The 996865-nt window shown below is 45.0% G+C and overlaps 2 protein-coding genes across 5 annotated transcripts; both read right to left on the bottom strand.

Moving 5' to 3' along the window:
* Window positions 1–38503: 38503 nt before the first annotated feature.
* LOC117366525 (aquaporin-12-like) lies at window positions 38504–43684 on the bottom strand. Its single transcript, XM_033957963.1, has 2 exons — window positions 43603–43684; window positions 38504–39154 (listed from the first exon to the last, which is right to left on the bottom strand). Exons 1-2 carry the CDS (start codon window positions 43682–43684, stop codon window positions 38607–38609), a joined length of 630 nt encoding a protein of 209 aa, XP_033813854.1. The 3' UTR covers window positions 38504–38606.
* A 33716-nt stretch (window positions 43685–77400) lies between these two features.
* PAK2 (p21 (RAC1) activated kinase 2) lies at window positions 77401–892006 on the bottom strand. 4 transcript variants are annotated; one of them, XM_033958725.1, is made up of 15 exons: window positions 891828–892005; window positions 789961–790174; window positions 700191–700291; window positions 690471–690621; window positions 621389–621420; window positions 620446–620550; window positions 431009–431141; window positions 428759–428822; window positions 391960–392008; window positions 314278–314390; window positions 276019–276136; window positions 264680–264779; window positions 263347–263543; window positions 216883–217020; window positions 77401–79191 (listed from the first exon to the last, which is right to left on the bottom strand). In XM_033958725.1, exons 2-15 carry the CDS (start codon window positions 790145–790147, stop codon window positions 79105–79107), a joined length of 1575 nt encoding a protein of 524 aa, XP_033814616.1. In that variant the 5' UTR covers window positions 790148–790174; window positions 891828–892005; the 3' UTR covers window positions 77401–79104. The 4 variants fall into 4 exon arrangements, with proteins under 4 accessions (XP_033814616.1, XP_033814615.1, XP_033814618.1 ...); XM_033958724.1 differs by having other exon boundaries at window positions 620446–620553; window positions 891828–892004; XM_033958726.1 differs by lacking the exon at window positions 77401–79191 and adding an exon at window positions 172676–173237 and having other exon boundaries at window positions 620446–620553; window positions 891828–892006.
* Between the last annotated feature and the right edge of the window lie 104859 nt (window positions 892007–996865).

Raw genomic sequence — 996865 nt, 5'->3', positions numbered from 1 at the left:
TCTGACCCTGGTATGCAATGCATTTGGCCATGCCAAATTAAAACCAAATTAGAACTAAATTAGCCAAATTAGCAAGTGTCAGAGAAGATACTGGAAATACATGTATAAATGCCTTAAAAGCTAGAAGGAACTTTGTTTGATACGCGTTGTAAAAAAGTGTACATGTAATTACAGCAAAGGAAAATCATAACAAAATTTGTACAATAATTAAGATAATGATAGGGTGAATTAAAACATTAAATACGTGGTTTGCAGTGGGTGAATACCCAAAGAAAAGTTCCCAAACTGAGACATGAGCGTCTCGAAGCAAATTTTCTACAATTTGTGCAATCTGTCCATTTTCAAAAGTGATAGTATAATTCCCTTCTTTGGAGGTTTTCTTAAGTAGTTCAATGTAAGTATGGAGTTCAGTAAAGTTCAGCAGCTTGTGGAATGTCTCATTCCCCATACCAAGAGGTAGTGGATGCACTGCATATGAAATAAAGTCTGGAATGTCCATAGAATCATTAGTTACCAGAGGTGTGGAGTAGGTTAAATAGGTTGAACTGTACAGTAAAGCGTTCTTAGGAAGGTGGCTATCATGAATCCGTAGATCCAACGAACAGGAAACAATGAACAGGAAACATTGTGTACAGCATGTGTGAGAAGGTGTAGAAGTCTTTGCAGTCAGGGTGCAGGAAGATGAATTAGTCCAGCAGGAACCGATAGTCTCTAAACTGGTGAGATGCATACTTGGGATGAAATGATGTCTGTGCATACAGGGAGGGATACACCGGCTTGATAAGAGTCCAGATATCATTCAGCAGCTGTACTCCAGTGTGATCCAAATAAGAGATAGAAAAACGAGAGAGAGACCAGGTTGCCTGTACTGAATGTGGCAACATGTGACAATATTAATGCATTTACTTGGTATAGTTATGGCAAAAGAGAGACAATATTCTATTACTTAAGGTTCTTAATCGGACAGTCCAAAAAGATATGTTTTTGTATGTTGCTATTATGGCACTTCAGAGAGACCATAATTCTGTACTGAATGTATATAAAAAAATTATGTCAGAAATGTGTACTGAATCTAGTGAGGATCATAGAATAAACACAGTATACAGTAAAACCTTTACTTAAAAATATAACCCCTAACTAAGCTACATTTGCTTAGGTAAAAAGAACATTGCACAATTGGGCTAGTTTAAAAAAATGGTGAAAAGAGCTCTAGAAATGGCCAATGTTATGTATCCTGGGGTACCCACTAAACTAAAACAAATAGACAAATCACAGACCACATGGCACAGACAAAACATAAAACACAAAGTTTTAGGCTTGAAACTATTCTTCCAGCTGTCAAGTGTTCAGGGCTGAACTTATCTCTGGAAATAAACACAGTGTTATAGAAAAACAAAACAAAGACGAACACATGAGTAAAGTATATGGACAAATAATACATAGCATAACCATTCCATATTCAGAAAAGGCATAAAGCTAATATCTTCTTTGGAACGTCTTTATCTCTGCAGTGATGGATCCTTGGATAACACTAGAAATATCTTTGTGCCAAATCTGGTCTGGGATGGTTATGTATATATCCGAACTGCTGCTAAGAAAAAGAAAAAAAAAACAAAAACCAACCAACATTTTAAATTAGCAGAATCCTCAAGATCACTTAAAGCAAACTTCATCCATGTTCCATTCAGGCCGACCTGAACCACATGTCTGCCACTGCACTCGGAGGAGTGGGCACTGTGGTGCAGAAGTCAGGTGCAGGCTAGATTTGTCTTCTTTTGTCTGCACTGTCATGTCCTGGCATTCAGAGGCAAGGGGCAAATTCCGAAAATCATTAGTCATGTCTAGGACAAAGAAAAATGCACATTCAGGGTTAAATTTCACAGTAATGTCAGAGTAAGAGGCTGCCACTGGTGCTACAGGCTTTGAAATCTTAGTTAGGGCCTGAGTGTCTATAGTGAGCCTAACGGAGCCCTCTGGTTTAGCATCTGACCAAACCGTAGAGCCACATGCTGAAGAGATAGGTCCACTCAGACCCCTCTCCTCCATCTTAGGCACCAGTTCTGTTGCTGGAGGAAGTACTGGATGCTGTGTTTGTAGTTCAGGATCTTTGCCCTCAAACAAAATTTAGGTGTACCTTTTCCCACAATCTAACTTCTCCTGTGCCCAAACAGAAACATCTGCAGCCTCTGAGTGAGTTACACTACGATCATGCTGCTGCACTGACAGGCAACACTGTGTGGCTAACTGCACAGGAATAACCTTATGAACTAAAGGTTTAGAAGCATTTGGAATTCCTGTACCTAATGCAAGACCAGCCATCTCAACTATTTCTTTGCCTGTATTCTCACTCGTGCTGGCAGTAGTTTCTACAAACAACAATAATACAGCTACACACCTATCCTCAGTAGCATGTGCTTTGCAAGTGGGCATTCACGTGGGCGACATCCAACACAGTATGGAATACTATAAAATGGTTAGTTCAGTAAAAATTCTAGGTGTCATCTTTGACCACAAACTTACTTATCACAAACATATTAGTTTGGTGGTCAAGTCCTGTCATTACAAACTTTGTATGATTTGGTCAGTGTCAAAATTCTTAGAACCAAAATCAACATATTAATCTACTCTCTAGTGATTTCAAAACTAGACTATTGCAATTCACTATTAAAAGGTATTACACAAAGGGAGATCAGACATCTACAGATTAATTCAAAACATCGCTATCGAACTCATCTTTAAAGCACAGAAATTGTGGAGTAGGTTAAATAGGTTGAACTGTACAGTAAAGCGTTCTTAGGAAGGTGGCTATCATGAATCCGTAGATCCAACGAACAGGAAACAATGAACAGGAAACATTGTGTACAGCATGTGTGAGAAGGTGTAGAAGTCTTTGCAGTCAGGGTGCAGGAAGATGAATTAGTCCAGCAGGAACCGACAGTCTCTAACTGGTGAGATGCACACTTGGGATGAAATGATGTCTGTGCATACAGGGAGGGATACACCGGTTTGAAAAGAGTCCAGATATCATTCAGCAGCTGTACTCCAGTGTGATCCAAATAAGAGATAGAAAAACGAGAGAGAGACCAGGTTGCCTGTACTGAATGTGACAACATGTGACAATATTAATGCATTTACTTGGTATAGTTATGGCAAAAGAGAGACAATATTCTATTACTTAAGGTTCTTAATCGGACAGTCCAAAAAGATATGTTTTTGTATGTTGCATTATGGCACTTCAGAGAGCCGAGAAACGAGTATCCAGGGGACCCTTAACCCAAACCCCATCACCCCCTCTACGCTCAACATCCCAATAGTGACGCACCTGGAAGTAAGAAAATAAATACCAAGCTGGAAGGCTCCACGCGTCCCGTGTTTGCTGGAAGGATGGGAATCCGGTGGGAGACAAATCAAGTAAATTTTCCATCGTCACACAGCCCCGAACCGCCCATTGCTGAAATACTGAGGTACCCCATCCCGGCTGAAATCGTGAGTTGCCTACCAGACATACGAAAGGAGATACCTCCGTTGACAGCTGTTGTCTGCGCCGCCACCAGCGCCACGCCAGCCTAAACGGTCGTAAAAAACGGAAGCAAGCTAGATATCGCCTCCCGGGATCTTCCTGACGGTGTAATGTGTTCATAAAGTGAAAAGGGGAGCTCCAGCTCGCTAGCCAGCCCCAGGGAGAGTAACGATAGCACCCTGTATAAGCCTCATGGATCCAGCGAATGAGAGACGCTACATTATAAAGCCGGATATCCGGGACATTAAGTCCCCCCAGACTTTTGTCTAGGGTAAGTTTGGACATTGCTATCCGCGGGGATCGGGACCTCCAAATGAAACGAGAAATAGTACATTTAAAAGCCAGTTCGTCCCGCCTGCTAAGCCAGAGAGGCATGGTCTGCAGGGGATACAGAAGTTTCGGAACCAGAACCATCTTTACCAATGCTACCCGTCCCAAGATACCCAAAGGTAGCTCCTGCCAGGCTTGGCACAACTTTCCAACGGCTTCGAGTTGTCGTCGAATATTGGCATTGTAAAGAGTAGGCAGGTCCGTACTAAGGTATATTCCCAAATAGCGCATCGGTTTAGTCGTGGGTGCAATGGGCAACATCGCCTGCCAAGGCTGCACCGGGCCCCCTGACAGCAGTAAGAGTTCCGACTTGCTACAGTTAACTTGTAAACCGGACAAGGCTCCAAAGGCTCGAATCACCGCCAAGGCTCTAGGCAAGTGCAGGGGAACCTGGTCCATATAAAGCAGGATGTCGTCAGCAAACAGGCTGATTTTGCATTCCTGTCCCCTCACCACAATTCCCTGGATGGACTCATCCTGACGGACCTTCGCAGCCAAAAGAAAAAGTTCGATAGCCAAAAGAAAAAGAAGGGGGGAGAGAGGGCAGCCCTGTCTGGTACCCCTCTGTAGGCCAAAATCCCCAGTTAGACCCCCATTAATCAGTAAGCGCGCCCTGGGATTATGATATAAAGCTGTCACCCATGCCATAAACTCACCCTGGAAACCGCCCCTGCGCAGGACCCAAAAAAGATAATCCCAGGAGATGCTGTCGAAAGCTTTTTCCATATCCAGTCCTGCCACTGCCTCTAGGCCACCCCGACCCACCCTGTCATGAATCGCACCCAAGACCTTCAGCAGATTCATAGAGGCGTAGTGGCCTGGTACAAACCCGACCTGGTCCGGGTGGATGAGGTCAGGGAGGAAGCAATTCAAACGGCGCGCCAAAGTCACGGCCAGAAGTTTGATGTCCTGATCTAGAAGGGAAATGGGACGAAACGACCCCACCAGATCCGGGTCCTTGCCCGGCTTTGGAAGCAGAACTATGTGGGCCATGTTATCCGGAAAGAAGCCTCCCGTCTCCGCTACCGCGTTATACATTGCACTCAGGGGTTGCGCCACCAGGTCCTCAAGAATACGATAATATTCCGGTCCAAACCCATCCGGACCTGGCGCTTTTTCCAATTTGAGAGACCGAATGGAGACGCGGATTTCAGTCGCGGATATAGGTAGGCTCAGTGACGTAGCCTGGTTCTCCTCCAGGCATGGTAGGGATAAACCCCGGAAAAAATCCGCAAGAGCAGTCTCTTCCAGCGGGCGTTTACCATACAGGGTCTCGTAGTACCTGACGAATTGTTCTGCAATTTGGTTCTCCCCCTCATGCCTAGTTCCCGTAGTATCGCGGATTGCAGTGATGAGTTGACGTTTTTTATACGGACGCACTAGGTTTGCCAAAAGTTTCCCCGTCTTGCCCCCCCATCTATGCATATTATACCGTTGAAATGCAAGTGTCTGTTCTGCCCGTTGATGGAGTAAGGTCTCGATGCGTTCTCGAAGTTTCTTATAGTCCAGCCTATCGGAGTCCGACAGAGAGGAGATATGGGCCCTACGGAATTGGTGTAGCTGACGTGTAAGCGCTAGAAGTTCTGCTCCCCGGGCCCGTCGTTTGGCAGCCGTGTATGCAATCACGTGTCCCCTCAGGACACGTGATTGCATACCAGAAAGATACCGGCCCTATCTCAGGAGTATCATTGGTAGCTTGGTAGTCCACCCAACGCGCCCGCAGATAGGTCCGGAATTCTTGATCATGATATAGATACAGCGCCATTTTCCAAGAGGAAGCCTTGTTGCCCACTGCAAGGGTCAACGTAAGATCCACGGTGGCGTGGTCAGAAACCGTGGATTCCACAATCTCTGATCTAGTGGCCCTGGAGAACAGCCGATGGTCAAGTAAAATGTAATCCAGTCGGGCATACACTTTATGGACATGGGAGTAAAAGGTAAAGTCCGAATCATACGGGTGTAATGCCCACCAGACGTCCACCAGGCCTAAGTGCTGTGCCAGAAATCCCACCCCCTTGTTATCATGGTCCTTCAGACTACCCCTGGGAGGTTTGCAATCCACCCCTGGGTCTGCAGTGATATTCATATCTCCCCCCAAGATCACCTGGTAATAGAAAGAACTGTGGAGAAAAATTTATGACAGTAGGAGTTCGGGGCATACAAGTTACAGAGCAGCAGCTTTAGACCCCAGACCTCCCCAGGACAATAACATACCTTCCCTCCCGATCCGTTAGTTGTTTATGCAAGACAAAGGGCAATCATTTGTGTAGCAGAATTGCCACCCCCCGCTGTCGACCCCCAGAAGTGGAGGAGTAAACATCCCCGACCCAATTTCTCCGCAATTTGGAGTGTTCAATCTGAGTTAGGTGGGTCTCCTGCAGAAACGCCATATCCGCTTTCAAATCACGCAGGCTCGTGAGTATACGAGATCGTTTAATCGGGGACCTGATGCCATCAACGTTGAAGGTGACAACCCTTAAATCAGCCATAGCACAGAAAGAAAAGCAATATACTTCGCAAAAACCCAGAGGGAAACAGCCCTTCGAGAGCAAAAAGCTTCATCCATTCTCCACCAGCCATACAGGAAGTGTACATGTGCAAGAATAACAGATAAGGTCAGGCGAAGCCTCCCAGCTAAGCTTCGCCGCCTTCGGTAGCCCAGTGCTCCAGAGCCCAACAGGCCATGGCCCCACGCAACCCCCCCTCACACACATTCCTGACTCAAACACATACCCCCACTCACTCCCCTCCCCCCATCCAATGTATTGCAGTAGTCCAGCCTAGAAATAACCAAAGAATGAATTAAAACATTAAGTGCTTTTGGTTCTAAGACTTTGGATAAGGATCTAATGAGATGTAGTTTATAAAAACAATTTTTAACTACAGAACTATTCTAATCATGGAAAGATAATTCTTGATCTAATAATACTCCCAGTATTTTCGTTGTTGTCACTTTTTCAGTGGGAAATTGTCCAGGAGTATTTGTGATGAGAATATAAGATCCTTTTTCCATGGAAAATTTAGTTGCGTTCAGGGCAAGCATGTTGTCTTTAAGCCATTGACTAATTTGTTTTAACTTATTATTTATATTTGTTATCTCAGTCAGCAGTATTTAATGGATATAAAAGCTGAATGTCATCTGCATAGGCAAAAGTGGAGAATCCAACAGATTAACTTAAAGTGAGGAGTAGTGATAAAAAAATATTGAATAAAAGAGGGGACAAGATTGAACCTTGAGGGATACCACAAGAGTTTGTATAGTTATTTGATGATGAATTGTTGAAAATAACTTTATCTGACCTATCTTGAAAGTATGATTTAAACCAGTTTAGCACTTGGTCAGAGATGCCAATGGAAGACAGTCTCTTGATGAGTAAATAAGTCAATGGTGTCAAATGCTGCAGAGTGTTCTGTTGAGTGATTAAATCTAAAACCTGTCTGATTAGGATGTAGTGTATGAGTTTTTTCAACGAAGTTGCTTACATGATTGAAAACAACATTTTCTATTAATTTAATAATAAATGGTAGATTGGCAATAGGTCAGTAATTTGACTGAATTGCAATTGAGTCTTTACAAAGGGTGCAATTGAGTCCTTCACAAAGGGTGCACATTTGTTAACCTCAGATTTTAAATAAAAATCCACAAAGTTAGATAAAGGCTCCAAAAGTGAGCCAATGCCAGACACAATAGAGCATCCAGAAAAGTTTGTGACATATTTGTGGATTTTAGGAATAAAATATAACATTGGTATAATTGGATGTTGTTGAAACAAAAACTCAAACTCCTGTTCAGTGATAACTTTATTCTTCAAAGCTTCAGTGAGAGTGGCCTGAATCAAATCTTGCAGATGCTCTGTGGGGTCTTCTCTTAATTCCTCATAACATGGATCAGCAAGCTGATGATTAGCTTCTTGGATATAGGAATTAACATCAAGGATAACGATACCCCCTCCCTTGTCAGTCGGCAGATCACTATGGATCTGTCTTTTGATACGGAGATGGCAGCCTCTCTTTCATCCTTAAATAAGTTATAAGCTCGTATTTCAGGACTTAGTTTGTTAATAGCAGAAATCACCAAATTCTCAAAAACCTGTATATGTGGATCACATATACTGGGAGGTATTCATCTAGAACGCAAGCTTAAAATGTGTACATCCTCATAGTCCACGGGTGACACTGTGCTGCTAGGGGACTTCAACATGCCTGACACAGACTGGAACACATTTTCAGCAGCAACCAGCAGCAGCAGGAGGCTTCTGAACTCCATAAAAGGAGTACATCTCAGACAGATGGTAACGGAGCCCACTAGGGCCCAGACGATCCTAGACCTGGTACTCACAAACGGGGAAAGCATCTCAGAGGTCTCAGTAGGAGATACGCTAGCCTCCAGCGACCATAACATGGTATGGTTCAACATTGGGAAAGGATCCCCTAAATCAATTTCAAAAACAAAGGTGCTCAACTTTCGGGGCGCCGACTTCGCACGTATGGGAGATCACGTTCATCAGACGTTACAGGACCAAGCAGAGACCGGCAATGTGGAAACTATGTGGTCGTACCTGAAATCATCCATACACGAAGCAACTAATCGCTACATAAAATCAGTAGATAAACGGCAAAGAAACAACAAACCCCAATGGTTCACTGAAGAGATCTCACTCCTCATTAAGGAGAAGAAAAAAGCATTTCTTTCCTACAAACGCACCCAGAGAAGAGAAACTAAAGTAGAATATAAGACCAGATCGGCAGCGGTCAAAACAGCAGTTAGGGAGGCCAAACGTCGAGTGGAAGAAACTCTGGCAAAAAACATTAAAAAAGGGGACAAATCCTTCTTTAGGTATATCAGCGATAGGAAAAGGAACACAGACGGTATAGTACGCCTTAGACAACCGGACGGAAACTACGCGGTGGCGGATTCAGAAAAAGCAGAACTACTAAATGAATATTTCTGCTCAGTCTTCACCTGCGAAGCACCGGGACACGGACCACAGTTGATGATAATACAAGACGTGGATGACCCGTTTCAGAACTTTGAGTTCACTCCTGGGGACGTCTACAACGAACTGGCAAGGCTAAAGGTAAACAAGACCATGGGACCGGACAATTTACACCCAAGAGTGCTCAGAGAATTGAGAGATGTCCTAGCAGAACCGTTGGCGGTGCTCTTCAATCTCTCACTAAGTACGGGGAAAGTTCCGTTGGACTGGAAAACAGCCAACGTCGTTCCTCTACATAAAAAGGGTTGCAAGGCTGAAGCTGCGAACTATAGACCGGTAAGCCTCACCTCTATAGTGTGCAAACTCATGGAAACACTAATTAAGTATAAATTAGATACGATCCTGAACGAGGGAAATCTCCGGGATCCCAGCCAACATGGATTCACCAAGGGTAGGTCATGCCAGTCCAATCTAATAAGCTTCTTTGACTGGGTAACAAGAAGACTGGACTCAGGAGAGTCCCTGGACGTCATGTACCTGGACTTCAGCAAAGCGTTTGACAGCGTCCCACACCGCAGGCTGCTGAACAAGATGAAATCTATGGGATTAGGAGAGACTCTAACTGCATGGGTTAAAGATTGGCTTAGTGGCAGACTTCAGAGGGTGGTGGTCAACGGTACCCATTCTAAAATGTCAGAGGTGACCAGCGGAGTGCCACAGGGTTCGGTCCTGGGCCCACTCCTCTTCAACATATTCATTAGGGATCTGACTCAAGGGCTCCAAGGCAAGGTAACCTTATTCGCTGATGACGCCAAACTATGCAATGTAGTAAACGGCTATAATCTTCAGGATGCTATGGAGCACGACCTGCGTACTTTAGAAAGTTGGTCCTTGATCTGGCAGCTGGGCTTCAATGCCAAGAAATTTAAGGTCATGCATCTCGGCAATGGAAATCCTTGCAGAACTTACACCCTGAATGGAGAAACTTTAGCCAGGACTACGGCAGAACGAGACTTAGGAGTAATCATCAGTGCTGACATGAAAGCATCCACTCAAGTGGAGAAGGCTTCATCTAAAGCACGGCAAATGATAGGCTGTATCAAGAGAAGCTTCGTCAACAGGAAACCTGAAGTCATGATGCCACTGTACAGAGCCATGGTGAGACCGCATCTGGAATACTGTGTTCAATTCTGGAGGCCACATTACCGTAAGGATGTGCTCAGAGTTGAATCGGTTCAGCGGATGGCCACCAGGATGGTCTCAGGGCTAAAGGGTCTCCCGTATGAAGAAAGACTGAGCAAATTGCAGCTCTACACTCTCGAGGAGCGTAGGGAGATGGGAGACATGATTGAGACATTTAAGTACATCACGGGACGGGTAGAGGTGGAAGATGATATATTTCTTCTCAGGGGACCCTCGACCACAAGAGGACATCCACTCAAGCTCAGGGGAGGGAAGTTCCGTGGAGACACCAGGAAATACTTCTTCACGGAGAGAGTGATTGAGCATTGGAACGAGCTTCCAGTGCAAGTGGTCGAGGCACGCAGCATCTCAGACTTCAAGAACAAATGGGATACCTATGTGGGATCCCTACGAGGTCATGCCAAGGGATAGGGTCACTAGGACTGAATGAGCGGGTCAGTAGAGTGACAGTATAATTACAATTATTCTTAGGGGGTCAGTAGATTTAATAGGGGGTCAGTAGATTTAAGAGGGTGGGTAAATAGTGTGGGCAGACTTGATGGGCTATGGCCCTTATCTGCCGTCATCTTTCTATGTTTCTATGTTTCTATGTTTCTCAGGTTAATTATTTACACAAAAAAAAACCCCAATGCAAATTTGCATTTGCATATAAACTTTAAAAAATTCATATAAAATCCAAATACATTATATTTACTTGCAAGAACAAATTAAAAACCTTCAACTGATGACAAAAGTTCTACAAGAAAAGTTAAAAACACTCATAACAGGTGTAGTAGAAGAACTCAACAAGGATTCTTGTCTTCTCTTACTGAGCATCCTGTTGTCTAGTTAGAAAATGGTTGATGAAAATTTTGTGATGTAGTAGATTGCAAACTGTCACGTTTAACAGAAACCTTTTCAGGTATATTTAAAATTTGATATCACCTATAAAACTTCTAAACGATGTACATGATAAAACAGACATATTACAGCTTAAAATCTAGACAGAGTTGGACATGGACTAACTTGATACAAAAGGGACTGAGGTAGAATTACATTAATTATTGGAAAGCAACATATATGGGAAAGTACAATTAGGATTATAAGGGGAAATAAACATAGCCTCATTTGACCTATCCTTTAGAAAAAGTAGAGCATACTGTATCAGGGGTGTCCAACCTGTGGCCTGAGGGCCGCATGCGGCCCAGTGAAGTATTTTGTGCGGCCCCGGTCAAGGGCGATGCAGTGTTTTCCTCTGTTGCCCCCGGGTGTTTACCATCTTGTCGGTTCCCTCATCTGTCTTGCTTCAGCGTTTGCACGTTTGTGCAGCCCCAGAAAAATTATTTTTGGCCAATGCGGCCCAGGGAAGCTAAAAGGTTGGACACCCCTCCTTTAGATCTTAAGTTTAGACTTCAAAAGCATCTTTATACAAGAAAGATTTCAGGGAACTCTTGAATTTATCAAGTGACAGCACACTTCTAAGGGGAGAACATAAGAACATAAGAATTGCCGCTGCTGGGTCAGACCAGTGGTCCATCATGCCCAGCAGTGCGCTCACGCAGTGACCCTCTGGTCAAAGATCAGCACCCTAACCAAGACTAGCCCTACCAGCGCACGTTCTTGTACAGCAGGAATTTGTCTACTTTGTCTTGAATCCCTGGCGGGTGGTTTCCCCTATAATAGCCTCCGGAAGAGCGTTCCAGCTCTCTGAGTGAAGAAGAACTTCCTTACGTTTGTACAGAATCTATCCCCTTTCAACTTTAGAGATTGCCCTCTTGTTCTCCCTAACGTGGAGAGGGTGAACAACCTGTCCTTATCTACTAAGTCTATCCCCTTCAGTACCTTAAATGTTTTGATCATATCCCCTCTCAATCTCCTCTGTTCGAAGGAGAAGAGGCCCAGTTTCTCTAATCTTTCGCTGTACGGCAGCTCCTCCAACCCCTTAACCATCTTAGTCGCTCTTCTCTGGACCCTTTCGAGTAGTACCGTGTGAGTACTCCAGGTGAGGGCGCACCATGGCCCGGTACAGCGGCATGATAACCTTCTCTGATCTGTTCTTGATCCCCTTCTTTATCATTCCTAGCATTCTGTTTGCCCTGTTTGCCGCTGCCACACATTGCGTGGACGGCTTCATCAACTTGCCGATCAGAACTCCCAAGTCCCTTTCCTGGGAGGTCTCTCCAAGTACCGCCCTTGACATCCTGTATTCGTGCATGAGATTTTTGTTACTGACATGCATCACTTTACACTTATCCACGTTGAACCTCATCTGCCATGTTGATGCCCATTCCTCGAGCCTTGTTATGTCACGTTGTAGATCGTCGCAATCCTCCTGCATCTTCACTACTCTGAATAACTTCGTGTCATCTGCAAATTTAATCATCTCACTCGTTGTACCTATGTCCAGATCATTTATAAAGATGTTAATGAGCACAGGTCCAAGCACCGAGCCTTGTGGCACTCCACTTGTATTGTCCATTTACCCCCACTCTCTGTTTCCTATGCTCCAGCCAGTTTTTAATCCATGTGAGTATTTCACCCTCGATTCCATGGCTTGCAATTTTCCAAAGTAGTCGTTTATGTGGAACCTTGTTGAACGCCTTCTGAAAATCCAGATATGTCTATCTGTCTGTTTACTCCCTCAAAGAAGTTCGTCAAACATGATCTGCCTTTGATAAAACCGTGCTGACTGGTCCTCATCAGCCCATGTCTGTCAAGTTGATCAATGATGCTGTCCTTTATGTCCAATGCTGCTCTACCATCTTTCCCAGTACTGAGGTCAGACTCACAGGTCTGTAGTTTCCCGGATCTCTCCTTGAACCTTTTTTGAAGATCAGCGTAACATTCGCCACCTGCCAGTCTTCCAGAATCTTTCCCGATTTGATCGACAGATTGGCTATTAGTTGAAGCAGTTCAGCTATGGTCCCTTTTAGTTCCTTAATGTCCCTCGGATGAATACCATCCAGTCCCGGGGATTTATCGCTCTTAAGCCTATCAATCTGCCTACACAGCTCCTCTAGACTGACCGTCAATCCTGTCAGCTTTCTGTCTTCGTTTCCAGCATATAGCCTGATGGGTTCCGGTATGCTGTGTACATCTTCTTCGGTAAATACAGATGCAAAAAAGTGTTCAGTTTGTTGGCAATTGCTTTGTCCTCTTTTAGTGCTCCCTTTATTCCATGGTCATCCAATGGTCCCAACGCTTCCTTCGCAGGTCATTTCCCCTTAATATACCGAAAGAACAGCTTGAAGTTCTTCGCCTCCTTAGCTATTTTTTCCTCATAGTCTCTTTTGGCCCCTTTTACCGCCTTATGGCACCTGCGTTGATGTTGTTTGTGCTTGTTCCAGTTTTCATTCGTTTATGACATTTCCATTCCTTAAATGAAGTTTTCTTGTCTCTGATCGCTTCCTTCACCTCTACAGTAAGCCATGCCGGTTCTTTGTTCTTTTTCCTCTTGGATCCCTTGTTGATACGCGGTATATATAGATTTTGCGCCTTGGTGACTGTGTCCTTAAAAAGGGACCAAGCTTGCTCTAGCGTTTTTACAGTGCTTATCTTCTTAATCTTCTTCCCTACTATGAGTCTCATCCCTTCGTAATTCCCTTTTCAGAAGTTCAGTGCCGTGGCTGTCGTTTTGGACCGATGTTTCTCCTCTGCGTCCAGATCAAAGCGGATCAAAGCTGCTTCCCTTCTACTTATACATCTTGTGCCGGTCCTCACAGGCCATTTAGAATTAAGTCCAGAATTGCCTTTCCTCTAGCATTTTCCTTGACAAGTTGCTCCAGGAAGCAATCGCCTACAGCATCCAAGAACTTGGTCTCTCTAATGCAGACGGAGGTGCCTAGGTTCCAGTCTATTCCCGGATAGTTGAAGTCACCCATGATAACTGTGTTGCCTCCCTTGCAGTGGCATTTAATCTCGTCTGTCATTTCTCCATCAATTTCTTCGGACTGGGGGTCGATAGTAGATGCCGATCTTCATTTCCAGGCCATTTGTTCCTGGAATTTTGACTCTAACTTATCCGTCACTTGTGGCATGTTCTCTCCAGTAGATTCAATTTCCTCTTTGACGTAAATGGCAAAGCCCCCACCTTTTTAAGCCACTCTGTCTCTGCGGTATAGTTTGTATCCCGGTAGCAGTGTCCCAGATGTTTTCCTCAGTCCACCATGTTTCCGTGATTCCTATGATGTCAACGTTATCTTTTTGTGCCATGGCTTCTAATTCATCCATCTTATTTCTAAGGCTCCTTGCGTTCATGTACATAGACTTGAGTTTGCGGCCTGTTCCTTTCCTGCATTTTCTTCTCTCTTGTGTCCTTTTCGATCTGTCTTGCCTGTAATCCAGTGAATCTTTCCCTCTATCTTCTTGCACGGTATCCTCCTGGTATACTGGTTTCCGAACCATCGACTCTCTCTCTCGGTCGACTGTCGGCTTTCCCTTTCTTCCTAGTTTAAAAACTTGTCCACTTCTATCTTGATGTTGCTTGCAAGTAGCCTCATTCTGTCTCTGCTGAGGTGGAGTCCATCCTTCATGTAGAGCTTGCTCTTCCCCCAGAACATCATCCAGTTGCGCACAAAGTGGAATCCTTCTTCCTCACACCAGCGCCACATCCACGCATTGACTGCTTGCAGCTCCATCTGCCTCTTCTCATCTGCCTGGGTACCGGCAGGATCTCCGAGAATGCTATCCTCTGCGTTCTGGTCTTCAGCTTCCTTCCTAGCATCTGGAACTGGTCGTTCAGTACTTCCCTGTTGTAGTTCCTGTTGCTCACATTGTTCGTCCCCACATGGATCACCACCGCCATATCTTCTTCTTCCACACTGTTAAGGATCCTGTTGATGCGGCTCACTATGTCTTCTACCTTGGCTCCCGGTAGGCAGGTCACCAGCTGATCAAGTCTTCCTCCCGCTATGTGGCTGTCAACTTGTCTGATGATGGAGTCCCCCACGACGATTGCTGTCCTCTCTATCTTCTTCTGATTCTCCAGCCGCAGGTCCATGTCCCTGGTGTATGTCCATCTTTCTTGCCGCAGGTTCGTATCCTTCATTCTCGTTTCTGTGTCACCCATTTCTTCATGGTGGTTGTATGTCCACACTCTCTGTAGGTGTCTTTCGGCAGTTCCACTGTTGCTGGTGATTTTCCACGGCCTCCCTGTATGCCTCTATGAACTTCTCCAGCTCTCAAACTTCTTCCTCGATGGTGTCCTCTGTCTTGTTCCCTGCTTCTTCTGCCTGAACGTTCTCTGTATCTCTGTCTACCTCCTCCGCTGCTTGAAGGCATGGAGTTCCATAGTTGTGGTGCATATACTGAGAATATCTCATTTCATCTTGTGCTAATAATTTTTAGAGAGGTTATTGTAAGTAAGTTTTGATCCACAGACCGTAAGGGTCTAGAAGGAATGTACAGAATAATTTATCGAGAAAAGCTGGAAGGTTTGCCTGTTGAATTTGATATGTTATGCAATGTTGAATTTGAAGCCAGTGGGCATTTCATAGAAGTGGTCAAATTTTTTTTAATTTGTGATCATTTTTATAGAGGTATTCTGGATTAACTGAAATCATCTTTCTTGTTTCTGAGTGATGATTTATATAATGAATTGCAGTAGTTCAATTTGGATATGATGAGAGAATGAATAAGGGTATTGAGTGTGACCAGTTCTAAGACCTTTGCAATTGACCTGATCATTTGAAGTTTGTAAAAACAGTTTCTTACTTCTGAACTAATTTGTTCATTATACGATAATTTTTTTAAATCTAAGATCATGCTGAGAATTTTAATGCTTGAGACCAGTTGGAGAAGAGTATCATATATTTGGACTGAAGATGATAAAGATATACCTTCCTTCCAGGGAAAGAAGATGATTTTAGATTTTTCTGTTTAAAGCCAGCATATTTTCCATCAGCCACTGGTTGATTTTTTTTTTTCAATTTCTCACTTAGTTCATGAATTTGATTAGGGTCTTCTAGATCTACTTTATGTAATAGTTGGATATCATCTGTGTATGCAAAGGGTGTGGAGCCTATGGACTGGCTTAAAGTGATTAATGGAGATAAAAAGATATTAAAAAGCAGTGATGATAATATTGATCCCTGGGGTATACCATAACTAGTGGTGAATGGATTGGAAGCTGAATTATTGAAATTTACTGTCAATGTTCTTTCTGAAAAGTAAGATTGGAACCAATTTTGACCTGATCAGAAATTCCAATTGAGAATAATCTATTTAATAGTAGGTCATGATCAATCGTATCAAAAGCTGCTGATAAGTCAATGGAAATTAAAAATCACTGACTTATGAAGTGTTACAAGATTGTTGTAGTAAGGCCTAAGAGAGAATGTTCTGTTGAGTGATAGGTTCTAAACCTTGTTTGGTTTGGATGAAGTGTATGAGGTTTTTTTCTACAAAGTCTTAAATTTGATTGAATACTAATTTTTCAATAACTTTGGCTAAAAATGGTAAGTTGGCAATTGGTCAGTAGTTTGTTACATCATCTGGTGAGTTTTTATAAACCTTTATACTTGGTTTTATTGTTGCTTCCTTCCATTGTCTTGGTAGTATACCTGTTTGTAAACTGTTTAAAATTAGTTTATGGATTATAGGTCCAATAATAGGAAAGAGGCGCTTTAATACTGATGGAGGAATCAAGTCAGATGATGAGCCTTTGGAATTCATGGTATGAAGGAGCCTGTTTATTTCAGTAATTGATGGGATATTGAATTTTGCACATTTTGAGACTGGTATACTTGAGAGTTCTTTATCCTGAGGTGAAGCCGGGTGTATCTTTGTTTTTTTATCTTTTATCTTTATCTTTATTTTTATCTTTATCTTTATCTATATTTTTATCTTTATTTTTATCTTTATCTTTATCTTTTATCTTTATCTTTTCAATTTTTGCCATGAAATAATTTGCAAGGGACTGTGCGGTGATTTTACAATTAATGGTTTGTTTTTTATTCCAATTGCTGTCTGTCAATGATTTTCAGTTTATAAAATTTACTTTGATCTTTATATTTGTTTAAATTTTCCAGAAGCACCATCTCTCTCTTCATCTGATGTATCAGTGAAAGTATTACCATATGTTGATGACTTAGATGTTGATGACTTAGATGACTTAGACTTAGTTCTATCTGTACCCCTCAATCTAGGAACCTATCCAAACCTTCCTTGAACCCCTGCAATGTGTTCTGGCCTATCACATCCTCCGGAAGCGCGTTCCATGTGTCCACCATCCTCTGGGTAAAAAAGAACTTCCTAGCATTTGTTCTAAACCTGTCCCCTTTCAGTTTCTCCGAGTGACCCCTTGTACTTGTGGTTCCCCACAGTCTGAAGAATCTATCCCTGTCTATCCTCTCTATGCCCTTTAGGATTTTGAAGGTTTCTATCATGTCTTCTCTAAGTCTCCGCTTTTCCAGGGAGAACAACCCCAGCATTTTCAACCTGTCAGCGTATGAATAATTTTCCATACCTTTTATCAGTTTAGTCGCTTTTCTCTGGACCCCCTCAAGTACTCAACCAATGAACATGGAACACTATATATAGTATATAATGTATTTAAAACAGAGGAAAAAGGACCTCAAAAAAACCCCTAGATCACAATCAATAAAGCTATGAACAATCGGGGTTGGGTTTTCATCACTGGTCCAAAAACTCTGTATAAATATTTAAATTGTTTTTTAGCTTTCTTTTTTAAAAATTTTTTTAATTTTTTTAATGCAATAAAAATGTATGCAAATATTTAAATATATTCTCTAGATCACTTAAAGAGCAAGTTTAAAGCCGGCAAATTTATTTTAAGGCAAATTTATTTATTTAAATTTATTTTAAATGCAATTAAGATAAGTGCCTGATTTACTTCATATCATAGAAAGCCTTAAAATAAATTTGTCGGCTTTAAACTTGCTCTTTAAGTGATCTAGAGAATATATTTAAATATTTGCATACATTTTTATTGCATTAAAAAAATTAAAAATTTTTTAAAAAAAGAAAGCTAAAAAACAATTAAAATATTTATACAGAGTTTTTGGACCAGTGATGAAAACCCAACCCCGATTGTTCATAGCTTTATTGATTGTGATCTAGGGGTTTTTTTGAGGTCCTTTTTCCTCTGTTTTAAATACATTATATACTATATATAGTGTTCCATGTTCATTGGTTGAGTTTCTCAATTTGGACACTTAAGAAGTTTCCATTTATTTTTTCAGCCCCCTCAAGTACTGCCATGTCCTTTTTGAGGTGCGGCGACCAGTACTGGACACAGTATTCCAGATTTGGGCGCTCCATTGCACGATACAGCGGCATGATGACTTCCTTCGTCCTGGTTGTGATACCCTTTTTAATGATGCCCAACATTCTGTTCGCTTTCTTTGAGGCTGTCGCACATTGTGCCGATGTTTTCAATGTTGAGTCCACCATCACCCCCAGGTCTCTTTCAAGGTTGCTCACCCCTAGCAATGATCCCCCCATTTTGTAGCTGAACATTGGGTTCTTTTTTCCTACATGCATGACTTTGCATTTCTCTATGTTAAAACTCATTTGCCACTTTTTTGCCCATTCTTCCAGTCTCGTTAGGTCCCTTTGCAGGTCTTCACAGTCTTCCGTGCTTCTAATCCTGCTGCAGAGTTTGGTGTCATCAGCAAATTTGATAACCTCACATTTTGTCCCCATCTCCAGGTCGTTAATAAATATATTGAACAGGAGCAGTCCCAGCACCGACCCCTGTGGAACCCCGCTCGTGACCCATTGCCAGTCTGAGTACTCCAACCCTCTGTTTCCTGCCTGCCAGCCAGTGTTTGATCCATCGGTGGATATCCCCTTGCATCCCGTGGTTCCACAGCTTTTTAAGTAGCCGTTCGTGAGGTACCTTGTCGAAGGCTTTTTGGAAGTCAAGGTAAATGATGTCTATGGATTCCCCCTTATCTATCTGGCTGTTTATTCCCTCAAAGAAGTACAGTAAGTTTGTGAGGCACAACCTTCCCTTGCAGAAGCCGTGCTGGCTCGCCTTTAGTTGTCCCTTGTCTTCTATGTGTTCGCAGATTGTGTCCTTAACTAGTGCTTCCATCATCTTTCCCGGAACCGAGGTCAAGCTCACCGGCCTGTAGTTTCCCGGGTCACCCCTTGATCCCTTCTTAAAGATGGGCGTGACATTTGCTATTTTCCAGTCCCCTGGGATCTGCCCGGTTTTCATGGATAGATTACATATTTGACGAAGTGTTTCCGCTATTTCGTTTCTCAGTTCTTTTATTACCCTTGGGTGGATGCAGTCCGGACCCGGTGATTTGTCACTCTTCAGTCTGTCTATCTGTCGGAGTACATCCTCTCGGGTCGCCTCTAGTTGGACCAGCTTTTCATCGTGGTCTCCGCTTATAATCTCCTCTGGTTCTGTGATATTGGATGTGTCCTCTCTCGTGAAGACTGACGAGAAGAATTTGTTTAACCTGTCAGCTATCTCTTTTTCCTCCTTTATCACTCCTTTCTTGTCTCCGTCGTCCACTTCCTCTCTGGCTGGTTGTTTCCCTTTCACATACCTGAAGAAGGGTTTGAAGTTTCTTGCTTCTCCTGCCAGTCTTTCCTCATATTCTCTCTTTGCTTTCCTGACCTTTGCTTTCCTGATTTTTTCTGGTGTCTTTTGTGCTCTTTTTGGTTTTCCATTGTTGGGTCCTTTTTCCATTTTCTGAAGGATGATTTCTTGTCACTTATCACTTCTTTTACTGCATTTGTTATCCACGCTGGGTTTCTAGCTCGATTTTTTTTTGCACCCTTTCCTAAACCTTGGGACGTACAGGTCTTGTGCCTCATGCACTGTGCCCTTAAGCAGGGACCAGGCTTCCTCTACGGTCTTCATCTTCCCTGAGCTGTTGCTGAGCTTTTTTCCCACCATTTTCCTCATGGCCTCTTAGTTTCCTTTTCTGAAGTTGAGTGCTGTCGTTGTGGTTTTTTTCACCTTTGATGTCCCTTTAATTTGTACTGGATCATGCTGTGGTCGCTGTTCCCTAATGGTGCTAGTACTACCACCTCCTTTGCGGGTCCCTCTAGTCCGTTGAGGATTAGGTCCAGAGTGGCATCCCCTCGCGTTGGTTCTGTTACCAGCTGCTCCATGAAACAGTCCCTCATCGCCTCTAGGAATTTAGTTTCTCCCGTGCAATTTGAGTGTCCAATGTTCCAGTCTATTCCCGGGTAGTTGAAATCCCCCATGACCACCACCCTTCCGCTTTTGCACACCTGCCTCAATTCGGCCTCCAGGTCCAGGTCGTTTGCTTCTGGCTGTCCTGGTGGGCGATAGTACAGTCCCAATTTGATGTCAGCTCCTTCCCCTCCTGTCAGCTTAACCCATAGTGACTCCAAACTGTCCGCCCTTATTGTTGTTTCTATCCTTGTTGAAGGAATGGAGTTCTTTATATACAGTGCTATTCCTCCACCCTTCTTGTGTGCCCTGTCCCTCCTGTAGAATTTGTACCCTGGCAGGGCCACATCCCATTTGTTGTCCTTGGACCACCATGTCTCTGTGATTCCTATTATGTCTAGGTCCATATTACTGGCTATAACTTCTAGCTCCCCCAATTTAGTCTTTAAGCTCCTAGCATTTGTGTATAGGCAATTTAAGTCCCGGTCTGTTACCTTTCCTTTTGGATCTCCTCGTGATTTGATGCTCCTGCCGATCTCCTCATGGGCTGCCAGTCCCCAAGCCTCGTTCTGTTCACCCTCCTCCAGTGGTGTGTCTGTGTCGTCTTCATCCCCCTCCTGTAGTGTGTCTATCCCGTCCTCTGTCTGCTTCTTTGTTTTTGTGTATCCCTCCGGTTCCGGCTGTTTCCTCCTTTTCTTGCTTTTTAGCTCTAGTTGCTTCTCGGGTCCATGTAATGTATCCTTGGGTTTATGACCAAGAAGTGTCCACTCAGTCTCTAGCCCTCTTACGTCATTTCCTGGTTCAGTATCCTTGTTTGATACTGTGGTCCGATGTGTCGAGGTCAGATCGACCATCGGCTTTCCCCTTGTTATCAGTTTAAAGTCATGTCTATGCAGGTCTGGATATTGCGTGCCAGCATTCTCGTCCCAGCCGTGCTCAAGTGCAGTCCGTCTCTCCTGTAGAGCTTGTTTTTCCCCAGGAATGTTGTCCAGTTCCGTACAAAGAGGAAACCCTCCTCATCACACCATCCGTTTGTTGCTTGCAGCTCGATCTGCCTCTTCGCACCTGCCCTTGGCACAGGCAGGATCTCTGAAAAGGCTATCTTCCTTGTCCTCAGCTTCAGTTTCCTCCCCAGGATCCTAAACTGCTCGGTCAGTGTGGTCATGTTGAAATTCCTTCTGCTGACGTCATTGGTTCTGACGTGGATTATCACTGCTGTTTCCTCTGTCTTAGCTCCCTCCATGATTCTCTCAATTCTGTCGGAGATGTCCTTTGTCCTCGTCCCTGGGAGACATGTCACCAGGCGATCTGCTCTGCCTCCTGCTATGTGACTGTCCACCTCTCTCAGGATTGAGTCTCCTACCACGATTGCAGATTTCCCTTTTCTCAGCTTCCTCCTGGGTCTCAGGTCTGTGTCGGTGATTTGATCCTCCAGTCCTTCCTTCTCCTGTTTGGTTCCTCTGCAAGGTCCTTCTCCCCCGGCTTCTGGTGGGGCCTGTCCTCCATCTGTTGGTTCCCTTCTGAAGAGCAGGTGATCCTGTGTCTCTACCATCTTGCAGGCCTCCTCGATGAATCTCTCGAGCTCTCTGACCTGTTCGTTGATGTGGTTTTCTCTGGTGGTGTCCTCTGTTGCCTCAAATTCCCTCGGTTCCTCTATGGAGCAGAGTCCCTCCAGCTCCTGTACTTTGATCTGCAGTCTCCCGACCTCTTTCTTTAGGCTAACCAGCTCCTGACATCGACTGCATAGGTAAGCCTGCCTCCCGGAAGGGAGGTAGTCATACATGTGACATTCAACGAAGTATACTGGAAAGCTTCGCTGGGCTTCTGCTGCCTCCATTTTTCCTTCCTCTTGCTCAAAGTTCCTTGGTGCGTTGGAGTGTGCCCGGCGTGTAGCACTCCTGGTATCAGTATCCTCCTCTCCTCCCTCCAGCTGGTCACTGACAGAATCCTCTTCCATTTTCAGGATCTCTTCTGTGGGGTCAGCAGGATCTCTTCTGTGGGGTCAAACAGGCTGCCTGTTTGATGCACTTCCTCACATGTGTCTGTGGTCGTCAAATTTCCTCTTTCCTCAGATCTCTGAGGGTCGGTCCCAAATTCCTCTTGCTTGAATTGGAATAAAATGTTAGGCTTGACATTGTGGGAACTGCTCTTGGTATCAGTATCCTCAACTACTCCCTCTAGCTGCTCAGTGTTGGGATCCTCTTCCGTTTTCAGGATCTCTGTTGTATTCTCAGCAGCGTAACTTTGGCTGCCTGTTTCATGCAGTTCCTCACAAGAGCCTGTGGTGGTCAGATTTCCTGTTTTCTCAGATCCTGGAGGGTCAGTCCTGAATCCCTCTTGCTCAAACCGGATCAAAATCTCAGGCTTGATACTGTGGGAGCTCGGTACAGAAAGGTGAGTCTGTTCAGATGCCTCTGATTCAGGAGGATCTATGAAGGGGAGACCCTCCTCTTGTTTAATGCTCAGCGAGAAAACAGATGTTACAATTGGAAACCTCTTGGTGGACTAATTTGGGTTTCCTTTTTCTTCCAAATCACAGTGTTGTGGAAAATATTTCTCATCTTCTTTTTTAATCTTGAATACAACATCAGGATTAACGATTAAATAACCTCGTGAGATGAGGATGTCATGAATCTCCTTGATGACCTTCTTGTACAGCTCTTTCTGCCATTCTTCCAGAACGTCCCACTCCATTTCCAAGAAATAAGCAGCAACATCCTTGAACATAAGAACATAAGAAACGCCTCCACTGGATCAGACCGAGGTCCATCCAGTCCGGTGCTCTGCACACGCGGCGGCCCATTTAGGTACTCTTTTTTGGAGACCCGACTTTACCGTATCCCTCAATATGATATGCAAGAAGGTGTGCATCCAACTTGCGCTTGAATCCCAGTACAGTAGTTTCTGCCACAACCTCCTCCGGGAGTGCATTCCAAGCACCCACCACTCGCAGTGTGAAGCAGAACTTCCTGAACCTGCTGCCACACAGTTTCCTTTGTCCTGAACCTTCTGCCACACAGTTTCAGGCTATGACCTCTTGTCCGTGTCACCTCTGAATATGTTAGCAATGCTGCTTCCTGGTCTATTTTATCAAATCCTTTTAATATTTTAAAAGTCTCTATCAAATCCCCTCTCATTCTTCTCTTCTCAAGGGTAAACAGTCCCAGTTTCCTGAGTCGTTCTTTGTAGCTCAAATGCTCCATCACTTTAACAAGTTTCGTGGCTCACCTCTGCACTTTCTCCATCAGAGTTATATCCTTCTTGAGGTATGGAGACCAGTGTTGGACACAATATTCTAAATGCGGTCTGACCATTGTTCTATAAAGTGGCATTATGACATCTTCCGATCTACTTGTGATCCCTTTCTTAATTATGCCTAACATCCTGTTTGCTTTCTTCGCCGCCACCGCACACTGTACAGACGGCTTTAGGGTACTGTCAATCAGTACCCCCAGATCCCTTTCCTGTTCGCATTTTGCTAATGTAACTCCCAACATCTTATACTCGTGTTCTTTGTTTTTCTTTCCCAGATGCATCACCTTGTATTTGTTTATGTTAAAGTTCATCTGCCAATTTGTTGCCCACGTTACCAGTTGGTTCAGATCTTTCTGGAGGTCCTCGCAGAATGTGACGGATGCCTGATCCGAACCCAGGGCAGACATTTCCCTCCTGGATTCAGGCTGGAGATTTCCCTCTTCCTGGAAAGATAAATAAAACAGGAGAAGGCTGGGCTGATGATGAGGATCTCAGATAAAGTCCCATCTGCAGAAAAGGGACTGGGGCTTGCAGGGATTTCCAGTTGTAGCACAGAGAAAGTTTCTGCTTCACTTCGGAATCTTGTCTGTTCTTTGCAGCTCTAGAGAAAGCAACTGTTTAGCACAAGTTTACTAAGGAGGGGGAGATTTAACTTCTATTGAAGCTCAATAGTTTTCTATATTCAGAATAAGATTCCAAGCTATAAAAGCCTCCTTTCTGCAACACATCTGCAGCTCTCTCTTTCTCTGTCTATCCTTCTCTTTATCTATGGAACACGAAGCTTGGACCATCACCCCATCCCCTTTCTCTCTCTCTCTGTCTTTCCCTGGAACTTCACGCTTCCTTCTGGACTCTGTAAGGCAGGGAAACTGCTTTGCTCTCTACTTAATTGTAATGCTTATAAATATTGCTTTTCTGTAAGCCTATTTCTATAATATATTCTTTATGCAATCACCTTTGGCTGTGTTTCTTATTTGATTCTACTCCTGGTGAATCTGCAGTGAGGGAACTGAACCTGGGTCCTGGCGTTTGTAAGGGCACCTCTCCAGTGACCCCACCTACCATACATTGTGGGGGGCTCATCTCGGTCCTTCCTGATGATTTCATTTGGGTAAGTAGAATTCAATTTTTTTTCCCTTGTATGCACTGTGCAATAGGATTATGTATAGACAGAGTGAGATAGAAATCAAAAGACCTTGGAAAACCCTTAGATTGATTGTACTTTAGACTGGATGACACACTGGTGAAAAGTTCCAGTAATATTGTGGGGTTTTATACTTGGTGAGATTTTATTTATCAATAGACTTTGTATTTTTGATTGACAGACAGAGTGAGATAGAAATCAAAAGACCTTCTGGAACCCTTAAATTGTTATAGCTTGGATGACATATTTGTGAAAAGTTCCAGTAATATTTCGGGTTTTATATTTGGTGAGATTTTACTATCAAAAGGCTTTGTAGGGTTACCTGTGCCAGTTTGCATTTTATGCTTTGCTAGAGGGTGTTGCATGTAAGAATATTTGAGCTGCTCTGAAGAAAAGCATGATCCAAAATTAAAACAGTCACTCAATTAAGACACGCCATATCTGTACTAATAACTTTTACTTTTTTACCTTGTGCTTTTAATTCTATTTCTTGTCAGTCTCTGCCCTGGTGAAAGGCCTAGTGCACACTGGACTGGAACTGGCAGCTGGCATCTCTCCTCTTCTAACCGACTTCTTATATTTTTTCCTGCTAAACTTCTGCCTGTAAATTTCAGGTAGTAACCTTTGCATTTAAAGTGTGGGCAAGTGTGGGCATAAGTGTATTATTTATGCCAATGACTCTTGCCTAAGACACTTTACCTCATTTTTTTCTACCTATTAACTAAAGTCTCCCTCCTTTATCAGTGGGAGCATTTCCATCTCAAAGGCTACACACAGACAGGGACATTTAGAAGGCCATATAAATATATGAGCAAGGCCCACGAACCAAGGCAGACTTCTGCAGCCTCAAATATGAACCCTTTTGATTTTCAAGAACTCACAGATATTGTACACAAATATTTTGACAAGAAAGAGGGTCCATATGAGGGTAATTTTCCAGAACACACATGGCACGATATTCAGAAACAAATGGTTTCTCATTCTCAGGAGTTTAGAACGAAAACAAATAAAAGAAAATGCCTTTTCATTCAAGGAATATTAAGGGGAGTTATTAGCCTAAGACAAGAAAACACTGACTTGAACACTCAGGCCCTGATTCTCCAAAAGTGCATCCCGATTTTAGGCAGCTGTAGACGTCCTATAGCTGTCTAATCAGCCAATCGGGATGCACGTTTAAAAAAAAAAAAAATGCTCCCCAGGCAGGCCGCCCAGGAGAGGCGTCCTATACTAAACGCCGATTCTGTAACAGGCGTCTTTAGAGAATCGGGTTAAATTAGACGCGGCCACTATACTTATGGCAGCAAGGGATCTCCCTGCTGCAATATGTATAGCGGCCGCGGTTGTTGCGGCCGCCTGTCCCATCACCGACAGGAGAATGCCTAACTCCTCCTGTCGGAACCCCAAGCCCCCTCCCCCCAAACTCGTAATCGCCAACAGGAGGATACCCAACTCCTCCTGTCGGAACCCCAGATCCCCCTCCCCCCCAAACTTATAATCGCTGACAGGAGGATGCCCAACTCCTCCTGTCGGAACCCCGGAACCCCCTCCCCCCCCAAACTCATAATCGCCGACAGGAGGATGCCCAACTCCTCCTGTCGGAATCCCGGAACCCCCTCCCCCCCCAAACTCGTAATCGCCGACAGGAGGATGCCCAACTCCTCTTGTCGGAACCCCAGAACCCCCTCCCCCCCAAACTCGTAATCGCCGACAGGAGGATGCCCAACTCCTCCTGCCGGAAAGCCCAACGACCCCCCACCCCAACTAATCTCCCTCCCCCAACTAACCTTTCAATGTTGGTCAGCTGGACGGGTCTTGCTGCGGTCCAGCCGACGGGTCTGCCTCATGGAAATGAGATGGCACGCCCCTTCCTGGCCTATGCCCGCTAAATCTAAGGCCTGATTGGCCCAGCTAGGCACCTTGGCCAATCAGGCCTTAGGATTAGTGGGGATGGGCGGACCCGCTATGCCTAAGGCCTGATTGGTCCAGTCTAGGACGTCTACAGCTGCCTAAAATCGGCACGCACTTTTGGAGAATCAGGGCCATCTGTCCCAGTTCAAGCTCAACTGCTACTCCAGAGTGACATCTCCATGATTAGTGAATCTTTTTACTTCTTGCAAAATTCATGCTTGAAAGTTGCTTGCAGAGAGAGAGATTCTTGAAACAATGGTTCAGGCTTGATGACATCATAGAGGCCTAACCTTCAGGTGTGAATACGGAAATATCCCTACACACCCCGTGCTACCATTCACCGGTCCACGGGGCGGTGAATGGCCTCATCCCCAAACTCGCGGTGACCATTTTTTTGGTCACCATTTTGGCGGGTTACCCGCAGCTAAACGTGGCTAGCCGTGAGTAACCACCACCGTGTCATTCTCTAGTGGCCAAATAGCTTGAAAAAGTGATTGCAAAAGATAGGATGCTAGGGTGCATAGGGAGAGGTATGGCCAGTAGGAAAATGCCCCTGTATAAGACTTTGGTGAGACTTCATTTAGAATATTGTGTACAATTCTGGAGCCTGCACCTTCAAAAAGATAAAAAGAGGATGGAGTCGATGCAGAAGAAGGTTACTAAAATGGCCGGTGTTCTTCATCATAAACATATGGGGACAGACTTAAAGATCATAATATGTAAACTCTGGAGGAAATGCAGGAGAGGGGAGATATGATAGAGATATTTAAATACCTGTGTGGCTCCTCTCCAAGGACTCTCTCAGCTGGCACAGCAGAGAGGGAGCCTGTCGCTAGTGCTTGTTGCACTTTTCTACATCGGGGCAGGCAGTCCCGCTGCTGCCCGACCCAGCCAGCTGAGAGGGTCCTTGGAGAGGAGCCTTAAACACCGGCACAGCTGCGGTATGCGGCCTGTGGTCGAAAGCCCCGGGTCGCGAGCTGAAGGGGTGTGCTAAAGGGGCTCGCCCCTTTTGAGCCCCTTCAGAGCCCAAGAGGAGCAGGGAGCAGGGTTATAGAATCTTCAACATGGGTAAGAGGAAAGCTAAAGCAATACCATCTGCTGGAACAACAGGCCCGATGGATTGCCATCATGTGGTTCCTATCTTGCCACATGTTGAGGAACAGGTAACTTTTAACATTCAAGCTGTTTCCTTATCTTCTAGGGAACCAACACCACCTCCTCAACCATCATATTCCTCACGGTTAGAAGAATCTCCTTCCCCTTTTAAGGAAGGAATAATTTCTTCTTCCCCCCAATCATCTTTACTATCTGGTCTGGAGGTTTCAGGACAATCCCTGGGGCAAACTAAAGAACTAACTCCAGTACAGATGATTACTGGGCAAAGCTCGGACGCTCTCCCCAGGGATAAGGTGATCACTCTAAATGATGTTTGGCTAAGTATTAATAGAATAGAGTCATCTTTACAAAAAACCGTTTTGAACTTATGTCAATTTTCATCTGATGTAACTGTGAAAATTAAAGAACAAGATAATAAAATTGGAGAAACAGCTGTGAAGGTTGAAAAGCTAGATCGGGTAGTAGGTAATTTACAAGCTAGTGCTGTTTCTAATATAAAGGATAGTATGATGATACATGCTAAATTAGAAAAAATGGAAAATGCTATCAGAGTTAAAAATTTTCGCCTGTTAAATTTTCCAATCACACATTACCTTTCTCCGATGGAGCTCTTGAGAATGTATTTGAGGGAGATATTACATTATACTAAAGTGGAGACCTTTGAGGTTGATAACCTATATTACATCTCAAGAGACTCCAAGGAAAAGGTAGATGAAGGTGGAATGGATAGAATAGTGTTACCTGATAGTTTGAATGTATCACAGTTTTTGGAGTCATCTAAAGACATAATTGATAAACGAGCAACTCTTCTTGTGACCTTTAAGACAGAGCTTGAAAAACAAGATATTTTGAAATTATATTTCCTGAAAAAACAAGAGATGTTTTGTGGTCAACGGGTGATAATTTTTCCAGATGTCTCTAGACCAGGGGTGCCCACACTTTTTGGGCTTGCGAGCTACTTTTTAAATGACCAAGTCACAATGATCTACCAACAATAAAATTTTAAAAAAACACAACGCACACTGTACGCATTGAAAATGTTAATCATCATTCCTATTCCAGGGTTTTCAAAGAGGTCAAAGCAGATGACTCTATGCACTATCACTTCAGTAACAACCATACAAAAATAGACAAATATACTCCCTCCCTTTTTACTAAACCACGTTAGCAGTTTTTAGTGCAGGGAGCTGCGCTGAATGCCCAGCGCTGCTCTCGCACTCCTAGGCTCCCTGCGCTAAAAACCTCTATTGCGGTTTAGTAAAAGGGGACCTTAGTGTAAAATATAGACAGCAGATATAAATTCAGACACATTTTGATCACAAAATTTAAAATAAAATCATTTTCCCTACCTTGTCTGGTGATTTCATGAGTCTCTGGTTGCACTTTCTTCTTCTGACTGTGCATACAATCTTTCTTCCCTTCTTTTAGCCTGTATGCTTCTTCTCCTCCAGACCTCATTTCTTCCCCCAACTTTTCCTTCTTCTTCCCTGCCCTTTCTTTCTCTCTGCCTCCCTTTCATTTTTTTCTCTTTCTCTTCTTTCCTTCTGTCTCCCTGCCTGCCCTTTTTCTTTCTTTCTCCCTGCCCTCCCCCAAGCCACTGCCACTGCCATTGCCATCGGGGACCAGGACCCAAACGCCACCAATAACAGGCCCCAAGCTCTCCCTGCTTCGGCCAACCAGCATTCCTCTCCCTGACGTCAATTCTGCCATCGGGAAGAGGAAGGCTGATCAGCCCAAGATCGCGATCGACCTATTAGGGGAAATGCTGCCGGGTCCTGCCTTCGCGGAAACAGAAAGTAGGCAGGACCTGGCAGGAAGAAGAACAAATGCTTGTCTCCCGCTTAGCCCGTAGCGAACGCTTGCTTCAGGGATCTCAACATGTGCGCGCCGGCTTCCCTTCTCCCCTCCCCCCCCCGGACATAACTTCCGGTTTCGGAGGGAAGAGAAGAGAAGCCGGCACGCACATGTTGAGAGCCCTGAAGCAAGCGTTCGCTACGGGCTAATGCGGGAGACAAGCATTTGTTCTTCTTCCTGCCGGGTCCTGCCTACTTTCTGTTTCCGCGAAGGCAGGACCCGGTTTTTTGTTCAGCAGCGGCAGATGACAGCTGGGCGGATCGCCCAGCTAAAAGGCCCTAGGGAGAAAGAAAATTGGAGAGGAAGGCTGATCGGCCCGTAGATCAGGACGGCAACACGAGTCTATCACAGAGCCCGGGATAGGCTCCGCGATCGACTCGCGTTGCCTTCCTGAGCTACTGGTCGATCGCGATCGACGCGTTGGGCACCCCTGCTCTAGACAAACTCAGTTCAAGAGGAAACAGTTCCTTCAGCTAAAGCCTAAAGGTTTTGGCAGTCGGAGCTACTTTCTTCTTGAAATTTCCATGTAAATGCTTGATATCATATGGAAGTGATAAATATGTGTTTTTTGATCCAGCCCAGGTGGAAGATTTTATAAAAGAGAAACCTTTGCTAAAAGTTTAATTTCTAATATTGAGTTTACTTTTGGAGGATGATGTATAATATATATAAAAGCCAATTGCCTGTTCCTAGATAGTAGATAGAAAGAATTGATTTGATGATTTATTTTAAAATACTGGCGATCAGTAATAATGTGGACTAGGATATGGTTGATTAGTTTCCTTAAATATTTTGTTGTTCCTTGTAGGGAATTTACATTTGCATTTTTTGTGTTCATTCATGAATATTTGTTACTAAGGTATTGTAATGAATAATCCAATAAATAAAGATTAAAAATAAAAAAAAATTAAATACCTGTGTGACATAAATGCATATGAGGGAAATCTTTCATTTGAAAGGAAACTCTGGAATCAGAAGGCATAGAATGAAGTTAAGAGATGGTAGGCTCAGGAGCAGTGTTCCCTCTAAGCTGCGCTGGCGTGCGCTGGCGCACAAAATATTGCCTCGCAGCGCACAAGTTTCACGTCACAGCGCACGGCGTACGGAGATGGCAGGGCGGCGAGAGGAGAATCGGGCGAGTTGGCGCTGGCGCCCGATATTTTTAGCGCACAGCGAAAAAAATTTTGCTCACAACACCCGCCCACTTAGAGGGAGCACTGCTCAGGAGTAATCTAAGGAAATACTTTTGTTTTTTTACCGAAAGGGTGGTAATGCTTGGAATAGTCTCCTGGTAGAGGTGGTGGAGAAAAGACTGTGTCTGAGTTCAAGAAAGCATGGGGCAGGCACGTGGGCTCTCTTAAGGAAAGGAAGAGATAGTGGATGCTGTGGATGGGCAGACTGAATGGGCCACTTGGCCTTTATCTATATTCATATTTCTATGTATAGAAACATAGAAACATGATGGCAGATAAAGGCCAAATGGCCCGTATAGTCTGTCCATCCGGAGTAACCATTATCTCTTTCTCTCTTTGAGAGATCCCACATGCCTATCCCAGGCCCTTTAGAACTCAGACACAGTCTCTGTCTCCACCACCTCTTCTGGGAGACTGTTCCATGCATCTACCAACCTTTCTGTAAAAAAGTATTTCCTTAGATTACTCCGGAGCCTATCACCTCTTAACTTCATCCTATTCCCTCTCATTGCAGAGTTTCCTTTCAAATGAAAGAGACTAGACTCTTGCACATTTACATTACGTAGGTATTTAACCGTCTTTATCATATCTTCCCCTCTCCCGCCTTTCCTCCGGAATATACAGATTGAGATCTTTAAGTCTGTCCTCATACGCCTTATGATGAATGAAGGGACACGTCTTGTAGTTTTCCTTAGGCTGTGTTTGAAACTGTAAGAAAACCAGACTCTGTTTGTTTCTCCTTCTCTGAAATACTACAAGGCCATTTTATGTTTGAGAAGATGTGTCTTATCTTGTTGTGAAGTGAATTCAATTGTTTTCATAAGCTGTATTTGCAAGAAGCTATAGATAAGAAAAAGTGTCTGCGATGCAGAGCCCCCTGTGGACTTCAGTCTTTAGATAGTAAAATACTTGTTATTTCTTTAAAGTTTCATGTGACCTGTGTCCATATATGGTTTGCATTTACGTCACATGCTGACACATGCTGACAACACTGATTCATGTAAAATGATATAAAAGGGATGTAAAGCTGACAATAAATTGAACATGTTTGGAAGATGATTTCTTGTCTTTAAGATATGTCCCCAGATGCATCTGGCTTGTAAATGACAGACAGAGAAAGAAAGAGTGTGGGGCAGTAATTAGGACCTAAATCTTTTCAGTTGGGGGCCCGCCCGGGATGGGCAGATGACATCACCAATATTTTGTGAGTATTTCTGAATTTTTTCTGTTCTTTAATACTCACTGGTATTGGTGACCTGTTCCCACCCTTTATTTTAAGTTTAAGCTTTGGGTTCTATTACGGTGTTTTGGGGGAAAAATCTCGGGGTACTTTCGGTAAACGCCCCTCGTGAATATAAGCAGCTGCCATTCTTTCGGGAAGAATGAAATTATTTATAGAACCCCCCTGCCCACTCTGTCATTTGTGAGGTTAAAAAATATATAAGATTTTATTGTCTCTTATTACTGTACCTCGCTTATAAGGTAAGATAAGCAAATATTTTTGCATTGTTATATTGTTTTTGTAATGAGTCATAAAGGCACTTAGGATTCTCCCCCTCCTAGACAGATGAGACTTGTAAGGCTTATGTTGCCTGTGTGTGTGTGACATTCTTCCTTCAGCCTACATCTTTCTGTGTCACCAATCCTTTCCCGTATACGTTTGCACTGTTTATATGTTTAACACTGAGGTAGGACATGCTGTTATGTGGAATGAATTGCAAGCGGTGTTTGAATCAGTCTAAGATCTTTCCCTCGTAGCTTGTACACAAGAACTGTTTCTTGTCTCCCTTTTGAACATACAATAGTTTGATCCTGACTCATTTTGTGCGTTTCTTCTACGGCTGCTTCCTTTGAGTTCTGTGCTGGCAAAATTTTGTTTTGTTTTTAAAAGATTAGCAAGTTGTAAATTTTCTCTGTGCTTATTTGGATACCTAGTTACTGACCTTAAGGAATGCGATTCTGGTTTTCTCTTTCTGACTGAAAGCCACATTTGGCAGTTTGAATTATATAAAGTACAAATGCATTTTTGATTGCCAGACTTTTGACTGTTGTTCTTTGCTTTCATTATTCATGAATGCTTTTGCCCCTCCCCCCAGACTTCCCGGTTTGGGCTTTCACTGACAATGTTGTAAGCAGTACGGGGACAATCATGATTCCACTGATTGTCACTTTTCTTTCCTCCGGTATTATCAAAACCACCATCTCTTCTTACAATACGCCCATCGCTCTTGTTGTCAAAGCTGATGGCATCCCCCGCTTCGTCCTAGACTTTAGGGCTGTTAATGTTTTGGTAATTCTCATTGCATCTATTGTCCCTGATGTTTCTTCCATTCTCTCCTCCATTCCAGCGGCAGCCAATGTTTTTTTTTCTGTCATTGTTCTAAAGAAAGTTTTTTTTCAGTCCCTGTTGATGAGGCTTTTCAGCCCCTTTTTGCCTTCACTTTTAAGCAACAGTATACCAGGTGTGGAATGCCCCAGGGCTATGTTGACTCTCCTGTTCTCCATTGTCCTCCGGGCTATTCTACAGCCATGCACTGTCTCTCATGGTTCTGTCCTCATTCTGTACCTCTTTTTGTGTTCCATAATTCAGGAGACCTGTCAGGCTGATAGTTTGCACCTTTTACAATGGTTGTCTGTGTGTGGTCACAAGGTGTCACGAAATAAACTGCACTGGTGTAAATCTGAAGTGAAATACCTGGGTTTTGTCCTGTCTCATGGTCAGAGGAAACTCTGCACTTCCAGCATTGCTGCTGTTCTGGGTCTGCCCCGCCCAGCTACCAAGAAAGACATGCTTATATGATTGGTTACTGCTGCCAATGGATCTCTGATTGTTCCTTCTATGACCAGATTCTGAGACAGACCCTGGGTTCTGAAATGACTGCTCTTATCTCATGAAATGTTGGACATTTGAGATGTGCTTTGGTTTCTAGCCTAGGCCTGGGTCTTCCTGATTATGACCATATGTTTTATCTCTTTGTTCGGGACCAATGTAACACCATGAAGGGAGAACATGGCGGTAAGTTACGCTCTGTTGCCTTTTTTTCTATAGTCACTCCTGTTCAAGTTCATGGCATGCTTGCCTGCTTGAAAGCCCTGGCTGCATGTGCTATGGTGGTAGAGATGGTTACTCCTCTGACCCTTGGTCACCCCACTACCCTTCACACTTTTCACGATGTCCAAGCCCTTCTTTTAAATGGGCTCCTGGGTCTCAAGGGTGAATAGGATTCTCTTCCTCTCTTTTTTCACAGCTTCAGTCCTTTGTTACCCCCCTCTGAACTTGATGCCTGGCGTTTGGCAGGTGCCCAAAGCCGCCCTTTTGGACGGACTTTGGTGCAAAGAGGGGAAACCCTGGATACCAGCTGCTAGCTCTCCCTTATTCATTGCCCAATATCATGGTATTGGTTATCGTAGTGCTCGCTCTACATTTTAACTTCTTGCTAGTGATATTTTCATTCTTGACCTTTTGCTCCTTGCTACAGATATATATAGCTCGATAGCTACAGCTGGCACGTTTGTGAATTGAAAACAAATTGGAAAACACAATTCCTTTCTATTGTTTTAGCTGAAATTAGGATGTTGCTAATTTAAAATGTTTTTTCTTTTTCTTAGCAGTAGTTCGGATATATACATAGCCATCCCAGATCAGTTTTGGCACAGATATTTCTAATGTTTTCCAAGGGTCCTCTTTATCACTGCAGAGATAGAGACGCTCCAAAGAGATATTAGCTTTATGCCTTTTTCCGAATATGAGATGGTTATGATATACACTATTTGTAGTTTTGGTTTTTTATATCAATATGTTTATTTGCAGAGTTAAATTCAGCCCTGCACACTTGACAGATGGAATAATAGCTTCACGCTTAAAACTTTATGTTTTGTCTGTGTCATATCTACTTGCTTTAGTTTAGTGGGTACCCCAGGATACATAACATTGGCCATTTCTAGAGCTCTTTTTCCACTTCTTATTAGTCTAATTGCGCAATGTTCTTTTACTTATAGCTTTCATATTCTAAATGAAGTTTAGTTAGGGGTTATATGTTTAAGAAAAAGTTTTACTTTATACAGCGTTTATTTCGTGGTGCTCCCTACATATGATCCATTCAGTATATATTTCTGAATACATTCAGTACATCAGTATGGACTCTCTGAAGTGCCATAATAGTTATATGCAGCACGCAAAAACATATCTTTTTGGATTGTTCAATTAAGAACCTTAAGTAACTGAATATTGTCTCTCTTTTGCCATAGCTATACTAATTAAATGTATTGGTATTGTCACATGTTGCCACATTCAGTACAGGCAACATGGTTTCTCTCTCTTATTTGGATCACACTGGAGTACAGCTGCTGAATGATATTTGGACTCTTTTCCCGGTGTATCTCTTTCTGTATGCACAGACATCTGGCTGCTCTCCCTTTGAGAGTCTCACGGGATGACCTTTCCCCTTCCCATGGATAGACAAACCCTCAATAGTTGAGAGTAGTGATCTTCCCTTGATACAGGAGGAATACGTCTGAAAGCTCATTGATATATTAGGGCTTGTTCAAAGAAACGTGTCTTGCACTTCTCCTTTCTCTCCACAGATTCCTACCCATTTTTTCCAGCCTGGTGATTGTCCAGAAGCTTTTCAAGGATTGGAAGCAGACGGATTTCCCCTTTGGCCTTCCCACTACTGCGATCGCTGTGACCAGGACCGCTGTACTCACTGAGGAGTTTCCTGTTTGGATCCACGCAAATTGCTTGAAGAGGGTTAACCTAAAACCCCAGAAGCAAGTCTTCCCTGCGCAGATTTCACCTCCTCCAGTGGAACAACATGATGATCTCATTGCAGCATTCTACCAACTTTATCATTCTCTTACTGGCAACGCTGCTGCTAGTTTTTCTTCCTGTATGGATCATTTCTAACTGGGTCTACAGGGATGATGTGTTTTGGGTCCACGACACTTTCTGCCCATACCCATCTGTAAATGACACTCCTGCTGTAAACAGCACCCCCGGCACCTCTTTGCGAACACGACGCAAGGATGTGTTCCCTTCCAAGGGCTGTCCTTCAATTGGAATCCAGAAAGACAGACAGTATACTACCCTTCGGTATACTTCCAGCAGTGTGCACGTGGTCACCTTCACTTTTGAGTATTGTGACATTGTGGACTGTTCATCAATTGATATCCCAAGGCTGTGTCATTGGTCCTCAGAGATTCCTAAAACTAAAGACATATGTATATATATGTGTTACTGACTCACGTTGGGGGGATAAGTGTGCATTCTGGGGAGCGGTAGAGTGGAATATTGATACTGTAATCCGGTCCTGTAATCCGCAGGATTCCAGAAACTTGACATTCTCTGTTTTAAATTGCTTACCACAGAAGTCAGACTTACTGGCCTGTAATTCCCTACTTCTTCCTTAGAGGGACCACATCTGCCCTTCTCCAGTCCTCCGGTACCACTCCTGATTCTAGAGACTTGTTGAAAAGGTCAGTCAGCGGATATTTATGCTTTAAAAGTGTATGAGCAAAATTAGGAAAAGATCAGACTGTCCCTGATAATCTGGAGCCATCCTACAGCTATCACCTCAAGACAGATGTTTCTGAGAGAGTAGCTGTGATACACTTCTATATGAACAGCAGATAAAGGAAAGACAATGTCCATTGTGAGCAGGCTGGCAAATAGAAGGCAGCACCAGAGAAAGTGGGAATCTTTTTTTTTTTTTTTACCTTCTTCTTCGATAACAAAAATGATTTAACTTGACATAGAAAATGAAAGCAGATAAAGACCTTAGGGCCATCCAGACCATCCACTATCTCCCTCCCCCCTTAAAGAGATATGTTTGTACTATGCTTTCTTGAATTCAGTCTTGATCTCCACCAGGAGGCCGTTCTGCATACCTACCCATTCTTTATATCATTACTAGTGCTGCTCGATTCAGGGAAAAAACCTTTGATTCGATTCAGCCTATTGAATAGGTTTTTCGATTTGATTCTATTTTCCTTCCCAATTGGGTGTTTTTTTCCACACATCCTGGTGGGTTTATTTTATAGCCTCTTCACCCCTTTGCCGTCCCCTAACCACACTGGCGCTGTGGTGTAAACAAAATAAACAAAAAAGACTTTTCCTCTCTGTTAAATCCTAGCTCACGTTCGTGGTCTAACACCAGCTCTGGCAGGATACACATTTCAAATCTGACATATTGTAATCACAAAACAGAAAATAAAATTATTTTTTCTACTTTTTGTTGTCTGGTCATTATTCAAATCTTGATGGTCCCAGGCTCTGGTTGTCTTCTGATAACTTGCTTGCCAGGGTTTCCTTCTTTCTTCTTTCTCTGTGCTAACCATCCATCTGCCATCTCTGTCCTCCCCTTCCATTTCCCTTCCCTCCCCAGGAGGTCTGGCATCTTTCCTTTTTTTCGTCTCCCTCCATAGATCCACCTTTTCTTAACTACCCTTTTATCCAGCATCTCTCCCTCCTTCCCCACCACCCCAGAGTCCACCATCTCTCCCTTTCTTTTCCCAACTACCCTCCTATCCAGTATTTCTATCCCCCCTCCACACCATCCCTTACGTCCAACTTCTCTCCCTTTCTGTTCCTTCCCTCTCTAAATCCCATTGTCCATCATCTCTCTCCCTCTCCTCTATTTTCAGACCCATTATTTCTTCCCCCCACAAAGTCCAGCATATGCACGTCACTTTGAACCCCCCTCCCTTCCCTCCCTCCGTGTACTTCTACACCAGGGCCCCCCCGAAGGTCTGTCCCCCCTGAAGGCCTGCACCCCACCGCTAAAGGCCTGCCTGTCCCCTCTGAAGGCCTGTGCCACCATCCCTGAAAGCCTGTTTCCCCCTTGAAGGCTTGTCCACCCCCCTTAAAGGCCTGTCCCCCTTAAAGCTCTGCATCCCACCCCTGAAGGCCTGCCTGTCCCCCCTTGAAGCTTGAAGGCTTGTCCCCCCTTGAAGGCCTGCCTGCCTGTCCCCCCCGAAGGACTGCTCACCCCCCCCCCCCCACGGGAAGGCTTGTGTGTTCCCCCTGGCCTCCCACTGGTGTCCATCTTTCCCCCTGGCCTCCCCGCACCGTTTACCTTTGAGGAGCAGTCTGCAGAGAAGATCGCGGTGCTAGCGATCTTTGCACTGCTTCTGAGCTGTTTCCTCTGCCGCGATCCCGCCCCTCCTCTGACGTCAAGAGGCAGGATCGCGGCGGAGGAAACAGCTCAGAAGCAGTACAAAGATCACTAGCACCACGATCCTCTCTGCAGGCTGCTCCTCAAAGGTAAACGGTGCGGGGAGGTCAAGAGGGGAAGCTGAACGCCGGGGGGAACCAAACGCCAGGGGGGGAAGCCAGACAGCAGCACTTCCCGACTGACCCCCTCCCTCACCCTCTAAAGCAGGTGCGGCAGCAGCCAGCCAGCAAGAGCAGCGCTGCCTCTCCTGCTTTAGGGGGCAAGGGGGGAGGATCAGCCAAATCAGGAACCGATTTTTTTTTTTATCGATTCGAATCAATTCACCCGAAGTAAATCGGTGAACCGATTCGAATCGTGAATCGGCCAGGACTAATCATTACTTCTGAATCTATCCCCTTTTACCTTTTTATTCTATGTCCGCTCATTTCCATATTTCCTTGCCTCCTGTGCATTTATACCACGCAAGTATTTAAATATCTCTATTATATCTCCTCTCTGCTACCTTTCTTCCAAAGTATACATATTGAGATTTCTGTGTGCAGGGCTTGCATAAAGCTTTTTTTTTTTTGCCTAAATAGAATTACAAATTGAATACATAGTGCTAATCTCTATTATTAGGCAAAATTCTATTTTTAAAACCAGTAAAATCTTTTCTGATAAAAGTTCATGACATTCCCAATACACATCCCCATTCCATGTGGCTAAGATACTTGTTGTGAGGCTATAAATATGTAGTATTTCACATCCACACACTCACATCTGGTTAACTGTTCTTACTTGTGATTTACAGAAGCAACAAAGTATAGCCCTTATGTACAATGCATCAGTGTCTCTCACTTTTTAACACAAAAAATTGGAAATATTTAAAAGAAAAACTAGTTCTTACCATTATATACCAGGATAGTGACTGTTAGAGCTGAAACAGGGACCCTATAGATGGGACGACTATGCTGGAAATTGAGAAGTATTAGGTGAAAAAAAAATGCACAGAACCCTTCCACAAAGATGCCATGAGAAACCGAGGTCTGTAAGGAATAGGTGCAGCTCTGAGCCATCAAGTTCTGAATGAGATGGAAGTCTGTCAGTTCCCAGGACCAATAGTAAATGGTGAACGCCTTGGCTGTTTTCATGCCTAAAATCTGGGCCAAAAGTTTTCCAGTGGTAGCCACAAAGGATGATTCCAGCAGTAGGAACTCCTGCAGAGATACAGCACAGTCGGCAGAAGCTCCATCAAAAGATGTACCATGAACCAAGAAAAGAAGGAAGAGAAGGGTCATGACAACATCGGCACCAAATCCACCACCCCATGGGCCTATTTCTGCCAGCATTCTCAACTCAAGGCAGCAGGCACACAGCTGTAATGAGCTAATAAGTTCGCAGGCAAAATTCCTGTACAGTATAGTAGAAACCCAAAAAACAACAACTGGGTATATTGTAAACAGATTATTGTTCCAAAAGGTAGTAATCACAAAAAACGTAATAGGAACAATACAAAGAAATTTTCGACACCTTTTTAAACCCGAATGGTGCTCAGAATCCACAAGTGGATAGGAAAAAGCTTTAACATGGGGAATAAACCCCTAAGGCATTTTCACGGAATCTATCATTGCACCACCGATTTTGGTAGAAAGGTGAATAAAATGTCTCTAAAAAACCGGTGTAGCAATTGTTATATATCCATCAAGTGTCCAATATGTAAAAACTTCAAAACTAGTGAACTTAATTAAACTTATCTTAAATGTCCATGCAGCGATGATCTTAACAGGTTCTGACGCGTTTCGCCGAAATAGGCTTAGAAGGCTTCTTCAGAGAACCTGTAACGCTGAGTGAAAGATTCAGTTTGTAAATCCTTCCTAAACAAAAACACAAGGTGAAACTATAATGAAATTCAAAAACCAAGAATGATACAAAGTCTCGATGCGGTCGGCTGGATACCTGGTACAAAGGAAAAAACTTTCATTTCCTATGACGTCAGTGCTCAGCTGAGCACCCTGTATTTGTAATGTGCAAAACTGTCCATCATCAGTGAAGAAACGCCCACCATTCAACTTCACGGTTCAATCCAGTGGGAGTCACTGTCCTCCAATGGTAAATCCATCTCTGTTCATGTTTCCATAGCCAGGCTTGAACATTACCGCCTCTTTTGAGGTGAGCTACTTCCAAGACTAAAAATTGTAAGTCATTTAGCTGGTGTGATAGCGAGTGCCAATGCTGCACTAAGGGGGCTCCCATATCACCCCTCCTGATCTTGCTCAAATGCTCAATAATGCGTACCTTAATGCTACGAGTAGTGTGTCCTATGTATAACAATTTACATGGGCACATGATCATATAAACAACACCCCGAGTGTCACAATCCGTATGATGTTGAAGAATATGGGATTTAGATAAACTGGGGTGATCAATTCGAGTGGTCTCAAGAGCATGAGAGCATATTGTACAGCGACCACATCTAAAGTGACCTTTAGACTGAGCTGAGGTGTTAACTTGTGCACTAACAAATTGAGAGGTCGTAATGTGATCACGTAAATTTCTGCCTCGCGAAAACGCAAACAGAGGAGGTTGAGAGAGCCCTGGATGTACTTGTAAAATGTGCCAATGGGCTTTAATAATCTTTTTGATGGCAAAGGCTTTGTATGAATGAGGTAAAGTGCACACCATGCGAGCTTCTTCCATGGCAGGGGAATGCTGTAATAAATATTGGCGGTGAGCATATAAGGCCCTTTTGAAAGCCTTTTTAATGATACCACTCGGATATCCTCTGTCTGTGAATCTTTGTCTCATTTCCACAGAACGTGCCTCTTTATCACTACATAATCGTCTAAGCCGCAAAAATTGGTCCATGGGCAGATTATCCCTCAAATGACGTGGATGGTAACTATCATAGTGCAATAGATTATTCCTATCTGTCTATTTCCGGTATATTGTGGTATCAAAATGCCCCTGTCTTAGTGTGATACAAATGTCAAGAAAAGCAATCTGAATGGTGGAAATGGTAGATGTGAATTGCAAATGTGGATTGCAAGCGTTTAACCACAACAAAAAGCTGTGAAAAGACTCCTCCGTATTGGTCCATATCAGAAAGACGTCATCTATATAGCGCTTCCACACATAAATGTCTGTGCAGTAAGTAGAGGTATAGATGTAAGTCTCTTCAAAATCTGTAACATACAAACATGCCAAGTTGGGGGCCATAGTGGCCCCCATGGCAGTGCCTTGGATCTGCAAAAAGTATTCATGAGCATAGATGTGGTGTCTTTGATGTAGGATTTAGCTAAAGTGACCTGCTGTTTGAGATGAAAATCTACAAAATCTGACAAAGGCTCTAAAAGGGAACCTATGCCTGAGACAATCGGGCGCCCAGGTGGAGACGTAAGATTTTTATGGATTTTGGGGACAAAATATATAACCGGAATAACTGGATGGGTTTGATGTAAGAACCGGTATTCTCTATCTAAAGACACCAGTATCATCATACGCCCTGGCGATAAAGGAGGAGGTATAGTACTTCAAGACACTGTAGCTTATGTCAATGAAGCTCGGAGACAACTCAGTGATTCACAGTATTATCAAGTGTTGCCTATGGATCCCACGGTTGAGATAGCTGATCTCATCCAACATGTTCTATTGCAGGCTTTGGAAAAGGGGACCATTACAGATAGAGAATACCGGTTCTTACATCAAACCCATCCAGTTATTCCGGTTATATATTTTGTCCCAAAATCCATAAAAATCTTACGTCTCCACCTGGGCGCCCGATTGTCTGAGGCATAGGTTCCCTTTTAGAGCCTTTGTCATATTTTGTAGATTTTCATCTCAAACAGCAGGTCACTTTAGCTAAATCCTACATCAAAGACACCACATCTATGCTCATGTGGCTTCAAGAGACCCACTCTATCCCTCAGGGAGCTCTTCTAGTCACTTTAGACATAATGGCCCTATATACGAACATTCCTCAGGGTAGTGCCATTGAGGTAGTCCGCAGACATCTAGTGACTCTCAACTTATCAGCAGCGAGAGTGGAATTTCTTGTAACCATTGCCAGCATTGCCTTGCAAAATAATTATTTTATGTTTGACACTGAATACTTTTTGCAGATCCAAGGCACTGCCATGGGGGCCACTATGGCCCCCAACTTGGCATGTTTGTATGTTACAGATTTTGAAGAGACTTACATCTATACCTCTACTTACTGCACAGACATTTATGTGTGGAAGCGCTATATAGATGACGTCTTTCTGATATGGACCAATACGGAGGAGTCTTTTCACAGCTTTTTGTTGTGGTTAAACGCTTGCAATCCACATTTGCAATTCACATCTACCATTTCCACCATTCAGATTGCTTTTCTTGACATTTGTATCACACTAAGACAGGGGCATTTTGATACCACAATATACCGGAAACAGACAGATAGGAATAATCTATTGCACTATGATAGTTACCATCCACGTCATTTGAGGGATAATCTGCCCATGGGCCAATTTTTGCGGCTTAGACGATTATGTAGTGATAAAGAGGCACGTTCTGTGGAAATGAGACAAAGGTTCACAGACAGAGGATATCCGAGTGGTATCATTAAAAAGGCTTTCAAAAGGGCCTTATATGCTCACCGCCAATATTTATTACAGCATTCCCCTGCCATGGAAGAAGCTCGCATGGTGTGCACTTTACCTCATTCATACAAAGCCTTTGCCATCAAAAAGATTATTAAAGCCCATTGGCACATTTTACAAGTACCTCCAGGGCTCTCTCAACCTCCTCTGTTTGCGTTTTCGCGAGGCAGAAATTTACGTGATCACATTACGACCTCTCAATTTGTTAGTGCACAAGTTAACACCTCAGCTCAGTCTAAAGGTCACTTTAGATGTGGTCGCTGTACAATATGCTCTCATGCTCTTGAGACCACTCGAATTGATCACCCCAGTTTATCTAAATCCCATATTCTTCAACATCATACGGATTGTGACACTCGGGGTGTTGTTTATATGATCATGTGCCCATGTAAATTGTTATACATAGGACACACTACTCGTAGCATTAAGGTACGCATTATTGAGCATTTGAGCAAGATCAGGAGGGGTGATATGGGAGCCCTCTTAGTGCAGCATTGGCACTCGCTCTCACACCAGCTAAATGACTTACAATTTTTAGTCTTGGAAGTAGCTCACCTCAAAAGAGGCGGTAATGTTCAAGCCTGGCTATGGAAACATGAACAGAGATGGATTTACCATTGGAGGACAGTGACTCCCACTGGATTGAACCGTGAAGTTGAATGGTGGGCGTTTCTTCACTGATGATGGACAGTTTTGCACATTACAAATACAGGGTGCTCAGCTGAGCACTGACGTCATAGGAAATGAAAGTTTTTTCCTTTGTACCAGGTATCCAGCCGACCGCATCGAGACTTTGTATCATTCTTGGTTTTTGAATTTCATTATAGTTTCACCTTGTGTTTTTGTTTAGGAAGGATTTACAAACTGAATCTTTCACTCAGCGTTACAGGTTCTCTGAAGAAGCCTTCTAAGCCTATTTCGGCGAAACGCATCAGAACCTGTTAAGATCATCGCTGCATGGACATTTAAGATAAGTTTAATTAAGTTCACTAGTTTTGAAGTTTTTACATATTGGACACTTGATGGATATATAACAATTGCTACACCGGTTTTTTAGAGACATTTTATTCACCTTTCTACCAAAATCGGTGGTGCAATGATAGATTCCGTGAAAATGCCTTAGGGGTTTATTCCCCATGTTAAAGCTTTTTCCTATCCACTTGTGGATTCTGAGCACCATTCGGGTTTAAAAAGGTGTCGAAAATTTCTTTGTATTGTTCCGATTACGTTTTTTGTGTCAGTATAGTAGAAAAACATTTTTTGCAAGCCTGACGGACAACCTCACAAACCACCACTACAAAGGCAAAAAAGGATATTAGAATATTCAAACCAGCCATGCTGAAATGAGACTAGAAGGCAGCAATGACACACAACCAGGAAATAAGCCATGAAAACATTTTACTTCTTATGAAGAACCCTTTAAGTCAACATGGCATAATCTCCAGCTAGATGTCACTAAGGGTCAAGGATATGCTTGGGAAAATACAAACATGCAGTGACAGACAGTAATCAGCAGTCTAGAGAAAGATACAACCAGATACAGTAGTTTTTCTTTATTTCCTATTCCATTTCAGCTGTATAAAGACTCACTACTTGCTGTCAATGGTGTAGGGTACTGTCAAAATAGCCCCAATATAAAAGCCTACAATTTGGCTCCTGACAAATGAGCCACTGACAAAAATGTTCATCCCTGTTTTACCCATGCTGCTGCTGTGTCTCACTGTTGCTGCTGGCGTGAGCTGAGGTACTTACTGAGGACCAGTCATAGGCAGGGGTACCCCTCTAGTGTCCAGACATTATCTCTCTTTCTCTTTACCTCAAATCCAGTGTCTTTCCCTCTCTACAGACTAGAGGAGATAAGAGACAAAAACTAGATATGGGGGAGGAAGGAGGTAGAAAAGAGAAGAAAAGATGCTGGACTTACAGATGGAGAGACGGAGTTATGCTAGACCATGGGAGAGGGGCAAGGGATAGAGAGAATGAAACACTGTACTAGGGGTATGGAAGAAAGAGAGAGGGGAAGGACAGGGCATAGAAGAGAGATGCTGGGCATGGAATAATAATCATTACTGGCTCTCCCAGAGGATCTCGGTCAGCATAAACTCATTAGATCTGTAATCTCATAATGCTATCAGACTGGACTCTCAATTTCTTAAGTAAATTTTCTTTAATACAAAACTCAAAACAAAGAAAATAAATAAACTTACAATTCAGGTCTGTTACTTCCCTTCCAGATTCCATATGCTAGGGGGCTCATAATCAAAACCGAAAGACGTCCAAAAAACCATCCAAATCAGGGTTTGGACATTTTACCTTCCCAGTCTTCCAAGTAGTGATAATCGAAAGCTGCCCAACAGTATGTCCTGCGCCGCAATATGACCAACATAAGTCGTACAAAATGGAGGCGTTCTGTGGGCAGGTTTAGGTCGGAAATGTACAAATATGATAACCAAAATTAAATCAGTTTGCTCTGTGCGTTCTAAGTGGCATATACACTTAGATCTATCTGGGATATGTCTAAGCTGGTCCTGATTGTGTGCTGTCCCATTCGATATTGTATATCTGGATTTTCAGAAGGCGTTTGATAAGGTTCCACATGAACAACTACTTCAGAAAATTGCAAGCCATGAAATCGAGGATGAAATACTCACATGGATTAAAAACTGGCTGGAGCATAGGAAACAGAGAGTGGGGGTAAATGGGCAATATTCGGACTAGAAGAGCGTCACCAGTGGGGTGCCGCAGGGCTCGGTGCTTGGACCCATGCTCTTCAACATCTTTATACACAACCTGGACATTGGTAAGACGAGTGAGGTGATTAAATTGGCGGACGATACGAAGTTATTTAGAGTAGTGAGGACGCGAGAGGATTGCGAAGATCTGCAACATGACATAACCAAGCTTGAGAAATGGGCATCGACATGGCAAATGAGGTTCAACGTGGATAAGTGTAAAGTCGGTAACAAAAATCTTATGCACAAATACAGGATGTCCGGGGCGGTACTTGGAGAGACCACCCAGGAAAGAGACTTGGGAGTTCTGATTGACAAGTCAATGAAGCTGTCCGCGCAATGTGCAGTGGCGGCAAAAAGGGCGAACAGAATGCTAGGAATGATAAAGAAGGGGATCAAGAACAGATCGGAGAAGGTTATTATGCCACTGTACCAAACCATGGTGCGCCCACACCTGGAGTTTTGCATCCAGCACTGGTCGCCGTACTTGAAGGAAGACACGGTACTACTCGAAAGAGAGCAGAGAAGAGCAACTAAAATGGTTAAGGGGAGGAGTTTCCATACAGTGAGAGATTGGAGAAACTGGGCCTCTTCTCCCTTGAAAAAAGTAGACTGAGTTTCAAGTTTCAAGTTTATTAGGATTTTATATACCGCCTATCAGGATTATCTAAGTGGTTTTTACAATCAGGTACTCAAGCATTTTCCCTATCTGTCCTGGTGGGCTCACAATCTAACTAACGTACCTGAAACTAACGTACTCGAAAGAGAGCAGAGAAGAGCAACTAAAATGGTTAAGGGGAGGAGTTTCCATACAGTGAGAGATTGGAGAAACTGGGCCTCTTCTCTCTTGAAAAAAGGAGACTGAGAGGGGACATGATCGAAATGTTCAAGATAATGAAGGGAATAGGTTTAGTAGATAAAGACAGATTGTTCACCCTCTCCAAGGTAGGGAGAACGAGAGGGCAGTTCAGAGGGCTGATTCAGTACAAACGTGAAGAAGTTCTTCACCCAGAGAGTGGGTGAAGAACATCTCTGGAGGATGTTTTCACCTATAACAGACTCCGGAAGAGCATTCCAGTTTTCAACCACTCTCTGGGTGAAGAACTTCTTCACGTTTTGAATCAGCCCTCTGAACTGCCCTCTCGTTCTCCCTACCTTGGAGAGGGTGAACAATCTGTCTTTATCTACTAAACCTATTCCCTTCATTATCTTGAACATTTCGATCATGTCCCCTCTGTCTCCTTTTTTCAAGGGAGAAGAGGCCCAGTTTCTCCAATCTCTCACTGTATGGAAACTCCTCCCCTTAACCATTTTAGTTGCTCTTCTCTGCTCTCTTTCGAGTAGTACCGTGTCTTCCTTCAAGTACGGCGACCAGTGCTGGACGCAAAACTCCAGGTGTGGGCGCACCATGGTTTGGTACAGTGGCATAATAACCTTCTCTGATCTGTTCTTGATCCCCTTCTTTATCATTCCTAGCATTCTGTTCGCCCTTTTTGCCGCCACCGCACATTGCGCGGACAGCTTCATTGACTTGTCAATCAGAACTCCCAAGTCTCTTTCCTGGGTGGTCTCTCCAAGTACCGCCCCGGACATCCTGTATTTGTGCATAAGATTTTTGTTACCGACTTTACACTTATCCACGTTGAACCTCATTTGCCATGTCGATGCCCATTTCTCAAGCTTGGTTATGTCATGTTGCAGATCTTCGCAATCCTCTCGCGTCCTCACTACTCTAAATAACTTCGTATCGTCTGCCAATTTAATCACCTCACTCGTCTTACCAATGTCCAGGTTGTGTATAAAGATGTACAAAGTTGGACAAGTTCCTGCTAAACTGGAACGTACGCAGGTGAGGCTAGCCTCATTTAGAGCACTGGTCTTTGACCTGAGGGTGGCCGCATGAGCGGACGGCTGTGCAGGATGGACCGCTGATCTGACCCAGCAGCGGCAATTCTTATGTTCTTATGTACAGGTAAAGGAAGAGAGTTTGAGTTTGTTTGTGTCCCCCTCCCTCTGGCAATCTCTACCTGAACTTCCCTACTTCTGTTTTTACACCCGTTTGTCTCCCAACATTTCACAGACCTCTGCAAAAGCCCCTTTCCCATCCCGCCTACCTCCTATCAGCATCTCCAGCTCTTTATCTTCCATCCATTTCATCTTACTCATTCACTATGGTCTCTGTATCCTGTGGCAGGAGCTGCACAGGAGTGAGTGATCTGTTTCCCACCTGGCTTCATCCCTGGGGGGAGGGAGTGTCGGGTGACTTGCCTGGCTGGGGCCTTTATAGACTCTAATTAGCTCTGCTTTGTTTGGTAGGTGGTAGTGGCCTGCACCTCTGTGGGCAATGGAAGCCCTGAATGCTGTGGTTGCTGCAGAAATCCTTCTGCAGGAAGAGAAGAGGGTCATGAATAACGTGGCCATTTTATTTTTTTCATCAAAACGGGACATCTATTAAATGTCAGTCCCGCCCCCAATCCCGCTCTAGCTCCGCTCCCATTTCTTCCATTCATTTCATGTGCACATACTCGGACTCGGACTAAAAAGGGGACAGTCCTGTTCAAAATGGGACGTATGGTCACCTTAGTCATGAAAGGCGCCATCACAGAGCCCACCGCAGGAGGGTATTTAGGCCTCACTCCTGATTCCTTGGCCTGACCGACCAGCAGTGTCTGGAGAGATACTGCTTCGATAAGGCCACCATCCAGGATCTCTACCTGCAACTGCACCCCCTCCTACTCGTCGCAATAACCCTATCCCTGTACACCTAAAAGTTACAGCAGCCCTCACTTTTCTGGCAACTGGTAGCTTCCAGTCGGTCCTGGCTCGGTACATTGGTCTCACTCAGCCTGCCATTTCTAACTGCCTCACTCAATTTCTCTTTGCCTTCCTGACCCACACGCAAGACAACATTTCCCTCCCCACCACTCCCCAGGCCCTACAGGGCAGCATGAGGCAGTTCTACAATATGGCACAATTCCCCTCAGTCATCGGGATGGTATACTGCACCCACATTGCTCTCAGACCCCCTCGGGCAGATGAGGCTAGTTACAGAAATCGAAAGGCCTACCACTCTCTGAACATGCAGGTGGTGTGCAATGCACAGAGATAGATCCTGGATGTGTGTGCCAGATACCCCGGGTCCACACATCCTGCAACATTCTGGCCTCCACAGGAGAGCAACCCAAGGTAAATTCAATGGCAGTTGGCTTCTAGGTAAGCACCTCAAGGACAGAGCTACCCTGTTTCCCCCATCCCAACACTCTCTTCCTGCAAACTCACACCAATCCGCCTCTCCAGGAGGTTATCTACAAATCACTGCCACTCATCATCTTTCCCTCTCTCTCTCTCTGTTTTTTATCTCTCTCATAGGTGACGGGGGTATCCCCCAGCGAGTGTGGATCATGACACCAATTGTACACCCTCACACTACAGCAGAGGAAGAATATAATCACAGGCACAGAGCTACCAGGTGCATAATAGAGCGGACCTTTGGCCATTTAAAAACCAGATTCCGATTGGGGATCGATCGGGGGCCAGTTGCTCTACAAACCGGAGAAGGTGGCTCAGATATTCGTAGCAAGCATGCTGCATGTTACACAACCTTGCTGTACGGAAAAGCCAGCCCCTGCCAGATCCCCCACAGCAACACCATCAGCAGACACCAGATGGAGAGGATGAGGAGCCTCCCCCCCCACCCCCACACCACAGAGCCAAGCAGAATGCCTTCCAGGAAGGGGTCAGCACCAGGCACCGGTTAATCCAAACTTCTTGTGAAATGGACACCTGATCAAAGGAACCTGACAATGTGGAGGTTCAGTGCAACTAAACTGAATTGGGAAAACAGCACTGACAATTGTGAGCTTCAGTGAAGCTAAACTGAGGCTTGAAAATCCCACCTACCATTATACCAGTTTAGTGCAACTAAACTGAATTGGGAAAACAGCATTGACAATTGTGAGCTTCAGTGAAGTTAAACTGAAGCTTGTAAACAGCACTGACAATTGTCAGCTTCAGTGTAACAAAACACCTTTATTTTCAAATAATGTGTGAACACCACCCCTACATACACCCCCAACAACCCCACCCCCACTCAAACACCCCCTACCTACCCCAATACAAGACCCTTACCTACTTCCCCTTCCCTCGCCCCCTCGGTCTCCCAAGGCCCCTGAGAGCTCTCCCAGCTCCCCCTCTAGATAGAGCAGAAGCATCTGGAGCAACTGGGTCCACATCTGTGTCTGAGTTGACACTATCACTGCTGGCCATTTGACCGGAATGGAGGAAGGCAGGTGTGGAACAGGGCCCAAGATCTGGGAGTGGTGTCGTTTTTCTGTGGCTTTGCATTCTCTTGCCACTGAGGCAGTGCTGTAGGATGGTGCAGGCCCCTGATGAGGGTGCTGGCCTGTGGTGGGAGGATGGTTCCTGGCTCTAAGGTCACTCTGGTCACTACATACCCAGCTACCATAGGGAAGTGTGTTGCTGACATTATGAAGGGGATGGAAGGAGTGCATATCCAGAAACCTGGCTTGAGGACACCTGCTGATCATATCAAATGTTCCAAACTGTAAGTACAAGGGCCTAATAATCCCATTCCATGCATCAACATGCTCTGGGACCAGCACATGGAGCAGTACCAAACAGTGTTATTTAAAGGTTAGAACAGCAGGAGTATTCACATGCCATTAGAGGAGGATGAAAAAGAAGTCTCAATGAATATGGGACATAGCTGGCTGACTGGGGATTAAGACAAGTGAAGGATGTGCAGGTGCTGAAGCTGACGTGTCCTGAGTGCCCACACCATAGATGGATGTTGGTGACACAAAGGTGAGCACCAGCTGCTCTATGGGGCTGATGTCTGCCATGTCAGCATCTGGAGCCCGGTTGCCAGCCTTAGCTCTGACCTCCCTTTTGATGGCTCGCCATTTTTTCTTACAGTCCTTCACATCCCGGTTATGGCGGTGGACTGCATTCAGGCGCTCAAGCCTTTCTCCTTGGGGCGAGAAGAGCTACTGGTGGTGTGTGTGCACCTCCTGCACCAGCATTTCTGTCTCAGCCTGGGTGAAGTTTGGCTTTCGGGACAGAGGTTTGACTGGTTTGGGAACCATGGTGTCAAAGTGCCTACACATTTGATAATATGAATTTAGATGTTATATAGACAATTAAACACATCCAGAAAGTTTCCCACTGGATGACTTTGTGATGGACGTCCACATGGTCGGTTATGGACAAATCACAAGGACATCCCATTTTCTGCTGTCTATGTCTGAATTTTGTTCATTTATTGGTACGTTTAAAACGCAGAGGAGGCAGGATACATCTACATAAGCACTCACGCCCATCTCCTAACAGTTTTAGGACATCTTCATATCTACAGATCCATTCTTAACTTGTTTGCTCACTACTACAGGTTACATGGTCTGCCTTTTCAAGCCTGTTGCTGTATTTAGGTAAGCTACTATTCCTGCTTCCTCTGTGATGTTTTTAAATGCTTATAGAAATGTAGGGGGCTCAGGTTGCTGGTTACCCTCTGAAAAGCCATTTTGAAATAGCTTTTAGGAAAGCAGGGGGGGATTCATTCTGCATAGGGGCCATAACAGGCTAAGGCCAAAGTTCTGACATCTGCAAAGACTTTGAAAGGTTCTTGGAGGAAAAGTACAGTGTCTGCAGTTCACAGTCAAGGGTAAGGTGACCATATGTCCCATTTTCAATGGGACTGTCCCATTATTGGACCGACCGTCCCATTGTCCCGACCCACCGCTTTGGGATGCCGAAATGTCCCATTTTCAGAAACAGCGTCCCGAAGCGGTGTGCGGGGACAACAGGACCGGCGATCGCTTCCCCTCTCTGCTGCACCAATTCAAACCACTGGTCCGCCGCCGCTTTACCTTCTTGTTGCTGCCCAGAAGCCTTCTTCTCGACGTCAATTCTGATGTCAGAGAGGAAATTCTGGGCTAGCCAGGCAGCGATTGGGAAGAAGGCTTTTGGGCGGCAAAAAGAAAGTGTAGCGGCGGCGGACGGGGGATTTGAATCAGCATGGCAGGGAGGGAAGGAGGGAGGCTGGCAGGCAGCGTCGGTGGACCTGGGGGGATTGTATCGAGCGCTGGAGGGAGGCAGGCAGGCTTTGGCGTGGCAGGGAGGGAGGCAGGCAAGTAGCCTGGCTTCGGGGGAGGGGGTTGGACAAAGGCTGGAAGGCAGTGAGGGGGACATAGGAAGGAGGCACTGGGGGCACTAAGGATATAGGAAGGGGCACTAAGGACAAGGGAAGGAGGTACTGGGGACACTAAGGACATAGGAAGGGGCACTAAGGACATAGGAAGGAGGCACTGGGGGCAATTAAGGACATGGGAAGGAGGCACTGGGGGCACTAAGGATTTAGGAAGGGGCACTAAGGACATAGGAAGGAGGCACTGGGGGCACTAAGGACAAGGGAAGGAGGTACTGGGGCACTAAGGACATAGGAAAGAAGGAGGAAGAGAATAGAAAGGGACAATTGTTGGGCCTGAGTGCATAAAGAAAGCAAGAAAGAAAGAAAGAAAGGATGCAGTCAGAAGGAAATGCAACCAGAGACTCATGAAATCACCAGACAGCAAAGGTAGGAAAAATGATTTTATTTTCAATTTAGTGATCAAAATGTGTCAGTTTTGAGAATTTATATCTGCTGTCTATATTTTGCACTATATGGTCTAAGGCACAAAAACCCACCTAAAGTCACCAGATAAGCACTGCAAACACATAATACAAACCCCCACACACTACTCCAGTGATCACTGACCCCCCCCTCAACCCTATAAAAATTGTAATCACACCTTTAAAATTCAGCCTCCAGACCATCATCACCTGGCAGCCTGGCATAGGAAAGCCTAGTTGTCCTGCACAGAGGCATCTTAAGCCATCTTGGGGGTGGGTTAGGGACCCATGGAGAGGAGGCCCCATGCCCATAAGCTCCTGTAATCCCTACATTGATACTGAAACATGTGCACTCCCCTTACACCCCCAAAACCCTTTTGTACTGGCATATAAGTGGCTCCTGCAGCCATAAGGGTTATTAGGGTGATAGATAAGTGGGTCTAGGGGATTCTGGAGGTGGTTTGGGGGGCTCACCATGATTTATAAGGGAGCTGTAGTGAAATGAAGACATAGTACCCTTTTTGTGAAGTTCACAGCAGTGCCTTGTAAGGTACCCCACTATTTAAGTGCCATGTCTGGGTGTTCAGTCCATCACTTTGCAGACCCCTCCCACATCCAACAGGGCTTATTCTAGGCGTTTTTGATTTGGATGAAAAGTTGGATGAAAATGTGGTATAAAGATGGACGATTTAGCAGCTTGGACAATCAGATCGGCAGGACGTATACTGAAACGATTTTCGAAACGAAAAAAAAAAATTTGGATGTATTTTTCAAAAATGTGTCCTATGCTCTTTTTTTTACTTTGGACAACTTGAGGGTCACGTGATGCTATAAGCTGGGGCAGACGCATCTTGCCTGAGCTCCCGGGCCCCAAGTCCTAAATATTTCATTTCGCCCCCACTGCAGTGCTTGCGGACCTCTTGAGAACTCGTCCATAGTACTGATAAAGTACATGGACAAATACTTTCAATCGCTGGGGCTGTCGCACACTACAAAAAAGGACCGCGATTGCCCAGCAGTTGCCACTGACAAAATGGCACCGGGATCCGCGGCTGCGGTCAGCCAACTCTCGCCGGAGGCCCTGCGGGACATCACATCTGCGGTCTCCCTGGTGATGCAGCCGGGCCTTGATCGATTATCAGAACAGCTGCAGCGGCTGGAGACCATGATTGCGGACACCACACGCCGCACCACAGAACTAGAAACCCGTGTATTCCACATTGAGGATGCTCAGGGGGCCCAGCAACAATCCCTAAAAGGGGTACAAGAGCTGATATGTGCACATGCAGAGTGGCTGGAAGATATGGAAAACAGGTCCCGCAGGTCCAATTTACATTTTTTGGGTATACCAGAAACAGTAGCAGGACCTGCTCTACTGCAGATCCTTGAGACGTGGCTGCGGGATAATTTTCCCTTGCAGGAGGATCTGGGTCCTTTATGCCTTGAACGGGCCCATCGTTTGGGCAGGGAACAAAATCGGGAGGCCCACCCATGGATGATTATTGCCAAGCTGTTTAACTATAATCATAAGGTTGAAATTTTGTGTAAATACAAGCAAGCAATTGAGAGATTCCTTGAAATTTGTGGATAATGAAGTTCGCATTTATCAGGATTACTCAGCAGCGCTGATGGAAAAGAGGAAATTATTTTATCCACTTTGTTCTACTCTGGCGAACAAAAAGATGTGCTTCATGTTTCTTTATCCCGCAATCCTGCGCCTCCATCATCAGGGCCAATGGCACACATAAGAACATAAGAAGTTGCCTCCGCTGAGGCAGACCAGAGGTCCATCTTGCCCAGCGGTCCGCTCCCGCGGCGGCCCATCAAGCCTATTGCCTGAACAGTGGTCTCTGACTAATTTTATAAATTACCTCTAATCCTATCCCTATAACCTACCTCTATTCCTATCTGTACCCCTCAATCCTTTTGTCCTCCAGGTACCTGTCCAGACCTTCTTTGAAGCCCTGTAGCATGCTTCTGCTTATCACATCCTCCGGTAGCGCGTTCCATGTATCCACCACCCTCTGGGTGAAAAAGAACTTCCTGGCGTTTGTTCTAAACCTTTCCCCTTTCAATTTCTCTGAGTGCCCCCTTGTACTTGTGGTTCCCCATAATTTGAAAAATCTGTCCCTGTCCACTTTTTCTATGCCCTTCATGATCTTGAAGGTTTCTATCATGTCTCCTCTAAGTCGCCACTTTTCCAGGGAGAAAAGCCCTAGCTTTTTCAGTCTGTCAGTATATGAGAGGTCCCCCATACCCTTTATTAGCTTAGTTGCTCTTCTCTGGACTCTCTCAAGTACTGCCATGTCCTTCTTGAGGTACGGCGACCAGTACTGGACACAGTACTCCAGGTGCGGGCACACCATTGCACGATACAGTGGCAGGATGACTTCCTTCGTCCTGGTCGTGATACCTTTCTTAATGATACCCAATATTTTGTTCGCTTTCCTTGAGGCTGTGGCGCACTGCGCCGACGCCTTCAATGTTGTGTCTACCATCACTCCCAGATCTCTTTCAAGGTTGCTCACCCCTATCGGTGATCCCCCCCATCTTGTAAGTGAACATCGGGTTCTTTTTCCCTACATGCATGACCTTGCATTTCCCTATGTTGAAGCTCATTTGCTACTTTTTGGCCCACTCTTCCAGCGTTGTCAGATCTTTTTGGAGATCTTCACAGTCCTCCATGTTTTTGACCCTACTGTATAGTTTAGTGTCATCTGCAAATTTAATAACCTCACATTTTGTTCCTGCCTCCAGGTCGTTAATAAATATATTGAACAGGAGCGGTCCCAGCACCGACCCCTGTGGAACTCCGCTCGTGACCCATTGCCAATCTGAGTAATGGCCCTTTACTCCAACCCTCTGTTTCCTGTCCGCCAGCCAGTTTTTGATCCATTGGTGGATCCCCTTGCACCCCGTGCACCCCGTGGTTCCATAGCTTCCTTAGCAGTCTTTCGTGTGGTACCTTGTCGAAGGCTTTTTGGAAGTCAAGGTAAATGTTTCAAGTTTAAATTTCAAGTTTATTGACTTTTAATATACCGACCATCAACAAGTATCTGGCCGGTTTACAATAAAAATTTTAAAAAAAGATAAATATATAAAAAATAATGAAAGTGCACACCAAAGACATTAGCTAGACAGACTTGAAGGTGAGGGAGAGTAGGAAGGATGGGGGGAGAGTTACATGTTAAAAGAAGAAAGGAGAGAGAGGGAAGAGGGTAAAACATATAGGGTGGGATCGCTTTATAAAAGCGGTTGGCTGAATATGAAAAGAAGAAAAAGACGAAGAATGAAAGAAAGAGGAGAAAAAGAAAAAAATATATATAAAAGGGAAAATCTAAACACAGAAAAGGTATCGCTAAATAAGAAAGTCTTCAGGCTTATCTTAAATTTATCAAGTCGATGTTCGGATCGGAGTAGCTGTGGCAGAGCATTCCACAAAGTTGGAGCTACTACTGCGAAGTTTATTTTATTTAAATGATGTCTATGGATTCCCCTTTATCCACCTGACTGTTTACCCCCTCAAAGAAGTATAATAAGTTCGTGAGGCATGACCTGCCCTTGCAGAAGCCATGCTGGCTCGACTTTAGCTGCCCAATGTTTTCGATGTGTTCCCAGATGCTGTCTTTAATCAGCGCTTCCATCATCTTTCCCGGGACCGAGGTCAAGCTCACCGGCCTGTAGTTTCCTGGTCTCCCCTTGAGCTTTCTTGAAGATGGGCGTGACATTTGCTATTTTCCAGTCCTCCGGAATCTCTCCAGTTTTTAAGGATAGGTTGCATATTTGTCGAAGTGGCTCAGCTATTTCGTTCCTTAGTTCCTTGAGTACACTTGGGTGAATGCCGTCCGGACCTGGCGATTTGTCGCTCTTTAGCCTGTCTATCTGCCTGAGGACTTCCACCTTGCTCACCTCTAGTTGGACCAGATTTTCATCCTGATCTCCTTTTACAATCTCCTCGGGTTCCGGAATGTTGGTTGTGTCCTCTCTTGTGAAAACTGACGTGAAGAACTCATTTAACCTGTCAGCTATCTCCTTTTCCTCTTTTACCACTCCCTTTCTGTCTCCATCATCCAAGGATCCCACTTCCTCCCTTGCTGGTTGCTTCCCCTTGACGTACCTGAAGAATGATTTGAAGTTTGTTGCTTCCCCTGCCAGCCTCTCTTCATATTCTCTTTTTGCTTTCCTAACCACTCGGTGACACTCCTTTTGGTGTTTTTTATGCTCCTTTTGGTTGTCCTCTGTCTGGTCTTTTTTCCATTTTTTTGAATGATGCCTTCTTATCACTTATCGCCTTTTCCACTGCATTTGTTATCCACACTGGGTTTTTTGTTCTATTTTTTTGCACCCTTTCCTGAACTTGGGGGACGCACAGGTTCTGTGCTTCGTGCACCATGCCCTTGAGTAGGGTCCAGGCTTTTTTTACGGACTCCATCTTCCTTGCGGTGTCGTTGAGTTTCTTTCCCACCATTTTCCTCATGGCATCATAATTCCCTTTTTTGAAGTCGAGTGCTGTCGTTGTAGTTACATTACATTACATTAGTGATTTCTATTCCGCTGGTGCCTTGCGGTTCTAAGCGGATTAAAATTAGAAGATATCTGGACATTATTGAGAGAATTATATAACAAAGATTCAGGTACATTACATGATACAGTTGAGAGCTACAAATTAGAGGATATCTGAAGTTATCCGATGGAATTATATAACAAAGATTCAGGTACATTACAAGTACCGAGAGAATTATATAATAAAGATTCAAGTACATTACATGATACAGTTGAGAGTTACAAATTAGAGGATATCTGAAGTTATCCGATGGAATTACTTAGTAAAGATTCAAGTACTTACAGGAAACAGTGGAGAATAGCAATATATTCGGGTAACTCAAGAGGGTTACCTAACATTGAAGGGATAAGTTTATTGGATACATGTGGTAGATGCTTGTTTAGCGGTCTGGATATTTTTTGGTAGGTATGATTCGAGGAATTGACTAGTGTGTTATTCACGGAGGAGAAAGCATGTACGAGTGGGAGGAGATTAGTAAGTAAGGACGTGTTTTTTGAATAGAACTGTTTTGATTTCTTTTCGAAACACTTTGATGTCTGTTGTTTCGATCATCAGTTTGGTGATGGTGGGGTCAATTTTCGCTGCCTGTGTCTCCAGAAGGCTGTCGTAAAGTTTCTTACGTCGGGTACCATTATGAGGGGGGAAGGTGAATAGGTTCTGGGTTCTCCTTGGTCTGGGTGAGTGGTAGCGGTGTAGGCGGTTGTTTAGGTAGCTGGGGGCAGTACCATGGGTTACTTTAAAAAGTAGACAATAGAATTTGAATTGAGTTCTTGCTTTTATCGGAAGCCAGTGCGCGTCTACATAGCCGGGAGTGATGTGGTCAAATTTGCTAAGTGAGTAGATGAGTCTGATGGCTGTGTTTTGAACGGTCTGTAGTTATTTTATCATGTTATTTGGGCAAGGTAGATAGAGGCTGTTGCAGTAATCTAAGTATGAGGGATTGTACAATGAGCTTGTAGTGTTCTTTGGTAAGGAATTTTCTTATTTTTCTTAGGTTTCGCATGGTGAAGAATGCTTTTTGTATGATTTTGTGGATTTGTGTCTGCATTGTGAAGCATCTGTCTAATTGTATTCCTAGAATTTTGAGAGTGCTCTGTATTGGATATTTGGTTGCGTTTACTTCCAGTTCTGTTAGGGATGGTTTTTGTTCCTTCTCGAGTAGTAGGAATTTGGTTTTCTCTGCATTCAGTTTCAGCTTATGGTTCTTCATCCATTTTTCTACAGTTTCCAGTGTTGTTTTCAGGCGTCCGTTGGAGATGGGGTCTTGGATGTCGAAGGGGAGGAGGATGGTTATGTCATCCGCGTAGCTGAAAGATGTTATATTTAGGGCGTCTAGGGCAGTGCCTAAGGAAGCTATGAAGAGATTGAAAAGTATGGGCGAAAGAGGGGATCCTGCGCATGGGTTTGTCCAGGGGTCGGATAGAAGATCCTTTGACTTAACTCTGTATGATCTAGTTTTAAGGAATCCTTGGAACCAGTTGTGGACTTTACCTGATATTCCTATGGCATCTAGTGTCTGGAGTAGTATTGGATGGTCAACTAAGTCGAATGCTGCTGAAAGATCGAGTTGGATGACTAGTAACATGTTTCCTTTGCTGAGGTGCTGTCTGGCTATATCTAGTAAAGATACCAGTAGTGTTTCTGTGCTGTGATTAGCTCTGAAACCAGATTGAGTTGGATGCAGAATGTGGTGGTCTTCTAGGTAAATGGTGAGATATTGTGCTACTATACCCTCTATGAGTTTGACATATAGTGGGATAGAAGCGATTGGTCTATAGTTTGTTGGGTTGTCTATTGGGCCTTTGGGATCTTGTAGTATGGGAGTGATTATGATTTCGCCAAGATCCAGAGGGAACTGACCTTCCCCGAGAGTGGTTTGCAGCCATAGCGTGAGACCTGCTATGAATTTAGTGGACACTGTGGCTAGTAGATAGGGAGAACAGTTGTTCAGATCACAAGAAGATTTGCTGTATTTTTTGTACAGTCGGTCAAGGTCTGACCATTGTGTCGTTGGGAAGTTGTTCCAGGTCCTATCTGCTGAGATGGCTTTGTCTATTGTGGGATTTATTAGTATCTCTTCTGTGATGCTTTGAGAGTTATTGAATGTGGATCTGATTGTGGTGATTTTATTTTTGAAGTAGTCCGCTAATTGAGAAGCTGTTGGAGTCTGGGTTCCTTGGGTGGCGAGGAAGGGTTTGGTATCAGTGAGGTTTTTTACAATGCTGAAAAGTTTTTTGGTGTCCGGTTTTTCGGTGCCAATGAGTTTGGAGTAGTAGTCTTTGCGTTTATCCTTCAGTTTGATTTTGTATTGTTTGATTTGGGATCTCCATTCTGTTTTATTTTGGTCTTGTTTCTGTTTTTTCCATGTCCTTTCTAATTGTCTGCATTGCCTTTTTAGGTGTAGGAGTTCGGCGTCAAACCATTTGTCTGATGGTCTGCATACTTTGTTTTTTGTTTTTAGTGGTGCTAGTTTGTTTAAAGTGGATTCACTTGTGGAACGCCAGATGTTTATGAATTCTTTGGGGTTGTTTAAGTCTATTGCTGGATCTACTGTGTCCCAGTATGTATTAGGTTCGATTTTCTGTCTGGACTTGAAGCTTGATTTGCGTGGAGTAGGTTTGATGCTATTATGCTCCCAGTTGATGGTGAAGGTGTACTTGTAGTGGTCAGACCATAAGGTAGGATGCCATGAGCCGTTGGTGATATGGATGTTTTGTGTGTTAAGGTTGGGAGATGTGCAAGCGGCAATATCGAGTTGATGGCCCTTTTCATGCGTGGGTTCTGGGTTGAGTATTTGGTATGATAGGGTGTTGAGGAATGTAAGAATATCCATTACTTGTTTGGAGGTATTATCTTCTAAGTGGAGATTAATGTCTCCTAAGATCAGGTTATGTGGACGAGAGGGAATTCTGGAAGATAAATTCTTCAAGTTCTTGTTTAGAGGTATTCCATTTTCCTGGTGTGACATAGCATAGAAGGCAGTTCAGAGTTCCTGTGAGAGTGTTGTCAAAGAGTTGGCAGGCTAGAAGGTCTAGGTGAGGGTTGGACTGCTTGGTAAGGACTTTAATGTTGAGGTTGTTTTTTACAATGATTGCTAGACCTTCACCTCTTCTGTTTTCTCTGCATACTAGCTCTAGTTTGTAACCGTTTGGGCAGAATTCGGTAATGCGAGGGTCTGAGTCGGAAGTGAGCCAGGTTTCGGCTAGGAAGAGGCAGCTTAGGTTATCTTTGATCAGCCAGTCTTTGATTAGTTCTGTCTTTGGGCTGATAGATCGTATATTCATATATGCGCATTTTATTGATGTGAATTTAGTGGGAGAGTGAGTAGTGAGTGTATTGATAAGTGTTCTAGATGATGTATGAAGTTTTTGTGTGTTTGCCTTAGTTTTTGTTGGTGGTCTTTTTCCCCAGATTGTGGGAATGTTTTCTTGGTTGGATGAAGGACAAGGTATCAGGGTTCTGGGGGTTTGGGGTTTCCTATTGGGTTGAACCTGTCTGTGTGTTGTTGTGAGGATAGGTATAGAATGTGTGTGGTATCCTGCTGTTTTCCATTTTTCTGTGAGAAGGGAGAGCAGTAGTAGGACTAGGATGAGTTTTGGTGTGCGTGTTGCCATTTTTGTGTATGGATTGGGGTGTTAGTACTAAAGTTCTTTGCTCTGTTGGTGTTAGCTGTCTTTTTGGAGGGCCTATGCCTATGCCTATAAGTAGGGTTCATGTAAGAATTTTGAGTAAGTTGTGTGAGTGGGTATTGGGACTTGCTCTTGGTGTTTATGGATGTTTAAACTGGATGGAGTAAGATGTCTATCAACAAATAAAATATTACGGTATTCCAACACTTGAGATTAACCAACTATTACAAGATATTCCAACAATTAAGTATAACCGACAATTAAGTATACCGACTAATAGGTATAACAATGTATATCAACAATTTAATATAATAGGTGTGCCAACAATTTTAACAAGGTATAACAATGTATACTTACAATTTAATATAGTGGGTATACCAACAATTTTAACAAGTATAACAAGGTATACCAACAATTATGTCTAACGATTATGTCTAACTGGGTACCGCAACTAATTGGTAGTGGGACAAGCTAAATAATTACCTTTAGTTGGTGGGTTTTTTTTTTTTTTTTTTAAATTTTAATTTTTTATTTCACCACCGTTTTGTGAGCTTCGGAACCCTACGGTCTTCACTGCAGGCGCTTCACAAAGGTGCACACTAAGGCGCACGTGCCTTAGCCGTGCGCCTTCGCCGGCGCGCCGAACGGCCAAGCGCCGTTGGCGTGGTTCCTTTTAAAGAAGCTCCCCCGCTGGAAGGGGGAGGAGCTGTGTTCTGCTCCCTGCTGCACGCACCGAGCCGCCGGAAAATCAATGCGGCCTCGGCGCGGTTCCTTTTAAAGAAGCTCCCCCGCTGGAAGGGGGAGGAGTGGAGCTGTGTTCTGCTCCCTGCTGCACACGCCGAGCCGCCGGAAAATCAATGCGGCCTCGGCGCGGTTCCTTTTAAAGAAGCTCCCCCGCTGGAAGGGGGAGGAGTGGAGCTGTGTTCTGCTCCCTTTTGCACGCGCCGAGCCGCCGGAAAATCAATGCGGCCTTTTCACCTTTGATGATCCAATTTCTAGCCTGTACTGGATCGTGTTGTGATCGCTGTTTCCTAGTGGGGCTAGTACCGCCACCTCCTTAGCGGGTCCCCCTAGTCCGTTGAAGATTAGGTCAAGAGTGGCATCTCCCCGTGTTGGTTCCGTGACCAGCTGTTCCATGTTTGATTCCTCTCGGGAGGCAGCTAATTATTTTAATACTCACCTGCTCCATCCATAGGAACCTTCTTGAATGAGGAACGGGACCATGAGTGCTAGCTCTCTTACTCAGTCTGATAGCGTTTCTCACTGACTTCTGCCATAATGCCATCTCAGTTGATTGGGTGACTGTTGTACACTCAAGTTGTTCTTTATGGTTCATAATATGCAAATTTGAGATATGCTCACACCTGGTTTTTGTTATTCCTTAAGCTCACTTTTTCTAGCAATAGTAGGTGTGTGGGAGTATTTTACTTGTATTGCAAATTGCTGTGACTCGGGGCTCGGGGGGCGTCTCTGTGTGACCCTACACACTTCTAGGCCTACACCTGTATGGGCCAGTAGCTGTGTTTAGACTGGAGATTCTTAGGGGGGGGAGTGGAGGGGAGGGACGTTAGGATGGGGGTGGTCAGGGGAGGGGATGGGATATTTCACTGTATTATTTCATGTGAACATGTTTTTGAAAAATGGATATGAAGATTTTTAGAGAGAGCATTCATCATTATATGTGGGCAGGTGAGAGCGTGAAGATTGGTGCTTTGATCCTGTGTTATGGGGGGACCCGGTGATTGAGGTGGATACTTTGTTCCTTATTTTCAAGCTCTCATATACCCCCAGGGTTTTATTCCGATCATCTTGGGTTAGGCTGGGAACCCGGGATGATAGTTTCTCTATACAGTCATGCATGCAGATACTATATTTTCCCAACTGTTTATGCTGTTAGCCACCACGATGCACATTATGTCCTGGAATGTATCAGGTATCACATCCCCTATTAAGAGAACTAAAATTCTGAACCAGTTAAAGAACCATAAAGTTGACATAGCTTGTCTCCAGGAAACTCGATTGACTGATTTAGAACAGTGGTTCTCAACCCTGTCCTGGGGGACCTCCAGCCAGTCAGGTTTTCAAGATATTAATATTCAATTAATTAATCAGAGAAATTAATGTGTTAAATGGAATTTAATGTGTTAAAAAAAAATTTATGGTTACCATTATGAATTAATAAGATATTGTGTGTTCATGAAAAATGAATGGAAGAAGTTGGGGGCGGGACTGAAAATTAATAGATGTCCCGTTTTGATGAAAAAAAATAAATGGTCACGTTAAGGAAGGAGTATGTCATCAGGTAGTAGGAACGTGTGAAGGTACCGGCCTGCGGAGGCCTCAACATCCCACTCCCAATACCTAGCATCCTCCTGCTCCCCAGCATCTCCCCTTTGCTACTCCACTCCTCCAGTGTCTTGTCTCTTCCTTTTATGGAGCTTTGAGTAATTAGGCCTGCTGTGGTAGAAGGTTTGGGTTACCATGTACCAAAAAGTCCTTTGCCTGCCTCAGCCACTCCAGACTGATTCCTGCTAGTCCCGAATCAAATTGACTAAACTAAGCACTTTAGTGAATTTGGTAAGATTGATGGGCTTCCTGTAGTGTTTGCCAGTGGAGATCGAGCAACATCTCTTTCCCTGAGTGATCATGGAAGGACTATGGTTTGATCCGCAGTGCCCCTACTTTCCAGGCCTTTTATTCAGTTTCTTTTCTCAAGTTTTTCCTAGCAGTCATCTAATTTCACTTAACCTTGGCAGATTGTCTCAGCCCTAGGTTTGCACCTTTGAATGTCTGGACTTGCTTAATGCATTTTAAAGAGCCAAATCTGAGTGTCAATTGAAGCTACACTATGGCAAATGGTTAGTTTCCTTTTGCATCTATGACCACTCCTGGCATAGAGAACTGTGCCCATAAGGGCAGGGCATAAAGAATGTTAACATTCAGCTGTCTGGATATATCACTTTAATGTTCAACCATAGACGTCCAGGACAAGTGTTTTTGTAGGGTGGTGAGATGGGAAGAGAATGGTTGGGCTCTGGAACGCATTGCCAGAGGTTGTGGTAGGAGCGGATAGCATAGCTGGTTTTAAGAAAGGTTTGGACAAGTTCCTAGAGGAAAAGTCCATAGTCTGTTATTGAGAAAAACATGGGCGAAGCCACTGCTTGCCCTGGATTGGTAGCATAGAATATTGCTACTCCTTGGGTTTTGGCCAGGTACTAGGGACCAGGATTGGCCACCGTGAGAATGGGCTACTGGGCTTGATGGACCATTGGTCTGACCCAATAAGGCTATTTTTATGTTCTTATGTTTTTGCTACCGGGGAGGGGCGGGGGAGAAGCGGTGTGCCCTGGGTGCTCCAAGGCCTGGCGTCATGAACTTCTTTGGGCAGCAACAGCATTTACAATTCGCTGCTGTTGCCGGCTTCAGGCCTTCCTCTCGGCTGGATAATGCCTACTTCCTGATTCCATAAAAGCAGGACCAGCCAGAGAAAAAGATCCAAAGCTGGCAACAGCTGCGAATTGTGAATGCTGCTGCCTGAAGAAGTTCATGACGCCAGGCCTTGGAGCACCCGCTTAGGGGCTTCACTGCTGACCGGGTACAGGGTGACAGAAGGAGGAAAGGGAGCAGAGGGGGAGAGAATTGTTGCACCCAACTGGAGGGAGAAAGAGAGGGAGAGGGAAGATGAGGAAAGAAAGGAGGGAAAGGAAGGAATGAAAGAAGATGCCAGGGCATGGAGGGAAAGGAAGGAATGGAAGGAGATGCCAGGGCATGGAGGGATGGGAGGGAGGAAGTGATTCCAGGGCATGGAGGGAAGAGAGGGAGGAAGGAAAAGATGCCAGAGCATAGGGGAGGGGATGGCGACAGAGAGAAAAATGAAGAGGTGGCAGAGCTGAAATGAATCATGTACAAAGGAGAGAAGGGGCACAGGATAGACAGTTTATGGAAGGAGCATAGAAAGAGGGAAGATGGATTGGGGAGAGGGCGGGCAGTGGATGTAAGGGGCTGATGCTGCATGGAAGACAGAGAAAGGACAGATGCTGGCTAAAAAGAGAGTGAAGACAAGATGATTAAAACAGAAACAAGAAAAGGTAGAAATGTTGCTTTAGAATAAAATAGTATTGTAGTTGTATTAATAAAACTTTTATCAACAGAAAATAAGGTAATCTTTTTATGAGACTAATTTTAATACATTTTTTACTAACTTTTAGAGACCAAAACCTACTTTCTCAGGTCAGGATAGTATATAATGTAGCAGCAGTATACTATATTGACCTGATGAAGGAGGCTATGGCCTCTGAAAGTTAATTGAAAAATGGGTTCGTCCAATAAAATGGTATATTCTTATTTTCAATTTTTGTTTTATTTCTTTTTAATTTGTAAAGTGGTGATTGTCAGTTTCTTCAAATGTATATCTACTATATTTATATTTTGCAGAGTATTAGGGAGTTATGTGTCATTGTTTCTGTGGTTTTTCACTGGTTTGGCTTCTTGGTGGTTCCGTTTAAACTTTATCTATATATTTCTATTTTTAGTTTGTGATTACTTATTCTATACTGGGTGAGGGTGTGTCTATGTTCTGTGTGTATGAAAGACATGGTTTTCTGTTAGGATTGACTGTGTAGGATTGATCTGTACTAGTCTGGCTTGTTTAGTTTTACAATGGGTGTATTGATGTTGCACTGTTCACTGCATTATGTAAGATGCTGCCTTTTCCTAGGTACACTCTTGTGTGACGTGTGGATTGTTACTAAAAATCATGTTTTTCATGCAGATGGGGAGGGAGTGTCAAAAAAATGATGGGCCCGGGTTCTTGACCAGGATCTTGACTGCTCTAATCCTGGATTCCCGGGGTTGGGGGGGAGTGGGAACATGTTGCATTCCATATCCAAGAAGCCAAACCAGTTTGTGTGGCCCTGGATCTGGTTGATCCATGGCGTACACTTCATGTTACTGAACGAGACTACACCCACAGAACCCGGGCTCATGGAACGCAGTCCCGTAATGACTACATACTCACCACTAGAAATTCTTTTCTTACTATTGACTCTGCGGTCATCAGTCCCTCAATAATATCAGATCACGCGTTCATCTGGATAGATGTTAACGTGGGATTTGGGATATGTGGCCCTGTTCGCTGGCGCTTCCCTAGCTACTTGTTTCAGGATGAACACTTTTGAACCTACTTACCTAACAAGTGGGAGGAATATCTGGAATTTTGGAACACAGCGAAAGTGGTACTAAGGGGGGGATTGTATAGCATATGTTATCACACGCAACCGGCAGTTATCCAAGGGCATCCTTCGATTAGAACGGGATTTGGCGGCTGCCAAATGACACTATACTCTCCATCCGTCCCTTGCCACGAAGAACAATTGGTTATCTATTGAGACTGCTTTTAATTCTTATATACATAAACAGACAGTCAAAATGTTATTTTATTAGAAGTTTAAATATCACAAATATGGAAACCGGTCGGGAAAATTGCTTGTGAATCTGACTAAACGGGCGAGAGGACAGCGCTTTATTATGGAATTGAAAGATGGACTGGGTAGGTTGCAGCATAAAACTGACCAGATAGAGGGTCACTTGAAGCAGCCTACCTGAGCAGATGCAGTAGAGGAGAGCTCTGTCCCGACCCCGCTGAAATCTGCTATTTTCTCCGCTATTACCCTTCACCCAGCCCTGCTACGACACTGCTACAGTCAGGCAGCATGCTGAACTTGGGCATGCCCATCAGAACCACGAAACCATCCTGGGATAAGCCACATTCTCCCGCAGCCAAGATGGCGGCAGAGCCCGCTTCGTTCACTATTCCTGTGAGCGATTGGATCCAAGAGATTACCCGCTCAGTGACGGCGGCTCTTGCGGACCGCCTCAACAAACTCCAATTGGCGGTGGAGGAAGTCCATAAGAAGTTTGATGCACAGAATCACCGAATCGCTGAAGTAGAGCAGCGCATATTGGGCCAGGAGGACACGTGCGATGCCTTGGAGGTACAGGTGACAGCGCTCCACAAACAAAATACTGAGATGCAGGACCGGATCGAAGAAATTGAGAACCGTAGCTGGCATAACAACCTCCGGCTTGTCGGCCTGCCTGAGACAGTTGGAGATGGCGATCTGAACCGGATCATTAGCACCTGGTTGCCAGAGAAACTGGGCCTGTCTGGGTCGGGCCTCAGTTTGAGTGTGGGAGAGCCCATCGTATTGGTCCCAAAGCAGCGGATGACAGGTGGGTGCGCACAGCCATAGTGCATTATTGCAGTTGGAGAGGCATAGAGGTGATCCTAAGGGCCTTTCACAAGGCGGGAGCCCTGGAGTTTGAGGGGGCGAAAGTACTTGTCTTCAACGATTACTCGGTGTGCGTTGCAGCTCAACACAAGCTGATGTCACCTTTTTGCACCGAGCTCCACAATAAAGGTGTTCATTTTGCCCAGGTTTTCCCAGCTAAGTTGGAGGAATGGTACGTCGGTGACCCTGGCTACAGTGGAGGAGGCTCGCACATATGTGGGCAATTTGGCAGCTTGATAATGCTTCCTGTGCCCTGTATGTAGGGCCCACCGTGCACCTTCTGTGTCTGGGCCCTTGCTTGTACCAGATGCTGGACTGCTGTGGACGAATTGGAGATCCGCTCCTCGGTATGTGACTGGCTCTGGGGATGCAGCCCTTCTCTATACTGTTTGTTCCTGGCGATGCATCAGATAGGGCTTTTGACTGTACCTGGGGAAAGGCTCGGGATAGTTCTGTCAATCTTACTTTGGACTGTCCTAGGACCTGAACCCCTTGTTGCCAGGGTTCTGGCACCACTTTAGGGCATGACTTACCATTGACTCTGCACTGCTCTAGGCAGTTTCTTTCTCGTTGACATGGTTGTTCTTTGGGGTTGATTGCTGGAGGGTGGGGGTGGGGGCGGGGTTTTCCTCTGGGTAGGCAGTGGGATTGGTCTTGGGATTATGTGCCGGAAACACGGGATGGGCATGGGCAAGGGGGATAATGGGTTTGGGGTGAAGGGGGCTCTGGGAAGTGGAGGGGTGGGTAGTTTTGGGGGAGTATATGGGGGTTTGCATGTTGGTATGATTGGGGTGGGGCTGCTGCTTGGAGTGCAGGGGGGAAGGTATCGGGGAGACAATTGTTCTGTGTATGTCAACAAGCCACTGGGTCCAGCTGGGAGGCCTGGCAGAGGCTAGTGTTATTTTTTTCTGTCCAGTTCCCTCCCTCCCTCTTAGAGTTGACTGTGGCTGACCTCAAGGTGACCACTTTCAATATGGATGGTATCACGTCACCAATTAAACGTTCTCGAGTGCTGTCCTGTCTTTGCAGATTGGGCATTGCCTTCCTCCAAGAAACGCATCTCTCTCGGCTGGAACATGCTAGGGCGGACTGGAATGTTCCGTCTGCGGAATCGGAAAGAAGTAGGGAGATAGTGGATGCCTTTCAAGAGGCTCTGCTCAGACAAATGGTGACGGAACCCACAAGGGAAAAAGTGATATTGGATCTGGTCCTCACAAATGGAGAGAGTATCTCTAATGTTTGAGTGGGTGCTCACCTGGGAAGTAGCGATCATCAAACGGTTTGGTTTGATATAACGGCTAAAGTGGAGAGCAGCCGCATGATACTTAAAGTCCTAGATTCCAAACGTACGGACTTTAATGCAATGGGAAAGTACCTGAAGAAAGAGCTGTTGGGATGGGAGGACATAAGAGAAGTGGAATGACAGTGATCTAACCTGAAAGGAGCGATAAAAATGGCTACGGACCTTTATGTGAAGAAAATCAATAAAAACAAGAGAAAAAGGAAGCCGATATGATTCTCCAACCTAGTGGCTGAGAAAATAAAGGCAAAAGAGTTGACATTCATGAAATATAAAAAACCCAAGAATAGGAGAGCAGAAAGGACTACAGGGTGAAACTGAAAGAAGCCAAGAGAGAGATACATTTGGCGAAGGCACAGGCGGAAGAACAAATGGCTAAAAATGTAAAAAAGGGAGATAAAATTTTTTTCAGATATATTAGTGAAAGGAGGAAGATAAAAAATGGAATTGCTAGGCTAAAAGATGCTGGGAACCAATATGTGGAAAGTGATGAGGAGAAAGCAAATGTGCTAAACAAATACTTCTGTTCTGTGCTCACAAAAGAAAATCCTAGAGAAGGACCGAGATTGTCTGGCAAAGTTACACGAGAAAATGGAGTAGATTCTGCGCCGTTCACGGAGGAGGGTGTTTATGAGCAACTTGAAAAACTGAAGGTGGACAAAGCGATGGGACCAGACGGGATCCATCCCAGGATACTAAGGGAGCTCAGAGAGGTTCTGGCAAGTCCTATTAAAGACTTGTTCAACAAATCTCTGGAGACGGGAGTGATTCCTGGGGATTGGAGGAGAGCGGATGTGGTCCCTATTCATAAAAGTGGTCACAGGGATGAAGCAGGAAACTACAGGCCGGTGAGCCTCACTTCAGTTGTTGGAAAAATAATGGAAGTGTTGCTGAAAGAAAGGATAGTATACTTCCTTGAATCTAATGGGTTACAGGATCCGAGGCAACATGGCTTTACAAAAGGTAAATCGTGCCAAACGAACCTGATTGAATTTTTTGATTGGGTGACCAGAGAGCTGGATAGAGGACATATGCTAGATGTAATTTACTTGGATTTCAGCAAAGCCTTTGATACAGTTCCTCATAGGAGGCTGTTGAACAAACTTGAAGGGCTGGTTAGGACCCAAAGTGGTGAACTGGGTCAGAAACTGGCTGTCGGACAGATGCCAGAAGGTGGTGGTTAATGGAAGTCGCTCGAAGGAAGGAAAGGTGACTAGTGGAGTCCCTCAGGGTTCGGTGCTGGGGCCAATCTTGTTCAATATGTTTGTGAGTGACATTGCTGAAGGGTTAGAAGGAAAAGTGTGCCTTTTTGCAGATGATACCAAGATTTGTAACAGAGTAGACACCGAAGAGGGAATGGAAAATATGAAAAAGGATCTGCAAAAGTTAGAGGAATGGTCTAATGCCTGGCAACTAAAATTCAATGCAAAGAAATGCAGAGTAATGCATTTGGGGATTAATAATAGGAAGGAACCGTATATGCTGGGAGGAGAGAAGCTTATATATACGGACGGGGAGAGGGACCTTGGGGTTATAGTGTCCGAAGATCTAAAGGCGAAAAAAACAGTGTGACAAGGCAGTGGCTGCTGCCAGAAGGATGCTGGGCTGTATAAAGAGAGGCGTAGTCAGTAGAAGGTGTTGATGCCCCTGTACAGGTCATTGGTAAGGCCCCACTTGGAGTATTGTGTTCAGTTTTGGAGACCATATCTGGTGAAAGACGTAAGAAGACTTGAGGCGGTCCAGAGGAGGGCGACAAAAATGATAGGAGGCTTGCGTTAGAAGACATATGAGACTGGAAGCCCTGAATATGTATACCCTAGAGGAAAGGAGAGACAGGGGAGATATGATTCAGACGTTCAAATACTTGAAGGGTATTAACGTAGAACAAAATCTTTTCCAGAGAAAGGAAAATGGTAAAACCAGAGTGTGTGGCGCAGTGGTTGGATCTACAGCCTCAGCACCCTGGGGTTGTGGGTTCAAACCCCGCGCTGCTCCTTGTGACCCTGGGCAAGTCACTTAATCCTCCATAGCCCCAGGTACGTTAGATAGATTGTGAGCCCTCCGGGACAGAGAGGGGAAAAATGCTTGAGTACCTGATTGTAAAAACCGCTTAGATAACCTTGATAGGCGGTATATAAAATCCTAATAAACTTGAAACTTGACATAATTTGAGGTTGAGGGGTGGTAGATTCAGGGGCAATGTTAGGAAATTCTACTTTACGGAGAGGGTAGTGGATGCCTGGAATTCACTCCCGAGAGAGGTGGTGGAGAGTAAAACTGTGACTGAGTTCAAAGAAGCGTGGGATGAACACAGAAGATTTAGAATCAGAAAATAATATTAAATATTGAACTAGTCCAGTACTGGGCAGACTGGCACGGTCTGTGTCTGTGTATGGCTGTTTGGTGGAGGATGGGCTGGGGAGGGCTTCAATGGCTGGGAGGGTGTAGATGGCTGGAGTAAGTCTTAACAGAGATTTCAGCAGTTGGAACCCAAGCACAGTACAGGGTAAAGATTTGGATTCTTGCCCAGAAATAGCTAAGAAGAAAAAAAAAAAAATTAAATTGAATCAGGTTGGGCAGACTGGATGGACCATTCGGGTCTTTATCTGCCATCATCTACTATGTTACTATGTATGTTACTATGTTACTATAACGAGGTTAGGGAATCACTCGGCGATTATAGAGAATCGCTCGGAGTGCTCCTTTTAATATTAATGACCTCATTGTACTACATTTGCATGGCAGTATCAGACTACTAGAAAACTTGGAAAAGACCATAGTAAGCCATTATAATAATCCAATGCTAAAATACATGCACGCTAAACCGGCTAGAACCATTTTAGCAAGCACGTTAAAGGCACATTTTAGTTTTGAGAATCTGCCCCTTAGTTCTGTATTAATACCTTTTAAGTATTTACCGTAAACATTTATCATATCTCTCCTGTCCCTCCTGTCCTCTAGAGCAGGGGTGTCCAATCTTTTTGCTTCGCTGGGCCGCATTGGCCGAAAAAAATGTTTCTGGGGCCGCACAAACACGCAAACCCTGCAGTAAGACAGAGGAAGGAGCCGGCAAGACAGTAAACACTCGGGGGCAGCAGAGGAAAACACTGCATCGCCCTCGACCGGGGCTGCACAAAATACTTCACTAGGCCGAATGTGGCCCTCGGGCCGCAGGTTGGAAACACTTGCTCTAGAGTATATGAGTTTAGATCTTCCAGGCTCTTCTTGTATGCCTTTTGACTCAAACCCCTTACCATTTTTGCTGCTTTTCTCTGGACTGCTTCAAGTCGTCTTATATCCTTTGTCATACATATTATGTGGTCTCCAAAATTAAACACCGTACTCTAAGTGGGGCCACACCAATGACCTGTACAGGGGCATCAAAACCTCCTCTCTTCTGCTGGTTATGTCTCTCTATATAAAGCCCAGAATTCTTCGGGCTACAACCACCACTTTGTCGCACTGTTTCTTCTATAACCAACAGTATTGGGAATCACAGGCATGTTATGCAATTGTCTCCAGAGTTTACAGATCTTCTGTGCATAGCCTATACCAGACCCAGAAACATCGCAAATCAGCTGCTATATTCCACTTTTTCAACTAAGGGAAGAGAAAATAGCAGAAATAGATAACATTTTCCTTGTGGTAGTTGTGAGATGTGTAACATTTCCCTGACATGCTCAGATTGGACAAGGGCAGGCATTCTGGGAACATATACCCTCCGATCAATTATGAATTGTAAATCAATTTGGGTTGTATATGTAATCATCTGCCCTTGTGCCCTGGTATACGTTGGTCGCACCAAGTGCCAGAGGCAGATCAGGTTGATTGAACACAAAAGCCGTATTAATACAGGGTCCATGACGTCCCCCATGGTTCCCCTTTGTCGACAATATAACTATGAATTCACAGATCTGAAATGGTTCATTATTGAGCAGATCCCGGAGGAATACAATGGGAATAAGATGCAGCAACTTACTTTCTGGGAACCATTTTGGATCTTTCAGCTAAGAGCTGTTCAACCTTCCGGCATTCAATAATTTGATTTGCTGGCTGTGTAGGTCTGGTTTGTGGGGGCTCTTTTTGAGTATGAACAATTATGATTTATTTGTGTATACTTTTAATTTTACTGCCCATATTTCTGTTTTAATGATGTCATCATGTTGTAGTTCGACGCTTTCCCTTGATTTGCTGAGTTTCTGATTGGCATCTCCACTGCCGAAGTGCCATTTTCAACCCAAGATTCAGCTTCACTCCCTTGATTTATTGCTCCTCTTGCCTGCCAAGCCTGACAAGTTCAGAGCTCTCTGCTCCTGAGGAAGGAGGCTTGTACCTCCAAAATGGATTTCCGTAGAGCTATTGATCTTTCCAGCATGAAAGATGGACGATTGAAAATCATTCATTTACAGCTTTGGAGATAAGTACTACTACTATTTTGATATTCTAACATCTTACACTTATTTAGCAAAATGTTTTGTCATTTTTTCATCAAGGGGGAGAATTTTTCGGAAAGTTGGACTCTAGACTCTAGCAATTGAGCACTAGCAATTATTTATTGCAGAGTACACTTGGAGAAATCTGATTTCACACACGTAATTATATTGAGTGTGGTTTTCACTATTATTTAAATATACTGAGCACATCAGGTCCAGGGATGTTTCATAACCGATTGAGTTATCACAGCTGACAACTTTGGGAACAGGCATGGTCTTGTCATACAAGTTATGAAAACTTTATAAATTTAGTTGGATACGGTATTGAGGTGTGGAACTCCAAATGTACTCTTTAAATAAGGAATAATTTTTTCTATATATAACATTGGACAAGCCTCTTTTAGTATAGGGAATGGTAACTTAGGCAACATTTTCAGGAAGTCTCAAAGTATTTGATCTTGTCAGAATTCTCTTCCTTTCTAGAAATGATATTGACATGAGTCCTCCTTTATTGCAACTAAAATGGATTCTCTGGTGCCAACAAAATTTACCACCTTTTTACTGATGACTTTTGTGCAGATAATTCCAGAGTAGTAAGCACCTTTCTGTGCCAAGATCCATTTCTCCTAACTCTTGTCATTTAGAAAGTGATGCCACAGAAAGCAAGTTTTTTTTCTCTGTGGTTCTCCACATCTAATGTGTCTCCCAGTCTATTTCTGTTCAGTATCACTGGAAATTATTCAGTAGGAAGATTCATTTCTTCTTTCTGGGCCTTGGGTTTCTATTTATCCTGACAGTTTGCTCTATCTGGGACTCATCCAAGTCTTGACACTTCTTGGGTGCCTCAACTTCTTCCAATGCCTCTTGATTTGTCGATCCTCCCTATGAGCCAAAGGAGAATTTTACAGAGATAAAAGAGAAATTCCTGCAGGATAAAACCTTCATCATCATCTTGGTCTAGAGCAGTGTATCGCACTGTGTGCCTCCTGAGATTTCAGGGGCCATGTGCCTAAGGCCCCGCCCACAGGAGGGGCCTAAGGCTACTAGGCCAATTCCAGTTGGCCCAGGTGCCTTAGGCCCCACCTGTGGGTGGGGCTTGAGGCACCTGGGCCAATCAGGCCCTCCCTTCTGAGGATGGCAGGCCTGCTGGGCGGATGGGCTTGGGACCCATCTGTCCATCCAACTTTTTAAGGTAAAGGGGGGTGTCGGGGGGGGGGGGTGTCGCTGGGTGGGCTGCATCCGGACAGGAGGGCTTGGGATCCCTCCTGCCCATATCTTAGTGAGGGTAGGGTGGTCGCCGGGGCAGTAGGTCTTGGGCTCTCTTCTGCTCGATCCGATCGGAGGGGTGATGGATCGCGGCAGGAGGGTTGACGGCACTTCGGGATCGTTATCGCGGCAGGGGAGATGAGCCATCTTTCCTGCCGCGATTGTTGCTGGGGGGGGGGGTTGTGGGGTGTATATTCTGTAACCGGTGTTCTTTTTGACAGACACCGGTTACAGAATCCAGCTTTTAGGTGAAGGACTGGCTCCTCATTCGCCTAAAAGCTCTTGTGTTGGGCGTTTGGGACTTAAGCTTTGTTTTGTTGATTATATGTTGTTAGTGTACATAAGAACATAAGCAGTGCCTCTGCTGTGTCAGACCAGAGGTCCATCACGCTCAGCAGCCCGCTCACGCGGCGGCCCATCTGGTCCAGGACCTGTATAGTAATCCTCTATCTATACCCCTCTATCCCTTTTTCCTTCAGGAAATCATCTAATCCCTTCTTGAACCCCAATACCGTACTCTGACCTATCACACCCTCTGGAAGCGCATTCCAGGTGTTCACCACCCTTTGGGTGAAGAAGAACTTCCTAGCATTGATTCTGAATCTGTCCCCTCTTAATTTTTCCGAATGTCCTCTCGTTCTTGTAGTATTTGAAAGTTTGAAGAATCTGTCCCTCTCCACTTTCTCTTTGCCCTTCATGATCTTGTAAGTCTCTATCATGTCCCCTCTAAGCCTCTGCTTCTCTAGGGAAAAGAGCTCCAGTTTCTCTAATCTTTCAGCATATGAAAGGTTTTCCATACCTTTTATCAATCTTGTTGCTCTTTTCTGTACCCTCTCGAATATTGCCATATCCTTCTTAAGGTACGGCGACCAATATTGGACACAGTACTCCAGATGCGGGAACACCATCGCCCGATACAACGGCAGGATAACTTCCTTCATTCTGGTTGTAATACCTTTCTTGATAATACCTAGCATTCTGTTCGCCTTCTTAGAGGCCGCTGCGTACTGTGCCGACGGTTTCATTGTTTTGTCCACCAGTACCCCTAAGTCCTTCTCTAGGCTAATTACACCCATTACCAGCCCTCCCATCGTATAGCTGTGCATTGGGTTTCTGTTTCCTACATGCAAGACTTTACATTTCTCCACATTAAAGTTCATCTGCCATTTATTCGCCCACTCTCCCAGTTTGTTCAGGTCCCTTTGTAAATCTTCACAGTCCTCTTTAGTCCTAACTCCACTAAATAGTTTGGTGTCATCTGTGAATTTTATAACTTCGCACTTCGTCCCTGTTTCTAGATCATTTATAAATACATTGAACAGCAGCAGTCCGAGCGCCGACCCCTGCGGAATTGCTTTCTTCCCGCCAACCAATTTTTGATCCATCTATGTACGTCTCCTTCCACCCCATGGTTCTTCAGTTTCCGTAGTAGGCGTTCATGGGGTACTTTGTCAAAGGCTTTTTGAAAATCCAAGTATATGATGTCTATGGGGTCCCCTTTGTCCATTTGTTTGTTAATGCCTTCGAAGAAATGCAATAAGTTCGTTAGGCATGATCTTCCCTTGCAGAAGCCATGTTGGCTTGTTTTCATCAGTTTATTCCTTTCTAGATGCTCATCGATGTTGTCTTTTATCAGCGCTTCCGCCATCTTTCCCAGAACCGAAGTCAGACTTACCAGTCTGTAGTTCCCCGGGTCACCTCTCGATTCTTTTTTAAAGATGGGCGTAACATTAGCTATCTATAGTGGTCTGGGCATTTAAATAGCTGAACATAGAGGCAGGCCATTATAAAAAAAAAACCTCCTTTTGGACTTTTTCTTGAGAATGGACATTTTCCCTGCTTCTACTTTCAGTATTTAGGGCCTAGGCCGAAATAGGACTTAGACTTTTTTTTTTATTATGCCCCTCCACGATTTTGATCAGTCATGTTAAGGAAGTTCTGGTCAACAAAGTTAAACTCAATTATAAGTGGTAAATAGATTGGTTAGAAACATATATTATATTTTTAGGATAAGGTAAAGAGAAGACATCAAGAATAGGAACTGAGGTTATTTGAAAACTTAGTATAAAATAAAAAATTTTGTTGCCAAGAACTAGAATGTATAGCAAAAAAGGAAATGGAAGGGACTCAAATGGGAGTATCAGTATAGAACTTGCTGCAAATAGAGAGCTGGTCTGTCCCAGGGTCCCAAGTCCGTCCGTCCTGCAGGTCCGCCATCCTCAGAATGGTGGGCCCTAGGGCCTGATTGGCCCAGGCGCCTCAAGCCCCACCCACAGGTGGGGCCTAAGGCACATGGGCTGGTTTGGCAAATTTTTTTCCTACTTGTTAATGGAGAAAGATAAATAACAATGAAACCAGGAAAATTATAATACATATAATCAGAGGTACTATTTATGTTGCTAGAACAGGTATTATCAAGGCTTTTAAATACAAAAAAAACAAAAGCCACCCAGGGAACTTAAGAGATTCTAAGATTCTCCTATGGGACCTTGGTGACAAGATACTATTTGAGTTTCTGCCAGTTACTTGTGACCTGGGTTGACCACTGTTGGAAATAGGGTACTGGGCTAGAAGGACCACTGGTTTGACCCAGTATGGCTATTATGTTCTTATGTTGACAGATCTTATGTGGTCAGTGAAATTGGATCAGTTTCTCCTGAGGCAGTGGAAATCTGCGAAACAAGGGTCCTTGTTGAGGTTGTGAAGTTTTCAATTCTTTCCCGCTTCAGATGGAATTATAAAGATTTGTTGATGAAAGACATTTAATTACCAGTGGCATTCTGGATATTCAGATAAGTGTGCACTTGCAGGAGTGAATACTAAATTTGTGACAGATGTTAATACTGAACTATTTTTTTGCTCTGTGGGATGGTTTTTGATTTGTTTGTTACTAGTTGGGTTTTTGTAGAACAGCCTTTTTCCCCTAGATTTTGTTTTTTTATAATTTCTATTTTTCCCCAAAACAGTGCAGTAACTGATAATAATAATAGCTTTATTTATATCCCATCATACCTTTCAGTTCAAGATGGTTTACAACAAGAGAGGCTGCAGGAATGCAATGAAGTTACATCAAGAGCATGAAGTAGGAGTAAACAAACAGGCGTGTAACATAATTATATATATCAGAAGGCAGAAGCATGTAAGTAGACGTAGCGGACATCGTTTGAGGAAGTTTAAATGAATTTGTCAAATAAATAGGTTTTCAGTGATCTTCTGAATGATTGGTATGAGTTAAGGAGTACTTAAGAGTATTGTTCCAGATTCCTGTTTGGAAGGAAAGTGTTTTGTCGAGGAATCTTTTGAATTGGCATCCTTTGTGATTCAGAAAGGCGAATAATAGTGTTCTGCGTGAGACGCAGAGTTTGTTTTGGAGAATAAAGTGTTTCAGAAGGTAGGTGGGTGCAGTACCGAATAGTGTTCTGAAGCATAGGCAACCGAATTTGAAAACTATTCTGGCCTTGACTGGTAACCAGCGCAGTTTTTTTTAAATATGGAGTGATGTGGACGGATTATTTCAGGTCAAAAATCAATCGTATAGCTGTGTTTTAGATTGTTCTCAATCTTTGGGTAGTTTTTTTTGTAGGATCCTAGGTAAATGATGTTGTAGTAGTCCAGTGAGCTTAGGATTAGTGATTGTACTAACAGTCTGAACGATGCAAAATTGAAATATGGTTTTATTGTACGTAATTTCCATAAAATCTGGGCTCCAGTGGTACTACTGGTAAATGTAGAAGTCTGTTGGTGAAACTCTGAGGCTTGAGTTATAATTGTTATTGTTCTCCCAGAATCTCACCATATTGCACTTTTATTTTAACAACCTTGATTTTGTGATTTTGCAGTTATGCTTTAAATATTGAAGTTTATTCCCTTATTTATTGTTACTTATGTTGTCTATGATAAAAAAAGAACCAATTTCCCTTTAGCAGAGAAGACAACAGATAACAGAACCTATTTAAAGAACAGCTCCTGCTGGATTCTATCTGACTGATCAAAATGAAATTGCATCAGAGTATCATGTAATTTTCAGTGGTAGAAACTACTGATAATTGGCCAATAGGATAATTGCTTAAAGATGCAGAATCCTCCTCCCCCCCAATTTTGTTTCGTTTCAGTTGTAAAAATCCATCGTGTTTACTCCAACTGAAAACTATTTATCAACATACCAAGATTTAATAATATTAGTTGAAAAAATACGAGAACTTTAACAAATGCTTCCTGTGTCAACAAAATATTTATTGAAAACTGCATGTCAACTTTATAAGTTCTGAAATTTTTCTGGACAGATTGTATCAGCTGAAATCCATGGGACTGGATAGAAGAGAAACTTTATTATCTAAACCAGTATAAGGATAGTAGCACAAGGAATCATCTAGTCAGAAGTTATTCCAGAAGCAAAAAAAAAATAATCATATGCATAATTTCTTCTGCTAACACTGCTGCCTTTCTATCGGAATTAATCTGAGCTTATTTTTAGAATAAAGCTCCAACAAATTAACTTCCATGTCAGAAAAAATATCATAATATAGCTTTTCATACATCAAAATGTACATACCCTAGAGCCACACATGCACAGAAACTGGTCATTTGTGGCCTTCCCACTGGAAAATTTACACTTGTGCTATCTGTAAAGTATTTGTACAGGTTTAGTCAAGGGTAGAGAAATTACAAAAGGAACAGAAAATATTTCATTCTTAAATACTAGCATAACTCCATCTCCAAAAACAGAAGTTATAATTAGTTTGTTTTGACCTTAGATTCCTAAGAAATATTTGATTTTATTTATCCCTAAGTTTACTTACAATAAAGCTCATAACTAAATTCTCTACTTCCCACCCTACAAACATTCATTCAGTAGAAATTTCATTTAAAAGATACATTTCAGTGAAAGATTTTTTTATAAACATTTCCACCTCCCTGAATTATACAATAAATGATACTGAAAACAGCCCTTTTCTAGTGCAGAATTAGAAAGGGAAGCAGAATGCTCCTTTTTAATATAAAACAGTTAATTTTTCTGCTTATGGTAATTGGCTAGTCAAGGAATTAAAAAGGGACACAACAATGTTTTCCTTTTCTCTTGGCAGCAGGAAAGGACATCCTGGGTTCTTCAAGAGTTTGCTACATCAAGCGCTTTTGACATGGGCCCATAAAAATGTTTACTAATATACAAGTTCCAGGGGAGGGAGAAAAATATTCAAGTCAAACAAATGCATTTCTAAGATACCTTTCGATCCATTATTCAAGTACTAACAGTAACCCATGGCAATGCACAAACTCCTAGACTCATACCATGGCACAAAGCAGGCTAAACCTCAAAAGGCAGGGCAAGCCACAATGCACACAATATCCCTAAGGACCATGGCACAACCGAGCCACAAAGACAAATGAGGCATGGCACAGAACAAGAACTCACATTGTGGGTGGGCACTGACCAACATGAAGAACCCAGAGGTAAAAGAGGAGGAGGTGCATGGTAAAATACACACATAAGAGATGATGACTCATACCAAGGCACAATGCACATTAAATCAGGGAAAAAGACTATGGCACTATACAGAGAGCCCAGAGGAACAGGAAAAGCCCAAACTCTCTTAGTGAGTCAATGACAGAACCCCCCCCCCACCCAAAACACTACTGCAGTATGCAAAACTGTATTTTTTTTGGTTCATATGGGCCATTGATCCAGTCCACGATTCCTTTTGGATGCGAAAGATCTTTACTCCAGAGTAAAACAAAGTCAATATCACTTTTTATCATCATTTCTTTTTACTCCTCCCTTGTTATTTCCTGGAAGAACTTGTTTTTAGCAAACAACCAATTTAATTTTTATTTAGCTTTGGGAGGGATGATTTTGATATATTATCAAAATAAAAAAATAAAAACTGATAAATGAGAAGGCGGCCAAAAGCAGAGATGTTAACGGTTGTTCTTCATTGCTTCTTTGGCTGCCAGAATTAGCGGTGTCAAACTAGACAGTGGCTTTGCAAGTTTCAGGAATGGATGCTGTCAGGTTGGGGAAGAAAAGGAAAGAGAGAGAGAGGAAGAAAAGAACAATTAGTGAAACAGAAGGGTACTAACTTAAAAAAAAAATTTATGATACAACAGGTTTTTTTTTCTATACTAGACATGCTAATTATACTACCAAGTGAATCAGAATCTCCAACCGAGCCTTATCAAATCATGCAGCCTTTAAATCACATAAAATGTTGACTTAAGAAATAAATTTGCTTACCTGCTAACAGGTATTCTCTGAAAGCAACAGTTTATCAATCACCTCCTCATTATCTGTCAGTGTCCCTCCTCTCCTACAGTTCTAATTCCACCATATATTCGAATATAAACTGAGATTTTTGGGCCCAAAAAATGGGGGGTCTCGGTTTATATTCTAATGATGGTGCTTTTTTCCTCCCCTCCCCTCCTGACCAAAACTGTTACCCCCGACTAACATTCCTATCTCCCTCCCCGATGACTAAAATTCCTATTCTCCATTGCTCATGCCCCACTGCCTCAGACCCACATCGCACTTATAGGCCTGATGCTCTGGAAACTGTTGCCAATGCTCTGTGCTGATGAGGTGAAGGGTCTTAAGCGTCTGTGCATGCTCAAGGCCTGCTGGCTCCCACCCTCTCCGGGATTCTCAGCATCCAGAAAGCCTTGAGCATGCACAGATGCTCAAGGCTCTTCATCAACACAGAGCGTCAGATCTGTAAATGTGATGTCGGGCAGGGGGGAGCAGGTAGTGGAGGTTAGGATTGCCCAAACTTGTTCTTCGATTCTCCATCACTGCTGGTGGCCTCCTCTGTACTTCCCGTTTCCGCTTGGGTGGATCACAGCAAAGGAATGGTGCAGAGGAGGCCAGCGGGCAGTGCAAAAGAATCACTCCTATGCTGGCGACATCTTTGTAGCTTTCATGGAGAGGGGAAGAAAGAAAAGAGAGATACTGAATAGGAAGGGCTGAGAGATGAGGAATAAGGGGCACATGGATGGAGGGAAGGGAAAGAGGAGGGAAAAGATGGTGCACATGGATGGAGGAAAGGGGAAGAAATGGTGAGATGAAGGCAGAAAAATGGAAAACTGAATATGAAAATCAGTGTCAACGAAGGATGTAGTCCAAAAAGTGAAGGAAAGGAAAGAAACAAATGCATAAGGAGACCTTGGAAACAGCATTAAGAGCACAGATGGAACAAGATGACCAGAAAAATAAAATTGCCAGATAACAAAGGTAGGAAAAATGTTTATATTTTGGACAGTTCAGGAAAAAATGCATTTCTTTCTATTTCTTTTGTGGTGTACTGTGTACAGAGTCTGGCATACTAGGGTTTCGTTTGTGTACAATAGTACTTTTAGTTTGTGAGTTTGTATTTGAAAAGGTTTTTTTTCTGTTTTCTGCATGTGTGACTGAGGCCAGGTGTTCTGGTGGGATAGAAGTCCAGAAACTATGGTTGGTGTCAAGGCCCCAAGTAGGAAAATATTTGTCAGCCTCAACTGAAAAATTAGTGATTACTTATGGTAATATCTCTGATAAATGACACTCATGTACCCAGATTTCTAACCTCAGTTTATATTTGGGTCAACCTTTTTTCCTCCTTTTTTGAGGAAAAAAAGGTTACCTCTGTTTATATTCGGATCCTTATTTTTTATCCATTCTTCTTACCTTTGGTGCTCACACTCTTGTGCAGGAACTCTCCTTGGTAAATCTACTTTACTAAGCTACCTCTCACCTTCTTCTTATGACACTATCTCCCAAGTAATTTGGACCACACCACCTTTGTCCCACAAGCCTCACAATTCTGACTTATCTCACCAATTTAGGCCTAGGAAACTCTCTGAAATCCAGGATAAATTTCATTGTCTACTAAGGAGGCACTTAGTGCTCACTCCTTCCCCTTCCCCCATGACTCCTGTGCACCAATTCTCCTCCTAACACTGACCGTCAGCCTTACATTGCTGAATGCTAGCTGTCAGCATTTTCTGTTGGATTAACCAATGTCAGCAAAGGCCTATGGGAGATTATATTAAACAAATCTGATCCTGGGCATGTCAGTGCAGACAGACCTAAGAAAAGACATTACTAAATTACTTCTAAATTACAAGTACTTGAGATGAACATAGAACCTTGGCAGAATGCAGGGAGGATCCAGACTTTCAACAGATGTGCTAAGGTCCAATGCTTAAGACAAAGAATGGCTCCAGCTGCATGTTCTTAAAGTCAGGTAGTTATTGCCAAACAAGTGCCATTGTTTCAGACAGAAGCCAATTGTCACAGAAAGACACTAGAAAACAGAAGCTGAAGTCTATGAGGGACAAGCTTAGTCTGTTTCTCTCTCTCTTTCATACCTCATACACTACCACCCATGCAGACATATACATCAATCAGATAAAACCTCTTGCTTGCCTTTTCCACCCCCCCTACAATCTTCAGCTTCTACACACACAAATCCTAACTCTCTAGATTCTTGCTTATTGTCCCCTCTCTTCCCCCATACAGCACCTCACCTATTTAGAGAGATAAATGAAAACCTATTTTTCTCTCTAATTTACAAAAGCAGAAGCAGCTCTATAACAAAATATCTTTCTATATCTTAGTACCAAACATATGTATGATGTATCTTTCTTCTACGCATTGCATCTACATACAGTCATGTGAAAACATTAGGACACTCCATCAGTTCTTTCTTAAGAAATGTTCACATATCGATGTCAAATCTTTTTTTATTTATCTCTGGAAAATAAAGTAATATAATTGCAGGTAAACAACAAAAATTTTCCTTGATTTACTCATGAAACAAAAAGATATCCACATAAATGTGTATTCTGAGGAATAAATTAGGACAGCCCCGAATATCCTCCCACTTGTGACTCAAATCACATACAGATGTATCACATCAGGTGTACATGATTAGAACATCATTAGTCAACATTTTGAAGGTTTGCCTTACTTAAACCTCATAATTTCCAAAATGGTAGAAGTGGGTAAATAAATCACAAAATGGAGCACCTAATAGATTTTGTTACTTAAACCTCAGACATTTAGTTTGGTGTACTCATGACTGCTGCTGTGAGAGTGAACACCATGGTGAGATCATAAGAGCTGCTAGAGGCCTTCAGAAAGAAGATTGTAGCAGCTTATAAGTCTGCTAAGGGATTTTAAAAGATCTTGAAAGAAATTGTTAGCTATGCCACATCAGGAAAATGGCATACAAGTGGAGGACTTTCCAAACAACTGCCAACATGCCCAGGTCTAGCCACCTGAGCAAGTTGACCACCAGAGTAGACTGCAAGTTGCTAAAAGAAGTCTCCAAAAACCTTAAAATGTCATCAGGGGACCTACAGCAGACTCTTGCTTCTGTTGATGTGAAAGTGCATGCCTCTACAATCAGAAAGAGACTGCACAAATTTAACGTGCATGGGAGGTGTGCAAGGAGGAAACCTTTGTTCAACATAGCAGCATGGAGGGGCCGCTTTAAGATCTGTCCACTGGTGCCAAGCCACTTGAGAAAAAGCACACCAGGTTCTGAGGGAACTGTTTTCTTTCATCTCTCTTAAATGCTACTCTTCCTGGGAATTCTATCAGCTAGTTCAACACAGCAGCATGGAGGGACCGCTTTAAGAAAAAGCGCATCACGTTCTCAGGGAACTGTGGGTTTTATTTCATCTCTCCTAACTGCTGCTCTTCCTGGGGATTCTATCAGCTGGTTCAAACAGTAGAACAGAGGGACTCAGATGTGTGATCTACAATCCAAAAAGGGGTCATCTAATAAACCATCTAAAATGAACGTCCATAATATGTACATAAACAGAAAGACAAACAAAAATAAAAATCCACAATACGATGTATATCTCATAAATAACTTATGTAAGGCAAAATATGTAAACGAGTAGAAACATTTAAAAGCTACAATTTTAATAAGCCATTTTATATTAAACATAAATTTTAATTTGTACTCAAGACATTAATATGTAATGAAAATTAAAAGATATATATAAATAATAACATTAGAAACTAATCCAAATTAAAAATATCAAAAAACATGGAATTTACTATTTGATGATATGAAGTAAGTTCCAAAGTCTCCTGTAAATTAACATACCTTGTTGTTAAAACGTGATGGATAAGATATACAAATTCACATACTCTTATTATTCATTGAGTTGACATTGAACCATGAAAAACACTGAAAGACATAGAAAACAGAAAAAAGGAAAAGGAAAGAAAAAGAAACAAATAGGAGGAAAGAGAAGGGAAAAAGGGGAAAAAAGGGAAGGAGAAAAGAAGAAAAACATTTTTGTAATGCAAATCTAAAATGTATAGAACCATGATGTGTATGTATTGTTAATAATTCATTTCCATATATAAATCTTAATCAAATTGCCAAATGATGTTTAAATTAACATCTATGAAATTATATATATATATAAAAATAAAAGCACAGAGTGAGACAAATTGCCCCTGCCTATTAAATGTGAATGTCAAAGGACAATTAGAACAAATCAAATTAATGACAATAAATATTTTAGGGGTCCTTTTATCAAGCCGCACTAGCGGGGTTAGCGTGTCGGACATTTCATCACGCGCTAACCCCCATGTCCAGCTAAACAACTAACGCCTGCTCAATGCAGGCGTTAGTGGCTAGCGCGGCAGGCGGTTTAACGCGCGTTAAACCCCTACCGCAGCTGGATAAAAGGACCCCTTAATATTTAAAACAACGTTAACCCTTTAAAATGTAATCTATCACATCAGACATTCAATCTTCACTAATTACATAACTAAAAAACTGCTACAAAATATAGGCAATTGATTTTACCATTCTAAGAAAAAGGAAGGAAGAAAAAAGAAGCAAAAAATAGTGAACAAAATCTCCATATATCAACCACTTATGGTACAATAGGGCTGTTACATTAAAAGCTAAAAAAGGGGGATATGTAAAATCAAAACGCTGCTAAAATCCATAAACTACTGGAAAGCTTATAAACTTACAGGACTGCAAAAGACAAATCTGAATAGGGATGGAGGAGTAATAGACCCTGATCGATTTTCAGAGGATTGTGTTCATGAGGAGCTAGCTAAAATAAAGGTAGACAAAGCAATGGGGGCGGATGGTGTACATCCGTGGGTGCTGAAGGAAAGAAGTTCTGGTAGCTCCCCTGAATGACTTTTTCAATGAGTCTCTAGAGTCTGGAGTGGTACCGGAGGACTGGAGAAGGTGGATGTGGTCCCTCTTCACAAAAGTGGGAGTAAGGAAGAAGTAGGGAATTACAGGCCTGTAAGTATAACTTTTGTGGTAAGCAAATTAATGGAACACTTTTAAAACAGGGAATGGTCAAGTTTCTGGAATCATGTGGATTATAGGACCGGAGGCAACATGAATTCACTAAAGGTAGGTCTTCTCGGACAAATCTGATCAATTTCTTTGACTGGGTGACCAGAGAATTGGAAAGAGGATGTGCGCTAGATGTGGTGTATTTAGATTTTAGCAAAGCCTTTGACAATGTTCCACACAGATGTCTAATAAATAAACTGAGTGCCCTCGGGATGGGTCCCATGGTGACAGGCTGGGTCAAGAACTGGTTGAGTGGAAGGTGACAGAGATCAATGGAGATTGCTCTGAGGAAAGGGATATTACCAGTAGTGTGCCTCAAGGTTCTATTCTTAGGCCTTCTTTTTTTAACATTTTTATAAATGATATTGCTGAAGGGTTGTCGGGTAAGATTTGCCTCTTTGCGGTGAATAACAAAGAAAGACCTGTAAAAACCACAATCAGCTGGGGAGGGGAGTAAATTTTCCAAATTTTTATAGGTATCATTAAGTCTTCATTCTGTGTCAGGGTATGTATTGTATCCTTCCTGAACTCATGGAGAATCTTCTGGATTGGCTGATCTTAGAGAGTCATCTCATGTCTCCATTACATTTAAGCCACATTTTGAGTATCAAGCTACCCAGAATATACAAGGATAATAGTATTCTTTTTTCACCTGGAACACATTAAAATTCATTAATAATTTAACACCTACTCCAATACAACAATCCACATGTCAATCCCTATGGTTGAACTCCAAGATTCAAATTGGAAACATTGACTGCAGGCAGGCATACGTACTTTGGAAGATGTAGTTTCTAAAGGGATAATGGTAAATTTATTACAATTGCAACAATCTTTTGGCATATCAAAGTCTCAAGGATTTAAATAGTTGCAGTTGAAACAGGCCATTCAGAAAGGGTTCCCTGATTGGCGAAATTTAAAAACATCAGTATAGCTTGCTGGGCCTGTGATTCCAGACAGATTGGCAGGGGCATCAGGCCACCAAGTGGTACAAATTAATATCTGATTATTTGAATAAGAAACCTAAAACAAGTTTAAAAGACATTTGGAGCATTGAGATAAAGCAGCAGATTTCTGCTACTCAAAGGCCATGAATTTGGACTTGGAGAATGAGATGTACAGTGGCAGCATCTATGAGACAAACTTGTTTTTTTCTGTTATATAGAATTTTTTGGACCCCTGTTCGTTTACAAAAGTTGGATAGTTCAAAGTCTAATAGATGCTGGCACTGTCATCTTGAAGCAGGGACACTGGATAAAACTTACACACTCTCCAGATTTTCTCGACAAACTTATCATTCCCTACTCTTCATCTAGAGCCCTCAGATCAGCTGATCAGAACTTATTGACCGTTCCTCCGATCAAATAACTTTACTACGCCAGAAACACAATATTCTCTTCCACAGCCCCCGCACTTTGGAATGCCATGCCATCTCATCTCCGCCATGAAACTTCTTTCGCTAAATTTAAAACTAATCTCAAAACCTTTTTGTTCCAAGACACAAGATAAAATTCCTTCTCTCTTCAATTGCAGCAAACTTATGTGAACCGCTTCAACGAAGCGACCCCCCCTTTTCCTTACTGCTTTCCCCCTTCCCTTCAAACCTCCTCTTACTTTTATTTTCACGATGTAATTATTAATCTCCCACACCCCAAACTCCTTTTGTATCCAGTTATACCAATATCTTTGTCTCAATTTGCTTCTACCCCTCTCCCCATTTATTTTTAATTTTTATATTTTTAATATTGTAAACTGACCAGATACACGAAGATGGTTGGTATATTAAATTACAAATAAACTTGGAAACTTGGGGAAAGATTATTAGGATACTTGGTGTTCCTATGCCATTGACATAAGAGATGGTTTTATTTGGAAAATTATTGAAACCGAAGAAACCAGTTGACAAACATAAAAGCAGAATTCTTTTAATTACGACAGGGGTTGCCATGCAGAAGTTAACCAGGAATTGGAAAAATTATGACAGGTTAAACCTATCTTTTTGGTAGGAAATGTTGTGCTTATATTATAGGTATGAGAGAATGTATGCGGAACCAGTGGGAAATAAAAAAATTCAAAGTCTGGGGTCCGTTTATTAAATTGTAGATTGGTTAATTGGAACAATCCTTAATTTTTGGATATTTTTTTATTTTTCCACATACATCCAGATAGGGAGGGAGCATAGGGAGGGGGAGGGTATAAGGTATTTATTTTTTATATTTATGCAATTGTAAATGCTATTAATTGTTTATATCTGTACTAGTGTTTAAGCCTGTTAGATTAACAGGTGCTAGAATAGATGTGTAGACTTAACAGATCACAAAATTTAATGAAAACTTACCGTGTGAACTGTCTTTTTTTTCTTTCTCTCTCTCTCCTTGGCCGCTGGCTGTCTGGGCTTTTTATTTTTTTTCTTTCTCTCTATCTCCTTGGCCACTGTCTGTCTCTCTGGCCCCCTGTCTGTCTGTCACTCTTTCTGTTTGTCTCTCTCCATGGCCTCCTGTCTGTCTGTCTTTCTTTCTTGCTTTCTGTCTGTCTCTACCCCTGACCCCGTCTGTCTGTATTTCTTGCTTTCTGTCTCTCTTCCTGCCCGCTGTCTTTCTGTGTGTCTGTCTTTTGTTCTCGTGCGCTGCCTGCCTGTCTTTCTGTTTCTCTCCGTGGGCCCCTTCTGTCTCCCCCCCAGAGCAAACCAAGATTTCTGCCTGCCCCCCCAGCACACCCCACCCCCAAAGCATAGCAGGTTTGCTCCCTGGCCCCCTTTCCCTCTCCCCCCCAGTTCTCTGTGCAGCAGCAGCACCCCTTGCCTGCTCCCCCTGTCCTGCAGTATCCCTTCTCCCTTCCTTTTACCTCCCCCTTGTCCAGCAGCACCCATTCCGTTCTCCCTGTCTAGCAGTAGCCCTTTTCCCTCCCCCCTGTAGTAGACTAGCCATCAGTAGCATTTCTCATCCCCCCCCTCCCCTCTCCTTCCGGGTCTCACACAATGGTTGGCAGCGGTAGGTTGCTGCTCCTGCTTGCTTTGGAACTACTTTCTTTTTGGGCGAAGGCAGGAGCAGGACCCGGCAGCGAGGAAGGCCCTAGGCTGGAAACAATGTCGGCAAATCAAACTGCCAGACTGCACCCGCACGCATTGCAAGCTGCCCCATGTGCTGGAAATGAAATTCGGCATGGAGTCAGATCGCACGAACGCAGGGATCACAGATTTTCTACTGCGCATGTGCGGTAAGGGTTTTATTATTAAGGATGTTTATCTGTATGCACTTTTTCTTCAGTTTGGAAAATTAATAAAGATTAAAAAAAAGAACTGGTTGAGTAAAAGGTGAGAAAGGGTAGTGATCAATGGAGATCGCTCTGAGGAAAGGGATGTTACCAGTGGTGTGCCTCAAGGTTCTATTCTTGGGCATATTCTTTCTAACATTTTTATAAACAATATTGCTGAAGGGTTGTCGGGTAAGATTTGCCTCTTTGCGGATGATACCAAAATCTGCAATAGAGTAGACATGCTGGATGGTGTGAATAACATGAAGAAAGACCTGGCGAAGCTTGAATAATGGTCTGAAATTTGGCAGCTAAAATTTAATGCTAAGAAATGCAAGGTCATGCATTTGGGATGCAAAAACCCGAGGAATTGTTACAGTTTAGGGGGTGAACAACTTCTGTGCATGACAGAAGAGCGGGACTTGGGTGTGATTGTATGCCATGATCTTAAGGTGGCCAAACATGATAAAAAGGTGACGGCGAAAGCTAGGACACTAGATTGCCCAGGGATTTGGGTCATTTGGCCTTTATCTGCCATCATGTTTCTATGTTTCTATACCATTTGCTTATCAACCACTCAAAATGACTGTGTTTGTTACTAACCGATTCAAAATAAAGTTATATAGAAATCACCACAAAAGAAATGCAATGTTATATTCAAAAGAACCGTGAATTTCTTACATGACTTCAAACTGTTATTCCTAAAAAAAAAAATTTACATTTAAATAAAACAATAGTCCGTGTGGACAAATCCAATTAGTATTTTAAAACACTACGGTAGTAGAGGTATGGGCAATCTAAAAGACTGAAAAAATGTAAATATCGCATGTCTGCCATCTGATCGTCACTAAATTTGGCTATAGTTGGCTAGTCAAGAGACAAGTTCCATTGTTTGAAAAAATGCTAAAATCCTTAAGTCAAGAAAAATCCATTTTGGGTTTGCGTATATGGCTAAGTTTTTATGATACACAAATAAACCAGTTTTTCAATAAATATTGGTTTCAGGATCAAGTTACCGTATTTTCGCGGATATAACGCGCACCTGTGTAAAACGCGCACAGGGGTATAGCGCGCAGAAATCACGATGATATGTACCAAAACTTTTCTATACCGCGCTCAGGCATATAACGCGCATGATGCCCGACGCTCCTTTCGCCCGCCCTGACTTTCCGTGCGCTGTCCCGACTCTCCGTTCACCCCCCCTGACTTCCGTGCACTGCCCTGACTTTCCGTGCGCTGTCCCGACTCTCCGTTCACCCCCCCTGACTTTCCGTGCACTGTCCCCCCTTGAAGTCCTGTCCCCCCTTGAAGGTCTGTCCCCATCCTGAAAGCCTGATGCCCCCCCCCCGGCGTCCGATACATGCCCCCCCCCGGCAGGACCACTCGCACCCTCACCCCGAAGGACCGCCGACTCCCCAACAATATCGGGCCAGGAGGGAGCCCAAACCCTCCTGGCCACGGCGACCCCCTAACCCCACCCCGCACTACATTACGGGCAGGAGGGATCCCAGGCCCTCCTGCCCTCGACGCAAACCCCCTCCCCCCAACGACCGCCCCCCCCAAGAACCTCCGCCCGTCCCCCAGCCGACCCGCGACCCCCCTGGCCGACCCCCACGACCCCCCCACCCCCCCTTCCCCGTACCTTTGGAAGTTGGCCGGACAGACGGGAGCCAAACCCGCCTGTCCGGCAGGCAGCCAACGAAGGAATGAGGCCGGATTGGCCCATCCGTCCTAAAGCTCCGCCTACTGGTGGGGCCTAAGGCGCGTGGGCCAATCAGAATAGGCCCTGGAGCCTTAGGTCCCACCTGGGGGCGCGGCCTGAGGCACATGGGCCAAACCCGACCATGTGTCTCAGGCCGCGCCCCCAGGTGGGACCTAAGGCTCCAGGGCCTATTCTGATTGGCCCACGCGCCTTAGGCCCCACCATTAGGCGGAGCTTTAGGACGGATGGGCCAATCCGGCCTCATTTCTTCGTTGGCTGCCTGCCGGACAGGCGGGTTTGGCTCCCGTCTGTCCGGCCAACTTCCAAAGGTACGGGGAAGGGGGGTGGGGGGGTCGTGGGGGTCGGCCAGGGGGGTCGCGGGTCGGCTGGGGGGGCGGTCGGAGGTTCTTGGGGGGGGGCGGTCGTTGGAGGGAGGGGGGTTTGCGTCAAGGGCAGGAGGGCCTGGGATCCCTCCTGCCCGTAATGTAGTGCGGGGTGGGGTTAGGGGGTCGCCGTGGCCAGGAGGGTTTGGGCTCCCTTCTGGCCCAACTACACAAAGGTACGGGGAAGGCGGGTGGGGGTGTCGTGGGGGTCGGCCAGGGGGGTCGCGGGTCGGCTGGGGGGGCGGTCGGAGGTTCTTGGGGGGGGGCGGTCGTTGGAGGGAGGGGGGTTTGCGTCAAGGGCAGGAGGGCCTGGGATCCCTCCTGCCCGTAATGTAGTGCGGGGTGGGGTTAGGGGGTCGCCGTGGCCAGGAGGGTTTGGGCTCCCTTCTGGCCCAACTACACAAAGGTACGGGGAAGGCGGGTGGGGGTGTCGTGGGGGTCGGCCAGGGGGGTCGCGGGTCGGCTGGGGGACGGGCGGAGGTTCTTGGGGGGGGGGCGGTCGTTGGAGGGAGGGGGGTTTGCGTCGAGGGCAGGAGGGCCTGGGATCCCTCCTGCCCGTAATGTAGTGCGGGGTGGGGGTAGGGGGTCGCCGTGGCCAGGAGGGTTTGGGCTCCCTCCTGGCCCGATATTGTCGGGAAGTCGGCGGTCCTTCGGGGTGGGGGTGCGAGTGGTCCTGCCGGGGGGGGATGTATCGGACGTCGGGGAGTCGGCCGGGCAAGAGGGCTTGGGCTCCCTCTTGCTCCGATCGTGGATGCGGGTGCGGGTGGGAGCGCGTGCGAGCGGTCGTTCGGGGTGGGGGTGCGAGCGATCCTGCTGGGGGGGTGAATCGGGCGTCGGGCGGGGTGGGAACTATGTTTAAAAACTTTTCTATACCGCGCTCAGGCATATAACGCGCGAGGGGTATGCGCGGTACGTAAAATCACGTATAACGCGCGCGTTATATCCGCGAAAATACGGTAGTATCATTTTCCCGCATTTTGTATCACTATAGCAACATTACATTAAGTCACTCATGCGCAGTAGTGAGTGAACACATATTTAAAAGTCACACCATTTTTTTACAACAGTTTTACTTTTACTTTCAATTCGGTGCGGTTAGTAGCATACGCTGTTTTTACAAGCGGTGTTATATATTCTCCCTCTAAATATTAGCGCGCACTAAATGTGAACATGTCTATAGAATATAATGGACGCTCTAGCATTTAGCACACACTAAATTGGCTAGCGTGCCTTAGGGCTCCTTTTAAGAAGGTGCGCTAGCAGTTTTAGTGCGCGCTACATTGCCACGCACGCTAAAAATGCTAGTGCACCTTCGTAAAAGGAGCCCTTAGTAAAAGGACCCCATTGTTTGATGTTACATTTGAAATTATTAGTCTAATGTGTGACAAACCCAGCACCAGCACTAGTTCGGTCCCTAATAGGATCGGGTGCAGAAGAGCTGATCAGATTGATTCTGGCGCTCAACTTGAGGCTGACCTCCCTTGCCCCTATGATCAGAGCAGTAGTGATTTGGAGCAGAGGCAGGCAGACTGGTAACAGCAGCCTCCGGGCTTTAGGGCAGTTAGAGAAGCCACAAGGAATATAGCTGCATTAGATAAACCCAGGCAGAGAAAAGCTGCTTTAGAGCCAAAGCCCATCCCCCGCTACAGGCTGAAGGGGATTGGCTCTGAGCTGTTTAAAAGCAGGCTGAGACAAGCAGCAGGAGGAGGAGCGAGTGACCAGGGCGGGTCACTCCCACAGCCCAAGGCAGGTGAGGAGCTGTGGAGCCGGGCAGCAGAGGCAACCGTGCCAGATTGGCCCATGCAGGATTTGGAAGAAATCCTTCCCACTTCAAACTTCCAGATTGTGTGGAAAGCATGGAGGTACAAGTAGCTGGCCCTATGCTAGAGAGCCAGACAGAAGGTATGGAAACTGAATGAAGAAAGTGAGTAACTGGGAAACCATTAGTGGTTTGGGTTTTTTTCCCTTTTGCCTGTTTTTTTTTTTCTGCTGTGCAAACCAAGCCTGAAGAATGTGATATATGTTTGGGCTTTATGAGTATTTTTGGGTTAAGAATAATACTTGCCTGAATCCTAAACTGTGGAAGTGATTTAAAGTCAAGTTTGGGAACAAGAAGCTCAAGATAGAATATTTAGGTTTGTGCTTTTGAACTGTGGAAATCCAGCCGTGGCTCCCGTTCCTGAGGAGCTAATTAGCTTATCTCTCTCAGCTGTGTGTTTTGCCTGCACGAGGGAGCTGAGGGAAAAGCTGAACTGTTGCAAGAGTGTGCTGTGGCTATATTGCCTAAAGAGTTTTGGTTTAATTTGGATTTACAGCAAAGGTTTATTTCAAACTTTACTTGGCTGCTGAAATCTGCTGTTACATGCCTTTGATATTAATGCTGAGAGAAAGTTTGAATTATGAGTGAACGAACACCAGTGTAAAGCAATCCTGAGTCAGAGCACATGATTCCAGGAATAACCAACTACAGGAAGTTGCTGTTGTGTTAAAGCTTTATTTTTGCAATTAACTTTATTTTGGAAAACATGCAAAAGTGTTCTTTATTTTATGTTGCATCCTTTTGACCTCTGGGTCCGAATAAACATCATATTCTTATTTGAAGAACTTGGTTTCACTGGTGATATTTTGAAACCCTTTGCTTGCCTTGTATCTCCCAAGCCTAGGCAGTTGCCTAGTGCTACCTGAAAAGTCTTGAAGGTACCCCTGGTTAGAGGGGACACGCCAGAATCCCGGTGTTTGTCACACGACAGCCCTGCGCTGCGGAGGGTTTGTGACAGATTTGGTATCAGGAGTGCGGATCTGGTACCTCTTCAGGTGAAGATTTGGGAGTGCAAAGGTGGAAAAATTTTTTTTTTTTTCCTCTCTACTACTGTTTGGTTTCATGTTGTGAACTGCTGGAGTGGATTGCTAGTGCATCTTACCGGTGCTGGTTGGAAACATTGGTTGGTTCATCGGAACTGGGATTACAAATTCTGCTGAATGGAAGCGGCTTAAACAGAGCAGTGCTGTGCAAGGATATAGGTTCCAGTGTCCTGAGTTTGGCGGCTGCAGGAGGTGCGGATAGCAGACCAGGAGACGAGGCCATCGTCCGGAGCTGGCGAGGAACCAAAAGGGGGACCAGGAGGTCTCTGAAGAAGGGCGGTGCACCCTGTAATGAGCACGCAGGCGATGATTCATCAGTACCTCTGGTAAGCATATTTGACAGAGGGTCTGGTGAAGACAGTTCTGGGGGGAAAGAAACTGAGTGGTATCGCACTTGGATTGTGTTTTTCAAAAAGAGGAGGTGGCCTCGCTATCATTCTCCATAATCACCTTCACTTCCATGTCCTAGACTCTAAATCAACCAAGGACCTAGAAATCCTCACCTGCAAAATTTCCAAAACAGACTGTATAGATAACCTAATCGTCACGCTATTCTATATACCCCCTAATAAATGGAATCAAGCAAAAGATGATTTCTACGAGCACCTTCTTGCGAACTCGTCAGCAGGTACCTACAATCTCTTAGCAGGAGACATCAACCTACATCTAGAACAGAAAGAGAACCCAAATGTCGCAGACCTTTTCTCCTTCCTCACGACACTAGGCTTCTCCAATCCCCCCCAAACCACAACCCATAACAAAGGCCACCACCTCGACCTCATCACCTTTCTCTCCAATACCAACACCACTCCCAATATAAGTCTCTCAGACCAAACCTGGTCAAATACCCCCTGGTCTGACCACCTCCTGTGCAATTTTGAACTAGCCTGGCACAAAAAACAACCTGACAAAAAGCCTAACCCCATCCATACAAAGCAATTCATCTGGACAAGAGAACATCTTAATCCAGCAGATTTCTGGTCACACTACACTCTCATCTCCGACTCCGACGTAGACCCCAACTTCCACCTAAATTGGAAAAAATTTAGCGACCAGGTTCTTAACACCACTGTCCCTCTTAAACTTCGCTCGAAAACTCTTCGCCCCTCAAACAGCTGGTTTGACGCGGACCTCCTGACCATAAAACGAGAAGTCCGGAAACATGAAAGAATCTGGCGTAAATCAGGGACTGATTTAGACAGACTTACCTGGCGACTGAAAGTCAAAGAATACAAAAAACAGATCATCGATAAGCGCAGTAAACACTACTCCCAACTAATAAACTCCCCTTCTCTAAACAGCAAAGCACTTTTTAGACTAGTCAACTCTCTATTCGACATAGACTCTCACAAACGCCCCACCTCCGACCTCCCTCCCTCCGCAATCACTCTAGCTGACCACTTCGCGAACAAAATCCACACTCTAAAACTGTCTCTTTCAGCTCACAGCCCCGATCCCCCACTCAACCTACGCGCAGCAGACACAGAAGGTTCAATAGCCGACATGTCCTGGACCTCCTTTGTAAATCCTGACTGGAATCTATTCCTCGAACTTTATTCTAAATACGCCAATTCCAACTGCCTATTAGACACTTGTCCTCCCACCATCATGAAATGCGCCCCCCCATCATTCAAAGCAGAACTCTTCAATTGGGTATCTCTATGCCTGTCCACTGGACACTTCCCGTCCGAACTTGGCCACATCCTCATTTCCCCTATCCCTAAACAACCCAAGGAGCCAATCTCTTCCATCACCAACTACAGACCCATCGCCAACATACCACTCTTCCAAAAACTCATGGAAGGTCTTGTCAACAACAACCTTACGAATTACCTCGACAAGTACAATATTCTTCATGACTCCCAGTCCGGTTTCCGCCCAAATCATAGCACCGAAACCGTCCTAGCTGCCCTGACAAATTACCTCCTCCACCTGTTCTCACTGGGTAAAAGCGCCCTGATACTTCAATTCGATTTGAGTAGTGCCTTCGACCTGGTCGACCACGACATTATGCTCAACTGCCTTGACTCCATCGGCATCTCCGGTCAGGTAATAGATTGGTTCACAGGCTTCCTAACCAACCGTACCTACCAGGTCCACAGTAATGGAGCCTTCTCCCACCACTGGCGTAACCCTTGTGGAGTCCCACAAGGCTCTCCCCTATCCCCCTCCCTATTCAATATTTACTTGACCCCTCTGGCACAAAGCCTAGCAAACTCTAACCTAAAATCGTTCATATATGCAGATGACATCACCATCATTGTTCCCATTACCTCACTCACTCTAGAAACGGAAAAACTCATCGCATCTATCCTCACCAAGTTAGAACTGTGGACCTCAAAACTCAAATTAAAATTGAACTCTGAAAAAACCAAAATCTTCCTAGCTAGTCCCAACCACAAATTAACAAACACTTCCCTCAGATTGAATGGGCTAGATTACCCTATCTTACCCACCATAAAAATCCTTGGAGTCATCCTGGACCGCACCCTAACCTTCGATGACCATACCAGTGCCCAGGTGAAAAAATGTTTCTGTACCCTCTGGAAACTGCGCACCATCAAACGTTACTTCGACCACCAAGCCTTCCGTCTACTCGTCCAATCTCTGGTATTAAGCATATTAGACTACTGCAACATTATTTACCTGGGATCCTATAAAAATACCATCAAACGTCTTAGAACAGTCCAAAATGCGGCCGTCCGCCTCATCTATGATCTCAAAAAATACGACCATGTTAGCCCCTACTACACCAAACTCCATTGGCTCCCAGTAGAGGCAAGGATCATCTTTAAGTTCGCCTGCCTCTGTTTCAAAACTCTAACAGGATCTTCCCCAATCTACTTGTCTGAGCACCTTGAAATAGCAGGCCCCTCTCGCACACGAAACGCCCACCTATTCACCTTTCCCTCCCTAAAAGGCTGCCTCTACAAGAGATTCACTGATAGAACCCTAGCATTCCAAGCGGGCAAATGGAACAATTGCCTTACCGCCCTCATCTCCAACTCTCCACCCTACCACCTGTTCAGGAAGTCACTAAAAACCTACCTCTTCGACAAATTCCGCTAACGCTGCCTTCCCCCCTTCCCTGCACCCTCCTGACCTCGACATGCCTCCATTCCCTATGACTACGCCCCCCCTCCCAAGCCACTATGGCCTCTCTTTCTCAAGCTCTGTTTTATCTAATTGCCCTGCCTTTTCATAGCCTCATATTTAACATCACTGTAAATGTACCACCGCTTTAACATGGAACATCGCTGTATACGTACAGTCTCTTCTTTAGTATATGCCTTTTTTTTTATTACTGCTATTTATGTAACATCTTTGTAAATGTAATAACACTGTAATATGTATCATCGCTGTAAATGTACAGTCTCTTCTATTGTTAACCGCATTGAACTTCCATGGTATTGCGGGATACAAGAATAAAGTTATTATTATTATTATTATTTCCCTACAGAGCCAACATGGAGCCGGCGGCGTTAGCAGTGGTGGCAGGAGAACGACAGCGGCAGAATGAGGATCTAAAGAAAGTTCTTGAGACTAGTCATGGACTATGGCAGGCAAGCCAGGAGGCTAGCGAACGTCATCACAGTGACTTTATGCAAGCTATGGAGCAGCAATCTCAATTGATGGCGCAACTATTGAAGCCTACGTCTGGTGAACAGATACCTATACCGGTACTGGGAACTGGTGGTACTCTACCTACGGTAGGACAAAACTCTTTAAATCTATTGAATCTGAGTAAAATAACACCACAGGATGCTCCAGATGACTTTTTAAATTCTTTTGAAAGAGTAGCTGCTGCAGCAGGTTGGCCTCCAGAACAGTGGGCGGTACGCCTTCTGCCATGTTTGGCTGGAGAGACCCTTGCGGCTTTCCAGACCATTGCTGCAGAGCAGGCCAAAAGTTATCCAGCTGTGAAAGCGCATATCCTGGATTTTCTGGGATATACAAGAGAGTATTATAGACAAACTTTTCGTGCTCTCCAGTTAAAAGTAAAAGAAAGACCTAAGGCGCTGTTACAACGCCTAACGAAAGCTGCAGAGAGGTGGTTACAGCCTTTCTTGGCAAACCCAAGAGCTATGTTCGCTGAGTTAGTCAGGGAACAATTCCTAGAAGCTCTGCCCCAGAACATAAAGGGGTGGATCCAAAAACAGGGATGCCAGGATCTGACACAGACACTCTCTGTGGCAGAGGCTTATCTGGATGCCCAGGGGCTTCCTGAGAGACCAGGCCCAAGTTATAGACCCCAGACACAGTTACAGAGGGACACTACACTTCAGGCTCCTACTAATCCTAACATGCCATCCAGGAACCCTCAGAATCATGCAAAGAAACCCTTTAACCCAGCTCCCATCTATTGCTTTAGGTGTGGGGGAAAAGGTCACCGACAGGGGGATTGTGGTGAAAGAAAAGGTTTTACGGTAGCCTGTGACCTGGAAAAGGGTAAGATTACACCAGGGGGGAGATATCTGGTGGTGGTATCAATAGGAGGCAAAGACATGGAGGCCTTACTTGATACAGGGGCGGACCAGTCAATGTTAGCTCACCGGTGCTGGAACACAGTATTTCCTAAGGAAAAGGGGCATGACTTTATTGGTAAAGTAAGAATCAAGTGTGTTCATGGGGATAGTAAACAATACCTGTTGAGGCCTACCACAGTTAAGTATAAGGATAGAGTGTATCAAACTTCCTTTGAATTAGTGCCAGAGGCACCTTATGATGTTATACTGGGGAAAGATTGGAAAGGGTTCCCTGTAGCATTAAAGGAAAAACAGTGTTTAGTTAACACAAGATCACAGGGACCCTCTAATCCTGAACCTGAAGGGGGGTTAGGCAGGATATTTCCCTTTACGGGAGAAGCCTTTCAGGAATATAAACAAAGGCAGGAGCGTAGGACCCGGGCCCAGAACAAGAGACAACAGCAAGGGAGAAGTAGAGCCATGAATCGGGCAGTTGAAACTAGAGAAGTCCCATGGCTCCCCAAGGAAGTTATGGATGCCTTCCCTACATTTCGGGAGGAGCAAAAGACCGATCCGACCCTGAAAGAGGAATGGCAGAGAGTAGGAAAGGAGCGTATAGAGGGTAAGCGCTGGGTCGTGAAACAGGGCTTGTTGTATAGAGAAGGCCCGGGTGACCTAGAAGGGCAAAGGAACGTGAATTACAGATAGGTGATCAAGTCCTTATATTAGTACCCACAGACCCCCACAAATTCTTGGCACAATGGAAGGGCCTGGCCACCATTGTGGAAAGGATAGGTGAGGTGGACTATCGGGTCAAGGATGATAAGGGGAGACTGCAGACCTATCATGTCAACCTATTGAAACCATGGAAAGATCGGGAGGTGTTGGCTTTGGTAGCACAACAAGGGCAGGAAGATGACTTTGGGCCTCAGGTTACGGACTTCAAGGCCTAGGGGGAAGTTAATGTAGGAACTGCCCTCACACAGATACTAGTCCATCAAGTGAAGGAAGTAGTCCGACAGTTTGGAGATGTGTTCTCTTCTGTTCCAGGGAAAACGGGGGTAGTATCCCATGACATTATAACAGTACCAGGGAAGGTGGTACGGGTACGCCCCTATAGACTGTCAGAGGAAAAGAAAGCTCTGGTAGAAGAGTTAGTACAAGAGATGCTAACTTTAGGGGTTATAGAAGCCTCGCAAAGCCCATGGTGTAGCCCTATTGTTATTGTACCTAAAGCTGATGGGACACCACGTTTTTGTATTGACTTTCGCCAGGTAAACGAGGTGTCTCAGTTTGATGCATTTCCAATGCCAAGGGTAGATGAATTACTGGATAGAGATGAATTACTGGATAGATTAGGATCAGCCCAGTTTATGACTACCATTGACCTTACAAAAGGCTACTGGCAAATACCGCTTACCGAATCGGCTAAGCCTAAAACAGCATTCAGCACGCCATGGGGCCTATTCCAATTTAGGCGCATGCCATTTGGCCTTCATGGGGCGGCGGCTACCTGCCAGCGCCTAGTCTGCGAGGTGCTACAGGATCACCATGAGTATGCGGACGCTTACATTGACGACATAGTGATCCATTCGGGTACATGGGAACAGCATTTGCAACACCTTAAGGCTGTCCTGGAAGCTCTGAGGGGGGCCGGTCTCACAATAAATCCTAAAAAGTGTTTCATAGGTTAACAAGAAGTAAAATACTTGGGATATATTGTGGGAAAAGGACAGATAAAGCCTATAGTGGATAAGGTGCAATGCATTCGGGGATACCCGGCTCCTAACAACAAAAAACAACTCAGGGCTTTCTTAGGACTGGTAGGATACTACAGGAGGTTTATTCCTCACTTTTCGTCCCAGGCAGGACCCTTGACTGACATGTTGAAGAAATGGAACCCAGAGACACTGTGTTGGGACAATATGAGTAAGCAGGCTTTTCAAAGATTAAGGGCTAGTTTGTGTGAAAGGCCCGTGCTCAAAGCCATTGATTTTGACCAACCATTGATTTTACAAACTGATGCCTCAGGCACAGGCTTAGGAGCAGTCCTAAGTCAAGAAAGCCAAGGGTTAGAACATCCCATTCTGTACCTGAGTCGTAAGCTCCATCCTAATGAACGAAATTATGCGACGGTGGAGCAGGAGTGCCTAGCGGTGAAATGGGCTGTTCAAACTCTAGAACATTATCTACAGGATAGGGAGTTTACGCTGGTGACTGACCACGCAGCCCTGAAATGGTTAAATACCATGCGAAACAATAACGCTAGACTTACTCGATGGTATTTAGCCCTTCAGGTGTTCAAATTTAAGGTGGTGCATCGGCCAGGTAAACTTAACACCAATGTAGATATTCTGTCACGTATTCCTGAGAATATAGGGACTCCTCAGGGTACAAGTGAGGGTCATCCTTTAAGGGTGGGGGAATGTGACAAACCCAGCACCAGCACTAGTTCGGTCCCTAATAGGATCGGGTGCAGAAGAGCTGATCAGATTGATTCTGGCGCTCAACTTGAGGCTGACCTCCCTTGCCCCTATGATCAGAGCAGTAGTGATCTGGAGCAGAGGCAGGCAGACTGGCAACAGCAGCCTCCGGGCTTTAGGGCAGTTAGAGAAGCCACAAGGAATATAGCTGCATTAGATAAACCCAGGCAGAGAAAAGCTGCTTTAGAGCCAAAGCCCATCCCCCGCTACAGGCTGAAGGGGATTGGCTCTGAGCTGTTTAAAAGCAGGCTGAGACAAGCAGCAGGAGGAGGAGCGAGTGACCAGGGCGGGTCACTCCCACAGCCCAAGGCAGGTGAGGAGCTGTGGAGCTGGGCAGCAGAGGCAACCGTGCCAGATTGGCCCATGCAGGATTTGGAAGAAATCCTTCCCACTTCAAACTTCCAGATTGTGTGGAAAGCATGGAGGTACAAGTAGCTGGCCCTATGCTAGAGAGCCAGACAGAAGGTATGGAAACTGAATGAAGAAAGTGAGTAACTGGGAAACCATTAGTGGTTTGGGGTTTTTTCCCTTTTGCCTATGTTTTATTTTTGGGTTAAGAATAATACTTGCCTGAATCCTAAACTGTGGAAGTGATTTAAAGTCAAGTTTGGAAACAAGAAGCTCAAGATAGAATATTTAGGTTTGTGCTTTTGAACTGTGGAAATCCAGCCGTGGCTCCCGTTCCTGAAGAGCTAATTAGCTTATCTCTCTCAGCTGTGTGTTTTGCCTGCATGAGGGAGCTAAGGGAAAAGCTGAACTGTTGCAAGAGTGTGCTGTGGCTATATTGCCTAAAGAGTTTTGGTTTAATTTGGATTTACAGCAAAGGTTTATTTCAAACTTTACTTGGCTGCTGAAATCTGCTGTTACATGCCTTTGATATTAATGCTGAGAGAAAGTTTGAATTATGAGTGAACACCAGTGTAAAGCAATCCTGAGTCAGAGCACATGATTCCAGGAATAACCAACTACAGGAAGTTGCTGTTGTGTTAAAGCTTTATTTTTGCAATTAACTTTATTTTGGAAAACATGCAAAAGTGTTCTTTATTTTATGTTGCATCCTTTTGACCTCTGGGTCCGAATAAACATCATATTCTTATTTGAAGAACTTGGTTTCACTGGTGATATTTTGAAACCCTTTGCTTGCCTTGTATCTCCCAAGCCTAGGCAGTTGCCTAGTGCTACCTGAAAAGTCTTGAAGGTACCCCTGGTTAGAGGGGACACGCCAGAATCCCGGTGTTTGTCACACGACAGCCCTGCGCTGCGGAGGGTTTATGAATTTTTCTTGACTTATGGATTTTAGCGTGTTTTCATAAAATGAGACTTGTCTCTTGTGTAGCCAACTATAGCCACTGGTAATTATTAGCTTTCAAGGTATCAGTCTCAATGGGTTTGAAGTGTCTCTCTCATATCGATATCACTATCAGCCTTCTTTTTCTTTTAAGGTTTCCTATATTTTAGTATGATAATTCGCATAAGTAAAGTTTCTGGTCAGGCACATTAATACTTTTTTGGTTTCCAAATCAAATTAGCTTTATTTTCAGGCATTTCTATCACTATAGCAATATTACATTGAATCACTCATGCGTAGTAGTAAGTGAACACGTATTTAAAAATCACACCATCTTTTACAAAGGTTGTACTTTTACTTTCAGTTTGGTGCAGTCAGTGGCATTACTTTTTTATGCAATAATTTTTTTATATATAATAATCTCTTATATATACTGTAGTTTGATGTTAAATTTGAAAATACTGTTAGTCTTTGACGGCAAGCCAATAGATTCTGCAGAGCATTTTTCTTGACATGGATTTTAGCGTTTTTTCAAGAAATGGTACTTCTCTTGTCTAGCCGACTATAGCCACTGGAAATCATTAGCTCTTAAGGTATCAATCTCAACGGGTTTGAAGTCTCTTTCATATTGATATCACTACCAGCCCTCTTTTTCTTTTAAGGTTTCTTTTATTTTAGTACGACAATTTACATAAGTCATGTTTCTGGTCAGGAACAGTAAAGCACAGTTACTTACTATAACGGGTGTTATCCAGGGACAGCATGCAGATATTCTCATCTATGGGTGACATCATCCATGGAGCCCCGATGCGAACAGCTGCAAAAGCAATTTTTGCTTGAAGAACTGTAGAAAGTTTGTGACTGACCGCACTGCGCATGTGCTTTCCCGCCCAATGTAGGATGTGCATCTCCTCAGTTCAGATATCCTGCTAAAAAGCCAACCAGGGGAGGTGGGTGGGTTGTGAGAATATCTGCCTGCTGTCCCTGGACAACACCTGTTACAGTAAGTAACTGTGCTTTATCCTAGGACAAGCAGGCAGCATATTCTCACGTATGGGTGACCTCCCAAGCTAACCAGAATGGGATGGTGGGAGTGTTGGCGTTTAGGAGAACAAATTTTGTAATACTGTTTGGCCAAAGTGGCCATCTCATCTGGAAAAGGAATCCAGACAGTAATGAGAAGTAAAGGTATGAACAGAGGGCCAAGTAGCAGCTTTGCATATTTCCTCCACAGGAGTGGATCTACTAGGAAAGCTACTAAAGCTGCCATAGCTCTAACTTTATGGGCTGTGACTCGACCCTCCAGTTGCAGCCCAGCCTGAGCATAACAAAACGAGATGCAAGCAGTCAACCAATTGGAAATTGTCTTCTGGAAAACTGGATGGCCCAACTTGTTTGGATCGAAGGAGACAAAAAGTTGTTGAGAAGATCTATGTGATTTAGTCCTTTGCAAATAGTAAGCCAAAGCATGTTTGCAGTCCAGACTATGAAGAGCTGCTTCTCCAGGATGATAATGAGGCTTGGGAAAAAACACTGGGAGCATAATAGATTGAGATGAAATTCTGTAACAACTTTGGGTAAGAATTTTGTGAAGTACCACCTTATCATGATGGAATACTGTAAATGGTGGGTCCACTACCAAGGTTTGTAGCTTACTGACTCTGCGAGCAGATGTGAGAGAGATGAGGAAGACCACTTTCCAAGTGAGATATTTAAGATGAGCCGTAGACATTGGTTAAAATGGAGGCCTCATTAGTTTAGCAAGAACACTGAGATCCCAAACCACTGGAGGTGGTTTGACATTGAAAAGTCCTTTCATAAATCTGGAAACCATAGGATGAGCAGATAGAGATTGATGAAACACAGCAATTGCACTGAGATGGACTCTAACAGAGGTGGATTTGAGGCCAGATTGAGATAAATGATATAGATAATCCAGAACTGAAGACAAGGAGGTAGACTGAGGCTCCTTGTGATGAAGACTGTACCAAGCAGAAAACCGAGTCCACTATCGGCTGTAACATTGGTGGCAGGTTTTCTGGAGGCATCTATAATGTCTCTGACAGATTGAGAAAACTGAAGGTTTGAAATTATGACAAAAGGAAGCAGGCTGTCAGATGTAGAGACTGAAGTTAGGATGAAGAAGAGAACCGTGATTCTGTGTAAGCAGAGACGGAAATACTGGTAGAAGAAGTGGTTCTCTGCTGTTGAGTTGAAGTAGAAAGGAGAACCAAGGTTGTCTGGGCCACCAAAGAGCTATCAGAATCATAGTGGCATGTTCCTGTTTGAGTTTGACAAGTGCTTTGAGAATAAGTGGAAATGGAGAGAATGCATAGAGGAACTGGTTCGTCCATTCCAGCAGAAAAGCATCTGCCTCCAGGCGATGAGGAGAGGATAGTCTGGAACAGAATTGGGTCAGTTTGTTGCTGTGGGGAGATACAAAAAGGTCAACTTAAGGAGACCCCCATTGAGAAAAATTCTGATGGAGTTGGTGAATTGAGCGTCCATTTCTCAGTTTGAAGAATGCAACTTGATTTGTCTGAAAGTGAGTTTCTCTCCTTGAATATAGACAGCTCTCAGAAAAATGTTGTGAAGGATTGCCCAATTCCAAATCTTCTGAGCTTCCTGACAAAGGAGAAGGGATCCTGTTCCTCCCTGCTTGTTCACATAGTACATGGTGTGAAAAGCAGACTATGCCTGCTAGGAGTGTCCCTAGTACAGGTCCCAGTGCAAATCCAGACATTGCCCATAATCTGCCTTATTCCCCATTTTCTGCCTCTCAGACCGAATTTTCTTCTAGGGCCTGTAGAGGGAGTAAGAGAGCAGCAGTGCTAGGTTCCCATCCCCCTCTGGATCATAAGGTGAATCACCGGAAATCCTTTCCACCTGAGGGTTGGGGGCGGGGCTGCAAGCTGCTCTCTCTGAAGACTAGGCTCTTAGAGAATCAGAACAGAGAGGAACAGCAGCAGGGAAGGTCACAATGCTCAGGGCTTAGAGCTCCTGATAGCAGTCAAGCTCCAGAAGACATGGAGTTTACAGAGGCTGGAGGAGAATCACCTTCCAGTCTGAGTGAGGAACCATTGGCCATGGAGATGGAAACAAGTCCTGAAGCCAATGTTGGGATGATGCCTGAGAATATTCCTATGGAGGTTTGCCTCATAAAAGCAAGTATTTGAATGTTGCTGAAGTTGATGGCAAGTTTGTTTTTGACTAACTTTTTCTCAGACTGAATAATTACAACTCATGTTAAAGAGTGGATTTTCACTATGCTGAATTAAGCAAGGACTTTTATTTTGAAGTTTGTTTTTCCATTTTTGAAAGCTTAATTGCGCTTTCCCTTTTGAATCAAGTGTACTATGGTATGCTAAGACAGTGGGGTTAGCCCCGTGTTACGTGGTGGGATAGTGGGCCTAATTTCTGGCAATTCAAGACCACACGGTGTACACTGTCTTTCCAGTCTTCAGTCGCTGAAGAAGCCAGTATTTTTACACTGTCTTGTAGCTTTGTTTTGGTGGAAAAGTTTTTCCTTTCTTTTGGTAATGAACTCCACCTGGACTATGAGTTAAATGAGAACTTATCTCTGAGGAAGAGAGTTTTGTTTAAGTTTGGACTCTTTTTGGTTTCTCAACCAGAGACTGTTTATTGAACATTGTTTTTAACTTGTATGGGAAGCCCATTGGCTTTGCCATTTCAATCCTGACAAGCAAGTTACTGTTTTCTTCTGTTTGAACAATAAAAAAATTTCTTTATTTTGACACTGAACTTATTGTTTTGGAGGCTGTCCCTTTTCACTAAGTACTGAAAGAACTTATCCTTGTGAGGCTTGCAGCGACTCACAAGAGTTTAATTGTGGCCAGTATTCCCAGGCCCTCTGCCTGGAGCGTGCCAGCTACAATGGCTACTTGGTTATCTGTGTGAATGAGTCCAACTTGATTTTGAAGATGCTGAAAAGCTCTGAGAGCATTGAAGATCGCTCTGAGATCCAACAGATTTATGTGATGGCGATGATCTGTGGTGGACCAATGCCCTTGAGTATGGACACCATCTAGATGAGCCCCCTAAGTGAGAACCTATTGGTGAGGGGGCATTTGAAACAGCAAGCCTCTGGAAAGATTGGAAGAGAGCATTCACCACTGAAGAGATTGCCATGGAGAAGATATCACTGTAATGTGCTGGGAGAGAGGGTCGAAATCCTGTGACCACTGAGAAGCCAGGGTCCACTGAGGGATCCTTAGGTGAAGTCTGGCAAAAGGAGAACCTTCCTGTACCTCGCTGAGAGGGAAGTGAGGGTGGACACCTTTTGGCAAAGCTGTACGAGAGCATCCTGATGCTGCTGAAGAAGGAATGCTCTGAGTTGTTCAGTGTCTACAAGAGCTCCAATAAATTGCAGAGTCTGAGAGGGCTGTAGTTGAGATTTGGGAAAGTTGATTTTGAATCCAAATTTTTCAAGAACAAAACAGTCTTGTGTCGCTACAGTAACCCCCTGAGACGAGGGGTCTTTGATGAGCCAATCGTCCAGATATGGAAAAACCTGGAGTTTGTGACTTCGCAAAGCTGCTGCTACCACTACCAGGCACTTGGTAAAACTCTGGGAGATGATGCCAGGCCAAAAGTTAGTACCTTGAATTGGTAATGTTGATTTCCCACCAAAATCTGAGGAACTTGAGAGAAGCTGAATGAATGGGAATGTGAGTGTAAGCCTCCTTGAGATCCAGAGTATAACCAATCGTGATTTAGAAGGGGTTATAAGGACGCCAGAGATAGCATCCAAAATTTTTCTTTGACGAGAAATCTGTTGAAAGCTCTGAGATCCAATATCGGTTGGAGACCTCCTGTCTTCGGAACAAGGAAATACCAGGAGTAAAACCCTGTGTTCTGCTGTTCCAGAGGAACTGTCTCGATGGCATTGAGAGAGAGCAGAGCTTGGACTTCCTGGAGAAGAAGGGAGGCCTGCAGAGGGTTGGAAGGAAACTCTTTTGGCAGCTGATCTGGTGGAACGTGAAGAAAATGAAGAGAATAACCTTGAATGATCATGGGCACCCAGAGATCGGAAGTGATTAATCTCCAGTGGTGGTAATCCAAAGTACATAACTTACACAATAAAGTTCCAATAATATAAATACAAAAATCAGTATATTAAGGGGCAAGCCGTTCTTTCAATATATTAAGGGGAAACGATCTGCGAAGGAAGCGGTGGGGCACTTGGATGACCATGGAATAAAGGGAGTGCTAAAGGAGGACAAAGCTATCGCTGACAAACTGAACACATTTTTTGTGTCTGTATTTACCAAAGAGGATATACACAACATACCGGAAGCTGACAGGCTATACGCAGGAAATGAAGACGGGAAACCTCCTATAGGAAGAGGGGGAGACAGAGAGATGTTGACTGAGGTTATGGCTCTGCATAAGATGGTCAAAAAGGCTGAGTTGTTTTGGACACAGCAGGTTTCTGAGCCTTTTGAGGACGTTGCTGGTGTTGTTTTTTTCTGCGGCGGTCTAGAGTAAGGCGCAGACTTTGGTGACCAAAGCCTCAGGTACGAGTAAGATGGTTTGTACCCTCTGGTAATAGAAGATTTAGCTTTAGGCCTGAGCAATGAGGCAAAAGATTTTTCATGCTCAGAAAGCTTTTTTGTTCATCCCCCTGGCAAGGGATATTTGCTAACCCATCTTGCAGGTTAGGGTCCATGTCAGCAATTCTCAACCACACCAGTCGCCTCATGGCTATTAAGAGTGCTGAGTCTTGAGACTTCCGGTTTGGTCTCAGATGATATGGCTGCGTGAGTTTTTTGCTCCCACTTCCTGTCCAGATACTCGTGCAAAACTGCTTTTGCTAACTGCTTTATTTCTCAACCTGAATACTCTGCAACGTTAACTGTGCTGGTCAGAACACTATGGCCACAAAAAAATCCAAATCAGAGACTCTGCCGACTAACAAACGCCTTAAGTCTGCTCCACCGTTCTCCAGTCAAGGCCGGCGCTACCGAGGACCTCGTGGAGGAATCTGACCCGATCATGGCAGAACTGCAGAGCATTAAAACCATGATGAAGACGCATATCGATATATCAAAGGATATGCGCATTGAGCTGGAATCCATCCACTCCCAACTTGCCGCCTCGCAACAGCATTCCGACCTTCTAACTAATAGAGTATCGGCGGTGGAGAAGGACATCCCTGCGATTCAAGCCAATTCCGCAGCCATCTTAAAATTAACATCGGACCTGGAGGATCTGGCGAAACGTGGCAGAAGATCGAATTTAAGAATCCTTGGCGTACCGGAGGGGACCGAGGGCAATGATACTCTGTCCTTTCTGACATCTTGGCTCCCCAAATTCCTGAATCTTGACTTCTCTCCCGCCTTTGAGATCGAGTGTGCCCATCGCTCACCCTCCACCCTTCAACCTGGTAACAAACATCCTCGACCGATAATCATCAAGGTTCTCCGTTTTCAACATGCCCTGCTGATTCTAACTACCGCTAAGGGAAAGGCGTCGATGCTCTTCCAGGGTCGCAAAATAACTATTGTGCCGGACTTAGCCCCCGCCACTGCTGCGAAGCGTAAGGCTTTCCTCGCCATGCGCCAGGATCTTAAGGATTTGGGCCTCAATACGGCTTTTTTTATCCGGCGCGGTTCCGAGTGACATATAGAAATAAAACTGACACCTACTCGGATCCCGATATACTACTTACCTGGATTCACCAAACTAAAATAGAGTGACTTGCATCATTTACTCTGTTGTACTGCATTCTTCCGATTCTCGAAGACGCAACCCCTTTAGTACTGGACTTCGCCTGAAGACCATGCTTTGAGTCACTTTATCTACTGCTACACCATCAGAGCACATTATCTATACGAACTGTATTATTTGGTTCTGCCTCACATGGTTCCCTCTTAGGTCTAATTTTCCTACGTACTGTTTTGTATGTTCAAGCCTTCCTTCTCACATTGTTTAAGCCATCTAATTATTCACTCTCCTCTCTTTCCCTGGCTGAACTATTCCCTTCCCACTGGATGATTCATTTTCTCTTCTATTGCTCGCTCTGTGATTCTCCCTCTCCCTCTTCAGTACATTCTTTAACTTATACGCTCCTTTCCCTTCCTCCGTCCTTTCTGGTGCTATCTAAGCAGCTTAAATGAATTCTCCTGTTATGATGAATTATTTTTTATCCCTCTTTTTACGGTTAATAATTTATACCATGAACTATTATCAACGACTTTCATTTTAGCTGCACTGCTTTCCTCCCTGTTTTATATGAAATACCTGAGTGTACTCATGAAATGTTATTTATAACCTGTACTTTTACTGCTCCTTTATTTTATTTTATCTCCCCCATCCTAACCCTTGCTTCCTTTTTATTACCATTGTAACCCTTTATAGATGTTATGTCTTTGTATTTTTTCCCTGCTGCTGCATTTTTGTTCCCCCTTAATGTACTGTTCGCTATTCTCTGTGTGCCCGACCCCTTCCTTTACCTCAATGATCTGTAATCATTGGTTGGTTTTTCCCTTTATTGTATTTTATACCATATCATGAACTTGAATGTTTTTTAAAGTTCTTACTATCCCCCTATTTATCTTGACTTTTTTAGGATTGCTTATATATTTCATATTGCTCAATCACTTTACAAGTTTATCTTACAATGCACTTTTATTTATGCCTTTCAGTATCAATGATATATGTTTTGTAGCATGGATCTTCCATATTTTACCCATTTCCTTGCATGTTATTGTATCTCTTTTTTCCATGATATGCTTTTTGTCTTATGTAACCCTTTTGCACCTATTACCTTCTTTTAGTACAGCCTGGGCTTTTACTGTTCTATACCAGGTTCTATGTATTGTCCCTAGTTATATGCTTTTTCTGTGTTGTCCTCCCCTCTTATTTTATTTCCCATTATGTATTTATGGTATGGTGTATATGATAATAGTGGGATTGCGTTTTTTATTTTGTGGGAATGTTTTACAACTTGAGCTGCATGTTTCCAATGCCTCTCACTCTTCCTTGGACTCCCTCTATTGGTAGAATCCTCATTGTTTTCATTATCCAACATGTGTCTTTACCCTATTATTCACCTACATTACAACATGCTTATCTGGTTTCCTATTGCCTACCCTTTTCCATCACAGGGTATACTTGATATACTATTACCATTGTTGGTATTTACCTTGGTTACATATAGATTGGTTCTGTTTAGTGTATTTCACCTCTCCATGTTGGAAGGTTGAGCATTCTTGTAACTACCATCGTTGGTACTTGCACTATTCTTGTTATGCTAGCTAGTGGGATGTTTGAAGCTTTGCCGCTATTTGTTTGACAAACTGGTAATCTCTTTTCGCTTTCTCTCCTCCTGGAGAAGATTCTTGTTCCTTATCCTCATGCATAATTCTTTTCTCTTTTCTATATCTTTGATTTTCCCTAGGGCAGGCATCTCCCTTCTAGACCTTTCTCTCGCATTGCTCTTGTCTTACTTTTATGACATCCCTTAAAATCGCATCCTGGAATGTCAACGGTATTAATCATCCATTGAAATGTAAGAAAATTATGGACTATCTTAAATTGAAAGATTATGATGTTCTTCTATTACAGGAGACCCACCTTAACTCTAAAGACTGCTCCTCGCTCAAGATACTTGGATATAACGTTCACTTATTTTCTCCAGCATTCCATAAGAAAAGAGGAGTATCCATTCTAATCAAGTCTTCTCTTCAGGCATGTATCCTCTGCCAGTCCTCAGATCTTGAGGGCATGTGGATTGCTTGTACTATACAAATAGGGAATAAGCCGATTTCTATTCTTAATCTTTATGCACCCAATTTAGACATGCCCTCCTTCATATCTTCCTTGCGTGACACACTTTTGAATCTTTCCGAACATCCTTTGATAATAGGAGGAGATTTTAATCTACCCTTAGATGTTATTAAGGACAGGCAGTCTCTTGCCCCCTTTCGTATCCCTAAAATGTGGACTGAACTCCACCATGTCATCTCTGACCTGGGCCTCTGTGACCCTTGGAGACTTCTCCATCTTGGCGAACGCTCGTTCACGTTCTATTCTGCCCCTCATCGGTCCTATTCTAGAATCGACTTCTTTCTTATTTCCAAATCTTTACTCCCACTTGTTCGAGCTTCCACATCCACCCCATTGTCTTATCAGACCATGCTCCTATCGGTCTTCATATTGAACTACAGCATATCTACTCCAGATGCATATGGCGGTTTTACACTTCCCTCCTTCTGGATACATCTTTTCAAGACAAAATTTGTAACTTTATCTCTGATTTCTTCGTCACCAATGCTCCTTTCACCCCCTCTTTTAACACGGTCTGGGAAGCTTTCAAAGCGAGTCTTAGGGGTGAGGTGATTAGCTTTCTAGCATGGAAACGGAAATCTGATTCTGCTAAACTTGACGCAGTGGAAAATTACAATTCTGATTTGGAAAAACAACAGGCCCGTAATGGGATGTCTCATGTCTCACCTGTTCTGATTCAGAAACGAATTGAATATAATATGCTCTCTCGGCTAAAAGCCCAACAGGACTTCCTTATATCCAAAACAGGTACTTATGTTTCGGCCAATAAAGCCGGACGTTTCCTTGCTCGATACCTGGCTAACCGCAAACAATGTTCTAGAATTGCTGCTTTGGTGAAAGATGATGGCACATCCGTCACCGATGATGCCTCTATTTCTCAACTTTTTACCTCTTTCTATGAAAAACTTTATTCCTCATCTACGACTACTTCTGCCATGCCTACCGCTCACTTCCTTCATAATCTCTCTCATCCTTCCTTGTCGCAATCTCAGGCCTCTACCTTGGGGGCCCCCATCTCGGAATCTGAGATTCTGGATGCCATCACCTGGACCTGATGGCTACCCCATTGAATTTTATAAAACATTTTCTATTGATTTGGTCCCTCTGCTGAAAAGGTTATATGATTATCTTTTTTCCTTTCCGGAAGATCAGGGTGGATTCGCTGAGGTGCACATCATAGTACTCCCCAAGGAGGGACGGGACCATACTAATGTGGCTAATTATAGACCCATCTCTTTGCTTAATACGGATTGTAAGATCCTGGCGAAAATCCTCACTTCCCGTTTGGATAAAATCCTTGGTTCTCTCATACACCCGGATCAAGTAGGATTTATGAGAAACTGATTTATTGGTGACAATGCACGCACTTTTAATGCTGTTTTGGATGTTGCTCACTCCTCACCTGATCCCCTGATTGCGATCTCCTTAGATGCTGAGAAAGCGTTCGACATGGTTGAATGGAATCATCTGTTCTCTGCTCTCTCCTGGTTTGGATGTGGCATGGACTTTGTGAAATGGGTTCAGATCCTGTATGCCAGACCCTTCTCTAGATTACGGATTAATGATTCTCTCTCTGCTCCAGTCCGTCTTCACAGAGGCACTCGCCAGGGTTGCCCTCTATTTCCTCTTCAACCTGGCTCTTGAACCTTTATTATTAGCGATTCGGCAGCATTCACATCTTAGAGGCATCCCGGTGAGATCTACACAGATTAAAACTTTGGCCTATGCCGATGACCTGCTAATTTTCCTCTCCAAACCTGCCTCGTCCATCCCTGTCCTTCTCCAACTGGTCTCTGATTTCTCACTAAACTCAGGTTACCGTATCAATTGGGACAAATCCGAAATCATGCCTCTTAATGAGGCTACCTCCTTATCTGATTGCGGCCCGGTCTCTTTTCGTTGGGCAACTCCTCGTTGAAGTATCTTGGTACTCTCTTTCATCAGGATACAGACATTATGATGTCTCTTAACACTTCTGCTATAACCTCCAAAGTAGATACTTTATTGAAGAGATGGTCTCCCCTCTCACTATCCTGGTGGGAGCGTCTTGAGGCCATCTAAATGACTATATCCCCGATCATCAACTATTATCTTTCTATGCTTCATAGACTTGCTCCGAAGGCTTTCTACAAATCCACCGAGAGCAAACTCACGGAATATCTCTGGGGCAAAAAACCTCCTCGTATTTCTCTGCAAATCCTTAAATCTTCCAAGGAAGATGGGGGTATGGGATTCCCCGACTTCTTCATCATGTTGCTGCATTACTCAGATATAGCTCTCTCTGGATCCAGAACTCTACTCCAACTCTACCTCGAGCAGCTTGGTTACACATTGAACAGCATCTTGTGAGTCCCATTCCCTTGTCTTGTTTACCATATGTTTCTCCCTCGTCTCTACCTTGCAAATCTGCCACTGTTGGTGCGACCCTTCAAGCGATTCAACATTTTGATGACATTACTCAGACAAACAGGAAACATACACTAGCTGCTCCTATTTGGTATAACTCCCTGTTACGCATTGATAACCACCTTATTCATTGGCGCTCGTGGATCGATAAAGGAATCTGGACAATGAATCAAATCATGAATGGGGATAACCTTTTCTCCTTTTCACAGCTCATGGATAAGTTTGGTCTCCTTCCCTCGGCATGCTTTCATTGGATTCAGCTTTCTCACTGCTTGAAGAGATGCTCTCCCTCTATCTTCACCTTTTCTCAATCATCTGCTTTTCTGACCTTTTCACGCATGGGACTTTTTCTCGGTCACACAACGTCTCTTTTCTATAAAGAACTTCGAGCTCATCGTTACCCTAGATCTAAAAGAACCACGGATGTTTGGGCTGCCTATACCACCTGGCGGTGCTCTGACAGTGACTGGAATCATTATTTCAATAAAATTGTTCGTCCCACAGCCTCTTCCGGTCTTTCTCAATCTCTCTACTTCTTAGCTTACCAAGTCTTTTGGACTCCTAACAAGATGTTTAGGGCTGGTCTCAGAGACTCTAATCTTTGCTGGCATTGCTCGGCGGCATTGGGCGATCTCTACCATATGATTTTTGGCTGCCCCTTTCTGTCTTCTTTCTGGTCCAAGATCTGGCATCTCATTCAGCGAATATTACCTGTTACATCAGACTTTGACATTCTCCTTTTCAGAGCTTTGGCGGTTCCAGATCCCCTTACCCCTGATCAACAATCGCTTCTTAACATCTTGATTGCCCTAACGATTCAAATGATTCTCCATAATTGGAAATCTGCAGATCTACTGAATGTTGTTTTTTGGTGGAATACTGTTCTCATGATTCATTTATATGAGATCAAAGCAGCAAAATTTTCCAATAGAGCTCTTATTATCTCTCGAATATGGGAACCTATACATTTCTCCCCTTGATCGTTGACTTTCTAGTTATTCAGTCATGACTTTTCCTATCCTGGTATTTGCTTTCTGACCTCCTTCAGATGTGGACGCCTGCCCTGTCTTTCCTCCTCTTTCCTATCTGCTCTTTTCCTTTCTTCCTCTCTCTCTCTTTCTTTCTTCTCTTTTTTTCTTCTTCCCTCCTCTCCAGGGTTCTGTATACATCTTGTTGGGATCTTGTAATACCTAATATAGGACTTCACATGCTATATTATACTCGCCTGTTTTATGGTATTCTTGTTGGATCCTGTTTCGACAAGTTAACACGTGTATTTGCTATCTTTGTTACTTCATGATTTTTCTCTCGTGATTGTCTTTTTTTTTTCTTTGAAAATCAATAAAAATATTTGAAATCCAAGAGTGCCGAGTCTCTGCATTGTATGAGGATTGTACCAGATGTAATTGAGCTGTGTAAGAGAACAGTACATTTAAACTCTTTTTGTTTTACTTTATTAAGAGAAAGATAGACGAAATATGAAAAAAAGATACCAAAGGGAAAAAATCCCATGGCACGATGGCACTGAAAAAGTATGCAGAACACTTGAAAAAAGACTTCACGGCTCCGTGGAAAAATGAGAACTGAGGGCGGGAAGGCACTCACGCATGCGCGGTGCGGTCAGTCCCAAACTTTCTACAGTTCTTCAAGCAAAAATTGCTTTTGCAGCTGTCCGCATCGGGGCTCTGCAGATGACGTCACCCATACGTGAGAATATGCTACCTACTTGTCCTGGGATAATACTTTACAGTGTCCGTTAAGATCTTCAATTGTTGGGAATCTTGGCGGGGTACCAAGATGGCGGCTGAGTAGTTTCTGATTTGACTGGTTCTCCATACTCAGGGGAGAAACTTAACTGTTTACCTGCGGAGGAGCGTTCTGGACGTCCGAGGCGCAACGTCCCAGCGTCCTGGAGGAGCGTGAATACGGACAAGTCTGCTGGATTTTCAGAGAAGACAGAGTTTCCTGGTTGGTGGTCCTCCTGCTACTCTTTTCTCTGCTCTTTCCCTGCGGAGGAGCTTGGGTGAGTGACGAGGCTTGGATTTTTGCAGCCCAGTGTGTGGAGAGTGGAGCCCCGGAGATGTGCTTATTCTGAATTAACAGAAAGCGGTGAGACGAGGTGACAAAACTGCATTCTAGCACCAGACATCCTCTGACATAGATAAGTGCTTTCTCTTTTTTTTTTTTTTTTTTATCTATAGAGAGCTCTTCATCTATAGAGAGCTGAGGATGTCTGTGGGCTGAGAGGGGAGTGGAAGAGAAAAGTCTGCCTCAGATTGGAAACGGATTAAATATAAACAGCCCTTGAAGGCTTTTGGGCACTGGTGAGGCTTATAAATATTTTTTGCATTTTAATTGTGGGATCATGGCTAATAAAAAAAACAAGCTTGATCTTAAAATGTTTGTCTACCGATCCGAAGATGTAATAGAGGTGCCAGCTGTAGAACAAGACCTACTACATGAAGAAGAGAACTATATTGTCAAAAGAACATTTAGAGCCATTAGAATCTCCCTCAGCAGATTCAGCAATGGCTAGCAAGGGGAATTTACAACAATGGATGGCTGACATGAAACTCTCACTAGCAGTCTTCACCGCTTATATTAAAATAAATATTGATTGCCTCCATAAAAAAATGAACGATATGAGCCAGAGCCTTCAAGAATTTGAAGAGAGGGTTATTTCATACAAACAGGAGATAACAAAAATCCAACAACACTGTAAACAAATAGACCTAACAGTAGAAGAGTTACTCCTAAAAGTGGAAGACAGAGAAAATAGGTCAAGGTGAAATAATCTGAGATTTAAAGGAATCCCTGAATCAGAAAACCTAAAAGATCCATCAGCTCTTATACAATCTATATGCAATAAGTTTTTACAAGCTGAAAATCCAGATGCAGAGCTTCCAGTTATAGAATTCGAACTAATACATCGAGCTCTGGGTCCACGTAAATTGGAGAAGCCAAGGGATATAATTCTAAGATACTTTCTAAGATACCTACAGAAGGAGAGAGTCCTACAAGCAGCTCAGAAATTGGGCTATTTGATGTGGAATAATGCAAAAGTGGAACTGTTTGCAGATATCTCCTCAGGAACTTTGAAACGACGACGGGATTGTCACGAAGTAACTAGATGTTTGCAACAGAATAATATTCGCTACAAATGGCACTATCCATTTGGGATCTCTTTTATGTTAGAAGGCAAGCTACTTAAAGTTGCATCAGCCTCAGAAGCACAACTACTTATACAGGCTAAACTTTGGAATACGGAAGGAGAAAAATATCAAAAGGATCCATCACAACCTCCACCCAGGGAACCATCAAGTCAGAAATGGTATAGAGTAGAACAAAAGAAGAGACTACAGAGACAATGAGAATAACTAAAAATTCAATGCAAAGAAATGCAGAGTAATGCATTTGGGGATTAATAATAGGAAGGAACCGTATATGCTGGGAGGAGAGAAGCTGATATGCACGGACGGGGAGAGGGACCTTGGGGTGATAGTGTCCGAAGATCTAAAGGCGATAAAACAGTGTGACAAGGCAGTGGCTGCTGCCAGAAGGATTCTGGGCTGTATAAAGAGAGGCGTAGTCAGTAGAAGGAAGAAGGTGTTGATGCCCCTGTACAGGTCATTGGTGAGGCCCCACTTGGAGTATTGTGTTCAGTTTTGGAGACCGTATCTGGCGAAAGACGTAAGAAGACTTGAGGCGGTCCAGAGGAGGGCGACGAAAATGATAGGAGGCTTGCGTCAGAAGACGTATGAGGAGAGACTGGAAGCCCTGAATATGTATACCCTAGAGGAAAGGAGAGACAGGGGAGATATGATTCAGACGTTCAAATACTTAAAGGGTATTAATGTAGAACAAAATCTTTTCCAGAGAAAGGAAAATGGTAAAACCAGAGGACATAATTTGAGGTTGAGGGGTGGTAGATTCAGGGGCAATGTTAGGAGATTCTACTTTACGGAGAGGGTGGTGGATGCCTGGAATGCGCTTCCGAGAGAGGTGGTGGAGAGTAAAACTGTGACTGAGTTCAAAGAAGCGTGGGATGAACACAGAAGATTTAGAATCAGAAAATAATATTAAAGATTGAACTAGGCCAGTTACTGGGCAGACTTGTACGGTCTGTGTCTGTGTATGGCCGTTTGGAGGAGGATGGGCAGGGGAGGGCTTCAATGGCTGGGAGGGTGTAGATGGGCTGGAATAAGTCTTAACAGAGATTTCGGCAGTTGGAACCCAAGCATAGTACCGGGTAAAGCTTTGGATTCTAGCCCAGAAATAGCTAAGAAGAAAAAAAAAAAAAAAAAAATTTAAATTGAATCAGGTTGGGCAGACTGGATGGACCATTTGGGTTTTTATCTGCCGTCATCTACTATGTTACTATAATCTTTGATGTTAACATTTTTATATTTAGTATTTGATAAAATAAAGATAAGAGATTGTATGGGGATAAATTTTAGGCAAAATTATGGAGAACCGGGTCAAGGTTAACTTTCTTCAACTCTTATGTCTGGAAATAGACCTGACATTCGGTCTCATCGACTGATGTTGGGTTCTAGTACCAGGGACAGAAGACGAGAGAGATTTCAAGGGGATAGGGCAAGGGGGGAGAAGAAGGAGGGGATGGAGGGTAAACTAATTTTCTTTTTAGGATTGAGTGGATGGGGCAGGGGTAAAGGAAAGACAGGGGGCGATAAGGAGACCTGGGAAAAAAAATGATAAGATCTGTAAATTTAGGAAAGCTAGAAAAAGACTGAATCGGAACTTGAAAGAATGTATGAAAGTAAGATAAGATTAGGAAGTTTAAATGTGAATGGACTCAATATACCTCAAAAACGTCAATTGCTTTTAAATGAGATGAGAAGGTTGAAACTTGATATATGCTATCTACAAGAAATGCACTTACAAAAATCAGGGGAAAAGATGTTCCATTTTAAAGATTTCCCAGTGAGAGTTTAGGCCTAAAATAAAAAGGAGAAAAAAAACCAGGGGTGGGAATATTATTTGAAAAAAACCTGACAAAGGAGGAATGGAGGGACGATGGAGGTAGATGGATCATCTGGGTGGGTGAAATAAATGATGTAAAAGCGACACTGGTGAACCTCTATGCGCCCAATAACAATCAAGGGAAATTTTTTGAAGTTCTCATGAACATAATTTTAGAAAACCAGGAAGGATTATTATTAGTAGGAAAGGATTTTAATTTGGTCCTAGATCCTCACTGGGATACCACAAGTACTAAAAGTAATAGAACTAAAAAAGACAGAAAACAATTAAAAAGATTTCTAGAAGTATTAAACTTATTAGATGGATGGCGGAATATACATATGTTAGCAAGAGATTATTACATTACATTACATTATATTAGGGATTTCTATTCCGCCATTACCTTGCAGTTCAAGGCGAATTACAAAAGAATTATCCAAGATGTATTACAACATTCCTCACCACATAAAGTGTACTCCCGAATTGATATGATTTTGGTTGATAAATCCCTAGGAGGCAAGTTATTGGATGCAAAAATAGAAGAAACCAGTTGGACAGACCATACTCCAGTATGGGCTGACATAGTATGGGGTTATTCAATCTGTAACTTTGTTTATTCACTCAATCTGTAGCATTTCTAATCATTGTAAACCGCATAGAACTTCACGGTCCTGCAGTATATAAACTGTTATTATTATTATTATTCTAAAATAGGGACACGATATTGGAAATTAAATGATACGTTATTAAAAGATCCCAAGGTAGTACAGAAAATAGAACAATCTATTAGAATTTTTTTAGATAACAATAGTACTGACCACTATTCACCTATTACGATTTGGGAATCCTTAAAAACCGTCCTAAGGGGAGAATTGATCTCTTACAAGAAAAAGGCCCAGGAAAAGGAAGAAAAAAGATGAAGAGAAAAAATGATGGTATTAGTAAAACAACATAAAAAGGGAACTGGGGGGGAAAAGATAATAATAATAATAATAACAACTTTATTTTTCTATACCGCCATAGTCAAACTGACTTCTAGGCGGTTCACATAGAAAGAAGGCTGGACAATCAGCAAATTACAAAATGCAAGAAGAAGGATGTTACATAGTAAATTGGAGAAGCATGAATATATGAGAGAAGAAAGATGTTACATAATACATTGGGGTAGAAAGGGGAAGGAATACCTGAGCGAGGACATCTGATTAAGCAAGGAATTTATCAAATAGAGCGGTTTTAATTGATTTTCGGAATGTGTTGTAGGTCTGTCTGGCTTTATTTATGTGGTTTCCCAGCCAAGATTGCTGTCTGTTTGATTGGAACATGAAGGTTCTGTCTAGGAAGGATTTGTATTTGCAGCCTGTGATCTTTGGGTATGTAAAGATGTTTTTGTTTCTGGTTGTTCGTGTGGGGTTGTGTAGAGTGAAGTGAGTTTGCAGGCAGGTAGATTAGGCCCCAAATAAAAGAGATTTGTATGGCTCTAGGAAAAATGGAAGATGAAGCCATTCAATTCAATATAAACCGTCTTAGACTTAAACATTACGAATCAGGAAATCAGACAGGGAAAATATTAACACATCACATTAAAGTACAACATCAGCAAAGTAATATTATGGGCATACGATCCGAACATGGTGATCTTTTAACAAAAGAGAAGGAGATCTATGATAGATTTCTGGAATTTTATAAGAAACTATATACATCAGAATATCAGGGACAGGAAACATCCCTGACACAATACTTGTCTCAGTTAAAACTAAATAAGCTTCAAGAATCAGAGATTCAGAGACTGGAGGAAGACATAACAGAAGACGAAATATGAGGAATGATACATCAAATTAAATCAGGCAAATCTCCAGGAATGGATGGATTCACGGGAATGTTTTATAAAAAGTTTATATCTTATGTAACTCCTCTCTTAGCAAAACTATTTAATATTTAAAAAAAATAGATAACTATCATATTATATGAGATTGGCAGGAATTACAATATTACCTAAAACTGGGAAAGATAATACTTATTGTGCTAGTTATAGACCTATTTCCTTATTGGGAATAGATACAAAAATTATGGCTAGGGTCCTTGCTAATAGATTGGCATTATATATGCCATCACTTATCCATCCAGACTAGGTAGGCTTTATTACTGGGAGACAAGCTTCTGATGGGATTAGGAAGGTATTAGATTTGATATGGAGGGCTAAGAGAGACAAAATAGGGTGGGTGGCAGTCTCGGTCGATGCTGAAAAAGCATTTGACCGAGTTGAATGGAGATTTATGGACGCAGTATTAACGCATAGGGGCTTGGGGAAAAGATATAGGGATTGGATATTTACATTATACAATAGCTATTAGCATGCGTTAAAATAAGTGGAACCTATTCCTCTACATTTGAACTTCAAAGAGGGACAAGTCAGGACTGCCCGTTGTCCCCCTTGATTTTTGCATTAACCATTGAGCCTTTAGCACAGAAAATCAGACAGTCCCAACAGGTAAAAGGCCAGAGGGTGGCAGTTGAAGAACAAAAGTTGTCTTTGTTTGCGGAAGACATACTAGCTATTGTTGAAGCATCTGAAAAGACATTAAATACCCTTACCGATATTATGAGTGAATATGGCCAATTATCAGGGTTTAAAGCAAACTTAAATAAGACGGAAGTGATAAATACTTCAGCATCAATAGAGAGGATTACAGAATTACAAAGAGCAGTACCCTTGAGATGGGTAAAAGGCCCGATTCGCTATCTGGAAATAATTTTGGGAGCTGACTGGACATCTTTGTTCCAACAAAACTATATACCATTGGTAAAGGATATTCAGAAAGATTTAGATAGATGGAATAAGCTGTACATCTCTTGGTTAGGACATATGGAAGTGGTTAAGATGATGATTCTCCCTAAGTTTCTCTATTTATTCCAAGCATGACCAATAGAAATTCTAAAACAGTCTTTCCAAAAGTGGAATACAATGATATTGAGATTCATATGGGGAGGAAAAAGACCAAGGGTCAGAAAGCAATCAGGGGTAAATTCTCTATAATACGTCTAAATTTAGGCGTGCTTTAGACGTCCACAGTAATTGAATAATTACGGTGTTAAGGGTCTTAACAAGCGTTAATTGGGACATAGACGTAGCTAGACGCCAGGTAGACATCCAAGAAAGATAGACGGGGGCTAGACGTCTATGTAAGAGATAGGCGCGTCTACATATGTAGACGCGGGCGTGACAGGGGCGTGTTGATGGGCAGGCACTACTTAGATGCTACTTAGGCGGTAAACCGCGTCTAAATCGTCTATATTGTAGACGTAAGAAACGCTGGTCTAACGTGGATTTTGCTTCATTTCAATGCGGTTTCAACTTTCTTAATCCCGGCTCCCCTTTAGATACGAGTTAGACGTCCTAGGTGCTTTTGCAACAGTAATTCAAATAGTGGGTTTGAATAGGTAATTTTCATCTTTTCTCTGTCCTAATAAATTTAATGACACCATATCAAAAGAACACATTATATTGCATGGATAACAAACTGCATTTCTGCACAAACAATAATATAATTTACACATGGCTTTCCTGTTTAAAAACAACCCCCTTTTTTTCTCAACAAACAGCACTGCAATCGGCTCTCTTTTGAAAGCAAAGAAAGAACAGCAAACACATATCATTATTGCACACATTACTTCATTTATCAGCACTTAAAAAGAGAATAAACAGATACACACCTTAACATTCAGCTTCCCTCATTGCAAAATGAAGGTCTTCAGCTGCACAAAACTGACCTCATTGTGACCTCATCAATCTGCACCTTCAAAGTAGTATGCCACAATTAAAAGATGTGCTGGGTGTAGAACTCACAACCTCTGGATGTGAGCTAGGAGCACAGGCTCCTAACACATAGAGCTACTTCTACTTAGGTCCATCTCACCACCCTTTCATATCATACTTGACTGAGCTGCCTATGTATCAGCTCATTAGCTATCATGTCACACTCAGCTCAAAGAAAGCATTTCTAGCTCACCACGTTAATGCGCCTCGTCCAACATCTCAAGGTCACCGGTTCAACTCCCACCATCAGCACACCTCTTTTTCAGAGCTTTCTATTAGCACTCAAAATGGTATATATATATGGTGGACTTTGCTGTTTTTCATGGTTACGGTTAGGATGTTATGCTGCAGGAGTGTGTGTTGGGGTGGGGGAGGGGGGTCCAGGATGACAGAGAACAGGCTGCTGAGAATTTGTGGAGATCATTTTAAGGATCATCTCAAATAAGTTTAAGCAAAGGAATGCCTAAAGATTTGGAAGGTTTTCTGGTAGAAAACAAATACCAAATATGTATTAAGGAATTGCAGCACAAATGACGCCGATCGTTAAGGGCAAAAAACACCGCTTTTCCGGGTATGACGCCTAAACGGAACAGATTACTTACAGTCATACATCCATTAGTACAGTGCTTAGAATGAAGATTAGCGTGTGAGCATGGTCTGGGTTGGACATTAGAAAAATGGAGCTTGCGTTCGATCAAAACAGCACTTTTGGACTCCACCTCACATGTATTCAACCATACTTGGGAATATAGGTTTGGGGCTCAGTGAAAGCAGTGCTTTTAACCATTGAGCTACCACTCTTTTGTCTCAGCCTACTATGAGATTATAGCTAAACTCCTTTTCCCTTAGCAGTTCACTAAGATATGATATGACAAGGGAGTCAGAGACATTGGAGCGAAAGGTGCTGTAGCTCAGTGAGTAAAGGCGCTGTACCGATCTTCTGGGGTTTGAGGGTTCAACTCCCAGCCTGTATTTTACTTATGGCATATCTACCTTCCAGGTGCACCTTGATGATGCTTTCCACTTTTTATAGGAGTTGAATATAACATTACTGTACAACTTTGCTGTGTAGCAGAAAAATAAACTTTTCCCCCTTCCATGCTAAGAATTTGAGTTCAACTCATCTTATATTTCTCCTTTTAAACATGGCATACTTTGTTAGTTTTTATAATGGTAAAGTATACATTTCTGAAATTGTGAGGAAACAATTTATAAAACAGCAGTGTTTTGTCTCCTAGCAGAATTAACTACCTATAAGAAGCGGTATAAGCAAATAAGCTATAAGCACAAGAAAGCATTTCTAGCTCAACATGTTAATGCGCCTGTTCCGACCTCTCAAACTCCCCGGTTCAACTCCCACCTTTGCTCATTTTAATAAGGTCCTAGCAGCTTCCTATTAGCTCTTATAACAGGGTCTACATGGTGGACTTTGCCATTTGTAAGGTGCACATTTCCCTTTCCAGGCAAACCTATTTTCAACTTACCATGGCTCGGACATCCTAAGCAGTGATGAGAGGATACCTTTCCTCTGACAGCAAGATGACATTTGTGGATCGCCTGGTTAATGTGCTCTATTACGCCTTGTCCATCTTCTCAAGCACCCTGGTTCAAATCCCATGCTCACCTTCACTTTTGTTTCCTTGCATCCTAACAGTTCTCAGAAGTGGTGGAATTTGCTGTTTCTCATCAGCATTCTGCAGCCACAGGTGCATGAGATACTTTCATTTGCTCCCAACTACAAGCCTTTTTAGTAGGAATGTGTTTCTTTTGATGAAATATAGGCATTGGCCAACAGCTATGAGTTAAATCAAACATCAGAGGGCTTGGATAGGTGTTGAAGGATGATACATGTGGTGAGATGAATCTTACACACATTAGTATTGGTAAATGCAGTTTGGCTTGACATTTATGGGGGTGGGAAGTTGGGGTGGGGGAGGGTGTTCAGCATGAGAGAGAACAGGCAGATAATAAAAGCTGAAGCAAAATATATTGAAGTAAAGGCATGGCTAAAAAGTTACCAGTTTTCCTGCCTGAAACAGTAATATAAACTATTTGCAAACCTTATTCAAGACTTGAACCCCTGATGTATGGAAGATAAAAAGCAGTGCTTTAAGGCATTGAGCTATAGAGAGAACTTTGTTTAGAACATAGAGGTGCAAGGTGCAGCCAGCTTTTCAAGATACTTATAGAACATCGGACAACCAATGAGGTGTGGTGGGCGTGGTTAACTGAGTATAAGAAGGTCCAGGTGAGCAGAGTTTCCTTTCTATTCTGTCCTATCGCTTATGCAGACATTTGAGACTTTACTCTGACTTAGTCTTTTAAATTTGCTTTCCTATCTCTGCCTCCCACCTCTCTCTATTCCACAGAGCCATTAACAGCTACATGTCATTCTAATATGTTGTTTTATCTTTTCTAGAAGCAGCTCAGATAGTAAGTCCAAGTGAGAATGATAATTTGTAAGCTACTTAGGTGTCCCTATGATAGAACCAAAGAAACCAACCAGCAAGAACTGACTTCTTTTTATGGACTTTCATTGTGTGTTATTGTTTATAATAGTTCTTCTACCTCTGGTATCCCCTACTCTCCATTCCACAGGGCTGACAAAAAAGAGTGATAACACATTCAAGTCAAGGTGAGTTTGTTGTAAGAGCACTCATGCTGGTAGAAATTATGGTAGTAGCAAAATGGATATGTAAGTAAAATGTATGTGTTCACACATCTGAGAGGGTTTACTAATAGAGCTAAAGTCCATTCTTTGTAGAATCAAATTACAGGCCAGTTTAAATCATTTGAGGAATGGTTCTGTGTACTACCTCATTGATAAGAATAGGTCAGGTGTGTTGTGTGTGTGTGGGGGGGGGAACACTGCCTTTCAGTGGACATCAAATCAGTGTACATGGTTCAGGTGGAAAACTCCTAATGAGTGCCTAATGGGTTAAACATCTTTATTATCAAAAGGGGTCAGCTGTAGCTGTTAATTTTAATAAGGAGTCCAGCACTTCTGTTACTTCTAGGTGTGTGTTGGAGACTGATGTGACAATCAGCCACAACTTCAGTGATTAATTTTGGAGACATAGGTCTTTGTAACATGTTTCTCTCTATTCTTCATTTCAGGTTGAGTATGCTCATTACCCCAATGTGTTTGCCAGAGAGAGACCAGAAGAGCAGCTCAGCACACCAACTTGCACCTGGCCAAACAAATGTAGGTGAGAAAGCTATATGGTAACATTTATTTGCTTACTCTACTATTCTTCACTTGACTGTTAGAACTATACCTGAGTTACACCTTTATCTCTCTCTCCTTGGCCGCTGTCTGTATCTTTCTGTCTCCCCCCCCCACCCTGAGCAAGGCTATATCTGTCCCTAGCCTTGTGTTTTTCCAAGAGGCCAGAGCTCAAGTACCAACAAGTAAAATAGGTGAGAATGATGTCATGCAACCTTTCTTTGCCCTTGTGATTAACTACACTTTTTTTCTCTTCACAGGTATTTAATGAGAGAACTGTACATGGATAAGCTCTCTTTTACAAAGAGAAATTAACCAATCAACTCTTCATTGTCTCAATCCATCTTCCATGCTGTTTTCCTGGCCTGTCCAATTAAAATCATATACCATTTTTCACCTTGTGCTTATATATGTTTAGATTATAAATATCAGGGCCTATACACATTTACTAAGTCACCTTGTTAATTTGAAAGGGAATGGCAGGGCCCATTCAGCACCTCCAAAGAGAAACCCACACAGGAAACCTATAAACCAATATAAACTTTTTTAATTAAATATAAAATATATTTTAAAACTTCTAAAACATTTAAAACTAAACTATATACAAAGGGGAGGAGAGGGATGGAAAAGAAAGGGTGGGTGAACCCTCAAGAGCAACTTGAGCTACCTCAGGAGGAGTCAGGAGCTATGTAAAGGCCAGTCATTGAGAGGACGGTGGCTCATGGCTGGACGCATGCCCTCCCTCCTCATCACGCTCCAACCTAGCCAGCCGTTCCCTCAATGATGATGAGGGTGATCAGGGCCTCCTCTATCTTCCTCAACCTCTCCAACACAGCCACTAATCCTGGAACTGTCTGTGTTGGAGAGGTTGAGGGTGCATGGAGGACGCCGGCCTCCTCCTGCTGCTCCATGCTGCTCTGGGGGGGGAGCCAGAAAGGGAAGGGGATGGGAAGGGGTGTGAAGGGGCGGAGAGGAGGGGGAAGGGGTGTGAAGGGGGGAAGGGGTGTGGGATGGCAGCTCGTGGGGCTGTGCCCTCGCCAAGGCCTCGCCCGGGGCTTCGGCCCTCGCCTGGGCCTCTGCCTCCTCCCGGGCCTGGGCCTGGACCTCTGCCTCCTCCTGGGCCTGGGCCTGCGCCTCCACCGGAGCCTCTGCTTCCTCGTGGCCGGCTCCTGGACCCTCAGGGGGTGCAGCTGCTGCTTCGTCTAGACAGGAAGGAAACAGGATACCATCAGGTAGATTAAGCAAACTATTGAACATGGCATTATTTTACTGCTTTCTTTCCATGAAATATTAATAAAACTGCAAAACATGCACCTCCTAAACGGAACTTTATAAACATTTAGGAGACAGGCAATACCCGGTGTCATCTGCAAGCCTTGCTGCTAGCTCTACTTGTGCCAAAGCAGTACCTATTTGTGAGGTATGAGACACAATCTTAAAAGTCTTGACAACAGACAATGAGTTCTACTAGATTTCTACTATTACACCTTGCCCACATTTGGCCATGAAAAAAGGAGATGTTAAGACAAAGGGTGGGAAATTGCAGTCCTCGACATCTCCTTGTAGACAAGGCTTTCAGGATATGCATGAGAGATTTGCATAGCAAGAAGGCAGTGCAGGTAAATCTCTATCCGTTACATTAACGGGTGCTAGAGTAGATGTCTGTCTGTCTGGGTATTTTTTTTCTTTGTCTCTCTCTCCTTGCATGCTGCCTGTCTGTCATTTTTTCTGTCTGTGAATATCCCTGTGCCTCTTCCTATGTCCTTTGTGCCCCCAGTGTCACCTTCCTCCCCCCCTCCGATGCCAGCCTGCCTTCCATTGAAACCCCCCCCAAACCCTCCTCCGATGCCAGCCTGCCTGCCTCCCTCCCATTCCCCCTCCACCTGCCTGACTCTTTCCCCCCCCCCCCCGGCCGCCGACCTAGCACAACCGAAACCCCCATTGACCCTCCCACTGCTACAAGGCTGACAAACCCGGCAGGAGCAGCAGCATCGCAGGCATAGTAAACGCTGCTTCGGGTCTTCTACTGGCAGAGGGAAGCGGCAGAGGAAATTAGGCCAGTAGAAGACTCGAAGCAGCGTTTACTGTACCTGCGACGCTGCTGCTCCTGCCGGGTTTGTCAGCCTTGTAGCGGTGGGAGGGTCAACGGGGGGTCCAGCTCCGATGCGTCGCTAGCAGCGGCTTGAAAAAAAGGAGACTGTGACGTTAAGCGCACATGCGCACTCGTGCCGTCGCGACGGAACAGGGAACACGACTTTCGATTGCGCATGCGCGCTTAACATTTTATTATTATTGATGATTTCATGAAGAGGTTACGTGAACTGTGCTCACTGAATGGTTTCCAATATTATTACTCACCAGCTTGCGCGGCAAGTTCACGCCGCACCCCCTGGAGAAAAGCCTGCTCCTCCCATCTCAGAAGCCGGCCACGTTTGCGGAGGTCCTCCATCTGCATAATGGAAAAGGAGAGGGGGGAAGAGAGGGGATGAGTATCATATCGCACTGTGACCTAACTGTTTTATTTATGTCTTGACCTCTATAACACAGAAAAATGGGTGATAAATTTTGCTGGCCTTCAATGATAATAGGATAGGGAGCACACATGGATGTTAGCAGGCCACAATGCTGCATCCTGGGCTACAGGAAGCAACATGAGTAAATTTAGGTTTGTACAGCATTATGGCAATAGTTTAAATAAATGCATTCAGCCTTCTTCTCTTATCCTGGTGTGCCAATAAAATGGGTTGGCTAGGATGAGAAGCAGCAGCAGAAGGTGCACACTTCAATAAGTTTATACTATAAATGAGCTGTTTGGAATCACAAAGATTAAAAAGTGCACTTTCTGCCACCTTGGGGGGGGGGGGGGGTTTAATAAGAAAGCAATATTCTGTACAGATTTATGTAAAGAAAATATATTTACTTTATTCTTTGATCACTTGAATATGAATACTTACATTCCTGGGATAGGAAGCCAGTCTGTTGTACCTCCTGGTCAGGCGCTCCCAGGAGACACGATACTGCAGGAAGGTCTTCCTCCTTCCTGCGATCTTAAAAAGATGGTTCTCCTTGGGGAGGAACAATGTTGCCAGGAGGTGGGAGTCCTCAGAAGAGAAGTTAGGGCTCCTCCTGGCAGCCATGTTTTCCAAAATCAATTGCGTTGTAAAAATCGGCGATTCTGTGACGTCACAATGCTGAAACGGCATGATGTCACTTGACGCCACATGGGTGTTCTTATAGGCCCGCAAAACGCTAAGGATGCCGTTTTTCCGCATACGACGCCTAAGCGGGATTAAATGAGATTTAACAACGCCTATGCGTCAGACGTTAATTAGACGTGTATAGGATATAGAGGGCTGTAAAATAGCAAAATTTTGTCTCCTTTACACTCCTGTGCATTCGTGCTTGATCTGTGATATTTTCATCAGCATTGTGCATCAGATACATTCATTTGCTCTCAGCTACACTGACGTAAAAGGTGCTGTAGCTCAGTGAGTAAAAGCGCTGTATCGATCATCCGGAGGTTGTGAGTTCAACTCCCAGCATGTCTTTTACTTGTGGCATATCTACCTTCCAGGTGCACCTTGATGATGCTTTCCACCTCTTATAGAAGTTGATTATAACATTACTGTGTAGCATGAAAACTAAACTTCCATGCTGATAATTTGGGTTCAACTCATCTTAAATAATAAAATGCTAGCTGCGCATGCGCACTTGCCTCACGTGTTCCCTGATCCCTTTTCTGTCGGGGATGTGGCAAGACAAGTGCGCATGCCTGCCCTTCCCTGCTCTCCACCTCACAATTCGGCCCTACCGGCCAAAGTTTCTAAAGGCAGTACGGAGCGGCTGCTGCTGGGAGGAGGCCGCAGCAGCTTGAGGTGAAAGGTGGTGCGGAGTGGCGGCTGCCGGCCGCTAGCACCCCCTGCTCTCTCCGTCGCGGCCCAGGAGAGACTTCCTGTGTCCGGGGTTGGCTCCCATGGAGATTTTGTTTTTCTGTTTCAGGCTGCGGCGGCGGCTTCTCTCGGGAGCCGCACCAGCGTCGGATACCTCTCTGACGTCACAACGTCAGAGACAAGGCTTCCGACGCTGGTGCGCCTCTTGAGGGAGTCTGCCGCTGCGGCTTTGGACAGAGGGGTAGCATTTTCTTTGGAGCCAGCCTCCGGACACCATCGCAGGCTGCTCTTTACAGGAGGATCAGCGGCAGCAGCGGCGAGTTAGGGCGGGAGGTGTGTTCCCTGCTGAGGATGCGGGCAGGGAGAGAGCTTGCCTGGCTTTCATGTTGAGTGAGGGCGGGAGGAGGGGAGTGGCTGGAGACCCACGCATGCGCACTCCTGCAAAGCCATGGACCTACATCTCACAGAACAGGGATTACCGATCACGCAGGTCTGAGTGCGCGGCTAGCATTTTATTATTTTACATAGACCTATCGCTTCTTATTTTCATCTCAAACACATTAGCATACTATACACAATACATTACAAAGTTGAGCTTGGGTTTGATAAAATAAACAACATAATTTGACTCTGTATTACATTTATTGAACCATACTTAAGAATATGGGTTTTGCATCCGTGACAGCAGTGCTTTACACCATTGAGCTACCAGTCTTTTGCCTCAACTGATTGTGAGATGATAGATAAGTAGATTATACCTTAGCACATCACTAAGGTATGCTATGACAGGGGAGCCAGAGACACTGGAGTAAAAGGTGGTGTAGCTCAGTGATTAAAAGCGCTGTATTGATCATCCGGAGGTTGTGAGTTCAACTCCCGGCTTGTCTTTTACTTGTGGCATATCTACCTTCCAGGTGCACCTTGATGATGTCACAATGAGGTCAGCATTGTGCTGCTGGCTACTTCCTCTTCCTGTGAACTAGAAGCCACATTCTGGTCTGATCTGTGTTTTGATTCTGTTTCTAAGTTGGGCCAGTATAAGTTATGGGATTTACCTTTGTTCTGAAGAATGAGCTGATTGTAGCAATGTTTTAAGACCAGGAGAGTGTTATTTCGAGCAAGATATCACTTCTAAACTATCCTCTCTGAAATAATGTCTCTGGGAAATCCAGAGAAAGCTTATTGGATGACTTAGGGTGCCTTTCCTGCCAGTCTTTGTGGAATTTAAACTAGGTTTATCAGAAGCCTATATGGTGTTCAACGTCCTATCCTTTCCACTTCTAATAGGAGGTGAGTATGACATTACTGTACAGCTTTCTGTGTAGCATACATCTACAGGTTCCCACCTTCCATACTGATAATGTAAGTTCAACACCCACTCGGTACGTTTCATCTTCTAGTTCTCCTTTCAAACATAATATATTTTTTTCTTTGTATTGTACAATTCTGATATCATAGAGGAAAAAGATACAACACAGCAGGGTTCTCTGTCTGCCATTCCCTACCTCACTGATATTCCCAGATCAACTCCCACTAAAACTAATATATTACAGAAAATATATAGTTTACAAAATGGTATACTGTGTTTTGATTAATCTTTTCATCATCCTATACTGGGTTAATTATGTGAAAGCTTACAATGCTGAATGACTGATAATAAATCAGTAAAGAGTATAAAAAAATCAGTATAATTTAAAAAAAAACCAAAAAACATCGTGAAGACGTCTATTTGGCGTCTAAGCACTGCCATTTGGAGACGTCTAGATGACGTTTCAGTAAGCCGCATCTATCCTGCGCTTGGCGCCTGTACAGACGTCTACCAGACGCCTAAGTACCGTTTGATTGACAGTTGCGTTTAGTGGGCTTAAAAAGGATTTATGTATGATGTATTATATATTTTGTTTGTAGATTCTCTTTTTTTCCTTTATATAATTAGATAATGTACTATTCAAATTATAATAAAAAACTTATTGAACATAAAAAAGCTTATAATGTGGCAGTTCTGATGCGCCTCATACATAAGGGGGTGACGGCTTTGCCACATTTCTTGCACCAAGGCTGGCTCGAGGGTTGGTGTACCCTTTTCACCTTTCTGAATTTACTACACTCTCCATCTGGCACAGGCGGTGCCTTAGTGGCCAAATTAAGATTTATGGGCCCACTGTGTGCGGCTTGGAAGTGATGGTTCCAGGCCCAGGGCAGGACCCATTTGGCCTCGCCTCTGTTACAGCTGGTAGGTAATCCTGGCTTTGCTCCAGGGTGTCGTCGTAGAACTTTTCGTGGCTGGTTCAATAGGTGGGGGGGGGGGGGGCGCTCCCTTTTTGGATGATATGGTGGCTCTGGACCCTGGTGTCTTTCATACTTTCTCGCACTTATATCGAACATTCAATTTTTGGCTTATATGCAAGTTTGACACTACTGTACTAACTTGGAGCACACATATGGCATTGTGGGTCTCTTGACCTCTCTTTGCTATGGATACTAGCGTTTTTGAGCTCCCTTTCCCTCTGGTAAAGCGTTACGCACTCTGTGGCATAGCGGAGTGATTTCGATCCCATTCGGGATTGTTGGAATAGTGAGCTTCATGCCCATTACACACAGGAATCTTTTTTGGATCTTTTTCGGACGCTCTATGATTTTGTGAAATCAGTGGCCCTTCAGGAGATCCAATTCAAGATTCTATACAGGGCATACATCACAAAGGCAAGAGGAGATAACATGCATTTGTGGGGGGATCTCATGTGTGATAAATGTCATCAATCATCAGGTACATTTTTACACTATTTTTAGAATGCCCCAAACTGGTGATTCGGAACTGCTCTTTTCAATATCTTGAATGTCTACTGCAAAGAAATTTGGAATGGGTCTATAGCACCTTACGATTGGGGGACAAATCCCTATTGGAAGAGAAGGGCTTGACAGTACCTCAGAGGAGGTTTATTTATATGATGCTCCTCGTGGTTAAGAAAACTATATTACAATTCTGGACATAAGGTGGGGAGATTCCCGTCTTGAGCTGGGCTGCTCAAATGACAGTGGTGGCCTGCTTTGAACTAAACTATTACAAACATGCTAAAGAGCATCGATACTTTGGGCTATGTCGCCCTGTGGTGGGCCTATTTACAGATGCCGCCAGTCTCCGGTAACGGGTAGGGTGGGGATGAGGTCCGGGGGGGGGGGGGGGCTTGTGTGAATGTTGTGATGTGTGGGTGGAGTGAATGAGGGTTGTATGTGTATGTGAGTTCGCATCTTCTTTTGGATGGAGGTAGCTGACCCTGAGCTGGGTGCCTACCATTTGAGGTAAAAAAACAACAACCAGAGAATTCTGGGGACCTAGGTGAATATGTATTATTTGCCCTTATAGTGCTATTATCCCTCTTTTGTTGGAGGACAGTTTGATATGCAGCTTTTGGATTTTTTTATTTTATTATTTATCATTTTTCAATAACATATCAAATATCCATTTGTACAGAAAGGTAAAGTTAAGCAGAAAATAAAATATAATACAAATTATACTAATATAATCTACCATAATAAGAAAGTTATAGCTTAACTTCAACTTAAATTCTCAAAATAGGATCCAAGAAGTAGAATAAGCGAGAAATATTAATAAAGAAATACTCAATGGAAGAAAAAAAAAGGATTTAATTAGCTGAGGAAGGATATCAAACAACTTAAAGAGCACTCATATTTCCCCTTCTTTCAGGCGAGCCGCTGACAGGAAAGTTGTCAGTTGGCTAGGGTCAAAGAAAACATATTTTTTCCATTTGATACTGTATCACACATTTACACAGATAACGAAGGAAAAAAAGTCACCCCAAGAGCAACAACACCTGGCTTTAAGATCAGAAATTCACGTCAATGTTTCTGTGTGTCCCATGCCAGATCTGGAAACATTTGTCTTTTGTACCTAAGAAATTATTTTTGTTTATTTTTTTTTTTTTTTTTAAGTCTAAGTAACCAGTTCTTATCTGGTGCTAAAGCAACTGTAAGAAGTGTTGCCGCTGTTGCCACTTCCCTATTCAAAAGTTCCAACATTGTAGAGATATTAAGTGGTTGTTGATCATCTTCTTGCAATTTTGATTGTTCTTCTCTTTTAATAGGTAGGTAATACACCTGGGTAAATGGTGGTAACAATTCCTCTGAGATTTCTAGCATTTTCATCATTTCAGCATATCTCTAGGAATTACTGTCACAACTCTAGGAAAATTAATCAATCTAAGATTGTTATTACGAGAAAAATTTTCTAATGACTCCAGTTTTCTTCTTAGATTAATATTGTCTCTCACCAATGTTTCTGTGATTTGTTTAGAAACTTATTTCCTGAGAAAAATTCACTGTGGAATTTTTTAAATCTTATAATTCAACTTTGAAATTCTTAATGTTAGTTTCTTGAGTAATAACTTTGTGCCCAGCTGAGCCAGCTGGGGCTTAATTGATTTAGCCAGATCTGCCATGAGATCCCAAATGGGTTCAAGAGTTACCTCTCGGTGTTTCTCTAGTGTAAAAGAAACTTTTTAAAAATTTTCAATATTCTCACCAACTGGCATCTCCTCCTAGCAGTGACTCTCCCATTCACGGACTGCCCGCAAAGTTGTCAAGTCGTCAGGCTCTACAGGACTCTCCTGCAAATGTAGGGAGTCCAACTCCTTGCTCCCCTCCGTGTTTCCAATGGCCTCCGGGGAGAAGTGCATACTGCCCTCTGGTAGCTTCTCCACCCGCGGGGAGCTGGTAGTCTGAGGAGGAGGGGAAGGTGCTCTGGCATTGGGGCTCAAGGTGGTGTAGCGGGCGGGGTGAACGAGGGGAGGCGACCCAAATTGTCGCGGCATTTGCCTGCCTGTGCCTACCTCATTCCTGTGGCAGCTTCGGTATCAAGCGGACATGGTGCACTAGTTTGCTTCCTCTCTCCTGCTAGAGAGAGGATGGCCCTGCAGCAGAAGTGTGACCGTTGCCACCGGTAGAGGAGCATGAGGCAGGCCAGGTAGGCTCCAGAGGAGAAGTCAGTTCGGTGGGCCGGTCATGCACCGGCCTGGCCTCTCCCCGGTCGCCAGTTTGATATTCCCTCCCAGCATCAGCGGTTTTGTGTCGGGATCCTTCTGTGCCTCACAGTGCTGTTTTGGGCTGAGGCTCTCTTCTGTGACTGTGGGCGGGGTTTGCCGCATGGCTCGCAGTCACCGCGAGGCCTCTCAGAACAGCCACCTTTTCTTGGGTCTCAGCTGCCGCTACCCTGCATCCCACAGCGCAGCAGGTAAACGAGGAGAACTTCAAAGTCGCTGTGACGCAGCTCCCGCCCTGCGCTCCGAGGCTGTTGGCCTTGGGGGAGGGAGGAAGTAGGTTCTCTACATGGCAGGCTGTTGGTGCGGTGTGGTGGAAACAGGTCAGCGTGTGTTTGCGCACCGCTAGAATGTGGAGTGGGGGGGGAAAGACCGGCAGGATGTGCGGAGGCATCTGGCAGTCCGCGGTCAGGACGGCGCACCTCTCGTGCAGGCGCAAAGAGCAGGAAGTGAAGCCTGCAGGGATCGGGTGACCTCTTCAGCAGCGACCATGTGCATACAACATGAGGTCCAACCATGTGGGGGAGTGGCGCTTCGGCTTGGAGGGAAGTTGCAGCCAGTGTCTGGAGCAGTATCACACCAGCAAGTACAGTTTAATAGTTAGCAGGAAGACAAAGCACGGCGAAGGGAGGGGAGGAGGAGGGGGGGGGTTTAGAGGGGCTGAGCGGACACACCACATAGACTTGTGCTGGCTACGCGGAAGTTGGGCCATGGTTGATATAGCGGGGGAACGGAGACACCGCATGGTCCTGACTTGTGCTAGCTACGTGGAAGTTGGGCCAGGGTTGATATAGTGGGGTGAAGGGAGATACCGCATGGTCTTGATTTGTGTTGGCCACATGGAAGTTGGGCCATGGTTGATATAGCAGGGTGAGCAGAGACACTGCATGGTCTTGGGCTGGGGGCCATAGCTTTGGGAGTTTCAGGAACACCCTTGCCTCCTCGTGCTCTAGATCGGGAGGAACATGGTTCATCATTGTGCACTGTCTGCATGGCAGTTGGACCTTTTTGGTGCTGCCAACTGTTCAAATCGGAGCGCTGAAGGCACCATCATGGGCAGACTAGGTGGGCCATTTGGCCTTTGTCCGCCATCAGGTTTCTGGGTTTCTGGCAAGGGGGCCTGGGCTAGGCATTTGGGATCTAGCAGAGAGAGATGGAGATGGGGTTCTTATGGAGGGGCAGACTAGATGGGCTATCTGGCCTTCGTCTGCCATTGTGTTCAGTGTTCTCCCTAGGGCCTTTCAGCCGGGCGCTCCACCCAGATAATTTAGCTGACCACCCGGTTGTCATCTATCATGAATCCTGCTGCTGTCGCGGCTGCTCAACATTAAAAAAAAAACCAAAAAAACCCCAAAAAAACCTCCTCTCACCGGCTTGGAGATCGCCCGTAGCGAACTCATGCTTCGGGGCTTGAAAGTGTGCGTGCAGGCTTCCTTTCTCTTCCCTCCAAAACCAGAAGTTATGACCTGAGGGAGAAGAGAAGGGAAGCTGGCACGCACACTTTAGAGCCCCGAAGCATGAGTTAGTTACGGGCTAAGGCAGTTTTTGGTTTGTATACTTCTTTGGGCCTGCCTGTTTAGCTGATGGGGGTTTCCTAACTTCTGGTGCCTGTTTTCTGCAGTCCTGTTAGCAGTGTGCAGGTAAACTACTATGGTACTGCATGTGTAGGCTTCAAGGGCTGGAGTTGCTGGGAGCTCAGAGCTGACTATGGGGAGCCAAAGTCAGCCTTTGGTTCTGCGCGGGAGGTGCGTTCAGATTATGAGGTTGAGTTTCCTATGGTGAAAACCAGTGCCAGTGGGCTCCTCAGTGGCAGTTCCAGTTTCAGCAGGAACGGCCTCCATTTTGGATTCTCACTGTGTCTTGCCGCCACATACTCAGTCAGCGATGGAGGGAAGTTAAAACTCTCTTACTTGCTTCAGGCCTTCCTCGCTGCTGGGTCCTGCCTAACTTGTTTCCACGAAGGCAGGACCCGGCAACGAGGAAGGCCCGAAGCATGGACGAGCAGCAAGTTGTAAGCTTCCCTCCGTTGCTGACCTATGGAAGATAGGTCAGCGATGGAGAAGCTTACAACTTGCCTAGCGACTCTGTTGACGGGTGTGTGAGCTGGGAGGATTGGGAAGAGAAATGTTGCTACTGCACCCAATGAGGGAGGGGAGGGAGAAGAGAAATGTTCTGCTGCTGCACCAATTTTTAAGGGGAAGGGAAGAGAAAAGCTGCTGCTGCATCCAGTTGGGGGAAGGGGAAAGAGAAAAGCTGCTGCTGCACCCAATTGGGGAGGGGAAGAGAAGTGCTGCTGCTGCACCCAATTGGGGAGGAGGGAGGGGAAGAGAAAAGCTGCTGCTGCATCCAGTTGGGGGGAGGGGAAGAGAAAAGCTGCTGCTGCACCCAATTGGGGAGGAGGGAGGGGGAGGGGAAGAGAAGTGCTGCTGCTGCACCCAATTGGGAAGGGGGAGAAGAAGAGAAGTGCTGCTGCTGCACCCAATTGGGGAGGGAGAAGGAAGACCAGGGAAGGGAGAGGAGAGGCGAGATGCCAAGACCATGGGAGGGAGGGAAAGGAGCTACCAGACCATAGAGTGAGGGAGAGATGTCGGCGCATATGGGGGGAGAGAAGGCAAGGAGATAGAGATGCCAGACCATAAGGTGGAGTGGGAAGGAAGGAAGGATAGGAGAAGAGAGAGATGCCAGAGCATAGGAGAGGGGGGTGAAGCTGAAATGAATCATGTACAAAGGAGAGAAAGGGCACAGGATATACAGTTTATTGAAGGGACATAGAAAGAGGGAAGATGCCATATGGAACAGAGAGAGAGCGGACACTGGATGGAAAGGGCAGGGAAGGTGGATAGTGGATGCAAGGGGCAGAGAGAGAGAGAGAGAGGGCAGAGGCCGGGTGGAAGGGGCAAAGAGGACAGATGTTGCATGGAAGGGAGCGAGGACAAATGCTGAATAGAAAGAAGAGAGCGAAGAGAAGATGATTAAAGCAGAAACGACAAAAGGTAGAAAAATTTTTTTTGTTGCTTTATGTAGAATCAAGTAATATTGTAACTGTATTGATTAAAGTTTATAAATAGGAAATGGAAATAAGGCAATTTTTGGGACTAAACCCCTTTCCTCAGGTCAGGACAGGATACCATAACAGCAGAGGTGCCCAAATGATCGCAAAGGCAATGTTATTCAATCGCGTTGCCTTTGCAATATTTTTTTCCTGCCTCCCTGAGCCAGGCCAGGCGCGTACAAATGCCAGACTCACACGACTTCACCTCAGACGTCAATTCTGATGTTGGAGAGGAAGTTCTGGGCCAGCCAATATTAATAATTAGGAAGGGGGGGGGAGAAAGCACAGTTACTTACCGTAACAGTTGTTATCCAGGGACAGCAGGCAGATATTCCCACACATGGGTGACGTCAACGACGGAGCCCCGCAGCGGAAAGCCTCGAAAGCAAACTTGCTTGAAGATCTCAAGCTTTCGAATGCTGCATCGCGCATGCGTGCGTGCCTTCCCGCCCGAACTAGGGGGCGCATCTCCTGTGAGGATCCTCAGTTCAGATACCAAGCCAAGAAGCCAACCAGGGGAGGTGGGAGGGTTGTGGGAATATCTGCCTGCTGTCCCTGGATAACAACTGTTACAGTAAGTAACTGTGCTTTATCCCAGGACAAGCAGGCAGCATATTCCCACACATGGGTGACCTCCAAGCTAAGTAAAAAGGGATGGAGGGAAGTTGGCAATTCAAGAAAAAAGATTTTGCAAAACAGATTGGCCAAAATGGCCATCCCTCCTGGATAAAGTGTCCAGAAAATAATGAGAGGTGAAAGTATGAACCGAGGACCAAGTGGCAGCCTTGCAGATTTCCTCAATAAGAGTTGATCTGAGGAAAGCTACTGACGCCGCCATAGCCCGAACTTTGTGGCCCGTCACTCGACCTTGCAGAGGAAGACCAGCCTGAGCATAACAGAACGAGATGCAAGCAGCCATCCAGTTGGAGATGGTATGCTTCGAGATAGGACGTCCCAACCTATTCGGATCAAAAGAGATAAAGAGTTGAGAAGATGTTCTGTGAGGTTGAGTACATTGGAGGTAGAAAGCCAAAGCGCGTTTGCAATCCAACGTATGAAGTGCCACTTCTCCAGGATGAGAATGCGGTTTTGGAAAAAAGACCGGCAAAACAATAGATTGGTTGATGTGAAATTCCGAAACAACTTTAGGATGAGTACGAAGGACTACCTTATCATGATGAAAGACCGTGAAAGGAGGATCTGCAACCAATGCTTGCAACTCACTGATTCGGCGAGCTGAAGTGAGGGCAATTAAAACAGCTTTCCAAGTGAGATACTTGAGGTGAGCCCGGTCAATAGGTTCAAAAGGAGGTTTCATCAGTTGAGCCAGAACAACATTAAGGTCCCAAACCACAGGAGGCGGTTTAAGAGGTGGATGCAGATTAAAAAGTCCTTTCATAAAGCGGGAAACCATGGGATGCGCAGAAAGAGGTTTCCCATCCAAAGGCTGATGAAAAGCAGCAATAGCACTGAGATGGACTCGAATAGATGTAGATTGAAGGCCCGATTGGGACAAGTGAAGTAAATAGTCCAAAACCGACGGTAAAGAGGAAGACATCGGATGAAGCTGATGAGAGGAACACCAAGCAGAAAATCTAGTCCACTTCTGGCCGTAACATTAACGAGTGGACGCTTCCTGGAAGCAAGCAAAACATCTTGAACAGACCGAGAAAATTGAGAAGGGTCTGTTATGTTGAAATGTACCAAGCTGTCAAGTGTAGAGACTGCAGATTGGGATGAAGTAAAGACCCTTGACTCTGAGTGAGCAGAGAAGGAAAATCCGGTAGAAGTAGAGGCTCCCTGACACTGAGTTGAAGTAGAAGGGAGTACCACGGTTGTCTGGGCCACCGAGGAGCTATCAGAATCATAGTGGCACGTTCCGCCTTCAGTTTGACAAGAGTCTTGAGAATCAGAGGAAATGGAGGGAAGGCATAAAGAAACTGCTCCCTCCAGTCCAGAAGAAAGGCATCCTCTTCGAGACGATGAGGCGAGAAAATGCAGGAGCAGAACAGAGGCAGTTTGAAGTTGAAGGGCGACACAAAAAGGTCTATCTGAGGGGTTCCCCAGCGAAGGAACACCTGACGAAGCGTGGGGGAATTAAGTGTCCACTCGTGAGGCTGCAGCAGACGGCTCAATTTGTCTGCCAGACAGTTCTGTTGACCCTGTATGTATACAGTTCTGAGAAAGATGTTGTGAGAAATCGCCCATTTCCACAACCTGAGAGCTTCTTGACAAAGGCAGTGAGATCCCGTCCCTCCCTGTTTGTTGACATAATACATGGCCACTTGATTGTCTGTTCGAACCAGTACTATCTGGTCGTGAAGAATATGAAGAAAAGCTTTGAGAGCAAGGAAAATCGCTCTGAGTTCCAACAGATTGATATGACACCGGCGATCTGAGAACATCCACAACCCTTGAGTACGGAGACCATCTACGTGGGCTCCCCACGTGTAGGTGGACGAATCTGTCGTGAGCACTTTCTGATGTGGAAGATTGTGGAACCGCAAACCTCTGGAAAGATTGGAAGAGAGCATCCACCAGCGGAGAGACTTCTTTAATAAAGGAGTTACCATTATATGGCGAGAAGGCGGGTCCAGTGCTTGTTGCCATTGAGATGCCAGGGTTCACTGAGGAATGCGAAGGTGAAGTCTGGCAAGGGGAGTCACATGAACCTTAGACGCCATGTGACCGAGCAGAATCATCATCTGACGGGCAGAGACTGTCGAAAGGGAAGACACTTGCCGGAAGAGTCGACAGAGGGTTTCTTGACGATTTAAGTATAGAAACGCTCTCATATGGACAGAGTCCAGAGTCGCGCCAATAAACTGAAGGGACTGGGCTGGAACCAACTGAGATTTGGGGAAGTTTACATGGAACCCTAGACTTTGAAGAAAAGAAATAGTCTGATGGGTCGCTGTTATAATCCCTTGAAGAGAAGGGGCTTTGATAAGCCAATCGTCGAGATAAGGAAACACCTGTAGCCCTCGAGAGCGCAGGGCTGCAGCCACCACGACCAGACACTTGGTGAATACTCTGGGGAAGGCGGCAAGGCCGAATGGCAGAACCCTGTATTGAAGATGAAGGTTCCCCACCTTGAACCTGAGATATTTGCGAAAGTTCGGATGAACAGGGATATAAGTATAAGCCTCTTTGAGATCCAGTGAGCCATCCAATCCCCCTGATCCATTAAGGAATACAAGGTTGGAAGCGAGAGCATGCGAAACTTCTCTTTGACTAGAAATTTGTTGAGGGCTCGAAGATCCAGAATGGGTCGCAAATCCCCCGTCTTCTTGGGCACCAGGAAATACCTGGAGTAGAACCCTAGATTGTGTTGGGAAGGAGGAATCTCCTCCACCGCTCGAAGGCGAAGGAGCACCCGAGCTTCTTGAAGAATAAGGGGGAGTTGCGAGGACCTGGAATGAATGACACTCTCTTGGCGGGTGATCTGGTGGTACCTGAAACAGGCGCAGAGAGTATCCCTCGCAGATCGTTGTCAGCACCCAGAGATCCGATGTAATACTTTCCCAACTTGATGAAAAAAGGGAAAGTCGACCTCCAATGGGCAGAAGAGAATTTTGCAGGGAGGATGGAATGCTCTCTACCGGAACGTCAAAAAAACGGAGCCGGTTTGGTGGCAGCAGGCGCCTGAGATTTCTGAGGGCATTGCTGCTGCTGAGGACATCGAGGAGGTGGTCTAGAAAATGCAGAAGTTGTTTTCATGGGATATCGACGAGGTGGAGGTTTATATGCCTGGGCAGTAGACGGCTTGGGCTTAGACCTGATCAGGGAAGCAAAAGAGCGCTCATGCTCAGAGAGCCTCTTGGTGGCAGCTTCAATTGAGTCGGCGAACAACTCATTCCCCTGACAGGGTAAGTTGGCAAAATGGTCCTGCAAATTTGGGTCCATATCGACGATGCGGAGCCAGGCAAGGCGGCGCATGGCAACGGCAAAAGCCGACACCCGGGAAGAAAGCTCAAAAGCATCATAAGATGCCTGCAACATGAAAAGCCTCAATTGAGAAAGATTTTGAAGGATCTGTTTAAATTCAGACAGACGGTGTTTAGACAAGTCTGGAAAAAAAGATGGCAACAGCTTCAAAAAATGGTTGAAGTATGATGTAAAAACATAATTGTAATTCAAAATTCTGTTCGCCATCATAGAATTTTGGTACAAGCGACGCCCAAACTTGTCCATAATGCGACCTTCACGACCAGGAGGGACTGTTGCAGAAATTTTAGATGGATGAGCTTTCTTGAGGGAGGACTCCACTACTAAAGATTGGTGAGAGAGTTGTGACTTCTCAAATCCTTTACAGGGGACAGTGCGATAACGGGATTCCAGCTTTGATGAAATAGCAGTGACCGAATAAGGTGTCTCCATATTGCGGATGAAGGTCTGTTTAAGCACTGGTGTCATGGGCAAACGCAAGGTCTCCTTGGGAGAATGTGCTAGCTCCATGTCAGCCAAGTATTCTGGGGTATATTTGGAATCTGAATGCAAGTCTAAATGAAGAGCTTGACCCATATCATAGACAAACTTGGCAAAAGGGGAAGACTTGGAAGAAGAAGGTTCCTCAGGGGAGGCAAACCTGGAACGAGGAGCCACGGAATAAGAGGGTGAAGTCTCATGTGAGTACTGAGACACCGGTTCCGACTCCACTCTCACTGTCACTGAAGAAGCCACACTCCCAGTTTGTGGTGGAGTGAAGGAATGCTTCCTCTTCAGGCCCCTCGAGGGGGATGTCCTCGGAGTTCGTGGGGTAGAATGCCTCGAAACCGGAGGAGAGAGATCCCAACGCAAAGATCTCGAGGGAGGAGTCCTCGACCTCGAATGCCTCGAAGATAAAGAAGAAGCAGCAATCTTCGTCTTCGAGGAAGTGTCCCGATGCCTCGAGTTCTTCGAAACAAGGTGTTTCGACGGCCTCGAGCGATGCTTCGAACGAGGCAAAGAGGATTTCGAGGTGATATCCGGCGAGGAGTATGAAGAATAAATTATCTTGTGAGACCTGCCCCATGGATGCTGGATCAGGGTCTCAGGCTGCTGCTCAGGCTGGTCCACCCGAGGCAAAGTCGAGGACGGGACTAACTGAGCTACAATAGAAGAAATTTGCGTAGTTAAAATAGACTTGAGCATATCTTCAAACATTGGCACCGAGACCAAAGGATTTGGCGGCAAAGGTGCTCCCGTGCGCTCCAAGGAGGGCGACCTCGATTTAGAGTATTCCCGAGACTTGGAGGTACGTTTCGCCGAAGGCTTCGAGGAGAGAGGCATACCCGGAGCCCCGGGCAGCTCTGGAGGCTTCTTGAGCATGTCGAAAAAAAGGGAAAAGGGCCTAGGCCCAAGCCCGCGGACTCAGAAACAAAAAAGAAACCAAAAATTTTTTTTTTAAACTTTTACTTTTCAAAAACAATAAAATAAACAAGGGAATAAACCCTAAGCACAGCGACCGATAAAAATAACAGCCGCGGTGAAAGAAGGCAAATTGCTGCATAGCCAGAAGCACAAGTCTTCTCAGCTCCGCGGAAAACAATGAACTGAGGATCCTCACAGGAGATGCGCCCCCTAGTTCAGGCGGGAAGGCACGCACGCATGCACGGTGCAGCACTCGAAAGCTTGAGATCTTCAAGCAAGTTTGCTTTCGAGGCTGTCCGCTGCGGGGCTCCGTCGATGATGCGACCCATGTGTGGGAATATGCTGCCTGCTTGTCCTGGGATAATGGATATTTTCTTTAACAATGTGTGTAATATGGTGTATTTTATGCAAACTATTAAAGTTATATTAATTGTAATACACTGTCAAAGCTTGAAAATTAATAAAGAATTTAAAAAAAAAAAAAAAGAATTGACATCGGAGGTCAAGTCTTGTGAGTCCGGCGCTTGTACGTGCCTGACCTGGCTCAGGGAAGCAGCAGGGAGAAATTGACGTGGGCTTAGGGGGTAGGGAAAGAATCAGGGAAGTGGAGAAATCAGTGTGATGGCTTGGGGGGGGCAGGGGGAGAGAGAGAAAGAAAGACAGGGAGGCATGGGGAGAGAGAGAAAGAAAGGCAGAAATAAAGAGGAGGCAGGGGGAGAGAGAAAGAAAGACAGGCAGGCAGGGGGAAGAGAGAAAGAAAGACAAAAAGGGGAGGGGCAGAAAGAAATATTGGATTTACAGTCAGAAGAAGGAAGTGCAACCAAGACTCATGAAATCTCCAGGAAAAAGGTAGGAAAATGATTTTATTTTCAATTTAGTGATCAAAATATGTCCGTTTTGAGAATTTATATCTGCTGTCTGTATTTTGCACTATGGCCCCCTTTTACTAAACCGAGATAGTGGTTTTTAGCACAGGGAGCCTATGATCGTCGAGAGCAGCGCGGGGCATTCAGCACAGCTCCCTGCGCTAAAAACCACTATCGCGGTTTAGTAAAAGGGAGAGGGTATATTTGTCTATTCTTGTATAGTTGTTACTGAGGTGACATTGCATATTTTAAAGTCATCTGCCTTGACCTCTGAAAAAAAAAAACCCTGAATACAAATGATAATTAACATTTTCTCTGTGTACAGTGTGCTTTGTGTTTTTTAAAACTTTATTATTGCTGGATCATTTTGACTTGGTCATTTTAAAAAAGTAGCTCGCAAGCCAAAAAAGCGGGGGCACCCCTGCTGTACTGTCTTGAAGAAAGATTTGGCCTCTGAAAGCTAATTGAAAAATGGATTAGTCCAATAAAATGGTATTTTCTTATTTCTCATTATTTGTTTTATTTCTATTTGTTAATTTGTAAAGTGGTGATTGTTATGTGGCAGTTTTTTTTCAAATTTACATCTACTGTCTTTATATTTTGCATAGTATTAGATGACATGCCACTATTTCTGTGGTGCTGCATTGTATGCAGAGTCTGGTTTCTTGGTTCAGTTTAACTTTTGTATACATATTTCTGTTTTTAGTTTGTGATTATTCCATATTGGGCGAGGGTGTTCAATATATTTATAAATGACCTGGAAACGGGGACGAAATGTGAAGTTATAAAATTTGCGGACGACACTAAACTCTGTAGAAGGGTTAGAACTACGGAAGAGTGTGAGGATCTACAAAGGGACCTAAACAAACTGGAGGAGTGGGCGAATAAATGGCAGATGAAATTCAATGTAGGGAAATGCAAGGTCATGCATATAGGGAGAAAAAACCCGATGTTCAGCTACCAAATGGGGGGATTAGTATTAGAGGGAAGTAACCTTGAAAGAGATTTGGGTGTACTGGTGGATACAACAATGAAGTCAACGGCGCAATGCGCAGCAGCCGCGAAGAAGGCAAACAGAATGTTGGGTATTATTAAAAATGGTATTATGACCAGAACAAAAGAAGTCATCCTGCCGTTGTATCGGGCAATGGTGCGCCCGCACCTGGAGTACTGTGTTCAGTATTGGTCACCGTACCTCAAGAAGGATATGGCAATACTTGAGAGGGTCCAGAGGAGAGCGACACGAATGATTAAGGGCATGGAAAACCTTTCATACACTGAAAGACTGGAGAGGCTAGAGCTCTTCTCCTTGGAAAAGCGGAGACTCAGAGGAGACATGATAGAAACCTACAAGATCATGAAGGGCATAGAGAAAGTAGAGAGAGATAGATTCTTCAAAATTTCAAAACATAAAAGAACAAGAGGGCATTCGGAAAAATTGGTAGGGGATAGATTCAAAACAAATGCTAGGAAGTGTTTCTTTACTCAACGGGTGGTGGATACCTGGAATGCGCTTCCAGAGGACGTAATAGGGCAGAGTACGGTAATGGGGTTTAAGAAAGGATTGGACAATTTTCTGTTGAAAAAGGGGATAGAGGGGTATAGATAGAGGATTGCTGCACAGGTCCTGGACCTGTTGGGCCGCCGCGTGAGCGGACTGCTGGGCGCGATGGACCTCGGGTCTGACCCAGCAGAGGCATTGCTTATGTTCTTATGGGTGTATCTGTCTGTGTTTATGAAAAGGACATGGTTTTCTGTTAGCGTCGACTGTGCAGGATCTGGCTTGTTTAGTTTTACAATGCATGTGTTGGTGTTCTAGTGCTCACTGCAGTGTTTAAGATAGTGCCTTTTCCTAGGTGCACCCTTGTTGTGTGACTCATGGATTATTACTAAAAATATCTTTTTTTATATAGAGGAGGGGGTTGTTAAAAATGATCAGCACTGGCTGTCATATATATTAGGTACGCCACTGGATTTAATGACCCAATTCTAACTTTACTGTTGATGTAGGTGTTGTCCCGTCCCCCCCCCCACACACACACAATAAAGAATTAAATTATAGTTGTATTAACATCAAGCAGCTTTCAAATGACATACACCTCACGCAAACACATCGAACCCTCCATATTCTGGTCAAAAATAGATGAAACTATTCTAGAAAACAACCCCGAGGACTTCATCTTACATTGGGAAAGACTTTGCTCCAACACCCTTGATGATTTAGCCCTACTGCAAACCAAATCCAGACCCAGCAGGAGATCAGATAAATGGTTCGACTCTGAACTGCTACAACTCAAAAGACAATGTAGACGACTAGAGAGAAAATAGAGAAAATCGAACTCGGATCATACAAAATCCCCCTGGAAAAAAATCAACAAACAATACAAATCACAATTAAAGGACAAGAGAAAAGCACACTACACCAACCTAATAGGCACTGAAACCCAAGACACCAAAAAACTATTCCAAATTCTAAAAACCCTAACCGACACCAAACCCTACCTGACCACTAACAATACTACCCCCCCAGCCACTCTATTAGCAGAACACTTCCAAAATAAAATTACCAATGCAAGAGCTACCCTCAATGACACCTCTACCCATCCTAACAAATTCACAATTCTCCCCATAGATAGAGATTCTACTATAGCAGATAGAATATGGTCTCAATTCCCCAACATACAATGGCCCGAATTCAACAAATACTATAAAAAATACAGCCATGCATCCTGTGACCTCAACAACTGTCCACCATATCTCCTAAAAACATCCAGCACAAAATTCCGCGCTCTTCTTCTAGACTGGATACAAATCTCGCTAATAAACGGCCACTACCCTACCAACCTCAGCGAAATCATCATCACCCCGATCCTCAAAGACCCCAAAGGACCGATAGACCAAACAGCCAACTACAGACCCATTGCCTCTATTCCACTCTACATCAAAATAATAGAAGGACTAGTTGCCAAATTCCTCTCCAATTACCTAGAAAACCATAACATACTCCATCCCACACAATCCGGCTTCAGAAACAACTTCAGCACGGAAACACTACTAGGATCTCTCTTGGACACAGCCAGACAACATCTCAGCACAGGAAAAAAAATGATACTCATAAAACTAGACCTTATCGCTGCATTCAACTTGGTGGACCATAACATTCTACTACAAATCCTGGATACAATAGATATCACAGATAAAGTATACACATGGTTTGAAGGATTCCTTAAATCAAGAACCTATAGAGTAAAATCAGACAAACAAAAATCTGAACCTTGGTCAAACCCCTGCGGAGTTCCCCAAGGATCCCCTTGTTATGCCTATGGCCAGGGGGTAACTGAAACTCAACATATTACGTAATATTTCTCCTCAAGTCAGCTTATCTGATCAGGGTGTTGCCAAGACAACATCAAAAGGACAGTAAAAACCAGATGGGAAGCTGATTTCACACCTCCTTGACCTGAATGTTGTCCAAACAACATCAAAGGTTTCCACAACAAGTATCTGCTATCTTGACCTTTTTGACCTGGGGGTTGCCCAAACAGCATCAAAAGGACAGTAAAACCAAACAACATCAAAGGTTTCCACAACACCTCCTTGATAACATCAAAAGGACAGTAAAGCCAGATGGAAAACCGGGCTCTGCAACACCTCCTTGATAACATCAAAAGGACAGTAAAGCCAGGACCGGGTGTGCCTGAATCGTAATAGCAGGACCAGCTATTTTAACTCAGCAGTTTTCATCTTATATAAGAACGGAATTCTGCCCCTAACATTAGAATCCAAGACGTCTAAAGGGACAGTCTTTTGGTCCACCCACCTATCAATTGCAGGAATTCCCAATTGTGAAGATGGTCGATGCCTGGGATCACGGTGATGCTATTTTATTCTTATATATATATAATAAAGGGTTATTGTTTATGCTTTTATATTGTCTGTGTGCTTTTCTGAGTGTCACTGATCATCCCATTTGACAGAAATAAGTGGCAGAACATATTGGTACCAGAAGTGGGGTGATCAATGTGGTCAGAAAAGCTACCTAGAAAACAAGGGGTTGAGGAGCAGGCTCCCAATCCCTCCATTCCGAATTGGAATGACAGTATAGGTAAATTGATGGCCACTGAGTGGTCTGTAGAAGCAGGATTATGTGAATCCTGTACTTTTGGAAGTGGGGATCCACATGAATTATGTGCCTCCTTACAAAAGGTGAAAATCTCAAAAGGAGAAGAGCAAGAAGGAATTTTTAGACAAGGAAGGATGATTTTGTCAGACTGGAGGAATTTGCATGAAGCTAAACAGGAATTACAATTGAAATTAGGAGAGCTGGAAAAGAAAAGGTGTAATCAACAGCATGCCATTAAAATGCTACAATGTCAGAATAAGTTGTTAATGGATAAGGTAGACACCTATCAAAATGTAACAGAAAAGGCAGCTGTGCGATGTGCACAATATAAATATAAGAAACGGAGGCGGAAAGTGAGTTACAGGAAAATTAAAATCTTAATTTATCATCTGATGGATGATTGGAATCCAAACAAACGGGATGGAGATATTTGGGATTCAAATTCTAATAACAGTGAGGAGGATATATGTGTTGAAGGAGAACAGGCAGAAAGTTTAGAAGCAAAGCCTGTGAGGAGACAAAGATTACAGGGAAATCTGCAGACAGGAGAAAAGCTGACTAGAAATAATGTTATGGAGGATGTTACTCAACAGGAAGTCGTGGATATGATGGCACGCTTTACACAGCAGCCTGGGGAACCACTAATACAATGGGTAATTTGGGTGCAGGAGCTGGGCGCAGCAGGGATTATGTTGGATGCCACAGATGCCCCTAAATTTGTTCAAATTAGTCAAGAAGTAGCAGTACAAAATGCGTTACGGGAGGATCCTTATCCTGCAAAAAATGCCCAATGGTCTTTATTAGAGATAATTAGTAGGGGTGTCATGAGGCGATATCCACTTGAATCTGATTGGCCCTCAAATGATAAAATTTGGTATACACTAAAAGATGCTCAAATGAGAATTAAGGAGGAGGCTATGAAGGTAGCCTTAGTAATAGGTCACGCTGATACATATATGTCATTACCTTTTACAGTGTCCATGAGAAATAAAATTATCAAGTATGCTGCACCGGCATACAAACAGGTAATGATAACTTTGTTGATCAATCAAATAGACAGGACTATTTTGGAAGCCTTAGAAGCGGTCCGACAGTTAGGAGATCGGGGGGACTGGGGACCTCAAAATACTTTTGATAAAAAGAGAAAAGGACAATCCAATTCAAACAGGGCTAATCGGGTGTCTCAGAGGAATATGTTTTTGGCATTAATAAAAGATGGTGTAAAGGGGGAAGAAATAGATGGGAAAAATACAGGGACGTTATGGGAAATGTACAAAAGTAGAGGACTGGGGAAGAAATCTATGTCTCAAGCACAAGTGAACAAAGGAGAGAGGGAGGATATTTTGGTGCCAACGGCTCCTCCTGAGGAAACTGCTTCCATTCTTTATCCTGATTTAAAAGGGTGGAAGTGTTGGGAGGATCAATAATGTGAATGCCGAGCCTCAGTGTTTGCCTGGACCAAATTAGAACAGCGTCCGCATGTAGAGATAAATATTTAGTGGAAATCTGGGGAGCAAAAGGTACAAGCTGTAGTGGACACTGGGGTGGAGGAATATAAATATCAGGGTTGGGGGGGAAAATTATACAAGCGGGAAGAAAAAAAAATACATGCAGGAATAGAACTATCACCAAGTGGGCAAAAGGATGCCGAGAGGTGATAGAGAAAGTTAAACAGAAGATTGTAAACTTCCCTTCTCCCCAAAGAAAAAAAACCCCCACAAACTCAGGCCTTTTTGGATTCTGGAGGCAACATATTTCACATCTGGGGTGACTTATGGGGTAGGTTGGACAAATAAAAGAGTAGAAATATTGCTAAGTGACCTTTATAATATATAAAGTTTTGTTAGATAGTATAAGGAAGTTGCACTCCAAGTGATTTTGCAAATGTGTCTTTTACCTCAAACACTAACATTGTGAACCACTGTACCTGCACGTAAACCTCTCTTGTATGTTTTATAGATTAAAACGTCCCTGCTTGCATTCTCTTATGATTGTGTGAGAGCTTGGAAATGGAAGAAGATAGAAAGGAGACCAGCAAAACTATAGAGCAATTAACTTAAGTTTCTATCTCTCTTTCTTTTAGAAGCTTAGCATCCAGACATGGTCATTAGAACCAATTTCACTGTGCCATATTTAAAATACTTCCAGCACTGTGACTTGATAGTGGGAATCCAATGGATACCAAATTTGTTTATGATTCTTTTGATTAATAGTGTGCTTATTTACAGATTAAATTCAACCCTGAATCATTGCCGATGGAAGAAAGCATGCCGGAGCTCTGTGTTTGTCTGTTTCTGTTATGTGTTGTCTGTTTTAGCTTAAGGAGTACCCCAATAAACTTTGCACATTGGCCATTTCCAGAGTTTTTCCACCCTTTCTATTAGTCCAAATGGTACCATATCCCTTTACAAAAAAAGATTCCCCCACATACAAGAAAGTTTCTTATGAAAACCATGCTCACAATGATTTTATGCTATGGCTCATACAGCCCAATTATAATTTTGTTAGGGGTTATATTATAAGAGGATATCTGAAGAGAAAAAAAATTAGAAAACTTTATACCTGGTAAAATGGTGCTCATTGGTATTTGATATTTGCTAAATAAAATAAAAAATGGGCTCTCTTTATTTAACTTATCAGGTATAAACAGTGCAGTGCACATCTCTGACATAAGTTATTTTGGTATTACCATCAGTACATGTTTATGGTCTCTCTTAAGTGACATAATAATTATGTCCAGAACATAAAAAGGTGTATTTTCTGAATGTCCTACAGAATACCTTTAAGTGCATTAGTGTTGTTTCTCTTATCTCAAACAAATACTACCTTACACACCAGTATTGTGTCACATGTTATCACATTCTGTACATAAAGTGGTTTTTCTTTTTTTTTTTTTTTTATCTTCTCTTTTACCACTAGAGGTGTTTATTGTAACTAAAGCATTGAAGCTAAACAGTCATGATGAAATATTTTCCTTGGAAAATCACGTACTGGGAAATGTTATTCCATATAGACTTTCATCCCTTTGTGATAGAATTGGTCAGCTCTGCTCTCTTATTCTTATGATTTGGCTAACATGCTGGGTTAAGAGAAAATTTCACCAGATTGAGAAGATGATGACACGCAACCAGACGTACAGTGCCGGGCTATGACGCTATTATGTGGCACCTACTTGGGAATAGAAGTGAGCCTATATCTTGCCACTTCACATTAGGGCTGGTCTCTGGGGGTGGTGCACTTGACTCTTACGTGAGTGAAGGCATGTGAGTGGCATAGCAAGCCTATTGAAACTGGAGCATAGCCAGACCCTAACCAAAGCTGCTAAGAAAAACGGGATACCAGATTACTGCAGTGATTGATGGTGAATATGAAGCTACCCTAAATGTATGTAAGCCATGAGTAAGAGAACAAATATAATATTAATAAGATTATTAATTTCCATGATTACCTATACGTGATACTTTCAAGTAAAATGCCTAATTAACAAGAAATATTAGGGAATGCAAGAATACCAGGTTTAGAATATAAGGAAATAATTTATGAATGGAAAATTAATTTTTTCATTCTACCTAAATGTAGAACCTGAGGTATAGTAAATACTATTGTTTCTGAAATATTGGCTGGCAAACAAGCATATTTTGGCTCCAGAGTAGCAGATGTATTTAGATGGGAAGGTGAATGGGTGCCAAATACTGTACATAATCATGAACTAACACTACGATATGATCAGTTAATGTTACATGTCGTCAATGATAACTGTGTTTTGTTTTTTTACCACAAAGAATTAACTTTATCTCATTGATTTAAAACCACATCACATTCTGTACCCTTAGATAGAAAATGGTGTAATTTTGAAATGAAACAATGTGTCCTTTTACGGTGATGCCTTTAACACTGGGACCCCAATTAGGGTTTCCCACTTATCATGGGCAACTAATAGGTGAACAAAATAAAACAAACGTGTCATCTATGAACCATGTTCTTTACAACATATCTACAATTTGTGCCAATGGACCATTCCACCGCAAGATATACAAGAAATATCACATAAAAATGTTTGTGTTGCTAGCACTACTGTTAAACTTGTGATTCATGCTATTCAAGCTCCCTTTTCAGTATCAAATGTGACTATTAATTTTTCTTTTGCCGATGTATTTTATTGCCATCTATAAAGAAAGCCATGCAAAATATAGCAATCCTAAATAAAGCAAATCAGCAATGTACTTGCATTCTGTGACAGATCACATTGAAGCTACCACTGCACACCCTTGGTGGGATGCTTTTACTAGAGGAAGGGCTACAGCACAAAAGGTGTTTCTTCATTCCTTACTCTATATTTTTGTTTAATTATCCTTATGTTAACATTTCTAAATTGTGGGTTTACCTATTGTGTATACAAATGGACACTCTCTCCCTTTATGCGGATGATTTCTTATTGGGAGGTGCAGTCTTGAGGATTCAGGAGTGGACTGTTATGCCTATAGCCAGGGGTAACTGAAACTCTACGTAACTGAAACATACTACGTAATATATCTCCTCAAATCTGCTTATCTGATCAGGGTGTTGCCAAGACATCAAAAGGACAGTAAAAACCAGATGGGAAGCTGATTTCACACCTCCTTGACCTGAATGTTGTCTAAACAACATCAAAGGTTTCCACAATAAGTATCTGCTATCTTGACCTTTTTGACCTGGGGGTTGCCCAAACAGCATCAAAAGGACAATAAAACCAAACAACATCAAAGGTTTCCGCAACACCTCCTTGATAACATCAAAAGGACAGTAAAGCCAGGACTGGGTGTGCCTGAATCGTAATAGCAGGACCAGCTGTTTTAACTCAGCAGTTTTCATCTTATATAAGAACGGAATTCTGCCCCTAACATTAGAATCCAAGACGTCTAAAGGGACAGTCCTTTGGTCCACCCACCTATCAATTGCAGGGATTCCCAATTGTGAAGATGGTCGATGCCTGGGATCACGGTGATGCTATTTTATTCTTATATATATAATAAAGGGTTATTGTTTATGCTTTTATATTGTCTGTGTGCTTTTCTGAGTGTCACTGATCATCCCATTTGACAGAAATAAGTGGCGGAACACCCCTCTATCCCCGACTCTCTTCAATCTCTATGCAGCCTCCCTCAGCTCTCACCTGGACAAACAAGGCATAACCTCCTACAGCTATGCGATGACATTACCATTCTCATACCCTTCGATCAACCTGAACTCTCCAAGACGAACACAATATACCAAACACTAAAATCAATAGCAACCTGGATGAAAGATCACAAACTGAAATTGAACCCAGATATAACGAAATTCATCCTCCTAGAAAACAATAAAATACCAACCATAACCAACATTGAAATCAACGCAATCAACTACCCCATACAAACCACCCTAAAACTGCTAGAAATAAGTATCGACAGATGCTGCACCATGCAACCGCAAATCAATAAAACAATACAAAAGTCATTGAAACTTAAGACAAGTTCGGAAATTCTTCGAGAAAACTCAATTCCAGCTCATAGTTCAGTCCTTAATACTAGGCCTACTTGACTACTCTACCTCCCATGCCCTACAACCATAGCAAAACAACTACAAACTATCCAAAACACAGCACTAAGACTCATCTACTCATTAAAGAAACATGATCACATTACAGAAGCATATCTCCAATCGCACTGGCTTCCGATCCCAGCAAGAATACAATTTAAATTCTACTGCCTACTATTTAAGACTTTATACGGAAACAGTCCAAACTACCTGAATAACCGCCTCATCCACAACACCGCAACCAGACATAGGAAAACTCACACCCCATTCTCATACCCCCCAATTAAGGAGGTCAAACGGATAAAACTATATGATGGCCTCTTGGCCACTCAAGCAGCCAAACTAGACAACCAAATCGCCAATCTACTGACGTCATCCCTCGACTATAAGACTTTTAGAAAAGAAATAAAGACCATACTCTTCAAGAAAACTCTACCGCAAGTCTCAAACTTCACCTCTCACTAAAGCCAACTACCCCAAACAAATAATCTTACCCATTTCTCACTCTTTTTGAAAATGACCAATTTTTTTTTTTTGTAAGTTCTTGTTGTAATACATCTTGGATAATTCTTTTGTAATCCGCCTTGAACTGCAAGGTAATGGCGGAATAGAAATCCCTAATGTAATGTAATGTAATTATAAGCAAATAAAAATAAAATATTTTTAATACATTGCTAATTATTACCTGCTTCTTTACCTAAACTGTTTTGCCCTACCTCTCACTTTGCACTACAGCAAAATAAAAAAGTAGCAGATAAAGATCAATCACACAGGTCTCCTTCAAGGCTCAGTAATACCTCTCAATAAATTATGTGGAAGAGGTCTAGAAGTGGGGGATAGCATCTATTTCATATCCTCAGTGAGACCTCAGGAAGGAACCTAGTGATCAAAACATTATTAGAGGTGCTGTAGAGCCATTTCTAGTATGACTGGATGAGCTATATTTATCTTTTTTTTAGTTGTTTTAAATTCATGCAGAAATAAATGGTTAGTTTGAACCTATTGACTTCATTAATGCATTTCCCTTTTTTTAAACCTCTTACCATTTGAAAGAGGGCAAATATCTAATTATTCCCTTCTAGAATTGGCTACTTCTTAAATTTAGTAAAAATATTCTGGCACAAGTGTCAAACCTTAAAAAAGGAAGTCATATTGAGCATTGGAAAATAATAATAATTAACTAATAAAAATAGTACACATTTAGGGCTCCTTTTACTAAGCTGCGATAGTGGTTTTAGCGCACGCAGAATTGCTGCGCGCACTAGACACTAACACCAGCATTGAGCTGGCGTTAGTTTTCCCACATAGCACGGGGGTTTGTGCGCACTAAAAATGCTAGTGCACCTTAGTAAAAGAGGGGGGTTAATTTTCCCCACCACCAAATTTCCCCATCCCGCTTCACCCGGCTACTTTTTCATGCCACCCGGCTAGAAAAAATTTCTGGAGAGAACACTGGTGTTGCTGCTTACTATGTTTCCCCCTAAAGGGGGTTGCTGCGGATGGGGAAGACTAGATGGGCCATTTGGCCGTTGTCTGCCATCGTGTTTCTGTGTCGCCCCCGATGGGGGTTGCTGTGGATTGGCAGACTAGAAGGGCCATTTGGCCTTTGTCTGCTGTCGTGTTTCTGTCTTTATGTGTTTCCCCCCAATAGGGGTTGCAGCTCACTCATTGAAGGTACTTCCATCTGCCCGGAGTTTTGGTTGGTCTGGTGCTCCTTAGGGGGGATTCCGGGTGCCGGGCCCTGGGGGTGGGAGGCAGTCATGTGTGTTGGCAGTTCAGGGGCTGTGGTTGGCTGCCATGTGGCTAGTAACTATTTTGGTTTAAAATATTGAGCACAGTGGGATCACTCGCCCTGCTAGGTGGCCTTAACGCAAGCAAGCAATTTAATGACGGTGGATATAATGCTACATATATTGGGTGAACTGATCTTAGTTGTGTGTGAATTGGTATGGGTCATTTAGGTACAGTTATTTATTTAGCTATTTATTCAATTTTCTTTACCACTGACATTTACATAAAAGTTATTCGTGATTTTTCTGTATTCGTGGGTTTGTTAATCCCCTATCACCACGAATACGGAGGGAGAAGTGTATTATTGTCCTCACTTTGGTTTATATACTGGAGCTATCAAATTTGTTTGTCTTTCCTTACATGATTAATGACTTTGTCCTACTGTATGCTATGTTTTGCTGTTGGGTTCTGTTGGAATTCTCAATAAAAATTAAGTTAAAAAAATGAATGAAAAAAAAAAAAATAAAACTGGCACAAAGAAAACATGAAGAGTTACTTAAAATCATAACTTGCATGATTGCAGACCCAATATACATAAGGAACAAAAATAAGTTAAGAAGAGGTTTGCAGGTGGCAGTGGTGACCAGAAATTAGTTGATATTAATGCACCTGCCAGGGCTTCCCTCTGCCGTATCATCAGTGAAGTCACTGATGGTGTGGCAGAGGGAAGGATCTGATGGGGCAGGCCAGGCCATGAGCAGCTCGTTCAGAGCACTGCTTCTACTGACCAGCCACCACTGTTGCTGTTTTAGGCGGCCTGGAGGTATGTGAGGTCTCACTGGAGGGAGGGGGGGGAGGGAGTGTGTCACTGAATCGATGAATCCAATTTTTTCTAACAATGAATCTATTTGAATCTGCAAATCGGGCAGCACTATTCTCCATTTGTTTTCCTACCCTCCTAAATGTTGAAGTTAGCAATGTGTAGCAAAAGCTTGGCCTGTTCTTCCCTATGTGCATCACTCTACATTGGCCACATTAACTGGAGAATTCATCAAGCAGCATTAGAACCTTAAGTCACATTACTTAGCCCTTAATGTGACTTTAAAAAGTCACAATAGGGTTCAAAAATCACAGTAAAAAAACTTCAGCTTTTTGCTGGGTTTATTTTGTGGCCCAGGAGCATCAGGCTGTAAAATCATGACCTTATATTTCCAGGATGCCAGAGCAGGGTCTTCCCCCTGGCTTAAGGCCTCAAGCCTATTTACTCCCTCACCACCTCAAAGGGAACTCTTACCCTCTCAAAGGGCTACTTTCACATCACTGGTGATCCAGGAGGGGGTCTTTGAGCAGGAGTAATGTCCAGTTACTCTTGCCCAGTCTGGTGCCACAACTAAAAAAGTGCAACTACTGGTATGGAACTATGACCCCCTAGTGATAGTTGCATAAGACTACCGGAGAACCATTTTGGATGCATCAGACTGGGCGCCACTCTTTCCTGAAGACCCCCAATGATGTTAAAGTAGTTCATTGAGAGGACAATTGCTGTCTTTGAGGTAGGGAGAGGGAGTGGAGGCTTGACTCATCAGAGGAAGGTGGGGTTTGAGTGGGGGGGGGGGGAGCAGCAGAAGCCAGAAGTGGGACCCTGCTTTGGACATGTTTGATTGCAAAGCTTTGCAGTTTTATCATAACATTAATATATTTTAATTTATAATCATTTTATAGAAGACATAACACAATGTTTTTTTTAAATGATATATATTATATTTTATTATTTATGGTTTTCTGTAGGACATCTATGCTACGTTTGGGCAAGATTGTAATTAGATATATACATTATGGTTTGAAACAACATTCACAACAATCAAAATTATCCTGTTTGCAATAATCCCATTTTCAAAAGGACATATCAATATTAAATATAAAGAAATTATGCACTTACCCTGGTAAGCTCTTTTCCAGTAGATAGGTGAGACATTCTAGACAGTAGGGTCATTTCCCTATAGCCGTGTCCTGCTGCAGAAGGAATCCACTATGAATTTTTTACTCTGCCTGTTATACTTCACTGGGCTATCTAGCTCCACCTTCAGTTAGTACCCAAGCACGTAGAGCCACCCAATACACGTGAAGTAGAGGCATCTGTAGCAACAGACTTAAACAAAGCATTCTGCTCAAAACTATTATTAATATTATTATTATATTAATATTATTTATTGTTCTATACCATTTTCCCAGGAGAGTTCAGAATGGTTTACATGAATTTATTCAGGTACTGTCCTGACAGGCTCACAATCTATCTAATGTACCTGGGGCAATGGGGGGGGGATTAGCTGACTTGCCCAGGGTCACAAGGAGCAGCGTGGGACCCACAACCCCAGGGTGCTGAGGCTGCAGCTTTAACCACTGCGCCATACTCTCCCTGTTAACGCCCAAAACAGGCTTCAAAGGAGCTCAGAAACTACTCCCTATTAAATTGATACATATATACAAATTCTTCCCAGATCTCAAGGGCTGACAGGCATCCAAGAATCAGCTTAGAGAAGCATAAACAGACTGAAAATTGTAAGCAGGCTGTGACCAGCCAGGCACCGTGCCCGTCAGGGTCCCAGTCAAAGCTGACGTAAAGGTGCAAAGAAAACCCAGAAAAGGAATTTACAAAGTTGGTCAGGGATCTGAACATGATGATTTTCCGGTTAACCACCACGGGGAGCCGGAAATATCTAAGAAACTGAGAGACAGACAGAATTCAGGTCGCCACCAGAGAAGCCCAAGAGCTATCCAGATTCCTCCTGCTGACTCAGCTAGGTTAGGGCATGTCCCTATACTAGAAAAGCCCTCAGGGAGGAACAGAGAATCAAGCAGGTTAGGAAGAAGGTTAAAGCCTTTCTTCCCTACTGACCTCCCTGGGCCAAGCAGAGGCAACAGAGGTACCCCCATGGAAGTGGAGGAGGCTGGTGAAGCCCTGGATTTGTCTTTGCCAGATGTGGAATCACCCATGGAAATACAAGATTCCTTGCCAATGGAGTTGGTGAATTTGCCAGAAGCCATGGATGTTAGATGGTCCACCAGCAGCAAGCCTTAGGAGAAAGAAACAGGGAGTTTTGTTTTGGAACTATTTTTTTTTTAACTCTGTTTTGAGTTTTGCTGTTTGAAGCTGGAAGTGTCTTTGGGGGAGAGGTTTGCAGTCAACCAGGGAGGAAATTGTGAAAGCTATTGAGAAAGCTATTTCAAGGCAAACCTAGGACACTCTCCTGAGTCCAGCAGTACTACACCTGCTGCTGGAGGCTTCATTTTTGAGAAGGTATGAATTGTATACAAGCAATACAGAGGACTATAGTTTGTTTGCTTTTTGTACACCCTACTTGAAGTGCAGGCTGTGCTGGCTCTGAGGAAAGCCATTCCTCAAGAGCGTTAGTGACTGAGTTGAAAAGTGACTGAGTGAAAAAGAAAGCAAGAGTTTGGACTTTGCCTGAATTATTTTCTTGCTTGCCTTTTGAGTTTTGCTTGGATCATTATTGACTTTATTGGTAATATCCTGACCTTTATGTTTTTGCCAAGTAAAGTTGAAATATTTCTTCATTTGAACTTCCTTTGTGTGAGTTTCATTTTAGTTCCTTTTTTGGTGTCACTCTAGTCCTGCAGGGTGCCAGGCCGAGTCACACGCCGGTGTATTTTCGTGTACAGCCTCTAGGAGAGCTTGTGAGCCCTGGTCCAGGGCTATGGTGTGTCTACACATTTGGTATCAGGAGTGGGATCTTGCACCTCCTGCAGGAGACACCAGGGAACTTTTGAAAAAAAAAAGATTTTTTTTCTTTTGCATTCAATTTTGGACTTGTGCTGGGAAAGGCATATTTGCTTACCCTTTATTTTTGTATTTGAACTGCTGAACTATTTACCTATTGTTCTGTTTGGACCGTTATCTACTTGGGGCGATTTATCTGGAGTTTCCTGTGGCCTATTCAGAGGAGGAGTCTACATGATCCAAACTGGAAAGAGGAGGACCAGATAAAGACCAGGAGCTTATCCTTTGGAGGAGAGCAACGGGGAGCTCAGTTCCAGTGCAGAAGTGAAGCGATCAGGAGCAGAGTTCCAGAGGGACCAGTGGACCGAGCCAGAAACCAGCTCTAGACCAGAGAAAGCACGGGCGGTGCACCCAATCAGCACGCAGGCGCAGACTCACCAGTACTTTTGGTAAGAGTACCCGGGAAGTGGCTGGTGATGATAAGGTGGTGCTGGTTGGGGAGGACTGGAGGCTTGGAAGGGAGATACTCTTGTACGGCCACACTTGGGTTCTCTTCTCTTGTTGTTTATCTTGTAGGTCGTCGCCATGGAGCAGGCCCAGGTGTTGGCAACTTGGCTGGTGAATGCCAGAGACAGTGCGAGGACCTCAAAGCCATTCTAAAGTCCAGCGAGGAGCGCTGGCAAGCCAACCAGGAAGCCATGATGCGGCAGCACGGCGAGCTGATTACGTCCATGAAAGATCAGGCTCAAGTTTTTACCCAGATCTTGCAACACACTACCATGCTGGAGGACAAACACCAGTACCAGCTCTGGTAGGACAAAACTCCCTTGCACACGTAAATTTGTGTAAGATAGCGCCTGGAGACTCATCCGATGACTTTCTTAGCTCTTTCAAGCGAATTGCTGGCCTCCAGAGCAGTGGGTGTATAGGCTGTTGCCCTGCTTGGCCGGGGAAACTCTAGCCGCTTTTCAGACCCTAGGGCCTGAACATGCCAATAGCTATCTGTCAGTGAAGGCTCACATTCTTGATTATTTGGGATTCACTACAGAGCACTATCGACAGAAGTTTAGGTCTACGCTGATGTTACAGGCAGAAAGACCAAAGGCCCTACATCAGCGTATTACTAAACTTGCTGAAAAATAGCTACAGCCTGTATTGAATGATGCCAGGGCCCTGTTCACCGAAATAGATAAAGAGCAGTTGCTGGAAGCTGTTTCTAAAGCTTTAAGATCCTGGATTAAGAAACAAAATTGCAGAACTCTAGGACAGGTGCTAGAAGTGGCAGAAGCTTACATGGACGCCCAAGAACCCGCAGGTGGTGGCCCGAGTCAGATCCATGAATTCACACCTAGGCAACACTTAAGTGAGGCTAGCAAGGGGTGTACCAGGAAACCCCAATCCAAATAATCATTTACTCCTTCCCCTAGTCCGAACACCCAAGCCAGGGAAAGGAAATATAGGTACGGAAAGGCAGGACAAACTCTAGGTCTTTCTGATGGTAACCACTATAACAGATATAGTATGTTAGGTATAGGTACTCCTGAGAGGGGGAGAGATACTAAGTACATTATAACTATATCAGTGGGTGGTCAAAGTACTAAGGCGCTGGTTGATACGGGGGCAGATCAGTCCATGATGGCAGTCCAATTTTGGAAAAAGGTCTTTCCGGGGGAAAAAGAAGCATTTGGGGTGGGCAAGGTGATGATTAAGTGTGTTCACGGGGATAGTGCTCACTATTCTCTCAGGCCAACCACCATTCTGCACAAAGACCGGGTGTATAAAGTGTCTGTCGCCTTGGTCCCGGGAGTCCCTTACGAGGTAATTTTGGGACTGGATTGGGCCGGCTTGGAGGAATGCCTGGAGACCAAGCAGGGATTGGTTAACACCAGATCCCAAGGTTTGGCTAGCCAGAACGGGGGACACAGTTGGGAAGGGTCTTTCCCTTTAAGGAAGGGGTTGTTAGACAGGCCGTAGAGGCAGGCGAGAGCCTCAAGAGCGCAGAAGAGGAGGCAACAACAGCAGAGAGCGCAGGGTCTTAGACAGGCCGAACAGAGGAAGGAGTTCCCTAGCCTTCCTCAAGAGATTGTTAATACTTTCCCCAAGTTTATTAGGGAACAGAAGGCTGACCCATCATTGAAGGAGCTATGGCAGAAGGCTACGGGACCCCAGGCAGGACAGGCAGGGTTGCGTGTCACAAGAGGGCTCCTCTATAAGATAAGGGAAAGCACCAATGACCCAGGAGAGAGAAGGGAACAGTTGGTGATTCCAAAGGGCTTCAGGAGGGCTGTCCTTCAGGCCGCCCATGATTCCCTGTTAGCCGGACATAAAGGGGTTCAGGTTACACAAATACAGGTGCAGCGGAGGTTCTTCTGGCCAGGTTGGAGACAGGAAATAGAGCAATTTTGTAAATCCTGTCCTACTTGTCAGAGGTTAATCTTGAATAAACCAGCACGGGCCCCTCTGATACCTATTCCGGTAGTGGAAGAACCACTGAGGCGGTTAGCCATTGACATTTAAGTCCCTTAGAGGACCCCTAGGGGGTATCAATTTATTTTTGCAGTAATGGATGTTGCCATCAGATACCTATGGGCTTTTCCCTTGCGGAAGACCTCCTCCAAGGTGCTTATGAAGGAACTAATGGGGTTATTCTGTGCCATTGGTTTTCCGAGAGAAGTATTATCAGACCAAGGTAGAAACTTCCTATCTATGGAGATGGAAGAATTTTGGGAAGGACTCGGGGTTAGGCATATTAGGACCTCGGCCAATGGGATGGTCGAAAGTTTTAATCAGTCCTTAAAGCACATGCTTAAGAAAGGCTTGGAGAATAATATGAGGGATTGGGACCTCTTTATTCCGTTTGTCCTATTCACTGCCCGTGAGAGAGTTCAAGATTCCTTGGGAGTTAGTCCATTTGAATTGTTATACGGGCAAGCTCCCAGGAATCTATTGGACGTGGTCAAGGAGGGTTGGGACCCACCTGAAGAGAGGGCATGAATGTCATATCTTACTTGGCCCGCCTGAAGCAAAATCTAACACAGGTTGCCAAATTAGGCAAACAGAATCTTGAGTGGGCCCAAAAGAAACAAAAAGGCGAATAACAAAAAACGATAGGAAGGCGAAGGAGCGTCAGTTCATGATTGGGGATCGGGTCTTAATTCATGTGCCTTCGGATCCCCATAAGTTCTTGGCTCATTGGAAAGGTCCCGCCACAATAATAGAAAGAGTAGGGCCCTTAAGTTATAGAGTCAAGGAGAGGGGCCGAATACAAACGTATCACGTGAATTTATTGAAAGCCTGGAAAGATAGGGAGGCCTTAGCCCTTATAGCACAAAGGTGCCAGGAGGATGATCTGGGACCTCAGGTGGCAGACTTGGGACAAGCAGAAAAAGTAAATATAAGAACATAAGAAGTTGCCACCACTGGGTCAGACCAGAGGTCCATTGCACCCAGCGGTCCGCTCCCGCGGAGGCCCATCAGGTCTGTGACCTGTGAAGTGGTTCCTGACCATTTCTATAACCTACCTCTACATCTATCTGTAACCCTCAATCCCCTCATCCTTTAGGAACCTATCTAAACCTTCCTTGAAACCCTGTAGTGTGCTCTGGCCTATCACAACCTCCGGAAGCGCGTTCCATGTGTCTACCACCCTCTGGGTAAAAAAGAACTTCCTCGCATTTGTTCTAAACCTGTCCCCTCTCAATTTCTCCGAGTGACCCCTTGTACTTGTGGTTCCCCACAGTCTGAAGAATCTGTCCCTGTCCACCTTCCCTATGCCCCTCAAGATTTTGAAGGTTTCTATCATGTCTCCTCTAAGTCTCTGCTTTTCCAGGGAGAACAGCCCCAGCATTTTCAACCTATCAGCGTATGAAAAGTTTTCCATACCATTTACCAGTTTAGTTGTTCTCCTCTGGACCACCTCAAGTACTGCCATGTCCTTCTTGAGGTACGGCAACCAGTACTGGACACAGTACTCCAGATATGGGCGCACCATTGCACGATATAGCGGCATGATGACTTCCTTTGTCCTGGTCGTGACACCCTTTTTAATGATACCCAATATTCTGTTCGCTTTCTTTGAGGCTGTCGCACATTGTGCTGATGCTTTCAATGTTGTGTCCACCATCACCCTCAGGTCTCTTTCAAGGCTGTTCACCCCTAGCAGTGATCCTCCCATTTTGTAGCTGAACATCAGGTTCTTTTTCCCTACATGCATGACCTTGCATTTCACTATGTTAAAACTCATCTGCCACTTTTTTGCCCACTCTTCCAGTCTCGTTAGGTCTCTTTGCAGGTCTTCGCAGTCTTCCGTGTTTCTAACCCTGCTGCAGAGTTTGGTGTCATCAGTAAATTTAATAACCTCACATTTTGTCCCCGTCTCCAAGTCGTTGATAAATATATTGAACAGGAGCGGTCCCAGCACCGACTCCTGTGGAACTCCGCTCATGACCCATTGCCAGTCTGAGTAATGGCCCTTTACTGTTTCCTGCCTGCCAGCCAGTGTTTGATCTATCAGTGGACATCCCCCTGCACCCCGTGGCTCCACAGCTTCCTAAGCAGTCTTTCGTGAGGTACCTTGTCGAAGGCCTTTTGGAAGTCAAGGTAAATGATGTCTATGGATTCCCCTTTATCCACCTGGCTGTTTATTCCCTCAAAGAAATACAGTAAGTTCGTGAGGCATGACCTTCCCTTGCAGAAGCCATGCTGGCTCTCCTTCAGTTGTCCATTGTTTTCTATGTGTTCGTAGATTGTGTCCTTGACCAGTGCTTCCATCATCTTTCCCGGAACCGAGGTCAAGCTCACCGGCCTGTAGTTTTCCGGGTCACCCCTTGATCCCTTCTTAAAGATGGGCGTGACATTGGCTATTTTCCAGTCCTCTGGGATCTCCCCAGTTTTCAAGGATAGGTTACAAATTTGGCGTAGTGTTTCCGCTATTTCGTTTCTCAGTTCCTTTAATACCCTTGGGTGGATGCCGTCCGGACCTGGTGATTTGTCACTCTTCAGTCTGTCTATCTGTCTGAGAACATCCTCTTTGCTTACTTCTAGTTGGACCAGCTTTTCATCATGGTCTCCGTTTATGTTCTCCTCGGGTTCTGGGATATTGGATGTGTCCTCTTTCGTGAAGACTGACGAGAAGAACTTGTTTAACCTGTCAGCTATTTCTTTTTCCTCCTTAACCACTCCCTTCCTGTCTCCATCGTCCAAAGGTCCCACTTCCTCTCTGGCTGGTTGTTTCCCCTTCACATACCTGAAGAATGGTTTGAAGTTTTTTGCTTCCCCCGCCAGTCTCTCCTCATATTCTCTTTTTGCTTTCCTAACCACTTGGTGACAGTCCTTTTGGTGCCTTTTGTGCTCCTTCTGGTTGTCCTTAGTTTGGTCCTTTTTCCATTTTCTAAATGATGTTTTCTTGTCACTTATCGCCTTTCTCACTGCATTTGTTATCCACGCCGGGATTTTGGTTCAATTTTTTTTGCACCCTTTCCTAAACCTGGGGACATACAGGTTTTGTGCTTCGTGCACCGTGCCCTTGAATAGGGCCCAGGCTTCCTCTATGGTCTCCATCTTCACTGAGCTGTTGCTGAGTTTCTTTCCCACCATTTTCCTCATGGCCTCGTAATTTCCTTTTCTAAAATTGAGTGCTGCTGTTGTAGTTCTTTTCACTTTTGATGTTCCCATTTCTAGCTTGCACTGGATCATGTTGTGATCGCTGTTTCCTAGTGGCTTTAGTACTACCACCTCCTTTGCGGGTCCCCCTAGCCCGTTGAGGATTAGGTCAAGGGTGGCATCTCCTCTTGTTGGTTCCGTGACCAGCTGCTCCATGAAACAGTCCCTCACTGCCTCCAGGAACTTTGTTTCTCTCGTGCAATTTGAGTGTCCAATGTTCCAGTCTATCCCAGGGTAGTTGAAATCCCCCATCACCACCACACTTCCGCTTTTACATACCTGCCTCAATTCAGCCTCCAGGTCCTGGTCGTTTGCCTCCAGTTGTCCTGGTGGGCGATAGTACAGTCCCAATTTTATGTCTGCTCCATTTCCTCCTGTCAGCTTTACCCATAGTGATTCCAAGCCGTCCGCCCTTACTGTTGTTTCCATCCTGGTTGAAGGAATGGAGTCCTTTATATATAGCGCTATTCCTCCACCCTTCTTATGTGTCCTGTCCCTCCTATAGAATTTGTACCCTGGTAGGACCACATCCCATTTATTGTCCTCGGACCACCATGTCTCTGTGACTCCAATTATGTCTAGGTCCTCCTTACTGGCTATAACTTCTAGCTCCTCCATTTTGGTTCTTAGGCTCCTAGCATTAGTGTATAGACAATTTAAGTCCCTGTTGTTTACCTTCTCTGTTTTCCTCGTGGTTTGGTGCTCCTGCCAACCCCTTCATGGGCTGCCAGTCCCCGAGCCTCATTCCGTCCATCCTCCTCCTGCGGTGTGTCTGTTTCGTTATCATCCCCCTCCTGTGGTGCGTCTATCTCGTCCTCAGCCTGCTTCCCCATTTTTGGACGTCCCTCTGGCTCCGGCTGTTTCCTCCTTTTTGCGCTCTTGAGTTTCATTAGTTCCTTGGGCCCCTGCATCGCGTCTTTGGGTTAAAAAAAAAAAAAAAAGTCCACTCCGTCTCGAGTCCTCTATCACCTTTTCCCGATTCAGTATCCTTGTTTGATACTCTAGTCCGATGTGTCGATGTTGGATCAACTATCGGCTTTCCCCCTGTCCTCAGTTTAAAGCCATGTCTATGCCGTTCTGGATGTTGCGTGCCAGCATCCTCGTCCCAGCCGTGCTCAGGTGCAGTCCGTCTCTCCTGTAGAGCTTGCTTTTCCCCAGGAAGGTTGTCCAGTTCGGTACAAAGTGGAAACCCTCCTCATCGCACCATCTCCTCAGCCAACCGTTTATTGCTTGCAGCTCGGTCTGCCTCCTTGCATCCACCCTCGGTACTGGCAGGATCTCTGAGAAGGCTATCTTCCTTGTCCTCAGCTTGTTTCCTCCCCAGGATCTTAAACTGCTCGGTCAGTGTAGTCCTGTTGTAGTTCCTTCTGCTGACGTCGTTGGTTCCAACGTGGATTATCACTGCTGTCTCCTCTGTCTCAGCTCCCTCCAGGATTCTCTCGATTTTGTCGGAGATGTCCTTTGTCCTCGCCCCCGGGAGACATGTCACTAGTCGGTCCTCTCTGCCTCCTGCTACGTGACTGTCCACTTCTCTCAGGATTGAGTCTCCCACTACGATTGCAGATTTGCCTTTCCTCAGCTTCCTCTTGGGTCTCAGGTCCGTATCAGTGACTCGATCCTCCAATCCTTCCTCCGGGTTCAGATGGGTCTCTGCCCCCTCTGCTCGCTCAGTTCCTCTGCACGGTCCTTCCCCCCTGGGGTCTGGTGGATTCTGTCCTCCCTCTGTTGGTTCCCTTCTGGATTGCTGGTGCTCCTGTGCCTCCACCATCTTGCAGGCCTCCTCGATGAATCTCTCGAGCTCTCTAACCTGCTCGTTGATGTGGCTCTCAATGGTGGAAGAGGGTCAGCATCACAGGTCCAGCAAGTAATCGGTTCTCTGACGTATTTTCATTCATCTCAGGATGCACTACGGGGGTTACCCATGACATAATCACTAGTCCAGGTAAGGTAGTCAGAGTTCGGCCCTATCGTCTGTCGGAGGAAAAGAAGATGCTGGTCAATAAGCTAGTGCAAGAAATGTTGTCACTGGGGGTCATCGAGCCCTCACAAAGTCCTTGGTGCAGCCCAATAGTTATAGTCCCGAAGGCTGACGGCTCTCCTCGGTTCTGCATTAACTTTCGGCAAGTTAATGAAGTATCACAATTCGATGCCTTTCCTATGCCTCGTGTGGACGAGCTACTGGATCGTTTAGGCCAGGCCCAGTACCTTATGACCATTGACTTTACTAAGGGCTATTGGCAAATTCCTTTGACCAATAGTGCTAAGCCTAAGACTGCCTTTAGCACTCCCTATGGTTTGTACCAGTTTACCCACATGCCGTTCAGACTGCATGGGGCAGCTGCTACTTGTCAAAAGGCAGTGAACGAGGTTTTGAGGGGACATCATGCCTAAGTGGAGGCCTACCTCAATGACATTGTCATCTACTCCCCCTCCTGGCATCAACATCTCGAGCATGTCACTTCCGTATTGGAAGTATCAAAACAACTGGACTAGTGCTTAACAATTTCAATAACAATGTTTTTAGTTTTTCATGAGTGTGCCTCAGCCCCACCACTCCACCGCCGTACTATCTTGTGACTGCGTGGAGGTTTATGTGGCCATTCATCATCGGCTGCTCATATCTTTTTAATTTTATAGAATTGTGAAAAAATGCCTTCATATGAATGGCCACATAAACCTCCACGCAGTCACAAGATAGTACGGCGGTGGAGTGGTGGGGCTGAGGCACACTCATGAAAAACTAAAAACATTGTTATTGAAATTGTTAAGCACTAGTCCAGTTGTTTTGATACTTTCAATTATTTCTACATTTTGGGACTGGTACAAGTTTTTACTACTTTGCCATATTTGTGGAAACTTCCGTATTGGAGGCACTAAGGAGTGCAGGGTTTACAGTGAACCCTAAAAAGTGTTTTCTGGGTCAGCGGGAGGTAAAGTACTTAGGGTACACAGTGGGTAGAGGCCAGATCAAACCCTTGGTTGATAAGGTGCGGTGGATTCAGGAATATCCTCAACCTAACACGAAAAAACAAATGCAAGGGTTTTTAGGCTTGCTAGGGTATTACAGAAGATTTATACCTGACTTTGCCACCAGGGCTACCCCGCTTACAAACATGCTAAAGAAGGATATCCCGGATACCTTACAATGGGGAACTGATGGGGTAAAAGCTTTTCACGATCTGAAGGACAGTTTGTGTAAACAGCCGGTTCTTACCGCCATTGATCAAAACAAACCTTTGATCCTTCAGACGGATGCGTCTGGTTGTGGTTTGGGTGCCATACTTAGCCAGGAGAGTCACGGCATAGAGCATCCAATCTTGTATTTAAGCATGAAATTGCATCCCAATGAGAGAAGTTATGCGGTGGTGGAATTAGAGTGTTTAGCAGCGAAGTGGGCTATGCAAACGTTAAACCATTATTTAGGGGAAAGACAGTTCACCTTAGTCACCGACCACGCAGTGCTAAAATGGCTAGGTACCATGAGGAACAACAATGCTTGTTTTACGAGGTGGTACCTAGCCCTACAAACCTTTAGTTCATCGCCCGGGACGTCTGAACACTAATGTCAACATACTATCCCGTATCCCTGAAAATACATCCTAGGATAAGCACTTTCTTAGGGTGGAGGTATGTGACCAGCCAGGCACCGTGCCCGTCAGGGTCCCAGTCAAAGCTGACGTAAAGGTACTTAGAAAGCCCAGGAAAGGAATTTACAAAGTTGGTCAGGGATCTGAACATGATGATTTTTCGGCTAACCACTAGGGGGAGCCGGAAATATCTAAGAAACTGAGAGACCGACAGAATTCAGGTCGCCACCAGAGGATCCCAAGAATTATCCAGATTCCTCCTGCTGACTCAGCTAGGTTAGGGCGTGTCCCTATACTAGAAAAGACCTCAAGGAGGAACAGAGAATCAGGCAGGTTATGGAGAAGGTTAAAACCTTTCTTCCCTACTGACCTCCCTGGGCCAAGCAGAGGCAACGGAGGTACCCCCATGGAAGTGGAGGAGGCTGGTGAAGCCCTGGATTTGTCTTTGCCAGATGTGGAATCACCCATGGAAATACAAGATTCCTTGCCAATGGAGTTGGTGAATTTGCCAGAAGCCATGGATGTTGGATTGTCCACCAGCAGCAAGCCTTAGGAGAAAGAAACAGTGAGTTTTGTTTTAGAACTATTTTTTTAACTCTGTTTTGAGTTTTGCTGTGTGAAGCTGGAAGTGTCTTTGGGGGAGAGGTTTGCAGTCAACCAGGGAGGGAATTGTGAAAGCTATTGAGAAAGCTATTTCAAGGCAAACCTAGGACACTCTCCTGAGCCCAGCAGTACTACACTTGCTGCAGGAGGCTTCATTTTTGAGAAGGTGTGAATTGTATACAAGCAATACAGAGGACTATAGTTTGTTTGCTTTTTGTACACCCTGCTTGAAGTGCAGGCTGTGCTGGCTCTGAGGAAAGCCATTCCTCAAGAGCGTTAGTAACTGAGTTGAAAAGTGACTAAGTGAAAAAGAAAGCAAGAGTTTGGACTTTGCCTGAATTATTTTCTTGCTTGCCTTTTGAGTTTTGCTTGGATCATTATTGACTTTATTGGTAATATCCTGACCTTTATGTTTTTGCCAAGTAAAGTTGAAATATTTCTTCATTTGTACTTCCTTTTGGATGAGTTTCATTTTAGTTCTCTTTTTGTTGTCACTCTAGTCCTTCAAGGTAACTCCAGGCCGGGTCACACGCCGGTGTATTTTCGTGTACAATCACTAGGAATGCTTGTGAGCCCTGGTCCAGGGCTACGGTGTGGCTACAAGGCGCAGGAAGGACAGGGCAGGAGTTTAGAATGTCTCACCTATCTACTGGAAAAGAGCTTACAAAGGTTAAGTATATAATCTCTTTTTCCAGTGCAACAGATGAGACATTCTAGACAGTAGGGACGTACAAAAGTAGTCCCCTAAAAACCTTGTGCGGGCTTGCTGCACCGACCCTTATAACTGAGGACCCAAAAGCCAGTCTTGCTGCCAAGTTCACTTTGTAGAACTTGGCAAATGTGTGAAGAGAAGACCACATCGCCGCTCTGCAAATCTCCTCAGGAGAAAGAGTTCTAGCTTCGACCCACAAAGAAACCATACTCCTGGTACAATTTGCCTTAACAGAAACAGAGGATTGTTTCCTTGAAAGAATGTAGGCTGATGAAATGGCCCTATGGATCCATCTGAAAATTGTGGCCTTGGAAGCAGGAACACCCCGCTTAACTGAATGAGTCAGCACAAGCAAATGGTCAGAGAGACTAAATTCATTGGTGACCTCCAAATAGAACAGAAGAACTCTGCGCACATCCAGTTTCTTCAACAGGCGGTCCTGTGACCTGTCGGTTGAAAGGCAGGCAAACACTTCCTGATTGACTTGGAAAGCCGAAACTACCTTCGGCAAGGAAGGAAGGAACCATCCGAAGGGAAACCCCCACCTCCGAAATACGGATGAAAGAGTCCCTGCAAGACAAAGCCTGCAATACTGACACAGGACGTGCTGATGTTATGGTGACCAGAAAAATGGTCTTGAGTATCAAGTCCAAGAGGGGAGCATCTTGAAGGGGCTCAAAAGGAGTCTTGATAAGGCTAAACAGCACCAAATTAAGATCCCAGTTAGGGAAAGGATGCTTAACCGATGGTTAGACATAAAGAGCCCCTTGAAGAATCTAACGACATCAGGATGAGACGCCAAGGAAGACTGACACTCCCTGTATCTAAAACAGGAGAGCCCGGCTACTTGGACCACCCAAAGAGAAGCAATCGGGGCAAGAGGGAGCCCAAGCCCTCTTGCCCCGTGGCACCCCCCGATTACGATCAGGCCAGGAGGGAGTCCAAGCCCTCCTGGCCTCTCACCCCCTACTCCCCTACACGATCGGGCAGGAGGGAGCCCAACCCCTCCTGCCCAGGCGGATCCCCTACCCCCCACCCCAATACGGGCAGGAGGGATCCCAGGCCCTCCTGCCCTCGACACAACCCCCCAAACTCCCGATCGGCCCCCCCACCGACCCCCCCAATCCCACCCCCCATACCTGTAAAATGTTGGCCGGACAAACAGGTGCCAAACCTGCCCATCCGGCAGGCCAGCCGGCTGCAGAATGGGGCCGGATTGGCCCAGGCGTCTGAAACCCCACCACAGGTGGGGGTCTAAGGCGCCTGGGCTAACCACAATAAATGGATGCAGTTTATGGGAGGAGCGAGAGGGCTGCAGGGCCGGCTTTATCTTTGCGCCATGCAGGTTGCCCAACTTCAGTGATGTGTTCTGTTTTGGGCTCACCCCTCTCCTCCTCTTTACTGCAGAACCCCTGGAAGGGAAAGGTACAACAGAACAACTTTGGGTGCTGGAGAAAGTGGCTGCACAGAGTGCTGGGTATTCACAGCATGGGAGAGAAGCATGCGAGGTAATATGAAAAACAGTATATTTTTGAGGAGGGAAAAAACCCGCGAATGACTGGGGCCACGGACACTGAACCACGAGTTCGTGGGGGAGTACTGTAATTACATCCTTAGTAGAATGTGTGCTTTTACTTTATATTCCCAATTATTATATTTAGTTTGCTGGAGGTAAATTATTTTAAGTTTGCTTGAAATTTTGGACTTAAAATAAAAATGATTTCTAACTAGATTCTGAAAGGACTGAGCCATTTTAAGTACAGGACAAACATGGCCAGATGCAGCTCGGGCTAATAAACAAAGGCATGGCTAGGTGTGCCAGTAAGGAAATACCCCCCTCTACCTCCCTGGTCTGCATACCATTGTAAGCCACTCAAAGAAGATTCAAACAGATGACATCATCTGCCTAGCAATGGAGGGACTGCTCTATGATTGGATGCGATGCCCTGCTCTACGATTGAATGTGATGCCCTGCCCTACGATTGGATGTGATGCCAGAGACTGCCCATGAGTTTTCAAGCCAGCCACGTCTATAAAGCCGGAAGATGTGCCAGTGCTCACTCTCTCTTTTCCTCTTCCCTCGGATCACAGAGCTTGACCATGCTTCTATCAGCCATGTGCCCAACTAGGCCATGCGGCCTCTTCTCCATTTTAAGGACTATTCACATCGTAACTTTTTGAATCCAGATAAATTGATCCTTCTGCTTTAGCAACATTTTTGTCTTGTGTAGTATTATTTATCTTTGCTTAAAGATCCTATCTGTAACTGCTTGATTTTAATTTTATGCTTAAATTTGCTTGGTGAGAAATAAAATTCTAGTTTGCTTTGAATCCTGTTTTTTCTTTATAAGTTATATTCCTCTCTTTGAGAGTAATATAGCTTATTGGTGGAGTTCCATTAATTTAATAATAATTTTGTAACACCTTGGGAACATAAATGGATTCTCAGTGAAAACAAAGCACAAAATTATATATCCTACCCTGGATTCTGCTATTAGGCTTGTTCCTCATGATGACTCACTGCCTGTCCCTCCACAAGAGGGACTGTGGAATATGATAATGTGGAATGTGATAATGATGCATCAGCTGGTCACAATCCAAAATTATCTGATTCTGATGATGTGAATGATAAAGATTCAGAACCAGAGACTTTTACACAAGCTAAGCTCAATGATCTTATTCGTTATCTAAATTCTTCATAAGAAAAAGCAGAACTTCTTGCTTCAAGGCTTAAGCAAAAGCACTTGCTTGCAAAAGATGCTAATATAACTCATTACAGAAAAAGGAATCATAACTTAACAACATTCTTCACTGTAAATGGCTCACTGTTCTTTTGTCATGACATCAACGGGCTCTTCAACAGTTTGTCACAAGTGCATTGTCCAGATAAATGGCGTCTCAATGATTCTTCACAGAGAAGCTTTAAGGCAGTGTTACTGCACAACGGAAATTTCAAACTAAATAAACCAATTGCCCATTCTGCTCATCTAAGGTAGTCTTATGAGAATATGAAGAATTTACTAGAATCAGTTATAAAACACACCTGTGGAACATCTGTGGTGATCTGAAGGTCATTGTCATGCTAATGGGAATGCAAGGAGGATTCACTAAATACTGCTGTTTCTTGTGCTTGTGGGATAGCAAATCTACAGCTGAACATTTATATCAAGCGTGTGTGGCAGCTGAGGGATACCTATAACCCAGGGACAAGCAGTGTGAAATTTACGCCATTGGTGGATCCTCATAAAATATTTCTTCCACCTCTTCATATCAAGCTGGGTTTGATGAAGAATCTGGTAAAGGCAAGCTCGCCAGGTTTTCAATATCTTGTTAAGAAATTTCCAAAAATCAGCACTGCAAAACTGAAGGAAGGGATATTTATAGGCCCACAGATCAAGTTCATGATGCAGGATGAAGATTTTAAGCAATTGCTCTCAGCAGCTGAGCTTGAAGCTTGGGAGGCATTCAAGTGATTAGTGGAAAACTTTCTGGGCAACCATAAGTCTCCTTCATACAAGGAAAGAGTTCAGAATCTCCTTGATTCATATCAGAAACTTGGCTGTCACATGTCATTAAAAATACACTTTTTGCACTCACATCTTGACTTTTTTCTGGAAAATCTTGGTATGGTGAGTGACGAGCAAGGAGAACGTTTTCACCAGGACATTCAGTTAATGGAGTATCGCTACCAATGTTTCTGGAATGAGAGTATGATGGCCGACTACTGCTGTATGTTGTGCTGTGACAATCCAGACACAACTGCATTTTTGAAGAAATACTGGTTGCTAAATGACACCGTCCAGTATAATTATGCTATGCTGTGTGCTTATTTGACTTTGGACTGAAGATACTGCAACATTTCTTTAAGTTGATGCTGCAATTCTTAAAACTCTATATGCTAAAACGCTATAAACTAACACTTGTCACAACTGTAAAAGTTTTAGAAAAATGTGCTGTGTTGTCAGATGAACCCGAAAAAATTTTTGTTGGCTTGTGTTATATTAGTTACACTTGTTGGCAATCATAGGTATTAAATGGTTTTAGATGTTTATCCCCCATGTTCTGTTCTATAATTGTTTTCTTTCCTATCATAATTGTAGTTATCCCCGCACCCCTTTCATATCTAATAAGTCATGTTCATCCATGTCTATGTTCTTGTTTTGTCTGTCTTCCCATATTTTACTGTACATCGCTTTGAATTTTCTGAAATTGCGATTTGATCAAAATTTTTATTAAACTTGAAACTTGATGTTTAAGAATTTATCTGTTATTTATTGCTTCAAAGATTCCTGATGCAGGCATAGTTGCTCTAACATGGCTTTGTTCAGTCTCTTCAACACATGGAATTGATATTACAGTATTTCAAAATCTTTTATTGTGCACCATAGTACATAAAACTATACAATATAACTTAACCAACAAATAGTTACAGTTTCACATTAGAAGATAAAATAACTAGTACAGCACTACTATGTTCAATTTCACAAACATCTACAGTACACAAACATTTCCCAGTAAGAACATAACTTTATACCCCACCCTCTTCCCACTCTCCCCTCCCTGCTTCATCCCCATTTACAATATTATTTCCACATCCATTAATCCAAAGGTTCCTACATTCTACATTAACAATTTAATATTCTGCTGCTCATGGTGCTAGTTAAAGTAATCCAGAAAGATTCTCAATTGCTTGAAATTGCCCTGCAAAGAGTTAAGACATTATTCATAAGAGATCTCCATTGTTGTAATGCGAGTGGCTCCAGGGAGAACCCGTGTTTCAAAATCACTTTTAGTTTCAAACGTTTTTATTAATTTTTCAAAAACAAGTGAGAACAGTCAAACAATCTAAGATATATAGAAGAACAAACTGTCACGTAAATCCCCTCCATCCCAACCTACAAGGATACAAGAAAGCATCCAAGGAGAAAATTCTTCAAAATCACTTTTAAGGCCATCAGTGTCATCCATCTCAAAAAGGTGTTCAGTCCACTCCTTGTCATGGGTGGGGATGAAGTACGATAACCAATATCATACCTGGTATTTGGATTTGATATTATTTAAATAAACTTCAACCAGGGGTGCCAAGGTCATGGAACTTCTGGCCCTTGTGATGGTGAATTTAACCACTATGGAATGATGAGGAAGCTGTTACTTCTTTAATCCAAGCACCTTTTGTACTTTAAACATAGAGTCCACCTTCTTATGGATGGACTGCACTGCTTGAAGAATGTTGTAAATAGGTTGTCACAGCTTCCTTCATATAATAGTCAAGGACATCTAACATCTCAACCTTTAACTTAAATGGGATGAAATGAGCAATCTCCCATAAAAGGTGATAAAGGAGAGCTCCTATGGGGGAGGACTTTCTCCTCTCTTGAAATGTGTCTGAAGGGAGACTAAAGGATCCTTCTTCAGAAAGATCCTCTAGTTTGAAGTCAAAACCCAAGAGTAGTCCGAATCAGACAGCATAATACTCATCTTGACATATCCGAGCTTGTGCCTACCTCAGATCACTCGAACAGGGCCATCAGAAATTTCTGGGCCCCTTACGGAGCAATCCTATTGGGCTCCCCACGCACCCCTTCCCCCCTGACCTCCCCTTCTTCCATGGGCCGAATACACACATACTTTTCTCTGTCGCCGCACTCTTTGACCAAAAGATTTGTAAGCCTGCAACCACGTCAAGGTAGACTCTTTCAGCAGGGCCCTAACCTAACCTAATCTAATCTATACCTATTTATTCTAAACTAACATATGTCTAATACTGAACTAATAATAAACTAACAAACATCTGCATAATAAATAACTAATAAATAATAATGCTAGTAGCTATAATTCACTTTTGAATGTAAAATCTCAGTTAAGGATTTCTTTTGACCTTTGTAGGCCAGAAGTAGATCACAATTGCACAATATTTTTTGTAACAAGTATTAAATGTGTTTTTATAAATACTGTAAGCTTAATAAATATATCAGAAAAAACTACACATCTGAGCGCATATCTGAACATACACATCTGTATGATCCCATCCTCCTCTGCTTGCCTATAGCTGCATCATGCATGTTAAAAATGTACAATATGTTGATATGTGCACCTTCCTTCCTTCCCATCCATCCTCCTCAGCCTGTCCTTACACATCCACAGCTGCGTGTTAATAATGATGTATATGTTATGATGATAAATAAGTGCATATGAGCACATCATTAACATGCAGCTATGGATGAATATAAAAAAGAAACAATATTCTGTACAATTGTCAATTTATAAATCAGCGCCTTCTCCCCACTCTCTCTTCCCCATTTCCCTTCAGCGTCCTCAGCCCACTCTCTCTCCACTTTCCTTCAGCACACGCACATAAAAACAAGCAAGTAATTTATATCATTTTCATTCTATTCATTCATAGAAATTAGAGTCTAAATAATGCCAGTCACATAACAAAACATGATTTTACAAAAATAATTCCCTGCACAGTCAAGCCTGCAAGGATTACTAGATGTCTTTCAGCAGCTCCCCTCCCTCCCTCCCCCTTACCTTCGTGGCCAAGTCAAAATTATCTACCAACAATAAAATTTTAAAACACAAAGCATGCTGTACGCAGAGAAAATGTTAATTATCATTTATATTCCGCGGGTTTTCAAAGAGGTCAAGGCAGATGACTTTATGCAATGTCACCTCAGTAACAACTATACAAAAATAGACAAATATTCCCCCTCCCTTTTTACTAAAACGATAGCGATTTTTAGCGCAGGGAGCTGCGCTGAATGCCCCACGCTGCTCTCAACGCTCATAGGCTCCCTGCGCTAAAAAATGCTATTGCGGTTTAGTAAAAGGGGGCCATAGTGCAAAATATAGACAGCATATATAAATTCTCAAAGCAGACACATTTTGATCACTAAATTGAAAATAAAATTATTTTTCCTACCTTTGGTAATTTCATCAGTCTCTGGTTGCACTTTATTTTTCTGACTGTGCATCCAATATTTCTTCCCTTCTTTCAGCCTCCTGTATGCTTCCTCTCTTCCAAACCTCATTCCCTCCCCAAACTTTTTCTTTGTTTCACCCTGCCCCTTCTTTCTTTTTCTCTCTCTCCATACCCCCTTTCTTTCTGTATGTCTGTTTTTCTCTCTCTCTCTCACCCTGCCCCCTTCTTTCTTTCTCTCTCCACACCCTCTTTCGTTCTGTATGTGTCTTTCTCTCTCTCTCCGTGCCCCATTTTTCTTTGTTTCACTCTGCCCCCTTTCTTTCTTTCTGGCTTCCTGTCCCCCCCTTTCTTTCTTTCTCCCTGCCCTCCCCTATGCCACCACCATTGGGAAAATGCTGCCACCGCCACTGGGGAATAGGCTGCCACTGCCGCCATCGGGAACAAGCCGGCGCCGAGTTCGCCCTGCTTCTCTTCCCCACGGGGCCGACCAACTCTCGCCACCCAACGTCAATTCTAACGTCGGAGAGGACGTTCTAGGCCAGCCAGGCAGCGATTGGCTGGCCAGGACGTCCTCTCCGACATCGGTGGCACTCAAGTGGCTAAAGAGCCGCAGTTTGCCGGCCTAGGGAGAACACTGGAGGGTGGCCAGCTGTGCACCCCCTTGGGATGTAAACCCGGGGTGGGGCGGACCGCCCCCCCACCCTCCTCCACCTTGGTATCTGTACCTCACTCCCTCCCTATGACCAAAAATTCTTCTTTCTTCTATTCCCCGTGTACACAACCATCTCTTTCCCTCCCTTCCTCTCTCCCAAGTACATGCCTTCTGTGTCCAAAAACCCATTCCCTCACCCACCTCAGCATCTCTTTCCCTCCCTTCCTCTCTTCCAAGTCCATGCCTTCTGTGTCCAAAAACCCATTCCCTCCCCCACCTCAGCATCTCTTTCCCTCCCTTCCTCTCTCCCAAGTTCATGCCTTGTGTCCAAAACGGACTCCCTCCCCCCTTTTGTGTTCCGCGTTTGCCTCCCAGCCCATCTTTGCAACTTTCTCAGCAAAACGGAGCTCGAGCCGAGAGGCTTGTCTCCTGTTTCCTGCCTGCCCTGCCGCGCACAAATAGCCGACCGGAAGTATTCTCCGACGTCAGCGCTGACGTCGGAGGGCAGGCTTTGCTTAAGCCCTCCCTCCGACGTCAGTGCTGACATCGGGGAACACTTCCGATCGGCTATATGTAAGCGGCAGGGCAGGTAGGAACAGAAGACGAGCCTCGCGGCTCGAGATGTATTGAACTCTGCGGGTCCCCCGTCCAGCTCTCTCCTGTGCACCTGGGGCGGACCTCCCCCCCCTAGGTACGCCACTGGGACCGGCGGTTGAAGAACTGTGGCCTAGGACCCTGGGGGAGCCCGGGCCCCCTGTCAGCTCCGGGCCCCTGAATGCAGGACTGGTAGTACTGCCCTGATGGCGGCCCTGCACTGGAATCATGGCCATACTCAAGGCAGGAATGCTGACTGATGGGTCTTCTGCTGGATTCTGAGGCAGCTTTCTCCTCTGACAGGCTGGAAATGAGTACTGTCTCAGCGAGCTCAGACACCCAGAAGGTCACCAGTGACAATGAACAGTCAACAGGCAGGACAAGGCCCTCCAGAATCAACTGAAGTAGTACCATGGTCGACATTAATGCTCTCGATGCCTCCGTCACACTGAGCCAAAATCCACTCTAGCTCCTTTTGTAACATGACCCAGAACTGTTTCAGTGTTGAGGCAGGTGGAGGCCTGCTTGGTTCCATTGTATCTCCCATTCCCAGCTCTGAGGAGTCAGAGGAATTGATGCCTCCGATGACAATGTTGATAGATTTAACTGAGTGTCAAAAAGTCTCTCGTGCAGTACTTCAAGTCCTTTATGCATTTAAAAACAGAATTTACAATTAGAGGCCTTGTGGTTAGGTCCTAGGCATGGCAAGCACATGTTGTGCGGGTCAGTCCTGTACCGAGCATGAGAGAGCTTTTGCACTCCTGCCCAATGCTGAGCCGCGTGCTGAATGGCTGACAGCGAGTTCTCATGAGTCCCACAAGAACTCGGGGCAACTATTCAGCAAGCGGGTCAGTGCTGGGCAGGAGTGCAAAAGCTCACTCATGCTCGGCCCTATACACACTGGGCCACAAGAACTCGAGGCGGCCATTCAGGGAGGGGCTCAGAGTGGGGCAGGAGTGTGGAAAGCTCGCTCCTGCCCAGTATACCGCTGGACCATCAGGGATTCAAAAAGGTACGTAGGGGGGGAGGGTAAAAAAATTGACACAGTCAGCCGGGACAGGAGGGATCCCTCCTGTTCTGCCCACCAAGTCATACAGCAGGCCTGGTGGAGGCCTGCAGGACATCGGGAGAGAGGGGGGACAGGGTACAGGGCTAGGAGGGGGCCTGAGTGCAGAGCCTGGCAGGGAGGACAGGAGGGAGGGGAGACAGGGTAGAGAGCCTGGCAGGGAGGGAGGGAGGCTGGGTGCAGAGCCTGGCAGGGGAGGGGAGCAGGGCAGGGGAGAGGGGCAGGGCACAGATCCTGGCAGGGCACAAGAATATTAGCCCCTCCCCCATCTTATATTCGAGTCAACCTTTTTTCCTCCTTTTTGGGGGGAAAAAGGGTACATCGTCTTATACCCAGATCGACTTATATTCGAGTATATACAGTACTTGTGATCTGGACTGGCCACTGTGGAAACAGAATACTATTCTTATGTTCTAATTCTGAAATCAGAAGTTACCAATAGAAACAAGGCCACATGGCCCATCCAGCCTGCCCATCTGCAGCATACTCTATCACTATATGAGACATCTAAAGCTGGAGGTTCATTAGATCCAGGCAATCCTTCTCCTGATCATCTTTTTTTGCATTTGGCAAATAATATACCCAGGGGGAGAGTGTGGTGCAGTGGTTAAAGCTACAGCCTCAGCAACCTGAGGTTGTGGGTTCAATCCCACGCTGCTCCTTGTGACACTGGGCAAGTCACTTAATCCCCCCATTGCCCCAGGTACATTAGATAGATTGTGAGCCCACCGGGACAGATAGGGAAAAATGCTTGAGTACCTGAATAAATGCATGTAAAACCGTTCTGAGCTCCCCTGGGAGAACGGTATAGAAAATTGAATAAATAAATAATATATCTGTACAATCAGAAATAATTCAGGGGTTATCTTAATATCTCAGTCATATATTGAACAAAACCTTCTTTAGCCAATCTCATTGGAAGTTTAGAGAAACTTGATACACAAATTAGTTGCTTTCATCAAATTTTTCAGTGCTTCAACCCTCATATTTAAAATAGTATTGTTCCTAATTAAAGCAGTCTGCATTCTGCATAAAAAAGCCCAAATTCCTTAAGAGCATCTAAATCAGATTTAATCTTTGTATTTTGCTCTTTGTGTTTCATCTAGTGTTATGTATTAACACTGAAAAAAGATTATGCACTTACCCTGGTAAGCTCTTTTCCAGTAGATAGGTGACACATTCTAGACCAGTGCTTCTCAACTCAGTCCTGGAGTACCCCTTTGCTGGTCAGGCTTTTAGGACATCCACAATGAATATGCATGTAAGACATTTGCATATAATGGAGGCAGTGTATGCAAATCAAGTTTATGCATATTCATCATAGATATCCTGAAAGCCTGACCGGCAAGGGGGTACTCCAGGACCGAGTTGAGAAACAGTGTTCTAGACCAGGGGTAGGCAATTCCGGTCCTTGAGAGCTGGAGCCAGGTCAGGTTTTCAGGATATTCACAACAAATATGTATGAGATAGATTTGCATCTCAAGGAGGCAAGTGCATGCAAATCCATCTCATACATATTCATGGTGGAGATCCTGAAAACCTGACCTGGCTCCGGCTCTCGAGGACTGGAATTGCCTACCCCTGTTCTAGACAGATGGGTAGTAGTGCTACCCAATTCAGAAAAAATTTTAATTCGCCTATTGAATCGATTTTTCAATTCGATTCACTTTTCCTGCTCAATTGTATAGGGTTTTTTTTTTTTTTCAAACGCCCTGACCGGTTTATTTTGTAGTCTTTCCACCCACCCCACTTTGCCCTCTCTAACTTCATGCTGGTGCTGTGGTGTAAACAAAATTAAAAAAAATTATCTATTAGGTCCTAGCTCACACTCGCTGTCTAACACTAGCTCTGGCAGGATACACATTTCAAATCTGACATATTGTAATCACAAAATAGAAAATAAAATTATTTTTTCTATCTTCCACTCTCATATCCAACATTTGTTTCTTTCCCACTGTCTACCATCTCTCTCTGCCTTGTGCCCTGGGCCAAACCTCTCTATTCCCCTTCACGCAGCATTTCCCCTTTCTTCCCCTTTCTTTCTCTCTCCCCATGCACCATTTCTCCCTCCCCTCCACCCTTTATTCAATGTTTCTCCCTCGCTTCTCCTTGCATGTCTCCCTCCCCTCCACCATATGAAGGATTTTTCCCTCACCAAGTTCCAAGTTTATTGAAATTTGATATACCGCTTTAAAAATTGTCAAAGTGGTGTACATTACATTAAAAAATATAAAATTGGGAAAATAAAACTAATACTTTAGTACATGACAGACTGAAACCTAAGGGAAAAGAGGTAGAACTACAATCAGTTATAGGAGAGAGGGAGAAAAGGATGGCACAAATAGGGGGGAGGCTATGCTCTTCTTGAATTATTTGCTTTATTTGGCAGTAATTTGTTGCCTGGCTTGGACAGGAAGTCATAAGTTATATACGTCCTTGAATAAGGAGGTTTTAAAATTTGTTTTAAATTTATCGATGTTTTCTTCCTCTCTTAAATAGAGTGGTAATGAGTTCCAGTGCATGGGTGCACTTACTGAGAAGATAGGTTTGCAGGTTATGTCATAAAAAAGGTGTCTAATAGAAGGGATATGTAGAAGGTGTTGATTACTGGATCTTAAGAGTTCTTGGTGAGCAATTAGGGACAAGTACCGTATTTTCACGCATATAACGCGCGCGTTATACGCGTTTTTACCTACCGCGCATACCCCTCGCGCGTTATACAAAATTTTTTTTACATAGTTCCCACCCCGCCCGAAGCCCGATTCACCCCCCCCAGCAAGACCGCTCGCACCCCCACCCCGAACGACCGCTCGCACGCGCTCCCACCCGCACCCGCATCCACGATCGGAGCAAGAGGGAGCCCAAGCCCTCTTGCCCGGCCGACTCCCCAACTCCCCGACAATATCGGGCCAGGAGGGAGCCCAAACCCTCCTGGCCACGGCGACCCCCTACCCCCACCCCGCACTACATTACGGGCAGGAGGGATCCCAGGCCCTCCTGCCCTCGACGCAAACCCCCCTCCCTCCAACGACCGCCCCCCCAGCCGACCCGCGACCCCCCTGGCCGACCCCCACGACACCCCCACCCCCCTTCCCCGTACCTTTGGTAGTTGGCCGGACAGACGGGAGCCAAACCCGCCTGTCCGGCAGGCAGCCAACGACGGAATGAGGCCGGATTGGTCCATCCGTCCCAAAGCTCCGCCTACTGGTGGGGCCTAAGGCGCTTGGGCCAATCAGAATAGGCCCTGGAGCCTTAGGTCCCACCTGGGGGCGCGGCCTGAGGCACATGGTCGGGTTGGGCCCATGGGTCGGGGGGATCAGGTTTTCAGGGTGGGGACAGGACTTCAAGGGGGAGAGGAGAGTCGGGGCGGGCGAAAGGAGAGTCGGGGTGGCCAGAGGAGAGTCGGGGCGGGCGAAAGGAGAGTCGGGCGGCGACGGGAAAGTCGGGCAGCATGCGCGGTATATGGGTGTGCGCGGTATACAAAAGTTTTTGTACATAAAATCGTGGTTTCTGCGCGCTATACCCGTGTGCGCGTTTTACACGGGTGCGCGTTATCTGCGTGAAAATACGGTAATCTATCCATGAAGTGTGGCGTATGGAGAGTTTTTGTTTTAAATGTTAATTTTATAGTTGATTCTGTGTGTTATCGGGAGCCAATGTGATTTTATTAGAAACGTGTTACATGATCACATTTTTTACCTTTGTGTATTAATTTAATGGCAGTGTTTTGGATAATTTGTAGTCTATGGAATTCTTTCTGGGGGAATCCGTTGTATAAGGAGTTACAGTAATCCAATTGTGAGATGACTAACGAGTGCAAGAGGATATTAAGAGATGATGGCTCTAATAGATTTGAAATGGATCTAATCATTCTTAATTTATAGAAGCATTTTTTAACAACAGAGCCAATTTGTGAATGGAAAGTCAGTTTGTTATCTAGTACAACCCATAAAATTTTTTCAGAATTTGTAAATTTTAGTGGAGTAGATTTAAGGAGGATTGGGGAGACTGGCAAATCATCAGTATTATTATTTGGGGAGATGATCATCCCTGTAGATTTTAATGGATTTAAGAATAACATGTAATTGAGTAGCCATTGGTTAATTGTTTGTCGTTTGAGATTGATGTCATGAATTTCTTGTTGATTAGTTAGATTGATAGGGTGTAGTAGTTGGAAGTCATCAGCATAGGAGTATACTGTGAATCCAAGCGATTATGCAATAGTGAGGAGAGGAGAGGTAAAGATGTTGAAGAGAAGAGGGGAAAGAATAGATCCTTGTGGTATGCCAAAATTTTGTTTGAGATTATCTGATGAAGATTGTCCATCCTTGACTCTAGAGGTTCTATTTGAGAAGAAAGAGTCAAACCAAGTGTAAGCTGTGTCAGTAAGACCAATGGAAGTAAGTCTATTAAGAAGAAGAGTATGGTCGACAGTGTCAAATGCGGCTGAGAGATTGAGAGATATAAGAAGTACAGTTTTTCTTTGGTCTAGACCAGGGATCTCAAAGTTCCTCCTTGAGGGCTACAATCCAGTCGGGTTTTCAGGATTTCCCCAATGAATATGCATGAGATCTATGTGCATGCACTGCTTTCAATGCATATTCATTGGGGAAATCCTGCAAACCCGACTGGATTGCGGCCTTCAAGGAGGGACTTTGTGATCCCTGGTCTAGACAGTTAAGAATGTAAGTAGTGAGACCTATCATAGTGTGTTCTGTCGAGTGATTTTTCCTAAATCCTGTTTGATTTGGATGAAGAATGTTTGTTGGGCGGTAATTTGAGCAATCTGAGGTTGAGGATTTGTAATCTTTGATTTTAGGGTAGATTATTGCTGATTTCCACATATCTGGAAGAGTTCTGCTCTCCAAATTGTTATTTTTTAACAGACTTTGGATAAAGAGTCCAAAGATAGTAAAGTAGCATTTTAGAAGTACTGTGGGAATACTATCGTGTGACGATCCTTTTAAATTCATGTTTTGCATTTGTTTTTTTAGTTCGAGTAGAGATGGTATGGTAAATGTGGAGAGTTTGCTCAGTGGTAATTGGTGAATGTCAGGGAAGGGTTCAGAAGATATATTGGAAGTACAGTCAAACCTCGGTTTGCGAGTAACGCGGTTTGCGAGTGTTTTGCAAGATAAGCAAAATACTTGAGCAAACTTTAACTTGCAAAACGAGCGTTGACTTGATCAACGAGCGTGTCCTCTCCCTCCCCCCCGTGACCCCCCCAACCCTTACCTCCAGCCAGCAAACAGCACACACCAACCCACGCCAGCACCACCGCCTTGCAATCTACTCCTGACATTGCTGCCTAGATGTCCCTGGGCGGGGAGAGTTGTGCAAAGGTCCTCCCTCTAGCCCTGATTGGCGGCGGGTAGGCAGGAAAGAAGGCATCTCTGTTCCTTCTGCTACTTGTAGAGGCGGTGCTGCCTGGATGTCCCTGGGCGGGGAGAGTTGTGCAATGGTCCTCCCTCTAGCCCTGATTGGTGGAGGGCAGGCAGGAAAGAAGGCGCCTCGGTTCCTTTTGCTACTTCGTAGTGGCAGGAAGGAGCTTATGCAGGAAGTGGTAGCAAAAGGGGGTGGAGCTTGACTTAAGAAATGCTGCATTCCGGCGCTGGAACACGAGCCCCCCACCCCTCGCTTTCTTCAGCCCTGACACCCTGTTACTATCGCCTCTGTCGTCCTGTATGGAGCTGCCAATGCCTGGTGAAAGGCAATCAGTATGGAACGTGGCCTTGAGGTGAGAGACGAGCGATAGCAGAAAACCAGAAGAAGATGGGCCAGTGAAGTGGGACCGGAACCTGGAACAATAACGGGCACTGTGAGGTGATGCTGGAATTTTAACACTCTTGGACCGGCTGGGGGCTGAGAGGGTGCCTGTATGGAGGAGCAGGCCTTGAGGTGAGAGCGGGAGTGCGAGAAAAGGGAAAGATGGTCTGTGGGGATTGAAAGAGAGGGGAGTACATATGCTGGGTTGGAGAGGGGAGGGGAAAAGAGGGAGAAGTGTTAGACCACAAGAAGACATAGGCCTGTTTTTGCAATGTGGAACGAATCATTCAAGTTTCCATTAATTGATATGGGGAAACTTGCTTTGTTTGATATACGAGCACTTTGGATTACGAGCATGCTTCTGGAATGAATTATGGTCGCAAACCAAGGTACCACTGTATTTTTAGAAAGTTCTGTTCGTAGTTTATCTATTTTATTATTGAAGTATTGGCTTGAGGGCTATCACTGGTAGCACAATATTGTTTGTATTTTGAAGTTAAAGACTGAAGAATGGCGTATAAAGTAGAGGTATTTTGGGCCTTGTGGATCTGTTTGGAATGGTATTTCTTTTTGGCAGAGATTATGGATAATTTATAGTAGTTGGCTCTTTCTTTGTATCTTTCTACCTCTGTTTCGTCTCTCCCTTCTTCTCCTCCACTCCAACAATTCTTCTTTCCTTTCTCCCCCATATGCAGCATCTTTCCTCCCCTCCCATCCCCCTGAGCAGCAGCTTTCCTCCTCCCCCACCCATCCCCCTATGCAGCAGCACCCCACCAATTATCTCACTGTGAAACCTGACATGCCTCAGAGGCCTCCTAAAGCAGCAGCAGCGTATGCACTCTGAACGGGCTGCTTTGCGACCTGCCCCGCAATAACTTCCCTCGGCCGTGTCACTGATGTTCATTCAGAATGCTGCTGCCCCTACTGTTATAGGAGGCCTTGGAGGTATGTCAGTCTCACCAGGGTCGCTGAATTGATGAGTCCAATTTTCTTGGACTGTTTGATATCTGCAGAAGGAATCCACTCTGGATTTTTTCTCTGTGCCTCTATTATACTTCACTGTGCTCTCTATCTCTAGCTCCACCTACAGTTAGTACCCAAGCACCGAGAGCCACTAAATAAACAAAGTAGAGAAGCCCATGGCAATCAAGTTCAAAAACAACCATTCTGCTCAAAAAGTTACATTAGAACATCAATTGCAAACAGCCAACAAAGTCCTCAAAAGAGCTCAGAAACTACACCCACAGAAAAGAGTAACATATACAGTATACAATATTCTTCCCAGTCCCCAAGGGCTGACAGGCATCCAAGAAACAACTTGGAAAAACATAAAGAAACAGACAGTAGGCAGGCGCAGGAAGGACAGGGTGGGAGTCTAGAATGTCTCACCACCTATCTACTGGAAAAGAGATTACCAGGGTAAATACATTATCTCTTTTTCTATTGTAATGGGTGAGACATTATAGACAGATGGGATGTACAAAGCAATTGCCAAAAAGCTAGGGTGAGCTTGCTGTGCCAGCCCGTAAGACAGAGGACCTAAAGGCAGAGTCCTGTTTCGAAACAACATCCACTCTGTAAAACTTGGCAAATGTGTGTAGAGAGGACCATGTTACCGCCCTGCAGATCTCCTCAGGGGAGACAGTTCTAGCTTCAGCCCATGAAGAAGCCAAACATCTTGATAGAAATGGGAGATTGTTTCTCAGAAAGAATATAGGCTGATGAAATGACCCTATCGATCCATCTGGAAATCGTGGTCTTGGGAGCAGGAGCACCCTTGCTTAACTGAATGAATCAGCACAAACAGATGGTCAGAGAGACGAAATTCATTAGTGACCTCCAGATAGCAAAGAAGCACTCTGCACACATCAAGTGTCTTCAAAAGGTAATCTTGTATCCTGGAACCAGTAGGCTGAAAAAAACAGGAAACACACCTTCAGCAGAAAGGAAGGAACCATATGTAGGGAAACACCAGTCTCCGAGATGCGGAGGAACAGGTCCCTACAAGAAAGAGCCTGGAGTTCCGATACACGCCATGCTGCGGTAATAGCAACCAGAAACATGGTCTTGAGTGTCAAAGTTCAAAAGGAAGGCATCCCAAAGGGGCTCAAAGGAAGCCTTGGTGAGGCTAGATAGCACCAGGCTAAGGTCACAGGAAGGGAACAGTGGCTTAAATGGTGGTCTGATGCGAAGAGCCCCCTTCAGAAATCTAGTGACAACCTTCTATGTGGGGACATTAACATCCACCTAGAACAGCTAGATCAACCAGAAGTATCGGATTTCTGGTCACTCATCACCCAACTAGGCTTCTTCAAACCCCCCCTATCAAAACTCATCAAAGAGGTCATCAACTAGATTTGGTGACCTTCTCCTCCAAAGTCCTATCCAGCCCAAAATTTAATTGGACACATGCCAATTGGTCAGATTCCCTTTGGTCCGATCACAGACTCTGTGACTTTTCCATTGTCTGCCAACAAAAACCCTCAAAAAATGGCAAAACAAGAAACATCAAAACCCTCACCACCAGGGGAAAGATAGACCCAGAGGAATTCTGGGCCCGCTATGAAAAGAACACAAAACTTAGCGAAGAAACAGAACAACTTATGACAGACTGGATCAACGACAGCACAAACATTTTAAACGAAATAGCCCCCATAAAAACCCGCCAAATCAGAACCACAAAGCAGGAGGGATGGTTTGATGCAGAACTATTACAGATGAAGAAGGACCTTAGAAAATCGGAAAGAGTATGGCGAAAATCAGAAACCCAGGAACACAGAGATGCCTGGAGACTCAAACTAAAAATCTATAAAAACCTGACCAAAGAAAAACGTAAAAAATTCTATTCACACAAAATTGGTGACTTTACAAATAACAGTAGCAATCTCTTTAAGCTAGTTAATGACCTATACTACATCGAGACACTCACCAACAACCACGAAGATTCCACATTAACCGCAAACACCTTAGCTGATTTCTTCATCTCCAAGACCCAAAAACTAAGATCTACTCTACCTGCCTCGACTAATCCCCTTGAGCTTTTCCCCATTCTTACTGATACCGGCATATACAAACCAGACCAAGGGTCCAGAGCAGATCTATACTGGAACCAATTCAATATACTGGACTGGGAAACCTTCAATAAATTCTACAACAAATACTCTAACTCCTTCTGCAAACTAGATACCTGCCCTCCAAATGTCATGAAAACTGCACCCATCCATTTCAAAGCCAACATGTTATCCTGGGTGAACTTTCTACTTTCCTCAGGATACTTTCCACCTGAGCAAGGCCATATTATGTTAACCCCAATCATAAAAAACACGAAAGAACCCCCAAACGCCCCTTCTAATTACAGACCTATCGCTAGCATTCCTCTATTCACCAAAATAGCTGAAGGGATAGTAAATGCTGAACTCACCGCATACCTGGATAAATTCAACATACTATGTGACAATCAATCGGGCTTTCGAACTGACCACAGCACTGAAACCATTATTGCAGCCTTATTCGACTACTTGCACACCCTCATTAGCCTGGGCTCCAGCGCCTTGATCCTTCAACTCGATCTGAGCAGTGCGTTCGACCTAGTAGACCACAACATTCTCCTAGAATGCCTGACCCACATTGGCATCTCTGACCAGGTCTTCAGCTGGTTTCACGGATTCCTACGAAACAGATCCTACAGAGTTCGCAAAAACGATTCCTCCTCATCTAGCTGGGTTAACTCCTGCGGGGTGCCGCAGGGCTCCCCCCTGTCCCCCACACTATTTAATATCTACCTCGCCTCCCTGGGGAACCTCCTTCAAAACCTCAAACTCAAATCCTTCATCTACGCAGATGACATCACAATAGTCATCCCACTCACCACCTTCTCCCCAGATCTACTAGCCTACATCACAAGCATACTTAATCAGATAGAACTCTGGATGCAATCCTACAGATTAAAACTAAACCCGGACAAAACAAAATTCTTCCTAGCCTCCCCCAATGAAAAAATCAAAGTCTCCACAATCCAAGTGAAAGGCTTGGTCTTCCCCCTCGAACAAACATTAAAAATACTGGGAGTCACTCTAGACAAACATCTATCCCTAGAAAATCACACCGATCTCACTGTCAAGAAATGCTTCTCGGTGCTCTGGAAACTGCGCATCATAAAAAATACTTTGACGACTCCTCTTTCCGCCTTCTGGTACAGTCCTCTGTCCTGAGCGTACTAGACTATTGCAATGTCATTTATCTGAGCTCCACAAAGAAAACCCTTAGGAGACTAAAATTGATCCAGAACACTGCCATCCGCCTCATATTCGGCCTGAACAAATGGGACCACATCACACCTTTCTACCACCAACTGCATTGGCTCCCCTTCGAATCCAGAGTCCTATTCAAATTCGCCTGCTTCTGTTACAAAACTGTTTTTGGCCTATTACCTAGATACCTCAATCACCATTTCACTCTGAACCACACCAACAAGAAATCCCGCAGAATACAGCTGTTTGTCTTCCCATCCCTAAAATTATGTCATTTCAAAAGATTTCTCGACAAAACCTTTGCTTACCAGGCAGCCAAGCTGAACCCTTGGCTTGCCCAAATGATACTCGAGGCCCCCTCTTACCTTAGCTTCTGAAAACTTCTCAAAACGCACCTTTTCCGTGAACAGGCCTTTTAATCCCCCTTGCCCCCTATTTTCTCCCCTTTCCCTCTCTACCCCGCCCCTTCGGCTGTCCCTCTCTCCCTCTCGCTATATCATATCTTACAACCCGTCCTCCTGTATTACCGTTACCTCGACCTAATCTCTTCAAAGAGTTCCCCCCCCCCCACTTCATTGCCTGTATCTTTGTCAAAATTTTGTAAATCCGTGTGTTATCACGGACCTTAATTAATGGATGTAAACCGCCTAGAACTTTACGGGTATGGCGGTATACAAGAATAAAATTATTATTATTATTATCAGGATGAGATGCCAAAGAGAAATGACAATCCCGGGCTCCAAAACAAGAAAGCTGCAACCTCACAGCATACCCTGAAAAATTGACACAGCATGATCGCTGACACATCTGTTCTACCTACCGAGACATGATGAGACCTGGACAGCAGCAACAATCATGAGAACTGCTGGTTCCTTGAGCAATGTTCCCTCTAAGGATTGATGAGGTGTGTGCAAAAAAAAATATGCATGAGCGACAATTTACATACTCCACAAATTTATGAGCAGGCGCGGAGGATGAGTGCCCGTTAGATTGTGGGAGGGTTAAATACTCAAAACTTAGAAGAATAACAATTTACTTAAAGTTTTTGCTTCGCCAGCTTTCTGGTATCTCTACATACAGTGGCGTACCTAGCATAAAACACCCGGGCCCCTTCATTTTTTGGCACCCCGCCCCCCATCTGTATGAAAAACATGATTTTTAGTAACAAGCCACACGTCACACATGAGTACCTAGGAAAAGGCAGCATCTTACATACTGCAGTGAGCAGTACAACATCAATACTACCATTGTAAAACTAAACAAGCCAGACCAGTACAGATCAATCCTACACCGTCAATCCTAACAGAAAACCATGTCTTTCGAACACACAGAATACACCTTGGCCTAGTATGGAATATGTCATCACAAACTAACCCCTCCCCCTTTTACAAAACTGTAGTGTGGATTTTAGCCACGGTGGTAACAGCTCTGACGCTCATAGAATTCTGAGCATCAGAGCTGCTACCACCACGGCTGGCGCTAAAAAACGCGCCACAGTTTTGTAAAAGGGAGGATAAAATAGAAATACACAGCTTCAACGCTCTAGCTCAGGGGTGCCCAAACTTTTTGGGCTTGCGAGCTACTTTAAAATGACCAAGTCAAAATGATCTACCAACAATAAAATTAAAAAACACAAAGCACACTATATGCTGAGAAAATGTTAATTATCATTACTATTCTGGGGTTTTTTCAAAGAGGTCAAGGCAGATGACTCTATGCATTGTCACCTCAGTAACAACCATACAAAAATAGACAAATATACCCCCCTTCCTTTTTATTAAACCACAATAGCAGTTTTTAGCGCAGGGAACTGCGCTAAATGCCCAGCGCTGCTCTCGACGCTCATAGGCTCCCTGCGCTAAAAAACACTATTGCGGTTTAGTAAAAGGGGGCCATAGTGCAAAATATAGACAGCATATATAAATTCAGACAGATTTTGATCACTAAAATTTAAAATAAAATCATTTTTCCTACCTTGTCTGGTGATTTCATGAGTCTCTGGTTGCACTTTCATCTTCTGACTGTGCATCCAATCTTTCTTCCCTGTATGCTTCCTCTCCTCCAGACCTCATTCCCTCCCCTAACTTTTTCTTCCTCTCTCCCTGCCCTTTCTTTTTTTCTCTCTTGATGCCCCCTTTCTTTTTTTCTGTTTCCCTTCTGTCTCCCTGCCTTCCCCCTTTCTTTCTCCCTACCTTCCACAAAGCCACTGCTGCCACCATCGGGGGAAACAGATCCCAAAGCCACTGCCGCGGCTGCCCCAAGCTCTCTCTGCTTCCCACCGTCGGGCCGACCAGCATTACCCCGATGTCAATTCTGCCGTCGAAGAGGAAGTTCCGCCCAGCCAGGCAGCGATTGGCTGGCCTGAACTTCCTCTCCAATGGCAGCCTTAGGTGGGGTGCACAGCTGGCCAGATCTGGACCTGGCCGGCTGTGCACCCCCCCTAAGGCTGCACCCGCGCCCCTCCCCCCTTGGTACACCACTGAAGACGTGGCAGCGGCTCCTCTCACGATCCCCACCTGCATCAGAAGTGCGTTGAGGATCTTACTATGCAGTCCTCAGTTTCCCACTGCAGTATTTTAGTGAGCGACACGAGAAAAATTATGAGCGTCGCCAATGAAAATAGTGAGCGATCGCTCATGCGCTCAGCTTAGAGGGAACATTGCCCGTGAGTGGGAAGACACTGACACATAAGAACATAAGAACATAAGCAGTGCCTCTGCAGGGTCAGACCAGAGGTCCATCCCGCCCAGCAGTCCGCCCCCGCGGCGGCCCAACAGGTCATGACCTGCCTTAATCACCAGAAGGGGCCCCCTTGCCCCCTAGGTTTCTCATCGAAGTCCTATCTTCCCATCAATGTCCTAACCCTCCGGCCTTGCACCTGCACGACCTGGTGAGCTGTCTATACTTATGCAACACCCCAGCACCTCCCTCAGTAACCCACGATCCCCTTTTCCCTCAGGAATCTGTCCAATCCCTGTTTGAATCCCTGTACTGTACTCTGCCGGATCACTTCCTCCGGGAGCGCATTCCATTTGTCCACGACCCTTTGGGTGAAGAAAAACTTCCTTGCATTTGATTTGAACCTATCTCCCTTCAGTTTCTCTTAGTGCCCCCTCGTACCTGTCGTCCCTTTTAGTCTGAAGAACCTGTCCCTGTCCACCCTCTCTATGCCCCTAAGTATTTTGAAGGTCTCTATCATATCCCCCCTGAGCCTCCTCTTTTCCAGAGAGAAGAGCCCCAGTTTATCCAGCCTCTCAGCATATGGGAAGTTTTCCAGCCCTCTTACCAGTTTCGTTGCCCTCCTTTGGACTCTCTCAAGAACTGCCATGTCCTTCTTGAGGTGCGGCGACCAATATTGAACGCAGTATTCCAGATTTGGGCGCACCATCGCTCGATACAGCGGCATGATGACTTCCCGCGTCCTGGTTGATATGCCCCTCTTGATGATGCCCAGCATCCTGTTGGCTTTCTTCGAGGCTGCTGCACACTGTGCGGATGGTTTCATGGATGGATCCACTAGCACACCCAAGTCTCTCTCAAGTCCGGTGTCTTCCAGCAATCTCCCCCCCATTTTATACTCGAACAACGGGTTCTTTTTCCCTATGTGCATGACCTTGCATTTATCTACGTTAAAGCGCATTTGCCATTTGTTTGCCCAGTCCTCCAGCTTCTCGAGGTCCCTTTGCAGTTCCTCACACTTCTCCCTGGTCCTAACTCTGGCGCAGAGCTTGGTATCGTCTGCAAATTTTATAACCTCACACTTTGCCTCCGTTTCCAGGTCATTGATAAATATGTTGAAGAGTAGCGGCCCCAGCACCGATCCCTGCGGCACACCGCTCGTGACTCCCCGCCAGTCAGAATATTGGCCCTTTACTCCGACCCTCTGTAGTCTACCTGACAGCCAGTGCTTGATCCATCTGTGTACATCCCCGCCCACCCCGTGGTTCCACAGCTTCCTAAGCAGCCTTTCATGTGGCACCTTGTCAAAGGCCTTTTGAAAATCGAGGTAAATGATGTCTATGGGTTCCCCTTTGTCCACCTGACTGCTTATTCCCTCAAAGAAGTACAGAAGGTTTGTCAGGCACGACCTTCCCTTACAGAATCCGTGCTGGCTTGTCCGCAGTAGGCCATTTTTCTCGATGTGCTCGCAAATGCTGTCCTTGATCATTGCTTCCACCATCTTCCCTATAACTGAAGTCAGGCTCACCGGCCTGTAGTTCCCGGGGTCACCTCTCGATCCCTTCTTAAAGATAGGTGTGACATTCGCCAGTTTCCAGTCCTCTGGTACCTCTCCAGTTTTCAAGGATAGGTTGCAAACATGCTGGATTGCGCCCGCTATTTCCTGACTTAGTTCCTTTAGAACCCTTGGGTGGATCCCATCCGGTCCCGGTGATTTGCCGCTTTTCAGTCTGTCAATCTGCTTGAGGACATCCTCCCGACTTACCTCTATATGCCCCAATCTTTTGGCCTGCTCCCCACTCATGAGCTCCTCTGAGTCCGGTATATTGGACGTGTCCTCGCTGTAGAGCTTGTACCCTGGCAGCGCCACATCCCATTGATTTTCCTCTGTCCACCAGGTTTCTGTAATTCCTATTATATCCAGGTCCTCCCCCTTGGCCATGACTTCCAGTTCACCCATCTTAGCCATGAGGCTTCTTGCATTTGCGTATAAGCACTGTAGGTCCCGGTGTTTGTCCTCCACCTCTGCCTTTACCTAGGCCACCTTCCCTTGGGTCTCGGGCCGTTTTCCCGCTCCCGGTGCCTCTGCTGTGCCCGCCGCCTTTACCCTCGCAACTCTCTTCCTCCCCATGTCCCCTCCACCCCACCTCCCCGCTTTTCCCCGGGGAGTACCAGCCCCCTCCTGTGCTATCGTCCCCTGGGCCTTGGTTTGTTCCCCCTTGCCTTGTGTCTCCCCTTTGCCCTGTGGCTCCACCTTATTGCCTTCTGTTTGCACCCTGGTGCCATCTTGTCCTCCTGAATCCCCTGTTTTCCCCTTCCCCTTAGACTTCTCCCAGCAAGTTGCTGTTACCTGGTTTCCCTCGCTGTCTGATCGCCTTCAAAAACTTTTAATTGACAGTACACTTTTGCACTGTCTGTACCAGGATGATGTCACCCATATGTGAGAAGACCTGAATGGTACCATCCAGTCTGCCCAATAGTTACATGCTTTATAAATTCATGATTAAGTTAAATTGCAATTTTCTTTGATATTTCTGGGCCATAGATTGTAAAAGGTCTGCCCCATATTGTCCTTAGGTTCCAACTACTGAAGTTGTTGTTGAAGCTCACTCCAACCTATCCTAGTTGTTTGCAGGATACAGACCATAAAAGTCTGCCCAGCCCATCCTCATGTTCCAAATTACTGGAGTTACTATTGAAGCCCTCTCCAGCCCATCCTAAACTGAATTGCCATATACGGGACAGACCATGCAAGTGCCCAGTACCAACCTTAGTTTTTCAATTTATACCCTTCGTTTTCTGATTAGAGATCTCATCTCACTCCTTCTCCAGCCTCCTATTCACTTCCATCTTTCATTGACTTCTCATTACCACATTTCTATCCTCTGTACTCACTATCATCTTCTCATTTATCTACTTGCCATCCTCCCTTTGTCTTCTCCCACTGCTTCCAGCATCTCCCCTTTCTCCACTCTTGTAGCCAGGATTTCCTCCCTCTTTCTCCACCCAACTTTTGTAGCTTGATGTCCCCTGTCCCTTCCCCTCTACCCCTTGCATTATCCTATCCCATCTCACTTTTACCTGTCCCTTACCATGATGGTGCAGTAAATCTCCTCTCCATTCTCCCCCCATGGTCCAGTATCTCTCTCTCTTTTCCCTCTCTCCCACTGTCCACCATCTCTCCCTTCAGTCCCTAGGACCAACATCTTTCTATCTTTCTTCCCTCCCACCCTCCCATCCAGCATCTCTCACTTATTCCCTGGGTCCAACATTTCTCCCTCTCTTAATATTTAAAATTTGCTACACTACCTTTGCTAGCCAGTAGATCAAAGCAGTTTACAATCCAAATCGTAAAAAATTAAAATAAAAAAGAACTATGATTGGACAGAAAAGACCTCACGTTCACTCAGAGTAGTATTGTGTAGGAAAAGATAAGAATAGAGGGAAAAAGTGAAAAAATATTTTCCTCTCTCCCTGGGTCTAACATCTCTTCCCTCCCTTCATCTCTTGTCCCTTCCCTCCACCACTGGGCCCATCATCACACTTCCATCTTCCCTGTCTGCAGTCCTCCTCTCTCTCAATCCCTCCCCCAGTCTACCTTAAAACCTTTCTCCACAGGGGTCACCGACAGTAGTATTGATTCCAATATACTGCCTAGCCACAGCACAGTTACTTACCATAACAGGTGTTATCCAGGGACAGCAGGCAGCTATTCTCACATATGGGTGACATCATCAGCAGAGCCCAGATGTTGAAGCTCGCAAGCAGACTTGCTTGAAGAAACTCGAAGTTTCGAGCCGACCGCACCGCGCATGTGCGAGTGCCTTCCCGCCCAGCACAGGGCACTTCTTCTCAGTTCAGATAGCTAGCACAGAAGCCAACCAGGGGAGAATAGCTGCCTGCTGTCCCTGGATAACATCTGTTATGGTAAATAACTGTGCTTTATCCCAGGACAAGCAGGCAGCCTATTCTCACATATGGGTGACCTCCAAGCTAAACAAAATGGAATGATAGGAGTGTTGGCAATTTAAGAGAATAAATTTTGTAACACTGTTTAGCCAAACTGTCCATCCCGTTTGGAGAAAGTATCCAGACAATAGTGAGAAGTGAAAGTATGAACCGAGGACCAAGTAGCAGCCTTGCATATTTCCTCAATAGGTGTAGATCTGAGGAAAGCTACTGAAGCTGCCATTGCTCTAACTTTATGGGCTGTGACTCTACTATGTAGGGGTAATCCAGTCTGGGCATAGCAGAATCAGATACAAGCAGCCATCCAGTTGGAGATGGTACGCTTAGAGATAGGATGTCCCAACTTATTTGGATCAAAGAAGACAAAAAGTTGAGGAGCAGTTCTGTGTGGTTTGGTGTGTTCCAAATAGAAGGCCAAAGCACGTTTACAGTCCAGAGTGTGAAGAGCTACTTCTCCAGGATGAGAATGAGGCTTCGGAAAGAACACTGGAAGAACAATAGATTGAGATGAAATTACGATACCACTTTAGGGAGGAATTTTGGATGAGTATGTAGACCCACCTTATCGTGATGAAACACCATGAAAGGTGGATCAGCAACTAAGGCTTGCAGCTCACTGACTCATCGAGCAGAAGTGAGGGCAATGAGAAACACCACTTTCCAAGTGAGATACTTCAGATGAGCCTTGTCAATTGATTCAAACGGAGGCTTCATCAGTTGAGCAAGGACAACATTGAGGTCCCAAACCACAGAAGGCGGTGTGAGAGGAGGTTTGACACTGAAAAGTCCTTTCATGAATCTGGAAACCACCGGATGGTTTCTTTTCAATAGGCTGATGGAAAGCTGCAATTTCACTGAGATGGACTCAGATCGATGTAGACTTGAGGCCAGAAGTGGATAAGTGCAAAAGCTAATCCAAAACAGAAGATAAAGAGGAATGCTGAGGCTCCTTCTTATGAGAAAAACACCATGTAGAAAATCTAGTCCATTTTTGGTGATAGCATTGTCTAGTGGTAGGCTTCCTAGAAGCCTCTAAAACGTCTCTTACCGATTGAGAAAACTGGAGAGGGGTCATTTTGAGAGGTACCAAGCTGTCAGGTGTAGACTGCAGGTTTGGATGAAGCAGAGATCCCTGACTCTGTGTAAGCAGAGAAGGAAAAACTGGTAGAAGGTATGGCTCCCTGCTGCTGAGTTGAAGTAGAAGGGAGTACCAAGGTTGTCTCGGCCACCGAGGAGCAATCAGAATCATGGTGGCATGATTGTTCTTCAACTTAACCAGAGTCTTGAGAATGAGAGGGAATGCATATAGGAAGAGATTTGTCCATTCCAGAAGAAAAGCATCTGCCTTGAGGCAAAGAGGAGAGTATATCCTGGAGCAGAACTGAGGCAGTTTGTAGTTGTGGGGAGCTGCAAAGAGGTCTATCTGAGGTGTTCCCTTACTGTGAAAAAAATGTGATGAAGATGCGAGGAATGTAGTGTCCATTCGTGAGGTTGCAGAAGACAACTCAATTTGTCCGACAGCTTTGAGGAAGGTATTGTGGCGGATTGCCCAGTCCCAAATCTTTAGAGCTTCTTGAAAAAAGGAGGCAGATCCCGTCCCTATTTGTTGATATAATACATGGCGACCTGGTTGTCCGTCCGAAAGAGGATTACCTGGTCGTGAAGAAGATGTTGAAAAGCATTGAGAGCCTTGAGGATCGCTCTGAGTTCCAACAGATTGATATGACACTGACGATCCGTACTGGTCCAGTGGCCTTGAGTACAAAGATCATTGAGATGAGCGCCCCAAGCGTAGGTTGAAGAATCTGTCGCGAGACCTTCTGATGGGGGGGGCGTTTGAAAAAACAAGCCTTTGGAGAGATTGGAAGAGAGTATCCATCAACGGAGAGACTGCTTCAATGAAGGAGTGACTGTTATGTGTTAAGAAAGTGGGTCGCAAACCTGAGTCCATTAAGATGCCAGGGTCCACTGAGGAATTCTTAGGTGAAGTCTGGCAAAAGGAGTCGCGTGTACTGTGGCGGCCATGTGACCTAGGAGTCTCGCTGAGATGGAAGACCAGGAAGACACTGTATGACAGAGTTGAAGAGCTTCCAGCCGTTGTTGTGGGAGGAATGCTCTGAGTCGGACAGTGTCCAGAACAGTTCCAATGAATTGTAGATTCTGTGAGGGCTGAAGTTGGGATTTGGGAAAGTTGATTTCGAATCCCAAACTTTGTAGGAACCAGGTAGTCTGTTGGGTCGCTACAATAACCCCTTGAGATGTTGAATCTTTGATGAGCCAGTCGTCGAGGTAGTGAAATACCTGAAGACCATGGTTCCGTAGAGCTGCTGCTACCACTACCAGGCACTTGGTGAACACTCTGGGAGATGAAGCCAGGCCGAAGGGCAGCACTTTGTATTGATAATGCAGATTCCCCACCCGAAATCTGAGATATTGACGGGAGGCCGGATGAATGGGGATATGAGTGTAGGCTTCCTTGAGATCCAGAGAGCATAACCAGTCATTCTGCTCGAGAAGGGGATAAAGGGATGTCAGGGACAACATTCGAAAGTTTTCTTTGATCAAAAATTTGTTAAGAGCCCTGAGATCCAGAATGGGCCGCAGATCGCCCGTCTTCTTCGGAAAAAGGAAGTAACGGGAGTAAAACCCCCTGTTCTGCTGTTCCAAATGAACTGGTTCAATGGCATGGAGACGAAGCAGAGCTTGAGCTTCCTGAAGAAGAAGGGCGGTCTGGGAAGGATTGGAAGGACATTCTCTTGGAGGAAGATCTGGTGGAACCTGAGTGAAATGAAGAGAGTATCCTTCCCTGATGAGGGTGAGCACCCAGAGGTCGGATGTAATAGTCATCCATCGGTGGTAAAAATGATGGAGACGACCTCCTATAGGGGGAAGAGAAGTCAAGAGTCAGAATGGTAGAGGTTATGCTCTGTTTTAAACAATCAAAAAGGCTGAGTAGCCTTAGGTGCAGCAGAAGGTTGAGGTTTTTGTTGCTTCTGAGGCTGCTGTTTTTTAAGAGGAGGGTAATTGTAAAGAGCCGTCCTCGGAGCAAAACGCCATTGATAGATAGGAGCAGGGGGTGTAGGTTTGGCAGGAGCTGGCTTTGGCTTAGATCTGACAATAGAAGCAAAGGATTTTTCATGTTCAGACAATTTTTTGGTGGCTGCCTCGATAGATTCATCAAAGAGGTTATTGCCCGCACAAGGAATATTAGCTAAGCGATCCTGAAGATTAGGGTCCATGTCAATAGTACGAAGCCAGGCAAGGCGACACATGGCTACAGAGCAAGCAGCTGCCCGGGCAGATAACTTGAAGGCATCGTAAGATGACTGGAGAAACATAGAAATAGATGGCAGATAAGGGCCACGGCCCATCTAGTCTACCCACCCCAATGACCCTCCCCTACCTTTCTCTGTGAATAGATCCCACGTGTCTATCCCATTTGGCCTTAAAATTAGGCACGCTGCTGGCCTCAATAACCTGAAGTGGAAGACTATTCCAGCGATCAACCACCCTTTCAGTGAAAAAGAATTTCCTGTCCCCGTGCAGTTTTCCACCCCTGATTTTCCACGGATGCCCCCTTGTTGCCGCGGGACCCTTGAAAAAGAAGATATCTTCTTCCACCTCGATGCGGCCCGTGAGATACTTGAATGTCTCGATCATGTCACCCCTCTTTCTGCGTTCCTTGAGTGAGTACAGCTGCAATTTATCCAGCCGTTCCTCGTACGGGAGATCCTTGAGTCCCGAGACCATCCGGGTGGCCATTCTCTGGACCGACTCCAATCTCAGCACATCCTTACGGTAATGCGGCCTCCAGAATTGCACACAGTATTCCAGGTGGGGCCTCACCATGGATCTATACAATGGCATAATGACTTCAGGCTTACGGCTGACGAAACTCCTGCATATGCAACCTATGATTTGCCGTGCCTTGGATGAAGCTTGCTCCACTTGATTGGCAATCTTCATGTTCTCACTGACGATCATCCCTAAGTCTCGTTCTGCTTCAGTTCTTGTTAGGATCTCGCCATTAAGGGTGTAAGTCTTGCATGGATTTTGGCTGCCCAGGTGCATGACTTTGCATTTTTTGGCATTGAAGCTGAGTTGCCAGGACCTAGACCAGCGCTCCAGTAGGAGTAGGTCGGTCATCATGTTGTCGGACATTGAATTTATGTCTGTTGTGCTTTTGCCCACTACATTGCTTAGTTTGGCGTCATCGGCGAATAATGTTATTTTACCTCGCAGCCCTTCTGCCAAATCTCTTATGTAATGTAATGTAATTTATTTCTTATATACCGCTACATCCGTTAGGTTCTAAGCGGTTTACAGAAAATATACATTAAGATTAGAAATAAGAAAGGTACTTGAAAAATTCCCTTACTGTCCCGAAGGCTCACAATCTAACTAAAGTACCTGGAGGGTAATAGAGAAGTGAAAAATAGAGTTAGAGGAAAAATAAAAATAAAATAAACATTTTAACAAGACAGCATTGATCTAAATATTTTGGAAGGTAGAAGAGAGGAGAGAAAGGAATAGAAGCAGAAGGGGGAGCCGTTGAACAGTAGAATTCTGGAGAAATTTAAATGATAGAAATAGAACAAAACAAAGACAAAAGGCAAAACAATAGATAAGATTAAAGATAAATCATAAGCTGGAAAGAAAAATAAAATAAAACTTTGTCTTCAATCCACGGTTTCAGCGTCAGTGATGAAGTGGAGCAAGTAAGTTTAGGAGGAGCGATTGACGTTTCCAGAAAGGGCTTCTTCAGGGAAGAGACTTGGCAGACAGTCCCAGGATGCCTATGTCTCCTCCCCTGCGATGTTCTCCCATCCATGCATTCCCTCCCAGACACACTGCCCGTGCCCCAGCCGCTCCAAGGAGGCTGCCCCAGATGAGGCCCACGGTGAATGCAGGATTCTCTCCTCTGCGGGAAAGCCGCCCGGAGCCGACAGTCGATCTTCTTAGCGGATTGCATGGGGGGAAGAGTTCACACTCTTGGTAGGATCGGGTCTGTGTGCTCTCGGTGGTTGTGGCTGGTCTCGTTGCTGCTTAGGTGTAAAAGCAGTTGATCTCCACTGCTGCTGATATTTAAAAGCAGGCAGATTGATCTCTCCAATGGACTGCAGGGGGAGGAGTTCACACTCCTGGCAGGATCGGGTCTGTGGGCTCTTGGTGGTTGCGGTAGGTCTCGCTGCTGCTTGTATGTAAAAGCAGTTGTTTTTCTACTGCTGCTGATATTTAAAGCAGGTAGATTGATCTCTTAAACGGGATATAGGGGGAGGAGCTCACATGCCTGGTTGGATCGGGGCAAGGGCTCCTATTATAGGCTGCTTAGGTGTAAAAGCAGTTGATCTCCTACTTCTGATAATATTTAAAAGCAAGCATATTGATTTTTCCAACTTATAAAGATGTTGAATAGGATCGGGCCCAGGACCGAGCCCTGCGGCACACCACTGATTACCTCCGGCATTTCGGAGGGGGTGCCGTTCACCACTACCCTCTGAAGCCTTCCTCCAAGCCAGTTCCCAACCCATTTCATCAATGTGTCGCCCAATCCTATAGAACTCATCTTGTTTAGCAACCTGCGGTGTGGTACGCTATCGAATGCTTTACTGAAGTCCAGGTATACGATGTCCAGGGACTCCCCAACATCCAGCTTCCTCGTCACCCAGTCAAAGAAGCTGATCAGGTTGGATTGGCAGGATCTTCCCTTAGCAAATCCCTGTTGACGGGGATCCCGTAGATTCTCCTCGTTCAGGATCGTATCCAATTGGCGTTTGATTAGTTTCCATTAGTTTGCACACTATTGATGTGAGACTCACCGGTCTGTAGTTTGCTGTCTCCATCTTGGAGCCTTTCTTGTGGAGTGGAATGACGTTAGCCGTCTTCCAGTCCAACAGGACGTTACCCGTACTAAGGGAGAGATTGAAGAGCGCGGATAGCGGTTCCGCCAAGACATCACACAACTCCCTGAGCACCCTGGGGTGTAGGTTGTCAGGTCCCATTGCCTTGTTAACCTTAAGCTTTGACAGCTCGCAGTAGACACCGCTGGGTGTAAACTCGAAATTAATAAACTGAAGCAGGTATACAGAAGCGGAAATGTGGTGGTGATGGGGGACTTCAACCATCCTGGGATAGACTGGAGTATTGGGCACTCAAACTGCGCAAGAGAGACAAAATTCATAGAAGTCACGAGGGACTGTTTCATGGAGCAGCTGGTCACGGAACCAACAAGGGGCGATGCCACTCTTGACCTAATCTTCAACGGACTAGGGGGGACAGCAAAGGAGGTGGCGGTATTACCCCCACTAGGTAACAGCGATCACAACATGATCCAGTGCAGGCTTGAAATTGGATCATCAAAGGGGAAAAGAACCACAACGACGGCACTCAACTTCAAAAAAGGAAATTATGATGCCATGAGAAAAATGGTGGGAAAGAAGCTCAAAGGCAACATAGGGAAGACGGAATCTGTAGAAAAAGCCTGGACCTTATTCAAGGAGACTGTGCACGAAGCACAAAGCATATGCATCCCCAAGTTCAGAAAAGGGTGCAAAAAAAATAGAACAAAAAACCCAGTGTGGATAACAAGTGCAGTGAAGAAGGCGATAAGCGACAAGAAAGCATCGTTCAGAAAATGGAAAAAAGACCAAACAGAGGAGAACCAAAAAGGGCACAAAGAACACCAGAAAGAGTGTCACCGAGTGGTTAGAAAAGCAAAAAGAGAATACGAAGAGAGACTGGCAAAGGAAGCAACAAACTTCAAGTCGTTCTTCAGATACGTCAAGGGGAAGGAACCGGCGAGAGAAGAAGTGGGACCATTGGACGATGGAGACAGAAAGGGAGTTGTAAAAGAAGAGAAAGAGATAGCTGACAGGTTATTTGAGTTCTTCACGTCAGTCTTCACGATGGAGAATATAACCACCATTCCGGAACCCGAGGAGATCGTAATAGGAGACCAAGACGATAAGCTGGTCGATTTAGAGGTAAGCCAAGAGGATGTACTCAAGCAGATTGACAGACTAAAGAGCGACAAATCGCCGGGTCCGGATGGCATTCACCCAAGGGTACTCAAGGAACTAAAAGACGTAATAGCGGAGCCACTTCGACAGATATGCAACCTATCCTTAAAAACCGGAGAGATCCTGGAGGATTGGAAAATAGCAAATGTCACGCCCATCTTCAAGAAGGGCACAAGGGGGGACCTCAGTCCCGGGAAAGATGATGGAGGCACTGATTAAAGACAGCATCTGTGAGCACATCGAAAAAAATGGGCAGCTAAAACCGAGTCAACATGGCTTCTGTAAGGGTAGGTCATGCCTCACAAACTTATTGTACTTCTTTGAGGGAGTGAACAGCCAGGTGGATAAAGGGGAATCTATAGACATCATTTACCTTGACTTCCAAAAAGCCTTCGACAAGGTGCCACACGAGAGACTGCTTAAAAAGATATGGAACCACGGGGTACAAGGGGAGGCCCACCGATGGTTCAAAAACTGGCTGGCAAACAGGAAGCAGAGGGTTGGCGTAAAGGGCCACTACTCAGACTGGAAAGGGGTCACGAGCGGAGTTCCGCAGGGGTCGGTGCTGGGACCGCTCTTGTTCAATATCTACATAAATGACCTAGAGGCGGGAACTAAGTGTGAAGTCATTAAATTTGCAGATGACACCAAACTATACAGCAGGGCTCAAACCAAGGAAGACTGCGAGGATCTCCAAAAGGATCTAACGCAGCTGGAAAAGTGGGCCGAAAAGTGGCAGATGAGCTTCAACGTGGGGAAATGCAAGGTCATGCACGTAGGGAAAAAGAACCCGATGTTCACATACAAAATGGGGGGAACACCACTAGGGGTTAGTAACCTGGAGAGAGACCTGGGAGTGATGGTAGACAGTGTTCCCTCTAAGCGGGCGGGTGTTGTGAGCAAACTTTTTTCACTGTGAGCTAAAAATATCGGGCGCCAGCAAGTTATGAGCCAAATAAATATGTTGCTTTCTACCACAGAACTTCCTTACGTTTGTATGGAATCTATCCCCTTTCAACTTTAGAGAGTGCCCTCTCGTTCTCCCTGCCTTAGCTACTAAGTCTATTCCCTTCAGTACCTTGAATGTTTCTATCATGTCCCCTCTCAATCTCCTCTGCTCAAGGGAGAAGAGGCCCAGTTTCTCTAATCTTTCGCTGTACGGCAACTCCTCCAGCCCCTTAACCATTTTAGTTGCTCTTCTCTGGATCCTTTCGAGTAGTACCGTGTCCTTCTTAAAGTACCAGTGCTGGACGCAGTACTCCAGGTGAGGGCGTACCATGGCCCGGTACAGCAGCATGATAACCTTCTCTGTCTCTTCAGTCCAGCATCTGCCCCTTCCATTCACTGTCTGTCTTTCCCTGCCATCTCTCCTCCTGCCCCCCCCCACCCCCCAATTTGGTCTAGCATCCATCATCTTCCTTCTGTTCCCCTCATGGTCTGGCATCTCTATCCTTCCCTCCCCCCTGTGGTTTTTAGCATATCTCTCTTCTCATTTCCTCCACTCAGATCTGATCATTCTCTGCTCTCTCTTCCCTTTTCTTCTCTGGTCTTCCTTCTCTATTTTCTGCCTCCATCTAAATTAAATTCTTTCTTACTATTTAGTCCCGTTTCCCTCTTTTCACTGTGTCTACACACAGCTTGTCACCCCTTTCCCTCACCCCTCCATTATCTTACTATTTTCTTCCCCCTTTATTTATCTCCTCCTTCCATCCAGTATGTGTTCTTTCCCCACTTCCATTCAGCATCTGCTCTCCCTTCTCAACTGACATCCATCTGCCTTCTGCTCTCTCTCCCTTCTTCTCACTTCCATCATCTGTCCCCTTCTCTCTCTCTCTCATCTCCTCCATTCCATCATCTGCCCCTTCTCTCTCTCTCTCTCTCTCCCCCCCCCCCCCAACTTCCATCATCTGCCCCCCTTCCCCTCACCTTTGTGGGTCACTTTCTTTCCCCTGAGGGTGGCTCATGTCACAGGGGAAGCTTTGGCCGAGCAGAACCGCTTGATTGACAGTGGAACTTACTTGATTGATGTCGATGCTGGGGCCCGTTGCCGTTTGAAGGAAAAAAAAAAAGGTGGAAAAAAGGAACCTGTAAAGGCGAGAGGAAGGGAAACCTCCAGGACAGCTGCTTTTTGCCCTCCTTCAGCGGCCCAAGAGTTCAGACCAGCAGCGGCAGCTCTGTATGCTTTTAACTTCGGCACAGAGCTGCCCCTAATCAATAGTTTAGCGCGGTTTCATGAGGCAGCCTCGGGGCCTTTGATAGCCGGCCCGCTTCGATGATGCGATGTGGGCCGGCCTAGCAAAGGCCCCGAGGCTGCCTTATGAAACCGCGCTAAACTATTGATTAGGGGCAGCTCTGTGCCGAAGTTAAAAGCATACACAGCTGCCGCTGCTGGTCTGGAGGTGCGGAGACAAGGCAGGAGGCAAACGCGGTGGAAGGCAGGAGTCCCGGCGAAGGCAGGAGTCCCGGCACAGCGACTGCAACAGGAAGTTGCAAGTCAGCTGACGCCGGCCTTTCGTTGCGGCGGGGACCGAATCCTTCGCGGACCGGCAAGATTTTGTTTGCGGACCGGCGGTTGAAGAACTGTGCTCTACACTGTGTGCGCTGTGACGAGAAACTTGTGCGCTGCGAGGTAATATTTTGTGCGCCAGCGCACCCCAGCGCAGCTTAGCGGGAACACAGGACGCAACACTGAAGGCATCGGCGCAATGCGCCACAGCCTCTAGGAAAGCAAACAGAATGCTGGGTATCATTAAGAAGGGTATTACGACCAGGACGAAGGAAGTCATCATGCCGCTGTATCGTGCAATGGTACGGCCGCATCTGGAGTACTGGTCGCCGTACCTCAAGAAAGACATGGCGGTACTTGAGGGAGTACAAAGAAGAGCAACCAAACTGATAAAGGGAATGGAAAATCTCCCATATACCGACAGATTGAAGCAGTTGGGACTTTTCTCCCTGGAAAAGCGAAGACTTAGAGGAGACATGATAGAAACCTTCAAGATCCTGAAGGGCATAGAAAAAGTAGACAGGGACAGATTTTTCAAATTAAGGGGCACCACAAGCACAAGGGGGCATTGGGAGAAATTGAAAGGGGACAGGTTTAGAACAAACGCTAGGAAGTTCTTTTTCACTCAGAGGGTGGTGGACACATGGAACGCGCTTCCAGAGGCTGTTGTAGACAAGAAAACATTAAATGGTTTCAAAGAAGGTTTGGTTAGATTCCTAGAAGAAAAAGGGATTGGGGGGTATAGATAGGTAAAGACCATTGCTCAGGCAATGGGCCTGATGGGCCGCCGCGGGAGCGGACCGCTGAGCAGGATGGACCTATGGTCTGCCTCAGCGGAGGCAACTTCTTATGTTCTTAACCCTTGTCTGTAGATGAGGGCCGAGTCCTGGCGCCTCGCGGGTGAAGACTGAGCAAAAGTATTCATTTAACAGTTGTGCTTTTTCCGAGTCTGCTTCTACATAGTCTCCGTCTGGTTTCCTAAGATATACTATCCCGTCTGAGTTCTTACTTCTGTCACTGATATACCTGAAGAAGGATTTATCTCCTTTCTGGATGTTCTTCGCTAGAGACTCCTCCATGCGGAATTTGGCCTTCCTAACTGCTGTTTTGACGGCTTTTGACTTGGCGAGATAGACTTCCCTAGAGTCCTGTTTCCCTGATTGTTTGTAAGAGATGAATGCTTTTTTCTTCTCCTTGATGAGGTCCGAAATCTCCGCAGAGAACCACTGTGGCTTATTGTTCCTTCACCATTTACTTACTGATTTAACATAGCGGTTTGTTGCTTCTTGTATGGTGGCTTTCAAAGTCGACCACATTTCTTCCACGTTATCGGTTTCTGCTTGGCTTTGTAGCGCCTGGTGAACGAAGTCTCCCATTTCTTTGAAGTTTGTGTCCTTGAATTTGAGGACCTTGGTCAGTGTGGTAGATTTAGTGAAACCTTTCCTGAGATTGAACCATACCATGTTGTGGTCACTGGAGGCCAATGTGTCGCCCACCGAGACCTCTGTGACACTTTCTCCATTGGTAAGTATCAGGTCCAGTATTGCCTGATCCCTTGTTGGTTCCAACACCAGTTGCCTGAGTCTTGCTCCCTTCATAGAGTTTAATAGCCTCCTGCTGCTGCCGGAAGCAGAGGAAAGCGTGTCCCAATCCACATCAGGCATGTTGAAGTCACCTAACAATATGTGTCCCCACGCAAGGTGATATTCTCTATATCTCCGATTAATTCCATATCTAGGTCATCCTGTTGTCTTGGGGGTCTGTATATTACGCCAAGATACAGGCATTTGTCCTTCCCTCTGGCCAAATTTACCCAAAGGGATTCCCCAGTGTAGTGGACATCTGTGATTCTGGTGACCTTAATGTCATCTTTAGTATATAATGCTACACCTCCTCCCATTTTGTCCTCCCTGTCCCGGCGAAGCAAGTTGTAACCCGGTATAACCATGTCCCACCCGTGGGAATCCGTGAGCCAGGTCTCAGATATCGTCACCACATCCAGGTCGGCATTCCTCATTCCTGTTTCTAATTCCAGGATCTTGTTTCCCAGAATGTGGGCGTTTACGTACATAGCCCTCCATGTTGTATGTTTGTTACATCTCAGTGGGGATGTTCCCGCTTGAGCTACTTGGACACCTTTAGCCTTATTCGCATGTTTTGTACTTTCCCTAGACCCAGAGTTACAACGTGCACATATCCCGGACTCCCCAGACCCAGAACTTCAGTCTGTTCCTATCCCAGACTCGGAAATGCGTGTACCCTGTGGGGGTATTCCCGCTTGGGCTACTTGAAGTCCTTTAGTACAATTTGCAATGTGTGTTCTCTCGCTGGACCCAGAATTACAATGTGTATTCCCCCTAGACCCAGAATTACAATATGTACTCCCCTAGACCCAGAATTACAATGTGTACTCCCCCTAGACCCAGAATTACAATGTGTACTCCCCTTAGACCCAGAATTATAATGTGAGCCAACCCCAGACTCGAAAGTGTGTATACTCTCCCCTGACCCAGATCGGTGTTTACTTACCATAGTCTCAAAAAAGTATTGGCAGCTTAGCTCGCCAGGTAGGTTGTTTGTGCCCGAGGAGATGTAATTGGAGTTGTGATAAAGAAGCAAGGACTTCTTGAAATTCACAGTGCTTTTGAGTATCCAAATAAGTCAAGAATTTTGGTAATAGAGAACTGAGGAACTCAAAATAAGTAATAAAATGAAAATTATAATTGAGGACTTTAGAGGACATCATGGAATTTTGATAGATGCGACGTCCGAATTTGTCCATAGTTTTCCCTTCCCTTCCAGGAGGAACGGTAGCATAAACCTTGGAAGGACGGGACCTCTTAAAGGAGGACTCGACTAGCAGGGACTGATGAGATAACTGAGTTGTCAAACCCTTTGCTATGTACAGTTTTATACCTAGAGTCCAATTTGCCTGGAACAGCCGGTATGGTATTAGGGGTCTCCAGGCATCGACCAAAAGTCTGAGACAAAAGCTTGTGAAGAGGAAGCTTAAGAGACTCTGCCGGAGGTTGAGGAAGATGCATGACTTCGAGGTACTCCTTAGAGCAGGGGTGCCCACACTTTTTGAGCTTGCGAGCTACTTTTTAAATGACCAAGTCAAAATGAACAATAAAATTAAAAAAAAAACACAAAGCACACTGTATGCATAGAAAATGTTAATTATCATTCCTATTCCAGGGTTTTTCAAAGAGGTCAAAACAGATGACTCTATGCACTATCACCTCAGTAACAACCATACAAAAATAGACAAATATACCCCCCCTCCCTTTTTACTAAACCACGATAGCAGTTTTTAGCGCAGGGAGCCGCGCTGAATGCCCAGCGCTGCTCTCTACACTCATAGGCTCCCTGCGCTAAAAACCTCTATTGCGGTTTAATAAAAGGGGACCTTAGTGTAAAATATAGACAGCAAATATAAATTCAGACACATTTTGATCACTAAATTTAAAATAAAATCATTTTTCCTACCTTGGCTGGTGATTTCATGAGTCTCTGGTTGCACTTTCTTCTTCTGACTGTGCATACAATCTTTCATCCCTTCTTTTAGCCTGTATGCTTCCTCTCCCCCAGACCTCATTCCCTCTCCCAACATTTCCTTCCTCTCTCCCTGCCCTTTCTTTCTCTCTGCCTCCCTTTCTTTTTTTTCTGTTTCTCTTCTTTCCTTCTGTCTCCCTGCCTGCCCTTTTTCTTTCTTTCTCCCTGCCCTCCCCCAAGCCACTGCCACTGCCATTGCCATCGGGGACCAGGACCTAAACGCCACCAATAACAGGCCCCAAGCTCTCCCTGCTTCGGCCAACCAGCATTCCTCTCCCCGACGTCAATTCTGCCGTCGGGAAGAGGAAGGCTGATCAGCCCAAGATCGTGATCAACCTATTGGGGGAAATGCTGCCGGGTCCTGCCTTCGCGGAAACAGAAAGTAGGCAGGACCCGGCAGGAAGAAGAACAAATGCATCACTAACCTGTGTCCCGCATTAGCCCGTAGCGAACGCTTGCTTCAGGGCTCTCAACATGTGCGTGCTGGCTTCCTTTCTCCCCCCCCTCCCCGGACATAACTTCCCATTTTGAAGGGAAGAGAAGAGAAGCTGGCACGCACACGTTAGAGCCCGGAACATAAGTTCGCTATGGGCTGAAATCTCCAAGCCGGTTTTTTTAATGTTCAGCAGCGGCAGATGACAGCTGGGCGGACCGCCCAGCTAAAAGACCCTAGGGAGAACACTGGAGAGGAAGGCTGATCGGCCCGTAGATCAGGACGGCAACACGAGCCTATCACGGAGCCCGGGATGGGCTCCGCGATCGACTCACGTTGCCTTTCTGAGCTATTGGTCGATCGTGATCGACGTATTGGGCACCCCTGCCTTAGAGTATTTGGAACCAGCATCTAATTGAAGATCCAAGTCAACAGCCATCTGATGAAGAAAAGATGAGAAAGATAGCTGATCCACCGACGCTTTGCCTCGAGAAGGATGCCCATGTGGGATCCCTTAGAGGGTTAAGCCAAGGGAACCTGTCACCAGGAGTGAGATCCCTAGGATAGTAGACTTGGGGGTGGGTCAGTAGAGTGGGCAGACCTGATGGGCTATGGCCCTTATCTGCCGTCATCTTCTATGTTTCTGTGACTCGAGGACGTTGAGGCAGCCTGGGTCGAAGATGAAGCTTCAGCAGGAAAAAAGGCATCAAAAGAATATGGAGACTTGGACGAAGCAATCGAAACCGCTGCATCCTCGAGATTCGGAAATGGAGACCTCGAGCGAGGAGTCGGAGTAGAGCGAGGCTTAGTAGAAGAGGGACGCTCTTTAGAAGAACTATGCCTGGAAGTATGCCTCGATGAAGGCCTCGATCGTCGGTGAGAACGATGCTTGGAAGCAGATCTCAAAGATCGAGGAGACTTGGCCTCGGAGACAGAAGCAGCCGATGCCACCAAAGAATGGACAGGACTGAGGCTGTAGAGCAGCGGTCTCAAAAACGCGGCCCACGGGCCGCATACAGCTCTCCAGGTGCTATTTTGCAGCCCACGGTCTGGACGCGATGATCAACTGCTCCCTTGCTGCAGTTGATTGTTCCGGTGAAAGCTGCGGCCAGCGGTGGCTCCTGGTGCCACCAACACCAGCATTTCTCTTCCCCCTTCCCTTGTGTAGCAGCAGAGTGTCTGGCCGGCTCAGTCATTGTTCCATTCAAAGCCGCGGGTGGCGGCTCCTCGCGCTATCCACTACTGCAGGGGTGCCCAATACGTTGATCACGATCGACCGGTAGCTCAGGAAGGCAACGTGAGTCGATCGCAGAGCCCATCCCGGGCTCCGTGATAGACTCGCGTTGCCTTCAAAATCTACCGGCCGATCAGCCTTCCTCTCCCCAATTGCCTGGTGAAGACAGCTTCCCTCCCTTCCACTCACTCACTGCCCTCTTGCCCACAAGCGAATTGAACTCAGGCTGCGGGGCTTTAACACTGTGTGCGCTGGCTTCCCTTCATCGAAACAGGAAGTTATGTCATTCCTGTTTCAGAAGGGAAGCCAGCATGCGCAGTGTTAGAGCCCGCCCCCCCTGCCTGGGTTCAGTTCCTCTAACAACGCGTGCTCCAAAACAGGAATGACGCACCCTGCAAACTCCGGCCTTGGGGCGCGACACTCTTGGTAGCTGGCTGCAGCTGCAGACATGTCTCACATGGCCACAGCGGCAAGTATTTGGACTGCCGAAGGGGCAGGACGCGGCAGCCATGTTCTGAGTGTCGCCTTCCTTCCCCGTGGAACGTTTACGTTCGTGTCCGTCCCCGAGGAGAGCACCGCCGAACATAAATGGGTGAGTGCTATTCTCCCCACATATTTTTCTGTCACCCTCTCCCGCTCCAGCATCCCCAGAGCCAGAGAAGGCAAGTGGCTGCGTCTGTTCCTTCACTGGGGCTTCTCCAGAAGGCAGGGCAATTAGGGATTAAAAATAAAACAAAAAATATTATAATGCATCTATATTGCTTGGCCATTAGCCGGCAAGTCTGAGAGGCCCAAACCGGACATTATAACGTGTGGGGTGATGCCGCCCTTTACCTCCAGCCTGTCTACCAAACACGGAGGCTGCAGCAGATGCACAGTAAATGCCACGGGCTTCCAAGAGAAGGGAAAGAAAAGAGGCTCTGCTCAGACAAATGGTGATGGAACTCACAAGGGAAAAAGCGATATTGGATCTGGTCCTCACAAATGGAGAGAGTATCTCTAATGTTCGAGTGGGTGCTCACCTGGGTAGTAGCGATCATCAAACGGTTTGGTTTGATATAACAGCTAAAGTGGAGAGCGGCCGCACGATACTTAAAGTCCTAGATTTCAAACGTACAGACTTTAATGCAATGGGAAAGTACCTGAAGAAAGAGCTGTTAGGATGGGAGGACATAAGAGAAGTGGAATGACAGTGGTCTAAGCTGAAAGGAGCGATAAAAATGGCTACGGACCTTTATGTGAAAAAAATCAATAAAAACAAGAAAAAAAGGAAGCCGATATGGTTCTCCAACCTAGTGGCTGAGAAAATAAAGGCGAAAGAGTTGGCGTTCATGAAATATAAAAAAACCCAAGAAGAGGAGAGCAGAAAGGACTACAGGGTGAAACTGAAAGAAGCCAAGAGAGAGATACGTTTGGCGAAGGCACAGGCGGAAGAACAAATGGCTAAAAATGTAAAAAAGGGAGATAAAAATTTTTTCAGATATATTAGTGAAAGGAGGAAGATAAAAATTGGAATTGCTAGGCTAAAAGATGCTGGGAACAAATATGTGGAGAGTGATGAGGAGAAAGCAAATGTGCTAAACAAATACTTCTGTTCTGTGTTCACAGAAGAAAATCCTGGAGAAGGACCGAGATTGTCTGGCAAAGTTACACGAGAAAATGGAGTAGATTCTGCGCCGTTCACGGAGGAGGGTGTTTATGAGCAACTTGAAAAACTGAAGGTGGACAAAGCGATGGGACCAGACGGGATCCATCCCAGGATACTAAGGGAGCTCAGAGAGGTTCTGGCGAGTCCTATTAAAGACTTGTTCAACAAATCTCTGGAGACGGGAATGATTCCTGGGGATTGGAGGAGAGCGAATGTGGTCCCTATTCATAAAAGTGGTCACAGGGATGAAGCAGGAAACTACAGGCCGGTGAGCCTCACTTCCGTTGTTGGAAAAATAATGGAAGTGTTGCTGAAAGAAAGGATAGTGTATTTCCTTGAATCTAATGGGTTACAGGATCCGAGGCAACATGGCTTTACAAAAGGTAAATCGTGCCAAACGAACCTGATTGAATTTTTTGATTGGGTAACTAGAGAGCTGGATCGAGGACATATGCTAGATGTAATTTACTTGGATTTCAGCAAAGCCTTTGATACAGTTCCTCATAGGAGGCTGTTGAACAAACTTGAAGGGCTGAAGTTAGGACCCAAAGTGGTGAACTGGGTCAGAAACTGGCTGTCGGACAGACGCCAGAGGGTGGTGGTTAATGGAAGTCGCTCGAAGGAAGGAAAGGTGACTAGTGGAGTCCCTCAGGGTTCGGTGCTGGGGCCAATCCTGTTCAATATGTATGAAAATGACATTGCTGAAGGGTTAGAAGGAAAAGTGTGCCTTTTTGCAGATGATACCAAGATTTGTAACAGAGTAGACACCGAAGAGGGAGTGGAGAATATGAAAAAGGATCTGCAAAAGTTAGAGGAATGGTCTAATGCCTGGCAACTAAAATTCAATGCAAAGAAATGCAGAGTAATGCATTTGGGGATTAATAATAGGAAGGAACCGTATATGCTGGGAGGAGAGAAGCTGATATGCACGGACGGGGAGAGGGACCTTGGGGTGATAGTGTCCGAAGATCTAAAGGCGAAAAAACAGTGTGACAAGGCAGTGGCTGCTGCCAGAAGGATTCTGGGCTGTATAAAGAGAGGCGTAGTCAGTAGAAGGAAGAAGGTGTTGATGCCCCTGTACAGGTCATTGGTGAGGCCCCACTTGGAGTATTGTGTTCAGTTTTGGAGACCGTATCTGGCGAAAGACGTAAGAAGACTTGAGGCGGTCCAGAGGAGGGCGACGAAAATGATAGGAGGCTTGCGTCAGAAGACGTATGAGGAGAGACTGGAAGCCCTGAATATGTATACCCTAGAGGAAAGGAGAGACAGGGGAGATATGATTCAGACGTTCAAATACTTAAAGGGTATTAATGTAGAACAAAATCTTTTCCAGAGAAAGGAAAATGGTAAAACCAGAGGACATAATTTGAGGTTGAGGGGTGGTAGATTCAGGGGCAATGTTAGGAAATTCTACTTTACGGAGAGGGTGGTGGATGCCTGGAATGCGCTCCCGAGAGAGGTGGTGGAGAGTAAAACTGTGACTGAGTTCAAAGAAGCGTGGGATGAACACAGAAGATTTAGAATCAGAAAATAATATTAAATATTGAACTAGGCCAGTTACTGGGCAGACTTGTACGGTCTGTGTCTGTGTATGGCCGTTTGGTGGAGGATGGGCAGGGGAGGGCTTCAATGGCTGGGAGGGTGTAGATGGGCTGGAGTAAGTCTTAACAGAGATTTCGGCAGGTGGAACCCAAGCATAGTACCAGGTAAAGCTTTGGATTCTTGCCCAGAAATAGCTAAGAAGAAAAAAAAAAAAAAAAAAAAAATTTAAATTGAATCAGGTTGGGCAGACTGGATGGACCATTCGGGTCTTTATCTGCCGTCATCTACTATGTTACTATGTAGAAACCAGACCATGGAAGGAGAGAGAAGAGAAGGAGACAGCTGACAGACCAGGGGCAAGGAAGGAGAGAAAATGCCAGATAATGGAGGGGGGAGGGATAGAAGAGATAGAGAGAAGGAGAGGAGAAAGATGCCAGGGCATGGGGGGAGGGAAGGGAAATTAAGAAGACAGATGCCAGACTAGAGAGAAAGGAAGGAGAGGAGATGCCAGAGCATGGCAGGGGAGGAAGAGATAGAAGGAAAGGAAAGAGATGCCAGGCCATGGGGTTGAGTAGGAAGGAAAGGAGGCATGAAGAGAGAGAGAAAGGGCAGGGAGAGAGCAAGAAAAAGTTTAGGGAGGGAATGAGGTCTGGAGAAGAGGAAGCATACAGGCTGAAAGAAGGGAAGAAATATTGGATGCACAGTCAGAAGAAGAAAGTGCAACCAGAGACTCATGAAATCACCAGACAACAAGGAAGGAAAAATGATTTTATTTTAAATTTAGTGATCAAAATGTGTCTGAATTTATATCTGCTGTCTATATTTTGCACTATGGCCCCCCTTTTACTAAACCACAATAGCGGATTTTAGCGCAGGAAGCCAATGAGCGTCGAGAGCAGTGCTGGGCATTCAGCGCAGCTCCCTGCGCTAAAAACTGCTATTGTGGTTTAATAAAAAAGGAAGGGGGGGTATATTTGTCTATTTTTGTATGGTTGTTACTGAGGTGACAGTGCATAGAGTCATCTGCCTTGACCTCTTTGAAAAAACCCGGAATAGGAATGATAATTAACATTTTCTCAGCGTACAGTGTGCTTTGTTGTTTTTTTTTAATTTTATTGTTGGTAGATCATTTTGACTTGGTCATTTTAAAAGTAGCTCGCAAGCCCATAGTAACATAGCAACATAGTAGATGACGGCAGATAAAGACCCGAATGGTCCATTCAGTCTGCCCAACCTGATTCAATTAAAATTTTTTTTTTTTAATTTTTTCTTCTTAGCTATTTCTGAGCAAGAATCCAAAGCTTTACCCGGTACTGTGCTTAGGTTCCAACTGCCGAAATCTCTGTTAAGACTTACTCCAGACCATCTACACCCTCCCAGCCATTGAAGCCTTCCCCTGCCCATCCTCCACCAAACGGCCATACACAGACACAGACCATGCAAGTCTGCCCAGTAACTGGCCTATTTCAATATTTAATATTATTTTCTGATTCTAAATCTTCTGTGTTCATCCCACGCTTCTTTGAACTCAGTCACAGTTTTATTCTCCACCACCTCTCTCGGGAGCGCATTCCAGGCATCCACTACCCTCTCCGTAAAGTAGAATTTCCTAACATTGCCCCTGAATCTACCACCCCTCAACCTCAAATTATGTCAAGTTTCAAGTTTATTAGGATTTTATATACCGCCTATCAAGGTTATCTAAGCGGTTTTTACAATCAGGTACTCAAGCATTTTTCCCCTCTCTGTCCCGGAGGGCTCACAATCTATCTAACGTACCTGGGGCTATGGAGGATTAAGTGACTTGCCCAGGGTCACAAGGAGCAGCGCGGGGTTTGAACCCACAACCCCAGGGTGCTGAGGCTGTAGATCCAACCACTGCGCCACACACTCTGGTTTTACCATTTTCCTTTCTCTGGAAAAGATTTTGTTCTACGTTAATACCCTTCAAGTATTTGAACTTCTGAATCATATCTCCCCTGTCTCTCCTTTCCTCTAGGGTATACATATTCAGGGCTTCCAGTCTCTCCTCATACGTCTTCTGGCGCAAGCCTCCTATCATTTTCGTCACCCTCCTCTGGACCGCCTCAAGTCTTTTTACGTCTTTCGCCAGATACGGTCTCCAAAACTGAACACAATACTCCAAGTGGGGCCTCACCAATGACCTGTACAGGGGCACCCCTGCACTACTGCATCGGAAACCTCTCTAACGTCACAACATCAGAGAGGCTTCAGACGCAGGCGCGGATCTCGCGAGGAGCCGCCACCCGCGACTTTGAACAGAACAATCGACTGAGCAAGGGAGCCGGCCAGACACGCTGCTGCTCCACAAGGAAAGGAACGGAAGGGGAGGGGAAAGAGAAATGCTTCTGCTGCATAGGAAAGGGGGTCCCTAGGGAAATGCTGCTGCTGCTGCTGCACAGGGAAAGGGAGAGGGAGAGAAGGGGGAAGAGAAATGCCTCTCCTGCACAGGAAAGGGGGAAGGGAAATGCTTCTGCTGCAAAGGAAAGGGAAATGCTGCTTCTGTTGCTGCTGCACCCAAATTGGGGAAGAGAGGGAAGGAAGGAGAAGGAAGACAAGGGAGAAGAGAGGAACAAGGGATGCCAAGTTCATGGGAGGGAGGGAAGGAAAGAAGATACCAGACCATGGAGGGGGAGGGAGAGATGCCAGGGCATGGGGGAGGGAAGGAGACAGATGCCAGACCAGGGGAAAGGAAGAAAGGAAGGAGGGAGGGAGAGAAAGGAAGGAAAGAGATATCAGACCATGGAAATAGGGATGGAAGAAGAGAGAGATAGAAGAGAAGGTAAGACATGGAAACGTAGATTTTGAAAAGAAAGTAGAAAAATTGAATATTAAGTTAATGCCAAAGATGGATGCAAGGCAGAAAGTGAAGATGGAGAGAAAAACAGTCAAAGGACAAGAAGGCCCTGGAAACATAGTTAAAAGCACAGAAAAATGAAGTCACCAGCCAACAAAGGTAGGGATAATGATTTTATTTTCAATATAGTGATTGAAATGTGTCAGTTTTGAGAAAGAAAAGATATTAAACTTTAAATGTGAGGGCTGCAGAAAAAATACTTGGAGGGCCGCAGAAAAAATAGTTAATGTCTTATTAAAGAAATGACAATTTTGCATAAGGTAAAACTCTTTATAGTTTATATATCTTTCCTTTTAATTGTTAAAGGAAAGTTTTATAAACTATAAAGAGTTTTACCTCATGCAAAGTTGTAATTTCTTTAATAAGACATTAACTATTTTTTCTGCGGCCCTCCAAGTACCTACAAATCCAAAATGTGGCCCCGCAAAGGGTTTGAGTTTGAGACCACTGCTGTAGAGCGAAGCTCGAGAGGCTTGATGGAGGAACCTAGATGCACTCCCAAAGACTCTGCTCCTTGGATAGAGTACGAGGATTCCTGCCGAGGCACTTGCAAAGATTCTGCTCCTTGCTTGGATACCAGACCAGACACTCGCAGAGACTCTGCTCCCTGCAAAGAGTGTGTAAGTTCAGACTGAGGCAAAGGAAGCGGCTCAACCTAGAGGGAGTCTGCTGAATGCTCAGGCTGGATGATAGGAAGAAGCTTCGGTCCCATATTAGTAAGGAACTGAATGAATTGCTTCTCCAACACCTGCTTTGAATGGAGGCTCCACTGAGGCAGTGTAAATGTGCTTCGACTTGAAAGTCTTAGGCACTTTAAGCACCACCACTGGAACTTTCTGCTGAGCTATCTGACCTGAGGAAACAGGGGAAGATACAGCAGGTGCCATCGAAGAGAGAGCCACTGCAAATGACGAAGGTCTGATGAGGCTTGAGGTGGAAGCAGTAAAAGCAGGAGGAGTCTCGGTCAAAGGTGAGACCGAGGGCGCCTTCGATGTCGAGGGATTGGAGGAAGAATCCATCCCGAACAGCTTCTCCACCAAAAGGTTTAAGGGCTCGAGGTTGAAGAGTAGCACAGTGCTCGCACGATTTCGGGTGATGTTCTGGCCCAAGGCACTTGAGGCACTGACGGTGTGGGTCCATAAGGGAAATCGCACGCTGGCACTGGCTACACTTCTTGAAGCCCGTGACAGGCCGGGACATAGGAGGAAAAATAGCCGCCACAAAGCCCTTAAGCTGCGGCCGAGTGGCCTGCCCTGGCAAATGGACGGAAGATTGAAAATATTTTTTTAAAAAAAATAAAAATAAAAGAAATAAAGGAAGAACAGCGATTCGTGAAGAAAAAAAATACAAACCGCGGTTCAGAGAAGGCACGAAGTAACAAAGTTAAATGCAGAGAGTCAAAGACGGACTTCTCGGCTCCGCGGAAAACTGAGAACTGAGGAGACGCACCCTGCGCTGGGCGGGAAGGCACTCGCACATGCGCGGTGCGGTCGACTCAAAACTTCGACTTACTTCAAGCAAGTCTGCTTGCGAGCTTCCGCATCCGGCTCCGCTGATGACATCGCCCATATGTGAGAATAGACTGCCTGCTTGTCCTGGGATAATGGAGCTTACCCTCTGCTGTATTCCAACCAGGTAGAAATAGGAAGTTGCGTCCAAAGAGGTGGGATATAACAGAGGGAAATCAATAATTGCTGCAGGAAACCCTTGAAAAGATACATTTAAAGGAAAACCAGGCAACAGGAGGGGGAGGACAGATTATGATTATGCAAAGCTCAGGACAGTTACCCTTTTTGCCATACATCTAATGCTGGCTCTACTAGCTTCAAAGGTAAGGCTGACAGGTAGAATTGAACTCTAAGCCTTTCTGTTATAGTCACTCAGAAAATGAGGGCATATGCATATTTTGTGAGGTTTAGGAAAGAGCAAGGGGTGGGTTCAGGAAAGAGAGTGACAAAGGACAGTGTTTTTCAACAAGCTGAAAGGATGTAGAGTTGTATGAAGAAAAACACTCCTCTGTATTATACCAAATATACATGCAAAAATAAATTTGATTACCTGTAACAACTCTCTGGCAGAGCCTCTTTTTTCTACATCCATCTCCAAGGAGTGATTTAAGAATTCCCGAAATAAGGGGGAGAGCTTTTCTGGATTCTGCAGTTCAGGAGTGCCATTGGTAGCAATCAAATATAAAGCCTAGGAAAAGAGAAATGCAATCTGAATATACTAGAGGTATGGATTCTGATAGAAATTAAGCTCTAGGATCGGTGTGCTAAGAAAGCATAGGCCACTTACATATTAATAGTATTTAAAAAGAATTACTAAATCCCGTATATAATCTATCGAAAAAAAACCCAAACCTTTGTCTATAGGGGGAGTAGCTTAGTGAAAGGAGTAGCTTAGAAGTTAGAGCCCCAAGTTTGGCTTCCTAGAGTGCTGGGGAAAATATTTGCCAATCATCATTTCTGGAATTTTCTAAGCTGTGCTCTCACAATTCTTTTGAATTTTTTTGAAGCAGTTATCTTCTGAAGAATATCATAATTTTCCCATATGGAATTTAACCAACAAAAGCCTCAGTGAGGGACTCTTGCTTACATAGCTTGACTTCTCCTTCCCATTCTCTCCTTAACTAAATTGACACCATGAACTTAGAAGAATTACAGGTAAGCCAAATAACCAAAGAATGAAAGAAGTAGTACAGAACACATGTACCTAGTGCTTCTTATGTGTACATCAGTACCTTTCATTCCATTCCTAACCAACATTCCATCAAGTGCTCAAGGCAACTTACAAAAGATACACCTGAGGAATTTCTGTGCAAAGTTTTTGAAAACTCTGCAAAATTCTTCATGGTTTATTTTTGTCCAATACTAAAGCTTCCAGAGTCAGGTCTGTATTGATATTTTTCTAACTTCTTACGCATAGCCATAATTTAAATTTCTCTCATAGAACCTTTAATTTTAGCAGAGACAGAGAATAAAGCACAAGCAAAAAAAAACACCTTGTAGCCCAGCAGGAGATTCCAAATTATTATTTTTTTTTTGAATTCTTTATTTATAATTTTAATAATTGACAATAATTACAAGTCAATAAAAGAAAACATGCAGTGTAAATTGAAATTAAATCAAAATTCCAAACAGCTAAGGAATATCAAAATATACATCGCATTATTAGTCCACAATTTTGGAGACGAGGCTAATGAAAAAGACTGAAATAAGTCATCAAGGCAATTAGGAGATTCCAAATTACCGTATTTTCGCGGATATAACGCGCGCGTTATACGTGATTTTACGTACCGCGCATACCCCTCGCGCGTTATATGCCTGAGCGCGGTATACAAAAGTTTTTAAACATAGTTCCCACCCCGCCCGACGCCCGATTCACCCCCCCAGCAGGACCGCTCGCACCCCCACCCCGAACGACCGCTCGCACGCGCTCCCACCCGCACCCGCATCCACGATCGGAGCAAGAGGGAGCCCAAGCCCTCTTGCCCGGCCGACTCCCCGACGTCCGATACATCCCCCCCCCGGCAGGACCACTCGCACCCTCACCCCGAAGGACCGCCGACTCCCCAACAATATCGGGCCAGGAGGGAGCCCAAACCCTCCTGGCCACGGCGACCCCCTAACCCCACCCCGCACTACATTACGGGCAGGAGGGATCCCAGGCCCTCCTGCCCTCGACGCAAACCCCCTCCCCCCAACGACCGCCCCCCCCCAAGAACCTCCGCCCGTCCCCCAGCCGACCCGCGACCCCCCTGGCCGACCCCCACGACACCCCCACCCGCCTTCCCCGTACTTTGTGTAGTTGGGCCAGAAGGGAGCCCAAACCCTCCTGGCCACGGCGACCCCCTAACCCCACCCCGCACTACATTACGGGCAGGAGGGATCCCAGGCCCTCCTGCCCTCGACGCAAACCCCCCTCCCCCCCAGCCGACCCGCGACCCCACTGGCCGACCCCCACGACCCCCCCACCCCCCTTCCCCGTACCTTTGGAAGTTGGCCGGACAGACGGGAGCCAAACCCGCCTGTCCGGCAGGCAGCCAACGAAGGAATGAGGCCGGATTGGCCCATCCGTCCTAAAGCTCCGCCTACTGGTGGGGCCTAAGGCGCGTGGGCCAATCAGAATAGGCCCTGGAGCCTTAGGTCCCACCTGGGGGCGCGGCCTGAGGCACATGGGCCAAACCCGACCATGTGTCTCAGGCCGCGCCCCCAGGTGGGACCTAAGGCTCCAGGGCCTATTCTGATTGGCCCACGCGCCTTAGGCCCCACCAGTAGGCGGAGCTTTAGGACGGATGGGCCAATCCGGCCTCATTCCTTCGTTGGCTGCCTGCCGGACAGGCGGGTTTGGCTCCCGTCTGTCCGGCCAACTTCCAAAGGTACGGGGAAGGGGGGTGGGGGGGTCGTGGGGGTCGGCCAGGGGGGTCGCGGGTCGGCTGGGGGGGAGGGGGGTTTGCGTCGAGGGCAGGAGGGCCTGGGATCCCTCCTGCCCGTAATGTAGTGCGGGGTGGGGTTAGGGGGTCGCCGTGGCCAGGAGGATTTGGGCTCCCTCCTGGCCCAATATTGTCGGGGAGTCGGCGGTCCTTCGGGGTGGGGGTGCGAGTGGTCCTGCCGAGGGGGGAGAAGAATCGGACGTCGAGGGGGGGCATCAGGCTTTCAGGATGGGGACAGGACTTCAAGGGGGGACAGGCAGATCTTCAAGGGGGACAGGACTTCAAGGGGGGACAGGCAGACCTTCAAGGGGGGACAGGCAGACCTTCAAGGGGGGACAGGACTTCAAAGGGGACAGGCACGGAGAGGCGGGGCAGTGCACCGAAAGTCAGGGCGGGTGAACGGTGAGTCGGGGCAACCAGAGGAGAGTCGGGGCAGTGCACCGAAAGTCAGGGTGAGTCGGGGCAACCAGAGGAGAGTCGGGGCAGTGCACCGAAAGTCAGGGTGAGTCGGGGCAACCAGATGAGAGTCGGGGAGGGCGAAAGGAGAGTCGGGGTGGCCAGAGGAGAGTCGGGCAGCATGCGCGTTATATGCCTGAGCGCGGTATAGAAAAGTTTTTGTACATATCATCGTGATTTCTGCGCGCTATACCCCTGTGCGCGTTTTACAATGGTGCGCGTTATATCCGCGAAAATACGGTAAGCGCCATCCTTGAGTATGAAGTTATGTCCTCCCCTGCATGGTCTATTTTTAGTATTTTTGCACAGAATTTCCCCATCATAAGGCTGAAATTCTCTCCTACCCTTTCCCACTTCAAGCTCCAGCCTTCCCATTTCTATTTCTCATTCCAACTGAAGTTCTCTCTCCCTCTAACTCTCAGGAAGACCCCTGATTCTGTCCCCAAAGTCTTCTCCTGCATCCAATAGCCTGTCCTCTAGATTCCCTCCTCTAATTCTATCTCCCCTGAAGGTACCCTCTTCCACCTTCCATTCTTTCGTCTCCTCTACTGAGTTATTAATCTCTCTCTCCACTCTTTCCATAGCAAGCTCTCAAGCCTGATTAACCTCCCCGCACACTTGACCTTACTCTGCCCCCTCCCAGTCTCCCTAAGGCACGCTCACCTTGCTCTGCTCCCATCTTCTCTCAAGGCACACTCAGCTTGTTCTACTAATCCCCAGCCACAGCCATGACACTTATCTTGCTCTATTTCCACTTCAATGGCATACTCAACTGGTTCCTCTTTCCTCCCCAGATAGATTCCATGGTAGGAGGAGGAAATGGATATTGTATTATTGAGTCACTTCCTCTTCTGCCAGTTTAGATTCAGCTGTGAATGTGAACTGTGGGGCAATAAGGAGGCCTATGCGCTTCAGATATACAGTTGGGTGTAAGCTGGCAGAGGAGAAGAAAGTGGCCCGATAGGCAGCAGTTCACAGTTCTCTTCCTCCTGTATTGTATTGCTGTGAGGGAGAGAAGAGAGCAGCTCATACTGGCAGTTTTGAAGGATTCTGTATAACACATGCAGAATTCTACGTGTTCTGTTGAGGTAGAGAGTTCTACGCAAATTCTGCACTGCACAGTCTTGCATAATTTCCCTAAGAGTAAAAAGTAAGTAAAATTCAGCAGTTACTAAAACTAAAAATAAAAACTAACAAATTGAAAACAAATGCATTATCATTCATTAAAATGTTTAAAAGTCTTAAAACTAATTTATTACTCTTCTAATATAAACATACAGTATAATCCTAACATCCCATAGTGAACAATTCTAAAAAATTAGACAAATCTTTGCAATATATGGATTAGATCAGGGGTGCCCAACGCGTCGATTGCGATCGACAGGTCGCTCGCTCAGGCGACCCCAGTCGATCGCAGAACGGGTTCCCTTCTTCCCTTCTCTTTTTTCCCCTCCTGACTGGCCCGCTCCTGAATTCTGCTGCTGCCTCCGCTGCTCAACATTTAAAAAAAAACAACAAAAAAAGGCTTGGAGAACTTATGCTCCGGGGGCTAACATGTGCTTGTACGGCTTCCCTTCGCTTCCCTCTGAAACCGGAAGTTATGTCCGGGGAGGGGGAGGGGGTAAGAAGGGAAGCCGGCACGCACATGTTAGAACCCTGTTCGCGGGCTAAAGCGGGAGACAGGTCAGTGAAGCTTGCGATTTGCTCTTCTTGCTGCCAGGTCCTGCCTACTTTCTGTTTCCTCAAAGGCAGGACCCGGCAGCATTTTTCCCAAAATGTCGATCTTGGGCCGATCAGCCTTCCTCTTCCCGACCTCAATTGTGCCGTCGGAGAGGAAGTTCTGGCCAGCGGAACTTCCTCTCCGACGGCAAAATTGACGTCGGGGAGAGGAATGCTGGTGGGCCCGAAGCAAGGAGAGCTTGGCCGGCGGCGGGCGGCTTTGGGGGCCTGTTATCCGATGGCACCGGCAGAAGCAGTGGCTTGTGGGTGGGCAGGGAGGGAGAAAGAGGGCAGGCAGGGAGACAGAAGGAAAGAAGAGAAACAGAAAAAAAGAATGGGGGCACGAAGAGAGAAAGAAAGAGAGGGCAAGGAGAGAAGAAGAAAACATTGGGGGGGGGAATGAGGTCAGGAAGAGAGGAAGCATACAGGCTAAAAGAAGGGAAGAAAGATTGGATGCACAGTCAGAAGAAGAAAGTGCAACCAGAGACTCATGAAATCACCAGACAAGGTAGAAAAAATGATTTTATTTTAAATTTAGTGATCAAAATGTGTCTGAATTTATATCTGCTCTCTATATTTTACAATTTGGTCCCCTTTTACTAAACCGCAATAGAGGTTTTTAGCGCAGGGAGCCTATGAGCGTCGAGAGCAGCGCTGGGCATTCAGCGCAGCTCCCTGCGCTAAAAACTGCTATCGTGGTTTAGTAAAAAGGGAGGGGGTGGGTATTTATCTATTTTTGTATGGTTGTTACTGAGGTGACAGTGCATAGAGTCATCTCCTTTGACCTCTTTGAAAAAACCCCAGAATAGGAATGATAATTAACAATTGTATGCGTACAGTGTGCGTTGTGTTTTTTTTTAAATTTTATTGTTGGTAGATCATTTTGACTTGGTCATTTTAAAAGTAGCTCGCAAGCCCAAAAAGTGTGGGCACCCCTGGATTAGATACTAATAAGCTTACATATTCTATTTCTTTGCAACCTGATTGGCTGACATATGCATTACTACTATAGAGAGCTTATTTTGTATGATATAAACTATCATTGCTGCATTTTAGTAGTAAAACCTTTTAAATCCTATGAAGATACCACTGGAAGTAGCAACAAACACAAGGGAAACAAATTCAGTATATCTTTATAAAGAAAATTACAACCACACAGAACAATCTTAAAATGCAACAAAGTAGGGATTATGAAAGACTGAGAATTTGGGCAAATCGGGGCATTGGGACTAACAGTAATCTGGGATGGCTGGTTAGGTAAGAGGTGCCCAGTATCTCATATTTAAAACAAAATTATTTCATGAGACCCCAAAAATGTTACATATTGATAAAAGTTAGAAGCGTGTGAAATTAGGTATCTTATGTTTATTTTATTATATGTTTTTTAACCATTCATATGTTTTTATCATGTATTCATTTTAAATACTGTGTATGTAAACTTTGGAAACCGTTTCGTTTTAAACGGTATATAAATTTTTTTAAATAAATAAATAAAGAGCAGCAAATAAACTCACTAGGTTTTCTCCTATGCCAGTCATAGAAATGGGAACTAGGATTTTCTGGAACAAAGCTTATGGACATGTATCACATTCATGTACTACAACAGTTTCACTCAGATTTAACAAGAATTCAAAAGTGAAGTGGATGGGTTTCTGTAGGTGCTGAACATGTTGCTTAAGAAAAGAACATAACAGATATGCAACTGTTTTCTCTGAAGACAAGTAAATTCACCAGTAACACAATTGTGGCTCTCTAGCTAAGAGCTATGCTCAAAAAAGGGTACGATCGTTAATAACTGATAATGGCCATTTACTAGAATATTTCTTTTTTTATACCTCTCCCTTTTATTTTTAATATTAGATTTATAACAACATATAAAGAAAGAAAACAAGTATACAAGTATTAATTAGTTCATGATACCTTCCAGTTGTACAAGCCAAAAAGAGGAGATTGAGAGGGGACATGATCGAAACATTCAAGGTACTGAAAGCACAGTTACCGTATTTTCACGCAAATAACACGCACCCGTATAAAACGCGCACACGAATATAGCGCGCAGAAATCACGATGATTTGCACAAAAACTTTGATATACTGCGCTCACGGGTATACCGCGCATGCTGCCCGACGCTCCTTTCGCCCGCCCTGACTTTCCGTGCGCTGTCCCGACTCTCCGTTCACCCCCCCTGACTTCCGTGCACTGTCCCCCCTTGAAGGTCTGTCCCCACCCTGAAAGCCTGATGCCCCCCCCCGACGTCCGATACATCCCCCCCCCCCCCCGAAGGACCGCCGACTCCCCAACAATATCGGGCCAGGAGGGAGCCCAAATCCTCCTGGCCACGGCGACCCCCTAACCCCACCCCGCACTACATTACGGGCAGGAGGGATCCCAGGCCCTCCTGCCCTCGACGCAAACCCCCCTCCCCCCCCAAGAACCTCCGACCGCCCCCCAGCCGACCCGCGATCCCCCTGGCGACCCCCACGACCCCCCCACCCCCCTTCCCCGTACCTTTGGTAGTTGGGCCAGAAGGGAGCCCAAACCCTCCTGGCCACGGCGACCCCCTAACCCCACCCCGCACTACATTACGGGCAGGAGGGATCCCAGGCCCTCCTGCCATCGACGCAAACCCCCCTCCCCCCCAAGAACCTCCGACCGCCCCCCAGCCGACCCGCGATCCCCCTGGCGACCCCCACGACCCCCCCACCCCCCTTCCCCGTACCTTTAGTAGTTGGCCGGACAGACGGGAGCCAAACCCGCCTGTCCGGCAGGCAGCCAACGAAGGAATGAGGCCGGATTGGCCCATCCATCCTAAAGCTCCGCCTACTGGTGGGGCCTAAGGCGCGTGGGCCAATCAGAATAGGCCCTGGAGCCTTAGGTCCCACCTGGGGGCGCGGCCTGAGGCACATGGTCGGGTTGGGCCCATGTGCCTCAGGCCGCGCCCCCAGGTGGGACCTAAGGCTCCAGGGCCTATTCTGATTGGCCCACGCGCCTTAGGCCCCACCAGTAGGCGGAGCTTTAGGATGGATGGGCCAATCCGGCCTCATTCCTTCGTTGGCTGCCTGCCGGACAGGCGGGTTTGGCTCCCGTCTGTCCGGCCAACTACTAAAGGTACGGGGAAGGGGGGTGGGGGGGTCGTGGGGGTCGCCAGGGGGATCGCGGGTCGGCTGGGGGGCGGTCGGAGGTTCTTGGGGGGGAGGGGGGTTTGCGTCGAGGGCAGGAGGGCCTGGGATCCCTCCTGCCCGTAATGTAGTGCGGGGTGGGGTTAGGGGGTCGCCGTGGCCAGGAGGGTTTGGGCTCCCTTCTGGCCCAACTACCAAAGGTACGGGGAAGGGGGGTGGGGGGGTCGTGGGGGTCGCCAGGGGGATCGCGGGTCGGCTGGGGGGCGGTCGGAGGTTCTTGGGGGGGAGGGGGGTTTGCGTCGAGGGCAGGAGGGCCTGGGATCCCTCCTGCCCGTAATGTAGTGCGGGGTGGGGTTAGGGGGTCGCCGTGGCCAGGAGGGTTTGGGCTCCCTTCTGGCCCGATATTGTCGGGAAGTCGGCGGTCGTTCGGGGTGGGGGTGCGAGTGGTCCTGCCGGGGGGGGGGATGTATCGGACGTCGGGGAGTCGGCCGGGCAAGAGGGCTTGGGCTCCCTCTTGCTCCGATCGTGGATGCGGGTGTGGGTGGGAGCGCGTGCGAGCGGTCGTTCGGGGTGGGGGTGCGAGTGGTCCTGCCGGGGGGGGGGGGATGTATCGGACGTCGGGGAGTCGGCCGGGCAAGAGGGCTTGGGCTCCCTCTTGCTCCGATCGTGGATGCGGGTGCGGGTGGGAGCGCGTGCGAGCGGTCGTTCGGGGTGGGGGTGCGAGCGGTCCTGCTGGGGGGGTGAATCGGGCGTCGGGCGGGGTGGGAACTATGTTTTAAAACTTTGGTATACCGCGCTCACGCATATAACGCGCGAGGGGTATGCGCGGTAGGTAAAAACGCGTATAACGCGCGCGTTATATGCGTGAAAATACGGTACTTACGGTGTTATCCAGGGACAGCAGGCAGCTATTCTCACAAGTGGGTGACGTCATCTGACGGAGCTCCGATGCGGATGCCTCACAAGCAGTCTTGCTTGAAGAAACAGAAGTTTCGAGTCGCCCGCACCGCGCATGCGCGAGTGCCTTCCCGCCCGACATCGGGCGCGTCTCCTCAGTTCAGATAGCTAGCAGAGAAGCCAACCCATGGGAGGTGGGTGGGATGTGAGAATAGCTGCCTGCTGTCCCTGGATAACACCTGTTACGGTAAGTAACTGTGCTTTATCCCAGGACAAGCAGGCAGGTATTCTCACAAGTGGGTGACCTCCAAGCTAACCAGAATGGGATGGTGGGAGTGTTGGCAACTTAGGAGAATAAATTTTGTAATACTGTTTGGCCAAACTGTCCATCTCATCTGGAGAAAGTATCCAGACAGTAATGAGAAGTGAAGGTATGAACTGAGGACCAAGTAGCAGCTCTACAAATTTCCTCAATAGGTGTAGATCTGAGGAAACCCACAGAAGCTGCCATTGCTCTGACTTTATGGGCTGTGACTTTACTGTGAAGGGTAATCCAGCCTGGGCATAGCAGAAAGAGATGCAAACCGCCATCCAGTTGGAGATGGTACGCTTAGAGATAGGATGTCCCAACTTGTTCGGATCAAAGGAGACAAAAAGTTGAGGAGCAGATCTGTGTGGTTTGGTGCGTTCCAAGTAGAAAGCCAAAGCATGCTTACAGTCCAGAGTATGAAGAGCAACTTCTCCAGGATGAGAATGAGGCTTTGGAAAAAAACACTGGAAGAACAATGGATTGGTTGAGATGAAATTCCGAAACCACTTTAGGAAGGAATTTCGGATGAGTGCCAAGAACCACCTTGTCATGGTGGAACACTGTAAAAGGTGAAACATAGAAACATATAAAATGACAGCAGAAAAGGGCCACAGCCCATCAAGTCTGCCCACCCTATTGACCCACCCTCTTAACTTCGTCCCGCTAGAGATCCCACATGCGCATCCCATTTTTTCTTAAAATCTGGCACGCTGCTGGCCTTGATCACCTGTAGTGGAAGTTCATTCCAATGATTGACCACCCTTTCGGTGAAGAAATACTTCCTGGTGTCACCATGAAATTGCCTGCCCTTGATTTTCAGCGGATGCTCTCTTGTGGTCGAGGGTCCTTTAAGAGAGAAGATATCGTCTTCCACTTCGAAACGGCCTGTGATATATTTAAACGTCTCTATGTTCGAGTGAGTATAGCTGCAATTTGTTCAGCCTTTCCTCATATAGGAGATTCTTGAGCCCCGAGACCATCCTGGTGGCCATTCGTTGAACCGACTCAATTCTCAGCACATCTTTATGGTAATGTGGCCTCCAGAATTGTACACAATATTCCAGATGTGGTCTCACCATGGATCTGTACAAAGGCATTATGACTTTGGGCTTCCGGCTGACGAAACTTCTACGGATACAACCCATCATTTGTCTAGCCTTGGATGAAGCTTTCTCCACTTGATTTGCAGTTTTCATGTCTTCGCTAATGATCACTCCTAAATCTCGTTCTGCTTTAGTCCTAGCTAAGGTCTCACCATTTAGAGTGTAAATTCTGCATGGATTTCTGTTGCCAAGGTGCATGACCTTACATTTTTTAGCATTGAAGCCTAGTTGCCAAGTCGAGGACCAATGTTCCAATAAGAGCAGGTCCTGTGTCATACTGTCGGGCAAAGTGCTGTTACCTACTATGTTGCATAGTTTGGCGTCATCGGCGAATAGTGTTATTTTACCTTGAAGCCCCTGAGTCAGGTCTCTTATGAATATGTTGAAAAGGATCGGTCCCAAGACCGAGCCCTGCGGTACAATTTACGCCCAAGAGTGCTCAGAGAATTGAGAGATGTTCTGGCGGAACCGTTGACAGTGCTCTTCAATTTGCAGCTCTACTCACTCGAGGAGCGTCGAGAGAGGGGAGATATGATCGAGACATTCAAATATCTCACGGGCCGCATCAAGGTGGAAGAAGACATCTTCTTCTTCAAGGGTCCCGCAGCAACAAGGGGGCATTCGTGGAAAATCAGGGGCAGGAAACTGCACAGTGACACTAGGAAGTTCTTCTTCACTGAAAGGGTGGTTGATCGCTGGAATAGTCTTCCACTTCGGGTTATTGAGGCCACCAGTGTGGCGGATTTTAAGGCCAGATGGGATAGACATGTGGGATCTATCCGCAAAGATAGATAGTGAGGATCACTGGAGTGGGCAGACTTGATGGGCCTTGGCCCTTATCTGCCGTCTATTTCTATGTTTCTATGTTTCTATGTTAATCTCTCACTAAATACGGGGAAAGTTCCGTTGGACTGGAAAACAGCCAACGTTGTTCCTCTGCATAAAAAGGGTTGCAAGGCTGAGGCTGCGAACTATAGACCGGTGAGTCTCACCTCAATAGTGTGTAAACTCATGGAAACACTAATTAAGCATAAATTAGATACGATCTTGAATGAGGGAAATTTCCGGGATCCCAGTCAACATGGATTCACCAAGGGTAGGTCCTGCCAGTCCAATCTTATCAGCTTCTTTGACTGGGTAACAAGAAGGCTGGACTCGGGAGAGTCCTTGGACGTCGTATACCTAGACTTCAGCAAGGCTTTTGACAGCGTCCCACACCGCAGGCTGCTGAACAAGATGGAATCGATGGGGTTAGGAGAGACTCTAACTGCTTGGGTTAAAGATTGGCTTAGTGGCAGACTTCAGAGGATGGTGGTTAACAGTACCCTCTCTAAAATGTCGGAGGTGACAAGCGGAGTGCCGCAGGGTTCAGTACTGGGCCCACTCCTCTTCAACATATTCATTGGGGATCTGACTCAAGGGCTTCAAGGTAAGGTAACCTTATTCGCTGATGACGCCAAACTATGCAATATAGTAAACGGCTATAATCTACAGGATACCATGGACATTCAGAATATCTCTAAAAAAGGAGAAGTCTTGCTAATAGGTGATTTTAACATGCCGGATTTTGATTGGGGTATTCCTATTGCGGGGTCTTCTGGAAGTAGGGAGATCCTGGATTCTCTACAAGAAGAACTGTTCCAGCAGTTGGTAATAGAATCCACGCGGGATGGGGTCATACTGGACTTAGTGCTTACAAATGGGGAAAGTGTTTGTGATGTTACAGTGGGTGATCATCTGGCATCCAGTAATCACTGCATGGTACAGTTTAATATTAAGAAGGGTATAGAGAGGGCTCATTCAAAAGCAAAGGTTCTAGACTTAAAAAAACTAACTTTGTTTGGATGGGGGTTTACGTCAAGGAATTGTCTGGGTGGGAACGTCTGGAAGGAGTGGAAATGCAGTGGGCAAAAATGAAAGGAGCGATTGAAAGGGCGACAAACCTTTATGTGAGGTAAGTAAGTAAAAGTAAGAGGAAAAGAAGGTTGCTTTGGTTCTCAAAAGTAGTAGCTGAGAAGGCAAGAAATAAGAGGTTAGCTTTCATAAACTACAAAAGATCACAGAAAGAGGAAGACAGGCAAAAATATCTGGAAACGTTAAGAGAGGCTGGTCATATAGTCAGGAAAGCAAAGATGCAAAAGGAAGAAAAAAAATAGCTGACACGGTAAAACGGGGAGATAAGACATTTTTAGATATATTAGTGATAGGAAGAAGTGCAAAAGTGGCATTGTGAGACTCAAAGGTGAAGGGGAAAAATATGCAGAAACTGATAAAGACAAGGCCGAATTGATTAACAAATATTTCTGTTCTGTGTTCACGGCTGAAGCACCGGGAGCGGAACCGCAGAAGACAAATATGACTAGGAATGGAGGAGTAATAAAGCCTGACAATTTTCAGAGAATTGTGTTCATGAGGAGCTAGAAAAAATAAAGGTAGACAAAGCGACGGGGCCGGATGGCGTACATCTGAGGGTGCTGAAGGCACATAGGGAAGTTCTGGTAGCTCTGCTGACTGACCTTTTCAACGGGTCTCTAGAGTCGGGAGTTGTACCTGAGGGCTGGAGAAGGGCGGAAGTAAGGAAGAAGTAGGGAATTACAGGCCGGTAAGTCTGACTTCTGAGGTAAGCAAATTAATGGAAACGCTTTTAAAACAGAGAATGGTCAAGTTTCTGGAATCCTGTGGATTACAGGACCGGAGGCAACATGGATTCACTAGAGGTAGGTGTCAGACAAATCTGATCAATTTCTTTGACTGGGTGACCAGAGAATTGGATAGAGGATGTACGCTCGATGTGGTGTATTTAGATTTTAGCAAAGCCTTTGACAGTTTTCCACAGAGATGTCTAATAAATAAACCGAATGCCCTTGGGATGAGTCCCAAAGTGACGGGCTGGGTCAGGAACTGGTTTAGTGGAAGGTGATGTTACCAGTGGTGTGCCTCAAGGTTCTGTTCTTGGGCTTGTTCTTTTTAACATTTTTATAAATGATATTGCTGAAGGGTTGTTGGGTAAGATTTGTCTCTTTGTGGATGATACCAAAATCTGCAATAGAGTAGACACGCGAGATGGTGTGAATAACATGAAGAAAGACCTGGTGAAGCTTGAAGAATGGTCTGAAATTTGGCAGCTAAAATTTAATGCTAAAAAATGCAAGGTCATGCATTTGGGCTGCAAACACCTATACAGGTTAGGGGGTGAAGAACTTATGTGCATAACGGAAGAGCGGGACTTGGGTGTGATTGTATGTGGTGATTTTTTTTTTTTAATCTTTATTGATTTTCAAACTTTGACAGTGCAATATAATTAATTTAAACATAAACACTACACAGAACACTCTTTAAATATACAATTAATGCATAAAACAATCATTTTCTCCCCCCTCCTCTCCTTAACTAATACAAGAAGACATACTTGTAATTACTGATGTAATTACAATATTATATATAAGTAAATTTAGCAAACCAGAATTCATATCCCTCCCCCCACCCACCCACCCACCCACCCACCCAGGATGTGTAAGAAAAACCAATAAAAGGAAAGATGCATGACAGTTATTGGGACTCAATAAATGGTGTCAATGGACTCCACACCATCTTAAAAGCATTACTATAACCCAAACATTCCACATTCATTCGTTCATACTTATAGATAGAACATAAGTTTGCTCACCAAAAAGTGTAATTCAGTCGATCATAACAATTCCAGTTACGTGTAACCATTTGGATGGCTATTCCCAACATTATTAAGAAAAGGCAGCTCTTATTACGATCCAAAGATGGTTTAACATGTAATAGAGTACCGCAAATAACAGCTTCATATGTCAGTGGTAGCGATGATCTAAGCACATCATTAATTTGGCCCCATATCGACTTCCAAAAATAGACAATAGAATAACAGATGATTCAAAGTCCCTATATTAACATGACAATGCAAGCATCTATTAGATTTAGAACTATCTACCTTATTCAAACAAACTGGGGTCCAAAAAATCCTATGCAACAAGAAAAACCAAGTTTATCTCATCGATGCTGATGCTGTACATTTCATCCTCCAAGTCCAAATTCGTGGCCATCGAGATGCAGAAATATACTGCTTAATCTCCATGCTCCAAATATCTCTAAGACTATTTTTTGGTTTCTTGTTCAAAAATTCAGAAATTAATTTATACCACCTGGCGGCCTGATGTCCTAATAAATCTGTCTAGTAGCATAGGATCTACAAGCTATAATAAGTTTTCAAATTTTGCCATTCAGGGAATCCACTCTGAATGGCTTGCTTCAACTGCAACCATCTATAATTTTGAGACTTTAAAATACCAAACGAATGCTGCAGTCATGTAAAATCCAGCAGTTTCCTATTAGAAATAACATCATCTAATGTACGAATGCCTGCCTGCATCCAATTCTTCCAGGAGATCCCAGGAGTTTAGCCATAAGGACTGAAAAGTAGATTTCATTATGGGAACATCTGTTAATTTATCAATAAAATTCAATGTCTTCCATGTGTCCAAAAGAATACAATTGTCCTTAGCATATCTAGGTAATTTGATACTTAACACATGAGATAGTCGCATTGGGGACATAATATGCCATTCCAGATGTAACCAATCTGGAAGATGTTCCATGAGCTCAGGGAAGATCCAATACATTCCCTGTCGCATTATACAGGCTTGATGGTACCTATAAAAATTGGGAAAATTTACCCCCCCCCCCTTCCATAATCGGTTTTTGTAAAGATACTAGAGCGATTCTTGCCTTTTTACCCAGCCAAATAAATTTAGTTAGGATACTATTTAACTTCTTATAAAAAGACCCCTGAAAATAAACTGGTAACAAACTATAGGCAAAACATCATCTTAACTGTTTGGACTCTCCCCCACCAAGACAAATGTAAGGGGTTCCATTGCTCACACATCTCCGTGACCTTCAGCAATAAGGATCTTTCATTTACCTTCATCGTCTCTTCCAACGTTTTCTGAATCCAAATGCCTAAATATTTTATACCCTCCTCTTTCCAAAGAAAAGGGAATGTGTCAAATAATCTTTTTGGACAATTAACGTTTAGCGGAAGAACCTCTGATTTACTCCAATTTATTTTATAACCAGAGAATTTTCCAAATCTATCTATCAAATCTAGTAAATGTGAAATGGTAGATTCAGGATTCCTCAAATGAAGCAAAACGTCATCTGTATAAGCAGAGACCTTATATTCCGGACTTGCATAAGGAATACCCTGTATCTCCTTCGCTTGCTGAATAGCCAATAACAACGGTTCCAATAAAATATCAAAAAGCAAAGGAGATAATGGAAATCCTTGTCTAACTCCCCTCTCCAAGCAAAAATGTTTTGAAAAAGTATTATTAATAAATAATCTGGCAGATCCAATACCAAACCAATCCATTGCTTGATACATGAAGGTCCATTCCACACGATCAAAGGCCTTCTCTGCATCCAGGGATACAGAGAAGGCCGGATAATCCATGGTTTTTGTTAAATTTAACATATGGAAAGCCAATCTGGTGTTATTTGAAGAATGTCTATGAGCAACAAACCCCGTTTGGTGCATACCAATAATAAAAGGGAGAGCCTTAGCCAAGCGTAGAGCCAATAACTTAGTCAAAAGTTTTCTATCAACATTAATCAAGGAAATAGGCCTGTAATTCAAAACCAAAGTAGGATCTTTATTTGGCTTCGGCAAAACAATAGTTAAAGATTCTGCCATAGTACCTGAAATGCAACCTTTAGTCAGTTGAGCCTGATATAAATTTAATAAATGAGGTAATAGGGTAATTTGAAATGATGTATAGAACTCTACAGTGAACCCATCACCACTTGGAGCAGATACAACTCTAAGGAACTTCAATGCTGCTTGTATTTCTTTCAATTAAATGGGCGCCTCTAGGTTGCCTTTTATATGATCGGGAATTTTCGGTCCCATGATAGAACTTAAGAACTCTGAACCCTCAAGTATTTTATTTGAATAAGGCTCAGAAGAATACAAAGCTTTATAAAAGTTCAAAAATTGTTTTAAAATGTCTCCAATTTGAGAATGAGTTTCACCCTTCTCATCTTTAATAGCTACAATCTTTACTTTTCTTTTTTTAGCTTTAAGATAATTAGCTAATACTCTTCCCGCCTTATTCGAGTTTCCATAATATAGAGCCTGTTGAGAAAACAATTCTTTCCTAACCAATTGAAAGGAAATCTCATTATATTTAAATTTAGCTTTTAAGAGGGCTTGCAAAGTCTGTTCTCATTTCAAGGCCAATTGTGACTAAATCTTTAATATTTTGTTCCAGATCAGTAAATTCCTTTTTAAAGTTGTTTCCTAATATGTACCGAATAAGAGATTATTTGCCTCCTCATGGTAGCCTTAAAAGCATCCCACAATGTCTCTAGTGAAATTTCCTCTGAGGCATTAATTTGAAAATATTCATTCATTTTTAATTGAAATTCTTCAAGAAAGTTTGTATCTGTTAGCAATGTATTATTAAATCTCCACACAGGTCTACTAGAATTATTATCAGCCAACCTAAATTCAATCCACACTCCACCATGATCTGACAAAATGATTGGATCTATTACGGCTTTTGTTACCTGTTGTACTAATTTATCTGATACAAAAACATAATCTATGCGCAAAAATGATTTGTGAACCTGGGAACAAAAAGAAAATTCCTGATCATTAAAGTGGAGAATCCTCCATATCTTTAAGTGATAAGTGATGATCTTAAGGTGGCCAAACAGGTTGAAAAGGTGATGGTGAAAGCTAGAACGATGCTAGGTTGCATAGGGAGAGGTATGGCCAGTAGGAAAAAGGAGGTATTGATGCCTCTATATAAGACTCTGGTGAGACCTCGTTTACAATATTGTGTACAATTCTGGAGGCTATAAAGATATAAAAAGGATGGAGTTGGTTCAAAAGAAGGCTACTAAAATGGTGTGTGATCTTCGTGATAAGGCATATGGGGACAGACTTAAAGATCTCAATTTGTATACTTTGGAGGAGAGGTGAGATATGATAGAGACGTTTAAATGCATGAGTCAAGTCTCTTTCATTTGAAAGGAAACTGCAATGAGAGAGCACAGGATGAAGTTAAGAAGTGATAGGCTCTGGAGTAATCTGAGGAAATACTTTTTTGCTGAAAGGGTGGTAGATGCATGGAACAGTCTCCCGGAAGAGGTGGTGGAAACAGAGTCTGTGTTTGAATTCAAGAGGGCCTGAGATAGGCACGTTGGATCTTTCAGAGAGAGAAACAGATAATGGTCACTGCAGACATTGGTTCAGTATTAGAACCGATACCATATGTTAAATACACTACAAGCATGATTACCTACCTAAGTGGATTTCATGATGTACTGTCTCATGCTGTATTGGTGTTTATGGACATTTCTTCACTTTATACTAACATACCAGAGACCTCTGCAGTGGATGTTATACAACAATATTTGAGGGATTTGGATCTAGCACCTGTGAGGGTGGATTTGCTGGTAATACTTGCTAAATAGCCTCAGAAATGAATTATTTTCAATTTGGGCAACAGTTTTTCAAACAAGTAAAAGGAACAATGGGGGTCAAGATGGTCCCATCAGTGACATATTTATACGTTTCCCAGATTGAAGAAAAATTCTTGTACCCTTTTCAGTTTTTCCAACATATTTTATTTTGGAAGAAGTACATAGATGATATTTTTTTGGTTTAGGTTGGCCAGGAATCTGAGCTCTCCTCTTTTTTACAGTGGCTTAACGATTATAACGAATAGGAAAAAATTTGATCAGGTGACGCCTCTTCTTAAAGAAGCTCATTGGCTTCCAATTGTTCACAGAATCTCCTACAAAATAGCAATATTAACATTCAATATATTAACAACCAAAGTTCCATCGTTTTTAGAAAGGTACATTATTCCATATATTCCTACTAGAAGTTTGAGATCAGAGGACAAAAACCTTCTAGTAATTCCTTCACTTAGTATAATAAATACAAGACAAGATACGATCTTTGCAGTTACAGCGCCCAGAATATGGAATTTCTTACTATCATTTATTAAGGAAGAAAAATCACTAAGTAAATTTAAAGGACTGTTAAAATGCTGGTTGTATAAGGATGCTTTTGAGACCTAGTTACTACAGTCTCTATTGATCCCATTCATTGCTTAAACTCATTAGTCCTCTGTCTTAGGCTCTGAGAAATTGAATTTAAAAAAAAGTTCTTAACTTTCTATTATACTTTTATATTATACTTACCCTCCATTTGTATTTTCCTTGTATGTATCCTTTACTATACTTATTGCAGTTCTCCCTACTTCCCTTATGTATTGGTACGTCAGGTCCGTTTGTGTTGGTTTTAGTTAATAATTAAGACCCTGTTTTAAATTGTAGATCGCTTTGAATTAATGATATTGCGATACATCAAAATTTTAATAAAACTTGAAACTTGTGATATTAATTTACAATTCACTTTTCAAAAGCATTCTAGACAGTTACCTTTTTTGGTCGTTTTGATTACATTGGGTCTTTTTCCACTTCGATTTATCGAAAAAGTACTGCCAGAAATAATTTAAGATATGAAAACTTTCATCCAAGACATCTTTGGAATAACATTCCAACAGGCCAATTTTTCACCTAAAAAGGTTATGCTAGTCACGTGAAGATTTTTATCAAAAAGCAGCTTATATGAAGGTGAAGTTCACAGAAAGAGGGTACCCAACATCAGTCATCAATACACAAGAAAGCACTGAATGTGGAGAGACTCACTTTATTAGAGTCCAAGCAACAGGAACAACAATCACTAGTAGTAAGTATCCTACCATATTCAGCACATGCCTTTCAAATTAAACGGATCATTAGATCACACTGGCATGTATTAGAGCAACATTCTGTGTTCCAAGACCCCCTCAGATTTGCCTTCTCAAGGGGCCATAATTTAAAACAATGTTTGATGCGCTCACAATTCATTGAGCTAACAGTAGACACCATAGGGAATGTGGATAGACACAGATCATGCACACGATGTAGAGTATGCCAACACAGTGTACCAAAAAGATCGTCTTCCATCAGCTTTCAGATTTCATCGACAAAACAAGGACCCTACACAATTATCCATTACTACCTTGATCAGCACAAGTCTGTCCTCCTTATTTCCTTATATCTAGCTGCCACATTTGATACTATAGATCACCATCTCCTTCTCCAACGTCTTGCATCCATGGTATATCCGATCAAGTTCTTGAATGGTTCAGATCCTACTTTTCTGATAGGGTATCTGATAGGGTATCTGATAGGGTATCTGATAGGGTACCGTTCATTTTAATAACTCAATCTCTGAATCCTTTAAGTCCCACTTTGGCATTCCACAAGGTTCCATACTGTTCCCTCTGCTTTTCAACATTTACCTGGCTCCCCTCTTAACCCTCTGTCAGTCAATTGGTTTCACTGTCTATGCTTATGCCGACAATCTTCAACTTCTTCATACCATTGATCCTACTAACCAAAATAACATCTCTTAACATCGACCTCAAATTAGCTAAAATTCATGATTGGCTAAATGCGAATATGCTTTCTCTAAGCATCTCTAAATCAAGCACTGTGCTTTTCTCATGGAAAGAAGGTTTAGAATTAATTGCTCCAGTTTCCATAGACAATGTCCCCCTTAAATCAACTCCAACAACCAAAATATTAGGTGTCCTTATTGATAATAAACTTTCATTCCGTCCTCAAATCAGTGATCTGGTCAAGAACTGTTTTTATAAACTTAGGATGATAAGATCTTTGGTTCCCCTCCTTGATGTAAAATCTCTTAATGTTTTAATTCATTCTCTCGTAATATCTAAAATTGATTATTGTAATTCATTATACAAAGGGTTGTGTCTATAAGATATAAAACGTCTTCAACTTATACAAAACACAGCTATTAAAATTATTTTGGGTTCAAAAAAATTTGATCACGTCACCCCTCTGTTACAAAAAGCTCACTGGTTGCCTGTTTTACATAGGATTACCTATAAAATTGCACTCCTGACCTTTAAAACCATGCAAACTAATACCCCAGCTTTCATAGATAGACTACTGATCCCTTACAACCCCCCCGAACTTTAAGATCAGCCACACAGTATTCTCTTAACATCCCATCCCTAAAGATAATCGGTACTCGTCGTACCCTCATTTTTTCAGTCACTGCCCCTCTAATTTGGAACTCTCTCCCTCTACACCTTAGAGCTGAACAAAACCTGCAGAAATTTAAAAGCAGCCTTAAATGCTTTCTCTTTAAAGATGCCTATAACTGAAAAAAAAGTAGATACCTTCACTACATTTAACTTCACCCCCTTTCCTATTGTATTTTCCTTTTATGTATTCTTTATTAGAAATTGTAGTTCTTCCCTTTTTTCCCCAATGTTCTCTGGTCATAAGTATGTATGATTAGTTGGTGTATGTCTAATAATTTAAATCATTTGTTTCCCAGCTATTTTAAATTATTATGTACAACGCTTTGTACCTTTGGTTAAGCATTTAATCAAAAATTTAAATAAACTATAAACTATACCAGTTGAATAGGCCAGGGTGGGAACTGAAGACATATTGGAAAACCCCATCTGACTGCAGTACAAGGGGAGAGATATATATTATTCAATGTCTGTGTCGTTTATCATATATTGGTCAGATTTCCCATAGTATTAGAACAGTATTTCTCAATATTTTCAAGCCAAGTAGATAAGGACAGGTTGTTCACCCTCTCCAAGGTAGGGAGAACAAGAGGGCACTCTCTAAAGTTGAAAGGGGATAGATTCCGTACAAACGTAAGGAAGTTCTTCTTCACCCAGAGAGTGGTAGAAAGCTGGAACGCTCTTCCAGAGGCTGTTATAGGGGAAAACACCCTCCAAGGATTCAAGACAAAGTTAGACAAGTTTCTGCTGAATAAGAACGTGCGCTGATAGGGCTAGTCTCAGTTAGGGTGCTGGTCTTAGACCAGAGGGCTGCTGCGTGAGCAGACTGCTGGGCACGAAGGACCACTGGTCTGACTCAGCAGTGGCAATTCTTATGTTCTAAGTACCCCTAAGCGTAATAAATACCAACTGAGTAACCCCACCTAAGCTTTACCCCAGACCTGCCCAAACTCTGCCCCTGACTCCACCCCATAATAGTAGTACTAATTGTAATGCAATTTTCTTCCATCCAATTTTCATATACACACAATATAATCTTATCCTATATAATAAAAGGCTAACTCGCGCATGCGCAATCCTATTTGCGTGTTCCGTGCGCTGTAGGTCTGTGGCCTAAGGAGTGCGCATGCGCGCTAATACGTCACCAGCCTATCGCCTCCACAAGCCGGACCGCAGCCAGACGACGTTCTCCGTTTCTCCTGCTGCCACCGCCGATCTCCGTTTCTCCTTTGCCGCCCACCCCCTTCTTTTCCCACGGGCCCGAATGGCGATTCCAGCAGCGTGTTCATCAGTCTACACACGCTGCTTCGGGCCCTTCTACTGCCCTGATTTGCTCTGCCGCGTCTCTGATGATGTCATCAGGGACGTGCCAGAGTAAATCAGGGCAGTAGAAGGGCCCGAAGCAGCGTGTGGAGACTGATGCAAGCGCTGATGGAATCACCACCTTTGTAGTCCGGACCGCGGGAAGGGAAAAGGGGGGGGGGTAGAGGAACTGGGGGGGGAAATGGAGGGGAAGGGAATGCTGCTTTGGACAGACAGACAGAGAGAGGAAGGGAAACACAAAGAAAATAAGAAAGACACAGGGGCAGATGCACAGGGAACTGGTGTGGGGGGAGGGAAATGGAGGGGGATGGAATGCTGCTTTGGACAGACAGAGAGAGGAAGGGAAACACAAAGAAAATAAGAAAGACACAGGGGCAGGTGCACAGGGAACTGGTGTGGGGGGAGGGAAATGGAGGGGGATGGAATGCTGCTTTGGACAGACAGAGAGAGGAAGGGAAACACAAAGAAAATAAGAAAGACACAGGGGCAGGTGCACAGGGAACTGGTGTGGGGGGAGGGAAATGGAGGGGGATGGAATGCTGCTTTGGACAGACAGACAGAGGGAGGAAGGGAGACAGAAAGGAAAGAAGAAAGACACAGGGTCAGGGAGATACACAGAAAGACAGACAGGCAAAGGGGGCCGGGACAGAGACAGACAGAAAGGACAGCGGGAGCCGCGTCAGGAGGGGTGCGGGATGCGGCAGTGGGAACTTTTCCAATGGGTGCAACTGGGCAGCTGTCGGGAACCTCTGATCAGGGGCAGAGCAAGGTAAGAGTATCATAGGGATAAGAAGGAGGAGGGAGGATAAAAAAGGAAGGGATGCCTACTGCTGGACAGGGGGAGAAGGAAAGAGATGCTGATGGACAGGGGAGGTGAAGAAAAAGGAACGGAGGACTAATGTTGGACAGGAGGAGAAGGAAAGAGGTGCTGCTGGACAGGGGGGAGGTAAAACAAAGGGAGAAGGGCTGCTGCTGCATAAGGAGAGCAGTGAAGGGGTGGTGGTGGACACAGTGGAGGTAAAAGGGAAAATGGACAGGGGGAGCAGGCAAGGGGTGGTGATGGACAGCCAAGGAAAAAGAAAGGCAGAAAGAAAGAAAGCGGCTAAGGAGAGAGAGAGAAAGAAAGACAGACACACACACATATGTTCTAGCACCCGTTAATGTAACGGGCTTAAAGACTAGTTACTACATAATGGGAACCACAAAATTATAAAAACACAAAGCACACTTTATGCAGAGAAAATGTTAATTATCATTTATATTTGGGTTTTTTCAAAGAGGCCAAGGCAGATGCTTTAAAATATGCAAAAAGGGCCGGAACTTCTCTCCGACATTAAAATTGACATCGGAGAAAGGCTTGTGGGCTAGCTGCGTGCAGTTGCTGCATGCACCTGGCCTGTCCCTACTGTGGCAGATGGGAATGGAGTATGTCAGGTGGCAGGGTCTGCTTCGGTGGTGGGGCAGGGAGGAAGCTGCTGCGGCTTCAGTGGGGAGACAGGCAGGGAGAGATCCCAGGCAGTGGCCAGCCCATGTACCCCCTGGGGTACACGCACTGCAGGTTGAGAAACACTATATTAGAACACACATAACTGAACACTTAAGTAAAATCAGAACCCAAGTGTTGGAGGCTCCTCTCGTCAAACACTGGCTCACACAACAGCATAGTACAGAAGACCTCAGGTTCTCAGTGCTTGAGATACCATACTTACCTAGGAGAGGAGATTTATCCTGGATTCTGTGGCACAAAGAGACATGGTGGATCTTTAAATTGATACCTTGTGATTAATAGTGAATTAGAGTGAGAAACCTTCTTATAACGGTTTTCATTTTTAGTTTTTCTGATGTGTACCAGTGTGCTCCAGTTTGTCAGTATGCAAATTATTTTCAGATGGACCATCAGCGATGTCATGGGCGAGTGATGTCAGTTAGTCACGTTTAGCCACCGACATTTTTAAGCAAGTAGACATGTAGCAGCTCGTTTCAGCGTACAAAAACATTTTCTGAGAGCGAGCGCCAGCGTTTTTGAAGACATCATCTATTACAGGTACCCATTCAATCCACATCTGTTAGGATAGTAATTTGTAATTTTGACATGCTTTCACATTTAAGAAAAGCTTCATATGATAAATGTTACTGAATAAGAAATTCATGCTAGCTTATTGTGTTTGTTCTATTTTGTAGTTTCATGCTTTTGAAAGATAGATAATTTGGGTCTACTGATGAAGATTATCGAAACATGGTCTGCATAGGGACCCAGGACCCCGGTTATACACTTTGGAGATAAGTGCTTGAGTATTATAATTATAAAGAAATATCAAGTTCAAACAGTTCAACCTTTATTCAAATTTTCAATCAACTAAAATACAAATGCAGTGATTAGGCAGTGGGTCCTCCTATAAGGTTTTTCCCTAGGAGGGCTACACACTTCTGAGCATTAAAGTATTAGTTTAAGTTATAACTGAAGTTGTAACTTAAGCTTATGCTTTTATTATTCTTATGTATAGTTTACATTTTCTATGAAACTGATGTATTTCTTATGAATTGTTTATCTGCTGAATGTTGAGCATTATTTGTTGTGAACCGTCTTGAACCATTCGTGGTCTGGTGGTATATAAGAATAAATTATTATTATTATTATTTGAGCACGTTATCATTACTGTACATCTACACTTCGTGTGCCTTACTTGGAAATAGCTTTCTTCCCTGAATATTTTGACTTGGTCCTCAAGAAAATAATGCCATAAGATAATTGTCAATGAATTACCTTCTTGCCCATAGCATTTTATGAAGTGCAAGCGCACTATTGCTTTACAAAACATGGTGACTACTCCCTATCAGATCATGACCGGAAGATTGCCTTTTACTCCTCCATTCACTTCCCCAGGAAGCAAAAATTTGCCAATGCTGTTTTCTAACTTTGTTATAGCTCTTTAAACAGCTCTACATTTGATCCAAGAATCGAAGGATTCGAAACGACGGTACCGACCCTGACAATGTGTGTATAAGTGGACTACCTCCTGGAAACAACCATACTTCAACGGACCGTACAAAATTGAGAACAATTTTCCATTTCCAGTAAGACTTAAAGGATACCAAACTTTGGTCCATGTTAGAGACCTCAGACCAGTGCCATAAATAGATGCCATTAGGCACTGTATCATAGACTAAATCTGAAAAAAGTCATCTGTGTAGCTTTTTCATTATATAATATTTGGTTTTGTAGTGCCTTTGTTGCCCTGATAATAGTTATTATTTTAGTCACTGTAGTTGTGTATGCTCTCTAATACCAAGTTAGGGTATCCTAGGTACAATAGACCAAATGGAACAAGTGTTGTGAGTAACTATGTCATACACCACCATACCATGTTGATATAAGGGTACCTCTAGGCCTTCTTCTGGGGTTACACGCCACATTTTCTCATGACAATGAGTCTTATCATTGCCTAGTCTACAAGTGTTTGAAATTAACACGAATATTGGGGCAGCTGTTCTATTTGGGCTTCTGGTAAATGTTGCCTTTTTCTTATTTGGAGGTGTATGCTTGCTGAAATTTATTATTGAAAAGTGTGTCTTATATTGTACTAGAACACATGATTCTGCCACAATTCCCCAGGTGACAGTGTGATAGACAGGGCTGTGGAGTTGGAGTCGAGGAGTCATAGACAATTTGGGGTACTGGAGTCGGAGTCCATGGGTACCAGAAACTGAGGAGTCGGAGTCGAAGGATTTATCTACCAACTCCACAGACCTGCCAGAATAAAAGAAAGGACTTTTTGACATATAGGCCAAGGGTCCAAGCTTTGGGTGCATCTTTTGTATTGGAATTTCCTGCAAAATGCTGTGCATCATTAGAGGGGAAAAATTTCCTTTTCTTTCTTTGAACCGATTTATTGGGAGTTTATTGTGGCTAAAGAAGGGGGAGGAGTAATGATTGATGCAATAGCATCGCCCACAGTTTAACGAACCGGATGTCGGAATGTTGATTTAATAGTATATTTTTCCTTCTGTTTCTTATCTTTGGATGCTAAAAGTTGTGGACTAAATAATTAATGTCAATTTCCTTGATTATTTTTGGACCCACATGTTTATGTGGGAGTTTTCTTTTTCTAAATCTGTATTCAAGTAAAGTTTGCTTGATTATAATTTGACAACTTAATTTTAAAAAATGTATTTTTTTCAGATTAAAAAACAAGGTTGGAAACAAAGGCAAGAGGCAGATATTTTTCCCACATCCATTCAGCAGATGGAAAAACAAACCAGAGAGGACCAAGAAGACTGTGACACATAGGAAGGGCCACACACTCTGACCTTTCTACTTAGTTTTGGGCAAGTTGTTCAGTTAGATGTCATCACTCGCTTGTATGCTCATCAGTCCTGTTTGACAATGGAAAAAAGATGTTCTCTTAAAACAGCAGTTCACTAGTCACAAAGGTTCCTTTCTGTCCACTGTGGTCATTCTTTTGATCTCCTTGACAATTCTGTGATTTTTGATTTGGCTGACCATGAACTTCTTATTAAACAACTTCAATCAACTGGAATAACAGGTTTGGTATTAATATGGCTTGAATCATTTTTGAAAGATAGACCATTTAAGGCTTTTATTTCATCTATATCTATTTTTATCTCTGTTTAAGTTGACCTGTGGAGTTCCTCAGGGCTCAGTTTTGTCTCCATTATTTAATATATTTTTAAAGTCCACTATTGACTTTAATCCAAGAAAAGAATATTAAGGCATTTGTATATGCAGATGACATCCAACTGATCTTTCTGGTTGCCCCACATAATATGGATTTAGCCCCTATTCAATCATACTATAAAATCTTATTTTGATTTTTCATCTTTCAGACTGTTAGTGCAATCTTTGGTTCTAAGTATACTGAATTATTGTAATATCTTGGATCTTAAAAGAAAACTATTAAGAGAATTATCCAAAATATGGCAGTGCGTTTAATTTTTAACTTGAAAAAATTGGAACATGTAAGACCTTATTATCAAAAGTTGCATTGGCTTTTGGTAGAGGCAAGAATAATTTTTATATTGTTTGTCTATGTTATAAAACATTGGTTTTGTTCCAAGCTACCTCTTAAATCATTTTGGTTTATCTAAAATTAATCGCCATACACATACTTTCTTGTTTTATTTTCCATCATTAAAAGGTTGTGTATATATATATATATATATATATATATATATAAGATTTCTTGATATGACTATCTTTCCAAACAGGTAAATGGAAAAAGAGATTATGCACTTACCCCTGGTAAGCTCTTTTCCAGTACATAGGTGAGATTCTAGATAGTAGGGTTATTTCCCCATACTTGCATGCTTTGCAGAAGGAATCCACTCTGGATTTTTCACTCTGCCTCTGTAGTACTTCACTGATTGGTTTAGCGCCCTCTACAGTCAGTAGCCAAGCACCGAGAGGCACCCATCTATGTGAAGTAGAGGCACCTGTAAAAAACAGGCTAAACAAAGTAGTCTGCTGAAAGAAATTAAACAGTACCACCAACATAGGCTCCAAAGGAGCGAAACACAATTCCCCCAAAAATGAACATAGAAATAAATTCTTCCCAGCCCTCAAGGGCCGAGAGGCCTCCAAGAAGCAACTTGGAGAAGCATAAACAGACAAATGTAAACAGGCGTAGAAAAGCCAGGGGGGGGGGAGAAGGCTACAATGTCTCACCTATCTACTTGAAAAGAGCTTACCAGGGTAAGTACATAATCTCTTTTTCCAGTGCAATAGGTAAGACATTCTTGACAATAGGGATGTACAAAAGCAGCGCCCCCCAAACAACTAGGGTGGGCTTACAGTGCCAGCCCCTAAAACCGAGGTCCTGAAGGACGAATCCTGCTTTGAATAACATCCACTGTGTAAAACTTGAAAACGTGGGAAGAAGAAAACCACTTGCTGTCCCGCAAATCTCCTGAGGAGGGACAGATCTAGCTTTGGAGCAAGAAGAAGCTACACTCTGGCAAGAAAGCACCTTGACAGAAACAGGGGACTGTTTCCCAGAAAGAATGTAGGCTGACAAAATGGCCCTACAAATCCAACTGGATATCTGAGCCCTAAAAACAGGAGCACCCCACTTAACTGAATGAGTCAGCACAAACAGATGGCGAGCTTCCTGAGCCAGAGAAGCACCCTTGTTACCTCTCTGGCGATTGACATATGTTACTGCCGCAGTATAGTCAGAGAAGACCGTGACTGCTCAGTCCTCTGGAGTCTTCTGCAAGCTCATCTGAGCCAAACAAATGACTCTGAGCTCCACCAGGCAGATGGACCACTTTCTCTGTGAGGGTGCCTAACCCCTGAACAGGACAACGATTGCAATAAGCACCCCAGCCCCGAACACTGGCATCTGCCATCACCATGATCCAGAAGACAATGAGAAGTGGTACACCTCTGCAGAGGGTTTATGGGCAAATCAATCAATTCATACTTGCCCAAACCTCTAGAGACCACGGCAGACAAATCTGCAAGGCATCTTGGTGTGGCGCCCGAGAGAGTAATGCATGCTGAAGAGGACGCATGTGCACCCTTGCCTAAGAAACCACATCCAGTGTGGCAACCATGGAGCCTAGAACTTGAAGATAATCCCACACTGAAGGAAATGGCCACTCCAAAAGTGTAGAAATCTGGGCACACAGTTTCTATCTGCGAGTCTTGGACATGTAGACACAGTCCAGTGCTGTGTCAAAGAGGACTCCCAAGTATGCCAATACCTGTATGGGCTGCAGATGACTCTTTCTGAGGATGACAATCCAGCCCAAGTCCTCTAGCACTTGAAGCACCTGCTCCACTGTGCGATGTCCCTGGGCCAATGAGGGAGCTCTGATCAACCAGTCAACTAGATAAGGGTAAACTTGCAGACCCATCTTCCTCAGGTAAGCTGTCACCACTACCATCACCTTGGTGAAGGTCCGAGGCACTGTCGCCAGCCCAAAGGGCAGGACCGAAAACTGGTAATGCAGCTTCAGAACATGAAACCGCAGAAACTTGCGGTGGGCCGGAAATATGTGAATGTGTGAGAATGCCTCCATAAGATCCAGGAATGCCAGAAGTTCTCCCGAAGCCACTGTTAAAATGACAAATCGCACGGTCTCCATTTGGTAGCGGGGTATCCTGAGAGCTGCATTCACATGCTGATGGTAAAGAATAGGTCTCCAATTTTCTGAGCCTTTCTTTGGCATGATAAAGTATACAGAGTATCTGCCTGAACCCAAGAGGTCGCGTGACACTGGCTCTCTAGATTGAATATCCAGAAAGCGATGAACAGTAGCCTGGCTTCTGAACGCCTTGTCCGGTCGTCCGGACGGATAATCCATGAACAATTCCAGCTTGTATCCTGATCAAATAACGTCCAAGACCTGTTGTAATGCGAATCCAGGCAGGCAGTAACTCTGAGAGCCGGCTCCCTATCTGCAGAGGGGCATTCGGCATCCTGGTATCTTTCTGGAAGGGTGGCGGAAGGTTGGGAACACCTGTAGCAAGCATATCGAGCTCAGAAGCTCTGGGAAAATCTCTATCACGTGGAATGTGCATAATGTTAATGTCTGGAGCATCTGGAGCCCCCCAAATTAGAACATCCAGAACCCCTGGAGGATCTGGGTCTACTATCAGGCAGGGATCCTTGGATGACAGTCCAATACCGAATCCATGAGGACATCCAGGCCTTTGCCAAACAATAACTGCCCCATAAAAGGCAGCTTCGCTAAAGTTGCCTAGGAAGTGGAACCATCAGCCCACTGCATGACCCAGAGCATTCGGCGGGCCGAAATGGAGTATGCTGGCACTTGCCAACACTTTCAAAAGGCCATTAAAGGCATCCACTATATAATCCATCCCAGCCATCAGGAGTTGAGGATGAGGCTCCACCGCATCAGTCTCTAACATGTGCAGCAGAGACAGGCACGTGCGACAAAAGACATCATCACAGCAACTTTGATGTCCAATTGACTGTTTCAAAAAGTTTCATGAGGACCACATCCACACAGCAGTCCTGAATATCTTTCAACACAACTCCCCCATCACTGGGAAGAGAGGTGTGCTTAGTCACCTAGGGCTGCTCCAAAAGCTGCTGACACTCCTGTACCAGTGGATACAAGTGGGACATATCTCTAGCACACTTCAAAATACCTTCCGGAGAGTCAAACTGCTCAGAGACCATAAAACTCATATTCGGATGTCAGGAAAGGTCGCAGAGTGTGAGTGCCCACTACAAAGCCAGGGAGAAGAAGAAGTGGATGGAATCAACTGAGTCACTAAGTTCAATTCCTGCAAAGATTCAGCAGGAAGTTAAGGCAGAGCCATAAACTTAATTAAGCACGACAGTAGAATCATCACTAGGAGCCAGATCCTCCAAAGGATCTGTGGATCCAGGACACAAGCCCGGATCCCCTGATCCGGGAAGAGCTGCATCAAACAATGGATCAGAGAGGTCAGGATCAGCATCTGGATCTCCCAAATCATGAGCAGGCACAACAGCTGGATCAGGCAGAGACGAGAACACACCCAAAGGCACCACGCCACCCAAAAACGACCTGGGGGAAAGGAGACTTTTCAGAACACGCATTTTCTTTTTTTTTAACTCTGACTACAAAACCTCCTGGGGCAGTGTCTCCCTTAGATAACTTAAAATTCACATGTCCTAGGCTGTGGAGGGTCCGCAGTCAGGCTGACTGAAGAATAGAGAGCTGCACGGGAACGGGGACGACGGGAATCCTGCGGGACCCGCGGGTTCCCCTTTCGGGTCACGGGGATCCCGTGGGGACGCCCCCTAGGGTCACGGGAATCCCGTGTGGACGCCCCCTAGGGTCGCGGGGATCCCATGGGGACGCCTCCGAGGGTTGCGGGGTTCCTGCGGGGCTGGATGTACTCAGTCGCGCGGCTCTTCTTCTCTCTACCTGCTCTGCTTGCAGCATAGAGCCGAACGGAAGTCTTCCCGACATCAGCGCTGACGTTGGAGGGGAGGGAGGGCTTAAACAAAGCCCTCCCTCCCTCCGACGTCAGCGCTTACGTCGGGAAGACTTCCGTTTGGCTCTGTGCTGCAGGCAGGGCAGGTAAGGAGACGGTGAGTAGTCTCGCTGTTCGAATGGCTACCAAGGGAGGGGGCGGTCCGCCCCGGATGCAGCACAGCTGGCCAGGTCCCCTTACTTTTGTGGCGCTTCCCCGACCGACCGACAACAGCCCCGGTCTGACAATCCTCCCTGCCCTATAGCCGCGAATCTAAATGACCTTCTTACAGCAGATTCGCGGTTAAGGGCAAGGAGGTTTGTCGGACCGGGGCTGTTGTCGGTCGGTCGGGGAAGCGCCACAAAAGTAAGGGGACCTGGCCGGCTGTGCTGCACCCGGGGCGGGAGAGGAGGGAGGAGAAGGACGCTGAAAGCACTGGAGAAGACAAAGGGGTGGAGAAGGACGCTGAAAGGCCATGGGGAAGACGGGCCGGAGGGGGGGGGAAGGACTCTGAAAGCACTTGTGGAAGACAGAGGAGGAAGAAGGACACTGAAAGCACATGGGGAAGACAAAGGGGTGGAGAAGGACGCTGAAAGGCCATGGGAAGGGCGGGGGGGGGGGGAAGGACTCTGAAAGCACTTGTGGAAGACAGAGGGGGGAGAAGGATGCTGAAAGCACATGGGGAAGACGGGGGGGGGGTGGAGAAGGACGCTGAAAGGCCATGGGGAAGACAGAGAGGGAGAAGGACGCTGAAAGGACATGGGGAAGCAGAGGGGGGAGAAGGACACTGAAAGCACATGGGGAAGACAGAGGGGGGGAGAAGGACGCTGAAAGGAAATGGGGAAGAGAGAGTAGGGAGAAGACGCTGGCAGGGAAGAAGACAGATGCCAGACTATGGGGGGAGCGGAGGGAAGAAGATGGGTGCCAGACCAATTTGAAAGGGGAAAGAAAGGGAGAGGCACAGTAACAGAGCAAATGGAATGTAATGTAATGTAATTTATTTCTTATATACCGCTACATCCGTTAGGTTCTAAGCGGTTTACAGAAAATATACATTAAGATTAGAAATAAGAAAGGTACTTGAAAAATTCCCTTACTGTCCCGAAGGCTCACAATCTAACTAAAGTACCTGGAGGGTAATAGAGAAGTGAAAAGTAGAGTTAGAGGAAAAATAAAAATAAAATAAACATTTTAACAAGACAGCATTGATCTAAATACTTTGGAAGGTAGAAGAGAGGAGAGAAAGGAATAGAAGCATGATGAAGTGATGACGTGGAGCAAGTAAGTTTAGGAGGAGCGATTGATGTTTCCAGAAAGGGCTTCTTCAGGGAAGAGACTTGGCCGACAGTCCCAGGATGCCTATGTCTCCTATATCTCATGCATATTCATTGGGGAAGTCCCAAAAACCCGATTGGATTCCGGCCCTCAAGGACCGGAGTTGCCCATGTCTGGCCTAGGTCCTAGAAGAAGGGTTTGAGCTGCTTAGAAAGATCTTGTATGGCAGCCTTATCAAAGCGGTATCTATCTATGCATTCCTGATATGTGAAATCCAGGAAGCAGAAGCAGGGCATGAACACTCTTATACTGGCCCTCCCTGACCATTCTCTTCCACCTACAGCAGTGGTTCCCAACCCCGTCCTGGAGGACCAGAAGATGCAGAAGGAAGAGAGACAGTGGATGGAAGGAATTGAATGAGAACATGAGGAAAGCAGAAACCAGGAAACAAAGGTAGGAAAAGAATTCTATTTCTTTTTTTTTTTTTTTTTTGCTTCAGGATAAAGTAGTATATTAGTTGTGTTGATAAAAATTTATAAACATTAGAGGCTCTGGTAGAAACCCGTTTACAAAGTATGTATTCTTCCCAATTAATATTTCCAAATTAATAAAGTCTTTTTGCTTATTTGTAAATGGGTTTCTACCAGAGCCTTTAATTCAGTAGCATAATTAAATGAAATAACTATTTCTAAAGTTTATAGGGACGGGCGGGGACGGAGGGTATTCCTCACGGGGACGGGTGGGGACGGAGGGGATTCCTTGCGGGGACGGGTGGGGACGGAGGGATTCCTCACGGGGACGGGAGGGATTCCTCACGGGGACGGGTGGGACTTTGGCGGGGACAGGTGGGATTTTTGTCCCCGCGCAACTCTTTACTGAAGAACCAGCCATGCTGAGCCTCAAAAAAAATGGAGGCTGCCCTGCAGGGCTAGCTGAGTGTCTGATCATCTGCTTCTGTGTGGGGAAAACTAAGCCGGTCGCTACAGACCCCTTCCAGCTGCGCCACTCGGCACATGACACAAGAATGCTCTAAAAGTGCTAAATTTGCTCTGTCCCAGCAGTTTTCCAGGCAAAAATAAAAGTTTTGACGAAGCAGGGAGAAGGAAAAAAGATTGCTAAAAATCCAAGATGGATACTGGCACCAAATTCACACCAAAAATGCGATATTTTTCATACTTCCCAAAGTCCAAAAATTGTGATTTTAGGATTTTTCAGGAGGGGGAAAACAGGAGAACATGTAGAAATATATTTTTTTTAAAAACACTTTTTAAACTTTCCCCGATGTCTCTCACAAGCTGTCAGCTCCTTGTACTCACTGTGACCTGATAACACTGGTCTCCACCTGCTCTCGGCACTTTCTCAGTAGCTGTAGAAGAATTTACTGCTACAATGCTGGGAATGTTCTCACAAACCAGCTAGATATTAATTTGATAGTTGGTATATCAAAATCAATAAAACTTGAAACTTAAAACTTGAAAGCTGATCTTTGGGCTGCTGGTCAGACCCCACTGTCTGACTATGCCTCCATCCCAGTGGACCACTGGATGCGCAACAGGATTAGCGGAGGCATGAAAAAGCAGCCGGTACTCTGCAGAACACCGCTGAGCCCCTAAGCATGCTAAATAGTCTGCACTCGACCCCTGTTTAAGAGAAGGTGAAACTATTTCAGGGACGGCCCTGAGCGCCAAGGAAAACTATGCAGACTGGCTAACAGGTATGCAAAAAGCGATTGGTCTGTCAGCTACAGACCAAAGTCTGTGAATTCTCAAGCAGGCAGAGCTCCAAAATTGCTTCAAATGCGAAATTGCCCGAAAAGGGGACAACATTACATCAAATTTTAAACAATAAAATGGGGAGAAAGAACACACACAATTGCAGATATGCTTGCAGAAGGAAAGACTGTAGAGGGCGCTAAACCGATCAGTGAAGTACTACAGAGGCAGAGTGAAAAATCTGGACTGGATTCCTTCTGCAGCACATGTGAATATGGGGAAATAACCCTATTGTCTAGAACAGTGGAATTCAACCCAGTCCTCAGGGATCACCTGGCCAGTTGTGTTTTCAAAGTTTCTGTCATCCATATTTCTCCTTGAACCGCAAGACAATGGCGGAATAGAAATCTCGGCGGGTGCAGAGGAGAGAAGCCAGATCGGAGAGGAGAGGCAGAGGGGAGGAAGCCAGATCGGGGTAGTGGCGAGAGGAAACTCCGCCCACCCCCACCGCGTCAGAGGTCGCATCGGTGCCCGGGCTCCCCTTTAAGAGATGGGAGCCGGAGCATGAGGCGGATCTCGGCAGGTGCAGAGGAGAGAAGCCAAATCGGAGAGGAGAGGCAGAGGAAGCCAGATTGGGGTAGCAACGAGAGGAAGCTCCGCCCACCCCACCACGTCAGAGGTCGCATCGGCACCCGGCCTCCCCTTTAAGAGAAGGGAGCCGGAGCACGAGGCAGATCTCGGCGGGTTCAGAGGAGAAGCCAGATCGGAGAGGAGAGGCAGAGGGGAGGAAGCCAGATCGGGGTAGCGGCGAGAGGAAGCTCCGCCCACCCCCACCACGTCAGAGGTTGCATCGGCACCTGGGCTCCCCTTTAAGAGGAACGGAGCCAACGGCATGCAGCCGTTTGGTGCGTGGCGAAGGTGAGCGGCAAAAGCGCTCACCTTAGTGAAAGCGCCTTTACGAAGGAGCCTAAGAAGGAGCCAGGACACCAGGACACCCAGCAGATTAACCTAGAAAGTAAGTTACAAGTACTTCTTTCTTTCTTTTTCTTTCTCTCTTCTTTCAGCCAGCTGCACAGCAGGGACCACTTTCGCACACCACACACCAAGAGACTAGAAAGAGAAATGGAAGCAGCAGGAACCCAGAGGAGCTTCCCAGTGTACTGCACAGAGTGTCATATGTATGACTACCTCCCCTCGGGAAGGCAGGTGTACATATGTAGTCGGTGTCAGGAACTGGAAAGCCTGAGGAAGGAGGTCTGTAGACTACAGGATAGGGTCCAGGAGCAGGAGGGACTCCACATCTCGGAAGAACCGTACAGGACAACTGAGGACCCCACAAGAGAGAGCCACATTGAGGAGCAAGTAAGGGAGCTCGAGAGATTTATCGAGGAGGCCTACAAGAGGGTGGAGGAACAGGACCATCAGCAACGCGGACAGGAACCAACAGATGGAAGACTGAAACAACCTTATGGAAGAATCGAGCAAACAGAGGAGGCAAAGACTCACCAGAACCCTGAGGGAGAAGTACTGAACCACACCGAGGATACAGACTTGAGACCAAAGAGGAAGCTGAAGAAGGGGAAATCTGCAATCATAGTGGGAGACTCAATCCTGAGAGAAGTGGACAGTCACATAGCAGGAGGGAGAGAAGACCGGCTAGTGACATGTCTCCCAGGGGCAAGAATGAAGGACATCACCGACAGAATCGAGAGGATCCTGGAAGGAGCCAAGACGGAAGAGACAGCAGTGATGATCCACGTTGGAACCAACAGAAGAAATTACAGCAGGACTACACTAACTGAGCAGTTCAAGATCCTGGGAAGGAAACTGAAGCTGAGGACACAGAAGATAACATTCTCATAGATCCTGCCAGTACCAAGGGCAGATGTGAAGAGGCAGTCCGAGCTACAAGCAATAACGCATTGCTGAGGAGATGGTGTGAAGAGGAAGGTTTCTACTTTGTGAAGAAGTGGACAACTTTTGGGGGGAAGAACAAGTTCTTCAGGAGGGACGGACTACACCTGAGCACGGCAGGAATGAGACTGCTGCACGTCAGGAAAGGAATAGAGAAGGCTTTAAACTGAGAAGAAGGGGAAAGCCGACAGTCGACCTGACGTCGACGGTTCGGACAAGAGTATCCAATGAAGATACTGAGCGAGAAAAATGCTGGGAAGAAACAAAAGACAACTACAGGGGTCCAAGGATCAAGAGAAACTAGAGAACAAAAAGAAGAGCAAACAGCAGGAGCTAGAAGAGCAGGTGGAAATGAGGAAACAGGTTGAGAACGAAAAAGACGCACCACAGGAAGAGGAAGAACGCAACGGAATCCAGGGGCTGGCAGCCCGTGAGGGGGACGGCAAGAGGAGCAAACCACAAGGAAAAACAGCAGGAAAAAGAAAAAACCAGGACTTAAATTGCTTGTACGCAAATGCAAGGAGCCTAAGGACCAAAATGGGAGTACTGGAAGTCACGGCCAAAAAAGAGGACCTAGACATCATTGGAATCACGGAAACATGGTGGACTGAGGAAAACAAATGGGACGTAGTACTGCCAGGGTACAAACTCTATAGGAGAGACAGGACTCACAAGAAGGGTGGAGGAATAGCACTATACATAAAGGACACCATTCATTCGACTAGAATGGATCTGGTAGCAAAGGCGGAAGGATTGGAATCATTATGGGTCAAATTACCAGGAAGAAATGGAACTGACATAAAATTGGGACTGTACTATCGCCCACCTGGACAAACAGAAGCAAACGACAAAGAACTGGAAGCTGAATTGAGGCGGGAATGCAAAAGCGGAAGTGTGATGGTAATGAGGGATTTTAACTACCCCTGGATAGACTGGAGTATTGGAAACTCCAACTGTGCAAGGGAAGAAAAAATTCCTAGAGGCTGTGAGGGACTGCTTCATGGAACAGCTTGTTAAGGAATCAACGCGAGGGGATGCCACTCTCGACCTAATCCTCAACGGGCTAGGGGGACCTGCAAAGAATGTGGAAGTAGTAGGACCACTATGAAACAACGATCACAACATGATCCAGTACAAATTAGAAGTAGGAACATCAAAAGTGAAGAGAACCACAGCGACAACGCTCAACTTCAAGAAAGGGAACTACGATGCTATGAGAGCAATGGTGAGGAAGAAACTCAAAAACAGCTCAAAAAGGATGGAGACCATAGAGAAAGCCTGAACCCTATTCAAGGGCACGGTGCAAAAAGCACAAAACCTGTACATCCCCAGGTTTAGGAAAGGGTGCAAAAAAAATCAATCAAAAGACCCGGTATGGATAACAAATGAAGTGAAGAAAGCGATATCTTGAAAACTCAACTGGCCAGGTGGTTCCTGAGGGACTGGGTTGAATACTACTGGTCTAGAATGTCTCAACTATTGCACTGGAACATAAGAAGTTGCCTCCACTGGGTCAGACCAGAGGTCCATCGCGCCCAGCAGTCCGCTCCTGTGGCGGTCCATCAGGTCCAGGACCTGTAAGGTGATCCTTGTCTAAATCATTTAATCCCCCTTGTCCTTATATCTATACCCTATCATAACCTATCTCTACCTCTATCTATATCCCTCAATCCCCGTATCCTTCAGGAATTTATCCAATCCTTCTTTGAAACCCGGTAGTGTACTCTGTCCTATCACAACCTCTAGAAGCGCATTCCAGGTGTCCACCACCCTCTGAGTGAAAAAGAATTTCCTAGCATTGGTTCTAAACCTGTCCCCTTTCAATTTCTCTGAGTGCCCCCTTGTTCTAGTGGTTCCCAATAGACTAAAGAATCTGTCCCTTTCTACCTTCTCTATGCCCTTTATGATCTTGAAGGTCTCTATCATGTCTCCTCTGAGTCTCCGCTTTTCCAGGGAGAAGAGCCCCAGACTTTCTAACCTGTCTGCGTATGAAAGGTTTTCCATATATTTTATCATTTTTGTTGCTCTTCTCTGAACCCTCTCAAGTATCGCCATGTCCTTCTTGAGGTACGGTGACCAATATTGGACACAGTACTCCAGATGCGGGCGCACCATCGCACAATACAGCGGCATGATAACTTCCTTCGTCCTTGTTGTAATACCCTTCTTAATAATACCCAACATTCGATTTGCTTTCTTTGAGGTTGCTGCACATTGTTCCGTTGATTTCATTGTTGTGTCTACCAGCACACCCAAGTCTTTTTCAAGGGTACTTTCCCCTAGCACTGATCCCCCCCCCCCATTTTGTAGCTGAACATCGGGTTTTTTTTCCCTAAATGCCTGACCTTGCATTTCTCTATATTGAAGTTCATTTGCCATTTATTTGCCCACTCTTCCAGTTTGTTTAGGTCCCTTTGTAGGTCTTCACAATCTTCCGCGGTTCTAACCCTGCTACAGAGTTTGGTGTCATCCGCAAATTTTATAACTTCACACTTTGTCCCCGTTTCTAGGTCATTTATAAATACATTGAACAGCAGCGGTCCGAGCACCGATCCCTGCGGAACACCACTCGTGACCCTCCTCCAGTCCGAGTAGTGGCTCTTCACACCAACCCTTTGCTTTCTGCCTGCCAACCAGTGTTTAATCCACCTGTATACGTCCCCTTCCACCCTGTGGTTCCACAGCTTCCTAAGTAGGCGCTTAAGAGGTACCCTGTCGAAGGCTTTTTGGAAGTCAAGATAAATGATGTCTATGGGTTCCCCTTTGTCCATCTGGCTGTTTATCTCTTCAAAGAAGTGCAGTAAGTTCGTTTGGCATGATCTTCCCTTGCAGAAGTCATGCTGGCTCACTTTCAGTTGTCCATTTTTTTCTATGTGCTCACAGATGCTGTCTTTTATCAGTGCTTCTACCATCTTGCCCGGAACTAAAGTCAAGCTTACCAGCCTGTAGTTCCCCGGGTCACCCCTCGATCCCTCGATTTTTGAAGGTAGGTGTGATATTTGCTATTTTCCAGTCCTCCGGGATCTCCACAGTTTTCAAGGATAGGTTACAAATTTGTCAGAGTGTTTCCGCTATCTCTTTTCTTAGTTCTTTTAGTACCCTTGGGTGGATTTCGTCCGGGCCTGGTGATTTGTCACTCTTCAATCTATCTATCTGTTTGAGGACATCCTCATGGCTTACCTCTAATTGTGACAGTTTTTCTTCTTGATCTCCACTTATGATCTCTTCGGGTTCTGGTACATTGGATGTGTCCTCGCTCGTGAAGACTGATGAGAAGAACTTGTTTAACCTGTCAGCTACCTCTTTTTCCTCCTTTACCATTCCTTTTCTGTCTCCATCATCCAACGGTCCTACTTCCTCCCTCGCCGATTGCTTCCCTTTAACGTATCTGAAGAGTTTAAGTGGCTTGATTTTGACTTCTCCTTCTTACCAGGATTTTAGAAGGTCACTGAAAACATCTGTTTGATAAATTTGTATGATGACATTTGTCAATTTAAAAAAATGTGATTTTACCAAATTATGTATTTTGATGTACTATCGCTGTGTTTTCAGTTTTTCTTTTTTTTTTTATATTTAATTTTTAATTCCAAAACAATGCATTAAAATATACATATACGTATAATTAATTTCAAAATTGCATTTACATCAATCATAGAAATACTTCAGAAACATTTCCCCCTCCCTTCCACCCCAATAGAAGAACAAAAACAAAATGCATTATTTCAGACATATAGTAAAAATCATATTGAACTTATTGATCAATGATAACATCAAAATATAATACCCCTCCGTCCACCCACCCTCCCTGGATGTGTAAATCAAATAAGGAATCAGGAGAATAATCCAGCTAATCATCGTTAACAAAATTTGTCAATTGAGTCCATGTTAATTTAAATAACTTATTATTACACAACATTTCTGAATTCATTTTCTCATATTTGTAGCATAAACATAGAGTCCCACCAAAAAGAGAAATTAAGTCGATCCCAATTTTTCCAGTTTTTGGTAACTATTTGCATGGCTATTCCAGTCATGATGGAAAATAATCTACTTTTATATTTGTCCAAAGGAGGTTTAGGTGACAACAATGTACCACAAATAACTACCTCATAAGACAAGGCGTGTGGGCACTGTAATATGTGTAGCGATACGTTATCCATCTCATGTTGGCAATATCCTCATATTCACCGTAACTACCAGCTTAGACAATCCACATCTTGTGATTCTCAGTGGGTTATCTATGTGATCATTTGCCCCTGTGATTTGATTTATGTGGGTTGTACAAGCAGGAAAGTCAGAACGAGACATTCTGAACACAAAAGTAGGATTCACACTGCGTCCAGTTCTGCTCCTCTTGTCCCTCATTGTCTTGAGAAAGATCATAATTTTTCAGACTTATCATGGTTCGTACTTGAACAACTCCTGACTGATTTTAAGGGTGACAAGATGGCTCATATCAATCTTAGGGAGCAGTTCTGGATCTTTCAATTACAGTGTGTATCTCCACATGGATTGAATGACAGCATTGAAAGGAATACTATTGTTTAGTCTCTTTCCTTTATTTCCTCTTTCTTCTAATTGGCCTCTTTGATGCGTTATGTCACTGACGCCGGCTCTTAAGAGCAGCTTCTGCTCCGCTCTGTTAGCTCCTCCCTCCTTCCAGGCGACTTGGATTATGTGATTGACTTTTTGAATTACGGGTTCCTGAGAAAGGGACATGTTCCAGAAATCAGGCTGGTTGGACCTGGTATTCTGTGGCGTGTCATCTGCCCTTGTATTCCTGGACGACTGAATGACAGTCTCCTTTTCATTTTTCATCTGAGGATTGGGACTTGGCTGGGGGGTTCCCAGAGTGGTAGTTGTGATTGAATTCACTCATGTTCACTGTTCACTACGTTTTATGGTGATTGTGTTATTTTGATTTAAAGCACACTCAGGTACCCGATGGTGTGTAGGTGGGGGCCTGGTTGCCTCCACCTTGTTGTGTGAAGTGTTGGAGGATTTCTCCCGTCGCTGACCCCTCACACTGAGGGTACCTTATTCTCACTAAATTATAAAGTAATTTATTATTGATATTTTCTTAGAGTTGTCTTCGACACTATCGTACCACCCTGGGAACCCTTGGACCATTTTTTGCCTCTTGGTTGGTTTCAACTATAATGGGGACATGAGTTGCCTTTCTAAAATCAGCCATTCCAGAAGATGCTGAAAGCTTGATGGTATCTATAGAAATTTGGAAAATTTCCCCCACCCCAATTGTTGTTTTTGCAAAGATATTAAGGTTATTCTAGCAGTTTTACCCAGCCAAATTAATTTTGTAAGAATCCCATTCAATTTTTTATAAAAAGGATCCTTGGAAATAAATCAGTAACATACTCATTTGGTAGAAAACTACAGGCAAAATCATCATTTTGATGATTTGGACTCTCCCCCACCAAGAAAGATGTAATGGGTTCAAATGTTCACACATTTATTTGACTTTCAGCAATAAATATATATCATTTACTGTCATTGTGTCTTCCAAAGTTCTTTGAATCATGATGCCCAAATATTTTATACCCTCTTCCTTCCAAAGGAATGGGAATGGATCAAATAAGCCTTTTACACAATACACATTTAAAGGAAGAACCTGCGATTTGCTCCAATTTATTTTGTAACCATTATTTTGTGGCCATTACACAGTTTTTTCCTTATTGTGAACTGCAATGAACTGCGAGGTATTGCGGTATAAAAATAAAGTTATTATTATTATGCATACCAAAATTCCAGATAAGATCCTTTTTCTTCCATTTTTTAATTGCTCAAAACAACTGCTTTTATGAAGTGATCTCCCTCCCCTCTCCTTTTTGCTCTCTCCCTTCCCCTCTTTTATTTATATTTTGACTTCGATGTAATTTTAAATCTTCCCTTCCCTCAGTGCCTATCGTACCTACTCTGTCCATATCTTTGTCTGGTTTTTATGTTCCCAAACTTTTTTTTTAAATTTCTACTATTGCATTTTTTAAACTCTAATTTTAGGAATTGTAAACCGTCCAGATATTTGTTTGATGGTCGGTAAACTTGGAATTTGGATTATTATTATCATTGTCATTGCAGATTGGTTGTCATTAGAGAATGACACGGGGAAAAAATCTGTCCCCGTCACTGCACCGTCCCCGGCCCACCATCCTCTGCACCGCCCCGTCACCGCCGTTCCCTTCACCGCCCCGTCACCGTCACCGCCATCCCTTTCACCGCCCCGTCACCGCCACTGCCATCCCATTCACCGCCCTGTCACCGTCCCCGTCTAGCACCCATCTTCTTCCCTCCGCTCCCTCATAGTCTGGCATCTGTCTTCTTCCCTTCCAGCATCTTCTCCCCACTCTGCCTTCCACATTTCCTTTCAGGGTCTGTTCCTCTCTACCCTCTTTCAATGTCTGTTCTATTCCTTTCCACCACCACCCTTCCCTCCCTCCTTTACCATCTGTTCCTTTCTACCACCTTTCTTTCATATCTTCTATCAGTCCCCCCACCATCACTAGCAGTCTCTCTTCTCCCTTACCATGAGCAAATAGAACTTCTGAAAAATGTATTGCTGAGGCATTATTTCTAGTATGCCTTTTTTCCAGATGGATAATGACATCCATTTTATAATTCTTACTGTCTGCTTTGATTTCATTCACAATTTGGTTTGTGTTTTGTACCTGAGGATTCCATGAGGCATTTAACATTTTCCTGTCTCTTCTGTGATTTCAAGTTGATTCCTTCAATAATGGAGTCTCAATGCAGTAGCAGTTTTCTATTTTGGGCTCTTTTGACATTGTTTAAGGGATTTCTTGTACATTTGGTGCTGGTCTTCTTTGATGAGGTCACTTCAGAATCTATTTCCAAGGAAGAGAAACTTTTTCCCTTTCACCCCCTCCTTCCTTGTGTGAGCCGGAACACGCGGTCCCCGCAAGCAAGTAATTTTATATCATTTTCATTCTATTCATTCATAGAAATTAAAGTCTAGATAATGCAAGTCACATAACAAAACATGATTTTACAAAAATAATTCCCTGCACAGTCAAGACTGCAAGGATTACTAGATGTCTTTCAGCAGCTCCCCTCCCTCCCTCCCCCTTACCTTTGTGGCCAAGTCAAAATGATCTACCAACAATAAAATTTTAAACACACAAAGCACGCTGTACGCAGAGAAAATGTTAATTATCATTTATATTCCGCGGGTTTTCAAAGAGGTCAAGGCAGATGACTTTATGCAATGTCACCCCAGTAACAACTATACAAAAATAGACAAATATTCCCCCTCCCTTTTTACTAAACTGCGATAGCGGTTTTTAGCGCAGGGAGCTGCGCTGAATGCCCCACGCTGCTCTCGACGCTCATAGGCTCACTGCGCTAAAAACTGCTATTGCGTTTTAGTAAAAGGGGGCCATAGTGCAAAATATAGACAGCAGATATAAATTCTCAAAACGGACACATTTTGATCACTAAGTTGAAAATAAAATCATTTTTCCTACCTTTTTGTCTGGTGATTTCATGAGTCTCTGGTCCTTCTTTCTTCTCCTGCCCCCCCCTCTTTCTTTCTCTCTCCCCCTGGCCCCCCCTCTTTATTTCTGCCTTTCTTTCTCTCTCCCCCTGGCCTCCCTCTTTATTTCTCTCTCCCCCTGGCCCTCCTCTTTCTTTCTGCCTTTCTTTCTCTCCCCCTTGACCCCCTCTTTATTTCTGCCTTTATTTCTCTCTTCCCCTGGCCTCCCTCTTTATTTCTATCTCCCCCTGGCCCTCCTCTTTCTTTCTGCCTTTCTTTCTCTCCCTCTTGACCCCCTCTTTATTTCTGCCTTTCTTTCTCTCTCCCCCTGACCCCTCTTTATTTCTGCCTTTCTTTCTCTCTCCCCCTAGCCCCCACAAAGCCATCGTGCCAATTTCTCCACTTCCACGATTCTTTCCCTACTCTCACCCCCAAGCCAGCAGCCGATTTCTCCCTGCTCCTTCCCCGATGTCCTGATGTCCTGAACTTCATCGGGCAGCAGCAGCATTCACAATTCACTGCTGTTGCCCGCTTCAGGCCTTCCTCTCTGTCGGGTCCTGTCTTCATGAAAACAGGAAGTAGGCAGGACCCGGCAGAGAACAAGGCCTGAAGCCGGCAACAGCAGCGAATTGTAAACGCTGCTGCTGCCCGAAGAAGGTAATGGAGCACGAGGCAGACTGCTTCTCTCCCCTCCCAGCCGAACCTCCGCTGACCCTCCTATCTCCCCCCCATCCATGAACCTTTCCGACCCTCCCAGCGAGAGCAGCAAACCTCCTTCGCGGCTTTCTCCTCCCTATGCCGCGTAACTGATGACATCATTAGTGATGTGGCAGAGGGAGGAGAAAGCCGACGCTACTGGAGGGAGGTTTGCTGCTTTCGCTGGGAGGGTCGGAAAGGTTCACTTGGGGGGGGGAGAGATAGGAGGGTCAGCGGGGGTTCGGCTGGGAGGGGGGAGAAGCGGTCTGCCTCGGTGCTCCAAGGGCTGGCGCCATTACCTTTTTCGCCCCTCCCGCCCCCCCCCCTTGGTACGCTACTGCTCTCCAGCTCTCCTTAGTTTGCCGGTTTTCTTTTTCGGCGACCAGCACGCTTTCAAAGAGGGGGGCCAGAGGGAGAGAGAAATAAAGGCAGAAATAAAGAGGGGGTCAAGGGGGAGAGAAAGAAAGGCAGAAAGAAAGAGGAGGGCCAGGGGGAGAGAGAAATAAAGAGGGAGGCCAGGGGGACAGAGAAAGCGCGGCTGCTCAAAGTTCAATCTTCTGCTCTGCTGCAACTTCCTGTTTCCGGTTGGGTCAGAGCAGAAGATTGAATACTGAGCAGCCGCGCGTGCGCGGCTCTTTTGAAAGTGTTCCGGTCGCCGAAAAAGAAAGCCGGAAAACTAAGGTGAGGTGGAGAGAGGAAGCTGGTTAAACGATCGAGCCGGCGTGCGGGTGGGCGAGTGGGGGCTGCGGGGACCGCACGATCCTTTATGCCTCACTGCGGTGACAAGACCATTCACCGCTCCACAGGGCGATGATGGCCTTGTCCCCGTCCCCGCAGAGGCTGCTAATTTTCATTCCCCGTTTTTGGCAGGTTACCCGCGGCTAAATGCAGTAGCCGCGGGTAAACCGCCACCGTGTCATTCTCTAGTTGTCATCTCATGGTCTAGTTATTAATCCGAAAAAAACCACCACCTGTTGGTTAGTAGAATGCTTTCTGCACCTACAGTGATAACCTTTTTTTAATACCTGACCTATCTGCTGTTCAAATGAGTTTACTGTCAAAAAGGATTCCTAGATAACTAAATATCTTTACTGGAATCAATATTTAATAATTGAATAGGTTACATTAGATGTTGACTCCAGTAAAGACATTTAGGGCTCCTTTTACGAAGCCGTGGTAGCGGCTTTAATGCGCGTGACTTTTAATCACGCGCTACCCCTACGCTAGCCGAAAAATTACCGCCTGCTCAACAGGAGGTTGTAGCGGCTAGCGTGGCCGGCGGTTTAGAGTGCGCTATTACATGCGTTAAATAGCTATCGTGGCTTCGTAAAAGGAGTCCTTAGTAATCTAGGAATCCTTTTTGACAGTAAACTCTCCTTTGACCAACAGAAAGGTCAGGTATTATAAAAAGGTTATTACTGGCTTAGATGTATTTGTTCATTCAGGAAGACCTTAGATATTGACTCCATTCACACACTTATTCATACCTTTGTAATATCAAGGTTAGATTACTTTAAGTCAATATATTGTGGAATCAATGCAGCATTTTTATGTAAGTTAAAGACATTACAAAATTTAGCAGCTAGGCTAAAGTATATGATTATATTACTCCTTTGTTGATAAGTTTACACTGATTGTCTGTACATTATAGATCTAAAATTAAAATTCTTTGTCAGACTTTTAAAGCTCTACATCAGGGGTGCCCACACTTTTTTGGCTTGCGAGCTACTTTTAAAATGACCAAGTCAAAATGATCTACCAACAATAAAATTTTTAAAAAACACAAAGCACACTGTACGCAGAGAAAATGTTAATTATCATTTATATTCGGGGAGTTTTCCAAAGAGGTCAAGGCAGATGACTTTAAATATGCAATGTCACCTCAGCAACAAATATACCCCCTCCCCTTTTACTAAACCGCAATAGCGGTTTTTAGCACAGGGAGCTGCACTGAATGCCCCATGCTGCTCCCAACACTCATAGGCTCCCTGCGCTATAAACTGCTATTGCAGTTTAGTAAAAGGGGGCCATAGTGCAAAATATAGACACCAGATATAAATTCGGACTACATTTAAAATAAAATTGCTGTCTGGTGATTTCATGAGTCTCTGGTTGCACTTTCTTCTTCTGACTGTGCACCCAATATTTCTTTCTTTTTGCCTCCTGCATGCTTCCTCTCCTCCAGACATCATTCCATTCCCCAACATCTCTCTCTGTCCCTCCACGAGTCCATCTTTTTCTTCTTCTCTCCCTGCCCCCTCCCATTTCTTTCTTTCTCTCTCTCCCTGCCCCACTTTCTGTGTGTCTTTTTCTGTCCCTGCCCCCCCCCCCAAGCCACCTCCCTGCTTCCCCGACACCAGACCAGGCGTGTACAAGCGCCAGGCCCACAGTGCCCCCCCCAACATCAATTTTGACATCCGAGAGGAAGTTCCAGGCCAGCCAGCCAGCATTGAAGTTGGGGAGGAAGGCTGTGGACCCGGTTGTCTGCGCCTGGCCTGGCGTCGTAGTGCAGGGAGAACAGAACACAAAGGCAACGCGAGTATATCGCAGAGCCTGGGATGGCCTCCGCACTCCCCTCGCCTTTGCGATCTACTGGTCAATTGCGATCGACCTTTTGGGCACCTCTGCTCTATATTATGCATCTCCATCATACTTGGCTAATGTAACCATTCCATATACTCCAACACATATATTACAGTCAACTGACTCTCAGAGACTGTTACTTCCTTCACCTAAAATGGCTCATTATGAATCAACTCATAATTCTGCTCTTTTCTTTTTATCTCCAATCTTATGAACAATCGTCCACAGTTATTCGAAGTGAACTTTCATTTCCAAAATTTAAGTCTATGTTGAAAACTTCATTTCTGCTTTCATATAGAATCTGCAAAATCTTCATTCATTGATTTACACTGACTTGTGAAATGGTTGCAACCAATTACTGCTTACCCTTAAGGGATTCTCATTAAGATACGGCGGCTCTCCTTCTACCATTTCTATTGCCATGATGCCGAGAGACCAGATGTCCACTTTAGGACCATAAGCCTTCCGTGTGACTACCTCAGGAGCCATCCAGTATGGGGTGCCCACCATAGTGCTACGCTTGCTTTGCTCTGGAGTGATTTGGGCACAGAAACCAAAGTCCGCTGCAAAACAAGACACAGATAGAAAAATCAGTTAAAGGAAGGTGGTATCACATTAAACTTTATTCTTTGTACAGCATACATCCCAAGGCTATAAATCTGTGGTTACCTCCAACATCCTTTTCAAAATAATTAGTCACCATGGGGTATACTTTTAAAGATTTAAGTATCTTTTATATGGGCACTGAAACCAATCAAATCCACCTAATTTTTAGAAACCTGAATGCATTTATATACTTTCATAACGAACATACTTTCGGTTACACAGAAAAAAAACATTTCCAGATTGTTTGAAAGTATTTGAAAGATACACATATAGATTGAATTTTCAACTTATGCACATAATCTATGCTGTTATACAACAGGTAAGTATACATAAATACATTTAGTCATATTAACAATATGATATCCAGACATTGGGCCAATATTCAGATGCTGGAAAGCAGCCCTGATCACTCCTCACTGCAAATACTCAATACAGGGCCACTTCTGGTGACCATCATTGAATATTCAAGGGGCTTTTGGCTGCTAAAAAGTTAACTGGCTGTTGATATTCAGCGTTAACTGGATATGTTCCCTCTAAGATGAGTGCTTGAGCAATCTCTCATATTTTTTGTGAGCATTGCTCACTTCAAGGTCAGTAACAATTACATGGTTCCACCTCCCTCCCTCTGCCATCTCCATTACTGCTTTCTATCTGCAATAGTAGCGGCTGGAAGAAACAAAACACGCATGGCTGCTCTACTCAGGCCCATGCTGGTATGCTGGTCCTCTGCCCCCTCTGTCATCAATTCCTGTTCAGGGACAGAGGACCAGCACAGATGACAGCACGTGTGCATAAGCAGAGTGGGGCTAGAGGGCCTAGTGTATTTGTGTGCCTAGGGACCCTTTAAGAATTAATCCTGCCCTGGGTGTATGTTAAATGCATCAGTGTATTTCACAACTCAACTCCAGGAATACCTACACGTATATCTCATTTAACAAAATACACAATATGTTTTGGTAGCATGTATACACTGGACAATTTTATAAGCACCTAAGCCTGTACGTTAGCTGTTGTTTTATTTGCAAGAAAAACTTTTAAAATTATCCCCACAGATCACATCAGGAAGACAATAAGTAAAGGACTCTGTGCATACTTAGCTTAACAGATCCATCCATGCCTAAAAGCACATTGTCACTCTTAATGTCTCTGTGAATGACCTGGTTGGCATGTAAGAATTCCAATGCCTGCAAACACTGTAGACAGAAACAGAAATGGATTAAACATTCATATGAGCTCTCATGCACATGTTGAACCATTTGTAAAAAGCTTATTAGAATGCCAGTATAAAGTTTTTCCCATAAACAGCAAAAAGAAAAGTGGTACTATCTGCATTATTATAAAAATATTATATCCCAAATAAGAATCATATAAAAGGAATACCTGTATGCCAAGGTTATGCATTAGAGAAATTCAGTATTTTGAATCACTTACCCATTGTAAAAAAAATTGATGCTAAATTTGGATCAAAAATGGATGTAACAATTCAATGATTTAATATGGGAAAAGCCTATCTTAAAACTGCAACCTTTAGAAGAATTACCCAATGTCGGAACAACCTGTGGCATTGGTTCATTTACAGTGCAACAACTGCACATAATTGTAACAAAACCATAACAATTAACCCCCCCTCAAACAACAAATCCACCAATATGCTGTTAATTCTCCCCTATACATCCAGAAAGAGAAAGATACTTACCTGTAACAGATATTCTCAGAGGACAGGAGACATTCTCACACATGGGTGATGTCATCAACAGAAGTGTACTATCACTTTAAATCTTTAGGCCACAGGTGTCAAACTCAAGGCCCACAGGCCGAATCCAGCCCGCCTGGCTGTTTTATGTGGGCCAGGGTGCGATGCAGCGTTTTCATTGCCGTCCCCGGTGTTATCTTCTGGCCGGCTCCTCCTCCTCATTGCCATAGTGTGCATAAACCTGTGGGCGGTGGCGGCTCTTAAGCACATTCTATGGCTAAACCGGAAGCCTTCTCTCTGATGTCGCAACATCAGAGGGAATGCTTCCAGATAAGGCATGGATGACGCGAGGAGCTGCAGTCCATGGCTTTATGCACACTGCAGCAGTGAGGAAGAGGGAACCGGCCAGAAGATAACACCAGGGGTGGCAATGAAAACGCGTATTGCACTGCGGGCCACATAAAACGGCCAGGTGGAAGTCGGCCAAAAGGTAAGACACCCACCAGAGGGAGGCACATAGTTGAGGCATAGCGTGGAAGGAGACAACAAAGATAGGGGGAATTATTTTATTTTCAATTTAGTGATTGAATTGTGTTAATTTTGAGAATTTTCATCTCTATATTTTGCACTGTTCAGGAAGAAATGCATTTGTTTCTTTTTCTCTGGTTGTACTACATGCAAAGTCTTGAATCTTAGGGTTTCCTTTGTATATATTCGTACTTTTAGTTTTTGGACCCGTATTTGCATAGGGGTTATCTGTGTTCTGGTAGGAATGAATGTTGAGAAGCATACAGTGTGCTTTGTGTAGTTTAATTTTGTGTTTAACCATTATGCGTTGTTAATAAGATTACTTGTGTGTGTATACATGAAAAATAAATGGAAAAAATGGTGTTACAATTAGTACTATTATGGGGACAGGGTCTGGCCCACGACTTAGCTGTGTTTTGGATTTCAAGTTTAACCCCTTAATGTGACTGAGTTTGACAACCCTGCTTTAGACAGTGTCCACACCATGCCTGTGCCAGTGCCTTCCTGCCCTTGACGTCAGCTCAAACGACCATCAGTTCAGTAATAAAACTAAGATGCCAACTAGGGGAGGTGGATGGGATGTGAGAATATATGTCTGCTATCCTTGAGGAACATCTGCTATAGGTAAGTATTCTTTACTTTTGCGAGACAAGCAAGCATGTGGGACTCCTAAGCTGCCAGGAACATGTCACTGGAAGAGGTAAACACTGAATATATAGGAGCCTAGCGAAACCCCATAGGAATGAAGGGAAAGTTGGCTTTAAATAGAGAACAGATTCTGCAGAACTGCTTGCTCAAACTGATTGTCTCTTCTGGATTTGTGTTCTAAACAGTAGTGAGAGGTAAATGAATAGACTGAGGACCAAGTAGCCACATCTGCAGATTTTTTCAATCGATGTAGAGTAAAATGAGCTACTGAGGCAGCCATAGCCTGTACATTGTGGGCTGTTACATGGCCTTGTAGCATCAACCCAGCCCAAATATACATGAAGGAGAAACAGTCCAGTAATCAAATAGAGATGGTTCTTGTCCAAGTGGGAGTTAAACATAGAAACAAGATGGCAGATAAAGGCCAAATGGCCCATCTAGTCTGCCCATCCACAGTAATCATTATCTCTTCTCTCTTTTAAAGATCCCACATGCCTATCCCAGGCCCTCTTGAATTCAGACACAGTCTCTGTATCCACCACCTCTTCTGGGATACTGTTCCATGCATCGACCACCCTTTCAGTAAAAGATTATTTTCTTAGATTACTCCGGAGCCTATCACCTCTTAACTTCATCCTATGCCCTCTCATTGCAGAGTTTCCTTTCAAATGAAAGAGATTTGACTCATGCACATTTATATTATGTAGGTATTTAGAAGTCTCTAACATATCTCTCCTCTCCCACCTTTCCTCTAAAGTATACAGATTGAGATATTTAAGTCTGTCCCCATATGCCTTATGACGAAGACCACACACCATTTTAGTAGCCTTCCTCTGGATCGACTCCATCTTTTTTATATCTTTTTGAAGGTGCAGCCTCCAGAATTGTACACAATATTCTAAATGAGGTCTCACCAAAGTCTTATACAGAGGCATCAATATCTCCTTTTCCTACTGGCCATACCTCTCCCTATGCAATCTAGCATCCTTCTAGTTTTCGCCGTCACCTTTTCAACCTGTTTGGCTGCCTTAAGATCATCACATACAATCACACCCAAGTCCAGCTCTTCTGTTATGCACATAAGTTCTTCACCCCCTAAACTGTACCATTCCCTCAGGTTTTTTAAGCCCAAATGCATGACCTTGCATTTCTTAGCATTAAATTTTAGCTGCCAAATTTCAGACCATTCTTCAAGCTTCACCAGGTCTTTCTAATCTAATCTTCTATTTGTGCGTCATGCATACCTATTCAGGCTCAAGGCGACATCAAGAGAGGAAGGATTAGGAGAAGAGGGGAGGGGGAAGGTAGGAGGAGGGAGAATATGAGGGGGAAGTAGAAAAAGGGAGAAGTAAAGAGAGAGGTGTGAGAGAGGAGATTATGCATCAAAACAATGGGTTTTCAGTTTCTTCCAGAAGATGGTGTAGCTAGGTTCTGTTCTGGTCATTTCTGTGAGGTCGTTTCAGGTTTTTACTCCTAGAAAGGTAAGCATGGAATTGAAAACCCATTTATACTGAAGATTTTTTGTGGATGGAAGATTTAGTAGTATCCTTTTGAGGGTTCTGCGAGAGCTGGACCATGTCGTTGAGAAGAGCTGGATGAGGGGAGCTGTTGAGTTTCCATGAAGTATGTGCTGCATGATGAATGATATTTTGAATGTTATTCGTGATGAGATGGGTAGCTAGTGTAGTTGTTTGGTGAGAGCTGTGACTGAGTCGTATTTTCTCAGGTTGAAGATTAGTCTTATAGCAGTGTTTTGGATGAGTTGCATTTTATTGACCAGAGTGGTGTTGATTCCCATGTAGGTGGAGTTGCAGTAGTCTAGTTGAGGTAGAATCATCAGTTGTACTATTAATGCAAAGTGATGTTGGTGAAAGTACGGTCTGATTAGCCTCAGTTGTCTCAGGGTGTAGAGGGATTTCTTCCGGAGGTTGGAGATTTGAGGTTCCATGGTAAGTGTAGTGTCTAGAATGCAGGATTTTGGAGGATTCATTAACAGGAAGAGTTTTGCCCGATTGGAGGGTTATGTTTGTTGGTGCCGTCTGTTGGGCCATGTGGAGGTACAGAATTTTGGTTTTGGTTGTGTTTAATTTTAGTTTGTTAATTGTTGCCCAGTTTGGGATTCTTTCAATATTGAGTCTGACTTTGTTGGTGATGTCCGTTTGATTGTTGATTGTAGGAATGAGAAAAACATCTGCGTAGGACATTATGCTTTTGTCTTCAAATTTTATGTTTCCAAGAAAACTCATGAAAAGGTTAAATAGGATGGGGGAGAGTGATGAGTCTTGTGGCACGCCACAAAAGGCCTTCCAGGGGTTGGAGGTTTCTCCATTCTTTTTGACTATATAATCTCTGTTTTGTAGGAAATCGGAGAACCACATTAGCACTATGCCTGTTATGCCAATTTCTGACAGTTTTGTTAGTAGTAGGTGGTGGTTCACCGAGTCAAAGGATGCAGAAATGTCAAATTGGAGAAGTATTGCTTGACGTCCTATACTAAGCAGTTGCTTGGTTCTTGTGGTTAAGGTGAGAAGGAGAAGTTCTGTACTGTGTTGTTTACGGAATCCGAATTAGGATGGATGGAGGAATGAATGCTGCTCAGTGTAAGTTGTGAGTTGTTTACGCACATGGGTCTTGATGATTTTTGTTAGTATATGAATGCCTGTAGTTTGAGGTTGAGGAAAGATCTGCCTTTGGTGATTTTGGTATAGGAATGAGAGCTATTTTTCCCATTGTTTCTGGCAAGTGGCCTTGGTTTACGGATCTATTGAGGAGGCTATTGATCCAGATAGTGATTTGTTTGGATGCGGTAGTGAAGAGATAGGAAGAGCAGTTGTCTAGAGGGCTGCAGCGCGCAGATAGTTTGGATATTAGTTTTTTTGTGACGGGGATGGACAAGTTGGAGAATGAGGCCCAGATTTGGGCTGCTTTGGTGGGATCTGTGGGGTGTTGAGATGTGTTGGGAGTGTGTGCCTCGGTAGTGGTAGATTTGGTTACTTCAGACTGAAAGAAGTCTGCTAGTTCTTGAGCAGTAATTTTGCTGGGGTATCCCCTTGGGTTCTTGATTTGGTGGGGTTGTGAGCTGTCTCACAAGGTGAAATAGTTCTTTTGTTGCCTAATTTGCTGGCATAGTAGTTTTTCTTGGTCTCTGATATGTTGGATTTATATTTATTTATTGCTGCTCGCCATTGTGTTCTATGTTCTTGTGTTCTACTTTTCCGCCATTTCCTTTCCAGTCACCTGCATAGTTGTTTATCAGCTCTCAGTGATTCAGTGAACCATGGGGAGATATGATTTTTATTTTGCGGGGGTGAGTGTGTCCAGTGTGTTGGAAATGGTTTGGTTCCAGCTTGTTAGCATGGTTGTAGTGCAGTTTGAGGGTGGGGCTAGGGATTTTTCCACTATATTCCAAAAGAGGTCTGGTTTTGTTTTTCTTCGAACTAGTTTTACTTCCTTGGTGGCTTTGCTGTTCTGGTTCTCGGTTGTGAGATTTAGGCAGAAGTTTATTAGGTAGTGGTCTATCCAAGGGACTGGGGTCCATTTGATGTTGGTTGCAAGATTAGCGGAGGCAGATGCAAGTCCAGGGTATGTCCTTTTTTGGGTGGCGGAGCTGGTCTCCCATGCCAGCCCAACCTCTCTCCCCATGGTGGAAGGCTAGAGTCATTGGGGCACCTCCCGTTGGCAGTGGAGTAGAGAGTTGTGCGGGGACAGAAATCCTACCCGTCCCCGCCAAAATCCCACCCATCCCCACCCGTCCCCGTGAGGAATCCCTCCATCCCCGCGAGGAATCCATCCGTCCCCACCCGTCCCCGCGAGGAATCCCTCCGTCCCCACACGTCCCCGCGAGGAATCCCCTCCATCCCCACCAGTCCCTATAAACTTCAGAAATAGTTATTTCATTTAATTATGCTACTGAATTAAAGGCTCTGGTAGAGACCCATTTACACATAAGCAAAGACACTTTATTAATTTGGAACTATTAATTGGGAAGAATACCCTACTTTGTAAACGGGATTCTACCAGAGCCTCTAATGTAAATATAAAATATAAATACTGCCTTTAAACTGGTTGAGATGGAGTTCTTGGCTCTTCTATCCCAATTTCATGCAAGGATTGAGCAAATTTGGCACCTCAGGAGCATTCTTGCACCACATGCCCTGTGGCGTGGTCCGGAAAGGCAGGAATGGCATCCTTACTCTCTCCTTTGCTTAGACAGATGACTAAATGGACAGCCAGCCCACTAGGGTGACCTTTTCTATTTGTGGGACCTAGAAATCTGGACAGTTCCGCTTGTCTGGATGCAGACGCCCCACAGCCTAAGACGCACAAGTTAAAGTCATCAGAGGTTGACTCCAAGGTTGGGGTTATTAGATCAATCTTCATTAAATATTCTTATTCATTCGCTCATTATTTCATGTTTAGATTACAGTAATGCACTATACCAGCGGTCTCAAACAAGCGGCCCAAGGGCCGCATGTGGCTCTCCAGGTTTTATTTGCAGCCCGCAGTCTGGAGGCGATCATTCTCTTCCTTTTGGAGCAGCAGCCGTCTCGTTCGTTCAAAGCCGCGGGTTGGCGGCTCCTTACGATATCCACTCCTGCATCGGAAGCCTCTCTGATGTCACAACATCAGAGAGGCTTCAGACGCAGGCACGGATCTCGCAAGGAGCCGCCACCCACGGCTTTGAACGAACGATCCGGCCAGACACGCTGCTGCTCCAGTGGCGTACCAAGAGGGGGGCGGTCCACTGTTCTCCCTAGTGCGCGGCTCACGGCTCATCTAGAGCAGTGGTGCCCAACCTGCTTCCCTTCCCTTCTCACTGCTGCCATCGGGGATCAGGCCGGCACCGTGTTCTTAGATCTCCCTGCTTCTCTTCCCTGCGGGGCCGACCAACTCTCATGGCCCGACGTCAATTCTGACGTCGAGAGGACATTCTGGCTAGCCAATCGCTGCCTGGCTGCCCGGAACGTCCTTTCCAACGTCGGGTGGCGAGAGTTGGTCGGTCCCGTGCAGAAGAGAAGTAGGGAGATCTCGGCCTGTTCCCGATAGCGGCAGCGGCCTATTCCGTGGCGGCGGTGGCATGGGGGAGGGCAGGAAGGAAGGAAGAAAGAAAGAAAGAAAGAAGGAAGGTGGGGTGGGGACAGGGAGCCAGAAAAAAAAGCAAAAAATGGGGCACGAAGGAAGGAAGAAAGAAAGAAGGAGGGGGGACAGGGAACCAGAAACAAAGCAAAAATGGGGCACGGAATCAGAGAAAGACAGACATAGAGAAAGAAAGAAAAAGTTGGGGGAGGGAATGAGGTCTGGAGGAGAGGAAGCATACAGGAGGCTGAAAGAAGGGAAGAAGTATTGGATGCACAGTCAGAAGAATAAAGTGCAACCAGAGACTGATGAAATTACCAAAGGTAGGAAAATGATTTTATTTTCAATTTAGTGATTGAAATGTGCCAGTTTTGAGAAAGAAAAGATATTGAACTTTAAATGTGGGTGCTGCAGAAAAAAATAGAGTACTTGGAGGGCCGCAGAAAAAAGTTAATGTCTTATTAAAGAAATGACAATTTTGCATGAGATTTAAACTCTTTATAGTTTATATATCTTTCCTTTTAACTGTTAAAGGAAAGTTTTATAAACTATAAAGAGTTTTACCTCATGCAAAATTGTCATTTCTTTAATAAGACATTAACTTTTTTCTGCGGCCCTCCAAGTACTCTACAAATCCAAAATGTGGCCCGCAAAGGGTTTGAGTTTGAGACCACTGCACTATACAAAGGATTCACTAAGAAAGAAATAAAACGTCTTCAAATTATTCAAAATACTGCCATTAAAATTATTTCAAAAGCACGTAAATATGATCATGTCACACCTCTTTTGATCAATGCTCACTGGCTTCCTATAGATCAGTGTTCTTCAACCTTTTTACACCCGTGGACCGGCAGAAATAAAAGAATTATTTTGTGGACCGGCAAACTACTAAGACCGAAATAAAAAAACACATTTTCGCCCGTCTCCGCAAGCTCGGTCCCCACAAACCATCTGATCCCATCTGCACAAGCCTCAGTTATGATTTTATATTGAATGTATTTTATTAAAGTATAAAAAGAAACAATATTCTGTACAATTGTCATTTTATAAATATAAATATTCAAAGCAAGGACCAACAAAACCCCTGTCTCCCCTCCCCTTCACATATATCCCCTCTACTATCAAGAAAACTGAACAAGCCAAATTATTACAGAATGCTACACAGAAATATCATGCTAACAGAATACTGCAGTCACACGATAGGAATAGTGTTAGGCTTTGCAGTCCCCAGTTATGTCTCTAGCAGGATATATATTTCAAATCTGATATATTGTAATGACAAAATATAAATAAAATGATTTTTTTCTACCTTTTGTGGTCTCTGCTTTCATCTTCTTTCCACTCTTCCTTCCAGCGTCTGCCCGTTCCATCCATTGTCTGGCCTCTCCTCCTTCCATATGTATATGACTTCTTTCTATGCCCCTCTCTCCTTTCCATCCAGCCTATGCCTCCTCTCTCCTTTTTACATCATTCATTCCAGCTTCACTGCTTTCTTCATTTTTATCTCTCCTACACCAGATCTAGCATATTTATCCCTCTCTCATTTCTCTGCTGACCCCCTTTCCAGCATCAATCTCTCTCTACTTTCTCATTCCTGTCTCTCCCCTTTCCCTCCTCTAATTTCCCTGCCAGCTGTTTCCTTCCTTTTTTCCTTCTCCCTTCCCTCCTCCTCCCTATCCAACAGTGCTCTCTTCCCATCCCTTTCCCTCTTCCCCTCCCAGCAGCATCTCTCTTTCTACCTCCAGGTGCAGTAGCAGCTCTCCCTTTATCCAGCAGCTTCCCAGCTTCCAACAGTGGCTTCCTCTCCTTCCAGCAGCTCTCAGTACTTGCCTGCAGCAGTGATTTCCTTAGGCAGCCTTGGGTCGTTGCTGCCTCTGAGGAAGGGGAAGTTGCCAAAGTGAATCACTGCCCTGGTAAGTACAGAGCTGCTAGGAGAGGAGACAGCCACTGTTGAAGGCTCCCTGCACATTCGCGACCCCCCCCCCCCCCGGCAAAAACAGCTTTGCACCGCAGGCCCTGCCGCCCAAGACGAGCCGGAGGCCCCTATCCGCCGCATCCTGCACGTGGGCAGAATCTCAGCACAGACACTGCTGATGGCCCCAATCCACACGCTGCCCCCCACCGCGCACGCTGACCATCTCCCTTCTAATTGCAGCTTCCCCGCGGCCCTCTTCGGCGACTCGGTCGGGGCAGCGATCAAGACAGGCTGCCGACATCGGGACCTTCCCTCTCTGAGTCCCGCCTATTTTGTTTCAACTTCCTGTTTCCGCATAGGCGAGACTCGGAGGGAATGGCTGACGTCAGCAGCCTGTCTTGATCGCCCGAGGCTGGGAGGAACAGAAGATTTCCCCGAACATCACCAGGGCAGGAAATTTAACAGCGTTCATCTTGCCGGTCCTGCGAGGACCGGCAGGAATTTTCAGCGGACCGGCACCGGTCCGCGGACCGGCGGTTGAAGAACTGTGCTATAGATCATCGAATTTCCTCTAAAATAATGTTACTGACTTACAAGACCAAAACTTCCAGCCAACCTGATTTTATTAACAGGCTACTTATCCCCCCATAACCCCCATCGCACATTACGTTCATCTAATCAAAACTTGCTATCCATCCCTTCTTTAAGATACATTAACACTATGCGTACTAGCATATTTTCTGTTACGGCCCCTACCATTTGGAATTCAGCACCAAATTATATAAGAGAAATTACATCCCTGGATAAATTTAAAAGTAACTTGAAGGCCTTTCTTTTTAAAGACACATTTGGTGTATAATAGTCCTTCTAAGGATGGTAATGGAAATCTGTTCCTTGCCATATTTTAATTATGTTAGCTTATCTTACATTATTCTAGACTATTTATATTTTTATTCCCCTTCCTTTTGTTTCGGTCCTTTTCCCTCTCTTTCTCTTTATACAAATTGTATTTCTGCCCTTCTCCATCCTGTATCGGTAAGTTAATGTTTGTCAGTGCGTTTGATTGTTTGTAGCATTATTTGTAATTTGTTTTTAATGTACTTTTTTTATACTTTGTTTTTATATTATGTAAAACCGCTTTGAATTTTAATAAGGCGGTATATCAAATTTTTAAATAAACCTGAAACCTGAATATATGTCCTCAATCCAGTTCTCTGGTCACCCAATCAAAAAATTCAATCAGGTTCATTTGGCATGATTTACCTTTAGTAAAGCCATGTTGCCTCAGATCCTGTAACCCATTAGATTCTAGGAAGTTCACTATTCTTTCTTTTAGCAACACTTCCAATTATTTTTCCAATAACCAAAGTGAGGCTTACCGGCCTGTAGTTTCCTGCTTCATCTCTGCGACCATTTTTGTGAATAGGGACCACATCCACTCTTCTCCAATCCCCAAGAACCACTCCCCTCTCCAAGGATTTGTTGAACAAATCTTTAATAGGATCTGCCAGAACCTCTCTGAGCTCCCTCAATATCCTGGAATAGATTCCATCCTGTCCCATTGCTTTGTCCACCTTCAATTGTTCAAGTTGTTCATAAACACTTTCCTCCGTGAACGGAGCTAAATCTACTCCATTTTCTAGTGTAACTTTGCTAGACAATCTTGGTCCTTCTCCAGGTTTTTCTTCAGTGAACACAGAGAGGAAGTATTTGTTTAACACGTTTGCTTTTTCTTCATCACTCTCCACATATTGGTAGCAATTCCATTTTTCATCTTCCTCCTTTCACTGATATATCTGAAAAAAATCTCTCTCACTTTTTTACATTTTTAGCCACTACTACTATTTATTATTTCTATAGCGCTGAAAGGTGTACGCAGCATTGTACATTTTGATTGCTAGCTTTTTCATATATAAAAATCAGACAGTAGTTATTCAATGTGAAGCAACCAATCATTTTTTAAATTCATACAAAGTTATAATACAGAACATTCTTTCTGTACTTGTCAGTGAAAAAGCTTTTACAGTAATCTGTAGTAGTATTGCTAAAACTCGGATGGCCATCTAGCATCCCCCAGTATGCATGCAGACTCAGCTTTAGGTGTGTATTATCCATTAGGTAAATAGTTAAAGAGACGAAACAGTAACTAGGGCCACCTATACATATCACTGTCACCTAGGCTAGACTACACAACTCTCTAGGTACCAGAATCAGCCAGAAGCCACTGCAGGGCTAAGGCTTAGGAGTTTGGAAGTTATAGTCAATGCTAGACAAGAGTTTTGGCTACAACCCTAAGGTTAACTATTGTGCTAATGCTGAAATAACAGAAAACTAGATAGTAAGGAAATTTTGAAGAAAGTGCATGTGAATAAGTGTATGAACATGCATATAAGGGGATCCAAAGTTGGTACTAAATAATCAAATTGGAGAAGGAAACCAAACAAAAGTAGCAATATAAGTATGAAACTCTATCTTTAGGGAGTTCAGCAATGTAATAATGATGTGCTTTCTGAAAATTGATAGGTATATGACCTAATTAATTCCAGAAGAAATCAAAGAAACCAGTACTTACCTCTCTGCACACAGCAGCAATCTGTGCTTCATCCATGCAGGTTTCTGTAACAACGTCAGTGAGAGAGCCTCCTGCTAGGTATTCCATCACCACAAAAAGTTCATCTCCCACAAGGAAACTGAGATTAGAAAATACAGAGGGATTTTCAAGATACACATTTCATCTGTTATTAAGTCCTGAATATTAAGCTTAATACCAAGAAATCAGATGCTAGGATATAGACTAAAACTAGGCAAAATTATTTCATATACAGATTTTAAATATAGAACTTGAGAGAGAGAGAGAGAGAGAGAGAGAGAGAGGAACTACTTCTACACTGGTTGCTTTGTGAAAACAAATGCTTTATTTAGCAGTCTTTAAATCCCTATGTTCCATCTAGAAGTCCTCATTCATCTCAATCTTTGCCGTTGATTCCTTCCCATATGGGTTGGAGTAAGTTTGTTGGAGGGCTTCTCCCTTTGTTGGCCCATCATTATGGCTCAGTTTGCCCTGTCTATTCGTTTATAGGATGATTATCTGAATTATTGTAAGGTAGTTAAGACATGGTTATTTTTTATTCTTTTTGTACACGGTATATAAACAGTTATTTCCTAGGATGACGCACTTGAGATAGTCTGCCCAAAATTCAGTGCTATTTGGCCAGCTAGGGCCATCTCTCACAGTCTAAATATTGGCTCCATTGTGTTTTATAATTTTATATAATTTTGCAATTATTGTAATATTTTATTGTTGTATAGTATATATTATGTTATAGATTATGAATAAAATAAATATAATAAATCAAAACCTTCCATAAAATATGTACATTTTCATTTTGATCAACCAAAAATTAGATACAGTAAAACTATTAAGGTGAAGAAAATCACTGACTGAATCTAGTCAAAGGATGAGACTGTGTGGTCAAGAAATCAAAATTCTGGTGGTATATTAGCTTCTCTAGAACCAAAATACACAATAGAGAAAAGCAGTTCTAGGTTAGGAATATAAAATTGTCAGGATCTGAAAACATGGGTGAAGTAAAGAGGATAGTTGAACATATATTGACTGTGATTCATCAAAGCCACATTGACTGAGTCTTGTTTTGAATAATTATGTTGGGCTCCTTATGCATCAATAAAGTTTTATATTTAGAACATTGATTCCACAGTGTTCTTTTCTTGTTATAGAATATAGATAAACAGAACAAAGTAATATTTGAACATCAAGCTAGAATCAAGTATAATATCACAGAGAACATTTTTACAAGAATTTGTTAAGATAACTAAGCAGCTACCAATTTAATTCCCTAATTTGAAACCACACTCCTCTCAGTGAAATAAATATCTGTGTGTGCCACTTATAGCTGTAGAAAAGAATTAAGGGAGGTGAAATATTGGTGGGGTTTTCCAAATCTAATCTTGAAATCCCCATGTGCACTTTTAATCAAAGAAAAATTCAACAAGGGTCACATAGCAAAAATGCTTGAAGTACCTGAATGAAACTGCTTTGATTATGGTTGTATAACTACAGAAAGGAGTATTCAAGTCCCCACCCCTTTCCCTTGTTCCTCTGTTTCTACTACAGTGGAATGGAGTAGAATGGATCGATTTTTCACTCCGTCAAAAATTGCAAAGATTAGGGGACACTCGATGAAGTTACAGGGAAATACTTTTAAAACCAATAGGAGGAAATTTTTGTTTACTCAGAGAATAGTTAAGCTCTGGAACACGCTGCCAGAGGTTGTGGTAAGAGCAGATAGCATAGCTGGGTTTAAAAAAAAATGTTTATTGAAAGTGAAAAAGGTCATAATCATTCGAAATACAAACACAGAGAGATACAAAAGTATTCAGATACAGGAAAGATGCCACAAAAACAGCAACTCCCACCATCAAAACCAGCCGAGCCAGAGACCCAAATGTAAAACAGTAAAACTAAAATAAATCCTATTCAATCTTTATATGACCACCTTGAACATCTTTAAGCTGTCAACTTGGGAAACTTTATTCACTAATGCAGATGATATTTTCATACTGATAGAGATAGATCCGGACATTACTGACCTAGCATCTAAAGTAAATCTTTGTATCTCTAAACTTCAAGCCTGGGCTAAATCTGTCCGGATGAAGCTTAACACAACTAAAACCAAATTATTATGGTTAGGTCCAAAATTAGATTGTCTTCCTCTTTCTGTAGCTTTGGTTTCTGGATCCTCTCTACAAATTGAGTTTTCTGCTATGATTTTGGGAGTCCTTTTTGACTCCTCTCTCTCTTTTAAGGATCAAATTAACTCTGTGGTCAATAAATTTTTTTAAATCTACGTATGCTGAGGAAGGTTAGACATCTTTTTCATCATCGTCATTTTTCTATTTTAGTTCAGTCAATTAAACTATCTTGCCTTGTTTACTGCAACATTATTTACCTCAGCATTACAAAATTCTGCCTTTATAGACTGCAATTGATTCAAAATACTGCTGCAAAATTGATTTTGGGGAAATGTAAATTTGACCATGTGCCTCCATTGGCTCCCAGTTTATTTTAGAGTTCAATTTAAATGTGCTTGTGTTGCTTTCAAGATCCTATATAGTATCTTTACTCCTCTTATTCCTTTATCTTGGAATGTCTACAGATTCTCTTTTGCAAGAGGCATCCAACAATTTAAGTTATCCCTTCCTTCCAGGAAAGGGACTAAAAGTCAATATTTTTAGCCAATTTTGATTTTTAAATTTTCTCAACTTTGGAATGATCTTCCACTTCTTTTAAGGAGTTCTGGTTCACTTCAATTTTTTCATAAATCTTTAAAAAACACTTTATTTGCTAAACATTTTGAAAATTAATTTTCTTGAAATTTTGTCATTATTCCTTATGGTTTATTTCCGTTAAGTTAACTATTGTAAACTGAGTCGAGCTTTCTTAGAATAATGACTTGGTATATAAAGCCAAGCCTTAGATTAGATTAAAATGAAAGCATGTCTCCTCTTCGGCTATGAATACCAAAAAGAACGGTGAGATAATATGTTCATGAAAAAACAAGTATAGTGCCCTTCCACCATTTTTGAGTAAGCACCCCCAAAGACAACCAACCGCTCCATGCATCACCAGACTCACATTCTCAAACACTCCAAACATCACAACTCTCACACCAACAGAGACCCAGAATCCCCCCCTCCACAACCCCTCAATCCCAAGGCACCAAAGAAACTACAGGCCCAGCTGGGAACTATCAGCTGGCAAGAAAGGAGGTAGAGAACAATCCTCCCCATCTACTCAGGGAGACACCAGGTCCCCGCAAGCGCTCCCACAGGGTGACATAATGCTGCTTAGCCAGGTGCAGAGACTTGGTATAAGACAGAATCTCAAACTGGGCTAGCTCCCGAAGTCTACTCCTCCACTGGAGCACTAGTGGCTCCTCCTCTGATATCCAGTAAGTCAAAATCAGTTTCTTAACTAGGAGAATAGCATTATAAAAGAAATGACATTGGGGAATTGTAAAGCCCTGGTCCTGGAGAGGGGCCTGGATGCCCAACAAAAGAGTCCCATAGACCCACTCCACTGTAAGATGTATCACCCGCTCCAGAAGGGGAAGCACCTCCTTCCATATGGTCAATTTGGAGCATTCAAGGAAGGATTGAATATAAGTACCAGCCTGACATTTACACTTAACACAAAGGTCACTATCCCAAAGTCCCAAGCACCCCCCCCCCCCCCCGCTGTTTGGTAAAATAAGCTCTGTGGAGGACCTTATACTGAAGCTCTTTAAAATCAGATTTAGTAAAGGAATACAAGGTCCTAAATCAAGCCAGGAATAGCTGTTCGAGAAGGCTGTTCCCATTTGGACCGTAATGGCGTAAGTATTGACAGAGATAGAGGACTTCAGCAGTTTATACCAGTGGGAGAGAGTGTTAAGCAGCACTGGTGTGGCCGAAAAGACGGTATCCAGCAGCCCCTTAGCCCATGCCCCCTCATGTTCCCGACGTTCAACATCCTAGTAATGCTGAATTTGGAAATAGGCAAACATATAACAAGGAGGGAAGCCCAGGCATCCCGAACCTGCTAAAAAGAAGGGAAACCCACGGAAGAGAGTTCCAGCAGGCTTTCCATAGCCACACAGCCCCATGCCATCCATTCCCTGAACACCGAGCATCCTCCATCCCGGAGGGAATTGAGAGTTGCCTCTTAGACCTCAAAAAAGGAGATATCCCAGGACTTAAGCCCTATCTATGCCTCCACCACCTCCAGGCGAGCCGCAGGGGCTGGAAAAATTGGAAACAAGTACGGTACTGGTGAGCAGGATCCGTTTGAGAGTGGAGCAGATTAATAAATTGAAACGGATGACTCCAGCCCTCCAACCAGCCCAGGGTGGAATAACGGGCATGCCCAGTATAGGCCTCATGGATCCAGTGCCACATTATACAACAGAATGTCAGGGACATTAAGACCTCCTAAACACTTGTCCAAGGTCAGTTTTGTTGCACCAATCCTGTTTTGATGATGTTTGTGCTTTTTCCAGTTTTTGTCCGTTTTTGTGAGCCTCACTTCAGTTGTTGGAAAAATAATGGAAGTGTTGCTGAAAGAAAGGATAGTGTACTTCCTTGAATCTAATGGGTTACAGGATCCGAGGCAACATGGCTTTACAAAAGGTAAATCGTGCCAAAGGAACCTGATTGAATTTTTTGATTGGGTGACCAGAGAGCTGGATCGAGGACATATGCTAGATGTAATTTACTTGGATTTCAGCAAAGCCTTTGATACAGTTCCTCATAGGAGGCTGTTGAACAAACTTGAAGGGCTGAAGTTAGGACCCAAAGTGGTGAACTGGGTCAGAAACTGGCTGTCGGTCAGACGTCAAAGGGTGGTGGTTAATGGAAGTCGCTTGAAGAAAGGAAAGGTGACTAGTGGAGTCCTCAGGGTTCGGTGCCGGGGCCAATCCTGTTCAATATGTTTGTGAGTGACATTGGTGAAGGGTTAGAAGGAAAAGTGTGCCTTTTTGCAGATGATACCAAGATTTGTAATAGAGTAGACACCGAAGAGGGAGTGGAAAATATGAAAAAGGATCTGAAAAAGTTAGAGGAATGGTCTAATGCCTGGCAACTAAAATTCAATGCAAAGAAATGCAGAGTAATGCATTTGGGGATTAATAATAGGAAGGAACCGTATATGCTGGGAGGAGAGAAGCTGATATGAACGGACGGGGAGAGGGACCTTGGGGTGATAGTGTCCGAAGATCTAAAGGTGAAAAAAACAGTGTGACAAGGCAGAGGCTGCTGCCAGAAGGATTCTGGGCTGTATAAAGAGAGGCATAGTCAGTAGAAGGAAGAAGGTGTTGATGCCCCTGTACAGGTCATTGGTGAGGCCCCACTTAGAGTATTGTGTTCAGTTTTGGAGACCGTATCTGGCGAAAGACGTAAGAAGACTTGAGGCGGTCCAGAGGATGGCGACGAAAATGATAGGAGGCTTGCGCCAGAAGACGTATGAGGAGAGACTGGAAGCCCTGAATATGTATACCCTAGAGGAAAGGAGAGACAGGGGAGATATGATTCAGACGTTCAAATACTTAAAGGGTATTAACGTAGAACAAAATCTTTTCCAAAGTAAGGAAAATGGTAAAACCAGAGGACATAATTTGAGGTTGAGGGGTGGTAGATTCAGGGGCAATGTTAGGAAATTTTACTTTACGGAGAGGGTGGTGGATGCCTGGAATGCGCTCCCGAGAGAGGTGGTGGAGAGTAAAACTGTGACTGAGTTCAAAGAAGCGTGGGATGAACACAGAAGATTTAGAATCAGAAAATAATATTAAAGATTGAACTAGGCCAGTTACTGGGCAGACTTGTACGGTCTGCATCTATGTATGGCCGTTTGGAGGAGGATGGGCAGGGGAGGGCTTCAATGGCTGGGAGGGTGTAGATGGGCTGGAGTAAGTCTTAACAGAGATTTCGGCAGTTGGAACCCAAGCACAGTACCGGGTAAAGCTTTGGATTCTCGCCCAGAAATAGCTAAGAAGAAAAAAAAAAAAATTTAAATTGAATCAGGTTGGGCAGACTGGATGGATCATTCGGGTCTTTATCTGCCGTCATCTACTATGTTACTATGTTACTATGTAGCTTATCTCTCTCAGCTGTGTGTTTTGCCTGCATGAGGGAGCTGAGGGAAAAGCTGATCTGTTTGCAAGAGCTATATTGCCTAAAGAGTTTGGTTTAATTTGGATTTACAGCTAAGGTTTATTTCAAACTTTATTTGGCTGCTGAAATCTGCTGTTACATGCCTTTGATATTAATGCTGAGAGAAAGTTTGAATTATGAGTGAACACCAGTGTAAAGCACTCCTGAGTCAGAGCACATGACCTCAGGAATAATCAACTACAGGAGATTGCTGTTTTGTGATATCTTTATTTTACAATTGACTTTATTTTTTGAATGAAATGCAAAAGTGATTTTTGTTTTATGCTGCATCTTTTTGACCTCTGGGTCAGAATAAACATCATATTCCTATTTGAAGAACTTGGTTTCACTGGTGATATTTGGAAACTCTTTGCTTGCCTTGTCTCTCATAGGCCTAGGCGGTCGCCTAGAGCCACCTGAAAAGTCCTGAAGGTACCCCTGGTTAGAGGGGACACGCCAGAATCCTTGTGTTTGTCACACGACAGCCCGCCACTGCAGAGGGTTTGTGACAGATTTGGTATCAAGAGTGCGGATCTGGTACCTCTTCAGGTGAAGATTTGGGAGTGCAAAGGTGGAAAAAAATTTATTTTTTTTTTTTCTCTCTACTACTGTTTGGTTTCATGTTGTGAACTGCTTGAGTGGAGTGCCAGTGCATCTTACCTGTGCTGGTGGAAACATTGTTTGGTTCATCGGAACCGGGATTACAAATTCTGCTGAATGGAAGCGGCTTAAACATTGCAGTGCTGTGCAAGGATATCGGTTCCAGTGTCCTGAGTTTGGCGGCTACAGGAGGTGCGGATAGCAGACCAGGAGACGAGGCCATCGTCCGGAGCTGGCGAGGAACCAAAAGGGGGACCAGGAGGTCTCTGAAGAAGGGCGGTGCACCCTGTAATGAGCACGCAGGCGATGATTCATCAGTACCTCTGGTAAGCATATTTGACAGAGGGTCTGGTGAAGACAGTTCTGGGGGGAAAGAAACTGAGTGGTATTGCACTTGGATTGTGTGTTTGTGATTTCCCTACAGAGCCAACATGGAGCCGGCGGCGTTAGCAGTGGTGGCAGGAGAATGACAGCGGCAGAATGAGGACCTAAAGAAAGTTCTGGAGACTAGTCATGGACTATGGCAGGCAAGCCAGGAGGCTAGCGAACGTCATCACAGTGACTTTATGCAAGCTATGGAGCAGCAATCTCAATTGATGGCGCAACTATTGAAGCCTACGTCTGGTGGACAGATACCTATACCGGTACTGGGGACTGGTGGGACTCTACCTACGGTAGGACAAAACTCTTTAAATCTATTGAATCTGAGTAAAATAACACCACAGGATGCTCCAGATGACTTTTTAAATTCTTTTGAAAGAGTAGCTGCTGCAGCAGGTTGGCCTCCAGAACAGTGGGCGGTACGCCTTCTGCCATGTTTGGCTGGAGAGACCCTTGCGGCTTTCCAGACCATTGCTGCAGAGCAGGCCAATAGCTATCCAGCTGTGAAAGCGCATATCCTGGATTTTCTGGGATATACAAGAGAGTATTATAGACAAACTTTTCGTGCTCTCCAGTTAAAAGTAAAAGAAAGACCTAAGGCGCTATTACAAAGCCTAACGAAAGCTGCAGAGAGGTGGTTACAGCCTTTCTTGGCAGACCCCCGAGCTATTTTCGCTGAGTTAGTCAGGGAACAATTCCTAGAAGCTCTGCCCCAGAACATAAAGGGGTGGATCCAGAAACAGGGATGCCAGGATCTGACACAGACACTCTCTGTGGCAGAGGCTTATCTGGATGCCCAGGGGCTTCCTGAGAGACCAGGCCCAAGTTATAGACCCCAGACAGAGTTACAGAGGGACACTACACTTCAGGCTCCTACTAATCCTAACATGCCACCCAGGAACCCTCAGAATCGTGCAAAGAAACCCTTTAACCCAGCTCCCATCTATTGCTTTAGGTGTGGGGGAAAAGGTCACCGACAGGGGGATTGTGGTGAAAGAAAAGGTTTTACGGTAGCCTGTGACCTGGAAAAGGGTAAGATTACACCAGGGGGGAGATATCTGGTGGTGGTATCAATAGGAGGCAAAGACATGGAGGCCTTACTTGATACAGGGGCGGACCAGTCAATGTTAGCTCACCGGTGCTGGAACACAGTATTTCCTAAGGAAAAGGGGCATGACTTTATTGGTAAAGTAAGAATCAAGTGTGTTCATGGGGATAGTAAACAATACCCGTTGAGGCCTACCACAGTTAAGTATAAGGATAGAGTGTATCAAACTTCCTTTGCATTAGTGCCAGAGGCACCTTATGATATTATACTGGGGAAAGATTGGAAAGGGTTCCCTGTAGCATTAAAGGAAAAACAGTGTTTAGTTAACACAAGATCACAGGGACCCTCTAATCCTGAACCTGAAGGGGGGTTAGGCAGGATATTTCCCTTTACGGGAGAAGCCTTTCAGGAATATAAACAAAGGCAGGAGCGTAGGACCCGGGCCCAGAACAAGAGACAACAGCAAGGGAGAAGTAGAGCCATGAATCGGGCAGTTGAAACTAGAGAAGTCCCATGGCTCCCCAAGGAAGTTATGGATGCCTTCCCTACATTTCGGGAGGAGCAAAAGACCGATCCAACCCTGAAAGAGGAATGGCAGAGAGTAGGAAAGGAGCGTATAGAGGGTAAACGCTGGGTCGTGAAACAGGGCTTGTTGTATAGAGAAGGCCCGGGTGACCTAGAAGGGGAAATGGAACAACAGTTATTGATTCCCCAAGGGTTTAGAAAACTGATACTCAGGATAGCCCATGATCACCCTTTATCTGGTCACAAAGGAGCAGAAGCCACAGTTAAGCAGATAGAAAGACGGTTTTTCTGGCCTGGATTAAGGCAGGCTGTGATAAATTTTTGTCAGTCCTGTTCCACGTGCCAAAAACTGTCTTTGGCGAAACCGGCCAGGGCACCCCTCATTCCTGTACCAGTAGTAGAGGAACCATTAAGGCGTTTGGCCATGGATATTGTGGGACCCTTAGAGAAAACACCTAGGGGAAATAATTTCATTTTGGTAGTAATGGACGTAGCCACACGGTTCCCTTGGGCTTTTTCCATTAAAGAAGGCCACATCTACTACCATTATGAAAGAACTGTTAGGATTGTTCTGCATGGTAGGGTTTCCCCGGGAGATCCTTACGGACCAGGGTAGTAATTTTTTATCTAGCGAAATGAGGATGTTTTATGAGGGATTTGGCATCCGTCATATTAAAACGTCTGCCTACCACCCTCAAGCTAACGGTATGGTGGAACGTTTTAATCAACTAAGCAGATGCTGAAAAAGGGCATAGAAGGAGACTCTAAGAACTGGGATATGTTTATTCCTTTTGCGCTCTTTGCGGCGCGTGAAAAGGTGCAGGATTCTTTGGGACTTAGTCCTTACGAACTACTGTTTGGGAGACCACCTAGGGGGGTGCTGGACATGTTGAAAGAGAAGTGGGTTTTTCCCGAGGAATCGGGGAGTAACATAATCACATATTTAGCTCAGCTTAAGGATAGGTTGCGGAGATCCCTTGAATTCGGAAAAGAAAACTTGGAGTGGAGTCAGAAACAGCAAAAGACATTATGACAGAAGGGCAAAGGAACGTGAATTACAGATAGGTGATCAAGTCCTTATATTAGTACCCACAGACCCCCACAAATTCTTGGCACAATGGAAGGGCCCGGCCACCATTGTGGAAAGGATAGGTGAGGTGGACTATCGGGTCAAGGATGATAAGGGGAGACTGCAGACCTATCATGTCAACCTATTGAAACCATGGAAAGATCGGGAGGTTTTGGCTTTGGTAGCACAACAAGGGCAGGAAGATGACTTAGGGCCTCAGGTTACGGACTTCAAGGCTGAGGGGGAAGTTAATGTAGGAACTGCCCTCACACAGATACAAGTCCATCAAGTGAAGGAAGTAGTCCGACAGTTTGGAGATGTGTTCTCTTCTGTTCCAGGGAAAACGGGGGTAGTATCCCATGACATTATAACAGTACCAGGGAAGGTGGTACGGGTACGCCCCTATAGACTGTCAGAGGAAAAGAAAGCTCTGGTAGAGGAGTTAGTACAAGAGATGCTAACTTTAGGGGTTATAGAAGCCTCGCAAAGCCCATGGTGTAGCCCTATTGTTATTGTACCTAAAGCTGATGGGATACCACGTTTTTGTATTGACTTTCGCCAGGTAAACGAGGTGTCTCAGTTTGATGCATTTCCAATGCCAAGGGTAGATGAATTACTGGATAGATTAGGATCAGCCCAGTTTTTGACTACCATTGACCTTACAAAAGGCTACTGGCAAATACCGCTTACCGAATCGGCTAAGCCTAAAACAGCATTCAGCACGCCACGGGGCCTATTCCAATTTAGGCGCATGCCATTTGGCCTTCATGGGGCGGCGGCTACTTGCCAGCGCCTAGTCCGCGAGGTGCTACGTGATCACCATGAGTATGCGGATGCTTACATTGACGACATAGTGATCCATTCGGGAACATGGGAAGGGGCCTATTCCAATTTAGGCGCATGCCATTTGGCCTTCATGGGGCGGCAGCTACCTGCCAGCGCCTAGTCCGCGAGGTGCTACGGGATCACCATGAGTATGCGGACGCTTACATTGACGACATAGTGATCCATTCGGGTACATGGGAACAGCATTTGCAACACCTTAAGCCTGTCCTGGAAGCTCTGAGGGGGGCCGGTCTCACAATAAATCCTAAAAAGTGTTTCATAGGTCAACAAGAAGTAAAATACTTGGGATATATTGTGGGAAAGGGACAGATAAAGCCTATAGTGGATAAGGTGCAATGCATTCGGGGATACCCGGCTCCTAACAACAAAAAACAACTCAGGGCTTTCTTAGGACTGGTAGGATACTACAGGAGGTTTATTCCTCACTTTTCGTCCCAGGCAGGACCCTTGACTGACATGTTGAAGAAAGGGAACCCAGAGACACTGTGTTGGGACAATATGAGTAGGCAGGCTTTTCAAAGATTAAGGACTAGTTTGTGTGAAAGGCCCGTGCTCAAAGCCATTGATTTTGACCAACCATTGATTTTACAAACTGATGCCTCAGGCACAGGCTTAGGAGCAGTCCTAAGTCAAGAAAGCCAAGAGTTAGAACATCCCTTTCTGTACCTGAGTCGTAAGCTCCATCCTAATGAACGAAATTATGCGACGGTGGAGCAGGGGTGCCTAGCGGTGAAATGGGCTGTTCAAACTCTAGAGCATTATCTATAGGACAGGGAGTTTACGCTGGTGACTGACCACGCAGCCCTGAAATGGTTAAATACCATGCGAAACAATAACGCTAGACTTACCCGATGGTATTTAGCCCTTCAGGTGTTCAAATTTAAGGTGGTGCATCGGCCAGGTAAACTTAACAGCAATGTAGATATTCTGTCACGTATTCCTGAGAATATAGGGACTCCTCAGGGTACAAGTGAGGGTCATCCTTTAAGGGTGGGGGGATGTGACAAACCCAGCACCAGCACTAGTTCGGTCCCTAATAGGATCGGGTGCAGAAGAGCTGATCAGATTGATTCTGGCGCTCAACTTGAGGCTGACCTCCCTTGCCCCTATGATCAGAGCAGTAGTGATCTGGAGCAGAGGCAGGCAGACTGGTAACAGCAGCCTCCGGGCTTTAGGGCAGTTAGAGAAGCCACAAGGAATATAGCTGCATTAGATAAACCCAGGCAGAGAAAAGCTGCTTTAGAGCCAAAGCCCATCCCCCGCTACAGGCTGAAGGGGATTGGCTCTGAGCTGTTTAAAAGCAGGCTGAGACAAGCAGCAGGAGGAGGAGCGAGTGACCAGGGCGAGTCACTCCCACAGCCCAAGGCAGGTGAGGAACTGTGGAGCAGAGCAGCAGAGACAACCGTGCCAGATTGGCCCATGCAGGATTTGGAAGAAATCCTCCCCACTTCAAACTTCCAGAGTCCAGATTGTGTGGAAGGCATGGACGTACAAGTAGCTGACCCTATGCTAGAGAGCCAGACAGAATGTATGGACACTGAATGAAGGAAGTGAGTAACTGGGAAACAATTAGTGGTTTGGTGTTTTTTCTTCCTTTTTGCCTGTGCTTTCCTTCTCTGCAAACCAAGCCTGAAGAATGTGAGATATGTTTGGGCTTTATGAGTATTTTTGAGTTTAAGAATAATACTTACCGGAATCCTAAACTATGGAAGTGATTTAAAGTCAAGTTTGGGAACAAGAAGCTCAAGAGAGAATATTTAAGTTTGTGTTTTGAACTTTGGAAATCCTGCTGTGACTCCCGTTCCTGAAGCTAATTAGCTTATCTCTCTCAGCTGTGTGTTTTGCCTGCACGAGGGAGCTGAGGGAAAAGCTGATCTGTTTGCAAGAGCTATATTGCCTAAAGAGTTTGGTTTAATTTGGATTTACAGCAAATGTTTATTTCAAACTTTATTTGGCTGCTGAAATCTGCTGTTACATGCTTTTGATATTAATGCTGAGAGAAAGTTTGAATTATGAGTGAACACCAGTGTAAAGCACTCCTGAGTCAGAGCGCATGACCTCAGGAATAATCAACTACAGGAGATTGCTGTTTTGTGATATCTTTATTTTACAATTGACTTTATTTTTTGAATGAAATGCAAAAGTGATTTTTGTTTTATGCTGCATCTTTTTGACCTCTGGGTCAGAATAAACATCATATTCCTATTTGAAGAACTTGGTTTCACTGGTGATATTTGGAAACTCTTTGCTTGCCTTGTCTCTCATAGGCCTAGGCGGTCGCCTAGAGCCACCTGAAAAGTCCTGAAGGTACCCCTGGTTAGAGGGGACACGCCAGAATCCTTGTGTTTGTCACACAACAGCCCACCGCTGCAGAGGGTTTGTGACATCCCTTAAGAAGGTCCGGAACTCAGGATCATTGTATAAGTGCGGGGACATTTTCCATGAGGGAACTTTGCGGGTAGGAGTGATAGTCAGGGTTAGCTCCACAGTCATATAATCAGAAACTGTAGCCTCAGTGATCTTCGACTTGGTAGCCCTAGAAAACAGCCGCTTATCAAGGAGATAATCTAACTAGACATACACCTTATGAATAGGTGAGTAGAAGGTAAATTCTGAATCATAAGGGTGCAGTGCTCTCCACACATCCACCAGATCAAGATGCTGCGCAAGAAATCCCACCCCACGGGCATCATGATCCTTCATTCTGGTCCTAGAGAGTTTACAGTCCACTCCTGGATCTGCCGTGATATTGAGATCATCCCCCAGAATCAGCTGATAATCAGGATAGCCTGATAACAAAGAAAGAACAGAGGAGAAGAATTTATGGCAGCATATATTTGGGGCATATAAGTTACAAAGAAGTAATTTCAAGCCCCATAGTTCCCCCAGGATTATAATAAACCGCCCCTCCTTATCCTGAATTTGTTTGTGCAGCGTGAAAGGCAACCTCTTATGCAGCAAAATAGCCACACTCCTCTGCCTCCCACTGAAAGTGTTGGAGTAGACTTCCCCAACCCAGTTCCTCTTCAACTTAGCATGCTCTATCTGCGGGAGATGCATCTCCTGTAAAAACGCAACATCTGCTCCCAGCTTCCTCAGACTGGTCAGTATCCTAGATCTCTTAATAGGAGACTTAATGCCATTCACATTAAAAGTGACCAATTTCAAGTCAGCCATACCAATATTAAAGTGAGAGGATAAAAAAAAAGCCAAAGTGCAGGAGAGGGGAAAGCCACCCCTAGCATCAGAGTCAGTAGTAATTCAGCCATAATCATCAGGTACCCGAAGCCCAAAACAAGCAATGCTGTATCCAAGCAGCACAAATTGAGCCTCCCAGCTGAGCTCCGCGGCTGCAAATGTATACGTACCCAGCCACTGCACCAATGATACCTCCACCCACCCACCCCTCCCCCTCAAACATCACTCATACACACATAAGAACATAAGAAATGCCTTCACCGGATCAGACCATTGGGTCCATCTAGTCCGGCGACCCGCACATGCAGCGGCTAAGCTAGCTGTTGCCTGATGAAGACCCGTATCCTGCAATGTGATTTGCAAGAAGGTGTGCATCCAACTTGCCCTTTAATCCCAGAATGGTGATTTCCGTCACAACCTCCTCCGGGAGAGCATTCCAAGTGTCCACCACTCGCTGTGTGAAAAAGAACTTCCTGATATTTGTCCTGGACCTTTTGCCCCTCAGTTTCAATCCATGACCTCGTGTCCGAGTCACATTTGACAATGTGAATACCGATGTATCTTGCTCAATTTTGTCAAAACCTTTCAGTATTTTAAAAGTCTCTATCATATCCCCTCGCAGTCTTCTCTTCTCAAGGGTGAACAATCCCAGTTTTCCGAGGCGTTCTTTGTAACTCAGGTTTTCCATACCCTTTACTAGCTTCGTAGCACGCCTCTGCACTCTCTCCAGCAGGGTTATATCCTTTCTTAGGTAGGGAGACCAGTGCTGGATACAGTATTCCAAGTGTGGTCTGACCATTGCTCTGTAAAGTAGCATTATGACATCCGCTGATCTACTCGTGATTCCTTTCTTTATCATGCCCAGCATCCTGTTCGCTTTCTTTGCCGCCGCTGCACATTGAGCCGACGGCTTCAGGGTCCTATCAGTACCCCAAGGTCCCTCTCTTGTTCGCTCTTGCTCAATGTTTCACCTAACATTTTATATGCATATTCTTTGTTTTTCCTGACCAGGTGCATCATTTTGCATTTATCTATATTAAAGTTCATCTGCCACTTTTCCGCCCATTTCTCTAGCAGGTTCAAGTCTCTCTGGAGTTCCTCACTGTCTTTTTGAGACCCAACTGCCCGGCATAGTTTTGTATCATCCGCAAACTTGATTATATTACTTGTAGCTTCCTCTTCCATGTCATTTATGAAGATATTGAATAAGATGGGCCCAAGAACTGAGCCCTGGGGAACACCGCTTGTCACTTTCTCCCAGTCCGAGAACTTTCCATTTATGCTTACCCTTTGCTGTCTGTTTTCCGGCCATTTGCCTATACATCTTAGCGTATCCCCTTCTATTCCATGGCTTTGTAGTTTCCTCAGAAGTCTTGCGTGTGGAACCTTGTCGAACGCTCTCTGGAAGTCCAAGTATACTATATCCACCGATTCTCCGCTATCAATCTCTTTGCTCACCTTTTCAAAAAATTGAAGTAAATTTGTCAAACATGACTTCCCCTTTCTGAAGCCGTATTCACTAGCTCTCATCAGGTCATAGTTTTCCAGGTGTTGCTCTATGCCAGGGGTGTCCAATGTCGGTCCTCGAGGGCCGCAATCCAGTCGGGTTTTCAGGATTTCCCCAATGAATATGCATGAGATCTATGTGCATGCACTGCTTTCAATGCATATTCATTGGGGAAATCCTGAAAACCCGACTGGATTGCGGCCCTCGAGGACCAACATTGGACACCCCTGCTCTATGCTATCCTTAATTAGTGCTTCAACCATCTTCGCAGGAACCGACGTAAGACTCACAGGTTTGTAGTTGCCCGGTTCTCCTCTTGATCCTTTTTTAAAGATTGGGATGACATTTGCCATCTTCTAGTCGTCTGGTATTTGCCCAGTTCTAATTGACAAGTTGGCTAGGGATTGTAACAATTCTCCGATTTCTACCTTAAAGCTCCTTTAGCATTCTCGGATGAATTCCATCTGGTCCAGGGGATTTGTCACTTTTTAGTTTGTCAATCTGATAATATATCATGTTCAGATCCACATTTACTGTGGTGAGGCTTTCTTCTATTTCTCCCTTGAAAATTCTCCCTTCATCAGGCATTGATGCCATGTCCTCCTTGGTAAAGATAGATGCAAAGAATGAATTTAGCCTATCTGCAATCTGTTTGTCCTCCTTGATGCACCCTTTTCTTCCTTGGTCGTCGAGAGGGCCCACTGCCTCATTTGTTGGTTTTTTCCCTTTTACCTATTTATAAAAGGGCTTGAAGTTTTTGGCTTCCCGTGCTATCTGCTGTCTGCTTGGAGCCAGGATACGAGATGTCACCGCCAGTCTGGATAGATTACTCACGCCCCGACACCACTTTTCTATGCTTCTTGTCCACATAGGAACCAACGACACTGCCAGGAACACACCGAAGACCATCACACTGGAGCACTGGGTGAGAGGCTGAAGCGGACAGGAGCACAGGTGGTTTTCTCATCGATCCTCCCAGTTAGAGGCAAGGGAAGAGCCAGAGATGAACGTATCCTGAGGACGAACGAGTGGCTACAGGAATGGTGCTGGGATATGAACTTCGGATTCCTAAACCATGGGGAAGCGCTACAAGGACTTCAGGGACCAGACGGACTCCATCTGACTAGTAGGGGTAAGAACGTCTTCGGACACCGACTAGCCCGCCTGCTTCACAGGGCTTTAAACTAGGTAAGTCGGGGGAGGGTACCCATTCACATATTAGTGCAGAAAGGAATTATCCTGATGAGGTGAGTCGAAACTCCGCTTCCATGTCCAAGGTAAGTACCCACATTGCAAACAGTTCTTTAGGAGTCACCGACTCGGGTAGGATATGCCTCACAGGAACTTAGAAAACACAAGATATGGAGGGCCATGTATGTCAATGCCCACAGTTTAGGTAACAAAATTCTAGAATTGGAGGCTGAAATAAGGAATGCCGACCTAGATGTGGTGGCAATATCTGAAACTTGGTTCACGGACTCACATGGGTGGGATATGGCTATACCGGGCTACAATCTACTTCATCAGGACAGAGAGGGCAGGTTAGGAGGGGGGGGGGTAGCTCTATACATTAAAGAGGACATCAAAACCACCAGGATCACAGATATCAAGTACACCGGGGAGTCCCTCTGGGTAAACCTGGCAAGAGGCAGAGAAAAATGCCTGTATCTAGGTGTGGTATACAGACCCCCAAGACAACTGGAAGACATGGACATAGAATTAATTGAAGACATAGAGAATATCACTCTACGAGGAGAAGCTGTACTGCTAGGGGACTTCAATATGCCTGATGCAGACTGGAACTCATTTTCAGTGACAACCAGCGGTAGCAGGAGGCTCTTAACCTCCATAAAGGGAGCACGTCTCAAACAAATGATAACGGAGCCCACTAGGGCCCAGGCGATCCTCGACCTGGTACTCACCAACGGGGAAAGCGTCTCAGAGGTCTCAGTAGGAGATACGCTAGCCTCCAACGACCACAACATAGTATGGTTCAACCTTAGGAAAGGCTTCCCTAGATCAAACACGAAAACAAAGGTACTCAATTTCCGGGGCACAGACTTCGCACGCATGGGAGATTTTGTCCATCGGACGCTGCAGGACCAAGCGGAGACCGATGATGTAGAAGCTAAGTGGTTAACACTGAAATCAACCATACATGAAGCAACTAGCCGCTTCATAAAATCAGTAAATAAACGACAAAGAAACAATAAACCCCAATGGTTCACCGCGGAGATCTCGCACCTCATTAAGGAGAAGAAAAAAGCGTTTCTTTCCTACAAGCGCACGGAGAAAAGAGAGGCAAAGGTAGAATATAGAACCAGGTCTACAACGGTCAAAATGGCAGTTAGGGAGGCAAAACTTCGAGTGGAAGAAATTCTGGCAAAAAACATTAAAAAGGGGGACAAATCCTTCTTCAGGTATATTAGTGACAGAAAAAGGAACACAGGCGGGATAGTACGCCTTAGAAGACCGGACGGAAGTTATGTGGAAGCAGATTCCGATAAAGCCGAACTACTGAATGAATACTTCTGCTCAGTCTTCACCTGTGAGGCACCGGGACACAGTCCGCAGTTGAAGGCAACACAAAGCACAGAAGACCTGTTTCAGAATTTTGAGTTCACACCAGGTGAAGTTTACAGTGAACTGGCAAGACTCAAGGTGAACAAAGCCATGGGACCAGACAATTTGCACCCAAGAGTGCTCAGATAATTGAGCGATGTCCTGGTGAAACTGTTGGACTGAGCTATTCAATCTCTCCCTAATTAAGGGGAAAGTTCCCCTGGACTGGATATTAGCTAATGTCGTTCCTCTGCATAAAAAGGGTTGCAGGGCAGAGGCTGCGAATTATAGACCGGTGAGTCTCACATCAATAGTGTGCAAACTCATGGAAACACTAATTAAAAGCAAATTGGACACGATCTTGAATGAAGGGAATCTTCGGGATCCCAGTCAGCATGGATTCACCAAGGGTAGGTCCTGCCAATCCAATCTCATCAGCTTCTTTGACTGGGTAACAAGAAAGTTGGACTTGGGAGAGTCTTTGGATGTTGTGTACCTGGACTTCAGTAAAGCTTTTGATAGTGTCCCACACTGCAGGCTGCTAAGCAAGATGGAATCGATGGGGTTAGGAGAGACACTAACTGCATGTCAATGATTGGCTGAGTGGCAGACTTCAGAGGGTGGTGGTTAATGGTACCCTCTCTAAAACATCGGAGGTGACCAGTGGAGTGCCACAGGGCTCGGTCCTGGGTCCACTCCTTTTCAACATATTAAAAGGGGTCTGACTCAAGGGCTTCAAGTTAAATAACACTATTCGCTGATGACGCCAAACTATGTAATATAGTAAGTGAATGCAGTTTACAGAATTATATGGCGCAGCTAGGCTTCAATGCTAAGAAATGTAAGGTCATGCACTTCGGATGCGGAAATCCATGTAGGACGTACTTCTTGAACGGAGAAACTTTAACTAGGACTTCAGCAGAACGAGATTTAGGAGTAATCATCAGTGCAGACATGAAAACTGCCAATCAAGTGGAGAAGGCTTCATCTAAGGCAAGGCAGATATTGGGTTGCATCAATAGAAGTTTCGTCAGCCGAAAGCCTGAAGTCATAATGCCGTTGTACAGGGCCATGGTGAGAACTCATCTGGAGTACTATGTGCAATTCTGGAGGCCACATTAAAGATGTGCGCAGAATTGAATCCGTTCAGCGGATGGCCACCAGGATGATCTCGGGGCTCAAGGGTCTCTCGTATGAAGAGAGACTGAACAAATTGCAGTTCTACATTCTCGAGGAACGTAGGGAGAGGGGAGACATGATCGAAACATTTAAGTACCTCACGGGACGTGTCGAAGTGGAAGATGATATTTTCTTTCTCAAGGGACCCTCGGCCACAAGAGGGCACCCGCTCAAACTCAGGGGCGGAAAATTTCATGGCGACACCAGAAAGTATTTCTTCACAGAAAGAGTGGTTGATCATTGGAACAAGCTTCCAGTGCAGGTGATCGAGGCAGACAGCATGCCAGACTTTAAGAATAAATGGGATACCCATGTGGGATTCCAACGAGGGTCAAGATAAGTAAATTGGGTCATTAGGGCATAGACAGGGGGTGGGTAAGCAGAGTGGGCAGACTTGATGGGCTGTAGCCCTTTTCTGCCGTCATCTTCTATGTTTCTATATTTTCCTCATAGACCTTCTTGGCGTCTCTTACCGCCTTGTGATACTTCTTCTGGTCGACCTTGTGGCTGTTCCAGGCCTCCGTCGTTTGTACACGTTTCCATTTTTTAAACGAGTTCCTCTTTTCCCTAACCGCAACCTTCACTTCTTTAGTTAGCCAAACTGGTTCAGTTTTTTTCTTATTTTTCCTTCCTTTGGATATCTGCGGAATGTAGAGATTCCCAAACCCCCTTCCCCTTCCCCCTCCCCCAGAAGCATGCTCACCACAGCAGTATACAACCCCATCAACCCCCCAGCCTACCCGGAGAAGATTTCCCGCCCACCTACAGACCCCAAATCTGCATCCCCACAAAAATAGAATAAAAGAAGCAAAGCATAGCAACTAATCCTGTCCATCAGCGGGGCTTGGTTGCACGTGGTCTAGGATCCATGGACTCCTGCAGATAAAGTATCCTCAAAGTACTGGCAGTCATCCCTTAGCTCTCTGGAGTCCACTGTACATGCTGCCACCAGAAATCCCCCATACCGGGGATCCTTCACAGACTCCAAACATATTGCAGCGCCCGGCCTCTAGGGTAGGTAACAAGTCCAGAAAAACCCTCACCGGCAATAACATTCAAGGTAGTCCCACAGAGGCAGTAGGCCAAGAAACAGGCCTCCGGGCCGGCCATAATGTCAAGCCCAGCAGCAGCAAGAAACTCCACAGAGCCAGCAAAATAGCCTGGCTAAGTTAGGCAGGAAGCTTTTCTATAAAAGCCCGGGCTTCGCCAGGAATACCAGGGTAAATTGTATCCCCTTGTTGTGCAGGTCTGCGCAAAACAGCGACATAAGTTTGCATTGTGCTGCCACGCACATGGAGTAATCATTGAACACGAGTACCTTGGATCCCTCATACTCCAGGGCCCCCGACTTCCAAAATGCTTTGAGAAGCTCTTTTTCACGCCAGTTAACAGTGGGCAATGGCCTTGCTCCAATGCAGTGGGCCCTCTCAAATTCAAAGTGCACTGTACCAACAGCCTGACCCAGTTTTTCCAGCAGCCACTTACTGAAGATGTGGTATAAGTCCTGCTCAGATACCGTTTCTGGCAGCTCTACTAGGTGAAGGTTATTGCACCTATTACGATTTTCATACTCCTTTAGCTTGTTGGCGAGATCCCAAGACTGTTTCTGCAGTTCTGCCATCTGCGTTGCCAGCTTGTGCACGTGTCCTCCTGATTGGACATCCGTTGTTCAACTTCCGTCAGTTGCCGGCTATCAGTCGAACTTTTCGTTCATCTCATCAACCGCAGACTCGATTTTATTAAGCCGGTCCGCCAGGGCAGCAGATACAGATTTTGTGATGTCGGTAATTCAGTCTCCGGCTGGGATCATAAATGTAGCAGGTTCCGCCGCCATCTTGGGAGGAGTTAACGGGTGCTTGTCCTTGGAAGCCTCGCACTGATTTTCTCAGCAAACCTGATGTTGTTACCCAAGGCTAAAAGCTCCCGAATGAAGCAGGCACTCTCCTACAACAATCGAGCAGGAGATGTCCCGGGGAGAATAGCAGGTAATAACACAGATTTTAAGCAGTGTGGGATCGGAGCCCTTCTCACACACATCTGTTTAGGCAGGCTGCATCACGTGACCCCGTAGCTAGTTTTAAGAAAGGTTTGGACAATTTCCTGGAGGAAAAGTCCATAGTCTGTTATTGAGAAAGACAAGGGGGAAGCCACTGCTTGCCTTGTAATGGTAGCATGGAATATTGCTACTCCTTGGGTTTTGGTCAGGTACTAGTGACCTGGATTGGCCACCATGAGAACGGGCTACTGGGCTTGATGGACCAGATACGCTAAATCATACTGTATATTAGATCCCTGCCCTTCAGATTATGATAGTGGCACCTTTAAGCTTTAAATTAAAATTATTAGATTGGCTACTTGATTCTTTGTAGGCAGGAAAATTTCCACAAGAGAGTAATATAATTATTACTCCAATAATTAAGAATAAGAATGAATCTATTTCACTACCAGCCAATTATAGACCTGTGCCATCGATCCCCTTTTTTGTAAAGATAATGGAGGGATTGGTCTAAATTCAGTCGACGAAATATCTTGAGCAACATTCCTTGCTCCATGATTCTCAATCTGATTTCAGAATAGAGAATGGCATGGGGAAAATATTTGTCCCCGTCTCCGTGACCACCATTCCTATCACTGTTCCATCCCCATGACCACTGTCCTCACCCCGTCCCCATCCCCGCAACCACTGTCCCCACCACCACTGTCCCCGCGACTACTATCCCCGCAGCATCCATACAAGCCTCAGTACTGCAATATTTAGCTTATTCCTTCCTTATAAATCAAAGTTCTGGCTGCTGAACTAGAGAAAAAGATGTTCAGCTGGCAGGGCTTTGTTTGGCAGGGCTTTGTTTATAAATTTTTATCAACACAACTAATATACTACTTTATCCTAAAGCAAAAAACTAAAAAGAAAATAAATATAAATTTTTTTTCTACCTTTGTTGTCTGGTTTCTGCTTTCCTCATCTTCTCATTCAATTCCTTCCATCCACTGTCTGTCTTTTCTCTGTGTCTTCCATTTGCTCTGTTACTGTTCCTCTCCCTTCACCCCCCCACAATTGGTCTGGCTCCCATCTTCTTCCTTCCACTCCCCCCATAGCCAGGCATCTCTGTCTTCTTCCCTTCCAACGTCTCTCCCCACTCTTGCTGCACTTCTTCGAGGGAGATAGACAAGGGCGACCCGGTCGAAATTGTATATCTGGACATTCAGAAGGCGCTCGACAAGGTTCCGCATGAACGATTACTTCGGAAAATTGTGAGCCATGGAATCGAGGGTGAGCTTTCTTAAGACGTTTCATTGAGAGAAAAGTTATCAAATGAGATGGCTCTGTAAAGATATACTTCAAAGAACAGTATCTAACTACACATTTACATGGATATCTCAAAAAGAGCATCAACATGACAGATGAGGTTCAACGTGGATAAGTGTAAAGTGATGCATGTCGGTAACAAAAATCTCATGCAAGAATACAAGATGTCCGGGACGGTACTTGGAGAAACCTCCCAGGAAAGGGACTTGGGAGTTCTGATCGACTAGTCGATGAAGCCGACCACGCAATTTGCAGCGGTGGCGAAAAGGGTAAACAGAATGCTAGGAATGAAAGAAGGGGATCACGAAAAGATCAAGAAGATTATCATGCCGCTGTACCGGGCCATAGTGCGCCCTCACCTGGAGTACTACATCCAGCACTGGTCGCCGTACATGAAGAAGGACACGGTACTACACGAAAGGAACAAGAGAAGAGCAACTAAGATGGTTAAGGAGCTGGAGGAGCTGCCGTACAGCGAAAGATTAGAGAAACTGGGCCTCTTCTTCCTCGAACAGAGGAGATTGAGAGGGGACATGATCGAAACATTCAAGGTACTGAAGGGGATAGACTTAGTATAGGTTGTTCACCCTCTTCAAGGTAGGGAGAATGAGAGGGCACTTTCTAAAGTTGAAAGGGGATAGATTCCGTACAAACATAAGGAAGTTCTTCTTCACCCAGAGAGTGGTAGAAAGCTGGAATGCTCTTCCGGAGGCTGTTATAGGGGAAAACACCCTCCAAGGATTCATGACAAAGTTAGACAAGTTTCTGCTGAACAAGAACGTGCGCTGGTAGGGCTAGTCTCAGTTAGGGCGCTGGTCTTTGACCAGAGGGCTGCTGCGTGAGCAGACTGCTGGGCATGATGGACCACTTGTCTGACCCAGCAGCGGCAATTCTTATGTTCTCTCTGTTCCCCATTTCCCTTCAGCGTCTTCTCCCCACTCTGTCTTCCCCATTTCCCTTCAGCATCGTCTGCCCACTCTGTCTTCCCCATTTCCCTTCAGTGTCAGAGGAGAAGCTTCCACCCACACACATGCGACTGCAGGCAGGCTTGGCCGGCTTGAGCAAGTTACTTTACTAATGCTCAGTGAATGTAAGGGGGGAGGGAGGGAGACAGATTTGGTAGGTAGGAAGGGGGGAGGGGGCCGCGGGCGCGATTGGTGACCACGTGCGTTCCCTCCCTAACTGTGGGGACAAGGCCATTCACTGCTCCACGGGGCGGTGGATGGCCTTGTCCCCGTGCCCGCAGTGAGCACTTTTCCCCCCCACCATTTCGGCAGGTTATCTCTACTTCTGAACTTATTATAGTACAGAAACGGTGATAGCTACAATATTAGATCATCTAAATGGTCTGTTGAGCAAGGGCAGTAGTGCATTGGTTCTTCAGTTTGATCTGAGTAGCGCTTTTGACTTAGTGAATCACGCCAAGTTACTGACCAGCCTAGATGGCCTAGGGTTGCAAGGTAATGTTCTCTAGTGGTGCAAGAGTTCCTTGGATCGAGACTCTATCAGGTTAAATCTAACAATAAGCTTTTCATAGCTTGGAAAAATCCTTGTGGGGTTCCTCAGGGTTCCCCACTCTCCCCCACATTATTTAATGTGTATCTATCTTCTCTTGGGTTTCATTTGAACAAACTGGGCTCTAGACTGTTTAGTTATGCCGATGACATTACGATCATCATTCCTTGTAATACAGCTATATCTCATATTTCCCAAATAATTGAGTCTATACTGAAACTGATGGAAACATGGATGCAAGAATTTAAATTCAAATTAAATAATGATAAGACCAAATTCTTTGTTGCATCTCCACCTAGAATTTTACATGAACCATCAATTACTATAGACTCAACACTCTATAAGATCAATCCAACGAGACTGAGACTTATTCAGAACACGGCGGTTCATTTGATTTTTGGCCTGAAAAAATATGACCATGTCATCCCATTTTATCAACAGCTGCACTGGTTGCCTTTCGAGACTAGAGTACTGTTTAAGTTCGGTTGTGTTTGTTTTAAAGTCTTGTTTGGTATGGCTCCTACTTACCTATCCTCATGCTTCGAACAATATAAACCTAAAAGGATCACTCCTTGTGGCAGTATACAAAAATAAAATTATTTTTATTAAAAAAAAATTATTATTAAAATATTGGGAGTTGTTATAGATCAACACGGTGAAAAAATCTTCTCGACTACTGTAACAGTGCCTATTTGACATTTCTATTTGTTTATCCAACCATTAAATTTTGCCGATATGAGATTCTTTGACAAACTTCGGATTCCAGGCAAGTAAAATGAATTCATGGTTATGTACCACCATTCCTCAGGCTCATTCATACATGTCCTTCAGGAAGCTGCTGAAAACTGATTTGTTTGATAAATTTGTAAATTTATGTCTTGCATCTTGACTGGGCAATTGTATATTGATTTTAAATTGTTTATTTTAGTTAGATTTTAATTAATTTCAAGTCAATTGTATTTTATTGATTGTATAATTTTTCTCTTTATGTGAACCGCCTAGAACTATGTGGTGTGGCAGTATACAAAAATAAAATTATTTTTATTAAAAAAAAATTATTATTAAAATATTGGGAGTTGTTATAGATCAACACGACCATGAAAAAGCAAGTAGATGCTGTTGTGAAAAAATCTTCTCGACTACTGTAACAGTGCCTATTTGACATGTATCAAGAAAGAGATGGCTAGGCTTAGACTGATTCAAAATACGGGTGTCATTAATTTAGAATCTAAAGAAATATGATCATGTGACTCCTTTCTACCGTGAGATGCACTGGCTTCCATTGGAGGCACGTGTTTTGTTTAAGCTGGGTTGTCTTTGTTACAAAGTTGTGTATGGTATTGCTCCAAACTATATGACCGATAGATTTCTCATAGCATTCCATAAACATAGGAGAGAATCACATGCATTGTTTAATTTTCTATCTGGTCAAGGTTGTAAGAGCAAGAAATCCTTGGAACATACACTAGCATTTCAGGCTGCTTTCTATGACAGGGAATTTAGGCCACTGTTGCGTAGTGTTTGCTCTTACAAGCACTTTAGAACTCAATTGAAAACTCATCTTTTTTCAAAATACAGTAAAACCTTGGTTTGCGAGCATAATTTGTTCCAGAAGCATGCTTGTAATCCAAAGCATTCGTATATCAAAGCAAATTTCCCCATAGGAAATAATGGAAACGCAGACGATTCGTTCCACAACCCAAAAACTTTAATACCAAATACTATTCGCCAAGCACACATTACCCCTCTCCTCAAGTCATTTCATTGGCTCCTTATCCATTTCCACATACAGTTCAAATTCCTCTTTCTGACCTGCAAGTATATTCTCTCCGCAGCTCCTCAGTATCTCAAACTTTATCTCAAACGCTCTTTCTTACCAAACTTTTAGGAAGTCAATCAAAATTTATCCCTTTGACAAATTTCTCTGACTCCATTTCTACCATGATGTACTTCTAAAACACTTCAGGAAAATTTTGATTAATCTTACCATGTTAATGTAATTTTGAAAGTTTTTTGTAATATCGCTGTCTGTATACAGTCTCTTCCTCTGTAAACCGCTCTGAACTGTTTGTGGTATTGCAGTATATAAAAATAAAGTTGTTATTATTATTATTATATGTACTTGTATTGCAAGATCTCACTCATTTAGAACAGTCACTACACTCCCGCAGTGTCAGAGAGAGAAGAACCATCGGCTCAGTTGTGATGTGTGTATACTGTATGTGCTTGTATTGCAAGACATTGCTTGTATATCAAGTTAAAATTTAATAAAATGTTTTGCTTGTCTTACAAAACACTTGCAAACCAAGTTACTTGCAATTCAAGGTTTTACTGTATTTAGCAAACTAATTTAAATCATCCTTAGGTTATGTTATTTTTAATCTTTTGTTCACCGCATTGAACTTACGGTTATGCAATGGTTCGGTTTTCCTCCTAAATTCTTGGAATATGTCCAAATTCTTTATTCCAATCCTAAGGCCTCCATCATAACTAATAATGTCTTGTCGCCTTTTTTCACCCTACAATGAGGTACTCGACAGGGCTGTCCCCTCTCACCCTATCTTTTTAACTTGGCTCTTGAGCCTTCCTATTAGCCATTAATTCCCACGAAGACATCTTAGATATTCTCCATAATAATACCGAATATAAATTATCGGCCTATGCAGATGATGTGTTCCTTTACCTCACTAAACCCAAACACTCCCTTCCTGCCCTTTTTGAACCGATACAATCCTTTTCTTCATTCTCAGGTTACAAAATTAATAAACAAAAACCAAAAGTATTACCTCATAATACACATTCTCGCCCTGAGTCGATCCAAGAATTTGACCTGCTGTGGTCCCCATCACATATAAAATACATAGGAATCAATTTATACCCATCCTTACCCGCAATAATTAAACAAAATAGTGACAACCTGATTAGTACCCTTAAATCACTGTTACAATCTTGGCATCCTCTCCATATTTCCTGGTGGGGTAGAGTAGAAACAATTAAAATGGTAGTAGCACCCAAAATCAACTTTGTCCTTAGCATGATCCCCCACCTATTTCCATCCCTTTTCTATAAACAGATTTCTGCTTTTATTTGGAATCATAAGCCGCCAAAAATTGCTCTTAAAAACTTAAACCCCCAAAGACAAAGCGGGAGTCTTTATTCCAGATTTCCTAACCTATCACAAAGCTTTTATTCTACCACAAATCAGTCTCTGGTTTACCTCCTCTAATACCTATCTCCCTCTTTGGCTAAGATTTGAATATCTTTATCCAGATTACCCTTCGCTTGTTCCTCTATTAACTTCTAATGCCATACATCATAATACAGACCCTCTTGTTTCCTAATGTATCAAGTGTCTAATCAAACTTGATGACATACTTGATGCACCCCTTAGACACTCAACATATATCTCCCTCTGGCATAACCTATCTTTTCTTACCCCTACCTTACAACTCCTGACTTTCTCCGAACTTCAGGACAAGTTTGGCCTATCAGCCTCAGCATTTTATCAATGGCTTCAACTTTCCTCTATGATTAAAAAATCTAAAATTCTACCAACAAGAAAGATGGGAATCCCTACCTTAATCCATCTCCTTCCCAAACTTTCCACTATAGGTCATATTGCATCTCATATTTACAAATTTTTCATTAATTCACAGTCTATTGCCCACGTTCTCCTACAAAAATCTTGGGAATTGGATTTGAACTGCTGATTACAAGATCGCCAATGGGAAATTTTTTGGTCTAAAACAATTCAAACCCTCTCTTCAGCTAATTCAATGCAATCTATGTTCTTCCTCCACCACAAAGTCAATTGGATACCACAAAAATTACATGTTGCAGGCCTGCTACCTTCAAACAAATGCTGGCACTGTAAAATGCATCCGGGTACTCTATTGCATATGCTCATTGATTGTCCATATATACAAAATTTCTGGGTCAAGATTTGGTCTATTATTCAGAAAATGTTTAAATCTGATTCAATTGTCTCCCTTACTATAGTCATATTAAAATCAGAGATTCCTAGGCTTAATATACCAACATCTCATCGTGCTTTGCTATACACACTTCTTATTATCGCTTTGCGACTCATACTATCTAACTGGAAATGATTAGACTCTCTTAACGAGCACTTCTGGTTTCAATCTGACCTACTGCAACACAAACGTGAGATGTTAATCTCTGCTACCATGCCTCTTTCCGCCAAAGCCCATTCAACAAGGGCTACTTTTAAAGATTATCTAGACTCTATAATATTTTAACCTTACTATTACTCTCAATATCCATTGCATGCCCCTTCTCTCACTCTTCTTTCTCCTCTCCTCTTTTCCTTATTAGGCCTCCAGGGGACTCTTTTGTCTCTCCCCCTCCCTTTGCTTTAATTATCTTCCTACCCTTCCCTTTTCTTTCTACCCTTTTTCCTCTTTTCTTTTCACCTTTCCTCCCTTTTCCTTTTTCCCAAATATTTTTCTGATTTTTCCACAACAACCGGAGTATGTTTCCATTATATGCATTTCTTCTCTTGTTGTACCAACATATTTGTATTTTTAATGTTTTATTGTTCCTTGAATTTGATATTGTTGAAGATATAACTTGTTATTCCTTTTTCCTTTGTATTATACTAAAAACTTTCAATAAAATTTCATGGGGATAAAAAAATTAACTTACAGTTATGTGGTTTATAAGTATGATGTTATGTTATGCTATGTTTCCATTCCAAAAGCTTTTGGTTATCTTTGTTCCCCCTGTCCCAGGTATCCTCTCTCACACCCTTGTTTCCCCCTTTTCCATCATGTGTCCCTTTTATTTATTTTATTTTATATGCCATCCTCCCAGGAGAGCTTAGAACGGGTTACAAGTTTACATACATAAAGCATGATAAAACATAACATGACAAACATATATAGTGTGACATAGCATGACAAGCATTGTATGACAAAACATAGGATGGCAGCTTAGCATGACAAACAGTGTTATATATACAAGCTTAGAATAGTATTTTCTCATCCTAACCCCTTCTCACCCATGAACTTTCTCTTTCAACCCTTCTCTTCCATCCCAGGTGCCTCTTTCCGCCTCCTTCCTCCCCCTCCCCTTTGCTTTATGACTGCCCCAAGAATCCTCATCTTCCTGTTCTGTAACTTGCTTGGGACTTTCAATTTCTACTGCCTGTCCTTGTAACTTCTCTCAGGACTCTACCCCAGCTCTGTCCTGAGACTCTTCACTAAGAGCTAGGGACTTTGTGAAGGCATCTTCTGTCCATGTATATCACCTCTGCACACTCTTTCATCCTCGCGATCCTTCTTCTCACCTCTAGGCCTCCTTCTGACTCAGATGTCCTCTCTAACCCTGCAATCTCATCCTTGCATGTCATGTGTTCTCCTGCTTCTCCACATGATGATTGGGCTTGGCAGTAAGAAAAGAAAAGGAATGGTGCCTTAAACCATGATGTCCTCTGTTGATACCAGCAATTTGATATATTAGAAACCAGCAGCACTATGGTGTCCCCAGTAGTTCAAATCACAAATTGGATTCTGTGTAAAAAATGACAACATGATGATCCAAGGTACTATATCTTTTCTAGTACTGCTGACCTAGATCAACCATCCAATGAATTCATGGATATGGGAGGGAGTGGAGGAGGCTCAAGAGAAGGATATGCAGGGGAAGGCACAGTTTAGTGGAGATCAGCCAATTCTGTAACAAGGAATGCATTTTGCATCCCTTATCACAAAATCATGAGAAATAAGGGTCCCTGATCACAGTATACCTAAATATCACCACTTTTTTTTAATAGTATAACCCTACAATGTAAGAAAATTAAAGAAATCCATGCAGACAGTCATCTGCAAATAGGCAAAAACTAAATGGAATTTGCTACATGGAATTTGCTACATGAAAACAGTGAGAACTACAGACAGGGGAATACCTGGAGGCCCTGTGAGCGTAAGGCAGCTGCGACCACCATGAGGCACTTGGTGAAGACTCGGGGTGACGATGCCAGGCCAAAGGGGAGGACTCGGTATTGTAGGTGCAGGTCCCCCACCTGAAAGCGCAGGAACTTGCGGTGAGCGGGGTGCACTGGAACATGTGTGTAGGCTTCCTTCAGGTCGAGGGAGCAGAGCCAATCGCCCTCGTCGATGAGAGGGTAGAGAATCGGTAGGGAAAGCATCCGGAACTTTTCCCACACCAGAAATTTGTTGAGTTGCCTCAAGTCTAGAATTGGGCGCAGGTCTCCCGTCTTCTTCGGTACCAGGAAGTAACGGGAGTAGAACCCTTTCCCCCGTTGGTCGGGGGGAACCACCTCCACTGCCCGTAGGCGAAGTAGTTCTCGAGCTTCTGAGAGAAGGAGGGGTAACTGAGTTCGGTTGGGAGGGCACACCCTTGGAGGATTGTTTGGAGGGTTTTCCCCGAAAGTTGAGAGAGTATCCTGATGAGATCACGCCAAGGACCCATGCGTCCGACGTGACTTGTTCCCAGCGCGGGTAGAAGGCTCTGAGGCGTCCCCCGATGGGAAGGAGGCCTGGGGCTGTGGCGGAGGGGGCCAGCCCCCATCCGCTTGTCCCGTCAAAAGGACGGGGATGGTTTGGCGGTCGCAGGTGGCTGGGACTTTGGCGGAGCCCGATGGTGAGCTTGCGGGCGTCGGGGTGGAGGCCGTGAGAAGAAAGGGGTGGATTTTTGAGGGTAACGGCGTGGAGGGGCCCTGAACGGCCTAGACGTAGGCGGTTTAGGCTTTTGCCGAACGAGGGAGGCAAACGAGCGTTCATGCTCTGAAAGGCGTTTCGTAGCTGCCTCGATAGTATCATCAAAAAGTTCTTTGCCCACGCAGGGGAGGTTAGCCAACCGGTCCTGTAAGTTGGGGTCCATGTCGACGAGGCTAGGCGGCGCATGGCGATAGCGAAGGCTGCCACTCTGGAGGAAAGTTCGAAGCCATCATAGGCCACGTGGAATAGATGGAGGCGTAGGTTGGAGAAAACCTCCAGGAGCAGGTTAAAGGCTCCTTGGCGTGAGGCTGGCAGGTCGGTCGCAAAGGCTCCCAACAGTCCAATGAGGTGTTTCAAGTAGGACGTGAAGTTGAAAGTGTAACTTTGTACCCTAGAGGCTTTGTACCGCTGAGACCCGGGAGGGGTGAGCCTTTTTCAGGGAAGATTCTACCAACAGCGACTGGTGGGAGAGCTGTGGTTGCTCAAATCCGGGGTATGGTACTGTACGGTATTTGGACTCCATTTTGGATGGGACAGCTGTTACCATATAGGGGGTCTCCAGATTCCTGAAGAAAGCCTGTTGGAGTACCGGATTGGGAGGTAAGCGGAGAGACTCTCTGGGCGGTGACGGTAAATCTAGTTCTGCCAGGTACTCTTTAGAGTATCTTGAGTCGGACTGGAGGTCTAAGTCCAGAGCGTGGCCCATGTCCTGGACAAAGCGAGTGAAGGAGGGGCGAGACGTTCCCGGGGCCCCATGTGGGGACGGTGAACGAGACCTCCGTCGGACGGAGAAGGACGGGGAGGCTTCCCTCGAGTATCGAGGTTCATGCTCTGACCCGCGCTCCGAGACCGGGGAAACACTGTGGCAGTGTTCCGGGGTCGAGGACCTACGTCGTCTCGAGGAGCCCCTCGAAGACGATGCCGGGGTACGGGGTACCGATCGATGTCGAATCGGTGATCTTGACCCGGACTCCCTCGGCGAAAGCCTGGGACCTCGGCTCGGAGCCCCGGTCCGAGGGGGAGTTAGGAGGATGTGAGGGTTGGAGAGTGATAACTCGGTCACCTTCAGCAGTCCTGTAAGGGGCGTCGGTGAACGGCCTCGTAGTGTGGGAGAACCCCGGGCCTTCTTAGAGGTACGGCGGTTCGAGGTTTCGGTTGTCTTAGCGCGACGCTTTGCCCCACAGAGGTCCGTGGAGGGAGAGCGTCTCGGGCGCCTCGGCGAGGAATCCGAGGAGGATGGAATGCGGCGAAGCTGGCGCACTTTGCCCCGAGGAGGCTCGACGCGAGGCTCAGGCTGGTCCGGCGCACGCGAGGTCGAGGTCGGGGCCGGTTGTAGATGGGCCAGTGCAGCGGACAGCTCCGATGAGATCATCGCCCGGAGCAGGTCCTGGAAAACGGGCACAGACAGCATCGAGGGCATGTCCGATGCCTCGGTGCACTCCACCGGGGGCGACCTCGTGTCAGAGTATTCCCGTATGGTGGAGGCACGGCCCAAAGGCTTGGCAGGCTTCGCCGGGGCTGAAAGCATGGGGTTTTCACCATGCGTCGCCGGTGTCCCCGAGGCTGGCTTCTTCGCTGGTGCGGAACCTGAAGAAGGAAGAGGAGACTGAACCGGGGCCGAGGCTTTTTGCTGTCCCGAGGGCTTCGGGGTCGAGTCTCGAGGCAATGCCGAGGTATTCGGGGCCAAGGTCAAGGCCGGGGCCGAGGCCGACCTCGAGGCCGAGGTAGTGGGTTGGTCGGCGGTGAAAAGGTCCGCCATGCGGGCTTTTCTTCGACGGAGGGCCCGGTTCTGAAAAGTAGCGCACTGGGGGCAGGAGTCGGTTGGATGGGCGGCCCCCAGGTAGAGGATGCACCGGCGATGCGGGTCTGTGATGGAAAGAAGCCGCTCGCACCGGGTGCACTTTTTAAAGCCGGTCTGAGGCTGGGACATAGAAAAAGAAACTGGCCGCGGCTCGAATAGCCACGGCGGCCCGGAAGCCTCCGGGTCGCGAAATGAAGCAGGAAAGAAAAAGAAAAATTCTGCGCACAGCGACTTAATCGAAGGCAAAACAAAAAAGAAAATCACGGTGCTAGAAGGCAGTTGGGGCAGAGCCTGGAAAAAAACGACTTCTAGGCTCAGCGGAAAAATTTGAACTGGAGACCACGAGGGGGAGATGCGCCCTCTAGTGGAGCAGGAAGGCACGCATGCGTGGAGCAGCAGAGCAAACTTTAAATCTTCAATCAAGTTTGCTTGAAAAGCTGTCCGCATCGGAGCTCCGTAGATGATGTCACCCACATGTGAGAATATCATGCCTGCTTGTCCTGGGATAATAGTATTTATATTATAACCTAGTGGTCCAATAACCAAATACCTATTCAATATGTCAAAACCCACTACTAACTGGCCCTTGATACCCTACTTCATCACCTTGTATATATTTTCTTGTTGAGGTGGGAAAAGCCTCAGATATGGAGCTAAGCACCCAAAAGCACTACAATCATGTATCTATAAAATGGTCAAAGTTGATCTTACAAATAGTATCACTACCAAATTGCAGTGTAAAAATGTAAATTACTTGGCTAATGGCAGCCATGTTTGAATGAATGAAAAAAATACAATAGCGATAGATTAGGTTACACATCTCTGCTAATCTTCTTTCTCGTAAATAGCCTCTGGAAGCTTCACCTTAGGGTCTTGCATCTATTCCAGCCTTGGCTGCAGAACTTACAAATAAATCCATCCCCCTCTCCGATGTCACCTCTCTGGACAATCCCCTCTAAGCTCAGTAGGTAGCATATCTAGGAGAATCTAGTACAAATAGGATACACAAGAAAAGAGAGAGGAGGGGATGTGGGGACTCCCCGCTACAAGTCAGTTCTGCTCATGATAACCAAATACATAATCAACGAACGCCAAAAAGGCCAAATTTAGCTTAACCAGAAATTTGAACATTTATAAACTGCAAAACTGTGTAACTTTTCGCTAAAGGAGACAGCCTGAAGATCAGAAGGGGCACCACCCCGGGACCCCTCTAACCCCTTAACCTTACATAAAAGGACACTCATGGAATTCTTAGTGAGGTTGATCAAAGACAGAAATCCAGAATCGGACAGAATAGATGGGCGGGTGTGAAGCTTCCAGAGGCTATTTACAAGAAAGAAGATTAGCAGAGGTGAGTAACCTAATCTTTCGGTCTTGATGGTAAAATCTTTAAGAGAAATCCTATCCTGGGGTACATAGGGCGAATGAGCCAGCGAGTGGAAAACCAGATTCAAATTCCCCGTAGGACAAGGTACTCTCAAGGGAGGCCTCCGTCTCTCTGTCCCCCGCAAGAAACGAACATCCAGGTGAGATGCCAGAGAACCCCTGAGAAGAGGTCCCGCAACACGGTAGTCCCGCAATCTGGACATGGCGAGAAGAAACTGCCAGACCCTTCCTGAGGCCAGCCTGCAGGAAGTCTAGAACATGCACCACCAATGGGACCAAAGGGTCCACTTGAACCCCCGCACACCAAGCCTGAAAGCACCTCCAGGCTGTTGCGTAGACTGACACAGTTGAGTTTCACGAGCTTAGAAGTGTAGTGATGACCGCAGAAGAGTAGCCCCTAGCCTTCAAGGCCGCACATTCAAGCAACAGGCCGTAAGACCAAAGCGGTCCGGATCTTGAAGTGCTATCGGCCCTGTGTGAGCAACCTCCGATAGTATAGAAGACGCAGACCCCCCTCTCTGAGCTCAACTGCACCAGGTCTGTGTACCAAGGTCTTCAGGGCCAGTCTGGGGCCACCAGGATTACCAGAACTTTGTGAGATGCCACCTAGTGCAGAATTTGCCCTATCTGTTCAGATTAACCGGGTTGAACCACCACATCATACTGCTGCACACCACCACCAACCAAGGAAACTTCACTCCCAGTGCATCCTGCTGAGGATTCCACCAAGACAGAAGGGACAATTGGAGAGGATGGAGGCAAGCACTTGCTCATGGAATCACATCTATGGTCGCCACCATGAGACCCAAGACCTGCAGACACTGCCAGGCTGTCGGCGCTGAAACTGCTAACATGTCCCAAATGGCACACCGAAGCCTGAGATTCCTGGGTTCCAGCAGGAACACCCAGTTCCTGCCCGTGTGGAACTGGACACCCAGGTACTCCAAGTTCTGCATCAGCTCATGATGACTTTTCTTGAGATTGATTACCCAACCATGAATTTCCAGTAATTGCACCACCTGGAGAACTGTCTTGTGGCATTCCTCCAGTGAGGGAGCTCTGATCAGCCAATCGTCCAGGTACGGATGAACTAACACCCCCAGGAGCGCAGATGGGCAGCTACCACCACCATGACTTTGGTGAAGGATCTGGGCGCTGACGCCAGCCCAAAGGGCAGTACTGCGAACTGGAAGTGCCTCCCTAGAATGTGAAATCTCAGGAACCTCCTATGGTCCAGAAAAATTGAGATGTGGAGGTACGCTTCCGTGAGATCCAAGGAAGCCAAAAACTCCCCTGGCACCACCACTGCCACAACGGAATGCACCATTTCCATACAAAAGCGTGGAATCTGCAGGACGGCTTTCACTGCCTTTAGGTCCAGAAGAGGCCTGCCATCTTCAGAATGAAGTATATCGAGTATCTCCCAGAGTCCAAATCTCTGCTTGGAAGGGCTCTATGGCCGCCAGATTCAGCAAGCTGTGCACCTTGGCTTGCAGCTTGCTGGCTCTGTCCAGGTTTCCCACCGGCAAAGACAGGAAGAAGTCCGGCGGAAGACTGAGAAACTGCACTCTAAGGCCCTCCCTTGAGGACCCACTGGTCCAAAGTTAGCTTCCGCCAGTCCGGAAGGAAGGCCGAAAGCCACCTCCTGAACCGGGGGGGAACCACCAGAGATCTGGCATCATAATTTTCTCTTGATAGGGGCAGAAGAACAGGAGTTGGAAGACTGTGGGCGCGCTGCACCTCCAAAATGAGGTAGCTCTGTAATGCTGTTCTGTCGTTGGGGGTCTGGCAAACTGTGAAGTGTGCCAGTAGGGACGAAAATTCAGCCGTCCTGTACCCCTGGCCGGGCGAAGCTTAGAGCCTGGGAACACTTTAGGCTTACAAACCTGAACACTGGCCATAAGGTCATCCAGACCCTGGCCAAACAAGAGTGAACCTTTAAAAGGTAACCTGCTCAGTGTAGCCTTAGATGAGGAATCACCTGACCACTGGCAAATCCAGAACTCCCAGCTTAGTAAAAACTTTCAAGAGGTCTGCCAAATAATTCACTCCGGATACCAGGAAGTTGAAGTTATGAAGGACAACCTCCTCATGATCCTGGTGGAGCTTGGTGTGACATGCCTGGGCCACGAAGGAAGTGGAAGGAAGAGCTCGCACTCCCAAAGCAGCGGAATCAAAAAGATGCTTGAGAACAAAATCCACTCTCCTGTCCTGAACATCTTTCAGGTCAGCCCTCTGTCCGAGGGTAAACAGGTACGCTTAGTGACTTGAGCCACAGCCGAATCCATCTTCGGTGGGACTAAGCGCTTGGTGAACTCCGATGCCATGGGATACAACTTTGCCATGGCCCTAGCACACTTCAGGGGACTCTCCAGGGACTCCAAGACCTCCAAGAGTATTTCCGCAAAATCCACATTTTCCAGAAATGCAATGGATAGCGGGGGCTTAGATCTCATGAATGAACATTCTGCCTGAACCACTTAAGCTGAATCAAGTTTCAGTGTCCATCAGCGATTCCGAAATAAGGTCGGGCAGGCGGCTAGACTTGAAGAGCCTGCGCACTGTCTGGTCATCCCTCAGGTCCCGGAACCCACTTTTCTGGGTATCCCTGAGATCCGCTAAGCTTGCCAAGTCCGCGGAGTCCGCCAAGGAAACATGTGATAGCAAAGGCACCAAAACTAAAGCAGGAACAGAAGCAATGGCAGGCACTGGCTTTCTGGTTCACCAGGAAAGGAAAAAATCAACATGCTGGACTCTAAAGATTGAACAGACTGCTGCACTGGAGTCTGAGTGGGAGAGACAGGCATAGCCCTTTTTCTCATAAAAGCCTAATACATCATATCCACAAATTCTGGCAGAAAATAGTCACCGGTGGCAAGAGCCACTCTACGGGACTCAGATTTGGAATGCTTAGAAGATTTATGAGAATTTTCTCCGGAATTGCGCTTGCATTTTGCAGAAGTGCCCTCCGTGCTCAAGTTAGGCATCCCGGATGCTGCAATCGTGGAATCGGAGGAAGGTAGGGCCTCTCTGGAGGAGGGCAGTGCATGATACACGCACAGTTCACACCCCTTGCGGGCCTTGGCGTATGTGATACATGGCTGCGAATCTATCAGCCATCCGTCGCATTTATGGCATGAATCCATATCATCCTGTCCTGAGGAGGCCATATGTGAAGTTTGGAGCAAAAACGAAGCTTCTAAGTTCAAAAAATACACTTTTAAAAACTTTAATGAAAATCCAAGATGGCCGCCACAGGTGCCGATTTTGTCCTAAAACGGCCCGGGGAAAACATTAATTTTATGATTTTACAGGTGGGGGGGGGGGGGGGGGGAAACCAGGGCATCCAGGGAAACCACAAAAAAACCAGATTCAGCACCCCCCAAAATCGTCAAACTCAAAGACATGTGCTGTAATGCATTTCAATGGCAGCCAGCAATACACAGTGCAAGCACGGGAGATCAGTACCTCAGGAGCTGATAAAACTGGATATTCAGGTCTTCTGACCACCTCACCTTCCATGGCATCTCAGATCACAACCAGGGGATTTAGGGAAGATATGCGGTCTGGTTCCAATCCTGGCGTACCTCCATGAACTGCAACAGCCTGCGCTCTACCCCTTAGCAGATGAACCCGGGGTGAGATGGCTCCCGATCTGGAGACCCGATCTGATCTGCAGGCTGTCTGGAGGACCTACTGCAGGTTCTGCTAACAGGGCACCCTCAGTAGCAGACAATCTTTAAGTAAAAGTCTGTGATCTCCCACCGAAGGATCACTCCCCCAGAGTGAATCCACATCACATGGGCAATACCCGTGGCACAGAACAAAATAAAAGACTAGAAATTGGAAAAAAAAATTCACGAGCAGAAGAAACTATAAGTCAGCAGCAAGGCTGCAGAAACAAACTGAGCTTAGAGGGGAGTATCCAGAGAGGTGACCATGGAGAGAGGGATGGATTTATTTGTAAATTCTGCAGCCAAGGCTGGAATAGATGCAAGACCCTATGGTGAAGCTTCCAGAGGTTATTGTACAAGAAGCTAAGTTATCTTCAGTAGCACATGACCTAACTTCCTTTGTGTGGTAAGTCAAGAAAATAGACTAAGCTCTTCTGAGCAGGGACCATCTATTAAATGTCAAAATGAAAAGTGCTGTATATGCCTTTCAGCACTATACAAGTGATACATAGTAGTAGTAGTAATTTAAAAAAGGAGGAAAGAAAATAGTTTCATTAAAGGGTGCATTTACTAATGGTTGTTAAAGCTCAAGCCATAGGATACACTGTATTTCATCAGTGCAAAATAATTAAATTCCCTCCAAAGCATTTTATCAAGACTCAAGCTATCTCCAAGTTATCCCACCCCCCACATAATAGTGAATAAGCTAATTTACAAGAGGCTGACTGAAAAAGAAATTAAGGATAAATAAATCTAACACCCACTACAGTTCTATAATGTTATCACCTAAATTCATCTCTTTTCCATCCACTTTCTATAATTTTACCTGTCTAAGAAGTTGACGATATTGGGATTTTTTAACTCTTTCATCACCAGAATCTCATTGATTATCAGCTCTTTCTTCGGTTGCTTCTGCAAGTTTATTTGTTTAATAGCAACCTGATGAAACAGTGCAGAAAAAGAAAATGCCTGAGACGAGGTTATAAGACAAGTGAAAGCAATTCATAACATGACAAAAATATTTACTTCTTCCTACATACAAACCTCTTATGTGAGATTGTATAACACCTCTCATATGTTATAATTAAAATATTCATATGCCTTTTTAATTGTTTTTCTCTAAGTTTCATGTTTGATGTACTGTTAATCAAAAGTCTTTGACCTGTTTGTAAGCATTAAAAAACACACACAATAATAGCAGTCATATACAATAACAATGAGAAAAAAACAGTAAAAAGAATAAAAAGCAGCAATCAAATATTATATACAAGATCAAACTGATACGGACAAAACCTGCAGATTCCTGGGACTCCTCTAACAAATGAGCCAGACCTGTAGTAATCAATTAAAAAGCTCTTTTCCAGTAGATAAGAGAGACATTCTAGACCAGGGGTGCCCAACACGTCGATTGCGATCGACCAGTAGCTCAGGAAGGCAACGCGAGACGATCGCGGAGCCCATCCCGGGCTCCGTGATAGACTCGTGTTGCCGTCCTGATCTACCGGGCCGATCAGCCTTCCTCTCCAGTGTTCTCCCTAGGGCCTTTTAGCTGGGCGGTCCGCCCAGCTGTCATCTGCTGCCGCCGCTGCTGCTGAACATTAAAAAAAAACGGCTTGGAGATTTCAGCCCGTAGCGAACTTATGCTCCGTGGCTCTAACGTGTGCGTGCCGGCTTCCCTTCTCTTCCCTCCGAAACCGGAAGTTATGTCCAGGGGGGGAGGGAGAAGGGAAGCCGGCACGCACATGTTGAGAACCCTGAAGCAAGTGTTCGCTATGGGCTAAGGCGAGAGACAGGTTAGTGAAGCATTTCCTCTTCTTGCTGCCGGGTCCTGCCTACTTTCTGTTTCCGCGAAGGCAGGACCCGGCAGCATTTCCCCCAACAGCTCGATCGCGATGCTGGTCGGCCGAAGCAGGGAGAGGTTGGGGGCGGTGTTGGCTTTCGGGCCTGTTATTGGTGGCGGTTTGGGTCCTGGTCCCCGATGGCAGTGGCTTGGGGGAGGGCAGGGAGAAAGAAAGAAAAAGGGCAGGCAGGGAGACAGAAGGAAAGAAGAGAAACATAAAAAAAAGAAAGGGAGGGAGAGAGAAAGAAAGGGCAGGGAGAGAGAAAGGAAAAGTTGGGGGAGGGAATGAGGTCTGGAGGAGAGAAAGCATACAGGCTAAAAGAAGGGAAGAAAGATTGGATGCACAGTCAGAAGAAGAAAGTGCAACCAGAGAATCATGAAATCACCAGACAAGGTAGGAAAAATGATTTTATTTTAAATTTAGTGATCAAAATGTGTCTGAATTTATATCTGCTGTCTATATTTTACACTAAGGTCCCCTTTTACTAAACCGCAATAGAGGTTTTTAGCGCAGGGAGCCTATGAGCATCGAGAGCAGCGCTGGGCATTCAGCGCAGCTCCCTGCACTAAAAACTGCTATCGTGGTTTAGTAAAAAGGGAGGGGGGTATATTTGTCTATTTTTGTATGGTTGTTACTGAGGTGATAGTGCATAGAGTCATCTGCTTTGACCTCTTTGAAAAACCCTGAAATAGGAATGATAATTAACATTTTCTATGCGTACAGTGTGCATTGTGGTTTTTTTTTATTTTATTGTTGGTAGATCATTTTGACTTGGTCATTTTAAAAGTAGCTCGCAAGTCCAAAAAGTGTGGGCACCCCTGTTCTAGACAATAGAGTTATTTTACCATACTCGCATGTTCTGCAGAATAAATCCACTCTGATTTTTCACTCTGTGTCTGTAGTACTTCACTGATTGGTGTAACACCCTCTACAGTCAGTACCCAAGCACCAAGAGGCACCCACCTATGTGAAGTAGAGGCATGTGTAATAGGCTAAACAAAGCATTCTGCTGAAAGTAATGAAACAGTACCATTAACCGCAAACATAGGATCCAAGAAGCAGTTTGAAGCATAAACAAACAAATTGTAAACAGGCGCAGAAAAGCCAGGGCAGGTAGTCTAGGACAGTGTTCTTCAACCTTTTTACACAAGTGGACCGGCAGAAATAAAAGAATTATTTTGTGGACCGGCAAACTACTAAGACTGAAATTTAAAAAAAATATTTCCGCCCCATCTCCGTGAGCTCGGTCCCCACAAACCATCTGATCTCATCCACACAAGCCTCAGTTATGATTTTATATTGAACATATTTTATTAAAGTATAAAAAGAAATAATATTCTGTACAATTGTCATTTTATAAATACAAATGTACAGAGCAAGGACCAACAAAACCCGTCTCCCCTTCCCTTCACATATATCCCCTCTACTATCAAGAAAACTCAACAAGCCAAATAATTACAGAATGCTACACAGAAATGTCATGCTAACAGAATACTGTAGTAATAGCGCCACTGGGAAACAGCGATTACAATATGATCCAGTACAAACTAGAAGCAGGAACATCAAAGGTGAAGAGAACCACAACGACAGAGCTAAATTTCAGAAAAGGGAACTACGACGCTATGAGAAAGATGGTTGGAAAGAAACTCAGAAGCAGCTCAGGGAAGATGGAGACCGTAGAGAAAGCCTGGTCCCTACTCAAGGACACGGTGCACAAAGCACAAAACCTGTACGTCCCCAGGTTTAGGAAAGGGTGCAAAAAGAATCGAACAAAAAATCCGGTGTGGATAACAAACGCAGTGAAAAAGGTGATAAGGAACAAGAAAATATCGTTCAAAAACTGGAAAAAGGACCAAACTGAGGAAAACTAGAAGGAACACAAAAAGCAACAAAAGGAATGTCACCGGGTGGTTAGGGAAGTAAAAAGAGAATACGAGGAGAGACTGGCGAGGAAAACGGGAAACTTCAAACCATTCTTCAAGTACGTGAAGGAGAAGCAACCGGCAAGTGAGGAAATGGGACCTTTGGATGATGGAAATATGAAGGGAGTGGTGAGCGAGGGAAAAGAGGTAGCCGACAGGTTAAACAAGTTCTTCTCGTCGGTCTTCACAAGCGAGGATACATCCAATGTTCCAGAACCCGAGGAAATCATAAGTGGGGGTCAGGATGAAAAGCTAGAGCAAATAGAGGTAAGCCAAGAGGATATCCTCCGACAGATAGACAAATTAAAGAGTGACAAATCACCAGGCCCAGACAGAATCCACCCAAGAGTACTAAAAGAATTGAGAAATGAAATAGCGGTTACACTCCAGCAAATCTATAACCTATCCTTAAAAACTGGGGAGATCCTGGAGGACTGTAAAAAAGCAAATGTCACACCTATCTTCAAGAAGGGATCGAGGGGAGACCCGGGAAACTGCAGGCCAGTGAGCTTGACCTCGGTTCCGGGAAAGATGATGGAATCACTGGTCAAGGACAGCATCTGCGAGCACATGGAAAGCAATGGACAGCTGAGGGCGAGCCAGCACGGCTTCAGCAAAGGAAGGTCGTGGTTTACGAACTTACTGCACTTCTTCGAAGGGATAAACAGCCAGATGGACAAAGGGGAATCCATTGACATCATTTACCTTGACTTCCAAAAAGCCTTTGACAAGGTACCCCATGAATGGCTGCTTAAAAAGATGTGGAACCACGGGGTGGAAGGGGATGTCTACCGATGGATTAAACACTGGTTGGAGGGCAGGAAACAGAGGGTTGGAGTAAAGGGCCAATACTCCGACTGGCAAAGGGTCACGAGCGGAGTTCCGCAGGGGTCGGTACTGGGACCGCTCCTGTTCAATATATTTATAAATGACCTGGAGATGGGGACAAATTGTGAGGTTATAAAATTTGTAAATGACACCAAACTCTGCAGCAGGGTTAGAACCACGGAAGACTGTGAGGACCTCCAAAGGGACCTAACGAAACTGGAAAAATGGGCAAAGAAGTGGAAAACGAGTTTTAACGTAGAGAAATGCAAGGTCATGCATGTAGGGAAAAAGAACCCGATGTTCAGCTACAAAATGGGGGGATCATTGCTAGGGGTAAGTAACCTTGAAAGAGACCTGGGTGTGTTGGTGGATACAACACTGAAGGAATCGGCACAATGTGCGGCAGCCTCAAAGAAAGCAAACAGAATGTTGGGTATCATCAAAAAGGGTATCACGACCAGGACGAAGGAAGTCATCATGCCACTGTATCGTGCAATGGTGCACCCCCATCTGTAATACTGTGTCCAGTACTGGTCACCGTACCTCAAGAAAGACATGGCAATACTTGAGGGAGTCCAAAGAAGAGCAACTAAATTGTAAGAGGTATGGAGAACCTTTCATACACTGATAGGCAGTAGCGTACTAAGGGGGGGCGGTCCACCCCGGGTGCCAGCCCTGAGGGGGTGCTCCCGGCCTTGCCGTTCAGTCCCCCCTCCCCCGAAGGACCGCTCGCCCCACTGACCTTCCTGCACCACCTATGAAGCAGCCCGCAGCAGGATTGCGATGTCAGCGATCCCTGCGCTGCTTGGGCGCTGCTTCCTGCGCTGTGGTCCCGCCCCTCCTCTGACATCAGAGGAGGGGCAGGACCGCGGCGCAGGAAGCAGCGCCCAAGCAGCGCAGGGATCGATGACATCGCGATCCTGCTGCGGGCTGCTTCATAGGTGGTGCGGGGAGGCCAGGGGAGGCGAGCGGTCCTTCGGGGTGGGTCGGGGCATCAGGCCTTCAGGGTGGGGCGGGCAGGCAGGCAGGCTTTCAAGGGGGAGGGGGGTGACAGGCAGGCCTTCAAGGGGGGACAGGCCTTCAGGGGGGGACAGGCCTTCAAGGGGTGGGACAGGCAGGCCTTCAAGGGGGGAGGCAGGCCTTCAAGGGGGGGGACAAGCCCTCAGGGGGTGTGCAGACCTTCAAGGGGGTGCAGGCCTTCAAAGGGGAGGGACAGGCCTTCAAGGGGGGGGCAGGCAGGCCTTCAAGGGGGGGCAGGCAGGCCTTCAAGGGGGGGACAGGCCTTCAAGGGGGGGGGACAGGCCTTCAAGGGGAGGACAGGCCTTCAAGGGGGGGTGCAGGCCTTCGGGGGGGTGCAGACCTTCAAGGGGGTGCAGGCCTTCAAGGGGGTGCAGGCCTTCAAGGGGGGACAGGCCTTCAAGGGGGGGGACAGGCAAGCAGGCCGTCCTTCAAGGGGGGGGACAGGCCTACAAAGGGTGGACAGGCCTTCAAGGGGGGGACAGGCCTACAAGGGGGTGGGACAGGCATTCAAGGGGGTTGGACAGGCCTTCGGGGGTGTGCAGGCCTTCGGGGGGAGTGCAGGCCTTCGGGGGGAGTGCAGGCCTTCAAGGGGGGGACAGGCCTTTAAGGGAGGGACAGGCAGGCAGGCCTTCAAGGGGGGGACAGGCCTTCAAGGGGGGGACAGGCCTACAAGGGGGTGGGACAGGCCTTCAAGGGGGGACAGGCAGACCTTTATGGGGGGATAGGCCTTTGGGGGGGGACCCTGGTTTAGAAGTACACGGAAGGAAGGGAGTGTTCAAAGAGACGTGCATATGCCAATCTTTGGGGGGGAGAAGAAATAATTTGTCTGAAAATAGAGGAGAGGGAGAGAGATGATGGACCATGGGATTTAGGGAGGGAAGGAACAGAAAGGGAGAGAAATTGGACACAAGGGATGGTGTGGAGGAGGGATAGAGATACTGGATAGGAGGGTAATTGGGAAAAGAAAGGGAGAGATGGTGGACTGTGGGGTGGTGGGGAAAGAGGGAGAGATGCCAGATGAAAGGGTAGTTAAGAAAAGGTGGATCTGTGGAGGGAGATGAAAAAAAGGAAAGATCCAAGACTTCCTGGGGAGGGAAGGGAAATGGAAAGGGAGGACAGTGTTGGCAGATGGATGGTTAGCATGCAGAAAGAAGAAAGAAGGAGACCCTGAAAGCAAGTTATCAGAAGAAAACCAGAGCCTTGGACCAACAAGATTTGAAATATAACCAGACAACAAAAGGTAGAAAAATTAACTGTATTTTCTGTTTTGTGATTACAATATGTCAGAATTGAAATGTGTATCCTGCCAGAGCTGGTGTTGGACTGCAAACGTAAGCTAGGATTTAACAGAGAGGAAAAGTCCTTTTTGTTTCTTTATTTTATTTACACCACAGCGCCAGTATGGTTAGGAGAAGCCAAAGGGGGTGAAAAAGCTATAAAACCCACCAGGATTTTTGAAAAAAAATCACCCAACTGGGCAGGAAAATCGAATTGAAAAACCAATTCAATAGGCTGAATCGAATCAAAATTTTTTTTCCTGAATCTGGCAGCATTAGTTTGCGCTACTGTCTTAGACTTTAGGACCTGGGATTGGGGAGAGATGGCATCCTCAGTACTTTATAATGCAAGTGAAACGAGGATTTGGTCAGACTTTTGAAGGGTCTGCAGAAAAAAAATATTGTATAGGCCGGGGACATGAGACAGCAGGAAATGGGAACTTTTCTTCCTTCTATTTTTGTGAATGAAAAGGCTGAGGATGTCAGAGTTCAGTTAAAATATGTGCTTTATAAGAAAATATAATAATGTGTTTTATAAAGTTTATAGCATAGCTGGCCTACCCAGTGAGGTGTTCCTAGTGGTGGTGGTTGCAACGTGTCAATGTGTTGAGAGGAAGAGGTGGTCTGGGAAATTCTGCTGAGCAAACTCCGGGTCCATTTCCACCCCCCAGTTAGTCAACTCCACTCAACTGGTTCACACACTGAGTGAGTCTTTGGGTGTTGTTTTGGGATCTCTTCCAGTGGTTTATCAGTATCTCCTTCTGGTCCAAGGAAGGAAACTTTGTTATCCTTAGCATTGACCTACAGAATATGTTTGTAACAGCGCTGCTTGTGTGGCATTAGGCTATGTAGTGATCGAAAGAAAAAAAACAGACCTTTGCACATTTTTGCACTATATGGTGGGTGTATGAGGAGATTCACATTTCCTGCACAGCTAAGTCCATGTGAAGTTACCTTGTGCTGTATTTGACATCTAGCAAGGTCTCTGTTTGAAAGGAAAGATCTAAACTGAAAAATGAAGTGGCCAGAAGTTATGGTAAAAGCAGATAGTGTAGCTGGTTTTAAGAAAGATTTGGACAATTACCTGGAGGAAAAGTCCATAATCTGTTATTAAGACATGGGGGAAGTGTCTGCTTGCCCTGGATAGGTGGCATGGAATGTTGCTACTCTTTGGGTTTTGACCAGGTACTAGTGACCTGGATTGGTTACCATGAGAATGGGCTACTGGGCATGATGGACCATTGGTCTGACCCAGTTAGGCTATTCTTATGTTATGTTCTCATCTGCAGGGGTCTTTGTTTTCACTTCTTATTTTAATGTATTTTTTTTCTGGGAACTTATCAGTGTTTTTTATAATGGGAACAAAAATGGAAGAGAATTAATGTGTGTGGGATGAGGGGGTAACTAATTTCTTCAGCTAAATAATTCAATCCACCTCAAACAGACATAGGAGAATTCACGCACCATTCACACACCCTCCAACCAAAAACGTCAAAAGAAAAAAACTGTTCGACAACCTCCTAGCCATTCGAGCTGCAACACTCGACCCCCATCTCTACAACCTATTGACCTCGACCACAGACTACAAAACCTTCAAAAAGAAATAAAAACCCTTCTATTCAAAAAACACATAAAACCGAACTAACACAATCAGAACTGTCCCAAGCATCACCTGCAACTACTCCATATGTACTTCTGATGTCATGAAAATTCAGACATAATTTATGTTATGTTATGTTTGGAATATAAGAAAATTTTCACTGCCTGTTTCTATTCTGACCATTTATTCCGTTTCATGGTCATTACAAAAAATATTTTTTTACATGGGGGGGGGGTGTCAAAAAATGCCCCGGGTGTCACATACCCTAGGTACGCCACTGCTGATAGGTTAGATAAGCTGGGACTTTTCTCCCTGGAAAAGCGGAGACTTAGAGGAGACATGATAGAAACCTTCAAAATCTTGAAAGGCATAGAGAAGGTAGACAGGGACAGATTCTTCAGACTGATGGGAGCCACAAATACAAGGGGGCACTCGGAGATATTGAAAGGGGACAGGTTTAGAACAAATGCTAGGAAGTTCTTCTTTACTCAGAGGGTGGTGGTCAAATGGAACACGCTCCCAGAGGCTATGGTAGGACAGGGCACGCTACAGGGGTTCAAAGAAGGTTTGGATAAATACTACAGGAAAAGGGGATTGAGGGGTACAGATAGACATAGAGATAGGTATAGGAAAGGCAGGGACAGATAGACATAGAGATAGGAACAGGAAAGACAGGGACACTTAACAGGTCATGGACCTGATGGGCCGCCGCGGGTGCGGGCTGCTGGGCGCGATGGACCTCTGGTCTGACCCGGCGGAGGCAACTCTTATGTTCTTATGTTCACATGACAGTAATAGTGTTAGGGGAGTGCCCCCTGGTCAGAGAGAACCCTAAACCAGCTGGAAGCTAAAGATGCACTGCCTGGGCTTTGCAGTCCCCAGTTATGTCTTGTGACAAACCTGTAGCTAGCTTTGTCCCTATAAGGGATAAAAGCAGCACACGGTCCCTGGTCAGAAGAGCTGATCAGGTTAAAGGTAAAAGTTTGGAAATGGCTGACTACCCCTCAGACAGTGAGGTAGAGCAAGAGAGACAAGAACATAAGAATATCCAGCAGAGAGCGCTGTCTCAGGATAGGTACTTCAGAAAGCCTGTGGGGACTCTTATTGAGAAATGGAGACCCAATCCTGCAAGGTACACACATTTCCCACCTAGGAGGAAGCTGTATGATTTCCCTAGGGATTTGCTGCCCAACCCCCCCGGCTCCTAGGAGAGAGGGGTGGGGCTTTAACTGGGATAAGAACAGGGCGTGGAATCACAGTAAGGGGAGCAGGGACAGGGCAGAAGCTGAGGAGCCTCGGGCAGGGCAGGACCTACAGCAGCGCAAGGAGACAGAGAAGGAGAGAAGTCTCTCTCCTCAATCCCATGTTGGGGAGGACATAGAAATGGCTGAGGACTGCCCATGCTCAACTCCAGCTGCTGCTGACAGGACAGAAGCCATGGAGATCTCTGAGCAGTTTGTGGAAGCTGACAATTTCCCTGCTGAAATGGAGGTTGGTTACTGAAGGGAGTGAAGCTAGGCTGTGCTTAGGCTGGATCCCCTAACCCAAGCCTCAGCTGACGGTGATTAGCAAGATACTTTCCGTTCCACTGTGAAGGCTGCAAGGAGGTCAGTGTTTGTTCAAGAGAACTGTATTTGGGATAGGTGTGAATTGCCTGTTTGCAAGCTTTAGTATATCTCAGCAGCTTATCTACTGTCCTATTGTACTCCGTGAACTGAGAAACAAGCTGCTCCTAATGAGTTTAGCAGGCAGCTCTGGACTCTTTAACCCTTCCTCAGCTAGGTTAGCTGAAGGTTGAAACCTGAAGTCACTGTTACTACTTTAGGTTCCTGGGTTTTGTTAGGAAGTTTATTTCACATGATTTTGTGGATTTATTTTGATGCCATTTTTTGTGTTTCTGTTACCCTGGTGAAAAGGACTGTATGCAAGCCATGGCAAGTCCAGGAAATTGCCATTATATGCCATAGGCAAGCTGTAAGCCATTCTGACAACTCGGACACATTAATAAAGTTAATGAACAAGTTTTTGAACTGACTTAAGATTGTGTCTCCTCCTTTTTGGGCCAAGGTTATCTCAGTGTGGCCTGGCAGACTAGGCAGGAGCCTAGTCTGTTCTAACCTGAAAAGCCTTCCTCCTACCTGAGGAGGCCACGCTGACAGGTCAACCTTCAACACAACTATACCCCTGCCGGTCAGAGCAGGGTATAAGTGTGTCACAGTCTCTAGCAGGATATATAGTTCAAACCTGATATATTCTAAAGACAAAATAGAAAAAAAAATGATTTTTTTCTACCTTTTGTTGCCTCTGGTTTCTGCTTTCATCTTCTTTTCACTCTTTTCCTTCCAGCATCTGCCCTATCTCTTCAATCCAGCATCTGCCCGTTCCACCCACTTTCTGCCCATTCCAGAAACTGTCTGTCTCCCCCTGCCATCTCTCCTCTAGACTCCCCCTTTGGTCTGGCATCCATCATCTTCCCTCTATTCCCTCATGGTCTGGCATCTTTCTCCTTTCATCTCTCTTTCTCTCCCCCCACTGTGGTTTTTAGCATCTCTCTCTTCTCATTTCCTCCGCTCAGATCTGATATCTCTGTCTCCTTCCACGTTTTCTGGCATCTCTCTCTCCTCTCTCTTCTCTGGTCTTCCTTCTTTATTTTCTGCCTCTGTCTAAATTAAATTCTTTCTTACTATGCAGTCCTGTTTCCCTCTTTTCACTGTGTCTGCCCACAGCATGCTACCCTTTTCCTTCACCCCTCCACTATCTCACTAACTCTATCTTCTTCCCCCATCCAGCATATGTCCTTTTTCTTTATCCCTCCTTCCATCCAGTATGTGTTCTTTCACCACTTCCATTCAGCATTTGCTTTCCCTTCTCCCCACTTCCATCATCTACCCCCTTCTCTCAATCTCTACATCCACCACAGGCCCATCTCTCTCTCTTCCTCTCAACTTTCTCCACAGGCCCATCTCTCTCCCTTCCTCTCACCTTTCTTTCCGATTTTGGCAAAAGGCCCCCCCCCTCCCACCCTGTTGACACTCAAAATCGGCAACGGGCCTCGTTCTCCCTCAGCATCAACAGCACTTCAGATCGGCAACGCGGTGCTCAGTCCAAAGCTTCCCTCTGACTCGAACTGCCTGGGCGGAAACAGGAAGTTGCGTCAGAGGGGAAACTTTGGGCTGAGCACTGATCTGAAGTGCTGTTGATGCCGGGGGGAGAAGGAGGCCCGTTGCCGATCTTGAGTGCCGGGGGGCCCGTTGCCGATCTTGAATTGCGTCGTGGGGGAAGCCCCGATGCCACCCATCGCCGTTGCAGCCCAAACGCTACTGATGGCCCCAATCTGATTTTGCCAGCTCTGCGCAAACCGGCAGGAATTTTTTGCAGACTAGCAACAGTCTGCGGACCGGCGGATAAAGAAAACTGGTCTAGAATATCTCACCTATCTACTGGAAAAGAGCTTAACATAAGAATATAAGCAATGCCTCCACTGAGTCAGACCTGAGGTCCATCGTGCCCAGCAGTCCGCTCACGCGGCGGCCCAACAGGTCCAGGACCTGTGCAGTAATCCTCTATCTATACCCCTCTATCCCCTTTTCCAACAGGAAATTGTCCAATCCTTTCTTGAACCCCAGTACCGTACTCTGCCCTATTACGCCCTCTGGAAGCGTATTCCAGGTGTCCACCACACGTTGGGTGAAGAAAAACTTTCTAGCATTCGTTTTGAATCTGTCCCCTTCCAATTTTTCTGAATGTTCTCTTGTTCTTTTATTTTCCGAAAGTTTGAAGAATCTGTCCCTCTACACTCTCTCTATGCCTTTCATGATCTTGTAAGTCTCTATCATATCCCCTCTAAGTCTCCTCTTCCCCAGGGAAAAGAGTCCCAGTTTCTCCAATCTCTCAGCATATGAAAGGTTTTCCATACCTTTTATCAAACGTGTCGCTCTCCTCTGAACCCTCTCGAGTATCGCCATATCCTTCTTTTTTTTTTTTCATATTTAAATATTTATTGAAAATTTTTGATAATATAAAATGCAAGCAATACAACAAAGAACAAGCAATATCAAAAGCAAATACAAATGCATATAATACTGCGTGGACAGCGATAAAAGCTAAAACCCAAAAACAAACTCACCAGCCCCGTCCAGTTTACTCCAACACTTCCCCTCCCCCAAACCAAATTTCCCCATCCCCAAATTCTCCACATCCCCCCCTCCCACCCTCCCCCAACGCCTAGCAGACTACAAAGTATCCTGGTCTGAGAGATCCACTACAGAGCATCCAGCAGCCTTTCCAATTTACACCATGTGCTAAAGTGAAGTACATAGGTATGGCGACGCTTAGCCACGGCTATCTCCATCTTCCCCAAAGATAACAAGCGATTAACCCAAATAATGAGTTGGGGCTTCTCTATTTTTCCACTGATTGGCAATTAGGCATTTAGCCGCCGCCAAACCCCAACGAAGGAACTTAGTCTGCCATGTATGCTCCCTATTATTATGTAACCCCAGTAAGCAACTCTGGGGAGTAACTGCAACACATTCACCCAGACAATCAGACAAAGTGCCAACCACCACCTTCCAGAAAGAGTGAAGGACCCCACAGTCCCACCAAATATGTAGAAAAGACCCCCACATTCATGCCACATCTCCAACATTGATCAGACACTCCTGGGAACATTCTGTGCAGCCATTCCGGGGTATAATACCACCTGGTAAGGACCTTATATGCATTCTCCTGAACCAAAGCACAGGAGGAAGCTTTATAAACCTCCCTACATATAACCTCCCAGTCTTTAGCAGAAAACCGTGACTCCAAGTCCCGCTCCCATTGCTTTTGAAAAGAATAAATAGCGGGTAAATGTCCCCTCAAATATTGGTACATCACAGAGAGCGGTCTCGGGACTTTCTGCAAGAGCAACCACAAGTTTTCTATGGGTTCCCGATCAAGCGGTGACCCGGAATCCCAGCCCTGAGCCTGCATAAAATGTCTGATCTGAAAATAGGCGAAATAATCACCATCAGGTAAGTCATATTTCTGCTGGAGCATGGTAAAAGGAATGAGCCCAGAAGTCCCCACTAAATCTCTAAATACTCGTATCCCCTTTTGAAACCATCGACTAAAAACCCGATTGTCTCAGCCTGCGGGAAATTGAGGTTCAGCCTGTATATAAGCCAGGGAGGATACCAGAGCTCCACTACCCAACTTGGTACGCACTTGGGTCCATACCCGAGCCAAATGTTGCACAAAAGGGTTAGATATGCTTTGAATCCATGGACGCTGCGAACCAGATGTCCACAGCCTATATTTCAGAAGCTTCGGGCCACTGCATCATTGCTCTAGCTGCACCCCACTTTTATGATCCCCCAATTCCCAATCAAGCACTAACTTCATCTGCGCCGCTTGGTAATACCACACCAAATTAGGCAGCCCCCTGCCCCCTACTTCTCTAGCTGCCCACAATAAAGATTGGGACAATCTAGGAGACTTACGGTGCCAAATGAAGTTACGGATCTCCCTACCCAACCTCCGTAGTTCCCCTAAAGGCACCGGGATAGGTAAAGTCTGAAAAAGGAACAGCAACCTAGGGAGTACAGTCATTTTGATGATCGCTATCCGACCCACCAGGACAACTATAGTCCATGCCAACGCTGTAGGTCAGCACTTATGCGGCGATAAATAGGCAGATAATTTTGCTCATATAGCCTCGCAAGGTCTGTGGGAATAAAAATGCCCAGATATTTGATCCCTTGATTTGCCCATCTAAAAGGAAAACACCCCCGTAAAACTATCCACCTCCCTCTGTGTCAAAGTCAAATTTAAAATTTCCGTCTTAGCTAAATTTATTTTAAACCCGGAAACCTTCCCATAAGTGTCAAATAGCTGTAAAAGATGTGGTATGGTGATCTCTGGTCGTCCTACATATAAGAGGATATCATCTGCAAAAAGCACTACACGATGATCCACACCATCACATACGAAGCCAACCAGAGATGGATGATGTCTAATAGCCAAGGCGAGGGGTTCTATAGACACCGCAAATAATAAAGGAGAGAGCGGACATCCCTGCCGAGTTCCTCGATAAATGGAAAAAAAGTCAGTATAAGATTGATTGATCCGCAAGCAAGCCCGCGGGGCAGCATACAGAGCCCAAACCCAAGCACCAAAAGTGCCCCCCAGTCCCATCCTATCCATCTCATCCCAAAGAAACCCCCAGAGGACCCGATCGAATGCCTTTTCAGCATCAACCGAGATCAAAACCGCCTTGTCCCGACCGGATCCAGCTTCCCACAGCAAATTGAGAGTTCTCCTGATGTTATCGCTCACCTGCCGTTGTTGTATAAACCCCGCTTGGTCCTGATGGATCAAGGACGGCAATACCTTTCCCAGACGTTGAGCTAGAACCTTAGCTAAAATTTTAGCATCCAAGTTCAGCAATGAAATGGGTCGATAGGACCCACACAATAAAGGATCTCGTCCAGGTTTAAGCAGTATGGCCACACCAGCCCCGCCCATCGTAGGCGGTAACTGGCCCCCTGCAGGGATTCCATTAGCCACCCAAACCAGGAGAGGCCCCAATTGCATCGAAAACTGTTTATAATAGCGACTAGTATACCCATCCAACCTTGGGAATTTGCCATTCTTCAACGCCCCAATCACCCCCAGGACCTCAGAGAGCTGTACTGGTTCCTGTAAATACTCCTGATCCGACTCCGACAACTCAGGTATCAGCAGTGAGTCCAGGAATCTAGTCTGTGCTCCCTCATCCAATTGCCCCGGAGGGCCATAAAGCTGAGAATAGAAATCCTGGAACTCCCGTTGAATAGCAGAGTCCGTGACATGCAGCTCCCCTCCTGCATCCCCCTTAATACAAGCGATAGTGGTGTGATTTTGTTTAATACGAATATATCTAGCAAATTGAGCACTAGCCTTGTTGCTATGTTCATAGATGTTAAGTCGAAATCGCTCACGCATTCGTTCTATTTCCTCTACCTGGAGCTGGTACAGATCATCTCTTACTCACTGCAGCTGGGCCAAGGTCTGAGGATCCCGCATATTCTGGTGGATCAATTCCAACCGGGATAGGCGGCTGCGCAAGTGAAGGAAAGTCTGGGCCCGCTGTCTCTTATATCTAGCCCCCCATTTAATAAGTTCCCCTCGGACAACCACTTTAAGTGCATCCCACAGAATAGCATCAGAAACCTCCCCATTATCATTCAATGCCAAATAGTCCCTCATAGTATTTTCCACAGCAGAGACTACCTGGGGGGAACTCAGCAAGGATTCATTAAGTCTCCAATATCTACAGCCCCCTTGGTCCAACATTCCAGTACAAGATAACCAAACCAGAGCATGGTCCGAAACATGCATCGGTTCGAAACATGCATCGGTTCTATCTCTGCCCCACGGAGCCTCCCTACCTGATTCCTATGAATCCACAGCCCATCCAATCTAGTGTAAGTGTTTTGAGCATGGGAATAGAAAGTATAAGATTTCTGATTACCATGAAGCAAGCGCCATCCATCTACTAGGCCAAGCGACCCCATCAGAGCACAAAATGCTTCAGCCGACCTCCGCAGAGATCTACGCCCTCCACCGGAATGATCAACAGCAGGATCTGGCGGTATATTGAAGTCTCCTCCAAGGTAGACCGCCCCATGTACAAAAGTACTCAAAGCCACCTCAAAATGACTGTACTCCCTAGGTTGCTGTAGGCTCCTCCAAGGTAGACCGCCCCATGTACAAAAGTACTCAAAGCGATCATCAAAATGACTGTACTCCCTAGGTTGCTGTAGGCTCCGATAGTAAGCTTCCTGACCCGAATTAGGGCCATAAATATTGATGGTCAAAGGGCGACCTTGTAGAGCACCTTTCACAGCTAGACACCTGCCTTCTCTATCCCTATAGACTTGTTCCACCTGCAATCCCAGGCCCCTACGCGCCATAATAGCCAACCCTCCTGCCCTTTTCGTAGCCCCTTCCCCTTGATGGGTCCAAAGCATATCAAACTGTGGTCGTTGGAGCAAGGAAACGTCTCTGGGTCTCAAATGTGTCTCTTGTAGGAGACATATATCCCACTTCATACGGTGGAGGTCTCAAAACACTATGCTCCTTTTGCTAGGACTATTAAGCCCATTTACATTCCAGGAACCTATAATGAGTTCCAGTTCTTTCCCAGAAGACCTCCCAGTACCCAAGCCCTGTCGTCTGCTAGTACCCTTACGAACAAAAACCCCCCTCCCCCCCTCCCACCCTCCAGTTAGCCGATTCTCCAAGTTTCGAATCAGCCATAGTAAGAAAGATGAGTCATGTTGAAAAGGCTCAAATATATCACCCTGCATTGCCTCATATCCCTATAAGCCCCAGTCTCTTCCTGGAACCCAATCTCACTCTCATCCACCCATGTACACATAAACTAACACACACTCAGTTACCACACTATCCAAAGCCTTGCATTCAAGTAAACAGCATTATCAGCAAAATACATTGAAACAGATCAAATGAACTGGCCAAACCCCAAACAACAAACTAACAATCCCCAGTCAGAGGAATAGCAAAAGATATGTTTTAAAGTCCAACAAGTGGGGCATAGCCCAAACTTCCTCAAGATCAGTCAGAGTTCAGAAAAACCAGCGTTCCGATCGGGAAACCGGATCAGGTAGCTGAGGTGGAAGGCTGACTTGCTGCCGTAGATCTCTGAAGTTCACAACCTTTGGTCTCCGCTGCCGGTCCAGGCAAATTCCGAGCAGTTACATCTTGTGGCAGCCGACATCCAAGATCTTTCAACGCCAGCCATGCATCCGCCATATTGTCCACCTTCTTATGTGTCCCATTAATTGTGAGATGTAGTCCAAAGGGAAAGAGCCACCTATAGCGGTAGCCCTCAGTGTGCAATAGTTGGGTGACTTCCCGAAAAGATCTGCGCTTCTGGAGAGTGGCTAAGGCCAGATCTTGATAGACCTCCACTTTCATCCCCTGCCAGACAAAATTAGGACGACGACGCGCAGCCTGTAGAACCTTTTCTTTCAATAGGAAATCTCCAAAGTAGGCTACAATATCACGATTGCCAGGTCCCCTCGGCTGGCCCAGACTTCTATGAGCCCGCTGTAGATCAATGACAAGTGGCGCCGCCCGATCTTCTTCGGCGAGTAGGGCTTTGCAAAAATCCAGCACCACTTCTCTAGCGTCCTTGTAGTGATCCGTATCCGAAATTCCCTTGAAACATAGATTATTTCGTCTCGAACGGTTCTCCAAGTCCTCAACCTGTCGCTTCAAATCATCCAGTTGCGCCACAGCTGTGTCCATAGCGACCGAGTGCTCCTGCACCGAAATCTCCACGTGGCTTCAGTGGCTAGAACTCTGCCACCCAATTCTCCCACTTCCACTCGAATCTCCCCCAACGCTGCCTTAACATCAGATCTCAGACCCACCATTTCTGCTTTAAGATCTTGAAACCACAACTCGATTTTCCCTTCCATGTGCTGTGCGCTCGAAAGTGAGCGGGTCTGGGAAGATTCGGTCTGTGAAGTCGCAGGCGGCTCCGCCAGCTTGAGCAGCGTCGTCGGGGAGCCGGGAGTATGCGATCTAGTTTTCACACTCGTAGCGCCGGAATAGTGGAATTTCTCCAGCTTCTTCCTACTCGCCATATAATCAGCAAGCTGAAGTTCCAAGATAAAGCGCTCGGTCCGCCGCAAAAAGCAATTATTAAACTTGCAACTGCGAGCCCCGACAGAGCTCCAGAATTAAGCGACCATATTTCGTGATGGCGTCATTTCCTCCCGCCATATCCTTCTTAAGGTACGGCAAACCAATATTAGACACAGTACTCCAGATGCGGACGCACCATCGCCCGATACAACGGCAGGATAACTTTTTTCGTTCTGGTTGTAATAACCTTCTTGATTATACCTAGTATTCTATTCGCTCTCTTAGCGGCCGCTGCGCACTGTGCCATCGGCTTCATTGTCATGTCCACCATTACCCCCAAGTCCCTTTCTTGGGTACTCTCTTTCAATAACATCCCTTCCATTGTATAGCTGTACCTCAGGTTTCTGCTTCCCACTGTAGTACTTTACATTTCTCAACGTTGAACTTCATCTGCCATCTCGTTGCCCATTTCCCCAGTTTGTTCAAGTCCCTTTGTAATTCTTCGCAGTCCTCTTTAGTCCGAGCTCCATTAAATAGTTTGGTGCCGTCAGCAAATTTTATTATCTCGCACTTTGTCCCTGTTTCTAGATCATTTATAAATATATTAAATAGCAGCAGTCCGAGCACCGAGCCCTGCGGAACACCACTCGTGACCCTTCTCCAGTCCGAGTAGTGGTCCTTCACTCCTACCCTCTGTTTCCTGACTGCCAACCAGTTTCTGATCCATCTATGTACGTCACCTTCCACCCCATGGTTCTTCAGTTTCCGACGTAGGCGTTCATGGGGTACCTTGTCAAAGGCTTTTTGGAAATCTAGATATATGATGTCTATAGGGTCTCCTCTGTCCATCCATCTGTTAATTCCTTCGAAGAAGTGCAATAAGTTTGTTAGGCACGATCTCCCCTTGCAGAATTCATGTTGGCTGGTTATCAGAAGTTTGTTTATTTCAAAATGTTCATCAATGTTGTCTTTTATCAGTGCTTCTGTCATTTTCCCGGAAACGAGGTCAGACTCACCGGTCTGTAATTTCCCGGGTCACCTCTTGATCCCTTTTTAAAGATGGGCGTAACATTGGCTATCTTCCACTCCTCTGGGATCACGCCTGTTTTCAGGGATGGATTGCAGATTTGCTGCAGTAGTTCTGCTAGTTCCTCCTTTAGTTCCTTCAGAACCCTTAGGTGGATTCCATCAGGACCTGGGGATTTGTCAGTTTTTAATATTTCTATCTGCCTGCGTACATCCTCAAGGCTCACTTCCATGGATGTTAATTTTTCTGCTTGATCTCCATTGAAAATTTGCTCAGGTTCCGGTATGTTGGATGTGTCTTCATTTGTAAATATAGACAAAAAAGAACATGTTAAGTCTTTCTGCCACTTCTTTCTCCTCCTTCACCACTCCCTTCCTGTATCCGTCGTCCAGCGGTCCCACCTTTTCTCTAGCTGGCTGCTTCCCTTTAACATATCTAAAGAACGATTTGAAATTTCATGCTTCCCTGGCTAGCCTCTCTTCATACTCTCTTTTGGCTTTTCGAACCATACGATGACATTCTTTTTGATACTTCCTGTGCTCTTTCCAGTTCTCCTCAGTTTTGTCCTTTTTCCATTTCCTGAATGAATTTTTCTTATTGCCTATCGCTATCTTATTGCCTATAACTACTTTAATTATCCATAGAAACATAGAAAGATGATGGCAGAAAAGGGCTATAGCCCATCAAGTCCGCCCACTCTACTATCCCACCCCATTAAGTCAGAGTGCTTCTCGACCCACGTAGAGATCCCACTGGATGTCCCATTTATTCTTAAAGTCGAGCACGCTAGTGGCCTTGATCACCTGCACCGGTAGTTTGTTCCAGTGATCCACCACCCTTTCTGTAAAGAAATACTTCCTGGTGTCACCACCAAATCTCCCTCCTCTGAGTTTGAGCGGGTGCCCCCTTGTGACTGAAGATCCCTTAGGAAAGAATATGTCGTTTTCCACCTCGACACGACCCGTGACGTACTTAAATGTCTCAATCGAACTTCCGGCGGAAACATGGAGCTGTAGACAGCGTGTTGCTACAGCTCCGTTATACCCTCTCACGGCGCGGCAAATAATCTGCCTTTCCCCCTCCGGTTCGGGTCTCCCGCGGCGCTGAGGAGTGTGTTGGAGACGTGGGGAGATTCGACCTGCATCATTTTTTTCATTCTTCGCAGCCCCGCAGTTGCGGTCGCGGATCGCCCGGAGACCACGTGGCGCCGCAGTCGGGGAGAGCCGCGACTTTTGGATCGCCCGGAGACCACGTGGCGCCGCAGTCGGGGAGAGCCGCGACTTTTGGATCGCCCGGAGACTACGTGGCGCCGCAGTCGGGAGCGGCCGCGACTTTGCCCACCGGCTCGCGGTGCGGCTCCTCTCCTGCGGGCCGGGGCTCGGGAGCGGCGTTTTCCGGTGCTGGGGTGTTTGATTGAGGCGCGGAGTGCCCCGGTCCTGATTTGCCCAGCAACCCTGTAGCTTTGGTCCCGGGTCCCCCGGCAGACACGAGGCGCCGCAGGGGGAGTGTGGCTGCGACGATACTCACCGCTTTTCCTTTTCAGGATTGAACTTGGGCTCAGTCTCCTCCCTGTACCGGAAGCTTTTTGCTGGCGAGGATATCGGGGAGCCTAGGAGAGGGTCACCATGGCGGCGAAGGCGGTCCGGAAGGATCGGGAGCGGAGCAGGCTGCCTGAGGCCAAGATGGCGGATCCCGGGGCGCCCCCATCGCCGGAGGCTCCTCACTCCTCCTGGGTCACCGCGGTCACGGCAGAGGTTCAGGCTGCCCTGGAGAGCTCTCTGGGGGACAAACTCCAGCGCATCCTAGATAAACTGGACACGTTGGATCAGCGCTTTGCCTCCCTTACATCAGAGGTCAAGGAGACTCAGCAGCGGGTGAGTGCGGCTGAGGATCACGTCCAGCAGCTTGCCCAGGAGCAGTCAGCCCACACCACAGCGTTGGCGGCGTTACGGGCCAAGGTGGATGACCTGGAGAATAGGTCCCGCCGTAATAATCTTCGGTTTGTTGGCCTGCCAGAATCGGTGAGAGACGTGGAGCTGGGGGCGCTATTGGAACGCTGGTTGCCGGAGTCTTTGTCTTTACCATCTTCTTCGGGCCCCCTGAGGGTGGAGAGGGCACATCGCTTGGGGCAGCGGAGAGAGAATGCTGACAGACCTCGAGTGGTCATCTGCCGTATCCTGAATTATCATCACAAGATGGAGGTCCTGCGTGCGTTGCGGCAGGGCAAGAAGCTCTCGTATGACAACAAGCCGATTCTCTGCTTTCAGGACTATTCGGCGGAGGTCTCTCAGGCACGGCGCAGGTTTTCACCTCTCTGCACCCGTCTCATCCAGCGTCACGTTGCTTTTTCTCTGCAATACCCGGCGCGCCTGAGACTGACACATCTGGGTCGTACTCATCATTTCGACACCCTGGAGGCCGCTCAGCGCTTTGTGACAGAGATGATGCCTGATGACCCGCCTCCGGGAGCTGCAGTGGACTGAGGAGACCCAATTTTGGGAACTGGTCTGTAGTTTGAGTTTGGACTGGGGGTTTCTTCCTTCTCCCCCTGCGTGGGGTCCCTGTGTTTTGTTTTTAGAGGGACTGCTTGGTTGGTGTGTGTGGGGATGGAGGGGGGTTGATCTGGTTGTTCTCTGTTAGCTTGGGTCTGTTCCTGCTCTAACCGGTTTGAGCATTGGGTATTGGGTTTGGTGTGTGGGCTTGGAGGGTTGCTGTAGTGGCTGGGGTGTTGGGGGAGGGGAGGGGAGGGTTGAGTGTTCTTGGGGGTTTGGATGATGGTGGCTGATTCTTACTGTTTTCGGAGCTTTGGGGTTGTGGGTCGGGGGGTACTGGTCCTTATCCCGTGGGAGGGTGTTTCTAGTTTCCTGGAAGTGATGCCCTTTTTGGGGTATCTTGGGTGTAGCTCAGGGGAGGGTTGGTGGTGGAGGGGGGTTTGTGGGGTGGGGTGGGGGGGAGGTGGGAGGTGGGGGTGGGGCTCGCTGGGGGATGGGGATCTGGGGGAATTTTGGGGTGTGTGGGTTGGGGGTCACTGTGTTTGGGATTTGATTTGGAGGCAGGGGTATGGCTTGATTCTTGGGACAAGTGGGGGCGAGAAGCCGGGGAAGCGGTGGCTGGGACGCTTCTCTGGTATTATACTGGTTCTTTCTTTTTGTGTGACTGGGCTAATGAGAGGTTTACTCTGGAATACACTCTAACTTCTTGGAATGTTGGGGGGATTCACTCCCCTATTAAGCGTTCTAAAATATTGCAGCGTTTAAATCGTTCTAAAACCTCTATTGCCTTTTTACAGGAGACCCGTTTATCCTCAGTGGAACATGCCAAGCTCTGTACCTGGTGGGTGGGCTCCTATTTGGAGGCGCCCGCTGTGGGGGGAAAGGGAGGTGTTATCATTTTATTCCTTAAGGGCCTGCGTTTACTCACCCAGAAGGTGTTCCGCGATCCTAAGGGGCGTTACATCGCGGCCTTGGTGTTGCTTGATAATCGGCCTCTTTTGCTCTGCAATGTTTACGCTCCTAATAATCCTTCGGCCAGGTTTTTTAGGGGGCTCCGCAATCATCTCTTACAGTTTGGAGATGTTCCGATGCTGGTGGGTGGGGACTTTAATGAGGTACCGGACCCGAAGCTGGATCGCTCTGCTTCGTCGGGTAGAGAGACCTCCAAGCTTTATACGGTTGGTCAACTATTGGAATCCACTTTGGGGTTGCTTGACGTATGGCGGGTGTTACACCCGTTGGAGAGGGATTACTCCCACTTGTCCAGGGCGCACGGGACGCTTTCACGAATTGATTTTCTTCTTATTTCTCGCGTGCTGCTTCCACGGGTAATGGGGGTTGAAATGGGCCCCATTGAAATATCTGACCACGCTTGGGTGGGATTTCGGTGGACTTGGGGAGACTCTTTGAGGAACAGAGGGTCCTGGCGGTTTCCCTGCTACCTGTATAGGGATACCCGTTTTCACGAGTTTTTGACGCAGTGCTGGCGTGATTTTCAAGTTAACAATCAGCAGCATCGGGATGACCCCATTCTCTATTGGGAGACGGCTAAAGCAGTCTTGCGGGGGGATGTCATCTCTTATGTGGCCAGGGAGTCGAAGCGGAAGCAAAGGCAAATACTGGCTTTGGAGCGGAGGGCGACCGGGTTGAGGCGCCAGTATGGCAGGGCGCCCTCCTTCCTGCTTCGGGCGCAGCTTTTGGAGGTCCAGCAGGAACTGAATGAACTGTTGCATCTTCGGGCTCTGTGGACGAGGGAGTACTTTAAGTTTTCTTTATTTCGGTTTGCGAATAAGAGCAGTCGATTGTTGGCCCGCCTGGCGCGTCCGAGGGGTGGACCTGAGAGCATAACGACTCTTTGGGGTTCCTCTGGGGTGCTGTATCATCGGTCGGAGGAGATATGTGAATTATTTCGGGAGTTCTTTGCTGAGGTGTATACAGATCCAGGCCCCGAGCTTTTGGATGGGCAAGTTTATCTAGATAGCCTCGACCTACCTTGTTTATCTCAGCGGGATGTAGCCGTTTTGGATATTCCTATCTCCGCAGAGGAGGTGGAGGGGGCGATAGGGGTCAGTCCGTTGGGCAAGGCGCCGGGCCCGGATGGATTTCGGAGTGAGTTCTACAAGTTGTTGGTGTCGGACGTAGCGCCAGTACTGGCTGAGGTTTACAATTTGAGTGTTGCTAAGGGCTTTCTTCCTCGCTACGTAAATCTAGCGTCTATTATAGTTCTCCCGAAGCCTGGTAAGGACCCTCTTTTGCCTGAATCGTATCGTCCTATCTCATTGTTGAATTATGAGGCGAAGCTTTTGGCTAAACTTTTGGCTAACCGCCTGGCGCGTGTTTTGCCGTCGGTGATCTCCGAATATCAGGTGGGGTTTGTGCGGGATAGGCCGGTGGCTAAGAATATCCGGCGCATCTTGTTGGCGCTAGAACGGGTGGGACAGGACGGAAGCCCCGCCATGCTCATCAGTTTTGATGCAGAGAAGGCCTTTGATAAGGTGCGGTGGGGTTACCTTTTTGCGGTGCTGAGGACGTACGGTTTGGGCCCCTTCTTTTTCGGTGCAATCCAGGCACTGTATAGTGATCCAGAGGCGCGGATTACAGTTAATGGGACTTGCTCGGGTTTTTTTCCTATTGGCCGGGGGACTCGCCAGGGCTGCCCCTTGTCTCCGCTCCTTTTTGTGCTATCTTTAGATCCTTTACTTCGGGAGCTTCAGGCAAATGCGGAGATTCGGGGTTTGGTCCTGGGTGATTCACATTTTAAAATGGCGGCGTTTGCAGATGATCTCTTGGTCTTTTTAACGGACCCGCAGCATTCCTTGCCCGTATTGTTGGAAAGTCTTCGGGAATACGGAGATTTCTCTGGCTTCGCATTGAATTTTGCGAAATCTGAGGCGCTGGCTTCCTCGGTTCAACTTCAGCGGACGTGGGGGGATGGTTTCCCGCTGCGTTGGGCTGACACCTCTTTTAGATATCTGGGGATTAGGCTGACGATGGATGTGACCCAACTGTACTGTCTTAACATAGATAAACTCCTGGTGGATACTAAATTGTTGCTAGCTAAATGGCAGGCATTGCCGCTGTCTTTGTTGGGGAGAATTCATTTATTTCTTATGGTGGTATTCCCGAGGTGGCTTTACGTTCTTCAGACTCTTCCCCTTTCTTTGTTGCAGAGGGATATTCGTTCTCTTACCTCCCTATTGATCCGGTTTTGTTGGGGTGGACGTAGACCTAAACTGAAATGGTCCCTATTGGTGGGGCCTGCCCGCGGGGGTGGTTTGGGGGTGCCTGACATCAGGGTTTATAACCAGGCCTGTTTGCTTCGTCATCTTAGTGATTGGGTACCTCTTTTTATACGGATATCTCTCTGGAACGGGATCATTTCTATCCTCTTCATCTATTGTATCTCCTCCATGCCCCGTTGTCTAAATTGCCGAGACCCTGTAAGCGTAGTATTTTGTTTCGGTCCCTGTGGACAGTGTGGCATCAAATCCTTCGGTTGTGGAATCAGGACTCTCATACTAGTGTATTTTTACCGTTGGCGGAGAATCTAGCTTTCCCTCCGGGGGTTGGACCTTCTGTGTTCGGTCGCTGGAGGGCGCGGGGGGTGGAGCAGATGCGGCATGTTCTGCGGGATGATGGGTCTCTCTTACCTTATGCTGAGCTGGTGGGGAGGGGGGTCCCTGAGATTGGCCTTCCATTTGCTTATTGTCAACTAAGTCACTATGTGGCTTCCCTTCAGGGGTCTGCCTTACAGGGGGATTTTGGGACCCAGCTCTGTACTTTTTTGGCTGCGGATCCTGATAATAGGGTCTCTATATCAGCTTTGCATGGCCGGATTCTTGATCTTTGCCCGCCTAGGGTTTTCCCTGGTATTTTGGGGGCATGGCAGCGGGACTTGGGTAGGGATCTGGGGGACAATTTCTTGTTAAAAACCCTGACTCGAACTGCGGGCATGGTACATAGTGCTGAGCTCCGTGAATGTCACTTTCGAACTGTCCTGCGGGCCTACGCCTCCCAGAGTCAGGCTTACCATATGGGTTGTGTAGATACTCAGTTATGTATCCGCTGTTCGGTGGAGGTAAATTCTTACTTTCATGGTTTCTGGAGTTGTGAGGGGATTCAGACCTTCTGGACCGAGATGGTCTCCTTTTTACAGGGCTTGTTGCGGACCCCTGTGCCAGTCTCCGTGCAGTCTATGCTGTTTGCCCATTTTTCATTCTTGTATATGTACAATTCTTATGAAAAATTATTTCTTAGTAAATGTTTTATTTTGGGGAAGAAATGTATCTTGTGTTGCTGGCTGTCTGCTGAACCACCTTCATTCTGGTATTGGAGGAATCGCCTCCATGAACTTATGGGTTGGGAAGCCCGTTTGGCTCGTTCTTCCCGACGCCGGAGCAGAGACTTTGTTCACACTTGGACTCCATATTTGAACATTTTGCCTCCTGAGAGTCGTAGCCGGGTCTTGAATAGACTCCACCTCTGAAACTGTGCTTCTAGATGTCTCTGCTGTTCCCTGCTTGCGAGTTTTCTGTACATGTGGGGGGATAGGGAGGGGTGGGTGGGGGTAGGGTTTTCTTTGTTGGGGGGTGGGGGTATGGTGGGTCCGTGGAGGACATAAGAGTCCAGTCCTCCGCGGGTGTTTGATGAAACTGCATTCCATGGTTATTATTGCTGTTGTACTTACTGTTGCTTAATAAAATAGATTTAAACATAAATGTCTCAATCATGTCACCCCTCTCCCTGCGCTCCTCTAGAGAGTAGAGCTGCAACTTGCCCAGTCTTTCCTCGTATGAGAGACCCTTGAGTCCGGAGACCATCCTAGTGGCCATTCGCTTGACCGACTCAACTCGAAGTACATCTTTACGGTAATGTGGCCTCCAGAATTGCACACAGTACTCCAGATGAGGTCTCACCATGGCTCTGTACAGTGGTATTATGACTTCAGGTTTACGGCTGACGAAGCTTCTATTGATACATCCCATCATCCGCCTTGCCTTGGATGAGGCCTTTTCTACCTGTTTGGTAGCCTTCATGTCTGCACTGATGATTACTCCCAAGTCCAGTTCTTCTGAGGTCGTAGCTAGTGTTTCTCCATTCAAGGTGTATGTTCTGCATGGATTTCTGCTGCCGAGATGCATCACCTTACACTTCTTTGCGTTGAAGCCCAGCTGCCATGTTGAGGACCAGTTTTCCAACTTGATCAGAAACTGCGCCATACCATCCGTGAGATCGCTTTCACCTACTATATTACACAGTTTGGCGTCGTCGGCAAACAGCGCTATTTTTCCCTGAAGCCCTCGGGTCAAGTCCCTTATGAATATGTTAAAAAGGGATGGTCCCAGGACTGAGCCCTGCGGCACTCCGCTAGTCACCTCCGATGTCTCAGAGAGGGTGCCATTGACCACCACTCTCTGAAGTCTTCCACTTAGCCAATCATTGACCCATGTAGTTAGTTTCTCACCTAACCCCATCGATTTCATCTTGTTTAATAGTCTACGGTGTGGGACACTGTCAAAAGCTTTACTGAAATCCAAGTATACTATGTCCACGCCGGGTCTTTTGTTCGACTCTTTTTGCACCCCTTTCTGAATCTGGGGATATGCAGATTTTGCGCCTCGCTCACCGTGTCCTTGAAAAAAGACCAGGCATGTTTTACCGTCTGCCATTTCTTGGAAGTATTCCTAAGTTTCTTCCTTATCATTTCCCTCATTGCTTCATAGTTTCCTTTCTTGAAGTTGAAGGTTGTCGGTATGGTTCTCTTTCCTTTCGGTATTCCTACTTCAACCTTGAACTTGATCATATTATGATCGCTGTTTCCCACGGTCCTACTACTTTCACTTCCTTTACAGGTCCCCTTAACCCATTTAGGATTAGACCCAGAGTGGCATTTCCTCTCGTCGGTTCTCTAACAAGCTGCTCCATGAAGCAATCTTGTGTAGCCTCCAGGAATTCTGTCTCCCTAGCGCATTTTGAGCTTCCAAGTCTCCAGTCTATCCCGGGATAGTTAAAGTCTCCCATAATAACTGTGTTACCACTTTTGCATTCTCGCTTTATCTCAGCTTCCATTTCTTCATCGATATCTCCAGTTTACCCAGGTGGACGATAGTAGAGGCTCATCTTTATTTCAGGCCCTTTCATTCCTGGTATTTTAACCCATAGCAATTCCAGATTGTTGATCTTCTCTGCTGTGTCCATTCTTGTCGATTGTATGCTTTCTTTTATGTATAGGGCTATTCCACCTCCTTACTGTCCTGACCTGTCCTGGCGATAGAGCTTGTACCCCAGCAATGCTGTATCCCATTTGTTTTCTTCATTCCACCATGTTTCAGAAACTCCAATGATGTCTATGTCCTCTGCATTGGCCATGGCTTCTAATTCCCCCATTTTGTTTCTTAGGCTCCTTGCATTGGTATATATGCAATTTAGATCCTGGTATTTTCTTGTCTTCATTTCCTTTCCCTGTGCTTCGATCTTTAGTTTCGTCTCTTGTGCTACAATCCTTCTAACCTCCTCTTCTGGGTTAGTCAACTCTTGTATTTTGCCCGTTGTTTCTTCCCAGCCTTTTTCCCCCTTAGTACCTTCAAGGGATACCTTCTTCCGAATTATCGACGCTTGGTCAACTGTCGGCTTTCCGCTTCTTCTTAGTTTAAAGCCTGTTCTATTCATCTCCTGATGTTGTTTGCTAGAAGTCTAGTTCCCGCCGCGCTCAGGAACATCTCTCCTGTAGAGCTTGCTCTTGCCCCAGAATGTTGTCCAGTTCCTCACGAAGTGGAACCCCTCTTCCTCACACCATCTTCTCATCCATACATTTAGTGATTGTAGTTCCTCCTGCTTTTTCACATCTGCCCTCAGTACCGGTAGGATCTCTGAGAACGCTATCTTCTGAGTCCTCATCTTCAACTTCCTTCCCAGAATCTTACTAGGGTAAATACATAATCTCTTTTTCCAGTGCATTAGGTGAGACATTCTATACAATAGGGACGTACAAAAGCAGTCCCTCTCCCCCCCCACCCGCAAATAGCTAGGGTGGGCTTGCTGCGCCAGCCCCTAAGATGAGGATCGGAAGGACGAGTCCTGCCTTGCAGCAACATCCACACTGTAAAACTTGGAAAAGTGGGAAGAAAAAAAACCCCACATTGCTGCCCCGCAAATCTCCTCAGGAGAGACAGATCTAGCTTTGGACCCCATAGTAACATAGTAGATGACGGCAGATAAAGACCCGAATGGTCCATCCAGTCTGCCCAACCTGATTCAATTTAAATTTTTTTTTTTTCTTCTTAGCTATTTCTGGGCGAGAATCCAAAGCTTTTCCCGGTACTGTGCTTGGGTTCCAACTGCCGAAATCTCTGTTAAGACTTACTCCAGCCAATCTACACCCTCCCAGCCATTGAAGCCCTCCCCTGCCTATCCTCCTCCAAACGGCCATGCACAGACACAGACCGTACAAGTCTGCCCAGTAACTGGCCTAGTTCAATCTTTAATATTATTTTCTGATTCTAAATCTTCTGTGTTCATCCCACGCTTCTTTGAACTCAGTCACAGTTTTACTCTCCACCACCTCTCTCGGGAGCGCATTCCAGGCATCCACCACCCTCTCCGTAAAGTAGAATTTCCTAACATTGCCCCTGAATCTACCACCCCTCAACCTCAAATTATGTCCTCTGGTTTTACCATTTTCCTTTCTCTGGAAAAGATTTTGTTCTACGTTAATACCCTTTAAGTATTTGAACGTCTGAATCATATCTCCCCTGTCTCTCCTTTCCTCTAGGGTATACATATTCAGGGCTTCCAGTCTCTCCTCATACGTCTTCTGACGCAAGCCTCCTATCATTTTCGTCGCCCTCCTCTGGACCGCCTCAAGTCTTCTTACGTCTTTTGCCAGATACGGTCTCCAAAACTGAACACAATACTCCAAGTGGGGCCTCACCAATGACCTGTACAGGGGCATCAACACCTTCTTCCTTCTACTGACTACGCCTCTCTTTATACAGCCCAGAATCCTTCTGGCAGCAGCCACTGCCTTGTCACACTGTTTTTTCGCCTTTAGATCTTCGGACACTATCACCCCAAGGTCCCTCTCCCCGTCCGTGCATATCAGCTTCTCTCCTCCCAGCATATACGGTTCCTTCCTATTATTAATCCCCAAATGCATTACTCTGCATTTCTTTGCATTGAATTTTAGTTGCCAGGCATTAGACCATTCCTCTAACTTTTGCAGATCCTTTTTCATATTTTCCACTCCCTCTACGGTGTCTACTCTGTTACAAATCTTGGTATCATCTGCAAAAAGGCACACTTTTCCTTCTAACCCTTCAGCAATGTCACTTACATACATATTGAACAGGATTGGCCCCAGCACCGAACCCTGAGGGACTCCACTAGTCACCTTTCCTTCCTTCGAGCGACTTCCATTAACCACCACCCTCTGGCGTCTGTCCGACAGCCAGTTTCTGACCCAGTTCACCACTTTGGGTCCTAACTTCAGCCCTTCAAGTTTGTTCAACAGCCTCCTATGAGGAACTGTATCAAAGGCTTTGCTGAAATCCAAGTAAATTACATCTAGCATATGTCCTCGATCCAGCTCTCTGGTCACCCAATCAAAAAATTCAATCAGGTTTGTTTGGCACGATTTACCTTTTGTAAAGCCATGTTGCCTCGGATCCTGTAACCCATTAGATTCAAGAAAATATACTATCCTTTCTTTCAGCAACACTTCCATTATTTTTCCAACAACTGAAGTGAGGCTCACCGGCCTGTAGTTTCCTGCTTCATCCTTGTGACCACTTTTATGAATAGGGACCACATCCGCTCTCCTCCAATCCCCAGGAATCACTCCCGTCTCCAGAGATTTGTTGAACAAGTCTTTAATAGGACTCGCCAGAACCTCTCTGAGTTCCCTTAGTATCCTGGGATGGATCCCGTCTGGTCCCATCGCTTTGTCCACCTTCAGTTTTTCAAGTTGCTCATAAACACCCTCCTCCGTGAACGGCGCAGAATCTACTCCATTTTCTCGTGTAACTTTGCCGGACAATCCCAAAGAAGGTGTACTCCTGATAGGAAGAGACTTGACGGAAAAAGGAGACTTTCAAAATGGCCCTACAAATCCAACTGGATATATGAGCCCTAGAAACAGGAGCACCCTGCTTAATCGAATGAGTCATCACAAGCAGATGGTCAGAGAGGCGATACTCATGAGTGACCTCCAATCCACGCAGGAGAACCCTGCGTACTTCCAGAGGCTACAACAGGCGGTCATGAGTTGAGGAACTTGTAGGCAGAAAGGCAGGCACACTTCCCGAGCAACATGAAAAGCCGAAACAACGGCCTAGAGCAAGGGTGGGAAAACTTTTTGGCTCGTGGGCCACAATGGGTTCTTAAATTTGACAGAGGGGCTGGATCAAGAACATCTTTCTATGCCTCTATCCCTCCCATCCCTCTTTGCAGCAGAACCCTTGCCCAGCTTCTATCCTTCCCACCCTCCTCCCATCACTGTTGCAGCAGAACCCTGGAGTACTCGCCCCTGCTGCACAGCCAAACTCCCGCTGACCCTCCATCCTTCCCTCCCATCCGAATCCCACCGACCGTGAGCCCAACATACCTCCCTTCAGAGCCGCATCGGGATGGTAGCACTCTAAACAGGCTGCTTCATGGCCTTCTCTCATCAGGGCCTTCCTTGTGCCATGTTACTGATGACTGATATGGCAGAGGGAATTCCCAGACAAGAGAAGGCCACGAAGCAGCCTGTTTAGAGTGCTGCCGGCTCGATGCTGCTCTGGAGGTATGTAGGGCTTGCAGTTGGCAAGGTTGAGATGGTCGGCGGGCCAGATTAAAAAACTAAATGGGTCGGATATGGCCTGCAGGCTGTAGTTTGGCCTAGAGCATCAAATCCAACAGAGAAGCATCTGAAAGAAGGCCATGGGAGCCTAGATAAGCCTAGATAAACCTAGACAGCACCAGGCAGATCCAAGGCAGGGATAGGATGGACAACCAGCCATCTGACATGATGAACCCCCTGCAAGAATTGAGCGACTGCAGGATGAGCCGCCAAAGAGGACAAACTGTCCCAGGATCTAAGAAAGACTGCTGGGCCGTTGTTTCCCGCGGGAAGAAAGGTGAGCATCAGTGAGATCGGAACTGAATATGGATCCACCTGATCTTGGACGCAGCCTTACACACCATAGCGTACACCGACCCCCTGGATGACTTCATAAGAGCCTCAACAAGGGCAGAACATCTCATATGTTCAAAAGTCACGTGCTCAGGAGCCATGCTGGAAGAGCTAAAGCCCTGGAATTGGCATGGTAACAGGACCCTGCATGATAGGGTCCGAAGAAGTGCTCAGCCCAAAGGCTGCGACCCACAAGTCTGTGCAAACAAGCTGAAGCCACCAACATAACACGGCCAAGAGGAACCAAAATCCTGTGAAGGAAATGGTCGCCAATGGCCCAGGAGTAAAAACAGACAGGAGAAAACTCCTGCTACCAGAACTGCACCAGCGCGTCAAGCCATCCGCTTCTGGGCTTAGAACTTTGACGGAAATAGTAAAGCACCTTCCTGTACCACGAAGTGGCCATGAGACTGATGCAGAGACTCACCAGTGCTCCACAATCATCTGAAATGCCTGTGAGAACCGGATCCACTCACCCGGTTCCAGAGACCGTCCGCTGAGCAGGTCTTCTTGCACAATGTCAACTCTTGCCACATGCGCTGCTGTCAGCACCACGAGAAGATGTTCCGCCCAAGAAATAGAAGGTGGGCTTCCTCAGCCAGAAGAGTGCACTTGGTCCCTCCCTGGAAAATTGACATAGGCTACTGTCGCAGTATAGTCAGAAAAGACCTTGACAGCTCGGTCCTCTGGAGTCTCCTGAGCCAAACAAGTGGCCCTGAGCTCCAGCGGGCAGATGGATCACTTTCTCTGTGAGGGTATCCAACCCCTGAACAGGACGATTGCAATGAGCACCCCAGCCCCAAAGGCTGGCAACTATCATCACCACGACCCAGGAGACAATGAGGAGCGGTATGCCCTTGCAGAAAGATTGTGGGCAAATCTACCACTCCATGCTTGCTTGAGCCTCTAGAGGCCAAGGCAGACAAATCTACAAGGCATCTTGGTGTGGCACCCGGTAAGAGAATAATGCATGCTGAAGAGGACGCATGTGCGCCCTCGCCCAAAAAAACAGATCCAGTGTGGCAACCATGGAGCCTAGAACTTGGAAGATAATCCCATGCCAAAGAAGCCAGCTGCTCCAAAAGTGCAGAAATCTGGGCACACAGTTTCAGTCTCTGTCTGCAAGTCTAGGACAGGTAGACACAGCCTGTGGCAGTATCAAAGAGGACTCCCAGTATGCCAATGACTGCGTGAAATGCAGATGACTCTTTCATCAGACAGTGAGAGAGCTCTGATCAACCAGTTGTCTAGAAAAGGGTAAATTTGCAGGCCCATCTTCCTCAGATAAGCTGCCACCACCACAGTCACCTTGGTGAAGGTCTAAGGCACTGTCGCCAGCACAAAGAGCAGAGCTGAAAACTGGTAATTCTGCTCCAGAACATGAATCTGCAGCAACTTGAGGTGGGCCGGAAATATGGAAATGTGTGAGTACGCCTCCATAAGATCCCGGGAGGCCAGAAATTCCCCTGGAGCCACTGCTGCAATGACTAACCGCAAAGACTCCATTTGGAGGCGGGGAATCATGAGAGCGCATTCACGTGCTGAATATCCAGAATAGGCCTCCTGAGCCTTTCTTTGGCACGATAAAGTATACAGAGAATCTGCCTGAGCCGGAGAGGTCGCGTGATACCGGCTCTATAGCTTGAATATCCAGAAAGCGATGAGCAATAGCCTGGACTCTGAGTGCCTTGTCTGGTTGCCTGGACAGAGAATTCACGAACCAATCTGACAGAGGCTGGGCAAATTCCAGCTTCTATCCTGATCGAATAATATCCAAGACCCACTGGTTTGCTGTAATAAGCATCCAGGCAGGCAGAAATGCAGAGAGACAGCCCACTATCCGCAGAGTGGCATTCGGTGTCCTGACATCATTGTGTCTTTCTGGAAGGGTGTGCAGGATGGGCAGCGGAAGGTTGGGAATACCTGTAGCCCGCATACTAATCACAGAAGCTCCGGGAAAATCTCTGTGACGTGGATTGTGCATAATGTCTGGAGCCCAAAAATTAGAATGCCCAGAACCCTTGGATGGTCTGGGTCTATTAACAGGCAGGGTCTTTGGGCGACGGTCCAATCCCAAATCCATGAGGACATCAGGCATTTGCCAAACAATAACTGCCCCTTAAAATACAGCCTCGTTAAAATCGCCTTGGAAGTGGAATCACCAGCCCACTGCATGACCCAGAGCATTCAGCAGGCCGAAATGGAGTAAGCTGAAACTTTTGCCAGCAGTTTCAAAAGGCTATAAAAGGCATCCACTATATAATCCATCCCAGCCATCAGCAGTTGAGGATGAGGCTCCACCGCATCAGTCTCTAACATGTGCAGCAGAGACAGGCATGTGCGACAAAAGACCTCATCACAGCAACTTTGATGCCCAATTGACTGTTTCAAAATATTTCTCGAGGACCACATCCACAAGGCGGTCCTGCATATCTTTCAACACAACTCCCCCATCACTGGGAAGAGAGGTGCGCTTAGTCATTTCTGCCACCAAGGAATCCACCTTGGGCTGCCCCAAAAGCTGCTGACACTCCTGTGCCAGTGGATACAAGCGGGACATAGCTTTAGCACTCTTCAAAGTTCCTTCTGGAGAGTCTAATTGCTCAGAGACCATAAAGCACAGTTACTTACCGTAACAGGTGTTATCCAGGGACAGCAGGCATATATTCTCACATGTGGGTGACGTCATCTACGGAGCCCCGATGCAGACAGCTTTTTCAAGCAAACTTGATTGAAGATTTAAAGTTTGCTCTGCTGCTCCACGCATGCGTGCCTTCCTGCTCCACTAGAGGGCGCATCTCCCCCTCGTGGTCTCCAGTTCACTTAACCAGCAAAGAAGCCAACCTCGGGGAGGCGGGCGGGTTGTGAGAATATATGCCTGCTGTCCCTGGATAACACCTGTTACGGTAAGTAACTGTGCTTTATCCCAGGACAAGCAGGCATGATATTCTCACATGTGGGTGACCTCCAAGCTAACTGAAAAGGGATGGAGGGAAGTTGGCAATTTAAGCAAATAGATTACGTAATACCGATTGGCCAAAACGGCCATCGCTCCTGGATAATGTATCCAGGCAGTAGTGGGAGGTGAAAGTATGAACCGAAGACCACGTGGCAGCCTTGCAGATTTCCTCAATTGGTGTGGACCGGAGGAAGGCTACGGAGGCTGCCATCGCTCGGACTTTATGTCCCATTACTCGACCATGCAGCGCGAGACCAGCCTGAGCGTAGCAAAAAGAAATACAAGCAGCCAACCAGTTGGACAAGGTGCGCTTGGAAACTGGGCGACCCAGCCGATTAGGGTCGAAGGACAAAAACAATTGTGGGACTGTCCGATGAGACTGAGTGCATTGGAGGTAAAAGGCCAACGCTCTCTTACAGTCAAGTGTGTGTAGCGCCGTCTCTCCGGGATGAGAGTGGGGCCTGGGGAAAAATACTGGCAAGACGATGGACTGGTTGAGGTGGAAATCAGACACCACTTTAGGCAGGAACTTAGGGTTAGTGCGGAGGACCACCTTGTCGTGATGGAATACAGTGAAAGGTGGGTACGCCACCAGGGCTTGCAGCTCACTAACCCACCGAGCGGAAGTGAGTGCGAGCAGGAAGATCAAATTCCAAGTGAGGAATTTTAGATGGCATTTGTCTAACGGCTCAAATGGGGGTTTCATGAGTTGAGCCAGCACCACATTAAGGTCCCAAACCACTGGGGGAGGTTTGAGAGGAGGGTGGACGTTCAAAAGGCCTTTCATGAAACGAGAAACTAAGGGATGAAGTGAAAGGGCTTTTCCTTCCAAGGGTTGATGGAAGGCCGCAATCGCACTAAGATGTACCCGAATGGAGTTGGTCTTCAGGCCGGAGTGAGAAAGATGGAGCAAATACTCCAGGACCAAGGGGACCGGGACCGACACCGGGTCCTGGTCATGCGAGGAGCACCAGGACGAGAATCTGGTCCACTTTTGGGAATAGCAGGTTCTAGTCGAGGCCTTCCTCGAGGCTTCCAGTATTTCCTTGACTGATTGTGACACGGGGAGAGAAGTCAGGGGGGAGAGAAACCAAGCATTCAGATGAAGAGACTGAAGATTTGGATGTAACAGTGAACCCTGGCTCTGCGATAGCAGAGAGGGAAACAGAGGCAGAGGCAGTGGATCTCTGGTACTGAGTTGAAGTAGAAGGGAAAACCAAGGCTGGCGTGGCCACCGAGGAGCAATCAAGATCATAGTGGCTCGCACTTGTTTGAGATGGACCAGTGTCCGCAGAATCAGAGGAAAAGGCGGAAACGCGTATAGAAACCTTCCCTCCCAATATAGGAGGAAGGCGTCGGCCTCGAGGCGGTCCGGGGAGTACATCCGGGAGCAGAATTGAGGGAGTTTGTGGTTGAGGGGGGAGGCGAACAGATCTATCTGAGGAGTCCCCCACTTCTCGAACACCTGTCTTAAGGTTTGAGCGTGCAGCGACCACTCGTGTGGCTGGAGGAGGCGGCTGAGTCTGTCTGCCAGACAGTTCCGCTCTCCTTGTATGTACACCGCTCGAAGGAAGATGTTGTTGGAGATTGCCCACTTCCAGAGGCGCAGGGCTTCCTGACAGAGGGCCCGAGACCCCGTCCCCCCTTGCTTGTTTACGTAGTACATTGCTACCTGGTTGTCGATTCGGACGAGAACCACCCGGTCGTGGAGCCGATGTTGAAAGGCTACAGCGGCGAGATAGATGGCCCGAAGCTCCAGCACGTTGATGTGGCAGCGGCGGTCCTCTGTTGACCACATCCCTTGAGTGCGTAGGCCATCCACGTGAGCTCCCTAAGCGTACTCCGACGAATCCGTGGTGAGTACTTTGCTGTGTGGAAGGGCGAAAAAAAGTAAACCTTTGGATAGATTTGAAGAGTCGGCCCACCAGAGGAGCGATCGTTGCAATGAAGGAGTCACTGTCATGGGACGGTCGATTGGGTCACGGTCCTGACACCATTGGGAGGCCAGGGTCCATTGAGGAATCCTCAGGTGGAGGCGGGCGAAGGGTATGACGTGGACGGTAGAGGCCATGTGGCCCAGAAGAGTCATCATCTGCCGAGCTGATACCGAGGTCAGCAGCGAAATCCTTCGACTCAGGCTTACTAACGCCTCTTGACGTGGAGGGGGAAGGAAGGAGCGGAGTCGAACCGTATCCAGCACAGCCCCGATGAACTGTAAGGACTGAGAGGGGCGCAGCTGGGATTTTAGGAAGTTTACCTCGAACCCCAGACCTTGAAGGTAGATAATAGTCTGTTGGGTCGCTGAGATAACCCCCTCCCTGGACGGGGCTTTGATCAGCCAGTCATCCAGGTAGGGGAATACCTGGAGGCCCTGTGAGCATAAGGCAGCTGCGACCACCACAAGGCACTTGGTGAAGACTCGGGGTGACGACGCCAGGCCAAAGGGGAGGACTCGGTATTGTAGGTGCAGGTCCCCCACCTGAAAGCGCAGGAACTTGCGGTGAGCGGGGTGCCCTGGAACATGTGTGTAGGCTTCCTTCAGGTCGAGGGAGCAGAGCCAATCGCCCTCGTCGATGAGAGGGTAGAGAATCGGTAAGGAAAGCATCCGGAACTTTTCCTGCACCAGAAATTTGTTGAGTCGCCTCAAGTCTAGAATTGGGCGCAGGTCTCCCGTCTTCTTCGGTACCAGGAAGTAACGGGAGTAGAACCCTTTCCCCCGTTGGTCGGGGGGAACCACCTCCACTGCCCGTAGGCGAAGCAATTCTCGAGCTTCTGAGAGAAGGAGGGGTAACTGAGTTCGGTTGGGAGGGCACACCCTTGGAGGATTGTCTGGAGGGTTTTCCCGAAAGTTGAGAGAGTATCCTGATGAGATCACGCCAAGGACCCATGCGTCCGACGTGACTTGTTCCCAGAGCGGGTAGAAGGCTCTCAGGTGTCCCCCGATGGGAAGGAGGCCTGGGGCTGTGGCGGAGGGGGCCAGCCCCCATCCGCTTGTCCCGTCAAAAGGACGGGGATGGTTTGGCGGTCGCAGGTGGCTGGGACTTTGGCGGAGTCCGATGTTGAGCTTGCGGGCGTCGGGGTGGAGGCCGTGAGAAGTCAGGGGTGGATTTTTGAGGGTATCGGCTTGGAGGGGCCCTGAACGGCCTAGACGTAGGTGGTTTATGCTTTTGCCGAACGAGGGAGGCAAACGAGCGTTCATGCTCTGAAAGGCGTTTCGTAGCTGCCTCGATAGTGTCATCAAAAAGTTCTTTGCCCACGCAGGGGAGGTTAGCCAACCGGTCCTGTAAGTTGGGGTCCATGTCGACGAGGCGTAACCAGGCTAGGCGGCGCATGGCGATAGCGAAGGCTGCCACTCTGGAGGAAAGTTCGAAGCCATCATAGGCCACGTGGAATAGATGGAGGCGTAGGTTGGAGAAAACCTCCAGGAGCAGGTTAAAGGCTCCTTGGCGTGAGGCCAGCAGGTCGGTCGCAAAGGCTCCCAACAGTCCAATGAGGTGTTTCAAGTAGGACGTGAAGGTGAAAGTGTAACTTTGTACCCTAGAGGCCATCATAGAGTTCTGGTACAGTCTTCTGCCGAACTTGTCAAGGGTCCAACCCTCTCGACCCGGGGGGACCGCCGCTGAGACCCGGGAGGGGTGAGCCTTTTTCAGGGAAGATTCTACCAACAGCGACTGGTGGGAGAGCTGTGGTTGCTCAAATCCGGGGTATGGTACTGTACGGTATTTGGACTCCATTTTGGATGGGACAGCTGTTACCATATAGGGGGTCTCCAGATTCCTGAAGAAAGCCTGTTGGAGTACCGGATTGAGAGGTAAGCGGAGAGACTCTCTGGGCGGTGACGGTAAATCTAGTTCTGCCAGGTACTCTTTAGAGTATCTTGAGTCGGACTGGAGGTCTAAGTCCAGAGCGTGGCCCATGTCCTGGACAAAGCGAGTGAAGGAGGGGCGAGACTTTCCCGGGGCCCCGTGTGGGGACGGTGAACGAGACCTCCGTCGGGCGGAGAAGGACGGGGAGGCTTCCCTTGAGTATCGAGGTTCATGCTCTGACCCGCGCTCCGAGACGGGGGAAACACTGTGGCAGTGTTCCGGGGTCGAGGACCTACATCATCTCAAGGAGCCCCTCGGAAACGATGCCGGGGTATGGGGTACCAATCGATGTCGAATCGGTGACCTCGACCCGGACTCCCTCGGCGAAAGCCTGGGACCTCGGCTCGGAGCCCCGGTCCGAGTGGGAGTTAGGAGGATGTGAGGGTTGGAGAGTGATAACTTGGTCACCTTCAGCGGTCCTGTACGGGGCGTCGGAGAATGGCCTCGTAGTGTGGGAGAACCCCGGGCCTTCTTAGAAGTACGGCGGTTCGAGGTTTCGGTTGTCTTAGCGCGATGCTTTGCCCCACGGCGGTCCGTGGAGGGAGAGCGTCTCGGGCGCCTCGGTGAGGAATCCGAGGAGGATGGAATGCGGTGAAGCTGGCGCACTTTGCCCCGAGAAGGCTCGACGCGAGGCTCAGGCTGGTCCGGCGCACGCGAGTCGAGGTCGGGGCCGGTTGTAGATGGGCCAGTGCAGCGGACAGCTCCGACGAGATCATCGCCCGGAGCAGGTCCTGGAAAACGGGCACGGACAGCATCGAGGGCATGTCCGATGCCTCGGTGCACTCCACTGGGGGCGACCTCGTGTCAGAGTGTTCCCGTGTGGTGGAGGCATTGCCCGAAGGCTTGGCAGGCTTTGCCGGGGCTGAAAGCATGGGGTTTCTACCATGCGTCGCCGGTGTCCCCGAGGCTGGCTTCTTCGCTGGTGCGGAACCTGAAGAAGGAAGAGGAGACTTACCCGGGGCCGAGGCTTTTTGCTGTCCCGAGGGCTTCGGGGTCGAGTCTCGAGGCGATGCCGAGGCATTCGGGGCCGAGGCCGGGGCCGACCTCGAGGCCGAGGTAGTGGGTTGGTCGGCGGTGAAAAGGTCCGCCATGCGGGCTTTCTTCAACGGAGGGCCCGGTTCTGAAAAGTAGCGCACTGGGGGCAGGAGTCGGTTGGATGGGCGGCCCCCAGGCAGAGGATGCACCGGCGATGCGGGTCTGTGATGGAAAGAAGCCGGTCTGAGGCCGTGACATAGAAAAAGAAACTGGCCACGGCTCGAATAGCCACGCGGCCAAGGCAGCCCGGAAGCCTCCGGGTCGCGAAACGAAGCAGGAAAGAAAAAGAAAAATTTTGCGCACAGCGACTTAATCGAAGGCAAAACAAAATAGAAAATCACGGTGCTAGAAGGCAGTTGGGGCAGAGCCTGGAAAAAAACAACTTCTAGGCTCAGCGGAAAAATTTGAACTGGAGACCACGAGGGGGAGATGCGCCCTCTAGTGGAGCAGGAAGGCACGCATGCGTGGAGCAGCAGAGCAAACTTTAAATCTTCAATCAATTTTGCTTGAAAAAAACTGTCCGCATCGGGGCTCCGTAGATGACGTCACCCACATGTGAGAATATCATGCCTGCTTGTCCTGGGATAAAACTCATATCCAGATGCCAGTGAAAGGTTGGAGAGTTTGAGCGCCCACCACAAAGCCATGGAGAAGAAGAAAGGGATGGAGCCAGCTAAGTCACTAAGTTCAATTCCTTCAAAGATTCAGCAGGAATCTAAGGCAGAGCCACAAACTTAATTAAGCGCAGGACAGTAGGATCATCACCAGGATCCAGATCCGGGGATCCAGCATACAGGCCTGGATCCCCTGATCCTGGAAGTGCTGCACTGTCAAATAATGGATCAGAGAGGTCAGGATCAGAATCCGGATCCCCCAAATCATGAGCAGGCAAAACAACATCCAGATCAGGTGGAGCGAGGACACACCTGAAGGCACTACACCACCCAAAAATGTCCTGGGAAAAAGGAGACTGCTCAGGAGAACACACTTTTTTTTTTTTTTTTAAACTCTGACTACAAATCCTCATGATTTTAAAGAAGGTATCTGGCTTCTTAGGCATAGTCACCTTTAGATAACTTAATTTTGCATGTCTTAGGCCAATGTTTCTCAACACTCATAGCCTTAGGGGTACGCGAGCCATTTGTTGGGGGTATGCATTACCACGGATATTACCTGCTTGCCTGCCCTCGCCTAAGCTGCCTCCACTGCCTTGGATCCCTTCTTCCTACCCATTCTCCTCCATCAAAGCCAAGCCAACCCAACCCCAGCCCCCACTCCTCTCAGCTGAATCCAACCTTTCCCCAGTTCCCAATTTCCCCACATACCAGCTCCATTGCTGTATTTAAAAAACTTCAGGCAGCCAATGGCACAACAAAACCAGCCTCCCATCATCTACCTGCCCTGGAAGTGTTCTTTTGGGCAGCCTATGCAGAATGCTGCAGAAAGAACACTTCTGAGACACCGGCAGACGGCGGGAAGCAGGCTTTGTTCCAAATTCCCCCACCTATCAGCTCCCTGCTGCTGTATTTTAAAATCTTTGGGCAGCCGGAAGCACAACGAAGCCTGTGCAGAACACTGCATAAAAAATACTTCCGAACAAAGCCTACGCAGAATGCTGCAGAAAGAATATTTCCGAGGCAGGCAGGCAGGCAGATGGCGGGAGGCTGGCTTCGTTGCACCTCCGGCTGCCCTCGTTGCACCTCTGGCTGCCCAAAGATTTTAAAATACAGCGGCAGGGAGCTGGTAGGTGGGGGAATCAGGAACTGGGGAGAGGTCGGATCCAGCTGAGAGGAGTGGAGGCTTGAGTTGGGAATAATGGAAGGACAGATGCTGCACAGGCTTGGGGTTAGGGAGAGAGGGAAAGAGATGCTGCCGGCGGGTGAAGGAACAGGAAAAGAGAATTGTTGAATATAGGTGTGGAGTGAGAGGGAAAGACATGGTACACATAGAAAAAGGAAGAAAGAGGAAAATTGGGCATAGAGAGAGAGAGGAGAGAGGTAGAGATGCATGGGGGACAGAAGGATGAAAGAGAGAAAGGGATAAATGTTGGATATGGTGGTGGAGAAGGAGCAGAGGGACAGATTGAAGGGATGCAAGGAGGAGGAATATTGGACATAGTGGAGGGAGAGATGTGGCATGGTGCTGGAGAGGGGTGATAGAACATAACATAACTTTATTCTTCTCTACCGCCATAACCAAATGATTTCTAGGCGGTTTACACAGAAGAAGGCTGGACAATCAGCGAAATACAAATAGTTAAAAATACAGCAGTTACTTAGATATACTCAAAGTAGAGTTTTGCTAACAATAGTACCCACATTTAAGAAATAAATTTGTTAAAACAGCGCTGACTTAATTTCTTTACGAAATGCACCATAAGACAACATAGCTTCACCAATGTATTTAACCAGCCAAAATTGCTATTTACCTGCTTGGAATGCGAGAGTCTTATCCAAAAAAGTCTTGTATCTGCAACCAGTAATTTTGGGATAAGCAAATAAATATGAATTCCTATTTTTCCTTATATAACTATACAACATGAAATGAGATAAAAGATAAGGTGGGGCCAATTCCCAAATCAACTTAAAACAGATACAAGAAAATTTGAATAGTACTCGCGCCTCCACCAGCAACCAATGCAGCAAACGATAGTAAGGACTGATATGGTCATGTTTCTTCAATCCAAATATTAGTCGAACAGCCGTATTCTGTACTATTCTCAATTTTCTCAATAATTTCTTTGGAGCTGCAATAATCCAGGAGAAATAGGCATGGGACTGGTGGGCAGTGGTGAAAAATGCTGCACATGCTCCAGGGGATGAGAAAGGGAGAAATGTTAGTTGTGGCAGTAAAAGGGGTAAAAGAGATGCCTGGATGTCTCAAGACAGATTAGACAGTGAGAGAGAGAGAGAGAAAGAGGAAGACATGTTTCAAATAGGGGTAGAGGAGAGAGTTAGAAAAGTTGGACTCGTGGAGGGACAGAGAAAGATATTGGTTGGGGAAGAGAATGAGGTCTGGAGAAGATGAAGCAAGCAAAAGGCAGAAAGAAAGAAATGTTGGATGCACAGTCAGAAGGAAGTGTAACCAGAGACTCATGAAATCACCAGACAAAGGTAGGAAAAATGATTTTTTTCAATTTAGTGATCGAAATGTATCAGTTTTGAGAATTTATATCTGCTGTCTATATTTTGCACTATATTTGTCTATTTTTCTATAGTTGTTACTGAGGTGACATTGCATATTTTAAAGTAATCTGCCTTGACCTCTTTGAACCCCCCCAAATATAAATGCTAATTAAGATTTTCTCTGCGTACCATGTGCTTTGTGTGTTTTTTATTTTGTGGTTACCATTATGTATTAAAAAGATTATATTGTGTGTATATGAAAAATGGATAGAAGAAATTGCATTATAATTAGTACTATTATAATGGGGTGGGGTCTGGGGTGGAGCCTGGGCAGGTCTGGGGTGGGGCTTAGGTAGGGATACTCGATTGAAATATATTAGATTTAGGGGGTACTTGGCTTGAAGAAGTTGAGAAACACTGTCTTAGGCTGCAGAGGGTCCGCTGCCAGGCTGACTGAAGAACCAGCCGTGCCAAGCCCCGAAAGTAATGGAGGCCGCCCTGCTGGGCTGGCTGAGCATCTGATCACCTGCTTCTGTGGGGGGAAATCTAAGCCAGTTGATAAAGGCCCCCCCCCCAGCTATGCACGCGGCACAAGGACATAAGAACATAAGAACTGCCGCTGCTGGGTCAGACCAGTGGTCCATCGTGCCCAGCAGTGCGCTCACGGGATGGCCCTCTGGTCAAAGACCAGTGCTCTGAGACTAGTCCTACCTGCGTACATTCTGGTTCAGCAGGAACTTGTCTAACTTTGTCTTGAATCCCTGAAGGGTGTTTTCCCCTATGACAGACTCCAGAAGAGCGTTCTAGTTTTTTACCACTCTCTGGGTGAAGAACTTCCTTATGTTCGTACGGACACTCTAAAAGCACTAAATTTGTTCAATCCAGGCATGAATTCACAAGAGGAGACCCCAAGGACTCCATCCCAGCAATTTTCCAGGCAAAAATCAAAGTTTTGAAGCATGGAGAAGAAGAAAAAAAAGATCGCTAAAAATCCAAGATGGCCACCGGCACCAAATTCATGTTAAAAAAGCAATATTTTTCACACTTCCCAAAGTCCAATAACAGTGATTTTAGAATTTTTTTGGAGGGGGAACACAGGGAAACATGCAGAAACTCATAAAACCCCACTTTTTAAACTTTCCCTGACATCTCTCACAAGCAGTCAGCTTCTTGTACCCACTGTGACCTGATACACGACTCTACCCACAGCTCTTTCTCAGTGGTTGTAGAAGAATTCACTGCTACAATGCTGGGAATGCTCTCACAAAGCTGATCTTTTGGATGCCGGTCAGACCCCACTGTCTGTCTATGCCTCCACCACAGCAGACCACCAGATGTGCACCACGACAGGCGGAGGCGCGAAAACACAGCTGGCATGCTGTAGAACACCGCTGAGCCCCCTAAGCGTGCCAGTCTGTGCTCAACTCCTGCTTCACAGAAGGTGAAACTACTTCAGGGACAGCCCTGAGCTCAAAGGAACACTATGCAGACTGTCTAACATGTACACAAAAAGAGATCAGCCTGTCAGCTACAGGCCGAAGTTTGTGAATTCTCAAGCAGGCAGCTTTAAAATTGAAATTACACGAAAAGGGAATGACATTACATTGAATTATAGCAATAAATGGGGAGAGCAGAACACACATAGCTGCAGACGTGCTTGCAGAAGGAAAGACTTAGAGGTTGCTAAACTGATCAGTGAATTCCTACAAGATGGCGGCCAGTTAGGTCAACAACTATGCTGTCTCCATCATCCCTCTTTTTGTTTTTTCTTTGTCTTATTTGATTTCTTTTGAATTTTTAATTTACTGGTATTGTTTCTGGTCTCTATCACTCACATTTGGGAGCTCCTTCTTGTTTTTATCTGTTTTTTTCTAAGTTCACTTCACTGACTCTTCAGTCTGACAGTTACTCCGGCCCAACAGCTGAGGGGGCCTCTCACCTGCTGCTTGGCTGGTTCCATGTTGGCGGTCGAGTGATGTCGGATCGGGTCCTGTTTTTTTCGTGGAGAGTGAGAGAGATTTGGTTTCGGCTCCTCTTCATCTGAGTTCCGATAACCACATACTTCCATTTCTTTGCACATGAGGACATGCAAGTGGGGAGGAGGACGGCGCATCGGAGGGCTCGGAGGCAGTGCTATCGGAGAGAGAATGGCCCCAGAGGGACCCCAGCGTGAAGTTGGGAGAGCGGTTGTCCTGATTGGGAGGTCGCCACGATCGTTGAAGGATCCCGAGAACATTGGCGATGGCCGTCGGATCTGAAGAGGATTGCAGTGGCCGTTTAATGCAACTGATAGCCGAGTGGCGGTTGACCGGCTGTTTCAAAGGCCACCTGATCTTAACGACTCGCCTGCATTTGTCACTGCCTGACTTAGCTCTATATAACTAGCCTGCATTTCGACATTGCAATGTCTCAGATCCAATTAGACAATCCTGCTCTTGACACTGTTTTAACTCTGATTCAATATGACCTGTCAGCTCTTCAGCACTCATCACTACATCATGGAAAACCTTATGGCTGGAATATCGTTTAGTAACTGGGTTCCATATTTCAGGACTCAAGGAGCATAACAGCTTCACTCCTTGGCATGTAGTTATGATATTCTAACATCTGATCCTATTGTTCTGATTGGAACTCTTTTTATTTATTTCTTATATATTTTATTTATTTTTTATCGTTATTATATTTCTACTTTTAATCCTAATTTTAATTTATTCAATGAAATATTGTTGGGATGTTTCATATCTTGTTTCTATCTCTGTCTTTACATTTCACATCTTTACTTTTCACTAATTGTTTTTCTCAGGTACTTTAGCTAGACTGTGAGCCTTCGGGACAGTTGGAGAATTTCCAAGTACCTATCTTTAATTACTTATTATATTGTATCTTTATTGTAAATCACTTAGAACCTCACGGTATAGCGGTATATAAGAAATTAAATTGAATTAAGTACTACAGAGTGAAAAGGCAGAGTGAAAAATCTGGAGTGAATTCCTTCTGCAGAGTATGCAAGTATGGGAAAATAACCCTATTCTCTAGAACGTCTCACCTATTGCACTGTAAAGACAAATATATCATATGATATATATGCACTTGAAAAGCCCATTAGTAATGTTTACAACATTGTTTCTGTAATGAAAACCACCTGAGACCGGTAAAATGACTTTCTGTTGCGCAGGACTTAAGTTAGGGAACTCCTTGCTGGGTCAGATACAAAATTGCAGTGAAAAGGGTAGCTTATTACTAAAAATGCAGCTCTTTGTAGATGCCTTTTTTTTTTTTATTACTTTTGATAAAGTTGCTGAACTATCCATGATGTTTTTTTTAATATCTTTATTAGTTTTTCAAATAAACACAATACAAGGTAACCAAACAGATAGAATAAGCAAATACACAATTCCAAAAAAGATCTCCTTTACCCCCCCAAATCTCCCCACCTACCCACACCAAAAAAAAAAAATATATATAAATATATAAACCACAGAATTAAGTAGAGTGCTGTCTCAATTGAACATATGGTTCCCAAATCTTAGAAGAGTTTACCAAGGTGTTGTGCCTTAATGCAGTCAATTTAGATATCAGTTGCAAGTAGTCCAAACGAGAATAAACTGCCAGAAGATTCAGCATCACAGGAGTACGTCAACATTGCGCCAAAGAAAGGCGGGCCGCCGTAAATAGACATGCCGCCAATTTCTATTCAGGGGGGGTAAACCCAGGAACTCCCACATTAAGCAAACAACATTCCATCAGAACACTACAAGATTTAAGAAAAATCTGGACCAGGGAACAACCCACCTGCTGCCAATATAAGCGTACTGCTGGACAGGACCAACAAATATGTAGAAAATCTCCTCGGGCCCCGCAATTGCGCCAGCAATGATCCGTTCCCCCAGGAAAAATGGAGGAAAGTCGCACGGGGGGTATAATACCACCTGTAATACATCTTATAGCCATTCTCATTACAGTTGATGGATAATGTCGATTTAAAAAGCGCTTATAAACAACTTTCCAAGGAGGAAATCTACGCCCTCAAGGAAAATCACACTCCCAGGGAGCCTGATAAGGATCAAAGGGGGCTTCCCTCTTCAACAAAGCTTGATACAACTGTGAAATACCTCCTCGCCCAGCCTCAGCCTTAAGAGCCTGCTCCAACCGAGTGTCCCTTAAAGAAAGCTCCCAAAAAGCTCACTGAGAAAAATGCGCAAATGCGTATAAAGGATTCCCTATCCTCTAACCCGTATTCCTCCTGCAGTTCCTGAAAGGAACACATAGACATATTCTCCCAAAGCTGACCCAATGTATGGAGGCCTGCCGGAATCCACTTATGGCGAACAACAACATCTCTACCTGGCGACCCAGCCGGCAAGGCCACGATTGCCATCTGAGTAAAGAACAAACGCTCCGGGAACATCTGTCTATGAAGTACATACCAATACTTTAAAACCGCCTGTAAGAACAGGTTAGGAGTGTGCAACGCCAAACGCAATACGATCAATTGGGATCCAAGGCAACATCTAGAGAGAGACCGTAAGGAGAAAACACTGTTCAATATGAATCCAGGGGCGATCTTCATAAGAAACCCACATGACCACTTCTTGTAGAAGTAGAGCTGAAAATTGGGAACGCCCATCTCTCCATCGAATTTAGATCTATAGAGAATAGTCCGACAAACCCATGGGGGTTTCCTGCGCCAGATAAACGCAAAAACCTTACGTGACACGAGACGAAAAAATAAAAATATCGCAGGCAACGCTATGGTAGGGCCAAAAATAAATATAACAATTGGGGTAAAAGCATCATTTTAACAGCCGAAAATGCAACCTATCCAACTGAGATGTAACCCCTTCCAACGTTCCAAATCCGCAAACATAGCATGGAAACGGGCTGGAAAATTATATTTATATAGTTGGGTATGATCGGCAGTCAAATTCACTCCCAAATATGTAATATAATGTGAAGCCCAGGTAAAGGGAAATGCAGCCTGTAATCTCTGGATCATGCCAGCCTCCAAAGAGACATTCAAGATCTCAGACTTAGCCATATTAACTTTAAAACCAGAAAGCGGCCCAAATAAATCCAATTCACATAAGCACATAAGCATTGCCTCTGCCGAGTCAGACCATAGGTCCATCATGCCCAGCAGTCCGCTCCCGTGGCGGCCCCCAGGTCAATGACCTGTAGTGATCTAAATACTCAAGAGCATTTTGTCTTGTATAGTAATCCTCTAATTGTACCCCTGGATTCCCTTACCCTTCAAGAACTCATCCAATCCCTTTTTGAAACCCAAAACTATACTCTGCTCAACCACCCCCTCTGGAAGCGCATTCCAGATGTCCACCACCCTCTGGGTGAAGAAGAACTTCCTAGCATTTGTTCTGAACCTATCTCCCTTCAATTTTTTTGAGTGCCCTCTAGTTTTTGTTGCCCCCGCCAGTCTGAAGAATCTGTCTCTCTCTACCTTCACTATACCCTTCATGATGTTATAAGTTTCTATCATATCCCCTCTAAGTCTCCGCTTTTCCAGGGAAAAGAGCCCCAGCTTCTCCAGTCTCTCAGCATACGAGAGGTTTTCCATGCTCTTTATCATTTTTGTTGCTCTTCTCTGGACCCTCTCGAGTATCGCCATATCTTTCTTTAGGTACGGCGACCAGTACTGGACGCAGTACTCCAGATGCGGTCACACCATCGCCCTGTACAGCGGGAGGATAACTTCCTTGGTTCTGGTAGTGATACCTTTTTTGATAATGTCCAACATTCTGTTTGCCTTTTTTGAGGCCACTGCGCATTGTGCTGCTGGTTTCATTGTTTTATCCACCAAAACCCCCAAGTCCTTTTCTAGGTTGCCTTTTCCCAATGTCATCCCCCCCATCGTGTAGCTGTACAACAGGTTCCCTTTCCCTATCTGCATAACTTTACATTTCTCCACATTAAAGCTCATCTGCCATTTATCTGCCCACTCACTCAGTTTGTCCAGGTCCCTTTGGAGTTCTTTACATTCCTCTACAGATCTAACCTTACTGGAGAGTTTTGTGTTATCCGCAAATTTTATAATTTCACACTTTGTCCCTGTTTCCAAGTTATTAATAAATATATTGAATAGCAGTGGTCCCAGCACTGACCCTTGTGGGACACCACTTGTGACCCCTTTCCAGTCAGAATAGTGTCCCTTTACTCCTACCCTCTGTTTCCTGTTTGCCAGCCAGTTTCTGATCCATCTGTGTATGTCCCCTTCCACCCCGTGGTTCCACAATTTCCTTAGAAGGCGCTCATGAGGTACCTTGTCGAAGGCTTTCTGGAAGTCTAGGTATACTATGTCTATGGGGTCACCTTTGTCCAAATGTTCGCTTATCCCCTCGAAGAAGTGTAGCAGGTTTGTTTGGCAAGATCTTCCAGTACAGAAAGCATGCTGGCTTGTTCTCATCAGCTTATTTTTTTCTATGTGCTCACTGATACTGTTCTTGATCAATGATTCGGCCATCTTCCCCGGAACTGAGGTTAAGCTGACCGGTCTATAATTAGGTAAAAAGAACTCTGGATTACGCAAGAGAAGCAAAATATCATCAGTATAGAGTAAGATTTTATATTGCTGGCCCCAAACTTGAATCCCCTGAATATCTCCCACATGGCGAACCCGACTCGCCAAGGGCTCCATCGAAAGTGCAAAAAGCAAGGGAGAGAGGGCACAACCCTGACGCGTCTCACGTGCTAATCAGATAGCAGGCAATAAAGTACCATTCAGCTTTAATCGGGAAAGGGGGCATCATATAACAATTGAAGCCAAGCAAAAAAACACTGGCCAATGCCCATTTTACGTAAAACTGTAAATAAATATCCCCAACTCACCCGTTCAAATGCCTTTTCTGCGTCAAGGGATAATACTAACGCCGGGAAGCCCTCGCGACATACATGCCACATGAGATGTAAAGCTGTTTTAATATTATCAAAGGATTGTCTCAGAGATATAAATCCTGCCTGATTAGAATGTATCAATTGAGGCATTTATATATGCAATCTCAAAACCAAAACCTTAGTAAAGATTTTATAAGGAACATAAGAATTGCAGCTGCTGGGTCATACCAGTGGTCTATCATGCCCAGCAATCCGCTCACGTGGCAGCCCTCTGGTCAAAGACCAGCACCCTAACCGAGACTAGCCCTACCAGCGCCCGTTCTTGTTCAGCAGGAACTTGTCTAACTTTGTCTTGAATCCCTGGAGGGTGTTTTCCCCTATAACAGCCTCCGGAAGAGCGTTCCAGCTTTCTGTCACTCTCTGGGTGAAGAAGAACTTCTTTAGGTTTGTACGGAATCTATCCCCTTTCAACTTTAGAGAGTGTCCTCTCATTCTCCCTACCTTGGAGAGGGTGAACAACCTGTCCTATCTACTAAGTCTATCCCCTTCAGTACCTTGAATGTTTCGATCATGTCCCCTCTCAATCTCCTCTGTTCGAGGGAGAAGAGGCCCAGTTTCTCTAATCTTTCACTGTACGGCAGCTCCTCCAACCCCTTAACCATCTTAGTCGCTCTTCTCTGGACCCTTTCGAGTAGTACCGTGTCCTTCTTCATGTACGGCGACTAGTGTTGGATGCAGTAGTCCAGGTGAGGGCGCACCATGGCCTGGTACAGCGGCATGATAACCTTCTCTGATCTGTTCGTGATCCCTTTCTTTATCATTTCCAGCATTCTGTTTGCTCTTTTTGCCACCGCCGAACATTGCGTGGACGGCTTCATCGACTTGTCGATCAGAACTCCCAAGTCCCTTTCCTGGGAGGTCTCTCCAAGTACCGCCCCGGACATTCTGTATTCGTGCATGAGATTTTTGTTACCGACATGCATCACTTTACACTTATCCATGTTGAACTTCGTCTGCCATGTCGATGCCCATTCCTCAAGCTTGATTATGTCACGTTGCAAATCTTCGCAATCCCCCTGCGTCTTCACTACTCTGAATAACTTCGTATTGTCCGCAAATTTAATCACCTCGCTCGTCGTACCTATGTCCAGATCATTTATAAAGATGTTAAAGAGCACGGGTCCAAGCACTGAGCCCTGCGGCACCCCACTGGTGACGCTCTTCTAGTCTGAATGTTGTACATTTACCCCCACTCTCTGTTTCCTATGCTCCAACCAGTTTTTAATCCACGTATTTCACCCTCGATTCCATGGCTCGCAATTTTCCAAAGTAGTCGTTCATGCAGAACCTTGTCGAACGCCTTCTGAAAATCCAGATAGACAATGTCGACCGGATCGCCCTTGTCTATCTGTCTGTTTACTCCCTCAAAGATGTGCAGCAAGTTTGTCAAACACAGAAAGATGGATCCTTTCCTGGTTTATTGATAAGTGTAACCATCACTGTACGCCAAGTCAGATGAGTATCATCAAAGCTATTAAACACTCGAACAGCGGAACGAACAGCTACTGAAAAGATTTGTAAAATTTATTTGTAAACCCATCTAAACCAGGCGCAGTATGCAAAGACAAAGACTGTATAACCTCCTCCACCTCAGCAACAGTAATAGGTCTAGACAGGTATGCCACCTCTCCCTCAGAAAGAGACTCCAATGGAATCTGATCTAAATATGTCTCAATCTCATTTTCTAGAGAGGCAGGATTAGCCTGATAAAGATCACTATAGAACTGCAAGAAAGCGTTCCCCATATTCTCTAAAGAGGTACAAAAAGTACCTGAAGATCATTCCTGGTGGCCTGAATTTTTAAGTGATGGGCTAATAATTTACTGCTTCTGTCATTGAACTCAAAATATTCTTGGCGGGTCTGTCGCAATGCCACCTCAATACTAGCCAACTCTAAAGTTTTCAATTCTAAGCGCAATTTAGTTAACTGACTAGATTCTTGAGCAGTTCTATGCTGCCCCTGAACCAGCCTCTCCAGATCTTGAAGTTCCCGGCGCTTCGCAAGTTCAGATTTAGCTTTCTCCCTCCTAACATAAGCTTGCAGAGCTATTACCTGACCCAAATTACTGCTTTCATGGCTTCCCACAGTAAAATAGGATAAATATCATCATCAATATCTTTTTTATTATTATTTATTAAATTTATCCAATTCAAACAAGCAATTCACACTTGTACACAGATTTACAAAAGTTATTAAAGAAGAAAAAAAAAATATTATAAACCCAAACCTACTTAATCAGTGATTTAGGTTATTCACTTACAATTCAAATTATTTAGTCCACAAGAATTGAGAGAGATTTTTAGAAAAAAAAATATTCAAATAAAACAAATCTTATCCAACCTAGAAAGCAGCACTCCTCTGCAGTACTACAGCCATTTATGACAGGTTACACATTTTCAGCTACAGGCTTGCTCTTCTGATTCTATAAATCGTAACAGTTGTTTAGGTTCAAAAAATAAGTAATTCTTATTCTGATAGGGAACATAACATTTTACAGGAAATTTCAAAAAAACATTTGCTCCCAAGGCTAGGACTCTTGGCCTAAATTCCAAGAAATCTTTCCTATGCCTCTGAGATCTTAAAGACATGTCAGGAAACATTAGAACCTAAAAACTGATCATTTATATGATGAAAATACAACATCAATATCATTAAGCTCCAAATAATACTTAATAGCAGTGGTTAAGTGAGCCACAGAGGATGGTTCTGCCAAAAGACTATCATCAAATCTCCAATAAGGAGCTTTACATGGCACCCCACCTCCTGACACATAAATGTAAGACAGCATGATCTGCTAAAGTAGTAGTATGAAAATCACAAGATTGAACAAACCTACAGAGAGCCCCATCACCCAACCAATAATCAATACGAGAATCCACATTATGCACAGCAGAGTGATAAGTATATTACCGCTCCCCAGGATGATGAACCCGCCAAATATCCTGCAACCCCCAATGGGACAATAGCATCTGCAAGCTGTTACAATCTACTGGCGCAACAGAGACCTACGGGAGGAGCTATCAAAATGAGGATCAAATACTAAATTACAATCACTCCCCAATAAGAGCAAGCCTTCTATATAAGACCGCAAGGTTTCATCAAGCTGGGTAAAGAAATCCCCCTGCCCCACATTGGGAGCATATACATTTCAAAGAGTATATTGTTGACCAACAATCGAGACACAAAGCAAAAGATAACGCCCCTCCATGTCTCGGATTTCCTTGGTCACCTGAATATGTAGACTATTATGAAAAAGTATAGCCACCCCCTTCGTTTTTTTTAGCTTGTTGATTAGAAGCAAAATAAATACCAGAAAAGCCCAGGGGGCGTAGCACTTGCTCATGTCTAGGCAGCCGGTGGGTTTCTTGCAAAAACACAATGTGAGCTCTATGACGCGCCAGCTACCCATAAAGGAGATGATGTTTCATCGGGACATTAAGGCCCCTAACATTAAGAGACAAAAATTCAACCCATGACAGCTGATCCCAATTCAAAAACCAGTCAAACACTCCACAAAACTCTCCTAATATAGCCCTCCTAATCCCATCCCTACCCCCATCCCCCACCAATAACTCCCCCTACCCATCTCCCAAACCCCCACCCCCCCAAAACTCCAACCTGTGCAGCAAGCTCTGCCATCACAGTGCCTACAACTCGAAAGGAAGGAAGGAAGAAATCTGCTCCGCATTCCCTCCCTCCAAATGAAAACTCCAAATACCCCATATAAAAAAGACTCCAGCAAAGAGAACCCCATGATAGAACTCAAATACACTGTTAAACAAGCAGAAATAAAACACACAAACCAAAAACGTGCCCCAGGCCCAGTCAGTATAGGCTAATACCATCCAAGACCATCACAGAGCATTTCACCAACTATCTGATCACACACTCACAGGTACCTTGACTTGCCTTCTTTGCTACATTACACCAGGCAAATGGAATACCTCCAAACACGAACTCGAAGATTTCGTCTTCCAGAACTCTCTAAACTCAACACATAACTTACTCCTTGGAGATATTAATCTACACCTAGAAGACCACACCTCAAAACAAGTCGAAGGTCTACTCTCATACCTCAATGCACTATCCTACCAAATTCTTAACCCCCAACCCACGCATGAAAAAGGCCACCAACTGGATATTGCAGCATACACAATCCAAAACTCCCACATACCAGATATCCACATCTCCAATGGTACCTGGCATTCCTCCCTCTGGTCAGATCACTACAAATATACCTTCAACATCAATTGGGCACAAAGCAACAACAAACCCGAACCCCACAAAACCTCCTTCACAACTTACCAAAAAATCGAACCAACCACATTCTGGGACAAAATAGACCCCGCAATAGGCTCCACAGATCCTAAAGAATTTATATGCCACTGGCGCACCTTAAGCGAAACAACATTGAATGAACTAGCCCCATTAAAACCCAAAAACAGAATTTGCAGGCCATCTGACAAATGGTTCGACACCGAACTTCTACAACTAAAAAGGCACTGCAGACAACTCGAAAGAGCCTGGAAAAAGCAGAACCATGAACAAACCAAAGTCGAGTGGAAAAACCTAATCAAACAGTACAAGATCAAACTTAATGAAAAATGGAAAGCCTACCACTCCAAACTAGTTGGCACCGAAGCCCCAGACACTAAAATGCTCTTCAAACTAGTAAAAAACCTCACTGACACCAAGCCTCTCTTAGCCACTCAAGGAAACCACCCACCAATAGCCTCCCAGCTAGCTGACCACTACAAAAGCAAGATCACCACAATCAGATCCACCTTCAATAACTCATCAACCTACCTCGACGAGATTATAACAAAACCTACAACAGAAGAACCCATAGCAGCCAACAGGACCTGGACCACCTTCCCTCTAGTTCAATGGTCTGATATGGACCTTCTATACAAAAAATACAGCAAAGCATCTTGTAACTTGAACAACTGTCCCTCATACCTCCTAACAAACGCTACCCCTAAATTCAGAGCCAACATCATGCAATGGATTCAAACCACACTCACAGAAGGTCAATTCCCACTTGAACTAGGTGAGATTATAATCACCCCTCTATTGAAAGATCTCAAAGGCCCAATAGATACCCCCTCTAACTACAGACCCATCGCCTCAATCCCACTATACGCTAAATTAATAGAAGGACTAGTAGCACAATACCTCACCAACTACCTAGAAGACCATAACATACTTCACCCCTCTCAATCAGGATTCAGATCCAGCTATAGTACAGAGACATTATTAGCAACGCTACTAGGCACAGCCAGACAGCACCTTAGTAAAGGAGGAAGAATGTTGCTAATTCAACTCGATCTCTCAGCGGCATTCGACCTGGTAGACCACAGCATACTACTCCAAATACTAGACGCCATAGGGATCTCAGGAGCAGTATACAACTGGTTCCAAGGATTCTTAAAAACAAGAACCTACAGAGTCAAGTCAAACGACCACAAATCGGACCCCTGGTCTAACCCCAGTGGAGTCCCACAAGGATCACCACTATCGCCTATGCTCTTCAACCTCTTCATATCCTCCCTTGGCATCTCTCTAGATACTCTAAACATAACATCTTTCAGCTACACAGATGATATAACCATACTCCTCCCCTTCGACACCCAAGACCCCACCTCATTAGGCAACCTAAAAACAACACTGGAAGCAACACAAACCGAAATTGAACTTGGACAAAACAAAATTTCTACTACTTGAAAAGGACAAAACCCCATCCATAACAGAATTAGCAATAAATATCACCAAATACCCTATACAGCCCTCTTTCAAAATCCTTGGAGTGTCGCTAGATAGATGCTGCACAATGCAGATACAAATCAACAAAACCACTCAAAAAGCATTTTTCACCATGTGCAACTTTCGAAAAATAAGAAAATTCTTCGAAAAAGATCACTACAGGATCATAGTCCAATCCCATGTCCTAGGACTAGTGGACTATTGCAATATCCTCTACCTTCCATGCCCTACAAACTTGATAAACCAACTACAGACCATTCAAAACACAGCCCTCAGGCTGATCTATTCACTCGAAAAATTTGACCATATCACTAATGCCTACCTAGACTCACACTGGCTACCGATACGAGCTCGAATCCAATTCAAATTTTATTGTCTATTATACAAAGCAATAAACGGAACTGCACCCACCTACCTCAACAACCCTCTAAATCGTAACCGCACATCCAGACTAAGAAGAACCCAGATCCTATTCTCCTACCCACCGCTCAAGGGAACTCAGCGAAAGAAGATGTACGACAGCCTCCTAGCGATGCAGGCAGCGAAGCTGGACCCCTGTATTTCCAACCTGTTTTTAACTACAAGTAAGCCCAAAAAGTGTGGGCACCCCTGGTGTAGGGTATCTAATTTATTCCAGTTAAAATACACATTTTTGTGGATATCTTTTGTTTCATGAGTAAATCAAGGAAAATTTATGTTGTTTACCTGCAATTACATTGATATGTGAACATTTCTTAAGAAAGAACTAAATATTTCATGGGGTGCCTTAATTTTTTCACATGACTGTAAATGGATTACCTTGTACTATGTGAACAAGCAGGGTTAGGGGGCATGAGATCCTGCCCTTTGTGTCAGGAAGCAGACAGGATATGGCTATCCTGTCACAGCATAATGCTCTGGGCCACACACCTGGCTGGGAAAGACTATACACTTCTCCCTCCGTATTCACAGTGATTGGGGATGAACAGACTCGGGAATACAGAAAAACCGTGAATAACTTTCCGTAAGTTATTCATGGTTTTCTATTAAAAACCCTTGGGAAAATGATGAAACCGCAAATAACTTCTAACACATCTTCTTTGTGCACACTGACACCCAATGACCGACCATGCCAAAAAGTCCAGGGCTCTTGAGCAGTATCAAGCGCGCATAGAGCCCACCCATTCCCCTTCTTCCCAGCTCCATGCTTGCGTGCCAGGCTTGGTCTCACCCACCCATCCTTTCAGGCAGCAGCGTGCGCTCCTAGCTTGAGCTCTGGCTCAGCTCCCTCCCCCCTCTCATTTTTGGCAAACTGAGATGGACAATGAGGCGGCAGCGCCAATCTCTGGGTCCGCTCCACCTGCCCGCACCATGCCTGGCTTTTAGGAGAGCAGCAGCTGCCGCCGCAGCATCCAATTCTTCCCATGAGAACCGGGTAAGTGGAAGGCTCCCCGCCCTTTCCCTGACCCCCGGTTCAGCTCTCAGTCCCCACGCTCTTGGTAATTATTCCAGCCCTTTCCCTTGCTCTCTTTCTCTGCCTCATGCTCCCACTGCACTCATGGATGATGCAATTTTGGGGGGAGGAGCCAGCAAGCAAAAAACCACGAATAATGTGCGATTGCTGAAATTGCAAATACGGAGGGAGAAGTGTATACGAACTGATCAGGGTGATGCAAATGCAAAAATGGCCTTTCAGCATAGTCATTGCCCACAAGATCTTCAGAGAATGAGGCACTTCCTCTATGAATCTTCTTGCTTTTTATCTCAACAGCAAGGTCTCAGTACTGCTTGGATGTTCTCCTCCTAGATTGTGGGGAGGGGAGTCTCCTGTACACATATCCTTCAATCCTTCTGGAAAGAAAAATGTTGCTGAAACTTGAGCAAGACCAAGGGACCATGATCCTCATGCCCTATTGGCCAAGGCAGATCTGGTTCCTACCTCTTCTGGGACAGTTCTCCAGAGAACTGTTCCTCATTAGCTAGAATGAGAGGTCTCTACTGCACCCCAATCTCCAGTCCCTGGACTTGACTGCCTGGATGTTGACAGCATAGAATTTATGCCTGCAGCTGTCTGAAGGTATATCCAAGATCTACTGGCTTCAAGGAAAGATTCAATTAAGAGGTGTTTTTCTTTAAATGGAGGAAGTTTGCCATCTGGTGTGAGGGCAAGATCTTAGATCTCTCACTTTCTCTGCACAAAATCTGCTTGTATAACTTTGAGTCTGGTCTGAAAACCAACCATGTAAGAGTTCACCTCAGTTCAATTAATGCTTATAATCACCACATAAGTAAGTGTGTACCTTCAGGAACTTGCCCAAACTTTTTTAAAATCCAGCTTTGCTAACCGCAGTTACCACATCCTCTGGCAATGAGTTCCAAGACTTAACTATTTGTTGTTTTAAAGGTGTTTCTATGTAACTTAATGGATAGCATTCTGCATATGAACCGCAGCGCATGTTGCACTCAGTGACTCATAATGACCTACATATTCCAACAGTGAAACAGCTGCAGCTAGCTGTGTCTAGAGCTAGCATGTTTTCGTGTGTGGGCTTTCAGGAGTGGAATAAGCTTCTGGGATATTTACAACAGCAAACAAGTTTGAGTAGTTTTTTTTTTTTCAGAATCTATTTATTTATTTAAAAAATGTCTATACCGTTTTATACCAAAATGGTTTACAATAAAATATTGAAACAGGTCAGAACACATAAAAACAAAGTTTGAGTAGTTTTAAGAAAATGTTGAAGAAACACCTTTTCTTTAAGATGAAATATGGGACTAGATCTATAGTTTTTTTTATGTGAGGTGCTGGTAGCTGCTATGTAATTTTAGGAAACTTTACATTATTATTATTATTGTAGCACTGAACACTTTATCTAACTGAACATTTTATATCAGATAGAGAAACAGAAAAGAGGGAGCTCACTTTCTACAAGGTGTAAACTAATTATAAACGCAAATAACTATGGTGAATTTAGGAAACACCTAAAGACATACCTGTTCTTGAAATACCTAGGTAGCGAATCTGCACAATCTCTCCCATCACAATCTCCCAACTCAATCCACACCCCCCCCCCCGGTCACAACTGTTCCCTTAAACTGATAGCCACTATTCTTCAACTATGTAAGTTCTACTCTATTTGTAGCATCTTTCTAATCATTGTAAACCGCATAGAACTTCACAGTCCTGCGGTATATAAACTGTTATTATTATTATTATGATGTTTATTGATGTTCTATCTGTTGTAATGTATGTGATTTTGCTTATGTATGTACTTTATTGTGACCTGTCTTGGGAAAGGCGGGGTATAAATAAATAAATACAAAACTTCATTGAGTGTATTTTATGTTAGAGTAAAATCAATTCACTTTTACCTGTTCACTCAGGATTTTGTATACTTCATTCATATACCCGCTCAGCTGTCTCTTTTCCAAGCTGGTGCCCTAACCTCTTCAGCCTTTCCTCATATGAGAGGAGTTCCATCACATTTATCATTTTTGATCATTCTTCTTTGAACCTTTTCTAATTCCGTAATATCTTTTTTTTGAGATATGGCGACTAGAATTGAATGCAATATTCAATGTGAGGTCACACCATGGAGCAATACAGAGGCATTATAATATGCTAGGTCTCACTTACCATCCCTTTACTAATAATTCCTAGCATCCTGTTTGCATTTTAGGCCACCGCTACACACTGGGTGGAAGATTTCAGTATATTGTCTACAATGATACTTAGATCTTTTTCATGGGTCCTGACTCCTAAGGTGTACCTGGTGCCTATAATTTGGATTATTCTTAGCAAGGAGCATCACTTTGCATGGCCACATTAAATTTCATCTGCTATTTTCCTATGGTCTTTTTGTAATTTTTCACAGTCCACATGTGTATTACAACTTTGAATAGTTTTGTCTCATCTGCAACTTAATCACCTTGCTAGTTATTCTGATGACCAGATCAATCATAAATGTTAAATAGCACCAGTTCCAATACAGATCCTTATGGCACTCCACTATTCACCCTCCTCCATTGAGAAAAATAGCTTTTAACCCTACCCTCTATTTTCTGTCAAATAACAAACTCTTAATCCACAACAAAACATTGTCTCCTATCCCATTATTTTTAGTTTTCTCAGGAGTCTCTTACTTTCTGAAAATCTAGATGAACTACATCAACCAGCTCACCTTTATCCACATTTATTCACACCTTCAAAGAAATGAAACAATTGGTGAGGCTGAACCTATGCTGACTCTATCCCATTAAAAATAACACCACTGAGGAATTGGCTAAGACACCTAGTCCCTTGGATGAGAAGTCAGAGAGAAAAATCAATCAATGGGACAAAAAAGAGGCTTTGAGGTAATGGACATCAGTATGAGCCTTTAATAAATCAACGAGAACCTCTGGCTCAGGCAAAATCTCAAAGGTGACCAGCACCAGACATAGGTCTAGATGAGAATTGCCTCATACATCATATAGTCCATAGAGCAATTAATAAGCCAGTGAATAAAAATGCACTCTCAATGAAAGATTCAGACTTGTACACCAAGGGAAAAGGATGAAAAAAGCACAATAATACATACACTCCCTAAAAAACTACCTAATAAATAACACAATAACATACAATACAATACAAAATATATAAAGTGCACGATGAATAAATAACAATTAGAATAACTGATTCTAAAGTGCAATTCTGAAAAAGAGCAAATTCAATATAAAGCTGGAAAGTTAAATACAAAATGCATTAACTCACTAGTAACTGATGGCCAAAGACTATATAAAACAGATCTGAATATGAATGTAAATACAAAGTGCAAGTGCAAATACTTATTATACAATATTGTATGAATTGTTAGTATCATACTAAGAAAAAATGATAAGGCCTAATGAGACCTAATAAAGCCCAATACTTGACTCCAAAATGAAAAAGAAAAGGAATCGCTGAAAGCAATGAAAAATTCAAATCCAAAACACCACTGAAAAGGAAAAGGAAAAAATAGCACCAATATTAGCAGCACATGTAATAACAGAAACACTTCAACAATAAAAAATAATTCATTCACAGTCAAAAAGTCTCTGGTACCAAAAAGAACAAAACATTCAAAGATATACAATGTCAGAATCACACATAAGAAAAAACACCAAAAAATTCATATCACCACTCGACAGAGCTTCGTTTCGCTTCTTCGTCAGAAATGGAGATTACTTGCAAACAAATAAAAAGGTGAAACAAACCAACAAAAGCTCCTCAGCCTGTCGATGTAGAACTTCTCAAAATTCAAAGTTCCACAGCATACTGCAATCAAAAACGCTGGAACAAAAAAAAAACAAAACTAGGGACTAGGTGTCTTAGCCAATTCCTCAGTAGTGTTATTTTTAGGATAATATTGGCTATTTTTTCAAGGGTTATATTATTTTTCTATCCCATTAAACCATACTTGACAACATGTTACATAATTTTATTCTTTATAATAGTTTCCATTATCTTGCCCAGCACTGAAGTCAGGATTACCAGTTTGTAATTTTCTGGATCACCCTGGAACCCTTTTTAGAAATCGGCATTACATTGGTCACCCTCTGACCTTTAGGTACAATTGATTTTAATTATAGGTTTCAGATTACTAACAGCAGATCAGCAATTTCATGTTTGAATTCCTTCAATACATTGGGGTGTATATCATCTGGTCCAGGTGATTTGGCTCAGTATATCTTCCAAGGCTACTGAGATTTCTTTCCATTTCTCCATATTGTCACCCTTGAAAACCATTTCTAATATAGATAGCTCTCTTACATCCATAAAGACTAAAGCAAAGAATTCATTCAATTTCTCTGCTATAGCCTTGTCCTCTCTGTGTTCTATTTGCTCTTTGATGATCCACTCACAGGCTTTCTGCTTCTGATGTACAGTGGTACCTCGGTTTACGAGTGCACCGGTTTGCGAGTGTTTTGCAAGACGAGCAAAACATTCGCAAAATCGGCGCCTCAGAAACCGAGCGCGCCTCGATTTGCGAGTGTCCCGCAGAGCCCTCTTCTTACTTTAATGTAGCACCGGCATGTCGGCCTCCTCTTCTGTGCTGGCCTTGTGCATGTGCGCATGCTCAAGGCCTGCGAGTTCACGTTCTCTCCGAAGTTGCATCAGAGACGACCTTTCCTGCAGCCACATGCGATTTCAAAGGTCCGGCTGCTGGTAGGAAACACATTTAGAAATTTCCTGCCACGAAGGTAAGGAGTCCTTACCTTCGTGGCAGGAAATTTCTAAATGTGTTTCCTACCAGCAGCCGGACCTTTAAGGAGCAGGGAGGAAGAAAGGTGGGGTGGAGGAAAACAGACACTGAAGGGAACTGGGGAAGGTGGGGTAGAGAGGAACAGATGCTGAAGGGAACTGGGGAAGGTGGGGTAGAGAGGAACAGACGCTGAAGGGAACTGGGGAAGGTGGGGTAGAGAGGAACAGACGCTGAAGAGAACTGGGGAAGGTGGGGTAGAGAGGAACAGAAGCTGAAGCGAACTGGGGAAAATGGGGTAGAGAGGAACAAACGCTGAAGGGAACTGGGAAAGGTGGGCTAGAGAGGAACATATGCTGAAGGGAACCATCATTCTGGTGAAGATCTTGTGTGCCATTGCCAAACCAAAGGGCATCACCATGAACTGGAAAAGTTGTCCCAAAACATGGAACCACAGATGCTTCCGGAGGTTTGGATAAAACGGAAATGTGGAGATATGACCCCTTCAGATCCTGGGAGGCTAGGAACTCTCCCGGCGCCACCGATGCTATCACTGAGCACACAGTTTCCAACTGGCAAGGCACTTTCAGAGTTGCATTGACGGCCTTGAAGTCCAGAATCATTCTCCAATCGTTGGAGCCTTACTAAACTAAACTAAACCTTAGGTTTGTATACCGTGCCATCTCCACAAGCGTAGAGCTCGGCACAGTTTACAGGGTTAGGTTGAAAAGGAGCTATAATGAAGGGTTATAGGAAAGGAGCTAGGAAGATAATGAGGGACAGGGAACCAAAAAGCGGGAAGTGTTAGATTTTTGAAAAGAGCCAAGTTTTCAGGTGTTTGCGGAAGGATTGGAGGGAACTTGAAACTCTGAGCGGGGATGTGAGGTTATTCCAGAGTTCTGTGGTTCTAAAGGGGAGGGATGTTCCTAGTTTCCCTACGCGGGATATACCTTTTGTAGAGGGGAATGATAGTTTCAGTTTTTGGGAGGATCTAGTGGAATTAGGGTTAGAGGAATTCCAGAAGAGTGGGATAACGGGAGGGAGGATGCCATGTAGGATCTTGAAGACTAAACAGGCATATTTAAAGAGGACTCTGGCGTGAACTGTGAGTCAGTGAAGTTTGGACAGGAGTGGGGAGACGTGGTCGAACTTGCCTTTTGCAAAAATAAGCTTGGCCGCGGCATTCTGGATTAGCTGAAGTCTATGGAGTTTTCTTTTAGTTAGGCTTAAATAGATGGAGTTGCAATAATCCAGTCTAGACAGGATGGTGGATTGAACAAGGAGGATGAAATGAGAATGATGAAAGTACGATCTCACTTTCCTCAGCATATGAAGACTAAAGAAGCATTTTTTTACCAAGAAGTTGAGGTGGTCGTTGAAGGAGAGAGAGGAGTCTATGATGATGCCAAGGACTTTGCTTGAAAACTCAAGCTGAAGAGTGGAGCCGGAATATAATGGGATGGAGGTGGGTAAATGATCTAATATTGGAACCTTGGAACAATGAAGTATATAGAGTATCTCCTAGAGCCCAAGTCTCGCTCGGGCACTGGTTCTATGGCTGCAACGCCGAATAATCTGCAGACTGTCACCTGCACCCAAACCGCCTTCTCGGGACAGCCCACTGGGGAATCCAGAAATTACTCACTCAGGGGACATTGAAACTCCAGTTTGTAGCCATCCCTGAGAACCTCCAAGACCCAACGGTCGGATGCAATGGTCTGCCATTCTGCCAGAAAAGATGAACCACACCTTTCCCATGATTTTTGTGGGGGACGGGATAGTGGCCTGGCATCAAAATTGCTTCTATGTAGGAGCTGCTGGATGATTCCCCAAGGAAAACGGTTGTTAAGACCTGCCAAAGCACAGTCTGTCAGACGAAGAGGACTGTAGGTCTGCGGCAGGACCCAAATACAACAGATATCACCTGACGGGATGACAATTAGCATGCCCTGAATCTTTGGCAGGGCGTGATCTATTCACAAGCAGTACTTGAGACTCCGAACCTGCACATTGGCTATAAGGTCATCCAGACCCTGACCAAACAGCAACTGTCCCCCAAAAGGGCAACCGGCTCAAGATCGCTTTAGAAGAAGAATCGCCTGACCACTGCTGGATCCAGAGTAGCCTGTGAGTCAAAACGGATAGGTACCAAGCTAAGCAAAACATTTTCAAGATGTCATGCAAGACATCGGTCATATAATCCATTCCCGAGATGATAAAATCCAAGTCACGAAGCACCAGTTGTCAGGATCATGGCACACCGTGGAATGGCTAGCCCAAGCCACGAAAGAGAAGGCTGACGCTGCCTTAACACCAGTGGCCACCGAATCAAATAAGTGCTTAAATACAAAATCCATACACCTATCCTGAATATTCTTCAGGAACACTCCCCTGTCACTGGGGAGAGAAGTGTGTTTGGTGACCTTTGGCACCAAGGAATCCACCTTCAGGAAAGCAAAGTGCTTGTTAAAGGCATCCTCCACGGGATAAGGCCGCACCATGGTGCGAGCACATTTTCAAGGGACCCTCTGGAGTCTCCCAGATGTCCAGAAGAATCCAAACACGGTCAGGATGAGCAGGAAAAGAGGCGGATTGTGGTCTCTGGTCACTCATGAGAGAACATACTGCAATGACAGGTTGCTCAAAATGCAGCTTCAATTTGTGAAGAGATTCAGATATCAAATCAACAAGATGCACCTACTTATAAAAAATATCTGCCCCCACATCAGAGGCACTGCACAGGCATAACCCTGTATCCTGGAGATCTGCCACCTCTGCGGCTGCTGCGGTGTCCCCACGACCTTATCAGAGGCATGAAAAGAATAACTGGCACAATTGGGGACACTACCTGCTTACTTGCCGGCACCAAGGAAAGGCATGAGAAAAGACCCTGATAAAGTATATTGTAGCGTGGCCGTTCCTTAGGGAGGAGGAAGTCCCTGAAGTAGTGGGCTTACCTAGTCTATAGAAGTCAGAATGGCACACCACAGGTAAGCCTTCAAAATTCAAATATAATTTATTTGGCATTCAGGTTTGTATGAGAATTCAAAATAAAATGGGTCCTGAAGTACAACCAACAAAAACAGCAAAAACAAAGTTTCTCTCACCAGCCTGGTCTGGTAAACACCCTGAGTGCTCAGTTCACGTCCCAGGTAAGTTCAGCTAATTTTCCAGCTCTAACAAAAACATGAATCAAAACATCCTCATTATTCAGTTCTTTAGCAAAGAAAAAAAAAAACAGTTCAGCTCAGGCATTGAGAATCTTCACTCCGCTCAATGCTTTAAGGAGACTAAGGCTGGTGGATTTACCAAATCGGCACTTTGCCAAAACAAAATGCAAAAACTCACAAATCCCTCCACAGAGATGATGGGCAAATCCTGCCCCCAACCTTAAGGTCTCTAAAGCTGCCATGAACACCAAACAAACTGTCCAGGTAAGATTAGTCTTACCTCTGCCTAACTGTAGCCGAACCCCTGCATGCAGCAGCAGCTGTCTTGAAACAAAACAAAATTTAAAAAAATTCATTGCCAGGTTTCCAGGGATAAACTTTTCCCTACCAAAAGTCCCAACAAGTTCACACAATCCCAGAACTCTCAGTCAAACAACTTCCTTAGAAGCAAGTAGTTACCCCAGTAAACCAAAACAAAACTCTTGTAGAGAGAAAAAAAAAACCATTGGCAAAAACAAACAGTCAATTCAACTCACTTCCATTGCTTCAGAAAGTGGAAGCTCAGGCAGGGCATTCCATTCCATGGCTTCAGGGAAACTGTCCTCTTGATAATCCTCTCCTGCTTCAGGTGACTGCATTTCAATATCCTCCAGTTGCTTTGACTGTGGAGGCTCCTCCAGCATAGGAGCTTCCCTGGGCTGTCTCCTTGTCTGTGGATCCCAGTCATCTAAATGCTGCTGAGCTGCAGAGCCATGCCCAGCTCTGTGCGGGGGATGGTCCCTACTCAGCTCTGACTGCCTCTCAGCCTGTTTAAATTAAACTAAACCTTAGGTTTGTATACCGCATCCTCTCCACAATCGTAGAGCTCGGCACGGTTTACAGGAGTTGGGATAGAAAGGAACTACAATGAAGGGTTAAAGGTCAAAGTATGAAGAATATTTAGAGGACTTAGTATGCCAGAAATGGAGTAAGTATCACATTTTTGAGAATAACCAGGTTTTCAGATGTTTGCGGAAAAGTTGGAGAGAGCTCAGGTTTCGAAGAGGGGAGGTAAGGTTGTTCCAGAGCTCAGTGATTCTGAAGGGGAGGGAGGTCCCTAGTTTTCCTGCATGGGAAATGCCTTTTAATTAGGGGAAGGATAGTTTTAATTTGTGGGTGGGTCTGGTGGTAATAGGGTTTGAGGAGTTTCAAGAAAGTGGGATAAAGGGAGGGAGGATGCCGTGTAGGATTTTGAAAGCTAGACAGGCGCATTTAAAGTGGACCCTGGCGATTATCGGAAGCCAGTGAAGCTTGGACAGGAGCGGCGAGACATGGTGCGACAGCCGCAAAGAAAGCGAACAGAATGTTGGGTATCATTAAAAAGGGTATCACGACCAGGACAAAGGAAGTCATCCTGCCGCTGTATCGTGCAATGGTGCGCCCACATCTGGAGTACTGTGTCCAGTACTGGTCGCCGTACCTCAAGAAGGACATGGCAGTACTTGAGGGAGTCCAGAGAAGAGCAACTAAACTGATAAAAGGTATGGAAAACTTTTCATACGCTGACAGGTTGGAAATGCTGGGGCTATTTTCCCTGGAAAAGCGGAGACTTAGAGGAGACATGATAGAAACCTTCAAAATCCTGAAGGGCATAGAGAAGGTAGACAGGGACAGATTCTTCAGACTGTGGGGAAGTACAAGTACAAGGGGGCACTCGGAGAAATTGAAAGGGGACAGGTTTAGAACAAACGCTAGGAAGTTCTTTTTTACCCAGAGGGTGGTGGACACATGGAACGCGCTTCCAGAGGTTGTGATAAGCCAGAGCACAGTACAGGGGTTCAAGGAAGGTTTAGATAGATTCCTAAAGGATAAGGGGATTGAGGGGTACAGATAGAAGTAGAGGTAGGTTATAGGAATAGTCAGGGATCACTTCACAGGTCATAGGCCTGATGGGCCACCGCGGGAGCGGACCGCTGGGCGCGATGGACCTCTGGTCTGACCCAGTGGGGGCAACTTCTTAAGTTCTTATGGTCAAATTTGCTTTTTACGAAGATAAGCTTAGCCATGGCATTCTGAATCCGCTGTGGTCTGTGAAGGTTTTTCTTAGTTAGGCTTAAGTAGGTAGAGTTGCAATAGTCCAATCTGGAAAGGATGATGGATTGGACAAGGACAGAAAAGTGTTTATGATGGAAACAGGATCTTACTTTCCTCAGCCAGCAATTTCAAGATGGACGCCCATAAAGGGGCATAACTCTGTTTTCCCAGGCTGTACTTAGGGAAATGAAGCAGAAACAGAATTCTGAGACTAAAACCTGGCACAAGGCTGGAGCAGGAGTTGGGCTTGTGACACTATGCACAAAATCCGGGCTAAACTCATCCTCCATGGTGGGAGCCGACCTGTGCACACTATTTTTGGACTTGGACTTGAGATCAGAAATCACTTGAGCCTTCTCCTGCCAATGAGCTGTTAAAGGATCAGACATATCACCACGACGAATCTTACTGTGATGTTCCCCCACACAAATTTTAATACTTCTCATTGTATGTCCAATATAAAACAGGTTGCATGGGCAGGTAATCAAATATACAACTCCAGAAGTGTTGCAATTAGATGATATTTTTGATTGAAACTGATACCGTAAACGTGGATGCTTCACAATGTTCTCCTGAATTATATGCATACTAGTCTTTAAGCCCGTTACATTAACGGGTGCTAGAATATATGTATGTCCGTCTTTCTGTCTCACTCCCTGCCCTTGTGTCTTTCTTCTTTTCTTTCTGTCTCCCTCCCTCCTATTATTTGTCTTTCTTTCTATTTGTCTCTCTTTCTGCCCCCTATGCAGCATTTATCTCCCCTTGTCCACTTTCCTGTACAGTAGCTATATCAGCATTCCCTCCCCCTCCATTTCCTTGTGCATCAGCATTTCCCCCCTCCCTACTTCCCTATGCAGCATTTTCCTCCCTCGGGTGCTAGAATATATGTGTGTGTGTCTGTCTTTATTTCTTTCTCTCTCTGTCTCCTTAGCCACTTTTTCCTGTCCATTCTCCCTTCTTTTTACCTCCCCCCTGTGTCCACCACCACCCCTTCACTGCTCCCCTTATCCAGCAGCAGCCCTTCTCCCTTTGTTTTACCTCCCCCGTCCATCAGTACCTCTTCCTGCTTCCCCTGTCCAACAATAGGCATCCCTTCCTTTTTTCCCCCTGTCCATCATCACCTCTTCCTACTCCCTCTGTCCAGCAGTAGGCCTCCCTTCATTTCCCCCCCCCCCGTCCATCAGCATCTCTTCCTGCTCCCCCTGTCCAGCAGTAGGCCTCCCTTTATTTTTTCCCCTGTCCATCAGCATCTCTTCCTGCTCCCCCTGTCCAGCAGTAGGCCTCCCTTAATTTTTTCCCCCTGTCCATCAGCACCTCTTCCTGCTCCCCCTGTCCAGCATTAGGCCTCCCTTCATTTTTCCCCCCTGTCCACCACCACCTCTTCATTGCTCCCCTTATCCAGCAGCAGCCCTTCTCCCTTTGTTTTACCTCCCCCCTGTCCATCAGCACCTCTTCCTGCTCCCCCTGTCCAGCAGTAGGCCTCCCTTCATTTCCCCCCTGTCCATCAGCAGGTCTCCCTTAATTTTCCCCCCTGTCCATCTGCACCTCTTCCTGCTCCCCCTGTCCAACAATAGGCCTCCCTTCCTTTTTCCCCCCCTGTCCATCATCACCTCTTCCTGCTCCCCCTGTCCAGAGTTTTTTATTTACTTGGATAGAGTCCTTGAGGCCCCCCCCTTCCCTTCCCTTGTAACTCAGCAATTCAAGCAGCCTGTGCAGCAGTCTTCACACGCTGCTTCGGGTCCTTCTACTGCCCTTATTTGCTCTGCCGCGTCTCTGATGACATCATCAGAGACGCGGCAGAACAAATCAGGGCAGTAGAAGGGCCTGAAGCAGCGTGTGAAGACTGCTGCACAGGCTGCTTGAATCGCCGGGTAGGTATTCGGGTCAGCGACAAGGGAAGGGGGGTGAGCGGCAAAGGACTCCTCTGGTCTGTTGCGGAGGGCGGCCCGGCTCCATTTATTGATTGGTGGGGGGGGAAATGCGCTGTGTTAGGGGGAAGGGTAGGCAGACGCGGGGACTGGGTTGCGTGCTTGTGTTGCCTGAGCTGCAGGAGAGGGAGCTGGTTGTGCGTGGCGGGGGAGGCCCCGACTGCAGCTTCTTCGTCGTTGAAAGCTGCCGCCGCCGCAGTTCCTCTCTGTGGATCCTGGTCCAGTTCGAGAGAGGAGCCGGGGGTGAGGAAGGCCGCCGCAGCTATGTAAATTTTTTTTTATTTGAAAGCCGCCGCCGGGGCCGCACATGCGCAATTGTGTTTTCGCGACAGATCAGGGAACACGTTTTTTTTAGTGCGCATGCACGGCCTATCATTTTATTATATTAGATATGTCGAACACTGTCTGCACTGTCGATAACCACCATCAAAAGAACTTCCAGCAGATGTAGGTGAGTACTGGTCCCTCAGATTTCTACCCCTTGCATATGCAAAATGAGAAGGAGAAGAAAAACCCCCATGCACTTGAAGAATGTGCCAGTGCTTTTAAATCACTTTTTTGATTTGAAAGGCATGAAATGAATAGGGTAGTATGCATACCAACCCAGTCAAAGGTTGAGGCTCCGACCCTGCAAACAGCTAATCTTGCTGTTTTGGTCTGAAAAGTACACCTGTTTCTGAGCACGGTTTGGAATTAGCTATAAGTATTGTTCGATATACTTTTGGAAATTTATGTAGCCTCTTGAGTTAATTGTGATCTTATGTAGTTCTTTTGAAGGGGGCTGAAATAAGATATCATCATCACTGATCAGGAGTTCAAATTTTTAAGGCAAAATTTTCCTGCCATTCCAGTGATTTCATCCCATAGATTCACAAACATTTGACAAATCCTCCAGGGCGACTGATTGTAGCTGGCATCAGTTCGGAGCTAGAGTCATTATCAGATTTCGTTGATCATCATTCGAAATCTGAAGTTTTATATGCTCACTCATACATAAAGGATACTACAGCCATGTTAAATATCCTTCAGTCATGTAGTAATGTTCCAGCTGGCGCTCTGTTGGCCACTCTAGATATCACTTCACTATTCACAAATATCCCTCAGCAGCAAGCTTTAAGAGGTTATTCACCAACATTTCAGGGAATTATCTCTGTCTGATGGATGAGTTGAATTTTTTATGTCCATAGCAGAGATTGCCCTCAGTAAAAACTATTTTGTGTTTGCTGATACATTTTTTTTAATGAATACTAAAGGCAAAGCTATGGGGGTAACTATGGCCCCCACTATTGCCTGCCTTTCTGTTTCAGCATTTGAAGAAAAATTTTTGTATAGCTCTGATCAATATAAAAATGTTTATCTATGGAAAAGGTACATAGATGACATTTTTGTGGTCTGGTTACAATCTGCTTCCGAGTTTTTGACTTTTGTGCAGTGGCTCAATGGGTGTGACCCTAATCTCACTTTTTTTTCTGTCATGAGTTTTGAATCTGTGGCTTTTTTGGAAATTCAAATCTCTTTGCAGGGTTCTTCTTTTTCCACCTCTCTACCGTAAGCCTACTGACCGTAATAACCTTCTTTGGTATGACAGTCATCATCCCTGTCATTTGAGAAAGAATATCCCTGTGGGTCAATTTTTATGTCTATGAAAATTGTGTACATCAATTGAACAGTTTAAGGAAAGTGCTCAAGATATGTGGTTGAGATTTGCAGAAAAGGGCTACCCTGATGCTCTGATTAAAAAAAGCTTATAAACGTGACCTTTATGCACAGCGGGATTGGCAGTTGGCAAGGTCAGAGCCTCAACCTTTGACTGGGTTGCTATGCATATTACCTTATTCATTTTGTGCCTTTCAAATCAAAAAAGTGATTCAAAAGCACTGGCACATTCTTCAAGTGCATGGGGTTTTTTCTTCTCCTCCCCGTTTTGCATATGAAAGGGGTAGAAATCTGAGATACCAGGTTATGTGGTTACAGTACTCACCTACATCTACTGGAAGTTCTTTTGATGGTGGTCAGCACAAGATAAGTTTTTGTTTTATTATTTGAGTGTTTTGCCAGAAAAAATGTTGCAATGATAGAAAATTTAAATCAACAAAAATCTAAGAAAAAAAATAGGGAATGAATGAGTACAGTAAAATTTTGAAGAAAATGCCCAACTACAAACTAAAATCCAAGCAGGAAGGCACCTACTGAAACTTGGTGTAAATTATCACAACTGACTTAGGCATGGATCTGCCTTATTCAATAACAGTGCAAATTTTAGGAATGGCCCTGACCTGCCCATTCTCCTCTCATGGCTATGCCCCTTTTGGATTCTTACAGATAATTTATATGCACATGTTTATAAAATACTGACTGCAAAGATGTGTATGTAAATTCAAATTTGTACCATTAATTGTTAGTGCCCAATTATCAATGCTAATTTGCTTGTTCAATTAAATTGCACGTTCAAATTGGGCACGTGCTCAAATTTGCACATGCAATTTTAAGCACCACATATAGCTTGGTTCCTCCTATATAGGAAGTGGTAAGTGGTCTCACATTAACTCCACATTAGTGCACAACAACTGCTTAATGCCTTCTATATCCACTCTCCTCCCATGCACCCCTCAAACACAATGAACATTTAACACTCGGTTTACTACACACTAACTGCAAAATATCACAAATTCCCTTAATGTAGTTCTGCATTAACAATTACCGTACATTAAGCCATGTGTTAAGTGCCTAATGCAGTTTAGTAAAAGGGCCCTCAAGAATGGATATGGGTGGTGGGATTGCCGATAAACCTATGATCAGTGACATACAAATATCTAGTTGGAGACTGCTTTCATGAGCATAACTTGCAGTTAGTATTTCTATCTTGGACATGGTTAAATGAAAGGGGATGAAGTAGTATATAAAATAGCATCTCCCAGACTATGGACACATGCAGAAGCCAACAGTGGGACAAAAGAGGGATTAGCCCCTTATGAAGTCTTTTAGGTTTCAGAATATATTATTATTTTCTCAAACTAAATAAGCAAAAAACTAAAATCATCTGGTTTGGCGATTATGAGGTCCTCCCTAGTAAATATTTCAAACTGCCTATAGATGAATCTCTCCAAATTAAGAACATAATAAGAACATAAGCAACGCCTCTGCCGAGTCAGACCATGGGTCCATCATGCCCAGCAGTCCGCTCCCGCGGCGGCCCCCCCCCCCCCAGGTCCATGACCTGTAAGTGATCTTTTACCTAAAACATTTTATTCCCTAATCCTTTAATATCCTGTATAGTAACCCTCTAACTATACCCTTCAATCCCCTTTTCCTTCAGGAAATCATCCAATCCCATTTTGAAACCCAAAATCGTACTCTGCCCTACCACTTCCTCTGGAAACGCATTCCAGGTGTCCACCACCCTCTGAGTGAAGAAGAACTTCCTAGAATTTGTTCTGAATCTGTCTCCTTTCAATTTTTTTGAATGCCCTCTTGTTTTTGTTGCCCCCGCTAGTCTGAAGAATCTGTCCCTCTCTACCTTCTCTATACCTTTCATGATCTTATAAGTTTCTATCATGTCCCCTCTAAGTCTCCGCTTTTCCAGGGAAAAGAGCCCCAGCTTCTCTAGCCTTTCAGCATATGAAAGGTTTTCCATGCCTTTTATCATCCTTGTTGCTCTTCTCTGGACCCTCTCGAGTATTGCCATATCCTTCTTAAGGTATGGCGACCAGTATTGAACGCAGTACTCCAGATGCGGGCGCACGTTTGTGCGGCCGTAGAAACATTTTTTTCGGCCAGTGTGGTCCAGGGAAACCAAAAGGTTGGACACCCCTGGTAAGGGGTGAAGAACTTTTGTGCATGAAAGAAGAGCGGGACTCGGGTGTGATTGTACGTGATGATCTTAAGGTGGCCAAACAGGTTGAAAAGGTAATGGCAAAAGCAAGAAGGATGCTAGGGTGCAAAGGAAGAGGTATGGCCAGTAGGAAAAAGAGGTATTGATGCCCTTGTATAAGATTCTGGTGAGACCTCATATAGAATATTGTGTACAATTTTGGAGTCCGCATCTTCAAAAACATATAAAAAGGATGGAGTGGCAGAGGTCACGTGATGCAGTGAGGTGTACAGATGCAAAATCTGTAGCTGCCGGGCCCTCGCTCGCAACCTATTTTACATTTTGCTGTTTGCCGGCACTTAGCGGATTACTGCTGCTTTGGACTATGTATGAACTGGTTTGTGTCCAAATCGAGCAGTACTATGACCAGCAGACAAACGAGACAAAGACAAGCCGCGGCCAGCTGAAGATAAAATGGCGGAAGCAGGGACCCTCAAACGCAGCAGAATTTTCTGAGGGCCAATTGAAGCAGCTCACCTCAGCCGTCACGACAGCTCTAGCGCCGCAAATGGAAAAGCTATCCAGCCAAATCCTGCATTGTGAAACCTTACTGGGGGAAAAGATAACCCGCACCACGGAACTGGAGATGTGAGTCTCCGTGAGTGAAGACTCTGCGCAGGCCATGGGTGCTCAGCTTACCAGCCTGGCGAAGCGTCTGCAGGAGATCGAAGGAAAACTGGAGGACCTCGAAAACAGGTACAGGAGGGACAATCTCCGGTTTATTGGAGTTCCGGAGACCCTATCAGATTGGCAGCTGGGCGCTGTATTTAAGGAGTGGCTTGCTGCGGAGTTTCCCTTACCAGCGGGCATGGGCTCCCTGTGCCTTGAATATGTTCATTGGGTGGGGCGCTTGGTGACAGAGCACCAGAGGCCCCAAGTTGTGGTAGCAAAAATCCACAATTATTTACACAAGGTGGAGATCCTGAGGCAATATTGGCTTCAGAAGGATAATCTCAAATATGACGACACACCAGTCTGGATCTTCCAAAAATACTCTGTTGTGCTCCAAGACCGGCGTCAGAAGTATCAACCTTTGTGTGTTGAATTGGCAGAAAAAAGGGTCAGTTTTTTGTTTATGTATCTGGCAATCCTCAAAATTCACTCAAATAGAGTATGGAAGTCTTTTTATATGGTTGAGGCTGCGCAGGACTTTATGGCTCATTTGACCTGACACTCTGTTTTTGGGCCTGTTGGCCTTAGCTGGGACGCTCCTCTATTTATACAGTCTCTGCTGGTTTGTGCTAAACATTAAGATTTTGAAATGGCTGGCTCTTGCTGCAGTACTCTGCTTTTCTCTATGTTGTTTTGGTGTGTATTTGATAACTGGGGTGTGGGTTGGGGCCCATTGCATTTCAGTGACCTCCTGGGGCCTCTCACAGATGGGAGACTAGATGGAGGGTGTTGATGTTGGGAAGGGGATCTGGGGAAGGTGGGGGTGAATGCTGTGTCTGTTGGGGTCAATGGTATGTTGTGGATCAAGGGTATGGGGGAAAGGAGATCCAGAGTCCTTGTTTAGTACTTGCATACCAGTTTGTGAGAGTTTTTACTTTCTTTTTTTGTGTCATTGGACAGTGTATTGTGTACTATGGGTATCTTGCCACTTTTTTACTCTGGGGGAGGCTGGGCTCCCAGAGTTTGTTCACCTTCACTTGTCTCTTAGTTCACGTCCATGGGCCAATGTTGGGCACTTTGTTTAGGCTGGTCTCTTGGAAAGTGGGGGTTATTACCTCTAAACCGTTATACCTAAGGATTAGGGTTAGTATATACCAACTTATTCACTCAATATCAGAACCCTATATGAAAACTGATACCCGCTCAACAATACTATAAGGCCTTAATCAGATACACATACCATTCATGCAGCACATCAATCGCACAAGAAAAACTGAAAAAGGAAAAAGAAAAGAAGTGGAGAAAAAGGCCTCAGCTGGTCTGCCTTTCGTAAGTATCGCTTTCAGCATTACGGGAATAAACCGGGAAAATTGCTTGCTATAATGGCAGATGCCCATGCGGGTAGGCAGCCTATTTTGGCCATGCATACTCCTGGGGGAGTGGTGGTCTCCCGAACAGAAGATATAGCTAAGATTTTGCATGATCATTTCACTTCTCAATATGAGAATACACCTGACTCACCGGCAGATTTAGTCAATAATTATCTGGACTCCTCAGGGATGCCGCGCTTGAAGAAGGCTGACAGTTATTATTTGAATGAATCCTTGAAGGCGGTGAAGTTGCAGAGAGCGATTAAAGCTAGTAAAGCTGGCACTGCTCCCGGCCCGGATGGGTTTTCAGGGGAATTTTACCGTATTCTAGATTTTCAAATTTATGGTCCCTTGCTCACTTATTATAACACCGCTGTGCATAAGGTGCTCTTCTACGTTTTGCTAACCATGCCTCCATAGGTTTGATACCAAAACCTGGCAAAATCGACTTATTCACTGGGGTTGTATCATCCTATTTCTTTGATCAATGTGGACCTTAAACTTCTCGCGCGCATTCTTGCAGACAGCCTGCTTCTTTATATCCCCATTTTGATCCATGGGGATCAGGTGGGTTTTGTCACGGGGCAGCAGTCGGTGTTAAATGTTCGCAAGATCTTGTTGACCCTTGCCCATGCTCAGTTTGCTGATGTTTCAACCTTGTCTGTCAGCCTGGACGCAGTCAAAGCATTTGACAATGTTTTTCGTGGTCTTATTTATTTCACACATTGGAGTACATTGATATCTCGGGGTTTTATCTGGCTGCGATACGCGCTCTTTATGCCAATCCGACGGCTGCTCTTTTGGTTAATGGGGTACTTTCAGATACTTTTTCTATTAGACATGGTACGCATCAGGGCTGCCCCCTCTCCCCCTTGCTTTTCATTCTTACCTTGGAGCTGTTGTGCATTCTGCAGCAGTTTGACGTGGTCAGTGGTTGAGTATAGCGGGTCAGGAACTTAAAATCTTGGCTTTTGCTGACAATTTAATGCTCATTCTTACGAATCTGGCCCGTTCTCTGGCAATGGCGTTAGATCTCATTGCTGAATATGGGTTCTATTCGGGGCTATTAATTTGGACAAATCAGTTGCCATGCCCTCTCATTTGGCTCTCCGTCATCAAGGGGAGGGGGAGGTACTTTTCCTTTGCAGTGGACCCCAGCATCGTTTAAATATCTAGGTGTGCTCATTGCTTCTGATCTTGCTACTTTATATGCCTTAAATGTGGAGCTGTTGTTGCACTCCTTGACAGCTAAACTGCGTCTGTAGCATGCCTTTCCCTTGTCCTTAATGGGAAGAGTCGCATTATTTAATATGATCGTGATCCCTACTTGGCTCTATGTTTTCCAAGTGCTTCCTTTATATCTGTTGTACCGGGATGAGACTAAATTCATTCACTTAATTCAACATTTTCTTTGGCCTGGTCGCCAAGCCCAGCTTCCTTATTCGCAAGCGGATCACCCTTGCTATAAAGGGGACCCAGGGCTTATTGAATCTTCACCACCTCACTATTGGATGTGACATGCACCACATCAATGATTTTTTTCCGGGGCACTACTGATTTTACCAACACGCCTTTGGAATTATTTTGTTTCCAGAGGGAACACTTCAGTGCTTATCTCTACTCGGTTTCCTCCTCCCAGTTTTCCAATTTGATGTTGCGAGTCCTCTACCTGCCTTGATGCAAAGTATGAAGATGGGCGAAGTTCCATAGTATTAGCGACCATGAGTCACCTTTCTTGCCTACAAATTGTGAAAGCACTCTACAAAAGATTCAGCAGTCACGTAGGAGATAGCGGTTTTGAATCTTTTGTGGAGTGCTTTCACAATTTGTAGCAACAGTTTCAGAATACATATAAGTCTAAGTTCTCCTTGGCATTTTGACTGCAATGGCATAGGCAGACTGAGATAATTTTGGGTTTTGCCCCTTTGAGTGATTCTCTGAAGAAGCGTCGCGAAACAGTCCCATCAGAATCACCTATGCAAGATAAGTGGTCTTAAAATCATCAATATAAGAAAAGTGGCCTTGACAGCTGGCAATGATTATGTTTTTTTTATAGATAAAATATTTAACAAGCATACATACAAAAAAACTTTTTTAAAAATTATTTATAAAATTATTTTTGCATAATTGAAGATTTGCAATTTTGCACACCCAAGTGACATAGTTGCAATTTGCACACTTATAAGCTTTATGAAGGTGGTGGAGGATCAATGATTAGAATATGGTTGCCTTGGCTGAACAGCTATTCCAGCTGACTTGAATACATTAGCAAACTATCTGAGATCTCTCCTCCAAAACTCTTGGGGCTGATTTATTAGAAGATATTTTTCTTATATATACTAGGTACACCACTGGATTTACTAACTTTACTGTTGATGTAAGTGTTGTCCTCCACCCCCCCACTATAAAGAATTAACTTAAAGTTGTATTAACGTCAAGCAGCTTTCAAATGACATTATAAGCAAATAAAAATAAAATATTTTTAATACATTGCTAATTATTACCTGCATCTTTACCTAAACTGTTTTGCCCTAGCTCTCACTATGATCTTTAGCTGCTACTTTTTTATTTTTCTATAGTGCAATCACACAGGTCTCCTTCAAGGCTCAGTAACACCTCTCCATAAATTATGTGGAATAGGTCTGGAAGTGGGGATCGCATCTATTTCATATCCTCAGTGAGACTTCAGGAAGGAACAGTGATCAAAACAGAGCCGTTTATTATTTGACTGGATGAACTATATTTATCTTTTTTTAGTTGTTTAAATTCATGCAGAAATAAATGGCTAGATTGAACCTAATGACTTCATTAACGTATTTCCCTTTTTAAAATCTCTATATCAATTGAAAGAGGGCAAATATCTAATTATTCACTTCTAGAATTGGATACTTCTTAAATTTAATAAAAATATTCTGGCACAAGTATCAAACCTTAAAAAAGGAAGTCATATTGAGCATTGGAAAATAATTAATAATAATTAACTAATAAAAATAGTACACATTTAATTTTTCACACCACCAAATTTCACTGTCCTGTCCCGCCCCAACCAGCAACTTTTTCATGCCACCCAGCTGGAAAAAATTTCTGGAGTGTTACATATTTGAGGTAAGGGTGTACATATATTTGTCAGGAAAGCCAGCATTGTGGTGAAAATATGCATTATGCAAAAATGGATACATGCTAAACCTCTGCCTTTTTGGCAATGGCATATACAATTTCATAACCTAATGCTGATGGAACTAAGAGAGGTGAATCTTACCTTTAAACATAGAAAGCTGTTTTTGTTTATTTGAAAAACTTACATTCAAACTTTAGCTACAAAAGCAAGATGTTTTATTTTAAATTCTTTACGTTTATGACTAGAAGGGAGAAGGAAAATGTCCACAGGTAAAGTATAAGAGTTCAACCTCTGGACTCTATTTGAAATACAGTATAATCTCATGGTGGGTGGGAAAATATATTTGTTTCTTGTTGCTGCATTTCAAATTGAGTAAAATATATTTAAACATAAAAATGATGTATCCCAAAGTAGCAGGAGCTGAATGAGAACCAGTCCAACCAAGATGTTTTAATAGATATTCTATTCATTGAAGTTAAAATGATACTGTAAATTGCTCATGTGCTACTTGAGTGAAAAAAAAAAAATTACTGTTGAGTGCTATGAATTTATAACACCATCTAAATAAATATTGATCTTTAATTGAAAATCAAAGGCATAAAAAAAAGTAGTCCTGATAGGTCAGAGTACAGATTACTACAATTATAAATACACATTTTAAATGTTTGAAAGAGCAACAAATAAAAAGTGATACCTCCTGTCCTGTGGCTACATCAATAGCAGTAAAAACTGTCCCAGACGCCCTGTGAGGAAAAAGCAGCAGTATGTGTAAAATCTCTAAGGCAGAATACTTTAAATGTTTCACAGCAAATTGTAACAAATTTCAATATATTAAAATCAACAAATAGGAAAACTACATGGAACAGTCTCTGCTCAACTTTTTTTTGCCAATAAGAACCAATACAAGCGATGTTCATGAAAATCATTCATGAAAAAAATTCACAACCAACACAGTTCACTTAGAGTCATTTTACTAATGTACGCTAACAGTGATCAGTGTGCACTAAGGCCCAGATTCTGTATAGGACGCTCGTTCCGGGTCCCTCCTATGGCGGGAAGGGCCTTAGGCGCCTGGGCCAATCCGGCCCTAGGATCCTGTGGGTTGGGCAGGGGAGGGGCAGGCCTGCCTCATTTGGACGGAGGCTGGCCTGCTAGCCGGACGGTGTGAGGACCCATCCAGCCAACTTGCGGGTAAGTCCGGGGGGGGGAGTTTGGGGGGAGTTTGGGGAGGGGGGGGCGGTTTGATGGGGGGGGTCATTGGGGGGGTCCGGCAGGGAGATCCCTTGCTGCGATTAAATATAGCGGCCGCATCTACTTACCATGTAAGCGTCTCCCGCTCTACTAGGGAGAAGCATAGGGCCACCTAGGTTCATCTAAGGCTACCGCCTAGCCTTAGGCGAGCTTGCGGACCTCCCTAGGCTCCCGGAGGTGCCTTCAATATAGGCGACCTGCCTGGAGAGCATTTTTTTTAGAAAACATGCCTCCCGATTGGCTGATTAGACAGCTGTAGGGCGCCTACAGCTGCCTACAATCGGGATGCACTTTGCAGAATCGGGGCCTAAATGCTAAAAGCCCATTTTGTATCTATAGGCTTCTTTGCATTTAGCACACCTTAGTAAAAGGACTCCTTAAGAGAGTTATCTTTTTCCCTATATTAATTTATAATCCCCCGTACAAACGGCAGTCTTACACTGCCTACATTGCACATTTAGGGCCTGATTCTATAAATGGAGCCTAACTCAGTAGGTGCTTAGGAAAACAGCACTTATCATGTGTCATTCAAAATTAGGCAAGCAAACAAAAAGTGGAGATGTCTGAAGAAAACAGGTGTGCTGATATTTGCAATATATGAACAACCTGCTTTATTCACTCAATGATTCGACATGTACATGTTTCAGCTCAACCAGCCTGCATCAGGAGTCTTATTATTAGCAAAAACACTGATGAGATTTGTCACATCAATAACTTGGTCCACTCAGCATGAAAAAAGTGTATGAGCTCAAACAGCACTCTGGCTTGATGAAAAAGCCTAAATCTGCAAAACCTGATACAGTTTGGTTGAGCCAAAACATGTGCATGTCGAGTCATTGAGTGAATAAAGAAGAGTTTTGAATATATCAGCACACCTATTTTCTTTGGACATTGCCACTGTTTGTTTGCTTGCGATTTACCCATGGGGGTGACTCTCCTGTTCAGTACGCTAAGTTAGGCACCATTTACAGAATCAGTTAAGCGCCAGTAGGCATCTGTAACTTAAGCGCTGGTATATTAAGCCAGGGTTTTCTTGATCTAAAATACTAGCACCTAACTCATTCCATGCCCAAATTCCACCCCTAACCATGCCTACTTTTTGTGTAGGCATGGGTAAGTGTCTACATCGAGTGTATCTGAAAATTATTTTCTTAATTGGTTTTTAATGGTGTTATTCAATTAACAGTGCCAACTAAACCAATTAAAATTAAGTTAGGTGATTGGATTGGCTAGGCATGCTGATCTAGGCACCTAACTCATAGGATCCAGCTTTGTGGGTGCTAGAGCACTCTCATTATTCTTTCCAGCATTGCCAAGTTATCAGAGCTGAAATCTTCCCGATGTAGAGCTGCAGAGAAAAGCAGGAAGTAAAGCTGTGTCTCTGCAGCTACTGCTCCCGCCTCCCCTTGTAGTCTATTGGCCAGATATTCCTCAGCCAGCCAATAAGCTGCAAAGGATGCAGGACCAGTAGCTTAGCAGACACCATTGGTAAGACGTTCTTTAGCCAGCCAATAGGCCACAGGGTAAAGTGTCCCCTAAACTATTGGTCCTGCAGCTATTGGCTGGCTAAGGAATGTCTGAGCAATGGATTCAGAGCAGCAATGTAGGTCAGACAGGCTTCCTGCCTTTGGTCTACCATAGAGAGGGGGAAAAGTGCTGAGGGAAGCACTGCAAAAGGAATGAGGAATTGATAGAGAAGCAGGGAAAGAGCAGCACAGGCACTGATAGGATGTGAGAGGAAAAGAAGCTGAAGAAGAGATAAGGACTGTGAAAGGGAGCTGAGGTAAATGCAAGCTGGGGGGGACGTGGGCTGTGATACAAAGATACGTAGGTGAGGGATGGGCTGAAGAAAAAGATGAAGACATGGAGAGGAACTGTGTGGGATTCAAAGAGCATGATAGGAGATAGGTTGAGGGAAAGATTACGTTCTTACTTTGGTAATCTTCTTTCTTGTAAACCCTCACTCTATTCATGAACATTCAGGTAGTCAATACCATCTCACAAGATTTCTTGTAAGAAACTTCATTTGCATAGTTTTGCTCCTCCTCTCTTACCCCTAGACTGCCCCACAACTTCCAGTGTGACAAAGCAGACAGCCATTCCTGAAGAGGACACAGAAACAAGAGAGAGGTACAGGGAAACTCCCCAAGAAACAAGTCTGATCTGCTCATATTAATAAACATCACAACAAACAGGTTTGTAAGCATAATAATGATAAAGAGCTGAAAACAAGGAGAGACAGCCTGCACTAACAGTGTGGGGGCACATTAGCGAGAGACCCCCTGGAGCAAAGTGCTTGACATTTGCAGATGTTAATCTCAAAAAGGCTAGTCATAGAATCAGAAGTCCATCTTACCAATACTTATTGAGGCAGACAATTGGCAAATAAGTAACTCCCAGGGCGAGCTTCAGGAATAGAGCGAGGGTTTACAAGAAAGAAGATTATAAATTTAAGTACCTATCTTTCCTTCTTGTACAACTCCATTCTATCCCTGAATACTCGTGATGTAACAGAGCAGTCCCTCAAATTCAGGATGGGACCAATGAGCCTGCTGCCAGAATCGAAGATCCAAATGCAGAAATCATCTTGGCCACATCTATGCTATAAAACTTTGTAAAGGTATGCAAAGACCACTACATGGTAGCTCTTCTAATCTCTTCTAGGGAAACTATTGAAGATTCCATCCATGAAGAAGCAATGCCTCATATGGAATAAGTCTTTACCAAAACAGAAAGCCGCTTTCTAGCTCCAATATAGATGGATGAAATCGCCATATTTGTTCTTGACTTCCAAGTAGCCCAGGAAAAGCCTGCGCACATCTAGCAATTTCATAGCATATTGTCCCATTTGCTTTAACCCGTGGGCGTAAAGGCTAGCAAATGCACCTCTTGGTTGATGTTGAAACTAAATACCACATTGGGCAGAAAAGAAGGGACAGGATCACCCTTGATTCTGTAATCCAAAGAAAGGTATCTCTACAGGACAAAGCCTGAAGTTTGGACACTCTGCAGGCTGCTACAATGACCATCAAGAAGACTGCCTTTACAGTAAGATTCATCAGAGAAGCTCAGATCGACGGCTCGTAGGGAAGACTTGCAAGTGACCTGAGAACCAGATTAAGATTCTAAGTCAGAAATGGTCAATGCTGCAGAGGGCAGAGCCATAATGCGCCCTTCAAGAACCTGATACATCCGGATGAGCGGCAAGAGAGCCCCACTGGAGCTTAGGTCCAAAGCAAAGTGCTGAACTCTCAGAGAGCCAACTACAAGGCCATTTTCCAGCCCTTCTTGGAAAAAGGCAAATAACACCAGGATCGACACTGAGCTTGGGTCTTTGCTCTGCCAAGCGCACCAGGCTTGAAAACACTGCCAGGTCTTAGCATATGCTGTAATGGTTGATGACTTCTTATTCTGCAAGGTGGTAGCAACCTCTCTAGCTGAGTAGCCTCTGCATACTAAAGTTGTGCATCAAGAGCCATGCCCAAAGCAGTCCTGTTCCTGCAGGACTACTAGACCCTGTGTGAGGAGGCATGAATGACAAAGTTTGAGCCCCTGATTTGGTTGTAGATGAACCAGGTCCACATAACACAGGCACCTTGGCCAACCAGACACCATGAGAATCACCCAACCTCAGTGTTCTTTGATCCTTCACAGAAGATGACCTATCATGGGCCATGGAGGAAGGATATAGAGAAGACCCTCTTATGGCCATAGCTGAACCATGGGCATCTAATCCTTCACTTTCTGGTTCATAATGGCAGCTTAAGAACCGTGTCTCCTTCCTATTGGATGCCAACGCTATTGGGTTGAATGTTGGACATCTCCACCATTTCACTATACACATGAAAGCTCTCTTGGACAGTGACCATTCCCCTGGATCCAGAGTTTGACAGTTGAGAAAATCAGCTTGCACGTTGTCTACTCCTACTACATGCACCACCGAAAGTGCTAGAAGATTGTTTTCTGTCCAGCGAAAGAGCATTTGAGCCTCACGCCATAGAGGTGCACTTCTGGTGATTGACATAGGCCACTGCTGTGGCATTGTCCAAGAAGACTCAAACCGCTTTGTTCTGGAGTGCACTCTCAAAGTGCAGGAGAACCATCCAGATCATTTGAAGCTCCGAGCGATTGAGCAACCACTTTCTCACGTTAAGAAAATCAATGTCCCTGAACATTCTGTGCAAAGCACCCCCCAGCTGTCCGTCATCAAGATCACCCAGGAGGAAATCCAGAGGGGAACTCCTCTGGAAAGAGATAAGAGGATTCAACCACCAGGCTAGACTGCGCCGAGCCTCTGTTGTTGTAGCAGATCCCTTTGCGGACTCCAACGGGAGATAAGCGGTTGCAAGTGGGCTTTCACTCAGGGTCAACGTATAACGTCGCGAACATCACGTATCACTAGGCTGTCGGGGCATGATTGTTCAGAAAGCACAGTTACTTACCGTAACAGTTGTTATCCAGGAACAGCAGGCAGCTATTCTCACTAATGGGTGACGTGATCCAACGGAGCCCCGATGCGGACGCCTGACAAGCAGCCTTGCTTGATGAAACTTGAAGTTTCGAGTCGCCCGCACTGCGCATGCACGAGTGCCTTCCTGCCCAGCACAGGGCGCATCTCCTCAGTTCAGATAGCTAGCAGAGAAGCCAACCCAGGGGAGGTGGATGGGACGTGAGAATAGCTGCCTGCTGTCCCTGGATAACAACTGTTACGGTAAGTAACTGTGCTTTATCCCAGGACAAGCAGGCAGGTATTCTCACTAATGGGTGACCTCCAAGCTAACCAGAATGGGATGGTGGGAATGTTGGCAATTTAGGAGAATAAATATTGTAATACTGTTTGGCCAAACTGTCCATCCCGTCTGGATAAAGTATCCAGACAATAATGAGAAGTGAAGGTATGAATCGAGGACCAAGTGGCAGCTTTACAAATCTCCTCAATCGGTGTCGATCTGAGGAAAGCAACAGAAGCCGCCATAGCTCTGACCTTATGGGTTGAGACCTTACAGGGAAGGGATAATCCAGCCTGGGCATAGCAGAAAGAGATACAAGCCGCCAACCAGTTGGAGATGGTATGTTTAGAGATAGGACGTCCCTACTTGTTCGGATCAAAGGAGATGAAAAGTTGAGGAGCAGTTCTGTGCGGTTTGGTGCATTCCAGATAGAAAGCCAAAGCACGCTTACAGTCCAGAGTATGAAGAGCTGATTCTCCAGGATGAGAATGAGGCTTTGGAAAAACACTGGAAGAACAATGGATTGATTGAGATGAAATTCCGAGACAACTTTAGGAAGGTATTTTGGATGAGTGCAAAAAACCACCTTGTCATGATGGAACACTGTAAAAGGTGGATCCGCAACCAATGCTTGAAGCTCACTAACTGGACGAGCCGACGTGAGGCCAATGAGAAACACAACTTTCCAAGTGAGATGCTTCAGATGAGCTTTGTCAATAGGTTCAAATGGAGGTTTCATAAGCTGAGAAAGAACAATATTGAGGTCCCACACCACTGGAGGCGGTTTGAGAGGAGGATTGACATGGAAAAGTCCTTTCATGAATCTGGAAACCACAGGATGAGCAGAGAGAGGTTTCCCTTGAAGCGGCTGTTGGAAAGCAGCAATTGCACTAAGATGGACTCATATCGATGTAGATTTGAGGCCAGAATGAGAAAGGTGCAAAAGATAGTCCAAAACAGAAGATAAGGAGGAATGTTGAGGCTCCTGATGATGAGAAAAACACCAAGTAGAAAATCTAGTCCATTTTTGGGTATAGCATTGTCTAGTAGCAGGCTTCCGGGAAGCCTCCAAAACATCCCTCACAGCTTGAGAAAACTGGAGACGAGTTACGTTGAGAAGAACCACCTCCAGGTAGAGAGACTGCAGGTTGGGATGAAGCAGAGATCCCTGCTGCTGTGTAAGCAGCGACAAAAACACTGGTAGAAAGAAGGGCTCCTGCTGCTGAGTTGAAGTAGAAGGGAGTACCAAGGTTGTCTGGGCCACCGAGGAGCAATCAGAATCATGGTGGCATGGTCGGACTTCAGCTTGACTAGTCTTTTGAATGAGAGGAAATGGAGGAAACGCATATAGAAAGAGATTCGTCCAGTCCAGAAGAAAAGCATCTGCCTCGAGGCGATGAGGAGTGTAGATCCTGGAGCAGAACTGAGGCAGTTTGAAGTTGTGGGGGGGCTGCAAAGAGGTCTATCTGAGGCGTTCCCCACAGAGAGAAAATGTGATGAAGGGGCGTGGAATGGAGAGTCCACTCGTGAGGCTGTAGAAGACGACTCAAGTTGTCCGCTAAGGCATTGTCCGCCTCCTGAATGTAGACAGCTTTGAGGAAGGTGTTGTGGCGAACTGCCCAATCCCAAACATTCAGAGCTTCCTGACAGAGGGAAGCCGATCCCGTGCCTCCCTGCTTGTTGGCATAATACATGGCGACTTGGTTGTCCGTGCGAATGAGGACAACACGGTCGTGAAGCAGATGTTGAAAAGCATTGAGAGCATTGAAAATCGCCCTGAGTTCCAGGAGATTGATGTGGCACTGACGGTCTGTACTGTTCCAATAGCCTTGAGTGCGGAGACCAACCAGATGAGCCCTCCAAGCGTAAGTCGAAGAGTCGGTCGTGAGAATCTTCTGCTGGGGGAGCGGGTGAAACAGTAAGCCTCTGGATAGATTGGAAGAGAGCATCCACCAGCGAAGAGACTGTGTCAGAGCAGGAGCGACCTGGATGTGTCGCGACAGAGGGTCAAAAACCTGCATCCATTGAGATGCCAGGGTCCACTGAGGAATTCTGAGGTGAAGTCTGGCAAAAGGAGTCACGTGTACTGTAGAGGCCATGTGGCCCAGAAGAACCATCATGAGTCTGGCCGAGATGGACAGGCGAGAAGATACTGACTGACAAAGATGGAGAAGAGCTTCAAGACATTGTGCAGGGAGGAACGCTCTGAGTTGGATAGTATCCAGAACAGCTCCGATGAAGGGAAGAGTCTGGGAAGGTTGTAGATGTGATTTTGGAAAGTTGATCTCGAACCCCAGACTCTGTAGGAACCAGATAGTGCGCTGAGTCACCAGGATGACTCCCTGAGACGTGGAATCATTTATGACCTAGTCGTCCAGGTAGGGAAACACCTGAAGACCATGGTTCCTGAGCGCTGCGGCCATCACAACCAGACACTTGGTGAAGACTCTGGGTGACGATGCCAGGCCGAAAGGGAGCACTCGTTATTGAAGATGAAGATGTCCCACCAGAAATCTGAGGTATTGACGGGAGGCCGGATGGATGGGAATGTGAGTGTAGGCCTCCTTGAGATCAAGAGAGCATAACCAGTCGTGCTGCTCGAGGAGGGGATACAGAGAAGCCAGGGTCAGCATGCAAAACTTTTCTTTGTTGAGCACTCTGAGATTTAAAACTGCTACAGCACCGAAACTAGCGAGCTTCCAGACACAGCAGGAGCCCGGATCCTGCAGAGCGTGGGCGCACAGCTCTGCCCCTCCCCCCGATCCTGCAGGGAGCATTTAAAACTGCTACAGCACCACCAGGAGCTGCCTTGCCCCGCACAGAATCCAGCGGGCTTCCAGACACAGCAGGAGCACAGCTCTGCCCCTCCCCCGATCCTGCGGGGAGCATTTAAAACTGCTACAGCACCACCGGGAGCTGCCTTGCCCCGCACCGAAACCAGCAGGCTTCCAGACACAGCAGGAGCCCCGATCCTGCAGAGCGTGTGAGCACAGCTCTGCCCCTCCCCCCGATCCTGCGGGGAGCATTTAAAACTGCTACAGCACCACCGGGAGCTGCCTTGCCCCGCACCGAAACCAGCGGGCTTCCAGACACAGCAGGAGCCCCGATCCTGCAGAGCGTGTGAGCACAGCTCTGCCCCTCCCCCCGATCCTGCGGGGAGCATTTAAAACTGCTACAGCACCACCGGGAGCTACCTTGCCCCGCACCGAAACCAGCGGGCTTCCAGACACAGCAGGAGCCCCGATCCTGCAGAGCGTGGGAGCACAGCTCTGCCCCTCCCCCCGATCCTGCGGGGAGCATTTAAAACTGCTACAGCACCACCTGGAGCTGCCTTGCCCCATAATGAAACCAGCGGGCTTCCAGACACAGCAGGAGCCCCGATCCTGCAGAGCGTGGGAGCACAGCTCTGCCCCTCCCCCCGATCCTGCGGGGAGCATTTAAAACTGCTACAGCACCACCGGGAGCTGCCTTGCCCCGCACCGAAACCAGCGGGCTTCCAGACACAGCAGGATCCCCGATCCTGCAGAGCGTGGGAGCACAGCTCTGCCCCTCCCCCCGATCCTGCGGGGAGCATTTAAAACTGCTACAGCACCACCTGGAGCTGCCTTGCCCCATAATGAAACCAGCGGGCTTCCAGACACAGCAGGAGCCCCGATCCTGCAGAGCGTGGGAGCACAGCTCTGCCCCTCCCCCCGATCCTGCGGGGAGCATTTAAAACTGCTACAGCACCACCGGGAGCTGCCTTGCCGCACATCGAAACCAGCGGGCTTCCAGACACAGCAGGAGCCCCAATCCTGCAGAGTGTGGGAGCACAGCTCTGCCCCTCCCCCGATCCTGCGGGGAGCATTTAAAACTGCTACAGCACCACCGGGAGCTGCCTTGCCCCACACCGAAACCAGCGGGCTTCCAGACACAGCAGGAGCCCCAATCCTGCAGAGCGTGGGAGCACAGCTCTGCCCCTCCCCCGATCCTGCGGGGAGCATTTAAAACTGCTACAGCACCACCGGGAGCTGCCTTGCCCCGCACCGAATCCAGCGGGCTTCCAAACACAGCAGGAGCCCCGATCCTGCAGAGTGTGAGAGCACAGCTCTGCCCCTCCCCCCGATCCTTCAGGGAGCATTTAAAACTGCTACAGCACCACCGGGAGCTGCCTTGCCCCGCACCGAATCCAGCGGGCTTCCAGACACAGCAGGAGCCCCGATCCTGCAGAGCGTGGGAGCACAGCTCTGCCCCTCCCCCCGATCCTGCGGGGAGCATTTAAAACTGCTACAGCACCACCGGGAGCTGCCTTGCCCCGCTCCGAATCCAGCGGGCTTCCAGACACAGCAGGAGCCCCGATCCTTTAGAGCGTGGGAGCACAGCTCTGCCCTTCCCCCAATCCTGTAGGGAGCATTTAAAACTGCTCCGTTCAGCGTGCCGGCGAGCCTTTGTGAAGCCGCCGTGGTGAAACGCCGCGGTGAAACGCCTTGAGAAAAACAACTCCAAAATCTTCCAGAAGATCGCATACAAGACAGGTAACTTCCATTACTGGCCCTTACCTATTCGTTAACGTACTTTACTTGGCCTCAGCACAACTGTATTTCTCCCCCCTACTGTACTGTATTGCTCGACTCCACAGAATTGCTTTCCTCCCCCCTTCCTCCTTCTGTATACTTTTAAAACTGCTCTCGACTCCTCAGCATTACCATAAGCTTCCTACTCTACACTCTTGCACAATTGTTCTCTTACTGCACATACCAAAATGGCACTCCTGCACCACAGCCTTATCACTCTTCTGCTCGCTTTCTACTTAACCGGCTTAAAAAGTAAGATAACTGCTCAGCCTTTACTCTTCCCAATCCTCATCCACTACTCCTCAGCTCGCAACTTCATGACCAAACCCCCAATAATGCAACACAGGGTCCTCTAGAACCACTCAGAACCCAAACTACCTGTTATCCCAGTCCTCACAATGTCCCGCAGAACCAACAGACCCTACTTCAAAAAAGACCGAGTGCTGAAAAACTGTGCCCTCTCTCACCCCATCACCAGTTCCACCAGCTTATTCCAACCTCAGGGGTTACTACCTGAATATAAGATCTATGAGGAACAAATCCCTACTAATCTATGACTGGCTGACCGACTACAGCCCCGACTTCATACTACTGACAGAGACTTGGCTACTCTCAGATGATGACATCATCATCCAAGAATGCCTACCCTCCAACTCCAAAATCCTATCCCTAGCAAGAGAAAGAGACAGAGGTGGAGGTCTAGCCATAATCTTCAAAGACCATTTAATCTGCACCATGCTAAGCTCTAAATCCTCCACATACCTAGAAATCCTATCCCTAAAGTTAACCTCGGAACCACTAGCCGACGCCCTAACGATCACCCTAGCCTACATCCCCCCTAAAAAATGGTGCACAGCAAAAGAGGAATTTTATGAATTCCTATTAACCAACTCACTAACAGGCCCTCTGAACCTCCTTAGTGGAGACTTAAATTTACACTTAGAGCAATCTAACCAACCAGAGATCTCAGAATTCTGGTCCGTTCTAGCCACACTAGACTTTCCCAAACCACCTCCAATAATAACCCACAAGAAAGGCCACCAATTAGACCTGGTAACTTTGTCCTCAAAACACTCGACAAATCCCTACATAAGATGGAGATCAGAAATTTGGTCTGACTCTCTATGGTCAGACCACAAAATATGCAACTTCGAATTAGATTGGCAATTGAAGACAACCTCAACCACAACGAAAAAAAAGATCAGATCCACTCCACTTCACACCAGTAGAGGCAAGATTAACCCAACTGAATTCTGGTCACACTATGACATCACTCATAACCAAGATGAGGAAAACAATCAATTTATGTGCTCCTGGATCAAAACCAGCACCCGCATACTAAACGAAATAGCCCCACTGAAAAAAAGAAGGAAGAGACCTAGATACCTAACAGGCTGGTTCGACCCAGAGCTCCTAGAGATAAAGAGAGAATTAAGAAAGCTAGAAAGAAAATGGTCAAAATTAGGAACCCCAGAGACTAGAAATGCCTGGCACCAAAAGCTGAAAAGCTATAAAATCTCAGCCAAAAAAAAGAAAAGAACCTTCTTTGCCAACATAATTGCTAACACCTCCATAAACAGCAGCAAACTTTTCAGACTGGTCCATGACTTATATGGCATTCAATCTCACACAAACCTGACAGAAGAATCCACAGTGACAACCGACAACCTGGCGGACTTCTTCAACACCAAAGTAAATAACTTAAGACACTCTATAACGGATTCTCCAGACTCCCACTGGGACTACTCCATTCCACAAGACCTAGTTGCCGCCAAAGCAGACATGAACTGGTCCAACTTTAGTGAGACCGATTGGCAAACATTTAACAAATTCTACAACAAATATGTCAAATCATACTGCGGATTGGACACTTGCCCCCCAGATGTAATGAAAGCAGCCCCAATCATCTTCAAAGCCAAACTACTCAACTGGGTCAACCTACAACTAACCGCAGGAATATTTCCAAAAAACTTAGGTCAAATTGTAATAACACCCATTAAAAAGAACAACAAAGAACCACCCAACAACCTAACCAATTTCAGACCTATCGCAAACATCTCTCTCGCGGTCAAAATAATGGAAGGGATAGTAAATTCTGAACTAAACTCATATTTAGACAAATTCAACTTACTGCACAACAACCAGTCAGGCTTCAGACCTGGTCACAGCACCGAAACAACCATGGCCTCACTATTTAACTACCTTTACGCCCTCCTCACCCAAGGTACCAGCGCCATGATCCTACAACTGGACCTAAGTAGCGCCTTTGACCTAGTAGATCACACCATTCTTTTGAACTGCCTAGAAACCACAGGCATCACAGGCTACGCTCACAATTGGTTCCAGGGATTCCTCAGGAACAGATCCTACCAGGTATTCAAAGATGACAAACTTTCCCATAGCTGGAATAACAACTGCGGATTACCTCAGGGTTCCCCCCTATCCCCAACCCTCTTTAATATCTACCTCAGCTCATTAGGACACCTGCTACAAAGCCTAGGGCTCACCTTCTACATCTACGCAGATGACATTACTGTAGTGATTCCGCTAACCGCCCTAACGTCACAATTCTCCAACTCCTTAACCAACATCCTAAATCAAATAGAGCGCTGGATGATGGCCTTCAAACTGAAACTCAACACAGAAAAAACCAAATTCTTCCTGGCATCACCCAATGAAAAGATAAAAGAAAATTCAATTCACCTACAGAGCCGAGAATACAAAATTGACCAAACCATAAAGATTCTGGGGGTAACACTTGACAAACACCTAACCCTGGAAAACCACACAAACCTACTGTTTAAAAAATGTATTTCGGTCCTCTGGAAACTTCACACTATTAAAAAATTCTTTGATGAAAAATCCTTCCATTTACTAGTACAATCATCCATCTTAAGCATCCTAGATTACTGTAACATCATATACCTAGGAGCTTATAAAAAGAATCTCAACAAGCTGAGATTAATTCAGAACAACACGATCCGACTAATCCACGGTTTAAAAAATGGGAACACATTTCCCCTTATTATCAGAAACTCCACTGGTTACCCAGAATCCAGAACCCAGAATCCAGAGTCCTCTTCAAGTTTGCTTGTTTTTGCTACAAAGCTGTCTTTGGGATTCTTCCAGCTTACCTAATCTCCCAGTTCTCCCCCAACGAGTCCAACAAGAGCACTCGCAGAACAAACCTATTTAATTACCCCTCCTTGAAATCTTACCAATACAAAAAGTTCTAGATAGAATGTTATCATGCCAGGCAACTAGGTTGAACACATGGCTTGGAAAGCCCATACTTGAGGCCACTACATACGCAGACTTTAGAAAATCCCTGAAAACTCGACTGTTTAACAAATTCTAACTTCCCATACCCAACTCTTCCTCGCCATGACCCTTCCACCTCGCCCCCTAATTCCAAGGCCCGAAACTAATTATACTTTCCACCTTGAATCTCATGTACTGACATAATGTATCTGTATTGTAACCCACCTGCATCCCATGTACTGACAAAACGTATCTTTATTGTAACCCTATGTACTGACTAAATGTATCTTTATGGTAACCCACCTGTATCCCATACACTGACAAAATGCACCTTGATAGTAAACCGCTTGTATTGTAACCCACTTGCATTCCATGTACTGACAAAACGTATCTTTATTGTAACCTATGTACTGACTAAATGTATCTTTATGGTAACCCACCTGTATCCCATACACTGACAAAATGCACCTTGATAGTAAACCCACTTGTATTGTAACCCACTTGCATCCCATGTACTGACAAAATATATCTTTACTGTAACCCACTTGTATCCCATGTACTGACAAAATGAATCTTTAATGTAAACCACTTGCATCCCATGTACTGACTAAACGTATCTTTATTGTAAACCGTTTCTATCCCATGTACTGTCAAATGTATCTTTATTGTAAACCACTTCGAACTTCACGGTATAGCGGTATATAAGAAATAAATTCTCTTGGAGGATGTTCCGGAGGAACTTGATGGAACTGAAGAGAGTATCCCTTCCTTACGATGGAAAGGACCCAGAGGTTGGTGGTAAGAGTCGTCCATCGATAGTAAAAATGATGGAGATGGCCTCTGATAGGGGGAAAAACGGGGAAGGGCAGAACGACTGACGTTATGCTCTCGATGAGACAGTCAAAAAGGCTGAGGAGCCTTGGGGACAGCAGATGGTTGAAGCATTTGTTGCTGTTTCTGCAGATGCTGCCTCTTAACAGGCTGACGGATGGCAGGAGCCTGTTTAGGTGGAAACGCCGCTGGTAGATCAAAGACAGGCGTGAAGGACGAGGAGGAGCTGGCTTGGACTTCGGACGGAGAATCGATTGGAAAGACTTCTCGTGGTCCAACAGCTTCTTGGTCGCCACCTCGATGGACTCGTCGAAGAGGTCAGTACCAGCACACGGGACATTAGCCAGCCTGTCCTGCAGATTGGGGTCCATGTCGATGGTCCGGAGCCATGCAAGCCGTCGCATGGCCACCGAGCAAGCAGTAGCCCGAGCAGACAACTCAAAGGCATCGTATGAGGACTGCATCAGCTGCAAACGGAGTTGGGACTATGAGGCCAGGACTTCTTGGAACTCAAAATAGGCTCGAGGATCCAAATATTTATTTATTTATTTATTCAATTTTTTAGCCCGTCCTCCCAAAAGAGCCCAGAACGGGTTACAATGAATATATTGGTGCATTAAAATTATAAGTAAGATAGGTACTTATATAGGTATATAGGTATAAATAGGCCATGAACTTGGGAAGGACGGACAGGAAAAACTCAAAATATGTAATAAAATGAAAATTGTAGTTGAGAACTCTGGATGTCATCATAGAGTACTGGTAAATTTGCCTGCCAAACCTGTCCATCGTCTTGCCCTCCCTGCCAGGTGGAACAGTGGCATATACCTGGGAGGGGTGAGACCGCTTCAATGAAGACTCCACCAAAAGGGATTGACGTGATAGCTGGGCACCGTCAAACCCCTTATGATGAACCGTGCGGTATCTGGCATCCAAATTGCCCGGAACAGCGGGGATGGAATAGGGAGTCTCCAGACAGCAGACAAAGGTCTGATCCAGCAGCTTATGAAGAGGAAGCTTGAGGGATTCAGCAGGAGGTTGAGGGAGATGCATTGTCTCGAGATACTCCTTTGAGAATTTGGACCCAGTGTCCAGCTGAATGAACAAATCCGCTGCCATCTGACAGAGAAAAGAAGAAAAAGACAGCTGGTCAGCCAAAGCAGGGCCTCGAGAAGGATTCTAGGACGTCGAGGCCTCCTGATCCAATGAGGACGGGGATCGGACTGGAGAAAAAGATCCCACCGTGTCCTCGAGCTCCGGCATAGGAGGAGGAGAAGTAGACGGTAGAGAAAACTGAAGAAAAGGCTGCTTCCGATGAGGCGAGGCATGCCTGGAGGAGTGCTTCAAAGAATGTCTTGATCGATGATGCGAGCTGTGTCTCGAAGCAGGCCTTGACAAACGAGATGAATGGGTCTTCGCTAAGGCCCCCAGAGAGTGGATGGGGCTGGAAGCGGTGGATCGAAGCAGAGGTGGATGGCTGGAAGCACCTCGAGGCACTCGCAAAGACTCGAGTCCTTGCATTGAGTGAATTGAGGCATGGGCAAAGACTCTGCTCCTTGCGATGCATGCATCAATGCCAGACCAGACACTCGCAGAGACTCTACTCCCTTTAGAGAGTGTGCGTACGGCTGAGGCACTGGAGGCGGCTCGACCTCGCTGGAGGCCTCCGCGTGCCCAGGCTGGATTTGAGAGAGAAGCTTCGGCCCCATCGTGGTAAAGAGCTGAATGAATTGCTTCTCAAGTAAGGCCTGGAATGAAGCCGGCAAGGATGGATCCGCATCACCAACGGGACCACCTGCACCTGCACGGGATTCGTGCTCCCTCGAGGCAGTGTGAGAGTGCTTGGACTTAGAAGCCTTGGGCACTTTAAGCACCACCGGGGGAATGGGCTGCTGCGCTATCTGACCTGAAGAGACAGAGGAAGGCACTGCAGCCTGCGTCGAAGACCGAGCCGGAACAAACGAGGCCGGTTTGATGAGGCTTGGAGCAGAAGAGGTGGAAGCCAGGGGAGTCTTGGGAGAGGCCGATGGTGAAGGGCCCTTCGATGACGAAAGCTCCCTCGAAGACTCCATGCCAAACAGCGACTCCCACAAGATGCAACGATGCTTGAAAGCACGGGCTGTAAGTGTTGAGCAAGGCCGGCACGATTTCGGAAGGTGTAGAGGCCCAAGACACCAAAGACAGCGTCGATGAGGGTCCGTCAGTGAAATCGTGCGCTGGCACTTGGAACACTTTTTAAAACCGGTAGCAGGCCAGGACATAGGCCGGAAAAGCGCCACCGCAAGATCGAAGCCACGGGGCTGCAGCCACGTGGCCTGCCCAGTCAAACGGATGGAAATTTTTTTTTTTTTTTTGAAAAACAATAAAAGTACGACGAAAATCAGCAATTAAGTGAAAAAGAACCCAAAACCGCGGACTTCAGAAGGCACAAGTGAAAATACTTCACGCAGAGAGTCGTAGACGGACTTCTCGGCTCTGCAGAAAAGTAAGAACTGAGGAGACGTGCCCTGTGCTGGGCGGGAAGGCACTCGCGCATGCGCGGTGCGGGCGACTCAAAACTTCGAGTTTCATCAAGCAAGACTGCTTGTGAGGCGTCCGCATCGGGGCTCCGTTGGATCACATCACTCATTAGTGAGAATACCTGCCTGCTTGTCCTGGGATAAAGCCATGTTATTAATTGGAAAAGATTCTCCTTGTGTGACTGCGAAAGAAACACCCTGTTCATTCCCATGGTGAACCAGACTACCAGGTATCAGAACAAGGTGACTCTTACAAAAGTTGACCACCCAGCCTAATTTCTGCAGCAACTGGATGACTTGATGAACTACTTGGTATCCTTCTGACTCCGACTGATGAACCAATCATCCAGATATAGATGGATTCTTAACATCGAGTCTGCATAGGTGTGCTGCTACAACCACCATCACTTTGGTAAAGGTCCAAGGCACTGTTGCCAGCCCGAAGGGCAATGCCACAAACCAAAGTGCTATCGCAAGACATGGAATCTCAAGTACCTTCTGTGTTCTGGAAAAATGGGTATAGGAAGGTAGGCCGCCGTCAAATCCAGAAAAGTCAGAAACTCCCCCAGGGTCACCGAAGTAATCACCGACCTCACTGTTTCCATTTGGAACTGAGGAATTTTGAGAGTCAAATTGACCGCTTTGAGATCCACAATTGGTCTCTAATCTTCAGAGCCTCTCTTTGGCATGATGAAGTATATCGAGTATCTGTCGGAGCCTGAGTCAGATTCTGGGACAGGCTCTATGGCTGCCATATCCAGTAATCTTTGGACAGTTGCTTTGACCTTTGCCTTTCTGGTTTCCCCACATGTGAGTCCAGAAAAAACTCCTATCGTAGAGTGTCCAGAAACCAGTTCTCTGGGTTGATATCCGTCAACCCTTCTAGGAATGCCTAGAGCTTCCCTCCAATGTGTGAAGAGACAGGCGATGGCCTGGCGTCATAACAATTTCTTTTGGGCAGAAGTACAGTGAGCTCCCGAAGACTGTGGGTGCCTAGCTTCACCAAACCTTTGCTGTTCTGATAAAATCTTTGACCCAAGGGACCTCTGAACTAATGACAATATCGTCTGGAGTTACAAAAATAAGAATGCCCCAGCCCCTTACAAGGCCAAGGTCTGTTGTTTGGCCAGGATGTAGGCTTATGGTACTACACCCTAGCCATAAAGTCATATAAACCTTTACTGAACAATAACTGCCCCTTAAATAGCAGTTTACTGAGAGTCACCTTGGACGAAGAAATACTAGACCACTTTCTGATCCACAGCATCTGGCATGCTGATATAGAATAAGCCGACAGCTTACTCACCAAGGCATTAGCCACGGCTTCCTCACCAATGCATCAGCCACATAGTCTACTCCAGCAGCCAAAAATGAAAGATCTCTATCTATGATAAGTGTCAGCAACTTTACAGCCTTGTGGTATATAAACTGATTATTATTATTATTGGAGTAACAGGTCGTGGCAACAAAGGATGCAGCTGCGGCCCCAAAATCAAAAATCCGTTTTGAGCACAAAATCTATTCTGCGGTCTTGGGCATCCTTCAACACCACACTGGGAAGAGAAACATAGAAACATGATGGCAGATAAAGGCCAAATGGCCCATCCAGTCGGCCCCATCTGCAGAAACCATTATCTCTTTCTCTCTCTGAGAGATTCCACAAGCCTATTCCAGGCCCTCTTGAATTCAGACACAGTCTCTGTCTCCACCATCTCTTCTGGAAGATTGTTCTATCTACCACCCTTTCCATAAAAAAGTATTTCCTTAGATTACTCCTGAGCCTATCACCTCTTAACTTCATCCTACGCCCTCTTTTGCAGAGTTTCCTTTTAAATGAGACTCGACTCATGCGCATTTAAGTATCTCTATCATATCTACCCTCTCCCGCCTTTCCTCCAAACTATACAGATTGAGATCTTTAAGTCTGTCTCCTATACGCCTTATGATGAAGACCACACACCATTTTAGTAGCCTTCCTCTGGACAGATTCCATCCTTTTTATATCTTTTTGAAGGTGTGGCCTCCAGAATTGTAAACAATATTCTAAATGAGGTCTCACCAAAGTCTTATACAGGGGCATCAAAACTTCCTTTTTCCTACTAGCCATACCTCCCCCTATGCAATCTAGCATCCTTCTAGCTTCCGCTGTCACCTTTTCAACCTGTTTGACCACCTTAAGATCATCACATACAATCACACCCAAGTCCCGCTCTTCTGTCATGCACAGAAGTTCTTCACCCCCCTAAACTGTTCTGTTCCCTCGGGTTTTTGCAGCCAAAATGCATGACCTTGCATTTCTTAGCATTAAATTTTAGCTGCCAAATTTCAGACCATTCATCAAGCTTTGCCAGGTTCTTCATGTTATTCACACCATCTGGCGTGTCTTCTCTACTGCGGATTTTGGTATCATTCACAAAGAGGTAAATCTTATCAGACAACCCTTCAGCAATATCGTTTATAAAAATGTTAAAAAGAATAGGCCCAAGAACAGAACCTTGAGGCACACCGCTGGTAACAATCCCTTTCCTCAGAGCGATCTCCATTGATCACTACCCTCTGTCACCTTCCACTCAACCAGTTCTTGACCCAGCCTATCACTTTGGGACCCATCCCGATGGCACTCAGTTTATTTATTAGATGTCTGTGTGGAACACTGTCAAAGGCTTTGCTAAAATCTAAATACACCACAACTAGCGCACATCCTCTATCCAATTCTCTGGTCACCCAGTCAATGAAATTATCAGATTTGTCTGACAAGACCTACCTCTAGTGAATTCATGTTGCCTCCGGTCCAGTAATCCAGTGGTCCCCAACCCTGTCATGGAAGACCACCAGGCCAATCGGGTTTTCAGGCTAGCCCTAATGAATATGCATGAGAGAGATTTGCATATAATGGAAGTGACAGGCATGCAAATCTGCTCCATGCATATTCATTAGGGCTATCCTGAAAACTCGATTGGCCTGGTGATACCTCCCAGTGATTCATACACATCTTTTGTGATATCCAGATGATCAGGAAAATAGAAAGACTGTGGCTTTGTGCTATTCATGGGGGAGAACTGCACTGCCAAGGTCTGAGGAGTTTCTAATTTCAACTGATGAAGGGATTCAGAGATCATCCTTATCAGCGTGAAGGTTTGAATAGTCTTTGTACAGTGGGGTCTTCCCCAAGATCCGGAGTGTCCCCTAGATCTGGAACCTGCAGTTCTGCAACTGCAGCATCATCTCCCACTATGGAAGTACTTATCAGAGAAAGTAAAGGCATAAAAAAGGCATCCAGGTCATCCGAATTGTCTGACGACTATGCATGGCTTTTTTGCTGGGGACCTCCCGGTGCAAACAGGGCTGCAAGATTGGAAGAATTCAGTGAACCCTTATTAACCAAATAAGTTTGAAACACCATATTAATAAACTCAGAGGGAAACCCTTGCCCCTGAGAGGCAAGGGGCCCCTCTGAACCCTGTTTTGAGCTTTATCGGGATTTTGGCACCAAATCATGGTTGTGTTTCACTGGGGATGCCCTTGAGCTGTTCCCTGGCACAGCTTTGAACTTTTTATACAGGTACACAGATGGACTGGGCACCAGAATGTCCCAAAGAAGCAGGGGGACAAATCACGTGGCATATAGGACACGGATGCTCCTCCGATAGCCATCTGCCGCAAACAGTATCCTGCCCCAAGTCCATCCCAACTGTTTTTGAACAGAAACAATGTGTTTTGAGACAGATAAAATTATTTTAATTCAATTCAGGAAATCCAAGATGGCCACCGCGGCAGTAATTTTAGCACCAACAGTAGACCGGAAACGGCAAGCTAAAATTATAAAACCAGCAATTTTGGGATTTTTCAGGTGGGGAAACCGAGGAGTACCGACCAACCTCCCAAAATGCTGTCAGCCTGTTACTCATTGTGCCATACTGTGTGCTGGGAACTGCAAGATGGATCCTCGGCCTCAAGAATCCTGGACTGACTCTTGAGCCCAATGCACTGGCCAGAGACCTCCACCCCTCCAGGAATCTGCACATGCCAAGGAATAGAGGAACGGTCGGCCATAATCCTGGATAAACCACCACGCAGCTTGCACTCTAACCCACTAGTAGACAGTCCCTGAGCCCTGAACTGAGAATGCAGGCTGTTCAGGTGTGTGCACTGCAAACCAGCCATCCCCCTGGAAGCAGACTTTGCCCCTAAAGTCTCCCGCAGCCAGAACTGTCCCCAAAGGGATGAAAGTATGCAAAGCAGTGGTAAAATACAGAAGTTAAATCAAAAAATAAACATGAGCAGAAAAGACTAGCTCCTACTCTCTTGCTTGTAAAAAGACAACTAGGAGGGCAGTATAGATGTAAGAGAGGAGCAAAACTATGAAAAATGAAGCTTCCTACAAGAGATCTCACAAGATGGGATTGACTACCCGAGTGTTCAGGAATAGAGTGGGGTTGTACGAGAAATAGCAATATAATAGAAAAGGGAAAATGCTTTCAAAACTCAACAGTATTAAACAGGGGAATGGGCAACAAGATGGCAGATGAAGTTCAACGTTGAGAAATGTAAAGTATTACATGTGGGAAACAGAAACCTGAGGTACAACTATACGATGGGAGGGATGTTATTGAATGAAAGTACCCAAGAAAGGGACTTGGGGGTAATGGTGGACATGACAATGAAGTCAACAGCACAGTGCGCAGCGGCCGCTAAGAAGGCAAACAGAATGCTAGGCATAATTAAGAAGGGTATTACAACCAGAATGAAAGAAGTTATCCTGCTGTTGTATCAGGTGATGGTGCGTCCGCATCTGGAATACTGCGTACAATATTGGTCACCGTACCTTAAGAAGGATATGGCGATACTTGAGAGGGTTCAGAGGAGAGCGACACGTCTGATAAAAGGTTTGGAAAACCTTTCATATGCCGAGAGATTGGGAAAACTGGGACTCTTTTTCCCTGGAGAAGAGGAGACTTAGAGGGGATATGATAGAGACTTACAAGATCATGAAGGGCAAAGAGAAAGTAGAGAGGGACAGATTCTTCAAACTTTCGAAAAATAAAAGAACAAGAGGGCATTCGGAAAAGTTGAAAGGGGACAGATTCAAAATGAATGTTAGGAAGTTCTTCTTTACCCAACGTGTGGTGGACACCTGGAATGCGCTTCCAGAGGGCGTAATAGGGCAGAGTACAATACTGGGGTTCAAGAAAGGATTGGACAATTTCCTGCTGGAAAAGGGGATAGAGGGGTTTAGATAGAGGATTACTGCACAGGTCCTGGACCTGTTGGGCCGCCGCATGAGCGGACTGCTGGGCACGATGGACCTCAGGTCTGACCCAGCAGAGGCATTGCTTATGTTCTTAAGTGTGTGGTAGTGCTGCTCGATTCAGGAAAAAAAATTTCGATTTGATTCAGCCTATTGAATTGATTTTTCGATTCAAATTGATTTTCCTGCCCAATTGGGTGGTTTTTTCCAAACATCCTGCTGGGTTTATTTTATAGCCTCTTCACCCGCTTTGCCCTCTCCTACCCACACTGGTCCTGTGGTGTAAACAAAATAAACAAAAAATACTTTTCCTCTCTCTGTTAAATCCTAGCTCACTTTCGCAGTCTAACACCAGCTCTGGAAGGATACACATTTCAAATCTGACATATTATAATCACAAAACAGAAAATACAATTATTTTTCCTATCTTTTGTTGTCTGGTCATTTTTCAAATCATGTTGGTCTGGTTGTCTTGATCAAGCTCTCCTTCTTTCTTCTTTCTCCGTGCTAACCATCCATCTTCCATCTCTGTCCTCCCCTTCTGTTTCCCTTTCCTCCCCCAGAGGTCTGGTATATTTCCTTTTGTTCATCTCCATCCCCCCGCAGCTGCAGCAATGGACCCCACCATCCACAGATCCACCATCTCTCCTTTTCCAACTACCCTTTCATCCAGCATCTCTCTTCTGTGTCCCTGTCCCTATTCTCCTCTCCAGTACTATCCCCCCTTGTGTCCCTGTTTCTATACTCACTCCATGCCCAGCATCTTATCTCTGTTTCATGTCTCTCCCCATATCCAGCTTCTTCTTTCTATCTTCCTTATCTCCTGTATCCCCTTCCCTGGTACAGGCTTTCTCCTACTATCTCTCCTGCCATCCTGCACCCTGCCCACCTACTTTGGAGCAGTATCTGTCCCTCTTGTACCCATCCCCTTGTAGTCTTGCATTTTTCTCACTCTCTCTCTCCATTTGTCCAGCACCTCTCTGTCCTCTGCTTTCCCCCCCCCCCCCCCTCTTTTTGGTTTGGTCTCTCTCTTCCCTTCACTTCACCCCAGGACTGGCATCTCCCCTCCCCTCTCTTACTCCTTCCTCCTCCTCCTCCCTCTGCACAGGCCTGCCTCCCCGCCACAAAGGCCTGCTCCCCCAGCTTCCCCGCTTTTACCTTAAGCTAATACGGCAGCCTGCAGAATTGCTGTTGCTATAGCGATCCCTGCAGCTGCCGTCGTCCTCAGCGACACGTTTCCTCTGCCACGATCTTCACCCTGACGTCAGAGAAGGGGCGGGACCATAGCAGAGAGAACGTGCCGCTGAGGACAGCGGCAGCTGCAGGGATCGCTATAGCACCAGCGATCCTGCAGGCTGTCGTATTAGCTTAAGGTAAGAGCAGGGAAGCTGGGGAAACATGCAGGCCTTTCTGACTGACCCTCCCCCCTCAAGCAGAAGCGGCAGCGGACGGCCAGCAAGAGGCAGCGCTGCCGCTCCTGCTTTAGGAAGGCACAGGGGAAGGGTCGGTCATCGAATTGGGAAGCCAATTTTTTTTAATTGAATCAATTCGAATTGATTCACCTGATTTGAATCAGTGAATCGATTTGAATCGTGAATCGGGTAGCACTAGTGTGTGAGAGTGGGTGGTACAAGGTAGGTTTCCACAGGAATGAAGCAGAGCCACTTTAAGAATAGATACGTTAGCCTGTCTGGTCAAGCAGAAAGCCCTCTGGTAGAACCTCCCAAGGTGTTCTGGCTTGGCTGCAGTACCTGAAAGGAATTCCAGGGAAAAGTAGCCTCAGCTCAGATGTTGTAGAAGACCTGAGTCAAAAAGCCTCCAAGGGAGTGTCCCTGTGTAAGTACCTCCTAGCATATACAGACAGAAGGCTATAGTAACTGAAATAAATGCAGGGAAGAGAAATAGCCTGAGTCTAAGTTTTTCCTAGGATGGAAACTGTGTAACAGTCTCCAGGAGTTAATTATATGTGTAAGGAAGACTACCAAGGTAAGAGATAACCTTGAAGTATATGCAGAATGTGCCTTATATTCATGTATGCCAAGACTAGGCCCAAGACTGTAAGTGTCACTAAGTTTGAGATGGCTAGGAGTCAGCCCTCTTAAAAGCATTTTCTGTGGCTATACTGAGAGAGAGAAAGAGACTAATTAAAAGGACTAAGCCTTTGAAGTAATGCACAGTTACTTGCCATAACAGGTGTTATTCAGGGACAGCAGGCAGATATTCTCACATGTGGATGATATCATTGTCACTTTAAGAACTTGAAAAAGTTCGTGAACTGCGCATTCACGAGTGCCTTCCCGCCTAACATAGATTCCAGACAGTAGAGAGATGTGAATGTATGAACTGAGGACCAAGTAGCAGCTTTACAGATTTCATCAATAGAAGTTGAGCGGAGGAAAGAAGCTGAAGCTGCCATAGCTCAGACTTTGTGGGCTGTGACGCGACTTCCTAGATGCAGCCCAACCTGAGAATAACAGAAAGCGATACAAGCCGCTAACCATGTAGATATAGTTCTTTTGGACACAGGACATACCAACTTGTTAGGATCAAAAGAGATGAAAAGTTGAGGAGATGTTCTATGAAGCTGAGTTCTCTGTAAGTAGTAAGCCAAAGCCCGTTTGCAGTCCAGAGTGGGAGACCAACTCCGCCCCCAACAGCCCTTGCTGAGCCGTTTTGCTGCCTCAAAACCCTCTCACCTCGGTGCCCAGCTCCTCTTCAGACTTCAGCCGCCGCAAGGGAAGGAGTTGGCCGCGTGGGAGACCAACTCCGCCCCCAACGGCCCTTGCTGAGTCGTTTTGCTGCCTCAAAACCCTCTCACCTCGGTGCCCAGCTCCTCTTCAGACTTCAGCCGCCGCAAGGGAAGGAGTTGGCCGCGTGGGAGACCAACTCCGCCCCCAACAGCCCTTGCTGAGCCGTTTTGCTGCCTCAAAACCCTCTCACCTCGGTGCCCAGCTCCTCTTCAGACTTCAGCCGCCGCAAGGGAAGGAGTTGGCCGCGTGGGAGACCAACTCCGCCCCCAACAGCCCTTGCTGAGCCGTTTTGCTGCCTCAAAACCCTCTCACCTCGGTGCCCAGTTCCTCTTCAGACTTCAGCCGCCGCAAGGGAAGGAGTTGGCCACGTGGGAGACCAACTCCGCCCCCAACAGCCCTTGCTGAGCTGTTTTGCTGCCTCAAAACCCTCTTACCTCGGTGCCCAGCTCCTCTTCAGGCTTCAGCCGCCGCAAGGGAAGGAGTTGGCGGCGTGGGAGACCAACTCCGCCCCCAACAGCCCTTGCTGAGCAGTCCGCTGCCTCCACTCTGCCTCGCCTGGCTTAGGTTTCCATGTACAAATTCCATTGTGAACTGTCCAGTTACTAGATTGCACTATCAAGATTCCTACCCGATTAGCCACTGCCAAGCTCCTCCGCTGGAATTTGTCCAGCTACTAGTCTCTACTCATTGCTAAGGCTCTCTTTTGACTTGACATTAAAAAAAAAAAAAAAAAAAAAAATCCCCACCCCTTTCTTACTGCCTTAACTAGATACCCTGATATCCTCCTGTTTCAAACTTTCCCCCTGAGATTAAATAGGTCCCCTGCTCACCCTGAGCTGCCACCACTAGGCCACCCCTCTGCTTGGAGATTTCACTTAAGCCAACCAAAGAAGCCCACCATGATGCCACCCCTTTGGCTCCTTCTTCTCCTACTCTGCTCATCTCTCAACACCTCCCTCTGCCTGAAACCTCCCTCTCCCAACCTGCTCGACTCCCCAAATGTTTACAATATTTGCCCTAGCACCAGAATCCCCACCCTAACGCGCCCCAGGAATCACCCTACCAGAAAAAACCCCCGCAAAGTCAATCCAGGCTCTCTAAAGCCTGTCCCCCATGCTAACCTCCCCTACCATGCCTCCAACTCTCTCACCCCTGTCCCGATCCTTTACTGCAACGCTAGATCCGCATGCAACAAGACTCAAATTCTGAAGGACCTCCTCGAAGACTTTGATCCTGGATTCCTGTGCATCACAGAATCATGGATTTCAAAAGACGACCTCTTCACACAAAACGAACTCTGCTCCCATGGCTATCAAGGCCTCTTCTCACCCAGAATCAATCGCAAAGGAGGTGGCCTGGCACTCCTCTACAAATCCTTCTTTGATGTCCAGCTCCTCGAAAGAGGCAGCCACGCTTCACTAGAATATATGCTAGCTTCAGTCAATGATGCACTCCGCCCTCACCCACTAGACATCCTGTTACTATACCGACCACCTATCCCTTGGTCCAAATCCTCCATCCTCATCCTTGAGACCATAACTAATGCCTTTCTCAAATTCCAAAGATTACTAATCATCGGAGACGTTAATCTCCACCTTGACGACACCACCAGCAAGGACACGATTGAATTCAATGACTTCCTCACCTCCCTAGGTTTCTCCCCCCCACATCCGCTCCAACCAATGAAAAGGGACACGCCCTAGACTTCATCCAGTTCCTCGACCTCACCACTTATAAAACTTCTATCGTCCCCTGGTCAGACCATTTCCTAGGGGCCTTCTGCCGCCCCATCTTCATGTCTCATCTTGGATCCCCACCCCGCTCCCCTAATTCCATTACCTTCCGGAAAAAAATCTCGAGCGATCTGTTCTGGACCAAATTCCTTAACCATTTCCCCTCCATTCCCAAGCTTGCAGACTCTGAAAACAATTGGCACAACTGAATCGCCCTCTCCGAGTCTACCTACCACTCCCTCGCCCCTCAAACCACTAAATCCATTACCTACCCCCATAAAGCCCCTTGGTACCTTCCACTCCACAGAGACCTGAAACAAAAATGTCGAACTTTAGAGCGAAAATGGAAAAAATCCAAATCCCCATCTGACAGACAGACAACTCAATATTAAAAAAAGCAAGGAAGAACTTCTATGCAGACAAGATCTCCAGATTCAACAACCAGAATAGCACACTGTTCAATATTTGGCGCTCCCTAACCACAAAAAACGACCCCACCCTTCTCCCCTCATCTCCCTCAGCCGAGGTCCTGGCAAAATTCTTCAATGATAAGATCACTACCTTAAGACGCTCCTTCCCGCCCGCAGTCTCCTACAACTCTCTGGTGCCCCCCCGAACCCAACCCTACCCTAGCTTCTTTCAACCCCATCCCTGCCGACAGATCCTGGACTGCCTTCGAGCTCATATCTGATTCTCAGATCCTTAAACTCTGCCTCAAGTTAAAATCTTGCAACTGCATCCTGGACCCATTCCCCTCCTACCTATTTGAGAAAATCCCCACACAGGCCATCACATCTCTTACCGAACTCATAAATTCTGCCCTATTATCGGGCTTATTCTCCACTGAAATGGGACACATCGCATTTACCCCTCTACTGAAAAAAGCTGACCTGGACCCCTCCATACCATCCAGCTGTCGTCCAATAGCAAATATCCCTCTCCTCACCAAGCTGCTTGAGTCTATCATATCTACCCAGCTCTCTTCCTACTTAGAAAGATTCTTTATCCTCCTAGCTTACCAATATGGCTTCAGACCCAACTTCTGCACCAAATCCCTATTGGCCTCTCTAATCTCTAAGGTTCAGCAACTGCACTCTCGTAACAAGTTTGCTGTTCTTCTACAATTCGACCTCTCCGCAGCTTTTGACGTTGTCCACCATGACATTCTAATTTTCCAACTCTCCGAGATAGGCATTAGCTCCACAGTTCTTGATTGGTTCTCCAAATTCTTGCGCTCCCGCTCTTACACGGTTAACATGAGCGGCACCTCATCCTCCCCCTGGATCCCGACTTGTGGTGTCCCGCAAGGCTCACCCCTCTCCCCAATCCTTTTTAACATTTACATGTCCTCCCTGAAACTACTCCAACTATCCCCCCTTGAAACTCTTTACACTTATGCCGATGACATCCTCGTCCTCCTTGAGACCGACTCGAACCTCACTAATCTCTGTACGAACATATCCTCATGCATAACGAACCTCCAATCCTGGGCATTCACAGTACAAATGAAACTGAACGAGTCCAAAACAAAACTCCTTTGGCTCAACCCACAATTAGACAATCTACCCTCCTCCATCCCATTGTCCTCCAACTCCTCACTACAGCTCGAGCTCTCAAGCAAAGTTCTGGGTGTCACCTTAGACTCTTCTCTATCCTTCAACGACCATCTCCAATCCTTGGTAAAAAAATGCTTCTTCAGCCTTCACATGCTAAGGAAAGTCAGACCCTATTTTCACCAAAAACACTTCGCAGTCCTAGTACAATCCATCATCCTCTCCAGATTAGACTATTGCAATTCTATCTACCTCAGCCTAACCAAGAAAAGCCTCCACAGACTGCAGCGGATTCAGAACGCCGCGGCTAAGCTTATTTTTGCGAAAAGCAAATTTGATCACGTCTCGCCACTCATGTCTAAGCTCCATTGGCTCCCAGTAATCTCCAGGATCCACTTCAAATGTGTGTGCCTAGCCTACAAGATCCTACATGGCATCCTTCCTGCCGTTATCCCTCTATCCTGGAACTCCCCAACCCCTACCTCCTCCAGATCCTCCCAAACTCTTAAACTATCCTTTCCTTCCACAAAAGGTATTTCTCATGCAGGTAAACTTGGGTCATCCCTCCCCTTTAGAATCACTGAGATCTGGAATAACCTTACCTCCCCACTCCGATCCTCAAGCTCCCTCCAACTTTTCCGTAAACACCTAAAAACCTGGCTATTCTCAAAACTGTAACATTTCCCCCCCTCTTAGGCCTCTCCCACCTTCCCCACCCTTTTACATCTAACTCTTAAACTCTCCACTGGAGTTCTCTCTCATCCTAATTCCTGTAAACCGTGCCGAGCTCTGCATTTACTGAGATGGTGCGGTATATAAACCCAAGGTTTAGTTTAGTTTAGTTTAAGAGCCGTTCCTCCAGGATGAGAATGAGGCTTAGGAAAGAACACTGGAAGTACGATAAATTGTTTGAGATGAAATTCAGTGACTACTTTTGGAAGGAACTTCGGATAGGTGAAAAGCACAACTCTGTCATGATGAAACACCATGAACGGTGGATCCACAACCAGTGCTTGAAGTTCACTTACTCTTCAAGCAGTTTGTGATTGTGGTGGGACACAAACACAAACTGTCTATCTGAGGAATCCCCCAGAGACAGAATACATGATTCAGAACTGCAGAGTTGAGAATCCACTTGTGTGGCTGAAGAAACCTGATGAGTCTGTCTGCAATAGAATTCTGATCCCCTTGAATCAAAAATATGTTGCGAGAAATCGCCCATTTCCAAATCTTCTCAGCCTCTTGACAAAGGAGTAGAGAACCGTGCCTTCTTGCTTGTTTATTAATACATTGCAACCTGATTATTCATAAGAATTAGGAGGATGTGGTTTGTCAAAATGTGCTGAAAAGCTTCGAAAACAATGAAGATTGCGCTAAGTTCTAAGAGATTGATATGATAAAGCTGGTCCTGGGCAGACCAGTGACCTTGAGTGCGAAGACCATCTAGATGAGCCCCCCCAAGCATAGGTGGGCGAATCCATGGTCAAAACCTTCTGATGTGGAGGTGGGTGGAACAAAAACCCTCTGGAAAGATTGGAAGAGTTCATCCACCACTGTAGATTGTCGAAGTGAAGATGTGACTGTAATGTGTTGAGACAGTGGGTCGAGAGCTTGGGATCACTGAGATGCAAGAGTCCATTGAAGGGTCCTGAGATGAAGCCTTACAAATGGTGTAATATTCACCATGGAAGCCATGTGACCCAGGAGCACCATCATTTGTCTGGTCAAGACTGATGGAAGATGGTAATTTTGAGCGCAAAGCTGAATCAAATTGTCTTGTCTTTGCTGAGAAACGCCCTGAGATGAATGGTGTTTAACAGAGCTCTGATAAATTGGAGATTCTTAGAAGGTTGAAGTTGAGATTTGGGAAAATTGATTTTGAAGCCCAACTGCTGGAGGAAGAGAATTGTCAACTGAGTTGCTGCCATCACCCCTTGCGAGGCTGAGTCCTTGATCAGCCAATCATTCAGATAGGGAAACATCTGGAAACCCTAAGCCCTCAACGCTGCTGTCACTACAACCAGGCACTTGGTAAATACTCTGGGTGAGGATGCAAGGCCAAAGAGTAGGACACAGTATTGGTAATGGTGCTGCGTCACCTGAAATCTGAGGAATTTCTGGGAGGACGGATGCACTGGAATATGAGTATAAAGTTCTTTCAGATCTAGAGAACAAAGCCAGTCATTGTGATCTACGAGGGGATATAAAGTTGCTAGGGACAATATACAAAACTTTTTCAGGCACCTGAGGTCTAAGATTGAACGTAGACCTCTCGTCTTCTTTGGAACTAGGAAATGCATTACATTACATTACATTAGTGATTTCTATTCCGCCAATACCTTGCGGTTCAAGGCGGATTACAAAAGAAGTTATATGGTCATTTCCAGAGAAGAGCGAGTTGTTTCTGAAATGGGAAGAGTCTTGCGGTGTTAGTTTGTCTTCAAGGATTTCTTGAATAGCATGGTTTTTATTTCTTTTCTGAACGATTTATAGTCTGGGGTCATGGGTCCTTCCCCATGCTTCCCAAATTTATTATGTAACTTCCTTCTTCTTGCATTGTGTAATTCGCTGATTGTCCAGCCTTCTTTCTATGTGAACCGCATAGAAGTCAGTTTGACTATGGCGGTATAGAAAAATAAAGTTATTATTATTATTATATGTAAATTGGAGAGTTGGTGGTCCAGCTTTGCTGCTTGTGTGGCTAGAAGGCCATTGTATAGTTTTTTTCATTTGACGTCTCTGATTGGGGGATATGTGAACGGTTTGTGGGTTCTCCTATGTCTGGTTAAGGCGATTGTTAAGGTAGATTGGGCTGTCTCCATTTATGGTTTTAAATAGTAGGCAGTAGAATTTGAATTGTACTCTTGCTTGTATTGGGAGCTAGTGTGAGTCGAGGTATGCCACCGTGATGTGGTTTGCTTCCTCAATGAATATATAAGTCTTAGTGCTGTGTTTTGAACTGTTTGTAGTTGTTTTATCATGGTTGCGGGGTAGGGGAGATAGAGTATGTTGCAGTAGTCTAGAAGACCTGGGACTAGGAACTAGACCAAGAGCTGGAATTGTATTCTGTCAAAAAATTTTCAAACTTGCCTCAAGTTTCTCATGACCGCGAATGATTTTTGTATTGTTTTGTTGATTTGTGGTTGCATAGTACAGCATCTGTCTATCATCATTCCTAGAAGTTTTAGGGTGGGTTGTAAGGGATATGTGATTGTGTTTATTACTAGATTTGTTATGGTTGGGGTTTTATTATTTTCGAGAATGACTTTTGTCTTGTCTGGGTTCAATTTCAGGTTGTGATTTTTCATCCATGTTGCTACTGCTTCAAGTGTCCTGTGTAGTGTGTCTGTCATGGAGGATGTTGGCTGGTTAAAAGGAAGAAGAATGGTGATGTCATCTGCATAGCTATAGGAGGTTAATCCTAAATTGTCCAGGCAGGTGCCGAGGGATGCGATGTAGAGATTGAAAAGAGTTGGGGATAGTGGAGATCCTTGGGGTACGCCGCAGGGGTTGGACCATGGTTCTGAATTTTCTTTGTTCAACTTTACTCTGTAAGTTCTGGATTGTAGGAATCCTTAAAACCATGTGTGTACCTTGTCTGTGATTCCTATTGTTTCTAGTATTTGTAGTAGAATGTTGTGGTCCACAAGGTCAAATGCTGGGGTGAGATCCAGTTGTATAATCAGCATTTTTCTACCTGTGCTGAGGTGTTGTCTAGCTGTGTCTATGAGGGAATCCAGAAGTGTCTCTGTGCTGTGTCTCTGTGCTGAAACCAGATTGTGTGTGGTGGAGTATGTTGTGGTCTTCTAGGTAGTTGGTGAGGAGTTTGGCTACCAGGCCTTCCATTAGTTTGACATAGAATGGTACTGAGGCTATGGGTCTGTAGTTGGATACTTGATCCTTTGCTCCTTTAGGGTATTTTAGGATCGGGGTGATGATGATTTTGATGAGGTCTTGCGGGAAAAGGCCATCTGAGAGCATGGTTTGTATCCATTGTAAGAGGAGAGTGTGGTATTTGGTACTGGAGGATTTTAATAGGTATGGAGGACAGTGGTTGAGGTTGCAGGCTGCGTGGCTGTATTTTTTGTAGAGTTTGTTAAGATCGGACCATTGTATAGTGGGGAAGTGGGACCAAGATCTGTCTGCCGCAGCTGATTCTTTTTCTATAAGGGGCATTTTGATCTCTTCTAGGTAGGTTGGGGTTCCGGTGAGGGTAGCCCTGCAGTTGTGATTTTGTTTTTAAAGTATTCGGCTGGAAGGCTGGCTGAGGGGGGGAGGGGTGTCATTATTGGCCAGGTAGGTTTTGGTGTCTGTGAGTTCTTTTAGTATTTGGAATTGTTTTTTTGTGTCTTGGGTTTCTTTGCCTATTAGGTTTGTGTAGTGTGTCTTTCTTTATTCTTTTAGTTTTAGCTTGTATTGTTGGTTTAGTTTTCTCCATGTTGTTTTCATGATTTCTTGGTTATTCTTTCTCCATTTTCTTTCTAGTCATCTGCATTGTCTTTTGAGTAGGAGTAATTCGTTATCGAACCATTTGTCTGAGTGTCTGCTAATTCTGGTTTCTGTTTGTATTGGGGCTAGCTCATCTAGGGTAGCTGTGCTTAGCCTGCACCGGTGTGAGATGAAGTCTTTGGGGTTGCATTCTTGGATTGTTGCATCTGTTTTAGTCCAGAATTCAGAGGAGTCAATGTATTTACATGAGTTGTAGGTTGATCTTTGGGGTTTTGGTTTGGTTTTGTCTTTGGCCCAGTTGATGTTGAAGGAATATGTGTAGTGGTCTGATCAGAGAGATCGAGACCACGTTCCATTTGATGTTTGAATCTCAGGCAGTAAGGGTTGTTGGGTCATGAAGGCAGCGATGTCTAGTTAGTGACCTTTCTCATGTGTGGTTTGCGGGTCTAAAATCTTGTATGTTAGGGCTTCAAGGAATGATAGTAGGTTTTCTACTTGTTTGGAGGATTGGTCTTCGAGATGGAGGTTTAGGTCTCCTAGGATTAGGTTGTAAGTTGCCATTAGTGAGTTTCGGTATAAAAAGTCTTCAAATTTGGGTATTGCTGTGTTCCAATTCCCTGGTGTTATGAAGCAGAGCATGCAGGTTATGGATCCTTTTAGTGTGGTGCATGAAATTTGGCAGGCTAGTAGATTCATGTAAGGGGTGGACATTTTGTCTAGTATATTCAGACTTAGGGAGTTTCTGAATAAAATGGCTAGACCTCCTCCTCCTCCGATTCCTTTGGAGAGGTGGAACCTCTTCTATTGCATTGAGAAGAGGAGATTCTATCTCTTGAAGAAGAAGGGATGTTTGTTGAGGGTTGAAAGAGAACATAACATAAGAACATAAGAATTGCCGCTGCTGGGTCAGACCAGTAGTCCATCGTGCCCAGCAGTTCGCTCCCGCAGCGGCCCCCAGGTCAAAGACCAGTTCTCTAATGAGCCCAGCCTCACCTGCGTACTTTCCAGTTGAGCAGGAACTTATCCAATTTTGTCTTGAATCCCTGGAGGCTGTTTTCCCCTACAACAGACTCTCTTGAAGGATGATCTGGAGGCATAGTGACGAAGTGAAGAGAGTATCCCTCTCAAATGACTTTTAGAACCCAGAGGTCTGTGGTTATTAATTTCCAACAAGTGACAATTAATTTCCAACAAGTGACAATACAACTGGAGCCGACCTCCGACTGATTAAGGCAGATAATGGGAAAGAGGAACAGCAGCTATGCTCTCTAGAAGCTCGTCAAAACAACTGAGCAAGCTTTGAAAGAGCTGTTGATTGAGCTTTCTGAGGGCGCTGTTGCTTTTGCTTTTTCTGCTGCGGTCAAGGAGCAGCAACTGGTTTTAAAGAAAAACACCTTTGATATGAAGAAGGCTTAAAAGATTTAGAAGTTGAAGACTTAGGCTTGAATTTAACCAAAGCATCCCAATGTTTTTCATGGTCAGTGAGATTTTCTGTATCATTTTCAATAGTCACCAAAGAGCTGATCTTCTAAGCAGAGAATGTTAGTTAATCTGTCCTGAAGATTGATATCTATATTTGAGACTCTTAGTCATGTGAGACGTCTCTTGGCCACTGACATAGGCTCTGGATGATAATTTTAAAACATCATAAGTCGATCTCGCCATATACCTTCTAGCTAAGGTAAGGGTGCGAAATATATGATGAAATTCCTGTAGATGTTGAGAAGGAAGATGTTAAGAAGGAATGTATCTATCAAAAGGCAGCAATTTTCGAACAAGATGCTTGATATAGCAGGAGATATAGAAATTGTAATTTAGTACTCTGTTCACTAACATGGAATTTTGGTACAGGCAATGTCCAAATTTGTCCATAGCGCACCCTTCACGCCCTGGTGGCACTGAGACAGACTTTTGATGGAATAGATTTTTTCAAGGTCAACTCTACCACCAATGACTGGTGCTGAAACCAGCAAAACCTGGTGAAAGAATGATCTTATGCAGAATCTGATTTTATAAGCCACTGTACTGGTGAGGGGCGTTTCCCAATTCTTATGAAGAGTCTCTTTAAAAATACCATGTAAAGGTAATCTGAGAAGTTCTTTAGGAGGTTTATCATAATCTAACCCCTCCAAGTATTCAGCACTATAGGCAAAATCAGCTTCTAGCTTGACTGGTAGCTCTCTTCCCAACTGCCTAATAAATTTAGTGAAAGAAAGTCATGCATTCCTCATCCTACTTCAATTTTAGAAAATCAATAAAAACAAATTTGTTTAATCGATTGTAACCTAAGAATCTTATAGTGTATCACTTCTTACAACCTGTACCTTATATTCGATGACTTTGTATTTTAACCACTTTGTTGATTGTCCAGCACCTCTTGTTGTAAACCGCCTTGAACTATCATGGCTTTGGCGGTATATAAAAAATAAAATTGTTATTATTATTATTTCAATATGAGTTTCAGCCCTTGATGGAGACTTCTATGGAGACTTTTTCAAGGGAGTGTCATAAGCCTCCATTGTAGACTCAGACAAATTCTCAACTGAATCAGATTGTAAGTCCGAAGCTTAAAAGGGCTTTGGCGAAGGAGTGCATCAAAAAGATCGATGCTTGTGTGGAGTCCGGTGTTGATCCGATGACAATGGTGAGGTATGATGCGAAGCTCTTTTTCTCTTCGAAGAACATGAAGGAGAGCGATGTTTTCTATTGGAAGCATGTGAGAAAGAACAATGCTTACTGGTCTTCAAGCGTCGAGAGGAGGAAGAGGAATAACGATGTCTCAAACAACTGGATCAATGCCTCGATGGAGAACTGGACCTGCGATGTGTAGGCGTGGAGCGTCAAAGCTATTCCGGAGAACCAGTTGTGGTACCGCTAAATCTAACAGGCTTATGCTGAGGCTAGGCCGGTACCGAGGGAATTGATACAGATAAGCAATTTGAAAGCATCACCCAACTCCGCTTGGTAAAGCACATTGAGCTTTGCATGAAAGGAAAGCACTGGTACCGCTGGTTTATCTGCCGGTACCATTGGTGCCGCAGCTTGCCTCAGAGAGGGTGACCTCGATGAGGATGCACACCTTGATGTTGAGGCAAGCCGTAAAGGGGGTCATCACTGCTTGGTCAGCATCAAGGGACTTGATGCAAGATTCACCTGCAATGCCGGTTGGGAAGCTGGTGGCTTCTTAGCTGGCTTACCGGACAGAGCGAGGTCTCCCAATGCCGGTGTCGACATCATAAGAACATAAGAAGTTGCCTCCGCTGAGGCAGACCAGAGGTCCATCTTGCCCAGCGGTCCGCTCCCGCCGCGGCCCATCAGGCCTAATTGCCTGAACAGTGTTCCTGACTGATTTTGTAACTGCCTCTAATTCTCTAATCCTATCCCTATAACCTACCTCTACTCCTATCTGTACTCCTCAATCCCTTTGTCTTCCAGGTATCTATCCAAACCTTCTTTGAAGTCCTGTAGCGTGTTCCTGCTTATCACATCCTCCGGTAGCGCGTTCCATGTATCCACCACCCTCTGGGTGAAAAAGAACTTCCTAGCGTTTGTTCTAAACCTTCCCCCTTTCAATTTCTCTGAGTGCCCCCTTGTACTTGTGGATCCCCATAATTTGAAAAATCTGTCCCTGTCTACTCTTTTTATGCCCTTCATGATCTTGAAGGTTTCTATCATGTCAAAGTCCATGCTTGTCCTGAACAACTTCTCCTGTTGAAGTTCTAGATGGAACATTTCTGCAGGGTAGAACATTGAGCACAGGATTCAGGCCCAAGGCACTGCAAGCAGCAACTATGTGGATCGGTGATAGAAATTGGCCTTCGGCACCTGCAACACTTTTTGAAGCGCGTTAACGGCTTGGACATGGACAGAAAGATCGCAAAAGCCAAGTCAAACTCAATGGATGAGAGGAAAAAACAAAGCCTTCGATGGCAAAAGCTGCGAGGAAAAGAAAGAAAAGAAAAAAGACTTCCCTTAATTTTTTTTGAAGAAATATTTAAAAGAAAAATACGTGAGCAGGAAGGCAAATAACAAAAAACTGAACAATGTTCAGAGACATGACTTATTAGCTCCACAGAAAACTAAGAACTAAGGTACCGTGAGCCTATGTCTGGCAAGAAGACACTTGTGCATGCACGGTGCAGGCAATTTGCGAACTTTAAAGTGGTGATGCACTTTTAAAGCTGTCCGTACCGGAGCTCCGTGGATGACGTCACCTACAAGTGAGAATATGCTGCCTGCTTGTCCTGGGATAACAGCACTAATTACAGCCCCTTTGTGTGTAAAGCGTTTTGACTTATCTGCAATCTGTATAAGCCACACTTGTGGAGGTCCTGCAGTCAGCTACTAACTCCATGCTACCACAAACAGCAAAAAGTATAGCATTCAAATATATAGTTATCCTGACAAGAATTTAAATGGCATATGCAAACAAGGCACAAAAAGAAACTACATGTATATAGAATGAATTACATTTCTTCCAGCTAGAAACACAGCATGTAAGTACAGAAACCTTCCTTCTCTGTGAAACAGATGCAGCATGATGCAAGAAGGAAAAGTCTGAAGGAACACTAATACTCTTGATATTATTAAATATCAAGAGAATATTACCACTCACCCCTGTCCAATTTTTTCATATCTGGTATATTTTTTCTTCGGATCACCTATGCTCACTATTGTTCCTAAAAATTATAAATAGCCATTAAAAATAGATTTAAGACAAACAGGGTAATTAACAAAACAGTAATAAAGCCACTATTTTAAAAATTACTAGTTACCTGTTCAGTTATTCATCTTTAGTCTGTGCACTTAAACTTATTAATGAATGTGCTTGTAAATAAATACCATATTAATTACCACCATAAATTCTTGATAGGATGGTAATGCTATCACTAAACTATCAACCAAGGAAGCAACCAGTTTAGCATGTGTGGGATTAATATACTGTATGCATCAGAAAGATGTTCACCTTTAATCCTAAAATGCCCAAAATATAGGACTAAGGGCAGGATTTTCAAAAACCCGCATTAAAAAGTGAGTGTCTGCTAACGCAGCCGTTTTGATAGCTAATCTAAAAAGCGAGACATTTCTTTAAAAAAAAAAACCCACATGCAAATAAGGTTGGCAGACAGCAGCGAAGATTCGCTAAATTTGCATGTGCCCATCACATGCAATTGGTGACAGCAATGGGCACATGGGCAATGGGCACATGGGCAATGGGCATTGGTGACAGCAATGGGCACATGCGCAGAAAAAACACATTAAAAAAAATAATCCCCAAAACGCAACCAACAAATGCCCCCCAGAAGTGGGAGAGATGCTCACACTCTCCCGCTGCACAAATCCCTACGCGACCTGACCCCCCCCCCCGCAGCAGGAGAGATGCCAACTTTCCCCTGCTAGCAAGTAACCCCCACCCCGCCTGCCGCTGTCTCCCTCCCTTTAACCTCAAAATTGAAGAACCCGGACTCACTCCTGCCAGCTGCCTGCATCGTTTAAATGGGAATTCTCCTCCTCAGTGCATCTTGGGATGCACCAGGGAGGGCCTGAGGCTCTGATTGGCCTAGGTTGTATAAGGCAGAGGGGCCTTATATAACCTAGGCCAATCAGAGCCTCAGGCTCCTCCCCGGTGCATCCCAAGATGCACCAGGAAGGGAAATCCCAATTTAGACAACTCTGGGAGGAGAAGGTCTGCATTCCTCTTCAACTTTGAGGTAAGAGTGAGGGGACAGCGGCGGTGGGGGGTTATTTGCCAGCGGGAAAGAGTGGGCATCTCTCCTGCTGCGGAGTGGGGGTGGGTCGGTCAGTTGAGTAAGGTCACATTGGGGATTTGTGCAGCGGGAGTGTGAGGGCATCTCTCCCGCTGCAGGGAGGGAGTCCAGGTCAGGTCATGTTGGGGATTTGTACAGCAGGAGAATGTGGGCATCTCTCCCGCTGCAGGGAGGGGGTACGGGTCACGTCGCATTGAGGATTTGTACAGCAGGAGAGTGTGGGCATCTGGACCAGTCACTTTTTTTAGTTGCCAAAAGCCGACGCCACTTTTTAAAAATGGCTCAGTATTTTTTAAGAATCCATCGGAGGGCTCGTTTCAATGTTGAAGAGCCCATTTGCATGTCAGTGTTGGAGACTGCTAGAATCCTCGCTAAAGAGGGAGATAATATCTTTTGATAATCCGTTGCTAAACTGCCAGAAAACAGTTTAGTGATGGCGTTAAAGTTCACAACTTAGTCATCAATCAGTGGATCTTAACAGACATTTTGTGTAAAGGACAATTCTTAAACTGTACATTCTCCAGAAGATACAATTCTCCAGCAGAGATCTTATTCAAAGGATTAGATGGAGACAAAGGTGCTTTGTGCTCCTGTGTCTCCATTAGTGATGAGATGCAATTCTGTTCCAAATAGTACACATTATGTGGTAAAATACCACTGTGTTTCTCTCTTATGAATAAGCAGAAATCAGAGGCACTCTCAATCTATATATATCTTTTAAACTAATCTGCCTTGTGATCATTTCCCATTGTGTGAATGGAAACCTCTCTCCCCCAGAAATGTGTTTTCCTTCTGATGTATAGCAATTTTTATATAATAAAAACTTCAAAAATGCAATGGCTTCACATGCAGTGTTTTTGACTGGCTATTGTCTCTATCATAATCTACCTTCATCCACTCACTTAGAATGAAGTACTCCTATTGTTAAAAGGAGGGAGGGGTAGCTGAGGTGCTCACTGAAGGTCAAAATATGTAAGGGATTCTCACAAAGATTAGGGCCCAATTTTTCATGGTGTATATAAGAAGTGCACACATGAATAGCCTGATTAATCCTCTAATACTATGAACATTTTTCTTTTGGATACATATTGACATACTCAGTTTCTCCATGATCTCCTCATCTGTCATCTTGGCTTTCTTTTTCTGTCTGTCTGCAGACTTTGCCACACTGTCAGCCTGACCATCACCAGCTGATATAGGAAGGGGTTCAATTATAGATCGCGTATAAACCTGCATTGAATAAATGAGACCAGTGGAAAAGATGACAAGAACACAATCAGCCTCAATGCTCATAATGCTTATGAAGTATATCTTAAGTAATATTCTGTTAATATTAGATGCAAGAATCTGAATTTATTGAATTATATTTATGTTACATGAACAGAAATTAGTGTAATGTGTGTAATGCCTACTGTTCTTTTAATTGTATGACACTATTTTTTATTAAAAATCAATAAAGAAAAAAATAAAAGGCAAACAGATTTAATACAAGTTAGTAATTTCAATTTACAGCTTCTGTGCAAATTCTACTTAAGGGGTGTGGCTTTAAAACCTCTCACACATAAAAATATCCAGCATGTTTCATGGAGTATCATAAACTAAATCAAAATTCTACATACGAGTACAGAATGCAGTTGTTTACACTATCAAGAAGTAATTCATCACTAGAATCCCTGAATATGCTAAGGGATGTCTAAATTTAATTTGATCTCCCTTTGAGAGAGAGAGGATTCATACCCAACTAGACCAGACCCGTTACGTGTGCACTTTACACAGAAATGGTAATTCAATCCAAACAGTGGATGATGGTCTTATCTTCAGTGATTATACCTGATCCTGTCCCATCAGTTTTGTGATCCCCTCTCTAATAGGCACAAGATAGAACAAAGAATGCCCCACAGGATAGAAGATAACACACATACTTGGTGGTGACCAAAACAGGGAAACTAAAAAGCCCAAATCCCCAGGTTAAAGGATGAATAAAAATGGCTGCATATACTGTAGATATTATATTTAAAAAAGGTAGCAGAAAGCATTGAGTCTTGTGGGACGACTATACAGGTTGAATCTTAGAAGCTATATTACCAAAATGAATCTGCTGTGTACATCCAGAAAACTGAGTGAAACCAAGATACAACTTGACCACCAATTCTCCAGTAGGCAATCTGTTAAGAAGAATGTTATAATGGTAACTTATAAAATTAATACATAACAGCAGATAAATACTGCCCAATAGTTAGATGCATTATAAATTCATGATTAAATTAAATTGCCTTTAATCTTTGATATTTTTGGGTCATAGACCGTAAAAAGTCCAACCGGTATTGTCCTTAAGTTCCAACTACTGAAGTTGACACCGAAGCTCACTCCAGCTTACCTAAACCAGTGTTCTTCAACCTTTTTACACCTATGGACCGGCGGAAATAAAATAATTATTTCATGGACCGGCAAACTACTAAGACTGAAATTTTTTTTAAAAAACCATCGCCGCCCCGTCCCCGCGAGCTCGGTCCCACAAACCATCTGATCCCATCCGCACAGGCCTCAAATAGTTATAATTTTATATTGAACATATTTTATTAAAGTATAAAGAGAAACAATATTCTATACAATTGTCATTTTATAAATACAAATAATACAGGGCAAAGATCAACAAAACCCCTGTCTCCCCTCCCCTTCACATATATCCCCTCTTCTATCAAGAAAACTGAATAAGCCAAATTATTACAGAATGCTACACAAATATCATGCTAACAGAATACCACAGTCACACGACAGGAATGGTGTTAGGGGAGTGGAACTAGGGCAACTGCCCCCTGGTCAGAGAGAGCCCTAAGCCAGCTGGAAGCTAAAGAAGCACTGCCTGGGCTTTGCACTTCCCAATTATGTCTAGCAAGATACATATTTCAAATCTGATATATTTGAATCACAAGATAGAAATAAAATTATTTTTTCTACCTTTTGTCGTCTCTGGTTTCTGCTTTCATTGCCTTTTCACTGTCTTCCAGCCAGTGTCTGCCCTAAGAACATAAGAATTGCCACTGCTGGGTCAGACCAAAGGTCCATCATGACCAGCAGTCCGCTCATGCGGCAACCCTCTGGTCTAAGACCAGCACCCTAACGGAGACTAGCCCTACCAGTGCACGTTCTTGTTCAGCAGGAACTTGTCTAACTTTGTCTTGAATCCTTGGAGGGTGTTTTCCCCTATAACAGCCTCTGGAAGACCGTTCCAGCTTTCTACCACAGAACTTCCTTACGTTTGTACGGAATCTATCCCCTTTCAACTTTAGAGAGTGCCCTCTCGTTCTCCCTGCCTTGCAGAGGGTGAACAACCTGTCCTTAGCTACTAAGTCTATTCCCTTCAGTACCTTGAATGTTTCTATCATGTCCCCTCTCAATCTCCTCTGCTCAAGGGAGAAGAGGCCCAGTTTCTCTAATCTTTCGCTGTACGGCAACTCCTCCAGCCCCTTAACCATTTTAGTCGCTCTTCTCTGGACCCTTTCGAGTAGTACCGTGTCCTTCTTCATGTACGGTGACCAGTGCTGGACGCAGTACTCCAGGTGAGGGCGTACCATGGCCCGGTACAGCAGCATGATAACCCTCTCCGTCTCTTCAGTCCAGCATTTGCCCCTTCCATTCACTGTCTGTCTTTCCCTCCCATCTCTCCTCCTGACCCCCCACCCCACCCCCAATTTGGTCTGGCATCCATCATCTTCCTTCTGTTCCCCTCATGGTCTGGCATCTCTATCCTTCCCTCCCCCCTGTGGTTTTTAGCATATCTCTCTTCTCATTTCCTCCACTCAGATCTGATATCATTCTCTGCTCTCTCTTCCCTTTTCTTCTCTGGTCTTCCTTCTCTATTTTCTGCCTCCATCTAAATTAAATTCTTTCTTACTATTTAGTCCCGTTTCCCTCTTTTCACTGTGTCTACGCACAGCTTGTCACCCCTTTCCCTCACCCCTCTATTATCTTACTATTTTCTTCCCCCTTTATTTATCTCCTCCTTCCATCCAGTATATGTTCTTTCCCCACTTCCATTCAGCATCTGCTCTCCCCTCTCAACTGACATCCATCTGCCTTCTGCTCTCTCTCCTTTCTTCTCACTTCCATCATCTGTCCCCTTCTCTCTCTCTCATCTCCTCCATTCCATCATCTGCCCCGTCTCTCTCTCTCCCCCCCCAACTTCCATCATCTGCCCCCCTTCCCCTCACCTTTGCGGGTCTCTTTCTTTCCCCTGAGGGTGGCTCATGTCACAGGGGAAGCTTTGGCCGAGCAGAACCGCTTGATTGACAGTGGAACTTACTTGATTGATGTCGATGCTGGGGCCCGTTGCCGTTTGAAGGAAAAAAAAAAAAAGGTGGAAAAAAGGAACCTGTAAAGGCGAGAGGAAGGGAAACCTCCAGGACAGCTGCTTTTTGCCCTCCTTCAGCGGCCCAAGAGTTCAGACCAGCAGCGGCAGCTCTGTATGCTTTTAACTTCGGCACAGAGCTGCCCCTAATCAATAGTTTAGCGCGGTTTCATGAGGCAGCCTCGGGGCCTTTGATAGCCGGCCCGCTTCGATGATGCGATGTGGGCCGGCCTAGCAAAGGCCCCGAGGCTGCCTTATGAAACCGCGCTAAACTATTGATTAGGGGCAGCTCTGTGCCGAAGTTAAAAGCATACACAGCTGCCGCTGCTGGTCTGGAGGTGCGGAGACAAGGCAGGAGGCAAACGCGGTGGAAGGCAGGAGTCCCGGCGAAGGCAGGAGTCCCGGCACAGCGACTGCAACAGGAAGTTGCAAGTCAGCTGACGCCGGCCTTTCGTTGCGGCGGGGACCGAATCTTTTGCGGACCGGTAAGATTTTGTTTGCGGACCGGCACCGGTCCGCGGACCGGCGGTTGAAGAACTGTGATCTAAACCACTTTGTCCTTTTTTAAAATTAGGTATTTATATACTGTGACAAACCCAGTGCCAGCTCTGACTTTGACCCAGGAAAAAGAAGCAAAAATATCAGTTCCCTGACCAGAAGAATTGACCAAATTAATGGCAAAAGTCAGGAGTTAGGCGACTACTCTTTTGATAGCGAGTCTGAACAGGATAGACTGGTCTACCAGCAACAGGCAGAAGAGCACAGCACAAAATAAATACATTACAAAGCCAGCAAGATTTACTGTTAATAGGGAAATGAGTCTCAGTTTAGGCAGTACAGGGAGAGCCATGCTCTGCAACACAGAGACCCAAGCCCCATCCCCCTTTCCAGGTGAAGGGGCATGGCTCTGACAGATATAAAGAGCAAGACTTGAATCAGCAAGGGGGGCAGTGTATGAAGGGTGGAGTTATTCACCAAAGCCTTGACTAGGCAAGGAGGTAGAAATGGCAGAGGAGGGACCATCCCTACCTCAAGTCAGTGAAAGTCCTGAAGCCTGTGAGGAGAGGGACGTATCAGAGGGCCAGTGGAACCAGGAACTCTCTCTGATACATGGAGGTTGGTCCATAAAGTGGAAAGGAATGCCAGTGTTTGTTGCACTTTATTCCTGATTGCTGTGCTAGAAACCTCTGCTGAAGGCAAGAGGGTTATTTTTGTATTTTGTTTTTTCCCTCTAAAAGACTGTGAATTACTTAGTTGTGCAACTAAGGGATCAAGTTGGACATTATTTTCCTGTTGTTTTTTTCCTCTAATTTATTTACTAGCTGTGGTTTTTGCCTGGACTGCCAAGGTGACACAGAATCTGTAACCAGGAGGGAAACACCCAGTTCAGCTAGTGTGTGAGAGAACTGTGAATAACTAAGACCAGGCTTTGAAGGTGGTACAGAATGCTGCGGCTAGATTGATAACTGGAACATCAAGATATAAGAACATAAGCAATGCCTCTGCTGGGTCAGACCTGAGGTCCATCGTACCCAGCAGTCCGCTCACGCAGCGGCCCAACAGGTCCAGGACCTGTGCAGTAATCCTCTATCTATACCCCTCTATCCCCTTTTCCAGCAGGAAATTGTCCAATCCTTTCTTGAACCCCAGTACCGTACTCTGCCCTATTACGCTCTCTGGAAGCGCATTCCAGGTGTCCACCACACGTTGGGTAAAGAAGAACTTCCTAGCATTCGTTTTGAATCTGTCCACTTTCAATTTTTCCGAATGCCCTCTTGTTCTTTTATTATTCAAAAGTTTGAAGAATCTGTCCTCTCTACTCTCTCTATGCCCTTCATGATCTTATAAGTCTCTATCATATCCCCTCTAAGTCTCCTCTTCTCCAGGGAAAAGAGACCCAGTTTCTCCAATTTCTCAGCGTATGAAAGGTTTTCCATCCCCTTTATCAGACACGTAGCTCTCCTCTGAACCCTCTCGAGTAACACCATGTCCTTCTTAAGGTACGGCAACCAATATTGGATGCAGTACTCCAGATGCGGACGCACCATCGCCCGATACAATGGCAGGATAACTTTTTTCGTTCTGGTTGTAATACCCTTCTTGATTATGCCTAGTATTCTGTTTGCCTTCTTAGCGGCCGCTGCGCACTGTGCCGTCGGCTTCATTGTCATGTCCACCATTACCCCCAAGTCCCTTTCTTGGGTACTCTCATTTAATAACATCCCTCCCATCGTATAGTTGTACCTCGGGTTTCTGTTTCTCACATGTAATACTTTACATTTCTCAACATTGAACTTCATCTGCCATCTCGTCGCCCATTCCCCTTGTTTGTTCAAGTCCCTTTGCAATTCTTCGCAGTCCTCTTTAGTCCGAGCTCTACTAAATAGTTTGGTGTCGTCCGCAAATTTTATTATCTCACACTTCGTCCCTGTTTCTAGATCATTTATGAATATATTAAATAGCAGCAGCCCGAGCACCAAGCCCTGCGGGACCCCACTTGTGACCCTTCTCCAGTCCGAGTTGTGGCCCTACCCGCCAACCAGTTTCTGATCCATCTATGTGCGTCTCCTTCCACCCCATGGTTCTTCAGTTTCCGGAGTAGATGTTCATGGGGCACCTTGTCAAAGGCTTTTTGGAAATCTAGATATATGATGTTTATGGGGTCTCCTTTAGCCATCCGTTTGTTAATTCCTTTGAAGAAGTGCAATACGTTCGTTAGGCATGATCTCCCCTTGCAGAAACCATGTTGGCTGGTTATCAGAAGTTTGTTTCTTTCAAAATGTTCATCAATGTTTTCTTTTATCAGTGCTTCCACCATTTTCCCTGGAACCGAGGTCAGACTCACCGGTCTGTAGTTTCCCAGGTCACCTCTTGATCCCTTTTTAAAGATGGGCGTAACGTTGGCTATCTTCCAGTCCTCTGGGATCATGCCTGTTTTCAGGGATAGATTGCAAATTTGCTGCAGTAGTTCCGCTATCACCTCCTTTAATTCCTTCAAAACCCTTGGATGGATTCCGTCCAGACCCGAGGATTTGTCAGTTTTTAGTTGTTCTATCTGCCTGCGTACATCTTCAAGGCTCACTTCCATGGATGTTAATTTTTCTGCTTGATTTCCATTGAAGAATTGCTCAGGTTCCGGTACGTTGGATGTGTCTTCGTTTGTAAATACAGACGAAAAGAACATGTTAAGTCTTTCTGTCACTTCTTTCTCCTCCTTCACCACTCCCTTCCTGTCTCCGTCGTCCAGCGGTCCCACCTCCTCCCTAGCTGGTTGCTTCCCTTTAACATATCTAAAGAACAGTTTGAAATTTCGTGCTTCCCTAGCTAGCCTCTCTTCATACTCTCTTTTGACTTTTTGAACCACTCGGTGACATTCTTTTTGATACTTCCTGTGCTCTTTCCAGTTCCCCTCAGTTTTGTCCTTTTTCCATTTCCTGAATGAATTTTTCTTATTGCCTATCGCTTCCTTCATAATTTTAGTTATCCACGCCGGGTCTTTTGTTCGACTCTTTTTGCACCCCTTTCTGAATCTGGGGATATACAGATTTTGCGTCTTGCTCACCGTGTTCTTGAGAAAAGACCAGGCATGTTCTACCATTTGCCATTTTTTGGAAGTGTTCCTAAATTTCTTCCTTACCATTTCCCTCATTGCTTCGTAGTTTCCTTTCCTGAAGTTGAAAGTTGTCGCTAAGGTTCTCTTTCCTTTCGGTATTACTACCTCAACCTTGAACTTGATCATGTTATGATCGCTGTTTCCCAATGATCCCACTACATCTACTTCCTTTGCAGGTCCCCTTAACCCATTTAGGATTAGATCCAGAGTGGCATTTCCTCTCGTTGGTTCTCTAACAAGCTGCTCCATGAAACAATCTTGTATAGCCTCCAGGAATTCTGTCTCCCTAGTGCATTTTGAGCTTCCAAGACTCCAGTCTATCCCGGGGTAGTTGAAGTCTCCCATAATAACTGTGTTAATGCTTTTGCATTCTCACTTCATCTCAGCTTCCATTTCTTCATCGATATCTCCGGTTTGCCCGGGTGAACGATAGTATAGGCCCATCTTTATTTCAGGCCCTTTCCATCCCGGTATTTTAACCCATAGCGATTCCAGCTTGTTGGTCATCTCTGCTGTGTCCATTTTTGTTGATTGTATGCTTTCTTTTATGTATAGGGCTATTCCACCTCCTTACTGTTCTGGCCTGTCCTGGCGATAGAGCTTGTACCCCGGCAGTGCTGTATCCCATTTGTTTTCTTCATTCCACCACATTTCAGAGCATATTACTCCATATCTCCGACAATTGCATTGGCTGCCAGTTGCATTCAGAATCTTTCCTATTGTTTGCCGTGGTTTTAAAAAGCAATTACCCATATAGATCTCGTTAATGTATTATGCATATGTGATTTCTTTAAAATCATATTTTTACCTTTTGTACAACGCTTTGTAATTTGGAAAAGCGTTCAATCAAATAATATGAATAAACTTGAAACTTGAAAACAAAGCAATTATGATATGTCACCAATTTTTATATGGTACGATCCCTGAATTTTTTAAGGGTCTGATGTCTGAGTATCAACTATTAAGATCATTGCGCTCTTGCTCTCGCTGGAAATCACACCAATCTTGGCTTCCACCTTTAATGTTTATGTGGAACAGGGGTCCTTGCCCGTGTCACTGCGTGAAGCTCACATTGTGGTGCTTTTGAAGCCGGGCAACGATCCTACCTTGCCAGGTTCTTACTGTCTGATATCTCTCCTTAAAGTTGAGGCAAAATTTAATAGACTTGCTTAAGTTCTCCCGGACCTTATTGATGATTCTCGGGCTGCTTTAGTCAGGAACCGACAGGTGACTAGAAACATTTGTCGTATATTAACTTCTTTGGAATTTGTCACTTCTCGCCAAGTGCCTACTCTGCTGGTTAGTTTTGATGCAGAGAAGGCCTTTGATAGTTTCTTGGCCTTTCCTGTTTGCTACATTAAACCACTACGAGTTTGAGGGTTTCTTTTTTGATGCAATTCCTGCTCTTTAAGCTTGGCCTTCGGCGGCAATTTGGGTTAATGGCCTCTTTTCTGAGTCCTTTGCGATCCAGAAGGGCACACGTCAGGGTTGTCCTCTCTCCTCTTCTGTTTGTTCTCACCCTGGATCAGTTGACACGGGATGTTTTACAGAATCTTGATGTTAGTGGGGTTCATATTGGTCAGGTAGAATTTATGGTCTCGGCTTTTGCGAATGATCTCCTGGTGCATCTTACTAATCTGGTCATGGCTCTGCCTGTTCTTTTGATGGTGATGGCCGAGTATGGTGATTTTTCAGATTTTCGTTTGAATCTTGATAAATATTTGGCACTCCCAAACGTCTCCAGAGGTCAGGCTACTTGGCCAAGGATTTTCCCGTTGCGCTGGGAAGCTAGGGCCTTTCGGTATTTAGGTATTCAATTAACATCTTCAGTTACTTCACTCAGACTAATTTATAACTGCTTCTTGATTATACTCGTCAATGTCTAGATAGTTGGAAATTTTTTCCCCTCTCAGTACATGGCTGGCCGTATACACCTTTTTAATATGATTATTTTTCCAAAATGGTTATATGTCCTGCAACTGTTGCCTATCCGTTTATTGCAAAAAAATCTTCGGGTGTTATATCAACTTATCTCTTGGTTTCTATGGAGTGGGAAAAAACCCCGAGGTTGGCATTTTGTTATTTGATAGGGTCTTGGTCTCAGGGGTCCCCAATATGCAGAAATACAATCAGGCCTGTTTACTTCATTACCTTTGGGACTGGATTTTGGACCAAGACGTCTATACTTGTTTTGCTTATAAAATGGTGTATTATCATCCATGGCATTTATATTCTCTGTTGCATTCCCTTGGTCTTCTCTTCCTATTTCCTTATGCTCTAGTCTCTTATTGGGATCTCTGTGCGATATCTGGAAGATTTTGGTGTTGGGCTTGGGGGGGGGGGGGGGCGGCTGGGGGTGTCCAACCAATTGCCTCTGCAAGGGAATCTTCAGTTCTTGCCCGGTTGCTCTTTGGCTTCTTTTCGACGATGGGGCCAATTGGGTTTGACTATTTTGGCACATGTACTTACCCTGGCCGGGACTCTTCCCTCTTGGCTGGCTTTTCAGCTCAGGGAGGGGTTCTGGCCACTGATTTTTTTGCTTATCTGCAATTGGACTATTATGTACATTCCTTGCAGGTGGAAACTCTACAGATGGGCTTGGAAGATCAGCTTCGCACCTTCTTTGACCAATTTGAAGATTGGGGGGCTTTCTGTATCGGCGCTGCATAAAGCTTTGTGTTTGCTGGTTCCGCCTAGATCTTGGGAGTCTTTATGTACTCACTAGGCTCCGGAATTAGGTTTGCTGCCGACGGATTTAGATATGGGAGGTCTTATCAAGCGCATCCCGACTGTCTCTATTTCTGCTGAAATCCGGGAATGTCAATTTCAGGTGTTACACAGGGCGTATTTCACACGGGTTAAATTATATCATTCTGGTTTGGCAGACTCGAATCAATGTGAAAAATGTAACACCGCCCCCAAGTCATTCTTTCATGCTTTTTGAAGTTGTCTGGTGGTCAAGTCTTTCTGGAGGCGGGTGGTCAGATAATTGGAGGGTTTGTTGGGCTGCTCTATACCTTTCACTCCAGTGAGATTTCTCTTGGATAAATCTGAGGCATTTCGATTTCCGCCTGGTGTAGGCAGCCTATTTTTGTGGAAGGCTGGCTTGGTGACTAAGAAGATTATCCTAACAAAGTGGGTGTCGGATAGCCCCCCCCCTTAATAGGGCGTGGCGCAATCGGTTACATGTTTTGATGTTCCTTGAGAGGGGTCGGGTGTGTGCTTCTTTTCGACAGTCTAAATTCTTTTTGCGAGTCTGGGGTCCTTATATCTATTCTTTGTCTCCTAGAACCCGTAGTATGATTCTGAATGCCTTATGAGTTTGAGGTGATTTGAGCGGTGGGGGGGGTCAGCGGTTCTGGGGCTGCCTTTCCCCAGCTGTGGATCTCCTATGGCTTTAAGAACCTTTTTAAAAAAATATATATATTTTTTTTTTGTTTGTTTGCTTGCCTTTTTGATTGTTGTGTCCTACTTTTCAGGGGGGGGGAGGAGCAGTATCAGGGAGAGGCCTTGCCTTCCATATCTCAGGGTTCACAAGAGCACAGGGCTCTGTTTGCAGTGTTTCCTATACAATTTGTTTGGGCCTCTCCTATTGGGTAGGGCTAAGCTTTTGGCTTTTTACTGATTTATTATTCTGCTTATTGTTTTTTCTTCGGTATCATGCTGTGTTTTGTATTACTGTACTTCTGTCCATCGACTTGGTCTCATGTGGCAGATGCCCTTTATCTCTGTATAACTTGCATTTTTTTTGTAGTAGCGGGGACAGTGGATTTTGGTGTCGGGTGGGAAAGGTTGGATGGGGGGGAATTGGGGGATGTTGTTGTATATCTCTTGAACAGTTCTTGTACCTCTGGTGGTTTTGTAATTCTTTCTTCTGCCTGTTCAATAAAATTGTTTTACATAAAAGATCATTAGAAACATAGAAGATGACGGCAGATAAGGGCCATAGCCCATCAGGTCTGCCCACTCTACTGACCCACCCCCAAGTCTACTATCCTAGGGATCCCACTCCTGGTGACAGGTTCCCTTGGCTTAACCCTCTAAGGGATCCCACATGGGCATTGTAGGGATATTCCGTATTCACACCTGTGGGTTAGGCCTCTCTGATGTCATCAAAGCCTGAACCATTCTCAAGAAATCTTTCTGCTGAGCAGAAGAAACTTTCCTGCATGAATTTTGCAAGAAGAAAGAAGTACACAGCTTTGCTATTTCTACCTGATGCATTATGGGTATATACCAGAATGTTACTATACAAGGACATCTATCTGTGCCTTCATAATGGGACAGTGTGAATCTTGAAGAAATTATCCTGTTCTTATCTGTCTAACGGCCCTGGGTCTACCAGCCTATATGATTCTTTCCACAGAAAGGCTATTCATCCAAGTTTTGTTTCTGGATTGGTCCGAGGAGGTCATCTGATGAGATACAAGAAAGAAGGTGCTAATTAATTAATTAATTAGTTAGTCTGTGATAAGGTGCGGGGAAGCTCACATCTTCTCACAGGTATTCTATGTAACCTTTTTCTTTTATTAATTAGACCTGTAAGTTACCTCGTGTGACTCTCTGCCTAAGAGAGAGAAATTCGGACTTTTTAAACAGCTCTGAATTCAGCACTAAACGGGACTTGTTTGCGGATGATTTATAGCCTCACCAAGGATTGTCAACACGTGTACCTTTAACAACAGGATTCCTGACGTCTTCCAAAGCTAACAAGAAGTTTTCCCTTCCACCTAATTTCGCCTGAGCGGCTGATCCTAAGGTGAGAATACGGAATTTACACTCTTATCAGCTGGGTTAGATAAGGATCAATTGTGATAAGGATAAGTAAAGCTCCATTGGTGATAATATAATCATTTGCTAATCAGGGATTATTATTATAAGGAATTGTTTAGTGTGTGTAACAAGTAGAATTACTTAATTGTCTAACAATTAGATTGTGATAATTATGTACTGAGTTTCATTTGTGTAATCAGATATTTTGTGATCAATATTTAGATATTGCAACTGGCTTGTGAATTATATTTTTCTATTTTCATAATAAAGATATTTCTCATTAGCCTGGGTTTTGTGTTGTATAAATAGACCATGATATTTGGACCTGGATAAGAGTTTATGGTTTTCCCTAAACAAACTTAACAGAGACGTAACGTGTTTATAAAACTGCTGAGTGAACCATAAATCTTACTACAGCATCCCATTTGCTCTTAAATTCTTGCACGCTGTTTGCCTCGATCACCTGCACCGGGAGCTCGTTCCAAGGATCAACCACTCTCTCGGTGAAAAAATATTTCCTGGTGTCGCCATGAAATTTCCCGCCCCTGAGTTTGAGCGGATGCCCTCTTGTGGCTGAGGGTCCTTTGAGAAAGAGAATCTCTTCTTCCATCTCGATACGGCCGGTAATATACTTAAACGTCTCGATCATGTCTCCTCTCTCCCTACGTTCCTCGAGTGAGTACAGCCGCAAATTTTTCAGCCTTTCCTCGTACGATAGATCCTTGAGCCCCGAGACCATCCTGGTGGCCATCCGTTGCACCGACTCTACTCTCAGCACATCTTTTTGGTAGTGTGGCCTCCAGAATTGCATACAGTATTCCAAATAAGGTCTCACCATGGTTCTGTATAATGGCATTATGACTTCAGGCTTCCGGCTGATGAAACTCCTGCGGATGCAACCTAGCAACTGTCTTGCCTTAGATGAAGCCTTCTCCACATGATCAGCAGTTTTCATGTCTGCGCTGATGATCACTCCCAAGTCTCGTTCTGTTGAAGTTCTAGCTAAGGTCTCACCATTCAAAGTGTAAGTTCTGCACGGATTTCTGCTGCCGAGGTGCATGATCTTGCATTTCTTAGCGTTGAAGCCCAACTGCCAGGTCGAGGACCAAAGCTCCAACAAATGTAGGTCCTGTGTCATACTATCGGGTGAATTGCTGTCTCTCACTATATTGCATAGTTTGGCGGCGTCAGCGAATAACGTTATTTTACCTTGAAGCCCCTGAGTTAGGTCCCCTATGAATATGTTGAAAAGGAGCAGGCCCAGGACTGAGCCCTGCGGTACTCCACTGGTCACCTCCGATGTTTTAGAGAGAGTACCGTTAACTACCACCCTCTGAAGTCTGCCACTCAGCCAGTCATTGACCCATGTAGTTAGTGTTTCTCCCAGCCCCAATGATTTCATCTTGCTCAACAGCCTGTGATGCGGGACACTATTGAAAGCTTTGCTGAAGTCTAGGTATACGACGTCTACGGATTCTCCCAAGTCTAGCTGTTTTGTTATCCAGTCAAAGAAGTTGATGAGATTGGATTGGCAGGACCTACACTTGGTGAAACCGTGTTGACTGGGGTCCTGTAGATTCTCCTCATCCAAGATTGCATCTGATTAGTGTTTCCATGAGTTTGCATACTATTGATGTGAGACTCACCGGTCTGTAGTTTGCAGCCTCTGCCCTGCAACCCTTTTTGTGCAGTGGAACGACGTTAGTTGTTTTCCAGTCTATGGGGACTCTCCCCGAACTTAGGGAGAGATTGAAGAGTCCTGATAGCGGTTCTGCCAGGACATCACGCAGCTCACTGAGCACCCTGTGGTGTAGATTGTCCGGTCCCATGGCTTTGTTCAACTTGAGTCTTGCCAGTTTGTAGTAGACGTCGCCAGATGTGAACTCGAAATTCTGAAATGGGTCTTCCACGCTTTGCCTTGCCTGCAACTGTGGTCCGTGCCCCGGTGCCTCGCAGGTGAAGACCGAGCAGAAGTATTCATTCAGTAGTTCTGCTTTATCGGAATCTGATTCTGCGCAGTTCCCATCTGGTTTTCTAAGGCGTACTATCCAGTCTGTGTTCTTTTTCCTATCACTAATATACCTGAAAAAGGATTTGTCCCCTTTCTTCATGTTCTTTGCCAGAGTCTCTTCCACTCGAAGTTTGGCCTCCCTGACTGCCGTTTTGACCGCTGCAGACCTCGCCCTATGTTCTAGTTTAGCTTCCCTAGTCTCCGTTCGTTTGTAGGAAATAAATGCTTTGAAAGTTCAGCATTGCTGAAAACGAAGGCTAACCCTAAATATGTGGAAACGGATACCATGCCTTTTACATGTGCCTTTTAAGTTGTGGAATAGCCTGATCAAATTCAAAAATGTAGAGATAAGAGCTCATTTAGGAAAATGCTGAAAACACAACTATTTGTAGATGCTTTTCTTTGAGAAATTGATTTTATGTAAGAATTGAATCTGCTTATTTTGTTCTTACCTTGTTCTGAATTTTATAAGAATTTATTTGGGAGGGGGGTCACGTGATGCTAAGCTAGAGAGCAGATGCATGTGCCTTGAGTTCCTGGGCCCCTCTCTTGTTATCGGCACTTTGGCTCTTAAATCCTAGCTTTTGGACACGCTCACGAATCATTTAACGCGAGGTAACTGGCTGTTAATTACTTCTAACGTGAACAGCTGCTATGACATCTATGACCCTTCAGCAGGAGAAAGAGAAGGTGAAATCTGCAGAGCCTAAAATGGCAGATGATGAAGGGCCGGAGGGTCCCACAGTGAGCTCTGTATGGCTGCAGGAGATAGTAACAGAAGTGAAGGAGGTGATTAAATCCTCTTTTGACCAACGCCTACAATCGATCACAAATTGGGCGTGGTAGATGGCCACTTGGAATCCCTAACAGGAGTTTTCAGGGTCCTATCAGCGCGTGTCGGCATTGGAGGATACTATGGCCCAAGTCACTACCACGCAAGCGGCACTACAAACTAAAATACAGACCTTGGAGGATAAGCTTGACGATCTGGAGAACTGCTCCCACTGTGGGAATCTATGTCTGGTGGGACTGCTGGAATCTATCGCAGAGGTGGAGCTCCAGGAGTTTCTGGAAATATGGCTGGTGGACACTTTGGCTCTGCGATCCGCGGCGTATTGAAAGTGTGTATAGGCTTGGGCTCAAATGAGCACCATCGGAAAAGCCACGGGTGGTGATCTTCAAACTGTTAAACTATGTGCACAAAATGGAGATCCTTTCAGCGATTCGGCAGAAGGGGCCCCTTAAGTATGAAAATCACTCCATACTCTGCTTTCAAGATTACTTTTCTCGTGTATCCAGCCGTCATGCCTACGTTCCCCTTTGCGCAGATCTGCACCGCAAACATGTGCAGTTCGCCCTGTTGCACCAAGCTCAAAATTTTTTATGAGGATAAGCCACATTTTTTTGACAAGCTCACTGGCGCCAAGCGTTTTGTGGCTCAGATGACTGGACCAGCTGCAGGCACTTCGCCCTAGTGCACATCTTGGACTTTCTGTGGAGAATCATTTCCCGAGGATTTCTGTGGGATGGCCAGTGTGGAGGCTCCTGCCTGATTCCGATTTGCTTTGGTTCCTTGTGTTGTCTTGACTCTTCTATTTTGCCGCTACTGTACTGTTCCTGTGCTACACCAGAGGTGGATTGGGAACTTGGGTGACTTTTGGTGATCAGCAGCGTTTTGCAGGGGGGGCTCTTCAAGAAATGAACACCTTGTTTTGCTTTGGGGGGGTTTTAATATGTGTGTTTGGCTGCTCCATTTTGGACTTTGTCCTGACCTTTCGAATAATGAGGGCCAAGGACAGCTGGACTGGCTGCCTATCACTTGCATGCTCTTTGTGTTACGGCCTTCAGGTTGTTTTTTTGCATTTGGATTCTGGGTTTGCTGACCTTTGGCAATATTTTACTGGTGGGGAGTTTGACTGTTGCTTGGTTGTTGGTGGGAACGCTGGGGATGTTGTGGGTAGTGGTGGGTGGGTTTGTGCCGGTTTTTGTTTTGGGGTATATAAGGGATTGTCTGCTGGGTGAATGAGTGGTTGATTTCAGTTGGGTGGACTAGGTGGTGATCGGGCTGGCTTAGATTTAGGAGTGTTTTGGAGTCCATTTGTCTTATATGCAAGAGTAGTGTGGGGAATTACAGAACTTGGATTTGACCTGTGTGTAGTATGGGGGTGTTTACCTGTTTATGGTAAAATTGTTTCCTGTGGGGGTTCCCTTATGATTGCTACCTTCTACTTATGAATGGGGGGGGGGGCTTTTGATGGTTATCACAATGCTGCTCTTTTTCATTGCTGTACCTCTTTGTGTTTGACCTAGAGGGAGGGGTTCTAGGATGCTCAGGGCTACCCGGGGAAATTTAGGAGTAAGTTTGGGAGGCTTTACTAAGGGGGGTTGGGTGGGTGGGGATGGCAGGGTTTCTGTCTTGTCTGGGTTGCTGTCTTTCTTTTATTGTTTACAGGGGGGTTTTTGCTTTCTTTCTTTCTGTTTTTGGTTTTGTTTATGGACAGGCTGGGGGAGGGCTCTCTTGGAGATCGGCTGCCCCAATTTTGACCATTGGGAGTTTTTGTTCACCGCTCTGGGGAAGCTGCGGAATGGGTGGGTCTATAGGCTGGGACAGCCCCACCTTATTTATGTATTGATGCTGGCTTTATCAGTGCTTTTGGTCTTTAGGTGACCCTCATGGTTAAATTGATATCTTGGAATGTGAATGGAGTTGTTCATGATCCTAGTCTGGATAAGTCTGATCCCCACCCACAGGAACACACGGACTCTTCCAGGGGTATTCCTTGTCTATGCTGATCCTTAGATCTTGTGGATGTGTGGAGAACTCTGTATCCTGGGGAACGTGACTATACTCACGTCCCATGCTCACTGAACTCAATCTCAGCTAGACTACTGGCTTTTGTCTACTAGTCTCTTTTCTTCTCTGATTTCAGCGGGGATTGGTCCATATTGTGTCTCTGATTATGTCTTTATTTGGTGCTCTTTGACCATGGGGTTGGGTGATGGCAGCAATCGTTGGTGGAATTTTCCTCCGGCTCTATATAAGGATCCTGGGTTTCTAGACCATTTATTTAAGAAATGGAAGAATTATCAGTTACATAATGGGGCCCATATGTATGATCTTGTATTATATTGGAATGCAGCTAAAGCAGTGCTGAGGGTAAAATTATTGCTTATACTAGTTTTAAAAAGGCGGCTCGAGATAGGGAGATCCTACGCCAAGAAAGACAAGTGTATGTACCTTGCTGTAAACTCACTTCACATACTTACTGTATGTATCTTGTTGTAAACTGCTTTGAACTTATGGTATAGCGGTATATAAGAAATAAAATTATTATTATTATTATTAAGTGCGGGCGGACAGGATGTGGTATGCTTGTCATCCCACCCCTTTCTGCAGGACAACTTTGATGACCTCGCAGGCCTCTTTAAATGAGTTATTGCAGGCCCATACTGCCTTCTCGCTTCAATACTTTAAGCATCAATTTTATTTAAATGGTAATAAGGGTGGGCGGCTTTTGGTTAACTTGGTATGCACTTCGGATGGCCCTTGGAGGATACTCCGGGTGATAGGGGAGGGGGTGGAGCCGGTTTGTACTGATGAAGCGATTGTGAAAGTTTTTCGCCAGTTTTATCAGAAGGTGTATGCTCGTACTGTAGACCCAGAGCTGCCGAGTGAGCTGTATCTAGATAATATCCAAACTCCTCATGTATCTTCTCATCAACCAGTGTTAAACGCTCCTATTTCAGCTGAGGAGGTTGCTTTGGTAATCCAGTCTAGCGAACTTAGGAAGTCCCCAGGCCCTGATGGTTTTCACGCTGAGTTCTATAAATTGCTTTCCATGGAAATTACACTGGTTCTGATCTCCACCTTCAGTGCGCATGTTGAGAGGAGGTCCTTACCTTTGCGTGATGCTCATATCGTGGTGCTCTTGAAACCAGGATGGGATCCCACCTTGCCCAGTTCTTACCAGCCTATATCCCCCTTATTAATACTGAGGCAAAATTTTTCACTAAGATCTTGGCTAAGAGGAGGGCCCCTATTCTTCCTGATCTTATCGCCGACCCTCAGGTAGGCTTTGTTTGCAACCGTCGGGTGTCGCTCAACATTAGATGCATTTTAACCTTTCTGGAATATGTGGCTTATCATCATGTGCTTCCTCTGCTGGTTAGCTTTGACCCAGAGAAAGCCTTCGATCGAGTCTCTTGGACATTCCTGTTTGCCACATTACGCCATTATGGCTTTGATGGATTTTTTTTAACGCTATCTCTGCTCTTTATGCTTCACCTTTGGCGGCTATTTGGGTTAATGGACTGTTCTCTGAACCCTCTGAAATTCAGCAGGGTACTAGGCAGGGCTGTCCCTTATTCTTCCTCCCCCTTCTGTTTGTTCTTACCTTGGATCCTTTAGTGCGAGATGTCTTGCAAAACCCTGATATTAGTGGGGTGGCCATTGGTACGGTGGAATTTAAATTGTCGGCATTTGCGTATGATCTCCTTGTTCATCTTACTCATCCTGTCACGGCCTTGCCTGCTTTTTTGATGGTGATGGCTAAATATGGGGACTTTTCTGGTTTTCAGCTGAATCTTGATATGTCCTTGGCCCTCCCTACGATTTGAGTGGTTTGCGATACTTGGCCAGGGGTCTTCCCGTTGAAATGGGCGGACAGAGCCTTCCGATATTTGGGTATCAAATTGACTTCTTCAGTTTTTTCCATTAAGCAGGCTAACTTGCATTTGCTGTTTGAAACTATTCGTCGACGGCTGGATAATTGGAAGTTTTTCCTCCTTTCGGTACATGGTCGTATTCATATCTTTAATATGATTATTTTTCCCAAATGGCTTTATGTCCTATGAGTGCTGCCTATTCATCTTTTACAGAAGGATCTTCGCCCGTTATATCAGGTTTTAGCTTGATTTATATTGGGGGGGGAGTCTCGCATGGCTTTTCGTTACTTACTGGGGTCTTGGTCGAGGGGAGGAATGGGTGTTCCTGATATGCAGAAATATAAGGCCTGCTTACTTCGCTATTTGGTGACCGATGATGTAGAAGCTAAGTGGTTAACACTGAAATCAACCATACATGAAGCAACTAGCCGCTTCATAAAATCAGTAAATAAACGACAAAGAAACAATAAACCCCAATGGTTCACCGCGGAGATCTCGCACCTCATTAAGGAGAAGAAAAAAGCATTTCTCTCCTAAAAGCGCACGGAGAAAAGAGAGGCAAAGGTAGAATATAGGACCAGGTCTACAGCGGTCAAAATGGCAGTTAGGGAGGCAAAACTTCCGAGTGGAAGAAATTCTGGCAAAAAACATTAAAAAGGGGGACAAATCCTTCTTCAGATATGTAAGTGACAGAAAAAGGAACACAGGCGGGATAGTACGCCTTAGAAGACCAGACGGAAGTTACGTGGAAGCAGATTCCGATAAAGCCGAACTACTGAATGAATACTTCTGCTCAGTCTTCACCTGTGAGGCACCAGGACATGGTCCGCAGTTGAAGGCAACACAAAGCACAGAAGACCCGTTTCAGAATTTTGAGTTCACACCAGGTGAAGTTTACAGTGAACTGGCAAGACTCAAGGTGAACAAAGCCATGGGACCAGACAATTTGCACCCAAGAGTGCTCAGAGAATTGAGCGATGTCCTGGCGAAACCGTTGGCTGAGCTATTCAATCTCTCCCTAAGTAAGGGGAAAGTTCCCCTGGACTGGAAATTAGCTAATGTCATTCCTCTGCATAAAAAGAGGCTTCGAATTATAGACCGGTGAGTCTCACATCAATAGTGTGCAAACTCATGGAAACACTAATTAAAAGCAAATTGGACACGATCTTGAATGAAGGGAATCTTCGGGATCCCAGTCAGCATGGATTCACCAAGGGTAGGTCCTGCCAATCCAATCTCATCAGCTTCTTTGACTGGGTAACAAGAAAGTTGGACTTGGGAGAGTCTTTGGACGTCGTGTACCTGGACTTCAGTAAAGCTTTTGACAGTGTCCCACACCGCAGGCTGCTAAGCAAGATGGAATCGATGGGGTTAGGAGAGACACTAACTGCATGGGTCAATGATTGGCTGAGTGGCAGACTTCAGAGGGAGGTGGTTAATGGTACCCTCTCTAAAACATCAGAGGTGACCAGTGGAGTGCCGCAGGGCTCGGTCCTGGGTCCACTCCTTTTCAACATATTCATAGGGGATCTGACTCAAGGGCTTCAAGGTAAAATAACACTATTCGCCGATGACGCCAAACTATGTAATATAGTAAGTGAATGCAGTTTACAGAATTATATGGCGCAGGACCTGTTTACATTGGAAAGTTGGTCCTCAACCTGGCAGCTAGGCTTCAATGCTAAGAAATGTAAGGTCATGCACCTCGGAAGCGGAAATCCATGCAGGACGTATTTCTTGAACGGAGAAACTTTAACTAGGACTTCAGCAGAATGAGATTTAGGAGTGATCATCAGTGCAGACATGAAAACTGCCAATCAAGTGGAGAAGGCTTCATCTAAGGCAAGGCAAGGCAAATATTGGGTTGTATCAATAGAAGTTTCGTCAGCCGAAAGCCTAAAGTCATAATGCCGTTGTACAGGGCCATGGTAAGACCTCATCTGGAGTACTGTGTGCAATTCTGGAGGCCACATTACAGTAAAGATGTGTGCAGAATTGAATCGGTTCAGCAGACGGCCACCAGGATGATCTCGGGGCTCAAGGGTCTCTCGTACGAAGAGAGACTGAACAAATTGCAGCTCTACACTCTCAAGGAACGCAGGGAGAGGGGAGACATGATCGAAACATTTAAGTACCTCACGGGACGTGTTGAAGAGGAAGATGATATTTTCTTTCTCAAGGGACCCTCGGCCACAAGAGGGCACCCGCTCAAACTCAGGGGCGGAAAATTTCAAGGCGACACCAGAAAGTATTTCTTCACAGAGAGAGTGGTTGATCATTGGAACAAGCTTCCAGTGCAGGTGATCGAGGCAGACAGCGTGCCAGACTTTAAGAATAAATGGGATACCCATGTGGGATCCCTACGAGGGTCAAGATAAGGAAATTGGGTCATTAGGGCATAGACAGGGGGTGGGTAAGCAGAGTGGGCAGACTTGATGGGCTGTAGCCCTTTTCTGCCGTCATCTTCTATGTTTCTATGATTGGATCTTGGAGCAACAAGACTATACCTGTTTTGATTATGAATTGGCCTTCTATCGCCCCTAGAATTTATCTTCTTTGCTAAATGCTCCTTGATCATCCCTCCCTTCTTACTTGTGTTCTAGTCTTTTATTGGGCTCTTTACATGATATTTGGAAGGTTTTGGTACTCAGTTTGGGGGGGAGGCTGGGATTGTCTGATTTGCTGCCTATCCATGGGAATCTTCAGTTTTCGCCAGGCTGGACTTCTGTTCCCTTTCAACGCTGGACCCAGTTGGGTTTGACTATGTTGGAGCATGTCCTTACTCCGGATGGTACTTCCACCTCTGGTGTACTTTTCAAGTTCGAGATGGGATTCTGGTTGATGATTTTTTTTTTTTGCTCATTTACAATTGAGTCATTATGTGCGCTCTTTGGAGGTGGAGGGTTTGAGGATGGGTTTGGGGAGCAAGCTCTGTGCCTTTTTCGGTCAATTTGAAGAGGACGGCCTGTCCGTTTCGGCATTGCATAACGCGCTGTGCTTTCTTGCTCTGCCCAGCTCGTGGGAGTTATTGTGTGCTCGTTGGGCTCTGGAGTTGGGTCTGCAGCCGACTGTTTTAGATATGGGATGTCTTATTAAGCATATCCCGAACCTTTCTGTCTTGGCTGAACTTAGGGAGTGCCAGTTTCAGGTGCTACATCGCACATATCTTATGCGGGTTCAATTATATCACTCTGATTTCACAAAGTTGGCGCAATGCGAGAAATGTACAGGTGCTCCTAACCATTTTTTTCCATGCTTTTTGGAGTTGTACAGTGGTCAGGGCTTTCTGGAGAAGAGTGGTCCATTATTTGGAGCCTTTGTTAGGCTGTTCTATACCTCTCACTCTGGTGGGGTTTCTTTTAAGATAAATATGAAGCTTTTCAATTTCCCCCTGGTGTTGGCCGGCTATTTATGAGAAAGGCAGAATTGGTGGCTAAGAAAATTATCTTGGCAGAGTGGGTTTCAGATCGCGCTTCTTCTTATTGGAATTGGCATACTATTTGCATGCTTTGATGTTGCTTTTAAAAAGTTTTTTGTATAAAGATGCATTTGAGACACAGATAAGATAACTTGCTTGCATTTATATTCAGTCTCAATCAGTCCTTATTCAAAGGACTCAAATCCTCCTCCCTTCTTTCGTCCTCCTTCTCTTTTCTTCTTTTTCTTCCTTTTCTTCATTTGTCACCCCCTCCTGATGTGTTACCCATAAATGCTTCTCCTCTTTCTTTAATGATTGCAGTTCATTCCCCTTTCCTTTAGTATCGGTAATAAATTTGTATGTATATATTTTATTTTGTAATAAACTGTTTTATTGTTTGTTCCCTTTTTTAATTTGTAATATGCATTGAAATATTTGATATTGCGTGTACATCAAATTTTAATAAAACTTGAAACTTGAGAGGGGTTTTGTGCGTAATTCCTTGTAACAATCTAAGGTTTTTTTGCAGGTCTGGGATCCTTATATATACTCATTGTCTCATAGAACCTGTAGTATGATCCTTAATACCTTGCTTGTTTAATTTGCCTTGAGCGGTGAGGGGTTGGCAGCCTTGGGGTGGCCTTTTCTCAGCTTGGTATTTTCTGTTTGTTTGTTTTTTGTCTGTTTTGTTTGCCTTGGTTTGAGTCTTTGTTTGCTGTGTTTTAGTTGGGGAGGGGGGTTTGGGGGGAGGACTTTGGGAGGAGGTCCTATGCATTGTCTCTTGGGGCTCATCAGAGTCCAGGGCCCTAAATGTCAAGCTTTCGCTCTGGTCTTCTTCAGGCCTCCTCCGTTAGGTGTGCTGGGATACTTGATCTTTCTTTGCTACCATATTGCTGGTTACTCTTTCCTTGTGCCTGCAGCATTTTTCTTACGTCATCTCTTGTGCTGGGCTCTTCTGGTAGCTTATTATTCTTTGGTATATTCTGGTTCTTCGTTGTGAAGGGCAGGGGATAATTGCTGTATAGTTCTTGAACAAATGTGTGTTCTACTGTATTCATTGTCCTGTTTTGGGTTTTTTGATTTGTTCAATAAAACTGTTTCAACTTAAGATTTTCTATAGATTACTCGTGATTCGCTCAATCGCTAAATTTCTCGAGCCAAAATCCATAAATATCTTAATCCACTCCCTAGTCATCGTTAAACTTGATTACTGTAATTCACTATTAATAAATATCACACAAAAAGAAAAAAAAGCACCTCCAAATAATACAAAACACAACTGTCAAACTTATTCATAATGGTAAAAAATATGATCATGTTACCCCTTTTCTGATCAATTCACAATGGCTTCCAATAAATCACCGTATCACCTTTAAAATATTACTCTTAGTATTTAAAACTTTGTCTACCAATGAACCACAATTTATTAACAGAATGCTTATTCCTTATAATATATCACGTTCCCTCCGATCTACTGCTCAAAAGCTTTTGGCAGTCCCTTCATTGAAAGTCATCGGAACTAGACGACACGATATGTTTTCGGTGATGGCCCCCCAACTCTGGAATACTTTGCCCCAATATATAAGAGAGGAAAAGGATCTTAGCCATTTTAAAAATAATTTAAAAACTTTCCATTTTAAAGACGCTTTTAACCTTTAAATTATACTTAAATGATAAAGTACTAACCTTCAAGGATTATAATATTCCCTCCCTAATGGTTTTTTTTTTCCATGACTCTTTTTCTACTTTAAAGCACTGAATTGTAACTTTATCTCTCCTTCCCTTGTGTATCAGTCAGTTCGTAAGTTTGTCGGTCCAACCCATTACTGTTAAAGTTTAAATTGTACGTCTACATGTATATTTATTTTATTCTGTTGTAACTCACTTAGCAAAATTGAATAAGCGATTCATCAAATCTAAATAAACTTGAAACTTGAACTTATGTATGTAATTATTTGTAAACTATTTTGGAATAAAACGGTATAGAAATAAATAAATATAAAGCTGTGCTAAGAACTGTTTGCACTATTCCTAGCTACTGCAGGAAGATTGTTTGTTTTTTTGCTCCTTTATCAAAACTGCTTTGACTTACCAGTTGTTTATGAAGGTACTGAGACTGCTTCAGTTTAGAAAAGTTCCTACATTTTTGTAACTCAGTTAAACTAGTCCATAGCCTGGGAAAGCATAACTCTCACCTGCAATGCAGGTAGCCATGATTTTCAGTTGCAGAAAGGGAAAGCATTGTTTGTTTGTTTAAAGAAGATTGTTTTCTTGATGGAGTGCAAGGACCCGTGAAGCACTGCCCAGGTGGATTATACTTACCAGTTTGTCCAGGGCAATAAAACCACCATGCACATTGTATGTACCAACAGAAGAAAAAAGGATTTTTGTCTGTACTATTATTTTCTTGAAGTTTAAATATCCTGAGCTGAGTCCAGTTAAAGGACAGAAAGCAAAGTTGCTTACCTGTAACAGATGTTCTCTGTAGACAGCAGGGGAATGCAGCCACACTTGTTGGTGAAGTCTGCTGACTGAGCCTGAATGCCGGAACTCTCCCCTAGATAAGTAAGCTTTTAAGCTTACAAGGCATGCGCTTGAGTCCCTACACCTACAGTCCCTCCCCTCTGCTTGTCAGTTTTGTCCCTAGCAATGAAAGGAATGAGATGAGGGGATGGAGGGCGGGCATGTGTGGCTATATTCCCCTGATGTCTACAGAGAACACCTGTTACAGGTAAGCAACTTTGCTTTCTCTGGAGACAAGCAGGGGATATGCAGGCACACTTGTTGGTGAGCCCCAAGCTTAAAGAAAGATTTGGGTGGCGGTAAATAGTTATAGTATAAAAAAGTGGTTCAGCACTGAACTTCCAAATTGCAGATGGTGTGCCAAGGTCTGATCCAGGCAATAACACCGTGTAGAAATATGTACTGAGAATCAAGTGCAGCTGTGCAAACATCCTGAATAGAATGTGATATGAACTGTACTAGTACAGATGCTGTAGCTCACACTCTAAGAACCCCAATTGAGTCAGGAGGGTTGAGGCGTGCCAGCAAAGGTTAATACAGCATGCAATCCAACAGGAGAGAACTCTTTTGTTTGTTAGTGTTTTGTTTTGTTTTTTATTTTTTTAATGCAGTTTTCTCGGTAGCTGGATTGTAGGAAACGAAGAGTTGGATTGTCTGGCAAAATTGGGCAGTTGCCGAGAGGTAAAAACGTAAAGCTCCATTGCAGTCTAATGAATGAAGATCTTGTTATGCTGGAGAGGAATGTAGAGGAGGAAAAAGAAACAACCGTAAAGTAATAGATTGGTTGAGATGAAGGAATGTGGAAAGTCCAGAAACGTATTCTTATTAGGATAAAAGTGTGAAATCAGGATAAGAAGGAAGCAGTGCAGAACGATGTAGCTCTTCTGGCTGAAATCAGAGATATGAGAAAAAAAACATCTTCCCCCCCCAAAAAGGAATGTAAAGGAAGGAAATGCTAAAGGCTGAAAAAAGGCCTGCAGTAAGGGATGTAAAAGAAAAGGTAGGACCCCCACTGGAGGAGGGTCTCCTATAGGAGGTCTAAGGAAAAGAAGAGCTCTCATAAAACAAGAGAATGAGAGTGTAAAAAAAAAAAAAAAAAAGTCTACTGCATACCATAGAATGGAAGGCTAAAAGAGTAGGCAGATGAAATCTGAGGTAACCTGATTTGAGATCAGCATTTAAGAATTGTAAATGGTATAATAAAATGTAGTTAATGAGACAATGATGAGGAATGCATTGGTGAACATGCACTCGTATGGAAAAATCTATCCAATGTAGATGGATAGAACTTGCCAGTAGAAAGGCACATTGTTTTACAGAAAACTGTCTTCACAGGTTAAGCAAGTGAAAGATGAGCTAGGAACAAACTGCCGATATCCTGGCTGTCGGACAGACTGTGGATATCAGAATGGAAAAAAATAGGAGAGGAGTGGGGTTGATTCCAGACAGATCCACAGGCAAGAATACATATGTAAATACTTGCATAGTACCAGTTCTTCAGAGCATACCAGACCAGAAGACAGGGTAGAAAAAACTGTATGGTATTGGTTCTGTTACAGAATAATGTTTCCAGTCAAGCATCATGAATAGTGCAGGTGAAAATGCTCCTATATATGAACTCATAACCTGCTGATATGAGGTTTGCTGAGCAGTTCTTTTTTTTAGGCTATGAGAGTAGGTACTGGTACATGATGTCAGTCTTTCAGACAAAATGCTTGCCCTCATCTGTAGTATGACTCAAGATAGTATGTTGTTTAGTAGTAGATATTATCCTTGATGTGCTTCAGTGAAAATATAAATATATATACATGGTCCTGTCCAGCCATTGGTCAAGTCTATAAACTGGAAGGAATGCAATGGTGTAGAAAGATAAGAAAGGTAAGGTTATGTAATACTATGCCATATTAAAGAGTTGTTGGTTTTTTTAAGGAATACCTGTGAAGTAACCACTTACTTGATGGTTGACTAGTATTATTTTAGATAGACTTTCCTTTGGAGATGTCTGAGACCCTTAGCAATTTTTCATGCTATTCATGCTTGTCTACGGTGTTCTTTGACCACATGTTTAAAGACAATTAGACTGTTTTCAGTCCAATTCTTTATCTGTGTGTTTGAAAGCCATTGGACCCCTGAGGAAGGTGTGTTCGCCGAAACACGAACCGTGTAGAGTCCGGTTGGACTATCAATGTATTTTTATGGTTTTAATGTGTTTTAGTGCAAACTATATAGCTGAAAAAGTCTCTAAAGATGGGAAAGTAGAAATCAACACATAATACAAGGGCTGGTCACTGCTAAGACCCCCTGGTAATTTTCCTAGCGTAATATTGAATGCAATTGACCCTCAGAAATGCCACCAGCCACTCAAATATGTTTCATAGTGGTTGGACTTATACATTATATCCTCACCGGGCCATTTTTGTTTTGTTTTTAAATTTGTGAATGTCTTAATTTTTCATAAGGTACAATAGTGCCAAAGGGATAGGGAATAACGAGAGGGAGACAGGGATGGTGCTTCTTAAAAACTTTTTTTTCCCACTTGATAGGCATCTTTAAAAAGAAATGTTTTAAGACTCATTTTAAATTTATTTAGGGATTTTTTTGTTTTTATCATTGGATTTATTTTACTGTTGATCACTGGGTCTTCTTCTCCTTTGCTATGTAGTAGAGTAGAACAGGTCATGTCACAATGAAGGGATGTAAAAAACTGGTTTGAGGAGAAGAGAGCTACTTTACAGATGACCCTGGAGGGAATGTATTGTAGATAGGTTCCTGAAGGCATTATTCCGACCCTGTAAAGAAAGCTGTCAAGGTGAAAGGCATGGAAAGCCTGAAAGACTGAATGAGTGAAAACAAAAGCAAAGCACTTGGTGAGATAGGAAGTAACTGAAGTAACCATTAGAACAGGCTGAAGTGCATCATGTGATATAAACCAGATCTAAAAATAAAGGTGCAAGTGTTCTGACTCAGCGTACCAATGTATGAGTCATGAGAAAAAACTCTTCCCCAGTGAGCAGATGAGAGTGGGTCAAATGGGGAGTCTCTGAGACTGAGAAGGATCACTTTTAAGGTCGTAAAACCCGTGGATAAGATGGTTGAAGTGGTTTGGTATGGAGAAGTCAAACCTGAAAGTGGAGACCAGAGGATGAAGCGGCAATGGCTGCTTGGTTAAAAATGAGGCAGCATGAAAAAACCTACAAATGATTGAGAGGTTCTGACTGAGGTAGTAAATAAAGGTAATGTAATGTATTGCAATGTGAACTAAGTGCCACTAATACAGAATGTCTGAGGCATAGAATGCCCTCAGAAGAGTAAGGCAACACAGAAGAAATCAGAGAAAGAACGTCTTCCATCTATGTCACGAGGTACCGCTGTGCATCTTAAAACTGGAAAAGTTTGGATAATGGATAGAGGAGTGCCTCCAAAGGCAAATCATGGATTTTGCTTTGGATGAAAATCTTGTAAACTAATGCTGTGTAGAAACTGAAAAGCTAAAGAGCAAACAGTTAATGCAGGATAGAGAAAGGCAAGACTAATAGTAATAAGTAGGGATAAGTGGAGAAAGAGACGGCAGTAATGCCTGCACTCAATGTGACCCTGAATAGATAAATATCTGGGGAACCAGAGCAGGTGAAAAAACAGCTAGATAGAGATATTGCATAAGGAAGATAGCTATGGCAGCTGTCAAAGGTGAAGCATGCTGCAGAAAAAGAAAAAAAAGGTGTTATAGGCTAATTAAATTTAAGAAATTCTAGAAATCTATAGGAGGGAGCAATCCCGAAAAGAAAACCAGAAGTAAAAACTTGTAAACTTCCAGAACCTACAAATAACACTGGAGACCTGTTGATGAGGGATGGAAGCAATTATTAGCCTGCTTTAAAGCTGGTTGCTCCTGAACGAACCACTGTACACCTCCCTGCACTCACATCATAGAAGTTAAGAAAAAAGGGTTAAAGCTTATAAGATTGTTGATTGTACCTCCGCCTATAGTGCCCACTTTGAGACCTGAGTGGGGGAAGGGAGTCACTGCAAGAAAGGTTCGTAGGTAGTTCGTGCAGATAGCTATCTGAGGGAAGAGAAAAAAATACCAATAAAATGTTAGGGTATGTGATCATACTGAGGAGTTGGACTGCTGACATTTGGAACATGGAAGGACTGAGCCAAATATGCTTCATCAACTTCAGCTGGATTCGTGACAGTTTGTGAGGAACAACAGATAGGAGTTATTCACATGAGAATGGAAAGGACCACGAGGCCGAGACTAGACCCTTACTGTCCATGCTATTCATCTGCTGAATTGAGATAATTTTATACATATATATATATATATATATATATATAATTCACCTCCCCCTGCAGGCTGAAATAGGACCTTGAGGGAAGGGAGCAGACTCCTTGTCCGATAGCACCATCCAGTTTATCTATACTGCTGAAATGTTGGTTGTTGTTACATCTCTCCATGTCTTCGGGGAAGGGCATCAGTCCCGAAACAGGAGATCTAGCCCAACCCGAATACTCCACAACCAGCACAAAACAGGATGTGGGAGGGCGGCTGCTCTATGCAAAGGTATTCCACTTATAATACTCCACTTACCAACAACTTCCTCTTCTGCGGTGCCTTTGTGGTAGCGATAGAAAGAGAGACGAGCCGCTGTCATTTGTAAATTAGAGATCTGTGTCGAAGAGGTCACTTGCAGAGTAAAGGCATTAACCAGCGTTCCAGCGGCAGGAGATTCTTCTACTATCTAGTCTGCATGCTTCGGGGAGGGGGGGGTGGAGTTTATATATGACCTCGACATTAGGAATCCTTGCCTTGTGGAAGTGAAATGAGGCCCGAAGTAGTAGGCTGTACTACAGGAAAGGACCACGAGGTCGAGACTGAGCCCGCGAGAGCCTTTCCTGCTACATCCCTTGAAGTAAAAACCTCCTGCCGTTTTAAAAGTTGAGCTCCGGGATAATGAAGACAGCCGTGGATGTCAAATTTCTGTCCAACAATGGGAGCTTCTTCATTTTTTTCCCCCTGCTGATGTTGCCAGTTTTTTCTTTTCTAGTGGCATCGGCATGCGTTGGCTTACCTCCCCTTGCAGTATCGAAACAGGGGAGGGAGCTAACAGCGGTGTTGGCAGCTGACTTGTCTGAGGTAAAGTTCCAAGTCTCCTGTTTCCTCCTGCCAATAGTGCCGTTTTTTTCTTTTCTAGCGGCATCGGCATGTGTTGGCTTATCTCCCTTTGCAGTACCGAAACAGGGCCTTGGGGGGAGGGAGCTATCAGCGGTGTTGGCAGCTGACTTGCCTGAGGTAAAGTTCCAGTGCCACATAATTGCGAGTCTCCTGTTTCCTCCTGCCGATAGTGCCGGGTTTTTTCTTTTCTAGCAGCATCGGCATGCGTTGGCGTCCCTCCCCTTGCACTACCGAAACAGGGCCTTGGGGGTAGGGAGCTAGCAGTGGTGGCGGCTGACTTGCCTGAGGTAAAGTTTCGGCACCAAATTCTCCATACATCAGGGCTTGAAGTAAAATTACTTTGTGGTCCTAGTGCCCGGTAGTTTAAGATACTGGCGCTGCAACTGAAACAAATTTGAAGGCTGAAAAAGAGCTGTTCCCCACGAAAGTGGGCTCCTCAGTTTAGTTTAGGGTTTTGGTTGGTTGTTTTTTTTAACAAAAAAACATTTGAAAAAAAAAATCTGTCTTTCTTTGTTTCTCTCTGTTTCTAACTAATAAAAAAACCTAACTAGAAATTCTCTGAGAAAAAAGATCTTTGAAGAAGAGAGGGGAGAGCCACGAGCTGTCAGGAGCGGTAAAAGAAAAAACTGACAAGCAGAGGGGAGGGGCTGTAGGTGTAGGGACTCCTGCACATGCCCAGTAAGCTTAAAAGCTTACTTATCTAGGGGAGAATTCCAGCATTCAGGCTCAGTCAGCAGACTTCACCAACAAGTGTGCCTGCATATCCTCTGCTTGTCTCCAGAGAATAAAAGTTACTTTTTCCTGTTATCCACTGTTTCCTTGCCTGGTGTTATTCTGATTGGAGTTTCTGAAGGTCCTAGGTGGATGCCTGGATCAGGTGTACCTGAGGGGTTACCCTATTCCCAGGGAACACACTAGAGTCTCTTGGAGTTCATGACCAGCGCCCTCTTTTGGCCAGAACAGAGGCCTAGTTGGTGACAATATTGCCTATCAAGGTTATCTAAGAAGTTTAGAAGCAGGTACTCAAGCATTTTCCCTATCTGTCCCAGTGAGCTCACAATCTACCTAGAGAAATGGAGAATTGAGTGACTTGCCCTGGGTCATAAAGAGTAGTGCAGAATTTGAACCCACAATCTCAGGGTGCTGCGGTTGTAGCTCTAACCACTAGGCAACGCCTTCCACCCATAAAAGTCTGCTCAACACTGTCCTCATGTTCCAAATTACTCAATTTCCCGTTGAAGCCCTCCCCAGTCCATCTTAAACCAAATTGCTATGGGACACAGATCATGCAGATCTGCCCAGTACCAGCCTTAATTCTTCAATTTATACACTTCATTTTCTGATTAGGGATCCTGTGTGTTCATCCCACATTTTTTTAAATTCCATTACCATTTTCCTCTCAACCACCTCCCTCGGGAGTAGTGCTGCCCAATTTGAATCGATTCACCTATTCAAATCAGGTGAATCGATTCAATTTTTTATAAAATTGGCCTCCCGATTCGATGACCGGCCCTTCCCCCGTGTCTTCCTAAAGTAGGAGTGGCAGCGCTGCCTCTTGCTGGCCATCCGCTGCCTTTCCTGCTTGAGGGGGGAGGGTCAGTCAGAAAAGCCTGCATGTTTCCCCTGCTTCCACACTCTTATCTTAAGCAGCTTATACGGCAGCCTGCAGGATCGCTGGTGCTATAGCGATCTCTGCAGCTGCCTGTCGTCCTCAGTGGCACGTCCTCTCTGCTACGGTCCTGCCCCTGCTCTGACATCAGGCGCAGGATTGCGGCAGAGAGAACATGCCGCTGAGGATGATGGGCAGCTGCAGGGATTGCTATAGCACCAGCGATCCTGCAGGCTGCTGTATTAGCTGCTTAAAGTAAGAGCGGGGAAGCTGGGGGAACATGCAGGCTTAGGGTGGTGGGGGGAAGCAGGCCTTCAAGGCGGGGAGGAGGTGGAAGATTGCTTTCACAGCAGAGGGGGGGGTGGCAAGGCCTTCACGGCGGGGAGGCAGGCCTGTGCAGAGGGAGGAGGAGGAAAAGTGCAGCAGGGAGGCAGGCCTGTGCAGAGGGAGGAGGAGGAAGGAGGAAGAAAGGGGAGGGGCGATGCCAGACCTGGGGTGAAGTGAAGGGAGAGACCAAACCAAAAAGAGGGTGAGGAAAGCAGAGTAGAGGTGCTAGACTAATGGAGAGAGGGAGAGAGAAATGCAAGACCACAATGGGAAGGGTACAAGAGGGACAGACACTGCTCCAAAGTAGGTGGGCAGAGTGCAGGATGGCAGGAGAGATAGTAGGAGAAAGCCTGTACCTGGGGAAGGGAATACAGGAGGTAAGGAAGAGAGAAAGAAGAAGCTGGATATGGGGAGATATAAGATGCTTGGCATGGAGGAAGCATAGGAACAGAGGCACAAGGGGGACAGTAATGGAGAGGAGAATAGGGACAGAGACACAGAAGAGAGATGCTGGATGAAAGGGTAGTTGAGAAAAGGAGAGATGGTGGATCTGTGGATTGCGGGGTCCATTGCTGCATCTGCGTTGGGATAGAGATGAACAAAAGGAAAGATGCCAGACCTCTGGGAGAGGAAAGGGAAACAAAAGGGGAGGACAGAGATGGAAGATGGATGGTTAGCACGGAGAAAGAAGAAAGAAGGAGAGCCTGATCAGAAGACAACCAGACCAACATGGGACCAACATGATTTGAAAAATGACCAGACAACAAAAGGTGGGAAAAATAATTTTATTTTCTGTTTTGTGATTACAATATGTCAGATTTAAAATGTGTATCCTTCCAGAGCTGGTGTTAGACCGCAAACGTGAGCTAGGATTTAACAGAGAGAGGAAAAGTATTTTTTGTTTGTTTATTTTGTTTACACCACAGGACCAGAGTGGGTAGGAGAGGGCAAATGGGGTGAAGAGTCTATAAAATAAACCCAGCAGGATGTTTGGAAAAAAAACACCTAATTGGGCAGGAAAATCGAATCGAATAATCAATTCAATAGGCTGAATCGAATCAAAATGTTTTTTTCTGAATCGGGCAGCACTACTCAGGAAGGTAATCCAGGCATCAACCACACTCTCTGTGAAAAACTTTAGTCCCAAGTCTACCACTCTGCAACCTCAATTTATGCCCTCTGGTTTTACCATTTTCCTTTCTCTGGAAAATATTTGGTTCTGTATTACTACCTTTCAAGTATTTAAACATCTGTATCATATATTCAGGACTTCTTTTGGCACAAACCCCCTATCATTTTTGTCACCTTCCTCTGGACTGCTTCAAGTCTTCTTATATCCTTTGACAAATATGGTCTCTAAAATTAAACACAATACTCAAAGTTGGGCCACAACCAACAACCCGCACAGGGGCATCAACACTTCCTTTCTTCTGCTGGTTACACTTCTCTATATAGTCTAGCATCCAAATGTGGCTATAATGTCTAGATCCATGTTGATGTTTGTCAAGAATAGAGCTATGATATAGAAAATCCATTAACTACAACATGTAATGGGGATATTGGCCTAAATTTTAATGATCAATATTTCCTGTTTTATGGACTGGATAACTACTAAAGACTTAAAAATATTACCTGTTTCAAAGAGCCATTAAGCAATTTAGACAAAATACTGGGTTTGTGTATCATCTGCTTTTGAGTACACATAGACCATGATATTTTTATGTCAAGATTGCAACAATTGGAGTTTAGTGGTATTGTGCTTATCTTTCAGTTAGGAGATAGAAGGTTAAAATAGGCAATTAAGTCATCACGGGCAGATGTCTGGACTGCGGTTCCTCAGGATTCCCGTTTATCATCTTTGCTGTTTTAACATTTATGACTCTTATAGAACAAGGGAGGGTAGGGGGAGTATTTTTCAAATCAGTAAGGGTTTTGATAGTTATGTTAATTTATGTTTTCAGGCAATGGTTGATCGGTTGAGCTTCTTGGAGCCTTATGATAAATCTAAAGAAAATACAGGTACTAGAAGACAAAATACTATACAAAGTACTATACAAGACAAAATGCTCTTGAGTAATAGATCACTACAGGTCATTGACCTGGGGGGGCCGCCGCGAGAGCGGACTGCTGGGCATAATGGACCTATGGTCTGACTCGGCAGAGGCAATGCTTATATGCTTAGAAAATTGTCTGCAGAAGTGATTTGCCAAAAAACAAGCTATTTCGTATTTATCCTAAACAAATATAAATAGAACTTTACACATATTTAAATAGTATAAAACCTTTTAAAAATTCATTTTGAATATACCGTATTTTTCGGACCATAAGACTTTTCCACCCCCAAAAAGGGGGTGCATCTTATAGACCAAATACACTGCGCCCCCCCAGTACCTTTTTTAGTGGTGGTCCAGCGTGGTCTCCGGGACGGCTGCCTGTGTCTTTAGCAGAGTGATGCACAAGCAGGAGCGCGACCTTTGCGCTTCTTGCCTGGTCGCACCGCTCTGTGATTGGCTGCATTGGACCACCATCACTATAAAAGGTACTGGGGGGCTGCGGGCAGCTTCTGGCGGCTTCGGATTTCTGGCGGCTGCGGACAGCTTCAGGCGGCTGTGGGCTGCGGGCTTCCCAGCACCAGATGCACCTACATGTAGAGAAAGAAAACCAGGAAGAAAAAAATTCTAAACCAAATTTTTTTTTTCTTGGTTTTTCCCCCTCTACAGGTGGATGTGTCCTATTTGGGGGTGGAAAAAGTGCATCTTATGGTCCAAAACATACGGTAATTCAAAAAGAAAAGACAATAAAGCAAAACAAAGTCTACATTAAGAAATACATAAGCAAGAATACAATTACCATATTTTCCAGTCCATAAGATGCACTTTTTCCACCCCAAAAAAGGGGATGGAAAAGTAGGTGTGTCTTATGGAGCAAAGACAACCCCCCCCTTTCCCGGTACCCTTTAATAACACAGCCCACCTGCCGGCCCTTCCTTTTAAAACACCCTCGCCCGCAGTACCTTTTTAAATATCCCCTGAAGCCTGGTGGGCCAGTGGTGTATGGGCTGGCAGGAGCGAGCTGTCTGCACTGCTGCAAGGACCCGCCTCGCTTTCTGAATGGCTGCGTCAGTTCTCGTGATGGAATTGGGTCCTGTACCTGAGCAAACACTTTGTGAGGATATGGAAGTGAGTTGAGACTGTTTTGATAACTTTGCCAAGGGTTTTTTTTCTTTCTTTTTCTGGAGCAAGTGTTTTGCTGAACTGTCTGCTGGGATAACTGCCTTGCCTCTGAGAAAGTTTGTGACCTGAGAACTGGTTGGGACCTCTAAAGAGAAGAAAGTTTATGCTCGAAAACTTTCCAGGGGTTTAACATTATTTTTTGATGGTTTTGTTTTGTTGCACAAAATGGCTGCTACTGCAGACAGGAGTATTGCATTAAGACACTGCTAGAGTTAAGCAGACTTAAGGACTGTATAAGATAGTGGGGAACTGTGGGTTTTACCTGAGAACTTTATTTTCTTTGTTGGATCAAGGAGACAGAGATTGGGGACTGGATTTGCCCGTCATCATTGAGGTGGGATTTGAGGGTCTACATTTTATTGCTACAAAGTGCCTATTTTGGCAGATTCACCAATCTCTCTCCTTTTAGCACTGAGAGGTTGGCGATCTCTTAAAGCTTGAATTGAAACACCCTTTGTGATAAAAGAACTGAGTGATAGTATTTTTCTGTTTCATATTTTTCCCTGTGTTTGGAAATGATTTGAACTTACCTGGGACATGGAGTTTGGCCAGACCAGGCTGGAAGAAGCAACTTTGCTTCTGTTTATTGTTTGTTCTACAAAAAATCAGTCTGCTTTGATTCTCAGCCAGGCCTGAATGAGAAATAAATTCTATTTTGATAAAGCTTACCTGTTTTACCATTCTGACTATTATATCATATTGTGGTAAGCCCACCAGTACAGGGTCTTCCTCCCATTTGGGGAAGCACACCAGGTCTATATCAGTGATGTGTGCCAGTCCCTACCATACGTTAAGGGATGGCCACGTTTCAATATTCATTGTGGATATCCTGAAAACCTGACTGGCAAGGGTTGAGAAACAATGACATAGTGGATCCTTCTGGTACCACTATGTCTTGTTTCTTTCCAGTTGCTTGAATTCCCCTGTCATTCTATCTTCATTAGTCTTTTGGTTAGAAAGAACTCTTATCTATGCCATGACTTTTTCTTTGAGGTCCAATTCTATGCATCTTGTTTTTAGCAGTATGTTTTTAACTAAGAGGTCCAGGAACCCCAGCAGCATGTCTTCTCCTTTAGTATGGTGTTTGATGACTGTGGCCAGAAATAGAACAAAAATAGACTTGTGGAGGTCATGTTCCATGAACTTGATTTTTTTGGACCACCCTAGCTTAGGATAATAATTTTATGACCACAGTTCAATGGTATCCATACAAGCATGACAGATCATATTGGAATTAAAGTTTTACAATTTACAGGTATGAACAGAATAATATAATCTGCATATAAATAGTAGTTTACCTCCAGATTAACCAGAAATTTATCCAAAGAGCTCATGACAACATTGAATAGAACTGGGGGGCCAAAGGAGACCCCGTAGGACCACACTTACAGCACTCCATCAATTAGAGAGCAAATTTTGTTATTTTATTATATAGGTTCTATTTTCTAGAAAACCCTTTAGCTAAGCAAATACTCTTCCAGCTATACCTATTTCATTTCATACATTCAAAAAGATGGAATGGTCTATGACATCAAAGGCTAACAACATATCTAATTGTAGGGCACTAACCTGTTATCAGGTACTCTACAATTTTCTGATATCATAAATTAATAATCCAATAATGGATTAAGGTTCTATATACACAACGTGACCATTTATTTTTTTCATCAAAAGGGGACATCTATTAATTGTCAATCCCACCCCCCCAATCCCGCCCTAGTCCCGCCCCAATCCCACCCTAGCCCCACCTCAACCCTGCCCTAGCCTCGCCCCCCAATCCCGCCCCAAATTTCTTCCATTCATTTTTCATGTACATATAATAACTTCATATTAATTCATAATGGTAACCTTAAAATTAAAAAAAACTACAAAGCACACTATACGCAGAGAAAATGTTAATTATCATTTGGGGTTTTCAAAGATGTCAAGGCAAATGACTTGTAAATATGCAATGTCACCTCAGTAACTATAGAAAAATAGACAAATATAGTGCAAAATATAGACAGCAGATATAAATTCTCAAAACTGACAGGTTTTGATCACTAAATTGAAAATAAAATCATTTTTCCTACCTTTGCTGTCTGGTGATTTCATGAGTCTCTTGTTGTGTTTCCTTCTTACTGTGTATCCTTTCTTTCATTTCTTTCTTTCTGCATTCAGACCCAACAATTGTCTCTTTCTATTCCCTCCCTCCTTCCTTACTATGTCCTTACTGCCCCCAGTGCCTCCTTCCCATGTCCATAGTGCTCCCCAGTGCCTCTATCCTGTGTCCTTAGTGCCCCAGTACCTCTGTCCTGTGTCCCTAGTGCCCCCCAGTGCCTCCTTCCCATGTCCATAGTACCCTCAATGCCTCCTTCCCATGTCCATAGTGCCCCCAGTGCCTGTCCTGTGTCCTTAGTGTCCCCAGTGCCTCCTTCCCATGTCCCTAGTGCCCCCAATACCTCCTTCCCATGTCCATAGTGCCCCCAGTGCCTGTCCTGTGTCCTTAGTGCCCCCAGTGCCTACTTCCAATGTCCATAGTGCCCCCAATGCCTCCTTCCCATGTCCATAGTGCCCCCAGTGCCTGTCCTGTGTCCTTAGTGCCCCCAGTGCCTACTTCCCATGTCCATAGTGCCCCCAATGCCTCCTTCCCATGTCCATAGTGCCCCCAGTGCCTCCTTCCTATGTCTTCTCTTGTCTTTGTCCCTCCCCAGAAGCCAGCCTGCCTACTTCCTTCCCTCTCTCAAGTGCCTGATTCGATCCTCCCCCCCACCCGCAGATTCAAACCCTCCCCGCGATTCAACACCCTCCCCCGCGGATTCAAACCGCCCGCCCGTGTACCAATGCTGCCTGCCAGTCTGCCTCCCTGCCGCGCGGATTGAAATGCTGGGCCGCTGCCGCTGCTTCTTGGCTTCTTCCCGACGTCAATTTTTGACGTCGGAGAAGAAGTTCGGGCCAGTCAGGCAGCGATTGGCTGGCCCTAAACTTCCTCTCCGATGTCAAAATTGACGTCGGGAAGAAGCCAAGAAGCAGCGGCGGCGGCTCAGCGTTTCAATCCGTGCGGCAGGGAGGAAATTGATCGGCCATCCTGGTGTCCCCGTGCACAGCTTCAGGACGCTGTCCCTGAAAACGGGACATTTTGATGTCCCGAAGCGGTGGATCGGGACAACGGGACGGTCGGCCCGAAAACGGGACTGTCCCGTTGAAAACGGGACATATGGTCACCTTATATATACATCACCTATTTCTAGGTTTAAAATCAATGATACTCTCTCTAACCAAGTAGGGTTATCTAGAGGCGCTAGACAGGAATGTCCATTGTCCCCTCTTCTTTTTAATATTGCACTTGAACCACTACTTATTGCTATCAGAAATTCATCACTTATTAAAGGAATCATTTGTAAAGAATGTCACTTTAAAACTTTGGCTTATTTTCCTCACTGAGCCTACTACTTCTATTCCTGCATTGTTTCAGACAGTCTCTGAATTTTCTGGATATCGCATTAATTGGAGTAAGTCAGAAACAATTCCATTGAACGATAACACGTTTCAATCTGACCTAGGTCCTACTGACTTGAAATGGTCTTCTGATCAATTAAAATATCTGGTCATTTTATTTCATACGCATACAGATACTCTCATGTCCCTGAATTTGAAATGTCTACAATCTAAGAAGATATCTGCTTTGACATCTAGATGGTCTTCATATCACTTATCTTGGTGGGGAAGAATAGAAGCAATAAAAATGACTAACTCCTATTATCAATTATGTTTTGGATATGCTCCCTAGACTTGCTAATCGCTCCTTTTATAAGGATCTGGAGACTCTTCTCTCTAAGTTTATTTGGCATAACAAACCTCCCCGTATCGCTTTTCTATACTAAAATTACCCAAAAAGGAAGGGGGATTGGGGTTTCCAGACTTTTATAAATATAATCTTACTATGTTTCTGAGATATGGTACTTTATGGTCAGTTGATACTCCTCAGACAAGTTTCAAGTTTATTCAAGTTTTTGATAAAACGCTTATCCAAAGGTACAAAGCGTTGTACATAAAAAATTTTAAAATAACAAGGAAACAAACTGTAGACCAATTAGACATACATGACTGATAATAATTCTTCAGATGACTAACATGCTTAAGCTACAGAAAAACAATGGGAAAGGGGGGAGAACTACAATATTCAAAGAAAAGGTACACAGAAGGGAAATACAAAAGGGAGTAGGAAAGGTGAAGAATTGCTGGGAAACTGAAAGAGAGAAATTTTGGACACTAAGATATATATATATATCATATTGTCAGTTAAAGGCATCTTTAAAAAGAAAACACTCTAAACTGCTTTTGAACTTTTGCAGATTTTGTACAGATCTTAAGTATAGAGGAAGAGAGTTCCAGGTCATTGGGGCGGTCACTGAAAAGATAAAGGTACGACGAGTACCAATTATTTTCAAAGAAAGAACGTTAAGGGTGTGCTGTGAAGTTGATCTGAGGGCTCTCGGAGGGTTGTACGGAATCAAGAGTCTATCTATGAAAGCTGGGGCATTAGTTTGTATAGTTTTAAAAGTCAGAAGAGCAATTTTATATGCTATCCTATGTATAACAGGCAACCAGTGGGCTTTTCGTAACAATGGAGTTACCTGATCAAATTTATTAGTTCCTGAAATAATCTTAAAAGCTGTGTTTTGGATAAGTTGAAGACGTTTTATATCTTTTAGGCATATCCCTTTTAATAAGGAATTGCAATAATCCATTTTAGATATTACAAGGGAGTGGATTAACACGTTAAGGGAATTAGCATCAAGAAGGGGGACCAGTGATCTAATCATCCTCAGCTTATAAAAGCAATTTTAAACCAATGCATTAATTTGTGGACGAAAAGTAAGTTTGTTGTCTATAAGGATGCCTAGAATTTTGATAGTAGTGGTTGGTGTAAGAGGTGTATTATCAATCGAAACTGGGGCAGTTAATTGTACCCCTCCTTACCATGAGAAAAGGACAGTGTTAGTCTTAGAGATGCTTAAAGAAAGCATGTTGGCATTTAGCCAGTCATGAATTTTAACTAGTTTTTGATTAATAATGGTAGTATCGTTGTGGCTTGAAGGATCAATGGTATGCAAGAGTTGAAGGTCGTCGGCATAAGCATACACGATAAATCCAATCGATTGACAGAGAGTTAAAAGCGGAGCCAAGTAAATATTGAACAGTAAAGGGACAATATAGAGCCTTGTGGAATACCGAAATTAGTGTGATAGGACTTTGAAATTGAGTTTTTCAAAGTCCTTTCACACTCATTTCGGTATTCCTCAGTTCCACCTTCGTGGTATTCCACTGAATCTTTTTTAGCTGCTCCAGTCCCGTCCCGCTGAAATGTATCCCCTTCCAAGATAACATCAAACATTTGATATCACAGTGTTCTCTACCTAGGGCCTTTTAGTCGGGCGGTCCACCCAGCTAATTTAGATGACCGCCCAGCTATCATCTGCTGGTGAATTCTGCTGCTGCCCGCTGCTCAACATTAAAAAACAAACAAATAAAAAAACGGCTTGGAGATTTGACGCCTTAGCCCGTAGGGAACTTATGCTCCTAGGCTCTAACGTGTGCGTGCCGGCTTCCCTTCTCTTCCCTCCGAAACCGGAAGTTATGTCCGGGGGGGAAGGGAAGCCGGCACGCACACGTTAGAGCCTGGAGCATGCGTTCGCTACGGACTAAGGCGGCACTAGCCTGCAATTTGTATTTGGTGTGTGTATGCGATGGGCGGCTTTCCGATCAGGAAGATGGGCCTGGGAAGGTAAAAAATTGCTTTGGGGAAACGCAGCGCCGGCATGCTTCTTGCCTTCCAGCTGCCGCTGTCATTTGCTATTCTCTATACCTTGGACTAGCAACAGCACCGCTCTCTCCTTATTGTAATTTGCCTGACAGCTGCAGTAGTGTTATCGAATCGATTCCCTTCTGCAGCCTCGGGGATTTTGCTAGGCTGCTCCACCTCCAATGATGTAACTTCCTTCTTCCTTGGAGGCCCCGAGGCTGCTGGAGGAAATTTACTCGCTAAAGCTATGGCAGCAGTCAGGCAAGTTACAATAGAGAGCCTGTTAATCGGGAGGGGGGAGTGGCGCCAATGGACCTGGGAGATAAGAGGGAAGGGTGCTGATAGAAGGAGAGGAAAAGAGGAGAGGAGGGAGTAGTGCTGCTAGACCTGGGAGGTGAGTGGGTAAGGGAAGGGAGAGGAGCCCTGCTAGTCAGAGAGGAGAGGTGCTGCTGGCCCTGGGGGTGGAAAGGAGAGGTGCTGCAGCTAGTCAGTGGGGAAAACAGAAGTAGAGGGGAGGGAGAGGTGCTGTTGGAGCTGAGTGGTGGAGGGAGGTGAGAGTTAGAGGTGCTGCTGGATTGGGAACAGAAGAGAGTGCTGCTGGACTTAAAATGGAAGAGGGAAAGCTGCAGCAGGACTGAGGGGAGAGCAGTGGAGGAGGAGAGTGGATAGGGGAAGGGGGAAGAGCAGTGGAGGAGGAGAGTGAGAGGGGATGGGGAAGGGGGAAGAGAAATGCTGCTGCACCCAACTGGGGAGAGAGAGGGAAGGAAGGAGAAGGAAGACCAGGAATGGAGAGGAGAGGAAAGAGAGATGGCAAAACCATGGGAAGGAGGGAAAGGAAAGGCGATACTAGACCATGGAAGGAGAGATGTCAGGGCATGGGGGAGGATGAGGGAGATGCCAGACCAGGGGAAAGGAAGGAAGGAGGAAGAGAAAGGAAGGAGAGGAGATGCCAGATAATGGAGGGGGAGGGGGAGAGAGATGCTAGGGCAAGGGGGAGGGAAGGGAAACTAAGGTGACAAATGCCAGACCAGAGGGAAAGGAAGGAGAGGAGGTGCCAGAGCAGAGAGGGGGAGATAGGAGAGGAGAGAGATGCCAGAGCATTGGGGGAGGGAAGTTAAGGAGATAGAGATGCCAGACCATGGGGTGGAGTGGGCAGGAAGGAAGGAAAGTAGAAGAGAGAGATGCCAGAGCATAGGGAAGGGAGTGGAGACAGAAAAATGGAGAGGGGATGAAGCTGTAATGAATTATGTATAAAGGAGAGAAAGGACACAGGATATACAGTTTATTGAAGGGACATAAAAAGAGGGAAGATGCCGTATGGAAGAGAGAGAGGGCGGACACTAGATGGAAGGGGCAGAGAGAGGGTGGACAGTGGATGGAAGGGGCAGAGAGATGGTGGACAGTAGATGGAAGGGGTAGAGAGAGCAGAGACTGGGCAAAGATAGAGGGCAGATGTTACATCAAAGGGAGAGAGGACAAACACTGTATAGAAAGAAAAGAGCGAAGGGAAGATGATTAAAGCAGAAACTACAAAAGGTAGAAGGAGATATTTTTTGTTGCTTTACATAGAATCAAGTAGTATTGTAACTGTATTGATAAAACTTTATAAATAGGAAATGGAAATAAGGCTATTTCTTTTGGACTAAACCCCTTTCCTCAGGTCAGGACAGGATATCATAACAGCTGTATACTGTACTGTCTTGAAGAAAGATATGGCCTCTGAAAGCTAACTGAAAAATGGATTAGTCCAATAAAATTGTATTTTCTTATTTCTTGTTATTTGTTTTATTTCTATTTGTTTTTAAAGTGGTGATTGTTATGTATCATTTTTTTTCAAATTTACATCTACTGTCTATATTTTGTACAGTATTAGGGGACATGTGTCACTGTTTCTGTGGTGTTGCATTAATTTAACTTTTGTCTACATATTTCTATTTTTAATTTGTGATTATTCCATATTGGGTGAGGGTGTTTCTCTGTTCTGTGTGTATGAAAAGGACATGTTTTCTGTTAGCACTGACTGTACAAAATCAATTGACTGTGCAGGATCTGACTTGTTTAGTTTTACAATTTCTGTGTTGGTGCTCTAGTGCAGTGTTCTTCAACCGCCAGTCTGTGGAACGGTGCCGGTCCGCAGAAATTTTCTGCCAGCCGCAGGGCCAGCACCTCCATCGGGCCCAAAACAGTGTTCTGCAGCGATCAATGCGGCGTCTTTGGGCCGGCTCCCTGAGTGATGCAGTGCACAAAGCCGTGGGAAAAGGTTCCTACCCACATCCTACACCTCAACTGGAAGCCTTCTCTCTGCCATATATACTAGGTACACCACTGGATTTAATGACCCTATTCTAACCACCAAATTTCCCTGTCCCACCCCACCCAGCTACTTTTTCATACCACCCGGCTGGAAAAAAATTCTGGGGAGAACACTGCATGATACTATTATATTTACTAATTATGCCATTCAAGCATTTGAAAAGGTTTCTACTGTACTCTCTCGTAGTAAATCTTCTTTCTCTCTGCACCTCTTTGGCATAATCCTAGTACAGTGATGCCTTGGAATCCGAACTTAGTCCGTTCCAGAACCCTGTTCGAGTTCCAAGATAATTTTACCCACTGAAAATAATAGAAACTGGATTAATCCGTTCCTGGGTCCCACAAACTCAAATTTTAACAGTAAATACACTGGATTTTAGGGGCAGAAACACCCACATACAATGTGCAGAGTGTTCGGATTCCAAAGCAGAGTTCGGATTCTGGGGCACAAACATACATATACAATGTGCAGGGCGCTCGGATTCCAAAGCAGAGTTCAGATTCTGAGGCAAAATTTACTATAAAAAAAAAGTTCGGATTCCAAAGCGTTTGAGTTCTGGGGCGTTTGGATTCCGAGGCACCACTGTATTAAGATTGGTGGTAAGCCAATTTGTTGGTCTATATCAGTGGTCTCAAACTCAAACCCTTTGCAGGGCCACATTTTGGATTTGTAGGCACTTGGAGGGCCCTCAGAAAAAATAGTTAATGTCTTATTAAAGAAATGACAATTTTGCATGAGGTAAAACTCTTTATAGTTTATAAATCTTTCCTTTTGACCGAGTCTTAATAATAATATTGTAATTTATAGCTAAAGAGACATATGATCAAGAAACTGTTTTATTTTACTTTTGTGATTATGATATAATAAACATACCGAGGGCCTCAAAATAGTACCTGGCAGGCCGCATGTGGCCCCCGGGCCGTGAGTTTAAGACCACTAGTCTATATGGATAGGAAAGAACATTTGGTATATTAATCAAATTATGGGCAACAAATCTTTGGCTACTTTCCAACAATTGCAAATGAAATTTGATCTTCCTTCTATGGAATTCTATAGATGGTTTCAAAAGCAGCACTGCTTAAAGACATTAAAATGGCCTCTAAATCCTAATATCCCATTAATATCCAAATTTATGAAATTCTTTCAATTAGGAATTACTCATGGCCATACGACCTCACTCTATTATTTTTATATCATTGTCTTTAACTTTTACTATGAGTACTACACGTATTTGGACCTCTGAATCTTCCTGGTCGGGATCTAATGACCAATGGATAGATTTTTTCAAATATACACAGCGTCCTACACTATCTTCCAGTTTAATGCAATTATTATATATAATTTTTCAATACAGCGTATTGGACTCCTAGCAGACTGCATAGGGCTCATCTAACGGATTCTAATGTATATTGGCATTTTAATGGCAACTTAGGTGACCTTAAACATATGATTTATGATTGCCCATTTTGAGAGAAGCCATCTCTACTTTTGTTGTTTTGCTAGAAGCGTGGAGAAATTTGAACATGATATGGATCCCCTGAAGTAGCCTCTTTAGGCGAAACAGAAAGTCTTTTCTGTCGGGATAAGAAGTTAGAAGTTTTACTTCTTCAGATGAGTGATATCTTTCTTCATAATATTTGATACTGTTGTTCTACAGGCCACGTAGCTTAAATCGTTTTGTATGCTTATAGCTGAGCTGCTGCCATAGTTTAGTTAGTTTGGGATTTTTTTCATCTTTTTTTGATGCACTTTAAGTCTACTTAATGTTGACACTTTGAAAATATTGAAAGACTGAAAAATTGAAAAACTGAAAATTTATAATCCACATGAAAGCACAGTTACTTACCGTAACAGGTGTTATCCAGGGACAGCAGGCAGATATTCTTTACGCATGGGTGACGTCACCGACGGAGCCCCGGTACAGACCTTTTTAACTAGAAAGTTCTAGTTGGCCGCACCGCGCGTGCGCGAGTGCCTTCCCGCCCGACGGAGGAGTGCGAGGTCCCCAGTTAAGATAAGCCAGCTAAGAAGCCAACCCGGGGAGGAGGGAGGGACGTAAGAATATCTGCCTGCTGTCCCTGGATAACACCTGTTACGGTAAGTAACTGTGCTTTATCCCAGGATAAGCAGGCAGCATATTCTTTACGCATGGGTGACCTCCAAGCTAACAGAGAGGGAGGAGGGATGGTTGGCCATTAGGAAAATAAATTTTGTAACACAGATTGGCCGAAGTGCCCATCCCGTCTGGAGAAGGCATCCAGACAGTAGTGAGTAGTGAATGTGTGAACTGAGGACCAAGTGGCAGCCCTGCAGATTTCCTCGATGGGAGTGGAACGGAGGAAAGCTACAGAAGCAGCCATAGCTCTGACTCTGTGGACCATGACAGCACCTTCCAGTGGGAGACCGGCCCGAGCATAACAGAACGCAATGCAGGCAGCAAGCCAATTGGAAAGCGTACGTTTAGAGACAGGACGACCTAAACGGTTAGGGTCGAAGGACAGAAAGAGCTGGGGCGCCGTGCGGTGAGCTGTGGTACGGTCAAGGTAGTATGCCAGGGCACGCTTACAGTCCAGCGTGTGCAACGCCTGTTCCCCAGGGTGAGAATGGGGTTTAGGGAAAAAGACCGGCAATACAATGGATTGGTTGAGGTGAAAAGCTGAGACCACCTTGGGAAGGAATTTAGGATGGGTACGCAGAACCACCTTGTCATGGTGAAAAACAGTGAAAGGTGGATCGGCGACTAGTGCATGCAGCTCACTAACCCTCCTGGCAGAGGTGATGGCAATGAGGAAAAGCACCTTCCAGGTGAGAAGTTTGAGCGAAGTTGTGGCAAGAGGCTCAAAAGGAGGTTTCTTGAGGGCCGAGAGAACCACATTCAGGTCCCAGACGACAGGAGGAGGCTGCAGAGGGGGTTTGACGTTGAAGAGGCCTCTCATGAAGCGGGAAACCAGTGGATGAGCCGTCAGAGGTTTTCCGAAGACAGGTAGATGAAACGCCGTGATGGCACTGAGGTGGACTCTGATTGAGGTAGACTTGAGTCCAGCGTCGGATAGCGAGAGCAGATAGTCCAGCACTGTTTCCACCGCTAAAGAGGTGGGGTCGTGATGATGTCGTCGACACCAAGAGGAGAACCGGGTCCACTTTTGATGGTAACATTGGAGGGTAGTTGGTTTCCTGGAGGCGTCCAAAATGCGACGGACAGGCTGAGATAGATTTTCTGGAGAGGTCAGCCCGAGAGAAACCAAGCTGTCAGGTGGAGCAAAGACAGATTGGGATGTAGTAGAGATTGATGATGTTGCGTAAGTAGAGCAGGAAATACCGGTAGAGGAATGGGCTCCCTGGAGCTGAGCTGAAGAAGGAGGGAGAACCAGTGTTGACGTGGCCACCGAGGGGCGATGAGAATCATGGTAGCTTTGTCCCTGCAGAGTTTGGATAATGTCCGTAACATCAGAGGTAGTGGAGGAAAGGCATAGAGGAACCGATCCGTCCAATCGAGCAGGAATGCATCTGGAGTCAGACGATGAGGGGAGAAGAGTCTGGAACAAAACTGGGGCAGCTGGTGGTTGTGAGGTGCTGCAAAGAGGTCTACCTGCGGAGTGCCCCAGCGTGCAAAGATGGAGTGGAGTGTGGAAGGATCCAGAGTCCACTCGTGAGGTTGAAGGATGCGGCTGAGATTGTCGGCCAGGGAGTTTTGTTCGCCCTGGATGTAGACCGCCTTGAGGAAGAGGTTGCGGGCCGTGGCCCAGGACCAGATGTGGAGAGCCTCCTGACAGAGGAGGTGAGATCCGGTGCCGCCTTGTTTGTTTATGTAGTACATGGCGACTTGATTGTCTGTGCACAGGAGAAGAACCTGAGGGTAGAGAAGGTGCTGGAAGGCTTTGAGAGCATAGAACATGGCTCTGAGTTCCAGGAAATTGATGTGATGTTGACGCTCCTGGGGGGTCCAAAGTCCCTGGGTGCGTAGATCTCCGAGGTGAGCTCCCCATGCATAGGGGAGGCATCCGTGGTGATGATCAAGGAGTGAGGGGGCAGATGAAAGAGTAAACCCCTGGAAAGATTTGAGGAGTTCAACCACCATTGAAGAGATCGTTGAAGAGACGATGTCACAGAGATGTGATGAGAAAGAAGATCCGAGGTCTGTGACCATTGGGTGGCAAGAGTCCATTGGGGTGTCCTGAGGTGGAGTCGTGCCAGGGGAAGCACATGCACCGTCGAGGCCATGTGGCCCAGAAGGACCATCATCTGTCGGGCAGGAATGGAGTGATGGAGAAGTACCTGACGACAGAGGTGGAGCAGGGTCCGATGACGATCGGAGGGGAGAAATGCCCTCATTAGTGTGGTGTCGAGCACTGCTCCAATGAACTGAAGTCGCTGTGTAGGAAGTAGATGCGACTTGGGGTAGTTGATCTCGAACCCCAGGAGATGGAGGAGAGAGATGGTGTGATGAATGGCTTGAAGCACAAGTGGAGATGTAGGTGCTTTCACCAACCAATCGTCCAAGTAGGGGAATTCCTGGAGGCTGTGAGACCTTAGGAAGGCCGCCACTACAATAAGGCACTTGGTGAACACCCTGGGCGATGACGCTAGGCCAAAAGGAAGCACCTTGTACTGGTAGTGACAGTGTTGTATCTGAAATCGCAGGTAGCGACGTGAGGTCGGATTGATTGGAATGTGAGTGTAGGCCTCTTTGAGGTCCAGGGAACATAGCCAGTCGTGTTGAGAGAGAAGCGGGTACAGCGTGGCAAGGGAGAGCATTCTGAACTTCTCCTTGACCAGACACTTGTTGAGGTCTCTGAGATCGAGAATGGGACGAAGGTCTCCTGTCTTCTTGGGAACCAGGAAGTAGCGGGAGTAGAAACCCTGACCCCTTTGGGCCGGAGGCACTTCTTCGATGGCATTGAGGAGAAGGAGGGATTGGACCTCCCTCAGGAGGAGGGGGGTTTGGGAGGAGTGAGAAGCAGACTCTACGGGAGGATTGTCTGGTGGAAGAGTCTGGAAGTTGAGAGAGTAGCCATGACGAATGATGTTGAGGACCCACTGGTCCGAAGTGATGACCTCCCAACGGCTGAGAAAGATGTGGAGACGGCCTCCGATTGGTTGAGGAAGAGGCAATGAAGGTGGGAGACTGGCTATGCCCTGGAGAGAAGAGTCAAAAGGGCTGAGAGGGTTTGGACGGTGGGAGAGGCTTGGCAGGTTGGTTGGATTGAGACCGAGCCTGGGTGTGGTGTTGCTGACGTGGCCGCCGAGGTTGTTGTGAGGGCGGATTGAGCGGCCTGGCTGAGAACCTGCGTTGGTATGAGGACTGTGGCCGGTAAGGTCGAGCAGGTGGAGCCTTTTTCTTGGGTTTAACCAGGGTGTCCCATCTGGTCTCATGGGCTGAGAGTTTCTGGGTAGTGGAATCCAGAGACTCCCCAAAAAGTTCATCTCCAAGACAGGGAGCGTTGGCTAGACGGTCCTGGTGATTGATGTCCAAATCAGATACTCGGAGCCAAGCAAGGCGGCGCATGGCGACAGCAATGGCAGAGGCACGAGAGGTCAGCTCAAAAGAATCATAGATCGAGCGTACCATAAATTTCCTCAGTTGTAGGAGACTGGAAATTTGTTGCTGGAAGAATGGAACCTTTCTCTCTGGAATATACTTCTGAAGGGCGGACAGCTGCTGGACCAGGTGTTTCATGTAAAATGAAAAATGGAAGGTATAATTGTTCGCCCTGTTGGCCAGCATGGCATTCTGGTAGAGCCTTTTGCCAAACTTGTCCATAGTTTTGCCTTCTCTGCCAGGAGGGGTGGAGGCATAAACACTGGTGCCCTGAGTCTTCTTTAAGGTGGACTCAACAAGGAGAGACTCATGGGGCAATTGGGGTTTGTCAAACCCCGGGATAGGGATAACCCAGTAAAGGCTATCTAGCTTACGGGGAGCCCCGGGGACTGTGAGGGGATTCTCCCAGTTTTTATAAAATGTTTCCCGTAGTATGTCATGTACGGGTAACTTGAGGAACTCCTTAGGTGGTTGTTCAAAATCCAGGGCCTCCAAAAAGGCTTGGGATTTCTTGGAGTCAGATTCTAGAGGTATCGATAAAGCTGCCGACATCTCCCTGAGGAACTTTGAAAATGATGATTGCTCAGGTTTGGAAATGGTATCGGGTGCTGAGGGTTCCTCATCCGATGAGAAGACATCCTCCTCGGTACTGGGAGGGGATTCTTCCCATAAATCCGGGTCCCGGACCTCCGGTTGTACATGTCTAGAAACCGGGGTGGAAGGCTCGGTATGGTGGGTCTTAGATAGAGACTTGCCCGAGCGTACCGAAACGGTACCGGGAGAGGACGATCAGTGTCGGTCCCGGTCCCTGGAAGAATGGTGCCCTGCCCGGTCCCGAGGTGGATCCGCTGTGGTATGTGAAGGGACCACAGAATGGGCGCGGAGCTGTTCAGTCGAGAGCAGCGGTATGGAGGTATTAAGTGGCACAGATGGGTTGGATACCGATGGGTCGGTGCGGGGCTCGGGCCGGTCTGGTACCGGAAGGAGCGGTGCCAGGATAGTGGGTAACAGGTGCTGGAGTTGATGCTGCAGCTGTTCTTGTAATTGCTTCTAGAGGATGGCTGCGATGCGGTCATCTAGGGGTGGCACCGGAACCGCTTTCTTTTGTTTCAGTTCCATAGGTGCCGCTCCACGCCCCGGCGATGAGGAGGCCGATGACGAGGCACTCACCGATATCGGGGCGAAGCGTTTCCGGGGTCGGCGAGAAGCCGGTAAAGACAGTGCCGCCATTGAGACTGGGGGGCGCTCGAAGGACGAGGAAGGCTTCTTAGCCGGCTTACCTGGCGCCAGCGGCGCCGATGTCGGATCGGGTGGCGTCGAAGTGGTGGGAGCCGATTTTGGTGGTACCGCCGTCGACGTCGTGGATTCCATCACAGCCTCGGTGCCGAATAGGAGCTTCTGCTGGATCTGGCGATTTTTAAGTGTCCGTTTTTTAAGAGTGGCACAGCGTGTGCAAGAATCCGCCCGATGCTCAGGACCCAAACACTGTAAACACCAGTTGTGTGGGTCAGAGAGGGAGATCGGGCGTGCACACCGCTGGCACTTCTTAAAACCGGGTTGCGGGGGCATGAATGGGAAGACGGCCTCCGCAAAATCGAACCCCGAGGCCTGTATAGTGGCAACAGGCCCCGCCGGGGCAAGCTCGAAAAGAAGAAAAAATTTGTTTTTTTTTTGATAAAAAGAAAGAAAAGGAACCCGAAGGTAATAAAATAAGAAAAAGAATTCGCGAGCGGGAAGGCAAAGTTAAAGATTTCAACGGACGTTGAAAAACACACGTCTTCTTCGCTCCGCGGAAACGAAGAAACTGGGGACCACGCACTCCTCCGTCGGGCGGGAAGGCACTCGCGCACGCGCGGTGCGGCCAACTAGAACTTTCTAGTTAAAAAGGTCCGTACCGGGGCTCCGTCGGTGACGTCACCCATGCGTAAAGAATATCTGCCTGCTTGTCCTGGGATAATGAAAGTTATTTATTTATATTTGTACGGAGTTTTTTTTTATAAACCAGTGATGAGGCAGGCGGCTTAGGGTACTTGTGTAGTCCCGGCTGCCTGCAATTGAGGTTTATTTTTCTCCGTTTTGTTCTATTATTTTATACAGATATTGTGTTATGTCAACAGTTTTGTGACTTTATGGTATGAATGAATCCCTGCTACTAAATATTATTTACAATACGTCTTAAACCACACTTTTTTGCCCAATTGTTCAACCATTATGGAGATCTGTCTGGAATACTATATGTACCATACTTCCTATTTCCTCTCAACTATCTTTTGATGTTATTCTCTTTCAATCTCTTGCTTTGCTGATACTCTAGATCACAGTTTTTCAACTGCCGGTCCGCGGACCGGTGGCGGTCCGCAAAAAAATCTTACCGGTCCGCGAAGGATTCGGTCCCCGCTGCAACGAAAGGCTGGCGTCAGCTGACTTGCAACTTCCTGTTGCAGTCGCTGTGCCGGGACTACTGCCTTCGCCGGGACTCCTGCCTTCCACCGCATATGCCTCCTGCCTTGTCTCCGCACCTCCAGACCAGCAGCGGCAGCTCTGTGTGCTTTTAACTTCGGCACAGAGCTGCCCCTAAGCAGTAGTTTAGTGTGGTTTCATGAGGCAGCCTTGGGGCCTTTGCTAGGCTGGCCCACAATGCATCATCGAAGCAGGCCGGCCAAGCAAAGGCCCCGAGGCTGCCTCATGAAACCGCGCTAAACTATTGATTAGGGGCAGCTCTGTGCCGAAGTTAAAAGCACACAGAGCTGCCGCTGTTGGTCTGGACTCTTGGGCCGCTGAAGGACGGCAAAGAGCAGCTGTCCTGGAGGTTTCCCTTCCTCTCGCCTTTGCAGGTCCCTTTCTTCCACCTTTTTTTTTTTTTCTTTCAAACGGCAACGGGCCCCAGCATCGACATCAATCAAGTTCCACTGTTCCTTGCAAGCGGTTCTGCTCGACCAAAGCTTCCCCTCTGACATGAGCCACCGTCAGGGGAAAGAAAGTGACCCACAAAGGTGAGGGGAAGGGGGGCAGATGATGGAAGTTGGGGGGGGAGAGAGAGGGAAGGGGCGGATCATGGAATGGAGGAGATGAGAGAGAGAAGGGGACAGATGATGGAAGTGAGAAGAAGGGAGAGAGAGCAGAAGGCAGATGGATGTCAGTTGAGAGGGGAGAGCAGATGCTGAATGGAAGTGGGGAAAGAACACATACTGGATGGAAGGAGGAGATAAATAAAGGGGGAAGAAAATAGTAAGATAATAGAGGGGTGAGGGAAAGGGGTGACAAGCTGTGGGTAGGGACTAAATAGTAAGAAAGAATTTAATTTAGATGGAGGCAGAAAATAGAGAAGGAAGACCAGAGAAGAGAGAACAGAGAATGATATCAGATCTGAGTGGAGGAAATGAGAAGAGAGAGATGCTAAAAACCACAGGGGGGAGGGAAGGACAGAGATGCCAGACCATCAGGGGAACAGAAGGAAGATGATGGATGCCAGACCAAATTGGGGGGGGGGGGCAGGAGGAGAGATGGCAGGGAAAGACAGACAGTGAGTGGAAGGGGCAGATGCTGGACTGAAGAGACAGAGAAGGTTATCATGCCGCTGTATCGGGCCATGGTACGCCCTCACCTGGAGTACTGCGTCCAGCACTGGTCACCGTGCATGAAGAAGGACACGGTACTACTCGAAAGGGTCCAGAGAAGAGCGACTAAAATGGTTAAGGGGCTGGAGGAGTGGCCGTACAGTGAAATATTAGAGAAACTGGGCCTCTTCTCCCTTGAGCAGAGGAGATTGAGAGGGGACATGATAGAAACATTCAAGGTACTGAAGGGAATAGACTTAGTAGCTAAGGACAGGTTGTTCACCCTCTGCAAGGCAGGGAGAACAAGAGGGCACTCTCTAAAGTTGAAAAGGGGATAGATTCCGTACAAACGTAAGGAAGTTCTGTGGTAGAAAGCTGGAACGCTCTTCCAGAGGCTGTTATAGGGGAAATCACTCTCCAAGGATTCAAGACAAAGTTAGACAAGTTCCTGCTGAACAAGAACGTGCACTGGTAGGGCTAGTCTCCGTTAGGGTGCTGGTCTTAGACCAGAGGGTTGCCGCGTGAGCGGACTGCTGGTCATGATGGACCTTTGGTCTGACCCAGCAGTGGCAATTCTTATGTTCTTAGGGCAGACACTGGCTGGAAGACAGTGAAAAGGCAATGAAAGCAGAAACCAGAGACGACAAAAGGTAGAAAAAAAAAATTTTATTTCTAACTTGTGATTCAAATATATCAGATTTGAAATATGTGTCTTGCTAGACATAACTGGGGAGTGCAAAGCCCAGGCAGTGCATCTTTAGCTTCCAGCTGGCTTAGGGCTCTCTCTGACCAGGAGGCAGTTGCCCTAGTTCCACTCCCCTAACACCATTCCTGTCATGTGTGACTGTGGTATTTTGTTACATGATATTTGTGTAGCATTCTGTAATAATTTGGCTTATTCAGTTTTCTTGATAGTAGAGGGGATATATGTGAAGGGGAGGGGAGACAGGGGATATGTTGATCTTTGCCCTCTATTATTTGTATTTATAAAATGACAATTGTATAGAATACTGTTTCTTTTTATACTTTAATAAAATATGTTCAATATAAAATTATAACTATTTGAGGCTTGTGCGGATGGGATCAGATGGTTTGTGGGCCGAACTCACGGGGAAGGGGCGGCGATGGTTTTTAAAAAAAAATTTCAGTCTTAGTAGTTTGCCGGTCCACGAAATAATTATTTTATTTCCGCCAGTCCATAGGTGTAAAAAGGTTGAAGAACACTGCTGTAGATAAATGGCATTCCAAGTTATTTGACGTTCTAATAGCTATTACTTTACAAATGATTTTATCACACTGGAAATCTGCCCAACTATTAAATACCTCTTTTTGGTGGGCTACGGTCCTGATGATTCATAATTATAAATGCAAAGCTAATTCCCTCACTAATAAGGGCTTTAAAGCTAATAAAATATGGTCACCAATAACAAATGTTTCTTCTCGGGCCTTAATTTTGGATACATTTCAACTGGTTTATACATTGGTACAATATTTATGTTTAAATGATTTTTATTATTCCAGCAGTAAGAAGCAAATACAAACAGTAGTACCATTCAGGAAATAACATTTTCAACAATATAATCAGTTCCCCTCCCATCCCCCCCCTCCCCAAGAATCCATGGCCAGTCCAACAGCTGAGAGTGGGAATAAAATCTTAAAGATTCAAAAGTCTACTGCGAGCACGCTGTGTGAGGTCCTGCCAGAAGTGCTCCCACACCTGACAAAATTTGCGACTCGGGCCAAGAGTCAAGTCTCCCACCATGCGTCTCTCCAGTGTTGCGTGCACTATCATTAGGGATCTCCATTGTGCATATGACGGAGGATCACGGGAGAGCCAGTTGGTGACGATGGCTTTTTTTCCCATCAAAAGGGCTCTGGAGATAAATGCTGACATTCCCCTGAGTTTGGGCGAGGCTATATTATAAAATCCAAATAACGCCCTCAGTTGCGGAAGCCATCGCCTTCCCCAAAGCGATGTGGTATATAGGCCAAGATGTCTCCAAAACTGTTGGATTGCGGGGCAGGCCCAAAACATGTGACTCAAAGATGCGTGAGCCTGATTGCATTTCGGGCAAGAATGCGACGCAGTAATCCCCATTCGGGCTGCACATTCCGGTGGAATGTAAAGTCTAAGAACAATGTTCAATTGCATTTCCCAGTGAGTAATATTGGGTGACACCTTCTGAATGTTCTTCAGGACCCGCTGTAACTGTTGAGCAGTCAACTGGCAATGCAAGTCCTCAGCCCACGCTGTCGCTAATATATCCAGATTCGTATTTGGTTGGCAATATGAAATTGTAGAGGAATCCTCTGTTGGGCTGAAAGGCTGAAGAGTTCCGAAAGCGCCTCCCTGCAGACTTCAGAAGGGCAGCCACTGGGAGGGACTGAACATAGTGACGGATCTGGTAATAGGCGAAGAGATCATTAGCCTGTAGGTCAAAAGTTCGTTGCAGCTCGGCAAATGTGACCAGGCTCCCCTCCTCCGAAAACAGGTGAAAAAGATATTGTGGACCTTGTGCTTGCCACCTAAGAAAGGTGGCATTTTGCATGCCCGGCTGGAAAGCTCCATTGCCCAGTATAGGCAAATATAAAGACAACCTAGAAGACAATTTGGCTGTTTTACAGACCCATCTCCATGTCCTTCTGGCCGGCGTAAAAATGGGGTCCGCCACATGTAGAAAATAGCTCACATGGAACGGAGTCAGCAAAGATAACTCCAGTGGTGTAGCAGAAAAATCAGAAGTTCCTCTAAACCAATCATTAATATTTTTCAGCTGACAAGCCATAGCATACCAACATACATTTAATAAACCATAGCCCCCCCCTATCCCTGGGCAGACACATCCGTAGCAAGGGCATACTTGGTCGCTTACCACCCCATAGAAAATGCTGTAGCTCTTTTGTTAAACGAATGTTATTGGCATGGGACAGCAGCAGAGGTAAAACCTGAAAGCGATATAGCCATTTGGTAAAGAGCACCATATTAAAAAGGGCTACCCGGCCCGCCACCGATAAAGGAAAAGTGGATCAATTCTGTAGATGTTGTGAGGTATCTTGAAGCAATGGGGTGATATTGCTGGAGTACAGGGTCGTAAGGTCTCAGGGGATCTGTACCCCCAAATAGCGAATTGAAGTCTGAGCCCACGTAAATGGGAAGTGACCACTCCATGTCTGTTGTAGTGTCATGGGGCTAGCTAGGACCATATATTTCTAGTAGTTCAATGTAAATCCCGAATAAAATTTGAATTCGTCAAGCGCTTGCAATAAATATCGAACAGAGTGAGCGGGGTCAGTTAGCAAAAATAATAGGTCATCTGCAAAGGCCAACACTTTGAGTGAATGAGTCCCGAAGTCCACACCCACTATGTCGGGGTCCTGAGACACTGTGCGAAGAAAGGGTTCGAGGTACAATAGAAATAAGAGGGGTGACAGGGGACAGCCCTGTCGAGTTCCCCTCTCAATAGGTATTGGGTCAGTAATAATGTCATTGACAAGTAGTCTTGCTGTTGGAGTGGAATATAAAGTGCGTAATGCCGAGGTGAACCAGCCAGATATCCCCAAACAATTTAGCACTTCAAAGAGGTACGTCCAATTGACCTGGTCGAACGCCTGTGCCGCATCCAAACTGAGTAGAAGCATAGGAGTGTGATGGAATTGCGTGTGCGCTAAGGCTATCAATGCTTTACGTACGTTGTGTACTGCTTGTCTACCCTGTACAAAGCCGACTTGTGTGGATGCAATCACATCGGGGAGGAGGGTCGCTAATCTATCAGCTAAGATTTTGGACAGAATTTTGATGTCTACATTGAGCAAAGAAATTGGGCGATAGGATTTGGGAGCAGAACTGTCTTTGCCAGGCTTCAATATCAACGTGATTAAAGCCTCATTTGCTTCTCCTGGGAAATGTTCATCCTGGATTACCTGGGAGTAATAGTCCCTTAAAAAAGGACTAAGCTGCCCTGAGAGCAGTTTATAAAATTCTGCCATAAAGCCATCTGGCCCTGGAGCCGAAAAATTTCGTTGATTGTGGATAGCTTTATGTAGTTCTTTAGGGGTGATGGGTGCATTAAGAAGCCTAACATCCGAGTCAGAGAGCGGCTGTAAACCGGAATCCGTGAAATAGTCCTTAATAAGGGGTTCAGCTCCCGAGTCCCGGCGCCCATATATCTTCCCGAAGTGGGACTGAAAAAGTTGTGCAATGTGTTCAGTAGTGTGGTGAAATTGGCCCGTACTATCCCTCAATCCCAGAACATAACGGTGACCCCACACCTGGGAAGTCAAGTGGGCTAATAACTTCCCTGCCCAATTTCCATAGCGATGGTAGCGAAATTTTTGATACAAGAGCATTTTCACCGTGCGCTCATGTATATAGGAGTTGAGGGTCGTTTCCACGGAAGCTAAGTGTTCCCTAGCGTGGCGGGTTGGGAACAGGGTATACTGACGCTTAGCGCTTGCTAGTTCTTTTTCCAACCGCAGTATTCCCCGGGACAAACGGCGATTACGCGCTATTACATAAGCTATACAATCTCCTCTGAGCACCACCTTAGCCGTGCTCCAAAACACTGTCGGATCATTGCTATGCTGACCATTAAAGTCTAGGAATTCACCCCATTTAGTCGTTAGGTATGTTTTGAAATGGTCATCAGAAAATAGATAACTAGGGAAGCGCCAACGTACAGGTCCACGTAAACCGAAGCCCACATTCACATCTAGCCAGATCATCGCGTGATCTGAAATCACCGCCGGGCCTATTACCGCTGCATTCACATTTAGAAATGCTCTGCGCGTGGTAAGGATGTAATCTATCCAAGCAATGGGGGACCATGGGTGCAGAAATAGTAGAGGTGTTCAATTGGCTCTTGTGTTCTGAAAGTCTAGTGTTTATTTTATGGCTGGTCTGTCCCACATACAGCAATTTACAGGGGCAGGTGATGAAATAAACCACCCATTGAGACGAACAGGTAGTATGTTGTCTTAACTTGTACTCACGTTGGGAAACAGGATGACACCAAGTGGAAATAGACAAAGAATTAGAACACAGGGAGAGGAAGTGACGTCATCGCCGCGGATGGGAGCTTGATCTGAGAGCTCCATTCGGGCCCGGCGTTCTAACTATCTACAGCTGTGTAAAAAGCGCGATTTTTCTGCCCCCGGGTGCTGGCGAGGTGTGCGAAGGTTTGGAGAACCCCATGGCAATGCGCAAAAAATTGCTCGGCGATAAACCCAGCCAGCGCACGATGGAGCAGGCGCTGGGCCGGGCTGCACGTGGTGGGGCAGGCCCGGAGACCAGCAATGGGGAGGCGGCGAGATTGAGTGGCGTCATCGCGGCGGTGGCCAATATGGTGGCAGAACCCATGCAGGAGGATGCCCCGCCGGAACCGCTTACGAAAGCGGATATGCAACGCTGGATCATGGAAGTAAAATCTGAAATCTCGGCTGTGGCTGTGCAAGTCCGGGAAGCGGTGCAAGAGCTGCGCACTGACCTGGTAGAGGTGGGCACGAGGGTGGAAGTGGTGGAGATGCGGCTGGATAGTTGCGAGGAAAATGTGACTGGGGTGCAAAAATCCCTGGAATCTGCATCTGCTGATTACCAACTCCTCCTGGATAAGGTCGAGGATCTGGAGAACCGCACCCGGCGTAATAACTTGAGGGTGCGGGGCCTACCGGATCTACCGGAGTATAAAGATGTTCGGGCCACTACTATTAAGCTGCTCCATTGGCTTCTACAGGATGACTCTCTGGAGCCGGGTCTGTAGTGGGCACATCGAGCTCTGGGACCCCGGACCTCAGATCTACCTAAAGACATTGTGATTTGCCTTCAGAGCTTTGTGCTTAAAGAACAGATCTTCCGCAGAGCCCGGGAGCTGGGCACGGTCACCTGGGAGGGGCATCGATTGGAGTTCTATCAGGACTTGGCTGCGGGCACGCTTCAGAAACGCCGGGCATTCAGGGAAGTGACTAAAGCTCTGCAGCGCAGCAATTTGCGCTACCGCTGCACTTACCCCTTTGGGGTGGTTATTTCTATCAATGGAGTACACACTAAAGTTGCCACTGTGCGGGAGGCCCGTGGCTTGCTGCAACAAGCGGGTATTGAAGTCCCGGAGGAGGTTGTTCCTCCGGGGGGAGCGGCGTCCAACCGAGTGGGGAATCCCGCCTCCTCCCGATGGCAGCGTGTGGAGAGTGGATCCAGGAGCGGGAGGGGAGGCCGGGGGGGCGGACCCTCTCTTCGAGCTACCGCTTCTACCTCGAGTGGCCCCCCCTGAAAATTGACTGGCTGTGTTTTTTTCATTACTATTTTCCTTCTTCCCTTCAGAGTGGGAGGAGTGTTTTTGGACACTCTCCTTGAGGATGTATTTCTGGGTTTTGGGGGAGGATTGTGTGGGGGATGTTCATGGACTGTTCTTGGGGTGTGGTGGGAGGGGGAAGTGGGGGAATTCTTTCTGTGATGGGTGGGGGTATAGTGTTGGGTGGGGAAGGGGGGGATTGAGTATTATTGTGTGGAGGGCTGCTGGTTGGGAGAGTTGGCTTATGGGGATTGTTGTGGGGGATGTTTTGATAGTTAGTACTTGGTTATGGGGATTGAGAAATGGGCCGAGGGGATGGTTCACTTTCTTGCAAGTTGGTGGGAGATCTGTGGACTCTCACTTTGGGAGAGGGAGAGGGAGGGGTGGGAGGGTGGGGGGGAGAGGGGGGTATGGGGACGAGTATGGAGAGGTTGGGTCTGCATCGTCCTTTGCTTCAATTAGACTATGGAGGGGTTTAGGTTGGTTTCTTATAATATTAGGGGTCTTAATTCCCCCAATAAGAGACGGGCTTTCTATAGAGAGCTGCTTCGTTTGAAGGCTGACGTTTGTTTTGTCCAGGAGACTCATCTACTTCAGTCCCATGAATCCCTGGTCAAGGACACTAGGTTTCCTCTGGCCTTTTGGGCTTCCCGAGTAGGTACTTCCAAGAGGGGAGGGGTGGGCATTCTTATTCGTAAGGGGGTTCGCTGTGAGGTACATAGGGTGGTGCGGGATCCCCAGGGTAGATATATATTGCTGGAGGCTCTGATTGAGGGGGTCTTGTACTCCCTGGTTAATATCTATGCCCCTAACGAGGGTCAGGGGGGCCTATTTCCAAGAATTGGTGCCTCAAATCCTCCGGTTCAAGGGGGGCGCCCTGGTTTTGGGTGGGGATTTCAATCTTACCGTGACCCCTCATTTGGATAACTCTGGGCTGGCGGATCGGTATGGGAGAAAGGATCGTAAACTGTTGCGTAAGGCTTTGACTACCCTTAATTTGGTGGATGGTTGGCGGTGGTTACATCCCGCGGTTAGGGACTATACTTATTTTTCGGGGATACACTCCTCTTATTCTAGAATCGATTATGTATTCATAGAGCGGGGATTGCTTCGTCGGGTGGAGTCCGCGGGGATTGAATCACTCACGTGGTCGGATCATGCACCTGTTTGGGTGAGGTTCTTGGTGGAGGGGGGTGGGTCGGGACAGAAATTTTGGCGTTTCAATGATAGCCTTCTTGACGACCCGGAGGTGGGAGCGCAGATAGAGGGGTGGCTGCAGGAATATTTGGATGTAAATGAGGAGTGTGGAGCATCGTTGGAAGCGGTTTGGGAGGGATTAAAGGCTACCCTTCGAGGCAGATTGATTGCTCTGGCTTCTGCCAGGCAGCGCAAACGGCGGGCAGATGCGGCGGAACTGCTGATTCTGATAGGTCGGTTAGAGCACTTACACAAGCGCAACCCTTGGGATACTGAGTTACGTGGGAGGTTGTTTCAGGCGCGCCGCGACCTCCAGGCTTTAGACTTGGAGCGCCTGCATCTTAATTTGCAGCTTCTCCAACAGAGATATTTTGAGTTTTCTAATAAAGCTAGTCGGCTGGTTGCCCATCGTCTGAAGGTGTGGCAGACGCGTAATCAGATTCTCTCGATTAGGGCGGCCTCTGGGGAGCTATTGCAGAAAGAGGATGCTATTCGGGCTCATTTCGTGGAGTTTTACTCCCATCTCTATACTCCAGAGGCTCCCGGGTCCTCGCAGGATCTGGACGCCTATCTAACTTCGGCGGCACTGCCCAAGATTGCTGGTGAGGATGTGGTGTGGTTGGACCGTCCTCTCACACTGATTGAGGCTCGTGGAGCGCTGCGCTCGATGAAACTTGGTAAATCGCCCGGGATGGATGGATTCACTGTTCGGTACTATAAACGCTTTCAGGATCTTTTGCTGCCTCCTTTGTTGCGCTTTCTTAATTCTCAGCAAGAGAATAGTGTTCTCCCCTACTTCATGCACTTGGCGGGGGTTACGGTGCTGGCTAAGGAGGGGAAGGACCCCCTTCAATGTGCTTCCTATAGGCCGATTTCACTGCTGGGGGTTGACACTAAGATCTTCACGCAAATTTTGGCAGATAGGGGGACTGGGGGTACCCAACGTGGTGAAATACTACCAGGCTGCTCAGTTACGTGCCCTTTTAGAATGGCAGACGCAAGTACCGAAACCGTGGGTGGAGATAGAGCAAAGTTTAAATGATGGAGTGCCCTTGATGCAACGGCCATGGCTGCCGGGCAGGGTGCGACTAGTGGGTGAGGTGCCTTCAATTGGAACTTCTCTGAGGGTTTGGAATCAGACCAGAGGGGGCTTATTGCAGGGCAGGTGCCATTCCTGGTATACCCCGTTGAGGCATAATCCAGATTTTTTACCGGGCATGGATGGGGGAGTGTTTGCTGCTTGGGAAGCTAATGGCTTGGTATGTGTGGGACAACTGTGGGATCCGATTTTGGGCCGTATTCGACCCTTTGCAGAGCTCCGGGGTAGGTTTGGCTGGGGGGTCCGGGATCTGTTTCCTTACCTCCAAGTTATTCACTATATTCGGACTTCGGGTCTCCTGGGGGATTTGAGGGGGGGCAAGACCCCCTTTGAGTTATTGTTGGGTCCAGTGCTCCGGAAGGGAGTTCTGGCTGTTATCTATAGGTGTCTTAATCGCAGGGAGGCCCCACATCCCTACATGAGGGCTTGGGAAGGTGATTGGGGAGCTCCTATTTCGTGGGACGCTTGGGGGAATATCTGGACAGAAGTTTCCTCGGCGGGTATATCTGCTCTGCTGATTGAGAATGGTTATAAGGTCCTCTTTCGTTGGTACTATACTCCTCAGGCTGTGGCACGTTGGCAGGGGGGTGCGAGTGTACTATGTTGGCGGGGCTGTGGGGAGGTGGGCACCTACCTTCATATGTGGTGGCAGTGTGGGCGGGTGCGTGGGTTCTGGAAGGAGGTTTTTTCTAGGGTGTCCCAGATCCTTGATATCCAGATCCCGGAGAGTTGGCGACATGCCCTATTGTATTGGCATCAATTAGATCTTGCCTGGGGAGATTCTATGTTTTGTAAGCTGGCATTCACTGCTGCCAGGTTGGCTTTAGCCTCCTTGTGGAATCAAGCGCTCTCTCCCACCTGGGCTATGGTGGAGCAGCGCTTGCTTTCATGGCAACTTCTTTACCACTTAACGGCTTTGCGGCATGGCAAACAACATGGCTATGCTCTCATTTGGCGTAGATTTCGGGCTTCTGTGGAGGTTGGAGGTAGGGGCGGACCGGGGACTTGAGCTACATTTGGGGCTGAACTGGGAGGGCGGGGATGTGGGGGATTTCATATTCATATTCCTCTTCTATTTTCTGCTGTGTATGGGCTTTGATGGTTCTCAACCTTTTTAAGTGTTGTGGGTATTGTGTTTTGTCCCTGGGGGTAGGGTGGGGGGGTAGGGGCTATTGTGGTTTGTTGTTGCTTGATCATAGGGATTGCACATGTTATTTGGTTGGCAGCACTTTCAGTGTTTTCCAGAATGTTGCACATTGTGCCTTGTTTTATTTATTGCTGCTGCATCTACTATGTATATTTTATGTTGTGTGTATATCTCAATAAAAGCTTTATTCAAAAAAAAAGAATTAGAACACACATTACAATGACCACAAGGTTTATGACTTTAGGCTCAAACTTAATTCAGAAAAAACAACTTTCTTCGTTGCTTCACCACATCCGCTTGACACCAAATCACCACTATGTATCAATAAACTTAGTTACCCTATCCAGCCTACCATTAAGATACTAGGTGTAACTTTGGATCAATGCCTAACCATGAAAGACCAGGTAGACTCCTTAATCAGAAAGGGATTCTTTACTCTCTGGAAACTCAGATCCATTAAAGCTTACTTCGATACATCAAACAAAATATACAGGGGTAACTCTTCCACAATAAGGTTACTGTTGAGTGACTAAAGAAATCGATAGCACAAAAATAAAGTCACCACACTCATCAATATGCTTAATAAGCTTGTTGTTTGCTTAGAACTCTGCTCAGAGACATGAAGGCTGATTACTCGGCCTCACCTACCAATCATTGCAGTGTTCGAAAAAACTTTTGAATCTTAAATTTTCCTTAATGCGCTAGCTTGTCCGCTATGCTAAAGATATTAATGTTTTCATGAGTTTTTATGAACTATACAAAATAACTTAACTTTGAACAGTGACTGGATCTATAGCCCTTACTGACTGTAACACGAAAAATGTGGTTTATATCATTCAATGTCCCTGCCAGATGTTATATGTAGGGCATACTGTCAGAAAGATTCGTGTACGCATTGGGGAACACGTGAGCAGGATAGTTAAAGCAGTTGCAGAAGCCCCTCTTACACCACATTGGCTCCAACATGAAGATCCTATATCCTCTCTGCGTTTTTCCATTCTAGATGCCCCTATTCTCCCTAGGGGAGGCGATATGAAAGCCAAACTGTATGCCTTAGAGCAGAAATGGATCTATACTTTGGGCACCCTGCTCCCCCGGGGGTTAAACAGTGAAGTTGAATGGAGAGCCTTTTTGTGATTATTTTGAACATTATTGATTCTACTTTCATTTATTCATTCATTTTACAGTATGATTTCATTAGTGAATAACAGGTTTCTATTGAGAATGAGGATTTTTGTTCCAATCAGAAAGATTGATGATGCAATAGTATTCGGCAGGCTGGGACAGTTACGTTCAACGTTCTGACGTGGCAGTCCCACCGGCTCTGCATTTCTCATAAATAGCGTCTGTACTTTGCTTGCCCTGTTTGAAACGTCTAAGAAGAAACACTTTTTTGAGATATCCAGTTCTGTAATCAAATGGTGAGTGCGCCCTTCCAGTCAATTGCCATAAGATAGTGCTGTATCACTTTACAACTTGTATTTACATTATATTACATAAGTATTTACAGTATTTATTTTCTGTTTCAGTGACTTCACTACCAGCTTTAAAACTCAGCTGTTATTGTCGGTTCCCTGACGCAGCAAACGAAACGTGCACGTCGGAACCAGTCACTGTTCAAAGTTAAGTTATTTTGTATAGTTCATAAAAACTCATGAAAACATTAATATCTTTAGCATAGCGGACAAGCTAGCGCATTAAGGAAAATTTAAGATTCAAAAGCTTTTTCGAACACTGCAATGATTGGTAGGTGAGGCCGAGTAATCAGCCTTCATGTCTCTGAGCAGAGTTCTAAGCAAACAACAAGCTTATTAAGCATATTGATGAGTGTGGTGACTTTATTTTTGTGCTACTTCGATACATCGGCATTCAGAACCCTAGTCCAATCCCTCGTACTAAGTCTACTTGACTACTGTAACATCGCTTATTTAGCAATTTCCCAAAAGAATATGCAACGTTTACAATTGATGCAAAATGCAGCAGTCAGACTGATCTTTGGGCTGAGGAAGTTTGACCACGTGACACCCTACTACCGGCAGCTGCATTGGCTGCCAATGGCGGCGTGCGTAAAGTTTAAATTTGCCTGCTTCTGCTTTAAAGCACTACACAGACTTGCCCCTAAATACATAACTGACCTTTTCTTCTTCTCAGCCAACAGACACAAGAAAAGCTCACATTCCAATTTTGTTTCCCCTCCAGTTCGAGGTTGTAAACTGAAAAAACACCATGAACACATTCTCTCACACCAAGCAGCATCATGGGGTAAAGACCTAGAACAATTGCTTTCGCCCACTACTTATGGGGAATTTAGGAAACGTCTAAAAACGCACTTGTTCCTAAAAGCATCTAGACAACTGATCCTCTCTTCTCTCTCCCCTCTATAGCAATTAACTTGTCCTTTTGATCACTCTCTCCTCAATAATGAATTTCTTGTCCTATTAATTCTCTTTCTTCCTCCCCTCTTAAAGTCAATTCAATTTATTACCTTTGCTTAATCTTCTGTAAACCGCATAGAACTTCACGGTATTGCGGTATATAAGCTGTTATTATTATTATTATTATTATTATTATTATTATGACTGCCCTGCATATGAGGATTGTTACCATACGATTATTTTGGGAAACCTGAAGTAGTAAAGGCTAAGTCATTTGTTCTTGATACAACTGGAGATTTTTCTCCTTTCGCTGAGCCTTCACACTGAGGATTCCCCCTTCACAGATTCTATGATACTATTGTAAATTCAGTGCGTTAGACAGAGTGAGCTACTTTGAAAGTCTACTAGACTTTTTCTTGCTACTATTGCATCTAAAAGCAAATATTGGTATATATGCTACAGTCCTATATTCTTAAGATCTTTTTTACTCTTACATTATGTTTATGAAAATATTTGTTTGGGATTTTTTTTCCCCGGGTTTTTACTGTTCCAGGACAAAATGTCGAGAATCCACACTGTTTGGAAAGAGTGCCTACTCTTTTCCTGATTAGGCATGTGTGCACTATAAGGACAAGCATATAAAACTCTATCAATACTGAGCCCTCTTTCCAAACAATGCACACTGAGTGAGCAAAAATGAAAAATGCTGTGTTTTTCTTCTTTAATGGTGTGCAATAATATAGGATATGTTATTTCCCATGTTATTGCAAATGAAAGCCTGTCCCTAATCCTTAACAGTAGATAAATTAGTAGCCTGAAAATTCAAATTACCATATTTTTCGGTCTATAAGACGCACCAGACCAGCAGACGCACCTACATGTAGAGGAAGAAAAACCAAGAAAAAAAAAATTTGGTTCAGAATTCTTTTTTCTTGGTTTTTCCTCCTCTACACGTAGGAGTGTCTACTGATCTGGTGCTGGAAAGCCCAAAGCAGCCCGAAGAAGCAGCCCGCAGCCCCCCCCAGTACCTTTTTTTAAACTGGCGGTGGTCCAGTGTGGAAAGTGGAAAGGTCGCGCTCCTGTGTTGTGCGCCGCTCTGCAACGAGAAAGGCAGCCATCCAGCAGGAGACCACCGCCAGTTAAAAAAGAGAGAGCCGGGGGGGAGAGGTGGGTCTTCGCTCCATAAGACGCACCCACTTTTCCACCCCCTTTTTGGGGGTGGAAAAAGTGCGTCTTATGGAGCGAAAAATACAGTACTGTGATTCACACTGAGCCACTCTAGTATAGCATTGTATTATAGTATAGTTATTATTGACTTACAAGTGCATTCACTCTGCAGCTCCTCAATCTCTCTCTTCTCTTGTCCCTCCCTATATTCACCCCACCCCCAACGGAAACTCCATTCATCAGGCAAGGATCTCTTATCTATACCTTTCTCCTCTATTGCCAACTTCAGATTACATTCCTTCCCTCTTGCTGCACTATATGTTGGAATATCAAGCTCCATCCCTGGAAGTATTCTAATACAGGCTAAAAGCCCATTTTTTCAAGTTTGCTTTTAACTCCTAACCCCCATTCGCTTGTAGAGCACCCATGGATGAAAAACTGCCCGACCCCCCTACTTGTCCTGTTTGTCTGTTTGATTAGATCAGTGTATCGCGGCACACTAGTGTGCCTCCTGAGATTCCAAGTGTGCCATGGCACACTAAAGAGGAAGAGAAGTGCCAGCCAGCTGACTTGCCTCTCGCTGCGAGGCACCTCCTGAAGGGCCAGAGGGTCATGTGCCAGTGCTGCATCTTCCTGCTGTCGTCGCATTTCTCTCTGTGCACCCCCAACCCCTCTTACAAGCAGCATCTTCCTGCTCCATGTGCTTTTTAACACAGCTGCTGCTAGGATTAATTTAGACGCAGTTTCATCCAGGAGTCTCAGGGCCTTTGCTAGGCCAGCCGGCATCATCGAAACGGGCTGGCCTAGCAAAGGCCCTGAGGCTCCCGGATGAAACTGCATCTAAATTAATCCTAGCAGCAGCTGTGTGACCAAGTTAAAAAGTGACATAGTAACATAGTAGATGACAGCAGATAAAGACCCGAATGGTCCATCCAGTCTGCCCAGCCTGATTCAATTTAAATTTTTAAATTTTTCTTCTTAGCTCTTTCTGGGCAAGAATCCAAAGCTTTACCCTGTACTGTGCTTGAGTTCCAACTGCCGAAATCTCTGTTAAGACTTACTCTAGCCCATCTACACCCTCGCAGCCATTGAAACCCTTCCCAGCCCATCCTCCACCAAACGGCCATATACAGACACAGACCGTGCAAGTCTGCCCAGTACTGGCCTTAGTTCAATATTTAATCTTATTTTCTGATTCTAGACCCTTTGTGTTCATCCCACGCTTCTTTGAACTCAGTCACAGTTTTACTCTCCACCACCTCTCTCGGGAGTGCATTCCAGGCATCCACCACCCTCTCCGTAAAGTAGAATTTCCTAACATTGCCTTTGAATCTACCACCCCTCAACCTCAAATTATGTCCTCTGGTTTTACCATTTTCCTTTCTCTGAAAAATATTTTGTTCTACGTTAATACCCTTCAAGTATTTGAACATCTGAATCATATCTCCCCTGTCTCACCTTTCCTCTAGGGTATACATATTCAGGGCTTCCAGTCTCCCCTCATACGTCTTCTGGCGCAAGCCTCCTATCATTTTCATCGCCCTCCTCTGGACCGCCTCAAGTCTTCTTACGTCCTTTGCCAGTTACGGTCTCCAAAATTGAACACAATACTCCAAGTGGGGCCTTATCAATGACCTGTACAGGGGCATCAACACCTTCTTCCTTATACAGCCCAGCATCCTTCTGGCAGCAGCCACTGCCTTGTCACACTGTTTTTTCACCTTTAGATCTTCGGACACTATCACCCCAAAGTCCCTCTCCCCGTCCATGCATATCAGCTTCTCTCCTCCCAGCATATACGGTTCCTTCCTATTATTAATCCCCAAATGCATTACTCTGCATTTCTTTGCATTGAATTTTAGTTGCCAGGCATCAGACCATTCCTCTAACTTTTGCAGATCCCTTTTTCATATTTTCCACTCCCTCTTCGGTGTCTACTCTGTTACAAATCTTGGTATCATCTACAAAAAGGCACACTTTTCCTTCTAACCCTTCCACAATGTCACTCACAAACATATTGAACAGGATTGGCCCCAACACTTATCCCTGAGGGACTCCACTACTCACCTTTCCTTCTTTCAAGCGACTTCCATTAACCACCACCCTCTGGCGTCTGTCCGACAGCCAGTTTCTGACCCAGTTCACCACTTTGGGTCCTAACTTCAGCCCTTCAAGTTTGTTCAAGTTTGTTCAACAGCCTCCTATGAGGAACTGTATCAAAGGCTTTGCTGAAATCCAAGTAAATTACATCTAGCATATGTCCTCGATCCAGCTCTCTGGTCACCCAATCAAAAAATTCAATCAGGTTCGTTTGGCACGATTTACCTTTTGTAAAGCCATGTTGCCTCGGATCCTGTAACCCATTAGATTCAAGGAAGTACACTATCCTTTCTTTCAGCAAAACTTCCATTATTTTTCCAACAACTGAAGTGAGGCTCACCGGCCTGTAGTTTCCTGCTTCATCCCTGTGACCACTTTTATGAATAGGGACCACATCCGCTCTCCTCCAATCCACAGGAATCACTCCCGTCTCCAGAGATTTGTTGAACAAGTCTTTAATAGGACTCGCCAGAACCTCTCTGAGCTCCCTTAGTATCCTGGGATGGATCCTGTCTGGTCCCATCGCTTTGTCCACCTTCAGTTTTTCAAGTTGCTCATAAACACCCTCCTCCGTGAACAGCACAGAATCTACTCCATTTTCTCGTGTAACTTTGCTAGACAATCTCGGTCCTTCTCCAGGATTTTCTTCTGTGAACACAGAACAGAAGTATTTGTTTAGCACATTCGCTTTCTCCTCATCATTTTCCACATATTGGTTCCCAGCATCTTTTAGCCTAGCAATTCCATTTTTCATCTTCCTCCTTTCACTAATATATCTGAAAAAATTTTTGTCTCCCATTTTTACATTTTTAGCCATTTGTTCTTCCGCCTATGCTTTCGACAGACGTATCTCTCTCTTGGCTTCTTTCAGTTTCACCCTGTAGTCCTTTCTGCTCTCCTCTTCTTGGTTTTTTTTTACATTTCACAAACGCCAACTCTTTCGCCTTTATTTTCTCAGCCACTAGGTTGGAGAACCATATCGGCTTCCTTTTTCTCTTGTTTTTATTGATTTTCTTCACATAAAGGTCCGTAGCCATTTTTATCGCTCCTTTCAGCTTAGACCATTGTCTTTCCACTGCTCTTATGTCCTCCCATCCTAACAGCTCTTTCCTCAGGTACTCTCCCATAGCATTAAAGTCCGTAAGTTTGAAATCTAGGACTTTAAGTATCGTGCGGCCGCTCTCCACTTTAGCCGTTATATCAAACCAAACCATTTAATGATTGCTATTTCCCAGGTGAGCACCCACTCGAACATTAGAGATACTCTCTCCATTTGTGAGGACCAGATCCAATATCGCTTTTTCCCTTGTGGGTTCCGTCACCATTTGTCTGAGCAGAGCCTCTTGAAAGGCATCCACAATCTCCCTACTTCTTTCCGATTCTGCAGTCGGAACATTCCAGTCCGCATCCGGCAGGTTGAAATCTCCCAACAGCAGAACCTCCTCTTTCCTTCCAAACTTTTGGATATCCACAATCAAATCCTTATCAATTTGCTGCGATTGAGTCGGAGGTCTGTAGACTACACCCACGTAGATAGAAGTTCCATCTTCTCTTTTCAGAGCAATCCATATCGCTTCTTCCTCTCCCCAGGTCCCTTGCATTTCGGTCGCTTGGATATTGATCTTTACATAGAGAGCTACTCCTCTACCTTTTTGACCATCTCTGTCCTTCCTAAAAAGATTATATCCCGGTATGTTTGCATCCCATCCATGTGATTCACTGAACCATGTCTCTGTGATAGCGACAATATCTAGATCTGCCTCTAACATCAGGGCTTGCAGATCATGAACTTTTTGCTTAGACTGTGAGCATTTGTGGTCATCGCTTTCCAGCTATTTTTCAGCGATAATCTCCTTTTTCGTATGGATTCTTGTGTCGTTTCACTTTCCGTTGCAATACTACGAAATGAGTTGCTGATATTGCTTATGTTGCAGTCTTTACTACTATCACATCTTTTCTTTTGCCAGGGGTGGTCTCTATAATTGTCCTTCGTACATACACCACCCCCACCTTCTAGTTTAAATGCCTAGAAAAATATTGTCTAAATTTCTCTGCAAGGTTTCTTTTTCCTGCTGTAGTAATATGTAGCCCATCAGTGCAATATACCTTCTTGTCCTTCCATGTATTTCCCCATCCTCCTATGTACCTGAAGCCTTCTTGATGACACCAGGCTTTGAGCCATCTATTAAAGTCCTCTGTGTTTTTCACTCTTTGCTCTCCCTTTCCATATGCAGGCAGTATTTCAGAAAAAGCTAAAGTGTTTACAAAAGGTTTCACGCCCTCACCAAGCTCCCGAAAAGTGTGGAGTTGTTGGCCAGGTCATTTGTTCCCAGATGGATGACAACATCAGTGTTAAAATCCTTAGTTTCTTCCTTAATTATAGTCTGTATTTGCCTGGAACTCCTGGTAGCTGAGGATCCTGGAAGACATTTCACTATTATTCTGATGATGGAATCCCCCAACAATAATAGTTTTCTGTTTTTGGCCTTTTTATTTGTGCTTAGGGTGTGCTTGCTCTCTTGAGTTACCTTCATTGGTTCCAGTCCCACCTCCCTTCTGTTTTCTTGAGTATCGCAGTGCACTAGTGGAGCGAAGGAATTCTGTAGAGGTAATATTTGTGAAGGTGGATGTTTCTGTGTTACAAGTCGCAGTCTTCCTGAGCCTACTGTGACCCATTTATTCCTGGGCTGTTTTATTCTTTGAGGTAGAGGTGGTAAGTTGGTATGATTTTGTGGAGTGATGAAAGCTGCTTTAATTGTATTCAATTCCTGTTTAAGTTTGTAGAGCTCCTCCTTAATACTAGCAAGTTGAAGACAGATGGGGCAAGCCTTAAGCCTCCAAATAGTATGTCTTGGAATTAAAGCACCACAGTGATTGCATAGAATAAAGGTCATCTTGATTGGTTGTGAAGTGACTTGATTTGAGTAGTCCTGATTATTTGGGTCTCTATATATGGTGGGACTATAAGTCTTACCCTTATTCCTATGAAGAGGAAGAGGAAATAAGATTTAACAGAGGAAAGAGAAGGGTTTATTTTTTTGTGGTTTGTTTGTTTTTTTAAGTGCACAGTGAACTGCTGCTAGAAGCCGGAGAAATACTGCTGGACAAGGGAGAAGGAGGAGGATGGAAGGGAGAAAGGGTATTGCTGGACAGGGGGAAAGGGGAGGATGGAAGGGAGATGGGGTACTGCTGGACATGGGGAGAGGAAGAGGTGCTGCTGGGCAGGGGGGCAGGGAAAGGGAAGGGAGAAGAGGTGCTGCCAGACCTGGTAGAAGGAGAGGGAAAGAAAAGATGCTACATACTGGAGGGGATAGTAAGATGGTAGATGGGGAGAGAACATATTAGCTGCGAGTGGGGTTGGGGGGAGGGAAGGAAGAAAAATTGTTACAGGAGGAGTGAGACTGATGACAGAGGGAGAAATGATGCATGGGGAAAGAACATGGTTGGGGAGTGGGAAGGAAGGATGTCACTCGAGGGAAGAGGCAAGGAGAGAGAGAGAAAAAGTGTGCAGGAGGCAGAAAGGGTTGGACTCATAGAGAGGGTGAGATGGATGGGGAGGACAGAAAGGAGGGAAAGAAAAATGTCTTACTCGGGAGGAAGGAGGAGAGGGCAGAGAGTGAAAAGTTGGGCTCATGGAGGAAGAGAGAGGAAGGAGGACTGGAGGAGAAGCAGCATGCAGGAGAAAGAGAGAAAGAATAATAATAGCTTTATTTATATCCTATCATACCTTTTCAGTTCAATATGGTGTACAACAAGAGGTGCTGTAAGGACAGCAAGGTTACATCAGTTAGATTTGGGAAGGGGTAAAAGACAGTTGAGTAAATGGGGTGGTAATGGGTAAGAGGAAGGAGCATGTAAGAAGAGGTAGGTGAAGAGCAGAATTGAAGGATCAGGTAAATTTATCGAATAAGTGGGTTTTTAGTGATTTTCTGAATGAATGGTATGTTGGTGCGTTCAGGATAAGGTCGCTTAAGGTATTGTTCCAGATCCCTGTTTGAAAGGAGAGTGTCCTGTTGAGGAATCTTTTTAATTTGCATCCTTTGGGAGAAGGAAAAGTGAATAATAATGTTCTGCGAGTGAGGCAGAGTATATCCTGTAATAATAATAATAATAATAACAACAGTTTATATACCGCAGGACCGTGAAGTTCTATGCGGTTTACAAAGATTAAAAGTAGGTACAAATAGATTAAACTTGACAGGGTGGAAGCTAGTGATTAACAGTTCAAGGGAGCAGTTATTGAGGAGAAAGAGCTGTACGGGTCAGCTGCCTAGATATTTCAGGAACAGATATGTTTTTAGGCGTTTCCTGAATTCCCCATAAGTAGTAGGCGTAAGCAATTGTTCTAGATCTTTACCCCATAATGCTGCCTGATGTGAGAAAAGGTGTTGATGGTGTCTTTTGAGTTTACATCCTCTAACTGGAGGGGAAACGAAGATCGAATGTGAACTTCTCTTATGTCTGTTGGCTGAGAAGGAGAAAAGGTCAGTTATGTATTTAGGGGCTAGTTCATATAGTACTTTAAAGCAGAAACAGGCAAACTTAAACTTTACGCGTGCCTCCATCAGTAGCCAATGCAGCTGTCGGTAGTAAGGTGTCACATGATCAAACTTCTTCAGCCCGAAAATCAGTTTGACCGCTGCATTTTGCATTAATTGTAATCGTCGCATATTCTTTTGGGAAATTGCTAAATGGCGATGTTACAGTAATCAAGTTGACTCAGTATGAGGGATTGTACCAGGATTCTAAATGCTGGCATATCAAAATATGCTCTAATGGATCGAAGTTTCCAGAGAGTGAAAAAACCCTTTCTGATTAAGGAATCTACCTGATCCTTCATGGTTAAGCCCTGGTCTAGTGTTACATCCAATACCTTCGTAGTAGACTGAATAGGATAACTAAGGTTATTGATGCATAGCGGTGTCTTGGTGTCAAGTGGGTGTGGCAAAGCTACAAAAAGTTTTGTTTTTTCTGAATTAAGTTTCAGTTTGAATTCAGTCATCCATTGCTCCATCAAATTTAGTATTTCTGATGCCTTGGGAGTAATTTCCGAGAGAGAGTTAGTAAATGGAATGATGATCGTAAAGTCATCTGCGTAACTGAATAATTTTATCCCCAGCTGGGTCAATTGCACACCTAGTGAGGACATGTAGACATTGAAAAGCAATGGGGATAGTGGTGATTCTTGCGGTACGCCAGATGGATTGCTCCAGGTATCGGAGAGTCGTAATTGAAACGTACTTGATAGGTACGGGACATAAGGAAGCCTCAGAACCAGTCCAACACCTCTTCCCTAATGCCAATTGCATCTAGACATTGTAGCATTTTTCCATGGTCAACTAGGTCAAAGGCAGTGCTCAAATCAAATTGCATGATCAGGGCATTAAGGCCCTTACTGAACAAGAGACGCAGATTATCTAAGATAGCCGCAATTACTGTCTCAGTACTGAACAAAGGTCTAAAGCCAGATTGAGTTTCATGCAAGAGAGAGAACTGATCAAGATATTCCATCAGTTGGGAATGTACTACCGTATTTTCACGCATATAACGCGCGCGTTATACGCGTTTTTACCTACCGCGCATACCCCTCGCGCGTTATATGAATGAGCGCGGTATACAAAAGTTTTAAAACATAGTTCCCACCCCCGCCCGACGCCCGATTCACCCCCCCAGCAGGACCGCTCGCACCCCCATCCCGAACGACCGCTCGCACGCGCTCCCACCCGCACCCGCATCCACGATCGGAGCAAGAGGGAGCCCAAGCCCTCTTGCCCGGCCGACTCCCCGACGTCCGATACATCCCCCCCCCCCGGCAGGACCACTCGCACCCCCACCCCGAAGGACCGCCGACTTCCCGACAATATCGGGCCAGAAGGGAGCCCAAACCCTCCTGGCCACGGCGACCCCCTAACCCCACCCCGCACTACATTACGGGCAGGAGGGATCCCAGGCCCTCCTGCCCTCGACGCAAACCCCCCTCCCTCCAATGATCGCCCCCCCCCAAGAACCTCCGACCGCCCCCCCCAGCCGACCCGCGACCCCCCTGGCGACCCCCACGACCCCCCACCCCCCTTCCCCGTACCTTTGGTAGTTGGGCCAGAAGGGAGCCCAAACCCTCCTGGCCACGGCGACCCCCTAACCCCACCCCGCACTACATTACGGGCAGGAGGGATCCCAGGCCCTCCTGCCCTCGACGCAAACCCCCCTCCCCCCCAACGACCGCCCCCCCCAAGAACCTCCGACCGCCCCCCAGCCGACCCGCGATCCCCCTGGCGACCCCCACGACCCCCCCACCCCCCTTCCCCGTACCTTTGGTAGTTGGCCGGACAGACGGGAGCCAAACCCGCCTGTCCGGCAGGCAGCCAACGAAGGAATGAGGCCGGATTGGCCCATCCATCCTAAAGCTCCGCCTACTGGTGGGACCTAAGGCGCGTGGGCCAATCAGAATAGGCCCTGGAGCCTTAGGTCCCACCTGGGGGCGCGGCCTAAGGCTCCAGGGCCTATTCTGATTGGCCCACGCGCCTTAGGCCCCACCAGTAGGCGGAGCTTTAGGATGGATGGGCCAATCCGGCCTCATTCCTTCGTTGGCTGCCTGCCGGACAGGCGGGTTTGGCTCCCGTCTGTCCGGCCAACTACCAAAGGTACGGGGAAGGGGGGTGGGGGGGTCGTGGGGGTCGCCAGGGGGGTCGCGGGTCGGCTTGGGGGGCGGTCGGAGGTTCTTGGGGGGGGCGGTCGTTGGGGGGGGGGGGGGTTTGCGTCGAGGGCAGGAGGGCCTGGGATCCCTCCTGCCCGTAATGTAGTGCGGGGTGGGGTTAGGGGGTCGCCGTGGCCAGGAGGGTTTGGGCTCCCTTCTGGCCCAACTACCAAAGGTACGGGGAAGGGGGGTGGGGGGGTCGTGGGGGTCGTCAGGGGGATCGCGGGTCGGCTGGGGGGCGGTCGGAGGTTCTTGGAGGGGGGCGGTCGTTGGGGGGAGGGGGGTTTGCGTCGAGGGCAGGAGGGCCTGGGATCCCTCCTGCCCGTAATGTAGTGCGGGGTGGGGTTAGGGGGTCGCCGTGGCCAGGAGGATTTGGGCTCCCTCCTGGCCCGATATTGTTGGGGAGTCGGCGGTCCTTCGGGGGGAGGGATGTATCGGACGTCGGGGGGGGGCATCAGGCTTTCAGGATGGGGACAGACCTTCAAGGGGGGACAGTGCACGGAAGTCAGGGGGGGTGAACGGAGAGTCGGGACAGCGCACGGAAAGTCAGGGCAGTGCACGGAAGTCAGGGGGGGTGAACGGAGAGTCGGGACAGCGCACGGAAAGTCAGGGCAGTGCACGGAAGTCAGGGGGGGGTGAACGGAGAGTCGGGACAGCGCACGGAGAGGCGGGGCAGTGCACGGAAGTCAGGGGGGGTGAACGGAGAGTCGGGCAGCATGCGCGGTATAATCGTGAGCGCGTTATACCAAAGTTTTTGTGCTTATCATCGTGATTTCTGCGCGCTATACACGTGTGCGCGTTTTATACGGGTGCGTGTTATTTGCGTGAAAATACGGTAATCCTTCCATGATTTTTACGATGAATGGAATGGATGCTACTGGTCTATAGCTGGTTACCAGTGCTGATGATTCTTTACTATTTTTTGGAATTGGGGTTATTATTATGTGACAATTATTAGTGAGGAATTTTCCATTTTTTAAGTTATGGACTAAGTAATTCAGCAGAGAAAGTTTAAATTCTAAAGGAGGCGCTTTCATAATTTCTGGGGGACATGAGTCCAGACTGCAGTATGATTTAGAGTATTTGTTATATAGTTTGATATAATTATTCCATTCTAAATCTTGAAAGGAACCCCAGATCATGTCTGCTGGTATTTCATTTCCTTGTATATTAGCTATTTGATGACCATTAGTGTCATTTGTCGAACAGTTGTTTCTTAGGTTTTTAATTTTTGAATCGAAATGCTGTGCTAAATCATTTGCTGAAGGTATTTTAATATTGTGCACGAGTTGAGTGTGGCGTGTAGTGTCAAATAAATCTGTAACCAAGTTGAAAGCTCTTTTGTATTGATTCCTTTTGAACTAGAGCAAGATAAGTTGATTTTAGAAGAGTAGAATGCTTTACATTTGTCTTTTATCTGGACAAATTTAGCTTACTGCACGACAATCAGTCTGGTTTCCGCTCTGGATTCAGCACTGAAACTGTCATGGCATCACTACTGGACTTCCTCCACACCTTATTCAGTCAGGGTACCAGTGCTCTTATTCTGCAACTAGACCTAAGTAGTGCCTTCAATCTAGTTGACCATGCTATTCTGCTTGACTGTCTGGAGTCAATTGGTCTTTCAGGCAATGTGTTAAAATGGTTTCGGGGGGTTTTGAGCAAACAGTCATATCAAGTCTACAGTGACAATAAAAAATCCTGGTTAACTCTTGCGGAGTCCTGCAGGGCTCTCCCCTTTCCCCCACATTGTTCAACATCTACCTTGCTTCATTGGGGAACTTACTACAAAACCTAAAGGTTAAATTCTATATCTATGCGGACGATACCACCATTGTTATTCCCCTTACTACTCTGACCTCCAAGACTAAGATTCATCTATCATCCATTCTAAAGGAAATTGAACTATGGATGACCGAATTCAAATTGAAGCTCAACACCGACAAAACTAAATTTTTTCTTGCAAGCCACAACGACAAAATCAGAGACTCATCGATCTCCTTGAATGGTCAGGACTTCCCTATTGACCACTCCATTAAAATCCTGGGAGTCACCCTGGACCGCCACCTCACTCTAAATGCTTACACAGATTTATTAGTTAAAAAATGCTTTTCGGTACTATGGAAACTCAGAACCATCAGAAAATACTTTGATGCTCCATCCTTCCGCTTACTGGTTCAATCTTCCATCCTGAGCCTGCTCGATTATTGCAACATTATTTACTTGGGATCCTTCAAAACAACCATCCTAAGACTCAGAGTCATTCAAAATTGGGCAGTTCGGCTGATCTTTAGGCTGAAGAAATGAGAACACATAAGCCCCTACTATCAAAAACTCCATTGGCTGCCCCTAGAGGCCCGAATCCTGTTTAAGTTCTCCTGTCTGTGTTACAAATCAATATTTGGCCTAGCCCCCACTTACCTGGTTTCCCACTTCAATCTGGCAAGTTATCTTAGGCCCACACGAAGATTACATCTGTTCTTCTATCTGACAATAAAAGCCTGCCACTACAAAAGATTCTTGGACAGAACTCTTGCCTTCCAGGCAGGCAAATGGAACGATTGGCCTAGTAACGTTTTCGCGCTCTCATCATCCTACTTCAGTTTTAGAAAACTGGTTTAAACGAGCTTGTTCAATCAATTTGTTAACTAAGAATCTACTCAGCTCTGCTTACTCAACCAATAACCCTAATGAACTATATAGTTTTCATATTCCTTCATTATGTAAGATTGTATTGCTGACTCTAATTGTAACCTCTTCGCTGATTGTCCAGCGCTTCTTGCTGTAAACCGCCTCAAACTTCTACGGCTTTGGCGGTATATAAGAATAAAATTATTATTATTATTATTGTTTGTAGATGTTAGATCTCCAGTTGTTACGGTCTGACAATTCTCCTGGGTTTTTTTCAAATTCTTTCTAGTCGTCTTACTAGTTGTTTCATTTTTAGAATTTCGGAGTCAAACCATTTGTTATATTTATTTGCACAGCTTTTGCTATTTAGTTTAGGGGCTATTTCATCTAAAATGGCTGTGCTCATTTTCATCCAGTGATCCCAGAAATCGACTTCTTCTCCTATTTCCGCTTGTAATTCATATTGTGACCAATATTCTTCTGGATTGATATGACCCCTTGTGTGATGTTCTCTTTTTTTTCTTTTTATCCTTGGGTGTGTTTTAGATTTTAAATGAGTCCAGATTAATTTGAAATAATAAGTAAAATGGTCAGACCAGATATCATGCCACCAGGTGCCACGGAGTAGAGAGATGGCAGGGTCTAAAATATCCTTTGTGGACATTTTGTAGGGTGAGGTGTTTCAGGAAGTAGGTTGGTGCAGTGCCGAAGAGGTTTTGAAGCAGAGGCAACCAAATTTAAAGATTATTCTGGCCTCGATATCTAACCAGTGAAGTTTCTTGTAGTATGGGGTGATGTGGTCGGATTTTTTCAAGCCAAAGATTAGTCGAAAGTCTGTGTTCTGAATGAGTCTCAGTTTCTTGATGGGGTTTTTTGTGGGATCCTAGGTAGATTATGTTACAGTAGTTCAGTGAGCTCAGGGCCAGCGACTAGATCAACAGTCTGAATGCTGTGAAATCAAAGTATTGTTTTAGGGTGCGTAGTTTCCATAAAAAGTGGAAGCATTTTTTGCTTAGGATATTGGTATGGGCTTCGAATGTCAGTTGCTGATCAAGGGGGACTCCTAGGATATTGATGGTAGGGTTAATTGAGAAATTTATTCCATTTAGGTTGATAGCCGATTCTGTTGGCTTGTTTGTTGGAGAGGCCAAAAATATCTTGGTCTTTTCTGGGTTTAGCTTTAGTTTGTTGACCATTGTTCTACTTGGTTGATGATTGATGAGATGAAGTGTCTGGTTTCGGCTGATAGTGTAGATATGGGAACGATGATCATGATATCATCCACATAGATGTATGATTGGAGGTTCAGTTTGGATGCCACAGGGGTTTGTCCAAACTTGGGAGTAGGTTTGCTCGCTGGTGACCTGGTAGGATCGGTTTTTTAGGGAGCCTCTAAATCAGTTGAGAACGTGGCCTAAGATACCTATGGCATCTAGTCAGTTGAGTAGGATGTCATGGTCTATCAGGTTGAAGGCGCTGTTGAGGTCGAATTGGAGTATTAGTGCGTGTTTCCCTGAGCTGAGTAGTTGTACGATGTGATCTATGATGGAGGCTAAGGATGTATCGGTGCTGTGGTGTGAGCGGAATCCTGACTGGAAATGTTGGACTGATGGAAAGGAGGGAGAAATGTTGGACTGGGAGTGGGACTATAGGGGGCAAAAAGGAGGAAGGGAGAGGGAAGTGTTACATTGGGGGGGGAGGACAGATGACTAAAGGAAGGGAGAGATACCAGACCAGGGAATAGGAGGGGAGTCTGGTAGTGCAAAAGTAGAAGTAGTAGTAATAGTGAGATGCCAGATTATGGGAAGGAGAGGAGAGAGAGATTCCATACTGGGAAGGGGGAAAGGAAGAGAGAGATGTCAGACCACTGGGAGGAGGGAGGGAAGGAGAGAGATGTCAGACTACTGGGGGATAGGAGGGAAGGAGAGTGATGTCAGACCATGGAAACAGTGAGGTAAGGAGAGAGAGGAAGGGAACGTAAGATATGGAAAAGTAGATTTTGAGAAGAAAGCAGAAAAATTGAGAGTTAACTTAATGCCAAAGATGGATGCAAGTTTGATCCAAACAGACTGGGGATTTAAAATTACAGTCCACTTGAGGGGGCAATACTTTCAAAATAGAACAAAACACAAAAGACCCCCCCTCTCATCAATACTGGGCAAGTTTCTCAAATAATATTATCATATAATATTTAAAGGCTTTTAAATATTTAAATGTGCTCATAAGCTCTTCAGCCAGGCGCCACAGCAGCGGTACAATGTCGCTGGAAAGGTGCTTGAATTTTAATCATAACACATTGCATGGAGCATGGATTCTTGCTTCTACTGGAGTGGCAAATGTTATGGATCTACAAAAGCTGTTTAACAGTAGGCCACTTATCTAAAAAGAAGAAGAAGGGACTGTCCCAGCCGCAGCTCCCCCCCCTTCCTCGTCCACAGCCAAACAAGAAACCAAAAAGCAGCTGTCAACTCACCAGACACTCGCCAATTCGAACAACCTTCTCTACCCCAACCCCCTGCCCATCCCTCCTCCTCCCAACCCCCCCACAACCCAAAAACAGAATCGGAGCACCCAAAAGTGCTATACTTCCCCCCCGCCGGGGCATTACCCCACTCTAAAAGCCCCACATATGGCAAAAGGCAAAACACACCACACAGCAAAAAGCAAACAAGTAGCAGACTAGTGCTGGTTCAAACCCTTCCCCCCACAAAAAAAAAAAAAAAAAAACCCTAATACCCGCTCCTAGAAATCTCCAGGGCTCGGGCCACATAATGAGCAAACTACAGTAGAACAGAGGAGAAACCAAATCATGTAAAAGAAAAAGATCATCACAGATATAGTGACTCTACCAGATCCAAAATCAGAACAGGCCCTTAATAGCAACAGAATAAGCAGGCAGGAGACTATTCAACTGAGGTCCAGAACATACGGCATTGCAGGTCCAGCCCCAAAACAAGTGCTATCTGGAAAAGTAACAAAGTCAGCAGGGAACTTATATAGTAGTAGTTCAGAAATGTGGGCCAAAGAACAGGACTAGACTTGGGGCCAACAGTCTAAAAAGGAAGGCGGCCTAGAGAACCGCCACCCAACAGTAGACTTCACAATCCCCAGGTCTCAAGACGAAGGCTGCAGAGAAGCCACATAGTCTTGTGCTGCCTGTGCCGAGTCGAAAAGTTTAGAGGCACTATTTCTCATGATCCACAATTTGGCTGGATAAAGTAGGCTAAAACGCACATTAAGCTTGACCAATTGCATGTAAATGAGTGCAAAAGCACGGCAGGCTGCCGATACAGAAGCTGAATAGTCCTGAACATATAATATTTTGACACCATCATAATCCAGAGTTTTACCAGCCCACAGAGCCTGCAAAATTTTCATCTTATGTCTGTAATTCAGCAGGCACAGGATCACAGATCTAGGGCGTTCATTGGCTTCCCGGCCTGCTCCAACATGATGTGCACTCTCGATATATAAGGGCCCAGCCTTACCCAAAAGACCCGAGGAGGACAGGAACTATTTTTCCCAAAATCCCTTCAGATATTTATCAGCAAGAGCTTCAAGCAAGCCGAATAAACGTAGATTATTCCTACGTGAATGATTCTCTAAATCGTCAAGGTGAACTTCCAGGCAATCCATTCTGGTAGCAGTGCGCTTACTCTCTGTTTTCAACGTCTTCCATCACCCCGATTCTTTCCTGCACCGCCTTGATATCCGCCATCAGGGACACAAAACATTGATCCATCACTTCCACCTTGTCCAATATTTGCTGTAACTGTCTCCCCACACTGTATTCCACATCCGATTTCACCTCAGCCGTCATCTCCGCTGTCCATTCAGAGCTCGGCGAGGGAGAAGCTGGAGCGGCCTTCGCCATTTTGGTTTCTCCCAAGAGGGGCTTAGGCTGCCCTTTTTTTGATTTCGTGGCCATCCCCTCTGAAAGCACCAAGGAAACAAGGTAGGCAGAGAGGGGGGAATACTCCCGAGCATGGCAAGCGTCAGAGAAACGGGGCTGCAGATGATTTAAAGCCGATTAGTGCAGGGAACGCCAGGAGCAGCTAGAACCACATCCTCACTGCTTCATCCCCCACCGGAAGTCCTTTAGCCTTTCTTTATAGAGAGTCATCCCATCCCCTCTATTATATTTATTGCCCTTCTATGTACCTTTTCTACTTCTGCCATATCTTATGAAGGTGCAGCGACCAGAACAGTGACAGTATTTGATATGTGGCCACACCATGGGGAAATACATTCCGATCTGTTTTCCATTCCTTTCCTGATCATTCTTAATATTCTATTTGCTTTCTTAGCCACTGCCACACTCTGAGTGGAAGGTGTCAATATATCTTCAACGATGACACCTAGATCCTTTTCCTGGGCGGTGAATCAATGCAGAACCATGCAACGTGTAACTACATGCCTCATAGTAACAAAGAAAATGACGGCAGATAAAGACCTGAATGGTTCATCCAATCTGCCCATAAGTTATAACCATTAAAAAATACATGATTAAATTAACTTGTCTCTTCTTTGATTCACTTTGTACTTGCTCACATTAATTATCATCTGCCATTCTGATGCCCGGTCTCCCAGTCTCACAAAGTTCTCTTGAGATTTTTCATAATTCACTTACAATTTACCAATTTCGAACAACTTTGTATCATCAGCAAATTTAATTATTTCACTATTTATTCCCATCCCTAGATCATTGATAAATATGTAACAAAGCAGAGGTCCCAAAACAGACCCTTGAGGAACCTCACTATCTATCTATCCATCTCCACTGAGGATACTGTGAGACTTCTGTGGTAAGCAAATTAATGGAAACACTTAAAACAGAGAATGGTCAATTTTCTGGAATCCTGTGGATTACAAGACCGGAGGCAACATGGATTCACTAGAGGTAGGTCTTGTCAGACAAACCTAATCAATTTCTTTGACTGGGTGACCAGAGAATTGGATAGAGAATGTGCACTAGATGTATCGGAAGATGGTGCGTCCGCATCTGGAGTACTGCGTCCAATATTGGTCACCGTACCTTAAAAAGGATATGGCGTTACTCGAGAGGGTTCAGAGGAGAGCGACATGTCTGATAAAAGGTATGGAAAACCTTTCATATGCTGAGAGATTGGAGAAACTGGGACTCTTTTCCCTGGAGAAGAGGAGACTTAAAGGGGATATGACAGAGACTTACAAGATCATGAAAGGCATAGAGAGAGTGGAGAGGGACAGATTCTTCAAACTTTTGAAAAATAAAAGAACAAGAGGGCATTCGGAAAAGTTGAAAGGGGACAGATTCAAAACGAATGCTAGAAGGTTCTTCTTTACCCAACGTGTGGTGGACACCTGGAATGTGCTTCCAGAGGGCGGAATAGGGCAAAGTACAGTACTCGGGTTCAAGAAAGGACTGGACAATTTCCTGCTGGAAAAGGGGATAGAGGGGTATAGATAGAGGATTACTACACAGGTCTTGGACCTGTTGGGCCGCCACGTGAGCGGACTGCTGGGCATGATGAACCTCAGGTCTGACCCAGCGGAGGCATTGCTTATGTTCTTATAGTGTATTAAGATTTTAGCAAAGCCTTTAACAGTGTTCTACATACGTCTAGTAAATAAAATGACTGCCCTTGGGATGGGTCCCAAAGTGATGGAATGGGTCAGGAACTGGTTGAGTGGAAGGCGACAGAGTAGTGATCAATGAAGATCGCTCTAAGGCAGGGGTGTCGAACTCAATCAGAGAAGGGGCCAAAATCTAAAATCCAGCCTAAATCGCGGGCCGAATGGTTTACTGAACAGTCATAAACTGACAATGTTAACCAGAAATGTGAATTTAAAATGAGTGGAACAATCTTTTCCTTAACAGTGCTGTTAACCAACTCACATGCTATCAAGCAAAACAGTAATATTGGTATCAAGCAAAACAGTAATATTGGAATGTACCTAAAATGCTCATTGTTTTGTTTTCTGGCTAGATGTCTGACACCGTTTTCCCCGTATCAATGAGTCAATGTTCGGTTTTATTTCTTGGGCTGTAGCAACCCGCAAAACAGCATGGAGGTTGTCATCGGTAATGCGTGATCTGTGCTTGTTTTTGTTCAGATTCATTATTGAAAACATCTGTTCACAAAGATAGGTGCTCCCGAACATGGATAGAATACGGGCAGCATGAAGTCGGAGCTCTGGCATTGAGTCAGGGGGCAGTAGAGGGTAGAAGTCCTCAATTTCAACATCCTGAAACCTTGATTTCAGGCCACTGTCAGATTGAAGCTCGATTATTTCCATCTGAAGGTGATGGGGCACATTGTTGACATCAACTGTAAAAGGATTGGCAAAGATGTCAAAGCCTGAGTGCTGTGTTCTAAAGTCAGAGAAGCGCCACTCAAATTCACTTAGTAAACGGCTAACTTTGGTAGCCAGCTGACTGCAAGGAAAAGTACCAGAAATAGTGGTTGAGATACTCAAACAAACGGGAATGTGGGCAAGATTGTCCTGTTCCAGTTGGAACTTCCATAGTTGAAGTTTACGCTGGAATGCTGTGATCATGTCAGACATCTTCGTGATGACTTGTTTGCGTCTCTGCAGCTTCAGATTCAGTTGGGCGAGATGCTCGCATATGTCACACATCATAGCAAAATCACATAGCCAGGCGGGATCCGACAGTTCAGGCAAGGGCTTTCCTTTACTTTCCATGAAAAGAGCAATTTGTTCTCTGAGCTCAAAAAATCTTTTGAGGACTGCGCTCTTGCTCAGCCATCTTACTTCTGTGTGGTATGGCATGTCTCCATGCTCTGCACCCACCTCCTGTAAAAACTGCTGGAACTGGCGATGATTCAGGCCACGTGCCCTTATAAAGTTAATAGTTTTAATGACTGTGGTCATTATGTCATTCATGTCCAGAACTTTTCCACACATAGCCTCTTGGTGGATAATGCAATGATAAGTAATCAAGGGTGTGTGGCAGTGACTTTTTTGCATTCTTTCCTTCATTAGTCCAACCAAGCCTTTCTTTTCTCCGCACATTGAAGGTGCGCCATCGGTAGTTAGCCCCACCAACTTTTCCCAGGGTAATTTAAAATTATTTATAGATTTCTCCACAGCCTCAAATATATCTCTACCAGTCGTCGTCCCATGCATGGCAGCTACATCCAAAAGTTCCTCGGTGACAGAGAGGTCGGTCTTCGTAGCACAAATAAAGATGGACAGCTGCGCTGTATCAGTGTTGTCTGTGCTTTCATCGATAGCAAGTGAAAAAGCGAGATAACTGCATGCCTGTTCGGCCAGCTGTGATGATAGATTTCCTGAGAGTTCTTGAACTCTGTCTGCAATGGTGTTTCTTGACAAACTGACAGTTTGAAAACTCTGTATCTGGTCTGGGCATACTTTCTCACACACTTTTAGCATGCATTGCTTCAAAAAGGCACCCTCTGAAAAAAAACATTGAAGTACGGGCAATTTCTTCAGCCACTATAAAGCTTGCTTTCACTGCAGCATCATTTTTCGCTGTAGCCTTTGTAAACATTTGCTGCTGTGATTGTAGTTTGCCTTTTAGTTCTTTAACAATTTTATGCTTTTCTTCCAAAGTATATTTGCCATACTTAACATTATGTTTGGTGTCAAAATGACGACGTATATTGTACTCTTTCATCACCGACACTGTCTCATAACACAATATACACACTGGTTTGCCCTCACTAAGCACAAACATGTATTCATTTTCCCATTTGTCATTAAATTGTCTGCCTTCACCATCAACTTTTCTTTTCCTGGACATTTTGGGATCAATATTGGCAGTAAAAGATGTAGTTTATTGGAAATCTGCGTTAGAATGAAAAAGTCAGTCAATAAATGCCTGGCTGGGTACAGATAGCAGATTCTGTTGCGATTTTTATGCCTACACTTTATGCCAGGAACTGGCAGCTTCTGCTGTGTATTTTTTTACATAGTTCCCCCCCCCCGACGTCCGATTCACCCCAAGCAGGACCGCTCGCACGCACCTGCACCCCCACCCCGAAGGACCGCTGACTCCCCGACTCCCAACACGATCGGGGCAAGAGGGAGCTCAAGCCCTCTTGCCCCCCCGACTCCCCGACACGATCGGGGCAAAAAGGAGCCCAAGCCCTCTTGCCCCGCCGATTCCCCAACTCCCCGACAATATCGGGCCAAGAGGGAGCCCAAGTCCTCCTGGCCCTGGCGCCCCCCCCCCCCCTGCTAGTTGTTCGGGCCAGGAGGGAGCCCAAACCCTCCTGACCACGGCGACCCCCTACCCCCACCCCGCACTACATTACGGGCAAGAGGGATCCCAGGCCCTCCTGCCCTCGACGCAAACCCCCCTCCCCCCATCGACCGCCCCCCCCAAGAACCTCCGACCCCCCTGGCCGACCCCCACGACACCCCCACCCCCCTTCCCCATACCTTTCTGTAGTTGGCCGGACAGACCGGAGCCAAACCCGCTTGTCCGGCAAGCAGCCAACGACGGAATGAGGCCGGATTGGCCCATCCGTCTCAAAGCTCCGCCTACTGGTGGGACCTAAGGCTCCCGGGTCTATTCTGTTTGGCCCAGGCACCTTAGGCCCCACCAGTAGGCGGAGCTTTGAGACGGATGGGCCAATCCGGCCTCATTCCGTCGTTGGCTGCCTGCCGGACAGGCGGGTTTGGCTCCCGTCTGTCCGGCCAACTACAGAAAGGTACGGGGAAGGGGGGTGGGGGGGTCGTGGGGGTCGGCCAGGGGGGTCGCGGGTCGGCTGGGGGGGCGGTCGGAGGTTCTTGGGGGGGAGGTCGATGGGGGAGATAGATAGCAAGTACGGCCGGCGAGATCACAAGCCTCCTATGTCACCGCGCGTCATTGTGATGGAACGCAGCGGCGTGCAGTGATGACAGCGCGGTGCGGGCCACATTGCAAGGCCTGGCGGGCCGGATTTTGCCCGCGGGCCTTGTGTTTGACACATGTGCTCTAAGGAAAGGGATGTTACCAGTGTTGTGCCTCAAGGTTATAACCTTGGTTATAACATAGTAACATAGTAGATGACGGCAGATAAAGACCCGAATGGTCCATCCAGTCTGCCCAACCTGATTCAATTTAGATTTTTTTTTTTTTTTTTTTTATTCTTAGCTATTTCTGGGCAAGAATCCAAAGCTTTACCCGGTACTGTGCTTGGGTTCCAACTGCCGAAATCTCTGTTAAGACTTACTCCAGCCCATCTACACCCTCCCAGCCGTTGAAGCCCTCCCCTGCCCATCCTCCACCAAACGGCCATACCCAGACACAGACCGTGCAAGTCTGCCCAGTAACTGGCCTAGTTCAATATTTAATATTATTTTCTGATTCTAAATCTTCTGTGTTCATCCCACGCTTCTTTGAACTCAGTCACAGTTTTACTCTCCACCACCTCTCTCGGGAGCGCATTCCAGGCATCCACTGCCCTCTCCGTAACGTGGAATTTCCTAACATTGCCCCTGAATCTACCACTCCTCAACCTCAAATTATGTCCTCTGGTTTTACCATTTTCCTTTCTCTGGAAAAGATTTTGTTCTATGTTAATACCCTTCAAGTATTTGAACGTCTGAATCATATCTCCCCTGTCTCTCCTTTCCTCTAGGGTATACATATTCAGGGCTTCCAGTCTCTCCTCAAACGTCTTCTGGCACAAGCCTCCTATCATTTTCGTCGCCCTCCTCTGGACCGCCTCAAGTCTTCTTACGTCTTTCGCCAGATACGGTTATAAAAACTGGTAACAAGGTTATAACAACTGGTAACATAAATGTTCTTGGGCCTATTCATTTTAACATTTTTATAAATGATATTGCTGAAGGGTTGTCTGGTAAGATTTGCTTCTTTGCAGATGATACCAAAATCTGTAATAGAGTAGACACGTCGGATGGTGTAAATAACATGAATGACCTGCGAAGCTTGAAAAATATGTGAAATTTGGCAGCTAAAATTTAATGCTAAGAATGCAAGGTCATGCATTTGGGCTTCAAAAACCAGAGGGAATGGTACAGTTTAGGGGGTGAAGAACTTATGTGCACAACGGAAGAGTGGGACTTGGGTATGATTTAATGTGATAATCTTAAGGTGGACAAACAGGTTGAAAAGGTGATGGTGAAAGCTAGAAGGATGCAAGGTTGCATAGGGAAACGTATTGCCAGTAGGAAAAAGCTGATTGGTAGGAGCAGGCAGCGGCTGAAGAGAAGAGCAGAGAAGAGAGAGAGAAGAGGCGATCTGGGAGGCAGGAGGCGGTAAACCATAGGGTTGGTGGCAGCGAAGAGCGGGTAAAGGCGAGAGTTAGCTCCACCCACCTGCACCGCATCATCAGCAGCGTCAGCGCCCGGACTCCCCCTTAAGAGGTGGGAGCAGGCAGCGGCTGAAGAGGAGAGAAGAGAAGAGAGAGAACAGGTGATCCGGGAGGCAGGAGGAGGTAAACCGGAGGGTTGGTGGTGGCGAGGAGCGGGTAAATGCGAGAGTTAGCTCCGCCCACCCGCACCACGTCATCAGCAGTGTCAGCACCCGGACTCCCCCTTAAGAGGGGGGAAGCCATCGGCAAGCAGCTGTTCGGCGCGCCTTTGCAAAGGGCCTTGAGAAGGGCCGGGCCACTACATCCAAGAACACAAAGGGGCAACAGATGTAGGAGACGAGGAACAGGTAGGCCCAGGAGGGACCGAGCCCACACAAGAACAGAAGTAGCAGCAGGCACAGGAGGCAGAAAAGAAAAGCAGCAGGAGCAGAGGATAGGAATAAGGTAGGTCCAAAAGGTACCTCAGCACACACCTCAGCAAAAGGGCACCAGCAAGAAAGAACACACACAAGCATAAAGTAACACACACAAACATAAAGGAACAAAAGAAGGTGAAGGAAAGGTAAACTCAAGAAATAAAGTAGACACAAACACAAGCAAAAGGTTACTGGCAGGCGCGGAGGGTCAGGAAGAGGAGGTCAACACAACGCACAAGCAGAAGGAAGCACAGGCTTAGGAAGAGCCAGGAACAGGAGTACACGCATAAGCAAATAATACAGGAACTTCTAGAAGGCAGACAAGAATGGAAGCTACAGGAACCCAGGGGTTGAGCTTCCCAGTGTACTGCACATACTGCCACATGTACGACTACCTCCCCTCGGGGAGACAGTCGTATGTGTGTGGACGATGTCAGAAGCTAAATAGCTTGAAGAGTGAGGTCAGTCATCTGAGGCACAGGATCCGGGAACTGGAGGGACTCTACATCCCAGAAGGCCCCTTCCAGACAGCCAAATACCCTATGAGAGAGAGGCACATCGAGGAGCAAGTCAGGGAACTCGAGAAGTTCATCGAGGAAGCCTACAGGAGAGTGGAAGTGCAAGACCAGGAGCAGCACAGGATTGAGGAGGATGCACTAAAATGGAGGACAGGAACCACCTGACAACAAGGCAGAAGGATCCCATGGAAGATACTCGCAGGAAGAAGAGGCAGATCCTACCATCGACCTGAGGGAGAAGAAACGATAGGCACCAAGGGCACTGATCTGCGACCTAAGCGGAGGCTAAAAAAGGGGAAATCTGCAGTTCTGGTCAGAGACTCGATCCTAAGACAGGTGGACAGTCACATAGCAGGAGAGAGAGAGGATAGGCTGGTGAACTGTCTCCCAGGAGCAAGAACTAAGGACATCGCCAACAGAATTGATAGGATCCTGGAAGGAGCAGAGACGGAGGAGACGGCAGTACTAGTCCACATCGGGACAAACGATGTCACCAGGAGAGACTACAACAGGAATGCACTCACCGAACAGTTCAAGATCTTGGGAAGGAAGCTGAAGATGAAGACACAAATGAAAGCGTTCTCAGAGATCCTACCAGTACCGAGGGCTGATGTGAAGAGGCAGACGGAACTACAATCAATCAACGCGTGAATGAGGAGATGGTGCGAAGAGGAGGGTTTTCACTTCGTGAGGAACTGGACAACATTTTGGGGCAAGAACAAGCTTTTCAGAAGAAATGGACTACACCTGAGCACGGCAGGAACTAGACTACTAGCAAACAACGTCAGGAGAGGAATAGAACAAGCTTTAAACTAAGAAGAAGGGGAAAGCCGTCAGTCGACCAGGAGTCGATGATTCGGAAGTCAGTATCCCAAAAGGATACTGGATGGGGAAAATGCGGGAAAGACACCGAAGACACAAAACAGGTGATGAAATGCCAACAGAACCAGATGAATCATGAGGAGGTTAAGAGGAGTCTACTACAAGGGGAGGACGAAAAGAAACAAGAGGAAGGGATGGAACAAAAGAAGGAAAATACGAATGTATCACAAGGGGACAACATAAGTAACAATAAACAGGAGTCTGCAGGGCAGGATGGGGATGGAAAGGACAACGAACCACAAGGGAAAGTAACAAAAAAACAAAACTATCAAAACTTAAACTGTATGTACATGAATGCAAGAAGCCTGAAGAACAAAATGGGCAAACTAGAAATCATAGCCAAAGATGAAAACCTAGATGTCATAGCAATCAAGGAAACGTGGTAGAACAAAGAAAACAAATGGGACGCAGTACTGCCAGGGTACAAGCTCCACCGAAGAGATAGGGGGAGGAGTAGCACTTTATATAAGGGACACCATTCACTCAACCGGAGTGGACGCAACAGTGGCAGATGACCGATCAGAATCAATATGGGTTAAAATACCAGGAAAAAAGGGAACCGAGATAAAGATGGGACTGTACTACCGCCCACCTGGACAGAGGCAATGGATGAAGAACTGAGGGCCGAATTGAAGAGAGAATGTAAACACGCAAACACCATAATTATGGGAGATTTCAATTATCCCGGGATAGACTGGAGCCATGGAGCTTCAAAGTGTTCCAAGGAAACAGAGTTCCTGGAGGCTGTACGAGACTGCTTCTTGGAGCAGCTCGTCAGGGAACCGAGAGGGACAGCTATACTGGATTTAATCCTCAGCGGGCTGAAAGGACTTACACAAGAAGTGGAAGTAGTAGGACCATTAGGAAACAGTGATCACAACATGATCCGATTCAAAGTGGAAATAGAAATGCCTAAGGGGAGTAGGACGATCGCAACAACGTTCAATTTCAAGAAAGGGAATTATGACGCCATGAGGCAAATGATAAAGAGAAAACTCAAGAACAGCTCCAGAAAAGCACAGACGGTGGGGCAAGCCTGGACATTATTCAAGGACACGGTAAACGAGGCACAAAACCTGTATATACCCAGATTTAGAAAAGGGAGCAAAAAGAATCAAACAAAAGATCCGGCATGGTTGACCAATGAAGTTAAGAATGTGATAGGAGACAAGAAAAAATCATTCAAGAAATGGAAAAAGGATAAAACCGAGGAAAACTGGAAAGAGCACAGGGAACATCAGAAGAACACAACAGAGAAAAAAAGAGTATGAGGAAAGACTTGCCAGGGAGGCACAGAATTTTAAACCATTCTTTCGATATGTGAAAGGAAAACAACCAGCGAGGGAGGAAGTGGGACCCCTGGATGAGGGAGACAGGAAAGGAGTGGTAAAAGAGGAAAAGGAGGTGGCATTCAGATTAAACAAGTTCTTCTCGTCAGTCTTCATGAAAGAGAACACATCCAACATGTCGAATCCAGAAAAAACCTTCAAGGGGGACCAAGAAGAAAAACTATTATCAATAGAGGTAAGCCTCGAAGACGTACTCAAACAGATAGATAGATTAAAAACTGACAAATCGCCGGGAATGTTACACTTATCTTCAAAAAGGGATCCAGAGGCGACCCAGGGAACTACAGACCAGTGAGCTTAACCTCAGTTCCAGGGAAGATGGCTGAGTCATTAATCAAGGACAGCATCAATGAGCATATAGAGAGAAATAATCTGCTGAGAACCAGCCAACATGGTTTCTGTAAAGGAAGATCTTGCCAAAAGAACCTACTGCACTTCTTCGAGAGAATAAATAAACAATTGGACCAAAGTGACCCCATAGACATCATATATCTAGACTTCCAAAAAGCCTTCGACAAGGTACCCCATGAGCGCCTGCTAAGAAAACTGTGGAACCACGGAGTAGAGGGGGACATGCACAGATGGATCTGTAATTGGCTGGCGGACAGGAGGCAGAGGGTAGGAGTAAAAGGACACTACTCGGAATGGAAAGCAGTTACGAGTGGTGTCCCGCAGGGGTCAGTGCTGGGACCACTGCAGTTCAATATATTCATAAATGACCTGGAAGTAGGGACAAAGTGCGAGGTTATAAAATTAGCAGACGACACAAAACTCTCCAGCGGGGTTAGAACTGTTGAGGAATGTAAAGAACTACAAAGGGACCTGAACAAACTGAGCGACTGGGCGAATAAATGGCAAATGTTCTTCAATGTAGAGAAATGCAAAGTCTTGCACATAGGGAAAGGAAACCCGATGTACAACTATAGCATGGGGAGAAGGTATTGGGGAAAAAGCAACCTAGAAAGGGACTTGGGGGTTCTGGTGGATCAAACAATGAAGCCAGGGGCACAATGCGCAGCGGCCTCAAAGAAGGCGAACAGAATGTTGGGCATTATCAAAAAAGGAATCACTACCAGAACCAAAGAAGTTATTCTGCCGTTATATCGGGCGATGGTGCGCCTGTATCTGGAGTACTGCGATCAATACTGGTCGCTGTACCTTAAGAAGGATATGGCGACATTCGAGAGAGTCCAAAGAAGAGCGACAAAAATGATAAGGGGCATGGAAAACCTTCCATATGTCGAGAGGCTGGAGAAACTGAGGCTCTTTTCCCTGGAAAAACGGAGACTTAGAGGGGACATGATAGAAACTTACAAGATCTTAAGGGTATAGAGAGGGTAGAGAGGGACAGATTCTTCATACTGGCCGGGGTAACAAGAACGAGAGGGCACTCAAGAAAATTGAAGGGAGACAGATTCAGAACAAATGCTAGGAAGTTCTTCTTCACTCAGAGGGTGGTGGATACCTGGAATGCACTTCCAGAGGAGGTGGTAGAGCAGAGTACGATTTTGGGTTTCAAAAAGGGGTTGGACAAGTTCCTGAAGGAAAAGGGGATTGAAGGGTATTGTTAGATCAGGTACTATACAGGTCAGAATGTCTTAAATAAAGGATCAATTACAGGTCGCTGACCTGGGGGGCCGCCGTGGGAGTGGACTGCTGGGCACGATGGACCTGTGGTCTGACTCGGCAGAGGCGATTCTTATGTCCTTATGAGGTATTGATTCCTCTGTCTAAGACTCTGGTGAGACCTCATTTAGAATACTGTGTGCAATTCTCGAGGCCGCACCTTCAAAAAGATATAAAATGGATGGAGTTAGCCAAAGGAAGGCTACTAAAATGGTGTGTGGTCTTCGTGATAAGGCATATGGGGACAGACTTAAAGATCTCAATCTGTATACTTTGGAGGAAAGGCGGGAGAGGGGAGATATGATAGACATTTAAATACCTATGTAATGTAAATGCACATGAGTCGAGTCTCTTTCATTTGAAAGAAAACTCTGCAATGAGAGGTCATAGGATGAAGTTAAGATGTGATAGGCTCCAGAAGAGGTGGTGGAAACAGAGACTGTGTCTGAATTCAAAAGGGCCAGGGATAGGCACGTGGGATCTCTCAGAGAGAGAAAGAGATAATGGTTACTTTAGATGGGCAAACTAGATGGGCCATTTGGCCTTTATCTGCTGTTATGTTTCTAACTCTACTCTGTTTTCTATCTTTTAACCAGTTAAATCCATAATAGGACATTACCTCCTATCCCATGACTTTTTAATTTTCTCAGAAGTCTTTCATGAGATATTTTGTCAAATGCCTTTTGAAAATCCAGATGCACAATATCAACTGGCCCATCTTGTTTAAATTCAAATATCCTTTGCAAAATCCTTCGATCTCACTTCCAGAATATTCAAGCAGTTCTAACAGACAAGCGTCCTAAAATACTATCTTCCCCATGTAAGATAATACTAGTCTGAGTTCTATTGATAAAGACAGCTAAGAAAGAATATGAAGAGAAACTTGCAAAAGAGGCAAAAACTCATAGCAATTTTTTTAGGTACATCAGAAGCAGAAATACTGTGAGGGAATCTGTGGGACTCAAAGAGCAAAAGGGGCACTCATGGAGGATAAGGCCATAGTGAAAATACTGAATTCTTTGCTTCGGTCTTTACGGAAGAAGATCTAAGAGATCTACCTGAACCGGAAATGGTTTTCAAGGGTGATGATGCGGAGGAACTGAAAGAAATCTCAATGAATCTGGAAGATGTACTAAGCCAAATCAACAAGTTAAAAAGTGATAAATAACCAGGAATGGATGGTATACATCCCAGGGTATTAAAAGAACACAAACGTGAAATTGCTGACCTGCTGTTAGTGATCTGTAACCTGTCGCTAAAATCGTCTGTAGTACCTGAAGACTGGAGGGTGGCCAATGTTATGCCAATTTTTGGGTGGCCAATGTTATGCCGATTTTTAAAAAGGGCTCTAGGGGAGATCCGGGAAATTACAGACCGGTAAGCCTCACTTCGGTGCCGGGCAAAATGGTAGAAACAATTATAAAAAATAAAAACATGGAACACATGGACAAACATGATTTAATGAGAAGGAGTCAACATAGGTTCAGCTGAGGGAGATCTTGCCTCACAAATTTGCAGGTATGAATAAACATGTAGATAAAGGTGAGCCGGTTGATATAGTGTATCTAGATTTTCAGAAAGCTTTTGATTAAGTTCCTCACGAGAGGCTCCTGAGAAAATTAAAGTGTCATAGGATAGGTGGCAAAGTTCAATTGTGGATTAGGAATTGGTTATCGGATAGAAAACAGAGGTTAGGGTTAAATGGTCATTTTTCTCAACAGAGGAGAGTAAACAGTGGAGGGCCTCAGGGGTCTGTACTGGGACCGGTGCTATTTAACTTATTTATAAATGATCTGGAAATTGGAACGAGTGAGATCATTAAATTTGCAGATGACACTAAACTGTTCAAAGTTATTAAAACGCATGTGGATTGTGAAAAATTGCAGGCGGACCTTAGGAAATTGGAAGACTGGGTGTCCAAATGGCAGATGAAATTAAATGTGGACAAATGCAAACTATAAACACATACATTTTTCCGGTTAGTTAGTCTTGTAGTGTTTTTCATTCATTATAGTTCTGTACGAGTCAGCTTTTATTATCTCAGCAACAACAATTTTTGCCACGTATTCACTTCCGGGTTTGTCACCCGGGAGTGCTATATCAATCCCAGTACAGTTGCGGTGCAGCCATCTTTTGATCTTGAGATGCGGTTCGCGTCCAGCTTAAAGGTATGTCTCTATGGCTTCCTTTTTAGTTTTTTTGAAGCCGTGCAATTGTCCAGTCTAGTAATTTAAGTTTTGCTTTACTTTGGTTTCAGTTTGATCGGATCGCTTTACACCCTGAGGCAGCAGATATGTGAAACGCTGGCCATCGTTGGTGTACCGATCAACTAATTAGATAAGTGGATATTTCCTCTATCTTTTGCACAACAGCCCTGTTTCAAGTTTACAACTATTGGGAGCCGGTCTGGAGGTTTTTTGCCAGTGAGGTGTTCGCCCAATCACCTTGGACCACCATTGTGGTGGTGGAAGGGTTCCAATCTGAGACTTTTTCCTCCATTCATTTGAAACTTCCTCTACTGAAACTGCAGCAGCACTGACTTTTTGTGACATCCAATCTATTGTTTTGGTGAAAGTGTTTATTCTAATATTAATAATTTTTCACATTTCCGAGTTGTTTTTTACTGTGGTATTCTGTAATATGATATTTGTGTAGCATTCTGTAATAATTTGGCTTATTCAGTTTTCTTGATAGTAGAGGGGATATATGTGAAGGGGAGGGGAGACAGGGGTTTTGTTGATCTTTGCCCTGTATTATTTGTATTTATAAAATGACAATTGTATAGAATATTGTTTCTTTTTATACTTTAATAAAATATGTTCAATATAAAATCATAACTATTTAAGGCTTGTGAGGATGGGATCAGATGGTTTGTGGGACCGACCTCGCGGGGACGGGGCGGCGATGGTTTTTTAAAAAAAATTTCAGTCTTAGTAGTTTGCTGGTCCACGAAATAATTATTTTATTTCCGCCGGTCCATAGGTGTAAAAAGGTTGAAGACCTAGGACTAGGGACTGGACCAAGAGTTGGAATTGTCTCTGCAATTAAAGGAGGGAACGCACGCAGTCACCGTTTGCGCGCAGCCCCCTCCCACCTGCCTACCTACCGGCCGCATCTATCTTCCTCCCTCCCCTTTACCTTCATGGCGCGTTTAATTTGTTCAAGCCGCTGGAACCTGCCTGAAATCGCATGCATCTACGGACGGAAGCTTCTCCTCTGATGCTTGAACAAATTAAACGTGCCATGAAGTTAAGAGGGAGGGAGATGCTCAGACCACACGAGGTGTGCTGAAGGGCGATGGAGAGAGGGAAAGGTGGTGGTGGAAAGGAACAAACACGAAGGGGGTGGAGAGGAACAGACGCTGAAGGGGGGTGGAGAGAGGGAAGGGTGGTGGTGGAAAAGAACAGACACTGAAGGGAAATGAGGAAGAGAGAGTGGGGAAAAGACACTGAAGGGCAATGGGGAAGAGACGCTGATGGAAAATGGGGAAGAGAGTGGGGAGAAGATGTTGAAGGAAAATGGGGAACAGAGTGGGAAGAAGATGCTGAATGGAAATGGGGAAGAAAATGTTGAATGGAAATGGGGAAGAGATGCTGAAGGCAAATGGGGAACAGAGAGGGGGGGAAGACACTGGAAGGGAAGAAGATAGATGCCAGACTATGGGGGGAGTGGAGGGAAGAAGATGGGTGCCAGACCAATTGGGGGAATGGAGGGAGAGATGGGAGAGGCACAGTAACAGAGCAAATGGAAGATGCAGAGAGAAGGCAGACAGTGGATGGAAGGAATTAAATGAGGAGAAGATGAGGAAAGCAGAAACCAGACAACAGATTCCAGAACTTGGTGCCTGAGTGGATGGCTGGCTAACGGCTGAGCTCCCTCCTATGAGCATTATTTATTTGAATTAAAATAAAAAATTTTCTTCTGATTCAATTTAAAATCCTTGGAAATGACCTCAACTAAACAAAAGTTACAAGAAGCTCCTACTAAATTAACAGGAAAGACCAAAAGATTAAAAGAAGATCCACAGACTTCCAGTGAGGTTCCTTTGCCTATGTATGCCTTAGATATAATTGAGGTAATGGAAGAATTAAGGAAAATCAATTTAAATCTAATGGAAATGAAACAAGAGATGAATCTTATGAACAGCAAATTCGATATATTAAATAACAGAATGGACAAGATAGAAAACAAAATGGAAAAAATTGAACATATACAACAAAATTACAAAGAAGATCATAATATGTTAATGGAAGTGAATAAAAAAATGATAGATCTGGAAAATAAGTCTAGAAGTCAGAATATAAGAATAATTGGATTAAAGGAAGGAGTTGAGGGGAAAAATATGATCTCTTTTCTAGAAGATATAATACCAAAAATTCTTCCAATTAAGTAAAAAGTCCACTAGAAATTGAAAAAGCACATAAGATTGGAATGAGAAAAGTTCAAAACAAAGAAAAACCAAGAACTGTAATATTCAGATTACTAAGATTCCAACAGGTACTGGATATTTTAAAAGCTGCAAAAGAGACAAAAAATCTAACATACAAAGATTCCAAGTTGATCTTTCTCCAAGGTTTTGCAAAAGAGACTGTCCAAATCAGAAATAAGTTTTTACAACTTAGACAACCTCTGAAAGAAATAGGAGCTAAGTATGGATTATATTACCCTGCAGTAATGAGAATTACATACAAAGAAAATTTCATTAGTTTGATGATCCAGAAAAACTTAAGGAATTTTTGTCGTCTCAAGAAACACCTATGAATTAGAGTTTAATTAATTCATGGAATCAAAACTTTGGATGGATGGAAAGTATGTTTGAAATTTTGTTTTCATATGTTTTAATTGGATGAGAAGTTTGGATTCGGAGGAAAAATAGAGGAATTTTAATATTTTAATTTTTTTTCCATATACTTTAATGCAGGGGTGCCCACACTTTTTGGGCTTGCGAGCTACTTTTAAAATGACCAAGTCAAAATGATCTACCAACAATAAAATTTAAAAAAAACACAACGCACACTGTACGCATAGAAAATGTTAATTATCATTCCTATTCCAGGGTTTTTCAAAGAGGTCAAAGCAGATGACTCTATGCACTATCACCTCAGTAACAACCATACAAAAATAGACAAATACCCCCTCCCTTTTTACTAAACCACGATAGCAGTTTTTAGAGCGCAGGGAGCTGCGCTGAATGCCCAGCGCTGCTCTCGACGCTCATAGGCTCCCTGCGCTAAAAAACTCTATTGCGGTTTAGTAAAAGGGGACCTTAGTGTAAAATATAGACAGCAGATATAAATTGAGACACATTTCGATCACTAAATTTAAAATAAAATCATTTTTCCTACCTTGTCTGGTGATTTCATGAGTCTCTGGTTGCACTTTCTTCTTCTGACTGTGCATCCAGTCTTTCTTCCCTTCTTTCAGCCTGTATGCTTCCTCTCCTCCACACCTCATTCCCTCCCCCAACTTTTCCTTCCTCTCTCCCTGCCCTTTCTTTCTCTCTGCCTCCCTTTCCTTTTTTTCTGTTTCTCTTCTTTCCTTCTGTCTCCCTGCCTGCCCTTTTTCTTTCTTTCTTTCTCCCTGCCCTCCCCCAAGACACTGCCACTGCCATCGGGGACCCAAACTGCCATCGGGGACCAGGACCCAAACCGCCACCAATAACAGGCCCGAAAGCCGACGCCAATAACACTCCCAAAAGCCGACGACGCCCCAACCTCTCCCTGCTTCGGCCGACCAGCATCGCGAGGAACTGTTGGGGGAAATGCTGCCGGGTCCTGCCTTCGTGGAAACAGAAAGTAGGCAGGACCCGGCAGCAAGAAGAGGAAATGCTTCACTAACATGTCTCCCGCCTTAGCCCGTAGCGAACGCTTGCTTCAGGGCTCTCAACATGTGCGTGCAGGCTTCCCTTCTCCCCCCCTCCCCCTCCCCGGGCATAACTTCCGGTTTCGGAGGGAAGAGAAGAGAAGCCTGCACGCACACGTTAGAGCCCGGAGCATAAGTTCGCTAGGGGCTGAAATCTCCAAGCCGGTTTTTTGGGGTTTTTTTTTAATGTTCAGCAGCGGCAAATGACAGCTGGGCGGACCGCCCAGCTAAAAGGCCCTAGGGAGAACACTGGAAAGGAGGGCTGATCGGCCCGTAGATCAGGACGGCAACACGAGTGCGATCGACTCGAGTTGCCTTCCTGAGCTACTGGTCGATCGCGATCGACGCGTTGGGCACCCCTGCTTTAATGGATACAAAGATGGCTGCTGCAACTGAATTATTAACTGTTTTGGAATGATTAGAATAGCAAATAAGTAGATAAATATTCATATATTCATATTTACCTGACGTCAAAAGGAATGTAAAGGAAAAAGGGGAGGAGTATCGAATGAGGCCTTGAGAAGATTTCCTTCTAATACACAGCCAGGAAGTTTCCTGGTGGTAATCCCCTGGAAAGTAAAGGTGAGAAGGGTTGCTGCTGAGAGACAAACCTGCATGTTTTCAAACGCAAGAGAAGGACAGATCCCAGGTGAGCTGCTGCATGGGATGAAATGCACTCCTCAAGGGGCCGCGGTTCGCCTACTCCCTGGTATTTCCGATGGAGGCAAGGGAAGGTTCATCTCGGGTGCCGGGGGGCGAGACATCCGTGTGTGCTTTGGTCGCTCCTGAGGCACTTCAAAGTATAGGAGGCCACGAAGATGCGCTCAGCTGTTTTCCTCTTCCGGGGATCAACAGTGATTGTGGGAGCTGGGAGAGTCCAAGCGATTCCGCTCAGATGTCTTCCTCTTCCGGAGATCAACGGCGACTGTGGGAGCCGGCAGGGACCAAGCGGCTGCACTCAGCTGTGTTCCTCTTCCAGGGATTAACGGCGATTGTGTGAGCCAGCAAGGGCCAAGCGGCTGCGCTCTTTTACACAATCTTCATGACGGTACAGGTTGAAATGGATGAGCCCGAGAGGGTGAAGATTATGAGGGTTGATGAGCTCGGTTGCACTGAATGTGGAGACGGAGGTGACTTGGAAATGGCAGATATATACTATAGAAGCAGGTCAGACCTTCTCAGAGTGCAATTAGCAACCCGAGTGGCCTTTCAGCTGGGGCCGACCGAAGCTTCTTATCGTTAGGTATACTGGGAGAGCCCTGGGACTTTTGGACGGAGAATGATTATTAGAGGGCATCCAGAGGTGATAGTATTGCTCATTTGCTATCTAACTTTATATTGTAGGATCCCATTATATGTAGCTAGCTTCAGCCATTCTTAAGAGTGATAGCAATGGACATAGTTGAAGCCCAATACAGGAAAGATTAGTACAGAAACTGCAGGCTTTGAGTATGTAGGAAGTACCTCCTGAATTGATGCTTTAAACAAAATGCAGCATGATGTTTTTAAACATTATGGGCACAGTAGAAGATGGTTTATTTGCACTACAAGATGTGTCTTTGGGATTGTTTAATTAAAGGCTTGCATAAAGGGAAGAATAATGATTAATAGTCATGAGTTCCAAAGTGTGTTGATTGGATGGATGGAAAAGCTAACTGAAGTTATCTGGATACAATAATAGACTAGAGAGAAGTAGAATAAGATACAAAAAAAAGAAGGAAGGACGCTTGATTCTTGTTATGTAGCAATGGGATGTTTAACAGTACATTAGTTAAGTTATAAAGAAAGCTTTATTAACTGAATAAATTTGTTTATATAACTTATTTAACATTTCAGGAGGATACTATACCATAAACCTTTTTTCTTGGATAAATTGTTGAAACTAAATATTGTGAAATAACTAATATTTTGGATTGATTAATTCTAATTCATGAATAAGGAGTAACGGATGTTTAAACATGTGGAAATACTAATTTAGAAAGTTGTTAAATTGAGTTTTATAAATAAGTTAATTTGAATTCTATTTCAATTGGATTCGATGTATTGAAATATTATAATGCACTTATAGTTTAAAACTAATTTAATACTGTTGAGGGAAATGATAAAGAAAATTCTAATGTATTTTTGACATTTAGATTGAAATAATTAACATAATGAAATATTAAATTATACAGTTCTTTACTGAAATGAATTTAGGTAGATGTTTATGTAATATGCTTGGGATATATTTAAAGAGGAAATTAAGGGATTTTAAACATATGCATGGTAGAGAATGACACGGTGACAAAATTAATTACCGTTCCCGTCCCCGTGGATAACCGCGGGAAATAATCCCATGTCATTTTTTAGTGTCTATTTCAGCCTCAGTCCTTCTACACCAGCATTCTTCAAAGCAAAGCTTGCGGGTCAGTGGTTGTGGCCATTCATACTCTGATTCTTCCCTCTCTCCATAAAGAATGACATTAAGATGGTTTACCGCGGTTATCCGCGGGGACAGGGACGGTGATGAATTTTGTCACCATGTCATTCTCTAATGCATGGATCAACTTTTATAATATAGAAGAAATAGTGAAGTAAGATGCTTAGGGGAGGGGGAGGGTTGCTGGTCTGATCTTATGTCTTCAAGTTATCGTAATATAAGAAGGGGAGGGTTATGGGAGGGAATAGGGAAGGGTTTTTGGGATATTAGAAATATAATATTTTAAGAAATCAAGAGAAGGGAGGGATGTACCTTATAGTAAATTAAGGGAAATGAGTTATGCACAGGAAAATTATAATAAGTTGAAGTATTTGTTGAAATTCATATGTGCTAGGAATAAATATATTAATGGAGCTTAAAATACTTTCGCTAAATGTTAACCATCCAATAAAAAGGAAGAAAACACTTTTGTTTTTAAAACAACAGAATATAGATATATGTTATATCCAAGAGACTCATTTATCAGCTTTAGAGTCTCAAAACTAAAAGAAAATTGGGTAAAACATTGTTTTTATGCCCCAGCTGTAAAGAAAAAAGCAGGTGTTGCAATATTGGTGAATAAAAGATGTAATGCTACGTTCAAGTTAACTGCTGCTGATCCTTCAGGAAGGTGGATACATGTGGACATGAATCTGGGAAATACTACAATGACACTTTTCAATGTCTATGCACCTAATTCGAACCAAATTGAATTTTTTTAAAACTCTACAACAATTGTTATTACCACTGGCTGCTTCTAATTTAGTTGTAAAAAACACAAAAATAGCAAAAACTCCCAGACCCCAAGAAATGGAACTGGATAAGGGGGAGAGACAAGTACAAGAATGGTAAATCTACTCTAAGAACAACCAAATAATGAGTTTTCAGTGCTTGGGAGAGCCCTCAGTCACTCAGCCATGCTGGGAGCTGCTGCGGTGCCCATAGCAACGCCATGGATCTGGAGAAAAAATTGTTGGTCAAACTGAAAATAATTGTGGTTCAGAACCAAATGAGCCAGTTGAATAAGTAAGTCAGCTCTAATACGTTCGTGGTAGACGTCCTGCATAAAAATTCTGGAGATGAGTTCTAGGGCTGCTGTCTGCGGTATGTTGGAATATAAGGATTCTAGATCCATCGTGACCAATATATGTGTGTCTTGAATGTGTAATACAAGACAAAAAGTGAGTAGTATCTTTAAGGTAAGACCTCGCTTTGGTGACTTGAGATTTCAAGAGCCAATCTATAAATTTGTATAGAGGCTCCAGAACAGTGCCTCTTAACCCTTTCAGGACCAAGGGACATATTTGTCCCATAACTTTAAAATCCTATAAATTTTGATTGGGATAGTCTACAGTTCTAAATTTGATATGTACGGATTCCATATGATACTGCCTTTATGTAAACAAACTGGTTCCGACATTCATTCATTAGCGTCGTTGCTAGATTGACGAGAAGATTCACTTGCCACACTGTCCATAAGCCAGAAGTGTGATTTTTTTAAATAAAAATAATGATATTTCACAAAAAAAATCAATTTTTTGGCATCTGCAAGCCCTTTTTACCATAAAAATGTCGTCAAAACCACAAAAATTGGCCTACGATCCTTATGGTCCTGAAAGGGTTAAAGACACTATAGGTCTACCTGGGGGAGGATTGATGTTCTTATGAACTTTGGGGACAATGTAAAAGGTCAGACGTCGCGGGGACGATAATTTTAGATATTTAGTCTCAGCTTTAGTTAATTGGCCTTCCTAGTACGCTTTGTCCACGATGGTGGCGATAGTACTAATAAGGAAATCAGTGCGATCCCCTGAAAGAATAGAATAATACCGAGAGTCTGACAAATGTTTACTGACTTCTGCAAGGTAACATCGAACGGTTTATTAGATCTCTGCAAATTACATTGTCCCCCAAAGAACTCATCTCCAGAATTTTTATGCAGGACGTCCACCACAAACGTATTAGAGCTGACTTACTTATTCAACTGGCTCAGTTGGTTCTGAACCACAATTATTTTCAGTTTGACCAACAATTTTTTCTCCAGACCCATGGCGTTGCTATGGGCACCGCAGCAGCTCCCAGCATTGCCAACTTATATGTATCGTGATTTGAGGAATGTCATCTGTACTCATCAGCTTGGTATCCTTACATCAAAGTGTGGCGCAGATTTATTGACGATGTGTTCTGTATTTGGACGGGTCCTCCTGAGTTGTTATCCCACTTTTTAGATTGACTCAATTCTCTGGACACCAACCTGAGATTTACGATGTCATACAATCAGCACTAAGTATCTTTCTTGGATGTGTGGGTTCACAAATCAAATCACACCTTAACTACTACAGTCTATAGAAAATCAGTGGAAGTCAATAATTATTTAAGCTACACCAGTTGTCATCCTACCAAGCTTAAACAATCTTTGCCCATAAGTCAGTTCTTACGCGTTCGCAGGTTGTGTACGGACCTCAACGAGTTCCGCATCCAAGCCCGGAAGCTTTACATCAGGCTTAAAGAGTGTGGTTACCCTCATCGGGTCCTTCATAACGCTTACAACAGAGCCCTGTTGGAACTTGCTTTCCACAGTTCCATCCCAAGAGGAGGCCAAAACTACTTGTGTATTATCATTTTCAGATCATGCCGCGGCTGTAGCCCAAAGCATCAGGAAACATTGGCACATTCTCCAGCTTCACTCAATCTTTCAAGATCTCCCACGCATAGCATACCCTCATGCAAAGAACATAGCAGATTATGTGGTTCATCCGAAATACATTGTGGACCGGAGCAATTTCATCCACGAAGGGCAACATTCAAAGTGCAGCAATACTTGTGACATCTGCAAAACTACTATTGAAGGAAAAACGTGGAAACATCCTATGACTCATAAAGTATATACTTTTAAATCAGTTACCACTTGCAAATCTAAGTGGGTAATATACGTTATTAAATGCTCCTGCCGCATGGTATATGTGGGACGTACTCAAAGAACTATTAAAACTCGCCTCATTGAGCATCGTTCACGCATTATTACACAATCGATGAGTTCTCCCCCTGGTACCTCACTGCATCCAATTCGGGCATGCTTTCCAAGATGGTTCATCATTGAACAGGTATATGAGAACTGGTTCATCATTGAACAGGTATATGAGAACTATCAGGGTGACAAATTATCCTTGTTACAACGGAGGGAACAGTACTGGATTTTTTAACTCCAGGCGTTAGTTCCCACTGGACACAATGATTACATCGAATGGCAGCATACTTTCTAATTTTGTTCATATAAGGATTTACATATATATATATACATATACACATTTTTCTGGTTGGACTATATTGTTGCTCTGGAGTCCGTGTGGGGATATGTGATCTCTTCCCCCGCGGTGTGCGTGGGTCATGTGACTCGGCTATTCAGTGACGTGCTTGAGTCTGCAGTTTAAATTGGAGGCGTTCATTTCCGTCAAGCGCCATTTTCCGCTTTGTCAAACCAAGCTGTGCCGGATGATTTGGGGGTCACAGCGCAGTCCAGCCGTTCCTGAAGAAGGGGGTGTTCACCCCCGAAACGGAGTCCCGTTGGACAAACTTGACATCTGCTGGCTGTCTTTTTCCACGGAGAAGCTAAGTACTTCCAGTTGGTTTTTTGCTCTGTTGGATATGGACGTTTGATACTTATACTTTGGCCCCCCTGGATAAGGGGTAGAGATAATTTTAGTGAATGGTAGAGTGTGTTTTTTTTATTTATATATATTTTTTCCACACTCAACACTGTTGGGTGCACTTTCATCACTTAAATTAGCACGGAGAGAGCCCGGGGATGTTTCACAGTTAACACTCTTCTGGGTGTAAGCAAGTGACAGCCATTACTTCTGGGAGTTTCCAGTGGGTGGCTGTGTGACTGAGGGCTCTCCCAAACACTGAAAACTCATTATTTGGTTGTTCTTAGAGTAGATTTACCATTCTTGTACTTGTCTCTCCCCCTTATCCAGTTCCATTTCTTGGGGTTTGGGAGTTTTTGCTTTTTTTGTGATTTTTCATCTCCCATTTATTTCCGGGTTTTGCTATTTTTCTAATTTAGTTGTGGCAGGGGATTTTAATGCTGTTATAGATGCTATTAAACCTAGCAGAATTATGAAATCATTAGGATTACATAATTTGGTACAAAATTGTGATTTGAAAGATATATGGCGAATATTTCATTTTAATGATCAGAAATTTTCGTTTTGCTCCCATGTTCATAAATCTTTTTCAAGAATAGATTATATATTTGTTTCAAATAAATTAGTTCAACAAGTATCACAAGCCTCCATAGATTCAATTATTTTGTTTGATCATGGTGGTGTGTGGATTAAAATGAAAATAATTGACCAAGTTGATAATAGACCTGTATGGAGATTTGATAATATATTGCTGGCAGAACCAAATTTCATTGAGGAAATTCAGTTAAAAATAAATGTTTTCAAAATAATAATACGGAAGATATCTCCATGGAAACTCTTTGGGATGCTTTTAAGGCAACCATGAGAGGACAAGTTATTTCTTTTTTGGTATACATTAAGAAACAAATTAAAAAACAATTTTCCAGTTTGGAACAAGACAAAGTTATTGGAATCAAAATTGATTGACAAATGGGAATACTCTATATTACAAGATCTCTTGAAAGCCAAAAGGAAATTTAATGAGATTTCTTCTAATCTGATAAGAAAAGATTTATTTTCTCAACAGGCATTGTATTATGGAAATTCAAATAAGGCGGGAAGATTATTGGCAAATTATCTAAAAGCAAAAAAACAGAAAACAAAAATAGTGGCAATAAAAGATGAAAAAGGAAATACATATTCTCAAATTGGACCGATTTTAAAACAATTTTTAAATTTTTACAAAGACCTGTATTCTTCTGAGCCTTATTTAGATAAAGAAAAGGATGGTTTAGAATTTTTAAAAGTAATTAAGGGACCAAAAATTTCAGAGCATATATAAGAAAGTTTAGAAAAGCCAATATCACTAAAAGAATTGCAAACAGCTTTGAAATCCCTTAGAGTTGGTGGTGATGATTTCACAGTAGAGTTTTATAAATCATTTCAAAATATCCTATTACCTTATTTGTTAAATTTATATCAGATCCAACTAACTAATGGTTGTATCATAGGTACTATGGCAGAATCTGTTACTATAGTTTTGCCGAAGCCAAATAAAGATCCCACATTGGTTTCAAATTACAGGCCTATTTTCTTAATTAATGTAGATTGAAAGTTCTAGCTAAAACATTGGCTTTATTCTTGGCCAAGGCTCTCCCTTTTATAGTTGGTATGCACCAAATAGGATTTCTTGCTCAGAGACATTCCTCTAATTACACCAGATTAGCTTTTCACATGTTAAATTGGTTTGGTATAGGTTCAGGATTTATACAAATGATCCAAACTTTGTATAGCTCCCCTGTTGCTAGATTATATATTAATAATAATTTCTCAAAGCGTTTTAATCTGCAGAGGGGGGTTAGACAAGGCTGTCCTTTGTCTCCTTTACTTTTTGATATTGTATTAGAACCCTTGTTATTAGCTATTCAGCAAGTTAAGGAGATACAGGGTATTTCTTATTCAGATTGGGAATATAAAGTTTCCACTTATGTGGATGATATACTGCTTCATTTGAGAAATCTGGAAACAACCATTCCAAGCTTATTAGAATTGATAGAGAAATTTGGAAAATTTTCAGGGTATAAGATAAATTGGAGTAAATCAGAAGTTCTTCCACTTAATGTCCATTGTACAAAAGGATTATTTGAAACATTCCCCTTTCTATAGAAAGAGGACGGAATAAAATATTTAGGTATTTGGATAAAAAACACGTTAGAAGAAACAATGAAAGTGAATGAAATATTTTTATTACAGAAGATAACACAAATGTGTGAGCAATGGAATCCTTTACATCTGTCTTGGTGGGGGAGAGTCCAAACTATTAAAATAATGATTTTGCCTGTGGTTTGTTATCAAATGGGTATGATACCGTTTTTTTTTTCAGCGGTCCTTTTATAAAAAGTTAAATTGTATTCTAACAAAATTTATTTGGCTGGGTAAAAAGGCTAGAATTGCTTTAGTATCTCTACAAAAACCGATTACAGAGGGAGGGGTAAATTTTCACAACTTCTATAGGTATCATCAACCCTATATTATGCGCCAAGGTATGTATTGGATCCTCCCAGAGCCTGTTGATAATATCCCAGATTGGTTTTGGTTGGAATGGCGCCTCATGTTTCCTCTGCAATTATGCCATATACTTAGTATCAAAATGCCTAGACTATATAAAGAAAATTGATTACTTGTAGACACATGGAAAACTATAAGATATGTGAGCAATTTAACACCAATTAATTTAACTAATCCAATTAATAAATCAACTAATCAAATTATATGGCTGAACTCCAAGATTCAAATTGGCGGATATAAAGCCATCTGGAAACATTGGTTGATGGCAGGAATTAGAAGATGTTATTTCTAATGGTAAATTGCTTGAGTTTTCACAGTTGCAACACAAATATCAATAATAATAAAAGGCTAAGCGTGCATGCGCTTTTCAAAAATCGTGATTCCTGGTGGCGTGAGGTGTGCTTCTGTGCCAGTCCTCACGGCGCCTGCGTGTGACTGTGCAGAAGACACCAGTGACTCCTCCCTCCCGCTCCTCTTCAAAGCGGCCTGCTGAGGTTCGCCAGCCGCTGTAGCAAACCTCGCAAGCCGCTCTCCACCTCCGTGCAGAAGGAGTCGGGGTTGCCACTGCCGCCACACTCACACGTCTTCCTGCAGCCCCGCACACCGCCATGAAGCAGGAGAATCTGTCCTCGGTGCGTCACCGTCCGCCCTCACTCGCCGCTGCCTCTCACTCGCCGCCTGCCCTCTCTCCCTGCCTGTGTCCTCGCGTGTCACATCCCGCCCTCACTCGCCGCCGCCGCTGATCCTCTTCTTCAGAGCAGCCTGTGATCGGGGCCGGCTTTAAAGAACCTCGCAGGCCGCTCTCCAACCTCAGTAGCACGCTCCCTCTGACGCACGGGATCGCGTCAGAGGGAACGTGCTACCGAGTTGGAGAGCGGCCTGCTAGGTTCGCTAAAGCTGTCCACCACGATCGCAGGCTGCTTTGAAGAGGAGCAGGCCAAAAAATGCCGGGATGGAGGGAGGGTAAGAATGGGGCCAAAACAGAGGGGGGTCAGGGGGAGAGGGAAAGGGGGCTGCTTTGGGGGGGAGGGGTGTGCTTGGGACAGACAGGTGTGCTCGGAGGGGGGGGAGGGGGAAGACAGAAGGGGCCATGGAGAGACAGGAAGAGGTAAAGGGGGCTGCTTTGGGGGGAGGGGTGTGCTTGGGACATACAGCTGTGCTCGGGGGGGGCAGGGGGAAGACAGAAGGGGCCATGGAGACAGGGAGAGGGAAAGGGGGCTGCTTTGGGGAGAGGTATGCTGGGGACAGACAGCTTTGCTCTGGGGGGAAGACAGAAGGGGCCATGGAGAGACAGGGAGAGGGAAAGGGGGCTGCTTTGGGGGGAGGGGTGTTCTGGGGTGAGACAGAAGGGGCCATGGAGAGGGAAAGGGGGTTGCTTTGGGGGGAGGTTTGTGCTGGGGGGAGACAGAAGGGGCCATGGAGAGATAGGGAGAGGGTAAGGGGGCTGCTTTGGGGGGAGGGGTGTGCTGGGGTGAGACAGAAGGGGCCATGGAGAGGGAAAGGGGATTGCTTTGGGGGGAGGTTTGTGCTGGGGGAGACAGAAGGGGCCATGGAGAGATAGGGAGAGGGAAAGGGGACTGCTTTGGGGGGAGGTGTGCTGGGGACAGACAGCTTTGCTCTGGGGGGGGACGACAGAAGAGGACCATGGAGAGACAGTTAGGGAGAGGGAAAGGGGGCTGCTTTGGGGAGGAGGTGTGTCTTGGGGGCAGACAGCTTTGCTCGGGGGGGGGGGGGGTAGACAGAAGGATACAGACAGCGGCCAAGGAGAGAGAGATAAAGAAACACAGACAGACAGATCTATTCTAGCACCCTTTAATGTAACGGGCTTAAAGACTAGTGTCTTAATAATTCACAAAGGTGATGGTTGCAACTGAAGCAGGCTATTCAGGCGGGGTTCCCTGAATGGAAAAATCTCACTAATCAATATAGTTTAGAGTTCTTATACTTTCAGGTGGACTTCCTGGGACACCAGGCAGCACAGTGGTACAAATTAATATTTGGATTTATAAATAAAAAACCAAAAACTGGTCTTTGTAACATTTGGAGCATTGAGATCAAGTATCAAATTACGGCGTCTCAATGACCATGAATTTGGTCTTGGAGGATGAGATGTGCAATGTCTACATCTATGAGACAAACTTGGTTTTTTCTGTTACATAGAGCATTTTGGACCCCTGTTTGTTTACATAAATTAGATAGCTCTAAGTCTGATAGATGTTGGCACTGCAGTCTCGAAGTTGGGACTTTAGATCATTTATTATTCTATTGCCATTTATTTTGAATTTTTGGAAATCAATATGGGGCCAAATAAATAGTTTATTGGAAAATCCGGTGGCCCTATCATATGATACTATTTTATTTGGCATGTCAATGAGGGCAAAGAGTCAAATATCCTCAAAAAATAATAAGCTCTTGCTATTTATGACTGGAGTCACCATTCAACAAATTATTTTTAATTGGAAGAATTGGAGTAGATTAAACTTTAATTTCTGGTGGAATTCTTTATGTCATATATATAAGATGGAAAGAATATTAGCCATACAGAAAGGACATTTTAATAAATTCAAGGATGTTTGGGGACCATTAACAGATTATTGTAATGAGTAAATAACACTTTTCCCTTATTTGCATAATGTAAATGAGAGGGTGGGGAGGGAGGGGTTTCTGATCTTACATTAAGTGCTTGGATTAGTAGAAAAGAATATATTATATGACTAATATTTACCGTATTTTCACGCAAATAACGCGCACCCGTATAAAACGCGCACACGGGTATAGCGCGCAGAAATCACGATGATATGTACAAAAACTTTGGTATACCGCGCTCACGGGTATACCGCGCATGCTGCCCGACGCTCCTTTCGCCCGCCCTGACTTTCTGTGCGCTGTCCCGACTCTCCGTTCACCCCCCCTGACTTCCGTGCACTGTCCCCCCTTGAAGGTCTGTCCCCATCCTGAAAGCCTGATGCCCCCCCCCGACGTCCGATACATCCCTCCCCCCCGAAGGACCGCCGACTCCCCAACAATATCGGGCCAGGAGGGAGCCCAAATCCTCCTGGCCACGGCGACCCCCTAACCCCACCCCGCACTACATTACGGGCAGGAGGGATCCCAGGCCCTCCTGCCCTCGACGCAAACCCCCCTCCCCCCAACGACCGCCCCCCCCCAAGAACCTCCGACCGCCCCCCAGCCGACCCGCGACCCCCCTGGCGACCCCCACGACCCCCCCACCCCCCTTCCCCGTACCTTCGGTAGTTGGCCGGACAGACGGGAGCCAAACCCGCCTGTCCGGCAGGCAGCCAACGAAGGAATGAGGCCGGATTGGCCCATCCATCCTAAAGCTCCGCCTACTGGTGGGGCCTAAGGCGCGTGGGCCAATCAGAATAGGCCCTGGAGCCTTAGGTCCCACCTGGGGGCGCGGCCTGAGGCACATGGTCGGGTTGGGCCCATGTGCCTCAGGCCGCGCCCCCAGGTGGGACCTAAGGCTCCAGGGCCTATTCTGATTGGCCCACGCGCCTTAGGCCCCACCAGTAGGCGGAGCTTTAGGATGGATGGGCCAATCCGGCCTCATTCCTTCGTTGGCTGCCTGCCGGACAGGCGGGTTTGGCTCCCGTCTGTCCGGCCAACTACCAAAGGTACGGGGAAGGGGGGTGGGGGGGTCGTGGGGGTCACCAGGGGGATCGCGGGTCGGCTGGGGGGCGGTCGGAGGTTCTTGGGGGGGGCGGTCATTGGGGGGGAGGGGGGTTTGCGTCGAGAGCAGGAGGGCCTGGGATCCCTCCTGCCCGTAATGTAGTGCGGGGTGGGGTTAGGGGGTCGCCGTGGCCAGGAGGGTTTGGGCTCCCTTCTGGCCCAACTACCAAAGGTACGGGGAAGGGGGGTGGGGGGGTCGCCAGGGGGGTCGCGGGTCGGCTGGGGGAGCGGTCGGAGGTTCTTGGGGGGGGGCGGTCGTTGGAGGGAGGGGGGTTTGCGTCGAGGGCAGGAGGGCCTGGGATCCCTCCTGCCCGTAATGTAGTGCGGGGTGGGGTTAGGGGGTCGCCGTGGCCAGGAGGGTTTGGGCTCCCTTCTGGCCCGATATTGTCGGGAAGTCGGCGGTCCTTCGGGGTGGGGGTGCGAGTGGTCCTGCCGGGGGGGGGGATGTATCGGACGTCGGGGAGTCAGCCGGGCAAGAGGGCTTGGGCTCCCTCTTGCTCCGATCGTGGATGCGGGTGCGGGTGGGAGCGCGTGCGAGCGGTCGTTCGGGGTGGGGGTGCGAGCGGTCCTGCTGGGGGGGTGAATCGGGCGTCGGGCGGGGTGGGAACTATGTTTTAAAACTTTTGTATACCGCGCTCACGCATATAACGCGCGAGGGGTATGCGCGGTAGGTAAAAACGCGTATAACGCGCGCGTTATATGCGTGAAAATACGGTAAGCCCGTTACATTAACGGGTGCTAGAACATATGTGTGTGTGTCTGTCTTTATTTCTTTCTCTCTCTCTCGTTAGCCGCTTTTTTTCTTTCTGCCTTTCTTTTTCCTTGGCTGTCCATCACCATCCCTTGCTTGCTCCCCCTGTCCATTTTCCCTTCCTTTTACCTCCCCTGTGTCCACCACCACCCCTTCACTGCTCTCCTTATGCAGCAGCAGCCCTTCTCCCTTTGTTTTACCTCCCCCCCTGTCCAGAAGCATCTCTTTCCTTCTCTCCCTGTCCAACATTAGTCCTCCATTCCTTTTTCTTCACCCCCCCCCCGTCCATCAGCATCTCTTTTGTTCTCCACCTGTCCAACGGGTGCTAGAGTAGACGACGGTTTTTTTTCCTTTCTCTCTCTGTGCTTGGATGCTGTCTGTCTGTTTGTCATTCTTTCTGTCTGTGTCTCTGCCATGCGCCCTGCCTGCCTGTATTTCTCCATTGCGCCATGCCTGCCTATCTCTCTGTGGCCCCCTTCTCTTCGCCGCCATGATTGGTGTGTGCCCCCAGCACACCCTTCCCCCCAAAGCAGCCCCATTTCCCAATGCCCCTGCCCCCTTTTGTGCCATGCCTGCCTGCTCCGTGGCCCCCTTCTGTTTGCCCCCTATGATTGCTGTCTGGCCCAGCAAACCCCTCACCCCAAAGCAGCCCCCTTTCCCTCTCCCCTTGTTGAGCCATGCCTGCCTTCTCTGTGATCCCCTGCCCATGATTGCTGTGTGCCCCCAGCACACCCCTACCCCCAAAGCAGCCCCTTTCCCTCTCCCCCTGCATGCCTGCCTGCTCCCTGTGCATCAGCATCAGCATTTCCCTCCCCCTCACCTGTACCTTCGTAGCAGCATGCAGATAAAACGGCTCCTTTAGTTCTTTGCTGGATTTTTTTTTTAAGTTTAAAATGCCGACACAGCTCCTCTCACGATCCCGCCGGCGGTAGCTTTAAACTTTAAATAAAAAAATCCAGCAAAGAACTAAGGGAGCCATTTTCAAAGCCGCCGCCGCCGCGGCTCCTCTCATGAGCTGCACTTATATTATGTCGGAAGATGAGAGAGGAGCCGCGGCGGCGGCGGCAGATTTCAAATTAAAATAACTTAGGCCAGGGAGTTTAAGGGACAGGACTGCACAGCTGGAGCAAGTCCGTCCTGGGCCCGCGTCTGCCCTCCGCCGACAGCCGGCTCCCTCGAAGCCCTCTTCCCCCCCTTTCCCTTCCCGCGGTCCGTCTGGCTGCGGTCCGGCCTGTGGAGGCGATCGGCTGGTGACATATTAGCGTGCATGCGCACTCCTTCGGCCACAGACCTACACGCACGGAAAACGCAAATAGGAGTGCGCATGCGCGGCTAGCTCTTTATTATATTAGATATACATGATTACATATGATATGGTAAGGGTGGGAGGGGGTGATAAATTTCATCAATTTAAGATGATTATAATAGAAATTCAAGTGATGTTTGTAAGTTTAAATGTTATTTCTGTTTACACTTGTTGTAAGTTGTAAAAATGAATAAAGAATTTAAAAAAAAAAAAAAAAAAAAAAACAAGGCAACAAAGGTAGAAAAAATAATTTCTATTTATTTTATTTTTTTGCTTTAGGAAAAAAGTATTATATTAGTTGTGTTGATAAAAATTTATAAACAAAGCCCTGCCAGTTGAACATCTCTTTCTCCAGTTCAGCAGCCAGAACTTTGATTTATAAGGAAGGAATAAGCTAAATATTGCAGTACCGAGGCTTGTATGGATGCTGCGGGGATGGGGCGAGGACAGGGACGCTGGTCATGGAGACGGGGTGGTGACAAGGACAAATTTCTTCCCTGTGTCATTCTCTACCCTGAAGTCTCATCACATTTTTGCCTAACATGCTGTAATTCTGTCTTTTTTTTTTTTTTTTTCTTTACTTGCAGCATTCCATTGGAAATTTGCTCCAGAGGCTTACACCTTCTCGGTGAAAGTATTTTCCTGCATTCTATTTGCACTGCCCATTCTGAAGACGTTACCCTTAAATTTCCCATTTTGAGAAATATGTTACCTTTTGGTGTCTTATTGAAGCCCAGTGGATATTTGAATATTTATGTCCCATCTCCCCTTTACCTCCTTTATTTTAAGAGTACCCATCGTTAGCTCTTTCAGCCTTTCTATGTAGTTTTTGCTGCAGGTCATGCACTGTTTTCCACTGTTTTAGAAGCCCTTCTCTGAACTGTCTCTGTCTTAATGTCTTTTTGTAGATGCAGTCTCCAATACTCAAGAGAGGGTGTCATTATTATCTGAATAGTAATAAGTTACTTCCCTAATAGTAATATATTATTTTATGCACCCAAGTACACTCAGCCTTCCCAACTGCTTTCTTACACTATCATGAAAGTACAAGAGATAACACGATTTCTGCAGTTGATGGCTCTTCCTGTACGTATGTCCTCTGTTATGACAACTCTTGTGGATTTCATATCATTCATAAAAACAGCATGCTTTCTCTTCTAGCTCTTCTACTTACAAACAGTATGAACATACAAGCTCCAGTCAAGAATATTAAGATGTACTAGTTCCAGTTTTAACTCATTACAAATGTAAAATTGTAATCCTGCTTTTCTTGTTGAACTCAGTATGGAAATCAGAACTACATCGCCATGTATGTTCTAAAACCAGGACTCACTTTGCTTGCATTGTCCAGCTTATCTTATTTGGACAGACTGGATGGACCATGCAGGTCTCTATCTATAATCTAGTATACAGTATTACTATGTAGATAACGAGTCAACATTCTTATGAGGACATTGATGTGGTATGGACTTGGAATTGATCTTTATGGTATCCTGTTGATTATTTTTCCTCCACCAGAATTACCCTCACTGATGATCATTTTCCAAGCCCTATGGCTTAACTTCACACCCAGTGGGAGAGGGGAGATGTAACAGATAGCACAGTTACTTACCGTAGCAGTTTTTATCCAGGGACAGCAGGCAGCTATTCTCACATGTGGGTGATGTCATCCACGGAGCCCAGATGCGGACAGCCTCGCAAGCAGACTTGCTTGTAGAAACAAGAAGTTTCGAGTCTGCCGCACCGCTCATGCGCGAGTGCCTTCCCACCCAGCACAGGGCGAATCTCCTCAGTTCAGATAGATAGCAGATAAGCCAACCCAGGGAGGTGGGTGGGTTGTGAGAATAGCTGCCTGCTGTCCCTGGATAACAACTGTTACGGTAAGTAACTGTGCTTTATCCCAGGACAACCAGGCAGCCTATTTTCACATGTGGGTGACCTCCAAACTAACCAGAATGGGATGGTGGGAGTGTTGGCAACTTAGGAGAATAAATTTTGTAATACTCTCTGGCCAAAATGGCCATCCCGTCTGGAGAAAACATCTAGACAATAGTGAGAGGTGAAAGTATGAACCGAGGACCCGGTGACAGCTTTGCAAATCTCCTCAATAGGAGTAGATTTGAGGAAAGCTACTGAAGCTGCCATGGCTCTGACTTTTGTAGGCTGTGACTCGACTCTGTAGATGCAGTCCAGCTTGGGCATAGCAGAAAGAGATACATGCAGCCATCCAATTGGAGATGGTACGCTTAGAAATTGGATGTCCCAACTTGATTGGATCGAAGGAGACAAAAAGTTGATGAGCAGATCTGTGTGGTTTGGTGTATTTCAAGTAGAAGGCCAAAGCACGTTTACAGCCAAGAGTATGAAGAGCTGATTCTCCAGGATGAGAATGAGGTCTTGGAAAAAACACTGGAAGTATAATAGATTGGTTGAGATGAAATTCTGAAACCACTTTAGGTAAGAATTTAGGATGAGTACGGAGGACCACCTTGTCATGATTGGAAACTGTAAAAGGTGGATCAGCAACTAAAGCTTGCAGCTCACTGACTCTTCGAACAGATGTGAGGGCAATGAGAAACACCACTTTCCAAGTGAGATACTGCAGATGAGCCATAGACATTGGTTCAAATGGAGGCTTCATCAACTGAGCAAGAACAACATTGATATTCCAAAACACTGGAGGCAGTTTGAGAGGAGGTTTGACATTGAAAAGAACTTTCATAAATTTGGGTGAGCAGAGAGGGGTTTCCCTTCAATAGGCTGATGAAAAGTAGCAATTGCACTGAGATGGACTCGAATGGATGTAGACTGGAGGCCAGAGGTAAATCAGTGCAAAAAATAATCCAAGACAGAAGCCAAGGAAGAATCTTGAGGCTCCTTATCATGAGAGATGCACCACATAGAAAATATAGTCCATTTTTTATGGTAGCATTGTCTAGTGCAGGGGTCTGCAACCTTTAAGACATAAAGAGCCACTTGGACCCGTTTTCGAAAAGAAAAAAAAACTTGGAGCCGCAAAACCATTATAAAACAAATCTAACACTGCATATATTGTTTCTTATCTTAATGCTATATACAGGATCACTAAATTGAAAATAAAATCATTTTTCCTACCTTTGCTATTTGGTGATTTCATGAGTCTCTGGTTGCACTTTCTTTTTCTGACTGTGTATCCAATCTTTCTTCCTTTCTTTCAGCCTCCTGTATGTTTCCTCTCCTCCAGACCTCATTCTCTCCCCCAACTTTTTCTTTCTGTCTCCCTGTTCCCCCTTCTTTGTGTCTCCGTGCCGTCCCCCAAGCCACTCGGTTTACTGCCACCGCAATCGGGGAACAGCCCCCAAGCCACCGCCGTCCCAAGCTTTCCCTGCAGAAGTGTTGCGCTGACCAGCATTCCGCTCCCTGACGTCAATTCTGATGTAGGAGAGGAAGTTCCGGGCCAACAAGGCATTTCTCCTCATTCCATCCAGCCTGAGCCCCATCTCTCCTTGATCCAGCATTTCCCTTCTGTGTCTGTCAGAATTACCATTCCACCTATTTTCCAGCATCCCCCTTCTTTGTGTCCATCTCACCTATATCCCTATCTCACCACTTTTTCAGAATCTTCATTTGTCTCTGTCCTTGTCTTTACCCCATGTTCACCATTTGCCCTTTCAATGTCTTTATCTCCCCCCCCACACACACTTTTTCAGTATTACTTCTATGTCTCTATTTCACCTCCTCTTCATGTCCCCTCTGTATCTCTATCCTTATTCAGTAGGTCCTGCTTACCCTTTCTCTTCTTTGTGTCACTATCTCCATTTTCAGCTTTCCCCCCTTTTCCATTGTTAATGCACCCTGTAGCCAGAATCTTTCCACCCTCCCTCCACTCCGGCCCAGCCCAGTATGAAAGATTTCCTTTTGTTTCCCTCCCCTCTCTCTTTCTCTCTCTCTTCTGCTCCCTCACCCACGAGTCCTGCATCTGGCCCTCTCCCTTCTACCTGCACCTGGCAAAACCCCCCTGCTCCGCGGCTCTCTTAAGCAACTCGTCAGCAGCGGTGATCAAGACAAGCTGCCGACATCGAGGCCTTCCCTCTACGAGTCCCGCCTTTGTGGAAAAAGGAAGTTGAAACAAGCGGGACTCGCAGAGGGTAGGCCCCGACATCAGAAGCTGCTGCTGAGTTGCCGAAGAGAGCCGCGGAGCAGGGGATGTGGCCGGAAGCAGGTAGAAGGGAGAGGGAGATAGGAAGGCTGTAGATCTCCGGAGCATGACACCGACCCCGGCCAGGATGATTTCTTTTTCAGGCACCTTACAAGTCCAGCGTCGCGGCGGGAAATAGCCACGCTGAGCAGTGAGCTCAGCACTACACAGATGAAAGCCTTGCTTGCTGATTGGTCCGGCGGCACAGCGGGGCGGGGCCGCCGGACCAATCAGCAAGCAAGGCTTTCATCTGTGTGTGCTGAGCTCACTGCTCAGCATGGCTATTTCCCGCCGCGACGCCGGACTTGTAAGCTGCATTCCTGCGTGACACACTACCGGAGCCGCAGCAGAGGTGGAAAAGAGCCGCATGCGGCTCTGGAGCCGCGGGTTGCCGACCCCCGGTCTAGTGGTAGGCTTTCTTGAAGCCTCTAAAATGTCTCTTATAGGTTGAGAAAACTGAAGAGGAGTTATGTTGAGAGGTACCAAGCTGTCAGGTGCAGAACTGCAGGTTGGGATGAAGTAGAGACCCTTGACTCTGTGTAAGTAGAAACGGAAAAACTAGTAGAAGGTATGGCTCCCTGCTGCTGAGTTGAAGTACCAAGGTTGTCTTGGGAATGCATACAGGAAGCGATTCATCCATTCCAGTAGAAAAGCATCTGTCTCGAGGCGATGAGGAGAATATATCCTAGAACAGAACTAAGGCAGTTTGTGGTTGTGGGGAGATGCACAGAGCTCTATCTGATGAATTCCCCATTGCGAAAAAATGTGATGAAGAGGCGAGGAATTGAGTGTTCATTCATGAGGATGCAGAAGACGACAAAATTTGTCCACCAAACAGTTTTTAACTCCTTGGATGTAAACAGCTTTCAGGAAGGTGTTGTGGAAGATTGCTCAGTACCAAACCTTCAGAACTTCTTGACAAAAGGAGAGAGATCCCGTTCCTCCCTGCTTGTTGACATAGTACATGGCGACTTGGTTGTCCATTCGGATGAGGACTAACTGGTTGTGAAGAGGAGGAGTGTGTGGTGCAGTGGTTGGATATACAGCCTCAGCACCTTTGGGTTGTGGGTTCAAACCCCGCGCTGCTCCTAGTGACCCTGAGCAAGTCACTCAATCCTCCAAAGCCCCAGGTACCATAAAAAAAGCATTCTTCACCATGCGAAACCTAAGAAAAATAAGAAAATTCTTTTCCAAAGAACACTTCAAGATCATTGTACAATCCCTCATACTCAGCTCCTTAGATTACTGCAACAGCCTCTACCTACCTTGCCCAAATACTATGATAAAACAACTACAGACCGTTCAGAACACAGCTATCAGACTCATCTACTCGCTCAGCAAATTCGACCACGTCACACCCGCCTATGTAGACTCTCACTGGCTTCCGATAAAAGCAAGAACTCAATTCAAACTCTACTGCTTACTTTTCAAAGTAACCCATGGTATGGCCCCCAATTACCTGAACAACCGTCTTTGCCGCTACCGACTTCCCAGATCAAGAAGAACTCAGAGTCTTTTTACCTTCCCCCCTCATAATGGTACTCGACGTAAGAAACTTTACAACAGCCTTCTAGCAACTCAGGCAGCGAAAATTGACCCCACCATCACCAAACTGATGATCAAAACAACAGACATCAAAGTGTTTCGGAAAGAAATCAAAACATTTCTTTTCAAAAAACACGTCCTTACTTAATATTCCCCTCCCCAATCGCACATGCACTCTCCCCAGCAAATAACACACTAGTCATCCCCTTGAACCTCATTTACCAAAAATATCCAAACTCCTAAATAAGCATCTCCCTTAGGTATCCATTTAACCTTCTCCTAAATAAGCATCTCCCTTAGGTATCCACTTAACTGACTCCTTCAAAGTTAGGTACCTTTCTTCAGTTGCCTAAATTGTTTTCCCCACTGAACCTTGTAACTACTTGAACCCTGTCAAGTTATTCTATTGATAAATCCAGATATCTTATACTTGTATTTCTATACCACAACATGTAATTTACTTAAATCGTTGTAATGTAATTCTCTCGGTAATGTCCTGATCTCTTTTAATTGTAATCCGCTTAGAACCGCAAGGCACAGGCGGAATAGAACAACTAGAACTTTCTAGTTAAAAAGGTCCGTACCGAGGGCTCCGTCGGTGACGTCACCCATGCGTAAAGAATATACTGCCTGCTTGTCCTGGGATAAATCACAAATGTAATGTAATGTACGTTAGATAGATTGTGAGCCCATCGGGACAGAGAGGGAAAATGCTTGAGTACCTGATTGTAAAAAACCGCTTAGATAACCTTGATAGGCGGTATATAAAATCCTAATAAAAACTTGAAGAAGGTGTTAAGAACATAAGTATTGCTGCTGCTGGGTCAGACCAGTGGTCCATCATGCCCAGCAGTCCGCACACGCGGAGGCCCTCCGGTCAAAGACCAGCGCTCTAACTGAGACTAGCCCTACCTGCATAAGTCCGTGTTCAGCAGGAACTTATCTAGCTTTGCCTTGAATCCCTGGAGAGTATTTTCCCCTATGATAGACTCCGGAAGAATGTTCCAGCTCTCCACCACTCCTTGGGTGAAGAAGATCTTCCTTCCTTGTACGGAATCTATCCCCTTTCAACTTTAGAGTGTTGAAAAGCTTTGAAAGCATTGAAGATCACTCTGAGTTCCAACAGATTGATATGACACTGACGATCTGTGCTGAACCAGTGGCCTTAAGTATAGAGACCGTCAAGATCAGCCCCTCAAGGGAGGGAAGTGACGTCATCGTGGCTGATGGCAGCCTAGAGCGATAGCTCCGCGGACCCCCGTGCTGACTTCGGCTATCTTCGCGCGATTTCGCGTGCCTGCACTGTCTACTTCCCTCAGCTTGTTTGTGTAGCTGCTTTGCTGCGTCTCGATGGCGACGCGAAAAAAACAAACCGATATAAAAGCGTTTTCTTCACCGATCCCGAATGGGCCTCCTAAGACTGGCTCTAAAATGGCGCCCGACCCGACCGCGGCTGCGGAGGGCTCACATGCTGATGCAACGTTGCCGACTTTACAGCTGGAGATGCGTGGCTGGTTCCAGGAACTGAAATCTGAAATCTCTGCAGTTCGAGCTGATATCCATGCTGTTGTTGCTGAGCTAAAACGTGAGGTGGGTGAAATCGGGAATCGAGTGGGAGAGACAGAGGTTGCAGTGGAGGCACATGGCTCTGAACTAACACAGTTAAGAGACAGGATTGCAGCGCTGGAGGAAAAAGCTGATGTGAGCACCCTAAAGCTGGAAGATCTGGAGAATCGCTCCAGACGGTGCAACCTTCGCTTTCGGGGTGTGCCTGACACTGTTTCTGACTCTCGCTGTATGGAGGTGATTGATCATATATGTATACAGGCACTAGAGTCCGCTGGTTTACCTGTGGAAGTGGGAAAACCATTGCTGGATAGGGCTCACCGCATCCCTGGCCCTCGTGATGTGAACCGCCCTCGTGATGTTGTGGCCTGTTTCCATCGTTATATGGATAAAGAACATGTGCTTAGGGCGGTAAGGCGTTCTGGGGGAACTGTTAAATGGGAAGAAGCGGACATTGATGTCTATCCTGATGTAGCTCCAGCAACCCTGGCCCGCCGTCGCACGTATAGAGACTGTACCCGTATGCTGCAGGAGCGCAGTGTTCGATATAGATGGATTTATCCTATCGGACTGGCTTTTACACATGCAGGCAAGAACTACACTGCAATATCTGTGGCGGATGTTCAGTCTCGAATGGTGGAAGCAGGTTTGATGACGGCTTCAGAAATGGCTCCACTTCCTCAGAGGTCACCTATACCCAAATCAGGAAGAGGGTTGGGATGGCAGAGAGTGGCTAGGTCGGCTGCAGCCCGTCGCCCTTTGGAAGCGGCCACGTCCTCATCCATTTGAACATTTGTGTTTGTGAGATGTGTTCCTGAAATTTTGTGCTGTGTATGTTTCTTCTTCTTTTTGCTGAGCGGCTTCTGTCGCGAAGGTTGTTTATAGGGCTTGTTCTGGGGGTCCCTTTGTGAACTGTTTCTCTACACTTCCTGTACCGTGGTTACCAGGTGCTTTGGTAGCTGGACCATGTGGGGTATTGTTGGGGGGTTGGGGGGAGGGGGGGGTGTTGGTGTTGGGAAGGGTTGTGACCGAGTGCTTTTTTGTATGATTGTATGGAAGTATGTTTGTATATTGTTTTTCTTAGGGTTGCGATTGCAGGGGTTGGTTGATTTGGCTGCTTTGGAACAGGATATTGATTTGGTGATGAAGTGCTTTTTCTTCTCTAGTATAAATGGATAAACTTACTTTGCTGTCTTATAATGTACATGGTCTGAATTCTCCACAAAAGCGACGCTTGTTATTTAAAGAAATGAGCCGCCTGAATAGTGCGGTTGGATTTATTCAGGAGACCCATTTTCAATCTCACTATGAGAAATTGCTTACACACCATAGCTATCCACATGTTTTCCTTTCTTCTAATAAGGTCCAGAAAAAGACCCAGGGGGTGGGTATTTTAATTCATAAACGTGTCCAGGTGGTATTGAGAGAGGTGGTGCGGGATGTTGAGGGCCGCTACATACTGGTCAAGGCTGAGTTGGATGGCACCTTATATAGTTTACTGAATGTCTATGCCCCAAACGTTGGTCAGGGGGCCTTCTTTACGTTGTTAGAACGTGTGCTGTTAGATCATGTAGAAGGTACTCTCCTTGTAGGTGGAGACTTTAATCTTACCTGCTATCCTCAGGAGGATAATTCCAATTCTTCCATCCGCTATGCTAGAAGCGACAGAAGGGCTTTTCTGCGCTTCCTGCGTAGGCAGGATTTGATAGATGTGTGGCGTTATTTACACCCTGGCACGCGGGATTACACCTTTTATTCATCGAAACATGATTCATATACTAGAATTGATATGTGGATGCTGCCTCGTGTTGCTCTGCCTCGAGCCCTGGCCTCCAGTATTGAACCCCGGGTGTGGTCAGATCATGCTCCCTTGACTCTGGAGTTACAGGTTGGACAGGTTAGAGGTGGTCGTCGTTTGTGGCGTATGAATGATTCTTTGTTGAAAGATCCCAATACCTTGACTCTATTAGAGGCTGATGTCAAGGAATTTTTTGTTTTTAACGACGTGGCTGGCATTAATGTTGCGATTCTATGGGAAAGTTTTAAAGCCACCCTTCGGGGTTGTTGTATTTCGAGAGGGTCGTATCGTAACCAATGTCGAGTGGCTCGTAGATTAGAGCTGGTGTCCCGCCTTCGACGCCTGGAGAATGCTCATAAGAGAGCTCCGTCGGTGGCTGGGGGGGTAGCGCTGATGGAGTGCCGGAGGGATTTACAGGAACTTGATTTAGAGGGCATGGCTTGGGCCCTACAGAGACGGAAACAACGGTTTTTCGAATGGGGTGGTAGGGCGGGTCGCTTGTTAGCTGCACAGATCAAGCAAACTCAGGCACAACATTCCATAACTCGGATTCGTAATGAATCGGGACAGCTTTGTGCAGATGACGGGGCCATTCATCAGGCTTTTTTATCCTTCTACCGGACTCTGTACTCTCCGGAAATTGAAGCCACGGAGGGGGAGATAGATGCTTTTCTATCTAACGTCACCTTGCCTTGTTTGGCGGAAGTTGATGCGGAGTGGCTCTCTTCCCCTATTCAACCCGCTGAGGTGGTGGCGGCTATACATCATTTGGCTGCTTCCAAAGCACCGGGTGTTGATGGTTTTTCGCCCCTGTTTTATAAGAAAATGGAGGCCCATATAGTCGCTCCTTTGACTAGATTGTTTAATTCTTTTTTGGAGGGGGATTGTTTGCCGTATTCGTTTCGTCAGGCTGCGGTCTCTCTTCTTCTTAAACCCGGGAGAGATCCCCTCCTTTGTGGGTCTTACCGCCCTATTTCGTTGTTAGGAGTTGATTATAAGCTGTTTACCCGTATTTTGGCAGTCCGGTTGCAACGTTTTTTGCCTTTCCTAGTTCATGGAGATCAGTGTGGTTTTATTTCAGGGAGGCAACCTGGTGATAATATTCGAAGAGTGTTAGATCTTATTGGAGTGGCCCATCAAGATTCTGTTCCAGCTGTCTTGTTATCAGTTGACGCTGAAAAAGCCTTTGATAGGGTTTATTGGCCGTTTATGCTAGCAGCTTTGAAGAAGATGGGCATTTCGGGTGCTTTTCTACATTGGGTGACCTTATTATATGCTGCTCCGGAGGCTTGTTTAAGGGTTAATGGAAGATATACTGCTAATTTTATGATTCGTAGAGGAACTAGGCAAGGGTGCCCTTTGTCACCGCTGATTTTCGCGTTGGTTATGGAACCTTTAGCAGCTGCTATACGTGCGAATGCTGATATTCAAGGGATTGTGGTGGGTGACGAAGAACATAAGATCTTACTGTATGCTGATGATATTTTATTTACCTTGACCCACCCACATCATTCTTTGACGGAGGTGCTTCGTGTTTTGACTATGTTTGGTGTGGTGGCTGGCTTTAAAATTAACATTGAAAAATCTGAATTGCTTAATGTTTCCCTTCCAGACTTGTTGGTAACGGACTTACGTGCTACGTTTTCGTTTCGATGGGCGGCTAAATCCATTAAATACCTCGGTGTGCGTATATCTCGAAGACTTTCTGACCTTTTTGAATTGAATTACCCTCCGTTGCTACGAACTGTGTTTGCTGATCTGGATCGATGGGAGGGATTGAGATTGTCTTGGATGGGTAGGATTAGTGCTTTGCGTATGAATGTGCTGCCTCGTTTTTTGTATCTGTTCTCCTGCCTGCCTGCCTCTCTCAATTCCTAAACGGTTCTTGCTTAGGCTACAACGGCGGGCCTTTGCTTATATCTGGACACGTAAACCCCCTAGGGTGCGGAGGGAACGTATGTATTGGGACAGGTTACACGGGGGAATGGGTGTCCCTGATTTTTCTACATATTATTATGCATCCCAACTGCAAGGACTGTTTCATTGGGCATATCCCTCCCAGCGCTGGGTCTCTCTGGAACAGGCTTTACAACCTGCCTACCCATTGGCAGCAGTGCCCTGGCTGTCTTTTGATATCCTTCGGGATCTGCAGACTGGGACATCTTATGGGATGGAGTGTACTTTGCATGCGTGGAGCCGGGTTCGACGAGCTTGGTTCCCACGTCAGCGCTATTTCTATGCTACTCCCATTAGATTTGCCCCTGATTTTCTGCCTGCTAGAGATACTGTGATTTTTCGGCGTTGGGAAATGGAGGGACTTAGGGTCCTAGGTCAGCTGATAGTGGGTGGACATCTGGTACCCTTTGCTGCCTTGCAATCTATATATGACCTCCCCTCGACGGATTTTTTCGCCTATGTCCAACTTCGAGATTTTATGGTGAAGAGGGTGATCCCTGAGTGGGAAGGGGCAGACTCTGCTTTTCTTCAAGTTTTTAGGATGGGATTTGGGGTGGGCCTTATTTCACGTCTTTATAGAGCTCTTTTATACACTAGGCCACAGGCCCGCACATATGAACATCGTTGGGAACTCTTGCTGGGGAAGGCCTTTGATTATCAACAATGGGACTGCCTTTATGGTACATTGCTGAGAGTCTCTTTAGCATCCCCCTTAGTTGAGCAAGGGTATAAGATGCTATTTCAGTGGTACCTTACGCCGGAAAAGGTGCACCGTTTCTATCACTGTGGAGATGGACACTGCTGGCGTAACTGTGGGTGTCTGGGCACTTTTGGGCATATCTGGTGGGATTGTGTTAAGATTGTACCTTTTTGGAAGATGGTTCAACAACTGATGATTGATGTATTACACCTACCCATTCTATTGCGTATGGAAATATTTTTACTTAACTATCCTTTGGGGAGTTTGGATGTGGATCAGAATCATTTTGTGGCCCTGGTTGCTACGGCAGCTAGGCTCACTGTGGCTACATATTGGAAGCGTGCCTCTTTGCCTTCTCGTACTGAACTGTTACATAAGATTGACCAAATTTACTTGATGTCTAAACTGACTGCTTTAAATAATGATTCCTGTGGTACGTTTCATCGTCAGTGGTCGCGTTATGGCTCCTGGCGGGGTTTTCTTTGAACTATTCTTATTTTCATTTTCATCTTCCTTTGTTTTAGGCCTATATTGTATCACTCGGTGGGGGGGTGGGGGGGTTATGTTATTTCAGATGGGCAATGTACTTTTGCTGTTGGCATACTGCCTGTGTATTGTTTTCATTTTGTTCAATAAAATATTAAATTAAAAAAAAAAAAAAAGATCAGCCCCTCAAGCGTAGGTCAAAGAATCTGTTATGAGGACCTTCTGATGAGGTGGCATCTGAAACAGTAAACCTCTGGAGATACTGGAAGAGAGCATCCACCAGTGGAGAGACTGTCTCAATGAAGGAGTGACTGTAATGTGTTGAGATAGTGGATCGCAAGCCTGCGCCGCTGAGATGCCAGGGCCCACTAAGGGATCTGAAGGTGAAGTCTGGCAAAAGGAGTCACATGTACTGTGGAGGCCATGTGACCTAGTAGGACCATCATGTGTCTTGCTGAGTGAAGAGCGGGAAGACACTTTGTGAGCTGAATAAGAGCTGAATAAGAGCATCCAGACATTGTTGAGGAAGGAATGCTCCGAGTTGGATAGTGTCCAGAACAGCTCCAATGAACTGTAGATTCTGATAGGGCTGGATTTGGGAAAACTGATTTAGAATCCCAAGCTTTATAGGAACCACGTAGTCCGTTGGGTAGCTACAATAACCCCCATAGATGTTGAATCTTTGATGAGCCAGTCGTCTAGGTAGGGGAAGACCATGGCTCCTTAGAGCTGCTGCTACCACTACGAGGCACTTAGTGAACTCTCTGGGAGATGATGCCAGGCCGAAGGGTAGCACTGTATTGAAAATGCAGATTCCCCACCCGAAATCTGAGGTACTGACAGGAGGTCGGATGAATGGGAATGTAAGTGTAAGCTTCTTTGATATCTAGAGGACATAACCATAAGCACATAAGCAATGCCTCCACTGGGTCAGACCCAAGGTCCATCGTGCCCAGCAGTCCGCTCACGCGGCAGCCCAACAGGACCTGTGCAGTAATCTTCTATCTATACCCCTCTATCCCTTTTTCCAGCAGGAAATTGTCCAATCCTTTCTTGAACCCCTGTACCATACTCTGCCCTATTACGCCCTCTAGAAGCGCATTCCAGGTGTCCACCACATGTTGGGCAAAGAAAAACTTCCTAGCATTCGTTTTGAATCTGTCCCCTTCCAACTTTTCCGAATGCCCTCTTGTTCTTTTATGTTTTGAAAGTTTGAAGAATCTTTCCCTCTCTACTCTCTCTATGCCCTTCATGATCTTGTAAGTCTCTATCATGTCTCCTCTGAGTCTCCGCTTTTCCAGGGAGAAGAGCCCCAGTTTCTCCAACCTTTCAGTGTATGAAAGGTTTTCCATGCCTTTAATCATTCGTGTCGCTCTCCTCTGGATCCTCTCAAGTATTGCCATATCCTTCTTAAGATACGGTGACCAATACTAGACACAGTACTCCAGGTGCGGGCGCACCATTGCCTGATACAATGGGAGGATGACTTCCTTCGTTCTTGTAATACCCTTCTTGATAATACCCAACATTATGTTCGCTTTCTTTGAGGCTGCCGTGCATTGCGCCGTTGGTTTCATCGTTGTATCCACCAACACTCCCAAGTCCTTTTCGAGGTTACTTTCCTCCAGAGCCAACCCCCCCCATTTTGTAGCTGAACATCGGGTTCTTTTTCCCTATATGCATGACCTTGCATTTCTCTATATTGAAGTTCATCTGCCATTTATTCGCCCACTCCTCCAATGTTGTCAGGTCTCTTTGCAGTTCTTCACATTCCCCTATAGTTTTAACCCTGCTACAGAGTTTAGTGTCATCTGCAAACTTTATAACCTCGCACTTGATCCCTCTTCCAGGTCATTTATACACACATTGAACAGCAGCGGCCCGAGCACAGACCCCTGCGGGACACCACTCGTTAGCTTTCTCCAGCCCGAGTAGTGGACCTTCACCACAACCCTCTGCTTTCTGCCTGCCAACCAGTGTTTAACCCATCTATGTACGTCCCCTGCCACCCCGTGGTTCCACAGTTTCTTAAGTAGCTGCTCATGAGGAACCTTGTCAAAGGCTTTTTGGAAGTCGAGATATATTACATTACATTACATTAGGGATTTCTATTCCGCCATTACCTTGCAGTTCAAGGCGGATTACAAAAGAATTATCCAAGATGTATTACAACAAGAACTTACAAAAAAAAAAAAAAAAAAATTTGGTCATTTTCAAAAAGAGTGAGAAATAGGTAAGGTTATTTGTTTGGGGTAGTTGGCTTTAGTGAGAGGTGGAGTTTGAGACTTGAGGAGGCCGTCATATATTTTTTTCCATTTGACCTCCTTAATTGGGGGGTATGAGAATGGGGTGTGAGTTTCCCTATGTCTGGTTGCGGTGTTGTGGATGAGGCAGTTATTCAGGTAGTTTGGACTGTCTCCGTATAAAGTCTTAAATAGTAGGCAATAGAATTTAAATTGTATTCTTGCTGGGATCAGAAGCCAGTGCGATTGGAGATATGCTTCTGTAATGTGATCATGTTTCTTTAATGAGTAGATGAGTCTTAGTGCTGTGTTTTGGATAGTTTGTAGTTGTTTTGTTATGGTTGTAGGGCATGGGAGGTAGAGGATATTACAGTAGTCAAGTAGGCCTAGTATTAAGGACTGAACTATGAGCTGGAATTGAGTTTTCTTGAAGAATTTCCGAACTTGTCTTAAGTTTCTCATGACTAAGAATGACTTTTGTATTGTTTTATTGATTTGCGGTTGCATGGTGCAGCATCTGTCGATAGTTATTCCTAGCAGTTTTAGGGTGGTTTGTATGGGGTAGTTGATTGCGTTGATTTCAATGTTGGTTATGGTTGGTATTTTATTGTTTTCTAGGAGGATGAATTTCGTTATATCTGGGTTCAATTTCAGTTTGTGATCTTTCATCCAGGTTGCTATTGATTTTAGTGTTTGGTATATTGTGTTCGTCATGGAGAGTTCAGGTTGATCGAAGGGTATGAGAATGGTAATGTCATCGGCATAGCTGTAGGAGGTTATGCCTTGTTTGTTCAGGTGAGAGCTGAGGGAGGCTGTATAGAGATTGAAGAGAGTCGAGGATAGAGGGGATCCTTGGGGAACTCCGCAGGGGTTTGACCAAGGTTCAGATTTTTGTTTGTCTGATTTTACTCTATAGGTTCTTGATTTAAGGAATTCTTCAAACCATGTGTAAACTTTATCTGTGATACCTATTGTATCCAGGATTTGTAGTAGAATGTTATGGTCCACTAAGTCGAATGCAGCGGTAAGGTCTAGTTGTATGAGCATCATTTTTTTTCCCATGCTGAGATGTTGTCTGGCTGTGTCCAAGAGAGATCCTAGTAGTGTTTCCGTGCTGAAGTTGTTTCTGAAGCCGGATTGTGTGGGATGGAGTATGTTATGGTTTTCTAGGTAATTAGAGAGGAATTTGGCAACTAGTCCTTCTATTATTTTGACGTAGAGTGGAATAGAGGCAATGGGTCTGTAGTTAGCTGTTTGATCTATCGGTCCTTTGGGGTCTTTAAGGATCGGGGTGATGTTGATTTCACTGAGGTTGGTAGGGTAGTAGCCGTTTATTAGCGAGATTTGTATCCAGTTTAGAAGAAGAGCGCGGAATTTTGTGCTGGATGTTTTTAGGAGATATGGTGGACAGTTGTTGAGGTCACAGGATGCATGGCTATATTTTTTGTAGTATTTGTTGAATTCGGGCCATTGTATGTTAGGGAATTGAGACCATATTCTATCTGCTGCAGTAGAATCTCTATCTATGGGCATTAACCTTGGAACACAGGGCGAGGAGACCAAAATAGTGAAATGTCTTCCAGGATCCTCAGCTACCAGGAGTTCTAGGCAAATACTGACTATAATTAAGGAAGAAACTAAGGATTTTAACACTGATGTTGTTATCCATCTGGGAACAAATGACTTGGCCAACAACTCCACACTTGCAGCACAGAAAGCTTTTCGGGAGCTTGGTGAGGGCGTGAAACCTTTTGTAAACACTTTAGCTTTTTCTGAAATACTGCCTGCATATAGAAAAGGAAGAGCAAACAGTAAAAAACACAGAGGACTTCAATAGATGGCTCAGAGCCTGGTGTCATCAAGAAGGCTTCAGGTACATAGGAGGATGGGGAAATACATGGAAGGACAAGAAGCTATATTGCACTGATGGGCTACATATTACTACAGCAGGAAAAAGAAACCTTGCAGAGAAATTTAGACAATATTTTTCTAGGCATTTAAACTAGAAGGTGGGGGTGGTGTTTGTACGAAGGACAATTATAGAGACCACCCCCGGCAAAAGAAAAGATGTGATAGTAGTAAAGGATGCAACATAAGCAATATCAGCAACTCATTTCTTAGTATTGCAACGGAAAGTGAAACGACACAAAAATCCATACGAAAAAGGAGATTATCGCTGAAAAATAGCTGGAAAGCGATGACCACAAATGCTCGGATCACATGGATGGGATGTAAACATACCGGGATATAATCTTTTTAGGAAGGACAGAGATGGTCATAAAGGTGGAGGAGTAGCTCTCTATGTAAAGATCAATATCCAAGAGACCGAAATGCAAGGGACCTGGGGAGAGGAAGAAGCGATATGGATTGCTCTGAAAAGAGAAGATGGAACTTCTATCTACGTGGGTGTAGTCTACAGACCTCAGACTCAATCGCAGAAAATTGATAAGGATCTGATTGTGGATATCCAAAAGTTTGGAAGGAAAGAGGAGGTTCTGCTGTTGGGAGATTTCAACCTGCCGGATGCGGACTGGAATGTTCCGTCTGCGGAATCGGAAAGAAGTAGGGAGATTGTGGATGCCTTTCAAGAGGCTCTGCTCAGAAAAATGGTGACGGAACCCACAAGGGAAAAAGCGATATTGGATCTGGTCCTCACAAATGGAGAGAGTATCTCTAATGTCCGAGTGGGTGCTCACCTGGGTAGTAGCGATCATCAAACGGTTTGGTTTGATATAACGGCTAAAGTGGAGAGCGGCCGCACGATACTTAAAGTCCTAGATTTCAAACATACGGACTTTAATGCAATGGGAAAGTACCTGAAGAAAGAGCTGTTAGGATGGGAGGACATAAGAGAAGTGGAAAGACAGTGGTCTAAGCTGAAAGGAGCGATAAAAATGGCTACGGACCTTTATGTGAAGAAAATCAATAAAAACAAGAGAAAAAAGAAGCCGATATGGTTCTCCAACCTAGTGGCTGAGAAAATAAAGGCGAAAGAGTTGGCGTTCATGAAATATAAAAAAAAACCCAAGAAGAGGAGAGCAGAAAGGACTACAGGGTGAAACTGAAAGAAGCCAAGAGAGAGATACGTTTGGCGAAGGCACAGGCGGAAGAACAAATGGCTAAAAATGTAAAAAAGGGAGATAAAAATTTTTTCAGATATATTAGTGAAAGGAGGAAGATAAAAAATGGAATTGCTAGGCTAAAAGATGCTGGGAACAAATATGTGGAGAGTGATGAGGAGAAAGCAAATGTGCTAAACAAATACTTCTGTTCTGTGTTCACAGAAGAAAATCCTGGAGAAGGACCGAGATTGTCTGGCAAAGTTACACGAGAAAATGGAGTAGATTCTGTGCCGTTCACGGAGGAGGGTGTTTATGAGCAACTTGAAAAACTGAAGGTGGACAAAGCGATGGGACCAGACGGGATCCATCCCAGGATACTAAGGGAGCTCAGAGAGGTTCTGGCGAGTCCTATTAAAGACTTGTTCAACAAATCTCTGGAGACGGGAGTGATTCCTGGGGATTGGAGGAGAGCGGATGTGGTCCCTATTCATAAAAGTGGTCACAGGGATGAAGCAGGAAACTACAGGCCGGTGAACCTCACTTCAGTTGTTGGAAAAATAATGGAAGTGTTGCTAAAAGAAAGAATAGTGTACTTCCTTGAATCTAATGAGTTACAGGATCCGAGGCAACATGGCTTTACAAAAGGTAAATCGTGCCAAACGAACCTGATTGAATTTTTTGATTGGGTGACCAGAGAGCTGGATCGAGGACATATGCTAGATGTAATTTACTTGGATTTCAGCAAAGCCTTTGATACAGTTCCTCATAGGAGGCTGTTGAACAAACTTGAAGGGCTGAAGTTAGAACACAAAGTGGTGAACTGGGTCAGAAACTGGCTGTTGGACAGACGCCAGAGGGTGGTGGTTAATGGAAGTCGCTTGAAGGAAGGAAATGTGACTAGTGGAGTCCCTCAGGGTTCGGTGCTGGGGCCAATCCTGTTCAATATGTAAGTGAGTGACATTGCTGAAGGGTTAGAAGGAAAAGTGTGCCTTTTTGCAGATGATACCAAGATTTGTAACAGAGTAGACACCGAAGAGGGAGTGGAAAACATGAAAAAGGATCTGCAAAAGTTAGAGGAATGGTCTAATGCCTGGCAACTAAAATTCAATGCAAAGAAATGCAGAGTAATGTATTTGGGGATTAATAATAGGAAGGAACCGTATATGCTGGGAGGAGAGAAGCTGATATGCACGGACGGGGAGAGGGAGATAATAACCCCCACAACGGAAGAAGCCATATCTGCAGACAGAACATGGACCACCTTCCCAACCCTACAATGGCCTGATTTGAACCGACTATACAAAAAATACAGCCACACCTCATGCGACTTGAACTACTGCCCATCGTATCTGCTTACAAATGCCTCCCTTAAATTCAAAACCAGCCTCATGCAATGGATACAAAGCACTCTCATAGAAGGTCAATTCCCACAAGATCTTGGAGAGATTATAATCACACCCCTACTGAAAGACCAAAAAGGCCCTATAGACGCTCCTACCAACTATAGACCTATCGCTTCGATCCCATTATATGTCAAACTGATTGAAGGACTTGTGGCTCAATACCTCACCAACTACCTAGTTGACCATAATATACTTCATTCCTCTCAATCAGGATTTAGATCTCACCACAGCACGGAAACACTACTAGCAACACTACTGGACATAGCCCGACAGTACCTCAGTAAAGGACACAGGATCCTAATTATCCAACTAGATCTTTCCGCCGCCTTCGATCTAGTTGATCACACCATATTACTCCAGATACTTGATGCAATCGGGATCTCAGGGGTGGTTTACAACTGGTTCCAAGGATTCCTTAAAACAAGAACGTACAGAGTTAAGACAAACAACACGAAATCTAACCCATGGTCAAATCCATGCGGAGTCCCGCAGGGGTCTCCACTATCGCCCATTCTATTCAATCTCTTCATCTCCTCCCTCGGTACCACTTTAGACAACCTAAATGTAACATCATTCAGCTACGCAGATGACATAACTATTCTCCTCCCCTTCGAAACCCAAGACCACACCTCAACAGGACACCTGGAAATAATTCTGGATGAAGTAGAAAAATGGATGACAAACCACAAACTGAAACTAAACTCGGACAAAACCAAATTCCTAATGCTTGAAACGGACAAAAACCCATCCACAACAGACCTAGAAATTAAAGCAACCAAATACCCAATCCAGACCTCACTCAGAATCCTGGGAGTGCTGATAGACAGATGCTGCACTATGCAGACTCAAATCAACAAAACTACCCAAAAAGCATTCTTCACAATGCGCAACTTAAGAAAAATAAGGAAATTCTTTGACAAAGAACACTACAGGATCATTGTACAATCCCTGGTACTAGGTCTTGTGGACTACTGCAATAACCTATATCTACCATGCCCCACAAACATGATCAAAAGACTTCAAACCGTTCAGAACACAGCTCTTAGACTAATCTACTCACTCGGAAAATTTGACCACATCACAAATGCCTACCTAGACTCACATTGGCTACCGATTCGAGCCAGAATTCAATTCAAACTATACTGTCTACTCTTCAAAGTAATTAACGGTATTGCACCTACCTATCTAAATGATCGCCTAAACCGTAACCTTCCACCCAGAACAAGAAGAACACTGACATCATTCTCATACCCACCACTCAAGGGTACTCATCGCAAAAAGCTTTATGATAGCCTCCTGGCAACACATGCAGCAAAACTCGAACCTTCCATCACCAGATTGTTAACCACAACATCCGACCTAAAGACATTCCGTAAAGAAATCAAAACACTGCTGTTCAAAAAGTATATACAATCTACCTAATCTCCCTCACCTCATCCCCCAAGAAATCATACACTGCTGTTCAAAACATCTTCTGATGTTATTAAGTCTTTACCATCATTCTGTTATTAAGTCTATATCCTCAATCTGTATTCTCCAATGTCATGTACCCTCCTGGAAATGTTCAGTTCTCTTCTTATGTAATCCGCTTTGAACCGCAAGGTACAAACGGAATAAAAATCACTAATGTAATGTAATGTAATGTAATGTGATAGTGTCCGAAGATCTAAAGGCGAAAAAACAGTGTGACAAGGCATTGGCTGCTGCCAGAAGGATGCTGGGCTGTATAAAGAGAGGCGTAGTCAGTAGAAGGAAGAAGGTGTTGATGCCCCTGTACAGGTCATTGGTGAGGCCCCACTTGGAGTATTGTGTTCAGTTTTGGAGACCGTATCTGGCGAAAGACGTAAGAAGACTTGAGGCGGTCCAGAGGAGGGCGACGAAAATGATAGGAGGCTTGCGCCAGAAGACGTATGAGGAGAGACTGGAAGCCCTGAATATGTATACCCTAGAGGAAAGGAGAGACAGGGGAGATATGATTCAGACGTTCAAATACTTGAAGGGTATTAACGCAGAACAAAATCTTTTCCAAAGAAAGGAAAATGGTAAAACCAGAGGACATAATTTGAGGTTGAGGGGTGGTAGATTCAGGGGCAATGTTAGGAAATTCTACTTTACGGAGAGGGTAGTGGATGCCTGGAATGTGCTCCCGAGAGAGGTGGTGGAGAGTAAAACTGTGACTGAGTTCAAAGAAGCGTGGGATGAACACAGAAGATTTAGAATCAGAAAATAATATTAAATATTGAACTAGGCCAGTTACTGGGCAGACTTGCACGGTCTGTGTCTGTGTATGGCCGTTTGGTGGAGGATGGGCAGGGGAGGGCTTCAATGGCTGGGAGGGTGTAGATGGGCTGGAGTAAGTCTTAACAGAGATTTTGGCAGTTGGAACCCAAGCACAGTACCGGGTAAAGCTTTGGATTCTTGCCCAGAAATAGCTAAGAAGAAAAAAATTTAAAAAAAAAATAAAAAATTTAAATTGAATCAGGTTGGGCAGACTGGATGGACCATTCGGGTCTTTATCTGCCGTCATCTACTATGTTACTATGTTACTATATGTATGGGGAGAATTGTGAATTCATTAGGATAGGTAGAGGTGTCATTGAGGGTAGCTCTTGCATTGGTAATTTTATTTTGGAAGTGTTCTGCTAATAGTGTGGCTGAAGGGGGTAGTATTATTAGTGGTCAGGTAGGGTTTGGTGTCGGTTAGGGTTTTTAGAATTTGGAATAGTTTTTTGGTGTCTTGGGTTTCAGTGCTTTTCTCTTGTCCTTTAATTGTGATTTGTATTGTTTGTTGATTTTTTTCCAGGCGGATTTTGTATGATCCGAGTTCGATTTTCTCCATTTTCTCTCTAGTCATCTACATTGTCTTTTGAGTTGTAGCAGTTCGGAGTCAAACCATTTATCTGATCTCCTGCTGGGTCTGGATTTGGTTTGCAGTGGGACTAAATCATCAAGGGTGTTGGAGCAAAGTCTTTCCCAATGTAAGATGAAGTCCTTGGGGTTGTTTTCTAGAATAGTTTCATCTATTTTAGACCAGAATATGGAGGGTTCGATGTGTTTGCGTGAAGTGTATGTTACTTTATTGAGTTTTGGTATAGTTTTTTTGTTGTTTTTGGTCCACTTGATGTTGAAAGGGTAGGTGGATGGATCTGGACCATGTTCCATTAGATGTATGAATTTCTGTTAAGGATGGTTGGTGGGTCATGAAGGCTGCAATATCAAGTTGGTGGCCTTTTTCATGAGTTGTTTGTGGATTTAGCATTTGGAAGGATAAGGCTTTGAAAAATGAGAGAAAGTTGTCTACTTGTTTGGATGATTGATCATCTAGGTGTAGATTTAGGTCTCCTAGGAGTAGGTTGTAGGTTGCTATTAGTGAGTTTTGGTATATGAAGTCTTCCACTTCGGTTCTTGCTAAAGACCAGTTTCCCGGCGCTAAGTAGCAGAGCATGCAGTTTAGTGTGTCTTTTAGTGTGGTGCTTGAGAGTTGGCAAGCTAAAAGGTCCATGTACGGGTTAGATGTTTTCTCAATTATATTAAGGGTTAGATCTTGTTTGATTAAGATTGCTAGGCCTCCGCCTCTTTTTTTTTCTCTGCAGACCACTGTAATTTTGTATCCTTGTGGGCAGACTTCAGTTATTCTGGGGTCTGAGTCGGAGGTTAGCCAGGTTTCTGTGAGGAAATGACAGTCCAGGTTTTCTTGTGTTATCCAGGTTTTTATAAGCTCTGATTTTGGACCTAGTGCTCTGATGTTTAAGTAGGAGAATTTGAGCGTGGATATCTCTGTGTGATAGTTGTGGGTTGTGTTTGGATATATAAGTGATTTGGTGTGCCGGTGTGGTTTAGTCTTATTGTGTGTTGGTCTTCTTCCCCATGCTGTGGTAATGGAGTGTAGAGTATTAGATTGTAAGTTTGAGTTTCTGTCACTTGATGTTCTCCTATTTTGGAAGAGAGATTTATTTATATCTGTAGCGGGTGTAGGGAGGAGGTTATTTGCTGCTGTCTTCCCGCTGGTTAAAAGAAGGATTAACAGTATGAAGTGCTGGGCTCGTGAGGTTAGCTTCATTTTGGTTTTTGGGTTGTTTTTTTTTGTTTGGTGGTTGGTGGTAGAAGGGTCTTTGGTGGTTTGGCTGCTGTTTTTCGGTTGGTTTTACATTTGGTAGTGTTGTGGGGGTGGATCGCTTCTTGGTCGCTTCACAAAGGTGCTATGAGCGTCTTAGACAGCGTGCTGTTAGGCGCTAAATCTTTTATTGGTTCAGCGTAGTCCCGTCAGGTGGGGAGGAGGGGTGGAGTGCGCTCCCGCACCGGCAAGCCTCAATGGGGTCCCCTTTGTCCATCTGGCTGTTTATCCCTTCAAAGAAGTATAGTAAGTTTGTTTAGCATGATCTTTCTTTGCAGAAGCCATGTTGGCTCGCTTTCATTAGCCCATTTCTTTCTAAATGCTCACAGATACTGTCTTTTTATCATTGCTTCTATCATCTTGCCAGGCACTGAAGTCAAACTTACCGGTCTGTAATTTCCTGGATCTCCTCTCGATCCCTTTTTGAAGATAGGTGTGACATTTGCTATTTTCCAATCCTCTGGGATCACTCCTGTTGCCAAGGACAGGTTGCAAATTCTTTGGAGTATTTCTGCTATTTCGGTTTTCAGTTCCTTTAGTATCCTTGGGTGGATCCCGTCCAGGCCCGGGGACTTGTCGGTTTTCAATCTGTTTATCTGCCGGAGGCTTACTTCTAATGTTGAAAGCCCTTCCTCTGGGTCCCCGTTAAAGATTTCCTCGGATTCCGGTATATTGGATGTGTCCTCGCTTGTGAAGACTGACGAGAAGAACATGTTTAATCTGTCAGCCACCTCCTTTTCCTCCCTTATCGCTCTTTTTATGTCTCCATCATCTAACGGTCCCACTCCTTCCCTCGCCGGTTGCTTCTCTTTAACATATCTAAAGAAAGATTTGAAGTTACGTGTTTCCTTGGCCAGTCTCTCTTCGTATTCTCTTTTTACTTTCTTGACCACTCGGTGACATTCTTCTGATGTTCCCTATGCTCCTTCCTGTTTTCCTCTGTTTTGTCCTTTTTCCACCTCCGGAACGATTGTTTCTTGTCCTGTATCGCTGCCCTCACTGCATTGTTTATCCACACCGGGTCTTTTGTTAGATTTTTTTTGCACCCTTTTCTAAATCTGGGGACGTACAGGTTCTGTGCTTCCTGTATCGTGTCCTTGAACAGGGACCAAGTTTGCTCCATGGTCTTTGCTTTTCCCAAGCCTTTCCTGAGTTTCTTTTTTATCATTACACTCATAGCGTCGTAGTTCCCCTTCTTGAAGTTGAGCGTTGTTGCTGTGGTTCTCTTCCTTTTTGATGTTCCTACTTCTAGTTTGTACTGGATCATGTTGTGATCGTTGTTTCCTAGTGGTTCTGATCTAGAAGGGGATAAAGGAATGCCAGGGACATCATGCAAAATTTTTCTTTGACTAAAAATTTGTTGAGAGCTCCGAGATCCAGAATGAGCCGCAGATCACCTGTCTTCTTCAGAACTAGGAAGTAAGGGGAGTAAAACCCCCTGCTCTGCTGTTCCAATGGAACTTCCTCGATGGCACGGAGATGAAGCAGAGCTTGAGCTTCCTGAAGAAGAAGGACAGTCTGGGATGGATTGGAAGGATACTCTCTTGGAGGAAGCTCTGGTGGAATCTGAGAGAAATGAAGAGAGTATCCTTCCCAGATTACCGACAACACCCAGAGGTCGGATGTAATAGTTGCCCATCGATGGTAAAAATGATGTAGATGACCTCCTATGGGGGGGAAGGGAGGACAGAGGCAGAACGATGGGAAGTTATGCTCTGTTTGAGACAGTCAAAAAGGCTGAGCAGCCTTAGGTGCAGCAGAAGGTTGAGGTTTTTGTTGCTTCTGCTGTTGTTGTTTCTTGGCGGGTATTCGAGTATAAGCATCTGCTCTTGGAGGATAACTCCTCTGGAAAGTTGGAAGAGGTCAAGAAGGCTTTGCAGGAATGGCTTAGGCTTTGGTCTGACAATGAAAGCAAAAGATTTTTCATGCTCAGACAACTTCTTGGTGGCAGCCTCTATGGACTCATCAAAGAGGTCATTGCCTGCACAAGGAATATTAGCCAGACGATTCTGAAAATTAGGGTCTATATCAATGGTGCGAAGCCAGGCCAGACTGCACATCGGCATCGTAAGATGACTGGAGAAGATGTAGTCGGCGTTGCGCCAAGATAGCACCCAGCTCAAGAAACTCCACATGCCTAGGTTCATACAAGTTCTTCATGAAACTTGGAAGATGGTCAATCAGAAGTTTCAAATAGTCGTGAAGATGAAATTGTAATTTAGGACTCTAGAGGCCATCATGGAATTCTGGTAAAGGTGACAGCCAAACTTGTCCATGGTCTTGCCCTCTCTTCCAGGAGGTACTGTGGCATAGACTCTGGAAGGATGGGTCCTCTAATCAAGATTCCACAAGAAGGGATTGATGAGATAACTGTGAATTTTCAAATCCCATGCAATGTAGTGTTCTATATCTCGACTCCAATTTACCTGGAACAGCAGGTATAGCATAAGGAGTCTCTAAATTTCTTCTGAAAGTTTGAGACAAAAGCCTATTAAGAGGAAGCCTGAGGGACTCCACAGAAGGCTGAGCCAGATGCATTTCCTCTAAATACTCATTAGAATATTTAGAACCAGCGTTCAATTTAATTTCCATGTCGTCAGCCATTTGACAAAGAAAGGAGGAAAAAGATAATTGATCTGCTAAAGCCTGGCCTCGAGCAAGACTCAATGACCTCGAAGCACCTCGAGTGGAGAAGGAAGGTGAAGCCACTCTAGAGTACTGGTAACCCAAAGAATACACACACTTGGAGGAGGCATTGGAATCAGCTGAGTCCTCGGGGTCTGGAATCGGAGACCTCGGTCAAGGAGTTGGAGGCCTCAAAGAGCTGGAAGGTCTGGATGGAGGCCTGGACGAGGAAGGCTTTTCTGCAGAAGACCTGCGCCTCGATGGATGCCTCTATGAGGGCCTCAATCTATGACGAGTGCTGCCTGGAAATAGGTCTCGGTCGAGATTGAGGAGAGGTCACCCTATGCCTAGAGACGGGCAGTGCCGCTGGTGAATGAATAGAGCTAGAAGCTGTAGATCGAAACCCCATAGACTCAGTGGTTTGGATCGAGGAATCTTGACGCACTCCCGAAGACTCGACTCCTTGTATGGAGTATGAGGATTCCTGTCGAGGCACTCGCAAAGATTGACTCCTTGCATAGAGTGTGTAGATACAGCTCGAGGCACAGGCAGGGACTCAACCTCACGGGAGACTGCTGATTGCCCAGGCTGGACTGCAGGAAACAGAGTCGAGGCAGGCATGTATTTGGTCAGTAACTGAACAAATTGCTGCTCTAATATGGTCTGGAGAGAAGCCTGCAATTGTGGATCCGAGTCTGAAACTGGACCACTTGTTGAGGCTATAGGCTCCGAGGTGGCAGCAGAATCTTGCTTTGGCTTGTACTGATGCTTGGATAACTTGAGGACCACCGCAGGAACCTTCTGCTTAGGTATCTGACCTGAGGGAAGCTCAGGGGAAGATAAAGCAGGTGTGCTTGAGGTCAAAGACAATCCAAACGAGGAAGGTCTAATGAGACTTGAGGTCGGAGTCATCAAAGCAGGAGCACCCCTGGGCTGAAGTCTGGACCGAGTCAGGAGCCGAGGTCGAGGGTGTAGCCGAAGAGTCCATCCTGAACAGCTTTTCCACTCGAACTCGACAACGTTTAAGGGCTCGAGGGTGAAGAGTAGCACAGCACGGGCACGACTTCGGACTATGGTCAGGACCAAGACACTTAAGACACCAGCGGTGTGGGTCCGTGAGGGAAATCGCACGCTGGCACTGGCTACCCTTCTTGAAGCCCATTACTGGCCGGAACATAGAAGGGAAGATAGCCGAAATGAAGTCGAAGCACGCAGGCTGCGGGCAAGCGACCTGCCCTGCCAGTCAGTCGACGAAAAATAAGATGGCTTTTTTTTTTTTTTAAACAGAAAATAAAGAAATAACCCAGCGATTCGCAAAAGAACTAAGACAAACCACGATGAAGAGAAGGCACAAAGCAAAGAAGTTTCACGAAGAGCGACAAAGACAGACTTCTCGGTTCGGTGGAAAACTAAGAACTGAGGAGACTTGCCCTGTGCTAGGCGGGAAGGCACTCACGCATGCACGGTGTAGCAGACTTGAAACTTCTAGGTTTCTACAAGCAAGTCTGCTTGCGAGGCTGTCCGCATCCGGGCTCCATGGATGACATCACCCACATGGAATGCGCTACCAGAGGATTATGGAACGCGCTACCAGAGGATGTGATAAACAAGAGCACGCTACAGGGGTTCAAAGAAGCTTTGGATAGGTACTTGGAAGACAAAGGGATTGAGGGGTACAGATAAGAGTAGAGGTAGATTATAGGGATGGGATTAGAGGTAAGTTACAAAATTAATCAAGAACCACTGTTCAGGCACAAGGCCTGATGGGCCGCCGCGGGAGCGGACCGCTGGGCAGGATGGACCTCTGGTCTGACTCAGCGGGGGCAACTTCTTCTTCTTCTTCTTCTTACATGTGAGAATAACTGCCTGCTTGTCCTGAGATAAGTTTAAATACCTCTATAGCATAAATGCACAGGAGGCGAGTCTCTCAGTTGAAAGGAAGCTCTGGAATTAAGGATGAAAATAAAAAGGGTCAGATTCAGGAGTAACCAGAGGAATACATTGTCACAGAAAAGGTGGTGAATCTGTGGAAAACTATCCCAGTATAGGTGGTGAAGATGAGGACTATATATCTAAATTCAAATAAGCTTGAGACAAATACATAGGATCTGTAAGGGAGAGGAAGGGCTAGTAGATGGCATGGTGGGCAGGCAGGGTAAGTAATTGGTTTATGTGCCTTCATTTTTCTCCTTTTCTAGCTTTTTTCCCAACTACCAGACCAGCAACGTAATTAACCATTTCTTTTGTATTACCTTGTCTTCTAGCAACGTCACCATATTGTTTTGAGTGATAACCTTATTCTCATATGACATAGATCTTGAAACAGCTGGTAAAATAATTGATGACACAGCCATGACCCTGCAGGGATGTCACAATCCAGTCTCTCATCTTTAACCACTACCAAAAATGATGTGGCAAAATATGTTGTCCATAAATAAGGCATCTCAAAGACGAAAGAAGAATCTCAGTATCCAGCCACAATCTGGTTCTAGAACAAAATTTACAAACAACATAGCTGATTTAACCCCCTTAGTAAATATAAATAAAGTTTGGGCCAAATTTAAAATATCAAAAGACACATCTGATTCAGGTGTAATAGGCTGATCAGAACCTTTTCTAGCAAATGAAACAGATCCATGATATTGGGGGATAAGATTGTTCTAGGATTTTCAAAATCTCAGAAAGGTAGCATTTAAAGGTGCAAAAGATGGAACCCTAGGAAAATTAAGATGGAGTATTTTCCATTTAAAATTATGATCCAATCTCTCAATTTTTATATATAGCAACTCATCATCTTTAACTAATAATGCCTGATTTCAGTCTTAATATCCATTTCTGTTTCCAAATGTTTTCCATTGAAGTTTTCTGTACCATAATATTAGCTTGAGCAGAAAAATCATTGATTTCTAATCTAATCTGGGATTTATGGGTCACACTATGCCTAAATAGGTTCAAGGCGACTTAAAGTACAATTTGAGGAGATACAATGTAGTACAGTATAAAGATGCTATATAAAGGAACTATTTACTTGGCTTTCAACTATCCTTATGAACGGAACACTAAATGAGGACATGGGCCTCATACTGATCACACCTATCCCCAAAGATCAGAAAAACACAATATCCCAGACATCCAATTACAGGCCCATAGTAAACATCCCCCTATTCACTAAGCTTCAAGAAGGACTGGTCAACTTGGAACTAGTGAACTACCTAGACAAATTTGACATCCTTAGTGAGCATCAATCAGGATTCAGAAAAGGATACAGCACAGAAACAGTTATAGCCTCTATCCTAAACCACCTATACAATCTTTTCAGCAAGGGAAAAAGCGCACTGATTTTACAACTTGACCTCAGTAGTGCGTTCGATCTAGTAGACCATGAAATTATGCTACTATGCATAGATGCAATAGGACTCTCGGGAAAGGTAAAGAAATGGTTCCAGGAATTCCTAACCAATAGATCATACCGAGTAGCCAGCGAAGGGAACTACTCTAAACCATGGAAAAACCCCTCAGGAGTTCCACAAGGCTCCCCACTATCGCCCACACTATTCAACATCTATATCTCGTCTCTAGGCCACCTATTAAAAAAGTTAAGCCTATACCATTATATTTATGCAGATGACATTTCTATCCTAATCCCCTTAAATGATATAACAAGCGAAATAATTGATAACCTTTCTCACATAATGACCGAAATTGAAAAATGGACAACCAACTTCAAACTGAAACTAAACACAGAAAAGATAAAAGTCTTCTTGGCAAGCCCCAAAGACAAAATCTCCAGTACAACAATACAATTAAATGGCCACAATTACCAAATCTCCAAAACCATAAAAATACTAGGTATCACACTGGACACACACCTAACCATGGCAGACCACACAAACCTAGTGATGAAGAAATGTTTTTGTACACTCTGGAAACTAAGGACCATCAAAAAATACTTTGACGCTATGTCCTTTAGACTACTGGTGCAGTCTCTGATCCTATTAACACTGAACTACTGCAACATCGTTTATCTAGGTATCCCAAAAATAACAGTACAAAAATTAAGAATAGTGCAAAACACAGCAGTCTGTCTAATCTTCAGACTGAGAAAAAACGACTACATTAGCCCTTATTACAAAAGTTGCACTGGTTACCAATGAGGCGTGAATTCTGTTCAAATTTGCCTGTATTTGTTTCAAGCAGGCCTGGGGTCTTGCACCTTCCTACCTACAACCTCACTTCATTTTACACAACCCCACAAGACCAACCAGAAACCAAAACATCTTTTCATACCCAAAGATCTCAGGCTGCAAATACAAATCCTTTTTGGACCGAACCTTCAAGTTCCAAGCAGGCAGACAGCAATCCTGGCTGAATAACTACATAAATAAAACCCAATCTGACTTACGGCGCATTCCGAAAATCAATTAAAACTGCTCTGTTTGACAAATTCATCTCCTAAACAGAAGCCTCTCCACTCTCAAGGATATATTCCCTATCTTTCACGATGCAATTTAATATCCTCTTTCTATTTCTTATGTATCCCTCATTCTTGCCTCCTGTAATTCGATGATTGTCCAGCCTTCTTCGAATGTAAACTGCCTAAAAGTCAGCAGCTGAGGTTGGGGATGTGCCAAAGAAGAAAGAAGACAGGACCTACACCATGGACGTGGACTTGCGACCCCCAAGAAACCCTCGAATAGAGAAGATAGGGATCATTGTTGGAGATTCCATTATACGCAATGTAGACAGCCACATTGCAGGAGGAAGAGAAGACAGACTGGTCACCTGCCTGCCCGGAGCAAGAGTGAAGGATGTGGCTGGCAGGATCATCAGGATCATAGACAGCGCAGAAGGGAAGGACACTGCGGTACTTATCCACGTGGGAACCAACGACGTGAGCGGACGGAAGTACGATAGGGAGGATATGAAGAACCAGCTCCGCTCACTTGGAAGAAAACTGAAGGTCAGGGAGGTGACAGTGGCATTTTCTGAGATCCTCCCGGTACCGAGAGCAGATGCGAAGAGGCAAGATGAGCTGCGAGAAATCAACGCCTGGATGAGACGATGGTGCGAGGAAGAAGGGTTTGACTTCGTGCGCAACTGGACGACGTTCTGGGGAAGGAGCAGGTACTATAGGAAGGACGGATTACACCTCACCAAAGAAGGGGCGAGAATATTGGCTGGAAACATGAAGAAGATCATTGAGAAGACTTTAAACTGAAGATCAGGGGAGAGCGGACAGTCGACAACCAGTTGATGGCCCGGACAGCAGGAAATAAGGACATCCGCTCAGATGAAGAGGAAGAACTCGACGCAAATGAGGGAGACAACAATGGAGCGCAAATAGATGCAGTAAAAGATACAATAAGGCCTGTGAAGCCCAGAAAATCTAAGAAGGCAACACAAAGGGAGCTTAAATGTATGTACACGAATGCCAGAAGCCTGAGAAATAAAATGGGGGAGTTGGAAACACTAGCTAGATGCGAAGAAATAGATATCATTGGCATAACAGAAACATGGTGGGACGAGGAAAATGAATGGGATACAGTACTACAGGGATACAAGCTTTACAGAAGAGACAGAACAGGGCAGAAAGGGGGAGGCATTGCCCTATATGTCCAGGAAGGAGTAGAATCTACTGGAGAAGGGAAGGCGGAGGAGAAAACGAAACTGGAGTCCCTCTGGGTAAAGATCCCCAGACAAAACGGAGCAGACATAAAAATAGGTCTCTACTATCGACCCCCAGGTCAGACGGAGGAAACAGACTCGGATATGATAGATGAAATAAGACATGAATGTAGGACGGGCAATGTAACTATCATGGGAGACTTCAATTTCCCAGGAATAGACTGGAACCTAGTAACCTCAAGCTGCGGCAAAGAAATAAAGTTCCTGGAAATGATAGGAGACTGCTTCCTAGAACAAATGGTAGGAGAACCGACAAGAGGAAACGCCACCTTGGACTTAGTCCTAGATGGCATAACTGGGCAAACCAAAGATGTAGAAGTCACGGTCCCGCTAGGAACGAGCGACCACAGTATGATCTATTTTAAACTCGACATCGGGAAGGGGAAGCGAACTAAGACCCTAACCAAGACCTTCAACTTTAAAAAAGGAAGATACGATAGCATGAGAGCCATGGTAAGAAAACGGATCAAGAAAAGGATATCCAAAATCGAAACGGTAGAACAAGCATGGTCCCTACTAAAAAAAACTATCACCGAAGCACAGAATCTATACATCCCGCAGATAGCCAAAGGAAGGAAAACTAAAGCCAAAAGAGAACCAGCTTGGCTAACCAAAGAGGTGAAGGATGCAGTTAGGGAAAAGAAAGACTCGTTCAAAAAATGGAAGCGTGAGAAAACAACTGAGGCTTGGAACAGTCATAAAGACGACCAGAAGAAGTGCCACAAGGCTGTGAGAGAAGCTAAAAGGGCCTATGAGGAAAAGATAGCCCAAGAGGCCAAAAACTTCAAACCATTTTTTAGATATGTTAAAGGGAAAAAACCTGCAAAGGAGACAGTGGGCCCTCTCGACGACCAAGGAAGAAAAGGATACATCAAAGAGGACAAACAGATTGCAGACAGATTAAATTCCTTCTTTGCTTCTGTCTTTACCAAGGAAGACACCACATCGATACCCAAAACAGTGAAAGTATTCAAGGGGGAAATAGAGGAGAGCCTCACCACAGTGAAGGTGGATCTGGACCAGGTATACTATCAGATTGACAAACTAAAAAGTGACAAATCCCCTGGCCCAGACGGAATTCACCCGAGAGTATTAAAAGAACTAAAGGTGGAAATCGGAGAACTACTGCAAACCCTCGCTAACTTGTCAGTTATAACCGGACAGATACCAGAAGACTGGAAGATAGCGAACGTAATACCAATCTTCAAAAAAGGATCAAGGGGAGAACCGGGAAACTATAGACCAGTGAGTCTCACATCGGTCCCTGGGAAAATGGTTGAGGCTTTGATTAAAGACAGCATTGTACAGCACCTGAATAACCATGACCTGCTGAGAGGTAGTCAGCATGGCTTCAGGAAAGGGAAGTCATGCTTGACAAACTTACTTCAGTTTTTCGAGGGAGTGAACAAACAAGTCGATAGCGGAGAACCGGTTGACATAATATACTTGGACTTCCAGAAAGCGTTCGACAAAGTACCTCATGCGAGACTTCTCAAGAAACTACAAAGTCATGGAATAGAAGGGGATATACTGAGATGGATAGGAAAATGGCTAGAAAACAGAAGACAAAGAGTGGGCATAAATGGGAAGTACTCAGACTGGAAGAAAGTAACTAGCGGTGTGCCTCAGGGCTCAGTTCTTGGGCCTATCTTATTCAATATCTTCGTAAATGACCTGGAAGAAGAAACGACCAGTGCTATCATCAAGTTTGCAGATGACACAAAACTATGCCGAGCAATCAGGTCACAAAAAGACAGCGAAGAACTCCAGAGAGATTTGAAGCAACTTGAGAGATGGGCAGAAAATTGGCAGATGAGTTTTAATGTAGAAAAATGCAAAGTGATGCACCTGGGCAGTAAAAACAAGGAGCATGGGTACAAACTGTTAGGTATAACATTGGGGAAGAGCGATCAAGAAAAAGACCTGGGAGTACTGATAGATAGAACCCTGAAGCCATCGGCTCAATGTGCAGCGGCGGCAAAGAAAGCTAACAGGATGTTAGGCATGATAAAGAAAGAAATCACGAGTAGATCAAGGGAGGTCATAATGCCGCTTTATAGAGCAATGGTCAGACCACACCTGGAATACTGTGTCCAACACTGGTCTCCATACCTGAAGAAGGATATAACACTACTGGAGAGGGTGCAGAGGAGAGCGACGAAGCTAGTAAAAGGTATGGAGAACTTGAGCTACAAAGATCGCCTCAGAAAACTGGGACTATTCACCCTTGAGAAGAGAAGACTGAGAGGGGATCTGATAGAGACTTTTAAATTGCTAAAAGGAATTGACATAATGGAGCAAGCTCACTCACCAACAGGGGGAAAGGATGGTGAGCAAGAAACAGCGTTATTCACATTGGCAAATGTAACCCAGTCTCGGACCAGAGGTCATGGCCTGAAGCTGAGAGGGGACACGGCCAAGACAAACGTCAGAAAGTTCTGCTTCACACAGCGAGTGGTGAACGCCTGGAACTCTCTCCCGAAAGAGCTGGTGGAGGAAACCACCGTTCTAGGATTTAAGGGAAAATTGGACGCACATCTTCTTGCAGAAGACATTGAGGGATACGAGTGACATTGTATTCGCCAGGGTGTGCCTGGCTGGGCCTCCGCGTGTGCGGAACGCCGGACTAGATGGACCCCGGGTCTGATCCGGTGCAGGCATTTCTTATGTTCTTATGTTCTTATGACTATGGCGGTATAGAAGAATAAAGTTATTATTATTATTATTATAGAAGTTATATTACAATACAGATAGAGAGGTACAAGATAGGAAGAGATGAAGTTAATTTTTTTTGGTGCTGCGAGGTAGAAGGAAGGGGTAAGACATTGTTCAAGGTCGGATGGATACCAGTGTACATAGCATTGTTGAGAAAACAAGGCATTTTGAAAGCTCAAGGGTCATTTCCCGTGTTGAATATGGCATGGAAGAGATAGGTCTTTAATTTCTTTCAGAACATGAGATAGTTTTGTTCTGATTGCTGTTGGAAGGTTGTTCCATGTCTTTGTGCCAATGTACGTAAACATAGTATTGAAAACGCACTTGTATTTGAGGCCTTTAGTTGTGGGATAATTCATCAGAAACTTACTGAAATTTCTGGTTGAAGTAGACTATGAAGAAGTGAAGAGTTATGAATGGTAAGGTGGAGTTTTCCATGTAGGATGTGGTAGATTATGCAGGTGGTTTTGAAGTTTATTCGAATAGAGATGGGTAGCTAATATAACTGTTTACAATATGTGGAGATTGGTTCAAATTTTTTTAATTTGACAATAAGTCTAATCGTTGTATTTTGGATTAGCTGCAGTTTACAGGTGCTGATGTCTGCATAGAGGGAATTGCATTAGTCAAGTTGTGACAGAATCAACATCTATACTAGTATGGTAAAGAGTCATTCATGGAAATAGGGTCTTATGAGTCAACTGTCTCAAAGAGAAGGTGTTTTTTTTCCCCCAGAGGTTAGAGATTTGCGGTTTGAGAGAGAGTGTGGAGTACAGTATAACACCCAGTACTTTGGAGGATTCTTTAACATCTGTTTTGACTCCAGATGGCAGGGCAATGCTATTGGGAGCAGTTTGTTTTTTTGGGGGGGGGGAACAACAGGATTTCAGTTTTGGTTGCATTCAGTTTGAGCTTGTTACGTCTGGCCCATGATTGTATTTTGTCAGTTATCGGCGATTCCTTTTGGTGAATCTGGTTGGTCATCTGTGATGGGAATGAGGAAGAGTATGTTGTTCACATAGGATAACAGGCATTCATTGTTGATGAATGTAATGTTACCAAAAGCACTCATGAATAGGTTGAACAATGTTGGGGAGAGAACCCTGGGGTATTCCACATAATGCTTTCCAGCTATTACAGGAGTGTCTGTCTTTCCACACAAGGTATTCCCTATTTTCTAGGAAGTCTCTGAACCACTTGAGTGAAGTGCCTGCGATTCCAATTTCAATGAGTTTCATTAAGAGAAGGTGGTGGTTTATACAGTTGAAGGCTTCAGAGATGCTGAATTGAAGGAGAGGTGCTTGCTGGCCTATGATTAGCATCTGTTTAATTTTTGAGATATGGGTTAGCAGAAGGAGTTCTGTGCTGTGGTCAGAATCCAAACTGAGAAAAATGTGGTATATTTTTCCATGTAGGATGTGAGTTGCTTATTGACATGAGTTTCTAGAAGCTTGGTAAGTACAGGGATGCCTGCAATGGATCTATAATTTGAGAGGATGGTCCCCGGGGTATGGGGGACCGAGGCACGCCCCCTCCGTCTTGGCGAAGAGTCTCTCGAGTACTCAACCTCAGAGGAACGGAGAAGTCTCGGATTATCGAGGCGAAGCTCGGAGACCTGAAAGGTCTCGGCCCCGGTCGGCGAGGAGTGACCGCGTCGTCGAGGAGAGACCCGTTGACGTTTGGGCTTCCTCGACCGACGCTTCGCCCGAGGGCGAGGAGCCCCGGGAGGATCTCGACGAGGAGGAAGAGGAGGAGATCCTCCGAACCCTCCGCACCTTGTCCCGAGGCCGCACGCTCCGCTCAGGCTGGTCAGCCGAGGTCGAGGGCAAGGCCGGGGCCGAGGCCGAAGCCGTCCCGGGGGCCGAAGTCGAGGGTACCGAGACCGAGGCCGCCGACGCCGGGGACGCCGAAGGCGGCTGGAGGTGCGCGAGGGCACCGGACAGCTCCGAGGTAATGAGCACACGGAGTAAGTCCTGAAAGGCCGGCACCCCCATCATGGCAGGTAGATCCGGGGCCGGCGGGTGCTCCCTCGAGGGCGACCTCGGTCTCGAGTATTCCCGCGGGGCACCCGACTTCGACGCTCGGGGCGGGGCCGAGGACGACCCACCCGCCCCCGTCGATGATCCTGAGGATGGCTTCTTCGAGGCTGGAAGAGAAGAAGGAAGTGAGGACTTACCCTTTGTCAACTTCGGGGTCGAGGAGACCGGCTTCGACGAAGCGGGCTGTCGGGGCGAGGTCGAGGGAGACGAGGCCGAGGTCAAGGCCAGGGCCGAAGCCGAGGCCGACGTCGAGGCCTTCCCCGCCCCGGCGTCCACCGCAAAGAGCTCCGCCATATGAGCGCGACGGCGGCGGAGGGCCCTGGTTTGAAAAGTAGAGCACCGAGTACAGGCTCAGGGCCCAGACACAGTAAGCACCACCGGTGAGGATCGGTGATCGAAAGGAGACGATCGCACCGGGTGCACTTTTTAAAACCCGTCAAGGGACGGGACATGGACACGAAACCCGGCCGGGAACGAATGAGGTCCCGCGGCCGCGGCTCCCGGGAGCCCCCGGAGCCGAACGGAAGAAAAATAAAAGTTTTTTTTTTTTTTTTGACGAAAACCGATACACAATCAAAGAAAAAAACAAAGTAAGCACAGCGACCGAGAGGGAAACACTCAGCCGCGGTGTCAGAAGGCTAAACAAGAAGAGCACAATTTCCACAAGGCTTCTGGCTCCGCGGAAAAGACTGAACTGAGGACCACGAGGTGGGGATGCGCCCTCTAGTGGGCAACAAGGCATGCACATGCGTGGTGCAGTGTAGCAAACTTGAAACTTCAATCAAGTTTGCTTGAAAAGCTGTCCGCGCTGGGGCTCCGTAGATGACGTCACCCACATGTGAGAATATCATGCCTGCTTGTCCTGGGATAAAAGGAGGTATTGATGCCCTTGTATAAGACTTTGGTGAGACATCATTTAGAATATTGTGTGCAATTATGTGGCGCACCTTCATAAAGATATAAAAAGGATGGAGTCGGTGAAGAGGAATGCTACTAAAATGGTACGTGGTCTTCATCATAAGGTGTATGGGGACAGACTTAAATATCTCAATCTGTATACTTTGGAGGAAAGGCGGGAGAGGAGAGATATGTTAGAGACTTCTAAATACCTATGTAATGTAAATGCGCATGAGTCGAGTCTCTTTAATTTGAAAGGAAACTCTGCAATAAGAGGGCATAGGATGAAGTTAAGAGGTGATAGGCTCCAGAGTAATCTAAGGAAATACTTTTTTACAGAAAGGGTGGTAAATGCATGGAACAGTCTCCCAGAAGAGGTGGTGGAGACAGAGACTGTGTCTGAATTCAAAAGGGTTTGGGATCTCTCGGAGAAAGAGATAATGGTTACTGTGGATGCAGATTAGATGGGCTATTTGGTCTTTATCTGCCATCATGCTTCTATGTGTCTATGAATGAGGCAAAATAATTTCTTGTTGTCAAGGGTATTATTTTCTATCTCTTGGGCTTAGTAGTTCTTATCCTTGGCTATATTAAATTTGTATTTATTGATTGTTGCTCTCCATAGTATTTTATGCTCAGATATCCTGCTTTTCTGCCTTTATCTCTCTCGCCTTCAGCAGGTTTACTTTTCTTTTCTTAGTGTTTCTGTGAACCAAGGGGAGGGTTTAGCACATTTCATTCTGTAGTGGTGTAAGGAAGCAAGTGAGTCTAGGGTGTTTGTGAGTGATTTGTTCCAATTTTAAGGATAACGTTAAAATCTTTTGGAAAAGAGGCATCTTCAATTGCAACATAGCCTCCCATAAGCAATCTAATGTGATCACCACAGGTTTTTGAGGAACAATAGATTTACTAAGCTTTGACAAAGCAGGAGGAGGAATGGACTGCAGAATCACCATGTCTCTTGATGCATCATATTATTTAAAATTTCCATGTAAATGTCTTGTTAAATTACAAAGTAATCAACAAGCCACTGTTTAATAGAACTAACTTAAAGGACAAGCAAGTATTGAATGCATCTACCCTTGGGGGTGCATCTATCATATGTATGGACCTTCAGGCAGCAATCGGGTATATAACCAGTTGCTTAATGCTTCGTCGGTCCAATCTTTATTAATTCAATGAATCACTCTCCTATTTATCTAAGTGCCATTTTTTTTTAGTGATATATTTTTTTATATATATAAAACCTATCATTTTTTTCAATAACACTTAGCTTATAGTGAGCCTGTGCTGTCTTCACCTCTTCCGACATGAATGTTTCAAAAAAGAAACCTTTCTTCAGGGTCGAGGGAAACTGTAAACACATAAAATCATGCCTTACTTTCTCATAAATATAAGACAAACTACAACAAATAATGCCTTTCCTCACTCATGCTTAGGAATAAAAGTAAAAATAGAACCACAGGAACCCTGCGCTTACTGGTTAGAGGGAGCTGCAATTGCCTTGTAACATGGCCGCGATTTGCAAGTTTGCTCATTAAATACAGCTGGCCACTCGCACATGATCGGGAGTCTGACATCATCCTACTCCCAGTGCAGGGCACAACTCAGGCTGAACCGGAAATGACATCATTCAGCTCTCATAGGATAGACAACCCTTCAGTCTCCTCATTTAAACCTATGGGAGCCAGGGAATTCAGTTTGTAAATCCATTTCTGCTCTTTAAAGGCCCAAGCTCTCATAGGATAGACAACCATTCAATCTCCTCATTTAAACCTATGGGAGCCAGGGAATTCAGTTTGTAAATCCATTTCTGCTCTTTAAAGGCAAAAGCTTTTTGAATATTGCCACCCTCCCACCCGCCTGTAACAGTGTCAATGATTCTCCACTTAATGTCTGACCACGTATGATGCATAAGCTGCCAATGTTTGACCAGAGGGACAGTGTCACATTCCGTACATACCCGCGATTTGTGTTCATTAAGGCACGTTTTGATTGAACGTTTCGTACGTACAATATAAATTTTATTACAGGGGCACTGGATTAAATACACCACACACATAGAGTCACAATTAGTAGACATATGGCTATAATATTTAACCCCCATCTCAGGATGAACCCAATATTGACCCGACATAGTGAGCTGGCACTATTGACATCTGCCGCATTCATTATGAGTGCCCCTATTGTTGTGGTGCACCAAAGTGGGTTTGTTCTTGATAAGCTCTCCAATATTTCTAGTGCACTTGTACGAAAAAATGGGTCTTTCAGGTCAGTCGGGGACACCTAATCTAACCACATGCCAATTTTTTAATATGATCTTATTAAGTTTGAGAGATACAGGGGTGTATTTTTGCACAAATATTGTGCCTATATCTTCCTTATCCGACTGATAAGACAGTAGCAATTCACGTTGAGCAAATTTTGCTCTAGTGCATGCTTGATGTATAATCGCTTTAGGATACCCACGTTGATGGAATCTCTCCTTCATTTCATTCGCCTGTAGTTTAAAATCTTCAAACGATGAACAGATCTGTCGTAAGCGGAGAAATTGACTGATCGGCAAACTGTTCTTTAGCCGCTCAGGATGGAAGCTGTGATAGCGTAGTAAGCTGTTTCTGTCCGTCGGTTTCCGATGGAGAGTGGTTGTAAAGCCATTCGTTGACTTATGAATATTAATCTCCAAAAAAGCAATTTCTTTTGTATTGAATGTTGCACTGAATTTGATGTAGGGCAGTAGTTCATAAAGCCAAGCTATAAAGACCTCCAGCGCAGGGTTCCTGTGGTTCTATTTTTACTTTTATTCCTAAGCATGAGTGAGGAAAGGCATTATTTCTTGTAGTTTGTCTTATATTTATGAGAAAGTAAGGCATGCTTTTATGGGTTTACAGTTTCTCTCGACCCTGAAGAAAGGTTTCTTTTTTGAAACATGCATGTCGGAAGAGGTGAAGACAGCACAGGCTCACTATAAGCTAAATGATGGTCTGTTATTGAAAAAATGATAGGTTGTATATATATAAAAAATACATCACTAAAATAAATGGCACTTAGATAAATAGGAGAGTGATTCATTGAATAAAGGTTGGACCGACGAAGCATTAAGCAACTGGTTATATACCTGATTGCTGCATGAAGGTCCATATATATGATAGATGCACCACCAAGGGTAGATGCATTCAATACTTGCTTGCCCTTTAAGTTAGTTGTATTAGACAAACCAGTATATGACTTGTTAAATTACAAGACATTGCATACGTATTTTGGGATCCCATTCAATTGCAACAGTTTTTGTTAGTTAGAGAACAGAAATGATTTAGTAGTTTTCATTGTTTCATAACTGAGAAATTGGAGGAAGTAAAAGTCCCAATAGTGTTGAAGAGTTTTAGATTCATAAGTATGAATCGAGAACCATTTCTTTGTTTTCTTCTTATCTTTTTGTAGATTAGAAATGGTGTCATGTCTCCTCATTGTTGTGGGCTTTGAAAGGAATTTTGTTTGTATGTATAAATACTGTTAAATTATGTTAAGGATCCTTTTTTTCCTTGGTATCATCTGATATTGTAACTATTAAATTTGCATAAATAAAAAAAATATAGCCCACCAAAACCCAAGTTTACCTTTCCCAAGTTTGAATACCACCAGACAAAATGTTCCAATGAATGTATTTTTTATTTTCTCAGCAGAGCAGATCCTCTCAGTACCTCTTCAGGTATGGGGAAAAGGGTGAGTGTCCAGATCTGGTGAGAGGGCTTGAGGTTTAGATGTTTCAGGTTATGCAGATTGTCCTTGTTAAGATCAGCTGGAGAAATGTGAACGGTAATTTCAGCCTAAGGGTGGGTGGGCAGATAGTAATTCACAGGTTACTGTGAAAACTATCTTTAATGCAGATCCTCTACAACCTCCCTCCTAAAGCCAGGTTTACTGAGAGTTAGGCACTAGGCCAGCATTCGTCCCCTCAAGGTTAATCGTTCTCACTCTGACACTTTTTCTCTTCAGAGGGGGACTCAGCAGAGGTGTCCCCCTCGCCTCTTCTGTTTGCCCTGGTTATGGAACCTTTGGCTCACTCTATTCAGGCATGTGAGAGCATATAGGGAGTGAAGTGGGGTGAGTTTAATTTAAAAATTACATTATTTACTGATGACGATTAACCATCTGGACTTGTCTTTGCCTCCCCTGATATCTTTATTGGATTCTTTTGGTTTTCTGCCTGGATTCAATTTCTCTAAATCAGAAATTTTGAATGTTTCCATAGATCCAACTATTGAGGGCACTCTTAGGGTGGTCTATCCCTTTCGTTGGGCCTCCCATAGTATAAAGTACTTGGGGGGGGTCAATCTCACCCGTATGGTGGATGATTTGTATTCTGCTAACTTACCCTCCCATGTTGAAGGAATTGCTTCCAGTGCTTGTTTGCTGGGAGAGTCGACACATGTCCTGGTCTGGTAGAATTTCTGCTGTCAAAATGCTACTGTTGCCAAAGTTATTGTTTCTTTTTATGGCATTACCGCTGCCCTATCCAAAGTTATTTTTTCAACAATTAAAGTGAAAAGTTTATAGCTACTTTTGGAATAAGATGCCCCCACGGGTAAGAGCAACTGCTATGCAGCATCCTCGTAAAGCAAGAGGCAGGGAAGTTCCTGATTTTTTTTTGCCTATTATAAGGTGGCGCACTTACATATTCTCACTGATTGGCTGTCACGTTCTCCTAAACTGTGGGTGAAGCTGAAGCAGAGCTGGATTCCTTCGACACATTTTTGGACAGTCTCTTGGTTACCTCTTTCCTCCCTTCGATCATTTAGCTCTAGGATTCCTTTGGCGCCACAGGGATTACTCCAGATTTGGATGGCAGTCTGAGCCCGATTTTTCCAAATAGAAAATATTTTTTGCAAACTTCTTTGGGTTATTTACCGGACTTTTCCCTGTCCTATACTGACTGGACATTTTTGGGATAGGGTAAAATGGGTCTTTATTCTATCCATCAGATATGGGAGGAAACGCGGGTGGTGCCTTTTCAGAATCTGCAAGAGGAATATGGCTTATCAGCTGTTGACTCTTTTTGTTACTCAGGTATGTCATGCGTGAAATGAGCTGGTCCTTGTGGAAACTAGTCTGGAAAGGGTGTTGAGTTGTGGCAGTGGCAGGGATGCTGTTTCTAGATTGTATTTGGCTTTATTGGATTTCTCTGATCCGGTCACTTCATATAGGGAACGATGGGAGCTGGATCTTCAATTTACTTTTACTGCTAAACAGTGGCTTGGTGTTCTCTCCTATTTACTTAAGGTCTCAGTTGCTAGCCATTTGAATGAAAATGGACAAAAAATGCTGTTTCATTGGTACTGCACCCCAGCTAGACTCCAGTCTTGGTATCACCTAGGAGAAGGGCAAAGTTGGTGTGGGGACAGGGGGATATGTATCATATTTGGTGGATCTGTTCTAAATTGGGCTCTTATTGGAGTTACCGTATTTTTTGCTCCATAAGATACACTTTTTCCCTTAAAAAAAGTGGGTGGAAATAAGGGTGCATCTTATGAAGTGAATATACCAACCCCCCCTCCCCCGTGACACGCCCTAATTGTACCGGTCGCTGGTGCTTCGCAGGGCGGCTGTCTGCTGATTACTGGCACGTCGCACAAGCACCGCTGCTGCGTGGGCACGCGCCACTTCTGAATGGCTTCTCCTCACTCTCTCTTCCCCATTTCCCAGCATCTTCTCCCCATTCTCTCTTCCCCATTTCCCAGTGTCTTCTCCCCACTCTCTCTAACCCATTTCTCAGTGTCTTCTCCCCACTTTCTCTTCCCCATTTCCCAGCGTCTTCTCCCCACTGTCTCTTCCCTATTTCCCAGCGTCTTTTCCCCTCTCTTTCTTCCCCAGTTCCCTTGAGGCTGCTTCAGCGTCTTCTCCTCTCCATCCCCCCACCCCAAGCACCCTTCGTGCGGTCCAGTAGCTCCCTCCCGCCGGCCAGCTATGCATCTCCCTCCCTCTCTTCCCCTTGCCTTCTCTTTGTGGCGATTTCTATAAGGCTATGCCTTGTATTGCAGCCAGAGCCTTGAAGTCACGTCGCGTTGGCTGCCGATGCAACCAGAAACAGGAAGTTGTGTCAGAGGAGACTTTTCCAGCAGCCACACACGATGCGACTTCAAGGCTCCGGCTGCAATACAGTGCATAGCCTTATAGAAATCGCCACAAAGAGAAAGTAAGGGAAAGGGAGGGAGATAAACGGCCAGCGGGAGAGAGGGGGCTGCTGGACCGCACGCTCGTTCACCGCGCACATGCTCACTCCTTTAACTGCTGAAACAAGACCATTCACCGCTCCTCGGGGCAGTGAATGGCCTTGTCCCCGTACTTGTGGTGACCTTTTTTTTGTCACCGTTTCGGCAGGTTATCCGCGGCTAGCCGTGGGTAACAACCACTGTGTCCTTCTCTAATTCTTATTTTTATCAATATTAAAATATTTCCTAATCCTTTTCCTCCCTTTTTTTCCTCCGTTTTTAATTTTTAAAAAAATTGTAATTATTCCCACTCTTCCCTTCTGTTATATTCCTTCCCCCCCTTAGTACATCTGTTTTCGTATTGTTCTAGTTTATTTTTCATTTTAACTGTACAACACTTTGAAATGTAATGTTAAGCGTTTTATCAAATTTTTAATAAACTATAAACTATGATTGATTGGGAGGGGGCGGCTGGGACAGAATTTAAAGGTGCCGGGGGCTGGAAAGGGTGTTGAGTTGTGGCAGTGGCAGGGATGCTGTTTCTAGATTGTATTTGGCTTTATTGGATTTCTCTGATCCGGTCACTTCATATAGGGAACGATGGGAGCTGGATCTTCATTGACGGAATTTAAAGGTGTTGGGTATATATTAGTAAACAATTTGGTTCAGAATGGGGTGTTTTTTTTTTTCTTGCTTCCCTTCTCTAAATCTGGGCTGCGTCTTATGGTAAGGTACGTCTTATGGAGCAAAAAATACGGTAGTTTTTCAAACTACTGGGGGCGAAGTATCCAGAGCATGCAGAAGGAGAAATTAGGTTCTTACCTGCTAATTTTCTTTCTGTTAGCCTGTAGACCGGTACAGTTAATCTTCACAGATGGGTTATATCTCACTGTGACCAGCAGGTAGAGACTGAGACCAAAACTTGGTTGTAGTATATTAGCTGAGGTTCCCCCTACCAACCCAGTCTGCCGAATAGCCAAGCAAAAGCTAGGAAAAACTAACTGAGAACAGTAAAAACACTCCGGAGTTTAAAAACAACAAACACATGGTAACAACTGTTGGAACATGTATAGAACTAAAAATCCTGCAGTGAAAATGTCCCCACAGCTCACCAGCTAAGCCATAGCCGCTGTTCTTATATCTCCCTAACCCTAGAAAAATACTAGAACCTGCAGAAAAACAAAGTCTGCACGTGAACAAAACCCGCAATCACCGCATAAAGACAGGATAGGGTGGAGAACTGTACCGGTCAACAGGCTAATAGAAAGAAAGTTAGCAGGTAAGAACCTAATTTCTCCTTCTGTCACCTGATAGACCGGTACAGGTAATCTTCACAGATGGGACTTACCAAAGCAGTACCCATCAGGGGTGGGACACCCGAAGGACAGAAACCAGAACATGCTCACTGAACACTGTGTCCCGATGCGCCTGAACGTCCAAACGGTAGTGTCTGACAAAGGAATGCAGGGAAGACCAAACTGCAGCCTTACAAACATCCACTGGAGGCACTAGAGAAGACTCAGCACAAGAAGCTGCTTGACCCTGAGTGGAATGAGCCTTGAGAAATTCCGGAACAGGCTTTTTCTGGAGAAGGTACATGGAAGCAATAGTCTCCTTGATCCAGTGTGCAATGGTAGCCTTGGACGCGTTATCCCCCTTACGAGGATCTGCTAGAAGAACAAAGAGAGGATCTGATTTCCTGATCTTCTGGGTCCTCTGCACGTAAGAGCGAAGGACCCGACAGACATCCAACTTGCACAACTGTTTCTGCTCAGAAGATCCCTCCCAACTACCCAACACCGGGAGGACCACTGACTGATTGACATGAAAAGGAGAAACTACCTTTGGCAGAAAAGAAGGAACAGGCCGCAATACAACCCACTCCCTAGAGAACTCCAGGAAGGGAGACCTACAAAACAAAGCCTGCAGCTTCGAAACACGTCTAACAGATGTAATTGCCACCAAGAAGACCGCTTTAAGGGAAAGGTCCTTTAAAGAGCAGGCACCCAAAGGCTCAAAAGGTGGGCGCACCATCCCAGACAAGACCAGATTAAGATCCCAAGATGGGAGGTTTAAACTGCTAGGATCCAAGATGGCCGCGAGCTGCTGAGAGTGAGTGAGATGCCGCCAGAGATTCGAACGAAATAACATTTACCTTTGACTTATCGATGCCGAAAAGGAGAGGGAAAGGCGCTTCTGGAGCCTCGAGGTGCCCGGAGACTCCTCTTCAGACGACTATGGAGGATTTCTTGCGGCGCCTAAACCAAGAGGCAGCTGTATCAGGGAGTCGCCCGCTGGAATCGCCGGGATGGAGTGAGATCACGGCAAGTTTCCCTGGGCTAGAATTGACTCTGAGCCCCAACGCTAGGACCCCGCCCCCTCAACCGCAGCGTGCTAGCTCTCCACGGGAAAGTAGTCAGTCCGAAGAGGCAGACTTCGTTTCTCGGGAGGCTGAAATGGGCGAAGCACTGGAGGAGGATGAGACTGCGGTGGGAACAACGAAGGGACAGGAATTGGAGCAAGGTTTCCAGAGAGAGAAGACTGCCACTGTTGTGGAAGCTGGGACAATACAAGCAAGTATATTTTCTGTTCCTAAACCTATGAATGTTACCCTAGACTCTATTTGGGACTTGGTAATTACTCTGGGACAAACATTGTCACCACAAATTATAAAGTACTAGAAGAGAAACTTTCAGAACAAAGAAATGAAATAAATGGACTTAAACAGGAAAATACATTGATGAAAAATAATGTGGAAAAAATAGATAAAAAGATAAGTGAAGTAAATCAGATCCAAATGACATTGATTAAAGACTATCTTAATCTTAGGAGAAAGTGGAAATGATGGAAAATAATATGCGGTTGAATAATCTCAGATTTTTGAACTTCCCAAAGATTCCTTCTTTATCAGCAAAAGAAGTTTTGAAAAAGTATTTTTGTGAGGTTCTTAATGTTCCTAATGAAGCCTTTCCTCCTTTTTCTAAAATATATTACTTGCCGACATTAAAAAATTCGGAAGAACAGCATCCACTAGAACAACAAGGTCAGGGTGAACAAATGGATATAACATCATTATTGGAATCTTCAATGAGGGAGGTAGCTATTCCAGCTACCCTTTTGGCTACGGTGGTTTTATCACCAGATAAAAATTGGATATTACAACTTTATTTTAAGAATAGACATAAAGAATTTCTTGGATATAAAGTTCAAATATTTCCGGATGTGACAAGGGAATCTCAGAAACGAAGGAGGGAATTTTTGCTTCTTAAGCCTGGGGTCGCTGCAATGGGGGCATCATTTCTTTTACGATATCCTTGCAAATGTATTGTAAAGTATAAATCTTGCAATTATATTTTCTTTGAACCCTCTCAGTTGATAGGATTTCTCTCCAGGAGGCGCCTTGAAGGGGATAAAGAAAATCTCAATGCATAAATTTACTCTTGGTCCATTCCCATCTGACCGCCTAATTTATAATTTGAATTTTTTTCTCTTTCTTCTAAATTCTCACTCAGGAACATCTTGGATCTCAAATTTTGGGACTTTAATTTTGATTGAGTAAATAGTAATTTTGTTATATAAATGTTACTCCTTTTGTTTTTATATTATACTGACTTAATCATACTCTGTACAAGAAGTTTATTCTTGATAATATGTTCAAAATATAAATAAAGAATTTTTTAAAAAAAGATCCCAAGATGGAATAGACGGTCTGATGGAAGGCTTGAGCAATTTAGCCACCCGCAAAAAACAAACCACATCACGAATGGCAGTCAGACGCTGACCTCGTAACAACCCACGAAAGGCTGACAAAGCCGCAAGCTGAACCCAGAGAGAATACCAAGCCAGGCTCTGTCCAGGCCATCCTGCAAGAACTCTAAGAAGGTAGGCAGGGAAGCGCGAAAAGAGACCACTCCACACGCAGCACACCAAATATACGCCAAACCCGCAAAGAAGCCCGAGAAGTGGAAGTCTCCGGGACCCCAAAAGGGTAGAGATCACTTTATCTAAATACCCTTTCTTACCTAGGAGTTCCTATTCAAGAGCCAAGCTGTAAGACAAAAAGGGACCCAGATTGAATATTGGAATGGGGCCCTGAGTCAGAAGGTCGGTCAAGAGAGGCAGACGAAAAGGATCCACCACCAGATGCCTCACCAGGTCTGTGTACCATGGACACCTGGGCCAATCTGGGGCCACTAGAATCATGAGGCCTGGATGTCGAACAATACGGAGAAGAACTAATGGCCACGGAGAGAACACATACAACAGACCCTCCACTGGCCATGGTTGAATCAGAGCATCCAGCCCCTTGACGACTGAAGAAGTGGGATGTTTTGGCATTGACACTTGTGGCCATCAGGCCTATGAGGGGCTGCTCCCAAATCTGCACAAACTGGAAGGCTGCATGACTTACCCACTCTCCGGGATATAGCACATGACGACTCAGGCAGTCCACCTACACATTCTCCTCTGAAAGAACCCTGACTGACTTGCCCGTCAATAAAGATCAGAAGGCTAAGCACTAGATGGATGGCTCTGGTCTCCAGAAAATTTATCGACTAGGACACCTCCTCCGTGGACCAGGTGCCCTGAGCTGAGTGACCTAGACACTGAGCTCCCCAACCGAGGAGACTGGCATCTGAGAGAAGCACCGTCCACTGTGGCAGATCCAGACTCGCCCCTTGAAGGTCTGGAGCCACCAATGAAAACTACAGCGAGCCCAGTCCCGAAGAGGGAACGGGACGTTCAGACTGTGCTTCTGAGGCGACCACCTCCGAAGAAGAGCATATTGAAGAGGACGCATATGAGCATGAGCTGATCTCACTATGTCCCAAAACTTGGGAGGAAATCCTGCACCAGAGGACACCGGGACCCCATAAGCAGGCGACTTTGAGATTGCAATTTGCTTACCCGGGCATCTGGCAGAAAGACATTCCCCCAAGGAAGTGTCGAACAGAACCCCAAGGTACTCCAAACGCTGGGAGGGTTCCAACCGACTCTTGGAAAGGTTGTCAACCCAGCCCAGAGATTGCAGAAACTCCACCACCTGAGCCGTGACTCAGGTTCTCTCCTGGAACGACTACTCAAATCAACCAGTCATCCAAGCAGAAAACCCTCTTTGTGCAATGCTGCTGCTATGACCACCAAACCTTGGTGAGCATCCGCAGAGCCATGGCCAGACCAAAGGGAAGTGAACAGAACTGAAAGTGCTGACCCAAGAACGCAAAGTGAAGGAAGCGCTGATGGGAGGCCCAGATTGGAACATGCAAGTAGGCCTCCATCAGATCAAGAGAAGTCAGATACTCCCACGGCTGAACCGCCAGAAAAACAGACCACTATGTCTTCATGTGAAAAGATGGAACTTTAAGAGCCCTGTTGACCCCTTTCAAATCTAAGAGGAGCCAAAAGGTCCCCTCTTTCTTGGGCACCACAAAGTAACTCGAGTACCTGCCGGTGCAACACTCCTGAGAGAGCACTGGAAACACTGCTTTGAGATCCAGCAATCTTTGAAGGGTCTGGCGAAAGGCCTGCTTCTTCCATGCCACCTGAGAAGGAGAAGCAAGAAAATGATCTGGCGATGAACGGGCAAACTCCAGAGCATAACTGTTCCGAATCATCTCCAGGACCCACTGATTGGATGTGATCTCTATCCTTCGTGGATAAAAATCACGCAGCTGGGCATCCACCGGAACCAGAGTGGGTGCCCGCAAGGAGTCATTGGGCAGGATGGACAGTGGAGGAACCGGTGGGAGAATTTCCAGCACCCCGGCAGGCCCCACAAAAGGACTGCATGTGCTGAAAGAACCGGCCTCGGGAGACCCAGAGGCCTGAAAGGAAGGGGGCCCTCGACCAGGGCAGAGACAGCGGAAATCATGCCTGCACCCTTAAGCAGTACCACCTTGTGCCAGCACCTAGCTCTATCTTCAGGCAAATGAGACATTTCAAAATCTGTTAGATCTGAACCAACTTGTCCAAATCCTCTCCAAACAAAAAAGACCCCCGAAAGGGGAACTCCGTCAGCTTAGCTTTGAACGCCGCATCTGTCGACCATGCTTGAAGCCAGGGCATGCTGCTACACCAAAAGCCACAAACTCAGCAGAAGCTCGCATGAGGTCAAACATGGCATCCGAGAGATAAGAAGCACCCATCTCGATTTTGGCAAATTACTGCTCTACTAAGGCCCAATTATAAGACTCACGGTCAAAAACATGCTCGGCCCAGCAAAAACACGCCCAAGCAACCAGCCTGCCACACATCGCCGCCTGGACCGCCAGGGCAGAAACATCAAAACTCTGCTTAAGGAGGGAATCCAACTTATGCTTCTCAGGGTCTCTCAAGAGCCATCGCCCACCAGCACCGTATGCTGCTTCGCAATGGCCGAGTCCACCTCATCCACAATAGGTGATTTCAAGGTGTCCCGATCCTCCTCCGGGATGGGATTCAGGCATGCCATAGAACGCATAAAGCACAAGGAGGCCTAAAAAACAGACAATCCCGAAGCATAGGGGAAGAGCAGGAAACAGGGCGGATCCCCTGAAGCAAGGGGTCCACCACATGCTGGGGCTCCGACCCAGTGTCCTTGGATCGGAACAAAAGCATCTCTCATAGAGCTCGTCCTGCTGAAAAATGTGCCCAACGGATGCATTGGCACTAGCAGATGAAGCATAAAGCCGCTGCTAGCAGGAAAAACTGTATCCCCCAAAGGATCCTGGAGAGCTCCCCAAAGGATCCAGGACCTGAGAAACAAAAGACTGCTCTCCTTCCAAACCAGCAATGTCCCAAGAAACCCTCGGGCATTGGAATGTGAGAGGAGCAGAGGAGAACAGAACTGTCACTGAATGGAGCCGACCTGTAGAGGACATCGAGGGCAAACCCCCCCCCCTCACCCAGGGCGGAAGCAGGACCTCTGACCACAGCTAAAAAGCTAAAGATGTAAAATAAGGGGAAAATCCCCTAGCGGCCCCCTGGAACTCCCTGCCACAGCAGGGGACCCAGCAAACAACCTGACGCCTGTGTCACCAAACAGGGGTGAGGTCACCTGAGGCTAAACAAAAATGGAGGTGCTTCCTGCCCAAAATGGAACTGAACCGCCCAAAAAAACAATCTCCATAGATCTGAAGCGGCTAAGAGGCCTTAACCGCCCCAGCCGCTACACAGGAAAAACCGGCAACAGCTGTTAAGGAAGTCCGCAGCTGCTTCGCGGTAAAGGTAATCCTTTCTGCCTTATCGTCGGTGGCTGGGGAACCTCCAGCGTGGGAATTCTGGGCTTCCCCACAGACAGCTGCCAACCGCGAGGCATTCACAAAGGGGATACCTGGCTGCCGGCACCCGATGCCAACGAGGATTCCCCTTCACAGCAGCCTGCCTTGCATAAACAGGCTGGCCACGAGTGCCTCGCGGCTGAATAGCAATGAGCACTTTATCCTTGCAAAAGTGCTCATTGCTCCAGACGCGACCTAGCTAGAATAAAAGTGACGGTTAGCAGAAAAAGGCAATAACATACAGTAAATTTAAAGGGAAAGGATTTTCTTTTTCAGAATCCACGGCTCTCAAAGCTGAAGGCCTCACCGGTATCAGTGGCCACGCTCCCCGCTGAGGCACTATACAAAAATGTGGAGTGGTGGAGGAAAGGGGGGGGGAGGGACCCAACACGAGACCTATCAAGTTTGACACCCCCGAGGTCAGATGGATCCCCAAACAGGACCCCACCCAAGCTCCGTCCGGCACTAAAAGGGGAACCAGGAGTCCTAAAACAAATTCCAACAGCCCTAACAGAGGAAGCCAAAATAGTCTTATCACTCTGCTGGAGACTGAGAAAAGACTGGGTTAATAGGGGGAGCTTCAGCCAAGCTACAACCAAGTTTTGGTCTCAGTCTCCACCTTCTGGTCACAGTGAGATATAGCACATCTGTGAAGATTAACTGTACCGGTCTATCAGGCGACACAGAATATTGCTTGCTTAAATTATGTCTAGCAGGGATCCGACCCAGAGTACATAAACTGGTCTCCTCTGTTTTTGTCGCAGCTCAGCTGGTTCTTGCCTGGGAGTGGAAGAAGCCATCTATTCCTGCCTTGGAAGCCATTTGTCACAGGATTATATATTTTTGATGACCAAATTGACTGCTCTGCAATCAAACCATCTGAACCCTTTCTATAAGATCTGGGATCCTTATATTAGCTGGAAGGAAACTCATCCGTAGTTTGTGTTTGTATATCAGATTGCTCTTGCTTTATCTGTTGCTTTGGGGGGAGGTTCTGTTTTAGGGAAGGAGGGTGGGTTTTGTATTGCAAATTTCTTGTTTTTGCTTATTGTTCTTATGATGCAGTGTTTTATGTATTTCAACTTTGTGGAATTGCTGCTTAAACTGTTTACTGTTTGTGCAAATCTTTAATAAAAAATATTTGAAAAAAATAAAATAAAATACTGTTACCATTCAGCTGATACAGGATGCTTTTGCATGGAATACACAGCTCTTTTCTGTCCACAGTAGCTTTTTTTTAATTCCCATGATGATAAAATACCTGCTAATGGATTAAAGCAGCATGGTCAAGCTGTAATTGCATAAATATCTTCAAGCTTCACTGTAATCTCCTTTGTCAAATAGTCTTGATGCATAAACACTGTAGCTCTTCAAACAGATCACAGATGCACTACAGAAGCCAAAGTAAAATAGAGGCCTGCACATAAGTATTCTACTTGCATGTGTAAATAGAACAAAGAATGAGGGAGGAAGTATCACACGAACACTTCCTAAAACTGGTGGTGCCAAGCCAGCAGGAGGTGAAGTTCCCTGTATGGTACAAGCTAGCATACACCACAAAACAAATTTCAATATGTTTCATTTTCAGTTGTGAAATAATTAAATTTGTCACACTTGATTCCTGTGCCACACTGTTAACAAAAATTAACAGATTCCAGGGTTTATTAATTAGGTGTTTCCAATTTATAAATGTGGGTATTTAGAAACATGATGGCAGATAAAGGCCAAATGGCTGTCCCCCCGCACCGATACCAACGGGCAGTGGAGATATCGGGGTCCTCTTCGACGGAGCATGGGAGCACTGCTCCGCCCCTCCCCCGAACCTGCAGGGGATCCTGATTAAAAAGACACAGCGCCAATGGCGCACAACCATTCGGCGCACCAACGAAGGCGCATGCGCCTTAGAGCACGCCTTTGTGAAGCGCCTGTTGGGAAGCTGTCCGTCTGCTACTGACTGCATTGCCACTGTCTGTGGGCACTCACAATCTCTCGAAGAGCACCACCAGGACACCATCTACCCACTCTGAGCCCAACGACTCAGCACCACCTGAAGACAACCACCTGTCCTGCCTAGCTGCCACTTCCATCAACTCCTGCGACCTGCCAAGACTCCACCCCGGCTGCAGGTGCTAGAGTCCGCTCTGTTTACCCCTCTTTGGAAGTTGGCACCTATGCCACCCAACTCCTCACCATCTCCAGGACTACTCCAAACCCAGCGGACTAAAAACCCATCAGTCAAACCAATAAGTACTTTGCATGGTTACTCTACTACCTATTTCAGGCCTAGCTCTCTTATACCCTGTACTATCCCTCATTGCATGATGGCTTCCATACACAACTACCTAACTTTATTTCTCATGTTTTATTGGGCCTGTTACAAAAGCTGGCTATCCGAGGCACTGCTCTCCTCCCCAATTCCAATCCTCATAAGGCCTCGTCCTACCAACCCTGAACCCCATAGGCTAGCACAATGCTTCATTCTTGACTGTTCTGAATGGGGCCCTTTCCAAATCCCGGTTATTCCCCCCTCTCGCAAATCAAAGAAACCTCTCAGAAAAAAACACCGATCACTGAGGAAAATTGCCCACTCAATCCCTGTTGACGCTCCCCATTTCCAAAAGGTTCTAGGTTTCTACCTAAACATCCGTTCTATCCGGAACAAAGCCCAACTAGTTAAAGACTGGCTAGAGGAGACCAACCCTGACTTTGTCCTCCTAACTGAAACTTGATTGATCTCCGACAACGGTATCATAATTCGTGAGTGTCTACCACCTGGATTCAAAATGACCTCCCTACCCAGAACCAGGAGAAGAGGGGGAGGACTAGCCATCATAACAAGAGACACTTTCGAGCCCTCCATCCTAGCCTCGAATTCCTCAACGGATTTCAAAATTCTTTCCTGTAAACTCCAGTCAGACCAGCTAGAAGATAGCTTAATTATCACCCTATTTTACATCCCGCCCAAGAAATGGCCCACTGCTAAAGACAACTTCTCCGAATTCCTTCTCACCAACTCAATTACAGGTCCCTACAACCTACTGATTGGTGACCTGAACATTCACCTAGATCAGGTCGAACAGAGTGACACTAAAGACTTACTATCCCTCTTCACCTCTCTAGACTTCTTCATACCGACCCCTGAAAAAAACCATCATAAAGGCCATCAATTAGACCTAGCAACCTTCTCCTCCAAAGAAGTTTCAAGTTCAAGTTTTATTAGTATTTGATAAATCGCTTATTCAATTAACTAAGCGATGTACAGCTATATAAAAACATAGGTTGTGGAAAACTAACATGATAATACACCTCTTTTAATCTAGGACAAACATGCAGCGTGGGGATAGTGGGGAGAAGTTACAAAAAATTTTTAGTTAAAGAGAGAGAACAAAAAAGGGAAAAACAAGAGGAAGGGTAACAGAATAAGAATTAAAGTTTCATGTGGTAGGTCTCAATGTTAAATATTAAACGCATCTTTAAAAAGATAGGTTTTTAATGTTTTTTGAATGAAGTTATGTGCTTTTCTTCTCTAATGTACTGTGGTAAAGCGTTCCACAGTTGTGGGGCCATCACAGAAAACATATCGTGTCTTCTGATGCCTATGATTTTCAAAGAGGGAACAGTTAAAAGGTTTTGCGACGTAGAGCGGAGAGAACGGGAGATATTGTAAGGGATCAGCATTGTTGAAATAAATTGTGGTTCATTAGAGGATAGGGTTTTATAAACTAAGAGCAAAATTTTAAAGGTAATCCGATGGCTGACTGGTAGCCAGTGGGAATCTATTAGTAATGGAGTTACATGATTGTATTTTTTGGCATTATAAATCAATTTAACTGCTGTACAGTGGTACCTTGGATTACGAGCATAATCCGTTCCAGGAGCATGCTCGTAATCCAAAATGCTCCTTTATCAAAGCGAGTTTCCCCATAGGAAATAATGGAAACTCGCTTTGATGCGTTCACCCCTCCCCCCCCCCCCGAGGCATTGCTCTCCTCGAAGGCCCCCCCTGCGATCAGGCACCCCCACCTGCCTCGATCCGACACCCCCCCGCCACGATAGGGCACCCCCCCCCGCCACGATCCGACATCCCCAACACAACTGGGCACCCCCCCGCCGCTTCTTACCCTCATCTGGGCACTCTTGAAGATCGGCCTACTTGTCTGCTGGGCCTTGAGCATGCTCAGATGCTCAAGGCCCAGCAGACAAGTAGGCCGATCTTCAAGAGTGCCCAGATGAGGGTAAGAAGCAGCGGGTGGGTGCCCAATTGTGTCGGGGGGGATGTCAGATCGTGGCGGGGGGTGCCTAATCGTGTCGGGGGGGTCGGTTCGTGGCTGGGGGGGTGCCAGTTCAAGGCAGGGGGGGTGCCGGATCGCAGGGGGGGGCGGATTGCGGTGGGGTGCTCGTAAATCGAGCCATGCTCGGTTTCCGAGGCACCGATTTTGCAAATGTTTTGCTCGTCTTGCAAAACACTCGCAAACTGGTGCACTCGTAAACCGAGGTACCACTGTATTTTGTATAATTTGTAGTCTTCGTTTTTCTCTTTGTGTGATGTTAAGTAGAAGAGAATTATAGTAATCTATTTTGGATAGGACCAGAGGGTGAATTAATAAGTTAATGGATTTAGGTTCGAGAAATTTTGAAATAGACTGAATCAAACGTAATTTATAAAAGCATATTTTAACTACATTGCTAATGTGGTTTTGAAATGATAATTTGTCATCAATGAAAACACCTAAAATTTTTATTGAAGAAACTAATTCAATGGTGACAGAGTTAAGGACAAAAGAGATTCTTAAGGTTGCATCTTTTTTCCAGGAAAAAAGCATAGCTTTGGTTTTTTGGATATTTAAGGATAGTTCGTTAGAGATTAACCAATTGTTTATAATTTCAAGTTTCTGATTAATTGCAATTATTTCATCAGTATTTTCTGGATCGAGGGAATGGAGAATCTGGATGTCGTCTGCGTATGTAAAAGATGTGAAACCTATGGCTTGACAAATACTTAGCAGTGGGGAAAGGAAGATATTGAATAGAAGAGGAGATAAAATAGAACCTTGCGGAATGCCGTAAGACACGGAAAAGGTTTCAGAATTTTCATCGTTGTAACTGACGAATGAGGAACGGTTAGACAGAAAAGAAGTAAACCATTGAAGGGCTTGGTCTTCAATACCTATGGATTCTAAACGTTTGAGTAGTAAATCATGATCTATTGTTTCAAAGGCCACCGATAAGTCTAAAGAAAAAAGTATTACTGATTTGTGGTGGTTTAAGTGATAGTGAATGTTATTTATAAGTCCTTTCATTGAGTACTCGGTATTATGAAATTTGTGGAAACCTGTTTGATTTGGATGAAGGGCATTAGTGGATTTGATAAAGTCTGAAAGCTGGTCAAACACTAGTCTTTCAATTAATTTTGCGAGGAAAGATATGTTGGCTATAGGATGAAAATTCGAGACTTCATCTGGGCTGGTTTTATGGTCTTTTAGTATTGGAGTTATGATGGAAGTTTTCCAGAGAAGGGGGACTGAAGCAGTGAGTAAACTTTTTTGAACAAGAGAATGAATATAAGGACCAAAACGAGAAAAAATTTTTTTTAGATAGAACGGGGGAATGATTTCAGATCGAGAGCCTTTTATATTGATTTTTTTGAAAAGGGATTCGGTATTTTTCAAAGAAGGGATCCTGAAATTAGAGCATTTGGCTGTGGGATAGTTTCTGTTTTATCAAAATCGGTGGAATTTTCTAAAGTGTTTAAACAGAAGGTATTTTGAATGGTCCTTATTTTACTGCAGAAATAATCGGCAAGATTTTCTGGGAACTAGCCACTTAGACAGACTCCCTATGGTCAGACCACAGATTATGCAACTTCCAACTTAACTGGCAAGCAAGACATCACCTATCCAATCCCAAGTTGTCAAAAAAGACGAAGAAAAAGATATCCACAAGAGGCTTAATCAACCCTGTGGAATTCTGGACACACTATGACATCTCCTCCAACCCGGATCCCGACTCATTCACACCCGACTCCTGGACTAACACTAGCACACAGATCCTAAACAAAATGGCCCCCATTAAAACAAGGAAAATAAGAAAAAAAAATTTAGATGGCTGGTTTGACGCTGAATTTGGATCAGTGAAACAAGAATTACGCAAACTCGAAAAACAATGGCTGAAATCTGGTGATAGCAAAGAGAGAACCAATTGGAGAAAAAAATTTAAATAATACAAAAAACTCATAACTACCAAACGCATCAACTTCTACGCACAAAAAAATCGGCTCCCCAATCCCCGACATCAAAAACCTTTTCAAAATAGTCAACAACCTTTATGACATTCAGACCCTCGCCCGTCCTACCTTAGACCACCTGCCAATGCCCTGGCCGAGTTTTTCAAAGAAAAATCTCCAATCTGAGATCCACCCTACCGGACATCACTACCTGCCATCTGAACTACCCAGTTACTCAGCCCTATGATGAACCGAGGGCTGATCTGCTCTGGAACAACTTTACAATCCCTACCTGGCAACAATTCTGCACGTTTTACTCAAAATACGCTAATTCTCACTGCAAACTAGACTGCTGCCCACCTAATGTAATAAAAGTTGCTCCGGTCACCTTCAAAGCCAATTTACATACTTGGCTCTCTTCCCTCTTACAGTCAGGCACTTTTCCTGAGGACTTAGGCCAGATCCTAATCACCCCGATTGTAAAAAACCCCAAAGAACCCATCAACTTGACATCAAATTACAGACCCATTGCGAACATCCCTTTCTTTGCAAAGTTGATGGAAGGTCTGGTCAACCAAGACTTAGTAACCTACCTGGACAAATTCAACATTCTAAATGATAACCAATCAGGTTTTCGTTCCAGACACAGCACTGAAACTGTTATTGCTTCCCTACTAGATTCCCTCCATTGCCTGTTTAGCCGGGGCTCAAGTGCACTAGTCCTTCAGTTTGACTTAAATAGTGCCTTCGACTTAGTTGATCATGCCATTCTCTTAGACTGTTTGGAGTCAATCGGTCTCTTGGGAAATGTGTTAAAATGGTTCCAGGGTTTCCTAAGCAAACGTTCGTACCAAGTTTATAGTGACAATACACATTCCTTCAGCTGGGCAAATGCATGTGGAGTCCCGCAGGGCTCCCCCTTATCCCCCCACACTGTTCAACATCTACCTGGCCGCACTAGGGAACCTATTGCTTAGCTTGAAAACCAAATTCTACATTTACGCTGACGACATCACCATTGTCTATCCCCTAACCAACATAACTCCTGAGACTAAAAATCACCTGGCTTCCATCCTACAGCAAATCGAACTATGGATGGCCGATTTCAAACTGAAACTCAATTCAGAAAAAAACAAATTCTTCCTGGCGAGTCCAAACGACAAAATCAAAGATTTGACAATCTCCTTGAACGGTCAAGTCTTTCCTATCACAGATTCCATAAAAATTCTGGGAGTGACACTAGACAGCAATCTTACCCTTGATGCTCACACCGACTTACTGGTCAGAAAAGGCTTCTCGCCTTATGGAAACAAACAACCATCAGAAAGTACAATGCAACCTCATTACGCTTACTTGTGCAAACCACCATTCTAAGCTTACTCGACTACTACAACATCATCTACCTGGGGTCCTTCAAAAAAAAACCATTCAAAGAATCAGAATCATCCAAAATTCAGCAATCCGACTGATCTTTGGGCTAAAAAAGTGGGAACACATAACTCCCTTCTACCAAAATCTCCACTGGCTACCCTTGGAAGCAAGAGTGCAGTTCAAGTTTGCCTGTCTCTGTTTCAAATCCATTCTTGGTTCGGCCCCCCCTATACTTGGTTCCCCATTTTATTTTAGATTGTTCATCCAGACCCACTCGCAGAGCTCATCTCTTCAGCCATCCAACTCTAAAGGCCTGCCGCTACAAAAGATACCTGAACAGAACACTTGCCTTCCAAGCTGGTCATCTAAATGATTGGCTGAGCAATATCATCTTGCGCTCCTCATCCTACCTAAACTTCAGAAAATTACTAAAAACTAACCTATTTAACCGATTTGTAACCTAAGACCTCCTGCCTGACCTTTACTTCCCATGTTCTCTTATTCCTTACCCCTGTTTCTTGCCCATCTTACTCATGGCCCCTTATATTGCACCTGTCTCCTGCTACCTACATTATTGTACCTGTATTCGCTGATTGCACCTTTTCGCAGATTGTATCTGTATTCGCTGATTGTACCTTTTCGCTGATTGTCCATCCCTTCTTTGTTGTAAACTGCCTCGAACTAATATGGCTTTGGCAGTATAAAAGAAATAAAATTATTATTATTATCTAGTCTGCCCATCCGCAGTAACCATTATCTCTTCCTCTCTCCAAGAGATCTTACGAGCCTATCCCACGCTTTTTTGAATTTAGACACAGTGTCTGCACCACCTCTTCCGGGAGTCTGTTCCACACATCTACCACCCTTTCTTTAAAAAAGTATTTCCTTAGATTACTCCTGAGCCTATCACATCTTAACTTCATCCTATGCCCTCGCCTTTCAAATGAAAGAATCAACTCATGCATATTTACGCCATGTAGGTTTTTAAATGTCTATCATATCTCCCCTCTACCGCCTTTCCTCTAAAGTAGGGGTGTCAAACTCAAATCTCATAAAGAGCCAAAATCTAAAACACAGGCAAAGTCACAGGCCGAATTTTTTATTAAGATACTTACCCCCTCCTTTACTAACGCATATCGTGGGTTTTAGTGCCGGCAGCGGTAATAACTGCTCCGACGCTCGTAGGACTTCTAGGAGCATTGGATCAATTACTGCTGCTGCCAGTGTTTAAACCCACGCTATGCGTTAGTAAAGTAAGGGGTTAGTCTTAGTAGAAGTATATGGATACAACCTCTTCAACCCCACGCTGGCTATGTGTTACATACAAAATAAATAAAAAAGACTTTTCTTCTCTCTTTTAGGTCCTAGTTCACGCTTGCTGTATAACATCAGCTCTGACAGGATACATTTTCAAATCTGACATATTGTAATCACAAAATAAAAAATAAAATTATTTGTTCTACCTTTTGTTGTCTGGTCATTTTGCTTTTGGTCCCAGTTTCTCTTTTTGATATTGTCTATCTTCTAATTCTCTTTCCAGTGTCCGCTGTCCATTTTTTTCCTCTTCTCTCTTGCTTCAGTCCCTGTCTCCAACATATTGATTTTTCCCTTTCAACTTTTCTCTTTTTTTCTTTTTGACTCTGTCCACTCTAATCTCAACCTCTTTCTCATCCTTTTTTCTCATCCTTCTTAAATTTTCAGCTACATATCAATTTTCCATCTTCTCTTATTCTGTAGCTCTCCCATTTCCTATCTCATTTCTTTCCCAGCCTCCGATTTCCTTCTCTCTCTCCTCCTCTCTCCTCTTAGCCCAACATTTTGCTCCCTCTCTTTTCTGTTCTTCTTCTTCCCTTCCCCATTGATGCTGAACAATGAGATAGAAGGAAAAAAAAAAAACATAGATGCTGCATCTCTCTCTCCCTTCCATCCCCAGGCCTAACATTTCTTCCTCCCTCCATCTCCAGATCCAACTTCTCTTCCCAACTACCCCCATCCCATCTCTCCCTCTGTCTGCCTGCCTCCCTCCCCCTAGGTCCATCATTTCTCCCTTTCTTAGGGGGAGGGTTCTTTTAGAGGGAGGGTTCTTTGAGTGGGCAGACTTGTTGGGCTGACAGCCCTTTTCTGCCGTCATACTCTATGTTTCTATGTTTCTCTTCCCAACAGTTCTCCCTTCAAGTATCTTTTTCCCTCTTCCTCCATACCACCCCAGGTCCAACCTCTCTCTTCACAGCCCAGCTTCTTTCCCTCCAGCACCAGCCCCTCTCTCCTCACAGCCCAGCATGTCTTTCTCTCCAGTGGCGGTCCAATGTCAGCATCAAGCTGAAAAATCTATCGGCCTTGAGCAATGTCGTCCGTGGTTCCCCCTTCCCGCTTTTCGTCTGCCGTGGTCTGTCTCCAATGACGCACAACTTCCTGCTTCCGCCCAGGTGGACCACGACAGATGGAAAGCACAAAGGGGAGACATGGACGACATTGCTGAATCGCTGCCGAGGCCGGCAGATTTTTCAGCGTGATGGCGACATCAGACTGGCATATGAAGGAAGACATGCTGGGCTGTGAGAAGGGGAAGTTCGAGAGCACTGCCGCGGGCCACATAAAAAGGCCAGGCGGGCCTTGTGTTTGAAACATGTATACATATTACATAGTATACATTAGTATACATATTAAGATCTTTAAGTCTGTCCACATACGCCTTATGACAAAGACTATGCACCATTTTAGTAGCCTTCTTTTGGACCGACTCAATCCTTTTTATATCTTTTTGAAGATGTGGTCTCCAGAACTGTACATAACATTCTAATTGAGGTCTTATATAGGGGCATCAATATCTTCTTTTTCCTACTGGCCATAGTTCTTATGCACCATAGCATCCTTCTAGCTTTTACTGTCACCTTTTCAACCTGTTTGGCAATCTTAACATCATCACACATACAATCACACCCAAGTCCCGCTCTTATGTCATGCGAAGTTCTTCACCCCCTAAACTGTACTGCTCCCTCGGGTTTTTGCAGCCAAAATGCATGACCTTGCATTTCTTAGCATTAAATTTTAGCTGCAAAATTTCAGACCAATCTTCAAGCTTCACCAGGTTCTTCATTTTATTCACACCATCCAGCGTGTCTACTCTATTGCAGATTTTGGTATCATTCACAAAGAGGCAAATCTTATCTGACAACCCTTCAGCAATATCGTTTATAAAAATGTTAAAAAGAACAGACCCAAGCACAGAACCTTGAGGCACACCACTGGTAACATCCCTTTCCTCAGAGCAATCTCCATTGATCACTACCCTCTGTCGCCTTCCACTCAACCAGTTCTTGACCCAGCCTGTCACTTTGGGACCCAGCCCGATGGCACTCAGTTTATTTATTAGATGTCTGTGTGGAACACTGTCAAAGGCTTTGCTAAAATCTAAATACACCACATCTAGCGCACTCCCTCTACCCAATTCTCTGGTCTCCAGACAAAAGAAATTGATCAGATTTGTCTGATAAGACCTACCTCTAGTGAATCCATGTTGCCACTATTCTCTGTTTTAAAAGCGTTTCCATTAATTTGCTTACCATAGAAGTCAGATTTACTGGCTTATAATTCCCTACTTCTTCCTTACTTCCACTTTTGTGTAGAGGGACTACATCTGCCCTTCTCCAGTCTTCCAGTACTACGTCCAACTCTAAAGAAGCATTGAAAAGGTCCAGAACTTTCCTAAGTTCCTTCAGCACCCTCTGATGTACACTATCCAGCCCCATCGCTTTGTCTACCTTTAATTTTGCTAGCTACCCACGAACACAACCCTATAAAAATCGATTAGGGTCTACCACTCTACCATCCCTATTCGCATTTGTCTTCTACAGTCCTACTCCTGGATCTTCAGCCGTGAACACAGAACAGAAATATCTGTTAAGCAATTCAGTCTTTTCTTTATCAGCTTCTACATATTTCTTCCCTTCACTTTTGAGTCTCACAATGCCACTTTTATCACTGATATATCTAAAATATGTCTTGTCTCCCCGTTTTATTGTGTCAGCTATTTTTTCTTCAATTTGTACCTTTGCTTTCCTGACTACTCAACCAGCCTCTCTTAACTTTCCCAGATATTTTTGCCTGTCTTCCTCTCTGCGATCTTTTGTACTTTATGAAAGCTAACCTCTTATTCCTTACTTTTTCAGCTACTACTTTTGAGAACCAAAATGACCTTCTTTTCCTCTTACTGACTTGCCTCAGAAAAAGATTTGTTGCCCTTACAATAACTCCTTTCAGTTTTGCCACTGCATTTCTACTCCTTCCGGGCGTTCCCATCCAGACAATTCCTTGATGTAATCTTCCATTCGAATAAAGTTAGTTTTTTAAAAAGTCTAGAACCTTTACTTTTGAATGAGCCTTCTCTATACCAATAAAGTAGGGGTGTTTAATGGTGCTTTTCCACCTGAGGTACCATTGCTGGATTTTTTCCCCCCAATGGAATGAAACATTAATCTGGGGGGAATTCTGAATAAAAATGTTGAAAATTCAGTGCACAATATTTTATAATTCTGCATAGTTTATCTGTAATTTTTCTGCAGAATTCCCCCATCATTAGGTTTGACTGCTCTTCCAAGGCTGAAATCCCCACCCTTCCCTGCCTTAGACTTGACCCTCTCTAGTTTTCTTTCTCTTGCTCCAAAATTACAGCCCACCATCTCCCATCCTTTCTTACCCTTCTTCTCTACTCCTCTAACTTCCAAGCAAGATTCCTAATTCTGTTCTCATTTTTCCTTTTCCCATATACATACCCTCTCCTCTCTTGCTTTTTACTCATCCCATACATATGTCCCTAACTCTTCTTTTTCCCCCAGCCCAGGGCATACTCTTATCCTGCCTTCTTTCTGCTTGTTCTGCAGGCATAAACACCCACTCTCCTTTTTTTCTTTCCAGGTGATGGAGTAGCCCTGTAGGTAAAAACTAGCATTAAAGTGGCTGGAATGTGAAGGGGGGGTTCTAGAGCAAGGAAGAGAGGATGGAACCTTTATCCACGTGTCTCGGCTAAAGACCTCTAAAACAAACAGAGAAACTGGACAATAACCTGGGTTAAACATATCCAAATGCTGGGCATAAAAGGGGAGGTGCTGCTGTTCGGAGATTTCAACCTATTGGATATAGATTGGAAGTAGAGAATGACACAGGGACAGATACCCATGGTTAATCGTGCGGCGGAAATAGGGACAGAGTCCACAGAGAGAGAGCTTGTGGCCACAGGTACAAACTGTGTCCTTGTGTCATTCTTTAAACTAGCCTTAAAATAGGCTGTTTCAGCTAGATGGGACAGTATCTATAAAATGCTAGTGTCAATGTAAAAATTTTTCACATCTTATGACAACTGGCAACTGAATTCAGTGATTAAAAAAAACCTTCAGAAACCGATTTTGGATTTAAATGAACTACTGCTAAATGACATTATTTGTGTCTTATTTATTTAAAAAATTTATCAACTGCCTATTCCTAGGCGGCTTTACAAAAGTAACATTTACAGAATGGAACAAACAAGACTTATACAAACATTTCACATTACAGGTCATTCCATGGAAACAGTGGGTTCACAGATCCTCACAATGCACTCATCCTAAAACCAGCATTAAGCAAAAACATTTTATTAAAATGTATTAAAAAGTGTAGTTTTAAGCATTTTTTGGGACTTCTGAATATCAGATTAGGCTCTTTGCGGTCCAGTCAATTTGTTCCACAGCGTTACTCCCATGATGGAAATAGCAGAAGTTCTCGTATTCTCATAATGTATTTTAGAAAAGTTCATCAATGAATCGTATCACACCCTCAGACCGTAAAGTTCTGAACGGTCGGTAAATAGCCATAATTTGCAATGGATACCAAGGAATCCTGTGGTAAATGTCTTGTCTGCCTTTAATGTAGTAATAAAAATTGTCTGCTGATCAGATTCTTACCACCTACAACATCCTTCCATCATGTACCCAGCTGCTTAAGCATCTAACTGTTACTGTAACAGATTCAACAATCGTTGATGGCATCAAGGAGCATTTCCAACATTTAATAGGCACTTATTTTCCTATTCATCCACTACACTATGTTGGTTATCTTCTGCACCCATGTCTGAAAGACAATCCAATTATCTTCCCATATTATGAAAAAATATAGGCAACCAAATCTTTGGGAAAGTTGTACCAAAACCAGATTGAAATAGAAGGCTCTATTTGTGATTTACAAACAGTTGAATAGAATATTCTCCTTTTTATACTTAAATAAAAATATTTAAATATAAAATAAGCATTCATAGCTTGTGCTAATTAGGACAGAGGCCACAGGGATGAATCAGGGACAGGGATAGAGCCCATGGTGATGGAACAGGGATGACGACAAACTTTGTCCCCATGTCATTCTCTAATTTGAAGTTCTCATCTGAGGAATCAGAAATAAGTAGAAAGATTGTGGATGCCTCTCAATGTGCTATACTTAGGCAAATGGAGATAGCACCCACAAGGTATGGGGCGACACTGGACCTAATACTCAAATAGAGTGTCTAACTTGCTCATTTGGCCATCAGTAATCATCTCATGGTTTGGTTTGATATAAAAAACTAAAGAAGAGTACAAATATACAAAACTAACAATCCTGGATTTCAAACATACCAACTTTAGTAAAATAGGGGAGCATTTGAACAAAAAGTTGAAGGGAAGTGAAAATAGGGGAGCATTTGAACAAAAAGCTGAAGGGAAGTGGAAACTAGCGGTGTAAGCTGAACAGAAAATTAGGTTCTTACCTCAATAATCTTCTTTCTAGCAGAAAAGCACATGAGCCCACAAGGGCCCAGAGCTCCAAAGTGCTTTTATCTGAAACAATGGCTATTAGAAAGACCATCTTTACAGTGAGGTCCATCAGCGTGGCCTTCTGCAAAGGTTTGTACAGTGCCTTACTTAGAGCCCTCAACACGAGGTTAAGGTTTCATGATGGATAAACTGAATGCACTGGTGGACGCAAACGCACTGCTCCCTTCAAGAATCTCAAAATGTCAGGATGAGAGGCCAGTGAACCTCTCGCCAAATGAGTTCAAAAACAGGAAAAATTGGCCACCTGAACCTTTAAGAAACTGACCGCCAGGGCCTTTTCTAGGCCTTCTTGAAGGAAAGATAGGATCACAGTAATTGAAGCTCTAACTGTCTATCTGTTACTCTGAATACCAAAGCTGAAATGATTTCCAGACCTTCACATAAGTTGTTACTGTCACAGGCTTCTTGGAGTGAAGGAGGATAGCTATGACCACTTCTGAGTATCTTTTTCATAATAGGGCTATGAGGTCAAGAAACATGATGTAAGCCCAAAGCTACAAAATCCTGAGTGGAGTATAACTGGTACAAATGGATCGATTTTTCACTCCATCAAAAATTACAAAGACTAGGGGACACTTGATGAAGTTACATGGAAATACTTAAGCTCTGGAACACATTGCCAGAGGATGTAGTAATAGCAGATAATATAGCTGGTTTTAAGAAAGGTTTGGACAAGTTCCTGGAGGAAAAGTCCATAGTCTGCTATTGAGAAAGACATGGGGGAACTTACTCCTTAGAATATTGCTACTCCTTGGGTTTTGCCCAGGTACTAGTGCTGTCTGATTCAGGGAAAAAATTTTCGATTCGATTCAGCCTATTGAATTGGTTTTTCGATTCGATTTTCCTGCCCAATTGGGAGTTTTTTCCAAACATTCTGGTGGGTTTATTTTATAGCCTCTTCACCCTCTTTGCCTTCTCCTAACCACACTGGCGCTGTGGTGTAAACAAAATAAACAAACAAAAAAGACTTTTCCTCTCTCTGTTAAATCCTAGCTCACGTTTGCGGTCTAACATCAGCTCTGGCAGGATACACGTTTCAAAACTGACATATTGTAATCACAAAACAGTAAATAAAATTAGTTTTTCTACCTTTTGTTGTCTGGTCATTAGTCAAATCTTGTTGGTCCCAGGCTCTGGTTGTCTTCTGATAACTTGCTTGCCAGGATCGTCTCCTTTCTTCTTTCTCCGTGCTAACCATCCATCTGCCATCTCTGTCCCCCCCTTCCGTTTCCCTTCCCTCCCCCGGAGGTCTGGCATCTTTCTTTTTTTTCGTCTCTATCCACAGATCCACCTTTTCTTAACTACCCTTTCATCCAGCATTTCTCCTTTCCTTCCCACCAGCCCAGGGTCCACATCTCTCCCTTTCTTTTCCCAACTACCCTCTTATTAAGTATCTCTTATCCCCTCCCTCTACACCATCCATTGTGTCCAACTTCTCTCCCTTTCTGTTCCTTCCCTCCCTAAATCCCATTGTCCATTATCCATTATCCTTCTTCCTCTCCTCTGTTTTTAGACCCATTATTTCTTCCCCCCCCCAAATCCGGCATATGCACGTATCTTTGAACCCCCCCTTCCCTCCCTCCCTCCTTGTACTTCTACACCAGGGCCCCTTCCCCTGGTCTGTCCCTCCCCTGAAGGCCTGCAACCCCACTCCTAAAGGCCTGCCTGTCCCCCCTGAAGACCTGCATCCCCCCCGAAGGCTTGCCTGCCTGTCCCACCCCCCACCCTGAAGGCCTGCCTGCCCCCACCTTGAAGGTCTGTACACCATTGAAGGCCTGCACCTCCCCCTGAAGGCCTGTCCCCCCTTGAAGACCTGCATCCTCCTGAAGGCCTGCCTGCCTGTCCCCCCCCCTTAAAGGCCTGCATGTCCCCACCCCTGAAGATCTACAAACCACCCCTGAAGACCTACCCTCCACCCCTAAAGACCTGCCTGTCTCCTCTGAGTTTCCATGAAGTATGTGATGTAGGATACATGAAACTTTGAAGTTTATCCGCGATGGTATGGGTAGCCAGTGTAATTGTTTGATGTAGGCTGAGATCAACTCAGATTTCTTTAGGTTGAATATTAGATTACAGCTATGTTCTCGATGAGCTGTAGTCTGTGGATTAGAGTAGTGTTAATTCCCAAGTAAGCAGAATTGCAATAGTCTAGTTGAGCAAAATCATCATCTGGACGATCAGAGCAAAATGATGTGGGTGGAAATATGGCTTAGTAAGTCTCGTCACATGGTGAAAATGGCCTTTTTTTTAAGGTTGGAGATTTGCAGTTCCATCATAAGAGTGTCATCTAGGATGCAGCCCAGCACTTTAGAGGATTTCTCCATTGTGAGGGTGATGCCGGATTGAAGGGTGATGCTTATCAATGTATTTTGCTGAGCAGCGTGAAAACAGATGGCTTTGGTGGCAGTTACTTTTACCTTGATAGTTGCCCAAGTTTGGATTTTTGCTATGGTGTTTGAGATTTTTTCGGTGATGTCTGGTTGGTTACAGGTTATGGGAATGAGGAGAAGAATGTCATCTGCATAGGACAGTATAGTTTCGTCTTCTAGCTTGATGTGTCCGAGTGAGCTCATGAATAGGTTAAATAGGATGGGGGATAGCGGAGAGCCCTGTGGGACACCACAAAATGCCTTCCAGGTGTTGGATAACTCTCCATCTTTTTTGAACGTATATTCCCAGTTCTGTAGGAAGTCAGTGAACCATTTCAGTGCTGTCCTTGTTATTCCAATTTCTAATAGTTTGGTCAAGAGCAATTGGTGGTCCACAGAATCGAAGGCCGCGGAGATCTCGATTTTCAAAAGGCTTTCGACAAGGTGCCACATGAAAGGCTACTTAAGAAGCTGTGGAGCCACGGGGTGGGAGGGGATGTGCACAGATGGATCAAGCACTGGTTGTCAGGCAGACTGCAGAGGGTCGGAGTAAAGGGTCAATATTCTGACTGGCGGGGAGTCACGAGCGGTGTGCCACAGGGATCGGTGCTGGGGCCGTTACTCTTTAATATATTCATCAATGACCTGGAAAGGGAGGTAAAGTGTGAGGTTATAAAATTCGCAGACGATACCAAACTGTGCGGCAGAGTTAGGACCAGGGAGGAGTGTGAGGACCTGCAAAGGGACCTGGACAAGCTGGAAGACTGGGCAAACAAATGGCAAATGCGCTTCAACGTGGACAAATGCAAGGTCATGCATATAGGGAAAAAGAACCCGTTGTTCAGCTACAAATTGGGGGGGGTATTGTTGGGAGACAGCAGACTCGAGAGAGACTTGGGTGTGCTGGTGGATGCATCACTGAAGCCATCTGCACAGTGCGCGGCAGCCTCGAAAAAAGCCAACAGGATGCTGGGCATCATAAAGAAGGGCATAACAACCAGAACACAGGAAGTCATCATGCCACTGTATCGAGCGATGGTGCGCCCACATCTGGAATACTGGGTTCAGTATTGGTCGCCGCACCTTAAGAAGGACATGGCGGTACTTGAAAGAGTCCAAAGGAGAGCAACGAGAATGGTAAGAGGGCTGGAACACTGCCCATACGCCGAGAGGCTGGATAGGCTGGGGCTCTTCTCTCTGGAGAAAAGGAGGCTCAGGGGAGATATGATAGAAACCTTCAAGATCATGAGGGGCATAGAGAGGGTGGATAGGGACAGATTCTTCAGACTGAAGGGGACAGCTAATACGAGGGGGCATTCTGAGAAACTGAAGGGAGATAGGTTCAAAACAAACGCAAGGAAGTTTTTTTTCACCCAGAGGGTCATGGACACTTGGAATGCATTACCGGAGGAAGTGATCAGGCAGAGTACGGTCCAGGGATTCAAACAGGGATTGGACGGATTCCTGAGGGATAAAGGGATCATGGGATACTGAAGGAGGAGCTGGGATGTAACACAAGTATAGAAAGTTAACCAGGTAATGAGTAAAAACCAACCAGGTCGTGCATGTGAAAGACCGGAGGGATAGGGCTTCGATAGGAAGGCAGGACTTAAATGGGAAGCCAAGGTGGCAAGGGAGCCCCTTCTGATGATTCTGACAGGTCGTGACCTGTTTGGGCCGCCGCGGGAGCGGACTGCTGGGCAGGATGGACCTGTGGTCTGACCCGGCGGAGGCACTGCTTATGTTCTTATGTTCTTATGAAGGAGTAATGCTTGTCTACCCGTGCTTAGCAGTTGTTTGATTTTAATGATTAGGGTGATGAAGAGGATCTCCATGCTGTGTTGTTTTCTGAAGCCATACTGGGACGGGTGAAGGCAGGAATGTTGCTCTATGTACGATGTTAGTTGTTTACTTACATGGGTTTCTAGGATTTTGGTGAGTACAGGAATGCCAGCAATGGGTCTATAGTTTGAGGCAATGGAGAGGTTGGCATGAGTTGTTTTCGGGATGGGGGTGAGAGCTATTTCTCCCATTTCTTTGGGTAGATGACCCTGATTCAGAGAGCTATTTAGAAGATTAGTGAACCAAGCATTGATTTGGTGGGGGTAGTTGTAAGAAGGTATGTGGGGAAGTTGTCTAGGGGGCTGCTGCGTGTAAATAATTTTGATATCAGTTTTTTGGTATCAGGGATGGAGAGGTTAGTGAAGGAGGTCCAGATTTGGTCAGCTTTAATGGGTTCAGAGTGCTCAGGGGAGTTAAGTTGGGGGTTGTTTGGGATGGATGACTTTGAAACTTCTGTTTGGTCCAATTTAATTTTATTGAGGAAAAAATCCGCTAGGTCTTGTGCTGGCAATTTGTTTGTGCGGTTTGCAGATTCTTGGTTCGGTGGGGATATTAATTGTCATACCAGGAGGAACAGTTTTTTTACTGTCAGTTGTTTTGCTTCCTAGTTTGCTGGAATAGTAGTTTTTCTTGGCCTCAGAAATATTGAACTTATATTTATTTATTACTGCTCTCCATTGTGTTCTGTGCTCCAGCGCTTTGCTCTTTCTCCATTTTCTCTCCAATCATCTGCATAGTTGTTTGTCTGCTCTTAATGAATCCGTAAACCATGGTGAAGTCCGGTCTGGTTTTATTTTGCGAGGATGGAGAGGGGTTATGGTGTCTAACGTGTTAGTTATGATGGAGAGGGATTGCCCTAAATTGGAGAGGGGGGGTTATGGTGTCTAAATTTTTATATTACCCTCCAGGTTTTTACCTTCCCCCTCCTAATGTGTTTTTTTTTTTTTTTTCCATTTATGGTTCTCTTCTGTACCCTAAAATATTGAATTGTAGTAGTTCTGCCCTTTTTTTTTTTTTAATCTAGTGTCTCGGTTGGTCTGTATGTCTGTTGGTCTTAAACTTTTGTTTTAAAAATTTTTAAGCATTATATTAAAATAAATCTTTTTTTTTTTTTTCTCTATGTTGTAATTCGCTTAGTAAAAATTAAATTAAGCGACTCATCAAAATAAAATAAAACTTGAAACTTAACGTATTATGGTTATGGTGTCTAACATGTTAGTTATGATGGAGGGGGGTCGCCCTAAATTGTGTCACTCTGCACCGCAAGGGACATCGGGGGCAGAGTCCATCTCCCACGCTGGGCTGACTCCTCCCTTACAGTCTATGGCCGAGGCTTCGTTGGGGCAGCTCCTGATGGCACACTGCCATTCTCCTCCACCCCACATACATTCTCCAGTACCCCACCACAGTCATAACATCTCACCCAGTATCACCACCATATACATCCTCCTGGAACAGTCAAGGACCACTCAATAAGAAAATAATAACACCTCCCAGCCTTTCAAAAGTCTCCTCGAGTGTTCACCTGGGCAATGCCCGACTCCATACCCTTTTGGGCTCTCCGCTCCCCAGCCCCAATCTTCCTGGGTCACTGGGACACAGCCTGCCAACGAAATCTGTCCAACTTCAAGGCGGCCAACCTTCGAGGCTCCTCACCTCCTGCTTCCGAGATCCCCTCTTTCTTTAACAAACTCCACGCTTCTTGCACAGTGATCACTTTTTTTATAGGCTCCATTAATGGTCAAAAGTAATCCAAATGGAAACATCCAACGGTTAACGTATGGCTCTCTGCTTGATTTCCACAAACTCTCTCTGCTGTTGCAGTGTTATGGATGATAAATCCTGGAAAATCTCAAACCTGCAATTTTTCCACGCAATAGTCCCCAGCACTCGCGGTTTCCTCAGCAACCGCTCCTGCTCCTTGAAATTATGCAGACATACTATAATGTCCTTAGGATACTCCCTACGCTGCAGGCCTCGCACCCGATGTGCGCGATCGATCTTGAGGGGAGCCAGCGATTCTTCCGCTCCCTCCTTCTCCGTTCCAAGGACCTGCCGGTAAATGTCCTGCACCACTTGCTCCATGTCCTTAAATTCATCAGTATCAGGTATTTCCCTCAAGCGGATGTTGTTGCACTGATACCTGTTCTTGAGATCCTCGGACCCTGGAAATACAGTTCATCTGATCCTTCTGTGTGGCGGTGGTATCAGCTTACATTTCTTGTACAAGATCCTCCTGTTTCCCAATTCGCTGCTCAGTTTCCTCCAAATGGTGAACCAGGTCTTCCAAATCTTGCTTAATTTCCCGCACAGCATCCTGAATTCTCCCCTTTATGCTTGCTACCTCTTTTTTGATTTCAGCTACCCACTGCATCAAGTCCACTTTGGTAACCAAAGCTGAAGTCTGTGAAGCTCTCTTGCATTGAATCCGATTCGGACTCACTCTCACCAGATTCTCTTGCTGCCATCATGGAGACCTCTCCCATGTGACGCAGAGAACAATTTAGAGTCTACAGGTTTCTTTTCGCCGGCATCCAGAGATATGGTGGGTCTTTAACAATTAAATAGCAGCGGTGGGTTATATATATATATTTTTTTGTTATATATTTATTATATATGGGGGGGGTTTGTTATATATATTTTTTTTAATTAAAAATTGCAATAGAAACAATACAATGCCAGCAGAGGGTATAACAATACAAAAACATGAGAGAGAGTGGTACAGAAGATCTCTATAGCAGACCTCCAACATGGAGAACAAAGTAAGAGATAAAAATCAAGACCCACCTCGCACCGTTCCCATCGCAACAATCATTTTCTATTTTATCTCCCATAGTCGCACTCCACACTCAACCAGAATTCATCCCGCACCCCTAATAACCCACCTTTCTGAACACACCAAACATCGCACATATACTCAAGCAACTAATATGATCCAGCAACCGTCCTTTGTCTGTCTCCAAGGGAGAAACACGGAGGCCGATAACACCTTCCTGGTCCAGTCGAGACCTAAGTAACCCGTTCAAAAGATCTGTGAAGCCCCGTGGCAGCAAATCAGGAGATTCTTCCAAAGAGCCACATAGCACATAATGTCTAATCTCTTGGAGGAAGAGTACCGTTGCATTCAAATTTAGTGAGCATTACCAGCTTCCCAAACCAGTGATCGTAAGAAGCCTACTTGTCTGAGACCCAATGTTGCAGTACCAGGCGTTTAACCTCCATTACAGCCAAATAGATAAATTTCCATTGAGCCAGCGAAAACCCAGTCTGTATGAGCTCTCTCTGATCCCCCAGCAATAGCAAACTGTAATCTCAGAGAATGGGGCGGTCTACAATTTGGGCCCGCAGCCATAATTTTGTAGTGGGAAATTCCAGAAAGAGATGGATAAATGTACCAGGAGATTTGGCATGCTGAGGGCACAGATCCCCCTAGGCCCTATGTAAAATCTTGAATTGCATTTCTTTGAGATCGGTCGATCCACCAAAAGAGTGGACATGGTCAAAAAGGTCTAAAAATATTTTCCTGTCATATGGCATGGCTAGTTCCCGTTGCCAAGTAGCATCCACTCCAATAGCCTGTGGGGGTAGAGCCGCTTTTAAAATTCTATACCATGTGGATAATTTATTCAGTCCCCCTGAGATCATTATAAACTTAGCGTCTAGCGGGCCACAGAGCCAAGTGTCCCCCCACTTCTGGTGTAAAGAATTATAATAATGGCAAATTTGTAGATAAGCCCAAAAATGGGAGGGTGGTAGATCCCACTGAACCTGAACTTGAGCAAACATAGGGCAAGATGCTACACCCCCTCTGCTCCCACAGTTGAAAACATGAACGGCCCATGCCCATTCCCGGGACAAACGCCGTGTTTCCAGTTATCTGTAGCAAAAGAGATGCCTCCGAAATTTTCTGCTGTTGCCTCCTCCACTAGCACCACGCCATCTGTAGAGAGCGAAGGAACCTCATCTTAAAAGAGCCTCCCAAGATTCCAACCACCAGGAATGTAAAAGATTCACCAGATTGTGCGGCGAGCACCAAGCTGCAAACCAACCGCTCGGAGTATATTGAGAGTAGCAAGCCCACCCCTCATGAATGAGGCGGAATAAGGACGCCACATTGTAGAGTCTTAAGTCAGGTAGGTTCAATCCACCCATCCTCTTGTCTAATCCCAGTTTGCTGTAGCCAATGCGGACTCTTATTTCTCCATATAAAGGAAGATATACTCGGTCGAAATGCCCATACCTCCTTATTAGTAATCTAGATCGGGAGAATCTGCAAGGGGTACGAGAGTTTTGGCATCAACACCATCTTGGTCAGTGCTGCTCGTCCTCGCAGGTCCAGCGACAAATCACACAAACATTATACTCATACATAAACTTGAGATTTTGGCTCAGAACCCCCCCCCTCCCCCAGATAACGCATTGGCTTCTGAACCGGGGCTATAGTAGGGTGACATGCCACGCCACCCGTTTAGTAGTTCCCAATGGCAAAAGTTCAGGTTTATCACAGTTCACTTGCAAGCCAGAGATGCTGACAAAAGACTTGACCAATTCCAGTGCCCTTTGCAGGGCAACCTTTTGGATTTGTAGGTACTTGGGAGGGCCTCAGAAAAAAAAGTTAATGTCTTATTAAAGAAATGACAATTTTGTATGAGGTAACTCTTTATAGTTTATAAATCTTTCCTTTTGGCTAAGTCTTAATAATAATAGTCATTTATAGCTAAAGAGACATATGATCAAGAAACTATTTTATTTTACTTTTTTGATTATGATAAACATACCGAGGGCCTCAAAATAGTACCTGATGGGCCGAAAGTGGTCCCCGGGCCACGAATTTGAGACCACTGTACTAGAGTGTCCACATCAGCACTTCCCCGCTTGCACCTTCAACTAAGCATCGTGTGGTCTTGTGATTGTGGACTGACGCCATCAAGTTGAACATCAAGATATCCCCAGTGCGGAACAATCCAGTTGAAAGCTATTTCGGACAGGGACCACTTCCCTGGATCCAGTGTCTTGTTGACAAAGAAAGATGGCCTGAACATTGTTCACTCTCACTACATGTGCTGCCAAGATGGCTAGTAGATGGTTCTTTGCCCAGCGAAATAGCAGTTGGGCCTCCAGTTTCAATGCTACGCTCTTGGTACCTCCTTGCCAGTAGATAAAAGTCACAGCTGTGGCATTGTCCGAGAAGACAGACTGCTTTCACTTCCAGGGTCTCTTGGAAGGCCCGGAATACCATTCAAATGGCTCATAGCTTCAATCTGCTGATGGACCATGTTTCTCTGCAAGGGTTCCTAGCGGCCCTGGGCTGGACAACCTTTGCAATGACCTCCCCAACTGTAAAGGCTGGCATCCGTAGTCAGAATCACCCACATTGCTATGCATAGAGGCAATCCTTTCGACAGTGACTCCAGCCTTAGCCACCAGTACAAACTAATAGCCTTCTACTGTGCACTCAACAAGTATCTAAAGGCAGTCTATCTGCAGCAACCAGCAGGACAATAGTGCACTCTGGAGAGGTTGGAGATGAGCTTTCACCCATAGTACCACCTCTATTGTTGCCATCATAGATATCAATAACTGTAGATAATGCCTTGTCGTTAGGGCTCCACTAAGTCAAACCAAATTCTTACATGTAAAACAGTCTTTCAAGTTCAGTAGTGCATTATCTTTATTGCATACCTTATATAGAGGAATAAAACATAATATTCAGAGACGTCAAAAGCGGCACTCCAAATTACTCACATACTTAAATCTTATGGAGCTTGTCCGCCGCTATGCTTCCTCATTGGCTCATATATTAATTTTTTATAATATTATGAATTTTATTTTTTTTATATAATTTTTTCCCCATTTTTTAAGAAACTTATTCCAAAAACTTATATGAATCGCTGTACGTGGCCAAAGCCTAACATTCATTCATAAATAGTAGAAGGTACCGCCGCCAACATGCATGTTTCGATGCAAATCTCTGCTTCAGGGCACTGTATGCTAAGATTAAAAAAACATATCATTACTGAACAAGTACTAGTATCTGCAAATACTTTTTACTAGAATTGTATTCAGACTTACTTTTACAATGGTATAATTTCACGTAACAAGGAAAGGTGCTCGCCTCAGAAGTACTGTCTGAGGAAGAGCTCCATCCTCCATGCGTCAAAGGACACTAAAGATTTTGGTTGGCTAATGGCAACAACCTAACTATCAATACATTCTATAGCAGATGACTGTTCTAACTGTTTTTTATTGATTTATCGATAAAGTTTATGTTGAGGATTTCTGCACGAACAAATACATCCTGTTTATCCAAGGTGGTTATTTATGTTATAATCTGCCCTTGTGACAAGTTATACATAGGAAGATCCATTAGAAATATTAAAACACGTCTCACGAAGCATAAATATTGCTTTAAAAATCTGACCCCTTTAGCTCCATTAGTCTCCCATTGGGAACAATGAAAACATCAACCTATGGAGTTTAAATGGAGAGTCTTTGAAGAGATTATAGTTGGGTGGGAGGGTAGCGATATAGAATCTCTGTTGAACTATAAAGAGCAATGGTGGATTTTTGAGCTCCAAACTCTGGAACTTAAGGGGCTTAATGCGGAGTTGTACTAGATGTCCTTAATATGAGCTTTATTGATAAATCAGTAAAAACCAGATAGAACAGTCATCTGCTACAGAATATTTTGAAAGTTAGGTTGTTGCCGTTAGCCAATCAGAATCTTTCGCGTCCTGTGACACTTCACAGATATTCTATTAAACTTTCCAAGAAATGCTTGGGTCACAAGAAAAGCCATACCTCCAGGTCAGGATGACATGGTCAAGATGACATGATTTGCAGGTGAAACTGCTCACTACAATCAAGCAAAGGAGGGAGGGGGCTCACCCTCAGGGATCACTGTCCTTAGTATTAAGAATGCACTTTTAGGAAAAATAGAAAAGTCATATTTGACACCAAGCTTCATTATGACTCAACTGGAATTATGTATATCATCCAATCATTAAATATGATAAAGTGTGACAATTCAATAGAAATTAAGTATGTAATTAGTAACTAGGTAGTACTCTGTACCCTAAGTCATCATTCTAGCCCCTTGCAAGGGCCCATCTGGCATTTCCTAAAGCTCTGTCAGCATCATAATGATCTCAGAGTATGATGGGAAAAATGTGGACTGGGTCTTGGAGCTGCTCAGCAGTGAGCTCTGTGTAGAGACACTTTGTGGAACCTCTAAATCTAGCTCCCGCAGAGAGCCTGAAATGATCTCATTTAAGTCAGCTGGCGACAGCGATTTTAGCACAAAAAACAGCCCAGGGAAGCTACAAAAACAAAAAAAATTCAAAAGTAGGATTTTAGGGGAGGATGACCCTCAAGGAAGCTCCAGAAACTCAAAAAAAATCCTCAAATTAACTTCCTCCGATGTCTCTCATGTAGCTGCATAAAAGAGCTTTTCTGCCTCAGACAAGCAAGCAGGAAATCCAAGGGCTTATCTGTTCTGGCTGCCTTTTATACAGGCTGAACCAGCCTGAAACATTCTACCCCACCAGTCTTCATACAATTCTTCGGGTAGGAGGAGGTAGGCAACACCCACAAGGTTTCCCAAACAGCACTGCACCCAAATATAGCCTGCACTCATGCACTTCGATTAAAACCAGGCAGCAGACTCTCAGGGACTGAACCCTGAGCCAATCCAAGTGTTAGAGTAGAGTGGCCAGACAAGTACCCTGCAGCAAGGGTGTCCCACCCAGCTAGAAAGCACAGAACACCAAGTCTGCAGGTTCTCCCAGGCAGAGCTGTTCCAGGACTTTTGGGGGAACCTTTATAGCAATCAAAGCCTCAAAAAAGGCAGAAAATACTCAAAAATAAGAAATGTAAACAAAGCAGATAAAAAAAGGCACCTTCTTAACTTGCTTGTAGAAGGAAAAAAACCAGGGCAAGAAGGCAGTGGCCAGTGATGCAAGGAGACTGAGTTGAAAATGTAGATGCCTTCTGCATTCCTCATGGGTGAAGATGCACTACCTACAGGTTCAGGACCGCTTTGAAATATGATTGAACGGTATAAGAAATTCTGAATAACCTTGGAAATTTTTGCATTGGATAAATGGATACGAGAAGGGGAGAGAGGGATTCTGATTACTTTTCTACTGACAATGTCATGCAGGTATTGTTGTATCTTTATATTTCATCTTTCAATAAAAATACTACTAAAAAAAATATGTTGGGTATGTCTTTATGGATCTTACAAAAAAAAAAAAAAAGACCAAGTGAGGTTCAGTATAACAGTGACAAGCAGAAATCTGAGCATGCTAAACACAGTTTCTCAAAAGGTTCCAGATCAATATAAGCTGGTGAAATTTGTATGTGTGGGTTCCACAGGATGACATCATCCCTCTGTGAGGAAATCGCTAATCTGCTTGTCTTGAATAATAATAATCAGGATCAAGCACCAATGAAGGAAAACTGATTAGGAAATTTAAAAATTACTCACAGATTTTGTGTGCTCAGGTCGTGGGGCAATAACTGGAGGGGGGGCTTCTTCATCATCATCATCTTCTGTCACAACTGTTGACGTTTCAGACTCTTTCAGAATAGGCTGCTGTCAACAGGTTATGTGAACAGGAGAAAAAAATATGTAGTACAAGTGAAGAGAGAACTAATTTATAAGTGAGTTACACAGTTTCAATAGACTTTACTTGCATTTCTGATTTATTAGAAACCACACCAATATAAAGGGACGCTGAAAAGTTCTCAGACCAACCAATAAAGTTGGGGCAGTCTCCATCGAGGGCTATACACAATCCAGTGATTTTCCACTTTTTTTCATTCTGTATATTTCCGACAGAACAAAAAAAGTGGAAAATCACTGGACTAAGTGTATAGTCCTCCATGGAGACTGCCCTAACTTTGTTGGTTGGTCTGAGAATTTTTCAGCGGCCCCTCGTATAACACAATTAGAAATGGTTCTCTCTGTTGACCAAAGCACATAAGAAGAACCAATGTTTAGTTGGCAGCAGAGTCAGAGTACTGGGAACCCTAAGCAAACGTTCAGCTCCCCAGACCCCTCCCTCCTCAGAGGCACAATATATCATACACACAAACAGCAGCAACTTTCAAAAGTCATTTAACTAGGTAAATGGGCTGTTTGAAAATTGCTTACCTTTCATTAACGATTTCTTGAATTTGTGTGGATGACTGGGATATATTAATTTGCTCTGAATATACAGTAGCTGCTTTTTGATGCCTCCAAGAAGCTGCTGCCCTTAGCAATCACCTAGTCTAGTCTAATGGTTGGGCTGGCCCTAGTTAGCTGCAGGGAGACAAAGTAGTCAAAAGAATGCAATAGTGACCAACTCTAAATACATTAATACATGTGAGTGGAACAAGATGATTTAGTGGTCAAATTTACAAAAATTTTAAGTTCTGAAACTCACCACAGATGCTCCCGAAGAGAAACCATCCTTTTCTAGAGACAGAACAGAAAGGATTGTGAGAATGTTGGGCAAATGTAATTACTTACACAAATACATATCCTTATAGAAAGTTTCACTTTCTGGTGCCAGAAACACCATTTATTCAATAGTTTCCTTACTGTTAGCAACCTTTTTAATTCTAATCAGATAGATAGTTTTACTATTGTTGTCAGTTATGAGAGAACTTTAAAATACTTGGAGTGGTAACTGATAACCATTTAACATTTGAACACGCAATGTCCACTACCACTAAAGGCTAGATGCACAAAACACGGTCTCCAAAACATCGGTCACTATGAGCCGATTTTTGGGTTGATTCTGTAACAGTGATTGATGTTACAGTGATTGATGTTCCAACCAGTTTGCACACAAATGATCTGCATGGAGGGTTGCCATAATCCCATCCAATCAGTCGTTGTGACAGTGACTGACACATGCGCAGAGCTGGTTTGGGGAAGACAGAATAGCTGAGCGGCAGGGGAAGCCCCAAAGCAGCCTCCTGCCACTCAGCTGCTGGGGCTTTTTTCTTTTCTTTTTTAATGGCATAGATGTTGTACATGTGTTACACACACAGTATATATCTGCCCCATAAAAAAAAAAAAGCGAGCCACCACCCGCCCTTGATAACAGTGCCCCCCGATGAACCCCGGAACCAAAATACAGACAGGAAGGATGCCCACTCCCTCCTGCTACCGCTAAACCCCTTACTCCCCACGCCAAGTAGAACCGCACCACTCCCTGTATGGACCCTTGCCCCCCCGTACTTGAATAAAAATTGTCAGGAGGGATGCCTACTCCCTCCTGCTGCTGCAAACTCCCCCCCCCCCCCGGCCGAACTAACCTCTCCCTGCCAGGACCCCCCCCAAATCAGAAGGAGGTATGCTCACTCCCTCCTGCCACCAGATGCCCCCAGCTCCTGCCACCAGTCCCAAACCATCCCCGTACCCGTTCAAGAAATAGACAGCAGGAAAAATGCACAGTCCCTCCTGCTTACAGGCCCACCACTCCAAAATGGCAGGCCTTCCCCTTCCCTGTGCATCCTGGGATGCACGGGGAGGGGCCTAAGGCTCTGACTGGCTTAACATCTGTGCCCATAGGAAAAAAGAAAGAAAAAACAGGCAGACCTGTCAGTTTTTTCAGGTTGGTCTTAGCGATCCGACTATGGCATGCAATGTTAGGCCATCAATCGGATGACTTGTTTCAATATTACCAGGTAGCAGACTCTCAGGGGCTGTAGATGAGGTTGATTAAACAGAAAACCATGCAGTGAGTCATTATGAGCATCGGATTGGCAAATTCCGTTGGTCACTAAACTAGTCAAACTGGTTTAGCGACCATCAGTACAACCAAACCAAAGTTTACCAAAGTTTTGTGTATCTAGCCCTACGAATTTTAGAACTTTATAGAAGCTTAGAAGGATTAGAGTCTATTATTTAATTAATACCTTTTGGTTAGTAGCTCAGTCCTTAGTTTTAGCCAATCTAGATTACTATAATGTTATTTACTTAGGGTATAATAAGCAGGGCGTTTTTGGTTTTTTTTTAAAAAACTTCAGACAGCTCAAAACATGATAGTAATGCTGATATACATGTCTTCAAAATCTGAAAGATTAACATCCCTTTTGACATTACTATATTGGATACCACTATAGGCTCTCATAGCATTTAAGCTTTGAACCTTGGTTCATCAAGTTGTATATAGCGTAGCCCCTAAGTATATGCAGGGCTTTGTTAATTTATCTAATAGAAATGTTAGAGCTGATTTGAGGAAGTATTTATTTCTCCATTATCCAAAATGTAGTAAATTAGTTTATAATAACGTTCATTTTCTAGGTTTTCATTTCAAGCTGTTAAATAGTGGAATTCTTTGCCAAGGAAAATAAGATATCAGGATAATTATCTTGTTTTTAGAAAAATGTTGAAATCCTTTGTATTTTGTAGATATCTGATCTAATTGATTAAAATATAATAAATGCCTTCATCTTGTAGCCATTGGTTATACACTGGGATAGATAATGCAGGTAAGTAAGAAGTCCTAATAATTTTTAGGGTTCTGGCTTATTGCTTTTGATTCTTATCATTTTATAAGCCACATTGAACTATAATAAGCTAATGTGGGATATAAATGTCATTAAATGTAAAAATAAATGGCTCTTTGAAAATTGATAGTACAGAAATGTACTTCAGCATATACCTATTTATAATAAATAGCAAATATTGAGTCTTCTGCGCTTCCTGGGACATTATTTTCTTATTTGAATTCTACTATGGAGGACCCCTGTAGATAGCAGGGCTGTAGAATAAAGGTTAGAATTGGTAAAAATGTACCGACTCTAGCTTCAGAACAAATTTAATAGATGGATTAGATATAGTGTACTGGATCTAAAGTTATAAAATTTTTAAACCTAATATCAAGAGTCGGAGTCAGAGGGCAGAAAAATAGGAGTCGGAGTCAAATGTTTGATGTATTGACTCCAAGATAGGGTATTTGTAATAATTTAACGGCTGAAAATTTACCAAATAAGTGTTAAATAACAGTATCCTTCTTAAGGATGTTTCCATAAATGAGATGTGTATGTGGAATATAGTTTTAGAAGAGCTTTTTGATGTGTTGGCTCTAACAAACCTTATAAAAATTGTGCTCGAATTTCCTCATCACACTACCACCCTAATTTGTAAGTTTTGACGTATCTGATTCAACAAAATGTAGGTGCCAACAGTTATTCTATAGGGATCTAGCCTTTTGGAGTAAGGATACTGACTCTAACCTCTGCTGTTAAACATTTATAAGTATGTTACCTACATTTTAAATAATATTTATTTGCTTCTATAATTGAATATTCTGAGTTTATCTCTTTTTTAGGGTGGTGGACAACATTCAGTTTACAGCAGTTATAGAGGGATTTATGTATCATCCGCATGCGGTGCTGTTATGACTGCAAATGAATTATGAAAAGTGAACCAAGCTAAATGTAAAGCACTTTGGGTTTCTTGAAGGAAGATGGAGATGCTTTTTTCCTCACTTTATGTGCCTGTGTATGCTATCCAGGCTTCCAACTTCATGAGTTGTCATCTTTCAATTTTCAGATTTTGGCTATAGTAAATTTTGCATATGAGGGTGATTCTAGAACTGGGTGTCCATATTTACACACTTGTGTGTGTAAATCTACAGGACATCAGCACTTTGGGGGTTAAGTGTACATTTAAATGGCAGCAAGCAACTTAGAGCTCCTTTTACTAAGCTGCGGTAGCGTTTTTAGTGCGCGCTACGCGAAAAATACTAACGCTAGCTCTATGGAGGCATTAGCGTGTAGCGCATGCTAAAACCACTAGCACAACTTAGTAAAATTGTTTTTTGGGCGCATATAAGGTGGCTTAGCATATAAATGCAATCAGGGTGTTCACAAGGAGCATGGGAGGGACACAGTACCTGTCGGCGTATTGGTGTGTGGAAGAAACAAGCACCAGCGTTATGCCTGAATGAAAATACAGATAAGATTTTCCTGCTTAGTTTCAACAATGCTTGATGTTAGTACACTGTAGCGTTTGCTTTTTGATTTTGATGCTGACTGATCGAAAGAGAGGAACAGCTGGGGAGCATAACGATGTGGAGCGGTGCTCTTCAAGTAGAATGCAGAGCCCCTTCTCCAGGGTGAGAATGGGGCTTCGGAAAAAACACAGGAAGAACAATGGATTGGTTGATGTGAAACTCAGAAACAACCTTAGGCAAGAACTTAGGATGAGTATTGTGACAGGGAAGCCCCTGTCCCAGCCAAAAGAACCACAAACCCCAGCATGCATCATGCCCTGGTCCCAGGAAAACCTGGCATGGAGCCGGCACAGTCAGGAAGGGAAGAGAAAAACCTGGTGGTAACCCAGCCTAAGAGCCAGAGGGGGAGGGCACTTGAACCTATCTCTTCCCCCACATTTAAGTACGTCACAGGTCGTGTCGAGGTGGAAAACGACATATTCTTTCCTAAGGGACCTTCAGTCACAAGGGGGCACCCGCTCAAACTCAGAGGAGGGAGATTTGGTGGTGACACCAGGAAGTATTTCTTTACAGAAAGGGTGGTGGATCACTGGAACAAACTACCGGTACAGGTGATCAAGGCCACTAGCGTGCTCGACTTTAAGAATAAATGGGACATCCACATGGGATCTCTACGTGGGTCGAGCAGCACTCTGACTTAATGGGGTGGGACAGTAGAGTGGGCAGACTTGATGGGCTATAGCCCTTTTCTGCCGTCATCTTTCTATGTTTCTTCTATATTTCCTCCTTCTCTGAAACCTAAACCCAACTCAGGAGGGGGCGGGGTTAACACTCGAGGTGTGCAGGTCAGAAAGCCTCAAATACAAACAAGGGGTAATCAGTTGGGGAGCTCAGCTGGTGCTAATCACAATCAGCCAGCCACCAGCAGGGAGTGCAGCTTCCAAGGAGTTCCTGTTCCCCAGCCCCATATGCTATCCAGGAGACAGCCCAGCAGGCAGGAGATTGAAATCCCTGGACGCTATCTTACCTTGCCAGACAAACCCTGGGAGGGTGGACCAAAAGACTGGCCTTGGAGAGGACAGGTTAGCAAGGAGCTAACATGCAGGCAAGAAGGGGGTTGGGAAGAACCACCTGGGGTCACGGGGTGGAGAAGCAGCCGTGGCTATGAGTCTAATGACTGGGAGATGAACAGCCTTCCTGGGGAGAGTGAGCCCGGGGAAGACATGGATATAGGGGAGAGTGAGATATGAGAGGTCTTGCTAGTCCTACCCGAAATCCAGTCCAGGTTAATTGAGACCTTGGACACAAGCAGTGCTTGGAGCAAAGCCGGGGCAGGCCTGTCCAATTGAGAAAAGTCATTATCAGAGGTTTTGAGTTGCCTTACCTCTGACAAACTTGTGTAAGAAACCCCTGGAAGTTAGCCCAGGTGATGATGGGCTATGTCCAGCAACTAAGGACACATTCAGTGTATGGAGATTTGGAATCCAAACCTTTTTGTTTTTTGTTTTGGGCTTATGCATTAACTTGCTATGTTTAGTGACCTGGAAGCTCCAGGCGGGCACAAGGATTAGAGCTCATGTTATGTTTTGGAGAAAATGTGCAGAACTAACTCTATGTTCCAACTTGTTTTTTTTTTAACTTCAATAAAGCTGAATCCAGTTCCTAGAGAATCCGTCTTCTGGGTTTTCATTCAACCAGCCATATAAAAGGCGCTACAATAAATCTGCCTGTGGTCCGAGCCTGGCTTCCCACCTACTCAGGAACCGGCCCGGTCACAGTATGGAGAACCACCTTATCATGATGGAAGACAGTGAAAGGTGGGTCCGCTACCAAGGCTTGAAGCTCACTGACCCAACGGGCAGAAGTTAGAGCAATAAGAAACACAACCTTCCAAGTAAGAAACTTCAAGTGAGCCCATGCTAGTGGCTCGAACGGGGGTTTCATCAAGCGAGTAAGGACCATGTTAAGATCCCAAACCACAGGAGGAGCTTTAAGGGGCGGATGAACGTGGAAAAGACCTTTCATGAAACGGGAAACCACAGGATGAACAGAGATAGGCTTCCCATCAATAGTCTGATGAAAAGCAGCAATTGCACTAAGGTGGACTCGAACCGAAGAGGACTTGAGTCCAGCGCCAGACAAGTGTAACAAATACACTTGTACAGCAGATAAGGAGGTGGACAGCGGCTCTGCTGTCGAGTAGCAAACCAGGAAGAAAAGTGGGTCCACTTCTGATGGTAACACTGGCGAGTGATGGTAACACTTCTGATGGTAACACAGGCTGGGAGAACTGGAATGAGGGCGTTAAGTCTCAAGAAACGAAGCCGTCTAGTGAAGACTGTAGTGAAGCAGAGAACCGCACCTCATGGTTCTCCCTTCTGTTGCAACTCAGTTCCAGGGTGCCTTTTCTTCTGCCTGTTTTTCCTTCTCTGCTTACGCAGAGTTGCGGTTCTCTGCTTCACTACAGTCTTCACTAGACGGCTTCGTTTCTTGAGACTTAACGCCCTCATTCCAGTTCTCCCAGCCTGTGCTGGGCGTCCTGGAGGCGTCTCGGAAGGAGTCCACTCGCCAGTGTTACCATCAGAAGTGGACCCACTTTTCTTCCTGGTTTGCTACTCGACAGCAGAGCCGCTGTCCGCCTCCTTATCATGGTGGCATGCGTGGACTTGAGCCTGACGAGAGTCTTCAAAATCAGAGGGAATGCATACAGAAACAGGTTCGTCCAATCCAGCAGAAAAGCATCAGCCTCGATCCTGAGAGGGGTGTAAACCCTGGAGCAAAAGCGGGGCAACTTGTGATTGAGAGGGGACACGAACAGATCGACATTCGGAGTCCCCCAACGAGCAAACACCTGACGCAGGGTCAAGGAATAGATGGACCACTCGTGAGACTGCAGAAGATGACTCAACTTGTCCACCAGACAATTGTGCTGGCCCTGAATGAAGACCGCTCGAAGAAATATGTTGCAGCGGATGGCCCAATCCCAGAGCCGTATCGCCTCCTGGAACAGGGACACGGACCCTGTGCCCCCCTGTTTGTTGATATAATACATGGTGACCTGGTTGTACGTGCAGACCAGCACCACTCAGTCGCGAAGCAGGTGACAAAAAGCTTTCAGGGCGAGGAAAATTGCTCGAAGCTCCAGCAGATTGATCTGACAAAGGCGGTCGGCACTGGACCAAAGACCCTGAGTGTGAAGACCGTCCAGATGAGCCCCCCAAGCATAGGCCGACGAGTCCGTCGTCAGGACCGTCTGCAGAGGAGGAGCATGAAACAGAAAACCTCTGGAAAGATTGGAAGAGAGCATCCACCAATGGAAAGACTGCTTCAACAAAGGAGTCATGACAATGAGTCGAGAGACAGGGTCTCAATCCTGGTTCCATTGGGACACTAGAGTCTATTGAGGAATAAGGAGGTGAAGTATGGCAAAAGGAGTCACGTGAACCGTGGAGGCGATGTGCCCTAGGAGGACCATCAGGAGCCGAGCTGGGGCCGAAGCCAGATGGGCCACCCTCTGGCATAAACGAACAAGGGCCTCCTGACGAGGCCGGGCAAGAAACGTGTCCAGGACCACTCCGATGAATTCCAGAGACTGGGACGGACAGAGGTGGGACTTGGGGAAGTTCACCTCGAAGCCGAGACTCTGAAGGAGCAAGATAGTCCAATTCGTCATTCGCAGAACTTCGTGGCGCGAGGACACTTTGATCAACTAGTCGTCGAGGTAGGGAAACACCTGCTGGCCGCGGAGATGCAGGGCTGCAGCTACCACAATTAGACACTTCGTGAAAACCCTCAGAGAGGCCGCCAGGCCGAAGGGAAGAACACGGTATTGGAGGTGGAGATCCCCCACCCGGAATCTCAGATACCGGCGAGAGGCCAGGTGTATCGGAATGTGTGCGTACGCCTCTTTGAGGTCCAGTGAGCACAGCCAGTCCCCCTTGTCCAAGAGGAGGTACAAGGTAGGAAGGGTGAACATTCTGAACCATTCCCTGACCAGAAACTTGTTCAGAGCACGGAAGTCCAGGATCAGACGCAGATCCCCCATCTTCTTGGGTACCAGAAAGTACCGAGAATAAAATCCGGTGTTCCACTGGTCCGGGGGAACCACCTCGACCGCCCATAGGCGAAGAAGGGCCTGAGCTTCCTGCAGAAGGAGAGGCAGCTGAAACCGAGCAGAAGGAAACTCTCTTGGAGGCAGGTCCGGGGGTACATGACTGAAGTGAAGGGAGTACCCCTCCTGGATGATAGAAAGCACCCAACTGTCGGTGGTAAGACTTTCCCACTGGGTACAGAAATGATGGAGATGACCCCCGATGGGGATGGGGGAAGGCTCCAGGAGGAAGGGAGCCCGAAGGCTCGGACCGGAATTGTCAAAAGAACAGCCCAGTTTTCGCCGGAGCTGGCGGCTGGGTCTTAGTTTGATGTTGCTGCCGCTGCTGCAGCCGCTTCGGAGGAGGCCGAGAGAAAGCAGGCATAGATTTCTGTGGTTACCTCCAGGGATGAATTTTGTATTGCCGAGCCGGAGGGGTCTTCAGCTACAGTTTCACCAGAGGCGAAGGAACGTTCATGGTCCGACGGGCGCTTGGTGGCCGCTTCGATAGAATTGAAGAGTTCATGACTCACACACAGGAGAATGGCAAGACGATCCTGTAGATTCAGATCCATATCCACAATGCGGAGCCAAGCGAGGCGATGCATGGCGATCGCAAAGGCCGTGACCCTCGAGGACAACTCGAAGGCGTCATAGGCCGCCTGAAACATATAGAGGCGGAGCTGGGAAAGGGTCTCCTTGAGGAGACGAAACTCTTGACACCGAGTTCTCCCGGAAAGAGCAGAGGGTGTCCACACAGAACTGGAGGTAGGACGTGAAGATAAAGTTATAGTTAAGGACACAATTCGCCATCATTGAGTTTTGGTAAAGACAGCAACCAAACTTGTCCATCATACGGCCCTCCCGGCCTGGAGGGATGGCAGCATAAACCTTAGAGGGGTTGGACATCTTCAAGGAAGATTCAACCACCAAGGATTGATGAAAAAGCTGAGAACTTTCAAACCTCTTTACCGGGATTGTCCAGTAATGGGACTCCAACTTAGAGCGAATGGTCATGACCGCATAGGGGGTCTCCAGGTTCCGGAGAAAAGTTTGCTGGAGAACCTGGTGCAATGGCAAGCGCAGCGCCTCACGGGGCAGATGAGCAACACCCATTTCTACCAGATATTCCTGGGTATAACGGGACTCAGACTGGAGGTCTATTTGCAAGGCCCTACCCATATCAGAGATGAAACGGGCAAAGGAGTTTCGAGAAGAAAACACATCCTCCTGCGGGGACCCTGAACGAGATCTGTGGGCAGCTGAGAAAGAGAGAGAAATTTCCCTTGAATGGGAGACCGAAGAGGCCCGACTAAAGTGTCTGGGGAGCGTCGAGGAACAACCCCGTGCAAGGTGGGCTGGGGAAGACCCCGGGATCCGAGGAAATAGTTTGCGATGCCTTGAAGACGAGGCAAAGGAAAATTCCTCCACTGACTTTGAAGAAGACCCCTTAGAGGCTGGTAGCCCCCTCGATGGGGAACACATACTAGAGTCTACCTCGAGGACAAGTGTGTGCCTGGAAGGCTTCGCGGTTGGAGACCTGCCCCGACGGGGCGGAGAAGACTAGGGCTTTTTAGGAGGGACAAACCTCGACATAGTAGCGGAGGAAAAATGGCCCTCTGGTCTGGATCCCCGAAAAGACACAGGTTGTACGTGCAGACACAGGTGACTCGGGGGATGAAGAATCGCTCGAGGGAATCTGGCGAGTTTTGCAGGCATGGCATCGAGATATGAGGGGATGTTCAGGCTGCGTGGTAAGTATAGCCTTAAGCATGTCCTTGAACATAGGCACCGAGACCAAAGGTGGTTGGGTCTTAGATGTAGCGGTGCACTCCTTCGGGGGCAACCTCGAGGAAGAGTATTCCCTACGTGAGGAGACATGCTTAGAGTGATGTCTCGAAGATGCCGACGAGGCGGCAATGACATGAGACTCCGAGGTAGGCTTCTTACCGGCACACCTGAGGAGGAAAGAGGAGATTTACCCGAGGCCGGAATAGCAGGAGGGGCCGAGGTCGGAGCCTTCGAGGCCGAAGCACCCAACGAGGGTGCCAAGGCCGAGCTCGAGGCCTGTCCTGCAGGATCCATGGGGCCAAAGAGTTGGAGAATCTTGGCCACCCTCCTACGAAGAGCCTGCGGTTGCAAAGTCGCAAAACGGGGACACGACTCAGCGCTGTGCTCTCCACCCAGGCACTCCACACACCAACGATGAGGGTCGGTGATGGAGATAACCCGGTTGCACTTAGTATCATTTATAAAGTCGGAATGAGGCCGGGACATAAGAAAAAATACAGCCGCGGCCCCGCGAGGCCAGGCGGCCAGAATAAGACCGGGAAACCCTGTCAAAAATATACGAACTGAAAAAAACTAAAAAGAAAGGAAACAAAGACGCGGGCACAGCGACTCAACTGAAACTAACCAAAAAAGGGACAACGAGAACACGCGGAAAACAGAGAACTCAGGCCACGCTGAGGAGATGCATGCCCTAGGTCAGGCGGGAGGGGCACGCATGCATGTACGGGCCAATCGCAAGCTTCAAGGTCTTCAAGCAAGTCTGCTTGCGAAAACATCCGCTAGGGGGCTCCGTCGGTAACGTCACCCACATGTTAAGAATATGCTGCTTGCTTGTCCTGGGATAAATGGTTTTCAAGGGTGATGATGCGGAAAAGCTGAAAGAAATCTCAGTGAATCTAGAAGATGGACTAAAACAAATCGACAAGTTAAAAAGTGATAAATTGCCTGGACCAGATGGTATACAACCCAGGGTACTAAAAGAGCTCAAATATTAAATTGCTGACCTGCTGTTAGTGATCTGTAACCTGTTGCTAAAATCATCTGTTGTACCTGAAAATGTGGATCAAAAACTGGTTGGCAGATAGAAAACATAGTGGGAGTAAATGGACAATACTCGGACTGGAAAAGCAGGGTTCGGTGCTTGGGCCTGTGCTCTTCAACATATTTATAAACGACCTGGAAATTGGAACGACGAGCCAAATGATTAAATTTGCAGATGATACGAAGTTATTCAGAGTAGTGAAGACGCAGGAGGATTGCAAAGACCTGCAACAGGACATAAACACACTCGAGAAATGGGCTGCGACATGGCAAATGAAGTTTAACGTAGACAAGTGTAAGGTGATGCATGTGGCTAACAAAAATCTTGTACACGAATACAGGATGTCTGATGCAGTACTCAGAGACACACCCCAGGAAAGAGACTTGGGAGTACTGGTCGACAAGTCGATGAAGCCGTCCGCGCAATGTGCAGTGGCGGGAAAAAGGGCAAACAGAATGCTTGGAATGATTAAGAAGGGGATCACAAACAGATCAGAGAAGGTTATCATGCCGCTATACTGGGCCAAGGTAGGACCTCACCTGGAATACTGCGTCCAGCACTGGTCGCCATACTTGAAGGAGGACACAGTACTACTCGAAAGAGTCCAGAGAAGAGCGGCTAAAATGGTTAAGGGGCTGGAGGAGTTGTCGTACAGTGAGAGATTAGAGAAACTGGGCCTCTTCTCCCTTGAAAAGAGGAGACTGAGAGGGGACATGATTGAAACCTTCAAGATAATGAAGGGAATAGACTTAGTAGATAAAGACAGGTTGTTCACCCTCTCCAAGGTAGGGAGAACGAGAGCACTCTCTAAAGTTAAAAGGGGTTAGATTCCGTACAAACATAAGGAAGTTCTTTTTCACCCCAGAGTGGTGGAAAACTGGAACGCTCTTCCAGAGGCTGTCGTAGGGGAAAACACTCTCCAGGGATTCAATACAAAGTTAGACAAGTTCCTCCGGAACTGGAATGTACGCAGATAGGGCTGGTCTCGGTTAGGGTGCTGGTCTTTGACCTAGGGACTGCCGCGGAAGCGGACTGCTGGGCACGATGGACCACTAATCTGACCCAGCAATGGCAATTCTTATGTTCTTATGGGAGAGTGGCCAATGTTATGCCAATTTTTAAAAAGGGCTACAGGGGAGATCTGGGAAATTACAGACCGGTAAGCCTCACTTCAGTGCCGGGCAAAATGGTAGAAACAATTATAAAAAATAAAATTGTGGAACACGTAGACAAATATGATTTAATGAGATGGAGTCAGCATGGGTTCAACCGAGGGAGATCTTGCATCACAAATTTGATTGACTTCTTTGAAGGTTTGAATAAACATGTGGATAAAGGTGAACCAGTTGATATAATGCCAGGCTGCTCAAGTCCGGTCCTCGAGATCTACTGGCAGGCCAGGTTTTCAGGATATCCACAATGAACATGCATGAGAGAGATTTGCCTGCACTGCCTTCTTGAGATGCAAATTTCTCTCATGCATATTTATTGAAAACCTTGTCTGCCAGTAGATCTCAAGGACTGGACTTGGGCAGCCCTGATATAATGTATCCAGATTTTCAGAAAGCTTTTGATAAAGTTCCCCATGAGAGGCTCCTGAGAAAATTGAAGTGTCATGGGATAGGTGGCAAAGTTCAGCTGTGGATTAGGAATTGATTATCGGAAAGAAAACAGACAGTAGGGTTATACGGTCATTTTTCTCAATGGAGGAGAATAAACAGTGGAGTGCCACAGGAGTCTGTACTGGGACCGGTGCTATTTAACTTATTTATAAATGATCTGGAGATTGGAACGATGAGTGAGGCAATTAAATTTGCAGATGACACTAAACTGTTCAAATTTGTTAAAACGCATGCGGATTGTGAAAAATTGCAGGCAGACATTAGGAAATTGGAAGACTGGGCGTGCAAGTGGCAAATAAAATTTAATGTGGACAAATGCAAAGTGATGTACATTGGGAACATAACCTGAATCACAGTTACCGGATGCTAGGGTCCATCTTGGAGATTAGCGCCGAAGAAAAGGATCTGGGTATCATCATAGACAATACAATGAAACCTTCCGCCCAATGTGCGGTGGCAGCCAAGAAAGCAAACAGGATACTGGGAATTATTTTAAAAGGGATGGTTAACAAGACTAAGAATGTTATAATGCACCTGTATCACTCCATGGTGCGACCTCATCTGGAGTATTGCATTCAATTTTGGTCTCCTTATCTCAAGAAAGATATAGTGGTGCTAGAAAAGGTTCAGGGGATGAACTCCTCTCATATGAGGAAAGACTAAAACAGTTAGGGCTCTTCAGCTTGGAAAAGAGATGGCTGAGGGGAGAAATGATTGAAGTCTACAAAATTCTGTGTGCAGTAGAACGGGTACAAGTGGATCAATTTTTTACTCTGTCAAAAATTAAAAAGACTAGGTGACACTCGAAGTTATAGGGAAATATTTTTAAAACCAGTAGGAGGAAATTTTTTTCATTCAGAGAATAGTTAAGCTATGGAATGCATTGCCAGAGGTTGTGGTAAGAGCAGATAGCGTTGCTGGTTTTAAAAAGATTTGGATAAGTTCCTGAAGAAAAAGTTCATAGTCTGTTATTGAGAAAGACATGGGGAAGCCACTGCTTACACTGGATCAGTAGCATGGAATATTGCTACTCCTTGGGTTTTGGCCAGGTACTAGTGACCTGGTTTGGCCACTGTGAGAACGGGCTACTGGGCTTGATGGACCGTTGGTCTGACCCAATAAGGCTATTCTTATGTTCTTATGTTTCAAAGACTGATACGAGGTGTGATCAAAAAATATGGTGAATGTTTAAATAACAATATTATTTTTGATTAAAAAGTGATCAAAACTATACCTAGAAAACCCACTACAAACAGAAATAAAGCACTGTATGGTTACAGCTTTCCAACTATAAAGCTGTCTTTTGTATGGTGGTTTGCAGCAGATAGTGGAGCGATATATGCAGTTCAGGGTTAAATCTTATAATAAATTACAAACTCCTGTTCACTTTATGGGCTTCCATCCATCTCCCTATTCTTACTTATTTTATGAATCTTCAATCGTCTTCAATATTAATAAATTATTTCTTAAAATAGGCCTACAGTGTTGCAAACTTTTCTCTATGCACTAGCTTCATGTGCCAAACAGGCTATTTCAAATGGAATCTGGCAGAAAGGTGCAGAGCAACTTATCACAAACTCTTATTATCTCTTGTTACTTTTTCAGAAAAAAATCATTTTCAAATTTCATTTTGATTTCATTTTTACAGCAGTACTTATCTTGAAAGCGCTATCCTTTATGCGACATAGCTATACTGCTGTTTCAACCTTGAGCTGTTGCTGAAATATCTGAAGTATCTAATTACATATATTATCATCAGTAAAAGACAAATTGTCATTAATCCCCCTAAAAATACTCCCCCCCTTTGCTTCAAACACACTTATTCCATCGTTCTTGCCACTTTCAGAAGCAGTTCTGGATGTCCTCTTTCATGAGTGTCTTTAGTTGTGCTGTTGTGGCTGCCTCGATGTCCTGAATCGATTCAAAACATTTACATTTCATGATCATTTTGACTTCGGGGAAGAGCTAGAAGTTGCATGGTGCCAGATTCAGTGAATAAGGTAGATGAGGACACACTGTAATGTTTTCATTTGGCAGAAATTGCCGTACTAGAAGTGATGTGTGACAGAGCATTGTCATGATGGAGGATGAAAACATTTGACCATTTCTCAAGTAATTTTCTACTCACATTGTTTCTTTAAATGCTCTAATAATCCCTTATAATATTCATTCACCATAGCGTTCTTGGGTACAAACTCAGCTTGAACAATTCCATCAAAACACAAAACCACCGCACCACCTTAATGTTGGTTCTTGATTGAGCCTCTTTTTCGCACGAGGAGAACTGGGTAATTTCCATGGAAAACTCTGAACCTTGGTCTCAGGATCATAACCATAGACCCAAGTTTCATCACCCATGAAGACATTTCTTAAAAAGCTGGAATCTGAAGCAGCACGATTGTGCAACTCCAATGGAATTGACAAAATGCTGTTGCTTTTGTTTGATCATCAAAAAGTGTTAAATTTCTTGCTCACTCGCCTCATGTTCAAATTTGCTGTTAAAATGTTTTGAACGGAACCATAAGAGATGTTCAGATCCTCAGAACTGTCTCTAATAGTCAATCGCCTGTTTCATCAAATCATTTTGTTTACTCTTTCAACATTCTCTTGAGTTTTTGATGTTGAAGGACGTCCCGTTCTGTCCTCTTCTTCAACCGATTCACAACCATTATGAAATCGCTTGAACCACTTGTAAACCATCTTCATGGTAACTGCTGCATTACCATAAACTAATTTTAACATTTTGTGTGTTTCTTTAGCACATTTTTGCAGTTTGAAACAAAATTTAATGGAAGCTTGTAAAGTGTAAAAAATTGTTCCTATCTGTGGGTTTTCTGTATATAGTTGTACTGAATCTATATTCCTTCTTTTTAATTAATATATCCAGGAATGAGATTTATTCAAGACTATAATCCATTTTAAATTTTAAATGGGGGTCATACCTGTTCAACCATTGTGCAAATTATTGTAATCTATCTGTTGTCCCTCTCCACAATATAAATATATCGTTGAAATATCTTTTGTATTTCTTATCTCCGTAGAGAAATGATGTGTACTCAGAAACTTTTGTTTCAAACTCAGCAACATATAGATTTGAAATGTCAGGTGCGATAGAGGCAGCCATAGCTGTCCCCTTGATCTGTAAATAAAATCTATTATCAAAGCAAAAAATAATTCTGTGTCAATGCTATTGTTGCTAGGCTGTTAATAAATCTATTGGGAATACACATATGGCTAGTTCTATTTTGCAAAGTTCTATCAATGATGTTAAGTGCCTCCAGTTGCGGATTATTTGTGTAGCGTGACTATTTCTATATTCTCACTGTTAAGTAATTGTGTGTATATTTATTTATTTTAAAAATTTATATACCGTTTAAAACTAAACGGTTTACATAATTTACATACACAAAATTAGAATAAAGCCAAAATAAAAGTAAATGCATGGTTCAGGAGCTGGAAGGAGGGAGATTTGTGATTGATGCCTCTGGGGCTGGAGGGAGGGCTGTTGAGTCAGGAGCATAACTTTGGATGTTGTCTGAGGAGCAAGGAAGACTTTTTTGCCCAAAAATTTTTTGCTGTTTAGTTGAATACCAATTAACTGAGATTCTACTGTACAACAGTTAACCTTTGGATCAGCAAGATGCAATACTTTCTTAAAATACTTGCTTGATAGATATCCAAAATCAACAGATAGGGTCCAGGAAAATTAAGAATCCTACAATTATTTGAACATAGCAAATTATCCAAAGAGTAATCTGTGGTGGAATCCAAGATTATCCTTTACTGCAAACAGACTACTGTCTGCAAGGATTGAACTAATGCTTCCACCACTTGTAATCACTTCTGAATAGATTACATTTTGGTACTCCAGTTGTTTGAGCTTAGTAGCAGTAACCTCTGTACAAAAGCCTATCTGGGTTACTGTTCACTTGAACATCTCCTCAAGTCAGTGGAGTACTAGAACCTAGTTCTTGCCTCTTCATTATTTAACATATTTCTCTATCTTCTCAATCCACTCATCCAAGAACAAGAACATGCCTTAATGGGTCAGACCAATGATCCATCTAGCCCAGTAGCCCATCCTTACGGTAGCCAATCCAGGGCACTAGTGCCATTTGGACGCCCAGTCTTCCAATTTCCTAAGGTCTACCTGCAATTTCTCACAATCTGCATGTGTTTTAACAACTTTGAACAGTTTAGTGTCATCTGCAAATTTAATTACCTCACTCATCGTTCCAATTTCAAGATCATTTATAAATAAGTTAAATAGCACCAGGCCCAGTACAGATCCCTGCATCACTCCACTATTTACAAGTGCTGCCCGATTCAAATCGATTCACTTCAAATAATCAATTTGAATTGATTAATTTTCTTTAAAAAAAAAATCGGACTCATAGATTCAGTGACCAACCCTCCTCCCCTGCATACCTTCAGGCCTCCTAAAGCAGGAGCAGCATCGCTTTAGTAGCAAAAAGCCTGTCCTAAGTGCTGCCCTTGCTGGCCGTCCACTGCCACTGCTGCTCCAGCTTTAGGAGGCCCAATGTCAGAGTTCACAGTGGGGGGGTGGGAGGGTGTCGGTCAGGTAATGCTGCATAGGGGCATAGGCATCAGCGCTGTGGGTACCCAAGCACCCCCAATATTTGGAAGGACCTCATGTGACACATTATCCTCAGCCCTGTGGCTTCAGAGAGCTCCCCGAAAGCCACCATATTTTCCCCTTCTCTCCACCATCATCCAGCTTCCCCCCTGGCCTTCTGGTCTTACTTTAAAAACTAATTATGGCTTGCAGAGGATCGTTGCTGCTGTAGCAATTCTAGCAGGCTGCCGTTGGCCTCCGCTGCACTTTCCCTCTGCCACTGTCCATCCCAGACCTAAACAGGACGTTACATCAGAGGAGGGGGTGGAACTGAAGCAGAGGAAACATGCAGCCTAGGCCGCAGGCACTAGCGATCCTCTGCAGGCCGTAATTACTTTTTAAAGTGAGACTGGGAGGCCAGGGGATGACAGTGGCGAGAAGGGGAAAACATGCTGACCTTTGGGGGCCCTCTGGTATAGCTATTAGAAGTACACAGAGATTGGGAGGGAGGAAAGGAAGGAAGGGGTCCAAAGAGAGGCATATGCGGGACTAAAGGTGGGGGGGAAGGTAAAGGGGAAGAAATAATGGGTCTGAAAACAGAGGAGAGGGAGACAATGGGATGGAGGGAGGGAAAAGAAAGGGAGGGAAAAGAAAGGGAGAGAAGTTGGATCCAAGGGGTGGTGTGGCAGGGGGGAGGATAGAGATACTGGATAGGAGAGTAGTCAGTAAGATAAAGAGAGAGAAGGTGGACCCTGTGGTAGTGGAGAAGGAGGGAGAAATGCTGGATGAAAGAGTAGTTGAGAAAAGGAGAGATGGTGGATCCGGGGATGGTAGGATCCATGGCTGCAGCCGCTCTTTCATTCTTCGGGCCACCCGTAGCATGAGTGAAGTAAATATGCTGCCTTCTGCGGCTGGAAGCTTTCTGTCTGCTACTGCTTTCTGGTCCCGCTTAGGCACGAAGCAGTTGCACAGGGAAAGCTTCATTCACGCTGCCGGTGGCCCAAAGAGCACAAGTGTACTGCCTTATCGGATCCCATGAAGGAGAGGAACATGGGGGGGGGGGGGGAAGCGCATCACTTGAGGATCACAGGGGGTGAGGGAGTGGTCATTAGAGAAATGCTGGACTGCAGGAATGGAGATGAAAAAAAGGAAAGATGACAGACTTCCAGGGGAGAGAACCGAAATGCTTGGGGAGGACAGAGATAGATGGTGAGCACAGAAAAAGAAGAAAATGTCAAATGGGCAGGAGATCCTGGCAAACGAGTTACCAGAAGACAAACAGAAACCAAAGCCTGGGACCAACATGATTTGAATAATGACCAGGCAACAAAAGGTAGAAAAAATAATTTTATTTTCTGTTTTGTGATTACAATATGTCAGATTTGAAATATGTATCCTGCAAGAGCTGGTGTTAAGACAGCAAGCGTGAGCTAGGACCTAACAGAGAGAGGAAAAGTCTTCTTTGTTTACACCACAGTGCCAGCGTGGGTTGGCGAGGGAAAGGGGGTGGGATGGGTGAAGAGGCTACAAAATAAACCCACCAGGATGTTTGAAAAAAACAACAACCAACAAATAAACACCCAATTAGGCAGGAAAAGCAAATCGAATCGAAAAATTGATTCAATAGGCTGAATTGAATCGAAACTTTTTCCCTGAATAAGGCAGCACTACTTTTTACCCTCCTCCATTGAGAAAAATGACCATTTAATTCTACCCTCTGTTTTCTAACTGATAAGAACATAAGAAGCGCCATCTCCGGATCAGACCTTCGGTCCATCAAGTCCGGCGATCCACACACGCGGAGGCCATGCCAGGTGTACACCTGATGTAATTTTTAGTCACCCATATCCTTCTATGCCTCTCGTAAGGAGATGTGCATCTAGTTTGCTTTTGAATCCTTGGATGGTCGATTCTGCAATAACCTCCTCTGGGAGAGCATTCCAGATGTCAACGACTCTCTGCGTGAAGCAGGACTTCCTGATATTTGTCCTGAACTTGTCTCCCCTTAGCTTCATTCCATGTCCTCTTGTCCATGTCAAGTTGGACAATGTAAATAATTTTTTCTGCTCTATTATGTCGATTCAGTATTTTGAAGGTCTCGATCATATCCCCTCACAGTCTCCTTTTCTCAAGGGAGAACAATCCCAGTCTCTTAAATCGATCCTTGTATTCCAGCTTCTCCATCCCTTTTTACTAGTTTTGTTGCTCGTCTCTGCATCCTCTCCAGCAGTTTTATAGCCTTTTTTAGGTTGGGAGACCAATGTTGGACGCAGTATTCCAAGTGGGGTCTGACCATTGCTCTATAAAACAGCATTATGACCCTTTCCGACCTACTCGTGATTCCCTTCTTTATCATGCCCAACATTCTATTTGCTTTCTTTGACGACGACGCACATTGTGCTGACGTTTTCAGGGTCCTATCTTGTTCGTTCTTACCCAGAGTTGCACCTGACATTCTATACTCGTGTTCCTTATTCTTACTGTCTAAATGCATTACTTTGCATTTCTCCACATTAAACGTCATCTGCCATTTCTCCGCCCATTTCTTTAATTGACACAAGTCGCTCTGGAGTTCCTCGCTATCCTTCTGCGATCTGATTGCCCGGCATAGCTTTGTGTCATCTGCAAACTTGATGATCTCACTGGATGTTCCTTCTTCTAGGTCATTAATATAAGGATAACCAATTCCTAATCCACAACTGAACTTTCCTCCTATCCCATGACACTAGTTTTCTCAGGAGTCTCACATGAAGAAACTTTGTCAAAAGCTTTCTCAAAATCTAGATACACTATATCAACCGACTCATGTTTATTAACACCTTCAAAGAAGTCAAGCAAATTGGTGAGGCAAGATCTCCTTCTGCTGAACTCAAACAGATTCTGTCCCATTAAATCATGTTTGTCTACATGTTCCACAATTTTATTTTGCTCAGCACTGAAGCCAGACTTACCAGTCTGTAATTTCCCAGATCTTCCCTGGACCTTACTGCATACAATTATGCCATCTCTCTTAGTTTACTATACTGTCCTTTGCTTTCCTTATTTATCACCTCTACAGTCAATGCTGAATAAGATCTAACTGACTATTCAAGAATCTTCTTGTCCTAAATTACTCTCATAGGCTGTTGAATTTTCCTACCCCAATTATAGCATCCTCTTCTACCGTTACTTCATCCTCATTTAGTTCCTATCTTTAATATTTGAGATCATTTTCGACAGCAAACTAATCTTTGATCCACGGTTTGCTGCTGCTCTTATGCTCTTAGATAATCCCGAGCCATCCACTCCTTTCTGAATCTTTCTTCTCATATAACTATGCTTAGTGATCTCAAAGCTAGACTACTTAACGTGGAGGGGCATTTTTGAAAGGATGCTCAAGTCAGATTAGAGACATCAAGCTCATAGTATTGAAAACATCAATCTTGTGTATTTTCCAACAGCAAATGTCAGTATTTCCTGTTCAAAAATATGTGAGATGGATGTTCATGTGCTAAGGACATCTAGCATGAACAGCCATTTTACAAACAAATGTCCAGCATATGAAAAAGGTGGAACAAGGACATTTGTCTGTCAGCACTCTTAGCAGAATGGACACACAGATGTCCCACTCTTATTTTGAAACTGTGAGACCTCCAGGAACAGAAAAAGACATACTATACCTGGATGTACACCACTTGTATTCTCTTTAGGTTTGCAAGTGACATATATATATATTTAGGTACAGTAGATATTTTTCTGTTCCTGGAGAGCATACAAAAAAAAAAGAGAGAAAGTAGGATTTGAACCTGGGTCCCTCAGTTCATAAAGTCCACTGCACTAATTAGGCTACTCCTCAGATCTGCATGCTGTTCTGTTCAGAATCGAGAGAGAGAGAGAGAGAGACGCAAGGAAAAAAGTGGCTATATCCAAATGAGAATGGTGAACTCAATTTAGTTCATAAAAGTCCTTTTATTAATCAAACAACTGAATAGTTCAAACTCAATGACTCAACATGTAAATGTTTTGGCCACAACTGGCCTGCCTCAGGAGTCTACAAAAATAGGCATAGAAACAATTAAAAACAACAAGTAGATATAAAAGAAAAATCAGGTATTCAAACATACATATATCATACTGACATCATAATACAGTGTTCTCACTAGCGTGTTTTAGCCGGGTGCTCCGCCTGGCTAATTTAGGTGAGTGCCCAGCTGTCATCTGGCATCAGCACCACCAGCATCAAAGCCACGCGCCAATCCTCTTCCCTGCCCCTATTCCAGGGGTGTCCAACCTACGGCCCAACAAGGAGTTTTGTGCAGCCCAGCTTCTCCCTCCCTCGCCTTCCTCCAGCGGATAGTTCTCTGGCCAGCTCCCTTGCTGCAGTTGTCTGCAAACAGTGTCGGCTCCTCGTGCGCAATCTGCGGCTGTGTCAGAAGCGTTCTCTCTGACGTCACGACATCAGAGAGAAGGCTTCCGAATCAGCTGTGAATCGTGCGTGAGGAGCCAACGATACCCAATGATGACTGCAGCAAGGGAGCCAGCCAGAAAACTACTGTATCCAGGAGACCCTGAGAAGTCCGAGGCTGCACCCCAGAGAGAGGCCCAGGATGAGCAGCAGTACTGGCTGCAGGAGGGAAAGCACTACGGCAAGACGCATGGCAGACACAACAGGGAACAATATGGAGGACTTCAGATAAGATGTTGTGTCTTGCTCAAGTCTAAGAGTAACCCAGTGCTTTGATTGTGAAAGGGACAAGAGTTAGACTGAACAGGGCCACCAGACTCTGCTGGGATAGAAGATGACTCCGGTTGTCCAGGAAATATTGTACCTAAAGAAGAATCTTCTTTAGGTTTCAAAGAAAGAGACCTCCACTGATAAATGGAGAAAAGCTAGGGGCATTAGTGAGAGAAGTAAGTAATCGCGTTACGCTCTCATCTGTAGAATTACCAGACATCACAGAAATGGGACAGAACCAGGACTCTCCTGTGTGAGGAGCCAGCCACCACTGCCCACAGCTTTGACCAGAAAAACAATTGCAGCATGGGAGCCGGCCAGAAGGGAGGGAAAGAGAAGGTCATGTTGGGACTCGAGAGGGAGGAAGCACAAACTTTGGACAAATGATGAAGGAAGGAGGGAGGGCACATGAGCCATAGGATTGAAGAATGGAGGGAGTGAGGGGGAGGAACAGTAAGGGAGAAATGAGTGTCTGAGAGAAGGAAAGAGATGGTGCACAAGGAGAGATAAAGAAAGAGGAGAACTGTTGGGCAGAGAGAGGAGGGAGGGTGAGAGAGAGAATTATTGGAATGGTGGTGGGAGAGGAGTGAGGTAGAGATGCAAGGGTGTGGAGAGAAGAGGGAAAACATGCTGGGCCAAGGAAGCCTCCTGGACTGTTTGTTTGTTTTTAAGTACAGGGGGGTTATTAAAAGAAGTGCTAGATTGGGCATGGAGGGAGAGTTTATGGGGCCAGGAACAGAGGACAGAAAGAGAGATGGTGTGCAATAGTCTGAAGGGAGAGAAGTTGGATATGGGGTGGTGTGGAGGAAGAGGGAGATACTTGAAGGAAGAACTGTTGGGAAGAGAAAGGGAGAAATGGTAGACCTGGGGGAGGGAGGCAGGTAGGCAGGCAGGGGGAGAGATGAGGTAGGGGGCAGTTGGGAACAGAAAGGGAGAGAACATAAGAATTGCTGCCTTTGGAAGGGAGGTAGGGAGAAAATTTAGATCTGTGGATGGAAGGCAGAGAAATGCAAGCATCTTTCTTTTTTTCCCTCCATTTCATTGTTCAGCATCAAGGTGGGAGGGAAGAAGAAAAACAGAAAAGAGAGGGAGCAAAATGTTGGACCATGGGAATAGAGGAGGAGAGATGGACCCATGGGAAGGCAGGAGGGAAGAGAGCTGGGATAAGAAAGGGGATGGAAAAAAGGGACAGGGAGAGGGAGGGGGATTCTGAAAGTGGTGAGCCATGTGGATGAGGTCAAAAGGGAGATGACAAGATGAGTGAGAGAGCAGTGAGTACAGTGGTAGAAATGTGGTAATGGGGAGTAGATAGCAGGAAATAGGAGGCTGAGAAAGGAGTGAGATGGGAAATGGGAGAATGGGAGAATGGAGAATTAAGAGGTAGCTGAACATTTAAAAAGAAGGGCGAGAAAGAAGGCAAGATTTGAGTGGACTAAGGCAAAAAAGAAAAACTTAAGAAAGCTGAAAGAGAAAAATCAATACGTTGGAGAACAAAACATAAGAATTGCAACTGCTGGGTCAGACCAGTGGTCCATAGTGCCCATCAGTCCGCTCATGAGGCAGCCTGTGGGTCAAAGACCAGTGCCCTGACTGAGTCTAGCCTTACCTGCGTACATTCTGGTTCAGCAGGAACTTGTCTAACTTTGTCTTGAATCCCTGGAGGGTGTTTTCCCCTATAACAGCCTCCAGAAGAGCGTTCCAGTTTTCCACCACTCTCTGCAGGGCTCAGTCCTGGGTCCACTCCTTTTCAACATATTCATAGGGGATCTGACTCAAGGGCTTCAAGTTAAATAACACTATTCGCCGATGACGCCAAACTATGTAATATAGTAAGTGAATGCAGTTTACAGAATTATATGGCACAGGACCTGCTTACATTGGAAAGTTGGTCCTCAACCTGGCAGCTAGGCTTCAATGCTAAGAAATGTAAGGTCATGCACCTCGGAAGCGGAAATCCATGCAGGACGTACTTCTTGAATGGAGAAACTTTAACTAGGACTTCAGCAGAACGAGATTTAGGAGTAATCATCAGTGCAGACATGAAAACTGCCAATCAAGTGGAGAAGGCTTCATCTAAGGCAAGGCAGATATTGGGTTGTATCAATAGAAGTTTCGTCAGCCGAAAGCCTGAAGTCATAATGCCGTTGTACAGGGCCATGGTGAGACCTCATCTGGAGTACTGTGTGCAATTCTGGAGGCCACATTACAGTAAAGATGTGCGCAGAATTGAATCGGTTCAGCGGACGGCCACCAGGATGATCTCGGGGCTCAAGGGTCTCTCGTACGAAGAGAGACTGAACAAATTGCAGCTCTACACTCTCGAGGAACGTAGGGAGAGGGGAGATATGATCGAAACATTTAAGTACCTCACGGGACGTGTCGAAGTGGAAGATGATATTTTCTTTCTCAAGGGACTCTCGGCCACAAGAGGGCACCCGCTCAAACTCAGGGGCGGAAAATTTCATGGCGACACCAGAAAGTATTTCTTCACAGAGAGAGTGGTTGATCATTGGAACAAGCTTCCAGTGCAGGTGATCGAGGCAGACAGCGTGCCAGACTTTAAGAATAAATGGGATACCCATGTGGGATCCCTACAAGGGTCAAGATAAGGAAATTGGGTCATTAGGGCATAGACAGGGGGTGGGTAAGCAGAGTGGGCAGACTTGATGAGCTGTAGCCCTTTTCTGCCGTCATCTTCTATGTTTCTATGAACTTCCTTACATTTGTACGGAATCTATCCCCTTTCAAATTTAGAGAGTGCCCTCTCATTCTCTCTACCTTGGAGAGGGTGAACAATCTGTCTTTATCTACTAGTCTATTCCCTTCATTATCTTGAATGTTTCAATCATGTCCCCTCTCACTCTCCTCTTTTCAAGAAAGAAGAGGCCCAGTTTCTCTAATCTCTCACTGTACAGCAACTCCTCCAGCCCCTTAACCATTTTAGTCGTTCTTCTCTGGACCCTTTCGAGTAGTACCGTGTCCTTGTTTAAGTACGGCAACCAGTGCTGGACACAGTATTCTAGGTGGGGGGCATACCATGGCCCGGTACAGTGGCATGACAACCTTTTCCGATCTGTTTGTGATCCCCTTCTTAATCATTCCTAGCATTCTGTTCGCCCTTTTTGCCGTCACCGCACATTGCGCGGATGGCTTCATCAACTTGTCAACCAGTCTCTTTCTTGGGGGGTCTCTCTGAGTACTGCACTGGACATCCTGTATTTGTGTATAAGATTCTTGTTACCGACATGTATCACCTTAAACTTATCCACGTTAAACCTCATTTGCTATGCCGCAGCCCAATTCTCAAGCGTGTTTATGATACGTTGCAGGTCTTCGTAATCCTTCTGTGTCTTCACTACTCTGAATAACTTCGTATCGTCTGCAAATTTAATCACCTTGCTCATCATTACAATTTCCAGGTCATTTATAAATATATTGAAGAGCACGGGTCCAAGCACCGAACCCTGCGGCACTCCACTCGTGACACTTTTCCAGTCCGAGTATTGTCCATTTATCCCCACTCTCTGTTTCCTATCCACCAACCAGTTTTTAATCCATGTATTTCACCCTCAATTCCAGGGAAGATAATTGAAACACTAATTAAGGAGAACATTGTACAACACTTGGAGGACCACAATCTAATAAGGGCTAGTCAGCATGGCTTCAGGAAAGGGAAATCATGTCTGACAAATTTACTACAATTCTTTGAGATAGTGAACAAAAAAATGGACAGTGGAGAACCTGTGGATGTAATTTACTTGGACTTTCAGAAAGCGTTTGACAAAGTCCCTCATGCAAGGCTTATGAAGAAACTACTAAGCCATGGAATAGGAGAAGTACACAGATGGATCGGCAAATGTCTTGAAAACAGAAGGCAAAGGGTTAGCATAAATGGGAAATTCTCAGACTGGGAGAAAGTGACAAGCGGCGTGCCCCAGGGCTCGGTTCTTGGACCTATCTTGTTCAATATTTTTATAAACGACCTGGAAGAGGAAACGACATGCAATATAATAAAGTTTGCTGATGATACAAAACTATGTCTGGCGGTTGGCTCTCAAAGGGACTGCGAGGACCTCCAGAAAGATCTGAACCAGCTAGAAACGTGGGCGATAAAGTGGCAGATGAACTTTAACATAAACAAATGCAAGGTGATGCATCTAGGAAAGAAAAACAAGGAACATGAGTATAAGATGTTGGGGGTCAAGTTAGCAAAATGCGAACAGGAAAGGGATTTGGGGGTACTGATTGACAGTACCCTAAAGCCATCGGCACAGTGTGTGGCGGCGGCGAAGAAAGCAAATAGGATGTTGGGCATAATTAAGAAGGGGATTACGAGTAGATCGGAAGATGTTATAATGCCACTTCATAGAACTTAGAATACTGTGTCCAACACTGGTCTCCATACCTTAAAAAGGATTTAACTCTGCTGGAGAAAGTGCAGAGGCGATCCACGAAACTTATTAAAGGAATGGAACATATGAGCTACAAAGATCGACTCAGGAAACTTGGACTGTTTACCCTTGAGAAGAGAAGACTGAGAGGGGATTTGATTGAGACTTTCAAAATATTAAAAGGATTTGATAAAATAGCATTACTGACATTTTCACATGTGACACGGACAAGAGGTCATAGCCTGAAACTGAGTGGCAGCAGGTTCAGGACAAATGTCAGGAAGTTTTCTTTCACACAGCGCGTGGTGGATGCTTGGAATGCACTCCCGGAGGAAGTTGTGGAGGAGACTACTGTACTGGGATTCAAGCACAAGTTGGATGCATACCTTCTTGCATATCATATTGAGGGATACGGTAAATCCGGGTCTCCATGAAGGAGTACCTAAATGGGCCGCCGCGTGTGCGGATCGCCGGACTAGATGGACCTTGGTCTGATCCGGTGAAGGCGTTTCTTATGTTCTTAATTCCATGGCTCGCAATTTTTTAAAGCATAAAGAGGAAATGGAACAAGAGAGGAGAAAAAAATGAACAGCAGATACTGGAAAGAGAATGAAACTGGAACCAAGATGATGGAAAAACAAAATATCCAAACAACAAGGTAGAAAAAATAGTTTTATTTTGAATTTATTAACTGGAATATGTTAGCTTTAGGATATGTGTATCACAATTATTTTTGTATTCAGTGGCATAGTCATATACAGCTGATTTAGGGGAGAGACTGGAACCCAAAATTAGTGGATGGGCACCAAAGTTTCTCCCCGCCTGAGTGCAATTTACAAATACTTGAGCTATTGGGGATTCCCAAGCCCTTCCACCTGAAGACATCTTCCTCCAGTCTGCCAACCCAAAATCTCCAAGCTTTGCAGCTAATGGCAATATCCTCAAGCTGCCACTGCTTTCATGCATGCATGAAAGCCAAGGTTGGGGGGAGGGCAGGGAGGAGGAAAGGCAGCAGCTCTGCAATTTTGCTCTCAGCTGCTGAACTTGGGAAGCTTGAAGGGAGGAAGTGGCCGTCAGTTGGTAAGGCATGGGGATCTCTACTAGCTACAGCAGGGGAGATGTTCATTTTAAGGGAGCCTAAGCTCAAAGTGGGAGGCAAAAGCAGAAAAGCAGAAATATTTACCTTTACTGAACGATCCTCCACGTGCGCCGCTGACAGCTGATGCAGCATCCCCGCTCTGAAGAGGCTCACCGTAGCTGTAATAGAAGTGAATGGGAAAACCAGGAGCGCACATCCCTGCTCATCAGAGTGGGGATGCGGAAACCTGTGGCTGCTCCTACTGTCAGCGGTGCACGTGGAGGATCACTCATTCAGGTTAACAGTGCTAATAGCATCTGCAGACAGTACAACAATGCATGGTGCTTGCATTATAAGACATCAGTAAAGAACATAAGAACATAAGCATGGCCTCTGCCGAGTCAGACTATGGGTACATCATGCCTAGCAGTCCGCTCCCGCGGCGGCCCCCCCAGGTCCATGACCTGTAAGAGATCTTATACCTAAAACATTCTATTCCTTAATCCTTTAATATCCTGTATGGTAACCCTTTAACTATACTCTTCAATCCTCTTTTCTTTCAGGAAATCATCCAATCCCATTTTGAAACCCAAAATCGTACTCTGCCCTACCACCTCCTCTGGTAGCGTATTCCAGGTGTCCACCACCCTCTGAGTGAAGAAGAACTTCCTAGCATTTGTTTTGAATCTGTCTCCTTTCAATTTTTGCGAATACCCTCTTGTTTTTGTTGCCCCCACTAGTCTGAAGAATCTGTCCTTCTCTACCTTTTCCATACCCTTCATGATCTTATAAGTTTCTATCGTGTCCCCTCTAAGTCTCCGCTTTTCCAGGGAAAAGAGCCCCAGCTTCTCTAGCCTTTCAACATATGAAAGGTTTTCCATGCCTTTTATCATCCTTGTTGCTCTTCTCTGGACCCTCTCGAGTATCGCCATATCCTTCTTAAGGTACGGCGACCAGTATTGAATGCAGTACTTCAGATGCGGGCACACCATCGCCCGATACAGTGACATGATAACTTCCTTCATTCTAGTAGTGATACCTTTTTTGATAATGCCCAACATTCTATTCGCCCTCTTTGAGGCTGCTGCGCATTGTGCCACCGGCTTCATTATCCTATCCACTAAAACCCCCAAGTCCTTTTCCAGTTTGCCTTCTCCCAGTACCATCCCCCCATCGTGTAGTTATACATCGGGTTTCCTTTCCCTATGTGCAAGACTTTACATTTATCCACATTGAAGCTCATCTGCCACTTGTCTGCACACTCACTCAGTTTGTTCAGGTCCCTTCATAGTTCTTTGCATTCCTCCACAGTTTTAACCCTACCAGAGAGTTTTGTGTCGTCCGTGAATTTTATAACTTCGCACTTCATCCCTATCTCCAGGTCATTTATGAATATATTAAACAGCAGCAGTCCCAGTACTGACCCCTGTGAGACGCCACTCGTGACCCCTTTCCAGTCAGAGTAGTGTCCCTTTACTCCTATCCTCTGTTTCCTGTCTGCCAGCCAATTTTTGATCCATCTGTGCACTTCCCCTTCCACCCTGTGGTTCCACAGTTTCCTTAATAGGTGCTCATGGGGTACCTTGTCGAAGGCTTTTTGGCTAAAAAAAACGCATCACACAAGAACAGCAAAACTAAACAACGAATAATGTAAGCACAGATGCATTAAAAAATGAGAATACCATAGAAAAGGTATTTAATGCATGAGACACATAAAAATAAGATGTGCTGAATACCATCAGCAACCAAACAAAACCACCATTGCATGTAGGTAAAAACATACTGACATAAGCATGGCTGCATAAAAAATGGGAATACCATAAGAAAGGTTTATTATACATGGGACTTGTTTTAATTATATTTATTTACATGTTCCCATGATGCTTTTGTATTATGTTGCTCAGTCATGTTCTGTTTTTAATTAAGTTTTATTTTGGCTCAACATGGTCTTTAGCCTCTTGATAAAGGTATGTAAGCCGAAACACTGCCAGTGTCGGGAGTTATTGTGACAAATTCATCAATAAAGTGACTTTATACCTTGACTGGAGTTTTGACATCTTGTCTTCACGACTCAATGTTGTGTGTTTCTGTCTCATCGTCAAGGACAGTCTTTGGCTTTTGATTCAGAATTACAATGTGAACCTACCCCAGACTTGGAAATGTGTGTACTCACCCCAAATCCAGACCCAGAATTGAAATGTTTACTTACCTCAGTCTCAAAAAAGTATTGGCAGCTTAGCTCGCCAGGTAAGTTAATTGTGCCAGTACCCTCCCCCAACTAACCTAGTTTAAAGCCCTGTGAAGTAGGCGGGCTAGTCGATGTCCAAAGATGTTCTTTCCTCTGCGGGCTACACCTTACCAGCAGAGGAAAGAACGTCTTTGGACATCGACTAGCCTGCCTACTTCACAGGGCTTTAAACTAGGTAAGTTGGGGGAGGGTACTGGCACAATTAACCTACCTGGCAAGCTATGCTGCCAATACTTTTTTGAGACTGAGGTAAGTAAACATTGCAATTCTGGATCTGGGTCTGGGGTGAGTACACACATTTCCGAGTCTGGGATAGGTTCACATTGTAATTCTGGATCTAGGGAGAGCACACACATTTCCATGTTGGGGGCAAGTTCACACTGTATTTCTGGGTCTAGGGAGAGTACACCCATTGCAAATAGTACTAAAGGAGTCAAATTAGCTCAAGTGGGAATATCCCCACAGAGACATAGCAAACATAAAACATGGAGGGCTATGTACGTCAACGCCCACAGTTCGGGCAACAAGATCCTGGATTTAGAGACGGAAATGAGGAACGCCGACCTGGATGTGGTGGCGATATCCGAGACCTGGCTCACGGATTCCCATGGGTGGGACATGGTCATACCGGGTTACAACTTGCTTTGCCGGAACAGGGAGGGCAAATTGGGAGGAGGGGTAGCACTATATACTAAAGATGACATTAAAGTTACCAGAATTGCAGATGTCACGTACACAGGGGAATCCCTTTGGGTGAATTTGGCCAGGGGGAAGGACAAATGCCTGTATCTTGGCATAGTATACAGACCCCCAAGACAACAGGATGATCTGGATATGGAATTAATCGAAGATATAGAGAGTATCACCTTGCGTGGGGACACAGTATTGTTAGGTGACTTCAATATGCCTGATGTGGATTGGAATACACTTTCCTCTGCGGCCAGCAGCAGCAGGAGGCTATTAAACTCTATGAAGGGAGCAAGACTCAGGCAAATGATATTGGAGCCAACTAGGGATCAGGCAATACTGGACCTGATACTTACCAATGGAGAAAGTGTCACAGAGGTCTCGGTGGGCGACACGTTGGCCTCCAGTGACCACAACATGGTATGGTTCAATCTCAGGAGAGGTTTCACCAAATCTAACACATTAACCAAGGTCCTCTGCTTCAAAGACACCAACTTTGAGGGCATGGGGGATTTCATCCATCAGGCGCTGCAAAACCGAGCAGAAACAGATAATGTAGAGGAAATGTGGTCGACTCTGAAAGCTACCATACATGAAGCAACCAACCGCTATATAAAATCAGTAAGTAAACGGCGAATAAACAATAAGCCACAGTGGTTCTCTGCGGAGATCTCAGACCTCATAAAAGAGAAGTAAAGAGCGTTCATCTCTTACAAACAATCAGGGAAGCAGGTCTCTAGAGAAGACTATCTAGCCAAGTCAAGAGCCGTCAAAACAGCAAATTCCGAATGGAGGCCAAATTCCGAATGGAGGAGAATCTGGCGAAGAACATCAAGGCGGCGATAAATCCTTCTTCAGGTATATTAGTGACAGAAACAGAAACACAGGCGGGATAGTACGCCTTAGGAAACAAGACGGGAACTATGTAGAATCAGACTCAGAAAAAGCTAAACTTTTAAATGAATACTTCTGCTCAGTCTTCACCTGCGAGGCGCCAGGATCCGGCCCTCAGCTGCAGACAAGGGATAGCTCGGTAGACCTGTTTCGTAATTTCGAGTTTATGCCCAGCAGTGTCTACTGTGAGTGTCTAAACTCAAGGTCATCAAAGCGATGGGGCCAGACAACCTACACCCCAGGGTACTCAGGGAGTTAAGTGATGTCTTGGTGGAACCGCGCTCTTCAATCTCTCCCTTAGTACAGGTAGAGTCCCGTTGGACTGGAAAACGGCTAATGTTATTCCACTCCACAAAAAGGATGCAGGATGGAGGCTGCGAACTACAGACCGGTGAGTCTGACATCAATAGTGAGCAAACTAATGGAAACTCTAATCAAATGCCAAATGGATACAATCCTGAACAAGGAGAATCTACGATATCCCCGTCAACATGGATTTACAAAGGGGAGGTCCTGCCAATCCAACCTGATCAGCTTCTTTGACTGGGTGACGGGGAAACAGGATGTTGGGGAATCCCTGGATATCGTATACTTGGACTTCAGCAAAGCATTCAATAGCATACCATACCGCAGGTTGTTGAGCAAGATGAGTTCTATAGGATTGGGTGACACATTGACTGCATGGGTTGGGGACTGGCTTGGGGTAGACTTCAGAGGGTGGTGGTAAACGGCACCCCCTCTGAAACGGCGGAGGTGATCAGTGGAGTGCTGCAGGGCTCGGTCTTGGGCCCGATCCTGTTCAACATCTTCATCAGGGACTTGGCTGAGGGGCTTCGAGGTAAAATAATGTTATTCGCCGATGACGCCAAACTTTGCAATATAGTAGGCAAGAGCATGACAGACAAAAGCACAGTGCCTGACAAAAACTCAATGCCCGACAGTATGATGCATGACCTACTCCTACTGGAGCTTTGGTCAAAGACCTGGCAACTAAGTTTCAATGCCAAAAAATGCAAAGTCATGCACCTTGGCAGACAAAATCCATGCAAGACTTACACCCTTAATGGTGAGATCCTAGCGAGGACTGTAGCAGAACAAGACTTAGGGGTGATCATCAGTGAAGACATGAAGACTGCCAGTCAAGTGGAGAAAGCTTCATCTAAGGCTAGACAAATCATAGGTTGTATACGCAGGAGTTTCGTCAGCCATAAGCCCAAAGTCATAATGCCATTGTATAGATCCATGGTGAGACCCCATCTGGAATACTGTGTACAATTCTGGAGGCCACATTACCGCAAAGATGTGCTGAGATTTGAGTCGGTCCAGCGAATGGCCACCCGGATGGTCTCAGGACTCAAGAATCTCCCATATGAGGAACGGCTGGATAAATTGCAGCTATACTCATTCGAGGAACGCAGAGAGAGGGGAGACATGATTGAGACATTCAAATATCTCATGGACCGTATCGAGGTGGAAGAAGATATCTTCTTTTTCAAAGGTCCCACGGCAACAAGAGGGCATCCGTGGAAAATCAGGGGCGGGAAATTGCATGGAGACACCAGGAAATACTTCTTCACCGAAAGGGTGGTTGATCGCTGGAATAGTCTTCCACTACAGGTAATTGAGTCCAGCAGCGTGCCTGATTTTAAGACAAAATGGGATCGTCACTTGGGATCTCTTCACAGAGAAAGGTAGGGAAGGGTCATCGGTGTGGGTAGACTGGATGGGCCTTGGCCCTTATCTGCCATCAGTTTCTATGTTTCTATTCTGTTCAGAATGCCCATTATACCTGAACTGTCACAAAGCCAGTTTCTTTTCCAGTTTCACTTTCAGGGGAGAGTAAGGGGGGAGAGCAACCACTGGATGATTAAGACTTGTGTCATCCCTTAATCCCTCCAGGGGCCAGCTACTCAATCAAAGCACTTTTTTGTATCTTAAGCGGGGTTTTCTTTTTAGACTTGGACTTTTCTTTTCCTGCATGATACTATCCGAGTTTCTTTAGATGCCCACCTCTCAGTTCTTGTGGTTTCGTTGATCCTCTCTTCAGCTTTTGATCTGGTGGACCACTCTTTATTCATTAACAGACTAAAGGACGCTGGTATTTTAGGACAAGTTCTATTGTGGTTCTCAAGCTATCTAGATTTAAGAACTTAACAAATCTGTTTCAAGAACACTTTCACTGAACTAAAGAAAATCATCTCAGGGGTTCTTCAAGGATCCATTCTCTCACCTTTATACTTCAACATTTTCTTGGCACCATTGTTTACTATTATTCAAGATTATGGAGGCAATCCTTTCTGTTATGCCGATGACATTCAAATTCTTTATCGAATCATTGACCCCCTTGCCTCTTCTCAAAGACTTAATGACTTTCTGTCTCAAGTCTCACAATGGTTAAGAAAAAATTTATTTGTTTTAAATGTCACAAAATGTGAATGTATCTGCTTTTCCAATAAATTGTCAACTACCTCCTCCCACTATTAATGGCTTCTCATTAAAATTTTCAGACATTCAAGATTCTAGGCTTCATATGGGATAATGATTTGTTTCAAGTCTCAAATTAATGCACTTGCCCTTTCTTCTTTCTTTGTACTGTATTGAATTAGATCTGTTCAATCTCTTAACCCGTGATCTCTTCTATTCCTTGATTCATACACTAGTAATTTTGGTGATAGATTACTGTACTCTTTATGCAGGCCTCCCCTTGGCGTCTTTAAAAGAGTGAAATAGATCCAACATTGGTTAAAATTTTCTACTCAGCACATCGTTTTGACCATGTTAAACCATTGTTTAAGAAAGAACATTAGCTCCCTTTATAAAGCTGTACTTCCTTTAAGGTTTTTATACTAGTTTATAAATATTTTTCTCTATCAGTACCACTTTACCTGAAATGTCATGCCAAAGATTGTTGCACGTGTATTTCGGTTTTAACACATTACCCCGGTTTTGCAAGAGTTACAATGACATATGACATTGTATCATGCTTCCCCAAAGATCTTATAAGAATTATTTGCGATCTATAAACCAGTGGCGTACTTAGCATATGTGACACCTGGGGCCCATCATTTTTTGACACCCCCCCATCTGTATGAAAACATAATTTTTAGTATCAATCCACACGTCACACATGAGTACCTAGGAAAAGGCAGCATCTTACATACTGCAATAAGCAATACAACATCAATACACCCATTGTAAAACTAAACAAACCAGACTAGTACAGATCAGTCCTGCTGTCAATCCTAACAAAAAACCATGTCTTTCGAACACACAGCAACAGAACCAAAAGGAAGAGAGGTCCAAGCTTGTCTGCAGTGAAAAAACCAACCAGGAACAAACAAACCAAAACTGCAGATATGTACAACGATGTAGGCAAAATTTATTGTGACAACCAAAATATATTAAAACCTTTTTACCAAACAAGGGACCCAACACGGTCCGTGTTTCGGACAACCTTCATCAGGGGTCCTAATAGGTACAGATGTAAACATAAAACAAAATATTAAAAACATATAAAAACAATGTAATATTAAAAGGTAAAAAGATAAACAGATAAAAGTAAAAGTAAAATGACAAGATGATCTTTTGTTGACCATAAACTCAAATATTAATTTCTAAAAATATATAAGGACATGTGTGTGTGTTTTGAAAGTTGACAGATACGCATGCGATATCAATAGATTGCATGCAAAAGAGATAGCAACAAGTGAGAATTCGATAGTAAATGACTGCTGGTATTAAGTTTAAAAGAACTGTGACGCAACATAAGCCATTATAGTAGTGTAAAGCGAAGTTACTTACCTGTAACGGGAGTTCTCCGTGGACAGCAGGATAAGTCAGCCACACTTTTGGTGACGTCATCTACGTCCCCAATTCGGATTTGCTCTCCTAGAGCTCAGGTGAGGCTTTGGGAGCCTCATCTGAGCATGTGCGGGTAGCCCTATATATACCTGTGCTGTCCCTCCTTTAATCCAGTGATTTCCATAGCTTGAGTCTTATTGCAGTGTCACCCCTTAGGGGAGGAGGGAGGGTCAGTGTGGCTGACTTATCCTGCTGTCCACGGAGAACTCCCGTTACAGGTAAGTAACTTCGCTTTCTCCATGGACAAGCAGTATAAGTCAGCCCCACTTTTGGTGACTCTCCAGCTGCGGGGGGCAGAGGGTGTAAGAGGACGGGGTCCCCTTCAGGGGATGGTCCCCTCTGCATCTCCGCTACCTTGCTGCGGTAGGGTGAGGCTGCATAAAAGTCAGGTGAGGGACAGAGATAAAACCCCAATTACTGAGACCAGTCAGAGGTTATGTGTTGTAAACAATAGGAACTTTATTTTGGTCCTCAGAACTGGACCAACACTTTCTTTCTTACCAACATGGTAGAGTATGTATCTCAATAACAGATGCGATTATAACAAGTAACTGTGCAAATTTGTGCTAACATGTGCAAACAGTGCGACTTGTGCTAACCTGTGCAAACAGTGCAAATTGTGCCAACATGGCAGAAAGTAATCTGCTGACAGTTTGTTCTATCTGGTTTGGCTAATAGTCCTGATCGGCTAGTTCAGGTGTTGGTGCCCTTTGCTGTGTCTGTTTTGGTCACCAATCGTAATATGTTCAGGCCAAAGTCATTGGAGGTCTGCATTGGGCGATCCAGACAATAGTGTCTGGTGAAGGTGTGTGGGGTAGACCATGTGGCTGCTCTGCAAATGTCCTGGAGTGGCGTGTTGCTGAGGTTTGCCAATGTGGCGGCCATGGCTCTTAGTTGGTGTGCTGTGGCCTTTTCTTCAAGGGATGCTCCCTCCCGCTCGTAGCAGAAGGCGATGCAGTTTGAGATCCAGTTGGAAATAGTGCGTTTTCCCACTGGTGATCCCGGTTTGTTGGGATCAAAGGAGACGAATAGTTGTGCTGCTTTCCGCCAGGGTAGTGTTTGTTGAATGTATAGGCGGAGTGCACGGGTGCAGTCCAAAGTTTGTAGGAGTTGTTCTGTGCTGTTGTTATGTGGTCCCGGGTAGAAGGAGGGAAGTACTATTGCTTGGTTTATGTGGAAAGGTGAGACTACCTTTGGTAGGAACTTTGGGTGAGTTCTCAGTACTGCATGATCATGAAGGATCTGTGTGTATGGTGGGTATGTCACCAGTGCCTGTAGCTCGCTAATGCGTCTTGCTGATGTGATGGCGATGAGGAAAACTACTTTCCAGGTGAGGAATTTGATTGGCGCCTCCTCCAAAGGCTCGAAGGGGTGCACTGTTAGTCTGTGTAGGATGATGCCCAGGTCCCACGCGGGTGGCGGGCGGCGGACCGGGGGGTGCAGGTTTGTAAGCCCTTTCATGAACTTGGACACTAGCGGGTGTGTGGCTAGGGTCCTGTCCTCAATGCGGCTGTGGAACGCTGATATAGCGCTCAGGTGGACCCGTATGGAGGATGTTCTGAGGCCCTTCTTGGATAGGTTAAGTAGGTGTTGGAGTACAGTTGGGACCTGGCAGTTCAGTGGGTCTTCTCCTTTCGAAATACACCATATGTGGAATCTTTTCCACTTGAGCCTGTATGATTTTCTAGTGGACGGGCGTCTGGCTGCTAGTAGTACCTCAGTCACCCCTGTTGACATGTGGAAAGGGTCCAGGATTAGCCTTTCAACATCCATGCTGTAAGTGCTAGAGTTTTCAGACTGGGATGCAGTGTTTGTCCCTGGTCCTGGGTGATCAGGTCCGGTCGCAGTGGTAGGCTGATCGGCGGCTGTGTCGACAGCCGATGTAGGAAGGGGAACCACACTTGTCTCGGCCAGTAGGGCGCGATGAAGATCACTGAGGCTTCCTCTTGTCTGATCTTCTGGAGCGCTCTGTGGATCAGTGGTATGGGGGGAAAAGCGTAGAGTAGGTGTTTTCCCCAATGTATGGCAAAAGCGTCCCTGGTTTGGCTGTATTGTGCTGGTCTTTTGGAGCAGAATTGTGGGCACTTTTTGTTGTCCTCCGTTGCAAAGAGGTCTCTTGTTGGGAGGCCCCACTTGTGGAAGAGTTCGTGGATTACTTCCGGGTGGAGGGACCATTCGTGGGGGTCCAGCTTTCTGCTGAGGCTGTCCGCCAGGGCGTTGTTCTGGCCCGGGAGGTAGGTGGCCTGGATGAGGGTGTTGATTGCTAAAGCGAATGTCCAGATTTTGTGGGCCTCTCTGCAGAGGGTGAGTGAGCCCGTGCCTCCCTGCTTGTTGATATAGAACATTGCCACCTGGTTGTCTGTCTGAATCAGTAAGGTCTTGTTGGAGATCCAGGGGGCAAAGGCTTGTAGGGCATTCCCAATTGCCCTGAGTTCTAGCAGGTTGATGTGTTGTTTTTTCTCGGATGGGGACCAGGGGCCCTTGGTTCTCAGGTGGAGGAGATGGGCTCCCCACCCCTGCTTTGAGGCATCTGTGGTGAGTGTCAATTGGTGTTGTGGCTGCTGGAAGAGTCTGCCCTTGAACAAATTCTGCTGCTGTGTCCACCACTCGAGGCCGTTGCAGATTTTCTGGTCCATTATGACTCTGTGTGACAGAGGTTGTGTGTGTTGGTTCCAATTTTTTCTGAGGAACCATTGCAGGGGTCGCATGTGGAGCTTGGCAAGAGGGACGACGTGTATGGTAGCAGCTTGATGGCCCAGGAGACGTAGTATCGTTCTGGCTGTGACTGTACGTGTCTCCGACATATTCTGAGTTAGTTTTCGTATTGCTGTTCCCCTTGAGTGGGGTAGGAAGGCTGCGTTCTGGGGTGTGCAAATTCTTGCCCCTATAAACTCTATTGATTGTGTTGGTTGTATTATGGATTTTTTGATGTTTACGAGGAAGCCCAGGGATTGCAGGAGTGACATCGTTGTCTTTACCGCTGTTGCTGTTGCCTGGGCCGATGGACCCGCCAGTAGCCAGTCGTCCAGGTAGGGGAACACGCATATGGCGCTCTTGTGGAGGTGGGCCGCTGCTACGGCGACACATTTTGTAAAGACTCTCGGTGCAGATGAGAGTCCGAAGGGCAGGACCCGGTATTGGAAGTGTTGGTTTAGGGTTCTGAATCGTAGAAATTTTCTTTGGGAGTGATGCATGGGGATGTGGGAATATGCATCTTGAAGGTCCAGAGAGGCCAGCCAGTCGTCTTTTTGAATTAGTGGTAGGATTGTCCCTAGGGAGTGCATCCGAAATTTTTCTCTGACTACGTGCTCGTTCAGGCCTCGTAGGTCTAGGATGGGTCTGAACCCTCCCGTCTTCTTGGGGATGAGAAAATAACGGGAATAGAATCCCTGGTTGTGCTGTGACCTGGGTACTGGCTCTATTGCTCTCGCTTGGAGGAGAGCTTTTATTTCTCTGGAGATGAGTTCTGGCTGCGGTTCCCTGTAGTTTCTTTTTGGTGGGTTGGGTGGTGGGTGGGTGCGGAATCTGATGCGGTATCCCTTTTTTATGATTCGTAGCACCCATTTGTCTGTGGTTATTCTCTCCCAGGCCTTGTGGAAAAGGGAGAGGCGGCCCCCTACTGGGGTGGGGGGGCGATGTTGATGAGTCAAAAACTGGGCCCCGCTTTCGTGCCGGTGGAAGTGGCTGGCTTGTGTTGTTTTCGTTCCCTCTGGCGCTGCCTTTGCTGGTAAGGGGCGCTGGGTTGATGTGCTTTCTGTCTGTGTGGTGGCCATCTGGTCTGGCTGTCATACCGCCTTCCATTGGTGTTCTGTCGGCGATACTGGTTGATGTGCCGTCTTATTGTTGCGGCTTTTACCAGGCCATCTGAGGAGAGGGTTTGGAGAGTAGTGCAATGTTCCTTCATTTTGTCCACTGCTTCCGTCACTTTGTCTCTGAATAAGTTCTCCCCTGAGCATGGCGCGTCTGCAATACGCTCATGGGTGTCCTCTCGGAGTCCCGAGGCTCGTAGCCATGCCAGGCGTCTGGCTGCTATGGCTACCCCAGCTGTGCGGGTCGAGGTTTCGAATGCGTCGAAGGTCGCTCTTATCATATGTTTACCGCATTCTTCCATGTCCTGCAGTATGGGAGCTATGCAGGCTTTTTCCTCCGGGTGTAGAGTGTCCAGGGTTTCCTCTACTCTCCTCCGGAGGGCATCGTTATACAGGGTCAGGTGGAATAAGTGGGTATCAATTTTTGCATTGAGCATGGAGCCATGGTAGACCTTTTTAGCAGTGGAATCCAGGGTCCTGTGTTCCTTGCCCGGGGGATCGTTGGCATGAGGGCGGTTGCTTTTCGCTTTTTTGAGTGCAGATTCTACTATGATCGAATGATGAGGGAGCTGTGGTTTGTCAAAGCCTGGTGCCTCACTGATCTGGTATTTTTGGTCCAGTTTCTTGGACACAGCGGTGCCTGACATTGGGGTCTTCCAGATCTCGTCCCGGCGATCTAGTAGCAACTTGTGGGCTGGTAGTATCGCTGTGGTCTTTTGCACTTGCAGGTATTTTAGCAGTCCCGGCACTTCGTTTGTCGCCTCTCGCTCCGGTGTTGGAGCAAGTGCTAGGCGCGTGGCCACCTTCTGGAGGAACTTGGGGTAGGTGAGGTCTTCTGCGGGAGTGTCTGATTGTGCTGTCCCATTTGCAGGCTCAGTGTCTGGAGTCTCCCCCAATGCTGATGCATGTGGGCTGCTTTTTGTTGAGGCGTAGCTTGGCTGGTAGCGCTCACTCTGGTCCGAGGCGTAGCCGCCTGTGGTCGGTGAGTGAGATGCCGCTGTCTGTGCTCCATGCCTCCCTGCCGGTGATGGTTGCCGCACCTGGTCTGCATTTTGTGAGATGAATCTGCTGAGTAGATTAAGTAGTTGTTGGTGGTCCATGGTGGCGGCTGGTTGGTCGGGGGCACTGGCGCTGTATTGGCGGGACCTGCCCCTGCTCCTGGCTCCGTGGTGGTGTCTGTGCCGCCTCGGCGGGACTGAAGAGGCAGAGGAGGGGGAGGTGGAGGAAGAAGATGAAGTTGTCCTGTGTCGCTTCCTTCTTTTTCCCTGTTTGCAGCTGGTTTGCTGGGCAGAGTCAGTGTTCATGCTTGAAAAAGCACTGTCTTTAGGCTGTGCAGCTTTTAGGAGTAGCTGTGCCTTTAAGGGGGCGGATCCCGACGTGCTGACGTCATCGGGATCTGGAATCGGAGCAGAGAGTGATTCTGGGCTGGAGGCAACATGGCGCCGTGCTGTATCGAAGCATGGCACTGTCGGCGCACTGGGGCAAGCAGGCGGAGGGGATAGGAGACCCTCGGCCGTTTTTGCCATTGTTTGTGCCTCTGCATTCGACCCGGGCCCTGGAGCAGCCGACGGGGAATGTCTCATGAGGCCAGAGAGTTTCAAAAGCAGCCTGCTCTGCTGTCCCTGTGTTTCTTTAGTTAGCAGGTAAGCAGGGTTTTCTGTAGCTGCCGATTGGGCTCCCCGGGGGGCTTTTTCAGCGTCGGGTGTGCCGATGGTGTCTTCCCTGCTGCTGGTGGGGATTTTTTTTTTTCCCTTTCTGCTTGTCTTCCCCCGGGTTCTGAAGCGTGTGCAGGCGATTTTTGCGGGCTCTCGGGGACATCTTGAGGCACTGAGGGCAGGCGGCCATGAGGTGAGCCTCTCCTAGGCATCGGACACACACCTCGTGGGGGTCTGTGGAGCTCATTTTCCTCTTGCAGGTCGGGCACTTCTTGAATCCCGGTTTTGCATTTTTTCCTGATTCCATTCCGTTTCTTCTGGTTTCTTTGTTCTGTTTTTCGTGTTTTTTTATTTTTTTTTTTTGGAGAGCTGTGATCCGGCCGTTGGAGGGCGGATGAACTAAACTGGATTAAAGGAGGGACAGCACAGGTATATATAGGGCTACCCGCACATGCTCAGATGAGGCTCCCAAAGCCTCACCTGAGCTCTAGGAGAGCAAATCCGAATTGGGGACGTAGATGACGTCACCAAAAGTGGGGCTGACTTATACTGCTTGTCCATGGAGAAAAAAGGAAGAGAGGAAATGAAAAGTTAAGAAACCAGTAAGATAATTATGCATAAGAAATAACATCAGACTGAAGTGACAAACAAAAATATTAAGAGAAGAGGTTTTTTTTTGTTGTTTTTTTTTTGGAGAGCTGTGATCCGGCCGTTGGAGGGCGGATGAACTAAACTAAAATTTTCTACTCAGCACATCGTTTTGACCATGTTAAACCATTGTTTAAGAAAGAACATTAGCTCCCTTTATAAAGCTGTACTTCCTTTAAGGTTTTTATACTAGTTTATAAATATTTTTCTCTATCAGTACCACTTTACCTGAAATGTCATGCCAAAGATTGTGGCACGTGTATTTCGGTTTTAACACATTACCCCGGTTTTGCAAGAGTTACAATGACATATGACATTGTATCATGCTTCCCCAAAGATCTTATAAGAATTATTTGCGATCTATAAACCAGTGGCGTACTTAGCATATGTGACACCTGGGGCCCATCATTTTTTGACACCCCCCCATCTGTATGAAAACATAATTTTTAGTATCAATCCACACGTCACACATGAGTACCTAGGAAAAGGCAGCATCTTACATACTGCAATAAGCAATACAACATCAATACACCCATTGTAAAACTAAACAAACCAGACTAGTACAGATCAGTCCTGCTGTCAATCCTAACAAAAAACCATGTCTTTCGAACACACAGCAACAGAACCAAAAGGAAGAGAGGTCCAAGCTTGTCTGCAGTGAAAAAACCAACCAGGAACAAACAAACCAAAACTGCAGATATGTACAACGATGTAGGCAAAATTTATTGTGACAACCAAAATATATTAAAACCTTTTTACCAAACAAGGGACCCAACACGGTCCGTGTTTCGGACAACCTTCATCAGGGGTCCTAATAGGTACAGATGTAAACATAAAACAAAATATTAAAAACATATAAAAACAATGTAATATTAAAAGGTAAAAAGATAAACAGATAAAAGTAAAAGTAAAACGACAAGATGATCTTTTGTTGACCATAAACTCAAATATTAATTTCTAAAAATATATAAGGACATGTGTGTGTGTTTTGAAAGTTGACAGATACGCATGCGATATCAATAGATTGCATGCAAAAGAGATAGCAACAAGTGAGAATTCGATAGTAAATGACTGCTGGTATTAAGTTTAAAAGAACTGTGACGCAACATAAGCCATTATAGTAGTGTAAAAAAGGAAGAGAGGAAATGAAAAGTTAAGAAACCAGTAAGATAATTATGCATAAGAAATAACATCAGACTGAAGTGACAAACAAAAATATTAAGAGAAGAGAAAAAAGACCAAACAAGGAAGAAATAATTAATTTTTTTTTTTTTTTTAATTTATTTATTTCATTTTTCAATAACATATCAAGTATCCACTTGTACAGAAAGGTAAAGTCAAGCCAAAAATAAATATAATACAATATAATACTAAACATATATATAATACTAATACTTGTGGGCTACATATACATTTTAATTTAGTAGATTGTTCCTTTATATGTTGTTTTTTATTCCCATGGCGCGTAAGCCCGGTTTTCAAAACAATAACTATCGGCTTTGGTTAGATGACGTCCTTTTAAATGAGGTTTTTTCCCCCTTTTATTGATAAGACATTTTACCCTCATATATCACTCCTTTACTGTGCCTATATCCTTTTTAGGTTTAATACCTGCCTGTAGGGTCTCTCTTTTATATAATCTATTTTTCAGTTAATGTCAATTAAGCCTGGCCTGCACAGCCATCTTTAATATTTAGTTCCCTCTTTAGAGGTGATTTTTCATATACATTCTCCTTGGCTGCATGTTATTTATTATTTATTGTCCATTTTTACTTTTGTTATGGTTTTTGTTTAATTTGTTTCATTTTATAAGAGGTTTTATATATAGGGTGCTTTTTCATCCTGTCTTCCACTTGAAGATGACTATTTAACTTTTAACTTCTAACATACATCAGATTGGGCTACATAGGGCATATTTCTATATGCATCCTGCTCCGCCCCCCCGATCCAGCAGGAGGACTACTTACTTTAAAAAACACAGCGCCGCCATTTCCAGCAAGACCGGGCCGGCGTGGGAGCCCTGCTCCGCCCCCCCGATCCAGCAGGAGGACTACTTACTTTAAAAAACACAGCGCCGCCATTTCCAGCAAGACCGGGCCGGCGTGGGAGCCCTGCTCCGCCCCCCCGATCCAGCAGGAGGACTACTTACTTTAAAAAACACAGCGCCGCCATTTCCAGCAAGACCGGGCCGGCGTGGGAGCCCTGCTCCGCCCCCCCGATCCAGCAGGAGGACTACTTACTTTAAAAAACACAGCGCCGCCATTTCCAGCAAGACCGGGCCGGCGTGGGAGCCCTGCTCCGCCCCCCCGATCCAGCAGGAGGACTACTTACTTTAAAAAACACAGCGCCGCCATTTCCAGCAAGACCGGGCCGGCGTGGGAGCCCTGCTCCGCCCCCCCGATCCAGCAGGAGGACTACTTACTTTAAAAAACACAGCGCCGCCATTTCCAGCAAGACCGGGCCGGCGTGGGAGCCCTGCTCCGCCCCCCCGATCCAGCAGGAGGACTACTTACTTTAAAAAACACAGCGCCGCCATTTCCAGCAAGACCGGGCCGGCGTGGGAGCCCTGCTCCGCCCCCCCGATCCAGCAGGAGGACTACTTACTTTAAAAAACACAGCGCCGCCATTTCCAGCAAGACCGGGCCGGCGTGGGAGCCCTGCTCCGCCCCCCCGATCCAGCAGGAGGACTACTTACTTTAAAAAACACAGCGCCGCCATTTCCAGCAAGACCGGGCCGGCGTGGGAGCCCTGCTCCGCCCCCCCGATCCAGCAGGAGGACTACTTACTTTAAAAAACACAGCGCCGCCATTTCCAGCAAGACCGGGCCGGCGTGGGAGCCCTGCTCCGCCCCCCCGATCCAGCAGGAGGACTACTTACTTTAAAAAACACAGCGCCGCCATTTCCAGCAAGACCGGGCCGGCGTGGGAGCCCTGCTCCGCCCCCCCGATCCAGCAGGAGGACTACTTACTTTAAAAAACACAGCGCCGCCATTTCCAGCAAGACCGGGCCGGCGTGGGAGCCCTGCTCCGCCCCCCCGATCCAGCAGGAGGACTACTTACTTTAAAAAACACAGCGCCGCCATTTCCAGCAAGACCGGGCCGGCGTGGGAGCCCTGCTCCGCCCCCCCGATCCAGCAGGAGGACTACTTACTTTAAAAAACACAGCGCCAACGGCGCGCCGCCGTTCGGCGTGCCGACGAAGGCGCACGACAAAGGCGCACGACAAAGGCGCACGACAAAGGCGCACGACAAAGGCGCATGCGCCTTAGTGGGCGCCTTCGTGGAGCACCTGAGAGGAGCACCAGCAGACCCTAGAGACGTGAACACCCACACCTCGGAGACCACTCCACCAGACCTCTTACCTACCTCCACTATAAGGTAAGGAGCGAAAGATCCCCTGCTCCTCCCCCTCCAGTCAGGACTCTAAGAGAGAACCTCCACCTCTACCTAACAACCCGAACACCCCAAACCAGACACCAAACATGAAGCCCTCCCGAAATACACACAAAATAGCCACCATCCTGATAATCCTCCTCATTTCTAGCTGGAATACAACAGCTAACAACCTACCCACCACAACCTCAACCACAAGCACAACCAACTCCCAAATCCCCAACAGAAGAATACTCACTCCAAGTTACCCAAACCACCCTACCAACAATCAACACCCCATTACTGTTATCCGGAGAAGAAGACCAATACCCCCGAAAACAAAACCACAAACAACCACCACAACACTCATATACCCGGAAACAACTTACATTCCACAGAACTACACGACCTCCCTTACATGTGCCTATGTCAACATCAGATCTCTAGGACCCAAAACAGAAAACATAAAAAACTGGATAACAACAGAAAAACTTGACTGCTTATTCCTCACTGAAACCTGGCTAACCTCAGACACAGACCCTAGAATAAAAGAAGTATGCCCACCGGGATACAAAATAACAGTAACATGCAGAGAGAAAAAAAGAGGAGGAGGTCTAGCAATAATATTCAAGAACACCATAACTCTAAACATAATCGAGAAAGTATCCACTCCACAATTGGATTTCCTAGCGTGCCAACTCACAAACACAACACTAAAAAACTCTCTAAACTGCCTGCTATGCTACATAACACCAGGAAACTGGACCACAGTGAAACCCGAATTTGAAAACTTCATCTATCAAAACTCACTAACAGCGGACTACAACCTCATACTAGGAGACCTAAACCTACACCTAGAAGACCCAACCTCCACACCAGCAAACAACTGTCTATCCTTCCTCAATGCATTATCCTTCCAGATCCTAAACCCACAAACCACTCATGAAAAAGGTCATCAACTGGACATTGCAGCATTCATGACTCACCAACCATCCAATCAAGAAATCCAAACTCCTAATGGAACATGGTCCCCATCCCTATGGTCTGACCACTACATCTTTAACTTCAACATCAACTGGACCAAAACCAAACACACACCTCAAACAAAAAAAACCACATATACCTCACGCAAACATATCGACCCAACCATTTTCTGGTCAAAGGTAGACGAAACCATCCAAGACTGCGACCCAAAAAATTTCATTTCCCACTGGAAAAATGTATCCACCAACATACTTGATAATCTGGCACCCCTTCAAACCAAAACCAGAATCAGAAGGAAATCAGACCAATGGTTTGATAATGAATTACTCCAACTCAAAAGACAGTGTAGAAGATTAGAAAGAAAATGGAGAAAAAAGAACCAAGAACAAACAAAAACCGACTGGAAAAAAATCAACAAACAATACAAAAATCTACTAAAAGACAAGAGGAAAAGTTACTATACCAAGCTCATAGGCACAGAAACACAAGACTCCAAAAAAATTTTCCAAATACTAAAAGAATTAACAGACACCAAACCATACACTACCACCACCAACACACCTCCACCATCACCAACCATTCTAGCAGAACATTTCAAGAATAAAATCACCAACACCAGAGCCACACTAATACTCAACCCATCCAATCAAAATCCAATCACAATCAACCCCACAGGAAAAGAGGCAATCCCAGCAGACAGAACTTGGTCTCAATTCCCAAACATACAATGGCCAGAATTTAACAAATTATACAAAAAATACAGCCATGCCTCCTGTGACCTCAACCATTGCCCCTCATATCTCCTTACCACCTCTAGTATAAAGTTCCGCACCATAACTCTACAATGGATCCAATTCACGCTCACAGAGGGCACATTCCCTGTCAACCTCAGCGAAATTGTCATCACCCCAATCCAAAAAGACCCAAAGGCACCACAAAATCTCCCTTCCAACTATAGACCTATAGCCTCAATTCCGCTATATGTCAAAATCACAGAAGGCCTAGTAGCCAAACTCCTCACCAATTACATAGAGGACCACAACCTACTACACCCCATGCAATCAGGATTCAGAGCACATTTCAGCACAGAGACATTACTAGGCTCCCTCATGGATACCGTCAGAAATCAACTTAGTATAGGGAAAAAAATGCTACTCATACAACTGGACCTATCGGCGGCATTCGACCTAGTAGACCACAACATCCTTCTACAGATCCTAGATGCAATAGGCATCTCAGACAAAGTATACTCCTGGTTCAAAGGATTCCTAAAACTCAGAACCTACAGTGTAAAATCAAACAAAGAAAAATCAGAATCATGGTCAAACCCCTGCGGCGTACCACAAGGATCTCCACTATCCCCCACCCTCTTCAATCTATATACTGCCTCTCTAGGAACCCATCTGGATAAGCTAGGCATAACATCCTATAGCTATGCGGATGACATCACCATCCTCATCCCATACGACCATTCCAAACCCACCATGACAGAGGAACTTCACCAAACACTGGAAGCAGTCACAACCTGGATGGAAAATCACAAACTTAAACTCAACCAAGACAAAACCAAATTCATCCTCCTAGAAAACGACAGGATCCAAACCACAACCATCCTAGACATAAACGCAACCAAATATCCCATCCAAACAACCATAAAACTACTAGGCATGACCATAGACAGATGCTGCACAATGCAGCAGCAAATAAACAAAACAACCCAAAAATCATTCGCAATCATGAGAAACCTGAGACAAGTCCGAAAATTCTTTGAAAGCACACAATTCCTACTTATAGTACAATCCCTAATACTAGGAATACTGGACTACTGTAACATCCTCTTCCTCCCATGTCCGGCAACTACGATAAGACAACTCCAAACAATCCAAAATACAGCCTTAAGACTCGTCTATTCATTGAAAAAACACGACCACATCACTGAAGCCTTCATCAACTCACACTGGCTCCCAATCCAAGAAAGAATCCAATTCAAATTCTACTGCATATTATTTAAAACACTACACGGAGACAGCCCATCATACCTGAACAATCGCCTCATCCAAGCAACCAGCACCAGACACAGAAAAACGCACTCCCCATTCATACCCCCCCCATCCAAAGAAGTAAAAAGAACAAAACTACATGACGGCCTCCTAGCCACACAAGCTGCAAGACTAGACAACCAAATCTCCAACCTTCTGATGACCACCATAGACTATAAGACATTCAGAAAAGAAATAAAAACCACACTGTTCAAGAAATTCCTAAAACAGAAATAACAACACGACCACCAAAAGCCCTCAAGATCTTCATATTACCTCTCTAGCTATTCTCTACAATTCATATAATTCTGTAACTCTGTAATTCTGATATCCATTGTAATTCTATCCTTAAATTCATATAATTCTGTAATTCTGTAACTCTGTAATTCTGTTATCCATTGTAATTCCGTCCTTAAACTAACCTTTTGTAATCCGCCTTGAACCGCAAGGTAATGGCGGAATAGAAATCCCTAATGTAATGTAATGTAATGTAATGTAATGTAATGTAATATATAAATGTTTGTGCTCTTATTATACATCATATTGGTTTATACATGGCATTTCTAAGGGGTTAAGCCTTGTTATACTATAGTTAATTCTCACATGAGGTTCTCTTATAAGTGATGATCAAATTTGTTAAATATTTTGTATTTTTATGGGCAACATAAGGTACTTCTATAATTATTTTTATGAATGACGTTTTTTTTAGGTTTGACATGAATTAAATTTTTTTAGGTTTAAAATATATATATGTTTGTATTTTTATTATATGCCATATTTTGATGGGACAAATTCATGATATCCTGTTTTTTTGAAATGATTTAATATGTTTTTTGATATATGATAATGTAATATGATTATGATTGAATATGCATATATATGTAATTATTTATGATATATTAATGTTTTTTAAATGTTATGTTCTAATATTTATATCTTTGTGTTCATATGATAGTGGGTAATATATGGTACTCTTATGGGGTCATCTAATAGTTTTTTAATACTTTAACTCCACATATTAATTGTTTTTCTTTTTTTTCCTTTTATCTTCTCTTTTTCTGGTTTATGATAGTTTGTTTCCATTGATTTTTCAACATTTTTTGTGACACATGTTTTTTCCTTTTTCTACCATGGTATGTATCTTAAAATTAATTATTTCTTCCTTGTTTGGTCTTTTTTCTCTTCTCTTAATATTTTTGTTTGTCATTTCAGTCTGATGTTATTTCTTATGCATAATTATCTTACTGGTTTCTTAACTTTTCATTTCCTCTCTTCCTTTTTTACACTACTATAATGGCTTATGTTGCGTCACAGTTCTTTTAAACTTAATACCAGCAGTTGTTTACTATCGAATTCTCACTTGTTGCTATCTCTTTTGCATGCAATCTATTGATATCGCATGCATATCTGTCAAACTTTCAAAACACACACACATGTCCTTATATATTTTTAGAAATTAATATTTGAGTTTATGGTCAACAAAAGATCATCTTGTCGTTTTACTTTTACTTTTATCTGTTTATCTTTTTACCTTTTAATATTATATTGTTTTTATATGTTTTTAATATTTTGTTTTATGTTTACATCTGTACCTATTAGGACCCCTGATGAAGGTTGTCCGAAACACGGACCGTGTTGGGTCACTTGTTTGGTAAAAAGGTTTTAATATATTTTGGTTGTCACAATAAATTTTGCCTACATCGTTGGTTTTGGTTTGTTTGTTTCGAACACACAGAACACAGAAAACACCTTCGCATAGTATGGAATATGTAATCACAAACTCTTTTACAAAACTGTAGTATGGATTTTAGCTATGGAGGTAACAGCTCTGACGCTCATAGAATTCTGAGCATCAGAGCTGCTACTACCATGGCTGGTGCGAAAAAACGCTTCACAGTTTTGTAAAGGGTGGGATAAAATTGAAATACATAGACAAAGGTTAAATTGAACCAGCAAGAAGCTGGACTCTGCATACAATGCTCCACAGAAACAGTGACACATGTCTCCTAAAGCAATAAATAAATAGAAAATTTTTTACTACCTTTGTCTTCTGTGGTTTCTGCTTTCCTCATCTACTTGTAACTCTCTTCCTTCCATCCACTGTCTGCCGTCTCTCTTCCCCTATATGGCATCTTCTCTTCTTCTATGACCCTTCCAGAAACTGTATGCCACCCCCTTCCATCTCTCCTTTCACCACCATTGGTCTGGCATCTCTCTTCTCTCCTTCCCTCTCCCATACTTCTCCTCTGCAATCCCTTTCCCTTTTTTCCCTCATTTTCCTTTTCAATTTATTTTCTGCATCTGTCTAGATTATGTTACTACCCTCTCATCAATGTCCTTTTTTACATAGTAAATGACAGCAGATAAAGACCCGAATGGTCAATCCAGTCTGACCAACCTGATTCAATTTAAATTTTTTTATTTTTTTCTTAGCTATCTCTGGGCAAAAATCCGGTACTGTGCTTGGGTTTCAACTGCATAAATCTCTGTTAAGACTTACTCTAGCTCATCTACACCCTCCCAGCCATTGAAGCCCTCCCCATCCCATCCTCCACCAAACGGCCATATACAGACATAGATCGTGCAAGTCTGCCCAGTACTGGCCTTAGTTCAATATTTAATCTTATTTTCTGATTCTAGATTCTTTGTGTTCATCACACGCTTCTTTGAACTCAGTCACAGTTTTACTCTCCACCACCTCTCTTGGGAGTGCATTCCAGGCATCCACCACCCTCTCCGTAAAGCAGAATTTCCTAACATTGCCTTTGAATCTACCACCCCTCAACCTCAAATTATGTTCTCTGGTTTTACCATTTTCCTTTCTCTGGAAAATATTTTGTTCTACGTTAATACCCTTCAAGTATTTGAGCGTCTGAATCATATCTCCCCTGTCTCTCCTCTTCTCTAGGGTATACATATTCAGGGCTTCCAGTCTCTCCTCATATGTCTTCTGGCGCAATCCTCCTATCATTTTCGTCGCCCTCCTCTGGACCGCTTCGTCTTCTTACGTCCTTTTACAGATACGGTCTCCAAAACTGAACACAATACTTCAAGTGGGACCTTACCAATGACCTGTACAGGAGCATCAACACCTTCTTCCTTCTACTGGCTACGCCACTCTTTATACAGCCTAGCATCCTTCTGACAGCAGCCACTGCCTTGTCACACTGTTTTCTCGCCTTTAGGTCTTAGGACACTATTACCCCAAGGTCCGTGCATATCAGCTTCTCACCTCCCAGCATATACGGTTCCTTCCGATTATTAATCCCCAAATGCATTACTCTGCATTTCTTTGCATTGAATTTTAGTTGCCAGGCATTAGACCATTCCTCTAACTTTTGCAGATCCTTTTTCATATTTTCTTCTCCCTCTTTGGTGTCTACTCTGTTACAAATCTTGGTATCATCTGCAAAAAGGCACACTTTTCCTTCTAACCCTTTAGCAATGTCGCTCACAAACATATTGAACAGGATTGGCCCCAGCACCGAACCCTGAGAGATCCACTACTCACCTTTCCTTCCTCCAAGCGACTTCCATTAACCACCACCCTCTGGCGTCTGTCCAACAGCCAGTTTCTAACCCAATTCACCACTTTGGGCCCTAACTTCAGCCCTTCAAGTTTGTTCAACAGTCTCCTATGAGGAACTGTATCAAAGACTTTGCTGAAATCTAAATAAATTACATCTAGCATATGTCCTTGATCCAGCCCTCTTGTCACCCAATCAAAAAATTCAATCAGGTTCTTTTGGCACGATTTACCTTTTGTAAAGCCATGTTGCCTCGGATCCTGTAATATATTAGATTCAAGGAAGTACACTATCCTTTCTTTCAGCAATACTTCCATTATTTTTCCAATAACTGAAGTGAGGTTCACCGGCCTGTAGTTTCCTGCTTCATCCCTGTGACCACTTTTGTGAATAGGGACCACATCCGCTCTCCTCCAATCCCCAGGAACCACTCCCGTCTCCAGAGATTTGTTGAACAAGTCTTTAATAGGACTCGCCAGAACCTCTCTGAGCTCCCATAGTATCCTGGGATGGATCCTGTCTGGTCCCATTGCCTTGTCCACCTTCAGTTTTTCAAGTTGCTCATAAACAAACACTCTCCTCCGTGAACGGCGCAGAATCCACTCCATTTTCTCGTGTAACTTTACCAGACAATCTCGGTCCTTCTCCGGGATTTTCTTCTGTGAACACAGAACAGAAGTATTTGTTTAGCACATTTGCTTTTTCCTCATCACTCTCCACATATCGGTTCCCAGCATCTTTTAGTTTAGCAATTCCATTTTTCATCTTCCTCCTTTCACTAATATATCTGAAAAAATGTTTGTCTCCCTTTTTTATATTTTTAGACATTTGTTCTTCCGCCTGTGCTTTCGCCAGACATATCTTTCTCTTGGCTTCTTTCAGTTTCACCCTGTAGTCCTTTTTGCACTCCTCTTCTTGGGTTTTTTTTATATTTCACAAACGCCAACTCTTTCGCCTTTATTTTCTCCGCCACTACTTTGGAGAACCATATCGGCTTCCTTTTTCTCTTGTTTTTATTGATTTTCTTCACATAACGGTCCATAGCCATTTTTATCGCTCCTTTTAGCTTAAGCCACTGTCTTTCCACTTCTCTTATGTCCTCCCATCCTAACAGCTCTTTCTTCAGGTACTCTCCCCATTGCATTAAAGCCTGTACGTTTGAAATCTAGGACTTTAAGTATCGTGCGGCCGCTCTCCACTTTAGCCGTTATATCAAACCAAACCGTTTGATGATCGCTACTTCCCAGGTGAGCACCCACTCGAACATTAGAGATACTCTCTCCATTTGTGAGGACCAGATCCAATATCGCTTTTTCCCTTGTGGGTTCCGTCACCATTTGTCTGAGCAGAGCCTCTTGAAAGGCATCCACAATCTCCCTACTTCTTTCCGATTCCGCAGACGGAACATTCCAGTCCGCATCCGGCAGGTTGTCTACCTAAAGCTTGCCACCTCTTTCCCTCATCACTCCAGTGTTTCCCTAACTCAATCCTTTTCTCCCCATCATGTGCCCTCCTTTTATTTATCCCCTCCTTCCATCATGTATCCTCTTTCTACAACCCTTCCATCTAGTACCTTCTCTTCTCTCTGTCCACTTCCATCCAGCATCTGCTCCCCTCTTTCTCTCCTCCCATTTTCTTCCGGCATTTGCTCCCTTATCTCTCCTATCTGTACTTCCATCCAGCATAGTCTCCCCACCAGTGTTCCCTCTAAGCGGGCGGGTGTTGTGAGCAAACTTTTTTCACCGTGAGCCAAAAATATCGGGCGCCAGCAAGTTATGAGCCAACTCGCCCGATTCTCCTCTCGCCGCCCTGCCATCTGCCGTACGCCTCTTCCGATCGTGCGCTGTGACGAGAAACGTGTGCGCTGCGATGTAATATTTTGTGCGCCAGCGCACGCCAGCGCAGCTTAGCGGGAACACTGGTTCAAATGGTTTTATTTATTTCCCCAAATTTATTTTTGTTATACGCATTGAAAATATTTGATATTGCGTTTAAATCAAAATCTCAATAAACTTGAAACGAGTGCCCGTGAGATTGTGGGAGGGTTAAATACTCAAAACTTAGAAGTTTTTGCTACGCCAGCTTTCTGGTATCTTTACATACAGTGGCGTACCTAGCATATGTAATATCCGGGGCCCATCATTTTTTGGCACCCCCCCCCATCTGTAAGAAAAACATGATTTTTAGTAACAAACCACACGTCACACATGAGTACCTAGGAAAAGGCAGCATCTTACATATTGCAGTGAGCAGTACATCAATACACCCATTGTAAAACTAAACAAGCCAGACCAGCACAGATCAATCCTACACCGTCAATCCTAACAGAAAACCATGTCTTTCGAACACACAGAACACAGAAAACACCTTCGCCTAGTAAGGAATATGTAATCACAAACTAACCCCTCCCTCTTTTACAAAACTGTAGTGTGGATTTTAGCTACGGAGGTAACAGCTCTGATGCTCATAAAATTCTGAGCATCAGAGCTGCTACCACCAAGGCTGGTGCTAAAAACGCTTCACAGTTTTGTAAAAGGGGGGATAAAATAAAAATACATAGACAAAGGTTAAATTGAACCAGCAAGAAGCTGGACTCTGCATACAATGCTTCACAGAAACAGTGACACATGTCTCCTAAAGCAATAAATAAATAGAAATTTTTTTCTACCTTTGTCTTCTGTGGTTTCTCCTTTCCTCATCTTCTTGTAACTCTCTTCCTTCCATTCACTGTCTGCCGTCTCTCTTCCCCTATATGGCATCTTCTCTCCTTCTATGCCCCTTCCAGAAACTGTATGCCTCCCCCTTCCATCTCTCCTTTCACCCCATTGGTCTGGCATCTCTCTCCTCGCCTTCCCTCTCCCACACCTCTCCTCATAGTCTGGTATCTCCCCTTCCCTGATTCTCTGGCATCTCTCTCCTTTCCTTTTCTTCCATCTTTCGCTCCCCCTCCATGCTCTCACATCTCCCCCTTCCTTTTCCCTTAGACTGGCATACCTTCCTCCTATGCTCCAAGCCCTGGCATCTCCTTTAATTCCCTCCCTCATCTTCCTTCTCCCTCCAGCTGGGTACCGCAACACTCTTCCCTGCAGCTCTGCACTTCCCCACAATTGCCATGCTTCGGTTCCTCTTCTTCCTTCCTTCCTCCCCCCCCCCCCCCGCGGGACCCTGCGGCACCATCAACTCTTACTCCCTCTAATGTCGGCCCTGCAGCTCCAGACTTCCTCGCACCTTCTCCCCTCCCCCTTTGGATCGCTATTATTTTAAATGTTATAGCCGCGGAGCTGTATCCATCAGTGGAGATGTCTAACCTCGGCCTGCCCCGGAACTCTTACTGCAGCAGCCGCCCGTCTAGGCAGGAACAGGAAGTCACTGTTGCAGTAAGAGTTCCGGGGCAGGCCGAGGTTAGACATCTCCACTGATGGATACAGCTCCGCGGCTATAACATTTAAAATAATAGCGATCCAAAGGGGGAGGGGAGAAGGTGCGAGGAAGTCTGGAGCTGCAGGGCCGACATTAGAGGGAGTAAGAGTTGATGGTGCCGCAGGGTCCCACGGGGGGGGGGGGGAGGAAGGAAGGAAGAAGAGGAACCGAAGCATGGCAATTGTGGGGAAGTGCAATCCCCCCAATGCGTCCCCTTACCTCCCCTTACCTTTGCGACGCGTGTGTGCGCTGTGAAGAGAAACTTTGCGCTGCGATGTAATATTTTGTGCGCGAGCGCAGGCCAGCGCACCTTAGCGGGAACACTGCTCCCCACTACCATCCAATGTCTGCCCTTTCTCTCTCCATCCACCCATCTTCAATCAGCATCTGCCCCTTTCTTTCCCTCCAATATCCTTCCCCCTTATGTCTCTCCCCTTTCTCTGTACATCAATTCCATCAGCACCACCCGTTCCATACCACCCTGCCCCCTTTCTTTCCCTCCACCACTCTTCCATTCTAGCAGTCCTACTCCTTTTTCTCGCTTCATGCAGCAAGGTCCCGCGATGACTGTAGCTGCCGGCTGCCAGTCCACCCCACTCTGACGTACTTGCTCTGGAGCGGACTCGGCAGCCGCATGCTAGAAGGTCCCACGATGACTAGTTTGCTGGCTCTGCTCTGGAAGAAGTAAGTTACGTCAGAAGGGACTGACCCGGCAGATGCAGGGAGTTGCAGCAAAGTCCCGCAATGATTGCATCTGCCGGGTCCACCCCCTCCGATGTAACTTACTTCTTCCGGAGCAGAGCCAGCAGACGAGTCATCGCGGGACCTTCCTGCACCTCAGCGCGGCTGCCGACTCTGCTGAAGAGAAAGTAAGTCAGAGGTAACATGACCATTTATTTTTTTCATCAAAGGGGGACATCTATTAATTGACTGTGTATCCTTTCTTTCATTTCTTTCTTCCTGCACTCAGGCCCAACAATTGTCCCTTTCTATTCCCTCCCTCCCTCCTTCCTTCCCATGTCCTTAGTGCTCCCAGTGCCTCCTTCCCGTGTCCTTAGTGCCCCCAGTGCCTCCATCCTGTGTCCTTAGTGCCCCCAGTGCCACCGTCCTGTGTCCTTAGTGCCCCCAGTGCCTCCTTCCCGTGTCCTTAGTGCCCCCAGTGCCTCTGTCCTGTGTCCATAATGCCCCCAGTGCCTCCTTCCCGTGTCCTTAGTGCCCCGAGTGCCTCCATCCTGTGTCCATAGTGGCCCCAGTGCCTCCGTCCTGTGTCCATAGTGGCCCCAGTGCCTCAGTCCTGTGTCCATAGTGCCCCCAGTGTCTCCGTCCTGTGTCCATAGTGCCCCCAGTGCTTCCGTCCTGTGTCCATAGTGCCCCCAGTGCCTCCTTCCTGTGTCCTTAAAGTCTCCAGTGCCTCCTTATTTCCCCCCACTGCCTTCCAGATTTTGCTTACCCCAAAGCCAGCCAGCCAGCCAGCCTGCCTACCTATCTCCCTCCATCTCTGCTGTGCTAAAGCCAGCCAGCTTACCTGCCTACATCCTTCCCAACCTATCGCGGAAAAAAAAAAGCCTCTCTCCTTCCTTTCCCCCGGTCCGCGCCGCTGCAGTCTTACCTCTCCGCTGCTGCTGCTAATCACCGACAAGAAGTCTTCTTTCAGATGTCAATTCTGATGTCAGAGATGACGTTCCGGGCCAGCCAGGCAGTGATTGGCTGGCACAGAACGTCCTCTCCGACATCAGAATTGACGTCAGAAATAAGACTTCTTGTCAGCGATTACACAGAACGTCCTCTCCGACATCAGAATTGACGTCAGAAAGAAGACTTCTTGTCAGCGATTAGCAGCAGCAGCAAGGAGGTAAGACTAATGTGACCATTTATTTTTTTTCATCAAAACGGGACATCTATTAATATTCAGCCCCGCCCTAGCCCCACCCCCTAGCCCTGCCCCCAATTTCTTCCATTCATTTTCATGTATACATAATATCTTATTCATTCATAATGGTAAACATAAAATATATTTTAAAAAACACAAAGCACACGGTACGCAGAGAAAATGTTAATTATCATTTACGAGTTTCAGGGATTTTTTCAAAGATGTCAAACAAATTACTTTAAAATATGCAATGCCACCTCAGTAACTATAGAAAAATAGATACATATATTACAAAATATAGACAACAGATATAAATTCTCAAAACAGACATTTTGATCACTAAATTGAAAATAAAATAATTTTTCCTACCTTTGTTGTCTGGTGATTTCATGAGTCTCTTGGTTTCACTTCCTTCTGACTGTGCATCCAATCTTTCTTTCTTTCTTTCTTTTGCATCCAACATTTCTTTCACAATCCAGCCCCATCCTCTTTGGGTCCAGGTCTCTCTCTCTTTTCCCTCTATTACCCTCCCCAGATCCAGTATCAGCTCTCCTTTGTACCATTGTTCCAGGTCTCCCTCTCTCTCCCTCCCTCTCCTCCTGTCTTTCCCCTTTCGTCCAGACCTTTCTCTCTGTAGTCTTTTTAATCTGCTTACAACACCCCAACCCTTTTCTCTGATTCTTTCTCTCCTTCTTTCCTTCCTCCCTCCCAGCAGATTTTAGCATATCTCCTCCTTTTTTCCCCTCAGATCCAGTAGCAGTCTCCTTCCTCTTTTCCTCCTCCTAGGTCTGGTATCTGTCTCCTCCCCTTTCCCCTGCTCTGGCATTTCTCTCTCCTTTTCCTTCCTCCCGTTCTTCCCTGGTCTTCCTTCTCAATTTATTTTGTCTCTGTCTAAATTCTTTATTATTCAGTCCTCAATTTCTCTCTTTCACTGTGTCTATCTATAGCTTGCCACTTCTTTCCCTCACCCCTTCCAGTATCTAACTCTATCCTCGTCCCTCAATCCAGCATGTACCCTTTTTTCTTTCTCCTCCCCACTTCCTTCCAGCGTCTGCTCCCCCTCTCCCTCACACTTCCATTCAGTGGCTGTCCCTCCTCTCCCCCACACTTCCATTCAGTGTCTGTCCCTCTCTCTACCTCTTCCATCTACTGTTCACCTTCTGTCTCGCCCCTTCCAGTCACTGCCCTCTCTGCCATTTCCATCCAATGTCTGCCTTCTCTCTCTCCCATATGACATCTTCCTTCTTTCTATTCTCCTTTCATAACTATCTATCCTGTGTCCCTTCTCTCCTTTGTACATGATTGATTTCAGCTCTGCCACCCCTCCATTTTTTTTTCTCTGTCACCACCCCATCCCCTATGCTCTGGCATATCATTCTTCTCCTTTTTTTTCCTTCGCACCCCACAGTCTGGTATCTTCCCTTCCCTGATTCTCTGAATTTTAAGAAAATGCTGAAAACTCAATTATTTGACAATGCCTTCTTATGCTAAGGTATATGTCAGTTGATAATCACCTTTTAGAATTCTTTTGACAGCAATGTATGATTTAAAGCTTGATTGTATTTCTGAATTTATGCTCTATCCCCCACTTTTTTTTACATAGCCTTCAAGCCATAACCCTCCTCCCCACTGCCCACCACATCACACCCAGCAGATTAACTATTCCCCCTTAACTGTACCCATGACATCCTGTTTGTCTGTCTTGGCTGTTTGGATTGGGGGCTCTTTCGAGCAGGGAGTGTCTTTGTGACTAGCTACCAGACGTATGCAGGGCTGTTACAGCTATAGAAATAATTCATAGTAACAGTAATTTTGTGGTTAATAATTATGTGTTAAATAAATAATAAACAGTGGAATGCTCTACTAAAATCTGTTCTGTTATGAAAATGATTTATTTTTTAAAATTTAGGTAGAAATTAAGATGTTATGGCCATTATTTATAAAAATATATATAATCACTGGTAAAAATACTAGTCATACTGGGTCAGACCAATGGTCCATCTAGCCCAGTTTCCTGTTTCCAACAGTGGACAATCCAGGTCACAGTACCTGATAGACACCCAAATAGTAGCAACATTCTCTGCTGCCGGATCTTGTCCATACATTTCTTAAACCCAGTTATGCTAACTGCTTTCACCACATCTTCCAACAAGTTCCAGAGCTTAACTATTCTTTGAATAAAAAAAATGTTTCCTCCTATTGGTTTTAAAAGTATATCTATGTAATTTCATTGAGCATCCCGTGGTTTTTCTACTTTTTGAAAGAGTGAATAATTGATTCACTCTTACTCATTCTACACCACTCAGGATTTTGTAATCATATTCCCCCTCAGCCTTCTCTCTTCCAGGCTGAAGAGCCCCAACCTTGTTAGTATTTCCTCATATCAGGGGAATTTATTACTACTACTATCAATTATTTCTAGAATGCTAACAGATATATGCAGCACTGCACAGAGTCGCAAATGACACAGTCCCTGCTCGAGTGAATTTACAATCTGGACGATCAAGACAGAGAAACAGGATGACAGGGTAGGGAGGAGCTTTAAATTGCTGACTAGGGTTATAAATTGAAGGTTGTCCCTATTATCATTTCGGTCATACCTATTTGAATCTTTTCTAATTCGGCTATATCTTTTTTGAGATAACGGCGACCAGAACTGTGCACAATACTCGGGTGAGGACTCGCAAAGTAACTATGAATCCATCCTGTCCATCCTTGAGTTGCAATCGCTGCAGAAGTCTGGGCAGTTCCAGAACTTGCCTGCGTTCATTCACCAAACTCGTAATAGCTGATGACATTCATAGATAGATGGCGGTCCCCCGAATTATCTAGACCGACATTTAACACTAGAAGAACACACGAACTTAGTGGTACAAAAATGCTTTTTTACATTGTGGAAATTAAGAACCATAAAAAAATATTTTGATCCTTTATCGTTCAGACTATTGGTGCAGGCATTAGTTTTATCTATTTTAGACTATTGTAACATTATTTATTTAGGAGCACCCAAAAAAATTCTAAGGAAATTAAGGATAATTCAGAATACAGCGGTTCGATTGATTTTTGGTTTAAAAAAAGAACGACCATATTAATCCATATTATCATTTACTTCATTGGCTGCCTTTGGAGGCAAGAGTATTATTCAAATTTTCCTGTATCTGCTTTAAGCTGATATCGGGATTGTCTCCAGCTTACCTTTTTCCTCATTTTGTGTTGCATAGACCATCAAGAGAAACTAGAAACTTCTACTTATTTGCTTATCCAAAAATTAATGGGTGTAGATATAAAACCTTCTTAGATAGGACCCTAGCATTTCAAGCTGGTAGGCAACAATCTTGGGGGTTAGGTAAATGTATTCGGCAAGCTATGTTATCCTTTTGCAGTTTTTAGAAATTAATTAAGACCACTTTGTTCAATAAGTTTATTACTTAGTGAGTTTTATTATTGAAATTCTATTTTACAAATATTTGTAATTTTTACTGTATTATTGTATTTTGCTGATTGTCCAGCTCTTTTTAGTGTAAACCGTTGTAGAACCGGTGTAGAACTTTTGGTTATGGCGATATAAAAGAAAAGTAGTTATTATTATTATTTATAACAGGGACGATTAATGATGTTGTTTAGACATGTCTATGCTAAATGTGGTAATCGCAGGGAAACAAGATTTTATGTATGTTATATGGAAACCGCATAGTTGTATGCGGTATATAAATTTTTAAATAAATAAATGCATGCATCAAATTTAAGATTCTTTGTTTGATATTTAAATTACTGAATGATGCTGGTCCTAAAGTAGTACGTTCGTTGTTACACATTTATCAGCTGGCACAGAGTTTACACTCAAATGATAAGTGCTGTCTTGATGTGCCTTCATTGCAGTGAAGCTTTCGAGTTACCGCAAGATGATGTATTGTTGGAATAAGCTTCCTTTGGAACTTAGACAGCCCTCTTCTGTGTTATGCTTTAGGAAAGAATGTAAAACGATTCTATTTCTGCGTGCTTATAGCAGCAGTGAGTGAATCATCAAGTTATTTCTCAGTCAAAATATGGGAGGGTGGGAATTTGCCATACTGCTGGGATATTTTATGTGATGTTATGTCATGTTGTTTTAACTTTACTTGGTGGTTCACAATTTGTTACCTGTATGTTCATGATTCTGGATGTTTTACTGTAATCCGCATAGAATTATGGGATATGTGGAATATAAATTTTTAAAATAAATTTAAAAAAAATAAAGATAAACCGCTTGTGGAACACCATTTGAAAGTTATTTAAATCTTTGAAGATCTTAGATTCTGTGCTATCGCAGAACCAAAGAGGTCATGGAAGGTGGTTCCATAGATCTTCTACTGAAGATGGAACAAAGGTTTATTTTTCTGTTTAGAACACAGTTCTTCAACCGCCGGTCCGCAGACCGGTGCCGGTCCGCAGAAAATTCCTGCCGGTCCACACAGGACTGGCGAGATCAACATCTTCAATTTCCTGCCAGTCCACGCTGGACCGGAAAGATCGAGGAGCTGTAGTTCGCGCAGGACCAGAGAGATAATGGGGAGCCCCAGACAGTGTGCTTTCTCCCCTCCCAGCAGCTCTCCTTACTTACAAGCGCAGCGATTCAGGAAGGAAGCCTTGGAGCTTTTGCTGAGTAGGACCGCCTCTGATGATGCAACTTCCGCTTTCCTCAGAGGCGGTGTGACCCAACAAAGGACCCGAGGATGCCTTACTGAATCGCAGCGCTGGCAAGTAAGGAGAGTTGCTGGGATGGGAGAAAGCTGCTGGGCATGGTGAAAAAAAAGGGACAGCTGCTACTGGACCTGGAGAGGGAGAAGGAGAGATGCTGCTGGGAGGGGAGGAGGGAAAGGAGTCTGGGACCTGCTGGACAAGGGGAAAAAGGGACAGCTGCTACTGGACCTGGAGAGGGATAAGGAGAGATGCTGCTGGGAGGGAAGGAGGGAAGGGAAAGGAAAGGGAAGAGAGTTACTGCTGGACAGGGAGAGGAGAGAAGGGAGAAGAAAAAAGGAAGGAAACAACTGGCAGGGAGATTAGAGGAGGGGAAGGGGAGAGACAGGAATGAGATGGGAAGGGAGGTCAGCAGAGAAATTGAGAGGGATAAAGATGATAGATCTGGTGTAGGAGAGATAAAAATGAAGAGAACAGTGAAGCTGGAATGAATCGTGTAAAAAGGAGAGAGGGGCATAGGCTGGATGGAAAGGGGAGAGGGGCATAGAAAGAAGACAAATGCCATATGGAAGGGGGAGAGGCAAGACAGTAGATGGAAGGGGCAGATGCTGGATTGAAGAGACAGAGGGCAGACGCTGGAAGGAAGAGAGTGAAAAGAAGATGAAAGCAGAAACCAGAGACAACAAAAGGTAGAAACAAATAATTTTATTTCTATTTTGTGATTAGAATATATCAGATTTGAAATATATATCCTGCTAGAGCTGGTGTTAGACATAACTGGGGACTGCAAAGTCCAGGCAGTGGCTTAGGGCTCTCTCTGACCAGGGGGGCAGTTGCCCTAGTTGCATTCCCCTAACCCTATTCCTGCAATGTGTGACTGCGGTATTCTGTTAGCATGATATTTCTGTGTAGCATTCTGTAATAATTTGGCTTATTCAATTTTCTTGATAGTAGAGGGGATATATGTGAAGGGGAGGGGAGACAGGGGCTTTGTTGATCCTTGCTCTGTATTATTTGTATTTATAAAATGACAATTGTACAGAATATTGTTTCTTTTTATACTTTAATAAAATACATTCAGTATAAAATTATAACTGAGGCTTGTGCGGATGGGATCAGATGGTTTGCGAGGACCGAGCTCACGGAGATGGGGTTTTTAAACTTCAGTCCTAGTAGTTTGCCGGTCCACAAAATAATTTTTTTTTTTCCGCCGGTCCATAGGTGTAAAAGGTTGAAGAACACTGGTTTAGAACATTATCTCCAGATGACCTCAATGAGATTAATTTATCAGCCTTTCTATGATTGTTAATATGTATTAGCCCTTTTTTGTCACATTAATTCATGTATGCACTGCTATATACATATGTACATTATTTTTAATTAATATAATGTCCTCTCCTTTATGTTTTCATGTCTCCTTTTGTGTATAGGATTCACATTATTTTGTGGTCCCTCCTTTGTACAAACATAAGGAAGTTCTTCACCCAGAGAGTGGTAGAAAACTGGAACGCTCTTCTGGAGTCTGTTATAGGGGAAAACACCCTCCAGGGATTCAAGACAAAGTTGGACAAGTTCCTGCTAAACTGGAACGTATGCAGGTGAGGCTGGACTCGTTTAGCGCACTGGTCTTTGACCTGGGGGCCGCCGCATGAGCGGACTGTTGGGCACGATGGACCACTAGTCTGACCCAGCAGCGGCAATTCTTATGTTCTTATGTTTACATATCATTTTTCTTTACACCAAATCTAGTTGTCCTTCTCCTATCTGTCTTTTACTAGATCCAGTACCACTGCATACATAATCAGCGCGCTCATCATACTTGATCTATTTCAATAGCATTACTTCACACAAAATTGGTGTTTCCATTATATTTTACTATGTTCCTCCCTACTTGTTCAAAATAGTCTTTTGCGGTATAGAGACCAAGTTTTGTTTTGGTTTTTTGTTTTTATTCTGCTGCCTGCTCCTTAAAATTTACTATTGCTCTAGATCAGGGGTGTCCAATGTCGGTCCTCGAGGGCCGCAGTCCAGTCGGGTTTTCAGGATTTCCCCAATGAATATGCATTGAAAGCAGTGCATGCACATAGATCTCATGCATATTCATTGGGGAAATCCTGAAAACCCGACTGGATTGCGGCCCTCGAGGACCGACATTGGACACCTCTGCTCTAGATGGACCATTGGGCCCCCTTTTTCAACCACTCATATAAAATAGTCTATTGTGGCACAGAACAAGTTTAGTTTTGGTTTTCATTCCTTTTGGCGGTCTGCTTCCTTAAATTTACGTTCGCTTTTTGGCCCCGCCTCCTTTTTTCAAAGCACTTACGTTCCCCTACCTATTTTAATATCCATCAGATACTTGCATAATTTTAAGTCTTTTGACGTGACTTTTCACTGTGGAAGACACTGTCCCGGTAAGTTTTTATATTTATATTTTTAGCTCCGGTTTAGACAGCGCCTATTGATATAAAGTCAAACCTTGCAAGACAAGCAAAACATTTTTGAAAATCATGACTCACAAACTGATCATGACTCAATTTGCGAGTCCCCCTGCCCACAAACTGGCATCACACCCCCTCACAAACGCCCGCCCCCCTCGCAAACAGGCATACCCGCCCACCCAACTGAAGGCTTACCCCCAATCTGGCACCGGCACGCAGCACCAACCCACAGGAGGTGCTGGTGCCCGAAGATCCTGCCTCTTGCCAGACTGGGCCTTGAGCATCTGCGCATGCTCAAGGCCTTCTGGCTCCCGCCTCTCTCTGAGATTTTCGGAGAGAACGAGAGCCAGAAGGCCTTGAGCATGCGCAGATGCTCAAGGCCCAGTCCAGCAAGAGGCAGGATCTTCGGGCACCAGCACTTCCTGTGGGTTGGAGCTGCATGCCGGTGTCAGATTGAGGGTAAGCCTTCAGTTTGAGCAGGCGGGCAATGCCATTTTGCGGGAGGGCGGCGTTTGCGGGCAGGGGGCGATGCCAGTTCGCGGGGGGAGATGTGGAAATGTACCAGTGGTCTCGGGGGTGTAGGGGTCTTTTGGGAATGTGGTGGGGTAGAGCAGCGCCAATGGCCTGGGAGTGAAGTGGAACTAATCAAGCAAGTTTCCCTTACTTCCTATGGGGAAGCTCGCTTTAATATGAGTAATTTGGTTTATGAGCATGCTTCTGGAACAAATTATGCTCATAAACCAAGGTTCCACTGTATTTATATATTCCAGATTTAGTAAATTTTACTTGCTTTACAGTACCGGCTAAGCTACTGTTACTTTTACAAGATTTTTCAATCCATTTCGTCATTACAAGTACTCTCATTTGAGCTACTGCATAATTTGCATGTCTGGTTTGTTTTAGATTACTGCACGCCTTATTTTTAGTGACTGCTATCTGTTTTTTTATTAAGTATTGTTTTCTTTTTTCTTTTTACTTCACACTCCTGTGCCTCTATCTGCATATCACATGGTCCGTTTCTAATCACATTTATATTGCTTTGTCCTCACTTCACTTTTTTCAGCCTATTCATTTCTTATTTCAGTTGGCTGCTCTCCTTTTTTGTGTTTTGTCCTTTTGGTATTTTGTTTGCTTTTACCAGCATTTACAATAAGATAAGCTTTTAACATCAGCTCTCTATTTATGACTTGTTTTACACTTTGCTCTTATTCAATTCACCATAACATAACAGTATTTTTATGTTATGCTTGGTTTTATTTTCAGAGTCATTCTATATTAAGCTTGGTGTTTCTTATTTTCTTCACCTTTTTTATGGATGACTCATACTGAGAATGTATTGTATATTATGTACTGTATTTTTCACTCCATAAGACGCACCCTATATTTAGAGGAGGAAAACAAGAAAAATAACATTCTGAACCAAATTCTCACTGCCAGGCTCTGCATCCAACTTCACACTCCTTGCCAGCCTCTGCACCCTGTCTCCCCCCTCCCTGCCAGGCTCTGTACCCTGCCCCCACCCCCCCGGTGGTCTAATGGTAGGTCAGGACAGGGCAGGCAGGGCACAGGGCAGGCAGGGACAGGGCACAGAGCAGACAGGCCTAGTGACAGGCAGGCAGGCCCCATATCCCCCATGTATCCCCCAAGTACCTTAAATCATCCCCCCCTTTGTACCTTTTTAATCATATCCCCCCTTTGTACCTTTTTAATCATATCCCCCCTTTGTACCTTTAATCATGCCCCCTCTTGTACCTTTAATCATACCCCCCTTGTAGATTTTTAATCATATCTCCCCCTTTGTACCTTTTATATCATATCCCCCCTTTGTACCTTTAAAAAAAAAAAAAAACCCCAAACCACCCTTACCTTTTTTAATTCTTCCCTCCCTCCCTCCACGGCTCTGCATTATTTTCTGGCAGCAGGCGCGCGAGTCAGGAGCGCGGCAGTCAGGGCCAAGCTTTACACACTCCTGCTTGGGCCCGCACCGCTTTCAGAATGGCTGCAAGCAGTTCTCGCAAGTCCCACGAGAACTGATGCCAGCCAATCAGAAAGCGGCGCGGGCCCAAGCAGGAGTGTGTAAAACTTGGCCCTGACTGCCGCGCTGGGAAGTAATACAGAGCCGTCGAGGGAGGGATATACACTGGACCACCAGGCTTGGAAACAGGTATAGCGGTGGCGGGTTTGTTTTGTAATTCCACGGCGGGGGAGCGGCAAGCGGTGCTGAATGGTAGTATGGTGCAGAGGGGTGGTGTGTTTTTTTTTCAAGACTAAGAATGTTATAATGCCTCTGTATTGCTCTATGGTTCGACCTCATCTGGAGTATTGCATTCAATTCTGGTCTCCTTATCTCAAAAAAGATATAGTGTTGCTAGAAAAGGTTCAAAGAAGAGCGACCAAGATGGTAAAGGGGATGGAACTCTTCTCATATGAGGCAAGAGAAACAGTTAGGGCTCTTCAGCCTGGAAAAGAGATGGCTGAGGGGAGATATGATTGAAGTCTACAAAATCCTGAGTGGGGTAGAACGGGTACAAGTAGATCAATTTTTCACTCTGTCAAAAATTACAAAGACTAGGGGACACTCAATGAAGTTACAGGGAAATACTTAAAAAAAAAAAAGGAGAAAATATTTTTTTCACTCAAGAGTATAGTTAAGCTCTAGAATGCAATGCCAGAGGTTGTAGTAAGAGCGTAGCTGGTTTTAAGAAAGGTTTGGACAAGTTCCTGGATGAAAAGTCCATAGGCTGTTATTGAGAAAGACATGGGGGAAGCCACTGTTTGCCTTGTATCAGTAGCATGGAATATTGCTACTCCTTAGTTTTTGGCCAGGTACTAGTGATGTGGATTAGCCACCGTGAGAATGGGCTACTGGGTTTGATGGACCATTAGTTTGACCCAGTAAGGCTATTCTTTTGTTCTTATTCTTTATTGGCCTGCCTAGCTTCTGATGTACTGATCATGTGATTGGTCACCTGATCGGCTTCGACGCTGATTAATACTCTGAACTTAAGTTTGTGATTGTGGGGCAGTAAGTGGCAGTTGGTTTCTACAATTCGTGGGTAAATGGAAAGTTATTTTTGCTCTTTTTTGACTGTTTAATTGAGCATGCTGTGACGGAAGTTATGTTCCATTTTAGGTTAGCCTGACTTGTTGGTGCTTAAGGCCCTGAAGTAGTGGTTTTGTACCACGAAACAAGGCCTGTTTCTTTTTTTCACAGTATTTAGTTGTCTTGGCTATGTATGTTTTGCTCCCACCTGCCAGTTTTTAGTAAAATTCTTGCAAAAGTTTTTCTGCCTGTGATGCTTTGGCGGTAGGGTGTGGGTACACATCTATGCATGTCTGAGGCTTTTCTTTCGCTTTAAGAATTACAATTCCTGGTTTTTGGTGTGGCATTTTTCACACTGGAGTGTTGATATTTTTTCTTTGTTAATTTTCCCTCCAGTCTTCCTAGTTTTTCATTGCTTATTCCTTTCAGTGCATCATTTTCTCAACAAAGGAAATACCTCATGTAGATTTCCCTCCTGAACTACTCATCTGGACCATTCTCATATTTTCTGTCCTAGAAATATGGAGTATAATCTTCTAAACCTAATAGGAACCATGTTAGCCCCTGAACAGACAAATATTTGACTCCTGCCCCTCCTTGCTCCCTAATTAAAAATTTGTTCTACTGCAGCATTTATTCTGGTTATTGCTTCAATGGTAAATTTAAAAGCATATGTACATGTGCTAGAAAACCAAGCAGTAAAGCAGGCTGAATGTTCTTCCCGTCAACTCACCCTCTAAAGATGTGTGCCCTGAACTACCTGTTGTATCCCTAGCTAAAAGGAAAGTACATTAACTTCTTGTTCTGAAGCTCCATATTCAAAGCATACAAATGATTTTGCAAAACGAACTAAAGGATACAGTTAACACCAGACTTCTAAACCCAGTATGCTGGATGCACTGGGACCAAATCAGCATTTACCTTGGTGGTTCCCAAACTGGTCCTGGAGGTACCCCAGACAATCAGGTTTGCAAGATATTTATAATTGAATATTCGAGAGAGCGTTTTGCCTACAGTGGAGGCAATGCATGCAAATCTCTCTCATGAATATTCACTGTAGATGTCCTGAAAACAAAACTAGCTGGGGTGCTTCCAGGACCAGGTTTGAGAACCACTGGCTTAACTGATTGATGCCAATAGCCCAGAATATGCAACTATTATTAAATAATCTGATTGTATATAGTTTAGACCAGGGGTCTGCAACCTTTAAGACATAAAGAGCCACTTGGACCCGTTTTCGAAAAGAAAAAAAAACTTGGAGCCGCAAAACCATTATAAAACAAATCTAACACTGCCAGTAGCCAATAGGAGCCCCCACAATATGCTAGTAGCCATAGCTCCCCCCTACATTGTGTTAGGAGTCATAGTCCCCCCTATAATGTGCCAGAGTCCAGGCCCCCCATATAATTAGCCACAATAGTAGGTTTTAGCACAGGGAGTTACGCTGAATGCCTCGCGCTGCTCTCAATGCTCATAGGCTCCCTGCGCTAAAAAACGATATTGCGGTTTAGTAAAAGGGAGCCATAGTGCAAAATATAGACAGCAGATATAAATTCTCAAAACAGACACATTTTGATCACTAAATTGAAAATAAAATCATTTTTCCAACTTTGCTGTTTGGTGATTTCATGAGTCTCTGGTTGCACTTTCTTCTTCTGACTGTGCATCCAATCTTTCTTCCTTTCTTTCAGCCTCCTGTATGTTTCCTCTCCTCCAGACCTCATTCTCTCTCCCAACTTTTTCTTTCTGTCTCCCTGTTCCTCCTTCTTTCTGTCTCCCTGTCTGCCCCCTTTTTCTTTCTCCATGCCCTCCCCCAAGCCACTCGGTTTGCTGCCACCGCCATCAGGGAACAGCCCCCAAGCCACCGCCGTCCCAAGCTTTCCCTGCAGAAGCGTCACGCCCTCCTGACGTCAATTCTGACGTAGGAGAGGAAGTTCCGGGCCAACAAGGCATTTCTCCTCATTCCATCCAGCCTGAGCCCCATCTCTCCTTGATCCAGCATTTCCCTTCTGTGTCTGTCAGAATTACCATTCCACCTATTTTCCAGCATCACCCTTCTTTGTATCCATCTCACCTTTATCCCTATCTCACCACTTTTTCAGAATCTTTATTTGTCTCTGTCCTTGTCTTTACCCCATGTTCACCATTTGCCCTTTCAATGTCTTTATCTCCCCCCCCACACACTTTTTCAGCATTACTTCTATGTCTCTATTTCACCTCCTCTTCATGTCCCCTCTGTATCTCTATCCTTATTCAGTAGGTCCTGCTTACTCTTTCTCTTCTTTGTGTCACTATCTCCATTTTCAGCTTTCCCCCCTTTTCCTTTGTTAATGCACCCTGTAGCCAGAATCTTTCCACCCTCCCTCCACTCCGGCCCAGCCCAGTATGAAATATTTCCTTTTGTTTCCCTCCCCTCTCTCTTTCTCTCTCTCTTCTCCTCCCTCACCCACGAGTCCTGCATCTGGCCCTCTCCCTTCTACCTGCACCTGGCAAAACCCTCCCTGCTCCGCGGCTCTCTTCACCAACTCGTCAGCAGCGGTGATCAAGACAAGCTGCCGACATCGAGGCCTTCCCTCTACGAGTCCCGCCTTTGTGGAAAAAGAAGTTGAAACAAGCGGGACTCGCAGAGGGTAGGCCCCGACGTCAGAAGCTTGTGTCGATCGCTGCTGCTGCACGAGAGAGACTCCCAAGGGGATGAAAACAGCCTACCTAAATTCTGGCGATGCAGGCATGCAGCTTACAAGTCCGGCGTCGCGGCGGGAAATAGCCATGCTGAGCAGTGAGCTCAGCACGTACACAGATGAAAGCCTTGCTTGCTGATTGGTCCGGCGGCACAGCGGGGCGGGGCCGCCGGACCAATCAGCAAGCAAGGCTTTCATCTGTGTACGTGCTGAGCTCACTGCTCAGCATGGCTATTTCCCACCGCGACGCCGGACTTGTAAGCTGCATGTCTGCGTGACACACTACCGGAGCCGCGGCAAAGGTGGAAAAGAGCCGCATGCGGCTCTGGAGCCGCGGGTTGCCGACCCCCGGTTTAGACGGACTTCAGAGTCCTAATAACCTTATGTTGCCTCACCTGGAGCTGAGAAACTAAGGTATTTCTGCTTTGCAGTATCTTTAGAGTCATAGAACTTAAGCACATCCAGAACGGCTTGAGGGTTCTTCTTTTGCTCCAGCTTAGTAATATTGGATGTCTGCAATAATCGAGCCCATTGCTCTGGCATTCCCTAAAAAAAAAAAAAAAAGAAAAAATAGCATGACAGAAATGCCTCACACTGCATGAACAACAGCTTAAGCTGACATGCAAAACAAAACATTGTAATTTTGCTAATCTATAAAATAGACAACCTTAAAAAAAAATTTTTTTTTAAATACACCTTCTAAGGAGGTCACGTGATGCAGCGAGCTAAGTGGCTGTGTTTTGCCTGAGATCTGGGCTCTCCCCAGAGAGAAATCCCTCCATACTATGTATAATAGAATCTCGGGGAGGTGGGAGGGGAAGTTTCTCGAAGCACCAGTGGCAGCAGTCCTGAGCCGCAAACTTCCTCCCCTCTTTCAAGCCCTGAAGCACTAGAAGCTGTAGCAGTCCTAAACTGCAAACCCCATCTCCCTCCTGACTCGAAGTGCCATTGCGGCAGCGGTCCTGAGCTGCAAATTCCCCCTCCCTCAAGCCCCCAAGCAGCTGATATGTGACCCCCTCCCTCCTTCCCACCCTGAAGCACTAGCGCAGCAGCGGTCCTGAGCCAGAAAGCCCCTTCCCTCAATCCCTGAAGCAGCAGAAGTATGTGGGGACCCTGAGCTGCGAACCCCCACATTCACTCAACTCCCTCCCTTCCTTACTCACATCATAGAGCTTGTTTCAGACACTTACTAGCTGTTTTGCTCCATTTATAAATGGAGACTTCCTTACCCGAACTGGCAGCCAGTCAGCAGGAGGCAGTGCTCAAAACAGGCTTCTTACAGCCAGTCCGGCAGAGCCTTTCCATGGATGTGTCATTCCAACACGTCAGAGGAAAGGCCCTGCCGGGGCTGGCCATAAGCAGCCTATTTTGAACACTGCCTCCTGTTGACCGGCTGCCGCTTCGGGTAAGGGAGGGAGGGAGTTCGTAACTCAGTACTGCCACCTGCTTCTGCTGCTTCGGGGCTTGAGGGAGGAAGGCAGGGGAGCTTTGCAGCTCAGGCACACTGCCACACTGGTGCTTTGGGGCAGGAGGGAGGAGTGAATTGAGATCTGTGTTAGACAAGGTTTCTAACACACACTCAACCAACCAGAAAAACAGTTATTCGGCATCAACCAAGCCCCATAGGTGCCGGAAAACTGAAAAATCTGTTGGCCTTCCTGTTCTGAGAAGATGCCATCAGTTTGAAGGTAGGACGACCCCCAGTGGTGCACTATGGTCTCGAACGCTAGCCCAGACAGGGACCATTCTCTTTGGTCGAGTCTGATGACTGAGAATGTCTGCCTGAACGTTGTCTATGCCGGCCACATGAGCTGCGGACAAGGCCAACAGATGTCATTCCGCCCAAGCAAAGAGTAACTGAGCCTCCAAACCCAGCAGGGGACTCCTTGTACCACCTTGATGGTTGACTTAGGCAACAGCCATTGCATTGTCCGAGAACACATGGACAGCCTTCCAGCAGAGACACACTTGAAATCTCAGTAGAGCTAACTGGATAGCTCACAGCTCCAGTCGATTGATGAACCATCTGCTCTCCCGCACCGTCCAGCGGCCCTGGACCAGGACTGAATGCAAACTGCACCGCAGCCAGAGAGACTCACGTCCGTGGTCAGGATCACATAGTCCAAGTCCTGCAGAGGGAGCCCTTTCTTCAGAGTGACCGGGTTCAACCACCACAACATACTGCTACACGCCACTGCTAACCAAGGCAGCTTCACCCCCAGCGGAATTGGATGAAAGCAGGGCTTCTCTGGAGGATAGTGCGGAATCCACGTACGGTTCACTCCCCTCACGAGCCGCAGCGCACGGAATACACGGCTGCGAAACCGTAAGCCATCTGCCACATTTACGGCATGAATCTATGCTATCCTGTCCTGAGGTGGCCATCTGCAATGTTCAGAGCAAAAACAAAGCTTCTAAGTCCAAAAAATATAGTTTTTAAAATGTTAAAGAAAATCCAAGATGGCCGCCGCGGGTGCCAATTTTGTCTGAAAAATGCCTGTGAAAAACATAGGAAAACACAAAAAACTGTGATTTTAGGATTTTACAGGTGGGGGGACCAGGGCATGCAGGAAAACCACCCAAAACCCCAATTTGAGCACCCCCCAAAATCAGCAAACTCTGTGACACACAGACACCACAGAGACATGTGCTGCAATGAAAGTCTATGGCAGCCTGCAATACACAGTGCAATCAAAGAGATCATTAAAGCTGATTAAATTGGATTTTTCAGGTCTTCTGACCGCCTCACCTTCCCTGTCACATCAGATCAGGACCACCAGGACCCCTCAGGGAAATCAGGGACGACACGCTGTGCAGTTCCAATCCCGGCATACCTCCACGGAACCACAGCAGCTTGCACTCTATTATTTGGGAATGAACCAGGGGAGAGATGGCTCTCAATCTCGGAGACCCAATCCAATCTGCAGGCTGTCCAGAGGGATTACTGCAGTTTAAGCTTACAGAGCACCTTTCAGAAGCAGACAAAATTTAAAATGTCTGCGATCTCCCGCCGAAAGATCACTCGTACAGAGTTGATCTGCAGCACGTGGGCAAACCCGCAAAATAAATAAAAAAAGACTAGGAAACAAATCATGAGCAGAAGAGACTAATTTCAACCATGCAGAGAAGATGCAGGTACAAAGCTGAACATGACAGGAAACTCATGGGCAGGTAGCCCAAACGTGAGGGATCAAGTTTTAGTAGCCCTGCAGCAGAAGCTACCAGACATACAAGAACCCTCGAGTTCAGCCTCCAGAGGCATTGTACAAGAACTCTTTTTCTACTCTGGCCTTGGATTGGGGTTCAGAGCCTGGCTGCCCTTTAGATAGTATTACAATTAATGCTGCCATGATGAATATACCCTTAATTTTGGTATGTACTATCTTTTGGGAATTGGAGTATAAGTTCTTGATGAGAGTATATATATATCACCCTAGCGAGCTTATAAAACTGGATTACAGACTGATGATAGCTGTCTTAATTGTCAAACATCAAGGGCAACTCTTACACATACATTTTGGAACTGAGTCTGCATAAATTTTGAACTTACTTGCATTTTCAACCTGAAGTTTGCACTTTAAATGAGGAAAATGGTTAAAAAATGGTTAAAAAGAAGCTAAAAGGATCGGTTGCAAAGGTTAGGACCGTAAACCAGGTGTGGATGTTATTTAAAAATACCGTTGTGGAAGCCCAGACCAGATGTATTCCACGTATCAGCAAAAATGGAAAGAAGAGGAAACAAGGTTAAAAAGGTGGTTAAAAGGTGAAGTGAAAGAGGCTATTAGAGCAAAAAAAACAACATCCTTTAAAGAATGGAAAAAGGATCCGAATGAAGAAAATAAGAAGAAACACAAACACTGGCAAGTTAGATGCAAAGCATTGATAAAGACAGCTAAGAAAGAATATGAAGAGAAACTTGCAAAAGAGGCAAAAACTCATAGCAATTTTTTTAGGTACATCAGAAGCAGAAAACCTGTGAGGGAATCTGTGGGACCATTGCATGACCAAAGAGTGCAAGGGGTGCGCTCAGGGAGGATAAGGCCATAGCGGAAAGACTGAATGAATTATTTGCTTCGGTCTTTACGGAAGAACAAGTAAGAGATCTACCTGAACCGGAAATGGTTTTCAAGTGTGATAATGCAGAGGAATTAAAAGTAATCTCGGTGAATCTGGAAGATGAACTGAGCCAAATTGACAAGTTAAAAGGTGATAAATTGCCAGGACCAGATGGTATACATGCCAGGGTACTAAAAGAACTCAAACATGAAATTGCTGACCTGTTGCTAAAATCGTTTGTAGTACCTGAAGATTGAATTCACCCAAGAGTATTAAAGGAACTTAAGATAGAAATTGGCGAACTATTACAATCCTTAGCTAACATGTCAATCAGAACCGGGCAAATACCGGATGACTGGAGGATAGCAAATGTCATCCCAATTTTCAAGAAAGGATCAAGAGGTGAACCGGGAAATTACAGACCTGTGAGTCTCACATCGGTTCCTGGGAAGATAATTGAAACACTAATTAAGGATACCATTGTACAACACCTAGAAGAGCACAACCTAATAAGTGCTAGTCAACACGGCTTCAGGAAAGGGAAGTCATGTTTGACAAATTTACTTCAATTTTTTGACAAGATGAATAAACAAATCGATACTGGAGATCCAGTGGACATAATTTATTTGGACTTCCAGAAAGCGTTTGACAAGGTCCCGCACGCAAGGCTTATGAGTAAATTACTAAGTCATGGAATAGGAGGAGAAGTGCACAGATGGATCGGCAAATGGCTAGAGAACAGAAAACAGAGGGTGATAATAAATGGGAAATTCTCGGATTGGGAGAAGGTGACTAGCGGCGTGCCCCAGGGCTCGGTTCTTGGACCCATCTTGTTCAATGTTTTTATAAATGACCTTGAAGAGGAAACGACATGCAATATAATCAAGTTTGCAGATGACACAAAATTATGTCGGGGGGGGTTGGCTATCCAAGGGACTGCGAGGATCTTCAGAAGGATCTGAACCAGCTGGAAAAATGGGCGATAAAGTGGCAAATGAATTTCAATATAGACAAATGCAAGGTGATGCATCTGGGAAAGAAAAATAAAGAACGTGAATTATAGAATATTGGGTGTGACATTAGCCAAATGCGAACAAGAAAGGGACTTGGGGGTCCTGATAGACAGAACCCTAAAACCATCGGTTCAATGCGCGGCGGCAGCAAAGAAAGCAAACAGGATGTTGGGCATGATTAAAAAGGGGATCACGAGTAGGTCGGAGGACGTCATAATGCCACTTTACAGAGCGATGGTCAGACCACACTTGGAATACTGTGTCCAACACTGGTCTCCATACCTCAAGAAGGATATAACTCTGCTGGAGAGGGTGCAGAGGCGAGCCACTAAACTAGTCAAAGGTATGGAGAATTTGAGCTATCAAGAACGCCTCTGAAAACTTGGACTGTTCACCCTCGAAAAGAGAAGATTGAGGGGGGATTTGATAGAGACTTTTAAAATGTTAAAAGGATTTGACATAATAGACCAGGAAGAAGCATTACTGACATTTTCAGATGTGACACGGACAAGAGGTCATAGCCCTGAAACTGTGTGGCAGCAGGTTCAGGACAAATGTCAGGAAGATCTGCTTCACACAGCGAGTGGTGAGCGCTTGGAATGCTCTCCCAGAGGAGCTTGTGGCAGAGACTAGTGTTCAGGGTTTCAAGCGCAAGTTGGATGCACTTCTTGCAAATCATATCGAGGGATATGGGAGATCCGGGTCTCCAACAAGGAGCACCTAACTGGGCCTCCACGTGTGCGGATCGCTGGACTAGATGGGCCTAGGTCTGATCCGGTGAAGGCGTTTCTTATGTTCTTATGAGGGTGGTCAATGTTATGCTGATTTTTAAAAAGGGCTCCAGGGGAGATCCGGGAAATTACAGACCGGTAAGCCTCACTTCAGTGCCAGGCAAAATGGTAGAAACAATTATAAAAAATAAAATTGTGGAACACGTAGACAAACATGATTTAATGAGACGGAGTCAGCATGGGTTCAGCCGAGGGAGATCTTGCCTCACAAATTTGCTTAACTTCTTTGAAGGTGTGAATAAACATGTGGATAAAAGTGAGCTGGTTGATATAGTGAATCTAGATTTTCAGAAAGCTTTTGATAAAGTTCCTCACAAGAGGCTCCTGAAGAAATTAAAGAATCATGGGATAGGTGGCAAAGTTCAGTTGTAGATAAGACTACAGAACATTCAGAAAAGAAATAAAAACCATACTATTCAAAAAAAAACCCTACTACCCAACAACTCCTTTAAATCAACCTAACACCATCACTATTCTCAAAAACAATCTAACGCCACAAGAACCACCTCACTTCTTTGAACCAACCTCCCTATTCTCTAATTTCTCTGGAAATGGTCAGATATATCTTTATGTAATCCGTCTTGAACCGCAAGGTAACGGCAGAATAGAAATCACTAATGTAATGTAATAAAGAATTGGTTATCGGATAGAAAACAGAGGGTAGGGTTAAATGATCATTTTTCTCAATGAAGGAGAGTAAACAGTGGTGCCGCAGGAGTCTGTACTGGGACCGATGCTATTTAACTTATTTATAAATATCTGGAAATTGGAACAACAAGTGAGGTGATTAAATTTGCAGATGACACTAAACTGTTCAAAGTTGTTAAAACGCATGCGGATTGTGAAAAATTGCAGGCGGACCTTAGGTAACTGGAATACTGGTCGTCCAAGTGGCAGATGAGATTTAATGTGGACTAATGCAAAGTGATGCACATTGGGAAGAATAACCTGAATCACTCACAGTTACCGGATGCTAGGGTCCACCTTGGAGGTTAGCACCCAAGAAAAGGATCTGGGTATCATTGTAGAAAATACGATGAAACTTTCTGCCCAATGTGCGGTATCGGCCAAAAAAGCAAACAGGATGCTGGGAATTATTAAAAAAGGGATGGTTAACAAGACTAAGAATGTCATAATGCCCCTGTATCGCTCCATGGTGCGACCTCATTTGGAGTATTGCATTCAATTCTGGTCTCCTTATCTCAAGAAAGATATAGTGGCGCTAGAAAAGGTTCAACAAAGAGTGATCAAGATGGTAAAGGGGATGGAACTCCTCTCGTATAAGGAAAGACAAACGGTTAGGGCTCTTCAACTTGGAAAAGAGAGGCTGAGGGGAGATATGATTGAAGTCTACAAAATCCTGAGTGGAGTGGAACGGATACAAATGGATCGATTTTTCAACGGGTACAAGTAGATCGATTTTTTGCTCTGTCAAAAATTACAAAGGTTAGGGGACACTCGATAAGTTACAGGGAAATACTTTTAAAACCAATTGGAGGAAAAAAATTTTCACTCAGAGAATAGTTAAGCTCTGGAATGTGTTGCCAGAGGATGTGGTAAGAGCGGATAGCGTAGCTGGCTTTAAGAAAGTTCCTGGAGGAAAAGTCCATAGTCTGTTATTGAGAAAGACATGGGGGAAGCCACTGCTTGCCCTGAATCGGTAGCATGGAGTATTGCTACACCTTGGGTTTTGGCCAGGTACTAGTGACCTGGATTGGCCACCGTGTGAACAGGCTACTGGGCTTGATGGACCATTGGTCTGACCCAGTAAGGCTATTCTTATGTTCCTCTGGTCTATACCTTGTGAGGGCTCTCAATTAATTTTAACTAAAGCACTGTTGGTAGCTAAGTAGGTAATCTTGCATAAGTGGAGAGATATGTCCATCCCCACCCCTCAACACTGGAAAGAATCTATATTTACTCTGTTATTTTATGAGAGGAATAATGTGGGAAATTTAGATTCTAAACGTCAGAATGTGTTTCAATCCATATAGGATCCATACTGAAACACTTTCACTCATCAATAACGTAGCCTAGTGCTGAATCAATGCTGAACAAATAGCTGGTTGCACAGGGTTTGGGAAGAGGGATTGGGGTTTTGGGGAGAAAAGTTTGGAAAAATGGGAGGAGGATGGATAGAAGGGAGGACGATGGACTATTTAAGTTTACTAAGAAAACCTTGATGTGAACTTATTTTCTTCTATTTTCTCTATGTATCACAAACATCCGCCGCCACACCTTTTTCACACACCCCCACCCCCACAAACACCCACCATCGCACCTTTTTAACAACATTCCCCCCCCCCGCAAACACCCACCGCTGTCGTACCTTATTAAAAACAACATCCTGGTGGTCTAGTGTGATTCCTCCCTGCTAGCCGTCTCCTATTTCGCAGACAGGAGCAGCGGAGGTCAGGCGCGAGCTTTCTGCTCTCCTGCCTGGCCCTACGCTGCTTTCTGATTGGCTGCCGGCAGTTCTCACATCCCGCAAGAACTAACGGCAGCAAATCAGAAAGCAGCGCAGGGCCAGGCAGGAGCGCGGAACACTCGCGCATGACCTCCGCTACTCCTGTCCGGGAAATAGGAAACAGCTAGCAGGGAGGAATCACGCTAGACTTCCAGGATGTTGTTTTTAATAAGGTACGATGGCAGCGGGGTAGAATGTTTTAAAAAGGTGCAGCAACGGGTGTTTGCGGGGGGGGGGGGTGAGAATGGTGGATGTTTGCGAGGGGGGGATGATTTAAAAAGGTGCGGCGGCAGGCATGTGGAGGCGATGTTTTAAAAAGGGGCTTGTGGCGGGGGATTTTTTTAAACGGTACGGGAGGGGTTAAAAAATTGTACCTGCGGGGGGGGGTGTTTTAGAAAGGTACTGGAGGGGAGTTCTGGCTGGCTGGCATGGGGTTGGCTGGGCGCTGGCTGGCTTCAGGGTGGGTTGGCTGGCTGGCTTGGGGTGGGTTGGCTGGTTGCCTTGGGGCTGGCTGGCTTAGCACTGGCGACACCAGAAAATATTTCTTCACCGAAAGGGTGGTCGATCGCTGGAATAATCTTCCGCAACAGGTAATTGAGGCCAGCAGCATGCCAGACTTTAAGAAAAGATGGGATTGGCATGTGAGATCACTTCATGGGTGTAGTTAGGGAGTGGGTCATTAGTGTGGGCAGACTGGATGGGCTGTGGCCCTTTTCTGCCGTCAATTTCTATGTTTTCTATGTTTCTATGGCTGGGGGCTGGCTGGCTGCCACTATTTGTGCCTACCATTAGACATGCCCACCACCAGATGTGCCCATCACTAGATGTGCCCTGTACCCTGTCCCAGCCTACAACTAGACTACCAGGCACACCATTTGGTTCAGAATTTTTTTCTTGGTTTTTCCTCTTCTACAGATGGGTGCATCTTATGGTCAGGTGCGTCTTATGGAGTGAAAAATATGGTATTTTTATGCTGGAGATATACTAGCATCTTATTTGATAGTTTGGTACTTTAGGCCCCTTCTGGTGGGTCTTGGTCATTTGTACAGTTACTCTGAATGAGTGTTTATTGTATACTAGGAGCTCACAATTAAAGAACGACACAGTGCTAAAATTTATCACCATTCCCATCCCCTTGGGAAACAATCCTGTGTCATTCTATAGTGTCTATCTCAACTTCGGTCCTTCTACACCAGCATTCTTCAATGCAAGGCTTGAGGGTCAGTGGTTATGCCCATTCATACTCTGATTCTTCTCTCTCCTTAAAGACATGGAGATGGTTTCCCACGGGGACGGGAATATTGATAAATTTTGTCACTGGATCATTCTCTATTCACAATAAAAATTATTTTTTAAACATTTCTAAATTTTAGTGACATACAGTGTTGTACAAAATACCTCTCTCTCTTTCTCTCTCCTACTCCAAAAAAAGAAAAATGGGGATTAGCAAAAACAAATTAAATTTTCATCAACCTATGCAAGGGGCTGGCTGTCCACTAACCCTTCTGGCTCCTATATGTAATAGATTTGGATTTCAATCCTGGCATAGATCAAAATATGTCTAATCTAAAAATCTCCCTTGTCCTCATAAAACCACCAAATCCAAAGTTATTGTTCTCCTCAGAATTCCATACAACACTAATAGTCAAGTTTGTAAAGGTTTTTCTGCCATCTTGTGTCTATGGGTAAAATATTTAGCACATGAAGAACTAAATCTGTACACTTTGAACATTTTAAGAAAAAGCTGATTCTTATTTCCTGTGAATAGCAGGCATTGATGATACTTACAGTGAATTCACCAGTTACAGCATCAAAGCCCACGTGAATTGTGTGTTCAAAGTCTGAGGGAGGAGAAATCTCTGGTCGTTCCTTTTCTTTTTTCTTGCTTCCTGCACAGAGACATTAACGTTTTACTTAAAAAAACTATGCATAACTAGAAGATCAAACTAAAAGAATTGTTACAATTACATGCATATAACCTTTGAATTTCAAACTGTCTTAGCTGTCTAGTTCTTGAAAATACAGCTTAACATTTTATTAATAAATGGAGAAGGAAATCAAGGAGAAGGAAATCAAATATACACCAAACAATAGGAGGAAAAAAGCATGAAGGGCCTTATAAGAACAGGACAGTAAGATTCCCTTTTTTAATGGACTCAACATGGGCCATGTTTCGGCACAAGCACCTCTATCAGGAGCCAATGCAAAAAAAAAAAAAATTTCAATAACTGCTGGAAATCAGAAGCCATGGGATAGCCAGTGCTCCGTTATCATCCTGGTAATCTCTGGGTATGAATGAAAGTACCTGGACTAGGTACTGCTTAACAGCGAGAGCTGGGCAGTAGAAACCCACAGGGACTCTAAATCCAACTCATGCAGAGAAACTGTAATAGCCTCAATTAAATCTGTTGGCTTAAATAGCCTGCACAGCATCGGATCCTCTACCTGAACTAGGCCGTCACCGACCCCTGGTTACCTGCCCCATCCTGAGAACTAAAATTTTCCAAGTAGGACACATGGTAGGAGAGCAGCGAAATTGCATCTGACCCCAGATTGTTCCAGTCTTTTTCTGACTTGGCCTCTGGCTCCTGCAGCTCTACCGGTTACAGCAAAACCTCACTTTGTGGATGTAAACTCCTCGGTTGACACAATAAACCTTTATGCTTCTGGTAAGCTGTATACATCAAAGTCACAAAATCAGGGTCATAGACCTGATTTGGCACCTCCAAGGAACTCTGCCGTCTACAACACATCTCTTCTCAGTGTCAGAGGCATCTGTGCAAAAGCGCTTAGCTTGCGATGCCGAGTCACATTTAAGAGGCTCCAACAAGGCTTTATATCCCAGATCTCAAGCTTTCTGCACTTCCTGATCCAGGAAGTAACCAGAGAGGGCTAAGCTCATGGCTCGGCCCCACCCTGTAGGGGTGGTTCCTTCCTCACCCCTAAGGTTAGGCCTCACTCATGTCAAGCAAACCTGAACAATCTTTCCAACATGAACCATCTTTGCTGCTTAAACTAAACTAAACTAAACCTTAAGTTTATATACCGTGGGGTTCGACACGGTTTACAGGAATTAAAAAAGAAGGGAACTCCAATGGAAAGAGGAAGGGAATTGGTAAACAGAAAGAAAATGGGGGACTTAGAATAATGGAGAGGGAGGGAATTACATTTTGGAGAAAAGCCAAGTTTTCAAATGTCTTCTGAAGTGTTGGAGAGAGGCCGAACTCCTAAGATGGGCAGTAAAGCTGTTCCACAGCTCGGTAATCCTGAAGAGGAGGGATGTTCCAAGTTTTCCTATTTGGGATATGCCTTTTAAAGAGGGGAAGGATAGTTTGAAATTTTGAGTGGATCTGGAGGAGTCAGGACTTGAGGAGAGCCAAGATAGTGGAAAGAGGGGAGGAAGGATGCCGTGGAGAGATTTGAAGGCTAGACAGGCGCATTTGTAGTGAACCCTGAGGATGACTGGGAGCCAATGAAGCTTAGACAGAAGTGGGGAGACATGGTCGAATTTGCTTTTTGCGAAGATTAGTTTAGCTGCGGTGTTTTGAATCTGCTGAAGTCTGAGAATTTTCTTTGTTAGGCTTAGGTAGATGGAGTTGCAGTAATCTAGTCTGGATAGAATAATGGATTGAACAAGGACAGCGAAATGTTGTTGGTGAAAGCAGGATCTGACTTTTCTTAGCATGTGAAGATTGAAAAAGCATTTTTTTACTAGGGAGTTGATGTGGTCGTTGAAGGACAATGTGGAGTCAATGATGATTCCCAGAACTTTGCTAGAGTGCTCAAGCTGCAGATTGGTGCCAGAGGATAGAGGGTGGGTAGCTGATCTAATTTTGGGCCGAGCCAAAGTAGTTTTGTTTTGGTCTCATTAAGTTTCATTTGAACGGTGAGAGCCCAGGATTGGAGATTTGTTATACAAGATGAGATGTTATCAGAGAGGTTGGTGAGGTTAGAGTCGGTCTCGAGAAGGACAAGGATGTCGTCGGCGTAGGTGTAAAGTGTCTCCGAGGTGGAATGCCTGATGCATTCTGGATGTGTTTACAAGAACTGTGTGTTTCCAGTCAAGGACATCTGCCTATTCATACATGCCCAGCTCCTGTGAACCTAGAGGAGTTATGAACTATGCTATGATCTATGTTTCTGTGCTTATCATCTATGGCGCCATCCAAAGCCCCTGCACAAGAGGACTATTCATTCTTGCTGTTCTGTTTGGATTGGTCCTGGAGGGTCATCTGACACAACCTAAGGAGAAAGGTGTTTAAGGAGAATTAGTCTATGTTTGGATGTGAGGAAGCTCGGATCTAAACTTAGGTTTCTCTGTACACTATACCGTAACAATAAGAACTGATAAAAGTTACCTCTTGTGACCTGCTCTCGGACGAGAGTGAAGACGCAGAACTGACTTTTAAACAGATCTGGTTTCGGCAGACATATATTACAGCTGCTCTAGTGACAAACGGACTTATCTGACCCGAAGAAGTTTTATCATCAGCTAAGCTGAGGAAAATTGAAGAATTCCATCTCCCAGATCTGGTGAGGCATAATCTAAAGGGCGAGTAAAGGAATTATCTCTTCTTTCAGCTGGGCTAGATAGAATTGAATTGGTTATGGATAGGAATGTTAAGTCCCCTTGGTGATAAGCTATAATAGAGTGCTGCTATTATCAGGACTTAGTATTATAAGGAATTATACCTAGTGTGTAAGAATTAGTCATATTTACTAATTTACTTACTGATTACTGTGTAATAATTATGTGCTGAAATATGTATGTATTCAGATATATTGTGAACAATAAATTAGTTATTATTTACTGCTGGCTTGTGAATTATATTCTTATATCTATAATAAAATCTTTCATATAGCTTTGATCTCTGTTGTCGTATAAGTTAGCAAAAATCCAAATCCTAGGGTGTAGTTATGGAATCCTAGAAACGAGAGTTGCATGTGACTTGTTTATATTGCACTAATTAGTTATAACACAATAAATACAATCGGAGTACAAAATTATAATTATAAATCCTCTAAGAAATTTTTAAATTATTCTACTAAAAGAGAATTCTTTTTTTTTTTTAACTTTAGCTACTTTAAGAATTTTGCCTTTAGTTGTTTTATGGCAGGAAGGGAGGAGTGCTATGATGTATAAAGCCTGAACTGGCAGAGCCCGTGTCCTCATGCTTTTGAGTTCTTGTAGGCTATCACTGAGCACTATTTAGCAATTTAATAATTTATTATTTTGTAATAAGGTTATTTATAGATGAACAATTCTCTTTTAGTAGAATAATTTACTAATTAGTTATACCCATAAATCTAACTACAACCCCCACCCACTCCCTACATGCCGGGACACTCCTCATCCAACAATTCAGCACAAATCTGTCATGATATGGGATCTAAACCACCTGAGGAGACAATCGATTTTTATCAAATACAAGGCTATTTGAGGTAGAAGAAGGCTTTTGAAATAAAGTCAGGAAATGCATAATAGCAGTCATTACAGAATTTTAATGCCAAAAAAATGGCCTGTGTGAGCAAAACCAAAAGTTGAAAATTACTGAAAATAGGATTTTAGAGGTAGGGGACCTTTGGGACACCCTTAATTTTGCTGAATTCAGACCCACCTCAATTTTCCCATAGACAGTAATGAGTTACTCACAGATCTGACATGTGCTGTGCCTGCATCAGCGTCTCACTACAGCTGGAAATGGAGAAGGGTTTTCTGCCTCAGACAAGCAAGGGAAGCTCCTGCAGCTTGTCTCTTTGGGCTGCCTTTTATTCAGGTTCCAATAACCTGAAACCCTCAACCCCTCATGCTCCCACACAATTCTTCGGGGGGGAGGGGGGAGGAGGTGCGTCACAGCCATTCGTGAAATCACAGCCAGGGTAAAATCAGCCTTCGCTCAAGCGCCTGACTCCACAGGGATGAGTACTGCTCCCAAGGGACCTAGCCCTGAGCTCCCAAGTATTAACGCAGGCCAGCCAGGCAGGTGCTCTTTTTATGTTCAAATATATTTTATTGAGCTCAATAGAAAAACCAGAAATAGGCACACAAGGCAGCAAAACAAGCTCAAGGTATATAAAATATCCTACAACATCCAACTACCCAACCCCCCCAAACAGTTCCCCCCGCCCACCTCACCCCCAGTCCTCCTTCCAGGTACAAACCCTAGAATAAACGGTAATACAATATAAAAGAGGGCAAAGGCATAAATAAATGAAAGACAGCAATATGAAACAGCATTAACAATTAAGCAAGCGGCTACGTGCCAAAGGTGTCATAGTAGTCCAAAAAGGTTCCCAAGTGCGCTGAAACGAGCGCCCCGGGAGATAGGAAAAATCCAACACATCTCAACATTTAAACGTGTGGCCCTCCTGGCTACAGACCTCAATGTCTGGCCCTTCTCCCAGGCACAGCTGTCCCAGGACTACTGGGAACTTCTTATCAAGTTATCCTAGTATGCTTTTTTAGCTTCTGTTATGACCAGCTTGTATTATTTCCCTTCTCCAGGTGGTACAGTGCTCCTGTGTTTGGTGTTTTCTCCAAAGTCTTTCCAGCCTTCTTGTTTTGGTTCTTAAGGCTATTAGCAATTCTGAAAACCATGGGTATTTTTCTATTTTGATTTTACTTGTCTGGTTGGAGCGATCTTATCTAAAACTGATGTTGTAAGATCGAGCCAGAAGGTTAAGGCCTCATCTACAGCTTCGCCTATGGGTTTTAAGTAGTCCATAACTGCGCTCTGGAATTTGTCTGTTGAGATCTTGCCATGCCTTACCTTAGACAGGTCTTTTAAAGCTGCTAATATACGTGTTTATAGGCAGTTTCAGGAAGAAATTTTAAAAGGTAGTACTAGAGAATGACACAGTGGCAAATTTTTCCCCATCCCCACATGAACTCAATTTCCCCCGTCCCTGCGAGTTTTGTCCCTGTCCCATTCTTGTAAGCTTTGCCTTAACCACACAAGCCTCGAACACTTATGATTTTAAAGTGCTTGAGGCTTGTACAGATGAGGACAGAGCTTGCAGGAATGGGGCAGGGACAAGAAAAGAACTCTCCGGGACAGGACAGGAAAATAAGTTCCCACAGGGATGGGGAAAAATTTGTCCCAGTGTCATTCTCTTGTAGTGACCACCATTATGAATAGGATCATATGGAAAAGCAAAATTGAGTTACTCCTGTAGGTTTTTAAAGGTACAGGTATTGGGGTCATCATGCATTTCTAAATGTAGGTTTAAGTCTCCTAAAACAATCAAGTGACTAAAGGTTGTTGCATAATGCGAGATCAGAATGAACTGTCTCAATCTTGTTCCAATTACCAGGAGGTCTATACATTAATAGTATTCCTAAATCGTTTTCTCCTTCTGGACTCTTCATACTGCAGATCATATATTTTAAACCAGTGGTTCCCAATCCTGTCCTGGGGCTCCCCAGCCAGTCAGGTTTTCAGGATATCCACAATGAATATTCATGTGAGAGATTTGCATGTAGATGTAGATGTCTCTCATGAATATTCATTGTGGATATCTTGAAAACCTGATTGGCTGGGGAGCCCCCGGGACAGGTTTGGGAACCACTGTTCTAAACCCTGTTCATTATTGCTATCTAATAACATTAGGGAAAGAAATAATTTATATGAGTAGACCCTTGTCTTTCTGGGGCAAAGAATCACAGTATCCTGGCGGGCAGAGGTTAACTGAGACTGGAGAATTATCATCAGGAATCCATGTTTCTGTTATGCATGCTATACCAACCTGGTATCTAGCTATCAGGTCACTTAAATGATCATGCATTCACATATATACATTCTATTGGTATGCATTCCTCCTCTGAAAAACATCAGGTTATTGACAGAGGCCAAATTACTTTAAATAAAGTTATTATTGTATGCCCCATCAATTAAACCTGCTTTAAATAAGCGATACTGGATCTGGCGCTCACAAATGGGGAAAATGCCTCTAATGTCCGAGTAGGTGCCCACCTGGGCAGTAGTTATCAAATGGCTAAAGTGGAATGCAGCCACACAAAATTCAAAATCCTGGATTTCAAATTTGCGGATTTTAGTAGCATGGGGAGTATCTGAAAAAAGCTAATAGGATGAAGAACTCCTGCGCCGGATGCAAGCCACCTCTCAGTCAGCTTCAGAGATGCCGTGAGTTGGCGAACCCGCGGCGTTCTCCTTCGGATTGGATACTACACTAAGCCTCGACGCTAGGTCTCCACCCCCACGTCCACGCCCTCAAGAGCACCAGCTCGCCGCAGATGGAGCAGCCTGAAGGGAATCAGTCGCTGCAAGTCTTGGAGGCTGGAAAAATCGTAGAAGGTAGAGCTGAACTGGACACCCTATCTTTGCTGGGTACTCTAGAATTGGGCTCTGAAGTGGAGATGCAGCATGGGGGCGAGAAGACCCAAGAGAACAGCAGAAACGGAAGGCAAGAAAATGGAGGGGTTCCTTTGGCTACACTTTGCTTACCTCCAGTCCAAAAACCCCAGGAGGTAACTTTAGAAGCTATTTGGGACCTTGTGGCTACTCTGCCTACATTAATTAATCCTCATTTTCAGTATTTTGAAGATAAAATGAAAGCTCAAGGGACAGAGATAAAAAGTTTGCAAACAGAAATGTTAGATTCCAAGGCTTCTTTAATGAATATCAACTAAGAAACTAACACTTTTAAAAAGACTCATGAAGTACTGATAAAGGACAACACAAATTTGCAAAGAAAATTAGAGTCGTTAGAAAACTCATCACGAGCAAATAACATTAGGTTGATTAATTTCCCTAGGAGTGCTTTGTACACTCCAAGGGAATTGTTGAAGAGATACTTTCTCGAAGTATTGGTTATTACCTCCTACATCGCAAGTTTATTATTTACCGGGAAAACAGCAAGTACAGCAGCAAGCTATTGCTCCTGATATGAATGTAACTACCTTACTTGAACTATCTAATACAGAGTCAGTTACACCAGCTACATTATTATTGACGGTGGCTATGGCCCCAGATAAAAATTGGATTATGAAAAATTTCTTTAAACATATACAGAAATTATGAGACCACGTGATGCTGTGAGCTGGTTAGCAGCACCCCGCACCGGCTCCAGAGCCCTGTTCCTCATTTAGCCATTATATGAGAAAATCTTTGAGCGACTCAATCACCTTTTTCAGCGCAATTGTTTGCTGTTACATGGACAAATACTTGGTGAAATCGCAACCGACTATGACTTCAAAAACTACTAAAAAAGACCGAGAGAAGAGTAAGCCCGGAGAGGACAAAATGGCGAAAGTACCTCATGCAGCTAGTCCGGCGTTTACTCCTGAAATGCAAGTGGAACTACAACAAGCAATATTACAAGCTCTTGGTCCTCGCATGGAGCAAATCTCCTCACAACTTACTAAACTTGAATCGCTCCTGGAAGACAACTCTACTCGAGTAACTGACCTAGAGAACCGTGTCTCCATAGTGGAGGATGAGGCCACATCGATGGTGTCGGATGTTGCAGCGCTCACGACCCAGCTGCGTACCTGTCAAGAAAAGCTTGAGGACTTAGAAAACAGATCGCGCTGGGGCAATTTGAGGTTTATTGGATTACTGGAAAATATTGCCGACTCCGTGCTGCTTTCTGTGGTGGAATCTTGGCTGGCCAGCGAGATGCCAATGCCTACTTCATTAGGCCATGTGCGCTTTGAACAGGTACACCGAGTGGGCTCCCGCTCTAATACAGACCAACGACCAAGAATGGTGATCGGTAAATTACATTACTACTGGCATAAAGTGAAATTGCTTTGAGCTTACTGCTCTAAAAGAGATTGACTTATGAATCCACTCCAGTGCAGATAGGCCAGGATTACTCAGCAGCATTAATGGACAAGATTGCTAGGCCTCCGCCTCTTTTTTTTTCTCTGCAGACCACTCTAATTTTGTATCCTTGTGGGCAGACTTCAGTTATTCTGGGGTCTGAGTCGGAGGTTAGCCAGGTTTCTGTGAGGAAAAGACAGTCCAGGTTTTCTTGTGTTATCTAGGTTTTTATAAGCTCTGTTTTTGGACCTAGCGCTCTGATATTTAAGTAGGCGCATTTGAGTGTGGATATCTCTGTGTGATAGTTGTGAGTTGTGTTTGGATATATAAGTGATTTGGTGTGCCGGTATGGTTTAGTCTTAGTGTGTGTTGGTCTTCTTCCCCATGCTGTGGTAATTAGCTAGACTGTAGGTACGTTAGCTAGATTGTGAGCCCACCGGGACAGAGAGGGAAAAATGCTTGAGTACCTGATTGTAAAACCGCTTAGATAACCTTGATAGGCGGTATATAAAATCCTAATAATAAAACTTAATGGAGTGTAGAGTATTAGATTGTAGGTTTGAGTTTCTGTCACTTGATGTTCTCCTATTTTGGAAGAGAGATTTATTTATATCTGTAGCGGGTGTAGGGAGGAGGTTATTTGCTGCTGTCTTCCTGCTGGTTAAAAGAAGGATTAACAGTATGAAGTGCTGGGCTCGTGAGGTTAGCTTCATTTTGGGTTAGGAACCGCTATGTGGAGAATGATGAGGAAAAAGTAAATGTGCTAAATAAATACTTTTGTTCTGTGTTCATGGAAGAAAATCCTGGAGAAGGAGCATGATTGGTTGGCAAAATTACACATAAGAATGACATGGAAACCGTGTTGTTCATGGCAGGGCAGGATTAATTCTTCGAGGGCCCCTAGGCACACAAGTACACTGGGCACCCCTGGGCCTGCCCCGCCCACCCCACCCCCATTTATCTGTTTTCTTATTTACTTCTTTATTTCCACTTAGATTTCTTTTTTTAAATTCAAAACAAAGATTAGCATACCTGTGCACATTTTTCTTCTATGCAACCCCCAAACATCTCTGAACAAATCCCCCTTCCTTCCCTTCCCACCTACTTACCCAGGACTTTAACTATGAACCCTTTCCATACATCCTATATAATAAAAGCTAGCCACACATGCGCACTTACCTGCGTGCTTCCGTGATCCCTGATCTATGATCAGTAGGTCCATGGCCAGCAGCAGTGCGGATGCGGCGGCCAGACAAATCGGGAAAGTGGAGAAACAGCACAGCCAGCGACTCCTCCCTCCCGCCCTCACTCATCGCCAAAACCCACCGCCAAAGTCTCCTCCTTCTCGCTGGCTCACCCACGTTTAAATTGAGAAAAGCGCTGCACCATGCTAACGCTGGCCTCGCCGTCTTCTGTCCACTGCGGCCCGCCCTCTCTGACTACTTCCTGTTTCCGCTAGGGTTGGCTGCAGTAGATAGAAGACGCCGAAGTCAGCGGTAGCGCGGTGCGGCGCTGTTCTCTGAATTTAAACGCAGCAGCTGGGAAGGGGGCGGCGGGAAATGCTGCTTCTGCACAGGGAAGGCCAGGAAATGCTGCTGCTGCACAGGGAAGTGTATGTGTGTGTGGGAAATGCTGCTTCTGCACAGGGAAGGCCGGGAAATGCTGTTGCTGCACAGGGAAGTGTGTGTGTGGGGGGAAATGCTGCTTCTGCACTGGGAAGGACGGGAAATGCTGCTGCTGCACAGGGAAGTGTGTGTGTGTGGGGAAATGCTGCTTCTGCACAGGGAAGGCCGGGAAATGCTGCTGCTGCACAGGGAAGTGTGTGTGTGTGGAAATGCCGCTTCGGCACAGGGAAGGCCAGGAAATGCTGCTGCTGCACAGGGAAGGATGGGAAATGCTGCTGCTGCACAGGGAAGTGTGTGTGTGGGGGGGAAATGCTACTTTTGCACATGGAAGGCCAGGAAATGCTGCTGCTGCACAGTGTAGTGTGTGGGGGGGGGAAATGCTGCTGCTGCACAGGGAAGGGTGGGAGGGAAATGCTGCTGCTGCACAGGGAAGTGGAGGGGATGGAGAGGGAATTAGGGCCTGGGAGCAATCTTGGTTTGCTTTGGGGGAGGGGAGACGGAAGGGGGCCATGGAGAGACAGAAAGACAGGCAGGCAGGCAGCGCATTAGAACGAAAGACAGATACACATAAGGCAGGGAGAGAGACAGAAAGAAAGAAAGACAGACAGGGTTCCAGTGAGAGAACCAAAAAGAAAGGACAGACAGCAGGAAGGAGAAAGACAGAAAGAAAGGAAGAGAGAGACAGGGGCAGGGAGAGACACAGAAAGTAAGAAAGACAGACAGCACCCGTTAATATTCTAGCACCCGTTAATGTAACGGGCTTAAACACTAGTACAGTATAAAAGTGTTCAAATATATTGTAAAGCAGTAATACAATCTGAAATATAAATCTGTATTAATAACCAAGTTTACAACGCCTAACTGCCTCACTCTACATCAACCAACTGCAGTGTTCTCCCTAGCGTGTTTTAGCCGGGCGCTCCGCCCAGCTAATTTAAGTGACCGCCCGGCTGTCTTCCTCCAATGACATGATGCTTGAGTCATCACAGGAGTAATAGTTTCCCCCTTTTCTAATTTTATTTTGTTACACGCCACAAAGCGTGCAGCTGTCAGATGGGAAACGCAAGGCGGGGGGCTGCCCTAATGTCCTAGTCTAGCCACTAGCATGCAGAGGCCCTCGCTCGTACCCCTTCTTCCCTGTCATTAACCATACTTGCGCTCAATCTCTGTTTTTGAGGCCCGCGGCTTTTGGGCTGGTCTTGCGAGTTCGACTCGAGAAGGTTAGGGGAAGGAGCAGAGCTCCGCAGCGTACATGGTTTCAAATTCCTAGCAAGAGGAGGGTGGTGCTGGATGGTGGCAAGGTTCAGAGCAAGGTGAAGTGAGTGACCTGACTGGAGCCGGCGAGGGACGAAATATGCAGTGACTCCAGAACCAGCTGTAAATTGAGTCACTGCGGGACCTTTTAGCACCTTCCCACGGCTGCCGGTCCACCCCCCTCTGACATCACTTTCTTGTTGCAGCAGAGCCGGAAGCCGCGAGAAGGTACAGCAAGATCCCGCGATGTCTACCGTACGTTTAAGTTTATAGCACCGTGTGTCACTTTTCTCCTCAGTGTGGCCCTTTTCTTCGATTTTGATCTTTTTGTGCTTTTTCCTGCGCCTTCTTTCCCCTCTGTTTGCTTCCGTTTTTTTTAGCTGCCATTAAATAGTTTTTGGCTCTATCTGATGTGTACACAGTGATAGCTGTCCTGTCGTCCAGTCTTTCAATTTCTTTTTCAAGATTTCATGTTTGTCACTTATGTTTTTACCAATATGTCTTAAGCATTTTTTCATCCTATGCAACCCAGTTCAGTTCCCATGGAATGTTTACCATAAACACTTTTCTTCCCACATACATTCTCTCATCTCACATATGGTCATGTAACATGGCTTTTGCTTTCATTACTGTTAAATCACCAATTGATTATTAAGAGATTGTATGTTTATTATGCTTAATACAAGGAAAGCACGTTTAATATGTTTAACAGGACAGGTTTTGTGCGCCTAGCAAGACATGTTCGTCTTTGCCTTTTGCGTTTATTAGTATCTGGTCTACCTCTTTCCACTTGTTATTGCTTCTTGGTGTATCATATCCATTTTGAGTCCATATTTTCATTCCCTGCTTGTTTATAAATTGCACATTTTATTTATTCCTGGTCAATTAGACTTTACTGTGTTTGTATGAGGTTTGCACACTATTTGTAAATCGTACCTTTGGGTATTTATCTCTCTGCACATCTTTGGTTTACAAACTGGTTTGAGCTTCTCCTAGGTTTGCATTAGGCAAGCATATTGTTTTTACATTAGACATCTTGTTTGCTGGTGTTATTATCGTAGTTGCTGCGGCATCATCATCACTGTTTATCTTGCTGCTTGCTTATGATTTCTACATTACCCTTCCCTTAGACGTCTTTTTTTATTATTACTGTCTTTTAAATTGTAGTATCATTATTGCTCCAACATTGCTGCTTTTTCTATGATGTTCATTTGATTATTTATTTTTAAACCTGCCATGTTTAAACCTGCTGTACTTTTGAATTTTGCACTTGGGTTTGCACTTGCATTGCTTCACTGGGTCACAGCTGCAGAGCCACCGGAGCCCAGATAAGCAAGCATCCAGATGATAGTTTTGAGCCACTGGAAGCTAGGACTGGGACTTAGCCAGGACTGGAACTTAGCCAAAACAGGGCAGGCATGTCACGGTAAAGAAGTGAGGCTGAAAATACAAATGTACACTACAGGAGCTATTACGCTGTGGTGAGTGCTAAAACTGCGCTACGATTTTGTTAAAAGGGGGGGGTTAGTTTGTGATTACATATTCAGTGTTCTCCCCAGAAATTTTTTCCAGCCGGGTGGCATGAAAAAGTAGCCGGGTGGGGTGGGACAGGGAAATTTGGTGGTGGGGAAAATTAAATGTGTACTATTTTTATTAGTTTATTATCATTAATTATTTTCCAATCTTTTTTAAGGTTCAACACTTGTGCCAGAATATTTTTATTAAATTTAAAAAGTATCCAATTCAGGATCCTGCAATCCTAACAAAAATTTTAAATAACAATTGTTATGACATAAACCAAGCACCACAAGTATTGTCGCTGTCAGGAAGAAAAGTGAAAACAATGAAAAAAAAATATGGGAAACGTAATGAAGAAAAAGAAAAAAATATTCCTCGTCATCAACAGCAGATGAATCCAGAAACTAGTAGGATTACATCCATCAAGTTTCAGCTTTGAAGGTACACCTGGGCCCTCCCAGTGTCCCTACCTCACCCTTTTCAAGTTAACACCTGGAAACCTCCCAGGTCCCTTACTCTACTAGATGTGGTGCCTTCTGGACTACAGGGGTTCCTCACAGCTCCTGGATTCTACGGTGGATTTTGAAAGATATTTCTGTGGCTTAGGCCTCAGAGGAGAAATGTTCCTGTGGCTTAGGCCTTAGTGGAGGAGAAATGTTCCTGTGGCTTAGGCCTTAGTGGAGGAGAAATGTTTCTGTGTCTTTAGGCCTCAGTGGAAGAGAAATGTTTCTGTGTCTTTAGGCCTCAGTGGAGGAGAAATGTTCCTGTGGTTTTAGGCCTCAGTGGAGGAGAAATGTTCCTGTGGCTTTAGGCCTCAGTGGGGGAGAAAGGTTCCTGCGGCTCAGGCCTCAGTTGAGCTGCGGGATGGGGGCTGTACAGTGCCATTTTGGGGGGCAACACCTGGCTCTCAGGTCCTTTCCCCCCTCCCCCCTTGAAGAACCTGGCTACCTAAGTTCCATAAGCTCACTTGTTCTGTGGGCGCGGGGCTACAGAAGTCACCATTCTCTTTGGAGAGGTGCCGATGGGAGGAGTTTGTTACTACTTTGTCGCGTAGGACAGCCAAGGCTGCTTCAGCCATAGTCACGCACGGGCAGCAACAGGCCCTGAGGGCAGTCGGCCAAGGCCCTTCCCTCCCGCCACAAAAGAGGGGAGTGTCACTGTAGTTGCAGGTACCACCACTGTCAGTCTTTCTCCTCTTGGAGGAGGGATACCGCCTCCGGCAGTGATTCCTTTGCCCTCACTATTCAGCAGGCCCTAGTTGAGGTTGGCCTTGGCTGGGGCACCATTTCACTGGCAGTCTAGTGTACCTTGTTTAATCCCGGCTGGCTGACAGCTGGGGCTAGGCTAGTTGTGGGCTAGCTGCAGCTCTTTCTCTCTGGATCAGTTTTTTTCTTTCCACTCCTTCTGGGTCATTCATGTGGAGGAGTGGGCTAAAAGTTGGATCAGATATCTCAGTATCTGATGTTGTTGCTGTATCTATTTGGGGGCTCTGGGAAAGGCACTTGTCACTTCGGGGCCCAGGTACAGTTTTGTTGTATTGCTTCTCCTCTGGCATTCTTCTTGACTTTGGTCAACAGTTTGCCTCCTGAGAGAGCTGTATAGATTTGTGCTTCAGAGGCCTTCAGTTAGAGGAGGAGTCTTCCCTTGTCCCGTTTCCAGGCTTGATGCCCTAGACCAGCGATGGCGAACCTATGGCACGCGTGCCAACTGTGGCACGCGAAGGCCTTGCAGCTGGCACGCGCAGGGCCGCCATCAGGGCCGTACTACCAGGGGGTGCACAGGAGAGAGAGCTGAACGGGGACGATGGGGGACTCGCGGGGTTAAATATAACTCGAGCCGCGAGGCTCGTCTTCTACTCCCACTGCCCTGCCGCTCACACAGCCGATCGGAAATCTTCCCCGACGTCAGCGCTGACGTCGGGGAAGATTTCCGATCGGCTATGTGTGCGCGGCGGGACAGGCAGGAAATAGAAGATAAGCCTACATTTTGCTGAGAAAGTTGCTAAGATGGGCTGAGAGACAAAAGGGGGAGGGAGTGCGTTTTGGACACAAGGCATGAACTTGGGAGAAAGGAAGGGAGGGAAAGAGATGCTGAGGTGGGGGAGGGAATGGGTTTTTGGAAACAAGGCATGGACTTGGGAGAGAGGAAGGGAGGGAAAGAGATGCTGAGGTGGGGGAGGGAATGTGTTTTTGGACACAGAAGGCAAGGACTTGGGAGAGAGGAAGGGAGGGAAAGAGATGCTGAGGTGGGGGATGGAATGGGTTTTTGGACACAGAAGGCATGAACTTGGGAGAGAGGAAAGGAGGGAAAGAGATGCTGATGTGGGGGAGGGAATGGGTTTTTGCACACAGAAGGCATGGACTTGGGAGAGAGGGAGGGAGGGAAAGAGATGCTGAGGTGGGGGAGGGAATGGGTTTTTGGACACAGAAGGCATGAACTTGGGAGAGAGGAAGGGAGGGAAAGAGATGCTGAGGTGGGGGAGGGAATGGGTTTTTGGACACAAGGCATGGACTTGGGAGAGAGGAAGGGAGGGAAAGAGATGCTGAGGTGGGGGAGGGAATGTGTTTTTGGACACAGAAGGCAAGGACTTGGGAGAGAGGAAGGGAGGGAAAGAGATGGTTGTGTACACGGGGAATAGAAGAAAGGAGAATTTTTGGTCATAGGGAGGGAGTGAGGTACAGACAGTGGCATACCAAGGTGGGGGTGGGGGCGGTCTGCCCCAGTTTTACGCCCCAAGGGGGTGCACAGCTGGCCACCCTCCAGTGTTCTCCCTAGGCTGGCAAACTGCGTCTCTTTAGCCACTTGAGTGCCACCGCCGCCATTGGGAACAGGCCGGTGCCAAGTTCTCCCTGCTTTTCCCTGTGGGGCCGACCAACTCTCGCCACCCGCGTCAATTCTGATGTCGGAGAGGACGTTCTGGGCCAGCCAATCGCTGCCTGGCTGGCCCAGAACGTCCTCTCCGATGTTAGAATTGACGTCGAGTGGCGAGAGTTGGTTGGCCCCATGGGGAAGAGAAGCAGGGCGAACTCGGCGCCGGCTTGTTCCCGATAGCGGCAGTGGCAGCCTATTCCCCAGTGGCGGTGGCAGCATTTTCCCAATGGTGGTGGCATAGGGGAGGGCAAGGAGAAAGAAAAAGGGGGGGACAGGGAGCAAAAAAAAAAAAAAAAAAAGAAAGAGGGCTGGGTGAAACAAAGAAAAATGGGGCACGGAGAGAGAGAGAAAGACAGACATAGAGAATGAAAGGGGGTATGGAGAGAGAGAAAAAGAAAGAAGGGGGCAGGGTGAAACAAAGAAAAAGTTTGGGGAGGGAATGAGGTCTGGAGGAGAGAAAGCATACAGGAGGCTGAAAAAAGGGAAGAAATATTGAATATACAGTCAGAAGAATAAAGTGCAACCAGAGACTGATGAAATTACCAAAGGTAGGAAAATGATTTTATTTTCAATTTAGTGATCAAAATGTGTCCGTTTTGAGAATTTATATATGCTGTCTATATTTTGCACTATGGCCCCCTTTTACTCATCCGCAATAGCGTTTTTTAGCGCAGGGAGCCTATGAGCTTCAAGAGCAGCTGGGGCATTCAGCGCAGGTCCCTGCGCTAAAAACCGCTATCGCGGTTTAGTAAAAAGGGAGGGGGAATATTTGTCTATTTTTGTATAGTTGTTACTGAGGTGACATTGCATAAAGTCATCTGCCTTGACCTCTTTGAAAACCCGCGGAATATAAATGATAATTAACATTTTCTCTGCGTACAGCGTGCTTTGTGTTTTTAAAATTTTATTGTTGGTAGATCATTTTGACATGGCCACAAAGGTAAGGGGGAGGGAGGGGAGCTGCTGAAAGAGTCTACCTTGACGTGGTTGCAGGCTTACAAATCTTTTGGTCAAAGAGTGCGGCGACAGAGAAAAGTATGTGTGTATTCGGCCCATGAATGAAATCATTAAAACATTATAAATTGCCAATAAATTGAAATGAAAACCAAAGGATTGTGAATCAAATTGATTCTCTGACAATACAAAGATTCCAACCTTTAAAAATGATGTTACATAGTTCAGGCAACTTTATAAAGAGTTTTTAGATACTAAAATCTTATTATTAAGGTTTAATTGACATGCTGGCACTTTGAGGAAATTCTTTGGTTTTGTGCGGCAGTTTGGGCACTCGGGCTCAAAAAGGTTAGCCATCACTGCCCTAGACCCTTGTAAGGAAAAGATCTGGTCTACGGTGGTGCTCATGGGTTTTGACATCAGCTAAGGACCATTGCCAGGCATAATGATTCCATTCCACAGGAGGATATTTGGGGCCTGTTAGATATGATGGGAGGCTGCTTTGCACTCATTCTATTCGTGGGATGTAGCTGTGTTTTCCACAGCACGGTGCTCTCAGGCAAGGATGGCTCCTTTTCACATAGACTAGGGAGGGTAGCCTCTGTATGATCGAGGGTAACATACTCTCTGGAATGTAGAATCTCCTTGGACACGTGCTACAGGGCAGGATTTGGGGGTGAGGGATTTCCTGTTTGCTTCTTTATTTCTCTCCCTTCGTTTGGACTGCTTTGATACATCTCACTAGTCTCTGGATTCATCTGCTGTGACTAAAGGAAAGAAAATTATCAGGTAAGGACATAATTTTACCTCCAAAGCCAACTTGCATATGCAGAAGGTGTCTTCAGTTAAATATTTATTCTTCTTTTTTTCCTAGAGGCCCAGTTGTCTGCAGCTTTCCCATAATCAAAGTCCTCAGGATCTGGGCCCTCCAAGGAGATCAGCATGAGATTATTTAGTGTGCTTTGATTCATGCGATTTCTCAAACATGACTTGATCCTTTTAAGGGCAGAAAACCCCCTTTCACATTCAGCTGTGCTCACTGGGATCATTAGCCCAATATGAGCTAGTTTGGCTAAATTTGGAAACGACTCTTTGAGCTCTGATGTTATTGCCATTTTTAGTAAAATTTGTTTTGGATTGAAGTCTTTGTATGATTGACTTCTGATCATTTTTGATGCAACTGTTCATTCTTGCCTGCTACTTTCTTATTTTAAAATTGGAGGGCTACCATTTTTGGAGTAATGAGCAAAAAGAATTTCAGCAGACTCACTTGAATCGTGAGTTTCTGCATTGAAAACTTTTGTAAAGCTGGAAATAATTGGCATGTCAGGGAATCTTGCATCTAGGTGCTTGACAACTGTCTCTAGGTATTTATCATATATTGCAATTTTGAATGCCATTACATCACTCTGTATATAGACAATGCGGAGATCTGACAATTCTTCTGCCAGACAAAAATGAAGGCTTTGAAAATATCTCCCAGGAGTGTCTTTCAACTACATGATGGACAATTTTGTGGCGAGCAAAATTGGCTCAATTTCGGTAAGATTGACATCTTGCCTTTGCCAAGCCTTAGATAAGTGGGACAACAAAGGTAATACATCTGAAAGCATCATTAGAGAAGAAACAAAATTGTACGTTTTAATACATCTGCTTAATCCTTCAGCTGTGATGTCATTTCGTTCAGTGGCCTCTTTTTCCAGCGCAGCTATGACACTCATCATAGTTACTGTACTGCAGAGGCATGAGACAGCCATCTAGTGTCACTGGCCAATTTCAGCTTAATCTGGGGAATGTTCAGAATATTTTGCATTTCTGTTAAACTAGCCATCCTAACTGAAGAATTTTGGAAGAAATAGAACAGCTGCCTTAACATGCCATTCAGTTTTGTTAAATAAGGTACGGCAGCTGCTGCTTGGGCACTTGCAAGGGCCAATCGATGGTTTACACAGTGGCAGTTGACCAAGAGTCCAGATGTTTTATCTTTAAGCAGTTTTGCCACACCTTTGTTTCCCATCTGACCCTAGTCCAACCAGATTAGCAGTTTTCAAGCCTAGTATGTCCATAGTCGTATGTCCATAGTCTCAGTCAGTGTGTTGGTTATAGTCTCCGCTTTGCCATCACACATATTGCAGGTTGATACAAAACTAATTTTGACCTGTTTAGTGACCTGGCAAACATATTTAATGTAAATAATTGCTTTACAACTGAGATGTCTGTGGTTTCATCATACAGAATACTGAAAAAATTTTCAGCATGCATATTTTTCAGTATGTTAGACTTTATTTCTGATGCTAAGACATCCAGCAGCTCTTACATTATTCTTTCTGAGGTGTAATGTGTATTTTTACCTACACTGAGATGTTGTAAAAAGGAACAACCTATTTCTTTACAGTGTTCCAATAGCTTTTCAAACAACGTTGTATGTGGTAACTCATTTTTTGCCAACCAATACATGGATCTTAAAGCTCCCACAAAGGCATCTCTCTGTAAGTTATTTAACATAGATACAGATCTTTCAATTTGACCGATTCCAGTTTGCTCTAGTACACGCTATCCTAAAAGATCAGAAGAAGACTCAATGTGTGTTTACTTTTTTCATGGTCCAGCAAGCTTTCTTTTCGAATTCTTGTGCATGGCACATTTACCCAAGGTAACTCCCTCCTTGGGAGGTGTTTGTTTGAATATTTCATGCACAATGAGCACCACATACCATTTTCTTTGACCATTAGCCAATCAAACTCTTTAAACCATTGTTTGATTATGCCGGATAAGCGGTGCTTAGATTTATCAACTGGCAGAGTGTGTGCTGAAAAGATTTCCCCTGATGGACCAGCCTCTGCAATGTCTTTGTCTGAAATTGCCACATCAGCAGTTGACGCTGCACCTTCATTGGTTTGTGGCATCTCTTTTTTGAAATAACTGAGCAGTGTTGTTTTCTGAACACTTTTTTTACTCATGTTGGTAATATGAAAAGTACCTATGAATAAGACTTTTGAGAGGTAACGTGGGAGCCTATTGGTTATTCAGTGCAAACTTACACTACGGCAGGGCAAGAAATGAACAAAAAAAGGAATGGCAGATGTGCCACTTTAACAGGAACCAGTGAGTGCTACAAGGATTTTTATTTTTTGCTCGTCTGGCCTTAACCTGCCCCAAACACTCTGTGATGAAAGAAGAGGGAAAGGCACAGCCAAGTCTGGCCCTGGACTCTTTTTTTTCCCCCTTTCTGGAGGACCTACTGCTATTAAATATTTCTATAGCGATCTCAGATGTACGCAGCTCTGCACAGAGTCACAAAGAGGGAAAAGCACAGCCAAGTCTGGCCCTGGACTCTTTTTTTTCCCCCTTTCTGGAGGACCTACTGCTATTAAATATTTCTATAGCGCTCTCAGATGTACGCAGCTCTGCACAGAGTCACAAAGAGGGAAAAGCACAGCCAAGTCTGGCCCTGGACTCTTTTTTTTCCCCCTTTCTGGAGGACCTACTGCTATTAAATATTTCTATAGGTCTACCAGACAACGCAGGCTGCACAGAGTTAAAAGTAAGAAAATAGTCTCTGCTCCAAAGAGCTTACAACTTTTTTTCTCTCCAAAAATTTAATATTTAATTTTTCTATAGGTCTACCAGAGAAGGCAGGCTGCACAGAGTTAAAAGTAAGAAAATAGTCTCTGCTTGAAAGAGCTTACAACTTTTTTTTCTCTCCACAAATACCCTGTTGAAAGCACAGAGGGAAGTTAGAACCATCAACCTAACCCGCCCAAAACTTTCTGCCTGGTCACTCAGCACCAGCGGGAAACAAAAGTTTGGTCATTGAAGGGGCGGACCTTTGGAGCGTGGGCGAAAATGTTTTAATAGGTCGATGTTAAAACACTATGCAAATTACCCTTCCCTGCTCACGGTGAAGGAGTAGGGGCGAGGAAGGGGTAATTTGCATAGCGTGCTAAGGCGTTGGTAGAATCGAAATACAGCCCCTTGGCGCGCTATGCAAATTACCCCTTCCCCGCCCATACTCCACCATGAGCAGTGGCGTGATTCGTGGAAAATCCTTTGGTTGCTAATGCTGGTTCTTCTGCTCATGCTCAGTTAGACCTGATCTGAGCGGAAGAACAGGCATTATCCGAAGTTTGCGTGCTGAATTAAATGCTGCTGAAGTTGTGGTTCAGGCAGGAAAGGTATGTTCACCTTCAAGTAAGGGGTGCAGGCAAACCGGAAGAAGCAGGCGCTTGACAATTGATGCGCAAACCACCGCCAAGTCGCGAGTCCGATGTCAGATCCCGGAACCGGTCCAGCGCGGTCTCTGCAGCTGCAAAATGGCAGCTGGGCGCTCACTTAAAGTAGCTGGGCGATGCGCCCGGCTGGAACACGCTAGGGAGAACATTGCATATTCCATATTGGGCGAAGGTGTTTTCTGTGTGTACAAAAGACATGGTTATCTGTTAGCATTGACTGTGTAGGATCAATCTGTACTAGTCTGGCTTATGTAGATTTACAATGGGTGTAATGATGTTCTACTGCTCACTGCAGTATGTAAGATGTTGCCTTTTCCTTCTTGTGCAATATGTGACTTGTTACTAAAAATCATGCTTTTCACATAGATGAGGGGAGGGTGTCAAAAAATGATGGGCCCTGGGTGTCACATATGCTAGATACACCACTGGTAATAGGTATTCTCCTGGGCTGTGCCTGGGAAATGTTATAACACAACATAGTGGTTCTCAGCCCAATCCTCGGAGCACTCTTAGCCAGTCGGGTTTTCAGTGGCTAGTTAGGTCTATGCTAGGAATCTCAAAGTCCCTGCTTGAGGGCTGCAATCCAGTCGGGTTTTCAGGATTTCCCCAATGAATATGCATTGAAAGCAGTGCATGCACATAGATCTCATGCATATTCATTGGGGAAATCCTGAAAACCCGACTGGATTGCGACCCTCAAGGAGGGACTTTGAGACGCCTGGTCTACGCGTTTTGAAGGTACTGAGAGCAAAACTCTCACATGAGTTACCATTTTTATAGGAGCCAGCTCATAGGTGCCAATGGGTGCTGATTATCCAATATTGAGCAAGCTCCTTGTATTGTGTTTTGGTACTCTCTAATCATTTTGAAATGTTTGCATCAATGACCATTGTGGAATGGAACTGTACAAATGTATTAGGTGACCGAGGCAAAAACTATCAGCCTTGGAACCCCCCCCCCCCCTCCTTAGTCTTAAGGCGTCTTGGCCCCCTTAACAGTCATAATCACATCTAAACACTCTTACCAGAATAATATTTATTTAGATTTATATCCCATCCTCCCAAAAGAGCTCAGAATGGATTACAGTTTATATTCAGTGTTACAATATAGGCTTTACATGTGGGGTGGGGTAAATGGGCTACTTAAAAACTGCTCCAAACCATCTAAGTAGTACACTGATTGTGGAGTGTGTGAGAGTTTTGCATGGAGGGTCGTGCTGGATTGCTTATGATGCAGGAAGTATTACACCCCTGACACACCAAGAGCGAAACGGAGATTTCCCCGTCAGGTGGGTCGACTGGCTACGAAGTCCAGGCAGTGGTGCTTGATTGTGAGCACGATTCGAGACAGCTGGGACTTCATTGGCAGCTAAGTCTTTTTGTGCTTTCTTTGCTCATGTTGCAATGTTTATGACTGTTTCACTGGTGTGCAGACTTTTTCCACACAATGAATTTGTGAGATTCTTGGCGTGCTTTTTGTGAGATGTCTTATTTATTCCACCACTGAATATTTACCACACTTGAGACACAAAAGTGGAGTTTTTTGCCATATGAAGCTTAACTGAGGCTTTTTCTCCACTTTTTTTCTATGTCTCTTTTCTTTCAGATTGTGATTGAGTAAGTGGTGTTTGTGTGGCCTTGCAGTGTCACAAAGACCCCTGGTTGTTCCATTTAGGGCACATTTAGAGGTAGTTGCTACTTAAAAACTTCCAAATCTCCTTTCTGTGTGGTTGTTAGGATGCTGGATCTGGACAGAGACAGAAAAGGACCTTGAGGAGGGGTGGGAAAGCAGACTTGAACCAAATTGGAGGGGGAAGACAAGGAAGATGCTGGACTAGAGGGGACAGATAGGGGAAACACCCTGAACTGAGGGAAGAGAGATGCCAGGCCCTAGGGAGGGGGAAGACAAAGAGAGTGAGAGAGACAGAAAGACCTGGAACAAAGGTGGGAGGACTCAAAATGTTAACAGAAGGAAGATAGAGGGAGAAACCTGAAACAAAGGGGAGGCAGAAGAGAGGGGGGTAGATATTGGACTTGGGGGTGTATAGAGAGCAGAGAGAGAAAGACTGCAGAGAGGTGGAAAGATTCTGGACCAGGGAGGGAGGAAGGAAGAAGAGAGAGATAGAGAAAGACCTGGAAGAAAGGAGAACAAATGCTAGACATGGGGGGGCAGGGGTGTTGTAAGCAGAAGAAAAAGAGAGAGGGGGCACCTGGACCAAAGGAGAAAGACAGGATGCAGATGCTGGACTATGGGAGGTGCAGATAGAAGAGACAGAGGGGGAGAGACCTTGAGGAAGAACAGAGATTCAAGATCATAACAGAGGAGGGAGAGAGGGGGGAAATATGTTGCCAATAGGGGTTGGAAAGAGGGGAAGAAAAGTTGGATTCATGGAGGGACAGGGAGAGATGTTGGTTGGGGAAGGGAATCAGGTCTGGAGGAGAAAGAAAAAAATCAGGTCTGGAGGCAGAAAGAAAAAAATATTGGATGCACAGTCAGAAGGAAGTCCAACTAGAAACTAATTAAATCACCTGACAACAAAGTAAGAAAAATGATTTTATTTTCAATTTAGTGATCAAAATGTGTCAGTTTAGAGAATTTATAATGTGCTATCTATATTTTGCACTATATTTGTCTATTTTTCTATGGTTGTTACTGAGGTGACATTGCATATTTTAAAGTCATCTGCCTGAAAAATAAAACAAATATAAATGATAATTAACATTTTCTCTGCATACTGTGTGCTTTGTGGGGGGGGTTTTATTTTGTGGTTACCATTATGAATTAACTAGTATTTTAGCCCTTTACATTAACGGGTGCTAGAATATATGTCTGTCTGTCTTTATTTCTGTCTCTCTCTGTCCCGCTGTCTTTCTTTCTGTCTGTCTCTCTCCCTGGCCCCCTTTGTCTGTCTTTCTGTGTCTCTCCCTACCCCTGTCTTTTTCTTTATGTCTTTCTTTCTGTCTCTCTCCCTCCCTCCCTGGCCCCCTTTGTCTGTCTGTCTGTCTTTCTGTCTCTCTCCCTGCCCCTGTCCCTGTGTCTTTCTTCCTATCTCCTTCCCTACTTCCCTGTGCAGCAGCCGCAGCATTCCCTCTCCCTCCATTTCCCTGTGCATCATCATTTTTTCCCTCAGTCTAGCTTCTCCTGCCCCTCCTACACTCACTACTTTAAACTTCGGCCCGGTCTGTAGGTCAGGGGTTTCTCGGGCTGACCGCCACCCGATGCTGGTGGCTCCGTGCTTGCCCGCCGCAGCCTGAAACCGCCGACAGCCTACAGCTGCTGCGGCCTGCAGCCACCGACAGCCGCCGCGGCTGACATCCGCCTCAGGGGAAGAGAGAAAGAGAAAGAGGTTCACGCGCACTCCTATCTGCGGTGCCCTACAGCACACGGAAAATGGGAGCACGTAGGTGGGAGTGCGCATGCGCAGCTTAGGGTTTTATTATATTAGATAAGATATTGTGTGTACATGAAAAATTAATGAAAGAAATTGCATTACAATTAGTACTATTATAATGGGGGTGGGATCAGGCGCAGAGCTTGGGCTGGGGTACTTGGTTGGCATTTGTTAGACTTAGGGAGTACTTGGCTTGAAGAAGTTGAGAAACACTGGTCTATGTGTATGTAGTTCACTCAGTAAGGGCCCCCTTCTACAAAGCCACAGTAGCGATTCTCCCATGGCAAATGCACCAAAATCCATTCAATTCCTATGGGCTTCAGTGCATTTGCTATGGCAGAATTGCTATCGCAGCTTTGTATAATGAGCCCTAAGGCAGAAACTACTGTCTCTGTGCTATGTCTTAAACAAAAACCAGATTGCCAGGGATGCAAAGCATTAACTGATTCCACATGAGTTTGAAGTTGGTTGAACACCACTCTCTCAAGTACAGTAGTTTTGAAAGAAATGAAAGGTTGGACCGGAATAAGAGGATCTGGTTTAAATGCTACTAGAAGGGGGGCGTGGCAATGCAGAAAGCAGGGAGGATGCGTTTTCCCTGAGCTCCGCTGTTCTTCCCCTGCTTCGGCCTTGAACAAAATTCGGCGAACATTCTCCTCACCAAGTGCCTTCTTTAGCTCCCCAGGGGCTTATGGACAGATTTGTGCACAGAGGCACGGTGGATATGGCCTCTAAGGTAGGCAAGAGGGACCGCGAACGCACGAAATCGGGGCCTAGCCACGAGGGCAAAATGGAGGATCCGGGCGATGCCGCGGCTGCTGAGGGAGCGGATATGATTACGCGCCTCACCGAGGCAGTTGTCTTAGGGCTGGGGACGCGCCTGGATAAAGTGCAGGAGTCCCTGGCTGCCTTGTCCACAACAGTGGCAGAATTTAACTCCCGGGTCGCCGAGGTGGAGCAGCGGGTTGGCACCGCGGAGGACTCTCTTGCCATGTTGCAGACAGAGATTCAGCAGTTGCGTTGTAAAGTGGGACAATGTGAGGAAAAAATGGAGGATCTGGAGAATCGCTCCAGACGGAACAATCTGCGCCTTGTGGGGGGTCCCTGAATCTGTGCTGGACGGAGACCTGCTCCCCACGCTGGAGACCTGGCTGGCGGCAGAGCTGATGGGCACGCGAGGACTGGGACCCTTGCGTATTGAACAGGCGCACCGGCTGGGTAGAAGGCAGGAGGGAGCGATCAGACCGCGTGTGGTGATTCTTCGCATATTGAACTTTGCCATCAAGGACCTTCTCCTCTGCAATTATCGCCAGCGCAAGGATTTATTGTTTCAGAACCAGCGTATCTTTCAGGATTATTCTGCACATATGGCTTCTCGTCCGTCTGCAAGCAACTCACTGAGAAAAAGATTCGCTTCACGCTGCAGTTCCCTGCCAAACTTCGGGTGACCCATGATGGCCAACCCCATCTTTTTGACACCAGTGCGGCTGCCAGAGCGCAAGTTCTTCAGTGGTACCCTGATTCGGGGCCTGGCACCTGATGGTCTATGACACTACTTTGTGATCTCTCTGTTTGAATTGAGTGGGGAAGCCCGCGGGGAGCGGGTGGTTTCCTCATTTGGCACTGTTACTGTACACCTGTTGTGCATGTACTCATTTTGTGGCTCCCCCTTTTGGGGGTTATGTCTGTTCAGCTTGGGTTCCTGTTTTATTGTTCTTTGTCATGGCCTCTTGTGGACTTATACACTGGCGGGGTTCTGCCTGTTCTTGCCTTTTTTTTTGGTTTCATGATATACGCTCAGCCCCTGGGCTTTTTTCTTTCCTTTTAGATTGTTTTTTTGTTTTACTTTTTTGCTAGGGTTTTCATTGCATTTTTACTGCTTGGTGGCTGTTTCGGAGGCTGGGGAGGGGGATGGACTTTGGGCCTTTGGTATACCCTCTCTGGAGTGGTGGATTGGTGTATCCAGGGGGGCATGGGAGGGTGTTCTTGGTGTGGGGGTTGGGGAGGTGGGGGGGATTGGTTGTGGGAGGGACTGTGGGGGTTAGTGAGGGGGGAGTTGGGGATAGGGAGGGTCTCTAGAGGGAGGGGAGGGGGGTCTGGATATATGTGGTGGTTGTGGGATGTGTCGGAGTAAGTGCAGATTGTGTGTCTGCCGAGGGGGGGGCTGGAACCCTTGGCAGGAGCTTTCTCCTTTTTGCTCTGTTGAGTCTTCTGATTTGTCTCTGGACTGACACTTAAGAGGGGAGTGTGTTGTGTGACGTGGAATGTGTCTGGCATTAATTCTCCGATTAAGAGAACTAAGATTTTGCAACATTTAGCTCGCCATCGGGCCAATATAGTGGGCCTCCAGGAGACTAAGCTTACTGAGATAGAGCATGGTAAACTGAAGCAGTCCTGGGTGGGTCATTGTTTCTCTGCTTCTTCCCCTCGGGCCAGGGCAGGAGTGGCACTGCTGATTCACAAGTCGGTTCCCTTTGTTCAATCTCGGGTCATTTCGGACCCAGAGGGTCACTATGTATTGGTTCAGGGTACTCTGTGTCAGCGCCCAGTTCTGTTGATGTCGGTGTATGCTCCCAACACGGCCCAGGGGGGGGCCCGCCTCATTTCGACGAGGCTTGCCTGCCGGCTGGATGTGCAAGACACATCTCGCCGTAAGAACAGGTTTGGTGGAGTGGAGGTTTGGGGGTTGTTAGCGCCGGGGGGTGTGTGTCTTCGGGCAGGAGGGATTGGGCACCCTCCTGCCAGCGATCGATATTGTCGGGGGGGGGGGGGGCGATCGGTAGTGTCGGGGGGGGGCGGTTGGTTGTGACGTATTAAACGAGCAGGTGGTGACGTAAAACCCGCGCATGCGCACTCGTGTTTTCGCGACGGATCAGGGAACATGTTTTTTTTAGTGCACATGTGCGGCCTATCATTTTATTATATTAGATGGTCAGACCACAGTTGGAATACTGTATCCAACATTGGTCTCCCTACCTAAAAAAGGATATAAAACTGCTGGAGAGGGTGCAGAGGCGAGCAACGAAGCTAGTAAAAGGTATGGAAAACTTGGATTACGAAGAACGACTTAGGAAACTGAACTGTTTTCCCTTGAGAAAAGGAGACTACGAGGGGATATGATTGAGACTTTCAAAATACTGAAAGGAATCAACAAAATAGAGCAGGGAAAAAAGTTATTTACGATGTCCAGTGTGACTCGGACAAGACTGAAGCTGACTGAATACAAGTCCAGGACAAATATCAGGAAGTTCTACTTCACGCAGTGAGTGGTGGACACCTGGAATGCTCTCCCAGAAGAGGTTATTGCGGAATGCACCATTCTAGGATTTAAAGGCACGCTAGATGCGGGTGACTAAGTTTACGCCAGGGTACATCTGGCTGGGCCTCTGCGTGTGCGGATCTCCGGACTTGATGGACTTAAGGTCTGATCCGGAGATGGCAGTTCTTATATTCTTATTACATTACATTACATTAGTGATTTTTATTCCGCTTGTGCCTTGCGGTTCTAAGCCGATTACAAATAAGAAGATATCTGGACATTACCCAGAGAATTATTTAACAGTGATTCATGTACATTCCAAGATATAGTTGATCCCATGGAATTACGTAGTAAAGATTCGAGTGCTTACAGGGTACAGTGAAGATTAACAGTATTTTCGGGTAGCAGAAGAAGATTACCTAACATTGAAGGAAGAAGTTTATTGGATACATGTGGTAGAAGCTTATTTAGGAATCTGGATATTTTTTGGTAGTTATGGTTCGAGGGATTGACTTATGTGTTATTCACGGGGGAGAAGGCATGTATGAGTGGGAGGAGATTAGTAAGTAAGGATGTGTTTTTTGAATAGAACTGTTTTGATTTCTTTTCGAAACACTTTGATGTCTGTTGTTTTGCTCATCAGTTTGGTGATGGTGGGGTCAATTTTCGCTGCCTGTGTCGCTAGTAGGCTGTCGTAAAGTTTCTTCCGTCGGGTACCATTATGAGGAGGGAAGGTGAATAGGTTCTGAGTTCTCCTTGATCTGGGTGAGCGGTAGCGGTATAGACGGTTATTTAGGTAGCTGGGGGCAGTACCATGGATTACTTTGAATAGTAGACAATAGAATTTGAATTGAGATCTTGCTTTTATCGGAAGCCAGTGAGAGTCTACATATGCGGGAGTGATGTGGTCAAATTTGCTAAGAGAGTAGATGAGTCTGATGGCTGTGTTTTGAACGGTCTGTAGCTGTTTTATCATGTTGTTTGGGCACGGTAGGTAGAGGCTGTTGCAGTAATCTAAGGTACTAAGTGTGAGGGATTGTACAACGATCTTGTAGTGTTCTTTAGTAAAGAATTTTCTTATTTTTCTTAGGTTTCGCATGGTGAAGAATGCTTTTTGTATGATTTTGTGGATTTGTGTCTGCATTGTGCAGCATCTGTCTAATTGTACTCCCAGAATTTTGAGATTGCTCTGTAATGGATATTTGATTGCGTTTACTTCCAGTTCTGTTAGGGATGGTTTTTGTTCCTTCTCTAGTAATAGGAATTTGGTTTTCTCTGCATTCAGTTTCAGCTTATGGTTCTTCATCCATTTTTTTACAGTTTCCAGTGTTGTTTTCAGGCGTCCGTTGGAGACGGGGTCTTGGATGTCGAAGGGGAGGAGGATGGTTATGTCATCCGCGTAGCTGAAGGATGTTATACTTAGGGCGTCTAGGGCGGTGCCTAAGGAAGCTATGAAGAGGTTGAAAAGTAAAGGCGAAAGAGGGGATCCTTGTGGTACTCCGCATGGGTTTGTCCAGGGGTCGGATAGAAGATCTTTTGACTTAACTTTGTATGATCTTGTTTTAAGGAATCCTTGGAACCAGTTGTGAACTTTACCTGATATTCCTATGGCATCTAGTATCTGGAGTAGTATTGGATGGTCAACTAGGTCGAATGCTGCTGAAAGATCAAGTTGGATGATCAGTAACTTGTTTCCTTTGCTGAGGTGCTGTCTGGCTATATCTAGTAAAGATACCAGTAGTGTTTCTGTGCTGTGATTAGCTCTGAAACCAGATTGAGTTGGATGCAGAATGTGGTGGTCTTCTAGGTATTTGGTGAGATATTGTGCTACTATACCCTCTATGAGTTTAACATAAAGTGGGATAGAAGCGATTGGTCTATAATTTTTTGGGTTGTCTATTGGGCCTTTAGGGTCTTTTAGTATGGGAGTGATTATGATTTCGCCAAGATCCGGGGGGAACTGACCTTCCCTGAGGGTGGTTTGCAGCCATAGCATGAGACAAGCTTTGAATTTAGTGGACGCTGTAGCTAGTAGATAAGGAGGACAGTTATTCAGATCACAAGAGATTTGCTGTATTTTTTGTACAGCCGGTCAAGGTCTGACCATTGTGTCTTTGGGAAGTTGTTCCAGATCCTATCTGCTGAGATGGCTTCGTCTATTATGGGATTTATTAGTATCTCCTCTAAGAGGTTTTGAGAGTTGTTGAATGTGGATCTGATTGTGGTGATTTTATTTTTGAAGTGGTCCGCTAGTTGAGAAGTTGTTGGAGACTGGGTTCCTTGGGTGGCGAGGAAGGGTTTGGTATCAGTAAGGTTTTTTACGATGCTGAAAAGTTAAAGCACAGTTATTTACCATAACAGGTGTTATCCAGGGACTGCAGGCAGATATTCTCACAACCCACCTACCTCTCCCAATTGGCTTTGGACGGGAAGGCACTCGCACATGCAAGAGGATGAGCAGTGAGAGATTTACCATCAACTACCGTATTTTCTCGCATATAACGAGCGCGTTATACGTGGTTTTCACATACCGCGCATACCCTTGCGCGTTATACAAAATTTTTTTTTACATAGTTCCCCCTGACGTCCGATTCACCCCCCCCCCCCCGGCAGGACCGCTCGCACCCCCACCCCGAAGGACCGCTCGCACGCACCCGCACCCCGAAGGACCGCTCGCACGCACTCCCATCCGCACCCCCAGCCTGAAGGACCGCTCGTACTCCCACAGCCTCTGGACCCCCCTTCCATCATGTAGAAGCTCCTAGTGGTGTCCTGCTTCCTCTTGGCGGTCCCGGCCCTTCTGTGAGCCCTGCGCCTGCGCTGCTTCTTCCGGCGGTCCTGCCCTTTCTTGGACGTGAAGCCCTCTTGCCCCACCGACTCACCGACTCCCCGACACGATCGGGGCAAGAGGGAGCTCAAGCCCTCTTGCCGCCCCCGACTCCCCAACACGATCGGGGCAAAAGGGAGCCCAAGCCCTCTTGCCCCGCCGACTCCCCAACTCCCCGACAATATCGGGCCAGGAGAGAGCCCAAGCCCTCCTGGCTCTGGCGACCTCCCCCCCGCTAGTTGTTCGGGCCAGGAGAGAGCCATAACCCTCCTAGCCACGGCGACCCCCTACCCCCACCCCGCACTACATTACGGGCAGGAGGGATCCCAGGCCCTCCTGCCCTCGACGCAAACCCACCTCCCCCCAACGACCGCCCCCCCAGCCGACCCGCGACCCCCCTGGCCGACCCCCACGACACCCCCACCCCCCTTCCCTGTACCTTTGTGTAGTTGGCCGGACAGACAGGAGCCAAACCCGCCTGTCCGGCAGGCAGCCAACGACGGAATGAGGCCGGATTAGCCCATCCGTCCCAAAGCTCCGCCTACTGGTGGGGCTTAAGGCGCCTGGGCCAATCAGAATAAGCCCGGGCGCCTTAGGTCCCTCCTGGGAGCGGGGCCTTGGACACATGGTCGGGTTGGGCCCATGTGCCTCAGGCCCCGCCCCCAGGAGGGACCTAAGGCTTCCGGGCCTATTCTGATTGGCCCAGGCGCCTTAGGCCCCACCAGTAGGCGGAGCTTTGGGATGGATGGGCCAATCCGGCCTCATTCCGTCGTTGGCTGCCTGCCGGACAGGCGGGTTTGGCTCCCGTCTGTCCGGCCAACTACACAAAGGTATGGGGAATGGGGGTGGGGGGGTCGTGGGGGTCGGCCAGGGGGGTCGCGGGTCGGCTGGGGGGAACGGTCGGAGGTTCTTGGGGGGGGCAGTCGTTGGGGGGAGGCGGGTTTGCGTCGATGGCAGGAGGGCCTGGGATCCCTCCTGCCCGTAATGTAGTGCGGGGTGGGGGTAGGGGGTCGCCGTGGCTAGGAGGGTTTTGGCTCCTTCCTGGCCCGAACAACTAGCGGAGGGGGGGGGGGTCGCCAGAGCCAGGAGGGCTTGGGCTCCCTCCTGGCCCGATATTGTTGGGGAGTTGGGGAGTCGGCGGGGCAAGAGGGCTTGGGCTCCCTTTTGCCCCGATCGTGTCGGGGAGTCGAGGGGGCAAGAGGGCTTGAGCTCCCTCTTGCCCCGATTGTGTCGGGAGTGCCGCGGTTGGCTGGGGCAAGAGGGCTTGAGCTCCCTCTTGCCCCGATCGTGTCGGGGAGTCGGCGGGGCAAGAGGGCTTGACGTCAGAGAAAGGGCGGGACCGCCAAGAGGAAGCAGCAGGACACCGGTAAGAGCTTCTACATGATGGGGGGGGGGGTCGGGAGGCTATGGGGGTGCGAGCGGTCCTTTAGGGTGGGGGTGCGGGTGCGTGCGAGCGGTCCTTCGGGGTGGGGGTGCGAGCGGTCCTGCGGGGGGGGGGTGTTAATCGGACGTCGGGGGGGCATCAGGCTTTCAGGGTGGGGACAGGACTTCAAGGGGGAGAGGAGAGTCGGGGCGGGCGAAAGGAGAGTCGGGGTGGCCAGAGGAGAGTCGGGGCGGGCGAAAGGAGAGTTGGGCAGTGACGGGAGAGTCGGGGCGGCATGCGCGGTATACGGGTGTGCGCGGTATATAAAAATTTCTGTACATAAATTTGTGTTTTTCGCGCGCTATACTCGTGTGCACGTTTTACACGGGTGCGCGTTATCTATGTGAAAATACGGTAGTCTGTGAAAAGCATTGACAACAGGCAGTTCACAAACTTTCTCAAGTTCTTAAAATGGCGATGCACTTTTAAATCTGTCCATACCGGGGTTCCATGGATGACATCACTTGCATGTGAGAATATCTGCTTTCAGTCCCTGTATAACAACTGTTAAGGTAAGTAACTGTGCTTTCAGGTCTTCCAGTCTCTTCTTGTAGGCCTTTTGGCGCAAGTCCCATACCATTTTCATTACTTTTTACATCCTTAGCCAGATACAACCTCCAAAACTGAACACAGTACTTCAGGTGGGGCCTCACCAATGACCTGTACAGGGGCATCAACACCTCCTTTCTTCTGCTGGTTATGCCTTTCTATACAGCCCAGCATCCTTCTGGCCCAGCATCCTTCTGGTTTCAGCCTCTGCCTTGTCATATTTTTTCTTGACCTTCAGATCCTCAGGCACTATCACCCCCCGGTCCCTCTCTGCATTCATGCATATCAGTCTCTCACCTCTCAGCACATAAGGTTCACTTGGATTTCTACTCCCTAAGAGCACTTCTTTGCATTGAATTCTTGCCAAATATTAAATCATTCTTCTAACTTTTGCAGATCCTTTTTCATCCACTCCCTTCAGAGTGTCCACTCTGTTACAAATCTTGGTATCATCTGCAAAAGGGCAAACTTTACCTTCTAACCCTTTTGCAATATCGCTCACAAATATATTTAACAGAATCGACTCAAGTCCTTGTGGCACTCCATTACTCACGTTTCCTTTCTCTGAATGACTTCATTTAACCACTAACCTCTGGCGTCTTGAGCATTAACCAGTTTCTAATCTAGTTCACCACTTTGGGTCCTAACTTCAGCCAGTCAAGTTTGTTTGAGAGTCTCCTATGAGGAACCATGTCAAAGGCTTTGCTGAAATCTTAAGTAAATTATATCGACCTGCTTCCTCAATCTAATTCTTTGGTTACCCAGTCAAAAAATACAATCATTTGCTTGGCATGATTTACCTTTAGTAAACCATGTTGTCTTGGGTCTTGTAATCCATTTGATTCTAGGAATTTCACCATCCTCCTTCAGCAATACTTCCATTATTTTTCCAATAACCAAAGTGAGGCTTACAGGCTTGTAGTTATCTGCTTCATCTCTGTGACCACTTTTGTGAAGAGGAACCACATCCTCTCTTCTCCAGTCCCATGGAACCATTTCTTGAACAAATCTTTAAGTGGAATCATCAGAACCTCTCTGACCTCCCTCAGTATCTTGGGATGGATCCATGGCTTTGTCTACCTTCTATTTTTCAAGTTATTCATAAACACTTTCTTTCTTGAACCAGGGCAGGATTAACAAATAGGCCCAGTAGGCATATGCCTAGGGTCCAAAATAGGGGGGCCCGCTGAAGGACGACTTACCAAGCCATTTTTTTTTTCAGATGGCAACAGGCCACCCCTCTTCTCTCCCTCCATGGCAACGGGCCTCCACCCGATGATGACAACGCCGCCCCTCACCCCCAGGGATCGACGGATGGGAATACAGCCAACCGCCGGCATCAACGGCGACGCGGCCAATGCAGCTCCAAGAAGGTCCCGCGATGAATGCGTCTTGACGGTCCATCCCCCTCTGAAATCATATACTTCTTCCGGCAGATGCATTCATCGCGGGATCTTCATGGAACTAATCCAGCCGCCTTAACGTTGATGCCGAGTGGAGGCCGCATTGCCGTCCATCGATGCCGGACGGGGTGCGGTGTTGTGTTGTTGTCATCGTAGATGCCGGGTGGGGGCCCGTTGCCTTAGAGGGGGTCTGTTGCCGTTACTAGGGGGGGGGGGGCGTTTCCGTTGCTGTGTGGAAAGGGTGTTGGAGGGAGAGAAAGGGGGCTAATGCTGATGGAATTGGTGTGCAGGGAAAGGTGGAAGGATACTGGATGGATTTAGGTTGGAGGGAAAGAAAGGGGCAGATGCTGATGGAAGTGAAGGGAAGAGAGAGGGGAGAATGAAATGCCAGACCATGGGGGTGTGGGAGAGGGAAGGTTAAGAAGAGAAGAGAGATGCCAGATCATTGGTGGAAGGAATGGAAGAAGATGGATGCCAGACCAATGGGGGTGAAGGGAAATATGGAAGGGGTGGAATACAGTTTCTGGAAGTGGCATAGATGGGACAGATGGAAGGAAGAGAGTGACAAGAAGATGAGGAGAGCAGAAACCAGATAAGCCAAAGTAGAAAAAAAAATTCTATTTATTTATTTTTTTGCTTTAGGGGAGATTTATCACTATTTCTGTGGTGTTGCATTGTATGCAGAGTCCAGCTTCTTGGTGGTTCAGTTTAACCTTTGTGTACACATTTCTATTTTATCCCCCCTTTTACAAAACTGTAGAACATTTTTTAGCATCAACCTTGGTGGTAACAGCTCTGATGCTCAGAATTCTATGAGCATCTGAGCTGTTACCATCATGGCTAAAAACCATGATACAGTTTTGTAAAAGGGGGAGAGGTTAGTTTGTGAATACATATTCCATTCTAAGCAAAGGTGTTTTCTGTGTTCTGTTTGTTTGAAAGACATGGGTTTTGTTTTTTTTGCGTTGACTAGCCTTGTTTGGCGAAATGCATCGGGCAGGTTTTTGGGAGCACCTTGAATAAACCTGATTTGAATCTCCTTATTTTCTGCCAATCTTCTTTTGTTTCACGTTGGATTCTTTGGTGGACTGCTTGCCTTGTTGTTTTGTTGCAAGTTAACATGCATGGAGTGGAACATACTAGAGGAGTTATAGATTTAGTTGTTTATACATACATATAGGTTACAGTTGCAGTGTCCTCCCCAGAAATTTTTTCCAGGCGGATGGCATGAAAAAGTAGCCAGGTGGGGCGGGATGGAGAAATGTGGTGGGGAAAATTAAATGTGCAATATTTTTATTAGTTAATTGTTAGTAATTATTTTTCAATGCTCAATATGACTTTCTTTTTTAAGGTTTGACACTTAGGCAGTGTTCCAGTAGCATTTTTTTTTTTAGTAGTAATATTTCTTTATTGAGCAAACACAACAGTACATAGAACAGCATGAAGCAAACAGAGAACAACAGTGTCAAAACAGCCTGCAAACAGTGCTAAAAGTCTACAGGGAACAAGAGAACAAAAGAAGGCAAATGTACAAACACATAAGAAGCCCAATAAGTAATTTTACAGGAACCCCTGACAACCCCCCAACCCACCCCCAACCCACCCCACCCAGATCCATACCCTATGTGGTGGTGTGGAAAGGCAAAAGGAGATGAGATGAGATGAGATGAGACGAGGTCACGGGAAAGAAAGTGAAAGAAGAGAGAGAAGCAAAATCAAAGAGTGCATCTGAATAGCAATGGCTACCCCCAGCAAAAACAACACCACACCCCAAGAGATCAACAATTAAGTAGCATACTCCGCTCCCGATGCGGAAGGGACAACCAGTACCCCTCCCACACTTCCTGAAAGTTGTTCCACCGTTTCTCATCATGGGACCCCACCGCCCTACTCTCTAAAAGCGCCAAATTATAAAGAGATAACTGCCACTGAGGGAAGGAGGGAGCCTGAGAATCCCGCCAGAAACCAAAATAGCCTTCTTAGCCAAAAGAAGCGCTTTGGCAACCAACAGCCGTTGTCCAGTGGAATAACGTGAGTAGGCTACTCCATCGTGGAAAAGTACAATAGAAGGGGTGCATGCAGGCAATGAAGAGTACAAGGAGGACAAAAAGGCCCACACTTGGAGCCAAAATACCCGCACTCGTGGGCAAGCCCAAAACATATGGTCCAAGGTGGCCGAACTCAGATTACACTTAGGACAGCATGCAGTGGCAGCAAAGCCAGCATGAAAAGCTCGCTGCGGGGAGATGAACATTCTATGCAAGAATTTGTATTCCTGCTCCCTATGCAACATATTAAAAGAAATTGTGCGTAAAAGAACAAAACAATGAGAAAGCAGGGAAGATGGAATAGGACACCCCAGGTCAGCGCTCCATGCCCCAGCCAACCAATCAGCCTGCTCAGTGGACAACGGAGACACCATCACATTAACAAAATAATGAAGACGCGGGGCCCCATCCTCCCACAAAGTGAGACTCCGACCAAGACTCTGTGCCACCGAGGCTCATAAGGACGCCCCCCCCCCAAACTAAGGACATAATGGTGAAGTTGCAAATAGCCCAGGGCGTCCACATGGTCCAAACCATAAAGAGACACCAATTCACTAGGAGAGAGATAGGTCCCCTGTTCATTAACAACATCCCCCACCCTGCAGACCCCATGCGCAAATCTGAAAAACGCGATTATCAGTACCCAGGTAAAATGCAAATTCCCCACAAAGGGTAACAGAGGAGTTACATTATAATTGACCCCCAAGTGTTTACAAAGCGATTTCCAGATAAGCCTCATATAAGACCACACGACGTGACCCTGCTGAAGGGGATCCAACTGAATCGAAGGGGCATGCAACAGAAACAAGCTGGAGACAGGGGACAAAAAGTCCCGCTCCACGGAAAAAATCTGGAAGGAAGAACTCTCCAGGCACCAGTCCCGAACATGTTGCAATCCACACGCCAAATTATATGCTTGGAGATCCAAAAGGCCTATACCCCCCTGCGCCTCCGGCAACATCAGGATGCGAAGGGGTAAGCGCAGCCTCCGCCATAAAAAGATCCGCAGGGCATGATATAAGTCCTCTAACTCCCGGCGGCGCAACCAGATTGGCAGCGTCTGCAACAGATAAAGCCACCGGGGAACAATCATCATATTGTATAGGAAGATGCGACCCGCTAAAGAGACCGGTAGAGCACCCCATAAACGCATGCTTTCAATAGAACTCCGAAGCAAAGGGCAAACATTCAGCTCATAGAGGCGCGTCAGGGAGGAAGGGATAAAAACACCCAAATATTTCACCTGTAAAGAAGCCTCCTTCAGAGGGAAGTTAGACCACAAGTGAGATATGCGCAAGTGAAGGGGAAGAGCCTCTGATTTAGACACATTGAGTTTAAGGCCCGAGAGTACCCCAAAGTTCTGGAACATCTCCAACAACAGAGAAAGGTGCGACACCGGGTCAGTCACAAGAACCAGGATATCATCCGCAAAGGCCCAGGGGCCATTCTATAATTCTGAAGTAGTCTTGAGACCTGAATTGGATAAATGTAAAAGATACTCAAATACTGAAGAAATAGAGGTGGATTTAGGCTCATGATGAAGAAGAGCACACTAGATGGAAAACCGTGTCCATTTATGCTGGTAACTACTGCTGTGTAGACAGTTTTCTGGATGCTTCCAAGATTAATCTGACAGGCTGAGGAAGATGAAGGGCAGCCGACGTTAGGCCGAGCGGTACCAAGCTGTCAGGTGCAATGCTGAAAGATTGGGATGCAGAAGAGATCCGTGATTCTGTATGAGAAGAGATGGGAAACTTTGAAGAGGGATTGGTTCCTTGATACTGAGCTGAAGTAGACCAGGTTTGTCTGGGCCACCAAGGAGCTATAAGAATCATGGTGGCTGATTCCTGCTGGAGCTTGCCAAGTATCTTAAGAATGAGAGGAATTGGAAGAAAGGCGTAGAGAAATCTCCAAGTCTAATCCAGCAGAAAAGCATCCGCTTCCAGATGGTGAGGAGAGTACTGCCAGGAGCAAAACTGGGGCAGCTTGTGATTGTGAGGAAACACAAACAAGTTTATCTGACGTGTCCCCCATTGAAAAAATGGGACGCAAAGCTCGTATGGTTGAAGAAACCTACCGAGTCTGTCTGCAAGTGAATTTTGTTCCCCTTGAATGTATAGTGCTTTCAGAAATATATTGCGAGCAATGGCCCAGGTCCAAATCTCCTGGGCCTCCAGACAAAGACAGAGAGAACCTGTGCCTCCTTGTTTATGTAATACATTGCGACCTAATTGTCCATGCGGATGAGAAGAATGGTGTTGGTCACAATGTGCTGAAAAGCTTTGACAGCATTGTAGATCGTTTCGAGTTCCAATAGATTTATATGACAAAGGTGGTCCTGAGCAGACCAGTGACCTTGCGTGTGAAGACTGTTCATATGAGTTCCCCAAGCAACTGTCAAAGTGAAGGTGTGAGTGTAATGTGTTGAGAGTGTGGGTCGAGAGCTTGAGACCACTGAGATGTGAGAGTCCTGAGGTGTCCTGAGATGAAGTCTCACAAACGAAGTAACATGCACTGTGGAAGCCATGTAGTCCAGGAGTACCATCATTTGTCTGGCTGAGATTGATGGCAGGTGATAAGTCTGAATGCAAATCCGTATCAAATTGTCCTGTCTTTGCTGCAGTAGAAACACCCTGAGATGAATAGTGTCAAGTACAGCTCCTATGAATTGTAGAGTCTGAGATGGTTGAAGTTGGGATCTGGGAAAATTGATTTCGAAACCCAACTGTTGAAGGAAGAGAATTATCATGCAAGTTGATATTGTTACTCCTTATGAGGTAGAATCATTGATCAGCCAGTTGTCTAGGTAAGGAAAGACTTGGAGGCCCTGAGACCGTAGTGCTGCTACGACTACAACCAGGCACTTGGTGAATACTCTGGGAGAGGATGCAAGGTCAAAGGGTAGTACTTTGTATTGATAATGGTGATAAGCCACTAGAAATCTGAGGAATTTCCTGGAGGCCAGATGCAATGGGATGCGAGTGTAGGCTTCTTTCAAGTCCAAAGAGCATAGCCAGTCACTGAAATCCACGAGAGGATATAAAGTTGCCAGCAATAACATCCAAAACTTTTTCTTCACTAGAAACTTGTTGATCCCCCTGAGGTCCAAGATCAGACGAAGACCTCCTATCTTTGGGATGAGAAAATACCTGGAGTAAAACCCCCAGTTTCTCTGTCCAGGAGGAACCCTTTCGATGGTGTTGAGAAGGAGAAGGGATATCTGCTGAGGGTTGAAAGAAGACTCTCTTGGAGGAATGTCGATAAAGTGAAGAGAGTATCCCTCTCGAATTACATTAGAGTATAGTTTTTATTTCTTTTCTGAACGTATTGTAGTCTGGTGTCGTTATCAGTAGATTGGAAATCTGGTTATCTAGTTTAGCTGTTTGAGTGGCCAGGAGGCCGTCGTATAGTTTTTTCCGTTACCCAAAGGTCTTTGGTAATCAGTTGCCAGCTAGGATAATAGAGTTGAAGCCATCCTCCAATGGGTTGAGGGAGAGGCTGCAAAAGAGGAACAGCGGCTATGCTCTTGAGAAGCATGTCAAAAGTCTGAGCAGGCTTTTGGAGAGCTGCTGTCTGAATTTTTTGAGGGCGCTGTTTCTGTTTCTTTTGCTGTGGTCTAGGAGGAGCAGCAGGTTTGGAAGAAAAATGCCTCTGATATGAAGAAAAAGGCTTGAAAGACTTGGAAATTGAAGGGTTAGTCTTGGATTTGACTAAAGCATCCCAATGTTTCTCATGGTCAGTGAGCTTTTGGGTAGCATTTTCAATAGAATCACCAAATATCTCATCACCCAAGCACTACTACTCATACACAAGAGAGGTCGACCTCACAGCCAACAAAGGAGAACAAGCAGGAAGGGACAACTCAGACACAGGAGGGGATGACCACACAGCAAACATGGGAGATAACACAGGAGCAGTAAAGGATACCGTAAATGAAACTGTAAGGACAGCCAAGAGTAGAAGGTCCAAAAAGGTAACACGAAGGGAACTTAGATGTATGTATACAAATGCTAGAAGTCTAGGAAACAAAATGGGAGAACTAGAGACGATAGCAAGACATGAGAACATGGATATCATTGGCATAACAGAAACATGGTGGAATGAAGAAAACAAATGGGACACAGTACTACAGGGATACAAACTATATAGAAGAGATCGAGAAGGGCAGAAAGGTGGAGGTATTGCCCTATATGTTAAGGAAGGAATAGATACTGTTGGAATGATTACAACAGACAGGAAAGAGAAGCTGGAGTCCCTCTGGATCAAAATTCCTGGTCGCAATGGCGCAGATATAAAAATTGGCCTTTACTATCGTCCCCCAGGACAGGCGGAAGTCACTGACTCAGAAATGATGGAGGAAATCAAACAAGTATGCAAGACAGGCAATGTAGTTATATTGGGAGACTTCAATTTCCCAGGAATAGACTGGAAACTAGGAGCCTCCAACTGCGGCAAGGAGGCCAAGTTCCTGGAGGTGCTAGGGGATTGCTTCCTGGAGCAAATGGTAAAAGAGCCGACAAGAGGCGACGCCACCTTGGACTTGGTCCTAAATGGTCTCACTGGACCGATAACAGAAGTAGAAGTCATGGTTCCACTGGGAACGAGTGATCACAATGTAATCAACTTTAAACTTGACATCGGGAAAGGGAAACATGTCAAAACCTTAACCACCACCTTAAACTTTAAAAAGGGTAAATACGATTGCATGAGAGCCATGGTAACAAAACGACTCGAGAAGATGGTGGACAAACTTGAAACAGTAGATCAGGCATGGTGCCTATTGAAAAATACTATTGCAGAAGCACAAGATCTCTACATTCTGAGGATTTCCAAAGATCGGAGAACTAAAGGCAAAGGAGAACCGGCATGGCTTACCATACAGGTGAAGGAAGCCATAAAAGAAAAGAAGGACTCTTTCAAAAAATGGAAATGCACGAAGACAACCGAAGCCTGGAACAAACATAAAGAAGAAATGTCACAAGGCGGTGAGGGAAGCAAAACAGGACTATGAGGAAAAAATAGCCCGGGAGGCCAAAAACTTCAAGCCCTTCTTTAGATACGTGAAAGGGAAAAAACCTGCAAAAGAGGCAGTGGGACCCCTGGACGACAAGGGAAGAAAAGGGTACATCAAGGAAGATAAACAAATCGCAGACAAACTAAATTCCTTCTTTGCGTCCGTCTTTACGAAGGAGGACACCTCAACAATACCTGAAGAGGAGAAACTGTTTACAGGAGAAATAGAGGACAGCCTCACCACAGTCGAAGTGAACTTAGATCAGATATACTACCAGATCGACAAACTTAAAAGTGACAAATCCCCTGGACCGGATGAAATTCACCCGAGAGTCTTGAAGGAATTGAAGATTGAAATTGGAGTTTTATTGCAAAAACTTGCAAACCTGTCAATCAGAACTGGACAGATACCAGACGACTGGAGGAAAGCGAACGTCACGCCAATTTTCAAAAAAGGATCGAGAGGAGAACCGGGCAACTATAGACCTGTGAGTCTTACGTCTGTCCCCGGCAAGATGATTGAATCACTGATCAAGGATAGCATAGTTCAGCACTTGGACACACACGACTTGATGAAACCCAGTCAACATGGATTCAGGAAAGGGAAATCGTGTTTGACGAATTTACTCCAATTCTTTGAGACCGTGAACGAGCAAATTGATAGTGGAAAGCCGGTGGACATAATATACTTGGACTTCCAGAAAGCATTTGACAAAGTTCCACACGAAAGACTTCTCAGGAAGCTACAAAGCCATGGCATAGAGGGAGATATACAAAGATGGATAGGCAAATGGCTGGAAAACCGAAAGCAGAGAGTGGGCATAAATGGGAAGTTCTCCGACTGGGAGAGAGTGACTAGTGGTGTGCCCCAGGGCTCGGTACTTGGGCCGATCCTTTTTAATATTTATATCAATGACCTGGAAAACGGAACATCCAGTGAGATCATCAAGTTTGCAGACGACACAAAACTCTGCCGGGCAATCAGATCGCAGGAGGACAGTGAGGAACTCCAGAGCGATTTGTGTCGGTTAGAAAAATGGGCGGAGAAATGGCAGATGAAGTTCAACGTGGAGAAATGCAAGGTAATGCATTTAGGCAGTAAAAATAAGGAATACGAGTACAGAATGTCAGGTGCAACTCTGGGGAAAAGTGAACAAGAAAGGGATCTGGGTGTACTGATAGATAGGACCCTGAAGCCGTTGGCACAATGCGCGGCAGCGGCAAATAAGGCAAATAGAATGTTAGGCATGATAAAGAAAGGAATCTCGAGTAGATCGGAGAAAGTTATAATGCCGCTTTATAGGGCAATGGTCAGACCCCACTTGGAATACTGCGTCCAACATTGGTCTCCCTACCTAAAGAAGGATATAAAACTGCTGGAGAGGGTGCAGAGACGAGCAACTAAACTAGTGAAGGGTATGGAGAAACTGGAATATGAGGATCGACTTAAAACACTGGGATTGTTCTCCCTTGAGAAAAGGAGACTGCGTGGGGATATGATCGAGACCTTCAAAATACTGAAAGGAATTGACAAAATAGAGCAGAGAAGATTATTTACAATGTCCAATTTGACACGGACAAGAGGACATGAAATGAAGCTAAGGGGGGGCAAGTTCAGGACTAATGTCAGGAAGTTCTGCTTCACACAGAGAGTGGTTGACATCTGGAATACTCTCCCAGGGGAGATTATTGCGGAATCGACAGTCCTAGGCTTCAAAAGCAAACTAGATGCATATCTCCTTGAGAGAGGCATATAAAGATATGGTTGGCTATAAAATAAGCCAGGTGAATACCTAGCAGGGCCTCCGCGTGTGCGGATCGCCGGACTTGATGGACCGAAGGTCTGATCCGGAGATGGCGCTTCTTATGTTCTTATGTTCTTATGTTCACAGAATGTTAGCCAATCTATCTAGAGATTCTGAGCTATGCCAGATGTCTCATTGCCATTGACATAGCTGAGGCTCTGGAAGATAACTCAAGAGAGATTGTTTACCCTCTCCAAGGTAAAGAGAACGAGAGGTCACTCGCTAAAGTTAGAAAGGAAAAGATTCCGTACAAACTAAAGGAAGTTCTTTTTCACCCAGAGAATGGTAGAAATCTGGAACACTCTTCCGGATGCTGTTATAGGGGAAAGCACTCTTCAGGGATTCAAGAAAAGGTTGGATAAGTTCCTACTGGAACAGCACATATGCAGGTAAGGCTAGACTCAAATTGGGCACTGGTCTTTGACCTTAGGGTCGCCGTGTGAGCGGACTGCTGGGACTGGTCTGATACAGCAGTGGCAAATCTTATCTTATGTTCTTAAAGGCATCATAAGCTGATCTCACCATGTACCTTCTAGCCTGGGCAAGGGTGCGACAGATGTGACGAAAATCTTGCAATTGCTATGAAGGGATGTACCTATTAAAAGAAGATAATTTCTTAACCAGAGTCTTGAAATAGCAGAACTATAGAAATTGTAGTTTAGGACTCTATTAGCCAGCATGGAGTTTTGGTACAGGAGACGGCCGAATTTGTCCCTAGTGCACCCTTCACACCCTAGTGGCACTGACGCATAAATTCTTCATGGAATAGATTTTTTCAAAGTCAACTCTACCACCAGGTACTGATGCTGGAGTTGTGGTTTGTCAAAAACAGGAGGAGAAATAATTTTTAATAAATAGTCCAATTTTTGGGGAGTCACAGTAATAGTAAGGGGGATCTCCCAGTTCTTATGAATAGTCTCCTTGAGAATACCATGTAATAGTAGGCAAAGAAGTTCTTTAGGAGGCTCATCATAGTCTAAAGCCTCTAAATATTCAGCATGATAGGCAGAATCAGCTCCTAATTTGACTGGGAGCTCTTTGCCTAATTGCCGAATAAATTTTGTAAAAGAAAGTCTTTCAGTAGGAGACTTGCCCCTTTGAGGAGACTTTTCAGAAGAAGCGTCATAAGCCTCAGACTGTAAATCCAAGTCATAAAAGTATTTGGTGAAGGAGTGCATCGGGATCGATGGTGACATCAAGCCCAGTATCGATCTGATGAACACGACGATGTATGATGGGACTTCCTTTTACGCTTTGAAGAGTGAGAAGGAGAGCGATGCTTGCGCTTCAAAGCAGCTGAAGATGAATGATGCTGAGTGGACTTGGATTGTCAAGTCAATGAGGACAAACGCAGATGCCTCGAAGAATGGATCAACACTGTGGTAGAGAATGGGCTCTGCGATGAGACGAGCTGTGCTTGGATGTCAAACATTAATGCTGCACCTGAGATCCAATATCGGTACCGCAAGACCTGGTGGCCTTATGCTCAGGGTGGGCCGCTATCGATGTAAACAGTGTCAGAGTAAAGACTTTGCAGGCACATAAGAAGGGGAAATAAAATTTTGCCTCAAAAATAGCACAGCAATACAGTAAAGAGGGGCAAATGAGATGTCAGATAATCAACCAAACAATTACTTTATAAGTCACATAATGTTAATAGAGTCTATAGCCTAATGTCCATGTTGAATGTACTTTCCCTGGCAAGCTCTTTTCCAGTAGATAGGTGAGACATTTTAGACCATAGAGTTATTTCCCCTTACTCGCATGAGCTGCATAAGAAATCCATTCCAGATTTTTCACTCTGCCTCCAGAGTACATCACAGGCTAGTTTAGCGTCCTCTAGCAGTCAGTACCCAAGCATAGAAAAGAGATACACCCATCTGTGAAGTAGAGGCACCTGTAACGACAGGCTAAACCGGGGGTCCCCAAAGTCCCTCCTTGAGGGCCAAATCCATTTGGGTTTTCAGGATTTCCCCAATGAATATGCATGAGATCTATGTGCATGCACTGCTTTCAATGCATATTCATTGGGGAAATCCTGAAAACCCGACTGGATTCAGCCCTCAAGGAAGGACTTTGGGGACCCCGAGGCTAAACTATCGTTCTGCTCAAACAACTAAACAGTATCATTAACCACCAACAAAGGCATCTAAGGAGTTCACAACTACTCCCACAACAGGTTATACATGTATATCTATATATATATAAAATCGGATGCATGTATGTATGTGCTGCGATCACGCAAAAACGGCTTGATCGATTTGAACGAAACTTGGTATGCAAATCCCTCACTACCCGGGATGATATGTTCTGGGGGTCTCGCGGCCTACCTGCACACGTGGGCGGAGCTACAAACAGATAATCGGATTTCACCCATTCATGTCAATGGAAAAAATGTAAAGAGCTGCCAACGCAAAAACGGCTTGCCCGATTTGAACGAAACTTGGTATGCTGATCCCTCACTATCTGGGGTGATATGTTCTGGGGGTATCGCGGCCAACCTGCACACCTGGGCGGAGCTACAAACAGAAAATCAGATTTCACCCATTCATGTCAATGGAAAAAATGTAAAAACTGCCTCCGCAAAACCGGCTTGCCCGATTTGAACAAAACTTGGTATGCGGATCCCTCACTACCTGGGGTGATATGTTCTGGGGGTCTCACGGCCCACCTGCACATGTGGGCGGAGCTACAAACATAAAATCAGATTTCACCCATTCATGTCAATGGAAAAAATGTAAAACAGCTGCCAACGCAAAAACGGCTTGCCCGATTTGAACGAAACTTGGTATGCAGATCCCTCACTACCTGGGGTGATATGTTCTGGGGGTATCGCGGCCAACCTGCACACCTGGGCGGAGCTACAAACAGAAAATCAGATTTCACCCATTCATGTCAATGGAAAAAATGTAAAAACTGCCTCCGCAAAACCGGCTTGCCCGATTTGAACGAAACTTGGTATGCGGATCCCTCACTATCCGGGATGATATGTTCTGGGGGTCTCGCGGCCCAACTGCACACGTGGGCGGAGCTACAAACAGAACTTCAGATTTCACCCATTCAAGTCAATGGGAAAAATGTAAAAAGCTGTGGGACCGATTTGAACTAAACTTGGTATGCTGATCCCTCACTACCTGGGGTGATATGTTCTGGGAGTCTCGCGGCCCACCTGCACACATGGGCGGCGCTACAAACAGAAAATCAGATTTCACCCATTCATGTCAATGGAAAAAATGTAAAAAAACTGCCATTCTCACAGTAATTCCAACTACCTGGGGTGATATGTTCTGGGGGTCTCGCGGCCCACCTGCACACGTGGGCGGAGCTACAAACAGAACATCAGATTTCACCCATTCATGTCAATGGAAAAAATGTAAAAAGCTGCCATTCTCACTGTGACCAATTTGGACGAAACTTGGTATGCAGATCCCTCACTACCTGGGGTGATATGTTCTGGGGGTCTCGCGGCCCACCTGCACACGTGGGCGGAACTACAAACAGAAAATCTGATTTCACCCATTCATGTCAATGGAAAAAATGTAAAAAGCTGCCATTCTCACAGTAATTCACAAACGGCTTGACCGATTTGAACGAAACTTGGTATACAGATCCCTCACTACCTGGGGTGATATGTTCTGGGGTCTCGCGGCCCTCCTGCACATGTGGGCGGAGCTACAAACAGAAAATAACATTTCACCCATTCATGTCAATGGAAAAAATGTAAAAAGCTGCCATTCTCACAGTAATTCAAAAACATCTTGACCAATTTGAACGAAACTTGGTATGCAGATCCCTCACTACCTGGGGTGATATGTTCTTGGGGTCTCGCGGCCCCCCTGCACACGTGGGCGGAGCTACAAACAGAAAATCGGATTTCACCCATTCATGTCAATGGAAAAATGTAAAAAGCTGCCATTCTCACAGTAATTCACAAACGGCTTGACCGATTTGAACGAAACTTGGTATGCAGATCCCTCACTACCTGGGGTGATATGTTCTGGGGGTCTCGCGGCCCTCCTGCACACGTGGGCGGAGCTACAAACAGAAAATCAGATTTCACCCATTCATGTCAATGGAAAAAATGTAAAAAGCTGCCATTCTCACTGTGACCAATTTGGACGAAACTTGGTATGCAGATCCCTCACTACCTGGGGTGATATGTTCTGGGGGTCTCGCAGCCCACCTGCACACGTGGGCGGAGCTACAAACAGAAAATCAGATTTCACCCATTCATGTCAATGGAAAAAATGTAAAAAGCTGCCATTCTCACAGTAATTCCAACTACCTGTTGTGATATGTTCTGGGGGTCTCGCGGCCCACCTGCACACGTGGGCGGAGCTACAAACAGAAAATCAGATTTCACCCATTCATGTCAATGGAAAAAATGTAAAACGCTGCCATTCTCACAGTAATTCAAAAATGACTTGACCGATTTGAACGAAACTTGGTATGCAGATCCCTCACTACCTGGGGTGATATGTTCTGGGGGTCTCGCGGCCCACCTGCACACGTGGGCGGAACTACAAACAGAAAATCTGATTTCACCCATTCATGTCAATGGAAAAAATGTAAAAAGCTGCCATTCTCACAGTAATTCACAAACGGCTTGACCGATTTGAACGAAACTTGGTATACAGATCCCTCACTACCTGGGGTGATATGTTCTGGGGTCTCGCGGCCCTCCTGCACATGTGGGCGGAGCTACAAACAGAAAATAACATTTCACCCATTCATGTCAATGGAAAAAATGTAAAAAGCTGCCATTCTCACAGTAATTCAAAAACATCTTGACCAATTTGAACGAAACTTGGTATGCAGATCCCTCACTACCTGGGGTGATATGTTCTTGGGGTCTCGCGACCCCCCTGCACACGTGGGCGGAGCTACAAACAGAAAATCGGATTTCACCCATTCATGTCAATGGAAAAAATGTAAAAAGCTGCCATTCTCACAGTAATTCACAAACGGCTTGACCGATTTGAACGAAACTTGGTATGCAGATCCCTCACTACCTGGGGTGATATGTTCTGGGGGTCTCGCGGCCCTCCTGCACACGTGGGCGGAGCTACAAACAGAAAATCAGATTTCACCCATTCATGTCAATGGAAAAAATGTAAAAAGCTGCCATTCTCACTGTGACCAATTTGGATGAAACTTGGTATGCAGATCCCTCACTACCTGGGGTGATATGTTCTGGGGGTCTCGCAGCCCACCTGCACACGTGGGCGGAGCTACAAACAGAAAATCAGATTTCACCCATTCATGTCAATGGAAAAAATGTAAAAAGCTGCCATTCTCACAGTAATTCCAACTACCTGTTGTGATATGTTCTGGGGGTCTCGCGGCCCACCTGCACACGTGGGCGGAGCTACAAACAGAAAATCAGATTTCACCCATTCATGTCAATGGAAAAAATGTAAAACGCTGCCATTCTCACAGTAATTCAAAAATGACTTGACCGATTTGAACGAAACTTGGTATGCAGATCCCTCACTACCTGGGGTGATATGTTCTGGGGGTCTCGCAGCCCACCTGCACATGTGGGCGGAGCTACAAACAGAAAATCACATTTCACCCATTCATGTCAATGGAAAAAATGTAAAAAGCTGCCATTCTCACAGTAATTCAAAAACGTCTTGACCAATTTGAACGAAACTTGGTATGCAGATCCCTCACTACCTGGGGTGATATGTTCTTGGGGTCTCGCGACCCCCCTGCACACGTGGGCGGAGCTACAAACAGAAAATCGGATTTCACCCATTCATGTCAATGGAAAAAAATGTAAAAAGCTGCCATTCTCACAGTAATTCACAAACGGCTTGACCGATTTGAACGAAACTTGGTATGCAGATCCCTCACTACCTGGGGTGATATGTTCTGTGGGGTCTCGCGGCCCACCTGCACACGTGGGCGGAGCTACAAACAGAACATCAGATTTCACCCATTCATGTCAATGGAAAAAATGTAAAAAGCTGCCATTCTCACTGTGACCAATTTGGACGAAACTTGGTATGCAGATCCCTCACTACCTGGGGTGATATGTTCTGGGGGTCTCGCGGCCCACCTGCACACGTGGGCGGAACTACAAACAGAAAATCTGATTTCACCCATTCATGTCAATGGAAAAAATGTAAAAAGCTGCCATTCTCACAGTAATTCACAAACAGCTTGACCGATTTGAACGAAACTTGGTATACAGATCCCTCACTACCTGGAGTGATATGTTCTGGGGGTCTCGCGGCCCTCCTGCACACGTGGGCGGAGCTACAAACAGAAAATAACATTTCACCCATTCATGTCAATGGAAAAAATGTAAAAAGCTGCCATTCTCACAGTAATTCAAAAACGTCTTGACCAATTTGAACGAAACTTGGTATGCAGATCCCTCACTACCTGGGGTGATATGTTCTTGGGGTCTCGCGACCCCCCTGCACACGTGGGCGGAGCTACAAACAGAAAATCGGATTTCACCCATTCATGTCAATGGAAAAAATGTAAAAAGCTGCCATTCTCACAGTAATTCACAAACGGCTTGACCGATTTGAACGAAACTTGGTATGCAGATCCCTCACTACCTGGGGTGATATGTTCTGGGGGTCTCGCGGCCCTCCTGCACACATGGGCGGAGCTACAAACAGAAAATCAGATTTCACCCATTCATGTCAATGGAAAAAATGTAAAAAGCTGCCATTCTCACTGTGACCAATTTGGACGAAACTTGGTATGCAGATCCCTCACTACCTGGGGTGATATGTTCTGGGGGTCTCGCAGCCCACCTGCACACGTGGGCGGAGCTACAAACAGAAAATCAGATTTCACCCATTCATGTCAATGGAAAAAATGTAAAAAGCTGCCATTCTCACAGTAATTCCAACTACCTGGGGTGATATGTTCTGGGGGTCTCGCGGCCCACCTGCACACGTGGGCGGAGCTACAAACAGAAAATCAGATTTCACCCATTCATGTCAATGGAAAAAATGTAAAACGCTGCCATTCTCACAGTAATTCAAAAATGACTTGACCGATTTGAACGAAACTTGGTATGCAGATCCCTCACTACCTGGGGTGATATGTTCTGGGGGTCTCGCGGCCCACCTGCACATGTGGGCGGAGCTACAAACAGAAAATCAGATTTCACCCATTCATGTCAATGGAAAAAATGTAAAAAGCTGCCATTTTCACAGTAATTCCAACTACCTGGGGTGATATGTTCTGGGGGTCTCGCGGCCCACCTGCACACGTGGGCGGAGCTACAAACAGAAAATCAGATTTCACCCATTCATGTCAATGGAAAAAATGTAAAACGCTGCCATTCTCACAGTAATTCAAAAATGACTTGACCGATTTGAACGAAACTTGGTATGCAGATCCCTCACTACCTGGGGTGATATGTTCTGGGGGTCTCGCGGCCCACCTGCACATGTGGGCGGAGCTACAAACAGAAAATCAGATTTCACCCATTCATGTCAATGGAAAAAATGTAAAAAGCTGCCATTCTCACAGTAATTCCAACTACCTGGAGTGATATGTTCTGGGGGTCTCTCGGCCCACAACTCTATGTTGCTTGCTCAAGGGTGGGTTCACCCAACAATTTATATGTTCTTGCTCCTGGAGATGAAACTAAAAATTTTGTTTATTATCACGTTTTGCGTTATTTTGTATTGTATTCATTTTGTCAAATATTTCACATTATAATTTGAATATTGTACTTTTTATTAAGCTGTAAAACAATAATTTCATTCACCACTATAAAGTATCTTTATTTGAATCCATTTACAGTGTTATTGCTATAATTAAATACCCGTGCAACGCCGGGTCATCAGTTAGTATACATATATATAAAACTCTTCTTAACTCCAAAGAGTTGACCGATCTCCAAAAAATAGATTGGATAAGCAAAAGGAGACTAAAATTTGAAATCAGTAGCTGAAACAGGCACAGGTACAGCAACCAGGCAGGAGGTCTAGAATGTCTCACCTATCTACTGGAAAGCCTCATAAGCATACTTGCTTGTAGAAAACTTTAGAAGTTCAGAGTCAGCCACACCGCGCATTCGTGAGTGCCTTCCCGCCCAGCGCAAGGTGAATCTCCTCAGTTCAGATAGTTAGCAGAGAAGCCAAACAGGGGAGGTGGGTGGGTTGTGAGAATAGCTGCCTGCTGTCCCTGGATAACAATTGTTATGGTAAGTAACTGTGCTTTATCCCAGGACAAGCAGGCAGCCTATTCTCACATATGGGTGACCTCCAAGCTAACCAGAATGGGATGGTGGGAGCATAGGCAACTTAGGAGAACAAATTTTGTAATACCCTCAGGCCAGAATGGCCATCCCATCTGGAGAAAACATTCAGACAATAGAGAGGTGAAAGTATGAACCGAGGACCAGGTAGCAGCTTTGCAAATTTCCTCAATAGGTGTAGATCTGAAGAAAGCTACTGAAGCCGCCATGGCTCTGATTTTATGGGCTGTGACTTGACTCTGTAGATGTAGTCCAGCCTGGGTATAGCAGAAGGAAATACAAGCAGCCATCCAGTTGGAGATGGTACGCCTAGAAATTGGATGTCCCAATTTGGTTGGATTGAGGGAGACAAAAAGTTGAGGAGCAGTTCTGTGTGGTTTGGTGCGTTCCAAGTAGAAGGCCAAAGCATGTTTACAGTCCAGAGCATGAAGAGCTGATTCTCTAGGGTGAGAATGAGGCTTTGGAAAAAACACTGGAAGAACAATGGATTGGTTGAGATAAAATTCTGAATCCACTTTAGGTAAGAATTTAGGATGAATACGAAGGACCACCTTGACATAATGGAACACCGTAAAAGGTGGATCAGCAACTAAAGCTTGCAGCTCACTGGCTCTTCGAGCAGATGTAAGGGCAATAAGAAACACCACTTTCCAAGTGAGATACTTCAGATGAGCCATAAACATTGGTTCAAATGGAGGTTTCATCAATTGAGCAAGAACAACACTGAGAATCCAAACCACTAGAGAGAGTCCTTTCATAAATTTGGAAACCACCGGATGAGCAGAGAGGGGTTTCCCTTCAATAGGCTGGTGGAAAGCAGCAATTGCACTGAGATAGACTCAGATCGATGTAGACTTGAGGCCAGACATCATATTAATTAATAATAAACTTGAACAAATCCATCAATGGCTAGATACAAATAGGTTAGCACTTAATATAGAAAAAACAAAAACATTACTTTTTCCATGGAAAGAAACTCCTAAAATCAGTGCACCCATCACAATAAAAAATATTCCTTTACAAGTAGTCAATAGTATTAAGATCCTAGGAGTTATATTTGACAGCAAATTAACCTTTCATGAGCATATAGGCAGTATTGTCAAATCTTCATTCTATAGACTCCGCCAAATTTGTTCCTTGTCGCAATATCTTTGTTCTAAATCATTAAATATTCTTATACATTCATTAATAATTTCCAAATTGGATTATTGCAATGCACTTTTTAAGGGAATTGCACAAAATGAAATAAGACGGTTACAAATAATACAAAATACTGCCATTAAATTAATAACAAAAAAAAAAAAATTTGATCACGTAACGCCGCTTCTTAAGAACGCCCACTGGCTTCCAGTAACCCATAGAATAACATATAAAATATGTCTATTGACTTTTAAAGCAATGTTGTTTAAAACTCCTGCTTTTATCTATAAAACCCTGATTCCCTATTCCACAAATAGAGTTTTGCGATCTAACGAACAGCATTTACTGACAATTTCATCTCTTAAAATTATAAATACTAGAAGACAATTCATCTTTTCTGTTACTGCTCCACAAATGTGGAACTCCTTGCCAATCTTCCTAAGAAAAGAGCACGATATCGATAAATTTAAGATTAATTTAAAGACGTTCCTTTTCAAAGACGCTTTTGATTAATAACTTATAATCTGGAACACAATGATTCAATATTTAAAGAAAATAAATTCCTACCTTATGTTTTTACCCAACCTCCTTTTAATTATATTTTGTAGTTCTTATCCCTTTTTTTTCCCTAAATTCATGTCATGTCATGTTTTTTTTGTCTCTTTTACATTTATTTTTACTATTATGTATAATTAATGTTTTAATTTTTGTTTTTAAGATTGTAATATTAACTAATTCTATTTATATATATGTATGTTCATCGCTTTGAAAAATGACAAAGCGATTAATCAAAAATTTTAATAAACTTGAGAACTGCAAAAGATAATGTAGCCTCAAGATAAGGAGGAATCATGAGAGATGCACCACATAGAAAATACAATCCATTTTTGATGGTAGCATTGTCTAGTGATAGGCTTTCTAGAAGCCTCTAAAATGTCTCTTACAGGTTGAGAAAACTGAAGAGGAGATATGTTGAGAGGTACCAAGCTGTCAGGTGCAGAGACTGCAGGTTGGGATGAACTAGAGACCCTAGAAACATAGAAACATAGAAAAAAGCAGAGAAAAGGGCTATAGCCCACCAAGTCTGCCCATTCCAAGTATCCACTCCCCTGAATTTACTCCCTTAAAGATCCCACGTGAGTATCCCATTTTCTCTTAAAATCTGTCACACTGCTGGCCTTTATCACCTGGAGTGGGAGTCTGTTCCAATGATCCACTACTCTTTTGGTGAAGAAGTACTTCCTGGAGTCGCCATGAAACTTCCCTCCCCTGATTTTCAGCGGATGCCCTCTGGTGGTCGAGGGTTCCATGAGCCAGAAGATATCATCTTCTGACTCGATGCATCCCGTGATGTACTTATATGTTTCAATCATATCTCCCCGTTCTCTTCTTTCCTCAAGTGAGTACAGCCGCAATTTTTTTAATCTTTCTTCATACGTGAGATCCTTGAGCCCCAAGACCATCCTGGTGGCCGTTCGCTGAACCGACTCGATCCTCAGCATGTCCTTTCGGTAGTGTGGTCTCCAAAACTGAACACAGTACTCCAAGTGAGGCCTAACCATGGCTCTGTACAACGGCATCATAACTTCAGGTCTCCTGCTGACGAAACCTCTGCGGATACACCCCATCATTTGTCTTGCCCTGGAGGAAGCCTTCTCCACTTGATTGGCAACCTTCATGTCCTCACTAATGATCACCCCTAGGTTGCGTTCCGCCGTGGTCCTAACCAAGGTCTCACCATTTAGTACCTAAGCTCTACGCGAGTTTCTCTTACCCAGGTGCATTATCTTGCATTTTTTAGAATTGAAGCCTAGCTGCCAAGTAGTTGACCATTGTTCCAGCAACAGTAGGTCGTGTGTCATATTATCAGGTAATAAGCTTTTGCCTACTATGTTGCAAAGTTTGACTCTGTAAGTAGAGACGGAAAAACTGGTAGAAGGTATGGCTCCCTGCTGCTGAGTTGAAGTAGAAGGGAGTACCTAGGTTGTCTCGGCCACCGAGGAGCTATCAGAATCATGGTGGCATGATCGTTCTTCAACTTGACAAGAGTCTTGAGAATGAGAGGGAATGCAACAGGAAGCGATTCATCCATTCCAGTAGAAAAGCATCTGCCTCGAGGCGATGAGGAAAATATATGCTGGAGTAGAACTGAAAGGCAGTAAAGATCAATCGGTCCTCAAAGAGACTGCTCACTAACCAAACACTTGTGAATACACAAACGGTGAAGCTCACAAGAGTAATAAATATAATATAAATTAATTTAATTTAGTGAAGGAGTGCCCTCAGTGTGATAAAGAAGCAAAGGGAGCAATACTCCTATGCTCACATCATGAGACAAGGACAACCAGTCCCTGCCCCCACACCATCATGGGGCACTTCCAAGGTGTGTGATATAAATCATTAAGTGAAAAAAGTGCAATAAATAAAGCACAAAGCCACACACACAAGTGAGGTTAATCAACAGTCTCTTAGAGGACCTCCCCCAAAAACAACTCCCAAAAGAATCAAAAACGCCGACTTAGCTGGAAAAGGTGGTGAAACGGTCTCCCGAAAGCAAGAAGATCCGCAGGAACAAAAGGTCAACCAGGCATGGTTTCGGGAACAAAAAACTCCCTTCCTCAGGAACCAGAATAACTAAACTCTGAAGACCATCGAGCCAGCTGGGGGAGGGCGGAGATAACACAGAGAAGCGCGACTGCGCACTAAAAGGCCAAGGCAGAAAACGTCATACATAAGAACCACCAATCAAAACCAAGCAGGACGGAACCTATGTCAAACTATGGTATGCCACTCCATACTGTCATTTAGTCCAGCTGGTTGAACAGCTTGTAAATGGAATATCCAAAACTGCTCACGGAGGTTAAGATGAAACATTTTATCCCCTCTAAAGTCACTTGGTAATTGTTCCAATACAAACCAGGACAGGTCTGCAAAAGTGTGATTTCTCTCAATTCACCACCTTTTCCAGCTAAGTCGGCATTTTTGATTCTTGTGGGAGTTGTTTTTGGGGGAGGTCCTCTAAGAGTGTTGATTAACCTCACTTGTGTGTGTGGCTTTGTGTTTTATTTTTTACACTTTTTTCACTTAATGATTTATATCACACACCTTGGAAGTGCCCATGATGGTGTGGGGGCAGGGACTGATTGTCCTTGTCTCATGATGTGAGCATAGGAGTATTGCTCCCTTTGCTGCTTTATCACACTGAGGGCACTCCTTCACTAAATTAAATTAATTTATATTATATTTATTACTCTTGTGAGCTTCATCGTTTGTGTGTTCACAAGTGTTTGGTTAGTGAGCAGTCTCTTTGAGGACCGATTGATCTTTACTGCCTTTCTTTTCTGGTATCTTGTTAAGTTTCTTTGGCAGGCTTTTTGGAGTGTACTTTTGTTTTTGGAGTAGAACTGAGGCAGTTTGTGGTTTTGGGGAGATGTAAAGAGATCTATCTGATGAGCTCCCCACTGCGAAAAAATATGATGAAGAGGCGAGGAATTGAGTGTCCATTCGTGAGGCTGCAGAAGACGATTCAATTTGTCCGCCAAAGTTTTTGCCCCTTGGATGTAGACAGCTTTCAGGAAGGTGTTGTGGAGGATTGCCCAATCCCAAACCTTCAGAGCTTCTTGACAAAGGGAGGGAGATCCCGTCTCCCCCTGTTTGTTGACATAGTACATGGCGACTTGGTTGTCTATGCGAATGAGGACTACCTAGTTGTGCAGAAGATGTTGAAAAGCTTTGAGAGCATTGAAGATATCTCTGAGTTCCAACAGATTGATGTGAACTGACAATCCATAATGGTCCAGTGGCCTTGAATACGGAGACCATCGAGATGAGCGCCCCAAGCGTAGGTCAAGGAATCTGTTGTGAGGACCTCCTGATGAGAGGACATTTGAAACAGCAAGCCTCTGGAGAGATTGGAAGAGAGCATCCACCAGCAGAGAGAAACTGTCTCAACAAATGAGTGACTGCAATGTGTTGAGAAAGCCTACGTCCACTTAGATGCCAGGGTCCACTGAGTAATTCTGAGGTGAAGTCTGGCAAAAAGAGTCACGTGTACTGTGGAGGCCATGTGACTTAGGAGTACCATCATGTGTCTCGCTGAGATTGAAGAGCGGGAAGACACTGCATGACAGAGTTGAAGAAGAGCCTCCAGACGTTGTTGTGGAAGGAATGCTCTGAGTTGGATAGTGTCCAGAACAGCACTGATGAACTGTAGATTATGAGAGGGCTGAAATTGGGATTTGGGAAATTTGATTTCGAATCCCAAACTGTGTAGGAACCACATAGTCCATTGGATCGCTACAATAATCCCCTGATATGTTGAATCTTTGATGAGCCAGTCGTCTAGGTAAGGGAAAACGTGAAGACCATGGTTCCTTAAAGCTGCTGTTACCACCACCAGGCACTTGGTGAACACTCTGGGAGATGAAGCCAGGCCAAAGGGTAGCACTCTGTATTGGTAATGCAGATTCCCCACCCGAAATCTGAGATACTGATGGGAGGTCTGTGAGTAGAAGCCTCCTCAAAATCCAGAGAACATAACCAATCGTTTTGATCTATAAGTGGGTATAGGGATGCCAGGGACATGCGAGATTTTTCTAAAAATTGTTGAGAGCCCTGAGATCCAAAATGGGTCTCAGATCACCTGACTTCTTCGGAACTAGGAAATAAGGTGAGTAAAACCCCCTGCTCTGTTGTTCCAGGGGAACTTCCTCGATGGCACAGAGACTAAGCAGAGCTTTAGCTTCCTGGGATGGATTGGAAGGATATTCCCCATGTTAACCTCACATGTCGTGTAAGTTACCCACAAGTTTATTGTAAAGTCTTGTCTACACTAATCTGTTTAGTTTGTTATATTTTAACTAACCACAAATTTTTGTATGGTTTGTAACACTAACATTTATCTGTTTTATTTTTATTAATTAATGTTATTATTGTACATCGCCTAGTAATCTAAATAGGCGATTTATCAAGAACGATTAAACTTGAAACTTGAACTTGAACTTGGAGGAAGCTCTGGTGGAACCTGAGTAAAAAAAAAAAAAGAGTATCCTTCCCTGATTATTGTGGAATGGAAGGACAGAGGCAGAGCGATGGAGGTTATGCTCTATTTAGACAGTCAAAAAGGCTGCGAAGCCTTAGGTGAAGCAGAAGGCTGAGGTTTCTGTTGCTTCTTTTACTGCGGTTCCTTGGAAGGGGCTTGAGTGTAAGAAGCCACCCTTGGAGTATAACGCCTCTGGAAAACTGAAGTAGGACATGAAGGTTTTGTAGGAGCTGACTTTGGCTTTGGTCTGACAATGGAAGCAAAAGATTTTTCATGATCTGACAACTTCTTAGTGGCAGGCTCTAAGGATTCATGAAAGAGGTCATTGCCCTGACAAGGAATGTTAGTCAGACGGTCCTGAAAGATTAGGATCCATGGCAATGGTGCGAAGCTAGGCCAAGCAGCGCAGCGCTACAAAAAAAGCAGTGGCCCTTGCTGACAGCACAAAGGCATCATAAGATGACCGGAGAAGATGCAATCTGAGTTGTGACAGAGTAGCAGTGACTTCTTGGAACTCAAAATGGCTATGTTAATCCAGGTTCTTCAGCAAACCTGGAAGATCAATAAGGAATTTGATATATACGGCGTCCAAACTTGTCCATAGTCTTACCCTCCCTTCCAGAAGGAACTGTAGCATAGACCTTGGAAGGATGGGGTCTTCTCAAAAAGGACTCCAGAAGGAGGGATTGGTGAGATAATTGTGAATTCTCAAACCCTTTGCAATGCAGAGATCTATACCTCGAGACCAATTTGCCTGGAACAGCAGGTATAGTATAAGGAGTCTCCAGACAACGTTTGAAAGCTTAAGACAAAAGCTTGTTAAGAGGAAGCTTAAGTTGAGGTAGGTGCATGACCTCGAAATACTCCTTAAGAGTATTTAGAACCAGCATCAAACTGAATTTCCAGATCAGCAGCCATCTGACAAAGGAGAAAGACAGCTGATCCACCAAGGCCTTGCCTCGAGAAGGGCTCGATGACCTCGAGGCGGCTCGAGCGGAGAAAGAAGGTGAAGCCTGTCTGGAGAAATGACAATCCAAAGAATATGGAAAAATGGAAGAGGCAATGAAAGCAGCTGATTCCTCAGGGTTCAGAAGCGGAGACCTGGAGCGAGGAGTTGGGGGCCTCGAAAAACTGTAAGGTCTGGAATGAGGCCCAGACGAAGAAGGCTGCTCTTTAGAAGATCTGCGCTTCAATGGATGTCTCAATGAAGGCCTCGATCGGCAATGAGAGTGGTGCCTGGAAGCAAGTCTCGAGGATCGAGAAAACTTCGCCCTATGTATGGAAAACAGGCAACGCTGCTGGTGAATGGATAGGGCTCGAAGCTGTAGATCGAAACTCAGTGGTTTGGATCGAGAAATCTCAAAGCACTCCCAAAGACTCTGCTCCTTGTATGGAGAGTGCAGATTCCTGTTAAGACACTCGCAAAGAATCTACTCCTTGCATAGAGTGTGAAAGTTCCAATCGAGACACACGCAAAAAATTTACTCCTTGCATCGAGTGTGTAGATGCTAGACCAGACACTCGCAAAGACTCTGCTCCTTGCATAGAGTGTGAAGCTTCAGCAAGAGGCACAAGCAGGGACTCAACCTCGCAGGAGACTGCTGATTGCCCAGGCTGGATTACAGGAGGCATTGTCGAGGCAGAACCATATTTGCTCAATAACTGAACAAATTGCTGCTCCAACATGGTCTGGAGAGAAGCCTGCAAAGGTGGATCCGCGTCTGAAACCGGATCACTTGCTAAGCTTAAAGGCTCCAAGGTGGCAGTGGAAAGGAGGACCACCGCAGGAACCTTCTGCTGAGGTATCTGACCTGAGGGGAGCTCAGGGGAAGATAAAGCAGGTATACTCGAGGCTAAAGACGATCCAAACGAAGATGGTCTGATGAGGCTCGAGGTCGGAGTAGTGGAAGCAGGAGGACCCTCGCTGGAAGGTGGGACCGAGGTAGCACTTGAGGTCGAGGGTGTCACCGAGCAGTTCATTCTGAAGAAGGTTTCCACTAAAACTCAACGACGTTGAAGGGCTCGAGGCTGAAGAGTAACACAACGCTCACACGACTTTGGATGATGGGCAGGCCCAAGGCACTTGAGGCACCAGCGGAGTGGGTCCGTGAGAGAAATTGGACACTGGCAGTGGCTAAACTTCTGGAAGCTCATGACTGGCCGGGACATAGGATGTAAGATAGCTGCTGTGAAGTCGAAGCCCGCAGGCTTCAGTGACCTGCCAGTCACTGAAGAAAAATTTAAAATGTCTTTTTTTTAAAGGAAAATAAAGAAAGTAACACAGCGATTCGCGACTAAAAAGAACACAAACCGCGGTGAGAGAAGGCACAAAGCGAACGAAGTTCAACGCAGAGTGTCAAAGTACAGACTTCTCGGCTCCGCGGAAAACTGAGAACTGAGGAGACTTGCCCTGCACTGGGCGGGAAGGCACTCACGCATGCGCTGTGCGGCTGACTCAAAACTTCTAAAGTTTTCTATAAGCAAGTATGCTTGCGAGGCTATCCGCATCGAGGCTCCGTGGATGACGTCACCCATATGCGAGAACAGCTGCCTGCTTGTCCTGGGATAAAAGAGTTTACATTACATTACATTACTGATTTCTAAATACATAATCTCCATTTCCAGTGCAATAGGTGAGACATTCTAGACCAGTATTCTTCAACCGCCGGTCTGTGGACTGGTGCCGGTCTGCAAAAATTCCCTGGCAGTCCACAGGGCCGGCCCGAGCATCGGGCAAAGACAGTGTTCTTCAGCCACCAGTCCGTGGTGCGATCGATGCAGCATTATCTCCGGGCCAGCTCCTTTTTCCTCACTGCAACAGTGCACATAGCCGCAGGCAGCAGCTCTTATGTGTGTTGTGCTCCTGAACCAAAAGCCTTCTCTCTGACATCGCAACGTCAGAGGGACGGCTTCCAGTGCATAAGGAGCCGCTGCCCGCGGCTTTATGCACAGCGGCAGTGAGGAAGAGGGAGCCGGCCCAAAGATATCATCAGGGCTAGAAGGTAAGGCACAGCATGGAGGGAGGGAAACAAAGGTAGGGGGAATGATTTTATTTTTTAATTTAGTGATTGAATTGTGTCAATTTTGAGAATTTACATCTGCTGTATCTGTATTTTACACTGTTTCAGGAAGAAATGCATTTGTTTCTATTTCTCTGGGGGGGTGTACTGCATGCAGAGTCTTACATCTTAGGGTTTGTTTGTATATATTAGTACTTTTTGTTTTTGGTCCTGTATTTGCATGGGGTTATCTGTTTTCTGGTAGGAATGAATGTTGAGAAGCATACAGTGTGTTTTGTGTATTTTAATTTTGTGGTTAACCATTATGTGTTTGTGATGGGGTGTATGTCCCATCACGTGTAAGAGTACTTTCCGAGGGAGGGCTACACCGGAGTCTACCCTTCCTCAGAGGTCCCATAGGAAATATGTAACTAGGGTTAAACAGGGAATAGCTGAGTTCAAATAGTTCCTAATGGGGTGGTTCTAGTCATAGAGAAAGACTAGTTGGGTGGTGTTAGGAACCAGATACTCCTATTTTCCCCACAGTATTATGTTGCTCAATAGTAAAGATTGGATGACCATTGCCATTGGACTTGAATAACTAATTTGCATCCTAATTTGCATAAGACAGTGAATTGTAGAGAAAAGGGGTGATTTATAAAGAAAAGAGACGGAGTCATGTAATGTGCTGAGCCGAGCAGAACGTGGTTTGCTCGAGCTCCGGGGTCCCGGGTCCCCCTATGCCCTGTCTGTAGCGCATTTTGTCTTCCTCTCTATGCTCTTCCTTTGGGCGGTGTATGGAGCGGTTTATGCAGCCCAGTAGCCCGGCGATGAGCAGCAAGGCGACCCGTGGAAGCAGGGATAGGGAAGCGCGGACGCAGCGGCCTGATTCAAAGATCAGGCGACGGAATCGGTCACGGAACTCCCGTTATCGGCGGCCCACAAAGCAGCGCTCTCCACCTCGGTAGTGCGGGCCCTGGATGCCCGCTTTGACCAACTGTCGGGCCAGCTCTCTTCGGTGGAGTCCTTACTCACTGAAACAACTCGGAGGACAGGCGAACTGGAAATACGTGTAGCGCATGTGGAGGAGGCCCAAACTGCCTCAGCGGCTGACCTGGTGTCCTTGAAGGAACAGCTTTTGCGGCAGGCAGACAAAATTGAAGATCTCGAGAATCGCTCGAGACGGGACAATCTATGTCTGATTGGCTTGCCGAAGGCAGTGCCTGAGTCTCGCTTGCTTACCTTTCTGGAGACCTGGCTCCGCACGGAATTGCCGCTCCCTGATAGTATGGGACCTATCAAGCTGGACCGGGCACACCATCTTGGGAGACGTGCTGACGACCACACCAAGGCCCGGGTCACTATATTCAAGGTACATAATTCCGCACATAAGATGGAATTAATGAGCACTACCGCCAAAAGCGCAACACTCTCACCTATGATGGCACCCCCGTCCGTCTCTTCCAAGATTATTCTCCAGCGTTGCAGGAGCGCAGGCGGCGCTCTTCAGGGTGTGTTCCGCGCTTTTCAACTACAAACACTGTTTCCAGCTGCTCTACCCAGCGTTGCTGCGGATATGGGCTGCTGCGGGGTGGAAAAGCTTTGCTACGGCGGAGGAGGCTCAGACCTACTTGGATTCTCTGCCAGGGGAGTCTTGGCCCTCTTCGGCCTCTTAAAGCTGTGCAACACGAAGTTGTGGTTCCTGTTCCTGTTGGTGCCCAGTTTGGCATTGTTCGTGTGTAGGGCTTCGGTTGCTCTACCGCAGATTTCTACCTCCCTACCTGGATGACTGGCTGGCCGCTGTTTATCGTTGGGCTGCCCTGGGCCTGTATGCCGTGGTTCTCGCTTGTCTGATGGCACAGTTCTCTGAGACTGTTCGTTGGCCCTTCTATTATTGGGGGCCTCCCCTAAGTTTCTGCTTGAGTCTGTTTCCTTGGATCCGGGACGGGTGCCTTTTAGCCTTCCCGGCTCCTGACAGGCGGCTGGGAGTTTGGGATAAACTTGGGTGGCTCTGTCATCCCACTTTTCCCTGGATATCTGGACCTCTAGTGGAGGCTGGGAAGCACCTCTGGCCTGTTTTGCACCTGGTTGCTGCTCTACCCGACTGACTGGGGGCCAGGGGTGGCACAATGGTTTCTCGGTTGTGATCCCCCCCATCTTCTGAGGCCTCTTGGTTTTTGGGACTTTTGTTGGAGTGGGGCATCCTTGGACACTTGGAGCCTGTATTGTTCTACTTTGTTTGGGTGCTTTATTGCTTTTTGTGAGTTTGTAGTATGGCTGGGGGGGTTTTGCTTCAGGTTAGGGTTGCTAGTGTGAATGGCCTGGGTGGGTTTGCTTTCCTAGTGGGGGTGACTGTTTGTTTCCTTTTCAACCTGGTATTCCCCCTCCTGGATTCTGGGTGTGCTTCTAACCCATGATTCGAGCTTGTTGGTGTAGCTGGGGTGTCTGTGTGATAGTAGGGGTTGTATGTTTGCTAGCTTTGGGGCCTATCTTGGGTGGGAGGTCTGGCTGTTGCAGCTTTCTCTGGAGCCCAGTGCCTCTGGCGCATCTTGGTTCTCTCTATCTCTGTGGCTTTGTGTGCTCTGGAGATTCTGCTTGGATGGATGTATGGGTGTGTGTGTGGAGCGGATGGCTCGATGCGGGTGCAGCTGTGGGACCTTTGTATTGGTCGGATCTTAGGTGGTGGGTCCATGGAATGGGTAGGGTTGGGGGGCCTAGGGGCCCTGTTCACATCTTAGCGTGGCTCCTTCTTCACTCCACTTCGGTGGGACGGAGCGTGGGTTAGTGGTTGGGGACATGGGGGGATTGGTTTGGGGGGGGGAGGTCCTCCTTCAGCTTGTCTGTTAATTTTTTCTGGTATAGGTTTAGCTATAATTTCGCTTTTTAGGTTCTGCCACTTGTTTGGCGCTTCTGCTCCGGGGAGAGGCTGGGTTCCTGGGGTACTTTTCATTTTTTGTCTCATGCTGCTTTGTTTCACCATTATCCTGATTTTCCGATCTGAGTACCCCTTTTAGACTTACCTCTTGGAATGTTGGGGGCATTACGTCTCTGATGAAGCGGTCCAAAATTTTAGCTGCTTTACAGCGTTATCACTTGGACATTGCATGTTTACAGGAGACCCGTCTAACTGACATGGAACATCTGAAGTTGGGTCGCTCCTGGGTGGGGGAGGTGTATTTTGCTTCCTCCCAGGGTTGCCACGGTGGCATTGCCGTGCTGGTGCGCAAGTCCTAGCCCATTGGAGTGCAGGTCCTCGATAAAACTGTTGATGGTAGGTCTCTACTTTTGAGATTGACTTTGGGGGCTCGCTCCTATCTCTTGCTTGTGATTTACGGCCCTAATTCGGGGGAGTCGGCTTTTTTGCAACGTCTGCTCCATCTTTGCTCTCGTTTTGCTGGGGATCAGCTTCTCCTGGTGGGTGACTTTAACTTGGTGCTGAACCCTGATCTGGACAAGTCCGGAACCTCTGTTGCTTCTTTGGGTGCTAAGGGTTGCCTCCTTTCTGACTTTTGTGATACTCTTTTGGTGGTAGACCCTTGGCGACTTCTGCACCCTGAGGTTCGCGACTATACTCATCTCTCCCGGGCTCATGGAACCTGATCTCGAATAGACCATATTTTCTTGTCTTCACCTTTGCTTTCCTCAGTTGTGTTGGCAGAGATTGGTCCCCTGAATATTTCTGATCATACCCCGATATGGGTGGATATCCATCTGGCCGACGCGTATCATCGGACTTCCATTTGGCGATTCCCGTTCTTTTTAGAAAAGGACGAGGAATTTCGTACTTTCCTGCAGGCTCGCTGGGAGGAGTTCTCTACCAATAATGCCCCACATATGGATGATCCTATCTTGTTTTGGGAGACCGCTAAGACAGTTCTTCGGGGACATATAATTTCTTTTATGAGTGCCCGCAACAAACGTATTAATAAGGGCATTATTAATTTGGAACGGGCCATGCGAGCAGCAAAGCGGTCGTTTCACTCGAATCCCTCGAGGGAGGCTCGAGAACGTTATTTATCTACCCAAGAGGCTTTAAATTCATTACTCCATTCCCGTTCTCAAAAATGGATGGCTTTCCATAAACACCGTTTTCACTGCTTTGGTAATAAGCCTGGGCGCCTTATGGCACGTATAGTGAAGGCAGAGACTGGCCGGAAACCGATCCTGTCTCTTCGGAACCGGGGTGGGGGTGTGGTGACCGATACGACTGCCATCTCCTCAGTTCTCTTTGACTTTTTTAGCCAGTTGTATGCAGCTCCTGAGGCTGCTTCTCCGGATTTACTGATGGACTATCTTCGGTCCTCTGGTCTCCCTCGATTACCAGAGGATGTTGTGACTTCCCTCAATAGGCCGCTTCGGGCGGCTGAATTGGACTCTGCCATCAAAGCTCTTCCCTCTGGTAGGGCGCTGGGCCTGGATGGATTTTCGGGAGCTTTTTATCGAATTCTTTTTTCCCATATTGGTGATCCCTTACTGGATTACTTTAACGTTGCTATAATTCGGGGTTCTTTTCCGCGTTATACCAATGAGGCTTTGATCACTTTGCTACAGAAGCTGGACAAGGAAGCTGATCTCCCGGGATCTTACCGTCCCATCTCCTTGATTAATGTGGATCTCAAACTCTTTGCTCGCATTTTGGCCGATCGTCTCGCTCCTATCCTTCCTGAGCTTGTTCATGCTGATCAGGTCGGATTTGCCCGGGAACGCCAATCTATTTGTAATGTCCACAAAGTTCTTTTTGCCCTTGCTCACTGTCACTCTTACCAGATCCCAGCTTTGTTTGTTAGTCTAGATGCCTCTAAGGCAGAGGTGTCCAATGTCGGTCCTCGAGGGCCGCAATCCAGTCGGATTTTCAGGATTTCCCCAATGAATATGCATGAGATCTATTAGCATACAATGAAAGCAGTGCATGCAAATAGACCTCATGTATATTCATTGGGGAAATCCTGAAAATCCGACTGGACTGCGGCCCTCGAGGACCGACATTGGACACCCCTGCTCTAAGGCATTTGATAGTGTCCACTGGTCTTTCTTATTCAGTACTTTGGAGTACATTGGGTTGGGGGGCTTTTATCTTCAGGTGCTTCTGATCAATGGGACTCACATGGATTCTTTCCCCATTCTTCGTGGCACTTGGCAGGGTTGCCCCCTCTCCCCCTTGCTGTTTCTGCTCTCGTTGGAACCCTTGCTTTGCACTCTTCGGGGATTTGCGGCGGTTCAGGGCCTTCACGTCGAAGGGGTGGAGTTGAAGACTTTGGCCTTTGCAGATGGCCTTTTGATTCTTACCAGGCCAGTGAACTCTTTACCGAAGGCTTTAGACCTCATTTCTGAATTTGGTTTTTACTCTGGCTTGTCTTTTAATTTGGATAAGTCCTTTGCCATGCCTTTTCCCCCTGAGTTGCGGACTACCTGGAGGGGTCTTTCCTCTTCATTGAGCTGACACCTCCTTGAAATATTTGGGTGTCACCATTCCGCAGGATTTAGGTAGCCTGTATCGCTTGAACGTGGACCCGTTGTTTAGGGCTCTTCAGAATAAACTCCAGTTGTGGGGAACTCTTCCCTTTTCGCTTTTGGGTAGGGTCCATCTTTATAACATGCTGATTGTCCCATGTTGGCTCTACATTTTCCAGGTTCTTCCCCTTTATTTGGCCTGTCGAGATGAATGTCGCCTCTTGAGCTTGGTACAGCGCTTTCTTTGGGCTGGGAAGCGACCTCGCTTGCCTTATAGATGGGCAGCATCACCGTGGTACAAGAGGGGCTTGGGGTTGCTGAACATTCATTACCTGACAGTTGGATGTGGCATGCACCACGTCAATGACTTTTTTAGGGGGATTTCAGTATTTACTAATACTTCTCTGGAGCTTTCCTGTTTCCGCTCTACTCACTTTAGTGCATATCTACATTCTCTTCCTTCTCTCTCGACTGAGTCTCTCCCTATGAAGGTGCTTCACCGTCCCTTGAGGAAGGTTTGGCGCTGGGTCTGTAAATACCATGCTCTGTCTCCTGCTGTTACTCCTTTCCTTCCTATTCATTTCAATAGTTCCTTTTTGCCTGGGGTTGATAGCCTTAGTTTTGCCCGATGGGAAGCAAGGGGTATTCATTATGTATTTCAAGTGGTGGCTGATGATGGTACCTTGAAGCCTTTTACACAGCTACGTACTGAGTTTGATCTCCCCTCCTCTGATTTTTTTTGCTTATATGCAGCTTCATCACTACATTTCCTCACTATCCTCTTTTTCTTTACAAGCTTCCTCCATGAATTGCTGTCCACAGCTTTTACCATCGGCTCCCAACTTCCTGTTTCCCTTAAGTTCCATCATCGCCACTTGAAGGATGAATCCCCCTTGTTTGATCATTCTAAATTGAGTGCTGCTTGGGCATGTGATCTTGCTGTGGAATTGTCTGATGATGTGCTTTTACAGGCGGTACATAGGCTGCCTACATTTTGAAAATATACTACCTTTTGGGAGCAACACTACAAGTTGGTATTCCATCTGTACATTTCCCCTAAGAGGGCGTACCTCTCCGGACTACGTGAGTCTGCTGCTTGCCCTCGATGTCAAGCTCCGGAAGCGGGCTTGGGACACACGTTTTGAACTTGCCCTAATGTTCAAATCTTTTGGATTGCTGTTTTTGTTTTTGTGGAGAGCCTTTGGAAGATTTCTATTCGTCGTTCCCCTTTGCTCTTATTTGGAGTAGTTCCTCACTATTTCCCCCCATACAAAGGGAGTTATAGCCTTCCTCAAGTGGTCTATTCTCGTTGCCCTGAAATGTATTTTGTTACAATGGCTTGAAACTGATGCACCGGACTATTCCCTCTGGTGCTGTAGGATGATTACTCTCCTGATGTGGGAAAGGAGGGATGTGACTGACCTTTCTTCTCCTTCGGGTCGCATCTTTCAGCACACTTGGGAACCATTTTGGACAACCATGACTCCACTGGCTCGCAGTCATTTGCTTAACTGTTGACTTTGTGTATCTGTTCCATTTTGTTGCCCAGTGTTCTCCCTAGGGCCTTTTAGCTGGGCGGACCGCCCAGCTAATTTAGACGAGCGCCCGGCTATCATCTGCTGCTGCCGCCGCTGCTGAACATTTTTTTAAAAAAACCAAAAAAACCCGGCTTGGAGATTTCAGCCCGTAGCGATCTTATGCTCCAGGGCTCTATTGGGGGAAACAGAAAGTAGGCAGGACCCGGCAGCAAGAAGAGCAAATGCTTCACTAACCTGTCTCCCGCCTTAGCCCGTAGCGAACGCTTGCTTCAGGGCTCTCAACATGTGCGTGCCGGCTTCCCTTCTCCCCCCCCCGGGACATAACTTCCGGTTTCAGAGGGAAGAGAAGGGAAGCCGGCACGCACATGTTGAGAGCCCTGAAGCAAGCGTTCGCTATGGGCTAAGGCGGGAGACAGGTTAGTGAAGCATTTGCTCTTCTTGCTGCCGGGTCCTGCCTACTTTCTGTTCCCGCGAAGGCAGGACCCAATAGGTCGATCACGATCTTGGGCCGATCAGCCTTCCTCTCCCCAACGGCAGAATTGACGTCGGGGAGAGGAATGCTGGTCGGCCGAAGCAGGGAGAGCCTGGGGCAGCGTCGGCTTTCGGGCCTGTTATTGGTGGCGGTTTGGGTCCTGGTCCCCGATGGCAGTGGCAGTGGCTTGGGGGAGGGCAGGGAGAAAGAAAGAAAAAGGGCAGGCAGGGAGACAGAAGGAAAGAAGAGAAACATAAAAAAAAGAAAGGGAGGCAGAGAGAAAGAAAGGGCAGGGAGAGAGGAAGGAAAAGTTGGGGGAGGGAATGAGGTCTAGAGGAGAGGAAGCATAGAGGCAAAAAGAAGGGAAGAAAGATTGGATGCACAGTCAGAAGAAGAAAGTGCAACCAGAGACTCATGAAATCACCAGACAAGGTAGGAAAAATAATTTTATTTTAAATTTAGTGATCAAAATGTGTCTGCTGTCTATATTTTACACTAAGGTCCCCTTTTACTAAACCGCAAGAGGTTTTTAGCGCAGGGAGCCTATGAGCGTCGAAAGCAGTGCTGGGCATTCAGCGCAGCTCCCTGCACTAAAAACTGCTATCGTGGTTTAGTAAAAAGGGAAGGGGTGTATTTGTCTATTTTTGTATGGTTGTTACTGAGGTGACAGTGTATAGTCATCTGCTTTGACCTCTTTGAAAAACCCTGGAATAGGAATAATAATTAACATTTTCTATGCGTACAGTGTACTTTGTGGTTTTTTTTTTATTTTATTGTTGGTAGATCATTTTGACTTGGTCATTTTAAAAGTAGCTCGCAAGCCCAAAAAGTGTGGGCACCCCTGCTCTAGAACATCGCTCCTTAGTTTTATCAAGTGGTGCAGTGAGGGGCCAGCACTTTACATCTTATCTCCTCATGTACAGAACGGTTCTTTATTCGCAGATGACGCCAAACTATGCAATGTAGTAGAAAGGAGTGCAACGGTCAAAAACTCAATGTCCGACAATATGACGCACGACCTACTCCTATTGGAACGCTGGTCTAGGATCTGGCAACTAGGTTTCAATGCCAAAAAATGCAAAGTCATGCACCTTGGCAGCCAAAATCCATGCAAAAGTTACACCCTTAATGGCGAGATCCTAGCAAGGACTGTAGCAGAACGGGACTTAGGGGTGATCATCAGTGAAGACATGAAGACTGCCAATCAAGTGGAGCAGGCTTCATCTAAGGCTAGACAAATCATAGGGTGTATACGTAGGGGTTTCGTCAATCATAAGCCTGAAGTCATTATGCCATTGTATAGATCCATGGTGAGACCCCATCTGGAATACTGTGTACAATTCTGGAGGCCTCATTACCGCAAAGATGTGCTGAGACTGGAGTCGGTCCAGCGAATGGCCACCCGGATGGTCTCAGGACTCAAGGACCTCCCGTACGAGGAACGGCTGGATAAGTTGCAGCTATACTCTCTCGAGGAACGCAGAGAGAGGGGAGACATGATTGAGACGTTCAAATATCTCACGGGCCTTATCAAGGTGGAAGAAGATATCTTCTTTTTCAAAGGTCCCACAGCTATAAGAGGGCATCCGTGGAAAATCAGGGGAGGGAAGCTGCACGGTGACACCAGAAAGTACTTTTTCACCGAGAGAGTGGTAGATCGCTGGAATGGTCTTCCACTTCAGGTGATTGAGGCCAGCAGCGTGCCCGATTTTAAGACAAAATGGGATCGTCACGTGGGTTCTCTTCACAGAGAAAGGTAGGGGAGGGTCATTAAGGTGGGCAGACTAGATGGGCCGTGGCCCTTATCTGCCGTCTATTTCTATGGCACTAACAGTACTACGGGTGCCTTATGCTACTTTCACTACCACTTGCAGTCAGGTTCGGCATTTTATCATGGTTTTGGTTTTTTATTTAGTTTTTCACCAGTATTTTCATTTATTTATTAAAGCAGCCTTTTTTAACAGCCCGATGCCCCTCCCCTATCAGTGTGCATTCAATCCACTGCCGACACTGTTTTGGCGCCTTTTTCAACATATCAAATATCATAGCCCCACTGTCGCATGTTCACATTTATTCTGCGTACGAGTTTATCTCATCAGTGCAGAGACCTTTTCGTTAAGACCATTTTACTCTCCCTTTTTTACTTTCCCGAGTGCTGTGGTTTTATTCTTTGGTTTTAATAGAAGCTCATTTGAAGAATAATTTAGATCTTTCCCAGGTTTCACTTTTCATCTACCCGGTCTTTTCTGGTTTCCTTTCTATAGTCTGCTTTTCATCTGGAGTCTTTTGAGTTTAGAATTACATTTTATGACATATTTTTATGGTTATAATTGTATGACATGTCTTAATCGGTCAAGTTATCCATTCTTTTTATTATTTTTTGTCCCCTCATACAGTGGCAGACCGCCCCGGGTACCAGCCTTAGGGGGGTACACAGCCGGCTGGATCCAGAACCTTCCAAGCTGCTCTAAATGGCACCTGCACCTCAGCGCGGCTGCCATACTTATTCCGAAGCAGAGTCGGCAGCCACACTGAAGTGCAGGAAGGTCCTGCTATGACTGCATTTGCTGCCTCTGCCTCCGGAAGACGTAAGTAGCGTCGGAAGGGGTGGACTGGCAGCTGCAGTCATTGCGGAACCTTGCCACAACTCCCTGCATCTGCCGGCCCACCCCCTCCAACATCACTTACATCTTCCAGAGGCAGAGGCAACAGAAGCAGTCATCATGGGACCTTGCTGGTTTGGAGTGAGAGAGGAGCATAGAAGGGTGGTATGGAATGGTGGTGGAGGGAGAGAAAGGGGGCAGATGCTGATGGAATTGGTGTGCAGGGAAAGGAGAGAGAGACATAAGGGGGAAGGATACTGGATGGAGGGTTGGAGGGAAAGAAAGGGGGCAGATGCTGATGGAAGTGGGGGGAAGGAAGAGGAGACAGTGAAATGCCAGACCATGGGCGTATGGGAGAAGGAAGGGAAGAACAGGAGAGAGATGCAAGACCATTGGAGGAGGGAAGGGAAGAAGATGGATGCAGAATAATAGGGGTGAAGGGAGAGATGGAAGGGGAATACAAGGAGAGAAGATGCCATATAGAAGGGGCAGAGAGAGGGTAGACAGTGGATGAAAGGAAGAGAGTGACAAGACTATGAGGAAAGCAGAAACCAGAGAAGACAATGTAGAAAAAAATTATATTTATTTTTTTGCTTTAGGGGAGATGCATCGCTATTTCTGTGGTGTTGCATTGTATACAGAGTCCAGCTTCTTGGTGGCTCAATTTAACCTTTGTCTACGTTTTTATATTTTATCCCCCCTTTTACAAACCTGTAGAGGGTTTTTTATAGCACCGGCCATGGTGGTAATTGCTCAGAATTCTATGAGAGTCTGAGCTGTTACCACCATGGCTAAAAACCACATTATAGTTTTGTAAAAGGGAGAGGGGTTAGTTTGTGATTACATATTCCATACTAGGCGAAGGTGTTTTCTGTGTTCTGTGTGTTCGAAAGACATGGTTTTCAGTTAGGATTGACTGTGTAGGATTGATCTGTACTAGTCTGGCTTGTTTAGTTTTACAATGGGTGTACTGATGTTGTACTGCTCACTGCAGTATGTAAGATGCTGCCTTTTCCTAGGTACACTCTTGTGTGATGTGTGGATTATTACTAAAAATCATGTTTTTCATACAGATGGGGGGGGGGGTGTAAAAAAATGATGGGTGTCACATATGCTAGGTACACCACTGCCTTCATAGTTTATATGTAATCCCCAAGCCTGATTTTAGGACCTACAGGGTATGTATCCCTCTGATTCATGACAATTTCACTTCTCATGTTATCTTATCCATTCTTTTTATTATACAACTGCCCAGATAAGCATCAGTCTTTGACGTGATTGGACCTTGAAAACTAACGGCAACAGTGTTCTCCCCAGAAAATTTTTCCAGCCATGAAAATTATTTGCTGCATTTAGTGTGCCACAAAAAAACATTTGCTCCATTTAGTGTGCCGGAGTTAAAAAAGCAACGCTGCTCTATACTATTTGAAAGAGGGCAAATATCTAATTATTCACTTCTAGAATTGGATACTTCTTAAATTTAATAAAAAATTATGGAACAAGTGTCAAATCTTAAGAAAGGCTGCCATATTGAGCATTGGAAAATAACTAATAATAATTAACTAATACAAATAGTACACATTTAGGGCTCCTTTTACTAAGCTGCGCTAGCGGTTTTACCACACGCTTAGCTCGCGCAGAATTGCCGCATGTGCTAGACACAAATGCCAGCATTGAGCTGGCGTTAGTTCTAGCCGTGTAGCGCGGCAATTCTGCACGCGCTAAAAACGCTATTGCAGCTTAGTAAAAGAAGCCCTTAATTTTCCCCACCACCAAATTTCCCTGTCCCGCCCCACCCAGCTACTTTTTCATGCCATCCGGCTGGAAAAAATTTCTGGGGAGAACAGTGTTGCCCTTGGCATACCTGTCTAATTTTATGTTATTTCCTTGGTAATTTTCTGTTTGGAAGGAGGACCCGGGGGCTGGGGAGTTTTGGGAGGGTGGATTTGGGGCTGGGGGGGTTTCTTGGGTGTTGATATTGGAAACTGTTGAGCTTGTCTGTTTTATGATTATTCTCCTGTTGCTGTTCTTGTTAGCTCAATAAAATACATTTGAATAAAGAAAAGAGACTCCTAAAGCCTTAAACTGGACTCCTGACAGGGAGAGGAGTTTTGGCTTGGACCCCCTCAATCTTCAGGGGACATTTTGAAGGGGGGTCAAGAGGGACCTCACCTTGAACTGAAAGGGGGGTTGTTTAATGGACTCCCAGCAGAAAGGAGCATAGTTTCAGTTCTTGGAAACAAGAACCAGGGTGATTCTGGAGAGGAGGAATGCTGGCTTTGGCCTAATTCTTGGTAAGCCTGAAACCTTCTCAGAGCATCTGAGCTCCAGCTAGCTAGGACACTCGGCCTACATCAAAGGTGTCAAAGTCTCTCCTCAAGGGCCACAATCCAGTTGGGTTTTCAGGATTTCCCCAATGAATATGAATGAGATCTATTTGTATGTACTGCTTTCATTGTATGCTAATAGATCTCATGTATATTCATTGGGGAAATCCTGAAAACCCGACTGGATTGCAGCCCTCAAAAGAGGGACTTTCAAACCCCTGGCCTACATCCTCGGTAGGCAGTATACAGACACTCGGCCTATACCCCGATAGGCGATGTACGGATACTCGGCCTATATCCCGGTAGGTGGTGAACGGACACTCGGCCTACACCTTCGGGTAGGTGGGGTCAGGGGCGTGACAGTGTTGTTAATAAGATTATATTGTGTGTGTGCAGCTATGAAAAATGAATGGAAAAAATGCTGTAATAATTAGTACTATTATAGGGGTGGGGCTCTGGTGCGGAGATGGGCGAAGTCTGGCCCACGACTTAGTCCAATGTTCTTCAATCGCCGGGTCATGGACCAGTGCCAGTCCACAAAATAATTATTTTATTTCCGCTGGTCCATAGGTGTCAAAAGGTTGAAGAACACTGACCTAGACCATAGGGATGTACAAAAGCAGTCCCCCATAAAAGCTAGGGTGGCCTGGTCCAGACCGAGAACCCAAAGGCAGAGTCCTGTCTGGCAGCAACATCCACTCTGTAGAACTTGGCAAATGTGTGAAGAGAAGACCACATTGCCGCCCTGCAAATCTCCTCAGGAGAAACAGATCTAGCTTTCATCCACAAGGAAGCTACGCTCCTGGCAGAATGTGCCTTAACAGAAATAGGAGACAGTTGATCCACAAGAATGTAAGTAATAATAATAATAACTTTATTTTGTATACCGCTATACCACAAACAGTTCAAAGTGGTTTACAGGGGAAGAGACTGTACATATACAGCGAAGATACAGAGAGTAATTGTCAAGTGTATTGGTAACCAGTTTTCAATTACAAGGAGGGACAGGAAAAGGAGGAGAGATGGTTAGAGTTTGGTAGTTTGGCCAGGAGGGAAGGGGTTAGAGAAATTTATCAAAGAGGTATGATTTGAGAGATTTCCTGAAGGATAGGAAGGATGGAGCATATGAAATGAGGGTGGTCAGTCTAAATGGTTCTATGGATCCACCTGGCCTTAGAAGCAGAAGAACCCTGCATAATAAAATGAGCCACCACAAACAGATGGTCAGAAAGCGAAACTTGTTAGAGACCTGCTAATAATCCCTGCGCACATCCCACCTTTAGCAGACGATCCTGATGATTGCAACCCATCAGCTGAACAACCGGCAAAGACACTTCCGGATGGACATGAAAAGCCAAAATCACCTTCGGCAAAAAAGGAAGAAACTGTCCGCCGGGAAACTCCAGTCTCAGGATCTCGGAGCAAAGAGTGTCGACACGACAACATCTGCCATTCGCAAACCCTACGGACCCAAGAGAGAGCGACCAGAAAAACCGTCTGCGTATTAAATCTTGGAAATAAGCATCCCTCAGCGGTTCAAAAGGAGCCCTGGGAAAGCTAGACAGCACCATATTAAGGTCCCAGGCTGGGAGTGGATTCTTAACGGGTGGCCGGATCTGAAGATCTTTCTGTAAAAACTGAGCAACATCCAGATGCAATGCCAAAGAGAACAATCCTGGGATCTAAAACCGGATAAACCAGCCACTGGGATCTGCAGAGACGCCGCCGTGAGGCCTTTATCCAGACCCGCTTGGAGAAAAGCAAGGACCCACAACACCTGAGTCGAATAAGGGTCCACCTGTTCTTGGTCACTCCAGCACTCAAAAGGTACTATTTTGAGGCTCTCGGTATGTTTATCATAATCACAAAAGTAAAATGAAACAGTTTCTTGATCATATGTCTCTTTAGCTATAAATGACAATGCTATTTTCTTGAGGATTGTACGTAACTTTACTTTTATTAGATGAATATTTTATTAGTCATTTCTTTTTATTCTGTTGTCATTTTAAACACTGTGTATGTAAGCCATGTAAACCATTTAGTTTTAGACGGTATATAAATTTTTAAAATAAAATAAAGAAAGAAAGAAAGAAAGAAAGATTTATAAATTATAAAGAGTTTTACCTCATGCAAAATTGTCATTTCTTTAATAAGATTTAACTATTTTTTCTGAGTCCCTCCAAGTACCTACAAATCCAAAATGTGACCCTACAAAGAATTTGAGTTTGACATCATGGACGACTTGGAAGACCTAAGAAGCTTTAGCTATAACAAGCTTCGAATAGCCTTTATTTATTTATTTTTTGAGGCTGCACACTCAAGAGCTAAGCTGTAAGAGCAAAACGACCCAGATCCTCCCATTGCAACCAGGCCTGGGTGAGAAGGTCAGGAAACACATTCAGGCGCAGACTGTATGCCATCTGCAGCTGCATCAGATCCATGCACCATGGCCTTCCATGCAAATCGGGCACCGCCAGAATGACGCAGTCAGGGTGAGTTGCAATCCTCCGAAGGACCCGGCCAATCAGCGGCCACAACAGAAAAATGTTTAGAAGAATTTCCGGAGGCCACAGTTGCTCTAGAGCATCAAGTCTCTCGCTTCCAAGTCGGACCTGCGATTGAAGAAGTGTGGTGCCATCTTGCTTTGCACCGCAACCATGAGGTTTAGACAGGGCTGCCCCTCGTGCCTCACAATCACCCAAAACACCTACTGCGCTAGGGTCCACTCGCCCAGAACCCTAGACTGACGACTGAGGAAGTCTGTTTGAATGTTGGCTACTTCGGTCGAATGCGCCACCATCAGTGCCAGATGACTTTTCACTCCCTCAAAACTGAAACAACCCGCAAACGCTCCTACTCACATTTCATACCCAGCCTATGGCACCCCATCCCCCCATCTGTTATAACACTAGATGGACTTTGGAGCTTCTGGAAGACTGTGAAAACCTTCCTCTCCACAAACCCAGCACCTTAAGGACATGCACCCAGAAATGCCACTCAGAGTCAACGCATCTTCGCCACCTACTCTCACCAGATGCTGCTTAATGTATATGTTTTATTGTCGTGTCTATATTGTAAATTATGTCCTGTCTCGATTATATTGTGGATGTACTTTTATAACCCGTTCTGGGTTCCTTTGGGAAGACGGGCTAAATAATTGAGAAAATAAATAAAATAAATAAATAAATGTAATCACCTGCTTCTGTGAAGGGAAGATTGAACCAGTAGTTACTGCCACCCCCCCCCCCTCCCAACTGTGCCACGCAACACGTGGTGCAAAAACGCTCTAAAAGGTGGCAATTTTGCACAAATTTGGTATGAATTCATACTAGGAGACCCTAAGGACTCCATTCCAGCAGTTTTCCTGGCGATATTTTGAATTTTTAAACAGCAGGGAAAAGTTGAAAAAAAAGATCGCTAAAACTCCAAGATAGCCACCGGACCTGAATTCATGCCAAAAATGCACTAAAAACTACAAAAATAACATATTTCAGGTGGGGGAACCCAGAGGAACACTATTAAACCTTCAAAACCCCTCAAAATTAACTTTTTAAAGATCATTGTTAGAGCTTGTCAGCTCCTATGTACTCATAGATACCAGACATAGAGCTGCTGCAGCTGCTTACAGCCTTTTCAATGGCCGGTTCAAAATTCACTGCCACACTGCTGGAAATGCATCCTTCAAGCTGATCTTCGGGCTGCCAGTCAAACTCCACTGTCTATGTCTCCACCCCTGCAGACCACCGGATGCGCTGCAGAACACCGCTGAGCCCCCTAAGCGCGCTACACAGTCTGCGCTAGACCCCACACACACTTAATGGGGAGGTCAGGGATGGCCCTGAGCTCCAAGGAAGACTAAGCAGACTGGCTAATACAGTGTCTTATAATCATTTGGGGCCCAAAAAGGCACTAGGTCTTATTTTCGGTTAGGGCTTATTTTTTTTCATGTGCATGATCATTTCTCCCTTCCTCTCCTTCACCCCAATTCTTCCTCTTTGCTTTCCCCCACATGTGCAACATATTTCCTCCCCTCTCACCCATCCCCTTGTGTCTTCCCTCTGCATCTATCTTTCTATCCCTCCTCCCTGTGCAGCAGAACCCTTGCCCAGTTTCTATCCTTCCCTCCCTCCCATCCCCCTGTGCAGAATCCTTTGCCCAGCTTCCATCCTTCCCTTCCCTCCTATCCCTCGTGCAGCAGAACCTTTTGCCCAGCTTCCATCCTTCCCTCCCTTGTGCAGCAGAGCCCTTTGCCCAACTTTCATCCTTCCCTCCCTCCCATCCCCCTGTGCAGCAGAACCCTTTGCCTAATTTCCAACCTTCCCTCCCTCAGTACAGACAGCCCCAGCGAGAAGGCTATGAAGCAGCTTGTGAGTGCTGCTGGTCCGACGCTCCTCTGCAGCAAGGTATTTATGGTCACGGTCGGCGGGGATTGGTTGGGATGCAAGGATGGAGGGTCAGCAGGGGTTCGGCTGCATAGCGGGGGGAAGCGTGGCTGCCTATGACTAGGGCTTATTTTCGGGGGGTAGGGCTTATAGTAAGACTTACCCCGAAAATCATGCTTGGGCTTATTTTCGGGGTAGGTCTTATTTTCGGGGAAACACAGTAGGTACTCCGAAGGGATCGGCCTGTGAGCTACAGAACGAAGTCTGTGAATTCTCAAGCAGGCAAAGCTTCAAATGCGAAAATACCCTTGAAGAGGGACAAAATTACATCAAATTAAGATAATAAAATGGGGATAGCAGAATCCACATAGCTGCAGTCATGCATGCAGAAGAAAAGACTGCTAGAGGGTGCTAAACTAGCCTATGATGTACTCTGGAGGCAAAGTGAAAAACCTGGAATGGATTTCTTCTGCAGCTCATGCGAGTAAGGGGAAATAACTCTATGGTCTAGAACAGGGGTCTGCAACCTTTAAGACATAAAGAGCCACTTGGACCCGTTTTCGAAAAGAAAAAAAAACTTGGAGCCGCAAAACCATTATAAAACAAATCTAACACTGCATATATTGTTTCTTATCTTAATGCTATATACAGGATCACTAAATTGAAAATAAAATCATTTTTCCTACATTTGCTATTTGGTGATTTCATGAGTCTCTGGTTGCACTTTCTTCTTCTGACTGTGCATCCAATCTTTCTTCCTTTCTTTCAGCCTCCTGTATGTTTCCTCTCCTCCAGACCTCATTCTCTCCCCCAACTTTTTCTTTCTGTCTCCCTGTTCCCCCTTCTTTCTGTCTCCGTGCCGTCCCCCAAGCCACTCGGTTTGCTGCCACCGCAATCGGGGAACAGCCCCCAAGCCACCGCCGTCCCAAGCTTTCCCTGCAGAAGTGTTGCGCTGACCAGCATTCTGCTCCCTGACGTCAATTCTGACGTAGGAGAGGAAGTTCCGGGCCAACAAGGCATTTCTCCTCATTCCATCCAGCCTGAGCCCCATCTCTCCTTGATCCAGCATTTCCCTTCTGTGTCTGTCAGAATTACCATTCCACCTATTTTCCAGCATCACCCTTCTTTGTGTCCATCTCACCTATATCCCTATCTCACCACTTTTTCAGAATCTTCATTTGTCTCTGTCCTTATCTTTACGCCATGTTCACCATTTGCCCTTTCAATGTCTTTATCTCCCCCCACACACTTTTTCAGCATTACTTCTATGTCTCTATTTCACCTCCTCTTCATGTCCCCTCTGTATCTCTATCCTTATTCAGTAGGTCCTGCTTACCCTTTCTCTTCTTTGTGTCACTATCTCCATTTTCAGCTTTCCCCCCCTTTTCCTTTGTTACTGCACCCTGTAGCTAGAATCTTTCCACCCTCCCTCCACTCCGGCCCAGCCCAGTATGAAATATTTCCTTTTGTTTCCCTCCCCTCTCTCTTTCTCTCTCTCTTCTTCTCCCTCACCCACGAGTCCTGCATCTGGCCCTCTCCCTTCTACCTGCACCTGGCAACACCCCCCTGCTCCGCGGCTCTCTTCAGCAACTCGTCAGCAGCAGTGATCAAGACAAGCAGCCGACATCGAGGCCTTCCCTCTACGAGTCCCGCCTTTGTGGAAAAAGGAAGTTGAAACAAGCGGGACTCGCAGAGGGTAGGCCCCGACGTCAGAAGCTTGTGTCGATCGCTGCTGCTGAGTTGCCGAAGAGAGCCGCGGAGCAGGGGATGTGGCCGGAAGCAGGTAGAAGGGAGAGGGAGATAGGAAGGCTGTAGATCTCCGGAGCATGACACCGACCCCGGCCAGGATGATTTCTTTTTCAGGCGTGCACCTTACAAGTCCAGCGTCGTGGCGGGAAATAGCCATGCTGAGCAGTGAGCTCAGCACTACACAGATGAAAGCCTTGCTTGCTGATTGGTCCGGCGGCACGGCGGGGCGGGGCCGCCGGACCAATCAGCAAGCAAGGCTTTCATCTGTGTATGTGCTGAGCTCACTGCTCAGCATGGCTATTTCCCGCCGCGACGCCGGACTTGTAAGGTGCATGCCTGCGTGACACACTACCGGAGCCGCAGCAAAGGTGGAAAAGAGCCGCATGCGGCTCTGGAGCCGCAGGTTGCCGACCCCCGATCTAGAATGTCTTACCTATTGCACTGGAATTGAGGTTGGGGGGGTGGAAGACTTAGGAGTAATGTTAGGAAATTATTTTTCACGGAAAGGGTGTTAGATGCCTGGAATGCCCTTCCAAGGGAGGTGGTAGAAAAGAAAACAGAGAGGGAATTTTAAAAAGTGTGGGTTGAACACAGAGGATCTCTAATTAGAAACTGAATGGTATAAAACAAACTAAGGCCGGTACTGAGCATTCCTGCACAGTTTTATGTCCCATAGATGGTGATTTGGTTTAGGATGAGCTGGGGAGGGCATTGATAGAAGCTCCAGTGACAGGATGGTTAGGATAGGTTTCAGTGGACTAGAAGCAACTCCAGCAGTAGGAACCTAAAGACAGTACTAGGTGGACTTCTATGGTCTATTGCTCAGAAATATTAAAGAAAAGACAATTTAACCATGAATATACTATATAATGAGTATGACTATTGGGCAGGACTATATCTGCTGTCATTTACTATGTTATGTTACTATGTTAAATGGTAGACTTCTTCCCTCCTTACCCTGCTGGTAGTTGATAGCTGGAAGGTCTTTCATCGAGGCCTTTTTACAAGGCCTGAAGAGGGCCCAGTGCAATGTAAAAGCGGGGCTTCCATCGGGAATGTGGCAAGGATCCGGTGAAGTAAGGAGGGACAAAACTGTCGACTTCCTCCTCCTTACCTTGTTGGTAGCTGAAAGCTGGAAGATCTTTTGAGGCCCTTTTACAAAGGCTGAAGAAGACCTGGTGCGATGTGTGGGCGGGGCTTCCATCGGCAATGTGGCAAGGATCCTGTGGTGTAAGGAGGGACAAAATAGTGGACTTCCTCCTCCTTACCCTATCAGTAACTTAACTTCTTATTCTTTTTTGTTCATAGTGTTTTTAATTACTTTGTGAAATTAGAGAGATCTGCTTGGGGCGGGGAGGGATTGTTCATCTATTTCAATGTTCTTGCTTTATTTGTATATGCTGATCTTATTTGTATATGCTGATCTTAGTCAGGTTTTGCTTTATGATTGTTTCAGCCTTTTTTATAACTTACTGTATCACTGTAAGTTCTATGTATATCAGAGGGTCGGTTGATGCAATACGCTTTTTGACAGTGATGTGCTATTTCTCAGTAATTTCAAGGGCATGATGTTGTGTTCACTATTCAATAAAAAGATTCTACATAAATAAAATAAACAAATGATAGAGGGACTCAACCTACTGGTCTAGTGGCCGGGAGCTGTAGCCGGGAGCTGCCCCAGCCCAGCACAGTCCTGCGGCTGCAGGGGAGGAAGTAGGATAGAGCGTGGGAGACGAGCTCCACCTCCCGACACTCCTTGCAGCACCAACTTTTGATTCTCCACACTCCTCAGGGCAGATCCGTTGTTGCCGGAATCCTCCTACTCTACAGACTACCTAGAACTAATTCAGACTCCATCATAAAAACGATGGACATAATAACGAACCTCACTTGCCAACATGACAAACTAATCATACTCGGTAATATCAACTTACCTCTTGAATCTGCTGAAAATAAATAAGTCAATAAACTTAAAACTCTACTTGAGGACTGCCAAATCTCAATAATACCTTCAGGCCCCACCCATGAAAAAGGCCATACCCTAGACCTGTTTGCATCATCTCCCCCTAACATAGTCAAGGGGCCAAATGGTCCCCTGTCCCATGGACAGATCACTTTCTCCTAGAATTCTGCCTAAACTTAACCGACATAGACCAGAACTCCAAAACCACCAAAGACACAAGACTAGTCCGCAGGAAAACAAGACCTGATTTCTTCTGGAACATAGTATCAAAATCACTCCCCTCCCCCTCGAATAACACCACCTCAATGATACTCAACTGGAACAAAATCATATCCAAAACCCTAGATACTGTATCCCCCCTCCACCCATGCATAATAAAAGCAAACCGAACTTCACCTTGGTTTACGGAGTTCTTAAGACTAGATAAACAACTATGCAGACATCTAGAGAGGAAATGGAGGAAAAACAAGACACCAGAACACAATGGAGAGCAGCCATAAAGCACAGTTACTTACCGTAACAGGTGTTATCCAGGGACAGCAGGCAGATATTCTTAACGTATGGGTGACGTCACCGACGGAGCCCCGGTACGGACCTTTTTAACTAGAAAGTTCTAGTTGGCCGCACCGCGCATGCGCGAGTGCCTTCCCGCCCGACGGAGGAGTGCGTGGTCTCCAGTTAAGATAAGCCAGCTAAGAAGCCAACCCGGGGAGGTGGGCGGGTCGTAAGAATATCTGCCTGCTGTCCCTGGATAACACCTGTTACGGTAAGTAACTGTGCTTTATCCCAGGACAAGCAGGCAGCATATTCTTAACGTATGGGTGACCTCCAAGCTAACAGAGAGGGAGGAGGGATGGTTGGCCATTAGGAAAATAAATTCTGTAACACAGATTGACCAAAGTGTCCATCCCGTCTGGAGAAGGTATCCAGACAGTAGTGAGTGGTGAATGTGTGAACTGAAGACCAAGTGGCCGCCTTGCAGATTTCCTCAATAGGCGTGGAATGGAGGAAAGCCACAGAAGCAGCCATAGCTCTGACCCTATGGGCCGTGACAGCTCCTTCCAGTGACAGGCCGGCCCGAGCATAACAGAACGCAATACAGGCGGCAAGCCAATTGGACAGCGTTCGTTTAGAGACAGGACGACCCAGACAGTTGGGATCGAAGGACAGAAAAAGCTGAGGAGAGGAGCGGTGAGCCCTGGTACGGTCAAGGTAGTAAGAACATAAGAACATAAGAAATGCCATCTCCGGATCAGACCTTCGGTCCATCAAGTCCGGCGATCCGCACACGCGGAGGCCCTGCCAGGTGTACACCTGTTGTAATTTATAGTCCACCATATCCTTACATGCCTCTCTTAAGGAGATATGCATCTAGTTTGCTCTTGAAGCCTAGGACGGTCGATTCAGCAATAATCTCATCTGGGAGGGCATTCCAGGTGTCAACCACTCTCTGAGTGAAGCAGAACTTCCTGACATTAGTCCTGAACCTGTCCCCCCTTAGCTTCATTACATGTCCTCTAGTCCGTGTCAAATTGGACAATGTAAATAATCTTCTCTGCTCTATTTTGTCGATTCCTTTCAGTATTTTGAAGGTCTCGATCATATCCCCACGCAGTCTCCTTTTCTCAAGGGAGAATAATCCTAGTGTTATAAGTCTGTCCTCGTATTCCAGTTTTTCCATACCCTTCACCAGTTTTGTTGCTCGTCTCTGCACCCTCTCCAGCAGTTTTATATCCTTCTTTAGGTAGGGAGACCAATGTTGGACGCAGTATTCCAAGTGTGGTCTGACCATTGCCCTATAAAGCGGCATTATAACTTTCTCCGATCTACTCGAGATTCCTTTCTTTATCATGCCCAACATTCTATTTGCCTTCTTTGCCGCTGCCGCGCATTGTGCCGACGGCTTCAGGGTCCTATCTATCAGTACACCCAGGTCCTTTTCTTGTTCACTCTTCCCCAGAGTTGCACCTGACATTGTATACTCGTATTCCTTATTCTTATTGCCTAAATGCATTACCTTGCATTTCTCCACATTGAACTTCATCTGCCATTTCTCCGCCCATGTTTCTAACCGACACAAGTCGCTCTGGAGTTTCTCTCTATCCTCATGCGATCTGATCGCCCGGCATAGTTTTGTATCGTCTGCAAACTTGATGATCTCACTGGATGTTCCTTCCTCCAGATCTTTGATATAAATATTAAAAAGGATCGGCCCAAGTACCGAGCCCTGGGGTACTCCACTAGTCACTTTCTCCCAGTCGGAGAACTTCCCCTTTATGCCCACTCTCTGCTTTCGGTTTTCCAGCCATTTGCCTATCCATCTTTGTATATCCCCCTCTATGCCATGGCTTTGTAGTTTCCTGAGAAGTCTTTCGTGTGGAACTTTGTCGAACGCTTTCTGGAAGTCCAAGTATATTATGTCCACCGGCTTCCCACTATCAATTTGCTCGTTCACGGTCTCAAAAAATTGGAGTAAATTCGTCAAACATGATTTCCCTTTCCTGAATCCATGTTGACTGGGTTTCATCAAGTCGTGTGCGTCCAAGTGCCGGACCATGCTATCCTTGATCAGTGCTTCAACCATCTTGCCGGGGACAGACGTAAGACTCACAGGTCTATAGTTGCCCGGTTCACCTCTCGATCCTTTTTTGAAAATTGGGGTGACGTTCGCTATCCTCCAGTCGTCCGGTATCTGTCCAGTTCTGATTGTCAGGTTTGCAAGTTTTTGCAATAACTCTCCGATTTCAACCTTCAATTCCTTTAAGACTCTCGGGTGAATTCCATCCGGTCCAGGGGATTTGTCACTTTTAAGTTTGTCGATCTGATAGTATATCTGGTCTAAGTCCACTTCAACTGTGGTGAGGCTGTCTTCTATTTCTCCTGCAAACACTTTCTCCGCTTCAGGTATTGTTGAGGTGTCCTCCTTCGTAAAGACGGACGCAAAGAAGGAATTTAGTTTGTCTGCGTGTGTAACGCCTGTTCCCCAGGATGAGAATGGGGTTTTGGGAAGAAGACAGGCAGCACAATGGACTGGTTGAGGTGAAAGGCTGAAACCACCTTGGGGAGGAATTTAGGATGGGTACGCAGAACCACCTTGTCATGGTGAAAAACAGTGAACGGTGGATCGGCGACCAGTGCATGCAGCTCACTGACCCTCCTGGCAGAGGTGATGGCAATGAGGAAAAGCACCTTCCATGTGAGAAGTTTGAGCGAAGTAGTAGCAAGAGGTTCAAAGGGAGGTTTCATGAGGGCTGACAAAACCACACTGAGATCCCAGACGACCGGAGGAGGCTGTAGGGGTGGTTTGATATTGAAGAGGCCTCTCATGAACCGGGAAACCAGAGGATGAGCCGTGAGAGGTTTTCCGAGGATAGGCTCATGAAAAGCAGTGATGGCACTGAGGTGGACTCTGATTGAGGTAGACTTGAGACCAGCATTGGACAGAGAGAGCAAATAGACCAGTACGGTCTCCACCGCCAATGAGGTGGGATTGTGATGATGCAGGAGGCACCAGGAGGAAAACCGGGTCCACTTCTGATGGTAACATTGGAGTGTGGTGGGTTTCCTGGAGGCATCCAAAATGCGACGGACAGGCTGAGACAGGTTCTCTGGAGAGGTCAGCCCGAGAGAAACCAAGCTGTCAGGTGGAGGGAAGACAGATTGGGATGCAGTAGAGACTGATGCTGCTGTGTAAGCAGAGTAGGAAATACAGGAAGAGGAATGGGCTCCCTGGAGCTGAGCTGAAGCAGGAGGGAGAACCAGTGCTGTCGGGGCCACCGAGGGGCGATGAGAATCATGGTGGCCCTGTCCTTGCGGAGTTTGAACAAGGTCCGCAACATCAGAGGAAGTGGAGGAAAGGCATAAAGGAACCGATCCGTCCAGTCGAGCAGGAATGCATCCGGGGCCAGACGATGCGGAGAGAAGAGTCTGGAACAGAACTGGGGCAGCTGATGGTTGTGAGGAGCTGCAAATAGGTCCACCTGCGGAGTGCCCCAGCGAGCAAAGATGGAGTGGAGTGTGGGAGGGTCCAGAGTCCACTCGTGAGGTTGAAGGATGCGGCTGAGATTGTCGGCCAGGGAGTTCTGTTCGCCCTGGATATAGACAGCCTTGAGGAAGAGACTGCGGGCCGTGGCCCAGGTCCAGATGCGGAGGGCCTCCTGGCAAAGGAGGCGAGATCCGGTGCCGCCTTGTTTGTTTATTTAGTACATGGCGACTTGGTTGTCTGTGCACAGGAGAAGAACCTGAGGGCAGAGAAGGTGCTGGAAGGCCTTGAGAGCATAAAACATGGCTCTGAGTTCCAGGAAATTGATGTGATGTCGACGCTCCTGAGGGGTCCAGAGTCCCTGGGTGCGGAGATCGCCCAAGTGAGCCCCCCATGCATAGGGGGAAGCATCCGTGGTTATGACCATGGAATGAGGGGGTAGATGAAAGAGAAGTCCCCTGGAAAGATTTGAGGAGTTCAACCTGAAGAGATTGCTGAAGAGATGATGTCACAGAGATGGGATGAGAAAGAAGATTCGTGGTCTGTGACCATTGGTTGGCAAGGGTCCATTGAGGTATCCTGAGGTGGAGTCGCGCCAGAGGTATCACATGGACTGTCGAGGCCATGTGGCCCAGAAGGACCATCATTTGCCGAGCAGGGATGGATGGATGGAGGAGCACCTGTCGACAAAGGTGAAGCAGGGTGCGGCGCCGGTCGGCAGGAAGGAACGCCCTCATCTGATTGGTATCGAGAACTGCTCCGATGAACTGAAGGCGTTTTGTGGGAAGCAGATGCGACTTGGGATAATTGATCTCGAATCCCAAGAGATGGAGGAAAGAGATGGTTTGATGAGTGGCTTGCAGCACAAGCGGGGATGTAGTTGCTTTCACCAACCAATCGTCCAAGTAGGGGAACACCTGTAGGTTGTGGGACCTGAGAAAAGCCGCTACCACAATCAGGCATTTGGTGAACACTCTGGGTGATGATGCGAGACCAAAGGGCAGTACTTTGTATTGATAGTGGTGATTCTGTATCTGGAATCGAAGGTAGCGACGTGAAGCCTGATGGATTGGAATGTGAGTGTAGGCCTCCTTGAGGTCCAGGGAACATAGCCAGTCGTGTTGAGATAGAAGAGGATAAAGTGTGGCAAGGGAGAGCATTCTGAACTTTTCCTTGACCAAACACTTGTTGAGGTTCCTGAGGTCTAGGATGGGACGAAGATCTCCCGTTTTCTTGGGCACCAGGAAGTAGCGGGAGTAAAATCCCTGACCTCTTTGGTCTGGAGGAACTTCTTCGATGGCATTGAGGAGGAGGAGGGATTGGACCTCCCTGAGGAGGAGTGGAGTTTGGGAGGAGTGAGAAGCAGACTCTACGGGAGGATGGTCTACAGGAAGAGTCTGGAACCTTAGTGAGTATCCGTGACGGATGATGTTGAGAACCCACAGGTCTGATGTGATGGCCTCCCAGCGTTGGAGAAAGATGGTGAGGCGGCCTCCGATAGGTTGAGGAAGAGGCATCGACGGTTGAAGACTGGCTATGCCCTGGAGAAAGGAGTCAAAAGGGCTGAGGAGGTTTAGTCTGAGGGAGAGGCTTGGTCACCTGGTGAGACTGAGAGCGAGCCTGAGTGTGCTGTTGTTGGCGAGGCCGACGGGATTGCTGTTGAGGAGGATTAAGCGGCCTAGCAGAGAAGCGACGTTGGTAAGAGGACTGAGGTCTGTATGGTCGCGCAGGTGGAGTCTTCTTTTTAGGCTTAATGAGGGTGTCCCATCTTGTCTCATGAGCCGAAAGTTTTTGTGTTGTGGTATCTAGAGACTCCCCAAAAAGTTCATCACCAAGGCAGGGCGCGTTGGCGAGGCGGTCTTGGTGGTTCACATCCAGATCAGACACCCTCAGCCAGGCAAGGCGTCGCATGGCTACCGCCAGTGCAGAAGCTCGGGAAGTGAGCTCGAAGGAATCATAAATCGAGCGCACCATGAATTTTCTGAGCTGAAGGAGGGTGGAAATTTGCTGTTGAAATAGTGGGACCTTACGTTCAGGCACATATTTTTGTAAAGCAGACAGTTGCTGGACCAGGTGTTTCATATAAAATGAAAAATGAAAGGTGTAGTTGTTGGCTCTGTTAGCCAGCATGGCATTCTGGTACAGGCGCTTTCCAAATTTGTCCATTGTCTTCCCCTCTCTGCCAGGAGGGGTGGAGGCATAAACACTGGAACCCTGAGATTTTTTGAGAGTGGACTCTACGAGGAGGCTCTCATGGGGTAATTGGGGTTTATCAAATCCCGGAATAGGGATGACCCGTTATAAACTGTCCAGTTTTCTAGGGGCACCTGGAACAATAAGGGGATTTTCCAAATTTTTATAAAATGTTTCCCGTAGGATATCATGTACGGGCAGTTTGAGAAATTCCTTGGGAGGTTGGTCGAAGTTCAAGGCTTCTAAAAAGGCCTGGGACTTCTTGGAGTCGGACTCAAGTGGTATGGAGAGAGCCGTGGACATCTCCCGAAGGAATTTCGTGAAGGAGGATTGCTCGGGCTTGGAAGTGGATTCAGCCATGGAGGGTTCCTCGTCTGTAGAAGAGGCATCCTCCTTGGTACCGAGTGGGGATTGCTCCCATAAGTCTGGGTCCCTGATGGCCGGCTCAGTATGGCGGGTTTTAGAAAGGGACTTGCCAGATCGCATGGATACGGTGCCGGGAGATGAAGACCGGCGTCGATCCCTGTCCCGGGAGGAATGGTGCCGATCCCGGTCCCGAGACGACCGGCGTCGATCATGGGGCCGGGAGGGGTCCTCTGCAGCACAAGTCTGAAGTACAGGCTGGGCAGATAAGACCGGCATGGAAGTGTCCATCGGTACCGAGGGGGTGGACACCGGTGGAATGGTGCGAGGCTCGGGTCGGACCGGTACCGGAAGGAGCGGTGCCAGTAGGGTCGGAAGGAGCTGTTGGAGTTGCTGTTGTAGCTGCTCCTGGAGTTTGTCCTGGAGGATGGCCGAGATGCGGTCCTCCAATGGGGGCACCGGTACCGTTTTAGTTTTCTTCGGTACCATAGGTGCTGCTCGACGCTCCGGCGATGAGGAGGCCGATGACGAGGCGGAGCGTTTACGGGAGATCGGAGCGGAGCGTTTACGGGATCGGCGGGACGTCGGAAGGACCGGGGTCACCGCCGTAACTGGAGGGCGCTCAAGGGAAGTGGAAGGCTTCTTAGCCGGCTTACCTGGCGCTGTCGACCCCGAAGGAGGATCAGGCGGTGTCGATGTGGTCGGTGCCGATTTAGGCGGTGCCGTCGACGTCGGGGCCTGATCCATGGTAGAACCGGTGCCGAAAAGAATATTTTGCTGTATTTGCCGGTTCTTAAGAGTGCGTTTCTTAAGAGTAGCACAGCGGGTGCAGGTGTCAGCCCGATGCTCTGGACCCAAACACTGAAGGCACCAGTTGTGTGGGTCAGTTAGAGAGATCGGGCGTGCACACCGCTGGCACTTCTTGAAGCCCGGTTGAGGGGGCATGAAGGGAAACACGGCCTCCGCGAAATCAAACCCGGAGGCTTGGATGATTACAACAGGCCCCGCCGGGGCCGGCTGCAAAAAGCAAAGAAAAAAAGACACGAGGTTTTTTTTTTGTTTTTTTTAAGGAAAGTAAGTCGAAAGACAAAAAATAGAACAAAAAGGGATCAAAAAATCGCGAGCGGGAAGGCAAAAATAGAGTTTTCAACGGCCGTTGAAAGCACATGCGTCTTCTTCGCTCCGCGGAAACGAAGAAACTGGAGACCACGCACTCCTCCGTCGGGCGGGAAGGCACTCGCGCATGCGCGGTGCGGCCAACTAGAACTTTCTAGTTAAAAAGGTCCGTACCGGGGCTCCGTCGGTGACGTCACCCATACGTTAAGAATATGCTGCCTGCTTGTCCTGGGATAAATAAATATAAGGACATTATATCTGAAACAAAGAAAACTTACTACGCCAGAAGTATAGGAGGCAACACAAGCAAAAGCAAAAAAACTGTTCCGTCTAGTACGACAACTGACATCCCCCCCAAACCAAGAATCTGCAACCTTCTCTAATAAAATCTCAGCCCAAGAACTTGCAGATTTCTTCCTCAACAAAGTCAAGTTGGTCCAATCTGAAGTTGCTAGGACAGCTTCAACAAACACTTCCCAACACAACTATATGGAATACACTGAACCCATAAAAGCAGATCAGATCTGGTCCTCATTCACTAACCTATCCATCCCCGACACCAATAAGCTAATATCAAAGCAAGCTTTACGAAGCAGCCCCCTGGACAACTGTCCTCCATACCTTCTTTCAGCTGCTCCGCATCTTATCATCAACTGGCTCACCAACCTGTTAAATAGTTCCTTGAACCAAGGGCACCTACCCAAAGAAATGGCCTTAATCCCCTATACCGAAGACAGCCCAAGCAAACCTCTCCTCCGATCCTCACTAAAATCTTCAAGTCCCATGTCAGCAAGCAGCTACCCTCTTACATATAGCAACACTCCTGCCTTCATACATCCCAATACGGCTTCCAAAAAAAGCACAGCACCGAGCTCCTCATCATCACCTTAATCACAATAAACAAACAGTTGCTAAGTTTGGGTCATCAGACAATATTACTCCAAGTTGATATCTCTGCAGCCTTCGACTCAGTGGACCACCAATTATTCCTAACCAAACTCTCCTAATATTGCCAAAAAAATTCAAACCTTGGCAATGAACAACAAGCTGAAACTGAACACTACTAAAACCAAAGCCATTGGTTTCCGCACCGCACAACAGAATGTCATACCTAACCTCACTCTTCCATCAGGCATTACTCTCATAATGGAAAAATCCACCAAGGTACCAGACTGCATACACTCTCACAATGGAACCACAAATATCAAACCTTAAGGAAAAGACCATCTACACTATGCGTCAACTGCGACTCACAAGATCATACTTCCACCCACACCACTTTGCTCTGATCATTCAGATGATGGTCCTACCTCAACTGGACTATTGCAACTCTGCCTACCTTGGCATCAACACTTCTCTCATCCACAAACTACAACTCATCCAGAACACAGCAGTTAGACTAATCTACAAATTAAAGAAATTTGACTCAATCACAACCTTCATCAGGCAACTACATTGGCTCCCAATATCATCCCGAATAATTTTCAAATCGTCTTGTATCCTACACTAGATCCTATACGGAAGCTCAGCAGCCTCTCTCATCCAATTATTCTCTAATGTTTGGTCGACATCAAAAAGAATCCTTAACAGAATCCAACTAAATCTACCATCCACAAAAAGCTCCACTACAAGTGAATTTTCCACTCTATGCTAACTTATCTGGGTGTAAAAAACTGGAATGACCTACCAGAAGTTATCAGACAGAGACAAACTACACTACATTCAGAAAAAACCTGAAGATTCACCTCTTTGACAATTAACAATATTAAATTCTGTATAACTCCCCCTACTTCTGGGTTCCCTCTCTTATTTTCCCTACTACTTTCCCCCTTCCTCCTTGATCTGTCGCCTTGAGCCTGAATAGGTATGTGTGACACACAAATGAAAAATTAGATTAGATTAGAAAAGAGACATTTTATAAGGCAGTATATTCACTGGGAAGTAGAACACTTCCTTAAGTCATGCCCATATGCATATTCATGTGTATATAGATTTTCAAGTCATCAAAATTTGAGATGGCATAATTTAGTTGGTAGCACAATATACCTTTTTCAGTTCCAGAGAAGATAGAAATGATTTTACTTCTGGGTTTTTTCTCCTCAGGAACTGATGGTAGTGGTTTCAAGTTATGATTGGTAGTCAGAAGGTCTTTGCCCCCTGAACTGAATATGGTGCTGCTCATTCGAACAGGAGGGGCTGGTGGTTTGTCTTCGAGCTCACCATTATCTGACATGGCTCCTGATGACTACACGTTAAAGCTCTGAGAAAGAGAGAGAGAGAAAAAGAAACACAAATTAAAGACAATTATTCAGGAAAAGATAGGTAAGCGATATGGCAGGTTCTAACAAGGATTATCACAATAATTTACAAACAAAGGTCAAGAACTCCCAGTGAGAATGCATTCAAATATCAAATTAATTCTACCATTTCAAAGTACAAAAGAATATACACCTGGTATTTCCCCACCCAGCTCAACACATTACCTATAAAGCACCGTTACTTACCGTAACATGTGTTATCCAGGGACAGCAGGCAGCTATTCTCAACCTGTGGGTGACCTCATCCACGGAGCCCCGATGCGGACAGCCTCGTAAGCAGACTTGCTTGAAGAACATGAAAAAGTTCACGACTGCCACACTGCGCATGCGCGAATGCTTTCCCGCCCAGTGCAGGGCGCGTCTCCTCAGTTCAAATAGCTAGCAGAGAAGCAAAGCAGGGGAGGTGGGTGGGTTGTGAGAATAGCTGCCTGCTGCCCCTGGATAACACCTGTTACGGTAAGTAACTGTGCTTTATCCCAGGACAAGCAGGCAGCCTATTTTTAACCTGTGGGTGACCTCCAAGCTAACCAGAATGGGATGGTGGAAGTGTGTTGGCTATTCAGGAGAATAAATTGTGTAATACTGTCTGGCCGAAATGGCCATACCATCTGGAAAAAGTATCCAGACAATAATGAGAGGTGAAAGTATGAACCGAGGAGTAGATCTAAGGAAAGCTACTAAAGCCGCCATGACTCTGACTTTGTGGGCTGTGACTTGACTCTGTAGATACAGTCCAGCCTAAGCATAGCAAAAAGAGATGCAAGCCGCTAACCAGTTGGAGATGGTGCGCTTGAAAATTGGATGTCCCAACTTGGTGGGCTCGAAGGAGAGAAAAAGTTGAGGAGCAGATCAATGTGGTTGAGTGCGTTGCAAGTAGAAAGCCAAAAGCACGCTTACAGTCCAGAGCTGATTCTTCAGGATGAGAATGAGGCTTTGGGAAAAAAACACTGGAAGTACAATCGATTGGTTCAGATGAAATTGTAAAAACCACTTTAGGTTTGGCTGAGGAAATTGAAGGGAAGAATGTGATAATTTTTTTGGAGGAGAATATATCAAAGAAACTCCCCATTAAATTAAAAGAACCACTAGAGATTGAAAGGGCACACAGAATACTAGGTAGAAGAGCTAATGGACAATCAGGACCTAGACCACTAATTTTTCGTGTTCTGCGTTTTAACATGTTTTGGAAATATTAAAAGTCGCAAAGGAAAATAGAAACTTAACTTATAAAGACTCAAAGATCCCTTTTATTCCGGACTTTGCAACGGAAACAGCAAACAAACGCAGGCAATTTTTGTCAATGAGATCAAAATTACTGAAAATTGGTGCAAGATATGGCCTCTATCCTGCTGTAATGCGGATCACATATAGAGGTAAAACTATTCAATTTGAAGACCCTGAAACAACAAGAATTTCTGAAACAGCAAGAAACACCAATGCACTGACTCAACTGTCCTGTGAGATGTGGGATACCATCGGAGTAATGCATTTGGGAATTAATAATAGGAAGGAACCATATATGCTGGGAGGAGAGAAGCTGATATGCACGGACGGGGAGAGGGACCTTGGGGTGATAGTGTCCAAAGAAAAGAGAGGGAGCAAAATGTTGGAGCATGGAGATAGAGGAGGAGAGATGGACCCATGGGATGGCAGGAGGGAAGAGAGCTGGGATAAGAAGATGCTAAGCAGGAGATGGAAAGAAAGGGACAGGGAGTTACAGCCTGACTAGTGGAGAGAGGGAGGGGGATTCTGAAAGTGGTGAGCCATGTGGATGAGGTCAAAAAGGAAATGACAAGATGAGTGAGAGAGCAGTTGAGTACAGTGGTAGAAATGTGGTAATGGGGAGTAGAGAGAAGGAAATAGGAGGCTGGGAAAGGAGTGAGATGGGAAATGGGAGAGCTAGGGAATGAAAGAAGATGGAGAATTTAGAGGTAGCTGAACATTTATAAAGAAGAAGGGTGAGAAAGAAGGCAAGATTTGAGTGGACAGAGGCAAAAAAGAGAAAAAGTTAAGAAGGCTGAAAGGGAAAAATCAATACTTTGGAGACAGGCATAAGGAAAGAATAGAACAGTATTGAGAAGAGGAGAAAAACTGGGCAGCAGACATTGGAAAGAGAATTGGTAGAAGATCGACAAAAAGCAGAAAGAGAAACTGGGACCAAGATGATGGAAAAACAAAACATCCAGACAATAAGGTAGAAAAAATTGTTTTATTATGAATTTATTAACTGGAATATGTTAGCTTTGGGATATGTGCATCACAATTATTTTTGTATTCAGTGGCGTAGTCATATACAGCTGATTTGGGGGAGGGACTGGAGCCCAAACTTAGTGGAGGGGCACCAAAGTTTCTCCCTGCCTGAGTGCAATTTATAAATACTTGAGCTAGTGGAGATTCCCAAGCCCTGCCAACTAAAGACATCTTCCTCCAGTCTGGCAACTCAAAATCTCCAAGCTTTGCAGCCAAAGGCAATATCCTCAAGCTGCCCCTGCTTTCATGCATACATGAAAACCAAAGGGGGGGGCAGGGAGGAGGCCCAAAAAGCAGTAATATTTACCCTAATTAAATGATCCTCCACGTGCGCTGCTGACAGCTGATTCAGCATCCCCACTCTGATGAGGCTCACCTCTGAAGAGGCTCACTATAGCTGTAATAGAAGTGAATGGGAGAACCAGGAACACGCATCCCTGCTCATCAGAGTGGGGATGCGGAAGCCTGTGGCTGTTCCCACTGTCAGCGGTGTACATGGAGGATCACTCAGTCAGGGTAAGAATTACTGCTTTTTTAGGTTCCTCTCCACAGTGTCCATTTAATGAAGGTTTATTATTATATACGTACTAGAGAATGACACGGTGACGGTTTACCCGCGGCCACCGCATTTAAGCCGCGGGTCACCGCCGAAAACGGGGAAGAAAACTAGCAGTCGCTGCGGTGACGGGGACAAGGCCATTCACCGACCGCGGAAACGGTGAACAGGTTTGTCCCCGCGGGCCAATGTACCCCCTTCTAGGAACCGCTATTTACCGCCCGACGCCCGATTCACCCCCCCAGCAGGACCGCTCGCACCCCCACCCCGAACGACCGCTCGCACGCGCTCCCACCCGCACCCGCGATCGGAGCAAGAGGGAGCCCAAGCCCTCTTGCCCGGCCGACTCCCCGACGTCCGATACATCCCCCCCCCGGCAGGACCACTCGCACCCCCACCCCGAAGGACCGCCGACTCCCCAACAATATCGGGCCAGGAGGGAGCCCAAATCCTCCTGGCCACGGCGACCCCCTAACCCCACCCCGCACTACATTACGGGCAGGAGGGATCCCAGGCCCTCCTGCCCTCGACGCAAACCCCCCTCCCCCCCAACGACCGCCCCCCCCAAGAACCTCCGACCGCCCCCCCAGCCGACCCGCGACCCCCCTGGCGACCCCCACAACCCCCCCACCCCCCTTCCCCGTACCTTTGGTAGTTGGCCGGACAGACGGGAGCCAAACCCGCCTGTCCGGCAGGCAGCCAACGAAGGAATGAGGCCGGATTGGCCCATCCATCCTAAAGCTCCGCCTACTGGTGGGGCCTAAGGCGCGTGGGCCAATCAGAATAGGCCCTGGAGCCTTAGGTCCCACCTGGGGGCGCGGCCTGAGGCACATGGGCCCAACCCGACCATGTGCCTCAGGCCGCGCCCCCAGGTGGGACCTAAGGCTCCAGGGCCTATTCTGATTGGCCCACGCGCCTTAGGCCCCACCAGTAGGCGGAGCTTTAGGATGGATGGGCCAATCCGGCCTCATTCCTTCGTTGGCTGCCTGCCGGACAGGCGGTTTTGGCTCCCGTCTGTCCGGCCAACTACCAAAGGTACGGGGAAGGGGGGTGGGGGGGTCGTGGGGGTCGCCAGGGGGGTCGCGGGTCGGCTGGGGGGGGGGCGGTCGTTGGGGGGGGGGGGGTTTGCGTCGAGGGCAGGAGGGCTGCAGTGCAGAACATAAGCCTTTCATTAAGACAATCCTGGTTCGCTTTTCCAAGTTAAAACAATTAGAAAAATATTTCTGGAGTGCTGTAATAAATTAAAATTAATAGTGCTCAGAACCCCCAAGGTAACTTCAGGCATCATTTTGAAGCTGGGGGGGGCGGTCGTTGGGGGGAGGGGGGTTTGCGTCGAGGGCAGGAGGGCCTGGGATCCCTCCTGCCCGTAATGTAGTGCGGGGTGGGGTTAGGGGGTCGCCGTGGCCAGGAGGATTTGGGCTCCCTCCTGGCCCGATATTGTTGGGGAGTCGGCGGTCCTTCGGGGGGAGGGATGTATCGGACGTCGGGGGGGGGGGCATCAGGCTTTCAGGATGGGGACAGACCTTCAAGGGGGGACAGTGCAGGGAAGTCAGGGAATTTATATTAATTAATTTTTTCTCTGCGTGTTTTGTTTTTGTATAGTTATTAACTAATATTTAACTAAGTTTTAAAGTTTTAAAGAATGTTTCCTTTATACGTAAATAAAGAAAAGTGAATGGGATTGCAGTGGCGGTGACGGGGCGGTGAATGGGGTGGCAGTGGCGGTGACAGGGCGGTGAAGAGGATGGTGAGACGGGGACGGGGCGGTGACGGGGACGGGGCGGTGACGGGGATGGTGAGACGGGGACGGGGCGGTGACGGGGACCAATTTTTTCACCGTGTCATTCTCTAATACGTACATCTTCTATATTAGTGATTGCAAATTTGGGACCTGCTCAGGCTTTTTTTTTTTTTGCTTATCACCTAGTGTTGGTGTTTGTGCGGCCCCAGAAAATTGTTTTTCTCCAATGTGGCCCAGGGAAGCCAAAAGGTGAGCAGGGAGGGGTAACTTTCATAGCGTTCCAGGTCGTGGGCCAACCCTCTTCCCCACTCCTACTCCTTCACTGTAAGCAGGGAGGGTAAATTTGCATAGCATCAAATTTGCACCAACATATTTCCCCGTCCCGCCTCACCTGGCTATTTTTTCGTGCCACCCGGCTAGAAAAAACTTCTGGGGAGAACACTGCTCTGGCAACGCATTCCAGAGCTTAACTATTCTCTGAGTGAAAAAAAATTTCCTCCTACTGATTTTAAAAGTATTTCCTTGTAACTTCATCGAGTGTCCCCTAGTCTTTGTAATTTTTGATGGAGTGAAAAATCGATCCACTTGTACCCGTTCTACTCCACTCAGGATTTTGTAGACTTCAATCATATCTCCCCTCAGCCGTCTCTGAAGAGCCCTAACCGTTTTAGTCTTTCCTCATACGAGAGGAGTTCCATCCCCTTTACCATCTTGGTCACTCTTCTTTGAACCTTTTCTAGCACCACTATATCTTTCTTGAGATAAGGAGACCAGAATTGAACCCAATACTCCAGATGAGGTTGCACCATGGAGCGATACAGGGGAATTATGACATTCTTAGTCTTGTTAACCATCCCTTTCTTAATAATTCCCAGCATCCTTTATATACTGGCCCTTTGGTCTGTAGGGTAACAGGGGAGGGAGGGGGGAGATGGTGTTTTTCTTTGTTTATATATGTTTCTTTTTTTCTGTTCTTTTCTTTTCATTTTTTTCTATGAGGATATTATGTTGGGGATTTTTGATGGCAAGACTTGTGCAGTGATTGATAATGTTTTTATAGCTGCAATCACTATAGTTGCAATCACAAGCAAAGAATCCAAAACTGCAGTGATAATATTGAATCGAAGAACAAAATAAAAAACTGCAGGAATGGTGTACAAGACGCCAAGTCTTTAATAAACAAATAGATAAAAACATAAAACAGTTTATATCCAGAAAGGTTAATGAATCGGGAACCGACAGTCCATGTTTTGAAGAAACACTTCTTCTTCCTCAGGGGTCCTAGTGTAAACAAGTACATATATTTAAACAAATATGTATATGGTAATAATGGAAGTGAGAATGGTGACAGCGAGAGTTATGTGACAAGATGATGTACTGGTATATAGCCTTATGTAATATGTGAAACAAAAAGAAAAGCAGAGATATATTCTAGTGCATTGTGGAAAGCTGGTGAACGCTAAGACAAGTTGGTGTGATTCATAGATGGAGGGCAAACCCCGCTCTTCCGAAAAAAAGAAAGTTGGGCTCTGAAAGCTAAAAAGCCAATGCGAAGGCAGGGAGATGACATAAAAACAAGATACCGAAAATGGAAGGTACAGTGCATTTATCGCAAAAACATAAAAAACCTGTGAACTTACCAGTGTAGTGGACAACTTAGCAAGCTGTATGAGCTCCTACGCAGTAAGAGAACAAAAACGTAAAATGACGCCGCAGGAAAATGTGAAGATAAACCCACAGGCGTTTATGCAGAGGTTGAAGAGGAGAAAAAAAAGCCGGTGGTGTTGAGAAAATCAGTATGAGATGAACGCAAAACGATATATGGGACATGGAATGCATATGTGAAAAGATTTTCTAATGAGTCCTATGATTATTAACATAGTAACATAGTAACATAGTAGATGACAGCAGATAAAGACCCGAATGGTCCATCCAGTCTGCCCAATCTGAGTCAATTTAAATTTTTTTATTTATTTTTTTATTTTATTTTTCTTCTTAGCTATTTCTGGGCAAGAATCCAAAGCTTTACCCGGTACTGTGCTTGGGTTCCAACTGCCGAAATCTCTGTTAAGACTTACTCCAGCCCATCTATACCCTCCCAGCCATTGAAGCCCTCCCCTGCCCATCCTCCACCAAACGGCCATACACAGACACAGACCGTGCAAGTCTGCCCAGTAACTGGCCTAGTTCAATATTTAATATTATTTTCTGATTCTAAATCTTCTGTGTTCATCCCACGCTTCTTTGAACTCAGTTACAGTTTTACTCTCCACCACCTCTCTCGGGAGCGCATTCCAGGCATCCACTACCCTCTCCGTAAAGTAGAATTTCCTAACATTGCCCCTGAATCTACCACCCCTCAACCTCAAATTTGTCCTCTGGTTTTACCATTTTCCTTTCTCTGGAAAATATTTTGTTCTACGTTAATACCCTTCAAGTATTTGAACGTCTCTCCTTTCCTCTAGGGTATACATATTCAGGGCTTCCAGTCTCTCCTCATACGTCTTCTGGCGCAAGCCTCCTATCTTTTTCGTCGCCCTCCTCTGGACCGCCTCAAGTCTTCTTACATCTTTCGCCAGATACAGTCTCCAAAACTGAACACAATACTCCAAGTGGGGCCTCACCAATGACCTGTACAGGGGCGTCAACACCTTCTTCCTTCTACTGACTACGCCTTTCTTTATACAGCCCAGCATCCTTCTGGCAGCAGCCAGTGCCTTGTCACACTGTTTTTTCCGCCTTTAGATCTTCGGATACTATAACCCCAAGGTCCCTCTCCCCGTCCATGCATATCAGCTTCTCTCCTCCCAGCATTTATGGTTCCTTCCTATTATTAATCCCCAAATGCATTACTCTGCATTTCTTTGCATTGAATTTTAGTTGCCAGGCATTAGACCATTCCTCTAACTTTTGCAGATCCTTTTTCATATTTTCCACTCCCTCTTCGGTGTCTACTCTGTTACAAATCTTGGTATCATCTGCAAAAAGGCACACTTTTCCTTCTAACCATTCAGCAATGTCACTCACAAACTTATTGAACAGGATTGGTCCCAGCACTGAATCCTGAGGGACTCCACTAGTCACCTTTCCTTCCTTCGAGCAACTTCCATTAAACACCACCCCTCTGGCGTCTGTCCGACAGCCAGTTTCTGACCCAGTTCACCATTTTGGGTCTTAACTTCAGCCCTTCATTTGTTCAAAAGCCTCCTATGAGGAACTGTATCAAAGGCTTTGCTGAAATCCAAGTAAATTACATCTAGCATATGTCCTCGATCCAGCTCTCTGGTCACCCAATCAAAAAATTCAATCAGGTTCGTTTGGCACGATTTACCTTTTGTAAAGCCATGTTGCCTCGGATCCTGTAACCCATTAGATTCAAGGAAGTACACTATCTTTTCTTTCAGCAACACTTCCATTATTTTTCCAACAATTGAAGTGAGGCTCACCGGCCTGTAGTTTCCTGCTTCATCCCTATGACCACTTTTATGAATAGGGACCACATCCACTCCCCCAGGAATCACTCCCGTCTCCAGAGATTTGTTGAACAACTCTTTAATAGGACTCGCCAGAACCTCTCTGAGCTCCCTTAGTATCCTGGGATGGATCCCGTCTGGTCCCATCGCTTTGTCCACCTTCAGTTTTTCAAGTTGCTCATAAACATCCTCCTCCATGAATGGCGCAGAATCTACTCCATTTTCTTGTGTAACTTTGTCAGACAATCTCGGTCCTTCTCCAAGATTTTCTTCTGTGAACACAGAACAGAAGTATTTGTTTAGCACATTTGCTTTCTCTTCATCACTCTCCACATATTTGTTCCCAGCATCTTTTAGCCTAGCAATTCCATTTTTTATCTTCCTCCTTTCACTAATATATCTGAAAAAATTTTTATCTCCCTTTTTTACATTTTTAGCCATTTGTTCTTCCGCCTGTGCCTTCGCCAAACGTATCTCTCTCTTGGCTTCTTTCAGTTTCACCCTGTAGTCCTTTCTGCTCTCCTCTTCTTAGGTTTTTTTATATTTCATAAACGCCAACTCTTTCGCCTTTATTTTCTCAGCCACTAGGTTGGAGAACCATATCGGCTTCCTTTTTCTCTTGTTTTTATTGATTTTCTTCACATAAAGGTCCGTAGCCATTTTTATTGCTCCTTTCAGCTTAGACCACTGTCTTTCCACTTCTCTTATGTCCTCCCATCCTAACAGCTCTTTCTTCAGGTACTTTCCCATTGCATTAAAGTCCGTACGTTTGAAATCTAGGACTTTAAGTATCGTGCGGCCGCTCTCCACTTTAGCCGTTATATCAAACCAAACCGTTTGATGATCGCTACTTCCCAGGTGACTACCCACTCGAACATTAGAGATACTCTCTCCATTTGTGAGGACCAGATCCAATATCGCTTTTTCACTTGTGGGTTCCGTCACCATTTGTCTGAGCAGAGCCTCTTGAAAGGCATCCACAATTTCCCTACTTCTTTCCAATTCCGCAGACGGAACATTCCAGTCCGCATCCGGCAGGTTGAAATCTCCCAACAGCAGAACCTCCTCTTTCCTTCCAAACTTTTGGATATCCACAATCAGATCCTTATCAATTTGCTGCGATTGAGTCAGAGGTCTGTAGACTACACCCACGCAGATAGACGTTCCATCTTCTCTTTTCAGAGCAATCCATATCGCTTCTTCCTCTCCCCAGGTCCCTTGCATTTCGGTCGCTTGGATATTGATCTTTACATAGAGAGCTACTCCTCCACCTTTATGACCATCTCTGTCCTTCCTAAAAAGATTATATCCCAGTATGTTTGCATCCCATCCATGTGATTCACTGAACCATGTCTCTGTGATAGCAACAATATCTAGATCTGCCTCTAATATCAGGGCTTGCAGATCATGAACTTTGTTGCTTAGACTGCGAGCATTTGTGGTCATCGCTTTCCAGCTATTTTTCAGCGATAATCTCCTTTCTCGTATGGATTCTTGTGTCGTTTCACTTTCCGTTGCAATACTAAGAAATGAGTTGCTGATATTGCTTATGTTGCAGCCTTTACTACTATCACATCTTTTCTTTTGCCGGGGGTGGTCTCTATAATTGTCCTTCTTACATACACCACCCCCACCTTCTAGTTTAAATGCCTAGAAAAATATTGTCTAAATTTCTCTGCAAGGTTTCTTTTTCCTGCTGTAGTAATATGTAGCCCATCAGTGCAATATACCTTCTTGTCCTTCCATGTATTTCCCCATCCTCCTATGTACCTGAAGCCTTCTTGATGACACCAGGCTCTGAGCCATCTATTAAAGTCCTCTGTGTTTTTCACTCTTTGCTCTCCCTTTCCATATGCAGGCAGTATTTCAGAAAAAGCTAAAGTCTTTACAAAAGGTTTCACTCCCTCACCAAGCTCCCGAAAAGCTTTCTGTGCTGCAAGTGTGGAGTTGTTGGCCAGGTCATTTGATCTCAGATGGATAACAACATCAGTGTTAAAATCCTTAGTTTCTTCCTTAATTATAGTCAGTATTTGCCTGGAACTCCTGTTAGCTGAGGATCCTGGAAGACATTTCACTATTTTGGTCTCCTTGCCCTGTGTTCCAAGGTTAATGCCTCTGATGATGGAATCCCCCAACAGTAATAGTTTTCTGTTTTTGGCTTTTTAATTTGTACTTAGGGTGCGCTTGTTCTCTTGAGTTACCTTCATTGGTTCCAGTCCCACCTCCCTTCTGTTTTCTTGAGTATCGCAGTGCACTAGTGGAGCGAAGGAATTCTGTAGAGGTAATATTAGTGAAGGTGGATGTTTCTGTGTTACATGTCGCAGTCTTCCTGAGCCTACTGTGACCCATTTATTCCTGGGCTGTTTTATTCTTTGAGGTAGAGGTGGTAAGTTGGTATGATTTTGTGGAGTGATGGAAGCTGCTTTAATTGTATTCAATTCCTGTTTAAGTTTGCAGAGCTCCTCCTTAATACTGGCAAGTTGAAGACAGATGGGCAAGCCTTAAGCCTCCAAATAGTATGTCTTGGAATTAAAGCACCACAGTGATTGCATAGAATAAAGGTCATCTTGATTGGTTGTGAATTGACTTGATTTGAGTAGTCCTGATTATATGGGTCTCTATATATGAATAGTGAGTGGTCCCTGGGGTTGGTGGGACTATAAGTCTTACCCTTATTCCTATGAAGGGAAAGGGAAAGAGGAAATGAGATTTAACAGAGGAAAGAGAAGGGTTTATTATTTTGTGCTTTTTTTTTTTTTTTTTTTTAGTAAGAAACAGAGATGAGAAGAGAAATTAAGCAGATATAATGCTGAAAACCAGTGAAAAGAGCAGAATATGAAATGCTGAGCAACTTATCTTATTGAAGTTCCAGGGCAGCCTTGTTCACAGCAATGTCTCAAAGATAATGCAATTAACCTTAGAAGTAAAACAGAGCCCCTCCCTTCTCCACCTAATCAGCAGAAAACAATGGCTGAATACTAGTAAGACAGAAATATAGGCTCTATACCACCTAAAACACAGTATTTTAAACAAAAATGCAGGTTCTATCAGTGCTACCCTAAAACACAGGATTTTCCCTACTTTAGTCACCCTGAGCCACAGGTACCAGGATTTAATTAGAGTTAACAAAGTCTAACCCTTTTTCCTATGAAGAGGAAGAGGAAATAAGATTTAACAGAGGAAAGAGAAGGGTTTATTTTTTTGTGCTTTTTTTTTTTTTTTTTTAGTAAGAAACAAGGTTGAGAAGAGAAATTAAACAGATATAATGCTGAAAACCAGTGAAAAGAGCAGAATATGAAATGCAGAGCAACTTATCTTATTGAAGTTCCAGGGCAGCCTTGTTCACAGCAATGTCCCAAAGATAATGCAATTAACCTTAGAAGTAAAACAGAGCCCCTCCCTTCTCCACCTACTCAGCAGAAAACAATGGCTGAATACTAGTAAGACAGAAATATAGGCTCTATACCACCTAAAACACAGTATTTTAAACAAAAATGCAGGTTCTATCAGTGCTACCCTAAAACACAGGATTTATAACAGGATTTTCCCTACTTTAGTCACCCTGAGAATGCGAGAAAGCGAGAATGCAAAAGCGGTTACACGGTTATTATGGGAGACTTCAACTACCCCGGGATAGACTGGAGTCTTGGAAGCTCAAGATGCGCTAGGGAGACAGAATTCCTGGAGGCTATACAAGATTGCTTCATGGAGCAGCTTGTTAGAGAACCGACGAGAGGAAATGCCACTCTGGATCTAATTCTAAATGGGCTAATGGGACCTGCAAAGGAAGTGGAAGTAGTTGGACCGTTGGGAAACAGCGATCATAATATGATCAAGTTCAAGGTTGAAGTAGGAATACCGAACGGAAAGAGAACCATAGCGACAACTTTCAACTTCAGGAAAGGAAACTATGAAGCAATGAGGGAAATGGTAAGGAAGAAACTTAGGAACACTTCCAAGAAATGGCAAAAAGAGTCGAACAAAAGACCCAGTATGGATGACTAAAATAGTGAAGGAAGCGATAGGCAATAAGAAAAATTCATTCAGGAAATGGTAAAAGGACAAAACTGAAGGGAACTGGAAGGAGCACAGGAAGTATCAAAAAGAATGTCACCGTGTGGTTCAAAAAGCCAAAAGAGAGTATGAAGAGAGGCTAGCCAGGGAGGCACGAAATTTCAAACCGTTCTTCAGATATGTTAAAGGGAAACAGCCAGCTAGGGAGGAGGTGGGACCGCTGGACGAAGGAGACAGGAAGGGAGCGGTGAAGGAGGAGAAAGAAGTCACGGAAAGACTTAACATGTTCTTTTCGTCTTTATTTACAAACGAAGACACAACCAACATACCGAAATCTGAGCAATTCTTCAATGGAAATCAAGCAGAAAAATTAACATCCATGGAAGTGAGCCTTGATGTACACAGGCAGCTAGAAAAACTTAAAACTGACAAATCCCCGGGTCCGGATGGAATCCATCCAAGGGTTTTGAAGGAATTAAAGGAGGAAATAGCGGAACTACTGCAGCAAATTTGCAACCTATCCTTGAAAACAGGCTTGATCCCGGAGGATTGGAAGATAGCCAACGTCACCCCCATCTTTAAAAAGGGATCAAGAGATGACCTGGGAAACTACAGACCGGTGAGCCTGACCTCGGTTCCGGGGAAAATGGCGGAAGCACTGATAAAAGAAAACATCGATGAACATTTGGAAAGAAACAAACTTCTGATAACAAGCCAACATGGTTTCTGCAGGGGGAGATCGTGCCTAACTAACTTATTGCACTTCTTTGAAGGAATTAACAAACGGATGGACAGAGGAAACCCCAAAGACATCATATACCTTGATTTCCAAAAAGCCTTTGACAAGGTGCCTCACGAGTGTCTACTCCGGAAACTGAAAAACCATGGGGTGGACGGAGACGTACATAGATGGATCAGAAACTGGTTGGTGGGTAGGAAACAGAGGGTAGGGGTGAAAGGCCACTACTTGGACTGGATGAGGGTCACGAGTGGTGTTCCGCAGGGTTCAGTGCTCGGGCCGCTGCTATTTAATATATTCATAAATGATCTAGAAACAGGGACGAAGTGTGAGATAATAAAATTTGCGGACGATACAAAACTATTTAGTGGAGCTGGGACTAAATAGGAATGCGAAGAATTGCAAAGGGACTTGAACAAACCAGGGGAATGGGCGGCGAGATGGCAGATGAAGTTCAAATGTAAAGTATTGCATGTGGGAAGCAGAAACCCGAGGTACAACTATACGATGGGAGGGATGTTATTGAATGAGAGTACCCAAGAAAGGGACTTGGGGGTAATGGTGGACATGACAATGAAGCCAATGGCACAGTGCGCAGCGGCCACTAAAAAAGCAAATAGAATGCTAGGTATAATCAAGAAGGGTATTACAACCAGGATGAAAGAAGTTATCCTGCTGTTGTATCGGGCGATGGTGCGCCCGCATCTGGAATACTGTGTCCAATTTTGGTCACCATACCTTAAGAAAGATATGGCGTTACTCGAGAGGGTTCAGAGGAGAGCGACACGTCTGATAAAAGGGATGGAAAACCTCTCATACGCTGAGAGATTGGAGAAACTGTGTCTCTTTTCCCTGGAGAAGAGGGGATATGTTAGAGACTTTCAAGATCATGAAGGGCATAGAGAGAGTAGAGAGGGACAGATTCTTCAAACTTTCGAAAAATAAAAGACAAGAGGGCATTCGGAAAAGTTGAAAGGGGACAGATTCAAAACAAATGCTAGGAAGTTCTTCTTTACCCAACGAGTGGTGGACACCTGGAATGCGCTTCCAGAGGGCGTAATAGGGCAGAGTACAGTACTGGGGTTTAAGAAAGGATTGGACAATTTCCTGCTGGAAAAGGGGATAGAAGGTTATAAATAGAGGATTACTGCACAGGTCCTGGACCTGTTGGGCTGCCGCATGAGCGGACTGCTGGGCATGATGGACCTCAGGTCTGACCCAGCAGAGGTATTGCTTATGTTCTTATGTTTTTAGATGAGTGAGTCATACATTAAAGATACCAGCCATTTTTTGCGCTGGTTACATACTACAGGTGTTTCAAATAATTCTACTATCATGGTCACACTGGATATTGTATCTTTATACACGTCATTGCCTCAAGACAAATGTTTGACAATTGCACAAGAAGCATTGAATAATTGAACACATCCTCATCAAAGTCCAACTGAGTTCATTATGGCCTTATTAGAGCTAGCATTAACAAAAAAAGTTTTCACTGATGGATCTAAATTATATTTAAAAGTCAAAGGAGTATCGATGGGTGCAACATGTGCACCATCAATAGCGTACCTGTACATGAAGCATTTTGAAGAAACTCATTTAACTATCCATCCTTGTGATCATATATCAAAGGATATAAAAGATTTATAGATGACGTCTTTGTACTATGGCAAGGCTCAACTGATCAACTAGCTTCTTTTGTAGAATGGCTCAATACAAGAGATGATAATATACAATTCACAATGAATTATTCAAGTGAAGGCATCAATTTTCTGGATGTGTGGGTTAGTAATAAAAGCGATCAGTTTGAGTTTAAGCTGTATGTTAAACCCACGGATGCGACAAACCTCTTACAATATAGCAGTTGTCATCCAACAGCTCTCAAAAGTAGTCTGCCGTTAGCGCAATTTTTACGCTACAGACGTATTTGCACACATACAGACGATTTTAACAATCAGCTAATAAGTTAGCAAAAAAATTAAACCGTAGACGTTATTCAGAAAAGGTGCTAAAAAGATCATATAGGCGAGCAAAAAATAACCATCAAGAATGGCTCTTGCAACCGCGACCATCTCAATAATTGGGAGCAATATTGCATGATCATCAGACATTCAGTGAGAACATTGATGAATATCAAACATGTGTTTTAAGATTCAATGCAGAATCCAAACAGATTGCTAATATAATGCATAATCATTGGAGGATTGTTCAAAGAAATCCTTGTTTTGAGAACATTAAACTCCGATTAGCATATTCTAGATCACGGAATTTAAAAGAGTTTTTGAGTTTAAAACTTGACCGAACATCTAAGGATAATATGATTATGGGAAATCACTCTAGTTGCGGAAAATGTCAAATTTGCCCTTTAACCATTTCAAGGATCTATATTTGAAAACCCCTTAAACCACAAATGTTATCATTTAAGATATAGAACAACGTGTAGAACGGACCATGCAGTGTATATGATAAAATGCCATGTCAGAAAATTTATATCGGTAAAACTACTAGGTCATTTAAAATCAGAATGACAGAACATAAATCGTGTTTACACTTAAAGAGAAATGAGGCCCAATGGTGGCACACTGTTTAGCATATGGTCATGTGTTTGAACAGTTACAGTGCATGGTTATTGATGTAGTGGAAGAATCGGTTAGAGGGGGAGACAGGGCAAAGAAAATACTTCAATTAGAACAAAGATGGATATATCGAGTGCAAAGTCTTCAACCAAAAGGATTAAATACGACAGTTAACTGGCAAGTCTTTTTTTAGAATGCCATATATATTTATTTATTTATTTATTCATTTATATATTTTTATAGTACACTATTAGGTTTGTCATCAGTTTGAACCGTTTGAAATAAACGAATAAAAGTATGAAAATATATATATATTTTTTTCAAACAGTTCATTATTCTAATAAGTGAAGTCTTTACATGCAAATTTCCCTTAGTTTCCGGTCTAGTTGAACCAGGAAGTAGAGTCTCATGATCTTAAACATAAATTAAGACCTTCAGGAAGTATCAGTAAGCACGTCCGGTTGATTACTTCCGGTTGTGATGAAAGACGCTGTGTAAACTGAAGCGAGGGCTGAGAGTCCGGAGTTTTTGAACCGCCCATATAATACATGTTTCACTAAAAGGTTTGTTATCTAAGGTTTTATATGGATATAAACATAGTCATTGGGGTATGGTAAAGATATTGGATGGAATGTAGGTTCAATAAAGATTTTTGTTGGGTTAATTTAATAACAGCACGTTATAAATAGGGATTGAGGTTTGTGAGGTTGGGCGGTGATGTGTTAATTTCCCATCCCGTATAAGTTAGAATAATGGGGTATTCAAACACAATCTGTAACTGCAGTTGTAAAACAATATAAAGTAAAGTAAAAGAAAATAAGGCAAAATAAAATAAAATAGAACATAATAACATGTAAAGTTTTGCTTGAGCGGTCACAGTATTCAAATTAGATGAGGTAATCTTAGGTTGACCCTTGTAGCCTTCATTAAATGTTAGAGCTTTAATAATTGAAAAACCCGGTGTGACATATGTTTAACGGGTTTATTTTTTATTGTATAGTGCTGATTAGATTAATCATAGTGCTCCTGAAGAAGCTCTGTTCTACAGTGAGAGAGCGAAACGTAGATCTTCCGTCGTTTCTTGATGGCTGTGTAGTATTCACAAGCCAAGTACTACACTACAATAACGATATAAGGAAATTTTTGTAGTAAATGGCTACAGTTAATAGTTAAAATAAAACAAAATAAAATTTTAAGTAATTAATAATAATAAAAGAATAAAAGGACCGATGATAGCTCACATTAAAGTTATATGCCCAAAAACACATTAACGGCATTGTAACTGTGAGTGCTTGAGTTCCATTACGAAATTATTTTATTATAAGTCTATGAGGAATTTTTAAATGAGAAGTGTGGCTCAAGCAGCAGCTTACATATACAGTGGTGTTGAAGTGCGAGGCACAAGTTATATTTGAACAAATTATTATTAATAAAAATAATTACATCAATAAAAACATCTCATGTTCAAAAATTTATTTTTATTTATTAAAAAATTTATATACCACATACAACTATGCGGTTTCTATATCATATACATAAAATCTTGTTTCCCTACGATTATCACATATGACACAAACATGTCTAAACAACATTATTAATCATCCCTGTTATAAACAGTGATAGAACACAAATTCAATCAATTCAGAAATACAAGCAAGCTTTAAATCATACATTGCCATCAAAAGGAATTCTTAAAAGCGATTATCAACTGAAATATACCTTAGCATAAGAAGGCACTGGCAAATAATTGAGTTTTCAGCATTTTCTTCAAATTCATCCTCCCCTTAAAAAACCGCAGGATACCAGGTAAGGCATTCCATAGTTCTACGCCAGCCACATATATCATTGATGCTCCGATCCTTGCATGCATAGTCAACATTCTACCCTCCAAACTTAATTTCATCCCATTTACATCTCTAAGCTCTCTTCTCAGTTTACAGATTTCAAAGAATTCTTGTAAGATCTTTGGAGAAGCATGATATAATGTCTGATGTATAATCGCAACAATCTTAAACTGCCCTCTTTGTTGCATAGATAACCAGTATAGTTTCTTCAACACAGGAGTTATATGGGTACTCCTTGGAACCCCTGTGATCAATCTTGCAGCGGACTTGATAAGCATTTGCAAAGCCCTCGAATTCCCTTTCACAACTCCTAAGTACAGTGAATTACAATAATCCACCCTACTAGGTATCAATGTCTGAACCACAGTATGGAAATCATATGCTGGAAATATTTGCTTCAATCTATAAAGCATTTGAAGTTGCATGTATCCCACCCTGCTTATTTTTAATATCTAGTTTTCATTGTCAAACAACAATCTAAGAACACTCCCAAGACAGTCATCTTTTTTACTGGTAGTTTTTCCCCAATAACAACCACATTTTCCAACTCAAAATTATCTCTTTGGCTTTTCACCACCATTACCTAAATAAAACAGTGTATAACTAAAGGTGGCAAAACCTTTCTATTGCAAATGCAAGCAGTGTCTCACTTCCAGCTCACCACACAATTGTTTTCCACGTATTCACCTTTATAGGACCCCCAAGGACCCCTGAAGACTTTTTGTCGAAACACGGACCGTGTTGGGTCCTGTATCCCTAGCGGACTAATAAGTGGATGAAATTATTTTATGTGAATGATTTCAGTGTACCTTTGGAACTTTGACACTTTCAAATAAAGTCCATTTAGGAACATCGTCACTCCACAGAGTTTTTTTTTTGTTTTCTCTGGATTTTCTTCTTGTGGATATTTTGGGGTCAATTCCTTTTGTTTTTTGGCAAAACCAGAAGACCACCATATGTAATGCTAAGACATTGTATGAATAAGAAAAAATGACATAACCAACCCATAACAGCATATTGATTAAATGTGGAATAACCAAAATGAGTGGATAAGAGAATAACTCATACCGGGCCATGGTATACCCTCACCTGGAATACTGCGTCCAGCACTGGTCACCATACATGAAGGATACCGTACTAATCGAAAGGATCTAGAGAAGAGTAACTAAAAGGGTTAAAGGGCTGGAGGAGTTGCCATACAGCGAGAGTTTAGAGAAACTGGGCCTCTTCTCCTTTGAAAAGAGGAAACAGAGGGGACATGATCGAAACATTCAAGATACTGAAGGGAATAGACTTAGTAGATAAAGACAAGTTGTTCAACCTCTCCAAGGTAGGGAGAACAGAGGGCACTCTCTGAAGTTAAAAGCAATGAGAGGCCTATTATTTTTGAAACATTTGTGTAACTCCAGGATGTGCCAATTTTTCCTGATGATGTTACTAATGTCTTGTAAGAGATGTGTGTTTGACCACATAAATGAGGTTAGCAGGTTTAGCAGGTTAGCAGGTTTTCAACAAATCTTCCCTTCATGGACGTTAATATCCTTCTGCTATCACAAGTTGTCGCTGAGAGTGTGTTCCAGTCTACATCAGACATGTTGAAGTCTCCTAACAGAACTACGTCCCCCCGTAAGGTGATATTCTCCATGTCTTCAATTAATTCTGTGTATTTGTCCTCCGATTGTCTTGGGGGTCTGTATACCACACCAAGGTATAGGCATTTTTCTCCGTCTCTGGCCAGGTTTACCCAGATGGATTCCCCAGTATACTTGACATCCGTGATCCTGGTTGTCTTGATGTTCTCTTTGATGTAAAGTGCTACCCCCACCTCCTAACTTACCCTCTCTGTCTTGCCGAAGCAGGTTGTATCCTGGTATAGTTATATCCCACCCATGAGAGTCTGTGAACCATGTGTTTCGGATAGTGCTACTACGTCTAGATCTGCATTAACTATTTCTGTTTCTAGTTCTAAAAATTTATTCCCTAGGCTGCGTGCGTTAACATACATAGCTCTCCACTCTTTCTGATTTTTAAGCTCCTGTAGTGAGCCACCCATTGGAGTTAAAGTGTCTCCTAGCGATTCTTTTGCATTAAGGGTACTTACCTCAGACTTGAAAGCGGAGTTTTGGTTTGCCACATCAGGATTGTTACTTACTGCTCCGGTGTAAAAATGGGTACCCTCCCCCGACTTACCTAGTTTAAAGCCCTTCGAAGTAGGCGGGCTAGTCTGTGTCCGAAGACGTTCTTACCTCTGTTGGTCAGGTGGAGTCCGTCTGGTCCCTGTAGTGCCTCTCCGTGATTCAGGAATCCGAAGTTCATTTCCTGGCACCATCGTTGCAGCCACTCATTCGTCTTCTGAATGCATTCGTCCCTGCCCCTTCCTCTGCCCCTAACAGGAAGAATGGAAGAGAATACTACCTGTGCTCCTGTCTGTTTCAGTCTCTTTCCCAGTGCTCCAAAGTCTGTAGTTATGTCCTCCAGGGTGTTCTTGGCAGTGTCATTTGTTCCTACGTGGATGAGCAGCATGGGGAAGTGGTCCTGGGGCCTGAGAAACAGTACGACAGTGACATTCTGACAACTTTGAGACACAATATCTCACGAGCTATGTTTCCAAAAAAACTGAAACTTAGCTACCCTGCACAACTTTTGGAGCTCTATTCAGTGCTACCAATAATAATTTTTGTCGAGCACTGAGTGAATGGCTGAATTACAGTAAACTTGGCCGAAAAAATTAGTGCTCCAAAAAAAGTCAAAGTTTGACATTACTTAGCTCCCACAATAATTGAATAATAAATGCGAAATTTGGCGCATAATGTCTCAGTACAACGTTGTTTTCAAAAGTACAATTTCAACCTCCAAGCTCTTTCCATTAGTTTACAAATTAAGTGTAAAGTTGCTAATTTGTGTAAAAAGGCCAAAAATAGGGTATTTTCAGCCTGCTTTTACAGAAAAATACCTTTCAGAAACTCTTTCAAATCAGTCTCATTAGAAAGAGCATATTTCAAACCCCCTAGAAAAGTGGGCTTCATTTTTCAACGCAGGTTAACAATGCCCGAAAAAGGGGGACAAAGTTGGGCGATGTCACCATGGCAACGGCCTACGTTTCAACTTACAATTATGTCACTTTTCACACTGTTTTTCCCTGTTTATTTTTACTCAAGCTTTGGGTACAATTATAGGGTTCTTAATTAATGATTATTCCTAACTAGAAATTGAGGTGATAATTTTGTTGCATGCAGATCACAAATTACAACTTGTTTTCTTTTTCAGATCCACATTATTATTAATTCAGTTTAAAATGGATGCCAACGAATCGACTAATAATAATCCTTTTCTGCCAGACTGTGCCATTGGGCAAAAATTGTTGTCAAAGTGTCATGACAGCACATTTTATTCTAAAAAATGTGGGCTCATTTTTTTACATAATTTGTCAACCGATGAAAAATTGCTTATCACTCGGCGCTCTGAAGTTGAACTGATGGATAAAGACCAAATCTGCCTCCACCACAAAGCAAAGTATCTCGACAAATACGAATTAAAGCAAACATCGTGTTGTAATCCATTTGAAAAGAAAAATCACATTGTTCAAAGTGGATTGTTAAAAGTCGATCTTGCCATGTCTAATGATTTTAGAAAAGTGGCAAAAATAAATATCAAGCCAGGTCAGAAACTTTGCAGTAGGTGCAAAGCCCAATACGTTTCAATGAGTGAAGCTACTGCAGCATCTTCATCTTCAGACGATTTTGATATCAGCATCTCCGATGCAGTTGATCAAAGCTTGACTGCTTTAGGAACCTCTCCATTGAAAATTCGAAGGTTAGCTAGTAGAGATAAAGCCGGCTATGTGATACGAAAAATTGAACGTGTGCAGAATGTGATAGCCAAGAAGATTACATCTGCTGCTGGAGTTTCAGCTGAAGAAGTTGGGCCGTCTCGTCAGTCTGTAGAATGCAAATTATGTGAAGATTACACTGACCTCATTGAAGAAATGAAAACGAAAATTGCAATATCCAACAGGTCAATGAAAGTTCAATTATTGACGATGGCCCCAAAAAGTTGGTCAATAAAGGAAACAGTAATGAAGTTTGGCGTTTCAGAGCGCATGGTCAGAACAGCCCAAAAAGTAAAGAAAGAGAAAGGCATTTGTTCTATACCTGATGCAAAAATTGGCAAGTCCCTTCCAAAAGAAATTGCAAATAGAGTTCAAAATTTTTACGAAGACGATGAATTCAGCAGAATATGTCCTGGCAAAAAAGATTGCATTTCAGTCCGCCTCAATGGTTTAAAAGTACAAAAGCAAAAGCGGCTGCTGTTGTGTAATTTAAAAGAGCTGTATGTGGCGTACTGTAACAAATACGGAACTGAAATTGGTTTTTCCAAATTCTGTGAGCTTAGGCCAAAGTGGTGTGTAACCGTTGGTGCATCAGGTGCACACTCCGTGTGTGTCTGCACGATACATCAAAATGTAAAGCTCATGCTACAAGGCGCTGATGTCAAAGAGAACTACAAAGTTCTTATGGAAAAAACTGTGTGCGACCTAAATGTCAAGGACTGTATGCTACAACGATGTCAAAACTGCCCTGGTGAAGAAGCACTAACAGCATACCTGGAAGAAATATTCAAGGATTTAGATCCAGAAGAATCAATAGAATTTAAGCAATGGGTTCACGCTGACCGTGAAACATTAGAAACAAGCGTACTAACCATGGACAACTTTATTGAAAGACTTGCAAGCAAGATTTGAAAGTTGACAAGCCACCATTTCATTTCAAAACATCAAAGTGAATATTTGAAGATGTTGAAGACAGGCTTAAAAGAAACGGAAATGATCGTTTTGATGGATTTCGCTGAAAATTACTCATTTGTTGTACAGGATGCCACCCAAGGCTTTCACTGGGAAAATTCACAAGCTACGGTACATCCTTTTGTTGCATATTACCTCAATGAAGTGGGCACATTGCAAGTTGTAAACTGTTGCATTATTTCTGATCATATGCAACATGATACGATATCTGTACACGTGTTTATTCAAAAGTTGATCGAATTTTTGGTAACTCAAACAAACATTACCAAAATATACTACTTCAGTGACGGCTCAGCTGCACAATATAAAAACTACAAGAACTTTGTGAATTTGTGCAATCACAGAAATGATTTCAACATTGAGGCTGAATGGAATTTTTTTGGAACTAGCCACGGAAAATCACCCTGTGATGGAGTTGGTGGAACAACTAAACGACTGGCTGCCCGGGCTAGCCTCCAAAGACCATCAACGGATCAAATATTGACGCCAAAGGATCTATTTAACTTTTGTGACCAAAATATACACGGAGTTAAATACATTTATGTTCCAAAAGAAGAAACCGAAGAAAGCAAAAAGTTTCAAGAAGAAAGATGGCATGAAAGCAGCACAGTAGCCGGTACCAGAGAGCACCACCAATTTGTACCAGTCGACTCAAACTCGGTTCGTGTCAGCAAAGTTTCAAATGACACAATAAATTTTGTTGCCAAAATTTCTGATACTGCCATTCCAAATTTGAAAGTGTCCGAAATCTTTCCTGGTTGCTACGTTGCCTGTACTTACGATAATCAATGGTGGATAGGCAACGTTGTTGAAGTCTCAATTGAACAAAATGATGCATTGATAAAATTTATGCATCCTCACGGTCCAGCTCATTCGTTTTATTGGCCAGAAAGGCAAGACGTTTGTTGGGTTCTAGAGCAACACCTCATCTGCATGCTTTGTGCCCCTTCAGTTACATCATCCGGCCGCCAATATCAATTTCCAGAAACTGCATTGAAGAAAGTGGCTCAAAAATTTAACAGAATGTTATAAAGATTGCTGGCAGTTAAAATCAAAGTGGACTTCACTTCGGCTTGGGAACCATATAAGATACCCAATTTAGGCTTGGGAACCTAGGCTGACACCCTAATCATTGGCTTTGGAACCAGAAAGATACCAACAAAAGGCTTTGGAACCTTGACAAAGAAACCAAATGCGAGGCTTGGGAACCTGGACGAAGTGGCCCACCCGTGGCTGGTATTGCACAGCTATCGGGCGTGACTCCTATGGCGATGGGGTTGCCAGTTCAAACTCTTGAACTGGTAGTGACAATGTCACCATGGACCAACGCAATAGAGTAGTAGTAATACTATGTCAATACAAAACTGTAACTTTAAAAATGACAGAACTATGTTGAAATAGAGGTTGTTGCCGTGGCAACGTCTCCCAACTTTGTCCCCCTTTTTCAGCTATTGTTAACCTACGTTGAAAAATTAAGTCCACTTTTCTAGGGGGTTTGAAATATGCTCTTTCTAATGAGACTGATTTGAAAGAGTTTCTAAAAGGTATTTTTCTGTAAAAGCAGGCTGAAAATACCCTATTTTTGGCCTTTTTACACAAATTAGCAACTTTACACTTAATTTGTAAACTAATGGAAAGAGCTTGGAGGTTGAAATTGTACTTTTGAAAACAACGTTGTACTGAGACATTATGCGCCAAATTTCGCATTTATTACTCAATTATTGTGGGAGCTAAGTAATGTCAAACTTTGACTTTTTTTGGAGCACTAATTTTTTCGGCCAAGTTTACTGTAATTCAGGCATTCAATCAGTGCTCGGCAAAAAAAAGTTGTGCAGGGTAGCTAAGTTTCAGTTTTTTTGGAAACACAGCTCGGGAGATATTGTGTCTCAAAGTTGTCAGAATGTCATTGTCGTACTGTATTTCATTGTGGTATAGGGTCAAACAAATGGCTATATCTCCACAAATATTCCACAGGCGAAACTAAAACTTTACCAAAGTTTGTTTGAGACATGGTGGACTCTGCATATGAAGTTTCATCAAAATCCGTGATGGTCATGCAGGGCACTTTCCAAGAATCTGATCACTTGACATGGAATGACCCTAAGGCGTCTCAAAACAGCGCATGAAGGTCTGATCCAGCAGCTTATGTAGAGGAAGCTGGAGGGACTCAGCAGGCGGTTGAGGGAGATGCATCGTCTCCAGATACTCCTTAGAAAATTTAGACCCGAGTCCAGGTTAATGTCCAAATCCACAGCCATCTGCCAAAGGAAGGAGGAGAAAGACAGCTGGTCAGCCAGAGCAGGGCCCCTAGAAGGACTCGAGGACGTCGAGGCCTCTGGATCCAATGAGGCCGTGGATCGACAGGGGAAAAAAGATCTCACAGTGTCCTCGACCTCCGGCATAGGAGGAGGCGAGGTGGCCTGTGGCGAATATTCGAGGAAAGGCTACTTCCGACGAGGCGAGGCATGCCTGGATGAATGCCTCGAAGAATACTCGAGCGATGACCAGAACCTTGCCTGGAAGTAGGCCTCGAACGTCGAGGCGAGCGAGGTGTCGTCGAGGCGTCCAGCGAGTGGATGGGGCTGGAGGCGGTGGATCGCAGCAGAGGTGGTTAGGTAGAAGCATCTTGAGGTACCCGCCAAGCCTCGAGGCCAGGCATCGAGGGTATCGGTTCTAATGGACACATTCGCAAAGACTCTGCTCCTTGCATCGAGTGAATCGGTTCCAACAGAGGCACTCGCAAAGACTCTGCTCCTTGCATCAAGTGAATCGGTTCCAATGGAGGCATGGGCAAAGACTCTACTCCTTGCGAGACATGCATCGATGCCAGACCAGACACTCGCAAAGACTCAGCTCCCTGCAGAGAGTGCGTGCGTCACTGAGGCACTGCAGGCGGCTCGACCTCGCGGGAGGCCTCCGCGTGCCCAGGCTGGATTTGGGAGAGAAGCTTTGGCCACATAGTGGTAAAGAGCTCGATGAATTGCTTCTCAAGCAAGGTCTGGAATGAAGCCGGCAAGGAGGGATCCGCATCCGCAATGGGATCTCCTACACGGGCTTCGCGCTCCCTGGAGCCCGGGTGCTTGGGCTTAGAAGCCTTGGGCACCTTTAGCACCACGGGGGGAATGGGCTGCTGCGCTATCTGACCTGAAGAGGAAGGCACCGCAGCAGGCGTCGGAGCCGGAGCCGGCACAAACGAAGCAGGCTTGAGCAGACTAGGAGCCGCAGAGGTGGAAGGCTGAATAGTCGAGGAGGAAGTCGAAGGTGTAACGCTCTTCGATGAGGACAGCTCCGTCGAAGCCTCCATGCTGAACATCGACTCCCACAAGAAGCAGCGACGCTTGAACGCACGTGCTGTAAGTGTGGAGTAAGGCCGGCACGATTTCGGAAGGTGTTGAGGCCCAAGACACTGAATACAGCGTCGATGAGGGTCCGTCAGCGAAATCGCGCACTGACACTTGACACACTTCTTAAAACCGGTGATAGGCCGGGACATAGGCCGAAAAAGCTCCGCCACAAGATTGAAGCCGCGGGGCTGCGGCCACGTGGCCTGCCCGGTCGAACGGATGGAAGAAAATTTTTTTTTTTTTAAACAAGAAACACAACGAAAACCGACGATTATGAGTAAAAAGAACCCAAAACCGCAGACTCAGAAGGCACAATTGAAGTTACTTCGCGCAGAGAGTCAAAGACGGACTTCTCGGCTCCGCGGAAAAGTAAGAACTGAGGAGACGCGCCCGGTGCACTGGGCGGGAAGGCACTCGCACATGCGCGGTGCGGGCAACTCAAAACTTCTAAAGTTTCTACAAGCAAGTATGCTTGTGAGACGTCCGCATCGGGGCTCCATCAGATGACGTCACCCACTAGTGAGAATACCTGCCTGTTTGTCCTGGGATAACTGAAGATAAGGAGGAATGTTGAGGCTCCTGATGATGAGAAAGACACCAAGTTGAAAATCTAGTCCATTTTTTATGATAGCATTGTCTAGTAGTAGGCTTCCGTGAAGCTTCCAAAACATCCATCACAGATTGAGAAAACTGTAGAGGAGCTATGTTGAGAGGAACCAAGCTGTCAGGTGGAGAGACTGCAGGTTGGGATGAAGCAGAGATCCCTGATACTGTGTAAGCACAGAGGGAAAAAGTGGTAGAAGCAGAGGCTTGCTGCTGCTGAGTTGAAGTAGAAGGGAGTACCAGGGTTGTCTGGGCCACCGAGGAGCAATCAGAATCATGGTGGCATTGTCGGTCTTTAACTTGACCAGCGTCTTCTGGATGAGAGGAAATGGAGGAAACACATACAGAAAGAGATTCGTCCAGTCAAGAAGGAAAGCATCTGCCTCGAGGCGATGAGGAGTGTACATCCTGGAGCAGAACTGAGGCAGTTTGAAGTTAGGGGGGGCTGCGAAGAGATCTATCTGAGGCGTTCCCCACTGAGAAAAGATGTGATGAAGGGGCGTGGAATGGAGAGTCCATTCATGAGGCTGTAGAAGACGACTCAAGTTGTCCGCCAAGGCATTGTCCGCCTCTTGAATGTAGACAGCTTTGAGGAAGGTGTTGTGGCGGATTGCCCAATCCCAAACTTTCAGAGCTTCCTGACATAGGGAGGCCGATCCTGTGCCTCCCTGTTTGTTGACATAATACATGGCAACCCGATTGTCCGTTCAAATGAGGACTACACGGTCGTGAAGAAGATGCTAAAAAGCGCCTTCCAAGGTGGCAACGGTTTCATTAACCATTCCCCCCCTGACTATTCAAGTCAGAACACATATCCAAAAATCATACCTCCAGCACAGGTATCTCCAGTTCCTTTAAAGGAAAAAAGGCAGAAACATTAGCACAACCTTTAAGTGCGTTTCAAGCAATGATAAAAAAGGCCAGCGAGGAAGGACAATTAGCAGCAGAGGACATGAAAGATTTAATTCAAGCCTATCCAGTCACATATGCCCAAGATCCTAATGGTCCAGGAGAGATAGCTACTTATCAACCATTATCCTTTGCAATGTTGCGAGAAATTCATAAATCTATTTTAGAGACAGGTTTAAAAAGTAATTTCACAGCCAGGTTATTTGAATCCATGGCTGGAGCGCATACTTTAATATCACAAGATTGGAAAGACATTATGCGCATGGTATTGACTACGGGTCAATATGTTATGTGGGATAGTGAATATAAGAGGGAGGCTCAACGGAGAGCTTTATACTCTGGAGAGCTTTATACCCCAGGTCAGTTAGCCTCAGGAACACCAGTTAAAAGTTATGCAAGCATCAAACAGGGAGCCACCGAGCCCTATATAGAAATTATAACCAGGTTACAGGAAGCAATGGGCATTTTGGCAGCTGCAGTGCAGAAAGGTTCCACTCCAACGGGCTGCTGTGGCTGTGGCAAGCCGGGACACTTTGACCGCCTGATACTTGTCCAAATTGTTTAAAAAACAAAACAAAACACAAAGCAGGAGATGACGTTAGAGGTTTGTAGATGCATGAATTAGTTTAGTGGAACAGGATTTAGAAACTGCATCTGCCTGAGAAGGACAGGATTGTTTGCCTGCTTGAATGTGTGTTTTTTTTTGTTAAATTTCTAGATTCTCTCTGACACTGTTGCTAGGGTCATTTTCTTCCCCAAACTACCTGACCTTTACACTTCTTATCAAGTTGTTGATAGGCTTTTCTCCCCAGGTCCTTTGTTTGCAACTCTTCAGTACTGATAACTTTGATGTTATCTAGGTTTGTCCAAAATTAGATATGAAGGATGTTTCCTTCCACAGCATTTGCTCACTCTGGTTAAGCCAATCATTAACTGGATCAAAAAATACTGAAGGGGTAACAAGTCAACAAATGTTACTGTTGAGTGACTAAAGAAAGTTAGTTATATACAAAAAAAGTCACTACATAGAAATGTTCATGAATAATATTTTCCAATAATGATTTAACAGTTGTCAATTTTTAACTGTTAGAACTCTGCTCAGAGACATGAAGGCAATATTTTCCGCCTCACCACCCAATCATTGCAGTGTTCAAAACATTTTTTCTCCAGTGAAATGTTTTCCTTAACTGTTACTTTGCTAGCTACAACAGCTATGCTTGGCTTCTTATGCAAGTTTTAAAGTTGGAAAGCAAATCATTCAAACAGCTTTAAAGTAGTAGCAGGTTCCGACGTGCCACGTTTCGGTCCTTCGTCAGGGAACCGATAAACAAAGACAGTTAAACTGGAAGTGAAAGCTCAAATGAAATACAGTTAGCTAATATCTCAGCGTGGTTTCTTCTTAAAGTACAAAAACTGGATGGCAGGGCTCACTCAGAGATTAATTTAAACTTTTTTGACAGGTAATCTCTTTAAGATAGGAGCCTTCTACGGTGATATTAATGTTTAAATCTTAATGAACTTGCAATTTCTTTGTGAAAAGAAAAATGTTTTACAGAAAAAGTGGGTGATTTAGTATCACTGACTGAACTGTCCCCAGATATGGAATGTCTTCCAAGATAATTGCAATTAAGGTAAGCTATTTCTGCATCATGTTATTACAAGAATTAATAGATTCCTCATTGATTGGATACAAATTAATATTTGTATATTAATAGAATTTTTGGTAATTTATTGCAAACATCCTGCAGATTTGATCTATATAACACCAGACTTTAGCGATTATTAACCAGCATTTATTAACACAAGGGGTTGATAGGATTCGAAATAATATAGCACTTCCCTTATTAATCCTTCCACAGAAACGCCAACCTATTGCGGTTTTAGGCCAGCTAACCCCAGATAATCGTTTACATATAGTGGAATGGATATATTTACCACATACACCCCCTAAGAATATCAGTTCTTCTCAATACATGTATAGTTCACTGATTTGTAAAGCACAAAATAGAGCATTAAACATTTTGGGATTGGACCTGGTATCTATCACCGTTCCCATTTCCCAAAAGGAATTGCAAATTGCATTAACAAATTACATCGGCGTTGTAGATTTTCATTCTGCACTAAGCTTAACACCTATAATTGACGCTCTTACTGTCTATACAGACGGCCACAAGACACGCGGAGTCGTGCACTGGACCCAAGAAAATGCTTTTCGGGTCTTATTCACTCCTCCGCAACAATCCGCTCAGCGCTCAGATGTAGCCACTGTTATTCTTGCACTGCAAACCTTTTCCCACTGTCCATGAACCTAATTACAGACAGTCTGTACCTTCATAATTTAGTCTACCAGCTTCCTGGTGCCTATGTCACCCCATCAATTGATGACAACTTACTATCATTGTTTCTTGAATTATGCTCATTATTGTCAACATGTAAACACTCTCTTAGTGTGTTTCACATTCGTAGCCATTAAAATCTTCCTGGAGTCATTTCTACAGGAGATAATATTGCAGACGCTGCACAATTTATCACTCCCATAGACAGTCATGCATTCTTCCACCAAAATGCTAAAGCTTTGGTAAAAATATTTAAAATTCCCTTAAATCAGGCTACAACTATAGTTCAATCTTGTCCAAAATGCTCACAGAAGCATTCGGCTGCTGAGTACGGGGTAAACCCCAGGGGACTTGCAGTAAATCAAGTGTGGCAAATGGATGTCACACAATATCCCCCTTTCGGGAAATGGAAATATCTGCACGTCACTATTGACACCTATATTCTGGCTATCTTTGGGTCCCAAACAGGAGAAATAACAAATCAAGTAATTGATCCTATATTACAATGCATTACAGTTATGGAAAAAAAAAAACCAAAAAACTTTAAAAAACAGACAATGGTGTTGCATATTTTTCCAATGCTTTTTCAGAGTTTTGCTTACAATGGGATATCCGGCTGATTCACGGTTCGCCTTATAATTCTACAGGACAAGCCATTGTAAAACATGCCAACCATATATTAAAATCTTATTTATTAAAACAGAAACCAGTGAAATATGCTGTTCCTAATTTGAGACAGGTTCAAATATCTTTCTCCATTGTTTTGTTCACTATTAACTATTTGAACTATTTTGCAGAGTATCCTGTCTGGCATGCACCTGCTCTCTTAATAACCTGGGGAAGGGGTTATGCCGCTGTCTCAACTCCTACAGGTTCAGTCTGGGTGCCGAGCAGACACGTGCAACCAGCACACGCAGCCACAGACCCACAACCTCTTCCAGTCTCGGAAACTACAGAAGCAGAAAGGAATGTCCTGGCATCAACAATTGCAGGATCCTATTCCTGAATTCGATTCCATCTTACAGAGACCACAAATTCCCATACCACAGCAAGATGACCGGAAAAGAAAGCGTTATTCTAAGACTGATCCTGTGACTTGGGGACACGTTAAAAGCTTCCATTCTCACATTAGGTGTGCAACTATTGTGCTTTTCCTTTTTTTTTTTTTAATTTAACAAACCTGTGCTATGGTTTAATAGCTTTCTGCCAAAATATACACCTACACCATGCAAGCTCTCTATAGTAGCACTGCAGATCTTCAGAGGATCCTCTCCATTTATTGCCATTATACCTTAATTTACTTTCTTTGAATTGTACTTCCGAAATATAATTATGCTTTACTGTGTAATCTCATAGGCCCATTATGATATTCTGTTAGCTGTTGTATTATTTCTTTATTATTGTCTCATGCATTGTTCTCAGAAAAGAACTATTTGTTTATCCCATATTTTTATGTACTGTAACACCTGTCGTAGATAATAGGCCTGTCCCACCTGTGGCAGTGATTTACATTTTTGATTATTTACTGACACATCACAAGTTCTTTTAACGATTTAAATTTAATTTGAGAACTTGGCCCTTGCACCACACTCAAAGAAGACAAAATCTGTCTTGTGTGTATTCATTGCTTGTATCACCTTCACATGAGTTAACTGTACATATTATGCATATATCTGGGCTTTTTAGGGTTTGCACTGGACATTTCTTCTTCATCTTATGCATTTAATTCTAGGTTACTATGCCCGGCACTTCTGGGTATAGGGAAAGTAATCTTGAAGTTCTCTTATTTTAGGGACATTTAGGGATTTTTTGATATGCCTCACATATCTACTAGGGGACGCTAATTAATGCCAGACCTCTAAGTCTGGCTTAGGCAGATATAGGGACTCACATTTTTGATTATATTATATGCACCTTAGTAGTAGTAATTATTGAATATGTGATAGCTATGCATGTGACGTGTTTGGGGCCCAGACTCTGTGTGTGAGAATGTGTTTGATTAGGTACGTGAATTGTGGGTGTGTCGTTATATTTGAAATGTGCATATAAAAATAAAACATTACTACCAACACTTTAGATTTTGAAACTTCCAGAGGTACTACTAACAAATTTTATGACTGAAGATGAAGTATCATATATCATGTTTACATCATGGGGAAAAGTAGCCAGAAAATTACCCTGGGATGCCATGACCATTTATACCACCATAGTAGCAAATCATAAAAATCTGTCATGTGCTAGGGTACAAAACTGTACTAGAAATTGCATTAAAAATGGACTAGCTTTGTGGAACTCTTCACATTTTGCAAATATTTCATATATTAATGCTCCCCTTGTCCTACCTGCAGGATGTTCCTGCTAATTTAACACACAATACCCCATGCTGAAAGACGCTCTGTCTCTATCACTCTCTCATAGTTATGCCTTAACTGACCACTGTTATTTTAATGTTAACTTGCTCTCAAAAGCTAAAATTATCTCTTTGACTGTCTCTTTAGTTGGTGTACCGGGGTTTGTATTATATAATTACAAAATTTTACCCCGATTAGCTTGTGCATTTACAAAAAACATCGATCATACCTCACACAGCACTTAGCTTGTTAAATCAAGAACACGATAACTCACCAGAGTGGTGGAATGCTCTATGGTCTGGCCAATGGTTCCAATCTACTCAATGGAATAGGTCTTTTGATTACTCTCTATTGTCTTATTCAATGCCTGCCTTCCTTGTTTGCTTTATGCATCAGTCCATATCGCAATTTATCCCGAGCAGATTTGCCTCACCTCTATAAGCCCTTAAAAATAGTTAAGTAAGGGTAAATGTAGGGACGCCATTCTGCCATTCTGAAACAGGGCGAGATCAGCACACTGATTTCACCGCCCTGGTGAAAGAATTACGAATTATTCCCATTCCCTCTCCCCTCATTAAGCAAGGAAAGTGTTAGCACTTTGTGACAGAATGCTGAGGCATTCCCACCTCCTTTCTTGTCACAAGACCCCTGTCACATATTAACTCTTATCTTAATCAAGCAGTCCTTATTTGGAAAGGACATCAGCTGACAGGCATTGAGGACGTGCAAAGACTCAGGTTCTGTCCACGTGTTACTCAGGCCCTTGTCTAAATGCTCAGTTAGAGGGTGATCACGAGGTAAAGCACGAGACAAAGGGCAGGTGATCAAGATGTAAAAGCATGTACCTGTGTTTCCACCAATGTAGAAGCATGTACCTTTGTACCCATCAATCATTACGTGTGTAAATGAGGGAGTTACTATGATGTCATTAGCTTAGAAGCATAATAAAAGGGACTCGGAGCTAGCCCCTGGGAGTGCTCCATCCCGATTAAGACTGCGTGTGTGTGTTTCCTGTGTGACATCCCTACACAATATAACAAAGGATCATTACAATGTTACGCATTAAAGCGCTCAAAATCTTCCCACTTATTATAAATATAACTTTGAAAATGAGAATCAGAAACCAAATACGTGGGAAAATGCCAGGAATGGCGCAAGGAAGGAGCTCCCGGAATTTTAAGATCCGTCCACATCAACGAATGATCCAAGCAAGCCGCAGAACCAATAACCACCTCAGAAACATAGGGAAACAAATCAGGCGTTAAACACACAATCAATCCGGGACCACGTTCCGTGTGCATGGGATAAATGAGTATAATCAAGGTCAAAAGGGTGTAATAACCGCCATGGGTCTAACAATTGCAAAGCCATAGTAAAGAACGGTAACCCTTTTCTACAACCCAAAGCTGGTTGCCCATGCCCCCATGTATGATCCACACTAGAATCCATTACCAAATTAAAATCCCCTCCCACTACCAAAGATTTCCCCAAATAAGGGGACAACAAACCAATTAGTTTTTGGAAAAAAGCATGCTCATAAACATTAGGGGCATAGACAACCAGGAGATACCAGGTCCTACCATGACACTGTAAGCTAACCAATAGGTATCTACCATAAGGATCAGAAGCAAGGCAATGGAATTGACAAGGAAGATGATTTCAAATAAGGACCACCACCCCACAGCCTTTTTTATATTGATTGGAAGCAAAGAACACCTGACCTACCCAATCTCTGCATAATTTAGCATGTTCCAGCACAGACAATTTGGTTTCAACTAAACAAGCATTATCAACTGCATTGCGATTTACATAGGACAAAATTTTTGAACGTTTAATAGGGGAATTAATGTCGGAGACATTCCAAGATGCTAATCGGAGAGTAGCATCAGACTTCGTGAGAAGCAATTAGAACAAAAAGCATAGTTACTTACCGTAACAGGTGTTATCCAGGGACAGCAGGCAGATATTCTCAATATGTGGGCGACGTCATCCACAGAGCCCCAATCGGATACTCTCGCAAGCAAACTTGCTTGAAGATCTTCAAGCTTGCGAGTGTACCGCGCATGCGCGTGTGCCTCTCCGCTGGAGTTAGGGCGCGCGTCTCCTCAGCGTGGCCTCAGTTCAGATAGCTAGCAAAGAAGCCAACCCAGGGAGGTGGATGGGTTGCGAGAATATCTGCCTGCTGTCCTTGGATAACACCTGTTACGGTAAGTAACTGTGCTTTATCCCAGGACAAGCAGGCAGCATATTCTCAACATGTGGGTGACCTCCAAGCTAACTATAAGGGGATGGAGGGAGAGTTGGCAATTTAGGAAAACAGGTGTTGCAAAACCGACTGGCCAAAGGGGCCGTCACGCCTGGAGAAAGCATCCAGACAGTAGTGAGAGGTGAGGGTATGAACCGAGGACCAAGTGGCAGCCTTACAGATTTCCTTAATGGGAGTCGAGCGGAGGAAAGCAACAGATGCCGCCATTGTACGCACTTTGTGGCCTGTGACTCGACCCAGCAGGGAGAGGCCAGCCTGAGCGTAACAGAAAGAGATACAAGCGGCCAACCAGTTTGAAATGGTCTGCTTAGAAACAGAGCGACCCAAGCGATTAGGATCGAAAGAGAGAAACAGCTGGGGAGCAGAATGATGAGGAGCGGTACGCTTCAAGTAGAAGGCCAGTGCACGCTTACAATCAAGAGAATGCAGAGCCACTTCTCCAGGATGAGAAGGGGGCTTCAGAAAAAATACAGGAAGAACCAAGAATTGGTTGATGGGAAACCCGGAAACAACCTTAGACAAGAACATAGGATGGGTATGGAGGACCACCCCATCATGATGGAAGACAGTGAAAGGTGGGTCCGCTACCAGGGCTTGAAACTCACTGACCCGACGGGCAGACGTGAGAGCAATAGGAAACACAACCCTCCAAGGAAGAAATTGCAAGTGAGCCCGCGCTAGCGGATCGAACAGGGGCTACATGAAAGGAGCAAGACCCACGTTAAGATCCCGGAGGTTTAAGGGGCGGATGAACGCGGAAAAGGCCTTACATGAAGCGGGAAACCACAGGATGAACAGAGATAGACTTCCCGACAAGCGGCAGATGAAAAGCAGTAAAGGCACTAAGTTGGACACGAATCGAAGAGGACTTGAGACCAGCGCCCGACAAATGCAACAGATAGTCTAAGACAGCAGACAGGGAGGCAGAAGATGGCTCCAGCTGCCGAGTAGCACACCAGGAAGAAAAATCGGGTCCGCTTCCGATGGTAACATTGTCGAGTGGACTCCTGCCGAGATGCCACCAGGACATCCAGCACAAGCTTGGAGAGCTGGAACGAGGGCATTAAGTCTCGAGGAACCAAGCTGACAAGTGCAGAGACTGCAGGTTGGGATGAAGCAGTGAACCCCGACTCAGTGAAAGCAGAGAAGGAAAATAGGCAGAAGAAGAGGCTCCCTGGAACTGAGTTGTAACAGGAGGGAGAACCACGGCTGCCGGGGCCACCTAGGAGCTATCAGAATCATGGTGGCCCCCGAGGACTGGAACCTGACAAGAGTCTTCAGAATCAGAGGGAATGGAGAGAACGCATACAGAAAAAGGTACATCCAATCCAGCAGAAAAGCATCCGCTTCGAGCCAGAGAGGGGTGTAAACCATGGAGTAGAAGCAGGGAAACTTGTAATTGAGGGGGGACGCGAACAGATCGACATCCGGAGTCCCCCAACGAGCAAACACTCAATGCAGGGCCAAGAATAGAGGGACCACTCGTGAGGCTGCAGAAGACAACTCAACCTGTCCGCCAGACAATTGTGCTGGACTGGAATATAGACCGCTCGAAGGAACATATTGCGGCGAATAGCTCAAACTCAGAGCCGCAACAGCTCTTGGCACAGGGACGGGGACCCCGTGCCCCCGTTAGTTGATATAATACAAGGTGACCTGGTCTGTGCAGATCAGCACCACTCGGCCGCGAAGCAGGTGGCAAAAAGCTTTCAGCGCGAGGAGAATCGTACAAAGCTCCAGCAGATTGATGTGACAAAAGACCCTGAGTGCGAAGACCAGCCTACGAGCCCATCGCGAGGACCTGTCGTGGAGGAGGAGCCTGAAACAGAAAACCTCTGAAATGATTAGAAGAGAGCAGCCACCAATGGAGAGAGTTCTCCAACAAAGGAGGCATGACGTGTCGAGAGAGAGAGAGACTCGATTCTGATTCCATTGGGACACAAGAGTCCACTGGGGAATGCGGAGTGTGACATTTCCGTTCCCCGAGACGGTCATGTCAAAGCAAAACCCCGGTCTCAAGCACTTACTCGAGACCAGGCTCTCTCTGAAAAGGATTAGCAAGAAGATCCTGAAAGCCTAGCTGCCTATCCTGAGCCTTCTAACCTAGAGCAGTGCCCAGAATATAGGATAACTCCACGGACCAGGAAAACCTCCAGCCACACTAAGAAAGTTAAGCAAGTTCCCAGTGATATTCTGCCCTGCAGCCTGAGGGGGAGCCCAAGAACACACAAGCTAGGCACACAGACACCCAGTGTAGGGTGTGGCCCTAGGCCTTTTAAGCAGCTCTCCAGAGCATTAGAGGAGGCTGCCCAAGAGAGTCTGGCAGAGAGAGTTCTCTGGGCCAGGAAAAGGCCAGACCTCACTCCAGAGCCAATGGAGTGTGAGGCTTCAATACCTCAGGTACCAGCAGAGCAGCTGGACACACCAGAAAGCATGGAGCTGGATGCAGGGTGTATGCCGGAGACCGTTATGGGAGAAGCCATGGATGTGGGCTTGACAACTTGCCACTAAACACTGCAGGTACGAAGCTGCACCTGAATAATAGTGGAGAAGAGTTTAGAAGAACTAAATCCTGATTGTTTGTGAGGTACAAACAAGCTTACAGCAGTGCTGCAACAGCTTGATTGTTTTGCTACCCTGCAGCTGTGCAGAGGCTCCAGGGGAACTACAGGACTGTGAGCTAATTAGGACTGACACTTTAAGAGCCTGCAGTAAAGCTTTAGTTTTGTCTTTTTGGTTCCTGCTTAAAGTTTACTTTATAACCACGGACACAAATACCTGGTGAAGAAACTGGACTGTGTTGATTGGTAAGCCCAGGACTCAAGCTCACGGCTTGATAATCTCTTAAGAGACTACTTGTGCTGTGTTTGGTTTTTTTTTCTTAAAGACTTTGTGGGGCAAAGTAGAGAAAGCACTAAGACCTGGACTGGAATTATTCCTGACAGAAAGCTTGCTGTGCTTTCACTGGACCGGGTGAAGGTTAAAAGTATTTCATTTTTTTTTGTTTTTCTTTCTTTGCCCTGTTTTGAAGAAGCCAGGAAACTTGAACTGTAATAACTGCTTATATGATTTCTAGTTGGTGTGTTAAGTGCCTAATTAAACTTTACACATTATGTTTGGTTCAACTTGACTCCCGGTGCTTTATTTTGGAGCAAAGCCCGGATAGTGAGACACCAGTGAGGTCTCCCCCTTTGGGAGCCGCATCAAGAGTGTACTACCCCCTATCGGGGGTCTTATTAACCGTACTAAGACCCCGGTAGGTGACAAAATGGTGGCAGTGGTGGGATTTTAGCACACTCTACTGGTGGTTTCAATTTTGAACCTATAAAAAAAAAAAAAAAAAAGGAAAAGTTTTGCAGTTTTGTTTTTTTTTTGCTTCATAATTTTTCTTTTGGAGTGTTCCCGTGACGCAGGACTACGCGGCAGGAACCACGCCCGACTAGACTTCTGAAGGATCACCAGGAGGACCAGGCCAGAAGGCGGGGCCCGAGCCGGGAGAGGCAGGAGGTGCAAGCACAGCCCGAACGACTGGAGGCCAAGGAGGCCTATTAACCAAAGGTTCAGACTCGTCAGTACCTCAGGTAATGAGTACCTAGGGAGGGGACTGACGAGGATACGAGAAGTATCGGCTAGGGTACTCCTCAGGGTTAAACTAAGAGGGATAGTTTCTCTCTCTGGTGAGACCGCACTTGGGTTTCCTTTTTGTTTGTGTTTGTCTTTTTGCACAGATCGGATGATGGACCCGCAACAGTTTCTGGCGGTGTTGGCCCAAGAAAGACATCAACATTCAGAAGACATACAGAATCTAATAAAGGCGAACCAGGAGATGTGGCATTCTGGACAGCAAGCCGCAAGGCGGCAACATGACGAAATCCTATTGGCCATGGGAGAACAGACCAAGGTCTGGGCGCAGACATTACACCCTATGGTGACTAACCCAGGCGCAGCGAATCCGCCGGGTCCTCCGGCGCAGCCCATGGTAGGACAAATTCCATTACACACATTGAATTTGTGCAAAATTTCTCCTGGGGACGCGCCTGACGAATTTTTAAACGCCTTCGAGCGTATTGCAACAGCAGCCGGATGGCCTCCTGATCAGTGGGCCGTACGTCTGTTGCCTTGCCTGGCCGGAGAAACTCTATCGGCCTTTCAGACTCTCAGTCCTGAGCAAGCTAGTAATTATGCCACAGTAAGAACACACATCTTAGATTACCTAGGATATACCTGTGAACACTACAGACAGAAATTTAGAGCCACAGAATTACTAGCGAAAGAAAGACCCAAAGCGCTAGTACAGAGACTTGTCAAAACTGGCAGAAAGGTGGCTACAGCCTCACCTGGCGGATCCTCGAGCCCTCTTTGCGGAGGTTGTGAGGGAGCAGGTACTCGAAGCAGTCCCCAAAGATTTAAGGGGATGGATCCGCAGGAAAGGCTGTCAGACCTTACCAGAGGTGGTAGAGGCAGCCGAAGCATTTATGGATGCTCAGAACTCTTTTGAGGAAAGGAGGGCGGATAGACCCAGTAGAGGGGAAACATGGAGAGATCAGCCTCCATGTTCCAAGTCACTGGATGCCCGGAACTCTCCCCAGAAGAAAGCGCTACCCAGTACTCCTAGGAGGACAGGGCAGGATGTGAGCCTCCGGTGCTTTAAATGTGGGAAACAGGGGCATACCCAGCGATATTGTCGGGGGAAAAGAGACCTAGTAGTGATCAGGCCCTCGGGGGTAAACCAGACCGGACCTTATCAGGTACCTATCTCGATAGCTGGGAAGAGAGTCAAAGCGCTAGTAGATACTGGTGCCGAACAATCAGTGATTTCACGCAGACTGTGGAAACAGATTGGGACGGCAGATTATACTAGAGAAGGTCCCGAATCTGTCGCCATTGCCTGCATACATGGCGACTCCAGGGAATACCCTCTTCGCCAGATGCTCATAGAGACGAAGGGTGAAAGCTGGGACTTGAAGGTAGCGGTGGTGGACTTTTCACCATACCCAGTAGTGCTAGGGAAGGACTGGTCAGGCCTAACCCAACAGGTCGCCCAAGCTGGAGAGGGGGTGCGTAAACCCCATCACAAGCAGAAGTGGGTAATGGGGGCCAGAGTGGGACGAAACCAGGCTCAAGTTTGCCCACGGGGGAAGAGAGAGAGTACCCGGGGGACGAGTAGGAATTGGAGACCGGTCCTAAGGTGGGCCCCGTTATCCGATAAAGCCCATATCCCTACAAGGGCTTATGACGGTGCCGCGGGGTACGATTTATACGCCGCCCAAGAACAGGTAGTTGCAGCTCAGAGCCGGGCACTGATTAACACAGACATACAGGTATCCTCGCCGCCGGGCTCCTACTTGAGGATAGCGCCGAGGTCAGGGTTAGCACTACGGCACGCTATAGATGTGGCCGCAGGAGTGGTGGACCCGGACTATAGAGGTAACTTAGCAGTATTGCTAGTTAACCAGAGCAATACTGACTATAAGATTGGGCCCGGGGAGCGAATCGCTCAAATGATTTGTGAGCGCATTTGGCACCCGAAATTAACAAAATATACAGAACTTCCCGATACTCAGAGGGGAGGAAAAGGATTCGGATCCTCTGATAAAGGGCAAGCCGGGGAGTCCCAGCCACCGGGGATAGGGAAACAAACCGAACAGGACCAAACCTTCCGGGAGGAGATGAAGTCCTTAAGAGAGGAACTGGAGAAATTAAAGGCTGATCAGAAGCAGGCAAGCCCACAGATAATCCCTCCTGAAACAGTTAGCAACCAGGCTAGTTCAACAGGAGCAGAGGTGGAAAAGCTACAAAAAGACCTCGCTCAAGTATATGGGCAAGTGCAGCAAGTAAGGAAACAGCTACAGGAGGAACAAACTCGCGGCCAAGATATGTGGGTGAGGATTAAAAGAACGGAAGAACTTAAGGACAGACTAGCGGAAAAAGAGGCAGAGGCCCAGTTGCTGGCCAAACAAAATGAGGCAGGCGACGAACGATGGGAACGTCACTTGAACCAGTTAGGGAAGATGGCTGATTCACTAGACGAAGCAAGTGGAGATACGGACAAGCTACAGCAGCAGGTTAATGACATCCGGGACAAGGAGTTAGGAGAAGTCAGACAAGCAGTGTCCGCCCTGGCTCAGAGAATGGATGTTTTAGAGGAGTCGGGTAGAGAGACTAGCCCGGGGGTACTGGCCGGGTATGAAACTCCAGTACTGCAGTGGCCCGATGATTTCATGGACCCTGACCCCTTACCTACGAATCCGGGAAAGAAGTTTAATAAAACCCGTAAGCGGTATTGAGGGGCATAGACCTGGGAAGCTTAACACCAATGTGGATGTCCTGTCTAGAATGTACGAGACACACCAGCAGAAGCAGAAGCCTCAGACTAGGCAGCCTTTAAGTGAGGGGGTATGTGACATTTCCGCTCCCCGAGACGGTCATGTCAAAGCAAAACCCCGGTCTCAAGCACTTACTCGAGACCAGGCTCTCTCTGAAAAGGATCAGCAAGAAGATCCTGAAAGCCTAGCTGCCTATCCTGAGCCTTCTAACCTAGAGCAGTGCCCAGAATATAGGATAACTCCACGGACCAGGAAAACCTCCAGCCACACTAAGAAAGTTAAGCAAGTTCCCAGTGATATTCTGCCCTGCAGCCTGAGGGGGAGCCCAAGAACACACAAGCTAGGCACACAGACACCCAGTGTAGGGCGTGGCCCTAGGCCTTTTAAGCAGCTCTCCAGAGCATTAGAGGAGGCTGCCCAAGAGAGTCTGGCAGAGAGAGTTCTCCGGGCCAGGAAAAGGCCAGCCAATGGAGTGTGAGGCTTCAATACCTCAGGTACCAGCAGAGCAGCTGGACACACCAGAAAGCATGGAGCTGGATGCAGGGTGTATGCCGGAGACCGTTATGGGAGAAGCCATGGATGTGGGCTTGACAACTTGCCACTAAACATTGCAGGTACGAAGCTGCACCTGAATAATAGTGGAGAAGAGTTTAGAAGAACTAAATCCTGATTATTTGTAAGGTACAAACAAGCTTAGAGCAGTGCTGCAACAGCTTGATTATTTTGCTACCCTGCAGCTGTGCAGAGGCTCCAGGGGAACTACAGGACTGTGAGCTAATTAGGACTGACACTTTAAGAGCCTGCAGTAAGGCTTTAGTTTTGTCTTTTTGGTTCCTGCTTAAAGTTTACTTTATAACCACGGACACAAATACCTGGTGAAGAAACTGGACTGTGTTGATTGGTAAGCCCAGGACTCAAGCTCACGGCTTGATAATCTCTTAAGAGACTACTTGTGCTGTGTTTGGTTTTTTTTTCTTAAAGACTGTGTGGGGCAAAGTAGAGAAAGCACTAAGACCTGGACTGGAATTATTCCTGACAGAAAGCTTGCTGTGCTTTCACCGAACCGGGTGAAGGTTAAAAGTATTTCATTTTTTTTTGTTTTTCTTTCTTTGCCCTGTTTTGAAGAAGCCAGGAAACTTGAACTGTAATAACTGCTTATATGATTTCTAGTTGGTGTGTTAAGTGCCTAATTAAACTTTACACATTATGTTTGGTTCAACTTGACTCCCGGTGCTTTATTTTGGAGCAAAGCCCGGATAGTGAGACACCAGTGAGGTCTCCCCCTTTGGGAGCCACGTCAAGAGTGTACTACCCCCTATCGGGGGTCTTATTAACCGTACCAAGACCCCGGTAGGTGACAGGAGGTGAAGTCTGGCAAAAGGAGTCATGTGAACCGTAGAGGCCACATGACCAAGGAGGACCATCAGGAGTCGAGCCGGGGCCGAAGACAGATGGGCCACCTTCCGGCAGAAACGAACAAGGGCCTCCTACTGAGGCTGAGACAAGAAGGAGCGCAGACAAACTGTGTCCAGGACCACTCCGATGAACTCCAGAGACTGGGACGGACAGAGGCGAGACTTGGGGAAGTTCACTTCGAAGCTGAGACTCTGAAGGAGCAAAATGGTTTGATGCGTCGCTCGCAGAACCTCCTGGTGGGAGGATGCTATGATCAACCAGTCGTCGAGTTAGGGAAACATCTGCAGGACGCGGAGACGCAGGGCGGCAGCTACCACAACCAGGCAATTCGTGAAAACCCTCAGAGAGGCCGCCAGGCCAAAGGGGAGAACACAATACTGGAGATGGAGATCCCCCACCCGGAATCTCAGAAATTGGCGTGAGGCCGGGTGTATAGGAATGTGCGTGTACGCCTCTTTGAGGTCCAGTGAGCACAACCAGTCCCCTTTGTTCAAGAGGGGGCACAACATTGGAAGGAGAGCATACTGAACTGTTCCCAGACTAGAAACTTGTTCAGGGCAGGATTGGACGCAGATCCCCCATGTTCTTGGGCACCAGAAAATACCCGGAGTAGAATCCCGTATGCCACTGGTCCGGAGGAACCTCAACGAATGGAGGTGAGGTAGGGCTCGAGCTTCCTGTAACAGAAGGGGCAGTTGAGCCTGGCCCGAAGGACACTCTCCTGGAGGACGGTCTGGGGGTACGTGACTGAAGTGAAGGGAGTACCCTTCTCGGATGAAGGAAAGCACCCAACTGTGAGAGGTAAGGCCGTCCCATCGTGCGTAGAAATGATGGAGGCGCCCCCCGATAGGGAGGGGAGAAGTCTCCAGAAGGAGAGGAGCCTGGAGGGTCATACTGGAATAGTCAAAAAGACGGTCCAGGAGCCGGCGCCTTGACCGTAGCATGGCGCTGCTGCAGCAGTTGCAGCCGCTTCAAAGGAGGCCGAGAGAACGCAGGAGTGGTAGCCTGTGGGTACCCCCGGAGAGGGATTTTATACTGCCGGGCCGAAGGGGTCTCCGGCTTAAGGCGCACCAGAGAGGCAAAGGACCGTTCGTGATCTGAGAGGGCTTAGTGGTCACCTCGATGGAAACATCAAATAGCTCATTACCCACACAAGGGAGATTGGCTAAACCACAGTTCTTCAACCGCCGGTCCGTGGACCGGTGCCAGTCCGCAGAAAATTTCTGCCGTTCCGCACAGGGCCGGCAAGATCAAGTCGGCAGTTAAATTTCCTGCCGACTGCGGTTCCTCCCAACTGCGGTTCCTCCCAGCCTCAAGAGATGAATACAGGCTGCCGACGTCAGGGCCTTCCCTCTGTGAGTCTCGCCTGTTAGGAAACAGGAAGTTGAAACAAAATAGGCGGGATTCAGAGAGTGAAGGTCCCGACTTCGGCAGCCTGTCTTGATCGCCGCCCCTGCCGAGTTGCTGAAGAGGGCCGCTGGGAAGTTGCGAGTAGAACGGAGAGAGCTGCAGATTCAGGTGCAGGTGGAGGGAGATGGTCAGCGTGTGCAAGCAAGATCCTGGGGAGCCATCACAGTGGCTGTCTCCCCTCCCACCAGCTCTCCTATTTGCCAGGGCAGTGATTTACCGGCAACTTCCTGCAGACAAGTACTGAGAGCTGCTGGATAAAGGGAGAGCTGTTACTGGACTTGTAGGGAGTTAGAAGGAGAGATGCTGCTGGGAGGGGAGGAGGGAAAGGGATGGGAAGAGAGTTAATGTTGGATAGAGGGAGGAGGGAAGGGAGAAGGAAAAAAAGGAAGGAGGGAAGGAAGAAAGAAAAAAGGAAGGAAACAGCTGGCAGGGAGATTACAGGAGGGGAAGGGGGTCAGGGTGGAATGGAGAGATCAGATGAGGGAAAGGGGAGAGAGAGGAATGAGAAAGTAGAGAGACATTGATGCTGGAAGGGGGTCAGCAGAGAAATGAGAGAGGGATAAAGATGCTAGATCTGGTGTAGGAGAGATAAAAATGAAGAAGGCAGTGAAGCTGGAATGAATGATGTAAAAAGGAGAGAGGAGAAACAGGCTGGATGGACAGGGAAGAGGGGGAGAGGGCAGACATTGGATGGAACGGGCAAATGCTGAAAGGAAAAGAGTGAAAAGAAGATGAAAGCAGAAACCAGAGAGGTAGAAAGGTAGAAAAAAATAATTTTATTTCTATTTTGTCATTAGAATAAATCAGATTTTAAATATATATCCTGCTAGAGACATAACTGGGGACTGCAGTATTCTGTTAGCATGATATTTCTATGTAGCATTCTATAATAACTTGGCTTGTTCTGTTTTCTTGATAGTAGAGGGGATATATTTGAAGGGGAGGGGAGACAGGAGTTTTGTTGGTCCGTGCTCTGTATATTTGTATTTATAAAATTACATTTGTTCAGAATATTGTTTCTTTTTATACTTTAATAAAATACGTTCAATATAAAATCATAATTGCAGCTTGTGCAGATGGGATCAGATAGTTTGCGGGGACTGAGCTCGCGGAGATGGGGCGTAAACGGGGTTTTTAAATTTTAGTCCTAGTAGTTTGCCGGTCCCCAAAATAATTCTTTTATTTCTGCCGGTCCACGGGTGTAAAAAGGTTGAAGAACGCTGGGCTAGAAAAAAATAATTTTATTTCTATTTTGTCATTAGAATAAATCAGATTTTAAATATATATCCTGCTAGAGACATAACTGGGGACTGCAGTATTCTGTTAGCATGATATTTCTATGTAGCATTCTATAATAACTTGGCTTGTTCTGTTTTCTTGATAGTAGAGGGGATATATTTGAAGGGGAGGGGAGACAGGAGTTTTGTTGGTCCGTGCTCTGTATATTTGTATTTATAAAATTACATTTGTTCAGAATATTGTTTCTTTTTATACTTTAATAAAATACGTTCAATATAAAATCATAATTGCAGCTTGTGCAGATGGGATCAGATAGTTTGCGGGGACTGAGCTCGCGGAGATGGGGCGTAAACGGGGTTTTTAAATTTTAGTCCTAGTAGTTTGCCGGTCCCCAAAATAATTCTTTTATTTCTGCCGGTCCACGGGTGTAAAAAGGTTGAAGAACGCTGGGCTAGACGATCCTGGAGATTCAGATCCATATCCACACTCAGAGCCAAGCGAGATGACGCATGGCGATCGCAAAAGCTGTGACTCTCGAGGACAACGCGAAGGCGTCATAGGCCGCCTGGAACATATAGAGCCGGAGCCGTGAGATAGGCTCCTCTAGGAGACGAAACTCCTGACTACAAGAATCCAGCATGTCCGCCCGGAACAAGTGGAGGGCCTCCACAGAGAACCGGAGATAGGACACAAAGATAAAGTTATAGTCGAGGACATGGTTCGCCATTATCGAGTTTTGATAAAGACGGCGACCAAACTTGTCCATCGGATGGCCCTCCCTGCCCTGCGGGACAGCAGCGTACACTCTCGAGGGGTTGGACTTCTTCAAGGAAGACTCAACCACCAGGGATTGGTGAGAAAGTTGAGAACCTTTGAATCCCTTAACTGGATCTGGTAGACGTCGAAGTGGAGGCACAAAGCCCCAGCCGACGCCAAGGCATAAAGCCCCAGCTGAGGCCGAGGCAAAAAGCCTCAGCCGACATCGAGGTACAAAGCCAATCGAGGCACACAGCCATAGTCAACGGCGAGGCACAAATCCGCAGCCGACGGTGAGGCACACAGCCCCAGCCGACGGCGAGGCACAAGGCCCCAGCCGACGACCAGGCACAAAGCCTCAGCCGAGGCACAGAGCCCCAGTCGACGTCGAGGCACAGAGCCCCAGTCGACGTCGAGTCGAGGCTTCAAAAGGTGGCACCATACCAATCAAACTGGTAATGAAGGTGCAACACTGCGCTCCATAGAGGGCAACCTCGAGGATGAGTATTCCCATGAAAGGAGGCATGCTTCGAAGGTCTCTTAGAGACTGGCACGACTGCACTCGATGCCCGGAATGTCTGAGACTCAGCTGGCGGTGTTACTGAGGTAACGCACCTAGGAAGGAAAGAAGAGACTTACCCGAGGATGGAACCAACAAGGCACAGCAGGCGGGACCAGAGGGATTAGATGAGGCCGCCACTGGGGATCGATGCCACGTCAGCTCGATTCCAATGAAGGAAAAAGGCCTGGCTGCTCTATTCACACGTGGTGAACCCAGTGAGAGGCCAGGGGAGAAAGAAAAGCACAGCCCCAGCCAAACGAGGACTAGTAGCAGGGACCGAGCCCAAGAAAGGCCCATAGGAAGAAAACCAGCAGGAACACAACAAATCTTTTTATATATATATATATATATATATATATATATATATATATATATATATATATACAGTAAAACCTTGGATTGCAAGTAACTTGGTTTGCAAGTGTTTTGCAAGACAAGCAAAACATTTTATTAAATTTTAACTTGATATGCAAGCAATGTCTTGCAATAAAAGTACATAAAGTATACACACGTCATATCATCACAACTGAGCCGATGGTTCTTCTCTCTCTGACGCTGCAGTAGTGTAGTGACTGTTCTAAATGAACGAGGTCTTGCAATACAAGTACGTATTGTGGCGTTGCCGGTGACGGGCTCAGGCTTAGGCCCCTGTTCACCGCACAGCCACAGCCGATTCCTGCGTGCCTCCAAGAGAAGTTGGATGTCCTGCTGGCTTTCAATAAGAAACAAACAATTAGTCAGGATCAATAAAGTTTTGCCAAACTTGAGTCTCACTTTATTGGCTTATGGACCACACTGTCAGAAATTAGCCTTGCAGCATAAAAGTAACAAAAAGAAAACTGGGCTTTTAAAAACCTAGTCCACACCTTCTTGGCAGGTCCAAACAGGTAAGTCCCAAATAATTTACAAACAGTAATGTCCAGCTTTATCAGCGTCCTTAGCACGGTAGCTTCACTAAATGTTGCTGAGGCCTGGCTTGCAACAGGCCTAACACACCAGCTGAGCACGCTGGTGGGGGGAAGGGAGTAGCCGAATCCACTCTAAATCAGCTCCCCCACCTCAGCATCTCTTTCCCTCCCTTCCTCTATCCCAAGTCCATGCCTTCTGTGTGCAAAAACCCATTCCCTCCCCCACCTCAGCATCTCTTTCCCTCCCTTCCTCTCTCCCAAGTCCATGCCTTCTGTGTCCAAAAACCCATTCCCTCCCCCACCTCAGCATCTCTTTCCCTCCTTTCCTCTCTCCCAAGTTCATGCCTTCTGTGTCCAAAAACCCATTCCCTCCCCCACCTCAGCAACTCTTTTCCTCCCTTCCTTTTTCCCAAGTTCATGCCTTGTGTCCAAAACACACTCCCTCCCCCTTTTGTGTTCCCCGTTTGTCTCCCAGCCCATCTTAGCAACTTTCTCAGCAAAATGTAGCTCGAGCCGCGTAGGCTTGTCTTCTATTTCCTGCCTGTCCCGCCGCGCACACATAGCCGACCAGAAGTCTTCCCTGACGTCAGCGCTGACGTCGGAGGGCGGGTTTTGCTTAAGCCCTCCCTCCGACGTCAGCGCTGACGTCGGGGAAGATTTCCGATCGGCTGTGTGAGCGGCAGGGCAGTCGGAGTAGAAGACGAGCCTCGCAGCTCGAGTTATATTTAACCCCGCGGGTCCCCCATCGTCCCCGTTCAGCTCTCTCTCCTGTGCACCCCCTGGTAGTACTGCCCTGATGGCGGCCCTGCGCGTGCCAGCTGCAAGGCCTTCGCGTGCCACAGTTGGCACGCGTGCCATAGGTTCGCCATCGCTGCTCTAGAGCATGCAGCTGACCACGCCCTAACTTGAAGGGAGGCAGAGCAGCTTGTTGCTTAGACTGTGCTTTCCTTGGGGCTTTAATCAGTGCTTGCAGCTGTGCACTACCTGCTCTAGGAGCTTGTCTCCTAGGCTGTTCCTTTCTAGGACACACCTCCTGCTGCTCTAGGCTATTCTCCCCTTCTTGCTCCCCTCCCCAGGTCTTAGTGACTTGGTGTTTCAACTGGAACTCTAAACCTAGCTGGGAACTAGAGTTTGTCTGGTCACACTGGTTAACCCTTTGAAGGGTGATTCTAGGGTTAGGAGGAGACTTCCCTGGAACAAGCCGAGCTTTAGGGCTAGGGTTGTGACAGTATAGTATTTTGTATTAAAGTTTTGGGGTTGTGGAACGAATTGTCTGAGTTTCCATTATTTCCTATGGGGAAATCTGCTTTGATATATGAGTGCTTCTGGAACGAATTATGCTCGCAAACCAAGGTTTTACTGTATATAAAAGGAGCGCCGCACAGCGACTTAAAGAAAAATAAAATAAAGAAAGCCGCGGTGCAAGAAGGCAAGTAGGAAACAGCAGAGCTGTAGAACAGGGCTTCTTGGCTCCGCAGAAAAACAAGAACTGAGGCCACGCTGAGGAGATGCGTGCCCTAACTCGGGCGAGAAGGCACACGCACATGCACGGTACACTCGCAAGCTTGAAGATCTTCAAGCAAGTTTGCTTGCGAAAGTATCCGATCAGGGCTCCATGATTGACGTCACCCACATGTTGAGAATATGCTGCCTGCTTTTCCTGGGATAATACTAGAAACAATAATACAAATAGAAAAAAGAAAAAAGGAAGATCTCCCAGACCCCAGACCCTGTCCGGGAGACCCAGCATACAACCATAAAAGGACCTCCAAAAAAGGGATCCAAAGCACCCATTCCCATACCACATCCATGCCAAAACAAAAAAACAACACAAAAAAACCCAAGAAACTCAAAATCCCCACTAAAATAAACCATACCAAACAAACTCCCACACACTCCCCAATACCCTGGGTACAACAACAACCATCCAACCCAATCCATACCCACAATTAAACTACCCTCACAGCACCTACCCCAACCAAAACGGTCAGAGAGGAATGCGGAATCATGCTATGATGCTACGGGGACCGAAGGTGGCAGTCTATGTTTCTCTTCCTTTTTGATAAAATTAATTGGCGGTTTGGATTGTGAAAATCTTCAATACGGATAAAGTAGCAAATGTCATGATTTCAGGGCAGTGTGAGATTGGCGGGGTTCTAGTGTTCCACATGCTGTGAGGTTTGCGTGGAGGGAGGCGGATGGGGTGCTGGATATTCAGCTCAGTTTTGGAGAGTTGGGTCTTGGAGGAGTGCTTCAGATGGATTGGGAATGAATGGGTGGATGATTAGTATTGTTTGAATGGTAATATGTATAAGATTAAATGTTTCGATATGTTTTGGTGAGAATATATGAAATTTTGCATATTGAAAATGAAGTATGCAGATAATTTTTAAAGGGAAGGAAAAGGGAAAATTATTATTCAGGTATTTTATTTATTTATTTATATGCATTTTAATGGATAGTGTTCTACACTATTACTAATAAGATTAATTTGAAGGAGTAGAATTGGGTTTTGAAGTTTTTTTTTAAGCTATGATAGGGTTAATGGCATTGAATTTTTGCTAATTCAGTATTTAAATAGATACTGGGTATTCACAAAGGTTTGAGTGGGGTTTTCTGTAATGAGTGCTTGAGGGATTGATTGGGAAAAGGGTAGTAGATTATTGAATTAATTTTAATTTTATTGATTTTAAATTAATGGTATACTATGATAGTTATATATGAGATTTCTGTTATAATTAATTATTTTTAAACTAAAATTATATGTAAAATAATTGAGAATATATTTAAATGAAGTTTTTTATTGTTTTTATTAAATTAATTTCCTAGGATTGGGGTTCGTAGATAAGGGATAGGATACGGGGATTTTAATAATGGGATGTTTGAAGATTATATATAATTTACTTATTAGCCTAATTAATTAGTATATATGATATGGTTTTATTGAGAAGTATAAGGTATATCTATAACTTTTTAATTAATGAAATTAAATTTATTGATTCAGTTCTTATAATAAATATTTTATGAATAATTGGGGATGATAATATAATTACATAAGGTAATATGATTTATAAGATTTGCTTATAGTTTAAAGATGATGGGATGCCGGGGAGGGACTTTTTCAGTTACTGGTCTGGATGTGCGTTATCAAGCATTCGTATTATTTAGGGAGTGGGTGCTTAGGGATTTTACGGGAGGGAGTATGGATGTGTAATAGAGATAATATGTGGGTAAGGATAAAAAATATTTTAGTTCAATTTGTTTGGTTCCTTAAAGATAAAATGAAGAAATGCATTTGAAAATATATTCATTAAATGTCAATGGGCTTAATCACCCTATACAGAGAAAGAAAACATTATATTTTCTTAAACGGCAGGGGGCAGATATATACTTTATTCAAGAGATTTATCTGCAGTAGAATCAAAGAAGTTAGAGGGGGATTGGGTTAAAACATGTTTTTATGCCCCTGCTGTAGGGAAGAAAGCTGGAATTGCTATCTTGTACATAAAAAATGTTTAGCGACATTTAATATATCTGAGGATCCTTTGGGAAGATTACATTACATTACATTAGTGATTTCTATTCCGCCAATACCTTGTGGTTCAAGGTGGATTACATAAAAGTTTTCAGAAACTCCATTAAAAGTTTACAGGAATAGCATAAGAGATGTCTTAAGAACTGCATATGAATTACCAAAGATCTTAATTGTCGAGATCTTAAGGTGATAAATGTTTGGGTAATAAGAATTACCAGAGAGTTGTCGAGATCTAAGGTGGTAAGTGTTGGGTAGATAGAGGCATTTAGCATTAGTTGGGTAGTTGGGGGCATATTAGAGTATATTAAGGGTAGGTGGGGTTTGGGTAGGAACTGGTCATGTTAGATAGATTTTATGTATTTTTTTTGAAGAGTAGGGTTTTAGTATCTTTCTTGAAGGTTTTGTAGTCTGCGGTTGATGACAACAGAATGGTGATTTGTCTGTCCAGTTTAGCTGCTTTGGTGGCTATTAGGATGTCATATAATTTTCCTCGTTTAATATTTTTGGTTGGTGGGTGTGTGAATAGCGAGTGGGTTCTCCTGTGCCTGGTTGAGGTGGATTGGGTTAATCGGTTATTCTAGTAGGTTGGGCTTTCTCATTTAATAGCTTTGAATAGTAGGAAGTAGAATTTAAAGTGTACTCTTGCTTGTATTGGGAGCCAGTGAGAGTCAAGGTATGGATTCAAGTGAAAATGAATTCAGGGAAAGATACCTTGCTCCTGTTTAATATATATATGCACCTAATTCAAATCAGGCTGAATTTTTTAAGAATCTTCAACAGTTGATCTTACCATCATCTACCTCCAGTTTAATATTGGCAGGGGACTTTAATGCTGTAATAGATCCAGTATTGGATAAAAAACCTAGTAAAATATTAAAATTGTTAGGTTTGGATAATTTGGTAAATTCTTGTGGTTTAAAAGATATTTGGAGGATTCTTCATTTCAATGATCGGAAATTTTCATTTTTCTCCCATGTTCCTAAATCATTTTCAAGAATTGATTATGTGTTTATATAAGATAATTTAGTTCAGCAGGTAAAAAAGGCAACCATAGATCCAATTATTTTATCGGATCATGGGGGTGTTTGGATTGAATATGATATAGATGGACAAGAGAACAATAGACCTGTTTGGAGATTCAATAATGCAATGCTGGCAGATTTCAGGTTTATAGAAGAATTTCAGATGAAAATGAGCTCTTGCTGCTGGCACAAAGTGGTTATTGAACCAATCACTAAATGTTTCTCTGGCTACCCATGTTTTCTTGTTAGCATAATAGTGCACAGGTAGATGACATACACTAGTGCTGTCCAATTCATGATTCAAATTGATTCACTGATTCGGTTTGGCTGAATCGATTTAGGATTTTAAAAAATGAATGAATTTTTTCAGATCAATGCATCGGAAGAAATCTCTATAGAAACAGATAGATGGCGGCCAAACTTGTACATAGTCTTATCCTCCTTTCCAGAAGGAACAGTAGCATAGACCTTGGAATGATGGGTTCCTTACAAAAAGGACTCCAGAAGGAGGGATTGGGGAGATAATTGTGAATTCTCAAACCCTTTGCAGTGTAGAGATCTATACCTCGAGACCAATTTGTTTGGAAGAGCAGGTATATCATAAGGAGTCTCCAGACAACGTTTGGAAGCTTGAGATAAAAGCTAGTTAAGAGGAAGCTTAAGTGACTCTGCAGGAGGTTGAGGGATATGCATGACCTCGAAATACTCCTTAGAGAATTTAGAACCAGCATCGAACTGAATTTCCAGATCGTCAGCTGATCCGCCAAGGCCTTGCCTCGAGAAGGGCTCAATGACCTTGAGATGCCTCGAGTGGATAATAAAGGTGAAGCCTCTCTGAAGAAATGGCAATCCAAAGAATATGGAGACTTGGAGGAGGTAATGAACTGGAGCGAGGAGTTGGGGCCTCGAAGACCTGGAAGGTCTGGAATGAGGCCCAGATGAAGAAGGCTGTTCTTTAGAGGATCTGCGCCTCGATGAATGTCTCGATGAAGGCCTCGTTCGGCAACGAGAGTGGTGCTTGGAAGCAGGTCTCGAGGAAACTTTGCTCTATGTATGGAAACAGGCAACGCTGCTGGTGAATGGATAGGGCTCGAAGCTGTAGATCGAAACAAGGTGGTTTGGATCGCGAAATCTCGAAGCACTCCCAAAGACTCTGCTCCTTGTATGGAGTGCAAAAAGAGAGGAACTCCAAAAAACTGCCAAAAACCTCAAATAGAAACCCACAAAGAGGCAGAGTAGTCAGAGGTTCAGAGAGTGTCCTCTTGGATGTCTCACATGTCCATCTGGCTATGCTATATTAATGATGTGTTCTTGGTTTGGACACACACTGAAGTCAAGTTTGCGGAGTTTCTGGTATGGCTCAATGCCCTTGACAGTCATTTGAAATTCACTGCCACTATTAATTCTACCAGGGTTACTTATCTGGACACCATGGTCTTGAAGGCTGAGGGCAAATTGGTCACTTCTGTATACAGGAAGCCCACCGACCGCAATACTTACCTGCATTACTCTAGCTGTCATCCGACTCGGTTGAGACAGTCCCTTCCTGTCAGTCAGTTCCTTAAGATACGCCGCATATGTTCCACCTTGGCTGATTTTAAAACTCAAGCTAAACTGCTGACCCAGCGCTTTAAGGCCCGGGGCTATCCCGAATGGACAATTAAGCAGGCTTATCGTAGAGCGCGCTATGCTAATCTCGACCTGTTACTGACTCCTGTGTTGAGAGCTCCTGTTGACCAATAAGTATGTGTCATCTCTTATTCTAACCAGGCTCCGCAGGTCGTGGATATTGCCAGGAAACACTGGCATGTGCTGGATCATCACATGGTGTTTAAAGAACCACCTTGTATAGCTTTTTCTCGGCCCAAGAACTTAAGAAACCTGCTCTCTGCTAAATCTCGTGTTCCTACTACTGGTAGTCACCAGCTGTGTGGTCATTGTGACATGTGTACCTCTACTTTGTCCATCTCTCATTGGCAACATCCCCATACTCATCGTACTTATCATCTAAGAGGACATACCACGTGTGAGTCTCAATGGGTGGTATATATTATCATATGCCCTTGTGGCTTGATTTACGTGGGTCGCACTAGCAGGACAATTAGGGTAAGACTGCAGGAACACAGGACTAGGCTCCGGACTGCCACGAGATCTGCTCCCATGGTCCCCCACTGTTTGGAATTGGGGCATCAGTTCACGGACTTATCATGGTTTGTTTTGGAACAATTGCTTATGGACTTCAGGGGTGATAAGCTGGCTCACCTTAACCTTAGAGAACAGTTTTGGATTTTCCATCTTCAAGCAGTCCATCCGAATGGACTTAATGACAGCATCGAATGGCATACCACTGTTTAGCTTTTTGTCTGCTTTTTAGTGCGCTTGCGCTTTTTCTCCGTTAGCTCCGCTCTCCCTCCAGCTGACTCGTGCTGTTTAATGATTTGTGATCATGGGTTCCTGAGGAAGGGATTGTGTTCCCGAAACCAGGCTGGTTGGACCTTGTATCCGGTGGTGTTTCATCTGTGCTACTATCATTTCTTGGATGAACTATTTACAACTTTTACATCTTTCAGCTAAGTTTTTGCCTTTTGATTTTTTGCTTTTGGGAGTTGGCTGGGGGGGTTCATAGAGTGGTCGTTGATTGACCTGCCTGTTTTTCACTGTTTTGATTTTGTGATTTTTCACTGTTAATTTCGTGCACACTTTTGGTGCCCGATGAAGGTGTGCGGGTGGAGGGTATATTACCTCTCCTTGAGATTGATATTGAGTAGCGCCGGAGCATTGTCTCCTTTCACTGTTCTTTCACACTGAGGGCACCTTAACACTTCATCATTATTTCACGCACTTATTTGCGTTGTGTCTCTCAGGTATTTGGTCTTTTGCGACCACTCTCTGAACCTCTGACTACTCTGCCTCTTTGTGGCAGATTCACTCACAACTCCTTGTATAGAGTGTGAAGGTTTCAATCGAGACACTCGCAAAGAATCTACTCCTTGCATAGAGTGTGAAGGTTTCAATCGAGACACTCGCAGAGAATCTACTCCTTGCATAGAGTGTGAAGGTTTCAATCGAAACACTCGCAAAGAATCTACTCCTTGCATAGAGTGTGAAGGTTTCAATCGAGACACTCGCAAAGAATCTACTTCTTGCATAGAGTATGAAGGTTTCAATCGAAACACTCGCAAAGAATCTACTCCTTGCATAGAGTGTGAAGGTTTCAATCGAGACACTTGCAAAGAATCTACTTCTTGCATCGAGTGTGTAGTAGCCAGACCAGACACTTGCAAAGACTCTGCTCCTTGCAAAGAGTGTGAAGCTTCAGCTCAAGGCACAAGCAGGGACTCGACCTCGCGGGAGACTGATTGCCCAGGCTGGATTACAGGAGGCATTGTCGAGGCAGAACCATAGTTATTCAATAACTGAACAAATTGCTGCTCCAACATGGTCTGGAGAGAAGCCTGCAAAGGTGGATCCGCATCTGGAACCGGACCACTTGCTGAGGCTAAAGGCTCCAAGGTGAGGATCAGCGCAGGAAACCTTCTGCTGAGGTATCTGACCTGAGGGGAGCTCAGGGGAAGATAAAGCAGGTGTACTCGAGGTGAAAGACAATCCAAACAAGGACAGTCTGATGAGGCTCGAGGTCGGTGAAAGCAGGAGGACCCTCACTGGAAGGCAGGACCGAGGTAGCAATCAAAGTCAAGGGTGCCACCAAGGAGTTCATACTGAAGATTTTCTCCGACAAAACTCAATGACGTTTAAGGGCTCGAGGTTGAAGAGTAGCCCAGCGCTCGCACGACTTTGGATTATAGGCAGGCCCTATTCGTGAGAGAAATCGCACGCTGGCAGTGGCTACACTTCTTGAAGCCCGTGACCGGCTGGGACATTGGAGGGAAGAGAGCCGCTGTGAAGTTGAAGCCCGCAGGCTGCGGTCGCGCGGCCTGGCCCGCCAATCAATCACTGAAGAAAAAATTAAAATGTCTTTTTTTTTTAAACCATAAAGAAAGAAAGTAACACAGTGATTCGCGAAGAAAATAAACACAAATCACGGTGAGAGAAGGCACGAAGAAACAAAGTTAAACGCAGGGGGTCAAAGACAGACTTCTCGGTTCCGCGGAAAACTGAGAAGACACGTCCTGTGCTGGGCGGGAAGGCACTCACACATGTGCGGTGCAGCTGACTCAAAACTTTTAGTTTCTACAAGCAAGTCTGCTTGCGAGGCTTCCGCATTGGGGCTCCGTCGATGATGTCACCCATATGTGAGAATAGGCTGCCTGCTTGTCCTGGGAAAAAGCACAGTTACTTACCGTAACAGGTGTTATCCAGGGACAGCAGGCATATATTCTCACATGTGGGTGACGTCATCTACGGAACCCAGATGCGGACAGCTTTTTCAAGCAAACTTGATTGAAGATTTTAAGTTTGCTCTGCTGCTCCACGCATGCGTGCCTTCCTGCTCCACTAGAGGGCGCATCTCCCCCTCGTGGTCTCCAGTTCACTTAACCAGCAAAGAAGCCAACCTCGGGGAGGCGGGCGGGTTGTGAGAATATATGCCTGCTGTCCCTGGATAACACCTGTTACGGTAAGTAACTGTGCTTTATCCCAGGACAAGCAGGCATGATATTCTCACATGTGGGTGACCTCCAAGCTAACTGAAAAAGGGATGGAGGGAAGTTGGCAATTTAAGCAAATAGATTACGTAATACCGATTGGCCAAAACGGCCATCGCTCCTGGACAATGTATCCAGGCAGTAGTGGGAGGTGAAAGTATGAACCGAAGACCACGTGGCAGCCTTGCAGATTTCCTCAATGGGTGTGGACCGGAGGAAAGCTACGGAGGCTGCCATCGCTCGGACTTTATGTCCCGTTACTCGACCATGCAGCGCGAGACCAGCCTGAGCGTAGCAAAAAGAAATACAAGCAGCCAACCAGTTGGACAAGGTGCGCTTGGAAACTGGGCGACCCAGCCGATTAGGGTCGAAGGACAAAAACAATTGTGGGACTGTCCGATGAGACTGAGTGCGTTGGAGGTAAAAGGCCAACGCTCTCTTACAGTCAAGCGTGTGTAGCGCCGTCTCTCCGGGGTGAGAGTGGGGCTTGGGGAAAAATACTGGCAAGACGATGGACTGGTTGAGATGGAAATCAGACACCACTTTAGGTAAGAACTTGGGGTTAGTGCGGAGGACCACCTTGTCATGATGGAATACAGTGAAAGGTGGGTCCGCCACCAGAGCCTGTAGCTCGCTAACCCGCCGAGCGGAAGTGAGTGCGAGCAGAAAGATCACCTTCCAAGTGAGGAATTTCAGATGGCATTTGTCTAACGGCTCGAATGGGGGTTTCATGAGTTGAGCCAGCACCACATTAAGGTCCCAAACCACCGGGGGAGGTTTGAGAGGAGGGTGGACATTCAAAAGACCTTTCATGAAACGAGAAACTAAGGGATGGAGTGAAAGGGCTTTTCCTTCCAGGGGTTGATGGAAGGCAGCAATTGCACTAAGATGTACCTGAATGGAGTTAGTCTTCAGGCCGGAGTGAGAAAGATGGAGCAAATACTCCAGGACCAGGGGGGACTGGGACTGGGACCGACACCGGGTCCTGGTCATGCAAGGAGCACCAGGACGAGAATCTGGTCCACTTTTGGGAATAGCAGGTTCTAGTCGAGGCCTTCCTCGAAGCTTCCAGTATTTCCTTGACTGATTGCGACACAGGGAGAGAAGTCAGGGGGAGAGAAACCAAGCATTCAGATGAAGAGACTGAAGATTTGGATGCAACAGCGAACCCTGGCTCTGCGATAGCAGAGAGGGAAACAGAGGCAGAGGTAGTGGATCTCTGGTACTGAGTTGAAGTAGAAGGGAAAACCAAGGCTGGCGTGGCCACCGAGAAGCAATCAAGATCATAGTGGCTCGCACTGGTTTGAGATGGACCAGCGTCCGCAGAATCAGAGGAAAAGACGGAAACGCGTATAGAAACCTTCCCTCCCAATCTAGGAGGAAGGCGTCGGCCTAGAGGCGGTCCGGGGAATACATCCGGGAGCAGAATTGAGGGAGTTTGTGGTTGAGGGGGGAGGCGAACAGATCTATCTGAGGAGTCCCCCACTTCTCGAACACCTGTCGTAAGGTTTGAGCGTGCAGCGACCACTCGTGTGGCTGGAGGAGGCAGCTGAGTCTGTCTGCCAGACAGTTCCGCTCTCCTTGTATGTACACTGCTCGAAGGAAGATGTTGTTGGAGATTGAAAACTTCCAGAGGCGCAGGGCTTCCTGACAGAGGGCCCGAGACCCCGTCCCCCCTTGCTTGTTTACGTAGTACATTGCTACCTGGTTGTCGGTTCGGACGAGAACCACCCGGTCGTGGAGCAGATGTTGAAAGGCTACAGCGGCAAGATAGATGGCCCGAAGCTCCAGCACGTTGATGTGGCAGCGGCGGTCCTCTGTTGACCACATCCTCCGAGTGCATAGGCCATCCAGGTGAGCTCCCCAAGCGTACTTCAACGAATCCGTGGTGAGTACCTTGCTGTGTGGAGGGGCGAGAAAAAGTAAACCTTTGGACAGATTTGAAGAGTCGGCCCACCAGAGGAGCGATCGTTGCAATGAAGGAGTCACTGTCACGGGACGGTCGATTGGGTCCCGATCCTGACGCCACTGGGAGGCCAGGGTCCATTGAGGAATCCTCAGGTGGAGGCGGGCGAAGGGTATGACGTGGACGGTAAAGGCCATGTGGCCCAGAAGAGTCATCATCTGCCGAGCTGATACCGAGGTCAGCAGTGAAATCCTTCGACTCAGGCTTACTAACGCCTCTTGACATGGAGGGGGAAGGAAGGAGCGGAGTCGAACCGTATCCAGCACGGCCCCGATGAACTGTAAGGACTGAGAGGGGCGCAGCTGGGATTTTAGGAAGTTTACCTCGAACCCCAGACCTTGAAGGTAGATAATAGTCTGTCGGGTCGCTGAGATAACCCCCTCCCTGGACGGGGCTTTGATCAGCCAGTCGTCCAGGTAGGGGAATACCTGGAGGCCCTGCGAGCGTAAGGCAGCTGCGACCACCACGAGGCACTTCGTGAAGACTCGGGGTGACGACGCCAGGCCAAAGGGGAGGACTCGGTATTGTAGGTGCAGGTCCCCCACCTGAAAGCGCAGGTACTTGCGGTGAGCGGGGTGCATTGGAACATGTGTGTAGGCTTCCTTCAGATCGAGGGAGCAGAGCCAATCGCCCTCGTCGATGAGAAGGTAGAGAATCGGTAGGGAAAGCATCCGGAACTTTTCCCACACCAGAAATTTGTTGAGTTGCCTCAAGTCTAGAATTGGGCGCAGGTCTCCTGTCTTCTTCGGTACCAGGAAGTAACGGGAGTAGAACCCTTTCCCCCGTTGGTCGGGGGGAACCACCTCCACTGCCCGTAGGCGAAGCAGTTCTCGAGCTTCTGAGAGAAGGAGGGGTAACTGAGTTCGGTTGGGAGGGCACACCCTTGGAGGATTGTCTGGAGGGTTTTCCCGAAAGTTGAGAGAGTATCCAGATGAGATCACGCCAAGGACCCATGCATCCGACGTGACTTGTTCCCACCGCGGGTAGAAGGCTCTGAGGCGTCCCCCGATGGGAAGGAAGCCTGGGGCTGTAGAGGAGGGGGCCAGCCCCCATCCGCTTATCCCGTCAAAAGGACGGGGATGGTTTGGCGGTCGCAGGCGACTGGGACTTGGGGGGAGCCCGATGGTGAGCTTGCGGGCGTCGGGGTGGAGGCCGTGAGAAGGCAGGGGTAGATTTTTGAGGGTAGCGGCGTGGAGGGGCCCTGAACGGCCTGGACGCTGGCGGTTTAGGCTTTTGCCGAAAGAGGGAGGCAAACGAGCGTTCGTGCTCCAAAAGGCGTTTCGTAGCTGCCTCGATAGTGTCATCAAAAAGTTCTTTGCCTCAAGCAGGGGAGGTTAGCCAACCGGTCCTGTAAGTTGGGGGTCCATGTCGACGAGGCATAACCAGGCTTGGCGGCGCATGGCGATAGCGAAGGCTGACACTCTGGAGGAAAGTTCGAAGCCATCATAGGCCGCGTGAAATAAATGGAGGCGTAGGTTGGAGAAAACCTCCAGGAGCAGGTTAAAGGCTCCTTGGCGTGAGGCCAGCAGGTCGGTCGCAAAGGCTCCCAACAGTCCAATGAGATGTTTCAAGTAGGTCGTGAAGGTGAAAGTGTAACTTTGTACCCTAGCGGCCATCATAGAGTTCTGGTACAGTCTTCTGCCAAACTTGTCAAGGGTCCGACCCTCTCGACCTGGGGGGACCGCAGCTGAGACCCGGGAGGGGTGAGCCTTTTTCAGGGAAGATTCTACCATCAGCGACTGGTGGAGAGCTGTAGTTGCTCAAACCCGGGGTATGGTACTGTACGGTACTTGGACTCCATTTTGGAGGGGACAGCTGTTACTATATAGGGGGTCTCCAGATTCCTGAAGAAAGCCTGTTGGAGTACCGGATTGGGCGGTAAGCGAAGGGACTCTCTGGGCGGTGACGGCAAATCCAGCTCCGCCAGGTACTCTTTAGAGAATCTTGAGTCGGACTGGAGGTCTAAGTCCAGAGCGTGGCCCATGTCCTGGACAAAGCGAGTGAAGGAGGGGCAGGACGTTCCCGGGGCTCCGTGTGGGGACGGTGAACGAGACCTCCGTCGGGCGGAGAAGGACGAGGAGGCTTCCCTCGAGTATTGAGGTTCATGCTCCGATCCGCGCTCCGAGACCGGGGAAACACTGTGGCAGTGTTCCGGGGTCGAGGACCTACATCGTGTCGAGGAGCCCCTCGGAGACGATGCCGGGGTACCGATCGATGTCGAATCGGTGACCTCGACCCGGACTCCCTCGGCGAAAGCCTGAGACCTCGGCTCAGAGCTCCGGTCCGAGGGGGAGTTAGGAGGATGTGAGGGTTGGAGTGTGATTACTCAGTCACCTTCAGCGGTCCTGTACGGGGCGTCGGTGAACGGCCTCGTAGTGTGGGCGAACTCCGGGCCTTCTTAGAGGTACGGCGGTTTGAGGTTTCGGTCGTTTTAGTGCGACACTTTGCCCCGCGGCGGTCCGTGGAGGGAGAGCGTCTCGGGCGCCTCGGCGAGGAATCCGAGGAGGATGGAATGCGGCGAAGCTGGCGCACTATGCCCCGAGGGGGCTCGACGCGAGGCTCAGGCTGGTCCGGCGCACGCGATGTCGAGGTCGGGGCCGGTTGTAGATGGGCCAGCGCAGCGGACAGCTCCGACAAGATCATCGCCCGGAGCAGGTCCTGGAAAACGGGCACGGACAGCATCGAGGGCATGTCCGATGCTTCGGTGCTCTCCACCGGGAGCGACCTCATATCAGAGTATTCCCGTGTGGTGGAGGCACGGCCCGAAGGCTTGGAAGGCTTCGCCGGGGCTGAAAGCATGGGGCTTCCACCATGCGTCGCCGGTGTCCCCGAGGCTGGCTTCTTCACTGGTGCGGAACCTGAAGAAGGAAGAGGAGACTTACCCGGAGCCGAGGCTTTTTGCTGTCCCGAGGTCTTCGGGGTCGAGTCTCGAAGTGGTGCCGAGGTATTCGGGGCCGAGGACAAGGCTGAGGCCGAGGCCGGGGCCAACCTCGAGGCCGAGGTAGTGGGTTGGTCGGCGGTGAAAAGGTCCGCCATGCAGGCTTTTCTTCGACAAAGGGCCCGGTTCTGAAAAGTAGCGCACTGGGGGCAGGAGTCAGTTGGATGGGCGGCCCCCAGGCAGAGGATGCACCGACGATGCGGGTCTGTGATGGAAAGAAGCCGCTTGCACCGGGTGCACTTTTTAAAGCCGGTCAAAGCCCGGGACATAGAAAACGAAACTGGCCACGGCCCAAGTAGCCACGCGGCCGCGGCGACCCGGAAGCCTCCGGGTCGGTCAAAATGAAGCAGGAACAGATAAATAAAAATCAGAAAAAACGCGCACAGTGACTAAATCAATAAAACAAGAAAAATCGCGGTGCTAGAAGGCAGTTGGGGCAGAGCCTAAAAATACACGACTTCTAGGCTCAGCGGAAAAATTTGAACTGGAGACCACGAGGGGGAGATGCGCCCTCTAGTGGAGCAGGAAGGCACGCATGGGTGGAGCAGCAGAGCAAACTTAAAATCTTCAATCAAGTTTGCTTGAAAAAGCTGTCCGCATCGGGGCTCCGTAGATGACGTCACCCACATGTGAGAATATCATGCCTGCTTGTCCTGGGATAAAAAATATTTAGGTATTTGGATAAAAAGTACATTTGAAGAAACGATGAAAGTAAATGAAAAATCATTTTTGCTAAAGGTCACGGAAATGTGTGAGCAATGGAACCCATTACATCTGTCTTGGTGGGGGAGAGTTCAAACGATTAAGAGGATGATTTTGCCTGTGGTTTGCTACCAAATGGGTATGTTGCCAGTTTATTTTCAAGAGTCCTTTTACAAAAAGTTAAATAACTTGTCTAATCTGTATCGCTTGAACGTGGAACCGTTGTTCCAGGCCCTTCAGAATAAACTACAGTTATGGGGCACTCTCCCCTTTTTGCTCTTAGGTCGGTGCATCTTTACAACATGCTTGTTGTCCCCTGTTGGCTATATGTCTTTCAGGTCCTTCCCCTTTATTTGACTTCTCGAGATGAGAGACTGGAACGCTTGGTTCAGAGATTTCTTTGGTCTGGGAAGCGGCCTCGTCTGCCTTATAAAAGGGCCTCGGCTCCGTGGTACAGGGGTGGATTGAGTTTATTGAACTTCGTTATTTGATTGTTGGTTGTGGCATGCGCCACATTAATGATCTTTTCCGGGGTACTTCAGCGTTCACTAACACTTCTTTGGAACTCTTTTGTTTTCGCTCTACTCACTTTAGTTCCTATCGTCATTCTCTTCCTTCTCTTGTGCCTGAATCTCTCTCTATGAAGGTGCTCCAACGGAAGGTTTGGCGCTGGATCTGTAAATTCCATGCTCTTTCTGCTTCTCTGACTCCCTTTCTGCCTATCCCCTTTAATAGCTCCTTCCTACCTGGGATAGATGGGCCGAGTTTTGCTCGATGGGAAACAAGGGGAATTCATTATGTATTTCACTTGGTTGATGATGATGATGGCAAAATTAAGTCTTTTGCACAGTTGCAAGAGGAGTTTGGTCTCCCCCCGCTGATTATTTTGCTTATATGCAAATTCATCATTACATTTCTTCTTTACCCTTTAGTTCTTTGACTGCCTCTTGCCACGAGCTGTTGTCTACGGCTTTCACCATTGGTTCCCAACTTCCAGTCCCCCTTAAATTCCATCATCGCCATTTGAAGGATGAGTCCCCCTTGTTTGACCACTCCAAATTACGAGACGCTTGGGCTCGTGACCTTGCTATAGAATTGCCGGATGATGTGCTTTTAGCAGGCTGTCCGTGGGTTGCCGGCTTTTCGCAAATATACTACCTTTTGGGAACAACACTATAAGTTGGTTTTCCGTTTATATATCTCTCCTAAGAGGGCTTATTTATCCCGCCTCCGTGAAACTGCTGCCTGTCTCCGTTGCCAAGCTCCAGAGGCGGGCTTGGGACACATGTTTTGGACTTGTCCTAATGTTCAAGCTTTTTGGAATGCTGTTTTTGTCTTTGTGGAGCGCATTTGGAAAATTACCATTCGCCGCACCCCTTTGTTATTGTTTGGCACTGTTCCTCACTATTTCCCACGTGTGCGGGGAGCTACTGCTTTCCTTAAATGGACTGTCTTGGTGGCCCTGAAATGTATTTTGGTACAATGGCTTTAAGATGCTGCTCCAGACTACTCTCTTTGGCGATGTAAGATGATTACCCTCTTGATGTGGGAACGGAGGGATGTGTTGGACCTTTCTTCTCTCCCAGGCCATATCTTTCAACGCACCTGGGAACCATTTTGGACAACTATGACCCCGCTGGCTCGAAGCTGCTTGCTGAACTGTTGACTCTCTGTCTTCTGTTTCTTTTGTTATACCTGGTTTGCCTGATCCTTGTATGTTTTCTCTGGGTGCGATGTACTTGAAAGGAGGACCCTGGGGGGCTGAGATCTGTGGGGAATGGTTTTTGTTCTCTAAAACGCTGAGCTTGCTTGTACTTGATTTGTTTCTTGTTTACTGGTTTTGTTTAGCTCAATAAAATATATTTGAACACAAAAAGTTAAATAGTATTCTGACAAAATTTATTTGACTGGGGAAAACTGTGAGAGTTGCTCTAGTATCTTTACAAATATCAATTGCAGAGGGTGGGGTAAATTTTCCCAATTTTTATAGGTACCATCAAGCCTATATAATGTGTCAAGGTATGTATTGGATCCTCCCTGAGCTCATGGAAAATTTCCCTGATTGGTCATGTCTCCACTGAGATTAAGTCACGTTCTAAGTATCAAGATGCCTAGGATATATAAGGAGAATAGAATTTTATTAGACACATGGTAAACTTTAAAATGTCAATAATTTGACACCTATTCCAATTCATAAATCCACGTGTCAGACCCTCTGGCTGAACTCAAGATTCAAATAGGCGGGTTTAAGGTCATTTGGAAACACTGGATGAAGGCAGGTATATGTACTTTGGATGATGTTATAATTGATAGTAGCATAGATATTCGGTCTCTATGGATAAATTCTTATATATCTAAAGTAGATTTCATAGACCTTGGTGGTACCTTCTGCATGCAGTAAACTTTTCCTTCATACAGAATAATGGCACCTAAAATCGTCATCGGTCTCACAATTATTCTTCATATCTTATTAGCTTTATTAGTATATATCAAAAAGTGATACTCATCTCAATCTACGCGGGTGGGGGCAGACACTACGACATAGAAACTGTTTTGCCCAAATCGGGCTTTATCAAGGAAAATCCCCCTTAAGCCAGACACTCATGCTCCCCGCGCTCAGTTGCTCTATCCGCTAGGCATTGATAGTAAGCTGCTTGACTTTTCACAACTGCAACACAAATTTGGTCTTAACAAACCACAGAATTATAGATGGTTGCAGTTGAAACAGGCCATTCAGAAGGGGTTCGCTGAATGGAAGAGTCTTACAAATCAATATGCTTGCCAGTCTTATGTTTTCAGGTGGACTTCCTGGGACACCAGGCCACTCAGTGGTATAAATTAATAGCTGGATTTTTTAATAAGAACCCAAAAACTGGTCTTCATGACATTTGGAGCATTGAGATTAAGCATCAGATTACTGTGTCTCAATGGCCATGAATTTGGACTTGGAGAATGAGATATATGATGTCAGCATCTATGAGACAAACTTGGTTTTTCTTATTACATAGAGCTTTCTGGACCCCTGTTCGTTTACATAAATTAGATAGTTCCAAGTCAAATAGATGTTGGCATTGTCATCTTGATGATGGGACTTTAGATCATTTACTTTACTATTGCCCCTTGATTTTGCAGTTTTGGAGGTCAATTTGGGACCAAGTAAATAATATGTTAGAGAATCCAGTGGCTTTATCTTATGATGGAAAAATTATGTTCTTACCTGTTAATTTTCTTTCTCTTAGACGCAGCAGATGAATCCAGAGACCAGATGGGGCTTTGGACGACGCGAAATATTTTGAGGCGTCCCTTGAAGAATACAAAAAGGTGATCTAAACAACTAAAAGTCAATAGAAACCTTGCTCGCGGAGATCGCTACGCACTTTCAAAAAATGCAGTGAATAAAAGCATGGCTCCCCATTTCTCCTCCAAGGAAGAAGGAAGGAAAAGTGAGCGTGTCATAAAAGAAAGGATGACATCTCCTTAGAAAGAATTGTGGTACCGTCCGAACTGAAACCCCAGATTTTGGAAATCAGAAATAGGAATCCCCGCTGAACAAGGCCTGCAACTCGGAAAACTGCAGAGCCGAAGCCATGGCCACAAGAAAACCCGTGTTCAACAGCACAAGGAGGAAATGAAGCCTTCGGCAAACTGCGAAGAAGTACCTGAAGATTGTACTCCGGACAGGGCTTTCTAAGAGGTGTACGAATATACCGTGTAGGAACTGAACTACATGAAGCTGAGAAGGAAGCAAAGAGCAATATACCTAGCCCTTGTAACAAGCTAAGAATGGCACTTGAAGCTGAAGGGAATTGAACGCTAAGCCCCCGGCAATACACCTGTGCCAAAAAGGAATTCTGGAAGGGTGCAAATGTTGAGAAGTATCCAAGAAAGGAAAAACCTCCAAAAGGAAGCAGAAGCCACAGGTGAAGACGTCTGTAGCGCCTGGATAAGAGAAGAAACAACCTGCTTCGCCTAACCCTTACACGTCAGTCATGACTTCTCAAAAGCTAGATCGTAATACCAAAGTAGTCCGAATATCCATGTTGATCGGACCCTAGGTGAGCAAATCCGGAGATACCCGGAAACTCCTTAGTCCGGCTGTCGAAAGACTCATCAGATCCGCATAGCAAGGATGGTACAGCCAAGCCAGAGATTCTACAAATACTGTGCCCGGAAAGCGAGCTTGAGATGGCAAATCCAAGCCATCATCAGCCAGGGGAAAACACTGAAAAAGAGAAACCAGAGGCGAGAAAGAAGCCACGCACCTACCCCCTCTAACTCCCACTCCCTGTGTCCGCCGAAGAAGCTAGGAAGCATTGAATTGTGAGACGAGGCCATGAGGTCTAGTTCCAGGAGATCTCACGTCCATAAAAAGAGCTGGAACGCCTGAGCCAAAATTCCCAATATCCAGGATGTAGAAGATTTCACTATTACTAACGTTTACACTTTCTAGAGCGTACACAGCGCTGTACACTAACATACAATAAATGGGCCATGCTCAGATTTCGCGGAAAGTCTATCCAAACTCTTTTCCTGACCCATAAAATGATCTGCCAACAGAAGAGGAAGATGAGGGTCCACCCATTGAAGTAGAACAACAACTTTACCTGGCAACTGAGTAATTCACCTATTGCCCAAGCTGTAGAGAAATACCCCCATAATAACACCGACTGAAAGGACCCTCAGCGGCATTCCGGAAGAATGGTCTGAAGCTCCAGAAAGGTAGCCTGACCATGCTCAAGAGAAGAAGAATGAACAAGTACTGAGTCGCCCCCTAAGACCAGACTCCTAGAGCCGAGGATGGAAGGCACCGAGCCCTCCAACCCGACAGCCCGGGATGTTTGGTGGCCATGAGCTAGTCCAGCAAAGTCCAAGGCATGCCTTTGAAAAGAGAAATCTCGCTGAGCCACCAAATCATACAGAGCGAGGCATGAGGAGCCTACCAAATAATTGGAGCCTTGAGATACCGGGAACCACCGGAACAAAAGCGACTGCTGTAGCGTTATAATGGGAAATCAAGCCGAATTTCCCTGTGGAGTCAGCAACATGGATCCTATAACCTGTACAGAATCCCATACTCTTGGTCATGGCGACCGAAGAAGAATGCAAACCTGAGACTGTGACCCATCGCCCTAGTCTCTGGGAAGAAACACATTTCTCTCCTACATGAATAAAAACATCTCCCCGATATACCTATAAACAGTACAGGAGAAAAGAGCGCTGTGCAAATTCGAAGATTCATGTTCAAAGAACTGAGGAAAAGAAACCACCCTTTTCGTGTCAGTCAAATGGCCCGACTGGAAGACGTCCGAATCAAGCAGTCAGTCAAGAAGAAATTAGGTGAATTACCTGGTAGCGCCAAAACGGTACCACTGCCCACATATTCTAAAATGGTCTTGAAGCCTTCATGTGCCAAAACCGAAAGCGCTGCTCAAAGAGAGGCAAGCAAACCTAGTGCCGATTCGGAGTCCATAGTGAAAATGTAAATATTCTCCCAGTTTTTCTGCAGAAATGTGTAACCCTGAGAAATTAATTCAGCAGAATGGGATCCAGCCTGCCCAATGCCCCCATCTTGGGCACCATGCAGTAAGTGGAACAACGTCCCTTAGTTCCTGAAGAACTACAAGAACTGCCCCGAGGAACTGCCTTTCCAGAACTGCCTTTCCAGTAACACTGAAAAGGGAAACACAAAACATAGAGACTCCAAGAACGAATTGGAAACCTGAGGAGGATGCAAAGTTGCAAGCATCCTGAAAAATCTTCACAGCCCCCTGACCTGACATTATAGCGTCTTCTGCCTCATGAGAAAGCCTGAAGAGTCATAAGAACATAAGAACATAAGCAGTGCCTCTGCTGGGTCAGACCAGAGGTCCATCGTGCCCAGCAGTCCGCTCTCGCGGCGGCCCAACAGGTCCAGTACCTGTGCAGTAATCCTCTATCTATACCCCTCTATCCCCTTTTCCAGTAGGTAATTGTCTAATCCTTTCTTAAACCCCATTACTGTACTCTGCCCTATCACGTCCTCTGGAAGCGCATTCCAGGTGTCCACCACACGTTGGGTAAAGAAGAACTTCCTAGCATTCGTTTTGAATCTGTCCCCTTCTATCTTTTCCGAGTGCCCTCTTGTTCTTTTATTTTTTGAAAGTTTGAAGAATCTGTCTCTCTCTACTTTCTCTATGCCCTTTATGATCTTGTAAGTTTCTATCAAATCCCCTCTAAGTCTCCTCTTCTCCAGAGAAAAGAGACCCAATTTCTCCAATCTCTCAGCGTATGAAAGGTTTTCCATACCTTTTATCAGACGTGTCGCTCTCCTCTGGACCCTCTCGAGTAATGCCATATCCTTCTTAAGGTATGGTGACCAAAATTGGACGCAGTACTCCAGATGCGGGCGCACCATCGCCCGATACAACGGCAGAATAACTTCTTTCGTTCTGGTCGCAATACCCTTCTTGATTATACCAAGCATTCTATTTGCTTTCTTGGCGGCCGCTGCGCACTGTGCCATCGGCTTCATCGGAGTCATTGGAAGAAGTCAAGATCCCCTCAGAATGAAGTGCAGAAGGTCAGGGAACGGCAGGATGAGGATCTGTAGGATCTGTAAGAAAATTCTCCTAGGAATAATAAAGTTTCACAATGTAAAGAGGAATATACTGGAACCATGAAAACAGTACTTCCATGCAACATGAGCGAAATACATATGTCCTTTAAAGTGAATACGTACTAGACTCAATCAAGAAGCTACATCTATCGCCCCGTGGAAAACAACAGCATCCTAACAGGTATCAGACAAAGCTCACATCGCTAATGAGAGCTTCAGGGATGAGGCTAACAGCCACATAGCGCATGATCCTCCGCGGGTTTGATAGAATAGGTAACTGGCTCCTGGTTAAAAGGAGCTGTACAGCCCTTCCTGTCTGGTCGGGGGGCCCGTCTAGCATGTGCCAGGAGAAAATGGCGACAGGAAAAACCAACGTGATAAGCATGGAAATCTGAAGTCCAGGCCCCCTCAGAAATATAGAAAGAGAGTCCTGGCCGCAGGAAGATGCGAAGTGTCATGATGCCCATAGAGACAGCCCGAACTTGGAAACTGTTTGTACTACCTTTAGGCATATATTTCCTGTGCCACTACTAGACACATGCAGCTCAGCACAGAGGCCCAAATAAGGACAGTTACCAACAGACAAAGGCTCAATCTACAGGGACCCCAAGAGAGACAATGAGATACCTGTGTGAAATACAGGGCACTATCTTACTGCTGATCTCACCGTGCCGTGAGTTGCCGTATGTCGCCCCAGTCCGGAGACAAACCGAGACTGGGTGACCTAGCACAGGTCAGAGACTCTCTGGTAAACCCCTTGAGTGTTAACCCCAGAGTCCAATTAAACAAGCAGCTTCCTTCAAGGGAGTACAGCAGGAACACAGACATAGACATATAAACCTGCCCAAGCTTGTCCCAAAGCTGGTGAAACACTTACAACTTGTCTGAACCGGAAAGGAGAGAAGCCCCGGCATACCCTGACCAAAGTCAGCTGGAAACAAACTACCGGAACGCTGCTGCTCTCCCGCCATTGTCGGAGACCCAAGTGCACGCCTGATTCTCGCTGACATGTGGCCGCTGCATCAATGCTCCTAGAAACATAGTCTGATTCAAGCCCCACAAAATTTACCCTGCGCGGCTTGCACAGAAAGAAAATCAGACTCGGGGAATAACCAGAAGAACGGCCCACAGCGCCGTAAAAAACATGTCCCATCTCATGCGCGCTGTTATAAACCGGCACCTGCACAATCAGCTGCACATGGCCGTGACGAACACCGATGAAAGAGAACCTCTGAATAAACAGGACTAATACTGCTGAACTGAAACCCAACAATGAGAACAAGTGCGAGCATGAAATCGCACCACTACTGCCGCGCTGTAACCAACAAGGAAACCAAGCATGTGCATGCAAAGGGTGGGAAATCCCGGCTCCCTCCACGGATTTCTAGCCATAAAACTTAGCCTCAATAAAATATCCATGCCTTAAATGTACGTTGACTGAACCCACATTACTAAGACTCCCAAACAGAACCTGAAGTTCAAGCAACAATAAAAAGCACAGACATACTCACAAGCTTGTTGTTAGAGCCGGTTGAAGCCAGTTAAAGCTGGTTGATCAGTAGTAACAGAGCAGAATACAGCAACAGAGCAGAATGCAGCAACTGTGGTCTCTTTTTTTTTTTTTTTTTAACAGAGAAGGGAAAGAAGAAAAAAATTGAGACCCAGTCAGACCCTCTAGCAATGGAGGGAGGGTGAGGCAGGGACCTGGGGGGGCCCAGGTATAACCCCTAAAGCCGGCACCGTTCAGCCGGACACCCCTGTCTCACTGAAGAGAAAATCTCAACAGGAGAAATAGCTTTGCCAGCTCGCTGAAGAGAAACCTCAACAGGAGAAAATAATTTTCCAGTCACAGCTAGAATTCAGGAGCTAGTTGAATAGCGACCTTTTCCTGCTGGGAGATAGAGAATACTAGAGATACAGGAGGAGTGCCAGCCAATAGGACCACCTGTTAATCAGTTTCTCTATCTCCGCCTGCTGGTAGATGTGTGCTATCCCATTGGTCTCTGGATTCATCTGCTGCTGTTGCTAGGGAAACTATTTTATTTGGTACTCTTATGAGAGCTAAAAGTCAACTATCTACGAATAATAACAAGCTTCTATTAGTGATGACAGGAGTTGCCATGCAGCTTATCTTAAGAAATAGGAAAAACTGGGATATGTTGAACTACACATTCTGGTGGGAATCCCTGTGTTATACATATAAAATGGAGCGTTGTATGGCCATACAACAGAGACGATTTAAGATTTTTATGGATGTGTGGGAGTCATTGACTAAATACTGTAAAGAGGAATCCTTTTATTTTATTAACAAGTAAACATACACATCCTAGGGGGTGGGGGAAGGGAAGGGAATGGAATTAGTCCAGGGATTTTATGAATGGTTTCATGAAGGTTTTGATTTAGTTGTTTGCATATTAGCTGGGAGGGAGGGGAAAATTTCTTTGTTGCAATAATATTTGAAAATTTGCTGCATTTATTATATAATGTACATATATGTGATTCATTTATTGCGCATTTGTAGTTTGAAAATCAATAAAGAATTTTTTAAAAAAAGTTTTATGTAAATACATTACAATAAAACTACAAGAGCTTTCTCTTTTCTTTTCCCCTTATATTTATAAATCCTTAAATACTAAAATTAATAGTACGAATATAACAAATATTATTTTCAGTTTGTTCATTTTCCCTTCTCTACTCCTTGTTCCCTTATATATTTTTATATTTCGAAGATCACGTGACGATGTGAGCAGAGCAGGACTTGGGTTGACTCTGCTCCCGGCACCCGCTTCCCATCGCTATATACTGCACAACTAGCCTTACTTTTTTAGAGCTCCAACACCCAGTGGCGTACCTAGCATATGTGACACCCGAGGCCCATCATTTTTTGACACCCCCCCCATCTGTATGAAAACATGATTTTTAGTAACAATCCACACATCACACATGAGTACCTAGGAAAAGGCAGCATCTTACATAATGCAATGAGCAGTACAACATCAATACACCCATTGTAAAACTAAACAAGCCAGACTAGTACAGATCAATCCTGCAGTCAATCCTAACAAAAAACCATGTCTTTCGAACACACAGAACACAGAAAACACCTTCGCCTAGTATGGAATATGTAATCACAAACTAACCCCTCCCTCTTTTACAAAACTGTAGTGTGGATTTTAGCTACGGAGGTAACAGCTTTGACGCTCATAGAATTCTGAGCATCAGAGCTGCTACCACCATGGCTGGTGCTAAAAAATGCTTCACAGTTTTGTAAAAGGGGGGATAAAATAGAAATACATAGACAAAGGTTAAATTGTATGCAGAGTCCAGCAAGAAGCTGGACTCTGCATACAATGCTCCACAGAAACAGTGACACATGTCTACTAAAGCAATAAATAAATAGAAAATTTTTTCTACCTTTGTCTTCTGTGGTTTCTGCTTTCCTCATCTTCTTGCAACTCTCTTCCTTCCATCCACTGTCTGCCATCTCTCTTCCCCTATATGGCATCTTCTCTCCTTCTATGCACCTTCCAGAAACTGTATGCCTTCCCCTTCCATCTCTCCTTTCACCCCCATTGGTCTGGCATTTCTCTCCTCTCCTTCCCTCTCCCACACCTCTCCTCTGCAATCCCTTTCCCCCCTCATTTTCCTTTTCAATTTGTTTTCTGCATCTGTCTAGATTATGTTCTTACTACCCTCTCATCAATGTCCTTTTTTACTGTCTACCTAAAGCTTGCCACCTCTTTCCATTCTTTAGTCATTTCTCACTTAGATTATTGCAACTCTCTTCTCAACGGTCTCCCCCAAAAAGAAATCCGACGCCTACAATTAATACAAAACACAGCAATAAAACTCATTCACAAAATAGGCAAATTTGAGCATGTTACTCCTCTTCTCAAAGAGGCCCATTGGCTCCCCGTTACCCACCGTATCACCTATAAAATCGTACTACTCTCCTTCAAAATAAAATACTCTCATCAACCCTTATTTCTCGATAAACTTCTCATTCCCCAATGTTCCCCACGCATTCTAAGGTCAACTGATCAAAAACTTCTCTTCATCCCCTCCATAAAAGACTTTTACTACACTCGGAAAACAAATTTCGCAGTAACTGCCCCAACATTATGGAACTCTTTACCACAGCAACTCCGTGACGAACATTTAGACAAATTTAAGAGAAGCCTAAAGACTTTTTTATTTCGTGACGCCTTTAGCTACGTTTAGACTTATCTTTAACTCTCCCTTTTTGTTTCTTCTTTTTTTTTTTCCTTCTATTCTCTCTCTTTTCCTTTTCTAATACAACCAACCGCTTTGATAAAGCGACCCATCCTATATGTTCTTTCCCCTTTCCCAATGTCTCCATTTCTTCTTCAACATGTAACTTTTCCCTTCCCTTCCCTTTTACCCTCACTCTCAAGTCTGTCCAGTAGATGTTATTTATGTTCACCTAATCATTTTTAATGCCTAATATTTTATCTTACTTTTATCTCTTTTTAGATTTATTGTAAACCGTCCAGATATTCTTTGATGGTCGGTATATTAAAAACCAATAAACTTGAAACTTGAAAATTCCCTCACCACTTCAGTGTTTCCCTAACTCAATCCTTTTCTCCCCATCATGGGCCCTCCTTTTATTTATCCCCTCCTTCCATCATGTACCTTCTTTCTCCAACCCTTCCATCTAGTACCTTCTCCTCTCTCTGTCCACTTCCATCCAGTATCAGCTCCCTTCTTTCTCTCCTCCCATTTCCTTCTGGCATTTGCTCCCTTATCTCTCCCATCTGCACTTCCATCCAGCTTAGGCTCCCCACTACCATCCAATGTCTGCCCTTTCTCTCTCCATCCACCCCTCTTCAATCAGCATCTGCCCCCTTTCTTTCCCTCTAATATCCTCCCCCCTTATGTCTCTCCCCTTTCTCTGTACATCAATTCCATCAGCACCACCCTTCCATACCACCCTGCCCCCTTTCTTTTCCTCCACCACTCTTCCATTCCAGCAGTCCTGCTCCTTTCTCTCGCTTCATACAGCAAGGTCCCGCGATGACTGTAGCTGCCAGCTGCCAGTCAACCCCACTCCGACGTACTTGCTCTGGAGCGGACTCGGCAGCCGCATGCTGGAAGATCCCGCGATGACTCGTCTGCTGGCTCTGCTCTGGAAGAAGTAAGTTACGTCAGAGGGGGTTGACCAGGCAGATGCAGAGAGTTGCGGCAAAGTCCCAAAATGATTGCATCTGCCGGGTCCACCCCTCCAACATAACTTACTTCTTTCAGAGTAGAGCCAGCAGACGAGTCATCGCGGGATCTTCCTGCACCTCATCACGACTGCCGACTCTGCTGAAGAGAAAGTAAGTCAGAGGTAACGTGACCATTTATTTTTTTCATCAAAAGGGGACATCTATTAATTGACTGTGTATCCTTTCTTTCTGCACTCAGGCCCAACAATTGTCCCTTTCTATTCCCTTCCTCCCTCCTTCCCATGTCTTTAGTGCCCCCATTGCCTCCTTTCCGGGTCCTTAGTGCCCCCAGTGCCTCCGTCCTGTGTCTTTAGTGCCCCCAGTGCCTCCGTCCTGTGTCTTTAGTGCCCCCAGTGCCTCCATCCCGTGTCCCTAGTACCCCCAGTGCCTCCATCCCGTGTCCTTAGTGCCCCCAGTGCCTCCTTCCCGTGTCCTGTATCCATAGTGCCTCCTTCCCGTGTCCATAGTGCCACTAGTGCCTCCGTACTGTGTCCATAGTGCCCCCAGTGCCTCCTTCCCATGTCCAGTGCCCCCAGTGCCTCCGTCCTGTGTCCATAGTGCCCCCAGTGCCTCCGTCCTGTGTCCTTAGTGTCCCCAGTGCCTCCGTCCTGTGACCCCCCCCACTTCCTTCCAGATTTTGCCCACCCCTAAAGCCAGCCTGCCTGCCTATCTCCCTCCCTCCTGCACTAAAGCCAGCCAGCTTGCCTGCCTACATCCTTCCCTCCCTTCCGTGGAAAAAAAAAGCCTCTCTCCTTCCTTTCCCTGGTCCGCGCCGCTGCAGTCTTACCTCTCCGCTGCTGCTGCTAATCACCGACAAGAAGTCTTCTTTCCGATGTCAATTCCGACGTCAGAGAGGACGTTCCGGGCCAGCCAGGCAGTGATTGGCTGGCCCAGAACGTCCTTTCCGAAGTCAGAATTGACGACAGAAAGAAGACTTCTTGTCGGTGATTAGCAGCAGCAGCAGGGAGGTAAGACTAATGTGACCATTTATTTTTTTCATCAAAATGGGACATCTATTAATATTCAGTCCCGCCCCAGCCCCACCCCCCCAGCCCCACCCCCAATTTCTTCCATTCATTTTCATGTACACACAATATCTTATTAATTCATAATGGTAAACATAAAATATATTTAAAAAACACAAAGCACACGGTACACAGAGAAAATGTTAATTATCATTTATGAGTTTCAGGGATTTTTTTCAAAGATGTCAAACAGATTACTTTAAAATATGCAATGTCACCTCAGTAACTATAAAAAACAGACACATATAGTGCAAAATATAGACAGCAGATATAAATTCTCAAAACAGACACATTTTGATCACTAAATTGAAAATAAAATCATTTTTCCTACTTTTGTTGTCTGGTGATTTCATGAATCTCTTGGTTTCACTTCCTTGTGACTGTGCATCCAATCTTTCTTATCCAACATTTCTTTCACAATCCAGCCCCATCCCCTTTGGTTCCAGGTCTCTCTCCCTTTTCCCTCTATTACCCTCCCCAGATCCAGTGTCAATTCTCCTTTGTACTGTTGTTCCAGGTCTCCCTCTCTCTCCCTCCCTCTCTGTCTGAACCTCCCATAGTCCTGCATCTTCCTCCTGTCTTTCCCCTTTCGTCCAGGCCTTTCTCTCTGTAGTCTTTTTAATCTGCTTACAACACCTCAACCCCTTTCTCTGCCTCTTTTTCTCCTTCTTTCTTTCCTCCCTCCCAGCAGATTTTAGCATATCTCCTCCTTTTTTCCCCTCAGATCCAGTATCAGTCTCCTTCCTCTTTTCCTCCTCCTAGGTCTGGTATCTGTCTCCTCCCCTTCCCCCTGCTCTGGCATTTCTCTCTCCGTTCCCTTACTCCCGTTCTTCCCTGGTCTTCCTTCTCAATTTATTTTCTGTCTGTGTCTAAATTCTTTTTTATTATTCAGTCCTCAATTTCCCTCTTTCACTGTGTCTACCTATAGCTTGCCACTTCTTTCCCTCACTCCTTCCAGTATCTAACTCTATCCTCGTCCAGCATTTGTCCTTTTTTCTTTCTCCTCCCCACTTCCTTCCAGCGTCTGTTCCCCCTCTCCCTCACACTTCCATTCAGTGGCTGTCCCTCTTCTCCCCCACACTTCCATTCAGTATCTGTCCCTCTCTCTACCCCTTCCATCTACTGTTCACCTTCTGTCTCGCCCTTCCAGTCACTGCCCTCTCTGCCATTTCCATCCAATGTCTGCCTTCTCTCTCTCTCTCCCATATGACATCTTCCTTCTTTCTATGCTCCTTTCATAACTATCTATCCTGTGCCCCTTCTCTCCTTTGTACATGATTGATTTCAGCTCTGCCACCTCTCCATTTTTTTCTCTCTGTCACCACCCCATCCCCTATGCTCTGGCATCTCTCTCTTCTCCTTTCTTTCCTTCGCACCCCACAGTCTGGCATCTTCCCTTCCCTGATTCTCTGGCATCTCTCTCCTTTCCTTTTCTTCCATCTTTCCCTCCCCCTCCATGCTCTGACATCTCCCCCTTCCTTTCCCCTTAGTCTGGCATACCTTCCCTCCTTCCCTCCAAGCCCTAGCATCTCCTTTCATTCCCTCCCTCATCTTCCTTCTCCCTCCAGCTGGGTACAGCAACACTCTCCCCTGCAGCTCTGGACTTCCCCACACCTGCTCCCCCAAAATTGCCATGCTTCGGTTCCTCCCTCCCCCCGCGGGACCCTGCGGCACCATCAACTCTTACTCCCTCTAATGCCGGCCCTGCAGCTCCAGACTTCCCCACACCTGCTCCCTCCCCCCCCTCCCCGGATCGCTATTATTTTAAATGTTATGGCAGCCGCAGCGCTGTATCCATCAGAGGAGAATTCTAACCTTGGCCTGCCCTGGAACTCTTACTGCAGCAGCCGCCCGTCTAGGCAGGAAAAGGAAGTCACTGTTGCAGTAAGAGTTCCGGGGCAGGCCGAGGTTAGAAGTCTCCTCTGATGGATACAGCACCGCAGCTGCCATAACATTTTAAATAATAGCGATCCGGGGGGGGGGGGGGGGGAACAGGTGTGGGGAAGTCCAGAGCTGCAGGGCCGGCGTTAGACACAGTGAGAACAGGACAGCTAAGCGTCCGACGTCACCTTCAAAACCAGGCCGGCTGTGCACCCCCCCCCCAAAGGCTTGCACCCGGGGCGGACTTCCCCCCCCCCCTTGGTACGCCACTGGCAACACCATTCTCCTAGTCCAGCCTCCCGTATGGACAGATTCGTGCAGCATTTTGATATCGGGATGGCAGATAATCAGCTAAAAAGCCGAGAGGCCGGCAGGGAGGTGGCCGAGAAAATGATGCCAACGCCAACAACCTCCACGGAGGAGTTCACTCCAGCCCAGCTGACTTAGCTTTCTACCGCTGTAAAATGCGCCTTAGAACCGCAGCTGGAAAAACTATCTTGCCAGCTGGGACAGGTGGATGCCTTGCTTGCAGATACTGTGCACTGAACGGGGGAACTAGAATCCAGAGTATCCGCGCTCGAGGACACAAATTTGGCCGGGGCCCCCATGATCACAGCGCTGGAGAACCAGGTGGCGGAGCAGGACGCTAAGCTGGAGGATCTGGAGAATCGCTCCCAGCGGAGCAACCTGAGATTTGTGGGGCTGCCAGAATCATTGCCTGAGCAACAGCTCGGCACTCTGCTCTCCTCCTGGCCAGCGGATATGGGACCTCTTTGTTTGGAGAGAGCGCACTGCCTGGGTCGGGCTGTGGATGGGCAACAGAGACCGCGAGCGGTGATTTAAGTTTCAAGTTTAATAAAATTTCAAGGTGGTTATACATTTTAAAATAGGGCAGAAACAGATAATATAATTTAACATAATTTTAACAAAATAAACATACACAATTAGATAAAAACAATGACATACACGACTGGACAAATGGGTACGAGTGGAAAAGAAGGGGAGAACTACAATGATGAAAGAAAAGTAAGATATTAAAAGTATAAACAAAAAGGTGGGGTTAAAAACAATTTTGCTCCAAGGAATGAAGAAATCGCGATGTGGCGTACGGTATTAAAAATTTATTAATGAATTCTGGCTGTCCAGTGTTTCTTGTTTTAAAAGTCAATAATAGAGTTTCATAAATGACGGATGGGAGGCCAATGGGCTTTTATCAGAAGGAGTTACGTGGTCGAATATTTGCCTTCCCACAGCGTTTATCTAATAGAAGCAGCCTGCAGAGAAGACTGCGGTGCTAGCGATCTTTGCAAACTGCTTCAGAGCTGTTTCCTCCACCGCAATCCTGCCTCTGATGTCAGAGCAGGGGTGGGACCGTGGCAGAGGAAACAGCTCCGAAGCAGTTTGCAAAGATCGCTAGCACCGCGATCTTCTCTGCAGGCTGCTCCTATAAGGTAAACTGTGTGGGGAAGCTAGGGGGAAGCCGGACACCAGTGGGAGGCCAGAGGAAATACGCAGGCCTTCCAGGGGAGAGGGGGGCTGAGCAGTCCTTCAGGGGAGGGGGGGACGGGAGGACGACACAAGCCTTCAGGAATGGTGGCACAGGCCTTCAAGGGGGCGGACAGGCATGCAGGCCTTCGGGGGGGAACAGGCAGGCCTTCGGGGAGGGAACAGGCAGGCCTTCGGGGGGGAACAGGCAGGCCTTTGGGGGGGAACAGACAGGTCTTCGGGGGGGAACAGGCAGGCCTTCTGGGGGGACAGGCAGGCCTTCGTGGGGGGGACAGGCAGGCCTTCGTGGGGGGGGGGGGACAGGCAGGCCTTCGTGGGGGGGGGGCAGGCAGGCCTTCGGGGGTGGAATGCAGGCCTTCAGGGATGGTGGCACAGGCCTTCAGGGATGGTGGCACAGGCCTTCAGAGGGGACAGGCAGGCCTCCAGAGGGGACAGGCAGGCCTTCAGGGGTGTGGTGCAGGCCTTCAGGGGTGTGGTGCAGGCCTTCAGGGGTGTGGTGCAGGCCTTCAGGGGGGGACAGACCTTCAGGGGAGGGGGGCCCTGGTGTAGAAGTACACGGAGGGAGGGAAGGGGGGTTCAAAGAGACATGCATATGCCGGACTTTGGGGGGGAAGAAATAATGGGTTTAAAAATAGAGGAGAGGGAGATGATGGACAATGGGATTTAGGGAGGGAAGGAACAGAAAGGGAGAGAAGTTGGACACAAGGGATGGTGTGGAAGGGGGATAGAAATACTGGATAGGAGGGTAGTTGGGAAAAGAAAGGGTGAGATGGTAGACCCTGGGGTGGTGGGGAAGTAGGGAGAGATGCTGGATGAAAGGGTAGTTAAGAAAAGGTGGATCTGTGGAGGGAGACAAAAAAAAAGGAAAGATCCCAGACTTCCGGGGGAGGGAAGGAAAATGGAAGGGGAGGACAGAGATGGCAGATGGATGGTTAGCAAGGAGAAAGAACAAAGAAGGAGACCCTGGCAAGCAAGTTATCAGAAGACAACCAGAGCCTGGGACCAACAAGATTTGAATAATGACCAGACAACAAAATGTAGAAAAACTAATTTTATTTTCTGTTTTATCAGTGGTATGTATGTATGTATGTATGTATGTATGTATGTATAAGTGTGTGCGTGTGTATATATATTTTTATATTTATATATATAAATATATATATTGGCAGCCACAGCACGCTAAACAGGCTGCTTTGCGATTTTCTCCTGCAGTTGAGTCCCTCTGCCCCGTCACTGATGACATCATCAATGACGCGACAGAGGGACTCAATGGCAGAAGAAAGCCGCGAAGCAGCCTGTTTACCGTGCTGCGGCTGCCAACGCTGGAGGGAGGTTTGTTATTAAAGTCATCTCGCTGGGAGGGTTGTAGAGTCAGCGGGGGTTGGGCTGGAAGGGGAGAGAAGCGTCTGCCTCGGGTGCTTCAGGCAGCAGCAGCGTTTACAATTCGTTGCTGTTGCCGGCTTCAGGCCTTCCTCTCTGGCCAGTCCTACCTACTTCCTGTTTTCATGAAGACAGGACCGGCCAGAGAGGAAGACCTGAAGCCAGCAACAGCAATGAATTCTGAATGCTGCTGCTGCCTGATGAAGTAGTTCAAGGAAGAAAGGGAACAGAGGGAGAGAGAATGTTTTGGAGGGAAGAAGAGATGGCAGGGCATGGAGGGAAGGAGGAAGGTATGCCAGACCAAGGAAAAAGAAAGGAGGAGATGGAGAGAGGCCATATGGAACAGAGAGAGAGAGGGTGGACACTGGATGGAAAGAGAAGAGAGGGCAGTGAATGGAAGGGGCAAGACAGAGGGTGAATACTAGATGGAAGGGGTAGAGAGAGGGAGACAGACACTGAATGGAAGTGTGGAGGACAGGGGGAGCAGATGTTGGAAGGAAGTGGGGAAGAAAAATAAAAAAGGGCACATGCAGGATTGAGGGAAGAGGATAGAGTTAGAAATAAAGATAGACAGACAGGGGGCCAGGGAAAGACATAGACAAAAAGAATGACAGCATCCAAGGAGAGAGAGACAAATTTAAAAAAAAAAAAAAAAAAAAAAAAGACAGAAAGACAGACATCTACTCTAGCACCCGTTAATGTAACGGGCTAAAACACTAGTATAGATATATATAGATAGATAGATAGATAGATAAATATAATAATCCTCTAAGTGCGCATGAGCACTTAGGAGGATGTGGGGACCTGACATGTGCTGTGTCCGTCCATGGCCGTATTCGGCGGCTGGCGCATCAGGAGAGACGGAGCGGCGCTGGCGGGAGGAGGGCTCATGGTCCTGCCGCCACTGCCGCTCCTGTTAAAAGCGGCCTGCACGTCGCCGACTCCCCCCTCCCGCACCAACCGCTGCCGGTCCTGTTCAAAGCGGCCTGCTGAGGTTCACGGCCGGCTGTAGCGAACCTCGCAGGCCACTCTCCACATGGTAGCACGTTCCCTCTGACGCGATCGCAATCGTTAAAGTAACGGGCTTAAAGACTAGTGTATGTATATATATATATATATATATATATATATAAATAAAACCTGTTTTATCTGATGTTTATGTAATAAAATATATTCCTCTGATGCTTTCTTCGAGTGTTACTGTGCACCCTTGTTAAACTGTTATGTGGCAATACACTCTGTAAGTTCTGGATTGTAGGAAGCCTTTAAACCATGATAGTACCTTACTTGAGATTCCTATGGAGTCTAGTGTTTGTAGGAGGATGTCATGGTCTACCAGGTCGAAGGCTGCAGAGAGGTCTAATTGTATTATCAGCATTTTCTTGCCTGTGCTGAGGTGTTGACTAGCTGTGTCCATAAGTGTTCCTAGTAGGGTCCCAGTGCTGTAATTGGTTCTGAAAGCAGACTGTGTGGGGTGGAGTAAGTTATGGTTTTCTAGGTATAAGGCTAGGGCTTTAGCTACGAGGCCTTCCATTAGCTTGATGTACAGTGGGATTGAGGCTATAGGTCTGTAGTTGGATGGTTGGTTCGTTGTTCCTTTGGGGTCTTTTAACATTGGAGTTATGATGATTTCGCTGAGATCTTGTGAGAAAAGGCCATATATATAGTAGGCCTTTGTAGGAGCATGGTGCGGAATAATGTACTGGAGGTTTTCAATAGGTATGGGGGGCAGTGGTTAAGGTCACAGGTTGCATGGCTGTATTTATTACATAGTTTGTTGAAGTCTGACCATTGTATAGGTGAGAAGTGGGACCTTTCTGGTTCTTTCTGCTGCAACTGATTCTTTCTCTGTGGGGGGATTTGAGGTCTCTTCTAGGTGAGTAGGAGTTCCACTGAACGTGGCTCTAAATGTTGTGATCTGTTTTTGAAGAATGTGGTTAGGAAGGTGGCTGAGGGGGAGGGGAGTTGCTATTGGTTAGATAGGGTGTGGTGTCTGTGAGATCTTTTAGTATCTGGAATAGCTTTTTTTGTGTCTTGGGATCCTTCTCCTATTTGCTTTTTGTAGTACGGCTTTCTTTTTTCTTTCAGTTTTTGTTTGTATTTTTGGTTCAGTATTCTCCATTCTGTTTTTGTGGATTCTTGGCTACTTTTTCTCCATTTTCTTTCTAGTTGTCTACATTGCCTTTTGAGTAGGAGTAGTTCGCTGTCGAACCATTTGTCTGATTGTCTATGGATTCAGGTTTTGGGTTGTTCTGGGGCTAGCTCATCCAGGGTTGCTGTACTTAGATGGATGGGAGTGTAGTCTTGGATTATGGTGTCTGCTTTAGTCCAGAATATAGTGGGGTCGATGTATTTGCGTGAGTTGTAAGTTATTTTTTGAGTAGTTGGTATGCTTTTGCCACTGGTCCAATTAATTTTGAAGGAGTAAGTATAGTGATCTGACCAGAGGGAACGGTTCCATTTTCCATTTGATATTTGGATTTCTGGTTGTGTGGGTTGTTGGAACATGTAGGCTGCGATGTCGAGCTGGTGCCCTTTTTCATGTATGGTTTGAGGGTCTAATATTTTGTATGATAGGGCTTCGAGGAATGATAGAAAGGTTTATACTTGTTTGCAGGTGGAGGTTGAGGTCTCCTAGGATTAGGTTGTCGTTAGTGAGTTTGAATATATAAAATCTTCAAATATTGGTTTTGCTATGTTCCAGTTACCTGGGGTTATGTAGCACAGCATACATGTTAGTATTCCTTTGAGTAATGTGCTTGAAAGTCTTTAGCTCCCTCCAATCCTTCCGCAAACACCTGAAAACTTGGCTCTTTTCAAAAATCTAACACCTCCCGCTCTTTAGTACCCTGTCCCTCTTTATCTTCCTAGCTCCTTTTCAACCTAACCCTGTAAACCGTGCCGAGCTCTACACTTGTGGAGATGGCGCGGTATACAAACCTAAGGTTTAATTTAGTCTTGTCTTGTATTTTTAGGTTTCTGGTGTTTCTGGCTATGATGGCAATTTCTCCTCCTCTTTTATTTTCTCTGCAGACCATGGTTATTTTGTAGCTCTTTGGGCAAACTTCCGTTATTCTGGGGTCTGAATCAGAAGTAAGCCAGGTTTCTGTGAGAAAGAGGCAGTCTAGGTTTTCATCTTCTATCCAGTTTTTTATGTGTTCTGTCTTGGGGCCTATGGCTTTGATGTTCACAGATGCACATGTGAGAGTGGCGTAGTCTGTTGGTGTGTTGTGAATTGTTTTTGAGTAGATGAGTGATCTTTGGTGGGGTTGTGTTTTGGGCTTGTAAGGATTTGTCGGTGTTCTTTTTTTTGTGAGGTGGGTTGGTAAGTATATGTCTGATAATTTGAGTTTTATGAGTCGCCTGGTTGGTTGGGTAATTCCCTTGGAGTTTACTATAGTTGGTATTGCGGAGATGTTGTTTGCTGTTGCTTTCCAGTTTGTTAGGAGTAGGGCAATCAGCAGGATAGCTTGAGGGTATTTTTGTGGTGTAGTTATCATGGTGGAGCTAAGTGTTGTGGATATTGTAGTTGTGGGTAGAGGTGGGGAAGGTCTTTCCCTCCTTGGCTTGTTGATAGTTGTTGGTCTTTTCAGGGTATGAGGGAGGAGCGGGTGTTCCGTGTCATTGTAGATGGGTAGTGTTGGATTGTAGCTTGGCGAGGATTGAATTGGCAGCTTTGAGAGGGTATTGGTTTGGTCGCTTCTTAGTCGTTTCACAAAGACATGTGCCTTAGATGGGCTCAGCAACTAGCAGCAGTGGGGAGGGGCGGAGTGTTCTCCCACACCCGAGTCCCATCCGTCAATGGAAGAGGTGGAAAGGGTCCGAATAGGGAAGGAAAAATTCAAACTTGAATCGCTGAGCCTTCCAACTGGCTCAACAACTAGCAGGAGAGGGGCGGAGTGCTCTCCCATGCCCGAGTCCCATCTCAGTCCGTCGGTGGATGTTGTAGTTGAGAGTGGGTTTTGAAGGAGTTGGTGTGTTACTTTTTTGTCGCTTCACAAAGGCGCCGTCGCTAAGGCAAGCGCCTTTGACATGCGCCTTAGACGGCGCAATGAACGGCTGCGCGCCGTTAGGCACTGAGCTTTTAACTGACTCTGGTTTAACGTCTGGAGGGGAGGGGAGGGGAGGGGCGGAGTTCACTTCCACACCCTGAGTGTTCCTTTCTCTGCTCCCACTCCGTTCAGGCTGCTCCCGGTCCGTGGAGTGAGGTGGGGTGGTCCAACGCAAGGAAGGTAGGCAGAGAGAAAGAAATCGAACGAAACTTGAAGTACGACCTTGAAACAAAGCATCAAAGCGCACAATTAAAGTCAGCCAATTCTCCATGATCAAAAAAGTTCTGCTAGTCCAAATCAAAAGTCAAAACGATGATACTGACCTTTTTTTATATTAGAAGAATTGTTCATTATGAATCTGTACCAACTCCCCAGGGCCTTTTAGCCGGGCGCTCTGCCCAGCTAATTTAGATGACCGCCTGGCAAATCCTGCTGCTGCCGCCGATGCTCCTTCCTGGGCTGACTCGCCGCCGAAAATTTTGTTTGACGTTTGACTTTTTTTTTGGGGGGCCAACATGATTTTACTTGCTTCGGGCCTTCCTCGTTGTCGGGTCCTGCCTACTTTCTGTTTCCACGAAGGTAGGACCCGGCAGCAAGGAAGGCCCGAAGCAAGTAAAAGCAGCAAGTTGTAAGCTTCCCTCCGGGGCTCTAACGTGTGCATGCCGGCTTCCCTTCTGTTCTTCCCCCCTCCCCCACGGGACGTAACTTCCGGTTTTGGAGGGAATAGAAGGGAAACCAGCATGCACATGTTAGAGCCCCGGAGGGAAGCTTGCAACTTGTTGCTTTTACTTAATTCGGGCCTTTCTCGCTGCCGGGTCCTGCCTTTGCAGAAACAGAAAGTAGGCAGGACCTGACAACGAGGAAGGCCCAAAGCAAGTAAAAGCAGCAAGTTGTAAGCTTCCCTCCGACGCTGACCTATCTTCCATAGGTCAGCGACGGAGGGAAGCTTATGTCAGCGATGGAGAGAAGCTAACAACTTGCCTAGCGACTCTGCAAACGGGTGTGTGAGCTGGGAGGGATGGGAAGAGAAATGCTTCTGCTGCACCGAATGAGGGAGGGGAGTGAGAAGAGAAATGTTCTGCTGCTGCACCCATTTTGGGGGGGGGAAGGGAAGAGAAATGTTGCTGCTGCTGCACCCAATTTTTTGGAGGGGGAAGGGAAGAGAAAAGCTGCTGCTGCACCCAACTGGGGAGGGAAAGAGAAGTGCTGCTGCTGCTGCTTCATCCAATTGGGGAGGGGAAGAGAAGTGCTGCTGCAGCAGCACCCAATTGGAGAGAGAGGGGGAAAGAAAGACCAGGGAAGCAAAGGGAGAGGAGAGGCAAGAGATGCCAAAACTATGGGAAGGAAGGAAAGGAGCTACCAGAACATGGAGGGGGGGGAGAGATGACAGGGGAAAGCAGACAGTCGATGGTCCAGGCAACAGGATGCCCCGACGAAGGAACCATGGGCTACTACTCATACACAGGAGGGGATGACCTCACAGCAAATAAGGGGGACAAGGCAGGAAGGGACAACACAGACACAGGAGGGGACACCCGCACAGCAATCAAGGGAGACAACGCAGGAGCAGAAAAGGATACCGTGAAAGAAACAGTAGAGATAGCCAAGCGTAAAGTCCAAGAAGGTATATAGTGAAATGTCTTCCAGGATCCTCAGCTACCAGGAGTTCCAGGCAAATACTGACTATAATTAAGGAAGAAACTAAGGATTTTAACACTGATGTTGTTATCCATCTGGGAACAAATGACCTGGCCAACAACTCCACACTTGCAGCACAGAAAGCTTTTCGGGAGCTTGGTGAGGGCGTGAAACCTTTTGTAAAGACTTTAGCTTTTTCTGAAATACTGCCTGCATATGGAAAAGGAGAGCAAAGAATGAAAAACACAGAGGACTTTAATAGATGGCTCAGAGCCTGGTGTCATCAAGAAGGCTTCAGGTACATAGGAGGATGGGGAAATACATGGAAGGACAAAAAGCTATACTGCACTGATGGGCTACATATTACTACAACAGGAAAAAGAAACCTTGCAGAGAAATTTAGACAATATTTTTCTAGGCATTAAAACTAGAAGGTGGGGGTGGTGTATGTACGAAGGACAATTATAGAGACCACCCCCGGCAAAAGAAAAGATGTGATAGTAGTAAAGGCTGCAACATAAGCAATATCAGCAACTCATTTTTTAGTATTGCAACGGAAAGTGAAATGTCACAAAAATCCATACGAAAAAGGAAATTATCGCTGAAAAATAGCTGGAAAGCGATGACCACAAATGCTCGCAGTCTAAGCAACAAAGTTCATGATCTGCAAGCCCTGATATTAGAGGCAGATCTAGATATTGTTGCTATCACAGAGACATGGTTCAGTGAATCACATGGATGGGATGCAAACATACCGGGATATAATCTTTTTAGGAAGGACAGAGATGGTCATAAAGGTGGAGGAGTAGCTCTCTATGTAAAGATCAATATCCAAGCGACTGAAATGCAAGGGACCTGGGGAGAGGAAGAAGTGATATGGATTGCTCTGAAAAGAGAAGATGGAACTTCTATCTACGTGGGTGTAGTCTACAGACCTCCGACTCAATCGCAGCAAATTGATAAGGATCTGATTGTGGATATCCAAAAGTTTGGAAGCAAAGAGGAGGTTCTGCAGTTGGGAGATTTCAACCTGCCAGATGCAGACTGGAATGTTCCGTCTGCGGAATCGGAAAGAAGTAGGGAGATTGTGGATGCCTTTCAAGAGGCTCTGCTCAGACAAATGGTGACGGAACCCACAAGGGAAAAAGCGATATTGGATCTGGTCCTCACAAATGGAGAGAGTATCTCTAATGTTCGAGTGGGTGCTCACCTGGGTAGTAGCGATCATCAAACGGTTTGGTTTGATATAACGGCTAAAGTGGAAAGCGGCCGCACGATACTTAAAGTCCTAGATTTCAAATGTACGGACTTTAATGCAATGGGAAAGTACCTGAAGAAAGAGCTGTTAGGATGGGAGGACATAAGAGAAGTGGAAAGACAGTGGTCTAAGCTGAAAGGAGCGATAAAAATGGCTACGGACCTTTATGTGAAGAAAATCAATAAAAACAAGAGAAAAAGGAAGCCGATATGGTTCTCCAACCTAGTGGCTGAGAAAATAAAGGCGAAAGAGTTGGCGTTCATGAAATATAAAAAAAACCAAGAAGAGGAGAGCAGAAAGGACTACAGGGTGAAACTGAAAGAAGCCAAGAGAGAGATACGTTTGGCGAAGGCAGAGGCGGAAGAACAAATGGCTAAAAATGTAAAAAAGGGAGATAAAAATTTTTTCAGATATATTAGTGAAAGGAGGAAGATAAAAAATGGAATTGCTAGGCTAAAAGATGCTGGGAACAAATATGTGGAGAGTGATAAGGAGAAAGCAAATGTGCTAAACAAATACTTCTGTTCTGTGTCCTGGAGAAGGACCGAGATTGTCTGGCAAAGTTACACGAGAAAATGGAGTAGATTCTGCGCCGTTCACGGAGGAGGGTGTTTATGAGCAACTTGAAAAACTGAAGGTGGACAAAGCGATGGGACCAGACGGGATCCATCCCAGGATACTAAGGGAACTCAGAGAGGTTCTGGCAAGTCCTATTAAAGACTTGTTCAACAAATCTCTGGAGACGGGAGTGATTCCTGGGGATTGGAGGAGAGCGGATGTGGTCCCTATTCATAAAAGTGGTCACAGGGATGAAGCAGGAAACTACAGGCTGATGAGCCTCACTTCAATTGTTAGAAAAATAATGGAAGTGTTGCTGAAAGAAAAGATAGTGTACTTCCTTGAATCTAATGGGTTACAGGATCCGAGGCAACATGGCTTTACAAAAGGTAAATCGTGCCAAACGAACCTGATTGAATTTTTTGATTGGGTGACCAGAGAGCTGTATCGAGGACATATGCTAGATGTAATTTACTTGGATTTCAGCAAAGCCTTTGATACAGTTCCTCATAGGAGGCTGTTGAACAAACTTGAAGGGCTGAAGTTAGGACCCAAAGTGGTGAACTGGGTCAGAAACTGGCTGTCAGACAGACGCCAGAGGGTGGTGGTTAATGGAAGTCGCTCGAAGGAAGGAAAGGTGACTAGTGGAGTCCCTCAGGGTTCGGTGCTGGGGCCAATCCTGTTCAATATGTATGTAAGTGACATTGCTGAAGGGTTAGAAGGAAAAGTGTGCCTTTTTGCAGATGATACCAAGATTTGTAACAGAGTAGACACCGAAGAGGGAGTGGAGAATATGAAAAAGGATCTGCAAAAGTTAGAGGAATGGTCTAATGCCTGACAACTAAAATTCAATGCAAAGAAATGCAGAGTAATGCATTTGGGGATTAATAATAGGAAGGAACCGTATATTCTGGGAGGAGAGAAGCTGATATGCACGGACGGGGAGAGGGACCTTGGGGTGATAGTGTCCGAAGATCTAAAGGCGAAAAAACGTGTGACAAGGCAGTGGCTGCTGCCAGAAGGATTCTGGGCTGTATAAAGAGAGGCGTAGTCAGTAGAAGGAAGAAGGTGTTGATGCCCCTGTACAGGTCATTGGTGAGGCCCCACTTGGAGTATAGTGTTCAGTTTTGGAGACCGTATCTGGCGAAAGACGCAAGAAGACTTGAGGCGGTCCAGAGGAGGGCGACGAAAATGATAGGAGGCTTGCGCCAGAAGACGTATGAGGAGAGACTGGAAGCCCTGAATAGAGCAGTGTTTTTCAACCTTTTTTGGGGAAAGGCACACTTGTTTCATGAAAAAAATCACGAGGCACACCACCATTAGAAAATGTTAAAAAATTTAACTCTGTGCCTATATTGACTATATATAACAGGGGTGCCCAACACGTCGATCGCGATCGACCAGTAGCTCAGGAAGGCAACGTGAGTCGATCGCTAGACTCGTGTTGCCGTCCTGATCTACCGGGCCGATCAGCCTTCCTCTGTGTTCTCCCTAGGGCCTTTTAGCTGGGCGGTCCGCCCAGCTGTCATCTGCTGCCGCGGCTGCTGAACATTTGAAAAAAACCCGGATTGGAGATTTCAGCCCGTAGCGAACTTATGCTCCGGGCTCTAACGTGTGCGTGCCGGCTTCTCTTCTCTTCCCTCTGAAACCGGAAGTTATGTCCGGGGGGGGGGGGGGGGGGGGAGGCCGGCACGCACATGTTGAGAGCCCTGAAGCAAGTGTTCGCTACGGGCTAAGGCGGGAGACAGGTTAGTGAAGCATTTCCTCTTCTTGCTGCCGGGTCTTGCCTACTTTCTGTTTCCGCGAAGGCAGGACCCGGCAGCATTTCCCCCAATAGGTCGATTGCGATGCTGGTCGGCCGAAGTAGGGACAGCTTGGGGCGGCATCGGCTTTCGGGCCTGTTATTGGTGGCAGTTTGGGTCCTGGTCCCGATGGCAGTTTGGTCCCCTTTGGTAGTGGCAGTGGCTTGGGGGAGGGCAGGGAGAAAGAAAGAAAAAGGGCAGGCAGGGAGACAGAAGGAAAGAAGAGAAACAGAAAAAAGGAAAGGGAGGCAGAGAGAAAGAAAGGGAAGGGAGAGAAGAAGGAAAAGTTGGGGGAGGGAATGAGGTCTGGAGGAGAGGAAGCATACAGGCTAAATGAAGGGAAGAAAGATTGGATGCACAGTCAGAAGAAGAAAGTGCAACCAGAGACTCATGAAATCACCAGACAAGGTAGGAAAAATTATTTTATTTTAAATTTAGTGATCAAAATGTGTCTGAATTTATATCTGCTGTCTATATTTTACACTAAGGTCCCCTTTTACTAAACCACAATAGAGGCTTTTAGCACAGGGAGCCTTTGAGCGTCGAGAGCAGCGCTGGGCATTCAGCGCAGCTCCCTGCGCTAAAACTGCTATCGTGGTTTAGTAAAAAGGGAGGGGGGTATATTTGTCTATTTTTGTATGGTTGTTACTGAGGTGATAGTGCATAGAGTCATCTGCTTGACCTCTTTGAAAAACCCTGGAATAGGAATGATAATTAACATTTTCTATGTGTACAGTGTGCTTTGTGTTTTTTTTAAATTTTATTGTTGGTAGATCATTTTGACTTGGTCATTTTAAAAGTAGCTCGCAAGCCCAAAAAGTGTGGGCACCCCTGATATATAAAGTAATTCTCTTGAATAGGAATCAAATAAACACAAAGAAAGTATTTTATAATTACTTTATTATGAAATATTAAGTAAACAGAATAGTGAAAAATTATAAAATACTTTATTCAGTGCGAAACCTGGGCCTGTTTGGCTGAACACAAAGCTGATATTCTGGCTGGAATCGAAGAAAGACACACACGTAGCTCTTCGTCAACAGCCGTTCCCTTCACCGCCCCGTCACCGCCATCCCTTTCACCGCCCCATCACCGCCACTGCCATCCCATTCACCGCCCCATCACTGTCCCCGCTGCATCCATATAAGCCTTAGTACTGTAATATTTAGCTTATTCCTTTCTTATAAATCAAAGTTCCTGCTGCTGAACTAGAGAAAGAGATGTTCAGCTGGCAGGGCTTTGTTTATAAATTTTTATCAACACAACTAATATACTATTTTATGGTAAAGCAAAAAATAAATAAATAAATATAATTTTTTTTTCTACCTTTGTTGTCTGGTTTCTGCTTTCCACATCTTCTCATTCAATTCCTTCCATCTACTGTGTGTCTTCTCTCTACGTCTTCCATTTGCTGTTACTGTGCCTCTCCCTTCACCCCCCCCCCCTCCCAATTGGTCTAGCACCCATCTTCTTCCCTCCGTTCCCCCATAGTCTGGCATCTGTCTTCTTCCCACTCTGTCTTCCACATTTCCCTTCGGGGTCTGTTCCTCTCCACCCTCCTTCAATGTCTGTCCTATTCCTTTCCATCACCACCCTTCCCTCCCTCCTTTACCATCTGTTCCTTTCTACTACCCTTCAGCTCCTCTCACGTGGCTTATCTATCTACCTTCCTCCCTCTTATTTTCATGGCACGTTACAATGTAATTTGTGCAAGCCACTGGAGCCTGCGAGCTCGGTCCCTGTCCCATCCCCACAAACCATCTCGCTTCTGTGCTCCTATTTTCTCCATTTCTAATATCTCCCCTTTGTATCTGTCATTGCCCCCCCTGTGTCCATATACCATCCCCATGGCATGTCCCCTTTATGTCTCTGTCCCTATGCCCCATGCACATAATTTCCCCTCTTTCTGTTACCTTCCTGTGTCCAGATTTCCCCTATCTTCCTCTTCCATACCAGTGTGTCTCTTCTTTTCAACCCCATCTAGCTTTTTTCTCTCTTTCTTCCCCCCCCCCCTGCTTCTAGCATCTGGCTCACCTGCCTGTCCTTCCCTTTCTTTCCTGTTGTGGGTTTTTCTTTCCATCTTCATCCCCTTGGCCCAGAATCCTTTTCCCTTTCACTCCCTCCTTCCAATTTGAGCCGGGAACACGAGCGATCGCACGGTCCCTGCAGCCACCACTCGCCTGCCCAATCGATCCTACTGTTTAGCCAGCTCTCTCCCTTTGCCTCACCTTAGTTTGTAGGTTTTGTTTTTCGGCGACATGCACGCGCGGCTGCTCAGTGTTCAATCTTCTGCTCTGCTGCAACTTCCTGTTTCCGGTTGCATCAGAGCAGAAGATCGAAACTGAACAGCAGCGGGGACCGGGGGAGTCTCATGGGAGCGCGTGCGGGACCCGGCCTGAGGCCTAATCAGTGTCTGCACCGTACGGCACACCAGGCAACATCTCGCGGCACAGCGGTTGAAAAACACTGCCCTAGAGGAAAGGAGAGACAGGGGAGATATGATTCAGACGTTCAAATACTTAAAGGGTATTAACATAGAACAAAATCTTTTCCAGAGAAAGGAAAATGGTAAAACCAGAGGACATAATTTGAGGTTGAGGGGTGGTAGATTCAGGGGCAATGTTAGGAAATTCTACTTTACGGAGAGGGTGGTGGATGCCTGGAATGCGCTCCCGAGAGAGGTGGTGGAGAGTAAAACTGTGACTGAGTTCAAAGAAGCGTGGGATGAACACAGAAGATTTAGAATCAGAAAATAATATTAAATATTGAACTAGGCCAGTTACTGGGCAGACTTGCACGGTCTGTGTCTGTGTATGGTCGTTTGGTGGAGGATGGGCAGGGGAGGGCTTCAATGGCTGGGAGGGTGTAGATGGGCTGGAGTAAGTCTTAACAGAGATTTCGGCAGTTGGAACCCAAGCATAGTACCGGGTAAAGCTTTGGATTCTTGTCCAGAAATAGCTAAGAAGAAAAAAAAAAATAAAAATTTAAATTGAATCAGGTTGGGCAGTCTGGATGGACCATTCGGGTCTTTATCTGCCGTCATCTACTATGTTACTATGTAACACAAAGAGAACTCAAATGTATGTTTATGAATGCTAGAAGTCTGGGAAACAAAATGGGGGAACTAGAGACAATATCAAGACACGATAAATTGGAAATCATTGGCATAACAGAAACATGGTGGAATGAAGAAAATAAATGGGACACAGTACTACAGGGATACAAACTATAACAGAAGAGATCGAGTAGGGCAGAAAGGCGGAGGTATTGCCCTATATGTTCAGGAAGGAGTAGAATCTGTTGGAGTGGCTACGACAGAAAGGAAAGAGAAGCTGGAGTCCCTCCGGATCAAGATTCCTTGTCATAATGGCGCAGACACAAAAATTGGCCTTTACTATCGACCCCCATGACAGATGAAGAAAACTGACTCGGAAATGATAGAGGAAATCAAACAAGAATGCAGGACAGGCAATGTAATAATCTTGGGAAACTTCTATTTCCCGGGGATAGATTGGAACCTGGGAACCTCCAACTGCAGCAAGGAGGCCAAGTTCCTGGAGGCGCTAGGAGATTGCTTCCTGGAACAAATGGTAAAAGAGCCAACAAGAGGCAACGCCACCTTGGACTTGGTCCTAAATGGCCTCACGGGAGCGACAAAAGAAGTAGAAGTCACGGTCCCGCTGGGGACGAGCAATCACAGCATGATCAACTTTAAACTTGACATTGGGAAAGGGAAACATACCAAAACCTTAACCATGACCTTAAACTTTAAAAAGGGTAAATACGATCGCATGAGAGCCATGGTAGAACAACGGCTCAGGAAAAAGGTGGACAAACTTAAAACGGTAGATCAGGCATGGTCCCTACTGAAAAATACTATCATGGAAGCACAAAATCTCTACATTCCACGGATTTCCAAAGAAAGGGGATCATTGCTAGGGGTAAGTACCCTTGAAAGAGACCTGGGTGTGCTGGTATCACGACCAGGACAAAGGAAGTCATCATGCCACTGTATCATGCAATGGTACGCCCGCATCTGGAGTACTGTGTCCAGTATTGGTCGCCGTGCGTCAAGAAGGACATGACAATACTTGAGGGGGTCCAGAGAAGAGCGACGAAAATGATAAGAGGTATGGAAAACTTTTCATATGCCGACAGGCTAGATAAGCTGGGGCTGTTCTCCCTGGAAAAGCGGAGACTTAGAGGAGACATGATAGAAACTTTCAAGATCCTGAAAAGCATAGATAATGTAGACCAGGACAGATTCTTCAGACTGTGGGGAACAACATGTACAAGGGAGCACTCGGAGAAACTGAAAGGGGACAGGTTTAGAACCAATGCCAGGAAGTTCTTCTTCACCCAGAGAGTGGTAGACACAAGGAACACACTCCCGGAGGTTGTGATAAGGCAGAAGACACTACAGGGATTCAAAGGTTTGGATAAATTCCTGAAGGATAAGGGGATTGAGGGGTATGGCAGAAGTAGTGATGGGTTATAGGATGAGGCAGGGACCACTTGACAGGTCATGGACCTGATGGGCCGCCGCGGGTGCGGACTGCTGGGCGCAATGGACCTCTGGTCTGACCCAGTAGAGGCAACTTCTTGTGTTCTTATGTTCTTAAAGGCAAAGGAGAACCGGCATGGCTTACCAGACAGGTGAAGGAAGCCATAAAAGAAAAGAAGGACTCTTTCTAAAAATGGAAACGCATAAAAACAACCGAAGCTTGGAACAAACATAAAGATGACCAGAAGAAATGTCACAAGGTGGTAAGGGATGCTAAAAAGGACTACGAGGAGAAAATAGCGCAAGAGGCCAAAAACTTCAAGCCCTTCTTTAGATACGTAAAAAGGAAAAAACCCGCAAAAGAGGCGGTGGGACCCCTGGACGACCAGGGAAGAAAAGGGTACATCAAGGAAGACAAACAAATTGCAGATAGACTAAATTCCTTCTTTGCGTCCATCTTTTCAAAGGAGGACACCGCAGCAATACCAGAAGCAGTGGAAGTGTTTAAAGGAGCAATAGAAGACAGCCTCACCACAGTAGAAGTGGATTTGGACCAGATATACTACCAGATTGATAAACTTAAAAAGTGATAAATCCCCTGGACCGGATGGAATTCACCCGAGAATCTTAAAAGAATTGAAGGTTGAAATCGGAGAGTTATTGCAAAAACTTGCCAACCTGTCAATTAGAACAGGACAGATACCAGACAACTGGAAGACAGCGAACATCACGCCAATTTTCAAAAAAGGATCGAGAGGAGAACCGGGCAACTACAGACCTGTGAGCCTTACGTCTGTCCCTGGAAAGATGGTTGAAGCACTGACCAAGGATAGCATAGTTCAGCACTTGGATACATATGACCTGATGAAAGCCAGTCAACATGACTTCAGAAAAGGGAAATCATGCTTATCGAATTTACTTCAACTTTTCGAGACAGTGAACAAACAAATTGATAGTGGAGAACCAGTGGACTTAATATACTTAGACTTCCAGAAAGCGTTCGACAAAGTTCCACACAAAATATTTCTCAGGAAACTACAAAGCCATGGAATAGAGGGAGATATACTAAGATGGATAGGCAAATGGCTGGAGAAGAGAAAGCAGAGAGTGGGCATAAATGGGAAGTTCTCCAACTGGGAGAAAGTGACTAGTGGTGCACCCCAGGGCTCGGTACTTGGGTCAATCCTATTTAATATTTATATCAATGACCTGAAAGAAGGAACATCCAGTGAGATCATCAAGTTTGCAGATGACACAAAGCTATGCCGGGCAATCAGATCGCAGGAGGAAGCGAGGAACTCCAGAGTAACTTGTGTCAGTTAGAGAAATGGGTGGAGAAATGGCAGATGAAGTTCAATGTGGAGAAATGCAAAGTAATGCATTTAGGCAATAAGAATAAGGAACACAAGTATAGAATGTCAGGTGCAACTCTGGGTAAGAGCAAACAAGAAAAGGACCTGGGTGTACTGATTGATAGGACCCTGAAACCGTCAGCACAATGTGAAGCTGCGGCAAAGAAAGCAAATAGAATGTTGGGAATGATAAAGAAGGGAATCGCGAGTAGATCGGAGAGGGTCATAATGCCGCTTTATAGAGCAATGGTCAGACCCCACTTGGAATACTGCGTCCAACATTGGTCTCTCAACCTAAAGGACATAAAACTGCTGGAGAGGGTGCAGAGACGAGCAACGAAGCTAGTAAGAGGTATAGAGAAACTGGAATACGAGGATCGACTCAAGAAACTGGGATTGTTCTCCCTTGAGAAAAGGAGACTACGAGGGGATATGATCGCGACCTTCAAAATACTAAAATGAATCGACAAAATAGAGCAGAAAAAATTATTTACATTGTCCAATTTGACATGAACAAGAGGACATGGAATAAAGCTAAGGGGGGACAAGTTCAGGACAAATATCAGGAAATTCTGCTTCACGCAGAGAGTGGTTGACACCTGGAATGCTCTCCTAGAGGAGGTTATTGCGGAATTGACCATCCTAGGATTCAAAAGCAAACTAGATGCACATCTCCTTACGAGAGGCATAGAGGGATATGGGTGACTAAATTACGCCAGGCGTACACCTGGCAGGGCTCTGCATGTGCGGATCACCAGACTTGATGGACCGAAGGTCTGATCCGGAGATAGCGCTTCTTATGTTATGTTCTTATATGGGGAGAGGGGGAGAAGGGAGATGCCAGGGCATTGGGGGAGGGAAGGAGATAGAGATGCCAGACCATGGGGTGGAGTGGGAAGGAAGGAAGGAAAGGAGAAGAGAGAGATGCCAGAGCATAGGGGAGGGCATGAAGCTGAAATGAATCATGTACAAAGGAGAGAAAGGGCACAGGATATACAGTTTATTGAAGGGACATAGAAAGCGGGAAGATGCCATATGGAACAGAGAGAGGGCGGACACTGGATGGAAAGGGCAGAGAGGGTGGACAGTGGATGGAAGAGGTAGAGAGAGAGGGCAGAGGCTGGGTGGAAGGGGCAAAGAGAGGACAGATGTTGCATGGAAGGGAGCGAGGACAAGCGCTGAATAGAAAGAAGAGAGCAAAGAGAAGATGATTAAAGGAGAAACAAAAAAAGGTAGAGAAAAATTTTTTGTTGCTTTACGTAGTATTGTATCAAGTAGTATTGTAACTGTATTGATTAAAGTTTATAGACAGGAAATGGAAATAAGGCAGTTTTTGGGGGGACTAAACCCCTTTCCTCAGGTCAAGACAGGGGTGCCCAAATGGTTGATCGCAATCAACCAGATCACAAAGGCAATGTGAGTCGATTGGGTTGCCTTTGCAATCTTTTTCTTCCTGCCTCCCCGAGCCAGGCCAGGCGCGTACAAGCGCCGGACTCACAAGATTTCACCTCCGACGTCAATTCTGATGTCGGAGAGGAAGTTCTGGGCCAGCCAATCGCTGCCTGGTTGGCCTGGAACTTCCTCTCCGATGTTAGAATTGACGTCGGAGGTGAAGTCTTGTGAGTCTGGCGCTTATACGTGCCTGGCCTTGCTCGGGGAAGCAGCAGGGAGAAGTCGGCATGGTGGCTTAGGGGTAGGGAAAGAATCGGAAGTGAAGAAATCAGCGTGATGGCTTGGGGGAGCAGGGGGAGAGAGAAAGAAAGAGAGACGGAAAGAAAAGGGGAGGGGCAGAAATAAATAAATATTGGATTTACAGTCAGAAGAAGGAAGTGCAACCAGAGACTCATGAAATCACCAGACAAAAAGGTAGGAAAATTTATTTTATTTTCAAATTAGTGATCAAAATGTGTCCGTTTTGAGACTTTATATCTGCTGTCTTTATTTTGCACTATGGCCCCTTTACCAAACTGCTTTTGCGGTTTAGTAAAAAGGGAGGGGGTATATTTGTCTATTTTTGTACAGTTGTTCCTGAGGTGACATTGCATAAAGTCATCTGCCTTGACCTCTTTGAAAACCTGCGGAATATAAATGATAATTAACATTTTCTCTGCGTACAGTGTGCTTTGTGGGGTTTTTTTTTTATTTTATTGTTGGTAGATCATTTTGACTTGGTCATTTTAAAAAGTAGCTCGCAAGCCCAATAAGTGTGGGCACCCCTGCTGTAGAGCCATTTCTTGTATGACTGGTGAAGCTATATTTATCTTTTTTTTTAGTTGTTTAAATTCATGTAGAAATAAATGGCTAGATTGAACCTGACTTCATTAACGCCTTTCCATTTTTTAAACCTCTATATCATTTGAAAGAGGGCAAATATCTAATTATTCCCTTCTAGAATTGGATACTACTTAAATTTAGTAAAAATATTCGAAAAAGAAGTCATATTGAGCATTGGAAAATAATAATTAACTAATAAAAATAGTACACATTTAGGGCTCCTTTTACTAAGTTGTGATAGTGGTTTTAGCGTGTACTTAGTGCGCGCAGAATTGCCACACACACTAGACGCTAACACCAGCATTGAGCTGGCGTTAGTTTTCCTGCGTAGCACGGGGGTTTGCGTGCGCTAAAAATGCTAGCGCACCTTAGTAAAAGAGGGGGTTAATTTTCCCCACCACCAAATTTCCCCATCCCGCCCCACCCGGCTACTTTTTCATGCCACCTGGCTGGAAAAAATTTCTGGGGAGAACACTGCAACTGATCAAACATTTAACCAAGTTTACTATTCGGAAATGCTGAAAAGGCTGTGTGAAACAGACAAAAACGACCTGAATTTTTGCCAACTCATGGCTCTTACATCACGACAATGCACTTCTCTGTGAGGGAGTTTTTAGCTAGAAAACAAATAACTATATTGAAACAAGTTCCAAGTTTGTTAATATTTGATATACCGACCATCGACATATCTGGTCGGTGTACAATGCTAAAAATATAAGCTATAAAATTTTATAAATAGAGAAGTAAAATAAAAAGAAGGGGGATGGGAATGGGGTTAAAATGACTACATTTACATAAATGATACAAGAGGAAGTTGAGGGTGGGGAAGAGAAATAATTACATCAAAAAATAAAGGTAGGTACGGGGGGGCGGGAAGAACATCAAGAAAGCGGTTCTCATAAGTGGAGGGGAAGAAATATGGCGGTTAAAAGAACGATGTTTATGTTATAATTTAGAATGCATTCTGAAACAGGAAGGTTTTAAGATTGGCTTTGAATTTATCATGAGAATTTTCATGGTAGAGGTGAGATAGAATGGCATTCCAAAGTATGGGAACTGTGGCGGAGAAATTTGTGTTTCTAGTATAGTAGACATCTTTAACCGGAGGAACAGTTAGTAGATTCTGGTCAGTGGATCTGAGGACCCTAGCTGAGGAGTAAGGAATGATGTGTTTATCAGTAAAGTCGAGATCGGTTAAGTTTTATTCTGAAAACAAGCAAGAGAATTTTATATGTAGAGCAATGTGAGATTGGTAGCCAATGTGCTTCTCATAGGAGAGAAGTGACTTGATCGTACTTTCTTGCTCTATGGATTAATTTGATTGCTGTATTTTGGATGAACTGTAGTCGACGTGTTTCTTTTTGAGTAATTCTGCAATATGAGTTACAATCAGTGTTCCCGCTAAGTTGCGTTGGCCTGCGCTCGCGCACAAAATATTACATCGCAGCGCAAAGTTTCTCTTCACAGCGCACACACGCGTCGGTAAGGTAAGGGGACGCATTGGGGGGATTGCACTTCCCCACAATTGCCATGCTTCGGTTCCTCTTCTTCCTTCCTTCCCCCCCCCCCCCCCCGCGGGACCCTGCGGCACCATCAACTCTTACTCCCTCTAATGTCGGCCCTGCAGCTCCAGACTTCCTCACACCTTCTCCCCTCCCCCTTTGGATCGCTATTATTTTAAATGTTATAGCCGCGGAGCTGTATCCATCAGTGGAGATGTCTAACCTCGGCCTGCCCCGGAACTCTTACTGCAACAGTGACTTCCTGTTCCTGCCTAGACGGGCGTCTGCTGCAGTAAGAGTTCCGGGGCAGGCCGAGGTTAGACATCTCCACTGATGGATACAGCTCCGCGGCTATAACATTTAAAATAATAGCGATCCAAAGGGGGAGGGGAGAAGGTGCGAGGAAGTCTGGAGCTGCAGGGCCGACATTAGAGGGAGTAAGAGTTGATGGTGCCGCAGGGTCCCGCGGGGGGGGGGGAGGAAGGAAGGAAGAAGAGGAACCGAAGCATGGCAATTGTGGGGAAGTGCAGAGCTGCAGGGAAGAGTGTTGCGGTACCCAGCTGGAGGGAGAAGGAAGATGAGGGAGGGAATTAAAGGAGATGCCAGGGCTTGGAGCGTAGGAGGAAGGTATGCCAGTCTAAGGGAAAAGGAAGGGGGAGATGTGAGAGCATGGAGGGGGAGCGAAAGATGGAAGAAAAGGAAAGGAGAGAGATGCCAGAGAATCAGGGAAGGGGAGATACCAGACTATGAGGAGAGGTGTGGGAGAGGGAAGGCGAGGAGAGAGATGCCAGACCAATGGGGTGAAAGGAGAGATGGAAGGGGGAGGCATACAGTTTCTGGAAGGGGCATAGAAGGAGAGAAGATGCCATATAGGGGAAGAGAGACGGCAGACAGTGGATGGAAGGAAGAGAGTTACAAGAAGATGAGGAAAGGAGAAACCACAGAAGACAAAGGTAGAAAAAAATTTCTATTTATTTATTGCTTTAGGAGACATGTGTCACTGTTTCTGTGAAGCATTGTATGCAGAGTCCAGCTTCTTGCTGGTTCAATTTAACCTTTGTCTATGTATTTTTATTTTATCCCCCCTTTTACAAAACTGTGAAGCGTTTTTAGCACCAGCCTTGGTGGTAGCAGCTCTGATGCTCAGAATTTTATGAGCATCAGAGCTGTTACCTCCGTAGCTAAAATCCACACTACAGTTTTGTAAAAGAGGGAGGGGTTAGTTTGTGATTACATATTCCTTACTAGGCGAAGGTGTTTTCTGTGTTCTGTGTGTTCGAAAGACATGGTTTTCTGTTAGGATTGACGGTGTAGGATTGATCTGTGCTGGTCTGGCTTGTTTAGTTTTACAATGGGTGTATTGATGTACTGCTCACTGCAATATGTAAGATGCTGCCTTTTCCTAGGTACTCATGTGTGACGTGTGGTTTGTTACTAAAAATCATGTTTTTCTTACAGATGGGGGGGGGTGCCAAAAAATGATGGGCCCCGGATGTTACATATGCTAGGTACGCCACTGTATGTAAAGATACCAGAAAGCTGGCGTAGCAAAAACTTCTAAGTTTTGAGTATTTAACCCTCCCACAATCTCACGGGCACTCGTTTCAAGTTTATTGAGATTTTGATTTAAACGCAATATCAAATATTTTCAATGCGTATAACAAAAATAAATTTGGGGAAATAAATAAAACCATTTGAACCAGTGTTCCCGCTAAGCTGCGCTGGCGTGCGCTGGCGCACAAAATATTACATCGCAGCGCACACGTTTCTCGTCACAGCGCACGATCGGAAGAGGCGTACGGCAGATGGCAGGGCGGCGAGAGGAGAATCGGGCGAGTTGGCTCATAACTTGCTGGCGCCCGATATTTTTGGCTCACGGTGAAAAAAGTTTGCTCACAACACCCGCCCGCTTAGAGGGAACACTGGTTACAATAGTCCCTACTCATCTGATCTAGTCCCCAATTACTTTTATTTACCCAAAGATAAAGGAAATATTGGGAGAACCAAGATGGCTGCGGGCTATCAGCCAGAGATAGCGCTCTGTCCCTGCCTAACTTTTTACCTCTTAATAAAACTGCTGACTGACGTTTTCGGCATTCGTTTTGACACACAGTAGCAATGCCACATACCAAAAGGAAGGGCTCTGTTTGGCCGAATCCCTTTTTGCCAGGACAGACGAGAATGGACCGCTTCATGGCAAGCTCACCATCTGCAGTCGGAGTTGAGTTGCCTGCTGTTATCCCGGAGGAAGGAGTAAACGAAGTCTATGGGCTGGAAACATACACTGCCTCCACTGCGACCGGCATCAGATGTCAGTGATGCCGTTGCGTCTCCAATCTCGTGTGGGTTGAAGCAGATGCGCAAAGAGGGAGCTGACCTGGAAGCGGTTACCGAAGTTCAAGACATCAAGGGAGTGAGTGCTTTGGGGGGGGGGGCCCCGCAGTGATCACTCTGGACGGCATCTGGAGTGTCTTACAAAGCAGTTACCAAATCCACGCTGGCATTTTCAATGGTTGTGAGTAAAATAGACAATTTAACTAAATCAGTGGATTCTATTAGAACAGACACTATGAACAAGCTTGACCAGATGGGAAAAGAGATAACATCTCTTCAACATTTAACTGGGACAAATTGAAAACTTCAACAGAAGGTTAAATCTCAGGCTTTTAAATTTTCCTAAAGCTACAGGGGTAACACCGGGCAACATATTTAAGAAATATTTATCTTAAGTATTAACTTTTCCACTTGAAACAATGCCGCCCATTAATCGCATATACTAACTCCCTGGAAAAAAGAAATTGGACAATCAACCTGAAGCTGAAAATTTAAAATCTATGGATATTACTTTTGAAGGTGGTCTACAAACCTTTAGACTACTTTCTTGAGAGGTGAGGGTTTTGTGCAACTTTTGCAGCTGTTTCCTCACCAGCACCACAAACCATGTAAATACAGACTTTCTTGCCCACAATGAAAAAATAACTACAAATAACAATTAAATTGGGATTCTAAAATAATGCTTTTCACAAACAGAAAATAACAAAAACTTATACTAACACAGCCATTCTGCAGCCCCTAACTGAACAAACAGACTATCATCATCATTCCCAGACAGGGCCAGTGCAAAAGTATGGGAGGGGCTTAACTTTCAAACTCCTAGACTGCCCTCCCTAAAGAAAACACATTTTTAAATAACATATATTGGTGTGCATGTATTTGAGTATATAATCAAATGCACACACAAATAATGAAGGCAAATTTTAAAAGCCATTTGCCCAAGTAAATTTGCTGTTTCAAAATCACTCATTCTTCCTGCAGGTTAAAAAAACAAAACCCACTGATAGATCTTTTAATTTGTATGGCTGTCAGGATCTATTGTTTTACTCCAACCACAGCTGCTGTTTAGTACTTGACCTCTTTCTTACCCCATCCCAGAAACTGTTGTCTTAGACCACTGCCTAATGGCTCTCGTCACAGCCTCTCAGAGGAAAGACGCAGCACATGAAGCTGGAAACCTCAGGAAGTCATCACAACCACTCTCATGAGAACAGACAGACTCAAACCCCACTTCCCTACTAATAATAAAAGCAGAGAATGGTTCACGTTTTCCCTTCCCCAAGCTGAGTCTCTCTTATCAGAGCGAAAAACAGACGCTTTGGGTTTTTGCAGAAGAGGAAAGCGACGAGCAAAGACTGAGCACCACACCTCTTCCTTGTCTTTCTACCTTTGTAGTGTGTATTTCACAAAAAGCCCAGCCTTGCACTTCCAACGCCTGCTTTTATTTTATGTCTAAAGCCAGTTAAACCTGTACATAAAACAAATCTATATACAAAGAATATTCCGCTTTCCTTACTTTTTCTTAAGATGTCTGGACCAGCACCTTTTTTGGAAACTGATTTTCTTTACGCACAACAGGGAGTTTATTCCGAAACCTTGTTGTCTAACCTCCAAACTCCGCCTCTGAACTCGCTAGCTATGGTCAAGAAGTTGTAAAAAGAACGCGAGGTAGCTATGCAGGAGTGAGGCTTGAACAACGGAGAAAGCCTATTGGTGAAGCAGAATGAGGCTAATAATATTCTGAAAAAGGCTATTGGAGCACCACAATGAGGCTTGGCATGCACAATGAAGTAGACGGAAAACAAGATCTAGGCTTGGAACATTATTTGGTTGAATAAATACCAGCCAAAATAAAAAATTCACATTAATTGTAAGCCCTCCAAGGATCTGGAACTAACTACTGTGTCTAAATCTAACTCACCTAGTGCAAGAATAGCATTAATATATAGCCAGGCAATGTTGTAAAGAAATGATATGCAAATCACACGCACAGCAAACTAAATGCAAAGTAGGTGAAATGCATGCAGATTTATTTAGTGCACTTATATAACCAGAGTAAGGCAGTCTCAAAAGGCTTGCCCTAAGTACCACAGTTAGATTGTGAACCTGCCGGGACAGATAGGGAAAATGCTTAAGAATACCTACCGTGTTTCCCCCAAAATAAGACAGTGTCATATTCATTTTGGGCCCAAAAAACGCACTAGGTCTTATTTTCAGGGTAGGTCTTAATTTTTTCATGTACAATGATCATCTCTCCCTTCCTCTCCTCCACCCCAATTCTTCCTCTTCCTTTCTCTCCCCCACATGTGCGGCATCTTTCCTTCCCTCTGCAGCATCTTTCTATCCCTCCCATCTGAAGGTACCTTTTAGGATAAGGCCCTCCGTTAGTAGTGCAGAGACTTGAGCCAGAGACTGAAGAGATTTAAAAGGCTTTTATTAAACAAGCATATATGCTGGACTTCTGGGCAGAACTGGCTGCATAAACAGAAGACCCCGAGAATTTCGGACACAAAGGTTATATAGGGTCCTGGCCAGTCCAAACCGGTATAACCAGCTCTGGCCAAAAGGTAAGAGCAGAGAGAAAAACAAAACCATAAATTCATCCTACAATCTATACATCAAAGCTAGCTAACATCAACATCCTGTTGCCTCCTGGCCGTGCCTGGCACTAAGACAGATACATAGAACAGGCCTGTATGTATACGTGATTTCTCAGGGCAATAAAATGGAGTCACAGGTTGTTCTTTGTACTAATTATGACCCACTGATCTAAAATGGAGTTTCTTCATCTACACTGTGACCCAGCTATGTCAGCCAGCTAGGGATCCTTCACCATCCTCCTGTGCAGCAGAACCCTTGAGCAGCCCCCACCCACCCCACCCCCAACGCCGCACAGCTGAACCCCTGCTGACCCATCCTTCCATCTCTCCCATGAGACCTATATACCTCCCTCCACAGAGCAGCAGCAGCAGCACTCTAAACAGGCTGCCTCACGGCTGCTTCAGGCTGCAAAGCAGCCTGTTTAGAGTGCTGCTGCTGCTCTGTGGAGGGAGGTAGTAGGTCTCGCAGTCAGAGGGGTTCGGACAGGAGAGATGGAAAGACAGGAGAGTCAGCAGGGGTTCGGCTGCGCGGCAGAGGCAGGGTGCGGGGGAAGGGTTGCTACCGGCAAATCCAGGGACAGGCTTATTTTTGGGGTAGGGCGTATATTAAGACCTACCCCGAAAATCATGCTAAGCCTTATTTTGGGGGAAACACGGTAGTTACTATTCTGTGTACCTCTTTGGGTGTACCTCTCTTTATGAAAAGGCGGTTAATAAATCCAAATAAATAAATGTACATGGAATGCTGACTGACACACGGAGGTTGCAGATGCGACTGACACACGGAGGTTGCAGATGCGACTGACACACTGTGGTTGCAGATGCAGTGCGCAGCGGGTGGGCCAGGCCTCTGTATGGTGGCTGCTGGGTCCTCCTTCTGGTCTTAATTGGTTACCTGACTTCATGGACATCAGCATGTGTTGGGGGACTCTTGCCTTGGTCTGCTTTAGGACCTGGCTGTCTTCCAGATCCCTGTCTGCCTGCCGTGCTTTCCCAGCATCGAGTGGTCTCTTTTCTCCACTGGACTGGAATATCTGACTGGACAGGACCTAATATCTGACTGGAATTTATTATTTGTTTGGGGGGTGTTTATTAATCAATTTTTAATCTTTTTTATTTATAATTTATAATTAACTATTACTTTATTTTTTAAGATAATCTTTGTTTTCATCCTCACTTACTTGTTACAATATACGTATCTTGTCTCTATATCTTTCCTATCTTCAATAGATTTCCTTTCATTAATCAATTGTTGCATTGTAATAATAATAATAATAACTTTATTTTGTATACCGCCATACCCAGAGAGTTCTAGGCGGTTCACAACAATTAATAAGATTACAAACGAAGATAACATTGGAATTAACAATTTTTGGAATGTACATGTCATTTAAGTTGACAGGAATTAACAATTTTTGGAGTGTACAGGTCAATGAAATTGACAGAATATACAATAGTGTACAATAGGAATATACAAGAGTGTACAAAGGAGGGTAACATTTTTTTTTTTCTTTTTTTACAGGGAAAAAATACCGGTCAGTGAAGTTAATTGGTTTGGAGGGTACAGTAGGAGGGGAAGGTGGAGATTCATGTGTATTGAAGGGAGTAGAAGAAGCGAGTGGGAGTGTTAGGGGTTCTGTCCGTGGAATAAGTGAGTTTTGAGTTATTTTCTGAAGTCCAGGTAGGTGGGGGCGTCAAGTACAATTTGGGCAAGCCTTGAGTTTAGTTTGGCCGCCTGGAAGGAGAAGGTTTTGTCAAGGAACCTTTTGAGATGACATAGTTTTAGGGAGGGGAAGGCGAACAGATGAATTCTGCGAGAGTTCTTATTGTCGTGATTTAATTTAAAGTAGGGGATGAGGTAGCTTGGGGATAGACCAAACACCGTTTTGTAGCTGAGGCATGCGAACTTGAATAGTACTCTGGATTCAAATGGTAGCCAGTGCAGTTTATGGTAGAAAGGTATGTTCCCATTTGGTATGTTCCCATTTGGTATGTTCCCATTTGTTTAGGCCAAATATAAGACGGACGGCAGTGTTCTGAATCAGTTTTAGTCTCCTGGTGGTTTTCTTCATGGAGCCTAGGTAAATGATGTTGCAATAATCCAGGATGCTGAGAATGGAGGATTGTACTAACAGTCGGAATGAGTTGTCATCAAAGTATTTTTTTATGGTGCGCAGTTTCTAGAGCACCAAGAAGCTTTTCCTGACGGTAAGATCAGTGTGCTTCTAGGGTGACTCCTAGTATTTTTAGGGTTTGTTCTAGGGGGAAGTCCAATCCATTCACTTTAATTGAGGTATCTTTGATTTTATCGTTGGGGGAGGCCAGGAAGAATTTAGTTTTGTCAGCGTTTAGTTTTAGTCTATAGGATAGCATCCAGAGTTCTATCTGCCTGAGTAAGTGTGATATAGAGTTAAGCAGCTCTAGGGTGAAACTGGTTAGTGGGATGATTATTGTGATGTCGTCTGCGTAAATGAAGAATTTGAGCTTGAAGCTGTGCAGGAGGTTTCCCAGGGAGACGAGATAGACATTGAATAGGGTGGGGGATAGTGGTGAGCCCTGGGGAACACCACAGGAATTGTCCCAGCTGTGGGAGAAAGAATCGTTCTTGATCACTCTGTAAACCGCTTGATCACTCTGTAAACCGCTTAGGTCAGTAAATGAGGGAGCTGTATATCAAATTTTAATAAACAAACATTTTGTGCATCATATGCCCACATTACATAATATGTGTCGCATATTTTGATCATATACTCATATGATCACAGCTATGATCCAATTACAAAATTTTTTCATTTATAATTATACAAAATACATTGTTTAAAATATTTGTGAAGTGCTCAGACCAAGAAACCCATATAATAGTGATGTCACTACAATGAGGTTTACAAGGGGACCATCATCGCCTTCACAAGTCCCCTACCCTCCCTGTATGTTAAAGCTTATCTAAAGCCTGTCTGGTAAGTACATCCAACTAGTGGTACTTATGTGAATTGGGGAGGAATTAATGATGTTAACTCTCATTGGTGACTTGTTGAAGTGAAAATACAAGTGCTTCAATAAAATCCTAAATATTTTTCTTTCTTATCTGATAAATTCCCGTCCCTCCGACCCGGATTTCGTCTCTTCGTCAGGGGGGGACACTAGTGAAGGCTCGCTGAATACAGGAACAGACAAAGTGGACGGGCCGTATATAACAATTATTGTCACAGATTACAAAGAAAGTTATCTCTCTATTTTGTAGTCAAAAAAGCATATTTTGATCAGCCATATATTTTGATCAGCCATGGTTCACACTGAAGGGGCTCTATTATGGAATTCACTTTCTAATGAATTATGTGTTTTGACTTCAGTTTTACAATTTAGAAACACTTGAAGACTTATTTTTGGTACAATGTGGCTAGGTGATTTCCCCATACTGGATAGTTGTATTGCAGAAAGATGACATTTACATTCTTCAGCTCCACCTCCTCCAGTGGCCTCTTCAGTTTTTCTTTTTGCATGCAAATTGAGAAGGTTTGATTCTGATCTGTTCTGAAAACTTTTTTTTATTTTTTTTAGGGGGGGGTCTTTATCCAAATTTGAGACTTTTTGGTTCTGGAGAGGGTCCTGGTGACTCTAGGGCAGCTCTGCCTGGGAAAAGATGCAGGCTCTAGGAAAGAGGTCTGTAGCTGGTAAGGCAATCATGTTTGGCCAGCCTGCATTGAGACTCATGGAGCTAGGGGTCTGTTCCCCTTGACGCTAGCTTGCATCCTGATTTATCAGATGCTTAAGTGCAGGCTGTTTGGCCCCGGTTTCAGTCCAGTAGGGCTTAACTGGTGCCAGCTGCGTGGTTTCCTCCCCCACTCGCGCATGGATCTGTGGGTGTTGAGGCCTCACTCGGGCTTTAGTCTAACTGGCAGCCTGAAGATCCAAGCTCATGGACTTGGACTGGTAGACTGAGGCAGCGTCTTCTCCATTTCCAGTTTCTGTAAGAACTGAAGCAGGCTATCACCAGCACAGACAATTAATATTGCCTATTGTGGCCTATGAGAAAATTGGGGGGGGGTCTAAATTTGTAGGTTTTCAGCATTCCTGGGGTTGTAATTAGGGTGCCCCACCCCCAAAAACCCCATCCCAGAATTTTCAACACTTTAGTGGGTTTTCCCAGGCAGGTTTTAGCACAACCACGCTCCTGCGGAGGCCATCTTGGATTTTCTGATTTTGCCTCTATCTGCCTCAAAACTCCTCAATTTGGCTTTAAATCACTAAGGATGGACTCCTCTGCTGAAGATACCTATATCATGCCAGATTTGCAATGGATGGCCAGCTGAACAGTGGCCATGCATTAGGTGACATGAGGCATGTGAAGAAAGGGTGGGAGCCTTGAGCTTTACTCCTTCTAGTGTCACTAAGGCTGGGGGATCACAGAGGGCATTTTGGTCCAGGAAAAGAACCCTTCCAGAGCCTTTGGAAGGAGATAAAGTCAAAGCACAGGTATGTGGAGCCTAGGAAAAGACAAATCGGGACCCTGAAGGGTGCTTTGGGATTCCCTGGTCTGGGTTTTACACTGGATTTTGTCAGCTTACTGTGGAAAACCTATTTAAATTGTCAAGAACATAAGATTTGCCGCTGCTGGGTCAGACCAGTGGTCCATCGTGCCCAGCAGTCCACTCACGCGGCGGCCCTTAGGTCAAAGACCAGTGCCCTATTTGAATCTAACTAGTACCGTATTAGGTCTCCATTGGTCAAGGGAGTGATGAAGACTGCACAAAGGGAATCCTGAGCAGCAGCCAGTCAGTTAATGACGGGGGAATGAAAGTCGGATTCTATGCCTTTACTGTCCCAGAGTGAATTGTCCCTCCTAAGGGATTTGGGGTCTCGGTCAGAGGCTGGAGTTCCAGAGACTGTAGTCCCCCTTGAGCAGGGTGAGGACCCAACAGTCCACTGCCTCTTTAAAGTGTCTGCGTTACTGGAACTTATTACAGTCGCTGCGGGATTTAAACTTAGAGGCCCCACAGACTACAGCTGCTTAGTGATCGAGGCTCAGAGGGCAGGGCAGGTTTGATTTCTGTCCCCATGCAACTCTCCAGCTCAGACTTCCTTTTTTCCCTCACATCCAGTTCTTTGGGGGATCCTAGAGGGCTCTTTAAGGGAGAGGCTAAGATGATGACAAGACTGTACCCTATCCCCCTTCTATTAAACCGCGCTAGCAGTTTCTAGCGCAGACAGCCACGCTGAATGGTCCGCGCTGCTCCCGACGCTCATAGGAACTCAATGAGCATCGGGAGCAGCAAGGGCCATTCAGCGCGGCTCTCTGCGCTAAAAACCGCTAATGCGGTTTCGTAGAAGAGGGGGTATGTCTACTGATGTTATACCCCCGGCAGGCTTACCCTGGTTGTGACAGGGCTCCATGATATGCTTTATGTAATTCAGTAAGTACGTGGAACTTTATTGCTGTAGCTACTTTTTGCCAGAATATGCGAGCTGGGCATTGTGGATAATGTATTCTTACACATGCTGCAGTCACACCTGCTTATCTATATAATAGAGAATGACGTGGGGAAAAAATTTGTCCCTGTCCATAGAAACATAGAAGATGATGGCAGAAAAGGGCAATAACCCATCAAGTCTGCCCACTCTAATGACCCAACCCCCTTGATTTTACCCCCCTAGAGATCCCACATGTGTATCCCATTTCCTTTTAAAATCTGGCACGCTGCTGGCCTCAATCACCTGAAGTGGAAGTTCGTTCCAATGATCAACTACCCTTTCGGTGAAGAAGAACTTCCTGGTGTCGCCATGAAATTTCCCACCCCTGATTTTCAGCGGATGCCCTCTTGTGGCCATGGGACCTTTAAGAAAGAAAATATCATCCTCCACCTCAATAAGGCCCGTGATATATTTAAACGTCTCTATCATGTCTCCTCTCTCTCTAGGTTCCTCGAGTGAGTATAGCTGCAATTTATTCAGCCTTTCCTCATACGGGAGATCTTTGAGTCCCGAGACCATCCTAGTGGCCATTCATTGAACCGACTCAACTCTCAGCACATCTTTTTGGTAATGTGGCCTCCAGAATTGTACACAATATTCCAGATGAGGCCTCACCATGGATCTGTACAACGGCATTATAACTTCGGACTTCCGGCTGATAAAACTTCTACGGATACAACCCATCATTTGTCTTGCCTTTGATGAAGCCTTCTCCACTTGATTGGCAGTCTTCATATCTTCGCTAATGATCACCCCCAAATCACGTTCCGCCTTGGTCCTAGCTAAGGTCTTACCATTTAGTGTGTAAGTTCTGTATGGATTTCCATTGCCAAGGTGCATGACCTTACATTTTTTAGCATTGAAGCTTAGCTGCCAAGTCGAGGACCAATGTTCCAATAGAAATAGGTCCTGCGTCATACTGTCTGGCAAAGTGTTCTTACATACTATTTTGCATAGTTTTGCGTCATCAGCGAATAAGGTGATTTTACCCTGAAGCCCCTGAGTCAGATCTCCTACAAATATGTTGAAGAGGATCGGACCCAAGACCGAGCCCTGCGGTACACCACTGATCACCTCTGACGTTTTTGAAAGGGCACCATTCACCACCACTCTCTGAAGTCTACTGTTTAGCCAATCATTGACCCATGCAGTTAATGTTTTTCCCAGTCCCATTGATTTCATCTTGCTCAATAGCCTGCAAAAGTTAGAGGAATGGTCTAATGCCTGGCAACTAAAATTCAATGCAAAGAAATGCAGAGTAATGCATTTGGGGATTAATAATAGGAAGGAACCGTATATGCTGGGAGGAGAGAAGCTGATATGCACGGACGGAGAGAGGGACCTTGGGGTGATAGTGTCCGAAGATCTAAAGGCGAAAAAACAGTGTGATAAGGCAGTGGCTGCTGCCAGAAGGATTCTGGGCTGTATAAAAAGAGGCGTAGTCAGTAGAAGGAAGAAGGTGTTGATGCCCCTGTACAGGTCATTGGTGAGGCCCCACTTGGAGTATTGTGTTCAGTTTTGGAGACCGTATCTGGCGAAAGACATAAGAAGACTTGAGGCGGTCCAGAGGAGGGCGACGAAAATGATAGGAGGCTTGCGCCAGAAGACGTATGAGGAGAGACTGGAAGACCTGAATATGTATACCCTAGAGGAAAGGAGAGACAGGGGAGATATGATTCAGACGTTCAAATACTTAAAGGGTATTAACGTAGAACAAAATCTTTTCCAGAGAAAGGAAAATGGTAAAACCAGAGGACATAATTTGAGGTTGAGGGGTGGTAGATTCAGGGGCAATGTTAGGAGATTCTACTTTGCGGAGAGGGTGGTGGATGCCTGGAATGCGCTCCCGAGAGAGGTGGTGGAGAGTAAAACTGTGACTGAGTTCAAAGAAGCGTGAGATGAACACAGAAGATTTAGAATCAGAAAATAATATTAAATATTGAACTAGGCCAGTTACTGGGCAGACTTGCACGGTCTGTGTCTGTATATGGCCGTTTGGTGGAGGATGGGCTGGGGAGGGCTTCAATGGCTGGGAGGGTGTAGATGGGCTGGAGTAAGTCTTAACAGAGATTTTGGCAGTTGGAACTCAAGCACAGTACCGGGTAAAGCTTTGGATTCTCGCCCAGAAATAGCTAAGAAGAAAAAAAAAAAAAAAAAAAAAAAAAAAAAATTTAAATTGAATCAGGTTGGGCAGACTGGATGGACCATTCAGGTCTTTATCTGCCGTCATCTACTATGTTACTATGTATGGGACGCTATCAAAAGCTTTACTAAAGTCCAAGTACACGACGTCTAGGGACTCCCCCTCATCCAGTTTCCTTGTTATCCAGTCAAAGAAACTAATTAGATTGGATTGGCAGGACCTGCCCTTGGTAAATCCATGTTGGCGGGGATCTCATAGTTTCTTCTCGTCCAGGATCGTATCTAATTTATGCTTAATTAGTGTTCCATGAGTTTACTCACTATGGATGTGAGACTCACCGGTCTGTAGACTCTGTTCCCATCCCCGCTCTGTCCCCGCGGACTCTTGTCTGATCCCATCCACACAAGTCTTGAAAAGCTATTTTATATTGAAATCATTTTATTAAAGAGTAAAAAGGAATAATATGCTGTATAACTGTCATTTTATAAATCACAAATACAGAAAAAGGATCAACAAAACCCATTTCCCCTCACAATATCTCCTCCACTATCAGGAAAACTGAATGTTACATAGAAAATTAATCCTAACAGAATACTTCGGTCACAGATGCCAAATACATAATAACTGACCAAAGATTATAAACATAAATTAAACCAAAATCCCAAGAAGCCACACCTTCCATATAGTACAACACCAAAGAAATTAAAAGATTCATTTTCTCCTGTACTTTGCAAAATATAAAGATCACACATACCAGGGATGGTGTTAGACCAAGGAGTGTAATTAGGGCAACTGCCCTCTAGCTAAAGAAAGCTCTAAACCTGCTGGAAGCTGAAGAAGGCATGGGCTAGTAGTGGGCTATGGGGTCCTCTCCAACATTTCTGCCCTGGGCCCTACCCATGTCTTAACACCAGCACCAGCAGGATAAACATTTCAATTCTCATATATTCTAATCACTCTTCAGATTCATCTGTTGTACCAACATCTAAATGTTCCAATTTCAAACTTCCATCACTTAAGGAAATAGAATGCATTTTTCAGCGAATTAAATTAAAAAACTCTCGTTCTGAACTTATCCCGCCTTTCTATTTGAATAAATTTTTTTCCTGCTTTGGTTCTTTCATCCACTCACTAATCAAGAATAGTCTTTTAACAGCAACTGTTCCTACTGATTGGAAAAAAGCAATAGTCACTCCAATTCTGAAAAAATTCAATGCCAATCGAAAAGATGTATCTAATTATCGACCAATTTCTAACTTACCGTTCTTAGCAAAAGTGACTGAAAAATTGGTCTTTGAACAACTATCAGATTTTATTGAAACTTCCAATGCTTTACATCCCAACCAAACCGGTTTCAGGAAACACCATAACACTGAATACTCAATGCTAGGTCTTATCAATAACATTCATTATTTTCTTGATCACCATAAATCGGTTGCCTTATTCTCCTTGGATCTTTCCGCAGCCTTTGATACTATAGATCACACTCTGTTACTTTTCCGTTTGGAATCTTTTGGTATTAGTGGACAAATCTTAAACTGGTTTAAATCTTTTCTCTCTGACCGCTCATCTACTGTTGTCACTAACAACGTTCACTCTGCTCCTTATACTACATCTTTTGGAATACCCCAAGGTTCTATTCTATCACCTCTCCTATTTAATATCTTTCTCTCCCCTTTACTCACCATCTGCCAATCTTTAGGTTTCACTCCATTCTCATATGCAGATGATATCCAACTCCTTCACCCACTTGACCCAGAAAAGAACGACGAATTTACTGAAATTAACACTAAACTAGAAAAAATTAAAATCTGGCTTAGTTCCAATAAGCTTTCTTTGAACACTCAGAAAACACAATCAATGATTTTTACTTGGAGAAAAGACATCGTTCCAATATCTTCATTTTTACTTGATAATTCTCCAATTGCATCAGTAACATCTTTAAAAATTTTAGGTGTAACTATTGACTCTGACTTAAATTTCCATAACCACATTAATCAAATTGTCAAATCTTGTTTCTATAAACTCCGACTCATACGCTCTATTTCCTCTTTTTTAGAACCCAAATCTATTAATATACTTATCCATTCTATGATAATATCAAAACTAGACTATTGCAACTCTCTACTCTTCAATATACCACAAAAGGACAAAAAGAGGCTCCAAATTATCCAGAACACCGCAATAAAACTAATCCATAAAGCAAAAAAATATGACCACGTAACTCCTTTACTGATAAAATCCCACTGGTTACCCATTAATCATCGAATCACTTTTAAAATAGCACTACTAATCTTTAAAACTATGGCATCTAAGGAACCACAATTTATCTCCAAAATGATTATTCCTTATCATGCTTCTCGTTCTCTTCGATCCATTTCTCAAGATTTATTATCGGTCCCTTCATTAAAAACAGTAGGCACAAGAAGAAACGAAATGTTTTCTGTTTTAGGACCTCACACGTGGAATTCCCTGCCCTTTTACATAAGAAAAGATAAAGACCTCAATTCTTTTAAAAAATCTTTGAAAACTTTTTTATTTAAAGATGCTTTTACCATTTAATTTTATACTTGGTTTATATATTTCTTGTTTTTCAAGCTCAATTTTTAATCTCTTAATTTTAATTTTATTTTGCCCCTTCCTTATGTATGTAACTTTAATGTTTTTCCCATATTAGATTGAGAATATTGTAACTTTTTCCCTTTTTTCCCTAATGTATCAAGTTTGTGATGTAACTCCTTAAAGTTCTAACATTGTATGTTATAAATTTTTGCCTTTCAAAAATTTTAAGAAGTTTTGTTTTAACACTATTTGTTATCATTTATGATATTTTATTGTACATCGCTTAGAAATTGTTATAGGCGATACATCAAATAAAATTGAACTTGAACTTGAACTTGAACATATACCCTCTCTCATGTCTTCCATTGCCCCTCTCTGTCCATGTACCATTCCCATGCAGCATCTCCCTTTGTGTCCCTGTCCCTCCATGCCCACTATTTACCCTCTCTGGTAATTTCGTGTCTCTCCATGTCTCTCCATCTCTCTGCTATGTTCAGCATTTCATCCCCTATTCCTTCATTCACTTAGTATGGCATCTCTTTTTCCCTTCTTTTCCCTTCAGCCCCTTCCCCAACACATCCAGCACCTCTCTCCCTTCATTCCAGCTCTCCTTCCTGCAGTTCCTGTAGCTCTCTCCCTTTCTTTCAGATCCAGCCCCCCCTCTCCATAGGTCAAACACCTCTCACTCCCTTATCTTTAACTATTTAGTTATGCAGATGATTTTACGATTATCATCCCATTCACCAATTCTGTCTCCGAAACTATTCCCAAAGCTTCAGAAGCCATAAACATGATGTAACAATGGATGACAAACTTTAGGCTCAAACTTAATTCAGATAAAATGACTTTTTTCATTGCTTCACCACATCCACTTGACATTAAATCACCCCTCTGTATCAATAACCTTAGTTACCCTATCCAGCCCTCCATAAAGATACTAGGTGTAACTCTGGATCAATGCCTAACCATGAAAGACCATATAGACTCCTTAATCAGAAAGGGATTTTTCACTCTCTGGAAACTCTGATCTCTTAAAGCTTATTTTGTTACATCGGTTTTTAGAATCCTAGTCCAATCCCTCGTACTAAGCCTACTTGACTACTGTAACATCGCCTATTTGGCAATTTCCCAAAAAAATATGCAACGCCTACAACTAATCTTTGGACTAAAAAAATTTGACCATGTGACACCCTACTACCGGCAGCTACATTGGCTGCCGATGGAGGCATGTGTAAAGTTCAAATTTGCCTGTTTCTGCTTTAAAGCATTACACGGACTTGCCCCCAAATACATTACTGACCTTTTCTCCTTCTCAACCAACAGACACAAGAGAAGTTCACATTCCACTTCGTTTCCCCCCCAGTGAGAGGTTGCAAACTGAAAAAAACACCATGAATTCCTTCTCTCACACCAAGCAGCATCATGGGGTAAAGACCTAGAACAATTACTTTCGCCCTCTACTTATAAGGAATTTAGGAAACGTCTAAAAACACACCTGTTCCTAAAACATCTTGACAACTGATCCACTTATCTCTTTCCCCTCAATAGCGACCTACTGTCCTTTTGATCACTTTTCTCCTCAACAATGAATTTCCTGTCTTATTACTTCTCTTTCTTCTTCCCCTCTTGAAGTCAGTCAATTTGTACCTTTGCTTAATCTTTTGTAAACCACATAGAACTTCACGGTATTGCGGTATATAAGCTGCTGTTATTATTATTATCTTGAGCTTCAGCCCCAACCCACCTCCTGGGCCAATTCCTCCTACTTTGCCTTACATTGCTCCCTCTCTTCATCAGGGTCAATGGCTCAAGCTCCCCCACTGGCTCCCAGGTCCAGATGGCTTCCCTCCCTCCCTCCCTGCCACTGGCACACACCTTGAAGAGCGAGCCGATCTCTACACAGGCTTGCTCCACAGTGCTTGCAGCCTTCCCTCTGCCAGGCTCCTCCTTATTCTGCAACTTTCTATCTTTGCAAAAAAAGGAAGTTGCATCGTAAGGAGGAGCCTGGCAGAGGGAAGGTCACGAGCATTGTCGAGCAGGCCTGTATAGAGATTGGTATGAAATGCAAGGTTTGTGCCGCCGGACCCATGAGCAAGGGGGGTGGGTGTGCTGGAGCTACTGGACCCACGAGCAAGGGGGGAAGGTAGGGCCTGGATCTGCCGGACCTGCAGTACTTGCGATGGGAGAGCGGGATGGTGAGATATTGGGGAGTTGTGATGGGTGGGGTTCCCGTGGGAACAAAGTCTTTTACTACTCCGTGGAGCGATGAAAAGCTTCGTTCCTGTGCCGATGGTGAACAGATATCGGCTTTACCCATTCTTGCGGTTTTACTGCAGTTACCAGCGGGACAGGATCACTGTCTCATTCTCTATAAGCTTCTCTGCCAGTGGTCTTTCTCCTAAGACCACCTCCCCCTTTCTCTCCTCTAAACTTGAATCCTCTCACTTCTGGCTCACCTTTACTTCCTGGCTACCTGGGGCTACATTCTATTCCTATTGGCTTCTGACTCTGCCTTCCTGAGCCTTGTGGGAACTCTTTGGAGAGGGTCACAGTCCTTCCTCTATCAGCAACACATATGGTTTTATCTATCCCTAACAATGGACTATCTTTTCACCTCTGGAGCTATCCAAGCACATGCAGGGACACAGTAGCACTCTAGCTCTGAAACCTTCCTAATCTGCTGGACTATTTTCCTGCTTTCCAATTTCCCATCCTCATCTACTAGAAACTAATCTAATCTAATCTAATCTAAACCTTAAGTTTATATACCGCATCATCTCCATGAGAATGGAGCTCGACACGGTTTACAAGAAGAAGAAAAAGGATTACATGAAGGGGATTATGTGTAGAAGGGGGGAGAGAAAGGGGGGAAGGTTAGAGCTACAATTTGCTGAAAAGCCAGGTTTTCAGTTGTTTGCGGAATAACTGAAGGGAGCTCAGGTTCCGCAGCGGGGTGGTGAGGTCGTTCCAAAGACCTGTGATTTTGAAGAGAAGGGATTTTCCCAGTTTGCCTGAATAGTGGATGCCGCGTGGAGAGGGGAAGGCTAGTTTAAGCCTTTGGGCAGTTCTGGAGGAGTCGGGACTGGAGGAGTTGAAAGACAGTGGGATAAGAGGAGGCAGGATTCCATGAATGATCTTGAAAGCCAGGCAGGAACATTTGAAATGGATTCTGGAGATTATTGGGAGCCAGTGAAGTTTGGCAAGGAGTGAGGAGGCATGGTCAGACTTGCGTTTTGAGAAGATCAGTTTGGCTGCAGTATTCTGGATTAGCTGGAGTCTTAGAATACTTTTTTTTTGATAGATTTAAGTAGATGGCTTTGCAGTAATCTAGTTTGGAGAGGATGATGGATTGGACAAGGATGGCAAAGTGTTGTTGGCTGAAGTAGGATCTAGCTTTCCTCAGCATGTGAAGGCTGAAAAAGCATGATTTTGCCAAGGAGTTGAGGTGGTCATTGAGGGAGAGAGAGGAATCGATAGTGATACCAAGGACCTTGCATGAGAACTCGAGCTGTAGTGTATCGCCTGTGGGTAGTGTGAAAAGTGTGGGCAGGTGTTCGAATTTTGGGCCGAGCCAGAGTAGTTTTGTTTTAGATTCGTTTAGTTTCATCTGTACCGAGAGGGACCAGGCACGGAGTCTCATTATGCAAGCTGTAATGTTTTCGTGGAGGTTGGTGAGGTTCTGGTCAGTCTCAAGGAGGACAAGGATGTCATCTGCATAAGTGTAGATTGTTTCCAGGGGGGATAGTTGAAAGAGTTTCAGGGAGGACATGTAGATGTTAAAGAGAATAGGGGAAAGGGGTGATCCTTGAGGGACACCGCAAGATGGAGTCCAAGGAGTGGACATGGTGCCATTTGTGTTGACGGTGTAGGAACGGGAGCGTAAGAAGTTTGAGAACCACATTAGGACGGTGGAGTCGATTCCAATCTCAGAAAGTTGGTAAAGTAGTATGTCGTGGTGGACGACATCAAAAGCAGCGGAAAGATCGAATTGTAATAGGACAGCGAATTTGTTACGTGAGTGTAGTTGTTGTACCTTTGAAATTAGGGAAACTAGTGCTAAAGCAGGGTCTGAAGCCATGTTGGTAGGGGTGAAGAATGGAGAATCTCTCGAGATAGGAGGAGAGCTGGGTAGCAACTATGGTTTCTAGAAGTTTGGTAAGTAGAGGGATATTTGCTATGGGACGGTAGTTTGATGGTAGGGAGGGGTCGAGATCGGCTTTTTTCAGAATAGGTGACAAGGCAATGTGGCCCATTTTTGTGGAGAACAAGCCTGATAGTAGAGCAGAGTTAATGAGTCTCGTAAGGGAGGAGATGGCCTGTGCAGGAATGTTTTCATAAAGGTGGGATGGGAAAGGATCTAAGATGCATTTGCAGAATTTCAGTCTGAGGCAGAGTTTAGAGATCTGGGGTTCAGATATGGGTTCAAATGTCATCCAGGATCTATCCGCTGGGATAGGGTTTGAGTCATTGGGAGGAAGAGAATTGTAAGAGACTGCTGAGGGGAAAGAGCTCCTTATGGTGGAAATCTTTTCATTTAAAAATTTGGCTAAGTCGTTTGCGGAAGGAGGGGAGAGGGGAGAGGTGGAGTCGTTTTTTGAGGTTAAGTTTCGCCAGATGTAGAACAGAGTACTATTTTGATTTTTTGATCTGGTGATTTTATCTCCATAGAAATTCTTTCTTGCTTTTTTTAGTATTGTGTTATAGCACTTGATGTTGTCTCACCAGGATTGTTTGTCTGAGGGGGATTTCGATTTTTTCCATTTCCGTTCCAGGGCTCGACAATTCTGTTTTAGTTCCCTGTGATATGGAAGGTACCAGGAGGCTTTGTGGGAGTGGGAGATAGATTTTGTAGATAAAGGGGCCAGAGCGTGGTAGGTAGTCCTGGAAAGGGTAACCCAATTATGCCAGTTGGACTCTGGGTCTGTGTGTTTAGGAGAAGGGGGAAGTTGGTTAAGAAATTGGGTCCAGAACAATTCGCTCGTGATTTTTTTGTGGAAGGTGATAGATTTTGTGGGCCGGGGTGGAGTACCTAGATGAGACATGAAGATGGGGAGGCAGAAAGAGCCTAGAAGGTGGTCAGACCACGGGACAAGGTCCCAGCGGGCCTCTTCGGCAGAAGTTTTGTGCTCAGTCAGGTCGAGGAAGCTGATGATGTCTAGTGTATGTCCTTTATCATGGGTAGGTGTGGGTGAAGGAGTGGTGAAGCCAAGGGAAGTGAGGAAGTCTTTGAATTCAGTTGTGTCCATGCTGGTGTTATCGTCAAGGTGGAGGTTAATATCTCCTATGATCAGTAATCTCTGGAATTTTAGGAAGACTCTTGTTATAGTCTCTAGGACAAGTTCAGAGGATTTATTCCAGGGGATAGGAGGGCGGTAAAGAAGCAAGATTCCTAGTGGGTGGGGGTGGAGTTCTTCTTTAACTGAAGCTAGTAAGAATTCTAGAGAGGTATGGCTGCCCTTTTCAAGGAGCTGAACATTGAAGAATGATTTGTAAAGCAGAGCCAGGCCTCCTCCTTTCCGGTTGATTCTGGGTGAGAAGAGGCCGTGGTAGCCAGGGGGGCAGAGTTCGTTTTGTGTGAAAGTATCGTCTTTTCCGATCCATGATTCTGTGATGCACACAAAACCCGGATCGGAGTCATCGAGTAGGTCTTTTATTATTTGGGTCTTGTTGCGGACTGATCTGGCGTTATAGTAGAGTGTGGGGACCGGGGTGAGAGAGACAGAGGTGAGATTGGGTAGGTTGGCTGGAGGGACAGGCTTTAAGGAGGAGTGGTTTCTTCCTCTGTGTTTTTTGTTGTGATGAGTTCTAGTGTGTACTAGTGTGGGGATTCTGAGGCCTGGGCAGGTGTTGTTTGAGACTGTGGAGTCGGGGAGGTTGGGGGGGAGAGATTTTTGGCAGTGGGAAGTATTGGTGAAAGAGCAGAGAAGTAGAAGGAGGAGCCAGGAGGGTGGCTTCATGGTGGGAGCGAGGAGAGATAGTGAGAGAGGGTTTGGGCAGAGCTTGTCAGGCAGGAGGTGGGAGAGATTAGTGCTGCTAGTAAGTTGCAGGCTGAGGAGGGGCTAGGCTGTATAAGAGGTAGTAGTGATGGGCAGAGCAGGCTAAGTAAATGGTGGTAGAGCTAGACATGCGATGAACATGCGATAACAGTAGAGGAGTAGTACAGGCTATATATGCAGTGTCAGGCTAAGTTATGCAGTAGCTGGTTTTACATGCGGTTATACTTATAACAAGTGGTGACAGGTTGTGGTAACAAGTAACATGCGGTGGTAGGTTAAAAATAAGTAGTAGCAGGTTGTAAATGCAGCTATACAGGTAACAAGTAGTAGCAGGTTGTAAATGCAGCTATACAGGTAACAAGTAGTAGCAGGTTGTACATGAAGTAATCAGTGTTTGTTTTAGCAGGCAATAGGTGCAGAAATATATCAGATGCAGATTGTAACAGAAAAAAAAGGTCTGTGCAGGGGTTTTGGGGAAAAAAAAGCTCCTTGGGGGAGCTGGATGTCAGGACTCTGAGCACTGCCGAACTGCAGTCTCACCCGGAGGAGTCCTTCTCTTGAAACAGTCCTGGAGGGGAGGGGTGGTTTCGGTGGGGCTCCGTGGAGGAGCTGGCCCCGAAATTGAAGGCAAACGCTGCCGATTGCAGCTGTAGGAAGCCTGAACAACTTCTGTGCTGGAGCTTTGAAAAAAAAGCTCCGTGGGAGAGCTGGATGTCAGGACTCTGAGCACTGCCGAACTGCAGTCTCACCCGGAGGAGTCCTTCTCTTGAAACAGTCCTGGAGGGGAGGGGTGGTTTCGGTGGGGCTACGTGGAGGAGCTGGCCCCAAAATTGAAGGCAAACGCTTCCGATTGCAGCTGTAGGAAGCCTGAACAGCTTCTGTGCTGGAGCTTTGAAAAAAAAGCTCCGTGGGAGAGCTGGATGTCAGGACTCTGAGCACTGCCGAACTGCAGTCTCACCCGGAGGAGTCTGAACTAGGAAAACAAACCTCTGAGGAACAACTGCTAAATGTGAGTAAATCTATTATATTTGTTCAATAAAGTATACTTTTAGCCATTTGAACCATTCCGCAACAGAATCGGGCTTGGGCAGATACTCTACAAGTTATAGTACCCCAAAAAAGACTCAGAAGACTAGAGGCCAATCCTGGATCTGAAGTCAATCAATACGGTTTTGAAAGTGCCATGGTTCTGGCAGATGAAATTTAATATGGGCAAATGCAAAGTGATGCATATTGGGAAGAATAACCTGAATCACAGTTACCAGATGCTAGGGTCCACCTTAGGGATTAGCTTCCAAGAAAAGGATCTGGGTGTCATCAAAGACAATACTATGAAACCTACCGCCCAATGTGTGGCGGCAGCCAAAAAAACAAACAGGATGCTAGGAATTATTTAAAAAATGGATGGTTAACAAGACTAAGAATGTTATAATGCCCCTATATCGCTCTATGGTGTGATCTCATCTGGAGTATTGCATTCAATTCTGGTCTCTTTATCTCAAGAAAGATATAGTGGCGCTAGAAAAGGGTCACAGAAGATGATAAAGGGGATGGAAATCCTCTCGTATGAGGAAAGACTACAATAGTTGGGGCTCTTCATCTTGGAAAAGAGACAGCTGAGGGGAGATATGATTGAAGTCTACAAAATCCTGAGTGGAGTAGAACGGGTACAAATTGATTGATTTTTCACTCTGTCAAAAATTACAAAGATTAGGGAACACTCGATGAAATTGCAGGGAAATACTTTAAAACCAATAGGAGGAAATATTTTTTCACTCAGAGAATAGTTAAGTTCTGGAATACATTGCCAAAGGTTGTGGTATGAGCAGATAGCGTAGTGGTTTTAAGAAAGGTTTGGATAATTTCCTGGAGGATAAGTCCATAGTCTGTTATTGAGAAAGACATGGGAGAAGCCACTGCTTGCCCTGTATCGCTAGCATGGAATAGGCTGGGAGCTGAGAAGCTGATATGCATGGACAGGGAGAAGTGCCTTAGGGTGATAGTGTCTGAAGATCTAAAGGCAAAAGAACAGTGTGACAAGGCGGTGGCTGCTGCCAGAAGGATGCTGGGCTGTATAAAGAGAGGTGTAGCCAGTAGAAGGAAGAAGGTGTTGATGCCCCTGTACAGGTAATTGGTGAGGCCCCACTTGGAATATTGTGTTCAGTTTTGGAGACCATATCTTGCAAAGGACGTAAGAAGACTTGAAGCGGTCCAGAGGAGGGCAACGAAAATGATAGGAGGCTTGCGCCAGAAGACGTATGAGGAGAGACTGGAAGCCCTGAATATGTATACCCTAGAGGAAAGGAGGGACAGGGAAGATATGATTCAGACATTTAAATACTTGAAGGGTATTAACATAGAACAAAATATTTTCCAGGGAAAAGAAAATGATAAAACCAGAGAACATAATTTGAGGTTGAGGGGTGATAGATTCAAGAGCAATGTTAGGAAATTCTACTTTACAGAGAGGGTGGATGCCTTGAATGCACTCCCGAGAGAGGTGGTGGAGAGGAAAACGGTGACAGAGTTCAAAGAAGCGTGGGATGAACACAGAAGATCTAGACTCAGAAAATAATATTAAATATTAAACTAAGGCCAGTACTGGGCAGACTTGCATGGTCTGTGTCTGTGTATATGGCCGTTTGGGAGAAGATGGGCTAGGGAGGGCTTCAATGGCTGGGAGGGTTTAGATGGGCTGGAGTCAGTTTTGACAGAGATTTCGGCAGTTGGAACCCAAGCATAGTACCGGGTAGAGCTTTGGATTCTTGCCCAGAAATAGCTAAGAAGAAAAAATTTAAAAAAATTTAAATTGAATCAATTTGGGCAGACTGGATGAGACCATTTGGGTCTTTATCTGCAGTCATCTACTATGTTACTATGGAGGTTGTTTCATCCGTCATGTGTGAAAGCTCAGATGGAACTCTGTGGAGCTCCAGTGTCTGTAGTTTTGACTTTTCTGCAGGCCGTCCTGGAAAAGGGGCTAGCAGTTAGATCCCTTAAAGTGCAAGTGGCAGGTCTCTCATGTTTCAGAGCATGATTGGACAAGGAATCCTTAGCTTCACATCCTGACATAGTCAGATTTTTGAAGGGGGAGCTCAGGTCGAGGCTTCCATTAAGGCAACCATTTCCCTCATGGAACCTTAACATCGTCTTGAGTGAGCTCAGCAAGGCACTTTTTGAGTCTTAGCAGGTAGTGTTGCTGCTGAATCTAACAGTGAAGACAGATTTTCTCATTGTCATCGTCTCTGCAAGAAGAGTGTGGGAGATACAGGCAAAATCATGCAGAGAGCCTTTCTCAGATTTACAGAAGCGGAAGTTTCTCTTCACACTGTTCCTTTGTTTTTGCCAAAGGTAGTATCGACATTCCATATCAATCAGGAAGTCAGGTGGCCTGCTTTCCAGACCAAGAAGAGGGACAAAGTTTTGAAACTGTTGGATACCTCGAAGTAACCAATGATTTTTGTCTTTCAGATCATTTGTTTGTCTTAACCAGTGCTGCTAAGCTGGGCAAACCAACATCTAAGGTGACGATTTCCAGATGGATTTGTATGGTTATTTCAACAGTGTACATTGGCTGTGGAAAACAGCCGCCAATTTCCTTGAGAGCACACTCCACTAGGAGTGTGGCATCTGCTTGGGCGGAGATGAAGGCAATTCCTCCTGAATAAATTTGTAGAGCAGCTACATGGTCCACCCTCCATATATTTACAAAGTTTTACAGTGTGGAAATGGCAGCACGAGAGGATTCCACTCTTGGTTTCTTCAGTTTTAAGGGCGGGCTCATCTTTCCCACCCTAGACTCAGTAAACTGCTTAGGTATGTCACCTACAATCTAGATCAGGGGTGTCAAAATCTCTTCTTGAAGGCTGCAATCCAGTCGGGTTTTCAGAATTTCCCCAATGAATATGCATGAGATCTATTTGCATGCACTACTTTCATTGTATGCTAATAGATCTCATGCATATTCATTGGGGAAATCCTGCAAACCCGACTGGATTGCGGCCCTCGAGGAGGGACTTTGACACCCCTGGTCTAGATACATTGCACCAGACCAGACATGGGCAACTCCAGTCCTCGAGGGCCGGAATCCAATCAGGTTTTCAGGATTTCCCCAATGAATATGCATTGAAAGCAGTGCATGCAGATAGATCTCATGCATATTGTAGCGTGGCCATCCCTAGGGCATAGCAGAGCGCGGCACACAACCGCAAAATAGCCCCGGCATGCTTCCTCAAACGAGAGGAAGTCCTGTGGTGGATAGCTTACACTGTGCACACTGAACAGAATGGCCTCACACAGGTAAATTTCAAAAAGGATAAACTTAAATTTATTTGTTATCCAATCAGGACCAAAAAGAATGCAAGAGAAAAAAGAACAAAAGTGCAAAACAACAGTAATATCAATTGACAGTTCAATAATGCTACACTTATCAGCCTGGTTTGATTAATTCTCAAACAGTTCACCTTATGTCCCAGGTAAGTCTTTCTTCCTTGTACCAATACTGCAACAAAACCCAGTTCAGTTTCTTATAGTCCCCAATGCAAATGAAAAAAAAAACAACTTTATCACCTTGCACTGTTGTGGATCTTGCCTTCTCCTCAGAGTTCCAGAGTAGAAAGAAGATTGGCAGATTTGCCAAAATGGCTCCTTATCAAGGCAAGGAGCAAAAATTAGCCCACAAATCCCTCCACACAGATGTTGGGCAGATCCTGCCCCAGCCTTCAGGATTTTTCCATACTCTTGGAAGGTCCTTGCAAGTTTTCCCTTACTGGAGCCAAGCCTTAGCTTGCAGTAGCCATCTTGGCTTTAAAAAAAAACACAACAAACTTCCAAACAAACAGAATAATTTATTAGCATATGTCCCTCTGCTAGCATACTCAGTGAATTCACTTATACTGCAGTGAACTCCTTCAAACATAACAATAGTTAACTTATTGTCCCAGAAATCAAACATTCAAAAATTCAGAAAGTCCAGAAAAGGAAAGTTTACCAAAAAGAAAGCTTTTCAAAACACAAGCCCACAATTCAATCAGTTTACTTCCATCTCTTCAGCAAGCCCCAATTCTGGTAAAGCACTCCAGTCCATTTCCTCATGTTCTTGGTTTATCAGGGCTGCTTCTTCTGACTCTGGGTTCAGCATTTACACATCTGTGGGCTCTGGAAGAGGTGGAGGATCTTTCCACAAGAGAGCTTCCTTTGACTCCCCCCTCCTTCTAGATAGCCAGTTCTCTAAGTGCTCCAGAGCTGCTGTATCACGCCCAGCCCTACACGGGGAAGGGCTTTCTCCAGCTGAGGCTGCCTTCTAACCTGTTTGGCCAGCAATTTGAAAGATGGAGGTTTTAAAGGGGCCAAACTGTTTTTCCAAGGGCTATGTACTAAGCCTTGCCTGAACACAGCCTGCACTTTCTGATCCTGTTCCTGCCCTGCAGGGACATACTGGTCAGCTCTGACTATTTTAATTGGGTGATTTCTGGGGCTCTTCACTGGCACAAGGCCAGAACTGGGATCGGGCTTGTGACAATATTCATTGGGGAAATCCTGAAAACCCAATTGGATTCCGGCCCTCAAGGACCAGAGTTGCCCATGTCTGCACTAGACACATTGAAACAGAATGGAAGATTAAGTTCTTACCTCAATAATCTTTCTGGTAGATGTGTCTAGGAGTTCCGACACCCCACCCTGGCAGAATTCACCTGCTTACTGCCTCGGACAAAGCTGGAGTTCTCCTGCCAGTCTGATATGAAAAGTAAAATACTGAATGTAAAAAAAAAAAGTGAGTCTCTCAGTGTTAGTGCAATTTGCACTTTGACAGGTGGGTTGTTCATTCTATATGGGTTTATGTTATGGGTTAACTTGGTTCAATTTTGTTTTAGAGAGCAGAACAGAAATGTATTATTGGGGATGATCCCCATACCCCTCCTTCCTTTTTCTTATCTTTTATGGATAATTGATTGCTTTGGTATAAACTGAAGAGGGCACTGCAGCCTCTAGAGTAGGAGGCAGAGATGAAAAATGTGAATTTCATCCTTCTGCAATATAACTCGTGAGTATGGGGAAATCACCTACAGTCAAGACTCCTAGACACATCTACCAGAAAGATTATCGAGATAAGAACCTAATCTTCCGTTCTTTTCTTTTACTTTTTAAGTGCACTTGATTTCTCTGTGATGGTCTCTGGATTGTTATTATTACTATCTTAAAGCTTCTTTTACAAAGCTGTTTAGCGTAACTGCCCTGAAGCCCATAGGGATTTAAAGGGCTTTGGGGCCGTTGCTGTGCGGCAGCTGCTAGCATAGCTTTGTAAAAGGGAGGGTTAATGAGGTTTTATTTTGTCTTTGTATTGTGTTTATGTGACATATATGTATTATAAATGTACTCCACCTAAAACCAGGGGATAGAGTGGATTATAAATATTTTAAATAAAGTACTTCTGAAGAAGTGATGCAAATGCTGAGATCTATATAAGGTCTGTGGTTGTGCATGCCAATCTCTTTTATCTTTGTTTACTGTTTGCATCTGTATTTGTTCCTGTGTGCTCAAGTTAGTGTTTGGTGTTAAATTATTTTTAGCGCTTTTTTTCCCCACTAGGTTGAGATGAGTGTAAGATGCACATATGTTTAAGTGATGTGTACTTTTTCTGCATGTGCTATTCTAAGAGATTGTGGTGAGCGGATAGCGCAGTAGTTTTAAGAAAGGTTTGGACAAGTTCCTGGAGGAAAAGTTCATAGTCTGTTATTGAGAAAGACATGGGGGAAGCCACTGCTTGCCCTGATCGGTAGCATGGAATATTGCTACTCCTTGGGTTTTGACCAGGTACTAGTGACCTGGATTGGCCACCGTAATAACAGGCTACTGGGCTTGATGGACCATTGGTCTGACCCAGTAAGGCTATTCTTATGTTCTTATAACTTTTTTTTTTTTGGCAGAAGCAGGTTTTTGCCTTTGCTTGCATGCTGTTTGCATTGGCATATGTTCTTCATGATAGCCAGTGGGTTTATGGTTAACATAAGAACATAAGAATTGCCGCTGCTGGGTCAGACCAGTGGTCCATCATATCCAGCAGTCTGCTCACGCGGCGGCCCTCTGGTCAAATACCAGCACTCTAACAGAGACTAGCCCTGCCAGCGTATGTCCTTGTTCAGCAGGAACTTGTTTAACTTTGTCTTGAATCCCTGGAGGGTATTTTCCCCTATGACAGACTCAGGAAGACCGTTCCAGTTTTCCACCACTCTCTGGGTGAAGAACTTCCTTACGTTTGTACGGAATCTTTCCCCTTTCAACTTTAGAGAGTGCCCTCTCGTTCTTCCTACCTTGGAGAGGGTGAACAACCTGTCCTTATCTACTAAGTCTATCCCCTTCAGTACCTTGAATGTTTCGATCATGTCCCCTCTCAATCTCCTCTGTTTGAGGGAGAAGAGACCCAGATTCTCTAATCTTTCGCTGTACGGTAGCTCCTCCAACCCCTTAACCATCTTAGTCGCTCTTCTCTGGACCCTTTCGAGTAGTACCGTGACCTTCTTCATGTACGGCGACCAGTGCTCTACGCAGGTGAGGGCACACCATGGCCCGGTACAGCGGCATGATAACCTTCTCTGATCTGCTCGTGATCCCCTTCTTTATCATTCCTAGCATTCTGTTCACCCTTTTCGCCACCGCTGTACATTGCGGAGACGGCTTCATCGACTTGTCGATCAGAACTCCCAAATCCCTTTCCTGGGAGGTCTCTCCAAGTACCGCCCCGGACATCCTGTATTCGTGCATGAGATTTTTGTTACCAACATGCATCACTTTACACTTGTCCATGCTGAACCTCATCTGCCATGTCAATGCCCATTCCTCAAGCCTGATTATGTCACGTTAGATCTTCGCAATCCCCCTGCGTCTTCAACACTCTGAATAACTTCGTATCGTCCGTAAATTTTATCAACTCGCTCATCGTACCAATGTTCAGATCATTTATAAAGATGTTGAAGAGCGCGGGTCCAAGCACCGAGCCCTGCGGCACCCCACTGGTGATGCTCTTCCAGTCCGAGTATTGTCTATTTACCCCACTCTGTTTACTATGCTCCAGCCAGTTTTTAATCCACGTGATTATTTCACCCTCGATTCCATGGCTCGCTATTTTCCAAAGTAGTCATTTATGCGGAACCTTATCGAACGCCTTCTGAAAGTCAAGATTTTCAATGTCGACCCGGTCTCCCTTGTTTATCTGCCTGTTTACTCCCTCAAAGAAGTGCAGCAGGTTTGTTAAACAAGATCTGCCTTTGATGAAACCGTGCTGGCTAGTCTTCATCAGCCTGTGTCCGTCAAGGTGATCAATGATGTGGTCCTTTATCAGCGCCTCTACCATCTTTCCCGGTATCGAGGTCAGACTCACCAGTCTGTAGTTTCCTGGGTCTCCCCTTGAACCTTTTTAGAAGATCGGCGTAACATTCACCACCTTCCAGTCCTCCAGAATCTTTCCTGATTCAATCGACAGATTGGCTATTAGTTGAAGCAGTCCAGCTATGGTCCCTTTCAGTTCCTTGATGACCCTTAGATGGATGCCATCCGGTCCCGGGGATTTGTTACTCTTAAGCCTATCAATCTGACTGTATACCTCTTCTAGACTGACCATTAACCCTGTCAGTTTCCCGTTTTCACTTCCAGCATATAGCCTAATGGGTTCTGGTATGCTGCGTATATCCTCTTCGGTAAATACAGATGCAAAAAACGTGTTCAGTCTGTTAGCAATTGCTTTGTCCTCCTTTAGCGATCCCTTTATTCCTAGGTCATCCAACGGTCCCATCGCTTCCTTCGCGGGTCGTTTCCCTTTAATATATCGAAAGAACATCTGGAAGTTTTTGCCTCATTGGCTATTTTTTCCTCGTAGTCTCTTTTGGCCCCTTTTACAACCTTATGGCACCTGCGTTGATGTTATTTGGGCTTATTCCAGTTTCCATCCATATTTTATCTTTTCCATTCCTTAAATGAGGTGTTTTTTTATGTCTCTGATCGCTTCCTTAACCTCTACAGTGAGCCACGCCGGTTCTTTATTCTTTTTCCTCTTTGATCCCTTGTTGATACGCGGTATATATAGATTTTGCGCCTCGGTCACCATATACTTAAAAAGAGACCAAGCTTGCTCTAGCGTTTTTACAGTGTTTATCCTCATCTTAATCTTCTTCCCCACCATGCGACTCATCTCTTCGTAATTCCCTTTTCGGAAGTTTAGCGTCGTGGCTGTCGTTCAGGATCTATGTTTCGCCCCTAATTTCAGGTTGAAATTTTCCCAGCGTCCCTTTTACTTCTACATCCTGTGCCGTTCCTCACAGCCCATTTAGAATTAAGTTCAGAATTACGTTTCCTCTCATGTTTCCCTTGAGAAGCTGTTCCAGGAAGCAATCACCTACAGCTTCCAGGAACTTGGTCTCTCTAGCATAGCCGGAGGTGCTTAGGTTCTATTCTATCCCTGGATAGTTGAAGTCGCCCATGGTTGTTTTTTGGTTGTTTTTTTTTACCATATTAAGGTGAATAGAAAGATACCTGTATGTTTCTGTGATGTGTGCTTTTCCTGTATGTTATTCTAATCCTTTTTCTGTCTTTTTATCTGTAATAGCAGTGGAGGGGAACATCCCTTGGGAAGCCATGTACCAGGGTAATGGGCAGGTAAAAAAAACGTAAGTTGAACAAATACAGGATGTCATGCACAGTACATTTTTCAGAGGAAAAATAAAAAAAATAACTATTGATAAGGCATATATCTGGAGGAGTTCTAGCTATTTTACCACACACACTCATACTCATGCATCTCTTTTGTCTTACTGGAATGTTTGTACCCTTTTGACTGATTGTGTCTTTCCTATTTATGAACTGTAGTTCCTTTTCTTTTCTTGCCTAGACTTGCCTTGCAATTGAGGCAGTATAACAAACTTGGATTCAGTAGCCATCGTATACAGTTCAAGATCTTATTGCTGACCTACAAGTATGTTCATTCTGCTGCCCCTCAATATCTCTCCTCGCTTCTCTCTCTTTATACATCTCCCAGAGAACTCCATTCCTCATATAAGTCACTTTTAACGTTACCCTTCTCCTCCACTGCCAATTCCAGACTTAGCTCCTTTCATCTAGCTGCCCCCTATGCCTGGAAATGAGTTTGTTTGTCAAGCCTCTTCCCTTCCCTTGTTTAAAAGCAGACTGAAAACCCACCTTTTTTATATAGCTTTCAATCCTTAACCCTACTCCTCTGCCCTCCAATCCAGCCAGCTGATTAACCGTTCCCCTTAATTATAACCATGACATCTTGTTTGTCTGTCTTGCCTGTTTAGATTATAAGCTCTTTCGAGCTTATAATGTTTTTTTCTTATTCTATGTGACTCTGTACAGCACTGCGTATGTTTGGTAGTAGTAGTAGTAGTAGAAAAACATAGGGTTCTGTACAGTAGCTGTTGTTTCCCATTAATTGTGAATCTGCAGAAGGGTGTCACTTTAAAACTTTGAACTCCAATCAGTGGTGTAGTAAGAGAGGGGCGGGATTTTGTGGCATCGTCTTAGTAGGGGCGGTGGCACCTGTCCTCCTCTCTGCCTCCCCCGCTCCTTCCCTGCCCCTCCTGCCGTGCGCATGTGCCCCTTCCCATACATCTTTAATGTTGGGGCATGAGCAACCCCAACCTGCTGCTTTTATCAGCATTTGTTCTTCCTTTGATGTCATTTCCTGGACCTGCGCCTAGGAAATGTCAGAGGAAGAGCCGACACTGCTTGTGCCCAGAAATGTTAAAGAGGTACGGGGAAAGGGGCATGGGTGCGCACACGGCAGGAGGTGGCAGGAATGGAGCAGATGGGGAAGGGGGACGGGTGATGCCACCGCCCCAGACGCCTCTCACCCTTGCTATACCACTGACTCTTCCCCTTCTGTAGTGGAGAACAGCTCCCTTTTCAGTTTTTCCTTCTGCAAGCAAACTCAGAAGGTGTGTTCTCTGCTTCATTTTATTATTTTTGGGTAGTTCTGCCGTTGGTTTTAAAAATATCTGCATAACTTTGGTGCTCAGAGATTCACTTCTTGGGCTTATTCTGCCTGGGAAAGGATGTAGTCCCGCGTGGGTAAACTGCTGCTCCCAGGTCAATCTCTCTGAGTACCTGTGGAGCCAGCCTGCTTTGAGTTCCTTCAGGATCTCGGGGTCTGTTCCCTTGGGACCTTGCTCACCTGCTGGTTTATCAGAGGCTTCAGTGCAGGCTGTGTAGCTCCTGTGTAACAACCCTCTGAGTATCAGGGAGCCAGCTGCAAAGTTTCTCCCCTGACTTGTCACTTGGATTTTCGGTGGTTGGAGTCCTTGGTCGGGGTCCACCTGACTGACAGCCAGAAGATTTTCACTGGTGGACCTGTTCCTGACACTTTCTGAGACAGAAATCCTTTCCCTGCAGGCAGGTTGTTACAGGTTGACAGGCACCAGAAGTCACGGTGAGTATTCCCATTGTTTCCTATGGGAAAAATTGGGGGAGTCTGAAAAATCCAGTTTCGAGGGTTTCTGGAGTTAGGATTAGGTTCCTCCAGCTCCAAAATCCCATTTTTTTATATTTATGGTTTTTCAGTTAAGCTCCAACAGACCAGTTTTGGCGTGAATTTTCTAATGGCAGCCATCTTGGATTTTTAGTGATATTTGTTTTCAAAATCCTATTTACTACCTCAAACCCCCTAATTTTGCATAGGGTTCATCTGTAATGGATGCCCCAGGTCAGACTAGCCTCAATTCCTGCGTTTATTATGCATATTTACCAGCAGTGGAGTGGTTGTGTTCCACATACCGTGGGGCATGAGAGGAAGGGGCAGAAGCATCAACCTTAACCTCTAGTCAGTTCTCCAGGGCCCTGGAACCCCAAAATGCCCCAAAATCCCAGTATGCGGGAAATAGATCCCACTCAGAAGCCACAAGCAATGAAGGGGCGAAATACTAGCACATGGTGGCAGAGGAGGCCCTAATTTCCCAGTCTGGGGTTTTGCTTGTTTCCTCTGGGCCTCCAATGCAAGACCTTTTCCAATTTTGTCAGCACTTTATGGAAAGCCTGCGTTGCCTATGAGCGCACTGGTTCTCACTCAGGGGGCTCCATGTCCCAAGCAGGCATCTCCACCTCATACCACGCCAACTTCTAGTGTCAGTGACTCTTTGGAGCAGAACATGGTGTCAGTGACTCTTTGGAGCAGAACATGGCTCCTCTGCATCTGCGGATGATTTGGGCGGCTGTGGATCACCTTTCAACTCAGCTTCCATTTCACATGTCATTTCTGACACCCTCTCTGCAATGAAGCTCAATATCCAGCAACCCTCCACCTAGCAGTGTTCTGTTATGAGTGGCACTAATGCAGACATCACCTCCTCAGTCACTGACCAATGGGCGTCACCTGAAGGCTCTCCAAAGTTGGCAAGTCTAAGCTGTATCTTATGGCTCCAGACTTCTTACAGCTGTTTTCACAGCCAAAAGGGGACTCCGTAGTAGTGCTTGAGTACCTGATTGTAAACTGTCTAGATAACCTTGATAAGCTGTATATAAATACCTAAATAAATAAGCGCACCTCCCTTCCTAGTGAAGGAGGAGTGATGCTGAAGGATGCCCAGACCATAAGTTGTTTGTGGTCCTTAAAAACAGTTTGAAGCGCTGGCTTTGGGTATCAAAGCTGCAGTATATGCCTCCTTCATGACACAGGCCTGTCAAACCAGATTGCGGACTAGTCCCTCAGAGCTGGGGGACACCTGTCCCGCAGGATTGAGGAGAGAGTGGATTTTGTGGCCGATGCTCTTTATGATGTTGGCAGAGTCCTGAGTAAAATTTCAGCTTACTCCCATTTCTGCCCGCCAAATGCTCTGGATTAGGCAGTGAGCAAGTGACTCAGCCTCCAAGGCCACTCTCAGCAGATTGCTCTTCAACAGGCAGATGATTTTTAGCAGTTTGAATGACCTCATGGCCAGTATTGTGGATTGCTGTCCCACTTCCCTCCTAGACAGCAGGAACCATTGTTCCGCCAGGGATGACAAAGGCAGTTTTCATACCTCCAGTAATCCAGTAGATTAAAAAATAAATAAATAACTGCACTGGAGTGAATTTTTTGTTGTTCTTAGTTTACTGTTTAGGTTGCGGGATGGGGTTGGGGGGTGGGATGGGGGGTGGCTCGGATATCTGGTGAATTTGGGCAGTGCTTTGGTATCCATGTTCCTATGTTGTACACCATGTATATTTGAGTGTTTGCTCATCCTTTTGAAAATTTAATAAAATATATTTCTCAAAAAAAATAAATAAATAAATAAAAAATTTCCTCCGATTACTCTTCTCAGAGACCATTCCAGGGGTCCAGACATAGATTTGGCAGTTACAGGCACCAGCAGCCCTAAGGTTTCCACACTGGCTTAGTCTCCAAGAAGCCTCAATAACACCAGGGTGATGGCTGCCCCTCCTCTTTTTGGCGGGCGGCTGTCGGCTTTCTGGAGGGAATGGGAACAGATTTCATCCAGCCATTGGGTTCTGGACTTTAGTCAAGGGGGGCCCAGAATTGGGTTTTCTCAGCCCCCCTCCATAACTGTTCCTCATCTCCCCACAGGACAGTCAAAAAAGGAGGCAGAGCGATAATGCATCAACTCTTGGATATTCATGCCATAGAATCAAGAAATACAGTAGTTTTATAGTGATATAGGACTGGATAGTAAATTTTCTCACAAGTTTACAAGTGAACACCTCAGTCCCACCACTCCACCGCTGTTTCGTTTTCCAACTGCGGGAAGAATTTATGTGGTGACCTTCATCATTGGCTGTTCTGCATTCACCAATTGTTGAACCACTAGTTATAATAACCTCAATATACAATTTAACCGTTATCTTTGCATCCGCCATAACCTGGGAGCCAGACCCGATATGTTTCGCGCTATGGTGCTTTTTCAAGGGTCTCCCTGCACATTAAAAAGAAGAAAGCAGTTAAGTTATCATTATACTACTGCTCCCTCCCTACCCAATATGTCTAAACTATAATTTACCATCTCATGCCGTTGACCCTTACCGAGGTAGCTGCTGTCATCCGACTCCAAATGTAAGCTTATAGGAGAAAGATGGTGGCAGCCCCGGTGTTTATATACTACTCCACTCCTTACCTCCGCAAGTCACCTCCCCCTGCTTCCCATTGGCCCGCCTTTCAACCAATCAATGAAGCCCACTCCAACTCGTTGTTTAACCCTCTTGGTGCCACTGTATCCAACATAAAAATATATCTCTGCTCCCTCTCGTTGAGTCTTCTATAATCTTTCTCACTGTCCCTTCCAACTACTCTTTCAATTACCCGCCATCTAATCTCCTCTTATCTTGTGGTTCCGCGCTATCCAATGCTCGACTAAGGGGGCCTGGGTAATCTTATTAAGGATTCTTGATTTGTGTTCAGTTAATCTAACCTTTATCATCCTGCTTGTCCTTCCAATATAAATTAACCCGCAGGGACATGTTATCAAATAGACAACATCTGTAGAATTGCAATCGGTATCAGTTTTGGACTCCAAAGTGATGTCCCTCCCTGGAGCCCTCCAAGACTTTCCCTCAATAGTGAGGGTGCACCATTGGCACCTCCCACATATCTTGTGCTGACCCCCGGTCATCTTGTTCCATCTGCCATATTTTTGAAAGTTACATTTCTGACCTAATGTAGTGCCTCTGGAGTATGCTATCCTAGGGAAAACCTGCAAGGACTGGTGAATTTGCACTTTGTGCCAATGCCGTTTCATTATCCTCACTAACGAGGTTACTGCTCTTGATAACGGGAGAACACAGGTTATAGGATCTTTTTCTTCTCCCTTTTGAGCCTTTCTTTCTTGCAACTTAACTTTGGAAAGAGGAAAGGCCAAATTGGATGAAGAATTTATATAATTGAAAACAACGTTGGGTGAACAAGATTTTGAAATCAATCATAAAGAATTGTAGATTCCATGGAAAATTCAAGGAAGGGATAAAAAACAGAAATTGAGAAAATTATCCAGAGATGTGAATGACTATTCATATAATTGTGTGTACAACAAGATTCTGGGACAATCTACTTCCAAAGTACTCACTACTTTCAGTAGGTCAACATTTCAAGTTTCTTCTTTTTTTTTTTATTTATAAATTTAAAAGTTTACAATATCAAAAGATACCAAAGATAAAGGTTACTTACATCAAATTTTACAATCATATACAAACACAAACATTCCTTTTCAAGCCCACAATAAATGGAGAGGCATACATTAATCCAACTAACAAAATAAAGGTAACTAAGAATTGGTTTAGATTTATAAAGAATCTTGACCATTCCATACTATTGGGAATCAAATCCACCTATATTCTCAGTAGTGAGTCATTAATAAGCATTAAAGAAAAATATAATTTCTGTTCTCGAGATATTAGAAATTGTTGCAATTGAATTGGATCCCAAAATACATATTCTATGTCTTGTAATTTAACAAGACATTTACATGGAAATTTTAAATAGAACGATGCATCAAGAGCTAAAACTCTTGCTCTTAATTTCAAAAATTCTTTCCTTCTTAATTGCGTAGCTCTTGAGACATCAGGGAAAATTCTGACTAAATCTCCACAAAATTTTGTCAGCCTGTTTTTAAAGTAAAGTTTCATGATTAACATTTTGTCTATCTCACTCATGCATGTTAATACCATGGTGGACCTACTCTGAATAACATCCTCCCTGGAAGCCGATATGTGGAGTCCCGCAAGGCTCACCCCTCTCTCCTATCCTTTTCAATATTTATATGTCCTCTTTGAAACTCCTTCATCTATCCCCCCTGGAAACTCTCTACACCTATGCTGACGACATCCTCATCCTCCTTGAGACCGACTCGAATCTCACTAACCTCGCTGAGAACATATCCACATGTATAATGAACCTTCAATCCTGGGCACATTCTGTACAAATGAAATTGAACGAGTCCAAAACAAAACTACTTTGGCTCGGCCCAATATTAGGTCATTTACCCATCTCCATCCATTATCTTCCGGCTCCACTCTTCAGCTTGAGTTTTCAAGCAAAGTCCTTGGCATCATCATAGACTCCTCTCTCTCCTTCAATGACCACCTCAACTTATTGGTAAAAAAATGCTTCTTTAGTCTTCATATGCTGAGGAAAGTGAGATCGTACTTTCATCATTCTCACTTCGTCATCCTTGTTCAATCCACCATCCTCTCTAGACTGGATTATTGCAACTCCATCTATTTAAGCCTAACTAAAAAAAACCTCCATAGACTTCAGCTAATCCAGAACGCCGTGGCCAAGCTTATTTTCGCTAAAGGCAAGTTCGACCACGTCTCCCCACTCCTGTCCAAACTTCACTGGCTCCCAGTTCACTCCAGAGTCCTCTTTAAATGTGCCTGTTTAGCTTTCAAGATCTTACATGGCACCCTCCCTCCCGTTATCCCACTCTTCTGGAACTCCTCTAACCCTAATTCCACTAGATCCTCCCAAAAACTGAAACTATCATTCCCGCGTAGGAAAACTAGGAACATCCCCCCCCCCCCTTTAGAACCACAGAACTCTGGAACAACCTCAAGCGCCCTCCAATCCTTCCGCAAACACCTGAAAACTTGGCTCTTTTCAAAAATCTAACACCTCCTGCTCTTTGGTACTCTGTCCCTCTTTATCTTCCTAGCTCCTTTCCTATAACCCTTCATTGTAGCTCCTTTTCAACCTAACCCTGTAAACCGTGCCGAGCTCTACGCTTGTGGAGATGGTGCGGTATACAAACCTAAGGTTTAGTTTAGTTTAGTATCTTCCAAAACTCTGTCAGATTAATTTCACTTGCTACCAGGTGATCCACTTCCTGGTCGGATTGTATTTTCTTTTGCGGGATATAATAACAATTATTAATTGAGAAATTCTCCGGATTGGGTAATCCCAGTATTTCTTTAAAATACTTCCTTAACAAAATTTCGGGAGATAGTAAATGAGTCACTGGGAAATTAACCAAGCGGAGATTCCTCCCTCTATGTATGTTTTCCAACATTTCTATTTTAGAATATAACACCGTAGAATCCTTAACTGCAGATACTGAGACAGCTTGTAATGTATTACTTTGAGTTTCAACCACGCTTAGTCTTTTATCCAAAAAACTTAAATTGGAATCCACATTCTCAAACTGTTGAGATATAGAATGTGAATAACCCACAGTTTGTTTCATTGACTCTCTGAGAAACCCTTCAACTCTAGATATACCTAACCATAAATCCATAAATATCTTGTTTTTCCACTGCTAGTGGTTGATCTTCTACTACACCTGAAAACTCAAGCGGTTTAGGTATTTCAGAAAAATCCAATTTACTTATCTGAGTGGAAGATACCCCTAATTCAGTGGACATAGCGGGCGTAGTATTCCCGCTAGCGCAAGATACTGGATGAAGGGGGGGTGGTCCTTTCGAGGGGACTAATCGATGCTCCTGATATGGGAGAGTTCATGTCCAGTGGAGGTCGTGAAGTGATTTCCGTAGATATTGTCAAATGTCTATCCATAGGACCCATAACAGCTGGTGTGGAGCTTTTAGGCTTAATTTTCCTTTTGCCCATGGTAACAAAATTAAAGCAAAGAACCTTTGCTCCCTCTCCCTGGCTCCTCGTTGCTCCAAGGGGCGGGACCTGCCCCTTAGGGCATGCCCTGCGGCCGCGCAGCTGCGGCCACAACCGCAGCAGCGTTTGAATTTTAAGGGAAATTTCACGAGCAGGGAAGATGGACCCGATGATGTCAGGGGTACGTCTTCCTCGATGCCTGCCCGATTCTCCTCCGAGGCCAATGCTGCTGCAGAAGCACAGGGGAGCGTTCAAAAGTCTCCTCTGAGTATCCTAATGAATAAATAAATGCACTCCCCTTCAAGTTTCTTCTAGTGCCAGTGACAGTTCGGCTGATTTTTTAGCTACACAAAGGAAAAATTATCAAAGAACCAGAGGAAGGAGAACAAGGGGAAGAGGTCAGTTTAAGCAGCACCAACAACAAAGGACAGGACAACACAACAGACAGTGATAGCCAATTTCAAACATTTAAAGGACTCAACAGCAAAGAAAAATACTTTATCTGCTGTTTCTAATTCCTCAGCGGAAGTAGTAGTGAATCTTTCATCAAAGAACATAACACAAGTTGAAATGGACGTTCTGTCTAGAGGCATGTCCTTTGTAGAGAGTTGCGCGGGGACAGAAATCCCACCCATCCCTGCCAGGATCCTCTCTGTCCCCACCCATCCCCACCAGGATCCTCTCCGTTCACACCCATCCCCGTCAAGATCCTCTCCGTCCCCACCCATCCCCGCAAGGAATTACCTCCATCCCCGCCCGTCCCCATAAAAAGCAGCAATTACTTCTGACAGGATCATCAATTCTACAGTTTCTTTTGTGTTTGCGCTGCTGTTTTCCTTGTGGAATCTCTTTGTTGGAACCCTTTTTTGTTTTCTGTTAGTAATTAACTTATAAACCCCCTCTTTTACTAAGGCTGACGTGTCCATTATATTATATGGACGAACCTTGCTTCCAAAGCCTTCCATCCCCGTGGGAGTCCCGTGGGCCAGAGGGGGATCCCTGTGGGAGTCCTGTGGGTTAGGGGGGATTCCTGCGGGAACCCCGTGGGACCCGTGGGATTCCCACGATCCCCATTCCCGTGCAGACCTCTAGTCCTTTGTTCTATCAAATCATTTCGATTTATTTCAGTTTCAAATAGATTTAGAGAGATTCTTAAGAAATCTTCAGATTAAAATCTTTTTTTCAGATTGTGATAACTATCGAGACTCTTCAATAGTTAGTAGCAAATCCACCTGGATTCCTCCTGTTCCATTAGATCCAATATTATTAACTTTTAAAAATCTTATCATGCAAGAAGTCAAAAAATTAAATTTCACATATAGGAACAATAACTTAAATAAGTTACATTGAACATCTTAAAGACAGTTCGAACATTATCATTAAGAAAGCTGACATCGTAGTGACTATGAGCTGGAAATTGAGAGATAACTGGGTGATGGCAATGTTTATAAGAAATCGAGTCTTGACCCTACTCGAAGACTCAAATCAGTAATCAATAGACTCATAAATGAAGGTATGAGAATAGGATATGTTACAAAACGTGAGATCAGTTTTTTGAATGTCATTCATCCTGTTATTCCTGTGATTTACACTTGACCTAAAATCCACAAAAATGCAGTCCATCCCCCGGACCATCCTATTATATCATCGAGAGGCTCTCTATTTGAACCCTTATCTATATATGAACCCTTATTTATATCAAACTGGAGGTGGCTAAACATAAAACTTTTATTAAAGACACTTCACATTTTTTGCGACTTCTTGAAACTATACAATTTTCTGACCAGCGGTTTTTGATGACAACACTTGATATAACATCCCTCTATACATCTATTCCTCAAGACCAAGCTTTGATGTGATTAAAGAGGTATTTGATAGAAGAATGAGACCACATAGAGTTCCGAGTGAATTTCTTTTGAATCTATCTAGAATTTGCATGAAAGAAAATTTTTTTCCTGTACAAGCAACTGTTCTTATAAATCAGTAGAGTTGCTATGGGGGCAACCTTCGCCCCATCAGTTGCTTGTTTATATATGAATAAGTTTGAACAGGATTGGGTTTTTGTTCCCCATTTGAAGAAAAATTACACATGGGTCAAATATATTGACAATATTTTTGTCCTTTGGAGGGGTACAGTTGAAGAATTTTCAATTTTTGCAAATTGGTTGAATACTTGCGAACTAAACATTTGATTTACCTACAATGTCTCTTTTCATTCCATTTCTTTTTTGGATGTGTTGGTGTCTCAGTCTAGCGATGGTTTCACAACTAATGTGTTTAAGAATAATATGGATCGTAACACTTTTCTCCACAATAACATTGCTGAAGGGTTAGAAGGAAAAGTGCGCCTTTTTGCAGATGATATCAAGATTTGTAACAGAGTAGACACCGAAGAGGGAGTGGAAAATATGAAAAAGGATCTGCAAAAGTTAGAGGAATGGTCTAATGCCTGGCAACTAAAATTCAATGCAAAGAAAAGCAGAGTAATGCATTTGGGGATTAATAATAGGAAGGAACCGTATATGCTGGGAGGAGAGAAGCTGATATGCACGGACGGGGAGAGGGACCTTGGGGTGATAGTGTCCAAAGATCTAAAGGCGAAAAAACAGTGTGACAAGGCAGTGGCTCTGCCAGAAGGGTGCTGGGCTGTATAAAGAGAGGCGTAGTCAGTAGAAGGAAGAAGGTGTTGATGCCCCTGTACAGGTCATTGGTAAGGCCCCACTTGGAGTATTGTGTTCAGTTTTGGAGACCGTATCTGGCGAAGGACGTAAGAAGACTTGAGGTGGTCCAGAGGAGGGCGACGAAAATGATAGGAGGCTTGCGCCAGAAGACGTATGAGGAGAGACTGGAAGCCCTGAATATGTATACCCTAGAGGAAAGGAGAGACAGGGGAGATATGATTCAGACATTCAAATACTTGAAGGATATTAACGTAGAACAAAATATTTTCCAGAGAAAGGAAAATGGTAAAACCAGAGGACATAATTTGAGGTTGAGGGGTGGTAGATTCAGGGGCAATGTTAGGAAATTCTACTTTACGGAGAGGGTAGTGGATGCCTGGAATGCGCTCCCAAGAGAGGTGATGGAGAGTAAAACTGTGACTGAGTTCAAAGAAGCGTGGGATGAACACAGAGGATTTAGAATCAGAAAATAATATTAAATATTGAACTAAAGCCAGTACTGGGCAGACTTGCACGGTCTGTGTCTGTATATGGCCGTTTGGTGGAGGATGGGCTGGGGAGGGCTTCAATGGCTGGGAGGGTATAGATGGGCTGGAGTAAGTCTTAACAGAGATGTTGGCAGTTGGAACCCAAGCACAGTACAGGGTAAAGCTTTGGATCCTTGCCCAGAAATAGCTAAGAAGAAAAAAAATTAAAAAATTTAAATTGAATCAGGTTGGGCAGACTGGATGGACCATTCGGGGTCTTTATCTGCCGTCATCTACTATGTTACTATAAAAGCTGCCACCCTGAACATCTTTGTAGGAACCTACCTTTTTCTCAATTTTTGAGATTTTGAAGAATTTGCAGCAATGAGGAGGATATCAAGAAGAATTTAAAAAGATTAATCAATGATTTAACTGTCCGTGGTTATAGAAAACATGATTTGAAAAAGAGTTTTCATTGTGCTAAATTCAATCATCGAGAACTTTTGTTAGTAGACAGAGATACAAGAGAACAAGGACAATACTGAGATTTCAACTTTTGTTATGAAATATTCAAATGCCAGCACTACTCTGAATGGTATTATTAAAAGAAATTGGAAGGTACGGCAGACCCCATCCAGTATTTACTGATAAAACACTAAGAACTGCATTCAGTAGAGGGCGCAATTTGAAAGAAATTCTAAGCCCCTCTGATACTACCCCTGTGCAGGCAACCAAGGGTATTCTTGGCCATTTTAGATGTGGATCATACAAATGTTGTGAAATCATGTTGCAATCAAAAACTTTTACAAACCCCTCTAATGGCACATTTGAGTTGAAACATTTGAGCAATTGCAATACAGGTTATGCCATATATGCTATTTTTTGTCCTTGCTCAAGAATCTACATAGGAAAGACCAAGAGGAGCTTTAAGATCCGTATTAATGAGCACAGATCTAACCTCAAATGCAAAAGAATGCAGGCTCCACTTGTACAATACAAAAAACATAATTATTAGTTTGCGGTTGATTTTTGGTTCGGTTGCCTCTATCCTTCTTCCCATTTTTGGGCCAGGGGAGACTTTTTGTTTTGGCTCTACTTGTACAACATTGCTGTGAAAAATAGCATGCTTTCTCTGATTTGAAGTGCATCATCATAGATTTAGAGAGGGCTAGTCACAGAGGGGGTGATAGAAATAAAGCTCTCACACAACGGGAACAATGCTGGATTCACAAATTGAATGCTTTAGAACCTGTGGGTCTGAACAATTCCATAGAATGGAAGATCTTTTTCTGATTGCAGGTTTTTACCATTTTCTTATTTTGCTGAACAGTATGTCTTGATTCCCTTCTTTTGTTTTTCCGGGGTTTTTTCCCCCATTTTTCTGTTTTTGACCCTTTGTTTAATTTTCGATGAGCTCTTTATATTCAATTGAGTATTTTTGGCGATTGAACAATTTTGTGAATTTTCATATGATCGCCATTTTGTAGCCCTTTATTATGAGTAATGTCATTCTCTTTCTTGTTTGGCTTATGTGGGAGTGTTCTATTTAAAAGCTGACGCCATTTTGAAAACTTTAGGGCGTCATACAGGCTGAGTGCCGTGCTGAGAGCAGTGTTGTTTTTGGTCTTCAGCTAACGACTTTTCAACTATAGCAGGGGTCTCAAAGTCCCTCCTCGAGAGCCGCAATCCAGTCGGGTTTTCAGGATTTCCCCAATGAATATGCATTGAAAACAGTGCATGCACATAGGTCTCATGCATATTCATTGGAGAAATCCTGAAAACCGGACTGGATTGCGGCCCCGAGGAGGGACTTTGAGACCCCTGAACTATAGGGAGTAAGATCTGTTTTGGCCTAGCAACTTTTCCAGCAGGCAGTTAAATTTTTTAGAGCATTTGAATTTGTTTGGAACTAGTAGTACCTAAAGTTAGGTTGTTTTCTAAAAAAGTTCCAATGCAGTTTATTCTGTCTTTAAGTTTAGACTGGTAAATGATTTGAAAATCTTAAAGTTTTGAAGCACTTGAATTAGTCTAATAGTTACATTCATGTGTTCATAATGAATTTTTATTACATGTTTTAATTACATTACATTACATTAGTGATTTCTATTCCGCTTGTGCCTTGCGGTTCTAAGCGGATTACAAGTTAGAAGACTGGACATTTCCAGTAGCATTGCAGTACATATAATCAAGAATGCGTTAAGTTACAATTGTTATTCTGGACTTTTCCAGGATAGATTGGTAGTAGATAGTAGATAGTGATAGGTTGTTTAGACGAATAGAGATAATATTGTCCGGATTCTGTTGTTTAGACGAATAGAGCTAATACTGTCCGGATTCGAGGTGTTGCTGGTGGTGGTGTTAGGGTAGTCATGAGAGCATTTTCTAATACTTTTGTGAGGTTATGATGATGGGAAGTATTTTTTGAAGAGATGAGTTTTGATTTCTGTCTGCTAATTTTTTGTGTGCTGAAGTCCTTTAATTAGATAAGCTGCTTACACATCAGCTTTTTGGAGCAGTTTTTAGCTAATAATTGAGAATGTATCTGTTTCTCATTCATAAAATATTTTTAGGGGTAAGTAATGAATCAATCGATTATTAAGTAGAAATTTAGTATAATTTATCAAATTAAATAACAATCAATGAGGAACTTTTGGGACTTAACGATTTAGAACAACAATATTAATTAATGAATTATTTATAAATCAATTATTTATAAGATAATCTAATTTATGGTTAGTATTAATAAAATTTTTAAAAATCATTTACATATTTATCATCAATGAATTACTTGATAGCAATAATGTTGGGACAGGTTTGTTAGGATTGTCACTTTTTAAAATTTGCATTAAGTGGTTTTTGGTTCTTTTTTAGAATATGGTGTTTACATTTGAGGAGGCATAGCCCCTGACAAAACCAAGAGTGAAACGGTTGGGCAGTCGTCAGGCATAAAGTTAAGTGCCTTTCCTCCACAGCACATATGCACTTTATAAATTATATTGAGCCTGTTTAAAATATAGTTTAAAAAAAATTTTTTTTTTGCATATATCACTTTGCCAAGACCAATGATGAAAACACCACCCCAGTAAGGGCACGAAAATAGTCAAAAGTAGTGCCTCGGGTGTTTGAGGTCTGGCATAAAAATTCATGATATTAGTTTAGCACCATGAGAAACAGCAACACCCGGCTCACATGATGGTACTTAACACTCCAGACTTTCAGGTTCACTGTAGTTCACTGCCCAGGATATTTAAATACTAATGTGGACATTCTCTCGTGCATTCCTGAGAATACGCCACAGCTTCAAAAATCTGGGGGAAAGCAATCTCATTACTAGTTTATTCCAGCTGTGTACTGGAAGGCTGCCATATTTTCCACCTTTTCAACAACCAGGCCAAAGAGCCTTGCCTCAAGTTATATCAGAATATGTTTTCTCTTTACAGAGAAGCATTGCAACTACTAGAGGACAGAAGGAAATCTTCCACAAGGGCCCCAACGCCATGGGTGTACAAATACCACAAAGGACCACAAGTATATAAGCGCGCTTTTCAGAAGAACAACTGGAAGTAGCTGGCTTTCCACGGACCGTACACCATTGAAGAATCCTATCCTTTCACAGTCAAGTTACAAGGACATAACACTTTGGTGCATCACAAGGACATTAAACCAACCCCTACAGAAGCACAGGACGTGTAACTGTAAGGCCTTTGAGCTGATGGACTGAACATTACTCTGAGTACATTTTGATTTTCTTATTTTATTTAGTATTATAGTGACGAATACAGGATATCCGGGGCGGTACTTGGAGAGACATCCCAGGAAAGAGACTTGGGAGTTCTGATCAACAAATCGATGAAATCGTCTGCGCAATGTGCGGCGGCAGCAAAAAGGGCTAACAATGTTAGGAATGATAAAGAAGGGGATCACGAACAGATTGGAGGTTATCATGCCGCTATACCGGGCCATGGTGCGCCCTCACCTGGAGTACTGCGTACAGCACTGGTCGCCGTACATGAAGAAGGACATGGTACTACTCGAAAGGGTCCAGAGAAGAGCAACTAAGATGGTTAAAGGGTTGGAGGAGCTGCCGTACAGCGAAAGATTAGAGAAACTGGGCCTCTTCTCCCTCAAACAGAGGAGATTAAGAGGGGACATAATCGAAACATTCAAGGTACTGAAGGGGATAGACTTAGTAGACAAGGACAGGTTGTTCACCCTCTCCAAGGTAGGGAGAATGAGAGGGCACTCTCTAAAGTTAAAAGGGGATAGATTCCGTACAAATGTAAGGAAGTTCTTCACCCAGAGAGTGGTGGAGAGCTGGAACTTTCTTCCGGAGTCTGTCATAGGGGAAAACACCCTTCAGGGATTCAAGGCAAAGCTAGATAAGTTCCTGCTGAACACGGACGTACGCAGGTAGGGCTGGTCTCAGTTAGGGCGCTGGTCTTTGACCTGGGGGCCACCACGTGAGCGGACTGCTGGGCATGATGGGCCACTGGTCTGACCCAGCAGCGGCAATACTTATGTTCTTATTGTGACAGGGAAGCTCCTGTCACAGTGAAAACTACTGCTAAAACTCCCCAACATGCAGCACAAGGTCCTGTAAAACCCGGCATGGAGCCAGGACAGCTGGCTCAGCCAAAAGAATGCAAGAAAAGGCAGGTCCCAGCACAGCTCAAGAGCCAGATGGGGAGGGCTCTGAAAACCACTAATTTCCCCTATCACTCCTTTCCCCAAGTCAGAGAGAAACCTGACACCAATTTGCAAAGGGGTGGAGTCAGACCCCGGAGTTTGCAAGCACAGAAGCCTCAAAGGCAAAGTCAGTTAGGGTGGAAAGAGGAGGACACAGCTGGCCCTGATTACAGAAGCCAAACGAATCATGGAGTTGCCAGCTCTCACAAGTTACCTAAGCCCCAGCAGGACCGTGGTGCAGGAAGCCAGCTCGTAAGGAGAGGCAGGACAACACTCAGGAGGTACAGTGACTGGCAGCTTAAACCCCAGGGAGAAGGGCTGGAAGTTTACCCCCATGGAAATGCTGCAGGAGATTTGGCAGACCTGCAGGAAGGGGGATGGGATGCAGAAATGGAAAGCCAGAGTTCCCATGAGGGTGAATGGGAAATGTGTAGTGTCCCTGGGGATAGTATAAGTGAAGAGGACATGGACCTGGGAGGGTACTGTGTGTGAGAGTCCTCAGCTGATTGCATGAAGAAAGTTGTCCGTTGTTTTTTTTCACACTGAAGCCAAAGCATTGTGGCAGGCAGAGCTGAGGCAGCCTGGCCTAATTAGGTGAGAAAAGCTTGTGTAAATACAGAAGGAACTGAGACGTGAAAAGGCTGGCATAAGCCAAGCTCAGCTATAAAGATATAAAGGGGCTGTAGTTCTGAGAGACTGATAATTCCCAGAGGGGATATGAGACCAGGAGAGCACTGGACTAATGTAAAGTTTTGAGTTTGAATTATATTTTGTTGGATAAAGATGGGCAATCCAGTTCCTCAGTCAAAGCCCATATGACTCACCTGGACTGAGCTATACCAGAGTGCAGGAAGCACCTAAGGGAGTCTAAACCCAATTGTGAAGGTTTTTTTTCTATTTTGATTTGGGACATTAATAAACCTGATACTGTTTTCCAGAAATCCGGTATCCGGGTTTTCCTTCATACAACCATATAAAAGGCGTTTCAAAATTCTTGCTTGTGGTCCGAGCCAGGCTTTCCCACCTACTCAGGGACAGGCCCGGCCACATTATGTTCATAGTAGGATATGCTTTTCTAGTGACATATACAGATAAATGTAGGACTATATTTTGTTTTCAGACACACTTCACCAAACCATAAATCCTTTCCCTTATGAGTGAGGGCTGCCCTTCATATTACACACCCATAGTAGTTATTGTTCTTGCTCTAGGCTCAGTATTTGTACTCTGGATTTGCATTTCCATAGCCCAAGGCATTGCATGGTTCTTTAATTACTAATTCCCCCCCTCCCCCCTGCTGGATTCGTTGTTGCAGCCGCTGTCCCATACCATTTCTTCGAAGCCCAATTCCCTCACCATTTCCTCGAGAAGATGAGATCCCCATGGACTCTCTTCCCCAGACCCCCATGGGTTATTTTCCCCAGATCCCTTCGGATCCTCGGCCACAGGTTTAGTGCCCTCTTGAAGTTGATGGTCATATTCTTCTTACATTATCCTTTTACAGCCGCTTCCATCCACCTTGTATCCACACCTACACCTTTGCCCTCATGCACTCCATGCATTCATCAGACCAAGACTGGTTCTGAAATCACAAGCACCCTGATGTATCACAAACATTATGTATGCAACTTGTCACAACCCTAGCCCTAAAGCTCGGCTTGTGCCAGGAAAGGCTATGCCTAAACCTAGCCTGGCTGTAAAAAGGGCCAACCAGTGTGACAGAGCAAGCTACAATAGAAAGGTAGGCTCTGAGTTGCCTCTTAAAACTCAGCTTACAAAACCCTGGGGAGGTGAGGACTATGAGTGGAACAGCATAGATCAGCCCCAGAACAATTCCTCTGACTCAGCTAACTCCCAGCTGCAGGACTTGATTAGAAGTCCTGTGAGAACTAAGCAAAAGCTGCAGGCTGCCCTGCCCCCTCTTAGAACAGGGCGTGGTCACCTCAATGCTCTTGAGGCTGCACTGAGGAGGAAGCAGGCAGTCTGCCCTGGGTCAGCCCAGGAAGGAGGTTTACAGGACTGCTCTCCTGAACCTCACCACTTGCAGGATGTTGAGATGGTGGATGCAGCCCCTGTCTCTGAAGCCAACCAGCTAGCTGAACCAGAGCCCATGGACTGCATGGAAACCGTCATGAATACAGAAGCTTACTCCATGGAAGAAAGCTAAGTAACATTACTGGGTTTTTGTTGTGCTTAAGCTTGCAATCTTTTGGGCTTCTTTCAGTGGAACCTGTTTGCACCTGTGGGAAGCAAGTGAGCAGTGCAGAGCTCACTGCAAGGTGCCTGGAACTGAAAACCTTTTTTCCAGGTTTATTTTTGCTGGACTGTTTGGTTTGTTTGTTTTTTTTGAAAGTAAGAAAAGCTTCAATTTTGTCTGTGTGCCTGGGATGGTAGTTTTGGGGAAGAATCCACATAATATCCTTGGTTGGGATTGTGGGGCCATTTGTGGCATTCTGTTTTACACAGAGTTTAATTAGTGGATTCGGCTACTCCCCTCCCCCACCAACTACTGTTAAGTTGGTTGGGACCAAGCCTGCTTCTATCTAGGCTTGGGCACAGCACTGTCTTTATTTAAAAGAAGTGTTATAGTTTGTTACTGCCTGTTTGCCAAAGGCAGAACTATTGGGACTGAACTCTTATACTTACCTGAGATACCTGCAAGAAAGGTGTGAGTTGTTTGTTTTTACAACTCAGTTTTATTTTTCCATGTTTTCTTGTGTTTATGAAAAGAATGGACTGAACCCTGTTCAGGATTGATAACCACAATAAAGTGGGGCTTTATTTTCACTTAAAACTGACTGTTTTTGACCTGTTCTTGCTTATTTATTGAACTGAGGAACCAGCAGGACTTCCAGCCTTCTCTGGAAGCACGTAAGACGCGGGCTGTTCTGAGCATAGTCACGGGCACCGGCAACGCCACAAACTCCACTTCCACAGCATGTGAACACAAGGGCCTTATGTATCACATGTGCCCTATTAAATTAGAAGAAACCGAGGGTCAAGTTTGTTTTGACCCTCAAACCAAACCAACCTTTCGTTATTACATACCGGCTTGTGATAATAACATGAAGCCAGGAGGATTTAAGTGTTGGTATACCAGAAAAAATAAATTTAAAACAAAGCTTAAATCCTTAGATTCTCCTTTTAGTTTCTCATTATGTATGATCATTGGCCTACAAAAATATGGAACTAACAAATGAGTCAAATACACACCCAGATATTCGCGTTTAAATAAATACATTTGTCCAGAAGCTGGCCCAAAATATGAAGAACTCTATAATTGGTATTGGTGTGAAACTTGGTCCCATGCAAATGCTACCACATACAATTCCAAATTTGGAGGGAACCCAAAAGTAAAATTTAGTCAAGAGCCCCCACCTAAACAATGTTTACAAAAGAATGATTCCTGTAACTTAGTCACATTCCACATGCAGGACCCTAGTGCATTCCTTACCCCACGTGGAACCAAATTGGTATTGACAAAACTGGAAAAGACCCCTATAGATTCACTGAAATAGGAGTAGAACTTAAACAACCTGTATCTACTCACCAACTTTTTCATACTGAAGAAATAGAACTTAGCATTGAATATGGCACATCCGCAGCTAACCTTTTCCTCACTTTAGCAGAAACTATAGCCAACATTAAACATCACTGAATGTTATGTGTGTGGAGGAACCCACTTGGGAGAGCATTGGCCTTGGGAAGCAAGGGAAGTGGATCTCACTATCTCTTCTTCATTCATAATTAATTTTACCAGAACTCCTCCTTTGTCAGTGGGCTGTCCTTGGGTACTTAAGACCCCATTCATTCCTGATCAATGTATTGTCAGACTTGATACATCAGGTAGCTTCATTGCAGGTTGGTCCACTTGCATACATACCCATACCTGGGACTCTGGAAATTCCAGCTGGGTCACCTGGCCTAATGGCACAAAATCTTTTCAGGATGTATTTTTCCTGCTTTTAAACCACACTCAGTATTCTAAAATAAAAACAACTCCCTCAGATCAGAAAAACTGACCTGCCCCTGATGGCCTTTATTGGATATGCGATAACAAAGCATATGCTTGGCTTCCTAAGGACTGGGTAAATTCATGTACCCTTGGCAAAATTAGACCCAGCTTCTTTTTACTCCCACTTGAACATGGAGAGACTTTAGGATTTCAAATGTACAAAACCAGAAGCAGAAGCAAACGCAAGGTAGATGTTGGGCATAGGTTGAAAATAGGAGAATGGAAGGAAAATGATTGGCCCCCCTGCACATATCATTAACTACTATGGACCAGCCACTTGGGCTTAAGATCACATGTGGGGATACCACCAGTGTTCCCTCTAAGCTGCGCTGGCATGCGCTGGCGCACAAAATATTACAACGCAGCGCACAAGTTCCTCGTCACAGCGCACACAGTGTAGAGCACAGTTCTTCAACCGCCGGTCCGCAGAAAATTCCTGCCGGTCCGCGCAGGGCCGGCAAGATGGACGTTGTTAAATTTCCTGCCCTGGTGGTTTTCGCGGAAATCTTCTGTTCCTCCCAGCCTCGGGCGATCAAGACAGGCTGCCGACGTCGGGCATTCCCTCTGAGTCTCGCCTATGCGGAAACAGGAAGTTGAAACAAAATAGGCGGGACTCAGAGAGGAAAGATCCCGACGTCTGCAGCCTGTCTTGATCGCTGCCCCTGCCGAGTCGCCGAAGAGGGCTGCGGGGAAGCTGCAAGTAGAAGGGAGATGGTCAGCGTGCGCGGTGGGGGGCAGCGTGTGGATTGGGGCCATCAGCAGCGTCTGTGCTGAAAGCCTGCCCACGTGCAGAATGCGGCGGATAGGGGCCTCCGGCTCGTCTTGGGCGGCAGGGCCTGCAGTGCAAAGCTGTTTTTGCCGGCTTGGGGGGGGGGGGGTGTCACGAATGTGCAGGGAGCCTTCAACAGTGGCTGTCTCCTCTCCTAGCAGCTCTATACTTACCAGGGCAGTGATTCACTTTGGCAACTTCCCCTTTCCTCAGAGGCGGCAACGGACCCAAGGCTGCCTAAGGAAATCACTTCTGCAGGCAAGTACTGAGAGCTGCTGGAAGGACAGGAAGCCACTGTTGGAGGCTGGAAAGCTGATGGATAAAGGGAGAGCTGCTACTGCACCTGGAGGGAGGTAGAAAGAGAGATGCTGCTGGGAGGGGAAGAGGGAAAGGGATGGGAAGAGAGCTACTGTTGGATAGGGGGGAGGAGGGAAGGGAGAAGGAAGAAAGGAAGGAAACAGCTGGCAGGGAGATTAGAGGAGGGAAAGGGGAGAGACAGGAATGAGAAAGTAGAGAGAGATTGATGCTGGAAAGGGGGTCAGCAGAGAAATGAGAGAGGGATAAAGATGCTAGATCTGGTGTAGGAGAGATAAAAATGAAGAAAGCAGTGAAGCTGGAATGAATGATGTAAAAAGGAGAGAGGAAGCACAGGCTGGATGGAAAGGGGAGAGGGGCATAGAAAGAAGTCAGATACATATGGAAGGGGGAGAGGCCAGACAGTGGATGGAACGGGCAGACGCTGGAAGGAAGAGTGGAAAGAAGATGAAAGCAGAGACCACAAAAGGTAGAAAAAAATCATTTTATTTCTATTTTGTCATTACAATATGTCAGATTTGAAATATATATCCTGCTAGAGACATAACTGGGGACTGCAAAGCCTAATACTATTCCTGTCATGTGTTGACTGCAGTATTCTGTTAGCATGATATTTCTGTGTAGCATTCTGTAATAATTTGGCTTGTTCAGTTTTCTTGATAGTAGAGGGGATATATGTGAAGGGGAGGGGAGACAGGGGTTTTGTTGGTCCTTGCTCTGAATATTTATATTTATAAAATGACAATTGTACAGAATATTGTTTCTTTTTATACTTTAATAAAATACGTTCAATATAAAATCATAACTGAGGCTTGTGCAGATGGGATCAGATGGTTTGTGGGGACCGAGCTTGCGGAGACTGGGTGAAAATGTGTTTTTATTTCGGTCTTAGTAGTTTGCCGGTCCACAAAATAATTATTTTATTTATGCCGGTCCACGGGTGTAAAAAGGTTGAAGAACACTGGACTAGAGTATGTCCCCATGAACCTACAAATCTTAAATTCAGTTCCATAACTGGCCTGGAACTTAAGCTGGCCTGATGCCTTGACAACATATTTATTTGGCTCATAACTTGCTGGCGCCCGATATTTTTAGCTCACAGTGAAAAAAGTTTGCTCACAACACCCGCCCGCTTAGAGGGAACACTGGCACACCCCCATATATTTGTTAAATTGAATCATTAGACTGCAAGCAGTAGTTAAAATCATTACAAATGCAACCACACTTGCTCTTAATGTCCTAGCCACACAAGATGATCAGCTTAGAAATGCCATCTATCAGAACAGACTAGCTCTAGATTACCTTCTAGCATCTGGAGGCGTATGTGGTAAATTTAACTTATCAAATTGCTGCCTCCATATAGATGAAGTAGGTCAGGTGGTGAAAGATATCACAGAAGGAATGAAAGAGGTAGCACATGTCCCAGTTCAAACTTGGAATAGCATCAAACCAGGCTGGTTTAGCTCCTGGTTTCCCAATATTGGAGTCCTTCGGCCTATCCTGATTTTCTTAGGCATCCTTTGTCTAATCTTCCTGATAGTTCCTTGCTGCCTCCCTTGCTGTGTCAGTTTTATCAAAACCACAACAGAACAGGTATCCCGTCAATTATTATCTGCCCATGTATACTGTGAAATTCTTCCACTTTCTACTGACCCTGAATATCAAACTATGCTTCCTCACAGATGTATGGCAGCCTAACCCTTCCCACACGCAGAGCCAACATCTGCCATATACAATAATACTCAACATACTCAAGTATAAATTCTCATTTAACAAGCAGTTATTTAACAAATTCAATTACTTATGGAATTGTTTTACAAATGTATATATTTGATTTTATAATATTGATTATCAATGATTGATTTCTTTATGATTCACTGAGTCCTATTGAAGCAATTGTCCCTTTAGTTTGGTGATGGGTTAGACACTTGTTCTTTTAATTTTATCAAGCTTAATTTTTGAGTACATGGGCCTTATGCCTGTACTTTCTGATTTTACCATCATGACCTTCATCATGACCTTGGGTGTTGAAGCCTTCACAGGCTTCAAAGAGGGGAATGAGGAATAATTAAGTGGAACAGATGGAGGACACAGACCTGTACAGGTGTGAAGGTGAAGATCCTAAGACCTCCATGAAACTGGAGGTGAAGACAGACCCCTATGAACCTCAGATTGACAGAAATATGGTAATGCTACTTTAGGCCTAAAAGCACCCTGAACAAACTATTAGAAGAATCATATCTCTCACTTAATTTCTTTCTCTGCTAACATAAGCAGTTTTCATGCAAAACTCATCTTTCACACAGAAACTAGCAAACATCTGCTGAGAATGACAAATATGTAGTTTGTTTGTGAAAATGGAAATTAGCAGCATCAGAAGGAAATTAACACATCACTATAACTCCAGGTCAAGTTGACTTACCAGAAATAATTCCACTCCAACTCGGATAAGTCAATCTGGCGAAGTGCACTTAGATCTTACAATCTTGAACTCAGGAAAGCAAGAAAATCTTATTATGGCTGTAAAATAGTTAAGCCTCCCAATCAAAGCAGTACTCTTTTCAAGCTTTGGCGCTCGTTGACCAATATCGTACATAAAACTGATCATCTTTCATCTCCCTCTGCGGAAACTTTAGCTTGTTTTCTTCAGGATAAAATCTCTCTTATCAGACATTCTTTTCCTACAACTGAAATCAATTTTGCTTTTGTTTATTGAGGTTCTGAATCTTAAATTCTCAGATTATGTGAAAGGATGAGTAAATGTAAATGGTTGCTGGATCCTTTTCCATCTTATTTATTCACTAATATACCTCCTCAAGCTACTACATGGTTGACCACTTTACTTAATTTTTCTCTGGAACAGGTTATTTTTCACATTCTATGGGCCAAATAACACTTTCACCTCTTTAAAAAAAAAAAAAAAAAAGACAACCTAGATCCTTCAGTTTCTTCTCATTATCGCCCAATTGCTAACATACCTATACTGACAAAAATGTTGGAATCAATTATAGCTAGTCAACTTACTGACTACCTAGATAAATTCTCCCTTCTCCAGCCATTTCAACATGGATTCCGTTCCAATTTTAGTACCGAAACCATATTGATCTCTCTCCTTTCTAAAATCCTACAAATTCAATCCTAAAATAAATATTCCATCTTACTCCAATTTGATCTGGCTGCAGCATTTGATGTGGTTCACCACAATATCCTTCTTCAGCTGCTTTCAGATATAGGTCTCCACTAAGTAGTCCTGGACTGGTTCTCTAGATTTATTTTGTGCCGTTCCTATTCAGTGAACCTTGAAGGTAATACATCTGCTTCATGGCAACCTTCTTGTGGAGTTCCTCAAGGCTCTCTGCTTTCACCGACATTATTTAACCTTTATATGACCACTCTTAATATTTTTAAGTTGTCTACTTGTGAAACCTTACTCTCACATATGCTGACATTTTTATCCTGATAGAGATAGATCCGGATACTACTGATTTAGTGCCTAAAGTAAATCTTTGTATCTCAAAACTTCTGTGGGCCCAGTCTGTTCGGATGAAATTGAATGCGTCTAAGACAAAACTGCTGTGGCTTGGCCCAAAATTGGATTGTCTCCCTAGTTCTGTAGTACTGGCTTCTGGATCCTCCCTACAAATTGAGTTTTCTGCTAAGATCCTAGGAGTCCTCCTCGACTCCTCACTTTACTTCAAGGATCAAATCAACTCTGTGATTAAGAAATGCTTTTTCAACTTACGCATGCTGAGGCAGGTCAGACACCTTTTTCATCAACACCATTTTTCCATCTTGGTTCAGTCGATTATTTTATCTCACCTTGACTATTATAATGCCCTTTAACTCACTATTACAAAACCTGTCTTTCTAGACTACAATTGGTCCACAATACAGCTGTTAGATTGATTTTTGTGAAATGCAAGTTTGATCATGTGACCCCTACTGCTTTATAATCTCCACTGGCTCCCTGTATATTTTAGAATTCAGTTTAAATGTGCCTGCGTCACTTTTAAAATCCTCTGTGGTATTTTTACTTCCCTAGTTCCTTTATTAACCCTCTTTCTTCCTCCCCTTTTAAAGTCAATCAATTTGTACCTTTGCTTAATCTTTGTAAACCGCATAGAACTTCACGGTATTGCGGTATATAAGCTGTTATTATTATTATTATTTATTTTGGAACTCTTATAGATTCTCTTTTGCAAGGGGTGATCAACAATTCAAACTGTCCTGTTCATCTAGTAAAGGTATTAAAAGAATCAATCTCTATCAATCTCTATCTTTTAAGTTTACTTGACTTTGGAACGACCTTCCACTTTGCTTAAGAAGTTCTGGTTCCCTTTCCTTTTTTCGTAAGTCTCTGAAAACCATTCTATTTACTAAACATTTTTGAAACTAATCTTTATTGATAATTCTCTATATGCTCTTATTGGCCTAATTTAATCATTGTAAACCGAGATGTACAGTGTCAGCATCTATGAGACAAACTTGGTTTTGTCTGTTACATAGAGCGTTATGGACCCCTGTTCGGTTACAAAAATTGGATAGCTCTAAGTCTAATAGATGTTGGCACTGTCATCTCGCAGCAGGGACTTTAGATCATTTATTATTCTATTGTCCATTTATTATGAATTTCTGGAAATCAATTTGGGACCAAATTAATTGTTTATTAGATAACCCAGTAGCATTATCATATGATACTGTGCTATTTGGTATGGCAATGAGAGCAAAAAGTCAGATTTCTACAAACAATAACAAATTATTACTTATAATGGCTGGTGTTACCATTCAACAAATTACGTATAATTGGAAAAACTGGAGTAGATTAAATAATAATTTGGGGGGGAATTCCTTATGTCATATATATAAAATGGAGAGATTTCTGGCAATATAGCGGAGTAGTTTAAAGAAATTTCAAGATGTTTGGGAGCCATTAACAAAGTATTGTACTGATTAGATGAAATTTTTCTTTTCCTTTAAATTTACAAGTTCAATTGTGAGGGAAGGGGGGGAATTTTATAGTTATGTATTGTATAAGTATTGATTATTTGATAGGTAAGGGAGGGAAGGGTGGGAGTTAAGTATTTATCACTGTTACCATTGATGATTATTAAGTGATATAGATATTGTTAATTTGTTTGGACATTTTATCACACTTATTGTAAGTTTGAAAATGAATAAATTTTTTTTTTTTTAAACCTGGATTTTTTTCTACAAGTTTTGTGTTTTGCCATTTTTGTTTTGAACTGTTGTGGAATAAAAATCCTGAACGATAATCCTGCAAGTATTGAAAATACAGCATTGTGTTTGTGACTGGTTTCAAGATTCTTTTTGATTTTGTTTATTTGATACATTGCCTGTAGGGCTGATCTCCTTATTGAACAGCGTGCCTGGAGTAAACTAAACTAAACTAAACTAAATCTTAAGTTTGTATACCATATCATCTCCACAGAAGTGGAGCTCGGCACAGTTTACAGGAATTGATATAGAAAGGAATCCCAAAGAAAAGTAGAAGAACTTGGTACAGAGAAGTTTAGAGAGACTTAGTATATCGAAGAGGGAGAGGTCGTTATATTTTAGAGAAAAGCCATGTTTTTAAATGTTTTCGGAAGAGTTGGAGGGAGGTCAGACTCCGAAGCGGGATAGTAAAGCGGTTCCAGAGTTCGGTGATCCTGAAGAAGAGGGATGTCCCTAATTTTCCTGCATGGGATATGCCCTTTAAAGAGAGGAAGGATAGTTTGAATTTTTGAGTAGATCTGGTGGTGTTGGGATTCGAGGAGTTCCAAGATAGTGGAAAAAGGGGAGGAAGGATGCTGTGTAGAGACTTGAAGGTTAGGCAGGCGCATTTGTAGTGAACTCTAAGGATTACTGAGAGTCAGTGAAGCTTAGACAGAAGCGGGAGACGTGGTCAAATTTGCTTTTTGCGAAGATTAGTTTAGCTGCGGTGTTCTGAATCCGCTGGAGTCTATGAAGGCTTTTCTTTGTTAAGCTTAGGTAGATGGAGTTACAGTAATCCAGTCTGGAAAGAATGATGGATTGAACGAGGACAGCAAAGTGTTGTTGATGGAAGCAGGATCTCACTTTCCTTAACATGTGAAGATTGAAAAAGCATTTTTTTACTAGGGAGTTAAGGTGGTCGTTAAAGGACAGTGTAGAATCAATGATGATGCCCAGAACTTTGCTTGAGTGTTCAAGCTGCAAAGTGGTACCAGAGGAAAGTGGGATGAGGGTGGGTAGCTGATATAATTTTGGGCCGAGCCATAGTAGTTTTGTTTTGGTCTCGTTTAGTTTCATTTGTATGGTGAGGGCCCAGGATTGGAGGTTTGATATACATGAAGAGATGTTCTCAGAGAGATTGGTGAGGTTAGAGTGGGTCTCGAGGAGGACAAGGATGTCATCGGCATAAGTGTAAAGTGTTTCCAAGGGGGAGAGTTGGAGGAGTTTCAGGGAGGACATATAAACATTGAAAAGAATCGGAGATAGAGGTGAATCCTGGGGAACTCTAAAAATCGGTTTCCAAGGGAGGGATGAGGAGCCATTCATGTTAACGAAGTAGGAGCGGGAACGTAAGAATTTTGAGAACCAATCTAGGACTGTTGAGTTTATGCCAATTTTAGAAAGTTGGAGAATTAGTATATCATGATGGACAATATCGAAAGCCGCAGAAAGGTCGAATTGAAGAAGAACAGCGAGTAGTAAACCTGTGGTCCACTAGGGGCACTATCGGCCTATCCAGGGCCCGGTGGCCACAAGATGCACGGATAGAGAAATCGCCATGTCAAGCCACATATATCTATTGATAGACAGGAGGTTTTGATAGTGGGATTCCCATGATACCATCTGGAAAAAGGACAGTTAGGTATCAACTAGAGATGGTACCGAGGAACATCTTATGGAAGGAGCAGTATTGCCAACACTTCAAGGAGCTCCAGGCTCGGATCAGAGCTTGCTTCCAATTTAACAGGCAAAGCTTTCCTCATCTGCTGGATAAATTCCGTGAAAGGCAATTCTTCAGGAGGCAATCTGCACCTGGGCTGTATTAGGTCCTCTGTTATAGATACTGAGAGAAATGACGATACTGAAAAATAATCATCGGTACCAAGCATCAAGGGATTTCGGCTGAACAGAGAGGAAGTGAGATCTGGTACCAGAATGTCTCAAAAATAACGGTACCAAGAAGTAATAACCTGTACCGAGAATCAACGGATCTCCACTTAATACAGAGGGAGCAAGATCTGGTACCATGAGGCCTTAAAAAGCTATATTTGAGCTAGGCCGGTACCGATGTAGATGGGAAAGACACTGGTGCCAATTAGCATTGCAGCTTCATGGATACCCCTCCATAGTGCAGCTCCAGCTGGAGTGGATGCACTGGTACCGTGTACTTTCAAACTGGTATTAAGGTGCAGAAGAGTGTTGAAGCGTTAGTATCCCCAAGGAAGAGACACAGTTTAGAAATGACAGCCTGCACTGAAGAATGATGGGGTCAATATAAGGCATATATTGGACTCAATGGTATGGATGCCTGAGATGCTGGTCAAGAAGTCTCATGTTGGTTATGAAGATGATGCTTGAGACCGATGTCGATGTCCACTGGTACCAAGTGAAAAAAGGTGTCGGTACCAAAGGAAAAAATTAGATTGAAAAGCTGGAAGAGGGTACCTAATATTCAGGCCAAATATATATATAAGGTAGTTGTTTCTATTATTATTTATTTTTATAGCCCTGGAACACAGGGAATAGTTCCAGACAAAAGAATACGAAGAAAAATTATGACAGGCAGGAAGAACCCTTGAAAACAAGGTTGGAACCGAGTGTTGAGTGAAAGTTCTGCTGAAAACCTGTCATTGCCCTCGGTAAGGTGGAAGGCAGAAAATTGCAATAGGCCCAAAATTAAAAATGGGGGAAAAAGTTTGATACAATGGAACCTTCAAATGGCTGCTAACTTAAAAAGAAAAGAGCGGTAAGTAGAAAAGAATAAATGGAAGCAGGAAGGCAACCCAGACAGGAGGAAGTCCAGATATGTCTTCTTCACTTCACGGAAAATTATAAACTGATGACCTCACGACCTAGCGTCAGATGGGACAGCACTCGCGCATGCACAGTGCGAGCAGTCTTGAAGCTTCATAAAAGCTTAAAGTGACAGTACACTTCAACCCTGTCCATACCAGGCTCCATAGATGACGTCACCCATCTGTAAGACTGCTGCCTGCTTGTCCTGGGATAAGAATAATTTGGATGTCTTGCAATTTTGTTGGTTTCAAAAATGGTCATTTCTTGGCTTCTGACTTTGGATATCTTGCAGGAAACGTCTAAAGTCGGACTTAGAGATCCTATCGAAAATGGCCCTCCACATATTTTAACTTCTTTCCATGAGCATTTGCTCACAATTTAGGTTTGGATGGAAAATAAATATAAATTCTGTACTTGCATTTTATGAATTAACAGTGGCCAGACATAGGACAACAATAGACTTGTGGAGGTCATGTCCTATGATCTTGATTTCTTTGGACCACCCTAATTTTCTTCCTACTGGAAAATTCTAAATCAGACATGGGTTTGGACTTAGAACCTCCCCAAATTGAGGTGATGCACTCCCTGGTCATTTACGATGGGGTGCTGAAAAGTTCTCATCTCAACCAATAAGAAAATGACATGGATATGAACATAAGAATTGCCATACTGGGACAGATTGAAGGTCCATCAAGCACAGTATCCTTTTTCCAACAGTGGCCAACTCAGGTCCCAAGTACCTAGCTAGATTCCAAGTAGTAAAACAGATTTTATGCTGCTTATCCTAGGAATAAGCAGTGGATTTCCCTATGCCATCTCAATAATGGTCTATGGGCTTCTCTTTTAGGAAATTATCCAAGCCTTTAAACCCCGCTAAGATAAGTGATTTCACCACATTCTCTAGCAATGAATTTGAGTTTAATTACACACTGTGTGAAGAAATATTTTCTCCGGTTTGTTTTAAATCTACTACTTAGTGGCTTCAACGCATGTCCCCTAGTCCAAATAGTTTTGGAAAGAATGAACAAGCATTTCACATCTACCCGTTCTACTCCACTCAATATTTTATAGACCTCTATCATATCACCCCTGAGCCATCTTTTCTCCAAGCTGAAGAGCCCTAGCCACTTTAGACTTTCCTGATTAGGAAGCCATACCAAACCTTTTAACATTTTTGTCACTCTTCTCTGTACCTTTTCTAATTTTGCTATTTTTTTTTTTTTTAGATACAAATGTTTCCCAGTTCTTGGAGTGTTGCAGTTGTGACATCATTCATTCTTTTTTTTATTCATGGAACTTGAAGCTTGTGATCTTACTATTTGAGCCATTAATTCTGGTCTCCCAAAAACAGTGAAGAGTTTCCTTGTTGCTATCAAGGGATCAGGGTGTCTGTCTCCATCTGCACAGATGAGCAGAGAATTTGTTCCTGCAAGTAGCAGTATAATACTATTTCCATCTCTTGGACCATTTGAATTGTTCTGAGGGTCATGCAAGGGTATAGAAGTTTCCAAGACACAATGGGTTGGATTAAGGTAGCTATCATGGTAGTATACTTTTTGGGGGGGAATAAACTGGTTCCAAAAGGCCTCCAGGTTTATTCTACCCATGTCCAGGCAGCATTGTATGCAGAGGCTTGTGCAGTTTCAACTAAACACAATTACAAGATGGCCACTTGTTGTCTCTTCACTCCTTTGCGAAGCATTACATAATTGATGTTCTAGCCAGAGACCACTTGGCCTAAGGTAAGATGGTCATCTGGGGGGGGGGGAGCTAGTGAGATCCTACTTGTCCAGACTAGTGCATCTGGGACCCAATGGAAGGTTAAATTTAGTCATGCCTGTTAATTTTGCTTCCTTTAATCACATTAATCTGGAACTGATTCTGAATAATTGTAGCCTAGGGATTCCGAGTTCTTTGCTTTTTTTCTATATATAGTTTAGGTTAGAGCTTAATTATGGATTTTAATTATGGCAGATGTGGCTTTGGGGTAGGCTCACAGGACCTTATCTGCCTTGGCAGTGGCATACAGGGAAAGTTCCAGCAAAGTACCAGCCTATATCCCAGTGATGTCACTGGAAATTTCAGCATTCTACCTCCATCTGCTGGTAGGAAAGGGAATACAATACCACTTCTCCAAATCGGTATGGCTGAACCAAAGGAAAGGAAATTAATAGGTATAACTAAATTTTACCTCTTTTCATAAATAGCCAAAATTTGACCTAATTAATTCTGTGGGAATATTAAGGGCTCCTTTTATCAAACCATGCTAGCAGTTTAATGCACATAATAGCACGCGTTAAACTGCCGGCCGTGCTAGCCGCTACCGCCTCCTCTTGAGCAGGTGGTAGTTTTTAGCCAGCGCGGGTGTTATCACCTGATTGAAAGTCACACGCATTAACCCCGCTAGCGCAGCTTGATATAAGGAGCCCTAAGTAAGAAGAGTTTTTCAATGTAGGTAATTTACCCAGGTAACTATTTAATTACTTGATAAAAATCCTTTGAAAAATGTTCTAATACTACCTCCATACAGTCTAGATCCCAATTGCAGGTTTTTTTGGAAGGGAAAAGAGTAACAATGCAGAGTTCCAAATGATTCCAATTTACTGGTCTGATATAAAAATGTAGATGAGCTACTAAATTGATTTCTGTTAATTTCTAAATCTTTTAATTTTCCATTTTCCATTTTTGGACTACTCAAAAGTTTGTATGTACTAATAATTTGAAATGAGTATCCTTTCTTTATATACCGTAAATCGGGAAAACTTTTGTTTGTTCAATAAGTTTATTTTGTTGAAATTATGATAAATGAAACATAGGGATGATTTGTTAAACCCAGTACTGATCAAATCCAAACCTGACATAGTTTGTATGCTCAGATTCTTTCATCTTTCCCATGATATACAAGGTATCATCAAGAAAAATTGGCATATCTTACAAACCCATGACTGCTTTAAGAAGTTGACCCCAGTAGTTGCATACTCTAGAAATAGGTATCTTAAAGATATGCTGGTTCCTTCGACCCTTAGCTATCACTATTGGTCCTCTTGGCCACATTCCTTGCAGTCATTTCTCCATTTGTAATGTAATTTATTTCTTATATACCGCTACATCCGTTAGGTTCTAAGCGGTTTACAAAAAATATACATTAAGATTAGAAATAAGAAAGGTACTTGAAAAAATTTGTAAACATAGTATGACCGTTTTAAGTTATGAACATCCAACTTGACATGGATAACCTGGACATACAGATGATTCAACTGGACATACTGGCATCACTTGTGTATGCTGGACACTACAGACCTATATTTTCCCATAGCCAGGCCCAGCCTGTACCTTGCAGTCTGTAAACACCTGCAGCCTTTGCAATGCTAACATTTTTGTCTCCATTCCCTGCTGGGAGGATATTTCTCCAAGGTTCTGCTGAACTGTTATCAGTGCTGTATGACTTCATATGCCAGGCACCCTGGAAAGCCATAAAACTTTTATAATGAGCAAGGATCCCTGCAGGACAATGTGGGTGTAGCGAGATGAGAGAACTTGGTACCAAAACATTTGCTCCCTGTCTCTGAACCAAGTTATTGGATCCAAACAGTTGGATTGTTGAAAGGTCACTTTTGCCAACTTTCAGCATACAAGGACACCATCCCGAAGATGCACAGACTAATTAGCATCTACAGATCTCAGCGCTGGAGAAAGAAAGTTCACCAAGAGTTCTCTGTTTCTGCAAGGCCCTCCCCCCTACTGGGGCGGGGTGTGTGGAGGTGAGAGAGGCGTGGACTGAGAGGAGGAGTTAGGTATATATTATTTTATGTACCAATAGGGAATTACATAACCAGAATTCGGGGATGTACTTTTTGGAACAAAGGAAGAATTTCTCTGTATAAAAAACACGTGCATTCTAGGTAAAGCCAGAGAGATTCACTTACTTATGCTACGGGGATCTGCTATCCCTCTGCTAAGCATATGAGTGCAAGTTCTTCTCTCCATTGCATATTCTGAACTGACAATATATTTTTCTGATATGTCTCTGCTGCTGTAATACTGTAAGTTTTTATACTAACAATAAACGAATATTGTCTGTTTTGGAAGATACAATGCCATCTTGTAGTTATTCCAATGAGGTAAACAAAGCAGCCTTTACTTCAGTGGTGACCCCGACGTGATCATGCTTGGGTTTCACGTGCTTGCGTGATTAACAGATTTTATTTTTTAAGTTGTTCCGGTGAACTCCAAAGAGAAACACGTTCAGGGGACGTAAGTATTTCGCCTTGGTGCTGGGCGAATGGTGCTCCTGTGTGAGGGGGAGGTTTGGGGGGGGCCAGTTGTGGCAGGGACTGGGGGCCACATCGTGGTCCACTTTTTGTGCTGTAATTGGACTCCAAAACTCCACAAAATATATTTCTAGTCACACAGAGACCGTACGGAATTAATACTGTACAAATTGTAAGTACAACCTTTTATTTTAATTTTTATATATTAGACGTCAGGCTAGTGATAGGGAAAGACAGTTGACATTGTACATTTGTATATATACTGTGTATATATATATATATTAGGGGAAAGAATAGGGTTGAGTCAAGATCTGGATTGAGTTTTTTCTGTGCACCCTGCAATTGTGTGTGTATGAGACATGCCAGGGGCACGAAGTGAGCGAGAGTCCTTATTTGCGTTTCCATTGTCCTGTGAAGGGCATGGCCAGAGACAGACAAAGCAAAATATTTCTGTTGAATATGGGTAGCTCAAAGGGATAGAATACTGGGTAAAGCAGAAGTGAGAGACCTCCCCAGACAGCAATCCTCTGGAAAAACCCTTAGAGAAGATCCTGCAGTGATAATGACAGTGTGTTCAGTATTAAGAGAAAAGTTTAGTGTGGAAGTCAAAAAAACAAACAAACCAAAACTAAAACAATTGGCTATGTCAAATTTTGTAATTCGTAGAATTGCATGCAGAACTAAGGAAGCTAGAAATGTTTTCCTGTTGAAAAACAAAGGGCATTGCAAAGAGGTGCTGCCCATGAGACCCCTTAAAGTTTTTAAGTTAGGAAAAGATGATGCCTTAAACAGAGATGGGAGGCGGCATGGAGGCTAAAATTGTAGCTCAGGAGTGTCCTGTACAGTAAAGATTGTCCCGTACAGTGAAGGTACATTTTATGGAAGGTGTGGCCAGCCGACTGCAAATGTACATTCTCTAATCTGTTTTTGTTTGCTGCCTGTATATCTCTATATTTGCTTAGCCAGTGTTATGAAGCTACAGCATTAGGTAACATTCTGTTCTGTATATGTCTGTTAATATATAATAAAAAAAAAAACCCCCACAAAGATTAGATTTTGGCAAAGAGACGGATTACTTTTCCCGATTTAGAGCTTAGAAGGCTCACTTCAGTTGATTTCACAGATCATTAGAGGTTTCCTGTACTGAAAAGCAAACGTAGTTTGTATACCTTGGACAATTGTGGAGCAATAGGTGTTAGGGAAAACTTGTTAAGCTGCCCGTTACCCTTATATTGTACACTGCTTAGAAACCTGATTAAGCGGTTTAAAAAGTCTTTTACTTAACTTGACACTTGATTTATGGGTTTTAGAGAGTTTGTCGGCCCATTTGAACTAAGGACATGGAGCTCTTTGTAATACGACGCTTTACTGAGTGTTTTTGTATGTGTGACCGTATGTGAAATGTCATAAATCCATAGGAATCTTCTCTTGCTTCCCGCTTTACGCTAGAGCCTGCGAGCAAGAGTGGGGGAAAAGAGGAAAAAGTTTACTTATGCCCTAGTATTTAATTTATGCTTGAACCGAGGTGCCACGCACATTGTAGAGGTAGAGGGATTGCACTGGATAGTTTTACGCAGGTAACTATAACTATGATAGAATTTCCCATGTCTATAAATGACATAGTATTTTAAATTCTGTTTTTTATGGATTTACAGTTACACTGTAAATCGGTGCCTTTATCTTGCTTTCAGTAAGAGGGGAAAACCAAACAAGTTAACCCCTCAGATTGGACAATTGTTCTATTACGTTGGAAAAAGAATTGAAAACAGTGGTATACATTATTTTAAACAGAATGGGTCTAGAGATAATAAGGATAGTGTTTTCTTTCTTTCTTTCTTTTATTTTCTTATTATTTTTTTTGTTGTTGTTGACTGTCCCTCTTTTTCTTCTTACAAGAGGGGGTAATACATAGCGTACATAGTCCTGTTTTTCATCATGAGATGTAACATCTCAACCCTGCCAGTTATGGCAGGCTTGCAGAAAATGATATAATACAATGCAATCTTTATTTGGGTAATTATGGAGATTCAATGTTAACTGAGTTTGCATACTAATAAAACAACACACTTAGCTAGCTAGACCTGTGGTTGTGGGAGCCACGAACTAGTTTTCTGATCTACATAAACTATTTCTGACTTACTAGTTTTAGGATATCTTTTGACTTTAGGAGACATTATAATTCGTTTATACCGCTGTGGGTGTCTGACTTTTACTAGCACCAGTTTCTGATGGCAGACCTTTCTGCGTTGGTTATATGAAATTTGTACACCGTAATGTGTATTTTTATTTAGATTAGATTTTGATGTGACAGGCACAACAAACACTAGTGTTTGGCTTTAGGGATTGCAATGTATTTTGCCTATGATAAATAAAATAAGGTATGCTCATTAGTTCTGAATTGGTTCAGGCTTTTACACAGTCATGCTTGGACTGGATTAACTCTCCTAATCTTATGGTTTAGCACCATTTAGATAAATTCAAAGCAACAAAACAAACACCCAAACATTTTCCATTTGCCCTATTGCTTTTCTTCCATCTATGTTCTCTTTCCTCTCCTCCTTGAAGTTCTTTTTTTTTTTTCCTTGTTTCTTATATGTTTAATTCTGGGTTTGTAGAGGTTTTTTGTAATTTTGTAATTCTTTATTGTTTTCTTCACCCCTATTTTTCTTGTTGTCAGAGGCTTAGTATTTGGAATTTAATCAACTTTTTGCCATACTTGGCAAATTGATAAAACAAAATCTCTGGGGACACCAGACAAGACACAGAGAATGAAAAATTGGTGATGTTGAGAAATTACTTGGGGAGATGGAAAAAGCATTTAGGTTGGAAACTTGGGAAAGGTTGGTAAAGCAAGACAGCATGATTGTTGCCGAAAGTTGCAGACAGGATAGTGTAAGTTGCTAAACAGGGTAAAATGCATGTGGCTCTAGCCAGAATTAAGAATGTGAGTTTCGCACTGATGAACGAGAATAAGGACTGTGATTTTAGACATGTAATTTTGTCAAGCTTGAAGGAACTTGTATTTGATCCTGCGTGCAGTGGATTTGTTATAGGCAGTGAGTAATTTAAAGAGAGTTGAGCCAGATAGTTTACGTGTTCTCGCAGTTGTAAAAGTGTGTCTGCTGGTAATAAAAAAGAGAAAAAAAACTAACAAAAAGCGACCGTTTGTCAGACATGTGGGGTTTGTGTTGGGCACATCCCTGCCTTTGTATCCCAGTGTTGGGGGATTTAAAGTACAAGACTAACAATGATAGAGGTTAAGTATCCATATTTTTCTGAAAATTGAAATATTTGCTAAACATGGGCTTGATAACATTGATAACGGATGGATTGAGAATAATTCTTTTGTGCTAACAGTCTCCCTTGCTTTCCCGTACTGTGTCTTTATCCTGGTGTTCTTTATGAATTCTTTCTTCCCATGCACGTTTGTATAAAGTGTTATTATCAATCAGATTCTAAATCCAATTGTAAACAGAAATACATTTAAAATAAACTTGGTAATTCAAACTCCAGAGGAAGGGGGTAGTTATTATGTAAGGACAGTGCAGACTAAAGTAGCTACATCTAGTCTGCAGCAGTGCCCACTCCTCAGAGTGTAGCGGGACCCAGGTGGCAGACAAGGGTTCCTGGTCTGCCTGCAGGGAACATGGCTAAGTGACCTCAGGGGTGGTATCAAGTTAAAATGTCTCTTCTTTGTCTTTGCAGTCATACATACAGAGCTGTTCTGGACCTGTTACAATGAGCCTTTTTCTAACCCAGAGGAGGACAATGTTATGCTTTCAGTAACCTTGAAATGACCTTGCACTTAACATTTAACATGTTTCTTTTTTCCCTTTGAATTGACATTGCCATACTTCAGAATACTTCTATATTTAACATTGTACACTGTATCTTACTTTTCCTAGTAAGTTTTGCTTATTTTTCAAGATTGAAGCACACCCTAGCAGTTGCGTCCCTGTCTGCATTATAAATGAAATAGGCAGGGCACTGAGTCAGAGTGATCACATTCTTACGTTTTCTCTTTCAGAAGTTCCAGTAACCATTTAGATGCCTTTTATGATTATGTGATTATTATGCCATGTGTTATATCACACTTTATTTTGCAACTGTGTGCACACAATTATGGTTCGTGCTATGATGGACGTTTGTTTTTGTATAACTGTGCATTTCTCTGCAGATCAAAGTTCAGCTCTGAATTTTTGACAGATGGAAGAAAAGTTCCACGCCTGTACCTTTGTGTTTTCTATGTTTGTGCCCTGTAATCTTTGTGTTGTCTATCTGTTTGGTTTGTGGGGTACCCCGGGGAAACCAACTATACCATTGGCCATTTTTGGAGATTTTTCTCTCCTTTTTGCATTTTTGTTTTTTCCTATCTAAATTGCCTTTTTACAATACCTTTTTATTTTTTCCTTTCCTGGCCTGAGCGCTGCTCCTTTAGGGGTTTTCTTATTTAGAGAAAAGGTTCTATAGACTTAATGGTATTTTTCTGTGCACTCCACTGAGTTTACACCATGTAACATGTCCTCTTCTGCATATTGTGTACTTGAATCTTGTATCTTTCTTACTGTACTTATGACCAGTAAATGCATTATTTTTGTCCCTTGTTGCCGCCCTCAGTACAGGCAACCTGTTCTCTCTCTTTTTTTTCTTTGACTCTCTTCACTGGATTTCGGCTGTTGGATGATGATACCTGAACTTCTTTCAAGATGGTGTGTCCTTCTCTGTATGTGCAAGTTTCAAGTTTCAAGTTTTATTACCATTTGATGAATCACTTATATAAATTTTCTAAGCGATGTACAATTTAAAAAGCCACTAGATAGTGGTCTCACATACAATTGGACAATCAAAACAACATACAGTGGTGCCTCACACAACGGACGCCTCGCACAGCGCACGCTGCGCACAACGAACTTTATGTCTTGATTCGTACAACGAACTTCGTTTCACACAACGAAGTCGCCCGAGCTGCATCCTTCCGCGCAGGCACTGCGCTTAACTGCCCTCTCTCCGCCTGGCTCCCTCTTGCCCCCCCGACTCCCCGACACGATCGGGGCAAAAAGGAGCCCAAGCCCTCTTGCCCCGCCGATTCCCCAACTCCCCGACAATATCGGGCCAGGAGGGAGCCCAAGTCCTCCTGGCCACGGCGACCCCCTAACCCCACCCTGCACTACATTACGGGCAGGAGGGATCCCAGGCCCTCCTGCCCTCGACGCAAACCCCCCCTCCCCCCAACGACCGCCCCCCCCCAAGAACCTCCGACCGCCCCCCCAGCCGACCCGCGACCCCCCTGGCCGACCCCCATGACACCCCCAACCCCCTTCCCCGTACCTTTCTGTAGTTGGCCGGACAGACGGGAGCCAAACCCGCCTGTCCGGCAGGCAGCCAACGACGGAATGAGGCCGGATTGGCCCATCCGTCCCAAAGCTCCGCCTACTGGTGGGGCCTAAGGCGCCTGGGCCAATCAGAATAGGCCCGGGAGCCTTAGGTCCCTCCTGGGGGCGGGGCCTGAGGCACATGGGCCCAACCCGACCATGTGCCTCAGGCCCTGCCCCCAGGAGGGACCTAAGGCTCCCGGGCCTATTCTGATTGGCCCAGGCGCCTTAGGCCCCACCAGTAGGCGGAGCTTTGGGACGGATGGGCCAATCCGGCCTCATTCCGTCGTTGGCTGCCTGCCGGACAGGCGGGTTTGGCTACCGTCTGTCCGGCCAACTACAGAAAGGTACAGGGAAGGGGGTTGGGGGTGTCGTGGGGGTCGGCCAGGGGGGTCGCGGGTCGGCTGGGGGGGCGGTCGGAGGTTCTTGGGGGGGGCGGTCGTTGGGGGGAGGGGGGGTTTGCGTCGAGGGCAGGAGGGCCTGGGATCCCTCCTGCCCGTAATGTAGTGCAGGGTGGGGTTAGGGGGTCGCCGTGGCCAGGAGGACTTGGGCTCCCTCCTGGCCCGATATTGTCGGGGAGTTGGGGAATCGGCGGGGCAAGAGGGCTTGGGCTCCCTTTTGCCCCGATCGTGTCGGGGAGTCGGGGGGGCAAGAGGGCTTGAACTCCCTTTTGCCCCGATCGTGTCGGGGAGTCAGGGGGGCAAGAGGGCTTGAGCTCCCTCTTGCCCCGATCGTGTCAGGGAGTCGGGGGGGCAAGAGGGCTTGAGCTCCCTCTTGCCCCGATCGTGTCGGGGAGTCGGGGGGGCAAGAGGGCTTGAGCTCCCTCTTGCCCTGATCGTGTCGGGGGTGCCAGGGACCACACGAAGTCACCCACCGTACCACCCGATTCGGGTAAGCGCAGGTATCGGTGGGTGGCTTATTTGCGGGGGGGTGCCTTATTTTACATTTTTTTCTAAAAAGGGGGGGCTGTCTTATTTGATGGCCCTGCCTTATCATCGGGGAAACACGGTAGAAAAAAAAAAAAAAAATGAACAGTTAAGTCCCAGTTTTTGCCGGAGACTCTGCCCTCTCTCACTGTAAAATTAGACTCTACTTAGTCTGTCTTTAAATTTAAAAAATGTGTGTTGTTTTAAAAAGCAATTATGTTTTTAGATGTATCTAAATAAAAATAATAACCAAAAATTTATCTTTTTTTATGTCATCTTAGCATATTTTATGCTACAGAACAAATTATTTTTTTTAACATGTATTGTTATGGGAAAACGCGTTTCACATAACGAACTTTTCGCATAACAAACTTGCTCCTGGAACGAATTAAGTTCGTTGTGTGAGGCACCACTGTACAAATTAAATAAATCAACTAACATTTTTGCAGTCATATTAAAGACAAACAAGATTGAAGAAGGAAAGGGGGGAAAAGTTACAACTTCATTCTATATTGGAAATTACATAGAAGGAAAAAAAACGATAGGGAGGAAAAGGGGTTAATGTGTTTGTTATCCATATCAAAATGTGAAGGGTCCAAGATAAAGCATATTAAACATCAAAAGCGTCTTGAAACAAAAAAGTTTTTAATAATTTTTTAAAAGATGAGAGATCTTTTTCATTTCTAATATAATGAGGCAGTGAATTCCACAATTTAGGAGCCATAAAGGAAAACATATCATTTCTTCTTGTGCCAACGATTTTTAAAAAGGGAAATGTTAGTAAATTTTAAGAAGATGATCGTAAAGAGCGCGGGGCATTGTATGGAATAATCATTCTTGTCATAAATTGTGGTTCGTTAAAGATTAGTACTTTGAATACTAAAAATAGGATCTTAAAGTTAATTCGGTGGGAAATAGGAAGCCAGTGTGATTTAATCATTAGTGGTGTGACATGATCATATTTTTTCGCTTTATGAATAAGTTTTATTGCCGTATTTTGAATTATCTGAAGCCGTCTTTTTTCTTTATGTGTTATATTGATTAGAAGAGAGTTGCAGTAATCGATTTTAGATATGATCATAGAATGGATTAATATATTAACAGATTTAAGATCTAGAAATGTAGAAATTGAACGAATCAGACGTAATTTATGGAAACAAGATTTAAATTGACTGATGTGATTATGAAATGATAAGTCAACATCAACCACTACTCCAAGAATTTTCAGCATAGGTACTAACTCTAGGGGGATATTATCTAGAATGAACGGTGATATTGGCGTTAAGTCTCTTTTCCAGGTAAAAAACATGGTTTTAGATTTTTGAATGTTTAATGCCAATTTATTAGAACTTTACCAGTCTTTTATCAAGTCTAATTTTTTATTGATGGCCGTTATTTCTTCATCATTTTCTGGGTCAAAAGGGTGCAGGAATTGAATATCATCTGCATAAGAAAAAGATGTAAAACCCAGTGATTGTGAAATGGTGAGAAGAGGAGATAGAAAAATATTAAATAAGAGAGGTGACAGAATAGACCCTTGAGGTATCCCATAGGTAGAAGAATAATATGTAGAATAGTCATCATTAAATCTGACTCTGGAGGAACGGTCTGAGAGAAAAGAGGTTAACCATTTCAGAACTTGACCACCTATGCCTATAGATTCCAACCGATTCAATAAAAGTTTGTGGTCAATGGTATGCAGACCCCTTTCCTTCTGAGTGTGCACCGTACCAGTTTATAGTGACTGCGTGCCTTGAAACGCTGCATCCTGAACTTTTACTTTCTTGGACACTTTCTCTCCCATGTTTTGTTTATGCCCGTTTTGCCAGTTTGCTGGACTTTATCTTTTCTTCAGTTTTGACATTATTTCTGTGAAGGACTGCTTGTTTTATTCTGTATATTCTTTTTAAGTTACATTATTGTTTTTATGCTGTGATGCCTAGGCTAGGTTATGGACCTGTCAAGCTTGTCCATTTTTTTTTGTTTTTATTATTTACTGCCATATCATTCGTTTCTTTTAATGCTTTATTTATATTTTGATAGCTTACTTATACTACCACCTGAACAGAAAAACATATGTCCTGTATGTATTTATTGCTTTCATAGCTTCCTATGGTCTGGTTCTCATATTTTTAATGTCTCTCAATGCTGTTCTTTACTTAGCAATGACTAATGCGTTGTCTTGAATGCTGTCCTTGTGATTTTTCCTTTGTTCATTTTTCCTTTTTCTATGAGATGCTATGGAATCCTGCTGAGACACTGCATCCCTATTTTCATGCTGTGTATGCTGACTCCCAGTTCTGCAATCTATGCCTGTTATGTTCTGTGCCTTTGCTTTTGCCCACTGTTGTTTTTATTGTTCACCTATTTGCCTTTTGTGCTTACATCCTCTGGTTCTGGCATGTACTGTTGTTCAGTTTAGCTAGATAGTTGGGAGGGCTGCCCCTCCTTCACGCCTTTGTTTCTTCCTCTCTCTGCTACCTTTTGCGTGGCGGGCCTCTGACTCGCAGTACTTCAGCCCGCCAAGAGGGGACTGACATGGATAACCTAGACATACAGATGATTCAACTGGACATAAGAACATAAGAACATAAGCAGTGCCTCCGCTGGGTCAGACCACAGGTCCATCTTGCCCAGCAGTCCGCTCCCGCGGCGGCCCGAACAGTTCACGGCCTGTCTGAGTCACCAGAAGGGGCCCCCTTGCCACCTTGGTTTCCCATTGAGTCTTATCTTCCCATCGAAGTCCTAACCCTCCGGTCTTGCACATGCACAACCTGGTTGGATTTCTATACTTATTACTTGGTTTGCTTTCTATACCTGTGTTACATCCCAGCACCTCTCTCAGTATCCCACGATCCCCCTATCCCTCCGGAATCCGTCCAATCCCTGTTTGAATCCCTGTACCGTACTCTGCCTGATCACTTCCTCCGGTAGCGCATTCCAAGTGTCCACGACCCTTTGGGTGAAGAAAAACTTCCTTGCATTTGTTCTGAACCTATCTCCCTTCAGTTTCTCCGAATGCCCCCTCGTGCCTGTTGACCCCTTCAGCCTGAAGAATCTGTCCCTATCCACCCTCTCTATGCCCCTCATGATCTTGAAGGTCTCTATCATATCTCCCCTGAGCCTCCTTTTTTCCAGAGAGAAGAGCCCCAGCCTATCCAACCTCTCGGCGTATGGGCAGTGTTCCAGCCCTCTTACCAGTTTCATTGCTCTCCTTTGGACTCTCTCAAGCACTGCCATGTCCTTCTTGAGGTACGGCGACCAATATTGAACGCAGTATTCCAGATGTGGACGCACCATAGCTCGATACAATGGCATGATGACTTCCTGCGTCCTGGTTGTTATGCCCCTCTTTATGATGCCCAGCATCCTGTTGGCTTTTTTCGAGGCTGCTGCACACTGTGCAGATGGCTTCAGTGATGCATCTACCAGCACACCCAAGTCTCTCTCAAGACTGCTGTCTCCCAATAATGCCCCCCCCAATTTGTATTTGAACAACGGGTTCTTTTTCCCTATATGCATGACCTTGCATTTTTCCACGTTAAAGCGCATTTGCCATTTGTTTGCCCAGTCTTCCAGCTTGTCCAGGTCCCTTTGCAGGTCCTCACACTCCTCCCTAGACCTAACTCTGCCGCACAGTTTGGTATCGTCTGCAAATTTTATAACCTCGCACTTTGCCTCTTTTTTTCCAGGTCATTGATAAATATGTTGAAGAGTAACGGCCCCAGCACCGATCCCTGTGGCACACCGCTTGTGACTCCCCGCCAGTCAGAGTATTGTCCCTTTACTCCGACCCTCTGCAGTCTACCCGACAACCAGTGCTCGATCCATCTGTGCACATCCCCTCCCACCCCGTGGTTCCACAGTTTCCTAAGCAGCATTTCATGTGGCACCTTGTCGAAAGCTTTTTGAAAATCAAGGTAAATGATGTCTATAGGTTCCCCATTGTCCACCCGACTGCTTATTCCCTCAAAGAAGTACAGAAGGTTCGTTAAGCATGACCTTCCCTTACAGAATCCATGCTGGCTTGTTCTCAGTAGGCCATATCTCTCGATATGCTCGCAAATACCATCCTTGATCATAGCTTCCACCATCTTCCCTATAATTGAAGTCAGGCTCACCGGCCTGTAGTTTCCGGGGTCACCCCTCAATCCCTTCTTGAAGATAGGTGTGACATTCGCCAATTTCCAGTCCTCTGGTACCTCTCCAGTTTTCAAGGATAGGTTGCAAACATGCTGGATTGTGCCCGCTATTTCTTGTTTTAGTTCTTTCAGATCCCTTGGGTGGATCCCGTCCGGGCCCGGCGATTTGCCGCATTTTAACCTGTCTATCTGCTTGAGGACATCCTCCTTACTTACCTCTATGTGTTCTAATTTTTCAGCCTGTTCCCCACTCATGAGCTCCTCTGAGTCCGGTATATTAGATGTGTCTTCTCTCGTGAAAACCGACAAGAAGAACGTGTTCAACCTCTCAGCTACCTCTTTATCCTCCTTGATCACTCCCTTCCTATCCCCATCGTCCAACAGCCCCACCTCCTCTCTCGCTGGTCGCTTCCCCTTTACGTAACTGAAGAATGCCTTGAAGTTTTTCGCCTCCCTGGCCAGCCCCTCTTCATATTTCCCTTTTGCTTTTCTAACCTCTCGGTGGCATTCCTTTTGGCATTTCCTGTGCGCCTGGTGATTTTCCTCCATTGGGTCCTTTTTCCATCTCCGGAAGGACACTTTCTTGTCGTTTATTGCCCTCTTTACTTCTGTTGAGATCCAAACCGGGTCCTTTGACCGCTTGTTCTTGCCGCCTTTCCTGAAACTTGGGACGTACATTCTTTGTGCTTCCTGCAGGGTGTCCCTGAATAGGGTCCAGGCGCTTCCTACAGTCTCCATCTTAAGGACGTTTTTGAGCTTCCTCCCCACCATTTCCCTCATAGCAACATAGTTCCCTTTCCTGAAGTTGAGCGCAGTTGTTGCGGTCCTCTTTACTGTGGGTGTCCCCCTTTCTAATGTGAATCGGATCGCGTTGTGGTCACTGTTGCCTAGTGGTCCTCCCACTTCTACCCCTCTTGCAGGCCCCCCTAATCCGTTTAAGATAAGGTCAAGAGTAGCACTCCCTCGCGTCGGTTCCTTGACTAGTTGCTCCATGAAGCAGTCCCTCACAGCTTCTACAAATCCTGTTTCCTTAGTGCAGTTGGAGTGACCCGTACTCCAGTCAATCCCCGGGTAGTTGAAGTCCCCCATCACTGTTACACTTCCAGTCCTGCATTCTTGTCTCAGTTCAGCTTCCAAGTCGTGTCCGATTTCCTCCGGCGTACCAGGTGGGCGATAGTACAGCCCCAGTTTTATGCCTGTACCCTTGTTTCCCGGCAATTTGACCCATAGCAATTCCAGCCCCTCTGCCTTCTTTGCCATATCCATCCCGACCGAGTATATAGAGTCCTTTATATATAGTGCTATGCCTCCCCCCTTCTTGTGGGTCCTGTCCCTCCTGTAGAGCTTCTACCCTGGCAGCGCCACATCCCATTGATTCTCCTCTGTCCACCATGTTTCTGTAATTCCAATTATATCCAGGTCCTCCCCTTTGGCTACGACCTCTAGTTCACCCATCTTGGCCATGAGGCTTCTTGCATTGGCGTATAAGCACCGCAGGTCCCGTCGTTTTTCCTCCACCTCCGTATTTACCTGGGCCGCCTCCCCTTGAATTTCGGGCAGTTCTCCTGTTCCCTGTGCTTCTGCTTTGCCCTGAGCCTTTACTCTCGCAGCTTTCGGTTTCCCCACATTTCCACCACCCCTCTCCCCAGCTTCTCCTCTGGGTTTTCTAGCCCTACCGGTCTCCTCCTGGGCTATCATCCCTTGAGGCTCTGTTTGATCCCCCTCGCCTTGTGGCATCCCTATATTGCCCTCAGTTTTCGCCCTCGTGCCACCCAGTCCCCCTGTGTCTCTATGCCCCTTAGTCTCCTCCCAGCAATCTCCCTTTACCTGGTGTTTCCCTCGCTGTCTGATCATAAGATTCACCGGTCTCTCTACTTCCTCCTTGCAGTCAGCCCGTTCAGCATCTGTTCTGGATACTGTTGTCCGAAGCGTCAACATCAGATCAGCTGTCGGCTTTCCCCCTCTCCTCAGTTTAAAGCCCTCTCGATCTCCTTCCTCACATTTGCTGCCAGTAGTCTAGTTCCCGCTGTGCTCAGGTGCAGGCCGTCTCGCCGGTAGAGCTTGCTCTTTCCCCAGAAGGACGTCCAGTTCCTCACAAAGTGGAAGCCCTCCTCCTGGCACCATCTCCTCAACCATGCATTCACAGCCTGGAGGTCTGCCTGCCTCTTTGCATCTGCTCTCGGTACAGGCAGGATCTCTGAGAATGCTATCCTCCGGGTACTCCGCTTCAGCTTTCGTCCCAGGGCCCTGAACTGGTCAGTCAGTGTGGCCATGCTGAAGTTCCTCCGGCTCACATCATTCGTTCCGATGTGGATTATCACCGCAGTCTCCTCTGTCCAGGATCCTCTCGATCCTAACAGTGACATCTCGTGTCTTGGCCCCTGGGAGACAAGTCACTAGCCGGTCCTCCCTTCCTCCAGCTACGTGACTATCTACCTCTCTCAAGATCGAGTCTCCCACCACAATAGCAGACTTCCCTTTCCTCAGCAACCTCCTCTGTCTCAGGTCTGTGTCTTCAGTGTAATGTGGTGTCTCTCCCTCGGGGTCCCGGTGGGTCACGGTCTCCTCCTCTTGCGTGATTCCTCCGCTAGGTCCTTCCCCGGTGTCGCCTTGTGGATCCTGGGTCTCGTATGCCGACATATGTCTGTGCAGCTGATGGTCCTGTTCCTCCACCTTCCTCCTATAGGCCTCCTCGATGAATCTCTCGAGGTCCCTCACCTGGTCCACCATGGGGTCTGCTCCGTCTGTGTCCTTGGTTGACCAGTTCGTCTCCTCTGTGTTGCTCAGTCCCTCCAGTCCCTCGAGTTCCTGGACCTTGACCCTCAATCTGCCGACCTCCATCCTCAGGCTTTCCAGTTCCTGACACCGACTGCATATGTACTCCCGCCTTCCCAAGGGGAGGTAGTCGTACATATTACACTCTGTGCAGTATACTGGAAAGTACCTCTGGGTTCCTGGGTCCTCCATTGCTCTCGTGAAGTGCTGGTGTGCTCCTGCTGTGGGTAAGAGAGAGAAAATAGAAAAGGAGAAAAGAGAAAAGTGAATTACTTGGCGTTTCTGGTTCCCTCGCAAGGCTCCTTCGCAAAGGCGCTCTCGCTAAGGCGAGCGCCTTTGCCGCTCGCCTTCGCCGCGCGCCGAACGGCCGCGCGCCGTTGGCTCGCCCCTTTTAAGGGGGAGTCTGGGCTTGCCGACGCTGCTGTGACGCTGGGGGGTGGGCGGAGCTTCCTCTCGCCGCTACCCCACGCTGTCCTTCTGCCTTCTGACCTGCCTGCCCTCGCCCACGCTGCTCCTCTCTCTTCTCCGCTCGCCTCCCGGTGCCTACAACCACCCGCACCAGCTAGCTACAGAAAGAAAAAAAGAAGAAACGAAGCTTCCCAGGCTCAGCCTTTTCCTCCCTTTTAAGGGAGAGTCTGGGCTTGCCGACACTGCTGTGACGCTGGGGGGTGGGCGGAGCTTCCTCTCGCCGCTACCCCACGCTGTCCTCCTGCCTTCCGACCTGCCTGCCCTCGCCCACGCTGCTCCTCTCTCCTCTCCGCTCGCCTCCCGGTGCCTACAACCACCCGCACCAGCTAGCTACAGAAAGAAAAAAAGAAGAAACGAAGCTTCCCAGGCTCAGCCTTTTCCTCCCTTTTAAGGGGGAGTCTGGGCTTGCCGATGCTGCTGTGATGCTGGGGGGTGGGCGGAGCTTCCTCTCGCCGCTACCCCACGCTATCCTCCTGCCTTCCGACCTGCCTGCCCTCGCCCACGCTGCTCCTCTCTCCTCTCCGCTCGCCTCCCGGTGCCTACAACCACCCGCACCAGCTAGCTACAGAAAGAAAAAAAGAAGAAACGACATACTGGCCTCACTTGTGTATGCTAGACACTACAAACCTATATTTTCCCATAGCCAGGTCCAGCCTGTACCTTGCTGCCTGTAAACACCTGCAGCCTTTGCAATGCTAACGTTTTTGTCTCCATTCCCTGCTGGGAGGATATTTCTCCAAGGTTCTGCTGAACTGTTATCAGTGCTGTATGACTTCATATGCCAGGCACCCTGGAAAGCCATAAAACTTTTATAATGAGCAAGGATCCCTGCAGGACGATGTGGGTGTAGCGAGATGAGAGAACTTGGTACCAAAACATTTGCTCCCTGTCTCTGAACCAAGTTATTGGATCCAAGCAGCTGGATTGTTGAAAGGTCACCTTTGCCAACTTTCAGCATACAAGGACACCATCCCGAAGATGCACAGACTAATTAGCATCTACAGATCTCAGCACTGGAGAAAGAAAGTTCACCAAGAGTTCCCTGTTTCTGCAAGGCCCTCCCCTACTGGGGAGGTGGGGTGGAGGTGAGAGAGGCGTGGACTGAGAGGAGGAGTTAGGTATACATTATTTTATGTACCAATAAGGAATTACATAACCAGAATTTAGGGATGTACTTTTTGGAACAAAGGAAGAATTTCTCTGTATAAAAAACACGTGCATTCTAGGTAAAGCCAGAGAGATTCACTTACTTATGCTACGGGGATCTGCTAGCCCCCTGCTAAGCATATGGGTGCAAGTTCTTCTCTCCATTGCATATTCTAAACTGACAATATATTTTTCTGATATGTCTCTGCTGCTGTAATACTGTAAGTTTTTATACTAACAATAAACAAATATTGTCTGTTTTGGAAGATACAATGCCGTCTTGTAGTTATTCCAATGAGGTAAACAAAGCAGCCTTTACTTCAAACTAAAGGAACATCCAACTAAAGGAAGACTTTAGTGACTGCAACACCACTCAAGTCATCTACGCAATAATATGTTCATATCAGAAGTGGTATATTGGAAACACTAAACGTATGATTAAAACAAGAATGATAGAATATCGAACTTACAGCTGAGGGAGATCCAAGATGGCCGCGTGCAAATGAGAGTGGAAAGACGCTCAGGATTTCATTTCCTCTAACTTACCTGATCCCACAGAGATGCCGAAGAGGAGGGGGAAAAGTGCTGCTGGGGCCTCGAGGCACTTGGGAACCCCATCGCAGGCAACTATTGAGGATATCCTGAAGCATATACAACAGGAGCCGATCGAGTCTGGGAGTCGCCCGCTAGAAGCGCAGGCTGTGAGTGAAGCCGTTGCGAGTTTCCCTGGGCTAGAATCCACTCTGAGCCCAGACACAAGGACCCCGCCTCTACAGCCGCAGAGTGCCAGCTCTCCACGGGAGGACAGTCTTTCTGACGTGGACTATATCCCCCTGGAGGCTACTTTGAGTTTGGCACTGGATAAAAGCTTGACTGCGGAGAAGCCAGCGTTGGAACAAAAGGATCAAGGCAATCGGGAGGGACATTTGGCAGCTGAGGAAGATTCACAGACTGTAAGTATTTTTACAGTTTCTAAACCCACTAATGTCACCCTGGATTCAATATGGGATTTAGTAATGACTTTGGGTCAGACTATCACCACAAATTAAAAATTTAGAATAGAAGTTCCAGCAACAAAAGGAGGACATAAAAATTCTGAAACAAGATAATATAATAAATACAAAAGTAGAAAAATTTGAAAAAGACCTTCTGGAAGTTAATCAGATTCAATCCACTATAATTAGAGATAATTTGAATTTGAGAAGGAAGATGGAAACATTGGAAAATAATAGCCGAGTAAATAACTTTAGAATTTTGAACTTTACCAAAATTTCCTCTATATCAGCGAAAGAAATGTTAAAAAAATATTTTCATGATGTACTAGATATATCAGAAGAATTGTTTCCCCCTTCTCAAAAATTTACTATCTTCCAATAAAAGATCAAAAAGGGCAACAAGCCCAGCAACAAGCTCAGGATCAACAGATGGACTTAACTACTATGTTGAATACATCATTGAAAGAATTAGTTACACCAACTACTTTGCTGGTCACAGTAGTATTGTTGCCTGATAAGATTTGGATGCTAAAATTATTCTTCAAGAATCAACAGAAGGAATTTCAGGCACAAAAAATGCAACTTTTTACAGATGTGAAAAAAGAAACCCAGAGATGTAGAAAACTATTTTTGTTGTTAAAACCAGGGGTGACGGCAATGGGTGCAATTTTTCTTTTATGATATCCATGCAAATGTGTTATTAAATATGTCTAGTAATTATATATTCTTTGAATCTTCACAGCTGTCAGGTTTCTTAACCATGAAACTTCTTGAAGGGGCAAATGTAACAACAACATAAATAAGAAATTGTTTCTGTAACCACTAACAGTTGACCACCTTTTTTGTGAAATAGGATGTGTTTTCCTTTCCTTTTTTATTATTGAATTTCACTCATTAGAATCTTGGATTTCATCGATATGGGACTTTAAATATTAAGTGAATAATTTTATTTTCCTTCAATAGTTATTCTAAATCTTATTCATTTCTGTACAAGAAGTGTATTTCTTGATAAAGTATTAAAACATAAATAAATAAATATATATAAAAAAGGATAGAACATCGGAATTGCATTAGCAGAAATGTCCAGTCTGCCCCCTGTTGTTGAACATTGGTATAAGAACATAAGAATTACCACTGCTGGGTCAGACCAGTGGTCCGCTCACACGGGTACTTCACTTTTCAGCGGGGCCATAGTAAAAAAAAAAAAAAAAAAAAAGATAAATAACTCTAGATAGCAGAAAATTTTATAAACTGATTACAGAGTATGTGAGATTAAATTAACGTATATTAATGATGACGAACACTACCAGCAAATTCTCATATTTTCATCACAAATTATAATAAAACAAATTATAATAAAATTATAATAAAACAAATTATAATATAACATATATATAATATAATAAATTATAATATAACAAATTATAACATATTATAATATAACATATTATAATATAACAAACATATTATAATATAACAAACATATTATAATATAACAAATTATAATAAAATTATAATAAAACAAATTATAATATAACAAATTATAATATAACATATATATAATATAATAAATTATAATATAACAAATTATAATAAAACAAATTATAATAAAATGTGAATGATGGAACTGTTTTTGTGTTTTTAAAATCTTATTAAACTGAGGTTCAAATTTTGAAATGCTAATTACAAATAGCAACTTCAAATGTTCATCAGATAAATTTGCCCTATATTTTGACATGATATATTTCATTCGGGAAAAAGTTTGTTTGCAAAAATACGTTGTTCCAAAAAAATGGAGATAAATTTACAAAAAAATTTCTTTAAATTTGGAAACTGCTCAGGGTTCAAAAATATATAAAAAACATAAGAATTGCCGCTGCTGGGTCAGGCCAGCGGTACATCGTGCCCAACAGTCTGCTCATGTGGCGGCCCTTAGATCAAAGACCCAGTGCCCTAACTGAGACTAGTCTTACCTGCGTATGTTCTGGTTCAGTAGGAACTTGTCTAACTTTGTCTTGAATAACCTGGAGGATGTTTTCTCCTATAACAGCCTCCGGAAGAGCGTTCCAGATTTTTACCACTCTCTGGGTGAAGAAGAACTTCCTTATATTTGTATGGAATCTATCCCCTTTTAACTTTAGAGAGTGCCCTCTCGTTCTCTCTACCTTGGAGAAGGTGAACCACCTGTCTTTATCTACTAAGTCTATTCCCTTCATTATCTTGAATGTTTCGATCATGTCCCCTCTCAGTCTCCTCTTTTCAAGGGAGAAGAGGCCCAGTTTCTCTCATCTCTCACTGTATGGCAACTCCTCCAGCCCCTTAACCATTTTAGTCACTCTTCTCTAGACCCTTTTGAGTATTTGAGTACTACCGTGTCCTTCTTCATGTACGGTGACTAGTGCTGGACACAGTATTCCAGGTGAGGGCGTACCATGGCCCGGTACAACGGCATGATAACCTTCTCCGATCTATTTGTGATCCCCTTCTATTTTTTTTTTGCAAATAATTTTTATTGAAAAAGCAGTCAATACAAACAATAAACTCCAGTCAGGAAACAAAAGAAGTGGTACAGCAGAAGAATAGAACAGAGTCATGAACAAATGCCCTGCAACAGAGGAAATGCAAACAGAACGCCCACCGGAAAAAAATACAGAAACAGTCTAGAAGAAGGGGAAAACCCCTCCAAAAACGGGTCCTAGAAGGTGTATCAGGAAATCAACCTCCGAAATATAACTAAGATTGCAACAACATTTTCATAAAATTATAAACCCCGCTCATATCATTCACCCACTCTTCTTCCCCTCAGAACATTCCAGCCCATGCAGCACACACAAACCACATCCATACCAAGCACACCACAGTCAGACATCAAGCACCCTAGCTCGAGAGCAACCGGTTGTGCCAGAAGGTGAGGTCCCAAAAGGTAGACCTCCCAAATCTGGAAAAACTAAATTAGGGCGAGGCAGCAGATACAACGGAATCGGCCGCTACATGAAACGCCCTCCACAGGGAAACAAAGCTTTTTATCGCTACTCAGGGGAGCTGTGTAGGCCTGTAGTTCAAATGTTGCGATCTCCCGCATTTATGGTGCCACTGGCTGAAGGAGGCCGGAGCCACCTCCATCCAGTGCAGGAGCAAGAGCTTTTTAACCACTAGGATTGCAGTGTATAGGAACTTCCAGTAGGGTGGGGCGAACTCTGCAGATAATACCTCCCTCTGGTCTCCCAAAAGCAAGAGTTAATAATTCCTGGTACTGTCCGGCCAAGCAGGTCATCAAGGAAAGGTAGAACTTTGAGCCAAATAGCCGCATGGGGGCATTCCAAAAACATATGTACCAGTGTGCCCATGGCCCTCTGACAATGTGAGCAAGTGGCATCATCCCATAAGCCCATGGCCCGTCCCCGAGCCCTGGATATATAAGCACGGTGGATGATCTTAAATTGCATCTCCCGGAGATCCGGTGAATTGAATAAGGTTAGTGAAAAGGTCCAAAAATTGGGCGTTGGTATAGTCAAGAGCCAAGTCACGGGAACACTGGGCCACAATCCGGGTCAGATAAGAGGTGGGGAGAGCATTCTTAAAGAGCCGATACTAAGTGGCTAAGGTATTCATCTGAAAGGGTAACAAAGCCAAATGGGCATCCAGCCTTCCGAAAAACCACTGCTCGCTCCACCTGCGGGATAAGGAAAGATGATAATGCCGTGCTTGCAAGTAAGCCCAAAATTGTGTAGCAGGGAGCTCCCAATTGGACTGTAGTTGTGTAAAAGTGGGGAAAGTCCCCATGCCCTTGTCAGAGAGATGCCTCAGGCTGACACATTTAGGGTGCAGAATTTCAAGTTAACCATAATCTACCTGTCCATTAACAGCATGTGCAGTAAAGATCTGCCAAGGAGTAGAGGGAAAAAAGGCCCCCCCAGCTAGGCTCCCCCTCTAGACGTGCAAAAAGGATCCACTCACCGATCCCCAAAAAACAACCGTGTAACTGCCCGCCAAAAAATGATCTGGCCATTGAATCAGAAGCCTGTGCTCTCGAGTCTCCATGCATACTGTTCCATTCATACCCCACCCGACTCACTCCCCCCCAACCCTGCCCATCCCATCCACCCCCCCGTAAGTGAACCATCCACCCAGTGCTCAATCTTCCCGGAAAACCAAAACTTAGCAAATGTTTTAAATCATTTAATACCCTCTACCTTCCCTCCCCAAACCCTCCCTTCTCTTCCCCATCCAAAGGTACTTTCCTTCATCCCCCATCAAACCTCATTTAATCTATATAGGACTACATGTTTGAATCTATTTAATACCCTCTACCTTCTCTCCCCAAACCCTCCCTTCCCCATCCAATGGTACTCTCTACCCCTCCTCAATCTCAGTTAGGACACTCTCTACCCCACCTCAATCTCAGTTAGGACACCCATCTTAAAACCGCACTACGACCTTTAGGAAATAAGGCTTGCATAAACAACATCTTTCGCTTCCTCGCCCTTCCAGCATCTCTAGCTTCCCAGATGGCCAACTGATACTAGTTTTGCCAATGCCAAAACTTTGGAGGGTCAGGGATCGTCCAATATTGAAGAATACATTTTTTGGCCAGTTGACTTATTTTCCTACACAGTGCTCTATGCCCCTTAGGCAAATGACCAAAAGCTTCTGGCAAATCCAAAATAAAATGGGATGGAGAATAGCGCAAAGATCTTCCAATTAACTCAGACATATAAGATATTATTTGCTTCCAAAAATGCTGAATAATGGGACAAAACCAAAAAGCATGTCCCAAAGTATGATCCCCCACCCCACATTTATGACATAATGGAGTAGGAAGACCTCCACTATAGAACTGTGTACGAGTATAATAGGCATGTGTACGAGAACTATAGAACTGTGTACGAGTATAATAGGCACGTTTCTCTTAACCATGCACATTGTATCACCCCAGGTGTAGCCCTTAAAGAACGGGCGACATCCCAATGTCCTAAATTAAGCTGTAATTCTCTCTCCCATTTATCCCAAATATTCTGTTAGTCCTTATTTGGTTGTAAATTTTGTAAGCTAGCATGAATGCTTGACACTGAAAGAGACAATCCCTCCTCCTGAGTAAACAACTCTCGCATTTTAGCCCCCAAATGCAAACTCAATTGTGCTCTGTCAAGGGATCTTACATAGTGTTCCACTTGAAAACAGGCAAACTGTGCTCCCCAGGTCTCCCCCACCTTAGCTAATAATTCTGCATAGGTCAACATCTTTCCTTCATCCCCTAATATATGTTCCAAATTTTTAACTCCTCTCACTCCCCATAACCTACACTCTCTAGAGTCTCGTCCTGGAAGAAAGGCCAGATTACCCAGCAGAGGCAAAAGATCAGTAATCATCGGATTCCCACCCAGGAGTCACACAAGCCAACGCCATGCCATCCGTAATGTGTTAAATAATAAACTTGAACATATATGAGAAGGCAATGCCTTCCGGGCACTATGTAATAATGCAAACACATCACAAGGAGCATAAAACTCCTTTTCCATCCAAAGAGGAGTGTAAATACTTGTCACATTAATCCAATCTCTCAAATGACGAAGCAGACATCATAATTATAAATCCACATATCCGGTAAACCTAGCCCCCCTTTATTCCAATTCCCCAGCAAATGTATCAACTTTAATTTAGGTTTCTTGGCCCCCCAACAGAAACGAGTAACTTTTTTTTTATAAAAGATACATAAATCCTTCTTCAATAATCACAATGGCAAAGTCTGCAACATATACAGCCATTTAGGAAATATAAACAGCTTAACCAAGCTAATACGACCCATCAAAGAAAGAGGCAACATCTGTCATGTATCTAGTAAGAGTTCCATTTTTTGTTGTAGTTTGTCCACATTAAGGCGATATAATTGGGAAGTCAGCATAGTCATGACTATCTCCAAGTACATAAACTGCCCTTCCGCCCAAATCAAAGGAAACTCCGACCCCCTTTACCGCCTCAGAGGACGCTAACGCCTCTGATTTATCTAAGTTTAATCGAAAACCTGCAGTGACCATATTCTTTAATTAATTCCAATAAAGCTGTTAAAGAAGACAAAGGATCTGTAAAATGTACTAAAATAATGCAAAAAAAAATATGATCATGTCTCACCCCTACATAAGGACACTGGTTACCCATTGAGCACAGAATCAGTTACAAAATCCTTCTAACTTTCAAAACCTGTCTAAATAACTAGTCTGAATTTATCGACAAACTCCTCATTCCGTATAATCCCACCAGATCTCTCCGTTCTGTAGGGGTGTTTCCTTATTTGCACCTGAAGGTTAGGCCTCTATGACATCATCAAGCCTGAACCATCATTTAAGCCTGAACCATTATTTGCAAGAAATCATTCCATCCTGAACCTAGCAAGAAGAGAAAGAAGAACACATCTTTGCTGTTTCTGCCTGATGCATTCTGGGTATGTACCAGAATTGTATTCTAGTCAAGGACATCCATCTATGCTTTCATGCAGCCTGTGTGAATCTTGGGGGATGAATTGCTCCTGTACTTCTTATCTAACGAAGGCGCCCCTGTTTTTCACAGATTGTACGAGACTCTATACGGAAAGGCTATTTATATAAGTTCTGTTTCTGGATTGGTCAGGAGAAGTCATCTGACAAGATCCAAGTGAAATATGCTAATTATAATTTAGTCTGTGCCAGGATGTGAGGGAACTTGCATCTTATCATAGATTACTCTGCATTCTCTATAATAATTAAGACCTGAAAAGTTACCTCATATGTCTCTCTGAGAGAGTGAATCGGACTTTAAAAAAGATCTGGATTCCATCACATCAAGGAAACCTTTGCTGCCAACTTAAGTTACAGCTATTCCAGTGGCTGACGAACTCTTGTTCTGGTACCAAAGGAATTCTTATCTTCAGTGCTGAGTAGAGGACGACTTCCTTTTCACCTGATTTTGTGCCAAGTCCTAAGTGAATGGTGAGAATACGGAATTCTATTATCTTATCAGCTGGGGTTAGATAAGTGAATCCCATTGTGGTTTGGGATAAGGAGAAGTGAAGCTACTCTTGGTGATATGCTATATATTTAGTTGCTGCAAATCAGGAATTATTATTATAAGGAATTGTTTAGTGTGTGTAAGAATTAGTTACTTATTTATCTAGCAAGTGTGTTGTGATAATTATGTACGGAGTTTCATATCTGTAATCGGATATTTTGTGAACAATATTTAGTTATTGCTGCTGGCTTTTGAATTATATTTTTCTATTTTCATAATAAAAGTATTTCTCATTAGCCTGGGTCTGGTTTCGTATAAGTAGGCTAAGCAAGCTGAACCTGGATGAGATATTATGGTCTTCCGTAGAAACTAACAGGCACGTATTTGTTTATGTAACTGATTAGTGGACCATAAATCTTCCTACAGACTGGGGGCTCGTTCAACCTTCTATGTTCCTGCTTTACGTCTCTGTGACCATCGCCACAGTTTCGGTTTGTTTATTTTTCTTGTTATCATGTCTGTGATTAATGAACTCTTCTCAGTCTCTAGCCAGTTTATGGCTTCTTTTGTTTGGTTTACTTGACACGGCTTCTGAAGTGACTTTGATCAATCAGGGACTATTCCACCGTTTGAAGGCTACCCTGTGTACCCAGACTCCACTGAAGATTATTCCCTGTGATTTGTCTTTGGTTGCATATGGACATCAGAAAATTGAGAGTTTGTCAAACCTGGCTTACCTTGCAGTTAGGAAAAATGACTGTCAAACATCCAGTGATTATCACCACTAGTCCAGGAGAGGAGTTTTTGATTGGAAACGATCTTTTGAAGAGATTGAGGCCTATTTTGGATTACGTCCAAGAAATGGTCTGGGCCCAGGTTACACGTCCACTTCCTTACAGGAAGTTGCAGACTACACGCCAGTCCCAGGTCGCCAGCACTGTGGAGCAAAATGATACTTCAATTCGAATCAATTTCCTGCATTCAGCGGATCCACACATCTTGGAGCTACGGTACGCCAACACTCCAGAGGGGGGTCCCACAGGCCGTGAAATTGTCAGCGTTTCCAAAGAACAAATATCTGACATTGTTCTCCAGGCTGACCATTTGGAGATTGTTCTGAAGTCTACGTTCCCTGTGCCGGAACCACCTCGAGAGACCATCCAAGAACCCACCTCATCTGTTTCCAGTTCTCTGACTTCTCATCCTCGTCTACTGGCTGTACTTCACCAGGATGATACTGACTTGTCTGTTGATGTCAACCTGCACGACTCTGTCCCGGTTCAAGCTCAACTGTTACTCCGTAGTGACATCTCCATGATCAATGAATCTTTTCTCCGTCAACTTCAGCGAACCACACCTGTTCTGTTTGTTAGGCGCCACACTACTTACCTACCTATACCAGGTCAGGGTGTCAAACCTCTCGTTGGGGTTTGTAGCCTTCCGCTGACTCTGGGTTCTAAGACTTTCACTCATCACTTTTCTGTGGTGAGAGACCTACACACCTCCTTGTGTTTGGGATCCGATTGTCTTGTTCGCCTAGGAGTCTATGTTGATTTGATGAACTGTGTGCTTTGGAGCAGATTGCAAGGCACCCCGGTAGAAGGCGTGGACCTGATGGATGGTCTGAAGGCTGGACAACCTCTTCCTCAAGTTTGTGAAGTGGTCTGTGCTGAAGACGTCAAGATCCCTGGTCTTGTGCAGGATTTTGCTCTGCCCCTTCGTTTGGCCAACCTAACTAATTAGGAAAGGATCAATATCCATGGTGATACAAAATACATAAACATAAGCAATACCATATAAATCAGCAATAAATCAAAGATATCAATAATCAATGTATAATAATCATAAAGGCAAGGGCTAAATATATGAACCCAGCCAAATAAATGATAACCAAAATCAAAAATACGACTAGCAAAATCACTCCTTTATAGCCGCAATGTAATCATGCATTCTTAAGTCCAGATGTGATAGTTTATGACGAATAAGACGTCAAATCCGGATGGTCTCATAGAGTGCAAAAACAGAGAACCCAAATAAGAGAACCCACAGGGTGGCAAAAATTGGAATAACAACAGTGATAAAAAGGTCAACACTGCAGGTATCAACAACTTCATGTACATTGGAGAAGCCAATATGATAATCCTCAACATGAAGCTTATCATTATCAACTTTTAGTTCATTATCAACTTTTAGTTCATTTGACAACAAATATTGTTCCACTTCAAGGGTACAGTTGATGGGATGTCCACGGAAAACATCCAGGATTTCCAATTTAGTCTCAGTAGGAGTAGAGTCCAAATAGAAAAGAGAAACATCGAAAGAAGATTTCTGGAGAAAGATCTGGAACGAGAAGAGTAAAAAACCAGGAGAATCTTGAAGGACAACACGGGACTGCGGACCAGGACCGATCACTTTGGTAACAACTCCAATCGACAGGACAACCAGGAACAGCATCAGCAGAACTCGTTTTGCCATCTGAAAAACAGAAAAGAGAGAACAGCCTAGGCTTTTGCTAGGTTAATGTCATTCATCACAACAATGGTTTCATCCTGGGCAAATTTACTGGGATGACATGGTCTCAGTTGATTAATGTGGACCCATTTAAGGACATCTGCACCTGGAGAATTTGACTTGGTGCGAATTTGATAGGCCACAGGTGAAGCTTTTTCCACGATAAGGAATGGACCATGCCAGCTTGGCAAAAATTTACTTTGGTCTTGGTTTTGCCAAAATTGTAATAGAATACCTTGTCGCCAATTTGGTATTCCTTTGTGGTAGTCCTATGATCATAAAAGGCTTTTCTACCTTTAGCAGCAGTTTCCAGATTTTTCTGGGCAAAGGAAAATGCACCCTGTAAATGTTGACGTAAATGGGTGACATATTCATGAGCAGTAGTAGCACTAGAAAGATTTACATCATTAGTTCTATACAACAAATGAATCGGTAATGTCATTTCTCTACCTGTCATCATTTCAAAAGGCATCACCCCCGTAGACCGGTGAGGTGTGGCCCGAATAGCCATCAGTACCAAAGGTAACTTCATGTCCCAATCCTTACCAGAGGTAGACACGTACTTCTTCAGGATTGTGATGATGGTACGATTCGCTCTTTCCACTTGTCCCGATGATTGAGGGTGGTAAGCTATGTGCAATTTGCTTTTCACTCCGAGCATCTTCCACATGTGTCGCATCACATCAGCAGTGAAATGGGATCCTTGATCTGAGTCCCCTCGCATGGGCAACCCCCATCTACTGAACACGTGATTCAGTAGCAAGGAAGCTGTAGTCTCCGCAGTACAATTGGATGCAGGCAAGCACTCAATCCACTTTGTAAACAAACAGGTGACAATCAGCATATACTTATTACCTCGGGAGGAACGAACCACTGGGCCAATCCAATCGATCTGGATGTTGGACCAGGGCATGACCAAACCCTTCGTTCTCAAGGGTGCTCGGTGAATTGGTGTGGAGGGTTGAAATTGACAACTAGTCAAACAACTTCTCGTGTATAACTGCACATCTTACCGCATATGATGCCAGTAAGCCACTTGCTTTAGTGTCTCATAGGTAACTTCTTCACCTCTATGTCCAGCACAAGATTCATCATAGGCATGTTGCAGCATGATTCCTCGATATGCACGGGGTACAACCCACTGTACGATACCATGCTTACTCGTCCGAGTGAGCAGGTCCTGGTGAATCGAGAATTTCTCTCTGGAGGTGTAGAGTATCCTCAGTTCTTCATCCTTGTGGTCGTCTTCAGACAATGAATGATCCTGTGGATTCTGTATGAAGTTATAGAACTTTCCCAGGATGAGATCTGTCTTCTGAGCGGTTACAAGATGAAAAGAAGGGACATCATTACCTCACTGCACTACAGGGTTTTCAGCTACCTGTTTCGCTTGGTGTTGAGTAATAGCATGTACCATCGAGAACAACTCTTCAGGGCATTGCCATAGTTCACTTGACAAAGCACCGTCTTTGGCCAGTTGATCCGCAAGGTCATTTCCAATCTTGTCATGACTATTAACCTTGGCGTGACCTTTCACTTTCTTCCAATGGATGGTCATGTCATTGTCTCGTACCAATTGATCTAAGGCTAGAATCAAGTCGCCATGATGGACAGGCTTTCCTTTGGAATTTAACATGTCCTTCTTTTTCCACACGAGTAAGTGAGACACAAAGTTCTGACGCACATAACCAGAATCTGTACAGATAATCAGTTCTGGGATCCCCTTCCGTACCACAGACTGTACAGCGACCAGGGCTGCTACAATCTCTGCATATTGGTTGGTTTTAGCACCCAATCTATACTTTAAGGTTTCCATAGGTGTGTCGACATTCCACACTACACCTACCCCTGCGACCAGAGCATGGGTCGAGGCCTGGTGGAAGGCACAGCCATCCACGTAAACTTGAGGTATATTGGCACAGAGCTGTTCATCATAAAGATGGTGACGATGGGGTTCCTTTTCTTCTGGTGGAACATCAGGTTCCGGTATACCTGTAAGATAAACTTATTCTGTAGAATCATGCAATTCTGCTATCCCTTGGGCTACTGTGTTACGATGTTTCTGGGCATACTTTACCTGTAAAGGCCATCCTTGGAAAGCCAAAGTCCATGAGACTATTCGGCTATTGGAGACACGACCAGTCTTGATCTTGTCACTACCCAAGAAACTAATGGGTTGATGACAAGTCTCTACAATGAGTTTTTCTCCTTGGATGTAACTCCGAAAATGTTGAAGAGCCCAAACAGTTGACAGTAGAGCTTTCTCACAGTCAGAATACTTCTTTTCTACATCGGTGAAGCCTTTGCTTGCATAGGCCACCACACGCTTGTCAGAGTCGTATTTCTGGTACAGGACAGCACTCATAGAGTGTTTGGAGAATCCTAGGTCGATGAAGAATTCACGACCACTCTCGGGGTAGGCCAAGCAAGGAAAGTGACTAAGCTGCTCTTTCATCTCTTGCATAGCATCTTCCTGTTCAGGACCCCAAGTCCAAGGTACATCCTTCTTCAGTAAGGCGACCAAGGGTCTAGAGATCTCTGCATACTGATCTATGAACTGTCGAGAATAGTTGCATATCCCTAAAAATGAACGAAGTTCCGTCAAATTGGTAGGTCTCAACTGTTGTAGGGCCTGTATCCTTTTCTTCTGTGGTCGAAGACCTTCAAAGGAAATTTCATACCCTAAGTAATTCAGAGATGTTAGGCACCATTGACCTTTGGCAAGGGTCAATTTAGCTCCTGCATTTTGCAATTGTTGGAACACATGTTCTACCTCTTCCAGGTGTTTCTGAAAGGTGGGACTCTTGATCAGGATGTCATCCACATAGACTAGAGTTCCTCGAGCTTCCGCATCTGGAAGGGCTTTAAGGAGAAATATGTTGAACTCTGCAGGAGAGTTCAGAAAACCAAAAGGTGTTCTATTCCACGTGTACTGTTTCTTACCAAAGGTAAATGCTAGTTTGTATTGATCTGGTGGATGTACAGGAACTGTCCAAAATCCAGACGCTAAATCCAAGCTGGTGAAATACTTAGCTCCTTTGATGGTAGTCAAGTTCTGGTCAAGATGGGCCATAGGCCACCTAGACAAGGGTACTCACTTGTTTAGCTGTCGGTAGTCCAAGGCAATTCTCCAACTGTTATTCTTCTTCAGGATTGGCCACAAGGGTGAGTTTCCAGGGTATCAAGTATCTCTTGCACGGACTCCAACGAGGCCAAAGGAATCTTATACTGATGCACGAAGACGGGCTTACTGTGGAGATCCGTAGGAATCTTGGTCACATGTAGATCGGTCAGGCCAGTGTCATAAGAATCCACTGCAAACAGGTCTCGATACTTGTACAACAACTGTGCTAACTGAGCCTTTTCTTCATCAGAAGAGCACGCATCAGCTAAATCCACATGTTCCTTTACCATGGCATCAAACTCAGAAAAAGGTTGGTTGGAAGAGATTTCCACTTGGTCTTCAATCTGTTCTTGCAAAGATGAAGATTCAATGGCATTAACCGCTTTAGATTGGTCAGACAGAGCTAACTTCCTGGACAAAAGCAAACAATCATTCTCCACTGTTACATGGGAAGTCGATGCATCATATGGCTAGAGGAAGTCCAGTGAAATGAGTCCTTTTGGTGAGATAAGAATACGGTCTGGTATGTCCCCCCCTGGCAGGGGTCGACAATGGAAGGCGAGCTGTCAATGATAGGCAAGGTTACCTAAATATCAGGAAAAGATTCACCCACCAGAAAACCCAAAGGTTCTCCAGCGGAGAGAAAGACTTCCGTAGGTTGAGCATTGACAATCAACACATGGAATGAAGAGGTAGGTACTTCAAGACAGGGTAAAGCACCTAAAGAAAGACCATGCTCGAGAAAAGAGGAATTCGGGTTGAAAAGAGACAGAGCAAAATCCTGCACAGACCACTTCACAAACTTAAGGAAGAGGTTGTCCAGCCTTCAGACCATCCATCAGGTCCACATCTTCTACCGGGGTGCCTTGCAATCTGCTCCAAAGCACACCGTTCACCAAATCAACGTAGACTCCTAGACGAACAAGACAATCTGATCCCAAACACAAGGATGTGTGTAGGCCTTTCACCACAGAAAAGTGATGAGTGAAAGTCTTAGAATCCAGGGTCAGCGGAAGGCTACAAACCCCAACAAGAGGCTTGACACCCTGACCTGGTATAGGTAGGTGAGTAGAGTGGCGCCTAACAAACGGAACGGGTGTGGTTCGCTGAAGTTGACAGTAAAAGGATTCACTAATCATGGAGATGTCACTCCGGAGTAGCAATTGAGCTTGAACTGGGACAGAACCGGGCAGGTGGACATCAACAGACAAGTCAGAATCATCCTGGTGAAGTACAGCCAGTAAACGAGGATGAGTGGTCAGAGAACTGGAAACAGATGAGTTGGAGTCTTGGACAGTCTCTTAATGTGGGTCCGGCACGGGGAACGTAGACTCAGAACAATCTCCAAATGGTCAGCCTGGAGAACAATGTCAGATATTTGTTCCTTGGGAACGCTGACAATCTCGCGGTCTGTGGGACCCCCTTCTGGAACATTGGCGTACCGTAGCTCCACGATGTATGGATCCGCTGAACACGCATGCTCAATGATATTGGATTTTTCAACCCGAATCCCTCTTTTCTCGAGCATGGCCTTTCTTTAGGTGCTTTACCTTGTCTTGAAGTACCTAACTCTTCTTTCCATGTGTTGATTGTCAATGCTCAACCTACTGAAGTCCTACTTTCTGCTGGAGAACCTTTGGGTTTTCTTGTGGGTGAATCTTTTCCTGATGTTGAGGTAACTTTGCCTATCATTGGCAGTTTGTCTTCCATTGTCGACCCCTGCCAGGGGGGGGGACATACCGGACTGTATTCTTACCTCACCTAAAGGACTCATTTCACTGGACTTCCTCTGGCCATATGATACATTGAAATCCCATGTAACAGTTGTGACAGGGAAGCTCCTGTCACAGTGAAAACTACTGCTAAAACTCCCCAGAATGCAGCACAGGGCTCTGTAAAACCCGGCATGGAGCCAGGACAGCTGGCTCAGCCAAAAGAATGCAAGCCCAGGCAGGTTCCAGCACAGCTGAAGAGCCAATTAAGGAAGGCTTTGAAAACCACTAATTTCCCCTATCACTCCTTTCCAGAGGTCAGGGAGAAACCTGAGACCAATATAGAGAGGGGTGGAGTCAGACCCAGGAGATTGCCTTATAGGCAGAGTCAGTTTACCGACGGGAGGAAGCAAGAGAGAGAGAATGAGGACACAGCTGTCTCTGATGAGAGCAGCCAAACTACTCCAGGAGTTTCCAGGTCACAGAGGGTGCCTGAATCCCAGCATGAGCGTATGGCAGGAAGCCAGCACCTAAGGAAAGGTGGCACAGCACTTGGGAGGTACAGTGACTGGCAACTTAAACCCCAGAGAGAAAGGCTGAGAAATTATCCCCAGGGAAAGGCTGCAGGTATTTTGGCAGACTTGCAGAGAGGGGGATGGGCAGCACAACCTGAGAGAAGTAAGGAAACTTTAAGCCAAGGTTCCCATGAGGGTGAATGGGAAATGTGCAGTGTCCTGAGTAGTGATATGAGTGAAGAGGACATGGACCTGGGGGGAATACAATATGTGAGAGTCCTCAGCTAAGCTCCTGAAGAACGTTCCCTCATTGAATGTGTTTCACCCGACAGCCAGAGCAGTGCTGGCAAAGCTAATGAGGTGAGAACAACGTGTTAAGCAGATAAAGAGAGCTGAGAGGAGAAAAGGCTTGACGCAAGCCGTGCTCAGCTAGAGAAGCTAAAAGGTGTTAAAGGTCCAGAGAGATCAATAAATCCCAGTGGGGAATACAAGCCAAGGAAGGCAATGAATTGATAATATTTTGATGTGATACTAATTTTTGCTGTTGATAAGGAGGTGCAATCCAGCTCTTCATTAAAACACCTGAACTGGAATATCATAGTGTGCAGGAGGCACCTAGAGGACTGTAACCAACCAAGGTGAATGTTTTTCTTTTTGCTTATGTTTTCTTTTCTGTATGCTTTGGGACCGTAATAAACCTGATACTATTTTCCAAGGAATCCGGTATCCGGGTCTTCCTTCCACTACCATATAAAAGGCGTACTAAAAATCTTACTTGTGGCCCGGACCGTAGTTTCCCACCTACTCGGGGACGGGCCCGGCCACAAGAAGTTGGTGGCAGTGGTGGGATTTCGCGCCGCCCACAGGTTAGTGGAGGATGTACGCCCAAAGACCTGGAAAAAAAAAAAAACACCAAGAAGGAAAAAAAAACAAAAACACAAGTTTTGGTTTTTGGTTTTTTTTTTGTGCAAAGCAAGCTGCTGACCTTTTGAGGTGAAGAATAGTGCCAGAAAGTACTGTGTTCAAAGGCTGGCAATACAGTATTGTGGGAATTGTGGAACAATTCGAGTGGGTTTTTTTTTGTGAAGCCATAAATGTCCTAACCTGACTTTATTTAAGCCTGAGGATTACAAATACCCAGAGGCAAAGCAGGAAGAAGGAGCAGTATCCGGTGCAGTGTGGTTCCTGGTGGAGTACAAGTCAGCATCAAGACATCCGGAGGACACAGTCTGCTAAGGAGTTGAGCGGAGTCCGGAAGAGCGGTTTCAGGTTCCTGAGTTCCTGGTCGGAGGAGTGGCTGGGGAGGCCCTAATATCCCAAGGCTGAGACACATCAGTCCCTAAGGTAACGGTGCTTAGGGGTGGCTGATGTGGATTGGTGGGTAAGGGAGACCAGAGGCTCGGGGCTAGTGAGGGAAACCCTAGCATTGAAAGTCCGCACTTGGGTTCCTGTTCTCTTTTGTTTGTGTTCCAGGATGGAGGCGTCAAAGTTCCTGACAGGCCTAGAAGGGGAGATGCACAGAATGCAGCTGCGTTTTCAGGAGATGCTGCAGTCGCAGGCAGAGCTCTGGAAAGCAGATCACCAGGCCCAGCAAACGCGGCACACGGAACTTTTGCAGCAAATGTCCGCTCAGATACAGGCCATAAGCAACCTGGCACAGAGGCCTGCAACACCGGTAGCCGGCAGTGGTGATGGCGTCGTCGGGCCGGTAGGCGCTCCTTTTGGGGAGCCGATAAGACTGCATAAATTAAATGTAGATGATGACATAGAAGACTATCTAGTTGGTTTTGAAAGAGTGGCCATGGCTTCGCACTGGCCAGTGGACCAATGGTCTATAAGACTGATACCATGTCTAGGGGGTAGAGCCCTAGAGGCTTATCAGACCTTGAGCGCTGAACAAGCGGCTAATTACCAAACTTTAAAGCAAACCCTGCTGGACTATCTGGGTTAGTCGCAGGAGCGGTATAGAGTCCAATTTAGGACAGTAAAAATGCATCCAGGGGAGCGTCCCAAGGCTTTAGTACAGCGCTTAAAGCGATTGTGCGAGCGCTGGATGGCACCATACGCTCATAACATGCAAACTGTTATGAGCGAGTTGGTGCGAGAACAGTTCCTGGAGGCAGTGCCCGGGGCCTTGAAAAACTGGTTGTTAAGGCAGAATATTACCTCCTTAGGCCAGGCGATCGGGGTGGCTGAAGCATATTTAGAAGCTCAGCAACAGGGGCCGGCTGCTCAGGAGGGGGTAGGATCCAGGACCCCAAGCGGCCGGAGATCGGGAGGCATGTTCCGAGGGCTGGGCAGGGTTTCCCCGGACGGCAAGTGTTTCGCTTGTGGGAAACCCGGCCATTTTAGCCGACAGTGCCCGGCCAAGTGGAACTTAATGAACAAGGTGGGCTCCTTGGAAACGGGCCCTAAGAGGGAATGCATGATCCAGATAAAAATAGAGGGAATACCTTTAGTAGCCCTATTAGACTCCGGGGCCGATCAGTCCATACTGGCACAGAAGGTGTGGCGGAGGATCTTAAGAGCCCGAGGTCAGGAAATGGATAGACCCCAGGGGCAATTGGAGATACAGTGCATGCATGGGACCTCCTTAACCTATGAAATGAAGGAAGTATGGGTAGAGTATCAAGGGAGAGAGGATGCTCTGAAAATGGCCCTGATGCCTAGGCCCCCATATGATGTAATTCTGGGACGGGAATGGCCCTACTTTAGGGAATGCTTTGGCATGCGAGGGGTGATGGCTTCCCCAGTGCAGGAGGAGAAGTTAGCCCAGATCTTCCCCCTGGAAGGTGATGTCCTAGAAGAACCGTCCCATAAAAGAGCTAAAAGCCGAGCGGAGAGGCGGGCGGACAAAAGATCTTGCTCTCCAGGCAAGGGAGGGGGGAGTCACTTATCTTGGAGACCCTGGGTGCCTTACGAGGTGGCCCAAACTCTACTCTACTTAGTCCCTACTCTAAGCCGTGAACAAAGGAAAGATCCCTCGTTAGAGCAGGCTATAGAGCAGTGGGAAGTTGCTGGAGAGGGGGCTTGTGCATTCCAGGTTGTAGGAGGACTCCTCTATAAGAGAGGATGGAATCCTAGGACCCGAAAAGCTCAAAGGTGCTTAGTAATACCAACCAGCTTTAGGAGACAAATATTTTGGTCCATCCATAGGGACCTAGGGAAGGAGCACTTGACCCAAGGCCGGACCATTAAAGGGATCCAAATGAAATTCTATTGGCCCGGACTAGCCCGAGAGGTAGCGGCCTGGTGTAAGGAATGTCCGAGGTGTAGGGACATGGGCGGGAAAAGTCCGCCAGTAAATCCTGAAGAGGTAGGCCTGCACAGGGACAGAGGAGGAAAGAGTCCGCCAGCAAATCCTGAAGAGGAAGGCCTGAATAGAGACAGGGGCGGAAAAAGTCCGCCAGTAAAGCCTGAAGAGGTAGGCCTGAGTAGGGACAGGGGCGGAAAGAGTCTGCCAGTAAATCCTGAAGAGGAAGGCCTGAATAGAGACAGGGGCGGAAAGAGTCCGCCAGCAAACCCTGAAGAGGAAGGTCTGAGTAAAGACATTAAAGAGGTTCTCTGGGCAAGGGTTACACCGGACAGGGAGAAGCCCATTTTAAAGGTTATGCGGCTGTCTCCCAAGGCTAAACTGCCAGTCCGCGTGACGCCAGGATCCGTGGGCTGGGACTTAAGTAGTATCCAAGAGATAAAGGTGCCAAAAGGGGGCAGGAAGGTCGTGGATACTGGCTTAGTGATAGCTCTACCAGGAGAATGTTATGGGCGCATTGCGCCAAGATCGGGTTTGGCCCTCTGGCATGGCATACACATAGGGGCTGGAGTGGTTGACCCAGATTATCGGGGAACCCTGAAGATTTTAGTAATGAATCTAGGGGAGAAAGAATATGGAATAAAAGAGGGAGATTGTGTAGCTCAGTTAATATGTGAGCGAGTGATGATTCCGGAACTACGAGAAGAGGAGATAAAGACAGACCCGGCTCGAGGGGAGCAGGGCTGGGGCTCCTCAGAGGAGAAAGAAGGGGTGGTGAAGAAACCCATAACCCAAAGAGTTCCGTCTCGTTTAGGGGAAAAGTCCTCTAAAAGTTTAAAGGAAGAAAGGACTGATAGGGGTTTAAGTAGGGGGGTATGTGACAGGGAAGCTCCTGTCACAGTGAAAACTACTGCTAAAACTCCCCAGAATGCAGCACAGGGCTCTGTAAAACCCGGCATGGAGCCAGGACAGCTGGCTCAGCCAAAAGAATGCAAGCCCAGGCAGGTTCCAGCACAGCTGAAGAGCCAATTAAGGAAGGCTTTGAAAACCACTAATTTCCCCTATCACTCCTTTCCAGAGGTCAGGGAGAAACCTGAGACCAATATAGAGAGGGGTGGAGTCAGACCCAGGAGATTGCCTTATAGGCAGAGTCAGTTTACCGACGGGAGGAAGCAGGAGAGGAGGAAGCAAGAGAGAGAGAATGAGGACACAGCTGTCTCTGATGAGAGCAGCCAAACTACTCCAGGAGTTTCCAGGTCACAGAGGGTGCCTGAATCCCAGCATGAGCGTATGGCAGGAAGCCAGCACCTAAGGAAAGGTGGCACAGCACTTGGGAGGTACAGTGACTGGCAACTTAAACCCCAGAGAGAAAGGCTGAGAAATTATCCCCAGGGAAAGGCTGCAGGTATTTTGGCAGACTTGCAGAGAGGGGGGATGGGCAGCACAACCTGAGAGAAGTAAGGAAACTTTAAGCCAAGGTTCCCATGAGGGTGAATGGGAAATGTGCAGTGTCCTGAGTAGTGATATGAGTGAAGAGGACATGGACCTGGGGGGAATACAATATGTGAGAGTCCTCAGCTAAGCTCCTGAAGAACGTTCCCTCATTGAATGTGTTTCACCCGACAGCCAGAGCAGTGCTGGCAAAGCTAATGAGGTGAGAACAACGTGTTAAGCAGATAAAGAGAGCTGAGAGGAGAAAAGGCTTGACGCAAGCCGTGCTCAGCTAGAGAAGCTAAAAGGTGTTAAAGGTCCAGAGAGATCAATAAATCCCAGTGGGGAATACAAGCCAAGGAAGGCAATGAATTGATAATATTTTGATGTGATACTAATTTTTGCTGTTGATAAGGAGGTGCAATCCAGCTCCTCATTAAAACACCTGAACTGGAATATCATAGTGTGCAGGAGGCACCTAGAGGACTGTAACCAACCAAGGTGAATGTTTTTCTTTTTGCTTATGTTTTCTTCTCTGTATGCTTTGGGACTGTAATAAACCTGATACTATTTTCCAAGGAATCTGGTATCCGGGTCTTCCTTCCACTACCATATAAAAGGCGTACTAAAAATCTTACTTGTGGCCCGGACTGTAGTTTCCCACCTACTCGGGGACGGGCCCGGCCACACAGTGGAGAATGATTCTTTGATTTTATCCAGGAAGTTAGCTCTGTCTGACCAATCCAAAGCTGTGCATGCTATTGAATCTTTATCTTTGCAAGAACAGATTGAAGACCAAGTGGAAATCTTCTCCAATCAACCTTTTTTGGAGTTTTATGCCATGGTAAAGTAATAAGTGGACCTAGCTGATGCGTGCTCTTCTAAAGAAAAAAAGGTTCAGTTAGCACAGTTGTTGTACAAGTATCGAGACATGTTTGCAGTGAATTCTTATGACACTGGCTTGACTGACCTACATGTGACAAAGATTCCTATGGATCCCCACAGTAAGCCTGTCTTCGTGCATCAGTATAAGATTCCTTTGGCCTCGTATGAATCTGTGCAAAAGATACTTGATACCCTGGAAGCTAGGGGTATCATTAGGCCTTGTAACAGTACATACAACTCACCCTTGTGGCCAATCCTGAAGAAGAATAACAGTTGGAGAATTGCCTTGGACTACCGACAGCTAAACAAGCGAGTACCCTTGTCTAGGTGGCCTATGGCCCATCGTGACCAGAACTTGACTACCATCAAAGAAGCTAAGTATTTCACCAGCTTGGATTTAGCGTCTGGATTTTGGACAGTTCCTGTACATTCACCGGATCAATACAAACTAGCATTTACCTTTGGTAAGAAACAGTACACGTGGAATAGAACACCTTTTGGTTTTCTGAACTCTCCTGCAGAGTTCAACATATTTCTCCTTAAAGCCCTTCCAGATGCGGAAGCTCGAGGAACTCTAGTCTATGTGGATGACATCCTGATCAAGAGTCCCACCTTTCAGAAACACCTGGAAAAGGTAGAACATGTGTTCCAACATTTGCAGAATGCAGGAGCTAAATTGACCCTTGCCAAAGGTCAATGGTGCCGAACATCTCTGAACTACCTACGGTATGAAATTTCCTCTGAAGGTCTTCGACCACAGAAGAAAAGGATACAGGCCCTACAACAGTTGAGGAGACCTACCAATCTGACGGAACTTTGTTCATTTTTGGGGATATGCAACTATTCTCGAAAGTTCATAGATCAGTATGTGGAGATCTCTAGACCTTTGGTCGCCTTACTGAAGAAGGATGTACCTTGGATTTGGGGTCCTGAACAGGAAGATGCTATGCAAGAGATAAAAGATCAGCTTAGTCGCTTTCCTTGTCTGGCCTACCCCGAGAGTAGTCGTGAATTCTTCATCGACCTGGGATTCTCCAAACACTCTATGAGTGCTGTCCTGAACCAGAAATACGAATCTGACAAGCGTGTGGTGGCCTATGCAAGCAAAGGCTTCACTGATGTAGAGAAGAATTATGCTGACTGTGAGAAAGCTCTACTGTCAACCGTTTGGGCTTTTCAACATTTTCGGAGTTACATCCAAGGAGAAAAATTCATTGTAGAGACTTGTCATCAACCAATTAGTTTTTTGGGTAGTGACAGGATCAAGACTGGTCGTGTCTCCAATAGCCGCATGGACTATGGCTCTCCAAGGATGGCCTTTACAGGTAAAGTATGCTCTGAAACATCGTAACACAGTAGCCCAAGGGATAGCAAAATTGCATGATTGTATAGAACAAGATTCTCTTACAGGTATACTGGAACCCGATGTTCCACCAGAAGAGGAGGAATCCCATCGTCATCATTTTTATGATGAATAGCTCTGTGCCACCTCAAGTTTACGTGGACGGCTGTGCCTTCCACCAGGCCTCGGACCATGATTTGGTCACAGGAGTAGGTGTAGTGTGGAATGCAGACACACCTATTCAAACCTTGATTGGGTGCCAAAACCAACCAATATGCGGAGATTGTAGCAGCCTTGGTCGCTTTACAGTCTGCGGTACAGAAGGGGATCCCAGAACTGATTATCTGTACAGATTCTGATTATGTGCGTCAGAACTTTGTGTCTCACTTACCCGGGTGGAAAAAGATGGACATGATAAATTCCAAAGGGAAGCCTGTCCATCATGGAGACTTGATTCTAGCCTTAGATCAATTGGTACGAGACAATGAAATGACCATCTATTGGAAGAAAGTGAAAGGTCATGCCAAGGTTAATAGTCCTGACAAGATCGGAAATGACCTTGCGGATCAACTGGCCAAAGAAGGTGCTTTGTCAGGTGAACTATGGCAATGCCCTGAAGAGTTGTTTCGACAGTGCATGCTATTACTCGACGCCAAGCGAAACAGGTAGCTGAAACACCTGTATTGCAGTGGGGCAATGATGTCCCTTCTTTTGATCTTTTAACTGCTCAGAAGAAAGATTCTATCCTGGGAAAGTTCTATAACTTCATACAGAATCCACAGGAACATCCATTGTCTGAAGACGACCAGAAGGATGAAGAACTGAGGTTACTCCACACTTCCAGAGAGAAATTCTCGATTCACCAGGACCTGCTCAATTGGTCGAGTAAGCATGGTATCATGCAGTGGGTTGTACCCCGTGCATATCGAGGAATCATGCTGCAACATGCCTATGATGAATCTTGTGCTGGACATAGAGGTGAAGAAGTTACCTATGAGACACTAAAGCAAGTGGCTTACTGGCATCATATGCGGTAAGATGTGCAGTTATACACGAGAAGTTGTTTGACTAGTTGTCAATTTCAACCCTCCACACCAATTCACCGAGCACCCTTGAGAAAGAAGGGTTTGGTCATGCCCTGGTCCAACATCCAGATCGATTGGATTGGCCCAGTGGTTCGTTCCTCCCGAGGTAATAAGTATATGCTGATTGTCACCTGTTTGTTTACAAAGTGGATTGAGTGCTTGCCTGCATCCAATTGTACTGCGGAGACTACAGCTTCCTTGCTACTGAATCACGTGTTCAGTAGATGGGGGTTGCCCATGCGAGGGGACTCAGATCAAGGATCCCATTTCACTGCTGATGTGATGCGATACATGTGGAAGATGCTCGGAGTGAAAAGTAAATTGCACATAGCTTACCACCCTCAATCATCGGGACAAGTGGAAAGAGCAAATCGTACCATCATCACCATCCTGAAGAAGTACGTGTCTATCTCTGGTAAGGATTGGGACATGAAGTTAGCTTTGGTACTGATGGCTATTCGTACCACACCTCACCGTTCTACGGGGGTGACGCCTTTTGAAATGATGACATGTAGAGAAATGACATTACCAATTCATTTGTTGTATAGAACTAATGATGTAAATCTTTCTAGTGCTACTACTGCCCATGAATATGTCATCCATTTACGTCAACATCTACAGGGTGCATTTTCCTTTGCTCAGAAAAATCTGGAAACTGCTGCTAAAGGTAGAAAAGTCTACTATGATCATAGGACTACCACAAAGGAATACCAAATTGGCGACAAGGTATTCTATTACAATTTTGGCAAAACCAAGACCAAAGAAAGTAAATTTTTGCCAAGCTGGCATGGTCCATTCCCTATAGTGGAAAAAGCTTCACCTGTGGTCTATCAAATTCGCATCAAGTCAAATTCTCAAGGTGAAGATGTTCTTAAATGGGTCCACATTAATCAACTGAGACCATGTCATCCCAGTAAATTTGCCCAGGATGAAACCATTGTTGTAATGAATGACATTAACCTAGCAACAGCCTAGGCTGTTCTTTCTTTTCTGTTTTTCAGATGGCGAAAATAGTTCTGCAGATGCTGTTCCTGGTTACCCTGCTGATTGGAGTTGTTATCAAAGTGATCGATCCTGGTCCACAGTCCCATATTGTCCTCCAAGATTCTCCTGGTTTCTTCCCGTTCCAGATCTTTCTCCAGCACATCTTCTTTCGATGTTTCTCTATTCTATTTGGACTCTACTCCTACTGAGACTGAATTGGAAATCCTGGATGTTTTCCGTGGACATCCCATCAACTTTACCCTTGAAATGGAACAGTTTCTGTTGTCTAAACCTTTCCATACTATTGAACTGAAAGTTGATAACGATAACCTTCATGTTGCGGATTATTATGTTGGTTCCTCCAATGTACATGAAGTTGTTGGTACCTACAGTGTTGACCTTCTTATCACTGTTGTTATCCCACTTTTTACCATCCTGTGGGTTATCCTGTTTTGTGCCTTTGTTTTTGCAATCTATGAGACCATCCAGATTTGACGTCTGCTTCGTCGTAGACCATCACCTCTTGACTTAAGAATGCATGATTACATTGCGGCTTTGAGTAATTTTTGCTAACCGTATTTTTGATTTTTCTGTCTTAACTTTTGCTCTGGCATACTTTTTGTGCCTTGCTTTTTAGTTATGATTTTTTATTTTATCATATATTGCCATTTATCAGTGATTTTATCATTTATTTGGCTTGGGTGTCTTATACTTTAGCACTAGCCTTTATGATTATTATACGTTGATTATTGATGTTTTTGATTTATTGCTGATTTTGATGGTATTGCTTATGTTTATCACCTTGGGTCTTGACAATCCTTTCCTATTAGTTAGGCTGAAGGTGAAATATACTCCACTAGTCTTATAGCCCGTTACATTAACGGGTGCTAGAATATATGTGTGTGTGTCTGTCTTTAATTCTTTCTCTCTCTCTCTCCTTTGCGCTTTCTGTCTTTCTTTTTCCTTGGCTGTCCACCACCACCCCTTGCCTGCTCCCCCTGTCCATTCTCCCTTCCTTTTACCTACCCTGTCCTGCAGTAGGCCTCCCTTCCTTTTCCCCCCTGCTATGAAGCACTGGGATACTGAATGGTACATCTTTATGTAAATACTTGAAACTTGATTTCTCATTCCCTGCAGCCCTCCCCTGATTAATGGGTGCTAGAATATATGTGTGTGTGTCTGTCTTTATTTTTCTCTCTCCTTAGCCGCTTTCTGTATTTGTATCTTTCTTTCTTTTTTTTTTTTTTTCCTTGGCTATCCACCACCACCCCTTGCCTGCTATTTTTGTCACCTACCATATGTTCCTCACATGGTTAAACTGCAGTGCCCTGTCCTCAACAACTAAAACTTAACCGGTTTAATTACCGTATTTTTTGCTCCATAAAATGCACTTTTTCCATCCCCTAAAAAGGGTGTGTGTCTTATGGAGCGAATATACCTCTGCGCCCCCTGGCGTTCTGTTGCTGCTCGTTGCCACCCCACCATCCCCTCACCGCCCTCTGACTTGCTCACCATTGCAGGAAAGGAAGAGAAGGACCAGCGGTCTGCAAGTCTTGCCCCGATGTCAATTCCCATCGGAGAGAAAGTCCAGGTCCAGGCCCAGACCTTATCTCTGACATCAGAATTGACGTTAGAGGAAGGCTTGTGGACCCAATTGCAAGCTGCCGGCCCTTCGTGGAGTTGCGTGCAGGAGTCAGCAGTCGCTTTGCCCTGTCGGAAGCAGGAGTCAGCCGCATCAGGTGTGCTCTGCGGTCCAGGAGTGCAGGAGCCTCGTTTTGAGTGTGTTGCAGTCCAGGCCTTGAGGATCATGGCAGGGAGGAAGGCATTATTTGGTGGCCGCTGGAAAGAGGGGGGAGTTCGGTCCTATGTCGGTCCCACTAAACCAGCTGGCAATAACGAAGCCAGACATCACGGGGGCTTTCCCTCTTGCTAAATCGCTATAGGCTCTGCCGGTCTCGATCCCGCCCTCTCAAAATCAGGAAGTAACTTCAGAGATAGGCAGGATCGAGTCCGGCAGAACCTTTAGCAATTTGGCAAAAGGGAAGAACACATGGCATCTGACTTTTAACAGGGACAGGACCGAAGGCAGGACTGCTCACAATCCGGATGTGCCACAGGACTCGGCGTTCACTCCCTGTGTGACGGTTCATTTCGCCTCGAGAGCAGGGAAGTGCCAGACCGTAAGCCGCGCATGCGCACTTCCTAGCTACAGCTCACGGAAAACGGACGCACGCATAGGAAGTGCGCATGCGCGGCTTACCGTTTTATTATATTAGTTTGAAGTTATTTCTCCTTCAAGGGGGGACTGTAGGGGTGTTTCCTTATTTGTACCTGAAGGTTAGGCCTCTATGACATCATCAAGCCTGAACCATCATTTAAGCCTGAACCTAGCAAGAAGAGAAAGAACACATCTTTGCTGTTTCTGCCTGATGCATTCTGGGTATGTACCAGAATTGTATTCTAGTCAAGGACATCCATCTATGCCTTCATGCAGCCTGTGTGAATCTTGGGGGAGAAATTGCTCCTGTACTTCTTATCTAACGAAGATGCCTCTGTTTCTCAGATTGTACGAGACTCTATACAGAAAGGCTATTCATCTAAGTTCTGTTTCTGGATTGGTCCGGAGAAGTCATCTGACAAGATCCAAGTGAAATGTGCTAATTATAATTTAGTCTGTGCCAGGATGTGAAGGAACTCGCATCTTATCATAGATTACTCTGCATTCTCTATAATAATTAAGACCTGAAAAGTTACCTCGTGTGTCTCTCTGAGAGAGTGAATCGGACTTTAAAAAAGATCTGGATTCCATCACATCAAGGAAACCTTTGCTGCCAACTTAAGTTACAGCTATTCCAGTGGCTGACGAATTCTTGTTCTGGTACCAAAAGAATTCTTATCTTCAGTGCTGAGTAGAGGACGACTTCCTTTTCACCTAATTTTGTGCCAAGGCCTAATTGAATGGTGAGAATACGGAATTCTATTATCTTATCAGCTGGGGTTAGATAAGTGAATCCCATTGTGGTTTGGGATAAGAAGTGAAGCTACTCTTGGTGATAAGCGATATATTTAGTTACTGCTAATCAGGAATTATTATTATAAGGAATTGTTTAGTGTGTGTAAGAATTAGTTACTTATTTATCTAGCAAGTGTGTTGTGATAATTATGTACTGAGTTTCATATCTGTAATCGGATATTTTGTGAACAATATTTAGTTATTGCTGCTGGCTTTTGAATTATATTTTTCTATTTTCATAATAAAAGTATTTCTCATTAGCCTGGGTCTGGTTTCGTATAAGTAAGCTAAGCAAGCTGAACCTGGATGAGATATTATGGTCTTCCGTAGAAACTAACAGGCACGTATTTGTTTATGTAACTGATTAATGGACCAAAAATCTTCCTACAGTTCTATAACCCAAACCTTCTAAATATTCTATCTTTACAGCATATCAACACCCAGAGATCAAATAATTTTTCAGTGACTGCACACTCCCTTTGGAACTCCATTCCTAATTATCTGTGCGAGGAAACTTCCTTAGGTCATTTCAAGGCAAAACTGAAAATATTCTTATTCCTTGACGCTTTTGAAACATAATTGCCCTTGTAAGGGCTAAATTCACACTGTTGCTCGCAGTTTAATCCTAATCCCACTGTATTTCCTCTATTTGTTCTTTTTCTTTGCTCATTGTAGTTCTTCCCTTTTTTCCTCCCATTTTTTTTGTATGTGATGTAAGTCTTTTGTTTTTACTAATCAATCCCCATTAATGTTATGTAAATTTTGTTTTAACCTTGTTTAGGATTGTTGTACTTTGTATATTTTATATTGTACACCGCTTAGAAATGTGATTAAGCAGTATAAGAAATTTTAAATAAAACTTGAAAACTTGAAACTCCCCAGTCCAAGAGACTCACATGTCATCAGAATGATCCACTCATTGATTCAGAGCAGTTCCTCGAAGCTACCAGCACAGACTGCTCCGTGCCGGTTTCATCCAGGGAAGAGGCATCTAAAGGGAATGATGCTGCGGGGACCACTGGGAGAATAGGGAATGATGTAGTGGCTGCATGTGTGCCCGAGCCCAGGGCATCACCTCCAGAGAAGCCACCATGGATGCCAAAATCTGCAGATAATGCCAAGCCGTGGGATTCGGGAACACCAAAAGACCCTCAATCTGTTTCTGGAGCTTCTGTATGTATGTCTTGGGAAGAAAAACACAGCCTTGGAGTGTACGAAAATGAACTCCTAGGTAATCCAGTGTCCGAGATGGAGTTAGCTGGCTTTCCTTGAAATTGACAATCCAGCCCAAATGATGCAGGAGAGACACTGCCTGCTCGCACTCCAGTCTGGACAGCGCCCTGATCAACCAATCATCCAAATATGGATGAACCAGGACCCCCATTCTGCGGAGAAATGCCGCTACCGCTGCCATCACTTTGGAGAAGGTGTCGGGGACCATTGCCAACCTGAAGGGCAGGGCTACAAACTGGAAATGCTGCTACAGAATGTGAAATCTCAGATACTTCTGGTGACCCTGGAAAATAAGAAATTGCAGATAGGCTTCTGTTAGATCCAGTGAAGCCAGAAACTCTCCTGGAGCCACTGCTGCAATGACAGAATGCACTGTTTCCGTGTGAAAGTGCGGAATCCATAGAAATGCATTGATCAACTTGAGATCCAGGATGGGTCTCTAGTCTTCTGAGTCTTTCTTAGGCGTGATAAGGAGTATCTGTCAGAGCCCGATTTGCTGTTGGGAACTGGTTCTACAGCCTGAATGTCCAAAAGATGCTGCACCGGTGCCCCAACTTTCAGTGCTTTCTTCGGTTTTCCTACTGGAGAGTCCATAAACAGATCTGGAGGAAGACAGATGTCTATCTTGTATCCCTCTTGTAAGATATCCAGCACCCATTAGTCTGAGATTTGCTCCCACATCGTCAATCGCCATCCAATGTGAGGAAGTGTGGCCGAGGCCCTGGCATCATTGTAACTTCTTAGAGGAGGTGCTAGTGCAAGAACATGAAGCCTGTTGGTGTCGAGGGTGAAACTTGAAGATGGATGAAAATTGCTATGACCTCCCCCAGAAACACGCTGAGGCTTGTTATCTGGAAGGGACTTAAGATGGCGGTCCACCATACTGGCCTCAGGTCATCTAATCCCTTGCCAAAAAGCATTTGACCCTTAAACGGAAGCCTGCTGAGAGTCGTCTTGGAGGCTGAATCTTCAGCCCAGTATTGGATCCAGTGTTATGCGAGCCAAAACAGCATAAGCTGAAACTTTGCCCAACACCCGAATATGGTCATATAAGACATCTGCTACATAATCAACCCCTTCCAGCACCAGCTGGATCCTCCACTGAAGGATCATGGCATTACTT

Source organism: Geotrypetes seraphini, chromosome 9, assembly GCF_902459505.1.
Source record: "Geotrypetes seraphini chromosome 9, aGeoSer1.1, whole genome shotgun sequence".
NCBI classification, from domain to species: Eukaryota; Metazoa; Chordata; class Amphibia; order Gymnophiona; family Dermophiidae; genus Geotrypetes; species Geotrypetes seraphini.
This window is presented reverse-complemented; position numbering and strand designations above follow the sequence as displayed.

What these genes read in the sequence shown, in the direction of transcription:
- LOC117366525 (XM_033957963.1), bottom strand. Translation starts at nt 43,684, where the DNA reads ATGGCTGGTTTGAATATTCTAATATCCTTTTTTGCCTTTGTAGTGGTG. An exon ending in CCGTCAGGCTTGCAAAAAAT is followed by an intron (nt 39,155 to 43,602) that starts GTTTTTCTACTA and finishes CAATATACCCAG; the next exon opens with TTGTTGTTTTTTGGGTTTCT.
- PAK2 (XM_033958724.1), bottom strand. Translation starts at nt 790,147, where the DNA reads ATGTCAGATAATGGTGAGCTCGAAGACAAACCACCAGCCCCTCCTGTT. An exon ending in CCTTAGTTTCTCAGCTCCAG is followed by an intron (nt 621,421 to 690,470) that starts GTGAGGCAACAT and finishes TTCTGTCTCTAG; the next exon opens with AAAAGGATGGTTTCTCTTCG. An exon ending in GACCTGAGCACACAAAATCT is followed by an intron (nt 431,142 to 620,445) that starts GTGAGTAATTTT and finishes TATTCAATGCAG; the next exon opens with GTTTATACGCGATCTATAAT.